At 47.8% G+C, this 1,150,289-nt stretch overlaps 14 protein-coding genes and 2 long non-coding RNA genes across 31 annotated transcripts; 10 read left to right on the top strand and 6 right to left on the bottom strand.

The window, feature by feature from the left end:
• Positions 1-28,467: 28,467 nt before the first annotated feature.
• Positions 28,468-84,481, top strand: COL17A1 (collagen type XVII alpha 1 chain). 2 transcript variants are annotated; one of them, XM_014594688.3, is made up of 57 exons: positions 28,468-28,634; positions 35,027-35,092; positions 35,732-35,776; positions 36,840-36,938; positions 40,434-40,571; positions 40,904-40,951; positions 41,752-41,787; positions 43,863-43,910; positions 44,665-44,808; positions 45,894-46,049; positions 46,315-46,386; positions 47,625-47,696; positions 48,329-48,397; positions 49,540-49,704; positions 50,347-50,433; positions 51,503-51,547; positions 52,221-52,370; positions 54,425-54,613; positions 55,847-55,876; positions 56,229-56,255; positions 57,086-57,112; positions 58,201-58,254; positions 58,442-58,546; positions 58,969-59,031; positions 59,779-59,814; positions 59,967-60,020; positions 60,480-60,515; positions 61,312-61,347; positions 61,793-61,855; positions 62,186-62,221; positions 62,815-62,886; positions 63,219-63,245; positions 65,244-65,279; positions 65,806-65,841; positions 66,081-66,161; positions 67,011-67,046; positions 67,707-67,778; positions 69,447-69,509; positions 69,621-69,662; positions 70,541-70,603; positions 70,754-70,813; positions 71,615-71,641; positions 71,729-71,767; positions 71,938-71,994; positions 72,364-72,414; positions 73,275-73,391; positions 73,930-74,067; positions 74,833-74,913; positions 76,708-76,821; positions 76,997-77,095; positions 77,777-77,890; positions 78,146-78,298; positions 79,177-79,623; positions 80,586-80,717; positions 81,869-81,931; positions 82,103-82,174; positions 83,106-84,481. In XM_014594688.3, exons 2-57 carry the CDS (start codon positions 35,038-35,040, stop codon positions 83,165-83,167), a joined length of 4,539 nt encoding a protein of 1,512 aa, XP_014450174.2. In that variant the 5' UTR covers positions 28,468-28,634; positions 35,027-35,037; the 3' UTR covers positions 83,168-84,481. The 2 variants fall into 2 exon arrangements, with proteins under 2 accessions (XP_014450174.2, XP_006273725.2); XM_006273663.4 differs by lacking the exon at positions 40,434-40,571.
• A 3,674-nt stretch (positions 84,482-88,155) lies between these two features.
• SLK (STE20 like kinase) lies at positions 88,156-154,295 on the bottom strand. 2 transcript variants are annotated; one of them, XM_006273661.4, is made up of 19 exons: positions 153,800-154,295; positions 124,948-125,112; positions 116,395-116,443; positions 115,371-115,520; positions 113,304-113,376; positions 112,885-113,079; positions 111,344-111,425; positions 110,229-110,357; positions 106,332-107,825; positions 105,454-105,584; positions 105,017-105,140; positions 103,269-103,448; positions 100,866-100,958; positions 96,054-96,183; positions 95,659-95,783; positions 94,620-94,808; positions 92,892-93,017; positions 90,936-91,049; positions 88,156-90,299 (listed from the first exon to the last, which is right to left on the bottom strand). In XM_006273661.4, exons 1-19 carry the CDS (start codon positions 153,947-153,949, stop codon positions 90,153-90,155), a joined length of 3,846 nt encoding a protein of 1,281 aa, XP_006273723.1. In that variant the 5' UTR covers positions 153,950-154,295; the 3' UTR covers positions 88,156-90,152. The 2 variants fall into 2 exon arrangements, with proteins under 2 accessions (XP_006273723.1, XP_006273724.1); XM_006273662.4 differs by lacking the exon at positions 100,866-100,958.
• A 30,025-nt stretch (positions 154,296-184,320) lies between these two features.
• Positions 184,321-208,231, top strand: STN1 (STN1 subunit of CST complex). The gene is made up of 7 exons (XM_059730349.1): positions 184,321-184,342; positions 187,750-187,920; positions 189,186-189,297; positions 192,268-192,421; positions 201,320-201,442; positions 202,716-202,788; positions 208,074-208,231. Exons 1-7 carry the CDS (start codon positions 184,321-184,323, stop codon positions 208,229-208,231), a joined length of 813 nt encoding a protein of 270 aa, XP_059586332.1.
• On the top strand, positions 202,716-536,344 carry SH3PXD2A (SH3 and PX domains 2A). 3 transcript variants are annotated; one of them, XM_019485993.2, is made up of 16 exons: positions 202,716-202,788; positions 227,914-228,031; positions 281,873-281,953; positions 317,969-318,044; positions 350,470-350,546; positions 361,572-361,663; positions 419,983-420,011; positions 437,717-437,761; positions 453,754-453,885; positions 495,594-495,707; positions 501,464-501,547; positions 514,842-514,959; positions 521,798-522,132; positions 523,739-523,788; positions 526,727-526,846; positions 527,010-536,344. In XM_019485993.2, exons 2-16 carry the CDS (start codon positions 227,960-227,962, stop codon positions 528,897-528,899), a joined length of 3,315 nt encoding a protein of 1,104 aa, XP_019341538.1. In that variant the 5' UTR covers positions 202,716-202,788; positions 227,914-227,959; the 3' UTR covers positions 528,900-536,344. The 3 variants fall into 3 exon arrangements, with proteins under 3 accessions (XP_019341538.1, XP_006273721.2, XP_059586180.1); XM_006273659.4 differs by lacking the exon at positions 437,717-437,761; XM_059730197.1 differs by lacking the exons at positions 202,716-202,788; positions 227,914-228,031; positions 281,873-281,953; ... (3 more) ...; positions 437,717-437,761; positions 501,464-501,547 and having other exon boundaries at positions 419,759-420,011.
• Positions 536,345-547,491: 11,147 nt separating this feature from the next.
• On the bottom strand, positions 547,492-746,342 carry NEURL1 (neuralized E3 ubiquitin protein ligase 1). Of its 2 annotated transcripts, none has more exons than XM_019486003.2 (6): positions 746,233-746,342; positions 618,972-619,213; positions 612,069-612,390; positions 568,743-569,423; positions 552,338-552,484; positions 547,492-551,491 (listed from the first exon to the last, which is right to left on the bottom strand). In XM_019486003.2, the coding sequence occupies exons 1-6, from the start codon at positions 746,291-746,293 to the stop codon at positions 551,250-551,252; spliced, it is 1,695 nt and encodes a 564-aa protein (XP_019341548.1). In that variant the 5' UTR covers positions 746,294-746,342; the 3' UTR covers positions 547,492-551,249. The 2 variants fall into 2 exon arrangements, with proteins under 2 accessions (XP_019341548.1, XP_019341550.1); XM_019486005.2 differs by lacking the exon at positions 746,233-746,342 and adding an exon at positions 649,234-649,461.
• On the top strand, positions 740,856-765,990 carry LOC132251226 (uncharacterized). Its single transcript, XR_009463149.1, has 2 exons — positions 740,856-741,022; positions 764,315-765,990. It is a non-coding gene; the product is annotated as an uncharacterized LOC132251226 (long non-coding RNA).
• A 3,171-nt stretch (positions 765,991-769,161) lies between these two features.
• Positions 769,162-774,760, top strand: CALHM3 (calcium homeostasis modulator 3). Its single transcript, XM_019486010.2, has 3 exons — positions 769,162-769,908; positions 771,624-771,879; positions 772,925-774,760. Exons 1-3 carry the CDS (start codon positions 769,622-769,624, stop codon positions 773,408-773,410), a joined length of 1,029 nt encoding a protein of 342 aa, XP_019341555.1. The 5' UTR covers positions 769,162-769,621; the 3' UTR covers positions 773,411-774,760.
• Positions 774,761-778,032: 3,272 nt separating this feature from the next.
• CALHM1 (calcium homeostasis modulator 1) lies at positions 778,033-782,861 on the top strand. The gene is made up of 2 exons (XM_006273669.4): positions 778,033-780,208; positions 782,231-782,861. Exons 1-2 carry the CDS (start codon positions 779,660-779,662, stop codon positions 782,696-782,698), a joined length of 1,017 nt encoding a protein of 338 aa, XP_006273731.1. The 5' UTR covers positions 778,033-779,659; the 3' UTR covers positions 782,699-782,861.
• A 2,268-nt stretch (positions 782,862-785,129) lies between these two features.
• CALHM2 (calcium homeostasis modulator family member 2) lies at positions 785,130-793,881 on the top strand. Its single transcript, XM_006273658.4, has 3 exons — positions 785,130-788,057; positions 790,747-791,350; positions 792,570-793,881. Exons 2-3 carry the CDS (start codon positions 790,808-790,810, stop codon positions 792,984-792,986), a joined length of 960 nt encoding a protein of 319 aa, XP_006273720.2. The 5' UTR covers positions 785,130-788,057; positions 790,747-790,807; the 3' UTR covers positions 792,987-793,881.
• Positions 793,882-796,763: 2,882 nt separating this feature from the next.
• On the bottom strand, positions 796,764-835,611 carry PDCD11 (programmed cell death 11). Its single transcript, XM_006273657.4, has 36 exons — positions 835,513-835,611; positions 834,157-834,268; positions 833,056-833,187; positions 830,652-830,819; positions 829,552-829,713; positions 828,763-828,886; positions 826,785-826,966; positions 825,597-825,704; positions 824,838-825,044; positions 823,724-823,848; positions 823,248-823,308; positions 822,548-822,694; positions 820,187-820,438; positions 819,253-819,396; positions 818,365-818,559; positions 817,549-817,719; positions 817,056-817,275; positions 814,586-814,738; positions 813,602-813,717; positions 812,900-813,408; positions 812,288-812,350; positions 811,901-812,009; positions 810,927-811,016; positions 810,140-810,242; positions 809,333-809,507; positions 807,987-808,043; positions 806,857-806,979; positions 806,288-806,410; positions 805,967-806,144; positions 805,051-805,170; positions 803,064-803,210; positions 801,601-801,851; positions 800,641-800,809; positions 799,062-799,215; positions 798,743-798,908; positions 796,764-797,301 (listed from the first exon to the last, which is right to left on the bottom strand). Exons 2-36 carry the CDS (start codon positions 834,256-834,258, stop codon positions 797,130-797,132), a joined length of 5,478 nt encoding a protein of 1,825 aa, XP_006273719.2. The 5' UTR covers positions 834,259-834,268; positions 835,513-835,611; the 3' UTR covers positions 796,764-797,129.
• A 42-nt stretch (positions 835,612-835,653) lies between these two features.
• On the top strand, positions 835,654-839,204 carry ATP5MK (ATP synthase membrane subunit k). The gene is made up of 4 exons (XM_006273656.4): positions 835,654-835,746; positions 837,477-837,574; positions 837,669-837,765; positions 839,112-839,204. Exons 2-3 carry the CDS (start codon positions 837,488-837,490, stop codon positions 837,759-837,761), a joined length of 180 nt encoding a protein of 59 aa, XP_006273718.1. The 5' UTR covers positions 835,654-835,746; positions 837,477-837,487; the 3' UTR covers positions 837,762-837,765; positions 839,112-839,204.
• A 2,412-nt stretch (positions 839,205-841,616) lies between these two features.
• Positions 841,617-856,537, bottom strand: TAF5 (TATA-box binding protein associated factor 5). The gene is made up of 11 exons (XM_059730198.1): positions 855,970-856,537; positions 855,638-855,875; positions 853,890-854,205; positions 852,587-852,750; positions 851,669-851,804; positions 850,164-850,284; positions 848,520-848,649; positions 847,192-847,356; positions 845,703-845,880; positions 844,966-845,143; positions 841,617-843,328 (listed from the first exon to the last, which is right to left on the bottom strand). The coding sequence occupies exons 1-11, from the start codon at positions 856,520-856,522 to the stop codon at positions 843,111-843,113; spliced, it is 2,397 nt and encodes a 798-aa protein (XP_059586181.1). The 5' UTR covers positions 856,523-856,537; the 3' UTR covers positions 841,617-843,110.
• Positions 856,538-857,709: 1,172 nt separating this feature from the next.
• PCGF6 (polycomb group ring finger 6) lies at positions 857,710-916,235 on the top strand. Of its 3 annotated transcripts, XR_002089853.2 has the most exons (12): positions 857,713-858,104; positions 860,408-860,507; positions 862,261-862,357; positions 863,048-863,103; positions 865,126-865,185; positions 866,305-866,413; positions 871,695-871,722; positions 876,213-876,311; positions 886,619-886,705; positions 896,055-896,287; positions 913,461-913,620; positions 915,809-916,235. XR_002089853.2 is itself a non-coding variant. In XM_006273667.4 (10 exons), exons 1-10 carry the CDS (start codon positions 857,814-857,816, stop codon positions 896,109-896,111), a joined length of 984 nt encoding a protein of 327 aa, XP_006273729.1. In that variant the 5' UTR covers positions 857,713-857,813; the 3' UTR covers positions 896,112-897,611. The 3 variants fall into 3 exon arrangements, 2 of the variants coding, with proteins under 2 accessions (XP_019341558.1, XP_006273729.1); XM_006273667.4 differs by lacking the exons at positions 913,461-913,620; positions 915,809-916,235 and having other exon boundaries at positions 896,055-897,611; XM_019486013.2 differs by lacking the exons at positions 886,619-886,705; positions 913,461-913,620; positions 915,809-916,235 and having other exon boundaries at positions 857,710-858,104; positions 896,055-897,611.
• On the top strand, positions 913,529-1,007,819 carry NT5C2 (5'-nucleotidase, cytosolic II). Of its 7 annotated transcripts, none has more exons than XM_059730201.1 (19): positions 913,529-913,620; positions 956,468-956,588; positions 960,308-960,348; positions 970,556-970,629; positions 991,719-991,836; positions 993,322-993,417; positions 994,731-994,822; positions 995,782-995,839; positions 997,324-997,417; positions 998,661-998,714; positions 999,806-999,889; positions 1,000,872-1,000,913; positions 1,002,044-1,002,151; positions 1,002,481-1,002,547; positions 1,003,558-1,003,728; positions 1,004,712-1,004,763; positions 1,005,059-1,005,119; positions 1,005,649-1,005,825; positions 1,006,555-1,007,819. In XM_059730201.1, the coding sequence occupies exons 2-19, from the start codon at positions 956,499-956,501 to the stop codon at positions 1,006,807-1,006,809; spliced, it is 1,734 nt and encodes a 577-aa protein (XP_059586184.1). In that variant the 5' UTR covers positions 913,529-913,620; positions 956,468-956,498; the 3' UTR covers positions 1,006,810-1,007,819. The 7 variants fall into 7 exon arrangements, with proteins under 7 accessions (XP_059586184.1, XP_059586185.1, XP_059586182.1 ...); XM_059730199.1 differs by lacking the exon at positions 913,529-913,620 and adding an exon at positions 933,201-933,276; XM_059730200.1 differs by lacking the exon at positions 913,529-913,620 and adding an exon at positions 940,354-940,487.
• LOC109282831 (uncharacterized) lies at positions 917,931-933,040 on the bottom strand. Its single transcript, XR_002089855.2, has 3 exons — positions 932,677-933,040; positions 925,204-925,408; positions 917,931-923,115 (listed from the first exon to the last, which is right to left on the bottom strand). It is a non-coding gene; the product is annotated as an uncharacterized LOC109282831 (long non-coding RNA).
• Positions 1,007,820-1,010,938: 3,119 nt separating the features above from the next.
• Positions 1,010,939-1,146,877, bottom strand: CNNM2 (cyclin and CBS domain divalent metal cation transport mediator 2). Of its 3 annotated transcripts, none has more exons than XM_019485876.2 (8): positions 1,145,207-1,146,874; positions 1,041,831-1,041,974; positions 1,031,859-1,031,996; positions 1,029,762-1,029,931; positions 1,026,178-1,026,271; positions 1,023,822-1,023,887; positions 1,020,404-1,020,588; positions 1,010,939-1,018,142 (listed from the first exon to the last, which is right to left on the bottom strand). In XM_019485876.2, exons 1-8 carry the CDS (start codon positions 1,146,756-1,146,758, stop codon positions 1,017,933-1,017,935), a joined length of 2,559 nt encoding a protein of 852 aa, XP_019341421.2. In that variant the 5' UTR covers positions 1,146,759-1,146,874; the 3' UTR covers positions 1,010,939-1,017,932. The 3 variants fall into 3 exon arrangements, with proteins under 3 accessions (XP_019341421.2, XP_059586187.1, XP_059586188.1); XM_059730205.1 differs by lacking the exon at positions 1,010,939-1,018,142 and adding an exon at positions 1,018,154-1,020,093 and having other exon boundaries at positions 1,145,207-1,146,877; XM_059730204.1 differs by lacking the exon at positions 1,023,822-1,023,887 and having other exon boundaries at positions 1,145,207-1,146,876.
• Between the last annotated feature and the right edge of the window lie 3,412 nt (positions 1,146,878-1,150,289).

Raw genomic sequence — 1,150,289 nt, forward strand, 5'->3', positions numbered from 1 at the left:
GTTAGGTAATTGCTGTGAAAAGTAATTGAGGTGCTGCTGAGAGTGAGATCTCGGTGCTGTGTTGTGAAAGTTGTGCGGCGTAGCCAGTTGTGCTGTGCTGTCCGGAGGGAGCAGTTCCCAGAAGTTCTGCAGTTTTTACAGGATAATGCATCAACGCCCCCTCCCCTGTGATTTCTAGGTCCTCTTTCTCAATCCTTTGTATTCTTCACCAGTATGGATATGTTATCATTGGCAAACAAGGTTCTTTGGGTAAATCTTTTATTAGACCAACTCAAATAGTTGGAAAAATTCTTCTTAGCAAGCTTTCGGGCACAAACACCCTTCGTCAGGCTGCAGAAGCGTCTGCAGGTGGTCTGTGCTCTTCCTGGATGGAGTGGCAAAGCAGCCAGAGGCCAGTATGTATGCAAGAAAGCCAGCCGGTTAAAATTTAAATTGAGGTCCTGATACATTATCATGTTATTTGTTTGCTCATTAACTGTTATTAATACATTGTGTTGTCTGGAACTTCAGTTAGTCTCAGCAGTTCATTATAGGGTCCATTCCATTTGCCAGCACTGGACAGATTTATTAGCTTGGGCTGCTAAGAGCTTATAGTCACCCACCCCTTTCCACGAGGGAGGTTTGGAAGATTAACATCACTAATTTGCATATGGTGATTTTCCCTCCTCAACAACTGCACACACTGCATATTTTTTGCAGCCCCAGGCAGTAGGGTGGAGTGCTGTTATGTGTCCCACCATTAACTTTTTCAGAACTTTCCGAAGTCCTTCCCATTACAGCATGGGCCTAGGGCTGTGTTTTTACTGGCTGCACAGGTCTGAAGATTTGCTCCTTGAAAAGTGTTCTGACTTGTTTATAGCTATATAAGTGAGTGTATTAAAGGACAAATTCACGGAGCAGAACCAACTTATCCTGGATGTAAATTTGACCCAGTGGGCTGGATTCTGTTCTCACAATAGTGCAAACGTGTAGTAAGTCTACAGACTTCAGTTTGATTCCTGGACACACATATTTCTTGCCTCAGACAGGGGGTTGCATTAGATGACCACTGGAGGTCGCTTCCAGCTCTGTGACATAACATCAGTGTAAAACTATTGCAAGTACTACTATCTTTTTCATCTGATGGTGATCTAGGCCACTTTTTGCAGTATAATTACATTTTATAAGGGTCCTGTCCTGGAAAAGACAAACAGTGCAATTAACTATAGCGGTGAGGCATTACAATTCCTGATTACAAAGGATCATGTGAGCGGCAGTGAAAATGGATTTTGTAATTCTTATGGCTGAGTTTCCTCCAGATCGTCAAATGGGTGAAGCCAGGTGTGAATAACAAAGAATAACAGAAGACTACATCTTTTCTCTTTTAGTATGTTTGTGGTATTTTCTCTGGTGTAGTCCTGCCAAAAATTGTAAAGACATTTGAAGTCTTTACAAGATTTTAGGAGAAAAAAGACCCGGAAGGGAAACAATAAAAAGATCTTCAGTGTTTCTTATTTGGCAGGAAACAAACTGAACATTGTTTTAAGAAAATTTGGTTTATACTTTTAATCTCAAGCTTCTGTCTGAACTAGAAAGCAAGCTAGAAATGCTGACACCTGTGCTGGTGTAAGCCCATTTTTGTGTTAGTGTGGGGCGGGTGCTCATTTTCTGGAGAAATTTTCAGCTTTTGTGTTTCAGCTCGCCATTAAATAATCTCTGCTTTTACACCCCTATTCAAAATGAGTGGCATTGCAGTAGCTTTTGGGGGAACCGTGTGAGAAACAGGGCTCTAGTTTTGGGACTTGAGTTTAGTCTCTCTATTTTCTTGACTAGGGTCTGAAAGAAAGGCACTGGCAATTTGCTAACCTGCTCACGAAGGGACTGCTTTTTACCACTGTTGGCTGATGCATCAGTCTATTCTGAAAGGTGTCTCGCCCAGCATTCCTCAGTGAGGTGGGATCATCCTAACGCATAATTGTTGCCAAGTGGTGGGTGTTGGCTCTGGATTTATGGCCCAGATGCCTCGTTCTGGGGAAGAAAGGCCCTCAGACCGACCATAACCTTTCCATTAGATAATGGGCATATTTATTGATATGCAGTGATGACAGAAAAGAAACAATACAATAAAGCAATTCTATATATCTACCAAATCCTACAGCTGTCATCAGAGTCAAAGTACTTCTGGCCAGGACACAGTCTTCACTCTGAGGCTCTCTCTTAAGTATCAGATGTCAACAGTCTGGAGGTGGGATGCTGAGGCCGACACCCCACCCTCCAGTGGGATGGATGAGAAAGGCCGGTGGTGTGCCCTCTGTCCACAGTGGCCTTGGGGACCTTTCCCCAGGACGGGAACAGAGGTCCCTCTTGAGGGACCCTCTTGGGGAGAAGGACAGGGAGAAGGAGGAGGGATGGACAGGAGGGACCCCTTGTAACTCTCAAATCCCTGCTTTTGTATTTTCCTTCCCTCCTGATGACTCCTCATCATGACTCTTGATCCATGGCTATCGCTGGTTGGTCTCTGTGTTTGTGTCACATCCATACAGCTCATCGCATGCGCACATACTAACTTGGTCTTTCCAGGCCTTCTCCTAATTTGGTCTGTTCCCCCAAAACCAGGACTCAGGCTCCCTTCCCGCTCTGGGGCCTTGTTAGCTGGTGCCAGTTATCTCGTGTTATGGACCAGTGTGGTACATGCCCCCTTCTTTCCCAGGATGTGTGTATATATATGCATTGGCCTTGTGTTAGGCAGCCTGTCTGCTTTGAAGGCTGTGTGAAATTCTGTGTGTATGAGACCCAGGCTCTTAAAAATTAATTAACCCCTGCTGCCCATCCTGAACCATTCTAATACATACACACGCACACATCTAGATAGATAGATAGATAGATAGATAGATAACCTATAATTCAATTAGCAAAAAGTAAACCTTTAAATACCATTTTCTAAGCCAACAGTGGGTGGAAAACCAAGTGAGTGGAGTTATCCATGAAGGGTAAATAAAGACTAGTTTAGGATTTTCTATGGCACCCATCAGTGTAGCATCTAATTACTGCTATAGATGGGCTACAAGGGCACAGAACGTAGCCCTTGGGCTATGGTACCGCAGTGTCAGCAAGCAGGATTTAAAAATCTACTCCCTATTATTAAAAATGTCTGTTACCCAAAACTACAGAAAGGTCCTGTAATCATAAAGCCTGAAAAGTAGGAAATGTGACCTTTGAGGCAAATTTGTGAATGCGATAGGAGAATTTTGTGCCTTTGCAGGTAGCTGACTGTAAAGGCTTATTTAAATTTGTAAGACTCCAAAAAGGGCAAAGTATCAGATATTATCTCTTTTGCAATCTTAGGCAAAGTTCATGATCACATATGTTCTCACAGAGACTAGCAAATATTGACAGCTATCTGTTCAGTATTGGTGTTTGTTTTTCTTGTCAGCAGTGGAGTGAATTAATTTTTTCATGTGCCTGTTATAATTGCAGAGAGAGTATGCTGATAAACAAAGCAGTGCGACTGAACCCCATAATTAACTATGTCCAGAAATACAAATTGTCATCACACTTTTAGATAAAAGTAGAAGCAAATGCCCTAAAAATCAGCAGACTCGGGCACCATCAGCTCAATATGGGAACTGAACATCTTTTAACTAAAATAGCCTGCTTAACAGCATCTCAATGGCATTCCCAATGTGCTCAAGTGTAGGATGTAGCAAGAATGACTAACGCTAGTGATCTCAACCAGGGCGCTGCAGCACCCTGGAGTGCTGTGAAATCCTTTTAAGGGTGATACACAGCATTAGCACTGGTAAGTGTGCAAATACCTACACATGGTTCACAAGATAGCCCCAGAGATTTCAAATAAGAATCCATAGTGTCAAAATCATTCTAATCTGCTGTGGTCTTTCTGAGTTCTTCCTTTCTGAGAGCTAGTGATATCTGAGGGGTGCACTCAGTCTAAAAAAAAAAAGTTGTTTGGTGTTTATCCAAATTTGTGGCTCATTTTCAGGCTTGCTATTTCAGTGTTTATGGGCTGATTTATTTCAGCTAAATTTACTTTCAGAGGGATTTAATCCAAAATTTCCTTTCATTTCCAGTTTCCAGCCATAGATGCTACCTCACTTACTACAGGTAAAGCTATAAAATCCTTCCTTAGACAGCTCCTTCCATGCCCGTATGTATTTTAACTCCTCAGCAACCAGTTCAGTCATAAAAAGTCCTGTTGAAAGGAAGAAAGGAAAGGAAGAAAAACAGCTCTTAGAAACAACTCTTAGAAAACCCTTTCTAACATATTTCTGGAGCCCATGTAGCATGGTGATAGGCATTATAATTGGGGCTGGTCCTGCTTTGAGCAGGGGGTTGGACTAGATGTGATGTCCTGAGGTCCCTTCCAATCCTCATTTTCTATGATTATAGCCAGGCAGAGGGAGATTTGTGTCTGCAACCCCAGATTTAGGCAATTGTTATTATTGTATTACCATAAGACAATCATGTCTCTGCTCCTCTAGGGCATATTTTAAAGAGACCTCAGCTTCACATTGTGTTTTTCTGAACTCTGGGCCTGATCTTTTTATACTAATGTCAATGACAAAACTATCCACTTCAGTGGGAGCAGGGTTGCCTCTTATAAAATAACTGAGAAGTAAGTGGTATCATGAAGAGCCATATGCTGCATTGATTGATATCCAAGGGAATGAAGCATATGGTGCATTACTAATGGTACTGTTCCATGTGGTGCTGAGCCACTGGAACTGCATCTTAACTGAGTTAGCACAAGTGTTTCACACTGTGGTTAATATGTATGAGTGTTTATTCCTTAAACTGTCACCCATCTAGCTGTCTCAGTGCATGAAAGAAACTGGAAATTGGATGATATCCAGGAAAGACTGAAGTGATGCTTACAAGAGGAGGGAAATTCTTCAGAAAATTAGACTCACAAAGTTACATCTTTAACTGAAGATGTTTTTCCCACCAGTGACCAAGATGGTTCACCACCTTGATGGTTTCTGGGTTGATTAGTGACCCTAGCCACTAATATAGTGACAGTCACCCAAAGACCCATTTTCTCATCCTCTCTAATGATGGCCTGGCTATGGCACTCCATGGGTTTATCACCTTTAGGCAGCACCATACCTGGGTCGACATAAAAAGCTCAAAGGCATCTGCAGCCAGAGCTGTAGTACTTCTATAGTAGCCTGCTCACTGAGTGAAAAGAGTTGGAGATAGCCACTGTGTGTGCCTGTGTTCACAGCCTGTATTGACTCCCTATTCAATATTCAGTACACTTTCAAGTTCTGGTTCTTTAATGGGATAGGACCATGCTACGTCTCTGGAGCTTGCTATAGCTCCAATTATCAGGCACACTAAATTTGACAGTGCTCAGTTATAAACTCCTATGTACCACAGTGACAGGTGCTTTAGAAATGCTTAAAGACATAAGAAATGCTTGAAGACATAAGATGAGCTCTGTCTTACTCTTTTTTCCTTGTCTCTGCCTTTCAATTTCTCCCTCCTGCTGCAAAGATTTATTTGATTCTGTAAAGCAGGCTGGGATACAATTGAGCAAAAGACTTAGTACAACTTTTTACTGAAACTCTTTGTTGTGAATCTGAGCCCTTCAAACATCTATAGCACTGTCATTTGTCAAACTTCACAAGTCTGAGGAGTATAAGCACTCAGCGATTCACGCTTAATGCTTAGGTGTGTGCCTAGGAGAACAACAACAGAAACATTTAGGGAAGACTAAGGAAAGAAGGACATTGCTCACAGTTACATCTTCACTCAGAAAATTATTTTTTTCATTTTTCTAAGCAGGGCTTTGTGCAAAAGCAGTGATGATATGCAATGATACACCACCCCATACCAAAAGAGTTGATTTTGGGAATTCATGTACAACCCTAATACGTTTTACTGTCAGTTGGTACAGCTTGTTATAGACCAGTTTCATCTTTAGTATAATTAACTTGGTCAGAGTCAATGAGGTTAGACGAAAGGTGCTTTTCGCCCAATTAACTTGCTTTAATACCTGGAGCCTGAGGAGAGGGTAGAAAAAAAAGGCATGAGGAGTGAAGTGAAGTGTTCTTTAAATACTTTTCTGCCATGGGAAAAAATAAAACAGGTTAGTTCACTGCAGAAGTATATCACAGAATCAAATAAATATGATACTAACAAGTTAATGTAACAATCTTTTTAACTATAAAAGTTATGTGTTATATATTTATGTACTAGAAAATATATACTTATATACTAGAAAATTCCCTATATTATTAACAAGTTTATTACAACAATCTTCTTAACTAGTAAATTTGTGATACAGCACTAAGGTTCTGTGTTAAAGGGACATTTTCAAAACATTTTCCTCTATTTTTAAAACATTGTAATTGGCCATTATCCATAATAATTCCTTGAGATCTTGATGGCTGAAATGTTTTCTTCATGTAGCTGTTTCACACACACACATACACACAACTTGTTATTGTTCTTATACATCTGTTTTTGATTATCAAATTGCTTATGTGGTCTGAGCTGCGCATGCCATTCTGTTATTGAAGGGCTGCTTATAAATGCTGGTCTTTGTCCACAGGCTTCGTATTCCAGGTCTGTTCCAGTGTTGAGACAGTTGTTTCAGGGAAAGCTAAGAAACTACATAGTCTCTGCAAATAACTGTAAATGAATGCAGAGGAAATACAGAGCCCTCTAGTCCTAATAGAGAGACCCTTAAAATGGATTTAATCATGGCTCACTGCTCTCCACATTTCTACCTGGTAATTGCTTGCCCTCTGTTTCCTTTCTGTCACTTCCCACCTGGTCTTTTGCTTCCTAACATTTCATTATGATATTTCAAATGCTTGTCTTGGCTTGTTGATTTCTTTGTGTTTTGTTGTAATTCCTTTTCTTAGCACGTGTTAGCTGCACCAGGTCCTGTTCTTTCATTTGTGTGGTACGTGTTCTGGGGAAAGGAATCCAATCTGTTATTGATACTAGGATGAAGTCATGCACACTTATTGATGGCTGAATCAAAATTTAGTGCTAGAAATGCCCCGTAGCGTGGCAAAAGGCACCACTGTGCTGCTGGAAGTACTAAGAACATGGATTCAACTGTCAGTGTGTGCAGTATCCATGTCTCTGCTGTTGAATTAAACACTGCCCGCTAGTAAGGTAAACCAGCTCTACATCTTGGCGCAGCCTGCCTTTCACTGGCAAAGCAGGGTATTTTGTACCTGCAGTTACAGGTTTAAAGACTTTTGTAAGCCAGCCAGATCGTTATTGTCAAAACAGTAATTAGCACAAAGCATCATGCAATTAAGCTGGCCCAACATGTATTTGACAGCCCTGGGCAAAGCTATGAATATAGTCCCCAATTCAACAGAGTACTTAAACACGTGCATAAGTTTAAACATGTGAGTAGTCTCCATTGGAATTGCTCCAGTGATTGAAATTATGCATATAGCAAAGTATTTTGCTGAATCCGGCCCTCACAAGTTCATGCAGGTACTACTCCTTAAATTATTTCAATTATTCATTTATTCAATTATTTCAGTATTCAATCCCCACTGTCAGATTTTTGTTCCTTGATTTTCTGTTCCCTATCAGACTAGGGGGTTGGCATTTTCTCCATGCAGATTTCTAATCTGTAAATTTGAGGACAAATATTTACTTCTGAACACTTTAATTTATGCAAACTTCTTTATCCACTGAGGTTATGAAGCCTTCAGCTGATGAGTTTAATTATGAATGTTATCAAAGAAGGAACCAGAGAGCACACTTCCTTCACAGGTGCTGGGAACCTAAGGCAACCCACACCAGTACATGGCTGGCAAACCTGAGATAACAAGAAATGCACCAAGGGAGATTCATCCTTACAAAAATATCTGAAATTTGTAACATGTGGAATGAGGCTGGGCCCTGGGGCTCCTTAATTTTGAGAAGTGAAGGCTGCATGTTATCACAGGTTTCAGAAGCTGAGCTTGAGAATTAAGTGAATTAATGAGAATCTGCATCCTTCTGAAATGAAATGTTTGAATAACAACAGTTTTTAGCTAGTCGGATTTCTAGGTGGAGAGAGACACTCAGGGCCATCTTTTGGGAAAGGCTAAGCTTTCTTCTGGTTTGGTAAGAAAATAAATGTTTCAAGGACAGGCATTTAAAAGTAGATAAAGATAGATGAAGCTACAAACTTCAGACCCAAGTAAAAAGTGCCTAGGATTTGGGGATGTTCAGTTCTGAGACTTCGTCCAGAAGGGAAAGAAGGGGCTAGTACTTATAAAGCTTAGAAGTGAGTTCCCTCAAAGTGTTGGGTGGGGTGCTCAGAGCTAAATTTTTGCTAAAAAACATTTCTGCAAATAATCTTTGATTGCCTATACATGTCCTTGGGAGTGGAGGGGAGCATTTTAATTAGAGCGGTTTCCAGAGAACCTTTCTAATTAAAACACCTCACCATCAAGTGTGTTAAGCCTCCGCAGGTTTAAAAATGTTTCACTTTCATATGCATCTTTTCTAAAAACTGGAAGAATGTCTCTTCTCCATCACACAAGGCAATGTGACCCCAGGCCAGGAGCGACTTTTGCCTGTAAGGGCTCAGTTTAGCACTTAAAAGTGGAATCAATTAATAGCGGAACCCTTATCTGCACAGCACCAGGACTGTATGACACCATATCAAGTGAGGCAGTTTTGCCCTCTGCTCCAGATTTTACCAGATTTCAGCTATTTTCTTCTCAGTGTCCTTGTTGCTCTCTCTTTTGTAAGCACATCTCCACTCTCTCCACTGTGTTCTGGACTTTGAAAATCTTCTTTGCCATTCATCCAACTATGATGTTTACATCTTGTTTGGCACTCAGGGTGTGTCTTCACAGCATGATGCAGTGCTGTGCCGCAGAAATCCCAGAAAGACCTCGGATACCGAAGTTGCATAGTTGTGCTAGCACATCACCCTGCCTAGGCCAGTATACCTTGCTTCTCATCTGCAGGAGGTGGGGGTTCAAGAGCTAAGGGTAGCCCAGTCAGGGTGGGATGGAGGTAGGAAAAGTGCTGCCTGTGCAGGCCAGGGGTGAGCCGGGCCCGTCTTTGCGCACGTGGGCTGTGGCCAGCAGCCCAGGCATGCAGGGCTGGAGAAAACCATGGGGCGGTTTGGTACGCGTGAGCTAGAATTAGTTACAGAGGTGTAGTGGTTGATTGAAAAGATTATTTACTTACACCCAAGATGGTCGCGGTGTAGGCTGGACAGGTTTCCAGGTGCAGCTCCGCTTGAGTCCTCGTTGGAGGACTCTGACAAACTCGGTTCTTTGGCCCCGGAGTGGTTTAGGCTCCACGGGTTCGGCAATTCTTTCCTCACGGAGTGGCTTAATCTCCGTGGGTTTTGTTCAGTTTCCAGGTCCCCCGGAGCTGTTAAGACTCCGTGGGTTCAAAAATTGGGTTCGAAGGATAGGGATACGTCTAGGATTGCGCTCGGCGACGGGGAGAGGCCAGAGGCTGTTTAGACCTCTGTTGCCTGCTTAAGAAAGGTGCGTTGGGTCCACAAGGGTCCACATCGCTTAGAGATCTTCACACAGCGCAAAGTCTCCTCCTCCTGGGGTTCATTAAGTTCTCCAGTTTTCCTCTCTCTCCAACTTGGGTGGAAACTACCCAAGCCTTTTGTACGGCTAGCAAGCCAATAGCTAGCCGCCACGTGTGCCTACATTTAAAACCGGCCAATAATGTGGCGCGAATCTGAATACGAATGGCGGGAATTCCTTTGCACCGTGCATCTCTGAGATGCAAAAGAAATGCACCATGCAAAGAAGCTGCAAATTGGCAGGAAATCCCCCGTTGCACCAGAGTTCTCTCCCGCAGCAGAGAACTCTACCATGCAAGGAAACTGTAATTTTAACGGGAACATAATTTAGCGTTGCTGAAGCACACACAAACAACAAATCACAACTTTGGGTTGTGACACAGCCCCAGGGCTGGAGCGCGCAGCTAAGCTGTTTTAGCCCCAGGCTGTGCTTCAAACACGTTCGTAAGTTTGGTAGGCCATGCACACATGTTCTGTGGACCTGATCTACAATTACATGGTGCCAGGAGCTGTGTCAGGAATGCAATTCAAGTTGGGATGGTGGGGGTGAAGGGGTTAGCAGGTCTGGCGGGGGTTGGCAAGTCTGCAGGGAAAGATTGGTGGGTCTGCAGAGGGTGATTGTTCATCTAGGGTTGGGAAGGTCAGAGGGGCTAAAACTAGCCCAGTTTTAGGGGTGAGAAAGGGAGGAGAAGGATGGAAAAATGCAGCTGCAGGTTAAAGACATTTGGTAGACTGAGCTAACCCATGGCTGATCTCAGTTAGTGCAACTCTCTCTTGTGTAAACTAAGTTAAATTAGGCCAGCTATTATTTTGCTCAATATAACCTCCCAAACATTTGCACAGAAGGGCATTTAGATCTACATAACCCTAGTTAGGTCCATCTAAGTGTAACTTCTGCTCATATTCTGAGATGACATTCATTGGCTGTTCCACAGACTGTACTGCAGTGTCCTTTTCTGAAACATAAGCAAATGATATTTTGAAAGCCACAGATGTTGATCTTTTCTGTTTTCCTCTGGGTTATGAGTTATCAGCCAAACAGTATTTTGTCTTCAGTTACCATTTAGTGGAAGTCCCCAACCCAAGCCTTGCAGGCTACATCTTGCCCTCTGAAGTTGCTCACTGTCACAAGAAATCAGAAAGTTAAAATTGGTGTTGCCAAAGAGAGCAAATTATGATATTACTTGAAGTGTGCTGCTGCTCAGTATCATTGCCCATGGGCCAACAGAAGTTGGGGGCCATTGTCATATAGTTTGCAGCTGTTTGTGGCAAAGGTGTGGCCGCCTATGCTTCAGTTTGCAGAAACATGATCTCTAATGAAGTAAGAGAGGGTGGGAGTAGCAGGAACATAAGACGAAAAACAAATTATTTGAATACGCCTGCTTTAGCCCAAATGACAGGAAAGCCCGAGCCTAATAAATATCTGAGATTAAAGAACAGCATCTAGAAGGGATTATAAAGTAGAGATGAAAAATAAGTTGTTGATGAGCTGCCAGTTGTGAACAGTCCGTGTTATAGCATTCTGCAAGTATTTACAGCCCTTGTAAATACTGATAAATGATATAATATTAAACACCATGTAACTCCACCTACATTTTCTTGGTTTTGCTCTGCTGATAATTTACTCGGTTTTAAAGAAAAAGAGAATATACTCAGGTTTGGCTAAGTCAACACCTAACATCTGTTTTTGAAGAAAACAGATGTGAACCTGCGTGTTGTGTGGCTCTTCATGTTGTGGGCCCAGTCAGGAGGTTTTTGCAGAGAAAACCTCAATGGGAATTTTGTCTGAGCTGCATCTATGCCTCAATGACACTGAACAAAGCTTCTGAACTGGTAGCTTTCTGAAGTTAAGAGAAAATCCACATTTGAATGTTACATGCACTATAATGAATTCACATGCAACGTGATGTAAAACCTGTCTGTCCGTTAAGCCGAGAAGATTACTGAATCCTTAGAGATGAAAGTCACTGTGAAAAAATAAGTTCCTGTTAGTAAGAATAACTTTTATAGAACAGCATCTTGGACTCCTGTACAAAGAAAAGAGGAAAAAGCCTGAATATTTTATATTAAATTTTAATGCACAAGAGCAGTGCAAAGTATTTGTAACTGGTGTTAGTAATTTTCACAAGTTTGTCATAGGCTTTCGAGACAGGATTTAACATTTACTGTAAGCCTAACTTGTTTTTCAAGGCTCGAATAAACTTTCTGGCTTATAACAAGAGATGAATTCAAGCCATAAAGTTCATTTTTTCAGGCTTGATTTTTTTTCCATAGTATTTCCAGTGTTTTGGTATGATAACTACAGAGAGATGGCTCAGCTGCTGAATTTAGGTCAGGAGCATTCTGTAGACTTCCAATCATACTTGCTTTTATTTTACATCATAGCAAAATATCCCTATGATAAGAAAAGCTATTGGCAGCATAAAGATAGTAGAGAAGGTAGCATGCTTTAGTAATTCAGAGAATTATTACCCAAGTAACGTGTTGCTAAGTGGAACATTCATCTGTCCTGCTTATTTTGGCAACATAACCTGTGGCCATATCATGTTGGCTTTGGTCATTTTTGTCATAATTATCAAACAAAGTTGAGCTCTATCTCTTTTAGATAGAGAAGACCTTTATGGAAGTTTCAGGTTTTTCAGGATGTGGTTCTGCAATTTTAGTTGGTAGTCCTTTTCTCCTGAACTGCCCTTCCAACCACAGAGTAAGGGGCATTTGTGGGACATGCTTGGACTTCTACAGCTGGGCAAAGGGTAGATAGACCACCTTGCTCACTCTCCAGGGCTTCCATTAAGGCATTTTTGCAAGCGCTACATTAATTTTAAATGTCAGGGGAAAACTATGTCCTAGACAAAGAAGTCTGAGCATTTCCCATGGAAAATACATCTTAGTGGGCACTGACTCGCAGATATGATGAACAGCGTGACTCCTTTATTGCCTGTTCTTGATGTGCTGTTGCAAAATCTAGCACTGGTTATCATGCCAATGCCATGACTCTTGAAAGTCTTATGACTGATGCCAAACACCATAAAGCAAATTTGCCTTCCAGTTCCATATTGTACTTCCTCCATAAACCTTATCAATATGGTGTTTCTTGTATTGTTCATAAATCTGGCATGGAGTTGTTCAGAAAATCCACCCAACTCACACCAGAGAGAAATGGGTGAAGGCATTTGAAATGTCTTGAGACCCAATGTTGTTGTCATGTGGTTTAAGGAAGCAAGGGTATAGAGAAGATGCCATATTGACACTCAAGAGAAGCTTGTTGGTGATTTGCTGTGTGACTGCATTAGGTTACAATCTCCACTCCCTTCATTGATGTCTGTCCACCTCTTAGCACTACAGATCAAAGATGCCCTGGAAGTGTTGCTGCTGTTATTAAACATGATGAGCATTTCTGAATTAATCTGCATGTTTTGCTGCCTTAAAGATATAGAAACCCAGTTTTTTTCATTAAAAGTAAAATTGTATTTGCAAAAGGACAAATAAATGTTAGTTGACATGTTTGCACACTCTATGTCCCTGCATCACTTTTGTTAGCTGCTATATAACATGCCGAGTACATTTCTCAGGCCTTTGTAACATTTTATACTTAGTGAAAACTGCATTTCAAAGAATATTTTAAAAACTTTTCTCTTTTTTATTCTGCAGTCATCTTTGTATGAATGCCATAATCCAGTAACTTTCCACAGATGCTTGATCCTACATTTTAATTGTGGTTAGTGAGCAATGCAAACCAAAAGATGTTTTTATAAGGGGTTTGCCTTCATGATCTCCTCTCACAGCTCATCAGCAGCATAGTCCAGTGCCATTTTTTAATGCCAAGGCTTTTCTCATAATTTACTTATGAGCTTATATTTTTTAAAGAAGAAAATATAGATATCGGGCTGTAAAGCAATACATTTTCTTACTTTCAAATTAACTATTATTGCAACCAAAGACCCCCTGGGGAAAGTCTAGGATTTTGGACAACTTTTTTCCTACCAAGAATCAGAAAAAATCACTAAGAATGACATTCAGCTGCATGCAGGAGACCAGTACAGGGTCTGTGCACCCTTAATACTTCAATATACATCTTAAGTGGGCTGCACCTAAATGGTATATTAGCTTTGTGCTAGCCCTCTGCATAGGAATGAATTTCACTCTGCCAGAGCTGGGGAAATACAAGGACATATAAATATGTTTGTAAATATGAATTTTTTGCAATAGCTTTTGCCACCTTCTGTGCTCAGTCTCCATGAATATTTATGCAATCGGCATGATGTTTTTCCTTGAAAGAAGATTCAAGGGAAGTGAAATGACTCATGGTTAGTCCTATCTGCCAGTGTTACCATGGGCATCCTGAAATCTCTTGAACTTTCCTTGTGTTTATTAACAGTTCAGTTGTCTAACCAGAGAGCAGAAGCAATGCAAGTTAGATGACTAATTGCAGGTCACAAATAACAAATAACTGAAGACAACCAAAAATAAATAGTACAGAAAAGAGGGCTACATTCAAGAAGTTATTCCAGAGACCCACCCAAATCCACTATTGAGAACTTGCCTTTATCTAAAAGCCTCCTTCCTAGGATCTGAAAGTATATTAATCAATTAAGCTTTGAAAACTTGTTGTTAGGTAGGGAAGTTGAGAGAAATAGGATCTGTGAAGTCAGCAGAAACAGGTCAGTGGATGCTTAGATGTAAAAGGATATGCAGTTCAAACAAGAGGGGGAGAGAAAAATGGTAAGGTTAGCATGATCTATTCTAATGAGAGAGTATTTAAAAAATGTTGCTAGCTCCTAGTACTGTGCATTCAGTCTTTCTGCAAACATTTGTACAACAGGAGATGCAAGCTCCCTCTCTCATAGAACATTAAAAGGAGAACTAATGAAGAGGAATGAAAGTTTGCGTTTCCACGTGAGATGCAGAGAGAGGATGAGTCTATTGACAATTTCTCATGTCCTGTCTTGTGTTATGTGTGGTGAAGATTTGCAGTCTCCTGCCCATATATAGTGGATGGTAATATTTTATGCCTCTGGAATGTCTATTTTAATAAAGGGAGTGCCATTAAAGGAGGGTTTTACAAGCCTGTACATGGCAGATGAGGCTGGATGCCCCAGGAAAGCAGGTGCAGTAATGGCAGGAGTCAGCAAAAAGGATTCGACCTTTTCCGAGAATCAATTCAGCTGAGAAATATGAGCAGAAATAGAGAGGAAATCTGTTGGATTATTGAGTTGTTTTATATGATCACCCGAAGTATCCAAAACAGTTATAGAGAGGGGAGAAGCTTAAGGATGAATTTGGGCCTGGGCCAACGTTTGATCTCATTTATACCAAAGTAAATACTAAATTGATCTATTGTAAACAGTGCAGTTGTGCAGATTTAAACTGTTGTAACTGAGATCAGGATCCAGTCTTACACTAGCATAACTGACACGAGAATCTGTCCCCCTCTCTGTTTTAAACCCTTTTTGAATATTTATACAACTCTTTGCCTAAAAACGTCTTGTCTTAGTATTATGAAGCATCAGACAGAACAAAAAGCAGTTCTGGGATGGGTGAAATCTCCCATGGAGAGACATTAGAACCCATAGTTGCTTTGTAAACCCCAAAATAAAGCAGAAGTGGAATCTCAGCAGAATGTGATTCAACATGACACAAAACTAATATCCCCAGCAACACAACATTTCTCATTTCCTTAGCTGTCCTGGCAGGAGCATGAACCCCGCCCTAAAAAGAGCAGAATGTTTGAAGGCATAATCACAGGAAATTCCTATTTAGGAGAGAAAGAGAGTGTGTTTAATTTCAGTATTCTTATTGCTGATTGGTTTAAGTGAGGACTATCTGTGGAACAGAAATCTCACCGAACTCTTGCGTCTTCTCTTAAGGAGTCCAGTGATGACAATTGCTGTGAACATCCTCAACTCCTATTAATTTGTTAGGTGTTGAGGCTGGTCAGCATTTCTCAGGAGATGTTAAGTAAAACTGGTCAGGAACATTTTTTCATTTTGTTGAAAACATTGATTCAGCTAAACCAATGGCCCCCAACCCAGGCCTTAGGAGCAGCATTTTGCCTTTGAGATCCTCTGACCTCACTTGCAGTCACAGAAAATTGTGCTTTTTCTATAGACATTGTTTTCTTGAGATTGATATTATGACATTACCTGCAACATATTAGGACTTTTTGCCATGAACTGGCAAAAGTTGGGGCCCCTAACTCAGACCAATGCATTTCATAGTTGTGGCAAAACCTTTGTCCTTAGCTTTTCATGTCCATAATGGAAACTACCTAACATTTGCGTTCAGGTTATCATTTAGTATATGGCAGCTTCTGACCCAAACAGAATAAGTAAAGGAAATCACACTGAGCCAATGCCTGAGCAAGCCCCTTTACATAACAGTTGGGAATCTTTGCCTCATCATCACTTTGTTCCAGCGCAAGAGGTCAACCATCCAGAGACAAAATCAGGCTGTGAACCCCTGATGAATCACAGTGGCATAAACCTTATGGCAGATAATAAAGAAAACCAGCCTAAAGACCATACATGGCACTTTTGCACACTTTTAATTCATTTATTTCACTATCAAAAGAATGGAAGTATAATATAAAATAGCTTTCTGCCTTCATCCTCCTATTGCTGTTATGAATGGTCCTGAGAAAAATGCTAAGTATGAACTAAATTTAGATTTGGAAACTAAAGGGTTTTGAACCCAATTTGCTGGATCTGAGTCTGACTTTTTCCTTTGGTCAAGCTAGCCATGCCTAGAACCATAATTCAGCCTGAAGAAGATAACTAGTAAAGGCAAAGAATAATTAAGGCATATTTTTATCAAACATTCTTGGAAGATACAAACATGTTTTGTTTTGTTTTGCTTTGCTTGCTGTTCCCTGTGTAAAGGTGAAATTAAAATATTTAATTAAAATGAAATCAAAGGAATATTTATTTTATTTGGGGGAAAAAACATCTCAGTAGGAAAAATCACTTTCTCACAGATTTAAATTTTTCTCCAGAGGAAAAATAAAAATACAATGTTTCTTATTTTCTCCCCCTTTTTAAACTTACTTGATTGGATAGTGGGGAGGGAATTTAAAAAGTGAAAGAAAGTATTGTTCGCCACTGAAACAAAATAAAAGCATTAAACAGTAGAATAGCTGGGGAAATTGTACAAATATGTCTATACCCACTTCTGTGGCCACACTTGCTCACAAAGCTTAGTCTTCCTTGTGTAAATGGAAATCTGAAAGTCTCAGAGGATGGGGATCATTTCTGCTGCTTATATTTTTATGGTGATTTTTGTTTGGCTTCTTTCTCACCAAGTGAAACAGGTTCTAAGGCAATGCAATTTACTGGAAGTTGGGATTTCTGATAATGCTAATGAGGCATATCACAGTCCCTGCCAAATCCATGGTAATTTGCTCAGATGCTGTTCCCAATGACTCTCTCTCTTGCTTCTTTCCTGGAAGTACTCAAACAGTTATAGTTAATAGATCAAGAGTGCCTGAGAAAAACATTACTTCCAAGCCATACAGATCTATCTGGAGTGACTAACATGCCACAGGAGGAGGAAGAGCTAGCTGGATGAACAAAACAGGCAGTTTCACTTACCACACTCTTTCTACCCTAAATTAAAAAATATCCCATAAAGATTAGAATAAATCCCTGTAGGATGAAACAGGCAGAAGAATAGGACAAATGTAATATACTTTAAAGAGCTGCCAGGCATTCTATGCTTTAGCCATACTTTCTATGATACTAGGCTCTGATCTTTTGTCTGTGACAGAGCCCATAACCATGAAGTTTAAACATTTTGCAAATCATAGCTCCTTCATTTTCTTACATGATTATTTATTTCTGTGCTATGCCAAAACACCTGTGTATTTTGGCACAGGTATTTTCCGGGCTTTCCACACAGCTATACATAGCAGACCTGCTCTGTCTACTCTCGTTCTAGTGCTGTGTCCCTCTTCCAGCACAACTGGTATGGATCTGCTGTACAGGGGCAGGAGCTGGGGAGGTTGTGCAAGGCAGTGTATGTTGTATGAAGGCTGGCTCTGCAAAGATTCCCTTTGCTCTGTTGCTAGTGGTGGGAACCAGGAGAGGCTCAAGGAAGAGCACAAGGATTTTGATGTCTTCAGCTCTAATGAAGGATTTGCTATGGAGCAGCTGTCGTTCATTTTGCATGCTCCATACACCTCATAGGGGAAAAATCCCTTCTTCCTTGCCCTTACAGAGTTCCCTTGAGCTAGTCAGCTCCTTAGATTAGGTGCCATGTATTAGCATTGCTCTTTAAATGGTATGTAGGGCCTTCTATTTGCCTATTCCACTACTGTGAATTTCAACCTTTGTGCCCAAAAAGTTTACAGAATTAATCTTGCATTAAAGATACTAGGTAGAAATTTCTGAGCCACTTAGGTGGCTCCACATCAGTGGGATTTGTGCTGCCAGAGTCATTTGGAAATACCATCCCTTCTACAAAATAATCCATGTTATTAATACATTACACCATGTCAAAAAATGGTCCTTTGAAACTTAGCAGGTAAATAGGGTTTGTAGGAGGGATTGCTGTGGAGCTGGAGAAGGAGAGAGAAAAAGAGAGGTCCTCCAATTAATTTCCTGGTTCCCTGTATAAAGACAAAACTTGTCCTCCATTGCATTTGCCATCCTGCTAATGAGGACCCATGTTACAACATAGGAGGTGCATTGCTGTTGAATGAGGTGTATTATTTGGGCTTGGCACAGATATTTCATCCAGGATTTCCTGCCGATGTGGGATTTTAATGCTTTGTAAGGTGGCATGACTTGAAACATTTCTTTATTTCTCCAAAACACAACATCAAACTTCTTTAGGAAGTTTTCTAAAATAGGCAACCTCCCAGCTTCCGTCTGGAGTAGCTTGTTGAGATGAACCTTTCCATTACATAGTTTCCTCAGTGATTAATTTTAACAGTAAAACGTGCAGAATGTGGCTGGGTGACTAGGAGTCTCTTGTATTGTTTGTTGCCAGGAGTAGCTGCTGTGAATTTTGCCCATTTGCAGGCAGTGAACCATTCACAAACTCAAATCTGATTTCCTTCAGATACGTGTTGTTCATATATGCTCACTAAAGGGTTTTTGCAAACAGTTCTTCAACCTGCTGGTTATTGGCAAATTGCTTGTCTTCACTATTTTCCATTCATTGTCCATTTTCTGTGGTCAGGTAGTTACTCAGCTAAGTCCCCCGTTATTGTTCCTGCCCCCTCATTGAAAAACTGAAACATTTTTCACAGGAGAATAATGAATAATGCACTTTGGGGCATATTTTTTAGACTATTAGTAACTTTTGTTTAAAGTCATGAAGCTTTAGAGATTCACAGCTAGCCATTATTTTTTCATAAGCTTATGACTAAGGAATTTGATGGCCCTCTTTAAATGGACTTTGTAATGTCATTACAAAGGAAAACAGTTTTAAATCTGTTTGCTCACAGTGTAACTGATTGCACAGGATAGTGCACCACTATAGCATCTCACAATAGATGGTTTAGCTCTAAATGACAGATACGTCATATGTATACATGTGTTGCAAATGACTTATTTATCAAAACAGCAGGGCAGTTATGAACACTTATCACTCTAGTCCTGCGGTAAAGATAGGATTGCTTTTCATTACAGAGCACCAATAATCAGATTCACCAGCCTCTGTGCTGTGTTCCCTGGCAGTCCTGAGCTTCACTGGACTGCAGTAGTTGTCCAATTGCCATGGTCTTAGTGGAAAACTGGAACTTCAGTAAGGATGTTCCAGGCCAGGAGTGATACACCATTTTGCCCCACATGCTTGATACACCAAAATTATCATCAGCCCAATCTATATGCCCTATTAAGCAAGGATGGCATTAATAACTTCTGGTTTTGACAACCAAATCCTAGCACACAACCCAATATATATCAGCACATAAATATGCCGGAGTAACTACACAGAGGACAAAAGCTATCACAGGTCACAGGTGGAATTTGTCTCCATCACTTTGACTCGTGTTATTAAAACCAGACCTAGAGACAAAGGGGAGTGAACAGCAGAGTTGTAACAGGCCCATTCTATACTCTGAGCAATGGTAGCATATGGTGCAGCTGGATGTTCACTGCTGCGAGTGAGGGAGGGAGGCAAGGGTGGTCATCTTTTTTGATGCTGATGCATGTGCTGAACAGTCATTTAAACACTGATTTTCCATGGTGAAAAAAATGGTTCATCTCCCCCTGGAACAGTGAACTTCTGGCTGCTGCTCCTGCAATGTGCACTGCCACAGCCCAGGGCACCATGTGCCTCTGCTGCTGCTCTGCCCTCCACACTGCTGCAGAAAAGGTGCAGGTCTGGGGGAGAAGGAGAGGGTGAAGTGCCCTGTCTCCCAGCTCCATTCCAATGTCATCCTCTTAGACTGTGCTCATGGCTCATGCCCTGCTCACCTACCCATCATTACACTACCAGCATATAGTGCTTCATCTCCTGAAACTTCTTCCCTTGCTAAGGAATACCTAGATCTGTGTTTCCTGTTGTTAGTCTCATTTCTTATAAATTTGTTTTGCAGTACACCAAAAATCCCCAGTCAGTGCTCTACTGTGCAGGCATATGTAACTTTATTATAATGATTTGTGTTGGGGTCACACAGGGAAGGTAGACTGGCCCTCCATGAAGCAAGGCACTGTACAAGCACACACAAAAAAGCAGCTCCCTGCCCCAAGGAGCTCATCAAAAGAAATGAAGATGTTTCATATGAAGTTACATCAAGGAATAGATTTCTTGTGGACAGCACTTCCTCTCTTGAAGATCCAAGTCAAGGTGTGCTTTGACAAATCACTGCTTTGTATCAACAGGTTTGGTTTTTTGTGCTGGCACTGCTTTACAGTGTTCACCTCCCAGTGGCCAAAGGCAACAGCTAGTCATGTAAAGATTACTTTTCATGCCTTAGGTTACTCATAATGAATTTCTCAAGTGGTGTGTAAGATGTGGACTTAAGACAGTGAGTCAGTGAATGATTCAGTGTACGAGGTCTGATTGGTTAAGCTGCTGCCATGGTCTCGGCTGTGCAAAGCAGAGGTATACTGTAGGAGCTGCAGTTGCTAACAGGAATAGGTGTGGTTTTCACTTCCATATGTTAACAGTCTTTGTGTGGGCATGCAATGTGATGTTCAATTTTGAGTCTGAATCACTGGCCACATAACTCATGTGTCTATAGAAATAGTTGCCCAGGCATTTTGCTGCAAGCAGTACATCTTCGTCCTGTGTCTTACAGTTCTCTTTGAAACTGAGGACAACAATAATGTGGCTTCCAGGTGTATTTCCAGTCTATCAATGTACTATATTTTCTTTCAGCTCTTAGAAGAAAGCCAAGAGCATACCATAACCAGACCAGTTGGTTTAGTTTAAGTGATTGATCTCTAGCCTCACATTGTGTTCAGACAAAAAGGGTACAGACAAGTCTTGGCAAATGTTTTAGATCATTTATGAATACAGTAATGCATTTACAGTATTTGATGATGATATCCTCATCTGTAGGGTAGATCTCTGGTGCATTCTCATCTCTAGTAAATTGATATAGTTTAATTGATATGTTATACCTCCTTATTCACATCAGTTTTCAGAAAAAGCAGTATAAAATCACTTTTTTTAGTCTCACTCAAGTGTCAGCTGCTTATTGCTTATGTTTTCACATTTTTTCCCCCATTTTATGGGGCATCTGACATAGCAGACAGCAGCAGCAAAAGCACAGCCTGAGATGTACTCCTATGCCAGTGACATAAGCACCCAGAAAGCCGGTGCGTCCAACCATTGCTGCATAGGGGAATCTCAGGCAAATAGTAGCTATAGCACAGTAGCTCTCAACCTTATTAGATTTGAGGCGCCCCTTCATAACTTCTGTGAATTGAGCAGCACCCCATTTCAAAAACTATTTTTTTACAGTGCTAATCTCTTTGCAGAGGGGCCAGGCAGTGGGAGCAGGAGGGAATGGTCAGGCAGGGATAAGCCTATGCCTGTGCTTATTTCCTCACACAAGGCACCCTTCAAAAGATTTTGCAGCACTCCAGGGTGCTCCAACATGCTGGTTGAGAATCACTGCCACAGTGGTTCTTCTGTCACATCCTGTCACCCCTTAATTCATAGAGTGTAGTTGGGTAAAAGGATGTGCTGTCAGAGGGTCCCTATACCCTGGCACCCTCCTGATGTCAGAATTGAGTTTGGGCTTCACCTGCTAGCTGGTCATCCAGAAGCAGCTGAGGAGCCAAGAGAACTTCTAAAATGAGCTGTGTTAAAAAAGGCAGGCACGCTTCCTTAATCACAGAAGTTTGTGTTACTCCAGTTTGCTTCCTTCATCCTATCAGCACCATCTGCATATTATATTGGGAATGACTTTCAGCCAGCTAACACTTATGCAAAGCCCTGCTTTTTGGCCAGAGGTCTAAGTGGAAAGGCCTCAATCGATATGCCTGATAGAAAAAAAGTTATTAAGCTGAGTGTCATCCATATGTTGGGGACACAGAAACCTAAACTGCTTTGTGACCTCTGTTTCATAGATTTCATAGACATTAGGGCTGGAAGGGACCTCGGAAGATCATCGAGTCCAGCCCCCCGCCCAAAGGGCAGGACGTCAGCTGGGGTCATAGGATCCCAGCAAGATAAGCATCCAGTTTCATCTTGAAGGTGTTCAATGAAGGCGCTTGAACAACCTCCGGTGGCAGGCTGTTCCAGACCTTGGGGGCTCGGACAGTAAAGAAATTCTTCCTTATGTCCAGCCTGAAACGATCTTGTAGTAGTTTGTGACCATTCGTCCTCGTCATCCCTTGGGGCGCTCTGGTGAACAAACGTTCCCCTAGATACTGATGGTCACCCCTGATAAACTTGTAGGTGGCCATCAGATCACCCCTGAGCCTGCGCTTTTCCAGGCTAAAGAGCCCCAGGGCTCTCAGCCTGTCATTGTAGGGTCTGCTTCCCTGACCTCTGATCATGCGCGTGGCTCTTCTCTGGACTCTCTCAAGCTTCTCCACATCCTTTTTGAATTGTGGAGCCCAAAACTGGACGCAGTACTCCAGCTGCGGCCTCACTAAGGCCGAGTACAGGGGGAGAACGACGTCCCGGGATTTGCTTGAGAAGCATCTATGGATGCAAGCCAGCGTTTTGGTTGCTATACTAGCCGCAGCATCGCATTGCAGGCTCATGTTCATCTTGTGGTCAATGATGACCCCCAAGTCTCTTTCTTCCATAGTGCTAACCAACATAGCACTGCCGAGCCTATAAGGATGCTGCGGGTTTTTTTTCCCAAGGTGGAGAACCTTGCATTTATCGGCGTTGAACACCATCAGATTCTCATCTGCCCACTTGCTGAGCCTGTCCAGGTCAGCCTGGATCATCCGCCTGTCTTCTGGCGTGGATGCTTTGCCCCAAAGTTTGGTGTCATTGGCGAACTTGGCCAGTCCGCTTCTGACTCCAGTGTCCACATCATTAATGAAGATGTTGAACAGTATGGGTCCAAGGACAGAGCCCTGGGGGACCCCACTGGTCACAGGACACCACGATGAGTGACTTCCATCAATTACTACCCTCTGGGTCCGACCCCGGAGCCAATTTTCCAGCCAGTGGATCGTGGGGGACCCAAGGCAACAATTGGCCAGTTTCTCCAAGAGACGATCATGGGACACCAGATCGAAGGCTTTTTTGAAGTCAAGATATATGACATCAATCTCATCTCCCTTGTCCAGGTGATAGGTCACCTGGTCGTAGAAGAAAATGAGATTGGTCAAGCAAGACCTACCCGCAACAAACCCGTGCTGGCTATCCCTTAAGATGTTGGCGTCGGCCAGTCCATTAAGGATGGCCTCCTTAATAAACTTTTCTAAGATCTTCCCCGGGATAGAAGTCAGGCTGATGGGCCTATAGTTAGCCGGATCCACTTTCCTCCCTTTCTTGAAGATAGGCACCACGTTGGCCTTCTTCCAGTCTTCGGGCACTACACCAGAGCGCCAAGAGTTTTCAAAGATCCGCGCTAGAGGCTGGGCTATGATGCTCGCCAGCTCTTTGAGTACCCTGGGGTGAAGATTGTCAGGGCCGGCTGACTTGAAGGTATCCAGCTTCTCAAGATGTTCCTTCACAAAGTCAGCATTAATGGAGGGCAGGGGATCACCCTCACCCGGACTTCTCGGCCCTGTAGCGGGCACAGGCGTCCCATGGGGCTGATGAAAGACTGACGCAAAGTACCTATTTAATAGGTTGGCTTTTTCCTGGGCGTCAGTTGTCAGTTGCCCCATCTGGTTCAGCAGGGGTCCAACGTTGCCCCTGCTTTTCCTCCGGCTCCCCACATATCTGAAAAAGGACTTTTTATTGTCCTTGATGCTCAAAGCTATCTGGAGTTCAGTTGCAGCCTTGGCTTTCCTGGTCTGCTCCCTACAGGACCGGACCAGTGCAGAATAATCCTCCTTGGAGGTGACTCCCATCCTCCATCCTTTGTAGGCCTTTCTTTTTAGCCTCAGGAGGTCTGCTAGGTCCCTGGAGAGCCAGGGGGGCTGCTGTGCCCTCTTGCTGCCTTTCCTCCGAGATGGAATAGACTTAGTTTGTGCATTGAGGATCGCTCCCTTGAGGAGCAACCACTCTTCTTGAACTCCCCTCTCCCTGCGGTCACAGTCCCTTAGGGCCTCACTGACAAGCCTCCTGAGCTTGTCAAAGTCGGCTTTCCTGAAGTCAAGGACTTGAGTGTTGCTGACCGACTTGCCAGCTTTTCGGCAGATGGTGAAGGTGATCAGCTTGTGGTCGCTGTCACCCAGCTTCCCATCGATCACTAGGTCGCCGACTAGGTCCTCCCCAGTAGCCAGTACCAGGTCGAGCAGCGCTTTGCCTCTTGTTGGCCCATAGACTTCTTGAGTCAGGTAGAGGTCATCCACGCACAAGAGGAAGCTCTGCGACCGCTCAGATTTTGCTGAGCAATCCTCCCACGAGATGTCTGGGTAATTGAAGTCACCCATGACAACCATGGTCCTGGAGCAAGCTGCCTCAGCCAGTTCCTGGGCAAACTCCTGGTCTAGCTCAGGACTTTGGGTGGGAGGTCTGTAATAGACTCCCACCATTGTGTCCCCTGTGCCGTGTTCCCCACGGATTTTAACCCAGAGGGTCTCCAGCTGTCCACCCTGGTCGCCAATATCGGCTTGCAGGGACGCGTAGCTTTCCTTAACATAGAGAGCTACACCCCCGCCCCTTTTCTCTACACGATCCCTCCTGTACAGGGTATAGCCATCTATCCCCATGGTCCAGTCATGGGTGGAGTCCCACCAGGTCTCCGTGATCCCTATGACATCGTAATTGTTTGCACTGAGCAGGAGGATGAGCTCCTCCTGCTTATTCCCCAAGCTCCTGTTGTGGCATATTGTCTAGGAGTAGCAGCAAAACAGAACCCTGGCATGTCTGTTTTTGTTATATCCAATACTACCTCCTAGCTGGTCTCAGAAATGACAGGAATGCAAGGATGGTGACTGTCTCTGGAAGTATCTGCATACTTATCAAAACTACATCACATAGAATCACTGAGCTGGAAGGATAGATGAATTCAGGATTTGCTGTTCCAAAACTGTCCCAGACTGATGTCTATCCAGATTCTTCATGAAAACCTGCAATGAAGGAGGTCAATGGCATCAATGCAGTTGAGAGATTTAAAAGAATCTGCATAAGTTCTTAACCTTCATCCATGCAGACAAAGACATCAGAGATCAATAAGTTTAGAGCAGTCTCTGTACCACAACCTGGCTTGGCACCAATGTGAAAGCAGAAAAGGAAATCTTGAGGATGCTGCAAGAGCTGCTTAACTTCCTAACACTGCCATTAATTCTTCTCACAATAAGACAGTTAGAGACGATAGTAAGTTACTGCTGAGATGTGGCTTCTTGAATATGGGCCTAAAAGTCTCTCATTTGAGAAGTTGCTTGGTAGGGCAAGCACCAAGAAGTTGGCAAGACACTTGGTAAGGCAAGCATCTTGCCCTACCAGAGGGATAGATTATCAGCCTCCATGAATGCTGGACCTAAAAGGCATTTTTACATGTGCTCTAGGGCTAGGGGGAGTGGGAAGGGAGGCATTTTAGAAGCCGCTCTAATTAAAAAGCCTGCAGCATCTTGTGTATTCAGTGTCCCGCATTTCAAAATGGTGGCCGGGGCACTTTAACGAAAGCTCATTTGATGAGTTTCAGTTAAAGTGCCCCCACTGCCATTTTGAAATGTGGGGATGCTGAATACACAAGACATTGCAGCATGCTGGAGCGTTCTGATTAGAATGCTCCAGCAGACTCGATTAATCATTCTAATCAGAATGGGTCAGAGCACGTGTATGGGTGCCCAAAATCTCTGCACTAGATTTGATCAGGTTTCTAAACTGGAGCTCCTACTGCACTGTTATCTCAAGCCCAGGTTAGTTAATCTGTTCAGAATTCCTTGACTGTCACAGTGAGCAGTCTTTGCCTTCATCAAGGACATGGTTTAAATCCCAGAAATTTCATGTATCAGGCCATGATCATTTACATTGAGTTTTCATAGAATCCCAGAAAAGTAGGGCTGAAAGGGACTTCAGGAGATCATCTAATTAAGCTTCCTGGTTTTTGTGACCTCCTCTGTTTCATTTAATCTCCCTGTACAGCAAGTAGATCTATGAAGATGGCCCAAAGAAAGTCATATTTAAGAACCACAGTATAACAAGTCAAAGACATGAGAAAGATAAACTTGAATTTCCCCAAAGTAGATTGGCAAGAACCTCAGGAATTTTTATTCCTATGGTGTAAAAAGCAGGTAATACCTATTAAAATCAGGGCTGCACAATTCCCTGCTTTTACAGGGGCTGGGTGTTGCTAATCCTGTCAGTTGTTTTGTTTTATGGCTGTATAGCTCCATCAGTTATAGCACCAAGAAAATCTAAGTTGGGGCAGACTCTAGGGAACAAACTTCAGAAGTGTGCACCAGGGGAAAAAAAAATCACAAAATGAGATATTAACATATCTCCCCAATATAAATGTATCCTGTCCCTACTCTTTAAACACCGTTTTAAGGGGGCAGTATTCATGGCCCTTTAATTTATAACCCTTCTGTTGAAACTGTCAAAGAGGGAGCCAATGAGGTTCTCATTTTCAGCACTGATGCCTACCTATAAGTCCACTGTCTTCATTTGATGGTGTGGATTATTTCTCAGCCCCTCCATAAATCAGAGCCTTGAGACTATGAAGAAAATATCACCTGTCCACTATGAATGGGACTGAGACACTCGGCTCATTTCACACAGCTCATCTAACAAGCATCAGGTGGCAATGGTTTTATCATTGGCCTAAACCACTCCTTTTTCCCTCAAATTTTCTCATTTGAATCCTGATTCAAGTAGCTTACAGTGAGTGATATTTCTTCCTGTTTCTTTTTCAGGTATCTATAGGTCACTTTTCCCCTTGTTTTTTCTTTTCAACAAGCAGTGGACAAAATGATTAATCAGGACAGCTCCATAAACAGTCTGTTGCCAAGGAACGCTAACCCAGCATCTTGGCCATTACTGCTTCTGGAAGAATAAAAGTTGCCCTTCTCTTTTCTTAGTTTAGATTTTTTATGCCTGCTCATTTACTTGGTGAGAGCTTTTTACTTCAGCCCTGGAGCAATTACAGGGCTTTTCTTTTTTTGTATTCTTTTTTTTAAGTAAGGCTCAGATTTTTCCCTCTAGTAAAGACCTTTTGTGCTTCTCCAGTGAGTCACAGGAGCTAGGGACTGTTGGTGTCTAAGAATCTAGAATAGCCCATCAGGTCCTCTGTGTTCTGTTGTCCTGGTTTTCTGTCTGTGGGCATCAGGGTCATGTTTGCAGCTCAGTACTGTAACTGGTATTACAGACCAGCACTAAAGAAGAAGATCAAAGTAGAGAATCAATACCAGCTTGACAATAAAAGTGAGCAATAACAAAGAATCAATATCTTGAAGATGCAGACAGTCACCTTTGTCTTCCCCCATCAGGTCTTGCACATGTGCAGTTCGGCAGGGCCTGAGGATCAGCTTCTATTCCCCCTGAACTCATTTAATGTCCAGTTTGTCAAGCCAAAGCACTGGCCCTGTGGTTAATGGTCCACAGCAGGATGTGAAGGACCTAAGCATTGAAGGGGCAGCTCACTTCTCCCTTGGGTGGTGAGTTCTTTGTAGTGATCCATTCGGTTGACCTGGAGCAGTGCTGATGAGTTCAAAAGATATTTCCCTCCAGCCCTTTGCAATCAGGAGCCAAGTGGCCTCACACTTAGAGTGGCAGGGAAGCCCTGGGTTCCAGCTGCACTCCCAAACACTGCAGAACATTTCTTGTAAGGACGTGAAAGTGATGGGTGAAGATACAGGCTGCATCTTTGCCACCCCTGCACCAGCACAATCCCTGTGAAAAGAGCAGAAAACTAAACAAATTCTTAGTTCACACTGGAGTGCCATGGGGGAGATTATTCCTTCATGTCATACAGTTTGGTGCATGAATCTTCCTAACAGTGCTGCCTTGTAAATGCTGCTTCAGTATTGGTAATGACTGGAAGGTGGTGACTTCCATGGGGCTATCCCAACTAACAGTAGTTGTGGATTTGGCTCTTGGCACTCAAGTTGCCTCACTAAGCCCTAGCAAGCCCTAAGCCCTTGCAGAAGTGCCTGTGAGAGATGTACAGACCTGTAATAAAAAGCCAAAACAGGTTAAATTTGCACCTACAATGCACAAATCATGTATGAGAAAGCAGTACCATAATAAGTCATTTCCTGTGACATAAGTCTTTGTCCCTGTCTCCAAATAGTTAATCTACCTGACCAGGTAGGCATAAGCACTCTCACCTTTCAATAAAGTTTGATTCCTGGAGGCAGATTATTTTTTCACTGTGTGTCAGTTAATTGAGAGGGTGGAGTGAGGCAGGAAAACAAAACACACCTTTGCTAGGACTTGTCTGGGAGCAAAGACTTGGGAAAGAAAAGTAAAGGGGGGGTGAAATAGATTAAATACAAGAAGAGAAGAACATTCTTGGAGGATCACTCAGACACCACACACCTTTGGAGGGATGCAGTATAAAGTGTAGGTAGCAAATTTTGAGAGACAGGAAACAGTTGAAGAAAGAGGGATTTCCAGGTTGTTAACTTAAAAGCTCCAGGTAAGTAAAATAAGAAGCCAAAAAAAAAAAAGTTGTCTGTACTATTTCTTTTCCAGATTCCCTGCAAGGCAAACATGTTTTTTAGAGGAAAAAAGGGAAAAATTCTGTGGGGCATCCAATGTAAAAATCCTATCAAGTATGTAAGTGTTGGGTTACTTTGGGCTACCTACATTTGGACTAGGGGGAGCTCTTTAAATGGATGGAAGTGAAAGACATTGACATGCTGAGGTATGAGGAATGTAATGAGAGTGTAGATATTTTTCTTCGAATGCTTATTGTAAAATCATCATACAGCTGGGGAAGTGCCTAGCTGTGTTAGGATCTGGAAGAACAGCTATTTGCACTGCAAGATGCAAGTTATCTGGTACTTGCTTTTAAAAAGAATGTATTTGGAATGAATGTGAGGATTGACTTTAGGTTGATGTGGGAGCTGGTGAAAGTGGAGGACAGTATTAGGATCCTGAGTGGACTGACTTGCAATCCAGTGGCACCGGCAGCCACTTTAGGATGAAGCTGTATGTTGGGAGGCACCAACTTTGCTTTTAAGGAAATCAGTTTCAGACAAAGGGAGCTATTTATCAGCAGTGAGTCATATATCATGGACTCTTGGACAAATTTGTTTTCATGTAAGATTAAGAGGCCAAGAATTGTATGGTACATTTAAAAATTGGTTCAAGGCAATTCAGGAAAGCTTTATTTGAAAATCCATTTGAATGCATTGTGCAGTGGGCTCTAGTGTCTAGTCACAGGGCTATTTCTCAGGACACCTGGGTTGTATTCCTGTCTTTGTAGCTTGCTGTCAGCATCACCTTGGGAAAGTTCCTTTGCCTCAGTATCTCCAGCTGTGAAATGGATAATCATAAAGCTTACCCATTTTTTAGAAACCCTGACTGGAGAGTCTCAGTTTGTAGGAATATTTAACTCCCTCCGTACAAGTGGAATGAGAAAGGTGCAGGACAGGTTGTTCTTGCTTTGAATTTGGATCTGTTTTTGCTTTGGGCAGAAAGAAAAACATACTCTTGAGGGTAGATGATTGTGACTGACTTGTACAATCCAGTCAGGGCTCCACCCTGCCTTCTGAAACAAAGAACTGCAGATTATAAATTAGAGCTGAGTGTGGCTAATATTACAAGCTGGTCCTAGGCTGTGAGTGAAGGTCAGAATAAGGCTGTGATTTATTTTCTTAGCTGAATGCTGGTGACATGTAAAAGATGTAGCTAACAAGGTATAAACCTTGAAGGATGTTAGATGTCATGGAAGTGGTGGTTTGGTTTTGAATTACTTTATTAGTATTGCTGTTCTGAACAATTTACCTGACCTCAGAATATGAGTTTGATCAAGGATTATGGGTTCCATGGAATCCTTTCCATAAAATAGGATCAAAGATTTTCATCAACATCATTAATCGCATCACTTCGTGGTGTCTCTTTTTCTACCAGAATACATCACAGCTGAAGAAATTTAAATGGGCTAAAAGGATCAGAATGGGTTTAATTTTCCTGATTAGGAATGCAGCAATTTCCTGACATGAAAACAGAAATGATAGGTGTAGAAACTAACAGAATGCAAAGCAACCACTTCCATTAAAATATCTCTCCACAGATATAAATTAATGTAAGAAGTTCCCCAGTGACAAAATGTATGGCACAAACACTACTGCCGCATGCAAGTAGTAGCTATTTTTTTTAAATAACCAGAGGGTTTGGCTTGTCCAACTAACTGCAGCAGCTGAGATTTCCTGAGCATCTTTAGGCCCTTCATTATATTAAGCGTCCATTATGTAGGACCTGCCATAATGCAACTCTTCTTGTGTTTGTGAGAACATATCTCATGGAAGTAGTAGTTAAATATATTATTCCATTGCATTTAAAATAACAGATGGACATGTAGACAGATGACATAGTATGCTTGTGTGGATGCTTAGTCAGGCCATCTGGCTGAATTATGTGCTTGCGCTTTTCCTTTGGTCCTGCAAGCGTATTGCACACCTGTTGCTCAGACTGAAATGAGTTGGGGTACAGCTCAGGAGAAACCCTGACCCCCTCAAGATTGGGCTCACATGGCACTTTTCATACAGTGATCTCAAAAGGATGGACAGTTCCTGTAACTTAACTCTGCCTGCCTCCTGTGGCTTGAGAGCTATCCCATTTCACAATCTCATAGCTCAGGAATGTTTGCTAAAGGTTTCTGTGATTCAACTGAGATTTTCTTGCTTGCCTCCTACATAGCCCATAGCTATATCTTTGTGAATCCAGACAGATGTCTGTGCAGTAAATCAGCACTGGGAGCTACTGGAACTCAGACCAAGTAGTTCGCTGGAGAGAAGGCTGATAACTGCACTAGTGTCACTCTGTGGGGAATAAAGCTGGAGTGCAGAGCCAGGTGTCTCTCTAGCCCAGGGGATTTAGGGATGTGTAGGTTACCTGGAAGTGTCTATTATCATTTGTTCTTCTTATGTTATATGAGCAGTGTTAAAATAGAGCACTCCTGATTGTCAAGAGCAAGTGGAACAACCTCATGTCTATACTGACATCTGCCAGTGTTAAACAAGGGGGCTACTCTCAGAGGTGGAAAACCCTCCAGGAAAGAAAGCTATGGTGCTGCAAAATGGGAGATAGCAGCCTCCAAAATGTAGATGTCAGTAGCCTGAATATTGGCATGGCCAGGAAATGAGCTTATCCAGGCACTGATTTCCACCAGCTATGTTTAGTGCAGGGACATTTAAGTCCATGCCCAGTCTGGATAAAAATTGGATGACAGCGGAAGCACCAACCTCACCCCATGGGGAATGACCAGGGACTCGTCTGTGCAGAGAAGTGTAATTTACACCCTGCAGATGGAATAATGCTTTCCAAATGTAGTCCCCCATCCTGAATACACTTCAGAAAGTGTATGATTTTACTCACTTGAGTAGATCGCTGAAGTCATAGCTATTAGTATTAGTGGCTTCATTGTGAATTGCAGGTGGCTGCATGCAGTAGCTATTACTGGGTAAGGATTTGGGTGCGGTCAGTGACTACTCACATGAGTAAAGTCTCATACTTCTGTGAGCATATGCAGGATCAGGCTTAAATCCGTTTGAAAACAATTGTGTTCTAGAACAGGATGCAAAATTTGTAAAGTTCCAACCTGTTTCTCTCTGGAAAAAAAACTTGAGTTGCCTTTGATGTGTCTTTCCCCAATAGACCTAAAGACAAAGAGTTGGAGCCTTTCAAAAGCTGTGAATGTGCTTTAGGCACCAGTTCCTTCAGGCAACTGACAATCTCAGCTGGAGTCTTCATTGCTTTTGTAGCACAAGCTTGCGTGAAATACCTATTGCCATTGGGGAAAATAGTTTAAATGAGATGATGAAGGAAAATATTTCACAGAACCTCAGACTAAAAACAACAGTCTACAGGCTTGCAGAAACCAAAACTCTTGAGTTTCCTTTTCTTTAGCCATGACACACAAACAGCCTGAACCTGAATGGAGCTGGTCCCCTGCAATTCCTATGGAAATGCTTTGAGTTGGGATGTGCTCTGCAGCTATCAGGATCTGGCTGATGTTTTGCTACAGTTTACTTATATGAAAAATAAGCAGTCAAAGTGAGTGATGATACAAAGAGGCACATTCTCGATAACTTTGTAGACACTTAAATTGTGCACTGTAAGGACATCCCTAGGACCTGTTTTGAACACTTAGATGAAAAGTTATAGGGAAGAAGAATAATTATCCTTTTTGTAATCAAGGTGATTGTTCAGGGTGTCCTCTCTCCACTCAGCTGTCTGGGTTCCCAGCTAGTTTTGAGAATGTAAGAGTTATTTAAAGACAGAGCAACTTGGGGTTACAAGCCACATTTACTGAAAATGTGATCTTTACTGGGGACAAGACAGCACATTCTTCCTCTGGATATTATGCCTGATTCCTGACTGCGTTTCCTATGGCATCTGTCTTTGTGTCTGTTCGAAGTGAGTGTCACATGGCAATGTGTCAAACTGGGGATGTTTTACACTTGATTTGCACAAATGTAACTGAAGACACCATGCTTAAAGCACTGAAAAATCAAACCCATCTTCTGTGTTGATGAGTTCAGTCCTGACCCTTTGTTGCTCAAACAAAACTCCTGAGAACTTGGGACAGAATTTTGCCTGAATCTCTTGCAGAATCAGCCTTTAAACACATTGCTTTCAAGTCAAAGTCCAAGTCTTCAAATAAGGTGGAATCCCTAAAAGATGTGGTGGAATTTCATTTGAGAACAACTCTGATACTTTTAGCATGTTAAAATCTCCCCTGTTCTGGTGACTAGATTTATTAGACATGGTGGGATATTATTCTAGTAAAACTAAGACTGTGAGACTGAACATTTCATTCTATCCAGGGGAATTTTCTTTGGGCTGCTGTTAGTTTTCCCTAACTGTGTCATTCTTTCTCGCATCAGTGCATTTGCAAAAACCAAGGCAGACAGTACTAATGCTTCCTGTGATTACACTTTTGGCTAGAAACAGGGATAAAAGTCAATAAGGATAGATCTGCAATGACTGTTGTGTAGCTTAGACATACCTAAAATAGCTTAACTTAAAGTAACTTGGTTGCTGGTAGCAATTTACTCATGGTAGCATGAGCTCGCCTGAGAAAGAAGGTGAATTAGTTCATGCTGATCTCTTTACTGCTGCAGATAAACTGCTTTTATTACCCAAAGGGGCTAGATTAAAGCCAGCGGGATATGTCTAAATTACATGGCAGTCACTGCTGTGATTTCAGTTTAGACATGCCCAAAGACTGTGTAACACTTAATGTTTTTGGCAGCGCTGTTGCATTTTCACCTCTGGTGACAATAGCAGGATAACTGCAGTAGACAGGATCCCACAGCTGCTCAGTCATCTTGTCCTGCTCCAAGGAGGTAAATGGGACTGTTTAAAAAAAAAAAAATCCTATCTTTTGGTTCCAGCTCAGAAAGGAGTGGAGTTACACCAAAATAGAGACAGTTAAGTAATAAAGTCATAAAGCTTGGAGCTGAATCCAGATCTAATCTCTCCCTGAGTTATGGGGTGGGTTTGGCTCCAGGGAGCTTGCTCACTCCCATCTTAGTTGTTGGCTTTGCCATCTCTCCTTCTTAGTCTACCTTCCATGCCTCCTGTTGTGTCAGGGCTTGTTTTGTGTGGACTGCTCACGATGACTCTTTGAGTTAGCATCTGGCTTGCTACTTCTCCTACTTCAGTGAGAGCATGGTGCCAAGTTCAGCAGTCATACTCACATGCCTGCAGAAAAGCAGTTTGAACAAGGAAAAGCTCCTGGGGTGCAACAGGAATGTCTGTAGGCAGGGATGGTCTCTCTGTAGTTAAACCTACCAGCTGCTGAATGTCACTTATGCTTCACACAGTGAAACACAATCTCTTGAGCAGAAAGAAAATAATCCATCTTTTTCCCTCTGAGGGCATGCTGTTGGTAAATGCACGTAAACTGCCCGTTCCTTAACACATGACATTAGTTTTCATTGCCTGTTGCGCAGTATGGCACCACATTGGGCACAGCTGGAGAATGACAGTGTAACGTGGGCACCAATTTGATGGCTATAAGTGCTGAGTTGACAAAACCTAGATAGATATTGCTTACCCATCCTGTGTATGGCTACGCAAGTTCTGCATTACAAGATCTGCATTGTCTATCCATGTATCTCTGTATGTGGAACGCTACTGGCCCCTTGTCTGCCTATATACATCTTTTGTCTCTAGCCTTAGATTTTAAGCAATTTGGAGCAAGCATCATCCTTATTTTTCCCTAGCACAGTGAGATCTTGATCCATAACCAGGGTTCTTAGGTGATAATCATCATATTTTTATAGGGCAATACAGTGGGTCTACATTATACATGATCAATAGGAGAGTTAACATCTGGTTTGTCCAGATGATCCTCTTTGGCAGCAGTTGCTGAGCAATAAGTAAGAAAGCAATCAGTAATATACATCATTCGATTAAAATTGTTTTTCAATATTAGGAGAAGTAGAATATTAATCATAAAAATGTAAGCTGGTAGAGAGGGCAAGTGAATGTGGCAGAAAAAAAAACAAAGAAAAAAGCACCCAGCAAGTCCTTTAGCTCTAGGTAGCGAAGTTAATGACAAAAGAAACACAGATTTGAAAAAAAAGAAAGAGCACAGGTCAGTCTGCAACTGTTTTCCACAAGTAGGCTGGATGCTCTGCTTTTTCAGAGGTCTGTTGTCTCCATTTCCAGGAAGAATTCTTTTGCTTTCCACTGGGTGCCTGACTGACCATTTATTCCTAAGCTCTGCTTGTACATCTCCAGTAGCTCCAAACCAGCTGGTGATAAGACATGGACTCATCCTGCTGTAGTGCTCATATCAAATGTCTATGACATTATGTTCCTTTCAATGCAATTTGTTTGCCTTTCCTGCAGGTGGTAATGGTATGGATTCCCTAACAAAGAAAACCAAACAAGACGGATCTGAAGTCACCGAAAGATGTAAGTGAAGATCCATATAAAAAATTGGTCCAAAATTTTAGAGGGGATCAAATACGAGCCTGGCCAGACGTGAAGACTGCATCTCCCTCAAGCTTCGCAGGAGTATGTCTTGTCATAGAGACCACAGTAAACTTTCAGGAGAATTTACACTGCTGTGTGCAACTAATCTTGCCTCATGATGAAAAGCTGGACTGGGGTTCTGGATTCCTGGTACTGCTATAGCCCTCTTGTGTGATCTTGGACAAGTTGCTTTATGTTTTAGTGCAACACTTGTAAAACAGGGAGGGTATCTGTATACTGTAGGTCTTGTAGACATCACCAAGCTAGCTTTGAACTAGCAACACTTTCTGAATCACACATTTAAGAGCTTTCAGGCTGCTGCATGCAACTAATTTAAACTGGTTTAAGCGAACTACCTTTTGGTACTGGCAGCAACATGGAGATCAATTTGATCAAAAAGATCAATGTGAGCACAAAAGAAGGCCAAACAGTGAATTTCTGTGAAAATCATAGGTATCATATATATTGGTTGGAAAACAGTTTGTCTGTATGGTCTCAAGAGCGTCCTAAAATGTGGCATAAAACCTGCCCTATACCCGGTTGGTTTAGAGCCCTAACATTAACTTTTTCTTTCTACAGTTATTACGGAGACTGTAACCACAAGACTGACATCCTTACCACCAAGTAAGTGAACATTTAGGTGTCAGATTTCTGCAGTATGTGCACTTCTGTGGATTTTGGTGCGTTTGCTTGGTGTGCCTTTGAAGTACTATGCAGTGTTCAGCAATCCCTCCTGTAATGTTAGTCACTATCAGAAAGGACAGTCTTTGGGGACCTACTGACATGACATTAGAAAGAAGCTAATGGTGATGACTTAGGATTCATGGGCTAGAGTTGAGCCCTTGAACTATTTGAGTGAGCATTGAGCAAGAGTTTATATTTTAATGCATTGCCTCCAAAAAAGAAAGTCCCCTGTGGATGAAGTTAAGAAAAGCTGGCCCATAGGTGAATAAGGTGGCACAATACAGTGATGGCACAGACAGATTGGCTGTAGGGATCCCTGATTTGCTGTTTCCCCTTGCATATTCCTTAAATACTCCTTCTCCTAGCACAACACTCAGAGGAAAGTCAAAAAGTACAATACCAGCCTTTCCCTAGGATATAGCCAAAGAAGATCCATAAGGGATCATTTGGGGCAGGAGCTGTGATTTATCCCTCCCTGCACTAGCATGAGGAAATCCTCTCTGCTTCTTGCATGTGATTCCTGAGTAAGAAAATTATTTTGGGGGGGATAAAAAATGGAAGTGATGTATAGCCCTCAATCACTTCAGCAGTCTTACCATTATGGTGCATCTCTGTGACAGTACAAGCCATGTATAGAGATCTCCAAGCTTGTTCTGAACAAGCTAGCTTGGTTACTGGAAGCATAGAGCTGGGACTAAGTAGTAGGCTAGGTACAGTGCTACTCAAGTATGGTCCTATAGGTTCAAGTGCTTGATCTAATTCAGGTATCTGTACCCATCACTGTATTGTTCTGTGCATGCACAATCTCAGAGCTTGAGGAAGGAAAAGGGATGCAGGATGACTGGCTTCTCCAGCACTGATAACTCCTTCCATACAGATGGTTCCAAAGATGCCTCCTGGTCTAGTAATCACCAGCCATGGATACCCCCTTGTGCTGCTGCTTTGCTCTTGTCCTGGTCTTGTAGGCCATTAGGAAATCTCATTTTGTGTTTGTCTCCTACAGAAGGAGGGAGCAGCAGTGGGATCAAAACATCAGCCCATGGCGGAGGGAGCGGAGTAGAAAAGAGGAGTTACACCCATGGCAGCAGCTATGTGACTTCAAGTAGGTAGTGAAAAAGCCCAGTGGGAATGAGCAGAGAGCAAAAGCAACTTAAACAGATCAGGGAAGGAGGCAGACTGGGAGAAAAGGGCACATCCTGAAGATGCCTCCAACAGACGCTTATTGTTCTCAGTGCAGTTGGAGAGCAAGAGTCCTCCTTCTGAAACTTGTATGTGAATGTCAAGAGTAAGCTCACTGTGACTGTCCTGGTCCTACAAAGTGATTGGTACTTCTAACTCCCACTGCTGTCAGTCAGTGTATAACTGGTATAACTGGTCAGTGTTTTTCACATAGTTCATAGTTTCATAGCTGGTGGGGATGGAAGGGACCTTGACAGATCATCAAGTCCGACCCCCTGCCATGGCAGGAAAGAGTATTGGGGTCAGACAACCCCAGCAAGGTGTTTATCTAGCCTCCTTTTGAAGACCCCCAGGGTGGGAGCGAGCACCACTTCCCTTGGAAGCTGGTTCCAGCTCCTAGCCACCCTGACAGTGAAGTAGCGCTGCCTGATATCTAGTCTAAATCTACCCTCTGCCAACTTGTGACCGTTATTTCTTGTCACTCCTGGGAGTGCTCAGGGGAACAGGGACTCCCCCAGTGCCTGATGGTCCCCTCTGACTAGTTTGTAAACGGCCACTAGATCCCCCCTCAGCCTTCTCTTGTGGAGGCTGAACAGGTTCAGGTCCCATCGCCTCTCCTTGTAGGGTCTGCCCTGCTGCCCCCTGATCATGCGGGTGGCCCTTCTCTGGACCCTCTCCATGTTGTCCACATCCCTCCTGAAGTGCGGCGCCCAGAACTGGACGCAGTACTCCAGCTGCGGCCTGACCAGTGCTGCGTAGAGGGGGAGGATCACGTCCTTGGACCTGCTTGAGATGCATCTGTGGGTGCATGACAAGGTGCGGCTGGCCTTCCTAACCATGTCCCCACACTGTCGGCCCATGTTCATTTTGGCATCAATAATGACTCCAAGATCCTTTTTTGCCTCTGCACTGATGAGAAGGGAGTTCCCCAGCCTGTAGGTATGCTGCTGGCTCTTTGTCCCCAAGTGCAGCACCTTGCACTGGTCAGCGTTGAAACCCATCCTGTTCTCATCAGCCCACCCCTGTAGCCTGTCCAGGTCCGATTGCAGCCTATTCCTCCCTTCTAGTGTGCCCACATCCCCCCACATCTTAGTGTCATCTGCAAATTTGAACAGGGTGTTTTTTTCCCCCTCATCCAAGTTGCTGATGAAGATGTTGAACAGTGCAGGCCTGAGGACTGAGCCCTGGGGGACCCCACTGCCCACATCCCTCCAGGTCGAAAATGACCCGTCCACCACCACTCTCTGAGTGTGGCCCTCCAGCCAATTTGTGACCCATCTGACTGTGCAGGTGTCAACACCACAGTCCCCTAGTTTGTTAATGAGAATGGGGTGAGAGACAGTGTCAAAGGCTTTCCTGAAGTCCAGAAAGACTACGTCTACTGCTACCCCTGCGTCTAAGGATTTTGTGACCTGGTCATAGAAGGCCACCAGGTTGGTCTGACAGGACCTGCCTCTAATGAACCCATGTTGGTTGCCCCTAAGCGTAACTTCCCCTGCTGGCCCCTCGTGGACATGCGCTGTGATAATTCTCTCAAAAAGCTTACCCAGGATCGAGGTAAGACTAACTGGCCTATAGTTCCCTGGTTCCTCCTTCCTCCCTTTTTTGAAAATGGGAACCAAACATGAACCATTCCCCTCAGAAAATACAACTTGGTCAAAACTGACACTTTCAAAAGGGAGATATGTTGATTTCAACTATATTGTTCATTAGGGAGAAACTGCGACAACAGTATAACTGTTGGCAGTATAACTGCCAATGTCCAATCGTTTTGTTTCAATCACAAGTTCCTGCACTTCTCTTGTGGACATTTCCTATTAAAAGCCTTTGGGAATTTTTTGTTTTCCCAAAATTTTCAGTGTTTTGACTTTCCATTCCTGCCCAGGATGGAACAGATTCTCAGCAGAAGGCAGAACCATTTTCCAGATAACGCTAGCTCTTTGAAATGCTGGGTATGAGTTATCTGGAGATTTGTTTTACACACCACAATCACATTTTCCATGGGTAACTTTACAATAAGGGGTGCAAATCAGAGGTGAAAAGGATGACCCATCTCCTGAGCCCTGCTCCTTTACTTGTGAATATACTATAATCACAGGCCTTTCTTTAAGGAGGTTTTTTCCTGTATTGTCAAAATGAAGGTGACAAGAGATGGGGAGAGCACCTGCCAGCCATTTCTCTATATATGTGATGCCTCTTGCTGCTGATGTGGGATAGTTTGGGAAAGTAAAACTACACAAAGCTAGTATATTACAGAAATCCTTCCCAGCTCTCTAAAAGAGTTGAATAAGCTGAGACAACTGAAGTGCAATCTGGAGTGGGCACAATATGGAAGTGATTAGCACATGCCTCAGGAGACCTGTATACTCGCAGGAAGCCCATAGCATATAAGGGCCAGATTCTGAAATCAGTTCCATCCATTTCTCTGCAGTCTAGGGGGACTCCACTGAATGAAGCAGACATAAGCAGATTAGCGCCAGCCTGACTGGCAGTCAAACCCAGACCCAAAGATGCTCACTTCAGTGGTGCTTCAGGATACACTGTCTTCCTGGCAGCCTGATTATTTATTTTTTTTAAATTCATTGCCTGTAGTGAGAGAACAATAACACAAGCTGCTATGAGTTAATCAGTTTTGGGGTGTGCTGTATAGTCCCATGCTTTGGCAGATGCCTCCAACAGAAGTCTTGCATTCTCAGTGCCATTCCCACCTATGTTTTAAATGGGAAAACACCACTGGCTCGATAACCACAAGAAGACTTGAGCAAAAAGCACTCCACTGAGATAGCAAAGGTGTGTCCTCTTTGTACTAGAGTGAACGATGTCCACTGAAAGGATAAGGATATGGATTCCCATGCTGTCAGGAATATCGATTCCCATGCTGCCGAGCATTATCCCATCAGTGCTACCTGCTGCAGTATTTACAGATGATTTTCCTATCTCCACATAACCCTGTGTCATGGATCTTGTTTTCCAACAGCATCGCTTACATTCTTAATCAGTTAAGCATCTCATTATATTTATGGTCCATAATAGAAGACTTTAATTTATAGATGGGCCTGAACTCAAACCAGATCCCATCCCCAGCCAAGCCCCAGTATTGCTCAGCTTTGGGGAAATAGCTGGTTCCTCTTTCTGGGCTAGAGCTTGCCCTAACTGATGTCTTCCTTTTGGCTTTAATGCTATCAGGATTTATATCTCTCCAAACAGCAGAGCTAGAACCACACATGCAAACCCCTTTGAGCTTCAGAGATGTTCAGCTCCAGATCCAAATTTCGTGGCTCTGTCTCACCCCTAATTCTAATCTACCCCTTCATTTTAATGTGAGATCCACTTATGCCAGCAAAGAATAACATGAGGCATCCCTTTACACCTATAAGATATATCTCTATTTTCTGAGGGGGTTTTGTTTTACCTATAGGTGGAAGTGGTAGAATGAATTCTTCCTCCTCATCCTCCGGCTACAGGCAGGCACAGTCTCCCAGCTCTACTCTCACCAAATCACCTGCCTCAACCTTTGAAAGAAAAACTTATGTCACTCGCCATGCAACATATGAAGGTATCATAGATTGGGTCATAGAAATGGGGAATTAAAAGTGCACTGCAAATGCAAGAGAACTCTGTAAACATAAATCCCACTGTGAGCCAGTTAGGAAATGGTCACAAAAGATGAACATTAATGGAAATTAGCACCAGTCTTAGTTATAATCATGTTTAGCCAAATAATTTCCATGACTTCATTGTAGCTGGAGGCTAAAAGCAGCTCAATATAGCAGCCAGTGGCTCTTTTTAGATAGAAATGCCTATTGCCCCATAGGATATGGCAGATTTTGACATGAATAAATGTGTTGTTGCAAGGCTTCAATGTGGAATCTTCCTTTTTTTCTGCAGGGAGCTCCAGTGCAAATTCATCTCCAGAATTCCCTAGAAAGGAGTTGGGTATGTTCTTATATTATCGTCTTTTGGAAATCAGGCCAAAATCGCATGTATTTGCCATTCTGTGGCTTCTGGCATGGTACATTCTTGCAAGACACAAATCAATAAATCACATGTGATGTGCATAGTGACTCTGGTGGAGCAGAAAGACTGTGGAGAGGAGTTGCACCTTGCTCTCCAATAGGTGACTTTGAAGCAGGCAGTATAATCCTCTGCCATCAATGGAGCTCATTGGAATTTATGTTAATGAAGTTAAGAGATGAATTCAGCTTAGTGTCTCTACCCAAGGTCTATTTTAACAGAGATTGTGAGGCATGTCTGCTACACATCACTCCCTGTAGGTGATTCCCCCTTTAAGATTAGATATGGAAGGAGCCAGACCAAGTGGAGACCTCGAGGAGTTTCCTGTCCCTAATCGGACATTTGCATCCAGCAGCGTGATACAGGCCATTACTGTTATGTAGTGAGATGGTGTTACATGCACGCATTCATAGGTCCTTCTCTAAGCTTGACTTCTAATTTACCTTCAGATTCCTTGGTAGGTCAAAGCAGGGGCATTGGCCAGATTTCTGATGTGTTGATGGAATAAATAGTGAATGGTCCAGACGTGCTAAAGACTGTACATTTTTATTTAGACACCAAACAACGTAATGGACTATAGGCAAAAGATTTGGGCATCAGGGTTCTCTGTTGTACCCTGGCTAAACAAAGTAGCAATATGACATGCAGAAACTCACCATTAACCTTTAGTTTTCAGAACTGTTACAGCAAATACAATTAATGCTGATCTTCTCTCATTGCAGCATCTTCCGCAACTAGAGGACGAAGTCAAAGCCGAGGTGAGTGGGGGTGGGCTTCTGGAAGAGCCCTTGTTTCCTTCTGGTGCCTTTGAGCTGTGCACCTTCTGAACCAGTTCCTCAGCTGGTATAACCTAGTTTGCTTGCACAGGAGTAATGTGGATTTTCATCATCTGCAGGTCTGGACCACTGGGTTTTAAGCAACTGGCCAAGCAAACACAATAAGCCAAAATAGCACAATCATCAACAGGCAAAGCATTAGTAGAGGCATATGGGGAAATGTTCCTTCTCCTAAGAGAACCTGCTTTGGGGATGGGGTAGCTGAGGCCATCAAATACAGGACATAGCGAGTTTCACCTCTAGGTCCCAAGTTCAAAATCAAGCCAAGAGCATGACACTCTAAAGTTCTGCTCAAGTTACAATATCACACCCAAATTCATCGGCACTGTCCTTTTCCTTCCCTCTGTCATTTATACATCACTTGCAATAAATCTATCCGTTTATCCATCCACCCTTATTTAGCCACCACCACAATAATACCTAAGCTTCTCCACAGTATTTAAAAAGAGAAATAGCAGGCAACCCCTCTTGTTCTCCTTCCATTGTTACCTGTTATAGGAAGCAGATGATATTTGTCCAGCTGCATTCCCTGAAATGAGTTCCTGCCTCAGTGGATGGGAATGCAAAGACTAGAAGTGGTGCAGTACATTGCACCACTTTTCGCACAAACTTGATTTGTTTAGACCATTAAAAAATGTTCTTCCTTCTCTTCTACCACTTTATCAGCTGCTTGGGAAGAAGTTGGATATAAGTGATACAGAAAGACTTACTTTATATTTTCCAGCTGCTGAGAAAGCAACTACAATGTCGATTTATCCAAGTTCATCTTAATGATAGATATAAATCAGGAGGCATTGTTATAGCCCTTTCAGGAGAGCAATGTAGTTGCCAATTATTCCACCTGTGCTCTTTGCATTTTCCCCAACACTCTAAGAATATGAGCTCCCAAAGGCACCCTCCAAGCATAAGGGAGCTGACACCAGAGGATCATGCTCCAGCTTTCCACATTGCTTCAAAGAATAGTCCCAGTTTCACATCTTCACTTGGCGGCCAGAATGAATGCTTTTTTCATAGTTCACATACTGTTAGGTTTTACCTGGTGGAGCATGTATCAGGCACTCCAGCTGACCAGTTTGTTCCTGGACAACCCAACTTAAAGTTTGCTTCTGTCACTTGGTTTAACTGCATAGTAGAGCTGTATAGTAAAACCCAGTAGTAAAACTGGCTGATTGCCACCAATGATGCTTAAATAAATTACCATTTGGGCCTTGACTGTTTCATTTCAAAGCAATTCTGGACTAAGGAGTGTCCAATAAAAAAAACCCTGCATATAAAAGTTAAACCAAATGTGCAAATAGTTAACAATGGAGGCTTTAACAATGGAGGCTTTTTTTCCTGGATAGTAAGTGGGAAGGACCACAGCTAATAACTCTTAAAAAAAAAAACCCAGATGCTACTTGTGGTTCTGTATATTCTTCTGCATTACAACCGTGTAAGAATAACTACAATAATTAATAGAGTGCAGGAACAATCTTGATGTGATTAATGTATGCAAAACTGGACTTTACATTCCTCTATCACCTCCTTAACAAGATACATAAGATGCTATGCAACATTAAACATAAAGCATAAGTGAATTATGATTAACCATTATCATTTAGTAATCTCTCTTCATGGAGTGCTAAAGAGAGTGGTAGAGTCATTAAGAAAGTACTGTGAAATCATGAAAGGCCAGATTCTGGTACTGATCTTTACACCCAGCAGTGCCTTACTCATTCAGGAGTCCGAGTGTTTTCCATGAGACTACAGAGGGACTAAAATACTTTTCACTGCAACTAAAAGTTTCAGAAGCTAGACTAGTGTAAAAAAACACTTGGAAAAGCTCAAAGGAAGCCCATCCACCATGCTGTAAATGCTGCCCAAGCCAAACAGTAAGATAACAGAAAGCAGCAGGGAATTCACTTTTGCAGCCTGAAGGTCCACTCACACCGCTCAGGGCATAAATTCATGATGATCCATATTCATGATCTTCTTGTCTTTCCTTTTCTCTTGTCTAGAGAGTGAAATCCGAGTACGGTTACAGAGTGCTTCTCCCTCGACCAGATGTAAGTGTCACAGCTCCTTTTTCAGAGTGAGCAGAGATGCTTGATTGTCCCTTCCTAAGAAGCAGACCTTAGGTGCCAATCCCATTTTAGCTCTGTGGGTACTTTTGCTTTAATCCTGCCAGCAGGATCCCTTGGACTCAGCACTTGGGATGGTAGATGGAACGTCAAAACATTTACCAGCAGTGATAAAAAAAAAATTGCACTGAACTCTCCCTTTCACTGCATGTAATTTTAACTGAAAGGAGTTTGCTTAGGGGTGGGCTTGCATTTTGTCAGGCTTCCTTTATTTAATCCCCTGAACAAGTCACTCCTAGAGAGAGTACTATTGCTAAATTTTCCCTTCTTCACTTTGGCTCTGATATCCTGCTCTGATCTGAGCGAGATGCAAAACTCCAACAGACTTCAGTGGTGCAGGAAAGTCAGGAGCTTTTTAGGAATCCTTTGATTCTGCTCATAAAGCAATGCAGTTCTAAGAATAAGCCTGCCCCATTAGATTGCACAGGATTTTTGACCACTAATATCAATAGAGAACTTCATTAACAGGATATCCCAGCTGGTGTGCCAGAGAGATTAGTATCCCTCCAGGGGATCTGGGACAGCTTCTGGTCCCAGAAACCAATCTAGAGATTCTGGAAATGCCCATCTTGTCTGTCGGATGCTTCATGTCTCACTCATGTTTAAGCATTAAGAGCATCTCTGTTTGCTAATTATACAAGGCACTGAGATTATTCTAGATGTTTGTTTTCTCTGCTAGGGACCGAACTGGATGATGTGAAGCGTCTAGTGAAAGGAAGTCGCTCGGCCAGCTGCAGTCCCACTCGTTCACCATCCAGCACTCTCCCGATCCCCAAGAAAGCTGTGATGGAGACGAAGATGGTAACAGAGAGCTCCCAGTCAGGTACTTGGCACCAGGATGTTAGTGACAGCGGAGCAGGACTCAGATAAACCCCAAGGCTTGAGACATAGCAATTTCTACCAACCCAAGAAGAGTGCTGGGAACAGCTCAAGCTAAAAATACTTGTTCTCTCCTTCAGAGCATGATGACAAAATAAAAAGGGTCAGAGTTTGACATGAGGGCCCCAGATAGGGGCCATTTTTTGACAGTTCACAAGTTCGTTTCCTAATTTTCACAAAATGGAGTAATTTCCAGTTGAGACCTGCTGCCAATGGAGAGTAGAACTCAGAGCAAGCAGTTCTCTGTCTTGGTATAAGCATCAGGACAGAGCCAGTGTTGTCAAACAGGCTAGTTTTGGCCCAGCAGCCAGCTCTTCACTGACCTCATGTGGCTTACTGGTCAGTGGAGCTGCAGTGGATGGAAAGGTGTTCTTATACATCCCCTTTCTAAACTGTTTAATTCATGTGTCATCTCTGCTATCATGCTTTAGGCACCCAGAGTCAAATACACTGCTGGCATAACTCCAGGGAACTCCACCAGTGTTCAACAGAGCAAACACTGCCTTCTAGCATGCTAATGGTGCATACTTCATATTGAGGTGAAATAGTTCAAAACTCCAGTGAGAAATGTATTCACCTGGTATCTTTCCTAGTATGTAAAGATATAATAGTAGTTTGTGTGTGAAAAGGATCACAGAAACACAACAATAATTTTGGAATCAACATCCTATGTTGATTCCTTAACTAGCATGTGGATTAAAATGTGTTATTTTACTAAGCATATATATAATTGTCTATGACTAACCCCCTGAAATGCTTTACAAATGACTACATTAATGTGACAAAGGCCCTCATTCTCTTTGATCAATGGGTTAAAAATTGAATGTGCTACTGTCGGCCAAGTTGTGAACTCATGTATTGCACTGGTGTGCATCTGGAGTAACTGCATGGAAACTAGTGGCATGATCCCAGATTTGAACCAGAGTAACTCAGATGTGAATCTGGCTCACTGTGTCATTTGCCAGGTAAATCTAGAAGGTCTGATTGCAGAGCCTGGTTTCACTTTACCCCATTACTGTTTTCTTCCAGTGTCAGGGACCTATGACACAACTATCCTGAATGCTGCCCTCCCCTCATACATGTGGTCCTCCACTCTGCCTGCAGGGACTTCCCTTGGTGGCTACCATAACAACATGGCCCAGAGCTCTTCCCTAATCAATGCCATGTCCCATTCTACAGGATCAGGTACAGTAATTTCATTCTAACCTTGTCCAGTCACACACGTGTGAGATCAAAATCTCCTCTCCTTTGTGATCTTGATAAAACAGAGCTTATGTGTAATAGTTTCAGAGGTTTCCTTTATGGTGTTAATTGTATGTTTTCAATAATGCTATTTCCTTGGGAACCATTCACGCTTAGGCATTGGTAGCTGTGCCATCTGCCTGGATATGCTGGCTGTCCTGCTGTGTCCCATAGTTAGGAGTCTTTCCCTTTCTTCTTCTCTTTGCAGTGTTTGGAGTCCCTAATAACCTGGCTCCCAGCAATCCCAGTCTGAACGCAGGGCTGAGCACATCCTCAACAGGTCAGATTTCTCTATTCTTCCCTCCTTCATTTCACAGAGACAAGAACATGAACATGAAATACATAATGAAATGATGTCTTGGTCAATCTCCCTCCATACCAGTTCTGATTGCAGTCAAACCAGCAAGCATGTAGACCCAGAGTAACTCTATTGATGGCAGGGGAGTTACTCTGGATATTACTTGTGGCACTGGCACAAGTATAGGAGTATATACTAGAAAGCAAGATTAATTATAAGATACATAAGCCTTTGTAAGCAGCAGTTTACTTCATCACATATTATAAAGGGACTGCAGGAAGCAGAGCTTCTAAATAGAAAGCAGTGATTAGAATACAAAGATGTAGGGAAGGGGGAGAGAAAAAAAGGAGATAGTGCTGGGAGAATTAAAGTAGGCAGTGGAGAAAAAAGCAAAGCAGTTAACCCATTGAGAAATATAGGGGTTATAAAAACTAATCCAGGTAATTAGTATCTGTAACATGGTAGTTGAAGGCAGGCAATATTGAGAATCTTGGAGATCTCTGAGGAAACATCATTTATTCAAATACTTCAGAAAGCATCTGTTAGGGCAATTTGTTTATTTCCCCATGACAAACCCTGGATCATACTCTGCAGAATAGTGTCGTGTGTTTCAGGTGACTCAATTGATGGAGCTTCCACCACAGACATGCCTTTTCTCAAGGAATCTCTTTTTGCTCAATCCCATCCCATAACTCCTGACCAGCTCCTTTTATGGAATACTAAACAATTATTTTACCTCTCATGATGTGTCATTTCCTACATACTGTACGTGGCTATCATTAACTCTTTCATAGCCACACTAGACCTATTCAGTGAATTTAATGCTTTTCCAAGAATAAACCCCTCTAGAGGTGTACAGGTAGCAGTAGGATTCCCTCATGTTCTGTGAGGTCCAAAGTGGTCTCCCATTATTTCTCCTGAGCTGAAAATGACGTCCAGGGCAACCAGAGCTGAGGAAGCAGGTGTGGAAAGGAAGGTAACAGGTCTGCAAAATTCTTATTGGAGAGGATGAACAGAGATGTGTGTGAAACATACAGCTGGACCGCTGAGTTCATTAGAATCTAAAGAGATCATCTCAGGCCAGGAAGATACAGCCATACCTTTGCTAGCAGAAGGCACTAGGATTGCTGTTATAGTCCTTGGTCCTATTTTTATTCAGGAAAAATACCACTTGCGATGTAGAGCTCCCATGATTCATTTCCAGATATTTTTCTTTTCAGTGTTTGGCGTTCAAAACAACCTGGTTCCACCCCCTGCAGCCATGACCCACAGTGCAACCACAGCCTCTACAGGTCAGCAACATTTTAATCTCAGGGCAGCAAGGTCGGGTAACTCATCTGTGTTTGTTTCCTTATGCAATGTGTGTTCCTACATCCTAGCTTCTCTTTTATGACCAAATAATTCACATCTGGGGGCTTTCCCATAAGGTACAGTTTAAAGAACAGAAGGACAATGCAATTATTGTCAGAATTACTGCTGTAAGTGAAATGCAGTTGGGATTAAATTGGGAAGGAAATATACTTGCATCTAATTTGTTTTATTAAAATGAGTATGGACCCAAGTTCTTTCCATTGTGTTGTCCAGGGTGCTGTGAAATAGCATTGTTTTGACTTTAGCCTTATGGTCATGGGATCTGACTTTTTGTACCCAATACAAAGAAGAACCCAAATCTTGCCTAGTCATAGTTACTGGAGAAGCCCTTACCCATATAAATTCTCCCATCCATGTTGCAAGAGAAAAGGGCTACTCACACAGATAAATATTGCAGGATCAAGTTTAAGGATGGTTTGGACGGGTATCCAAGGACCCCCTGCTGCCTTCATTCTGGGAATTAGACTTCAGCCCTCCTCTTTCAGCATCTGCAGCTGTGCAGCTCTTCCAATGCCTAGAAGGATTTTAGTCTCTAATGATTTCTCTATTACAGTATATGGTGTGAAGAACAGTTCTTCCCAGAGCAATGCTGCAGCTACTACTGGTGTGGCTACTGCAACTGGTGAGTTAGTAACTCGTGAATGTCCAGGCTTGACTGTGAGAAGCTGGTGATTTCAGAGCCTGTTGTCCTTCCTCAGGCAGACCATGTTTCAAACTGTACAACAACAGTAGCACATGGAATATTGTTGGGACAATTTGTTACTAACCAAACTGTCCACTAGATGCCACTCTTGCCATTCCAAAACTAAAACTAATGAGAAAGGAATTCAGCACTAGAAAGTCAGAGCCAGACCCCTGATGCTTCCTAGGACAGTTTGGCACTAGTGTCGCTCACTAGAATTACATCAGGAAAATTCAATAGAGCGGCCAGTTGCAAAACTGGGTCCAATATTTTTAACTTTAACGTTGTACCGGAAAATTTGCAGGCTTAGTTTTGTTCATCATTTTGCAACAATACCAGCCCCAAGCATGCAAAAAGTCATGAAGTTAGCTTAAAAATTAGTGACAGTAAATCATAGTCATGCTGAAAATGATGATGACAATGATATTGAAGGGTTTTTTATTCATCTTCTAGCTAGTGAGCTTTCAGATTTTGTATTTTGAGATTTTTTTCCTATAGCTCCAACAGCTAGACACTTGCCTTTGTTTAATAGAAGCTGAGTTCTCATGTTATCATGGGTTTGTAGAAGAAATTTAAGAAAAAAAACAAAATACTGTGCAACTTACAGTCAAGTTGGTAACACTGATTGCTTCAGATTTATACCAGAATAATAGAGCAACATCAGGCCCCGTGTCTTCAATGTTAATTTTGCAATACCATTTCAAAATTCATCTTGTGCATCATTTTGTTTGGAAAAAGGGATGGGGATGAGGACCAAGCAATTTGATAGATCTCCTTGCCTGTGAATAAATTATGTGCTTGTTTCAAGCAGCATGTAGTACTTTTAGTAGTTGTTAATATGCATAGAAAATCTGGGTTCTCAGTAGCACTCAGCACAAAAACTATTGCTCTTTAGCTAGCACAAAGACTGACTTCTCCAGAGTCTGCTGTTTATGGTAGCCTCAACCTCATCATCAAGGAAGACTTAGTTTTACCAAATAATTGTTTTATACCCATTGTGTATATGCATGAGCTCATTCAGTGTAAATATAGTAACCTCCTTCTCCCTTCTCTCCCTATCCTTCTCTTCGTGCCCATCCTAGCTGGCAGCAGGCTGAATTCCCAGAGTGATGACGTTCTGCGCAAAGACTGCAAGTTCCTGCTCTTGGAGAAGGAGAATATCCCTGCCAAGAAGGAGATGGAGCTCTTGATCATGACCAAGGACAGTGGGAAGGTCTTTACTGCTTCTAGCACTGGGCTCAATGGAGGTACGTTTCCTTCCCATCATTCCCCATGGCATGCACGTGTTCTGGGGGGTCATAAACGAATGGTAGTTAATTATACAGACATAGTTACAAGGGTGGAGCTCCAGCTGCCATGGCAAGTTCTGATAGACTGTGATATCACTAGACTCTGAGAGGAAAGGCTATGCCCAGGGAATTGGTGCAATCCTTTTCCCATAACCACATTGAACAAAATGCTAGTAAAGGTGCGCTAGAGAATAATCCTTAATCCTGTCTGTGCAGTGAAGGACTCACTACCCAAAGACCAGGTTGTATGCATGTGAAAAGACTGCATATAGTCAAAGGGACAAATGTGAAATGTTATAGCCAAAGACATTCCCACCACTTCATCCTTTAACCAAGAGAGGGCAGCTTCACATGTCAGGCACAAGGGGACAAAACTGGTTCTCCCTGCATGAAATCCCACCAAGAGCACTGCTGTGTATCACACAGCAAGCATCTTATAAGGCTCAGTGGCTTAAACTCCACAGGCTAGATCCATGGCTGATGTAGATTTGCATAAGCCTGTGGAATTTAGTGAAGTTATTCCAGTTTTCTCAGGCTGAGGAATAGATTCCCTTTGACTTCTAATAAGGTGTATTTGACTCCTGTCTGGTATCCACCTAGGCTTCTTAGAAGACACCTTGAAGAAAGAAAAGCATGGTGTTTCTTCTTCTTATGCTGCAGACTCCTACCTGAAATCTGAAGGAAATGGTAAGAGTCAGTCATTCTGACCAACCCCATGTTTGTGTCGTCACAAGTTCTTTGTATTGAGTGTGCCAGCCACCTCTTTGGCACCTCCTGCCACTGGGGACAGCTCACCTGTTCTCTTCACCATACCTGCTATCTCTTTCCAAATCCCAACTGAATACATCTCTCCCTATTTGCTTCTGCCTGTTGATTCCTTACTCCTTCACTGTAGATTCATTTTATGGCTGAATGCTTTAATCTGTGCACCAAAAAGAACCCATTCTGTGGTAATGTAAAATGGTAGAGCAAGTTACAAGCTGGGTGTGAGATGGACAGAAAATGGATCACCATGGTAAACCCGTAACTGAAAGTCATTTCTTTGCCTATTAAAAGAGGAGCAATGTCAAAATATTACTAACACAAAGACAGTCTCACACTTGACCACTCTGCTTGTATGTTGGGCATCCATGCTCTCTTTGTTTGTCTTTAGACCTTAAACTCTTTGGAGCAGGAAGTGGAGCTTTTTCTCTACTTGGAAGTCACTAAGATCTTGTGGCTGCCATGGGAAAGACACTTGAAATAAATAAATAATAAGGACAATGATAGTAATAAAAGGTACACCAGCTTGACATGTACGACTCAGTTATTACACCACCACAGTGGAGTAATACAGTGATGAATCAGCGCTTTGATGTAAAATGAGTCTGAATTCATTATGTAGGTGGTGTTGATTGACTGTGATACAAATTGCAGACATCAAGAAAAAGTACTGACAGAGAGGTGTAGAGGCATCCTCTTATCTCTTACAGCTTTGTTTTACTCCTTTTAACTGCTATCCCAGCAAAGTCTAAATGTCACTTGTTTTCCACACTCACTGAATGCTGGATGAAAACATCTTACATCCCTTTAACATTTACACCTGTTTTCAGATAAACCTATGTCCCTGCAATTAACAATGAGAATTAGGCTCCATTTTGTTTCACCACATCCTATCATTTGCCCTGCCTGCTGCCTTGCATTATTTTATTCTGCGATGGTGTTCTGCTGCATGGACTAATTATTGTTAAAATCTCTTGTGTTGTTTTACCAACAGGAGGTCTAAAATCAGTGTCAACAAAGGACAAAGCAACCTATGCTGGTAAGTGGTGCTCTTAAGGTGCTTCAGTAGGAGGTAATGATGTATTTTTAAAGGAAAAATAATTATCCTTTTGCAATATAAACAATGTGTAAGAAGGTGGCAATGCATGAGGGAAGGCATTCTCAGAAGGGTTATCTCACTGTTTTACACATAGTCTGCATGCTCCTGAAATATTTGCATATGCAATTCAGTCATGGGTCCAAGTCTGAATACTTGTGCTTCTTTAATGCTGGGCAAACTAGGTTGCTAGCCGTGCAGCTACTCAGTGCTACAATTGCAGTTTATTTTTATGGTCCAGAAGTATAGGGGAAATTAGGATTTGCAAATTGGGGATCATGGTCAGTTGGCAGGAGACCTGCCACTTAAAAAAAACTGGGTTAAATCCTACCTCTATTGAAATTGCTGGGAGTTTTGCATTGGTCTTCAACAGGACCAGAATTGTCTCCCCTATGTACAAACTGAAGTGTGTGTGTGTTTCTGTACATACTCATATATGCCTTTGTGTGTGTATGTGTGTGTATAAATATATATACACTCAGATACGTGCACATCCACATCTTTCACATAACGCTGCATCTAATGGACCTGACTGCTATCCTTATTCTCACATGAGTAACCACAACGAAGTCACCAGGTCATTGACTAATCTTGCTTTTGTCCCTTTCCTCTTCAGAAATACATGGTGATGGTGGAGGGGGAGGGATTGGAGCAGCTCCAGCCTGGTGTCCCTGTGGTTCCTCTTGTAGCTGGTGGAAGTGGCTCCTAGGTCTGCTCCTCACCTGGTTGCTTCTCCTTGGATTGCTCTTTGGACTCATTGCGTTGGGTAAGAGCAGGCCAGAAAATGAGCTGTCATTCAGTGAATGGATGGTTCAGTGCAGACAGGAGTAGTGATTGGGCCTGAACCAGAAGGCAAATCTAAACACTCCCAAGCTCCATAGAGGAAGTTTGCATCTGGATTGATAATGAGACTAAGGAGAATCTTGGGTCCAGCCCTGTAAGTGGTCAGAAGAGGGATCACGAAGGGATGTGATAAAGGGGTGCTGACAGATAAAGTGTGATGACAGCATGTAATAATATACTTCGCAAGGAACAGGAGGCATTTGATAATGCTACAAACTGATCAGATGAAATGCTTCTTTGCACAGAGTTCTGTTAGCCTGTGGAACCTACTGCCACAAGATTTTACCCAGGCCAGGAGATTAGCAGGATTAAATAAAAGATTGGGGAAAGATTTTGGCAATGGGAAGATCAACTGATATATTAGGCAGGATAAAAATAATGTCTAACGAGATAAGCCTTCATGCTTCAGGGCATAAGCTTGGCCTGTGAGAGATGAGGACAGGAAGTTTCTTCTAGGGACAGACTGTTCTATAGGTGTCCACAAGGTCACTTATAGTATTCTCTGAAGCAGGTGGTGCTACATCCTCTCTGAAATAGGGGTCTGGATCAGTCAAATCTTATTTCACTGTGCAACATTCCCTTCTCCATCTTTCCCATCATTTTGGTTCCTGACTCAATCCAAATCCAAACCTTGCTGCTGGGGCCCCTCACTGTCCATAAAATTAATTTTGTCACCTCCCATAAAGGACTGAACAGTATTTGATACAGGTTTAGCAGTGGGATACTCTGAGTCAGGCAGACTGTCCACATTGATGAGCTTTGCTTTTAGATTTTCTTGGGTGTAGTAGGTGTAATTGCTTGCAATTTAGGCTCAGTGTATATTAGGAAATGTTGCTGGTTTAGGTGTTGCAGCTTGAGATGTGAAAAAAAATCACCCCCCATGTCCAATTTAACTAAACTAGCGACCACCCCCTCCCCCCAGTTAGTCAAGTTGAAGACTGTAGGAGAACCTAGACTTTACATTGCCTGACTAACTTTTGGGAAAACTACAGACTGCCTTGCCTGCATTAGAACTGTACCTCATGTTAACTTGAGTTAAGAACACATCTTTAAGTGCAGACAGAAGTGCAGGCTCCCAGTCTAACTCATGGTTCTTCACAGAAAGTGCCATGAGTTAGACCGATCCTATCTTCCCGACCCAATAGACGTTAGCTGTTGGGTTGGGAGGGTTGAGGATTGAGCTCCAATTTGGAGTTGATCCAGGGAGAGAGACTGCGTCTCTACAACCTCTTTTTCTGGCTCCACCCCCTACTCCTAGCTCCCAGTGCTGTCTCAGGATGGGAGAGGGAGAAGGCAGAGGAGGAAGGTCCATTCTGGGGTTTCCCCAGCCTGCGCTGGAGTGTGGGGGGAGGGTGGATTAGAGTCCCCCACTTCAGTGTCAGGGCAAGGGGTCTCCAATCCACCTGTCCTGCCCTCTAGTGCTGGCTGGGCAACCCCCAGAATGAGCCTCCCCCACTCCCTTCCCCCCCCCCCATTCTGGAAACAGCTCTGGGAGCAGTGCTGGGCTGTGTCAGCTCAGCCCTGCTCCTGGCATGCGCAGACACAAGTTGCTCCACTTTGAAGCACCTTCATCTGAACCCTCACATTCAGATTGCTGTGGGACTGGGCCCTTTTAAAGCATTCTGCAGCTGTGCACTTGTGTTAGATCATGGCTATAGAGTGCTTTCAGGGACCAGACTGGGTGCAAATTGTCAGTTCTGTCTGCGCCTTGTGTTCTCAATGAAGACATAACTCTAAAGGGGAAGTGACTACTGAAGTCAAAGGAAATCAGTGGCAAGAAACATAGGTCTGATTCCTGTGATCTTAGTAGAAGGTCATTCTTCTTAGAGGATGGCAGGTTGTACAGATGTCCTTTCAGTACAGTGGGAATCCCTGTGGGAAAGTCAAATACACAGAATGCTCTCCTACAATTATAGATATTTTGAATATGAATCTGCTGCTATACCTCCTCTTTAATGTGTTACTTTTACCTTTCAGCGGAAGAAGTGAGGAAGCTGAAAGCTCGTGTGGCAGCCCTGGAAGAAAGCAAATTGAGTTACATGACAGAAAATGCTATTTTGCAGTACAAGCAGGGGCTAGGTACAAGCGCTGCTGAATCTCAACATGGTCTTAATGATTACATCTGGATGGCTGTGAAGGGTAGACTGGATGAAGAAAAGAAAAATGGTAAGAAGGGCAAGTGTTCATAACAAGAATCAGCTACTATGAGAAGGTTTGCCTAGAAATGAGGTGGTTCTCCTATATCCACTGTCCAGACTGCTGCAAGGCTTCAGATCACACTTAGGAAGCAAGGAATATAGGAGATTATAGTTTCCGATGTATCTGCATTTGACAGTAGACATGGAGCTCATTCTTCTGTGTATATTACTGGGGAAGAGCTGGGTTCTGATCTCATGTTCACCATTGCAAATTTGTAACTACATTGGCTTTGGTGGAAAGACTCCAGTTTACATCTGATCAGCCTGTATTATCTTTTCTTCATTCAGTCCCACCATTATCTCTCAAGTCAGGTTGCACTGACAAATGGAAACTCTTAAGCAGTATCATTCTTTTGTTTCAGAATTTCAAAACTGGCTACCTAAATAGTTCTGGAAATATTTTCATTCACACACTCTGTTTCTACATACAGCTTGCACTGCCCATGCAACAGTCAGAGCATGCGAGTGCTACTGGAGCAACTTAGGAGATCATTTTTGAAAATGTGCCCCAGTAACTGCCTCTAATCAAATGGAAATATGTAGTATAGTCTTTATAATCCAGACAAAGCCAGGAAGCATGTCATCTTAGCTTGAACTGACTGAAACCTTCAAAATGCAGCACAGTATACTCACGTTATGATACTCTATTGTGGCGGAGTGTACTGCAAGCAAGTACAGGTCCCAGAATGAGGCCTATAATAGAGGCATTCAATCTACTGTAGAAAAAGAGGATGATTTCAAGGTGGTGGCAAAAGAAATTGTCCCATGTAATTATGAATCAAGCTTACAGCACTGATAGAACTTTACATTTTGAAAGCACTGCATAAAAAATAACTGCCTATTCCCCTGTGTTGAGGTCAATATTATTTCCCCCCACTTTTAAGTTGAAAAAAGGAAGATTTAGCTATGTGGCCAAGGTCATGAAAAAAGCTAGCATCAAGAACTGGGTTTGAACTCAGGGGTCTGAATTCTCCTTCCTCTTCCAAATGTAAGTGACTCCTGCAGATTGTCAAAGGAAACCATAGAAGCAGGAATTTGCCTGAGAACATAATTCCAAAATCATGCTCTGTCCATTAGACGGTGCTGCCCCCAGCTTCAAAATCAAGTCTGAAACTGCATTGCTTCATGAGAGAGACAGAGTGTGACAAAGGGAATTTGTTTGTATTGTGAAACCTAACAACTGTTTTATTTTCTGTGATAGGCTTCTGGAGAGGGGAACCTGGCCCAAAAGGTATGGGAATGTTGCATCTTTCTTCCTGTGTCCTCCGCTTTTTTCTCCATAAGTATAATGAAGAATCCAGGACAGATGTTTTAAAATGCCAGGGGTGTCCACTGGTAGGAGGGGAGATTGCTTCCTGCATCCCCCTAGGAAAAGAAATTGAAAAGGGCTTTTCTGGAAATAGACTTACTGTTGGAAGGCCAGGTTCTGTATTGTGCAGATGTGAAGTACCATGCACACCCAGCTCTCCCACTGGTTTCACTGGGAGCTTAGAGTGTAACAAGGGAGCAAGAGTTCTTCCAGGATGAGCCATGGCTGGAAATACTTTACAAGTCTCTCATACTTCTGTTTCTGTTTTTCTTAGGTGACAGGGGAATGCCAGGTCCCAAAGGTGAGTCTGAATGACATGTTCTCCTCAGGCATGTTGACAATATGCAGCAGAGACAATAGCTTTGGAGATGCAAGGAGACTATGGATTAGGAGAGGTAAGATATCACCTTTATGGGTGATATCTTTTATTGGACCAACTGTGTGGTTGGGATAAAGTTAGATAAGATTTCAAACACAAGGCATTCTTCATCAGGCCTGAGGGAAGAAGCAGACACCATGATTAAAAACAGAATAAAAAAAAGCTTGATTAATGGGAGATTGAATAGTCAAAAAGGAAAAGGGTCATTATCACCTGTGGTGTGAAGGAAGAATTTCAGTAATCAAATATATTATAGTATGCCATGAAGTCAATATAGTGTTCAGTCCAGCCAGCTGGATGCCAAGAACCAAGGACTGAACACTGATATATAGATTTGGAAGCTGGAAATGGCCTTTTGTCTCCAAAGAAGAGATTGGCATAGAGATGCTGATGAAGTGGTGGGTAACACATTAAAATCTATGTGGGTCTATGTTTTAAGCATGAGGCTGTCTTTACTTTTCAGATATAACTCCATGACAAAAACCCTTTAGAGATTATTGTAGAAAATATTGTGGGAAAATATTTCTTTGCTTTCAGAAATATACTCACCTGTTTGAAAACCATCATAGAAATTGTACATTATCCAGTGGAATCAGTGTGCTACTAAGGAGTGTTGAGGGGAGGTTGCTTTATCAGCAGCCAATTGCTGCACCCCTATTCTTATGGGTAGAGTCTAATTAGTAAGGGGCGTAGAGGGGAACATGAGGATAGAGACATGTTCCCACTGATTGTCTATTTCTTTGTTGTAACAGGAGACCAAGGACTTCCTGGTATGCCAGGTAGGTAAATTTGAACATGTCACTGAACCTGGGCTGTGCAGGGCTTCAGCTAACCAGCACATGCTATGACATTACAGGCTAGTACTCCAAGGAGCCTGGGTTCAGTTCTTGTGTGATTGTAGACGGCTTATACTCCTCATAAGTACCTGATTAGTGACTGGGCACTGACAAACCAACAGAACCACTGCCCTGCAGTGTAGTGGAAGATTTTCAGTACAGCTTCAGACTAGCTGACGCTTTTCTGAACACACACTTGCAAGTGCGTTTTTGGATCACTGGCATTGGCGTACACATATGAAAGGTCAGGATGCCTGTATAAGCAGCCAAGGCAATTTTGCTTGTGAAAATTTTGCTTGTGAAAATTCTGTCTTGACTGTTCAGTGACAATGCACGTACACAAAATTGTGTGCACACAAGCAGAGGTTCCACAGAGTAAACGCTGCCACTGTGTCAATTAAGTGTGTCATTCTCACTTGTGTGGTGTGCAGATTTCAGACCTTTTGTACTGAATTTTTAGAAATAGATTCTGGACAATATCCACATCACTAACCATGACGTGACGCTACTGTGCAATAATGCCGGTTTCTGCGCAGTCATTTAGTAATTTGTTATGCAAGTACTAAATGACTGTGCAGTAACAACTGTGCAGTCTGCCGCTTGTAAGGATGCAGCTACTATGTCTTAGTGTACATTTCATAGTTTTTCATAGATTTCATAGACATTAGGGCTGGAAGGGACCTCGGAAGATCATTGAGTCCAGCCCCATGCCCGAAGGCAGGAAGTCAGCTGCGGTTATAGGATCCCAGCAAGATAAGCATCCAATTTTTTCTTGAAGGTGTTCAGTGTAGGTGCTTGAACCAGCTCCGATGGCAGGCTATTCCAGACCTTGAGGGCTCGGACAGTTGTCCAGATACTATTTATTTCCAGATACTTCAAAAGAGAGCCCCACTTACCAAGTAACATATTTTTTAGCTCAACAATCTAACTGTTTGGGCTTCAGTTTCTTAGCCCTTTACTTTCATAACACCAACAGTCCATCAATGGTCCATGCAGTTTAATGTGCTGTATTATGTTTATGTTAATTCCAGGTCTGATTGGACATCCAGGACCAGAAGGGCCGAAGGGACAGAAAGGCAGTGTGGGTAAGTAGCACTGACCTGTCTTTCCAGATAACTTTGAGTTTATCATCGCTGAACCACAGTGGGAGGCTCATACTGCATGAGTCCTCAAGCTGTATGTGGGAATGCTGGACCTCCTGGGAGACAATTGCTTCTTACATGGGGTGAAGGATATAGAAAAACTATAAGACAAGCCATTTGTTTTCTGTAGGTGAACCTGGCATGGAAGGACCCATGGGGCAAAGAGGGCGAGAAGGACTTCCAGGGCCTCGTGGGGAGCCTGGACCACCTGGATTTGGCGAGAAAGGAGACAGAGGTAGGAGATCAAGTTGTCTGGAGTCCTCCTTTCCCCTCCCAAGAAAAGAGTCTTTTCATTCTGTTTAGCAAAAAACAATTCAGTAATCAAGGGTTGGTTCTGGTAGTTCAGATCCAGGCTTCGTTTTCTCTGCTTAGATGGAACTGGGCTAAAAGGCCTTGGTTTGTCCTAGATCTTCAGTGGACCAAACAGTAAGCTTTTTTCATAGAATCAAAAGTATTTTGAATATTGGTTACCTTATTTCTTTTGATCTAATTCAAGATTTAAGATTTGAGGGATATCAAACTCTACTGCATTACAATGGAATTGTTTCAGGTTCTTTCTTACTGACTGGTTGCTAATTAATAATGGCATTGAGTAGAGGATGCAGTCAGAGCCATGATCCACAGTAGGTATTCATGATCTTGTTCTTTACTCTCCAGGTGCTGTTGGTGAGCCAGGACTTCCAGGGCCACCTGGTGCCCCAGGTTCTGTTGGTCCCAAAGGTAAATATAAGGATGGATGGAAAATGTCAACAGAGTGTGGACCAATGAAACAGTTATACTGATTGAAAAGGTGGAGGGAACTTACAACTGGAAACTATTCCACTGTAACTGGTTTACATGTCTATTCCATCCTTTAGCAAATAGAAGCCAAGCCATAGTAATTTAGCTGATGTTTCATTCCCATGTAAGTTGCCCCAGTATAGCTTCATTTACTGTGGGATAGGAGCAGACACATGAAATAGTCACAGTGGACCAGCTCAGGAGCAGTAAGCCTTCCCTAGCTGCCATGCTCAGGAGAATTGTCTTTCCCTTTTTAAACCAGTATAATGTTTCAGAGCTAGAGTTTCATAAGGAAGTAGTCCTGGAAGACTGAGCAGGATCTGTGGAAGGATGGATTGAAAAAAAGTGGCCCTGGTGTTTTTAGTTGTGTTTGATTGCAAGGAGTAAATGAGTGATCAGGCTTAGAACTGACAAGTTTATTTGAGAAAGTATGCAGTCTAAGTGTGTAGTCTAGTCACCTTCAAGGTTAGGAATCCAGAGGAATCTTGCCTTTGAACCTTTGGCAACAATGGGACGAGACTCTGGCTGCCATATCAGTGCAATTCTAGACTTTCGTGGGAGTAGTACCTTGTAAGTGACTCATGAACAGCAGTTGCCAGATGATCACCTGTTGGCAAATCCAAAGAGATTTGCTTTTTCCCATTATAAGGCGACTTTAATATCTCATCTCATTCTTTTTATTTACAGGTATGACAGGTTCTCCAGGCCCACATGGTCCTCCAGGTGAGCGCTTCATTCTTCTTTTATAGTATCTCATAAAATATGGGAAATGTACCGGTAGATTGAGACCACCCTGCATGTCAGACATTTCCTTTTCATTAATATATGCTCAGTAATGAAGCAGACTGAAACCCCCAATCCCGTTTCACTTGCAGGTCCTCCAGGCCTCCAGGGATTTAGAGGTGAAGCAGGTCTCCCAGGTCCTAAAGGTAAGACACAGATTCCACATTCAGCTACACTGAGAAGTCATGGAGCCAGTAACATATATTGTGTTTCCATCACTGCCCAGAACAGCACACCTGACTAAGCAGTGGAGCCATGTCTGTGAACTGTTCTGATGCTGGGGCTGAGCTGGGCCAAGGATAATAGAAAAAGAGAATAGGAGGAAGAATACACTTGGGGGTGGCAGTGGGGGTGGATGCCCTGCATGTGCTATAGAGTAGTGGATGACAGTTTAGATCAGATGAAACAGCAAAGGAGATCTCAATGGATGGCTGAATGCTGCAGCATTGAATGAGAGAAGATCACAGTGTCTCCCATATCAGAGCCACTGCACCATCCTATCCTGCTCTGAAGTGCACAAAATTGTCTCTAAAAAGGAATGAAGGACAGAGATGTTTTCCTTTGTTCAGCAGAAACATTTAAAGCTAGTCTTGTATATCTTTTAGGTGACAAAGGAGCTGCAGGACCACCTGGACCCAAAGGTATGTCAGTCAGTTAAATTACCTTTGTCAATACTTCCTTTTCTTTAAGATCCTTTCTGAGTATTTCTTTAAATCCCCCTAAAGGCTGAAGGGACTGGGCTTAGTTAGTCTAGAGAAGAGAAGACTGAGAGGGGATTTAATAGCAGCCTTCAACTCCCTGAAGGGGGATCCAAAAAGGATGGAGCCACGGTTCAAATTACATTCCAACTCTGGGGTGGGGGTCTGCAGTGGTGGCAGCCAGAAGCTGGAAGGAGCTGCCGCCGCCACCTGAAGTGTGAGGTGGGATGGGAGGGGGGCTCTTGTTTCTTATGGGGGAGTGCTTGTCTCTTGTGTGGGGGCTCAGGCCTCCCCCAAGCTTCCCCGTAATTCAAACCCTGAATGGAGCTGGACTGTTCTCAGTGACAGTAAATGACAGGACAAGGAGCAATGATCTCAAATTGCAGCAAGGGAAGTTGAGGTTAGATATTAGGGGAAAAATTATTTCACAAAGAGGGTAGTAAAGCACTCGAACAGGTCACCCAGAGAGGTAGTGGAAGCTCCATCCTTGGAGGTTTTTAAGACTTGGCTAGACAAAGTCTTGCCTGGGATGATGTAGTTGGGGCTGGTCCTGCTTCGAGCAGGGGGTTGGACTAGATGTGACCTCCTGAGGTCCCTTCCAATGTTCATTTTCTATTATTCTGTAATGCCAGAGTGGCCTCTTTTTTGATGCTTTGTCCACATGTTCTCTTTACTTTGACGGTAACATTTTACAATGAAACAATTATATAACATCCTTTGTCCCTTGTGTTTGTTTTAGGTGATCAAGGTGAAAAAGGTCCTCGTGGTCTGACAGGTGAGTCTAGAAACACTTCTTTTCCAAAATCTTGAAATTAGCATGTAAAATATGGAAACAAAATAAGCAATTGGTAAAAAGTGCATTTGAAAGTATGAGATGGCCACTGAACTCAATCCATCTTTAAAAGAGATGATAATGTCATTCCTGGCCTTATTTTTGCTCAGAAGTTTTGCCGAAGTGAATTGCATTAGAGATTCATACAATTCCAGTATATACTTGGTAGTGAGTCTTACTGATTGTTTCAGAGAGGTTCACGCAAAGCACTCAGCTCATTTGTGCATATTACAAAAAAAATCCTTCCTAATACCCATAAGCAGCCTCTTGATATCCTGAACATCCTGTTGTTGCTGCCTTTAGCTTGCAGATGAAAATGTCTTGCTGAGACTCATTAAGTGCCATCTCATTATTATTTTTTATTCATCTTAATTTAATTTGCTTACAGGTGAACAAGGAGCCAGAGGATTGCCTGGTCTTGCAGGAGAACCAGGAGCTAAAGGTTCAGTAGGTAAATAACAAAGAAGTGCTGCAATATTTCTGAAGATCACATATGGGAATTGATGTTGTTCCATTCCTATAGAGTCCATTTCAGCAAAGACTGGCTAGGAAATGACAGTGGAGTGGAATTGTACTGAATATGTTGCCAGATCTTTACTACATTCATGAAAGTGCTTCTTTATAATTTTCTGAACCCTTAGTGAGTCCAGCCAAGGACCTATTCACCTACAATACAGTAGAAAGTCACAGTCTGGTGGACAGTAGTAGTCTGTTTAGTAAAGAGTTGGGAATATTATGGCACTCTTTCAGGAATTCCTCATGTATTCTTATCTCTTTTTAGGTCCAGCTGGTCCTGATGGACTCCAAGGCCCAAGAGGTAGGCTACTGTTTTTTCATTTTCCTCCCCATTACACCTCCTCAGACACAAAAGGTCAGCTACATCTTGACTTGCAGGCAGTTTGAGAGGAAGATTGGGGTTTGTTTCATGACCTTGAACCCTAGCCTCTCAGAATAACAGGGCAACAATGTGCCATCAGACATTACTAAGTCTGTCTCCCAGTTCTCTATTGGTATGACTTCACCTGGGTGGGCCAGGTGTGACCAAGACACTCGAGAGTAGGCAACAGCGAACTGCCAAATGCACCTTGTGTGAACATGAGATCAGGCACATTCTTCTTAGAGACCCTCCCTACCTCCGTATTTCAGGCCAGAGCCTAAACAAACAGATAAACCTTAAGCCACCTCCTGGACATCATCAAACTTGGAGGCTTTTCTCCAAATCGGGATGCTCAAATTGGGTATGGAAGAATGAAAATTCTTGCCCAGTATGTCTGTAGACCTGCCCCTTTGTGTTTGGCACCTATGCTTGAAAATGTGGTTCAGTTCATACTCATGGTGTTTATAATGTAAATGGTTACTGCACTTCCCGAAGCTGAAATGTTTCTGTACTGTATCGGTAACTGTCTCTAGGTGAACAAGGTCTCATGGGATTGCCAGGAATACGAGGCCCACCTGGACCCCCTGGAGATTCAGGACAGCCAGGTAAGGGAAAAAATACCTTCTGTTAGGTACGGAGCACAGCTGTTCATTGTCAGCAAGTTGTCTGGAGACTGCCTGCTGGGCAGTTCTTCAGAGACCTGTGCCAGCTGTTCATGCTAAGGCATCATTACATCATGCAAAGACATTTGGACACAGGGCCCTGAACCCCATACACAGACCTGAACCTGATTTAAACCAGTGTTCAGCTGACCTCAGCCATGCTGTGTTGATTCACACCAGCTGAGGACCTCGCCCAAAATTTTAAGGAGAATGATTGTTTTCCACACACAGAAAATTTTCCAAATCCTTTAAGATGTTTGCCTTTATTTTTCCAGGTCTCACAGGACCTCCAGGACCTCCAGGTAAGTTATTTTGCCATTGGCAGACTTTCATTAACACACTGTAGTGCCTTGACCTTCCTCTTGGCCTCAGATTTGTAAGAGGATTTTCCTCATGTGTCTGAGATACTAAATGGAGTGGACCCATCAAGCTGGTAACACTTATCCATACATTACAGAGTTTCTCTGATGAAGTTAGTACCATTCAGTTGATCTCATTTTTCATTTTAATGTAGATACTTCATTAGTTGAACCAGAAAGCCACCTTTTAAATGTTTGTTACCTTCATGAAAGCCACAACTTTTTTAACCTCCTCAGCAGCCTGTTAGCACTCCCAGCCTCCAAACATGGAGCAAATGAAGGATATCTCACAGGGCTGGAGTATCTTCTGCCAAAGGTTATAATCCTAATCCATCTGAGGTGTTTACAGACTGAAACTGTTTGCCATGTCATGCAAAATATATTTATTATTTGAGCCTAATTCCTTGCAACTTTGTGTCTATATCAACAAACCACCCTTCAAATGTCTCTGCCTGGCCCCACTGTTGGTATTTCCAGCCAAGGGGTGCCAATGATATAGATGTCCTATGAATAAACAAAGAACATTAAACTCCAGGGCTTTCAGCAAAGACAATTTAACCTGCACTGAGCCCACTTACTCGGTTTTAGAAAATAACTGTTATAATGATATGGCTAGGTGGTATCAAGGAGGTAACGTGGCCCAGTAAGTAAAGCAAACTATGGTAAGCTAAGGACTCACTTGATTTGCTGAAGGGGAAAAAGATTTGGAAAACAATTGAGTTTATCTGTGCTAAGTAAATAAAGGCTATGCATTGAGAATGATAGACAATATATTTTTAATGGATACAGTTAAAAAAATCCCTGGAATCTTCCCCTTCGTTAAGTCAGAATAGGATTTGCAGTGTTGTAACACACAGGTATCTGAATCTCAAGTGGGTTTTGAGATAGTCATTGTACCTGACACCTGAGCACAACAACAAGTCCCAGTGGGCTTCCAGAAATCCTACCGCTTGTTACAGAGAATGTGTTCCAGCTCCTTGTGCGTAACTGACCTGTCCTTTTACTCATTAGTAGTAATGTAGGGTTTTCCAGCAGCAACATGATACTCAGTGACTTTCTCACAGTGGTATTAGGGATAGGGTTACCAACCCAGGGCTCTTTTTTCACTCACAATCTGCAAACTTTACTGACTGCCAAACTTTTTGCTGACACATTTTTACTGATATATGTCTTACACAATGCAGCTCTTCTGCCAGGCCCCAGTTAGAAGGGGTGGGTTCAGATTTAGGGGTTTAACACCAACCTTAATAAAAAATAAAAGAGCTTGATTGTAAGTAAAAAGTTTTTTTTCTTGGGTTGGCAACCCTGCTTGATTGCAGCGATAGTTTTACAGTGTTGCTCCCTGCCCCCCGCCAGAGGTCCTCTACTCATCCCTACACCTCGATGTCCCTGACTGCACTCTGAACCATGCTGTCTCCCCAATCAACCCCTGGTAGCCCCATTTCCCCCTGCCCCAGCATGCACTCCCAAAGAAACCTACCTGCTACCCAGCAGTTTTATAGGCAGCCTGGGATGCTGCTGAGCTACACATGGCTGAGACAGTGCTCCCTTCAGAGTGCTGTGCACCTGCTCAGATACCAGGTAGTGCTGCTGTTCTCTGTCAAAGTTTCAGTAAAGCAGCAGCTGCTTATATTTTTACTGATGGCTAAAGGGGGTTTTTGGACTTTACTGACAAGCTATTTTTAGCCTGATTTTTTTACTGCCATTCTGTAAATTTACTGATAGTTGGCAACCCTCTTCTGGAAAAGCAAAGGAACTGCAATCAACAGAAGGACTTTATTTAATTTTTTTAAATATCAGTTACAGGAAAATAAACATTTGGATCTAGTGACTCAAATGGGAAATTTTGCCCACTAACCCATAGTTAAAATTCACTGAAGCAGCTGGTTGAAAAAAATCCCCACACTAATAATTTTGAATTGTTTCTATGATTCCTACCAGGCCTTCCAGGCAACCCAGGTCAACCAGGAATTAAAGGTAGGTCAGGATTCAAATCAGATTCCCCTATTCTGCACTTCTCATTGGTGACTATTTTCTTCTCTGATGAACAGTACCTGGATCAACACTGGCACCTAGTGGTTTCCAAAAAGAAACAAAAGAACATTAACAAAAGTCTTCCTGGGCAAGTGAAAAACCAGGCTCTTCTCACTGCAAAGCCCCCTCTGAAATGTGCTTATTAGACCCAACTCTGCTCTGAGATACAAGAGCACAAGCCCTGGTGACTTCAGTGCTACTTATGCACATATCTATATGATCAGTATTGGGCTGACTGACTATTCTGTCTCATTCCAAAAGCTGATTAGAGAATATTACTGGGGTAGCTGAGTTCTCTCTTTCTGACTTTCTTCCCCAAATGGCCTCCTGTGCATATAATTATTCTAACAAGGGATCAAGGGAAATGAAGATAGAAACCAAAGTCTTTAAAAGCATATTAAAACTGTTTTATTGATCTATTAATTGTTCCCCTGAAGAAATAAGCTTTTCTTTTCTCTCTCTTTCCTAGGTGAACCTGGAGCTCCAGGCAGAATTATCAATGGAGGTACGTACTGTACTGTGACGTGATGGCAGGCAGTGCCAATTTTTGATGTTTTTCTTCAGCTTGTATTATTCCTCCTAAATTCATGTTTCCGGGTACTGTGCCAGGTCTCCATGTGCTTTTATCTTGGAAGTCTCTTGTGAGCATACCTACCGTGCAGCTAGTAAAAATATCCATTACAAATAGAATGCTGTGCACATTCACTCCTCTTCTGTTACAAACTGTCTGTGTTTGTATTTCAGGGGATTCCTCAACTATTGCCCTTCCTGGCTCCCCAGGGCCTCCAGGCCCAGCTGGACCCCAAGGCCCACCAGGTGCCCCAGGTAAGGAAACCCAGTTCCTTCATTACAGTTCCTACATGCAGCCTGCATCTTTGCTCATCATTATTTATCATGAACTGTGCTTTGAAATACTGGGAAAGACCTAGTCCTTGACACGCAAAAAACATAAGTAGTTCAATGTAAAATTCTGACCCATTCACATTTACCTCTGTGGAAAAAGGAGCACAAAACAGAATAGGAACTTGCTGCTTCCTTGAGCACTAGGTAAACCTCTTTCCATTTCAGGAGAGTGAGAGTACCTGATTCGATCCCCACAGCTTTGTTTAGAAGCCCAAAACAGGAGGGGAGAGTTATGCTCCTGTCCTGACTGGGGGTGGAGTTGATCTCAAGACAAGAGAAATGTCAACCTTGACAGCTTTCAAATCCAAACCCCAGCTTCACACCAACTCAGCCCCAGACCCAAATTCTTCCTAACCTTCATTCCCAATATAGATGCCTCCCAACAGCAGATTCTCATGTCACATCCTTGCCCCAAATCTTTACCTCTTTGGCTTCAGTGGCATTAATCCTGAACTACACCAGGGGAAGTGAGAGAAGAATCAAGCCTGTGGTCTTTTTATTGTCCTCAGTACTAGTGTGGCTGCTTCCCTTTTTAACAGGATATGCTCTTTATTTGCCAGGTGACGGGCTGGAAACTGTTTCTCTTGGACCTCTAGTAATGCATAAAATGTTGACTAATTTGCATCCCATCATGGTTTAATTTACTTGTGCAGAAAATATAGTATTTGATGTTCTCAGCTCTTTAAAAGAGCTATTGATTCTCGCCTGCCACTGTAAAATACAGCCAGAGAAATCTAATGCTACCGCTTTTTGTTTTCCCTTTGAAACCAGGTCCTGCTGGACCAGCTGGTCTCCCTGGACAGCAAGGTACGGTGTACAGCCTGCTTAGCCCTCTGTCTACCTCTCTATGAACTGAATTCACAAGCATCCTCCTTTTCAAAAAGATCTCTCTTCTTCTCTCCTTGTATCTTTGCCTCTTGCCTAGTTTCTTTCTATTTGTGTGCATATCTCTTCAGTTCATCTCATTTTGCTGTATGCTCAGCTCTAATTGATTTTTTTTTTTGTGAAGGAATTCCCATTTTTTCATTTTCCCTCTCTAGAATAAAGGGGCTGAGGAACAGCCATTCTGTGTGAAAGCTATAGCTGTAGATACTGCAGTTATTATTTTAGGTAGGGAATAGGTGTAGTCACACCTGACAGTCAAAGCTGGTTTTCTGTTACATGAAACTTGGTCTTGATTTAGAGGTCTTGTGGTACAATAAGGTGGGAAACAGAGACAGACCCTGAACTGAGATTGAAGACAGTAGGAAACTGTACAGTAATGTCCAGATTTGGACAAATATACATCAAGGACTGAGCTTGTGTGACCCAGTCTATTTATGATTCATAATAGAAGATAAAACCTGATTCCATCTCAGATGGGAATTTAAAGCTTGGCTCACTAGCCAACAGGCCTACAGGCCTCTAATGGACACTGCCCACCTTTTATCAGCTAAATAACCCACTCTCTCTCTGTTCCCAACACAGGTCCACGTGGTGAGGCAGGGATCACAAGTGAAGCCTTTGTGGAAACTGTCAAAGCAGAAGTTGCATCTCAAGGTAAGAAGAGCTGCTTTTTCAGTCCTGTGTTTGAAGCTTGAGGAGATAAGACGTGTTGCAAATCTCACTAACAACCAGTGGAGCGTCTCCTTCAGCTTAAGATGTCTTATCTCAGAATGATGTAGAGCAGAGGTGTCAGACTCACCGGGCACCCAGGCTGGATCTGGGCAGGGTGGCAGTGGAGGGAGCAGCAGCAGCAGCCACCACAGGGGTTAGTGCAGCTGTTGCTTGCCCCGCCGCCAACATCATTCCCCAAAGGGGCTCTGTAGCCCAAATTTTGGGGGCAGACCCTTCCCCAAATTCTCAGCCCCTATAGAAGCCCTGTGGGCTGGATCCAGCCATAGACCATACATCTGACACACCTGTTATAGGACAAGTGTGCATATGTGTTAGTTGAGGATCACAGCATCTGCATAATGATGATGTCACCTATCTGTTTTATACCTCACTTTTAATCAGATCTCAAAGCACTTTATAACGGAGGCCACTTCCATTATCACAGAAGGGGAAACTGACTTACTCAAGTCACCCAGTATCAAAGCTGGGAATAGAACGCAGGTCTCTTCTGTCCTCGTCCACTGAGCTGTCAATTAGGTGGCATCACTGCCTGTTTAGAGCATGGTCACTCTGTACTAATAACAACAGTGCTGCTAAATCACCTGAAAAAGAAGTAACCCCCTTAAAATGCCATGTAATTTTGGTGGAGGAGCCAGCACCTCCAAGTTATTAGAAGGCAACACAGGAGAAAAAGAAATGTCTTTCAAGGCAGAAATGGCAGAACAAGGAAGGACCAATTTGACAGTATGCCTTGGGGGGAAAAAAGTCACCTTGCTTTCTGTAATACAAAACATCCACTGCACCCATTTATAAGTTACTGGATTGTTCTTCTCTACTCTGACAAGATTTTGTAATTATATCTACAACCCTGACCAGAGACGGATTGAAACGACATGTGGTCCTGACCAAATTTCCCCTGTGTAAATACTACATCTGGAGGAATTTGTGTCTGAAACAGAGCAGGTGCCAAGTTCTAGCTCTTTAGCATGGGCTGAGGGACAGGCCTGGATATCTGAATACTCCTGGCTTTGGATTTGTGTGTCAGCTTTGAGGCTGAGGTCCTGCTCTAATCAAGACTCTGCAAGGCCTAATTTCATCAGAGAGTGGCTTCCTGATCATCTTATTAAAAAATTCACCCCCTTGAAAAAATCCTTTCTTTCCCGGAAATGTCTCCCATGACCCCAACAACATTGGCTCCTCCCAGATTCCCCCACTTTTGCCAAAGACTGTTTCCCACCTGACAATCTTGTCTACTCCAGCCCACCTGCACTGGCCTCTGTGCCATGTTCTCCCCACAGGACACCAGCCGGGCCTGTCCCAACCTTGTCCTCTCCGAATCTTGTTTGTGTCCTTTGATCCATGTGGATCCTACCTGAAGCCACCCCTAGGCCTCAAAACCTCCATTAGCACCATAACAACAGTATTTCCATAGCAATATATATATATCTATATATATATTTATCTATATATATAGATAGATATTTGTTTATATATCTCTCTATATATAATATAGTATAATATTATCCATCAATCTCTCTCTCTCTCTCTCTCTCTCTCTCTATATATATATATATATATCAATATATATTTGTTTCTGTCTCCTTTTTACAGTATTGACAAGTGCAGGAGAACGATTTGGGCTTCCCGGTCCTCCAGGCCCTCCTGGCCCCCCAGGTAGGTATTATCTTAGTGTGTCTCATACAGAGCAGACAGCCAGGATAAGCAATTTCCAGATTATGCATTTTCTGTGTAAATGTTTCATGCTCTGATTCTTTCATTTGCCAGGTGCTTCTATTCAGGGACCAGCTGGACCTCGCGGCCCTCCAGGTAAGAGCTCATTTCCCTGGAGAGTGGAAGGGTTTTTCAGTCCATTTATCATGTATCCCATTTGGTGGGTAACTCAACCCAAGGGTGACATCTTGACCCATATTAAATCAGCAGGAGTTTTGATGCTGGTTTCATTGGAGCAAGGGTTTCACCACATGTGCTCCCACTGATGTACTTCACTATAAGTGGAGTTTCATTGCAGCAGGAGAGGAGCTGTCTGGTGAACATACCCTACACCCTGTGCTGCTGTGTGGCGCTGACACCTGGGGCCTAACGGTAGCTGAGGTAGAGAGCCAGGCATGGCAAGGGTACACTAGCCAGAAAAGTCATGTTTTTACTTTAAAAGGGCTCTAGCTCCCCTTCAGTCCCAACTAGAAGCAACTGCAGCAAATTTTGTCCTGTCTTCCTTAATGGCCCCACATTGTCTGTCCCTGGCTTCTCTGTGCTCCCTGCTCGTTAGTGAGAATGTCTCCTTATTCTCTTTCAGTGGGATAGTGGTAAATCCTTTTAGCCAGAGCAGGGAAGAAGGGAGGTGTGATGTGCAGCACTACATTACTTGGTAGACAACCCTTTCTTCAGCCCTGGTCAATTAGCAGAGTGGGTCCAGTTAGTAGCAGACTGAAACTTCTCCACTTGAGGAGGGAAGCCCCACTCTGCAAGGACTAAAAAGTCCTCTGGAATGCACTGAGGCCACCTGGGCTTTTTATTCTACATCCCTATAATGGCAAATATCATGAGAGATGGTAACTAACAGGGGTAGATGTGTATTGAGGACATAGTGAACTCAGGCCCTATTTGGAAATGCAGTGACCCTGCACTTTGCTCTGCTGATTGGTCCTGACTCCCCTCTAAGGTCTGTTAATGTTTCTCTCCTGTAGGAGAAGGGCTTCCCGGCCCACGGGGCCCACCAGGAGAACCAGGGTCTTTCGTGCCCACATCAGGTAGGTTCCCAAGCCAGATCATATGCTGGATCATTCGAGAAATTGTTCCTCCACGGTTCACATGAGCCCACAGCAACCGTGGTGGTAGGAGGTTGTCAGTGGGAGTAATGTCTCAGCATCTATTAAACAACCTTTTTGTTTTAATTACAGAAACATTCTTCGCAGGCCCACCTGGCCCACCAGGCCCACCAGGACCAAAGGGAGAACAGGGTGAGTGTCTCCCCCCAATCAGGGATTGGGGCTCTCATTGAGGGTGATCTCTCTGAGCTGCCAGAGAAATGCTTCAGAAACAAGCCCATGGGCTGAAAAGCAGTGAGGGAGCAATGTGAGGTACAGACCATCTTTCTGACTGGTGTTTGTGCTGCACCCAGTGCAATGGGTCCTGGTCTTTGAGCATGGTTCCTAGGCACTCTTGCAGAACAAATCAATAATCATCATAAACTGGATTTCCTCCTGAATCCACAGTAGCTATTAGACTCCAGTTCTTGATCCAGGACACACACAACATTTAGACCCAGGTTTAAAGTATGATAGTGAGGGATGTTTAGAAAAGAGCATCAATTCAGAGTATCCAGAAGAAGGTCCACTTCCAAACTGTGGCTTTCGGAACGGGTGCCGGTTGCTATTTGGGAAGGCTTGCTGTTTTGGTCAGATCTATTTCTCTTCTGCTTTAACGTTAGTCGTTCCACACCTTGGGTTTCTGTTGCTGGCATTGTGAGGGGTAGTGACATCTTCCTGTCACTTTGCTATCCTGCATGGAGCTCTCAGACTCAGCGGAGGCCTGGCGGTTAGATGCAGATCTGTTATATATAAACAATCATTCAGCAAGACAGCCGCTGCTTAGATTTTCAGGAGGGGAGGGAATGTGCTCCTTGGCCTGGACTAAAATACCCATTTCAGCCCTGGGAACCAGATGCCTCAATGTTATATTGCATGTTTGACAACAGCCGGGGGGAGAAGCAGTTCCAGTGAGACAGTACTAATGATCTGTATGTGCTCTCCTGTTTGCAGGTGAACGAGGACCACGTGGATTCACAGGTAAATAAGATTCCACAGTAGCTTGTCTGCACTGTCTTGCAGCCACAGCCATGTGTAACTGGTCCTCTCTGTGTGTGTTTCCTCTAGGTGAACCAGGTCAGCCTGGCCTTCCAGGATACTCTTCAGGTCTGTCACACACACTTCCCTTCTCTGTTCCCATTGCTCTTGTCATTCAGCTGAAAACTGGAGGGGAAATTCTGGCTCCACTGGACTTAATGCCAGTGAGGTCAGGATCCCTCCAAGCTGTCCCTGCTTGCATGGTTCTGACTCTTTTTCCTGATGTTCTCGTTGGGCAGGTGTGGATATTGGTATGCAGGGACCTCCGGGCCCACCTGGACCCAAAGGAGACAAAGGTTGGTGAAAAGCAAACTGTCCTCTCTTCCCCCTCTGCAAGGCATGAACCTGCAGGTATGCACCATCAAGACTCCCACAGAGACTGGTGGGCTGGGCGGTTGGCTCCTCCCGGTGCTCGTGGGCTGGTGCAGGGGGGAGCCATAGCCCAGTCTCCTTCTGGCTTTCACTACACCAGTGGCCTAGTGAGTGCACTGTCCGCATCACAGGGATTGGAGAAAACTGGTAGGTTTTCTCCTTCCACTCCAACCTCCACCATCAGGCACCACAGTTGGGACTGAATCAACGTGAGGACTGGGAGGCTTTGTCTGGTGGCACTGGCATGATCCAAGGTCTTATCCATGCTACAATGATGTCTCCTTTGTTTCTAGGTGACGCTGGCATCCCAGGAGCTCCGGGCATCCCTGGACTGGGTTATGTAGGTAAGGGAGAGGCAATGTAGAGTTTGGACTGTAGCTGATCCATTGTATCTAGAAATGCTGACACGGACGGGGCACTTTCCAAAAGTTCCAGAGGATTTGGCTGTGCTGACCACACTGAAAGCCAGTAGTGCTTGTGCTCTGTACCCCTTAGGGAGATTTGAAAATCCCCCGCAAAATGCACCATTGCAGAATTACAAGTTGACATTTTCTGCACCAAAAGTCATTTAGGAATGTGTTACATGGGAAAACAATCTGAATTAATTTTTTAAAGTGGATTAAACCCTATTGTGAGCACTGTCATTCAGAACTAAAGTGACCTTAATTTACTTCTAAGGTGAATTATGTTAAACCAATAGAAGGCTGTTTTAATGCTGAATACGAGTATCTACACAGAAGTTTAACAGAGTTCAACTCATCTATTTTTTTTATTTTGATTAATTAGCCTGTTTTACTCCCCCGGATGGACAAATGCTTTATGTCTCTGTGCTGCAGTTCCACATCTGTGAACTAGGAATAAAAGCACTGTCCTACCCACTCCAGTAAGATAAATGCCTTAAGGATTGTCAAGTGCCCCAGTGCTATTCTAATGGGGACCACAAAAGCACCTAAAATAGATTTTCGGCATCGCATGTAGCAGCAGACACTCCCTCCAGCTGCATTAGGTGGAAAACTATGACCTGGAGGCCAGGTCCGTGTCAGCCTGGTTAGGCGGTTTATGAGGGTTCCTTCCCACCCATCCCAGCCATCTATGGTCGTAGTCTGACTGCCTAAACCCTGGAAGGAGGGATCCAGGACAGTCCTTAGTGGTCCCTTGTGTGTCACTGGGTGCTAATAGCCTCTGGCCTGTGTTATTTCTTTAGATGAATATTCAAGACAAGGTCAAGGTCTTCCTGGTCCTCCGGGCCCACCAGGTCCCCCAGGCCCTGTTGGAGGCTCAGCGCAAGAGGTTCAACAGTATGTCGCCGAGTACCTGCAGAGTGAGTACAAACCAGCTTTGTCAGGGGCCAGATACTCTGCCACTCCCAGGTGTCCCACCCCTGTGGTCCCTGTGCTGTCATAGGGCTGAAATTATTCACATCTCCAGTATGGGCAGGCAAGGCAGACTAAACAGGACCCAGGTCCGCTGGGGCTCCGACTCCCCTCTCCCATCCTGAGCCTCTGAAAACCCTTCCATGCAGGGTAACATCTTATAGGCAGCCCCCACGCTCCCCCAACCCCGCAGTTGTTATGTTACTGGCCTGAGCTTTATCCACGAGTGAAGCTCCTGTGGAGCTTGTTTCCCAAGGATCCTGCCAAAGGCCTCCCACGCTGGCTGGCAGCATTGTATCTCATGGGCAGGGTGAGTCCCAGGGGTGAGGGTAAACACACGTTGTGTGATAGTCCTCAGATAGCACAGGATGCCTGAGTCATGGAACATCCACCCCAGCAAGCTTCCCTGAGGCGTGTCCCATGGCATCTCTCCTCAGGTCACGTTCTCACTCCCATGACTTGGCTGTGTCCTTTCTTCCTCATTAGGTGACAGCATGAGGCACTATCTGATTGGACCTCAGGGCCCACCGGGACCCCCAGGACAACCGGGAATGATCATCACTGGTAGTGGAGACACCTTGGACTATGCAGAGCTGGCCCAGCGGGTCATGGCCTACATACAAAGTAAGGGCCACATTCCTGCATACCTGGGCTCCATGTCTAAATCTGTTCTTGGCTGAATCTGTGCAGTACCCTTTTGAAACCCAGTGTGCCCAGGAGCAAACTGTAACCCCTGATGAGCCCAGTGCTGGAAGAAGACTGGTCTTCAGCATGATTATAAATTGCCCTGCAGTGTCATCACTTTGTGAAGCTTTGCAAGAAGTAGGGGGTTATTCATTAGGAGCAAAGGCAGCGGAATCAAGTACTCTCTGTCATGTCTCTGGTTGGCATTAGCAGCCACTGTTGCTTCCTTACAGTAGCCTCACCTTGAACACCACCCACTCACTCCCCTGAGCTTCCAGGGAGCCAAATGGGAGTTATCAGCACTGTAAGCTATGGGCTGGCAACTTCCCTGCTCAGCACGTGAGCAACAGCACTGCCTTCTGCTCACTGGAGGCAGAACGTCTGTGCCTGTTTGCTCCAGTGAGCTAGAGGTTTGCAGAGAGACAGGAGCCCCTGTTCCTTAGCCCCTCATACAGAAGCTTGCCCATGTCATAGATGCTGAGGCCTAGGTTTTCCACACTGAAGGCTGTTCCTTTGCTGACCTTGTGGGGACAGTATTTACCCACGGAGCAGGCTGTGTACAAAGCCATTCCCACTACAGTCCTTTAAAGCAGTGCCCCTGGGTTTACTTTGCTGCAGCCAGGCGCATGAACCAGTGTCCTGTATGCTTGCTGGCCTTTGACCCCCAGTTGAGCCTGTGTGGCATTAAACCTTTCTATTCTCCAGGTTACAGCTACGAGTCCACTGCTTTGTCCACCTTATTCAAAGCTTCCTTTTCTTATGAAGATCTCCTGGCCATGCTGCAGAGTAAGTGCTCTACACGGTAACAGGACAGGGGCCCTTTTCATTCCCACTCGGTTCTGTCTCGAGAAAGCTGAGGCACCAAGCCACTGGCATCAGACTGATGTTATCCTGTTTGTAAGGGTCACTGACACCAGCTGCCTCAGAGGATGGCGGTGCTCCCAGGCAGTCTGTCCCTATGGATGATTTCCTTTTAAGCCCAAACACTTAGAGCTTGTCTCACGCCCTGAATCTGGTTTAAACCCCTTCCAGAAGCTCCTGTCTTGGGGCTTGTTTATCTATAAAGCCCCCAAGCAAAACTGCAGAGTTTTGCCTGCTGCATGTATAAGCTCTCCTTGCATCCTCCGTAAGGATCGAAGGGGACCCCGGGGCAGGGCTGCACAGTTGGTTCAAATCTCAGTGACAGCTGGCAATGGCAGCACGCTCTGCTTCTGGCTGAGCAGCCGAGTCCTGGGAAAGAATCACTTGGCCTCTCCGTCCTTGAGTCATCCCAGCTGGAACAGCCACATGAGGAGCAGGAGCAGGAGCAGGTGCTGGGCTGAGCTGAGCACTTCTGGCAAGAACTGAGTGGCAGAGGAAGTGAACTCAGGCTGCTAAAGAGCGAGGAGGGGTGCGTGCACCCTGCAGGCTGAGCTCACTGCACACTCCAGGGGCTCTGCACATCCTCCTACCCTGTATGCACCCTGCCATCACTCCTTTATTTTGGGGACTCCCTGTAATTCTCCGCTCCCTCCTTGCCAGGGGCTCAGAGCACCCCTTTTCTCATGTCCTCTCATACCAGGGTCCCCATTTTCCCTCTGTGTCAACACATTTCTGTGCAGCTCACATCCCTTCCATGTCTCCTTTCACCCCAGACCATGGGCTCTCTCTGCTTCCATCTCCCCATAGAAGGGTTCCCAATTCCCACTCCCCAGGAGTCCTATGTGCTCCACCCCATCCAGGAGCTGTCGGCTTGCCCACACACCCTGTTTTTATTATCTGAGAGGTAGCTCTACATGGAAGGATGAGCAGGAGGTGTCAATGGGTGCCAAAAACCAGGTGTTTGATCAGTAGACCATTGCAGGGATGCTCTAAATTTTGGCTTTGCTAATTGGCTACCAGGGGACTCCTGTTTCCTTCTCTCCTTTCCCCACCCATTTTGATGGGCCAACTTCCCCAAGTCTGCAGGGTCCTGGCGATAGATACCCAGAAGATTCCTGAGAATCTGGACTCACTCAAAGGAGGCATTCCTAACCTCTGGCATCAGACACAGCCATGCCACTGAGCCAAGAGAAAAGTCTATGCAGCCTCAGCTAGTTATTTACAAAGGAACCTATTAGGGCCCTGAAGAAATAGGTCAGCCTGCCTGCAGAGCAGAGCGCTATGCTAGCAAAAAGGGCCGTGTCTACACCATGGGGCCAGTGTGCTCCCATTGGGATGGCCTTCTACATGCCCCACGGATACGCTCCAAACCTGGGAACACATCAGTGAAAACGGTCCAGGGTGCCCAGCCATGGGAACACCAACCTTAGTCCCTGGACTACAAGAGAGTGGCTGCTTGTAACATCCCTGGAGCAGCTTCACCAGGGTTGGGAGAAGGTGGCTAGGGTGTGCCCCAGGGCATGCTGCAGGCCATACCTCCTCCTCCTCCTCAGGGTTCAGGCTCTGCGAAGTGTCCCTCCTCCTTTACTAACATCCTGACCTGTGTGTATGGAGGCCCTGCCAGCAGGCTGTGATGACCCAGTAGGCAGCAATTCTGCATCCTTTAGAAGGCACCAGCAGCAGAGGGACTTAGAAGATGCCTTTTCCTTTTCTTTGCAGAAAAAGAAGTTCGCCAGTATCTAATTGGACTTCAGGGTTCCTCAGGAGAAAACAGTTTGGCAGTGTCCCTGGACTATGATGATTTGGCCAGGCGGGTTATCAACTACTTGACGAGTAAGCCTGTGTTTCTCTCTGCTCCCACATGGCCTGACCAGAGAGCTGATAGCCAGTCGACTCCATGAATTAGCCAGTCGATTCCCTGTGTCACGTAGCTGTAGAGGCTTTCTGAATAGCCCCCATAGCTCTGAACACCGGTTCTCATCATTGCTAAATGGTTCTGCTTCCCTAGGCTCTGGGATCAGCATTGGGCTTCCTGGACCACCAGGCCCACCAGGGCCCCCAGGATTGTCTGGCACCTCTTATGATGAGATTGCGGCTTGGCTCCGAGGTAAGCCTCTCCCAAGGTCTCCATTGGGACCTGCAGGCTCAGTCACCCTAACAGTCCTATTCCCAGTATGTGAGGGTAATGCATCCTTGTCTAGGCTGTATGAAAGCTTCTCTTCCCTAACCATCATCTGCATAGCACTGTCCCAGCTGTCATCAGGATGAAGCCTTTGTAAGCCTCTGATCTGTTCTGCTCTGATCATTGGCTGCTGCTGCAATGAATGCATGGCATGAGCTTCCCATCCCTCAGACACCGGTCAAGGCTTTCACAGACCGCGGGTTCCCTCCTCTGGGCCGCTCTGCCACTGACTACTCTGTCTGCTGCTGTGCAGAACGGCAAGTCAGGGAGAGCTGAGAAACTTGAGATCATCTTCAGTTTCCTGTAAAATGATGGACTATGTGTGATATAAAGGAGCCTCAGATGCCCCAGGCCTCTGTCCTGTCTTGCATTGGTATCCACCGCATAGACTGCAGCTGTTCAGGGTCCCAGCAAGATCCTCATGCAGAAGACTGGCCCCTCCAAGTCCTTGTTCATAGATTCTTCATACCTGTGTTGAACCTGACACAGAGCAAGAAACTTCCTGAGCAGCTGCTGTTTGCAGAGACCTGAACATCAGGGGAGAGGAGCTTTAGTTGCGGGGCCAAGAACCGTCAGCTAACTCCTGCTCTTCTGTTGCGCTTTCAGACTCCAAGTTTAATGGCATCGTTGGACCTCCAGGCCCCCCAGGCCCTCCAGGACTTCAAGGGCCCGCAGGCCGCTCGGGCAGCTCACTCGAGGAAGTCGTCAGCTACCTACAAAGTAAGGAGCTCTCACTTCTGGCTGGTGGCTGGGAAAAGGGCCAGCAGGAGGAGTGACATTCACCCCAGAGGCAGCAGGGAGATTTCATGAATAGGATCAAGTTCTGGAGCAGCTCAAACATCTCTGTGTTTGTTTGGGGGTGCAAAGGGTGGGCGAGCTGGGCTGCGAATCTCTGAACACTTTCCCCAACCCGTGTCATTTCCGTGTCCTCTCTCACTGATAAATGTGCTGTCTCCCCTTTCCACCTCTTCCAAGGCATAGGATACACCTCCAATTCTGGACTCCCGGGACCACCAGGACCTCCAGGACCCCCGGGTCCCCCGACTTTCTCTGGGACTGACATCATTTCCTACGCTAGTGTTGCTCAGAATGATGAATTCAGGAGTGAGCTGATCAAATTTATAACCAGTAAGGAGCCTGTATCTGTCAATGTAATCCCCCCACCCATCCACTCTGCTTCCTGCTGCCCATGGTGGGCAAGACTCAACCAGGACTTCCTGTCCAGGATTCACTCTGGGTGGCATTTGCTGCAAAGACAAGGCTCCATTTACCCCCCTTCTATGGTTGAAGCAGGGTTTAAATGGGGAATCTTGCAGCAGCCTCCTTCCCTGGGGTGCGTTTCACCCTGCAGGCCTCGCATGCATGACGCTGCAGGGCAAGTGCAGCGCAGTGGGATCCTGGGGTGCAAACTCTGGAGAGATGACAGGGTTTCCTGCAGTTGTACTGAAAGGGGGACTCATAGTGAGGTTTCTCCAATCCCCTTCTTCGTGGAGGAGGCATGCTGTCTAATGAGCACCTTCCTGACAGCTGGGGTATACAGCTAAAGAATTGGGAAAGCAGCATCCCCAGCCCTGGCACATCACTTTTTGCCTCTAATTTGAGGAGCTGCCATCTTGGGAAGCCCGTATCCAGGGTTGGAAAGGCTGGATCATGCTGAGGTCCTGAGCACTTTCTGCCTCCCTGGGCTCCAAGAGCGGTCTGGGTGCTCAGCACCTCTTAAACTGACTGAGTGGGTTTCTGGAGCTGGTCACCCAGGGTCTTGGGCTCTGTGCTTTGGTTCCCCATCAGCAGATGGCAAAGCTAATGCTTCTTGCCTCTGTCCTGTGCCTGGGTGAGTGCTGGGGCAGTGCCCAGCGGACAGAGAGCTCAGGTAATGTTGCAGAACCTCATGCATTGCTGGCTTTCCCCCACATTTGCTTCCCTGTGGCCCCTGCCCCTCTACTGCCTGGCTTGACACTTGAATACCCAGCTGCTGCACCCTGCTCAATGCCTGTTGTGTTCTGCAGGTGACGGCATTCGAAGCTACATCTCCGGGCCTCCGGGGCCTCCGGGGCCGCGGGGACCACCTGGGCCAAAAGGAGATAGCGGCATCATAGCTGGGTCTGTATCTACATCATACAGGGGATCCCTGGGCACTGATGGATCATATGGAGGATCTTTGGGCACCGGTGGAGCATACGGAGGATCCCTGGGTACAGGTGGATCCTATGACGGGTCCCTGGCTGCCGGAGGATCACGTAGCAGCTCGATGGGCAGTGATGGGTCATATGGCAGCTCAATGGGTGGTGCTGGGTCATACGGTGTCTCGATGGGTGCTGAAGGATCACAAGAAGGGTCCCTGAGAGCAGGAGGATCGCAGGGAATGTCGAGCTCAAGAAGGTACTACAGCGAGTCCTTCACTGGGCCACTGGATTTCAACGAGCTGGCGCTGCGGGTGTCCGAGAGCATCCACAGTGAGTATGAGATGTTCCCTCTCCAGGCTGGGACTCAGCTCCCACCTCAAGCCCTCCACACCCCAGCCCTCTCACTTCACCAGGTCCACTCTGCCCCCCTCTTCCCGCTCAGACCACTGGGCCCATGTACCTTCCAGAGGAAGAGCTGCAGGCAGTTCTCCCCATGCGGCCAGCGACACCCAGAGCCAGGCACAGAGCGGCAGCTCCTGCCCCGATGCCCTGAGCCAGCCTGCACAGCCCTTCATCCCTCCCTGTGGATGGACTCAGGCGATAGGGAGCAGATCAGACCCAGGGTCTGTCAGGTCTGTGCACACAGCACGTGCACAGCATGGCTCATGGCACTGCCTTGACCTCCCCTCAGTGACACCAGCTGAGCTCCTTCCCTGGCCAGTGGGAGCCAATTACTGCAGAGCCAGGAACTTGCTACAGATTGATCTGGGCCCTCTTGGCTGATTAAACACCAGCTGAGATTAATGGAGGATCATGATTCCTAAGCAGAGGCCCCTGCTAGCTCTCGCCTGCTGCCGTGAGAGTGAGAGCACCATGGCACAAACACTGCTCAGACCAACCAGGGCTCAAGCTGGCAGCTCTGGGAGATTTGTCTTGTGCTGTCAGTGAAATGAGCCCAGGGCCAGGGCTAGGTGCAGGCACTGCAAAAACCCACACGACACTCACAGTGTGCCTTCACTCAAGTTGAGGAGTTTCCAGAGGAAACAAACCCCCACAGAACAGCCCCAGCCCCACAGCAAGAGAAATCCCATGTGGCGATGGCCCTTAAATTCTCCCGTTCAAGGATCTGGAACTGGGAACTGGTGGTATTTGATGGACTTCACCCTGCAGGGCAGGAAAGATATTTAAAGGGCCAGGAACTGTTTTTCTAATCCCTGGACACTGTGCTTGTCAGTGGTAAAGGGCTCTGCCTCTCCGGCATTGAAGTTTAACCTCTGTGTTTGAATCCCCAGGTCGAGGTCTCCTCCAGGACCTGATGACTTACTCTGTGCAGGGGCCACCAGGCCCCCCGGGGCCACCTGGAGTCAGCAAGGTGTTTGCATCCTATGGCAACGTCACTGCAGACCTAATGGACTTCTTCAGGAGTGAGTGGCACTTCAGTCTCTTCTTGCTCAGCCCAGGGGACTATTGTGGGCTTGTCAACCCTTTGGGGACAGCACTGAGCCCTCCCTCTGTGGCAGCTCTGGAGACCTCGGTCTCCAGCTTGCTTGACCCTACCTAGGCTCAGGGGAGGATCCTGATGATATCCGTGGTGGTGCGTCCTGGCCAGAAAGGCTGGGTCCCAGCCCTGTGAAGACTTTGCCAGTCTCTTGTACCAGTAGTGCGGGTTGAGCCTGTGGGCCTCCTCTTTTGCCATTCTGTAAAGCTCGTCCTCAAGAGTTAGATGTTTCCCCCGATTCTTTCCTTACACAGACCAACCTCGTATCTAGACAAGCCGCCAACCCGGCACTTGTCACGGAGACTCGTGGAGTCAGGTTCTTTTGTATTTAAACAGTCTGAGCAATTGCGGAAAGTTGTCGATTTTGCATTAAATCCAGAGCTCACTTTTATTTATCCTTATAAAGAGGCAGCATCATAGAAACAGCAAAAGGAAAAATGCTGATTTAAATAAAAATCCCATTTTTGAATTTCTTTTGCAAACATCATTGCTTTTTCTTGGCCTGGCTGTGTGCCTGGGAGCGGCTGTTCCTCTCTCAGCACTGGAGAGCCACAGCCTCTGCATCCTGCAGGAGCAGGAACAGAAATTCACCTCACCTATGCAGGAGCGAGGCTTTCCATGGTCTGCCTCCTCCGCCAGCCAGCACAGGGTTGGCACAACCTGACCTTGAGTGAGGACACCAGGGTTCATCTGTGACATTTCACCAAACTCTTTAGATAACCTATAGGGCTCTTCTGCCCCCAGCTAAGCGTGTCCAGCTCCCACGCACTCGCAGCTGGAATGACCTGTGTTGAACTGTTTTCAACCCCAGCTGCCAGAGCAGGTTGGCTTCTGCTCAGGGTGACGCGTGTAAACTGGCAACAGTCCTGCTGACAGGGGAACTATTCCAGAGAGCAGCATCAGGGCAGCGAGTCCATGTCTGACCTGGGGCTCTTACAGATAGCATCCAGCCTGTCCACTCGCATTTGAACTAGAAACCAGTGTGGAGTTGCTGAACTGTGTTACCCTTTTGTAGCAAGCCAAAGGGCCTGTTGGCTGATCCAACTGATCCGTACTTTTGTTCATTTTCTCCTGCAGCCTATGGTACCATCCCAGGCCCGCCTGGTGCAAAGGGAGACATGGGTCACCCAGGTCCCAAAGGTAAGGACTGCAATCCTATGGCTTCCCACCTCCACTTCCAGGGACCTGTGCAGTCCAGCAAGCAGGGGTGGCCTGGAGGGGCCACCATCACTGTGCCCCTACCACGCTCTCGCTGCAAGGAGCCATGCACTGGTCATGCTGAAATGAAACCCATCCCTCTTGTTCTTCCAGGTGAACGTGGACCGATGGGGCCTCCAGGACACCAGGGCCCAAGGGGACCAAAGGGCGAGAAAGGAGAGAAGGGTACGAATGTCATTGGGCACTCTCTGTGGTCTTGGGGACAGAGAGAGAGAAGGCATGTTCTTGTGGCCTGGGTCAGTGCTGAGAGCCTGAGCTCAACCCCAGCCCTAAGGAGACTCCCTCTGTGCTGTGGGTCAGTCCCCTGACTACTCTGTCAGGAGGAGAAGCTGGAACTTAGCCTTCACCTTCCTCCCCAAGAGAGTCAGGGAGAGTGAAACAGACTCCATTTGTGTCCTGCCTGCACGGCTGACTCGGGCTGAGAGAGACCCCAGGGAAAGCATCCACCCTGTAACCACAGCACTCAACCCGGGCACCCAAGAAGCTCTGTGCAGGGCTGCATGCCCTCCTCTCTACTACTACCCCAGCCCACCACACAGTTCAGGGGCACGGAGGGGCTTTCTGGGTCATGCAGGGATGGCTGAACCTTAGGGGGGGCCCTTTAGCGATCACACCTTAACTCTTACTGCTCCAAACTCACCCACCCAGGAAGGGATCCTTCAGACACTACGTGCCCTTACTGTGGCATATCCTAACCCACATAGACTGGGAGCTGTGTGGAGGTCATAAATATAATTCCCCAGTCATTAGAGGGCTGAGGGGGAGGGTGAGATCACAGGGCTTGATGGGAGGAATCTCAGCCCCCGTTGCCCAGGTACAATGGCAACAGGTCCTCCTCGAAACCAATACAATGAAACCCCCCAGTAAGGACCGAAACGCTGAGGGGTGAGCTGCCCCGGGGAGTGGGAGAATGTCGCCTGGGCATCTGCGTCCCGAGACGTGTCAGTATTCATCCCCCACGGTAGAGGGTTGGTCAGGCAGGCGAATGACATGTTTCCCCCAGAACAGCCAGTCTCCTGTGACTGCTGGAAAACTCGCTGTCCCTTCTGCATCTGACCGGTCAACCAACCCCCTCTTGTATCCTCCTCTCTCTCAGGAGAACAAGTCTACGTTGGCAGAAGGAAAAGGAGAAGCGTTGGGAGTCGGGGTCTGAAATAAGCCCATGGATCACCATTCCCTAGCGCAGCCACCTCTGCACCCCGAGTACTGAATTAGCCTGACCCTTTCATGGCTTACTGCTCGCACACCCTCCAAGCCTGGCCACTGACAACATAGACTTGTGCCGTTTGATGCAGCTGTTGTGATTTGAATGAACCTCATTTATACGTGCCCGGTGCTGGCCTGACCTGGGGGCGTCTGCTCCCATGCATTAATCTCTGTGCTAATCCCCCTGGAACGTCCGCACTGAGAATTGTACCCGAACTCGTGGATTTATGCCTCTTAAGTCTGACTTTGTGCATTGGTGCCAGCTACTGAAGCACAGTGAAATCTGGTCCAACCAACCAGTCACGCAGTCAGGGGAACAGAAAAGCCCACAGTCCTGGAGATTAAAATCTACCAGGCAAGTGAGTTTTCTGAGCCAAGGCTGTTAATCAGAGCTTGGGCTGGGGGGACTGGGAGGCGTTCAGGGATCCTGGAGCAGGATGTTCCAATCCCTGAGACGCCCCCAGCGATGGTTTCACTGTACTTCTGTCCCCACGAAGGACGGCAGGGCTGGGTCGGTCGGTCTCTTTTTTCTGTAGTATTCTCTTGGTGCATTTGGTCTATAAGCAACCACAGCTGAAGACAGTGGCAGGGTAAGGAGCTCGTCCAAGCATCTGAAGAAAGGCTGAAGCGCTCGATCCCTCATCTGGGAAGTCAGATGGGCCCTCTATCACCCAATGGGATGCATAATGCATCCGGAAGAGAAGCTTTAGCACAGTCAGCTCTCAGACTTGGGTGACGCGGTGAGAGACAGGCCTTATCTTGCCTGCACTATACCCCACCTCACCCCCCCGGACTTGCGGTGGAAGGACCGTAAGCATCTGATTTTTGCCCACGTATAAGCCCCGCACTGTCTTCTTTTATCTACATCCTTCCTTTTGGTGCACTTGATTCGGTCGGTGAGAGGTCCCTTCCTGCGATGCAGCGATCCGTGTAACTGCCAACGGTTGACGTTGCATCCTTCCCACGTATCGGCTTCTGAGAGCGCTCGTACAGCAGCGCAGCGTACTAACGCACGCGCAGGGGGCAGGTGCCCACACGCTACACGGGCAACTTTATCTGGCCACCCCCTTTTCATTCTCATCATTAACAGCATCGCCAAGACGTGAAGGGGAATGGGGAACAATTAGAGATTCAGCACTTTTGTTAGACCTAATTTGTAGACTTTTTTTTTTTTTGTAAAGGTATTTTTATATGGTTCTTGTTTTAATTTGGAAGAAACCCCCCCAAGTTTTATATTATGATCCTCATTAAAATGTTTTAACCATGTGTTCGCCTGCTGGAGTTTATATTGGGCAATCGGCACTAGAGTCTGTGTTGCAATGGGCTGATGCTTCTAATAACAACCCCTCCCGTCACAGGCACGGCCTGAGGAACCTGGTAGGTTTTCAGCCCTGCCGGTCTCTGTGCGACTGTTGAGAGTACCTTGCCCGTCTCCTGGTTGCTTGGACAGAGAACAGCCCGAACACCCAGCTTGCTTCTGACAGTGCACGTGACTTTTCTTAGTGCTAGAAGATTACACCGGCGGCCTTGGGTTGAGAAAAGCCCCTTTGTCTCTGGCATCGTCTTCGCTTCTTGAGCGAGGACGTCTGAGTCTATCGTGTGGTTGCAGGAACAGTGCGGTGGGAATGGGGCCAAGCAAACTGGCCGTGCGATGACTTAGGTGAGAGGGGTCTGGGAACATCAGGGATTGAGGTGCCGTGTTCCGCTGCTGGAGCGTGAGTTACTTCCCGCTGAGCCCACAGCCCTGGAGGCCTCCCGTTGTTTCTGTGGGACACAGCGCGAAGAGCAGGGGATGCTCGGATCTGCCTTGCCCCGTTACAGGTGTTCAACTGGTATCGGGAGGTTTTCTGCCTGCCAGGCCTGGGTTTGGCTCCCACTGACCAAACCAAATGACTAGGCTTTGCTTGTGACCCTTCAAAGCACAAACCTCAGTCAACCCATTTTGTTCATTAACTCTGCGGAAAGGAGGCGCTATAAAAGGCGTCAGCAGGGTCTGCGCAGTTCCCATCTCACTTTAAGGTGTTTGGTATAAGAGCGGGTCTGGCTGCAGCCTATGCCGGTGCTCACAGTGCCTCCAAGCGATATGTGCTCTCGGGTGGGCTGCACCTGCTGGGAGGGGATGGTCTCGGTGAATTAAATTCCCTAGGAACGGTGTGTTGGTGTCTTTGGTGTTCACCGGTGGCCATGGTGTTTCCTCCTGGATGTTGGCACTTGGGAAACCTGCAACGCTCGCTCCTGTGGCTAGATGAGGAGTGTGATCTCCCAAAGTGGGGAGATGCAACAACGTTTTGTGGCTTGTTCCCAATGTCTAGTCCCAGAGGAAGGCTGCGAGTGGCACCGTTTCGCTGCTTCTTCTTAAGGGCTAGATTCCCTCCTGTTTCTTTCGTTGCTCAGTCCCGAGCGGGTTCGGGTTGAGTTGCAGGAGAACTGACTCAGCTGAGGCATCCGGGGCATTCCTCGATGGGGTGCTTGGACTAGCCAGGCCCAGCTCTGCCAGGGTGACCTTGGCCGAGCTCTCTAATCTGCCCAGCCCTCGAGGCTGGAACGGGGTGAATCATTGCAATCCCAGCTCCAGGGCCTTGGCAGTTCCCTCGCTTCTCTCCTTCCAGACACGGGGGCAGCGGTTCTCAACCTTTTTAGACTTGAGGGCCCCTTTTTTGCCTTTGGGAATGGCGCAGCCCCCCCATCTCAAAGATGAATTTCTTTATTATAGGGCTGACCTTGAAGACGGGAGGGGGCACAGCCAGGCTGGGGGAGCCTGAGCCTGCCCTTTTCAGCTTCTCATGGCAGTCGCTGGCCGGCAGGTGCTGTGAAGGGAAAGCAGGCAGTTTTCAGTGGCAGGAGGAGGTGTTTTCTCTTTATAGAGATGCACAAGTGGAGGCGCCGAATGGTAAATGGCCTGGGCCGTTAATCACTGGCAGAGGGTAAGAGGCAAATGTTTCAAAAGCTACAATCTAGATCAGGGGCTCTCAACCCTTTCAGAGCCGAGGCACCTCTGGGTGGGCTCCAGGCAGTCCTTGGAAAAGGCCATCTCTTGCTCTTCACTTGTTTTTTGACCGCAGTAGAAAGAGACCTTCTTCTGTTGCACAGAACTTGGGAAGACCACGGCAGGGCCGAGCGGGTTTGACATTGCGGAGTCTGATGCGAAATCTCTGGGTTTGCACCCCTAGCAGTGCCAACATAGCATGGCACCCTGTGGCACCCTCAAAAGTCTATCAAGACGCCCCATAGCATGGCACTCTGGCTGGGAATCACTCAACTAGCTACTGTAATGGCTGAAGTGAATGTTTTCCCCTCTGTACTGCTACTGTCTCTTCTACCAAACAGCCACCTGTTCAGGCCAGGTAATGAGTGAGAGCTGGGTTTGAGTGAAAGTATCCATCGTCAATAGTTCATTTAAGTGCCTCAACCAAATAAAATATCATTATTATTAACAAAAACACGAGTTATTTGAAATGAACATCAGCTTCCAAAGAACGGGGGGGGGGGCAGTCACTTCACGTGGCCCCAGTGGTCTCTGCCACTCAGATAGACGTTTGCATTAAAGCTGTAACGTAGCGTTAATTCAATTTTAAATTCGGCCTGTTCTCGAAGACGACCGAATTAGCACTTCCTGGTCCTGTGCAATATCGGCCATGTTCCATCTTTCTGTACTAGCCTTGGTGGTCGTATCCTTCTCATGCAGTAGAATAAAGCTTCCCACTAAGAACCTGACGGAGTGTCTCTCCTCGGCAAGAACAGATTTCCAAGAGGAAGTTCGTTGCGTGGAAGTCCATAGTGTGCACACTCGTGCCTCCGGGTGCTTGGGAGGGGCAGCAGGAAGCTTAGACAAATGTTTGGACACAAGCAACTTCCTGATGTCGGTCGAGGCTCTGAGCTCATGCCCTGAAGAGCAGTCCAGAGATGCCAACCCAGCAAGTCGTGATTTGTACGTGAATTGTCAATTAAATCACACGCTTGACACTCATCTGGAAGCCCCATTTGTGCTGGGGGAGGAGACGGGGTTGCTGAGAACGCGAGGCGCTGTTGTGAGTGGAAGAGAACACCAGTGGTCCTTTGCCCTGATAAATTGCTGCCCCTTTGTGCTTTGTCCTAGTTGCAGCATTATGAAGCTCTTCTGAAAACCAAGGTGACCACACTTTTTTTTGAAAGTGCAAGGGGAGCGACACTATAGGACTCCAGCTCAGAGAGAAAGGCAGCTGCTTCTGCTGTGGAAACTCAGTGAGGTTAGGCCTTGTCCGATTGGAAATGCCTGGCAATTAGCTGTCTGAAGATATGCTGGGGCCCTTTTACGTTCCATAGAGACAATAGTGCCGTATGAATCTAATTTGTCAAGACGGCTCAAAGGACGGCACTTGTTTAAGGAATGCACTGCGACTGGGAAGAATGTCCTAGATCCAACCGTGATCAAACCTCCTCTGAGGCTGCAGCTCCTATTCCTGTGTCCTTTCGTGCAGCGGCTCGCAGACTTCCTGGACTAACAGACTGTGGTCAAAGCTTTAAAATTTCTTGTGGACCACGATGCACCCGTACCAGCCCCCTTTCAACTGAAGAGGTATGGGGGAAAGTTGTGATCTGCAGACAGGCTGCGGCCCACTTAATGGGTCTTCGCAGATCCCTCCTGTGGGCCTCCCTGCTTTCACGAAGTCAGTGGTCTACTGGTGACATTTCTGAGGAGGGACGGTTGCAGGTGTTGAACAAGAAAGGGGGGAAGTAACACAAAAGGTTTTCAGAGACTTAGCTGGAGGTAACTCTAGTGTCACGATGTAGAAGTGAATTGTCAGACGGAGTGGAGGAGAGGAGATGCCGCGTGGGGAGTTATTAAACATCTGAGAGAGGGAACAGACTGTTTGGAAGGGAAAGATTTGCTTGACTCTCCCTGCCCCCAAATAAATCACTGTACAGATTTGGTACAGCAGCTGAATCAGATTTTCTGTTCCTTTTAGAGATATAAACTGTTTTAATGTTATATTTAGTACTGGTCATTTTATAAATGTGTAGCTTAAAAAGTAAAGGCCTTCAAAGACATTTCTCACCCCAGCATTTCAGAACAAACAGTTTTAAGGAACTCTGCATACAGCAACATAGAACATTCTAGTGATATGGTATATGAATTTACAACCATTACACGATACACATGTATATAATAAAATACTAGAAATTAAGGCTACCTATAAAGTCATTTTAGAGTAAATTTTACTTATCAAAAAGTTACAAAACTGAAATCAAAACATGCATTTTCCAATCGCCTTTACTGTGCCACAAAATTAAACCATCTGCATTGCCTAGGTAAAGGCTCGGCCTTCAAGGATTTCAGCATCCAAGAGTTCAACCAAACCTGGTCAAAGATCTATATTAATTTATAACCTGCTCATTCACATGCATGGACACTGTTCCCATGATATGAACATTATATGATGTTCACCAGTCTCACATTTAATGCAAGCTAGCAAAATAAAACAAGAAATGTTTACAAGTGGATACCCAAAGAGACTAAAGGATCAGGCCTCCAATAACAGAAAGCAAACGTTATTTTACAAATTTAACTTTGGCATACCAAAGTACAGTTCATAATACTGCCTTGATATGACACGAGCTGTAACCCTCGACTCCCAGGAGTGCACTACAAGCGAACTTGTCTTTAATACGTTTCCCACCTGCTACATGATAAACTTTCATGATCTTTTTCAACTGTGTATCAGTCAAGTAAATAACTTAAAGTCCACCTATGAACTTGGAAACAAAACCCTATCAAGTTAGCTTACTACATGGCAAAACAAAAAAACCCAGCCTCTTAAAGTAGTTTTTCTACATATTTAACTTAAATCCTTCTTTAAAATAAACTGACTGAAACAAAAAATGTCAGGACTAACATTTCTAGTCAGATCAGATTTCATCAATTTTTAGTTTATAAATGTAACCGGCTCCTCTCCACTTCTCCGGCGGAGCTTTGGTAAGAACAGAAGTATCCATCTGCCCAGTCTAAGCACTGCTAGAGAAACCGGGTGCATTTTGCATGTTACCTTGTGAAATACATTCGACAGCTTTCCTGTTTTTCAGTAGCTAGAACTAAACACCTCTAGCTTGTGAGCAACGTAACAAGCTGTGCATTTCAAAGTTAGCAGTTTTTTCACCTTTACATATTTTAGTGCAAAATATTTTAGGGTGAGGACTTATGACAAAAAATGGCAGTAGCAGCAAGAATGATTTTGTACAGTAACATATGCTGAGGATGGTTTGTAATAACGACACAGACTATTCCTATTGCAAATAGTAATATATTGAAGTGTTTCAGGCACTGGATTCATGAAACTAGCACCCCATTTCATCATTAATTTGATGGATAAAACATGGAATGGAGGTTTGGTTGCTTTAGTTATATGCCAGAAGTTTAAAAAAAAATTAAAGGCATCTGCTGTTACTCATTATCTTTAAGCATAAGTCTTTCTTCCTGCTTGAACCATGTGTTTGAAGAACTAATTTCTCCCTCAATTCTGAGTGACTTGTTCAACAACACAAAACTCTTAACCTCTTAACGGCACAGTTTCAGTTGTGGAGAAATCAGAGTCAAAAACAGTAGCATGTCTTTATTTAAATGCTAATCTGAATAACCATTTTGGGGGATTATATCTAATATGTTAGTCTTATTTTCTTAGCTTCAATATAGAAGACCACATACTTTCTCAGATTCAAATACAAAAACTCCGTTTGTTCTTGAAATATCTGAAGGACATCGCTTTATCATGACAAACCAATGTCTGTTCTTCTATTTAGTTTTCTCCCAGTCAGAAAAAGAAAAATCTTGATAATGACACGGATTGTCTCCACTGAAAGCTACAAGCATCGAGGTCCTTTGATGTAGGCTGCAGATTCTGTCATGATAGAAGATGAAGATATGCAAATTCCCAACGTAAAAAACCTACACAGGCCCCCAAAGTTATGATCCAGTGGAGTGGAGGCTGGGGATCGGGTAGAATTTGGAAATGCGGCTCTGTGTCGACGGGTTAAGGCATTCAGATTCTCCAGTCATTTTGAAGAAAACTTCCTGTTCTTGGAGTTTCCTGGCAAATTCCTCTTCCAGTGTCTGAAAACAATCAGCAGAACAGATTGACACAGGAATATATGGTGAAAGACAAAGAAGCCTCCTCTCCTGATGACTTATCTTATCTGCCTCAGATTCCTGCAACGCCACGGAAAACGAGGCAGTAATATCGAGGTGGGAGGGATGCTAACCTAGATCCCCAGCCTAGGAAAGAAAATGTCCTGTGTGTAGACGGCTCCATATTTATTAATTTCTGCTTGACAAACGCACCCTACATCTTACAAGACTATTAACTCTTTGAGATAGTTCGACTACTGTTGTGTCAAACACCTCATACTTGCTAATGGTTCTCCGAAGCGTTCAGGTTTATTGACCTTGCTCTGTCTGTTTAGTAACAGCACTCTTGTCTACAGTGACCCCCTTTGCCCCTCTCTCACGCTCGGAGAGAAGGTACGACAGAAGTAGACCGCTGGCAAGCCTACTTTTTGTATGTGTTCAGTCTGTGTGTGTCTAAAGCAGGTCCTATTCGGGATGCTGGCCTCCTGCATTTTTGCACAGTATTCTAACACTGTTGGTCCAGGGCATTTTTTAATCTCGTCCAATTTGTGACTAGCCAGTTTCAAAATGTGCCGAATGATCTTCTGGTCTTGTAGTTTCCTTAGAACCTGTTCTGATTACCTTTTTCCTTGGTCGCAGTTTCTCTCTCCATTCCTTCAGTTCTAGGCTGTGCTCTTCATCTAACTCTTTTAGTTTCTGAGTCTCGTGCTCAACCAGTAGATGGCATTTTTCATTCTGAAAACAAGACAACATAATCCTTAAGTAAAACTAATTCAGATTAGACAATTAACCATTTGTACAGTAACATATGTTATCCTAATTCTTTTTAATTAGCTTACACTGCATAATGGTGGCATAAATTATGACACAGTAATACAGCCTGACTAATGCACTTGTATCAAAAGCTGATATTTCCAAAAGAACCAGTGGTTCTGAGTTATTAAGTGTGGCGCAGTCAGATACACTACGACGCACGCTTCATACACGCGGATAACACGGCACTCAAGCGGATACGTGTCATTCTGCATCGGGCAGTGCATCTCTTTTCTGAAGTCTGTTGCTAGGATTGAGTTGAAAGGTTCTTTAGTTTGGAAGCAGGTTTCCAAATGTTCTACCCCTTGATTCCAGGAACAGAGACCGATCGATTTTGAGGAAGGTGTGGCAGGGGCAAGGGACGTGTGTGGAAGCAGATGCAGAAGCACCACCATAAAAAGGAAATAGACAATTCAGACAGAGGAACTTCAGGTCTCACTTCGGCAAGATATTCACGGATGCACCTAAGTATAAACCGTGCAAAGGCCTAATGCTTCCAGAAATGCGGGCCTACTTGCTCAGGTGCCTTGTTATAGCAAACGTCCGATTTTTTTAAAAGCAGTTACACTGAGGCTGTCTATGCTGTCAGGACTCTTTGTCTTAGAGCTCAGTCCTAAGCCCTCAGGGTAGGCACTGATGAACTGTGAACAAAAATGGCTGGTGGGTTTCCTCTAAATCTTGAGGCCAGCTAGCAACCCTATTATGCCCAGAGCATATTTCATTTCTCTAATTTCTACAGGTAGATTTGCCCTTCCCCATCATCAACTGTTCCAGCACTTAGAGTTCCTGAGGCGCATCTGGGATAGTCATGCCCACCTTAATGAGGTGCTGGGAAAGTCAGTGGTGTAGAGCCCCTAGACCAGGCTCTGGGCTGCTGGAGGCCTTGCTGGTGCAACAAGATGCACAAGCTGGTCGCTTCATGTTGGCTTTTAGTTTGCCTTCTGTTACTGAGGCAGGGGAAAGCAAACTGAATGGAGAGCAGGTTCTAGTTTGCAGCTCGCAACAGCTGATTTTACATATCCAGGCCTAGAGGACTAAGACTGAGGTTCTTTAATACATAAAGTTTACAGGTACCTGGAAACACATCCCAGCAGCTCAGGTGCAATAAGCAGCCTGTGCTTTGTGAGACAGATTTGAGGGCCCGCTGGGTATCTGCTTTCATAATGTCCAGTGCAATTGTGAATTCAATGAACAGAGGATGGTGTTGCCTAGCTCTGTTTTGAACACTACTTTCTTTTTAAACTAAGTACATTAAAAAGCAATATTGCCAAAGGAAAGTAACCGTGAAGCCACAGCTTGGCAAACACTTTGAAAGTCAACATCCCTTTACAGCTCATATTCTTTTTGTCTTTGAATCTATTTGCCATTATGCATATGAAGCTGGAGTATGGTACAGTACACTCCTTGAAAGAAATCTTTTAAATGTCTATACTGATAGATTATTAGAAAAGGATAAAAAAACACTTTTAAAACCTTTTCCTAATCAACACACAGACTCTGGCCTCGTACAGACATTTTCTCTTGAGAGAGTCACTGCTCTTCCAGGAGAAATCATGAATGCACAGATGTTCAGGTTTTTTCTCCGATGGTAATAATGTCCACTCCATGGGAAAAATAACCTGGGAATAACCAGCCTTAAATCACTCCCTAGAGAGTTCCTCTTGGAAGACTGAATGTCTGTACATGCTGTCTGCTTGGGCAGGTTGTATATTTATTAACTCGACTCATTTCGTAGACTGCTTATTTTACACCCTGTGCTTTAACCTGCAATTGGTGCAGTTCTCTGATGTTTGCTTCGCACTGGAGCTGAAGGTCCCGCATTTGATTTTCATGCTTTTGGTGCTGAGCCAACCTCTCGTTCTTCTGTCTCTTTTCTTCTTGACCCGCAAACTGAAATTAAAAGGAAAGAGTGGCTCGTACTGCATCTGTGCAAATATATCTTACAAATGGTTACAAAAAGTTGTAAAGTACATTTTGGATTGACAATGTAATCAGACAGAACAGCCTTGTGAGATTAAAATCATCACTTTCTGAATTCTGCCCTCTAACTCTGCTCCGGGAATACCCTCTGAAGTCTCAGCTGTCAGACTACTCTGGCTTCATTCATGCACTCCTTAAAGCTTATCACTTTCATGAGACCTACTGCATGTGTGTCAGTATACCTATGATGTAAATCAGCAGTGTTCTGCCCTTCTGATTTGCACTAGCTAGGAATCTGGCTCTGTTTAAAATCTGACTTTATGGTTGTAATCCTTGTCTTTGCTTATCTCATCTCCTTTCTGGGCTTTCTTTTGAGCACTTGTTCTGTCACACCTAAGGCCCTGATCCTGCAAAGCTTTGTACATGCTTTACTCTGCATATTGGCTAGACTTCAGTGGGACCAACTCCCATAGATAAAGTCCATGCCGCATTTAAGGATTTGCAGAACAGAGCTTAACATGATATGGCGTTCTTTCCAGGGCAGAACCTGTATCGTACTGCTTGTACTGCTGAGGCCCCAGTCATTTTGGAGAGTGTCTAAAAAGAGCCATCATTCCTGTGCAAGATTTTGAAGGTATAGATCAGGGGTGCTCAACCCTGGCCCACTGGCCAGTTCCAGCCTGCAGAGCCCATGGGGCTCCCCAAGGTCCAGGAATTTCGCAGCTGGGGAGTGGTGGCAGTGTTACCTCCTACTCGATTGCTGCCAAATTTCTGGACCTGTGAGGAGCCTTGTGAACTGCATAATGTGCCCTGCATGCCGGACTATGCCAGCATGCGGCCGGATCCAGGCAAAGCACAGTGGGCTGGCATGCAGGGTCCCAATCCATGCAGGATCTGGCCCATAGACTGACTTTGTGCCACTCATCCAGCTCATAGGGCCGGAAGGCCAGGTGCCACTGATACAGATCACTGAATAAAAAACAGGCTGTAAAAAAATGAAAACGATTTTAGTGTCTCTGATTATACTCAGCTGGAAGAGGGAAAAATAGGTATTCGGAGTTATCTGATCCATAGCACGTGAGACAGCTAACTTCTTATATACATGCAAGGATTGGAACATTAGAAACCATGACGGCACGCTGAATTAATTTGTGCAAATGCTTTTTATATGCAAGTGAATTGGTTGCTCTAGGTCAATCCAACATATGGAGCAATCAACTCTCTATGGCTTCAAACATGCATACTTCAGCAGGGCCATCCAATTTTGAAGAGGACCGGCTGATGCTCACCTGAAAGGTCACTGAACAACAGCACTGCTAAATCTGTTGGGAAAGGTTAATACTAAGCAACATGACGCTCATGAATGCTGAGGCTGAATATTCAGTTTTCAGAGTTCCCATTCCTTGATCATGGTTACTTAAAATACCAACTTCAAACTCTCATGTAAACTGTACAGCTAATACGCCTCTGTCCATTTTAGAACACAACTTAATACTTATTGTGCTTCAAAGCTTCATTTGACTCTGGCACTTTCAGACATTTTAAACTGACAGTCTTATATTTATCAATCACCTGCTTAATCTTATCACGATCCTGGTCTGGAGTAGCTGAGGAGTTAATTCTTAAACTTTTCTTAAACATGGCCATTCGAGTCTTTGCTTCACTGCGCTGGATCTTAGGCAGTCTTGCTCTTTCCTGAGTTTGTTTATTTTTTAACTCTTCAATAAGTCGCTGGTTATATCTTTGCATTTGTTCTGTTTCCTAAAATTTTTAAACATGATAAGTGGCATATTATACAACAAACACATTATGTTTAAAATGTTAGGCCTCCATTTAGCACAACACTGAAGCAAGTAAGTCCACTGTTTAGGAGTCCACAGCCCAGTGAAGTCAGTGAGAGTTTGTCAGTTGATTCAAAAGGTCTTTAAAACAGATGCCAGTCTTGCGAAGTCAAGCATATTCAGCAAAGTCTTTGGAGTATAAAGATAAACGTAAGCAAATGCTTCAGTGTTAAGTTAAATTGTGACCTTAGAATTACGGTACATATATATATTTTTTTTTAATTTCTTTACCCATGTTAAAAATTATAACTTGCATTATGAAAACGGAACAACTTTAGCGTAATGACTTTGGACGTAAGCTGCTAGGCTGGAGGGGTGCAATCTCTGGGCAGTATCACTTTCAGGTTCTCTTGGACTAACAGGGCTGGAATGTTTGGGCTCCGAATATTGCAGGCAACTGTTTGTTTAAAGCAACTTCTGCTATTAGAGCAGAAAAAATAAAAAACTGAATTCTTTCACTTGGTCTTGGATTTTAGCTCGTTTTTACAGAACTTAACTTTGACTGGACTGAATATGATCGAATTAACAGTGCTTATTTGTGAAAAATCTAGCTCATTTTAGGATGCTTGTAATATGAAAAATAACATGAAGGTTAACTACCAAATACGTGAAGCAAATTAGACTAAATGCCTCAATGTACTGATTCGGAAGAAAGACTGATATAGCAGGAAGGTAGCGGCATGAACTTAGAGGAGTAAAGTGGTGGTGCAGGCCAGACCATTTAATAAACCACTGGAGGTTACAGTAACACAAAGCAAAGTGACACTAACTTTCTCATGTCTTTTAAGGAGCTGGTGCCTTTGCATGAAGTACTGATCTTTGAGTTGCTGTTTGAGAAGCTGGTGTTTTTCCTGCAAGTGTCGCTCTTCCAGCTCCCAGATTGCAGCTTCACGAGCTGGAGGAAGACGAAGGCTGTTTAGAAAGGACTAAACAATGCTGTCGTATTTACCCAAATATAAAGGTAAAAAAAATAGATTGCAAAGGCATTTTAATACAGTAACACCTCATATCAAAGATAAGGTTTTTAACTACAGTCTCACCTTTAACTCTGGATGACCTTCATTTCACAGATTTAAATAAAACTTTTAATATTTCCTTACATGTCTTGTTACATATAAAAACAAAATAATCCAGTTTTCAGAAAGAGAAATTTGAGGACTGATACCTCTCATGAGTTGCTGCTTGTTATTCAGGCATTCACGCTCAATATTGGCTAGCTCTGTTTTTTGCTGCTGAATGATTTTCTTTAGAGATGCATCCAATTCTTGTTGCTGCTTCTGCACAAATTCTTGTTCCTGTTAGAAACCAATGAAAACAAATGAAGTTGCTGTCCTTCTACGGCAAGTTACGTTTTAATCAGAGTCCCAGAACAACTTTTCTATGTGCCTTTGGCCACTAATCAAACCAAGCACATTTATGAAAATCTGGGTTAAAATACATCTCATAAAATTATTCACTCTTTGTGCTCTGCACAAGAAGAGAAAGGACAAAAGAATATGTAAAACATAACAAGACTCTTAGAAATGAGACCAAAAGCAACAAAGTAACTATCATCTGAAATTCATTCCAGGTCCCCCCACACAGCACAAGCTGCAAGACTAGGACTACCCGCTGTCATAACAGCCTCTTCCACACAAACACCACAGAAAAGCTCAGACGGTCAACAGTATAATAGAGTGTCTTAGTCTCATTTATTCTGTTGTTTAGGATTATTAAGCAAAACCTATTTATGTACGCACTCTGTATGACCACTTCAGAGTTCGTCGGGGAGGGGGAGAAAAACAAAACAAGAATTACAGTTCACGATCACCTGTTTGTTCTCTACATGTGTCTTGATAAACTTTAGATGTCTACACACATGCAAGCATGCACACACGTATTTTCTTTACAAAAAGGGACAGGAAGTTTTATGTACGATCTTCCAAAGATTGTTCCTATGTTCCCACTTTAAAAAATGACCTCTGTTGGCTGGGTATAATTTGGAGGGGCATAGTTGCAACACATTTGGTATTTTCTGCAGAACGCCAGACAGAACATAATGAAAATGGAAAACATTTCAATACTGTTTTTCCAAATTTGTTTATAAATGCAAATCTTAGAAAAATGTAATGAAGGCTCTTTAATCTTAACAGATATTTGTGTTGCTGAAAATTACCTTCATAAATCTATCGTAGTATTAGCTTATCCAGTATGAAAATCAATAATTAACCTTTTTCATACTCAGATTTGGAAGTGTCCTTGTTAGTGCTTATATCAAAAGAGGAAATTCAATGCCTTGGAATAATTCAAACAAACAAAAAAAAGGAGGCTTTTGTAGCAGCAATTCAATTTTACTGCAGTTGCAGTATCCTAGTACACCGAAGGCCTGATTCAGCAAGCATTTGAACCACTGAAGATTTCTTTTTGTTCTACTGTGGCAACAGTTTTCCCGGTGAGAAACGTGAGCTTCAAATGCTATCGTCTTACTAGATAGCTCTACACAAAGTAATTGGGGATGAATGGTCCACCCCCACCCTCACTACACTGCTGACCGGAGACAGATCTGCACTCAGCAAAGGAACGGAGGGTCAAGGCAGAGCGGTTATTACCAGAGCACCAAGACACAGTCAATGGAACGACTGATGACAGTGCAATGCGAAAGTCGAGTAGGGAGGCATGGGCATTTGTTTTCATATGGGAAGAAATGAAGTTGGTTTCCAGGGCAGAGAGGAGGGAGAGAGTGCTGGGCTATTGGTCAAAGTAGAATAAATCCTCTGAGCCTGAGGCACAGCCCGTAATATTTCATCTAGTGATCAAATATGCTACAGAGTTCAATGGTAGTGATGTGAAGAACAAAATGTGACACCCAGAGGCTGGTACTCTTGAGGATGTCTAAGGAGTAAAACCATGCATGTCTCTACAAAGATTCACCGAATGGTAATTCAGTCTCATGAATTACTTAGCAGTGTGCCGCTGGACTGTGAATTACCGTCTGCCATCTGGTTCTCTAGGTTTTGGGAAACTAATGAGATTTCTTGGATGTTACTCAGGAGTCAGAGCAGGCAGGACAGGGAGTAGTATATAAGACTCGAGGTGAAGCGAGTCTGTGACTAGAAAAATACAGAGTTGTGGGTATTAACACAGATGAAATTTTGGCTGGGGCCAAAAATACAAGTACATAACATAAGAAGGACTGATGACACCTATTTTTAGAAGTATCTCAATTTATTTTGGAGGGAAAGAGTGAAAAAATAAAAACTAACAAACTTTAGTGCTTAGAAACGATAGTTTCAACATATATATTATTAGAGCCATTTTATTATGCTCTTTACCAGTGAGGAAAATACATTTTACGTTTAGAAGGGTAATAATCTTGGTTTGAAAAGTATTTGTTGTGCTAGGCAGATTTTTCCTTCCTCGGAGTCTTGCAACACAAGCAGGGTTTTTATTTAATGACATTGCTAATACTACTAGATAAACTAGGTAATCTTAAAAAAAAAGATGTATCCTTTCCACAGTATCCATCAATCCCAAATGCCACATGCAGTAAACATTACGGAGAATAAATTCACTGCCACAACACAACTTGCTTCTTCACAGCTATATTAGTTCTTCCACTCTTACAATAAGAACAACTTGTTTTTGTCCAATAATTTGGAAGACGTGAAAAAAAACTATCTTTTTTCTTTTTTTTGTTTTTAAAGTACAAGATTTCACTGCACACAAAGCATAAAAAAGTCACAGCATTCGCTTTCTCACATGTGCTGAAAAACTGATAAAATCCTTATTGGTTTCTTCTCTCCAGGAGAAAATTCATAATGCTTTGTTCAGAGTTAATCATTGCATAAATGTGAACATTTTAATTTAAACTATATAATTTTGCAAATTTGCACTAATTCATTCTGAGACGGCAGGGCAACAAGATCAGCACATCTGAACCACAGACAAAACACACAGCTGAAAAATGAGGGAAATAAAACCCTTCGGGCATTTTGTGACTTACATCCTGCATGTGTGGGTCGAAAAGTGTACACGAAGACAACTGAAAAGACTGAATCATAACCTGAGCAACACCCTGTGGATCAGAATACAAGGCACTTCCCAGTCAGAGCATAAACAACATAACTCTTTTCTTTCAAAAATGATAAACTGCTTGATATCAGCAATGTGAATATTGAGTTTCCAAAGCTGTGGTCAGAGCAAAACACATCTAGTCACTGACAGCAGAAACGTGTACCAAATCTATGCATATTTTCTAGGGTTACAGTAGGTTTTGATTGTACAGAAGGAGCCTTTCATCTCTACACTAGGATACCCTACTTTGTCAATGTTGCTGTTAATAGAGGAAATAAAATTCATCCACTGAGAGATGTGAAAACTGTTTCTAAATATAAAGTTTTTGGAGACTAACTTTATTTCAAGTGATATAACAAGAGCATTTCAAACTATCATGCTCAAAGAAAACTTACATCAAGTCACAGGTAACACTGTCCAGTAATACAGCTTTTCTACTCTGCCACTTCCATAAACATTGTGGGAAAATTAAAAAAACCCTCAACCTGGGCATATTTGAAGCCTCGTGTTTAAAATTGTGATTAAACCCTTACCTTTCCAAAAGCCACCTAATCCTAGAGGCATCTAAGCTCACTAACTGTTTCTGTGCTTGACTTCAAAGTTCTCTAGCTGCATGAAAACCTGCAACTGCCTGTGCTAAAGCAGTTCTGGCCTGGCGGTACGAGACTGTCCACAACCTCTGAAGGGCCCGATCCAGGAGGCGCAGAGAGAGAATGCCTACTGCACATCAACAGACTCGGACCCTTTACAAAATACTGTTGTTGTTTCCTTCTTAGCTGTCGGACAAGGAGGACGTGGTGCCTACCTTACTATCTAATAATGCTCTAACAGTTGGGTTATTTCTGGTTTTATCCAGTGCTTGTTTTGAGTGAGGTACCTAAACAGTCCCAGAAGCAGGACCAAAACCCAGGAGTCCCTCACAAAGGTGAGTCCAGTTAAGTCGTGTTCCTTCTTGTATTTGCTCTCCTTCTGGCCCATAAATCTTGCATTCCTCTTTGCACAGTGTGGATGAAACAGTTCCTACCTAGTGAAGCTGGCAGCCTGGAGGGTAGAGTACTTTCTTGGAAAGCAGGAGATGTGGGTTTGAATCCCCCAGGATGAGGTAGAGAAACCAGGTCTCTCACTTTCTGGGAAGGGTCCCTAAGCTTTAGGTAGTGTAACACCCAAGTGGCAAGCTGATTAGGATCTAGCCTCAAATGGCAACAAGCTAGGTGCCTCTATGTCCAAATTCTTAACCCGAAACCTTCAGAGCATCCCACTTCCATTACTCAAGCCAAACCTGCCCCCTTGCGACACATCCTTAGCTAGAGGCAGTAAGGTACAGTAGGACCTGTTCATAACCTCACAGAGGAAGAACGCATTGAAAAAAATATTTTTCCTTCCAGCTCTGACTCACAAGGGCAGTAAGTTTAAATGCATACAAGTATACTGAAGTCTTCTGAAGTTTCCCACACCTACACTTCACTGTGACATTTAATTAACCGCAGTTAACTTTAAAAGCTCTGCTGCCATGAACAACGCTCCTTAATTTTACACTTTTTATATATTTATCATCCTTGCTGATGCTTAAGAATATAGTCTTTGTTCTTCCCTAACCTTTTTAATTAGACAAAGAGGATACTTACCAGCTAAGGAAGCATTGTAATGAGTGCTCTCTTGATTTATCAAGATATTTTTCTAATTTATGCACTGCTTCCTAAATCTGAAGCTTCTTTCTAGCACCACCAACATAAATTTGCATACCATTGTTTATACACGTTGTACTCTCTTAGCAAGGCTATGGCAGCAATTTGAAGAAGCACATCAATAACAAGGATTAGTTAAGAGTTAAATTTCATACTCACTCCAAAAAATAAAGTGGAATTATTAAGCTGTGAATAATGCTGCTGTTTGGATTTTAGTGGCTTGAAGCAGATGCTGTTACCTGTGCATGCTGGCTATGTGCAAGCTCCTCTTTCTTGCGTTTCATGAGCTCTTTTCTCAGCTCTTTGGGTGCTTTCTCCACTTCATTAAAAACCTAGTGTATAACCATGCAGAAGGGGGGGAAAATAACACTTTCTCCACAGCAAGCATTTACTGCGAATGCAAAAAGTGCATGTCAAGCATCAGAGGTAGCAGAAAGCATGCATTCCTTTGATGGTGGAGGGGTTAGTTTGATGAAAGGGGAAAAGACAGCATGTGCTTTACGCACGTGTAAGTGCAGGTCAGACAGGAGTTTAATTTTGCATGCAAATGTTAATGAGTGCTCTCAGAAAGAGCAATTCATTCCTGTTGATTATGGTATCACATGAATGTGTTTTCATGCAACAAGTGAAACAGCCATGAATTAAGAAAACCATCACCGGCAAAGGAGGTGGTGTTTTCTTGAAACCGTGCGTACCATGTGTGTGTGCTGTATATTGACTTTCACTGAAAGACAGCTAATCTTGACACTGTGGCATGTGTAACTTCAAACATTTCATGACTATTTTTGCATGAAGATATTCTCGACCACACATGATACTTACATAATACGTGTTTTAATACTTTACAGAAGAGGCCTGCAAGCACACTAAAGGTTAAATGGCTGTACACGTTCACTTACAAGTACTCCTCTTAACAAGTTCAGAAGAAGAGTAACAAATTATGTTCCTCTGACTAAAGCAATTAGCTATGAATCTGATAATTTCATGATAAATTGTGTTTAAAATAGATAAAAAGGTGACTACAACTTTTTAGCGCTGCATACTTTCCATAATCCTCAATATAACATGGATCATTTTAGAGTCCCAGCTGCATTTTCCTTCAGACTGCAAATCCCCTCATTGAACTATAAAGAAAAGTGTGCATCCAAGAACAAATGACTGTTTGTTTAATAGGAGAAGGACCATTAGAAAACAGAATCCAAATCACCACATGCTATTCCTGTTTCCATGAAAGAAATGCTTTTAGATCCGTACAGTGCATTAAATTTCACCAGCTTGCCCACGTAAGACCCAATCACCAGTAAAAAGTAGAGACTCAAAAATGAAAGAGGCTCAGCAAAAGAGAAAAAGTGATTAATATATACCAGTTTATATAAATATACACATACATAAATATCAGTTCAAAACAAATACAATTAATACTTTTCTAAATATTTCTGTGCTATAGGATCCTGCACATAAGTTTTGTTGGTACAGGTTTTTAGAGAAAGCAAATTAAGCTAATAATTATTCTTAATCTTGCCTTTTATTCATTTATATGCAGAACTATATGTAACTGGTTTACCAATTACATAAAATGGTAAAATTGGTTTACCAATTACATAAAATGGCCTTCATATGCAACCAAGCATTATGTAACTATACTGTACCACTTTTTCCATGTGCTAATATGTGCAAATTAACTACCTGTTGGTATCATCACTAGTTTGCTTTATTACGTAGCACAGATCTGAATTTATTAGAAAATGTGTTGCCTGTCAACTTTTTTCCCTAATCAAGCTAAAAACTAGAGGTCATGCAATTGCACCTTTTACAAATAATAAACCACAAAACAACTAAAAGCAAATCTGTAATTACAATAAATATAATGATTTTTTCTGGTAGAATTTTTAAAAAATAACAGTTTTGACTAATATTACAAGTATAGGCACTTTTGGATTTTGTTGTTACATTTTATGGAAAGCTCTCAAATTATAAATCAAGCGAAATAAAGATTTGCTCATTTAAAAGGTTATGTGGAAGATGTGCTGTCAATGAATTCTGCAGAAGTAAAAAGTTGAACATTCTTTTCACCACTTCTATTCCCCTGTGGGTACATCTGCATCTGTTAAGTAATTAGCTCCGCAATACGGCACCACCATCTACTTGTGCACTGGGATTAGGGCGCGGTAAATTAATTACCTTTGCCATACGATAGTACTGTCGGGGACAGCACTATCTTACGGTGGAGTACTTAACTGCCAAAATGCATGTGTAGATGGTGACAGGGGCTGGCTGGGGCATGAGGGTGCTAATGTGTGGGGGCCGCCTGCTGCCGAGCTCTGTACTTTACCACGCTCGTGCCCCAGCCAGCCTCATGCTGCCCAACCCCACCACCTGGACCCCGGGGCTGACCCTCCTGGCTCCTGCCAGCACTCCACACCAGCTCAGGATGCTGCAGTCCCAGGCACCATGTGTAGGCCCTGTGCTCAGAAGAAGCTGCCTGGTGCAAACTGCGCCACAGTTTATCAAGTTGCTTTAATGGCACATGTAGATGCATCCACTATACATTAAAAATAAATGACACTGGCTTCCAATGGCCTCATGAAGGCCCACTTCCTCTGGCCACACTTTCTACTTTCTATATTATCTAAAGCTCTTACCTCTTTTTTTCTGTTTTTCAACATGTTCTGGAATTTGGACAACTCCTTCTCTTGTTCTGCTTTAATGCGTTTCGCTTCATCTCGTAAGCGATTTGTGTGCTCCTGTTCCAAGCGTTCTATAGTCTGTTTCTGTTGCTTTTCCAGATTCTCTATTTCTTGATCATACTGCCGCTTTTTACTCTGTAAGACAATTGTTTGATCTGATGATTTTGTAGTAAGCAATATTCTGCAGACTGAGAGCTCTGCAGTGATATTTGCTCAATATGTGTGGAAAACTTTATCTAGTAGGGACCAGTTATCTCGATCTTGCTGTAGGTATTTACAAGGTGCCTACTTGGCATCTAAACCAACTTGCAGCGGGGAAAGCAGGAGAAGTAGGTGCTTATCATCATAAAGCAGTGTGTGCTCCAAGGGTGGCTGTGGGAAAGCAAAGCTTTCTGTGTTCTGTTTTGGCCCTTGCAAAGACATACAGAGCAGGGGTACAAAGATAAGTCAGTGTAAGTATACGGTAAGTGATCAAAGGCTTCACTCGAGTCTGCTTTGAGGGAGCTGGAAACTAGGGCTGCAAACAGACACCTTTGTGCCACCATAAAATTTCTATGGTAGCACAAAGCCAACAGTTGTCCGTGCCCATGTCCCTTTTCGTGTGACAAGCTCAAAATTGTGGCTGCCACAATAGGTGGTACAAATTTGCACCTTCTTCTTCTAGCGGATGTCCATTTGCTTTATGGTGGGAATGCTGCCCCTGCTCTCCAGCTGCCTCTAGGGTTTGAGGTGCCCAATCTTGCACACCCTGGGAATTCCCCTGAAGCCCTGGCAGCACCTACCTGGGTTCCCTGCTTGCAAAGATGTGCTCTGGGAATCTGCCAGCGGGGCATTCCCTGGGCATGCCTATTGCACTGCTGTGCCCTGACTGGGGGGGGGAGCCTCTGCAAATAAGAGATTCCTAGGGCATGCTTCTGCTAACAGGGGAACCCGGGAATCCCCCATTTGCAGAGGTATGCCCCGACTTGGAACATGGCAGCAGGACACCCGCACCCAAGGAATCTTCTGTGGGGGGACTCCCGGCGTACACCTCTGCAAACGGGAAACCCGAGATGCCCCTGATCGCGCTTGTCTCACAGGACTGAACCTCTGAAGCCCTGACAATGGCAGGGCCCAACCCTGCGGGACAATGGGTGATATCTGTATTGCTTAATGAAGTGGATCATCTGTGCTGGGACACATTCTGGCACACCTGAGCCCTCTCCAAGGACAAAGTTTATAGCCTAGAGGATCTCACGTTGGCAAATCTGTTTTGGAGTGGCCCTTTGAAGACAATATGAGGTCTGATTCCTGGATCCTATGGAGCACATGTCCTGCTATTCTTTTCTTCTAATAAGCCACTTAGGAACTCAGCTGAAGCAGTGCCCAGTACTGACAGAGCTCAGCCAGGCTGGAGTTGATTTGGAGATGGGTAGGGACAGGACTGTATTTTAATGCTCCTCCTAAAAACTTGCTTTGTGCCACTTTTCTGTCTGAACTGCATCCAAGCATTTTCCCTACTGTCAAAGACTGGAGTGGGAGACAACCAGTAATACAACAAACAAGAACTAAATAGGCACGGGAACTGAATTACATTAAGTACCCACAGCAATGAAACACTGTGTTTGTTGCTACCATTAACTTTATCAACTCTGTCGATACAGCATCTCCTCAGGGTACTACATTCACTCAAAACAAAGCTGGTACAAAAACCAGAAACCCACTGTCATTTCCTGTTCAAAGCGTCTGAACATCTGTTCTCGTTGTTGCAGGAGTTTGTTGGAGAGCTGCTGCTGAGCTCGTTGCTCTTCTTTCTGAAGAAGTCTTAGCTCCCGCAGCTCCTGACGCCTAATAAAGAGAGAAATGGAAGATTCAGTGGGGGAGAAAGAGGACTGTAATGCAGGTAAATTATAGAAATAAAATAAAATAAGCTCTTTGGATTCAATAAAAAAGCAATTTAAGATGAGGTTTAAATGTCTGTATCTTAAAAAAAAAAATGCTACATTTTTCTTCCACTAATAACTCAATACATAAATGCACTATACAAGCAAACTGCAAAGTTCTCCAGACAGAAATTATTGAATTACCAAAAAATAATATTTAAAAAATTACTAAAATACAAATTAAAAAATGATCACATATCATTCAGCTTTTTACTCACCGTAGAAATCGCATTTCTTCACTTTTTGAATCATTCTCAGTAACTATTTTAGAAGTAGTCACACTCACTTCTACCCCGTCAACAACAAATTTGCGAGTTTTCTTTAATGTTTTCTTTTGTCTTCTAGTGTCCTGAATGCAGAACATTGTTGGATTAGTCTAGTTTAGCTAAGTTACAATTTTTGTTGTTTATATCCGCTCTCTCTATTTTTATACATCTGATAAATGTAATGACTTAGATCCTGAGCAGAGAACTATGGTGCACGGTACAGCAAGTCAATTGTCATCAAGAGCCTAGAGCAAAGCTTGCGCTTGCCAAACTATTTTTAGCCAGCAAAGGTAGAACTAAACCATTATTTTTCCATACCTTCACTTATTAAAAAACAAACCACTCAATAATCTTCCAATATGATCTGAAGCAGGTTTATTTTTCTAAGTCTGAAGAAAGATGCATTGAATTTGCTGTTGCCTATAGTTTTCCCACTCAGCAGAATCTTCCCAAACAAGACTGGGAAGCAGCAATAGAGTAAATAGTGGCTCATTGATTTCACCCTTAAAACTTCTGCTTGGAAAAGCTATAAGCACAAAACAGGGTTAATGGGAAAGGAGGACCCAAACTGGAGGATAAGGAAAAGCACAACAGCACGGCCCCTCTTCACAGCAGGGGAGGGGGGAAGAGGAGACTCCAGGTGGATGAGAAAGACACAGCGAACTGGTCTCTCATCCTTCAGCCAGAAGAGGGAGGCTGGGGGCACCGGGGGAAAGGGGATTCACGTCTGGCTGGTTGGTATTTCTGGTTGTGAAGGTCAAACTCAGAATCAGACTTAGAGTCAAACTGTGTAAGATGTGATATAAGTATGTATCGTTGTCTGCACTTACTTGTAACGATATTGATCCCGTGTCTTTATTTTTACTGAGGAAGCTAGAGATGGACAAGTTCAAATCAATGCTGCTGTTATCCGCTGTGGAACCAGTACCTGAATCTGCATCATTTTCCTTCACAGTCTCAGGTTCCAGCTGGCGTAAAGTTTCAGCATTGGCTTCATTATCTATTTTAACTTTTTCCTCATTTTCTTCAGTGCTAATGTTAATTCTGGGTACTGGTATGAGTCCAGTTTGTTCAGTTGTAGTCTCCTGCGGCTTGTTCTTTATTAGTGGATCACCAGGAACTTCTGAACGCTCTGTATCGATCTGAATACCGTTCTTTTGAGTGTCCTCGGGTCTCTTTATTTCTGAATTTTGGTTAACCTTAGCTATTTTATCTGCATCTTTTTCTGGAATCTCCACAGTGTCACTTGCCTTCACGATCTCCTCAGTGTCATTTACCCCCAAAATATCTTCAGTCTTACTCTCTACTGACTTCTGGTCTGGGTCACCCATGCTGCCTGACTCTTTCACCTCTGTTTCCTCTGTGTTGCTTCTCTTACACACATCCTCATTTCCACTTTCTACTGACTTCCGATCTGTATCAGTCACTGTATTGTCATCCACTGATTTCTGATCTGTATCAGTCACTGTATCTTCACTTTTACTTTCTGTTTGTTCAGCACTGACAGTCTCATGAGCAGGCTCAAGTCCACTTTCCATTAGCTTCTGACCTGTACCTGCTATTTTATCTCCATCAGTGATCTGAGTTTCACTACTGCTGCCTGTCTCTGGAGCACTATCACCTCCAAATTTTAGTGGCTCCTCCTCTCTGTCAGCCATTTCATCTACAACCTGAATTGGAGTTTCTTTAGTGCTGTCCATTGTCTCTTCCATTTGTTCTGCAACTTTCTCTACAGTACCTTCTTCATTCTTATTTTCCTGAAAATCTGCTTTACTTTCTTTCTCCTCTTTCTCCCCAGTCTCTTCAGAGATCACGTCTGTAATTTGAGCACTTGGCTCTTCAGTTTCAGGTCCTATTTTCTGATTGTTTTCAGCTGTTTGTTCATTATCTGTGTCATTTGCTTTCTCTGTTTTCACACCGTGTTCATCATTTGTTTCTAATGGCAGCACTGTGTCAACTGCTTTTCCTTCTTTCTGTAAGCCAGCACCTTCATTTACTTCTTCTGCTTTTCCAGTTTTCTTTTCAACTCCTGGTATTTTCTTTAACTCATTTTCCTCAATTAACACTGACCCGTTTTGGACTTTTACAACTTCTTCATGAGTAGCATCTGATGTGTTATCAATGGCTTTTCCATCTTCAATATTCGCGGGTTCATCAGCAGCTGTTTTATCATCTGGAAGCATCCCACTGTTCTTCTCCTCCGCAGCGCTGTTTTCTGTTTTCTCAGACAGAGACTCCAGAACAGAGGCGTTCTGTGACAGTTTATCTTCCTCGGAGCTGGCGATACTAAGATCAGAGGAAGCGCGCTTGTCTGCTGGTAATTGCTAAAATTTTTATTTAAAACAAAGAAAGAAATATATATGTTTACTCTTTTGTAGTTTGCTGTGGTAAAATATTAGAATGCAGAAAGCAAAACGTATCCAAAGACACAACACACGTACATCCTAGTTTCCAGGAACAACTTTGTGAAGTCTATCATCCCAAATTATTTGGCTTCGTGTTATCACATTACTATTAGGTCTGCAGCTGGTCTCTCATCCTGCACAAGCAACAACTGCACAAAAGCCTTTAGTAGCTTCCAACCTCTTAAAAGTCCAGTGAGGCTAAAATAATGTGGTTTAGTGGGTGTTCTTTACCTCAGCAAATGTACAACATAAAGAGTTCTCCTAAGACCTTCCTCAGTCACTTTACATTGTCTAGCGTTCCTCCACCTTCACTGTTGGGAGTTCACGCTTACTTCGAAGAGGCACAACAAAGCACTTGTAATGCACAGGGAAACTGGGCAAAGGCTTTAAGCCACCTTGGCACACCCGAGTCTGGCCTGCTCCGGGCACTGAAGAGACCAACAATGTAAAGAAGACACACTTGGCCCAAGTTAGAACAGCCTTTGTGTTTGGAGAGCCGCAGCAATGCCCAGTCCCTGCATCCCTGCCTCAACATCGCTTTTCTGCTTCTGGCAGTGCCTGTCAGGAGTTTCTTATAAGGCAGCCTATCAACAGTGTTTGGGATGCAGAAATCCTTCCCTGGCCAGAGAGTGGTTGTGTTGGACATGAAGGGCTTGTAGTGGGCATGAGGCCTCTCAGCCCAGAAGTCTGAACTAATTAGAAGAGAGAGATCTAATGTGACAATTCTGTTCCGCTCACAAGTGAAAAGAATCATTGCAGACAGGTACGCTTTGAGAATTTAACAAAAAAACCCAACAAATCTGAGGCTCATAAATTAGCCAAGCAGATTCCCCCCATGATACAAGACACTACTAAAGTAGGTCATTTCCATCCACGTTCCAATATGTTCACATCTTAGCATTTCAGGCCGTTAAAAATATCTTTCCAAGAAGAAATCTGCAATAGAGTTTTGTCAGCTAATTTTTTAAATTTCTAAGTTTCTTTCTGCTAGATGAATTGAGTTTCTTAAAGAGCAGTGAAGCCATAGCTTAAGTGTGATGGTACTCTCTTCTGTTGCAGATAATATGATTTTTGCTGTACTTTTTAAATGTATTCCAATCTAAAAGCACTTTACAATGCCCACACCTTGAGATTCTAAAATCTGTTGGTGCACAGAATGCCTTTGCAACACAAGCTGTTAGCTACCTGCACACTCAGGAAAAATGCTTATGTTTGTTTGCCTCGGTTTGAAGCGCAAGATCAGACCACCTCTTGTCATACTAGTTTGTCATACCGATTTTTTATTGTACCTTTAATTATTTACAGTAATCTAATGGCAAATTATCTGATGCATATCTTATGGAGATGCAGTAGTAAATGTAGAAAAGGATATGTCATAATTGCTCTGAAAAGGGAAAGAATAATTAGGATTTGACATAATGGTTTATTAAACTATTTCTGTATATTTGTGTCTACTTATAGATCTGATATATTAATTCTAACAACGACTACTACTGGGGTGATGGGTACATAAAATTCCCATTCTTACTCTCTATTACAATTCATTTACATCTACTGGCAGCTTTCAATTCTTGTGATGAAATGTCACAAAATCCCTTCCAGTGATTTTTTTTAAGTTTGGTCATTTGAGAGAGAGAGAAATGAAAAGATACACATTTCCCATTACATATTTAAAAAATCTCAAAACCTTTTTCAGCATCTTGACAGCTGAAATGCTAAGATGTTTACATATTGGAACGTGGATGGAAATGACCTACTTTAGTATCACTTTGTGATAACTAATCGCTAATAATGGGAAACCATGTGGCAATTATAAGCTAAATTTCCTGTGAAACTAATTAGAAGAGAGAGATCTAATGTGACACTTTTGTTCCGCTCACAAGTGAAAAGAACCATTGCAAACAGGTACACTTTGAGCATATTATAAACTATATATTTATAATTATTAATTATAATTGTTTCCCATTATTAGCTATTAGTTATCATAAGTAACCCATAGTATTCTCAGTCATCATGCATTTTAGCAATTACGTGAATGTATGAGTTCTATATATGTCACCTACAAATTAAGTTTTTAAAAACAGTAAAGGCTGCTTATATTCTTTCTCACTCTTCTCTAACAAAGTTTCAGCCCATCTGTTTTTTGTAGATTTTGACTTCTGTATTATATAATGGAGATGTCCTGGACTTTAATGAAAACATGTTTTTTAGTTCTTAAAACATGTGTAAGAAAGCCACAGTGTACCAGAAAAAACCCCTACTTTTCCATAAATAATCACATAAGTATGCTTTTGTACTTGGAAAAACATATTTTAGGCTCACCAGGGAATTTTCTGTTTCCTCCTCTTCATCCTCATCTTTACCATCTTCAACTTCTTCTGTCACTTCAGCCTTAGCCTCTGCAATCAATTCTCTGATTGGTTTATTGGAAGTGACGGTAACAAATGGATGCTTGTAAAACCAACAATAATTGGTGTTTGAATTAAGAATGTTAAACATTAATATTCATTTTATGATAACAGGTTAAAGCAAGAATTTTAATGGGATTATGTCTGGTTTTCCAGTAAATCGGGTAGTTGGAATACAAATAAAAATACACTGACATTAAACAGAATCATATCTTCTCATTAGCTCTCTGCAGTGACAGCATTCCAGCAGGAGGATGAACACTAAAGTTTTTTAAACATCTGTCACCAATCACCCACTTATAAATACATCTGCTTTAGTCATTAGAGGAAGCACTGAGCTATACCTTCAATAGCTGCACATTATCATTATTTGTGATATACCAGCACTTGTAAACAAAAGGCTAGATCCTCACCTGGTATGAATTACTGCCATTTCTTCAGTTTGAGAATCTAGCACATAATGTTAACTACAGATTAATTGTACACATTATCATTTCAAATTATTCAGAGCCTGACTGTAGTAGTGCCTCTTCCCCACACAGATGTGTTATGGTTGGTAGCTATTACCGTTTCTGATGCCAGTCTGTAACAAGGGTTTCAAAAATAAAGCCTGCAGACTTTATTTAAGAGGGCTCCCACCCACGGAGCCCTCTTATCTGGCTCCCAGTACTGCCCCCAGGTCTCAGAGTTGACCTACACCGCGCACGCTGAAACACACACAGTCCCATTCCACCTGGCCCAGGACACAAACTGTGTGTGGTGCAGTCCTGGTCCAGCCATGGCACGTGCCGTATCTGGCAGGGGGAGGAAGGGGTGTCCATGGGCCCTATCTGGCCTGCAGAGTTGGACTTGCACCAATCATCTGGCCCATGGACCAGTCCCACACCACTCACCCAGCTCACAGGGCCAGATGAGTTTGACACCCCTGATACAAGGTGCCACCGTACTCTGCCATCAGGCTAACTTCAGACTGACATGGTTACTTACTTCTCCGGATTATAACCCTGCTAGCCATTTGGCCCTTCCTACCTGCAGAAGCTGAGTAGCAGTCCATCTGGCATCCACATTCTTTTCTAAACATTTCTTTAGAAAGTCTTTAAAATCTGAAGACCTGTGTAAGAAACAAAACAGGTGACAGCCTCTTTACCTCTATCAGTGCTATGCTAGACAAACTACAGAGTGAAACATTCTTTTCAACTTCTCATTCATGCCTGCACTCTAATGGCTCCCCTCCTCTGCCTTCAGAAGACAGCTGGATGGCAAGAGAAGGTAGAAAGCAGCAAACCCTATATGGATTAGCTTGGTGGTACAGCATATCATCTTCAATTGCTATAATTCCACTTTGTCAATGGAGACACAGTGGGATGAACTGGGTCCAGAAAGTTTAATAAGGCCATGAGGTGGAGGAACTGTCTTTCTGATAGTGAATACATAGAATAAATGTTTAAAACTTAAAATTGTCTTAAAATTATCAACTGCCTGCTACATTATTTTGTGTAAAATGACATGGCTGGCTACTTAACCATTGCTTTGCTTTTTCAAATGTAATCTTAATTTTTCTTGTTTTCTTGCCTTCTCTAGTGCCTGAGAGACCATTTTTAAGAAGTTTCATTTACAGAAAGTTCTCTTTTCCTCGCTCTTTATTTGTAATACATCTGAAATGCAAATTCACTAACGATACTATGCCATAACTTACATTTCTTGTAATGACTGAGTGAAGAGTGATGAGTAGCTTTCATTTTTTTACCCTTCATGTTTTCTCTCTATAACATCCTTAAAATAGCATTTTTCCTTTTCCTTTTATGAACTATTTTTATTTTACAGATCACCTTTCTCATGTTTTATTACTTTTGAAAAAGTTAGTTTAGCATGTATCTACCCTTTTTTTATAAAATCTTATTTTTATGCTTAAAAAGCATAAGCTACATTGTCCAATTTCATTGTATGACATTCCTAAAATACTGAACCTTTTTTTAAAAAGAAAGCCTTTACAATAACAATACAGTAACAATTACAATAACAGAAAGTCAGGAGCCCCAATATTACAAGGACATATACATGTGCTTAACCATGTACATATAGGTAGTCCCAGAGTTCAGTATGACTAGTTGCATGCATATTAAGCGCATGTATTGTTCTGATTACAAGTCTATCCTTTATTTCCTCCAAAAGTACCATAAAAATCACACTTGACCTATAATCAGCCCCCCTACAGTCTTAACTTTGGCACTTGAAGTGTTTTGAGGCATGCAATAAAAATAACAAGTCAGAATTTGTTTTTCAATGCAGTTTTTATTTTGGTATTCTTAGTGGATTTCACCCTTTGGGTCATTTAATTAGTCGCCTGATTTTCCTGTGGGACTTAGTAAAACTAACAGTAGTTCAAGGTCTCGAGTTACTGATTTATATTCAGGGAAAAGGCTGTTTTCCTTAAAGTGAACCTGAAAATGTGGGGCTGACTTACTTGCAGTGTCGACTTAATATTCAGAACAATACAATACACATTTTAGCAGAACTGGGGGCAAATTTTTAAAAAACTGGATGAAAATAATCATGGCTACTAGACTAACCATTTTGAAGGCTGTGCCAGTGCAGGTGGGTCAGATTTTGCAATTTTCAGCAGCACTCGCATTGGGTTTAACTCATGATGAGGTGGTTCTATTTGAGCCATTTCTATCAAAGTGATGCCCAGGGACCAAACATCAGCCTTATAGTCGTAAGGCCTGTCTTTAGATGTCTCGCACATTACCACTTCAGGAGCCATCCTGAAAAGAAGAGTGATATACAATTAAAAAATGAAGTATTATCATTTGCAGCAAAAAGCATACTGAAAAATTGACTTAATGAAACTTTTGCATCTTAAAAAAAGTACATGCCACACTCTTACTTCCTATATTTTTAATTATATCTTAGCAAAACCATATATTTAATCAAAAGTGCTATGACAATATTAGTTCATGCTAAAATGTTAGCAAAACAGTACACTTACCAATACGGTGTGCCAATAAAAGAATCTCTTCTTTGTATTGTCCTTGTGTTTTTAGCTGAGACTCCAAAATCCGCTTGAAGCAAAGAGTAAACATATTATTCATCAACTAGCCTATCAAGTCTTCCTTATGTATAAAATAGGATATCACATCTATTTTGAGGATACTTTTTGTTCTACAGTAGCAGATGTAACAGTTCTTAATTAAAGTCTAGTGCCTGGAACAAAGAAACAAAATAGCCATATGTTGTCTACTTTAATCTGTACAAAGTGACTTTATAGGCTCAACACTTGAGAAGCTTAATTTTGCTCTGCAGAGAAAAGCGCAGAATCAAGACATCTGTCTTTTCCGATACAAAAGCTGAGCTGCTATAGGACTGCAGATACTAGACAAAACTTGACTCCCTTACAGACTTACTAAGTCAGAAAGGTTATTTTATAGTGTTTGCCTGGTATACATATTTTTTTTTTTAAATAAACATTTTCAAGACTGAAATTACTACAAGCAACCAGATAGGGGTTAGATTTTTTTTCCCAAATGGATCTAAAAGTGAATTTAATCTCTTTAGTTACTCATAACTTTATATAGCCAGGATGTATACACTGTATATACACACAAAGGGGATCTTCCATGATGAGATTTCTCTGTGAAATGGTGTCTCAGTTATCTCTGCAGTACTGTAAACCAATTTCAGGATCTGGGGAAACTCAAAGGGCTCAGGTACAAGCTGGTAAACTGGATATGTGAAACAAGGAAAATAGGCAGAGATGTTTTCTCAGGCCTCCACACTGGTCCTAAGAAAATCACTGCTTGTTTGTTTGGATGAATATTGAAGCAGTACCTAGAGGCCCGAAATAAGATCAAGCTCCAATCTGCTTGGTCCTTAACCTAACACTGTAAGGCCCCACTTACACATTACACTTAAGATGTAATTTACCAGTTAATCATACCCTAAGTTGTTACCCAGCTACACATTCAGCCACTTAATGGCATGATAAAACAAACCATAAGCTACATTAGTTATTCCCCCAAAAATGGATAGCAAAGTTGTTGCTTCTTCTTATGATGCCATTAATTGAACGTGTGGCCAGGTGCTCCTCTGTGGCTAGGAACCCTGTTAACTGAGGGGCTCCCAGCCACCGTTTCCAGCCCTGCAGCAGACAAGGCCAGCAGAGGTAGCAGCATTCCCAGCATTGTCCCTGCTGTCAGCTGTGTCAGCTGTGGGGCTCACAGCCATGGAAGCCAGTGCGGGGGGAGCCTGGGACCGTAATTGCAGGCTCCTTTTGCACTGGCAATAAGGGCTGGTGGGATCTAATGCACAATCTCACAATCACACCTTCTGCCATACACGTGTGGCATGATAGGAGGCGTGATTGTGCGGATCATGCATTAGATCCCATTACTTTACCTGCATGTTGAGAGGGGCCCTAAGAAACAGTCCCTGCTCTAAATTTTCAAGCTTAATAGAAAACAGGAAGGGTTACTTGCGTTCTTTCCAGATCGGCAGCAGAGGCACGGGCAAAGCCATGACGTTATAGGGTCATTCTAACTTCTGAACTGGCTTCAAAGTTGAGGATGTGCTCACAATTAAAGATGTGTTTAAGTAATCTACTGGATAACTGCCTAATACCAAGGTCCACAAGGGTATCAAGGTAATTCCAACTGAAATCAATGGGAGTGAGTTAAACACCAAAATGCCTTTTTAAGGATTTGTGTATAAGTGTCTTACCCCAAGTTATATAACACAACTGGGAAATGAGTGTGGCAGAGCTGGGGAGTGAAAGCAGCTTCTGACTAAATTCAAGAAAATTCAGTAGAAATAACGATACAGTATTTGTTCTTGCTCCCTTTGAAATCTATGGGAAGTTTTGTTAAATATGATTAAGACAACTCTAGTTTTACTCATGAGTAATTTTGTTAACATCCAAAATATCTATTGAACTACTAAGCTTTCTAAAATTTATAACCAGGTAAAGAAATACTAAAGAGCACCAAACTACAATTTAGGCAAAAATGCTTGACGACAGCTAACAGAAAAATACTGTTTATTTCTAAATAAAGATACTCACCCAGTTTAATATCTCCATCCAGTGTAAAAAGAATATTGCCAGCTTTTAGATCTCTGTGAATTATCTTATTTTCATGCAAGTAGTTTAATGCCTCCAAAGTCTGCTTGCAAACTACTTTGATCTGTGGCTCTGTTAATGGTCTCTCAAGCTCTAAAAAGACAAAAGCATGCAGAAATAAACAAATATCATTTGCAATTTTATGCCTTGCTATTTACATAAAGTTCCAGATGGCTCATTATAAATCATAACAAAAATGACAGAAGTATAATGAAACTAAGTTTGCTTAATTTATTTAATTTCAGAAGTAAACAGCTGGAAAGAAAGTTTGTCCCCAGTAAAGATCTTGGTAGGGTTCCAACTGACTTCAATGAAGCCAGAATTTCATCCTGGGAATCTGGGAACATCAATGTGTATATGAACTATATATATGTGTGTGTGTGTGTGTGTGTGTGTATTAAATTTGATTTTTTGTTCTATATAGAGATCTCATTAAATACAAAGATCTCATACTTGCAATGGTTAAATATACCTGCATTTAAGCACTATATATATCAGACTTTTGGGTCAGTGAAATATAAATTATTAATTAAAATGTAATTTAGAGGAAGATAATAAAAAGACCAGACTCTGAAAATACTTTTACACACAAACAGCTGGCTCCTGGATAATCTGGCATGACTACCCTTAATTAAAGTTGCTGATATTCATGTAAGCATTTTCAAGATCAAGTCCCCAGTTATTAATATAAACAACTCAACGTTTTCAGAATCATGGGATACTTCAGAAGTTAGAAAGTAAATTACTATGTACTACAGTGTGGTAGTTGTGTACAAAATTGCAATATTAGCAAATATTTTAAAACTACAGTATTGACTATTCTTCAGGATAGCCCTTCATAAACTGTAAAGATACTTACATTTCAGAACAGCATATATAGAATTTTGAAAGCAAAAGCCTTCAAATATTTAATTATTCTTATTTCAACTTTTTAAGTTTTCTATTTGAAACAAAAACATATATTTACCCAACATTACAGCATCTACTGCTCCACCTGCACAAAATTCAATCAGGATCTGTGTGCAAATAAAAAGATGCATGTATTAAAAATAGTTACTCTACTGAATTGGAGAGTTTAGAAATCAGGACACAGCATCTAACAGCAAGGGCCCTGGGCCCTATGTTCCCTTATATCAGGGGTGTCAAACTTGTGGTTTGGGGGCCAGATCTGGCTGATCCATGCAGGCCACTACACCAGTCCCACACACCAATCCCAGTTCTGTGTGCTGCATGTGGCACATGGGCTGGACCGAGTGCCACAAGCCCTGCACAAAGAACAGGAGGTCAGTCCAGGGAGTTTGCTGCATGCAGTGCCCTGCCACACAGGCCCTGCATGCTGGCTTCGGGGCCAGTCCGGATTGGGCCCTGCTGGAACCAGTGCAAAGGGCTGGGCTGGCAGGGTGCTGCATGCAGTGCGTGCCCTAGCATCTACACCCCAGTGCTGCATGCAGTGCACGCAGCCAGTCCAGCCTTCACGCACCAAGTGTCAACCCCAGGGCTCGCTGTGCATGCGGTGCCAGCACTGAATACACACTGCTTGTGGTATACAGGTGGACCCAGGTCTGGGGCACTGCAAGCAGCACTGAGTCCAGCCCACACACCCCAGAAGCATGTGCCCCATGCCGACTCCACATGACACATGCAGAGCAATCCCTGGTGCCAGTGCATGTGGCACGAGGGCTGGACTTGGCACTGCAGGTGCTGCACAGGGTGTCAGTCCTGGCCTGGCCCACAGACCAGCCCGGCAACCTGCACTCAGCCCATGGGGCCTGAGGAGTCTGGCACCTCTGCTTTATGTTACCATAATACATTGCTTTACTAACCTCTGTAAAATGGCAGTTGCACTACTGCACACCTGTCACTTTAAGAGGGGAAGAGGCTGCTTGAGAAACAGTCTGCAGGTGTGGCAGGAGCCAATTAGAGTCACCTGACCAGAAAGGGGTGGGGCTTGTAGCATATAAACCCAGGGCCTGAGCTGGTCAGGGAGTCTAGGTGTGAGTGTCATGGGGAGAGGAGTTCTTGGGCAGCAGGGCTTCTGGGTTAACATCTGAGTGGGGGTAAGTAACTCTGCTGGTTTGTGCAAGGGATAAGGGGGAGGCAAGGAGGTCCCAGCTGGCCCACAAGGGAGAGAGGGGCCAGAGAGCTCAGAGATTTATAGCCCAGGATGGGGCATGTCAGCAAGGTCAGGGAGTCCAAAGGTCTCCCTGGCCCAGGGGCTAGGGCCCTGAGATGAGCCAAAGGCTGAGAAGGGCCACAGCTGGAGACTGGCAGGACTAAGGGAGCCCAGGAGTTTCTAGTGGCCCAGGAGCAGGGCCGGGGCCCAAAGAGAGAAGCAAAGACTGGGGGTCAAAGCCAGAGACTGATAGAGCTAGGGAGCCCCTAGCTCAGGAGGGGCAAGGACTGGGGCTAGGAGTCAAAACCTGTTACACACTACCTAATAAAAAAATTCGGTGAGGTTTTAAGTAAATTGTTCTCACACTTCTTAGAGACCCTTAGACAAAAAATGTTAATTCAAGTATAAAAATTCCACATTAGAAAGATTAGGGTCAACTGGAATCTGGTTCTGGGTGTTATTTGCATAATTACTGAACATTCAACTCTCAAAACTGTATTGTACTCCTGGACTGCAGTTTCCCTGCTGAATGAATTATTAGTACTAGAGCCAAATAATTTGCTATCAGCATAAACACCTGCCTTCTAGTTTTTTTCAGGTGAAGCAGAAAAACTATGGTACTTAAATGGGAGGAGAGGAGGAGGGAAGCAAGAAATCCTAAAATAAAGGGTCAATCACTTTTAAATATAACCCCCCCCCCCCCCAACCAAAAAAAACCCCTCCAACTTATTTTTCCATCATTCTTCCTTGCCAAAAAATCAGTAAGGTATTTTCCTTGGAATAACGAATTATAGTGGAGGAATCCAACACTGGTCTCAATTCCACTGTTGCACAAAAAAAATCCTAGTGAACTTGGGAGACAAACCAGGTGGACTTGTAACAACAGCAAAAAGGCAGATAAAGGTGATACAGAATACAATTAACACAGGAAAAAGGAAAGGCTTAATTTACGATGCATATAATGTGCTACTTCAGAGCATGAAGTGTTCCTTATGGCAGGCTTAAAGCAGTCAAATTACTCAAAACAGACCCTGCTAAACCTGCCACACCATCACCCAATTTTACGCGTGGCTGAATAGCCAGTACAGATTTGTACAAGTTCGACTTAAATGGAGAAAGGGAGAAGTTGTTATAGGGCTGGAAAATTTAATATAAGAAAATACTATGAAAATACATGTATTTTCTAAAGTTGTAGTTTAACACCTCATATTTTGATAAATGTCCTGGCAAAGAAAGAGTTTCTAAACCTGACAGAAGCCAGAAAGCAATTTTTATGCTTTCCTGGTTGTTGCCTGGCTTGTTCTAGAAATTTAAGTTAAACGGGTTGTTGTTAACCCATAATCAGTACAGACAAACATTACATTTTTTGTCTTTTTGTATTATAAAACAGCAAAGGCCAGTGTTCTAAAATAATATTTAAGGGCAAGAGAAAAAAATAAAACTCTTTTTTTTTTTTTTTTTTTAAACCAAGTTATGGCTTGGAGAAGGAATACATCACAGTGTGTGCCTACCAAATATAAGAGAGAAAATTTGGTTTTTGAGTACTGAAAGCTGACAACGCAAATTGGTCCTAGAAAGATTATTTTCCTTTTTAGAAATTATTCAATACAAATTCATTATGACAATGGTTGAGCCATACAAACAGCTTTTGCTATTTAATCATTTTGATATTTTTGGAATCTAAACTTCAAGTGGTGCAAATGCTCCAAGAGAACCTGATGTATAACCTCACTTTGTGATGCACAAAAAAAAAAATGTTCTAATTCTTGGTTCTTTTATTTGGTTTCCCTACTTAAATAAGTCTTCCACTTGTGTAGCAGTTTATCTCATTGTTAGACATTTCAGATTCATGTCCTTGGCTTTGTGTGTTTGTGTAGATCTCTATCAGTGGGGAGGGGGGTGTCTGTGAGTTGGGATCGAGGGGCTGGCAGCTGTTTTCGACTTAAACTATTTACTGGGTCAGGACTGGCCATCGATGTTTACAAATGGGTCCTGGTACAAAAAAGGTTGAGAACCACTGACCTCTGCTCTGTTCTACTACTGGACTGGGGATGGATTTGGTATTGATCAAAGCAGGAACATGTATATCACCACCAAATAATGCCACCTTCTGCACGCCAACATCCTGAAATGGCTAGAGATCTTAAAACTGGCTCCCGCAGTGCTACTTCAGGCTCCAGCTCCTGATGTTGCCTCTGCTCTGCTTAGGGGATCAGATGGGATAAATCCAGACTAGTTCCACAGTTGTGCTGTAGCTACAGGGAGTCGGGTCTCATTTTGGCTACACAAGCCCTTAAAACATTATTTTACTCTTCACCCGAGATACTCGCAACAGCCCCTGCTCTTTGCTTTACTGGCACAAGTGATCAGCTAAGGGAAACCACTACAATGGCATTATTCCAACTACACCTCCTCTATTTGAGAAAAAGGAAAGGAATGTCCTCTCCCCTTAACATAAGAAGCAATGCTGAGTACCTTCTCTAGTTTTCCCAACTACTTTTCTTTCTGCAGAAATTGTATTGCAAGTTCTTAAAAGCTGCAACTAAATAGAACTGCAAGATTTTCCTACCCATGAGCAGTTAACCGAGCAGTAAAACCTAGCACCTTTCCTTTCACCACCCAACTACAGAGCAACAGTCACAAGCAAGCAGCAGCAGGCACAAGCTACCTTACGGTACAAATTATATGGTACAAGACAGCACCACGGTAAGATGTCCCAAACCTGAAGCAGGATGGCAGTGCTAGTACGGCACTGCACACTCCTAGAGGAGCAGGGCTTATTGACCTGTATGCAGTGCCACGCTAATGGTACTACTTGTGGTTCAGGAGCTAGCGCACACGGAGGCAGTGCAGCATGCCTCAGTGTTGCACCTTCTTGAACCACATAAGCAACCCCATCTTCACCTAATGAAGAATATCTGGAGCAGGGTCACTGGGGGATGCAGAACTTCTCACTGGCCTGAAGAAAGTATGACTGCCTGTGGCTCCATCACCTACCATGGTACTTCACAAATGTTAGACTTTTTTTTTTTCTTCTAATCCAGATTGGAATTCTCCACAATTAGTAACACTCTTCTGTATACCAACATCTACAGCAGATCTGCAAAGCACTCCAACAAAATACAACCTATTCACTAAATATTTTATGCTGTATGCCAATAATGACTCATATTTAGACTGTGAAATCCTCAGTGCTGGGAACTTGCCTAGCTTATTTGCAAAGCCTTTAGCACACTTTCAGTATTACATGAATTCATAATCAAATAAGGCTTACATGGGGCCTTTAAACTTCGAATACTTTGACTAGTATGTATATTATTTTAAAATAATATTCATACATATAATCATAAAGAACCAACATATTCACTACCACCATCTCTGTAGTTTGGTACACAGAAAAAAACCAGCCATTGACAGAAAATAATTAAGATCAGAGCAGACAAATAAAACTTCAGGGGAACTTTAGAAGGCACATATTGACTGCATGGGTTACAATATGGCCACAATGGTAATACCAATGTTCATACTCTTTACTGCAAATCAGTGTCTTTAATAGTTTCATACTAGCTAGGGTCAGGAGGGACCTGAACAGATGATCTAGCCTGACCCCCTGCCACAGGCAGGAATGAATGCTGGGTTCACGAGACCCCAGACAGGTGATCATCCAACCTCTTCAATTTGCCCAAGGTAGGGGAGAGGACCACTTCCCTGACAAGTTGGTTCCAGATTTTGGCCACCCTAACTGTAAAATATTGCCTTCTGAACTCTAACCTAAACCCATTCTCCATCAGCTTATGACCATTGCTAATAACTATGACATACTTGCGAATTTTTCTGTTCCTAAGGCTATCTGGAGTACTTGCTCTTACATGGTAGGATGTAGATCTTAACATATGTAAGGTTCTTTATTCTACAATAGGTATTTCATTGGTTAGTAAGGTCTTGTTGCCCTTTGGTAATTTTTACCACTGGGATGATGCTCTAGCGATCAGGACACCAGCATAGGACTGGAGTTCAAGTCATTTCCACAGATACACTTTGTTGTCTTGACACATTTGTTAGTCTCCCTGATCCTCAATTGCCCCATCTGCTAAATAGAGATACCATCACTGTCCTAATCTGCCTTTGGCATTCTGGGAATCACTGTCTGTCATGTATGAAGACACGGTCTCATTGTTTCTTTGTCCTGTCCTGTCCGTCTGTATGCATGCATCTCTAATCTTACACTTAAATGATAAATTCCTTGGGGACAGGGTCTTCTTTGTCTTCCATCTTCGTCAAGTGCTAACACAAATGAGTCCTGATCCTTGAATAGATACTACAGAAATATAAGCAGTAATATCCCACAGAAATATTGTGGACAAACACTTCAAAGACTGAGGCATTAAGAGGTTGGGCACAGGATAGACTTATTATGTGTAAACTGACTTCGTGATATAGTACAAGTGAAGTGGACACGTGATGTACGTAAGGCAGCGCAAAACAGCAGCGTTCTGCTTTGACTTCCGTTTCGACAGAACCGTGTTTAGTTTCGAGTTTCGTTTTGTTTTGACAGCACTGTTCTATTCCACTGTCAAAATGGCTTTGCTGTTTAGACGTTTTGCCCATTAGTTATTATGGGGAAGCATGAAATAGTCTATAACTTTGTCATTTCTTGCCTGATTCTGATGAACCTTGCAGGGATGCTAGCCCCTTCTGAGGGCATGAAGCCTGCCAAATTTCAAGGAGATAAGTCCAGGGGTTTCTGGGAAACTGCACCTCAAGCTGCTGACATGTAGAAGCTGGGGAGCAGGAGCACCGTCCTGAGATCTGGCAGGCAGATTGGGGGCCCACACCCCTGGGAGGAGTCCAGCAGGGCCACTGCAGCCCTCCTGGTTCTGCCTGCTGGTTCACAGGATGTTGCTCCTGATGCCCGAGACCCAGTGCTGGGGAACAGAGCCCAGCTGGGGGAAGTGCCTCCTGCCACCAGGCTCAGTTCCCAGCCGTGTGCAGAGCTGGGAAACTTAGCCCAGCTGGGGGAGGCACCTCTTGCTGCCGGACTCAGTTCCCACCACTGGGCTCAGTGCTGAGAACTAAGCCTGGCAGTAGGAGGTGCCTCCCCCCACCAGGTTCAGTTCCCAGAGGCTTGCAGCCCTAGAGAACTCAGTCTGGTGGGGGGAGGTGCCTCCCGCCACCAAGCTGTTCCCAGCAGCTCGCAGCCCCATGCAACTAAGCCCGGTGGCAGGAGTTGGAGTGCAGCACCAGCTCTGTCCACCTTCCGCCACCAGGCTGAGCTGCAGGGGGCTGGTGAAGCTGATCGGAGCGCAGTCCAGTGGCAGGAGGCAGGGAGAGCCAGGGCTGTGCTCCAAGCGGCTCCACAGTCCCATGTGGCTCAGCCCGGCGGGGAGTGTAGCCCTGGCTCTCCCCTGCCCGGCTGCTTCGAAGTCTGAAACATTTCCAAACATTTTGACTGGCCTCATTTCATTTTGAGGCTGTTTCAAAGCCCTTTGTTTCATTTCAATTTCGCTGTTTAAAACTTGAAATGAGTAAAAAAAAAAAAAAAAAAAAGGCGTTGAAATGAAACAGCCAGCTAAGGTTCACACAGCCCTAATGTACAACCCTATTATGTAGTAATATACTCAAATCCAGGGTAAGTCACCCCTTCAAAATATGCAATAACTGTAATAAAGAGATTAGTAAGATTCCTATTTATAATTTGTCTGCTCCCGTAACGGGTTTTTGGCTGAGCTGGTTGTTTTAAAACAAACTGGTGCCCCTGCCACCTAGTGGCCAGTCCCATAATAACACAGTGCCAACAGCAAGCTTGAGCAGGCTGGCCATATGTCCGGTACTTAAGACAGAGTAACTTTACCATGGAATAAAATCTAGAGTAAATGACTCTTTAGTAATCCTACAGTGTGTCAGCACATATATTAGATGTTATTAACAATGTCCATCGCAAGGGATGTGAAGGGAAATGAGAAGGGTTTCTACGAGTACGTTAGTATCAAGAGGAGATCAGGAAAAGTGTGGGTCCCTTACTGAATGGGGGAGGCAACCTTGTGACAGAGGATGCAGAAAAGACTGAAGAACTCAATGCCTCGTTTGCCTCAATCTTCACAGGCAAGGTCAGCTCCCAGGCTACTGTACCGGGCAGCACAGTTTGGGGAGGAGGTGAGCAGTCAACAGTCGCACAAAAACAGGTTGGACTATTTAGAAAACCTGGACATATACAAGTCAATGAGGCCAGATGGAATACACCTGAGGGTGCTGAGGGAGTTGGCTGATGAGACCGCAGAGCCACAAGCCATCATCTTTGAAAACTCATGGCAGTCAGAGGTCCCAGATGATTGGAGAAGGGCAAATATAGTGCCCATATTTAAGAAGGGGGGGAAAAAGGAGGGTCCAGGAACTACAGACTGGTCAGCCTTACCTCAGTCCCTGGAAAAATTGTGGAGCAGATCCTCAAGGAAATCATTTCTAAGCACTTGGAGAAGTGATTAGGAACAGTCAGCATGGATTCACCAGGGGCAAGTCATGCCTGACCAACCCGATTGTCTTCTATGACAAGGTGACTGACTCTGTGGATGCAGGCATGTGCTGTACCTTGATTTTTAGCAAGGCTTTTGATACGGTCTGCCACAGCAGTCTTGCAGGCAAGTTAAGTAAGTATGGGCTGGATGAATGGACTGTAAGGTGGACAGAAAACTGGCTGGAGCTCCTGGTTCACTTATCATTCAGGCTTTGATTCATACTGTTGTTCCTGTTGTTTAAAGAGTTATGTTCAAAGGTAAAATATATCTTTAAATCTCCCAGGATATCTACTGGGCAGGCAGGGCACCAGCCTCTTCCCGGGTGGGGGGCTAGACTTTGAGCGGGCAAACTTAGCTGTGTGGGGCGGGCAGCAGCGATGATGCTGGGGCAGGGGACAGGAGGGGCAAGCTACCCCCCAATGTTGCCCCTGCTACTGGGTAATTTTTGTTTTGTGACTAGTTCTTTGTAATTAAATTGCAAACTTCTTAGGCTGAAAACTGTCTTCCTTGTACAGTCCCCACGTGCAGTTTTTTAAATGAATATCATCTCGGAGATCCTGAGATAAAGTAATTTTGTTATACAGTATTTATACAGCTTTACAAATAATTATTCAGTGCAAGATAATTGGAAGAATACTGAAGTACAGGCAAAAGACATGGATTTTTGGTGATATCTTTTACTGGACCAAATGTATAGTTGGGATAGATGTTAGACAGGCTTTCAAGTACAGTCTGCACTGACAACACTCCAACTCCACTAAATAATTATCTGATGTTTAGGAATAAACGAGAGATCTGATTTGAATAACGAGAATCTTTTACTAAATTAGAAAAAAATAATTTCAGTATTTTTTTTCAATATTTTCACATAAATTAAACATAAGAAAATACTTACCCAAAGATTATTTTCATAATAGAAAGCATCAAGAAGCTTGACAATATTTGGATGATCACAGGATGCTAGAATATCAATTTCAACCATGTAATCTTCAAGTTCTTCTTCTGATTTAGTATCAATCACCTTTGCAGCAGCCAAGACTTTGGTTTCTTTATTCTGAGCCTGCAAAACAAAATCGGACAGGAATGTCTTCATTTTTAAGATATTCAGGACAGGCAAACAGACAAATATTAATTATTTCACCTCCTTAGATTCTACATTTGCTTGGCCATTCTCCATGTTACAGGTATCATGCAATTAACTGGTTTCTTGCGCAATTACCTTGAGACCAACTACACCTGCAAAGTACCTATCACACAATAAAAAGCTCCAATCAGCTATACAGTTAGACCTGGAAAATGTGTACTAACTCTATAGCTGGTTGCTATTACGCTTTAATTTGCATGTATAACAGGGTTTCCCTAGTGGCTGGGAGCCCTCTCCCAGCGGCAGGTGTGCACCATGCCCAGCTGGGGCTGGGATTCCTTTGAATGAAGACACCCTTAGCCCCAGTATCTGCTGACTCTGGGTCCCTATGCTGCAGGGACCCAAGCCTGCAGCTGCAGACACTGGATGCCAGGATCCAGCTGGGTCCTGACAGCGAAGAGGGTGTGGCTGCCCCAGGGGTGCATGAAGCCCCACAGGGCTGGAATGCCTGGAGCTGGGAATCGTGTGCCCCACACATAGGTGTTTGGGGCACTCCTGCTGCTGGGAGCCCCTCAACTGAGGGGGCTCGTAACTGTGGGAGCTTGCTTCTTGCTGGTGCAGGGCAATAAGGCATGATGGGATCTAACGTGCAATCCCACAATCATACCTCCTGCCATGCACATGGGGCATAGCAGGAGGTGTGACTGTGTGGATCATGCATTGGATCCCATTATTCCTTTACCTCCATGTGTAGAGGGGCCCCTATAAGTACGTAAGAAAGTAACAGCCTACAGCCCCTGGAAAAAAAATTAGAATATCTAAATGGTAAAAGACCGCGCAGTACAGAGATGACCCAAGCTAACTTTGTATGTGCTAGGCATGGAACCAGAAATAGTCTAAGCAAAGCACTGCACTGGACTAATTTTTTTTTTCCCCCCTGCCGTGAGGAGTTGTGGGGGGGGGTACGAAAGTGAACAAGTCACCATTCTTTCTTCAAATAACTGTCCACACAGAGTCTACTCCAGGTGTCTAACAAGCAGTTCTCTCTGCAGGAGGCAGAAAAGGAGTCTTAAAAAGCGACTGTAGGACAGTTCTACAAAGGCTGGCAACTGAACTGGAAGTCCAAACACCTTAAATGTGAGGGCTGCTTTTAGTCTTTTACTTGAGCTGAACAAAGTCAATGAGAAGTGTTCTCACACTGCTTGTAGCTTTTTGTGGAGAGTGTTAAAGGTCAATCTATCTCCATTTAGAGGTTATCCATGTGGATTTCAGACAGGTTCAAGACTATCACAGCAAATAAGGACTTTCCAGGACATGGCATAACATATGCAACCACGGTACACAGGGGTTCCCCCTGCTGACGTTCCTATTTCTGAAGTGTATAGAGCTGCTAACTAGCATTGTTTTTAAGTGTTTACCTCACCTGAGTCCTCCCAAATCAAATGTCAGTCTTAGAGATTTTCTGCAGCCACTCTTCAAATAAGACTCCTCTCCTGTTTATTCTATATAGCTCAGAAATTAAAACGTCATGGACGATACCTTTATCCTATGCAGATAAAGTGTAGGAATTTTGTTTCATGTCATGAAGACACTTTTAACATTGTGAATGTGGCACCCACTATTTACACGTAGGACGTACATTTCAGACCCAACCGAATGGCGACAGTAATAATTATATTCTGTCTGCATAATTCATAGATGTAGGTTGTAAAGGACCTTGTAGATCTTATAGTCTGACCCCCTGCCCCGAGCAGGAGAGAACTGGGCTCAAATGACCACAGCTAGGTAAACGTCAAGCCTCCTCTTAAAGACCTCCAAAGTAGGAGCGAGCACCACTTCCCTTGGAAGCTGGTTCCAGATCCTAGCCACCCTGACTGTGAAGTAGTGCCTTCTAATGTCTGGTCTAAACCTACTCTCTAACAACTTATGGCTGTTATTCCTTGTTACTCCAGGAGGCGCTCAGGGGAACAAGGTCTCTCCCAATCTCCGCTGGTCCCTAGTAAGTTTATAGATGGCCACCAGGTCCCCCCTCAGCCTTCTCTTGTGGAGGCTGAACACGTTCAGGTCCCGTAGCCTCTCCTCGTAGGGCCTGCCCTGCTGCCCCCGATCATGCGGGTGGCTCTCCTTTCAACCCTCCTCATGTTGTCCACATCCCTCCTGAAGTGCGGTGCCCAGAACTGGACACAGTACTCCAGCTGCGGCCTGACCAGCATCACATAGAGGGGGAGGATCACCTCCTTGGCCCTGCATATGATGCATCAGTGGATGCATGACAAGGTGTGGTTGGCCCTACTGACCGTGTCCTCGCATTGTTGGCCCATGTTCATCTTGGAGTCAATAATGACTCCAAGATCTCTTTCTGCCACCGTGCTTTTGAGGAGGGAGTTTCCCAGCCTATAGGTACGCTGCTGGTTCCTACTGCCCAAGTGCAGCACCCTGCACTTGTTAGTATTGAATCCCATCCTATTTTCATTTGCCCACCCCTCCAATCTGTCCAGGTCCCACTGTAATCTGTCCTTCCCTTCTAGCATGCCCACCTCACCCCAATGGGCATGTTAAGGAGATGCCTGGAACTGGAAGAATCTAGCCCCTCCACCTCCCCTACAGAGAGGGGGATGAGTGAGAAATTCCCAGCAAGACAGAGGTGACAAGGCAATGGGAGGGACAATAAGGAAGACCCACAGAACCAAAAAGGAAGCTTTGGGCAAGAGATGGATGTGGTTTCATAGTAGGGTGGTCTGGCTAACTGTGGGACAAGCCAAGGGCAGAGAAAGCTAATTTACCTCTGAAGAGATACTGCTCATGGCTTCTCTTCAGTAGAAGAATTCTGAACACTCATAAGTTTTGCTTAGTCCCAAAGAACTTTTCCAGAGTCCTGAAGAAACTAAGGGACTGCAAATACATGTAGGTGCATTTATTTTGACTAGATCTTGTATATTCAGTGCAAGGTGTGTCTGCATGATGGTGTAACTATCAGAAAACTTGAAGAGTTGTACTGTAAATGTGGAGTGCTTAAGATGACTAAGTTATGGAAAAGGGCTGCTTAAGCTGCCAGGAAGACTGGGGTATGTCAGAAGCATGCAAGTGTAGATGGGGCCCACGACAACCAGAAAACTAGTTATATTTTTATATCACAAGCAGAGAATAAACATGGCCTGCTGAGCTCTGCCAGGAACAATGTGGAGGACAGGGTGAGGCTATGGGGATGGAGGAGGCCTCATTTGTCTGGGGTAAGACATGAAACTGCACCCTGCAGGGTAAGCGGGGGGTCTCGTGGGCCTCCCTGTGGTGGGGGGGGTGGTCCCTGAAGACATGCCAGGCCAATCACTTTCCTGGTGAAAGGCAAGTCTGGGGCACCTTAACCCCAGCCCCCACATCCCTGGTGGGTTCAACCAGTCCAGGGGGAGCCCAGGCTCATGGGAGTCCTGATGCTGCAGGGGCCCTGAGAGGTGGTCATAGCTGTGCCTGGCCCCCTGAGCCTCACAGGGTGCAATATCCCAGGGCAGTGAGGGGGTGGTGTATGGAGCCCAGTACTTGTTTGTTGTTTGTGTTATGAAAGACCCAGTATGAACCACTGGTGGATGCCATCTGCGAGGCTTGGGCCACAGTGTGGGGTGCAACAGAGCTGCGGATATCCCCCTAAACATAGGGGTTCAAAATAGGCAGCCTCCTGCCTGATTTAATAGCCTAATGTTATTATATCAAGGTGTAGCAGGTGGGTGAGGTGGGCGACTAGCCCATAGACGGGCGGCGGGCCAGTGCTTGCACTAGGCATGAAAGTTTGCCCGTCACAAGCATAAATGATAAAAACATCTTTCGCACAGCAGCTATAATGGGATGCAGTGGAATTGCAACCTAATCAATTTTAATAAGTACTATAAAAGTAATTCTGAAACAATAATACTTTTCTAATTTACGTTTTCCCTTTTCCCTGTACTGTCCAAAAGGCCCACAAGAGCAACTCTGAATGCTGATAAAGACTGAAACCCTGCCAATACCCCTGCAGGCAAACCCTGTACTTGCGCAAATGCACCTGCAGGATTAAAGCCTAATTCAATAATTATGTAGGGAAGATACTGACTGTGTATGTGTATAAATAAATGACACCAAGAGTGTAGACAACCCTGAAGTGTTATCTTTTTTCTTCTTATCCCATTGTTAGAATCATCTTGGATATTACCTTTAGCGACACTGAATCATTCAGGTATTATTTTCAAGCAGATGATATTTCTTTAAATTTTGGTAGTCTGGTTAAATCATACTGCAAAGTATCTATTAGAACTAAGATGCTTATTAGCAGTCAGTCTACTCCAATTCAGCTAGATTTTTACTCAATGAAAAACTGAAAAGCAAACACATGGCTTTAAAAAAAAAATGCACAAAATTGTCACTTATTAGCTTACTGTGATTTAAAATAAAATGGTCGAACATTTCTGTCTATCTAAGCTGAGAGAGAAATTTCATAACTAACAATTTTAATTATTACTCTTCTCAAGTTCTCTTTCATTTTCTTTCAACACAGTTACAAAATTTATTCAGATTTAAGTTGGACATTTAGTGAATACAAATATCTTTCATCAACAAAGCGGCAATCCTGGAGAATATGATTTGGACTCTGCTACATTATGTTCAAGGTATGAGTTCTGAGATACCTATGTAATATATTTAATATATATCAAGATGCTCCTCTGCAGGTTAAACTAAAATATGCCTTCAACTTTAAGGACACTGAAATCTGCCTTTTATTGTTTTTCGTTTTAGTAAAACAAACACTGATTACTGAGGTAGGTTTTCCAGTGATCTTTCTCAAAGTTTAATAACAAAACTTTTGCATTATTAGACATGCATTTATCTAAGCTTAAGTTGAACCAAGCTCTTTATCTTGTCTGTATTAGTTTTACAAATTGTATGAAGAGTGAAAGCCAAACTTTCCTACTATGTAATTATTGCACTCAATGAACAGTATCAATAATAAATGAAACACAGAAGATAATACAGGTATCTAACTCCACAGTAACACCAAACTATGGAGTTTTAGATGCCCAACAAAATATTGGCAAAAACGGAATATTTATTTAATCAATTAAAATGTGTGCCTACTTGCATCAAAATTTATTTTTGTAGTTCATGCAGGCCTACACACACTAAACCAGTAATTCTTGCACCACCACTACTTGTCCCCAGGGAACGCCCATACCACATGTGCTCTGACACATGGCACGTTACCCCAGCAGCAGTAAAAGGAGGGTGAGGCCAGCACTGGGCTGGCCCCCACTGCCTGTCCTGGGGGCCTCCCAGGGCTGCAGCAGTGGTGATTCTGCTCTGTGGAGCCTGGCTGGCAGCCACAGCATGGATCCAGGTGGCCTGGCTCCACCTCTTGAGCGGCACATGCTGCCCGTGCATGCACCGCTCCACTTATATTCTCCCAGGGGTCAAAAAAACCCTCCATGCTGCTCCTTTACAGCTTGGAGAACAACTGAACATGAGGTATCTGTCTGTCACAGTAGACATGTCTGTGCTGCCACGTATTGCACAGCTGCACTCATCTGGACACTGCCAGGGGTGCCTTCAAATCCTCTCAAGGGTGTCATGGAGTGCCATGAAATATTAGCACTGTTAGATGTGCAACCAAGATTCACAAGATAAACCCAGAGCTTTCACATAAGAATACATAGCGTTAAAGATTTTGACCTGTTGGGATCTTTCTGAATTCTTTGCAAGAAAATTGCTCTATTTTTTTCTGTAATTTAAAAAAAAAAAAAAAAAAAAAAGCTAATAGCTGGTATCTTCTATGGGGTACTTCAAGTCTATCAAGAGATGCCCCAAATCTAAAAAGGATGAGAACCACTGCCCTAAACAAAACTAACTCTTTGGAATATCTCCTTTGAATGCAAAGCAGAGGACCTTTTTTTGTCTAGGATCTATAGAAATGCCTGGGCCAAACAATCCTAAAATGCTCTCAGAAGTGAATCCATAACAAAAGAATTATTTAGAATGTGCACGCGATATAAAATGTAAATTATGAAGTATTTATAGAAGAAAGAAATAATTTAAAATACAGCTCTACTGAAAACTGCAACAGGAATTATGGAATTTTATAACAGCAATTATCATCACTTTCAGACTCAATTTCATCTTTGAGGAAAAAAACAGCAATTTAAAAAGGAGGGCACTACTGAGTGTTATATGCACTGAAATGCACAATATATTCTCTTCTGTTAGTATTGACAAGTCTATCTGCTCTTGTGAATTCAACTGCTCAAACTAACTTAATCAGATATGAATATATTTCCATTTGCTTCCTGTCTGTAGCAACTCTATTAAACATGTTTTTATACTCTGATATAGCAAACAAGTTGTATATCATTTTTACTAGTAACAATGTCAGGTTTTCAAATCTGGCACTAGTTTCTAATTGTTTAAAAAGGGAAAGACCTACCTTTTGTACACATTACCTTCAAATTTGTGCGTTCCTCTCAAGCAATTTAAATACAGAAAATTGGAAGTCAAATAATGACAAATGTTTTAAAATAAAGTAGGGCTTGATCGGTTTCAATCATGACATTTTTTTTAAAGTTAATTTTGAGCAGAATATAATCAGCTTTTCTATTGGAATGCAAAGAGTTAGCTGGTGCATTTACTGATATAACTATTGTTGGCATAAAAGTATCACTGAACTGTGTGGGAAAGGGCTGGATTGAAAAAATGGAACAATAATGGGCATGTTTGTTTGGTGTTTTTTTCCAGGCTTTGGTAGAAATCTCTCTTGTCACAACACATTGTCAAAAACGGCAGAGGAAGAGCAAAAGTGTTTGAGTAACTATGCCTGATTTGCATAGAGTTAGAACTGCACACGCGTCTATTTAAAGTCAAATAACTTTACACGTGTGAATATCTTTCATGCTACCCTGAGCTTTTGCACCTTAGAAAAACTGTTCTGAAGAAATATTCTCTTTTACTATATCAGTTTTTTTGTTCTTCTTTATATGTCATACTAGTTTGAAATGCAGCTCATTTATAATCTAGTTCCTGCACACATTCTGTCAATTCAGTCTCCTATCTAGGAAGGCACACTATGATGCTTTAAATGTCTATAGATCAGCCCTGTATTGTACTGAGTTGGTGGAAAGGCCAGGGAAGTTTTTCAAGGGGCTTTTTTCATCCATGATTCCTCCATAACCTTTAGACATGCTTGGAACTTGGTTTACTGGAGCAGTTAACTGTGTGCTTGATGTTTTCTGGGCCATGTTTGAGCACCTGCAAGCTAGTGGAATACCATGCTGCTACTACTATTAATTTGAAATAATGTGGTTGGAACTGTAGAGCATATGCCTAGGAGAATCTTTGACCAAAAGACTTTATCTATTAATGATAGAGCAGCAATCAATTGACAGATAGTGAATACATGCATTGTTCCTGCTTGGGAGAACAGTACAGTTAATGTTACAATATAGTTCTGGGGCTTTAGCCCTGGGTGGGAACATTACTGTATCTGAAGACAGACAGATTAACACAGCTCACCCTTCTCCGCTCATGGGGAGTTGAAGATTCACTGTATATAGTAATGTATCCAGGTTGTAGCCATATTGGTCTAGAAGAAAAGGCAATCAGGACTCATAGTAGAGAGCATACCTTTTATTAGACCAAGATTTTTGCAAAAATCTTGCTGGTCTAATAAAAGATATCATCTCTACTACAAGTCCTGATTGCCTGTATATAGTAAGTAGCTTTGCAGTCTTTAGGATGCTAGTAGCAGGAGCTAGCAGAGTGAGCACTGTTGCAGAGGGCAGCAACCCCTGACTTCCAAGTTTTACTCTGCTAATGATTTAGTATGCAGTGTTGGACACAAATTGTTTATTAAATAACTTAACCATGAGATGAAAAGTGGGCTTCATCAGCTACGAAGGACAGTAACACGGTTAATTTGTCCAACACTATCTCTGCTATACTAGAATTTCCACTGCAAAAATGGGGATAATATTTGATTACCTCGTACAACTGGTGTAATGGGTTTGAACTGTACTAGGGCCTGGAAATGAAAACAAGCAGTCCCTATGGAGTCTGGATTCTAGGGGCACAGCCTCGGGAGATCCCTTGCTTTTATAAAATCTCATATGCCAGAATACAAATTCAAGACTGTACCAACTCTTCAGTGAGATTAGGAGATAACTGGGTCCTGAGAAGAGTAACGAGACAAGAATTCAGGCAGGAAGCAAACTGCAGTCATTTATTCATGGCCCTAAACCATGGGGACAGCACGGCATTTGTTCTATAACTCAGCAAGAGATGTTCTGTTTTCTTTCACCTGAAATCTTTGGGGATTTACGCCTGCTCCCACAGAGAAGGAACAGCGACCATAGGGGCCTATGAGGCTGTTCAGCCACGGCAATGCAGACGATTGTGTGCATCTTAAAGATAACCATTATTAGGTAATTTTTCAAGAAAAGTGAAACATAAGGAAATACGATACAAGAGAGTTTTTAAGATGGAACTTAAGAGCCAACTGCTGAGGCTGTTACTCATTAGAAGTTAGCTTCTCACAAAAGGAACTATATCTACGTGCATGGATCACAGCTAGTGAAATGGTTTTATTCTAACTGGCTCCTTTGGACACCACTGGAATATAAATAACAATACAATTTCTAAGTTCTACAATTATGGCTTCAGGTCACCTGCTCTAAACTGGACCTTGATTAGGTAAGAGGGTCATGCATACGGATTCTCATATCTAATGAAAGGCAAGCACTCTCCCCAAGCCCTACTGTTCCTTCCTGTGATCTTTTGTAGTATTCTCTGCAATTGGAAGATCTAAATCAGATACCTAACTACTTGCTACTGAATTAGGGTGAACTGCATCCCTTCTTTCTTAGACTGGCAACTAGAAATACTCCTAAGATACTGAACCTTTTTCTCCTCTCTCTTCCCTCCTGATGCCTCTCTTTATTGAAATATGATGCAACTACATTGGGTTTCTGCAAGCAACAAAAACAAATTGATTATGAGCCTCGGTTTATTCCGAATTCGTATGAGTCAACAAAGCTACAAGCATAAATTTTCACCCTTGGAGTGATTGAAATGGAAAACTAACAGACTATAAATCGCCACTTTGTAAAATATTTCATGTCTATTGCAAGGCTACATTATTTGATGTCAACACTGAGGCAGCCAGAAGCATCTCAGTTAAATAAAAACCATCAAACAACACCGCACCAGTATAACATAAAGATGTCCTTGCAGAAGAGATGGTTAAGAATTGCTCTTATTGTATATGAGCAGTCTCATGACTTCTTGGGAGCCCAGGAATTAGTTATGGTCACTGTAAAGTAAAAGGTCTCTGAAATTCTTCACTCCTGCACGGTAGTCTGCAAAATATACCACTATTTAGCAAGCTGTTTTCTTAATATTCCTGTAGTCTGGGTGCAACAGAAGAATCACTCTTAAAGTGGCCCCATCAAATTAAGGACTCTGCTAAACTGCATAGCATAATGGCAAGAGTCAAAGAAGCAAAAGGTAAACAGCTTCCAAAATCGCAGGAATATATTGAAGTGGCTGTATTGGTATGCTTACACAAGCAAAGGCAAAGAGTACACGTTGGTCAGTGTAATTACTTTTCCCTTAGAGAGATCATTAAAAAAGAAAGGTATCGTCAAAAAATAGAAATCTAACCCAAATTATCCCCCCATAAGAGTAAAACATTACAACAGCCAATAAATAAAAAGGAAAATAATAATATTAAGATAATTCAAAGGCAAATAGCTCTAAAGATATATAAAATCAAATAACTGAAGTCTTTAAATTGATCAAAATCAAACTGTGAGGGAAAAGGTATGTTTTTTTGTCCTTTATGGGATCGGGAAGGAATAATTAAGGAATATAAGAATACTGTTGAGAGGCTAAACTATTTCTCTGCATTGATCTTCATGCTCTGCAGTAATGCTGAAATACTTACTTCATGCCTAACTTTTGGTTATAACAACAAGAGATCAGAGATTAAAGTCTACAAGATGATGCAAGGGAGATGGGATTTTTCCTGCCTCAGGCAGAGGGTTGGACTGGATGACCTCCCAAGGTCCTTTCCAGCCCTACTCTTCTATGATTTCATGGCTCTGCTGATTTTCCTCCCAGCACATAAAGTGGCTGGGCTGCTAACAAAAACAGGAAATCTCCCTCCCATCACTGGCAGGCAGCAATACTGTATCTACACTTTGAAAGGGCAGTAAGGTAAATTAAACAACAGTGAGTTTTTGTTTCATACCTGCATAAACATTTAAAATTAAATGATTATTAAAAGAGCAGTGAAACATCTAAAAGATCATAATACAGCAGCATCCAATACCCTTTCCCCAAGGACAAAATATTTCATTACTGCTTGCTGTGGAATAATGCATTTTTTCGCTGTCAGAGGATACAACATAATGGCAGACAAGTCTCCTCCCAGGAATTTTTAGGCTCTTGCTAACAAAATGGTGCTACCAAAGTTCAACTCTAAGGCCCAACATACAACCCTATGATGTTATTATGGTTTGCTGCTGCCTTTGTGGCTGTTATGTAATTTTACTGTTTTCAGAATGGTTTCCATGGCAATAAAACTATTGCCTTAACACCACTCAGTGCTAATTGTGGTTCTCCTGCTTTTTCCAAGATTTGGTTAGAGAGGATGCCACAGTTATATTTGGTGCAGGGTGTGTTATTGTATATTACTTTCATGTTTGTTCAAACCCATTGTTGCCCTATGAATCTTCAGTAGTTCTCTGGACTGTGTTCAATAATTGGGGCCAAATTAACAAAGGTTCCAATCCTGCTGCCTGTATATAAGCTGTTACTGAAACCAATGGGATTAATCGCATGCATCCATTAATGATCAGGGCTGGATCTGGCATGCATACATCATATTTCATCACAACCGTGAGGATTAACCAAAATTGTTCCTTTACTGAAAACTAATTATGAGAACTGAATATTTATATTCTTAAATCCTTGTTCTTATTAAGGGGAATATACTGGCATGTAATAAAATAAAAACCAAATAAAACAAAAATATAGTTTCAGGCAATTATCACATTTTCTAATATTTAAACCTTGTCCCTCTTCTTCTGCTGCCTGATAGAGCAAGATAAGCCACTGGTGAAACTGACTGACTGCCATGGGAATAAAAAAGTGACTATACACCAAATGTTGGCAAACCAGAAAAATACAAGGTTTTTTTCAAATCTCTCTCTCTCTCTCTCAATAGTGATCTTAGATGATGCTACAAGTAGCAGGTAGAATATGCAGTCCCTCATTAAAATGAAGATGCTTGGGTGAATCTGGGAAGCACAGACCACCAAATATTAGTTCAGTACCATGTTAACTAAAATTCTCAAAAATGCAGTTATAAAATGGTTTGAACATGTTATGATACAGAAAAAACATCCTGCCTTCTGATTAGGGAAACTGAACCTCTCTACTATACAACTGTTTAAACATGTCAGTGAAGAAATGGATAAAGGACAAACTGACAGAATTTATCTGGACTTTTGAAAAGCCTTTGCCAAAGTCCTCATATGAGGTTACTAAGGAAACTAAACGGTGTCAGACATGAAGCAAAGTATTGTTATAGTTTGAAAACTGGCTGGCAAACACAAAGGGAAGGATTAAATGGTCTATCTTCAATATGGCAAATGATGACAACAGTCAGGACTGTGGTATTTAATATATTAATGATCTGAAAAAGTACCAAACAATGAGGTGGTGATTTTTTATCTTTGTATAGAGGGAAATATGGGTATGGAAAAAGTCATTCAAGCGAGCAGCTGCTTAAGGCAAGTATCCTGTTAGTTCAAAATTGGGGGATTTGGGGGAAGGGCAGTTGTATAATTTATGTCGATACAGTAATGTGAGCTAGATTACAGGATTATGAGGTGATGTGAGAGAGCAGAGGTAGATGGCTAGAGCTGAACGATAAATGAAATAAAATGCATCATTGTGTTAGCACTGAGTCCTCTATGTAAGCAGTTAATGTATACTTTCCCTTTTAAAAAGACAGGCTTATTTTAATATAAGATTCAGTATTTTAAAAAAGAGTTAAGGAAAACAAACTAATTCATATTGTTATAAAACATGGTAAAATGAGATTCACTATTAATGATAAAGCATGAATGAATCAATACCATGCAAACACAGCTTTTGTAATATCTCTTACAAAGCTTGTGTACATATTCTGCCGCCTCATGCTTAGGTACTTTATCTCTCTTTGCTCAAAAGCTATATTGTTCAAATAAAACTTCCCATATTCCTGAGCTACTGAAAAGAAAGTAGGGTAGGTTTCCTAACAACTTGCAAAAGAAAAAAGGCATTATAATGAAGCCTTTGCTTTCTAAATACAACTGTAATAGCAGTTGATTCATAATTCCCTTTATGCTATTAATTGACTACTTTTACATGTCGAAGAGTTTAGATTATAGGAATTACCATTCAAACAAAATATTAATTGGTACTAAGGGTATTAACTCTTCTTTAGAAATGATTAATAACGTTGCTGTTTTTCAAAAATTGAAAACAGAAGGAATCAAAGAAAAATCACAGACACATTGAAGTCGGTCTGACTAGTCTTCTACAGCTTTTGAAGAATAGACATAAAGATACATATTGTCACACAACTCTACATTTTTGATTCTCATTTAATAAGGGACAATTTAAGTAGTGTGTGGTGTTTTTAATCTCAGTATGAAAAGCTTAGAAGATCCCAGTAAGTCTATCTTTTTGACTCCTTCCATAAAGTATTATGCAGGGAAATATGGCTAAATCTCCTTGTGACAGATAGTCCAAGGGCTCCTGTTACTTGGAGAAGGCAGCCCGCTAAGGTAACTGTGTGGGGCTGCTGCAGCAGCAGGGGCACAGGCTGGCCCTTAATTAAAAGGGGAAACTCCTTTCTGCATGTTGGAGAGAGGAGTGCCCTAGGGAGGCTGACTGCAGGAAGCAGGCTCATGGACACCCAAATTACCCACAAGACTGAGAGTAAAACTACCATTGGGAATTTCTAGCTTGGGATAGGGTACTGACCCAGAGCAAGAAGGCCTCTGTGGAAGCGGTGTGCTGATACTGCTGTTTATAAGGGGGGGTTGCTACCATTGGATGACTAGACTGTAGCTAGAGGGGAGGCAAGGAGGCCATGGATGGGTGCCTGGTAAGGCACTCAGAATCAGGGAGCCCAGCCCGGGGTCAGATGGCTGTGGGTGAGAACAGCGAGGGCAGCCGGGCCTGGAGCTGGGGACTCTGAGAGCAGGCCAGAGTGCAGGACACAGGAGCTGGAGAAGGGCAAGAGCAGGAGATGAGGGCTGGGGCCCAGAAGCTGAAGTCCAGGACAGTGGACCTTGGGCTAGGGGGCCCAGCTAGAGGAAGGGGCTGAAGCCAGGAAGACAAGCTGCAACAAACATTTGAGGCTTGAGGAGCCGAGCGCAGAGTTGGAATCTTCACTTGGGTTCAGAATTGAACCAGCGACCTAGCAAGGTATGAGGGGCAGGCATTCCTTAATATGCTGTCTTTCAAATTAGATGGATTTTTTGATTGTGACTATTCATAACTATGTGGGGACTAACTCTTATATGCTGACTAAGTGCTGAGTTAGGTTGTTATACTAGATACAATACCTAGATTCCAGTTCCAATTGGATATGGTATCACTTACTCACTTCTGCTAATGTTCTTTAATGCTGTTATAAACCATTGCACTACATGGCCTCTGTGTTTAATTTACAGTATAGCCACGTTCTAGCAGTAAGTGCAAAATGCCAGAGGAAATACTTCACTTCATAGAAAAGTTTTTTCGAATCCTTTTAAATGATTTAACCTTAACTATTTAGTTAACAGAGTTAACTCTGTGATGTCTTTCTTCCAGTGTAACTCCCAAGTATTGTTAAGAACAGTATATAGCTGGTTCTGGAGACTTTGTGGATTTAACATTTTGGCTTTGATCTCCATTAACTTTTATTATTGTAATAATTGCTAAATGCAACAGGAAATTATTAAATAAATTGTCTGCTATGACATTCTCTTCAAATTCACTTTTTGTCAGTGAACAAGTAAATTTGATTTGAGCAACAGGCTAGATTAAGAACTGTAGTAGGGCACCTTTGGCGCCTGCCACTTTAAGAGGCTTGAGCAGGCTGGGGAGCAGCCAGCAGGTGTAGTTAGGCCCAATTAGGTGGTCACATGACTGCAAGGGGAGCCTTGGATTGGAGGAGGGCTGGGTAGCCAGGGTATAAGCACAGTCCCTAGGAGCTGAGCTGGTAGTTGCATCTAGGGAGCTAGTAGAGCAATACTGCACAGCCTGAGGAGAGTGGCTCTGGGAACATCTGGAGACTACGGTAGGAGCTATGGGGATGGAAGAGGTTCCTGTGGTCCTGGGTAAAACCTGAACTGACATCCTGCTGGGGCTGGATGGGGCAGGACAGTCTCCAGGAAACGTGCCTCTCCAGTGAAAGGTAAGGATGAGATGCTGTAAAATCTCAGCCCCTGCTGCCTTGTGGGTACCCTGTGGAGGGGAAAGGCTAGGGTAGCATACCCTGAGAGAAGCACAGGGGCCAAGGCCCATGGAGTGGGGCCTGAGGCCTAGAAGCCCAGTGAGGGGGATGGAGTTGTGGCCAAGGTACATCTGAGGCTAAGTTTGGGTCGGGGGGCCAAGGGAGTTGGAAGTGACTTTGGATGCCATTTGCAAGGCATGGGACATGGTATAAGGGGAGGTTTGGAGCCATCTATTTCACTCTTGGCATCAGGGCAACCAAATGGGCAGCCTCTAGCATATAAACACCTATTTAGTGACAACATCAAAAGCATGGCAGGAAAGGTAGGGTGGACTACCCTAGACAGGTGGATGGGCGGATGTCATGACCAGCCTCGAGACCGGACCCTGTCACAAGAACCCTTAGTATTTGAGTACTGCTACCTAGTCCTGCCTGACAAAAGCAAAAAAAAATTGTTATTAACAGTTTACATGCTAGTAACTAATTTGTGAAAAATGTCCCATTTTTTTAGTGTAGTTTATAAATGGCTTTTTGTTGCCATTTGCAAAAAATTGACTATCTCCTACCATTACTGGCAATAGCCAGGAGACTCCAAAGTAGAGGATAATGGGAAAATACTACTTCATCAGGCAAAACGGTTGTTACTGTGTTCCTCCTCCTATGCATGACTCTTTAATAAATGGATCTTTATTAAACTGAAAGCTCTTTAAGTAGGCTTTATCTTCTGCTGGGTACTCACAGGGAAATTAACCTCATTCTTCCAAGTTGAGGTTCATGGGTAGACTTTCTCAACTTCTTTATCTGGTGAGAAGCAAACTTATTCCCATAAGTAGCAGGCATCTGACTTAAATGTTTCATTTTCTGAATTAAAGCTGAAGTAGCATGTGGCAGAAGAAAAAAGCCTAAAATATAGGACCCTGCAGGAAGGTCCTAGCTACTGTGCTGGCTCTTTAGCAGCATAGTTAAGCCAGCAAAAGATGTGGAAGCAGGACCTGAGACGAACACAGTTCACTCACTCTAGCAAAACTGCACATTTATCCAAGCCAAGTGTTTTGCTGGTGGGAGGTGATTTTGTTATACTAGTACATCACTCTATGGGTGCAGCTGCATTCACATTACAAACAGTTTGCTGATAACCCTATACTGCTAGAATACTGTTACTGTAGAACAGTAGCGCAAAAAATTTTCAAACTCAGCATGCCCTCAGAAAAAGGCAGCTCTCAGCTTTCACTCAATCTTGACTACAGGAAAAAAAAAAAGAACAATTCTTTTATTGCAAACAACTCAAACCACAATGGGTCAGAATGATTCCCCCCCCCCCCCCCCCCAAACTCTGCAGTCCTGTTTGAACTCAGTTTATGTTGTGAATCACATGCAAGTGTTTGCGTATTTTAATAATACTCATATTTGTACAACACCCTTAAAAGGCTCTCGCAGCACCTCAGGTATTTAGGTATTTGTGGCACTGTGGCTGAGACTTGCTGGTATACAAATAAAGTTTTTCTCTAGGCCATCTACTACACCCAAGAAGATGCTGAAAACCCATATTTCTGAGAAATTATTGATCCTTTAATAGCTACAAACTACTTTGTGTTAACTGCATCTTTTGTGTCTTTCAGTTATGAAACCAAGGTAAAGGGACTAATAATTTTGAATGCCCACTTAAGATCATTTGAAGGGGGGGTTGTTGTTTTTTTTTATTATGTTAAGCAAAATCACTAGTCCCATTGAAGACTTAAATATTTTGAGTCACTTGCATATCTATCTGGCATAAATGTAACTCAACCAGGGTGCCACGACACTGGGGTGCGCTGAGATCCTTTCAAGGGTGATGCAGGTTTGTCTCACAACTGTTAGGCTTGTAAACCATGCTTGTAAGATGAACTTAGAGATTTCAAATAAAAATCCACAACTGTGGTCTTAGTTTTTCTGCTGCAAAGAACTCGATTCTTATTTTTCTGCAGACAAAAAAGAGCCAAAACTAAGACCTCAAGTTGAGAGAGGTTGATAACCACCACCACTCTACAGCAGACATGTGGTAATGGCACTATATGGATCATTATTATTAATAAATAGATTGTTTTAGTTAACATTATTTAAGTAACAAGCAGTAAAGAAAAGGCAGTCTAGAAATGTTAACAGGAATTGGCAAATTGAAGTATACCCTTCTAATCCCTACAATCTCTACCTTAACATGCTAAAGTAAAGTCTAGTGTTTACTTCCCATTCTTCTAACAGGAGTTACAAACTGTCTTGTTTTCACTTGCACTTAATCTGTTTTCATTACTATTCACTAGCTAATCAAATGGAAGAACACCACTCTCTTCCTGTTTCTCTCTCATGGCATTTGATGAATTGGGTTATTGCCTACAAGAGATCATGCCTTTGAACCAGTTAAATCTCTTAAGGGGCCATCCTGCCCTACCTTATGCATGATGATTACTACATATTAACCTGGATTACCACCTTTGTTTGAAAGGTCTTCAAGCTGTCTTCCTAATAGACAATGTCATCACTCAAACCTCATTTAGCTTGTGTGTAGTTGTTTTTGTTTTTAATTCTCCTTGAAAGTATGAAATCCAGAAACTTCCTTGAGGAAAGCTTTGATTCTGAAGTGCACCTCTATGGCTAGAGCAGGCATGTTTAATATTTTAGCCCATTGGGCAGATGAGTGATATAACAGCCATCTATGGGCTGGATCAGGGTCTGGGGCCAGGCACCACCCTCTCCCTGTCCTATATGCTTGCATCAGACCCTAGTGGCCTGGCACAACCCCCTCCTGCCCCATATATGCAGGGATTGGGCAGCAGATCAGCATGCAGAGCCCCAGGCTCATGGATGTGGAAACCTGGCAGCACGTGAATAGTGCCACCATGTCACCAAATCTCTGGACCTGTCAGGAGCCCCACAGACTGGGTGACATGGCACTGGGGACTCCTGGTACATGAAGGGGTGGGCAAATGACTGCACTGAAATAAGCTAATACATAATCATCCAGACACAGCAGTTTTCCTTGTTGAACTCCTTGCTCAAGAGAAAATGGAAGTCCTAACCAAAGATTTCTGGTGGATCTAGTTCTTCACCTATGCATCAGGGTGTTTTTTAAGCCTTCCCAGAGGGACTGGCTGTTTGGCTACTGCTAAGATTGGGTACTCTGACCAGGGTGTGCCAATGCTCCCGCTAGAACCAAAGGTGGAGGCTCCTGGCTAGAGGGTCTTGCCCCTCCACTCCGAGTCAGACCACTGATCACCATATTAGGCATCAAGAATTTTACCGAGGGTCAGATTGGTATGGAGCATGAGGGGTTTTTGCTTCCCAGTAACAGGGGGATGGCTGTTTACCTAGGAACAATACTTTATAACAGCAGGACATTGGGTGTCATGGTCCCCCTGTTTTACCTTTGGCAAGTTAGGGTGTTCAGTCTAGTGTGTCAGGGTTGATGATAGTCTTACACAGAGTTTAGATTATGGCTTGTATGGGATGGTTGGGCTAGGGGTAGTCCTGCCTCAAGTAGGGGCTTTGACTAGATGACCTCTGGAAGTCATTTCCCACTCTACTTTGACTCTAAATAATACCTACTTCATTACTGTATAGAGCTGCCTCGTGCGGCTTTTGCTTTCCACTTTTTTCTTTAGAATTTTTTGTATTAGTTTAAAAGAAGGAAATTTTTTATTGAAATATGAAAAATACCATAGGCTGGTTTATTTCATATTAAAATTAAGCTTATTTTGTGCGCACAGCTAATTTTCAGTTTAAACATTGTTTGTTTGTTTTGTTTGTTTTAACAAACAAATCTAACTTGCTAACGGTGGCTGTTCCTTTAGGATTGTGATATTTTGGAGGCAAGAAAGGTCTCCATCAGCAGTGAGAAAAGGCTTGGTAACTTTTAACATGCTTCTGCAAAATAATTTGCATTATTGAAATACAATGCTTTAAAATGACCTTTTGCTAGCTATACTGCTGAAAAGGTACCATTTAAAAAAAAAAAGCCAAAAAAACAAACTAACCTGAAGTGATGTGTGCTCACTTACTGAAGTTGGTGAAGCACCATCCCTTAACTAGATTTTGGGTGGCCTTAAGGTTTGAGTAAAACTTGTTTCAGTTTGTGGTTACAAGGTTCATGTGAATGAATGAAGCCAGACAGGAAACAAAGGATGTAAATATAAGCACAGGAGGCCAAAGGAAACAAGCCTCAGTCTCTCCAGCTGCTTGTGAATAAAACCGTTCTCAATTGTGTGTTTATACATAACACCAGCTATGGATAAATGCATGCAAACACCAGAGAACCCAAAGAGAAAAACCAACACAACAGTAGAGGGCTAAGGCAGAGAGGAATGAAGCTGCATCCACCTTCAGCACTCCAACTTGGCTTTTATGCATTAAGTGTTTTAATTGAATTTCTCAAATTCCATATATGTAGCTTGTTACATAATGTACTTGAGTATCAGAGAATGGCAATTCTGATGCACATCTTGATGAATATACATAAGAGCAGAACTTACACATACAGATATTAAAATAATCCAGTACGTACATGGTATAGTTAACATGACAACATCTATTAACAACAACTGTTGTAGCATCTTAAACTGCATCGATACAGGCAGCACTACAAATTAAGTCTGATTTGCCAGCTGTGTATAAATTTAATCTCTTATTGGGCCTTATTGCTAACTCTTACTTTTATGATCTGTCAAACCAAATAATTGCAAAAAAATATTGGATATGCTTGTTAAACTTGCAAGAAGTGTTTCTATTTTATTGCTCAAAATTAAAGTTATCCCAAACCACAGGGCAGTTTCACAGGTATTAAACTATTTAATACTAGAGCATGCTACTACAATATAATGCATTAATGAAGCAGCACTGATAATTTTAGTCACCGAAAGATTTATAGTTTAGAATAAACTACATTCTATGGCAGCACATTCTCACACTTCTTTACCATATTATCCAGCTGTGACGTTTCACAATTTTTCACTTATGCAAAATCTGTGTTCTGGCCTACATGAAGTCATACTTTTCATGCAGGAAGTTGATATGCCTACCTAATGTTTTGAGAAACTATATTTGAACAATGTGATTACTACACTGAAAGAGATCTAGACATGGGGGGAGGGGGCAAGAGTACTCATGCACCCCCAACTTTGCAATGTTTTGCTTTAAATGAGTAACTATGCAGTGTAAATATTATCTTTAAATTACTTTTGTTTCCTGTTTAAAAAACAAAACAAAACCCCCAATGCTCAATATCAGCAATGTAGGATTTCAAAGCACAAGTGTAAATTCCTTATTTGGGAATTATTTGATGACCTGCCCCCATTAGCCTTTGAAGCTGCAGAAACACCATTATTGGAAGAGAGCATCCTTTTTATAAGATCTGTATTTTCCCCAAACGCATCAGCCTGTGAGTCATAGTCTACTTGAGCATTTAGGAGGCCTTAACTATTGCACTAGTTACTGTACTAAAGACAGATAAATGTTGAGAAAAAGCTAAAAAGTCTTGCTTAGAAGATGAAGGGTCAATAAGCCAAATAGGGTGTTAAACAGTGTCTAAAGACTTTAATTATATGCAGACTTGGACATAGTTATGCCTACTTTACTTTGGAACTCTTCAGAGCTCAAGCATAGTGGTTATTGCTCCAGCTGTAAAGTCTATGTAGAGGCAGGGGGGCAGCAGGGAGGCTGGAGAAGAAAAGCTACCAGCAGGCCATGAGCAGGTGTTAGAAGTGTTAAAAAGGTGTCATCCTGCCCTGCCTTCTGCATCTCTAGAATTAAATCCCACACAGACAAAATACACTGTCTGTGGACACTTCTAAAGTAGAGATGTTCTTAACATGTTTTACTTCCTGGAAGAAAACACTGGAAAAAGTAGGGAGTTTAGGAAAGGGAGGAAGGAATGAGACAGGTCATTTAATTCTTGTACTAGAAAACATAGCATTGTACTGTATTTGAAAAAAGAATAATAATAACTCTTTCACACACTGATATGGTTCCAAGATGGAACTACCATTGAAAAGGAACCATCCCTGGAATCTTGGAAGAATAGTTGCTCCCCCAGGAGATCCCTAAACAGAGAAAAGGACAACAAAAACATTGGTGAACCACTTAATTTAAAACAAGTCATTCTCTTCAGTGCGTTCTTCAAATACTTGCAACTTCTTCAAAATGTAAGACGCTAACAGTTTCCTTCAGAACAGGAATATAAACTGAGTTGTGATGATTATTTGCACACTTAAAAATGCTATTTATAAAGTTTAATTGGTTTGAACTGGCCTCACAGATAGAGGCTGAAGACGGCTCAAGGATTTTCTCTCACATGACTGAAAACTAGTGGAAATTCAGCTTAGAATAGATCATGGAAGACTTAATGTCTAAACAAAATTCTTTCAATAAGCTACTGACCGCCTGAAGCAGGGCTTTATTTTACAACCTTAAACTACTGTATTTGTCCTACAAAGTGTGAAATTGATATGAACTTAATCTGGAGAGAAGATGCATATTTAAGAGACAGAGTTCAACATGTTATACAGGGATAATTATTGTAAAAAATCCTTGCATGGCATACTGAATGTTAAAGACTAGAAGTTCTTATAAGCTTGAGTGAAAAAACTGGTAGAAAAAAAATCTTAAAACAATCTTATGGAAGCATTATACTTAACTAGTGTTTTAGAACAATTTGCATAACTGAGTTCACACCTTGGAAAAGATGACAGCCTGGTGAAGGAAAAGGGAGCAATCATTAATGTTCTATATTTATCCTTCATGTACTCATCTGCTCACTCCTATTCTCTACATTTTACTCTTGAATGCATTACTCATAAGTCACGCACTATGGGTACTGAGCTCAGACCAGATGCATTAAGGTAGCCCAGAAAATGAGACGCTAAACTTCTGTTACACCTCTTGCTTGCTTAAAGTATTTGCTGGTTGGAGGAAAGATGGAAGGAATTTGCTATAAAGAGAGAAGATTATAATCTTCAACAGAGATCCATTTAAACATGTAAACAAAAAAACCCTCTTCTGTAGTCAACCATCTGCAATTGTATATCTCCGCCTCTACCAATTACCTCCTAAAACGCTCAAAACAATAGAGGCAATGCACAGCTACGTGGAAAACCAAAAGAAAAAACAATACAACCCCATAACCCTCTTTCCCTACCCCCTTAAACAACAAAAAACCCAAAACCATTTCTAGCAGCTCAGTTAAATCATGACAAGCTGCCACCTTCATAATCTGTCATGCACTTATAGCATTTATAATACTGAGAAAATGAGAGTTAACACTTTTTCTATGCTGCCAGCTACTTCGTAATGCCATGTCTCTCAGGTTTAAATCAGCTCACCAAATGGACTGGTAGGAAACCATTGTGTTTTCTACAGGTGATGGCAGTCACTGGGGTTCCCAAGAACAATATTCAAAAGCCTTAAAATCTTAGGCTTAAGAACAGTTGTTCCCTAATACAGACTTTCTTTGGAAAAAGATGGATTAAATTAAGTATTTTCATTTAGAAAACTTTTCCAAGAACAGCACTTTAAAAAACAAAACAAAAAAAAAAAAAAAACACAAAACTTCCCATTAAAAGCAAGCCTCCTCTTTTCTCTACCTTCACATCTTCTCATGCTTCCCCTTCTATGAAAAGTAATGTGGAGTAAGGGTCACTTTCACAAGATTTTAGTTGATGATTCTATTTCACTGCTCCAGTTTAACGGAGGAAAGTGAATTTGATTCCACTTTATTTACTTGACAAGTGGATAAAAATGAAGGAGCTGGCAGAACACATGACAAGGGAACACCTACATTCTAATAAATCAATAGCTTGTTATAACTTGTATGTGAAAGTGGCCTCAAACAGTTTACTTCCCAGTAGTAGAAAATATTTATTCAATATATATTTTAAGTTAATAAGCATGCAAATGTGGTTTCCCTCTCTGATCTTATATTTAGATAAATGAAAAAAACCTACCATTTATCACAGTTTATACAGGAAGTTGAGTTGAGACAAATTAGAACAAGATATTTTGTGTCTGCACCAAAGAGTTTTGAATTGAGACTATTCAATCTTGCACTGATTATTGCTGTACACTTGATTTTTTTTTTTTTTGGATAAACTTGGCATGATCCTCTCAGGGATAACTCATCTAAATCCTACCTGTATACTGGGAAAGGAAGAAATTGTTATCTGCTTATTCCTTGTTCTGGTGTTAACAAGGAAGTTGATCAAGAGCTCTTAAAACTCCAGTCACCTGTTATTCAACACTGGGAGCTTCTAGACCTGATACTTAATCTCTAGGTAGTTCAAAATGTGGCAGCATACAAGGAAGACTTTAATTGAACTAAACTGTATAGTTTCCTGAGGACAGTACAAAGCATTTGGGGAAAGGTTTTATGCACTTCACTGACCCAGTAGGAGACTAACTCCTGGTAGGGTCACACAAACCAAAGAGTGACGACTAGACAAAAGCAGGTACAAACTAAGTGCCAAGCTTGGAAAACATTTTGTGGGACCTATCGATAAGACAAAGGCATCTGTGCATTCAGTATTCTGAAAAGAAGCTGTATAGTCCTGTGTTTACTACAAACTTGACACTAAATATAGGAAAATAACTGAACAAAAACACTCCAATCCAGTTGTCCTGCACACAGTTTTTCTGACATGATTTACTTCTTTGACTGGATTATTAAACTGGAGGAAGATCCCAGGTAGATTTGGCTGATTTCAGACATTTAACTTAGCTGCCAACAGGTCCTATTTATCTATACAGGCATCACAATACAGGATCTGTGAGTTATAGGTCAGCAAGAAAGACATATAGATGGTAAAGCAGTGGGCGCAAAGGGTTGTCACCATAAAACCCCAACACCAATTAAAATTGATTTAGAAAGGAATTCAGCTCAACCGATAAAGCCTCTCATAAGGAACACTTAAAACAGAAATAAGTGATCTTCAGGCATCCTGGTTTTCTCCATCTTAAAATCCAAAATTATCTGTGGTGGTGTTGTTTGTTTGTTTGTTTGTTTGTTTGTTTAAATAAATAAATCCATGTCTTTCCACAATTTAAAATGAAATGCCACCACATAAATAGGTATCAGTTTAACACAATGCTTTATTAATACATTTGTAATTTTAAAGCAATTTGGAATATAATATTATCATTGTAATAGAATATAACATCTCTTTGCCACCATACCTCACCTTGGTGGGAAGGAGCCCCACCATGGTTGCCAACTGGGTCCCACCTACTAGGCAGCAGAGGTGGTTCCTGCCCAGGGCTGGCTTGGGCAGACTGCAGCCCTGCACCTCATTGTGGGCACAGAAATATATGGGGGGCATGTACTGCCCCCTGAAATGTCACCTATGCTTCCCCATGCATTACCTGTGTCTCTTCCTGCTGCCCCTCCCCTCCAAATTTACCTGGAGGGAGCTGCAGGAACTACTCTCCACCACATTACCTGGCTGCCATATGCACCTGATGCCCCCTGCATCCCATTCCCTCCAGCCCCAACCAATACCTTGAAGGCTGGAACTCTGCCAACCTGCAAGAAGAAACCTGCAGTTTTCCCACATTTTTCTCCTTTTAAATGAGAAAATCCAAGTTTTTCCATGGCAAACACAAAACCGAGTTCCCTGGTGATCATATATAGATTTATCTTAAATCGGTTCTTTACTAATTCAAATGTGTGATCAATCCTAGACACATCTACAATGCATCCCTACTCCACCGGGAGAGGTATTTGCACAAGGAATGCAGCAATGATACTACTCCATGGATACCTGGGCTAGATGCTATAACCATTCTGATGCTTGAGACAAGTCTCCAGTATGCCTCGAGAGCAGGGGTCACTAAATTTTTGGGTTTGGCAATGTGACTAGGGTGTACTCGGTTGTGTCTCCACGAGCACCAGCAATGTGATATAGATGTACCAAGTGTAAGTCATTTCTCTGCCAAATTTCAAATAGTAAAGTGTTTCCCCTACCCCCCCAGGACAGGATGCACGAAGTCCCTAAGCCATCAGTTGGACAACCTTGTCCTAAGCTATTCAGCTACCAGCAAAAAACTCAGACTAAAATGGGTGAGCATTTATTCCAGCTGGCAGATCGTTTAACAAGTTTTGGTGAGCTGTCAAGGGCTGTGCATGCAGTCTTTTAGAAGATATCATTTTAACAAATTATAGATTTTAAAAAAGCAAATTATATTTAAAATATTATAGTAGATGTCAGACTTTATTTTATTCCAAAAATATTTTTTCCTGATTCGTGGTTTTTGTTTTTATAGTGTATACAGAGACTACATACTAGTGCATAACAGCTCAAAATAAAATCTTGTATATTGTGTAGGGAGGCAAGGGGGAGTGGGAGGTGGGTTGGTGTGTGTGTAGGGCTGCTTGAGCATCAGATCCTGGGAGCTGGCTGAGGGCACATGCAGAAAAGCTTGCCTGGACAGTGCAAGAGCTGGAGTCATTCAGTTGGCCAGCCGGTTCTGGCCCATGGGCCATATTTTACCCATCCTGGCTTCAAAGATAGTTGGAATGAAAAGGCCCGTGCAACTTGGCCATCCCCATAGTAGATAAAAGAGCATTCTGTCTCCATTTAATCTCTCATCTAGCCTGTGGGTCACTGCAGTAGCAGTGGACTATTCCATAATTTTAGATAATGAATATTTTAAAATACCTTTAATAGATGTCAGATGTTAATTCAGCAAACCTTAATGCACAATATCCCATTATTTTGGCCTGCAAGTGCCAAGAATGATTTAGCAGACCAGTACAAACACTTCCAGAAACAGTAAACTTCTAGTTGCTGAAGCTGAATAAATGACTAAGAGGAAAATAAAATAACATCCTTGCCACTACTGGAAAAATTTTTAGTGCACAAGCTGGAGATAAAACATGCAGGGAAGACTTTAGGGTAAACTTAAACAGACTGGCAACTACATACATATTAATCAGGTCATAGTTTAATATTTAAACTACTGGTAAAAATATGCTTGGAGAGTGCTATTTTAGGTTATTTATATAAACAATTTCTCTTTTGAACATGAATTCTGTCTAAGATTTCTCCCAAATGTAAACAGTAACACAACCAAACTTGGTACGGGTTCCATTTAAAAAAAAAAAAAAACAAAAAAAAAACAAACCCTAAGGAGCAGTTCCTTTCATTGTAAGTCTGCCAAAGAAGAGAACAGGGTAATTAGAAAAGGTTCCCAGATCTTAGTTATGTAAAAAAGACATTCTAGTCTGCTTAAGTCCAGTTCAACAAGAAAAAAAATGGACTGTAGAAATCATTACTTCCCTTAAGCTTCTGGGATTCAAATATCTATGAAGATTTTTTCACTTAAGGCCTAGTATTTCCAAGTGTTCTTCTAGTTTGTAATACAAAGAAAGAGAGATGGCACCACTGGAGATCACTGGGTAGGCAGCTTTGAGATTCAGTATCTACTTAACAAACATGTTTGGTTACTAGCTGCAGAATTATGTTGTGACAGAAAGTACACTTAACCCAGCCCTTTCTGGATGACAGATAAATCTGCTCTAATCACTTTCTGGTTGATTTATTTATTTTTTCCTTTTTAACCTAATCTCGTTTATTGGTATTCAGGATGTAGTTGGAACATGAAAACTACTAAGTAGTAATGCCATGTTCATTAAAATGCCATAAATTAAGAGACATTATATGGACACCAATTTTTTGCTTTCTAAGTTATGTTTAGAACTGTTTTAAATTGTGACAATTCAGTTCCAGCAGAACTAGTCCACATCCTTTAATTCATGTTAGAATCCAGTGTTATCCTCACAATTTTCCACAAAGGAAAAAAATGAACACCCAGGAGTGAAGTTTCTGTCCAATATGCTAAAAATGCACTAACTGAAATACCTAAATTGGTCTTCCTATCAGATTAAATTTGGATTTCTTTCCAGCTGTAATGTGAGAAAACAAGTTACATGCCACAGAACGAGCAATCATGTTTTCTTCCCTTCAGCAGTGTTAAAATATATGAAAATTAGCACACTATTTTATGACCAACTAAGTTTACTCGAAAGCACAATTAATGCAAGTGTAATTCAGAATATCAACTAAAAAAAAGTTCATATTTTTTAGTTTGAAATTGTGAACTTTAATGCTTGAAAATGTTTTGCTTTCTGAATGAAGTGGGGCACCGAATTAAAAAGACCATTTCCACCTGGAAAAAAAAAGTCAACCAATAGAAAAGTCTCTTCTGTCTGTGTTTACTTGTCCATATACAACATGCTGTCAAGGGCACGGTTTCACTATCCTGTTGCTCGGCTGCATTTCCTGTATAAAGCACTAGCATGACAACATCACTTCTCCACCTGAAAATGAAGAGAGGCAAACAGGCAGGCCAGGGTGCATCTAGTGGGGCTGTTTTTAGTGACCTCCACTCTTCCGTTATGGGCACTGGAAAGGCAGAAGGCAGGGTGGCTAACCCGAATGCTATGATGAAATAGGTTGTTGCTTACAAAAAATTGAGGTCTCTGAACAATTTAGTTTCTGAAGCTGCCACCCTGCCCTGCCTTCTGCCTGACTTCAGACTTTACAGCTACCTGCCTCTCTACGCACTGGAAAAGACTTCAATGCATAGCTATGGAGTTTAAAGAGAGAGGAATTTTAAGACTTGGTACATGCTCTTGAAGAGGGCACTTTGCTATACCAGAACACTTGGTTAAGACTTTCCAAACGGCCCAACATGCGTTTAAATCTGTCTTCCATTCATTGTACAGTATAGTGGGAGATGTACTGCTCCTTCACTTTGAAACTTGACTTGGATTTTTGGAAAAAAAGTAAATGAATACAAAATGTCAGCGTTCTTGTGCCAGTGCTTGTTTACACACATTCCTTACCATTACAAGGTGACAAAAAGATTGTTTTGCATTAAGAAGTCTGGAAAAAGAGATACTAAGATGATACAAAGTTGGGGGGCTGGACCTAATTATCTAGAAGGTCCCTTCCACCCCTAATAACTGTGAAAGTTGCTTTTTTCCTGACCAGCATTAATTTGATTAGAGGCTTAGTCTATCCAGTTTGCAGCTCTCTCACATTCCCACCAAAATACAGACTCTTTAACATGACAGCTTCTCGACGGAAACAGCTAGCCACCTTGCAGGACTGTCACACCTGTATTCCCCTTTCTAGTTTATTCCAGGCCCATTATCCTGCTCCAGAAATCATTTTCTGTTCCCAGAGGATCTCGTGTTTTGAGAACGCAGCCTCCCCGTTACATTTATACCATGCTCTCAGTAAAACTAGAAACTAGAGGCATTAAATGACTCACTCAAAGCGCAAAGACCCTGTTTCCAATAGACAGGAATGTCTGATGGCTTGGGCCCTCTTGCTGTATGGCAATTTTAAGCTTGTTTCACTATAGGCTATTTCTGAGAAGTTAAGTGCCCTCTAAAGGGCTATTTATATTGAGGTATTTCGGTACGCGAGCCAGACCACTGAAAACAAGCTAGGACAGCCACGACGCAAGTGGTCCAAGGGGGACGCAACACGCAGCTAAAGAAAACGACCCTTTCCAAGAGGTCACAAAACGGACATGAGGGCAAGAAACACCCGGTCAGCTTTACTGTGATATTACACAGACAGAAGAAATCGGGGGGGGGGGGAATTTAGGACTAGGGAAACCTTTCCCAGTGGCTTTCAACTTGATTTTAGGGGTCTGCAAATGAAGACAAAAGTTTTGAACGGAGGTGCGTGACTGGGGTCACTTAACCATGGGTTTTCGCCTACTTTTACAATTCAGAGGGGTCCCTCTGACGTTTTAAACGGAGGTGCGGACCCTCTGAACTGTAACCGTGGGTATTCACCTACTTTTAACTGGCCGCGGTCATCTTTCGAGAACCCCTTACATGCTGCGTGCGGACCCCCACGGGTCTGGATGGCAAATTGAAAACCACCGCCTTCCTGAGTCCGGCCGAACGGGACTAGGGAGGCAGAAGGCACAAGCGACCGGCCGGGGGCGGGACGGCGACTTGGTGGGTCTTCGTCCACCTTTCGGATGTCTTATTTCTGGTGGCAAGCAGGCACGTCCACCTGGGCCATGAATGAGTTACCTGCAGGCGTGCAAATCCAAACCTGGGGGGCGGCGGGGGGGGGAGGTGTCTCCCTCTCACCACACGGACACCGCTCGTGTGTCCCTTACCTTGAAGACCTTCCCGAACGCGCCATCGCCGAGCTCGCCGATGATCTCCCAGAACTCCTCCGGGTTCAGGTCCCGCTTGACGTGCTCGTACTGCTTCTTTTTCTTCTCGCCGCCCAGCTTGAAGATCTTGCGGAAGTTGAAGAACGACATCTTCTCCCCCCCTTGTGTGTACCCGGGGAGAGGGGAGGGGGGTTCAATACTACTCCTACTAGATAATAATAATGATGATAATGACTGTTATAATAAGGAGGAAGTTCCAGGTTTCAAAGCAGGGTCGGATTAAATAGTAATAATCATTCAAATGCTACTCGTGAGGATCCGAAAGAAGGGAAAATCCAGGTTTCCAAGCGGCCGCATCCTTCCCCTCAGCAACCAGCGCGCGGGTCCCACGGGGTAGGGGGAAGGCGCCGTGGCCTCAGGGCTGGCGGCGGAGAGCGGGCCCGGGCACGGCGGCGACGAGGCGACGGCGGCTCCCGGCTCCCCCCTCACTCAGCCGAGCGGGGCGGGGCGTCCCACAGCCGCGCGCCGCCGCCAATGCGCATGCGCGGGGGGCGGGGCGAAGCCCAACGTTCACTCCCAACCGCCGCCTCACGAATGCGGAGGGAACCGGCGGGGGGGGGGAACTCCTCGGTTTCTACTGCGCATGCGCGCGGGGTGGAACGGAGCCCAACGGTCACTCCCAACTGCCGCCAGAAGCTAGCAGAGGGAAGGGGCGGAGCTAAGGAGGCTCGTTAGAAAAACGACCGAGCCACGTGATGCGGGCTCAGCCAATAGGAGCGCGCAGAGCGGGCGGGCGGGTAAGTCGGTGGCTGGCTCTGCGGTGGGGGAAGGGGTGCGAGGCGGACTCCTTCAGCCACGCGACTCCCTGCTTTCTCCGTGAGGCGGGGGACGTGATAAGAGGCGCTCCCTGTGCTGGCCTTGGGGGGAAGGAAAGCCTGGCACCGGGCATAGAGCCAAGCCAATCCCCCCAGTGACAGCTGTGACCTGGGCTCCCCACTGGCTGTGGGCTGACAACGATTCGGGTAGATTCCCGGCCAATTCTGGAGGGTTGGCAACCCTATGTGTTTGGTGCCTGATGAGATTTAGACTAGCCTGGCTCCTAGGCTACAGGGCGCCCAGCTGCAACCGATTCTGTGGCCGGCCAAGCAGCTAGACTTGGTGTCTGAAATTGGGGTGGTAGGTATGTGCAATGGTGTCTGAAGTTGGGGTGGTAGGTATGTGCAATGGTGTCTGAAGTTGGGGTGGTAGGTACACTGGGCTGGATCTGCTTTAATTCTCAATCTTTAAAATGAGCCCCATTTCAAGTGCCCCAAGAGTCTCAGCAGCCTCGGGACTGACCTGATGTGACCTGACTTTGAAATGAGCGCGATTGCACTCTTCTGCTTCAGAGGGCGGGTGAGGAAGATCGTAGAAATCGTATCGAAGTTGAGCTGAAAGGGACCTTGAGAGGTCAAACAGTCCCAGCCCCCACCTGAGGCAGGAAAGGTCTCGTCCTCTACAAGGATCAAATCTATTGACCTTGGTGTTGTTCGACCACGCTCTAAGCAACTGAGCTAAGATGATGATGGGATGCTGAGACTCCAGGTGTGAGGATTGTGTAGCTAACTTTTGGCTGTATGTCTTGAAAGAAGTGAGACTTAAAGGGGCTTTGTGTTTCCTCTGTCTTCAATTACTCCTAACCTGGACAAATAATTAAAAAAATCCTTTTCTATGGACTTATGCAAGAGCCGTGCTTGCTCATGGGCAAGAGGCAATGATGAGATGTAAGCCAGTAACTAGATTCCTTCCATCCCTGGCTCGTCATCGGGCAGTCACACCTCTTGAGTTGAGCTCATATCATAGAGGTAGGGTCAGAAGGGACCTTGTAGATCTTCAGGTCCAACCCCCTGCCTGGGCAGGAAGAAAACTGGGCTCAAATGACCCCAGCCAGGTAGGCATCAAGCCACTTCTTAAAGACCCTCAGGGTAGAAGCCAGCACCACTTCCCTTGGAAGTCGGTTCCAGATCCCAGCTGCCCTGACTGCGAAGTAGTTCTTACGGATGTCTAATCTAAACCTACTCTCCAACAACTTGTGGCCGTTATTCCTTGTTATCCCCAGGGGACACTAGGGGAAACAAGGTCTCCCCCAAACCCTTCTGGTCCCCACTAGTGGGTTTATAGATGGTCACCAGGTCCCCCCTCAACCTTCTCTTGTGAAGGCTGAACAGGTTCAGGTCCTGTAGCCTCTCATTGTAGGGTCTGCCCTGCTGCCCTGGATCATGCAGGTGGCCCTCCTCTAGACCCTCTCAATGTTGTCCACATCCCTCTTGAAGTGGGGTGCCCAGAACTGGACACAGTATTCCAGCTGTGAGGAAAAAGAGGGAAAAGGGCCAGAAGGCTTCCTTGGCTGACCAGAGAAATCCAGGGCAGCCTGTGGACTAAAAGGGGAGCATATAAAAAGTGGAAATGGGGAGAGATTACCAAACAGGAGTATACCTCCTCTGCTCGCACGTGTAGGGAGGCAGTTAGACGGGCCAAAGCTACCATGGAGCTGAGGATGGCATCCCAAGTAAAGGATAACAAAAAATTGTTTTTTAGATATAGGGAGCAAAAGGACGGCCCAGGGTGGAATAGGACCCCTACTAAATGGGTAGAAGCAATTGGTGACAGACAGGGGGGACAAGGCTGAACTCCTCAACGAGTTCTTTGCCTCAGTGTTCCTAAGTGAGGGGCAAGACAAGGCTCTCACTGGGATTGTAGAGAGGCAGCAGCAAGACGCCAGACTACCAAGCATAGACCCTGAGATGGTGCAGGGTCACTTGGAGGAACTGGATGCCTTTAAGTCGGCAGGCCCGGATGAGCGCCATCCAAAGGTACTGAAGGCACTGGCAGATGTCATTGCGCAACCACTGGCGGTAATATTTGAGCAGTCGTGGCGCACGGGCTAGGTCCCGGAGGGCTGGAGAAGGGCCAATGTAGTCCCCATTTTCAAGAAGAGGAGGAAGGAGGACCCAGGCAACTATACACCAGTCAGTCTCATCTCCATCCTAGGCAAAGTCTTTGAAAAAGGCTCACATTTGCAAGAGCCGGGCAGGACAAATTATGCTGAGGGGAAACCAGCACGGGTTCGTAGCAGGTAGACCATGCCTGACTAATCTGGTCTCTTTTTATGACTGGGTTACAAAACGCCTGGACGCAGGAGTAGGGGTTGATGTCGTATACTTAGACTTCAGGATACTGGTAAACAAGTTAAGAGGCTGTGACTTGGATGACTACACAGTCCGATGGGTGGCAAATTGGCTAGAGGGTCGCACCCAGAGAGTCGTAGTGGATGGGTCGGTATCGACCTGGAAGGGTGTGGGCAGTGGGGTCCCGCAGGGCTCGGTCCTGGGACCGATACTCTTCAATATCTTCATCAGCGACTTGGACGAGGGGGTGAAGTGTACTCTGTCCAAGTTTGCGGATGACACAAAACTGGGGAGAAGTGGACACGCCGGAGGGCAGGGAACAACTACAAGCAGACCTGGACAGGTTGGACAAGTGGGCAGAAAACAACAGAATACAATTCAACAAGGAGAAATGCAAAGTGCTGCACCTAGGGGAGAAAAATGTCCAGCACACCTACTGCCTAGGAAATGACCTGCTTGGTGAAACAGAAGTGGAAAGGGATCTTGGAGTCCTAGCGGACTCCAAGGTGAACATGAGTCGGCAGTGTGACGAAGCCATCAGAAAAGCTAATGGCACTTTATCGTGCATCAGCAGATGCATGACGAACAGATCCAAGGAGGTGATACTTCCCCTCTATCTGGCACTGGTCAGACCGCAGTTGGAGTACTGCGTGCAGTTTTGGGTGCCGCACTTCAAGAGGGATGTGGATAACCTGGAGAGGGTGCAGAAAAGGGCCACTCATATGGTTAGGGGCTTGCAGGCCAAGCCCTATGAGGAGAGACTGGGGCACCTGGACCTCTTCAGCCTCCGCAAGAGAAGGTTGAGAGGCGATCTTGTGGCTGCCTATAAGTTCATCACGGGGGCACAGAAGGGAATTGGTGAGGTTCTGTTCACCAAGGCGCTCCCGGGGGTTACAAGAAATAATGGCCACAAGCTAGCAGAGAGCAGATTTATCCTGGACATTAGGAAGAACTTCTTCACAGTTCGAGTGGCCAAGGTCTGGAACGGGCTCCCAAGGGAGGTGGTGCTCTCCCCTACCCTGGAGGTCTTCAAGAGGAGGTTAGATAAGCATCTAGCTGGGGTCATATGAACTCAGCACTCTTTCCTGCCTATGTAGGGGGTTGGACTCGATTATCTATTGAGGTCCCTTCCGACCCTAACATCTATGAATCTATGAAAGCTGCGGCCTGACCAGTGTCGCATAGAGGGGGAGGATCACCTCCTTGGACCTACTTGAGATGCACCTGTGGATGCACGATAGGATCTGATTAGCCCTGTCGACCATGACCTCACATTGTCGGCCCATGTCAATCTTGGAATCAGTGATGACTCCAAGATCCCTTTCTGCCTCCGTACTCTCAAGAAGGGAGTTTCCCATCTTATAAGTGTGCTGCTGGTTACCCTGCACTTGTCAGTATTGAAATGCATCCTGTTTTTGTTAGCCCACCCCTGCAACCTATCCAGGTCTTTCTGCAGTCTTTCCCTCCCTGCTAACGTGCCCACCTCAACCCATTTCAGTTGATGTGGAGAGTTAAAATTCAAGGGAGTGGAGGAAAAATAACAGTTTCAATGGCATATTTTTTAAGTCTTCCCGGAAGCATTGGGTGTTGGCTACAGCCAAGGCTGGGGACTTTGAGTGAGGTGTGCCAGTGCTCTTGCTAGGACCAAAGCCAAGTGTTCTTGGCTCGAAGGTCTTGCCTCTGCACTCCAGGTCAGACCGATTAGTGTATTTAGGGTCAGGAAGGAATTTTACTTTTTGCCCCATGGTCAAATTGGTATGGACTGAGGTGGGAGTTGCCTCCCTGTGTAGTGGGGATGTGGCCCTCTACCTAGGAACTCAAGCATATATTGACAACAATTTATAGAAGCAGGACATTAGCTGCCATAGTTCCTCTGCTTTAGTTGTGCAGGTTAGGGTGTTAGGTCTTTGTTGCGTCAGGATTGATAGTAGTTTTATGTTGAGTTTAGATGATGGTTTGCAAGGGATAGTTTAGATAGGGATGATCCTGCCTCAGGATGAACTCTGGAGGTCCCTTCCAGCCCAACTTCTCTATGATTTTAAAACCTTTTTTTTTCTGAGTTATCAACACCAATTTACAGCACGAAACCTCAAGATTTTAAAATTACTTTTTTTTTTCTCTTTGTGGTGATTGTTGACTTCAGTGACTCAGGCTGGACAGTAATGTCATCCTGGTTTTAAAAGCAACAAAAATGATTAGCGGTCAAGGAGCTAGGTTAGATTAGGAATGATTAAAGCAACAACAGTTATTAGAGCACATGGAAATGTGACTTGCAAAGAGTGGATGAACTGAGATTCTTTAGTTTGGAGAAGAGTGAGAAAGGATTTGATAATAGTCTTTAAATGCATGAAGAGTGGTTTTAAAGAGCAGGGTGATGAACTGTTCTTCAAGGCCATGGGAGAGAAGACAAAGGAGTAATAATCTTAAGTGGAAGCAAGGGAAAATTAGGTGAGGGTGGGTGTTAGAAAGAACTTCCTAGCTGGTTTTAAGAAGCTGGGCAAACAGTCCGCTGTGATAATTTGGGTAGAGATGTTCCTGCCTTAGGCAGGGGGTTGAACTAAATGACCTCCCAAGGATCCTGCCTTTACTTAACATTTTGGTTTGGAGCCAAATTTGAGTCAAGTTATTTTAGCCTGTACACCAACACTACATCAATACAGGTGGAGAGTGTAAATGTGGGCCTTATACTGTAACCTGAGGATTTAGTCCAGTGGTTCTCAACTAGAGGACTAGTGAGGCCAGATCCTTTGAAGGATGTACCAAGGTGTGAGGACATAAGCAAAGTATGAGGAGATAAGTAAATAAGCTAAGCAGATAAGTGCAGGGTCAGGCTTGTTCATGCCTGGCTAATCTGCCCCCCACCCCACTGTCTGACCCCCCTGCAAACAGGTAAGTTGTCATATATAAATTAGCTTTTGAAATTGGATGGAGGTCCAATGAGGGGTGCCTTGAATCCAAAAAGGTTCACTTTTCTAGTCCAACTCTTTTTACCTTCAAGCAGGATTTGAATTAGACCTAAATGTTTCAGAAGTAAAAGGTCAGTCTCATAGCTAAAAACTTTTTTTCAAGCCATCTGAAGGTAAAAGTAGTTTTATAGTCTTTTGGCGAGAGCAAAGGCTAAGGCAATGAGTCTTGGGGGCACTCTTCCTTTCAACTGTTACTAAATCTCTGTTGAACTTACACAATTAACTTAAACCTCTTCCATATCAGTTTAGTTCTCTGTAATGTGGGAATGATAGAATTAGTGCACTTAGAGAACAGAAAGGAACAGAGATGCCTCTAGCGCTGTAACCATGACAATTATATAACATTATAAAGTGTCACAAATGCTTGGCGCTTTAGGCTTTTCTATAGGAAAGCTCTTTGCTCCGAAGAACTCTATACTTTGTCATTTTGCATCTGGAGCACAGAGTGCAAGGATAAAGCAAAGGATGAATGATGGCTTTTCATGTGTTTTAGTTCCATTATTTTTGGCTTGCATTTGTAAAGCAATTACAGATCCTTAAATTAAAAGTCTGTCTGGAAACACACATTTCTCTTCCTCCCTTATGTTATGCTATTCTAGAGTGATAGATTTCCCGTTAATTCTAAAATATCCACTGTCAGGTGACAGTTAAGTAGCAGTAGCAAATCCTTTCCAGTTTGTACTGACTGCATGGTATAGAAGAAGGTATGGGATCTACTGGTGAATTACAGCTCCCTCACTTTTCTGCAGTAAGTTTTGAAAATTCATTGTTTCACTGATCTGCCAGATGAGATTTGCTGTGGGCTTGTGAAAGGAGAACTACTGTAGTTCTGTACTGAACAAATTCACCCAAACAAATCTTTAATACCCCTATTTTACTTTTGCCTCTCTTGTTTCTGTTCCACCTCAGAATTCCCCCTCCTCTTTTTTGCTTCTGAATCTTCATGTCCCGCTGACTTTTCACCCGTTTTTACTTCCTGCTCTAACTCCCCCTTGATTTTTACCACTTGTTAAATTTATCTTTTCTGTTTCATTTCCTGCTCTCTGTAACTATCTTGTTTTAGAAGTTGAAATTAAAATATCCCCCTCAGTTTAACCTACCCCTCAGGCTGCCACCCTATCTTTGTTTCCGGTTTGTCAAAAAACTTAAGTGCATATTTTTATTCTTGGTGTATTGACTTCCTGTCTGCCCACTCTTCTTGATCTTCAGTCTTGCTTCCTCTGCTTTCAGTCTACTGAATTATCCTAACATCAGTGCCTTGCTTCTAGATAATACTAAGGCACAATTTTAGTCCTATCCTTTTTGTTCTGTTAGCCAGCATTGAGACGTCTCCCTCTTTTCATCTGCTTCCTTAATGTCTGTGACGCTTGCTTTCAGTCTGACCACACTGATTCTTCCTTTATGGGTTCATCATTCTATCTTCTTTGCCATTCTTGGCTTGAATTTAGTCCTCTGCCTTAGCTTACTGCATCAGCTATAATCTGTGTGACAATAACATTTAAATCCATCTCTCTGACCCCTTCCTTCCTCTCCTTTCTCTAGCTGGCTTTTCTTCATCTCTTCTTGGCATCTAGCTACTGTCTCAAATTATTTAGATTGACAGCTCCAGTATGTATTTTATCTCAGTCATCTGACTTTTCCTTCTCCCACTGAATCCAGTCTCGTAGTTCTGTCACTTCTTCATTTTATCACCAACGCCAGGTCTTTCTTCATTCTTCACCAGGCTAAAACCTGAGCTAGCCTTGCCTCGCCTTGAAATAGGATTTCCTGTTTGACCTCCTGTTTCCCACTTCTTCATCAGTCATGTTTCCCTCCTGCCCTGATCATGCCACTATCCGTGATTCCTCAATTGACATTATCTTGTAGCATGAGATGTCAGCCTCTTCCAGGTTACCTCGAGGCTTCTGCATAATACTTACTTCACCTATACCTCAGGTGATGTTTGCTTCTCTCCCTTTCTTTCCTGTGCTCATTTCAGTCTTGTCTCATTACGCTTTCTTTTGTGACTTGTCTGCCTTAATCTCAGTTCCTTGCATTGTATTATGCCATGCCATGCCATGCCACGCTCTGGATTTCTAGGTTGTTTTAATTGTTATTTTTTGTATAAGCAATCCTTAAACAACTGCTAAATAATAAATATTTGTTTTTGTTTGACCTAGCTTCCAAAAGGCTAATCTAAAATGTCACTGTGAAGCTGGAGTGGAGGGGTCTAGTCCCATCAGGGACAGATAGAGCTAAGAAAATTTGAAGAGGGGGGAAAAAATAAATGCATTTCTATGCTTTTTGTTCCATTATGATGTATTTAAAAAAGGCTTAAAAGGTTGTGTGTGCTCCTTCAAGTATTATCAAATTTCCTTTTTTCTTTCTGAAAGGTCTTGGATGACGTGCCACTGCACGTACAGAGCTCTTAGCCCTTATATTAAGAAGAGGGGTTACTGAACCCATAGCTTAGACGCCTAAATTCACAGGGTGGAAAAGAGGGAGGACCTTTCAAGCCGTCTTCATGAAGGAGCAATTTCCTGTACTTTCTGTCTAGAAGTCTGTGTTTGTGCAGTGAAAACAATTCAGGAATGTCTAGGGTGGATGGGAAGAAGTTAATGCTTTAAAAGCACTGACAAATTTCAGGGCTTTCCTTTCATTGTTGATCCTGAATATTGAGTCAGGCTATAATGGTGGCCTCAAACCAGTCCACTGCATGATTTCCTGCTAATGATGGATTTGAATAGGGTCAGTACATAGCACAAAATTAGGGATCCAGTTGCAGAACTTTTAGATTTGGGGGTTTTTTAATATTGTTTCTCTTGTATACACTAGAGGCCTTGTGCCCTTGACATTGATTTTGCTAAGGCTAATGCGAAACCTTTCCTCAACAAGGCCTCAACTTTGCATGGGGTTCTTTTCCCCTTTATCTCTCCTAGTACTTCTCCTCAGTTGAATGAGGTTTCAGCTTCTAGCCAAGTTTCCGCCCTTCCCCCTCCCTTCCTGGAAGGTGTTAAATACTAGGATAAGATAGTGCCAGGTACACTTAGACCAGGTGGGCAAAATGTGGCCCACAGGCTGGATACGGCCTGCCAGGCCATTCTATCCAGCCCACGGGACCCCTAAATAATTTAGAAAATTAATATTTATCTGCCCCAGCTGCCTGTCATGTGGCCCTCGATGGCTTGCCAAAACTCAGTAAGTGGCCTTCCACCCAAAATAATTGCCCACCCCTGACTTAGACTGTCAAAAATACAATAAACGGGGAATGTCAAGGTCCTTACAGATCACATTTGGAAGACAAGTAAAGTGACATGTCTAGGAAGATAGGAAGCTTTAACAATAATGGCATAAATATTTGAAACGCATGCCATAGAATCTTGGAAAATTAGGGCTGGAGGAACCTCACAAGGTCATCTAGTTCACCTTTCTACTCAAGGCAGGATTACCATGACTAAACCATCCCAGTTCTTGAAAATTTCCAAGAATGGAGATTCCACAACTTTCTAGGTAGTCTGTTCCAATGCTTGACCACCCACAGAATCAGAAAGTTCCTCTTGATCTCCAACCTCAGCTTTTCCTGGTGCAGCTTGAGGCCATTGCTTCTAATCCTGTGGCTGCAGAGAAAAGCTCATCTCTGTCTTCTCTATCATTGTCCTTCAGATATTTGAAGACCATTATCATATCCCTCCCTCAGTCTTCTCTTCTCCAGACTAAATAGCCCTGGTTCTTTCAGTCTTTCCTCATATGTCTTGCTTACCAGGCCTCTAATAATTTTTGTCACTCTGTGCTGGACTCCAGTCTGCCCACATCCTTGAAACGTGGGATCCAAAACTGCACCTGCCACCACCACAGAGCTGGTGCTGACCAGCTGTAGCAGGCAGCAGGGAGGCTGCAAATGGCTGCACTGGGCTCTGGAGTCCTAGCCGATTTTTGTGGCAGCATGTCTTGGGATTCGTGGCTGAAAAGAGGCCTGGGAAGGAGCCCAGTGCAGCTGTTTGTAGCTTCCTGGCTTGCCTCTCACAGCCAGCTCAGGCTCTGGGCAGCTGCTGCCTGCTGCAGAGCCTGGACTTCTCTCACCAGTGCTTGCAAGCTTCCCCCTGCTGTGAGCTGCCCAGGCTCTGCGGCCAGTGACAGCTACCTAGAGCCCAAACCAGCTGTGGCATACTGAACAAAATGGCCTTGTGTGCCATGCTCTGGCACGTGTGCAGGGGGGTTGCCGACTCCTGCCTTAGTCTCTATTTGTGCACTCAGTTAGTCCCTCTCAGGCACAGCACCCTGCTGTTTGTTCTTGTTGAATCTCATCTGATTGGTTGTAGATCATTTTTCCAGTTTAACCAGGTGACTCTGAAGCTTAGCCCTGTCCTCCAGAGTGTCTGCTGTCTCACCCAGCTTATGTGCATGTAATAGTGTACACCTCTTGGTTATTTGTGTGCTAAGTGTGATTGAGTTTTCTTATTAAATCTCTAGAATCTTGATGAGTTCTATACTTATCCAGTGTATGAAAAGGCATGAAGACTGTAACCATTCTATCGTACTTCCCTGCACACTTTCCTTTTGCCAACCAGTCTATCAGTTAGATCACAATAATTAAAGTCTCTCTAGTTTATATTCACTGTACTGATGCAGTGTTGCCTTTAGAGACCTGTAATCCTGTCAGTAGGTTGTTAGCTTTGAGGCTGAATGCCACATGTCAAAATTACTAAATTATCTGATCACGTACAACTACTTAAATAATATCAGTTTTTAAAAACTACAGTATCTCCTTCAGGATTGATTCTGTGAAATATTGTCAGTCCTGCATATAATTTGAGAGAAACGGTACTACAGTACTTATTAGAGTGAACACTGTCTTGTAGATCCACCATGAATCATCAATAGTTTGACATTTCCATAGTCTAACTTCCCTTCTGAAAATCAAAACATTATTATATCAGATAAAAGCGCTTACAAGTGCATAGCTGTAGATCAGAACTGATACACCATGGCTGCCAGGGTCATGACAATAGGCTGTATCGGGAAATAAGTTCCTCTGATGCTTGTATTGTAAAGTCATTACTATATCTGAATTACAGCAATTGACTGTGTTTGGTAAATCTCTAAATTGTTAAAAATTATTTTTGATAATTCTATTTGTTTACTGTTTTAAGTAGGTACCTCTCTTTCAGTAAAAATGTTAACCACTTTCTGGAATGTGAAATTATTATATTAGAGGTAGGTAAATATTTTTCAGTCTTTTAAAGAATAATGAGGTTCACCAGTGAGTCCATAGTCTGGATTTCCTTAAAATAATAATGTGTAATTAAATCGTCTAGAATATGAGAGGAATAACAATGCTCTAGTCTTTCTCAGCACTTTTAATCAATGGAGATCATCTTTTATTTAAAGCAGAGGCTGCTTGTGTTTCTCAAGGTATTTGAGCAAAACTATGTTATGCAGCATACGAATGCAAGGTAAGATGCTTAAATCTTGTAGAGAACTGTGCATCTGATGGCTATTAAAAGGCTTAGTTAAGTCACATGCAGGCATGCATTGCAAATACTACACCATGGTTGCCTTGCCTCCAAATGGTAATTAGATCTTTTCCTTTGCACAAGAGCACAAGGTGATTTGCCTTGTCTGTGGCTTTAACATTTTCCCTAGTTCACATAGCAGCAAGGATTAGGAATTTATTAAGGGATCAAGATTGCTTTGCATCTCAGTATTGCTTCCAGTCAACACTGGCATAAACATTTCTGAGCGAATAAATCTACAAACACTACTGCAGATCCTGATTTCCTTCCTCTACACAGGATCTTTTCCCCAAATTGACATCCTGTTCTATTGCGTCCTTATGGGCTCCAGAGTCCTGCAATAAAATAACTTGCAATGTAACGCACTAGTATAACTAGGTTATTTTATTATGGCTAGCAAGCCAACCTAGTTCTGGTTCTTCTGTAAGCAGGTGATAGAAGTATTTGGATTCTTCAGTAAAATGTATTATTAATGGTTGCTGTAAAAAAGCAAGAGAATAATTCCAGAATAAGAGCATTTTGGCAAAGAAACTAGTTTAGCAGTTGGATGTGATGGTAATCGTGTAATCTTCAGAGCAACAATCTTCAGGGTAACAGTGCAGTAGAATACAAATGGTTCAGTAGAAAAGAAAAGAAAAACACTTAAGTCACATGAATGTTTGTTAATGCCAAATTTAAGTTGAACCCCTAAACAAATTTGAACCAGAAAAGTTTAGCGTAGTTCAGTGATTCTCAACCAGAGTGCCACAAAATATTTGTAAGGGTGTCATGGGGTGTCTCCCAAGATTAGCACAGTATTGGGTGATTCACAAGATAAACCCAGAGATTTCAAATTGGAATCTGTAGTCTCAAAAACATTCTGATCTGTTGTGGTCTTCTTGAGTTCTTTGTAACAAAATAATTGCTCTCGTCTTTTTCTGTAGTAAAAAATGTATGAAAGCTAACAGTTGGTATTTTCACAGGCATGCCTTGAGCCTAAAAAATTAATTAGCACTGGTTTGATGGAAAAGTGACAACATTTTATATCATTTCTAACACGTTACAACATTTTTATGCTCTAATTTTGTATACAGTGCTGCTCGTGTTACTGGAATTCTCATAAGAATGAGGACTGCAGAAACTCTTGGGGCAAAAATAACAGTATGTTTATAGATTTTGGTTCTATGTCATATCTCTTCTTTACACAGCAAAATAATAGATACTAATAATATGTTGATTGTTTAGGTGAACACAGCAGTTGCTGTGCATTCAACAATAACTCATGCAAATCCTTGGACATTAGGACCCGTTTATTAGAAATCAGAATGTTAAATAGAACATTGATGTTCTCTCTTTCTCAAGCGCTCTGAGATCTTTAACTTACTGACAGGAGGGACCTTTAATCCAGTCTCTCAACCAAAGGACTGTATTTTTCAATGCAGAGTACCACAATATCCACATAAGTCCAGAAAGGATCTGTCAAGATTATCTAGTCTGACTTTTAGCTCTTTACCCAGTTATTTCTGTAGCTTTTGAGTTGCAATATATAGTGTGGCATAGCTTTTTGACAATATTTGGTTTTAAGAAGCTGCAACATAGGAATAATGGCCATTAGTTGATGGAGAGTAGATTCAGGCTGCATATCAGGAGGCACTACTTCACAGTCAGGGTGGCTGGGATCTGGATCCAACTTCCAAGGGAAGCGGTGCTTGCTCCTACCCTGGGGGTCTTCAAAAGGAGGGTAGATAGACACCTTGCCGGGGTCGTTTGACCCCTAGGATTCTTTCCTGCCTATGGCAGAGGGTCGGACTTGATGATCTGCTCAGGTCCCTTCTGACCCTACCAACTATGAAACATCTATATAAAGTGGCACCTACAGAAGCTGAAGTATAGTTAAAGTAAACCACACTTCTAATTGGCTTATCAAAAGGGTCCTTGGTTCCTATTTGGAAATCAAAGGAACAGTAATAAGTCAAAATGTGAACTCCTAGCATCAGTGCTCTAAGATAGTGACATATTAAGGGGCTGAACAAATTACTGCAGTTTTAGAGAAGGGCTAGGGAAGTAATTTGCTTCAGGAAATTTTGTAAATGTTATGAACCATTTGATATTATTCTAGTGGATTTAAAATGCCCTTTGTGAGGTAGGTGCTAAGTCATCTGTGGCTTGGAAGACTTCACAGATTCCAAACAGGGACTGATGACACTAGATTTGGGGGGATATGAATACTTCAAATCTGGTTTGGGTCATATCTCAGTAGATTTGGACAGAGTGGGAGGGGGTGTCACAAGACTTGTATGGCAGTTGCCTGACCCAAACATTAATATTTGGAAAGCATCTGGATTTTTAGTGCTTACAATGTAATTTAGAAGCTGAGCGTAGAATAGATTCAGCTCCATGTGATCAGATAGCTGTTCCCAGATTATCTGAAATTGCTTTGCAGAGCGCCAAAAATCCATGGACTACACTTTGAACGGTTACAAAATATTAAGAAACTTTAAAAAATCACCCAGCTGTTAAGAGTAGCAATTTATGTTTATAACCTCTAAAGTAAGAGAGCTTAGAAAAGGTCTTCCAAGTATAAACCAAGTTCAGTTTAACACTTACCAGTACTATGTGCAGTTAAAACACAAGCAAATGCATAGGTGAGCAGTTTAGCACATGTTAAATGCCATAGTAGTATTGCAAAGTTGGTCTCTTTAGGTGAGTATTATTGTAATGTACTCATTTTAATATATACTAACTTTAATACATCACAACATTACAATGATTTCTACCCGTTGCAAGTGAACGTGTGCCTACGCACCAAGATTAACAGGTTTAGAAATGGAAGTCAGAATCTCTAAGAAACAAGTAGCACATCTGCTCTGAATTCTATAAAGAGCTGAAGTAAGCGGACTCCTGAAGTGAGCTGTGGCATCCTGGAGTGTCTTGAGATCTTCTCAAAAGTGCCACAGGGTGCCATACAAATGTTTCAGCACTGTTAAGTCTGCAGATATGATTCACAAGATAAAGCCAGATTTCAAATAAGAATCCAGTGTCAGAAATACTCTGTCCTTCTGTGGTCTTTTCGACTTCCTTGTGACCAAAAATATTTCTCTATTTTTTTTCCTGCACTGGCGGGACGGGGGGAGTGAAAACCCAGAGCTGGAATTTTCTGAGGGGTGCATTGGGTCTGTCAAGGGGTGTCTCAAGTTTAAAGGCTGAGAGATACTGATATAAGACTTGGTACCAGGGGTGGATCCTGGGGGGTGCAGTTGTGCAATCACACCCCACTTTGATTCCTGCTCCACCCAAATTTAAGATCAACTGCCTACCATTGGCAGTAGCATTTCTACTTGGGTAGCAATGAAGGAGTCACTTGACATCATAGGTTATTGATTCCTTCTAAACACCTCATTCCACAGATGTTAATGACCCTCTCTCCTTTTTTAATAGTCTTGATGTTCCACTAATCAAGTTAAATTTTCTTCTGCAATTCTGCTGCCTATTAACTTCTCCTCTTAATGTAGCGCCTATTTCACAACCCTACAGACTATTTTAAACTCTAGGCAAAATATCAGCTCAGGTGTGGAAGCATTAACTTAGGGGAACATCAATTCGGGTGTAGAAATAACTTCCAGTGCAGCATTGAATGAACTGTCAAGAAGCTCAAGAAGGCTAGATTTTATTTTAGGAGTGTAGTTTGTAGATTTTATTTTATGAATCTGAAAGACATGTAGATTTAATTCTGTTGACATTAGGACTAAAGAATCAACATCTTTTCATTATTTTTGCCTATTTAGTCTATTTTATACATAATATATGCTATAGCCAATTAATGCATATTTCAATAAAGAGATATTTGCTTTTGCTTTTAACATTAAACTGAATAATATAGTTCTAGGCCCTAAAGTGTGTGTTGTGTTTATATGTGATCATATACCATGCTACCTGCCCCCTACCCTCCATATACACCTTTTAGGATCATAGATTGCCCATGTTTGTTGGGAATGCTGATAAAACTAGTGCCATTGTATCTACACTTCAAGACAAAATGATGTAAGAGTACCTTGCTACAATTGTTTCCCCAGCAAAATGTTTCTTAAAGGGTACACCAGACCTTAGTGTATTTTAATTTACTTGTACACAGACTACTACAGAAACCAAGGAGCTTTGATGCAGGTTTTAGATCAAACTTGTGATGGCAGTACCTAAGTTCGGTGCTTCCATGCAAAATATAAGTGGTCCACTAATTGTCAACAAGGTTTAGAAAGGCAGGCATCATTACAAGCATTTTAGATAGCTAAACCAGTGTGGTGGCTCTCAACCTTTTTAGGTTTGAGACACCCTTGGCTTGTCTCAAGGTACCCCTTAGAAAATCCTAACTCTTAGTTTTTACTCTTTTTTTGGACTATAGAAAAATAACAGAGCTGTCTTTCTGATTTTTTTTTTTTTGCAACAGAAAGACCACAGCTATGGATTTCTATTTGAATTCTCTAGGTTTATCTCGTGAATCACGTTGGAAAACCTAAGAGTGCTAACATTGTGTGGCACCCCATAGCACCCTTGAAAAGAACTCAAGGCACCCCAGTTTTCCGTCGCACCCTGGTTGAGAATTCCTGAACTAAAGGATGGAGAGGTTAAAGGACATGCCTAAGGTCATAGATATATAGTTAGTGGCAAAGCTGAGAATGCAAACCCCACATGCTCTAGTTCTTTACATTTCTAAGTATAAGACCACATTGAAGAAATTAATATCCTTTTCTGTTGGATGAACAAATTGTATCTAGTATATTTTCATGTCCAAAAACTCCCTTTTTCAAGAGCCTGTCTGGAACATTTTTTGCTAGCAGGTATTCAACATTGTTGATGCTTTACAATTAATAAATTTGTTGTTCCATAAAAAACCTAGCTTCAGCCTTAGCTGTCTTTTTTTTTTCCTTTAGACTAATAAAGCTACAAACCGTCCCATTCCCCTCTCCCTTCTCTGCTCCATAGCAGAATGTTAATTCTTTTTAGCAGCTCAGCAAACTCAGACAGCACTGCAGGTGATAAAGAGCTCTAAAAGAGAATTAATAATCTTCATAGTCTTTTTCCTGCCCTCGCTCCAAAAAGGTTACAGAATTAGTGGGAAAGGGTATTTTAACCATGATTATTATATGGCTTTAAAATACAGAGGGCAAATGGAGCTTTCTGACTGTCTCATTAGCAAGTAAATGACTGATAGTTATTGTGTCTAGTTCTTCTGCATAAGGAGTAATTGCATAGATGCCAGTAACAACCAGTATATTTATCAAGCTAATTTATTTCTCTTCTTAGTGTCTTACTGATTTTAGTGACGCACAAGAGAATTGTCCCATGTCTAAAGCATGGACAAGCATTTGAAAAATTAGGTTGTATTCCCTGCTCTACTACACCCTTCTTTGTGAGGTGGCCAGGGTCTTTCATCTGAAAAACAGGGAAAGCAGGAGTATTTTGAGACTTAATTATGTTTACAAAATGGCTCGGGATCCTTGGAGGGAAGGCATTACAGAACTGAATGCTGTCCCCCAAGTCCTCTCAGTTTAGGGAACCACCGGCTTTATTTGGGAATCCAGGCAGCCATGGAGAGTTACCCGCGCTCGGATTCGTTGTCAGCACTGAGCTGTCTATTGTAAAAGATGTACAATAAAACTTGGAAGATTGTCCAAATGTAAATGCTGCCTTAGCAGATGATTCCAGCAGTAGTGAACACAGTGAGCATGTAACCAAACTTCAGAAAACTAACTGGACACAAGGCTTTTATTTGATTCCATCCAAACTGTGCCTCTGCTATTATATCACTAAGGCATTCAAGCAGTGCCTGTATTATTCCTTGGCTGGCTGAAGTTACTTGGCCTTGGGCCTTGCCTCTTCTACTATATTCCCACCTCCAGAGAAGAAGTTTGAGATTCTAAGCTAGCGTCTGCAAGAAGAACTAGGGCTGTATCCAGACGAGCATGGCCATGCGGTATGTGTCCTGCAGACATGTCTGTGGCGCCACATACTGCACGTTCAGTTGTCCTCTGCACTGCAAGGCAGCATGCAGGGGGGTTGACTCATGAATATCCAGGGGTCAAAAAAACTGGTGGGGAGGAAAAAAAAAAAGCAGAGCAGCACATGCCACTCAACCAGTGCCTGGCCAGCTGGAACCACACTCCACTGCTGGCCAGGCTCTGTGTGGCAGGATTGCTGCTGCTGCAGCCCTGGGAGGGCCCCAGGACCCTAGGTAAGCACTGGGCTGGCCCCAGCCTTCTCTACTCCACCCAAGGTAACTTGCTGCATGCCAGAGTATGTGTGGCATGGACATTTCCTGGGGACAACTAGCGGCGGCACAAGGTGGTCCCCAGGGAACCAAACATCCATACGCACCTGGACATGGCATATAGATTTCTAGGGTTGGAAGAGACCTGGTAGATCACTGAGTCTGACCCCCTGCTCCAGGCAGGAAAGAGTGCTGGGGTTAAGTAAACCCAGCCAGATGCCTGTCTAATCTCTTCTTGAACACCTCCAAGGTAGGGGAAAGCACCACCTCTCTTGAAAGCCCATTCCATATTTTGGCAACCCTTACTGTAATTAATTTCTTCCTTGTGTCCAATCTAAATCTATTCTCCTTCAGTTTGTGGCCATTATTTCTGGTAACCCCAAGGGGCGCCCTAGTAAACAGAGTGTCCCCTATTCCCTGCTGACCGCCCCTGATGAGTTTGTAGGCAACCACAAGATCGCCTCTCAGCCTTCTCTTCTCTTGCCTAGGAGTCTTTCTATGCATATCTAGCATCTCAAAAGGTTCCACAGCTAGATATTAACTGTTATGCAAAGGGCCTTTAAAAATGATGCAACTCCTGCAAGCTTGGAAGATCTTTCAGTTGTTAACAAAGTTTCCAGGTTCATTAATTGAGTGTGGCACGATATTCCCTTAATGTCTTTCCCTGGGTTACTTGTCATCTTTAAGGACAGGAAATGATTTTACTAGAGTAGTTTTCCTGATTTTAGGAGCCCAATGATATTTGAACAGAATAAAAAATTAAAAACTTTTTTGGAATAGACTTGAGAATTCTTGCCTTCCCACATTTTAATGGAATCAGCATGGGAGATATTAATCCTAAATGATCCTACTCTTATTGTTTATTGATTTTGTAACATTTGATGTTGACACAATAGCCTTTTCTCTGTGTGAGGATTTTTGTTCTGTTTGTTGATACTCCTAGGTCCCAGTGGTGTGTGTTTTGTCTTGTTGTTTATATGCATTTGATAAAAAAATTTGAAAATCTTTTTAATGAGCTACAAAAACTTCTTGGAATAATATTTGGTTTTAGAAAGCATCTTCCATACTATTGAAACCAAAAAACCTTTCACATCACTTAACTGGATGCTGGCAATCCAGTGCCAACTTGTTCAATACAAGGCAGGATGGAATTGCACCTTGTAGACTAAATTGGAGGGACAGCTTTTCAATAGCAACTCTCAGCTTTAAATAATACAAGCTTTTAATTGTAACGTGTATCATCTGTGTCCAGACTAACTTGACTTTTTTCTGTGGCCCTTCAATGTCAGCAGTGCTAAGCCTTATCGGAGCATCTCAACAAAAGTTAACTTGGTACTTAAATAGAATCATGGAATAGGAGGACCAGAAGGGACCTGTAAGATCATCGAGTCTGGTCCCCTGCCATGGGCAGGAGGTAATTGGGTTCAAACAAGCTCCGCAAGGTGCTTGTCCAACCTCCCCTTGAACACCTCCAGGGATGGTGACTGCGCCACCTCTGAGATTCTAGGTACCCTTACAGAAAATAAGTTTTTTCCTTAAATAGTTGCACATGTATCATTTACTCAGGATTGTCTATTATTAACAGCATAATTAATAAAGGCACAAATATCTGTCTCTCCAGAGAGAACCTGCTGTTATTTGCTCCTAGATTATCAGTGTATGGTGTAGCTACAATCTTCCTTGCTGATAACATATCACCACCAGTACCATTTAGGAGCTGAAAGCCACTTCTAGCATAATGGAAATTTCTACTTTCTCTAGGGTGACTCACTAATTAGTTAACCCCTGGGACACTCTGTCCAGGGTGTAGAAACTTCCTGTTCCAATTTTAAAACATACAGGAAGAAATTATAGCAACAGAGAAAATGTGGGGTTTTAACTCCTTTTTATCCTTCTTGTAGGAAGCGTGTTGTCTAACAGTATAGATGTATGTTAAATGGTTGAAAAAATATCACCAAATAGATCCATTGAGAAGAACCAATTTCCTTCTTCCCTTGTAGTAGGAAAGCAGGTGGGGGGACTGTCTTATGCCCAGGTAGTGGTATTTAACACACGTGCTTTTAATGAGTGACAGGAGTATTTAAATACCAAATTACTTTGGAGTTTCACCATACCAGAAGAATGGGAAGTCATAGCAGGCATGGAGAAGCCAGTAGTGTAAAAGTACCTGAATATTTCTGATCATCAGCAAACCAAAGAATTGAGAAAGTAGGCATCTTTGGTGTGTATTGACAATCCTTAAAATTAAGTTATGAAGCCATGGTGCCTTGGGAAGGGAGAAGAAAACAGGCTTGGTTTAGGGCCATGGTCCTTCAGTCTGTATTCATGTACTGGAGACTGGTTGGGACTTGGGACAGGAATTATCCTCCTTATCTCTACTATGTCTTTGGGTGGTGCACATGACCGTTAGGCATCTTGGAAAAGCTGGCTGTGGCTGAGTCAATCGTCAGGTTATAAAAAATGTGAATCCACTACCTGAAATGGTGACAACTTATCAGCAGAAGAACAAGTTGTCCCATGTAGCCTTATGAAGCTGCTATAAACCTCTTTGGATTCTCTCTCGCAGTGCATGCCTACAGCTAGTTTGCAACTCCTGAGTTTAGATACTTTGTCCTTAGAGCTTTATAGAATCCTAGTAGTTTCACTGTCCAGAAGTTATTGCCACAAGGACTTTTCCCCCAAGCTTGTATGTAAGGTATCATTCTATGTAATTGTTGAAGGTCCATGTGCTGCTTTATCTCCAGGGTGACTTGTGGGAAGATCTTTCCTTAACTACTTCAGAGATTCATATCCATGTTGCTGTGACTTTTTTTTTCCCCACTCCACCCCTGTGCATATGTTTAGACAATAAAATGTAGTTAGACCTGCTTGTTGCTTAACAATTGTCCTGTTACTAATCAAGTCTAGAAGTCTATCTTCTGGGGTTTGGCTTGGAGACAGAAGGTGGTTATAACACTGTGACAGACATTGGAATTCCCCATGTGGAAAACTCAGTGAGGAGGGAGCAATGAATATTCATTTGTACAAAGGGAAAAGCTGCTTTAGGGAAGCTGTTTTACATATGGGTTATTTTCCAGGGAAAGTGGCTCCCTAGAAGTGAACAGCTTGCCTCCTGGGACTGTGAAGCAGGTGTAATATCTTTAACCTTTTTTCCTTGGTTGGGAGAGGAGTTGCAGAAAAATGCTCCCCTTCATTCCAACCTTGGCTGCTTTAGTTCTGACTGGCTACAAAACAGAGTTTTTTAACAGGTAAAGGACTGCTTGTGTGTTAATGACCTTTCTGAGTACCAAAAGAGCTCTTAAAAAGAGACAATATGCAGTTGATGTTTTTCAGCTTCAGTTTAAAATAAAGAGCTGTAGCAACCCAACACTTGACAAAGTACGATGCTGTGAACAAATGCTTACCACATCATAAGCAGGAGGAGGGAGTTCTATGGCAGTAACTATACCACATCTACAAACGTAATAGATACTCTAGAAAACATAAAATCAGAGCAAGCCCCTGCCTGGAAAAGCTTACAACCTACAGTGCATGCAGGGCAGGGAGGAGTGGGGAGGGGACAGACAAGGTTGCATTAGTGAGATCATGGAGTGAGTAATTCAGTTCAGGTATATTGCTTGGTAAAGATTACGATGCAAATATCTTCTAGTTAATACTTTATAGGTTTCATGAGAGGTAAACTTTGTAGAGGGAATTGAACAAAGAGAGTGCAGTAGGTAGATTGTCAAGGACTTTCCATAGGGAAGGGCAGCATGGGAAAAACTGCCTGTGGGGTAGGGAAGAAGAAAATCCTGGCAACCCAAACAATATGCAATGGTTGCCTGTAGGAGTCTCGAAAAATAAAATGTTGTCATCCTCTTGCAAATGCCTGACTTGCCCTTAAAGATGGGTAGGGCATTGAGGACCAATAACATTTTGGTGGGGATGTAGATGTAAGATCTACTTTGGAACATAGGACTGGAAGGGGCCTGCTTGGGCCATCCAAGACCATCTTTTACAACGGCAGAGTACAACTAATCCGAGGATTCCCCCAAACCTCCACTTCAAACTTGCACACACAACTACAAGGCACAAAGCCAGACCTACCAGAAATACCCTACCACACTAGCAAAAGCAGGAGAGATGAGGATGCTGCAGTTATTGCAGTGGCAGAGCATTGGAAGTATTTGGCTGGAATATACTCAGGATTCTAGGACGATGATCGTATCCCTCACAATAGAGTGGCAACAGATGTCTTTGCCAATCTGACATATGTGGGGACAAACTGAATTGTTTCCTTTCAAACTCTTGTGTAACCTGGTGTGCTTTTTCTGGCCAGCTGGATACCAGGAGAAAAGAAACTAATGAAAATTCAACTTTGGGCTCAACCTTTCTATTAGCTCTCCTAGGAAAGCCATTTTGGGCAAGGTGCCTGTTACCTGCCTAAGGAGACCTTTAAATTAGCTGTGGTGGCAGAGAGAAAAGAGCAGATACCCAGCTGAATTGGCAGTAACCAGTACAGTGTGTTTGGAGGCTGTGTGGCACAGAAGGGAAATATGACTTCCAATAAACTAAGCTAATGTTTCATTGAAATATAAGTTGATGATCAAGACAGAATCCCATTGGAAAAGGAAGAAAACAATAGGGAAAAAAGAATGGAAAAAGCATGGAAGTGAAGAGGCATCACACAAGTTAATGAAGGATATTTTATTTAGACTTCTCCAGGGAAAACCCCCTGAAGTTGTACCTAAAAGGTGGCACCTGCTTATTGGTTACTCTAAGTAAGTTAGTAGGGCAGATATTTAAAATGTTCTGTGCTGCAGTAACAGGAGACTTTTCTCCTCAACTTCTGAGGCCTTTGAGTAACTGTTTCCTTTTATCCAGTAGGTAAAGATTATCAGCAATCTTGGGCCTCCCTTCGGTCGTGGGAATTGGTCATTTGGTTTCTAAATGCAGCCTGAGTCTGCAAAATATGAAGAGGAGATGCCTTCCCTGTTCTGGGCCTTGGATCCTGTCTTTTCCACATTTGCAAGACTCTACATTAAGGATATAAAGGAAATGAGAGAATCTAAGCAGGTTCCAGGTATGTATACATGCCCAATTACCGCAATATCCAGAGAAGAAATTGGCTTAATTAGTGTTGCTGTAGAACGGTTTGGACATTAAAAGTAGCAGTCTGGTGTATATCCAAGGATCTCAAAGCATATGATAAAGGCTAATGGTATTTCCACGCCCCTGTGAAGCAGGTCATCCTTCCCAGTTTACAACCTGGAAAGTCTGAGAGACAAAAGTGAAATAACTTATCTTAGTTAATAAATAGTTTCAATTTCCAGCCCTGCTTTTAGGCTACCTTGATGTCCTCTTCATTGTTCCCTGTCACTTAAAGCAAGCTCTAAGTTGAAGAAGCTTATTTTGCAGTCTAGAAAACCTGCACTTCCCCATATGTGTGTTGGGATCTAATCAATTTTAATTGTACAAATGTTGTTTCCTCTGGTTTTATCCTTGCTCTGTATCATTTAACAGTATTTTTCCTTTTAAAAGATTTCTCACCTCTTCTGGCCAAATTAGGTAGTAAGAAATATTAAGCTTTTTTCTGTTTGATCTCTGAGTATCAATGAGGGATACCCCATGTATTTAGACAGCCTTGCAGTCTGTTCTAGTTCCTAGGCTGAATCTTGCACCACACCTTTTATTTCCTAGTCATTGTTGGTAATTGTATGCTTTGCTGTCCATTTCCTGCTGGATTCCTGCCAGCATCTCTCACATACATACATTTTCTAAAGAGGTATGAGGCTGACCTTGGGCTGCTGTTTTCACTAGGAAGAACTTAAATGGGCTGCTATTTCTTATATTGTGGTGGGGTTTATATACATCAAACTGAGACAGGCCAGGCAGGATGTAAAACTTTTGTGTGGGGATAGGAAGGAGATGAATAAAGGAAGGAAAAGACCCCTAAGGGAAGTGTGAGTTAATCAGGAAAACCAGCCAGTCCTCACTGGCGTTTTCTGAGGGGGGCCAGATGCATCTGCTTAGCCCCTCGAATAAAAGAAGGTCCTTTGTTTGCTTTGCCTTGAAGCAAGACTCCAGGTTGTGGTTTTTATATGTACTTTTTCTTAACATCAGGGATATTGCTACTGTCTATCTGGAAAGCAAGACTAGCTTTGTTATGCTCCCCTGACAAGTAGTGTTTTTGTCTTCAGGGACTTCACGGCATATGCTAAGTTGAGTGCATTTATTTCTCTGAAAATAGTGTGGGTGCAAATAGGCAGATACTGTTAACATTTTGTATAAGAATGATTATGGTAGCACCTGTAGGAATGGGACCCTACTAGTGCTGTGCATATGCTTAATGAAAAGCAGCCCAAATAGTTTAACTGGTTATTTTTTAATCCTTTCTGTCTTTAAAAAAAAAAGTGCAGAGACTGTTTATTTGTTCTATGTATTTTCTTCCCTTAGCACAACGGACCTCAAGTTCAAGTTTAAGACTCCAGGTGCTACCACAATGCAAACAGTAATTAACAGTTCATAGGCAAAGAGTAAGAATTGTGAGCATCAGCAGCCATCTTCTCTTTGTTCTTATAATGGCCTAGACAGCTACAGCACATAACCCTTTCATCCTAAATATCACTCTCATGTATTTCTCATTTGGATAACTATATGACCTTTTACTGATGAGCAATCCCTTCTCTGCTTTAGGAAGATCTTCACTTTTTTGTCATTAATCATCTTTTATAAGATGTTCTTAAGGAAGCAGTGTCTGTCCATGCCAATCTGTCAGGCTTTCAAATTTGGAGCATGCAGCTTTTACCTGTTTCCTGTGGAAATGTTATTTAAACACACAAAGCCTTTTGCTGTCCTGGTTATTTTATCAGACTCTTCAGTTGATGTACAGATGAAAATTCATGGAACAGACAAAATCCTGACTCCTGTACCTTTCTTTTGGTGCAGCACATGTGACCAAATGAAATGCCTTCTGGTATGTCTTCTTCAACTACAGCAAATCTGATTGTAATTGAAGCATGAACAAACAAGTGTCTTCTGATGACAGAGGATGGGGGAAGGAAGTATAGACTTGCCAAAAGTTTCCTTCTATTAATGGGTCTGCTAAAGACCAGATGATGCTAACTATGGAATGACTGAGATTATATGAAGAGTTATAACTAAGAGCAACCGGAGGAAATTAGGAAGCGTAAACGAGCTATCAGGAGAAGCACTATGACAGCAAAATTTGTTAGACTGTAGAGCAGCATCCCAGGGCCAAGGATGGAATTCCCATCTCTCAGAGTATTTATAACTGGACTATATAAATTGCTAGAGAATCTACTATATGAAATGATCCTGTGCTGGTCCCTGAGGAGACAAACTAAATGACCTAATAAGTCTTTTTCCATTTTTAACTGCTAAGATTCTGTAGAACAATGACTAATCCCTTAGAACAACGCCAGAGAAAATATGTAAGCCCAGCCAGTTCTTCTGCCTGCTCTAACTGATGACAAGAAAGCTGAAAAACCACCCAGATAAAAGTAGAAATTGGATTGCCCCAGAGGCCTTGAAATAAGAGTGGGTGTCAAACTCAACAGCAATACATAATTACAGCATGGAAATGAGCCTGTGTCTGAGAGTTGCTGTACGGCAAGTTAGATCACTGACATTGCATGGTGAAAGCAGCTTATCAACAAGGAAAGGAAGCTACAAAATAGCAAAGAAGTTGATTTTACTTGATTTTAGTAGTAGCAGCCATTAAAGATACCATACTTGGTACTGCTTAGTTTTTATAAAGATCAGAGCCTATCTGTGTCCAACCCATTAGAACTCTGCCAAGACTTCCTGCAAAATTAATTCTTGTCCAACTGAATATATAATGTAGATAGTTATTGACTGAGACAATCCACGCACTTTACACAGGCCTGTGAGTGACTGGCAGTCGCTAATAGATGTTGATTGCTACCAGTCTGAGCCGAACTTGAAGCAGTGAGCTAGAGCAGAAAGGCTCTAGCTAGGCTTCTAAGCCGGCTGTTAATAGTTTTTATTGAACAACATATAACAGTATTACACCTTGCAAAGAACTGCATGTAAATGCTGCTTACATTTCAGTGAATGGGAGTTTCCTGTGTGTCAATATAAGGGTGGAGTGTCTGGGTTATATTCCTGGCTTTATTCATTAACTTGTCTGTCTCACATTTATGTTCATTTCACAGACAGATACCAGTGCACTGAGCACTGCCTGTGTGCTCCGAATTGTATAAGTAGGCAGCAAGACGCAGCCCACATCCTGCAAATTTATAGCAAAACCAAAATGAAATACTTGCCTCTCTTTCATGGGTTTTGTAAGGGTTAGTTAATGTTTATAAAGCGCCATGAGCAACTTGTAAGAGTTTCCGTAGGGCCATTACTTCTTATTTGATTACAATCAGAGAGAGAAGACGAAAGTGGACAGACCAGTTAAATGCTCCCCACTTTGGCCCTGAATTAGCCATGTGACAAATGCACCAAGCTCTAAAATGACAGCACTGGATACATCCTTGAAATATATGGTGGCTGTTTAGCAGCAAAGCTCCCACATAAGAGCAGCATGGCTGAACACGTGTGTGAAACCTTGAAAACTTGTCTTGGTCTCTGTAATGTGAAGAAGTTAATTCCAGGCCCGTTTTGAGAATCCTGGCTATGTAGGGCAGATTCTTTTGGGACTTTCAGTTTTTATATTTTTAATACAGAATATTAACTGACTTCCTGACTACTCTCTGTATGCTGAAGTGCCCTTGCTTCCCCTGATAAGAGCAGGATTTGTCTGAGTGTCTTGATGCAAAGCTTTTGCTCTCCACTCCCTAGTTCTTTTCAAAGTGCTGCCTGTTAGTTGCCAGCTGTGTTGGAAGTGGCTGCATTTTGCTGGGGCTGCAGTTTTTCAGAATCAAAGAAAATGCATTCAATTAAAATTCCTCATCTATGGATTATCTTCTATCTCTTTGTAGTTTGTTGGTTTGCTAATCTTTGTGTGGTGTATTCTGTGGCTGTATGTATGGTTTATCACCACCATTTTTTTACTTAGCCATTTTTATTTTGATTTTTCTGATGGAGGTAATAGTGATATGATGGTGGTTTTACTCTTTAAGTGAGTGCTGATAGTTATGACGCTTCTTTCTGTTTTGGCCATATTTGGTGCTTAGGATTTGTATTCCAGTTCTATTTCACCGATGCACAGAAATAGTCTGGAATAATTCTGATATATCAATGCAATAGGGGAAGTGGTATCCTTTTCTTTTTTGTCAAGTGTTGTTTCTCAATTAAAATGCCTATCATTAAAAGAATTAGAAAGTTCCTAATTTAATTCCTTTTGTAGTTTTATACATTTCAGGGTGTGAGCTATAGTAGTTGGTAATTTGTCTTCATGGCTGCATCTCATGCTCCAGAGACTAAGATTTTGTTTGGTTGGTTCAGCCAGTCTCTGATCCTCTTGGTAGTGAATAGTTGTCCAAAGATGTTGGGTTTTTTTACATTATGAAGGCTGTCTCTGCTAGAATTTTCACAGTAGTACTGAAAGGGCGAACAACCCATATTTAGTTAAAAGAGTATTTGCTCTGAAGCTTAGTTAAGACTTGTGCTGCAGATGACAGCTTGCAAGGAAGGTGTCTGATTGAACTATGAGAGTATGCACAACGAACTATATCTGGCTTCAGAAGCAGGTGGGAAAAGTGAACGTTTCTTTTTTTTGATCCAGGGACTGTTTTTGATGCAAGTAAAACGTTGGCTAATTTTAAAACTCCAGTTAAATGTCAGAGGATCGTCTTTCTACAGACCAAGTGCATAACCGGGGAAGGACTCTTGCAGTATTTGCTTATAGTTAACAGGAATTTTCTGTCTCTTTGCAGGCATATTCTTTTACAATGGACATCCAGTACGACAGGTTGATGTTCTTGGGACCGTGGTTCTAACAAAAGAGCGAGATGCTTTTTATAACTACGGAGGTAAGAAAAAATGTGTTTGTCTTTCTCCACTTCCTGGCCTCCAACCTTGGTAACCAACTGAATTTAAATATAATCTCATTGGACGGGGTTGCTGTTTGTCCTCAAGATATATAGTACACCTCTGAAATCTTGACACACTTTGCAAGAACAGGAAAGTTACCCACCCGCATTTTACTGGTGGGAAAACTGAGGAGAAGTAGCCAAGTATCTCACTTGAGGTCTCACAGCAAGTCTGCGTTCTATTCCTTGCATTTACATTGGAGTCCAAATGCCCATTCTTACCTATATACGCAGCACTCTTGTTTCCTTTTTTTGTCAAGTGAAAATAGATCAGAAGATTTCTGTATACTAGAAGTGATGTTCCCTTTCTGTGTCCTGAAACAGTAGGGATCCTTCATAATTTTCCCCTTGACTCCTGTGTCTTTAAAATTCTGGCCCTAAAGTACTTGTGTCTAAACACCTTTAAAAGTTTAGGGAAAGACAGACAACCAATAACTCTAACTCTCTTCTCAGTTCACTCAAGCCATTTTTCATCTGGGCCAAAAAGCCATTCTTTAATGAGACAAGCCTTCCCTTTCTACCTCAGAGCCACAAAATGTTTATGCTTCCACAGGGCACATGGCACTGCCCATACCTATGTGAAGGTGGCCACACTCCCCTGTTTTCTTTCAGCTTCAAACATTGTTATTAGTGTGGACACTGTCTGACAAGATTACCTCTTTTCCATGCCCTCACACTTTCCTGCGTGGCTCTCATGCTAAGTGTACATCTATACCATCATGTGGAAACAGGCCAGAGTGGAATAGCTGGCACACCTGGAAATAGAAAGGGTGGGATGGGCACTAAGGAGAACTGGGACCAGTCACTGTTCTGCCACAGATTTCCCATATGACTTTTGGCAAGTCATTTATTGTCTCTGGGCTTCAGTTCCTCATCAGTAGAATGGAAATAATAGGTCCTGCCTTGCAGGTGTTCTGTGAAGATAAATTACTTTAAAGATTGAGACCCTCAGACATCATGGTAATTGGGGCCAAGAAAGATAAGAGACAGCAGGCAAGAGAGAAGAATGATTGAACATCACCTCAGACATTTCACAGTGTGATCTACCTGCTTTTTTGAAAAGGGTTGAGCAGGTTTGGATGGTGCTGCAACTGAAACACAGTACCAGTGCTTACAAAAATATCTGTAGGCAGGTTGGGGGTCCTCACCGTGTTGTCAGCATGCAAACTAAGGCTGTGGACAAATATACCTTTCACTGCTTTAAAAGGGAAGGGGGAGCTGCCAGTTAGGACCACACATGCGGTGCAATTGTTGTGCCTGCTTCTGTGGTGATACAATTAAGCTAAATCGTTGTAGTTTTTACCTTGTTCCCTTCACTTGTATCACTGCAGAATCTGCAGAAGTATCTTGTGTTGTAACTGTTTATATTGGTATGGATGGGTATCAATACAGTCAGTATGTCTGTCTATACCTTAACTCAAGATACCTGTCCAGAGAAGGAAAAAGGAATAAAAATGAAAGACCATCATGAAGTTAGGTGGGTTTACGGCCTTGTATGTTCGATCAGCATGGCTCTCTGTCAGCCTGTTGTCCTTGTACATCTAACTTGACTCTGTTCAAACAGTTCTTAGTTTAGCTCTCAGGCTACCTGCCAGGCTGCCCTTCCCTGTCCTGTCCTCAGTCTCCTCAGCTGACTTCACCCCTGCAAGTTGCAACTTCTTAGACCATTTCCTGATCCCAGCCCTTGCATCTCTCAGCTAAGCAGGCTTTCTGATTGAGGAAGGCAGGGAGCAAGTGTTGCATCAGCTGGAATGCGTCATTCTGTTTTGTAGTCATCCTCTTTCCTTCTTTTGAAAGTGGCTTACAAAGGATTCCCTCCCTGAAGTACTTCAGTTCTTTCTCTAGTCAAAAGACTTGAAAGTCTCAGCCCTGCATAGGTGAGAAGCAGGATTTGTTTGGTAATCTCTTTCACTGGATCAACTATGTATTTGGAAGAAATTTTGCACAAGCTTTTGGGCACAAAATGTCTTTCCTCCAATCACCAGCAATTGGTACCCTGAGACCAGTCTTGGTTGAAGCATCTTGATACTACCATAACAAAATGATACTCGGCCCAATTCTTGCTGCAGAGTTCATATGAATTCGTAAATGTCTTGATATAATATCTGAAGACCTTCTGTAGCAGTAGGTGAAGCAGTAGGTTTTGCTCGTTGCAGAGAGGAAACCCAACTAACCAAATCGTTGTTTTATTCTAATACAGCAGTTCCTGTATCTATTTAGAACTGCTGAAATATCTGCCTACACAGCGGTTCCTGAGAGGAGTAGCTATGGGACAAGCAGGCTTACCGTGAAAGCTCTGGAGCTAATTTATGAATGCCACATCTTGACTTGATTATGGGGCTTGTACTGTGAGAATATCTTGGACCAGATCAGCGGGGAAACCGGAAGGCGAGACAATGACTTGAAATAAGATCCCTTCAACTTGTCAGACTGTTACAAAACACCTAGGAGTTAGTGCAAGGGCTTTCTGCTTTGGTGCTCTGCTTGGCCCCCCGCAAGCCCCATCAGCCTAGTTCTGATCTGTAGATTCAAGGAAAACTGAAAACACAAAGAATTCAAACTTTGCTTGATTTAAAGACAGGCCTTCCTGGACAGGGACAGGGAGAGCTAAGGGATCCCTGAAGTTGGAGTGTCTGGAGAGTGGGATCGGGATGAAGTTTCTGCTGAGGAATGGTGGGTCTTTAGGATAAAGAGAGAGACATGCATTGTGTTGGTGGCTGTAAAATCCTATTCCTCTTCTGCCAGGCTTTGTTGCTCTGGTTGAACAAGCATACTTCTCTGTTAACCTCATTTTTTTTTTTTTTTTTTTATATTACACAAGCACTCGGTGGTCTCAAATCCACACTGAGGTTTGTGCTTTGCATGCAAAGACATGGTCCAGGCCCCAAGGTACTTGAAATCCAAAATGTTAAATGGAAGTAATTCTTTCCTATTGCAAATGAGGTTTCATAAGGCCTAATTAACAATGGAGATCCTTGGATAAAAAGGGACCTACAAGTGCCAAGTAGCATAATAGGCAGCATTTGTTTCAGTGTTTATAGTTGCTTTTGCTTGTGCTTTAAACAAAACATTTGCAGTGAGGCATATTGTAAGGGATGTGGTGTGGGGGATGCTGTGAAATGAAGAAAAACTAAAGGGAGGTATACTTTTTGGCAGGTGATTCAGAATAAGATCTGAATCACAATATTTAGGGGGAAAATAATCAAAGATCTTGTCCTGTTAGGGCAGAGCCAAAGCACTGCTGATCTAACATGGGCTCTGCTTGTTTGATTTTCATACCAGAATGCCAAGACCCCTTCCTCCTCCCTGCCATCTAATTATTGCAATTCTCTTACAGTGGATGACAGCACGGGTGTTATTCACTGCCTCTGCTGGAAAAGTCCCAGGGAAGTAGAAAAGCCTTTGTCAGGTAACATACAACTGCACAGTACTTTGTAGCTTTGATTTAATACTTCTGCCTGCATGTTACTTGGATCCGATCATAAATTATCAAACCAAGAGAAAACTATGTTCACAGATCTGAAAAATACTTAGTAGCACGTCTATAGCCTGTATCGGCCTGGGATGCTGATGCCCTAGCATAGCCTCCCCATAGTGGACTCTCTGTGTTGTTGCCAGTGGTGATGCCAACAAAAACACAGCGCTCATTCTTTCTCTGGGCAGGGTAGTGTTTCAGTTTTACTGTGCAAAGTTGTTCAAAAGATCTTCTTCCTATGTGTCCCTTTTGTGACATCATCTGGTGATGAAATATCCTGGACAGTTGCCAGTTGTTACAACTGCATTTTCCAAAACTAACCAGTTGACTTCCTTATACAGGCTCCATCCTATCCATTTATAGTACAAATAACTTGTCAGTTTATATGGATGTTTTTCTCAAGTTCCTGTATGCATGTGCCATTGACAACTAGCTTGCAAGTAACCTATAATAGATTGAAAATGCAAAATAAGTAGTTCCAAATGCATCAAGTGGTGACTCATTTCTTGCCAACAAGCACTAGTGAAATAAGTCATTAATGTCTAGCTTTCTCTCCTAAACAACCCTTTCCCCTTCCTACTCATCCAGCTATTTTACATTTACGAATTCTCAAAGATCAGAAATATGGGGAAAGTCCCTACTTTGCATCAGATCAGGTTCACTTCAGCAGGTTTAGGATCAGGCCTATATCTCTCTTGGTGTCAGTTATACACAAGGAGCAGAACTCTCTGATTATCTAAATGAATTAAGCTCTGTTGAGCTCATATACAACAACAGAGCATATTGTTTTATGTTGTTAAAACAATGATTGCATAAGATGTCCATTGATTATACCTTATCACCAGATTAAATTAAGCTCACAACGTGGAATATGGAAGGTGAATTAAAGTGAAGCTTCATCTGGAGTACTGTGTCCAGTTTTGGGCCTCATACTTTAAGAAGTATGTGAATAGATTTGGAAGAGTCCAGTGCAGAGCAGTAAAATGATTAGGGGCCTGGGAGGCAAGATTTTTAAGAAGAACTAGACTAGAACTGAAAGAACTAGGGTTAGTCTGGAGAAGAGAAGACTGAGGGGGGATTTGGTAATAGTCTTCAGATACTTGAAGGCAATTAGAGAGAGGACGGAGATGGGCTTTTCTCTGTGGCCACAGGGTACAAGGACTAGAAACAATGACCTCAAGCTGCAGCAGGGGAAATTGAGGCTGGAGATTAGGAGGAACTTTCTGATTCTGAGGGTGATCAAGCATTAGAACGGGCTATGTAGAGAAGCTGTGGAATCTCCATTCTTGGAAATGTTGAATAGCAGGATAGACAAACACTTGGCTGAGATGGTTTAGTCAGGGACAATCCTGCCTTGAGCACAGGGGCTGAATTAGATGACTTAGTGAAGTCTGTTCCAGCCCTTCTTTCCTACGATCCTGTGGTCTACTCTATCAAGAGAACAAATGCCAGGGGAGAGAAGAATAATTAAAGCCAAAGGTTCAGGGAAATTTTGACACAAGAACAAATGGACATAAACTGTCCAGGAATAAATTCAGGCTGAAAATCATATTTTTAACCATCAGAGGAATGTGGCTCTGGAACAGCCTTCCCATAGGACTAGCGGGGCAAGAAACCTAACTAGCTGTCGGAAGGAACTTGATCACTTTATGGAAGGAATAATATAACAAGGCAGCTCACAGGAGCAAGAACTTGCCTTTAAAGAAACCTGCTGGAAAATCAAATCCTATAATGTCAGGTTTTTTAAAAGGGAGCCCTTGTCTGTAGTTTTTGATCAGTAACCCCTTTCCGTTTGTAAGATGCACTGCGTTTGGTAAAATCATCAGTTGGAGGTAACAGAAAGACTTTTTCCAGCCTGTTCCAGTCATAGTTGGAGTGTAAAAGCTAATTAGGTTTTAAGTATTAAGGTGTGGGCTTGACTCTTACAGAGCGGTGTTACATAAATGTGGTGTCATCACAGGCACAAAAGCCTTTGACTCGTTTCAGATGACTTGGGCTTTTGTTTTATACAAGGGCTTGATTGACAGCCTGCAACATGCTACCCATTTTACAATCGGTATTTTTTTTTGATGTTTTGAAGCAGAGTTCAGTGTGTTCATGGTGAGAACTGTAGCTGCTATCTCTCCCTCAGGAACCAAGCTGAACAGTTTTAAATAAAAAACCCCCCTAAAATTAGTAAAATGGCACTTTGCGGCTTTGTTGGCTGGGAGCTTCAGTCCACCCTTTTTTGTAAGATGGAGGCTCAGCAAAGGTCTATCTTGAGAAAGGTACAAGGAGAGCAGCGCTCTTGAGGCCTACTCTATATGACACAACATTTGCTATAGAACTCCAGTTTTGCGGTAAAACTTTGAGTACATCCATGCCAAAAGACCTTCTTCACTAGCAGAGCCCTCCACCCTGCCAGCAGAGTTACTCCACTTTGACTGAACATAGTAAGACTTCTTCCAACAGAAGGTGTGTGTAGATATTCCTATGCCTTCTCTTGGGTGCTACAGGGCCCTTCATGCATGCTATCAGCCACCTGATGTCTGCCCTCAGAGCCTATGGCCGTGAGTGAGGGGTTTGGTCTAGATATGACCTATGCTTATCTCTCATCTCCCCACAGCTTTTGCAACTCAGGCAAGTACATCTAGCAATCTGGCTCTGCTTGGACATGTGAAGAAGCTCCAGGAAGTGGTGCATCAGAAAACCAAGCTGGAAATTGGGGATGTTGTCAGAATCAGAGGTCATATACGGATATACAGAGGGCAGCGAGAAATTCAGACCTCCACCTACTGTGAGTATTCTCCATTGCTGTTGAGAGAAAGTGTGTGTGTGTGTGTGTAGTTTGGTTTTTACACTGAATTTTTGAGAAGATCAGAGTTGGGCAGTAGCATAACTAAGTTGGGGGAGCAGCAGAAGGCACAAGCCCAGGGCACTGACTAGGAAGGGTGCACCAGAATTGCCTCCTGGCAGTCTTTGCCACAGAAAGGGCAGCTCTGCACTGTCCCAAATCTGTGGTTACTTTGGCAATATTGGTGGTGATTGTCACAGATTTGGTCTAGGCCTGAACTTTGGACAGACATTTGTGTGGCAGCCTCACTTTTATCTCATGTTCTACTAAGTTTCCTGATTCTGCATAGTAACTGGATATCTCGGGCACAATTCACAGGTGCAGACCCTGTGTCTTGCAACTCTCTTGGCATTGGGACCCTTCTGTCTGTTGCTGGACCCTTGGACCAGTGCCTTCAGTTACTTAGAGTAAACCTGATGTGAGCACTAGTTTTGCTGGTTATGGCAACAAAGTAAGGGGACAATGGTTTAGAAAAAGAATATCTTACATATGCATGTTCTACTCTTCACTGCAAGAGAACTATATATCTAGGGAAAACAATCTCCTGCACGCACTCTCCTTTGGTCTGACCTTACCCCTCTAAGAGTTTGGATAAGGCATAAATGTTACTGCAGGGTTGGTGGCACTTCTGTCTCCCCATTAGAATTTCTGTTTCTGATGGTGAAATGATTTGTTTGGTTTGGAGAAACATGTTTAAAAAATCTGTAACTCTTTGGGCCAGAGGAAGAAATGGTAGCTCCCCTCAGCTACATACTCAGGCCTTGAAGGAATAGGCTTTTCTCCCCAGACAAGCTTATCTGAAGAAATAATCTGTTCATGAGTGAAGGCCAAACCAGCTACTCAGCCCATGTTTCACTGGGGGAGGGCCATTTAATGCTGATGGACACTTGGTTGCTTTGTCACACTTTTTTCAAGCGGAGCTGTTCACTTGGTGTGAGATCCCATAGGCTCAGAATGGCTGTTACAAGCAGAATTTGTAACTGGATCCATTACAACAATTATCTGTCTTGTCTCTTAAATGCTTTTAGAATTTTGCAGTCTTATAGTGGGATTAGCAACATGACATTATTAAATCAATGGAGAACAAAACTTGTGTTGCTCCTAAAGGAGCTGGTAAGAGAGTTTCATGTGTTAGTGCATAGGTTACGTTGTAGCAGTTCCACTGTGCTAGCCAAAAAAGTTAATATGGGGTTTGTCTCTCCTTGCAGACAAGGTGGATGATCCCATGTACGATGTTCAGATTTCAAGAATGCTGGAACTCCCCTATCTCTACAGGGAAGTTTATGATAAGCCCTTCCAAATGCCACAGGAGGCACAGAGGTAAATAGGACACTTGCATCAGTGTTCAGGCTGGAGATGGAATTTTCCCTGTCAATAGCACATTATGATAGTGCTTCAAGGCCAAACAAGAATTGGCTTCATTGTGCAATGCGCTGTACAATGCCCAGTATAGGCAGTGCCTACCCCATTGGATGGGGAAAGAGACCTAACACAAAAGCAGAGTGAGTGTGGTGGCAGCAAATGTCACGTTAGTTAAGTGACTCTTTTTGGGGTGAGTGTTAGTCCTCATTAAATTTGGCTACTAGGACAAACATTACTACAGAGATTCACATTAAATTGTGAAGTGAAGCATATTGCACAGAATCCTGTTTCATTGGAGAATAGGCTTTAAAAGCAACGGTCCATCCCTTAGCTTAGGGACAGAACTTCAGCCATATCTTTCTGTTAGCCAAATAAAAATGTGACTAGTTGCCTCAGACTCATGGCCTTTTGGGGTAGGAGAGCAAAAAAGAAACTTCAGAGGAAAACTTGCCCTCCAGTCCCATCTTCTCCCCATATTCACATGCACACTTAGGAGAGCTAACTCCTTTCTTCAGAGGATTCATGTCTTTAAGAGGAGTTTGAAAGGGAAGGGGAACTTATCTATTGTACTGGGATATTCCTAAATGGACAGCCCATAAACCATGAGTTACTGAAAAGCCTTGAAGGAAGCAACCATAGAGGGGTCTAGGTATTGTACTTCAGCAAGTGAAGAAGAGCCATACCTTTGTAACACCAAAGGAGTGATTACAGCTCAACTGGAAGAATCTTAATTGCCATGAAACTCTGACTGCGCATGCTGGGTTACATGCATTGTCATCTTGCAATGTCTAAGGTTCTACCTGTATTAAAATGTTGCTTAGTACAGCCCAGTGGAAGTTATGCACATACCAAATGAGCACTTGGAAAGCAGTTATTTTGAAAATGAGTGTAGGGTCATAGCGGACAGGGAAATGAATCAAAGCTCCCACTGGTGAAACAGAGTACTGAGTAGGAGTGGGTAGGTGATTTTTTTACCTCCAAATATGAATCATAGAAAATTATGGTCATATGGCACCATTGAGAGCAATCTTGGAATACTGGTTCCAGTTTTGTCTATATCTTTTGTTTCTTGTTTATTTTTTTTAAACATTGACACAAATTAGTGAGAATATAGAAATGAGCCACTAAAATCATCAAAGGGCTGGAAACAATGCCTTAAAGCAGAAGTCAGACTCATTGGGTTCAGGGGGCTGGATGAGTAGCTTGGGGCTGGTCCATGGGTTGGATGAGCGGGATGGGGCTGGTCTGTGCCAGACTGGTCCTGTGGACTGCCCCTGTACTAAATCCAGTGCGCAGGACTAGTCTGGTACAAGTGCTACAAGCACCCCAGACAGCTCTGTGTTGTGCGTACGCTGGATCTAACCCCATGTGCTGCAGGGAGCATGTGCTGGGTCCGTTGTGCATGCCGCACGGAGTGCATGGGTCCAGTCCAAGACCCATGGGCGATACAGTGGACCAGATGATAGGGCTTCATGGGCCGTATCTTTGACACCCTTTCCTTAAAAAGAGGACCTAAAGTAGCTCTCCGTCTTCTGCTTATTAAAAGCGATCAAGAAAGGATTTGTTCTTGGTGTGCAAGTACTTCCATGGTGGGAAAATACAGGATCAAGAAGGTGCTTACATCTAGTAGAGGCAGGTATAAGAAAAACCAATGGCTAGAAGCTTACATCAGGGCAATTCAAATTCAGTACTTTTTTTTTCCTCCAACCTCCATGGGTAATTAACCACTGGAACAAATAAACTTGGGGAAGTGATGATTTATCCGTTGCTGGAGATCTTCAGGCCAGGACTGGATGCTGTGCTGTTCAGGAAATCTGCTCTGTATCTAAATGCAAATTAATGGAGCCAGATTGGAGTCATTTGGGTGAAACATAATGGATGGTGAAATACAGGAGGTCAAACTAAAAGATCTCTTTAGCCTTAAACCCTAACCTTCACTAGCTTGTGATCGACCTAGAACTGCCTAGAAACAAAAGCTTATGCCATTAGAAAGGAAGCAGCTTGCCTTTCTGCAAAGGTATCCTTTAGTTTCTAAATATTTTTGGCCCTAGAGCAGATTTTTAGAACTGTCACTGTACAGGACAGGTATGAGTTAAGTGTTCATGTTCTTATTTTAGGTGTGGGAATATTTGAAGGTGTAGTGGGGAGATTCTTTTGGGAGCGATAGGAGGGCAATCAACTACTTTATAAAGATTCTCACAAGTGTTAGTTGATGGTGCCTGGGAAAATGCAGAGTGCAGCGAGGGAGTCAAAGATGTAGAATGAAACCAATTCATTATGTGAGATTTATGACTCTTGAGCATAATACAGTTTCAGAAACAGGTCCTTACGTAACTAGCCTGATTGCAAAAGTGACGTATGTCTTATAGTTCCCACTGACTGCAGACAGAAGTTTTTTATCTATCAAAATGCCAAGAATTCACCTCTCCAGTAGGATGAGATGAGGTTCTTGATATGACTGGGTGTGAAACAGCAGCTATTAAATTATGACTTCAGTTCTAACTTCTTGAAAGTCTGACTTCAGTGCTGGCTGAAACACATGGATGCTTGGCACAGGTGAAAATTACCCCACCTATTTAGGAGTATAATTTTTTTTTTCAAAAGTACCCAAGGGTAATACCTAAGGTGATGCATACCAAGATGTTCTGTCTGTGCTAGCTCCTGAACCAGGACTGATATTGCTGTGCTGCACTAAGATGACATCACTTAGCTGCACAAACATGGCTTTATCACTGCTGGTTCATAGTTGTAGTGCAGTGGGCCTTGGCATCACACTGTTTGGTGCCCTATGGATGGGCCTATTCTGAGCCGGATACGCAAGTCCCATCAGTCTCTTGAAAAGCCTATGTCTGGGAGCCTGTTTTTGAAAAGCTTGACTGCATGCTTGTTTTGCCTTGTGATATCTTCCCATGTTTTTTATCCTTATAGTGGCCCAAACTTTTCAATGGATATGTTCATTGAGAAAGTGAAAGACTTCCTAGTGAAGAACAGAATCCAGACCTTTTATCCACAGGAGCTGGAAACGGTTAAGTCTTTGGTGTCACTAGCCAGTGAGCCAGCACCCAGTACCAGCCTGCAGCAGGTGAGTGCATGTACTGCTAGCTTCTGAGCATTCAGCTGGTTAAAATAATGCCTCTCACATGCTATCAGATGCATGTATGTTAAAATTGCCTGGCTTTTGGCTCTTCTTTAGGCACCTAAATGCTGATTTCTGATCTTTAGGTATAGACATGAATTATTTACAGGGTCTGAGAAGCCCTGTCTCATGTCACTTGAGCTGTTCAATACTTGAGAAAAGCACAGGTTAAGAATCTTTCATTGGGAATAACCAGTGCTGGCTGCAGGAGTGCACAGATAATGTCTACATTCAACCTCTGACCTGCCCAGATATGTGGCAGCAGCACCAGTGAGGGAGAGCTCTTGAAGACACAGCAGCAGTTTGTGGGCTAGGTCTGAGGAGTTCTGAACTTGGTCAGGGAAAGATGATTGAAACCCAGTGCATTATCACTGGCCTAAACTTAGAAAAGAAGTTGTAATGAGTGAGTGGACATCTGTTCCTCATTACAAACCCATCTTGTGGGACATCTCCAGTTGTGGGGATCAGAGGCTTAGCTCTAATTGGAATCAGAACTGGACATAAAGCCACTGTCTGTTTGAGAAATGGGATGCTTTTTAGCGTGCTAGTGTGGCCTCTGCTTCTCATTCCAGGGCTGATGAAATGAAGCAGTTTTTTTTTTTTTCTGGGGTTCTAATATGCTGAGACTGTTACATTTTTAATAAAAATAACTGTCCAGATTCTCAACTAGTGTAAACTGGCCTATCTCTGATAAAGTTAATAGAGTTATGCTAACTTATATCAACTGAGGGGTTTGGTTTATACACACCTATAATTTTAAGTGCTCAGATATGTTACTAATGACAGCTGAGATCATTAAAGTGGAGTGTTATAACTGATTCTTTTTTTTCCCCCTTATTTTTTTTGGTTTTTCACTGTCCCTTGAGGAGAAAATGCATGCCAGCTGGTTTCAAGGCTTGACTGTGATGTACCAGCAAAAAACATCATGGCTGCTTATAGATGTGAAAACCCCGCCTCAGCACTTCACTTTAAGCTCAGTGTGCCCCTGCCCTGAATACAGTGCGTGCCTAGAAAAGGTATTGCATTAGTGTGACCTGGCTCAGCAACATCTGTATAGATTGCTTGCTTCAAGGGGTCTTTTTGGCACTTTTATGTAATAGCTGATTGAAAAAAGCACCAAAAAACCCCACTAAAGTGCCCGATCTACACAGACACTGGGGAGCTGGGTTGAACTAACATGTGACCTCTTCCAGTAAAGCGCTGGTTTTTTAAAATTTTGTTTTGAACATCTGTCAGCAGTCTTTGTATCCAGATTATAAATCTTTAAAAAATTCTAGTTGAATGAATTAAAACAATATGAATAGGATTATTTTTCCTTTTGGCTTTGGTAAACTGCTTCCTAGTGGTTGCTTCCTGGTCACCATTTATTTTCCTTTCCTCTTCTTAGTAAAGACGTTTTGTTATATTTCAAAGCAAACAAGCACAGATTTTGACAGAAGCCCTGCAGTTGTGCAGTAGAGAAACACAGTACAAAACATGAAACACAGGCACTGGGATAAACTTTTTCCTCCCCCCAAACTAGCTAAAAATAAAGGATTCAAGCGAAGAGTCTGTAAACAGTCTGGGTTATAGAAAGGCATGATCACTTTAACTAAGTTTCAGCGCTAAATGGTAGTGTTCATAGGACTCCTAGCGTTCATGGGATACACTGTTTTCTTCCCTGGAGGGCTTTGTAAATCATCTTTTCTGTGTATACTGCACCCAGCACAATGGATCCCAGTTTATCATATAAAATTTGTTGCTGCTGCCCCTGATGCAAGTGGCTTTTACAGATCCCAGGAAATTGCACACCTCTGCAATCCTTCAGGAATTGCACTTGCTCCATGATGCCTGTTGCCTTTAATCCACCTGGAAGTATTGTATTTATATTAGTATCTGCAGCTTTTCCATGATATGCACCTCTTCAGACCACCTCTCAGTAATATCCTTGGAATGCATTTTATTGTCCATGTCAGTCATTTCCAACCACATTTTTTGCATAGCCTACAAAGGGCTCAGTCCACTGCTTGCTCCTAGACGCACAGGGCATCCATACATGTGCCTGATGCCTGCTCCGACACATTCTAATTAGAGCGTGTCAGAGCAGACTTGATTAACTGAGACTGCTGCAGTGTGCTAATTAGCACGCTCCAGCAGCCTTGGCATCATGTGTATTCAGGGTCTTTGTGGTTCAAAATGGTAGCAGGACTGTTTTAACTTAAGCTTGTTGAACAAACTTTTGTTAACGCGCCCCCGCCACCATTTTGAAACACAGGATGCTAAATATACTAGATGCTGTGGGCATTTTAATTAAAGTGGCTCCCAAGAGCGGCTCCAATCAAAGTGCCGTCCCGCCCCTCACCATTATGAGCATCTTTACATGTGCTCCAGAAAGTCCATTGGCTCTGGGATCTTGATTGTCCTGCCTCTTGTGTTGTCTTCTACACAGTGCCAACTCCATGTGAGGCTGTAAGTCAGGATGGTAACATGCTATGTTATCCATACTTGGCTCTGGTGTGAATGGCCATACCAGAGGCAGGACAAGAAAGATTTGGGCTTAGTATTTAAGTCTGCAGCTGAAGGATGATGCAGGAAGCCTGAAGAACAAGCCTCCCAAGTGCATCCTGATGAATGGTGTTTGCTTACTTTTTGCACTTAGCTCAGACACTAAAGACTTGGTTTCGTTATCATAGTATCGTAGTGCTTAGGGTCGGAAGGGACCTAAACAGATCATCAGGTTTGACCCCCTGCCCCGGGCAGGAACGGGTACCGGGGTCATATCACCCCGGCCAAATATCTGTTCAGCCTCCTCTTGAAGACCCCCAAGGTAGGAGAGAGCACCACCTTACTTGGAAGCCCATTCCAGAGCCAGGCAGTCCTAACTGTAAAGTAATGTCTCCCGATGTCCAGCCTGAACCTTCTCTCCATTTGTGGCCATCATTCCTAGTAACCTCGGGTGGTGCCCAGGGGAACAGAACCTCCCTCAATTCCCACAGGTCCCCCACCTGGTGAGTTTATAGACAGCCACCAGATCCCCTCTCAGCTTTCTCTTGTGGAGGCTGAATAGGTTCAGGCCCTTTAGCCTCTCTCTGTAGGGCCTGCCCTGCTGCCCGTTGACCATGCGAGTGGCCCTCCTCTGGACCCTCTCAGTGCTAGCCACATCCCTCTTGAAGTGCAGCGCCCAAAACTGGACACAGTACTCCAACTATGGCTATAAATTTTGGTTTATAATTTGTTTCCTTTTGTGGTCCTCATGTTCTAGCCTGAGGATAGCCAACCTGCAGTGCACATGTCACAAGTAGCACAGTGTGGCAGTGCATGTGGCACGTGGTAGACCAACCAGGGAGGGGACAGACAGCACAGCAGGAGATAGGCCAAGAAGCAGAAAGCAAACAACAGATGGGGCAGGGAACAGAAAGCAGAGCAGCAGATTGGGCAGGGGAAGGGGATTGGAGTGCCAATTAAGGAGGATGTGGGGTTACTTTGTGGGTATGCCTGCCAAAAAAGTTTACCCCTGGTGGTCTAGCACAAAGTTGTAACCCTTTGGGTTTCATACACTGCAGGAGTTAATAGCAAGCAAATCTTTTGGGTAAAGAACACTTTTTAACAAATGGATACTTCCTCCCCATAAAAGCGATGTCCTTTCTGATCCCAAGCTGTATCGCATCCCCCGTCTTTTGCTGAAACAAATGGCTTTCGGGCATAGAGAAGATAAATACTACAGTGCTGGTTAGAACAAATATTGTATTTGATGTGAGAACAAGCATTTGGTTCCTTTTTGAACAGAAACAATTTCTATACCTTGATCCATCTAGTTGCTGAACTGAAATAAATAGAACCTTGCTGTGGCTTCGAAGCGAACAACCACTGTCTTATCGTGCCCTGTGGCTTAGCTTGCTGAGTGAAACAACTTTTTTATCCACTTCCTCCGTCATGAAGCTAAACAGTGTACTATTTTAATAACATCCGTTCCACTTGGTAGTATATCACTAGTTTGGACATTATCATTTGGGGTTGTGCTTCCCAGACTGCTGAATATAATCCCAAAGTCAGCAATGACAAACAGAGTAGGGAATTTAAAATGCTGTTTATATTTACTATGGGCTTGGGGTTTTTAATATTCTTCTTCATTCATCGTTGTTATTTTGGCTTTTCAACATATAACTGCTGCCTGCTGTTTAGACAGTACTGCAAAATAGATTACTTGCCAGTCATAAAGTCTTGTAAGAGTGACTCCTCAACAGGTGTTACCTGTTCAAAGTGAAAGCTCAGTCACATGTAAACCTTTCTTTGCTTTTCACATGAATAATACTGTGTATGTGGTTATACCACTTTGCCACCCCCTGGGTATCTTGTGACTCATGATGAGCCAATAATTATGTGCCTTCAACACTCCAGGCAGAGAGAGTGATTCTTGCACCACTCCTCTCCTTAACCTATTGTTGATTGAAATTGGTTTTGTTTTTTGGTTCGTTTGTTTTTTAAGGTATAAAATGAGAGTACTTGGCTGTGCAAGTCTCAGCCTGTTGTGCAGTGTGAGGCCCTTTCAGCATAGAGGATGCAATTAAAATGCAGAATTGACAGTTTGGACATGTGGATTATATTGTAAACTCTGCCAGTTATTCCACAAGTGACCCTGGGGAAGTCATTATTCAACCTTTGCCTTTTTCTTTTTCTCCCTATTGTTACCCTTATGGGCAGAGTGGGGATACTAGCTTACTTTTACAAACATGACTAGTGAAGTTTTTCCCCCTTGAGTACTTCCAGTTTTGGAGCATACAGGTTGAATTGTCCTGAAGAGCCTCAGTTTTTTGTGGGTTTTTTTTTTTAAAGCTCTCATGTCCTTAGCATTTTTACTTTGTTGGAGTTGTCTCCTTAAAACAGGGGTGGGCAGTTATTTTGGCTGGAGGGCCACTTTGGGAGTTTTAGTGAGCTGCCGCAGGCCGGGTCAGCACCTTCCCTGCCACCACAGCTCACCAAAGCTCCCTAATTCGCCCCCTTGCAGTTGGGATGGGACCGTGGCCAGGCAGGAAGCAGCATCCGAGACCAGGACAGACGGGCAGAACCAGAGCCAAGGCTGGGATTGGGATTGAGGGGCAATAACAGTGCAGGGCCAGGACAGAGTTGCAATTCACTGCCCGCACACCCCTGTCTGCGCCACACCCATGACCTAGGGCAGGACCCATGTGAGCTGGGTGCACAGCCGGGCAGCTGGGATGAGGCCGTGGGCAGGCAGGGAGCCATATTGGGAGTGGGACTGCTGGGCAGGGCCATGGTCAGGGGTGGGATTGGGATTGTGGGGCAGTGAAGGTGCAGGGCCACAGCCAGGGCAGAGCCATGATCCATTACCTGCACACCCCTGCCTGCGGACCTGGTGCCAGTCCCAGCCCCACACTATCACCACCCCAAGATCCTGGACCTGGCTCCGGATGCATTTCCCTACCCACCCACCCACAGACCCATCCCATCTGCTCGCTGAGTGTACCCTGCCTACGTGCAGGTCCTGGTTGGTCTCAGTGGAGACTGTGCGATTGTGGGGCAGTGATAGTGCAGGGCCGGTGCCTGGGCAGAGCTGAGAACTGCTGCCCACGTGCCCCTGCAAGGGGTGCCAGTTCCATGAGCAGGGGCATGCAGGGAGCAGATCGCAGCTGTGCTCTGGCCCTGGCCCCACACTGTCACTGCCCTGTTCCTGATCTTCAGCCTCGCCTGCCCATCCCACTCTCAGACATGGCTCCCCAGCTGTCCATGGCCTCATCCGAGCCACTTGGCTGTGCGCTCTGCCCCTGCAGGTCCTGCCTTCAGTGGTAGGGGCGTGGTGGATGGGCCGGAGTTCCCTGGTAGTAGGGCTGGGGCTGGCAGCAGTAGCCAGAAGGAGCCACCACTGGGACTGCTGGGAAACAGAGTCCAGCTGCTGCACCACCCTAGCCCTGCTGCGCACTGAGGGGCAGCAGGATCAGTGTCATGCACCACAGTCCAGGCTGCCCCCTGTGCCTGAGCTGGCTGAGGCTCAGGGACCTGCTCCAGGCTAGACAAAATGCCTTGATGGGCCAGATCCAGCCCATGGGCTGTATTTTGCCCACCTTTGCCTTAAGCTGAAGAACCCAGAAGCTAATCACTTCAAAAACTAAGGCAGTACTCTTGCCTGTCTCCTGAAAAGTTCTGGCCCGCAACTAATAAAATTCTTCTCTGCTGTTTTGCATCAGGCTCTAGATCATTAATGCTCACAGAGTGCTTTTTCATTGCCGACAGGAAGCCCTATAAAAAGCAAAGGATGAGTAGACAAGCCTTCTCACAGGGCTTCACAGCCACCTTTTAACCTGTCCAGTGTCCAAGCCGTCCGCCTCCGGGGGGAATAGGAGCAGGGGAGTAACATCCCATAGAGTTACCAGCCCACAGACTGCTGGTCTTCATTATCCATTTGAATCGGAGCCTGGTACCAAAGAGAACTCCATTTTTACTTTGAAGATCTTCACCTGGTGGCTACATCAGCTACGCGGTCCAGTACCAGTTGGTGTATGGTCATTGTAACAGGGACAGGCATAGAGCGAATAGAGCGTTCTTTGGAGGGCTTCATCACGCACTCCTTTGGAGGCTTGTTGCAGCAGAGTGGTGTGAAAGGAGGTGCAGCCTGGCATAGGAGAGAGGGGCGAGGAGAGGCTTCTGAGTGGCATGTAGGAGGAACACCCAGGGGAGGTGGTTTTAGGGAACACGTTGAAAGTGAAATCCCTTGGTCCTATGGGAGACTGAAAGGGCTGGGGCAGGTGTTGCAGGAGAGATTCCTGGCAAAGATGTCATGGATGAGCTGAAAGGGCACAAAGAGAAGGAAATTGCTTTGGCAAAGAAAACTACCAAACCATGCCCTGCCTGCAGGGTTGGGGAGGCAGAGGTGTATTCTGGGCCGTGCTGTAGAGACACCTGGCTGGTTCTTGATGCCGATGCCCCTGCTGCCACCACAGTCTCCTGTGCCTATGGCAGGGGCAGGAATCCTCCCTGCCCCGTGGAGCGCTATTGTTGCGAGGCTGCCGCACCCGGGCTCGGGGTGGGTGCCAAGGAGGCACTGATAAGGGGGAGCTGCTGGCTTGTTTTCTGACTCCAAAGCTTGCTTCTATTTGTTTACTCGCACGCCGTCAGTCTCGCCGCGTACGTCCTTAGCAATTCCCTTTCAATATCCATCCAGGCTGAGCCATGTGTCAGCTCATGCGGAGCTGGTTCTTAATTATCTCCCTCCGCTGACAGGATCTCTGCATTAGACCAAACCGAATAATTATTGTGCTCCTTTGGAGATATTTTTGCCTCTCTTTTTGATTCCCTGCTTCTTTGCTTTCACATTAAAAATTGATCAGAGTCTTGAGCAGTAACGGCTCTGCCAGCAGTTTCTCCTCTCGCTGGAGGTTTATGCCAACATTTGTGCTAGGAGGAGGGCAAGGGCTCTTTGGCATCTCAGAGCAGGCTGTGTTTTCCTGTGAGAACCCTAATATTTGCCCAGGCCTTTCCCATTTACCTCACAAATCCCTCCATTGATTTCAGAACTCATGGCAGGGGATATCTTTTATTAAACCAATTAGATATTTGCAAAAACTATTTTCATTTGCAAACTTTTGGGCACATTCACCCTTCCTCAGGCATAGGAGAATGCAAAGATTGTAACATTTCTCCTTGGTGGAAATGAAAATTCACCTAGAGTGAGCGTGCCAGAAGTTTGCAAATAGTTGCAAAAAAATATATATATATATATATATATATTTTTTATCTAGTTGGTCTAATAATAGAGATCACCTCTGTTATGAGTTCTGAGTCCTTTTGCCTGTAGATCAGTATGGCTACAACCTGTATCCACTGATTTCACACACACAAGGTGCTCCAGGTGCTTCCTTGGTTGGCCAGAAGAGTCACTATTGAGAGGCACTTGCTTTGTCCTGCTCTCCAAAGAGGAAATTGCAGCACCAAAGCTGGTGCTCCCAGCAGCCAGGGAGTAAAAAAGAGGGGGCCAGAGTGGGAGGGTAGGGTGTGAGGTAGCATGGAATGAGTGGAGAAGATTAGGTCATGATCTTGCCCTCACCAACCCACGCAACCCTTACCTTAACTTCTTCCTCTGCTATTTGTTACCCTCCATTTCATGCCAGCTTAGCTTTGCCCTGCTTTTCCTGGCTTTCTTGCTTCATGCCTTTCCCTTCTTCCCCCTTTTTTCCTAAGTTGTACCTATACCTCCTTGCATGTGCAGCACACACCTCTCCATGCTCATGCCTTTCACTCCACAGGATCCTCCTCGCTTACCTCTTTTTGCTCTTGGGTCACTTTTCTCCAAGGCAGACCCCTTTTCCCAAACTTCCCTTTAAAAATTAAGTTTTTACTTCCTTCACACCTTCCAATTTTTCCTCCCAGAGCTCTGTTTTTTTAGGCATCTTTCTCCCTTCATTTTCCTCTCATGTAATCAGTGTTTCCCTCTCTTGTAATATCGCTTCCCTCAGCCCTGGCTGCAGCTCTTGGAACAGGCAAAGACATTCAATCTCAGCTGCCTCCCCTTTTTAAGTGTATATTTCTAATTAGCCAAATAATCAAATACTCTGTAAGCTTTAGAGCAGTCATGTGAGTTGCATCATTTGAAAAGAAGAAAGAGGCCTCTATATGGCAGCCATTTCAGAAAATGTAAGGGAGGCAGTAAGTGACTGGGGCGTTTCTTTTCATAACAGCAAAGACTTGAGCGTCTCCTACTTCCTACAAGCCTGAGATTTTAATGAGGTGATCTGTGGATTTTTGACCTGACGAAAATATCTGTCTTAATACTGGGTGAAATCCTGGCCTCTGTTAAGCTGACTTCAGTAAGGCCTGGATTTTACACTTTCCATGTTCCTTTCTCTCACCCAGGTGGATTCAGAAAACGAACCCCGCTCCAAGCTGATTCACAGTGCATTCAAGGAAGCAATAAAGGTGCTGCAGAACAAAGGTGTCATTTTCCTGAAATCAAAATGTTCCAGAGACTTGTATCACGTAAGGAAATGAGCTGCACATGGGTGGATCTAGAACTTTGAAATGGGGGGGTGCAGATGGCAAGGTGCATCATCACATACAAAATGACACCTTTTTCTCCAGTTAAAAAGAAACTAGAAGGTTTACGAATATTCTATGGGCCGAGGGCTATATTATTCAGTTTAAGATTGAAGCAAAAACAAATGTGACTTCATTGGGATGAGTTGAAAACAGTCCGCAGGGCTGTGAAATAGGAGGTTTATTACCAGGAGCAACTAAGAGACAGGAGAATGGAGAACAAACAATAGTTTGACTGGTGGAACATCAAAGACGAGAGGGTCGTTAACACCCGTGGGATGAAGCATTTAGAAGGGATCAGGTGTTAATGAGCTATGAAGTGAAGTGACACCCCCCCACCCCCCAGCACTGCCTGATTAGAAATGTTGCTGCCACTGCCAGGCAGTTGGTTTTAATCTTTTGGTGGACTGGGAATCAAAGTGGGATGTGTGTGCACCCTCTTGGATCTGCCTGTGAAGCTGTGCTTGGGAAGATGTGTAGCTGGATGCTATGATTGTACTGCCAGCAGGAAGCACTCTGGAGTGTGGCTGTGTAGTGTAGCCCCAGAAGCGGCAAGATAGTTTCAAAAGGGGAAGGTTGGTTTAATAGGGTCAATCTGTATGCTCAGGAAGCATCACAGGTGCTCATCACCAGTGAAGCTGCAGTAGGTGTACTGTTGTGTGTGTGCATGTGCGTGTACATTTGTGAGAGCATTAGCTGTACAGCTGCTGCCTCTGTCTGGTGGCCAGTGGCAATCAACTCCATACTCCTTCCCTACACTTAATGTGTGGGCCCATCTGCTCAGAGACCACCCTGCATGCTAGCAGAAAGGAGATGCAAGCTAACACACTAGTGGTCCTCGGGGGCTGCCTCGTTGCGTGAATGTAAAGGGTACCACTCTCAGTTGGGTTTAATATAGTTGGAGCTGGGAGTGGCAGCACAATGCCTGTTCTCCATGGGATTTCCAGCAGTGCCTTTGATCACTCTGCATTCCTGCACTGTATCCCTCCCTCTCCTTTGTGACTGATGCTCATATATCATTCCTCTAAATTATTCATGCTGTTTAGTTAGCCCTAAGATAATGTTTACTGTCATTTTTTTTCTTAGTGTAGCACAAGCACAAAGGTGTGCCTTGGTCACGTTAGCTTGGCATAGGATTTTTAATGATCTGCTTGTGACAATGTGCATGTTGTGCAGTAGGCAGCTGTGAATCCCTGCTTTCTCTTGTGTCTTCCAGGTGACTGACCATGACAAGGAACTACATCGAGTGACCACTGACATCATCAAAGCAGACTGCCAAAAACCCAGGCGTGAGTATTCAGATGGTCAGGTCTCTAACCAAGCACTGGCGCCTCACAGGCAACTCTATCTCCGCCTGTCTCTGGATTACAGCTTTCATTTCCTTTTTACTCCCAAGTTTATGCCTATCTCTTTTTCATGCTTTGTTCTGTAGCTAGACACCTGGGTGCAGAGCAGGCCCAGAGCTGGGACTGGTAGGCATGTTAGGTAGGCAGTATGAGTCTTCAATTTTAAGTGAACAGCCATTGAAAAAAACTGGAGTCTTGGGCCTGGCTCCAGTGGAGGATTTACATTTTGGAAGGAACAGAATCTAACAGGGTTAGGTCAGCTGCTAGCGGGTGGTCACTAAATAAATAGCAAACCTTGGCAGCTGGGTCTGAGGAAGGAAAACAGCACAATAGTGGCAGAATGGAGTGAGATGTCTTCTTGAAAGATTGATCATAGAAATGCTGTGAGCAAAAGTGACTCTTGTGCCTTAGTCATAGACACAAATTAAGTCCCACCTATGCTTATAAAGTGAAGACCTTGTCTCCACTGAAGTCAGTGGCTAAATTCCAAGGGATGTAGAGCTGAGCCATCCTCTATATCAGTGGTTCTCAATCTTTTTAGACGCAAGGCACTCCTCAATAGACTTGACCCCTCAGAAAATGCCAGCTCTTCATTTTCACTTGTTTTTTTTTACTATAAAACTATATTAGAGCAGTTTTTTTGTTGCAAAGAACTTGGGCCACAGCAGGGCACTATATGGATTCCTACTTGGAATCTGTGGGTTTATCATGTGAATCATGTTTGGACCCCTATCAGCACTAATATTGCATGGCACCCTGCAACACCCTTGCAGGGATCTCCCCGCAGCCCAGGCTGCTGTGGCACCCTGGTTGGGGGTCACTACTCTGTAAGGGCTTTATGTAGCCCTGAGGAAAAAACTGAAGTGTAAGCTAACTAAATCTACTTCTTAGCAATTGTCATGTGTGGTTCTAAAATAATGAGCTGCATCTGTCTTGGTCACAGCAGTGGCTTGGATTTGACTTTCAGCATCTCACCTTATAGTGAAAGTATATTGCTGTAGCCTTTGCCAGCATATGACAGTGGGATCACTTGTTCACTCATTAGTGAAATGCAGCTACTTCTGCGGCAGAGTACACAGGAGGGCTGAAATGCTTGCATTTTCCTTGGAAGTCAGTCATCTCTATATTCATAGATTCATAGATGTTAGGGTCGGAAGGGACCTCAATAGATCATCGAGTCCGACCCCCATATGATAATACATATTATCATATGCATTTGTTAGCTTCAGGCAAATGGTTTATATAGACCAGGCTTCAGCTTAGTGTCAGAGCTGATGAGTTTACAGCTGGAAAATGCTTGGTGGCTGGGTTTAAGAAAGACGGTGGATTTGTTTTCTTGAGTTATGTGGAATAAACTGTTGTATTATAGGCTAACTTCTTTGATACAAAAGCTTCACACACTGTTTTTATTGTAAAGGGCACCCCCAATTTTCAGATCCCGCTTCCATCACTGATGGTTTTTGCTGGGATTGTTTGGATAATGCAGTCACTGACAGTAAAAAAAAAACAAAACAAAACAAAAAAAAAAGTTATGTAATAAATCAGAAGGGCTGGCATTCTATTGGAAATTAGATCAGAAATAGCCACAGAAAGTAGCTATGTACTAAAATAACTTGGGGTTCAGTGTTTGACATGATGTACCTTTAGGGTACCTGATACTGGCTCTCGGATGCCCTCTAGGGGCAAAGTGATTAACCAGACAAACATCTTTGGGTTCTGCTGGGAGTAGATTTTGAGTGAGGTGACTTGAAGTCTCTAATTATTAGAGTTTAATGCCTCAGAAGAAAGATCATATTTTGTGAGTTAGAGGACTATAAACATTGGGAACTTTCCTCTATCCAATCAGTTAGGGTTACCTTTCTGCAAACTTGAAAGGCAAATTGTCTTGGTTGGTTAGTTTGTAAGTGATGAATGATAAATCATAAACCATTTGCCTGAAGCTAACAAATGCATATGTTAATATGCAAATTCTAGAACATGATTAACTGAAGTGCTGCGAGACTTGCTGGAATATGCTTGAGTAACAGTCTTGGTCCACATAATTAATTCTAATCCCATATGATTCAGTCTGCAACAAAGACTCTTTGAGAGGCCAGCTTGGCATGGACTTAAACACAGTGAGAGAGTTGTTGGAGCTTGTTTGGGAAAGGAGTTACAAAATGGAGGTCTGGCCAAGAGAAACTGGTTGATCCCCTAGTCTTCTCTACTGTACCTATATGCTCAATTGAAGACCAAGGTTGTGTTTTATCAGCCAGGTTGTCAGCATCTACATTAAGGGTGGGTAAAATATGGGCTGCATGCTGGATCTGGCTGCCCGCCAAGGGATTTTATCTGGTCTTCAGTGGGTCTCTTGGCCCCACCCATCCCAGCTGTGGGGAGCAGCCTAGGTCATGGCACGTGTGGCCAGTCCTGTCACCCCCAAGCATGCGACAGGGTGGGACAGTGGCTGGACTCTCTGCCTGGCTGCTGCTGCCAGTCCACCCCATACCCACTGCTGGGCTTCTGGATGGAGAGGATGGGCAGGCAGGGTCTCCATGGAGAACATTCGGGGACTCCAGTGGGCAGGATGTGCTTGGCCAGGCAGATGGGATGGCTCTGCGGGTGCATGAGGAGTGGGACAGGTGAGTCGGGTCAGGGAACATGGGGTGGTGACAGCACAGGGCCAGGGCCCAGGGCAAAGCCATGATCTACTCCCTGCACATTCTGCAAACAGATGCCGGTTCCATGCTGCTGCCTGCTCAGGTCCTGGGAGACTCTATCCACCTACCCTCCCCTTTCAGTGCTCCCAGTGATGGATGCAGGGTGGACTGGCAGTGGTAGCTGAGAATAGAGTCTGGTTACTGTGCCACCCTCACCCCACCATGCGACTGGAGGCAGCAATACTAACCTCATGTACCACAGCCTGGGCTTCCCCCTGCGCCTGGGCCATGCAGGGCACAGACCTGCCACAAACCAGATAAAATCCCTTGGTGGGCCAGATCTGGTCCATGGGCCATATTTTTCCCACCCCTGGTCTATCAAATGTCAACACTGGGCAAATGACTGATAGCTGTATACTTCTTAGTTCTGATCATGAGAGAGTACTACTGTAATAGCTGCTGGTCTCACCTGCCTGACAACAGCATGTAAAGAAAAACAACTCAAGCAGGAAGAGGAGACTTTTTCTTTTTTTTTTCTTTTTTGATGGGCATGCTGCCATTGTATCATCTGCTGCTACGGATGCAGTTTGTCCTCAAATGGTCAAGGGAAGGAGTAGCCTAGCCATGTTTCTGGGCTACGTGGTGATTCTGCACACATAGGTACCAACAGTTGCCAAAAATACCATCATCTGTCTGCATAGCATAAAGGCTGTGTTCCCTCCTGTTGGATGGTGACCTGGGTCACTGTGATACATGTCTGTCTGATTTATAGACTAGGTTGCTCCCACTGTCTACATGGGAACTTCAGCCTTTTTTTCAGAGCAAGCCCCTACATGATGTAGATTGCAATAACCCATCTAATTTATAGCACCAGCCACCAAGGGCAGGTTACTCCTTTGTTCTACTCACTGCACTGACTCCCCATAGAAAGTTGGGTCCAATTCAACATACCAGTAGTTAATGCTCTATATGGCACTGCATCACACTATCTAAAATAGCACCTTTGTGTAGGAACCATGAGCTGACTTCTCAGAGCAGCCACACAATAGTCACCTTCACAACTCTGTTTCTTGTGCTTAAAAGGATGACTTGTCCCAGCAGCAGACTCCAGATCTTCTGGAAGTGGGGAATATGGGCACAGCCCCTGCTGTTTTGGGGGCTGTAGTTCCTCTGCACTCCAGCTTTGGCCTTTTTTGTGGCCACTGAGCTCACAGGAGAACCTCGTGCTTTTGTTTGTGTTTATGCGTGAATGGTTGGAAAACTCTAAAACTCTTGGTTCAGAGATGACTCCTTTTATTAGACCAACTAAAAAATTACAAAAAAATTATCTATCTTTGCAAGATTTCAGACCCACATGCCCTTCCTCAGGCTTAGGGAAAATTAAAGATAAAAATTAAAGAAGGGTGTGTGGGCCTGAAAGCTTGCAAAGAAAGATTTTTTTTTTTTCAGTTTCTTAGTTGGTCTGATAAAAGGAATCATCTCTGAACCAAGAGTTTTAGAGTTTTGCATTTCTTTTTGTCTCCGACCAACACTGCCTCCAAATATATCCCTTATGCATGAATATGAACTCTTGCTCCCCTTTTCATGCTTTTTTCCATTAGCACATCAGGTGAAACCTACTCTGTTGTGGGACACTTTCTTCATTTCATTAGGCATCTGAGAGAGTGAGCTGGGAAGGTGTTCTGGGCATGGCTCCGATGATGCTGCTAAATCAGCCAAATCTTTCTTGCAGGAGAAGTATGTAGCAGCTTTCCATACTACTGCAGCCCTTGGCAGCTTGGGAAGGGGGATTTATTCCCATCATTGTTCCGTGGTCCATATGAGAGGAACCCCTGTTTATGATAATTTAATCAGGCATCATGCAGGTTTTGCCTTAGGAAGCAGGACAGTGAATGCCACTCCTTGGAATTTTTTATGTTTTGGATGTTGGCTGTTAAAATTCTGAGTTTCTCTTGCAGCTTTATTGGTGCAAAGTATTTCTGTGCCCCTTTCTTTGTAATGCGCAAGTAGCAGCCCCCAAGACTAGAGTTTTCTAACCTCCTGAAGCAGTTGCTACAGGGGCCCATGCTTTGAACATACAGAACTGATGAACTGCAAATGTTTGGCCAGAAGATGTCAGCATTGGGTAAAGAATCACTACTAGTTTAGTTGCATTGGTTTGTCTAAATAGCGCTCCTTAGGTGCTTCAAGCTCAGCCCAGTTTCCCTTGCTCTCTTCTCAGCAGAGTGAGTGAGAGCTGAAGGGACTGGAGAGGGACTGTGAGGACCCTATAACCATCAAGACCATTCAAATGTGTCCTCATATATCTAAGCTTGTTTTCTTCTCCAGTAGCCTTGTTGCTAAAACTTGCTCATGCTCTCATGATGATTTTTTTTTTAGCTTTGATGCTGAGATTTCCCAATGAAGTGGGAATCTTTGCCAGTGTCAGTATTGTAAACTCAGACCCTTGATCCTCTTCCTTCTATATTTCCCAGTCTCTGCTCTAGCCTTTTATCCAGTCAGCCTACCTGATCGCTGATCTGAAACAACTGGAAACCTCACTTGGTGCCTTCCACCCTTTGGCTTCTGCATTTTGCTCTGTTTCTGCAGATGCTGAAAAGGGTTGCCACTTCCTCCATGTCCTGGATTCTGTTCGGCAAAGCTACAGCCCTTATCTGACACAGGAGGTGATGCTTCGTGTCCTGGAACTGTTGGAGAGCAACAGTAATATTGTCAGCACTATGGAAAGGCACTACACAGCTTTCTAAGGGAAGAAAACAAGATATAGACTGTCTGTTTGGGCTCTGGACAGAATTTGACCCCATAATCACTTTGCCAAGAAGCAGGAGTTGAGACACAAGCATACAAGGAGAAGTGCATCTGGCCCCTGGGCCACATTTTGTCCACCCCTGCCCTATAAGGATAATCAAAGCAGACCAAAATAAATCACATATATAAAGAGAGAAGGCCAAGTAGGCAGTGTGCGTATTATGTCTGCAGCTTGATGTTACATTATAGACTTCATTCCAAGACATAGCTCAAGTAGGATATAAGTGAACCAACAAGCATGATGAAATATGTGGCATTTGCATTCAAACTTAGCCTTAAAGGCAAAAACGGTGCATCTGTCCTGAGTATAAAGCTATGTATGACTCACTCCTTCATCTGTTGCTTCCCTATCTACTGGGGGGTCTGACAACCAGTTTTCCAGCAGCTATTCCTAGTATTCTTTCCATTTGTCATTCAGCATTATATACCCCTTCCCCAGAGCTCAATCGGCATGTGTCAAGACAGGTGCAAAAAGATGTGCTTGCTTAGGAAGAGATGCAAGAGGAAGGCTAATGAAGTCTTCTGGATAGTTTTGATACTTTCTCGTATAAGAATGTCTGACTCTCAGAAGCACAGTGTGACAGGCTGTGAGTCAATAAAGTAGGAGAAAAAATCAGGTTTAATTATAGTGCTCTAAAAAAGTTCCTCTGTTTTAAAAGATGAGAGATGGTTAGGGATATTTAGTTCATAGCTTATAGTCTGTTTCAGCCCCATCTACTGTTAACAATTCAATTGCTGTTGTCCTAGGAGAAATGTGTTGGGCATGTGTGGGGGAGAGTTTTGGGGGAAAGTGGTTGGATTCCATCTACTCCTTCATGACAGGTGCATCACATGCTAATCACCAGCTATCTCTGACTGAGAGGAGAGAGAGCTTGTCTGGATTTGCTTCAAGTTGAACCTTGATTTTAAAATAAACTTGAACCCCGTGAAAGGAATTTATTATGCTAACTGTACCAATGCAGCTTGTGTTGGGCATAGGATGGGGAAGCGTTGTGTACTGCATTAGTTGTGCACTTGTGATCAACATCTGGGCCTTTGATTATCTCTTGCCTTGACTTCTGAAATGCCTGATTCTCAGGGAGAGGTTGCCTGGAAGCCCAAGTGCCTATTTTTTGAGCTGTATCTTGTGTGAGCACAGGCACTTCAAGTCTTTATGATCCCCCATTCATTTCTTGTGCAATTTGGGTATTAGTAACAAAGCCCTGAAGGTGGGCTGGAAGGGTCTCTTCAAAGAAAAGCAGGTAAGATTTGGAAGATCCAGTTACCAGAACCTGGTTTAGCAGCATGTATTGGTGCACTGTGTTTGTAAATCATTCCCTTGGTCAGTCTAACTGAAGCAAAAGGGTACGTCCTTAAAGCGAGTTACTTAACTCATGGAAAATCCTGCTGGGGTCAATCATAATTTTTATACGAGTTAGTGGGCTGACTTAGGGGTGTACTTGGTAGACGTGTTGGTCTGAGACAAGAAGACACAAAAAACTAGAACTCTTGGTTCCAAAATGATACCTTTTATTAGACCAAATGGGAAATCATAAGAAAATTGTCCTTTTCTGCAAGCTTTCAGGATCAAAGTCCCTTTGTCAGGCTCTGGGAAAAGTATAGATGGTACAAGATGGTAAAAAGTCCCCATAGGTAGGAAATAAATTTCATTTTTGCACAGAGGGTGCTGAAGATGGAAGGCTGTCCCACTGGCTCCACTTTCATGGCTTTAAATGAGCTGGCTTGGGATACTGATAACAGTGGGTGCATCGACACGTGTGCTTTAATGCACGTTAGCCTATTTTAATGTGCATTAAAGCATCACTAAAAAAGTGATATTTAATGAATGGTAATTAAAATAGCTAATGCTCATTAAACGTCGCATAAAAACCATGGATGCCTGTACACGGATGTGGAGGCTGCTCCAATGCACTGCAATTATAGTGCGTTGGAGCGGACTCGATTAATCGTGTCTGCTGGAGCATGGTAATTACCATGCTCCAGCACCCTCCCACGTGAGCATCCCCATGCTTCAAAATGGCAACAAAGGTGGTTGAACTAAAGCTTGTTCAAGCACCTCCACCACCATTTTGAAGCGCAGAGATGCTGATACAACAGGTGCAATGGTGCTTTAATTAGAGTGGCTCTCAGAGCCGCTCTAATTAAAGCGTCACACCCACCCACCGCCAGAGTACATGTATAAGTGCCCTGTGCTCTTTAGTTAATGTACATTAAGACAGGCTAGTATGCATTTTCTTTCTACCTCACCGTGGGGGTACCAGATTTGATGTGCATTATCTGAAGCATGTTAATGCACGTGTAGATGTGCCCAGTCTAGCCAGAACATCATGGAACATGCTCAACATTGGTTAATTTACCTCCTGGTCTGAGTATTTCTACACTGGGTTACAGTCGCATGTATTGTCTAGGTAAAAGTCATGTTATTACAGGTCTGACTTTGCCTACCTAAAGACTTTTATTGGTATAACTAGATTTAAAAAAAAATCTGCTCCTCTAACAAAAATAACCATACAGGGAAACCTTAAGTTTGGAGCAGGCCTAATAACTGGAAGGAGTTTAACGAAAATGCTTTTTACTTTTCTTTAATGAAAACCAGGTTAGGTTACATATAACTATTAATAACCCATTTAGGACCCTTGAATGAAGCAGTTTGAAGTAGAATTGACGAGTAGGAATTCCTGCTGGGGCAAAGCTAGATGGCGGGTTTGTTTCCATAGCAACAGTTATGTCAGGTAAGTGAAATGGATTTTTAAAACAGTCAGCATTTTTACCTTGTCTCAGAGTGGTCTGTTTCCATGGAAATGGGTGCCTGGGAACTAAATTAAAAAGTGGGGAAAAGTCCTCTGCTGTTGACTCTTTATGGAAATTGAAGTTGACCACCTTTCTGGAGGGAAACGATGCTGTGTGGCCCTAAACCTCTAGTCCCTGGTCAGGCAGAAGGGCATTCCCTGGAACTAGAGTTAGGCTGTTCTTGCAGAGTAAGCCAGCAGGGAGCAAAAGGACTGGCACTCTGCTAGCTTGGCCTTGAGTTTAGGGTCAGTGGCTATTTAATCTGCCTATGAAAATAGGGGATAAAGCTTTCTATGAAGGAGACAGGATTTGAACAAAAATACAGGAAATTCCATTTTACAAAAGAAGGATATCAACCCCAAAGTTTTATTGTCAGATTCTGTCCACTCTCAACTTGCCAAAAATGTCGAAAGGAAGGATGGTCTTGTAGCTAAACACAGGATGAGGGGCTAGGAAATCAGGGTTATCTTTTAGGCTTTGTTGCAGATAAAGCCTCAATTTTCCTCTCTATAAAATAAGGTAAAATAGGCCTTTTCCACATTGCGGAGTGGTTGTAAGATCTGATTTTTATTGATGTTTTAAACTAAAGCTTGAAATCCTTGGCTGGTAGTTGTGATAGAAAAAGGAAGTGTGATGTGTGTTAGGTGCTAGGGTACAAGAAACTCATAAAATCATAGAAAGTGAGGGTCGGAAGTGTCCTCAGGAGGCCACATCTAGTCCAACCCCCTGCTCAAAACAGGACCAGCCCCAATTACATCATTCCAGGCAAGGCTTTGTCTACCTGGGTTTTAAAAACCTCCAAGGATGGAGATGCCACACCCTTTCTGGATAACCTGTTCCAGTGCTTTAATACCCTCCTGGCGAGAGAGATTTTCCTAATATCCAACCTCAACTTCCCTTGCTGAAGCCTGAGCCCATTGCTCCTTGTCCTGTATCTGCCCCACTGAGAACAGCCCAGCTCCGTCCTCTTTGCAGTGCCCCTGCAGGGAGGTGAAGGCTGCTATCAAATCCCCCCTCGCTCTTCTCTTCTCCAGACTAAATCAGCCTAGTTTCCTCAGCCTCTCCTCAGAAGTTGTGCACCAAACCATTTTTGTTGTTCTCTGCTAGACACTCTCCAGTTTGTCTACAACCTTTCTGCAGTGGGGGGCCCAAAACTGGACACTGAATTCCAGATGTGGCCTCATCAGTGCCGAATAAATAATCAGCTCCCTTCATCTGCTAACCACACTCCTACCAAGGCAGCCCAATATGCTGGTATCCTTCTTGGCAACAAGAGCACACTGCTGGCTCCTTTTCAGCTTCTTGTCCACTGTCAGTCCCAGGTCCTTTTCTTCAGAGCTGCTGCCCAGGGAGTTTCATCTAGACTCCAAGACGTTGCACTTATCCTTATTGAATCTCATGAGATTTCTTTTGGTCCAGTCCTCCAATTTGTGGAGATCTCTTTGAATCCTAGCTTTACCCTCCAACCTATCTACTACTCTCCCCAGCTTGATGTCATCTGCAGACTTGCTGAGGGTTCCCTCCATCCCATCATTCAGGTCACTGATGAAGATATTGAAGAAAACCAGCCCCAGGGCTGGCCCCTGGGAAAATTATTCTTAACTGGGTAGGAGAGAGAAATATGGTGGAAATAATATTGGCAACCTACTTGTTAACAATCAAAGAGAAACTTATCCTGTGGCATCAGGAAATATCCTGTTTCCCCTTGTCAGGACCCCTGGGGTTTGAACCCAGACATTTGGCACCTACAGGCAGAAGCCCAAGCCACAGCACCACCAGGCCAAAGGCCAGTCCCAGCTCAGCCTGGGCCCTCCCATAGTGTCTCCAGTGGGGGACCAGATGGCTCGGGCAGACCAATGGGACAGAGCCCCTGATCAAAAGGCTGTAAAACCTTCCCACTTCCTGCAGGTGCTGCTGCTTGTGGCCTTTCTGTTCCAACTCTGGTTACATCTCCTTGCTGCCTTGGATTTCCCAAGCTGGGTTTACTGCTTGTTCTGATCATGACCCTGTCTTGACCCTTTGCTGAAAAGTCTGGAGCTTGGACTCATGCTTGGCTTTGACCCTGGCTTCTACTCTAGTAAACCCCTAACTTAGCATGAACCACAAAGACTGCCTTCCTGTGCCCTGGTCGGCCCTTACCTCCCACTCCAGTGCTGTCATCTTCTGATTTAAACTACACGCTGTTCACATCAGGGCGATGTTTGTTTCCTACCTGGAGAAGTGGCGCTCCCCAGTATCTCTCTGCCAGCTTCCAGTCTCAGCAAGGCTAACTCCATGCTCCTAATCCTGATCTACTCCAGCCACACTATTGTGGTGGCTCCTCAGCCTTTCTGCATTTAAATCTCAGAGCTTGCTCCTCGTGTGTGCCTGAGTGTCAGGGGTCACAGAGTAGTGGAGAGTCAGGCACCCTGCTCTAAAGTCTTGTACCTAGCACCGGCCTGGCCTGCAGCAGCACCGCAATGCCATGCTCAGAACCTGGTACGGCAGACCTGGAGCCTGCTCATTGGAGACACTTTAGTAACAGCACTCTAGCAAGTCTGGGCATATGCAACCACACCTTCTCCCTCACCATCAAATACTTATAACTTGGGCAGGCTTTTGTGAGGATAACAAAGGCCACCCTCTCCACCACAGCCCCAGCCCAATTTCAGTTCCATATCCCCAAGTCTGGAGACACGAGTGTCCTGAAGGGCATTAGTATTTAACATGGAAAAAAATATTTCCTTCCTCCACTGTCCCCCAGGTTTTATTTTAGAAATGGCTGACCTGTTTTGTTGGAAACCTTCTAAGAGAAGTCAGCCTCAGGAAGGTGTGCACCGTAGGAGATTCCTGTCAAAATGGTTAAAATCTGACAAAATTGTAAACCTCAGATGGAGCCTTAAAATGGGAGGCAGCTTAATGGGCAGTGGTACAGTCCTGCATGTAACTAGTGTGTAGCGTGGACTGTACTGGCCTAATAAGTGTAGCGTACAGGTTGAGATGAGCCCAAGCTAACATGCTCATATTGACTAGCAAAATAAAGATACAGCCAAGAGCAAAGGAATTTGCTAGCAGAAAAAATAACCCCAAGGAATAACTCTCTGCAAACATAGAAGCACTAAACAGCATGATGCCAATTAAGTTGGCACAACAAGCCCTGAATACACTTGTAGCCAACTCTTGTTCCAGCCTGCTTCTGTTATTTTTATTGGAAGAATGGGCACTCTCCACCAAGGAATTAGAGCTATAGCATGATGCCAGCTCACTCAGGGTAGGTCTGTGCTGCAGGGCTGCATAGGCACACCCGAACAGAAGCAGCAGCCAATCTAGTTACAGCCTGGAGCTCGGGGAGGCTTAATCACCTGAATATTTGGCTAGTTTTTCAAGGGACAGAGAGGGTGCATCCCAAGCTGAGTCTAGCTGTGGTATGTCTCCAGTACACTGCTGTGACCATAGTATCAATATACCCTCAGGCTGCTGTGAGGAACCTTTATAGCAGACCTGCAAGAACTACTTCATCTTTTCTAGTTCTTCCAAACCCTGGCATGGGTTGTGGGACTGAGCCCATCCACGTGCTTAGATGATTCGGGGGCTAGACTCGATGATCTTCTGAGGTCCCTTCCAGCCCTAATGTCTAACGTCTATGAAAAGTGGGGTAGCTATTTTTTTTGCCCTCCTGTTTTAAGGAACATGATGTGAAAAAGAAAGCAGGGAGGGAAGCCCTGATGCAGCCTTTGTGTGTGGTTACTTCATCTGTGACTTTGGCTGTATTAGAACTAAATCTGTAAAAGTTAGTATATGTGGAAGCACCTTACTGAGTTGGGAGGTTTGCAACCCTTTCTGATAGGGATTCTGCCAAAATGACAGGCAGGCAAGTCTGAAACGGACATTTCTTGATCACAGAAGGTCAGAGGGAGACAGAAGAGGTGTTCAGGATTGAGTTATTCCCTTTCCACCAAAATTAGGCACCTCAGGCTAACAGCATAATGTTGTCCCTGGCTTAGGTGTGAGTTTTGCTTGGTTGTGTTGCCTACAAAACACTTGATGGCTAGGCAGTGGCTGTGCCAAGATGACTGGCTAGCTTGCTGACTAGTACTCCCTCTGTTTCCCTTGTGCTTACCTTCCTGTCTGTGCCCATCTGTTATCCCTTGACCTTAAATCTTGCCTGAAAGATCTTGGAGTCTGCATGTGCACATGTGTGTGACAGAAAGAGTGTATGCTCAGTGCCTGGAGCAAAATCCTGGCCCAGGACAAACTTTAGGAGGGTGAATTGATGGGAAGGGGAGTTGCTACTAGATCCTTCTAAGGGAAGAAGTGATCAGAAATACAGGTCTTGACAAAAACACTTTCTGAGCTGTTGTCACGGACTCATTTCAAACCAGTGACTAACAGTGCTTCAGGCATCTGTTTCAAAACAGGTAGCAGGTGTTGTGTGCTTCACCTTCTGTCACAAGGTTGCCTCCCCCATTCAGTAAGGGACCCACACTTTCCCTGATCCTCTTGCCACTGACGTACTGTAGAAACCCTTCTTGTTCCCCATTCACATCCTTTGCTAGCTGGAACTCCAGTTGCACTTTGGCTCTCCTGACTTTATCCCTGCATGCCTCAGCAATGCTGTTATATTCTTCCCTAGTTATTTCTCCAAGTTTCCACTTCTTATAAGCTTCCTTTTTGTGATTTAGTTTACTAAAGAGTTCCCTGCTAAGCCAAGCTGGTCTTCTGCCACACTTGCTAGTCTTTCTGCGTATCGGGATGGTTTGTTCCTGCACTCTCAGTAAGACTTCCTTAAAGTACAGCCAGCTCTCCTGGACTCCTGCCCCCCTCAGCCTGGCTTCCCAGGGGATCCTGCCCATGAGTTCCCTGAGTGAGTCGAAATCTGCTTTTCTGAAATCCAGGGTCCTTCCTTTGCTGCTCTCCATCCTTCCTCTGCTCAGGATCCTGAATTCAATCATCTTGTGGTTGCTGCTGCCCAAGTTGCCATCCACTACTACATCCCCCACCAATTCTTCCCTGTGTGAGCAGCAGATCAAGAAGAGCACGGCCTTTAGTTGGCCACTCCAGCACTTGCACCAGGATGTTGTCCCCGGCACTCCCCAAAACTGTCCTGGATTGCCTGCGCACTGCCGTATTGCCCTCCCAGCAGATGTCGGGGTAATTGAAGTCCCCCATGAGGACCAGGGCTTGTAATTGGGAAACTTCCCTTAGCTGTTTGAAGAAAGCCTCATCCACCACTTCCTCCTGGGCTGGTGGTTTATAATAGCGGACACCCACCACCACAGCACCCTTGTTGCTTTCCCCTCTGACCCCAACCCAGAGACTCTCAACAGGCCTCTCTCCAGCTTCATAGAGGAGCTCTGAGCAATCGTACGGCTCTTTTATATCAAGTGCAACTCCTCCTCCTCTCCCCTGCCTGTCCTTCCCTAGCAGTTTGTGCCCATCCATGATGGTGCTTCAGTCCTGTGAGCTCCCACCACGTTTCTGTTATTCCAGTCATGCCACAGTTCCTGGACTGTGCGAGGACTTCCAGTTCTTCCTGCTTGTTTCCCGGGCTCCATGCATTTGTGTACAGGCACCTGAGGTAACTAGTTGATTGCCCTCCTGTCTCAGGAAGTACAAAAACACCTCTCCTGTTGCCCCCTCCTGCTTGCTCTTCCTCCAGGTCTCCCACTTCTCCACTTACCTCAGGGCTTTGGTCTCCATCCCCTGGCAAACCTGGTTTAAAGCCTTCTAGGTTAGCAAGCCTGTTTGCAAAGACACTCTTCCCTCTCTTCATCAGGTGGATCCCATCTTTTCCCAGAAATCCTTCTTCTTCGTGGCTGAAGAAGCTGAAGCCCTGCTGGTGACAGCACCTGCGCAGCCAGGTGTTGATCCGCAGGATGTACCTGCTCCTGCCCAGGCCCTTTCTCTTGGCCGGAAAGATTGACAAGAACACAACCTGAGCCCCAGACCCCCCCACCCTTGTACCCAGAGCCCTGTAGTCACTTTTGATATACTTGATACGTGATCCACAGCATATGTGTATCCTACTGCTTGCTACTAACATGCCAGCAGAGAAGTGTCCTGCTACAAGGAATTGAATGTAGAAACTGCCATATGGAGTCAGACCAAATGTCCATGTGCTCCGGCATCTTTTCTCTGATATTTTGGAAGTGGTGGATGCTTTAGAGAAAAAACCGTAAGGGAATGCATGGAGTCATCCACTCACTGACCATCATAGATTTAGGGATGTCACAAGTCTGAGGTTATACACTAGGCTGTTGGGTGTACAAGCCCCTGATGAACCTGTCCTCCATAAATGTGTCCAGTTCTTATGAGACATAGTGGATAATTCTCCCCTAGTTGCTTTGTCCACACCATTCATGAGTTCATTGTTTTCTATCATATCCCCTCTCAATCTTGTCTTTACCAAGATAAGAAATTCTTAGCCTTTTCACTCTCTCCTTGTCTGGAAGCTATTCCATATTTCTGATAGTCTTTGCCATTTTCTGTATCTTTTCTAGTTTGATTGTATTCTGCTGGAGAAATGGGGTGTGGGAACCAGGACTGCACATAGTTCTTAGGTCAGAGGCCTGCAGTTTGGAAAGTCTTTGGGTTGTATCCCAATAGTCACAGAGTTGTGGTTTAACATATGACTGGTGTCAGTATGCGTGAATTAAATAAACCAGGCACATTGTCTGTCAACAGCACTGTTTCAAGCTAGAAAGTACACCTATAACCGGCTCTGCTGGAGAGAGTCTAGTACTTTGATTTCCATAAGATTTCCATTGGTTTTGAATGGGCTTGTTTTGTTTCCCCCCTCTCAAGAAACAAGTCTCCTACAACTTGGTGCTCTCTACCCTGCAGGGAATTCCATTTTTCCAATGGTCTCTCTTAGTGCATGGCAAATTCTGGCCCAGGAGTAGCATTAACCCTAATTCTAGAGGGAAATGAAAAAAACAATTCATGTGGGAAGCAGAACGTATTTATTTGTGTGTAGCCACGCAGTGTAGTTGCTGACATACACTGAGACTTGAGTCGGCTCGAGATCCTCATCTGGGAAGTAAAGGTGAGTTCTTCTAGAGAAACCTATGACTGATGGCAATTTCACCTGGCCTTTGTCTAAAGATGATTGCCTCCAGAATATGGTTGGGGAAAGATGAGCTCCCTTGGTGTTGACCCCTAGATCTTTGGATTATTCTTTCTGGTGGTGTATGTGATATGATTTTAAAATATGCCATAATTTCCACAAGGAAATTATGTAATTCATAAGGTATTAAAAGATAAACGTTACTGTTCAAGCTCTCTTTCCCTCCCCAACCTCACCCCAAATTTTTTAATATATTAGGCATGGAAAACTAAGATATTCAACCTTCCTCAGGACAGGGGGAGAAACGATTACTGCTAGAGGTCACGTTAAAGTGTGAATTAAAAGGGAGAAATCAGACAGGCTTTTTAGTTGCCTTTTGAAAACAATACAATACTAAAATCAGAAATAAATATTTAATCTCAATCATATATCAATGATAAGCTCCATACATGTCTGTCGCAATAAGTAATAAAAGGGAAAAGAAAAGAAAAACGAGGAGGAGGGGAAGAGGACAGGACAGAAGAAGAAAAGAAGGTGTAAGTACTAATATTTTAAACCAAAATAATCTAAGAATTCTTTCCAGATGGCATTATATTTTTCAGAGCTATTAAGTCTGCTAAACGTAACTCTTCACAAATGCCAGCTGTGCTCTCTCACTGTACCAAATTCTGCCCTTTGGAGGTAACCTACTCTTCCAAAGCAGTAATATAATCCTGCATGTCACTAATAAGATCCACTGTAAGAGTGCAATCTGGGAAGGATTCAGTTTGAATCCTTAGGGAGATACCCAAGAATATATACATTTGTTAAAGATATCATCACTTTGTTCAAAATCATGTTAACTTTAGTTATAATTTCTTAAAAAAAGTAATTGGTAATAAGGCATGAACAAAACACATGACCAAACACTGTCTGCAATGCATCACATCTCCAGCATGTATCTACTGGCAGTATATATATTTTTTATGTTTAGTGGGAGCCCAGCGCAGACAAAAAATGTTCTTTTTTTTGCATAAAATGAAGTCTAAGATTAATTGTTCGAATACTGTGAATTACTGATTTCCACTGGGATTCTGTCATCTGGATTATGTGGCATTATATATTCATAGAGCGATGGCAGAGACGGGGGAAGAGGAACAGATGCCAGATTTCAAGGCAAAAAGGGTGTATCTGGAGTATTTGCTGTGCCTAAAACCTGAGATCCAGGCTGTTTTCTAATACTTGATGCAGTGCATATATTGTCACTCAGTTGTTTTCAGAAGGTCAGAGTCATTACCTAAGTCAGAACAGAGTATGATTTCCTACTAGCACTTGTTCAATACCCTTCTCCATCCACATTCTCCCATCAACTTGTAAGACTTCAAAAAGGGGTTGCCCCAAGTAGAAACTTTACAATGTAACAATGGATGAAACTTCAGTGAGTCTACCAAATGTTCCCAAGATGGAAAATGTTTTCAATCCGTGAAAGTGGTCTGAATTAGAGACTTAGAAAAACAGTGATAAATAGATCTTATGATGGTAGATAATGGAATGGGAAATAAGTGCTTGTTCAATTCCACCCATACAGGAGAATCACAAGTTATATCAGTGATCCAGTTCATAGCCTGATTGACTAAGTAGGCACTGTGATATTGTTGAAGGTGTGGAAGATGAAAACCACTCATTTTGACTTGTAGTTGCATGTTTTGATGAAAGCCAAGCCCTTTTATCCTCCCCCCACAGAAACCTGTTGAACATTCAGTTGATTTTAACAAAATAGATAGGGGGATTAACAATTTGTAGATTAGGGTAAATTAGGCAAGGTAAAACACTCTTTTTTAACATATTAAACTGCCCCTGTAAGGATATTGCCAAACTGCTCCATTTGTTTGTACCCTTTAATATAACATCAAGAAGCTTCCGAAAGTTTTGGCAGACAATAACATCAATATTCTTGGATATTTTGGGTGCATCTTCATTACTGCAGAGTAGAGTAATCAGCTCTGCAGTAAATCACCATTTACGCATGTGCCAGTATTGGAGCATGGTAAATTAATTAACTGCACTATAAAATAGTACTGTCAGAGACAGTGATCTTACAGTGGAGTAATTTACTGTGCTGAAATGCATGTGTAGATGTTGACCATGGGCATAAATTGTGCCTGGTCAGCCCAGCCAGACGGGGGCCCTGCCCCAGCTCAAATCACTGCCATCCTAGGCACGCATATTGACACTGCGCCTGGGATCAGTTTACACTGGCTCAAACCGCTCCAGAGTTTATTGCTTCACATTAATCACACGTGCAGATACATGCTTTAATATCCAGATAAACTGTGTTGTGATTGCCACTGAAACTGCCACTTGCTAAACATATCTTTTGTGAGATATGTACTTAGTCCAAGTGTCTCAAGTTAGTCCAGTTAATTTTATAACCAGATAGATTGCTAAAACTGATGAATGACAGGAGGGCAGGGACTGATGTCTCTGGCTGTGACAGAAGTATTAGTGCATCGTCTGCATACAGCAGGATCTTGTATTCCTTATCTGCAAATGCCTTTTATATTATGCTTATTCCTTATAGATATGGCCAGTGGTTCCAGTGCTAAATCAAATAGAAGGGTGGATAATGGCACACCTGCCTTCCCCACTTTTTTGCAATGGCTACAATAACATACTATTGGTCACAGCTCTTCAAGTAGAATTTGCTTATAGCACCTGTATCCACCTTATGAATTCGTTAAAAGAGCCCATCTTTTGTAAAATACAAAAGGTACCTCCAAGAAACACTGAAAGGCCCTCTCTGCATCAAATACTAACAGAACCAGAGGGACTTTTGAATTTTGTACTGCTACTACTATATCAGGAACCTGATGTACATTATCTGAACCATGCCTTGTTTTGATAAATCCTACTTACTTGATGTTTGTGAATGAATTTTGGGAGGACCTATTCTAATCCATGTGATAGTTGCCTTGCATGTTAGTGTCGATGCTATAGGTTTAAAGAAAAATGTACTGAGAATTTAAGACAATTAAGAAAGAAGAACTAAGGTGCATGTGTGTGTACAGAGCCAAAATAGGAAAATAATACAGGGCAGAGGATAATGTTGACTTAAGTGCATTTCTGTTGTAAAATGCCTATGCTTTATATATAACCGTGTTCATCAGTTGATTTCAAAATCCTTTACGGAAGGGATCAGCATAATCATCCTTGTTGTGCAGATTGTGGAGTATGAGGCCCAGAGAGGTGAAGTGATTTGCCTGATGTCAAACAGTGAGTTGGTGACAGAGCACTTAGTGGAATAAAATGAGTAAGCCCTGACCCGCAAACCCCTGATCATTGTATTTAGCTGCAGCCCCTTGAATCCTGATGGATCTTGCTAATATCTGAGGAGGAGAAGAATCTTTATACCATGCTGCTAGATATCCACAACATTTTGATAACCATGGAAGATGACAGGGTGTGCTTAGAAGAAAATTGATACGCAGTTTGCTACAGTTATCCCAAAGGGACACCTGCATTTATTAAAGTCTAAAATATCTAGGTTCCCAGTATAATAAAAACGACGTACATGAGGGTTGGAAAATCGCTGAAGTAGTGCTGAGGTTAAGCTCAGAGGCTGCTACTTTATAAAAATCTTCATCTATCATTTAAATAAGAAGGGTGAAGCAATTCTGTTTTACTGTAAGTAAAGGCTGCATGGCATTGAAAGACCACTTACACTGCAAGAAGGGAGAATGGTTACTGTATTAAGCAGATGTGCTGGTACCACTGTATGCTGCTAAAGCAGAAGTCTTTGGTGGAGAGACTGTTGGAGGCATGCTGGTATAGTATGGGGGTAGCAGTGGGAATTATGGCTCTTCATGGGCTTTCCACCCAGGACTCATGAAATGCTTGGTTTCTTTTTGGCACTTCAGCTGGGCTTTATTTTATCCCCACCATGATTCTTGGTTTGGTGTTAGGTAATTTCCCCAGAGACATGGGCTGAGATGCGAGTTTTGCTTTGTGTTTCAGAACTTGAGACTGGAATAACAGTCTCTGCTACTGCTACTTTGTCATGCACATGGAAGGACCTTTTGTAACAACGGGGAAGAACCACACAGAATGCAGTCCTTAAAAGGGCTCCTTAAAAGAAGTTGTGGTTTATAAATACAGTAGCTAAGATGGGAGAATAACAAAGGCTCTGTGTTGTGCTATTGCACATCAGAGCCAAAAACCCTAAGGAGTATATTTCTAGCATCATGCCTGGCAGATTATGCATGCAACTCCTGTTGCTAATCCTGTGTCGTGTGGCTAATCTGCTGTGCACAGCACTCAAACTTTTCCCGAAAGTGCTAACCCTATGAGGATTTTTGGTTGTAGCCATGCCTAAGGACATAGGCAGGAAAGGTTCATTGGGTAGATGTGATATCTTTTATGAGACCAACTGAGTAGCTGGAACCAAGTTCTTTGCAAGCTTTTGGGCACAAGCCTGAAAAAGGGTATCTGTGCCCAAAAACTTGCAAAGAACTTTGTTCCAACTACTCAGCTGGTCTCATAAAAGATATCACATCTACCCAAAAAACCTTGCCAACCCTATGAGGAGCTCTGTCCATCCCTCCCTCCATTCCTGTGCATCTTTAGGTTCAGAGTTAATGCCAGTGTTGGGTGACAGGTATCAGCTTTGACAAACAGGAAAAGTCAGGGAAAATCCTTAAGATGCACTGTTGTGTTATCATTGCTATTAGGATTAAGCTCACCATTATTGAAATGGATAAGGTATAAAGTGTGCAATAAGGGGAATTGAAAATTAAGTTCTAGTGTAACAGAAAAATATCTGTCCTCTATTTATTTTCTCACTGATGTCCTGGGCAACTGTTTTCAATTTAAAAGTCAAATGCCTAATTCTAAATCTGCCAGCACCACAACATTCTCTTCAAATATGAAGAAGTAAAACATGCTCCATTTCTTAGACCATCATGGAAAGCTAAAATCCGATCACAGAAGCTAGTTATAATTGGAGCCCAATCTGCATTGCTGACCCTCTTGCTCTGTGATGCTAATGTAATTTGTTTGGTCAATGAAGTAACCAATTCACTCAAACACCCAGCTTGCAGAGCTATTAAATGAGACGGGAATGTGGTGTATTTTGTAATACTCTCTTTATCCCCACCTCATATTAGGGACTTCAGTTTTACTCATTGATTTGAATTGGAGAGGGACCAGTTGTGTGTTAATCCCAGATCATGTGGCTGTAAGCCTAAGTCCAGAACCCCAGCAGAAATCTCATCCTGATGTGATCTCAAGTGTTGCGAACCTGTCGACTTCCAGTTTGGAATAGACAGTGAAGGCTGGGACAATGGGTGTCTCGGACAGTAATTACTTCAGCAGTCATGAGTGGCCAAAGTGGTCTATGTCCTGGTTTCTTTTGCTTTTAATACTTGGGAGCTCTAGGAGTCTGAAGCCCAAACTGTGCCGGAAGCATAGTTATTTCCGTAATCCACCTCTAGAAGCCAGGATAGTTAAGATTTGTGCCTCAGTTGCCCATTGCTAGTAAGGGTACCTGGGGGAGCTGCTTCCTGCTTTTGCTGGGATCCAGCTCCTTTGCCCAGTCTTGCCATCCCCAAAGGTTTAAAAAAACCTGAGTTCACTCCTGAAATACCATAAGACTGGCTTAATAATAATCATCTTCTAAAAATTGAGTTCTTTTATTATTTTGCTATAGTTTTTAAGCCTGGAAAGTACTCTGGTCACACTTCCTAGCTTTCAGTTCTTTTTTTAAAATAAGGATATGCAAGTTATTTGCAAACCAAGATTCTTACAAAAGCATCAGTGATCGGAGTTCTGTAATGAAAGAAAAACTCCCTACGTGGGTGACACAGTCTCTTCCCAAACATCGTGCTGCTTTGGCCTCGGGTGCATGTTTTTGGGTGGCCCTAGGCAAGCAATGCAGGTGCAGTTTATTCAGTTTGGGGTTGTTTGGCACTTACTCTATAACTTCTTTTCCCACTGTTCCAGTGCCACCTGGCAAGGGGTCTTCAGAACATAGGTTAGGTGGGCACCTTCCCAGCTGCTGTCTGATTATGGAAGCTGCTTGTCATATGTCTCTCAATGGTGAGACAGTATACCTGTTGGTTTAGGAGAGTGAATCCTGCATCTGTGAGCTAGTTTTTTATTATCTTTATACTACAGCAGCATTAGGATAACCAGTGATCAGGTTCTCATAGTGCTATGTGCTATAGTTACACGGTTTAAAACAGCCCCCCCCTCCATTCATATAGATAGATACAGCAAACAAGCAGGGAAAGACTGTGAAAACTGTGTACAAAAATGAGCTGGGAAAGGGGAAAATGAGCCAAGAGTCATGCCACTGCTGGTCTGACCTAGCAGTGGGGGAAGCATGTGCAGGGTGGTAAAAGACTGTTATCCATTGTGGCAATGAAGGATAGTGCAGGAGTAAGAGGGTTAAAGCAGAGAAGCAGATGACGTTGATGGTGTGGGAGTCCTGAGGATGGGTTAGCAAGAGGAAGAAGCAGCAGACGAGCCCCAGTGTTTTGAAAACTCAGCCCTAAACTTGCCAATGCTTGCTTAAACCAGAAACAAAATGCCATTTGGGAGCGCTAGAAAGAAAGCCGTAGAGAGAGGAAATCCAAAGTAGCAGTGGCAAAGAATACGCTGATTAGGGATAAAATTGATTGGGCAATGATATTTTGTTGGTTTGTTTCCCCCAACAAAATAATGTTGACAAACCACAGGATGACACCTAAGATTTTTTTGTTGAAAACACAAGACATTTTCAAAACAAAGTCTGTTTTGGAAAAAAAAAATTGATTCGCTTTAGTGAGGAATCAGTCTTGGCTTGTTGTGATAAATGTACCCTATAAAATAAATTGTCTAGCACTGAAAAGATGAGCCAGGTCAGGCATATTTTTATCAATGGAATATTTTAATATTTCCATTTTCATAGAAGAATGTTCTTTGCTTGCTATGCACACCAGGGGCTCCTTGGCAAGCCTAAACAGACATGGTCTCTAATATAAATAATTGCTTTGCATGCCCTGTGCAGAGCAGTGAAGACTAGAGATGGGGAGTCTTAAAAGGAGGTAAGGGTGAGTGCAGCAAAGAGGGAGAGAAAGACAAGCCCCTTTGGCAAAGTGCAAGCAAAATGATAGTCTGGAAGCCTGCCTTTCCCTTGCATTCCTGTGCTGTGTATTGATCTCTCTTGGGCACATATAGGCCCAGGATTTGCTTTAGGACTTGGATCTGGTGGCAGCCCCAGGTCGCACATGGCATTAGCAAGTATACACAATTAGGCTCTTAGGCCCATGCTGAAACCTAGTGCTCCAGAGGCAGGCAAAACCCAGATGAGCCCTTTAGCTCTGGTACCTAGCCAGTTGCAGAGTCATTGCAGTATTTGGATTCTTGCTGGAGTCCAGCAGCCCAGTGGCCTCTCTTTGCTTCTTGACACCCACCTGACACTGAAAGATATTCAGAGCATGGACTTCCTTAGGCACCAAGAACAATCACAACCCATTTTGGATAGTGGCCTCTGTCTACTAGAATCCCAAATAACCATCTTATAAAAAGCCCAAACCTTGTATCTCAAGGTCACTTGTCTTCTGTAGAGAGTAAAAGAGAAGGTGTTATATAGGCTACCCTCTGATCTGAGGGTCGAATGTCCCACCTGCTTTCTATTTGACCGCAGCCAAGGGCTGGTCTGCTGTGACTGTCGCTGTGTCCCGTGATAGATTATGTGACTAGGTATTTGTGGGAATCTATGAATCTCCTCGCTTCTGAACTATAGCTTTCAACTTTGACTTCCAAAGATTTTAAATGTATGGCTTCATAATTTTTATGTTCTAATACATTCATTATTTAAGATCTAATATTAAAAAGGCATTATTAAAAGCATGCCTTCTGCACAGAGTTTTCACCAGAGAGTTGATAAATAGCTGTCTCTTTTGTTAAGAGATTTTTGTCCCCTCCGTTTTTGTTGGGAAACTTCCTTGGCCCTGACAGCTGCAAGTTGTGTGGGTTAATTGCCAGTGTCACTGTAAATTTACCGGGTTTGGAAAGATCTGCTGGTGAATATTTCTGTGGTGTCAGTGAGTGTAGGTGTAAGGTTTAGAAACCTCTATTAACTTTAATACATTTTGGCATTGAGCTGCTGAACTTTATAAAGTTCATCTGGAAGCTTCTGGCATATTTCTTTTTCAGTGGTGAGTGACTCCAAAGTAATCATATGCAAAGGAGAAAAGTACTCTTGAATAAAAGAGATCTGAAATTTCTAGTGCTTTTGAAATGTGACTGGAGGGAAAAGTATGTTAGATTCTTCCATAACCAGCTTTCTTAAAGCCCATCCTGTAAAAACAGCGGGCATCCTCTCCCCCACATCTTATAGCCGAATCGGCTAAACCTGTGCAGAAGGTCAGCCTGTGGCTGATGTCTCTCATGTCTGGGGGAGGGAAGATGATCTTGTGCTTGTAGGTTTTGATGGGGAGTTGGGAGCTCAGCTCAGCCCTCTGCTCTCCCACAGGTTTCCTGTATAATCCTGGGGAAGCTGGTCAGGGTGGAATTTGTAAAAGCCTTAGGCAACTTTTGTGTTTCAGGGATGTATTTGGTAGCTGTGTTGGTCTGAGATGAAAAGAAATGCTTAACTCTAGAAATCTTGGTTCAGAGATGATACCTTTTATTAGACCAACTAAGAAAGAACAGAAAAAGATTTTTTTTTTTTTTTTTTTTGTTGGCGATTTCTTAGCTGGCCTAATAAAAGGTATCGTCTCTGAACCAAGCGCTCTAGAGGTTTGCATTTCCTTTAGGCAACTGCTGAGCACTTCCATAGAAACCCATGCTTCATCTCTGCTGCAGCCGGCCTGCTCCCTCTGACACAGGGAGGGGCGTGTTGTCTCCTTTAGTAGCTACAGAAAGTTTAGCGCCTTTCAAATGTTGGCTTACAGTGACTTGTCCCCTGCTATGGATGTGCAAAGGGTGTAAGGCAGTGGAGCCCGGGTCTCAGCTGAGGCATTCAGGCAGGTGTGGCCAACTGCTCCCTAGGGAGTGTGGTTCAGCAGCAGCGGGCAGGTGGGGTGGGGATGCTGGGGAGCTGCAAGTGGTATGGGGCGGCCTCCTGGCACATAGGGGAGCAGCAGGAAGCAGAACAATAAACCAGGCAGGGAACACAAGACATGGAGCAGAAATAAGAGCAACACACCCGGCAGGGAGTAGAAAGTGGAAGAGTAGATGGGGCAGGGAGCAGAAAGCAAAGCGGCAGGTGGGGCAGGGAGCAGAAAGCAGGGCAGCACACCGCACCGGAGGCACAGTGTGGGGAGCAGATAGTGGAGCAGCAGATCAGGCAGGGAGCAGAAAGCAGAGCGGACAGCGCAGGGTCCAGGAAGCGGAGCGGCAGTGCGGGACGGGGACGCGAGCGGGAGCAGCCCTCCCCGGGCGGGCGGGCGGGCGGGGGGCGGCGCGGCGGGGCTCGGAGCCCGCCCGGCAGCCGGACCCTCCCCCTGCCGCCGCCCCTCCTCCGCCGCCGCTGCACGCCGGCCCCTGGCTCTGCCGCTCCTGCTCCTGCTCCCGCTGCTGCTCCCGCGGCAGAGCCGAGCCGAGCCGAGCCGAGCAGAGCGCGGCGGGAGGCAGGAGGCGGCGCGCCTGCTGTGAGCCGCGGGCAGGGTCGGTGCCTGCCCCGGCCGCCGTGCCCGGGAAGCGCAGAGCGGGGCAGGCGGCTCCCGCAGACTCCCACCGCCTCCGCGAAGGGCGGGGAGCTGGGGGAGCCCGGCGCCCCCTTCCCTTCCCTTCCCTTCCCTTCCCTTCCCTTCCCTTCGCCAGGCAGGAGCCAGCTTCCCCCCTTGCCCTCCCGGGGGCCCGGCCGAAGATGCTGGCCTACAGCGTGCTGGACGTGCATGTGGTGGACGTGGAGAAGAGGAGGAACCCCTCCAAGCACTACGTGAGTACCCAGGACCTGCCACCCCGGTCACCCCTTTGCTCCCTGCCACATCCCTAAAGGTCTGTTTGCAGCCTGCCCATCTCAGCTGGCGCAGGTCTCTGTGTGCCCCCATCAGCCCCCTACAGCAGCACTCGCCTTTGCTGCTTTTCTGGCATGGGAATCTGGGGTGGTTTTGATCCCCCCTCCCTATTATCACAGAGAAGTAACGGTGGGGTTTGCAAAACTGATGGCTTAGACCCCCTTCCTCCCCCCTTCCCCATAAATGCATCTTGAACAGAGCTGGGGGGGGGATCGCCTCTTCCCCATCTGCTCTTCAGGGCAGAGGGCAGCGGACTGGGAGCTCTGGTCTCAGCCCGTGTGCAAGCAAGGTGCTTGTCAGAAGAGCCCGTTCCACCTCTGGCTCTGATTTGGGTTTTCTAAATTTGGCAGCGGTTCTCCAAATACAGGTCATGTTCTTTAGTAGGTAGCGGAAGCAAAGTGAAATTTGCCTTCAGCAACCGGCAGAGATAGAGAGAGAGAGCTGGTGACTGTGGCATCCTAGCCCGGGACGCGCTAGACCTCTGGATCCGATTTCCTGCATGACCTCCTGAAGCCCTGTAACCTCCCCATGGATGAAATGGGGCAAGCGCTTCTCTCCCCCCTCAAAGCTGTGAGAATAAAAACACTGAAGCTGCTCAGATCGTACAATAGCCGGGGCTGCGTGAGTGCTGAAGAGACCTGGAAAGAGCTGCTCAGTGGGGGTGACCCCCTCAAAAGGTGGAGTGGGACCGGACTTGATCTGTTCCCAAGCTGGAGGCGGGGGTGGTGGTCCCTGTATGAGAGCTCAGCTTGAAGGTTTTGCTGTAATTCTCTTTCCTGCCCCCCCCTTGCAATTCCCCTCCTCTACTCGAATGGATTGCTTTGTTGTTCTATTCTTTTCTTCTTCTTTTTTTTTTTCAAATGTGGATTTGTGTTAAGGTGGATTTGCCGTGTTTGCTCAGCAGAGATCCAAGTCGGTGTGCGAAGGGTCCCTTAACCGCCCTGTTTCCAGTGCAGCCGCCTGGCCAAAACCGTGCAATGCTTCCTCTGCTCCAGTGGGGAGCAGAGCAGGACGCAGCTGCTGTAGGTTAGCGGGATTAGTCAAGGAGGAGGTGCAGAGGCATCAAATGAGCCTTTTGCTCCTTGCTCTTTTAAATTTCCTTTGGTGCTTGGAGAGGCTGACTTGCCAGACCATCAAGATTAGGTTCTAGGATGGCTCCTTTCATCTCTGCTTCACCTTCCTCCTTCACACCTCACTGCCAAATGGAGAAACATGAGACAGGGGGATCTGCAAACCTCCCAACCACCCGTGCTAACAGATCTTGGCTGGGAGCTTTGCCTAAAGGTGCTGATGGCCGGCCACAGAGACCAGGCACCTTTCTGCCCCACGTCTGTCAAACACGCGTCCCTCAGACAGTTGGGGGTTTTTTTTGTGATTTCCTAGTTGGTCTAATAAAAGGTATCCCTTCTGAACCAAGAGTTCTTGCGTTTTGCATCCTCCAGACAAGGCTTTTTCAACACAGGATTAAAGCTGGAGAGTCGCGTTGTGCAAAATGTTTGCTCCCTTCTCAAAACCAGCACACATGTCAGTACAGTCACGCGAGTCAGATCACCTGCAGTCTTCGTGTCGTATAGAAGATGAATCATCCCACTTCTGCTTCTCGGAGAGCAGAGGAAAACCCCAGGGAGAATTATCCATGGCATCCTGAACAGCTTGCCTGAAGCTGTGGTTGGCCATGCTCCCACCAGCCGTGAGCGCAAGTGCTATTGGACCTAGTCAGGGTTGAAGTGCTTGATGACCCAAGCAATGAAGTCACTTATGGTGTTTGCTCCACAGCACCCGCTCGTCTGCCTGAGCAGAACCGGCTTTTAACCCCGTTCGAGGCTAGAGGGCAGTGTGCTGCTTGGAGAGGCCGGTTTCCCGAGAGAGGTGCTCTGTGTTTGTATTCAGAGTGGAAGCGATAACCTTTCATCTCCCTCTTGCTTCAGTTGAAAAAAGGTCTCCAGCTTCTGTGTAATGGTGCTGGGACCTGGGCCAGACCTGATAATGTCTCATACCAGCGTTGGCAGCCGTCTAGTGATAGGGACTGTGTTGCTTATGTAGAGGTCTCTAGTCATTCTGCCTAGTCCTGGGCACTTACAAAGGAGTGTGCAAGTCCAGTGATTGCTGCTTGCTCCCTGACACAAACTGCAGAGGAATTAGTTTTGCGCTGAACTAAAATGATACCTGTGTGAAAGATGTCAGAGAATATAATTTTTTCCAGTTTGAAACAAAGTCTGTTCCCTGTTCACCTACCTGCCAAGCCTTCTCTGTGTTTCTTCAGTGAGCCCAGACACATGAGTTGTTAAAATCTGTGTCTCTGTCTCAAATGCAAGTGGTTCTGGGGGGACCCCTCCTGTTTGTCAACCTCTACCCCACCCTGCATGCACTCTTTTAATACAGCTTTCCATGCAGCTGGCTTCCTTCCAGTTTCTGTATGCTTAACCCAGGGTATTTTTGTGGTCAGAAGGACTGGGGTTGTTCTTTGAGTGCCTTTGTACTCTATCCTGTTGCCACTTATTCTGCTTGTGTAGTGTCACCCCTGTCCATGACTAGGAAGCCTGGGTGCTACAGTAATGCACATATGAAATGATAATGCCAAGTCTCTTCTTCCGTTAGAGGAGTGGATTTAACCTGTAGTTTCTTGAGCTGTGGTCCCACCTTTGCTTTCCTGCCTTGAGTAGACTCTACAGCAAACATCCACTTTTCTGCTGTGCCCAGAGTGGTCCGATTTGAATAGGTCCAGTGCTTTGTTCAGTCTTAAGCCATGCAGATCTTTACTGGTTGCTGCCTTATGAACAGCAGAGCTCCTTTAGAGGAATGAGATTATAAAGTCCTCTCCCCTGTCTGTCAGCAGTTGACATGCCTATGGGAGTCCTGCTGGCCCTGGAAGTGGCAGTGTGAGAGAGGGAGATGGAAACAAATAAGTACTCGCATACATTTGCAGTGGGATTGGACCACTAATATAAGTTATTTGTATTCATGCAGCTCTGGCTCTTAGTTGCTTTATTTGTGCTCTTTCACTTCAAGATCTAGAGGTCGGGATATTCATTTTGAGCTTGTTTATGAAGGGCTTTTACTATTTAAATAAATATCTGCTTGCTTTGTTCCTATGCTTCCCCCACCCCCCCTCCTGCTCCCATATGTGAACAGCATCAGGAAAACCAAGTCTGGTTTTGCTGGAGGTCCCAAGGGGGTCATGGAGTGCATATGCTGTGTGCACAGATATGATGCGGCTGTTTGGCTGAGGGCATCTTGGTTAAAGATTCCAAGTGCTAGTTAATTATTTGAAGGGAAATAGCTGGTAGCCAAATTCAGACAACCTCCCTATCATGTTTTTTCAGTGCTTCAATAGCCCCTTTTCTCAATGATTTGAATGTCAGTCTTGACACCAATGTAATTACCATAGGTCTCCAATTAGCATAGTCTTCCCAGGCAGACAAGACTTGAATTCCTATGACTTATTAGTTAAAGGCAAGAAATAGACACTTATTGGTTTATAAAGAAATAAGACCATCCAGCCTTCTTTTAGGCTGGATGTGAAGAAGCAGAAAAGGACACTGCTACCTCTCCCCACAGTTGCAGGATCATTTTGCTCATATAAGAGACAAGGACATGAACACTTCATTCATTTATAGCTTTGGTACTTCCCTGTGCCCTCAAATTAATGGCTTCACAGACCATACTCTCAAATTAATGGTTTGGTTGATTAGCCAAACCAACTAGCCACTTTCTCATCTGCAAATGACAGGTGTGCACTGGTATTATACATTATCTTTATATATCATATAATATACGATGCCTATATATCATATCTATATAATATACATTATCTTTCTGAGCATTTATACTGGGGTGGTCATGGTGGTCTCTGAGCGCTCAAGGTGATATCCCAAGGGCAGGGATGTGTGTACCAAGCCAGGTTTCTTCTTACAGCATCTCTTAGTTTCCTGTTTAAAATTGGTCTTGGTTAGAGCATTATGTGAAACACCATGTTGGCAAAGGTAAACATGTGCATCCCGATAATGAGCTGATAAAACCATCCTTTTGAACCTAAAGCATTTGAGTTGGAGGGTTTGAGTCAGCAACATAGCTCAAACTTACATTACCCATCATTCCTTTCCAAACCAATTATTTCCTAATGTGATTTCTATATGACTCACTATAGCTATTGCACAAATTCCTGTAAATAGTAGCTGCTAACCACTTCCACCAGGCTGTCTGAACAGGATACCCAACCATTGCATGCGATAATTAGCGGCAAGGAACTAAGTGGCTCTACTTTTGATATTCGGCACATGAATTGCCCTTCTGGGGGAAAAGAGGGGTCAATGTCAGTGTCAAACAGTGAGTTTGTACCATGAAGCCATGTGCTGTAAAGAGTGAGCAAGGCCTGACAATGTGACTATGAATAACATTGCACCACCATTGGCCTTTGTGTGTGTTCAGTCCCTTCAGTTGCCCAAACTCATACCGTACTCATCAGTCTCAGGGGTTTTTTTGGCTGGGGGATGGCAGACATCCAAAAAAACCTAGCTGGCTGCTCCATGATTTCATCTCTTTTACGACACATCCCCAAGGTTCGCACCTAAGATGGATGCAAAGCTGTCCCCTGTGGGAGCGCGTGAAGAATACAGTCCGTGTAAATCGTAGGACTCGAGTGGTTGCTCCTGTTAGCCTTGCAGAGTCGCAGGGATGGGGGAAAGGTGACCAACATATCAGTTGATTGTTAACTCAGCTCCCAGTGCTGCCATATAAATGAGGGAAAGTTGTGCCCTTGTTGCTGGAGTTCGTGATTGAAAAAAAAGGGCTTCGTCTTACTCTAGCCTGCGAGGAGTTGGAACTGGCAAAGAGCTGCCTTTTCTTTATAGAAAATGGTAATGCTGCTCTAGAGCAAAGGGGATGTCCACCAACAAAGCCCCTTTTACCAAGCTGCTTCTTGAAAAGGAATCTCACGTTAAATGGAGAGGGATTCCCTACTTTACTTGATTTAATCATTGGTAGTGTATCCATTAGAACTGATGATTCTTGCCCCTGCATATGGCTTTGCCCTCCATTTTCCCAGCGTAGTGCCTCATTCATTTTATCCAAATGACTTTTTGGTTCGGTGCTCGGAGGGGAGCCAGTATGTTTGCTGCCTGCTTTATGATCTCCTCATCTTCTGCACAGCGTATTGCCACGTGGGCAAAACTCACAGCCAAGGTGGATGCAGAACCGCACTGGGGGAAGGGGACAGAGCCAGGTCTTTGTAACTCATAGGACTTTCCAGGGGCCAGGGTGGTGGAACTTATGGCCCATGACCTACATCCAGTTTGCAGAGTTGCTCCTTCCAGCTGGCTGGGGTGCCAGCAGGTTATGGAGGTGGGGGTGTATTTCAGGGAGAAGTGGTTGACATGTCAGTAGAGTGAGTGAGAGTTGTAAGGATAGAGCCCTGCCACCACTGCTGTGGCAGTGGCCACTTGTCCTACCACCACTGGTGCCACTGCAGAGGAGCTCTGCGGTTTGGATCTGGCTTGGGACGTGAGTTTGACACCTTTGGTTTAAGCCATCTCCCTTCTGAAGTGGACACTTTTGCAGTGCATTCTCCAGCTTCTTTTTCTACGTTCCACTGATGTTTATGCTGCAAGACCTGAGCTCAGCAGGTGAAAATGGATACTAGAAAAAGTCAGTAGCATTTCCCATATTTTAGTGGCTAAAAGGACAGAGGCTTCCGAGTTAGCTCTGAACCAGGTTCTGTGTCCTGGGCTTTCCCTTTCTCTGCGCTGTCTGCACATAGGAGAAAGCAGGGGAAGCAGAGAACCTGGTGCAGACCTAGATCTTTGCTTTGGCAGCATGGTCAGCAAGGTCTGTCTAGATCAAAGCAGCTCTGGATCACTTCCCCTTGCTTTTGATGGACTTCCCTTTTAGACAGTGAGGAAGAAGGGGGAAATGCTGTCTTGTGTGGCTTCAGGGAAGCTGGGTTTATTTCTCTAGAAGAGGATAATTTTATTTCTGTAGTGCTGGTCGCCTTTCCACTACCAAGACCACATCCAGCCAGCCTAACACACCACATGTGCAGTCATGCCAGCCTTGCTGCCATCAGTGTCTCCACCTCTGCTCTTGAATGATGAAAGGCAGTGCAGCCAGCTCCAGTCCTCCAGTGCCTGCACTGGTTCCCAATAGCCTTCTGGGAGCAATTCAGGGTGCTGATTTTGAGCTATAAAGCCCTAAATGGCCTGGGGTCTACATACCTAACTGCCCCATCATGATGCCTAAGGTTAGCTGAGAGCATCCTCCTGCAAATACCATTTTTGCTTGGCAAAAAATGCATGGGAAGTCGTATTCAGCCATTGCTCCTCAGCTGTGAAACTCCTTCCCTCTTCAGGTCACCAGAGCTTGTGCTTGGACATCTTTTGGAAGCACTGCGAGACTTTTCTGTTTGGGCAGGTGGTTAGCAACCAAAGCTAGGCTGAGATGTTGTTTAATGGGTCCCTGCTTGTTGTTGTTTTATTTATGCTAGTTGCCCTTTTAAGTTTCTGTTTCTCTTGCTGTAAGCTGCCTTGAGCCTTTTTGGGGAAGGCCAGCATACAATTGCATCAGTTAATCAATAAATCAGTGGATGCAAGGATCCACCTGCTGGACACACAGACAGTTCAAATTCATCTGGAAAGCTTTTGGCAATGATCGAAAGATTGTTGCACCTGTATTGGGTACTCTTGGGATGTGCCTACACCTGCATTTTTCCCATATTGCCCACCTAACAAAGATGTATGGTAGCTGCTAGCAATCTAACCTTTGTGTTAATTAAGACTGGCAGCACTGATTTAGTTAAATCTGGGTATCCCACTGTGAGACATTGTAATTTGGTTTAAAACTGGATATGCTAATTTAGCCCAAGGAAGCTTGGGCTTACTGGGTAAACCTGATGCAGACACGCTCTTCACTTTGCTCAGGGCTGGGCTGTGGGTGGGATATAGGCATTTTTGGAAATGTCACCCAGGACTTTAGAAGCAGCACACACACATGCTGATCTTGCAAGGGCTGGACGCTGCAGTTACGTGGAGTCTTGCTGCCTCGCATGGAGCAGCTTGCAGGGTTGATGCCATCACCTCCATCCCAGCACCATGGCCGTGAGTTAGGCATGGATGATATCTGTTTGCATATGAGGAAAGCTAGGAGAGAAGATGGAGTAACCCCAGGTCACTAAGTCAGTGGCAGAGTTAGGAACAGAGCCCAAATCTCCTGTCTATCTTCTTACTTTACATACTTGTATGTTCCCTACTGTAGTAGCGTTTTTCCTTTGCAGCACCCCTGGGTGACAGAAGAGCATGATTACTCGTGTTTTACAAGTCATAGGAAAGTAGGGCTGGAAGGGACCTCATGAGATGGAGAACTAAAGGCTAGAAAGGATAAGGGACTTGCCTGAGGCCACCCAGGAAGCCTGTGGCAGAGGACAACTTTTTTTTCCCTTTAACCGCTAGCTAGCCATCTGATGATAGGTTCAAATATACATCCAGGAAAAATGCTTGCACTTGGGTTATGTCATTTTCTTCCGAAAACCCATTTCTGGTTTTATAAGGATTAAACAGGAAGAAGGATTCATTGTGACTGTACCTGAGTCAGGAAGTGACATACACCAGCTCTCTTACTCAGTCAATTTGGGAGGAAACAGCTGGACTTTCTACTTTGAGTTTCTTTTTCATTTTTTTTCTTATATCTGCCTCTTATGTCACTTCCTTTTAGTCAATATCTGCGAGCACAATAGGAAATCGTTTCCAGCGGCAGTAAGAGAAGAGCAGGATTACTGGAAGGCACTTCACAGTGCTGTGTGATGTGTTGCCACCGTATAGCCAAGTGCTTTTTTGTGACTAGAACTGACACCTTTTTGCTTGAGGATCACAGTGTAAATATTGCATGAAGCATAGAGCGCTACAGTAACCCACTGTTCAAGATTGGCTGCTATCTGTTGCTTGATCACTTGGGGCCAGATCCAAAATCCAGTGAAGCCCTTGGAAAAATTCTCAGCAACTTCACAGGCCTGTGGATCAGGCTGCTGCAGAGCAGTTGTCTCAGGCGTTTGCAAGTAGCCTGCAACTTAACAAAGTGCGTTTCCCTTTCCCCCTGCTATAAAACCCAAGTAAACCAAACCCCAACCACTTGCCAAGTTAGCAAGCATCTCAGATGGCTTCATCTACATGTATCCCATCCCCTTGAACATCCGCAAATATAAAAAATTCTAGTTTTAACCCCTGCCCCCACCTACAGTCCAGCTCACCCTTTCCTCCTTTTCTGCTTGCCTGGTTGTCCTTTCAAGCTTTCAGCTTGAAAAATAAAATGATCTGGTGATTTTCTTGATGTGCATCTGTAATACCTTGGTGCTTTTATTGTGGCCCATGGCTCTATTGTGCTGGGAGCTGTACAGACACAGAAAGATTGTCCGCAGTACCCACTGCAAGTCCAAGAGGCAAGAGATGGATACCAACAGGCGGAGGGACCGCAGGGCAGCAATGAGGCACTATAGGTCAGTGTGGTACATCAGCAGACTTACAATTTGCAAGGTTTTCGGAAGCATTGTGGCAAAGGAGAGACGTAAAGAGGGATTGGAGGAGGATAATTGATAGGTTTGGGGATGCTTACAGGCAGGTAACATGAGGAGCAAAGCTGGAGAAAGTGTGTTTGAAAGTAATGAGAGTGTAAAAATGTCTGGCAACATTGGCTCATGAGAGTTGACGTTTTGCTAGTGAATGAGGGAGGAGGAGGAGGGGAAAGGTTCAGCGTGAAGTATGAGGGACCTGGTAAAAAGCTGCAAAGAGAGTGGAGACATGCATGATCAGAGGGACCAGTGCAGCCTTTGCTAGCTCATGGACAGTACCGAATAAGTAGCATGTGATGGGTGAAGTTGCACTCTGCCCTCCCTTGTCAACCTCAGCTTTAACTTTTTAACTTCCTGGGCCCGCCACCAACATTAAAGGGTCTTGGGGGCAACCTGTTGAGGCCTCTCATACGTTGAGGCCAAGAAAAAAAAAAAGGCTGTGGCAATTATCAAGCTGTGAAATGTTGAGAGCCTGCACAGTACAATATTTGGATTGCAAAGGCTGTAAAGGGATGGTCTGTATCTAAACAGACTGCTTGCATTGAGTAATTCCATGTCAACTTTTCTATTAATATTAGCTCGTATAAAGCTTTTTTGCTTAAGCAAAAAGCATATACGGGGATACCTGACAGCTATTGTTTAACACAGCCGCAGGCTGCATTCGGTTCCAGCCAGTACAGCTGCTCTTTAATATTTATGAGCAACTATTAAACTTGTTTCTTGTGCCGAAGAAATGACTTTTTTAGGCTGGATTTGAAAGAAACATGGCATAGAGAAGTGCACTCATTCCATACAGAGGGGCAGGGACTCAAAACAGCTGTTCTTGAAAATTGTAAACCGTGAGAGAGAGAGAAGATGCCTGTGTTGTGCCCTTTGTAATAAAAATTGAAGATGCTTAAATGCAGTGGTGAGAAGTGCCAGCTAGATAAGGTAGGGTTTAAGATGACTACCATGAAGGTCATCCAACCAGGGGGATTCTCCTCTGGTTTCTGCCTAGTGCTGCCAATCCATGAACATCAGCGTTGCTGTGGCTGAACCTTGCTGGTGGGCGAAGAGGGGTCGGGTCCATAGTGAGGTGCCCAGGGCTTGGCGTCCTCTATTTGCAGAGCAGACTGCCCTGAACCAGAGCTCTGGGTTGTAACTTTGGGGGCAGGTTTTCGAATCTACACCTCATTCTGGATCTGAATTTCATGTTTCTTCTCTGTAAAAATGGCTTGCACTGAAAAGTTTGTTTAACTCTATCCCAATTCCGTAGTTGTTCCAATAAAAGATATCACCCAAAGAAATCCTTGTCTCTCTCGTGAACCCTCATGACTGCAACATCACTTTAACACTACTTTAAAAGCAAGGCTGAGTCCCACCAGTGTAAATCACTGTAGCTCCCCATGATCTGTCCCCAGGACTGTAACAGTGCTTCTTTGTGTGGCTATAAAGCAATTTGGTCCCATTCACGTGTATGAGACCAGCCAGTGCTTCTCATGTGGCTTCTCTTCTCTGCTACCTTTCCTTCTCTGGAGGGACTGAAACATTTTACAGCATTTAAGTGTCTATAAATGTGTGTGTGGTCCTATGTGTGCTGTTCTCAAAACCAAACTAGCAGTAGCTATGCTTCAGCATGTGGCTGGTGCTACTTCTCTGAACAGTGTGGACAGGGTTTTATTGTCCCTTGAAACCATGCTAACTACACTGTTCGGTGCTCTAAGCTCCCTGCCCTCCCTGGGAGAATATGTAGCATGATTTTATAGCCTAGAGATGAAGCTAATTAACAAAAAAATAATCCTCATTGCCCTTTGCTGGGGAGAAATCCCATATTGTTGCTCGCTACAGGTCTGTTTAAACAGGGTTTCCATGCTGCAGTGGTCAGAGTTGTGGTGCCACCTGAATTACAGACAATTACTGAGTTGTCCTTGGAATAATAGAGGCATAGTTCCCCAACCACCCTGAAGCCTTGGGCATGGCCAGAAATGCAGGCATTTACATTTTCACTTATATAAGAGATGCCATCCTGGTCTCTCTAGTCTATGAAGCCCAGTGTCCTGTATCTCTCAGAGCCGGAGGGTTGATGCTAGGGGAAAGAGTATTTATGCAGGGCCTATCCAGAGTGATCCATCCCCTATCCCTTTCCCCCTACATCTTCCAGCATTCAGAGGCCTCAAAAGTCCTAATAGATTCATAGATGTTAGGGTCGGAAGGGACCTCAATAGATCATCGAGTCCGACCCCCTCCATAGGCAGGAAAGAGCGCTGGGTCTAGATGACCCCAGCTAGATACTCATCTAACCTCCTCTTGAAGACCCCCAGGGTAGGGGAGAGCACCACCTCCCTTGGGAGCCCGTTCCAGACCTTGGCCACTCGAACTGTGAAGAAGTTCTTCCTAATGTCCAGTCTAAATCTGCTCTCTGCTAGCTTGTGGCCATTGTTTCTTGTAACCCCCGGGGGCGCCTTGGTGAATAAATCCTCACCAATTCCCTTCTGTGCCCCCGTGATGAACTTATAGGCAGCCACAAGGTCGCCTCTCAACCTTCTCTTGCGGAGGCTGAAAAGGTCCAGTTTCACTAGTCTCTCCTCGTAGGGCTTGGTCTGCAGGCCCTTGACCATACGAGTTGCCCTTCGCTGTACCCTCTCCAGGTTATCCGCATCCTTCTTGAAGTGTGGCGCCCAGAATTGCACGCAGTACTCCAACTGCGGTCTGACCAGCGCCCGATAGAGGGGAAGTATAATGTGGAGGTTGACCCCTTTAGCATCATGTTTACTACCCACTGAAGGACTTATCTTGCATGAATTTGTCCAGTCCCCTTTTGAACCTAATTACATGATCACTCTTCACAACACCTTGTGGCAGTGAATTCCACAAGTTAATTACTTGCTCTCTGATTAATGATGAACCTGCTGGAAAGGCCTGATCTAGGGTCTGGCCTGCTCTAAGAGGGACATCGCGTAGTGATTAGAACCAGTCTGTCTTCCCCAGGCGCTGGCATTGGTGACTTTGGAAAAGTCATTTGGCTCCTGTGCTTGGGTAAGATTTACTTACCTTTTATACAGGGCCGGAGACCAACCCCATCTCAGCAATATAGGGTTTCAGACCCTGGACTTGGGTCATGTTCTTCTGTCAGCATCCCCCTCCCAACAGCACTGGGCTTTGCAGATCACAGAAGTGCAGTTAAGCAGTGCTGGCCCCGCAGTGTGTTGCTCTCTTATCCCAGTTCAGTATTCCCTGCACTGAGAAGGATGCTCTCCCTTCAGTGTAAACATTTATTTAGTGTGCTAAACAGCACTACTATAAGCCAGGAACAGATTTCCTTCACTGGCCGCATCCTTCCTTGCAGCACTGCTGGGGGGGCATTTGGAGAGAAGCAAAACAGAAGGACTCTTTAAGGTCCTAATTGTTCTTGAGATCTCCTACCTCCCTTTGGCGTGGCTGTCCCAGAGCAGCTTTTTTCCTGCTGACTCAAATTGGCCATGACACAACTTGGCACCCTTGGTCCTAGGTGAGATGAGCAAAAGGGGCTCATTTAATTACCTTTGGAATAGAGACAGCTAGAGATGTATTCAAGTGCTCTGGCCCTGGGTTGAGATGGAGAAGGTTGCATAGCTCCTGTTGGTTAAGTAGAAGCCTGCAGTCTGCCAGGACTATCAGTGCACAAACAATGTGTTAAGGATTTTCCTGCAGGGAAGCCAGAGAGAGAGTTGGCAGCAGATTAACTGCAGCATCTTCTATCCTCTTCCCCACCCTCCCCCCTGACTATCTTCTGGGCAGGTCACAGGAAGAAGCTGCCCGTTTTCCTGAAAGGATTAAAACAAGCTCTTAGCAAACTCCTGGGAGCAGGAAAGAGGAAGCTCAGAAGCTCTGGACGGAAACTCTTTTGTGATTGTGCATGTGAGCGTAGACATGTAACTACTGGCAGAGAAGACTGGGAAATGTCTTATCTGGATCCTTGAACCAACCTCCTTTCTCATATCTTACGCTATTTATGAATAATCAAGAATTGTCAGCTGAGGTAGGGCTGGCAAAAAATGACCAACAAATGTGGAAACAAGGATTCTGCTTTCCTGGATGCTGTAATAATGAATGGGGCGCCTGGCATTTTCAGTATACTGGGGCACAAACTCTCCCCTGGGAATGGAGAGGGGGAGTTGAGTGTTATGTGATGCATGAGAAAATGGAGGCTGCAAGGGTTTTTAAGCGATTTGCATTACACCTGTGCCAGAGATAGGATTAGGGGGTGCTGGTTGTAGCTGTGATGGTCTAAGGACATAGGCAGGCAAGGTTCTTTGGGTAAATGTAATATCTTTCATTAGACCAACTAAATAACTGGAAAACCTGTTCTTTGCCAGCTTTTGGGTACAAACACCCTTCTCCACGAGTTAGGATTAAGACTCTGAAGATTCCTGTTTTGGGATTGATTCATCAAACCACTTAGTTTTATCATATGCTCCAATGCAGCCCGATTCCGATTGGTGAGGAACCTTAAAAGTTATTTGACCTTAGCAAGTATAATCAGGTGCATTAGGCTTTGCTTAAAATATGGTCCGAGCTGAGGCATCTGTGAATGAAACCCTGTCCCTGGTTTGATATTCATTTTTAATGTGTAACTTGCTCGCAAATTATTTCTCCATAACATTAGAGGAAAAATATTTCAGCTGATGACAGCACAAGATGCTGTCTTCCTGTTAAGACATTGGATACGAGTCAAGGTCTTTGCACGGTGAAGGGGATTTTGTATTTAGAAAGCAGCTTGAGGAACTCGGCCTCCAGATTTCCTTTAGTTTTAGATGGAAACCGGTCAGGGAATCCTTCAGCAACCCACAGAGAAGAGATACTGCATTTACCATCTTTCATTACCTGTGCTTATACCACCATGTAAATGTAAGATCCTGTGACAAAGGGTTGGGTAGGTAATTTCCTGCTCTGATCTGTGTGGGCAGAGGTGGCCTCACATGGTCATCCTTGATGTGTGATCTAAATGGAGAATGAATTTTGTGCTGGGTAGGAACCACTGGAAACTACCATACTCTTTATACAGAACAAATAAGTCCCCTCCCTGCCATCCTGCACATTTGCCCCCTCCTGGCTGTAGAGACCAGGGAGACGATGCACGTGGCAAGTGAAAACTAGAGGGTCTCAAATCAGACAGCAAAGTCTGGTCTCCATTGGCGAGGAGCTAGGTTAGGACAGGTAATGCAAAGAGGAGTCGTCGCATATTCCACCAGCCGGGTCCCTGCCCTGCCGTCTCTCTTGACGATGTTATGTACAGGAACTTTAGTGGAAATAGGTCGAACTCCTCTTGCTGAAAAGCATGCTGTGCGAGCAAAGGGTTAAAGACAAGGTCCTGCTGGTTAATCGCTTAGTTTAAGCACTGACCTGGTGACCCAGCAGTCAGCACAGGGGTGAGGAAGATGATGTGGGAACATTTTCTTGCTGATGTCCTTGCGAGTCTCCCAGTGACATCAAGCTCCTGGACTGGGTCCAGCACAGGCTGGCCCTGCCCCAGTGACAATAGCGATTAATCTGTTGGCCTGTCAGAAATCTGTGTTAGTGGCTTTTTCACAGCCCCATTTCCAACCCTCTAGATTTCCCTGCTAGGAAACAGAGCAGTATGTCATACTTCTACCAGAAGCCAGGGTTTGAAGCCAATTCAGCAGTGCTGTCATCACCGAATACCCATTCAGTTCAGGGCCACCAGCTCCGTTCCCAGGGTTTTTCTTCTCAATATGGCCGGTGTCCTGCACACACTGCTGGTCTAGAGCCCAGGGATGCCTCAAGGGAAGACTTGGACTTGGTTCGTGCAACTGTGGCCAACATTTTCAAAGCAAATGGCTTTGAGTGAGGTGCCTGAATCCATGTTTAGGCACCCAGGCAAAAGTGCCGTGATGTTCATGAGCCGCGTCCACTGTTGGCAGGGCTCAGAGCCAAATGTGCCTCCTTGTGGGAGGGTGGGACTTGGAGCCCAACATAGCAGCCTGGGTCCTTGTCTAAGGAAAAACTCCAGGTGATTTATATTGTGTAAAAACCTGGGTTGGTTTCCTCACTTGAAACCAAGTCTCTGCAGGGGATGTGTTGAGCTGTGCAATTGTCTCTCGAAAGAAGGAATAGAAATCCAGTGGCTTGAGACTTTGCATAAGTGGCTCCGTGCTAGGCACAGTGCTGGGAAATTAATCATAAGGACCAATCTTTCAGTGTCCCCCGTGGATGGATAAACTCATTTAACAGGTATATTTTCCTGCGCTAACTTCTATTTCTATTAAACTACAGATAAACACATTTATTTCTGTTAAAAAGACCAGCAGTCGGAAAGTTAATGCGTGTCATTTAAATATTTATCACTGCATTTCAGAGTCTTTTCCTTCCTTTTTTATGTCCTTGTGGCAGGGTATGTAGCAGAATTCACAGATTTGTTGCACGCTGGCAGGGTCGTGCCATAAGCGCCTCTGCTATGGCCTCGAACTTGTGATCGCCGAACTGTCAAGTGCGCCTTGGCACCTGCCCCATCTCTGTTGAGTGTTAAATTTTAGCTCTTTGCACCTGTCCATAGCCGTTGTTTTCAGCCTACCTGTAAACTTAAGGCATTTTTAACTGTGACAGTTTTCATAGATTCATAGATGTTAGGGTCGGAAGGGACCTCAATAGATCATCAAGTCTGACCCCCTGCATAAGCAGGAAAGAGTGCTGGGTCTAGATGACCCCAGCTAGATACTCGTCTAACCTCCTCTTGAAGACCCCCAGGGTAGGGGAGAGCACCACCTCCCTTGGGAGCCCGTTCCAGACCTTGGCCACTCGAACTGTGAAGAAGTTCTTCCTAATGTCCAATCTAAATCTGCTCTCTGCTAGCTTGTGGCCATTGTTTCTTGTAACCCCCGGGGGCGCCTTGGTGAATAAATCCTCACCAATTCCCTTCTGTGCCCCCGTGATGAACTTATAGGCAGCCACAAGGTCGCCTCTCAACCTTCTCTTGTGGAGGCTGAAAAGGTCCAGTTTCTCTAGTCTCTCCTCGCAGGGCTTGGTCTGCAGGCCCTTGACTATAAGAGTGGCCCTTCTCTGGACCCTCTCCAGGTTATCCGCATCCTTCTTGAAGTGTGGCGCCCAGAACTGCACGCAGTACTCCAACCGCGGTCTGACCAGCGCCCGATAGAGGGGAAGTATCACCTCCTTGGCCCTATTCGTCATGCATCTGCTGATGCACGATAAAGTGCCATTGGCTTTTTTGATGGCTTCGTCACACTGCCGGCTCATGTTCATCTTGGAGTCCACTAGGACTCCAAGATCCCTTTCCACCTCTGTGCCACCCAGCAGGTCATTCCCTAGGCTGTAGGTGTGCTGGACATTTTTCCTCCCTAGGTGCAGCACTTTGCATTTCTCCTTGTTGAACTGCATCCTGTTGTTTTCTGCCCACTTGTCCAGCCTATCCAGGTCTGCCTGCAGCTGTTCCCTGCCCTCCGGCGTGTCCACTTCTCTCCATAGCTTTGTGTCATCTGCAAACTTGGACAGAGTACATTTGACTCCCTCGTCCAAGTCGCTGACGAAGACATTAAAGAGTATCGGTCCAAGGACCGAGCCCTGTGGGACCCCACTGCCCACACCCTTCCAGGTCGAGACTGACCCATCCACCACAACTCTTTGGGTGCGACCCTCTAGCCAATTCGCCACCCACCGGACTGTGTAGTCATCCAAGTTACAGCCTCTTAACTTGTTCACCAGTATGGGGTGGGATACCGTATCGAAGGCCTTCCTGAAGTCTAAGTATACGACATCCACCCCTCCTCCTGTGTCCAGGCGTTTCGTAACCTGGTCATAGAAAGAGACTAGATTGGTCAGGCACGATCTGCCCGCCACAAACCCGTGCTGGTTTCCCCTCAGCTGGTTTCCCCTCAGCATAATTTGCCCTGCCGGGCTCTCACAAATGTGAGCCTTGATAATTTTTTCAAAGACTTTACCAAGGATGGAGGTGAGACTGACCGGCCTATAGTTGCCCGGGTCCTCCTTCCTCCCCTTTTTGAAAATGGGGACCACGTTAGCCCTTTTCCAGTCTTCTGGGACTTGGCCCGTGCGCCACGAGCGTTCGAATATTCCCGCCAGTGGCTCTGCAGTGATGTCGGCCAGTGCCTTCAGCACCCTCGGATGGAGCCCATCCGGGCCTGCCGACTTAAAGGCATCCAGTTCCTCCAAGTGACTCTGCACCACCTCAGGGTCTACGTATGGAAGTCTGGCGCCTTGCTGCTGCCTCTCTACAACCCCAGTGAGAGACTTGTCGTGCCCCTCGCTTAGGAACACTGAGGCAAAGAACTTGTTGAGGAGTTCAGCCTTGTCCCCTCTATCTGTCACCAATTGTTTCTGCCCATTTAGCAGGGGTCCTATTCCTCCCTGGGCCTTCCTTTTACTCCCTATATATCTAAGAAACAATTCCTTGTTGTCTTTTACTTGGGTTGCCATCCTCAGCTCCATGGTAGCTTTGGCCCGCCTAACTGCCTCCCTACAAGCACGAGCAGAGGAGGTATACTCATCTTTAGTGATCTCACCCTGTTTCCACTTTTTATGTGCTCCCCTTTTGGCCCTTAGGCTGCCCTGGATTTCTCTGGTCAGCCATGGAAGCCTCCTGGCCCCTTTCCCTCTTTTGCCTCGCTCGGGGATCGTCTTGCTTTGTGCCCGAAGGATTGTTTCCTTTAGGCACAGCCACCCTTCTTGGGCTCCCATCCCATCAAAACTCCTACTCTGCAGTGCATCCTTGACTAATCGCCTGAGTGCATTGAGATCAGCTTTCCTAAAGTCTAGCACTTTCACCCTACTACTTACCTTACCCACTCACCGTCTTATGTTGAATTCTATTATTAGGTGGTCACTGTCTCCCAAATGGCTACCGATCTGGAGGTCCCCTATCATGTCATCTCCTGTTGCCAATAGCAGATCCAGTATGGCATTCCCCCTAGTGGGACCATGCACCTCCTGTGTCAGGTGGAGGTCCTGTACACAAGTTAGAAACCTGCGTGAGCGATGGGACCTTGCTGTCTGCGTCTCCCAGCAGATGTCCGGGTAGTTTAGGTCCCCCATGACTACCGCCTCTTTAGCTTTTATGGTCTCCGAGAGTTGCCTCAGGAGCCCCGCATCTATTTCTTCCCCTTGGTGTGGGGGTCTGTAGCAGACCCCTACCACCAAATCCCTTTCTCCTTGCCCCCCATGTAGCCTAACCCACAATCCTTCTACTTCCTCAACCTCGGATTCCGTCTTGATGAGGGTTGATGTATATTGCTCACTGACATAAAGTGCAACCCCCCCCCCCCTTTCTTCCCCGACCTGTCCTTTCTATACAATCTATAGCCCTCAATATGTACCGCCCAGTCATGGGATGAATCCCACCAGGTCTCTGTTAGACCCACTAAGTCATAGGTGTTTAGTGCAAGCAGGAGCGCTAGTTCATCCTGCTTGTTCCCCATGCTCCTAGCATTAGTATATAGGCACTTGAGCCCTGCGACTGGTGCCTTTGCTGCCCCCCCGCTCCCAGTCCCATGGGGCCCATTGTTTCTTACCTTCTTGTTTCTTACCTGTTCTGTAGTGCTGGTCTCCCCATGGCTTTCAGGTTCCCAATGTTCTCCTTCTTCAGGCTGGGCTGTCCTTGTGGGTGCCACATGGTTTGGTGGTCCACAGCTTCCCCTGCCCTCGTACTCCCCTCCCCCCGACGAGCCTAGTTTAAAGCCCGCCGGAGGAGATCCGCCAGCCTAGTAGAAAACACAGAGTTTTAATTGCAACCTTAATGGAGAGGAATAAATTGTATTTAGTTTGAAATGAAAATGCATATTATGTCATCTCCTGGAATACTATGGTCTGTTCGGTTTCACTGTAAATCCAGGCTAAAAGTGGATTTTCAATTAGGCAGGTCCCCTGGAGGCAGGGGAGTCAGGAAGAGAGTGGAGATCTAGCGTTCCTCTTACCGAGGCTTGAGAGGATCATGGAGAAGCAGCAGAGTCAGTCTCTCAGCAGTAGTGTGGGGATCATGGCATAACTGTGGGCCGTAGGGAACAAGGTGTCCCTCCAGCACATCCCTCAGCTGCATCACCCCAGCCTGGCGCTCTGAACTCACTACCTAGTGCTAATATTAGAGCTGTCGAGTCACGAGCAGCTGAGATTAGGAAAAAAAAAGCCAACCCAAAACTACGTGCCAGTGAGGAAATGAACTTCACATCACCACTTCCAGCTCTCTCCTTTGCTATGCTGTACCTCTCACTTTGGCCTTTACATGTGTGCTAGTGACCCAGTGTCACACATCTGGGCTTTGACAGCAGGAGAATTTTTGCTTCCCAGTCTCAGGTCAAGTGACAACTTATTTTTGTACAGGTCTAGCATCTGGGATTATTAGTACTATGCACTCAGGCTTTGAAGTTATCTGGTACCTTTCGTGCAGGGATCCTGAAGCACTTCAAGGCTCAGCTTCATTTTGCAGGGTGGGCAAACAAGATAGAGGGGGAGGGCGTGACTGGCAAAATATCTCCTGGTAGTAGTAGTGCTTTTTACAGCCTGCCTGAAACCAAAGGACTTTTAGGGCCTGGTGGAAGAAGCCTGCTAAATCTGAGTCTCCCCTGAAGAAACTTTGACCCAGGGCTGGAGGTCTGCATGAGAGGGATGGGGCAGTCTTTGCAGTCACTGCTTATCACCCAGATCATGGTAGGGCTGGCTGGGCCATTGAGCGTAGATCCTGCTGTTATAGGCAGCTTCATTGTATAATCTCCTCCAAGAGTTTTTCAGGCTTCATTTTAAGTTTTCTCCATGACTCCTCAGAAGGTGATGCAGAATTTTACTCCACCAATAGTTAGAAACCCTCTTCTGATTTCCAGCCTCCATTTGTTCATGGCTAGTTTGGATCCATTTCCTCTTGGACTGGTATTGTCCTGGGGTTAAATAGATCTTTCTCTCTTTATTGGGTTTGCCTCTGGGCCCCCTCCCAATACAAGTTCCCTCTCCATCTTTGTTTTGCTGGGCTAAACAAGTCAAACTCTTGTAATGGTTTTTCCCCATACTAGGCTTGCTGGTCCTCCTACTAGCACTGTATTATCTCACTGCTTTTTGATGTGGTCCTACTTGTTGTCTTGACTTTATGATTTGAAATTATGTCTTAGTTAGGAGATTTAATAGGGCTCTGGTCCTTAGGAAGCACTTGCTGTCTCAAGATGTGGGAAGACAGTTATTGGGAAGTGAATAATGCTCCCTTTGTGATGTAGCATTTCATATGTCTCTAGGGAGTCAGAGGAGCTAGGCATAAAGCCGTGCTTGACACTCCACTCTCTGAAGACGCTTGCAGAAAGGGAGAGGAGAAAATGCATCTGATTATGTTCCCACGTTACTTTTAACGAGTCCAATTTTGTTCAGTTACTTCAGCAGATGGTGTCCATTTAGTGTTCTAAAAATACAGAGCGTCCAGGCTTCGGTGCGGGGGGAGGATTGATTGGGAACAGGCACGGTACCTTGCAAGGAAGCCATCGTCCCAGTACAGACACTCGCAGAGTTCAGTGTGCACTTAACTGAAACACTTTCATTCCTCAAATCTGCACTACTGACGGAGTGAATCCCGGGGAGGAGAAAGGAGGTGGTAGAGCTGGGGCAGGGATGGGGAGGCGGCCTGCGGTTTGTGTTTGAGATGCAGTAACAATAAATATTTCCAGATTGCCTCTCTGAAAAAGGTTGGGGATTTTTTTTGAGGGGAAGGGAGCCAAACATAACACATGTCCCAGTGGCTCGAGGAGAGGGAATGATTTGGAGCTGTAAAGCCAGTGCGTAAGGAGGGGGTGAATCACCACATCGCTTGCCCAACAGGTGATGCAACTGGCCTACTTGTCACCAAGGCCTGGGACCCAATGCTTTGGGCTCTTCAGAAATGCTCCCTTCTTGCTTCCTTATTGTTTCTTTTGAATTATTTTTGGTTGCTGCCTCTTGACGGCGCCATGGAAAACCCGGGGACTGCATTCCCGGAGGAGGACTCTGACATTATGCCCATGTTGGATCTGACCCCAAACCTGCTGAAATCCATATCCATCGGGGGTCCTTGGCTTGAGGTCATTTGCGTCTCCTTTAATGAGGCCAGGCCATTGATTGCTGGGCAGGAATCGTGTCCAGCCTATATTCCAACAGCTGGTTTCATCAGGGATGCTCCAGCCAACCAACATCTGGTATCTCTTTTAGTTCTCGCTGCCTGGGTCATACATTTTTCATGAATAGCAAGGACTCCTAGGCAGAGAGAGGCTTTCTTGCATGTGTGCTGATTTCCTACACATTGCGGGACTATGTGCAGGGGAGCTGGATAGTACAGCCACTAGCTAGTTATTGGAGTAAGCTGAGGTAACGGTCTGCTCTTCAGGTATGCTTTCCTAAGCCTTAGGCCATTGAGTCTTGATGCTAGACTGGACAGGGGCCTGGATTTCTGACCCTCAGCCGTGTTAGAATAACAGCAACACTCAGTACTCACCGTGTGGCTTTTTATTTAAGGGTTTCAGATCTCTACTCTGCATCCTAATGGCGTGTCGGAGGCATCCAGAAACGCGTGCATTGTGTGGAAAACCCTGGGAAGATGAAGTGTGGGAACTGCTGTTTTCATCATGTGGTTTTACCATTTGTATTTGGAATGCAAAGTGTTAAAGCTAGTGACAGGAGACAGGGGAAAACTTTATGGGTGTTTATGACTCTTCACCTGCAGAAGAGCACACAGCTCCTTTTTCTTTAGTGAGGAATTCAGGTAGCATGATGCAGTCCTGGACAGCCTAGGTGCGTATGTCTAGTTTGCCGTTCCATTTGAAAGGAGGACATGCTGAAATGGTAAAAAAATGAGAGACTGGGTAACAATATGGGTTGCATCTTTATACCACTGTAAAGAATGCAAGTATACTTTGCACTTCTAGATAATCTCTCGTATCATCCTGCCAAAGAACCGTGTGAACAGCAGTAACCTCTTACCCCTACTTTACAGAGAAGGGTATTGAGGCAGAGACAGAAACACAGGCCTTTGTTCAAGGTCACACAGGCAAGTCAGTGGCAGAGATAGAAAATAGCGTCCAAGGCTTTAAAAAAAAAATGCTACTGAGATTTGAGTACCTGGTTTGAGACCCCTTGAAGGGGCTGGATTTTTCAGAAAGTAATGAATACCCTCCTGATGAAAATCAGGCCTCTTATAAGATGCTTTAAGGCTGGCACCCAAAAATCAGTCCTGAAAAACCTCTGAGACCTACCTTCTCAATCCCATGCTTTCCTAAACATATTGCAGCAGGTGATGCCTTAGCTTTCTCTTCCCTTACTGGCGAATGCAGCAAAGACGGCCCGTTTCAGCTGCTAGCCTGAGAAACGGCAGTGGATGGTTCCAGCTGACTAGTCTGGAGAAGACTCCCCTCTGGGGCTGCATGGCAGGGCCTCTCCGTACAGACAGTGCCAAGACCCATCAGATGCAATTACAAGCACCTCAGCTCAACAGCTGATGTCTGGCTCCCAGATTAAACTGTCCACCCCTGGGGATGCTATATTTGCGAAAATATGGAAACAAAGCCTAAAGTTGTGGGACGGGACAATATTCATGATTAACGTGCTCAAAACGCCGGATTCCGTTTCCTTCCTGAGGCCACGTTACCTCACTGGCAGATGGGGACTAGCGGGAGGGGGCTCTGGCAATTGCCAGCAGCTGTTGCTTATTTTACAAGAATGAAGGCCCCAGTTAAGCAGTGTAATGCTGGCTGTAAAGCTTATTAGGTCTGTTGTTATCATAATGCCGAAAAGAACTATATGAACACCCTGGGGGCATTAAAGCTAAGGCTGTTAGTCCCCAAAAAAGAAAAATCCCTTTGCATTTCTTGCTGATGACTTTTGCCTTTTTTGTGCATCTTAAAAGTTCGGGAAACAGGCAGGCAAACTCTCCTTTACATCCAGCAAGGTTTTTTGCGTGCAAAGTTCCCACTTGTTTCCACAGGTGCCCCTGGCAGAGAGAGACTGAGGTTCCTGGTGTCCAGGCACCAAGTAGGAAGAATAGTTCCTTCTCCACACAAGGTATTCTGCAACCGTCTCCTTGCTTCGGAGACCGTCGCTGCAGATATTTCTTTTGTGGGGCATGGAACTTAGTCTCTTCATTAGTCTGCTTTATTCTCTTCCTTATTTTAAGAAGTAAAACGTTTTGGGTGAATCTACACATTCATTAATTCTCTGTAGTTAGTATGCATTAAGTTTAGTACTTGGATAACCACGTACTAAATCAATGAACAATAACTTGCACTACTGTGCGGTAGCGTTGGCGCGTGGGTTTTTAGTGACACTTACTGTGCAGTAGCCTAATACTGCTGCGCAGTTGCGTATTAGCACGTGTTTTTGCCTGGCATGCTGTTGCTCAGTTAGCATCTTATGTAGACGTGCCCCTTGAAAGGCAGTGGGAGAGGTTTTACTTTGGTTTGGGTTTTTTCATCATCCCAAAGTGACTGAACGGGGGAGTCAAGGTGGTCTACTCCCAGAAGCTGCTGCCTTGCTATGTGACTTTGTCAAGTCATTTAGCATCGCCGTGCTTTATTTTATTTGGTATAAAAAAGGGAATGACGGTACTTGCCCTCCAGTTCAGAGCAGGAGACCGTGCTTTCTGCAAGACTATAACTTCAGCTGCCTCCTTTTGTTAAATTGCATCTCTTAATTTGATTTAATGTGTTTGTATTTCAAGCAGCTGGGGTTTTATGAGCCTACATTTGTTGCTATCTTTTTGTACAGCGCGTAAGAGCTTTGCTGTAGGGGGTAGCAAGGAAAAACGTAATATAAATACTATTATCATTAGTTTGTCTGAGAAACTGGCCATATTCCAACAGCCTTTTATTTCCTTTTTTCTCATTGCATAATTTGAAGAGAGGTTAAAGTCCCAAAGAGGGCCCTAAAAGTCACTCTTTGCTATCTGTGGATCTTATCCATTCGTCTCTAAAAACATAGCTTTCTAATAAACGAGGGACTTTTAATGTGTTCCAGAATGGAACCTCATGTTTAGATTGCTAGAGCCAGCACGGAGTGATGCTGATAAAAGTGACACAGCTATCTTGGCAAACGTTTCCTCTGGAAGGCAGTCCAGGGCCAGGGGGTGCCCCGAGTGAACCGCTGGAAGAGTAAGTAAAACAAACTTGTTTTCCCAGAGCTTTGCAGAGCGCACAAGTTGGGTTTCTCCTGTGCTTTCAGATGACATCACTGCTGTAGGGGCAGTTTCCAAGTGCCCGCAAGTCCCCGCGGTGGCTCAGTTGCCAAGAGGCAGCACCGAGGGAGGGAGAAAGCACAACCTCTCTCCGCAGCATGACACTAGGAATGGCTAATACCAAAGTGGGAAGCTTAGCCAGCCTGTTTGGGCAAAAGCATGCTAACCAGGAGCCAGGGCTATAACCCCTCTGCTCTGGGAGTGCTTGGGTCTGGGGCTTAGGGAAGACTTGTCCCCGTGTAGGAACTGAAGGGTAGGCAACACCTTGGGGAAGATGGGGGAGCAGAGCTTCATAAACCTAGGAGGAGCCATGGGAAGAAACTCTGGCTTGGTTTGAAACTTGACTTCTCGTGTCTCTTGTCCTGGGGGTAAGGGACAATTTACATTTTCCCATCATCATGTGAGGAATGCTTCCACCTACACCTTGTCAGGTCTGCCAGCGGGTGCAGTCAGGAAGGAGCTACCCTTCCCTTTTGCCATCTACTTCCAGCCCGTGAGGGAAGAGGGTGGCAGAGGAGCAGAGCCTGTCTTCCTCACTGTGCCTGGAGCGACAACTCAAGCAGGTGATGCAGGCAAGAGGGGCAGCATTAGCCTAGACTGCAGGCTTACCAGCACTGGAATACGTCTGTACAGCACCTTTCAGGCTAGAGAAATCTCTTTGCATTGTAGGTTATAGGGGAATCCTCCCTCTCCCCACATCAATGTAATGCAGCCACTTCTGGGGTGTGATGCAGCTAGGCTTCTCAGATTTCAGGCAGGGAGGCCTTGAGTCTGATCCACAATGGGAAAGAAGAAATGAAAGAGGGAGGGCGTGACAGAAGGTTTACAAAATAATTGCATCTAAAGGTACATTAGGAAAGAAGGAAAAAGCTGAGTGTCTCTCTCACTGTCTGGCACTTAAATTAATGGCACTTTGACATCTTGCTTCTAAGGTCTCGCATATAATATGGCAGCTTGACCTTTAACGGCCAGGTTTAGTCCTAAAAGCTGCATCAATGCTGCCCATCTGCCTGACAGTGCTGCTTCCCAGTATGACTTGGAACTAGAGCCAAACAAATCAGGTAGGATCCCCATACACCCCAGTTCAGACTTACCATGCCAGACCCTGGGGCAAAGAGGAGCCCCATGGCTGCACATCAAAGGCACTTGGTACTTTCTGGTGCCAGCAAGGCTAGAACCAGACCCTTGTGTACCAACAACATGTGCCTCTCTAATTTACACTGCAGGAGAACTGCACATAACTGAGCAGTAAAGGGCTTGTGAAACACAATAGCAGTTTTGCTCTCCACTAATGGAGAACAGCGGGGCTGATATGCCCAGCCAGTTCATGATGATATTCTACACAAACCATAATTAAGCTCATACATCTTCTAAACTTCCTTTGGCATGCTCATGGCTAAGGTATGCGTCTCCCTGGGTTCTCTCTCTGGTGCCTTCAATCTGTTCCTCCAGACAGATTCGTTTAGCAAAGGCAATTTATCCTATTAATGGCGTAAGTTGTTGCCATAGGATCCACTGTGATATCAAACACCCAGTGGTAGTTTCAGCACATAAACTGGAGGTGAAAGAACAGATGCACGTTACTGTTTATTCACTACAGCTGTGTCCAAAATTACTCTGTTCTCCTTAAAACCCAGCACGGGGACTGTGTATATAGTTTGTACTGTAGTACGGGTCTGATACACGGTAACTAGTCACTGGTTAGTGTTTTAGGGCACTTATTATTTATATCTATAGCTATATTTAGGTTTGAATTTGAAGGTCGCACTCTGCTACCCTGAGCTGCCCCTCTCTGTCTGCGTTACTTGTGGCAGTTGCACGCCCAGAGCGCAGGAGAGAAGTTGTAGGTGGAGTGGTTTCTGCTCAAAGCAGTTTTCTTGTCCTGTTCCTCAAGCATTGTCCTTCTAGAAATCATTCTGTCCACTGCTTGCCTCTTCCTATCTTTTGCAATAACGATGGGCAGCCCAGCCAGGAAATGGGGACCAGGGAGTTGAACGGTTGCTGTTTGCGGACATCTGTGCTGGGTCCTTGTAGTGCTTGGTTGAATACTGAATGGACTTGGAGGGTGGGTGCTAGGGAGCTGGGTTAGGGGAAAGCTCTGTAGTGGGCTGTGATGCACAGGAGAGCTTCCGAGGTGAGTTGCAGGGTTTTAGTATTGATGCAGGTCTGGGCTTTGGGGGGGACCCAGATGTCAGACTAGGTAGCAGCGTAGCCATAAAATCTATGCCAGCATAACTGTGAATTTTAGTGATCATATACCCAAGTCGTGGGTGCCCACATGATGTTTGCACTCTTCAAAGTCAAGGTTGTGCTCATTACTTCCTGGTTTAACTGAAAATAATGTATCCTTCATCAAAGCACTCTCCTGTCACTTGATTTGTGACCTACTAGATCTGTGGTTAGCAATTTATAGTCTGTGGATCAGACCCGGTCCACAGAGCTGGGATGGCGACGGCAGTTCGGTGGAACGAGAAGTGGGTCAGAAGTATGTTGGCGGCATTTGGTGGGGGGAGGAATCCATGGCACAAGATGGCAAGCAGCAGCCCACGGTGGAGGGGGCCCGGTTCCAGACAGCTGCCCGCTTTAGAGTCAGCCTGCCACAGCTCAAAAGTTCTTGACTCCTGTGCTAGATGAATGCAATTTCTTTTTGACTAGAGGAGAACATTACTTGTAACATCCCAACTCCGCCTGTAAATGGGGAAGTACTTTTAAGGCAGAGTTGCCTGCAGCTGTCCACCCGCCGGCAAGTCAGCAGGGATTCTTGTTGACTTCGCATTGGGCCTTATGCCTGTCCACACGGAGAGTCAGGGCCTTTCTTAACGGAGATCTGTTAAAGGAGAGGGCTATTAACGACCAACAAACTTCCTACAATTCTCCTTCCAGCTTTGTCTCTGCTGGTTCCCAGGGGCCACGCCTCCTCTAGAAATCGGTACAACGTGAAGAGGCATCTAGTGGCCGAACAGTGCATGACAGGCAAATATCTGATTACACCTGCGGATGAAACCCTCATAAACAGCATTATGTTAATAGTCTTAGAAAACATAAAACACCTCCAGATTTTCCACTGCCCCTTCCTGCTTGTAAAAACAGCCTCTTTGACTCTGTGTACAACATTGCACAAGAGATGGTGTTGTACTATATAGATATTTAATTTTGTTTTCAGTTTGCCTAGGAAATGTTTGTTTCAAAAGTAAAATGGAAAACAAATCGGCTTAATGTCTTTAGGAAAAGAAGGAATTGTTCATTTATTTATGTATCCTTCTCGCTACAAACTGATAGCGCTTTAAAGAGTGCCCCATTCACACACTCATTACCAGTATTTGTCTTCTAGATATGTATGAGCTTTGTGTTACCCTCCAACCCCCCTTTAAAATCAATATTCACTTGAAAACGCAACATAAAAAGCACTGTCAGTGCAGCCCATCAGGAGAACTAAATATTATCGATGGAGCAAAATATTTCCCTTTCATTATGAAAATAAGTTTCTCTGCAGTGTTAAGCTTCAAGCGTGTTGTTCAAAAGATGCGATCAAGGCATCAAAGAGAAGAAAGCTGTTAAGATAGTATGAACGGAACTGGCTGTGTTTCCAGCGGTAATTAAGAGAGAAAAATATTCTGCTTCTGCCTGTTGAAATCGCAGCATGCCTCCTCCCCTGGGAGTTATCTCGAAGTGGGGAATGCTTTACCATTGTTTAAATGAGCTGTTGAATTTCACAGTCGTAACAAGGCGACTTTGCAATAATTGCCCCTTTTTCATTTTCAGAGAACTATTGTAACACCAGGTAATTAATCTTCATGACCCATTATGCCCCTGCAAGCTGAATTGGTAATATAGGAACCCCGTTTTATGGAAGAGAGACTCGGGAACGCCGATGACAGATGGTCTCCGCGATCTGACCTCTGGAGGCATCTGGAACTCGGCCCCAAGGAACGTGGGGAGGTTTCTCTCAGTGCCGTTCTCCCTCTGAATCCTGAGGACACAACAGTGTCTTCAAGCTGGCTCCCACTCATCTTGGGCTATGTTTCCCGTTGCATCTCCAGGAGGTACAGCACAGACTTTCACCCGTAGGGATTGAGACTAAAACCCCCTGGCATTCAGCTGAGGGCACTCATGTGCGTGGCCCCAGCCTGACTTGGGCCACCGCAGGGCCTGATTCTGAGATGTTCTGAGCCATGTGCAGCATCCAGTGGGCTCAGCTAGAGTTGTGGATGCTCAACATTTCTTGAAAACCAGACCTGAGGTTCCCCCAGTGGCACATGAAGTCAGGAGCTGCTTCCAAAATGGTTAACCACTTTCCATTACTTTCAGTAGCCTCTGCGGTAGCCACGGCTCTCTGCCTGCAGTCCTGCACAGGCATGCCGGGGCTAGCTTTGCACTCCATAGCTTGAGTGCCAGGAGCCGTCCAGCTGCAGTAGCATGCAGCTCAGCATGGACTAAGCTCTTGGGCATTTACCCAGCTGCTTACTGAGCCCTGTGCTGCTCCAGCTGCAAGCCGGCTTGGGGATGTCTACACTAGACTGCATTGTGATGGTCCTTCTCTTGACAGCTGTGACACACTGGGCCTCTCTTATTCTACCTCTCTGAGGTTAGTGTGGTCTTGAAGTGGGGAAACTGATGCAAATTGAGCCATTTGTTCCTCTAGCACTTAAAACCTGATTCATAGAAAGCAGGGTCTCTGCCAGAAGCCTGCAGATACCTGGGTAACCCAAGGCAGGATGAGGCTTCCTCTGCTTGGCAGCATAACAGAATCTACCCGGCTCCAAATGCTTTAGCAATTACCATGCTTGGAGCTGCGTTGGCCCTTCATTAAGGTATAAAGCAGCAGGGAGAGCAAAGGCAACGCTGTCAGGAACGAGCTTGATGGATCAGAAGTTTCAATGAGCCCTTTGCTGCAGCTTTGAAAAGCAAGGGCTGTTTGTAATTGTGGCACTAGGGAAAACAGTGTCTGAGGAGGGGAGGACAGCAGGCATGTGGTGGGGTATGCACTAGGGAGTCAGGAGACACCAGTTCTATTTTTGCCTCTGCCACCGGCTTCCCATGTGACTTAGGCAAATGACTTCCAGCTGATTTTGAAGAGCTCAGCAACGCTGCTCACACTGCAGTCCATAGCAGCTGCTGGCGTTCGTCATCTCTGGAACCAGGCCACTGCCCCTTCCCTGCCTCAGTCTCCCCACTTGCCAGTTGTGGGTAGTCGCATTTGCCTACTTATACTTTTAGGCGGGAGGCTGAAGGGTGTATTGGTTTTAGTATCTGTGTAGATGTTTGTATGCAAGAGTGTTGCATGGGTGTAGGCATAGATATGAGCCCCATTTAGAGGTGAGCTAAGTGAAATAGCAGCAGTAGGACTGGGCTTCAGGGGCTGGGTGTGCGGGGTGGTGGTGGGGGGGATTCTTATAGTTGGAAAGAAACTGAACATGTCCTGGGTTTAAAATACTCCAGTCTCTTGCAGTGTCCTACAAGTCTGCATGGTCAGGTCATTACTTCTCCCATGGACTTCAGTAAGAGTTTCAGCTAAGTAAGATGTTGAGGATCAAGGCCTCAAAGACCTTTTTAAATAGTACTGGCACATAAGCCCTACCTGGAAGGAAAAGGAGGCTCCTAAAGCCCCTACTTTCTGCATGTCATGCGCCCAGTGGGGTCTCTCCCCGTCTGAGAGACAAGTTCCCTTTTTTTCTCCTCCCCTAAATTGTATAATTTTTTTCTCTTTTTTTTTTTTTCTTGTCAAAGTAAACTGGTATAACCTCACCGTGTCACACAGCAATAGATTGTATCCAGTGTGATGTAACATCATATGATGTACCAGCAATCTGCTCTTCCTCCGTCCAAAAGTGATGGAGAATAAGATGGTGGAGAAAGAAAAACAATTTTTACATATCCGTTGTCTGTTCTTTAAAAAACAAAAAAAAAGAGGCTGATGGTGACAGAGCAGAACAAAAGAACGTTTCACGGGAGCCATGTCTGCGTTGGAGGCGTTGGCATTTTACTGTGTTGCTGAGACTCAAATTCACAGCTTGCTAAATGTCAGGGTTTAGACCTGCTCCTTGGGACAGTTTGTTTGAGTCTGATCCTGAACTACGCTGAGCTTCCTTGAGCCTGTGAAAGGACAAGAAAAACTTGGTGCGTGCTGCATTTCTCAGGATCAGCGCTTTTTGTTTGCTGATAAGCCTCTGGCTTGGCTTGATGTGTGGTGGGCCAGCACGGGCTGGCGGAGGTGCTCGGTGTAGGAAAGCATTAGCAACGTAGCGGACCTCCATTTTCTCACTCCTCCCCTCCCTCCCTCCTTCCTCACCACACCAGCTTATGGATCCAATCTGACATGGTCTTGTAGCACGGATGGACTTGATTTTATTTTCAGCCCTCTGGCTTGGATGTACTCAAACGGTGGTGAAGTCACTCAGTCACCCCTGGTTTTTACTTCACTTGAGAAACTACATCACATGAATAATACACGACTGAATCGTGTCACTCTGCTGCGCTGGAGTTATTTCCCATCGCATGACAACTGACATAGTAACTGTTCTCTGCAGTTAAAACAAATCATATTTTGTCATATCATTTGGACCATGTTTTATTTTTTTTCCCCATTGGAACAAATCAAACCAAAATCATTGCCATTCAAATGGAATCAAAATTAACATCTTTTTGAGATTTATTTTGTTTTTATTTTCCTTTTCCCCTCAGTTGAAAGCAGGAGCAAGAAAACCCAAAACATTTTTGTTTTTGGTCTGATTCCATCTGAAGTGAAACTTTTCATATGGCAGAAAAACTGAAAAATTTGGAACAAAATGAAAAACTTGCAGAAATCCTTCCTGTTCTTTGATCATGCCTGCTGTACACAGGAAAAAAAGCACCCCTTTCTGTAGTAAGATAAGTAGGCCAAAAGAACCATATCGAGGAACGTTCCCTATAACAAAATAAGCCATCCGGTCCTAACGGTCTCTGATGTCTCCCACCCATTTTCACACATTGTGGCACTTCTATGGGAAACCTCTCCTTGGAAATATACACCAGGAATGAGAGTATGGCTGAGACCCCGTATCAGACTTCCCTGTTTTATCTAATTAAGCAGAAGAGCTAGGGACGGTGCAGTAACAGGGGTGCTGGCTCCGTCTTGTGCCCTGTAGAAACAAACAGATGTTGGTTTGATCCTACCTGGCACTGGGGAGAGCACCACAAACCACAGCTCTCAAATTCCTCTCCACTGACTTTTGGGTCTGTTAGTGCTATGTCGCTGTCGAATGTGAGTGAACGTAGGAGCAGGGTGCTTTTGCATGTGTTACGTGCTGCACAGAGATGCGACCGACTGAGCTGGTTTTTAACAGCAGAAAGCTGAAGCGCTAGGATGTCGAAACCATCTCCTCGACACTTTGCCACGCTCCCTGCAGCTGCTGACCTGTTGTAGCAGAGCATGACAACCCGGCTATGTGAGCTCCTTGGGAGGCTCAAGTAACCACGTTGTGTAAACCAAAGCCAGCCCCACTTTATCAAGAGGCTGCACCTGGACTGTGCAAAAGAGGGAGAGCCTCTGCTCTCTTTAAATGCGCAGAGCAGGTATTACCTACATTAAAACCCCATCTGCAAAAATGGGTTGATGCTTTATAATAACAGATATTCTCACAAAGCGCCCATATATTCTCGCTAAGCTGGACTAGAATAATGGGAAACACTTGTGTGAAGCACCAGTTTTGCCAGCGTGTAAATATTATCTATATGGTATTCTGTCTGTGCATAAGTGGGCTGAGTGGTTAAGGGATATTGTGATGGCTCTGGAGGTGTGAGTTTAAGCCCTGGTCCAGACTGGTGCCAAAAGCTATGCCCTGTCAACTCAGCTGTAAATAGGCATTGGTCATTGGGACTGGGGTGTTGGAGAAAATTGAATGTGATGCTAACAACATCATGTCCTATGTGTGGCTGGCTATAGGGAGTGGCATGACCCCTCTAGCCTAACAGACTGTTGGAGTTAGGAGCAACTGCTGACCTTGACCTTTGATAGAAGTACATTTTACCAACACAGTAAAGCTCATGATTGCCATGAAAATCAAGCCTGGGGAGGTGAGGGAGTGATTTCAACTGGGAGAGAGAGGAGACAAGCTTTTTGGACTTCAGGCATCCTTCATCATGTCCAGAAAAGAAGCAGTCACAGGCCAGCCTGAGTGCAAGAAAGAACAGTTGCTTTAGGTTAATCTAACGATGTGGTCTATCACATACAGAGCAAAGAGCAGTTCATCCAGGGCTCCTTCATGTTCAATAATGTCATGGATTTCTCTTCCCAGGCTTGTCTTTGAAGCATTGTGCAGCTCTCCCTTGAGGACAAGGTCTGTGAGCTCCAAGGTGGAGCAGTGGTGCTATGAAAAGTCTTCTCTCCCTGGCGACTGGGGGTTTCTGTGCTGTATCTTATTTCTGGGATTTATGTCTGGGGCTGGCAACAACCTACAGCCCGGAGGTTTTGGATCTGGCTCAGACAGCTTAGGCTTTGTTGGTAGGGCCTCTGCTCATGCCATGACACAGTTGGGTGCCCGGGGCTTTGGCAGACGGGGAGCGCTGTCTCCCTGCTGCCAGACAGGTGGCATGTGCTCTAAAGGGGGAGCGCTTGCAGCATTCACTGCAATCCCTCGGGGATCATGGTAGGTTCTTCATAAGACTGTTTTGTATGTGTCTTTGCCATCCCCCACACCTCAACTGCTGGCACACAGTCACAGCACAGTTACAGAAATGCCCTGTTCAGGTTCTTCCCTGCTGAGTGGGCGTTATCCAGCAAGGAGCTAGGTATGGGGTCCAGGATGTAGAAAGCTGATCCTTGAATTCTCAGTGAGGTGTGTCTTTTAACCCTCAGCCCTGGGAACCTTTGGAGCTGTCTTGTTGAAGCCTCTATTATTAGGATGCCCCTGCCCTGAGGAGTTGGTGGTTGCAGAGCTTGTGTGTCAGTGCTTGCACTTTGGGGATGGGAGGGAAGGAGAGAGGATGGTTTAGAAACAGGATCCTCATGCTTAATTGCCCTGGATTCTCAGCATGCCACGTAGGTCACCAGCCTTTTTATATCGCAGAGGATTTAAGGGGTCTACAGACAGGCTACTGCATGTCAGTCCAACCTTGGATGCCTGTTTAGCAGAACAGCTCTGAATGCAAGATGTTGCCAGTCTGCTGGCTTTCTGTGAGCGCTTCTTTCAAGCTCTCGAGATCATTCTGTGTTGTTTTTATTTTTAAATGATTTGAAAAGCTTCCTTAGATGCAACTTTTTAAGCAATTTTTTGTGAACCAGCTTGCCAGGTGTCCTCTGGCTCTTGAGGGTTTCAATCTTTAATCCATGGTGGAATTGGTCTCATCTGGGCTGACCTGGAGCAGGCTGACTCATGAGCCAGCCACTGTTAGGTCTGTGCTGACTGAAGAGCAGTGCAGTCTCTTGGAAACCACAGTACAGGTTGTGGGTCCCTCTGCCGGGATAGGCAGAGGCCAAGAGACTACAGCAGGGGCTTTGCTTTGCTCTCGGTCACCTTCACTGGAGGGGCTTGGCCTTCGGACCCTTAACACCGAAAGTACAGGTCCCCAGGGAAGGAGCAAGTCCTGTAGTTGCCAGCCTTTACCCTTGGATGCACCTGCTACTAGAGGGAGACATTGCACCCAGTAAGACTTGCACCTGCATGAAAGGGAAAGCCATGAACTTAATGCTGTTGCTTCTTGCTGGGAAGCACCTGAGGAGTCATAGCATCCATGGTGGGGTAGGGGCCATGGCTTTAGCTACTTGGTATGGGCTAGTAAGTCAGGATTGATGCAGTGGGGGGTGCCTCATGCCTCTCCAGAAAGGAAGTAGGACTAGGAGGCTGTTCTGTCTGCAACAGGACTCTGGGGCAGGTTCAGTGTCTTTCCTTGCCTTCCCTCTTCCTTTCTTTACAAAGCCACAAGTCTGGCTCTTGCTCTGCTGCTGTCAGATGTTGGCAGCCTGGAAGCCAAGATGTGAGCTCGAGTCCCAGGCCTCGGTTCGTTTCAGGGGACAGTAGCTCGTTAATCATGGAGCTGCTGTGCAGGCACTGAATCCAAGCTGGATTCTGCACACACTGCCTAATTGATTCCAGGCACCGCTAGTGCTTAGGTGAGTCAAAATGATTAGTTTTATAAGAAACTCAGTGAATCCGAGCACATTCCAAGCAGATTTCATGCTTCTAAAGTAGGACTTTGCCATCAAGTAGTTATTCTGCAGTAAGCAGTGGTCAGTTGGCAGTTAGAGAGCCATGGCTAGCTCTTAAGACAGGGCACAACCTTTGGATAGAAGTGTGCCTCTTTCAGAGTCCCTTCTCCTGCCCTGCCCCAAGCCCCGACACATTGGGCGAGAAGCATGCTTTATCCTTTATCTCCATTTCTTTGTCTCCCTGGTTGGTGCTTTCAGGTTTACCTACTACCGTTCTGATGGGGAATGGGGATGTTCCAGGCATGTGAGAGTTCACATGGCTTCAGCTTCTGCTTTCTGGCTTCCTAAAAGCCATCACAAACTTTTATAATGTTCCAGGTCTCCTTGAGGATCTCCACCCTGCCTCAGCCCCTCCATCCAGGTCAAGGGCCCCTCTATATGCTGCTGGCACCTGAAGTAAGAATTTCATAGTTTCCTAGTAGCTAGGGTCAGGAGGGACCTGAGCAGATCATCTAGCCTGACCCCTGTCTGCCTGGTGCTGTTTGTTGCACTCTTTTAGGGTTTGACCTAATAACCTAAGCCAGGTTGACCACTGTGAAGGCCTAGATACCTCTAAGAAGAAACAGAGCTATCCAGGAAATCAAATTTTAAAGAAAGCAGTAAGTCTGGGGTATCTATGTTGAATTCCACATGTGAAGCAGCACAGGCTAAATCCTACCTGCCATCCACACACCTAACCTTCAGCCACTCACTGCTTTGCACTTTGGCCTGGTGTGTGCTTGCGCAGTTGGCCTTGGGGGTTGAAGCCTGAGTTGTGCTCTTCGTTGAGCTGGAACCTGTCCACTTTGCAGTGAGGACTAGTGCAAGATTGCTCAGCTGCTGATGGCCTTCTGATGCCCTTGCAACAATTCCTCCAGGGATAGCCACAAGCACAGGAGCATAGGACATGGAAAGAAGCCTGGAGAGTCTCAGCGCAAGGAATGATGGGGTATGCTGAGAGAGGGAGAGGTGTGATATACGGGGTGTATCTGATGTGTAGATTTGGCGTCGCTAGATTCATACTGGCATTCAGCTAATCTAGGTGCTCACACCTGAGTCCGTGTCACCCAGGTTAAGTGACCCGCAGGGCTTAGAGGTGTGGAAGACAGGTTTTTAGAAGAATGAGTCGCCTCCCTCATATGATAAGCAATGCAGTTAAATTCAGTATTTTTGTTACTAAAGCAGTCTTGGCAAGTGAATGGGTAAGTGTGCCAGAGCAGAGCATGGATGCTCAGGAAGGCTTACGTGATTTGGCTTCACAGGCTGTAGCACCAGGCATCATTTTACCCACTGACATTTTAGACTGGCATGTTTTGGGGGGAGACGCTTTTGCCTTCTTAACAGAGGTTGTTGTCATGTTGCGTTCTGCCCTGGGGCGGCTGGTGCTTTTGCAGCAGCACTTTTTGGAAACTGCCGTCCTAGTTTCTCCTTCCCCTTCCTTCCTAGTTGTAGGGTGAGTATGATAATCCTGACAGCCCAGGGAAAGAGGAGAAAGGAGACGGGGTCGGATGCACCCTGGTTGGAAAGCCTTAAGCAGCTGCACTTGAACTGGGGATATATGTTCTGTTCCCTACCTGGGGAATGGAAACCCCCTGGAAAAATGCTGTTGCCAATTTTCCTGGAGCGAGGGAAAACCCAGGCCTTGTGTGCCAGGTGCCCTTTCAGCGGGGAAGGGAAAAAAAATGACACGGCACTCAGATTGTCGGGGGTGTTTTTTACAGTCACACCTCGGCGGAGTCTGAGATTATGAACTGGGGAATTGACTTGCAATATTGTGGCCAGATGCAGGTCTTGGCTGAGATCCCTAGTTGCAGACCTCACTTTTAAATCATGCTTGGCTAATTTTCCCTGTCAGGGAGATTTGCAATTCAATGACGTGCTGGAGTCAGTTTTCAAGTTAAAAGGGGTCTTAGGTGGGTCAGGGGGTAGGTGAGACTCTAATTGGCCTGCCAGGTGTTACCAAACCTGGATAAATGCACTTGCTGCCGGTGCCCAGGTCTGTAAGCTGTAATGTGTGTCTTGGCGTGAACCTTCCCCTGTGTCCGTGATAGGAAGCCTTGATTTGAACAAGCTCCAAGATGCTTCATCCTCCCACAACAGTCTGTCCCTTCTGCCCATCTCCACACATCCGCTGGGCAAGAACGGCCACCAGTCCCCTCAACCAGCTGGCACGTGCACTCTTCTGGAGGGCTGTTCATCAAAGTCCTCCATCCCAGCCGTTGTTCATTTGGAGGGCTGGACTGTGCTTGGCTCCTGCTTTGCAGATAGAGGCTGTGCTGAAGGAGGAGAATTCCCAACTTCGTTCAGTCCTCAGTGCAGCAACACATTCAAACCCTTGCTTAACTCCCTCAAGTGATGTGAAGTCCATGGGCTTCAATCACGGTCTTAAAGTTTAGCCTGGACTTAAGTTGCTGTTTCTGTGATCTGCACCGGTGATTTTGCCTGAAGCTGAAGGTAGGAGGCTTTGCTTGGATGTAGTAGTATTAAACTCATACACGTTATTGCTTGATTTGTCCCAGATCATGTCATCTGAGCAGATCATGTTTCTTGGTGGGACCAAAGCAAAGTATGCTGGGTGTTAGGGTTTAAGCAACTGGTGGTTGCTGTGAAGATCTTTTTTATAGCCACAAACAAAGGGAAACTTTTAGGCTTTACAAGATTCATATCTGCTTTTAGTAGCCATGAAAATGCCTTTAAAATATATATTTTACTGCTTTTGAAAGAGGCCTCACTGGTAACTGGAAAGAAAAGTGTCCTGCTCGTGAAACATTCGTGGGAAGGACGCTATCAGTTCCCATGGTACTCTGCTGAGGTTGCTTTCAACCTCGACCACCTCTAAGGGCAAACAGACAGCTCAGTCCCTGAGCACTTTCAGTACTTGGATTTTTTTGAGGATCTCTTTGAGGGCCTCGGTTTTCCACTTTTAAATGTGTAGAAACCTCTAGCCACCTTCCTTCTCTTACTCTCAGGTGCGGTTTGGGTGGCTGAGACTACGTGAGTATTATGGTGCCTCTTGGGTTCCAAAAAGAGCAGCTTTCCCATCTGGAATAGTTCCTTCCTTAGTGACATCTGCCTTGTAGGGTGCTCGAGGTCTTTTCCTTTCTTTCATGGAGAGGCTAGGCCAGTCTCCTCCTTGTGATACACTGCCTTGATTTCCTTTGTTTGCAGTGGGATTTGGTGGACTAGGGAGCAGGCTGGTGCCTCTAGCTTTCCTACTCTTTAACATATAAGCTGGAAAGGCACCATGTCTGCCTCACAAGTAGGGTCTAACTTAACCACAAAAGCTGAGAAGGAGCTTGGCATTTCTCTTCCCTTTGCACCTTTCCTTGATATTTTCCATATGGCTAATAACATTTTGCAGGTAACTGAACTTCCAGGCATTCTTTATGCAGCCTGGGACAAATCCTGACGGTAACAACAAATCTTTCCCATTGCTTTTGTTGAGACCAACATTTGGTGCTCCAGCATGTCAGCAGGTTTCCAGCATTCATCTGGACTTTAGTGGGACTCTCACCATCAGCTGGAGTTTGGCTTGAAGAACTTCTTCAGGATTGAATTTGAGCTGGAATGTTTGTAGGGTCCCCAACATGGATTTAAATGACAGTAAAGTGCAGGAGAGCCTTTCTTGACTCGGGTAAAAGCACAGAAGCCAGGTAGCAAGGAAGAAGAAACAAAAAAATACTGCAGCTGAAGCCTGCTGTGCTATGGAGTGATCTAATGCCCTTGGGATCCTGTGCCCCCTTGGCCTGTGAGGAAAGGTGGAAGGAATTGGGATTGTTTAGTGTAGAGAAGAGAAGGCTAAGGGAAGGCATGACATCTAAGATGTAAAAGGTTCTCCAGGACCACTGGGTAGGACAAGAAATAGCAGGCATATGCTTCATTAAGGGAGACTGAGGTTAGATATTAAGAAAAGCTTTGTAATGGTAAAGGTATTTAAGCCCTGGGATATGTCACTAAGGTTGTGGCGTCTCCGTCTCCGTCTTTGGAGGTTTGTCGGAGCAGGTGAGAAGTATCAGTCAAGAATGGCTTTGAATTGTTGGGCCAAGTTAGGGATGGACTAGGCACCTTCTTAAGGTCCCTTCCAGCCATGTTTTCTGTAATTATATGACCATTCCCAAAGGACTTTGGATCATTTGTCAAAGGCAGGAAATGGTTTGTATAAGCGGAGTGTTATTTTGCTTCTACCCAGATCTGAGGAAGCTGCCCTGGACCAAACCCTGCTAACTTCACTGAGATCCCAGGGTGTTGAAGTTAGTGAGAATTGTTCCCTCTGTGGACATATATGTATTATAAAGGGGGCGGGGAGCTGGGGCAGTTGCAGCATTGAAAAGAAATTGGGAACCGCTCTGCCTAAGACCAGTTTATAATTGTAATAAGACACTCCAGGGCGTGAGTTATGATGTTGTAATTCACACCTCTTGTACTTAATGGCCTCCGGCCTGCCGCCCCGTGCCACGCACACATGGTATGAATTACTGGAGGTCAGCTCCTGCCCCGTCGTGCTGTACTGTGCGAGTGAAGATGGCCATGGGGAGTGGCTGGTGAGCCTGGCTCTCCTCAGACTACCTAACTACTTACTCTCCATCTTTTCCTTGGTAGCCTTTGCACAATTGGTTCGAGACTGGTTTCTTCCCCATCCCAGCCAGCTGTGTAGTCATGTCCTAGCTCCTTATCTGTACAACTGTCTCGACAGAGCTGTTGCATGCAGAACTTCAGAACCACGCTGATTTCTTTTCTGGCAAGCTGCTTGCTGTTTCTAGCCAGTTCAAAGCTTATCATTAGGTATTGTGGACCTTCTCCTTAGCTCTGTCAAGACTGTATGGGTCCTGTTAATTTCTATAAGTGGTTGAGTCTCCCAGGGAGTGTCTACACATGCATTTACGCCGGCTTAAAATTACTGTGCAGTAAGTTACTGCAAAGTAAATCGGAATAGGCTGGCATCTACATGTACAGGTGTTAAAGCGCGTTAACACTGCGTGTGGACTGACTTGAGACTAAAGTTAGTCCACACACACCGTGTTACTGCACAGCAAGGTGTCCGAGCATTACTGCACAGTAACTAAATGGGCATAAATTTGATACTATCACAATGCAGGTATCAAATTTACTCTCAAGTCGGTGTACATCGCTGTGTAGATGTGCATTCATAATATGTAGTAATAATGGTTACTGTGCAGTAAATGCACACGTGTAGATGCGCCCTCAGGGTAGGAGGCAGCATGCCTGGTCTGAATGGGAAACCTGGAAGGAAAAAGCTTAGTGGATTTAAACTGTCCTATCGAGATAAGGCAGAAGGCAGTGCAAAGGGGTACCTTGGAGACTAACTGGTTGGCCCTCTGACCTGGCTTCAGAATAACATGCCGAATTGCCTCTTTATGTTGGGATAAAGGAACAAATCTGCTAAGAGAACAAATGCTTAGGAAAAGGTTTCCAAAGCAGCAAGTCATTACTAGCACTCTCCAGCCCCGCTCTGGCACTTTCTTCTCTGGGCTGGGCCCATCTTTCGCGTGGGTAATATGGCGCTGCCTTCAGGGGGGTTTAATTCTTAGGGTGATGGGGGTATGAATTACAGTAAAAAAACGCACTAGGAGCTAGGGTAGGATTTCCAGGATCTGAACACTTCTGAAGTCAGGTCTCAATTTCAAAAGTGACTTTAGCTTTTCCCAGCCCAAAACCCTGTGACACTGAGTGAGAGGCAGGCTCCAAAGTGTCTAAGCCCTTCTTAAAAATCACTTGGGAGTTTTGACAATTTTGTCCTGCACAGTCAAACCTCTGCCTTAATGAACTCATCTAAAATATCCCAGGGTTTCCAGCACCCCTTTGTTTAACTTTCAGCTGAAAACCTCTTTGTTACAGACAGCGGGTTTTTTTCTGGGCCTTGTGGGAGGTCATTTGAGCTGGATTTAATACTGCTTCTCTGGCAAAATGCTTGTGTTTTCATTGAAGTGTCTGAGCAAGAGAGCATTCAGGTTGGAGGATATGCAGGAAGAGGCTTGTTTAATGTTCTAAGGAACCATAGACATTAAAACCAGCAGGAATGTAAATGCTGACAGTCATTTTGCTGATTCATATTTTGTTACTGGTTTCAATAGGACACCTAATATAGGCCAAGCTATAAAAGGCTTGTTTCAAGGTGACCAGTGCTGACTTGCAGCAAGAAACTTTTCCTCCAAAAAATGAGTAACACTTAGGCTATGTGTGGCTCATGCCTTGGTTGGTTGGTATACCAGCGGGGGATTGTTGGGGTAGGTTATATCAGAGTGTTTCTCAAGTGTAGCTATAAAAGGGTTTTCACTCCTCCACTCCTTAAGAGTTTAATAGGAACTGCATGACCAGACATGAGTGCGATGCCTCAGGAATGGACTTGAGAGTTTATACAAGGGAAGGGAGGCTGCTTGTGCAATAAAGCCAGCACCCGCAAGACTCGGGAGACCTGGGTCTAGCCCGGGCTCTGCAGTGTGGCTCTGGCCAAGATGTTTTAATCTCTCAGCTGCTCAGTTTTTGCCTCTACAAAGTAGAGCTGATCACACAAGAGGATTGGGGGTGGGGGTGACATTCGTTATTCTTTTCAATGCGCTCCAAGAGTCTTTAGGTCAAAGGTATTGCAGAAGTGCAAGGTATCATTTTGAAATGTGAACTCTTGCAATGAATGCACAGGGGTATTGGATAACATTACCCCTCATTCTCATCGCTTACAGCTAGATCTGCGAGTGCCTAAACACCTTTAAAAATCTGGTTCCTAGTCTCGGAGATGGAGTCCGTCTGTTATTCAGTCACCCTGCAACTACTGGACCCTGCGCTACGGTAGAACTTCCAGGAGAAAGTAGAGGCTTTGTGCAATCCCTTCTTCTTGCGTATGGACTGAAGTGTTGCCCAGGGTTTCCTGACTGCCGATTCCTTTTAATCGGGAGTTGGGCATTGATGCTCGTGAGCTTAACTCTTCAGTCGAGCAGTGCTATCGGATGTGTTCTCTGAAGGTATATTGCCTTGAAATCAGTGGGAGTGTAGCCACCTAACATACCTTTTGTATCTGGGCCTCAGTGGGCACACCTACACGTGCAATTAGCACACGGAGCAATACACTCTGGCACAGTTTGCACTGGAGTCAGCTGCTTCTGGGTGCAGCGTCTGAATAGGCGCGTGCGACCACAGCAGTTTGAGCCAGGGTGGCGGATGCCTGAGCTGGCAGAGGGCCTATGGCACGGCTGGGCAAAATGCGGCCCACGGGCCGGATGTGGCCCAACAGGCCATTCTATCTGGCCTGCGGGACCCCTAAAAAATTTAGAAAATTAATATTTATCTGCCTCTGGCTGCCTGTCATGCAGCCCTTGATGGCTTGACAAAACTCAGTAAGTGGCCCTCTGCCCAAAATAATTGCCCGCCCCTGGCCTATGGGGTCAGCCCTGGGCTCTGGGTGGCAGCGTTGAGCAGCGGGAGGACTGGCTGGAGCACGAAGACGGCAAGCAGCCCCCTTGCTGTGGCACCTTCATGCCCAGCCAGCCCTGGTCACCATCTACACATGCATTTTGGTGGAGTAAATTACTCTGCCGGAGGATAGTACCGTGCCCAATAATACTATCTTATGACAGAGTTAGTTAATTTATTGCACCCTAATACTGGCGTACATGTAGATGGTGATGCTTTAGTGTGGAGCTAATTAGTCAACTCTGCAGTAAAGCGCACGTGTAGATGCACCTATTGTCTTTTAAATTTCCTGATACAGTGCCTGCTGAGGATGAAGGTAGGTTTAGACTATGCCCTAGGTCTTATCGTTTTAAATTTGAGAACCAAAATTCCCATCTTTCTCATTTGTGCTTGAAGTTGTATGAAAGACTTGCTCCCTTTTCCCCACACGTTTCTTATAAGCGCTTACTTTTCCACCAGAAACTGAACCATATAAAGAAGATGCAAATCTTCAGACCTGCTTCCAGTTTTTGCATGCTGCAGGGTTGTACCCACCCGTTCAGCCTCTGTGAATCTGGGGGTCTCTCAGTTTACATGAACTTTCCTTTCCCCTCTACTCAAAAAGGAAAGAAAAAAAGATCTGGCCATTCTGTGGGTCGCTCCCTGAAGAGTTTCCATTATTTGGAATAGGAATATCCCCAGAGACTTGCCATTGTTCTTCAAGGGCCTGGAGGAGTTTTGCAGCTATACTCATGCCTTTCCCAGGCCCTTGTTCCGCTGCTCCAACGTTACATTTTGGGGTCGTTTGCAAGGTTAAAAATCAAAGCTGGAAGATGTCCATATTACTATAAATTGCATCTGAGTGTTGCTGCAGAACAGGAACAATGACGAGGCTAGCGCCTGATGGAGCAGCAACATTCATGCACGTTGAATTGGTGGATTGGTCTGTGCTGGGATTTGTTGTAGTGGTGTAACTGCTGATTCACCCAGACGATGCAAAACCATCAGTGATGAAATGGTGTGAAACAGGAATTGCTGAATTGTGTTGTAACATGTTTTCTAACACTTGCAAGGCGTGCTCAGTACCCAGGGATCTGTGGTGGTGACAGTACCGTAGTGTAAGTGGCCTGGTACTCTACATATATATATGAGTACCAGGACACTTGCACTAAGGTACTGTGTAATAGAGTGTGTATATGTGTGTGTGTGTATTACCAGGAGAATTCCCAAGGCATGCATCTACAAGCGTGGAGCGTACAAGATGGGCTTCCCCAATCCCTGCTTGCAGAAGCACGCCATGGGTCAGGGCCAGGCACCCAGGGCTGTTTTCCCTCAGGACTGGACCCCAGAAGTGCTGGTATGAGGCACTTGGAGAGTGTAGACAGGCCCAGCCTGCCTGTGCTCTCGCACCATAAAAGAACAGGCATCCACTGTGAGAAGGCATTAGAAACTGTTACTAAGAATTGTTGCGCTCACAATTTTGGGTATTTGGGGTGTGACGAGGAGCAAGGACATCTGTTCACTTGGGTTTTGTGCCATCACAAAAATGTTTATGGCGGCACAAGGGTTATGTCTGTTCGCAGCCAAAGAAAGATAATGGAAGAAATGCCCTCTAGAACCGTTCGGGACACTTCATTGAGAAGTGATTAAGTGTCATTATATGGTCCATGTAAACCATGCCCTAATTGTTTCTGTATCCAATACGCTCCATATACAAGTAAGACTTGTGCATTTCTACCTTTCCCTGAAAGCTCTGGCATTCAGGGAAATGCTCTGGCATCCCATCCCAGAATGGGATATTTCTGGGTCATGCCTCATAACCAGAAATACAGACTTAACAGGCCAAATCTGACCTTGGTTTCACCTATGTAACATCATTTGGCCCAACTTTTCTCCCCAGTCTATAGGGGTATGCCAGATTTACAGCCCCTGTGCAACTGAGGGCAGATTTACATCCTACCCTTACATTTTATTTAACAACTCTGTGAATACTGCATGAGCAATGGTTTTTGCTGCTGTTATTGCAGCTCTTGAGTTTGAATGTGACGTGAGAGCAGATCTATTACACAGAGACCCGGTACATTGTCCATTTGCGTGTCCACATGGCCGGAGGGCTTTGCCTGTGCCCGTGCTGGGGCTGGGAGTGAGGAGCAGTGTGGGGGTAGCCAACTTCCAGCTGTGCCAGCGCTGCTGCCACTTCTCCCCTTTTTCCCGGCTGTAGTGTCCGGCTTCCCAGCCCCTGTGCCGCTCATTGCTGATGGAAGCTGCGCTCATGCCGCAGCCAGGGAGTAAGGGGCAGAGAGAGGTGGTGGCAATGTGGGCACAGCTCCCAACTGCTTAGCCCTGGTGTGGGCTGAGGAAAAGGCCCCAGTGGTGATACGCTGATGGAGCCAGGTAGTTCAGCCCATGGCTTGTCAAGGTTGCTGGCTGCTGACTTAAAGTATTGAGGAGGTAGCCATTCTCACTCTTCTGCTTAATTCTAACCCAGTGCTTCCAGCCTTACTCTCCTGGGCAGCCCTGAAATTCCTTTTACCTCGTTAGAATCAGAACTCTGGGAAGAGGTGATATCTTTTATTAGATCAGTTAGATATTTCCAAATACAAGTGTTTATTTGCAAGCTTTCAGGCACGCTCACCCCTCTTCAGGTATAGGAGAATGCAAAGATTGTAAAAGTGTGTTCTCCTATGCCTGAAGAAGGGCGAGTGTGCCCGAAAGCTTACAAATAAATAATTTTTTTTTTTTTTTTGCAAATATCTAGTTTGTCTAATAAAAGATATCACTTCTACCCAGAGTTTGGATTTGTTTTGCCTGTAGGCCAATATGGCTACAGCCTATATCCCTTTTACCTCTTTGATTTCCGCCCTTCATATGACTGCAAACATGCCACTGTTAGGAGTTGTTCAGTCACGTTATGCCTGTTGACATCCTGAATCCAGTGTAATCAACGGCGAAGCATCCATGGGTTTTCAGTGTGGGGAAATTTCGCATACAATTTTTTTCATTTTTCTGTAAGTCCATCCCTCGTGCTCCTTAATCAGTTGTGTTGCTATTATCTTAATTTCCTTTCATTTGTCCATATCTTCCTGATACTTTAGTGACCACATCAGTTCTTATGAGGCCTGACCTAGTGCTCCTGAAATCCATTAAAATCTTCCCAGTGGGCACCAGAGCAGCTCTGTTGTTCCACTACAAACAGAAGTCAATTGAAAACAGATTTAAATCACAGGAGCTGAACCCAGCTTTACCTGGACTCAACTTAATCCAGAGGTTGCCTTTACTGAATCGACTTCGGTGCTGTTTGAGTGACTGTGTAATTTTGTTAATAGTTCAGGTTTTAAAAGCAATTAATCATAATTTGAAGTGGGGTTTTTCAAAATTGTTCAACATTTGTCTTTTTAATAGGCCAGTTGGCAGCAGGGGGAGCAGACTTGGGTCAGTGTTGAGTGTTTTGAATCTCTCATCTCTCTATTCCCCACTGATACTTGCACCCTACAGTGTGTTACAGGAGTTTTTCTTGTGTATTGAGTAGCAGCAGAGGAAATGAGGCTCATGCAGTTTTACAAACAAAGAAGACATTTTTAACTAACTCTTCCTTGCTCCTCATCCCCTGCCTCTTCAAGATTAAAGTTTGGGAGGAATTAGGAACATAAAACATGTAGAGCTTTTGCCTGAAATAACTTAATCTGAGTAACAGCATCATAAGCACCTTTTTCCCTTTCGAGTTGGCCCGATGAACTTCTATACTCAGCAATAAGGTTGTTTGTGTAAATGTGATATATTTTATTAGATCAACTGAATAGCTGGGAAAATTGTTCTTTGCAAGCTTTCAAGCACAGGCGACCTTCTTTAGCATAGGGAGAGTCTGCTGGTGTATGTCTTCTCTCTGGGGTTGAATAGAAGCTTAAGCCAATATGCAAAATGTGGGTCTGTGAAAATGCAAATGCCTGGCAGGGAAGATTAAAGGGGATAGGAGTTAATAGGTGTGAGACTGGTAGGTGGGGGGGAATGTGACCAGGAGATAAAATGTAGCCGGTAAAGTGTTGTGAGGTTACCTGGGGTTTTTGGATGGCAGACGCATTATAATGTGCCATAAATCCATGTCTCCATTTTTTTTGTATCCAGTAGATTTATGAAGTGAAGTCCGTAGGCTCATCTACAAAAGGTATTTTGTAAATTCCCTTTGAGGATTAAAACCGAGAGATTGGAGAGAGAGTGGGTGTCCTGTGAGGAATGTGCACCCACAGATAATTGGGTATTTTTGACTTTGATAGATTTTCGGTGTGCATTCATTGCAGTACGCGCTTGTTGTTTGGTTTCTCCTGTAGGGCATTCAGTGCGCCGGATGAGATATATTACATTTCTCCGAGTATATCACTCTGAGTAACGGCACTACAGGCACCTTTTTCCATTCCTAGTTGGCCCATTGAACTTCTGTACTCAGCGATATCTCTCAGAGCTTGTCTTCACCCAGTTTGAGTGCTCATATTAACACTCTCACTTCAGAAACCCAACAAGGTGGTAAATAAATTGGCACAACTTTTGTGTCTGGGCAAGCTCTCCAGGCTGAAACTAATCTGAGCAACATACATCGAAATGCTGGATGTGAGTTTTTTCTCTCTCTTCTTGGGGAGAAATCTCTCTGCTGTTGCATTCATTAGCAATTCTGGCATCTCTCCGGCAGCAGGCTGTATTGGCCACCCACTGGGTTAAGAAACACAAGCAACTTGCCGAAAAGCTTTAGCATTCAAACAGCACCAGCAGGGAACCAGGTAGAAGGAGGCGCTAAAGCAACAACTTTGTTGAGCACTCTGTGCTGCGTATGCTTAATTAGATCATTCTCCTTTGTTTTGAAGATGCAGTCTCTTCCTGCCTCTGCTCTTAAGTCCTCTGCAGATTTGGAGGCATCCATTCATTAGTAAGACCCAGCAACCAAGTTCCATCAGAAGCCACATAAACCTGCGGTAACGGTATTTATGTTTGTCAGCTGGCTTCTTTATTGCTCCAAAGGGGCTAAAGACAGGGCTGAAATAATGAGCTCTCTCATAGTATGTCAGTGCCTGTATGGTGGAAGAGCAGGTCTCAAGGTATTTCAGCCACACAAACAGCTTCCTCACACACAGAAAAAGTAAATACAGGCGAGTAGACACGCCCTGGAGAGGGAAATACAAATCGGTACTGTATCGGGCCTTATACCTATGCTGTGACTTCCCAGCCCATGCACATGCAGCCGGTGCAGCCTGCATGTAGGCGCTCGGAGAACTCCTGTAGCTGCGTGCATGCCGGCTTGTTCTACTCGTGCTAGAGGAAGGGGGCATGCAGAGTCCCTTGAAACAAAATCATTTAACAACCTAAGCAAGAAGCTTAGTCCAGAAGAGGCAAAATTTGGCTGAGTTGCAGGGGTGGGAACGACAGCAGAATCGATCCAATTCCACGACCCAGCTCAGTTCCTGCCTCTGTAAATATGGCTTTCCTGTGTTCAGGAGGGAGGTACCCAGAGCTGAGGTGTGAGCAGCAGGCTGTGGGTTACCAACCTTCCTGTGCACAATCTGCAGATTGCGGAGTATGTGTGCCACTCCAGCCTGGCTCTTCTTGTTGAGTACCTTCTCGGTGGGTATTTCCCATTGCCCCACTGTGGGCAGCTGATCCTGTTTTGTGCCCCCATCAGAAATGGCGCTTGGTTGCTAGGGCTCCAATTGGTATGTGAATTAACAAATAAATATAGCAGCATTGTGGCTGGTCACTCCAATTACTACATAAGACCCATTTAAGTGCTGCTGGGAGCATCTACATGTGCAATTAATGCTACTGAATAGACTCCAGCACAATTTGAGCTGGAGTAAACTCATCTGAATGTCACCATCTACATGCATGGTTAAGCACAGTAATTTACTCTGCCGTCAGATAGTACTTGTGTCTGATGGGACTACCCAATGGCACAGTAAATTAGTCTATGCCATCCTAATTGCCGCGCACATGTAGATGGTGACACTTTACTGTGCAGCAAATTAGTCTACGGTAAATCGCACGTGTAAATGCACCTTCTCAGTAGAAATGGGCTGTGGTGAACAAGGCAATTGCTTAAAAAGAAAGGGTATTAAACCCTTTTAGCACGATGTGTTGTTGGTGTTTCAAGTCTGGATGCATATGGAGCTTCTTAACCTGTTTCTGTGGACATCCTAGTGAACCTGTTACTCAATATCTCTTGAGCAGTCAATTTTAGGTGCAGTGCCTCCATCCAGCATGGAGGATTTCTGAGCTCACTTGCAAAACAGGGCTCAGATGGCACATGGGGCTCAGGTGGGTTCTCTGCACAAAGGGAGAGGGGGATTTCACTTGTAGGGAGGCCTCTCTCTCTCTCTCTTAACAGCCTGCTCTGTTTTGGTGTATTACTTGGTCTGTCACCCTGGTGGCTTTGCACTTGCAGACAGTCGATGCTCGGATGTCCCTCCGTCTGGGTTGGGAATCCAAGATCTGGGAGGGACCTCGAGGGTCATCCAGACTGTCCCCCTGCACAGATGCAGGCTGCGCTGTTCCTTAAACCTTTCAATACAGGCAACTGCTCACCACTGGAGGACAGTGGTGCTAGTCCACTGTCTTTAGACATCTGGCATTCAACGGGTGTAATGGACTGGAGCATCTTCTCTAGTACCCCCCCTTACTCAGCCGGTCTCCTGTGTTCTCAGAGGCATGTTGGCCAGTTGATTTACTGTACAGACTTTCTGTTTGCTGCTTTTGTGACTCTCGCTAGCGCCTGGGAAATGGAGCTGGAGTGTGTTCCAGTGTGCCCTTCATCAGGACGACTGTTACTGCCTGTGCTTAAAGCATCAATATTCCTGGCGATTTGTGAATCGATAAGAACGCAGCTTGACTCTGGGATCCTCAGCAGCATGTCCAGGACTAGCCGCTGGAGAAAAGATGCTATTGTAAACGGTGCAGATTGGATCTGGAGTGAAAGACATGCACTACAGGCATGATTTTAAGGCTAGAGCATCACTTTTAAGAGGACAAGCTCTGCACAGGAAGGTAGTGGACAGGGTCCAGGGAAGGTACCATCTCTATTCCAGCCCCTTCGCCCTCCCTTTTGTGTGGTTAACTGGCTTGTAAAGCTCTTTGGCACTGGGTCTGCTGTTTGCTCTGCAAAGTACCACTTTGGAAACAGTGAAAAGCATGCTGATGGCCATGGAGCTGTACTCATCTGAAAATCTGGCCTGCTGTGCAGATGCCCCTACTAGCGCAGCTTGCCTCTGCCCGCATGCCGTAAATAAGGCAGCCTTTTGCTGCCATCAGATTCCTTCCTTCCAGTCTCATCGCATTTCTGCTCCGGTTTCAAGTGTTAGATGCGTGCAACTTTTATCCGTTAGACCCGGGGGTCGCCCTGGCTGCTTCTCAGTTACATTTCCCCTGTTGGTAATGGAAACTCAAGCTGTAGAGAGGGATGTCTGCGAAACAACATCTGTTTCATCAAAAAGCCAGACACTCGGCACCTGTGCAGTCTGCTTCAGCCTCCGCATCCAGGATTTGTTTAAACCAGCATAACAATAGCATGGCGAACCCAGGAGAGATTCTCTCCACTTCTCATCATTTAACTGGCTTTGGTTTCTTCTTTCTTCTATGCTGGATCTGTTCCTCTGTTCACCGCTCTTTGGAGCCTGCTGGCGAGAACAGCTCCTCACCTGAGGTGCCGCGGGCTGCGTTTGGAAATAGTCTTTCATCAGCAGTGGGGTTGCCAAGCTTTTGCAGCTCCTGGGTGACTCTCCTGCTGAAAAGTGACCTAATTTTGTGGCAGCAACCACCAGTCCTGAGACTGTTTCCAACGTCAGCAGGCTGATTTCACAACCCTGGGGAACTTCACACAACCATGTAGGGCCTTTTGAGATGTCAGAAAGCAGAACAAGGCCAGAGCCGTGGAGCTTGGGTCTGGAATTGGATCAGAATCAGATCTTCCTAGAAGTCTGGTCATGTTCAGAGCAGATTAAGTCATAGGCACATGTCCAGAGCTCCAGCTGCTGGAGTCATGCGATTAGATCATTATAGATTCATAGATGTTAGGGTCGGAAGGGACCTCAATAGATCATCAAGTCCGACCCCCTGCATAAGCAGGAAAGAGTGCTGGGTCTAGATGACCCCAGCTAGATACTCGTCTAACCTCCTCTTGAAGACCCCCAGGGTAGGGGAGAGCACCACCTCCCTTGGGAGCCCGTTCCAGACCTTGGCCACTCGAACCGTGAAGAAGTTCTTCCTAATGTCCAATCTAAATCTGCTCTCTGCTAGCTTGTGGCCATTGTTTCTTGTAACCCCCGGGGGCGCCTTGGTGAATAAATCCTCACCAATTCCCTTCTGTGCCCCCGTGATGAACTTATAGGCAGCCACAAGGCCACCTCTCAACCTTCTCTTGTGGAGGCTGAAAAGGTCCAGTTTCTCTAGTCTCTCCTCGTAGGGCTTGGTCTGCAGGCCCTTGACCATACGAGTTGCCCTTCTCTGGACCCTCTCCAGGTTATCCGCATCCTTCTTGAAGTGCGGCGCCCAGAATTGCACGCAGTACTCCAACTGCGGTTTGACCAGCACCCGATAGAGGGGAAGTATCACCTCCCTGGACCTATTTGTCATGCATCTGCTGATGCACGATAAAGTGCCATTGGCTTTTCTAAGTTTACAAAAAATGAGGTTTCTTTCCTCACTAACTGTGAAGGAGAGTGTGAAATTCTAGCCAGAGTGTAACTGTTCCTGGGGCATGGCATGGTGACCCATGCTGTAAGTAGTCTTAGGATCCAATATTTCCTTTATGTGGCCTGGGAGGCAGAGAGAGAAAGGCCTGCCCTCTTCCACTCTCAGTGTTCAGGACGGTCTGAATTCAGAGTCCCAGGTTCAGTCCAGTCTCTGAATTTCCCATAGGGCTTTGCGGTTTGCGTCCGGTTGGGTAGATCTTGTGCCGTGCTGAGTGGACTAACCTACATAGCTGTGAGTGTCCGAGATCCTGCTTTGAATACAGGTCTAAAAATCCCTACAAGAATGAGGCTGGGCAAAGGTTTTATTGCGTGTAGATTTTAAATAAGCTGTGAGATGGGATGGAAACGAGCCTCTGTCTTCATAACACTGAATTCCCACACCTTTTGTACCAGAGACTTTCATTTTTATGGCAACAAAGCAAGTAAGAAGGTAAATGCTAGTCTACTGCATGCAGATGCCGGCTGTTCTTAATGGCTGCATGACCTTTGACTTTTCAAGGGCTCTCATCTGCCTCTTCCTGCTATCCCAGCCCTTTAGAAACCACCCTCACCTCATCATAGACTATGAAGTATCATCTTGGCTGATGGAAAAAGCAGCAGCATGTGAACAAAGACTTCAGGTTACTGTCTGGATTTGTGCCAGCTAGAGCTGGACATTCTCCACCGAAAACACAGCATCTGATGATAAAGCTGAACCTGGTGACATTTCAGTGCGTCTCCAAGTACTGTAGGAAGTAATCTTTTCTCCTCCCTGCTCTGTGTAGGTAGTAAAGGGTATACTTATTTTGCTGTTTTTACTATGCAGTTGGGAAATCTTGAGGTTGGCATTAAGTAGCTGATAAAATCACACTGATTAGTGGGTATTAGCAACAGATAAAACCCCCAAGGACGTACTGCATCTTTTTTTAATGACTCACGAACAGCAAGATCCGCCTGTCAAGCTGAATTTGCAGCAGCTTGGAGAGGGGACCTTACTTCACTGAGCAAGCATCTGCATAAAATACTATAGGTTGAAAAGTGCCGACATTTCTAAAATAAAACAACTGAAATGTTCCTAACAGAAGATCTAATTAGCAGGCAGCAATTTGTCTAGATATAATAATTGATTAACACGTTTGGTATTAAGAGGTCAAATTTAGGAGGTAGGATTGAATGACTGTGATGATTGAATGACCTCAGACCATTCAAGTTCACACGGCAGGTGAATGAACAGGGTCTCTAAAACACGGCGGGTATTTAATAGCGGTGCAGTGATGCACCGGTCCCAAGATATAAGGAAAATTGACAATATCAGCAATCGGCTTTTTTTTGGCTGATGTGGCTGATATGCACGGGGCATTTATCCGCCACCTTGTGCGCAGCCGCAGCGCGCCACGCAGGCGGGCAGGAGTGCAGCCCTGCAGCATGGAGAGCAGCCGGAGGGAGGGCTACTCGCGTGGCTGAGGGCCTGCAGGTGAGATCCTGTGAAGACAGACCGAGGGACCTGAATCTCTTCAGCCTCCGCAAGAGAAGGCCGAGAGGTGATCTTGTGGCTGTGTACAAACTCATCCACACGGGGTGGTCAGCAGGGAACAGGGGACACTCTGTTTACCAGGGCGCCTCTCTGGGTTACGAGGAACAGCGGCCATAAACTGACGGATAGCAGATTGTGATATTTTTACCTTTGCATCAGATTTGGCCCATGGAGTGGATGTGCCTGCGAATAGAGTTTGGCCTGTTTCCCCTCCCATATTTGCGGAGGTGCAGGGGAGCCAAGGGGATGGCAGTGGGAGCATCTCCTTGTTGAAGCATTTCACCGTATAAAACCATTGCCTCTGGAGTAGTCATGGTGGGGCCAGGGCTTGAGGAGGAGGCCTCCGGTCTAGATTCATCCCAGCCTTACAATTTATGTTATGACTTTTGCCAGCTCCAATAGAGAGGAAGGCACTGCCCTCTCTAGCCTGGCTGTTGTACGTCCACATTGCACAGGTGCAAGCTATGCCCTAAGGCATAAGGCATTGGTAATCCACCATCTGTTGTATTTCCTAATATGCTGCAGGGTTGAACTGTAGCTTGTGAGTTTGGTGTAGGGCTGTGTTGTGTCCTCTCTGCATCCAACTTGCAAGTGCTGTATGGTTGTAACGCCATGAAGCGAGGCTGGCAGAGTTTCCTTGGAAACTCCTCCAGGCAGAGAGGCTTGGGCTGCCTGTGAAGGAGTCATGAAGAGCAGATTGGAAATGCTGCGTGTCCCTGGAAGTCGGGGGGACATGCAGCAGCCCTGGAATATGCCATTCCTTCTGCAATGACAGCTGCACTCCCACTCCCTTTGGGACTGGGGCTTCCTTTGAAACCATTTTTCCTTTACATCCTCTGCATAAACCCTGTTCTCTAATAATGAAGAGTGTAACGTGATGCACATAGGAGGGGAAAAATAGGCAGAAAGCAGAGTAGGTATAGAATAACCCAAAATGTTCATACACAGCGATGGGCTCTGTATTACCTGTTACCACTCAGGAAAAAAGATCTTGGAGCAATTTTGGACAGTTCATTTAAACCATCAGCTCAGTGTTTAACAGCAAAAGGCAAATCAAATGTTAAGAATTATTAAGAAGGGAATTGTAAATGAGCCAAAAAAGTATTATTATGCCTCTCGATACATCAATGGTGTGTTTGCACCTTGAAGACTATGTGCAGTTTTGGTCCCTGTGCCGTAAAAAGAATATTAAAGACCTAGAAAAGGTACAAAGAAGGGCAGCAGGGATGGAGGGGCTGCCATATGAAGAGAGACTAACTAGGCTAGGACATGTCTGCTTCAGTGCTTGAAGGGGCATGATAGAGGTTCACAAAGTATTAAATGGTGCAGAGGAAAAAGGGGATTTATTATTTATGATCTCTTGCAGTACTACAACTAGAGCATGTAAAATTAAACTATTAGGTAGTAGGTTTAAACCTAACACAAGGAAGTTCTTCTTCATGCACCAAGTAATCACTTCATGGAACTCATTGCTGCAAGATGTTGTGGAGGGCGGTAGCTGAACCCATTTCAAAAGGAGATTGGACCAGTTGGACCAAAATGTTGAACATAAGGCTGCAGCTTCTGCGTCGGAACTTCTTCCTAAATCTCTGAATGCTGGAAGCTGCAACAGGAGAGGAAGAAGGGGTGGAAAATTCAGAACATGCCCTGTTCACCTCCTTTTTCCCCCTCCACAGCCACTCTGCCACTATGTGAGACCAGGGTACTGGGACAGATAGACTGATAGTTAGAGCCAGTAAATGGCATTTTTTAGGTTCTGAAAGGTCTAGGTAAAGTCTTGCTGCCTCCCTCATGGGAGCTCGGGATGGAGTGGAGCAGCTCTTCTGCTCCCAGGTTCAGCAATGAGCCTGTTCTCCTGTAGACTTAGGGCAGCGGAGTAGAAGGGGCTTGCCAATCCCTTCACCAAACTTCAATCCCAGGCAAAGCATATCATGGGGTATTGCTCATGTGAACTGGTGGGAGACTGCTGTATGGGAAATAGCACTTGGCATTATCCTAGGAGCCCTCTGAAAGCTTTGGGTGAGTGCATGGCAGAGCAGCAGCTTGAATTTGGGCTAACTGATGGTGCAGCACACTGCTTCTTCCAGTCAGCCCGGGGTGAGGAGCCTGCCAAGTGTGCCTTGCATAGACACAGCTCTTCGTCTCCGGGACTCTGCCTTTTGAATTGTGGCCAATGCTTCTGAGTGCCTTAGATACCAAACTGACTTTTTATTTTCTCTCTGTCCAACCAGGTGTACATCATAAATGTCGTGTGGTCTGACTCGACTTCCCAGATCATCTACCGAAGATACAGCAAATTCTTTGACCTGCAGGTAATGGTTTGTTTTTCTTTCTGCAAAACTTTTCTCCTACATTTGTGCTGTATGTGTTTCCACCACATGGTAGTGACAGAATGAAATCAGGCTTCAGGCTCACACCTCGTGATCTCGAAGTGCTTTGCAGACTTTGATTACTCCTTGTGGGATGTCAGGTTGGCAGGACCAGTATTCTTCCTACTTTGCTGGTGGGCAGACTGAGCCCCAGAGAATTTAGAGTTGACATTTTCAGGAGTAGCTTGGGTGCCTTGCTTTAAACATGTCAGGCCTGTGTTGCAGGAGTGCTAAACATCTGCGGCTCCGTAAGTCTTCAGTAGTATCTGGGGGTGCCCCAGCCCCCTTGTAAACCAGGCCTGAGGTGTTTGAAATTTGGGCATCCAATGACTCTTGGATGCTTTTGAAAATGTGAAGCGAGCATCCTGCTCACTGTGCCGGGACCAGGCCCCTGTTCTAACCATTAAACCATCCTTCCATTTGACAGTTTGGGGCACCCTGCTCCCCTACCACCCTCTGAGTCCTGACCTCCACTCCGCTTTCAGCACCAGAACATGCCTCCTCACTGTGGGACGCGTGTGAGCGCTGGGGTGCTGATAAATGCCTGATTTCATTGTTACTTCTCTAATCGCATCCAGTGTAAGTGGGGAAAAACATGTTTCTAAAGTGACCTGTACATTTGCCCACATCCAGCCATCAGCATACAGTTTATTAGGGTGCTAACAGAAGGGCTCTCATTACTCTTGCAACAGCTTAGAAGGAACATAATAAGTTATGAAAGAGCTGGAGCTTGAGCCAGGCCATGGCATCTAAGAAAGATGTGGTCAAACCTATTTGTCAAGATAAGTATGTGAGAAACAGGTTCTTTACTTGGGAGCTTCATTTTTTGCATGCCTACTCTGAGTTGTTGCAAAGAGGCTAGATTTCCACATTCGGCCTCGCTGGAAGGGCATATAGATTGCCATCCAGAATTGCTCATCAGCCTTGAAAAATGCAGGTAATCATGCCTTGATTTCTCCATCTGAGAGCTTGACCTTAATATGGAGCCACCCAAATCCCTAGCTTGCTGTACGGATGAGAAGACATGGAAAGGAGGCAGAAAAAGGAACATTTATCATCTTTTCTGAGTCTCCTTTTATGCTTCCCTTCTCCTCCCCACCCACACTCTTTCCATGGGCAGCAATAAAGCTTGTAGCGTGGCCAGTACCAATGGCTCGATCACTGAGCCCCAGGTGTAGCTGTGTCTCTGGGACTTGCACAGTGCCTGTCCAGTGATGGACAGGTTTCTAGTCGGTGGGGTTTTGTGATTGGTGCAAGGGTTATGGCCAAAGTGGTTTCTTTCTCTCTCTTTCCCTTTTCTTTTTTTTTAACTCTCATTCTCTTTTCATGTCTCTGTTCTTCTGGGTCTCCTGGCCTTTCCTGGTAGGTCTGAAAAGTTCCCATCAGGCTGAAGTTATCAATGGGGTTAGTGTGTTGGACAGGAAATGATGTCTCAATCAGGGAGAGGGAGTCCTGAAAGGTCCCATTGATAAGTGTGAGGGGGCCCAGCGCCAGTGGAAAACTCCTGCCTGCCCAACGCGTCTCCCCCCCAGTCAAAAATACTACAAGAAAGTAATGAAATTCCCTGCCTTAACCCTTTTCCCTCCCAGGGATTTTGGGAGTCACTGGCTGTGCCAGGCTGAAGGGCACTGGGATAAGAAAGGAAATCGCAACGCTCCTCAAGGAGAGAAGGAGAGAGCTCCAAGTCAGCCCAGATGTGGCCTCATCCAGCTCTGCCGGTGGGTCGCTGAGTATCCCCAGCCAACTCGCTTGACTGCTGGGCATCTCATGTAGAAGGGAGGCAATGCATTTACCAGGTGCTTTGAAACCTAGCAGGAAGGTGCTACTCAAATGCCAAGGGAGGGTACATTTTGGTCATGTGAATCAGACATTAGTGCAGTGATTCTCAACCTTTTTAGACTTGAGGCATCCCATGAAAAAGGCCAGCTCTTAGTTTTCACTCCTTTTTTTTTTGCCTACAGAAAAATAATAGAGCAAGGGCCCACAACAGGGCAGAACAGCTCGGACACCGTGAATCCCTATTTGAAATCCCTGAGTTTACCTTGTGAATCATATTTCTGCACCTAATGATGGTAACGTTGCATGGCACCCTTGAAAGAACCTCATTGTCCCCTGGTTGAGGATCACTGCATTGGTGATAAAAAGCGTGCAGCGCGGCAGCTTGCTGCCTCTGAGCATCTCCGGGACTGAGGCATGGGAAGGGCCTTCCCTCTTTCATTATCATTCCACAAACTGCTCCCCATCAGGGATTTCAAATATAAGATCAGCTCTTTTGGAGCTTCAGCAGAAGCTATGATGAGGCAGACACAAACCCAGTAGCAGGGCATCGGGGAAGGCCCTCTCACTACTCCAGAGCGGGTGACTGAGGAGGGCAAGACCCATGTCCCCAACTCTGCATGCTAGCCAGCGGGTGCTGAAAGGGAGATGTCCACCTGGGGCGAGCTCCTGGCTCTAGGGCTGCTGCTGGGGCCTGTCCTAATTGCCCAGGGTCTAATGTTTTTCCTCTAGTTTTTAGCCATACTCTGATTGGAGTGACAGCCCTAGCCCCCCTTCCTGATGGGGGGCAATATCTCCTTATTTCTCATGGTGGGGGGCAAGAAGGAGAGGTCCGCATCCACATGCCACATCCTGGGATTGGACTGGCCTCCATGCTGGGAAGTACCAGTAAAGCATTGTGTCCTTGCATAATTTGGTCATTCTTGGCTCTTCTCTGGTGCCCTTTACAGCCCTTAAACCAGAGAGTGAGAGCTTGGGGAGCTAATTCACAGGCCCTGTGCGTGTCCAGAGCAGCTGGAGGTTTCAGCCCTCTGCCAGCCTCTCTTGTCCTATTGTGTCTGCGATATTTCGGCAGTCCTGGCCTTTGCTGTGTTTGTTTTTGCTCCTGAATGGAAGTAGAATAACAACGAATGCTTGTAATGACTTAATTAGAGCTGCAGCGCCTGATGTTGACAGTGATACCCGATCGCACTCGAGGGGGAGCCCGCCTAGCAGCCACGGGGAGGAGGAGAAAGGAATACAAATAATTAATTTTGATGCTACGACTCCATCCCTCCTTAAAAAGCTCATTCTTTCCTAATTGCAGTCTCAGTGGGAAATGGCTCATCAGGTTGAGACCCCCCTGTCTGCTAGATGCCATGTCTCCAAAATGATTTCTAGTAAATCTTACTCTTTTTAACCCTGCCGGTATTGGGAGCTGGCATCTGCTTCATGGCTGTGAGAGTAAATATCACCAGCTTTCCCCTCGAGGTGCACAGGTGTATGTGATTGGCAGCCGGGCTAATGTGTTTTTAAAGATATTAATAGAGCAGGATCTTTATACATGCTGTAAACCGTAGGTTGCTGAACAGGCAGATATCTGCCTTGTGATGCTTGATGAAGTAACTCTTCCTCCCTTGATCTCTCTGTGGAGGGCTAGAAATGTATAACATCAGGATTCAACTCAACAACGTGGTGATAACTTGATTTAATTGATGGCAGTCACACCCACTGATGAACGTGGATCAAACCAGGTGGCAAAGGAGTCAAAAGGCCAAAAGTCTGCCCACATAATTAGGTGCCTATTTAGAGCTGGGTCAGCTGGCTTGGCCTTTGCAGGAAGCCCAGAGCAATGACTGCAAAAAACCAACGCTTGCTTGCATGGCCTGGCCTCTGCTGAGTGATTTCAGCCAAACGTTTGTGACGTATTGGGCACAGATCAGGAGCGAGGACCATTTTGTGGAGGCTCTGTGCAACATCTGCTGATTTCAGTGGTAAGCTCCTCTCTTCTTCTCCACGTACATAATGAATGGGTGATTTATTTGGGGCGGCATGCGGAGCGTTGAGCAGGATGTATTTCTGCTTTTCTCTGGCATGGTTCTGCTGCTGATGCGCCCCCATTAGCTCCCTGTGTGTTTTTGCTCACCCACCAAATAACAGATCAGCGCAGAATACAGTATTCTTAACACAACAGTCATCTGTTTGACAATCGGCCTACGCACGGCACATAGCTTGGCACTGTGATTTCCATTGCTGCTAATCTCGGTCGTGTCACTTCCCTGGGAGTTCCTTCCACTTATCCCAAGCTACATTTGGCCTTTTGTGCCTGGGCTGGAGGAAATGAATGCCACCCAAAGAGATCAAGTAGCAGAGAAGGAGCAAAAGGTTAGGGATGAGCGCATCTCTCCTTAGGCTGCACCCGGGCTATTGCTTCAGCCCTTGGTATCAGTTTGCAAGGGCTTTCCCTTGTCTGTAGTGGTAGAATCTGAGGTCACCATACGGGAGGCTGCCTGTGGGCAGGGGGGAGCAGGTAAGAAGTGAACTGACCCATGCTGCTTTGTCTAGCATTGCCTCCTTTTGCTCTAGAAAATCTCCTCGTGCTCCCCTCAAAAGAGGCCTGCTCCAACATAGACTGGCCCATGGCGCGGTGGCTGGCCGCAGACATATAGCAAGAGTCTTTCATCAGATTTACTTCTCTCCTGGGCGAAGCTCCTGCCTAATAGCCTCAGTGCCTGATATGTGATAGGCTTCTCCAGAAAGAAGCAAACATCTGCTCTGAGCAAACCTTAACCCTCGCAGCAGGCTGGTTTATCACCTGGAGCACGGGTAATTAGAATCCATGCAAGGTCTCCCACCATTGCAAATTGATTTGCTAGTCACTGTAACACAATACAGCTGTGCATTTACCATTCGCCACTGCTCGAGTCAGCCAAGTGAAGTTACAAAGAAGGCGCCTCTCTTGTAGGAGTGGTAACGGTACCTGACATGGCACTTCTGGTGTGGTAAGAGCTTGACAGATAGTGAGCCTGATCCTTTTATGGCCTTGTACCTGCTACAAATATGTGCAAATGCTATGAAGGCAATTAGTAAGTGGAACTTGCTGATTTGGTTGCCTTTGATGCTATGCATGGGTAGAAATGATTGCACAAGGCAGCAGTTATTATCTGCCCTTCCAGCACCTACGTTAGGGTAGGGGAAGAATTATTAGCTACCCAGTTTTTTGCAACTGGAGGAACTGGTCATTGGAGGGGAATCAAAATGGTAATGTAAAGAGAATCTCTTTGTCTCTGGGGGTGCGTGGGGTTACATCACTGTCCAGCCAGGGGCAAAATCTGGACAGAGAGGGGTCCAGTTCTGCACTCGGACGTCTGGGCTTTCCATTACTTTTGGTAGGACCTTCCCACGTCTCTTGGGGCTGAAGAATGCCCCAGACTCCCTTTTCACTAGCAGGGAGTGCAGCCCCCTCTGAGATGCAACCAGGCAGCTGGTTATAACAGCCTGCAGCCACAATTCGGGACGACTGACCGGGGTGCCAAGCGAAACTGCAGAAGGAATGCGGTGTGGGCAGAACAAGCTCACCCGGCACAATTACCCCACGGTGACATTTTGGCCACGGAGAGAGGCCTGAAATGTCAGCATTTTGAAAAGGCAAATAAACAAACCCGTCCTTCTTCATGCTCTTGCTCTGCATATCAGTTCACAGAAAATGACCTGCCGGATTGAGTCCGCGGGGGGAAGTGGGTTTTCTTAAAGGGCAGAGAGAGAGCCACCCACTAGCAGCCACTTTAGAACATTAAAAAAAAAATAGAGACTTTTATTAGGGAGAGCGAAGTGCTTTCACGGTCGTCAGGCTGGATATGAAACGTCGAGAACTTCATTTGTTATTCTAGGATCATTCTGATTGTTTATAGAGCAATAACAGAGTAACGGAGCACGAAGGAGCATGCCGAACAGAAATGCTGCCATACAAACTATGACTACAATCTACATCTCTGTTCCCTCTTCCCCAAACTGTGATTCATCCACAGAACGCCTTGATCCCTGTTCGGCAGTGTGCTTTTCTGCACAAATATCCATCTTTCTGTTACCGGGAGCTACATTTAAACGTTATAACACATCCACAGCCATCTAGCACTTAATGCTTATTATAACTAACCCGCATGGCATTGTCCCTCCAGATTTGACGGAGGAAATAGGATTAGAAACCAATCTTCACTGCTTTAAAATATAGGTTCCTTCCAAAATGTGCTGAAGGAGAATGTGTTGGCTGTTAGCGGTATAGGTTGTATGAGACACGGTGAAACAATCCTGGTTCGGACCCAGAGAGGGCAGCGGGGTACACACACAGTCATACATGGAGGCCTTGTGTGTCTGGGAATGCTCAGGAAAGATGAGTTTAATTAATTAATGATGTGAATATAAAGTGCATTAAATGTCCTTGCCAGTGTATGGTAGTGTTAGAGTGATGTGACTGTGAGGGGCCAGAAATTCTGCAGGAGACGAGGATATCCTAAGGTGAGATCTTTTGTTGGACCAATTGCCTAATTGGGATGGAATTAGATAAGCTTTCAAATGCAAGATATTCTTCAGATCTGAGCAGTAAAAGCCAGCACAGCATAGTCGGTGCTCTCATTCAGGGTAAAGTGGCTTTACTTGCACTCAAACAGTTAAAGCCAGTTTCACTTCCCGTGTAGATGAACCTGGAGTCTCTGTGGGCACTTCTATGTGTGCATTAGTGCACCATAATTACTGTGCATTAAGTTTAGTACCTGTAATAACAGGTACTAACTCAATGTGCAGTAACTGGCACTACTGCTCAGTAGGCCGGCGCACGCCTTTTTAGTGACACTAATGCACAGCAGACTAATTCTGCTGCGCATTAGTGCATTAGCACAGCTTTTGCCATGAAGCACTAATGCTCAGTAGAATTAGTCTAGTGCACATTTAGTGTCTCATGTAGACGCACCCTGTACGTACCTTTTTTGTAGGACCTAGAAGAAAAACACTTTTTGTTGCAGTGTTTCCTTCTATTAGTTTTGTGGCAGTGATGAACTGACAGGCTCAGACCTGTGCAGAATTTATTGACGGTGCAGAGAATCAGATAAGGACCTGGAAAAAAACCAAAATGCATGTTATGCCTCACCACCTCCCATGAAGGAAAAATCACATTTGTTTGCATTGCGAAGGACAGGAGTAGGTGGAGGTGTCTTTCCAAGTTCATAAACAGCCTCTCTAACTGGTTAGGACTTTGGAGCTAATCCAGAACATTTCACTCCATCAGGTTCCTTCCCAGCCTGGTCTGGTTTTGAGCAGCCATCTGGACCAACGCTGGTGACTCCAAGGTGGCTGTTCTGGACTACGCCCCGAGTCCAACATCGATGTCAGTGGAAGCAGACGTAGAGTAGGAGGGCAGCAACACTGGTTATTGCATGACACAACTTGCCTCTGTTGTAATCAGACGTTGGAAGCAATGCATAAGAAGAGCTTCTAGCTCGTGAGCGAGGATGAGAAGTGTTCACACCACTCACCGTGTGTGTGGGTTTGGCAGATGGATATATGTGCTCATGCAGATGGAAGTGTGGGGAGGAGCTGCAGGAGAAAGGACAAATGGAGCAAGGCAAGCGGACTCGAGGGAAGAGGATGCCTTGAGAAATGCTAGGGACGGAGTCTGAGAGAGGAAAGCAGCAGGAATGAGGGTGAAGGAAGAGAAGGGAAAGAGCAAAGAAGCTAGCGTGTTAAGACAGCAGTGAGGTTTGCTGATGTCCCATTTCTGTCGGACTTCACTCAGCAGGCAACCTGGGCATCCCATTCAAAGCCACGCTCTGTATCCCCGCCTGCCCTAGGTTAGGGAGCGGTTTTGCATGGAGATGGGCCTGAGCTGCAAAGGCTGCACGAGAACATACTCCCAGCGGAGATGCCAAGTTCAGAGTCTGGCTTTGTCTTCTTGGAGAGCAGCTGTGACGTTCCAAACCAGGCACGTCCCTGTTCCATACGCTACCCAGGAAGATGTGATAACCTTTGGGAGAGCAAAAGTTTCTGTTACTGAAGGTGGCTGAAGGGATGGGATTCTTTCTAGAAAGTGAAAATTGCATTTGAAAGCTGCTTCCTTCGAAAGAGTCTGGAAATTCAGTGCAGCCTGGGAAAATTCAGAGGAAATCAGATCCTGGCCCCCTCAACTTGTCTTTCCTGAGAGGTCAGCACAGGATCCAAGGGCACATCCTTTTTTCTTAGTAAACACCGGCTGGCTGTTGCCTTCTGTCAGCCTGAAAGCTAAGGTTAGCATGGGTGGAAGTCAGAGATGCCCCGTTTTGCAGGAGTCCTAGAAGACCAAGCACCAAGTGTCTCCAGGTCCTTGAATGTGCCTCTGGCAATGTTTAGCAGCAGTGGAGAGCATCTTTCATTGCAGCTGTAGTTTGGGACACCTCGGCTGTCCCAAACTACAGCTGCAATGAATTCTTCTTAGAAGAATGGGTCAACTCAGGCCAGTGCCAGGCCTTTGAGGGGTGGGAACTAAAATGGAGATTTGAGAGTCCCTGGAAAAAAAAAAAAAAAGAAATGGCCCATTTAATTCTTGAGCCAGGAAGCAGTTTGTCTTAGCTGATGTAATTGTTATTTAAATACTGTTTTTCCTTCCACTGCTCCACCAATGTCTTAGAATACAAGTCAACCTACGGCGGTATCTTTATCTGCAGTGAATCAGTGGACTTGTTTATAATTCCTATTTTCAACAGTATTTCAATGTTTGCTGGGAAAGCGAGCTGCTCAGCTTCCAGTTTTTGTTCCTGAAGAGACTTTGCATGTCAAACAAAGAGGTGGGCCAGGATGGGGAAGTGGCAGAGTGCCTGCCGTACTACAGCACAGGCCAGGCCCCATGAAATCCCAGATAACATGGGGTTATGAAACGGGTTGCCCCGATGCAGATAATTGAAGGTCTCTCTCCACTTCTGGCATACAAAGTCCCCAGTTAGTGGCTACCTGCAGCAATCGCCATCTCTAGCCCCAGGAGGAACAAGCGGTGTTAGTTTGACCCGACAGGTTGCAGACCCCTGTTCTCGGGGGTTGTGTGTGAGGAGCAGCCAGCAGCGGCTCCAGCTCCATGAACTTCACTGTTGTCCGCGAGCTAAACACCATTTCCTTTCCTTGCCGGCCAGTAGGCATGTACCAGGGTCGCCGTGTTGTAGCCCTGTTAGTTTAGGAAATCTGCAAGAAGCTAGGGTTATCTGGTGATATCTTTTATTAGACTAACTGTTGTTGGGAGAGACGTTAGATAAGCTTTCAGAAACAATATGCCTTCCTTAGGTCTATAGTCTATCTAGCTGGAAATTAGGAGGAAATTGGCTCTTCTCCCTGTTCCCTGGCTCAGCCCACCCAAAGAGCATTCAGTTCCTCCTCCGTGCACGTGGAAAGATCATATTTACACTGTTGTTGCCATGTGTGATGCTCCCTCGGTGGTGGTGTAATGAAGGAAGGTGTGTATTGGGTACGTGCAGCACCGATCTCTGTGGAATAAAATCAGACTTTCTGATACGTGTCTGTCATTTGGCTCACCGTTATGGACAACCAGACTGGACATTTTCCCATAGAGGCTGGATGAGCGTCTGTTTAGTTTAGGAATAGTGCATCCTGCCATCTGTCCAGGGGACTGGATTAGATGACTCCTGAGGTCCCTTCCCAAGCTATGATCCTCTAGGTCTAAGTCCCAGGAGGGTAGTGTTTGAAAGCTGCTGCTGTTTCTACCATTCAGGTTTGGGTTTTCCTCCGTGTGAGTTTTACACGGGCTGGACCCTGCCAGGGCAGCAGTCTGGAAATCTCATCCTTCAGGCGAGAGGAAGAAGCCTCTCTCCAAGGTGTTTGATTCTGCTAGAAAGGCCGTGGCTGCCAAATCTGCTTATTGGAGCATGGCCTTAGAGGATTGGAGGGGAAGGTACATTAGGGTGTGGAATTACAAAGCGGTTCAGATTTCGTGCTGGAGAGCGAGAACTCATAAAAAGAAACCCCCGAGGGGTCTGAAATCCATGCACTATACACAGACAGTGGGGAATTTCCTGATCAGATGCTCACATCCCCCACTTGCAGATAAGGCCACTCAGGTCTCCAGGAGAAGGTTTTCCAGATACAATTGGGGGAAATCTCTGTAACGAAGTAATAATAACAAAGAGCCGTTGGCCTCCTTTTCCACAGGACATTGGGATGCCAGCTTTAAACACAGCGTAGTACAAACAGCCTGACACCTGGGACCATTTGTAATCTGCTAATGGAGATCTGGCCGCTTCAAACAAGCGCAGTCCTGCTTTCCATGCTATTTTATAAACCGTAGAAACATCTGCTGTTGTGAGCTACAATCCAATGGCAGAGCTTTGTAGCAGTTAACTTCCATTGCTTAAACAGAGCATGGGGAGGGATTTTATTTTTTTAGTTACACCAACTGTATTTTGGATCAAACATGAGCCTGAATGAAAAAGCTTCTGGAGCTGAACAGTTGTGAACTCCTGAGAAAGTTCAGATGTGATGCCACGGTCTGGCTTCCACTCCATCGTAGTTCCAGATCCGAGCACTGTGATGTGATGCCATATGAGCAAATGTTTATATGTTCGTTGGGGAGTGTTTTTAGAAGGAGGCGGCTGCAAACTTCTGAAAATATTACAACCTGCCAGTGAATTTGCTTTGCCTGCATTTGGATTAGAGAGAACGAGAGAGAGAGAGCATGCACGCGCATGCACCTGAATTTGCTTCTAAGAGTTCACCAGCTATCTTGGCCTAAGCAGACCAAATATTTAAGACTCTTAGTGAAAAGTTTTACAGCTTGTGAATATCCAGAGAGAACCTGCTCCTAAAGAGTTAAACTCATCTCAGTAGGGAACAGGAACAATATGTTTTAGGCTCTGCACCCAATGACAGTTTGAAAATGGACTATCAGATACTCGCAGTGAACTATCGATGGAAAAATATACACAGGCTAACCATTTGCAACACTGAAAGCTGTCAAATTAACCAACCAAGTTCTTTGTCATGAATTATTTCATTGCCTCTATTAGGTTTCTGTGTTGACTGGTGTGATTACTTTTTAAAGTACGTTCCTAGGCAGCTTGTCACATAGATGTCACGCGCAGTTGGAGCTCCATTTTACCAGATGTGTGCACAACATCGGTGATTCTCAACCTTTTTAGACTCAAGGCACCCCTGGAGATTACCCTACATACCCTACGTTATCCTTGTTCATTAGAGCTGTGCTGGCAGGTCTGTTCTCATCACCTTTAGTGTCCATGCACATTGAAAGCACAGGTTGGTCTTGCAGCATTGATGGGGCCCAGCTGTTTGCTACCCTTGTCCCAGTTCCTGCATGGTGAGAGTCCCACTCCATAGCCGGGGTGAAACGCAAGATGGCACAGCTGACCCAGGCGGGAGGGACTGGGTCCCGAGACGCAGCAGAAATTACAGCATAGATGTGGCTTTCACAGGCAGGCTATAAACTCTTAAAGCAAGGCTTGTTCGATGCCAGTTTTCCCTTTCCACAAGAAATCCAGGTCGGTCCTTTCCCCCCGTTAATCTCTGTGAAAATTCTTCTGCGGCCCCTTTGCGCAAACACCCCAATTACAAAGCGTTCGGGCGTTCGGCCCTGAGCTTTCCCGAATACACCCCTCCCTCCCTCCCTTCCTCCCCACTGTAGTAATCGTACTTGGCTTTCAATTATTTATACCGCCGGAAAACAGCCTGGAGTTCACACCCCTGGCCCTGAAACACAATCCCGCTTTTGTGCCGGGAACACAATCCTTCACTTTCATTAAGTGTATAGAGCCCGAGATGAGAGCTGCCTGTTGCACTCACATCCCTTGGCTCGGGATGAGAGGAGCTGGCTGTTTTCACAAACATCCTAAATAGCCCTGGCAAGGTTATGGGGAGTTTATTTACATTATTGCATTCGAGTGCAAATAGAAAATTGCCCCAGCTCGAGCGGAAAGGTTACTCACATCTCTGTCAGGGCTGTTTCTCTCCTCTCCCCACACCTCTCTTCTCTTCCAGCATCGGCTCTTCAAAAGAGCTTGGCACTCTGGTGTCCAGGTTTGTATATAGAGCAAATTATGCCATTTCTTTGAGCTCTAGGTTTCACCTGGTTTTGTCTGCTCTGGAGGTGGCTCCCTGCACATTGTGCAATGGCAGCGAGGGGCTGTTCATCTCATCCTTGCAAAGGTCAGGTCCGAAAACCTTATTGTTAGTAAATAGTATGGGGCCACAGGGAGGTGCATTCCTCCCCTTGACCAGGGGCCAGGGCTTCTTCCTCCCTTCCTTCAACCCAGGTAATACTATCTCTCATGTAACCTTAGACATGTAGGATTGGAAGGGACTTCAGGGGTCAACTAGTCCCGCACAGAGACAGGACTGGCTGTCCCTAACTCACGAGCACTTCCCCAGCAGATTTCTCCTGTGCAGTTTCCCCTTTCCACCTGCACCCTCCAAGGGATCAGTCATTCCCAAAGAGATCAGAGTAACCCAGCCCTCTTGGAGCTGGCTGCTGCAAGGAGGTTGAAAGCAGAGGTACATGAACACCCCGAGATCTGCCTCGGTCTTGCCCCTTTGAATCCTGGGTGGGCTATGCCTGCCCTTGTTAACTGATCTAATGGAAACCCATGGGGTTGGTTTTCTCCAGTGTGGGGTTTTCCCACACAGTGAGAGATTTGCCCCTTAGTTTCACAGAATTCAAGCATTTACCTGGCCCTGCATCATAAGACATAGTATCAGCTGCAGCTTCTCCGTGGAACAAGCCTAAAAGCAACATGACAGCCCCCGGGCTGGTGAACATCCGATATTTGTGTGGCTAGAGAAGATGGCCAGAAGTGCTGAGCCCAGGGAGAGACCTCTCCCATCTCTTTGTTTTCCTTCACTTTACACTCAGACACCCAGGCAAAGGGAAACCCATGGGGCCAGGAAAAGCTGTAAAAGATTGGCCTGGCCAGCGAGAGAGGCTCATGGGCAGGAAACACAAACCTGCTTATGCAGTTGTGGTTTCGGGTCTGGTTTCTGAAGCTCTTGCCAGCAGCGCTGCTCACAGGATATTGCTGACTTGGGTCCCGTCTGCTCTGTGGCCACTTTCATGGTAGGGACCCTGACCACAGCGTGGTTGGCTTCCAACGCGGTCAGAGCCTGGGTTGCTTGTAACGGGGTCCTGCCACAATTGAGCTGTGTTTCTACAGCATGTTCTGGCTCGGGTAACTTCCGAGGCCCAAACCCTAAGAGGCCGGCCGTGCCATTCGTCGCAAGGGCTCAAAGTTTGGCTCCCAGTTTGGCCTTTCACGTCATACAGGCCCACTTTGGGAGCAAGGCTGACACGAGGGATGGGTCTCTCCCTGGAGGGGTTTGTGGAGATGGGACCCCACATGCATGCAGATGTGGTGGAGAGAGCGGGGAGGCAGCACTGCAGGGAGTCTTGAGTCAGAGCAGTGGTCCTCAACCATGTTAGACTCAAGGCACCCCTCAGAAAATCCCAACCCTTTGCTTTCACTCATTTTTTGACTATGGAAAAATAACAGCTATTCTTGTTGCAAAGGACTCAAAGATCCCAGCTGGGTAGAACAGCTTTGACGCTCTAGATTCCTTTTTGAAATCTCTGGTTTGATCTCGTGAATCATTGGTAGGTGTTTGCATGCCTAACGGCATTCATGTCTCGTGGCATCCTGGTTGAGAACCACTGAGTTAGAGGGTGAAGTCTCGTCTATGATGGGCATCTGCCCCAAATGTAACGGCCCAGACCAGTGGTGAAAGTACGCAAGCACAGACTAGGAAACCTCCAACGGACTCCATGTTTTAAGCAATCACCTTTGCATACATAAAGCAGTCTGCAAATTCCACACCAATAATACAGCACAGGGCCAGGGTTATTCATAGTTGTTAGGGGCTGGAAGGGACCTTACAAGATCATCAGGTCCAGCCCCCCCTGCACTTGGGCAGGAAAGACTGCTGGGATCAGATGACTCCAGCGAGGTGGGCATCAGGATGCTTTTTGAAGATCACCGGGGTTGTTCTTGGATACCTTAGTGCCCATCATTGAAGGCAGTGAATTTTACCTGGGTAACACCAGGTGTAACCCCGTGCAGCGTTCCTCTGCCACTCGCGTTAACTCGCGCTCAGCACAAGATCAGTGAATTGTGCTGACGCTCAAGGCTGGGAAGGCAGCAGAGCCTGAGTCTTGTTTTTAGCTGCAGGTGGTTTATTCGGGTGTGCTGGGAAAACCAGTGCAACCTGCAGAGCCGCTGTGTTCGTTCTGCCTTAAGCCAGGCAGGTGCTAGACTTAAAGGGCAAACTGTGAGCAGAGCATGTGTGTGAGAGAGAGCGACCGAGGGGAAAGTAACTGAATGGGAAGGAAGCAAAGAGCAGACGGGAAAGGACTAAGGAAGGTGATGCAGGGGAAGAAGTTCTTTCGTAGGGCGAAGGTGAGTTTGCTGATCTGTGCTGTATCCCAGAGCAGTGATGTCTGATCCACCAGCTGGGTGGGAGCAGATCATTTTGCAGCAGCCTTTTTTCCAGGTGGTTCTGTCTCTGGTGGTGTCCTCACAGGGGACTCTCATGTCCTTCGCGGGGTGGCGGATGAGGGGCTTTGAAACCTAAGCCCACCCTTCAGTCTGACACTAGGTCAGTGCTACTGCATTAGGAAAACTGATGACTGGTCCTGTTGAAACATCTGTCCTGCCAGTGATTAGAACAGAACATTTTGCCCTTCTCCTAATTAGTCACCCCAGGAAGCAGAGCGAGCAGCAGTGGTGCAATATGTGCTTTTTCTGATGGTAATAAAGCCCTTTAGCATCTCTCTGCAAAAGCCCTTTATGATCAAAATGCTACCTAGAACACTACTTGGAGTTTTACCTGCTGACATAACACGTCACAGTGTTTAGGGAGTCTATCTTGCTTTTTGGCTTTATTAATCTTGTTGCTATTGTCTTATAACCTAAATATATAGATTGGAGTATTCTGCGGTAGTCGGTGCTGTACTGCTCTGCTGAGGTGGAGTGTCCTGTACAGACACGGTGACACACTGTACTATCTTACATTTTAAAACAGGATGGATCTTGATTGTCGGGAGTCCAGGGACTTGCACAGGTTGGATTGTTGGTGGGGTTGGGGGAGTGAAGGATGGGTCAGAGTGAGGGGATGGGGTATATTAAAAAAAAGAGCTTTCCTTGCTAGCCCAGTTTGGGGAGAAGTTTGCAAACTTCACATGGAAGCAAAAGCAGAGCGGAGGCACTGTGAAGTTTATGGCTCGACCATGCAGTTACTCAGTGCATAAAATTGCCTTTGGCAGCAAGACGGGGCCGCTGTAGACCATACGAGGCATAGTGACTTAATGCCTCAGCCTTTAACCTTTGCAGATCTGGTTTCTAGTCCATTTCTGCTCTTAACTCAAAGTCAGTTTTATGGACATCACCTGGGGGACATTTTTCTATGCAATTAGAAGGAGACAGAAGTCTGCTCAGCACAATGAGGAATTGGGGTCTGAGAAGTGCTGACTCTTAAAGCGAGTGTGGTCTCTGAGTTGCCTTTTTTCTAGAGTGTCTGTCTGTAAAATGGGGACAAGAGTAAGCTTCATAGGAGAAGGTTGATTCCTGAGTGTTTGTAAAACACTGAAGCCTGGGGGATGAAAGGTGTTCAAAGGAGCTGAATGTTAGCGTTATGGGAGTAGCAGAGCCAAGCCTTAATGGGCAGCCTGGCTTTATTTTTTTCCCCTTCCCTAGCCATTTCAAAAAGGTTTGGTGCATACGCTAAACTTCAGCAATTAAAGTGACCAAAGAAAAATGAACTGCTCAGCAGAAATATAAATAATGCTGGTCTTTCTTGGGACTATATCCTGTCTCCGCTGCTTTGGGTGGGAGCTTTGTTGCCAGGAGTGGTACCTGGCCCTTCATGTCCGAGGGGTGGAGGAGTCCTCCAGCTTTGGACAGTGATACACCGGTCGGTGCCCTGTCTGACATGTCCAGTAGCGAAGCACTCCAAACTAGTCTGTCTCACCCTGAAACAGCTGAGCTCTGGAACCGCTCTCGAGCAACCCATTCTGATTTTCCGGAGTCGTTGTGTGGCAGAAATAAATCCTGCTTCCTCCTTCGCACGCGTGCCAGGAATTCTTCCGTTAGAGCGCGAGGCAGGGCTCCATCTGCTTCGGGGATGTGCCCGATGCCCGTCTCGGGGCGGCAGTTCAGCAAAAGTTCAGAGACCAGCTCTGCCGAGGGGTGGAATTGGAACGATGTTTTTTCTGCTGTGACTGAGGCTTTTCCTGGGGAAGGAAGAGTTAACAGCCCCCACCCAGCCAGATGTAAAACTGCAAATGGCATTTTCACCCAAAGAAGGGGCTAAATGAGGTCACAATTGCATCATGATGATGCAGGTTGATGACACGTCATGTTGCATTAATGTCACAAGGGCAGTGTAGTCAGCACTGCTGTCATGTAGTGAGTGGTATAATGTGGTCCTTGGGAAATGCTCTGTGATGATGCTAGACATCACAGGATGGGTTGGTTCAGGGGTGAGAGAGCCAGTAAAAGCAGAGGGTCTGCCTGAGTCCTGTACAGCAATCAAGTATTATTCATTTGCGACCAAGCTATCACTTCTCTGCTGCATTCGTTTGCAGTGACTTATATGCTGTTGACTCTTCTGGGAAAGAGATGAAGCTCCTGGATGTGGGATAGAAGAGAGCCACAGAAAGCCATGTCTGTTCTGATGGAGAGTGGACCGGGAGAAAGAGGGTCTGTTTTTAGGGTATAAATTGACAGACGCTAGGACCTTGTGGCTTGCCACAAGTATGTGTTCCCCAGAAAGATTTCTGTTGCCTTGCTTGCTCTGTCTCCAATGGCTAATGCAACATCCATCTCTTCGTTCACCTGGTTTCTGGTCTCTGCTTTCTCAGGCCACATATAACTAGGAAGGGGGTCCTGCGCTCTGCTGAGACAGTATGCCATTTTTGCACCTCCTTGCTCAAGGAGCAGACGTGATCCACCCAGGAGTGTTTTCCCTGCGGCAGCCCAGAGTGCATGCAGAGACACAGCACGGTCCTTTTAAATTAAAGATCTGCTACAAGAACAAGGCAGGGAAGATGTTGGTACATCGGGCTATCCGTTCCACATGCTACTGCAGCAAAGCACAGCACGCAGGGTGTAAGCTGCTGTTACCAGCCTCGCAGGAGAGGCGTTGCTTTTGCTTTGTGCAACAACAGACCGCTTTAGTGAAACGTGGTCTGACAAGTTGTGTTTAGGCGCAGTGGAGAAGCATCCTGCTTCTCATGCCAGGCTGCTTCTGTATCCACGTCCTAGCCTCACCTAGGATTTGAGCTGTCCCACCTTTTGGGTTTCCCTGTTAATTATTAACTGGACATTTGAGTTGTCCGCACTCGCCTGGAAAAAAGAAGAAGCCTTTTGGATTAGACTCTGGGCAGAGCAGCCAGGTAGGGCTAGGCAGCACCTTCTGAGTAGGAAGGGTGTCAGCATCTGATTTTCTTCTCTGGAAATCAGAGCAGGTATTTCATCTCTGTGAGTTACAGAAGCATTTGCAATATGGCCAGCCTGGGCATAAAGGCCCTTGTCCAGTGTTGGCCCCCTCCTCCCCCACTTCCCCCCTGCCTTGCTTACAGTGAGAAGCTTAATTATGGTCTGCAGAGAGAGCTATCAAGAAGGGCTTTGCCAAGAGCTGTCCCACTAAGTCCCCAACCTTTTCTTTAATGCAGCAGCATCTACTGTGGTCTCACAGTTCCCATTCATCTTTATTCAGCAGGGAGCTCCACGGGTCTGCACGCATGTGTGTGCATGCACATGTGTGCATTTTTCATGTGCATCCTTTCTGCCTTGTTGTTTTTCCTGTTAGGGACTCCAGTTGTAACACACTCCTTTCCAGACACCATCAGGACTCACTTCTCTCTCTTGATTTCACATGTCTTGCAGCTGGTTGTGTCTTCCTTAGACCCCCAGCTCTCGGGGTCATGTGATTGCACACATGCTCCCGGGCTTTTCTTTGAAGTAAGTTTTTAGCCCTTATGTTTGCAGGGGAAAGCTTGAAAAGACACCTCCCACAGTCTCAAGCACCAGCTGGAAATTAGAAAAGGAGCCCAGTATTTATTATTATTTTTTAAAAATCTCATGACTTTTGAGTGCGTTTCATGGTTTTTCAGTGCTGGAGGTTGGCAGGACAGTGCTGTGGCCCTAAAAGACATTGGCAAATTGCTGCTGTACCTTAGGATGGCTTCAAGGCCATCTCAGTTCTGCTGAGGGCGGTAGCGGGCCTGTTGTAAAAACAGCGGGGCGAAGGTGCTCTACAGATGCCCTAATGCAGAACCAGGCAAGGGTGACTGTACCCAGGGGCAGAGCACTGACCGCACACAGCCACGTCATGGCCATCACTGCAGGTGGCCTGTTTGCACTTGGGCTCTTCCAGCAAGATAAACGCCTCTGTGTCAGCAAAGACAAAACCCTCATTGAATGGCTGAGGCTGTGTTCAACTGCTTGTGTGTTAGATCCAGATCCCCATGATACATGCTGCATTGCACCACACCGTAGCTTGGACCTCAGTAACGTCTCTGGTTGGAGTCGAGGACTCTTCCAGGGGCCAGTGCCTCGAAAGCATCCCAGCGCCTCTCCGCCCCTCTCGCCTCTAATCTGATTTTTCCTTGGAGGCAGATTCCTGGAAAGATGCAGCGCTCCAGAAAGACATTCCAGGGGGGTGTCATCATCCCAGTCGCTCACGCGGAGCAGAGCTTGTGGTCTGGGCACCTGCTGTTTTGTTTAATTGGCAGCAAATGGGAGGGGTGGGAACACCCGGGCGAAGTATGCGCTGCGATATGATGGATTTTATTTCGGGTTCAGAGGGAAGGTCGTGACGAACGGTTTCCAGAGGGCTGCATAAATGTGGTTGGCTCAGCAGGAATTTTTGTGGGGAGAGACGGGGTGGGGGAGAGATGGACGGAGATTGCAGAATTAGCTGTGGCAGCTGCCTCTCCTTTCGGGCCCACTCCACGCCTCGCCTCGAGGCAAGGAGCGGCCGTTCTTTTCCGTGTCACCTCTCACAAAGGAGAGGGTTTGTAAAATTGTTTTCCGCCTCCGCACATTGGGCACTTCAGCGAGCGAGCCACAGCAAAACAGTCCGCAAACGCCTGCTTCCTTTCCAGTTGTGCTGGTTGATTTGTATTCCAGTTGCCCGTACAAGTCTCCCTGCGGGCATTATCTTGGGCTCTGTAAAGATCCACTCCGATCCAGTCGCTGTTGTGAGGGTCTTGTAGGCGTTACTTGGCATTTTTTAAAAGCACCTCTCCTCTGAACAAAGGTTTGGTCACTTTGCCCAGCTGCACTGCTTGGAGCTGCCCGGGCGGATTTGGGGGGGGGGTTCATTCTTATCCCCTCCCATTTTACAGTTGGGGCATGTGAAGGCACCGAGAGGCAAAGTGGTTTGGTGGAGCTGGGAGAATGCAGCTGTGACTCCACTAGCTTGCTCAGGCAGCGAGTTAAGGCCCTGTCCCTTGTAATGAATAATGGGAAGCACTTCCTAAAGGAAGGGGTAAGCCTGGTCTTCGTGTCCTAAAGCCCATGGCATCTGGGGACTTCCCTTCTTCTGAGGGGAAAGGCCAAGGTGCTTCCTGGTGCCTCTAGGTGTGACTTCCACCTGGAGGCATGCGGGGATACAGTACCTCGCTCTTGTCTTAGGGTAATTCAGCTGGCGGTCTTCCTCCCTGCATCTCTTGTGATCAAGGCAGAAGATTGCAACGGCAGAGATCCCTGCTCTGCCGCTGGCTTCCTGTATGACCCTGGGCAAGCCGCTTCTCTCTCCGTTAACTCCTCAGGAAGGTCGTTAGCACTTCCTGGCCTCAAAGATCTGGGTGTTATTAACTGCTGCAGTGGCCAGGGCCACAGGGAACTGTGTTTTCCTGCAGGGACTTCCAGGTGAAACGCTGTTGCAGTCGGTGGCAAAACTCCAATGCCCGTCAATGGGTTTCACCCCTAAGACGAGAGGCCTTATGAGCGAGGCTGCCCTGATAAGGCAGCAGGCAGATTCGGAGTGGCTTCCTGCTGCTGGTTCAGATTTGGAGCTGGAGGCTGAATGAGGGCAGTGGCTCGGGCTCTGATGCGGACATCTCGGTCCAGCTTCTCCCGTGAGGTTCTTATTACGTCGAATGTCAGAAATGGCATGAGAGCAGCTTCCTTTGCTGCAGATTGCTGAGTGTGGGGCCCAGGATGGCCTCTCCCTCCTCCACTCTGAGCCAACTGATAGTTATTTATTATCTGTTGAACACTCAGTGTGCTCTCCCCTGTAAATGATGTAATACTGAACACTCCCTGCCCTGAGGCCCTTGCAGTACAGTGAGAAGAAGAGTCTGCTGTTCCACAATGCGAGTTAGGGAGCACCGGGGAAAGAGTAGCTGAGTCTGAAGGGGCTTGTGAATGTGGGGAGAGTGGAGCTCTAGTTGGGGGGGCTTTGAGAGGACTGATCCAGGGGAGCTCCTTGGGGAGGTGGACACTCCTTTAAACTCTCTTTGATTTTCAGAGGTTTGGGCCCCTGCAGTTGTCCTCAACCTCTCCTAGAATCGCAGACAACGAGGGTGGAAGGGACCTCAGGAGCTCACGTCTAGTTCAACCCCCTGCCCACAGTAGGACCAGCCCCAAGTAGATCATCCCAGCCAAGGCTTGGTCAGGCCAGGGCTTGAAAACCTCCAAGGATGGAGAGTCCACAGCATCTCTGGGTAGCCTGTCCCAGTGCTTCACCACCCTCCTAGTGAGAGTTTTTCCTAATGTCCAACCTCAACTTCCCTTGCTGCAGCTTGAGCCCATTGCTCCTTGTCCTGTCATCTGCCCCCACTGAGAACAGCCCAGCTCCATCCTCTTTGCAGCCCCCCTGCAGGGAGGTGAAGGCTGCTATCAAATCCCCCCTCGGTCTTCTCTTCTGCAGACTCAGTCAGCCCAGTTCCCTCGGCCTCTCCTCCCAAGTCCTGTCCCCCAGCCCCCAATCATTTTTGCAGCCCTCCGCTGTACTCTCTGCAGCTTGTCCACATCCTTGCTGTCGTGGGGGCCACACCTGGACACAGGACTCCAGATGTGGCCTCCCCAGTGCTGAATAGAGGGGAAGGATCACTGCCCTCCATTTGCTGGCACCGCTCCTACCAGTGCACCCCAGGATACTGTTAGCCTTCTCGGCAACACGGGCGCACTGCTGGCTCACCCTTTGAGAAGCAGCCCCATCACCTCAAGGGCCCAGGTGCACCTGTACCTTGTTCCTCCAGTTTGCATTCAGGTCTTAGACACAGGTCCCTTCTGTGTACATCAGAGTGAGGAGCAGTTGCTACAGGGACAGGTTCAGGTCGAGGGTATTAAACCCCCGTCCTCCTTCTGCATTGCAGTGTAGAAGAGGCTCTGTTCCAGTTTCAGCCCATTAGTAAGTGGAAGCCACTTTAGCTTTTGATTGACCCTGTTGGACCCATGACTGAACCCTGCTACAAGCAGATTGGTGGTTTGGTTATAGCAGAAAGCAGGGCAGATATGCACCTTATAGATTAACCAAATGGGATACGTATAGAGGATAAGTTTTCATAAACTCAAGCTCACTTCATCAGATGCTGTCAGATGTTATAGCAGAAAGTGCCAGACATTTACTTCCTATCTGCCTGTAGGAAAGGAAGGGAACATTGCTTTTTCACTTTAAAGCCCCTGTTCTGTTTTTCTTTAATCTTGGCAAATCCTCTGCACAGGTGAAGTCAGCTCCTGCCAGCATCCTTTCCCCCCGAGATGCCCTTGCTCTCCCCGTAACAGCGGTCCGCCCCCTTCTCCCCACCCTCCTGCTGCTGTGTGTGTCTCGGAAGTGCGAACCTCTCTTCGCCCAGCCCCCTACCCAGCTCCTTTTCCATGTTGATAATAATCCCCAAGGCTCACAACAAGGCTGAGATTTCAAAGGCTCTCTCTCTGTTTTAGATCTGCTGTGTGTCACTCAGACTCCACACAAAGCTCATGTCTGGAAGTCGATGCATCCACATTGCTGCACCTGTTAAATTGGGGACGCTTGACAGCGCTCAACCCGTTTTGCTTCCCATCTCCTGATCATATGAGGTCAGAGGGCCTGTGGTGCAGCAGAGACGCGCACACACACCAGGCCAGGCACAGAGCTAGGGTTTGGCTGAGAAACCAACTCATTCATCTGATTCCAGCTGAGCAGAGTGCGTGATGCATGTAGGCGTGTAATTCATTTAGTGGCTTGAGCCAGATTTGTCCCCAAAGAAACCCCTAATTAAGTAAGATGGCCTTGCAGCTGGACTGGTAGCAGAGTCCAGGGCAGACTGTCCCCTCAGGGATACAGTGCTGCGGTCTCCTGACAGCCTGTGTTGTTCTTGCAGAAAGCAGCTGTCTTCATCCTCATTACTCCCTCTTCGGTCCTGGCTTTTCCTGTGCTTTCCAAGACCAGGCCTTTACAGCAATCCTGCCCGGCTGCCTGGTGTAGTCAGGGGAGGCTTTGCAGGAATGTCCCGAGCCCTCAGATCAGTCCCATTATATCCAAATGGATAAGGGTCTTTCTCTGAAGAGCTCCTTGGCATCACAAAGGCAAGACCTGAAAAAACCCAGGTGTCACTACTGTCCTGTCGCCTACCACTGTTGGTGCGGCGCTTCTAGAGTTAAGTAGCATCCAGATATGCCCCTGATGCACGACGGGCAAAGCAGCTCAGCTTTTGCTCTAGAGATGCTTCCCCTTGATCGAGGGTCCAGTCTGGTCCGAGCCTACGGAGGTTTATTTCCATTCATTCTTCACCTCAGCCTGGCACTGGCGTCTACTAGACAATGCCAGGCCTGAGTCAGGTGGCAGAATTGCAGAGCCCATGTGTGCTCAGCACCTTTCTGCACTAAGCTACTGTGCAGATATGTCCTGTCCCTGCTCAGTTAGATTGCACACGAGGTCCAGCCCCTGGGTAGCAGCTCGGCTCTTCCCAGGAATACCAGGGCAGGAGTCTGGCTGGAACTCAGTCGGGGAGACAGAGAACCAGACCCTGATTTGATGTGAATGGACAAGGCCATGCTTACTTCACCGAACCGAGCTCACAGCTTTTATCTCTGGACCCACACATTTATGTCTCTGTGTGCAGTTGGTCCCACCTGGATCTACTGATGGCTTTGAAAGGGCTGACAGTATGTCTTAATGGTGTCTGGATGGCTTAAAAATCAGCTGGGTGAAAGGATGCAGCTGCTTTACCAAAGGCTTCCAGGGATGCTTTTAATATTCAGCCAAATGGCTTCAGTTGCTTACCACAAGCCCTCTGGTCCTCTTGCAAAGTGAGCAGGGTTAAATAATGGCTGTCTGAATGATAGACTCCAGAGTGATGAAGGAGCATGCATAGTTTGCTATAGAGACTCTTGGTATGTCTGCCCTTCCCCTCTCCCCCTTCCAAACCGTGTGTGCACAGGATGGCTACTCTCCAAACTCACCTGCTTCCCCAGGCGTGACTCCACTTCTGTTCAAGTGACAAAGCCCTCTGACAGTTTTGCACTTACTTCTAGCCTTCCACCTCTCCAGGAACAATTATACCCAGGCCGAGTCAGCAGAATAGCTCCACGTTTCCTTGCAGGGTTCTGCCTTCTGGTGCCCGGTTTGGGAGCTCCGATTTCAAACCAGAGCATCTTTTTTGTAAGGGGACATCCATGTTTGGATCTGCTCCAAATTTACACTTTATGTACTGGAGCAATAGCTTGAGCAGAAAAAGTTGGGATTCAGGCATCCTTCATGCCTGCGGTAGGGTATAATTTCATTTTTGCTTAATCTGGCTGTTTAGACAGAGGAGTTGCAGTGAATGCACTGATCAGCAACAGAAAACCAGACCAGTCTTTAATAAGCGTGTTCTCATTATGACACCTGGACCAGGCTGGGGCTACCGGCGGGATTGGGTGCTAAGGATACTTGTGTGACGAATGCTAGGTAAGGACCTAAAATGTGGCTTAATTGGTTAGTGAGTGTAGAGTTGTTGTTACTTTCCTGTTTGCAAATTCTCATCTCCCTGGTGTGAGACCTTGAACTGAAGAACACTGTCAGCTTGCTTCCCTGCCATTCACTCCCCTGATGACTCGGGCAGTCCAGCTGCCAGTGCTGTAAAAGTCAAGCCTCGAGAGTTTTCCCAAACCCGCCGCACAAGGCAGCGCCAGTTCTGAGCAGCACAGAACCCACACATGGTAGCAACCCGCCCAGATCTGGTGGGGGATAAACACTTGCAGCTGGGACTCGGCACTGTTTGCAAATGCTCATCTTGCTGGCTGGTTTCTGCAATTCCCATAAGGCTCAGAGCTGAATATCACTTACATGTACAGCTGCATCTCTGCACTGAAGCTGTGCGGGTCTTTGTCCGAACGCCCTTCTGGATTACCCCAAAGACAGGACATGCTCATGTTTGGAACAAAACACCAGGCAAAACTGCTCTGGGCTTTTATGGTGGGGGAAAAGGGGTCTCTTCCCAGTCTGTAGTTAAAATCGGTGGTGGTATTTTCTTTGGCTGGTCTGGCTTCCTTGGAATCGCACTTCTTTGGGAAGCCTGACCCCCATTGGGAGCTGACGAGATACCATTTCAGCATTGCCAAAATGAACTGTGCTGTTTTCTCAAAGCTGTTGTTTTCTGTTTTCAGTGTTAGCTGAAAGTAACCCAGGGTTTCCATGGGAGACTATATCAAGTGGAGCTAACAGGTGTTAGGGAAGGTGATGATCAGGGAAGCAGAGGCTTAATTTTCCTTTGTCCACATCTAGATCTGGTTGCTGCCTGCCGCAGTGTAAATCAGAAGTAAGGCCCTGTCCACGCATGAATTTGCACTGGTTTAACTCAAGGTGTGTTTCTAAATACTAGATTAAACCAGCATAACCCCACGTAGTAATTCCTGGCTGTGTTTAAGAGTAATTTCTCCACTCTGTTACACCACTTTGGCCGTGGAGCGTCTGGAGGAGTGGCAGCTTCCCGAAGCCGGGGTGGTTTGCTGAGGAGTCTAAGGGCCGTCTTGACTGCGCAACTTCTGTTTTGAGCAGCTCAGCAGTTTTGGTCTCTGGATCTTCTGACCCGAGGAAGAGAGACCTGGATGAAAACAAACCAACCTGAAAATCAGGCTCAGCTTAATGTTTGGAGTGTAAATTTATGCAGCCAGAAAGCATGTTATTAATAGCACAGCCCTTCTGACGCCCCACCCTCTTTGTAAGGCATCCTGTGGCACCTGATTGCCAGCTGGAAGCCGTTTTTCTTCAGTGTTTCGCTGCAGATTTCCTAAGTGTCCAGCCATACCTGTTGGACCTGATGAACTCGCTTTGACTTCTTTGCCGTTTGCATTGTACCCCATGAAGAGGCCTTGCGGTCAGCAATGGAAATCAAGCTGTTATCTGTACAATGGGATTCTTCTGGGGAGGGTTTTGGGACTTCCTAATCCAGTGATTCCCAAGCAGGGTGCTGCGGCACCCCACAGTGCCCTGTGGTCCTTTTAAGGGTGCAAGGCAATATTAGCTCTATTGGGTCTCCAAACACCTGCACGCGGTTCAGAAGGCAAAATCAGAGATTTCGAATAGGAATCTATAGTGTCAACACGTTGTGGTCTTTCTGAGTCCTTTGTAACAGGAATTGCTCTGTTATTTTTCCGTAGTCGAGGAATGAGTGAAAGCTAGGAGCTGGCATTTCCCAAGGGGTGCCCTTATGTCTCATAAGGGGAGGGGAAAAAAGTTAAAAAAAAGTTGAGAACCATTGGGCTAGTCTTTAAATTGCAAACCTGTGGAGGAAGGGCTTTTCTGGGGGCTTTGTGTTTGTAGTGCCCTGCATAAGGAGCCTCAATCCCAACAGCAGGCCCAGTGTACCACCATAATGTATATTCTGACTAATAAAAATCCAGAAGGCTCATCCAGACCTCTATAGCTTGGCTTAAAGGTTCTGATTTAGGAGCCCTAAATCAGAGGAGCATTGCTTCTTCTTCTGAGCCCAAATCTCATTCACTTTCAGTGAGACTGAGGCTCCTATTTGCTGAAATCACCTTTAAACAATGGGAGCTGGGCTCCTAAGTCACATAGGTGCTTTGGAGCATAATGCCTCTCTGCAGGCTGAAGTGAGTGGTTCATGAGAGCGTTGAGCCCTGCGGGTATTTGCATTGCTTCCATGTGACTTGGATTTCCATGGAGCTACGCCAGCCCGAGGCTGTTTATTTGTGGGGCCGGTGGTTACGGATCATAGTCTGTCATTGTCTTGGGAATGTAAATTCAGTGGGTCTGCATCCCAGCTGATGAGTGACATCAGAGCCTGAGGCCCATGGTGGACTTGGCCTTCTTGAATCAAGGGTGAATGCAAGGGTCATTCATCTCTCTTCATTGCAGAGAGACCACACGCCAGGGCAAGGAGGAGCTGGCGACTGGACCCATGGAGGAGGTTTGCACTAAGGCTTCTCTCCAGGTTGTGCTTTGCCCTTGTACCTTGCAACGTCAGCTGCAGCTTCCTAGCGAGGACAGTTAGCAGGAGAACCCCTCCAGCCTCACACCTGCCAGGTCGCACTGCACCTGTGTGATCCATTAAACAGGGTGTAGCATTTCCACCCCTGTCAAGCCAGACCCTTGAAGTATACCTTCATTCATTTCCATGCCAGATGTAACCAGTTGTTACTGGTTTTTGAGCAAAGGCACCAGCTAGAAGGCCCTCGGCCGCACTTTGCTGAAAGTTTCACCCGTGTCTTTGCAGCATGAGTGGATAGAAATCAGCGGAGCGAGCCTGGGTTGGCACGCGTGACCGGGAGGGGAGTTGGGGGGCCAGTGCTGCAGCGGTGGAAATGGAGATCAGTCACAGAATCGGTGTCAGTGACGGTACCTCTTAGCAGCCTGGCACGCACCGGGGAGAGGAGCAGAGCTGATTCGGGGCCAGGTGCAGCCCTTGGTGAACTCCCCCGGTGATTTCGGTGACGTGACCCCTCACTCGGCGCTAACGTAGCTGAGCAGAGAAAGTGATCACACCCTGTTGCGACTCGACGTCGGCACAAAGTGTGCCCTACCGTAACTAGCAGAAGCAGCCGCCCCTGCCAGCGGTGGAAGTTGTGCCTGTCTATGGGCTGGGGCTCCTGGAGCACCGAATGCCTTTGTGGTGAGTGACTTGGTCTGGCAGGCTCCGGTTAGCAGCTTTTCCTCCCGTGCCCCTTGGGCTCTGCCAACACTCATTCTTCTCCCATGCCAAACGCCAAATCAGTGGACGTGACATGATTCGTCTGTCACACCCACTTTGTCACTACCCTGGGAACAACCTGGTATTTACAGACTGGTTTGCATCACAGCTGAATTGGGTTGACAGACTTTCCAGGCTGAATGTGGTCCTGTGCTATGAAGCCCAGGCCGCCCTTCTTCTGCCCCATGCTTTACACTCTAGCTACAGGAATCCAGTTCACCCTTAAAAGAGGAGAGAGGAAGGATGGTCCCTTGGCTAGGTTCTAAGGAGACCTGGTTCAGGTCTCTGCTCTGCCACAGCTTCCCTCTGTGACCTTGGGCAAATCTTTTAGCTTCCTGTCTCCTAACCTGGGGATTATAACAGCCTGAATTTGCAGTGGTGTCGTGAGCATAAATGTACTGAAAACTCTGAGGCCCTTTGAGACTATATAGGAGCATGTCAGGAGGACAGAAAAGCATGAAATAACTTTGGCCCAGGTTGTCGCATGTCTGAGTTAGAAAGGGCTCTGTCCCTGTGATGCTTTTGCTAATTGCTTGGACAGCTCAGTGCGCTCTTCCTGAGAAGCTGCTTCTGGATGAGCGGCTACAGTGAAAGAATCTCTGCCATACACGAGGCCTAAGTCACTTTTCTGTATGACGGATAAAAGCCATCTTAGCTGGGACTGGGTGTTCTCCGATTGTGATGGGTTCGGGTGGAGACGGAGCCCCCCATCCCAGCCCTTTCAGTTGGATGCTGCACAGCTTGAAAGATTTCCAAGATTCCCGGTGGTCAGTTTGCAGCTGTGAGCGATGCGTTTTCCCTTGAGGATGACGCCATCCTTTACGTGTCTGCTCCCTGTGCTTTACATGCACGTTCCTCCCTATGTTTGACCTCCCTGTGCATTTTCCCCCCTGTTTAATTCAGAACGGAGCCCGGTCCTGGGATTGTCAGTCTCGTCAGCCGGAAACCAGGCAGAGTTTTTGTTTTTTTAATTTTTCTTCCTGTTAAGAAAAGAGTAAAGCCAGTCACTGCAGCATCTTGGAGGTTGAATTCACTCGCTGATCCAGTGTGGGGTAGGCTGACGTAACAGTGGCGTCACTGGCTACCTGATATGGTTACACCTGATGGCAGCATTGTGTTACTGGTTACTGCGGGGAGTTTTGCATCCCTCTGATATGTATGATGTGATATCTGATGTGATAATATTGGTGGTGCTGCTGCCCCTGTTTTGCCTGGTAGCCTAGTGGTTTCAGCAAAGGCCCAGCATGTAGGAAACCTGGGTGCTAGGCTCTTCCCTGTCTGAGCAGGTTCAACCCCCTACATCTCCACTTCACAGGGAAGTGCTAGAAACACTAGGCCACGAGCTGTTTAAGCCTAATTAATGTCATGGCTCGTCAACAGGCAATTTTTTTCATGCATCACTTTCAATTGAAAAGAACAGCGTTGTGCCGAGTGAGCGACTGTCGCTGTGCAAAAGGCTGGAATCTCACCTCCTTGTGTCGCACCAGCTGGCACGGTACAATTTGCCAATGGATCGATTTGAGTAAAAGAGCCGTTCTCTGGGGTTTTCGGCATTAAAGTTAACCTCTCGCACTCGCAAAACCACCCGAGTGGGCAGCCGTGATTTTATCTGCAGTGTAAGGAAGTCAGCATGTGGTTATAAAGAAATCAGCAAGAAGACAGGTGCTATCACACGAGATCGCAAGGATACCCTGATGGGGGGATCAGAAGGGATCTGGAAAAGGTAGTTCTTTGGAGGAGATTAATGACCAAGAGGGCAATGTAGATAGAATCTGCAACCTAAGAGGTGCTGAATGTGTCTTAGTTGTAGAGGGCTAGATTTGTCCCCAGAGTTTGAAAACCCAAGACCAAGAGACATTCTAAAAACAGATTAACAAGTCCAGCTCCATCCTCTTTGCAACCCCCCTGCAGGGAGCTGAAGGCTGCTATTCAGTCCCCCTCCGTCTTCTCTTCTCCTGACAAAATAAGCCCAGGTCCCTCAGCCTGTCTTCACCAGTCCTGTCTCCCAGCCCCCCAACCATTTTCATTGTCCTCTGTTGGACTCTCTCCAATCTGCCCACATCCTTTCTGTCATGGGGGCCCACATCTGGACACCGGACTCCAGATGTGGCCTCCCCAGTGCTGAATAGAGGGGAAGGATCACTGCCGTCCATCTGCTGGCACCGCTCCTACCAATGCAGCCCAGGATGCTATTAGCCTTGTTGGCACCAAGGGCGCACTGCTGGCTCCTGTTCAGGTTCTTGTCCCCTGTCCCCCCAGGTCCTTGTCTGCAGAGCTGCTGCCCAGCCCGTCGCACCCAGCCTGCACCGGTGCAGGGGATTGCTCCCTCCTCAGTGCAGGACTTTGCACTTGTCTTTGTTGAACCTCAGGAGATTTCTTTTGATCCAATCCTCCGATTCATCTAGGTCGCTGTGAATCCTAGCCCTCCCCTCCAGCGTATCCACTACTTCCCCCAGCTTGGTGTCATCCGCAGACTTGGTGAGGGTGCACTGCATCCTATCTTCCATTAATTTGTTTTTTGACTATGGAAAAATAATAGAGCAATTCCCCTGCTGCAAAGTGCGCTGGAAGACCCCAACAGGTCCAAATGTTTTTGATGCGATGGCTCTCTATGTGACATCTGTGGGTTTATTTTTTGAATCGCATGTAGGTGTTTGCACACTTAACAGTGTTAATTTTGTGTGGCACCCTATAGCACCTATAAAAGGATCTCTTGGCACCCCAGGGTGCTGTGGCATGCTGGTTGAGAATCCGTGGTGTACATATTCCTTTTGCCTCCTAGTGGATAGCTTAACCAGGATAAAAGCCGGCTACTTACTAGGTGCATCTAAATGTGCTATTATCATGCAGCAATAAACGCCGGCCCAGAGTTTATTGCTTCCAGGCACGCCATTTGAATGTGCACTCGGGACTGTAGTACGTTGAGCTGAACCAGAGTGATCCTGGCTGGCAGGGAGCCAGGGGGGTCAGCTCGGGGCTGCTCCGACCTGGCTCAACATGCTGTGGAGGGGCTGGCTGGGGCACAAGGGTCCTCCAGTGTGGGGCTAGCCAGCAGGCAGCCTGCACACTGAAACACCCTTGTGCCCCAGCCAGCCAGGGCAGCATCTACACATGCACTGCTGCGCATGAAAACACTCTGCAGCGGGGTAGTACTTGTATGTACAGGCACTATCCCGCTGCAAAGGTAATTAGTTTCCTGTGGCCTAATAGGGCCGCATGTGTAGATACAAGACATTTACTGCAGAGCTAATTAGTCTACTCCACAATAAATGTCTCGTATAGCTGCACCCACTGAAAGCTAACGCAGAAGCTCCCGAGTTGTGTCTGTCTTGGAAAGCCTATCCAAGCCAAGAGAAATGCAGCTAATAAATATTCAGCAAAATTAGTAATGCTTCTTAGTTTTGAATCAGGTGAGGTGTTACTAGTGCCAGAGTTAAAGATGTTTGTTTTTTAACCAGCTGGTGCCCGTCGCAGAGCAGACAGGGCTCTATTTATTGCATTTTCAGAGTCCATTGGCAAGGGGTTTCTGAGCTAAGCTGCTAGCTTAAAAAAATGGGGCAGATGAGAGAAACGTGAGCAGTTCAAGGCTCACAGGATTGCATTCATTCTCTCTCTCTGGGGATTCGTGTGAGGATGTGCATCCTTTCCCGCATGGAGGTGCTTGCATAGATGAAAGGAGATCTAAAGCGGAGGCAGGTATGAGGTTTGTGGGCAAGATCTAAAGCAGAGGGAAGGTACATTTTACTTGTTATTGAGGAAATCAGCAGAATCACTCTTACTGCCCATATACAGAATCGCTCTTATTGCACAGACAGCATAGGTATGCACCCATGTTGAATCAGCTCCAGCCAAAAGGAGTTCATGCAGCGGAGCTGTGTCGTACATGTAGCACAGCTGTATGGTCTCAGTATCACCTGAGAGCTCTGTTTACACTCGGTCACCGAGTCCTGAGGCCTTGAGCCCAGTTGCACTGGGATGACCTCCTAGCCTGAATTGCACTTTCATTAGCTACTGACACACAGAGCCAGCTCTGCTATTGCTCACTCCAACAATCAATAGCCAGCCCCCCCACACCCCATGAAATGCTGAGATGGTAAGAAATCATAAACACAGCTGGATTATTTTTCTTTGCCTTCTGGCTTCTGAAGCATTAAGATGCATTGACATCATGTCCTCAGGCTCTGCTTTGCAACTGGGATGCTTGCTGCTATTTTCCCTGGAAATGGATGGTAGATCTTCATGATTTTCCTCTTCTAGGACTGCTGAATTTTTTGAGAGGTTGCACTGCGCATGACTGAGTGCACTGGGGTAGGAAAAGGCAATGCCAGGGGACAGAGTAGGAGAAAAAGAAGGGATGGAGGGCTAAAAGAGACATGAAGGTTGGTATCAGGTTTGTAGGCAAAGTAGAAAAGGTGAGTTTGAGCTATATTTTTGAAAAACAATGGGGGATCCACAAAACATCTTTGGCTGGAATGGCTCATATATCTATATCTATCTATTACATATATCTATTATATATATCTATATCTATCTATTACTATAGATATATATATACTATTACTAAAGCTAACAAACTGAAGATTATCTATCTATCTATCTATCTATCTATCTATCTATCTATCTATCTATCTATCTATCTATCTATCTATCTATCTATCTATCCTCAGTTTGTTAGCTTTAGTAATTGTGTGTGTGTGTATTCTTCGTTTGTTAGCTTTAGTAATAAATTGGTACAAAGAGCGGTAGGAGACTTCGAATCCCATTGCTGCACCCCCAGCTATGATCAATCACATGAGTGGAGAGGAATCCATTAGCATGACACGGTGTCATCTGGGTGGGGGATCCGTTTGGAAACAGGGAGTGTATATGGAAACAGGGAAATCAGCTTCCCACCCACTCTCCTGGAGCAGATGGAGTCATGCTGAATAAACACACACTTCGCTCCAGTTCTTGACACAACATATGCGAGTCCGCAGTTAATTCACCAGCAAAGCCACTACTCCAGGCTCTACTTCTTGGAACCATTTCGAATGTCCTAATGGACTTCCTAAGCGCTGTGCACTGAGTGCCCTTACCCTGCAGCTGTGCTCTGAGCACTTAGAGGGGTAGGGACAAACATCCTGGTCCGGAAAATGACCCTCTGATTCAGCCTGGTGAACTGATACATGTACAAATAATCTTGTTAAAACGAATGGGATTGTGTGAATAATGTTCACCAGCATGAGTAACCTTGCAGAGGGGTAAATTTTGCTACTGAATGCAACCACGATGAAACCCAGTGGCGCAGCAGGGATGGGAAAAAGGAGTTCAGTGTTGCCAACTCTCACAATATTTGGCATTGTCCCTTCAAGGCCCAGCTCCTGGAAGAAAGCGACTGTGGAGGATCTTGGCCCTTCTAAACAGAGATGTGCCGAGCTGCAGGGTTTGAACTCCTCTGGAGTGCTTAGATCTGGTCCATCTCTGATGTTTGCTGTTGGGTTTGCTGCAGAGCTGTGGGTTTCTGAGTTTGCTGACTTTCATGCTGTACCCGCCGTCCCCTCTCGTGCCAGGCAAGTAGAGTGGATTTACACATGTGCGTGCACAGTTGTGGCTTGGTAGCTCCTGTATCCAGTTTGTTTGCACAGGTTTCAAATGATAGCACTGGGTGCAGGGAAGAGCAGATGAGACCCCAGGCTCCTGTCATCATTTGCTTTTAATGTCCCAAACATGCTCCCTGCATTGGAGGGCTAACAGTCCCTTTCTCCTCCAGCTTCCTCCATCGCATTGGCATTTTCCCCACCGTCTCATTAACATTCACCCACGTGGAGATGGACGTGTGCATCCTCGATCAAGAACGAGAGCAATCGGTTGGGAAGGGGGTGAGGGTATGGCACTCCTCGTTCTCTCCGCCTTACCTAACAACCACCTCTCGCCTCCCCTCTCATCTCTGGCATGAGCTTGGGATGCATTAGGAGTTACTGCGACTGTATAAACCCTGCACAAAGGTGGATCTCAAGGAGCCATTCACACTGTGTGTGTTTAACTCCATCCCACCATAATCAAGAGCTCTCCGCAGCAGAAGCAAGAGCTTGGGAGGAAAACATAGGCTAGGAAAGCTTAGCCAGCCTTGTCCAGCTGTAGTTTATCGTATCTGTTTTGCTGATACCCGCCCTTTAGATAAATAGTGCTAAGTTATACATGTTGTGACCCTCTTGATGTGGTTTGCAAAGGCCTGTATTAGCCAAGTGCATCTAACTCCAAGAATAACCCTGGGAATTGGCCTGTATCAGCTCCAGCTTGAGTCAGTCAATCTGGAGTAAAATGAGAAGCATCTTCCTGACGAAAAGTGTCGCAACAGCAAAACTTGAAATCCCGTAGTGGGTCTCCCCCACCCCGAACAAAGCTGCTCCCCATGTCTTCCCTCAGGTGCTCAGAGCTAGCTGTACCTACGAGAAAGCAACATTTCCTGTTTCAAAAAAAAGAAAAAGAAAAAGTCTTCATAGGTAGAAAAGCAGCTCCTCTCTCAACCTTTAACATGACAGTCTGTTTATTTACCAGCTGTCTCTCCGTCGGGGAAGCGTGGGATCTCATGAGCTTTTCCCCGGCGCAGATGTTCGTTCCACTCCTGCGTTTCCTCTTGCGCTTTGGTTTGCTGCGCTGCCACAGGTGCTCCGTGTAGCTAAAGGACAGAAGCATCTATGTAAAAGCTTGATTTTTTTTTTTTTAAATCATGTTGCCAAACTTCTTTATTTTTTTTTAAATGCAATTTGCTGAGGTAGTGCAAACCCCTTTATTGGCTGGACACGTATCACTTTAATACATAGACTCAGAAAATGAGGGTTGGGAGGGCCCCCAGGAGGTCACATCTATCCAACCCCCTGCTCAGAGCAGGACCAGCCTCAGCTGCATCGTCCCAGCCAGGGCTTTGTCTACCTGGGTCTTAAACACCTCCAAGGATGGAGACTGCACCACCTCCCCGGGTAACCTGTCCCAGTGCTTCACCACCCTCCTCGTGAGAGAGTTTTTCCTAATATCCAACCTAAGCCTCCCTTGCTGCAGCTTGAGCCCATTGCTCCTTGTCCTGTCATCTGTCAATATGGGATGTTAATGGAAAGTGCCCTTGAGTATAGCTGCCATTTAAGATATTTGTGTTGATCGGTGTGTGGGTTCAGTTCCCGGGACATAGTTGAGTCGTGTAAGATGCATCGGGTACCCCGTACCCTGAGGACTTCAAGGGTGTTTGTGTGGAATGACGGAGATGACAAGGAGCCCAACGACTGGTTTCATTGTGTGTCCCAAGCATGGGAGAAAGCTAAAAGGCCATGTACCACAGTGTACGTGTTTTGGGGCCGTTGTAAGCTGAGTTAAAGTTGAGAAGGCACAGGGTGGTTGCTGGGGAAAGGAGGCTTTTGGGAAGGTGAATGCAACTCCCTGCCTTGTTGGTTCTCCTGCCGTCGTGGCTGGGCCATGGTTAGCAAGGGAGACCTTGCCTTGGAGACTTTCCTAAGGCAGAGAGGTGCTGCTGGGCTAGGGTAGCCCTCGGGGTCGGTTGTGGTTGTATTCCCCATTCTCATTGTGGAAGAGGATGTGGCAGATCTTGCTCTGAGGAGGAGGCCTCTGAAATGAAGCTGTAAGGCTGAGGAGTGCAACTTGTGGTCCATGAAGGCAGATTTCCTTAAGAGCCCAGGGGATAACTGTTCTTCTGGCGTGGTTTCCTACCCGCCGAGATGTTGGGGCGTAAAGCCCGCTTTATGGACATGGGAGGATCCTCCCTAGCTTGCTCCTGTGGCCATATGGCTGGGGGCAGGCGAAACTTGGGGGCATCCAAACCCCAAGCCTCCAGGCGTGGGCCTGCGTGTAGGATGCCTGCCAAAAGACGGTGGAAATATCTGAAGCCCCTGGTAGGGGCGGAGGATGTTTGCCAGTTGTAGGGCCACTTACGGTTCTGGACTGACTCACGGATTTGGACTTGATTTGGCTTGGATCACAAAACATTTCTTAAAAAAAAAACCCCTAAAAAAACTTGTATCCTTTACAGAGGCTTTTTCTGCAAACTCCATGTAGTTTTAGGGCATCCTGTGAGCATTTTGGGCAGGGATCGACTGCTGCTCTGCGTCAGTGTATCATCTAGCATCCTGGCCTCGATTGGGCCAAAGGCAGTGCCATAATGAGCGTGATGGTGAGGAGGATGACGACATTATTAGTATCACTACTCTTCTATAATAGTAATAATAGGATAATTATATGCTGTGTGCTCACTGGTCAGTTTTTCCTTAGTCCTAATTTACAGTCGAATTTTCATGCGGGTGAAACTCAGGTGCGTGCCAAGAGGCAGCAGCTCAAGAGGGAAACCTCTGTGGTCCCTAAGCCACAGGTCGGTGTCCTCCAAGAACAGCTCTAGGCATGCTTGCATTGCGTCTTGTATGAATGTCTTCTACCCTCTCCCATCCCACCGAGTGTTATTCCTTTAGCCGGGGTCTGGGCATATTCCACGGGCACCTTCCCTGCTGGTGTGTCTCCACTGCTGTCCCCCCCGGGCTGTGGCTGTGACATGGAAAGCATTTCCAGAAAGCCGGTGCCAGGGAAGCAGCAGTGCTCTGCCTTTGAGCAGGGTAGAGGGAAGAGCTCTGCCAACAAGAAGACGGATTTGGTGTTTTGTTAAACACCCCAGTGCCTGTTTCTGAACAGCAGTACCAGCGAGGTGGGTGGTCTGTCTGGAAGGGAGCAAGGGGGAGGCAGAATTGTGCTTTCCCCCAACCTGGGGGCAGAACATGGATTAGAGACAAAGCATTTGTTTTGAGCACCCAATTTTAGAATCACAGAGACATGGGCCTGCCCTCGCTGTTGTCCATCATGCAGGAACCTGCCTTCCCTCCATCGGCCTGTTCTGTGCCGTACCTTTTGATGTGCACGTTCCCTTGGACTCCGTCACCATTGTTCCAGCCATGTATTTGCTTGCTTGATCCTCTTTAAAGCCACACACGCTCCAAGAAATAACCTATGCAGCTAAATAAGGAGCCAAGGAAGGAGCAGCCTTAAGTTAGTCTCAAACGTGTGTTCTGTTCCTATTGCAGATGCAGCTGCTGGACAAGTTCCCCATCGAAGGAGGGCAGAAGGACCCTAAACAGAGAATCATCCCCTTTCTACCAGGTAACGCTTGGCTGGTGGTGTTGAATAAGAAGGTGAAAGGCAACACAGAGTGCACTATATGACAAGTGATGCTAAGGTAGCCCAGCCTCTCTGGTGGTTAGAGAGTTAGGGGGAACTACAGGATCTGTCTGTGGTTAATAGTCTTATTAACTATTCTTCTTATCTGTGTTACAAATGAGGCCTGCCATTTTTCTGTCACAAGCCACTGCAGGGAAGGGGATGGGATGAGTATAAATACTAGGTGAAGGAATATTTTATGGTGGTAAAAGGGGGTGAGTACAACAGTGTTCTTTGGGGGCGTAAAGAAAAAAGCAAAGAAAACATTAGGAAGGCTATGGTTAGCAGGACACTGCAAGCTAATGTAAGGTTCACTGGGCACTAGAGTTTGGTCCTGATGTTTGGTGTAGAGTAGGTGGGTTTGAACTTGGGCAGTTTTCTGCCTGGTAGCGGGTTGAGGATTCTGCCTCTGGAAATCCGTAACCTCAACAAAGGTGTCGGAGCCAAAGGGCGAAGCTGCCGTACGGGATGAGGTCAGGGCAAATCCAAACCAGAGAACACGCATGGGCCAAACACCAGGTGCTTGCCTGCTCATGTTTCCATGTGAGGCCTGGTTCAGTCTTCCGGCATGCCCATGCAGCTCCCACGGAGGTCCAGGCTGTTCTTCATCTGTGACAGAAGGCAGAATTGGGCCTGCCATGGCCAAAGACGTGGAGATGACATTTCCTACTGCTCTCAGGGGAACTTGGAAAAGATGAGGGGACCTGAGATAGCAGGGCTTCTGCATCCACCTCTGCCCTCAGTTCATGTTATCTCCCCTTTGCTCCACCAACAAAACCCCACTCCACGTGCTTCCTTCTCCTGCTTCACCACCCAGTCTCCCCCATGCCTCCCTTTGTGCTTAGGGCTCACCCTTGCTTCCACTAAGCTCCCAAACACCAACCCATTGTACTTAGGCCTCCATGTGCAGTAATTAGCCCCAGCTTCATCATGGTGGTGTCTGTTTAGGACCAAGTTTGAATGTCCTGATTCAGGTCAGGCAGCATCCACGAGCATCCACATTTCAATTCAGTGGGGCTCTTGGCAGTGAGGAGCGGTTTGACAGGAGTCAGGACACCAGGCTCCATAGAGCAAGACACCTTGTCTTCTTTGTCAGCCTGCATGGTTTGGAGGACACTTCTCAAAGGGTGAGTAATTACTGTTCTCACATCTCCCGAAGAGAAAAGGGAGTTGACATGAGATCATAGAGAAGTAGGGCTGGAAGGGATCTTTCGAGGTCATCTAATCCAACCCCTTCCCTGAGGCAGGATTATCCCTATCCAAAACATCCTATACACATCAGTTGTCTATCCTGCTAGCAAAACTACACAGTCAGCCCTGACAGCCACAAGACATAACACCCTCCCTTGCCACAGGTGAAGCAAGGGGACAGTGGTGGCCAGTGTCCTGATGTGATGCCCAGGGTATAGTGATTTGTGTGATGCTGAGTAAAACAATCTAATAAACATCCTTTCAGCCCATATTTTACACAACTGCTTCCACCAGAGGTCACAGGGGAAGCGGGAGGGTGGCACTGGGAAGACCAGACCCAGATCATGGCTTGCCATTGCATAGCTCATTCAAAACCAGCTTTCTGCTGTTTCACATGCTGAGTTTGGCCATCGTTTGGAAGTTTGTCTCGCTGCACTGACTTGCAGAAGTGCTGTTGTTTTTTAAGCCCATTAAAAAGCTCTCTCTGCTTTGAGTCATAGAGACGGGCTCCTGCCTATTCCTACCAGGGACCATAAAGCAAAAATAAATCAGAACTGTTATGGGAGGGATGAGATCTATCTAGGAACACATGGTCATCACAGTCATATTTCTGAGGCCGGGCAGCTGCTGCAGATGTGCATTGAGAACAGCTGTGTGGTTGCCAGGGAAGCAGGGACCTGGAACAGCCCTGTGTAAATACATCACGTGAGCACTGAAGCCACTGTGTGACAACACAGACCATCCAGGAGACTCCACGGCCCTTTAGAAAAGCTGCTGTGCTTTCAGGCTGTGTCTAGTTTCTTCCCTCCATAAAAGGCCTATTTCCTACAGATGGAGGGCCTGCATTGCCTGCAAGGGACTCCCACGGCCTGCGGGCCACCAGTTGCACAGCCCTGGTCTAGAGCACAGGATGGAGGCGTTCAGGGGAAATCTTGGTTCTGCACCGCTGACTCGCTACGTGCCCTTGGGCTAGGAACTCGGAGTCCCTGTACCTCCATTTCCCCTGGGGTCAGATTGGGATAATAATGCTTCCTACCCCACCTTGTGTAGGGATCTGCCAGGAAGGAGAGTACAGATGGGCAAGTTGGTGCTGCTTACGACACAGGTTCATATCCACCCCTGCAGATTGCAGTCCATCATCCGGGAGCTGCAGGCATCGGCCGGTTTATTTTACTTTACCCTCAGACACTCCACAGGGGATGTCCATCAGTAATCCCCCAAATCTTCTTGCACTCAGGTGGTGTGTGCAATGCTTAGGAATGATTGCAGAGGATTATAGACCACCTTGCCTGCCAGTGCAACAGCATTACCTCTCCCATCCTCAGTAAACTCTCAGGTGGGGTGTGGCTGTAGTTCCACAAGGGAAAAATAAAACTGGGGAAAGCAAACTTGGTTCAGACTCTGCGTCCCAAATGGAGACGCTGCCAGAATCCGATGCGCCTCTGTAGTGTGGGGAAAGAATAGCTGCAAAGTTGGTTCTGCTTTTCCCATCGATTTGCTCTCCCTCCCCTGCTCTCTGCCCCTTTTAACTGCTGGAGATCCCTTCTTTGATGTACCAGGGCTGCAGCTTTGTAAGGGAACAAGCTGCTTGAAAGAGCAACATAGTGAAATGTCAAACAATGTCAAGCTCTTGTTAAATAAACTAGCTGCCATAATTAGAATACAGATGGTATTTCTGCAGACCAAGCTGAAGGTTATTGAAATAAATACCTGGCTGGGAACTGTCTTAATTAAAAAGTCACAAGAAAGTGGTTTGCATTTAAGACCATAATCTTCCTTGCTTATTATGGGCCTGATCCTGCCAAGTGCAGCATGCATCTGCTGACACGGTGCTGAGTGCCCTAAACTCTCACTGAAGTTTGAAGGCTGTTGACGTGTCCCCAAGTTGGGTTGTACAAGGAAGAAGGCAGCACGTATGCAAACCTCTTGGTATCATGGTTGGGCTTTTCATGATATAAGGTGTACGATTTCAGATGTAAAAAAAATACAGGGCACCTTTTTCCAATGAAAGAAAGTTGGTAAGAGACTGACTCACGAGGTCCCACCTAGAGATTGCATTGCTAATGAAAGCAGATCACATAGTATAGCTGATGACTAAGGCTGAAGTGGATGCCCATGTGGTGTTTGTGTGAATCATGTACTTTAGCAACTGGAAAGCATGTTCTGTAGTGGTTACAGCCAGGTTTGGGAGTCGGGACACCTGGGTACAGTAGTTCCCAGCACTAACTGGGAGCGTTGATAGTGGTCATAGCAGGCGCCTGGGAGGCTGTGGCCAGTGTTAGATGAGGGAAGCAGGGGTCCTGATTACAGAGCTCTGGGGTATTTTCTAGTGGGTAGAGCAGGGATTTGAGAGACAGGTTTCCTGCTCTGGGGAAGGAGTGGTTAGAGGCAGAGACTGCAGGGCAGGACCCCTGAACGCTGTGCGAAGCTGAGTGCTGCAGCTGTTCTCATTCCTCCTCCCTCGCTGCCACTTGTTACCTCTGTTTACTGCATCCAGCGCAGTGTCTGTTAGGGGAAGATGTGGGATTTTTCTGCCTGTACCACTATGCATCCACCCCATGTTTAGGTGCTGTCAGAATCCGCATACCAGCAAATACGTGACCCTGCTTTTCGCATCATCAGTGCCTCAGTTTACCCACAGTGAAGTGGGGGCGAGATTAATTTGTTTGGCTTTGTGCAGCGGTGGGGATGATGGGCCCCTCTGCACTAACTATTCTGGAAAGATTATAGCGCTACAGATCGCTAGCCCTTGCTTTGGAAACTCCAGCTACCTGTTGCTGTTTGGCTGAGCCCACAGAGTCCTAATGCCTTGGCTAACATTTAAAGTGGGGAATGTGTCAGAGTGAGGAGCCCTGTGCTGCGAGTGTCTGCGTTGTGTTCAATGGCAGGACAGCGTTCAATCTTTCTCCCCTGCCTCCACAATCCCCTTTCTCTTTCTATTTTCTCTTCTCTCTGCAGTCCCAAACTCTCCAGGCAGTGGCTTCATAGCACCAAGCGCACTGCTGAGGAATAGGAGGTAGTGTCGAAGCTGGGTTAGTTCAGAGAGGACTTATTTGTCTGCTAGGAAGATGTGCAGGTCCATGGAAGGAAATGGCAAAATTGCCTTAGTAGAGCTGGATGAGAAATTGTGCAGTTAATTTTCCCAAATACTTGAATACTTAAACGTTTTTTGTTCAAAATTCTGTGTGTTTGCATGTGAGGTTTCGTGTTTTTTACCCTATGAAAACAAGCATTTTGGACCCCTTCTTGCCGCATCTGCCTCCCAGCCCCTCTCCCCTTCAAACAGTCCCTTCTTTTTCATTTCCTTCCATGAGATGAAGGAATGGGGGGAGAAACTGGGAGGGAACAGAAACCTGAAAAATGATTCCAGGTTTTGATATATTTTTTAAACTGGGAAACTTAAAAAGAGAATTTTCCACCATTCATTTCTTCAGCAAGAAGGCCATTTTTCATTAAAACCCCTCCCCAAAACAAATTACCAGTGAAATGGTTTGTCCAGCTTCATTGATAGGAATGTGGTCAAGTCCTTTTGAATCAACCCACCACTTATTTCTCCGTCACTGCCCCCAGCCCACGTCTGGACAGGAGTTTGGTACTTGGATTGAGACATGGCTCCCAGCCTGTCCCGCTGTGGAGTTGGGGCTTCTTGGATTCCAGAGAGACACGCTGCGGCCCGATTAACAGACTTTAAACACTGAGCTCCAGAAAGACAACCAGCCCAAGAGCAGTGGGAAAGGGGGGTCTGTCATGTGTCTGTACAAGACAGTGGCGAATGCAAATGGTAATGGTAAGAGACTGCACTGTTGGGTCCTGAAAGGTCTGAACATTTAGAGCAGCTGACCCCGAGGTGAGGCGTGTTGTGTGGTTACGGTTTGTGCTCGCAGTACGTACAGAGGCAAAGGCTGAGAGCCAGAGCAGGCAAATGCTGCCTCCCTGGGCTCGTGCACGTTTCACAGGGTCCGCCTCGAGAAGGGATGCTGCCTGGTAGGGTCCCGGGAGGTCGTCTGAGCACGCCCCAAAGTGCCTTGCCCTTTGTGCACCAGGCTGTGATAAGAGGTGGGCTCCACCCCTTGCCTTTTGGGGTGTGCAGTGTCTGACCCCTGATTGCAGGTCAGGACGCTCCCTATCTAGCACTAATTCGTGCAAAAAGCCTCTCCAGCCTACCTTTCAGCAGGCTCTCCTGTGCAGCACCTGAGCTCTGCAAAGATACTAGAGGGGTGGTTTGTTCAAGCCCTGCCAGGAGGGAGGTGGCCTCTCCATCCTTCCCTTTCCACCCCTCACATCCTCCCCTCCACCCCTTCCCTCCTTGTCACCTCGTGGAAAGGAAAACAGTCCTGGGGGCTGGGGTTGTTCAGTTGCCAGGTTTTTTCCCCTGCTGTTGAGAAGCTGACTCCCTCCCACCTTCCCTGTCGCAGGGAGCCATGAGGGGTCAGAACAGGCTGGACCAGGTGAGCAAGCCAAGCTGCTCATTAACTCAGTGCCACATTTTTGGGGCATATTCTGCATCAAAAAGGCATTTTGCCTTCCTTTCCCTTTCCCTCCCATTCCCTTTTTTTTTTCTCTTTCATGCCCAGGCAATGTGTATGAAATCACCAGGGATGGCAGGTCTAGGTGGGGACAGAATTTGACTCTCTTTCCAGCCAAGAAAACAAGCAGTCTGGCTAGATGTGAATGTGTGTACTTGTTTCTTAGCTCCCAGCACCGTCACGGGGATCCACAGCTGCTGCTCCGCTGTGCTTGGTGACTGCTGCATTTGCTTCTCGGGTGCCCTACATTTTGAAGCACATCAGTTCCCTGGCGCGAGGCCTTGAGGGTTCTCCCCTCCGTCCCGTTTGCTAACTGGGCTCAGCTCCCAGTTGGGCCATTTCCATGTCCAGTCAGTCTGAGGATTTGAATCTTGGCTTGTGGAGCGAAGGTAACAACACTCACAGCCTAACTGGAAGGTGCCATCAAACCTTCCCACTTGCTGACAGCACTAAAATCCCAGGCAATACAAGACAGCTTGGGTTTGGGGTGACCTCATGTCAGGGTCCAGGTGGCAGGAAGTCCTGTGCTCATGCTAAGCAGCACGGGAGGTGGAGCAGGGGTAGGACTCCTGGCATGTGTGCCCACCATTAGGAGGAGTTTTGCAGAGAGGAGGAGATGCCCTGGGGTTGTAGAAGGGAGGGCACCCTGTATGGGGAAATTTAGAGCCCGGGGATGTTCACAGACCTTCCCATCACCAAGTGCCAGGCTGGTATCGTAGAAGAGAGGGACAGACCGTGTGAAGAATACGCCAGACCGGACCTTTGGGCACCCTGTCCGCTGGTCTGGGGCATTCTGCAGGGCAGGAAACCCAAGTATCCCTCATCGAATGGATTGAAAGTTGTCCTGCAGGTTTGGGGACGTTCCTAGTGCCTACATGGGAATACCCATGGAGAAGAAAATAAGCGAGGCGCCCAACTCCTATTGACTTTGAGTGTGAGCCAGGCTTCCAATTCCCCTAAGCTCCATATAGAAATCCCAGCCTTATTCTTTTCCTGTCCTCTCCCTTGCTAAGCTTTGCTGAGGGCAGCGCACCCACCCTGCTGTTTAGTAACCAGGCTGCCTCTTAGGACAGCTCAGCATGATTCAGACGGCTGCAGCCTGGGAGGGCAGAGAAGGGAGTGACTGCCGTAAGAAATGGGTTTGGAGTAGGGCACCACCCACATACCTGGGCCTGGCAATGCTGACACTGGGCGGAGCGCGCTCCCCATTTCGAGCAGTTCAATTATTCAGAGCCGTTCTCCAGCACCTCCCTTGCTTTGGCTTCACTCGCTCACTCGCATGCAGCAGCAGAAAGGTAGCTCTCCTGCCAATGAACTGCATCCCAGGTGGATATACGTGTTTTGTTTCTGTGCTGGTTTGGACTTGGGGCGGAGGAAGCTAAGGGGAAGGACTTGAAGGGGTTTGCAGGTGTAGCAGGATTTCACTGATGGGGAACATCAGCCTTTTGCTCCCTGTGCTACAAACCCTTAGCTTGGGTTTGGGGTGAGAGGCAAGGCAGCGCTGCGCTCAGAGAGCTCCAGAGGTTACGCTTGTGCCGGGAGAGGGGGGACAGGAAGGTACCCCGCAGAACGGAGCGGAGGGGAGCGCTGGTTCCTGCGGGCTGCACGTACTGGTGTTTGGGTGTGAATTCGCTGGGTTTAGAACCTGCTTGTTGGTAGGTTTGTACGCGTTGCTGAAGTCGAGTCTTTTGCAATGGCTCAGGGCTGTTTCCTTTGTTCCTTCTTCACACCTCACTGAGACAAGGTGCCCGCAGGTTCCTGCCAGACCTGTGGCTGCACCGGGCCCAGGGGAGCGAGCGCAGAGCACACGTGGAGCTGGCTTCTCCTCGAAGGGCAGGCACCGTGGGGATGACGCTTCAGCAGAAATGAATGTCCTGGTCTCTGCTAGGAGTAACAGCCCAGACTATTGGGGGAACTGAAAGATCTCTTTCTCTCTCGTTCTCTCTCTCTTTTTTCTTTCTTCCTCTTTCTTTCTCTCCTTTCTGTCTGCTAGCACCACTCCACTTACCTTGGTGATAGCTTGGCTTCGCTTCATTTTTGTCCTGATTCTCCTGGCTATAGTTCCATGTTGCAAATTTGGGCCTAAAACAACCCGACTAGTATCCCTTTAACACGCATATACAACTTCCCCGACACCAGCTAGAGAAACAGCTTTATAGAAAAGGAAGTCGTATTTGCCTGGTTAGCATCCTCGCTGAGCCTTAGTTTTAATACTAATTATGGCAATTATATATATATATATATATATTAGAAGGGCCTGAGAGGTATTTGGCATGTTCAGCCTCTAGTTTCCTTATAATCTAATGATGTGATGTGGTGTTCTGCTTCTGGCGAGCTGGAGTTAAGAAGTGCCTGTTGTTGGCGACAGTAGAGCTTTCTGCCTTCTTTAGAAAGCTATTGTGGAAAAGTCATCTCCTGTCTCCTATAATGAGAGTGAATGGATTTCCTGCCCATTCTGAGCTTGAAGGGAAAGCGAGGGATGCTGGGAGGAAATGGCCATTATATAGTGAAGCAGACTGTACAACTGCTGATCTGGGAGAAGGGGCAGAGGAAAGAAAAAAGGAATTCACTCATTCCAGACTGAGGGGTGGTATTTTTAGGTCTCAAGTCCTGCATAGTTGAAAGACAAAGTTATCGTGCATCGGAGGGTCATACGATGGCCATAGGCAACTTCTGGAGGGATTTGCAAAAATAGCTTTCAGACTGCTCGTTCCTTTGTGAGGCAGAAGCTGAGATCTCAGCGGCATGAGATCTAATTACCACCATGTAAAAATAATGGAGCAAGAGAGGAGAGCATTCTGCTTTTCCTACCAGTTTTGCTTCAAAAGCGTCATTCAGCTTTCCAGAGACTTGGACTGAGAAGCTGATTCACGAGAGGAGAAGCCATAGGACCCTCTCTCTTTTACACCAGTACAGCTCCATCAAATCAAGGGGGCTCTGCTGATTTCCACCAGCCGAGGATCCGTCCCTAGCTTCGCGTATCAGTCCTTGCTGCAGACACTGGATGCGATTCTCGTCCCTTCCTGACATTTCCCTCGGGCCTGACTTTCAGAACCTATCATTTTTTCTAATCCCCTTTTTCACGACACAGTTTAAATTCACTGATCATCAACTGTGAGAAGAGAATGGGTTTCTCATTAATAGCCAAGGGGGACAGCTTTATGGAGCCCTATCTATTTAGCTTCTGTTTTGAGGAGAAGGATATGGTTGTGTGTGCTGCACCACCACTTGCAGCCAGGATACTGTCCAGGGGCCACATGCCGTGGACCCGAGGCAAAATAGCTCTAAATCTTTCTCCTAATACAGACTTTCCTAAAAATTTGACGTTTTCTTTCAATGTGACGGAGAGTGGCATTTGAAGTCCAAGAGCAACCACAACAGCTTTACTGGCAGGACAGTGAGCTATAGCGTGCTTTCCATGGGTTTGCACCTGCTCCGAGGCTGAGATCCGGTGTTTGTTCAAACAAAACCACCGTTGGGGAGAAATCTGCACATGCTGAACAGGATATGTCTCTTATTGTAATGTTGGGCTCCAGGACCACAGAGCTCTGGGACTGTCGAGCCACGGTGTCGAGGGAAAACGCGCAATACGAACGCCTGTTTTTATTGTTTTTAACACGAGCGAATACAGACGTTCTTAATGCTTCCAAAGAAGTGAGACGCAGGGTAGACAAGGGAGAGAGTTTCAGTTTGCTCTTGCTGTCTGGATGGCTTGGCTTTTTACTTGGAAACGGAGTTGCACTTGGATTCCTGTGTTCAAAGGCAGCAGGCTAGCAAGATTATAGGCTTGAGAAGTACTTTGAGCAGTAGCAGCAGCAGGCTCAGCATTTCCTCTGGCAGCCGGGCCAGATGAGCGTGCCCATCTCTGACTATAATTACTTTTTAAAAATAACTCTGGGAGTCTGTAATCTGAAGTGGGTGGTGTGAGGCCAGCTCATCCGCGTGTGCAGGAAACCCTCCGACTGGGAAGGAGGTGGGCTTCCATACACGTGTTTGCTTTTCTTCTTCTCTGCGTTCAGCTCTCTCCCATAGACTCCCGTTTCCCCACCATCCCATGGATGAACATCTCATTTCAAGAAGCTTTTGGGTCCGCTGAGTGCCTGGCCGCCTTTGCAACACGGCAGGTTTATTCTGGGCACTGCTCCCTCGACTTGCACGCTGCATGGGGCGGTGGGTTATGGCCGAGTCCTCTCAAGAGAGGCTGAGCCTAGACTTCCATTTTGAACGGTGTTTTCCACCCACTCTCACTTGGGATCGAAGTAGCTGTTTTGTTTGCATATTCACATGCTTAAATTGGGGCATGATGGCAGATGAAGAGCAAGGAGCAATGGTCTCTAGTTGCAGCAAGGGAAGTTGAGGTTGGATATTAGGAAAAACTTTCTCACTAGGAGGGTGGCAAAGCACTAGAGCGGGTTACCCAGAGAGGTGGTGGAGTCTCCACCCTTGGAGATTTTTAAAGCCCAACTCGACAAAGCCTTGGCTGGGACGATGTTGTTGGGGCTGGTCCTGCTCTGAGCAGGGGGCTGGACTAGATGTGACCTCCGGAGGTCCCGTCCAACCCTCATTTTCTATGATTTTTTTTTCCCTGAGAACAGGGGAGGCGCCACAATATAGATGAGTAGTTGAGACATTTGAATTTCCTGAGCATAATCTCCACTCACAGGGAGGCGTGTTGTCCTGGTTTGAACACTGCGCTCTGTAGCTGCCTGGAGAGTATGTTAGACGTCTCTTCCCAGGACCTGCTCGGTGGAGGGTCGTCCAACGAGAGACTCCTCGGTCAGTCCCGCCGGGGGGGCTTGCAAGTGTCCCCTTGCACCGTATCGCTCGCTGACCCGCCCCAGATTCGGCCCTTTATGACTTCCCTTCCAGTCGATTCAAACCTCACAGGATGCAGGCTGCCGGGTGGGCGGGGTGGGGAAGGAGTTGGGTGGGCCGCGAGCTTTGGAGGGGAGAGAATGGTGCAGTCACAGCGAGACGTAGTGCAAGGGTGTTAAGCTGCCAGCTAGCAGGGAACTCATTTCCTGAACAATTATGAAAACAGCTGATCTATGACATTTTAAGTAAAGGTGGGGGGGGGTGGAAAAAAGCAGGACAGGGGCGGGGAGGGGAAGGAAGGCCCCGACTACATAAATATGTATGTTTGTCCAGTGTCACAACCTCCTCCACTTTTCCGGGGTTAGCTGAGAGCGGTCAAGTTTGGTGGAGCAGGGTGAGGCTCCCCGGTTTGATAGTGAAATGGAAAGGGAGTCCTTCCCCAGCAAGAGGTGTCTGGTTAAAGGGAAGAAGGTGTCATTCTTCCTTCCCGGCTCGGTGAGGGTTCTCCAAAATCAAATTGCACGCCATCCTTGTGCCGGGTCCATGCTAATCTTTAGGACCCTTCCGGTTTTAGCATAGAGAAGCAGCAAGAACGCTCTCAAGGCATCACTCCCGGGTGTCGTGCTGATGTGCTGACCAGCTGTGCTTTCCCCGAGGGCTGGGTTGCCCCCTGCCTGGGACTGACCCGGGGATTAGCGCACGACTGGAAGGCAGCGTTTATTCGGGGAGGGGGTGTTCGTCGGTGGGAACGGGGGTGGCCTCTGGGTGCTCAGTGTGTTCCTAACCCGGTTGCTCTTTCCTAGCTCCCTGCTATGTTAGCTTCAATAAAACCACACTGCTGAAGTTTCTTTTCTGGCTGATCCCACAGCTCTCTCGAGCAGCGGAGCACGGAGGCTGCTTGAGGCATCTGGGGCTACCAGTGGCCACAAACAGCAGCCATTGCCTTGCCCCCAGACTGCCGAGCCTGCAAAATGCCAACCACTTTGAACCGCGTTTAGTTTAAGTAGGGAGCTGGCTAGCTGCAGTCCACGGAGACCCTTAGGATTTCATCCAGCCATGGAACGATTCAGCCTCGTTTCTTCTCGTCTCCTTTTTCTTCTTCCCTCCCCTAGAAAAATGGTTAATTTTTCCAGCTCTGCCCAAGAGAGGGCGAATTGAAGCACTCGGTCTATGAAAGATGCTCTGTTGTCGTCTCCTTAGCCCCCCTCAGCTCTGACGGCTGGGGTGTAGTGCCCTGCAGACGCTGTGTACATTTGACGCAGCATCTAAACTTTTGGGCTGTGCTGCAGTCCCTCCTGTGTGTACTCAGTGGGTGGAGGGAGCACTGCGGTGCATTTAGCTCCACTCCAATTTGTCTGGGTTTGTACCCAGAGTGGCACTGTCTAAACTGTGGCTCTGTAGCACCACAGGCTGCAGCTGGCCTGGCAGCATGAAGGGTCAGAGATTTGTGGCCCTATATACTGTCAGGCTTAACCTATGCATTAAAAAAAGGAACCTCTTTCCACTGGTGTCTGGACAGATTCGGTTTTCCCACTGAAACATGTATAAAGCTGGAAGGGTGAAAGAGCTAGAGCGTAGAAGTCTTGCCAGTTCTTTGTGTGGCAACACGGGTACACGAGGGTTTTTTTCTTTTCTTTTCATCAAGGTCAAATTGGCTCTAGTCCGTTCCCTAAGAAATGCTAACTGAAGCATCCCTTGGTGAATAAATACAAGGGATTTTTTATGTAGTGGGTTAGTTCAGCTATTGGAAATGTAATTCCCATCGGTGGCCAGTGACACCTTTTCTCCTGGAGAGAAGCCAAGGCTCAGAAGACAAGGAAAGCAGATTAGTGAAAGTATGCCCAGGTCTCTTGGATGCAGGGAAAGTTTTTGCAGAGCCTATAAATGAAAGCCTCTTTAATTTGAAATAAAATATTTTAAAGTAATATGATCAGGCTCACTGCAGTGGGAAAATTGTTTGGTAAAATCCAGTTTTTATCAGACTAGTATCAATTGAAACATTTCTGTGATTTCTAATATAAATAGAATAGTTATAGTTACACAAAAACACATTTCCCTGAAAAGTTTGCAGTGCAAATAGTGCAGCATTGTGCTAGTGCATTCGCACCTACAAATGAAAACGACTTGACCTCGTGCAAGTGCACAAGACTTTTCCTGTCTGATTGCATTGTCTGAGCTGCAGGAAGTGCATCGAGCAAAAAATGAAATAATGAAAAAGTAAATGAGATTTTTTTTTCCTTTTTCACGTTTTAATAACCAGAGTTTATAACACAGGTTAATGAGTTTTTGACTGTTCCTTTTCAAATTGCAAACATGTTTGAGTTAGCAACAGCTTCAATTCCTTTGTCCGGATGAGAAAATAAATTGCCTCCTTTTTTTCCTCCTGAGATTAATATTTAAGTGAAATAATGCTGTATCCTTAATATGACTTGAAGTAGATTGCTAACAGCATGGAAGGGGATACACTTAGTATTCTTCGGTACAACTTAACCACCCTTAGTTGATTCGTATTATGCAGTTGAATCTGTCTAGATAATACAATTGGATTGCAGTTTCCTTTAGGTTTTGTCAACCAGTCACCTTATTTTAGGGCTGTTCTGTGATCTCAGCTATACTCAGTGATGCCCTCACTGAAAGCTCCCTTGGATGCATCTGTGTGAGAAGTTGGTATTTGTGGATGCTTTCGATTCTCTGACTGCAGCTGCCAGGCCTAAATTCCTGGTACCCGGAGCACTTCGGGCTTCGCTCTGCCTGGACCGCACCTGGTGTTTTACTGTTAGATGTTTCCAATCCCAGTCGGATCCCTGCAGGAAAGTGGCTGCTGTTATTCTCCTCGGGCCCTGCTCCCGAAAACACTTGGGAGCATGAATCATCCCACTGAAGCCACTGAGGCTGAGTATCTTCTCTTGGCAATGTCTCACTCCTCGCTTCTACCCGGGAGCATGAGAAAGGGATCAGGCTTGAAGGAATCACAAGGTGAAATCCAGCTTGTGTACGAGTGACCATGGGTTTTTGAATTGCACGTGTGCTTTTATTGGTTATCATCTTGATTGTGTGGCGCAGCTGTGAACCCAACTGAGCCGTCGTTCCCTTGGCCTTCATACTGTCCTGTTGGTTGGCTTGTCATTACTGGTCAGACGCACCAGGCTGGACTCGCAGCATCAGCAGGGAGGTTGCTTTCTCACGGGAGCCCTGCTTCTTTTGCCATGCTTGCGCAGCAGCTGCCTCGGCCTTGCCACATCACCCATCTGTGCACGTCCAGCCCTGCATGGCTGAGCCCTCCCACTGATGCTTTAATGCCCGTGCGCGCTGCAAAACCTCAGCAAGCATCGCTCGGTCCCTCCGCTAACCTGCAGGAAGATGGGCAAGAATCTGCCATCACTCCAGCTGCTGGATGTGCTTTCCGCCTGCTCTCCAAGCCTCGCATCTGTCCAGTAGAGTTGCCACCATCACTGCCCTGGTGTCATTGAATAAACTGGTAAAGGCCACACTACCAGATGGGAGAAACCACCTCCCCAGCACTTGAGGCACCAAAGTGCTCATTGGTACCTTGGTTTTAAAGTCCCCATTGCCATCAAAGCTCCAGGTGGGACTTAGCCTTTTGCCATAGCCTCTCTTCCCATTAGGGATTCAGCCTTGAATTGAGAGCAAGCAGCCACACCAAAGCCGAGCGGTTTTTAACTCACACCCTCAGGTGTTTTCGCGCAAAGCCCATCTCCTGAGCTGCCAAAAGATTGTCTAAAGCTACCCGCAAGGGGAATAATTTTACAATAAAATCTCCTTTTGATTTTATTTTGGATAAGCAATTAAAAAAAAAAGTTAAAAGAACCCATGTAGAACTTGCTTATGGTTTGTATCAGACAGATGCCTGTTTTGGTTGGCATGGATTTGTTTTTTCTCTCCTCTGGTCCGGAGGGTAAAACAGTCATTGCTAACTCGTCCTGCGGGTCTGTCAGTGGATGTAGGTTAGCACGTCTCCTTTACCTCTGTGCCACTGGCAGTTGACGTGGGCATCCTGTGTGAAGGCTTATCCTGGAAAGGGTGCAAACAGGCAACACCAGCCGCAGGCGCAGGATGCCCTGCTGTCGTTTCCTGCTCTGCCACAGGCATCCTTTGTGGCCCTGAGCAAGTCACTTCATCTCGTCCTGCCTTAGTTCCCCATGGGGGAACTCACCTGCTTCTCCCACCTCCCCAGGATGTGACGAGAATAAATAAAGATTGTGAGTCACTTAAATTGTACAGCCACAGGGTCCGTATGGAGTGAACCACGTTGGGCCAGGGATCGGTATCTGTCATTGGGTGCCAGGAATCGCTGGTTATCAGGTGTTTTGCAGGAGCAGGAATGAGAAATATTTCCATCTTACTCTTCCTTATCAAGTCATCCTTAATTTATTTCACTGGAGATTAATTGTATGCATCATCTGTTAGACTTTTTCTAGGGTTCCTTCTTTTGTAAAGAAACATGCTGTTTCTCTGTGTTGTCAGCTGCCAAACGTATCGCCCCCGGCATGTGAATCCCCTTGAAACCAGTCCACCCCTTTGCGTGGTTGTTTCTACTCACCTGTTCACACTGCGTGATCACAAAGACTCCCTCGACAGCGTGTGTTCTGTATGCAGCGGAGTAAGAGAGGCTTCCTTCTGCCATGCCAACCTGCTTTTGTTGCACTGGAAAAGAGCCGCTTCATTAAGGCATTTGCAGGATTCCTGCCTGTGTTTTTGCCCCTCCAAAGCACCTCCGGAGTAATCACCGAGTGATTTTTGTTTCTGGTCAAAGGTGTGAGACTAGAAACCTGTTGCTTAGCCGGTTTTAATTAACCCAGTTCAGGGAATGACCCCTTCAGAGGTGGGGAGGCACTGCCTGGTTTTTTTTCTCTTTCTGAGTTAGTGCATTGAAGCTTGAGCTTCTACCATTTAATGACCGCAGGCTTCAAGTACAATGTTCAGGTGATTCGATTGCTTTGTACAGGGGGATGCGGTTCCTAATGCAGTGGCTGCTGAAGCTGGGATTACTGTGGATGTGATGCCCAAAGCTATAAGGTAGGAGAGAGCCTGGTGAGTGGGGGGAGTGGATTTTGCAGCTGTTCTTTCACCAAAGAAATCTCAGTGATGTTGCCTTGGAGGGAGCAAGGACCAGTTAGTTTGCTTCAGCTGAAGATCTGGGACCACACCGTAGGCCTTGGAGCCATTTATGGAGGGTGTGGATGTTCATTTGGGGGCTCCTGAGGCTCTGGCAGATATGAGGGACCCCACGAGGGTCTGGTGCGGGGGAACAGAACGGTCCTTCGATTCAGAAGTGCCGAATCCAGCTGAGCAACCGGACTGATACTCAAATATGAACGAGGCAAGGTCAGTGCCGCCTCCGCCTCCTCGGGCCCCTCCTGACTGATCCAGCAGCAGCAATGACATTGCTCTCTTTATGCCGCTGTTTTGCCATCTATGCCCAATTACTCTGCATGTACCTAGGTGCCAGGGTCGCTCTAGAGCCGTCGCACCCTGTGGTCCATGTGGCACTGGGATGTACATAAGTCTCCAAGGAAGGGATTTCCAGCTTGTTGGGAGAGCTGGCCCCAGAGGGTTTTTAAAGATCCCATGCAGCTTGTACCGTCATGCGCTTTCCCTCCGGAGAATATCCTGACCCCAAAACCCCCTGAGCTGACACCGAGCTGACCCGACGAGCTCCTTCAAGGCATTTTAGCCGTCTCAAGAGTCGGTGATCGGGAGCATGGTGCCCTCCTGGTTTACAAGTAGATCACTCTGCAGGACCTCAGAAATATCTGGGATTAATTAGCCTCTCTTCCTTGTGGGTATTTTTTGGAAAGGCTGTTGCCGTCACCTCCTTTCTCCACTATGAATATTTAATTGCATTCAATTTTAATATCTGAAATGTGCCTGTTGCAGCCTCTTGGCACATGAACTTCAATTAATAAAGGCCATCATTTAAAGCTTTCAAAATTACCACAATGTCAGCAAAAGAGGAATCAAAGAAGCTGCCGAACCACAGAAGTAATACCTGTGAAAAGATTAATTTACATCCCCCCTCAGGGTAAAAAACATGCAGAATATACCGGCACAAAATGAGATTTTCGTCTTCGTGCATAATAACGAGGAAGCAAAACTAGAAGAAGAGGTGTTCTGGATTCAAATCCAGATTATAGTTAAATTCCAGGTCCAAGGTTCCAGGTTTGAGAAATTGGGCACCGTGAGGATGAAGTCTCACGAGCTGCCATTATGAATTGTTGGTGCCAAGGAGAAGAAACTTGAAGAAAACTCATGGTTCAGAGGGTCAGACACCCTCGTGACGTTTCAGCAACACCCGAATGGGAAGTGCAAGCTACCATTTTAAAATATTTTTTGTGCACATAACACACATCTTTTCCCCCCAGAATCAGCCATTGGAAATTGGAGTGCGTTACACGTGAGAAACACGGAAAGCGTCGGCTCTGCCGCTTAGTGCCTGAAACCACGAGTGAAGTCTGCAGCAATCGGAGCAGTGATCGGGCCCAGCTCCCTCGCTGCTGCTCCTCAGTTTCTTACTACAAAGGAAGATCTTTTTTCTTCCTCCTGCCTTTCAAAAACAAGGTGTACATTATATTATGGGACAGGTTGTATTAGAGCAAATATGGGAACTCCCTTCAGAATATGAATCCCACCAAGCTGGTTTCTGAGTCGTGCCAGTGTACTTCTTCCAACCCCACTGGTTCCCTAAGTGCTCGCCTGTACATTCAGAGACCAGTCTAAAGACTGTAGATGTCACAGGGCTGTAATGACATATGCAAAAAAACACCCCGTGTCCTTTGCTTTTTCTTCCCTTCTCTTCCCTTTTTTGTTTCCTTAAAACAAAAAAAGAAAAAGTTATGTATCAAGAGAGAGCCGCTAGGGATCTTGTTGCAAGAATCTGTATGATTATGATCTGATGAATGGCTGCGTAGCAGGTCGGCGAGATGGTCCAGAGTCCTAGCCTGCCCTATCAAGTTGGCTGAGGGATTATTTCTGCTGGGTAGCTGTACTCCTCCAGGTGCCCCGGTGATTCAACAAACCCGTCTCTTGCAACATGTCTTTATGACTGAGTGAGCAAAGGGGCAGTGATGGTGCCTTTTCCTTCCCGCCCGCACCCTGTGCCTGTCAGCTCATCATTTAGAGAAAGCCCTTTCCCTTCCCCTGTTATAATGAATGCTCTGACCCAGAGCAGGGACCCACTTTTGTTGCTGCCCTGGGAAAAAAATTGCTATTTTAACTTTTTTTTGCAGAGCGACATGGAAAAATAGCATGTGGGGCAAAATGAAATTCCACTGAACTATAAATAGAGAGACAGCCTATAAGTCCCATGCCCCAGAATATCCTTGTAGTCTAAATATTGCCCAGAAGCTGACAGTCTTAAATAATAATAAAGCCAGTGACTAATGAATGTTACTCCGTTCCTTTGGGTGCTTGGCTTGGGGTGGGGGTGGCAATCAGAGTTTCCAGTCAGGCGACGGCTGGAGAAATCCTTGTTACTGGTTCCAGAAACGATTCTGTTTTCCTTGAGTCTTTGCAGACCTTAAAGAAACACTGAGCGACCTCGTGTTGTACTTCTCGCTGCAAAGTTAAGGGGCACGCGGGACACTGGCCTCTTCAGCTTCAATGCAGCTACCTCCGGCCATTCGGAAACACCTTATTTATCTTTGATGCGGGGTGAAGTGAGATTTTCCAGCTTGTTTTCCTCCCTCCCCGGGCCTTTTCCCTGCCCTTTTTCCAGACTGCACTGGGAATGGACAACGGCTTTTTTTAACAGAATAGATTCGTCGTGTGCTTCAGCAGAACCAAAACCTCCGACCTGAGCGTTTCGTCATCTTGGAGGTGAAAAGGGGGAGTTACAATCTGAACCTGGATCAGACTTTTGCAAATAGCTTAACCTGGGGGTTGGCAGCGTTTTCTGGCGGGGGGCCGGAAGACCCAGCTCGGGTTCCAAGAAAGCAGATCCTAAGACCTGCTGGTAAAAGCCCTCTCCGCTGGAGCCTGTGCCACCCAACTGCGTTGCAGTGTGGGCAGAGCCTCCCTCCACCAAAAGCTACCAAAGCTGAGGCTCCACGGGCTAGATCCAAAGACACTAGGGGCCAGATCTGGCCTGTGGGCTGTAGGTTGCCCATCCCTAGGGTAAACCTAAACTCTTGAACTGGCCAGCTCCAACCTTGGGGGTGTTCATAATCTGATCCTTGTGCCTGCGGTCTCTTTGCACATGCAGCAGGAGTGTGGCCTAGTGGCTAGGGCAATATCTGGGCACTTGAGAGACTGCCACTCGATTCCCTGCGCTGTCTCGGACTGGGTCCTCGTGACTGCGGGCAAGTCGTTTAGCTTCCCTGTGCCTCAGTGCGCCATTCGCATAATGGGATAATAACCCTGTCGTGCTGTTGTGACGATAAGTACGGTGGAGATGGGCTCAGATCTGCTGGGAATTTGTAAAGTCCATGCTGTCATCAAGTTCTTTGTGGTGTTTGCCTGTACTTCCTTGTCTGACGCTCTTGGCTTTCCGTTTGTAAACTCTTTAGGGCAGGTTGTGTTGTCTATGGGTTGCTGCCACAAGGGAGCCTTACCTTGATTGACTTCTTGGCCTGCTACCACAATACAGAGAGCAATTACAGTCTATAAAACAATTATGCGTGCATGGACACTTCTTCAGGCTCACTGAATTCAGCGGCATTCATAGGCTTAACTGCGGGCATAGGTTGGCTCCCAGTGCTCTGCTGAACGTATAACTGATCATCTTGTGTATCCTTTTTGCTTTGAATATCAGGGGCCAGATTCTGCAGAACATATATATGCTACAGGCCATCTGCAGGAGTGCAACGTTGAGTCCTAATCCTACCCCTGGAATCGGTAGCCTTTCTCTCCTCGATTTCGCGGTGAGCAGGATTGGGCGCAGCGTGTGGGCAACATCAGCCAGGGAAATACATCTCGCTCTTCGAAGCAGCGTGGCAGGTTTTGCCCAGCCACTCCGCGTGCCAGCTCATGACAAGGAGTGAAGAAGTCTAGCATGTCTAATTGACCGTAGCAAATCCAATTCCAATGGCAAGGGGATCTTTTTTCACCCAACTGGGAGACTGTGATTAATTTCACAAGTGGAAAATTGTTGAAGACACAGGCTCATAAATTATGGAATAAGAGATCCTATTACTGAAAGCTATACTGGAGCCCAGCAAGGCCTCCCAAAGTAGCAGTAAGGAGATAATTATATTAACAGCACTTTTGGCTGTTTGTGCTATGATTGACATAAAGGATAAGCTTGGGTTGGGGCTTCCTTTGGATGACGGTTTCATCAAGGTTTTCGGACCTTTACAAATAATCCCGTCCGTCTTCGGTCTCACAGTAAATTGGACTGAGTAAAACTTGTGTTCCCCCCTTAGTGTAATAGTGTCATGCAAGCATTTTCTTGAGCCGTAACGACGGACTGCATGGAGGAGGCTGAGACCCCGTCTTCCAGAGGGATTTCTTCAGTTGAAATTGGAGGAGATGGCTGCCGTCCACTATTGGGCCTCTACCTGGGACCTCGTGTCTCCAGCCTCGGCCACCCCTGAGGGTTATGTGAGGTGTCTGGTGTTAGGACTTCTCTAAAGCTTGGCCAGCCCTGCATAGCAGAGCAGGCCAGGACACAAAGACGAACGGTATTTGGGGCGCTGCCATTCCTGTGTGGTGATGCTGGGAGAGAAGGACCGGCTTGTGTGGGTGTGCGTTTCGTTGGCAGCCTGTCCAGTTCGCCAGCCCGGTTCACAGCTCCACGTGCAATTCATCAGGGTCTTAAAGGGCTGTTTTGAGCTTGTATTGATAATTCTGGTTTTTCCTGCTGTTCATCTTGATGGGATTTTTTTATTGGAATATTTTAGCAATATCTAGTTTCTTTTACAACACTTGCAGCAGCACCACTCATTTAATAAAATTTAACAACGCTGCATCTGTTTCCAGCCCTTTTTTTCTCCCTGGGATGTGAAAAGGACACGTTAATCATGAAAGGAAGACGAAAGTGTCCGCGGGCTGGGTCCCCTTGTCACCTCTGCTCAAGGCACTTTTCCTTTCAAGGGGCGACTAATAGGCCTTAGCAGTTATCCCTGAATGAAGCTTTTTGTTTTTTGGCTTGGAAAGGCTGTCGAAGTGTGACAGTGATGTTTCACTGTAGGGTTTTTTGTTCTGACCCAGGCACTTTGTTAATTATGGCAAAAAGTGGCTGTCAGAGGAGGCAAACTTTCATAGTCCATGCAGCACCCAAGACATCCGGGGAGGGAGAGGATAGCAGCGGCTGCTACAAAGACCAGCATTTTGGAAGATGAGATGATTCCAATATTTGAAGAGTAGGATTTCTTATAGGGCTAGTACTTACCTTTCCAGAGCTTTCTTTCTGTGGGGCTCAAAGCACTCTTCACAGGCCACTCCACATTGTTATGCCCATTTTACAGATGAGGAAATCAAGACTGTTTATGGTGCTTTCCTTCTATGGGGCTCAAGTGCTTTCCACGGGCCAGCTCACATTATTATGCCCATTTTACAGAGAGATTGAAGCGCACGGTTTCCAGAGCAGCCAGTAAATCTGAGCACATCAGTCACAAATGTCCTAGTTTTCAGAGGTGCTATGTACCCACTGTCTCCATTGGCTTCAGTCAGAGCTGTGGGTGCTCAAACCCACTGATCATTTCAAGCTGGGCACCCTAAAACACAGGCCCTTGGGATTATTGGCCAGCTGAGAAACTATATCTCAGAACTGGGAACAGACGCGATGCTTTCCCTCCGGGTGAACCTGTTGTATGAGAGTGTAGGGAAGAAGTAGGTCATAAAGGATTTCCTTTGGCCCAGAGTCTGTATTATTTAATCATTGCTTGTTTCTTCATCGTGCACTTGTAGGGTTGACAACCATACATGTGGGTTGTGGCAGAAAGGCTTTATCAGAACGAGTTTGGGAGGGATCCTGTACTCATGGGGTGTAGGCAGGAACAGAACGTGCTTATCGGCCCAGACAAACGCCCATCACATCTTGAGGTTGCACCGTAGTATGGTGGATATGCCATGCATTTAATGCGATTCGGCCTGGTTTTTAGGTCCTGGTTGTCATCTCCCTTTTCATACCCTGGTACCCAAATAGTGTAAGTGTGTTTGCACTGTGACATAGTGGATCATCCAGTTAGCATTCTCACGGCCCCTTGGTATCTCAGCAGAACAGGACTAATAAAAGAGCAGGGGTAGGGGATGGTGGTGACTTTTCACAGACCTGCCCTGTAGATGGAGGTCGTGCCAAGCTCCATCCCAGCTCCAGTCCATGCACTTACTTCTGCCCCGATGTACCAGATTCCTGTCCCTAGTTTCCTGTGGCCCCGTCAGCAATGATTTAGGTAGCGCTGTTTGTAGTCTGGGAGCCCCCGCGGGAGGCAGGGCACTGTCCATGTTCACAGCAATGTCCTCCCGGAGCAGAGAGCAGCGCTTGCTTCTTGATCGTGCCCCACACACATCAAGAGCAACCTTATGGTGGATATTAATGAGCACAGGTTCAAAGCCTAACGGACATGCCTCTCGGGCACAAAAGGGACAGCTTTATGTCCCAAAATATTTACCCCTCCTCTTGCAAGAAATGATCCTGTTTGAGTGAGATCAGGGCTGATTTCAGCTTGATCTCTTGACATGACAAGACCTAATTTAAGGGCAAAATTGGCTGTCTCAGAAATCTCAGCCAGGTTTAGTGTTAGTAGTAGCAGGGGAGCCGTTTTGTCCGTCAGTCGCTTGCTTGCACTGCAACCAGGGGTGCTCTGGGAACAGCACTTTCCTTTAAAAGAAGAGGAGGCAGGGGCAGAAAAAAAGCCCCATAGAGCTCTGCTTTTATAAAATGCCTGGGATTGCAGTCCTGGAGCTCAAAACGTGTGCTGAACAACTCCCTGTCCATGGTTTCTGAGGTTGGATGAGTACAGGCGCCCAGTATGTTTGCCACCCAGTTGTTTGTTTGTTTAAATTATGCTGCGACCGGCGCCTTCCAGATACCGCGGCCGCGCTGCTCGGAGGAGCTGCTCTGCTGCCAGTCTCGCTGCTGACTTGCATTTATCGCAGCATCAGAGGCAGATGACCTAATTTTCCTCTTCCCCAGAGGACGACCCTGCCTCGTTACAGGCAAAACTTGGAGAGCTGGCCTTTGATCAGACTGAAAACCCTGACTAAAAGAGAAGGGGCTTTTTTCGTTGCGAACTGAATGGCAGTGTAATGTCGATCTGCCAAATTTCTCTTTCTGCTTTAGGCAGACAGCACGGGCCAGGGATGCGAGGACCGCTCGCTGGATTCCTGGGGCGCTGCCTCCCGCCCCCAGATCTGCTCTTCCCTGGTTTCGCACCCTTGTGAAGCCACTTCGAGTTATGGCAGGACTTGACTCACTAACGTTAGTGAACTGCTCTGAGAGCTCTTGTGGCATGAGTGCAAATATTGTCTTTCATATTTCCTCTGCTCAGCCTCCTTGGGGTGGAGTGTCTTCAGCAGTGCTACTGCCCATCCTGCCAAGGGATGTGGCCAGGATCGTGCTATGCTTTTCCAGTGTCGTTTGGCAATGGTACACGATACTACTAACCAAATCTGTCTCCTTTCAGTGACCTTGCCGGAGGGGTCATCACCATCAATGGACATGGCTCAAAGGCTCTTTGTCAGCTCTTTTTGGCACTAGCCCATTAACTATGAGGTAGTGTCTCTGACTTCTGGGTGCCAGGCTGACTTTAGTGGCCATGGTAAATCTCACAGGCAGTCTTGAGGACAATGGGGAGGCTTGCATAGGTTTGTCCCCTTCAGAAGACAAGGTGTGGGCTCCAACAGATACAGCGTGGACATGTTGAGAACCTCGATGGTCCTTCCCACCAAAGCTGGGGGAAGGACTCTCCGTTGGGAGGCTTTGGCTGAGTCCCCAGATGAGCAGGACACTCACTACCTGGTGTGTTTTTAGAGACAGCAAAAGGACGAAGAGCTCAGCATGAGTAGCAGAAGCGGTGAAGACCTCCAATGTGTTCAGAAAGAAAGTCAGCCTTTGCATTTAGCTAACAGCATTTAATAACTGCATCACCCAGTGGCATCGGAGACACCACGTTCATTTACTGTTCTTAGCAGACGGAAATCTGAAGACAGCAAATATGTATTGGGCACGGGGAACCGCTGAAGAGGCCGTATGGATGGAAACAGGAGGCTCATGTCCTCTGACGAAGGATACTGTCTTGTCCTTTCAGCAAGTACAAGGGGGCATCCGAAGACATTTTTCCCGTTGCTTTCAAAGATCACGCTAACTGGCCTGATCGTTAGACTCCTGTGATGTCCGTACATTAGACTACAAGGTGTTGGAAATGGAAAGCATCAGAGAATGTCAAAGGCAGGTTGGGGCAGTATGATGAATAAGTTTTCAGCCTCTGATGGAGAAAAGTCAGCAGAGGAAAGAGCTTTCCTTAAGAGCTGGCTTGCCCAGCTTGCTTCTCCTCACCCTTTCCCTCCCACTCCCCGGGGCATCACTTGTACGATGAGTTGCTTCTGTCTTCTTGAACGTATCTGGGGACTTGTGATGCTGCGAGAGCTGAGGTCAGCCGGCATGGAGCGGATGCTTTGTAGTACTCTGGCAAGAAGGCTGGTGTGCCCGGTCTAGAGGGGGTCACGTCGGTGTGCCGGTGGTCCGTTGATAACGTGGACCGTGCTACAGGTCAGCACACAGGGCCCAGCCTGCCAGAAAGGAGCTGCAAACGAGGGCATCGCACGTTCAACTTGGCTGACGGCCTGAGAGCCGGTGTAGCTGGGCTTACGTGCGCTGTTGAAGGGGGTCAGAGATCAGAGCAGCCCAGAAGTGCTGCACTCAGAGGACTCGGCCAAGCCTCTCCGTTTTAATTGCCCGCTGGAGGCCGTTCCTTTGGGTCCCTCCCAGCAGAAGGAGGTTTCTCGGTGTGGTGTGTTATTTCATGATCCACTCACACTCTGCTTCCCACACTTTATTGCTTTTCAATGGTTTTCTTTGACATTTTAGCTCCGGCACCTCTAGAAACAGGATCTGCGTGCCTGGGCAGAAAGGACTAGGCACATTGCCTCTTGATCTGGCCCTGCGATCGCGGGCGGTGCGTCAGTGCAATTTTTGGCTGCTCCAACCACTTCCAGGGCCCTCTGCCACCCTCGGCAGTATTCACACGGACTGGGGAGGGAGCTCAGCCAGCAGTTTGGACTCTTTTGCATGTTTACTTCCTTGCGACCCCTTTCGCTAGTGGAAACAGCGTCACCTGTGCTTCCTCTCTTTCTTTGTCAAATGCTCTCACTGTCAGGATCCTGGTAGGGACTCTTTGACTCTAGGAAGCCATCAATGAAATGGGCCACAGAGGCCAGGATTTCTCCTGGAAAAGTCAGATGGTGCTATGTGACACTGGACAGCAAAATGCATCTTGGTGCCAACTGCACGTGGGCTTTTGTGGGATGCACAAAGTCATTCTTCCACTGCCCCCTTATCACACTCTTTCCCTTGACTCAGCTCATGGATAGCACCGTGCGTTCAAATGCTCTCCCTGCCTACTGGTCATTTGTGAAGGTTATTGTATGTCAGATACTCATGTATTTTCCTGCGGGGATTTAGGGGAAACATGGTTTAAAAGGGCCGAGGGGGTGGAAGGGAAGTGTGTGTCTCAAGCCCAGCTGCACATCTGTGTTTCTTCCATGTGTAAAAATCATGAAAACAGATCTAGAGACACGCACACAGAGCAAAATCCTTCATACAAATGCTCTCTCCCCAAAGAGGGTGTCGGTTACTGTGCGGGAGGCTGCAGAGCCAGGAGAGAGATGCTATAACAAAGCGAGGGCCAAATACTTGTCTTGGTTACGCTCTCGCAATCCTATGGAAACCAGTGTAACTGAGACGAGAATCTGACCTACGGTATTGAATGGACAGGGACTTTAAATCCAACACGTCACTTGGCAGCCTACAGAGGCATTATAGCTCTCAGCTCGCCAGAGAAGGAAAAGAAAGACCGGAGCAATAGAGAAGTAATGGGCATGTGTGCGTAGAAACAAAAGGCAGAGGTATTTGGGGGGTTTGGAGGCAGCTGATAGACTTGACCGCAGCAGCTGTGTATTCTAGAGCGGGTCGTGGCACCCGTCTTTTTTAGACATAAATCACATGAAGTATCCCATTATTTTTAACATACCCATAAATATCCTAGCTGCATAGGATGCATATTTATTACATGTTAGGTTTCATACACAGTGCTTTGAAGTTTGATGGCTCTGCCCGGGTGAAAAGACGACACACGATACGGAGCAAGCACTAATCTCCCCCATGTTCTTGCTGTAGCAGAGTGGACCCGTCTCCTCCGTACTCTTTGGTGCTGCCATGAAGAAGATCCTGGCATGGAGCAATCAGTGTCCTTAGATCCTTTATCAAACGTTGTGGTCAAAACTATTTTAAAATAATAGGGTAGAAGAAAACAGTTGAGCTAAGAGCTAAATAACAATTTGGCTTCCCACGTGTTGTATGTGCTAGGTTATGTCAGGAGTTCTCAGTGCCAGAGTGCCTCAACCAAGGGCTACGCTGTACTCTAGGAATTTGGGACCCAGAAAGACATCCTCCGAGCCGACTATCTTACTGGGTTGGAGGAAGGTGAAGAGTTGCAGTGAGAGCTGTAGTTGGAGATCTCTTGTTTAGAGGATGCCTTAAAACTGACACAGATATCAGGAAAGGCAGCTACAGTAGTATGGCTTAGCAGCCCCAGACAGACTTCTATTCTCTCTCTCAGGCATGAAGAAGTGATTGGGAAAAGGGAAAAAAACCCAGCTTTTCATGGAGGCAAGTGAAGCACCGTTTGCACTATTTTCTGTTGCAGTGCTGGGGTGAGGCCTGGCACTAGGCTGGGATTCTTTGTGATGGCCTGGGCTGCGAAAGGAAAATCTCCTTTTTAAACAGGTCCTTACTCTGGACCAGTTGCTTGGCATACCTTGAGAGTGGTTTTGAGGGGGGAGAAGTGCTTCCTTTAGGAGTCTCTCCTGTCTCAGCCCTGCCCCTCTGAGTTTGCTGAACTGTGGGTTTCTCCCTTCCATGCCAGTCTCCATGTGCTTTCTGGTGCTGGAGCTGGCAGAAGCATTTCACTCCCCCACCATTGTGTTGGAAGGGGGCACATCCCTCATCCCGACTACCACGAGGTGTTCAGTGTGCAACTGGGACTGGTGAGACAATGCATTGCCTTTTCTTTAGTGTTGCGGTCGTGTTGCTTATCAGAGCACATGTGGGCATTTATAGGGTCCAGGGTCCTGGCATGCTCGCTCCTGGCTTATCTGCTCTTGATTTACAAAGCACATGTAAAAGTCCATGATGCCCAAAGCACAGCGTTACATAGGAAAACAGCGTATTAGAAGCATGTTATTAAGGTGGAAAAGCCAGGTGTTCAGGTTAGGCAATGCCTGCATAGCATCCTTTTCGTTCCTGTATACATCCATTCACATCCTGGGCCGCGAATGAGGCTGGGATTCCTGGGAAAACAAATGTGTGGTCATAGCATTAAAGCCGGTTTGGACGCACGATGTGTCTGTGCTGGTGTAACAACCCTTTACAAGGAGCAAAGAGGAGCCCTAAACCCCCGTGCTGGTGTGTGGGTTGTGTATCAGCCACTTTTTCAGGGTAGCCATTTCTCCTCTAGACCAGTACTCAACCTTTTGCCCCCATGGGCCAGATGAGTTGCACGGCGCCAGTCCTGGGGCCAGATTGGACCCCACATGTCAGGATTGGGCCTGGCATGGCTTTGACTAGTCTTTGTGTGCCAAGATTGGGCCCTGGGACCCTGTGCTGCCTTTGCCCAGCTGTACGTGCTGGGATCGGGGTCCCTTACCACCTCCGTGCAGCTGTACAAGCCAGGATTGGGCCCCAGGGTGCCCCACTGCCTCCATCTAGCCCCAAGGCCTGGGATCAAGCTTTGGGGTGCTACACCACCTCCACCCGGCCCTACACACCAGGATCGGGGCCTCAGCACCCCACACCAACTCTGTCAAGCCCCATGCTACCTCCATCCCCAACCCCCACGCCAGGATTGGGGTCCAGCACCCCATACCACCCCTGCCTGGCCTGGTGTGCTGGGATCGGGTCTGTGGGATGGATGACATGGCACCAGGGGATGGATTTGTCCCTCAGGCCAGGAGCTGAGCATCTCTGCTCTAGGCAAAGCAATTCCCTGCCCTCTACCACCTAATGGCGAGGCACTGCCTCTTGTGAGCAGCTCTCCCCAAATGGTTGCCTACTTGTGTGCCCCAGCTCATCAGTGTACAACCGGAGTATAAGTTCCACTGGTGTAAACGTGGTTCATGTTGGCCCAGGTGCAGGAAAGGAAAATGAGGATGGTCTGCAGCACAAACCCGGCATGATTCAGGGTGTCAGGCTTCTATTAGGAATGTAGAGGAGTACAAAACCCTTGGTTCAGAGGTGATGCCTTTTATCTGACCAACTAGAAAATAACAAAACAAAATATCTTTCTCTGCAAGCTTTCAGGCACACGCGCCCTTCTTCAGGCTCAGGGGAAATTAAAGGTGGTCAAAGTCCCCTTAGGTAGGAAATAAACTTCACTTTGCGCAGAGGAAGCTGAAGGTGGATGTCTGTTCCTCTGGGTCCGTGAGAGTCCCTTTGTGTGAGTCGCTCTTTGATGTGCAGATAAGGCAGTGTCTCTTCCCTGGTGGTGTCAGGTGCCAGGAAGGCATGGAGGTGTAGAAATCCTTCTTTCTTGTTCAGCAGTGAAGTTTATCATTCCAAAACCGGCTAAAATCCGGTATCTTCCATGCTTTAGGGATCTGTTTTATAGCCGTGTTGGTCTAAGACAAAGAGGAATACACAGCTCTAAAACTCTTGGTTCAGAGGTGATACCTTTTATTAGATCAACTAGAAAATAGCAAAAAAATGATTTTCCTTTGCAAGCTTTCAGGCTCAGGCGGCCTTCTATTAGCGTATCCCTTTCCCAGAGAGGTCCCATTTTTCAAACAAAACAGTAAAATCAAGTGTTGCACTGCACGGCTCTTGTACCCTGCACCATCACCAGAGGCTGGATGCTGGGCAACTTCACCCTCTTAGCTTAGAAGGGGCTGGCAAAAGCCACACGCGTTCTCTGCCTTCACCATTTCCCCATTGCCCCAGTTTTGTAGAGTCGTTTTTAACGCATTTCTTAGCTCTTTCATGGCCCCAGCCAAGGCTCGTGCCTCGAATCCTTGCAGGGTGCAGTGCGGCCAGCTTGTAACCTGCCGTCCGAGGTGGAGAGGGGCTTCTCATTCAGCACCGTGCCAGGCTGTGGAATGATTAACAAGCATGGGGCATGATTCCCGAAGAGAACTGGTAGAGCGGTGGTCAAGTTTTGTTTGTCACTCGACAAGGAAGAGTATACCATACATACCCACGTATATGCCAAGCCTTTCTTTAGGTTTCCTAGGGACTCGCTGGCCTCCCATGGCTTTCTCGCACGCTTTTTCTGGCTCCACTGCTTGCTTCTCTGTCTCCTGCGCACTTGCCGATGTGGTGTGGGGCTGTCTGCAGGAGCATTCTAGCTGAAACTTGCTGTTAGAAAATCCAAGCTCAGTGCTAGCGTCCCTGTTGGTTTGGTAACGCGCTCCTAGGGTCCACGGTGGGGGAGCGGAGAGGAAGGTGGCGTTTCAGCTCTGTTATATCATCTTCTTGTTCCCAGAGGAGGAGACCCAAGATGTTGGGGGTGAAGGAGGAATGCTGCATTACCTGTGTCCTTGCACAATTCCTAGGGATACCGTATATAAGCAGAATCACCGGGGCACCTGGAAAGCTGCCTTTTCCACACCGTTCTGTAGCCTCAGAAATGGGGCTTCTCTTCCCTGCAGGTCCTGAGGGCCTTTGGTATTAGGATGCCACGTTCCCAGTCTCCTTCATGCCTCTCACCCCCAAGTCTCAGTAGTCGGACAAGTTTGCTGGGTCTCCTGCCTCCTCCCCTGTGCAATGGGATTGTCCCACCCCTGGCATGACTGCTGTACCGAAGGGCACGTGGTAGGTGTCCATGGGACTGCTGCTACCCATTCAGAGTGCCTGTGACCCAGTCTTAAGGCCCTAAAACTCTGGGTATCTGCAGACCCATGCTTAAAACCCAGATCAAACCTTGCTAACTCCCGATGCTGGTGTTTGCCAGTTGGCGCACTCTGCATAGGGAACCTCAGCAAAAAAAATACACTAGCACCTACTGGGATTTGTTTCATGTGAGCACCACAATCAACTCAACATTTTCCATCACCGTTTAAGGAATGAATTAAGACTCATCATATCCTGGGGTCTTTCTTGCCCTCTGTGTTTAATATAGCCTTCCTTAATATATTTATTTGGTTTCTTGTGCTTTGAGTCTTTCATTTATTATGTTCCTTTGAAGACTGGGCCTCCCTGTAAACTGTCTTTTTTAGTGAAGCTGAATTACATTTACAAGAGATCTTTAATGTGTTTAAGTCTTTGGTTCCTTTATGTTTTTATATGGTCACTAGTTTGGCTTTCAGTTTGTGGCTTGGACTGAAAACAGGAAAGCCAGCGAGCGAGATCATTTCCAAAGCTCCGCGTACTCTTTCAAGCACATGTATAAAACTCTGAAAGAAATGAAAAGCTTGCCCACATCAGTGCTTTTCTAACACTGACAAAGGGGCTACTTTATTCTCTCTTACCCCCAAAATAAAAAGAGGGTGTAATCATGTGGCATTTTACCTTGCTGGGTCTTTAGAAAGACTGAGAGAAATCTGACAAATGCGTATTGTTCATCCCATTTTACAGAAGGGAAAACCAAAGCCAAGCGAGGCTTTGATTGGCCATTTTCGCACAACAGGGAAAGCAAGCCAGGAGACCTAGCCCAGTAAAGCAGGTTTTTTGCTGCCTTGTTTACCAGTGACAAATTTATCTTGCGGGTCCATGAAGACCCTCCAGCTCCGTTTGGAGCCTCAGTGCAATAGCGCACTGCATCACTGTTGTGACTTAGCACAATCCTGGTAATGTTGTAACTCAGGCGTGGCAGTACAAAACTTATGAAACATCAGTTTTTGCTCCCACGAAACAAAGATGAATGAAAACCACATGCATTTAGATTTGGGGGTGGGTGTGCAGGGGGTGAGATCCCTGTTTGCTTGGCAGCAACCAAAGTACCCAGGCTGTAAGGCCTTTGAGACAAGCAGTCTGGGAAGAAGTGGATCGAAAGTAGGAGGATCCTGAGAATATTTTGGTTCCTCTCCTCTCAGCTGTTCTGGCTGTTTGAGTTCTCAGATGCTGTACGCCGCCGGGCAAGATTGATGCTCCTAGTTCAGGCCTTGGATCAGATTCCCGTTCCTCGCCATTTCCCATGTCTCACGATCTGCGGACCGTCATTCTTCATTTTCCCATTGCGCAGTGGGAGTCAGTTTGCGGCAGAAGCTGGTCAAAAGGCTGGTCTGTGCCTTACGTCGAAGTTTCATGTATTAAATAAAGCTGGCAGACAGCGTCATCTTCCACCACATAGAGAACATGTAATTTATTCTTGTCTCAATATGTTAGAAAAAAATACAACATGAGAGAAGAAGGGGAAGAAAACCACCAAAAAAGGATATAAAGATATTATCTTTTCAAGCCAAAAAATACCAGCTCTATGACATCCTTTTCTGTGGGAAACTCAGTTTCTAGATTATCCTGATAAAGTTTGTTTTAATCAGTTTAACACAAAATCCAGCCATTTATTTAGACTGAACTTGCTCACACAAATTTCTTCCTCTGAAACCATCAAGGTTCAGTGGGGGTGTTTTTCACTTGAAGAGGTATTAAAAAACCTACACAATATAATGTATAGGCCATGGCTGAGCTTCGAGAAGAATGGTTCACAACCTTTTTAGACTCAAGGCACTCCTCAGAAGATGCCGGCTCTTGGTTTTCACTCCCTTTTTGACTACAGAAAAATAGCAGAGCAATTCTTCTGTTGCAACAAAACTCAGAAAGGCCCCAGCAGGGCAGTGTTTTAACACTATAGCTTCCTATCTGGTATCTCTGGGTTTATCTTGTGACCCAGGTTTGCTAACAGTGCTAATGTTGTGTGGCACCCTGTGATACCCTTGAAAGGATCTCAAGGCACCCCAGGGTGCTGTAGCACCCTGGTTGAGAATCACTGTTCTGGAAGACGTAGCTAAATCTTGCCAGTTCATTCACTGTTCACTGGTTGCCTCCCATGGGTCTCTAAGGACTCAGTTGTGTGCTGCCTTGGAGTCTTTTGCTTCGGCTACCTGCGTCGCCAGTGCACGTGGAGGGGTGAAGAGCTGCTGCGAGCAGGGAGTAGGCAGCACGTGGGTGCTGCACTTGCAGGGAGGGGAATGCCTGGGTCACAGTTTGCTTGTGGACTGCTCCAGGGAGAGCATGGACAGTCCATAATCTAGCCCAGGAGGGGAAATGATAGGAGTTGTAGGCTGCAGTACCAGTGCCCTCTTGAAAAGTGAAAATCCCAGCCCTACCTACAGACAGTGGAGTTTGTTTCCTGGAAATGGGACTGAGGAGACTGTAGCAGAAGCATCATTGGTAACACTGGGGCTGGAGTCTGTGAAAGTAATTAGGAAAAACAATTTGCACTTTCCTATGAGACGTTCCTCCGGAACATTTCTCAAATCCTTTGCAAACATTAAGACTCCCGTCGCTCCTGTGAGGTAGATATTGCTGCCCTCGTTTTCTTGGTGGGGAAAATCAGACATGCACAGTTAAAGAGCGGAGCCAAGGTCAGAGAGGCAAGTTGGTAGGACTGAAATGCTTTTTTTTTTCCCCTGACACCAGGCTTTGTGCCAGAGCATCACTGCTCTGTTCTGTTGTAATTAAGTGTATTGCAAGCTCCTAAACCCTTTCTGTTTATGTGTTTTCTCAGGTAAAATCCTGTTCCGGAGGAGTCATGTTCGAGACGTGGCTGTGAAAAGACTGAAGCCCATTGATGAGTATTGCAGGGTAAGTGCTGGCATTGAAAGTGGGGGCTGAGCTTTGACCTCCAGGCTGAAAGCAAAACTAACTCCGAACTACAGCGTCCCACCTGGAGCTGGAGATAGGCCGTTCCAGACAGAGCTTCTGCAACTCAGGGAGCCCAGAAGAGTTGAAGTGAGAGCCTTTAAGGACCCTTGAGCTAAAATGTGCAGCTTTGCTTGTGCAGACTGAAATAGGTACCCTTCACAGGCACAGAAGCATCTAGCAAATGGTACAAGCTGTGAGCAGGGTTTTACCTGCTAAAGCATTTCAAAGTAATGTAGATTTTATTGCTACTTACTGGGGTTCTCTCTGTTGCTCTCTTTGTCTGTACAAGGAGCAGTTTCGAACGTAGAGGAGAGGAACCAGTAAAGCAATGTCATCCTTACCCATCCTCCTGTTCCCTTAGAATAGGCTCATGAAGCTAGTTAGTACTTTTTGGACCAGTGTTCCTAATACTAAGTGAGGCCCTGGCATTTCACCGTAAGTAGGGATGGACTTAGCGACCTAATCTGCCTTTTCCATCTATGACCATATGATTTGTTGACAATTAATCCTCTGACATGAAATGAAAAGTTATTTCTAAACAAGCCTGGGCTCCAGCTTTTATAGAGCGATTTGCCATGTCAAGTGAAGTGCATAATCTAAACCCCAGACTTCCTCTTTTATTTCCTATGGGTTTTTCTTTAGAAAGCAAGATGGGGAGGCGGAGGGGAAAAATGTATTCACAAGAACTCTTCCTGTGAGACATTTGCTCATCCAAAGTGGGTGCAGACTGCTGGAAACCGCAGCAGTTGCTGGGTAGGAAGAGCAGCAATTCTGTTTCATTGAAATCCTTGACATCTAAAACATCTGCCCGAGGAAACTGGATAAAACATGTGATAAAAGTCTTATCTCATGAGATCAGGCTTTTGATGCAACAATTAACGCAGTGTCCGACTAATAACGGCCAAGTGGCTGTCTTTAAAACTGCGCGCTCGTACTGTATCCGCAGCATTCTTCATTCAGATAGGAACCGCAGGGGATGCGTGCAGTCAGAAATAATGTCACGGGTTCACCGAACAGACGCGCCATCTAGCAAGTGGTAATTTACTCCAGGGGGTGCCGACATGACCCCTGACCTCCGCGAACTGGAAGCTGGTTATCTGGGCTACCATTGTCTAAGGAGCAGACAACCCGGTACTGGGTTAGGGTTACATCACCGGTCATGTCCGAGGAGTATATCACAGCGACAGTTGTTGCAAGGATCATTAACACTGAAGTGCTGTGACCGCCGCTAGCCACCCCTCTCATTATGTATTTACTTTCTTGGAGGAGCCCGTTCAAACCTTTGCTGGCTTTTCGTGGAGCACAATGAGCTTCCTTCATTTCCAACAGACTTCTCATTTATGCAAAAACAGGTTCAAGTCAGTAAGGGGCAAGTTTAAAGCTGTGGCTCAGTTTAGAAAGGCCTGTAGAAGTTTGCTGGCATCTCCTAGGGAAGGCTCTTTATTTAATCTGCTTTGCTGGCGGGTGGTGCCCTCTGCATCAGTACTGCACATTCAGCTAAAGGTCTCAGGATCTCCACTGGCCACTGAATGGTCCCCTCAAACATGTGGAGCTCATGAAGTGCCTTCAAGAGCACATCCAGTTGCAGGCAGATCTCCTCCATTTCTCCCATAAGAGTCTTGTGCCCTAGTCATGGGCAGAAGTGACACAGTGGAGGGTCCGTCTTGGACCTGATGCAGCCATGATCCTGTGGTTCTTAAATTCCACAAAACAATAGAGATCTCTGGCAGTACTTTGTGCCAGACCATACAGGGCTTTATGGATGGTCGCCAGCACCTGAATAGAGAAGAGAAGAGAAGGCTGAGAGGGGATCTGGTGGCCCTCTATAAACTGGCTGAGGGGGACCAGCAGGAAAAGGGAGAGACCCTGTTCGCCTGAGCACTACCAGGAGTAACTAGGAATAACGGCCTTAAGTTGATGGAAAGCAGGTTCAGACTAGATATCAGGAGGTGCTGCTTCACAGTTGGGGAGGCTAGGATCTGGAACCAACTTCCAAGGGAAGTGGTGCTCGCTCCTGCCCTGGGGGTCTTCAAAAGGAGGGTAGATAATCACCTAGCCGGGGTCGTTTGACCCCAGCATTCATTCTTGCCCAGGGCAGGGGGTCGGACTTGATGATCTGCTCAGGCCCCTTCCGACCCTACCAACTATGAACGTCAGAAGTCTGCAAACCTCGTGAAAATGAGGCTTTTCATAGATTCATAGATGTTAGGGTTGGAAGGGACCTCAATAGATCATCGAGTCCGACCCCCTGCATAAGCAGGAAAGAGTGCTGGGTCTAGATGACCCCAGCTAGATACTCATCTAACCTCCTCTTGAAGACCCCCAGGGTAGGGGAGAGCACCACCTCCCTTGGGAGCCTGTTCCAGACCTTGGCCACTCGAACTGTGAAGAAGCTCTTCCTAATGTCTAGTCTTTTGTTTGAACATTTCTGGTACTTCACAAAGACTGTGAAAAGACTGAACATTTCTGGTACTTGCTGTTTCCATTCATTCGGGGTATGACCATCCTATGTAGGCAGAGCAGGGAGGTGCAGAGGGGTTTGGAAATGATAAGGGAAATTAAACACTTCAGACCTCAAGATCATTTTGAGGCGGTGTTTTGGGAAAGGAGAGCATATTAGGATCTAGTCAAAAAGAGTTTTTTCATAGACTTCAGTGGTCTCAGAAGTTCAGCTCTGCTTGGTTGTTTCATGTGTGGGATTTGTTTTCTTTGCGCAGTTGGTGGGTTGGTTTCTTTTTGTCGATATTGGTGTTTACTTACCTTCACTAGAGATCCCAGGGCATGAGGGTTTTGGATCCCTTGTCTGTGACCCATGCAAACCTGAATGGTAGCAGTACCACAATTTAGGAATTCCCCAGTGTGAAGATGACTAGCACTGCTCGGATGCTATGAATCAGGAGCCTAAGGACTGGGCAGGGTCCAGACGTTATAGGGAGGTGGAAAGACTTTGTGGATAAAACAGTATTAACTAGTATTAAATGAGTGCTATGTACGTGCTTTCCATAGACTTGGGAGAAACAAATTCAAGTCCAAAGAGTTTGGAAGTGTTAACTGATTTCTCGTTTCCCCCTTTCTCAGCACTCATATTAATTCAAATAGCTCAAGAAGCAGCTTCCCGCCTGTGCAAAGGGTCTGCACAACGGGTAAGCAGCACATCAGTCCCACTTTGGCCATCCAAATACTTTGAATGGGATTCAAGTGGTGGAAAGCCACACACGGGTGGAATTTGTTTTTGGGGAAGAGGCATGTAGACACAGAAACACTTTGAGTGATTTGGGAGATGTTGAGCGTGGGTGAATCTGACCTGGAGGGAATCTGAATAGAGATGTTAAAATAATCCCCAAGGCCATTGTCTGCTGTCCGCAGCAGCAGTGCCAGTGAAGTTGGTAGGTCTCATTGCATAGCTGGTTGAGGCGGAGAGTTCACTGTGGTCTTTGCCAGCTGAGCCCGTCCCCCAGCATTTCACCTGTCCCGGAAAGGAGCTGTTCCGAAAGGCCCTGACACGTGTGCGATAAGAGCACTGCAACTCCTTTTATCATTTGGGTTTGCAAGCAATATCGTCCACGGTGGGAGGCTTTGCACATTGGAAGTGCAGGTCTGAGATCTTTTCCCCCCACCCAAAGAAACAATGAAATCCAGGCAAAGCCCCTCCAAGCATCCGCATGGAGATGATACTGTGCAGGGAGGTCTGTGAAATGTACTGTACTGGCCTCGAAAACCTTCTGCACTCACCAACACCGGACTCCCACACTGCCCACGACCAAGCAGACCGCCCACGGATCCTGTGAGGTTTCCCTCTTTCATAACAGCTCGGGGAAACTGCTGTGATAATTAGGCCAGTTTTTGGCAAGACAATAAGAAGCATTTAAGAAGCAATGAAAGGAGAAGGGAATATTTTCAGTGCCTTTTCTCATCTCTGAGCACAAGCTGTAGCCCTCTGAAGGTTTTGCTGGTTACTTTGGAGAGAGTAACCAGACAGACCAGGCGAGCTCTGCCTGTAAACAGTTGTTACCCACTGGAATTGATATCTCTGGAAGATTTCCCTCTTGGAATCGCTTTCGTGTGAATTGAGTTCCTCTGGGCTCATCTGAACCAATTCCCTTCTTGATTTTGAGAGGCTTTTGCCAATCTGAAATAAAGAGCAACTTCATGGGGTTGCTATGCCAGGGGCGATTTATTGAATAAAGCTTCTAAACTTTGATGGCCAAAATACATCTCTCTTGTGAGCGTGTATCCAATACATACTGCCCCTTGTGAAGAAATGACCTCTGTGTCCTCGCTCATAAAACCACTGCACTCTCCTTATTTAACCCTCCCTGAAAAAATGCAGACCGCTGCTTCCAGTCTTGGGGGGCAAATGTTGTGTACTTGGGGCCCTATCTGGGAAAGCAGCCTCTATATCAGGGGAGCAATTAGGCATGTGCATTAAGTCCCATTGCTGTAAGTTAGTGCTGTCCGGATTGGGGAGAGGGGGTTTCCTACATTGAATTAAATGTAACCAAATCAAATCTCCTCTTTCATCACGCCGTAGACAAAGGTTAGGGCATGTTCAGAGCTTAGCACCTACCTTGGAAAATGCTGGTGTTGTTTTTTGGACACGATCTGCAAGTTGTGAGATCAGAATCGAAAAAGCAGAACAGGCTTTCCTGTCTTTTGCTCCTGCCCATCCTTCAGTCTCTATTCCAGTCTGTCAAGCCACGTCGCTACTAAGCCCTCCGTCCTGAGACTTTCTGGTCGTGTCTACGACAGAGTCAACCTGTCCTCAAATGCAAAATGAATCATGGTTAGGTCGGGAGAGAAACTGTGAAATGTGCTCAGGAAAGGCTTCTGAGATTTGTCTTCAATATTTGCCAGCATTTCAAAAACTAGGAAAATTTAAATCAAATTCTAATAATAATAATAATTAATAGTGTGCTGACAACATGTCATCTGAGTGCTTGAGTTTGCACTCAGTACTCCTTTATGTGTATTTTCCTGCACAATTTCTGAGGCTTTTAAGAAAGCAAACTGAAAAACAGAAATCCCTACATTAACATTTCCATGAGACATCAGCAGGGTTGGACCCTTCTCAAGCAGCGGTCCTCAGCCTGTTTGTACCAGACCCATTTGTGAACATCAATGGCCAGTCCCGACACACGGCCCCCCGGTCCTTCCAGTGCCCCTCACTCCTGACCCACAGCCCCTGGCCTTGCTGGTGCCCCTACTGCTGACCCATAGTCCCTTCCCCCCCCAGGCCATGCTGGTGCCCCTCACTCCCAACCCACACCCTCCTCCTCCCCAGCCATCCCACTGGGGCCACAGTGCAGTGGCTGCAGTGGCTCTGATTCACGTGGAGCGAGTCTGGCCCCAGCACGGGCTGGAGGGAGGAGGGGAGGCCTGTGGCACCCCCTGCCCTGGGCTGGGGCTTCTGCGCTGCACTAGGCAGCCTGGTCACAGCCCCTCTTGCCCCCGCGCAGCGTCTCCCGGCCGCCCTGGCACCGCGAATATGGGCACCAGAGGTGGTCTTCCCCTGTGTGGGCCGGCTGCTGGAGGGGGTGCACCGCAGGCTTTGCTAGTTGGTTTCCTTTGTTGTCGGCAGGGGAAAGGTTGGGACTCAGGAACCAGGGCTTCTCTTTCAGCCGAGGGCAGTCGGCTGTAGTGGTCACAGACCCTTCTGCGGCTTTTCCTCCCAAGCTTGTTCATATCTGCACCTGGCTACTCCAGCACGTCCCTGGCCCGGTACTTTCTTCTTCTGCCTGCCCTGGCTTCTCATCCCAGGACTAGTCTCCTGAGCGGTCCAGTCCGAGGCATCCCCTTTCCACAATGACTCCAAGTCCAGTCTCCCTTCCCAGGCTTGGCATCTCTACCCGAACCCCCACCCTCATCACCTCCAGGCAGTCTGTGTCCTGCTGCCTGGATGCTGCCCCTGATCTCCCACCCCACTTTGCAGTCCCAGTTTCCTTCCCTGAGCTCTTCAGCTAGACCCTGGGCTCACTTCCCAACTTATCAGCTGATCCCAATTTCCACTCCGCACGGGCCCCAGGTCTCCCCACGAACTCCTAGGGCTAGGCTCATCCCACTCGCACACTCCTTGCTCCGATAGACTCCCCCCTACTCCCAGTCCAGCTCCTGTCCTCTGTGCATTAGCATCAGCGTAGCATCCTCCTCCATGCTGCCTGGAAGCCAGCAGGGAGCATGTTCAGAGTCCAGGGGAGACAGCTCTGGTCCTAAGGACCCCATCAGCCTCCCATGGCCAAGGAGAGGTCTAATTAACCTCTGCAACACTGTATTAGCATGCAGGGATGGTGCATATAGCATTCAGATAGCATACAGGAGCTAGGTGGGGGTGAAGCATGTGCATAGGTGGGATCTACAGAGCATCCAGCTGCCGAACTCAGCCAAGACTTTATCAAGCACATGTGCAGTCAGATGAACGTAACTCAGATGAATTTGGACAGATTTTCATGGGGGTACAAGAGGCACATCCCTGGCAGCAGGGTGAACGCCTAGCCAAATGTCAAGCCTCTGCTTCAAAGCACACCGGTGCTGAAGGGTCTCAGAAAAACTGAGATAAGAGTTCCTTCAACCTGAGCAAACAGGCCATCCTTCTTCCACCTCACTGGGAGAAACAGCTGATCCAATATCATTTGAGTCTTTCTCGAAACTGCCTCGGAGAGACCCTGGGGCATTGCAGGTTGGAGCGCAAACGTGACCGTGTTGCTCCAGAGGCCCCTGGCTGTGTTTCAGTGGCACAAGCAGCACACTGGTGCCTTCAACGCAAAGAACAGATGACCGTGGTATTCCTGACCGCAGCCAGCAAGAACTGAATTTCACACACTAATGTTTGTATTTCTCATGTTTTCCCCATGAATACTGGTCCCCACTCTGCTTCTAATGACATAATTTACACGTTTTCCAACTTCTAAGAAGAGTGTCAATCAGCCGTGTGCTTTTCATCCTCATGCTAGCTGTTGTCCTCTCTTTCTTTCCCCCCGAAATCCCTCCCTTCCTTAATCCTGTCCTACAGCCTTTCCTTCGCTCTGTTGTATCTTTGTCCTGGAAGTGACTCCCTTCCTCCAGCTCCTGGAATCTGGCTTTTTCCTATTGCAGTGTGATAGTCATGGCTAAATGTGGCATTGCTGCTTCAATGCTCTTTTTGTTCGCTGCCTGAAGTCTCATTAGACTTGGGTTGCTAATGGGTGGAGTGTCGTATGTTTGCTTAAGAGAGCTATGTGTGGCAATGAACAATGCAGCTGATGTCTCTCAGTGCCCGGACCTGAACTCCCCGAGTATACACAGCTTTCACCCCCCCCATTTCCCGACGTGTGCTTTGAAAGTTGTGAAGTGGGATCACAAAGCTAACGAAAACAGACTTCCAGCAGGATCTGTGTTTCCCAGTCAGCAAAACGCTTATGAAATGTCCGTTCTCCCTGTAGCCAGGACCTACTGGCTTTCCTTGCAGATGCCCACAGATTGTCAGACACAGGGTGATAGATTGCAAGTTGAGGTTTGAAAAGGTCCCCCGCAGTGTAGAGGCTATACGCACATACCGTGTCATTCTCCTACATTTGAGGATCTACCTGATGCTGCTGTCTATCCTGAAGCACCTACTGTAAGTCAGTGGCCAGAAGGGCTGAATATCCTCAGCTCATATGGAAGTGGAGCCCACTTCTGTAGGTGTCTGGTGTTTGGAGCCTGCTAAACAGACCTCCAGGGCCAAGTGACATTTGGATATTTAGTAATAATTATATTTCCTGGTTACAGTGGCTATCTCTGTCGTAGTAACTTCAATGGAAATGCCCTATGGACCCCTGTGAGATTGAGGGTGCAGTGAGCAATAGCTTTCCAAAATGCAGAACTGATACTAGTTAAGGGCACGGCTGTGTGGTAGCGTCCTCAAGCGCTCCGTGCTGCCCCAGGCAGGCTGTTCCCCAAGACAGCACTGTAGCTGCATATGCTTCATATTTTGAGCAAGCTAATTAGCACAACTGAGTGACTGCCAGTTAGCCCGTCCCCATTCATTTGAGTTAGTCTCCCTGCTGTACTATATGGACACAGCTGTTTTGCTTCTGGTTTAGAAAACAGGCTTTCTGGAGCAGTACAACATGCCCTACAGCAGCCCAGCAAAATTGGCAAATGCCCTCTCTCGGTAGTTTAAACCTGGGGTTCTCAACGTTTTTAAACTCAAGGCACCCCTCAGTGAACTCAAGGTGCCCTATAGAAAACAGCAGCTCTGTATTTTCACTTGCTTTTTGACTACAGAAATATAATAGAGCAGTTAGAATCATAGGAAATTAGGGTTAGAAGAGCAGGTCACACCTAGTCCAACCGCTTGCTCCAAGCAGGACCAGCCCCAACCTGATCCTCCCAGCCAAGGCTTTGTCTAGCTGGGTCTTAAACACCTCTAAGGACGGAGAGTCCACCACCTCTCTGGGTCACCTGTCCCAGTGCTTCACCACCCTCCTAGGGAGAAAGTCCTTCCTAATATCTAACCCCAACTTCCCTTGCAAAGAACTCAAGAGAGCACAAGACAGAATGTTTTTGACATTATGAATTCCTGTTTGAAATCTCTGGGTTTATCTTGTGAATCATGTTTGCACACCCAACAGTGCAACATTGTGTTACACCCCGTGGCTCCCTTGAAAGGGTTTCAGAGTACCCCAGGGTGCTGCAGCACCATGCTGGAGAATCACTGATCTAAGCAATACACAGATTGCATGGAAAGAGATTAAATGACTTGCCAAAGATCAAAGAGGAGTCGGTGGCGGAGTGAGCACTGGGTCTCAGGAGCCGATGGCCCCCAAGCCCTTGCTTCGTTCAGTCGATTGCATTACCTCTCTGCAGGGCTCTATCTCTTGCCTGAACAAGGGAGGTTTGTGGGTCTTGATTATTCCCATTTTGTGGTGCAGTTGAACAACATCGCTCTGACTCAGATTTTTTTCCCCTTTGGATGCAATCCAGTTTCCTAGTGCTACAGTGACTGCTATTCTGAGGCAGGTATTCTGTCGTCTGTATAATAGTCCAGACATGTCTGTTTGCTTGTAGAGAGGGAGAATGAGGCTGGGGGGGAAAAAAAAAGCTTATTTTTCTTCTTAAAAAAAGCCATCACACATGAACAGTGCAGCAGCAGAGGCTGGGGTGTCTCTATCCCAGAACAGACATTTGGGGTTCTGTTTGTTGCCATTCAGTTTTGTTTGCAACACCTTGAAAGACCTGTGAATACATTGCCTATTTGTTCCCAGCGCTGCAGTAACAGGGCTGTTTCCAGTTTGTGCATCCTCACATTGCTTCCTTATTGTAAGGGATTACTTTTGGTCCTTTAGTGACCACACATTTTACCAAGGCCACTGTCATTGGATCCACAGATATGCTGGAGCCAAATGTAATCTCCCTTCTTCACATCCTGAATGTACCTCACATAGAAAATGCACAGCTGCGGGTTCCTAGGAAGCTGTATCATCTAAAATTTGGACCTTTCCAAGATAGGGATATAGATACTGAAGCTGGCAAGTTGGAACTGTGGGAATGCAGTATTAGATCAGCATTTGTAACTGTTTCACCATTTCCTTGCTTCTGTAAAGGAGAGATGCTCGCGGAAATAAATTCCAGGTCTCTGAGTTCAGTTCAATGCAAAACAGGACTGCTAACCACATTGCACTGCCCTGGCTTCTGGTTTCAAACATGCCCCACCATGTTTGTGTGACCGAGGTAAATCAGATCTGTCACCACTTAGTTTATGCTGGTTGTGCTCAACCTTTTGGCCCTGTGGACCAGCTAAGGGGTGCAGGGCTGGTCAGTGGGCCCCAGGATCAGGACAAGGGGCCCTGTGCCCCCCCCACCCCCCACCTGTTGGGGTTGTGGGGAGCCCCACAGGCTGAATGACACAGTGCTAGTGGCTGGATCTGGCCTGCAGGCCAGGGGTTGAGCACCCCTGGTCTATGCCCATTCATCCAGCCATGCCCATGATTTAGTGCTAATGTGCTTTTTCATGCGACTTTCAAGATTGTCCAAAAGGGAGGTGAGGTCTTTTACCCTATTTTCAATGGATGTAAGGGCCAAGTAGTCTGGCTCTCTCGAAGAGGGTTGCCTCCTTAAGGGCCTCATCATCAGTGCTATTTTTCTATGTAGTCTGTTTCCATAGGACCTTAGTTCCAACTCCTTGTTCCGCTGCCCGCTTCCCTAAGTCCCTAAATCATGTGCGAGCTGCTGCTCCTGCACTGGAGATTACCTGGGACGGATGTTTGATCTCCCCACCACCGAGCCATGGAGCCTGGAGAGCTCGCTGAAGACATCCTGGCCTGTACCTCCTCCGTTTGACTGCTTTCTTTCCAGGAGACTTCAATATAATTGCAGTTGCCCAACAGATTGTACTGATTGCTGAGCCCAGTGAGCACTGCATATGTGTACCATGCAGAGAGCGTCTGTATGCTGAGCCCTACGGTGAAGGCTCCTTTGTGCCGCAGAAATCACCTCTGTGCCTTTCTTTCCAGCCCGTTAATCAAACTTTCGTTCCTATTAACTTACGAGCAAATGCCTTGTGCTTCTACCCTCAGTAATGCACAAAGGAAAGGCTTATGGACAAATAATTCTGCTAGAGTAGCAAAAGCTGAATTTGCAGATAATCATTATTGTAATTTAGTTGTATACAACCCAAGGTGCTGGGCAAACACGTCCCTGCCCCTTTATAATGGATCAGGACATAAAGTGCTGGATCAGAATTTTGCCCATGGATCCAAAGCCAAGCCAGCCCTCCCTGAGCCCCTGTGCTTGTCCAGATACACAGTATAACTTTGCACTCGACGCCTTTAACACACTTTCTTTTCAGGTATGGATCCAAGCAAGGCACTTTTCTGTCTTCTCCCCTTTTCCTGGTTAACGTGGTTCTGCTGAGATGCTCCTGAAATTTGCACTTGCTTCTGTCGTGCTGAAGAACATGCTTGTAATTTTGATGTCTCTAAAACCTCCCCTGCTTCTTTTCCTTTCTAGGCACTGGTCAGGCTCCCTCCTCACATTTCACAGTGCGATGAAGTTTTTCGGTTCTTTGAGACTCGACCAGAGGACCTGAACCCTCCAAAAGAGTAAGTCTCCAGTCTCACAATCCCTTCATTTGCAGGGAAGCTCATTTCTCTTGATTACCTCCCTAGAGGGGAGAGCAGATTTTTTGGCTCCCTGGGGAGCGGCTTGGTAATTAGGTAAAACTGAAGGAGGATGCACATGGGGAAGTTTAGACCAAGCCCCCAAACCAGTCTTGTACCCATGTTTCTGGAAGCTCCCTGTCCACTCTTCCATTGTTCCTTGTTCAGAGTTGTAATGAAAAAACCTGTCCCCTTTGGCTGATTTTTACCTGATTTCTATCACCAAGGAGGCATTCAGTTCCTCAGAGCATTGGCTCAGCAGCAGTGGGAAATCCTGCCCGCTAGAGATCAGCTAATAATTACCAGCTGCCTCTTTCAATGTACTCCATCCCACAGATGCTTGGTGGCTTTATTGGAGTCCAAGTGTGAATCTGGTCCATGTCTCTGGAGAATTTATTTTCTGGAAGTGGGAAGCGAAAATGAAGTTGTGGGGCAAGTTCCCGTTTCTGATGGAATAGACAGGCTGATTCGCCGCAGCTAAAATTCGGAGAACTGGTTCCTTTGACTCGCGGTAGAAGGATGCTGACTGCTTCTGACAACCACTGGTATTTGGTAGCCCCAAAACTGTGTCTTATATTTCCTCTTCTCCTATTTGCTTATTATTCACCAACTCACCGCAGCGCACACCACTTTGTATCAATGGGACATTTACCTCCTAATGGGATTTTGACCTCTTTTACTACACTGAAACTAGCTTGTAAACCACATCAGCCTAATTTGCTGTCAGCGCTGTTTGTGTGGTCATTTTGGATAGGGCCAGAGAGTATTTGAAGCTGGTTTGGATTCTGAGTCAGTTCAGCCAACGTGAAACCTAACGCGGAGCTAACTGAAGTCAGCGGGAGACTTGGACGAGCTTCAGCGGGCTTCGGTTCAGGTTCCCAGTTCCCGGTTCAGTGAGGAGGAGTGCGATGTTTGTAGTTTAAGGGCCACGTTTTTAAAACCGTGACTTGCTTTCAACACTGGAAATGCTACAATTCTCACTCGACCAAGTACTGTATATACAATCAACCCCTTTTTTTTCCTCTCTAGCTTTATAATTGGAGACCTCAAAAAAGGAGCACCCCATTCTTTCTCCCCGGGTCTCTTTGAGAAGTGTGTCTATGCTGAGCAGATAAAACAAGATGGTACATTCACTGTTTAGCTGTTTGCCCTATGGTCAGAAAACAGCATAGGAGGGTCTCCCCATGATAAGGGGATTATTGCATGCTAAACTCAGTTCTTCTCAAAGAACCCAAGCAGGCTTCACAAGCATCAAGTGCATCCTAAAACTCATGTCTGAGCTTGAGAAATATTATTCCTATTTTCCAGATAAACTGCAGCACAAAGAAGTGAGCTTACATGGGGAACTAGTGGCAGGATTTGAAATAGAGCCAAGAGACCCTACCGTTAATCATGAGCTCGCACAGCTCTCTGGTCCCCATCGCTGCAGTATCTGAATGCTTTAGGATCTTTTCAGTCCTTCTATAGCAGGGGCTAAAGTATCTCAGCTGGTACCAGTATCTTATTCCAACATGGTAATAAATTGGAAAATAGAGAAGGGGGGACACCCTAAATGAATCTCATTTCGCTAGTGTCTGCAAGATATTAAATCTAGCTGAGTTTAAACAAACCCTACCTCGTCTTCTGTAAGCAAACAGATCCTGGGGAAGGTGTCTTAGGTTTCTGCAGAGACCTCCTCACAAAAGATATATTGTTGAGAGTGGAGATCGGTCCCTATTAAACGACAGTGCAAAAGCCAATGGAAACAGCACAGTATTTTTCTTCATTGAGTGAAAGGCAAGGGGAGATCTGTGACTCGCAGGCCCATTGTGTAGTGTCCAGACCACAGACAAATCCACAGAGAATCAGAACCTCAGCCGTCATCGCGCATGAAGAAGAGCAAACGTCCCCTTTCCTGCTCCCATGTCATGCCCTTCAGTTGTCTTCAGGAACATTTCAGCCAGCCCTTGGAGTTGGTCTTACTCAGGCCATAACATTGTAATTCTCTTCCTTGGGCTTTCAGGACAGATACTGTTTAGAGTTGTCATTGGTATATGAACAACCCACAGCAAACTACGCCAATAGACTGTAAGTGCTGCAAAGTCAAGCACTGTAAATTTAGGAAACCCGTACAACATGAACATGTTCCTTCTGTGCCTTTGCATTAAGACATTGTCTTTAATTGCACAGGACAGCAGCCTCACTCAGCGGAGGTCAGTGAGATTGGATGATATAGTGCTGAACTCACCCGCCTGCAATAGCTTAGGAACAGCAAGTCTTGCTTCTGTCCAGCTGGTTGAAGAGAGGACCTGGGAGGTCCTTTCCAACCCTGTGGGTTTGTAAGTTAAGCTCCTAAAGGCATTTCAGCGCTACATTGCTGGTGCTCTCAAAATTGAGGTGATGCTCTAGAAAACAGCCTCGCCACCTGCTCCTGCTCTGGACAGCAACCCCTGTGGCTACTCTGAAGTGTGCAAGAGGCCAAAATCTCAAGATCAGCTGTATTAGGCACTCCCAGGATTACTTCTGGGTTTGGTTAATGCAGGTGGGAGAAATGTTTTCAAGTGTGTTTTTCCCTGAGAGCCTTGGAGGTGCAGTGTAGACATACCTGAAGGCACTTAGGTGGCCAAAAAAATGTCCCATTGACTTAAGTGTGTCCAGAATTTCACTCTTAAGTGCCTAATAAGTAGAATAGGATCTGACACTAAGTGTGACGCTATTCCACCCTGCTCAACTCCTGTTTCTGCACCTGTGTTTGTACCATACGCCATCATCTTAACCTTAGGACTAAGTCACAAAAGTCAACACGGAGGAGGACAACCCATCCATCTTTGGCATTAGCGGTTTTTCAGGAGCTCAAGCAGCGTGAAATAGGGTCGTTCTTAGGTGCCTGGAAAAATGGATTTATGCATGGCTTTGCGACATTGGGGTCAGTCAATGCAGTCATTCCTCTGTGGGGTTGAGTTCGGGCTCCCTTTTACTCACACTATGTCTGAGTCAAGTCGGTAAAGAGGCTTGCTTTGAGTTGTGAAGACGGGGCTGTAACGGCGTAACAGAGCACAGGGCTCCACCTACGCTAGCTAGCAGAATTCGTCTCGTAACTACATCCCCTCACGTGGTGATCATGGAGGTAGTGAAAATGGGTCCTTAGCGCAGTCAGCTCGTGAACGTGTTAATGATAGCGCTCAGTGCAAAGCAGAGCAGGGACCGGCATTCCCAGCATTCCTGACCCAGCTGCGGGGTGGGGGTGGGCTGCTATCATGCTTTTACCGCGGGGGCAGAGGACAACCTTTGAACTAGAAGTTTTGGCTGATAAGGAAGGAAGGAGACTGGTTTTAACCATTTCGTCTCGCCTGTACGGATGTGTAACTTTCAAGCCAACGCGTACCTTGTGTCAGCACGTGAATTCGGAACTTCTGCTGCACCTGCAAAACCAGGTGTGAATCGCTGTTTAGTTGTGCGAATGGCTGTGTCCAAGAAGGAGTAGAAGGTTGCTTCGTTAATGTAGCATTTATCTTGTGTTGAAGGAGAAGAGACAATTTTGCTTCCTCCATCATTCTAGATTAATATAAATGCTTCCCTTTCGAAGGCTACTCAACCATAGCTGGTAAGTCATTATGATAAAAATGGCAGTCCTAATAATAAATTAACCTTAGGCTACAGTTTGTGAGTTGAAGTCAAGTGTGAGCTCAGGGGTTTGTATCAAACAGAAACAAACTCTTATGGGACTATTTTTACCCCAAAGAACAGAAGTCTGAAAAAAGTAAGATTTCTATCATCCTGCGTGTTGGAAATTGCATACGAACTGCTGTGTCCCTGAGTTGACGTGAGCCTGGGTCATAACAAGAACCAAAGCTTCACGTACGAGTTCTCTGCCTTCTGGTTTCGAGTCCAACGCGGAAAGCAGGTTCAGAGCTGGGAATTCAAGGCCAGAGATCCTAACAGGCTTGAATTAAAAGATTTCTGTTTTTGGCCCACAGACAAGAATTTGAATTTATAGTCAAGTTTCTTATCTGAAAGCATTTTCCTCCGAGACCTATAAAGCACTTCATGAACAATATACAAATTCAGGAAAGCTGGGCAGCATTTTAAGTAGGCGACATAATTTTTAAGGGGGCACAAATATATAATGTACTTCTTAACTAAAGCCCTTCTTAACTAAAAGGTGAGGCAAAGGAGGGATGGAACAGGAGTTTATTGATCATGTCTGCATTGCATCTATGTTAACATAGACTACGGCCCCATCAGAGTACTGGAGCTCAATGATTGGGGTCAGGGTGGCCCTGGTTTTGGCTTGTAGCTGGCTGTAGCCTGTGCTCACTTGGAAGCAGACCTTCAGGCAATCATCAGGGTCTTTGCCGAGGCATACAGAAAAACGGGACTGATGCTTAACATTCAGAAGACTAAGGTCCTCTATCGGCAAGCTCTTAAAGAGCAGTTCCTGGCTCCAGTAATTCAGATTCACGGTGAGACTACGGAGAACGGTGAGTATTTCCTGTACCTTGGAAGCCATCTCTCGCAGAAGGCTGACCTCGACAGAGAAATCCAGCATCGCCTCAAATGTGCAAGCACAGCCATGGATGCCTGAGGAAACAGGTGTTCGAAGATCATGACATCAGATCCAAAACCAAGTTCATGTTTTATCAAACAGTTGTTATCCTCACCTTACTGTACAGAGTGGAGACATGGACAGTGTACAGGAGATGACTCAAGTCATTGGAGAAGTACCATCAGTGCTGCCTGCAGAAGATCCTTTGAATCCGGTGGGAAGACAGATGCACCAATGTGAGCATCCTCTCACAAGCAAACACCACCAGCGCTGAGCTGATGGTCATCTGACACCACCTTCGCTGAGCTGGCCACGTCATCCGGATGTCTGACTCCGTACTCCCGAAACCAGTTTTATTCTCCCAGCTCAATCAAGGCATACGCTCAAGAAGAGGGCATAGACAATGCTCCAAGGATGTCCTCCAAGTCAGCTAGAAAAAAATGCAACATCAGCATTAACTCCTGGGCAACTATGGCCCGGGACTGCCCCAAATGGAGGAAGGGTCTGCGGCAAAGATCTCTGTACTTTGAAACCTTATGATGACAACGGGAGACGGAAAAGCGGGAGTGGCAGAAACAGTGTCGTGGATCGAATCAAGAATCCACTCACCCAGCTCGCGTGGAAACACATGGGCTTCAATTCCAGATCAGCCTCATCAGTCATCTTTGGACCCACAGGTAAGACAGTCATGGGGGACAATCATCCTCAACTGTGAGGGATTGCTGTAGAAGATTTTAATGTAGCATTTAAACTCCAAGTGTCTGGTGCTAGGATGCCATAGGCTCAATGTAAAACCCAGGATGGATTGCCCATGAGCAGTGTTTTCTTTGACTAACACAGATACTTGAAGGGTCTAATAACTAACATTACCAAGCTAAGGAGCCTAGGTATCTCCCAGTGTTAAGACTCAGTTCCTTAACCAGTATTTTTTTTTCTATCCACAAACACGATAGTATTTAAATCGGATTACTGTTGTCATATACCGGTAGCCCAATGTGTACTGTGACATGAATCAGTTGCTACTAAACGATGACGGGTCAGCGTTGGAAGAGGGTAATGTTGCTGCAATGCCCTCGTCTTGCTGAAAGTTTTCTCGGTCACGCAACATGCATCTCTGATCCGTTATTCAATATTGTGCTAAGGTTTTTATTCCCCTTCAGATTTCTGTTTCCCAAAATACTCAGGGCTCGTGTCCCTGTCCAGGCCGGCCGTGGAGAACCCGCCACGTGCAACGTGCTTCTGTTGCTTATTACAGTACTTGTGGCACTGGCCTCCTCTTTGTGTTGGGGTTTATACAGCACGATCCGTCCGCACGTCGGTCTCTTTTAAGCTCTGCACCCAATGAAGATGCATTGGGAGCTTGTGAGGCAGTGGTGCCCTAACCCAGAGCACAGGGCAGCCAGTTCTTCTCTGACATCGTTTGCAGCCAGAGGAAATTAAAACAGGTCGACAGAACAGGTTGTGACGTTGCTCTCGGCGTATGGCTGGGAGCAGGAGCTTTTCCAGAGCGTCTCATTTTCTAAGCTGTTTATAAAATACAGTCGAGAACACATTTGCAATTCCACCGTGGCCCATTTTCAGAAGCGACTGAGGAACCTAAGGTTAAAAATGTCAATAGTGCCTAAGTCACACTGAGGGCTCAATCCCTTTGATTTTCAGTGCCATTGGCACTTAGTGGGGTTTTCCAGTTTAACTGTATTAGGAACCTGAATTATTTTTAAATATCTGGCCCCAAGTCCCTGAGTGACTCCTAAAAATGATTTTTGTCTCCCAAGTCACATAAGTGCTTTTGCAGATTTTAGCCGTAATCAGGCAGGATGCCAGTTTCGTGACACTCGTCATCCCAGGACCGTACGTGGAGCCGATTAGCAGCTGACCCTCTCTGTAATCTGAGAACCGGTGGGAGAAGCATAAGACACTTGGGCTGGCTTTCACTGACTCGTATTTTTATGATCTCTGTTAAGGCGTGAGATGGAAGATTGTTATCTGAAGTTAGCTGCCACAAGGCAGGGGGATGAAACGCTCTCCAAGATGGGAAAAGTGGGAAATAGCAAATGTATTATTGGGACTCCTCAACACTCGTCTCACATGGGACTTTCCCCTCTTGTTCACAGTCTATAAATGGTTTGGATTAGAACATCAAAAAGGAGATATTGAAGTGGTAATATTAGCAAACAATGCAACTTTGCTGAGAGAAGGATTTGAATCTTTTTGTTACTGGGCCAGTAAATGAAAAATGGGATTAAATGCTGATGCTATCGGATAATAAAGTTGGGGGGAAACCAGAACATGTAGTAAACGGAATAGGTTCAGCAACAGCAAAAACCCAAACGGGGGGATGGGTAAGAAAGTTCAAATTTATAGCAGACCTTCTTACTGTCATTGTACAACCAAGAGGTTAACTCAGATTGTGAACATATTGCATTTGTATCTGCTAATTGTTTCCTGACAAGGACACGGTAGTGCTAGAAGGCACAGAGTATAGAGGAGCACAGTGAGTTTTATGCTGGACCTTCTGGGCCAGGAGTGATGAGAGACCGTCCGAATTTCTGTCCCTTGTTTTACCGTTGACAAAGCAGGAGGGGCTTGTTTGGGACGCATACACCGTGATGGACATCAGAGGGATCCCACTCTCTGTTGTGCTACAGCCGCTCTGGACCTACACCAGTGTCAGCGAGATCAGAAGCAGGCCCAGATGCATTTGTCTTCCCGGAGTGGAAGAGCGAGCTGGCTCATTGGGATGGTGGTGTGACCCAACCTGACTACGGAGGAGGTCAGCGAGCCTTGGGCCAAGAAACCTGCAGGACAGGCTTGTTGGCATAAGAGGCCTTTTCCTGTCCAACGTACTTTAGTCATATCCTTAAAGGAACAATCAGCGCTGATAACCTGGCGATGCCTATTTATAGATTACAAAGCACTGGCTTATGCTTAACTTCACCCGAACAGTTTTCCCTTCAGAGGAGTGCGATTCAGTGGTTAAAGCAGGGGGGTTGGATTCTGGGCCCGGCTCCCTTACTGACTCCTCCTGTGACCTCGGACAAAGCACTTTGCCCCTTTAGCCCCTTCTCACCCATCTGTAAGACGGTGGAAACGATCCTTTTCCTGGGAGGGGTTGGGAGACTTGGCTCCTATCTGTAAAGTGTTTTGAGACCCTCATATTAAAGGAGCTCGATTGCAGGATGAAACTAGAGATTAGCAATTATCATAACGATGTTTTAACACTCATCAGCTAATCCTGGCAGAACTATCACCTCTGAAAGCTGCCAGGAGAGCATGCTGTGTTATATCCGAGTGTGCAAAGGACCACGACTATGCAGCAGGCAGTAGCGAAAATGGGGCGTAACGAGGCAAGATAGGAAAGACACCAAAATAGCTGGCTTCAAAGCTCATCAAACACAAGGTGCAAAACCACAAGGACAGGTATTGTGAAGCACGTCAGGCACCCTCCAGTTAGCAGTTCCTGAAATATTTTATCCAGCCAAAGCAAGGGCATCCATATGTCTTCATTTAAAGTCAGCAAAACTGATTTACAGCACGAGAAAAGGGGTGGGCCTGTTTCAGGAGCCCTGTAATGAGAGCACAGCGGTAAAGACAACTGCTTCCTTCCACGGAGCAGGAAGATGAGCCTTAATTCATGAACACGTTGTTCTAGAGAAGGGATGTTATTTCTCTTCATGCTTTATATGATGGGCCTGGCATTGTGGGAAAGGGAGAGGGAGAGGGACTGCCTCACTTTTTGTTGCTTCGTGTGGGCCCAGGAGGGTGTGAATTGCACACATTGCACTTCCTGCCTGTGTCAGGGAGAGCACGGGACGCGGCACCTCGGGATCTGCCTGGCAGAATTTTGCTACCACAAATGCCTCTAATGTCAGACTCCCCTTCTCGGTCTCTTCTCCGCAGACCAGGATTAGATGGGTCAGGCTACTAATGCAGTGTTTAATAGAGAAGAACCCAATCTGCCACTTCCATGTCGAGCATCTAAAACATTGTCGGATGAAGCTGTCTTCCTTCATTGGGAGAAAAAGTGAAGACAGACGTTTCGGTGGGTGTTTGACTGTGAGTGTGATGGATGACTCCCCATGTGTTGAATGGAGTCAGAAGAAGGTTGGGTACTCGAAGGGGTTGTTGATTGATTGCTGTGGGGTCGTTCATTACTGCTTTAGTTGGGGATTTCCTATTTTTGTAATGGCTGGTGATACTTGAGTACCACAACATAGTGTTTCTGGGTTGGAGATATGTATACATGGAGAGAGAGAGAGCGCTATATCTATAATCTATATCTATATTTCACTATATCTATAATCTATCTATATCTACATCTATATATCTATATGTGCGCGTGTGTGTGCATGTATATATGTGTGTGTACACACACACACATGCATATTTATATAAAATATATAAATATACATCAGGCAGAGCTGGATCCCAAACCAGTTGAAATCGGTGTCAGAAATTTCATTGACTTCCATGAGCTTCCGGTCAGGCTCATGCCGTCTGTTGCTTTAAAATAAGGTTTTGACTTACATGCATGGAGCAGGTACATTGCAGCTTTTTTGGTTTTAGTATTTCTGAGCCTCAGCATGCAAAAGAATAGAGGACTTCTTGGGAATATGCTGGCCACTTCATAGCCTAGACTCTCCTTAACATTTAGCACTCTGCAGTGTCTTTTGGAGAAAGAATGTGATAGATTAAAGACAAGTGCAGAATGAAGTATATGGAAATCAAAGTTACCCTCAGCAGGTCCTTCTCAGGAAGGACATGGTCACAATGCTATTAGTCTGACTATATGCTTTGCACTTAGCGTTAGGTCTGCTGATGCCAGTGGAAGTTCGTAAGTAGAATGATTCCCACTGCCTGTTTCACACGTTGGATTGCCCCATTCATTTCTAAGCTATTTTGCTTGTTACACAACTCCTCCTGTCGGTGCAATGATGAGTCCTACTCCAAGCAGACACGGTCGGGAAAGACGTCTGTCATCCTCAGGAGCTGTTGGTACAGAGCAGACGCACACAGGCAGCGCCACATTCTCCAGCAGCATGCACATCCGAGATAAAGCCGGGCCTTTCTCTGCCTTTCTCTCTCTCAAGATAACGAGATGCCTTCTTGGGGATTTGCAGATACTGTATACAAAAGATAACAGACCCCAAAAAGTCAGCAGATAACCAGGGTCTGGGCAGGAGTCAACACGACGGTCTATTGGTGAAATCACTGCCGCGCCATCTGTCTTTTGACTTGTCCACGCCGACCGTCTTTCATGCGCGCTGTCCCCAGAAACACAAACAGAGGATCAAATAACAACGTGTTTTGTCTCCAAACTCTGGGGTGACTTATCGAATTATCAAAGCTTCTGATTTAATTGGAATTTCGCAGATAACCCAAGACCCGCTTTTAAGTGCAGGCTCAAATGCCAATGGGAATTCAATTAAAGAGCTTTTTAAAATTATATTATTGCATTTTTGCTTAGGAGGTTTATGGGATAGATTTGCTGTTGCTTATCTCTGGCTTATCGCTACGCGTCTGTGCTCAAAGCTGCCCTTTGTCTTCAAGGCAGGTTTCTCGGTTGTTACACCCGAGTATATCTGGAACAGCTACGCTGCTGGCAGGGGCCTACGCTGGATTTGCTTTGGTGTGCCGCTAACAGAATTTACCCCTTGCAAAGCAGAATTCTCTGCTTGTTTCCATTCATTACCCTTAAAACAATTAGCCTAAACTCAGAGAGGATGTTCGTTTGAACAGTCTGAGATGTATTCTGAGCCGAGAACTGGTGGTGGCTTTGCAGCGTTTTAGCCTAATTTAATAAATGCTGGTTACTGCCCAGATTCTTGCAAACTGTGCTTGCATCTCGACTCCAAGAAGTTTTAATAGCCTCTCCAGCAATGCTGACTGCAGTGCACTGTGGTGAACCTCAGAACATTGTATATGTCTGATTACATTTGCTTTCAATTAGCGTCTTGTGGATTTTGAAAAATCTGAGCAGTTCAGGCTCATTTGGGAACCACCACAAAATATCACTGGTAACTTGAGCTACCAAGTACTTTAGCTTGAAAAAAAGGAAAACTTGAGGGTTGGGACTGAAAAACAAGATTTTGCTTTATGAAAGGAGGCTCGCTGAAATGACTGGGAAGGGAGGAAGGAAAATAGTGGGTGGTTAGCATTAAAAACTACCCCCTTTTCCATCTAGGCATGCGTGAGAGAGGACTGAATGACACCAGGTCGGCCACTGTCCGACCAAATATTGTTACCGTCTTTATAGTCCCACATCAAAGGAGTTTCTGGTCCCAGTCCTGTTTCTGGTGTCGGGGATGTCGCCAACGTTATCTCTCTTGCTAGGAGCCTCAGCTGCAGATTTGAGAAATACCCTAGTTTATTTTGTCTTCCTCTTTTCTGAACATGGACCAGCTCTCAACTCAACCGGGTAAAATAAAAAAATAAGTTGGGGGGGCGGCACTGATTCATTAAAGTGTTTTGCAAAAGAAAAGTGCTGTGTTTTAGTTGAAATGTGCAACTTTGACAAAAATCTAGACAACTCTAATCAGCTCTTTAGAGCGGAGAGGTTGTAGGGTGCGCAGGGCCAAGGAGACGGCCTTGCTTTGCTGTCCCGCAGGTGGACGAAGGGGCTGAGGCACCCCAGTGGGCTTTAGGTGAGGGACATGAACTTCTGCTTCTTGGGCTGGACATAGTCAGCCTCCACTCCACAGCTGCCCTCCCTCTGCTAAATCCTCTGGCTTCTTCCTTTTTCTATAACTTTCTTCCAACTTTCAAGCAGCTGGGGGTGCGGGGGCACAGGCCACAGCAGGGCAACCATGGCCCCCTGGGCTGCCCCTCCCCAGTGCTGCACCGCGTGCCCGCAGTCCTGCCCACACGGGTGCCCCGCCACTACCCCACACTCCTGTGACCCCCAACCCTCCCCGTGCCCCCTCCCAGGCTCACCCTCAGCTCGCCACGCTGCATCTAGGGCAGGGGCAGGAAACAGCAGCCGGAAGAGGAAGGGGAGCCCCGAGACTCGGGTTGCAGTTGTACGTGGAGCGATGGGGAGAGCAGCGGCCAGGTGGGAACTCGGGGAGCACAATTTAACCCCTCGTGGGCTGCCAGTTGACCAACATCCACACCAGCCTGCCTGTCCCTGCCCTTGAAACCTGCAGCAGTGTCGTCTCCACACCCCACCTCAATTATTGCAGCCTTCTGCTCTCCTGCCTCAGCTTTCCAGACTACCCGAAGTACCTTTGCTAAAGGCCTCCTCTTCTTCCTCCACTCCTGATGTTCCCTTTTCTCCTTCTTGACTCCTTGTCCTCACCTCCAAGAGCCGCCCTGCCCTTTCTTCTGCCCACGTGCGCAGCAGATTTCTCTCTTCCTGTCTCAGAAGCTCCTAATGATCCTGTTATACTGCTCCCTCCATTTTTGTCTTGCTCTCAGCTTCATCCTTTCCCCCACATTGATCCATATTCCTCACATACCCTCCCTGTTCCCGTTTGCCAGACACCTCCTCTCTGTTCCTACAAATCCCAGGAATGTGCCCTTCCTAACCTTTCGGCAGCAGCCATCCCTTGCTCTGCATTTCCAGAATGCTAGCTCGACAGTATGCCGTGTCCGGCCTACATAAGGATGCCCATTCTTTCCCACGAGGATTTCTGTGCCAACACCATTCGCCCAGCTGAACCCTGATTCACACAAGTCCCCCAAAAGGCAGCAGGATTTGTGGGGTGAATAAGAGCTCATCAACACGAGTAGGAGCAGTGCAACCAAGCCCAATGTCTTTCACATGCAGTGCAAATATCTGGCACTATGCATATTTAATAGTTATAATTAAGAGTGTGGAGCGGTCACCATGTTAGGAGTCTACCTGAGAGATACTGGTCATGTCCTATCCCAAACACAGGGAAAAACCTACACAATGCAGTATATTGCACAAGGGTAGATTTTGACCCTTTGGTGGAGACCGACGTGCTGTACTGTGCTGGTATTTGTTGGGTGAGCTGGGGGAATGGGGCTTACTAAGCAATATGGCTTGAAAACAGGGGAGGAGGACCTCTTGCACAAAGGTGGCCTCAGTCCAGGGAAGTACTTGGGATCTTAGGAAAGGAGGGTTGGAAAGGACCTTGTGAAATCATCTAGTCAAGCCCCATCTCAAGGCAGGATCATCCCTGACTGACCCATCCCAGTCAAGCGGCTGTCTAGCCTGCTTTGGAGACTTTCCAAGGATGGAGAATCCATGATTTCTCTAAGTAGCCCGTTCCAGTGTTTGACTTCCCTCGGAGTCGGAAAGTTCCTCCTAATCTCCAACCTCAGTCTCTTCTGCTGCAGTTCAAGGCTATTGCTCCTAGTCCTCTTCCCTACAGCTATAGAGACAAGCCTATCGCTGCCCTCTTTGTAACTGCCCCTCAGGTTTCAATCCCACCTCGGCCTTCTCTTCTCGAACTAAATAATCCTAATTCTCTCTGCTGACACACGTAACTTTGAAAGTCCCTAGGGCAAGTTCCACAATACTCAAGCTGACACGCATCTACCTGGGATGATGTAGTTGGGGCTGGTCCTGCTTGGAGCAGGGGGTTGGACTAGATGTGACCTCCTGAGGTCCCTTCCAGCCCTCGTTGTCTGTGATTATGTGATCTTTGCAGTCAAATTAAAGGTGGGAGATGCGTTGGGGGCAGGGAAAAGCCACAAGCCTGATTCTCACCCCTGCCAACGGCTTCAAAGTGTTTCAGCAGCAGAGAAGTGTCTATTGTTTCCCAGGTCCTCTCAATGCACAAAGAAAGCCTCTGTTGGGCTCGCAGGAACAATGCCGTAAATGTTCACGATGCATTAGTGCCATCTCTGAGAGTGGGAGAGGCCAGGCACGGGCGGGGGACTTGGGCAATGCCAGCCAACATGATCCAGATGACTGTTAATCCTCATTGTCTCATCCCGCTCCATTGTTTCAGTGGAAATGGGCGGAACGGGGGTTTTCTTTGTGGGATGTTTAGTCGAGGGTCTCTAGTTAGCCCTGTGTTAACTCCGTGGCAGTGGGACTCTGAACGTATGCTGCCACTTGAAGCAGAGGCAGACAGTAAGTAGGCTAGGAGAAAACCTTGAGTCCATTCAATGAAGTAGTATGTTAGAGCGAGTGGTTGAAAGAAGAGAGAGCTCTGCAGAGGAGAGGAGATAAAAAGAGGCTTTCAGGCCCGAGAGAGAGGAGTCTTGCCTTTTCCAGATGTAGCATTTGCATTCAGAGGAGGAGGAGAGCTGCCAAAAGGCCACACTGATGAAGGATGCTTTGTGATGCTTCCAGAGTATGAAGAATGCGATACTTTGAAAGTGAGGTGCCTTTGGATTATTAAGCAAGGGATGAAGTACACATCTTAAGGATCTCGCCCCCTCCCCCTTCATTCCCTGGAAGGACTGGTCCCCGGTACATTGCACAGTGATTACGGTGTTGTTTTTTTTGTTTAAACTTCATTTTTTTTGGACTGCCTCGTGGCTGTTTCCACTGCACCATTGTCACAATTGTTCAACATTCCCCTTCAGAGAAACCTTCAGTTTTACAATAAACAGGCTGTTCTGGGGTGGGGTTTTTTTCTTTTTTTTTTTGGTGAGCATAAAATTCATGAGCCCCTTGTCTTCAGTCCAACCATTCTCTAAGCCTGGCAGAAGAAAATGGGCAGATGATAATGCATGTGAAAGAACATGGAGATAATACCAGCGAGCAGAGGATTTGGGGCTGTAGCAAACAAATGCTACACTTTGACTGGGTTTTGCCAAATAATGCACTCTCAGCAAAGCCTCATTTTTGTTTTAATTGAAAACATACTTGATTATTATGTTTTATGCATGGGAAGCACCATATGTTGAAGGTGCAATTATCACTCGGCTTGATAGAGGCAATGACTTGGAAAAGAGTTACAGCTGGCAGACTGGTTCTTGGGAGCCCTGAAGATTTCCAGAGGTGTTCTGCAGCCAGCGTCTTTCTTCCCTTTAAGCCGTTATTTGTTAAATATGGAAGGAAATCCAAGCTGTTAGATGAGCGAGCAAACAACCTTAACAGGACACCAGAGGCCCCAAAAAGTCTGTGGGCCAGAGGCTATGTCTTCATGCATCTTAATAATACCAACCCTGATGTCAGTATGAATCCACGCTACAGCCCTGACCCTCCATACATCCATGCATGCGGGTTATTTTATGCTCTATAAGTATGTTGAATTCAATAGCAACACTCGCATTCAATACTCGTAGGCCTCTGCCACATGTTACACACGTTAAAGCAGTTCATGGCGTCATAAAACAAGGACTAAGGCATCAAGTTATTCCACAAAAAATGTGCAATGTCTTAGTGGTTGGTTCCTATGACACCAGTAATTGAACGTGCATCCCTGAGGCTGGGAGCCCACAGCTGATCGGGCTCCCAGCCTCGGAGGCACATGGTGCACCCCTGCGGCTGGGAGCCTGGATCTGGTGATGGGGCTCCCAGCCATGGGAGCACATGGTGCAAGACCCTGCAGGAGCCCTGTCATCTGAGGAGGTCCCAGCTGCAGGATCTTGCTACCTGCCAGTGCAAGGGGAGCCCGGGATTGCAATCCCGGACTCCCCCTGCACCAGCAATAAGGCATGATGGGATCTGGTGCATGACTGTGTGCTCACGCATCAGATCCTATCACACCTTTACCTGTATGTCTGGCAGGGGCCATAGGCAGCTATTTGTGTGAGAGTGTTTTCGGGATCAGGGGTATGTGATGGAAATGGGACAATCTCTGCAGAGTGTCATGGTAATCCGTGAGAACAATCCTTGCTTTTCTGTCTGCTGTGGGTGGCAGCATCCAGGTGATGATGTTTCCATACATGTACACACCCACCCACACACACGCTTTTTGCAGCAGAGTCCAGCCAGTACTTTATGGATATTTCCAGTATTTTCACCTGAAATATTTATAGCCCATTTGCAAGGTGTGAGAGTTTGTAGTCCCTACTCCCAGAGAATCCCAGAAGGCACTCCAACAAAACCAGGGAAGAATAGACTTGACATTTTTAACGATTAGAAGGCTTTTTAAAAAATAGGTACATACACACACATACATGCATGTGTGCACACAAGCTGTCAGACTCCCTTAATACATGATAAAGAAGCCATTGAAGTGAACTTTGCATTTCACAGCTGTATATTGGACATGGCATAAATACATTCACTTGATCTTAGCAAAGAGAGAACAAGAGGCTCCCTGAAGCAAAATAATAATTACAAAGCCATCAGCAGTTATTTGTCTGCCCATATTTGCTGTAAGGTCTGGCTGGATAACATCACTTATCTTGAGTATGTTTGCATTAGTGATGGCTCGCAGGGATCCAATTCAGTGATCAAACAGGCACACAGATAGCTGCAGCTTCAAAGGGAACAATGCAGGGCTTGTGGTAAGTGAACCCAAAGCACATGAAAAAAAATGTTAGACAATTTTCAGAATAATCATAACGTTACAGGTTTTCTGCATCGTAGCAAAGCTCACTGGATTTAGCAAGTCACTGTATAGGAAGCCTGCGGAGCAATGCCTGGAAATGTTTGGCTGAGCTGCTAATCGGATGGAAAGTGGAGACTTCTTAGAAGGCCCAAGAAGAGTTGTAGTAGGGCTGGGGTGTTGCTGTCCAGGAAATATGTGAGAAGCAAGGGGTTTTTTTGGTGACCAACTAGAAGAGATGTCAGGCAGGCTTTCTGACTTTACAGTATATTCTCATTAGAGGGTGCATCAACAAGAGACATTTACTACGGAGTCTCAGCATCTGTGTGCGCAGCCATATTAGACCACAGTAAACTACTAAACACCACGGTAGCATAGTACTTGTATACACATGTACTATCCTGCGGCACAGTGTTTGTAGTGCGCAGCAATGCATGTGTAGATGCTGATGGGGCTGACTGGGGCACGAGGATGCTGCCTGCCAGCTAGTGCCACCCTGGAGCACCCTCATACCCCAGCCAGTCCTTCTGCAGCATGTTGAGCAGGATCAGAGCAGCCCTGGGCTGGCAAGCTGACCCCCCAGACCCTCTTGCTAGTGAAGGCTGCTCCGACGTGGTTCATCGTGCTGTGGTCCCAGGCACACGTGTAAATGCTACACCCAGGCACAAACTGCACTGGTTTTTATTGCAACTCACTTATATCTCACTAATGTAGACATGCCCATAGAAAAATGCATCAACCCTTCAATAGGAAGACGCCAGCAGAATGTCATACAGAAAGAAATGGATGAGCTTGAACGCTGGAGTAATAGAAATGGGCCAAAGATCACATTAATACAAAATGGAGGATAATGCACTTACAGACTCGCAACAGAATCTGCTTTGTGGTGGGAACTCATCAGCTGGAAATGGCTGAAGAGGAGAAAGACCGGGGTGTACTAGGTCGCCACAGGATGGCTATGAGCTGCCAATGTGGCCCAGCCATGAAAAAGGCAAATGCAATCCTATAGGATAGATTAATCAGTGTATTTCCATGCAGAGATAGGGAAGTATTAATGCATTATACAGGCATTCCTCCCCTGGCATACCAGCCCGGTCCTGGTTACCCACATTCAAGGAGGATTCATTCAAACTAGAAAGGTGCAGTGAGCTCCTCCAGCCTCCACATTGGAGACATGGGGGCCAAGAATGTGGCTGTTTCTAGGATTCCTAGTTTATGCAAGGGTTTATATGATAGCAGGGGACTCCACTGGATAACCCAGGTCCCTTTCAACCCTGTGTCCCTCAGTCCTTGTAACACCAAGTCTCAGGAGCTTCACAGCCTTATTAAACATCCTCTTTCCCTCGTCCATGTGTTTGTGTGGGTTCATAGTTGGTCTTGAAAAATTTCCAACATACAATTTAGCCCCAAGGATTTTGCAACGCTTTGCATTATAACCTATTGGCACGTAGCTTCCTGTGCAATACGCTTTTAAAATGTAACTTGCTCCATGACTCTTGCTTTTGTTTGACCATTTTTTTGTTATTTCTGACTGTGCCCCACTTGCTTGCATTTATAGGACATGGAGAATCTTTGCCCTTCATGGTTCCTGGATGCTCTCACTTCCTGTTCCCTCCACGCCATCCAGTACCAATTTTCTTCCATCACACCACATGCTCTACTTTGTTCCCCAAAATTTCTCCCTGCCTCTCTTTTCCTCCCAAGATTTCTCCCTTGGGACCCTACATCTTTATTCTAATGTACTCTGCCCATCTCTCCCTTTCTACCGTTCACCATCTGTGGGTGCCCACATGGATGAATTTGACAGTGGACCCATCACTAATAGCTAGAAGACCAAATGTAAAACCCAAAGACTGATTCAACGGACGAAGGGGACCACCCAGTCAGGGGAACAACCCAAACCCAGACCCTCCCTTGGGACTGGGAAAAAGGGATGTTGTAGGGATTTCTGCCAGCGTACAAATCCTGAAGTTGTTCCCGAGCTTCCTTCTTTGCCCTTCTCTGCCCTACAATACTGACCCATAGCTGACACCAAGCGACGGACACAGTTTGGTAGCTAGCCAAGCCCAGGGCAGTCCATCTCTATCACCGCATCAGAAACCAGGATTGAAACTTTATCTGATTATGTGATGCCAACAGCACATTTGGCAATCTACAGTGCAAGATTTTGACTTGGACATCTTGATACTGTCCTCAGAGCAGCTGGTCCACAGTCAGGATAAGGGACCCACTGTTATTTCTTGCTATTGAAAAACTTCATTTAGGTCACTAATAGAGGCCTAATTTTTTTCAATAGATGCTTCAAGGCTCATGGGATTTATGTAGCAGTTGTCATGTGTGTATACAAAACTTGGATTCTTTGCATCTGCCTGTGAGAGTTTGCAGTGGAGTTAATCTTTTTTTGTGATTTAAGGAGGAGTATGGCCTAGATCTACAGGCAGAGAAAGCTGGTGCGCTAACTCTGCTCTACTGAGTCTCCTCTCACTTGCTCTTTCTCAATCTTTCTCTCTCTCCCCTCCCCTCCTTCTTCGTTTTCCCATGACCCGAGGAAAAAAAATAATCTGCACTTCATAGATCTTATTTTTTTAATTGCACTTTATAGAACACAGTTTTAATACTGTATGGTACGTATTTAACGATGTCCATATGGGTTTGCGGGTATGGGAATTAAATGCATAACAGTCCACGATGACATAACACGGAAATGCAACTCCCGCAGTGCTGGTGTGTAGGCTGTAAAGGGTTATTAATAAAAATGAATGCTTTAAATAGAAAACAAGCTTAGCAGCACCGTTTTGGCCTCAAGCCCATCTCTGAGTGATGGAAAAAAAAAGGCTGGAATATGTGGTCTTTCCTCAATACATGGAAATAAATATATTTTACCACTATGTACTGTTAAACTTTTCATAGAGAAAGCTCTAGGCTTGATGCCTGACACTAATTTTCAATCAGAATTTAAGTTACGCGAAGTCTGAAGGGGGCATTTCAGCAGTGCACAGAATACATCAAATGAACGTGAAAGGGCAGATTGAAGCCTTAGATTATTAAAACAGGATAAGGCCACAAAGTTTTGGTTGGCAGAAGCTTTCAACGGCTGGACATTTGCTTTTCAGAAAGCAAACCACTTTATTTCTGGGCGAGCTGGGAAAATAACAGCTCATGTTATATGGTGATGACCTCAAGAAAAATTCATCCTCTGCGTCTGTGAACCAAAGAAATTACAAATCCCCATACTCACATTATAGACGAGCTAAGGTGCGTTCATTCTTCTGTATGCATCCTCTCCTGTTCAAACCTCCCCCCATTAATTATATCTTGTCAGTGAATGGGAGACAGTAGATGGTGCTTTTATCGTTGTCCATTGGAGCTGCTTAGTGCAGAACAGATCTGCTCAGGCAACGAGATCTCTAGCCCAGTCAAGCTCATTAAGTAAGGGAATTAATTGAACAGACAGCACCAATGGAAGCTGAAGCCAACCACCCTCAAGGCACTGGTTATCCAACATTTGCGTGCAGGTTTGAGATGTTCCCAGATTTCAACACACCCACTCTTTGGGGGAATTCAGGTCTAGGTCAAGTCTTTGCGGCTTAGATGAACCTCTGTGCCTGCCTGGCTCTTTAGGTGTATATCTATATTACCCCATCATCTATTTTAAAATAAAGTCAAGGTTTCCAAATCAGGAGTTGGGAAATGTTAGAATTAAGATTGTCCCGATTCCTGCCCGCCTCCCCCTCTTAAGTCTGCATCCCCCCGCCACCGTACCTCTCTCTTTTACCCAGGTACATGGCATGCAACTTTTTACCCCGCATGTTTAAAGTTTTAGGCAACTGAATCAAGAGTCTTATAATACAAAATGTCTGGCTACCTCAAGTGTAGGCAGTGGTACTAATGATAATTAAAAGAGGATGGGATTTTCAAAGAGACTTGTTCTTCAAAGTGCCTTAGATGCTTTTGAGATGCTCTCCTGTTGATATCCCACTGGTTTGTGGCCACTGATAACCCCATTGCTGCATGATGTAGGATACAGATGACCTTCAGGTATGGGTTGAGAGTTGGTAGTGTTTGTCATCTGTGCAGCGTAACTATATATATGAGAACTAGTGTAGGTGGGCAGAGATGGGTATAGCATGCTGCGGATAACGGGTTCCCTACTACACTCGCCTCCTCCTGCCCTTTCCTTGTGGTTGTGCATGTTGGTGCTCCTGCTGGAACTATAATCCAGAGGTCCCTGGTTAGAGGGTCGTGCCCCACACCTCAGGGTCAGCCTGATTGCCACATTTGGGGTCAGGAAGGAGTTTTTCCCCATGGTCAGATTCATATAGACTCTGGGGGGATTGTCTTCCTCTGTAGCCAGGCAGGGGAACATAACTCTCTGCCTGGGGCCTTTCAAGTGTGCTTAACAACGTTACAGTGGCAGGACACTGGCAGTGCCCTCCTTCCCATGTTTTACTTTTAGCAGCTTAGGGTGACCTTGGGCTACATGCATTAGTTGTGTGACGGGGTTGTTTGCAGGGTTTTAGCACATATACGAGATGGTTTGGATAGGGATGTACCTGCTTTGAACGCAGGGTTGGACTAGACAACCTCAGGAGCTGAATGGCCTTCCAGCCCTACTTTTCTGTGATTCTATAGAAGTGTCCTCCTGTTGGTTTTGTATCTCATGCTTTACTTTTTTTTTTGGATTAGTAAATCATGAGGCCGAAAATCATGAGGCTGAACATTACTCGGGGCTTTGCTGCCCCAGTTCATGTTACAGAGCTCTCTGTATATTAGTGTCAGAAACATTAGAGAGGGTCAAGTCGACCGTCAACATCATTTCATCCTGGAATTGGGGGAAATAAGCACATGGATATTAAAGATCTTCTCCAAGGTCCAAGTCGTTCTGGATCAGCCAAATCTCCTTTGTCCTTCTCTAACCATTAATTCACTTTACTTCCCAATAAACACACATTCCTTGGCCGTAAATGTTTACAGGAAGAGGTGTATATCAGGCGAAATATGTATCCCTATTGGTGACCCATCCCAGGCAACTCTAAAAGAGTCAGCTGTCTCACCTGAGGTCACAGTGAATTGAAGTTTCTGAGAGGTATAGAGCAGAAACTGGAATTGCCCCAAGCCCCATCTTGCCAGTCCACATTCCTTCATGGTAAACACATACCTGGGCTTCTGTGCACTTGGGGAGGGTACAGTTGCTAACAATGGAGCCTCAGTGATGCGTTTCAGTGCAGAACAGGTCACAGAGAGGAGCACATGTGGCTCTGAGCGTGGACTTGTGTCACGAAAGCAGGTAGGTGGGTTGTGAGCTCTGTAAAAGCGTAAGAAATAGGCTAGAGGATGATCCTAACGTGCTGGTTTACGTTCAGACCACTCCATCTCCAGGTCACCCTCCAGAGCCAATGCTAGGGGACCCTTGAGCTCATTTGCAGGCTGATTTGGCCTCTGCCTTAATTCCTCATGCCATGTGGTCACTACTGGTGAGCTTCTGCACTACCGTTTGCCCTTGAGATGCCCTTGAGCTGCAGGTGGGCTACTGGGGTCATTTGGCCCCATTAAAGGCAGAGGTGTTAGCTGGACCTGGATCCAAAGCCTGCCCAAAGTTAAAGTCCACCCATTGGCACTTCCTGAGTTTTAGGACTGGGTCTTCACAGAGGGATGGGAAAAGCACGGTGCTGCTCTTGGTGGCTTGTTCCACCCCTGCCCACCCCTGGATTTTGTGCTCCCCGGCCCAAAGTCTGCGGTGCCAGATGCTGCTGAAGCTAGCAGGAACACACCCGCCCCCTTCATATTTGGGAAGGCTTTTCACTTGATTATCCACACATTCCCAGCCCTGGCTTCAGCGCATCCATCTCTCCCATAGGGCCCTTCATAAATCTGTGTCTCATCACTGGCTCTCGCCTCCGCCGAATGTGTGGTCTCTCCAGCCATTTGTAACACGCAGCAACTTGAGCAAAACCCCCGCTCCATCTTCAGCTGCTAACCCGTGCCCTATGCAAATCCATCCCTCTCTCCTGAAAAGGACCAGTGAGTGGGAGAGCGAGAGGTTGCTTATAGGCTTTGTTCTCCGCTGCGATGGACGGCCCGCTGCCTGGAGCTGGGGATAAACACAAACAGCCTTTCTCTGCATTTCCATAAGCAAAGCAGTGCAGAGCTATCGGGCTGCCTGGGTAGCAGCGGCTGCAGCTTCGCGCACTGAGCTTCATGTAAGTAGACCTGTCATCCTGCTCAAGTCTCTCTTTTGTGTAAGTTCCCGGGGCGGCTTGTCTTAAACTTGCAGAAACATTTTCGGAGAGGTCGTGCATGGGAGACTGTGCTCCTTGCTCAAACTGCTGCTCTGCTTTCTGCTCCCTGGCTTATTTGCCACTGCGCTGCCTGGCCCCTCCTGGGTGAGGCAGATTTCTTTAAAGCACTCCCTCCTGCCATCTCTTTTTATTTCTCTCCTCTCCTTTCGAATCTGGAGAGAAGGTGGGGGCCTGGATGCCTTTAAGAGTAAGGGGTCGGGTACCCCTTTCAGTCCTGCTGGTGTGACCCTAAGTCACTCAGCCCATCTGTCTCCCCTTTTTGGCAAGGGCATAATAAATACTCCTCGCCCTGGGACTCCCCGGGCTGTCTTCATTCCTGCTTTTCATCCCATCCAGGAAGAGCACACACCAACTGCTGAAACTTCCTTAGCCTGACGAAGGGTTTTTGAACCCGAAAGCTTGCTTAATAACTTTTCTCCAACTATTTGGGTTGGTCTAATAAAAGATATCAAATTCACCCAAGGAACCTTGTCTTCCTGCTTGTGAAGCACTTTTCTTGGCTGATAGGTGTTGCCTCCATGTCGAATATTTTTATGAATCATGACTGGTATTAAATATAGCATAGAAGGAAAGTGGATCATAACATGCCTGAGTAACACGTTGAATGGGACTGGTTTGCAGTCTTCTACTTTGGGCCTGAGAGCAGCTTTTGCATTACATTGGTTAATAGTTGTTCTGCTGCTTCGATAGTTTTACTTTAAACGAACCTTCAGGTTTTTAAAACTTTCAGAGGTGGAATTAGGCATATTGCCAGCCTCTTCTGTCCCATCTCCACATCACAGTAACAGTGCCATTGCAAGCAACATCAGACACCCCTTGAATTCAGCAGCTCCCTTTCTCTACCAGGGCTGATCTCTCCTTTACTGAAGATGCAGGGGTTGTGCCTCTCCTTGCCTTTCTTTCTGCATCGGTTGTACTCTGTTCTGGGATGCAGGTTTGTACCCCTGGATGCTAAATAAACTCTTGCTTGCCAAGACCTGCCCTGTCTGTGTCATTTGTACCGGCAGGTTGAGGAATGAGGGAAAACTAACATATACCCTGTGCGTGGGTTGGGTTTGGGTTGGTTTTTGTTTTGTGCGTGTGTGTGGTTGTGTGGGTGTGTCTTGTTGGATACACAGAAAACTCCGGCCTCCAATCCTGGTGGGTCACGTTGGCCGGCATCCAAGCGCCATAAATCCAGTCACTGTGCTTTTTCAAATGTTTATTGTGCCGTTTAAGCTTTTATGGGCTCTCACTGTGCGCCTGCATATGGTCCACATAAATGTAACTCAGCGTTACTGCGCTTAGGCGAGACACAGAAGAGCCTCCAAGGGAACTGGGAGAAATCGGGCACCAGTTTGGGATGAGTTTCTTGGCTCTGTTTCACAGTCCTTGGAGGCTCTGTGTTGCTGCTGGTTGTCGATGTTTTCTAAGCACCCCTGGATCGAAGGTTGTATCTGGGTGCACTTGAGATCCGGTGACTGGGAATTTTCTCAGATGCGGTCGGACTTCATGGCAGCAAACCCCTATCTGAAATGTCTAGGTGAAGGGGTGCATGCTGCCCCATCAATGCCCCTTTTCCATCCCTCCTGAAGCTTGTAAGCCTGTCCTCTTCCAAAACTGCAGACTTCCTGTGATATCTGCTGCCTTCACATGGTTCATCCTGCATGGGTGTTATACCCCTCTCCTCACTGCATCTGTCCTGTGTACTATTTGAATAGTAAGCTTTTTGGGGCAGGGACCATCTATGACTGTTTGCACAACGGGACCCTATTCTTGGTTGACCCCACGACTTGAAGAAGCATGGCTAATCCCCCCGCTGTACCCATTGGGAGACACGGCAAAGTAACCGAGGCACCATGACAGGATAGAAGAGAACCTGGGAGGGAAGCGAGGAGGCGGAGGGTGGGAGTTCATCGTCAAAGCAGAGCCAGTGATGGCCATGAGATCCAAATCAGGGCAGCAGGCAGTACGAGGTGTGTGTTTCAACTGGGAGTCAGCTGGTTATCTATGCAGGCCTAGCTTCAGATAGGTTTGCTCTATTGGATGAAAGGTTGGGGTGGTTTGGAGGTAACTACCAAGGACAGAGATGGGCTGCAGTGGTGAAGGCATCGGTGTCTGGCACACAAGGGGACGACGGGCTGGTCAGCATCATGTTCAGCTGCCGTCAGCTCTCAAGGGCAAAGGGCCAAGTACCCGTGTGCAGCGGGGTTGACTGAAAGGCGGTGAAGGAGCAGGGACTTTGCTGTGAGTTTGGGGCTCAAACTCGTGGTGCTTGATGAATAGCAAGGGGCCCGAACCACTCTGACCCCAGGTTTCTGGGGGTGTGACCTTCTTGAGGCATCCTTGTCCTTCTGCCTCAGGTGACGGGGGAGCCCTGCCAGCAAAGTTGCTCAGAAAATAGAAGTCCTTGTTGTCATTTTTCACAGTACCTGAAAAGGAGCAAACAGCTTCTTATTGATTTGCACAGAAAAAAGGAACTTGGTTTTAGAGCATATACTTTTCCTTTTCACCCCTTCCCCCCAAAGTTTGTGAGTGGGCTGAGGGGCCTGGTCTCACTTGCAGAGCCAGCCAGGAGCCTCCAGTCCCAATTTTCCCACTCTACTCCTTGTGTTTTCCTGGAGGAGGCTGGTAGATCTGTTACACTGGAGCTAACTTCTGTCCCTAGCCTTGCAGGGTACCGCACAAGACTAGCACCAGGGTGGTGGATAAACCCAGAGTGGTACATGCTTAACAGGGTCTGTTGCTCTGAAAGTGCCAAGGTTTCAGACCTTGGGATTGGGGACATCTAATAGACCTGAGAGAATCTTTCCAGACAGTGGCCACTGGATTCATGGTTTTTCAAAGGCTTCAGCATGCCTCTGCAACAGAAATGTATTTTGCTCAAGCAAAGAATCCTCTCATTTTAGACCCCTCTGCGTGACCCAGGCCTGCTCACGGGGAGCGTGCTCATCTGAGCAATTAGAAGCAAAGGTATAAACTATCGGGAGAATTGTTCATGTTCTCATGGTATAGAGCGTGCATGCCGTAGAGAGATGCGGTTCTCTGCAGGCTGCAGTTAAGGTACATAGGGCATGTCTCTCATTCACGGTGAGTGAGATCCACCCTGTGCAGAGAGCCGCACACCCTGCAATCCTGCTCATACGCCGTGGGAGAGCGTCATCGGTACTGAAGTGGTGCCTAGCCCTCCTGCTGCTTCTCTGCACAGGGCTGGATTTCTCCCATGGTTTGCATCAGCAAAGCTTGAATCTCAGGGAAGTTGTTTTGCCTCTTCCTTCTTGCTGCAAGGGACTGGATATCATGTGCTACAAGACTAGCCACCTCTGAGGAGTGTTACAGGCTGTCCTGTTACATAAGGCTGTGGTAATCCCAACTCTTCTCTATGGCTGTGAAGCTTGGGTGACCTACAGGGACCACCTGAAAAGCCTGGAACGCCTTCACCTGCGCTACCTCTGGAAGATCCTGGGCATAAAGTGGGAGGATTGTCGCAGAAATGCCAGTGTCCTCACCGACACTAACCCCACCAGTGTGGAAGTGTTGATTATTCAGCATCAGCTGCGGTGGACCGGGCATTGTGTGTGCATGCCTGATGCACGGTCACCGACGCTAACCCCACCAGTGTGGAAGTGTTGATTATTCAGCATCGGCTGTGGTGGACCGGGCATTGTGTGTGCATGCCTGATGCACGGTCACCGACACTAACACCACCAGCGTGGAAGTGTTGATTATTCAGCATCGGCTGTGGTGGACCAGGCATTGTGTGTGCATGCCTGATGCACGGTCACCGACGCTAACACCACCAGTGTGGAAGTGTCGATTATTCAGCATCAATGCGGTGGACCAGGCATTGTGTGTGCATGCCTGATGCACGGTCACCGACGCTAACACCACCAGCGTGGAAGTGTTGATTATTCAGCATTGGCTGCGGTGGACCGGGCATTGTGTGTGCATGCCTGATGCACAGTCACCGACACTAACACCACCAGCGTGGAAGTGTTGATTATTCAGCATTGGCTGCGGTGGACCGGGCATTGTGTGTGCATGCCTGATGCACAGTCACCGAAACAACTGCTCTGCTCCCAACGCAGCCAAGAACAAAGGACATGCAGATGCCAGAGAAAACGCATCAAGGACACCTTCAAGGTGAACATTAAGAAGTGTGGCTTTGACATCACACATTAGGAACAACTAGCCCAGGACAGGGCTACATGGCGATGCCTTATGAGAGTAGGTACCTCTTACTTGGAGGAAAGCCATCTTGCCCTAGAGGCAGAAATACAACAGAAATGGAAGGGAAGGAAACAAGACCGAGAAACCCACGGTTAGACCGTATCTTTAACCACCTGTTGTGTCTGCCGGAGAGTCTCCAGCTCTAGGATCGACCTTCTTAGCCATCAATGGACTGATCTACAACCCTTTACTTGACGCGTGGGAGTGATCACCCTCGACCGTGAGGATCGCCAACAGTCTCTGAGACAATCCCATGTCTCCACTGGTGTCAGCAGAGTGGCTGGGGCGATGTGGATGTTAAGGTGCGCTGTTGACAGCTTGGAGATCGCCAGTTCAAGGCCATGGGAGAAGTGTGGCCCTGTCAGATTGCAATGAATTCTGCTTAATACCTTGTCACACAAAGACATGAAAAGGGAAAGGAAAGCAGAGTTACTCTAGAGGTGCATTGGTCCTTCCATCTCTGGGATGGTTGGTGGAGCTGCCCAATTCAGCTCAGCTATGCGTTGCTCAGTGCGCCCGGTTTTCCATCAGCAGCCTCTTGTTGCTCTTGCTTTGACCTGCAGGAAGAGTCAAAACCTGCCTGCACAAAGCAGGAACATGGCAAAGTGCTGACTTTGCAGCCAAGAGGGCTCCTCCCTCCCCTTGCTCAGCCGAGATGCTGCCTCCCTTGGCCCTCTCTGCCTGTCTGATTTCCATCTGTCCATAAGAGACGGGCGAGACGCTCTTCTGCGTCCTCATATGGAGGATTCGTGACCTTGCGTTGGGGCAACATGGAAAGAGGGGCTGGCTGGCACCGTAGGACCACACCTGCTCGTGACCTCAGGATGCTGTAGGTATCTGAGTGTGTGGAGGAGGTGGCTGTGGACAGGAGGGAGAGACAGATGTGGGGCTGGCAGAGGAGGTGCATTCATATAATCATAAAAATGAGGGTTGGAAGGGACCTCAGGAGGTCACATCTAGTCCAAACCCCTGCTCCAAGCAGGACCAGCCCCAACTACATCATCCCAGCCAAGGCTTTGTCTAGCTGGGTCTTAAAAACGTCCAAGGATATAGAGTCCATCACCTCTTTGGGTAACCTGTTTTAGTGCTTTACTACCCTCCTAAAGAAAACATTTTTCCTAATATCCCTTGCTGCAACTTGAGCCCATTGCTGCTTGCGGATTCCCTATGTATACATGGGTGGCACATCTGACATATGAAATATTCAGTAGCCCCATCAGCAGGCAGGAAACCCCCAGTCACCGCCCGCCATTCTGGCCTTACAGGGCGCGCAAGCACAAGACCCAGAGAGATTTGTACCATCATTTTAAGTGGGTTATGAGGTGACCCCGTTAGTCAGGTAGACTTTCCCCAGGTCTGGAAAGTCAGTCATTTGGAAACTTGATCATCTGTTGGTAATTCCGGCTAGGTGAAAGCTGGCTGGACAGGGGGGCTAGGCTGGAAGAGTGTGTAGCTGGGAAGCCAGGGTTGTAATCCCCACTGTACTGGTGGGCAAGCACAGGCCCAAGGGGCTTTGCTCCCACAATCTGAAGCTCCCCTGGGTTTCAGTTGCAGCAGTGAGTGCTCAGCATCGTGGAAAACCAGAGGTGGTTTTCAAAAGGGGGTGCATGCCTGGGGACAGAGGCACTCGGCATTAGAGGATGCTTCTGAAAACCACTGCTTTCCATAACTGGCTCAGCTGTAAAACTTAAGGTATTGGGCCAAATTCATCCCCAGTCCTTGGGCTTTACCAGGGGTCTTTGATCTTTAGCCACCTCGGTAAAGAGGTTTGAGTTTTGTGGAGAACGGATGCCCTTGCCTGCCTCGCGAGAAGCTGCCTTCAGCGCACATCTGTCCTTGTGTGGCGTGAATGGTGCTAGGCATGCAGACTCCTCCTCATCCCAAACACCGCCTGGGCTAAGGGGCACAGGTGCTGTCTGCTCTTAGAAAGCACCCAGTTTCCTTTCCCTGCACCCCTGAATGAAAGACCGGGATGAAATATGAAGCAGCTGCTGACACACGGCTCCCTCTCACCCAGCGATTGCTTGGTGTGGAAAGGCGGTGGGTTGTTGTAGTGCTCCGGTCAGTAATGAAGAGGAAAGCAAGGCCTAAATGCCTGACACTGAGCGTTTCCCTGGTGCCGTAGCCAATTGCTCCTGCCCCTCTCTCTTGCCAAGGCCCTTCCTTTTGTGTTTTGGATAAGGGTCCCTCCCCGTCCCCCGGATGTCCATCAGCCGTTGGGAAGATGATGATGGAGAGCCTGCTGCCTATTTTCTTCTTTGTGGTGTAAGACCCCACGGCAACAAGCTTTCATTTCCCCCCTTGTACCGGTAATGAGGGAGGAAGCAGAAAGGCGGAGAAATGAGAAGACAAGAGCCAATTTCCTCTGAAGCCAAATGCAAAGCTGATTCCGATCAAAAGAAAACAGATGCAGCACTTAACGGAGCCAGGTCAGAGGGCTCCATCCCGTGGCTTTCAAGAGGCCTCTGCCTTGCTTGCATTCAGCAGTGGAGCCCCACCGACCCCCTGGCACGCCGTGTGCAGCCTGACTTCACCTCTTGCCAGCTTTGCCTGTCGATACCCCGGCATCCCAGAAAGCCGAGGCCTCGTGGGTTGGCAGCGCTAAGGAAAATGCCTTCAAAGCCACATGAAAGAGAGAGAGGCAAGTTAGCACTAGACCGCGTGGGAGTATCGGTGCTTGCTAAGAGGCTCCAACTGTTTTGAGCCTTGTGTTGGCAGAGGCAGGAGTGCGGGGGACCTTGCCCCACTTTGTTCTTCTTGTCGAGAGCAGCCCGGCCCCGGGGTCCGGGCTCCCTCCACCGCACCGGGGAGAGGGGTCCAGCAGGGCCAGCGCAGCCGCACGTTCACGTGCTACTCATGAGACTGGAAGGGGCAAGGCGCAGGGTGCACTGGGAGAAAGCAGAACCGAAAATACCTGACTTCATAACTGATAACTATTTGTTCTCTTTAGTGGACCAGCCAGAAGATGCAGCCTATTTTCCTGGTGATACCCAGGCTTTTTCGACGTGTCTTTTTCCACTGTCTTTCCAGTGGCCCATTTAGATCGCTGAGAAGCACATACGTTGGCCGTAGTCTTTTATCGCTGTCTGTCTCCTGCCGTGTTTTTTCTGTAGGTTACAGCCCATCCGAGTCGCAGTGCCCACTTCTTCCTTTGCTGAAGGTGGGAAGGGTGGCTGAAGGACGGGATTTCCAAGGTGTCAGTCAGGTTTCAGGTGCACAACTCCCACCCTGAGCAGAAGGCCAGGAGAGCCTCAGCTCGCCTCTGTTTGGCAGATGGACTCGAGCCACGGCAGGACTTTTTGATGGTGGTTTGCACAGGACTGAAAGCCTTCTACTGACTTCAGTGGAAGTTCCCTGGTACAGCCCACCCAGGGGGCATTCGAAATGTAGGAAGCAGATTTGAAACCAGGGACTCGTGGAAGACTTTCCAGAAACCCTATCACCAATTCATCAGCCATCTTTCCCTTCTGCATATGTACACCACCGAGTGGCCCAGTGTCTCGGTTCCTGACCAGGGCTGCTACCACGCAAGCGATTGATCGGTGTCATTGCACACATCTGACATTCTGGGTTGTTGCTTTTTCCTAACGAAAAAGATACCAAAAAGAATTGCCAAGTAATCAGCCACGTGGTCCGTTTAAAGAAATGCCACCTTTTGTGTCATCTTGAAATGTCCTCTTTTGCTTTCGTTGCAAGGCGTCTTCTATGCAGATATATTCCCATTTAGTCAGACGAGCGTTGGCCTGTCTGACTGCACCTTGGGCTGCAGGGTGCGTAGGCTCTTTTTGCTCCATTGAAAGCTGCTCCCGTCACCTTCTGATTCGGCATCTCTTGTCAGCGAGCACCACCCTGTGGAAAGCACCGCACGTTACATTCATTTCCAGTCGGCCTAAGAAGGGCAAAAAGCACGAGGTGAACTGAAAGAACAAGATCACGTCAAGTATTTTCAACTCTTCTTTTTCCCTTAGCTCCCAGGTCGTAGAGGGAGTGAAGGCTCCTAAACAGCGGTAACTACGCTGCGATGTTTTGCTCCGAACAGAAGTTAAATAGCTTTGCCACCTGGCCTCTTATTAAGTGCTGCAATCTTGTCTTTTTCCACTTGTCCTAGAAGAGCTAGTTTTCTTTACTGAATATCGCAGCGCCCAACACTTGATCACAGGACGGGAGAAGAACAGACATGCTTCCTGTTTCATTCTTGAATGCACACAGTTTGTGTACCTGGGGACTGGATCAGAAAGCAGCAAGTGGGATGGATGGACTACTATCTAATCGACTATCCTACTCAGCGCCAGACTAAAAAAGGGCCCCCCCATTTTTCACAGGTGTCCTGATCACACATTTGTCCTCATTCTGTGTCCACCAATTCAGAGCTTTGAAAGTGGAGGTGGGTTATCTTAACTTGATTGTTCATTTCTCTGTTCCCCAATCCCCATACCCTTCCCCACGTAGCATTCAGCAGACGTTCAAGATGCAAGGAGGCATCAGCTTTCTTGCACGCTGGCTGTGAGAGGATGCATCTGACAGCAGATTTTAGGTTGGAGCCCATTAAGGGAGCCACGGGATGTAGTAGCTCATCTGGTTATCACCGTGATCCTGAAAATACTGTCTCCCACACTGCCAACTAATCCTGACCTGCCTTCCCAGCCCAGACAGGGTGACACACCACCCCCAGAGCCTGTTCAGGCCTTTTCTCCAGGACATCATGTATTACTTGCACGGAGTCTGCTCAGCAGCGTTCAGGAAGCGCAGCGAAGCAGGCTAGCCTCAAGCCAGCATGAATTAGAGCAGCCTGGGGGCCGCTCTTACTTGTGTCGGCTGAGATCACAGGTGGCCTGAGGAAGGGCACAAATCTTCAGTCCAGTTGGTTAAATGCAGCCGGGATGGCAGAGGTGACGGGAACCGACAACACCCTGGTGGCAGAGGAAATGCATTATTCAACTCTCCATGGGATGCGCCTGGTCTGAATTCAGCCAAGGGGAGTTTTCTGTCCCACCTGCAAAACCAACTGATTTTCCTGCCTGCTTTTTGAAGAGCGCTGAAATCCCGTTGCCATTTCACTTCTAAGGCTCTGCTTACGGTGCTGCTCTCTCAGGGCTTGCCTTTCCCTTCAGCGTGTTTGATGCATCCTCGCACACTCGAAAATTCAGAAAGTCAGCAACGGCAGCTGCCTGCGGGCAGCGAACGCATCGCTAGGGGCAACTGCTTTGATCTCGCCAGGGATTTTTGTGGTGAAACTTGTGCGTGCATTTTTAATCCTTTAGTGTGGGTGCTGGACAGCAGATCTGAGACCAGAGGTAAGGCCAGTGCTTAGTACCTTGGCACCAACGGACCAAAAACCCTGTCCTTGGTTACACAGCAGAACCGCCCGTGTCTTTTAATGAGTCTCACAGTGCCCAGTCCGTGCATCCTGAGCACTTCTCTGCCTCCTTCCCCTGGAGCTCTCTGCAGCCGTCTGACCTAGTTCATGTGAAGCCAGCCAGGAGAACTGGAAATGAATGCAATTCTTTTTCTTTTTTTAATAGTTTGTGACAGAGCAGGTTGATTTTAGCATTAGCAGTTCTGTTTGCATGTCGCAGTGGCCGGGTCCTTTTCAGACCCAGGGCAAGGCTGCAAAAGGCTTGTGCTACTTAGAGCTCAGTGCGGGGCTGAGGGAGTAAACTGGCTTTCCTGGGCTGCTGGCGACAGAGCTGGTTATACGAGTTTCTGGGGGATTGAAAGTGGCCAGACCGGAGAAGCAGAAAGGTCTGGTGGAATAAGCTGGAAGCAAGGTGGTAGGGAGCTCCCAGCAATACTTTTGCCTTTGCCATAGATTTGCCTGGGGTGAATTATTTCATCTCTCTCTGTCGCAGTTTCTTCCTCTATAAACATGACAGTGCTCCAGATCTTGCTCCAACCCTCAGCATTCAAAATCATGAGATTGGTTTAAAGTCCCGAGATTCTTAAAATATAATACATTTCCCTAACCTTTGAACCTTTAGGAATTGGTGTTTTGGGGTTTTTTCCCAGAAAGACTAGAAATGTCCTTTTTTCTAAATGAAAACCCAGACTCTCCCATAATCGCATGGCTTCAGGAGCTGGGGCATGAAGGCAAACACCAAATGCCATGAGACACCAATAAAATCCCAGGCATTGGGAGCACTGGGCTGACTTAAGGAGCCTTTGCAATGTGCTCTGAAAATACAGAGGGCCAAATAGCATAACTTGCAGACCAAGATGAAGCGGAGGTGGCTGCTACGTTCCCCCCTCACCGAGCGGGTTGCGGCCACGTGGGAATTGTCTTGTCATTGCATGGAGGCTTGATCTGTAGGGAAACCTGGCTCCAACACATAGCGCTCAGGTACTGTCGCCCTTGCAGTCACGTATTTCACAAGAGAAAAAGCATTTGTGTCCATTGTACAGATGGGGAAAGAGACTCGCAGAGGTCAGTGACATCCTTCGGCATCCATGTTCTACCCCCTTCTCTCTCTGTTCGGCACCTAGCGGAGCAGCCCGCTTGGTCGGGGAGTAATGCAATACCTCTGCAAGCTTCACATCCATCCGTGCAGATTTTCTGCAGCAGGCTGCTGAGACTTGCGCTCCTGGTGCCAGTGGCGCAGCACCTGGGGGCAGAAGGAATCTGTCTTCGGTGTCAGATACTCAGTGAGGCATTCCCCTCCAATCCTTCTGCTGGACCAAGGGGTAAATGTGTTTTTTGGACATGTGTGTTAACATCCAACTGGCTTTCAGAAGCAGACCTTTGTGGAGGTAGGCAGCTACAGGCTGCACGGTTTCCTGAGCCCTATAGGATAAATCTGAGAGGGCGGTGGCGGCAAATGCAGGTTGTGGCACTTAGGAAAACGCAGCTTATCGTATAATAAATACAGTATACTTGTGTGTGAATCAGTTGCACAGCTGAGAACAGGACAAAGAATTGACTCCCACTGCTCCAGCCAGCAGCACCCCAGGGGCCCGCACGAACCACAGCTGCCACGTACCTGGCTGGGATAGCCCTGGTCGTGCCCTTCCCATCCACTCCAGTCCCAGATCTATACTGGGCTTCCCTTTTGCAGTGGCCCCCAAGCCCTTGGCCTCCAGTGCAGCTGGGATGAGCCCAGTCTCACCAGGCCATTTCCAGGTCTGGGGCATGTGAGTGGCAGCAGGTGGCCAGGGCATGCCCAGGGGCCCGCCAGCCAGGCACGCTGTGACTGCAGGGCAGACATGTGCCCTACCAGTAACAGAATAGGGATGGGGATTAATGAGGTCTTCAGGGATCATACTTTCGTTCCACGTTTGTACTGTGCTCAGCACCTCCATGTCCTCCCCGACCGCAGTGCACACGGTAACGAACAGTAAGAGCTATAGATCGTGGTAGTAAAGAGGGATGCACAGCTGCCGGGCCTGTTTGGAGCAGCTGTTGCAAGGCTTTGACATGCTGCCGGCAGAGGGCAAGCACGTCCAGGCGCTCCACTTGAGAGCCGTGCGTGAAGCTCAGGGCCCCGAAGCTCAGACCGCCTTTCTTTCCACCTTCCTCTCAGCAGACGGTGACGTGGGAACGGAGCGAGGCGATAGCAGATTGTTTACCGTGGAAACCTGCCACTTCTAGTAGATTTACACACCGCTCGCTCGAGCTCCTGATTGCTCTGGGTTTTTGCTTTGAGCCAGTTACTCATCCTGATACACGGTCGGTGCATGTCTGACCGGGCCTGGAAGAGATTTTAGCAGGGACGCGGCGTGGGCCAAAGCACGAGAGAGAGAAACCAGCTGTCGGGAGGCATTTCTTCCTGTGTCTTGAGGAGTACCAGCAGGCTGTCAGCCTGGCAGTGGCTGGCTTTGCATGCTGACTAGTCTGGAGGATGGAAGTTAACTGCTGCATGGTTAACTAGTTGTATTGAAAATGCAGGCACATTCATCTGGTTTTTAGGGTTAGTGAAAGGACCGTGGCACCACTTCCTCTGTGGACAGCACGAGACCACATCCCCAGGTCCAAAGTTGCAATGAATTTGAATGCAAAACCAGCTCAGCATCTGACCTTCTTATGTGATAGTGAGAGGTAGGTAACTGCTAGTCTGAAATCAGGCCTTGCCTTCTGCCGTATCGTATCACAGCATGTGCCCAAACCCCAGGGATGAATGCTTCAGCTCTTAGGGTATGTGGAAGCTAAGCATCGTAGGTGTAAATCTGCACTACCCAAACGGCTCTCTGTAGTGTATCCGATCCCCTACAATCGTATCTGTGGAATGGATCACGGCCTCCCCTCAGCTCCAAACACGCCTGAAGTCTACGTCGGTTAGAAATCCAGATCTGGATTTGTATTTTATAGCTTGTTCCTATCTCTACTTCTTGGCTGTCTTAAAATAATCTGATTAGGGGTTCTGTGTCTTTTAAATAGTCTATTTTAATATCCACTGTCTGGGGCCATGGGTTTTTTTAAGGTTACTCCTTGCAAAACATAGGAGCCATTTATAGCACCGTTGCAGCTGAGCACGGAGACCTGGGGGCAGGACATGGGTCTCATTTGTCATATAGACAGGGTGTAACTGTGGTCCAGAAGGGAGCTGAAACCCGTGGGCTTATCGTATATATTCATAAAGGTCCCCCTGCCCCTTTCCCACCTCCTGTGCATGGCCAGAGCCAAGCCAACGGCTTCTCATCACAGGCAAGTGTGTCACGCGTATCAGTCCTGAATTGCTTCCCACAGGTGTGAAATGGGAAAAGATCTCCTCTGTGCTGCAGAGGCAGATGCCCCAGTGCACGTTGCACACATTTTAGGTCTGATCCTGTTCCACTTATTAGACATGGAAGTGGACTTCTTGCAATTCTGTTCCACCTTGCTCAAGTCCCTGGAAATCAATGTGGGCACTGACTTTTGTAATGTGCTGGCTCCTTAGCCAAAAGACTGAGTCACAAAAATGTACCAGAGGGTAAAGGAGGATCCATTTGCCTCCTGTATCAGCAGTTTCTCAGGGATTTGAGTGAGGTGGGTAGGATTGTGCTTAGCCATATAACTGCACTTGGGTGTCTAGTGGGTAGAATAGGATTTGGCTCTGTGTGTTCACATGGGCTCTCTCTCTCTTTGTCTCTCTGTCTTTCTCTCTCAAATGGCAACCGCATTTTCATTCATTCATTCTCACTTATATTGATTTATTATTCTTGTAATATAAAATAGATTATTCAGGCTGGATGTATAGTGTTGCTCTTTGTGCAGGGGAAAACGAGGTGGTGAATGTTCTTGGAAGTGCTGGAAGAATAAAGGAGAGCATTTTCTAATGCTAGTTAAAAAAAAAAACCAGGCTAAAGAGTAGTTAGTTTAGGCAGACAGACAAGCCAACCTGAGCAGAAACTGGGGAGATGGGTCTGGAAAGTAGATTATTTTTTGGAAAGGCATGAAGAATAGAGGTAGTGGTGCCAGATTCAACCTGGTGAAAGAAGGTCTGTGGAAGTCAGTGGCTTGCATCAGGGATGATATACCCCATTAATTTTAACAGCCCTTGCCTCTGTAATGCAGTGTCCCATGGGTTGCTTTCACTGTGCTCCTTTTTTAAATTAGAGAGAGAGTAGAGCTGCAGGATTCGGGCATGGCGCCAAAGCCACGTGTCCCCAGGGCTCTGGCTCAAGCCCCTCTCTGTTCCTGACGTTCCACCTAACGGCCTAAGATCCAGTACGAGAAGGGGAAAGGCAATGATGTGTCGCCGCTGTGCTTGGTGGCTGCGGTCAGAACGACATAGTGAACTGCAACCGGAGTACAGGCGGTCTGGAAGGCTGTTCCTAGGCTGAGAAACCTGCTCGTTTGCCCTCCTGGCGACCGTACCTGCCTCCCCTGCCCTCCACATCAGTGTGGGCAACCCCCGTGCCCTAGTGTAGACAGTCTGCCAGCAGCCATGGCAGTCCACGCAGTGAGAGTCCAAGTGACGTGCAGCGATATTAAATGGAACAGGAGCCAATGCTGGATAGTCCTGAATGAGACGGATTATGCAGGACCCAAAGGGCCAGGAGCCAGAGACATGTTCAGTCAGATTCAGCAAGGGGTTGAATAATTTTTTGGAGGCAAGGTGCATCAGTACCTACTGAGCATGGGAGTTAGGGGAAGCCTCTGAATCCGAACTTCCTTGACCCTAACCACTGGAGGCTGCAAGTGGGAAAGGAAGGGTGGTCAAACCCTGTTCACTTTCCCTTTCAGAAGGTGTGACACGGGGTAGTGGGCACGATGGTCTGACCTAGCAAATGGCAATTGCTATGATAGTGGTCAAGATTCAGTGGCTACTGTTAGAGACAGGGAGAAGCATGTTAACACTTCCCAATCAAAAAAGATAGCTGTGCTTTACTGAACAGGGTGTTTAGCGCTGCAGAAGAACATCCTCGTCCCACATCGGGAGGGAGGAGGTGTGTTCGTCCCTGTTATCCAACACAGCTGAGAAGATAGGTGCAAACAGAGCTGAAATGCTGGAAAGAAAATAGATGGAGAAACCCACCGTGTCTGTTGATGGAGCATCAGACATTGCAGGCAGCTGCTGCTTGCTCAGGGATGTCTTTGCAGTATTGCCATTTAGAAACTGTCCTGCATCCCTGTGTTTTATGATCTGTATATCCTCTGTATGTCCCTCCCCACATGCTTTCACCATTAGAGACATTTGCAGGGAAACAGGATGATTTTTTGATGATCAGATTTTTGAAGGCGTCTTAGGAACATAGAGGGAAATTGTGCTCTGGGGTCAGAGGTTTTCGCTAGTCTCCCCCTGAGTCTGAGTTTGCAGCCCGGTCCATAGCAAGCCGCCACGGCGTCTTGAATAGAGGACTGGAGAAAAGCTTCCAGGCACAGATGAGCCCTAAAGAAATAGAGCGCCTGACTTCATGCAAATGCCATTAATAATGCAGGCCCAGAGGGAAGAGCTGCATGAAGACGGTAGGATATATAGAAGCAACCCTCTTCCTATCGAGGCTGTTTTCCTTGAGGCGTCAGCTGTTTTTTAACTTCTTGCAGAAGAAAAGGGAAGACAAGCATCCCTATGAAGACAGACTCCACATGGCCCCACGATGGCTCCAGTAAGGAGTTACAGATGCAGGGCGTCCTTGCGAGGGAGTATGTGCCCTCCTCCGGCACAGCAGATGCTAAATAAACTTGATGGCTTAGCTTCCTTGGATGCCTCCGTTTAATCTCACTGCTTTATAGCCTTGTCCTGATCACAAGTTTTACGGCAGGCAAACCATGTTATCTCTAATCACCCCGCTGTCAAGACGGAATAAAAAATGTCCTAGGCTCTGACCTTCTTGCTTCCTCATCCATATCAGAGGTTTCTAAATTACCCAGATTTCTTCGCAGCCGCTAGCCTGTGGTTTTGCTCCTGCCCGTGGAAGCACCCTTCACTCCTTCAGCCAGTGAATAGTGCATGTCCACTAGGCAGCTCTGACAGCGCGTGGGGAGGGTACAGGGATGGTACCCTTTGCAGAAGACGCGCCTCTCCTGCACTTCCTCAACATCTCTAGCCCTGAACTGTTAGAGCAGTGTCTGTTGGGAGCTTCCTGCTTGAGAAGCTTTCCCTTTGGAGTGATGAACCCAGATAAAATGTCTTAAGAAATGATGGACTTGTGAGAGAGGTGGTTTTTTTTTATTAGACTGATTAGATTTTTGCAAAAAAACCCAATTCTTTAATTGCAGACTTTTGGGCACAAGCGCCCTTCTTCAGGCATAGGAGAAAAGATTGTAAAACAACCTGGATACCTTATAAAAAATGTGCACTCTCTTTGATGTTGCTTTACAGTCCATTGGCCATTTCCCTGATTGCACCAGCTAGGGAAGAAACCCTCTGCAAAAGCAGATGTTAGGCAAATGTCTTTCTGAAGCCTGCAGAAGCCTGCTCTTGGGGGCTTTGTATGCCACCGTGTGAGTATGCGTAGGATCCACTTCAGTCAAACTGGCTAACTTTTATGAGACTCTTGGTGTGACATTCATACACCGGTCTACCCCAGACCGGGCCAGATTCAGGTTCTCTTGAGGGAGAGAAATCACTTCCCAAGCCCGCGGGAAAACACAGGGATGCAGTACAGCTGGATGGCAGTCACCACTTTGCCGATCCGTCGCTAGGAATGTGGCTGCTGATCTACACACAGCCACCAGCTGGAGGACATTATCCAAATCAAAGAGTTATTTACAGTAATTATTCAGGAAAGATTTTAAAAACAAAACCCAGAGATGTTCCAGAAAGTCACAAAGAAGGTTGTCGAAGACAAGAAAGAGGACGCTTGTCAACAAAATCGTTCGCGGCTACTCGTCGGTGAAGCCGGAGTCCCAAGTGTTGATGGAGCAGAGCAGAGCAGGGGAGAGCGGACACGGCGCAGCCCTGGGGACACTAGAGGAGTGTGGACACGGATGCTGAGCTCACGTGCTCCTGGGACTGCTTCAATGCAGGGTCCGGTAGGATCCAGCTCCCTAAAAGGGTAAAAGATGAGCTCCTCTTTAAATGACAGGCTCTGCTATCATTGCTGGAGCATCCATTTCTTTAGCCTTTCTTCTTCTTCCCCAGCTGGGTGACAAACCCCGACGTGGACCGAGCATGACATCTCTCCTGTTCTTTTTTCCTGATAAAGCACTCATTTACGCCGGTGTTTCTGATGGGCACCGACAGGAGCCGGATCAGATCATCCATATTTCAGGGGCAGCCTTAGTACCAAAGGGGCTTGCAGCGTCTCCGCAGAAAACCCGCAGCATGAGGCAGGTCTTGGTAAGGACGAGGCTGACGGCTGGCGGGTGATGATCAAAGCCCAGCCGAAACTCAAGCAGAGCTGAGCTTAAATTCCCAGGCTCTACAGCTGTAACGTCACTGCTCTGCCTGACCTGCTAAGGTGTCGAACGAGCCATCAGGTCATCCGTCTTGCGCCGGCTGTTGTAACAGTCGCTAAAAATGAAACCCTGGCACTTGAAGCCACAGATAGCAAAGCCCATCGTAAACTGCCTGTGGTTTCTTTTGCAATGGTTAAATATGACCCGCTGCTTACTCGTTTAATGGCTGTAGCCACAGCGTTGCCCTGAGGGGAAGCAGAGACAGGCTGTGGTTGAGCATCAGTATTGAAGAATTACCTTTTTTTAAATAAAAAAAGTAATTTTGTATAAAAATGCAGCATAACAAAAAACAAACAACAAATAAATGACAGTGGAAGAGGACCCATGCTTTGTGAAACAGGCTGTGTCCTGCTCCGCTCCTCTGACGCTGGATGGGTTTGGTTTTCGCAGTGTTATAAAAAGCCCGAGCTTTCCAACCCTCTACTTTGCTCCAAGTTGCTGAGGATTTGGTACGATCGCTCACACCCACCCCTGTACTCCTGCGCGTGAGAACTGAGATGCTCTTTCCAAATGCAGTTAATGTATTTTCAGACGCATACGGTGGTCTCTGTGAGCGGCAGGATGTGGCCTAGTGCTGTCCCAAGTCTCTTAAAACCCAGGCTCAGCTCTGGTCTGCTCCAGGCTTCCTTTGTGACCTTCAGTAACTCACTTTGTCTTTCTATGCCTCAGTTTCTTATCTGTGAAATGGGGGGGAGCAGCACTTCCCTGCCTCACTGGGTTATGATGAAGATAAATACATATGAGAGCAGAAGCTCAGTTATTAGTGCAGTAAAGATTATTGAGCTGGCAGCCTTTGAAATGGGCACACCCCACAGGTCTGCAGCGTTGCATCTAATTCTTAAGGTGCCCTTGACATAAAGCACTGAGAAGGTGTATGCTGAGAAACACATTTATAATATTTATTGAAGTGTCTCCCTGGGGACAGTCGGGAAGCTCGCCCCCCAGATCCTGTGTGCAGCAGAAATTATTTGTGCAGGGATCTTGCCCATGTCCACACAGAAGAGGGCTCAGCGCCATCTCCCTCCCTCGGCCGAGCATCAAGATTCTGCATGGGAGACGGGCAATCGGGAAAGGGGGCCAGGCCAGTGTGCGATGAGGGTTTTGTGAAGTCTGAGCAGCCCCGAGTTCGCTCTGGGTTGCTCATTTGGCACCTTCAAGTCTTACGGGCGGGCGGGAAGATGGCAGAAATCACCTGTAGCCCATCTCCTTTACAACCCCAGCTGTAGTCCAGCTCTGCTGCACCCGGGCTTTGATTGCAGAACCCCTTCCCCTCCCCACATCCTCCCGGAGAGGAGGACCTCGGTGAATCACGGACTACGGTAAATAAATGAGGCAGCACATTCCCTATTGCAAAACCTCACGTTCTTCCAAATGAGCCAGAGGCATAAATTACTGGCAGCAGAAGCAGGGGCCTGGCCTTTAATGCATATTCTGTTTGTCGTTCCAGCCCTCGGGTTTCTCCTGGACAGTGATTTAGAAGGGAAAAGCTTTTATCTAATTGTGAGACAGGATGCTCTGGAACTCCCCAGACACCTCTAATGGATGAGCTGCTCTGTGGGGCTTCAGGAGTTGGGTTTTTTTTTGCTGGATGATATGGAGGAGTGAGATCCCGGCGTTGCTCTCCGAACTGCTGCTCAGGCAGGGCTCGCTTTTACGCAGGGTCAGCGGCACTCAGGCAGCGATCTGGGTAGAGGGTGTATGTCTGGACCATGCATCGACAGGGCAAAATCCCATTAGGCGATGAAGTCCTTCATCTTCCATTGAACTCAGTGGGATTTTGGGGTGCACTGCACCTCGTGAAGGTCAGGCCCTCTGTCTCTTCAGCTTCTTGTGTGCCAAGGGGTTTTGTGTATTCTCCCCCTTCTGTTAGAGAGATTGTGGACGTGGCTCCCAGTGGTGCCAGGTGTAAAAAGCAAAGGCAGGCCAAAAAGGAATTCGAGGAGCGTCTAACAAAAGATGCTAAAGTTAACGATAAAAACTTTTAAAAATACATCAGAAGCAGGAAGCCAGCGAGAGAATTGGTGGGACCATTAGATGCCCTGGACCAGACAAATGCATGGATGATAGATCCATTGATGGCTATTGAACAGAACGGCTGGAGAGGTTTACTCTGGCGTCTCTAAGCCCGTGATGGTAGATGCCAGGGAGGGTAATAAATAGGGGACAGATCGCTCTAAATAGACCCTGTTCACATGTTCTCCCTTTAAAGCATCTTGCTGCTGCTGTTGGAGACGGGTAACTGAGCTAGGTGGACCATTGGTCTGACCCAGCATGGCTCTTCTTATGCTCCTATGGGCTTACTGTCCTGTGCTGAAGTGCGAGCCACAGCACCTTTATCTTCCCTGCTACTACTGTTACTCAAGCTAGTTAGATTAAAGCTAGTATGAGCGGGTCTCCTGCAGCCGTCCTCCCGATTGCAGGATATACGTTCCATTTTTGGGAATGGGCAGCATGGTAAAAGGGCAGATTTCTATCCAAAGGATGTGTCACCGATGTCCATTATCCAACTTGTAGTGTTTGGGGCAACAATGGGAGGAAATAACGCAGAGAAATAAACCACAGTTTATGGGATCAAAGGCGCCTCCTCAGCGTTCATGCCTGAGAGAGCAAAAGTGACGGCTTGCCAGAAAATGGGGGACTCTGATTCTTGACAATTGATGACATTTTCCCTTCGCCCACGTCCGATAAGAGATAATGTGAACAATTGCACCAGTTATTAACTGCAAAGGGCCATTTACCCAGAAAAGAAAGAAAGAGCTGCTTTGTGTTCGCAGCCGTCAATACCTGCTGAATCAGTGCTCCTTTCCAAGGAGTGAGGAGACTCCAAACTTTCCTTTTAGCCTAATTGACATGTCTTCTCCTTCAGGCAGCTGCCTGGCTGGGAGTAATTAGATCCTGCCATTATCCCTCTGCGTTTTTATGGAACTAGGACACAGACCAAGAAATTGGAATTGGAAAAAAATCTGTTCCAAGGTCTGATGGGAATTAAAAGTAATATCTGGGCTGAGAATTGAGCAGGATGTATATAGAGGAAATTGGATATCTTCATGGTTTGCACTATAGATGGGCCTAGGCAACATTCAGATGTGTTTCCAAATTTGGATCGCTGTACGTTTTGGGGTTGCTCACGCTAGGGCTTCGGTTTGTCCCATGTGGGAGCTGTAGCTGCTGTAGGAAAACGGGATGGCTTTTGTCTTCTGTGCACCACACCCTTAAATGCCCATAGCATAATTACTGTTTTCTCTGACAGTCCGTAGGACTTTTCCAGAGATGCTATAACGAACCCTGTGCGTCTAGTTCAGCCCTCAATGAGTTTCCCACTCGCTTGACAGCAAGGTTGAATTTGGCCAGAAATCTTTACATTCTTCATGCCGAAGGAATTCGACAAGAGGTTTTTTTCTTTTGCGTCTCTATTTAATAAGGTTTCACAAGTGCCTGATTTTAAGGGCTGCATTCTCGGATAGGTGGCCTGCTTTTTATTAGCACATGCTGCGTCCACGACATTTTTCCTGCACGTTCTGCATCCTCAGTAGCATTCTGGATACAAAGTACAAGTAGATGCACAAACGCTCAAATTTGCACCTGCAATTTACCACTCAGATGAACAAAAAATCCCCAAACCAGTTAAATTGCTCACAACCGCAGGGAGGCCAGTTCTCATCTCAGCTGAAAATATATCCTTAGTGCTGATCCTATCTAAGAGCAATGGTAGCTGCCAAAAATTGTTGGAGGGAAACTTTCAGGGGCCATTAGAGTGAGCCAACACTTGTGGTGCATAACAGATGATGGAACTACCTTTTTTTTCATTGCAAATTTTATCATATTTCACGTGCTCCCTGGTCTGCATAGAAGTGGGCCACTTTATCTCTGTGAAATTTAAAATAAAAACTCTGCGCTTGGAAACCTTGTGTGCATCAAATCATACCTTTCTTTACAATACAGATCGTGTATAATGCTGGGGAATTCGGTGACATCTCTCAGCATCATTTCTTGCGTCTCCAGGTTAGGATGAACACATTTTGGCGATCGGTGTGATTTTTTTTGTCATACTCGGTTGCCATGCCTCTTAATTGTTTCCCTTTGAGACTTTCCATTGGAGTAAGGAGGGCACATTCTGTTCGTGTTAGTATGAATCAGAATAATGTTTCTACATCGTTAGCTCTAAGGTGAGCAGAATGATCTCTGCCAATCTGTGTTGACATCCTGTTCCTAAATAACTGTAAGGTCTCGTTCTCAGGAACTGTGTAAGAGTCCAGACTTCTCAGTGTAACACCAAAGTTTCTTGCTGCCTCTGACTCCATCGCAGAATGAGTCAGCCATAGAAATGAAATGAAATTCCTTATATTTCTGATTTTGTACCAGTTCCACACACGGTAGGTTTGCCTTTCATGGGGCGTTCTCTCAATGATGTGGGTCAGAAACCTCACTGGTAAGTATTTCTTGGTGGTCCCTTATGACATGGCAATGCCTGAAGTTATCAGTATCTCATTCTACTTATCCGGTAGGATTTCTATAGGCAGCTGGTGGTGCTTTTAAGCAATGCAGCACAAGCATGCACCACAGCAATCCCTCTCTACCTCCCAAGTCCTTGATTGCCAGGTATTTCTTTGTCATATATTCAACTGTAATCACATTTTTCACAACACCAAAAATTTTCTGGGAGGAAAAACAGGAAGACAGAACCCCACTGGAAAGCAATCTGGAAAAATAAGAAGCAAGACTCATCCTCAGGAGGCAAGGTTTGATCCAAATCAACACAGAGTCCTTCACACAGGGTGCGTCTACACACGCGCTTTACTACCGAGTTGACTAATTAGCTCCGCAGTAAAGCATCACCATCTATGCGTGTGCCCATATTAGGGTGTGGTTAATTAATTAACTCCGCTGTAGGATAGTGGTGTTCTGGACAAGTACTATCCTACAGTAGAGTCATTTAGTGCACCAAAATGCACGTGTAGACGGTGACCAGAACTGGTTGGGGCAAGAGGGTGCAACAGTGTGGGAGCTGCCCGCCAGCTAGATCCAGACTGTAGCACCCTCGTGCCCCAGCCAGCCCTGATACCACCACCCAGAGCCCAGGGCTGACCCCCAGACTCCCTGCCAGCCTGGAGCTGCTGTGCCCTGGCTCTAATGACTCCGGTCCTGGGTGCACACGTGTCTGCTGTACCCAAGAGCCATTCACCCTGGCATGAGCTGCATTGGAGTTTGTTGCTGCATGCTAACTGCATGCATTGTTGCACCCGCTGGGAGTTAAACAAATGGACACCCAACGGGTGGACCTAACAGTCCCACACCTCCAGCTGCTGAGTTGCTTGCATCACACACAACCCAGCTCTGTAGCTGTTGCAGGGAAGATTGAGATTGGGTTGAGGAACTTCTTTCCACAGTACTATATAATAAGTGCTTGTGACTGAAAAATGTGAACCATTTCCTGGAGCCCAGCATTTCATTTGTGAAGGCCTATCTGATGTTAGAACCAGAGGATGTTGTTAAGTCTTTACGCTGCCGGAAGCAATCAGTCAATCCCCTTCAGAAGTTGCTAGTCCAGCCCAAATTACTGGATGCTTTGATATTTTTTGAAGTCTTGGTGTTCCTGAGAAAGCTTGCTTCCAAGAAGAGCATTTAAACAACCATCCCAGAGTTCATGAACTCGTGGTGCATTTCATGCGCTATTATTTATTGCTCTCAGTAATAGTTTGAAGGATAATATTCCTTCTGTGCATCAGTTTGTAGAGAGAAGCAGATAATGTGGTTTTGGAAGCGGATGTCTAGTAGAAGAACTGTGTTGCTTTTACAGAGGAGAGGCAGATGAGACAGCAAGCTCGTTATCTGAGGACGGGCTGCTGAGACAGACATAGGAAATGACTGTGTTTGCTGCGCGTCGTGTTTTATTATTCTGACGCAGGAAGGTGTAAGGGGGGAAAGACAGGCTGCAGTCACTGGATGAAGAACTCAGGATCTGTACTATGGGCTTGGTCTTGCCTTCCATTGCACGTAATGACTTTTGGCATCTCCTGGAAAATCATTTGCATTTCCCAGGGCTACAGGTACAGCCCGTGGTTTTCACAAAACCTTCCAGATGTACAAATTTTGTTTGCGAGAGGCGGGATCTGCCCCTCAAAGACAATGTAAAACCGCAAAGGCAGTAGGTTGTTGAGCAATGCGAACAAGTACAGATAGTCACCATCTTCCTCCTGTGCATGCTCTATCCCTAATCTTTTGCCATATAGCTTCCATGCTGGGATTGCCAGCAGACCATGGGTGGTTGGAGAGAGAGGGGGATGAGCTAAGAAAAGACCTGAGGGGTAACCAGAAATGATCTCACAGACTCCACGAGGAGTCTCCAGGAGGAAGGTTTGAGTTGTGTGATGTTGGGTATCTCTTCCGTTCTGGTCTTTCTTAGACTCTGGGCCCCACTGAGGCCTTGACCAGGTCTGGAAACCCCTCTAGAAGTCTTCTCTTATTTGGCTAATTGATAGTCTTTAAACAAGCAATTGGAAGATGCCAGTGTCGGTCTTGGGTTCCCTATGAGACTCTCCAAATGCTTGTGTCAGCTCCAGCTGCTCCCGCGCATGCAGTGCAGCTCCCGGGACTCTGCCCAGGCACCAGGGCTGGCACCAGAGGTCAGGGTGACAGTGTTGGTCCTGCCCAGGGAGCTGCGGTGCCTCAAGGCCTTGCTAGCTGGGAGGAGAAAAGGAGGCTGTATAGGAGGAGTGGGTCTGGAGAGTAGCGGGGAGTCAGGGGCAGGATGGGTGAGGATGCTGCAGGTCACACCCAAAGGACCCCCCGAGTCCAGCTTCCTATTGCTCCTCATCTGGATCCCATGTCTACCTCCCCAGATGTCTGCTAGCTCTTCCTGTTGCAGCTCTCTGCTTTACCTACCTCAGCCCAGGCCACCCTGTCTGTAAGCCCCCAGCTCTTCCACCCCAGTCCAGGCGGCACCTGCTTCCCTCAAGTACCCTCCAGCCCTCTCAGTTTCCCTAGTCACCCCTGTGTCCCCCCAGTATTCACCATCTCCCTTGGGTGCCAGCACCCCTGCTTCCTGTCCCCTTCAGGGCATGAGGAGCAGGCCCATGGCTCCCTTTACACCTGCTCCTCCACGTGTTTGTCACTGACAACAGAGCTGCTTAGGGTAGATCTGGGGCTAGGTGTGCAAGGGGGCATCACACAATCATAGAGAAGTCGGGCTGGAAGGGACCTCCAGAGCTCATCTAGTCCAGCCCGCTGCCTGAGGCAGGACCACCCCTAGCCAAACCATCCCGTGCAAACCACGATCCAAACTCTACGTAAGACTAGCCTCAACCCTGACACAGCACAGACCCAACACCCGAACCTGCCACAGGTCGAGCAGGCGAACCACGGCAGCCAACGCCCCGTTTCTCGGGAATGGTGTCAATAGATGCGCAAGAAATCCTGGGTCAAGGGCCGTGCCCTCCATTACAGAGGAAGGCAAAACCCCCCACAGTCCAAAACAATCTGAGCATGGGATAAAACTCCTTCCTGACCGCAAATATGGTGATCATATGGTGATCGGTCTGACTCTGAGCAGGGGGGCAAGACCCTCTACCAAGACCCTCCACCTGTGGTTCCAGCAGGAGCCTTGGCACAGCCCAGCCAAAGACCCAGCCTTGCCTGTAGCCAACATTCAGGGCCCCTGGGGAAGGCTTAAAAACACCTTGGTATGTGTAGCAGCAAGTGGACGGCGACCAGCATAGATAGCCCAGAAGCATGGAAATACCTGTAGCAGAACATAGGCATAGGGTAGGAAGTGAACGCCCGCTCTCAGCCTTGCAAACTGTATGGATGAGAGACCGTTAGAGCTGGTCACATAATTTCTATTGCAGTCTCTTTGTGGAGTGTGATGAAAATGGGTTTCCAACAGAAAATCAAGATAACGCTGTTGTTTTAGGGTTCCTTTTTTTTTGGGTGGGGGTGCCTTTTCCCCCACTAAAGGTTTGAAGGAGGGAAAAAACAGAAAGTGAGTGTATATGTGGGGAACCACCCTGATTGTTTTCAGACTTAAAAGAGCAAAAAAGTTACAAAAAGTTTTTAAAACAGACCTTTTTTTCATTTCTTTTGATGTTTTTCACCTTTTATTCACCCCGCCTTAGTGTTGATGTAGCCGAGTATCCGGATATTTCATTCGCAGTTGATCTGTATGAATATTGTCTCTGGCACGTAGGAGCGGAGGGTCTGATTTGTGTTTTGAGACCACTGTTGTGTGCCTGCGGGTGAGCGAATGCAGGTTAAAGTGCAGAACTAGCACTCATGGAAAACTGACTCCTGGCTAGGCCTTCGACATGCCCCGGGGCCTGGAGCCAGACAGTTAAGATGGTTTCGTCTCCCCGTCTATGAACTGGTGATAAAGTGGCTCACTCTTATTAACGGTGGCTGATTTTTGTTGAATATTCATGCTGCTGCTTAACAAACTGGGTGTTTCCCCCTTTAAACATCATTCAACATACACATAAATATTGCAGCTGAAACAGATAGCGGGAGCTCAGTACCCATTAGGCAGACACATCCTACAGCGTGTAACCTGTCAAGTACAGGATGTGGCATGTGGGAAAATCAGGCCCGGCGAAGTATTTACTTAATTTGATTATTTCCGCGGCAGAGAGGAAGTCAGAGGCACCGAGGACATTATGGCATTTGTAGGTGATTTCCCTTAGAGCAGTAGCATTTTCAGATGAGGGCCCTTCTCTCACAGCTCATGTGTGGCAAGCGTCACTTAGCTAACATAAATCAGGATTAAATTGCTTCTAGGGACTCAGACATCTTTCTAACGGAAGAAGGACAAGGAAAGCTTTTTCCCACCAAGCTTTTGAGGCTCACCAAGAAAAGAGCATGGACCTGGTGAGTCCTATTAAAGTTTGGTCAAAGAGTTTAACTGTCTGTTTTTTATTAGAGCCCGCGGGGGCACGTCACTGAGCTTCAGCAGGGACTTTTGCAGAGCACATGCAGTAAGAGGTGCCACGGGAAGCCGAAGCAAGGATCCACTCGACTAACAGTACAACAGCCACCTGCACACGCGTTTTAAGGATTAGTTCAAACGTGCTAAATAACGCGTCGGGCTTTGAATGCAAATTTCTGCAGCCCAGCAGTGCCTGCTCGTTTCCGCTTGAGGGCTGAACGTATTAGTCAAAGAGGTCAAGAAAGCAGTCAGTGTTTTGAGGACAAAAAGCAGGAACCTGCTGGCACTTTGGTAGTGTTGGGGGCAAGGAGGTCCCCAGCTGGTATAGAGCCAGCATAGCCAGTTCCTATGTCCTTTCCCTGCAGGCGGTGATTCAGGGGGCCTGTTGCAGGTCGGGGTGGTTTGTTGAGCGCAGCACACTTGCACTCCAGCTGTCCCCAGCTGTCATGTGCTTTGGGGACAATGGCCTGTTTGTGCAAGTTCGAGCAGGTCCCAGGCATCTCTGCACTGCGCTGGGGTAGGGCAGGGGTTGGGGCAGAGAGACTGGGAGCCAGACATGGTTGCTCTTTGCACGGTTTCTGTGCACGGCTGTGCTTTGGGAGAGAACCACCCTTTGCTAGTCCACCTCCAGGCTCCAGCAAAGCTGGCCGAGCTGTCCGGCTGTCCCTGGAGCAAACAGCTTGACGGAGAAGCAAGCCAGAGAGCATCCAACACTGCTCTCGTCCCATCCCTGTGATCGCTCACATTGCTGTGTGACTGCTGGGGAGGTACAGAGGCAGCAACGCTACCGGCTCCGTTCAGCTACTGCCGTGACTCAACACATTTGCTTTGCCCACGTGCATATTTTTTCTTAATACAGATGCTATGGAGGGTTGTATTTTAAGCCTTTAAATGCCCCACTGATCCTTTTAAATGCCTGAGCCATGGGTTGGACGCTGCTTTTAGACGGTTGCAAACCTGAAAGACCAACAATGACAACAAAAAGTCAGGCAAAGAATTGTAAACAGTTTCTCCCTATTTAAAGTGGGTTTTTTAAATCACATTATGAAGATTTCTGTGAGAGATCGTTGGCCAAAGTCATTTCAAAATTGCAATTTTAATACCCAGTCATCAGTCTGGGTATAGGCTGTATAGGCATGCGCGCCTGTGTGCGTGCTCAAAATATTGCAGACCCCGAGTGAAGGCAGCAGCCCAGGGAGCATTAACATGATTAGTGGTTCTGACCTTGTCTTCCACATTCAGCTTTACCGATATTAATAATTTACAGTCATAAAGTGACCCATCCCCGGTCGCTGTAGGACAGAGGAGCCTTTGGCTGCCTCACAAGGGAGCTGGCGCAGAGGCTCTTGCAGAAGTGGGCCCTGGGTAAGGTAAATACATTTTTCTCTCCCGTGGAGAAACTCACCACGTGAGGGGATAAACAGGGTAAAGCAGAAACAGATGGGGATGTGATTCTTAGGAAAGATCTTGTTTTTGTACTGCATCTTTCCTGGAAAGGGCCTGCTGTAAACACCCATGCTGTATTTCCCAATGCCGGGCGACCCCTGAAAAGGAGCATCTCCCGGCTTGAATTGAACATCACCACAGTGTCCCAAGCCCTCCTGGCCCTGCAGAGCAGCCTGGGGTGGCTCGTGGGGCAGGGGTTCGCGGCTGGAGTCCTAGCGCTGCGCATCCTCCAGCCTCGTGAAACGTGGAGCACTTCACAGCAAAGCTCGCTCCTCTGCCAGGAGAGTAACTTGATCTCAATAAAATAAGAAAGCTGAGCAAGTGTCTGATTCCAGATGCCTTCGTGCTGAGTCAAGGTCCTTCCCCAGAGCCCCGTCTCTGCCCCGCTGCAGACGGATCCATGGGAGCTTTTGGAGGGACGCACACCTGAACGCGTGCGTGTTGAAGGGGCTGCGGTGGTGTGGGCAATCTGCATGGGGTTAGTTTGCTTCTGATGTCCCTCTTTCCTCAATGCTTGCTCACAGACAGAATTTGATTACAGCCGTAAAGGCCAAGTTCCCACGACAGCCAGCCCATGCCATCCGCGTGTGGACTGCTCCCCTGTGCACGCACATAGTGGGGGCACAAACCGTCTCTGACTTTGCTGGGCACAACTTGAGTCAAGGACAGAGGTAGCACTAAAGCACGGACCTCAAGATTTGTCCCTCTGAGCATAATCTGAGCAGAGATGAGAGTCAAAAATCACTAGTCGCCATGCAAGGTGTGTGCAGTACGTCCATGCTACTTGGTCCCACGCCGACACTTGAGTGGTGCTGCATAAAGTACAGGGAGGCGATGGAGAGACAAACTCACCTCTTCAGGGGTTCCCCCTTTCTCTTGCGGAAATAATCACGCAGCGTTGTCTTACCCCACTTAGCAGCAGAGAGATTTCAGGCCAACAAGAAATCCCTGTATCTGAAGTCAAGTCGTCGGGTTTTTTCTTTCCCCTCAAGTCCTTTTTTTTCCCGCGGCAAGGAATTCTGGAGCCTGGGACTTCTCCGCACCATCACAATGGGGGCCTTTCTGAGACTATTGAAAAGCTTGACCTCTGTTCAGAAAGGGCGGATTCATGTTCAAGAGGGTCCACAATGCAACAATTTATATCAGGAAATGAATAAAATGCTTTTTTTTAAAAAAAAAAAGCCCTCGTGTTTATTTGTCTTGGGGAGAGTGGGAAGGGATCAACTGTGCTTTTTATCGTTTGCTAGGCCTGTGTGCTTGAGACACAAAATAATGGAAGGAGAGGGAAAGCGTGCGTGCGTTTCTTTGCATGCCCGCTTGCTATGGGACAGGGTTAAAACCACTTTAACGCACGTGATAAGCTATGTGTTGCTCAGAGCCGAGGACGAGCCTTCTTCAAGGCTGTATGAGAGTCTGATCCAGATGCTATTGAGAAAGCAGTTGTAAGAAAGACAGCAATCTTTGTGAATCCAGCCTGCAAACCGTATCAGCCTTTAGGAGGGGGAAGTTACTTTATTCATTAATAGGCTACGCTGTTTCTGTCCGCCTGCCAAATTATGGGAAGTGGATGATAGTCAGAGGAGTTTGTTTGCAGTGACATCCATCCTAGCACCATTGATTCCCCACAGCACCAAATGCTCACAGGAACTGAGGAGCCTGGGAACATAGACGCCTACGGTGTATTCAGACGAGAGTTGGCAAAAGCCAGCCGATGTGAGCTGATTTTAATTTATGTATTTATGTATCAAAATGCTCTGGAGGACGCAGATTAACTTCCTCCGCTCGGCGCCTGCTGGCGTTTCACCTCCTTTGGAAATCAGGATGACAAACACTGATAGATGGACAGAAAGATTATTTACTCTCCCCGTGGCTTCTGTCTCTTCCAATGAAACGCTTGGTCTGAAGCTTCCCCGGCGCTGCGGTTCAGCGCGCCGTGACAGCTATTCTCTACACCCTGCGCTTTACGGGTGCTGCTTTCTTTGGCAGTGGAAGGACATCGCTGTCTAAAATCTGTGCTAAATGAACAGAGGCCATTTCTTTCGGAAAGACGTTGCGCAGGAAGACTGGCATTTGTCCGCTAAAGAAGGAACCCCATAAAATTCGTCCTGTTGTGGGTCTGTTTTGGGGCCCCTTCATGGCAGGGGCGAGAGGTGTACGGGACAGAGATGAAGTTTTCGTTGACTCCGAGTATACCCCTGCAAAGTGGTGAGGCCACATGAATGCCTGGGCTACCGGGAGATCTGCTTGCCATGTACCGCAGACCTCCGCAAGGGTAGCACAACTACGGTGACTGCCGCTCCAGGCTCACACTCGGCATATAGCTGTGAAGGACCACGCTGAACTACCCTAAACGCCCTTTGCTTGGAGGGGATGCCGGTTTGCCTGGTCTCCCGACTCCTCCACAAGACAGCTGCAAAAACTTTAATTGCACAGCTTCTGTTTAGCAGTCGGGAGAAAGCTGCCAAGGCCAGCTACCAACCAAATCTAATGAAACGCATGGCTGCAAAAGTATGCAAGTTCCATTATGCAACGTATTTACCCTTTCAGCTTCTCCACAGCGCGGGGGTTGTTCCAGCTTTTATGGAAGACGTTCGAGAAAAATCCTCTCTTCGTTACGTGCCTTCCCGGTGGTGACACGACTTGTCTGTATTTCCTTTTATTGCATCTAATTGAATGTGACGTGAATGACAGTTTCCAAAGAGAGGTGCTCAGTACGGCGTCCCCACGAGATGGTTCATGTGTCCTGTACATTGCAAGTGACAGAGAAGTCGAACGGGGCAATGTAGGACACTTCGTACACGGCATAGAGCTCCCGGATTGAATAGGAGTAGAGCCAAGTGGGCCAAAATTCATCTTTCTCTTTGAAGGCCTGAAATTGCCCAAAGCCAAACACCGGTTTGCTTACCAGCGGGATGTTCCTATCACTTCAACTGATGTGAATTAGGAGTGACCACATGGCATCAGTAGAGATGTACCAGTGTAACATGAGCGGGTGTAGAGAATCAGCCCCCATTTCCTATTGCCTTTAAGGGAAGCAGAGCATGTTCTGCACATGGCAAGAGGTTCTCGGGCTTCCTGCGCGCTGCGGTGTCATTGCAGTGATAGGAGCGCTCGCCATCAGGATCAGCTCGGGGCATTGCTGAACAAGCAGGCCTTAGGTAGAAGCGGTGCAGAACATGATGGGAACAAGACCAGAGACATGCTGTTTCCCTTCCTGGGCACAGTGGATCTGGGTTAAGGAAGTCAGGGCTCTGCTAAATCCTGCTCCCAGTTTTACCTGTTGGCCTTGCGGGGGGATAGCTGGTAACAGAATATGGACCGTGGTGTTTGCACTCGTACAGAAACAAGCAATTTTAAAAATCACAATGGGAAAGGATGCGAGGCAAAGCAGAAAACTGTCTTCCCTGGGCAACTACAGAAATGGCATCGAGCTTTCCCTTGGCAGTTGTGTTTAGATGTAGAGCCCAGTCTTTATTTTATTCAAGAGCTGATAATGTGCTAGGTGCCCCACGTGATGCAGGAGAAGATGGAGTTGGTTCCCTGAAAAATTTTCAAGTGAAGTCCTTGTCGAATAAAGCATTTCCTTTACAGCCCTTGGCATACTCCGGCACTTCAGACTCAGACCAGCTGCCTCTGAAGTGATGGAGGTGTGTGTTACCAGGACCGTTGCACTTTTGCATTGTCATTTAGTCTAGCAGGAAAGAAGGTACCGATGATGAACGTTTTAAAAATAGAGCTAGAGCGTAGCAGGGTCACCACCCCCGGCTGCTGATCAACAGCAAGGACAGGCGCATCTCCGTGGAGGTAGAGAAAAGAAAGGAACACGTGCAACTTAATTAAACCAATTGCTTTCCATGCCCCCTCTGCCATTGCAAAGCTTTGTATTTCAGCAGTGGCAGTCTCCCTCGTAGTGAAGAGTAGTGCTAAAGAGTGCTTTCGTTTTCAAGGTGTCATTAAGGAGATTCGGATTTTGTTTCGGGTTCTCGTGTGTTTGAACTGCTCGTGCTCAGGGGATTCGATTAAACGGGATTTGTTTTGTCCTGTTCTTGTGGGTGGAGTCCATCCCTGTGCAAAGGACCAGCACAAAACACATGCGCTGCATGACACTGGAGGACCTAAGAGGAACGTCAGAGTCACTCAGATCTTCCCCCAAGATGCTTTGACTCCAGGACCCATTTTATCTGAACCACCAAAACTTGGGTTGTTCAGATAAGACATCTGGTAGCTGTCATGGGAAATATTTTCCAGCATGCAATTATTACGTTGTTCCTTCCGAGGCTGACGTTGTGATCAAGGCACTGGGGCAGGGCCCAGAAGATCTAGGCTCTGTCCCTGTGAGACCTTAGATGCACCACTTGTATCGTCCCCGCTGTCCCCTTCCTGCAGGACGGGGATACAAAAGCTTCCTTCCCCCTCCACTGTCTCTCTCGCCTATTTACAATCGAAGTTCCTTAGATCGGGGACGGTCTCTTACTAAGGGTTTGTAGCCAACTAGCTACAGCTTGACTTCCTAGAATTACTGTAATACAGATTACGATTCTTAATAACAACAGTAATAGTAGCACAGAAGACATGGAGGATGCTTTACAGATACATGAAAAATAGCAGGTCCCTACAGCTGGCAGCTTGCACTTTAAAAGACACTGACTCTGGAAATACATATTAACACTGGAATCTGTGCACACATTAACTCGATTAGACTATTTTGTATGAATCAAGTGAATCAAATGTGCAAGGATTCACGAGGTTGAGACTTAAATTAGACCTGACACTGTAAGGTATGACAACATACAGAGTGTGGAGGGATGGGGTAGGTGGGGATCAGGATAGAGAGGATGTCTACTGGGAGAAAAGTAAGTTTGAGGAGGTGGCAAAGGTTTTGGAGTGAGTAGAAGCAGGTGGAGCACAAGACAGAGCAGACCCCAACACCAGGGGGGAGAGAAAAGTCAGAAGCCCCGTCCTTGTGAAGTCTCCATCCTTGAAGGTGTTTAAGACCTGTCTGGACCAAAGCCGTGGCTGGGATGATGCAGCTGGGGCTGGTCCTGCTTGGAGCAGGGGGTTGGACTAGATGTGACCTCCTGAGCTCCCTTCCAGCCCTCATTTTCTGTGATTCTGTGAAGCAGAGATGTGGGCCTCTGTATATTGGGCCTCAGCATGATCCCACACTAGTCAGATCATGACTAGTTTAGGTGGAGTCAATGGTGCATGTGAGAGGAGCATGAGAACCGCAGTGGAGGGGTAGTACTGGATGGGGAAGAGCCAGGAAGAGTCTCATACAACACTTTTTGTCTTCTCCAGCCTGATTCCCCAGTAAATCCACAGGAGCTTGTGCATTGCTTCAGCCTGGTGTACAGTCCAGTGGCACTGTTAGACAATTCAGTGTTATAAGCTCAGTTGTGTATTGAGGTCAAGGAGAGTGGAAGGTGCCGTACATCTCATGGGACCAGTCATGGGTCTAGTTTGCCCTGCGTGCTTACCATGAAGTGAGCATGGACACATTTGGTCAGTCCGGGATGCCCTAAGCCCGTGTCCTGTGCAGTCAGAGTCCCTGTGTCTGAAGTCAAGCCGCATCAAAAGAAAACAATAATCACTGCAGTTCTAAAACAATAATGTTCGGTCCTTTAATGAGCTATGTAATTAATAGTGTCAGAGTAATGTCATAGCTGTGATGGTCCAGCAGTTACACCAGAGGCAAAGACCTGAAAAAGGTCTTGCAGGAAAAAGCTTGTCTAACTTTATCCCAACTATGCAATTAGTCTTCTAAAAGGTGTCACCTAAAGAAATCCTTGCCTCCTGTGTAATTAGGGAGCGTGGAGGGGGGAAATCTTACTTTTTTCTATCTTTAGGTAACTTTAAACACTTGAATAAATCAGCCTGGAGAAGAAGAGAACAAGGTGTTAATAGTCAGTGTCTTGGAATTATCTGCAACTTGGACTGAAAGACGGGGAAAGTTTGGAGCGGAGATTTTGAAATCTAAGAATTTCCCTCTTTGTGGGCATTGTGCTGCTCTAGGGGTAGGTCCAGCTGGAAAAGCAACAAGAAGGAAGCTGAGCAGACAGTTTGCTCTTGGTGAGGGATCAGAGCTCAGCCAGAAGATGAGACTACACAGGAACGAGTGCCTGGGATGGGACGCAAGGACCATCACCTTCTGATTATTGTGGCTGCCTACAGCAGCCTATTTTCACTGCACTTAGCCCAGAGTAGCCTCCCTCAAGTTTGTTCTGGCTCCCATGGAGTGGTTTCTGTCTCCCTATGTAGCACTGCTAGAGGCATAGCAGTGAGGAGCATCTAACAGGGAAAACCTTACTCCAAGGACAGTTTAAGTGCTTTATGTTAAATAGACATTGGAGTGAAGACTGGGACTCCGCATCTCCTCCATCACAAATTAGGCCTCTGTTGCTTGGTGGCTAGCACATCCACCTGGGAGATGTAGGTTCTCATTGTATCAAGCACATGGGGGACTTGAACCCACATCGTGGGAGGGTGCTGGAGCCACTTGACTATAGGGTTACATGAGGAGCATCGTCCAGTAGCTCCTCTGAGCCTGGCAGGAGCAAATACGCTGTGGATCCCTGTGGGATTTAGGTGATGAATTATTCCATCTTGTCTGGACATAAGCATTTAATGGGCGGACATTTAGGCACCTGAGGAAGTATACTGACAGGTACTTAGGCGCCGTAGGCTCTTTGGCAGGCGTTGTGAGGATATACATTTTTGGATCAGGCATTTTGGTGGGATTTAGAGGCCGGCGTCCTTCTGTGGATCCAGCCTTCCGCACTTAGCTCTGCAGGGCCTCCAGTTCAATCCCTGGACGGCAGCCTTCATGTTTGCATGTGACATTGCTTCTGGGCAAAATGCAGCCATTTTAGGAACAACTCAGGCTTTCTATCAAATACAACTGCAGAACTGAGGAACCAGTCATTTTTGTATAATGTGGAAGACTGAAAAACATGAAGGAAGAAACTGAGGTGGCCGTTGCTCACGAGAAGTAAATCTTGAGCGTTCAGATGGCAGAGGTGACTTCCAAAACATGTGGGAAAGAGGATTCATTTCCAGAAACATTTCTAGTTTTAGGTGCATGTGAACATTTTTGATCATCCCCCAAATGTTCTGAGATTTGCTTAGAAACATAAAAAATGAGGGCTGGAAGGGACCTCAGGAGGTCACATCTAGTCCAACCCCTGCTCCAAGCAGGACCAGCCCCGACTACATCATCCCAGACAAGGCTTTGTGTAGCCGGGTCTTAAACACCTCCAAGCACGGCACGCTGATGGCTCATACACACCTTGTTGTCCACCGTCTCCCCCAGTCTTTTTTTGCAGGGCTGTTGTGTAGCCACTTGGCCCCCAGCCTGCACCGGTGCGCAGGCTTGTTCCCTCCGAAGTGCGGGACTTTGCACGTGTCCTTATCGATGTCGCCGTTTTCCTGACTTGCATGATAAGGGTTCGGATAACTGGGTTTCCAGTGGAGTTTTTTTGGTTCCAGTCAACAGCACAGGGCAGGAACAAGCAAGCCGCCCCGTCCCCAGAGAGCTCACAAATGAACGTGCCTCCGTCTTGCTGTGGGATCTGTGCAGGGAGATCGGCTTCTGACAGCATAAGCCACTTTCAGGATTGAAGTCTGTAACTGGGATTTGAGGAGAAGCCTGGAGAGATGAGAGGAAGGAGCTACCAGGGGGAAATACTTTTTTTACGCTTATTCTAATTATTCTCATCCTGTGGTTCTCAGCCTTTTCACACTCAAGGCACCCTTTGTTAGACTCAAGGCACAGCCTGGAAAATGCCAGCTCTTTGCTTTCACTCTGCAGTAAAGAACGCCGAAATATCCGGAGATCAGAATCCTTTTGCTGCCGCAGATCCCTGCGTGAAATCTCTGGGTGTATCTCGTGAATCGTGCGCTGGCATTTGCACCCCAAATGGTGCTGGTACCTAAAAGGATCTGACGGCACCACAGCACCTGTTGAGAATCACCGCTCTAAACCATTTTCCACACCTGCTTTCAGCTGTGATCTCCCTTTCACATCTTCTGCCAGGAGCAGAAGGCAGCAAGATCCTTTTCAACTTGTGAAGCCACAATAAAAGCAGGAAAGTTGCTGTCTCCCTCCTGCAAACAAGAACTAAGTTTTCCCCTGTAGAAAAGACAAGTGTTCAACAGAGATAAGCAGAAGGGGCTGTGGGTTATGCAGATGTTAATTAGCATTTGAAAGGAAGGGTGGTGGGAGCACTGTAAAAAAGATGACTGTAGCTGCTGCAGGGTGCAGTCGAGATGCTTTTGCCTCTGTAGAGGAAAGGAAGCGGTTAAGTCAGTTTAAGTGCCTTAAATAGTTTGATTTCAGGAGCCAAAAATGACACCCTTCTCCCCTGCTCGGCGGGTTGTGGATGGTTTGCTCTGTCTATCCGATCACATGGTCCACTGGCCCCTAGTGCTGCAGAAGCACCAGCTGCGACTGCTACTGCTGCTGATCAGGGTCCATCCCAGCCTGTGTGTCAATGCCTTGCAGCCTCAGCCTCCACTTGAAAGGAGGGAGCACCCAGCATGAGCCCTTGAGTTTATGGGTGGGGATCTGGGACACACCCTGCTGCTCCCCCAGGCTACAAACCTTAACCATGTCTATCTGTTGTTGTCTGTTTTTCAGGGAATATGGATCCTCCAAAAGGAAATCAGGTAAGAGAGCAGCCTTTCTGTATACTGCATAGCTACTGGGTGGAGGGGGGCAAAGAGAGGAAGGGGGGGACACCTTTCTCTTTATCTCTTGTTGCATGAAATGATGTGGGATTTAACTTTTTTTGCTGTTCAAGTCTGTTGGCGATAGAGACATCAAATGGTTTTTATAGCTGCAGAGAGGGGAGGAAAAAAAGTCTGTCGAGCTGCAGTTTCAACCAAAAATGTCTAACTCCTTCTGCCTGCGTGAAGGCAGTGTCTGCTCCAGTCTAAGAGGAGAGCTGCCTTAAATTAACTCCTCTACCTGAGCACGTCGTTAAAGAACTACCCCAGTTTCTCCGTGGGGGTGTAAGGATACCGCTTGTGTGTGGCTGCAGCCTTATTTTTGTAGCCCAACAGCTCCTGTTCTCCGAAGAGGGAGAAAAAAAAAAAAGATCTTGTAAATACCTTTTATTGTGGAGTGGTTTTTAATTATTTGGGGTGGTGGGGCGGTGGCAGGATGTGGGGCGCAGCACGGCAGGGGCTGGGTGTGGTGTTTCCACTACCTTTGGATTCTGTTGCTTTCTGTAACCCCGGTTTGAAAACGTAAATCCAGACTTCTTTTTTCCTCCCTTTTTCTCTCCTTTCGCCCTTTCTATACAGCTCCAGTGACTTATGGACAAAATTAAAATGGCTTACAGTTTTATATGCAGCTGAAAGACTGAGACACCCTAAATCAGATCAGTTAGGCCTGACTTTTTTTTTTTTCCCCCCCTGCCCCAAAGGTGCTGACCACTTCCAAATTTGATTTGGATTTTTGGGTGCTCTGAACCCTTAAAAATCAAATCCAAGGCATCTCCCACACTGTACCCCAAATTATTAGTGACTTGTGAATACTCTTGGTCTCTGTATTTGTAAAATGTGTGGTGGGTGGGGAGCCAGGATGCTCCCTCTGGGAGGAGGAAAGGTTAATGTGACAGTTGTGGGAGAGAGGGAAGGGGAGAGAAATTGCTCGGATTGATTGGTCTGTTAATTATGACTGCATTTATGTTGCAATCCTGCAATAAGCCAAGTGGTGTACTAATGGGTTGCTGTTATCTGACCCCACTCTCCTGTGGATATGCTAGAAGGGCCCTGCAAAACCATCTGATTTCTATCTGCAGGTCAAGGGTGGTGCCATGCTTTAGACTGAGTAACTGCTGAGCCTCTCTAGGTGATTATGGTAGGGCAGATGTAAGATGATACAGCTCTGACATCCTACATCTTTTCTCCTGTAACAGCTTGCATCATCCTCACTCTGTACAAAAATTGTGTGTGGTTTATGGAAATCCTGCTGCTCTCTAGAAAGGCGGCTTGTACTCAGCATCTAGATGTGCTTCTTAGCAGGCATGCTGTCCCTAGTATTTAAACACATGACTTAACTTCACAACACTGGAAACTAAATTGGTAAATGGTATCCTCTTCATACAGGAGGATACTCAAGACATGGAGCAGTCTGGGCGAAAGCTGGTACGTGAACTAGGGAGTGCTGTCTTGTAGTTCGAGGTCTGGACCACTGGGTGATCTCTTTCAAGATAGCACACAGCTATAAAGTTTCTTTCCTCTTTCAGACTGCAATAAAATAATATGCAGACATGTAGAGTGAAGATATAAAGCCCTCCCGGGCATATTTTCCCTCCCACTAAAGGTTAAACCTTCAAACAGTTTGTTGACAAGGCATTTGTATATGGAAATGGCTATCCAGCCTGCCCTTCTGATGCTCATAATGCATTTTTTTTTTTTTTTTTTTTTGCTAGTCTGTTTAAACAAAAACATTTTCCTCCTGCTAATATTTGTGCTAATGCTCGAAACAAAATACTTCAATGCTTGAGTTGCAAAGCCTTCAAGAGGATGATTTGGCTTATGTAATGTGTTTCCACTTGGTTTTGTTTTTATAGTCAGGGGAGATGCTGCTTTTGGGCTTTGTGCAAAAGCCGTGTTTTTCTGCATTGTGATGAGATGATTTTTTTTTTTTTTGCCCTCTTCCTCTGTAGTTGTGAAGCAGATACAGGCCCTTTCTTGGCTGAGTCTCTCTCCTGTATTATTGCTGCAGCCCCCCACGGAGCCTGCCCTCCAAGGGACAGGTGCTGTGCTGCCTCTAATTTCACAGGTGTCTGTAATATTGGCCATGTCTGCAAAACACGCAGTAAGCCAAAGTAAATGCACACATTTGTGGGCTAAAGAGAAATTGAAATGTGGATGACTGGACACTGGAAAATGGCCAGGTCCGAACTGCTCAATTAAATGCATTTCTATGAGCAATGAATTGTATTAGCGAGTTGGTGCAGTTCTCGGCTCTGAGATCTGTGCTGGGAGTCCAGTCAAGAGTCCCTGTTTCAAGTTGCTGGGCTAAATTGACCCCTGGCATCTTTTTTTTAAAGCCAGTACTTGGGCTAGGGAGGAGTTTGGTCACCGTGCCTCAGTTTACCAGCCGCCTGCAAATGAGACTAGTGTAGTCCTGTAAGGGATAATGACAGACTGTGGCCTGGGCTTCTGCCTCTGGTGCCAAATATCCAGGGTCAAACCCCCAGGGGTCCTGACAAGGAGAAATGGGGTATTTCCTAATGTCACAGGATATGCTAATAGTAGCGGCGGCTTTGGACTTTTAGATTACAGCAGGCATTCAAAGGTTGTGGGTTCAAATCCCATTAGAGTTGAGCTCTTAGCAGTTACTTTCTCTATGATTCGGTAGACAAAGCCTTGGCTGGGCTGATGTAATTGGGGCCAGTCCTGCTGTGAGCTGGGGGTTGGACTAGATGTGAGCTCCTGAGGACACTTACGGCCCTCCATATCTGTGATTCTGAAACATCTGAATAGATAGCTTAAAAAAAAATCTTCCTCTGTGCTTTTTAGAAAGCTACACCCCTCCATAAAACAAGGGAACAAATATCTGTGGCCCAGCAACTAAAGCTAGTTTGTAAGCAAGTCTTGAGTCTCGAGTCCGAGATGTGCCGGAAGGAAGCTTGGCCCCATAAGTGCCGTGAAGGGCCCGAGGCGCTGCTGCAATTCGGCACCTGTTGTACGTGTCGCACAAACGCAACAAATGGCGGACACAACAGGAATCTGATGAATGTCTGCGGAGACCGCTGCCTGCTTTTATTTGTCAAACACTTGCTATTCAGAGCCCAAAATAATCTAGAGTGGGTTTCCCCTCTCCCTCCCTTAGAAAAGCAGTGGGGGATTGAACAGTCACAGAGCTTAATGAATGTTTTTTTCCCCCCAACACCTGAAAGACTTCACACATCAGATGCAAAAGTCTCCTTGTGATGTTGTGAATTGGGTACAGCTGTTTGCGTTAGTGGCCTGATTGGGTTTTTTAATGCTACCTTCTGCAACGTATTTGGCTGTCTGATCACAGCTGCATTGCAGGAAGGCCCAGGCATGGGTTGGGGTCTCATGGTGCTGCACTCCTGCCCCAGGCTGAATCGAAGCATAACTATTCCAGTCTCCCGGTCACTGGAGTTGGCGGAGCCCTGCTGAAGTGGGTAGGAATTGGCCTGGGCAGAGATTTGCTTGCATAATTCGGGCCAGTGTTACTAGCATTTATTATTTGGGATTTCTTGACTCTAAGGCTTCACCTGATATGCTACAAGATTTGCTTCTCATCTGTCTGGCTTATTGGTTGAGAGGAGGTGAACTGTCGGGGCTGGATGGAAGTCACTATATTCTGGGCCCATCAGTCAGTTGTAAGGAAGCCCGGCACATCCCGTATGTTAATAATGCATGATCTCCGTTGGCTTTCTTTGCTGGGCCTCCAGGGATGAGAAGGAAGGAAGGAAGGAAGGAGTTATTCTCCATACCCAGATTAGGTTGAGCCAATTAACCAAATACACATGGAAAGCCGCTAACCATATTTATCGCTACTTCTTTCTGAGCATCCATTCTCCAGACCTCTCTCAAAGACGGAGAGGGCAAAGTCTGCCAGTGGTTATTTGCCAGCAACATTACAGACTGCAAATTAGGTTAATCCACTCTCCGAATCTTGCAAATTCCCATCTGTACATGGGGGGGGGGAAACTAATTAACCCTGAAGACATTTGCTAATCCTGCAGGAGTTTAAAGCAGGTTTAGCGCTGACCTATTCCCTCTGCCGAGTCCTCCAGGAGGTGCTGTTCTGCTGGGGGTTCGGCTAAGAGAAGCATGAGACCGAGATGCAGGGATCCTTCCCATCTCCAGCCCCAAGTTTCTCCGCTTCCCTGCCTGCCTCATGCCAGAAACTGTTGTCCGATCCTGCCCATGCCACACGACAGAAGCATCTGACCCATGGCATCCTTTAAGGTTAGGGGTAAAAAAGAAACTGGCACAGGCACCAGAGCTGCTTCCCCCCCATGGTGATAACTTTTTTTTTGGTGGCATTTAAATGTTAGGGAGAGAGAGTGGAGGAAAAGCTGGCCTTGCAAAGAATGACCTTGGTGCTGGAGGCTCCAGGAAGTCAAGCCATTGCTCTAAGGGGCACAACAGGCTGAGACGTGCAGCCCATGGTTTTGCTTTTCCATTGTTTTTTCCTATTGGGACCTTTTCTGTCCTGTTATTTATGCAGCCCGGTGCCACGTGGGGCTAGGGGAAATAAAGCAAAGGAACACTTCCAGCTTCTTCTTGATGAATTGCTGTCTTAGTTGACCTGGGATTTGTTTTTAAAGGCATATTTGGCAGCTGGTTTATTTTAATAATTTTTGTCTTGCATGTGATGTGACGGATATTTGAATGTGGCAGGGCTTATCGGTTTTGTCTTTGAGTTCACGTTAGTATAATGATAGCGTTGAGTCTCTAGACTGTTTCATGGGGTGCGTGTATGCATTAAGCATATATCAAACTTGGGTTGAAAATCTGGCTAACTAAACTAAAAGAGCCAGTACATAAAATGGGGAGGGAGGAAGGAATGCTCAATAAAGATTCTCATTTAAATCATGAATCCCTTTCAAATGGATTTGAAATTCCAACTTAACGGTGATCTCTTGTCACCCTGCGGCAGACAGATGGAGGGCAATCACTTTGAGAGCTTTGCTGCAGTTGCTGAGGCTGGATGTATCTAACTGAGAAGCTAATGAAATTGGTGTAATAACACCATCTACTTAAACTGCTGATCTCTTTGCAGAATGACAGACCTGGATCTGTGCATGGAGCCGAAATCCATTAATCGTGCCCCTCTCTTCTGTGATGACAGCTCTGAGATATGATGACATTTATCATCAGGGGAGTTCTCTCTTGGCATGTACTCTGAAGGGCATAAGTGATCCACAGGCTTAATGTAATGAAATGGCTAAACAGCCACTTGCTTGGGGATCTGAATGAATGATGCACTGATTGCACTGTAATTAAGACTTTTCTAGTACATTCATTTACGAGAAGAAACCATTTGGGGATATCTTCTTGCTGGTTGGAGCAAGAGGTATAAGATACCACGGATGATTAGAAAAGTAACTTCTTGCAGCGTATGCCTGTACTCCCTCTTGCATTGTAGAAAGCAAAGGCAGTTTATTGTCTTAAATTCTGCTTGACCCCCTCCCTTTGGAATAGGGGCGCATGCTCCCCTCCCAAGTAGAAGTTGCCGACTATACAGGTCAAGATCTTGAAATGCTGTTGCCTTTGCAAAATCTCCCAGAAGTATCAGATAACCAAGGGGAGGATCCGACGAGTTAAACGCACAAAAACGCTGAAATGAAACTTTATGGTTTTATTTTTATTGTGTGCTCAAGAGGTACCACAAGCCCAGAGGGGCCGGGGGCCCAATCGCAGGTTGACTTCATGTACAAACGTGATGGGTCTTTGGAGGAAATGAAAAGCAGACTTGTAATCGGAACAATATCCCATTTGTCTCTTTCTAAAGAAACGTGTCTGAAGACATGTTACAAAAGCTGAAGAAACCCCGTTAGTGAAGTATAACAAATCTAGGTCCACTTCTCGCTCATCATCTGGATGTGATGCACTTACGTACCTGTGAGTGCATCTACAGCAGAAATCCTTGGCATGCACTCCAACATCTGCCTTTTGGATCGAATGCATTTTTTTTTTTTTTCATTTGTAAATCAACTACAGGATCGGGGGACCCGAGGAACAAAAGCACTTCTTAGCTTTAAAGATGGAAGTTGTAGCTCAAGGCATGCTCTGCTGTTGGCTGCTTGTCGCTAAAGCTCGTCTCCCATGGGCGAGGAGTGGCTCAGGCTAAGGAGGCAGATCCAAGAGTTGAAATTTCTAAGTAGTCCAGAACATGAATGAATGTATTGCAAAAGACTGAACTGTGCCCAGAGATGTGGCAGCATCCCTGGGACCTCCTCAAACCGCATGGCTTTGGCTCAACATCCTCCTCTTTCGGAGACTTCTGCCGTGCCATGTGTGTTGTTGCGAGTGGAAGCACGTGCCGCTCTTCGCCTTGATGAATCATTGGCGCACGCTGAGTAATTGTTTTCAAGAGAATACAGTGTGGAAACGGAGATGGCGCCTTGAACATCATCATGTGCCATTTGGCCCCTGTCGGAGCGGATGGACGGGCTGCGTAAGACTTCCAAGAAAGATTTCCTAACTTTCCCAATGTGCATCTGACTGGTAACAAGATCATTTATCTTGATCCATGTCGGGAAGAAAACACCCGTATCAGAAGATAACTCCATGCAGCAATTCACTGGCTAAAGAACACAATGCATCGGGCTCTGCCAAAATATTTCTGGTTCTTGAGTGTTTGCTTTTTATCTCTTAAAAGCAAGAAAGATGGGGAACAGAAGGAATCGATGAGAGGAGGAGTTGGAAGTATGCACATCCAGCAGAGCCATAGCAACCAAGGCTTAAATAAACAGCACGGCAGAAACTACAAGGGCTGTACAACATGCTTCTCGTTCTGCGAGATGTTGCTTGCTAATGTGAACGAGCGGGCTTAGCCTGCCGTCCCCCTCAAACACTGAATCCTTCCTAAATTAGCGAGTTGGCTTCGACCTGTTGAAGTTCATTCTTCTGTTTTGGGGCCAATACAGATGATTTCTATACCATTTGGATCCCCAACGAAGCTGCCAGTGCCACTCCAATTCTGGAGTGTAAATGAACGAACCTACTATCTTCCCCAATTTTTTGAAGATTTAAAGCCTGAGTTACACTTGGTGCTTTTTGACTTTTGGAGGAAAAACTTTAGGCAGTCTTGGCACACTTAAAGTGCATGCGTCTGAGACCAGCATGTTGCGTTATTACCATTCGGTGGAGATGTGGATCTGCTCTAGCTAGCTCACGTGATAGCAGGGCAGCCTGCAGTATTTTGATGTGGGGCAATTAATTTCTGCCCTGTTCTCTCCACATCCTAGATTTTAAACTGCTTGTTTAACTGAAATGCTTTGCATGTTTGCCTGAGGCTACTGCAAACACCAGAGCTTCTTGGCGACTTTATTTTGTACCATTTCAGATGTCTCATGACGAGGCCTGTGGCCTGTTGGAAGCACAGAACCGCTGTTGTCTTCTGGGTGGCTGTTGCTTTGTGTTTTTATTTCGTGTATGTGTCGAGAGAAGGAATAGGAAAAGGTATTTGTCTGCCCTGTTGACTTTGACCTGTGCACAATGAAAATAATTCTGTGCAATCAAGGGTTTGTACAGTGCGGCTGGGTGCAGTAACCTTAATCATGATGTTGACACGAACCTAAAACGCCAAGACGACCAGCACTCTTACAGATACCTAGGATAGGTGCCGACTCCAGGAATATATGGGGAGCAGGCTTCTACCTCCTGCCTGCTCCTCCGCAGTGCCAGCCGAGGAGGCACAGTGCATTAAGTGGTATAACTGTTAGCTGCCGTGTGGGTCTGTCCATATTGTCATCCTCTGCCGAAGGAGACAATTGTGTGTTGGGTCTAACGCACGTTCTGCTCCGTGCCTTTGGGGAAGGCAGGAGAAGCATGCTAACGGCACAAGGTGGAAGATAGAGAGGTGTGATGGCCCTTCACCCCTACGGGGAGGCTGTTTTGCAGTTTGAGACTGGCCCCAAGAAATCTGTCTGCATCTCGGGTGAGCTTTATCCTTCTGGTGGTTTTTTGCCTCGTGCTAGAGGATCCGAGTTGTTTAACGCTTTCTGCAGTGGGCCCAAGCCATGGAGACTCTGCTCTGGGCAGATCCCAAGTGCTTGCAGTAGCCTATGCTGCAACCTCTTGTGCTAGCTGGAGGACTCGGAGGGCTGATGGCTTCGTGCCCAGGTGTATTACTTTGTAGTCCAGCCAGGAAGTGTCAAAGGCGTGGATAATGAAGACTGGGTCATCATCCCGCAGGCAAGGATGGAGTTTCTTCGCTAAGTGAAGATGACCAAAAGCAGGACCCGTGCGGCAGCCAAAGAGCATTCCTGGACTGGACAGAACTGGCACGTGGGAGATAAATACCTACTGCTGCAGCCACCGACCCGGCAGCATGCTCTCCTTTGCCCCCAAGCGTAACCGCTAGCCCTGGTGTCCATTCACGCACCAATCTCTTCCAATCCCCAGGCCATCTTGGAGATGCTGTTACGGTCATACCTGGTGGAGCTGTGCATTACTTGAGCCCACATGCAAGCATCCTACGTGTCCTCTTGCAGCATGGCTTACAGCATCGGAGGCATCCAGGAAGGTACGCGTGGATATTTGCTGTACGACCATGACCAAAATCTCCTTTTCTACCTCTCTCAATCTATTTTTTTCACATCCCACATACTAGCCTGAATCTACTAGATGCTGGGCTTGTTCTGATGGAGCAGGGAGACTGAATAGCAGACACTTGTGTTCATGCTGAAGACAGGACAAAAAAAGATCGTGCCTGTGCCCTTCCAGGTCGTAACGTTGGTGCTGTATGTGGTCCATGGTCTCCCTGAAGTGAGCAACACTCACTCTTTCGGCGGAGCAGGGGGGAGCTCCGGCTCTGTAACTACACTTGCTCTGTTGAATAAAGTGTAGAGTAATAGTTTTCTTTCTCCTCTTTTTGGCAGTTTTTTTCCAGATCAATATTTCCTTTTAGCTTGCACGGCTATAAATGTTAGTGATAGCCATAATTATGGCTTTTAAAATCCAGCCTCTTCATCAGGCCCTGAAATAGCCATGTTAAACTCCACTCATTTATATACTGCTATTCAGACATTGGCTGCAGATCCCATGGCTTTTGACCATGTCTGATGAACGCAATGTAATCATATAGACTTTTCCAGTTTCTCAAGTGGGATTTGGGATATGCCTTCTCTAGGATTAAACAAAGCGCTGAATTGGACCTAAAAGCAAAGGCTTAGGTCTTAATTTCCTTTAATGGGTGGCTCTAATCTCTTTATAAAGACAAAGTGCTTGTGAGTGGTTGTTGAAATGCAGAACTTAAACTGAGGCTGTGCTTGCTTCCCTGCAGTATGCAGAGCCCGGGATCTGCCGCTCTCTCTACACTGCTCTGTTTAGACACTGGAAAGGATTTTTATTTTTTTTCCTGGTTGCTGGTTTCTCCCCTGTAAGGGTTTGTTATACAGATGATGAATTTCTGAGGCATGCTTGGGTCACATGAAAGCCAGATGTGAATATTTTCCAAGCAGTGTGTGTGGGTCTAATATACGCCAGGCAGTTCTGTTTACGTGGCAAGTGGAAGTGATTTGAGATTGGTCTACACTCAGACACAGCCTGAAAAAAAAATTGCTGTTTTCCAGGATAGCAGGCTACTGTTTGGGGAAGAAAGATGCTCTCTTGTATTGTCCAGCCCAATAACCAGACTGTTGGGCGTTCTGATCTCATTTCCTGCAGCAGAAACAATAGTGGATTTTTTTTCAAGAACAAAAGAGATGCTTGCTGCAGAGGGTAGCAGATGAGCCCTGTGTAAACCTGTTTTAAGCCTGGATTTGGTAAATAAGACTAAAATGAAATGTCTTCAGATGAATGCTGTAGCTACTGCTGCCTGTCTGGGCCAAGGCTCGTGTACCAAAAAGGCAGCTGGATTATCTTGATAAGGAGTTCTGTAATTTAATTTAACACACTTGAGATGACTAATCTCAATGCAAACACAGTACTGAGCACTGCCATAAATGGGTTGTGGTGGCCTTTGTATTTTTTTTCAGTTGATTCCAGTTAAATGGCTAACACAGCCATCTTTAGTCTTTTCCCTATTTTACTTTGTCCTTTTTTTTTTTTAAATTGGGGGGTGGAGGGGATGAGTTTGTGTTTGCAACAACTATATTCTTCTAGAGCAGCAGTTCCCAAACCCTGGAGGTACCAGAGACATCTCTGGGGGGGTATGTGGGAGAAATTGTGTGATGACAAATTTAATTTGCACTATAATTGGCATTGAAGGGGTTAAACTATAAACCGTACGCTGGTAGGGGAATGCGGGCAGCTGGTAAATCTGGAAGGGGGTATGCAATGAGAAAGTTTGGAAAACTGTTCTAGAGCAAACTTAGTTTGCAGGTGACTTGTCCCTCTTGCTTTACAACAACCCCCTCCTTTTTCAGAATTTGTGTTTTGTTTGGAGGGGGTCTTTTTTTTTTTTTAAGTGGGACAATTAGAAGTGGAAAACAGTTTGCTTAAATCTGTTCGTGTGTGTACCACTCAAGTATTTCAAAAGCTGCTGATTTTTGCCATTGTAGAGGCAGCAAAAATGACTGAGTATTGTGCATTGGCTCCATTACAAATACTTTGGCAAGGAAAATTAATTTTAAGCTGTGTGTGTGTGTGTGTGTGTGTGTGTGTGTGTGTGTGTGTGTGTGTGTGTGTGTGTGTGTGCGCTGCTTGCTTGGTTTGGTATTGGGAGTGTTGCCCTGTGGAAGCATCTTGGCCTCCTTGGGGATCCGGCCCCGTCGTGTTAGTGCTGTGCAGGCACTGAACGGAGAAGTGCTCGTAGCTGGTTGGCTTTGCTTTTTTGCTCAGAAGTGAAATTTGTGTTGGCTGGCACATTTAAACAGTATAACTAAATTGGTAAATGTGGCTTTTATTCCTTTTTTTTTTTTTCTCAATTGTCTTCAGTCTCTGGCAGGGCACAACCCGAGTGAGACAACTAAGAATTTACAAGTCGGAACTTATTGGTTATTTGAACCCATTTTAACATTAAGCTTTTTTCCCCTCTTTTCTTGCGGGCTTGAGGTTGTGTTACGGGCCCTGCATGGGAGCCAACATTCAAATATGACCTTAACATGGGTTACTGTTGCTTTGGGACCAAGGCAGAGATTATCTACAAGTGGTTCATGGAGCAGAAATGTTCCAGGTAAAGGCAAAGGTGTTCTCCCAGGTTAGCGCTAGTCAGGACTTGCTGCAACTGCAAATCTGTCCAATCTAGCATAAAAATGGGCCCGAGCTACCAAGTTTGGATTTGAGTAAGCCATTATCTCTTGCCTTTAAACTCTTCTTCCATGCTGGGACATGATTACCAAGACCAGGATAATGGATCAAGTTGAGGTAGCAACAACCACAAAATAGAAAAACCTGTCTAAGGTGGCTCCAGGTCCTTATTCCAATACTGGGAGTTGAGAACACCCTCATCCCTCTGCTTTGTCTCAATTTTTTTCTTACGAGGAACGGCTGGTTTCCATCCAAGAGATGGATGAGCTGCAGGCGTTAGAAGGATCACTTCCAGCCTCTAGACCTCCAGTGAAGCCTTCCCTAGCTGAATTGGTCCATCCTCATTTCAGAGGAACTTGGTTTGCTTTTGTGCATTGAATTTTTGAGAGTGAATGACAAAAGAGGGCAGGGGAAGGGTGGGTATTTGGGAGCTTGGTGTTTGGATGCAGTTGTATGTTGGATTTCTGATGTCAGTAGTCTTTCTTCACTAATTTCAGTCGGAGTAGGACCAGGATCCTTTTAAAACTAGACCCATGCCAGTCTCTGTTGGCCTCCCCCTTCTCTGTTTCTTCACATGCTAGTACCTATCACTTTTTAAAATGAGCTTTGAACGTTTGGCCAACAGGGCTACTGTGCGTTTGCAGTCTCTGCCTCTTGGTATTACTTCTTTTCAATATACAGCTGAAAATTGCTCCAGTACTTGAATTCCTAATTGGGACTAGTTTTCACGATGAGTGCTTCTAGTTGACTAATAATCTTACTCTCTCGCATATACAACAACTTCTAATGTCTGCTGCCTTACGGGGGCCTTCTCTTGTCGCCCCAGAATTAAGAGAATACTTCTCTTTTACATTACAGGGAGCCTTTTTACATTAAAGGGTTGACCTTAAGGTTTTATTTTTTTTTTAAATACTGCTTGGAAAGCTACCCGATCAGCACCCACAAGGAGGAAACCTTGGAACAGCTCATTTTCCTTGGGAAGAGGAGTGTAGTGGCGTTCTCCATCTCACACCTGTTGCCTTGTGTGTGGTCCTCCAGCGGACTGACTTCCAGAACACACCCTGAGATCACCCCCTCTTTTAACCCCACCCACGGTCTCCTGACAGCCATTCTCCATCTTTCAGGAAACAATCACTTGACGCCCCTCTTCGAGGCTCTTGGGTGCTGCTGGACATGGGCCTGCTGCCCTCTCGACCCTAGCCTTGTCCCCTGGAAGGTAGGCGGCGGCAGCAGTTGTATCTCTGAGCTGGCATCCTGTGCAGGCCACCTGGAAGATTGTGTGAGATGGGTGACTGTTGTCTTTGGGAAGCTCTGGTTGATTTTTTTTTTTTTCTTCTGTAGTGGACTTGATCATTCGTAAAGGCTGTGTCTTTAGGAGAGTCCCCGTGATGGCTTGTTCCATAAAGGGCAGTGCAATGTGCTTGTCTACATGTTCGCTAGTCACTGGGTGCATCTACATGAGATGCTAACTGCACAGTAGCCTAATAACACTGCGTAGCAGCATGCGGGGCAAGTCCCCTGCTAATACGCCACTGTGCGGTAGTACCAGACTACTGTGCAGTTGGTGTCTGTAAACCACAAACAAAATAAAACCCCAACAAGATGCCATGTGTCGGTGCTACTGCAGAGTAGCACCAGTTACTGCTCGTTAATTGACTTGGTTATGCAAGTACTAAATGTAATGTGCATTAATGAATGTGTAGACGCACCCCCTTGCGTAGGAAGCACCCCTAACACAGACCTGCCACCAATGACCCTTGAACAGAGTTCAGGCCTGTCTCGGGACACTTGTGGTCTTTAAAGCCTGTTCCCTCCTCTCTTTTCTTCCCCCCCACCCGCTGCTCTGACACTGCACCTGAGAAAGCAGAGCTGGTGCATCCGTAGGCTGTGGCGGCAACTTGAATCGGGCAGGAGGTCAGCAGCCGTTTCCAGCAGAGACAGGCCTCTCCCGTTACACGGCTACTTCTGTATAATGCAGCCCTGAAGGGGAAAGCCCCTCTCCTGCTCATACAATCATAGAAGTTGGGTCGGAAGGGACCTTGCAGATCTTCAGGTCCGACCCCCTGCCTGGGCAGGAGGCAAACTGGGCTCAAATGACCCCAGCCAGGTAGGCATCGAGCCGCTTCTGAAAGACCCCCAGGGTAGGAGCCAGCACCACTTCCCTTGGAAGTCGGTTCCAGATCCTAGCCACCCTGACTGTGAAGTAGTTCCTACGGATGTCTAATCTAAACCTACTCTCCAACAACTTGTGGCCGTTATTCCTTGTTATCCCGGGGGGTGCTGGGGGAAACAAGGTCTCCCCCAAACCCTTCTGGTCCCCCCTAGTGAGTTTATAGACGGTCACCAGGTCCCCCCTCAGCCTTCTCTTGTGGAGGCTGAAGAGGTTCAGGTCCCGTCGCCTCTCATTGTAGGGTCTGCCTTGCTGCCCCGGATCATGCGGGTGGCCTCCTCTGGACCCTCTCCATGTTGTCCACATCCCTCCTGAAGTGCGGTGCCCAGAACTGGACACAGTACTCCAGCTGTGGCCTGACCAGTGTCGCGTAGAGGGGGAGGATCACCTCCTTGGACCTACTTGAGATGCACCTGTGGATGCACGATAGGGTCTGGTTAGCCCTGCTGACCGTGACCTCGCATTGTCGGACCATGTTCATCTTGGAGTCAGTGATGACTCCAAGATCCCTTTCTGCCTCTGTGCTCTCAAGAAGGGTGTTTCCCATCTTATAAGTGTGCTGCTGGTTAGTACTGCCCAAGTGCAGCACCCTGCTCTTGTCAGTATTGAAATGCATCCTGTTTTTGTTAGCCCACCCCTGCAACCTATCCAGGTCTCTGTAGTCTTTCCTTCCCTGCTAACGTGCCCACCTCACCCCAAATTTTGGTATCATCAGCAATCATCATGCTCCTCGAGAGCTGCTGCTGTGCATCGCGGTGTTTTTTGTTTCCGATTCATGCGGTGGTTTTACATAAGACTTATCAAAGGGGCCTGATCTGATCCCAACTGGAATCCCTTCCTGCTGATTTTTGTAAGGATTTGAACGGGGCGGGAAGTAGGATTGGGTCCAGGCTATATTAGGAGTGGCTTCAGCACGCAACTTTAATTTCCCTCCCAAACAGTGGTTCTTTCCAGAGGATGTTGGAGCCCAACTGGCTTTCGGCTCTGTGAGAGGTGGAGAGGCAGGAAGCGGGTGCGAGTTCATGGGGGTCTTTAACCATTAGCAGCCCCCACTGGAAACCGACTCCGAGCCCCATGCAGAGCTCCAGTAAAACAGGGAAACCCTGCGCTATTTGTTTTAAAGCTTTTGCGCGTCGCTAGCACAGTTGGAGCGTGCTTCAGGGGCCTCCTGACCTCCTTCCCTCCCGCCCTCTCCAACACCCTTAGTGAACCCTTTGTGAGGCAGCGGACATCACCACGAGCTCTGATGTTTTTATTGTTATTTGTTGGGGGAGGCTTCAGAAGCTGGGAGCAATTAGAGCTTAAACGTCCTGGACTAAAAATAATAATAAAAAAAATCTCCCCCAAGAAGGGAGTCTAATGCTAAGCAGATGTGCTGTGCCGGAGCAGCTGAGCTAGGCTAGCTGTCGTCTTCAGCTGCACGCTCATCTGTGTCCAACTGCTGCCGAGCCCTGTCGGATGAGACTCACTGGTCCTCCTTCATGCTTTCCTCTCTTGGTTGGGAATGCAAGATACCCGCTGGTGTTACTTGCCAGCTGCTTCTCGAATTTCCTTTTGCACATAGGCTTGGATCAGCTGCTGGTGACAGGAGGAAAATTTGCTTTGTTAAGAAATGTATGGGTTTTTTTTACATAAGCACATGGTGCTAGCAAACTGGACTCATATATATTTGTGCGAGATCCTTGGTTACGTCCCAACTCTTACTGCTGAAATCAGCACTACCAAGTGACTTCCATTAAATGCTTTCTCCCTGCTTGAGCAGATGGATCCAATAGAGCCATAAGGAAGTGTCTAACGAGAGCTTATTCCAAATATTTTTCATCCTTGGCTGTTTCAGTCCTTCAGTGCCAGCTTGGCATGGAGCAGGCTCTGACTGCAATCCTGCTCCCTCCCCAAGTCTCTGGATTTAATAGAATTTCTGCTTTAGATATTTAGACGACAGAATAATAACCCTCTCCTTGGGAGCAACCTGAATGTTGTCATGGGAAGAGCCTTGTCTACTGGCTTCTTAATGGTGTTGCTGGGAGCATATGCGAAAACGAGTAATCTAAAACCACCAACTAAATGCAATCAAATTGGTGTCAGTATACCCTGATCGTAAAAAGTAACCCACAGTTGATGCCATAGGGGTGTCAAACTTGCCTCGCAGGCTAGATGAATGGTGCGTGGCTGGCTCCAAGCCACCCTGGATCCACAAACCTCCCCTTCTGCCACCTTCGTTTGCCAGATCCAGCATATGCAGTGCTTGCTCCAGCTGGTCCAGGACTCGTGGCGCTCACCCTGGGGCGGCTGCAGGAGGCAGCGCAGGTCCTAGGCTGCTGTGTGCCATCACATCCTGGGTGTTTTGTGCACCACATGCAGCGTCTGGGTCAAGTTTGGACCCGAGGATGGCACTGGTTTTGCTTTGCTGTCCCGCTAATGAGCTTTATATTCTGCCACAAAGGGCTCATACTGGAGAAGTGAGTTTGGCCGTTGATTTGGGGGCAGGGAAGGGTGTCGCTGAGCACTCGCCGACCTTCAGCAAGCAGCCGAAGCTCTCTGGGCTCCTGTACGCATACGTGGAGCCTGCTCTGACGTGTTGGAAATCTAGCGTGTCAGAGTAGACTCGATTAATCGAGTTTGCTGGAACGTGAAAATTGACACGCTCCGGCAGCCTCTTCTGCATCACGGGCCTCAGTGTCTCCACGCCGAAAAAATAGCAGTGGGATGCTTTGAAATAAAACCCGTTCGATAAGCTTTCGCTCAAAGCGTCCCACCACCATTTGTATTTTTATTTTTTTCCCCCAGCATAGGGATGCACAGCAACACGAATACACATGATGCACAGGTGCTTTTTAATTAGCGTGGCTCGCTAATTAAAGTGCCCGGTGCCGTGTCCCGTAATCCGTGTAAAAATGCCCCGTGTGCCTTTGGCTCTATCCTGGCCAAATGGAAAAATAGACCCTTTGCAAAAGTGTTGCGGAGGAAATTTTGGAGATCCTTACTGAGGAAATGCAGTGTATTTGGCTGGATTTTTTTAACCTCATTCTTTCAGCTGGAAAATACTTGAAAGCAGCTGCTTATGCACCATGGTCTATAACTAAGGAATTGCTGGCACAGACAAGGAGCCATTTGTGTCTCATGAAAGAAAAGGCAAATATATTTATCCTGTGGATCTAAACAATAACCACCAGTTGAACAGATCAGTCCCCCTAATGCACTTAGCTTATGTCTCCTTCAAGTGGTTGGACAATGTCTTGCTGGCTGTCAAACAGAAGTAACAAATAATATATCATATAGAAATGTATATGCTTTTAGCAGTCCAGTGTGTAAAAATAGCGCCTGGTGTTCCACTTTGGTGTGTGGCATCCTGGACATACTGGAAGCTGTGTTAAGTTGGTGGGAGCAAGGGGTTTGGTTTTTGGTGTGGGTCCTTCTTCCCAGGGAGCAGCGTGTCTGAGACCCTAGTTCTTGTTTAACCCCATTTCATGGACAGCAAATGCCTAGTCGGGGAATAAACTTACCGATGTTAAAAATAAACTTTCCATGTTTTCTAACCAGATATGCACCTTTTTAAAAATGCTGTTACTGCCCCCACCGTCCTAGAAGAAACTTTTCTTCCCTCTGTAATGGGGCATAAATCTCGTAACTTCCTGTAAGGCGGTTATACCTTTTTTTTGCCCATCTACTGGCTTTCTGTTACTTATTCACTTCCTAAGGAATGTAACTTCTGTTCACAGCCTGAGATTTAAATCTGTTTAGGTGCTTTCTCCCTTAATTCTCTCCCAAGGTAACAAAAGTCCAAGGATGTGATCCTGAAAGCACTTATTCATGTCCTGAGCTCCCGCTGCAAGTGGTTCTGTTGGCCTCAGTACCTTACTTACAACAGTGAAGTTACAATTGTGTATAATTGTTTGCAGGACTGCGACCTAATGGGTCAAAACTTTCCCATGCAACTCGACTGGGATTTTCCCCAGTTATAAGTGTGCCTTGAATCTCGTTATTTGGAATGACTGAGATTTGTGTGCGAGGTTTTGGGCTTTGTGAAGAGCTATTCATCTGACCAGCATTGGCTCACAAGAAGTTTTATAAACTGCGATTTAACTAATAGATAAATCCTTGTTGAGCCGGTACCACTTCTGGGGCCTTGACTATGTCTGTCATTGGAGAAAGTGATTTGGTGGGGGTGGATTTTTAAAAAGGGGTAGCGATTGTAAACGGTAACTGTTATCGTGAACACGTTGAAACTGCTTGCTTGTTTCTCTAACGCTTCTTTATTTTCCTGCTGCCTTCTTCCTGGACTTCGAAGTTTGGATGTCCAGTTTGTCTGAGACTCCAAAAAAGGATGTTGCAGGTAAATTGCTTGCTGTGTGTGCTCTTGCTGTGTTAGAGGTCAGCATGCCGGGGGACCTGGTAGGGGAGGGGACCCAGAAAGGTCTGCTTCAAAGCTTGCATGTTGTGGTGGCGTGTTTTTTGGCTTGTTTGATGGAGAAGCAGCTCATCTTGGGTTGCAAACCTCTAAGCCACTGGTAAGTTCCTGGACTCGGCTCTCCAAAAATGGGCAGCCCTTGAAGAGGGGCTGCTCCGTGTTGGCTGTAACCTACGTCCTCGATATGGCCACAAGCACTGGCTCGTGTCTTGCTGTGCTGCATGCCTGTGATGACGTCTTTCCACGGGAAAGGGAGATTATAAGAACCAAGCTGACAATAGCAGTTTTTGGCCATTCAAAAGGACCAGGTCTCTTAGTCCAAATGGCACCATTCCTGCCCGGTCTCTTGCTGCGGTGGAGGGGACGTTGTACTCCGGGCTGTCGGTAAAATGAGAGACTTCGCTGATTAGAGTCTCCAGGGAAACTCTAGCGGAGCGGGCCTGAACCTGAGCCACAGGGATGTTTATCTGGATCTAACCGCCCAAACGCAATAATTTAGGGGAGGGGTAAGTGCCATTCTTACGGTTTCAGATGATGGTGCTCATGAGGGATGCATGCTTGGCTGTGTGAACAGTTTATGTTGGCTTGGAAACTGGATGGAGGAAGGGGGGCAACTGTCACTCTTGGTCTCCTGCTCTGACCACAAGATCGCAGCAAGGAACGCGAGGAAAAGGGGGAGCGCTGCGGACTGCAAAGAACACGAGGCTGCGCAACTAGCCGTGCGGGGTTGGGCTTTGTAGCATTGTAGAGAAGTGGGGCTGGAAGGGGTTTCCGTAAGTCATCAAGTCCAAACCCCTGCCCGAGGTAGGATCATCCCTATCCAAACCATCCCACAGCCATCCTTTGTCCACCCTGTTAGTAAAATGACACCGTCAGCCCTGCAACACAAGACGTCACGCCTGAACCTGCCACGAGTAAAGCAGGGGGACCACGGGAGCTAACGTCCTGCTGCTACAACGGCTGTCGGTGTACGCTCAAGAGCTCCCAGGAGGAAGGCCATGCTTCCCACCCCGCTACAGAGGAAGGCAAATACGCCCCCCCATGCCAATCTGAGCATGAGCAGACCCCAGGTATGACAATTGCTCTGACCCTGAGCAGAGGGTCAAGATCCTCCAGCTTTTGGTCCTAGCAGGAGCATTGGCACGGCCCAGTCAAAATCCCCGGCATTGGCTGCAGCCAACACCCAAGGCCTCTGAGGAAGGCTTAAAAACCCCTGTTGACGTAGCTCAGGGCAAGAGGGCAGCTTTTCCTTCCCAGCCCCGTGCAGTAAACAGCAAAGCCCAGAAGCCTGGTAAATACCAATACGCGTGGTACACGGGCATAGCTCTGCCTAGACCATCCCCAACCAGTAGCCGTCCAAACTCTTCGTGATCATGTGCAGCAATGGGAAGTCCTGTTCCTGGTGCCACCTCCTCGCTCGAACGGTGAAGAAGCTTTTCCTGAAATCCAGTCTACACTTACTTTGCTGCAACTTCATGTCCCCTCTTGAGCACCTCTGCCTCCAGCTGGACGTGCTTAGCTCCTTCATCCTCTTCCTCCACGCCTTACTTTCCAAGCCCTTTATCTTTCCCTTCGCCTACCTCTGGACTCTCTCTAGCTTTTCCATGTGCATTTAAAAATGCGGAGCCCCTCTCCTCTCCAAGATGAGAACAAAGCAAATGAAGGGCTAGACTTGAGTGTGGTGGCAGGACTGAGGTGTGACAAGCAGCACTAAAAGCTCTAACTGGAAGCATGAGTTGCACCCGATTTTGGGAGAAGGGGACAGTATAGGTGGGCACACCTACAAACCACTTAAGCTGCCTTGCACAGCATGGTGCTCTGAGGAAATGCTATCTTACTCTTACTCTTACTCTATGCCAGGAAGACCTGACATGGGTAATGCCTAAAGCTCCTGGCTCTTCCGCCTTTCATAGAGGCTTCTCTTTGCAGGTTCTCGTGGGAGCAGGGTGCTTCCCTTTAGTGGTGTTGCAGGTAGGGAAGAGAGCGAGTAATATGTGACTTCAGGATGAGGTCGCAGGCCTGAAAGGAGTAGACTCGCTCGCGTTTCTAGAAGTAGAAGCAGAGCTGTATTTCATAGGAGCTCTGGAAGGTCTAAGCGGCCGGGGGAGTCCTGGGCCCCGTAGACCTGGCAGGTGGCTGCTGTTGCGAGGCATGGAGGGGTGTTCACAGCCGGCCTCTGGCTTGCTGTCACTCTCGATGCGCTGGGTGACCGCGTGTAACGAGTTGCTACCGTTGCTTTGGGCAGACTGGCTGAGTTGGGCTGATTGCTAAGCAGACCAGCTCGTGTCCTGTCCCAGAGGCAACAAGCCTCTCTCAGCTCCACCACCCAGCGCAGATTCGAGTCGTTATCTCTGCATCCCCTCTGGAATCGGGAAGGCCGCTTGCTAGCACCTGCCTTCAAGAGACACCCAGGAGAGACGCGTGTCTGCCCCTTTGGATGAAAGGAAAGGTCACGAATCTGTAAAGAAGTGTCAGGGGCAAGAGGGCATGAGTACAGCTCGAGCGGGCAAATGTGCCTGTGTAGGGGAATTCAAACACTGTTCCCATGCTAAGCCCTGATTGTGTCAAAGTGTTACTAGGGGCACGTGTTTTCATTTCCCGGTAGTATTCGGTATGAATTCTCTCCAGAAACCTGTGCTGTTCTCCTGTTAATAATGAGCCATGCAACTCTTAGCAAATCAGTTGGTCATAATCAGTCAGCTATCTAAGGAAGAGCTCCGCGTCTTGGCCAAAAACCGTACATTTTATGCCTGAAACATAGGGGCGCTTGTAAGATTAACTTGTTCCACAGATGAGTTTGCTTGATATATAGAGATCTTTTTTTGGGGGGGGAGCAGCCAGATTGAGAGAGCTTCTTCCTCTTTTGCTTGACAAAATAGTTGGAGGGTGTGGGAATGTGGAAGATTCAGTTTTAGATCCTGCCCATTCTCAAAAAGATTTTTCTTTTCATTATGTCCTGTTTTGGGGGAGTTATTCAGGAAGAGCAGGATACGGGTCTGTGTTGCCGTGTCTGTCCCCCATTCTTCTTTCACATTTTTCAGACCAGGTTGACTGACATGATAGAAGAAATGTTACTAAAAGGACCCTTACGCTTCTAAAACTCTGCCTGGTTGATGGGCGCTGCCAGCAGGGTGCTGTTCCTCTGATTTCTGCGAACATGCTCAGCTGGAACCTGTATTTCTTTTCTTTAAATCCAAGGTGAGGCCTGATGATGGCACCTATGGAAATATGCCTTTCTGGGAGTTGAAACAGCCCCAGCAGGCATCTTTCATTGCAAGGAAGAGAAACTTCTTGTCTTCTGAACCAGATTTAGGGTTTTTGTGTTGCCAACTCATTCAAATACAGAGAGCTTTTTTCTTTAGAAACTTTGTGAAAAGTTGAAGCCAAAATCTTCTCCTTCACTGACCAGCTTCGTGTGAGGGTGCCCGTGGTGTTGCATTTCCACCCCCGCCCCCAGTGACTTAAAGGAAAATAGAGGGACTCTTCAAATAGCCATACATCTGTATAGGTTGGCTCAAGAAGTTGCAACGTGCCTCTCTTCCTTTCCCCGCACACTCACCATCTCGAGACTTCTTCCGTGAGAGTCGGCGACTCTGGAATTTGAATGATTTTAGGTGCTGAAACTGCATCTCCCGCCGCCCCGCAAAAGAAAAGCTTCCCAAAGCCATGCCCTTTCTTAAGCACATCTGTCTTGATGAGCTCGGCGTGCGCCACCCCTTTGTGACGAGTGACTGCGTGGTGGGACAACTCTAGTCTGAAAACTTCAATGCCAAGACCAGTTGTGAATTCTTGTATTTGGAAACAGTGTCATCTCTGAATTGTCTTTCTTTTGGTTTTTTTAACTATTCCAATTTTAAGTGTCTTCACATTTAAAAACCCCATGTTGATCAAGATCTCTAACCCATTATAACTGCGGTGTATTTCTGGAGGCGGTGGATTTAGGAAAGATCAAAACTCATTTTTCTGTGCCGCTGGTGTTCTTAAAAGGCTTCTGAATACCAGTTTTCAAAATCCTACCCCAAAGTGGACTTCAAAGCTGAGTAGCCCATTGACTGCAGCATGCTCTTTTAACCAAAACTCCTCTCTGCAAACCAAAATCCTCTAATATTTAAATACTGCGTAATGTGTGGCTTTTCTGTATTGAAGTACAGTGAAATCCCTTTGCGTAGACAAGCCGTGCCTTCGAGTTGCTCCTGAATGTGGAACATGCATTCATCTTCATCTTTTGATATTTTTTTTTTTGATAACTTCATGCAGGCTGACTTAGAGCGCTTTTTTCCTCTGTTAGTAATTGGTACTCGCCTCTCTTGATTATTACCAGCCTAATTAATAGGAGTTACTATATTCCAGGGCTACAGGCATTTTTTTTTGCCCATATAAAACTTGTTCTCTGCTGGCATAACTCACTGACTTCATTTTTGTTTTGTTATACGAGTATCTGGCCCATTGACCCTTATGAAAAGGCAGTATGGTTTTTAAGCTATTTTTAAAACGAAGGAGAACTTGGTTATGATGAGTGGTGGCAAGTCCTGGAGTCTGAATTCCTCTTTTTTTTTTTTTTTTTTTTTTCTCTCCCTACAGTGTTATTTGCTGTCAGTTCTGTCAAATTGCATAGCTCAAGACTTCTGGCTTTCTAAGGAGGACCATGCCTTAATGGAAGAGTGTTATGAACCCCCTTCCCCTTCGTAGTTGAAAAACTCTCCCCCTTGTGACTGTAGACTGGCCGTGTAATGGATACAGCAATTGCTTATGTGGAAAATTAGGGTTAGGAAATTGTATACCCTTTTGGTAGCTATTAATGTAATTTAGCATGAGGAAAATGGGGGAGGACTGGTAACCAGCCAGATGTTTCTGAAGCACAGGCTGAGGATGACCCTGCGAGAGGCTCCGAGTTCGGTGAGCTGGAGCTCTCCATTTCACGTGCTACAGGGCCTGGACTAGTTCTGACTCGTGTGCAGATTCACTGCCAACTAGACTAGCTTCTGGTCTGTGTCCTATTCCAAGTCACTTGCCCATCTATTAACTAATCTGGGAAAGGTCCAGATGCCCCTGGTCAGCCTGGTGCCCCTGTTAACCGCAAAACTCGGTGGGGACTTCTCTTCATCCAGGCATCCCAAAGTGAGGGTTATTCGGTTCCTGGGAAAAGACACTGGCTTGCCAGCCCCGGAGGCTGAAGCTGTCGACTTGTGCACGGAGCAGGCGGCAGCACCAGAAGCTCCTGCTGCTGGGCCTTGAAAGGCGTTTTGGAGGGCAGGGAGGGTGCACACTTAGGTGCATGAGAAAGCAAAGCTGGAAGGGACCTCTCGAGTCACCTAGTCCAGCCCTCGGCTCAAGCCAGGATTATCCCTGACTAAACCACCCCAGCAAAGCTCCTGCCTAACCTGCTCTTAAACTTCCAAGGCTGGAGATCGCAGGGTTTTTCCAGGCAACCTACTCCAATGCTTGACCACCCTCCTAGTGGAGGTGCCTCTTAATCACCAACCTCAATTTCCCCTGGTGTAGTTTGGGCCCGCTGCTCCTCGTCCTGTCCCCTACGGCCACAAAGAAAAGCCCATCTCCATCTTCTCTACAATCAACCTGGTGGGTATTTGCAGACTGTTATCAAATCTTCCCCACGGTCTTCTCTTTTCCAGACTAGATTACCCTAGTTCTTGCAGCCTTTCGTCATAGGTCTAGTCTCCCAGACCCCGATCTAATGTCCCGTGTGGTGCCTTCAAATACCTGAAGGGCAGTTTGAGGGGATGGAGATAGCCTCGTTCCCTACAGCCGTAGAGAAAAGGCTAGGAGCAATGGCCTTGGACTGCAGCGGAGGAAGCCTAGGTCGGAGGCTTCTGACTCTGACTTTGGTGTAGCATTGAGGCAGGCCACCTAGAGAAGCTGTCGACTCTCTATCCCTGGAAACGTTCAGGTTGGACAGACGCTGGACTTGGGATGGCTTAGTGGTTTAGTCAGGGATGATCCTGGGTTGAGCAGGGGCTGGACTAGATGACCTTGTGAGGCCCCTTCCAGCCCAACTTTCCTGTGGTCTCTATAGAGGAGTTCAGTGTGTATAGCTGGAGTCAGGGCCAACTGGCTTAGACGGCCGCACAAATACAAGAGTTTAGGCACAGAGGTGCAGTCTATAGGCTGACGCGGCACATAAGAAGCATAATGAGGAATAAGGACAATTTGAATTGAATAGAAAGCAATGGCAGGACGCTTACGCAGTTACAGGAGGGACGGGAAGAGGCTGTGAAAACGTCACCAAGGAGGAACGATGGAAACACCTCTGGCTTGGACTGTCCAACGCAGCTGTGGGAACACCCTGACACTTGGCAGATGTCTAGGAGTCTCTGGAGCCTGCATCTACCGTAACCATTTAGAGAGTAATGATAAAAGATCAAGGTTTTGAGTTGACAAAAGGAAAGGTGGGGAAATCCAAACGTTTGGATAGGGTTGATCCTGTCTCAGGCAGGGGGTCGGACTAGGTGACCTCTGTCCTGCCCTATTTCTCTGATTTCTCACCCACGTGCCCTCCTTGCTGTCTACATGGGGGCGAGGGGGGTGCTTTTGCTACACAGTTATGCAGTTAAAAACACATGAGAGACCAATGGCATTGTCTGATAGTAGGTAACGTATGACCAATACTAATGTATGTACTTCTTCACACAAGTTTTAGCACACCTTGTTCTGAATTTTTGCTTCTCATCTGGCTTAACCCCTGATAACCCTCAGACTTGGAAAATGGGTGTTTTCAGGCTATTAGACTTGCTATGCTGTACAGTAGCTGCCTCTCTGGGTTCTCGTATGGTCCTCCTACTCAAATATCTATTTTGGTACCGGGCAAATGAGAACGAGGGGCAGAATAATTCCAGATGTGCTCGTATCTGAGCTCCTGAGTCGGAAGTGAGCTGTCCCCCGGAGACGGGAGGCTGTTACTCTGTACTCTTCAACCCACTTGACTCTCTTTGTCTTCTGCTCCCTGGCTTTGATATTTTAGAGTTTACACTTATTGTGAACACTCGATAACCCCAAAGTAAGAGGCTTAGCGCTTTCACTGAAAACAAAGCATCTCTTCAGTAGGAGGCCTGACCTGGAGAGATGCTGAGTGCCCTTTCCTCTCGTTTGAAGTCATTAGGAGCGGTGGGTGTCTAGCTCGATGCCAAATCAGATCTTGCGTGCTACAGCAATATTTCCTAAGCTCGTGAAAGGTAACCCTCTCCCTGCCACGTGTTGCTAAGATGGCTGAATATGTGTATATATGAATATACTATTTTATCTCTTACGTGTGTGTGTGTGTGTGTGTGTGTGTGTATGTATGTATGTATGTGGGTAATATATATATATATATATATATATATATATAAAATATAATATTATATCTATTCTTTTTTTAACCAGTTCTTACTCATGACTGTCTCTAACTAGCCTGCCCTATACTTTGTAAAATGCTTCTTACTGCTGCAACGTGTTCATAATGCAGAGCCAAGTGCTGAAGGACTCGGCGATTCCAGATTGGTGCAGGGCCCTGTCTGGCAGCTGCTTGAATGATCTCCAAGTGGTTTAGCACATCTGTGTGCAAAATACTTAAGGAAGGCTTGCTTCACTGCTTCTACCTGTAACCTACTCAGCTGGACTCTGTAAAGTGCAAGCCAGCTTTCCTAAGAAGTGGGGCTGGGGAGGGGAATCTCACCCTATCCACCCACCCACCTCCCCACTTCTCATGTTTCTTGGCTCTTTCTTTAAACAAGAGATTTAAAAAAATAATAATAATCCGGAGACTAGCAAGCTACTCTTGGCAATATTTAACATGTTAACTTTTGATTTGTGTCAAGATTTGTATTGGAAACTCCCCCAAGAAGCATATATGAAAAGAACAACTTTGCTGTGGGTTTTCTTTTCCTTTTTCTTTCTTTTTCTTCTCTCTCTTCTTGAACAGTGTGCAAATGGCAGTGACCGCGATTCCAAGGCCTCTAATGCAGCTATGCAAGGGATCCACTGTGCTAGGTGTGTACAGTTATATACAGTTGTCTTTAGCCACAGGCAACCTTGCACCCCCATCTGTCTTAAATTGCCACCTAGCCAAGTGTCTGAAGGAGTGTTTTGGTCTTGCAATGTTCTCAGAGGATCAAGCAGCTCTGCATCGCTCGGTGCCGGCGATGCGACCCAGCTAGAGCCGCCTAACCCTTGCTATAATGGGCTTGGTCTCCATTCAGCTGCTCCTAGAGACCCCGAAAAAGACCAAAGAAGAAGCTATTAGAGCTCAGGGCCTTAATATCGGTGTCTGAGTTTTTGCGTCTGCACCCATTCAGGGGGTTGGTAGGGGAGAGGAGGGACCAGCCGATCACCATGGAAGTGTCTGTCCCTTCACTTGCAGTGCACGGTGAAGCCTCAAGACATGGGTTTGGATTAGGGTGGGAGGAACGATATCACATGGGTGGCATTGCGCCTTGTGCATATAGGTATATTTTAATATAATCTTACTTTAATATGCAGTCCACTGTACATGAACTGGTGCCTCTAATATTATGGACAGTCCGTCTGTGCACTTGCTTATTTTTATCTTTGAATGACTGGCAGCTGCAATAATTCAGGAAATACCAGTTTGAATTTTTTCAGTGGAGACTTGAAATCTTGGACCGAGCTGCATTGGCTGCGTCCCTTCTTGCAAGAGTTGTATCTAAACAGTCAGGTCCAAACCACGTGCTCTCTGCAACTCGTGACCTTCCCTTGTACTCTCTGCCTGTTTGTACTTCCCAAGAAGGGATAACGTTGCCTGTCTGCCGAATCTTTCCTCCATGAATCAAAGAAATGTTTGGCCCCGGTCGCAGAAGAAGCCAGACAATAATGTAACACTCCACAAATAAATCTCCTGGCAGAGGCAGCCAATTAAACCGCTGGAGAAGGTTGTAGTGAAGTCGAACGCTTTTGCCAATGCTGTTCCGTTGCTAAGAAATGGAGATGGCGCCTGAGTCGCAACCCGTGGTCTGAATTATTTCAAACTCCATAGCTGACCCTAAAGTTCAGGACCGAGACCTGCTTTTGCATCAAGAATGGCAATGTTGGCCATTATTAAAATAAATGTAAATTTAGAATTCAAAGTGTTCACAAAGTCTTTCAAGGATGTAGCCATCTTGGCCCGATTTACCTGGGCAGACAAGGTTCCTCTGGTAGATCTAGTATCTTTTTATTAGACCAACTCACATAGTTGGAAAAAACTTTTCTTAGCAAGCTTTCGGGCACAAACGCCCTTCATCAGGCTGCGGAAGTGTCTGTAGTTGGTCTGTGCGTGAAGTCTTTCCACGCTACCCCACGATCTAGAATATCCCGTCTTTCTTACACTACCAACATCTGTGTACCGCCTAGCACACCACCCCATCCAGGACAACGTTACTTGTACTACAACCTGGTTTCCCTGTTTTTCCAATTACTCGGCTCAACCAAACTGGGAGATGAAGTTACCATTAATGCTGCTGCTAATACGTCAGCCCTGTCTTATTCAGTTACAGCCACGGTAAAGCATTAGATTTTTCTTTGAAACCTCTCCTTCAGCTGCTTTTCCTCTTCCATTGCTCTCTGCTTCGTGTCTAAATTTTTCTTTTATTTTCTTCATCTACCCACTAGAAATTATCTAGGCAGGGAAGTTGACTGGCATAGTCCTAGGGAATCGGTCTACTTTTTTTTCCCCTATGGTGATCGATTTCCTTGGGTAGACAAGCCCAAGTGTTCGAGTTGGGCCCGTTTCCTACAACACCTGTGAAGGAAATGCATGTCTTGTGTGCGGTACGTTGAGTGATGCCAAAACCCCCACAAACTCTTGCTGCCAGAAAACTTAGCTAAATAGAAATGTTTCTGGGATGGGGCCATAAAACCCTCTAGAGGGACTGGGATGGCCTGCTGCCCCGACTAGGAATCGCTGGCATGAGAAGATGGGCTGAACTGGGGTAACGGGAGACAATACGCTCATAAATTGCACAGTGAGTGAGGTAGACGGGGAAGACTGGGCAAGAAGGATTAGCAGCTGTACAACACGAAGCAGTTTCATATTAGCGAGGGCTAAATCAGTTTGCCTGACATTGTGGGTTTTCTCCACTGCCAAATCCTAGGATAGTGCAGGTGCTTTAAATAGGAGATGTCAAAGATGCAGACTTGCAGATCCATCCCATCCGGCCTGCTGCACTGTTAAGTTTTGGGGGCAGGGTCTGCTGCAGACTTGAGGGCCCCTGGACCCTGCGAGACTTGGCTGTTTGTGGCATGAGGCCTGTGCAGCTACAGCCCTTGCTTGCCCTGTGCCTGGTGAATCCCCAGCGCTGTCCCAGGACCCGTCACAGCTGCCACTGGCCCTATGGATCCAGTCCGGGAGGGGCCCCACAGCCTGGATCCAGCCTGGGGAGAGGCTGACACCCATGCCTTAAATAAGCAGACACTTGGTGGTAGATTGGCACTGCTGCTAAAGTGGTATGTATACAACTCTCAGGCAGGCTGGCATTATGTGCATAAAATGCCCGGTCCTGGAAGGAGATCTGAAGTGGGCCAAGCACTCCATAAGCGGGGCCTCTGGAAGCAAGCTTGAGACTAACCTAATCTAGTCTCCTGTCTCCATCTGGCATTGTGCATAAGAATCAAGACTTGAGAAGGGAGTAAGTTGAACTCTGCAGGGGATGGACTGTGTGTTAAGGGGTGTCGGGGACGGGTCCATGTGTGCATCAACCCTTCGAATGCTCCGTTCAAGGGACTAACGTTGGGTTCTGGAAGTCTTGCATGCTTTGCTGAGTCTCAATTCCTCTGGGCTTTTCACTGCTTGGTACTCTGCCTGCCCACGTGTTTCACCCTTGCAAAATAGGGCTGAATGAAATGGAAATGGCTTACCAATTGCTGCACAGTAGCTGGCTAATCTTCCAGTCACCCTTGAGTCTAAGCGCTGTACAGTGCATGGTAGGAGGAGAAAAAAGATGGTATGCAGCAGTGCTAAGGCTCGTTCCCCAAGTTTCTTCTAACGTGTTGGAGCACCCTATACCCTCGTAACATTTTAATGTCTTCGCATGTGTAGAGATGGTCTCTGTCTTGGCTGATAGTGGAATTTTTTTAAAGGTCAAGAGTAAGTAAGCCAGTAGCTTTAGTCCGTGCCTCAGACCATGGGAAAGGCATCTCAGGCTGTCTTTAGGGTGAGGGAAACTTAAGGATTGCAGCATTCGAACTCGGTTAGAAGAGCCCTAGCACCCCATCTTTAGAGGTTAGGATGTGGTGGTGGAGAAATGCTGATTTCGGTGGGAGTGCCACTGTTGTTAACCAGCCTTATAAAGATGAGCGTCCCAAAGATACACCCTTTAGAAAGTCCCAGAATTACCAGTTATCCACGCAGCTGGCTCTGAAATACCACAGCTGTTTCTTGCTAAATATAACACAGCGCTTAACTCCAAGTTTGCTATATGGAAACGAGGGACAATTTGATGGTACCTGGTATGTTCACCCAGACACCCATGTGCATGCCCTGCCTGTATCGATGATGCTTATGCTCGCTAAGGACTAGAGGGACCCGAACCAGGAAAAATCCTCATCAATCAGTTCTTCCACTATGAATCACAGTTAGAAGGTATTCACTGACCGTTTCCTGTGGTTTTGGCTGCTTGAAAAGATTTTTTTTTTATTGCTCAGCTTTATACCAACTTAGTTTGAATCTGTAAACGGTTGGTAGATGATCAGAAAAGGGCATTATAAAAACCCAGGCACAGCATGGATTAAAAGAACAGACATATCTATGTGCCTGATAACAGCAGAAGACTTTTGGCAGAAATCAGGGTTCTCAGATTTCCATATCCAGACAGCTTTTATTTTGTGTGTGTGTCCTGTTGGTGGCTTAAGTTATTGGCTATTGCAAAACTGCTGTTTCTTAGCTGTTGCATCACAGAGGAGGAAGCAGAAATTACTCAGTACCGATGCTCCTCATTGCTGTGTAGGAGGCTGTAGTGGCTAGCAGTGCTCGGGGACTGAAGCAGCTATGCTCGCCCCCGGGATGTGGGGGACAAGCTGGGATTGTGTCACTTAACAGCAAGCCGCCTGCTCCCAGGAGTGGCATGGACAGGCTGTAATGTGCATACGGCCCGGTGCCGGAGGGCGACTGCATCGTGGGACGCCGAGGTGAGGAACGGCTGGATTGTGACGTGCAGCCCTATGGAGAGGAGGGGTCTCCTCAAGATTTTATCCAGGAAGCGGCCGCAAAGCAAATACAGACTGAGAGGCAAGCAAACTCCTTCTTTCGGATCTGCAACATGCGTCCTGCTCTGGGGAGGGTCTGTTGGTTGGGGTCGGCAAATGTTAGAAGTGGAAACGATGTCCTGATTTTCTGTGTGGACTGTCCTTTTGAAGGATGTAGGACTTGCTTCTGCTTGCTTTTGAGAAGCTATGTCCATAGCATGTGAGCGAGAGAGAGAGAGAGAGAGTCTCTCCTTGGGGAATCAGTGCTGCTTTGTTTCTGTGTCTCCTTTTCTCAGGGTTTTGAATGGCTTACAAGGCTTGGTTTTAAAGCCTCATGCAAGGTGCTCTTTCCTCCGGGGTCAAACTTGCACTTCTGCTCAGGGACCTGATCTAGTCTGCATCTCTGAAGTGCCTTTCTTTGGGGGGACTTTCCTCTGCACAGCATCAGCACCGCGTGTGTAGCAGGGGAAGGACTGGAGGCTGTGGCATGTGGGAAGGGAACTGTTGGGCCTCGCTGTGCAGAGAGGCACTGCAAGCTTTTACCACCTGGGAAACGCTTGAGACCTCTGGGTCTTGAGAAGTGGACTTTCCTCTTCCCTCCCCCCCTCAGATGCTACTGATGAGCTATTTCACTTGTTCAGCATCTTATCCTGCAGGCGTGCTGGACCAAGGTGAGACGCACTCTTGGCTCCCAGTGAAATCTGTTTTGCCAGATGAGGCTTAATAGAAATACCACCTCTGGAAATATGTGCGTTGGCCTCCTTGCTTATTGAATGCCCCAAAACCCCCAGGTTTCCAGAGTATATGCAGACACTTCTGGGGAGGAGGACAGCCTCAGGTGGTGCACAGGGTGGCTTTTTTTCTTTTCTTTAATCCTACTTCTCTTCTTGGAGATCCTATAGCAAGCACATTCACCAAGCACCTGCGTAAAGGTTGCTCTCAACTCCGTATTTAAATGCTAATTGCTATACTAACAAAGAGCTACACACAAATAGACTTGGTTTTGGTTTAGAGTATCCACTGTGCAAGGACAAAGGAAGTCCTGCCACGTTTTAGACTTATGGTTGTCTAGATCCAGCATATTGGAGGCCTCTTTATGTAGCCAGGTGATCTTAGTATCTCGTACCCCATGACCTGCTGGCGTTCTGTCCTTGTCGGATCAGAAGACTTCTTGCGTGCGGGCTGCTCCGGCACATAAACGTTCATCTTTTGACTCTGCAGGTGCGCAGGCAGATCCGTCTCCGCGATGACTTCTGGTTCTGATCGGAGAGCCTGCAGGTGAAAGAGTTCCTCCCCACCCACCTGCCTGCGGAGAGGAAATTGGGGTGCCGGGAAGTAGGCGCTGATAAACTGCTGCTTTTAGTTTCCAGAGCACTTATGGGAATTTTCAAAAATAAAAATAAAAATGCAGGTGTGTATTTTGAAGTGGATGTGATACCAGGCGAGTAAAGGTTGCATCTTTCTCTTTTTGACTGAAATCATCTCACTCTTTTAATGCTATTGTGAGCCAACTGGAAAGTAAGGAGGATTTCTTTCTTTTTTTAACTCCATGTTTTTAAAGATTGGCCTCTGACTTTGCACGCTGTGTGCTGTTTGTGTAGGTGACGCATGCGAGAGGTTTTCTGATTAGTTTTCTAAATTGTCTGAAGTCTGGGCTGGAGGGAGGCAATCTGATAGCATTCAGCGTCAGGAAAAGATTGGACTAATTGCCTCTGTTTCCCCACACTCTGTCAAACGACAGGCCTAATGAATGAGGCACTGGTTACCTGCCAAAGGAAAATCTCGGGGCAAATTCTTTCAGTCTGTAGAATCCATTTACATTTTTCAGCCCGAACAAAGGTAGACGAGCAAGCCCAACGTGTACGGTGCGGGGTGGGATGACAATAAGAGCCTTTGCTGGTAGGGGTCTAGGTTGTAGTCATGTTGGTCTAAGGACATGGGCATATCAGACTTCCCCGAAGAACCTTGTCTCTCTTATTAGATCAAGTCAGAGAGTCGGAAGAACTCTTCTTTGCAAGCTTTTGGGTACAAATGCCCGTCTCCAGGCTGAGGCAGCATCTGCAGTTGGTCTGGGCTCCTCGTCTGTGGAACAGAAAAGTAGCGTGGTTTAGTGTCTTGGCTGCTGGCCTACAATTTGCAGAAAGCCCAGGCGCTATTTCTGCTGCTTCCACTGACTTTGGGCATATCACTTTGCCATTGCCCTTCGTGTCTCTCTAGACTGTGACGGAAACTCTCTTTTCTCAGCATCAGCAAGAAACACTGGTGCCCAAGTCGGTGGCTGGTCGACAAGGCTGTAAATCACTTAAGTGTCTGCAAATGCATTGTGTGTTTGGTGGTTCTGAACAGCCATCCTGGATGCCTTTTCTGTCGGAACAGGAATCTGTATTTAAAAATCCCTGTTAGAACGTAAACTTGTGAGAGAGCCTACCAGCTTCCCAAATGCTTTCGTAGCACTTCTGTCTGCAGTGTCCCAGCAGAAGTGTGTTCAGAGATGGGTACACGCTGTTTATACTACGACTGAGTGATGAGTGAAGGGCATCCCCGCGTCTGCCACTGCTCGCTGTACAGCAGATCGTTCTGCCTCCATCTCTGGCTCTGCAAAATGCCTGTCTTGCCGCTCCACTTCGAAGGAGACTTGCAAAGCCCTAAAAAAAGCCGTGGGGGTGCATGTCTGAGTGGCAGGGGTGCTTGGGGGGCAAGGAGTTGTCAGGAAGAAGTGTGTGTAATGTTACAGGCGTATCTTTTTTTTTTCATCCCCCTGGTTCCTGTCCTAAAACACAGATTCCCTCCTATACATTTCCTGACAGCTGAAAACTGCAGGGTGGGGGGGAACGAGATGAAGTAACGTGAGCGTTTTCACGCTGGCTCACGAGCCTCCCCAAAAACACTGAGGGGGAAGGAGACGGTACAAATCTCCTGGTTTTTGCTGTGCGTTTTTTCTCCAAGGCTGCATTGCTCTCAAGTGGAGGCTTTTTTTTTTCCCTTCCCCTAGCCGGGAATGCAGCACTCTTGGAAACGGCGGTGGGAAGGGGGGGCCGTGTTTAGTAGGAATCTGGCGCTGTAACTTCTCTTCTGGTTCAAGTAAACAGTCTCGCCGCCCTCCCCTCCTTCCCTTCCTCCACCCCCACCTCCTTTTTCTTTTCTCTCTCTTTTTTTTTCCCCCCCCCTTCAATCCTGCTCATGTGTTTCTATTTAAGGGCTGCAGTGCAGACGAATAGGATTGGTGTCCACAACCCCCTCTTGACTTTCAGCTCCAGCTTTTAAGACCGGAGAAGGAGCTGATCCTCCGAAGGGAGAACCGATTGTTTTTTCTGTCGGTTTGCTGGGACGTAGCTCTGCCTCCGGACTTGGTGCTGCCTCTACCCGGGATTTCTTTTCTCTCTGTCTGAATGGGGACAAAGCTTGTGGAAACCATGTTGGGAAGAGGTTTATTTTCAGACTCCGTCCCGACACGCTGTGATTTGTTCGCTATGTTTTAAGCTCTTTTTTTAAAAAAAAAAAAAAATTTTTTTTAAATGTTTTTTCTTCCTCTCTCAAATGTCCCTCTGTGCTACTGGGTTGCGGGCCAGAGGAGGCTACTTCTATATGGCCAGCCGTTTGGGGATATGCCGCAAGCCAAGGTTGCGTTCTGATTGGCTTGGCTCCGGTGACAAATTGGCCTATCATGAATCGGACGGACGGAGGTCGCTCTCGAGGAGCCATGGCTGGAAGCTGGCTTACAGCTTGCTTTTTCCCTTCCCCAGGTGCTGACGCTAGCTCCGAGCCCATGATCTTGGAGCAGTATGTGGTGGTGTCCACCTACGAGAAACAAGAGAACTCCGAGATCAGCCTGCAAGCCGGGGAGGTCGTGGATGTCATCGAGAAAAACGAGAGCGGTGAGACACTCGTGCCTATTTTTCTTTTTAATGGTCTGCATTATTTTTTTTGTTCTCCCTTTCTCTTCAATTCCCCCACCATCGCTCCATACAGCGATATATTAGCTCCATCTGGGACCGTGTCTGGTGGAGGAGGTTGAAGTTTCCCTCTGTTGGTTTGGGCCAGTGGCCAAAATGTTGCCTTCCACTGTAAGAATGTCTTGTAGGTTTGCATGTTAATTAGCCAGCGATCATTAATGGGAACCTACGGGGGAGGAGAAAACGAGGCGCAGGTCATGTGCTCATTCATTAGATCGATGCAGTTGCCCCGCTGTCGCTTTTAAGGGGCTTGTTGGCATTTCCATTACGAATGGCTATTCGGGGGGATTTATAACAAGCTGTTAGACTTGCTCTGGGGTGAAACTTGTCTTGCTGACTCAGCTGCTGGCCCAGAACTGAGAAACGGGGGGTAGAAATAATATGTAAAATAAAACTGCTCTTTTCCTCCAAATGGCCCAACCAGTGCTTCTCTTTTCTTTCTCCCAAAGCAGCTGAGGCTCTGTCTTGGAAAAGTGAGGTAAAAGTGAGTCCATGTCACTGCTGGAGTAACCAGCTTCCACTTAGGCAAGGAGATGTTGGCAAGGGACTAGGCTGGCTCAGACTGCTGTATTGCGATAGGAAGCCTGGTGTCTCCTAGCCAGCCCAAGCGACTGTCAGAGCCCTCCTGCATAGGTTGGTGGTTGTGAAAGGGTAAATATTGGCTTAAACACCTGCCCGCTTTTCCCTTGCTCTGCCTTCTGCATCCAAATCGAACCGTTGTCCCGGGCAGCGGGTCACCCGCTTCTTGCCCAGAGGAGCTATTCCAGTGTTGGGCCCATTCAGATGAAGATCTGAATCTCAGTCTGAGCACCGGCGACTCTAGTTTGATGGCAGCGGTGTTCTGGGTACTCGGCGTTTCTGAGAAGCGGGCTTTGACCCGCGTATCTTGATCTGGATCCAGAAGCCATTCAGCAGAACCCCCTAGCCCAGATTTTCCCCAAGGTGATGGTGTTTCTGTCCCAAATACCTGTATTTTCACTGAGCATCGCTTCCATGGTTTTCTGGAAAGCTAATAACACTTCAAGTCTATGCACAAGCGATGCATTCGAGGAACGGTTAGCCTGCCAGCTGACTGGCATGGTGGTAAAGGTGTACTATGTGAAAATAAATAGACATTGGTTAGTGGAGCCTTTATGGGTTTTGGGGTATTTAATATTGCGTACATTAGCAAAATGAGCAAGGAGGCCAAAGCACATATTTACCCAATTTAAAGAGATCATTAAGGTTAAAGGAGGGGAAAGACGCCATAAAATATCTTCACACACCTAGTGTAGTGGCTAACAGGTTTGTTTGCTAAGAAGTAGACGTTACCCGTGTTGGTCCCAAGGGCCGTATTCTGGCAACTCTTTCAACTCTGGGATATCTTCTCTCTGCTGGTTTTTTTTGGTGATCTTAGTTTGTTTCCAGTTCCAAGGGAGTTTGAGTTGTTCAGACAATGCAAGAGTGTCCGATTTCCCACTAGAAAAACAAGGGTTTTCCAATCCAGCCCAGCCTTCTCTGTTGTGCCTAGCACCATTCATGTAGTTCAGAGCGTGCAGAGGCTTGCCGGGGGAGGAGGGAATGTCTCCAAGGGAAAGTGTTGGCATTGAGTGGGATGAGAGAGCTGGAAAAGTAACGTGGCTACAGCAACAAAAGAAAGATGACTTTGCTCACCTGAACAGAGTGATTACAGTTTTGTCAAAGTCTCCTTTTAAAATAAATCCAGGGTTTTAGTAGCTGCAGTCGTCTTTCAGAGAGGTTTGGGGGGCGAACCTGTGAAGCACTAATGTGTTGTGATCTAGGCAGAAGAAAATCTTGCCTCTGCTTCCTGCACAACCTTATTCTTCAGAGTCTAGTGTTCACTTCAGCCTCTGGAAACACATGCTGATTAGTTTAGCATACCCTCCAGCACTGATCACGAAGAGCGGGCTTTCTTGTACTCCTTGATTTTTTCCTGGGAATTTAAAAGGTAAGAGTTGGGAAAACCTTTTGGCTGTAAGGGGCCACCAGCCCGAAATATTGAAAAGCACAAGGAAGGTGCGTTGCTCCTGTCCTGCAGAGTATTGGTAGCTGACTGCTAGCAGTGGGAGAGCAGCAGTTGGTCTGAACACATCTCTAAACCAGGGGTTCTCAAACAGGGGGGTCGTGAGCAACTTTAAAAGGGGGTCACAAACTTTTCTTCCCTCCCCAGCGGGGCTGCTGCCACCATCCAGCACTTCGCGCTGCTTCCACCAGCACTTCCACTTTTGTTGCCGGTGATCCTGGTTTCACTGGCACGCGGGGGACCCCCCGCTCCCCTCCGCTCATTGACCCCGGCCACCGGGGCACTCCCCACTTCTCAACCAGCCGTCGGGGGTATACCAACCAAAAAAGGTTGAAACCTCCTGGCTTTAATCAATAGCTTTAATCATGGGAAGGTTGTGTAAATTTTATGTATTATTTTACAGGGTCGCGGTATCACAGAGTTGGAGAACCCCCTGGTCTAAATGTTTTTCTGGTGTAGAAAGCGGGTTGTAAGCTTGCTAAAGTTTAGGAATCTTGCTTTTCAGCAATTCCTGGCTTGGACCAGGTTAGAGACACCGCAGGAAGGGCCTTTTTATTTTTTCTAGTCATGTTCATGCTTTTCGGCTTAAGGAGAAGCCAAGATGTGCGCAAGTGATGCAGAAATGAAACAGTAGCAAAAAGAGAAGTGCTGGTGTGAGCTGAGGTATAAATGCAATGTTTGGATGGCCAGTGGATGTTGGGTTGCTCTTCATTGCACATGGATGGCCTTTTTTTTCCTAGAAAGAGGGATTATTTAGATTTATTTTACCCACGTGAGTCTCCACGTACAATCAATAGGTGGATTCCCTCGAGGAATGATTGCAAATAGAATCCATCTCGGCTCTTTCTGGTCCCAGTTGTCCTGCAGGTTTGCTTCTCTCCCTCTGGCTCAGGCAGGTAAAAATCCAGTGAGCCTTTCTGAATGTAATTTCTAGTGATGATGGCTCAGTGGTAGGAACAGATGTTTCCTTGCAGCGCTGCCCATGTGCGCAAACATACAGAACAATTGGACAATTGTTCACTGCTTAGTTCAGACCATTACCATCAGACTGAACATCATGCTGAATGCATGACATCCACTCTGCTGCGCTAATGCCTCTGATGAAAACCTTTCCTAGAGACCGTGTATATATAATTACATGCCGTACGGGGTTTGATTCTGTTTAAACTATGCTGTAGGAAAGCTGGAAATGCAGACGCAATGCTTGTCTTGTTGTTCCAGTCGGGTCGCATCGTGATACCACACAAAAATAGCTAGGAGGTGAAGCCGCCAATGGATGTTGGTGACAACAGATCTGTAAAAGAAACCATATATTCTGTTGAAAGACCCGAGTTAGTTTAATAGCAATATGGGGGCCTGTCCTCTGCATGCTAAAACTTGGAAGCAGTTTTGCAGACAGGGTGAAAAACGGAGGCAAATCTGGTTTTTTGGTTTTGTCCTTTGTCAGCAGTTGCATCAAAGCTGCCATGACGCAGGGTGGAGAAGCAACCGCACGGTTTGCCTTGCTTGGGGGACGATCTGCAAGAGGTGAACTGAAAATGATGCGGCAGCCTTGATGGGCCGAAATCAGGCTTTGGCCCAGTGATCAATTTGTCTGGCTTTAAAAGAGGAACGGGGAGGCTTGCCATGGAGCAGCCGATCGTCTGTTTGCTCTGATCCCACAGCAAGTGGAAGGGAGGCAACATAGCTCTTCCTTTTCCCATTCATATTGCCTTTTAATGTAACCTCTGTCCTTCTCCCTGGAAGGCCTCCATTCCCAACCTGGGAAGAATACCGTTCTGTCGTCCTGTGGTGTCGGTCCTGGAGGAGATCACCGCGCCCCTTGCAGCACAGAGAAAGCTCCCGGGGTTAGAAGCAGTGTTCAAATCCCATTAGTTTTAACAGTAATTGGAAGCACATTCAAATGATCCAATCCTGTAGGGCATGTTAAACTACTTGAGCACAGAGGAGCGGAGTCAGGGATGCTTGGAAAGCTGCCTTGGTTGTGAGTAACGGTGTTGCACTTACATAGGCAAAGCAATATGTAATCAAAGGATCATTTTATTTTTTATTTTTTTTCTATCTACAAGAGGAGGAACGAACTGCAGAATCTGGATTCTAGCTACCCTGAAGTTCAGGCATGTTCAGATCCAGTTATCTCTGCTATTTAGTTTTTTTTTCTTTAAGTGATCCAAACATCTTCCGCGTGCCAGCAAACACAGGACACGTCCAAGTCCTCGAACTGAAAACTCCTCTGTTAATGCTCCAACGTGCCAGTTGCAATGTCAATGAGACGCACGCGATGAGTAAATTCGGAGACCTTTCCAGCCGCGTTGTATCAAGCATGAGTCCATTCAACCTGCCAGTTATTGCAGCTGTCACCGAAACTCATCTTGTTCAGGCAGAATCCCACTGAAATGAATGGGACTTTCTGCAGCTAAAAGCAATCTTCGTTCAATATAGGCCAGCTGTCAGGTATTTTTAAAGGAAATAATTATCATGCATGCCAGCACAAATCTGTCTTGAGACCTCCCCCTGACCTCTGGCTTCAGTAGAGTGGTAGTTACCCTGCCAGGCATATATTTGGGGTCTGTTATCCCCATGCCACGTGCAATTATGTCCTTCTAGCGTTCACTGCGGTTACATGTGCATCAAGAGGGAAATTGTAGAGCATTGCATTCAGTTCAGAAGTGCTCTGTAGCACTAGTCCTTTCCCCAAAGCTGGGTTTGTTTGTTTTTTTCAAATCAATTATTGCACTTGTTTAAATTTATCTTTAGCCAGCAGGTACGCTCTAAACAGGCTTTTGTAAAATCGCTGCAGAATCCAGTTCAAATTTGAAGTGTGATAGGCTAGGTTTTAACTGCAGCAAAAAAACTCAAGCAACAGATTTGAACTGCTTTTATTGCCAGTCTTCACAGTACTAACGCCTGACTCAGTCTATGCAGAATTTTTGTTTTAAAAAAAGAGAGGGGAAGAAAAATTGGACCTGAGTTGACTCCTTTTCTTGCCAAGTTTCGCTTGGACGCAGCTTGAAACGGTCAAGTTATAAATTTGTGGCGATGCCGTTTGTAATGGAAACCCTGACAGACCGTTAAGTATAACTGTACGAACAAGCGCCTTTTTTATACTGTTCTTCTTCCGTAGCTCTGATCAGAGGGGCGGCTTCAAGGCTCCTTACATGTAACCCATGGGGATTTGCTTTTGTGGTGGTAAAACGTGGGATGGCATTTTCAGCTGGGCTGAACAAGCCCATAGCCATTTCCTTTGCAATTACATAGCTGCAGACCTATTTCCAATATTGTATTACACGCAATGTATAAAACAAACCTATTATGGCTCATGTAATTTTATCGGGACCCAGGGGGATTTTTTTGGTAAGGGGAATTGCTCCTTTTCTTGTTGCTTGCTGAGATTATCTTGTGGCGATGTGAGATTACTTCTTGGAGTGTTTTGTGCTTGACAGTAAGAGGGGCCTTTGTTCTCTAAGGCATGTTAGCCAGTGAGCCTCAGAAACCCTGGTCTGTCCCCCAGTATCAGTGGCCCTACGAATACCTGGCAGCATACTCTGTATCCTCACCGTGGAGGATCACATGTACCTTGGGCTTTAGACCATTTTCTTTTGATTATTGCGACTAAACGGAGACAGGCTCCACCACAACTTTGCTTCCCCGGGGAAAGATTGCCAGCCTTTCCTCTGTCCCGTCATCCTGACTGCTACCCAGGACAGCGTATTCAAATCCTAGCCCACAAGATAAATGGGAGCATCTATTCACATGGCACGAGGCATCCCAGAGCGCTCCGTTCGTTGCTCAGTGTCCTGTGCCTAGGGCCTGCTAAAGGAGGCCCGGCCCCTTGCTTCGTCACAATCACTGCTCTGATTAGACTTCCCAAATAGCTAAACAAAATCTTAGCCATGAATCAAATCTGTCCGGGGTTGGAAGGAGCCTAGAAGTCATTAGGCTTATTTAATACTTGCTGTTCCTCTTATTTTAAGTTTCCAGTATTGCCTAACTGACCCAGTCGTGATCCACAGACTCTGGGATTTAAGAGGTCCTGCCTTGTACCTGTGAAAGCGCCTGTTTTTATTCTTGGTTGCTGGAGCAGCCTTTCTCTTCACTATGCTGCTCTCTGCTCCCAGATCTCCTCCCATCGCTTACCACTGCTGGCCCTGCATCCCTAAGTATCACGCCTGGATCACCAGCACCTGCAGTTGCAACTAACCTTCCCCCTTCGAAATGGAGGAGGAGGACAAGCGTGAGACCGAACATGTTTTGCAGTGAACATGTGTGAATGTGCATGCAAATAACTGGGATTTAATTGATAACCTCCTGGATTCCCTTCCCTGATTCTCATCTCTCCTTCCTAGCTATCTGCTGCATTTCTGGCTCTTTCTCTGCGTAGATTTGTTTCAGTGGTGAGAAACCAGTCATTTTTTTTTTTCCTTTTTCGAGGTGCCACGCACACAGTGGTGCTCTGTGAATACTATATGTTCTCACATATGACATGCACCTCCTTTAAAAAAAACCTAAACAAACCAAAAAACCCAGCTGCTGATCATTGGAGTGCACATTATATGCAAGAAAATATGGTAAGAGCAGCTTGTCAAAAGAGTCAAACCTGTACGTGATCCACAGGGAGCTGGCTCAGCTGCCTAGCTGCTGCTACTCAAGGTGCAAGACTTGGGAGGTGACTTACTACAAGCACACCTGGTTTCTTTCTGAAAGGCAGAATGAAGATCTTTGCATCTTATTCTAGGGTCTGATGTACATGAGAAAATACGGTACTCACAATTTTATCTCATCTCTAGCTTTAAGCTTGCAGCATAACATAATGTTGCTGAGCTTAGACAACTCTTTTCTTCAAGAGTCTTTACTAACTGAAGTAACTTGGAGGCAGCGCCGTTCTTTGGGTGGTACGAATACCTACATAACTACACACCATGCACGTGCATGTAATAGGGTTGCTTAGGACCTGACGATTAGTTGCACACCCGACTGGTGGCTGTGCAGTAGACACTTGTGTGCAAATTACTTAACATGTGACTGTACACATTATTTCAAGTACGGTTAAGCATCTTTTTCCAGTAACTTAACTCTCTCTTGCCATACATTTCAGTGTTCTCAGGACCACCAGCCTGGTCCATAGGACCCAGGTCTGGGCTGCGGCTTAGTCCTGACCATAGCAGGTCACCGATAGGGCTAGGACATCTACAGCAAGTTGCCTCACCCTCTGGATTACTGTTTTTCCTTGTCCTCTCATATATTGCCTGTTCCGTCCCTTTTGGATTGTGGCCACTTCTAAGGGAGGACAGTCTCTTATAGCACGATGGGGCCAGGATCATGATCGGGTCATTTAAGCGCTACTAGAATCTTAAACTAAGAGAGATAGCAAGTATGACGAAGGCTGAAGTTCAGTGCTGACAAGTGCAAGGGGTTCCCCCTCAGGAACAATAATCAAAAATACAAATGCAACATGGGTGACGCTTGGCTGGGTGGAAGCATTATGGAGACGGGTCTGGGAGTCTCGGTAGATCACAAACTCAACAGGAGTCTGCCGTGTGATGTAGCTGCACAAAAGGCAAATGCAGTTTTGGGATGCATCCATTAGATGCAAGACATGGGGGGTGTCAAGTAGAGGCACTATCAAGATATGGAGAAGTTGGGGTCCAGAGGCGGGCAACAAAAATGATAAAGGGTTTGGAAGGCAAGTCATACGAGGAGAGGCTCAAGGAGCTAGGTATGTTCAGCTTGCAGAAGAGGCACTTCAGAGGGGACTTGATATCGGTCTTGAAATACTCGGGCTGCCAGAAAGAAGTGGGGAAAGCACCTTTTTCTTTCTTGCTGCAGGAAGTAGGGCACTGACCAATGGCTTGAAGTTGCGGTAGGTATAGATTGGATATCCAGAAAATAATTCTTCGCCGTTAGAGCAATGAGGCAGTGGGAATATATGCCTAGAGAAATTGTGGGGTCTCCATCACTGGAAGTGTTCAAGAAGCTGGACAGCGATCGGCCAGGGATGACCTGGGTATCGCTATGCCTGCATTCTTCTGCACGTTTTCCCGTGCATCTGGGCTTTACTGGTTGCTTTCCTGCTCCTGCTGGGGCTGAAACCAGACGGTTCCTGGCTAGAGGGGCTTGCCCCTGCGCTCGGGATCAGACCGATCTCCGTATTTGGGGCCAGGGGGGGATTTTACCCTGTGGTCAGATTGGTACAGACTGTGGGGGGTTTTGCCTTCCTCTACAGTGTGGGGAGGGGGATACATGACCCTCTTCTTGGGATCTCTTGACCATATATTAAAAGCCTTTAAAACAGCAGGATGCTGGCCACTGTGTTCCCCTGCTTTACCTGTGGTAGGTTGGGGTGTTATATCTCAAGTTGTGTCAGGGTTGTGGAGTTTGATGAAGAAGTTAGACAGTGGATTTGTATGGATGGTTTGGATATGCATGATCCTGCTTCAGGCAGGGTGTTGGACCAGATGACCTGTGCAGGTCCCTTCCAGTCCTACTTGTCTGATGCTATGGCCGGGGCTCTTGACCTAAAGACTTCCCGGCTCTTCCAGCCCAGGACAGGCTTGATCCATAGCTGAGGCTTTGTTTAGCTGTTTGAGATGGATTGTGTAACAACCCTTTCTGTTTTTGCTCTCTTGTACACTCCCGTGCCTGGGTTGGATAACTTGGACCAGGTACAAATATTTCTTTCTCTGAATCTCAGGATTGCTTAATTCTTGGCAGAACAAAGAGTCCCAGAAGGTGTGGGCTCCTGGGTGATTCAGTGAGGGTGTTTTTGGAGAGTGTGACTGTGTCTTGGTGGCTCTGCTGGGTTAAACCAAGGAAGTAAAGGTGTCCATTCTCATTAGATAAGCCCTTCTTTCGTGACCTCCCACATCAGAAAAGTGAGGGTGGTAGAATTTTCCCTCAAAACGGGAGGGATGCGGACCCGGTCCAGGTCGCAACCTTTAGTAATGAAGTCTTTTATTTTAATTGAGACATCCAAAAGTTGGAGGACTGGGGGGGGGGAGTATAGATGTGTGCTCTGTTAGGCTCAGAGCAGATGGCTACAATGCTAAGTACACTCAGTGCTGACTTTTTTAAATGTGTCTGTCTTCTCTTCTTAGTGCTGTAATCCTTAGTTGTGTATGGGGACGGGGAGGGTGGGGGGTTGTGTTTTGTTTTGCCAGTTCAGACCAGCTAGACTTTCTGGGGTGAGTGGTGCAGGCCATGCTTGTCTTGTAGTCCTGTTTTTTGTCTGTCAGGCAGAATCCTATTCGGGGGATCCCTTGTCATACAGGTTTGTGTTTGGGATTGGGATCGACCGTGCAAGTCACGGGGTGACTAAGTTCTGGATAGCTGGGGGGTCGCGGAGATCAGATGAATAGGCTGCAAGCACTCCAGTACGGCAGGCAGGCTGCACTGTGGAGCTGTTTAGAAAGGACTGAATAGGAAGACAAATTTTATTCTGAGCTCCCCAAGAGCGACCGGGTTGGAAGGAGCTCCCGTTGCTGCTGACTCTTCCTTTCCCCTCTGCCGTGGAGTGCAGAGTTGTGGGCGGTTGTGTCTAGTGACTCGAACGGCTTTGCTCTGGGCTGGAAGCAGCATTTGGAGGTCTGTAGAAGAGAACCAAAGAGCTCAGCTTAAACCTTTCTCAATCCTCTTTTCCAGCTGTTTGAATAAGCCTGTAAAAAGTTTAGGATTCTTCTGTTCCTCACTTAACATGTCAGCCTTGTCGGATGCTATAGTGTGAGGTTGGGCTTAATTTCCAGTGGTCACAGACTACCCAAGGTAATCTCTCTCAAGGCATTTAATCCCTCTGGGCCTCGGCTCCAGTTGTACAGCTCAGGAACAGTCCTGCTTTCTTTGTCTCGCCTGTTTTTTGTCTTCCTTTGTCTTGCCGGTGTCTCTGCAGTTCCTAGCATGGCGACTCCCTAACTTCCATTGGGCCTACTGCGCTCATACAAACGTGTGGTGCAAAATGGGCATTCATTTGGAGTGTGTCATAGTGGTTTTCCAGTGTTGTGCAACAGTCTTGTGATATTTTTCATTTTTTAATGTAACGCACATGAGCATCAGGGGTTTCTTAAGGAAAATCTCTAAGAGGAAAACAAAACAGGAATCCTAAAGGAGAAGGATGCTTTCTGCCTGCTACCTCTGGGAGAGCCGTTCATGCCAACTCTCCTCCACTAAGATATTGGCATTAATGTCACCTGTCCTACGGTACCATAGGGAATCCCAGGTCTTGGGGACTGCCAGGAGGAGTCCGTCCATGCCGATGATGGCTTGTCCCTACGCGTTGACCAGACAAGGTCTTGTACCAACTTGTGTGGGGGGTTTTTCTCCCATCTCTCCCCTTCGGGATGCCCTTCTCACTATATAAACCTCTTTTTTGAGATTTTTTTTTTTTTTCCCTTTGCTCAGCTGCTGCCAAACGCTAAGGCTGCTTCACCACCCTTGACACTCGGTTCGACAATCTGAGGGTGTGGACATACATACAAACGCTTGGAGCCCTTTCAAAAGTGGGACCATTTCCAGAGGACAGCAACTAATAGGTTATAAATCGGCGTGTCTGTGCCACATTTGAATCGGACTCCGTTAATTTGCACAGCGATTCAAATGTAGTGAATCACTCCAATTTGGACTGTACCAGCCGCTGCCCTCTTGCGGTGCGCTCCGCCCTCCCTTTGTTCCAAGTATTTGTGTGTCCGTGGCCATAGGCAGACAACCTACACCTAGGGCCACAGAAGTTTTTTAAAGATACCTGAAGGGTCATGTAATCTACCTTCTGCACAGATTGGCTGTCACTAAGCTAGCCCAGGGAGGCAGCGACCCAGCCAAAACTTCCAGCGAAGGGGCTCCCACAACTTCCCTAGGCAGCTCGTTCCCATATCCCTCTGTTTGCTACAGTTTTTCCTGAGCTTTGAGTTAGCTAGGCTTTGCATGTGTTAAACTCATTGCTTCGTGTCCTGCCCTTTTTGGCAAGGGAGAACAAGGTTTATTCTTTTTCCTCCATCTTGATGGCAGCTCTTCAAATATTTGAAAAGCTCTCTCCTGTCCTCCCCCTGAATCTCCTTTCCTCCAAACTAAACATACCTAGTTCTTTCATCCTTTTCTCCTAAAAAGGTCCCCCCTCTCTTTGATGTTTAACTGCCTTCCAAGTCACAAAAGGTTATCCCTTCGAACTGCTGTTAGGCATAGCAGCTGTGTTAGCAGAAAGGTGTCCCAAAGATTCCTTGGACGCATGCTCCAAACCATCAGGCGCAGTCTGATGGACAACCTGCCAAAGTATGACCTCTCATTGAAGTTGTTTTGGGTCCTGCTTGGGGCTTGACCCTGGTCATGGAGAAAGCGGCATAAAAGATTCTGCTGAGTTGAGATTCCCCCGTGTGTATCTCTGCTTAACTTCTAGGAAAGCCTTTCTGCTGCTCGGTTCTTCTTAATGCACCGGGTTTGGTTTTCGTATGTAAGCTGGGCACCCATGGGGGGGACAGTGTTGCCCTGAGAAATCTCTCACTCGGTTACCCTAACAGGTAAGAAAGTAGTAAAAAAAGAAGGGGGTTGGGGGTCCTCCTAAAGTGTTCTTTCTTTTTTAACTTGGGCAATCTTGCCTATCGAAGCCATCCCTCTCGTGTGTGCATCTTTGCTTCCCTCGCAAATACTTCTTGCAGAAAGGCAGGCAAGGTTCTCTGGGTAAATCTTATTATCTCCTTATTAGGCCAGCTAAAATAGTTGGAAAAACTCTTCTTTGCAAGCTTTCAGGTACAAACGCCCTTCTTCAGTGTTTGTACCCAAAAGCTTGCAAAGAAGATGACACGCATGCAAACTGTTCATCTTGTGTTTTATATTTATTATTATTATTATTATTATTATTATTATTATAATAAAATAGAAAACACAAGATAAACAGTGTGTATGCAAATATGTATATATGTGTGTATATACGCACATGGACACACTATTCATCTTGTGTTTTCTATTTTAGAATATATGTAGATGTGTGTGTACATATAAGATGACATATAACAAACAATATGTAATATTTTATAACTCCGTATGTATGTGTATATGTATACACATACTGTTCATCTTGAATCTTATATTTTAAAATACAAGATGAACAGGATGTGTGTGCATATATATACTGTTATAAAATACAAGGTGAACAGTATAATAAACGCATGTGGCGGTACAAACTATGATCCTTTACATCAGCATTTCAAGGACTTCCCTCCAAATCACTGCCCATTAGGTTTGTCTCCAAAAGGACATGCTACCATTTTCGTTCTTAAATGTACTGAAAAGTGGAGGTAGGAGTCTAACTGGTGTTTTTCTTGTGTTAGGTAGTGGTAGCGTGGCAACTGGGCCGTATAGAAATCCTCAGCAAAGCGGATAGCTTTTACGTGGTAGATGTATACTATTTTCTCTGTTTGTTCTCCCTTGTGTGGTTGGGTTGCCTGTTTTTCCATGCCCTGGCTATCATGCTGGTAACTCCTGAGATGAGATGAGGGTGGAGACGTAGTGATCTCTAAATATTCTTAGACATGTTTTGGATGAAAGGTAAGAGCCTTGAGCCATTGTGCAGTTCTCTGCTCACAGATGTGCAGAAACCCTGCATGGCGGGCAGTTCTGCCGCCTGCGAGTGAAGGTAGTTCTTTTGCGCAGAGTACGACGACTGAGATATTTTTGAGTCAAAATGGAGTGAGACTGGTCAAATTACCACACCACACCTAAAGAGAAGGATGGATATGGATGCTTGTCCATTTATGTTGATCTCTGCTTTTAAGTTCAGCGGCTAAATCTCTGTCCAGCTTTGTTCGTGGATGTAGCTTTGGAGATTTTCTTGCCGCGGGGTTGAACTGAGGCAGAAAGTTGGGCTAAAATACCCTTGGTTGAGGGAGACATCCAGGTGTCCTTTTGATCACGGCTGGAGGAGGAGTTAAGTAGCTTTTCCTGTTTAGTTGTACTGGAAAACCATGGTGAAGTTATTAGATGTTCATTTTTTACTTCCGAGTCGGCTGGCGTGCTTCAGCAGTTTCCGTGGGGGACACCCTCCCCGGCGCGAGGTGGTTGTGAATGGCGAGCTCCCAGATGCATTAAACACGAGGCTGCTAGTGTTTTTCTGTGCTCGGTAGGTGTCTTTTTGTAAGGCCAGTCCTGTTGTTAGGACGCTTGCTCTTTGTTACAGGATTTGGAGAGGAGCTGAGGAGCGTGGAATTAAATGCCCAAACCAACCTCGTCCTGCAGGGAAAAGGGCCGGTGCTTAGGAGAGTAGGACTTGTCCCGCCCTGTCCCTGTTGTTGTCATGGGGCCTTGGGAGAGTTGATGCCAGAACCGGGATGTAGGCAAGGCTTGGGAGTTCCCCCTGGATTTCTTAAATCCATGGGCCAGAGGGATATCCTTTCCTTTGCTTTTCTCAGCCACGTACAGAAAGGATGTGGACACATTGGAGAGAGTCCAGTGGAGGGCAACGAAAACGGTTGTGGGTTGGGGGACAGGACTGGTGAGGAGAGGCTGAGGGACCTGGGCTGATTTAGTCTGGAGAAGAGAAGACCAAGGGGGATTTGATAGCAGCCTTCACCTCCCTGCAGGGGGGTTGCAAAGAGGATGGAGCTGGGCTGGTCTCAGTGGGGGCAGATACAGGACAAGGAGCAATGTGCTCAGGCTGCAGCAAGGGAAGTTTAGGTTGGATATTCGGAAGAAAGCTCTCACTAGGAGGGCAGTATAACACTGGAACAGGCTACCCAGAGAGGTGGTGGCCTCTCCATCCGTGGAGGTTTTGAAGACCCGGCTAGGCAAAGCATTGCCTGGGATGATGTAGTTGGGGCTGGTCCTGCTTGGAGCAGGGGGCTGGACTAGATGTGACCTCCTGACTCACTTTCTATGATCTAGAAGGAAAGCTTTAGGAGAAATGGCCCTGTAGGACTTTCTTGGACCTCTTCTGCATTTGAGCCCTGTATATGGGGAATGGTGCAATGTAATCTACAGTAATTTGCTTTGAGCATTTGGATCTAAAAGGATTTTTTCCCCCTGCTTCCAGAAAGAGCCAAAAAACATACAAGTTTCATTTGGGACCAGAATGAGAACAGACTCTTGGCATTTTTTTAAGCCCTGGCATAAAGACTTGCCACATCGTGGAACATTTCTAGTTGGGAGGGATGAGGAACAGCTACTGATTTCCCCCCCCCCCCCACACACACACACTTTAATACCTCTAGGCAATAGCAACAGACATCTTGGTGTAGTTGAAGCAAAGGGTGTGCAGATACTTGCAGAGCAAGTGTGGCAAAAAAGTAGACCTTCCTCCATGCAGTAGAGTGTCTCTCGGTGTTTCTAGGCTCCTTTCCAAGAGTCTTGCAGGGAAATGACTTCTCAAGCTGGAAATTGCACGGTTCAATCTTAAATTCCCTCTCTGCTTCTCCCACCCCAGCAGAGACCTCCATCTCGGACCACATTGTCTGAACAGTCAAGCAAGGTAGTTGTGACCAGACACCTACCTTCTGTCGCACGCTCTCCTCTGGTGCCCAGGACGCCAAGCTAAGAGGGGACGCGAGGGGAAACTGCCAAGCATCAGTTGGGCTTTTGCTTGTTGCCCCTACGGCCACTGCCAGCTTTGGGACTCTGCAAGCTTGCAAAGCAAATGCTTCCAAGGAAAATCTGCTTTTCATATTGGAATATGTTAACATTTGTAATGATTGGGTTTCCTGTATCAGCCAAATAGGTCAGAAGCACAGGACTGCTGCAGGAGTTGGCCGGTGCCAAGACAATAGGCTATTGCTAAGCACTTCCAATCAGCTCTGTAATTATCCCGTGGCTTAGATTTCTGGGGATATGGCAGCTGAAAAACCAGCCTTTCCATGGTCTTTTGTTACACCAACGTTGTTTTGTGGTGGTGTTCTGTTTTTTTTCCTCTTTAAATCTGGGATTCTCGTTACTGACAACACATGCGGACTGACTTTTTTTTTGCCCTTTGTTCAATTAAACCCTCTTGTTCACGTTCCTGATTAATAGTCACAGGGATTATTTTTGTAATCGTTCTAGGCCCGTTTTTTTTTTTTTTAAACGAACTGAAGCAAAAGATGGATGGTGCTATTTTGTTGTGTCAGCTGAGGACAAGATGAATAAAGCATGGGGTGAAATGTGTGTTTCCTTATGCTGTGTAGCAAATGGGCAGTCTAATAATACTTTGGCAGCGAGTCAGGTAAGCTGTAATCATTAGCAGAAAAGTTTCAGTTACAACCAGAAATATTACTTTTGGCATTCGCGTCGAGACTATTCAGTTTCCTCGCAACTCAATTACTTGGCCCCTCTCGAATTAAGCAAAGCCTGTAAAAGCAATTCCCATTCTTATTAAATACATAGCGTAACCAGGGTTGAGGTGAAGTCCTAAAAGAGAGGTGTTTTTAAGATGCCTGTTCATTCAGTTTTGAACCTCAAGCTTTCATGTACACTTGGTGGCGAAACCGGTAATTATTGTTGTGGTGGAAACCTGTTTGGATTGTGATTTAAGTGAACCAAAGTGTTCCTGGATCGTTTGCCTGATGGGAAGAAGTGCCCTGGATCTCCGTTGCATTGGTTGGTTTCTCTATAACCGCTTTTCATTGACTTGTCAGCTTTTTTCTGCATCTTGATACTGTGACATCATCTGAAAACTTTGCATTTGACAGGACATCACTTACTTGAGTGCCAACTGAAACGGTTTGGACTGTATCTGGGGATTTTGGTTGGGTTTTTTGGGGTTTTTTTTTTTTAAATCTGTTCATCTCTGGTAGTAGCAAGTATTTCCCAGCCCTCGTTTCTGTTATGCAAGAAAGACCAACACATTCATGTTAATTCTCAGGGTGAGCCCAGGCTTCCTTTGCTGCGGATGAATTGTCTTCTGTTGTGCTCCATCGGTATGCTTTAACGGATCTGTCTTGTGTTATGGTGACTTACCAGCTGGCAACTAAAAGTGCATTGATTTAGTCATTACTGTTAATGTTGGAGGTGTGATTGCAACCCAGTAGACTGACTTGAGCCAAGTTTCAGTAGCAGTGAAGATGATGATGCCCAGGGGTCTGGATGGCAACAAACCCAGGTTAAAATTGGTGTTGGTCATATCATCGCTGCCTTTTTGGTACCCAGGCTAACTAGGTTGAAGCTGCACCCATGCTATTCTCCCCTCTGATTTTGCAGTGTAGACATCTAGTTGGTGAGATGATACCTTGCATTGCTCTGCTGACAATATAGATGTATAGGTGGCTTCACCCACCAGTGAAATACAGCCAGCTCGGCCATTTTAAGAGCCACTGCTCTTTTGTCACAGTTCCTTTAACACTATACAGGGAGCAGAAAGGTAACTATATGAAAAGGATAAAGCATTACACTGCAGGACCGCCTAGGGAAGCTCAGATTATGGTGTCCAAATGGGAAATTGCCTAGGCTATTCCCCATTTGTGCGCCCCAGAGTGCCAGGTGCCCTGGGGTGAAAACTTCTGTGGGATCTTCAAAAGCCATGTGTCGTGTTGGGAGACGTGTCTGCCACCCCACTCAAATGGTGGCATTATTTGATATCCTACAGGGTCAATGGGTTAGGATTTTGAGACGGGCTATCTACCTAGTGAATCACCAACACCACAACCCACTAATCGACACCCACTTGTTTCATAGAGACTCCTCATCTGAGCTGGACTGAGGTCTCATTGTTGGGGTTTTTTTGTTGCTGATGACTATACCTAAGGTGACCAGGATTACTTCTGGAGGGTAGTCGGAGTGAATTTGAAACCCTAGGATTAAACTGGTGACTAAGCTCTCCACTGTCCTGAAAACAGCCTTGCAGTCTGCATTTGAGTTAGTTGGGGAAGCCACATCACAGGGGCTCTCGAGAGCAGAGGGGATCCTATGTGCGTGCCTGGAAAAAGGGGGGGAAGAGGGGCAGGGAAGATGATCTCCCTTGCAGCTGCTTCCTCAAGACTGAAGTAGGACTAGCAAGTGTGAGCCATGCATTATATAATATGTAATGGGAAAGCATTGGGTGAAGGAGACCTTGTTCTCAATGCAAGCAAAAAAGAGTTGAAGCTCTAAGGAGAAGAGCTAGCGAAATAATATCTAGAAATGAACTGGTGCTTCATCTCATCCCCTCCCAGCCCCCCATTTACCAGGCATTTCATAAGACGGCAGAAAGCTGCTGAGAATATTTGCTGGGCTAAGAAGGAGCGAAGTTTGCAGACAACCAGTTTCTGTAACTACCAGTTAAATTACACGCCCAGCCCTTCCAGACACCACTGCGGTGTGTTTTTTGGAGTCAGCTGTATATTGCCTGGGTTTTAGGTTTTTTTGAATCTTTAAACAAAGCAGGCAGCCAGGGCTTAGTGTGCGAGCCGTTCTGGCTATTTAGAAACTGGCAAGGATAGTTTAGGGTATTTTTGTTTCTCCCCAGCAAAAACTTCCAGGTTGGAGAGAGGCCACATAAAAGAAGTCCCCTTCTCCCAAGGGTCTTCCTTTCAGCATATCCCAATTTGAATCCTTCCTCTCCTAGTGCGAACGTTGCAGGAAAAAGTGTATGTGGAGGCCACTTATAGGCTGGATGTCTCTAGGGAAAGTTCACAGCATAGCCAGACACTGGTCGGCATTTGGCTCTGATTTACGGAGACTCTGTTGTTCGGTGACCTTTGTGGGAACTAAATTGGTCTCAAGCCATTTTCTAGTGGTCTGTTGTCTGCAACAGGGAAACCACCACCACAGCCGACACCCCACTTTGTCCCTTTGTGAGCATATGCAGGGAGCAGATGGGCTACAGGGCATCCCCTTGGTGTTCCTCCACCAGGGCACAGAGTGATGGGCTACAGGGCATCCCCTTGGTGTTCCTCCACCGGGGCACAGAGCACCACAACTGCACTAGATTAGTGGCAGCACTTGGTTATCCATAAAGGTCAGCATGGCAGCTTGAAGGGATGGTCAAAGTGCTGCTCACCCGCCCTGCCAGCATGTGGAAATTGCACTGCACCCCATTAAACTAGCTTGACTCTTGCTCCAGCATGTGCTTTTCAGCAGGCGCGTCGGATGCCACGTGCTACCAGTCCCATTGATGCTTGGAGCCCCTGTGTGGTCTCCTGTCTATTTTGGTGGACGTGTAATATTAAACATTTCTTTTTGGGGGGGAAAAGGTCAACTTGGCCTTTCCCAGTATCTGCTGTTGCCTCTGCAGAGCAGGGCACTTCTAGCAGCAATGGCAGCTCCCCCCACCCCGCTCCCCGCTTCCTTCAGATTAGTTAAGATCCCCCATTAAAGACTCCTTAGCATGCAGGAAGGAGTACAATGCTCTGAAAAAAATTTAATTAGCCTTTTTTTCAAGTTCGTGAGAGAACCAGCCTTGCAAATTCTGTAGGCCTGGAAGTCTGCTGTAGTCACCCTTAATGAAATAAAACTGCAAACTTTTTTTCCTCTTAGCTGTTCTCAAGCTGTGACTTCACTAGGGTTTATTGTAGGGACTATGCTTGCACTTATAAGGCAGAATCCTGGAGCCACTCTTATCCATTGTAGCTTTGTTAATGTTTGTCTTGCCAGTGACTTGGCAGGAAGGAGCCTGAATTGCTATAGCCAAGCTTTGGTTACAGTTGTCTTCACTTACTACAGTAGTGATATTTGCTTTCTTATTTCACATTCAATTTTAAAGAGCAACCTAAAGGTCCGAGTGGCATACCTCTGCCTCCTGAAGTCGATAGCAAGTGCGTAACGGCCTGGGGAGAAGGCAGAATTGAAAAGAGGAGGGGGAAGGAAGGATCTCTGAAGAGCAGGGTGGCTTTGCTTGCTTGCTGTAAGGTGACCTGGGCAAGAGCTTCGATAAGAGTTTTATAGCAGTTGATAATGGGGAAAAATATATAATTGCCATTCACACTGTAAGCTATTCACTTCTGTTGCTGCAGTGCTTCCTCCCGCTCCCTCCCGTCGGAGCACGTAAGACTGGCGCTGGCTGGGTTCTTGAACAAACTGCCCAAGCACAGGAGGGGAAAAAGGGGCTACTCAGGAGGGAGAGTTGACCTCCCGTTCTTCCCCTGATTTTTTAGATTAAATTAAATTCAAACAACCAGTAAGTGTGAACCCCTAGAAATCCCACCGATTGAATGAAGATGATGGAAGCTATAGATGCTCGGCACGCTTCAAAATGATCTGGGGATCTTTGAGCCTGAGCCAAGTGTCCTCTAAATGTAGTAAGAACAAAATGCTCTTAATTAACCTTTTTTGTGACAAGTGCCCTTCTGAGTTAATGCGGCAGCTAACCCTCACTCTCTTCCTACTTGCTTTATATTACTTAATGCCTCTCCTGTGCTGCCTGCTTCTCTCTTGCTTTGTGCTCCCGTTCTCAGAGTTCAATAATTCATTCTGGACTTCTATTTTAAATCTGCATCTCTCCTTTCCCTTGTCTGTGATCCTTTTTTAATGCCCTGTTTTTCTTAAGAAGGCAGTCGGCGTGCACAAATCGGTAAGAACTCCATTCAAGTCCAGTGAGCCATCCAAGAATTACTGTATTTATAGCTGGGACCCAGATTTAGTTTGATGTCTCCTCCCTTTTACTCTCTCAGCTGAACCAGGCCAACTTATGAGGCTATGTGCAACCCAGCCAAAGGAGAGAGCCTGACTGTCCCCAGAAGTGTAGAAATTGTCTTATGCCTCGCATTTGGCCTCGGATGTTTTCTGCCATCCCGCCTGGTACCCATCTAAATACTATTTAGGGAATATCCCAGAAAAAGGTAGTGACGCGAGGACGGATCCTTTTTGGTGACAGCTGTCGTCGGAGGTGGAAAATGCATTTGCCAACAAGCTAACACTGAATGGCGACCTCTGCTTTTATGCTTCTCTTCACTGCTGGTTTGGAGGACTTGGAAATCATCGCTCCTGGATGTCGGCAGAAACGAAAGCTGCTCTTCCCTCGGTGCCAAGCAAGTCTTGCATGAACTGAAGTCATGTGTTATGAAATCGTAAATTTGGTCTCGAATATAAAAAGCATGGATTTTTTTTTTAGGGGTCCCAAGAGACAGCATAGCAGTGTGGTCAACGTTTTTAATTCTGTTGGCCACTAAGAACTGCCAGGTGACACCGTGGGCATCTGTACAGGCTTCAGGTTGGTGCCATCCTATCTAAGTTTGGTTCATTTACACCTGACCTTTCCATGTGGACTTTACTTATTTCACAGCCAGTGCCCCTCAGTGCCATTTTTGTTGTAGACTTCATGTCTTCGTTCCTATTCAGCCGTGGTTGGACAACAAACCATTTTGATCATCGGAGTTTTGTAGGCGATGACAAGCTACGTCAGGGCAAAGTTTTATACAGAAGAGAATTCCTATTAAAATGAGGGCTCTTCACATATCATTTAATGACCTGGGCTGAAACGTCCAAGGCAGTAGCACACATTCCCTTCTGAAATGGGAGGCAGACCAAGGAGGAAATTGGTTTTGCAACCGTGAGGTATGCTTGCTTCCGCTGTTTCTTTCTTCTCTTGTGTAGCTCATCTTGCAGAAGATGCTCCTTGGTTTTACTCCCTTTGTATGGCATTCATAAGAATAAGTAGCAAATATCCCTATGACTCCTGCACTCTCCCCCACATACGGGTCCAAGCTGAGAAGTTAGGAATCACTTCCAAATATTAAAGTTTTGTAGGCATTGGTTGATGTCTGTCTTGGAGGAGGGCAAGCTATCAAACTCCATTGCCTCCTACGAAGCTTGATTTCACAGGGGCTGCAACTGATGGGGACTAACACTTGTGTGCTTCGGGCGAATTCGCTGGAGCGGTTTTGAGCACGTGGCTCTGAGGCCCTCGGCAGATGATAGAGCACGAGTAAACATTAGCAAGTCCTAATACTCCCATGCCGCGCTCTCGTGAGAGAATAAACACTCCAGAAGGCTTGCCCATATTTCAGACAAGCTGAGCTTGCTGGTAATTCCCTTGGTCATCGCCTTGTCCACTCTTCCACCTCCCTCCTGAAAACATACTTGTTCCATGAATCTGTATACAAGTGACTTCTTGCTCTTGCTTTACCTCCCTCCCCTGTGAGCGGTGGCATGCTTTATTTAAGACCAGGTATGGCTTGTGCAGAACTAGCCTTTCCCTTGCACACCTTGCAGCAGGGTACCCAGTGGCCTGCACTGCCGCCCGAGCTGAGATCTAGTTCCTCTGAGGCTGTCGTCACAACCAGCATTACAGAATCGTAGACAGTGAGGGGTGGGAGGGACCTCCGGGCGTCCCATCTAGTGCAACCCCCTGCTCCAAGCAGGACCAGCCCCAACTGCATCATCCCAGCCCAGGCTTTGTCTGCTCGGGTCTTAAACACCTCCAAGGATGGAGCTTCCCCCACCTCTCTGGGTAACCTGTTCCACTGCTTTACTCTTCTTGTGAGAATTTTTTTCCTAATATCCAACCTCAACTTCCCTTGCTGCAGCCTGAGCCCATTGCTCCTTGTCCTGTATCTGCCCCCACTGAGAACAGCCCAGCTCCATCCTCTTTGCAACCCCTTTGCAGGGAGCTGAAGGCTGCTGTTTAATCCCCCTCCATCTTCTCTTTGCCAGACTTTATAAGCCTGGCTTCCTCGGGCTTTCCTTTCAAGGGCCGTTTTTCTGTACATGGGGAGGAAAGGCAGCCACTACTTCCCCCTGGAATCTGGATGCTGAAGCTGGCCTTCATCTCCGGTGCAAGGCAGTGATGAGAGGAGTGGTTCTTGGCCATGATGAGGTCTTGCTCCGCTGGTCTGGCAGCCACTTCAGTGCTTGCCTTCCCCCCTGCATCATTCATCTATCTCCAGGACCTTCTGCACACGTTAATCAAAATGTTCTGCATGCGCAGTCTACTCTTGAGATTGGAAGACGGCAAGAATCTCCCCCCCGGCCATAAAAAAAGAGAATTAATTCTCTGGAGGTTGAAAACCTACCTCAGCCTCTAAGTAAGATGCTCCATCGGCTGCAGATGCACAGGCAGGGAGTTCTTCTGATTTGGGGTATTGGACCCATCTTATTCGAGGTGCAAGTATGACTAACAGATGCTTTCCAGAGCTATGTCAAGGCCGAGTGGGGGCTGGTCATTGGTTTATCTGCCACATCTAGGAAGATGCACAGTATGCTCCAAACAGAAAATAAAACCCAGAGCAACCTTCTCTGTTATGTGGTTCCCGCTTGAGTCTAAATGTCTGACATAATAGATTCTGGTTTGAATTTCCCCTCATTTAATATGAAACAGGCTTCACCTTTTTGTTTTGAGCTGCGCTCCGCAGACCTCTGTCCAGGAGGGTTCGTCTGCCCTGCCATCGGATTGCAGGCCCACACTTTCCTTCCCCGGCTCTGCCCTGAACCTGCAGAGGGAATAGGAGACGCTTCGCTTTATTTAACGGAGTAGCCAGGGCTTTCGGCTCGTCTCTCTTGAGCTGCTACGGAGCCTGCGGCTCCAGCCCCACAACGGCAATGCTTGCACTCCCGAGCCAAACCGTCACATGAGAGTAACCCACATTCCTGTGGAAAAGTTTGTGGAAGGTTGAAACGGCTCCCACACATCTGTCCTTAACTTTTCCAAAGGGGGAAAAAATCTGCTGAAGCTATGAAATATTGTCCTTAAAGCCTGTCTTGCAGCTCCCTCTCTTCTCTCCTCTCTTTTGAGAGATTCAAGAGCATTTCACTATTTGTGCGTTGGTCGCCAGCACCCAGGCATTGCCGTGCTCCCTGGGGATGGGAAAGAAGTGAAGCTTTACACACTGACCTATTCTCTTTAGTGCAGAGCCTCTAGTTTCATGGCTCTCAACCTCATTAGACTCGAGGCATCCCTTGGAAGATGCTGGCTCTTAGTTTTCACTCTACTTTTTGTCTACAACAAAAAATAGAGTAAAACTTGTGTTGCGGTCTTCACGTTCTTTGGAACAGGTCAGGATCTTTTTAACACCAAGGATTGTATTTGAAATCTCTGAGTTAGTCTCGTGAGTCACGTTTGCACACCGAACAGTGCTAATGTGTGGCACCCCGGGGCTGTGTTGAAAGGATCTCAAGGCACCCCAGGGTGCTGCAGCATCCAGGTTGGGATTCATTGTTCCAGCAGGAACTTGTTTCGCGTAAGCAGCTAAACAATTTTACCGTTACATCCCGGGCCAGCTTTGAGCCAGGGGGCAAAATGCTCTATATCTTGTTACAGGCCTGTGGTCTCATCAGAATTACATAGCGACACCGTTCCCCGTGGTGCGGGCTTTTATTGCATTTTCAATTAATTTGATACTGCGTGTTATAGACCCGGGTGGAATCCAACTCTGTTTGTACTTAACATCTGATGCGTCGCGTTAGGCTTTTGAGAGCTCCTGCCACAGTGAAGGTTTTGGTATCGAGTATTCTAGCTTTGATGTATTTGCCAAACATCTGTGCACTTTCTATATATTTTTCTGCCCCCCCCTTCCCCCCTTGCTTTCAGGGGGGGAAAAAATAGCTACATTTATTTGAGGATGAAATATTTTGCTGGGAAGAACTATAAATTGGAAAGGCTGAACATTGTCGAGGAAAATTCTGGCCAGCGGTAACGGAAGGAGGGATGAATTCGGGTACGTGCTCTGGAGCAAATGATCCTCGGCATCCTTTCTGCTATCCTTTGGAGATCTGCAAATTGGAAAGCCAGGAGTGGGTTTGCCATAGTCTCAAGTGCCCGAAGCCGGGAGGGAGTCTTTGCGGGCAGGCTAAAATAAGGTGGGGAGGAAAGGCATTGACATCCTTGCTAATGTAACCCACGTCGCACTGGGAAGTCTGGGCACCCGCTAACGTGTCCTGTCAATTAGGGCTTCTCCGTTCTGCTCCGAAATGTGAAGTGAGCTTGGCAAACCACTTTGACACGTCCACACCTCCATATTTTCATTTGTGCTTGTACCTGTATGGGTAAAACTACTCTCTTCTGTTCAGGAGGGAGCTGTCGATCTGTTGTTGGCAATTTGTGCGCCTGCTAAATAGCCCTTTGGCCTTTGCCTAAGGAGCGTTGCAGGTCAGTTATGATCTCTTGTGTCATCGTGTAGTGGCTGTTCACAGCCCACATAAAAGGTACCATGATATTTTAGGCTGTTCCCTGTGCTACAGTGGCGGTATTTCGATAGGATCTTTTCTTCTGAGCGTTTGGGAGGCTGCGTAATCTGCAGAAAGCCTCCATTGTCGTACGGTCTTGGCATTCAGATACTGGAGTTTTGTTAGCTCCCCAAAAAAAGGCTGCAACCTGGTCTCAGATGTACGGGATGGCTGAGCCGTTGCGGTAGGATCTGTTCTAGTGTGGGAATTGCCCCCCTCCCTTCCCCTTTCTTAATCAGATCCCAGCAAAGGCCTCTAAAAACTGAAATGAATTGCATCTGACACAGCGAGCGGCGGTTGCGATGGGCTTCTGTAAGCCAGCCCTCTGCTGTAGGTCTCCCTCCGATCCGGAGCAACGATGCAGTCGGCGCGTTAATCCTGCTGGAGCTCAGATGCTCGGAGTGAGAATATCCACGCTCCTGGGGGGAGCATCTTCCTTCCTCCTCGCCCAGCTCCCTTCCCAAGGGACGCTCCGCCAGCTTGGGGAGGGCTCGGCGCGATCGTGCCCGTCCTTCTAGGAAGAGGAGCGTATCGCTGAGTTTGCCCCGAGCAGCGTGGGAGATGCTCAGGCAGAGCCAAGGAATGTGCCCGTAATGTAAGCGGGGGTGCCCCAGATGCATTTCATATCTCTGAATATAGAAGAGCAATCTAATCTGTCGAGAGAGAGAGAGTCTCAAGCTGTGCGTGTGTTTGGTTTGGACGGCGTTCGCCCTCCACTTGGAACTGGAGTATGTCTTGGCAGCAGGAAATCATTGTGACAGAATAATCCTGAATGCATAGGAGTCGAACCAAAGTTCACGCGGTGCCTCTCCTTCTTAAAGGTGTAGTGTTTTGTTTCCCTTGTGCCTGGCTTTTTCCCTCCACCCTCCAAAAAAGCCAGGCACAACTTTCTTGGGCAAAGCTTATTTAGAACGAGCCCCCTTTTTTAAACCGCTGTCTTCTCTCTTTGCCATAGGAAGCCCGTTGCTTCATCTGGGTGACTTTTTTTAGGCTCGCATTGATTAAACCCAGTGTCTTGCTCTGTAAACTTTCTTGCACGGGGCCTCAGCTCCAGGTCCCTTCCAGCAGAAACCAGGACGACCGGAGATTTTACTTCTGTTGGAGCAAAACCCAAGTGCTATCTCTTGGCAAACCCTTCTCCCATCAGCCTGGCTTGAAGAGTGCTTCAGCAACACTCCTGAGAAGACGCATGCCAGAAATGTATTCAGTCCATGTGATTTGTATGCGTTTAAACCCTTAGAAAGCGGTAATGCAGGATTTTTAACTCATTTATCATCTTCCTGGTTAAGATGTTAAGGGAGAAACAACTAAGAACACTTGAAAGCTGAGTTAGATAATGGATGGGCATGGACTGCTCTGATAGACTGAGATACAGGTGGAAAGAGGAGCCCGGCTACCTTGGGGGGGGAGGTCAGAAAGCTGCCGTAGCATCCATCATTGGCCCGTTGGGGTTGTGGTCCGGAGCCGGCGCCTCGGGAGTCTTTACAGAACTCACAATTTCTTGCATTTGCAAATTTTTTAATATGGATTTGGTCACTTTTGGGGTGCTCTCGCCTGTCACGAAGCCCCTAATAAGGAATCTCCCTTCCCTTAGTACAGCTTCACTCCTGCCTTCTCCCCCTCCGCTTGGAATCAGCCCCCCGATTAACCGAGACGCGCACGCACCCAGCGAGATAAGGAGCGAGGACGCTTGAATTGGCTACAGCCACGTTAAACGGTGCACTTCCAATCCAGTTTATTTGGCTCCGTTAGAAATGCATTGTTGCATACATTTTGCGGTCTCTTAGCAACAGGGGACCTCTACTGTAAAGCTGTATTTTCCAAATATGCAAGTAATTACTGAGTTTTGTGTTTTTTGGAGTGGAGTGCCAGGCGTTTTCCCCATTTACGATGGACCTTTGTGTGCTGGACCTTGGAGTTCCCGTGTTTCGCTTACAGCAGCGGCACAAGGACCCATCCCGCGACTGACTTACAAGTCCAGCTGTTTTACCTGCCCCAGCAAAGCTTCTGTGGTCTGGGTGGTATTTGCTTTATGGAAGTGCTTAAAGGCCCTTGCTGTGATCAGGGTCTTGCTCCCTGCCCTCAAAGAGACTTTCAAATCTAGAGATGAGGCAGACACCGGGAATAATGTCCCCATTGTATAGTTGGTGAGGAGGGGAAGCAAGGCACATACTGAGGGCCTTGCTGAGACTGCAGGGGAGGTTGTCCAAGCACCACGAGTCGAACCCTCATCTCCGAAGTCCTGGTCAAGGACCCGAACCCCCAACACCACCCTCTTCCTCCTGGCATGTCCGCTTTTCAGCTGATCTCATAGTGAGAAGCCCAATAAATCGGGTGCTGTTGTTCTTCAAGCTGCTTTTAAGGATACATCTCTCTTTAATTTCCTCCACTCGTTTACTTCTAGGTAGGGGACAGATGTACAAAAAGCCCAAGGCAGAATCGATCCAAGTTATGCAGTTTTCTGTAAGTGGTGTAGTTTAGATCAGTAGTGAACAGAATACACATCCCCCCTTTTGGGGGGGGGGGGGGGGGGCGGGTGTGCAAAGCTTGGACCGGGTTCTGCCGTTTGTAAAACAGTCCATGTGTGCCAAACTTCTGTTACAGGTATAGACTAGTTTCCTATCACTTATATCAGTAAAAGTGTAATGTCTGTACCTCGCCCTAGAAGCCAAGGTGAGCTTGCCTCTTCTCTGACATGGACTAGTTGCATTGCACGTAGAATGGGCCATACCGAATTGCCCTGAGCAGCGTGGCATATACTCGGGCAGTAATAATATACATTTGGGCAGTAGGTTTTAGGCTGCTAACGGGTTTCACACTTGGACCTCTCCTTTTCTGGTGAGACGGATGCGATAGCTACGGTATGATCCAGAGCACATTTCACAGGTGTTGGCTGGTGCAGGCCTAGAGCCTGGATAGCCGAGAGGATGCCACGTGTCAGAGTGGGACGTGGGGGGCAGCCGACCTCGGACTGCAAGCGCAGGAAGCACGGTAGCTTGAGACAGACTCGGCACTGGGTTGGAAACTTGTACAGCAGTTGTGCGTTTTGGGGCTGAATGCTGCAGTGCTTTAGACCCAGTTACATTGATTTTTTGGCAGCATTGCATCAGTAAGGAGAGGGTTTAAGGCTCTTCCTCCCTTTCACATGCAATAAGCATCCCACCAGAATTAAATCAGAAGCGAGTCCCCACTAAAGACTCAGCGGCGTGCCTCCAGACCATTTTTGCTAACGCATGACAGCTCTCCTTGCTCTGCTGTTTGTAAAGACCACAGGCTGCAGACTTGTAGGTTGCTATGTGGAATAGAAGGTCTGTAAATCTCTTTCGCTGGAGGAATGCATTACTCCTGCCCCTGTGTCATGGATGATTTAGTCCTAATGGAAAGGAATAAAACCCCATGATAATATATTTGTCTTGTCTCAACTCCGTGAAAGGCATGGAGATTGACAGCGTTCCTATGCCTCATTTCATTAATTTGTCTCACTAACCTCTGTTTAGCACCAGAGGATCAGGCGAACAGATCCCTGCCAGCAAGCCTGCTCTAATTGCTCACTACTGCTGCTGCCTTCCTGTTTGATCACACTTGGAGATGTGAGACTGGAAGCGGCAAGAAAATTGAAATGCTTAAATATTGGCCTATTGCTCATTTAGCTCTGACTGCTTTCAGGCTGATCGCTACAATCGGTGCATCTCAAAGGCCCCCACTATTTCTAAATGGGGAGGACTAGGTGCAAAGAGAGAAATGACTGCATCGCTTCTCCATTTCCTACGCTTATTGGATTCTGGGTGGGGCCCTGCTTCATAAAGGGAAGACGCACGAGGGTGCCTACGAGATGGCGCTAGCATATTTCTGGATGAAACGTGGCTATCGGCACTTCCGTTTCCTCAGTCTAGGATTTTACTTTAAACAAGTCTTGGTGTACACTTGCAAGCAAATGTAACTCAGTGCAGGGCTGCCTTCCTTGAGTCCTGGGATGCTTTATAATCCCCACGGGTCAGTGGACTAGTTGCGCTCACTCTTGGCAGATGCTGTTAGTGATTTGCAGGGGGTGCTTGAGTACCATTTCTTCCCCCAGCACCTCCCTGCTTGGCTAAAAGAGAGAGAGAGCCACACTGTAATGCTCTTGCCCCAGCCCTTTCTCTCTTTTGGTTCCTTTTTCCGCAAGACCACTTTGAGTGGCGTGTTTCCTACGTCTGTGGCAAATAGAGGGAGATCCTCTCCGCAGTGAGCCTGGGCTTAGGGCTGCTCCTTGGAAAACTTTTTCAAATCCTTTGCCTCCAAGCAACACGCGTACACACATGGGAAAACTGCACTTTGCTCCGTAATGCCTTCCCTGCAGGATTCGTACGCCCCATGAAAAGGGCAGTGGCTTTTTTGGAGGTGAAGTGATTTCATGCATCTTGCTAGGCCTGCTTCAGGATCTTCCATCCATGTCTTTGCTGGAGTTGGCACGTTCACCTTTGCAGCTTGGGGGAGAGGGGTATTGTATCATAATGCCCTAGAAACTTATACCCAACATGCATATATTGAATGTTCCTCTGCAGTGATGCTTTCGCTGTTTTCTCTGTATCCAGTGACAGTATCTCTCAGGCTTATGAAAGTTTAGGCTATATATCTCCAATTTTAGGTAGTCTGTAAGGTGCACATTTCTTTCTTCATCCTGCCATGAAGACTCTTGGACTTGGAGGGAATAAAAGGGCTCAAGTGAGACGATTTCCCACCTCCCCCTTTTTTTTTTAAACATCCCTTTCTTGCCATTTTTCCATGTTGTCCTTGTCTTCATAGCTTTTCAAGGTAACACTTGTATACCTGCAGATGGGATTTTGCGATGCCAGACAATCCACAAATTGATGTCATTGGATGAAATGCCTGGCACAGCCAAGCACCAGGCGCACACTTTGTGCCCATTTCCAACAGCAAGGTTGGGGCTGCTTTAGAGAGAGGCTGGGAAAAAGCTTCAGAAAATAGGGACTCGAGTCTGAGCTGTTCTGGGAGGGGCTTTCTTATTGCTCCCCGAGCGTCTCTTTTGTTCGGCACGGTGCAGCGCATTAGCTGGCAGGCTGCTAAGGTGCTGGCTGCTTTCTAGCCTGCTAGTCATCACTCTGGTACTCATTTCCGAAGCTGTCATTTCCTGCTCTTGTGCAGTCAGCTCTTTGAGGCATGGCTCGCCAGGACCTCTGGCTAAATGGGATTTGAATGGAGCTGAAAAGAAAAGCAGTGTCGGAGAAAGAAACGGGAGCCCTCACTTAAGCTTGCTGCAGGGTCTGAGGTGACAGACCCAGCCGGTAGGTTATCTTTAGCCAGGCTTGGGTAGGACCTGTGTCTGGATGGGAGACCTCCAAGGGTCAGCTGGGCCCTTCAGGATGTGGAAACAGGGAGTTGGTGGGTGGCTTTTTGCCCAAAACTCCACAGAAGCAGTGCTTCAGAGTTTGGTATGGGGCACTGGAAAGCTGCTGGTGCCAGCTTTATAAATGGAAAGGAAAAACCAAGGTTTGGGCTGGTTGTAGCTATTAAGGATGAAAGAACTTCTTTGCAAGAGGAGTAGCGTTGGCCCACTGACTCAGTCATGCTCCTAGTTGGGTTAATTTTCTCCCTACCTAATTAAAGTCCCTGGTTTCCACTAAATGCATCTGATTTCTGGCTTCAGTTTCTTGGCCAGCATTGCTATAGTCTGTTCTACAACTACCCCAGCAATTCACCCAAAGAACCTTGTCTGCCCAGAAATGGCTGCATTTTGGGGGATCCATGCATGTCCCTAACCACCTTCCTGGTGACTGGCGCTTCAGCAGCAGGTCTCATTCGAAGTGCTTTCCGTAGTCCGCTGCTTCTTCCATGAGGTCACGTTGGAGGATTTTACTTGCCCTAAACCAGTCCAGAGTTCAGCATCTGCAAACTTCACAATAAGACGTGCTAAAATGGAAGTGATGTGTCAAGCTACAGAGGAAGCAAATATCAGCTTTTTTTTATACTGTGAATGAGGACTGTTCTCTTATCAGCTGACTCTGGGGTCCTTATTTTCTTTCTTTTTTTTCCCCCTAAACTATTAGGAAGTAATTTGTAATTCTTGGATGCAACTACTGCAGGCCTTGTTTGAAACTTTATTAATGCTTTTCTAAGGAAAGCTAGAAGGTGGAAGGCACGTTTGCTTTAAGATTAGTCCTATGAATGTAAATGGCAGTGACTTGTGCATTGGATTGGTGCCCTTTCCTGGTTGACTGCAGCCTTGTGAAGGCCTAAAGGCCCATCTGCAATGGATGACTCGATGGCGGGTGATTCTCCGCTGGCTCCTGTGAAAGAGGCTTCCTTACATGTTCCCATCCTGGTGCTAGGAAATGGTGTCGTCTTTGCAGAATGTCTATCCACAGCAGTAACTGTCACCATTTTTGGCAGCATGAGCTCAAGTCATTCTCCACACTTCATTCCTTGAACTCTTTTTATGTACCTAGGTGAGGTCCCTCCAGGACAAACTTGATACCAAAAGCATGCAATGGAAGCGGAGAGCATTGTCCGTCTCTGCCATGTGCAGGTGTTGGCAATCGCCAAACGTGGCCATCTCAGTCTTATCGCTGCCCATTCAGCGTGGATACAACTAACCTCCTTTCTTGGGATCTAGATGGAGGCAGGGCTGGCAACGGATTGTGGGGTGAAGAGGCAAGCAAGTAGGCTGAGCAAATTTGACCCAGAAATCATAAAGGCAATTAATCTCTGAATGCACTGTGTCATTTTTAGTCTCTAGGGCACATTCTAGTCTCAAGGCTTATGAAGTTGTTCTTTTCAGTATGTGACTTGAAGATAAATTGAGTTGTTTGAGAGGGAAGGACTAGATTGGAGCCAAAGAATTAAGCAATATGTGCAGTAGCCTAATAACATCGGACATTTTTACACGTGCAAGTGCCGCAGCCTTGGGCACTTTGAAAAGCACCCGGCACGGCAATGGTTACAGTTGTATAAGCGGTGAAATGTGTGTCAGCGCTGAGAAAACGGTGGCAGCACGCTTTTGAACTAAAACACCTTGGAGGTGCTTTAGTTCAAAAGCACGCCACTGCTGTTTTCTGCATGCATATGCGCGTTTCACCACTTACACAACTGCACGCGTACAACTCGCCTTGGCTCGCTTGCAGAGAAGACTCGAATCTGCTCCGAGGAGGCGGATCTCCGGCACGTTGCGGGGGGAAAAAGTAAGTGTATAAATGCCCATAGTGCAGGGCAAAAGCCATGCTAATATGCTATTGCTCAGTAGTAATAGGGTACTGTACAGTTGGTGTCACCTAAGAAGCTGTGCACCAGTGCTACTACGCAGTAGCGCTAGTTAGTGCACATTGATTCAGTCCTTGGTTATACAAGTACTAAACTTAATGTGCAAGAATTACAGCTCATTAATGAACATTTAGATGCACCCAGTGTGATCCAGAATCAGTATCATCTTTTTCCACTAATGAGGCCTTGCACCCTGGAGGTGGTACAGTCATCCACCCTGGTGATCTTCAAAATCGCCTCAATGCCCATCTTGCTGGGGTCATCTGACCCTAGTGGTCTTTCCTGCCCGAGTGCAGAGGCCTGGACCCGATGGTCTGTAAAGTCCCTTCTAGCCCCAAACATCTATGAAACTATTCACGGGCCTACAGGATGCAGACGGGCTACTCGCACAGTGTAGCATGCCCACTTCAACATGGCTAGCTTTGTGCCTTATCTTGATGGATGGGATATTTCCTTTAAGCCTAAAACCTGCTCCCTTTCCTCATTTCTTCATTGCTGTAGCGAGCAAAAAGCTGTGGGTTGCTCACCGTTGACCACTCGGGCTTGAGAGCGCATGCTACACAGACAGGTTTGGCTTGTCTTAATTTCAGGAATATCAAATGCACCAAGAACAAAAACTTTTTTTTCAGAAGGTGTCAGGATACCTGGATCACTAGAAATCTGGGAGCAGCTCCTTGTTGGACTCCCCCAATGCCCATTGGCTTTTTGTCTTCTCAGCACTGTGGGTCTCCTTTTATTTCCAGCCTTTTCTGTGTTGGCTAACGAGCCAGCCACCCATTTTTGGCAGCCAGCATGGGGCAAACGTGCCGGTGGTGCTTTCCTGTGCTATATTCCGGGGAGCCCAGAGTACAGGATGGTTTTTCAGGAGAAATGGATGATCTTTGTTTGACCGGAGCTTCAGTTTTTAACCACAGATCTGAGCGTGCTCAACTCATGAGCAAGTGTCTGCAATAACCAGTGGAATAGTGGACAGTGGTGGGTGCACTCTTCTGGTGCAAAATTGCTGTGCCCACCATGCAAGCTTGCACCTCAGAGTTGTCACGCGTAGAAATTTTGGCTTCCAGTTTGGTCGATCCATGAAATCCCTTTGGTCTTCAGATTGCAGCTGATTTAAATCTTTCCAGTTGACGAGTAAATAAAAGCCTTTAGAAGACTTTTCTTTCTTTAACTTTCATATTTCTTAGTCCGGGAATAAATCTGCTCTTTGTCCGAATCCATAAATTGTATGCAGGGCAAGCAATGCCTCTCTGGGTTCACATAATGGCAATGGACCCATCATTGCATTCATGACTCTTTGATGTGACCCAAATATGACAGCGTGGTATTTCTAAGGTCAGTCTTATCCTTTCACAAACGTTCATTGTCTCTTAGTGATGTAACTCCCAAACTATTGAAGTCCAGACTTTTGTCTATCCAGTTTCTGCAGTTCCCACACGCTTCTGCTTCTCTCCCAGATTGCCAAAAAATGTACTTTCAGCCCCTCCAGAGCACTGGGAGGAGAAAATATACTTGGGTGCGGGCGGTGAATCCTCCGAAGCACCAGCACCAAACAAGCTGGATGTTCAGCCAGTGCTGGTGGGGGTGTTTCAGGGTCCTGCAGACCTGATGTCCAAGAGAGCCACCTGGCCAGGGGTAGTATTTCTGCAATGCTGGGATTGCTGCAGAGGACACTCGCATTGCAGTGGTGACTAGGACATCCTTTTACAGGGGGAACATGCACGCGCTTCGTACCACCCGTGCCGGCTCGGCTCTGCCAACGTCGGAAGAATTACGATAGTGAAGGTAGAAGGCATTGAAGGAACCTCTGAGCACATCAGCAGAGGATACGATGCTTGCAATGGAGATGGGGCAAAAGGATGGATCAAATCCACAGCCAAGCAGAGGGGTAGTTTTCAAATGTATTTAGCAAACTGGTGCTTTTGGAGATTTCAGGCTTTCCTCCATTATCTGGCATGCCCCAGGTTCAGGGGTTTCTGTTTTCCCTTGCTGCTCCTCATGAACTCAGTCGCACCTACAGCAGCGCGAGGAGTGCAGCTCCCTGTGCTGCCGGGAGGCGTCCGTGATGTTATTAGCTGTTGTTGAAGAAGCACAAACCTGCTCTCAGCCTTTCCTTCCTTCTTTTTCACTCTTAACATCTCTATAAAGCAACGCGAAGCTTTGGGCAACCAGAACAAGCGAGCCTGGTGAAAACCCCTCTGCCCCAGGACCCATGTGGGGGAAGCCCTTTGCGAAAGGCAGGCTCCAGGACCGCAGTAAATCAAATTGCTTTAGGCTTCACTCTTAACAGTGGCTCTGCTTTAGGATGCTCCCTAAAGAGGGAAAGAAAACACCGTTTCAGAGAGCACTCCACGTGCGTCTCCTGCCAAGGCTTGCCCATAAGCACGGAGGACTTTCAAGCTAGCAGTCCCACTGCATTTTCGTAGCTATTCCTGTGGGCGCCCCTTGCCGAACGGGGTAGCAGAAAGCAGGATTATGCTCCTACTCATGTCTTTGTATGTGTGTGCATGCTATTTCTTCACTCTTACCTTGTACACATAACTGTCCCTTGCTAATATCCTTCGAGCTACTGTTTCCACCCTTGTAATAAGCAATGGATGAGTCAGACGCTCAGTCAAGAAGGCAGCAGCATTGCCAGTCGGCAGGTGCAGAGCACTATCCTGTACCTGGAATATGTATATAACGGGACCACCCACTAAGCACCGGTCTGCAGTGCTATGCTCTGGAGACTTGCAGTCCTCTCTTCAAATGGAAATATTAACCGTGTCCTAAAACAATATCCTGGATGCTACAGCAAGCTACTCTGTAGAACAGTTTATGGCACTCATCCCTATTTTGCTGCCTTTAATTTCAACATGTTTTTCAGTGACGCAGCAAATGGGGGTTTGATTCCCAAAGTGGCTCGGTTTTCCTGTGGCATAATGGTGTAAGAAGGAAGCTACAAGCTTCCTCGAGCAGCGCCCCATGAACCGCTGTGCTAGGGGAATCGGTGCGCCATGTGAAATACTATAAGAACCGGTACAGCCTTCGAGCCATCGTGCAATTCGGTGGCCTTACAGGCCAGTGCACAGGGGCAAAAATTTCAATCCCAGATCTGATCAGGATTTACTATGTGCCACCGAGCAAATCTTTCCTCTTATTTCCTCAGCTTCCCCTTCTGTGAAATGGGGACAATGGAGATGAGGGCATTGCACACCTGCAGCTAGTGCTTCTGAAGCACTGTGAGCATCAAGAATGGATGCAATTAGGAAGTACTAACTTCTTGGCAGTAGCTCCTGGTGGGGTGGGGCAGGGGCAGCAGAGTTGAGCGTGACAGTACACAGCTGAATCCTGAGTTTCGGGTTAGATGATCATATGCAAATAGTAGTGGACACTTGTTTGTACATAAGTGCTCTACCAAGGCCGTTGCTGAATTTTTTTGTCTCCTCTAGTGTGTCTTGGTAGACCTTTTTCCTCTGTGAAAATGCTTGGAGCCTGAACCTTGACTGTAATCAGGTTTGCAGTGCATACAGACTGGGAAACTTGTGTTTTGGAAATGAAAGCCACCTCTTAGTATTTCACTGACTTGAATAATTCAGTTCCTGGGCTAGACAGCAGCCTGCACCGCCTGCACATCGTGACAGCCCCAGCCGCTCCCCCCAACCTATGGTAGCTGGCTCCTCCTTTTTAAAAGTCCTCTTGTACCCATCTTTATCTTGAAAAGAGAAGCATGACTGCATATGAATTGGAGAGAGCATTTTCTAGCAAGAAAGTGTCACTTTATGGACTTGTTTTGTGCAGGGTTTTAATGCTGGAAAAGTCTTGGGACTAAAGTTGTCATCTGAGCAGAACAGGAGGTGTATCAGCTTGATGGCAAACAGGTGAGCAGTTGGCTTTTAATGTAGGTGACCTTCTTGACATTATCTGATGCTCGTGAACTCCAGCACCTTCAGTTGTTCCTCCATATTTGTCCTGAGGGTCTGTACTAGATCCACAGATCCACGCCTGCCAAATCGTTCCCTTCCTCCGCTAAGCAGACGTTTGCAGGTATATCATACGTGCATACTTATATTCATATCAAACCTCACATGAAGGGAGACAGCTGTAGAAAAAATGCTAAATATCTGAGATCAATCAGTGCATCCTTACCCTGGAAACACTCTGAAGATAATGAGACTGACTTGGCCATGAGAGAGCATATGGCATCTTTGAAGGGAAATGATTGCCTGTTGGCAAGAAAAGGCCTGCACGCCAGGTTTTGAAGAGACCCGATTGCATCTCGTGATACTGTATGGAAAGAACTCAGCGGTTGAGTTCCCATTCATGCCGCAAGCATCTAAGTCAGCAGGAGCTGCAGGAGAGCGAGGACGGTTCCCAAGAGCAAGTAATTCAAGTTCACCGACGACACCAAACTCTGGGGTAAAGTGTCCACACCTGAGGACAGGAGGGCGATCCAGGCTGACCTGGACAGGGTCAGGAAACGGGCGGACGAGAACCTGATGGTGTTTAACAATGAAAAATGCAAGGCTCTCCACCTTGGGAGGAAAAACCTGCAGCATGCTTATAAGCTCGGCAGTGCTACGCTGGCTAGCACTACGGGCGAGAGGGACTTGGGGGTCAGGATTGACCACAAGATGAACGTGAGCCTTCAGTGTGATGCTGCAGCCAGTAAAGTGAGCAAAACACTGGCTTGCATCCATAGATGCTTCTCAGGCAAATCCCAGGACATCATTCTCCCGCTGTACTCGGCCTTGGTGAGGCTGCAGCTGGAGTACTGCGTCCAGTTTTGGGCTCTGCAATTCAAAAAGGATGTGGAGAAGCTTGAGAGAGTCCAGAGAAGAGCCACGCGCATGATCAGAGGTCAGGAAAACAGACCTTCCTTACAACGACAGGCTGAGAGCCCTGGGGCTCTTCAGCCTGGAAAAGTGCAGGCTCAGGGGTGATCTGATGGCCACCTACAAGTTTATTAGGGGTGTTCACCAGGATCTGGGGGAACGTCTGTTCACCAGAGCACCCCAAAGGATGATGAGGTCGAACAGTCACAAACTCCTCTGTGACCGTTTCAGGCTGGACATAAGGAAGAACTTCTTTGCTGTCCGAGCCCCAAAGGTCTGGAATAGCCTGCCATCGGAGGTGATTCAAGCACCTGCTTTGAACGCCTTCAAGGGAAAATTGGATGCTTATCTCGCTGGGATCCTATGACCCCAGCTGACTTCCTGCCCCTGGGGCAAGGGGCTGGACTTGATGATCTTCTGAGGTCCCTTCCAGCCCGAATGTCTATGAAATCCACTTTAGATATACCATACTGCTGAAATTGTGCAGTTTCAAGACGTGTGTGGAGGTTTTTATTAGAGTAGTTTGGTTAAAATAATACATTAATATGAAGCGTCCCTGGTTTCTCTCCTCCCTCCCCCGCAGTCTTCCCATTCAGAAGTGAAGGGGGTTATTGGAGGGTGTGCGTCCACAATATAAACTATAATTTGATGTATATATTTTCAGTTGGCCACGAAAATGTTTGGGTTTTCGAGGGGGTGGGAATTTCCCCTTTAAAGAGAGAAGTTGCACAGATTATTTTTATCCTTTCTTTGGCTCTTTCCTTTCTTAATGCAGTGTGTGTGGGTGGTTGTACGGGCGTGTGGAACTCCCCAACCAACAAGAGTCAATGTGGTCATGGGAGAGAAGTGAGAGCATGCATCTTTCCATCTTCTTCATATGGGAGAGAGAGATTCTGGGGATGAAGGAGGAACTCAGTGAACAGACATATGTTGCCATCCTAATTCCTATTAATTGGTAGCCCTGAATTAGAGGTGAATGAGCAAACAGGGGCCTCTTACCTCTAGGCAACACGGGTGAAAATCCAGCCCACATGCCTTGGTGTTATTCACCTGGCAGTAGGTGGTGTAAATGCAACAAGTGCCATCTGGGTCCTAATAGATGTGTCCATATCACAAAACCCATTGCACTTATTGAGCATGGCCCCTTTGTAGGCGCTCTGACCAGAGACGCCAAACCAGGGACTGGTTATGGTGACCAAATTGACCAGTCTGCCCTAGGTGTGAGCCGGTCCAGATCAGTGTTGGAGCAACGACGGACCCAGAGCCATTTGCCTTACGGGCATATAGAGGCTTCCGGCCGCTACCCTTCTGGAGTATCAAGCTTGCTTGAATATTTTTGCTCATCAAAAATCTTTTGCTCCTTCAGCTACACCAACTCTGCAGTTCAGTTGTGATCGCTCCTGAGAGCAGGTCGAGTCCGTAAGGGTTAACCTGAGTCGCAATGCACTGTGGTGTAATTTTTGCAGATGGTGTGAGCGCAAGAGCTAACCTCATACTGTCTTGGCAGCCTGCGGAGATAACTTTACTTAATTCCCTGCAGATGTTGCTATAGAATGGCTTTAATAACGAACTGTGAAGTTGGGCTAAAACAGAGTAAATGCATCGTTTTTAGGCTGCTCTCAAAAAACGAGTCTCCTAACAATGTTTGCGGCGATTTTTACTTTTGGGGGCAGATGTCATGTTGCACCGCCATTGCCCCAGCTTTGCTCAGCTGAGGGCTGCTTTGGCCCTTTGCCCAGTGCTCGCAAAACCCATATAATCTGCATAAAGTGGGTTGAATAGCAGCTGTCCTAATCTCTCTTTCTCATACGGCAATGCGGCCCATGAGAGCACCGCACCGGCCCCACGTGGCCCATTACGATTGAGGCAAAACATTACCTTTTGGAACCTGTGGTTTGCCGCTCATAGGCTGCACGGGGAAACGTGTCTGCACTTCGTCTACCTTCTGGCTCAGGGGCTGCAGCTTCCTCCCAGGACGGGTCGTAGCCGAGATGTACCATTGCGGTTTCATGGACCGTGGGGCTGGAAGGGACCTCGCGAGATCGTCGTGTCCAGCCCCCCGCCCAAAGGGCAGGCAGTTGGCTGGGATCAGAGCATCCAAGCCTGCAGGTTCTTGACTGCAAAGCAAGCAATAGAAGTGCAAGTTCTTCAAGAGATCACACACCATGCACCTAGGCTGCCATTTTGCTTCTTTCCAGCCAGGAGGAGGCAGCCGCCCGGATTTTTATAGTTGTGTAGAGCTGCGCTGCGTAGTTGAAAGCTGAGGTTTGTAGTTGGCAATCTTGTCCTTCCTGAGGAGCTACCTCCAGAAGGACAGCATGGCTCCCATTAGCCACCGCTAGCCCCTGCACATATTCTGCAGGTCTTGCTGTAGGGGCGACAGCTCTCCTCACACCCCTGTGCACACCTGGAAAGTCAACCGGCTATGTTTTATGAGCAAACCATGTTTTCATGGGAGTCACAGGGCTAGGATGCCACCTGCGCATCTGTTACTGTTGTCCACCATGTGCTGAAACGCTACTTTGAAAAGCAGGAATGAAATGAGTTTTTACCACCTGTGTATAGATTTGACAGTCTTCATAGCAGAGAAGTATTTGCAGCGAGGGTGATGCAGGGGCTATATATGAAATATTAGGCTCTGAAACTACTAAACCCTTGTTCTTTGAATGGGGTTGGGTTGCTTTGGTTTCCTTTCTTTTAAGTCTCCGATGGATGTTGACCTATAAGACGAGCTCAGTTTTCTTCCGGCTTTTTCCCAGGGACCTTGCAGTGGCTTGTGCATGATGTTTAACAGCACAGATGCCTATTTGGAAGCTTTTTAGTAAAAAGCTTCTCTCGGGGGCACTAACTGCAGCACTGGTCCAGTTCGGAGGGGTTTACAAGCTCGGCGCCGAGGCAGTGGAAGCCGCGAACTTGCTCCACCGAATGGAGGGGCGGGAGAGCAGCCTGAGCCTGGAGAAGTGTAATGCAAGACGCACCAGCTCGAAATCTGTGCTGCGGCAGAGAGATCCAGCACTCGAAAGCAAAGACTTCTGCCATAATTAAGTCTGCCAAATTGCATACGTGAAGTGGAGCCCAGCCCTCTGCACAACTGGCTTAATCTGCAGCTGAGAAGGGTTATGTAAACTCTTCCCGTGGAGTATCAGCTGAATACTTCACTCCGATTTTCGTGCTTTTTAACTCTAAATGTCTGATAAGCTCCATTTGCTGCCCATGTCGACACGCTCCTGCTAAAACTTAAGGGCCGCCATGGAGATGTGTTTGAGGAACTATTTGGCAGCTCCTGTTCTTTCCTTGCCACGGGCGTCATGTCAGGAGAATCTACCTCCTGCCGAGGAGGAATAACTAAATTTAAACTCTCCACCCAGAAACATTGTAAAGCAGTTTCCAAGTCGCTTTGGGGCCAGAAAATGGAAATCCAGGCCTGTGAGGTTTGAGAGCAAATAGTGCTACACAGCAGCTGTGGGATGCCTGGCTAGTGGGTGCCATTACTTGTGGCATAATGGAGATCCAGATCTTTGGACTAGAAAGATGTCGGTTTTTCATGCATCTATTTCCATCTCTTGGGTGAAATCTCTCGTGATAAACTGGAGCTGGATTTTAGCAAGGGTAACATTTTAGCCCGCACGTTCTCCTCTGCATCTCTTGGTGCCTCCTCCTTCCCACCCAGCCCCAGTTGCAGTTATCAGCCATTGCCAGCACTGGAAAGGCAAGGCGTCCTAGTTGGACTGTAAGCTCAGCGGGGTGGGAGCAGTCATGATTTATGTCCAGGGTGCAGCACGATGGAGCCCAGATATCTGTAGGGGCTTCTTATGGCCCCTGTAAGGCAAACGCTTAGCAAAAACCGAAATTTTAAGAATTGTTTTGAGATGTTCAAGCAGAAGATGGGCTAGGGGGTAATACTCTACCTCTAAGGAAGTTCTAACTAGGGTGTGTAGTTTTAGTAGTTAGGATGGTTTGGATAGGGATGATCCTGCCTTTTGGCAGGCGATTGGACTGAATGATCTCCAAAGGTAGGAGGGGACCTTGCTTTTCAATGATGCTAGAGCAGTGGCTCTCTCAACCAGGGTACCGTGGCACCCTGGGGTGCCTTGCAGTCCATTTTAAGGGTGCCACACAATGTTAGCACTGTTTGGAGTCCAAGCATGACTCGCAAGATGAAAGCAGGTTTCACGTAGGGGTCGGTAGTGTTAAAAATCATTCTTGCCTGTTGTGGTCTTTTAGAGGTCTTCGGAACAGAATTTCCCTAGCATTTTTCTGGAGTCAAAAAAAGTCAAAACTGAAAGCTAGCAGTTTCCAAGGGGTTCCTCGAGTATGAAAAGGTTGAGAGTGGCTGGTCTAGAGTACCATGCAGATCATAATTCATTTTCATAGCGTCAGAACCTGCTGTAGGATGTGCATCTATTTAGACATAGCAAATTTTTGTTAAGGAGACGGCAGCATCTCATGATTGCAGGCAGGCTTTAATAGTATGGTATCTGTTCCTAACCATTATGTAGCATTTAATTACTTTTGCATTTACTGTCGGTCTCGGCTCCTGTTGGGACTTGGATGCAGACTGGTCAAAAGAGCTTATAGCCTAGTCGAGCATGCAATAAAGAAGCATAACAAAACAAGGAGGAGCTGGGCATGGAAGATGGCAATAGTAGTGCTCGGGATATGCCCAGTGCCAATGTGGGATGTGAAGGGCATGTACATTTAATGATGAGATAAATACAGAGGTGTCCCCCAATGATTCTCTACACACTTGCTAGTCACCGGCGCTTCTGCGTAGGTGCCGTGGTAAAATTGGGCGTTAAGGAGAAGCTGAAGATGACTTGGAGTCAAAGTGTGTGGACTGAACCCACCCCTGAATATATGGGTGACCTGTGTTAATTCATTTGACCTGCCAGTGCGCCTCCATTGTCCCCGTCTCCATAACGTACAGCACTGTACGATCCCTCCCAGGATGCAGTGTTCACTTGGTGCTGGCTGAGCGCTCTTGGATCCCAGGCAGCGATAGAGGCTCCTGAAATGTTCAATTTAGTTTCTGAAGTAAGGGTTTTTTTCTTCAGCTGAGCTCTGAGGTTTGGGTCATTGCAACCTCCTGATTTTTTTTTTGATTTTTTTTTTTTTCCACCTCCCTCTTTGGGCAATGATTTCTTGTTTCTCTTTTTGAAAATGCCTCATGCTGGCATTCAGTGCAACTCAGATGTGTTGTAATAGAGAATCTGTTCGTGGTAGGTTTCTGTGGCTAAAGTGGAGGGGGCAAGGCGTTGGAGCTACATCCCCATGTGAGCCCTGCTGTTCGGTTCCCCACGCGGTCTCTGCGCTGGGGAATTCTGCCTGCCTTCATACCCCGCAGAGATCCTCTGACGGCAGGCGCTGCCGAAGCAATTCATATTGTTCTTGGTGCCCGATTGCTGCTTGCAGAAACGTAACGGTTAGCCAGCTTCCCAGTAGGATCCCGATGCTAGTTGGAGGTTGATGGGTTTATTCTTTCCACTGACTCTTTTATTTTTTGTCTTGCTTCCTCGTTTCAGGTTGGTGGTTTGTGAGCACAGCGGAAGAGCAGGGCTGGGTCCCTGCCACGTACCTGGAATCCCAAAATGGAACGAGAGACGACTCTGACATAAACACATCCAAAGCTGGGGAAGGTATGACTTTTTTGGTACCGTGGGGAGATCTTAAATTGGGAGGCTTGTTTTAGAAAACAGACCTCTTGCTCAACGCAGCGCCCCTGAAGAGCGATTGCCATGACTGTGTACGTGGTGCAGTTATTCAGCTCGTGCACCAGGTATTTCTGCTTTCTGGGAACAGTCAGATATGCTGCCATTGAACTCGGAGTTGGGTCCCAAGCCCGTCTTCCTTCTGCTTGGGCTGAATAAGGCTGTGAGCGTAACCGGTTGAAAAGCAAAAATGAACTTTCTTTGTTAATGGTAGCCAAGGATGTCAACTGAAGTACGCTGAAGGCCTTCATGGTCTGAGCAGCATGTGGTGCTGCACATTTGGGATGGCCACATTATTCCCTGATGAAAGAGAGGTCGTCCTGTGGAGCAGCTCCCATAACGAATAGATGAACCCTTGCCTTTTGTTTCGAAGGTACCCTGCCAATAATTCAAAGGTACGAGGCGCTTAAGAAAGGAGGAGGGCACGATTAAATTCTGCTCCTTGCCTTTCTAACAGCTCTCCCCTCGACAAGACATTTAACACTTCCACATTTTATTTAAAAACACAAACAAAACTATCACTCGAAACTGGTTACACAGTCGTTCACTTCAGGTTGTGATTCTGGGCAGACGGTACATCCGTATTTAGAACCGTCTCGCCCTGCTGAAGCCGGGGTGTTGCTTCTCATGGTAAGAAATGAGCTTTTTAGCGTGTTTAAGCTGCAGTACTTTTAGCAAGGGTGGTGTGAATCAGGTCCCAAACGGGATAGTACAATTTCATGTCTGTTCTCCTCTTCCATTATGAAACCTAACCACATTTTAATGGATTGTTCACGCGGTAACTGTGTACAAAGGACGCTGCTTTTTATTAGAAGTGACTCTGTAAGGAATGCATTGCTGTAGTCGCTGGGTGCTCCTTCCATGGAGGTTCGGAGACGGGCATACGTGGAAGCATGGCTGTCCTCCATCCTCTGCCTTCATCCCCTTATTTGAACGTAGTTTGGAGCGAATGCAGCCTGTCCATTGAGAAACGCACGCACGTGCAGTCTTGTCTGGTGTCTCTACCACATCTCTGGTTTATCCCAGTCTCTCCTGATTCTGTACTGAATTTTTTTTCCTGGTTTAAGCTAGGACTATCAAAGGTCACTTAGTACCTGTAGACTAAGGCTGTGATCCTGAAATGGAAAGGTATTGGATAAGAAGCTAACGAACCTCACTGATGTGATATTTTATTTGTCATCATCATCAGCTGAAACGTCTCAGTAAATAGAGCTACGTTATTCTCCGCACAAAAACTCTCATGCTCTGCAGAAATTAAGTTCAGACATCCTGTATCTTTTTGTTCTGTAATCTGCTCCCCACGTTCTTTCCTCCAAATCCATGCTGGATGTTAAGGCCTCAGTGGCTCAAACCTTTCATGCCCTTGACTAATTTCTAGGTATCATCCTTCATCCTTATTACCTCTTGTAACTTAGATCGCACCAAGTTGCTGCCATACGGCATATCCAACCCTGGGGCACAGCTTCCTCTCTGAACACTTATTATATTTCTCCTTGCTGTCAGTTCATTGTATTGCTCTCATTAATTATGCCTAGCCCTACTGTCTGCCTTATTCCAGAATTGGATCTGTTGAAATTTAAGACTGTTCCCTTTCATTTTGGTCTCCGTTCAGTGCCCGTGACAAATATAATTACATTATCTGTGTGGCCGCTTTTGAAGTGCTGCAGATCACACGCTCGCTTTCCATTTTCAGTAGCTTCCTTTTATGCCATTAACTGCATAATCAGAGACTTTTGTTGTTGTTGTTTTTCCCCCTTCTATTTCGTATGTATTGGGGCTATTCTTCCCGTTGCGTCATAGCCAAATGGCTCTATTAATTATTAGCATAAAAGAACATAGTAGAGGTATACAAATAGTGAAGTACAGGGAAGGGAAACGGGAGCTTCAGCATGCGCTTGTCTCATGATGGATAAATATGAAGACATCCAGTGAACCGGAGAGATAACCAAGTTAACATTGATAAAATACCTCAACAATTCATCATTGACCTGCAGATATTGTGCCTGTTGCAAGATACCCTTGAGGTCAAGAGCCTGGGATGTTTTAAAAATCTGTGCAAAGAAAACTAAGCGCTCGGTTCCCAAAAATATTGGGAGGACCTAAGCCAATCACCAACTAGCAAGTTAGTGTGTAGAGAGTTAATTCCATAATTAACCACTATGGGACTTCTGGTATCTTCCCTTTGACCCCTTTTAATATTGGCTACAGATGGAGACAAGAAAATTAACTTAACAGGTAATTTTAGGAACAAGGAGACACTGAATGAAAGTTTGCCAATAATGATGCTTTGCAACGACATCTAATCTGTTCAGACTGCCTTAATTCACTTTCTGAAATCCTTGGACCAGCCTTGAGAGTTAAGTGCTGTCCTTCTCATATTAAAGATGAGGAAACCGAAGAGATTTTGGGACATGCTGGAGCCTACAGCGGCTTGCTCTCAGAGTCGGGATCAATGCAGCCTGTTGGGATTTTTTTTCAAAATTTTTGGTTCATTGCTCAGAGCACGAGACAGCGCCTCTCTCTTGGCATTAATGATAAATATTCCAAAATAAATCAAAGAACCTACGTTTTCAGCCACAGGGTATCATGGAAGCAAATAACATGGGAAGATTTTTATTTATTTATTTATTTATTTATTTATTTATTTTTTAAAGGTTTAGCCAGTTTAGAGAGGAGTAACATTTCACTATGAAAGAGTGAGGAAATGCAGATCTTGGACCAGATGTCAGAGTTCAGTGCCGGTCAGAAGCCGTCTTGTGGTCTGGACCCACTCTGAACTCTCATACTCCACAACATGCATGTATTATCAATGGGCATCGGAAACAAATGTCCCCTGATGTAGAGGATTTTCATACCTTTTTTCCACATCGCAGCTGTTGTGGAGCGCTGCTGGAGACGCAAATGCTGCAGTAGATGGAGTATAGAGTATTGTCTGTCCTGTCTGCCTGTCGCATACATGTGTGTATTTAATCCTTAAAGCATGCATGAGTACCTCAACCAGTATCTGGATCACTCTTAAATCTAATCTTCCCGCCCACCCCTCCAAATGTCATCCTAGTGTGCTTTTCTCAAGTTTTTCTCTGTTTAGGAGCTCTAACACATCCCTATCCTTAGCATAGTTTGCATTAGTATTTAATTCTGACAATAGTCCACAAGTCTGCAGAATCAGTCTCTGTTCCCTTGGTTGTGTTTCTCCCTTATAATTATAGCAAGATGAAAGTTTTCAGGCAAGGTAGTGTAGACCGGAGAACTTCCCCCTAATTAAAACAGTGGGGAAAATGACAGAGCCGGGTGGCAAGACGTCTGCTGTCTAGGATCTGGTTGTAAATCCCTCATTTGAATTCCCAAGGTGGTTGATTACGTTACAGAAAGAAAAGAAAAAAAAAAAGCTGACTGACTTAGTTTTTAGCCAAAAAACTATTGGCCTGCAGCTCCGACTCTTTCAGATCAAGTTCATTCTCTCCAGAAAGTGGAGATCCTCCCTTCCTCCTCTGGTTCCTACCACTCCTTGCTTCTAAATGAAAGTTTCTTGGCTTCTACCAACGTGCCCTTACATGGAGGACATCGACCCCTCTTCCAAGGTTAAGCACAAGCAGAACATTGATTCGGCATCTGGACCTTGCGGTGCCCCAGGATCCCTGCCCCTTTTCCTGTAGATCTGCCCCTGAAAAGTGCGGAGCGCCGACACACTCCTGGCGAAGCTAACGGGAGCTGTGCAAGCTGAACACCTCTCCGGATAGCTGTGTGCAAGGATGGTGGTGCCTTATTTCATACTGTAGCACGCAGAGACCTCCTGAGCTTCCAAGGCCTGTTTCTTTTGTCGTCCGCCCACGGCTGGAGTGCCGCGCAGGAGAGAGACGCAACGGTGCTGTAGCAACGATCCTAGGAGGGCTCCATTGGAGTTTCCTGTCCCGGTTCTTCCAAGTATTAGCCTGCCTGCTGCTTGCTCCTCCTCCTGTTTGTGAGAGCACAGCGTGCGAGAAGGTGCAATGTTGCTTGTCAGCTTTTCAAACCAGTCACGAACAATTGAGACCTTAGTACTTTCCCTTGCTTCTCGTGAGCAAGTCCATTCCCGTTTTCTCTACCATTTTCTGGATCCCCTTGAAAAACTGTGCTGTCCGCATGAGAGTTTTGTTACAGGATGTCCCTGATCTGATTTATACACGAACATTGCAGGGCAGGTCTACACGAGACACTAACTGCACAGTAGCCGAATAACACTGCAGTAGCGTGCCGGACAAAAACCATGCTAATACACTACTGCGCATAGTATTAGGCTACTGCACAGTTAGTGTCACTAAAAACCACGTGCTGGTGCTACTGCGCAGTAGCATGAGTTACTGTGCAATGATTTCGTACTTGGTTATCCAAGTACTAGGTGCAGTAACAAGCATGTAGATGCACCCACTGAGTACCATGTCTGAGTAAAAGCTTCAGACATGCTAAAGTACTTTTTGAAATGTAAATATGACCCAGTAACTTTTCTTTTTTTGAGAATTTTCCCCAGTTTTGGTAAGCTTCACTGCTGCTGTGTTTGCACTTCTGCCCTAAGTGTCAGCAACATAGCCATTCACAGGAAGGAGTACAGAATACACCTTGCATACCTTATTTGTGACACCTTTGGGTGTCTTTTTTAATAGCTGCCAAATCAGCTTGTGAAAGGCCAAGATTTGTGTGCCTTGCCATTTCAGCCCAACAGCTAATTTCTGCATTGGAATTTGCTGTACAAAAGAGCGAATTGAAGGATGTTTCCATGCGTGCGACTTGGTAAGCAAAAGCTTCCAGCTACTCAGACAATCGGTGTCCTCTGTGCACAGCTATTCTAACTATGTCATAGTCACAGATGTCTTTTTTTTTTCTTTGTTTATAGTTTTTAAAGCATAAGCTATTGTTACCGAGTGTGAAACTAATTCTCGGCTCTAGCCTGTTAACTTCTTGAACCCTTTACCTTTTTAAAGAAATATGTTTCTTTACTGATGATTTGGGGCTAGTGTGTGTGTGGCAGGGGCGGTTTCCACAATGGCAATTAAAGATGGTCTCGGGCTGTGGGGTATTAATCCAAAGCCAATGTTCCACAAAGTTTCAAACTCAATTGAAATGGGATGATAGAGCAGGAACCCGTTTTAAAATTGGTGGCGAGAGAAGCTGATTTTTTCTTAACAGCAATCTCTTCCCTAATGCTGTCTTTTGCTGTATTAGGCAGTATAAGCAGCAAGCGAGAGTATTTGCTTCCTGTGCGAATTTTTGCAGACTGAATAGAAGAAAGCCTTTATAGCTAGTGTCCTTTCGTAGCTCTTCGTTTCATAGCCTTGTTTGGATCCACGTTGGCTAACCTTGTAGCATAAAAACCCCAGTCAGTGCTTAGCTGGCAAAGCATTGATTTGCAGCCAATTTGAAAATGAGACCTACTAAATGCTCAGCTGCTTCTAGGTTGGGGGTTTTTTTCAGTACGTTTCTGGGGCTCAAGAAGTTACCGCATTTCTTGTACTATATGAACTAAACCCCCAAGTTTTGGGTTTTTTTATTTTTAATTTTTTTTTCCATTTCACCTAATTTGTCCTTTCTAACCAGACCAGTGCTTGTAATTGTCATGTTTTATTTTCAATCCCCTGCCCCTCCATCATTTTTCTTCTTTTCTTTTTTTTTTTTTCTCTCGTTATGTTTCCATCCATGTTCCAAACTAGTTTCTAAACGACGCAAGGCTCACCTGCGGCGCCTGGACCGGCGATGGACGCTGGGCGGGATAGTCAACAGGCAGCAGAGTCGAGGTGAATAGCTTTCCAATGGCACGAGCCCCTTAAGGGCACCAAAGCTGCGCTGCTGCTGCTGCTGCTTCTCCTGTTCTGCTTTGTGTCAGGAGGGAATGGCTGGCATTTGATTTTGATTAGATCTCGGTTCTCTTTGTGGTGATAAAGAGGGGTCCCAGCTTTGAAATTCAGGTGTGGGTTTCATGTCTCGAAGCATGAGGGTATTTCAGTGCCATGGGTCTGGCTCAGCCTGCTCTAAAAGCCAACACCAGGCCCCAGGTTTGGAGCCTGGGGCAGCTTTGAGGGCGTTCTCATCCGGTGCTTGCTTGAGACCAACCTCTGCTTGCTTGTTCCTAAACTCGAGCCTGCGAACAAGGCACGGTGAGCAACGCAATGGCCACAAAAGGTCTGGCTGGCATAAACAGCTGGCAGCTTCCTCAGATACCATCCGAGAGCTTGGGTTTGGAAGGTCTGGTCCTCCCAGTCGCCACTCGGGCCCATGGTTTCAGAGTTTCCCTAAAGGATGGAGAAGAGAGGTCCGTTGCAAAGATTCAACCCGGGTTCAAGGCAAAAGCGGGTCGCTGGGGCCTGGGGTGACTCTTCTTTAGTCCTACCCGTGTTTGGCTCTGGGAATTGGCAGACTCGGAATAAGAGAAGCTGATGAAATCACCAGGTTTGTTCCCTAAAGATGAACGCCTCTTTGGGGTAGTCCTGACCCAAGGTATCAGCTGAAGGCACTTACTGGGGTAGGGAACGTGGATTTTTCTGCTGTCGGCTTGGAATGGGGATCTAAGCTTGAGATGACCTTGGCCCGGGAGTACGATTACACCTATCTTACTTATAAGTAAATCAATCGATTCATCCTCCTAAGGGTGCCAGTGTGGGAGGAAAAACAAAATTGGTGAGTTTGGAGATCTCGGTGTCCAGGGAAACACGGCTATTGCAGTGTCTGTGCACGGCTTTTCCTACCCTCCCTTTATTTTTTGCTTCAGGGAGCTATTGATGGGACCAAAATAACATTAAATCTGTTCTTTTTCACTAGAAAAAGCAGCTAAAAATACAGTGAGAACACCAGACTTGTTGTTTGCTGGGCAGAAAACATGAAAAAACCACTAAAAATACTGAGTTAAATGTAGGGGAAGGGGCGGGGGGGATAGTCTGTGATCCTGTAATTAAAAGCTATATTGTACCACATACAGACACGCGCGTGTGGAGAGGGAGGGGGAGAGATTAATTTTGCCCAGACAATGCCAGGCATAGCTCTGTGAGAGGCAAGGATGTCTCTGGGCACTACCTAGCATCAGGCCAACTGCACAGTCGAGGAGAGTTGGGCAAGCTTTCCAGTGCAGGATGATCTCCATCAGGTCTGAGACCAGACCCAGACCTGATGGAGAATGCCTTGCATTTGAGACCTTGTCTAACTCTATCCTGACTATGCAGCCAGTCCAGTAAAAGATGCCACCTAGAGAAATCCTTGCCTTTCATGTAATTCCTGCATTATCGCAGGTATATAATTCAAGCATTTTTTTCTAATTTCTGAATTTTTTGGAAAAAAGGAAAAAAAAGCAAGTTAGAAGAACAAAGTTGGTTGCAGGCTAGTCACAGCCCCATGGCCTAGCTGCAGCTCTGAAACCCTGTGATCAGCCTCCTAGACCCCTTCCTCGGGCACCGAGCATGGTAGCAGGTCATCTTCTGTGTGCACCAGCACTAGACGGGGTGGGTTACTTTGCCATCGCATTTCGTAGGTGTTTGCCCTCGGAGAAATGGTGAGATTTGGGGAACCAGGGCTTGCGTTCCAGGTTGTGGAAGAGGGCGTGGATTTTTTTAGTAGTCCCTGACTCCTCTTCCCGTTCCTGCCCCCCCACCCCTGCAAAATGATCTCGACCCTGTCTGGCTCTCCACACCCCCAACCAAACTTTTCCTGTTGTTGCCTCTGTCCTGTCTCCTCTTCTCTCTGGTCTTGTTGTCCTCAGTCAGCCCCTTCGTGCACGTGAGCTTCTACCAGTCCCAGTTCTTGGCCTGGCCACTTCCAAGCTACCCCGGCTCCTCACCCCATCTGCACTGCTCCATCCTCCCCGCTCCCGTCCACGGCTTTCCTGCCACCAGGTTCCCAGTGCTAATGTGCTTTCCTGGGTTCCTTGTCCAGCCTCAGTGTCTTAGCCCGCATCCGCATGATCTTTAAGCTCCTTTTCCCAGGCTCCTTGTCCAGCCCATCCCAATCTCTTCTTGGGCTCATTGCAGTAATTCTTTTCTCCAGACCTATCGGCTCGAGTCCCTCCGACTTTTCTCTCCCTCTCTGTCAGCCTCCGGTCCCACTTTCTTCCCTGCCCTTGACTCCTTGTCAGAGTCTACTCTCCTGGCACCCCTCCGCAGGTCCAGCTTTTGTCCCCATAGCCGTTGAATTCAATGTTTCTTCCTTCCCTGCAAGGCCTGGGCAGTAATGGGATCATTTGGGGCACAAGAGAAACGGTCTCCCTGTTCTTAGGTCAAGCGTCCAGATGTGGACCCCTCGTCTGCAGCTGTTCTGAGCTGTAGTTGCAACGAGTCTGCTGCGCCTGGGATGGAAAGTCTTAAGACACCTCTTTTGACTAAGTCCAGACTGATTTTTTTTTTTTTTTTTTTTTTCCCCTCCCCTTCCTCTGCACCCCCAGGGCTTTAAATCAGGCCCAATCTGAGTGGATTTTCATAGGAACAGGAAATGAGCATATCCTTTACACAAAGTCCCTCCTCTGAAGCGTGAGAAGATTGCCAGGGTATTGTAACAATGCATTTTTCCCTGGCCTCTTTCTTGGAAACAATGAAATATTTAGGCTGAAACGACCCCCCCCAAAAAATCTAGTCTCAGGCTGGCATTTATGGGAAAACTCTAGCTCAAGCCTTCCTGTTCAGTAAAATGGTAGTACTGTTTTCAATAGCTGTGTTAAGGTTGTCCAACTCTTGCCCTTATGCTAGGGGGCTCTACCAGCGGTGCCTGTACTGTTCCATTTAGAAACTAGCACCAAATTAACTTATGGTTCAGTGGTCGGAAACGGCAAGGCTTTCCGAAGTGACACGGGACTTCTGAATGTCTTCGCCTCGTGTCTCGCTCGGGGATGCTGTCCAGGCATCCAGTGAGGGGCTGGGCTCAGCACTCCCTGAAAAACAGACCCTGTTGCAGGCAAGTCATAAATCGTCCGCCCAGAAATCATTAGTCTCTTTTGAAAATCTTAGCCATAATTCTGTAGATTTTTGTAGACAAAAAGATTGTTGAAAACTGTTCAATGGTGTGCATTTTGCCAGCTGCTGCTTTGCAAGAAGGTAAGGGGAACCAAAGACTTTAAAAGAGTTAATGCTATTTTTAAAAGCCCTGAATACAGTAAATCTCCTTTGCACTAGACTTTTAAAGCAGTTTTCTACAAGTATAGGAACTAGTGATGGAGTTGGCAACCAAGTTTTGTTTCTTCTCTTTGTTGACTTCAGGTTGTTCCCTATAATATTTCATTGTCCTCCCCTTGACGGGAACAGAACTACTTAGCCAAGTGTCATGGGTCCTGTATTACAAATGGTGAACTGATTTTTCCTTTAGCCCAAGAAATGAGATCCTGTACCATGCAGGACAAATGGCCTTGCTGCATACGCAAGCAGTGCTCATCACATTGTTGGCATCGCCGTAGTTCAGAAATAACTGTGTCTGGTTCTCTGATGCTATTGTTCGAGTGTTTCTATAGATTAAAATCTGTAGGTAGGATCTTAGGAGCTTTCCCCGGCCGCAGTTAACGTAAAAGCCAAGGATATTATGGCCAATCTCCTTTACCTTCTCTAAAGCAAGCAAGAAGGCTAAACATCAGAGACTTGCAAACAGCTTGTAGCAGTGTCACTGAATCCGCGAAGTAACAAGGATCCAAGACAACGAGCAAACTTTAATAAAAACTTGGTAACGGCAGTTTTTTAGTAATCCAAAGCATGCGGACAGATAAAAACCTAAAACTGCAATTTTAAAAGTAAGGGGAGCGGGGGATGCCTTGCAACAGTGGAGTCAAACCAGGTGTGGCTAAAATGAAGGAGAATTTAGGGAAGAAAAACAAAAAAGTTTTTAGCACAAAAGTCCATTTGAATGGATGTGTTGCCTTCTGGAACCGAGAGACTTTTTCCAGCACCAGGTTTGACAAAGGGAAGGGGAGCGCAAGAGATTGCTGACTGAGGGGAAAGTATTTTGAAAGAAAATTCCTCTGTGGTTTGGAAGATCGACTCTGAGCCATTGCATTTTGCTTAGAAATCTTAATTGGATAATTCCCAGACCAACCCCCTCTTTCCATTCCAGCTTTTTAAGCGAGGATCAGGTCACGGAGCGGTGGTGATATATGCAGAGACCTCAATTAAGTGAAGGCTATTATTTTCTTTCTGCAGCGAGTTCCTGAAGCACTGCAGATAAAGTAGGAGTGGAGAGCTTGGAGCCAGGATCGCAGAAGTTCGGGTTGACGGGGGGCCACACTCCCTCCCGAGGCAAAGCAGCCCCTGGCTTTTGTGTCTATGAACACGAAGGCCTCGTAGAGGTGAGGGGCACTGTTCCTACCGTGCCATTAGCGTGCTTGGCACGGTAGGCACGGACATGAAAGGCATCTGCCCCAAAGAGTTTGCAGCCTAAACAAAAGGAGGAATTTGGCCTGGGAGAAGCTTGGCGTGACAGGTTACATCTGATACGTTTTGCTCATAAAGACTTTTTTCCCCCCCACCCCAAGTTGAAGCGTTTTACTTGCCGCTTTAAATCAGGGTGTTGAATTAAGGTGATTTGGCTCATCCAGACAGCAGGATAGATGGTAAGCAGACACAAATATTTGTTTTACTTTTAGGAAGGATTTGGAAGAGTACAAGGTCAGTACAAGTGTTGGTGCCCTGAAGGGGACAGTCTGGTCCAGGTGAAGGGGACATCTTGAAAATGTCTTACAACCGAGTGGATGGGGGCAGGAGGAGACGAAGGATCGGAAGAAGCAAGTGGTTAAGCAGCGTATAATGCACAAGAGAGGATAGTGTATGAAACTGTATCTGATTTAAATCAGGAGGCAGCATGTTACAGAGCCTTGAAAGTGAGGATGGGATGTTGGAACTTGATTTCGCATGAGAGGAGCAGCCAGTTGGGAGGCACAGGTCAGGGATGGGGTCACTGGAGTTGTAGGGCATTTGTACACGACACGGGGGTTTAATTCTCCCTAACTTGAAGTGGTGGTTTTTAAAAAACACCGCTTCAATTTAGGGTGAAATAAACCCCAGTGTAATGTATACCTGTGTCAGAGCCCGATCCTCACCTGCCTCCAGCAGCGGGGAGGGGAGAGCGAGCTGCTGACGGGCAGAGAGGTCCCTGAGCTGTGGGGAGAGGGGGGAGCTGGTGCTTCCCGCCGTGGCACCCCCCAGGTGCCACCCGCCCGCAGACACCTGGCTCGGGCAGTCCCAGGAGGCACCACAGCTATGGAGGGAAGCACTGGGCCCCCGCACAGCTCAGGCAGACAGGCTCTGGGGGAAGAAATAAAAAAGATCAGGCTTGCCTCTTTCCTTCTCTTTCTTTCTTTTTCCTTCTGTGGAGCCTGCCTGCCTTCCCAGGCTGCTGCCAGGCTGCCTGCACGGTCTGCCCGCACAGCCCCTGAGCCGCACACAACCCACTGCCTCCCTCCGCAGCTGTAGGGTAGGAAACTAAAACTCCTTGGAGGTGTTTTACTTTACTACGTCCCAGAGTCATTTAAGACGCAGTATACTGCTGAATGTGCAAACAGCAATGCCATTAAAGCAGTGCAAAAGGCATTTAACCCGCTTTAAACCCTCTTTTAAGTGTCATCCACAAATGGCCACAGGCAGGGAAGGTTACTTGATCTGTGGTGCTCAAAGGACGAGGGAAGAGAGGTTGGATAGCAAAAAAGGGAGGCTGCAGCAATAATTCAGATAAGGTGATGATGAGGGTGCAGGTCGGAGCCCTAGCATTGGGGCCCAAGTAAGAGGTGGATCCTGGAGATGCTGGGCTCCCTCTTAAAACTAGATAGTGATTTTTCTTGTTAATATTTATCTTTCTAGTAAAAAGCAACCTGGATACCTGGCATCTTTCTAGCAGGCATCTTAGGAACAAGTCATCTGGTACCAAGCATTCAACGCTAGCAGCATTAGAAACTACTCTACTTTCCTCTATAGATGGAGTTTGCATAGATACCAACCTCTCCTGCGAGCATGTGAGAATCTTAGTTGAAACGTTTTCTCTAATGCTGGACAGGAGGAAAAGGCTTGATGGTGAAAGTGTTGCCACGGCCTCTCATTGTCCAAAAATAAATCCTGTCGACTTTAGATCCTCCCAAATTATAGCCAGTTAAATGTAGTGCGGTTAAATCAGGCACCCATAAGAGGGGTTTTGTGGGTGAGAGTGAAGAAACACTTGTGCCCTTTAAACTGTGAAAGCATTAACTCAGGCCTTGGACACATTCATTAGTGCTGCTGCAGCTCTGCTCCCTGCACCAGCTGTTGGAGGCAACAGTAGTGCTACAACAAAGTTCCTGTTGGGAATGATGATGATAATAATTAGCAAGATAAACATCCAAATATGTCTTGAAGGCATTCAGAGCACCCACTTTGAATGCCTTCAAGACATATATTTGGATGTTTATCTTGCTGGGATCCTATGATCCCTGCTGACTTCCTGCCCCTGGGCAGGGGGCTGAACTCAATGATCCTCTGGGGTCCCTTCCAGCCCAAATGTCTATGAAATAATAATAGAACTTTTTCTTGCTCCAGCATAATTGAGCAGTGATCTGAAAGCTGCTTATTACAAAGCAGAGTTATACCTGCTTCAGCTAGACGTAGCTATGTGATGGATTTAGTTAAACTGGTTTGGAAGGCCATTCTCTTAAATTGGTGTGTTAGGCTTTTAGGCTAAGTACAGACAGTCAAAAAGTCCGTGGCTGAATCCATTCAGTCTTCACAGGTTAGTCTAAACTGTGTAGATTGAACTGAGAAGCAAGTGAACAGACATTCACTTCTGGTTCTGGAAATGCAGCCACAAGCCTGCAGTGGCTCAGGCCAGAAGCTGGGGGGTGCGAGAGCACAGCTCCCTTTTCAGCTGGAACAGACAGCTTGGGCAAAGGCTAGCCCGCCAACCTTGCTAAAAGCATCCTGGGATGCTGGGAGACTGCGAGTTAACTTGTATCTGGAGGGGATCTGGGACAGAAGTTCAGTAAACTGATTTAACTTAAATTGGTTAAGTCTGAGACGATCCAGGTTTATTGTGAACTGGTTTTGGCCACTTTGGAAGCAGTTCAGGTGTACTGAACTTCTGTTGTGTTACAGATTTGAACTGGTTTCTGTTCACTTATACCAGTGTATATGTAATTGCTGTCCCTAGCCCTATAGGTTTAGGGTTTAATCTGTTGGGACGAAACTAGGTTAACCTTAAAATAAATTAAGGTCCCGTGTATTTAATTTTTTGCGATGACTTATTTAAAAATAAATAAATGGCTCAAAAACCAGCATTGCTTAAACCAGTGCAGCCCTGTAGTGTAGAAAAGGCCTCAGCATCACTGCAGTTAAGGTGGCTGCCAAACATTGCTGCTTTTCTGGAGAAGTTGCAGGTGCTTGGTTCTTTTAAAGTCGGTCTCATTTCCTTGGACTACTGGAAATAACATTTCAATACCATGATTGCTTCTAATGTGTGTAAACGGGCGAACTGTAAATAATAATGCAAAGCAGTGCAGTGTGTAGAGTTGCTTCAGATCTGTGCATCTCAAAATGCTTGTTTCTTGACTGTATGTTGTCATGCTCAGGGTGGCTGCAAGGGACAAAATCCTCAGTCTTTGGTTCTGAAGTTGCCCTAATCTCCCGTAGGCACATTGCCACCAGGCATGGCAAGGTTAAAGCTTGTCCAGGATGCAAGGCTTCCTCCGGAGCCAGTCTAAGAGTTTATAACCTGCCTCAAGTGTTGTCCCTTCCTGCACTTCACACCTGCCTCCCTAGGAAGTTTACCAAGCAGAGCAGGTAGAAATCCCCAAATGATTCATGTTAAAACGTATACCTTTATGGAAATTTTCAGTTGAAGAAAAAGTGATGCTTGCTGAAAGCTAGGTATTCCCCTACTGCACTTGTAGGAGGCTCTTGGATAATATCAAAAGGAGAACAGAAGATTTGGACGTGACCTTTCCACAGTCTCGAGGGAGGGGAAATCCTAACCCTGACTTCAGGTAAAGAAGGGCCTAAGGCCTCGCAGCCAGTCTCTGATAAATTGGAACGAACATAATCTTTGTCACTTAGCTTAGTTCACACTCCAGGATGTCCTGCTGCCCGAGTGCTCCAGCACTTGTCCCAGCAAATACAGCAATTAGCTGTATTATGTAGCAATAATCAAATATTTGTGAAAATCAGGATGCCATGTCCTGGCCTCTTTATTTTGAGTGGAGCTGGAACTTAAGATCTCCTCCAAAAGATGGTCTCTAGCTGTTACTGAACCAGGGGCTGTGGCACGTACAAGTGTATGTGGTATCAGATCATAGCAGTGACACAGATGCACTCATTACGTCTTGTAGAATATATTCATGTTCTTGTTTAGGCTGCAGTTCTCACTTGCAGGGATCAAAGCTTGGTATGCTGGGCAGCTTGAAGACATCTGTTATTTTGCAGTGAAAATCTGGGCACAGGTGGTTTGAGGGTGGATTTGTGTAGTTCACTAAACCAGACCTCAGTTTCTATCGGGAGAATCGCTGTTCTCCAGGTAGAAAACAGAAGTATGCAGACATTCAGGCTTTTTCTCCTGGAGCAAAATTAACCTGGGAACAAGAAGAATTAAATTGCTCCCAGGAGAGTTTCTCCCAGGAGACTGAATGTCTGCATGCTTTGTCTTGACTTAACTCCTGGGGACCAGGAATGGAGCTGGGGGAAAGACTCCCATGCCTTCCTGAGACCAGGGTCACCCTACTTTGGAGAAGGCACAGGGACAGCTCCCCCTGCTCTGTTCCCAGGCACTGGGAGCTGAGTGCAAGGAGAGCTGCCCCTTCCTGCTTGGAAGCCTGGCTCTCAGCTGTGTCAGCTTCCCTGGCATCCCCCTACTCCACTGAGCAGGAGGGGGATGGTGATTTAAAAGCCGGAGGTGCCTGGCGTGTAGAGGCTTCCCCAAGCCCAGTTCCCAGAGCAGCACAGGACAAGGTGGGCTGCTGTGCCTTTGCAGCAAGGATCCTGAAGCCTTGCTGTAGCAGCTGATTTGCTCTCCCCCTCCATGCAGTCCTCTGGATCATCATGCCACTTGACTGATTCTCCAAGGGCTGCAGCCATCCCCAGCTGTCCGTGGCAGCTGCTGCTTTTCAGCAGCTGCAAACTTCCACCGGACAGCCTGCCAGGCAGGCGAGAAGACAGGCTGTTGAGTAATAGGCTCCTATAAGGGCCCGAGTGGCCCAGGGACCTGCCCTCTAGTCTAATGCCCTTTCCTGTAGCGCTTGCCTGTGAGGCTGTCCAGCCATGCGGCTAGAGCAACATTTGTATAGGCTGCCTCTCAGGCTGTTTTTCTACTGCAAGAAATTTCTTCTGGTAGAAGTGACCGTCTGTACCAGCCTTGGTGTTTTGTAGCGGCGCCCACCGTTGCGGTACTTGAAGGAGCGACATGACAGCAATGTCACTTCATACAGTACAAAGCGTGCTTCCAGCTCTTCGCATTGCACTGTTTCTGCTACGAAGCTCGATTGTTTACATTGTCCTTCCAGTAACTTAGTGCATCAGTCTTCAGCTATCCAGTTCTATTTTTACAAAATTTAAAAAGCATTTTGCATACGATTTTGTTACCTACGCAGATCAGTGTCTTAAATGACAAGATGACCATGTAAAATTCCCCCGTACCTTCCACTCATCTGTGCTTTATGCATAATTTCCTGCTTCCAGGGGTAGGCTTGGTAGGCGCAAACCAGAATTGCTTTTGGGTTGCAAGCAGGCCCGGCTCTCAAGAGTGCTGTTTGTTACAAACCTCATTTGTGTATATTTGTGGTCTCTCTTCCACCACTGAAAGAAACCAAATGTGTGTAATCTTTGGAGATGGTTGTAATTTTTTGCTGCGAAAGCACTTTGCAAGGGAAACTTTAATGGAGGCTTCCTGTTTTTGATCTCTAGGCTTAAAATAGAATTGCTAAACAAACGCATCGTAGAGACCCTAATTTCTAAATGGATTTTTAACCCCTTTTGAACATGTCACTGCACGAGTTGGGTTTTTCTTCGCCTTTCAGTACCTTTTCTTCCTCCTTTCTTGTAGTTTTCTCCTCCACCGATACGTAGTGAATGTGGAGGACGGTGATGGCCTTGCGCTGGAAGTAACAAGGCAGAAAAGTAGGGAACTGATCCACCAATGGGCCAGATAATTTAAACAGCCTTGGAGAAAATTACCTGGAAATTCCCTTTTGGTGACACCTCGGTGCTCTAGTTTCTGGTGTTTGGCCATCAGCCTGAACTCAGTCCACAAACAGTGGAAAACAAACAGGGGTAGAGAGAAAGGGCTCCCCAAAGGGCTTTTTGCAGCTGGAAAGCCTTTAGTCCTGTTTTGGGGGAAGGGATGGTTTTCACTGACCTTGGGAAGGGGGGAGAAGGGCTTGTGGCTGAAATGGAGCAGGAGTTGGAAGACTGAGTCGTCTTCTCAGTAGCCTTGAGCGGGTCAGTCGGGCCTTGTCTGCAGTACAACGCAACAACCCCTGAACCGTAGTGATGGCCATATTGCATACTAATGGACCTTTAATTTTGCCTGTCTGAATAGGGAGAGACAATCTGGTAGATTTGGCTCACCAATACACTCATCATTACGGTGGCCCTTATTCTGTGCGCTAGGGCCTTGCCTCCACTGACTTTTTTTTTTCCTCTAAAATGCCCCAGCCTTCACCGCCAGCATGTGCAGACAACACCTTTGTCAGTGGTTTTGCCACCATGCAGCAAGTGGGTTTAGACGAAGCGGTGGCTTAATTTCTGGGAAAGCCTGAAGGACCTGCGCAGGAAGCACTTCACCGACCCGTTCTGCGACCTCTTCCCGCCCGCCGCGGTGCTTTTCAACGGGTCGCGGGCTCTGCCCAGAAAGGAGGGTGGAGGTGGGGGCGCCCAAGATGGCAAGCTGGCAAAATGAAAATGCCTGCCTCCAGCTATAACGGGGATGGCCGCTTGCATGGAGGAGGCATAAGATGAACAGAGCGGCTTTTGTTGTAGCTGTTGTGGCAGGAGTCTGTGCTGATGGCCTCTATTGCAAGGGGCCTTAGGGATGTGGAAGAGAGACAGTGGAGCATTGATGGGACGGCAGCGATGTCAGCTCGCCCCATGACCGGAGCATCCAGTAAACACATGGGTTAGCGCGCTCTTTTTATATTGTCATCCTATAAAAGTCACAGCAGGATATCCCAGGCAATATATTCCTGGGACGATGTTGAGCAGTGTGGGTATCTGAAGCAACTTGGCTGCCTGCCTTTTTCCACCTACCCAAGGCAAGTTTTAATCACCTGGAAATCCTCCACGTCTCAGCTTAACACTTTAGTCTTCCAAGCATCAGAAGTAGGGAAGCTTAACGTGCTCCTTTGACACCAGGATGAGCTTTGTAAAGCCCAGCCTTTCTGCGTCACCCCAGCCACTCCGCGAAAACTTCAACCCATGACACTACGCTCTTCTGGGATCTATTAGCCGCAGCCGCGGATGTGCAGCCTGGTATTATGGTCCCGTTTTCCTGCAGGGAAAGTACAGTGTCCTGGTGGCACTGATTGGAAACGAGCCATTTGGAGTTGCTTAGAGTTGCAGGAATAAATGACAAAAACATCCTTCCCCAGGGAGCAGGAGACGTTTTCCTTAAGGCGCCTGAGGTTTTGGTAGCCGAGGACTTGAGCATCAGGAGGACCCAAATGAACCCAGTGGAGGGAGGCTGACTTTAAAGATACAGTGGCTCTGACTTCATTGCTGTTGGGTACTCTGCCAATGCTTTCTTTGTGTTTTTTCCCCTCCTCACGAGGAATTATTCCTTTGTCTCAGTAAAGGTTTTGTTTTTTTTTCCCTTTTTAAATTTTTCCATACTTCACCCAGCAACCAAATGCAATCGAGCCACAAAACTAAACAGATGGTGAGTCTGACTCCCTCTCATAAGAGCATTTGCCTCAAGCGGCTGCACCCTTCTTCTCCACCCCTTCCACATTTGAGATGACAGGAGAGTCGGCGTTCGCTTAAATTCGTGCCCTTTGCTTCACCCGGGTACCCGCAGCTCTGCGTTTCTTTTTTTCCAGGTCTTCTGCTGCGGCTGAATAGGTCGGGCAGACTGGACAGCGTGCTCGTTAGAGTCTGTGCACTATGTCCTTTAAGCAGCTACAGCAATTTACTGAGTATGATATTACCCTCCCGCTTATCCCAGGTTCAGCCCGCTGCTTTGGCCAACAGCCCCTGGTGCAAGTGAAGAGGTTAAACCTGTAGTTTCCAGTTTAACTTATTGGGGCAGGAAATACTGCGCATTTAGTGTCAAGAGTGATGGCCTCATGTGGTGGGGAATGCAGGGCAAAGACTCCAGGGTTGCAATCCTAGTTCCTCCCGTGCAGCTCTCGAGTGCCTCGTATGGCAGGGGGATATGGGCAGCAAATGCCAAGTGGGGGTGACGTACTCATCTTCCCAGAGGCAGCGGCATGCTGCCAACGTGGCTCTGTCGTTGGCTCTTCTCAAACAGCAATGCCCGTGTACTTTGCAGCAGGTGGGGTTTACTGAATATTTGCAAAGCCCTTGGACATCCCTGGAGGCAGGGCACTGCCTCTATAAAAGAGGCAGACCACTTTACCCTGCAGGCACACTCTTTTTTTTGAGGTGCCTTGTTGTGTAGCGGTCCCTGCACAGCCAGCCTGTTCCAAGAGGTGCAAAGCCAATAGACTTAAGAAGCCGGTCCCCATGAATCGGGGAGGACAGGTCACGCCCAGGACCCAGCGCTCGAGTTTCAGTAACACAATGCTCCGCGCATCTACGAACGAGAGCCAACTGGCTCGGCCTTCTGCAGTGATGCTCGGCTGCTTTGGCAGCCAGGCTGATGCTGTCAAGTTACAGTATGCGAGCCGAGTCCAACTTCAAATCTCAGTCTCTCCTGTAGGAATTTGGGGGGAGAATTCTCCGGAGATACTGTGTCATTATTGGCATGGAAATCAGTGGGATAGTGTTGAGGGGCTGATTTATCTATCATGTTGCGAGCATAGCTAATCAGCAGGCCCCAGATCAGGGTTCCGCCTTTGCAATTGCTCCGTGTAATCGCTGCACGGCAGTTTTGCAAAACAGAGCAGAGCAGGACGACAGCTGGGCGAATTCTGTCCCTAACCGATGTTGCCTTTTCTCCCTTTGCTAGAAGAGAAATATGTCACAGTCCAGCCATACACCAGCCAAGGCAAGGATGAGATTGGGTTCGAAAAAGGGGTCACCGTGGAGGTCATCCAAAAGAACCTGGAAGGATGGTGGTACATAAGGTAAAAAAAAAAAAAAACAAAACCCAAAACTTCTTGCGGGGAGGTCCATTACCGTGCATGGGATTGTCGGGCTTGTGATAAGTAGTTTTGCGTTGGCCTCCTGTGTCATCTTCTATCTAGAGAAGGCAGGACGAATTTTTATTCATCGTGCATCCTAGCCAGAAACATGGGAAAGTGCCTTTTTTTTCTTCTCTGTTTTAAGATGAACTGTTCAATACTACATATTGATTGCAGGAATGTTCTAGAAGCTTGGGCCGGTAGACTTAAAGAAATGTACTGATGGAAAATGCATGCCTTGTTGATTTTTATGCCTTAAAACTAACCACCATCTCCTCCCCCCCCCGATTCCAGTTGACAAGCGGCACTGATCTTGTGCATCGCTTTGCTGTGCTGCAGCCAACTCCAAGACTCGTATTTTTGTAAAGTTTCTGGCAAATCTGATTCTACTAATGCTGGAAGATGGGTTGTGGTCTATATAGGACAAAGGGCAATTTTAAGGGTATGAGATCTACTTGTTGGCTGCAGAATAAGCTGAATGAGCAAATTTATTCACGCACTCATCATAGACTTTTCACAGTTGCTTGTGAGTGCGAGTTGTGTACAAAGACCATATGGCTTAGGCAGCTGCTGCTATAATGCACACAAATGAGATGTTCCCGTGTGACAGTCATTTTCAGAGCGGTACCTTTCAGTCGTTCAACTCCCTTTTGGGTGCGTGTTGGACTGGGGTCGGTGCCTGTCAAGGACTGCCTTTTCATCGACGTTTGTGCAGCTGCCAGCGTTACAGTGCTAGGCGAATGCTACCACGAAGTTGTGCCAGACCTGGGAGTCTTTTTTTTTTAAGCCCATTTCTTTTGATTCAATAACATGCAAGACAGTGGTAAAGGTACTGTACTTCACAAATAGTATAAGACACCTTCCTGCTCATCCTCTTGCATCTGGATTCGGGAGTCAAATGTGAACTGGCCAGGTTTGTGGACGATACCAAACGATGGGGGAGGGCAGTCGCACCGCAGGACAGGCTGGGGATATGGGCCGACTTGGACACTCTCTCAAGGTGGGCCGACCAAAACCTGATGGCCTTCAATGCAGATAAGTGCAAGGTGCTGCACCTCAGTAGGAAGAGCCCTCAGCACACTTGCAGGCTCAGCTAGCACCGCAACCAAAAGGCGCTTGGGGGTCTTGATTGACCACAAGATGAATATGAGCCACCAGCGTGATGCGGTGGCAGGCAAACTAACCAAACTCTGGCGTGCATCCACCGATGCATCTCAAGCAAAGCCAGGGAAGTTGTCCTCCCACTTTACTCAGCCCTGATGAGACCACAGCTCTGGAGTACTGTCCCCAGTATTGGGGCCCCCACCTCAGGAGGGATGTGGCGAGGCTTGAGAGTCCAGAGGAGAGCCACGCATATGATCCAAGGCCTGGAGGGAAGGCCATATGAGGAGCAGCTGAGGGATTTGGGACTCTTCAGTCTGGAGAAGAGAAGGCTCGGGGGGGGCGTGGTGGCAGCTTACAGCTCCGTAAGAGGGGTGCATCAGGACTTGGGAGAGCAGCTGTTCACCAGAGCTCCCCAAGGGATAACCAGGTCTAACGGCCATAAACTCCAGGAAGGCCATGATGATGATGATGATGACTGGATATTAGGAAAAAGTTCTTTACGGTGTGTGTCCAGGGTCTGGAACAACCCCCCAGAGGTGGTGCGAGCACCTACTCTGGCCTCCTTCACAAAACAGCTGGGTTTATTTCTTGCTGGGGTCACTTGATCCCAGCTGACTTCCCACCTGCGGTGGGGGGCTGGACTTGTCGATCTCATGAGGTCCCTTCCAGCCCCTAATGTCTATGAAATCTAGAATAGATTTTTCTCTCACGTTTTTTCCCTCCTCTTAATTATTCATGGCACTTTGAAGACCAAAGCAGTATGCCACTCCTGGGAGAAACCTCCATAAAACATCTTGGATTTAGTTCATCCTCTCATTTGAAATAATAGTTTAGTTTAGTACTGCTACTTTAGGCTTGCAATAAGTCTTGCAAGGGCAGCCTTTCTCTGGGTGATTAGCTGTTCTTGCATTCTCATTTACATGTCATTAAGGGGATGAACTTCAGCTTGCCCTCTTGTCCTACATGCTGTAAAACTTCACGGGGAGTATTCAGGTCTCTGCTAACTGCTGGGGCATTTGATTGCTCTTTCATACGAGGAGACCTGATCATGGAAGATGCATCCTCTTGGCTCCTATTGATCTTCGTGAGGGACAAGGATGTGCACTCTGCCTTTGGAGACCATAATACATTTTCTTTCAGTTGCCTGGATCCTTTCTGCAGGGCACTCTTTTGATAAGTTTGCTTGAGATTGACACCACGTGATGGGTCTGTCACTTTTCAAATGGGCGCATGACAGAAAAACCCCACTGCGGTGAGACTCGAACTCTGGGAGTTTGTGTATTGGACAAGGACTCATCTTCCCTAGTTGTCCTACAAGCAATGTCTCCATGATGAGCGAAAGGAGAAGGGTAAATCTGCACCACTCAGCGGTGCTGTTCATACTTCTGTAGCTTCAGAGGATTTCTTGTGATCTGGGATCACCGACCTGAAACTTGCATCAGCATTGTGTACAATGACGACGTTTTACGGGCTTTTACAAATAGGGTTGTATTTCATTTTCTTGGAAAACCTTTGCACTGAGCCTATCTGTTGTTCAGCATCCCATATCCCACTTCAGACCTTTTGGTGTTTAAAAGGACCCGCTCTTTTCCATAGGACATGTGGGGAAAGGAGTCTCTAGATGAGTCTTGCTGCTGTTTCATCTGTAGTCTAGCACCATAAAGAAACTAAAAAAAGTCCCCTCGAGTCCCCCAGGTAGAGCAAATCCAGCATCTTGCTAATGGGATCCACCTTAAAGTTATTAACTTGTTCTACCTTAAAGATGTAATTTCCCAAAATTCCTCGCCATGTGCTGATCCTCATTTCCTGTCTCTCTCTCTCTCTCTCTCTTTTTTTTTGCTCCCCCCAGTTTGCTTCCCTCTGGAGTAATTCCAGTGCTCTGGAGCTGGAAAGCAGATGTTACAAGAACTGATGCTCAGACACTCAGAGGCATTTTTTTTTAACATTCCTATGACTTGGCTCTAACTCTTTTTCATGTCATATTAACAAGAAGGAGTTTTTGCATCACGCAAGAGGCCAAGTCTTTGCCCCTAATCCCATAACCCTCCAATTACCTTGTAGTCCCCGGTGCATTGAAATGTTTCCATTGCTCCTCCTTCCTTTGCCCCTTTTACGTGAGGACTCGGAAGCATTCGGACTCTCGCAGAGTGTCTTAAACTCCGAGCTGGATCCCTCATTATCATTCGGTTGAGTTCAGCCTTGGATCTGCCGGTGTCCTGCATGACTACTTTGTGCTGAATAGCCGACGTTTCCAGGTCGTTACGTAGACACGTCTTTCTGTCGTCATCGGGCGAGCAGCGAAGGTGGTCTCCTGCTGACGGGTCAGGATTATCACTTGCTTCTGACCTACGTGGTGCTGATCTGCGCTCTTGTTGGCCTGCTCTTTTGTGTCCTGCTTGGTCATGATTCTCAGGCCCTTTGTAAGAGATGTGCAGCTGATGAGAGCACGCTAAATTGTAGTGCTACTTAAAGGAAACTAGGATATCCTGATCGGTCTGGGATGGGTTGCGAATTAGGTGAAGGAAGATTTTTGCGATTTAAAGCATAGGACTGAGAATAAGATTGGCTGGTGTCTCCGTCTCTGCCCCAATGTTACAGATCTTCCTACGTGAGTTTTGTCGTTCGGTTTGTGCCATTTTTTTTCTTCCTGTGAAATGAGTGAAATGTTGTCTCTTTAAAACAAAAAGCCAAGACCCATCTTCACGGAGAAGAGAAAAATACTTATTGTTACCTTACGAGAAGAGGGCCAAGTGCTTCTGATAGGCATTGGTAGCGATTTACTTCAAGTCCTACTTACTGACCCAACCTAAGAAACGGATCCAATAGCGAGACTCTTGCAGTTATGGCTAGGGGGTCAGCAGCTTTGCCTTGTTTCCCCACAGCAAGAAGCAGTTTGAGGCCACGTGAAGCCATCTGAACCCAACAGGTTGTTCTGACAATGCAAGACCATGCCTAGGCTAAAAGATGACCAAGCCCTCCTAGAGTTTCTACCCATCGCCGCGACTTTTCTGCACATTGCAGAAATGTTACGTCTCTCTTGGATGCAGATGACCATTGACGGTTGCTGTCACCTGTGTCTGTCGTTTTACTGTAGATGACCTGGACCATTGGATCACGCACAGCATGCTTGGGGTCCTTCCTAAACTTACCTGCTCAGCAAAGAGCGGTTTCTTCCAGCAGCTTGTCATCTTTTAAAGCAGCAGAGGAAGTGTGCGTGTGCACGCCCATGCACGCCCATCATGGCCATTGCACCAGTGGAGGGGTCGTTCTGAGCAACTAATCCAGCAGGGCTGTTGGTCATGAAATGGGGATCTGAATCAAAATGGGTTAGTCCTTAAAGAGATGGGCCTGAAACAGAAATTTTGGATCTGAATTTCCCCTATGTCTGTTAGTATTAACCCTGGGGCTCCAGTTCAGACATTTCTAATTAGGTCTGTGGCGATGGCTCCGAACCACACTTCTCTACATAACCATCGTGTGACCTCCCGTACGTGTGGCTTGGCATGACTTTATAGCAAGTCTGAAACCAAAGATGTTGGACGGGGCCTGTCCTTAGCTCAAGGTGGGATAGCTATCATGCAGGGCCCGAGGCCAGTGGTACATGGGAGAACCCTGACCAAAATCCAGTACGTGGCAAATCTTGAATTTCCCTTCTTTTGTAATAAGAAGCCTTTCCCAGGGCCTGGTATCCCCAAATCCTGCCATATTGCGTTTCGGCATAAAACGGTTGGCCTTCCCTCTCTGGGCGGACTTCTAAGGATCGTTAATGCAGGTTGCCAGAGGGAGCACATCCCGCCTGATAGGAATGTGATGGTTCCCAAATTGCACACTGTACTTGGTTGCATCTCTCACAAGTCTTAGAGTTGCATTGCATAGCTCTGAATTTCTTACCCCGAGTAGCGGTGCAAGGTGGATGGACCCATTGTTACCTTACCTAGAAATCCCAGAGTGAAAAACGAGAATAGCCATCTGCAGTCAGTGCAACCAATGTGCCTTTTTTGCTTTGCTGCCATAAGCGTGCTCTCTCTTACAGTCCCAGACCCTACAAAAACTTTTAGTCTAAACCTCTGAAGATGTGAATTCTCTTCCTGCCTTCCTCTGCTGCCCTCGGGGATGGGCTAACAAGACGGCGAGGACCTGTTCTTTCCTTGTCCCTTGCTCAGAGCCCCCACGACCAGTGTTGATGCTGTGAGTGAGAGCACAATGTGACTGGCGTCCTAGAAGAAACCTCTGTGCTAATACAAAGGTCCCCATCAAGAAAGTTGCCTTGTCTGGAAGAGTCACTGGCCTGTCTCCTAACTTCACAGCGCCTTCTGGGTGGCTTTGGTGGCCAGCTCCACTTTCCTCAGAGAAGGCTCAGGAGCCACCTTTTTAACCTTTTCACTTCCTCCAGGTTTCCTAAGTACCAAGCACGTAATGGCATTCTCGCTTCATTCAAGCACATGCTATAGGTGTCTTGAGAGATTAAAGAGAAGAGCTTGTTTCACTGACTTTTGTAGCAAGGTAGGGCTCCATTAAGGAAAACGAACTCCCGCAGGCTCGTCCCCGGAGCCTAGTCGGAAATCCTTGCTGAAGGGTTAGCGACAGCAGGAATTGAGAGCCGCCTTGCCCAAAGGGCCAGTCGGAGGGGGCGGTGACAGACTTCAGCCCGAGGCAGGGTGCAGTCAGTTCAGCTTTGCGCTTCTGGGGTCGGGAGTCCGTTCAGATTTTTTCACAACTCAGTTTCCAAATAATCCCTGTCTTGGGTAATTTTCAAGTCAAGTGTTGATATGAGTTAGTTTTTAATCGAATAGTTTCTCCACTTGAGGAAGCCACAACTCATGTTGTTTATGGGTGTGAAGAGTTCTTCGCAATACTGTTCCTCCTCGAGGAAAGTGGGTTTACCCCACAAGGTCCTCGGACTTGGTTATTCCTGGGCTGTCATGGCCCATGGGCTAGATGTGGCTCACGGCGCTGCCTGAAGGTCTCCATCCAGACCTGCGCACTGTGCACCACACACGTATGAAACCAGCCCGGGGTATAGACCAGCACATGTGCTGCACGCAGCCCACAGGCCCAATCCAGCTCACAGGACCAGATGAGTCTGGCACCCCAGAGTTGGTCTGTAAGGTGGATCTCGACCCTGCCGCCTGCCTGACTTCGGACTAATATGGCTAACAACTTTTTTTGGCACAAGGTCCTGTCCTCCCCAAAAGACCCCAATTAAGGGTGACCTTCCTCTCGGTGCATTAGTCCTTAATTGTGGTCACTTTTGGCCTTTGCACGGAGGGAATGAGAGAGGCCATTTGGCACAATGACAAAGGAGGAGAATGGATGCCTTGGTATTTTTGGGCTCAAAGCATCGATCTCGTCTCAGGCCACTGGCTGCATGCAGGCTTGGCACAAGCTCTCCCCTATGAGTAATGTTATCCCTGACATTGCTGTGCCTGTCTCGTTGTTATCCCTGGGTTGCTTTTTTTTTTTTTTCCTCGAAGCAATAGGTAGCTCCTTTATTGTTACAGCCATTCACAGCTCACTGCTAGGAGAGTAGACCGAGACGTTGGTGACTAGAGACCACAGAACCGTATCTGGGAGCCGCAAGTGGGAGTTTGTTGTTTTCCTCATTGTTTTTTGCCCTAGCAGCTGTATCTGGAAGGACTGGAAAGGCAGTTTAATGTGGGTTTTTTCATACATGCAGGCATTTAGGCAAAGAGGGCTGGGCCCCAGCCTCCTACCTGAAGAAAGCCAAAGATGATCTTCCATCCAGGAAAAAGAACTTAACTGGGCCAGTGGAAATCATAGGCAACATCATGGAGATCAGTAACCTGCTGAACAAAAAGCCCTCCAGCGATAAGGAAACCCAAGCGGAAAATGAAACGGCAGAGTCCCACATTACCAAGAAAGAAATCAGCTTGCCCATCCTCTGCAACGATTCGAACGGCAACGCCATGATGACCGCGGACAAGCAGGCATCGAAACTGGCTCAGGGATCCCCCGCTGTAGCAAGGATTGCACCGCAAAGAGCGCAAATAAGTAAGGCAATGCGGGAGCTGGGCTCCCATCATTCATTCACACGTGAGGTTTTATTTATCTGGGTGTCGCGGGCATCTTAGGAGCTGAAGGGGAGACTTGGAATAATCCAGCCCTTCTGTAGAGTGACCTCGACCCAGATCACATTGCCTCAAGTCGGGGCTGTTTTCTAGAGGGCAGGATCGCAGCCTGGAAACTTTGGCTCTATACGGGCCCTGTTTGACTTGTTGCTTTCGTGACTGGTATAAAACGAGAAGGGCACGATTCTGTCTGATCCTGAGCTGCAGCCAGACTCGGTCTACTCTGACAGGAGTTGCTAGAAATCCTTAATGTAGTGGAAAGGTTCTCCCACAAAATCATTTAATGGAGACAGCTTATCTATTCTGATGCCAATGCCCACGTACTCTCCACCCAGAAAGCCTCTGCAGAAACTTTGTGCTTGACCTGTGTACCATACAGTACACTTAACTGTATTCAAACATTTAACAGGCTACTCTTTTGTGCTACCCCTTCCTGAAGCCCAAGGAAATGTGGATAGCCTTGGAGGCAGCCGTGTTCCTCCAGAAGACGGGAACGAGCGCAGCGGGTTGCTCCAGGTTCCCCTGGTGGGTTGTCGTACTTGCTGGTGGCTCAAGAAGAGGTAGCTGGTCCTGCCCCGTTAGCTGTCCTCTTTGATTTTTCCACTGATTAAATTGCCTTACGAGTCGGTGAGAGCTACAACGAGCGCTGCTCTTCTGCGTGAGCAAGTCACTGCTGGGGTGCTGGGTGATCCTGTTTGGGAATGGAGGTAGAGCAAAGGGAGATGGCAGGCCAGGTGGGGCTCTGAGAATTCGTATGCCGACTTATGGCGCACGTCATACCAAGTCTGGAAAACCCTAGCTTAGTGGCAACGCTGCAAGGCAAGCCAGAGAGAAGTGGGCGAGTGAGAGGGACCTGCCCATACAGATTCAGGTGGACGATTTGGACATGGGTTTGTGGTGAGCACAGGCCTTGTTCACTTCGCCAGCCTTGGCACGGCTTCCTTTCGCCAGCTCCAAGACGACCCTGGTTTAACTTGTCGCAGGGAGCAGATTTCTAAGGTTATCACCAGTTCTTCACAGTCCTTCAGAGCACAATGTAGCAGGAGTGCCTTAAATAATAATCCTATTAAAACTGGCCTGTCTCAGCATTGGCGCGGGGCATTAGGTTTTGTTTGCTTGCTGTTACTTTAAGTCACTTTAACCTCTGGGCTTCGGTTGCGTAGTCTGTAAAATGGAAATGTTCCCACTTGGCCTTTGCAAGAAGCTGTCAGAGGTCCTATGGCAGAACACACCATGAATGTTACTGCTCTGACAGCCATGGGGAAACTAAACACGGGGCCAGTTTCCTTGCTGGCCCCACTCCAAGCGAAGCCAATGGAGTCAGTCCAGGAGAGAAGATAATCCGCTACTTTCTACAGACTGTGTAGCAGCGGCCTTTGGAAACTTGCTTTGTGGAATAAATGGTTGCAGTCACCTGAGTATCTCTGTTCTCTTAGTTGGCAATTTTTGAAGGATTTTAGTTTAGTGCAGTTTATTAATCCCAAGTCAAGTTAACTCTTGCACTCTTTTTTTTTTCCCCCACCCCGTAGGCTCTCCAAATCTAAGAACGAGGCCTCCCCCGCGCAGAGAATCCAGTCTGGTTTGTGTTGCCTTTTTTATATTTAAACCTTGCAATAATTGTGTAGATACAGCAGGCCCTGGGCATTCCCTCTCCCCCGTGCAGGGCTTATGGAGACGCTTTAAAACAGGCTGCGTGCAATGCAGAATCAAGCCCGTGTTCTGTAAGACTTTGCTTTGCATCTTCATGTTGCACTTGGCTCTGTGAATCCTCTACTCCCTTCTCCAGTGCAGCTCTCGCTTAAAATAATCCAGACTGGGAGCATGAAAATGGGAGAGAGAGGAATGCTGTTTTGTCTTGTCTGTAACTTTTTTTTTATATAAACTCCTATGATTTTCTTGGGGGGGGGGGTTGTAGCTTTTCCCCCAAAATATTTCTGTGGTATTGGCCTGTGCATGCAAACCTTTTCTCCCATCGCCCCCTATACTAACTTTTCCCAGGCAAAAGTTGTTCTTCTGTTGGAATAAACCTCCCTTTTGAATGTTGCACGTCCAGTTCGGGAGCCAACTTTTTTTTTTGTGCTGTGGTTTGTTCCAATAGGAACAATGAGACCCAATTTTAGATCCTTAATTACCCAAGAGAGTAGGTTCAGACCTTGGAAGGAATAACATATGTAATGGCAAATGTGCAGCAGTGTTTGGTCTTGCCGTTCAAGCTGGAAACAAAGTCCTTGAATAGAAAAGCCTGGAGTCTTTGCTGAAGAATTGTTGTGAGCTCACGGCATCTCGCTGGGGTAACAGCTCTTGTCAAAACCTTTCCCAGTATGAAATCTGAATTATAAACAGCATCAAGGACTGAGGAGGAACAGCCCCAAACGCAAGAGTATAGAAACAGTAACTGCATTGTTACGAGATACCCTTGCCCTTCGTTTGTCCGTGGTCTGAGATGCGGTCAGACTCCTCAACAAAGTGCCAACCAGTTTCTGGTACAAAGTGCCCTAATCTCAAGAACCATTTGTTTGAAAAAGTTGCCCCGAGATAAGGCATATTTGAGAACTTTACCAACTAATGAGATTCCTGCCCCCCGAATCTGCAGATAGGCTTCTCCCTCATTTTTAATTGTTCTGGGAGCAAAAATTATAAGGAGGAAATTCAAATTGGGTCATGAAAACCAGACAGCCTCCTAAATGGAAAAAGGGTTCGGATGGGAAGTGTCGGGACACCTTTACCTGCTAGGTCACATCAGTCTGGTTTCGTATCGTACGCGATGAGGCCCAGCATTAAAATTTGGATGCTGAGCTGATCACTGCAGAAGAGAAGATGGCCAAAAAATTGGTGAAACCGGTTAAGTTTCTTTAGACTACGCAATCTGGATTAAGTCCTTTATATTTCCAAGGAATGTAGACTGGGTTTTTTTTTTTTTAGAAGGCCAAGGCCTTGCCATTCTCTGTTGGGTATGGCCATTAAAGATCCTGTGGCTTTTTTCATAAAAATAAGGGCTTTCTCAAGTATTCTTTGCTGAAGTTGGGTGTTGGGTGATCAGGTGGAAGTGGAAAATGGGAGGAAAGCGCCCCGGTCATTCCTCCTTATGTGTATTTGAATTAACTCTGCCCACAGGCATGTGCCATACAGGAATCTCCCAGTTGTCTTGTGTTACGTGTTTCATCTCTGATTTCTCATCCTAATGTTTTAATCCAGCGAAGAGCTCAACCTGGCTAATGTGTAGTGTTTTTCTCCCGACATTTTTCACTGATTATTTTCAGTTGGACTTTGTGTTGGAAGGTATGCTAGAAACAACACATGTGAAACGTCAAGCGTGTCCCCTGTTTCCTGTTAGCTCAGTTTTAATCCCGGCCATCTTAAAGTCCAAAGACACTTTGTGGTATTTCATCTCGTGCTATATTTTCACATTTACAGTGCTGAGATAGATAGTCAAAACACAGCAAAGCAGGATTGGTAAGAGGTGTCAAGCACCACCTCTAAATGCCTCGTGTACCCTGCTTTGAAATGATGCGTGGCTCTTATGACGGGGATACTTTAGAGATGAAATGAGCCGTGCATTTAATAATATACGGTATTTAGCTTCCTTTCTTCAACATCCGGGCTGCATCTCCCAGTTCTGCGTGTGGCTAATCTGCACGCATCGGACCTCTGTGTCCCGGCTGCGTTTTGTTGCTGTGATACATTGGTCTTTTAAAGACGAAAACACCCCTTCAGTTCCTTCTCCAGGGCCCTGACCTGTTCTGTCTCAATACTGTCATATCAGTCAATGGAGCTTTAAGGCAATGGCAGCTCTAGAAGTGCTGAGCCTGGAGTTTGACCCTGTTTGTCATTAAAAGCAGCTCCCATGAAACTTTTTTTCATTAAGCAGCCCTAAAGCTGTAAAGAGCATGTAGGAGAAATTGCTGGTTCTTGGCTACATAGAGAAATTAGGCACTTTGGCCCTATGTCCTGATGTCCTCCTGACTCCCTTTTGTCGTTTTAGCTAAGCGAGTGCCGAGGGTTAGTGGGAACGGCACTTAGACTTCATGGTGATGATTAGATCCCTGCTTGTTTGGGATGGTTTTCATTTTGACAGATGGACAGCAGTTCTTGACTGCTTTTAGCATCTCGCATACCGATCCCATGCAGTTCCAATGAGTTCTGAATATTTAAAGCTGGTGAAATATGGAGACAGAGGCCTTCATAGGCCTGTTTCCACAGAAGTTTTTATCTTTAGTATCTTAAGCCATTTGGTAACGACCAATGAAGCTAAACAAAGCAGTGGTGTGACCAGAATGGCCAACTCGGATGGAAAGCAGTATTTTATACTTGGTGAAGGAGTTACTAGCAGTGCACAGAGCTCTGAAAGCTATCCCAGGTATTAACTTCCGTTGTAGTAAGTCTGGTGATTATCGCTGGGAGGTAAATTAGGGGTAGGAAGTACGGCTCGCCGAGTAGTGCCTAGAAGGTGGCAATGACCACTTCAGCCCACTGTTGCTATTTAATTCACTACCAATTTGCTTTTTTTGAAACAACAGGGTTTCCAGCTGCCTAAGCCACCAGAACCGCCCTCGGTAGAAGTGGAGTACTACACTATTGCGGAGTTCCAGTCTTGTATTTCGGATGGGATAAGCTTTCGAGGAGGGCAGAAAGCAGAGGTGAGCTCAAAGACTGCAGCAGGAGGTCAGGTGTGGGGGTGCTTTGCTGTGGCAATGGCTGATAATGCTCAGCCATTGCAAAGCATTGTACAAGTGTTAGATTAATTAAAAAAAGTGACTAATTACTTCTCTAGACTAATGATGGCATTAACCTTTCTCCTAGGTTATTGAAAAGAACTCTGGTGGCTGGTGGTACGTACAGATCGGAGAGAAAGAAGGATGGGCACCTGCATCTTATATCGATAAAAGGAAGAAGCCCAATTTAAACAGAAGAACTAGCACGCTGACCCGGCCCAAAGTTCCTCCCCCAGCACCGCCCAGTAAACCAAAAGACTTGGAAGAAGGAGCAGTTCCCGGGACCGTGTCTTCTGGAGAAGCCCAGGACTCCCTACAGAAGCCCAGATATGAGGAGCCCGAGTACGATGTGCCTGCCTTCGGTTTCGACTCGGAGTCTGAAGTGAACGAGTGCCAGCGAGAAGACAGCGCCTTGGAAAAACGTGTGTTGCAGCCATTCAGGCCTTCCCCTGTATTGTCCCTCCAGAGGGCAAAGTTCAAAGTCGGTGAGTCTTCAGAGGACGTTGCCCACGAAGAAGAAACCATCTATGAAAACGAGGGGTTCAGACCTTACCTGGAGGACGCCTTATCAAGTAAAGAGTCTAGCGGAGACTCGGATTCCCTCAAAAGCTCCTCACTCTCCCTGATCCGCAGGAACTCTCCGTGTTCTGGTTCTCCCAAATCATCACTCGTGAAGCTCAAGTCTGACAAAAACATCCAGCCCGATCTTGGAAAATGTCACTATTCCAGGAACGAGGAGACAAAACTCAGGTCAGCCTCCGATGCTGGCTTGCGTAGCATGCCCAAAGCAAGTGTCAAGAAGGAGCCTGGCCAGAGCCCCTCCATCCGAGCAAAGCCGATAGTTAGACCAAAGCCCTTCCTGAATAAGGCAGATTCTTCAAGCCAAGAAAAAATGGACATCAGCACTTTACGGCGTCAGCTGAGGCCAACTGGACAGCTTCGAGGTGGACTTAAAGGATCTAGAAGCGAGGAGTCTGAAAGTCCTCCCCATACAGCTTCCGAGAACCAAGAAGAGTCCTTCAGGAGAAGCTCAGCAGATCTCATCACAGCTCCTTCCCATGGCATTTTCTGTTCGAGCCACTCCATCAAGACTGAGCAAGAGAACAACTCGAAGTGCTTTTACGTGACCACTGATGCCTACCAAAAGGTGCAGGAGTCTGAAATCTGCTTTCCAGCAGGAGTGGAAGTAGAAGTGCTGGAGAAGCAAGCCAGTGGGTGGTGGTACCTTAAATATGGAGACATGGAAGGGTGGGCCCCTTCCCACTATCTGGCTCTTGCTGATAACCAGCAGCGAGAAACCTCAGCCACAGAGGCCGATGCCAGGAACAGAAGGAACGAAAGCAAGTCGAACAGCTTGGAGAAGATAGAGAAGAGAGTCCAGGCTTTGAATACCATCAACCAGAGCAAAAGAGCAACGCCTCCTATTCCAAGTAAGCCTCCTGGCGGCTTCTCCAAAACATCAGGGCCCGTCAAAATGAGGAACGGAGTGAGACAACTGGCAGTGAGGCCACAGTCGGTGTTCGTCTCCCCACCACCGAAGGACAGTAACATCTCATGCTCCCTGCGCCGCAACGAATCCCTAACGACTACAGACCACCTGAGGGTCGTCCGCCGGAACGCGTCTTTTAGCAGTACCCATTTACAGCCCGGCGACTCCAAGGCCAAGCCAGCCGATCGGTCCGTCACGGAGGAATCGGAAACCACCTCCAACCTGTCGGGCCAGCGAAATGGGATCCCGGTGTCCACTGTCAGGCCAAAGCCCATTGAAAAATCTCAGTTCATCCACAACAATCTCAAGGATATCTATGTTTCCATTGCAGACTACGAGGGGGATGAGGAGACTGCAGGGTTTCAGGAAGGCGTGTGCATGGAGGTCCTAGAAAGGAACCCAAATGGCTGGTGGTACTGTCAGATCATGGATGGCGCGAAACCGTTTAAAGGCTGGGTGCCCTCAAACTATTTGGAGAAAAAGAACTAATGTTGTAATATCTTTAAATTCCCTAATTTATACTGTTTCTGCTGTGTACACATGGAGAAAAAAAAACATTATTGCTACACAAAAAGACATTTCCCTGTGCTCTAGGTTTGTACAAAAGGACCGACCGGCCGAGCGATGCCAAGGACAAGTCACTGTGTTCTGGAGAAGTTTGGGAGTTGACCTGCCGGAAGCAATTCGGACACATTTATAGAGGAGGGGCAGCATAGATGAATGCTTTTTTTGTGGAGTTGTTAAATAATCTTGTGTGTAACAGGGTATGACATCCCACCTTTTCCACTTTAATAATGGTAGGAAACCAAACGTGTGCCTTGTGTGGGGGAAAGGAACTGATGTGTCTACTTGAGGAGTTCAGTGCCAAACAAGACATTAGTGGCTCCCTCTCTCCTTATTTTCTGTACATGGACCATCCAGGAGTCTTGAATGCATCTCCCCGACTTTGACTGGGGTAAGCAGATGGGAATTACATTCGGAAATTGAGGAGCCCCAACCCCGTCTAGAAACTCACTTTTCACTCAAGAGCTGATTGTTCCAGAGTTGGAGCCTTTTCGTCGTGGAGGGATTTGGTTTCTAACTTTGCAGATGCGTTTTGTTGTTGCCGTATTCCAGAAACAGCTTTCATGAGATCTTGGGTTTCGGGGGGTTTTTTGCTTCCTCTTTTGTTCTGGATCTAGGCCCTGGAGATGGGATTCCAGATGTTTTTAAGGCCATTTGTGCCAACTGGATGCTCACGAGCCCGCCTACTCGCCCTTTGTGCATCGTGGTTATTTTGGAGGTCCTTCTTTTCGTTCAGTGTGGTGATCCCTGCCCGGAGGTCCACATTGGCTCTCTTTCCAGAGTTGGGTTTCTACAAACTGGCATCATCGTGAACTACAACAAAATGTCTCTGAGACCTTGAACGTGAAAACTCAATCTGATGCATTACTTCGCTCTTAGACCCAAAGCGGAGCATGGTGACTGTTGGCAGGGCCCACAAAGGTAGACGTTAGAAACAGCCGTAACCTTTTGCAACATCAGTGTTTACAAAGAGAAGAAAAAGCCATTGATTTCAGTCTGCACAATCTTTAATTTGTATATTTTGGGGGAATTGTTGGTGTGTGTGTGTTGTCTTTTCTGTGCAGTCTGTGTGGTGTGGGGTTGGGGTTTTTTTGGTTTTGTTTTTTTGAGGTGTGGGGTATTTTTTGATGTTCATTTTAGAGGTCGGGTTGGGTTTTTTTCTGTTTTTTGTTTAATTGGTTTACCAGAAAAAGACTTTTTCTGCTTAACTGAAAATTAAAGCAGGAGTCAGTTCTGCCTTTCGGTTCCCACTTGAATCCAAAAAGTACATTTGGACTGGAGAAAGCGACGGGGATTTTCAGGCTCAAAAATAGATTTAATAAGAAAGCAGTTAGGCCTCAAATGTGGCTAACCAAAAAGCTGCCTCTTTTTCTTCCATTCTCTTTCATGTTATAAATAACTTTAATGCTTGAAAACATGACACAGTGTGGTGGAGGAATGAAGAGATGCATCCTTCGGAAGAGGCTTGGATGGTAGAGTTGTCCTTGAGGTAGCCAACTCTAGTGCCACACACTTCAGCCCCTAACTCTATCCTGTACTTGAGAAACTCCTGCTTCTGACTTTTTTTTTTTTTTTTAATGGGCTTATTAACCATTTAATAGAAGACCAGTGTCTGGCTTCATTAAATAATGGGCCACGTTTTGTGTCCTGTTTATGGGGGTGGGAAGGCAATGATTTCACTACTGGTGTTACACAAAATGATGTGCGGCCTTTTTATTTTCCAGCGAAACTTTATTCCAATTCTCACTTGGGATTTGAAGATAAAGGCTATCAAGAGCGTAATTAGCTGGAAACCAGGGCTGTCATAAAATAGCACGATGGTATTGTGTTATGGGGGAGGGGGGTCGTTACTCTGCCAAAAAAAAAAGAATATACAATTTATACGTGGTTCTCGTCTTTTATTCTTTTTGTGGTGTGGGATTGGGAATAGCTACTGCCGCAGACATGGCGGATACCCCTTTGTTCACTGAAAAAGGTGCCGTCAAGGGTTGTGAACAGAGCTCTGTCGTCATCCTGTATCATTTTGGTGGGGGAGGGCGCTGGGTTGGGATGCGATAGAAGTTGCGGTGATGGGCAGGAAAAGCATTGCTGCACGACAGCCCATATTGAAAGGTACAGAGTCCTGGACCTTTGTCTTATATATAATGTATGTATGTATATATCCAGTTAACCACATCTTACTGGATGTCTGTCGGAGGCTTCGCAGCCCTCTCTCTCATGCTTCTTCCCATTTTTTTTTAGTTGTACTAATATAGTAGCAGCCATTAAAGACTGCGGGAGCTCTTGTGAGATTATAATAGAAGTATTATATTCTTCTGCTGGACAGTATTAAATAGAGCAATACATAGAGTTATCTGCTAGATTGCAGTACTAATAGTAGCGACTTAGTGACTTGTATTAATATTATGATTTATTTTAACAATAATGATGCGGAAGTGGTTCATTATTTTGAATTAATGCACTTTACCAATAAAAGAAACAGAAATGGAAGCCAACGCAGAGAACTAAGTGCATTATTTAAAGGTGCAGTATATAATTGTCACTTAAAAAAAACAACCGTACACATGTATTTATTTAAATTAATTTATAATTATTTAAAATATGCAAAAAAAAATTGTTTAAAAACACTTCCACGCTGTCATGTCCTAGAGAAGCACAAAGCACAGCTCCCAAAGCTTCTGCACTGAGCCACTCGCCCCTCAAAGTACGGCACAGCATGCCTTCAGTCTCCCGCAAGGGAAGGTGACGATGTTTCTGGTTGCAAGGCATGGCCCATTGAGCGTTCGCATGGCACCCATCAAGCCAACGGCCACAGACCGAAAGGGTCTCAGGGGTTGGGTGGCGCCCTCCCTTCTAGTTGGGCATCACGTTTTTAAGCATTTCATCATCTTCACGAGACTGGGCCCAAAGGTTTGGGTGCCATGCTGATTTCACAAAACCCTGGGAATTAAACCTGTAGTTCATGTTGCAATTAATTGTCCTGTCCTGTTCCTCCCCATTGACCAGTACCCTAAATATTCCCTGCTGCACCTGCTATCAGTGGCTTTATCTTAATTAGTTACCAGTGGTGCAGCTCATTAAGCTAAGCTGTTAGGATGCCCTGGTCCCAATATATCCATCTGTTCAAACTCATTACAAGATTTTTCTGCAGTATCAGCACCACTTGTGAGCAACTCGATTGCTCCTGTAGCCCTTCCTTCGCATTTTAATGGAGGCTTGGCAGAGGAAGCAGTGTTGTTGGGTACCAAACTTTGTCTAGGGCTATCATAAATCATAGGGTTGGGAGGGAGCCGAGGAGGTCACATCCAGTCCATCCCCCTGCTCCAAGCAGGACCAGCCCCAACTGCATCATCCCAGCCAAGGCTTTGTCTAGCCAGGTCTTCAAAACCTCCAAGGATGGAGATGCCACCACCTCTCGAGGTGGCCTGTACCAGTGTTTTACTATCCTCCTAGTAAGAAAGTGTTTCCTAATATCTAACCTAAATGATCCTTTCACACATGTGCTCAACAAGGTAGCGATGCGCATCAGCGTCTAGAAATCAGCCTGAGCCAGTGTCCATCCAGGTGCCTCAGTAACGTTTGAGATGCAGCGTGCGCTTGAATGTGCCGGTGCCTTGCGATTATGCTGAGGGGTCGATTCAAAAAGGGAAAATAATAATAATTGCTGCTTCTGTTCTCGACCCTCTCTCTCGGATGTTGATCACTAGAACGGAAACGTTTCTAGGTTGCTAGTGGACAGAGCTTTGAGCGCAGCCGGTTTCACTGTTGCCTCCAAATAGCCAGCCACCTTCCTCTATTGAGCGTGAAGACCTTTCACAAAGCAATAGAGGAGAGACCATTTTCAACGAAAAGAAAAGAAAGATTGTAAAGGCTAGAATTGGCAGGTGATTTGGGGGAAGATAGCATTTTAGCTCATTTTATACAAAATTTAAAGAGAGTTAATGTCCCTCTTAAGGTTTTTGGGTTGCTTTTTTTTTTTCCTCCCAAAACTGACACTGTGACCAAGAACAATATTTAAATGTAACATGCACCTCACTTTTTTTCTAACATGCTACCAAAATCAATAGTACTGTTATGAATAAAAGAAAAACTTTTATTTTTAAAGTAAATTAAAAGAAACAATGGCGAGCTACTGAAGAAACGTTCTGTGAAATCAAAGGGTGTCCTCTAGTGGAAGAAGAAGCTGGTGCTGCTGCTCTTTTCGGCTAATAGATGGCTTTGATCAGCCAGCTGTGCTTTCCAAGGGTAAAACCTTGGAGCTGAAACCGCCAAAATCCCAAGTACAGTTCAATCCTATCAAATTTGGAAATGTGAAATGATTTGGGCTTTGCTGTATACTGCAACTTTAATAATAATGAGCACTTCTGAGTTCGTTATTGAGGTTTATATAATGCCTGAAAACTTCAATTCCCATTTTTCCCTTTTGTCCTCCAAAAAAACCTCCTTTTTTTCCCCTTAGAATAAATGATGATGAAAAAAGTAACTCTTAAGCTTTTCTTACACGAAGGCAATTTGTATTAATTGGCTAGATCTTCATGGCTGTGTCTCATTGCAATGCACCTGGCAGCACCAAGCTCCATGCAAATGGTTTGCAGCCTACACTGCCGATGCCTGACTCGTACGCACTGACTGTAAGTCCATTTGTTTTAAAAGTGTGCCATAATTATTCTGTATTTCCTGTCATTCAAATTAAGGGCCTAAATTGCTACAACTTAAACCAGTCTAAGTGGAATTGCTCCAATTCCTTGCTGGTATGACTAAAACCAGAAATTGATTGTCAGCCTAACCCAAGAGATTCTTTCCATAGCAGTACTGTAAATCTTGACGAAGGCATTATATAATTGTTTTTTTAATCACTTTCAGATCTTAGTGCAGCATATTTTATTGTAATATATATCCATTGCTTTCCTCATTTAAAAAAAAAAAGTTACTGCTTTTTTATCACTTATGAGAAACAAGGGAAATTGATAAAGCATTCATTATTTTCATATTACTAGTATTAACAGAGTAGAACTAGTACTATTTAATTTTAGATCTCTGTAGGTAGCTTGTTAAGAATTCATAATTTCCTGTGTTGTACCTTACTAAGTTTTTGTTAGTCTTTTTTTCCAAATACTCTGCATTCTCAAGAAAAAAAAAAAATCCAATGAGTGGATAAGTGCAATATTCATAGAATAAACAGGCCCCTCATTCAGGACGTGGAATGGAGCACACAGTGTGAAGTAGCTGTAATTTCTATAGTCATGCACTCTTAGAAAAGGGAAGGGGTTTAGTTGTGAGGAAACGGGATTTGTGAGTATAGGTGGTCTGTCTGTCTGTCTGTCTGTCTGTCTGTGCCAGACATTCCCTGTATTAGCAAACGGGCAAGGTTTATACGTGCACTTTGCAAGAATCACAATGGAATATGCAGGAGCATTTTTAAGCACATGCGATTCTTGAATGACCCCTTTTAAACACATTACCAGTCTCTCTCCTGTGCCTAATTCTTCCTCTTTCTCTGGGATATGACTTTTTTTCAGCAAATTTCCCCTTGTTAAAAACTGGAAGCGTGATGGAAATTTAGAAGGGGGGGAATCCCTGATGCCAACCCTAATTTCAGTACCGTCCAGTCCTCTCTGTTTATAAAAACCAAATTACAAAAAAAAAAAAAAAAAAAGAGCAAAAAGCCCATGTTTCATTTTTGGCTTCCAAAGAGATCTCTTCTCACGCACAAGATTGCATGTTGGGATTGTTGCATTTGAAACATGGAAGGTTGCCATTGGATTCCATGTTTCTGGCATGCAGAAGACGATCTTTGTCCAGATTTGATGTTTTGGTTTTGAAATATGGATGCTCTTGGATTTGACCTTTCCGAGAGAGACAGAGAAATGTTAAGCCCCAGAGGCCGATTTCCAGGTGGCGCACAAACTTGCTGTCCCCCAAAACAGCGCTGTCATCTTCAATGAAGCTGCAAAATTGTAGAATGTGAAAAATTGGATTTTGTGGCCCTCAAATGTCATTGAACAGAGTTTGTGCTGCCCCGGTTAAATATCTTTTGTACAAGTTTTCTCTGTTTTATTTTTCCCCTCTACTAGTTGTTACTTAGTGTTTCAAACCTTATGAAGATGTGGGTGCTTTTGTATTTTAATAGCACAACTGAACTCAGCAGATATCTTTTACTTGTTCCAAATTCCAGCACATATCCTCTTATTTCAGGACAGGAACTAATATCCTTAACAAGCCAACCTCATTTCAGTTCTTGGGAAGTGGACCTTTCACATTGTGAAAGACCATTAACTCCCTGGAGTTAAATCTAGTTTTAATTTGTATAGAGAGTCAGCCCTGTAGAGCACATAGCAGTGACCGAACTCTGCTGTTGGTTTGTGGGGGGAGAGCTTGAGTCTAGGCGTCTTCCCATAAGTCTGCAAAGTGCAAATGAAACCAACTCTAAAAGAGCACCTAGCAGGAGACGCCATGATTTCATTTACTGCTGGGCTCGTTTCTAATTAACATTGAAATACCAACTGGAGCACTGCTGCTATTAGCCGACGTCTCACCCTGGAAATTTGGGAAGCGGAGAACGGATGGAAAGGTGCTGCCCATAAGCCTAGCACTTCACAGGTACAGATGGCACCATCGGAAGGCCAGTTGTGGGTGGGCAAGTAATGCTTTGCTTCAGGCATATTCGGTAGCGGCGCAGCGGCCCACCCGGCAATGCCTGGAGAGTTTGTCTTCCCTTCATGCTCCAGGGTATGTGTTTGTGTGTCTCCATTCATCTGGAAATCTCAGCGGTCATTGTTCTTTGTATTATTTTAATTGTAATGTCCAAATCAAGTACTGTATGCTGGGCACAGTCCAGAGCCCTGTGCAGCTGATGGGAGTCGCTCCGTTGACTTCCGTGGGCTTTGGACCAAGTCCGTAGGTCGCCGTGGCTCGGCCTCCTCAGCCTCGACTCGTAACCAAATACAGAGGCTTCTGTAGAGCAGTTGTCCATCAGGCTACAAGTTGGATCCCTCTTTCTTTTTGGGGGGGCTTATGTAAATTTTGTGTGTGTGTGTGTGTGTGTGTGTGTGTGTGTGTGTGTGCATGCGTGTGTTGGGAGGGGGAGAGGAGTCGTTTTCATGGATCTGCTTGTTCTAGGGGCCAAGTTCTGCCGTTCCTATGGGAGGAAAAACTCCCAGTGAAACCAACCAACTGGTTTCCTGTAAGGAACGCAAGGCCAGGCCCCGCAAGGGCACAAGTAGGACAAATTAGTCTCTTCTCTGGTAGGTTAGCAGGGTTGGGCTGGTCCCACACAGTGTGTCCTGAGGTCATTCTTGCGTTCAGATAGTTTAATTGTAGCTGGAGAGTGCAATTAGCAGCGAAATAAAATAAATTTGGTTAAACCTTCACACTGGCGTTCGACAGGTCTGTCCTTGTGCAGCGCAAGCCACTACTGTCCTGAGTCGAGACTCCTGTTTGTTACTGAATCAAAATGAAAGGGTGGGTGGGTGGGAGGGGGAGAAAATCCAGTTAAGAGATGGAAGAGGTAACTGGATAACAGTATAGATGCGGGAGGGGATGGATAAAGATAAAATATTAATCAAGGATGTTTCTTCTAAAGGCCATAAGTTATTGGGTTTGACACTGCTGGTGCTTTTTATATAGATTTTTTTTTTTTTTTTTTTTTTTAATACGTCGCTGTTCTCCGTTAGACAGTGTGCTCCATCATTGCCAAATGTTCGGTTTCGCACGTGATACGGCATTACAATCTGTGTTGCGAAGGTCGTAATCCATTGAGGTAAGGCAAACGTGTTACACATTTGTTTTAAGCAAGGTGTCGCGTGCATCTGGGAGTATAGGCACTATCAAGGTTCATCAGAGTCAAAACTGGCACGAAAATCTGTTCTGGATGTATGTCCTTTTAAGCAGGGAGTGAGTGCTCTTAGCAGCGTCAGAGCAAACGGTTAGCTTGCTAGAGAAAACACAAGGATGGTATTTGGTTACGGGGGTAGTTTCTCTAGATCCCCCCTCTCCACTGTGGGGTGTTGAAAAACAATTGTTGGTCGGGGGATATTATTCTGTTGTATTTTGGGTTTTTGTTGGGGTTTGGGGTTTTTTGTTTTTTTTTTGTTTTTAAAAACCCTCTTAGACTTTTTAAAAGTAAATGTTACAAGCATTTGGTTCCAGGGTCTGCAAAATGTCACTGGTTGTAAGCCACCGATTTGGAAAGATCAGCATGATGCCTACCTGTACATTATATGGCAGCCTTTACTATGCAAGCAGTTACATTCTGGTTTGAAAACTTTTCTTGAGCAATCCAAAATACCTGTGCCTCAGCCCCGAACGTGGGCATATCATATTCTGAATCTAGGCCCCGTCATATTTAAGTCGGGCTGTGAAACTGCCCGAACAAGCAGGACTCAAGTTGTGTGAATAACTGCAGTCAAGTAGGGTAGGTAGAAAAGGTAAACACACACAAAAACAATTAAAATTGTTTTAAAAGCACAAGATGCTGTCACAAATCAATGATTTCCAATGGTGTCCATTGTTAAATAACAAACGGAGACTGGACAAAGGTATCCAGAATTTCTCAGTCTTACTGGACGTGCATCTTGGAGAGGGCGAAAATTGAATTGCTCAGGTTGAATTTGAACGTGGGGACTGGTTGCAGAAGCACCATCTGTGTCTCATCACACTTGCTCCTTTTGTTCAGGGAACCCTTATTTGAAAACTGATTGCAAATAGCTTTCCTGTTTACTACCCTGGGAGCCAGGGTTTGGAGAGGATGAAACATAATCCTCCTATTATATCAGGACTACGATATCAAATTTGGTATCTATCTAAAGAAGTCTCTCCTGCAGCTTGATGGCTTGCTTTTACTGACCTTGAAAATGGGGCCTGAATGCTCAAATGCGGGTGCCTAGCAGTTTCTAAATCCCCTTACTTTCAGGGTTATTTAGGATGCAGTGTCTTGATTTTGAAAATTGGTTAGAGGATGATCTTGAGGTTTTGAAAAAAATTAGTGTGCCGATTCAGGTGCTCCAGTATCTGGATGGAATAAGGCTTGACTTCAGACATGGAAGTGGGCCTGTGCACTTCAGCAGGGGACAGGCATGCAATAAATGTTAACAGGTTTCATTAGGTTGAGGCCAAAGTCTGTCCAGGTTTGAAAATTTGATCCTCACTATAAACCCCAAAGTGCCCGAGTATTGGCTGGGCGATGTCCTGCTATTGGTTTTGTCAGTTGCTGACACTCTTAACGTGACCACCAACATTGGCTACTGTTCTCGTGACTGCGGGTTGGTCTAGTTTTTCGTTTCCGAGGGTTGGGGGGTGGGAACGTAACGGTCCTAGAGAGCGAGCGAGCGAGCGGCTTGGGGGAGAACGTTGGTGTCCAGAGATAGAGAAGTGTGTGGCTGGTCCTGGTGTGCGTGTGGTAGAGCCGATTTTGAGACGATTTATTTATTTATTGTTGCTTGGAGAGGCGTTTTCTGGAAGTTGATATGGTTTCTGTTGCAGCCTAACGGGGGAAGGAAGAACAGAGAGTCTTTTGAGTTGAGAGGATATAGGCGGGAGTCGATTCAGTTTGTTCTGGGAGAGGTGAAACAACAATGATGGTCTTCACTGCTCATTGCTGAGGTAGGAAGGAAATGAATGGGGCGGTGGGGGGGGAGGAAATTGGGAAACCTTTCTTCTGATACCAGCTTTGGGCCACATTCACTGCTAGCGTGCGGTGCAGTGATGTCGATGGCATTACCCTTGCTAGCAGATTGTTCGTTGTGCAAATACTTGATCTTTTAGTCCCAAAATTTGATCCTATTGGAACGGGCGGGTGTTTTTGCTGCTGTTGGTGGAATCGGCACTTACCTAATAGCAAGTGTGGAGCAAGACACAGAAAGAGCTGCAGGCAATAGACTTCTTTATCTCTTGCTGGAGATGGTGACCAGATATGGAACTGTTTGCTGAGTAGACCTGCCTCTGCACAGGTGGCTTGCCAGTATGCCCATGAAAATACTTCCCCCGACTGGAAAATTGGCATTTGTCTTGGAGAGAGTTTGCCCCCATACCAAAGAAGTCCTGCAATTGAACAGGTTGGGTTTGTTGTTTTTTTTGCAAGTGGCATCATTGTTTGCATGGGTTATTGTGGAAGGCCCTAATAATCTTGATCGTGATGGACTGAACGTGAAAGCCCGCACGACTTCCCTCTCAGTTGCATCCCAGGAGGCAGATCAGTGGGTTCAGGTCGGCAACGTAGAATTTGTTTCCCATGAAAAGAACAGGAACCTAATTTTCATTGGGAAACTCTTCTGCTTGGCCCGTTCCCTCGGGGGGTGTAGTCGGTGAGCGTGCCTTCTGCACTGGGATATCATCGCTGCCTCACCCGTGTGTTCACTTCAGCGTGCAAGCAGATGGCTCAGCCTGGCAGTGCGTGTATCTGCTGCCACGGGCCTGATTTCTACACACAAAGCCGCATGTTTACGTGGCTTGCTGCCCTGCAGGGGATTGGTTTAATATCCCAGGAAACTTGCTGTTCTGGCTGTAGCCAAGAGCAAGCCCAGCCGAGGGCAAAATGAATTCTGGTGAAGTCAGTGCCCATCAGAAGGCCTTGATTTTTATTTTTTTTCCCTTTATTTAAAGCTTTCACTTGGCCTGACTTCCCAATCCAGAATGGCTTAAGAGGCTTTTCTTTACTGGATGCAAAAGACCAAGGCAATTGTGGGTTCGAGATGATTTTACAGCTAACTGCAAGGTTGAGCCACTCTTGGCATAAGCAGTTCTGGTGTGAGACCTAGGGGTGTGGCGCCCATAACCCTGGCCTCCTTCCTTGCATCAGGTTTATGTCCATTAAATTCACAAAAACGCACCTTGCCCAGCAACCCCAGACCAACTCTCCATGCTGGTTTTTTTTTGTTTTTTTTTTTAATCGTCAGCTTTTGTCGTCTTTTTTTGTTTTTCTCGGCAGAGCCGTGTTTTGCAACGGACAAGTTGCATTGATGTTTGGGGAGGAGACTCATTTATACCAGTAAAGCATTTTTAAATTCTGCAAGGATCCCTTATAACCTGGAGAGCGCTAGCCTTGCGGTATCTGCCACGCACGTGGTTGAGGGTGAGGACGCCCACCAAAAACTCCACTGCTGTGTCTAAGCTTTGACTCCAGTTTGGCCTGTAATAGTCGAGGCTTGGTCTGTTGGAGATGCTTTCCCACTGAACTGAATCATGCTCAGTGCCTTGATTTTTGAGGGAAGCTTGTAGATTGAGAGCCATCGGTCTGACAACTTCTGTCCCTAGGAAGCCTACAATAGGGCTCGATGGCTTGCAGATGCAAATACTCCAAGGGTCACGTCCTGTACCGCGACGGTATAAAGTCTAGCAGTGCACGTTTCCATTGGACGCCAGAGCCATTTGGGTCCACACTGCTTGCCTGTAGCAGTCTGGAATAAATGGTGCCTGATACCGTGAGCTGGTGATCTGCATGTTTTGGGCACATTTAAGTATCTGGGCTAAGTCTCCACATTTTGGAGCAAACGTTGCTCCTTTCCGGCAGCTGCCATTGCAACCTCTGATAGCCGGCAGATCTAGAAATCTGTGCTGTTACCGAAGGTGGTGGGATGCTGTGGGAATGGGAAGCTCGCAGCAAAAAAATGGTTGTCTAGCCCTTCCTAAAACCGAAATTACTCCAGACCTTAGGGATACGCAGTACTAAAGCAGAAGCCAGCCATCCCCTTGGCACCAAAGGGATTTTGTGTCCTACCAAACCTGACCGTTGCCCGTTGCGTTGTGGCCCATGGGTCGCACGCTCCACCTTGCGAGGGGTCTGGTGACCCGTGCGTGCACACGTGACCCGCAAAGGCGTGCGAGGGCTGCCTTCTCCTTCGAGCGACAAATTCTTGCAATGTGAAACCGCAACATTCAGCGTCTCAGGCAGAGAGGACTTGATAGTCATCTCCCAGTTCATTGATTGCTTGGACCAAACGTGGTGCTAAATATGATCTTAAATATTTGTAATATTTATGTTTTTTTTAGTGTTTGATCACAAAGATGCAGTGTCCTTTTTTTTGTAAAAGAGAAATCTAGCCCTGGGTTTCGAGCTCGGCAAAGCCCCCGGAGGACCTTTTCAAGGTTCGGAGTTGTTCATTAACACTTGGAGCAGGCTTCCCATGAGTGGGGTGGGGGGGTGGGGGGAGAAAGGATACTCTATCTTCAAATGCTTGCAGACTGTAAGATTTGATTTGTGACTATTTTGTTTGTATTTTGTTTACATCGCCTCTTTATATGCCCTGAGAACAAAAATAAATTTTTTTTTTGACCTTTTTAATTGTGACCCAGGTTTTTGGTTTTATTTCTCATCCTTTTTCTCCTTTTCTTGTGTTTTTTCCCGTTTCCCCCCCCCCCCCCCCTTTTGTTCTCCCGATCTCATTGTCGATGTGACCCCGAGGGCAGATAGAGCTTCATTGAACCCTGTGCGGGGGTAAAACTGGGTCTGTTCCAGTTGCGAGCAGAGAGCAGGTTCACGCGTCTGTTCCAGCACAGCTTTCATGGGGATGGGGGTGGGATTTTTCTTAATTTTTGGATGCTCTTTTTTTTCCTCCTTCCATCCTACTAGGTATAGTGAAACCTGACCTCATCTTTGCCCTCCATCCTAGTTTCGAGCGCCAAAAGAGGCTCCACGTGTTCAGCAAGACTCCAGAATGGAAATGGGCAGTTGTTTTCTGGACAGGTGAGCTGGAGGGGTGGCCAGCAGGATAATGTCTCTAAGCAAACGGAGCTGGGTCTGGTGGAAAGACGGCCTCTTAGCCCGCTATGGAGCCCTCACAGTGAACTTCTATGATGTGAAAGGATTGAGGCCACCCAGTATCTCAACACTGAGTCGATGGGCCGTATGCAAAGGCATCCATGCCGGGGAGCAATGAGAACTGACAGTGCAAGGAGAAGGGCCTTGCATGCTATTGACTCTTGGTTGACTCTAGTGGGCTTTGGAGCTGTTGGAGCCCAAGTCTGTAAGGTCCCAAATGCACAGGGCACTTCTGCGAGCATTAACAGCTCCCTGCTTCTCCCATGAGCATAACAAAGGCAGAGTTCAGGAATGGGCCTGGACTCGGGGCTTGTCTGACCCTGCTCCCTGGAGCCAGTGCAAGGTTGGGCAGCACCCTCCGATTCTTCTGTCCTTCGTGACCATGCATCAAGCCTTTTAGCAGACACCAATTTTGTTCATCCCCAAGTACGTCACAGACCACCCCTCTTCCTCACTCCCTTGGCCCTAGAGCCTTGCCCATCACCATCATTCCCTGTCATCGGGATGCAGGCAGCTCTCGGTCAAGCAGGGCCGAGGGGGAGCTTATGGCCCAAATCTTGCACCTTCCGGCATGCTAGCAGGCAACTGGACCCCTACGCACCCTTGCTAGAGCCAGCAGGCTCCCATGTGGGCGCAGGAGTCTTTTCCTGCAAGAAGATGCCGGAGGGTGGGCTACCAGAAGTTGTGAAGAATTGACTTGATTTTCAAGGGGACTGTAGACAACTCCCATCTTATTCCTAGACTCCCGAATGGCGGTAGAGAACGTGCTTGTTGCAAAGCGCTGTGCGAGCACGGCTCAGATAAAGGGCCTTGTCCGCTGCTGCCCGGAAAACAGGCCGGGGTGTTAACTTGCTCTGCTTATGCCCTGCACCAATCTCTACCGGGTGCGAAGCTCTGAAGGGGCAAGAGGGATTTCAGCGGAGGAGCGGTGCCTTCCCGAAGCTAAGTTCAAAGACTCATCTGTTACAAAGGCAAGTCAGACTAAGTTGCTCGGGTCTCTGCTGAAGTCTTGTCAGGCCCAGCATGGTGAATGGTGTCCTCAAAGCATATTTCAACAAACCTTTGCCACCCTTTGTACTGGCAGGACATTGACTGTGCCCTTGCCCCCTCTGCTTTACCAGTGGCAAGTTCATGCGGGTGTTTGGTGTTTCAGGTGTTATGTCTGGAAGTTGTGTGTGAGGTTTTGTCTTTAAGAACAGATTAGACAAACACTTGTCTAGACGCTTTAGACAAATACTCCTGCCTTGAATAGGGCATTGGACTAGATGACCCTGGAGATGCTTTTCAGGCCTATTTTTTGTAGGATTCTGCGATGGTTGTTAGTCTCTTTTATCCAGGGAAATAATCTTACCGTAATCGCACACCGTGCTTGGAGACCCTCGGGTTCACCAGTCTGCAAATCAGCATTAAGTAAGCTTTACTTACTGCTCAGCTTGTGTCTAGGTGTGAGTGCTGTTGGGTGTGCACCCTGAAAGGGATGTGCTTCCTTGTCTAGCTTTTCTACCCAGTTTTCTGGATAATTAGATACCTTCCCCGAGACCCAGCCCTGGTGCTTTCATCCCCCAGTCCCAGGTGCGGGAGACCCTCGCCCAGAGAGATTTGAACCTGCACGTCCTGCTTCCTAACAAATGGCTCTGACCACCTGGCCACAGGCTAGGCAAAGCCATAGCTTTCTCCATCCCACCCACTCATGGTGGCCCACTAGCAGCCAGGTGTGGAAGGTGTCGGTCAAGGAGGAAGGCGCGAGGCAGAGGGAAGGTGGCTCAGTGGGATAGATGCTGCCTGGGAAGAATGCAGGGCCTGGGATCTGTCTCCTGGCTGGTAGCCTTTTGTAAATGCAAGAAGCACCGAGCCATTGTCGAGGGACGGGGTGTCGGGGGGATTTGATAAAGCCTAGGCTGTGGCCTACTGAGTAGAGGCCTGTGCTGGGGAAGTGGGAGGTACAGGTTCAAATGTCTTTGAGGAGTGAGGCAAGAACCACGACAGTCATGAGGCCTTTCAAGGGAGGCTCCTCTTCTCTGCAAGTACATGGAGAGGGTGATGTGATTCTTGCTGCAGGTGGAAACAATCCCACCCCGTGCAAACTGTAGCTGCCTTCACGGTATCTGTGCATATGAAGGGCAGAAAGGATTCAGCCCAGCGGCTCCACCCTCAACCCCTTTCCACAATACCCCATTCTCTGCCAGGTGCCTTGCAGTTTGGCTGCAGTTTGCAAGTGACTCTTGGTTTTACAGCAGCTAGTCCCAGGGCCAGCTGTGGGTTAGGGTTAGGGCTCTGACCCCAGGGGTCATGCTTTTATGTGGGGGAGGCTATAGGCTATGCGCTTCATGCATCTCCTTTGAAGAGGCTGCCTCGACTCTGCTGCACGGCCCTTGCCACAAAGACTTGCCGGTGACGTTTGCAAGGGAGGCTCTTGGGTGCAAGGGAATAAAGATCCTGAGATGCGGAAAGCATGAAGTCGTTGGGCCCAACATGCTGGATTTCAAGCAACTCAGAAGATAATGGACGTGGTGCCATGGAAGGAAAGACTGGAGGAATAAAGGCACCCTGGGGGGCTGGAAGCAGCTAAAGGGCACGGTGCTGGAAGCCCAGCCAGCTCTTCTGACACGGTGGAAGCACAAGAGGAAGGGCAGAGATGTGCACCAGGGCAACGTGGCTGCACATGGGGTGTCTAAGCTGCCTCAAGTTCAAAGCATGCAGACAGTGCAAAAGGGGGGCAGGGAGAAAATCAGCAAGGCAAAGGTAAAAAAAATAATAATTAAAAAAAAATCTTTTAAAAGAGCTCCACCTGGAAAGAGAAAGCCAAGAAGAGGTTCAGTAAAATGTTTTGAGTGGCATCCCACGGGGGTCTGTGCTGGGCCCAGTGCTGATCAAGGTGTTCATTCATTATTTGGATGCTGCTGCTTTGCAGCTGGCACAAGGGGGAAGGACTGCAAACACAACGGAGGACAGGAGCACATTTCACAAGGGTCTTGACAGGCTGGAAGGCTGGGCCGGGGCTAACGGGATAAAGCTCAATGCTGAAAAATGCAAGGTGTTGCACCTCGGGAAGAATAATTAAAAATACTAATAAAAATAGGTGCTAGCTGGCTGGATGGTGCACCACAGAAGGACCTAGGAGTCCTGGTGGATCCCAGCCTCGGTATGAGCCGGCAGTGTGACACAGCTCTGCAAAATACAACTACAATTTTGGGTTGCATCAATAGAAACATTAGGTGCAAGACACGGAGTGATAATGCACCCAACCCTCTAGTTGAGGCCTACCCAATGCCGAGGGAAGGGGCAGTTTTGGGCTCCACATTTTAGAAAAGACATGGAGAAGTTAGAGAAGGTCCAGAGACAGGTGACAAAAGTGATAACGGTCTCAGAAAGCAAGCCACGCGAGCAGAGTTTGAAGGGAACGGGCATCTTCAGCTTGCAGGAAAGGCAATTTAAGAGACGTGATGGCAGTCTTCAAATATCTGAAGGGCTGCTGTAAAGAAGAGGGCGAGCACCTTGTTTCGCTTGCTGCAGAGGAAAAGGACAGGAAGTCTAGATTGGATATCAGGGAAAAACTTCACAGGTAAAAGAGTGAAGCAGTGGAATAGCCTGTGTAGAGAAGCTGTGGCCTCTCCATCAGTGGAGGTGCTCAAGAAGAGGTTGGATAAGCACTGGCCAGGGATGATGCCTGTGCCATGTTATGGGTATTTCCCATGCTTCTGGGCTTCACTGGTTGCCACAGGGAGTTCTGGTTGGTTGTGTGTGTTTTTGGTTTCTTCCCTCCCTTGTCTTGTAGATGTGTGACACAGCTGATCGTGTAGTTTTAGGTGAGACGGGATTTGCTGGGAATGGTTTGCATAGGGACGACCCTGCCTCGGGCAGGGGTTGGACTAGGTCTCCTCCAGAGGCCTCTTCCAGCCCCGCTTCTCTATGACGAACGTTTCTGGCGGAGTGAGTTGTGTACCGAAGTCGGTGCCTGTGTCCTGCTCTGCGGGGCTGTCCCCACCACTGTTACACTCATTTCGCACGTTGTCACTTCTGTAGTGCAATAAGGACCTGTCAGCCTTTCAACCCCAGCCCAGGGTAGTGCGTCCCTCCCCAACAGACGCACCAAGCCTGAGTCTGGTTCTTCCCCTGGTTTTGCTCCAGGCTGATGCAGAAATGGAGGCCAGGGGCACAAGCAGGAGCGCGGGTCTGGTCTCTCCCACGCTGCACTGACTAAGGGGAGACTGTGCTTTCCTCCTGCAGAGTCGCAATGCCATGCCCAAACTCCAGATCACGGACTGGGGAACTGAGCCCCGGGAAGGTAGCTAACTGCCCCCAACAGACACGGAGGGGAGCAAGTCTCATGCTCTCCAAGCAAGAAAATGGGCCCACCCCAGCTATATCTGGGCTTAATTTAATCCACACAGCCTTGGCTTGAAGCTTAACCCAGGCCTGCTTCGCTAACTAAGCACGTTCCTTGGAGGGGCAGCTGCAGGACAGATCTCGGCCTTGTCCTACGACAGGTTTGTCTGATTGCATGGGAATGGCTGGAAAGGGAGCGAAGCCTGCCCGTGCATTTCATTCTGCACCCGCTAGAGGCCCTTCCAACACTTCAATACGAGGCGGGGACAGGATTCAAGCTGTGCGCACCAGGCCTGGCTTCGTCGGATGGACCCCCAGCGAGCAACTCCACCGCACAACTCCCGCATCGTGCTCCAGCAACGGTGCAAAAGATGCTGCGAGGTGATGGGAGGAGGGTCTCGGCTCCATCCACGGGGCAGAGGAGTTTTATTTTTGGTTTTTAGTTTGGATTTGTTTCTGCTGCAAAAAAAAAAATTGCATTTTCCAGAGAAATCCCTCCCACGGGCTTTTTGCACTGGGCGCTCCATGCGAGCATACCCCTTCCTCAGGGGGACACCCCGGCCTGAGAGAGATGTGCTCTGCAAGGTGCTGTCCTCAGAGGTAGAGCAAAGGGAGGGGGCAGGAGGATGCTCTTCCTAAAATAAGCCTGATTTGAGGAATGATCTTATTAATCCCGGTCCCCAGGAGCGCCCCTGCAGAATTTTGCCCAAACCTCTGTGCCGCCGGCAGTTTTAAGCGAGCCTCTTAGCATCGGAGACGCTTCCCCACCTTGCAGAGCAGACAGGAAAGGTGTTAGCGGCTCCTTGCTCCCAACCTGGCAAGGCGAGGGCAAGTAGCTGCTTGAATCGAGCAGCAGGGACGGGAGAGAACTGGAGAGAAGGGGGCTTTGCCCTCTCTCTCGTCACGCTGCCTTGGTGCCGAGCAGTGGTACGACGGGACAGTACCCCCCATGCTGGTACCACTGCCCGGCGTGCTGCGTGAGTGGTGCCAGCATCAGAAGTGGGTTCACTCCCAAATCCGTGCTCCCTGCTGCCAGCAAGGCCTGGTCCATTTACAACCGGCTGCTGTCTTCTGCAGGGGGCTGGCCTCGTCTGGATGCTGGCCGCTGGAGGGAGGGTTGCCCGAACCGGAGCGCTGGCTTGCAACGAGATGGCAGGGCGCTAGCCGCAGTCCGACAGCTGCCCTGTCCCAGCCCTCCTGCGCTCGCTGCACGCCACAAAAGAGCGGCGTGGTGTGTACGTGTGTCATGCCACCGAGACTCGAAGCATTGCAGTGGAGGTGGCAGAGATGTCCCGCAGCTTCCTCTTGGTTTCTAAGCCGTCCGCTGCAGGACACCCGACAGCGCGAGAGCAGTCCCCGGGCTGCGCGGGGGGAGGCTAGAGACGGCCCCCGTCCCTCTGTGGCTGCCGCTCCTCAATAACCACTCGCACGCCTGCCCGCGGAGACCGAAATCAGCTTTATTCACAATCACAGTTACCCAGTTGTCACAACGAATGGATTGGTTTTCTTGTTGTTTGCTTCTCGCTAACAGAACACAAACCGGTTTAAAAGAAAGCGCTGAAATGCAGATGACATCAAAACACTTTGTCGTGACTTTTAGGAGCCGACACAAACCCAACAGCAAAATCCCACCCCCCACCCCCCCAAAAACCCCCTTCCATGTTGTTGTTGTTGTTTTTGCATCTGCCGTTTTTCTGCTCGCTCAAAAGACCAGCGCCGGCCCCTGCCCGCGTGCCCTTGCCCACCGCTGCACTGCCCGCCGGGCCTGGCCCTGAGCTCGCTGCCGACGGGTGTTTCACGTCTACCTCCCAGTTTGGTCCGCAGCAAAATGCACGCGCCTTCGTGCGAAAGCACTCTGCAGGGCAAGCATGCCAGGGGACGGTTACCTGCATGCGTGCACCTGTGTGTGCGTGTGTATGCACACACCTTCCTGCACAGTAACTAGTTAACCTGCTCTGGCCTCAGCCCATGGAAACTGGGACGTCCTTGGCCGCGCTGGCTTTCTGGATAGTCGCAAGCTGTTTCTTATTGCACATGCCCCACAGTCTCGCACGCGTATGCATGTGTGCATGCACACCCGCACCCATCTTTCATTACATTCAACTCCCCACCCCCCGTCCAGTGTGTGCAATGGTGGGAGCAGCTGCAGAGTCCAGCTTGTGGGTGATGGCCCGTTACCCATGTCCAGGCTTTCGGCTATTCCTGGTTAGACACCCACTGGTCAGGGATGACCTGGGCATAGCTGTGCCTGTTTTCTACCATGGGTATGTCCAACGCTTCTGGGCTTTACTGGTTGCTCCCCCCGCTTGTCTTTTTTTTTTTAATTTTCTGATATGTATTGGGGTGTTTTTAAAGCTGCCCCAGTGGCACCTGGTGTTGGCTACAGCTACGGCGGGGGCCTTCCCCTGGGCTGTGCCAATTCTCCTGCTAGAAGCAAAGCCAGTAGTTCCCGGCTAGAGGGTCTTGCCCCTGCGCTCGGGGTTGGACCGCAAGCCCTATTTGGGGTCAGGAAGGCATTTTACCCCGTGGTCAGATTGGCATGGACGGTGGGGGTTATTGCCTTCCTCTGCAGCGGAGGGCACGGTCCTCTCCCTGGGACACCTTGAGCATACATCGCCAACACTTCACAGAAGCAGGACGTTGGCGGCCGCGGTTCCCCTGCTTTAATTATGGCAGGTTTGGGTGTTTATGTTGGGTCAGGGTTGAGATTATGGTTGTATGGGATGGTTTGGATGGGGACGCGCCTGCCTCAGGCTGGGGGCTGGAGTAGATGGGACCTCTGGAGGTCCCGTCCAGCCCCGCTTCGCTGTGATTCTGCTTTTCCATGGATGCCGTAAATAAAAAAAAAAAAGCTGCAGGGCTGGTTCATGTTCAGCTGAGGAAGCCCAGGTTAAGGTTGGCGTCTACAACCTGGTGCGGGTGTGCGTTTAGTATTACAATCTCCTCGATAGAAACGCGTAGAGTCGATTGCCCCCTCCTGTGCAGGCTGGGCCGGCACTGGGTGCTGCAGCCCCTCTCCCCGAGCCAAGCACCTGTTCGCAGGTGGAGGGATGCGTTTGCTAGCCGCTGCTTGGGGAGACTGGGTGCACACAGTATGTGATTATGGACATAATTAGGGATTATCGGTACTGGAGCAGGGGTTGGGCAAGATGCCAGCCCTGTAACCCGCTCACACTACATGCTCTACATGCCCCTTGCTTGCTTGTTGACCAGCCATTAGGACATCACAAGCACAGGCAGAAAGGGCTGGGGCCTGTTCCTCAAGAAAATGAGCTCTGTTTAAGTCGACGGGACTCTACCCCGGCTCTGGCCAGCTTTCAGGGCAGACAGACGTGGGCCGTCCTTCCTGCAGTCCTTTCAGTGTCTGCTCCCCTGGCAGCAGAGCTGACGTGCAGGGGCAGCAAAAGAAAGCATGGTGACTGGTTTGAGCCTTGCCCGGCGGGGGGAAAGGATACCCCTACAACGTGGGGCTGACGGGCAGATCGTTGCTCCATCATGGAGCAAGCGGTGTTGCCACAGCTAAGACCTGGCTTCAGGAGGGAGGCAGGGGGTCTGCTCCCAGCACTTCCCCGCTAACCTGGGGCCTTGTCCGAGTGCCCGTGGAAGGCGGCAGTAGGAGCTCAATGCAAGCCATGCATAGGTGCTCGGCCTGCCTCGAGCACTGGGTGCCTTTGGTGGTGGAGGGGTGGAGTATTTTTGGGGAGATGATTAAAGAGAGGGAGGTCACTAGCCCTAGAGCTCGCTCCAGGCTCAGCCCTTTGCATGTCCGAGCATTAGCAGGACCAGCACGACGTTGGGGAGGTGGGGACGACTCATGCCTTGGTATTATTGCAGCTTCCGCCTGGCCAGGATTCACAGAACCGAACTGAGATGATGCACGGAGACCCCTGCCCTCCCTCCCCAGCACCCCACACAGGAGCAGCTGCTGGCTGAAGGCTTCCCGGGTACGACACAGGGAACCAGCCCGCTGGAGACCTGAGACGGGGCGGCGGCAGCGGGGCAGGGAGCAGCAACGGCGGTGTCCTTCCCTCTCGGCAAGAGCAGGGGAGGCCTTGCAATACCCTCAGCTTGAACAAACGGGACACGGGGACGCCCGTCTCCTCCTGGCAATGGCCGACCCTGCGTCACCTTGTCTGCTCGAGGCCACAGGAGCTCAGTCACAAGTTCCTTCCTTTTGCGGGGGTGGTTTTCTTTTTTGGTTTTTTTGGTGTTTTTTTTTTTAACAGCAAAGAGCGAGATGGAGCATAACGTCGTAAAAACAGATCCGCGGGCTGTTTACGTTCTGCCTCGGGGTTTGTCACAAGCGTCGACGGGCAGAGGCTGGGGAAAGGGACCCTTTGGCCTGGGCACGCCGGGGGCGGGGGAGGTCAGCAGGAAGGCTTGGGGGGTCATGCAGTGGGGGGGGTGCTGCGGTCGCGACTGGGACTGCGAGGACAGGAGATGGTCAGCGGGGAAAGGACGGTGGCTGGGTGGCAAGGCGCAGAGCAGGCGCCCAACACAGGTGTCTTCAGAGGGCGGCGTTTCGGGCAGACTCCAGCTGCCGCTAGCGTCTTTCTCCAGCAAGTTGAGGCACACTGAGGCAGCCAAGGCATCGGTTTCTTCCTCTCCAGGACGACTGCTGAGCTTGCCAGCGGCCTGGCAGGGGGGAAAGGGCTTGTCTTACCCTTAGGAAAAGGGGTTGGGTTTTTAATTTTCTCTTCTGCCTACCGCACAAGTCCCTTCTGCAATGGTTGGCAGCCCCTCCACCTCTTCCGAACACCCCACGTGGTCCTGCTCTTCGAGGAGGCTCATGCACCCAAGATGGCTCCCTCCTTTCCTCCGAGATGGTTCCCATCTGCCAGCCATCGCCACCCCTTTGGGGCAGGGGGCACATCTCCACAGCCACCTTCCCAAGCATCGGAGATGCCCCTGCGTAGTGCAGGAGAGGTTGGAGAGCTCCAGCTGTTGCATTGAGATAAAACATTAAATCCATTGGTAAGAGCAGATTTGCCTCGGCTTCCCTGATGCCCTGGAGTCCAGAGCCAGCGGCTTGCTGGTGGGGTTGGAAGAGCAGTTGCAGCCGGGCCACCCCCTCGCTCACCGCCCCCAGCGCCCCCGGGGTGCTTCAGATATCGGCTCTCACAGATGATGAATGAAAACCGGGGCTCTTCTCCCCGCGCGTCCTCCTCCACCCCACCCCTGCCAGCCCCGCGGCTCTAGGTGCTGCGGTAGGTTTTGATGATATCCTTGATGGCCCGCCTGCAGATGGGGCAGCAGGCGTTGGCCATCTTCTTGAGCTTCAGCCCGCAGGAGTAGCAGAGACACATGTGCCCGCAGGAGTAAATGACCGTGTCCACCATGTTCTCGTAGCAGATGGTGCATTCGTCTCCCCAGGCCCCCGAGACGGAGGGGGAGATGGGGGACTCCGGCATGCTAACCGGGGAGTTCGGAGCCGTGCCTGCAAGGGAAGGGACACCATCAGTCTTTGGGCAGTGGGATCATGGGGACGAGGGGAGCTGCTGCACTGGGGTCTGGAAGAGGAGTGCTTTAAGTGCCTTTGCTTCTGACGAGGGAGGTGAGAAAAGCCTGAAATGTGCAGCTGGGTCGCTTCACCTGCATCGCTGAGGAAGGGAAAGCAATTCCTGGCTCTAGCCCTTGGGGACTTGCTTCCACAGCTGCCTGTCTCTGCTACCCAGGCTGCTGGCACTCGGCAGCAGACACCAGGCCCCAGCTTGCGTGCAGAGTCGTGTGCTTACAACGCAAAGCAAAGTGCCCCTGGGAAAGCGGCACCTGCAGCAACCAGCGATGGCACCTGCCCTTGGCTCGCCCGCACCAGAAGCCTTCTTCTGGGTGGCAGACGTGCCCGTCCAAGGGGACGTGGCAGCTGCAACGCAGCTCCTCATCTCAGCTGGGTGCCCAGCACAGCTCGGCGGTGGAGAGAGGGCTTTTCTAGCAGGGAACCACCCCCTGTGCTGGGACGGAGGATGGTGAAGACGCCACCTGGACTGCGCTCCCACAGACTCGCTGCGTGGCCTTTTGGGGCCTCGCTTACAAATGGACGCGCCGCCCCCCGGAGCCTCTGCTCCACCAGAGCCACGTCGGCCAAGAGACACCCTGCTGGTCATCGCCCCTGCCTCGAAGCATCTTCCAGGTCAAACAGGCTGGCAACAGGAAGGTCCCCAAGGGCCGGCGGGCTTCCCGGCTCTCCCCACCTTAATGGCAGGGGTGTATGCGCCGCACCGTGCTGGAAAAGGCCCTGGGAGTCTCCAGGAGGGACACGCGGAGGAACGGGGGCAACACTTACCGCTGAGTGAGCTGCAGAGCAGGCCTGAGCCGCAGGTGGTCAAGATTGGGTCGGAAACCCCGCTGCAGAGGGTGGTGGGGGAATTGGGAGCCGAGGTGGGGGAGCTTGGGATGGACGGGCCCCGTCGCTCGGCCAGGATGGTGGAACCTGGAGAAGAGAAAGCCAACAAGCCTTGGTCTATCGCCGCCGGGGGAGCCGGACCCGGGGACAGGGTGAACTCCCTCTTCTCTGCGTTAAGGTGGCTTGAGATCTGGGAAAGGCGCTCAGCCCTGCAGAAGTCAGCTAAACTGCATGAAGGCTAGGACGGTTTCCCTTCCCGGTAAGCCCCAGGGGCAATAAGGCACGCGCCCGACCTGCTGCAGCTGCCATCAGCTGGCCTGCAAGGGGTGCCAGCCTCAGTGACCCCTCAAAGCGAGCTGGATTTCTTTTAATCAACACAGAGAGGGTTACAGCTGCCTTTTGAAGCGTGTCTTTTCCTTGAACCGAAGCCCTGCACCCACCACTTCCCCCCAGCAGCCTGACACCGCCGAGGGGACCCCAGCCAGGACCAGGCCAGCCCACCACCTCGTTAACAGAGCCTCTTTGCAGGCGAGTGCTATCCAGCACCCTGCTGTCCAGATGCTGCCGGCTTGGGACCAAGGCAAGGGAAGGGGGGTGCGCTCGGTTTGGGTCCGAGAGACCCACAGGACCCTCGCCGGTGCCCTGATAAGCTCCAAGAAATCATCTCTGTGCAAATGCCCTCGTTCGCCATGAATGCAAAGCCCCCCAGCACAAGGCAGGTGGCACCTCTACCCATTTCACAGGCACTTCCTTAGCTCGCAGTGGGCCTGAATGCAACCCCCCTGCACGGGGAGCTCGGTGCCCGTAGTGTTGGGGTGGTGGAAGCCCAGCTTGGGACACTTGCCCGCGGGGGCAAAGTGCTCAGCCAAAGCGACCACATCTCAGAGACGGCCTGGCCACCTCCTTCACCCTTCGCCTGCTCCTTGTCTTGCTGCTACAATAATATAATTAGCTTAAATAACACGCCTCCCTTCTTTGCGGCTTTCGGGCCCTGGCTGAAGAGATGGCAGGGCTCAAGCAAGATCGATGCTTGTTTGATTCTAGCACTTAAGACTTCTTCATCTTGCCAAGGAGGCAGATCAATGAACCGGAGGATGCTTTCGAGTGAAAGAGCCAAGGCCGGCTGGATGGCCTGAGCGGGACACCTCGGGGACTGAGGAGAGGACGTTCCCCTCCCACCGGCTTTGGGAGCGAAAGCATCCCTGCAGTACAACCGGGATTGAAGGAAAATACTGAACACCGCTGTCCACCCCATGTTGAAATAAAGCCAGGTGCTTTGCATGCACAGGGCATGGGAAGGGAGGCTCCTCTGCCTCAGTTTCCCTCCGCGCACCACCGTGCAGCAGGCAGAACAAGCGACTGCCTTCCCCGCCTGCCCCGCGGCTCTCTGAGCTCTCTAGCAACACGACCAGGGCCGGAGGTCTGGGTCCTCCCGCCGCTTTGCCAGTGTTGCTGCTTGACTTCAGCCTCGGTAACTCAGCCGCCCCATCTGCATTATGGGGCTATGGCTTCTTGCAAAGAGGAATTTGTGGCTAGCACATCAGCATGCCAGTGGCCTCGGGGTTGGGGGGGGGAAGGAGGGTGAAAAGAAAGCTGTTCTGGGAAGAAGCGGGCCTCTTCCAAGCAGCTGTGAGCAGAGCCAAGTCCTGTGAATCGAGCCCGCAGCGACTTGCCCGAGAGTGTCCCCGCAAGGCAGTGGTGGAGCCGGTCGAGGACCCGAGGGGACTCAGAGGGGCGAGACGGACAAACAGGAGCATGCACAAATCAAGCGGGCTGCACCGCGGGCTGGCACTTCCCCAGACAGCCTATCTTGTCTCGTCTGTGGCGAGAGCGAGGAACCGGTGAGCCTCTGAGCTCATAGCCCACAGCACCCGAGCCTGGTCCTTCCCAGAAATAGCCCTTTCGGTTCCCTCCTTTATCGCCACAGCCCCTGCTCCAGCCAAGCCAAGCTGCGCACGCCACGGCTTCTGAGTGTTTTTTATTTTCCAAATTTCCCAAAAGGTAACGAAGCCTTTGACGTGCGAAGCCTCCGGAAAATACTTGAAATGGCAGGTGTGTGTTTGGAAAGAAGGCAGCTGTTCCCGAAGGGAGCGTGGCATCGCATTCAGGCCGACACGAGGAGGCCACTCGGCCCTCGCAGTGCCCGCGCTCGGCCACGTGCACGGCCCGGTGCGCTCCGACCCCACCAGGTTAACGCGGCGGGGGAAAAGGAACAAAGTCTTGTTCCGGCATGAGCGATGCTGAGGCGTGAGCAAATGCAAAGCTGTTTTTGTTGCACTGTGTGAGGGGAGCAGGGCTTTCTGCAGTCAGGGCAAAGCTTTTTAGAGCTGGAGAAAAAACGTTCCTAGCTGGCTGGTCTGGAAGATGATGGTTCTTCACTGGAATAGTGGCATGGAGACACTGCTGCAAGATGGCAGGAGACACGATAACCTTTAGGCAGCCTCTCTCAAAATGGTTGCTCATCAAAAAACTGCTGCCAATGTGAGAGGGGCTGAGAAGGGTTCACACTGGAGAAGCTGGCGGTCATCTTGCACTACGGTCTCCCCATGAAAAAAGTGCTTCGGAGCAAATCTTGGGGGGTTTTGTTTTGTGTTGTGTTTTGTTTTTTTTTTTTTGCAAAAACAAAGCGCGTGTCTTTTAGGGGCATGTTGTCGGTGAGAGTGCAGTATTCTCCTTGCACACCCCCTGCACAACTAACAGTACTTCTTATCCCACCTGACCCCAAACCTACTGGAAAGACATCCTCCAGCGCCAGTGGCCCTTGAGGCAGGCCCATGTTCCAGGAGGTTTGGTGGTATGATTGCCAAGCTCCTAGTGCTAGATAAAGGCCAATGTTTATGGAGCAACAATTAGTCACCGCTCTGTGTTTCTGTGCCGAGGACCACCAAATGCACTAAAAATATGAAATGCCAGAAGCTGTTTAATGTCACTGAGAGAAGAAAGTCCATATGATCACCATTGCTGACTATCGCTTCTAGAGGAGCCTTCAGCTGCGGTCAACACGGGTGTTGAGGTCCAAGGACAGGGGCAAGGACCGAGATCCTCTCCTAGCAGGGTTCGCTCCCTATGATCGGCCACTTTTAAGCAGTGGCGGTACATTTTGAAGCGGTGAGATCTGGTCTTTGGGTCGGCTGGCCTTTGGATCTGGTTTCCTTTAAGAAAGTTGTATTATTTGAGGAGAGTCATTGGTACCTAACTGGGGAAAGGGCTTAGCAAAAGGGGACCTGCAAGGTAAATATAAGCCGTATGTTAGGGTGAAGGGCTTCCTAAAACTGCCAGAAATGAGTATGGTCCTATAGGAAATCAACAGCGAGGAGGCAGCAAGATTGCCCTTTCCTGTAACCACCATAAAAATCATCTTTTCCTCTCCGCACCAGGCCTAATCAACAAACCTGATTTCCAATTTAACTCCTTTGACCCTAAAAATCCCACACAGGTGGACACGAAACCGGATTACAAACAAGTACATCAACTGCACGGGGTGTCTGATCGATGTATTGGTCTGAAAGCAATCCGCTGCTAGAGTTGGATCTTCTTGGAAAGCTTGAGGAGCATCCCTTGTGCGGAGAGGGAGGGGGATATGCTGTCCCTATTGTAAAAGCTTATTTCTGTGACTCATTTCCATGGAGCACTCACAAAATGGTGAGTTCGGGGGTCCTGCTCATTGCTGAGTGGCCCGCTGAGCAGGAGTGATTAAAAACAGGTGGATAATGGTTATATGCAAATCACACATTGTGTTTTAAGCCTGACACTCGCTCAGCATTTGCTAGCCACCAGCGGCGATGTGCTTGGGCAGCGGCAGAGGTCGGTAGGACCTTTCCAGGGAGGCCAGCAGGCAAAGTGCAGCAATTGTCATGGATCTCAGGTCTTGGTAATGCGCTTCGCACCACGGCACGCGTCCCGGCCGAGGGTGATGCAGAAGCCCACAGCCATTTCCCAGCTCAGAAGCTGGACGAAGGCCAACGCGACGAGCCTGAGTAGAGCAGGATCAAAAGCCTTGGAAGTCAGCTAAAAGCACTGAGTAACCCCATGGATGGGACCTGGCTGGTGCTGGAGGCTGGGCAATGAAGGGAGGTTACTTGGGAGAAAAGGAAGAGAATCCTTCTTGACTTTGCAGATCTCCACCTCCTTGCCCTGACCTCTTCTCTCTGACACAGAGCCCAGTACTTCTACAAGCGTTCAAGGCTGAATCTTGCCAGGCCCGGGACACTCACCCGGGGCCAGGAGGACTTTGTCTCTGAGAGCCTAACGCAACTGGACTTCCCACGCTTCGAATGAGCGCTGTTTGGAAATGAAAAGACGCCCGAGACATTTTCCATACAGCCTGGAGCTTCCCCTTTTAAACGGGGAGGAAAAAAAATCCCAACATAAATAGACGTAGGGACTTCCACCTTGAAAAAACTTTGCCCCGGGCAGTCAATGCTGTCCCAAACACCAGCTGAAGTGATTCATTTGGTGTCAGCTGTTTGCAACTCCTGTCAAGGCTTTTTATGGCTGGCCCTGGAAGGCTGTGTATATATTTATATGCATTACCTGTCAAGGCTTTTTATGGCTGGTCCTGGGATGCTGTATATACAATAGACACCCCCTGTGTACACACCGCAGGGACGGTATTTTCTTTATCGTGCGAGCATCTAATCTGCCAGCTCAGACTTTGCTCTGCTGGGCTGTGGTTGTTGCCAAGAAAACCATCGCTGCCGTTCAGTAATTGCCCTTAACTTGTTTGAACGGCCTCTCCTTCCTGGGAGCTGGCTGGGCTGCGGGGTCTGGCCCTTCCCCAAACATTGTAAAAATTAAAAAATATGGGGAACTTGCTCTGTCCTCCCCGGTGCAGTTCTGCTTTCTCATGGGTTGCCGCCCCGATGCAGTCCTCGGGGGCTGATTTATTGCTGCAAGTCGGAGGTCAAACAGGCTGATCTCCCTCCCTTGGAAGAGATGCTAACAAGCTCGGTGGCCCGGCCCACAAGCTGAGCGAGGAAGGCGAGGAGAGGGCCTGACACGATGGCCCCACGTGAGGACCAGATTCTGCCGACCTCCGGTAGAGTTACCGATACCGAGCCCAAAGACTGGTTCAATGTGATCTCCGTGCTGGAAGATTCACACCATGCAATCTGTCTGCAACGTAGACTGAATTCAAGCAGCGCTCCTGCAGGCTTCCCACCAACGGGTCCACGACAAGTCGCTAGGAGCCAACCTGGCTTCACCTTTTGAATGCACCGCCGTAAAACAAAGCACTACAAAGGTATCGTAGCTAGCTGGCACACCATCCGTCACTGGGTTATACAGAAACACGAAGGCTCGGGAGGGAGGTGGCCGTGTCCGTGGCTCTTAGAAGTTAGATAATATATGTATTCGCAGGTGGCAGGTTGTGAGGTTCCCACGGTGAGCCGAACAATGCTATCTTGATCACGGGCCAGCAGCTCCTCTCCCTCGGGCGGGCTTGTTCTTCAAACCGAGCCGGTGCACGCCAGGTCGCCGCTGCCTTCGAGACCGCTGCAACAATTAAGAAGCTGCTCTTCCCGCTTCATTAAAAGTACTTCCAGCTTTCTACCTTTTGAAAAACAAGGAAGCTACAGAGCACCAGAGCTATTCTCTTACGCTTTCTAGCAGTTTCTAACGCCATAATCTGGAAAAATAAATTAAGGCCAGCATTGGCCTTTGCACACATCGGTACGACGCTAAATGCTACACGACGCGCTCGGAAGATCAAGACCTCTTGGGGACCAGAAGACAACGTAACGTGTTCAAGCCATCAGGGTTAGCCCTGCCATTTGTGGCGCTACGGAAAGGCAGGAGGGAACCAGCAGCTGCATTGCAAAAATTCATCTCCATTTCTTTTGCTTTTATGCAGGGAGAGCGGGAGAGCTCTGGGGATGGTCAGGATGCTCCTGTAGGCTTTGCACTGCAATGCGCTGGGAGAGACTTCAGCCCATCCTCCTTGCAAAAGTTTAAAAACTACATGGTCCAGGTGCTGCTCTTTGACCTCTTGATTTGTGCTAAGCCATAGAGGAGCCTTTTATAGAGTCAAGGTAGAAAACAAGGGGTGGACGGGACCTCAGGAGGTTGCATCTAGTCCAACCAGCCCCACCTCCAGGCTAGACAGCGCCTTGGCTGGGATGATGGTCTTAAAAAACCATTTCTGTTAGGTAGGCAGGAAGGAAAAGAGACTAACCTCATCCAGCGGGAGAAGGCTTTGGGCCCCAGGAGAAAGCAAGGACACGCAACTGCAACCTTTTAGCACCCATAAGAACAATACATATTCCCACGCCTTCCTGCATCTCCCAGACAGCTAGTCCTTGGCCTTGGAAAGGCAGGGGGAGAACTTGGTATCTTGTTGTCCCTTCTCTGATGGCAAATACACCTGGAAAGAACAAGGGCTGTGTCCAAAGGACACCCACAGAGTGGGGCGAGAGCATACCAGTGAAGGGCCAGGATGCTATTTATCTCCACGATAAGAAGAAGAAAACCCATCGGCGGTGAGCTGCAGCGCGGGGTCCGGAGCAAAGACGCACCGAGAGAAGGTGAGAAGAAGGAAGGACAACCACCCCACCCCCCGAAAGAGAAACAGGAACATGTCACCTCTGATGGGCAGCCCAGCTCAGCTCTCTCCTTGCCAAACCCTATCGAGCTGCTTGCAGTCGAGGGCGCACATGGATGTGATTAATCAACTCCAAGACAGCCCAGGTCATAATCTAGGATTGTCACTACCCAACGTGGACAAATTAGAAAGAATCCAGCAGAGAGCAACCAAAATGATCGGATGTCTAGGAAACACGTCTCATGAGGAAAAGTTGGAGGAACTGGGATTCATTTCGTCTGGAGAAGAGAAGACTCGGGGAAGGGATTTGATAACAGCCTCCAAATACATGAAGCGTGACAAGATAGTGGTAGGCTGCTCTCTTTGGCTGCAGGAGACGAGACAAAAAATAACAGCGTTAAATTGCAGGAAGGGAAATGTGGATATTAGGAAGAACTTTCTCATTACGCGGGTGGTTAAGCACTGAAACAAGCTACCTAGAGAAGCTGTGAAGTCTCAACCCCTGGAAGTTTTTAAGAGCAGGTCGACTACGGTCTTTGTCCCTGTCTAAACCATTCCAGTAGTCAATCCTGCCTTGCGCGGGGGGTTGGACTAGGTGACCTTTGAGGTCCTTTCCAGCCATATTTCTCAACAATTCAGATAAAAGGTTTACTCCCTCTGGATGAATTCAGAGCCCAAAATGTTGATTGCATATAAATCAAGAGGTAGGGCTTTGAGGTCTTCCAATTAACGACCCTCCCACCCAAATTGTCAAAGTACAATGAACAAGATATTCATTTTAAAGCCATCAAAACCAATCCTAGAAGAACCACCAACTTGCTGTGGCACGAGGCAGAGCGTAGCGTTCACCTCGACCCTCAAAGCCACATGAAGGTCACAAAAGCCCATTTTGGTTGGGCTACTACTTGCAAACCCTGGCTTGGCGAGCAAGAAGGAAGCAGTCGCCTGATCTAATGCTTCAAAGCCCAGCACAAGGCTGATATTGGGGTGGCAGCTGGAGCTGGGAAGCAAGCAACTGCACTAGCAACCCTCCTTGCTGCTCCTCTGAATTTCAATTGTATGTTTTATCAGGAAAAATTCAAACACGGGTGTTATCGGTGAGTTTAGTCTATCCTGTCACTCTCGCGAGTAGCCAGGAGAACTCACGCCAGCAATCGGTCAAGAAATATGCAGGCTTTATCTTCCCTGACAGCCAAGCCATAATTCAAAGAGGCTGGTGAATTAGCCCACATCCCGTTTACTCAATGCCGACAAGCAGAGGCGTGATGAGATAAGGGAGATCCATATATCAGCTGTTATGAACATCGCATTGAATCCAGGGATCTTTTATTACCGTGGTGGCAATAAAGGCTGTTCGCTTCCACTCTCACGGAGGAATGAACAGAGAGGGCAGGCAGCTGCAGAGGTATACACGAGGCTACAAGCACCACGGCTGTAACTGCGTTTAGGTAGTTGCACTCAACCCTTCCTCTCTGGAAAACAGCTATGCTCAAAACAGTGCTGCCTGACGCAGAATCACGGAAAATGAGGGTTGCAAGGGGCCTCGGGAGATCGCATCCAGTCCAACCCCCTGGCCCAGCTACATCATCCCAGCCAGGGCTTTGTCATGCTGACCCTCAAAGGTACCAAAGGCCTGAGAATTGCAGTCCAGACTCGCGGCAGCAGGATTTTGCAGGGTTGCTCATCAGGGATGCTTCTTCACCTACCCTGGCGATCTTCAAAAAAATGTCTTGATGCCCACCTGCTCCCAGCAGTCTTCCCTGCCCACGTGCAGGGGGGGGCTGGACCCGATGATCCGTTAGGTCCCTTCCAGCCCCTAACAACTATGAAGCTATGAAATCCCATGTAAAAATGAGATCCCGCCCTTAACAAAGGCAAGGGAGGTGGAGGCCAAGCCAAGCTCTCACCGGCAGCCCCCACTTCCAGCTTTGCACCCTCCCTCCATCTAACTCTGGGGCAGTTACCGCCGCGCCGTCGCGATCTGCTGGGAGAGCGGGGCACGTGCTGTGCAGCAAACAGACTGAGCAGGGGCTTGGGATGCATCTCCCGAGTGCCCGCGTCGTCCCCAGGCCTTGCCGCTGACGTGCCAACTCAACAGCAGTTTGCACGACAGCTGACAGACGTGTATGGGCGAGGGGTGAAACCGCACTTGTGTACCTCCCGAGACAACGCGTGGTTTAATTAGCCTAGGCGAAGAGAGACGCTAAGATGAAATGTGCTTTTCGATGAGCAGGTGTAAACTTTCCTACTGCCGGCACTGGCTGAAAAAGGCAACAGCAAGGCAAAAGGGTCACTGTAACCTGAAAATCTCCAGTGCAGGGCTTTGACGGTGACGCCTACCCCCTTCTGTAGGATCCCTAATCAGATGGATTCTCATTATGTTAATTTTTCTTTTTAAATAATAGATGTGACAAGGCAAGGGACACGGCAGGCTGGGTGTAGAAGGCAGAGCAGGGTCCCAAAGCAATCGAGGATGCAGGCCTCTTGGGTATCTCTTGCAAATTAACATTACTAATGCAAGCCTAACTCACGCAGAAAAATGCGACCCGGCCTGATGGAAGGGTTCACAAAGCGTGGGGGCACGTAACACAAGTTCATGTCTTTCCAAGGCGTGTCGAACAATTTAACATGTTCTCGACATACACCAGAAACCCAGCGCCGTGCTTCCAAATGGATTCTGCTGGAGCAATAAAGGGCCGCCTGCCCCGCAGTTCACTGGGCCTTTAGGCATTTAAGTGCCATAGACCCAGGCCTGTTAAATCTGTATCTCTTTAATGAGCCCATTTTCCATACACAAAATCAAAAACACGGTCCATAAAACTCTGGAGCGCCTCTAAGTGAATGCTTGTTAAAGGAAGAGACCCATTATGTGCATTTTTGTGCAATAATGTTATGCATTTCCCTGACTTCAATTGTCGTGCGCTTATTTTAACTCCTTGAATGCTGGCATTTTCCAAATTGCCAGAACCATTCAAAATGCAGATGGGTTAGGTTTCCAAAATGGCAGAGGTAATGTAGTGACCGTGTCTCTGCTCATATACCCGTGCCGTGGGTAGGGGATCCACTGCTGCAGAAAACGCCCTTAGCTCGAATGGCAAAAGCTCTTATATCCAAAGCTGAAGAACCAGCGTCCTCACCCTCACGCCCTATATGTCTGTGGGCCTGATCTAGCAATTGCACCCGCCGTCTGCGCCTCTGGCCCATTCATACTTAAATTTTTGCACGCCGCCGCTGTAATTGCACACGCGAATGAGGCATACAGTTGCACTCGTATTGAACTCCAAAGCCAGCTGTAGCCTGCTGATCATTTTGCACTGCAGCAAAGAACAGGGGTTAGCGCCGTCCCGTGGCCCGGCAGCATCACCAGGGGTGCGTGACTGGGCGCCGATTTAAATCGGGCACAAAAGGGCAGGTGCCCGTCGCTCCCTCTGATGCACAAGCTCCTGGTGATGTCCCTGTCCTTCTCTTCACCCAAACCAGGCCCAAACAGAAGGACGATGGCAACCACCCCGACCCTATGCCGCGTGGCTAACTGGAGAAAGAAACAAAGCTCTCCCTCACCTCTCCATTTGCAGGCGCTTTATTAAGATATGCTCCGTGCCCTCAAGAGCGTGGCAAGCCCAGCTGTGCTTCGAAGCACACGTCCTCTTGTCACGGGCTAAGTCCAACGTCTCCCTTCCTGCTGATGACTGAATATCCATCAGATGATACCCCTGGTAAGACTACTGATCTAGGCTAGATTGAATAGGATCCAGGGGGGCTATGCACCAGCATCACTGTGCTGCAGACCTGAATGCTTCCTCCTTTATCCTTATTTTAATGATGCGCCCATTTATTTTTTAATTACTTAAAAGATAACTTTTGTCTCAAAGGAAAGGATGAACTTCACTAGGGAGCTCCCACCCCCACCCCCCCCCAAAAACTCCCCAATACTTTTGCTGCATGTATGCGATTCATTCGGAGAGGCAGGAAAATTATAACCTACGCCACTAGTTGGCTCCTCCACAAGCAAATATATCGACTTATTATTGCTAAAGCTTTTCCAGACATGAGTCATAACTTTAAAACCCTACAAGGCCGGTCAAATTTAACTTCTTAAACGAATTACAGCATAAAAAGCAGGCCGATACATTCAGCCCCGCTCACTTCAATCTTTCAGGGCTCTCCATAATCCAAGATGCTTACGAACAAAAGCTGTGAATGGTAAATCGCCGGTTTAATATGCTGGTCGTGTCCGCTTGCCAAAGGAGGATGCTGAGTATTAAGCCTGAAACAATGAAATTCCTCAGTGGGGGATTTTTAATTCCAGGTGGTTTATGATAAACCAGGGCTTGCCCCTTTCCCTTTCGCCTTCCCTCGGAGTTACAGTGCAGCATCCTCGCTCGGCTAAGTCTCCTCTGTCAGCGGGGGCAGAAAGGGAACCTCTGCTATTAGGTTCAGACGTGGTCGGTGATGATTGCCACTACTGTACATGTCCACAGTCCCCTAAAGACCAGTCACTTTGCCAGGCCTCTGTTTTCTGCTTAGTGTGCAATACAATGGGCACAGCGTTCAGGGCCACGGAAACTACTGAAACCTTCTAACCCAGTCTCCTGCCCATAGCAGATATAAGTCCCCCCCCATTCATTCCCAAATTGAATCTAATAACTCCTATCAGGACATCCCAGATGGATTAAATTATCTGCCATATTCCCTGGCAATCTGCTTCGACGGCTAGTTATTCCCAACTGTTAAAATACGCCCTTTATTTCTCGACTGAATGTATCTAGCACCAACTTCCAGGCACCGGATGGTGTTATGCTTAGTTCTGCTTCATCAAGGCCCCCGCTCTTCATCTTCCACCCATGCCGGTCATTATAGGTCGTGATAAAGGCTCCTCTTGACCCTCTTGTCAACAAGTTCAACAGATTGATCTTACATCTCCCTTTGGAAATGACTGAAATTTCTCATCGTAATGCCGTGGTGTTTGGATTTTCTTTAGTTTTTTTCCTCGGCCTGAAGGAATATTTGGGTGACGGGAAGAAAAAATGAGCTGTTCTCCACTTCCTCTTTATTTTCTCTTTTTACTTCCTCTACAGTAAATTTACTACCAGGCAATGGTGCTGGATGGAGAGGACTGAAAAGTCAGAACTGGCTGGTGACTCGATGTGATTTTGTACAAGGGTAGTCTCGTGCTGCGGCAGCATTTCCTTTTACTGCGAGTAGGAAATAAAAGCTGGCAGGTGCAGACAAGACTGACTTTCGGTCGTGGTGATCCCAAGTCAGAGCCAAACGGCCGATCCAGGGGTGTAAAAACTCAGCGTCTAATAACCAATACCTTGACCCATCCATCCTCCCAATGCGCTGCTCTTACTACTCCAGCCTGCGCGGTGTAGACAGCAGTAATCTCATCTGCGTTGAAGGACGCGGCAGCAAGGCTGAAGATGGGAATGAAACACGCTGACTTTAATTTCCTGGCTTTTGTACTGCAGGCCCCTTGCTCCGCTGTTTCTTTCATGCAGTGTAGTGGGACTTGAATCACTTTAATAATGGCTAACATGCTACTCCAGGAAGAGATTTCCACCAGCTTTGCTGTAAAAACCACCAGCACAGGTGCCTGGTGCACTAACCTATGCCGTCATTGCTTGTCAGGCTAATAGACAACTTTTTTTAGTCTCGAGGCACCCTTTATTTGACTCAAAGCCCATCCCTCTTCCCCTCAAAAATGCCAGATCTTAGTCTTTACTTGTTTCTTGATTAAGGAAAAAAAGTAGAGCAATTCTTCTGTTGCGAGGAACTCAAAATGAGCACGGTACATCAGAATGTGTTTTGAAACTCTAAATTTCTATTTGAAATCTCTGGGTTTATTTTGTGAATCACAGGTAAGGTGTTTGCACACCTAACAGTGCTAATATTGTGCAGCACCCTGCTGCACCCTTACAAGGGTCACACGGGACTGGTTGAGGATTGCTTTTGCAAATTTGCATTAAATACTATGGCTGAACCATGTTTTTCCTCTTGCGATCTCACCTTGATATTGCAAAAACAAAATACGGCAGGTCATTCCTAATATGCATCCAATTTGCCATCCAAAAATGCAACTCTGCCAGAGGACAAGATTATCTTGGCCCGCTGCTTGGACCTGTGCTGGTTATTGCAACCACAGCCATGAAGGGAAATGAAACAATCTGGTTTTGCAAGCGGTTTCACTTCTGTTGTAGCATGGCACCAGAGCAGCCCGAGATAGGAGCACTTATGCTGGACCTCTTGGTTCTTCCTCGTGCCAGGCTGCAACAGAGCCATTTAAGTTAGCATTTATCTATGGGCACGAAGCTGTCCCGTATGAGTGAGAGCAGCACGGCTTCTCTGTAAATAGCCAAACTGCATTTAAAAATACTGGCATTTTATGGTAGGCCTGCATAATGACATTCCCACTTCTGGTGTGCGTCACACTCATGTGTTAAACCATGCTGGCCGTTCAAACAAAATGTTTGGTGGGAATCTAACAGTTCAGGCCAAGTGTGTAAGTGAGTAAAACATGCACAGATGCACACCGATGACCTTACGATCAGACCGCCAGGAATATCCGGACTCACTTCCAGTCTCTGCCAGAGGCAGACCAAGTATCTGAACCTAACTCTCCCCTACCACAGATGCCCTAGCCACCACGTCCATTGTTCCCGGTCTCTACCGTATCTGGCGGAGAACTGAAACATCTTGCTTTCATCGTCCCAAAAGAGAACGGGAACATTTTTCGAGCGACGGAAAGCTTTGCAGACCAGGAAAACCCTCTCTTCTTCTGCTCTGCCCATGACACGGGCAGCAGAATTGGTGAGCCTGCAAATCCCCGTGATGGCGCTGTTCTTCCCCGTGCCTACCGTGACATTTCGGGGCCTGAAGATGCCTCTTTTGTCACTTCTGTGGTCCTGTAATTGTCCCCAGGCCCCTCGCAGGCCAGTTGGACTTCGCCCAGCACTATCCAAGCAGTGTGCTAGCTGAGAGCAAAGCTCCCTAAGTGCCACGGTGAGGCCCGATGCACTGTGAGGTCTCTCCCAATGCTATGATTCAAGACCCATAATCAAACTGGCCCCAAGGGGCTTTTGACAACTGGGCTATAACCGGATGAGCAGCGGTTAGAGCATTAAATGACAGTGTCACATTTGTTACCTCTGCACATTTTTAATTGCAGCAGGATGTTCGTAATAAACACTGATATCCATCGTGCATCAATCTTAGAAAGGTCAGTCGAGTTATTAAAGCCTGTGTGGTTGCAAGAGGCTGGACCTGGTGGCCCAAAAGCTCCCCTCCAGCCCTACGCCTCCATCTCCTCTAGTGTCATCGTAAGTAGCTTGCTATTTATCACGTGGCATTGCAAGAGAAAGCCCTGCAAGACAGAGGAGCGAGATCACCTCGTTCCCAAAAAAGGAGACTCCAGCCATCGGCTGTGTTGCAAAAACGATTATTTTCCCCATTGGGTAGAACGATTATTTTGGTAGTGGGGCTTGAAAACAGACAGGATCAAATTTCCAAATCTAGTTACGGTGCCCGCCGACAGGTCCCGTTAATCTGCCAGATGCATGCACAATTATGATCGCTGCGTGCCGAAATCGGGCATCTAACTGCGCAGCTGAGAACGCAGCGAGGAAAGGTTGAATCCTTTCTTTCTCTAAAAACTGCTTGCGTCTGCTCGGCAGTGAGGAGTGTGGTATGCAGCTTCACCGAGATGAGGCGTGTGGTCACCAGAATCTAATGAAATATGTACAGGAATAATCAAATTTTGCATTGACGCAGAGGAACGGGGAAAGAAGGGACGTCCTACAGAAGCTGCAGATGAGTGAGTGCTAGGCCAGGGTCCCTGAAGTCAAAGAGAGGCAAGAAATCCTCAGGAACGGTAGTAACAAAACCCCCAGAGATAATGAAAGGGAGTAGAGATCGTGAAGACGTCTGCCCGAGACGGGGAGGAGCAAGGAGCGGGTCTGAGATGAATACGTCACGGAGATGGGCAGGTGCCCGCGAAGGGAGCAGCGTCTTTCAACGTTACGTCTCGCCCCGGGCTCTACAGCATCCCGAATTCAAGCATTTGGCTTCAGCCAAATAATTTTCCAAGCCCAAATGTCTTTATTTAAGCTGCTTCTTCTCCCTCCACAGCAGAAGTGACACTAATTAGAGGGTGTTAATTAATAGTTATTTGCAAATCCTTTATTAAGAATTTAAATAATCAGTGTGTCTCCATCGGGGTTTCTGTAATACAGGGTAGCTTCCAGTGCCTGGGTCCTTTGCCACCAGACACCCTCCCTTCAGCAAGAGCTGACATTCAGACCGGTTCTTAGCTAAATACCCTGAACAGCCTCTGAACAAATGCCCTGGCTGTTATTCAGGGAGGTTGGTTGTAGCCGTGTTGGGCTAAGGACACAGGCAGACAAGATTGTTTGGGTAAATCCGACATCTTTTCTTAGACCAACTCAATAGTTGGAAAAATCGATCTTTGCAACCTTGGAGGTACAAACACCCTTCTTCAGGCAGAGGGAGAGTTTACTCTGCCTGAAGAAGGGTGTTCGTACCCAAAAGCGAAAGACAATTTTCCCAACTATTTAATCGGGCTAATAAAAGATATCACTCACCGACCCAAAGACCTTGCCTGGCTGTTATTTGCCTCCTGGATATGCGCTTGCAAGAAACTGCTCTCCGAGAGTTGGACCCGATCCCCACCACGGCTGTCACGTCGGCATCAGCAGGATACCAGGTTCAAGATATTTCCTGCCTGGTGCAGGGGGCTGGACCCGATGATCGTCCGAGGTCCCTTCCAGCCCCTAACATCTATGAATCTATGAAAGATGAAGAGCATCGCTCACGCAGGGAAGGGACCATACCTGCCCACAGCTTGCTGCCTCTATGAGATCTGCCCCCACATCTGCATGCCAACATTAGTGCCCATGCTTGTAACACGGGGACCTCCATCCCCGCGCTTTCAAACCATAACTTTCAAGGCAGGTCAGGCCTGCCTCTTTGCCATGCCCGGGAACATATACCGCATAGGCCCGCTGCGTGTGCAGCCCGTGGCCTAACTGAGCAACGTACCTACTTTCCAGCGGCACTGAGCCCACACCCAAGGGCTGTTCCTCAACTCCAGCACGCGTATTGAGGGTGGTATAGAAAGAAATTGTTGTGAGCGCTACCATAGTCGTGTTGTTCGTACAGGACAGGGATCTCGGAGTTTAGCCTTCCTTTCCTGCATCGATTGTGACTTCCTAACCAAACCTGGAGGAACCAAACAGCTCCTCGGCCTTTCACAATTTGAATGAACTTGTCTGGGATCCCGAGACGGAGGGGTCTGTCGCTCTTTAGTTTTCTAACCTGCTTATCAGGCTCTGATTTCATGAGAAGGGATCATCAGGGGAACAATCTCTGGAGGCTAAAGACGAGCAACCCACCGGCCCAGGAGCAAGGAGGTAGGTTTTATCGCCAGCCCTGCCACCGATTCCCTGTGTGACCTGGTGACAAGTCACATCACTTCACCCCACCTCCGTTTTCCCATGGGACAGGGTGACGCTTCCTTCATTTCACCAGGGGATCAGGACGCGTCATGCATTACTATCTGCAAAGAGCTCAGAGATCCTCAGGGAAAAGACGCGGAGTTGATCCGAAGCACGGCGTCGCGACGCAAGTGTCGTCTGCGAGCTCATCACGTCACGGGGCCCCTGGGTTTTGTTTTCGGGGAGGGGTTTGCACAAAACGGACAAAAGATGACCACCTATTTTCATCCCGCTCCCCGCCCTTGCAAAGGAGACCCCTCCCCGGGTGTTTTGCACGCCACGTGGGAAAACGTACCCAGAACGCGGATTTGCATCACGGCTCCGTGCAGACCAAAGAACATCCACAGGGGCTGGGAGCAGTCCACGCAGACCTGCATGCCGACGCCGGCCCCGTTGTGACTCAAATGCAGCTCGCCCTCCGCGTTCACCACAAATCCCAGGATGTCTCCGCTCTGCAAGGGCACCAGCACCCGGCAGACCGCCCAGAACTCCTTCCTGTCCACCAGAGACTCCGGGTTATAGGGGAGGTCGCTGGGTCTCAAGGTCCCGGGGTCGCAAGAAGTCACCCCGTACGACAGCGTCCCGGTGCGCGAGGCGTTCGATTTGTTAATTTTGACGAAAATGGTCTCGTTGATTCGGAGGGGCCTGCTGGTGAAAACCAAAGTCCTCTCCTCGCGGGCGTGCTCCAGCCGGGCCACGGTTTGGTCGTCCAGGATTTTGATGTGGGCTCCCCGGAGCTGGTGGAAGCGGAGGTCGCTTTCGAGCTGGGACGGGAGGAGGTGGGAGTGCTGGGAGTTGAGGGAGTTTTGCGGGATGGGGCACGTGGTGGCCATGACGTGGAAGTTTTCCTCCTGGAGGTTGAGGTCACAGAGGCTCACCGAGAGCCGCGTGTCCTCCGTGTCTCTGCGCAGCGAGGGCCGGCGGATGGCCGTGAAGGATCTGGGGCGCAGGCAGTCGGGAGGAATGATTTCGCTGTCTGCAAAGCAAAAAGAGAGAGAGAGAAAGAAGGAAACGGATCAGTCAGGAGATAATGATACTATCCAAGAGTTAATGAATTGCTCTCGGTTTGAAGGGAAAAGAAAAATAGCAGAGAGAGGCTCCTTCCAGTAAATTTCCCTTTCTTTATTTTTTTTGGAGCAGAGCAAACCGAAGGGCATCGAATACGCGTGCAAGTCTGTGCTGCCCCTGCGCTGTCCCCACCGGACCCACCCTCATCGCCGCTCACGCGCCGGTGGAGGCAGACTCAAAATCAATGCAAGGAATCGACTGCGGGAGGGACGCAGAGGGCACAAAGGAGCCCACCGAGCGGGGGGCACCCCCCTAAATGCACCAGGGAATGGATGCAGCTCCGAGCTATTAAACCGCGTCCACATCCACACTCCCAGGGCTCTGCGAGGAATACCCAAGCTGCTACTTGGATCTTAAAACAAACGCTTGCCTTGCAACCATCGACCCTCTTCGTCATTTATTACCGCTCGATCATTAATATTTCCAGAGAGAACGAATCGCCAGCCTTCCTGTGTTTGCAGAAAGCCCGCCTGGAGGCGGGTAACGTCGCGGCGCGGAGTTTGGGAACAAGCCGTTTTCTCTAAAGAAAGCCAAATCGGTCGCTAGCTCCAGAACAAATCATTAAAAATCAAACCACCGGATACATAACGGGGACGGATGACGCAGGCCCATCCACATCCATCAGAGGACAAAAATAAATTGCACGTTCGCCTCTTTGTCAGGCTCACCTGCTGCTCCCATTTATCTGATCATCAATGTATTTAATTCCTCTGCTAAAGAATCTGCCTCGAGCACCTCAATTCCTCCCGTTCAGCCCAGCCCAGGCTACCAGGTCAGTTTTAAAGAGCAATAAATGAAGGAGAAGCATGGGTTCAGCTTGGACGACAAACCCGCTCCTGGAGCTGCACCTGTGCTTGGCCTGAAGTACCGTGAGGAACCTCCTTGATTTCCACGGGATTAATCGGAGTGCAAAGATGCTTCACAGCAGGTGAAGTTCAGCTTTTGCAGGACTGCGGGGACGTGCATGGCATGGCGCACGTCCTTCCTCGGTTTCGGCATGTCCTTCCTGTGCTTCCATTCATCGCACGAGGCCAGGGACCTCACAAGAGACCCCTGGGCAGAAGGCTCCCATCCCCAGGCTTGGAGCATCCCCCGGGCTCTTCAGCCCCGTTGTGGGTGCCCACCAGGCAGGGGAAGGTGCCACGTAGCCTTGCCCCACAGTGCCAGCGCCGAAGACGGCCCTTGGGATTTAGCGCAAGCCACAGCCTAGAGCCGAACGGCAAGTCATCTCATTGCATTGGTGCAGCGGCACCAAACGCCCAGGTTCGGACAAGAAGCGAGTCCAGTATCAGACGTGGCACGAGAAGAAATCAGGTGAGCAGATGAATCGGAAGCAATCTGGACAGGACCGCCGAGCGAACACCTCTTCTTGCTTTTACGGCCAGCATCGAGCGGGGTCGGAGGGGAAAGAGGGCGCTGTGCCCACCACAGCCAAGGAAAAAGACCAAGAGCACACCTGGCGTGCCTTGCAAGGTCTCACCGGTGGGTAGAGATAGCTGCGGGCACCACTTTTGCTTGCTTGAAATGCACTGGCACAGCCTTCGAAGATGCTAGAAAGCCTACGGGCCCCCCCAAGCCCCGGTCCCTGCCTCGCACAGCGGATGCGAAGCAAAGCATGTTACTTAAAACCCCGATTCTGGACCAGGCTGCCAGGACATCCTTTCGGCCGAGGGGGGCCACGCAACGGGTGTGCGAACGCGATTCGTGTCATAAACCCAGAGTTTTCAAACCGGGATCCACAGCGTGAAGGCCGTTCTGCCCGGTTGTGGCCTTTCCGAGCTCTTTACAACAGAAGAGCTGCCCTATTTTTATTCCGTATGCAAAAAAAAGAGAGTGAAAACCAAGAGCCGGCATTTCCTTAGGGGTGCCTCCAGTCTAGAAAAGGTTGAGAACCGCTGGCTTAAAATATTGTAAAAATTCTCACAATTCAAAATGCACGACGTGCGGGTCTCCTTGCATTGCCTCCCCCGCACGTTCCTCTTCCTCCCTTCTCAACCGGCTAGGAGCAGAACAGACCCTGAAATTACCCTGGCTCATTTAGAGGGCGTGATTGTATGAATTAATTCTTCCTAATGCATTAGCAGCCAGCACGTCGGCCGCCACTGCCCTTTGCTGGGTAGAACTGGATGCGTTTTGTTCTCTGATAGCCAGAAAGCCTGAGCAGGGAAAAAACGAACGCCGGCAGCCGATGAGTTTCTCTGGCGTAGGTGAACTGGTGGAGACCTTTTTGCATAGGAACAGAAGGCCCGTTAAATTGTATTCCCCTTAACGAGAGATGTGCAGCCGAGCTGACAACCGTGATGCGCGGGTAGCTCGCAGCAGGGGTTTTGAAGCGGCTCGTTTTCCGCAAGGTTGCTTCGCGCTTCCCTTCGGCAGCTGGACAGATCATCTTCCGACTGAAAGGAGAAGACTTCTTTTGCGTGCGAGACGCACGACAGCAGTAGCGAACTGATCCTAGCGGTGGCTAATCACGCTTGTCCTTAAGCAAGTTAGTCGATCTATCGGGGGCCCTGCCACGTATACAAGGGTCTTCGTATTTTTGTGGCTCCCCCAGCGGAGATGGGGAGGCTCAGGTCGTTCATCGCCGTCGGGGTCTTTGGATGAAAGGGGCCGTAGGGTTGCGAGGACGTAAAAGGGATTTATGAACGTGCAGAGGGGGAGCGGACCGTGTCTCATGCAATATGCAGCTCGCGGTGGCCTAGGAGTTTGCCAGCCCCGACACAAAGGCGTGAACCACCAGTGTCACGCGTGACTTCCTTTCGCATCCCAGTGCCCATCCTGGAAGCACCCCAGCAGCTGCAGGATCGAGCCCACCGCCGCCGGGTCTTCAGGGCGTGCACCATCCGCCGGGCTTGCGCGTGCGTACAGCGCTGCTGAAATGCCACTGCTCGCTCGCAGTACGTGGCACTGCCACGGGGTGCGTGTGCATGGAAGAACGAGCTACCGGGGAGCAGCTCTTCCGAATAAGCGAGCGTGAAGCACGATGACTGCAAAGCATGCTTTAAGACGCTGGGGTTCAGGCTCGCGACCTATCGTTCAAGACTGGTTTACATCACGAAACAAAACTGCTCCAGAGAAAAAGAGGAACGTAGGAATTACAAGATAACAGGAAAACACATTGCATCGGGGTGGGGGGGCACGCCTGCCCGCCTGTTAGCAATTACAAGGGACTGGCTCTGAATTCACTTGAATCCGTGTAAACTCTGCTGAAGGCAGGGTAGAGATGCACCTTGTAGACTAAATAAGATACACAGAGCATAAGCTTTCGCGCATTCGAGCTCACGTCACCTATACCGTGCTTGTCTACCTTACTTTCTGCCTGACTTCGGATTAGCGTGGCGAGCTACCTTTCTCAACTCTGCTGAAGCTGCCGGAGCTAAAAGGGAGCGTGACCAGGAGCTCACTTGTGTACGCCTCCGCTTCGTCACGCCCGGGTCTATTTTCTCACCTTCTGTCTCATCTTTCTGGGGGGTTTCGGCCCTTCTTCTCTTCTCGAACCCCTCCTCCTCGCTGAGTAATTTCATCTTGCTAATATTGCACTGAACGTGGGTGCTCCTTCTTGAGCTTTTGCAACTAAACCCCTGGAAGGTTTCCAGGCCCCGAAATGCCCGCTGAACTCGACAGCGGGAGCAAATGCTCTAAGCTTTGTGACTATGTATTGAAAGGCCTGGTACCCCTCGAACATCGACCTCCCGAGGATTTGTACCGTTCTGCTGATGCTACAACACGGGGAGCCCATGCCGAGCCCAGCACCCAGGCTCCTTTTCAAGCTCTCGGGGCTCCTCGAAGAAAAGCCGCTTGCTGGGGACATCTTTCCCACGCTTAAGCAACTCCACCTTCCCCCCAGTTGATACTAGAAGCGGCGTGGCCGAAACATGGCTGGCAAGGCTTTGGAAAATAGGGAGAAGTGTTTGAAATGGAAAGCAGATGAGCCAAGCTGCGAAATGCCGCACTTGCAGTGGGTTGGCAGAGCGAGCCGTCTTTCGGACGAGGAGCGCAACTGGCCGCGTGCGGGGATTCGAGACATCGCAGTCCTCGCTAGCAAAACAGAGAGCAATGCTGGCAACTTAAGCAAATTCCAGCTCAGACCTCAGTCTCAGTAACTGGCCGCTGCGGTTCTTCTGTGGCTTTCTTTGCTTCCCATGCTAAATTGGTTGTGCAACGCTGATGTGCACTGTTGGGCAATTCCCTCATTTGAGGCCCGCAGTGGCCAAACTGATTTCTTTTGCTTCATTTATAACTCAATTTGCAAAGTGCTCGGGGATGCCCTGAATATTGAACGCTGCAAACATGAACGATCATTTCACCGTCGTCGTCGTCATCATCATCATCATCATCATCATCATCATCATCATCATTATTCACCGCTCCAAGTGGAAGGATGGAAATGACGGAGAGGGAACAGCAGTCGACGACGGGTTCGGCACGTTGGCTCCCAGAAGTCCTCGGGATCCCAGCCTCCACACAATGCACACGTGCTGGCATTGCACCCCATGCAAAGCCATCTTTGCAAAATAAGAGGGAATTAGTGACGTTGATGGGTCAGAGTTTGCACCCGGTCAAGGAGCAATGGGCTCAAGTTGCAGCAAGGCACATTGAGGTTAGATATTCGGAAGAATTATCTCACTAGGAGGGTAGTAAAATGCTGGAACGGGTTACCCGGAGAGGTGGTGGCATCTCCATCCTTGGGGGTTTTCAAAACCCGGCTAGACAAACCCCTGGCTGGGATGATGCAGCTGGGGCTGGTCCTGCTTGGAGCAGGGGTTGGACTGGATGTGAGCTCCTGGGGTCTTTTCCAACCCTCATTTTCTGTGATTCTAAGTGAAAACCTCCCAAATTAAGAGTTTTGGCAAGGTTTTCACTTGGCCGTTATATCCACAAATGTTTGAAGTTCCCCCAGAGTTTCACCAGCGTTTGGGCCCATCTCCAGTTCCCTGGCAAGTGAGAGAAATGGAAGAAGAGAGGCAGAGGCTTTATTTGTGGTAATTAAGAGAGAAAGCCAGGCTCTCCAAGAGCGTTAGAAGCACCCTGGCTTTTCGGCGATAGGCCAAAGCAGACATCTCCTCTTTTAAACAAACATATTTGCTTTTTGAACACGGTAACGCTCCTTGTGTGGTCTCAGGAGAGGACAACGGGGTTTTTGCAAGACCTCCGTAGAAAGCGCCGCTCGCCCGGTGCAGATGTTCAGACTGTGGTTCTGCGCCTGGATGATTTTTTTTGTCTTTCCTTGTTGTCTTTAAATCTTGCAGTTATAGGGCCCGGGGCCACAGCGCATTGTGTTTGCTTCTCATAAACAATCGGCTGCTGGAACGCGTCTTCCCAGTCGTACAACCAAGCCACTTTGGGAGTGCCGCTGCAGCATGTGGGAGGCAAATGGATAAAATCCCGCACGGGATGACTCACGCGTTAAACTTCCTCCATCATATACAAAGAAACTCAGCACTCCTCAATGCATTTCCACCCCCACCCCCATTACAAACAGCCGGAGAAAGCAAACTGCCTTTATTGCTATCTCTAACCAACCGACCCATGGGTAATGCACACATGCATTCATGCAGAGGGTTTCAGGTATGTCGCTACCTCCGAACACAATATCCTGTTTAATACTTTGCAAATAAAGAAAGACTTTGCATCTGGGGGGTAGACACTAGACAGATGCTGGTGCGTGCTATCTATCCCACGGCGTTTTCCCTCTTTCCATGCACTCATTGGGAAGACACAAAATACTACCATCATTCCTGGATTTGCACTGCCGCGTGGTTTGTGCAAAAGTTACTATCAACATTAGGATTATTTCCCACCTCTTTCTGTCTGGAAGCCAGAGTAACCCGTCGGAGACTATTTCATACCATTAGGCACCATTACAGACAACCATTGGCGGGGCCGGGGCTGCCAGATGAGATCCAGGCTCCAGACACTTCAAAGACAGCCGTGAATGCTGTAAGCTGTGTCTCGAGCAGATATCTACTGTCACTAATTACGTGTGCTTCAAGACAGACGGGCATTTTCACCATGTGAATAACACACGTCCGGGCTAAAAAAGACCTGGCATCCAGGGACGAAGCCGCGAGCACCCTCCGCTCCTTTTGAAATCCATTGGGATCGTTCTGCACTTTGCAAGGTTGGACTCTACTTTGTGTCCCACCTACCATGCAACTACGGGGGTGGCACATTTAATACCAGACTGTGCATGGTTTGTGCACTGGTAAAGATGCTCTGCAGGACTCTGCCTAGGCAGGAAGCACTTGCTGTCCTGCAAGGTGAGTTAAAACAGGCACCCGCCGACCCCCCTTTGGGTTTTATTCAGAACACTTCCCTGCACATGTTGATATATCTAACTTCCTTTGCTTAATGGGAGCTCGACGCTGGAGGTAGTTTCCCGACATAGATTGCGAGCGTATGTCAATAATACAGATACAAGCGTACAGCAAAGCAAAACAATCCGAAAACAAGAACCAGATCCTGAAAGACAGGACAGAAACCAGACTCCCACGCCCCCAGAATCCAAACTGAAACATCCACGAAGAAGAAATACAGAGCCCCGAGGATAACGCAATTAAGTCAGACCCGGCACAATTAGAAATTCCTCGCTAGCCTGGTAATCGGATTGATCGGCTGCATTTGTCCCCCCCAATAGTCTAAGGAAGGAAAGCAGATGCAGACACACATAAATCAGAAATACCTACTAATGAGCTGCAGTTTTCTGGGACAAACCTTGTGTAATGAAGCGTCCTGAGCCAATCTGGTTGGTAACGCGCGCACTTCTGTGCATCGCTCGTAAGCGTGGCAAATTGATTTGAAAATGCAAAGGGCACGAAGTCGGCAATTAGCCCTGCACAGTGATATGGAGTCACTGTTTTCCTTTGCAAGTCTGACTCTTATGGAGGAGCAGGAGAGTATATGCTGAACACGCTCATTTTCTAATTCAGGATGCACTTCTTCTGTAAGCAAAGCCAATGCTCAGAGCAAGTCTCAAGCTTGCAGTCTTCCTCCATGCCATGCATGCAGTGGTCCATGCCAGAAACACTGCTTGCGCATGCCCGTCAGCGCCCGGGAAAATCACTCGCATTCGCCTGGGACCGAAACATGTTCTTGGAGTTAGACATCTGTGTAATGACTTCCCTTTACAGACTTTAGCCCCGACTTAATTGCTGCTCTTCTAAATCATAGCCATGACGAGCTCATTCGATACTTCCCAAGTCCTCAGGGAGCAGAGCGAATAGGACTTGATGCTTAATACTGAGAGGCAAGAATGATATGAAACCATTCGGTCCACCCCACCGCACGCACACACTTGACTTGAACACGCACAGCCCCGCGTCTTCCCCCCAGCTCTGATGTGATGATTTCCCTTTCCACATTTCCGTTAGCCATCCTGCCTTTGCTCCCACGCTCAAGAGCTCTCTGCATTGAAAGCTGAAGAATATCTTGAATCGCAGCCCTATCCTCCTTGCAAAGCGGCCTGACGTTTTGCCTTGCTTCATCTATGGTCTGAAGGCCGTCTGGGAGTGTGCGCTAATTGGCTTGCAAGGTCTAATTCAGCTCGACGTTTGGCGCGTCTCGCTCTGATTGACACTTCCCGACATCCACAATCTCGCTGCTTTGGCCGATCGGTTCCTTTTCCCCCCACTCCTTGCAGGTCCTCTGCTTATTCCCGACACCAGTTATTCCCCCAGTTCGGCCTGGAGCCGAAGTGCTTTCTCCCCTCCTCTGCTTGGGGTAGAAAATCCAGATCATTTTTGCACCTGGCATTGAAGAGACTCGAGCCTCCTCTACACGCAGGCCCTCGAGCTTTGTGGTCCAGCTGATCATTCGTCACCTAACTCCCTCGCTTTGTCAAAGTCCACCCTTCCGAAACAGGTCCTTAGTTATACGCCTACTTTCATTTATGCTCCGAGTTCAGTGAAACCAAACCAACTCATGATCACACAAGCCAAGGTTAGTATTTTCTATCACCCGCTCGTCCATCGTGCCCTCACTACTTGCCAAACCCCAGCCTCCAACAGCATCACCTCTTACTGGGTCAGCGATGACTGAGTAAAGGCATACGCCAGGAATATCTGGACCCTATCATTATTAGTAGCCTTTGTTCTCTAGTCTATAGTTGGGAAATTAATTCTCCCGTAATGATTATTTGTTAATAATATTACAGAAATCACTGCTTATCCCCGAATCTGACCCTGGGGACGGATCCATCCCTGACTCCCACAGCCACGGTTTTTGCCAGCCCTCCTCAAAATGATTTTGACCCTAACCTACTCTGTTTCTTCTTTCTTTAGCGTCTACTCTATCGTGAACGTACATCACTTCTCCAACGCCCTTATCTTTATGCCTGTCTTTCCTGAACAGCGCTTACCCTTCCATACCCGTGTCCTGGTTATGGTTGTTACTCCACCGTTTTTCTGCTTGGCTTCCGGCATTAAGCACACCTACTTTTCAGAGGTTTCCTAACTTCCTAGCTCGATTGGAAACAGTCCTTTCATTGTATTGTTTACCTGACCATCTCGTTAGTATTAGTACCGTCTTTCTCCTTCCTTATCCTGTTCTTTGGTATTCCTTTACTTGTAGTTTATCCTCGTTTACCTGATTTTTCCTCTCCCTGCATCTTAAAACCAGGCGTGGGATTTCCACGAGTCTCTCCTAACTTTCTCCTTAGTTAAATGCAAAGAAGCACTATTTGTCCTGGGTTTGCACGTGCTTTTATGCTTCCGACCCCTTTTCCTCCAAACCAGAATCGAGTGAAACCAGCAACATTTCTAAACGTTTTTAGTGGGGGGGTTTTGTTCATCTCTCCAAAAGGACAGCCCAACTGTTAATATGCAATTCATTTAGTCTACTCCTAGTCTGGAGCAACCCAGGTCTGCACCAACGAGAGAACAATAAATCACAGCCACTTTTGCTGCACCTTCACGGCTTGATTTAACCTAGCACGATGGATGCGTTGTGCCGTGATTCAGAAAAGCAGCTATGGATGTGCTCAAGCCTACTCCTATTCAGAACGGCGCCCAAGCACACACCCCTCCGACCCATTCAAGTTAACGGGACAGTCCACAATCGGGGTCTTCCTGAATCGGGGCCGCTGCAATGGTCCACAACTGGATTCCACGTCCAAAACACAGCACGCGCTTTCAGCCCTTGCATTTATATCTGCCCGGTGCAACGAACAGCTACACCAGAGATTGCCTAACACTGTAAATCTAAATCAGTCATTCCAGCTCCCAGGGCCGGATGAAATTAGAAACGAAGCAAAGAGGGAGCCTTGCATGCATTTATGCCAAAGCATGCAATTCAATTAAAAACGTCATCTATTCAGGGATACGCTCTGGAATGACCGATCTCCATCAGGCTCCGCTGGGGTCCAGGTACGAATGATCTTCTGTGGCACTGGGAAGTAAGAACAAAGCAGAATACAAATTGCACAGCTGGAGCTGGTGCAGACATCTTCAAAAGCAGAGACAGATTGAGTCGTGCAGCAGGAGAAATGTGAAGTCACTCCTTCAGTGGCGTGCCTTTCGAGTCACAGCAGCCAGGGCCTGGCCTACGGAGAGCGAGGCAGAAAGCCGGCAGGGATTCCCGAAGCTGCGCGGCAGACGACTCTTCGTGCTACATATCAAAGACTGTCGAAAAAGGGGATTTATAAAAGATACCAGTCTGCTTCTCTGCTCTCAGTCATTGCAATTATTATTATAACCTCACTGGAGTCCACGGGGTTTGTCCGGCATCAAAAGAGCCAGGTGTGGTCCAGCCTGCTGGCTGCTGCTTGCCGAAAACGCTCCAGCGGCAAACGGACCTGCTCCACGGCCCTCAGTTGTATCTTGACAATAGATGGGGAGGACAAAACAGGCCTGGATAAAATCAAGCCAGACCCAGCCTCACACGAAGATGCTTATTAGCAATGCTTCAAGCTCCCTTGGAAAATACCTTCCTCCCTTTCTCATCGGGGTGCCTGCCCTGTCTGTCCCACGCGGCCCTGCTGTCCAGGGGCAGCTGCCTGATGCCAAAGGGCAGAGCCCACTGCTCAGCTATGGAGCATCTACCCTGCTATTCCTTCGGCAGGTGCCAGGTGTGTCCATCCACTATGCAACCCCTGGTCCAGCTCCCCTGCTCTTTCCCACATGCACTGGCCAATCTTTCATGGTCCAGAGTCTGCCACTCAGCTCTCCACGGAGGAGAGATCGCTTCCCGAGTCCAGCACACTCTGCCTCGCTCCCTTGCAGCTAGTCCTCCCCGTTCCCACTGATGCATTCAGCACAGTCTTTGCAGCTCGGCCCATAAAGTTTTCCCCTAAATAACTTTGTTGTAGCGGCCTAGGGATTTGCCCCTGACATGCAGCTCTCCCCGGAGCAGCTGGAGGAGCCAGAAGGCAGCGTAGAGATGCACCTTGCAGACTAACTGAGATGCATACAGAGCATATATGGATCCGATGTGGCTATCCGATGAAGGAGCAGCTGCTCCTGGGCCAGGCAGGATCGTTGCATACCGCTGGATATCGTGGCATGCAGGGTGTGTCATTTTTGGGACTCTGGGCCATTGCCACAGCTGCTGCACACGATCACCTTAGCATCGTACCCAGCCTCGTGACAGTGGGTTACAGGGGCCGGCAGGAGACCCCCCAACCGAGACACTACCACACTGCTACCAGCTCCGGGGCGGAGAGGACGGGACGCAGGTGTTCCCTGCTCTCGTTCTTCCCTTTGCGCATCGCCTGCCCCTTCTCCCTCAGACCGATCGACTCCTTCGGGCCGCCCCGAGCTCTGAAATGAAACGAAGCGCCTAAGGCAGACGAGGCGAGCCGTGAGCTTGGCAGCGCTACGACTGCCCAGTCTGCCCTGCGACGTCGTCGTGCTGCTGCGGGGCCCGTGAAGATTTCTGCACCCTGCTAGGTGGTTGAAGACGGGCAGCCAGGTGAGAAAACCCAGAAGGAAAGGGAATTAAAACCTGAGCCCAGATGCTGACTGTCCGGGGTGCAGATCTCCCACCTGCAGCTCGCTGCCCCCAAATGCAGCCCAATGCACCTCTTGGCAGGGAAGGAGACCTGTCTGCCCAGAACCGGTGGCAGGATCAAAGCCTTCCTCTTGCCTTGCTCCCCCTGTCCCATTCAGGCCTCTGCTTTTATCCTTGCCACCCTTTGCTGCTTTTCCTTTCTTTCCAGCTGGGCTTTTTCCCCCCCACTTTGTTCCTTTCTTTCTCCCCACCAGATCCTTATATTTCAACGGCTCAATCTCCTTCAGATCCTCCTTTCTCTGCTACCAGGCTCTGCCTGCAATAGCTTTTCTCTGTGTTTTCACCTTTCAGTTCATGTCCTCGCTTTCCCTCTTCGTGACTCACGCGCTCACCGCCTCCCTTTCCCCCCTGAATCCAATAATAACTCAGCCACCTGTTTTTCTTGAGACTATTCAACCATGAGCCACTTTCTTCTTCAGCAGGTTGTTTCCTGGCTCCTCTACATGATATCCTAGTCTATTATACTCCTATAATGCACGCTCAGGCCTTTCCCCGCTCTGTGTCTGGGTCGCTGGTCTGATCTTGCTTCTTCAGCGGACCGATCCCCTACATTTTGGGCTTAAAAAGGGCATTCAAAGTACAGATTGCATTCAGGATTTTATGATCTCCCTACAGCCACAACATTTGAGGCCAAGCTGGGAGGTTCTCGGTAAACCTGATAAATGATCGAGCTTTACTAATGTCAATGCAAACCAGGTTCGGATGGGAAACAAAACGTGGGTCGTGCCCTGGGCCCGGGCAGCTGTGGTTGCACTGGAGTGCAAAGGAAGTCGTAATTTGTAGCGTGGAAACGGGACGATCTTCCTGCATAACAGGATAACGACGGGCTACTTTTATGTGGAGTTTGTTCTTGTTTCATGGCATGCGGTGTTGCTGTCCAAGGGCCCCCCGACCTTGCAGCCTCCCTTCGCCTGCCCTACCTGTGGATAGCTGGCACGTGTTTTCACCTGAGGCTGGGCGAGGTGGGGAGGCCGATTAGACGTGCTGCGACCACGTGCGAGGAACAGAGCCGGCGGTCGGCGCAACTCAGTTACAAGCCCCGAGGACGAGAGGGTGGCAGGGGGATGCCCAGTTGTTTCACAGCTCTGGGGAGAGCCCAGAGCAGCTGTTCCCATTCACCGCCCTTCCTCGTGCAAAAGCTGCAAACTCGGATGACTTGTCACCGGCGGAAGCGACTGCAGAACAGGCTGCCCGAGCCAGGCACGTCCTGTCCCGATGCTGGCCGGCGCTGCCTTGCTAGCTGTCGATAAGAGACAAAGGACCACATGGACAGCTGTTGCCACAGCAACGCAATTACATCCCAGTGTCAAATTTCCCTGCACGCAGAATTATCGTTATTTATCCCGTGACGGAGGTGGACCTTGCTCTCGACAGCTCCGAACAAGAAGCCCCGGGCGTCTGTGTGCAACGCTCATTAGTGAGGGGTCACGGCGCGCTCAGCCCCAGGGGCGAGGGGTCAGGGAGCGACCCTGGGACGTGCATGCAGGCCTCGTGAAAGCTCCCGTCCTTTCTGTTGTAACGCCAGACGCCGTCTGGGGCCCGGCAAGTTTTCATGCTTGTCCTCCTGCCATGTACCCTCCGGCTGCTTTGTATGCCATGGCCTGGACGAGGCCAGGACCCACGGGCTTCTGCACCAAAACACGAGCAAGTTCAATTCTTAGTGTACAACGTCATCCGCCATCTCTGGGAGGAGCTTAAACGGTGAATCCTGGGTTCTGAGTGCGAGAGAGACCCGGACACCTGACTCAAGTTGCAGCAAGGGGAGTTGAGGTTGGATATTAGGAAAAATGTTCTCTCTAAGAGGGTAGTAAAGCACTGGACCAGGCTGCCCAGAGTGGTGGTGCAGTCTCCATCCTTGGAGGTGTTGAAGACCCAGCTAGACAAAGCCTTGTCTGCAATGATGTAGTTGGGACTGGTCCTGCTTGGAGGAAGGGGTCGGATTCGATGTGACCGCCTGAGCTCCCTTCCAGTCCTCATTTTCTATGATTATATGACTCGTTTAGCTCCTTGTTAAAAAAGGAGCACACACACAGTGCACTGCCCTATGTCAGTGTAACTGGCTCAAGTCTGGGAACTACTCAGATCAGAAAAGAAAGCTGCGGTAAAATTAGGCCAACGTGAGTTGTACCAGCATAGCTGGTGTGAGTCCGTGGCTGTGCTGGGGGTATGTTTGCTCAAGGAAAACAGGGTCATTGGGGCTCCCACCCCATTGCCTTGGGGTAAGACCAGCTACTCCAGCATAACTGCTTCTTTGTCTGCTCCGGACCACAAAGAAAGCTCCTCCAGTGTAAACATGCCATGTGTCGTGGCTCGGAGGAGACGCGTCCATTCACAATGCCTGCTGCCATAGTGAACTGCAGCAATATTTACTGTAATGAGAGCTCCAAGCTGCAAGGAGCAATATTTACTGTAATGAGAGTTAATTTATAGTCAAGCTACTTTTCCTGCCCCTTGATCTAGCACGTTAACAGGTTTGCCAGGCTCTCAGCAACTCCGTCTTCCAGAGGTCATTCGCTCCACAACCACTTGTAAAGCACATAGGATGCATCTACACGTGCGCTTTAATGCACATCAGCCTATTTTAATGCGCATTAAAGCATCACAAAAAACCATATGCTTTTGCTAATGCACATTAATAAGCTAATGTGCCTTTTTCTAGGACCTCACAATCTCTGGGCATTTTTACATGCATTTCTGAGACAGCGCCGGGTGCTTTTAATTAGCACATTATGCTAATTAAAAATGCCCGCATGTCACGTGTATCAGTGGCACTGCATGCCTCTGTGCTGAGAAATGGCAGCAGCGTGCTTTGAACCAAAGCACATCGAACACGTTTTAGTTCAAAGCACACTGCCACCATTTTTTCAGTGTGGTGGCGTGCTGCACCGCCGATACACATGACGTGTGAGACTGCCAGAGCGCATCAATTTACGTGCTCCTCCAGACTCGATTAATCGAGTCTGCTCCGATGCACTGGATTTCCAGCGTGTTGGAGCAGACTCCCCGCATATGTGTAAGTGCCCGGAGGTACTAAATTTAATGCTCATTACCTAAAGCACATTAATAAACGTGTAGACGCGCCCATAGGTACTGGCACCGGTACCTGCACCTGACCAGCACTTGACCCTATTCAGAGGCCCGTGGTTCTGCGTTTGAAATCAGCCATCATGAGTAAGTTGAGATTGTATTTCCTCTGACCTACAAGGCCTCAGGGAAACCTTCTTCTCTTTCCAGAAATACAACATTTCTTAATCTGTGCTCATTTTCCAGGTCAGCAGTCCCCTTTCTCAGTGCCTTCCAGTCTTCCAGCATCAGCTTGCTGACGGCTACCATCTCCACGTCTCAGCCATCCCTCATGTACTGCAAGCAGTCGTAGCCAGAATTGTACACCGCCTTTCCCGGGGAGCAAATCCTGAGGACACTGTATTCACCAAAACTGTCAAAGCAATCACCAAGGGATCCAGTGCTGGAAACGGGAGACAAACAATTCAAAGGACAGACTCAAAATACCCAGTTGGTGGCCACGGTAAGGTCAAGTCACCATTAGGATCATAGAAGAGTAGAGCTGGAAGGACCCTCAGGAGGTCACAGCTAGTACAACCTCTTTCTCAAAGCAGGATCATCCCTACGCCATCCTAGGCAAGTGCGTGACTAACCCAGGGGTGCTCAACCCTTGGCCTATGGGTTAGATTCAGCACCACTGGTCTAACCTGCTCTTAAAAACGTCCAGCAATGGAGGTTTCACCGCCTCTCTGGGTAGCCTGCTCCAACGCTTCACCACCGTCACAGTGAGGAAGCTGTCTCTCATAGCCAACCTGTTTTTCCCTTGAGACTGTTACTCCTTTTCCTGTCCCCTCCGGTCACCGTGACTTACTGCATCTGGGCCCCTATGCCCCAACCCTCTGCACTGGAGCTGGAGTGCCCGCTGCTGCCCGTCTGCTGTTCCTCTGAACAGGATCTAAACTACACTAAAACTTGCACCCGATGCTATGAACAGTCCAGCTCCACTGTGGTGTGCAGCCTACGCAGCTAAACGAGAGGCATAAGATGCTGGGAAAGGGGTGCAATTGCCCACAAAAGCCTAAGTGACAGAAAAGAAAAGATACAGACATAAGCACCATGACGCTGTAGTACTAACGTCCCAACGAGAAGAACTGGGAGCAGAGCCGTGCCATAATTCATCTGTCACTTCAGCCATGGCACCAAGTATTTATTTTGCCCTCCCAGACACTGGACCTAGCACTGGGAGGGTTGGAAAAATTGGATTTCATCAAGCAGCCTGATCGATCGAGACAGTCGGATCCTGCCAACTCGTCTCCCCCTGGTCTGCTATAGAAACAAGACTGTTTCCTACCAGAGGAAGAGAAAAACACAGCTCTCCTGACACCTCTTTTCAGCACAAGAGCCCAAGTACTTTTGGACCCCACATAGAGAAAAAAGCCTTAATCTACCTGCACCCCCTAGTCTCTAAATAACCAGGGACTCAACCCCCAAATTCTCCCTTGACTCAAGACTCAAACTTTAGCTTAGTTTAAGCCAAAGAACATTTCTGCCTCTCAGCAGTTTCGGGGCAGCATCAGATTTCTGAAGCACACACACACAGGCAAAACACTCGTGATCACTCAACCAGCCCTGTGGTTTTCCACTGGAAACATGTTGCTATGGAGAGCCCAGCATGGGGATGGGGAATGACTCGAATGCAACCGTGCACAAGCAGGGGCAGCCCGCTGCCTCTGCTGACCTCTGAACATAGATCAAAGGCCCAAAGGGAGCATTTATAGGCTAGGTACAGGCAGCCCAAAAGCCCGTGGCGGGATTGATTCAGTCTTCGCAGGTAGTCTAAGCTGCACAGATTAAATGGAAACAGAAGTGAACAGACCTTTGCCTTTGATTCAGGAAATGCAGCCACAGGCCTGCAGTGGGTCAGGCCAGAAGCTGGGGGGCGCTAGAGCATGGCTCCCCAGCACACAGCCAGCATGGGCTCTGTGTTCATTTCCTCTTCCTGCTGCCCCTGAGGTCTCTGGGATTTGCAGTCCAGAAGCACAGCAGCAGGACTCTGCAGAGTTCCCCATCACTTCTTCTTCCTGCTTCCAAGCGCCTCTGGGGTTTGTAGTCCACAGTTGCAACCAGCAGTACGTTTGAGCAGGGGAAGGGGTGTTTAACCCCTATCCCTGGCCCCAGACCCCAGCCAGGGTTTTCCTCAGGGGGTGGGGGCAGTCCCCCCACATAGACTGGGCTGCACCCCCACCTGGGCTTGTCCCCCCTCCAACCCCTTGTCAGCAGCCCTCACTGCTCCGGCTAGGGAGCAGAGGGGCAGGGTCAGCCCTGCTCTCTGGAGTAGATGGCATAGCCCAGCCCAGGGCTGCAAAGCATGCTGGGATGCTGGGGGACTGTGATTTAACTTGAACCAGGAAGGGGTTTGGGACAGAAGTTTCATGAACTGGTTTGACCCAAATCAGTTATATCTGATACTACATTCAACCAGGTTTATCTTAAACCAGTTTCAGCCATTTGGAAACTGGTTGATGTGCACTGAACTTCTGTCCTGTTACAGGTTTAAACCAGTTTCTGATCACTTAAACCGGTTTATGTGTAACTTCTGTCCCTAGCCATACTGTTCTTTTCCCCCAACCCTGCCCCTCCAGAGACCTTTTGCAAAATCATCGGGAGGACATGAATTTGAATTTGGTAGCTGTGTTGGTCCGAGACAAAAAGAAATGCAAAAACCTAGAACTCTTGGTTCAGAAATGATCCCTTTTATTAGACCAACTAGGAAATTGCAACAAAAAAAATCTTTTTTCTGCAGAAAAATTTTTTTTTTGGTGTGATTTCCTAGCACCTAATAACAGGTATCATTTCTGAACCAAGAGTTCTAGGTTTCTGCATTGAAAGGACATCGCATTTCCGGAACTGGCACATCACAGCGAGCTGCTTTTCCACTGGGACAAAGGCAGGAAAAGAGATGCTATTGTCCAATTAGCTTCTATAATCAGGGCATCCTTCCTATTCACCCAACTGCTCGCAACACTCAGTACACCTACTCCTAACCATAGGCAGAGCGCAAATCATTGCGGCAGCCGTCTCAGAGAGGATTGATCCTGACGGTGCTGAGTTCCCGCATCTCTCATTAAAACCCAACACTGCCTGAGGTCACTGAGCAGCAAGAGGTGCCTGGCAAGCTGCAGAATCGCACCCGGAGCCACCTGAAGTGCCACAAAAGCAAGAATTCGTGCTCTCGGTGGTGCACAAGTGTGACCTTGACTTCTCCCCGTCCTCACGAACCGGAACGGGCCTCGAGCACAGTTGGCACCTCGGGAAATGGATCCCGACATGAATCTGCAGAATCGCGAAGGACGCTATCTTTGGGAAAGGCGCTTTTTTTTTTAAGAGAGGTCTCTAAAACATCTGAAAGGCTGTTTGTTTTCTTTCTCATGTTCTGAAGGAATCAATAAATCCTCAACCGCAGCATAAACACGCAGCCGTCAGCCCTTGATTTCGAAAAATGTTGTATTTGTATTACGCTAAGTAATTATTTACAGCCGCCATAAACATCCTCCCAGCACCGTCCATCTGGCAGCTGGGAGAGGGACGTGGAATTTGCTCATTTACTTGCATTGTAAACCACTTTGTAATAAATAAATAAGCTCTTAATATCTCACCCACAAAACGAGGCGCTGTGTTGAGGGCTCCTTTGGGGGTTTAGTTGTTGAAAAGGTGGACGGTTTTCCTTTTTCTTATTTATTTTGGAATCGATTTTTTAAAATCTCGGGACCCTTCTGTCTGCAGTGGCAGGCTGGGCCTTTTGCACGGCCTGAACGCGAGTCACATTTTGCTGTCGCAGGGTGTCAGGTCAGACCCACGAAGCGAACTGAGCGCCGGCAGGACGCACATCAAAGGGATGATAAATGTGAGTCTCCCGTGTGCTAACGGGAGTGTTCAACGATGGGTGTCACACCTAGTTAGGCCGTTTGAGTCTGATGGGAGAGCAGTGTAGGGAGAACCTGGATGCTTAAACCTTCTTACCCAGCTCCTGAGAAGTACAACAAACAGCAAAATCCCTACGGTGCTCCCCAACAAGATGCTGCTCCCAGACCCACTGTGCAGAAATTACTCTGGCCCCAAGCACACTTCATCCGTGATACCCCTACGCGTGCACACGCGTGTCTTCACCCACGGAGAGTGACAATCACAGCTCACGAGTGCTATCCGGGGGGCAGCTGAACTGAGCAGGATGTTATAACTAGAAATCAGTCTTGAATAAAACCGGCCTTTTGCAAGTCAAGATCAGCATTTTCTGGAAAGAGGAGGATTGGCCGAGTGACTTAAATGGCTTCCACGGAGCAAGAGGAGTGTGGAGGTTTTAATTGCAGCAGGTTGTGTTTTTTGGACCCACTGATTTGGTTGGATAAGCCTGCACTACGCCGGGTCCACCCTGCGTTGAAGCCCATATCCACATCTGCAACTTCGGTGAGGTCAGTAAGGCTGGCACTGGCTCGTACCCGAGTGGGGCTGACTGCGCGTCTCCCACGTCAGGCATTCAGAAAACATCTCCAAGGTGAAATAGGTAGGGCTCTGCACGTGGAGGAGAGGAGGGACAGCTGCCTTTTGCAAAAGACCTGGGGCTTTCCATGCCTGAGAGAGCCAGATGCAGGATTGCTTTGCAATGGTGGCCAGTCAGTGGAAAAGTGATTTTAAACTTCCACGAAATCAAGGACTGCTCTTCTAAGGGAAAGCTCAACGAATGGTTGATGTGAGGCAAACTTCAGTGGAACGCGACACTGTCAGGTCAAATTTGATCCAAAACATGTGCTTTGTATATACTACTAATAATAATAAAGCCCTTTCACAGAACCTGAGGATGAGGAGAAACACTTGCCATGAAAGACAGGTATTATTTCCCCCCCGCCCATGGTGTTTGCAACCCAAATATTGCAGCACTGTGCTGGTGCGCGAGAACGTGAAAGCAAGGTCGATTAGTAACCGAGAGAGAGCGTGCGTAGGCTGTATTCACTGCCCGAGACTGGGGGAAGAGAGGGTGGGGGGGAAAATGGACCGAGAAAATAATGAAAAGGAAGCTATTTTCATTCACTTGTGCTACGGGCCTTCTGAGCATTTCAAAGTTACGCCACTTCGGGTGAGGGTGAACTCTGGGTCATGCTACCTAACTTGGGTTAGGGTAGCTTCAGTCTGCCCCACGGACATAAAACAAGCACCTTACAGTCCTCTAGCATCCCAGGATGCACTACTGTCAGCCCACCCACAAAAGGGATGCAGTGCGCCCCAGATCCTAGCACGCTCCAGCTCACCAGCCCTCTAGTAGCAAGTCAGAGCTGTACCATCTTTCACAGCAGGCATGTCTACATGTGACCGTTAATGAGCCTATTTTAATGTGCATTAAAGCATCACTAAAAAATCACATGATATTTAGAGAATGCTGATTAAAATAGGCTAATGTGCATTAAGCATCACTTAACATCTGTGCTCTTTAGTTAATGCACATTAAGACAGGTTAATGTACATTTTCTTAGTATCTCACAATGGAAGTACTAGATTTAATGCGCATTAACTAAAGCACATTAACACACATGTGGACGTGCCCAGCAGGTTCTGACTCTGACATGGATTAACAATCGATAGACTTGGTATGATGTCAATGTAACTTGACCTTCATCGTTTTTTCCACACTAAAAAGCAAAATCGCTAAGACTTAACCCCAAACCACAATAAAGGCAGAACGCCTCCACCTCTCCCCAGCTCCCTAACATGTCCTCACTGCCCCATCCCGTTGGAGCGGGTCAACTGTTATCACACCTGTCCTGAACCTAAAGGACAATGTTGGTGCCTGAACAAATGCTTATCATGTATATATGGATAAATTGAAGTTGGAAATGAGATTCCAAACCACGAGGGCAGTGCGGTTCAGAAACAAGCTTCCTCTCAGGGTACCGGAGGCCAAGACTGCTCCATCAGCATATGAATGGGATTATTGGACACGGTGCTTCTGACGGCAAGGGACTAGACTCGATGACCCGAGAGGTCCTTTCAAGTCCTCTATTCGTACTTGATGACCTTCAAAGCAAGAGCTGCACCTTGTTCTGCGGAGCACCAGGCACAGTTCTGACGCCCATGAAAATAATTAATAACAATTTTTTTTCAGCCAAACGGTCTTACTGAACTCATTCAGATGAGAAATATTCTTGCACATCTAACAAGATTACAAAGCTCAGTGACAACATAATCTGATAGTCGCTCAAGGCATTTCATGTCTACTTTTTCACTGAGGAAGCTCGATAGGGCAGGGACTACATTTCTCTTATGTTTTGTATGATCCCAAGCACCCTGTTCAGGCTTAACAAACAATAAGAATGGGCAATTTTTCACAGCCGCTCTTCTTGCTCTGAATCTACTTTTGATGATAACCTAGTGGGGAAGTTATGTTGAGCTTTGATCATTAGTTTCCCCTATGCATCTGTCTCACAGTTTAATAAAAAAACACAGCTGTGGAAAGCCAAGCCGATTGCTCTGCTGATGCCCCATTAATAGGGATGAATACAAAGGAGGAAGCACTTCCATACCCTACACAATCTACTCTTCAACGCATGGGGTGTTGGGACTCTATGGCATCACACCAATTAAGCCAGGCCCTACTGCACTGACTAATCAGTCCATCTTTTTACATTCCTGGAGACCTTACCCAGAAAAGCAGCCTTCATAATATTTTTTTGAAGGAACTAGGCAATACTGACTGTCCCGACAGATTAGCCCCATATTCTGTCATTCTGGGAGTTCAGGTCCGATGCGTCTATACTTTACATGCACAAATGCTCTTTTTTTTCCTCGAACACAAAAAGTATTGCGCTTTCTACCACAAAAATAACTTCACCAAAGATTTCTACCTTGTTTGTATTCATGGCTCACAGAACGTTGTCAATAATGTGCCAAAGCAGTCAAGAGAAGAATGTTTCCATTCAAGCTTCAGTCCACTTCAGACATACCGAACCCTTGACTGCTCCTAGGACGGTTCACTCGGTCAATACTCTCATCCATTATTAATATCTGTTGCATGTGAAATGCTGTCAGAACGTCAAAGCCTAGGCTGAACTTTTCTTTGTTTGCTGACTGGAAGTGACTGTGAAAACCGGTCCGAGCTGGAGATCGATTTCCGTGCTGGGACCCCTTTCTGAATTCCAAAATTCAGGGAGACAGATTGCTTTTCATGTATGTTGGCACACACCTCCTAAACCTTGAAACCATTTCCTCTTTCCAATCTATCTCCATCTCCTGAATTCCACTCTCATCTAGACGTGCCTGTGTTATTCCAGTTCAGAGCTGTCTGGAAAATTGAAAAACGCTGGAACCATTTTTCATGAACTTTTTTCACCTCCCATTTTTAGGGAGAAATTTCAGAATTGTGGATGGCTTCCAACCAGATGCCAGCGTTTGTGGGTAATGAATGTAGGGCGCCTTTATCCGGAGAACTTCCGGTGGACTGGTGTCCTTTGGAAGGACACCCGCAAGGTTTCCCAAGACGATCGGCGAGGATCACGTTGTTCTGCTAGTAAAATGGATGTCCCCCCTCTCCCTGAGCCAGACCCTGTGTGTCTGTAAACCACTTCTCAGAAGCAGATAGCAGCAATTTTTGGGGATGAGGGAACCTCTCCTTCCATTCTGCTGAGCTTTCCTCTAAGCCTCAACATTTTCTAAAGACTACACGCAAAACTTTCCCTGTGAATTTTCCTGTTCTGCGAGCCTCTCCAACTTGGCTCCAAGAACCACGATACAGAACCTGTTGTCTTCTGAGACATCTAGGCCATGTAGACAGGCCCAGGAGCTTAGACACAGGGTATGGGACCTGAACGACGTCCCAGGCAAGCGTGCACGTGATTTACCTAATGCTAACCTGGCCTTTTGGGGAGTAGCAATCCACAGCTTCGGTCCTACCGGGGAATCCTTACATTGCTTCACAAAAAGATTTTCCAGTGAAGCAGGTCTGGATCATGAGGCCTTGTCTACACTGCAAAGTCCTGCTGGCAGAGCTGTGCGGCTTAGGGGAGCGAGCAGATCATTCCCCGGAGCCAGCGCAGGTCTGCTGACACAACCTGAGCGTGGACACAGCTCTCTCTGTTGTTTGGGAAGAGTGGAGTAACTCTCTGGACAAAGAAAACTCTCCTACCTGCCCCCGTACCATAGAGACGGTCTGAAATGTCAGCCAACAGATTCTCTGTAACAGAGATTTGAACCTAATTAATCACTTTTTAAAGGACTGCATTAAATACCTAATACTATACAACAGGAAATCAGAGGCTTAAGTAGTCAAAGCTGCTGCTGAGACTGGCATATGAAGACAGACGCTGGGGGAGCGTCTACATGAGATGCTTTACTGCACGACAGACTAATCTGCCGCACGGTAAAGCATCACCGTCTACACGTGTGGCGATTAGGGTGCACTACACTAATTTACTGCACTGCCAGGTAGTCCCGCCAGATACAAGTGGTATCCAGCAGCGCGGTAAATTACTGCACTTAAACGCACATGTAAATGGCGATGTCAGGATTAGTTTACTCCGGCTCAAATTGAGCCGGTGCATATTCAGGCACATTCATTCCACATGTAGATGCACCCTGGATGACCCAAACAAGTGCAAGTGTGTTGGGCAGCCCCGAGGCCACCAGTTAATTGGATCTTGTGCCTCACCACGACGCTCGGCTTCTAGTCCTTCTGGAATTCGTGGTTCAGAGCAAGGCACGTGACAAAACTTGTTGAAGGTTCAACTCAAGTACTGTATTTACTCGACTACAAGACAAGGCTTTTTCCCTAAGGCAAGGCTACTTGGGGGGCTGGGGGGCTCCGTCTTGGATTCGAGGACCAGCCAAAGCAAACAGCAGCTCAGTTTTTTTTTTTGGTTTTTTTTTGGCACCTGATTCATGGTTTTACTTTACGTCCACCATATATTCCATACTGTGCATGCGTGGGTTTGAACCCTGTTGCCTCTCGTTTTATCCAACCCTGTTCATCCCTCCCTGAAGCCAAGGAACAGCTAGTCAGCAGCTCAAACTGCGCTTTCTGAGCAGCTAACGTGGAGGTAGAAGGACTCGAAGCTGGAGCTATTGTGTAAGATGTGACTGTGCAACTCTACACGGCTCCTAGCCAAACGAATGGATCTGAAAGCACTCAAAGTTTCGGGGAAGTTTCAACACAGTGGTGGATTTCAGCTTTGTGACTTTGACTTCTCACAATAAATAATCACTTAACTTCCAATGACTTGTAAAATGAAATGAACTGCTGCCCTTTATGGGTACTCATTGTACTGGCTCAGCTTCTGATTAGATTGTTTGCTCTCCGGATTAAATGATGTCTTCCTGGATAGCCGTGTTTTTTGTACATCCTCATATTGCTCTCCTGTCATTCTGTCATGTCATGTATCACTCTGTGTCATAATACAGGAGGAAATCATGTCATTGGGTATTGCTTGTCGAGAATATCTAAGTTGTACATCACTCTAGATCACAAACTTTCTCTCCATCCATGCAGCAAATACCCAATACAGATTGAAAATGATAAATGTCATGAAGGCAACTCAGGTAACTGCAAATTATTTCCGCTCCAACCCACCGAGAGTTGCCAAGCGTTGTCAGAAATGATGACATTTTGCAGATGTCGTGTAGACATCTGTATGCTCTCCCACACCCCCGCGTACCAGCAAGCAGAGGTGGGTAACAGCTTAGCCGAAGAACATCAGGGGCTTGTTGGGCATTTCTAATACGCTCACTAATGCTCGCTGTGAGGCTTGCAAACGGCTGGTGAGCTCTCGAGGTGCTGGGATGACCCTGGAGAAGCGGACAGCTCAGTCCTGGCAGGCGCCTGGACTGAGATGATGGGGGGATGCATTTCTCCTGCAGGAGCTGAAAGAGAGACTGAGCCTCATGCAATGAGGTGAGACCCCGGTGCCATCACCCCTTTGCACAGGGCAAGACTAGTCAGGAGTGGGGACGAGTCCAGAAAGGCACGGACTGATGACCACCAAGACGAGGGAGGCTAGAGCCCTGATAGTCCCAAGGAAATGGTTGCAGAGGGGGGAAGCTGAAAGCCCTGCCCGAGCCTCTGCTGAAACGCAGTCGCGTTGGACGTCCGCGCCGAAGGGAATGCCTGGTGGGAGAGCCAGCTCAAACAAGCACAACAGGCCTTCGTGCCACGCGCTGGCGAGCGCAGTAATTCGGAAACGCTGAAGCCAAGGAAAACAATCGTGTTACCTCGGAGCACATGAATTATTCATCGAGAGGAGAAATCAAAAATTCAAATTCGAGTCCGTCGGCCACAAGTGTGGAGGGACCAGAGAGAAGAGACCCTGGTCTGCGCACGAGGGCGAGTTAATCTGCGTGGCAGGGGTAACGCTGGGTGAATCAAGTCACCCCGACCCCTCCGCCGCGGGCCTGACCGATCCATTTTTGTGCGCAGGCAGGGCATCAAGCCGTAACGAGCCGCGTCCCTGAGCTGCTGCAGTATACAGTGCCTTTCATTAAAGAATCAAAGGGAAGGGGAAATCATATTCTGAGCACAGCTCATGTTATTCACACTTCAGTGGCCAGCCCTGAATCGGAAATCAGCTCTGGGAGCCAACTCTATACATGCAGGAAACAAACTGCACCTTAAGCTAAATGTGGCAGCAGAAGCAAAAGCCAAGCCGGTGTCACGGTCGTGGGCAGGACTGCCTGCGGAGAGGCCAGGTGAGGAGCGCTGCAGGTCAGCCACGAGTCGTGGAGATCTTGGCTATTTGCAGATGCACCAGTTTGAAGGCTGGCAGGGACGGATCTAATTGTCCGGTCTGAGCTCCTGGAAAACACAGGTCGGTCAGAGAGCTCTGCCTGGTGACTTCCAGCAGGAACAGAGGGCTGGAAGAGGTCTCCTGGGCCACTACCTCCAGTCTCCTGAATGCACGGGCAATTGTCAACGAAAGGAACCCCCTAAATCACCGTTGAGACCCCTAAACTCACAAGGACAAGGCACAGTACCCGAAACACCACCACCTGTTCACCTGCCATAGGTAAAAGCAGGGCTCTGCCAATGGGTTTGAATGCACTGGTTAAATGAGATCAGAGATTTTCAACCAGGGTACTGCTGCACCCCGGGGTGCTGCTAGATCCTTTAAAGTGTGCCGCAGGGGGGTGGGCAACATTAGCACGATTCACAAGATAAACCCAGAGATTTCCAATTGCGATCCACAGTGGCAAGACCTGCTGTGACCTTTCTGAGTTCTTTGCAACTGCAGAATTGTTCTGGTATTTTTCTGAAGTTAAGACGCAAGCGAAAGCTGAGACCTGGCATTCTCTAAGGGGTGCTTGGAGTCGAACGAGGGGTGTCTTGAGTCTAACGAGAAGTGCCCGAAGCCTAAGAAGCTCGGGAACCTCTGGGCCAGACGGTCAGGTTAACAAAACCGCTATGACTCCCCTGTGACTCCATGAACCTGCATGTGGCCAAAAAGAGGAGAAAATGGGCCTCATAATAGGACCGTGGTTACATGCTTCCACTTGTTCAATGAGGGCTGACCGGCTGCACAGCTGATTCTGAGCCCAAAATCATAGAAAACAAGGGTGGGAAGGGACTTCAGGAGGTCGCATCTAGTCCAACCCCTGCTCCAAGCAGGACCAGCCCCAGCTACATCATCCCAGCCAAGGCTTTGTCTACCTGGGTCTTAAACACCTCCAAGGACAGAGATGCCACCACCTCTGGGTAACCTGCTCCAGTGCTTCACTACCTTCCTAGTGAGAGACGTTTTCCTAATATCCAACCTCAACTTCCCTTGCTGCAGCTTGAGCCCATTGCTCCTTGTCCTGTCATGCCCTTGCAGAATCTGAAGACGCATCCATCGCTATCGTAGCAACGTACCCCTGGGTTGGGGTGGGAAAGGATTACTTCCCCGTGGCACAAACACGACTGTTCCCAGATACACTTTTAGGCAAAGCTCTTGGCATGAGGACTTCTCCCAAGACACTCCTTGTCACAAATGGCAAGCACACGACTCAGAGCGCCTTGCCCTCCAAGCCTTTATACAAACAGCAGTTAAACCCAACAACTATTGCTCTGTGCCCTAATGGACCCCTCTTCCTGGCATCTGTCTGTGCCTCGCCTGCTCCACCTCTCGCACTCTCCGAACGAATTTAACCGTAAAACAATTGGCTTGTGCCTTCAATGGGATTCAGGGAAATACGTCAGGGCTCCTGGGGAGAATGGCACTAGTAAATTCAACCATGGGACCCCACAGCAGCGAGAGCTGTCGGGGGTGAGATCTGCATGGCCTAAAGGCTCAAAATCACTAGCCTAACCTCTCGCCGGTCCCAAGCCAGCGAAGGCATGGGGAAATCGGTGTCTGGGTCCTCTCACAGCCACCTGGAGAGCATCCAGCAGTAGGAGCTCACACCGATGTCCACCAGCACGTTACTGGCTTGCAACGGGCTTTCCCCTGCAATTTGCAGCTGGACCTTTTGGGCATATGTGGATGTTTCTCATACTGCACTTAGTCTTTAATTCCTCATCAATAATCCAACAGTGAGGAGGAGCTCCAAAGCAGTAACATTAAATATGTCGGGAGCCGGGGATATGCGGCCTCTGAACGCTGCATTGTCCACCCCAACTCCGCTCCGCGGTTCCCCAGACAGGCCCTTTGAAACGATCTGGGCTCAGTAGGCAAACAGCGTTGGACTTGCTCCGCAAGGAGACATTTGTGTTTAGATGCCACAGATTAGTGGTGCATAGTTTAAACATCTGAAAGCTATTATTCTGGTCAGTCTCTAAACAAAGCAGTGCAGTCGTGTAGCCCTTTAACTCCTGGCTGACAAGGGGGATAATGATTTAAATTATTTGTAAAACATAGGCTTTGTTTTAAGTGGACGGAGTTCAACAATCATGGTGGAAGTCGGAGCGTATTGCAAAAAGCTGCGTTTCCAGATCACGAGGGCTCATCGGAGGGTCGCCGCTGAACCATCTGATAACGCTCACGCTTCTCTGCCAACATCCAGGATCACGTTTCAGACGGCAAAGCATGGCAGCTGTAGAGATCACCCAAAGATGACCCATAAAAAATACCTTCTGGATCATCGCCGCCTCCAGCTAATTGCCATCATTTCAATTAAGAGAAGCAGTCTTTACGGGAAACAAAACACGGACCGGTTTTCCCTAAACTCCAATTTAATGAGGAACCTTAATCAGTTCTTGTATAGAGCTTTTGAGCAACGAGTGATTTACGTCTCCCTCAGTCAAATGAGGTTATGGCTGCTACGTTATCTTTTGCTCTTTAATGAAGAGTCTGCTGATTTGTTCTGAATTGTAAATACTTTTATATGTGATTACACGGTGACATATTAAATTGGAGCAGGGCATTGGTTTTTATCTTGGAAGGGTTTTTTTCCATTCTTCGAATGCATTATAGATATCTGAATCCTGGCCCGCGTTGAGGCCGTGCCCACACTTTCCACTGCAGGGAGAGACGCCAGAACCAACAATGTCTTCCTGCTCAAACCCTGTGGCTAGTTCACCAAAAGTGACAAACACTGGGTTCAAATCCTGCCATCCCCACTCAGGCAAAACTCCAACGACGGGGAAAGGAAAAGGAAGACCGACTTACTGCTTCGGGGTCTGGTATTTCCCCTGCACCCCTAAAACAAGCTGACAGCCTACGTCCTCACTTCTCATGGATAATTCACGATAAAACAAGTTGGAGACTCCAATTTGTGCACGGCCCAGAGATGTAACTTGGTCCAAAATGAGTAATCACCCTTCGTAAGTGAGAGGTAGCCAAAATGCAGCGATCACAGATGGACCTCGCAAACTCTGGAGGGTCATTTCAGGAATAGCCCTGTGTGTCTCCACATTTAGCCAGGATTATTCGAATAGCCTAATCTCGAATGCAGGGGCGGGCAATTATTTCAGGTGGCTTGAGTTTTGGCAAGCCATCGAGGGCCGCATGACAGGCAGCCAGGGGCAGATAAATATTAATTTTCTAACTTTTTTAGGGGCCTCGTGGGCTGGACAGAACAGCCTGGCGGGCCACATCTGGCCCGCGGGCCACATTTTGCCCACCCTGCAGTCTAATGTCTATATAACTGCATTGGAAAGTTCATGAGAAATCAGGTTCTTGCACTAGGCTTTTGTCACTTCTTGCTTCCAGGAGACCCCCCGGGGAGAGCTTCGCCATAACTTACCCACCGACAAACCCTGTCCATTGAAACAATATTTCACATCACAAAGTCACTTGCGTTCCTTGACTGAAATAGCTTGCTATCCCTGGCAAAGATAGGAGCCTTGAACTAGCGTTTCTCACAAATGACTAGGGTACCCACGTGTCTTGTGGTCATCCGTCGATTTTATCCTTATCGCTGCCACTGTGAGGTAGAAAAGTATCCCCATTTTACAGATGGCAGCAGGCTTGTCCTACGTACCCAGCAACTTTGTGGCTGAACTAAAAATCGAGTTCAAGTCCACAATTAGACCCATACCAACTAGACACTTAAAATAAGGGAGGAGTTTTTCCCCGTCTATGAATCATCCAATATTAGCCTGACCGATTCACGTTTCCCCCATAAGCATTCGCCTGGTTTTCCTTTGCAACAGTGTCTCATGTAAATAAATGAATGCTCTTTCTCCCAAACCCAAGAATAAGATTACTACCAGCATTTCCCTGTGCATTTCTTTCCTCTTTGAAGAAAGAAAAATCCCTGCAGAAAGTTATCAGCCATAAAATAATGATCAAAATAATCTTTTAAGTACCTTAATTCCAGATCCCAGCAAAACTGCAAAATGGAATCACTCTGGTCATTAAAAAAAACCCATCAAGGATTAAACTGGCTTTTTCTAATCTCGCCTGGTGCTTTTGAAACATTACCATTTCCTCCGAAGCGGAGCTGAATGCTTTGCGGAGGGTGGAGATTGGCAGAAAAGCTTCAAAAGAAACCTCCTGGTTGTACCACGGAGGTGCAGATCACAAGGCATCGCTGCAGGGATCACCGGGTGACACTGCCCGAGACGTGAGATAGGTGATGAGAGCCGACGAATGTAAGCTGTCCTTTCTGACCCTGAAATCTATTCACCTGATGGGGTCACAAATTAGTTTTCAGGAGCATTAAAACGCTCAGTCTGCAAACCTTCCCCTTCCCTCCCCGACGTGTTGTTTTTCAAGCGTGACAACTCAACTTTTTACAAAATGAATCCTCTGGCTATGAGAGGGGCCCTCCCTCTCTGCTGGGGGCTTCAAACCTCTTGCAATGTTTGGGAACAAAGAAATTCACCCAGGAACTGCCCCAGCGTGCAGGTCCATCCCTGTGCCTTTGCTATGTGGCACGGCAAATAAGTCCCTACAAGTGTAGCAGAGGTCCCAGGTGGTCCCGCCAGATACAAGTGGTATCCGGCAGCCCCTCGCTCCTTCCCTTTCTTACAGGTGACACTTCACTGCGACCAGACACCCCGCCTGGTCTCTGGTCCCAGATCTAACCCGGGCCTACCGCGTCCACACAGCAGCAACACATGCCCTCTCCTACACCCGGCCCGGTCCTGTCTCCATTGGCAATCTTGTTCTCCAAACAGAGGGGAAAAAAGCAACAGGAAATAGGAACAGGATTTCCTTGCCAAATTGCCAACTGACTGGGGCTGGCTCTTCGACCTGCTGCACAAGTGGGCAACTTCAAAGAGGGAAGGGGCACAGAAGAAGCCCCTTGCCAAAAACTTTGGGTGGCAAGTAAGAGACCTCTGGAGACGGCACGTGGTGTCCTGACCCGTTAGAAGAGCTCTCTTCCCTCTCCCGCTCTGCTTTTCCCTTTCCGGCTCAATTCTCTCTTTGCGTAGGCATGTGCACGCATGCAGAGTTTAGCGTGACAGGGACCAAGGGCTGCCTGCCAGAAAGTGCCAAGGTAGGTATGCAAAATTCATGCCAAATCAAGTTGTACAACATGGGGCAGAGCGTGCTTTGCACATCCCAAAGTCCCAAAGTCAACAGGACAATCAGATGCATTAGGGACATCCCAGATTTCCTCCCAGCTCGTCCACCAAACAACCTATGCAACCTCTGGCCTGAAGGTGACCGCTCCAAGTGTGAAGGCACCAGAAGCAGAGCAGCCTCCCATGTTTTTCAGTTTATTTTCCGCTTGCTTGATTTGGGCGACTCTGAAGGTCGGTCCCAGGACAAAAGAGGTGGAACCCATGGGAACCCCAGATTGACACGAAAGTTTCATGCCGGCGCGCCGACAGCGCGCGTTGTCCGACGTGATCGACGCGGTTCTGAAACCCATTATCGCGAAGTTCTCAAATCCCAACGTAAGCCGATAAAGCCACCGCGCTCCCTTCCCATCTGCAGCCCACGACTTCTTGGTATTCACAGAATTAATCCCGGCCAAGCTTTCACTTTAGCAATCACCTTTGTGATACTGGGCTGGGCTTCATGGGAGAGCGTGGCACTGAAAAGGGATTACGATACTCCTGTGCAAAATCCCTTTTTCCACCCGGGACACCAAGGAACAAAATGGCAGGCGTAGCTCAGACAAAAATCACTGCAGCCCCATGAGAGACTGAGGGGCAGGGAGGAGGAAGGACAGCGATTTGCCTTCCTGAGGAAATAAGGAGCTGGGAAATTCTGACTCAGGCTTATTTGTGATGAAGGACCATGATTGAAGACACACAAAAAAAAAGAATCAAATCAGACTTTCATGGCTGTGGCGAGAGGAATTAATTCCCTTTGTAGAGCTGGGAAAGATTTAATGTCACGAGAGCGTTTTTAGACCGGCAGCGGGATACGGAGGCTGTGGCACGGAAGCAAACATGATTATTGGGCTGGAAAGATTTGCAGAGGAGGAAGATTAAAAAGAACTAAATATATCATAAAATAATAGCTTTGGTGGAAGAGCCGTCAGTGGAAACGAGCTGGGGAGGCATCGGTGACTGGAAGCGGCTGCAACTTGGGGAATTAGGGGAGATACCTGGGGACTATCTAATAAGCCCTCAATGGATGTTTATGCTGAAATAACCAACAACAAAATAGTCAGCGGTAATGACATTTAAATTACCCTCTTTAGGATTCAGGCTTAGCAACCCATCGAGATGAATGAGGTTGTGCACGTGACCGAGCTATTGCTGTCTGCACGCTCCAGGCTTATTTACGTGGGACGCTCGGGGCAGCTAATCCAAGTGCACGAACGCTGTGAATCTAAAGCAGATCCAGCTGTATTATCTTGCTGCGTGCGCACTTGCACTCAGAACTGAAGTGGCCTTCATTTGGTTTAGGTCATGTCTACATTATAAAGCCTCTGCAGGGGGTAGCTGTGCCAACAGAGACCCATCATTCATTAAGACACCGTATAAGCTAGGTGGAGGAGAGCTGGGGGGGTTTGCTGGCATAGTAACACCATCTCCATGAATAACTTTTAGCGACACAAGACAAAAATCACTCCTCTCTCAATATGGATGCCTCTGTTCCTGTATCTATAGACGGAGGCCTATATCTTTCTCTCTCTCCCCGACCACATGCACGGACACATGCATGCACACGGAGCCCTCCCTGCCTCTCTGCACTGGATTCAAGTCTCCCTCTGTCCTCCTCTCTCTTGCTCCATCCTAGTGCAGCTTTGGTCCTGACTAATGTGGTCTCTTGCCCGCTCCTGTGCAACCCTCATCCTCTAAACACACTTCTTAGAGATGTATAATTAGCCAGGCCAAGAAGGGACTCGCCATGTCCGCCCCTCTGCATAGCATGTCCCACTGAACTTCAAGCCAGGGATTCAAAACAGCAGCTGGGGCTGGTCCTGCTCTGAGCAGGGGTTGGACTAGATGTGATCTCCTGAGGTCCCTTCCAGCCCACAATTTCTACGAGTCCTGCACTGATCCCAGTAACGTGCAGCTGAGTTGGATCCCGATTCAACCAGGTACTGAAGCACAGATCTATTCTGATCCATGCCAGGCAAATGAACTACTACCTAAGTGTTTAGGTAGCCCCGTGGTTTCACATGCACAATGACATTTAAATACGTTCCTGCCTCAGGCCCTAGGACCTAACTTACACCCAGTCTTGATTCAGATCTATATCCCTTGGCAATCCGTTCCAGCTGCCATTAACCCTCACTTGAAAACTTGCTCCAACTTGAATTTTTCCTAATCCAGCTCCCAGCTGCTGCATCGTGCTCTGCGCTTGCCTGCAATGTAAAAGGGGATACTAGCAATGTTGAATAAACACGACTGTGACTTATGGACAGCGATCAAAGAATTTCATAACCCCCTTTTTGGTCTCAAGTTCAATCTACTGGGTGGAAGTCTCCAGACCTTGCATCATCCTTCTTGGCTTTTCTGGGAACGCTCCAATTTTTCAGTGTTCTGCCCATTTATTTTCCAGCTCTGGACTCCATTCCCAGTTTATGATAATTTCCTCCTGTCTGCACTAGGACTAAGTCAAGATTTAGTGATTGTACAGCATTAGTGATAAAGCTACAAGCGTTTGCGTGATGCAGGCCACGTTAAGGCTAATCGCGCACCCAAGCGCCGGCAGGTGCGGAGCCAGCGGCAGTCGGTACAGACCGGCAGGGGCAGAAAAGAACAGGATTTGTTTTTCCTACACCGAAAACGGGCTGGGCCAACAAAGCAATTCACCTGACGCGTCTGGAAGGTGATAGGTGCTGCCGGTGCTAATTAATAAGTGATACAAATACTGCGAAACGGGCAGGAACACGTACCTTCACCACGGAGGGGCAGAAATGGACTTGTCTGTGGGAATGCATTTATCATGCTGTTATTCTCCACCGCCATCTCACCCTGGCTCCGGCAAGGCCAGCAACATCCCTTGGCTGCAAAGGACGCCGTCAGCACTGCTGAAGGGTTCATTAAGAGTAATGCGGTGTTTGCTGGCGTGGTACAGACCTGGGAATGGGATGATGGCGATTACACATATTTTGCTGAAAATATTTAACTATCCATAAAGGGATGCACTGTCAGGTGAGTGCACTATAGGAGGTGTTCATAGAAATGCCTCGTGTTGTCCATAGTCAGGAGTCGGGTGCTGGATTTCATGGACCGGGAATTTGGTCTGGGCTGGCAAATCTCTGCTCCTACTTATAGGCTCAATATGTCCCGACTTAAAAATATATATATATTTCCAAAACCTAATAGAAAAGGAAACGGTTTTAAATGTATTTGGTTTTGGAAAACCCAAAGGAGACCTGAGTTAGGGCTGTTATGAGAGAATCAGAGATCAAAACGGCTAGAAACGAACCAAAAAAAAACCTCCTCTCCCCGACCAGTCTAGTTTCATGGCTCAAAATGAGCGCAAAATAACTCAATACATACCCGAATATTAGGATCAAATGTAAATCTGATACTCTCTTTGTTTCAACAACCTGGAGATATAATCAGGAACAAGGCCATGCTTAAGGAAATGCTTTCTAATTGATGAGTTATGTTAACAGTGTCCTTTTAATGATTTCCAGAACAACGAGCAGAAGCACTTGCCCAGTGCACGTTGATACACAGGATATTGTTTTTATCAGATGACACAAAATAAATGGGGAAAAATATAAGCTTGGCAAAAGAGCATACGAGGAACGGGGAAAAGAAAGAGCCTGCAGATCATCCGTGGGGAGCTACACACGACGGGATCAGGCTCACAATAAACGGAGCAGGGAGGCACTCACCGCTCATTCAGCGCTTGATCTGACACAAGTGAAAAGACCTTGGAGAACATGAGTCGCTGCTCCGGGTCGGTGGTAGATAAAGCGTGAAATGAGCAGAGAAAAGGGACTATCCTAATTGTGATTTTAAAGCCTTTTGGTTCGTCTTGTCTTTGAAGTGCCCTGCACAGCTACCCTACCTCGTACGTGGCAGGAATGCAAGTAGGAAAGACGGACAGGACACGGTCATGATTAAGAGCGAGAGGAGCATCCAAGATGTCATGGGAAGGGGAAAAATATCCTTCCTGGGATGGCATGTGCAAGCTTCATAAATATCCGAGGTGGGAATCAGCATCCCAGGGGCATGAAAAAGCTGGGTTGTGTTCGTTGAAGTTCATGACAAAACCCCTTTGGCCTCAGTGGGGGCACGGCTGGGCCCAGAGCTGGACGTCAGCATCCTACGGCCCGGGATAAAAAACTAAGTTGCAGCGGTTTAGCTGGACTGTGGTTTTTAGCTGAGTTCACACAAACTCAGTGTTGCCAGCAGATCGACGGAAGTAATTATTCTACTCTGTTCTGCTCTGCACTGGGGAGGCCACATCTGGAGTACCGTGTCCAGCTGTGGGCCCCCCCTGCAGAAAGGATGTGGACACGTTGGAGAGAGGCCAGTGGAGGGCAACGAAAATGGTTCATGACTTCTGAGAAGAGGCTGAGGAAACTAGGCTGATTGAGCCTGGAGAAGAGAAGACCGAGGGGGATTGACTAGCAGCCTTCACCTCCCTGCAGGGGGGCTGCGAAGAGGACGGAGCTGGGCTGGTCTCAGTGGGGGCAGATACAGGACAAGGAGCAATGGGCTCAAGCTGCAGAAAGGGACGTTGAGGTTGGATATTAGGAAAAACTTTCTCCCGAGGAGGGCAGTGAAGCACTGGACCAGGCTCCCCAGAACGGTGGTGCATTCTCCATCCTCGGAGGTGTTTAAGAACTGAGTAGACAAAGCCGTGTCTGGGATGCTGTAGTTGGGGCTGGTCCTGCTTGGAGCAGGGGTAGGACTAGATGTGACCTCCTGAGCTCCCTTCCACCCTCGTTTTCTAGGAGTCTAACATTTTTCACCAGTCCCGCTGCATACGTGGACACCCGCGCAGCAGCTTGGCTTGCATCTGTAAACCACTCAGGCACAAACCAGACTGACAAAAGCCAGTTTTAGCCTTACACAGGAGCACCCGCCTGACAGACCAGGTTTTTAAACTACTGTATGCTCAAGTAATGCAACTTCTATTTAAACAAGCACTAAGTCTCACACAGTTGCTTACACAAAAACTCAATAGCAAGAACTACATTCCTTGCACATCAGAGAAAAGCTACTTACAATGGAGGGACGGAGCGAATATTTTTGGCTGTAAAATCCAAACCAATTCTCTCTCTTAGTGTAAGCAATAAAAGGGTAATTCTAGCCTTGCCTTTGGCTTACAGCTCTGTCAGAGCACAGTTTGAAAGGTGATTTTTGCTAGCAGAGTTCAAATACCGTTTCCCCCCCAGTCAGCATGGACGGGATTTTTTTTCCCCTTGAACAGTGTCTCCTAATCCAAGAACAATTGTCTCAGTCGCACGCTTCTGATACAGCTACGCAGGACTTTTGCGTCGCACGCAGCAGCATGGCACACTCTGTGCTGGACCCGGGCTGGGTATAAGCACGCTCCTCTCGCCCTGGCAAGACAGGAGGGGTTTGCTTGCGACTCAACTCCATCTCCAGTGACGTCAAGGGGAGTTTTGCCATTGGCATCCATGGGTGCCAGACTGGGAATAAAGAGAGATATTTTGGTCGGGAGCAAAGGGCACAGCTTGTGCTGCTCTCTCCTGGCCGACTGCGGGCTTGCATTCACTTCTACAGGGGCAGCTTCTCCCCTTGCTCAATTTGCAAACCCTCCATCTACGGGACAGACACGAGCCTTTCCTGGATTGATCCACATCCCCTGAACAACCGTTTTGGGACAGTCTGCGGGGTGGATCCAGTACTCGGGGTTTAGCCGAACGGCCGAGATGACCGTGTCAAGATCCCAGGGGAAGACTCCGGTCTCGGTCAAGCCGGCAGACCTGCAGAGCGGTGCCGGGAGAGTCAGGACGCTCGCTCTGCATTTATCCTGGCATAACAGAAAGCAGAACCGGCCCCGACTGAGGATATCCACGCTCGGCCCAGTGCTAACTCCGACACCAGTGGAGCTGGAAGAAAGCAATGGGAGCAAGCTGGAGTGGAGAGCACCTCGCTTTCCAAAGCTGTGTCTGGCACGGCAGAAAAGTCTCAATGACTGGATGTTAAACCTCTTTTTTTTTAACAATCCAAATGCCCCAAGGTGTTAAAAAAGTCACACTTTTTGTCATCCAGACCGTACATTTAACAGCCGTGATGCCCATTAGGCGGTGAAAGGAGAACATGGCTATCTAAGGCCAATACACATATTGCGTGGAGTGTCTGTTTAGTTTTGTGGGACCAGCACTGTTTAGCTGTCGTCTGCCATAAAAGCTTAGGGAACAAGACCTTCCACCACTGGAGCAGCAGGAATCGCAGGATTAGAGCGATAAATATTTATGCTTTCTCCTGAATTATCTCACTCACTGTGCATCCAGAATTCATCTCCGCTTTTACTGCTATGTCTTGGGGTAAATTGTCTGCAGGGATCATTTGGTTTAGGTTTTTTTTTCAAGCTCCATTTATAAACCGAACAGGAGCGTGCTCTTTGGCTTTGGACACATGGTGGTTGCAGTGTTCGCTATTTTACTTAGCAGTAGGTGAGGGATGCAGGCAGATGGCAAAGACCGATCCCTACAGGGTCACCTTCTCTTCCAACTTTTAGAGTAGGTCCAAAGTGTCGCTGTGGTCATGCTGGTCCGGGAACATGGGAGTGCCCGAAAGCTTGTCTAACATCTCGTCCAACTATACAGTTGGTCCAATGAAACAGAGCACCAAAAATCCCGGGCGACTTTCTTATAGACTTCTGCGCTGCGTATGGTATTTTAAAGGGAATCACATTATCCAAAATAAAGGGGAAAGCCCAATCGTATGTTAAATAGGACCAATTAGAGAAACCTGTGTCTAAACAGCAGCACCAATATCCTACTCCGGCATTCAGCACGACTTTTATGGCTCATTTCAAGACACTAATTTCTTAACAGGAATAGAATATGGCCCCAAATAAATATAACTCATGGGATCTCTACAGCAGCTGGTGGTTTGGGACTTTATCTGTCAGCCGGTCCTCGATACAAGGATTATTGCTTTTTCATAAATGGGGAAGTTGTTGGTGAGTCTGGAGAGGATCCACGCATTCGACTGCAGACATGGGAAATAGTCCCAGGAGGAAGAAGGGGATCCTAGTGACGTTGGGCCATAGCTCTTTCCCTTTCTCTATCTGCCTTCGCAGCGAGGCAAGTTTGCTCAAAGTGATCGACTCCTTGTGGTACCTCGCAGCACCATTGGGGATGAGTCGGTACTTGAGGCTCCCAGGTATTGATGTTAGTATTGCATTTCTTCAGCTTGGTGCCCTTAAATCCCCTTTTTTTTGCCCACCTCTAGGGCAGTAAGTTGCAAAAAGCAGCAACCATTCGTGAGTTGAGCCGTCTGCGAGTGTATCCGCACCCCGCTGAATCCGAGTGGGGAATGCAATGCCGTCTGCACCCGGTGCGTCTAACCTGTCCCGGTTTTCTACGATATGGGAAGCTCTCCTTTCCGAAACGGAAAACCAGTGCATCCACCGAGCCGCTAAAAAAGGAGCAGCAGGAGCCTGATCTGCATGCTCACGACAGAGAGACGCGGCGGGGAGACATGTGCTGGGCTCTGGGGCCGCCGGACCCGGATTCAGAGAAGCCACATGCGGACAAACAAAAGTCTCTCCACGGGCCCTTGGGCAAAATGGGTTGGATTAAAAAAGGGAGAGATGAGTTAGTCATTAAACTGGTGTTACACTTTGAACCGCATCAGGGCGCTTCCTGCAGCTGCCATAGAGACAACAGCACAGAGACAATAACACTTTACGAGCGTTTAAATTCTCTCTCTCCTTAGGAGATGCGGAAAAACGTTGACAACTGACTGCTTGCAGGTGGCGTCCGTCTTCCCTTCATTAACTAGGACTCCACTTAACCACGTATTATCCCTTTGTATTAGACTGGCACAAACCTCGACAGGGATGATAAACAGCTTATGGCTCCCATTTTAACATAACGCACTATAAAAATATACTGCGCTCACGGTTGATTATCCAATTATCCTGTTTAGTTTGAATCCTCATAGGAGGAGCACGTTAGGATAGCAACACAAAGGGATTCCCAAGGGCTCGGAAGAAAGAAAACGGACTTGACAAACACAGTCACGCGCCACGTGTATCCAACAGAGACGCACAAACATGCACACGTTAAAAATGACATTTATCGTACACCTTTAATCCTCTCGCCCATCCTTCACCCACTAATCCATCTTACACAAGACTTCGTGTAATGCTCCAAACACGGTAATGGTTTCCTGGAGCTGTCATTTTAATTGTATCTCAATAGTCCCCAGCTGTCAAATGTTTCCTTCTTGCCCTATAAAAGATGCTGTTTCCCCAACAAATTTGCACTGCCTTGAGTCACAAAATGATGATGTTTCCAGCCACAGTAAGTTGAGGTCTTATCGTCTGATACCACAGCACAAGTACAAAAATGGGATCCTTATAGCTTTGAAAAGGGAGCATTTCCAAATGGCTACGTAGCACGCAGCACGTGTGCAATCACACCTGAGTGTGCAAAGGGAACAGAACAATTTGAGACAAGCCTAGTTCATATAAGCTTCAATTTTTCTTGTTCTGCCCACTCTTAATCACTGGAGTAGGCAAGTGGTATATCACCGTACCAAGATCAAACCCTCGCGGTCCTGGCGTGATTCTTATTTGACCGAGTCAACCCAGTGATCTGCGCTGCTGGTAACAGGAACCGAAAATATGAAGACATGAGGGGAGAATGATGGATGGATGTGGGGGCTGAAAAGGGATGCATGGGGTGCTTCCTCCAGTCCCTTCACAGGATCTGGTGAAGTGAGCCCTCTGCTTATGAAAGGTTATGCTATACTTCTCCAATCTAGCTCGTCTATAAAGTGCAAATCCACCCTGTCTTCTGCCTGACTCCAGGCTACCATGGCTAACTGCACCTCTCTTAAACTATGCCAGCCAGTCAAGCGCTCAGAGGAAGCCGGTTGGCATGATATACCCGCCACGGGCAACTTCACCTGGTCTTCCTGAGATACCTGCCATGGGCAGCATCACCTGGTCTTCCTGAAGTACATAAAATCCTAGAGAAGCGGGGCTGGAAGGGATCTCCAGAGATCATATCTAGGATCTCCAGAGGTCACAGCCTCCTGCCTGGGGCAGGACCAGCCCTGTCCAAACCATCCTAGACAAACCATAATCTAAACTCTCTGTAAGACTGCTTCCTAACGCCGACGTGCTGCAGATCGAACGCTAACAAGCTCATTTTCTCTGTGTGTGCACGTGCATCATGAGCGTTAAAACAGGGAGGCTGCTTACCACTGGCGATCAACTTTTCTGCAGCACTTTTGAGCGTGCATTTGCTTAAGTGATAACGCACGGACGGTCGCACGCCTAGCCACTACTGCCCTAGGTCGCCGCGTGTTGTCAAAACGCGTTCATGTAATGCTCATCGGCTGCAAAGGAGGGACAGATGCAAACCACTCCACGTGAAAGCTGCATGTTTCGGGAGACAGATGTAACGCTATATTGTCCCGGTAGCAACGCTGAAGGGCTCGGATGCTGCCCCTGAAAGCTGGGAAGCAGTTTTCTTACGAATCAATCATGAGCAACTTAATGTTGTATGAATCGCGCTTGTTTTTATCTGATAACCTAAAGCGTTGTTGCCTTCATGCCAAATTATTGTTAAATCCTCAATTGATTGGATTCTAATGATCAGCAGACCCATTGCTTGACATTGCACATCCCTTTTTCAGTCCTCCCCTTTCTTCCCCTTTATCTGCCTTTCCTAGTCGCACTGTTAATCCCTGGGGGCAGGGACTGTCTCCCTGTGTGTATGTGCGCATTATGTGTCACAAAAGGGCCCTCACGTTCGATGGGGATGTGTCTGCAAGGCACATCCTAGCGGCAGCATTATAACGAATGTCTGATATGCCGTGGCTCCCCGGGGCGGGCAGCAAATTCTGCGTGTTGCAGCGCAAAAGCTGGGCACTCGTGCTGATGTGAGACCTATTACCACTTACCCTGAGCCTGGGGCAGCGGTAAATTTGGAAATAAAGTCCCCCCTGGGGGGGAAAAAAAAATTCTCTGACAAGTCGAAGATAAAGAAAAAGGCTGAAACACAGGCACTGGTGAGGGGCAGCCTCAGGGCAAAGCTTCGGAGCTATTTGCAGCCTTCGCAGAGCTCAAGAATAAAAGGCAATTGGGGAGGAGGGGGAAGAAATCATTTATCTGGTACCTCCCCGGCCAATTCCCTCCCTCCAATGTGGAAATACAGCTTTCCCCAACTCAACTAGCTGCTGTGGACCGTGGAATTGAGCCTTATAGACGTGGTGTGACGCTATTAGAGATAAGCCTGTAAATTAAAACTGTCTCTCTCACACCCCTGGAGCTTTGGAGAAGCTGGAACCGTCCCCGAGACTTGAAAGGAGCACGTGGGATTTGTTGGGGGCGTGGGTACAGGTCCCAGGGACAAAGATGGTTGCAAAACTTGCGTTACGTGAGCTTGCGTGCTGCATTGTAATGAGTCAAGACAAGAAAGAATCAAAAGCCTGAGATGCTTCGGCAAAGTGGCTGGGATTAAAGCCGGCAGAAGGCTACTGGAATGTGCTATAAATACATATCTGCGTGTTGCGCCAACTGCATACAGCTCAGGAGCTGCTGGTTTCATCTGAGGGCTTATGCCAGTAAGAGCCTGAATTAGAAACCTGGCGGCATGTGCCGAGCTGAACCTGTTACACATCGGAGGATGCCAAGGGCTGTGCCTTCCTCCCGAGGAATGCTCCTTTGCTCCGCTCTCCGATCGAAGGCCAATAAAAGGCAAAGAGGGGCAGTGGAAAGGCCGGCACGGCCCTGCAAAGGAAAATGTGGAATGTGAGCTCATCGCCGCGGGTATTTAGGAAACAAGTGTGCAATTCGGGTGTGGCTGGACTGTATCGGTCGCGGGATGCAATCGGAGGAACAGCGTCTCATGAGAACAGCTTGCAAATTGTGCGGCCATTTGCAAACTATTCTAACCTGGACCCGTCAAACTCACTCCGACCACGCTGGATCCAGATGGAAGCACTGCCTTCTCAAGCCTCGCTTTGGTCCGCTCGCAAGGTGCATTTCAATCGCTCGATAAATCCTTGTGCAAAAGGAAATTGCTGCTGAGAAATGCCCTGGTGCTGTGGTTTTCCACCATGGACCCTGGGGGTCCGCAGACTACATCTAAGGAATCCGCGAAAGATGATTACAATCAATCAGAAGTACGTGAATAGCCACGCTTACCATTCAAAAGGGGTCCGTGCTTCCCTTCAAAAATGTTAAGGGGTCCACAAATGAAAAAAGGTTGAAAACCACTGCCCTAGTGCATCATCTTTGCACCGTCTTGGGTTTTTACTTTTCTGCAGGGGATGGAGCTGCAAGGGTTTCTGCTTTGCAAATTCATTCTCCTCTTCCTGGCTCTGCAGACCATTACATCCCTTCCTGCTCCCATGTCCTACAAGCAACACACCGTGCAGCACGCCAGCGGCTCTGTCAGAAACGGGGCTCGCCCAAACCTGAGGGCATGCCTTGGCATGGAGAAACGACACATTTGTACTTCCCGTTAACTAACATGTAGTAGCTAAGCACGTGATACGATCCTAGCAAAGGCAGGAATGCTAGCAGGCTGAGTCCTAGACTATGCGGGGAGACTAAGATTTCCCTCCCCCTAAATCATGTTAAAATGAAAGATGGTCTTCTTTCATCAGGATTTTAAGTCAAGTTAGGTGCTATGTCGTAGCTGAAAAGAGGAAGGAACATCTCCATCCTTACTGGGGAGAAGGGCCTGGAGACCAACGTTACATGCTAGAGCCAGCCCAAAGCTTTTATTGCTCTCTCATTAATTTAGTTCTCCTTGAAACAGGACCCTGGGTGGTTCTTCCATTCAGTTTAGTTAAGACCCCCAAAAAGCTAAAATAGCTGCAACTGCTTGGAGCTCAATCACGTGCCCAGAGGCGCCAGCCTTCCTCCGTGCAGTGGGAGAGGAGGGCACTCAACACTTCTCAGGAGGCATCTTCCTGCACCCTACCACACCTCCAGCCGGGTTTCCAACCTTCCTAGTTCAGAGAACAGATCCAATTCCCTTTGGCTAATGCTGTGACGACATCTTCAACTACACACCAGCTTCTCCCAGATTATTTGGAAAGAGCAGATGCTTTTTAAAGCTTTCGCTTGCCCACCAGGAGCATCAGGACACTGCCATCAGAGCAAAGGTACCGTAACTAGAAAATGCATCGCCCAACACCGGACCTGGGAAAGCCACGCATCAGATAACGAGGCTGTTTTCCCGGGTACACGCCACTCTCCGGACAGCACGCAGATGTTGCTTAGCTGGCACAAATGCTTTTGCAGGAATTCACATATTTACTGATAGTTTCTAGCGATTGTTTCTCACCCTCCCACTCCTGTCACAACTGGCATTTCAGCTTCGGATGCTAATTACCACGGGTTCAGACTGTAACACTCATTAGGATGGAACTGAACAACCTTCTCCTTTCTCTCCTCAACCACACACGCGGGAGGACAAGCGGGATCTCTGATGTACGGAGCAGACCGTATCCGACTAATCTATCACGGGGTTTCGTCCCGCATCGTTAGTTTGCTGTAAATCCTGGCTCTCACACATACAAAGGGCTTGCGTCCACGGGCAGAAATGCACTTACCTAATAGCTGCACCCCCCGGGTGAGGCCGTACACATCGATCAGAGCCCACAGGGGCTCGGTGGTCCTCACTCCGCTGAAGAACAACATTGCAGCAGAGTCATTGACTCGGTAAAACACCCGTCCTTTCTTGTCCACCCAGAACGCGATGATGTTGCCTTCGTTTGCAAACTCCTCTGGCAGAGCCTTGGCCCAGAACCCGCTCTGGGAAACCAAGTCCGGGCAAGCGTACTTTGGCAAAGTATCCGGGTTAATCCTGGAGGGATCCTTCGAAGTAAATCCGAGCCGAAGGGCCCCGCTCCAGCAGCACTGCTTCTTGGTGATCTGCAGAGAGAAGAGCGGCAAGACAACCGTTAGCATTCGCAGGGTCCTTTACAAGCCTGTAAGGCAGGTGTGGTTCCACCTGGGCGTGACCCCCACAGGATCAGGTCCCTAGTGTGTGCTCACAGGTCGTTTTGTTCACTGCCAAAAGGCAGCTGCATCTGGGGTGGGAGCTAGCAGCTGCTCTGCCAACCCACAGCAACGCCGCACTAAAAGCTAGGACACGATAGAAATGATTTTGCATCCAATGAAACCTAGCAGGGGAGTGTAAGGAGCCCTAGAGCTCTGTCTATGTTGTATTACCCGGATAATTATATTCAGCCTACTCTTGCAAAAAAAAAAAAAAATGCCCAAATTTCATATAAAACCCCACAAGCTACACAGCAGCCACCAGCACTGGGCTTGGATATTGGATCTATCACGACTTGATGGAGAGCATCTACTACTGAATCACTGTCTCCATTTCCAGCAGCTCCTTCACCTTTTCTAGCATCCCCAGCCATGTATAAAACAAGATTTCCCCCGGGTATCTTACTGGGTTAGATGAGGATAGAAAGGTGGGCAGGGGTAGGGGAGAGGTAGCAATCACCCCCTCTCGGTAGTGATCAAGGACCAGGCACTGAGGCAAGGAGCTAAACAGAGGAAAATGGCATGGGAGGACTGCAGCTGCCTGGCAGTCTGCTCTCAATTAACCAGTCCAATCTGCTTCTTTGCAGTAGGAGGTACCTGATGCGAGGAGGCAGCTTGTTTCTGTCTCCAGGATTTATGACACTTCTTGAAGGCATCAATTTGTCTGGACGGATCAGAGCAGAGGCCTATCTCTGCTATTGCTGAAGTCACTTTTGTCTGAGGGTGGCTGGCATATAGACTCTGAGAGACTGGAGCCAGGCCCCGGGAACTGCAATGCTTCGCTGGTTTTGCCTGCAAATAGGTTCTGCCTTTCAAAAGGCAAATCCTCTATTGTTGTTTGTAGCCCCTGGAAACACCTGAGCCACGATGCTCACCTCCCAGTCACGGATCAGAGCACCGTGCCCATCGCACCAAGCAACAGCCGCAGGTTCCTGCAGTGAAGCAGCCTTTGACGACATCCCTCAAGTTGAAGGAGATTTCAAGCAAACTTGGCATAGAAACTCAATTAGTGCAACCGTGTTTTGATAAACTAAGCCTGGAGCTTCACAAAATGCATCTGAAGGCTGGGGCCGGGAGGAAACACCGGTACTTTTTTCTGAGTTGATTTTTATTGGTTCTGTCTTGAGGGATTTTTTCATTTGCTACCGCACTAAGCAGTCCAGCATTTGGAAAAACCAATCGTTCAGCTCCCTGCACGAGAATTTGATTTGTCCTATCTGCTGTCTTATCTGTAGGAGCTAAAACGCACCTACCGATGTGCCCAAGCAAGTCCGGGGGCTGGAAGAGAGCTTCATGAAGACAAAGCTGCTCTGCTCGGTATGAGTTGGTGCAACATGTTGATGACTTTATGCAGGTTCTCTCGAACCACTTCTAGCACCAAAGTCTCACCGCTCATAAGGTCTAGGGTGACCCAGGAGCAGGAGAGGATGTTTCTGGGAGCACAGTCAAGGATGACGATGCTCTGTACATAGGCAACTGCTTCTCTGACTCTTGTAGGTGGATGGGCCAAGTCTGGAGACTCGCCCTGCCCACGGGGTGGGCACCGCACGCTTCCACAGGAGGTACCAGGGTTGGGGACCTTGGTCGAAGAAAAAATGCATGGGAGCACTAATCCAAAGAGCCCCATAAAACCAAAGTAGGTGCCATGTGGTATTTGAGACCATCACGCCCTTCTCCATGGGTGGAAATCTAGGTCTACGGCCTTGTCAGATCTGTTTCCCTAGAGGGACACACTAGACTAATGGGTGCGAAGAGTCTTGACACGCCTGCTACAGCAGGACAGCTCTCTCTGCTCGGGCCGGGCTCTGACAACGAGTACAAGCCCTCTTGCAGCAAAGCAGGTGCAGCATCAGGCAGGGTAGAGGACAGTCTACGATGCTTGGTTCACATCAGTAGAGTGGATGGCCGCCACGCTGGTACCACAGATTGTTTTGTGAGCGATGGCGAGAGTGAGTGATGACGTGCTACTGAAGATTTTGTCAGGGCTCATATTCCTGTTAACACTGACGTCGTAGTGTTTCAGATGTCGTCCAGTCCACAGCACAGAAAATCCACGGCCGCTACACAGCCTTCAGGCATGATCAGCACCAACAGCCAATGCCAACAGCAAAGCTACAGTCGTGGGCACTGAGTTATCGGTCCGGCTAGTCCTGTTTTCAATGCTGCAATGCAGATCGGACAACAGCGAGCAGCGGTGGACTAAAGTCTTCACTTTTATTTTGCTCATAAGGAAAGCTTTTTGGGCAAACGAGGCCCCCCTGGAGACTTTGTCACTGCTAGGTGGTGACTTCTTGTGCTTGGAAGCCTCTTGAGGTGCCAAAGCAAGAAGGTTGAGGACCTTACAGGAAATTTCAGGTTTAGAAGAATGAGACTTATTCTCAATCGGCGAGACAGAGGAGGTGGAGGAAGACATCCAGGCAAAGAAAAGCCCGGTTTCTCGGCTCCTGGGAGGTGGCAGGACACACAGATTTTTCTGCAAGGGGATTCTCCGAGCGATGCGCCCGGCACTTTTGAGCACTTGATAGAAAAATGCAGGTTTGCCATTCACCTGCCCTTCTCCAAGGCAAATCGGGCACTTGGTTGTTTAACAACCTAGCCGTCTCCCTGACTGTAAAAAGTTTTGTTTGCCTTGAGGATTTTTCTCTGCTGCCTTCGGCCTCACGTAGCAATCTTGGGGCTTCAGACACTGCCTTTCTGGTGACGCTGCTGTGCCCGCGAGCGATGGGCATGCTCCTCTCGCCAGGCAAAATCTCTGCGAGCGCCCAACCTTTTTACATGAAAAGGCATGAAACTCTTGAGAAGAGACCATGAGCTCATGGGAACAGTGTGGGCACGGAGAAAGATGGGGGAGGCTCTGCTGCCTTATAGCCATAGATGGAGGGACATGCGGAGAAGAGCAAAAAAGCATCCTCCCTGCAAAGTCCTGCTGTCCACGGCCTCTGTGCATGCACGCGCCCACATGTGGAAAATATATGTGCGTGAGGACTCGAAGACGAAAGTGGGATTATTTATTGTAGCAATTTCCCTGCAAATCCAAAAAGGCCTCTTGGGACCCGGATAAACACGGCCTTGCTGTTATGAGTACAACTTGCTCTTTCCCGGTCTCTCGCCAGCGTCTTACGCTCATCGCACGCTCCATGGAATAAACATGCGTGTGGCTGCACATGTCGCCTGTATTAATCAGCACCTATAAACAAACAGCTGTCAACATAGGCGGGCTACAGGCGAGCGAGTATCAGCGTTGCGATCTAACGTACACCCTGCCAGGACTTGGACACAGCTGGACACACATGCTCCTTTTTGCTAAAAAAGGCAATGGCTTGTGATGGGCCAAATCCTCTGCTCGGCAAACACCCGCAACGAGAAGGGCTGGGAACAGGCACCGTCCACACCCGGGAACGTGCGGCTGCAAAGCAGCAACGAAGCTGTTCGGTAATTGCTACTGTTTCTGGGAAATTGGGAAATGTGGCTGATGCTACCCGCTGCTCTGGTCCCTCCTGATATCCCAGTACCCCAAATTCCAGCTTTAGGGGGCACGGGGGAATCGGCATGGCCCTGGAAGTCTCCGCTCCTTTTTATCTGGACAGCTGATCGGCTCTGGCTTCACCGGGCTCCCTAGAGCGGCGGAGACGCCTCTGGGTTTTATTCTGCTATTTAGCAGATGGTTTGAGAGCCCACCGCCCATCGCCCCGTCTTCCAGGCAAGGTTAGACGGAGTGAGGACTGCAGGATTGGGCATCGTAGAAAAAAAGGGCATTTTGCAAATAATCAGGCAGCTACAAACGGACTCAGTGGAAATGCAAAGACCGTCTCCACATTTACACCCATCCCTTGAGCATGCATTTTGCTCACGTGCCAAATTCCCATCAGTTTCCAAGGAAGCACCATTGTGCACCCATGGGAGACCTGCGAGCTAATCTTTCATGCACGCGGCGAAAGCTAATCTCCCGATATCCGTGGACACCTACAGATATGCACTTCCTAAGCTGCGAGGGGAGGGCTGGCTCAGAAAATGCAGGGAACAGCCAACGATCTTTGCCTAAGATACAGAACGAGACCCAATCCTTGATGAGCTTTTCCAAAAGCAAAAAAAAAAAAAAAAGGACCAGCAAAATCTCACCTCCCTCCCAACCACCTTTCTCCGGTTTGCAAGCCACATGTGTTTTCTATTTCCAAGTTGTGGCCAGGATAGGAAGGCGAGTCCAGGATTTCCAGCCGTGGGTGGAAGAAGGAGGGAAGAACTGGGAACCAGACTGTCAGCGAAGTACCTGCGAGGACAACGACGCCTGCGCGAGGGATATCCCACCCGGGGTCTCATCTCGAGAGGTGCTGAGTACATTCCTCTTCTGCTGAATCCAAAGGAAATTGAGGGCGTTTGGCAACTCTCAGGTCTGATCACCCCCAAGGTCAGAGTCCAGGTTTGCAAACCCAAGAGCTTTGGATATCTGAGAGAAGCATCCAGACTTTTAATGCTTTATTTAAACTGAATGGAAGGGGTAATGAAATCTCCTGAGGCTCCGCTCACCTCCCTTCAAGAGCCACAATCAATACTCCACGGGGGAGCTTAATCTATCCTGGTTTAGAAGCGCCCCGGGGACCACTGATCAAGGCCAACAGCACGACCTTGAAAAAGGATGTAATCTTAAGATTAGCAGCCCTGGCTTGACGGGAAAAAGGCAGCGTGACGTAGGTGTATCCAATATCTCCTCACCCCTTCAGAAAAGGAACCAGAAACCGGGGAAGCAGGAAATAGCCACCAAGGAGGACCGCAGAAGGGGAAGCCACAGTATTGCAGCAAGTCCTGTTGGCAGGTGCTTGTGCATCGCAGCGGGAGTGGAGAAGCAGGGAAAGGCCTTCCCTTTCCCCTGTGACAGCGGCTCCAAGGGGGCAAAGGGGTCTGGCCCGTGTTTCAGCTGCACGGCTGGGAAATGCTGCTTCGGAAGAGCCGAGCGCCACGTAGCTGACATCCGCGAGCGCAGCTTGCTACTGAGATGCTGCTGGCGGGCCTGGAAACATACCCTCCGGGTAAGCCATCCGCTTGTCCTTGCATCCAGCATCCTCACTGGTCGTAGGCTGGAACCGGGGAAAGCCATCGAGTTTATCCACTTCCAGCAGGAACGGCCGGGGTGATACCGAGGTCTGGCCCAGGAAGGACGCGTCGGCAATCCCTCCTCCGGAGGCGGCTGCTCGCAGGAGCAAGGTGCAGAAGTTGGTAGCAAAGCAACTGGGAAAATCCATCTTCCAGCACAGAGGTCGCAGGTAGAAAGCACTGAACAGCAGCAAAGTCAGCTCCGGCCATCGGCGCTAGGACTGGGCAAGTGAGGGGAAGACGGTCACACCACAGAGTTGATCTCCAGATCCCTTAATTGAGCAGGATCCTAAAAGGTCCCTCAGCTCCTAAATCCCCGTAGCTGGGAGCAGTAATAAGTACAAGGGGAAACGCCCGATCAGCAGGAGGTAGTGCACCATGCCTGAAGGCAGTGGAGAGAGGCACCTTATTGACTAACTAAACCAGAGGTGCATAAGCTATTGTGAGCCCAACCTCACTTCTTCAGGTGCTGTGAAGGGACGTGCACGGAGCACAGTGGCTGAGCAGCACCCGATCGACGTCCGTGGACTTAGACCAGATATTCAGTGCAAAGCAAGTGGTGGGCAAATACCGCTCCACCGAAGTACCTGAGAGAACAAGCAGCTGATGCGGGAGTTAGCCTGGCCCATAGGGGAACGCGATGGCTGCGCTATCTTTCTCCGGGCCTTGACTAACTCCGGGTTGTCCTCCAGGCTCTTCTGCAGAAATCATTCTCTTTCCATGCTGCCGTGATCATTGCACCAGCCCGTCTCTTTTCATCTCTCCCCTCCTCCCTGGCATCCAACACCAGCTGCTTGCCTCTGCTCCCAAGACTTCTTGCGTCCTGTCGCTTCACGGATCATCTGTTATTGAGAAGCCAGCTCTGCCCTCCAACCGTCCCACTTGTTACCTTCACCATCGTGCGCTCCGGGATGTCTGATGCGCTGCATCTCCTGCTCGGAAGGAGCTCCCTATGAACATGCATACACCTACCTCGTTATCCCCCTCCGCCCTCCCTTGCCATGATGCCTATAACCCCGGGCTCCACTGCTTGCATCCTGTAACTGTCTCACTCTCTCCCAGTACTTCCCCATCTGCTGCATTCACCCATTTTCTCTTGTCTAATACTTAGATCTCAACCTCTTTGGGTGCAAAGCGCCTTGCACACCCGAGTCCTGCTCCACGATTAAGACAAGGTGCTGCTGAACTGGTGCTAGACTCAAGTTGCTGCCGCAGAAAGGGTTTCCTTCCCTAAGGCACTTCTCTGGTGGTTCGGCTATATATAGCTCGCTAACATTTTACGCTCCTTGTCTTTCTTGCCAGTCTCTCGGAGGCTGCAGCACGCAGCGCCCGTGTGATGGTAACGGTGAAGGAAGTCATTCACTCACCTTAAGCCTGACCTGCTCGTAGATAACGATAGGCCTGTTGCTGAAGGTAATGGCGTTGCAGAAGCTGGCCTGACGCTTCACTGCCTTCTGAGTTATGTCCATGATGATCTGGGACCCCTTGGTGTGGGGGTGGAAAAGCAGCGGGCTGATCGACAGAGCTCCACACTGCGGGATGGGGAGATAGTGCTTCTGCTTGTGGTGGCATCGGTGAGAAGAAGCTGGAAAGGGCCCACCTATAGAGTCTGGCAAAACACAAGAAAAAGAAGGGCGATTCGTTAAACCTGATGTAAGCTCTCAACACCAGTCCCTAAGACAACGTTACAGCAGAACCGCAGGCGGCCAAACCCCGATGCCATAAATCACCGATAAATTTGGACCGTGCCTTTAGCTGGTACAAGCCTATAACCACGCACAGGTCTGATGATGCAGAGCGCGGTAGGCAAAAAACACCCCAGCCTCCAAATCGGCAGAGAGTTTCCGGACCCCGGTTTCAGAAGAGAAGTCAGCTTCCCTTTCCTGACCACTTCTTCACCCGGCCGCCACCAAGCTGCATGTGTCCCGTAGCCTCCTCTCACGCCCGCTGCTCCATCAGTCTCACACCACCTCACTGCCTCTAATAGGGGTGAAGTGACACGTTACACTTAAACTATGCTAAATCTGTGGGATGACAAGTGTTGAAGCATTGCTAGCGTTGAAGTTAGGACGTGCTGTGAGCAGTAGGCAAGGGGCACTACTGTTTCTTGCTTGCACAGCTCTGACTTGCCAACAAACGGCTGGTGAGCTGGGGCGAGCCTAGGAGCCCGGACACCCGGGCTCTGTCCCTGCCTAGGCGGGGAGGGCTGGGAGTGGCACGTCCTAGGATGCTGGAAGACTTGGAAGATGGTTTTATCTCCGTGGAGCAGACTTGAACAGGTAGCAGGGCTCAGAGTTAACCCTCACCTGAAGCAGCGTAACTTTGACATTGCATTAGTTAATGAGTCTTAACGGATGGACGCTCACCCTTAGTATGCACTAAGTGTAACACATAACTTCACCCTAAAATACTGCTCTATATCCTCCCAACTGCTGTACTACACACGGGCGCGCGCGCCCATACTAAACATACAGCATTGTGGAGTATATATATATCTACACTAAATATACAGCATTGTGGAGTATATATATATATCTACACTAAATATACAGCACTGAGGAGTATATATATATATCTACACTAAATATACAGCATTGTGAAGTAGCTTTCTTAACTCATGAACAAATTAATTGATCGGCCGCCTTTCTTCGTAACAGGAAGCACACACATTTGAACACAACATACCCACAGCATCAAGAGCAAGTCATCTGCTCCCTTTCCCACGCTTGAACCGTGCATGTGTGTATATGGGAGGGATGATCACAGGAATAAGATATGGATTATCAATTTTTTAAAATCTCATTAATTGACAGTGCCCAATGGGACACAACCAAAGCAAAGCGAACTCAGGCATTAACTAAGGCACGGTGTGTCAAGTTGTCTCATAAGTTATGCACATCTATGTGCCACATATTTAACTGCAGCATTCAGATGCACAGGCTGTATCAAATGAGCAAATGAAAACAAAACCCTCTGTGCGGCTTAGACGGCAATTATGGGTTCAGGATTTATACCATGGAGTCGTAAAATGACTTCTGCTGTAGCTACCAACATTGTCTAAATTAGAGACAACAGAGAAACAGAACTGGACCCCGCTCTTCCCAGACTTTGGGGGAGTTAGTATCGGTGTCCAGACTTGGTTGCTTCCTATAATGGCTGAACCAGGCCCTCTGAAACTTTGGAGAAAGACTGGTTTCTGATCAGAAGTCTTCAGGCGAGCTCCACCGCTAGTCGCTGGTTTTATCCTGCTTTTGATTTATTCTTACGCCGTAGATCTCTGAAAGCTCGACCAGACATCGGTAGGACCGTTCTGTGCACGAGGGTTTCTATACCGCTTTAGCAGGGATGAAGTGGGTGACGAAACATGCACCCAATTCAACGCGATACAAAAAAATTATATGGAAAGCACGTCTCCTTTTTCAAGCCCAGTCCGGCATGTGAGTGTGTGGCGGGAGACTGTTCATATTTTTAAAAAATATATATAAAACTACCAACAGAAAATGAGTGATTATGGGGGTGAGTGTGAAGTGGGTGTGGTATTGCAGGTGGGAAGGCATGGAAGGAGAAATCAATGAGCGCCATTCATCTTTTCCATAGGAACATGCGTCTGATTTATGGCAGCTGAACGAGAAGTAATAGGAAATAAGGTGCCGGTGCATGCTGCCTTGCGGGGCTGGCTGAAGTGATCCCGCTGAATCTCCATCCGAGACACTAATGTATATAATTACACCCTTTTGCAGTCACTCATCCCACTCCGAGGGTCTCGCTGCCATCAGGGACCCCGGCGAAGGGCAGAGCGTAAGCACGCGCACAGAATAGCAATTTCTGTCCCCGAAAGAAGATGACGGAGGAGCGATACTAACTGTTCTGTAGAAAAGGAGCGGGGCTGACAGGGTCAGAGACTATAAATATCTTCGAGAGCGAAATAAAACGACAAGAGGGCGTCCTGCCCCTCTCTGCAAGACGCAGGACAAGACGCGGCGGGAGAAAGCTGGTGGAGATTAGCTGTTAAGAATAGCTCGTGACGGAAGCAGCAATTTCGCGGTGGAGCAGACTCCCGAGGGGCAGCGATCGCTCTGTCGCTGCAGCCGTCCGACCGCGGGAGCGAGGTTGTGCGTGATCCCCTAAATGCTGGGGGCTGGGGCGAGACGGGGTGAAGCAAGAAGTCCTCTCTGGCCCTGCTGTCTAACCGGGGTCACGAGGATCCTGCCATAATTGCTGTGAGCCTTTCCAGGCAAACCCCAGGGCACAAAAGGGACGTGGAAAGACTTTACTACACTTGCACGGAGATGTCTGAGGTTTATAAAAAGCCACTTTGGCACTGGATTAGCTGGATTCCCAGCACACGAGGGTGACGTCCAAGCATCGGATACAAACAGATGCGTATAGCTATAATGTGCTGGAGGCCTTATGCAGAAAGCAGAAGCCAAGTAGTGAATACAAAGGGAGCTGTTTCAGGTTCAAACTTCCCTCTAGATTTTGGGCCTGGGGTTTGGGTTTCACTTCAATAAACAGGGGCTGCTTTGCCAAACACCCTCTTCTGCAAATGCCGCTTGTGGATCTGGGCCTGAATCCTGTCTCCGGTAACAGAGGTCTTAATCCACCCACCGTGTCTCTGCGCATTGTAGAAACGCAAGTTTTAACCTGCTCTTGCACACGAGGGCTTTCATCAGATTGAAAACCTCGGCTGCAGTTATTAGAGCTGCTGTAACTCTCCGCAGGACATCGTGCCCTTTCAAATTGTGGTAATGGAGTGACCACAAGCGCTCGCAGCTTTCTAATCAGGCCCCGATAACAATGCCGCATATGCCCGAAGCATCTGCTGCAGCAGCATTATGCAGCCATAGGGACGCATGCAATTCTGCGGGAGCGATATTAGGCGAACGCTGATTTACTGAGGGCATTGGCACTGTTGAATGCAAAGAGGCACTGAGCTATCGTAGGACCCTGCCTGACAGGCTCCTCTTGTGCCCTGCACATTTAAAACAGCAGCTCAGCACCTCTCACGAGACAGCAAGCCTCAGAGCAGGAGAAACAGGCCGGGGAGCAGAGCCCGCGCGCAGCAGGTTAATGCAAATGAGGAACGAGAGTCCTTTCTCGCTCTCTTAATTAAGAGCCAAGTTCCTGTCTCCTTATCAGCGAAAACTGCTCGCTGAAAATCTGCCTGGGTAAGCGCTGAATAACGACCTCCGGGGGGGGAAAAAAAATCCATCATAAAAAGGGCACCCAAGTAATAATGGGACGGCTGCTTTAGAAACGCTTCGAATGCAATCAGGACTCGTGGTAGAGGTGATATCTTTTATTAGACCAACTCGATTTTTGCCAAAAAAAAAATAAATGTCTTTAATTGCAAGCTTTCAGGCGCAAGCACCTTTCATCAGGCATCGGAGAAAGACTGTACCAGTTCTCCTGGGCAGAGATGAAAGTTCGCGTTTCACGGGAGATTTGAAGGTGGTAAAATCTGTTTGGAGAAGTGCGTTTCGTATGCGGATTCGGCTCAGAGAAAAGTTGGAATAGTCTCTTTACCTCGAAGCTGTTTGTTAGTAAGCAGGATGTGTTCAGATTTCCTCCTGGTTACGGTGTTTTGTATTTCACGGAGGGGTCCGTGCCTGGGACTGTCCTCTGGGCAGGAATTTCCATGCAAACAGCCCTGCGATGCCCCAATGCCAAGGTCTTTGCTTGGCTCCTCCTGGGACGTTTCCATCCCAGAGGGGAGTTAGTGTGATGGCCACCATCCTGACGGCTGCCAAGGTGCCAGGGGCGTGCTGTTTTCTTCAGCCCATAAACCAGACCTGCAGGGACATGAACTAATCCTAGGTGAAGAGGAGGATGCCCTGCTCACCTGCAGGACCTACCCTCCAGGGCTTCCACGTTCCCAGGTATCGTGTCTCCAGCAGAGCCGGTAGCTCCTGTGTGATAGACACCCTTTCCACCAAAACCAAACGTACGTGCCAAGCCATGCCACGTATCCACAGGACCTAAGAAGGGCTCTCACCCAGTCCTTGTAACTCATAAAAGAGGGTCATTGCCACCGAGGGGACGGATTGCCCTTCCACTCAAGGGCATGACCGGGCCCACAGTCCTTCCCGAGCCACGGGTGACCAAGCTCCTGCAGTTCTCAGCTTAACAACGTGCCTCGAAAGCTCGTTCCCGACCTCCCCTGTAGCATCTGTGCTCTGCAAAAGTGAACCTGTGACCATTGAGAAACACACTGATGGGAAAGGCTGTTAAATGGATTGGGGGCTCTGTCCTTTTCTCATTGAAACGGGGCTCGGGCTTGCAGCTGCGAGCGTACAGACAGCATCCTACCTGCAGGGCATCACAAGCAAAGCTCTCCTGGACACATCTGAACGGAAAGGCAATCAAACACGATCATGACGACAGGTGTGGTACAAAGAACCGGACTCGAACAGAAGACAGGAAGCTTTGCAGCGTATGGCAGAGACTGTCACGAAAGCAGAAATGGAGAAAAGCAAGTCTCTCGGCTGTGGGCACGGATAAGCGTGGGTCAGCCGACCGGCAGACGAGCTACAGGGAGGGGAATGGGTCGAGGCTGCAAGTGGGGAGCGAGGAAAGACAAGTTCACTGTAAAAGGATCCAAATAGGATTGCCGTGTCCTTGTCTGAATGAAGACAGCTGAAGTGGGATATGCAGTCCAGGGGGCTTCCCCATAAGCATGCATACGGGAACAAGAAAGGGAAAAAAGAGAAAACATTTGCAAGCGCAGCAAGGGGCTGCAAAATGACAGAGTCTACCTTAGACGCACGGATTGTAAGGGGCTGGAAGGGACTTCCCAAAATCACTGGGTCCAGCCCCTCTGCACTGCCTGCCTTGCAGGGTGCGTCTATCCTAGTCCTGGAAGAGCAGGCTTGCTGGGAGAGATGGCTGGGCAGTGAGGCGACAGCATGAAAGCAGTTCAGCCCTGGATAAATAATACCGGGAGGAGACAGCCTCCCCCTGCCAGCCTGCTCTCGGGGATGGGCGATGGTACTCATCCAGAGGAAGATACTGCAGGACGCGTGGGGCTGTTGCACGGGTAGCCACCACGGTCAGCTCTGGTTCCCGCAGACTTCGCTTCCAGCAAACTCCGAGGCAAGCACAGATCCTCCAGACAAACAGGAGCGGCGGGGGCGCACGACCAATTTTCCCCTTTCTGAACTGCCCCGGGACCGAGCAAAAGTGCTGGGAGGGAACGGGTAACAAGGAGGAGGCTTCTCCTATCTTGCCAATGCAAGTGTATTTGCTTTTCTTGGAGGAACAAGGAGCTGCCTGTTCCACACTTAAGCACAAGTCTCCTTGTGCCCAGTACAACAAGGGAAACATTGAGAACAAGCTCCCATCTCACCCCCCTTAAAAATTTATTACCCTTATGATACTGCCAGGCTATTGTCACCGGGGACTACTTCTGACCATATAATTAGCAGCTGGCCAGCAAAAACTGTGCATTTCCACAAAGAGAGCACACACTTGGTACATGTCAAAGAAAACCCTCGGTACATGTGAAATGGGTTTGATACTGAAAAGGCAAAGGCTCGTGTAGATGGGCTTAGACTAAAACAGAGCGAGGTAGCTAGCCTGGTTAGTCTAAGTCAAGCAGAAGTCTAGGTAGAGTTGCACCTTCTTTACTAACTAAATCAGAGCTATATAGAGTATAAACCTTTGTAAGCCCAAGCTCACTTTGTCAGATGCTGCAAAAGGACATGCACAGAGCCGCGTACAAAATGGAGAGAGCAATCTGAATATAAAACGCATGGAGGGAGAAGGGAGGGATGGAGAAGAGAACAGAGGCAGGCAGTGCTAGGAGAGGCAAGCAAAGAGCAACGGGGTCAGAAAAGCTAATCCAGGTAACGGGATAAGAATCCATCATCTCTGTTTAAACCATACTTAACACCATCCAGTCTGGGGATGAATAATTATTCCGGTCTAAAAACAGCTGCCTGAGCTCAGCGATGAAGCGTGCAGGGAGGTTAAAGGGTTTGGCCAGAGGCCTTTGTGTCTTTCTGGCCCCGATGCCACATCAGTGTTCATTCTTTCTCGCATGTAGGGATTGCCCTGTCTATCCAACAGACAGAAGAGGGGCACCGTAAGTAGGTGATGGAAGAGATGACACTGGTAGGGTTGCAGGCGAATGCACCTTGGATGTTGCATGTTATCTGTTCCAATGACGTGGTCTGTACTGGTTAGTCTAAGTCAAGCAAAAGGCTAGGTAGACTTGCACCTTCTTTACTAACTAAATCAGAGCTATATAGAGTATAAACTTTCGTGAGCCCAAGCTTTGAAAGGCTCATGTTTCCCAGTAGCTGGCAATTGCATGCTACCCCATTAGCTGGGGCAAGGCCATGCGTGCTGCCCCATTAGCTGGGGCAAGGCCATGAGTGCTGCCCCATTAGCTGGCAAAGGCTCATGTTTCCCATTAGCTGGCGAAGAGCTGCACCAGACACCTGTCCCTGTTTCGGGGCAGACAGCTGCACCAGGGTTCGACATGGGAAGCCAAGCTAGCTGTTTGAAAGGGAGAAAGAAAAAACTCTTCCCTTTATTAATGTGCAATTAACTTTTACACTTGCCTTCTTTGATAATCGCCCTGCTTCGCCATCGAACATCTGCCATTGATTCGGAGCGTGAGAATCTCCCGCCGTCCCTTGGAGAAGCTCGGTCCTTTGGGTAGCAGGGTCCTGCTCTACGTCGTGGGCAGCTCGATATGCACGTACGGCAGGGGGGAACGTGAAGGGACCTGACAAGCCTCCCGCTGATGAGCTTGTTCTCTTGACAATCCCTGTGGGACTCGCTGCTTGTCTTTTCTACCTCACTCGGAGCCCCTAGCATTGATTTTCAAATGATGCAAAACATTCCTGCTCTGATTAAACAGACGCGGCATGCTGCTACAGCTGATTTTTGCTCACTTTGTTCTTTCCGCCATTGGTTAGAAGTTGTAACCGGCTGCTGCGACGACCAATACATTATACCACAATCTGAAACTGCCGCTCGAGACGTGGGGCGAGTTCAGTCTCCAGTTGTGTTCGAGCCGGCTCTGGGAACTGCAGAGGATCACTGCCGCCGCCAAGCTGAAACCACTGATTTATTCCAGTCACTGAAGAGTTATGAAGTGATGCTTGAAATGGATTGCACAAAATCGTGACTGATATGCGTTGGGACAAGGATGCTATTATATTAACTACCCTCTATCGTTGTAACAGTCGGAGAACAAGAAGCGATCAAACCGAAATGGAGAGTGTGTTAAGTGGTTGCACGTCACGATCTCTGTGATTTCTTAGGATAGGGTCAGTTGGATACATGAGGGCAAATGCTTGACCAAATGGGGTCTTTTGCTGTTGGGCTGGTAAGGATTTCACCCTTCGGTGTCTACAGTCTGATGCAGCTGTATCTACATGTTCTTCCCAGCCTGGAAACTTGCAACGCACAGAAGCTCAGAGCTGTCCTGTGGTCATTGAACAGCAAGATGACTTGGTTATTGGGATATTTTCTATAGAAATTGTTGGTTTCGTTGAGTCTCAGCTTTAAGGACGCTCAAGACTTGATAATAGCTCAAGACAAATCACTTCTCAGCACGCACTTGGGGGTTGTTCTAGCACAGTGGTGGCCAACCCGTGGCACCAAGTGACACCGGCAGCCAATGTGTTTGGCACACAAGCCCCAGGCACTGAGAGAAAGGGGCAGTAGTAATAAGAGGTGGGACACGGTCAAGGAGGGGGCAGGAATCGGAGTCAGCGCTAGCTTGAGGGTTTGGCCCTGCAAGAGCTGCTGGGGTTGGTGACGCCCCCAGGATTTGCTAGCGCTGGGCATGACAGCGGCCGATTCTCAGAGCAACGTTACATCGTACTTTGGATGCAACTCACTGCGTGCTTGCCAGAAAGATGGGCCACCGCTGTTGTACGACGACAACAGAATTGTCTTCGGAGCCGTCTGGCCAGGTCTCCTGTGCAGGCACTTGGACAGATCTTGTCCAGGAACAGGCAAGAACAAAAGGAGACAGTGGTTGGGGAACGGTCAGAGAAACCAGGCGGGCACAAGTATCTCCTGGCGTGTGGGAAGGCAGGCCTGGCCTAAGATGCTATCTCGGGATGGGGCAGCTTTAGACAAGATAGAGATGCATGCAATTTTTTTTTAACTCCTTCGACGTTAGCCCTGTAGCTGCGACGGCTTCACTTCCAATTAAATACCTGCAGGATTTGGTTCTACTTCACTTTCCGTGGCATAAAAGAGGAGTTGCCTTCAGCACATTCACCATGATGCACGAGTGCAGAGATGGCCTCAGACCTGGCCCTACAGCATGAGACAAGGGCGACAACGCTCTCCCAGAATCGGGCAGAAGATTATGGGCACGTCTACACGTCACCATGATGATGTGCTGGGGCACACGGGTCTACACGTGACCAGCAGCTACTTCGCTGTATCGGCGCGCTCCTCCGTTTTAGCACGCCGCTGTGAAATAGCAGTGAAAACTAACTGCGCACCATGCGCACGGTGCAGTACAGGCAGCTAGTTACTTCCAAAAGGAAGTCCTAAAGCACGGCGCAGCAATAACGCCGCCGTAGGGTGACACGTAGACGCGCCCTATGAGTACCAAGGAACTATCTACATTGAAAATGCAACATGTGGATGCTTCATGTTATTACAAAAGCATTTTGCATGCCAGAAATTATGAAGGGAGTCATGGAAACCAAGCGCTAAGGAGAAAAAGATCTCATGCCACGTGACAGCAATGGCCTACAAGTTTGGTATAAATACCAGGAGATACTAATGTATATCTAATATTATCAACCTATGCAACTCATTCCCATAGCAGGTTGAGAGGCAATAGCTATAGCTTAGGTTATTTTACAGAATCTAAATTACCTTGCAGAAGATAACATCTCTTCTTACACACGAAAAGATAAAGGATCATCAGATCTCAGGCTTCAGGGTATAAACAGATCGATAGAGGGATGGGAAAGATTTTTTTCTCCCCCTTTCCCGCTGACAGGACTGAGATATTAGTCGAGTACATTATGTGAGTTATTCTGCCTTATTCTGAAGCATGAGGTTAAACCCCTCAGCTGACAGACCACTAGTCCCATTCAGTGCCAGAGCATCGTGCATCCCCAAGAGAAGTATATCATAGCATTGCAAAGACCTGGCATACAGCTGCCACCCTCCACCCCGGAGGGAGCTGCGCTCGGTACACACCCCGTCTAACAGAGCTCATCACGCACCAGGCTTCAGAAACCAGTTGCATAAAAGCAGACCCCCATTGCAAATAGTTTATGGCCACGCCGTGCTTCCGCAGTCCACAAATCAATGGAGAAGATGTTTTCTTCAAGGGGCCTCAGAAAGGCTGTGCTTTAAAAAAGGCATTCCCCCTGCTAAATATAAATCAGCAGAAGAGGGGTTTGGGGGGGTTTTCTTCCAAAAGATTAACCACTGTCAGTGTTTTGGGATCTAGTTCTGGAATACTTGTCAAAGTGCCAGCAACCTCTTCCAGTTCAAATGCAATTGAATAGAAAGTCTATGCTGGACACATTTTCCATGTCTCGTGCAGTACCTTGGAAGCCACGATAGTAAAATCTCCTGAAAACAGAAGAAAAGATGGATCTGTCAGGAACAAACCCTGCCTGCTGCTTAGAAAGATAAACACAGGGACATGGTAAAGTCATGAGAAGTAATCCGCAGAACAAAACTCGGACAGGTCGCACGTGAAGAAGCATTTGTGGGAGCCTCCACTGGCACAAACTTCCAAGCCAAGGGGTGGGGAGAAGATACAAGTCGCAGTATACAATAATACTGCCACAATTTTACAGGGGTCGAATCAGCAGCTGATTGACTCCCTACCACGTGAGCGTGCTCCAGACACACAACTTCCATGTTTTTAAAAGGTGACGTTTGCAACTCAAATGCGGAGACCATGACCGCATAGCAACGGACGGAGAAACGCCTGCCCAGCTTCGGAGAGAGCCTGAAGCCAACTGAAAGACATAAGCTGTCCCATTCACATCAGGGCCCTCTACATTTTTTTCCCTAGCAGAAACTGGCATTTTCCCAAAATCGTTAGTGTTTAACAATGACCCCAAGGCATCTCTTAAAGACTATAACTCGGCTGGGCCCTGCTATGCTACTGGATATAGGAAATAATAGTAAAACACCCGTCCTTGCCTCAAAGAGCTTCAGGAAATTCAGTATTTTGACTATACTGTTGGCCAGCTGGCAGCGCTATAAACTCTTTTTTCCCCATCCACCCACCCTGCCCAGCGCAGATCCACCCGCAGTTACCTTCTGCTTTTCAGTGTTTTTGAACAACAGCTCAATTTACAAAAAAAGCACAGTCATAAGATTCCCCCCCCCCCCAAATTTAACTCAAATAGATTTCACGCCAACTTTGGAGCAGGTGTCAGAAACCTCATGGGGTTTCAGTGACGCTCACATTCATTTCCCGGACTTGTTGCAAATTTGGACGCTCTCTTGGCTGACATCCTTCAAGCTTACACAGAGCAAGACATCTTCAGCTCTGTTTTCACACTTTTACGCAGCTGGACACGATGGGGTTTTTTGCTGAGCATTCAGGGCCTCCAGGTGCACACCATTATCCAACAATATCCTTTTCGAAAGAATCTCACCCACCACTTTTATCTTTTTTTAGTCCCAAGGAGTTTTTACGTCTGAAGTTTGCCTGCTCTTCCCCTTGACAAGTCAGCCATCTAGAATTGGGCTGGAGATGCTGTAAAAGTGGGGACAATTTGGGCTTGTTCGTTTTATTTCCAAGTGTGGCACTTGAGTCGTATTTACTTCAAGCTCCTCTTCCTGAAGCTCCTCACTTCTGCTATTTACAGAGTCTCTTGAGAACATGCCTGCTACCAGCAGCTCCTGACCACACCACTATTTACAACTTAACAAGTGCTTTAATCAGGGCATGATTATTTTCCCAAATCCAGGCAACGCTTAGTGCTAAGGTTTCTACAGCATGACTTTCACGGCTTTATCGCCTGTTCTTTCCTTGGCTGGTTCCTGCCTGGACACATTCGTGAAACGCGTCGGACCCAGAAACAAGGGCCAGGCTCCCTTTCCAGTTGTGCTCTAGCCGATGCATTGGACGTGGGTATCACAGCCGCTCATTTAGCACACAGGCAGTCCTGAGTCCGCAGGAGCATCCAGCGGCGGAGAGCGTAGATGCCTGGGCAGTATCAAACGTTTCAGAGCTGGCATGTCTAAAACAACTTTTTAAAAATTAATTGCACTTGTCCTAAAACGCCATTTTAGGAACATCCCCTACCGCTCCCCCAAGCAGCATTGGAGGGGATCACTTCGCTGTGACAATTTAATGGTGATTTTGTTAAGATAGACAAACATTTCCATGGACCTCTGCAAAGATTTTCTTGCATTGATGCCCTGCAAAGATTTTCTTGCGTCGATGCCCTGCTCTTCATCCGATCGCTGCTTCCCTTCTAATGTTTGGTGGAAGGTACTTCTTACCCATATATAACCTGCGTGACATCCAGGACCTCACTTGGCCTCATTCGTGTCTGTTCACTATAAAGTCTATCGTTTGGGGCGATGCAGACTTGCACGCTGTCGACTGTGTTGTCTCTACCAGATCACCAACATTTCCAACCTCAAGGGTGCAAGAGAAGCAGCTTTAGCATGAGGGGTGCTAAAGCAATCCCAAATACAAATCGGTTCAATGCAGGTGGATTTTCCCCTGGCATTTTGTTGAACTAACTCCTCAGCTATTCTCCCAGGAGGGAAGGAGTTTCAACCGGCTTTTTTTTTTTTTAAATATCCTAGACCATAATTTGTTTGGCTTTACACTGGAAACCGAGTCAGGTGGTGTGTGGACACAGCTTTTACTCTCTAGCCAAGTTTTACTTGCATTTCTCAGGACCGACGAGATGTGCAAGATCCTAAACTGAATCCCAGTCCCTCCCTTTGATGCATCCAATCCCCCCCACCTTTGCCCCTCTCCCCTTTCAACACAGGGTTTCCCCAAGTGCATCCCAGAGGGACCTGACCAACCATGCCATGACCTTTTCCAATGTAGGACAAGCATGTTTTAGTCTCCCCCATCCTAAAAAAATACCATGGCAGTGGTGCATCTCTTCCCCTGCACTGGCCAGCTTTCCACTCCAGCTACTCTTCCACTTACCCTTCACCTTCCCGCACTCAGCTCATTGACAACTCTTCAGGCAACTGCTATCCGGAGGTCCTCTCCCGTCGTCCCATGTCCACTGGTTCTCGAGCTTCCCTTAGGATCACTTCCTGACCGACTCCTGAGGACTCCCATCCTCCCTTCAACCACAGGCAGGAGATCTGCAGGGTTCAGCCTTGAGTCTCCTGCTAAAACGTTCGTCTGGGCTCTCACAACTCAAGTTGCACCACTGCCTTGTCTCTGGCCTTGGAGGACCTTGCCCTGCTCCGATGCATCCCTAAGGATGCGGCAAAGACCATCTTCCTGGCCCACCCAGCAGCCCTTCCTCTTCCACCCCCTCCTTTGCTCCAGCATAAGCGTCAGCTGCTTGTCTTTGCTGTTAATGCCTTTCACAGATGATCACCACCACTGTAAAATGACTGCGTTGTTCTTCCCATCCATCCTTAAAACACGCCCGTGGCATCATGCCTATGCAAGACTGCTGGCTGGGGTCCCAGACTGACCAGTGCTGTCTCTTTGGCTCCGTGTGCTTCCGCCGCTCTCCGCTGCTTTCTTATCGGACACAAAGATTACTAGTTCTTTGAAGCACAGACCATCCTTTTTATTGTGTTTGGACAGTGCCTAGCACAGCGAGTACTGTACACACCTGGGAAACCTTTGCATGATGGTAATATAAATATTATTGGTGGCAGCTGTTAATGAATCCCTTTCACAACATAGCACAGGTATAGTACAGGACCTGGCCACGAGGTTGCCCAAGATCCTGAAAGCACTTTTAATACTGTTTATGCCGCTTGCAAAACCTGGCTATGAGAAGACGGGAACAACTCGGCCCAGCCCTGTGATCTAACTCCTGAATATTCATGTGATCTGTGTCAGTGAGAGAAAAAATCCAGGGATAAATCTGCCAATTAAACACCACAATACACGCTTTCCAGGCCAGCAACCGCCTGTCCACGCATTCAACCTTTTCCGGAAACCCCTGCCTAATAGGAACCATCTCCAGGAGTAATGAAGAGTGCTAACATGTGCAGCCGATCTTATTTTAATCTTCTTTTTCAAGCTACTGATTAGGTCCCCCCCAGCCTAAACCAGGATAATGGGCAAATATGCTGCCTTCAGCCACGAACCGAGCTTAGCAGTGGCATTTAATTCCATTCCCATCACTAATGCATTAATCAGCTAATATGCAAAACCTTCTTTTGTCTGTCTGCAGTATTTGGGCGAAATTCAGGGGGTGGCTCCAAACTGCTGTCATTTCCACTTCCTTTGATGTAAGTTATGCCAATTTAGACAAGCCGTTGCTACTAATTAACCTCCCCCTCCAGATCACTTTTAACCAGGGCCCGCTAAGTTACAGCATGAACCCGCATTGCATAAAGAGGAGATATTGCTTTATATATAGACCACACACCGAATGACCGTTGCACTCGGGGAATAAACAGCTCTCGCAGCCAGTGGATTTGGGGAACATAATAGCGGTGGCGGGTTTTTCTTCATTACTGCCGAGCACAAAACCGAAAGGGCACGAGCAAGATGGGCCACCACGCTCGTGCCTCCCCACGTGCTCATTGCAAAGACTGAAGTGTGAATCGGACTGCAACCCGCTTCATTACCAACTCCCACACCAGCCCGGTACAGATATTATTCAATGTTTTCCTAGAAATAGTCGACACAGGAACTTGTTTTCTCTTTCTGTATGAGCGAAAAAAGAAAAGTTTACAAGTGAAAGGAATTTTGTCTTCATTTTGGTGGCTCTTTTTTAACAGAAAGCAGCACAGCGCCACACACCCCCCCCCCATTTCTGACCCCATCCAGTGGAAGGGGACTGGGACATACCCCACACATATATGCACCTTACACTATTATGATGGCTTATGAAACTGCCAGTAGGCTCGCTACAAGTTCAACAGGAGAAAAAAAACCCCAATTAAAACAAGAGCCAACTGGCAACTCTTGCAATAAGCATCCCACGCGGTCCCCTAGTAAGCCTCAGTTGGATGATTTCTCATCATCACCTGTAGTACAAAGCCTATTTCTCAAGCCCTGCGTTCAAAAACAAAGCACTTTCATTCAAGGAGGAAGCCGCCCCCAGAACAAACTATTTTTGGGAAGATGCCTCTTATCTAGCTCAGATACTATGAGTTTTAGTCATCGTTCCCGTACTCAAGTCCAGCACCTGGAGACAGAGTTCTGCGCGCGCCCACACGGGTCGCCCGGGTTTATCTGTAGGATGGATGCTTTCATGACTCATTTATTAACCTCGTTACCAAAGATGCAATTCTGCAAACTTGGACTCACAACTGTTCCTTACTGGGGTGCACACAGGACCTCTGCTTCAGCTGGATTACTCCAAATCTGAGAGAAGCAAGGCCGTAAGGCGCTTCAGCAGGTCATGCAATCCAGCCTCCTGGCCGAGGCAGGATCATCCCTGCCTGGCAGATGATGACTGATGAAGAAAAGGACAGCGAGATGGGAAAGGCTGGATTTCTGATCAGCTAAAGAGGGATAGGTGGAAGGAACAAGGCAGCCTGGCTGCTGGAAACACCCTGGAATGGGAATAAAAACTGCTATTTGCAACTCATGCAAACTAACTTAACATAGTGGGGCATCAACGGGGGCAGAAAGAAGAAGAAATGCAGCATTGCAATGTTCGGAGCGCTGTTCCACACACAGCCACAACTGCGGCACGAAGGTTTTGAAGGATGCATGGCTTGTCTTAAACCATCTGCATGAGCAATACTGGAGGAAACACCCCAGGAGAGGAAACAAGCCCTCCAGTGCCATCCTTCATAAATTCCCCTATTTGTAACCTGACAGACTGCGCAAGGCCCTGCCGTTCCTACTCCGGCAAAGATCTCACCGTAACGCGGGGGAGCTTTGCCTGACTACGATGGGAATAAAGATTACGAGACTGGGTCTGACATGCTTGTCTCTACAAGAGAGCCACTCGCTCAGCGCCCTGCACCCACGGGACTCCAAGCGAGGTCAAACATTTACTGCACCCACCACGACACGGTGGGACACACCTGCTGGATCAGAAAATCCACGCGCTGGGACCCCCGTGCCCGTGTGTTATTGCACCCAGCAGCGGAGCTCCAGACAGCAGCAGAGCCGTGATCTCTGAGTAAGCTGGGCTCAGTAAAAATGTTCGACATAAGACATGGACTGCATGGACCGCTCCGACGCTCTGCTCGTCCAGGTGACGGACTAAGCAATCATTTGCTTTCAGTCATGTTGAGATGTCTTGTTCACATGCACAACCAGCAGCTGGTGGTCTGGAGGACCATGTCATGAGCATCCACCCTGGGACTCCTTGTGTTTCACGCTGAGGACAAATGGGGCAAAACACATGAATCAGCCCTGTTTCCTCCCAACCGCAGAATTCGGACGTGTAGGACTCTGAGGCAGGAGGAGAGCAGTGGGTGTTGTAATGCACATATAAATAACATATAAAAGGACTCCAATAATGTAAAGAACATAGAAAATGAGGGTGGGAAGGGAGCTCAGGAGGTCACATCTAGTCCAACCCCTGCTCCAAGCAAGACCAGCCCCAACTATATCATCCCAACCAAGGCTTTGTGTAGCCGGGTCTTCAAAACCTCTCTGGGACGCCTGCTCCAGTGCTTTACTATCCTCCTCGTGATAAAGTATTACCTGCAACTTCCCTTGCTACAACTTGAGACCATTGCTCCTTGCTCCCCTTTGAGTGATTCCTCGTAAACACCCTCCTTTAGCACCAGAGCTGCAACCATTTCGCTCTGCAATGGGAAATCAGAAACCAGCGCCTGGAGCTCTCCTCTGTCGCATGCTGCAGCGGATCTGGGGGCCCAAGAGGCTTCACAATGCCGTGCAAACAGAGCTCCATTTGGCTGCTGTACAAATGCCTGGGGTAGGTACTTATTAAGCCAAGCTGCATGCATTGCTTGGGTCAGTGGATTGCATTCTCCCAGCTGTAAGCGGGTCCACATGGACTATCACATACCATATCCTTCCACCAGCTGAAACACATTTGGGGAATGTCTGAGGAGGGGGAAACTGCTTTACCTTTCATCTTTCTCATCTGTGGCTGCAAAGAGCCAGGGAGGTAACCGAAACAGTTTTGGCCTTTCTGAGTTAACAGCCGAGGCACATCGCGCAGTGGGCCAACAGCCTTGGACATGCATAGTTGGGGGAAGAGCCTGAGAATATATATCTCTCGATTCAGATGGAGCAGGATGGGCTCGTGATGGCATCGTGATTCTCTACGGCACCAGGAAAACTTTCTTAGTCCACTCCATCAGGTATATCTGCCTGGTAGATTTTCCTTTCATCAAAATGGCCCAGACCATGAAGAGCAAGATGATTCTGCACTCACCAGCCACCCAGCATCAAGGCCATGGGTATGTGCTCCACATCGGTACGGCTACCCCCCTGGCTCGAGCACACAAGAGACGTGCAACAATAGTGGAATATGCACATGAAGAGATGGTGAAGAGACTTTATGTAGGCGTGTTAGATCATCTGTCCGTGCTGAGCAGATGAGCTAGGGCCCAGGGCCGGATAGGCAATAAATACAGAATATTTGGAGAGCTGTCCCAGTTGCAGATGGGCTCTCACAGTCAGTCTGACTGGGTCTCGTCTGATTTTGCAAAGCACTTGGGGGAACCAAGGGATTGGAGGGTCAATGTGCAACTGTCCTCCTTCCACTCCATCCTCCTCCCCTCTCCTTCCCTACTCCCACCCCTGCCCAAGCTATGGGCTCAGGAAGGTATTGAACAGGATCCTTCCCTGGAACAGAAAACATGACATCTCTCTGCACTCTGAAAAGGTCTGCTTGATAATCGCACTGAAAAGCTGCCTTAAAGAACAGAATCTGACGTCTGGCTTGTAATTTGAAGAGAAATGCCCAATTAAACATTGCATTGGGCTGTTCTGCAGGCCAGGAGAGCATGCACGGCAGGAAGGGAGATCTCAGGCCAGAGAAGCCGGTCCCAAAATGTGACTGTTTCCTGGAGCAGAAGGAAGGCTTCACCCTACCCCGTTTGATGTAAACACTGATGGACGTGCTCTCCATTGTCATCTGTACCGATCACCCTCAGACGTGCTATGGGAAGGACTTGCAAGGAGCATGGTGAAGGCACGGTGTGAAACGGGGGGAATACACTGTCATCATGATGTCCACAAACCGTCGGGTTTATCGTGTTACAGGACCTTTCCATCCTGAAGTCAGCTGGGCGCTTCTAGAAGGGCAATGTTATCCATTCTGGTATTTCACGGGTGGGTTTGGTCTCAATACACCCATCCCAGCGACTGTCTATCCCTGAGGTGATGACCAGGACATTGGAGGGCGGTATCTTTGCTTGTGGAGGTCTCTTTATTGGTACTGTGATGGACTCCTGGGCGAAGAGGCCCAGGGAGCAAGCCTTTGCAGGCAGGCTGTACAAGCGGAGGGAGCAGAGGACTGCTTGCTGTCCTGTGGTCTGTGAAACGTGGGCAATGTGTCGTGGTGGTCTCCCTCTACATATGTGTCGGTCCGTCTGTAGGTGCTGCAGATAATGCTTATGGCAAATGCCGGGTCAATCCTCTATGTCAAATGCTGGAGGGCTAAGAGGGCATCTGCACCTCTTCTTGTGACAGGCAGAAGCTGCCAGGGGCAACTTAGCACTGAAGCCCGTGGCCTGGAGCTTCAGTGCTAAGCCACTGGTGAAGCACGGTGCATGGGTGCTGAAGCATCAGTGGGAAGCAGTGCAGTGACCATATCTCCTCCTACAGCTCTCCATGGACACACCGCTTCTGGGATTCCTCCGGCGCCTTCCCTCGTCCCGTGGTAGCTCCTTCGGCTTCTCCTTGGTGGAGCTGACACACAATACAGCCCACCCTTGTGCTCTTCGCACGCTGAGGGAGGACTTGGCCTCCAGCCGTGAAGCTCACAGAACTAACGAGCGCTGCCTACCTAAGAAACTGTCTGCAAACAGTGTGAGCGGCTTAGGGCAAGGGTTTTCTAGCTGGACACAACACCACAAGCCATGCGGGGCTCAAGAGGAAACTTTGGTCAGCTTGCTCTGATCATCGCACCCTCAGTGGGAAACAAGGGGAAGCTCAGGGTACGTGCTCCACATCGGTACGGCTACCCCCCTTGTTCGAGCACACAAGAGACACGTGCAACAATAGTGGATAGCGCGTGTGGACTATCCAGCAAAGGAGAACCAAGCTGTGCTGCACAAACCCACGGGCCAAACTTAGAGCAGGACCTGGCTCATCCTGGGTTGCACGGGTAGGAGCAGTGCCAGCAGATGGAGGGATGTGATTCTTCCCTCTATTCAGCACTGGAGAGGCCACATCTGGAGTCCTGTGTCCAGCTGTGGACCCCCATGACAGAAAGGATGTGGACACATTGGAGAGAGTCCAACGGAGAATTGGCATCTCTGATGCTGGATCAACCTTATTTTCAAAGTCGCCACCACCTTTCCAAGAGGAGTTGGGAGCAAATTCCATAGAAACGTGGCAGACTCCTTGGAGGAAATACTAGCCACACCATGGGTTTCTCCCTCTTAGTCAACTGGAGAACAGAAATAAGCTGCTAAATCAACAAAAGACTTCCTTCCCTTTTTGCTGGGTTTCACCTGGTATTGTAGCCGACGGAGCCAGCCGCGTCACGGGGAAGCGAGCACCGCCCCGACGACCGTGTCTGCACTGCTCCTCGCTGGGGCTGGGAAAGCAGGCAGGAGCCGGGAGGTGCTTTACAGGAACCGGAAAATGAAAGTGAACAAGTCAACTTTCTGTTTCCAAGCTAAGTGAAATGAAAGGGAACAACTTCGGTGAATCAACCAGAAGGGAAGGAGCGTTTCAAAAGGTCGCCCATTTTAATCAGTGGAAGCCTCATTGCTAAGTGTGGCGAAGAGTGGTTTGGGGGGGTGAGGTTCAACATGAAAAGGATGCAAAATGCCAACTTCCGCCGAGTATCTTCCAAGGGATGGAGCAGTAGTCTCATGCATGCTTCTGAAGGAGGAATTTGGCTGGTTTTTTTATGGTGACTTTAAAAACCGAGTGTCATAAGATCTGTTAAGCATGGAAGACCCCTATATTGCTCTTATTTCCTTCCACAATAGAGACCTCACACAACACTCACCAGAACAACCTCTCACACTCGTATACGTAAGCCAACGAGGTGAAAACAGGCTAGCGTACAGTTAGCCATCTAACTCCGTATTTAGGCACCTAAATCACGGTTTGATCTTGAGGGATGCTGTTCCCTGCAGCCCTCACTGGTTTTTTCTGTGTGCAGACACAAAAGTCCTTTTTTTCCTCGGTTGCTTCAGCATCTTATGGATGAGACACGTGCCCCGATCGCCCTTCCAGAGACTTTTGTCTCTTCTTCTTGCTTTCTCCACCTTAATCTAAGGCATTCTGTAAGCTGGAGTTTTTCAAAGGAGGCTTTGAAAATGCCATTTGCAAACAATCTGTGTGTCTTCAGTCAGTCTACAGATCTTCAAATGAAAAAGAAAAGAAAAAAGAGAGAAAAACTTCTGTCTCCCTACCTCTACCATGCATTTATGTAAAGCCCTGCCGTAAGCAACAGGCATTGCAGGGCGGCGTTTATTCGCCTCCATAGGCTGCCTCCCTGCAAAACTGGCATTGAAACACCGTTCTAGCCTTTCCAAACAGAAAAATGAAACAACCCCCGGAGAGGTTTTCATTAAGCAAAAGAGCTTTGCAGCCAGTCTCGTTAATTTTTCAAAGCTTTAATTGAGCCTCAGTACATTGTGCTTCTACTCCCACGTCGTGTTTTAGGCCTGCTGAGTTGCAGCACGTTAACTGCCTGCATCTTCAAAAGAGATTAGCAAACGCTTTTAATTGTTCCGTTTTTACGCTCCTCAAAGCCTAAACATTTCTCTTTTGCGCTAGTCTTGCCGGTTTTTATCCCAGCGCCTTGGAGAGCCAGAAAGGGCTAGTGTGTGTGTCGCTGTGGCTTACGGACCAGCACCTGCCCTCTATGCTTGCAGGCAGCACCTAGCCCCAAGCTATGGATGGCGGAGATGGTGGCTTCACACTTCTCCTCCTGTCCGTGGGTGAAATCACCCTTTATGGGAGCTGCTCCACCCCATGGTGCCTCTCCTGTGAAACGCCGAAGTGTTGAACAAAGCAAGCAAGCAGCCACCTCTCCCACGGCTGATACCGAGAACCGAAACCCCGAGGAATGAAGTGGCTTGCCCAAGATAACGCAGCGTCCGTGCCAGGCAGCCTGGCTCAGGTCTGCGCCTAACCCTGCCAGCCTCCGGAGCCTACGGCTGCTTCTTGAGAGCTAGCGGGGAAAGGAAAGTAGAGACATCCTCTTTTATTTCCCAGAAAGTTCAGCCTGGCACTGAACGAGCAAAATTAGAAACTCAAAAATAGCAGCGTCAAACGAGCGTGGTCAGCAGAAAGCGGCAGTGATGGATGGAGCGAGGACTGTATCCACGGTGGAGCAAGGAGCGGCACGCTCAGGAAGCCTCTTTGGCAAACTGCTTGTGTTTTCCTCCTACTGCTCCTCGTGCAGTGCCCTTTGATTCATGTGAATTTGAGGGTGGGCTTGGAAAGGAGACACCCCACTCCCTCCTGTGCCATGTCCAGCTCCCGCTGCTCTGGTCCCTGCGGGCAAACCGTGCGAGGAGGGAGAGAGGCACAGACCAGCAGACTGGTCCACCACACCCTACCTACTGGGACCAACTTCTCGGGCACTGGTGGGCTCAGCTGGCCACGGCAGGAAAGAGGTCCTCTAGTCAAAGCACATGCAAATGATAACCTATCCTAAAAACAGAGCTGCTGGGTGGGGACAGCATCCTGCTGCCGTACTGCTCCAAATGCTGCCTCCACACACAACCCCGCCATGCAGCACGGCTGTGTTTTGCACAACGTCTTCCGCCACATAGGCTGGATTCGGATCTCGGTTACAATAATGTAATTTGGCCTAAAACTGGTTTTCCCACGCGTGTCCCACGCTGTTTACTCCGGAGAAAGAGTGGCAAACAACACCGTAGAAAGGAGCTGGCCTTTAGCAGAGGGGGAGCTACAGAATACCTCCTCCCTCCACCCCCCGTGGCGGTCAATTATAGCAATCCCGGGTGTTTCTCCTCACAACCAAAAATGATGGTGCCCCATCGGCGGAGTCAGAAAGGCGTGTAGGGCAGTCTGTGAAGGCAGGAACCGCAAAAGAGGAGGCTCGGGATCAGTTTGATGCAAATAAGGATAATTTGCAAGGGAAAATGATGCTTTTAGAGAAGAGGGGAGAGGTGACTGATGATGATGAGTAAGGCAAGGCCCACCCTGGAAGAGACTCACATTCCCAGTCAGGACTCTGGGCTATACTGGTTTCTGCTTTCATCACAGGCACGCTGTTCGTGAGTCTGGGGTCTGGCAGCACACTGCACATTTACACTGTCTACGTCAGGACTTTGTGTAGGATACGGAGGATCGCTCTCTCCCTTGAGCACAATATGTTGCTACAAAACTGGGAATCCAGCCTGGCTCTTTGACCCCAAAAGTTGAGAGCCGTTCCCTACTTTGCAAATGCACCTTCCCTTTTTCCCTAATCGATTTAATTATTTCCTGCTAAACCACCAGATTGTTCCCAACTGTACTTCGGGACATCATGTAATAACAGTCTCTTAAAAGGCAGACAGATGCCCTGAATCCACAAAGGCAGACGAGGTTCTTTGGGTAGATGTGATGTCTTTTATTAGACCAACTAAATAACTAGAAAATTTGTTCTTTGCAAGCTTGCAGGCACAAACACCCTTCGGCAGGCGTATGGGGAGTCTGTTGGTGTTTGTGTGCTCTCCTGGGTAGAATAGGAGCCGATATGCAAAATGCAGGTCCGGGGTTATCAGCTGGCAGGCAGGTGGTAACGTGCCATAAATCCACTGTCTATATGTAGTTCGCACAAACACCAGCAGACGAAGGGTGTTCGTGCCCAAAAGCTTGCAAAGAACAATTTTTCCAACTATTTAGTTAGTCTCATACTAACTGCCTGGCCTGCCTATGTCCGTACACCAACACGGCTACAACCTACACCCCCTGAATCCACAAACACACCTGCACAGCTCTTCCCCTCTATATTCCTGCTGCAGATCAGCAAGGCTAATGATATTTGTTAAGCAAATTTGACTTTGTGCGAGGTAAGTTTTAACAAGGTGATTCTTTTGTCCCTGGGAATAACAGCTTCTGATTAAGCATGCAAAGGACTCCCTAGGTCATGTTAGACAACCTAGAAAACCCTTCCTGATGGTCTAGAAACTACTTCAGGGTTAAGTGAATGATGGGTGAACGTGCCATCCGTCACACTTAACACAGATGAACTCAAGGACGAGATGAGGAATCATTAGAGGCATCGAAAGAAATTCAGATGGAGCCAAGATAGAAAAGACTGAAGAGACAAGTCAGTGCAAAAAGTTCTGATATAGGTGCATAAAGCAATGGGTGCTTTACAGATGCAAAACAGTGAATGGTGCAGACACTACTGTAGTTGCATATACCTTGTCCTCTCTCATTGATCTCTCCAAGAACTCCTACCCTCGTCCACCTTCCCGCCACACGTCTCTACTCTTGAGTTTGCGGTCTCCAGTCACATACACGAGAGACACAAGGCTACTTGAGAGGCTAGTTATGAATTAAAGTGTTATGATGGTCACTTTACCCCACTACACGAGCAAAGCTTCTGCAGTCGGAGCGGGACCATCAGTGCCACTCGTCGCTAAGGAGGTGGGGGTCAAAACTGCTATGCGAATACAGGCTAAACCCTGTCACTGAGTCTTTAGGTTTCATCGTAGATGCCTTGTAGGCTGCAAGCCTTTTGAAGGGGCTGGAAGACCCCCAAAAGAAGGAAGGCCCTTAAAATAAAGTGCTGAGAGACCTGCCTTGCGTTAGGAAAGCTCATTTACTTTGATCCCAGTGACACAATGGGTCCGACAAAAGACATCGCCCTAAGAAACGCTTGCCTCTCTGGAAGGAAAGGGCAGACTCAGAAGAGAATACGTTGCCATTTAGGTATGACTAGATCTCTGCAGTATCTAAGAAAGCCACAGCTAATGACAGAAGAAAGCTGCCATCCAAAACAGGTTTAAAACTGCCAAAGCCACTGTGGATACCCATGGCCAGGTAGGGACACTGCACACTTTGTACCAAAAGACCTGCCAGCAGTCACAGCAGCTCTGTCACCAGTGATCCGGGACACCTGAACGGGACAAGGTCAGAGGCTTGCACTGAAAATCTCCAACAGCCCCATTTTCAGTCAATGCTAGCGTTGCTCTGGCACCCTGCCCAGGGTCTTCTGCACCAGTTAATCTAGCTCTGAGCTGGATTAAATTAAAAAAAGACACACACACACACACACACACACACACACACACACACACACACACATGCACATACACTTTTAGGGCTGTGTAATAGTCCTCTGAACACAGGGAGAGTTTGGCAATGGCCTTCGCTCCTCTATTAAGCGACTGTTCTTGGGGAACACGTGCCAATAGAAAACAGAATATAAACTATCCATTTTAGCATGGCTGAGCTTATTGTCAATCACTCTATACAATCTGAGAGTCAGATCAATTATCCAAACGGCTCAGTGGTGATTTGGAGGCCATAAGGAATATAATCTAACTCTGACATAGCAAAGTCTCTCTGCAGATTAAAGCTAAGAGTTAAGTTGTCAAATCATCATGTTTCACACTAACGATTTAGCATTTTAAACCACGTCTGGTCCCTTTTCTGTTTAGAGCATTTGCAAGTAAGAAGTAGAAAAACACTATGCCAGAGGATGGGTGTTATAATATGCACTTGGGATAAAGCATTAATGGCTGGCAATAATTGCAAAGGTGAAAATTCACTGTTTGGAAAGGTTATCAAGCCATCACTTTATCTGCAACAAGTTACATGTCACATGCAATGAAAGCCAGGCCAAAGAGCCCGATTTGCTGCCCTTACATTAGTGCAACCCCACCGGCCTCAATCCTAATTCATACCCGTGTCTAAATCAGAGCCGAATCAGTTACTACATATAGACACAAAGCTCATCGGGGCAAGTAGTCATGAGAGTGGTAAAAATAGAGCGTCATTGTGCAAAGTTGGAATAAATGAAAATGCCTGTGGAGCTATTTTAGAGCTAAGGAAATGGCATCGAGTTTCTGAGAACCACAGAGCAAGAGCACAGCTGCCTTAGCCATGCCTGCTGCCGTGCGCTCTCCAGCCCCTACGTGCACACCCAAGGATGCAGATCCTATACCATGAACCTCATATAACCACTTACAACTGTTCTCGGCGGATAAAATCTGCAACCGCATCAGAACGTAGGGCTTACGGCCATTCTGCGCGGGGATGAATGGTCACGCAGGGTGCAGGGGAGAGGAAAACCAACCCAGTAGGGCTCTGGACTGCAGATGAGTGGATATCATCATGCACAGGGCAAAATCCTGCGTGGAGACAGTGGAGAACTAGTACACCGGCATTCTCCGGGCAGCTTGTTCCCCCTTCCTCCATGCAGCCTTACGTGTCTATGAGAGGGCCGAAAACTTGGCCATTACACACGTGCGCGCGCACACACGCACACACACACACACACTACTATTTGCTATTTATTTACTACTTATGGAAAGAGCACTTTCCATTGAAACAAGCCTGCACTCTAAACAATCCATGATGTCGGGAAATATATCTGCCAATCTGGGCTGTTTTCCCAGCCAAAAACCCAACTCTCCGTTCTCACCGGGGGTTTGTTTCTGTAATTACAAAGGCGCTGGTGACAACGTGGGAAACGGTGTCTTGCACACCTTTCCCCCCCCTGCTGTTGGTGAAAATGATTCTGTAACATAATTAAATGCTTGTCACACGTGACGAAGTAGACACAAATAACATTACCCCCCTGGGAAAAAAGGCATTATTGGTGATGATCACTAATGACACCGGCTGAAGTTACGTGAGCAGAACGTGAGCACGTACGTACCCCACGTGTGAATTAACATCCTGGGTGTGTCCCAGCAAGCAGAACGGCCTCCGAAGAGCCCCGCACGTGTAAATCACTAATCTCTACACACATACACACCCTGGCTTTCTCTCTCACCAGAGCAATGGTTGCCTTTTTAGCTAGCCTTTATTCTGAGAAAGAAAGACAAAGGCATCAAAGGCTTGCAGCTCTTTATGCCAATAAAACCCTGAGGACTGAGTCCCACTGAATTAAGAAAATGTCTTCAACAGATAAGAGTTATAGAAGTTTCCCTTAAAGATCAAAAAAAAAAAAAAGTGAGACAACCATTTGTACTTCCTGCCAGAAAACAAGGAATTAAAAAAGGAAGACAGCAGATGATTCAGAGTCGAGCCCAAAGCACTGCGACAGCATACTGACTACTAAATATGTATATATTACAGATATGCTTCCTTTATGATTAATTAGCAAGTACTGTTGGATATAAATATTTAGGATAACTTTGAACAGTTTGTGTATGTGTGAATATATATATTATAGTTATACACGCTATATGAATACACACAGATACATGTATGCGCACACTTTTCTACTGCTAGGAGCAACGCAGCCTCAGATAAAACCCAAGCGAAATCTCCAACGCGGCGAACGTTTCCTATTTAAAAAGGTTCTTTAAAACACTCATTTACGGACATCATTTTTAAAATCATTTGTGGACCCACCTATCAACGCTGCTTGACCCTAGGACTTACCGTTTGTATGTTTTACCGCCTTTGCATTATAGACAGTCTCCAAAACTGCAGAAAGGAAGTTCATAGGTGTGGGAGAGGGAGAGAGGGGGATGAAACCACGAAGCACGTGGTACGCGGGAGAAAGTGGACACACACAGACGCTCCGGTAACGCAGGACATGTACATTCACGGGGCGAGATAGTGATGCTACACACCCCAAGCTAGCAGACATTTCCTTTTAAAATAAAGGGGTTTGGCAGTCGCACAAGACAGGCATCCCCTAATCTGGTTAAAGAGGATTTAATGCACGGATCTGGCATGGGAGGCTCAACTCAGCTCAGCTCCATCCTCTCTGGTTGAAAGCTCCTTCCCTCGGAGCCCAAAGTGGTGGCACCATCTGACACCGGGCTTCATTCAAGACCTCCCAGCTCCGCTCCCGGGGTTCGCCTGCGCTGCTGCCCTGCCCTCTCCAGGGAACCAGGGGGAGGTCTGGTAGACAGCCTCCTCTTCAGTACAAATCACCCATCCCCAGAGGAAGACTGGACATGAGTACTGCGTCCAGTTTTGGGCTCCACAATTCAAAAAGGATGTGGAGAAGCTTGAGAGAGTCCAGAGAAGAGCCACGCGCATGATCAGAGGTCAGGGAAGCAGACCCTACGATGACAGGCTGAGAGCCCTGGGGCTCTTTAGCCTGGAAAAGCGCAGGCTCAGGGGTGATCTGATGGCCACCAATAAGTTTATCAGGGGTGACCATCAGTATCTAGGGGAACGTTTGTTCACCAGAGCGCCCCAAGGGATGACGAGGACGAATGGTCACAAACTACTACAAGATCGTTTCAGGCTGGACATAAGGAAGAATTTCTTTACTGTCCGAGCCCCCAAGGTCTGGAACAGCCTGCCACCGGAGGTGGTTCAAGCGCCTTCATTGAACACCTTCAAGATGAAACTGGATGCTTATCTTGCTGGGATCCTATGACCCCAGCTGACGTCCTGCCCTTTGGGCAGGGGGCTGGACTCGATGATCTTCCAAGGTCCCTTCTAGCCCTAATGTCTATGAAATCTATGAAATACCTTTCCAAATGACTGAAAGCTATTGTCAGCAGGGATCCTGGAAGGACGGTCGTGTGGCTAAAGTGCAACCCCGAGCTGCAGGACCCCCGAACGCGGCTCTTAGCACTACCTCGGCTCACTTCGGCTTGCCCGCCCTCCATTCCTTTGCAAACTGGGATGATGACCCTGCTGCTTTCCTTCCTGGGAATAAATGCTGCTAGGCTTAATTCATTGTTTGTAAAGGACTCGGAGATTGTTGGATAGAAGCGGTTGTAAGAATGCCAGCTATTCGGAGTTACAGTGACATATGGTATAAATGTTTTCTAGGCTTTCTTTACTGTTGTTAGGCTCTTCCCCAGGCTAACGAGTCTCCGAGAGACCCACAGCCAACTTGTTTTTCTGGTTTGCAAGGCCAGTTCGTTTGGGAGCCTTGCATCTCCGCAAGGTCAGTAATAACATGTCATATTCCTAATTACCTCTATGAAATGGGTCCCTGTCCCCAGCCCAGTTTCTCATGGATGTGGGCACGCCACCTAAGTAAAAGCAGGGGCCCACTTCAGCAGAGGTACAAAGGACAACGGAGGCTGAGCTACTGGTGGCTTCTCTCCAAAGATTAACTTTCACTGAGGGCGGGCGAGTCTCCCGAGTCACATAGGCATCACAGTAAATGCCACCCGCTTCCTTCCACGCAAGGTGCAAGGGCACTGGTCCACGACTATTCGGGGGGCTCTTGCTCTGTTTGTGCTGCCTCTGGGGATTCCCGTCGATACGGCTCCTTTCACTAGCACTGCATCTATTTTCGGTTCTTCTTTACTAAACTAATACATTCCCAGTTTTTTTTTTCTGTTTAACTGTTAATTTGACACTAAAAAAACTGCCTTCAACGGCAATGTGGAATAAAGGAATGGCAGCCTCAGATAAATGTGCTCACGGTTTCTATCTCGATTTGCATTGCTCAGTTTGCTTTCTTTCTTTCTGTTTTTTTTGGTTAAGTCACGAATGTCCCTTGTTTTTAAATCATATCTGTCCTCATCGACCAGTGGTACCCCACCTTGGATTGTCACCTTGTTTGTAGCTCTTCCTCTTCAAAGGAAGGCACAATGCTGACAAGAATGAATGACCCACATCCCTTCACTTTGCATCCATGTCCCAGCAAAGTGAGAATCCAAGATCGGCCGTCACCGATGAGGAATAATGCAAAGCAGAAGTTGTGGGATCGCTGTACAGTGCCGTAGAGCACTGGTGGCGACAGAGGGAAGAAATCCTTAGTCGGAGAAGGCAACACCTCATTAAACACACGAAAATATTTTTCCTATCTGGGTTTTTCCAATTCATTAATATTTTAATAGATGAAAGAGAAAAAAAAGCCCCAGGGGAAAAATCCAGCAGTGATGACAAAGCAACTAGCCACAGACTTCTCCCTTTTTTTTTTTTTTCTTGATGACACAACAGGATTGCTGTTTTGGAAATATCATGTGAATTGTGGATTAGTAAAGAAACAAAAATTGGTCAGCTTACAGATGAAACCGATGCAGTTAATTCAATGAATAAATCATCAGCCCAATAGAGACGTCCCTGCTAGCAGACAGACAGTCCTCAATATACCTAAGGGATCATATATATATTCCTTTGCTTCATATTCATGCAATGTATTCCTATATTGTTCAAACATGAGAGGATGTAAAACCAAATCAGGCTTGAAACTATTTATAACTTACATATAAATGTATACTTCAAACAACGTCTCAACCTGACAGAGGAGCTACAAGATAGGCTCCGAAACACAACACGTGTGCATAATGTATAGGCTACGTGCATATAGATAGAGCCCTATATAACATTTGACACACTCAATCCAAATTCACGGATGCTACTGCGATACACAGACACACTCAATCCAAGTTCACTGCTGCCACTGCGATACACATTTGGGTGGTGAATACTCTGCCTCTTCAGCACATCCAAAAGTTAAAGGGAACATTTCAGAGCAATGAACAAGCTCCGTATAAATTGGGTGCAGCCCCGCAAGCAACCTGTCTGGCGTGTCGGATGCACAGCCCCAGGTGTATCATTTTCTGTGGACGTGAAGTTCCCCTTATCACTGGTCTGTGCGATATTCTCCGAGCCCCCACTCCCCCTTTCCTCCCCTGCTTGAGCTCACGTCTCCTGCAACCGCAGACACACCGAGCACGCTGTGCGTAATGGATTTAGCTTGGTCTAAAATCGGTCCATTCAAACCAGCACTCCTGTTTCAAACCACCTGAAGTGAGAACCACACCAAACGAAACGCGACCGCACAATTCGTGATTAAAAGACCCCGCGGCTCCCACGTGAATTAAAAACAAAAAACAAACCCTGGCCCCTTCTCTGAAGCTTAAATCTATCTGGATGCTTTTGACTCTGTTTCCTGCTTGAGGTTGTCAGGCTAAATGCACACACTTTCTCTTTGTCCGTGTTATCTGTCAGCGCAGCAGCCGGTGTTACATGGATAAATATTTGCCTCTTATTCAAAGCAATGAAACAAGACGACATATGGAATTAGATAAGATAAACACGTCCGTATCCAAGGCTTCTGTTTTAAATAAGGTCACCTCTCGCACAAGAGCCAGGAGGAGGAGGAGGAGGTGGAGGTGGAGGGGGAAGAGCAGCAACTGCAGTCCCTAACACTGTACCTCGCTTACCTTTCAGAGCCATGTTCGCTCTGCAGCAGAGGAGTCAGGCAGACAATTTACACACACAATTGACTGTACAAACATCGGCGCTGGCTAGCTCCTTACCGTATAGAGTGTTTCTCGTTATCTGTCCCCCCATAGTACCGTGCCAGGTGGCCGGATACCTCGCAGTCCCACTCTCACTCAGCAGTGATGTAGAGCCGCGCGCCCGCGAGCATTATCAGCACCCGTGCATGCATGCACACACACACACACGCGCGCCGGCTTAGTGCCTCCCAAGTCAGTGCGTGCACACACACGCACACTCCGCACACCACCGAAGCCTGCTAACCCTTTCAAGCAGCCTCCACCCACTCGCAGATCCTCCCTGCCTCAGCAAAAGCAGTGGGCTCTGTCACATCTATTTACATAAGAAGGAGGAGACTCGGAGGCTTCCTGAAATAGCCGGGGGAGAGCTCACAACATGTTACAGATGCCACATCCCGACCGCCGGACGGCGAGCAAAGGAACCCGGGGCCGGTCCAAACGGGCACCCGAACCCTTTTGTTCTTGCTGCTGCTGCTGCTGGTGGTTTAAATGCCCCAGCAGCAATCTCGGTTCAGATAAATCTCTGGGAAGAACGCAGCGTGCTACAGTATGATGGAGATGGCTGCTTGCCTTGGTGTAAACCCAGCGGTACCCTGCTTCCAAGCAACCCGCAGAACAAAGCACTGGCCCCTGCCAACTTCGTTGCAAATAAAAACACTGGCTTATTTATAAATCAAGGGGGAGGAAGCAGGGGAGGGGGAGGTTTGGCCCTCAGCAACTTTCTCCCTCTCCCCTTGTGCATGTTTTACCCTCTTCCAGCGCATAATCCTACAAGAGAGATGGCTTGCAAATGGAAAAAGAAAAAAAGGTTATTAGCAGACATCGCTCTGCCAGAGTCTTTAAAAGGCCTCTGCCAGCTAATGCTTCGTTATTTAAAAAGCAAGGTAGAAGTGCTTCAAATGCAGAAGGGTTGGCAGAGGTCTGGAGCGGTAAAAACAGGACTCCCCTGTTAACCCCTCTGCGACAGCGCCGCACGCTCAGCTCGGACACGACGCGTCCCGCTCTCCAGGCCGTTGCCTCTGCTGCCCGACTAAGGCAGGAGTGACGGAAAGCCGGGGGACATCGAGGCAGGTCGACAGGGGTGCACGGGAGACTCTCGGGAGGCGTCCGGCTACGACCGCCTTCCTCCCTGCCCTTCGCACTGGAGGCAAGACTCGCTTTCTTTGCTACGCTTGCCAGCTGGAATAGTCTCCCCTCGCTCCCCGCACCTCTCCAAACCAGCAGCGCATGGGTCCAGCCGCAGCTCCCCGGTTACCTGTCCCCGGCTGGCTAGTCTAACGCGTGCTCGGGCGTCTCTGCGCTACGCTGCGATCGCAGAAGTCGCGCCTGCCCCTCTCCCGCAACGCCGCGGGTCTCGCCCCCCGGTCCTGCCTCCACCTCCTGCGACCGTGCCTCGCGCTCACGGCCTCCAATCCTCTCACCTGAAAAATAGGAAGGAATATTTTATCTTACCACAGGGCTGTAAGGTTTGCTCCTTGGATTTGGGGAGCTGAGAGGGGCTCAGCACCCGGGGGGGGGGAACAAATCAGGCCATGTGTTTGTACTAGAGCTGTGCAATGCAGAAGTGCTCTTGTGCTGTCCTAGCTGGCTCCTCAGCACAGCCGGCACTTCCCTGGTCCACTACTCAGTCGCCAGCTGATCTCTAGGATAGCAGAGTCCCCCAGCTGATGCCTGGACTTACTTCTGTCCATCAGAGCTGAGGCTCCAACTTGGACCCTTTCAGTCTGGAGGCAGGAGCTTGACCCCCGAGCTGAAAGGGAGCTTTGCCCTGGACGAGCCCGCAGCGCCTGCACCGAGCTCCTCCCTGCTGGCAATTGCACTCTGCAGACCTTACGGCAGCTTCTTGGCAGGAGCCGTTTCCTGTCCCCCCTCCTCCCAGATGATGCTGCGTTTATGGCCGCGACAAAAGGAGAGCCCCACGGCCGTGCTACCATGCAAGGTGAAGCCAGGGGTGAAGGGGCAGCCCAGAAACGCAGGGGTTAGGGAAGGACGGGACCACCCCGGTTCACCCACCTCCTTGCCTGTCCCCAGTTATTTGCTCCCTTCTGAGCCTGGTCACAAGCAAAGGGGGTTTCACCACCTTCCCACGCACGTGGGGATGCTGAAGTTTGCAGTAGCTCGGGGTGACTTCAGCAGGGCATGATCTGTCAGGAAGGAAGCCTTGTCCTGAATCTCAGCCTAAAATTGTCCCTCTCGGCATCATCGCATGCTCCCAGCTGCGCCCTGCCTGCCCGTCCCATCACTGCAAGCAACGTGCAAATGAGCAGCTGGAACCAAAAGCTGCAAAAATACCCACTTCGGGTTGCCCTGCTATGAAAGGTTCATTTTCATTTTTAGCTAAACATTTCCTTTTGAACTAAAATGAAACTTAGTGTTGAGGGTTACTTCTCCTTTTTCTTTTTAACAAAAAAATGCAATACAGGCAAATCTAATTTTAAAATGAGGCTCCAAGGGAACAAAAAAAAATCGAAGCGTTTTCTTTCAAAAAACATGTGACACTTGACTCTCTTTATTTTTTAACCAATTCACCGGCCTGGTTTTCTGAACAGTTTCAGCTAACTCAGACCGGCACTGGTCAATGAATAAAACATCCATGCAAAAATTTCCTCTTGGCTCTGTTTAGTACCCAGCACCACTTGGAAGCACACGTGCTAAATAACTCACCGCAGCCGTTATGCACCTAAACAATCCAGATTTAACTCTTAATCTGGATTCATAAATCCATTTCTTTTGCCTTGATCATATTTAGTGCTCTTCCCCAACTTAATTTGTCAGCGCCTTCTTGTAACGCCTGCCCACGAGCAAGGGCACTGCTCCAGGCAGGATCACATCAGGCCCGGATCGAGATGCAGAATGACCGCACCTCGCCTGCCCGGTGCCGTGAGAGTTATGCAGGCAACTCAAACAGTATTGACCTTTCTTTTGCAGCCACATCACATCGAAGCCTCTTTCTGAATTGCACCTTATTATCACCCATAAATCTCTTTTAGCCGTTCCTATCGCCCAGGGTGTCCCCTTCCATTTATTTATGCTGTGGATTTTTCCCCCCGACACGTTAGCTACATGCCTTCAAGCCGTCTTCCTATTATTCCTGTGTTTTAACCTCCGGCCTCCTCGTGCGACTTCATTGCCCTCGCTGACGTTTGCAAGGCTTCTTATTTTAGCATCGCTTACAAGCATCAATAATATTCCCTCTTCTGAATTACTGATGAGGGTATTAGCACAATGCCCAAGAGCGACTGCACTCACTAAATCAATGCTATGCCATAGGGGAATAGCATCCAATAGCGTTTCTAAGCTAAGAGACAGCGCTGCGATCCGAGCAGATCTGTTCTCTTCATTTGTTCGTTCGCAATTATCTCAAAAATGGAAAAAAGTGATCAGGTGAATCCGGGAAAATCTTACTACTAACGTCCCTGATGTCAATGTTCCCATCCCCCTTGAGACCCGCTCTTCTTTGATTTGGAGGGCGGTATCACGGCAGTGCCTGGGAGCTATGATCCAGGAGAATTTTGTATAATTATGTACATAAATTACCTACAGTGGGACTATAAAATCATCCCTGACCCTGGATCCTCCTTCTGCACCTGTTAATCTGTCCATTGCTACGTCTGCAGCTCACTTACCTGCGGCTCAACCTACACCACAGTTCTTCATCTACTCCAGTGTCATCACTGGCCTCTCCTTTTCTAAAAGCCAGAGCAGCTCGGCGTTTCTCAGCCGGTCGCACGTGCAATGTATGCAGCCTATTTTCCCACACACACCAAAGAAGATGATTGCTGTCCTCAATCTCCGCTCCTGTCTCCGCCTATCACTGCGATGCATTGCTTTGCAAGACGAGGGCGTTACGTCGACAGATAAGCTCCTCTGCTCGGAGGTCAGGTGTCACGTCAAAGGAGGAAGCGGCAGGTACGTGGCCTCCATCGTCTCCCAACAAGCAAATCAGGCTGTGGGTGATAGTCAGTCATGGGAAGCTTTGACAGAAGCGCGTGGATGGAAAAAAGATCTAGGATAACCCTGTTTGGCGAAGATGAGGCAGCGCGTGAACTGGGACCACTGCTTCTCATATGGACCGGTCTCATCGCCTTGTTTCTTGGTGCTCCCCCATTTATTCACTTCTTGTCTCACCCTTGATACAGGCTGCTAGCTCTTCAGGGAAAGGGTCTGTCCCTTAGGTCTCCGTCGAGATACCTAATACAACAACACACAAATACCAGGATCCGGGACCGCTCCCCCTCGAGTACGACGGCCATATAAATGATATAATACTCATCCCACACTCCACATTACCATCTGAGTCTCTGCACTATGTTTCCTTGAACATGACTGCATGTCTTACATGTATTAATGCTATCTCCTGGCTGCAAGCGCAGGATCAGACACGAAGCAGACTCATTTCCTATACTGCAAGAACTCTGGTTTCTCCCTGCGACCGGCACGGTCACGCTGCAATAGCTGGCAGACCACAACGAAGCCTGGATTTTTTCTGAAGGGTCTGTTTTGCCATGGCATACAAGCAAACTGAATTACCCGCAGCGAGCAGAGAAGTGAAAAGGCAAATTTTGAGAGAATGAGCTCAGAACTGACATTTACCTTTAATGACACGAGCCGTTAACACAAGCCAACAAAGAGCCACTGGAAGTCTCCCTCCCTGCTGGGGGGAGTCCAAGGGCTCTGGGGTTGAACTGCCCCCAGCACCCAGTGTATCGCCCCTCTTTTGAGAGCCGGGGCAAAAGGAGGGGTTAGTCAGATGAAGTTCACCCCCTGCTCACCACAGACGGGGTCACTGCATGCTGTCACATTTTTTCAAGGAGGTGCCGTCCACTTCTTTCTTGCAATCTGCACTGACTTTACAGTCGGAAAAGTCCCCTTGCGCTCAATGCATCCCTGGAGACGTTTAAAGATAGGCCATTATTTGTGAAGCTAAGTGATTGCAAGGAAATTTTTTCTCCTGGCTTATCTGCTTCGACAGACTCCAAGCCTGGTGCCCCGCTCTCCTTTCCAACAGCGATCTCCCACTAATATCTGTGTACAAATCTCACGTGCCAGGAAAACAAAACTTCCTCCAGGAAACTACCATATGGCTCCAGGAGGAACATGCTGCTCTTTCCATGACAGTGTCCAAGACAGACTGTCTTTTTAAAGCACGATGTAGTGTGGTCACAGGGACTGAATCGAGGATTAGAGCCAGGAAACCCCCTGATCTTGGGGGAAATCACCTAACAGGTCCCTGCTCCAGTTTCCTTGTTTATCGGATGGGAATTAACAGTGCTGACCTGGCAGGGCGTTATGAAAATGAGTTGATGTCTAAATAGCAGTTTGACAATATAAAGATTCATGTCAATGCTAAGCAGTATAGTAAAACCCTGCTTCTAAGTATAAGCCTAATTTAAGAGTCTCCAACGAAGACAATTCAGGACTCAGGCTCAAATTCTTTAACAAATGCAACCATTCATCCTGAGGAAGTGAATTGCTGTAATCGCTATGCTAACTGCTGAGCTGTCTATCCCCACAACAGGATAAGCTAAGGACATTTTTACTCTGAATATCCTCCTGCCATTTGTACTGGATGCAAATCAGACATCAGATTCATTTATTTAAGTGACAGAAATGGCATGTGTCACAACGGCAAAGATTTCTGAGTAGAACAATAAAGACATCCATCAGGTTTGGGACGGGGGGTAGCATTTTCCTGGCGCTCAGATGCATGGGAGTGACACTGCACTGTAAAGAAGATGAGGCTTTTATACAGGATGAGCTCAGCAATGTCAGAGGATGATTTGGGAGTCTGGCAGTGCTATAGCATGTACTACCGTACCAAGACGCTTCCCATATGTGTTCTCTAAAGCAGCCAAACGGATTTTGGATGCAGCGCCTTCAGCAAGGGGCTCGAATCAGCATGAGCATGACACCGGTCTTGCAAAATGGCTCCCATCTCACTGGTGGGCATGGCTCAAGACGCTGCTATATTAGTGCTACACGCTGAGGAAGGGCCGCGTGCAAGTTGTCGCTGCAGGGAGAGGACAGCTGTGCTTCTCCTGCATGTCCTCGGGGTCAAACTCTGATGCAGTATAATCCATCTGGTGTTTGAACCAGCCTGACATTTAGCACTGGTGGGTGGCGGAGGCTTTTAAACAGAGAGGGGTTCAAAGTTCAGTCCAGTATGGTGTGAAATGACCGGATACGGTTGAACTTAGCATGAGTTGAGGGCTCCAGTGTTTGCATCAAGCTCAACACCACAGTAGGACAGCAAGGAAGGCTTCTGCCCTGACATCAGCATCTAAGGAAGCACAGCAGGGAGTTACTGCTTGTACACGCCTTTGTACACGCCACGTTTTTTGCCCTTTCTTGTGCTGCAGTGGCGTGACTGTTTGCATGAGCACGTTTTCCAGATGCTTTAAAAGTCTTTCCGGTGCATTAAAATAAAACCTCTTGGATGTAGTTTAGTTTGGCTTGCTGCAAATTAAAGCATTGCATCCATGGATTCATTGCGCGCAAACACAAAAGCACTCAAAGACGTGTAATGAGCCTCTTTGTCCACCAGATGGCTGCGACTTTTTTGTAGATCACCCATTTGAATTGCTTCCACTTTCAGATTACTTCTGCTTTTTTTTTTCTTGTGGCATGTGCTAGCTCCATGCTCCCACAGCTGTGTGGCAGAGCATGGGTTGGGGGGCCCTGGGCTAGGAGGGCAGCGCTGGACCATCCCACTCTCCTGCGGTGACAGCTGGAGACCGGGCTTAATTTGTTCGAAAACCAAGTGGTGTGACACTCCAAAGCTTAATTCATTTGAAAACCTAGTGCGTGCAAACACTGATGCAACGCTCAAAAATAAACACGTTTAAATGTTATAAACCTATTTAATTGAATTAGGATTAAACCCTGTGGTGTATACAGGTGCCTAACGTGGCCAGGTTGTCTGGTCTTCTTGGAATACAAGTGAGAGACTAAAGTCGGAAGCCAATTTAACTTTAACAGCACCTTGGTCATATTCGGTTCCACCCCTATCCTTACAGGTACCGCAGCAGCAAGTAAATGGAGACCTTACACCACATGCACAGCAATACCCAGATGCAATGGGATATCCAAAGACAGACCAGTTACAGCCAGGTAATCCTGGCTTACACACAACTGTAGTGAGCAAATGTCACTAGAGTAGAAGATGGGCTAGAGTTTTAGGGGCTTAACTCTGCAATTGCCAGCACTCTCGGGGCTTTATCATGCCGTTTTGTGTGCGGCTGTCTACAGGGCTGGTAAAAGGGCAAAATGCAGCACTGGCCAAAAAAAAAAAAAGAAGACATGGAGATAAGAAACTGAAAGGATTTCCAAGGTGAGGAACTGAATTAACCCCAATCTAACAGAGAGCAGCTTGGTCCCATCTGAATGCAGAAACAGTTAAGTCCCCCATGGATGCATTTTTTATTTGTAAAGGTTGATATTCAAGGTCACCCTGCACGTGCCGTTATCGGGAAAAGGAATTAATGTTACAAAAGTCTAGTGAGGCCCCTGGCTCCTGGAATGCCATTGCATTATCTAAGTCCAGTGCAGTCCATAAAATCCCGTGGGTATAATTCAAGATCGCAAATGCCAGGAATGGGAACACCTGATATTAAATATATATTCAGAACGCAGCATTATGTTGCTGGAATGCAATTTTTAGCCAATAAATGCAAGCTGAGCAGAATATGAGCGAATGTTACTGTTTTTGCAGAAAATCCCCAGCCTAAAGTCCATTCACCAATGTCCAAAATTTGTCCCAAGAATACACGTGATACTTGTGCTAACGCTAAATGCTCCCAGCTCTGATACCTATGCACCAAAGTTGCATCTACCAAGACAAAGGTGCCAATTCTCACTGCCATTTCAGAAAATGCTTTTTCAAAGTCCTCATTTCTAAATAATTCAAGTTTCATCAAAAGTATCTGAGGGGGAAGACATCTACCTAGCAAGGCATTAACCCTAAGCGTCAAAAACTAAACTCATATCTAACAAACCCTCTAACGACATTCACTTTTGGGCTGAGAAGGGCCTTTAGTTCAAATAAGACTCAGTGGAATTTCTTACGTGCCATAAAATAAGATTGCTAATTTTGCTTATGATTGCAGGCACACCCAAGGCCATGAAGTCATCACAGGTTTGAGTCTGCTTGGTATCAGTGGAACTGAGACAGTCCCAAGCCCCGTACTGAGCAGGATATCATTCATTACTCTCTGGGGATTTCTATGCTGTTCTCACCATAATATCTTAGTGTTCTGCAAACACTAATGACTCAATCTTCATCACCCCCCTGGAAAATGAGTTGGCATTAGATCAGTTGTAGAGCTCAGAACATATTCCAACTTTTGGAACAAGTGAAGCAGGCATCGCACAAATTTGCTATATAATGCTGATTCCTTTCCAGCGCGTCACCAGTACCGCTCGCAGAATGAGGCAGGGGTCCTGTGGGGGAAAACAGTGTGCAAAGCAATTAAAGACCATCCCAGTTCACATACACAAGGAGCCAAACTGAGGTTGCACAGACATCCTTTAGTTCTGGCATTTACCCCATCTGCAAAAAGGGAAATTTCGGTTGGAGATTAGGGGGAACTTCCTGACTATGAGGGTGGTCATGCACTGGAACAAGCTGTCTAGAGAAACTGTGAACTCTCCATCCTTAAAAGTTTTCACAAGCAGGCTGGACAGACACTTGGCTGGGGTGGTTTAGCCAGGGATGATCCTGTCTTGAGCAGAGGGCCGGACTACGTGACCTTATGAGGTCCCATCCAGCCCAACTTTCCTACGATCCTATGAACTTCTGAGTGCTTGACACTGAAATCTTAATTTTTTTTTTTGCTTTGGGTGCAAGTGTGCAATTTCCAAACATTATTATTAATTTTTTTTAAAGACAGAAAAGGAAAAGCCCTGCATAGTTTCCTTCTCCCCTCCCTGCTATCGGTGCACATGTTTGCAACCAAACAAAAGCTGCTCTGGTTTGTGATGTAAACAGCAGAAGCAGAGAAGCACCTTTTTACTCCTCTGGGCAAGTTTCCATCCCGCTGAAAGTCCTTGAGTGAGAAAGGAAGGACAGCTAGTTGCAAAAAAAATAAAATAAGATCAAATAAAAATTGGTGTTTGAGCTGGTGACAGGCTGAGAAGCAAGAAGACGCTGCCTTTTATCACATGTCCCTCTACAAAGCAGTAACTTTGGCCTCTGCATTGGGCAGGCAATGACAAACCAGAAAGCTTTATTAGGGGCAGGAAGAGCCCTGGGCAGGATGCATCACGGCCTTCGTGCAGCCTGGTGCTGAGCTCTGCCCCGTAGGAGAGCCCTGCCCTGCCTCGACAAGCCTGCCTGGCACATCAGCGTCCAGCTCAGCTCTTTCGTTTCTCCCCAAAACCCCCACCCAGCTCCCCAAGAGCTGCTCCCCAAGCAGGGGCTGCTCCTCGTGTCACAAAGCGGATCCCTGGCTTTTCCAGTCGGCGGCTCTCCCACAGGATGCTGATCGGATGATCAGACAGTATCTGATGAAGCCAGCCACTGCATATGAACGTTTCTGCATCTCTGACTTAGTCTATAAGGTGTAAATCGACCCTGGCTTCTGCCTGCCATGAGTCTAACACGCCTAGCTACTTCTCTCTGCCATAAGGCTGGCATTATGGTGCTGCTTATTCAAGTTGTCTTAGGTGCAGCTCCTCCAAGGCGATAAGGACTGGGTGGAGGACGTAGCTACAGGGCACTGTTTGTTTCCCACAGCATGCCAGATACGAACCCGTCGTGTCTAATCCAGCAAAAGTCACACATTGCTTTCACAGCTCTTCTTTCCCACCCCCTCTCCCCATCTATCACCTGCCTCCTGTCTGCCCTCCTCTTCTCTTATCTGAAATTGCTTCCTACCTGGGCCCCTCTGCACTTTCTCCACTCACTCCTGAAATGTTATCTTTGCTCCTTTGCCTTCGTATTCCTCCTGCCTCACACTGAATCGTGCCTTTGATACAGCCAGACCTCGAAAGTTTCCATGAACGTTGAAGGCCCTGCTAAGCCCAGCCTCCACTGGGAGGATGAGAGAAGGAAGGATATTCGACTCCCCATCAAAACCAGAAAGTTTAACGCTCCCAGGCACATCGTTTTGAATGAGTGAGCACTAATACGTTGGTCTATACACCATGCCACTGATATAAGCCTCCAACAGCAAGACACTTTCAGCAAATGAGTAGCCCCCTGCTTAAAGGGAGTGGTGGATTCAGGGCCACCATCACCTTATTCTCCAGTCGCTTAGGCCATAATACACTACATGAAGTAGCCCTCCTATTTAAAACTGAGCTCTGGGGTTCAGGACCTCACTGGGTGCGTACACAAGTGCGTGCACAATGAGGGAACGCACCCTTGTTTAACACAGGCAGTGCTACGGGGCCTGAACACCATGCACAGAGCCCAGGCACTTTCCCCTGCATTTTCTGCTGCCGCCTGCCACATCAAACCTAAACATCCATTTCCCCCTTTTTAAGCACCCTGTGAAGCAGTGAGATCTCTTATGGTTTCAGTACAGGACAGAGAAAAGGGACAGGGGAACAACAGAACGGGTATCCCTCCCTCCCTCCCCATCCCCCTGCAATGCCAACTCCACCAAATGGCTTTATTTCTTACCAGGCTGATGTTCCAGCATGAGGCACGAATGCCAAAATGCATCTGTTTTACAAGAAAGGGCTTATTTTAAGATAAAAAAAGACAGACTTGGGATAAATAATTTGCCTAGAGGGTGCAATTATATACCAGGCAGCTAGTGGTGCCTACAGAACTCAGCTATTTTAGTTGCATACATGCATGAAGGGCAAGCGTGCGTCACGTGAAACAACGCTGCAGAAACTCAAAAGGGATGTGAGAAGTATATGGGCATCCAAGTGCAACATGAATCTCTACAGAGCAAAGGGGGCTTCGACAGTCCCTGTAAAGCAACTGCATAGGAAGGACCTGATCCTGTGATCTAAGCACTAGGGCTGGACCTTGCTCCTTGCATAAAGTTTCCATGGGGATCAGTGCAGGCACCTGTGTGGAAATAATTGCAAGACTAGGTGCGATCTTTATGCTTTATTTGGCATTTCCCTTGTTCTTAGTGTCACCTTGTTCATTGCTTATTGATGGAACGGAAAAATAACTCAATTAACCCTGTGCATCTCTTTAACTTATATCACAGTTAGGGCAAAATTGGATCATCAGCGTTACCAACAGCGTGGTGGATGATTTAAAACTCAAAGAATATTTAAAAATCTAAACATCTCAACTCATGTACTCTTTTCTACTCGGAGATGAGGAACTGATTTAGGCTGTCCAGTTTGGTGCCTTTTTTATCTCGGTGTTCACAGGCAAGGGCAGCTCCCATTTTACTGCACCGGGCAGCACAGTTTGGGGAGGAGGGGAGCAGCCCTCAGTGGTTAAAGATCAGGTTAGGGACTATTCAGACAAACTGGACGTGTACAAGTCCATGGGGCTGGATGGGATGCACCCGAGGGTGCTACAGGTGTTGGCTGATGGGACTGCAGAGCCATGGGACATCATCTTTGAAAACTCATAGCGATCAGGGGAGGTTCCTGATGATTGGGAATGGGCAAACATAGTGTCCATATTTAAGAAAGGGAAAAGGAGGATCCAGGGGACTACAGACCAGTCAGCCTCACCTCAGTCCCTAGAAAAATCACAGAGCAGATCCTCAAGGAAACCATTTCTAAGCACCTGGAGAAGTGATTAGGAGCGGTCAGCGTGGATTCACCAGGGGCAAGTCATGCCTGACCAACCCGATTGTCTTCTACGAGGAGGTGGTGGCTCTGTGGATGTGGGGAAAGCAGTGGATGTGGTGTACCTTGACATAAGCAAGGCTCTTGATACCGTCTCCCATAGCATTCTTGTAAGCAAGTTAAGGAACTATGGGCTGGATGAATAGACTATAAGGTGGACAGAAAGCTGGCTGGATTGTCAAGCTCAGTAAGTAGTAATCAATGGCTCAATGCCTAGCTGGCAGCCAGTATCAAGTCGAGTGCCCCAGGGGTTGGTCCTGGGGCTGGTTTTGTTCAGTATCTTCATTAACAATTGGGAAGATGGCAAAGAGTGCACCCTCAGCAAGGTCATGGATGACACCAAGCTGCAGCACGTAGTAGATAGTTACGCTAGGGCTAGGATTCAGAGTGACCTAGACAAATCAGAGGATTGAGCCAAAAGAAATCTCATGAGGTTCAACAAGGACAAGTGCAAAGTCCTGCACTGAGGAGGGAGCGATCTCCTGCACCGGTGCAGGCTGGGGTGACGGGCTGGGCAGCAGCTCTGCAGAAAAGGACCAGGGGGGACAGGGGACAAGAACCTGAACAGGAGCCAGCAGTGCGCCCTTGGTGCCAAGAAGGCAAATGGCATCCTGGGCTGGTAGGAGCGCTGCCAGCAGATTGAGGGAAGTAATTCTTCCTCTCTGTTCTGCACTGGGGAGGCCACATCTGGAGTCCTGTGTCCAGTTTTGGGACTCCCACTATAGAAAGGATGTGGACACGTTGGGAGCAGGGAGCAATGAAAATGGTTGTGGGCTGGAGGACAGGACTGGTGAGGAGAGGCCAAGGGACCTGGGCTGATTTAGTCTGCAGAAGAGAAGACCGAGGGGGATTGAATAGCAGCCTTCACCTCCCTGCAGGGGGGCTGCGAAGAGGATGGAGCTGGGCTGGTCTCAGTGGGGGCAGATACAGGACAAGGAGCAGCGGGCTCAGGCTGCAGCAAGGGAGGTTTAGGTTGGACATTAGGAAGCAAGTTTCTCACGAGGGAGGTAGTTAAACACTGGAACAAGTTACCTAAAGAGGTGGTGGAATCTTTTTAAGACCTTTAAGATCTTTTTAAGGTTTTTAAGACCCAGGTTGCCAAAGCTGTGTCTGGGATGATGTAGTTGGGGCTGGTCCTGCTTGGAGCACGGGGTTGGACTAGATGTGACCTCTTGAGGTCCCTTCAACCCTCGTTTTCTATAATTCTACGATTCTGCGCGTGTAGAAAAGTCCTGCAGAAAGCAACAGGGTTGAAACCGATAGGTGCCTATAGAAATAAAAGATGCTGCTGGAAATACCTCAAAATACACCCCACTCCGGTAACATGGACACTGGGGCGAATGGCTGGAAGCCCAGAGGTCGAGGGTTTGAGCGCACAGTAGACGTGCTCGTGGCAGTTTCCAACGGATCTGCAAATCCTGCTAAATACCTTATCGCACAAGGACAGGAGAAAGGAAAGGAAGGCCCTCAAAATATGGACTTCATTAGAAAGTTACACCATTATTTTCATAGTCTTCACATTGCAGAAATGTAGCCGTTAATTTTGTTTTGGGATGCTAGGTCTTGGGGTGTTTCCCGAAGGGAATCCGTCACATTTACTTGTTCCTAATAATGACCACAATGCCTCCACTTCAAAAAAAAGGAAAATTACCTTTAAGCTCTATTCAGCTTGGGACTAAAAAACACCCCTCAGGTTCATTATTCCTGCATAAAATCAGGATGGAAAAAGCAGAGGTAGCTTGAAGCTATAAGCACATATCAGCAAAGAGAGGAGATGAGCTCCAGAAATGCTCCAAAAAACAAGTTACACCAATGGCACAGTGCTCTCCAGGCTAGCTCCTCGGTGTCTAGTCAGGTTAATGGTCTGCCCCTTGTGTGACAAAGAGCTCACGTGCAGCACCTGGCCAAATACCTGGCTGGGCCTGCACAGGGAAGGAGAATGGCTGGAAGCATCCCTAAGGATGGGGACGCGACGTGCAAATCTGGGGTCATTTACCCTGGTTTCTACTCCATAGTCAATTCACTCCATGGGAAAGAGCAGACACGTGGCCTGCTTTCCCCAAGGCGGCTGCCCAAAGCAGGCACCAGTAGGGAACTGGTCACAGCAGGGGACTTCATACTGGTGGAGGAGCCAGCGTTAAATGACTACCTTAGACTGAGACTGACACTGGCAGTGGACACACGGCAGGTACAAGACAGTCACTTTCTCCAGAGTCAACTTGCTTCCGTCGTCCAAAGCAGTAACTGCACTGGAGAAGAGCATCCTCTGAAGTAGTGCTGAGAGTTATGCATCTCTGGAGGAAACGGAGACCATTTCAGAGTCCATGCGCGTGGTGTCCACACCCCCCGAGCGGATAGCAGTCCATCGTGGTTACCCGTTCTGTGAGGCAGTCAGAGGAAAAAGCAAAAGCAAGCTCACTTCTCCTTTTGCGTTTTCATTTCAGGAACCTGAACGGTAGCTTTGCTGGTGGCGCTGTGCATTTCCCTTCACGCAAAACCCTCATTTTTGTCTCGTGTCATCCCACATAAATCTCCTCCAACCTTCACTTCTGGGGAAAAGCTATAAGATAGACTGTCTGTGCTATTAACAGCCGACGTCCAATCCCCCGTGTCTTGATGAACTCAGATTCAAACTATACCGTGACTCATATGTTCCACCGATATTCCCCAAACTTCCATTTAGGCTGGACTCTCATCTCCCTTGTATGGGTCGGAGTAAGGGAGTGCTCCTCCTGGTCTATGGTTAGGACGGCGTCAATTAGTTGAGAATGAGGTTCATTGTTCTTTAATACATGACAGCTTGGTGGTATAAATCTTCACCCTTCTAAATTAAACTGGGAACACTAGACACTGGGCACGGAAAGATTAATATCACTGCATGCTTAATGCTAATAAAGTATGTCTGTGTTACGTGGCTGTGGCATTATTTCCGATGATGAACCTCTGAGCTATTAGGGCTTTATTGAAGAGTGCAGTTTCATCTAGATTTGCAGACGTCTGAACTGACATGAGAGACTCTTGTGAAAGCTGAAAATCTGAATGTCCAGTTGGCACAAGGTGCAGCGGGAAGCCCCCGAAAGGTTGGGAGGATGGGCAGAACAACGAAGGAGAGTTTGGGCCAGCTCCCGGACACAGCAACACGTAGGGAATGACCTTGATGCCAATGAAATCCATGACGGTTTTGCCCAGTGAAGTCAAAATGGAAAAAAGAGGAATTGTGTTCACCACATTAGGTCTATGCAAAATGTCACAATACCGTACGCTGGGTAAATAAGGTACCTAGGCTGCTGGGTTATTTTACATCCCCCACACATACCATTATCCAGTGCCAAGGTATTTCAAGGGATTTTTCTTGCAGCTTGTAAAGGCTGCCATTTGCTGAGTCACATTTGGAAAAAAATATGTATTTGCAATTGCACTGGGTTTCCATTTGGATGCTTACACTCAGTCAATAAAGCCATCATCTGCAAAAAATAATGCAGAGGAAAAATAGAGACAAAACAGCAACTAAGCTGTTCTCTCAGGAGTTATTCACTTTTGCTGTGTATTATTTATTATGCAAATAACCATCCGTAAAGCAAAGGCTTTGCATTTAGGGCACAAAAGGAAAATATCCCTGTGAAAAATTAGCTAATATGTCTGTGAGTTATGTGTGATATAAAGAAGAATTATGGTAATGATAGGAAGGAGTTATGGAAACCCATGGGACCAGACCCTTCACTAGTGCAAATCATCGTGGCTTTCTTGAAGTCAATGCAATTGAGCAACTTAAGCCAAGCTGAGGATTTGTCTTTTCAAAACCAGGGCAGTTAATGTGGAAAACAAGGCTTTTAGGAACGAGAGCCCTCCAGGCAACGAATGTGTCGTTGGGCTAAGAGGAGAGAGCAGGAAAACGAAGTGCAGCAGGCCATCCAAACCAGCCAACAGTCCTCAACTGCGCGCCCATACAGGCAAGGGGGTGACCTGGGGCACGGCAGGTGCAGAAGGGGATACCAAAGAGATGCAAAGGAGCCCATGCAACAGGCCCTGGAGTCAAGTATGAAGGGAAATGATGAGACAGCCTGAGCCAGGTTTTCGAAACTGCTTGGCTCCCACCTCGGTATCAGACTTGGGGGTCAGATTTGCACGACAGCCGAACACACCGGGTGCAGAGCTCCTTCAAAAAACAAAACACCTGGTCCAAATCATAGTCTGGGCCCATGCTTCCCTTTCAGGCCGAGCCTGCTCTGTAGAAAGGCAAGACTTGCATCTTCGGTGCAGCTCCTCCACGGTATGCATACCTGCCTTCACTTCGATTGCCTTTTTTTGCTCGCCTCCAGCCCTCTGTTGAGTCTTAATAAATCTGGTTTGTAATTAGACCAAACTAGCCTCTTCCGCCCGCTTGGGAATCACAGACAGACCTTTCCAAAACGGCAACGATAAAGAGATAATATCTGGAACCTACCCTGGCCAAAGAGGCATGGTACAAAGAGCTCTGGTCCTTCAGATGCATTGCTTTATAAGGCTGCAGTTCCCCAGACGCATGGGAGACACCCAATAATCCCAGAAGAGACCAGTGCATTAAAGCATCATGTAGGGAAAAAGCCACCATCTCTTAAACCTCTGAGCAGAGGCCTCCAGAGGTGGGACTGAGAAGATATTCGATAGTTCAGTATGTATCTACCTCTTCAGCAATTTAAAGCTTCTTTGAAGAGAGTTTCAGAACTTGCCGTTATGAAACGTGCATTATTGGACATTCATTAAAATAGTATGTCACAGCTTCCCTACATCTGCACTGATCAGGAGGATGTCATGGAGCCTTCAGAATGTTTTTTGAATTTGTATAGAGGGTTAAAAGACTTTTTCAATATATTCGAAGGCTTTATCGTGGCAGAGTAACGCACCACCTTGCAGATCCATGAAGGAACCGTCCGTGAGATCAGCACAGACTCAGGACAAAATGGATGAATGAAATAAAGCTTCAGAAACCTGAGCAGGGATCAGGAGACCCATCTCAGGATCCCTATTCACTACACAGAGGGAAACAGGACACACAATGTAGTGTCCTAGTCCAGGACAGGGTCTGTCCTAGCGGACACGGTCACGCTACTGGCAAAAATGGGCTCCCTTGCTGAGCATTCAACAGAGAAACCTGGGAGAGAACAGGCCTGGAGGCAGAGCACCCTCGCTGCCATAATGCTTAATCCTCCAGGATGGTCCTGGGCAAAAAAATTGAGATAGTCTGGGAAAGCCTGATTGACCACTTCTGCTAAACTCTGGATAGGCTATAGACTGGAGTCTCCAGGAAGCTCAGCCAGAGCATCCTTCACCAGCCGCAGGTGAAAACCAGTTAAGTCAAGCGTGAAGAGATGGGCCCCAGTGGGAGCAGCTCAATCCAGCTCCAAAGCTTCAGGGCATTAAGATCTGGGGGTGAGGTTCAAGCTGCGTTTTTGGAAGTGGGTGATAGCATAGACGCTCCTGTGATTTTCACTCCGAAGGCTGCCAGAGGTGCAAATATTATTCCTTTCTGAAAATCACTTGGACAATAGACCACTGGGTGTGCATTACCCCTCCCACCACTGCCCTCCGCTCCACGCCGAACAAGGCAAAAACTCCCAAGACCTCATATTTGCTCTTTCTCCTGGTTAGTCTCCATCCTCCAGCGACTCTGCTCGGAGCCCAGGGTAAGGCGTTCCGCTAAAGAGACAAAAAGTCGATTCACGCGGTAATTGGAAAGCTTGCCCCTTAACCACGTGTGAAAAATTACACGGTAATGCTGCAGGAGCAGTGGAAACAAGCTGCATGTCCAATGGCATTTTTGTTTTTTTTTTTACATTCATCTTGTTTCAATCATTGAAACAAGTGAAAAAAAGCAATCAAAAGGCATGAGCGAGCGTCAGCTAGCCCCAACTCCCTTAGGGACGAACCCTGGGAAGGATGGATGGCACTGGGCAGAGACGGATCCCACCTGGGACAAACCTGGGAGTTGTCCAGTGCTGCATCTAAGCAAGGACCTGATCCTGAACCCTTCTCCTGAAAGGTTCCCTGGTGGGGATGGGGCATCAAAGCAGAGACTATGAATCAAGAGTGCCCACCTGCCTCCCCTGAATGCACCGGCACTCTGCTGACGGGAAATACAAAGGCAGTCATGGCCTCAGGAAGGATTGCTGGTGACAGACTGGTTATGACAGCTGCCAAGTTACTGTTCCTTACTGTGAACCCCAACAACAGAAGGAAACCGAACACGGGTTGGTTCGGTGTTCTTCTTTAATACTGCCGGTTTGGAGCGTGTTTCTCCGCTGCAGAGAACTTTCTCTGACAATTTCTTTTCATTGAAGCAGAATGGATAGCTCCCCCCTCACCCATCTTTTGCATTTCTTGGCCATAAGAAACATTTCAAAAGCAATTAAAGAATCCTAGCAGCAAAAGTCCCCTGCTTTATCTACAATCCTGTACAACGTGGCCCCAACGCTGCAGTCATCACTCAGCTGGGCCTATGCAAATAACTTCACAGCGGGCGCGTCTACATGAGATGCTTTACTGTGCATTAAACTAATCGAACGAACAGTAAAGCATCACTGTCTACATGTGCACGGTATTTGCTATGCAGCAAGTTAGTCTACTCAGCGGTTTGCTAGTACCTGTAGGTACAGGTAGTAGATTAACCGCACAGTAGCTATTGAGCAGTAGCACACGTGCAGATGCTGCACCTGCAGCTGCACAGCTCTCCCAGCCCTGTGCACATCTGCAGGGGGGCTGGACCCGATGGTCTGTAAGGTCCCTTCCAGCCCCTAACAACTATTCACAGATTCACAGATGTTAGGGTTGGAAGGGACCTCAATAGATCATCTCGTCCAACCCCCTGCATAGTGGGGGGTCGGACTATGAAACTATGAAGCTATGAAACATCAGGACCAGCCCTTGTGGCCCCTGCCAGCCTCCGGGCTGGCACCTGGGGAAGCCTGGAGCTCCCCTTAGCTGGTGCAGGGGGGGCAGAGCAGGGCAGAAGAAGCCCTGGACCAGGCTGCTCCCGTTGGGTGCAAATCTGTGCCCAACAGGGCGCACGTGTAGACATGTTCCTGGTGCAATTTACTGTCCCTTATTTTACTGCACGGTAATCTTACTGTGCATTAATTGCACATGTAGACACACCAGTATCCCCAAATATCCCCCAAAATGCTGCCAGTGAATTCATTTCAACAACTTCCGGGACCCTATTTTACTTGCCCGAAATGTTTGATGGGCCAAGCTGTGTCTGCAGGTGTATTTGTAAATGTAAATGTCCACATGAGAAACCGAAACGGTTACAGTCATCCAAGCAGGGAGCAGAAACGATATCACGAGACTGACTGACCTGTCGCTGAATACAGCAGTGAGAGAGAGAGAAAGCTCGCTGGAGCAGACCCACAAGATGACCTGTCCTCCGGAGAGGGTCTGAATTGCAATGCTTGGGCTACCTGTACTATCCTCTCTCAGTGTTTGTACCAAGATGATTGTCAATGCCCAGCGAGTTACACTTCGACAAGCATCCCTCTTCATGTCACAGAGCTATGACACTACCTCTGAGGAAGACTGTAACATAAACACCTTATAAATGCCAGCAGCAGTCCTGCAAAAACCAGTCTTATCCTTAAGTGCCTGGGAAGGAGCACTTAGACGAAGCTCTGCAAGGTCTTACTCAGCATGAGAGTTGTAGTGCAAGATTTTAAGAACGCCACTTCCCAACAATTCCAAAATTTCAGGGCATTCCCTATACCTTGAGCAGAGCCCTACAGATTTGGGTGGAAACCAGAAAGGGGTACACAAGGGAGCATGTTTGCCTCTGGTTAGCAGACAAAGCAGCTCTGAGCCGGTGCCCACAGCTAAAAGATCCAGTCAAAGTAGCTGTTTGCGGTTTTGAACTCGAAAGCTTGCTTAATAATTATTTTCCAGCTATTTGGGTTGGTCTAATAAAAGATATCAGATTCACCCAAGGAACCTTGTCTGCCTGTGTCTCAGCTGACACTCCTTATTATGACTTATCTCCCAAGCAGGAGGGATGGTGGGAGGATGAGGAAGGAAAGGATGACACACACTGTTCCTGGTAGGGGAGAGAGAGAAAAGGGAACCAAAACCCCCTACAATGGGGGAGGGGGGAGAATGAAATGGGGGGCACGAGGGAGAAACAGGAAGGATAAGGAGCACATAGAGCCCGTAACAGGAGGAAGGCAGGGACACGTAGGGAAAGGGGACGCGGGGAGTGTCTGAAATGCAGGACAACGAGAGGGTGATGCACGGAGGGAAGAGCAGGGTGCAAGGCGCTCCGTGTACACACCAGCAAAGCATGCAGCCCCCCGTGCCTGCATGCCCCCCTAAGCGTTAAGCATTACTGCACTAATGAGCCTCGTTCCCTTTGCTGCGGATGCGAGGGTGATCTGCACTAATTACTCTCCCCTGACATCTGAGAACATAATCGGGGGACGGCGACATTCCACCGCCTCCTCACCCAGGCAGAGGTCAAAGGCTTGCCAGCAGGGACTGCAAACGGATTCAGCTGGCTAAGTAATTAATTAGAGGAGAAGGCCAATCATATCAGATTGTCACCTCCAGCGTGCCCACGACGGCCGGCCGTCAGCTCTGTACCCAGGCTCACACCCACTGCGACTTCTGAACGGCTCTCGCGGGGGGCGCCTAGCAGAGATACAGAACCGGGGAGGATGCTCCTGATCTACTCCAGGAAAACGGGTGTAACTCAGCTTTTGCAGCTGATCGGTCAGCCTGGGATCCTTCTGCTATCGCTTGGGATGGCACCACAGCGAGACCATTTTCAGGCCACGTTTCTGAGGTTTTAGTTTTAGCTACCTCGAACCGTGCTGATACTACTCGTAGCTGGATCTGCCCAGGACAGATCAGACCGCGTATTCTCAGCACAGGCTGTGGACGTCTCAGCGACGGCACCCTTTGCTGTGTGGTACCATCATCAGCCCTAACGTGTGAAGGAACCTCTCTGACAGCAGAAAAGGGAGGTCCAGGAGCTTATGGGCAAGGGTTAGCTGCATCTGCAAAGCAAGAGGCAGCTCCCCCCTGCACACTGCACCCCGGTGCTGCCGACTACTGCGAGGACGCTGCTAATTTGTGATGCAGCCGTTAGAAAGATGCTACAGCAGTTGCCAGAAGTAGGGTGACCATACGTCCGGGTCTTCCTGGACACGTCCTCTGATCTTTTTTGGCCTTTTTTTTGCAATCTGAATGAACGTCTGAGACTTTGCGCTGCCGGCGGGAGCAGGGGGAGGGCAATTGGAGGCAGCGGGCACCATGTGCCTCCCCACGTGCACTGGGGGCAGCTGTCCAGGCAGGGCCAAAGTGAGGGGGAGCAGCAGAGATGGGGGCTGTGGGTCAGGAGAGAGGGGCACCAGCACAGTCCAGGGGGGCAAGGCACTGTGAGTCGGGAGTGCGGGGCAGCAGCAGGGACGAGGGGTTGCAGGTTGGGAGTGAGGTGTCCCCCCAACAGGCGTCCTCTTTTTTGGGGACTGGAAACATGGGAACCCTGCAGAAGTCCTGCAGTTTGCAGGAAGGAAAGCTGCCGTACGCTTTGCTTGTCTTTAAAGTGCTTGCTTCTGTGCTGGTTCAGCATGCGCCGACAGCCGCTGCACCTCCATCCAACCCTCTTCGTTAGGGGAAGGAGCAATGAGAGCAAGACGGATGGTGGGTGACAACACCATGCCTCCCAAGCCTTTAACCCATCTCTGGAATTAAAATGGGACTGAACCTGTCTTTCCGTCCCCAATTGTGCAGACGGGCAGGGCGCCAGCCACAGCTTCATACATTTTCCTGCAGCCGAAGCCAGAAGATGTACCAAAATACATCAGAGCAGCTGCGCAGCTTGTTAGACGTGACAGGTGCACGCCATTGACGCCATATGACTTTGAGGCCCAGGTAACCTGCCGCCTAGAAATATGCATGCAGCTGGAGGTAACGGAGGCAGAGAGAGTGAGTTATAACCCTGTGCTCTTCTCCGTTTTATCCCACGCTTGTTCAGCACTCCTTGCAGCACAAGCCTGGGGACAAGTGCTGCTGCAGAATCAGCAAAGTGAGAATAAGAGGCAATTCAATATACTGCCAAGAGAATAAGGCAAAGGATCAAATTGGGATTTGTCTTGGCTTTGATCAGCACCCAGAGCGCTGACAGGCCTAACTTCAGCTGATAACCTTGTGTCATGAACTACAGTCTCCCCTTGAAAAGCCTTGGTCCTTTCTCAGCCCCGAGTCGTCCCCTAGGCACCAAGCACTAAGTTTATCCCTCAGTGAAATTAGGCGTCTACCTAAAGCCCCTGCCACGTTACACACACTACACAATTAACTGGTGAATCACGAAATACATTTAGAATCAGAGAAAATGAGGGTGGGAAAGGACCTCAGGGGGTCCCATCTAGTGCAACCCCCTGCTCCAAGCAGGACCAGCCCCAACTGCATCATCCCAGCCAAGGCTTTGTTGAGCCAGGTCTTAAACACCTCCAAGGATGGAGATCCCCCCACCTCTCTGGTAGCCTGTTCCTTTACCACCCTCCTTGTGGGAAAGTTTTTCCTAATATCCAATCTAAACCCCTTTGCTGCAGCTTGAGCCCATTGCTCCTTCTTCTGTCATCTCTCACCACTGAGAACAGCCCAGCTCCACACGTGCAAACCAGTTATCACGCCATAAAAATGTCCATCCAGCTATCAAAAGAGCCAACCAGCTACAAAGTGAGCGCTCGAAAATGCGTAGCCATTTTATAACTGGTCTCTATCCAGTTTTAATGTGAACGTGTGGCAGGGCCCTACCGGTGAGTTTGATCCCAGGAAAGGAGGGATGAGCAATGAACTTGTCTGAGGAGGATCTTTATAGAAGTTGGGCAGCTCTGCCTTTTCAGCTCTTTGCGATGGACAAAGAAGAGCCTCGTCTCCCTGCAATGGACCTTATATCTATAGTTCTCTCTATATCTAGATATATAGATATCTCTCTGTATATAGCAGGGACCTTGTCTCCCTGCAATGGACCTTATCTCTCTTTCTCTCTCTCTCTCTGTATATATATCTTTATATAGAGCAAGAGATATAGATCTCTATATAGATATATATACATCACTCTCTATCTATATACATATATATAGATAGAGAGAGAGAGAGAGATAAGGTCCATTGCAGGGAGACAAGGTCCCTGATATATATAGAGAGATATTGATATATCTATATATAGAACCTCATCTCCCTGCAATGGACCTTCTTTCTCTCTCCCTATATATATATATATATATATATATATATATATATATATATATATATATATACACACACACACACACCTCGTATATATATATAGATATATATAGATATTTATAGATATATATATCTGAGAGAAAGATAAGGTCCATTGCAGAGAGACGAGGTTCTTCTTGTCTATAGCTAGTTAGATAGATGGATAGATAGATATAGACAAGAAGAACCTCATCTCCCTCCAATGGACCTTATATCTATATCTCTCTATAGATCTCTATCTATCTAGCTATCTATCTAGCTATCTATCTATCTATCTATCTATCTAGATAGATAGATAGATAGCTAGATAGATAGATAGATAGATAGATAGTGTGTTATATGTATATAAAGTGTTTTCATTTCTTTCCTGCTAATTTTCAACCTCAAAAATATCCGGAGCATTATGACTCGTGGTTTTGGTTGCATTGCAAGGCATCCGAAGTGTCTGCCAGGATCTGTATTCTGAGTTTTCCTGCCATAATTGAAGGTTTTTGTTGCATGGCTGCCTTCCTGAGGGGGAAAGGAACCTGGCCAAGCTGAGCTGTCCGAGCAGGTCGAGTACAGCACCTTATAATGAGGGCACATAGTATGACGGGGTGCCGGTCAGGGTTATAGGACCTATAACATGCAAGGTCAGCAAGAGCCTTACCGCCCGCTGGGAGGTGCAGAGAGGACACGCCGGTCAAGTCTGTCCTGTTCAGACACCTGAGCGTCACCGCACCCTGGTCCTGTTAGGTGACCGGTCCTACATACGCACAACTTCTGTCACCCATACTGTTCATCTCAGCCACATTTTAACAATACAGAAAAATACAGCAGATCCACAGCTTATCTGAACCCTATGGGAACATCCCTGCTCATATATGGGAAATATTCAGAGATATCGGACATATACTATACAAAAAAGCAGCGAAAAAGAGCATAAAAATGAAAAACACATGCAATGGTCCAGGCACGTTACAAAACTTAGTACCTGTGCAAGCATTAGCTTTTTTGCTTTTGATTTATCCAAGTGTTTATATCCGTCGAGTTCAGATAAATGAGGGTCTACTTTATTTGCAAGTACTGTCAAACGGTAACTCAACAGGTCTCCCAGCGTGCTGGTAGTTTCCCAGTACCTACCCTCCTTGGGGCACCGCTCCTTGGTCTACAAGAGCATCTGTCTGAAGTCCTTTTGCCCTGAGACTGTCTCCATATTTTAACAGTGACATTGCTTCTCCAAAACAAGCAATATTCGTTGAACACAAAGAGGTATTAAGTAAAACAAACAACAACAATAAAAAGGCTTTGACCAATCAGCTTAAAAACCTCCCCTCGCCCCAAATCTCTCAGCTTTCACTCCCATGAGGTTCCCAATTTCATTACTTCTTCAGATACTGTTTAACCTTCCACAATAAGTAAGACTGCAATATCAAACAGAAAATCCAATTAGATTTAAACGCCTGAAAATGCTCAGGCCTCCTTTATCCATCACAAAGCAGCAAAAAAGGGGGTGGGAGGATGGAGGCAGAAGGAAGGTGATTTGTTTTCTTCCCCCTTTTGAAAGTCACCTGCAAGACAAAGGGCAAACAGCCATGTCTTGCTACCATGCGCAGGGACACACAGGTCTGCGGTCCCAAACATGACCCATGGGCCAGATACAGCCCACAAAGCTGCTCCATGCAGCCCGCTGGCCTACTGATGGGCCAGGGACTTTTAGGATGCGGATGGCGGTCAGCTGGCATCAGAGAAGGAGGGTGGAAGGGAGCTCAGGAGGTCACATCCAGTCCAACCCCCTGCTCCAAGCAGGACCAGCCCCAACTATATCACCCCAGCCAAGACTGTCTAGCCGGGTCTGCAAAACCTCCAAGGATGAGGACTCCACAACCTCTCTGGGTAACCTCTCCTAGTGCTTCACCCCTCTCCCAGTGAGGTTTTTCCTAATATCCACCGTCAATGCCCCTTGACCATTGCTCCTTGCCCAAATCCCCAGACCCAAGGCAGGTGCCTGTGCAAGGCACAGGGAGAAGCAAATGCCTAAGAAGGGTATTTCCAGAGCCAACACCCTGAGAAGGGGCTGCCTGCACCAGCTGCCAGCCTACGCCGGTGCTATTTGCAAGGCAAGCTGCTGAAACCCTCCACCAAGCAGAGATGTTTGAAAATGCTCCACGCTAAGGACAGATCCAATGTCGGGGCCCAGCAGAAGAACCTGGAGAAAATGGAAGTATTATTTATTACACCCAGGTTATTTATTACACCCAGTTTATTACACCCAGGCCCGGTCACCTCTGCCAGGGGCCGGCTGTTGCCACCCAGCTGGGACATTTCTGCACATAGCAAGAATCAGCCCAGGCTTGTCGCTCTGCCGGTGTCGGGGTTTTCAAGAACGGGCTCTTAGGGGCTCTTCCCACAACTGCGCTGACACTGCCTCAGTCCACGGCCAGTGCTTGGTGTCCAGGAGGAGGCAATAATGCGTTCAATACACCAAGCCAACGATGGGCAATACAACCCATAGGAAGGCAGAGAAATCCGGCGTCAAAAGTTGACACCCTGAAGAACGATCTCACTTGGCAGTTCAGTTCCCAACGACGTTTGCTAACATTTTCCTTGTTCCTAAAATTGCATGCGAAGAACCCGTGCCAACGGCTTCCCGAGACACCAGGCTGCTGCCCTTAAAAGGACTTTCCCATTGGCCCTTTTGACAAGACTGCCTGTCCACTGCAAAATATAATACCGCAGCAATACCCAAGGGCTCCACCAAGCGTCAGCACCCCCTGCACAAACACGCGGGACACCGCGCTCTCTCTGTACGGTCCCGTCCAGCAAATGAGCTCACATTGCTGGCTGATATGAACACCAGCACATGGGCCACTTTTTTGTTTTCATTTATATAAGCCTTTTCAAGCCCCGCAGGCTCCAGGTTGGGGCCGGCCGTATCGGTACCCGGTACTTACCACCGTACGTCAACATATAAAGACCATCGTAGGCTAGTAACCTGACTTCAACAGGGGATGGGGGGGAAGGCATTTAATGAAAGTCTGGCGCGAAGGTGACGAAAGCCCCGGGGATCTCATTGTTAAGACACAAAACCAAGAGTCAAAAGACTCGAGCTCAGTTTCCAGCGAGGGGATTAAATGTGCAGAGCTGGAACGAGCCTCGTTTGCGGGACAGAGATGATAAATTCGGGGGAAAAAAACGAGTGGACAGCCTCTGATGAAAGGGGCTCCATAAGTGCATATATGGCTCTTCCAGAGAGCTTAACAGATGACCTATCCAAGTGCAGAGCAGCAACAGCTGCAGTCAGAGACGCTTGACCATATATCATAGACCCTATACTGCCGGCAGCCAAGGAGAATTTTCCTTACTTCAAGTCCAGGAGGCCTGTGCTTTTGGCAAAGGAGAGTCATACTTTTACTCCAACGGTTGCCATGATTTTTTGTGTCCCCGGGGCGTGCATAACGCAACGGTGCAATACTTCGGTGGGCATCCATTAGCTACTACATTATTACTGAACTCACCAGCGACGATGCCCTCCTATTCCCCTCGCCCCCACCCCAGCATCGTGAAATTAAGACAGCAGCCCGCTCGCCGAGGAATTTTCCTGGTAACCAAATCCTTGCAGCTTTCTGGGCAAGGATGCTTCGACCGCCGTGTCGAAAGCAAAAGGAAATCCTTGTTACTGCTCTCAGCAAAAGCGTTCTGCACGTTGAAATCGGACCTGGGCCTTAAAACTGCAGGCAAGACATCTCAAGGGTTACAAAAGGATCCCGCAAATATGAAACAGCGAGCGAGGACTGGAATCGGCTTCTAGAAAGAAAGGCAGAAATCCATGCCAAATGGAAACACGTTGAGCATAATTTATAATGAACGCGTAAAAAGTCATCCGACGCATGGGCTCTCAAATGAGAATAAACAGTCACCCTCCAATAAGGACATGCACAGATAAGCTAAGTATCTGCAAATAGGCTGAACTTCCAGTGACCTTCGCTGAAAGAGCTGGTCGTCCCGAAATGTCACCGCCGCCTTAGCAGGAAGGGACGGGCTGGAAACGTTGCAAAGCTAAACGGGAATTCAGCGCACGTTAGCCTCTTGCATGCAATGCTGCAGCCCTCTTTGAGAAATTAGCATCAGTGATTACAAAAAAATGACATAAAAAAACCCCAAAAGGTAAAAGTTAACCCCTTCAGCAGGCTCTGATGGCCATGGAGGAGCCCAGGAGGCAACCGACTGGACGGTCAGCATGGAAAAGCACTGGCGAGCATCGAAAAGTCGACTTTTAGGTTGTACATGGGCTGGCTTTTAAATAGTATTTGGGGCCAAATTCTGACCTTGGTGCCACGCGTGCAATCCCTCCCTCCCTGATGAACTGTGCAGCGTCTGGTAGACCACCGTCGCCCACTGAAAATGCAGCGGTGTAACACTCTCGCAGAAGTGTCAAGCATTCGAGCAAGCAGGAGGCTTTGAAAACGTCCAGATACGTCCAAAGAGCCTTTTCTGTGCAACCTGGCCGCCACCCCCAGGTGCTCGGACACAGGCGCTGTGCAAAAATTGAGAGTTCGGGACCTCAGGGACCAACGCGGGGCCTCTGACAAAGTCAGCTGTCGCTTATGAAAGCTCCTCTCCGAATTAGCAGTCTCACCTGCAGGTCAGATGAGTGGAGCCAGGTGTGTCCGTGGTCCGAATCCAGCACACGGTGCTGGCCCGGCTAACACGGCCGCTCAGAAATGGCCTGGCCAGGGCCCAATCCTGCATGGCTGGGTCTGGCTGCAGCTGGGCCATTCCTGAGCAACAGCGCTGGGCCCTGGCTCGACCCCGCCGCATGGGGATGAAGCCCGATCCCGCTGTACGGGGATGATCCGGACACAAGGAGCTTGGAAATTTGGCAGCAGGGGAGCAGCGGGGGGCACTAATTGCCACCGCTCCCCCCAACTTTCCAGACCCGCGGGCTGGATTATGTGGCTCTGCAGGCTGGGGGTTGAGCATCCCTGGTCCACGCTGCCTTCTTCACCAACCTCTGCCTCAGAAGTTATTTAGCTCAGGAGAGAGTTGATCTAGACAGCCCCTTTACACTGTATAAACAGAAAGGGATGTTATATCGTTTCGATCTGGAATCCCATTTTTCAACACCCAAACCTGTCAGGGCTAGGAATGATAAAGCCGCACTTTACACCACCGCCAGCTGAGCACACGCATTAGCTAATTAGCTCTGACAACCGCCCGTATGCGGTAACCGAGTACCCGCATTGCACAAATGAGGGACCGGAGATACGCAGCCAGAGCCTGATCCTGTACAGTGCTGAGCCCGCGGACGACGGCGCTCAGAGCACGGTGTGGCGCTGACCGCACTGAACTGACCGAGGCAATAAAACAAATTAGTAGCAAAGCCAAGAGCCGATCCAGCGAACGCCTGGCTCCTAGCCGTTTGCTCGGTCCAGGAGGCCGCGCGGCTTCTCCGGGGGCTTGTAGCCAAAAGCATAAAAGGCAAATCCTCGACAGGCAAAAAAAAAAAGCACTCACCCAACTGCCCATCATCATCACCACCATCGTGCAAAGCAGTGAAACGTGGCTGTCCCGGGGAGGATCTCGAGCGTCTCTTGCCAGGTCCTTGAGCTTCCAAGAGTCCCTGCATTTTCCTCTGGAAGCATTGCCACCTTAAACAAATTGGCCCGCTTGTTCTGGAGATGCGAGCACAACTCCAAGCTGCTAAGTAAACGTCAAAAAGATTTTGACTAAACTAGGAAGAAAAATGGTTAGAAACCGCAGTTATGCAATTAGCAGAAAACCTCAAAGGCTGCATGTTTGGATAAGAAGGGAGATTTGGACGGGATTGCCAACATGCAGAGGCGAACGGCCCAGATCCTGGATGTGTTTACACCAGCGGATGTTTGGAACAAGCCCGCCGAGGCCGACGGGATTACGCTCCGTTGTCGCTTTTCTCCGTCCCTTCCCTCTCTCCAACAGGGAAGAGCGGGAATTGTCTCCGACACACATGCGCATGCGTGCTGCCGAAAACACGAAGGGCACGTCCAGACGAGCATGGTTGTGCGGTAGGTATGTGGCACGGCCAACGCCATGTGCCGCACAGTCCGGGGTTCTCCGCGCTGCCCGAGAGTGCGCTGCGCTGGATTTTCTTCCTGCAGGGTTTTCGACCGGGGTTAAAAAAACCCACGGAAAACCTGGTGCAATGCACGCTTGGCCAGCACGCGCTGCTGAAAAGCGGAGCTGTGCCGCGGCTGCCAACCTGGAGCTGCAGCCCTGGGAGGCCCCAGGACCCTAGGTAAGGCTGCTGGGGCCACCCCCAGCCTCCCCTACCCCACCCGGGGCAACTTGCCACATGCCTAAGTGTGCGTGGCACAAGCATTTTGCAGGGACAAGTAGCGGTGGTGCAAGGTGCCCTGACACTACTTGTCCCTGGGGATCCAAACGTCCACGCACGTCTGGATGCACCCAAAGAGGCTTTAAAAACGTTATCCTAGTCATTCAGGCCCGGTTTCTGGATCCGCTCACACCACTGTAACATAACTGGGTCAGCTCTTTTAGCCTTATTGCAAGTAACTGGAAAGCTGGGGTGACCGAGCAGCTGGACAAACCCAGATGTGGAGATCCCTCCCTCCCAAACATCAGCTGAGATGGGTGCGGGAAGCAGGTACCACGCCGGGGGCTCTAGGATAGCCACAGACAGCAAAACGCGGTGTACCAGCAAGTCGCAAATGGCTCCTGTGAAATCCTCCTGCCTACATTTACTAGATGCATTTGAGGATTCAATCGACTGGCTTCCAGCTAACGACAGCGGGTGATTAGCAACAAAACCTCAAAGCCCGAACTCCCCTGAAAACGATGGAGAGCGACGCTCGTCGCACAGCCATACAAATCAGAAGTTATTCTACCAGTGGCATAAACAAGATCGCGGGCGGGTGTCGTGGGTTTTTAGGTCTGACCCCAACTCTGGACCAACTCCATAGCAGCGTCCGTGATTCTGCATGAGAATATCAGAGCATGCTAACACGCCATGGGCGAAGCGGAGAGATACGGGCATCTTAATGTCCGGTCCCAGCAACCATCCCTTGTGCCTTGGGGGCAGTTGTGTCTAGGAAGGGAAGACTTGCATTTATTTGATCCTCAAAGCAAGAGCCTGAAACAAAACGAGGCTCAGGTTAAAAATATTCACAGCCAAACCGAGAACAAGGTGAACGTTCGTTCCCGTGATGTCAGGCTCCCCAGGGAGCCAGGTGAGATTTGTGCAAACGTTTCCTTGGATATTTTTGCTGCCTCGGGTTCGATTTTACACCTGCGCAAAATGCATCTGAGGAGGTTGAAGTGCCTCAAATGCAGGGGCAAAGCCAGGAATAAAACACAGAGCTGCACAAAACCCTGGAGTCAAGGTATGCATGCATTTGGGTAACCGGAGTACGGAGAAGACTGTAATCCAGCCCTGGATGAGGGGAGAGGAACATGAGCAAGAGGTCCAGTTCACCCGGGCTCCGGTTACCTGCGATTATACTTGTTCAACACCTGCATTAGAGGACTGTTGAGAGGCTCGTTGGTATGTATGCAAAGTGCACCGAGATCCTTGCATGGACACGCTCTAGAGAAAACACATGCCCGTTTTACGACTTGGAGTCAATATGCGCCTTTCCAGAGACGGGCACAACCCAGCTGTCCCACCCCAGACCCGCAAACCCTGGGAATGTTCAGGATCAGACCCAAATGTTTGCAACTTGGGGCCAACCACTCATTTCCAATACAGCTCCAGGGCCAAACACCGTCACTCGGGCATTTCCCTCTTCGAATGGCAGCTTCACTGGTGAAAAAAAAATCCTCAACAGAGAAAAATGCTTCCCGGGGACGACTGTCCTGTTGGGGTTGTTAAACATGAAGTAAACCGGCCTAAGCTCTCCTGGCACAGGCTGGGGTTTTGCACGCTGCTATGACTCAATTAAGGAGGCAGCTCTTTTTTGGAGAAAGGCTTGGGTTTCTTGTCATTCAGAGGACTATCAGCAAATCTCTGGCCGAGACTAGAAATTGTGGGGGGTTTCACGTTTTGCATTTTGCACTTGCTAATCAGTAGCAGAAGCTCAGTAGTTGACTAATAAAATATTGCATCCTTAACCCAAAAAATGCTGCCGGCGTTCCAGGTTTTTGGTCCTAACACGGGCTCTGGTTTGAGGAGGGGGCAAGCGTCCCCTCCTGAAGCCTTCCCTCCCTCCTTCCCACTCGATTAGTTGAGTCTGCTCCGACGCGGCAGATCTCCGGCACGTCGCAGGACAAAAAGGCACGTGTATAAATGCGGCCCCCCCGGCTCCAGAAACATTTCTATTGCCTAGACAGGCCCAAACCTTCATGCCTCGGAGCCTGGTATGGCTGGGACTCTAGACCCACCTCGACGCCAGCCCCCATCACCCCTGCCAACAGTAGGCTCCTCTTTCTGGGCAAAATAGGGCTTTCCCCAAAAGGTGACCAAGTTTGAGGAGGGACGAGAAAAATGGGAAGGGATGACAACAAACACCTCTGAATTTAAAAATGTCCATGGGAACACCTCGCCCTCCTGTCCCCCCCAGGCCCACTCTCCTATTGCCTTTGAACGGCCTAGTGAAAGCTGCAGGACCGAGCTGTTCAGAGCCGCGTGTTACACGTCATTCACATGCAATCAGCAGCAGCAGGGAGGGAAGGCTTTGATACATCTCCAAATATCAAGTGTTCTCGATGCTAAAGATGCTGGCAGCGACCCACAGAACTGAGCAGCTCCGCCTCTTGAATGCAGTTTATCTTCAGTCATGCCCAAAAGAAGAGCTAGCTGTTCTCCCCCATTACACAAGCCTAGGACCCGCGTCCCCAGAGACAATCAGGCACAAAAATGCCTGAGAGCATTTGGGGCTAAGTGGCTTGCCCAAGGTCACACAACGAGTCGGTGGCAGAGCAGAGCACTGAGCTCAGCTGTCTCCGGTGCCAGGTCAGCACTCGAGCCACTGCAGCAGCCTCCTTCACCGCAGCGGTTCCTATTCTACTTCGAGCCAAAGAGCTTCTTCTTTTCTTTTTTTTTAAACAACGGTAAAAGCTAAAAATGTAAATACATCACAAACCAAAGATGCTGAGCTGTGCTGGATTTGCAGCAAATTCTCCATTTGGGGAATGGCAAGGAACAAAGGGCTTTGCCCATCAATGATATTTTCCTGACAGTAAAGCCGGTGTATTTCTACAAGAAACTTCTGCAGGGTCTAAAGAGCTAACAGAAAATAAGATTAATTAGTTTGTAAAGCACTTTAAATGGTAAGGCAAAGCACTCAGAGCTCAGATTAAGCAGCCGCACACGACAGTAGTTGAGCGCAGATATCTGCTCTTTGTAGGGGGTGTACTCAATAAAAGGTTGTAAGACTGATCATAGATCCTGGGCTCTTCCCTGTGCACCTGGATCCTCCGTTGTTTCTACAGTGGCCTTTCACACCTGTGTTTGGCCTTTCTCCCAATACAAATAGCCTGCGAAGCAGGTGACAGCAGGTGAGGTGCATACCACCTGCCTGGGAGCTGATCGTAATGCTACAAAGAGGATTTGACTTCACATGAGTGAAGAAAACCCCAGTTACGCCTGCTGCTCCGCCACACGGTCTTCATTTTTGCTTTTCTTGCAATATTAATCTCTATTCAATTCCCCAGCGCTGTCAGCCCTCGGGAACCTGCTCTTCAGAAGTGAAGCAGCCAGCCCAACAAAGAGCTGTGGTCAGATGCTTTCCAGAACCGAACAACAAATGTGGGAAGTGTTTTGTGATGTGAACTGAACTAGCTTCACGACTGCGAGCAAGACGTGATGCCAACCCCACCAGAGGTAACTAAACACGCAGGCTGGCCTGTCAGCTTGATTGCAATCCTACGGGCACCTGGAAAGCTCCCTGGCTCTCCGAGAGGGTTTCTGGAAGCTGCTGGGTGTTCATCACTCTTGCAAATTTGTTCAATTATTTAGGAGCTTAAATATGCCTAAGGAACAGCACTTGAGGCTCCCATTTTATTGAGCCACCAAGTCTGCAAACACCCCCATCCAAAGCCTGGACAGAGCTTTGGGAAAAGAAAAGAGATCGTGCCCCTGGGATGCCCATCCCAGGTTTTACGTGGAGGCAAGTCCTTTCTTTGGCACTGCATTGTTCAGGCTCTGCGCCCAAACCCGCTGGGGGTCAGTGCACCCACTTCAATGGGCTCCGATCAGGCCTGCAGTGCAGAATGATTGGTGGCACGCTCAGAAGGAGGCCTCGATAACAAGCCCCGGCACCTTGAATCTAGACGTGTCGCCACTAATTGAGACGCGGCAATCCCCTGCATTAGGAAGAGACCTAATCCTGATGGGCGACGGGCACCGGATCATATTCTACCAATCAGATGCCTCGGTGGAGTTCGGCACTCGAGTGCAATCCTATCCCGTCCTGTTTAAGTCTGTGAAAATCCGTTAGTGGGTCTTCTTCTGCTACTGTCTTCTCAGCTTTAAGATTAAGTCAGGGAGAAGGAGGACACGTCCACCTCCTGCATTAACAGGGGTTTAGCAGATGAGAAGGCAAGAATGCAAAACAATAAGAACGTGCTCCCCGATTTACTAACGTGTCCAATAGCGCGACCAGAAATTCAGATCACGACAATTTTCTTCTTTCTGCTCTTAAAGCAGGACCCCCAACTATCCTTCCTACTCCAATCACAGAAACTGGCCATTATGCTAGTAAGTCAGGCATGCAGAAAAATATCTTTCAGTGCAAAATTGGTGTCATAAGACATCGTCCAAAAGAAAGAGAGAGAGAAAGCTAAGGAATACATTAGCACCCACTTGGCTACCTTAGCACTAAAATGCACCCACAGAAATATCCCAGCCACCTGGACTTTCCATCTACTGATCAGCAGGAAACAAAAGAGCCAGTTCTCTTTAGGACACACTTCTACAAACCAGAAGATCATTACCCCATCCTCTCTGTGGTCTCCTCTTTTCTAAAGCAAACCCAGTTCTTTCAGCCGAAGTTTCCTTGGACAACATGCTTTCCAAACTTGCTATTCTTCTTGTTCTCTCTTTGGACTCTTGCCTACATTTTTCTTAAGGTGCAATGCCCAGAACTAGACACGGGACTCCTGATGCATCACCAGCACCAAATACAACAGAGTATATCTTGTGTCTGACTCCTCTGTTAATACGTCCCAAAAAGAGATTGTTTTTTTTCATAACTCCCAGATCCTTCCTGCAGTGCAGCCCCTATCCATAAATCTCCCCTTACTATTTCTGCTTTTGATTTCTTCTTCCTATGTGCCATATTTTGCCACTGCCTTTTACCAAATTCATCTCGTTGCTTTTGCATTTTTCCAACATATTGAGAGTATTTGGACTTCAAAATGGTCAAGGGCTTCGGTTTTGTCCCTTGAGAGGAGCAGATGAGTAGCTGTTCTCCGGATGCAGCTGAGAAAATTATTCCTTTTGAACAGTGATAACAACTCAAACCTGCCCAAAAGGTTATGGCAACAAATACCAACAAAGGAGAACTGTCAGACAACAGTGTTTTGAAGAGTCTTTTCTTCAAAGGAGATCAGGTGCTTTTCCTTCACAAAAGGAGCTTTGAAGGTTTGTTTTCCTAGAAAACCTCTCATTCAAAACTCCAGCAATCACGCCTGGCGTCTTTGTTTCAGCGCCTTGCAGCTTGGAGTGATATCACCGTATGGGCTGCCTCGGCATTGATGTCTGAATAGAAAACGGGCTTTTTCCTCCCCAACAATTCATTGTTTTTAAAGGGATTCAGTGTGCTGCAAATAAATGTTTCCTTTTGGTGCCGCTACCTGTTTTCTTAGGTACTGCCGACAAAAGAGAAGCAGGTTCTTGGACTGGACGGAGCCCTACACCGGACCAACAAGACTTCCTTAAGTTAGGGACTGCTTTGACAGCTCGAGCCACTGGTCCATCAAAGGCGGTAGCCCAGCTCCCTAAAGGATTCAAGTGCCCTTCCTCCAAGTTTCTCTTTTCTCTCTGTTTGAGAAGGCAACTTTGGGCCTCGTTGCCCCTTGCACCCTGGACTACGATCAGTGGTAATGCTAGCTCGAGTCTGGAGCAGTCACGCCTTCAGGCTAAAAACCTTCTCTGACTGTCCCCCACCTGCACGGCTGTGATCGCCACGAATGGGCTAGCGAGCCAGGACAAGCCTATATTCCTGGGGCGGCGGGTGTGAGAGATGGGTGATGGGGAGGGGAGGAACATGAAGCTGGGAGGTGGAGAGTTAATGGGATGGGGGTGGGCAATGAAATGGGAGGTGGAAAGGAAACAGGGGGGGAGGAAGGATGGTGAAGTGAAGGAAACCAGCCACTGAAGGATAAAATAGAAGGAAAAAAATAGAAAGAAATAAAGTGAAAGCAAATTAAAGAAGGTCTCATGTTTTAATTAACTGGGATTGGGATTGGAGTGGAGGGGTGCTGGTCATGCTTCCCCGGGTGGCTAGGAGATGGGAGCAGGGAGGGGAGGTGCTGATCTGGCCCCTACCTTATTTCCCCCCACCTTCCCTTGCCCCCCTCTTGGACCGGGCTAGCTGGCCTGTGCTCTGCAGGCCGTTTGCATGGGGTTGTACCCTGGGGGGTGGGAAGGTCACGCCCCTGGGGACGGAAAGGGGAGTCGGCTTGATGCCCGAACACTCCCTGGGCAGTAGGTCAAGGGCTAGAAAGCTTGTCCACACAGAACAGGAGGGTGAAAAAGGGAACACGGCATCCTGGGACGCTGAAGGACTGCAGCTTGGGTGGCTCGCCTGTGGGCAGTGGCCGCACAATAATGTAACAAGAGCTAGGTCACACGGATTAGAGATAAACCTGCCGCAGAATGGCATAACTTTAAGCCGCCTAAAGTGTGCTTAAAACTAGTTTCCGGTGTTAATGTATGGACAGTCCATGGGTTAAAATTGCTCCAGGAGCCACTAAAATTCATGTGTAACAAGGGCCTGTGGTTTCAGCTGATAGCTGCACTGGGAACCCACTAGCAGAAGCGGTGCTGCAGACGCAGAAAGGTACCCACAACCTCCCTTGGCCAACAATATCCATTTTGGGGCTCTCCTGGCCTCTCTCATCCAAGAGCAATTCCAGCAGTTGTGTTTCCCTTCAAACTCTCTCCCCAACAAAAGCCAACTGAACCCAGCTTAGGGTACAAAAGTTTTGTCCACTTTGGACTATTTTATCCTCAGCAGTCAAAAGAGTGAAAGCTCAGAGAATGCAGAAAGGCAGGGAGTTAGGAGGGACGAATGGTCATGCAGACTGCTCACATAAAAAGGTATTAATGTTATCGATCCCTACAACCAACAACCCGTTATCGATCCCTGCACTTAGTAGAAGATGCTCTAACTTGCGAGGGAAAATCAACCGTGAAGATGAAGCAATAGCCACATCCTGAACTGGTGCATTTTTTCATAGCTTCACCTCCCGAGAAACTCACTCCCAATTTTAAATTATGCATTGGAATAAACAAGAGCAGGAGCTGGCCGGATACCTGGCAGCCCTCGGATAGTCCAGTCTTTCAGCCAGATATTTGCAACCGCTGCTAGACAGATCCCCTTGCCCCCACCCATCCATCCCCTCAAAGTTTCAAAACAGTCTGATATGCCGTTAAATCACCTTCAGAGTTGTTCTGAGCGTACTTTGAAATCCATTTCTAAAGAGACCCGTTCCTTGTATTTATTCCAGGCGTATCATAGTTCCAAGATCCTACGCCAAATGGCCCTCTCTATACAACTTAGACTGGATGAGTAAAACAGATCATTATATTGGCAAGCAGGCTGCTCTTTCTAATAATGAGTATTTCTGAGGTTTCACCCAAATGAAAAGTGGAATATAAATGAAGGTTACAGAATAATTTCTTGGTACTACAATAGCTGCTTCAAACTTACTCCCTTGCTGTCAAAAGCAGCGCCGTCCTCTGGGGTTCCCCGGCTAGCCGGATTCGGTTAATAGTTTTTCCGCCTACAACAGATGATCCACTGGCATTTTTTTTTAATCTAATAAAAATAAGCTAGACTCAGTGCCTGTCACCTCATATATGCAGTCAAGCCTCATAAATAATGCCTTTGATGAAATTAGCTGTGAAGATCACTTGGGACAAGTAGGAGATGCCCTGTATGTAGCTGAGATCCCTTTCAGAAAAAGAAAGCTCTTCTTGGGAACACCTGCCTTGCTCACAACCATTTCTTTAAACAGGAATATTTCATCTGCCTTCCGAAGTTGTACAGCCGGCCCCCCGGCCCGGCATACGATCATTGAAAAGCTCCAGCATTCATCTCACATACCTGAAACTGTCAACCACGTCTTAATCTGAGCATCTGCATTTTGCTGCCCAAAATATCACGAATCCATGCCTGAAATGTGAAGGTGAAACAAGGTGGTCTCAGTCATCCCTTTCAGTAGTTTAGGAGGAAACTAAAGAAGAATCTTTCCGAAGGAAACTATAGGGGGAAATCCAGCTTAGAAGGAATAGCTGGGGTGGGAAATAACCAGGGCACTGGAACGGACGGTCTGATTCTTGTGATAAACGTCCAGGGTCGGGGCAGGAGTTACACACAAACCAGTTTAAGTCATCTGAAACTGGTTTAAACCTGTAACAAAACCAAAGTTGAGTGCATATAAACCACTTTCAAAATGGCCGAACCCAGTTTAAGATAACCTGGTTGGATGTAGTCTCAGACTTAACTGATTTAAGTTAAACCAGTTTATGGAACTTCTGTCCCAAATCCAGCGGTATTTAGGTACGTGCGATCAGGACTGGATTACCCTTAGTTTGTGCAAACTGAATAAAGTCCAACTTCACGGAGCTTAGAACGAGCCTGAGCCAAATCAAATGGACGAAAGTTTTAGAAGGAAAACACGAATGAGGATTGGGAACATGCTACCAGAGGCTCAAAAAGCCAAAATCATGAAAAAAAGGTTACAATGGGGGGGGGGGGGGTGTATAGAAATCCCAGGTGATTTATTCATACCCCATGTTGATGATCAAGTTTTGGTTCAGACTCTAATCAATTGGGATGATAAACAGTAGCTACTAAACATTTTTTAGATCAAAAGGCTCACATCTTTCATCTGGGAGTTTGAAATGGCCACGGCCCTCTGGACCGCTGTATTCATCTTCAGTGAACACTTGGGAAGTATCAGGGAGGGAGAAAGCTAACATTGTGCCACTATTTCAAAAGAGGTAAAAAGGATGACCCGGGGAATAGAGGCCTGTCAACCTGACAGTCGTCCCAGGCAAAATAATGGCACAGCTGACACAATTCTTGATTAATAACGAATTAAAGAGGGGCTCCATAATTCATGTCGATCAAAATAGGCATGAAAAATAAGTCTTGTCAAAGTAACTTGATTTCTTTTTTTTTGCTCTTACAAGTTTGATTGATACAGGTATTCTTGCTGGGTAATGTACTTCGACTTCTACAAAACATTCGACATGATACCGCTCAACATTTTGATTAAGAAACTACAGGAAATTCAATATGGTGCATATTAAAAGCATTAAAGGCCAGCTTACTGATACGTCTCAACATGCAACTGTAAACCAAGAAATCATCATCATAAAGCAAAATTGGTTTGTATTGGGATTCTTGGCCCCATGCTGTTTCATATTTGTATCCGGGACTTCATTTCTGAGAAAGCTTGCAATGACGATTATTGTGGAAGAAGTAACCACGCCGCCTACAAAGTCTGATCTGGATGGCTGCGGCACAAGCAAAGCACCAAGAAGTGTCGCACAGCCAAATGTCAAGTCACACACAGAGGGAGGGTGGGGGGGACACACATGGGTATGGACGTGTGCACGGTGGGTGTGCGGACACAGACCTTTGGAGCCATTTCAAAAGGGGAACACTCTAGGAAACATTTAGGAAGCTACAGAGAGCCCTGCATTTGGTTTAACTTGATCAAATATCTCCACCGTTTGCCAGACTACATACATGAAATAGAAGATATTGGCTGGGATGATGTAGTTGGGGCTGGTCCTGCTTGGAGCAGGGGTTGGAGTAGATGTGACCTCCTGAGCTCCCTTCCACCCTCGTTGTCTAGGATTCAACGATGCTAATTAAGAACAAGCATTATCAGTAAAAGCAAAGGAGCAACAAAGAGAGACTCGGATGCAAAGCTGCCTGGGGGAATAATTCCAAATATCTCATTAATATTTGGGAGAAATTATCCTGCTGATTTAAATTCTGTGGGAGGAAGAAATAGAGACGTTTGGAAGAAATCAGCAGGGTAAAGAAGAGTACATTAGATACAACTGGGAAAAAGGCGTTTCTGAGGTTCATAACCAGACCCGTGTAGCTGGATAGGGAGGGCAAAGCGCTCAATACGGTGAGGACATGAAAGCAGAGGGTGTTCAGACGAGTATAAGATGATGTAGTAAGAAGAAAGATTAAAAGAGTTAAATCCGTACATCTTAGCTAGCTAACGATTAAGTGTGGGTGGGGGATCACAATCCACCAGCCTCGCACAACAGAAAAAGCAGTCCTGTACCATCCTGGGCAGCAAAAAAGACCATAAGTCCTAGATGCTATACTCGCTCTCAGGTTTCATTTAATTCGGCGATTAAATACTGACTTGCTGAAGATGTCTCCAGCATGTTGAACATCTCTAGTCTTTGCTCTCCACAGCTAGCAGAAACAAACCGCGGCGGACGGGATCATTGCTATTTATGTTTTACAGGCCATGAAGATGGAGAATCATTCTGGAGCTGGTTTCTGATTTTTAAGCATTCAATACTCAGATTAAAATGTTCAACTGTTAAATGGATTTATATTATAAAATATTTACGCGTGAGCAACAACTCTCCAATGAGTTCTACAACATTAGAAACACGATTTCAGCGCGCGGTAGCTCCTGTCTTCCCGACAGAAGGAAACCCACTCTCAGCTATCAGTAACGAGCTTAATTTATCTCCCTTTTTTTTCCGTGCAATGAATGTAGTGCTGATAAAATGTGACAGGTTAACACGTAAGAGCTGCTCTTAACAAAGCAATCCAGATTACCTATGCTCTAAATACAGATCATCTTAGATACCTAACGAGATGCCTATTTTCACGCTGGATAATTATAATACAAGTTTCCTCCAAGGCACCTATTTTATATAAGCCCCAGTACAGACCACTTGGAGAATGAAAAGTAATAGGTTTTGGGTAAATGTGATATCTTTTATTAGACTAACTAAATAGTTGGAAAAATGGTTCTTTGCAAGCTTTGGGGTACAAACGCCCTTCTTCTGGTGTAAGGAAAGGTTATCTTCCATGCCTTTTCAGACAACACCTGCTCTGCCCAGTTTAAATAGCAAGCGAATGCTATTTGGGCGAGGGATTTGGGGAGGAAGGGACACAGGTCCACTAGAAATTAGGCAGAGAATAGAGGGGTTTCACAGACTCTTAGATTTCCAAGCCTCACAGCAATGAAATTTGGTTTTAAAACTTTGGCTGAGCGTTTTGCTCCTTCGGTTTCTTCCGGAGAAAGGTCAGCGATGAGAACGAGTGACTCTTGCTTCTTGAGTGTCAGGTTTGCCATGGAAATGACAGCAATTTCTGTGTGTGAACGGAAAAGAATGAAAAAAAAGCCCACCGACAGAAAGCCGGCAGCGTCTCGTCACATCATTGCCTGCTGAAGCAGGAAGACAATCCCAGAAGAGGGAAAGAGGAGAGAAGAGCAGAATGTAAAAGCTGCGTCAGATCAATACCTGGCAACGAAAAGAGAAAAATAAAGTGTTTGGATGAGGAGTAAGGTTGTGCAGTATTACCCCCCGTCTCCTGCCTGCCACCCAATGCTGCAAACAAGCACGTGTTGCGGGGTTCAATCAAGTTTCCCAGAGCTGGGAGAAGTCGTCTTCCTTTGCTTATTTTAGGGCCAAACAGGATTTTGGGCAAGATCCCACATACGATACCTATTCGGATGATAATGCAGACAGCATGTACCCGTACCATCCAAAAATCTTTCCGGCTCGTTTCTACCTATTTTACTTGCAAATAGCGGAACAGAAATATAAACCGCTGTGGTTTGCTAGAAAATGGTAGGTCATTCGAAAGCAGGCACCGGGTATGTTTATACAAAGCTAGACAGACCCAGCAGAGCACGTCTTTTATTCCTAGGCTTTCAATAGCAAAAGGGACACCATCAGCGTGGAGGCCAGCATGCCTGCACCGCTCAGCTCCGGTCCCAGGCCGTGCTGCGCTGATACCCTCCCTTTGGCTCCGTGCACAGTACGCTCTCCACCTGAAAGCAGCACACGTTGCAAGCAGGCCAATTAGCTCTTGAGGGTCAGAGCCAATTAACCAGCACCGCTACGCCGCTCCCATCTGGGTGACTGCAGGGAGCAGCACAGCGAGTCTCAGTCCAGCAGTTCCTCGTGCTATAATTGAGAGGTACATACATATCCTACGAATCCTCCAAACCCAGCCCCAGCTCTCGAACCAATGCTGGTAGCTGTACAAGCTCTGTCTCCCATTGCACGCAAACAACAGGGCCCCGTAGCCCACAGGATGCTTCGTTTGTGCATGTGGTCCCAGTAACGGTGCATAGCTAGATGCATAGCTACGCAAAATGGGTTTTATCCTGTAGTTTGGACAGGAAAAAAGAGCTCAGATTCAGCTTCGATATAAATGGGGTATAATAAGGCAACCTGGGAGAAGCTGGTCAGTCAGCAGAGCAGAGAAGTGTCTTTTACAGCGAGCTGGTAGTTCACACGGATCCAAGCCAAACCTGGCACAAACACATCCTCTGAACTCGCTGGGCTGGCTTGCTCCAGGGCTAAACCTACATCTAAATCTGGCTTGCTCCAGGGCTAAATCTAACCTAAGGGCACTAGGGAGGGCGCAGGTAAGCTAACAACACTAGGGTGGGCGGGGGAGTAATTCTACCATCTTTTCTTGCATGCAGCACAGACATAAGATACACACTTGGTTTTTTCAAGGGCAAAATGAAGAGGAAAAAAGCCTTCTCCCTGTAGTAACTGGTTAGCAGCAACGAGGGAGGGAAGCCTGCTCCTTGCTCTACTCCCTGTGCAACACGTCCAGACTTTACACTCACTTGCATGTGGGAAGAGGCAGAAACTGCTATTGCAGTATTTCATTGCATATCATACGTGCTCCACTTCCAGCAGCTAGTTTTCCGGGGGTGGGAAATGTATGCAATGTGTGTAATAAAATATGGTATCTTGCTCCCCCACATTCCCTTGGAAACGTTTTTTCCTATTACACTAGCTCCTGCCACAGCATCTGTATATAAATCCTACTCCTGCTTTACACCGCTGAATCCCAGACTGGCGCAAGTTAGGACGTCTATCGCTTATGCACGTACATCTTGAACGCCACGAGTCTCCAGGCATTGCAGGCAGGCAGCTTCCACTCAAGTCAACGGAGACGAGCTGTACGTCCAAGCCAAAGCCCTGAGTCCTCGGTATGAAATTCGTACGACTTCATGTCCCGGTTGGTTTTGGCCTCGAGATTTTATCAGCAGTTGCGACGGTTTCCTTTGGGCTGCGCTTGCCGACAAGCAACGATGCGCTGTGTTAGATCAGGGATCTCTAAGGGGCGCTCGGTGGCCTGATTGAACGCAACCACCAAACTCACTTCACGGACTTCACTGAGTCCGGCATTTGGCTTTTACTCCGCGGCTGGTTTAAAGAGCCTGGCAGGAGCCTGAACACAACAGTGGCCCCTCGGTTATTTTAAAGGTAATAAGGGGTTTAGCAAAGCTCCTTAGTATAACTGTGCTGTCAAAGCAAATGGTGTTTTTGGGGGGGACCCTGGGCCTGGTATGGTCAGCAATGCACTGGATTTGGCACAGGTGAGCAGGTATGGTGAACTGGGGCAACAAGGCAAGAGGTGCCCGTGGGAGCCAGCAGAGCCCAGGAAAGGAGAGAAGCCAGCAAGGGCAGCCAGCAGGGACGGGGGCAAGAGGACAGCCGACGGGGATACGAGTGTGCCAGCAGCGCTGGCCAGGAGGAAGGTGGGGAGGCAGCAAGAAGAGCCAGCAGGGACTTGGAAAAGAGCAGAGCCAGCTGGGAACGGAGAGCCAGCACCAGCGGCCAGCCGAGACTGGGTTGCAAGGGCAGCCAGAAAGGACAGCCAGCGGGCACTGGGGAAGGAGGGCAGCCAACCTGTCTACCCCACTGCTCCTCTTATATAAAAATAAAGGGTTTTATTTCTTTATATCTCAAGACAGCTGCCACGAGCTTATCATTCAGAAACCTGCGTGCAGCAGGCACCGAGTTCTCCCGCTGCCCGGCAGGTTGAGCGTGCAGAGAGTCTGCGATCATCACCTCTGTGTCGGCAGTGATTTCCTCCCCGGGGAAGCCCCCCGGCACCAGACCCCACCCTCCACGTTGCTGGGGCTGATCAGACGCAGCGCGATGGTGCAGGAGACCGCGGGCCTGGTCAGACCACGTGCAGCAGATGGAGCGGCCGCCTTCGGCTTAACTGCAAAGTACAAAGAACAAATTCCTAATCTTCTCCATCACCGGCCACGTGTTCTGCTTGTACAGATTAACTCCCCATCACCGGAGCGAGGGAAGCTAGACAACAACCGCTTCACTTCACTTGTGACTCCTAGTTACATGCTGGATCTTCCGTCCCCATGACACACTCTTGTTTTCACATGACGGCAATGATTATCCGGCTGCCAAAAGGGGAAAGTCCAGCCCAAAACGCAAAACACATCTTCTTCCTGATCCTCTGGGGTTACACAAGAGCTTTAGAAAACCGCAGGGGCCTTATTTTAATAGCTTGAATGCAAGGTTGCAGCACACCACCACACTGCTAACTACAAAACCATCGCATCGCCAAAGGATTCACGCCGGTTTTCCCTTTTGGCTTATGGTTTCCCAACTGCGATAAGTGACTTATCTCATTTGCATTGCATCTGTCATCACTCCACCCCTGCACAGCTACTAAATAATTAGCATCAGTAATTAGCACATATGAAACATCCCCTGCTAAAGAATAAATCCCCACTGGCTTATGGGTCACCGGTACCGTATCAGGGCACATCAAATGTACAGTGGCTGATTTTCAAATGTACTGAGCACTTGCAGGTCTGATTGCCTTCGTGGAAGTTTTGGGCACACCCAATCTTTGAAAATCAGGTCCTTTTAAGGTAGATGCCCAAACCCAGCAGTGGTGGCCTGGCTTTAGGTTCTTCTTCTTGCGTCCTGCCACCACAACTACAGGGGTTTTCAATAATCGGCTTATAAAATGGCTTGTTCTGCAGCCTTGGTGAGGTTTTCCATGGTGCATAGTGCAAACCACCATGGTCCCTGGTCCGTGTTATGCTGCAGTCGTATGTCTGTGTCATTAGAGGAACGTCCTCGTGCTGTCTGACCTTAGGTGCCTACATTTGATATTTCTGGCCAGAGTGAACAGACATAGCTCATGTGACATCTGGACTCTGGCCCAACTGCAATCTCATTTACTCAGATATTATATCAGGAGAAACTCTGGCAAAAGTCACTGACATCTTCAGTGGATCATACCAGAGGAAGAACATCCCACCGCCTGCATACACGTGCTCCACCTCTGAACCGCCCGCCCAAAGAAAGTGATGATGTGAACGCATGGCAAGAGAGGAGGATCCAAGTGGGTACGTCCTGGAAAGGCTCAAATGTGCCCTTCTCCGTGATGCCAGGTTCAACGAGAGGTCTCGGGTCTGCCCTACAGCACACGGGTGCACTGGGGACCAGCGGAGAGCTCACGTGGGGAGCACTCACGTCAGCTTGCTCTAGGATTCGGGTCACACTTTCCCCCTTCTTCCATCTCAAGCCCTCGAACTTCAAGTGACGAGGTTTCCGTCCTAACTGACTGTTATGCTCTGACCATTTCCCTCGGCGGTATTTAACATACGGAAAAGTGCCAGGCTGACAGCTCCCTTCTGGAGGGGGGATTTCCACGCTGATGTCTGCCGTGCCCACGTACCCCGGTAAGATTCACACGCGCTTCTGTCTGCACAAAACCGGCAGTCCTACAAACAAGTTTGGTGCCTTGCCCCGCGCCGTGCTTCGATGCACACAACTGCACTTTTGCAGACTGGGAACGCCCTTTAGTAAAGCTCTTTTTTTTTTCTCTCGCTTACTTTTTCTTTTTTTCTACCCAACCCAAGGGGAATTAACAGTTATCCTATGTGGGTACAAAAAGCCGCACTGTTTCTTCCTGCCAATGGCAGGAAAGCCTGGCAGAAGGGGACCTGGGGAAAGCTGCAGCCCAAAGCCCTCCAGAGAAGCGGGGAAAAGAGTAGCTTCACGGTTAATACTGAGAAGTCCTTGTTCAGGGCTGGAAGTGATGACAGGGTCAGTCTTTACCAGCTTCACATGACATTGTGTCATGTTGCTGGACTGCTGGAAAAAAAAATTCCCTCTAGCAAAAACGATGAAATCCAAGATATTTCAGCACCACGTAGTCCAAGGCACTTCCTATAGGATCTCTCAGGATAACCCTAGAAGCCAGCCCTATTTTAAACAGAGTCATCCCTTCTGCTCACCTTACACTCAAACAGGCACATATTCTTCCGGCTGTTATGCTTTTGCTATGTTCCCCCCCAGAGGTGGCTGCTGCATTTCTCTGATGGACCAAGTGACCCTAGTCTGCAAATATATAAAGACCGCGTGGCAGTCTGAGACTTCAGGATGAAAGAGGCCATGGATAGATAAATCACTGAATCATAAACCACGGTCCCTAGATGAAAGCTATTCTTATGTCCAGAGAGAATCGAAGCGATTCCTGTCTCCACTAGAACCAATGCCTGATGTTATCACGATATTGCATTCAGGTTTCTACGGATGGTATGTCAGCTGACATCGCTGCCCTTACGAAAGTGTCCCCCATTGAAGGCCGGGCAGAGAAAATACATCGTGAAGGTTCATAGTACTGGGACTTCCTCCTAAAAATCAGCCCAAATCATAAAAATCAGCCCACTCACAATCTCACATGATAACCTAGAAATAAAAGCATTATTCATGCAACTCAGGGGCAGGGGGTTACTACACGGTTGCTGCTATCATGGGGCTTTCCACCAGCGCTACCCTATTTTAGAGGAGAGAGTGTCTCACTTGAGCTTTACGCTGCATGTGACGGCGGAGCGGGCCCTCCTCCCCTCTCCGTTCGAGCTGCGTTTTGCAATCCCGGGTCTCACGGGGAAGCGGTTGCATGAACGGCTCCAACAGGTTGATCTGGGCGGGTCCAGGGGTGGGGATGCACCCCCTTGCACCCCTGCTCCGCTCAGTTTAAAACCAGCTGCCTGGCCGTGGCAGCAGCATTACCAATCAGGCGGCGCTGAGCGAGTCAATTGACTTCACGGCTCATTCCTGTCTACCTGGCTCTTTCTGAACTCTTCCTTCCTTACGTGTCAACGACCCTCTCTCCTTTTTGAATGGTCTAAATGTCCCGCTAATCAAGCTATTCTTCCTTCTGCCATTCTGCGGTCTGTGAGCTGCTCCTGGTCACGTAGCTCCTATTTCACAGCACTGCAGACTGGTTTTAACTCTAGTGAAAAACATTAACACAGGTGAATATTAACACCAGCGTGGAAATAACGTTCAGTGAAGCACTTGCGTGCGGTGTCAAGATGCTCCAGAAGGCTTGATATTGTTTTATCAATCTGAAAGAGATGTACCTTTAATCCCGATGACTGCAGGACTAAAGAAACAACGTCTTTCGATTATTCTGGCCGAGTGTGTTGTGTGTTTTTTAACACACGGTGTATGAGATAGCAAAGGAGTGCACAGTCCAATAAAGTTATATTGGTTTTAGTTTCCATCAGAAAGTGAATCATGAAGCCCTCGGGCCCTAGCGTGCTAAAAAAGCTTGTAGTTTCTTTTCACCTGGAGAAAATGTTGTGTTATAGAGGTAATGTAGCACGCCACTTGCACTCCCATTTTCAAAATCCTACGTCCACCATGGGCTTGCTGCACACGACCAGGACCATGCAGCAGCACTTGCCAGATCACGCCTTGCTACCCCGTTACCCCACAGGGAGATGCACAAGCATGAAGCTCCCTGCATACTCCTGGAAGTGAACCGCACGTTGTTCCCAAGCATACACCGCAGTGTTTTGGAGCCTGTGGGGGGGACTCGAGTGATGGCAGAAGAGGAGGGCATTGAGGGCTCATCTTGCTGTTTGTTCCTTCCCTTTTGGATGGTTTCGGCAAGACCCCCAACTCCTGGCTCGGCCTTACTTGTGTGTCCATAAGCAAGACCCTTCAACTCTCTGTGCCTCTACTCCCAATCTGCTGAATGGAGCTTGCAAGAGTATTAGAAGGATATCGTCATTCATTACTGAGGGGCCAATTACATATGTGGGTCTACAGGCGAGCAAAATGCCTTCCCAGCCCCAAATAACTGACCACCATTTTGCCTTTCACATCCGTTTTCCCCATCACCTGGCCCCTGGCTGCCTCCGACTCGCACTTTAAATCGTGCCATTTCCCACGTGCCATTTCCCTGCTGCGGACTCTTTCTTGCTGTCCAGCAACACTGAAAGCTCAGCAAAAACTACCTTCCGATGCCTAAAAATAAAATATAACGTGTCACCTGATCCAGGATGACCCACAACGCAAGTTCTGGGATTTCATATCCGACTGGGCAAAAAGAAGAGGCTTTTAAGACAGGGAAAGGCACTGAGCCCACAGCAAATCTCTCTCATCTCACACAAATTTAATCTCAGCAACTAATAGTAGCTCATCTTAACAGCAATGTGCCTCTCTGATCTTCACTGCTTCTGTCTGTCGTGTTACGTTCTGACGTGACATTTCCACCGACGCCGACTGGAGTGTCATCTGCTGCGTGACGAACCAGCGCGCAGGAGATGCTAGACCCACGGCACAAAACAAGGAGAATCTGGAATTCTTCCTTTACCGTATATTGATGGTTATAGGAAAATGGGGAGTTCTGCTTTTCTTATATATTGATCACTATAGTGAGAGAGAGAGAGAGTGAGTGTGCACATACATGCATACGTACGCCTATATGCATACATTATGCACACACGCACACACTCATAGAGGGGGTGTAAGTACACCTTCTCTCTGTGTGATCCATGCAATAGTCACTCTTTCCCAGAACTATGAACACTTCTCACTGTAAACTGCCGCTACCAAAATCGGATGGTGTGACCGTACACAGGAGCTGGCCTTTTAGGCTAGAGAGCGTAAGTAGTATGTACTGCTATTGCGGGGTGACACAAACACAAGCCACAATCCAGCGCCCAGCTGAGTGACTTTAAAGTGTGTCAGAAGTCAGCCTCAGCGTTCGCCGCCTGCATCAGAATCGAGAGCAAAGGAATCTGGAGGAATTTGGGTTTTCCTGCTGCTGGTTTGAGGAGGGAAATGAACTTTCCCGGTGCCGGCCGCCATTCAATGGACACGCGTTCGTGTGTAAGGGTACAAAAAGTGGCCGGCTCAGAGAGACACCGCGCTGGAAGCCTGAATCACTGTGCAGAAGAAAAGAGCTTGGGCACTTCCAAATGCTGCTGTCACGTGCAGATAAAACACAGGTGGCGAGGCTTTGAAAATCCCCACCCTTGCGACGTTTTGAATACTCCAGCATCAGGCCAGCCTCCTTAGTGCACCACGTTTTATCATCTGAAACAGGAGGGGCCAACCTTTGTGCCGTTTGGATCCCCTTCCCCTGTATGATCTACTGCTCTGCTTTCCGCTCCCTGCCCTATCTGTCACTGTGCTGCCTGTCCCCCCTTCTGATCTGCTGCGTGCCACACCGGGCTACCTGCACCATTTGGGGCATGCATGCTACAGGCTGGCCATCCCTAGCCTAAAAGACAGCTGGGGCTGCTGAAGGACTCAGGTTTGACGGGCCGTAAAGAGGGCACCTTGCACGAGTTCAGGTTTCCGTCAATCCCATTTCAAATCCTTGAAGAAGAAATCCTGGAGCAGACATAGATGCTGAGTCTAGTAAGGGCAGGTGCAGAGAGGATGGGAAGGAAGCAGTTAAATCAAGGGGCTGGGATCTGGTTCTCCTGGGCTCTCTTGCTGATTCAGTCACTGGCTCACCCTGTGAATTAGGACTGAGCGCCTTGAAGCTGATAGGACTTCAGTATGTATTGCAAAGCTAAACATGTGCTTAAGAGCTCTGCTGAGCAGGGATGGGCTGCTGAATTGGGGCCAATGTTTGTAAAAGCGCCTTGAGGAGAAGTGCAAGGTATCATAAATACCCGGTTCCAAAAAACACCGTATGAAAAGGAAATAGTTGTGCAGTGGCAAGTCGCATTGCTGCTGTCTGGTGATGAGCGTGCCTCCTTGAAAGCAACCCGTGAAATATTCTATAGGGCATGAACGTGAAGTCATTTAGACGGTGCTTATGGAAATACAATACGACGACCCTGTGCAATGATAAACGCCTGCCTACAAGAGCAAATATAAGTGTCAGGATTATAAACAAAGCTGATAAAACAGCTGCATTAAAACCAAGCCTAGTGATATTGCACGAGCTCTTGGGAGGAGTGAATAAAGCTGGTCCGGACCCTGAAGTCATCAGTAGTTTCCATAGAAATAAATGCACAGATTCCTTCGGTCCTTCAGCCGGATGACTGAGGACAATCGCACCGTACAATTTTAATTGTGCTTAACGCTTTCCGTGCAAAATGTGAGCGTGAAATACCATTTGAAATAAATAAAAACGGGAGAGAGACAAATTGCAGGCACGGAGGGCGCGGAAGAGATGTTTTTAAGAGGGGAATCCCAGAGGCAGAGGGACATGAGAAGGGCTCTTCCAGACACCAGGTACTGCAGAGAAGAAGGATCCTGTGCTCACAGGCTTGGCGGGGAAGGTGGTGAGAAAGGAGAGGAGACCAGCACTAGCAGGGGTGCATCCAAGGGGTCACACACCCCTCTGCCGCTGCTGTCCCCGGCCGAACGGGGCCTGGGGGGAGACCCAGAGCCGCTCCTGCCCTGCTCCCGCTGCAGGCGGAGGGGAGCAGCTGCACAGGGCGCCAGGCTTGGGGCACAGGTTTCTCCTTCCAGCTCCTGCTCCTGCCCAGTGGGCGACACTGGGGACATGGGGGGGGGACAGGCTGGGAGGAGGAAGCTACACGCTGCCGTCGCTGTCCCCAGCTCAGTCTGGCACCCCTCACAGCCGCCAGGAGCAGCTCTGGAGCCCACCCAGCCCCCGGATCAGCTGGGGACGACGGCAGGGGCAGCAGGTAGGTCCCCCCTACTTTTGTGCCTGCTCCCTCGTGTCCCCTGCCAGCCCAGGGGCTCCGGCCGCACCTTGCTCCCACCCCCCGCTAAACCCCTCACTAAACCCTAGATCCATCCGCGAATACCAGGTAGACCAAGAGGAGCAAAGAGAAGATTCAGCCTGATAGACGCCATTTAACATCTAAAATGTTATTCTGCAGCCGGCGGCAGGAATATAAGTAAGACGCGCACCACGACGCCACTCACGTTCAGCTCGCCCGAACCTGCCGCCCAGCCCGTGTGATTGCAATGGCTCTTGGGAGTCTTAACCCCTCCCGGAGACATAGCCACCAATTCTGGTACCCTGGGCAGAGATGCTGCCGAGGACCGGCGGGGGTGCCAAATGCTGGAGACTGGCAGCGAGTGATAACACCCTGTTTAACTAGCAGCCAAATGACAGCCCCTTTGCTTCATAGCATGGCCATTTCGTGCTGGAGGAGCTGCCAACACTAAAGCCTTGCTGGTTCACACCACTTACAACTGGCCAACTATGTCCTGTGTTGGTAGAGGAGGAGCGGGGCATATTAGGGACAGTCCGAAGCACAAAACCCAGCAGGAAACAAGCAGAGAACAGGGAATTCGATGCTTTGAAACACTGCTGCCGAAGCTAAAGAAAAAATTCCCCATCTTCCAGCTAAGGAAACCCCTGAAACGCAGCTCTTCAAACAAATTACACCCCGACAAAATCTGCCTTTAGTGAAGTCGGTGGGCCAAATCCTGGTGTCGCACTTGGCTGCTACCTCTCTGGCCCCCTCTGTAACTGGTGTCTCTCGTCGACGGAGCAGGCTCAGCAGGGGTGCTCATAAACGTGGCTGGCATAACTTCCTTCTCCCCTTTTTGCTTCTAAGTTTAAATAAAACGAGCAGTTTGGAATAAATGTGGACGCAGTCAAATTAAAATAAGTGGGATAAAACTGTCCAGCCCGCACCTCCCATCTCTACAGCCCAACAGCACTATCGTGTCCTTCCTTCTGCGGTCTGTGCAGTGCCGCGGCAAGGGGTTTAGGCACCCTCGCTGCCTGGTCCTACTGTGCCCTAAGCTGGGTCACGAAGAATAGGGCAGGGCTTACTAGGAGAAAGGGGAGAAAATGAAAACCCTGTATTTCTTCTTTCTAGGCCCTGTTTTCACCACCTCGGTTCCACTTGTGCAATTGCAATGAAATCAGAGGCCAGGATTTCATCCAATACGTTTCCAGAAATGTAACCGTCCCCACTCCAATTACCCCAACGCCACTTGCTTGGTTCAGAGACCAACCCTCCGGCGCGCCCCGAGGACAACGGGATCCGCCGAGGCTAACGAGAGTCCCCCGGCATCTGCATTAAAACAATGACTGTGATTCCAAATAAGGGAACTTGTTGCAAACTTCCCTGAAGCTGCCTTGTTCTGGCTGGTTTATGTTAGGGAGACAAGACTAAACAGACCTTCATATTTTCAGAATTAACCACTAAAAATGAAAAATCGGTTGTTTGTTTCCAGAGCGCAGAAGAAGGAAAGCTCTGCCCGGGCGGTGGCCCCTTTTTTGGAACCCGCACCGCAACGCACCCAGCACCGGGCTTATCTCGTGTTTCTGGAGAGTCTCTGGGCCAGATTCAACCAGGAGGAAAGAAATGCAGCTCCCATGGAAAGGCCTGTTTTGCTCTTGCGTTGGCTTCATGCCGCCGGCCCCGACTGAACTCCTGATTCGCATCCGCTCTTTCTCACACCCTACGTTAGCTTCTTTCTCTGGGATAAGGCCCCCTGCAACGCTTCCCCCGCTGCTTATGATGCCTTCGTGAAGCCCCCCCCCCCACCAAATATCAGATATGGGAATGCTATGCTATTTCCCCCACTCAATTTATACCCCATGATCGCATGTGCAACCATTGTAGCCGGACTGGAGAGAGCGCAGAATCAGGAAACACCCAACATACATCAGTGCTAAGTTGCTTCTGACTAGTCCATTAGTTACCTCTCTCCTCAATCCCACCCCACGCAGTTTCTGGGGGGGTCCCTTGGTTAACCCTTACATGGTTACTATGACCCCTCCGCTCCCAGGGCTCCCAGGGGCCCGGTGAACAGGGAAATGCTGTCCGGGTCAGGATGCAATATGAAAAGCAGATGCAAACACTGTCCGCGCTGTACTGCTGCTACAGTGCAGTCCTACTTCCCTCTGGCCTATTTGGCAGTAGCATTTCCATACCGTAGCTACGGTTAAGGGGGAAAAAAATCCAGAAAAATCACAGGAAAGTTGTAACAATGGTTCAGCGCACAAACCCATCCACTCATGGACCTGGAGAGTCCAACACTGCTCTCGGACACGCTGGGATCAATCAGGAGGATCTCCAGTGAAACCCATCCATCAGTGCTGCTCCAATAGAAGCAGACCTCGAGGTTGGATCATGTTTAGGGGATTTTTTTTTCTTTTTAAGTCTTACCCTGCCCAATGCCAAACTTTTTCATAACGCAGCACAGTCGCCAGTGCGCTCAGAAAAGGCCTAAGATGCAACAAGAGTATAGAGATGCAGCAGTCCAGGGCTGGCACTGGCAAACCTTTGAGGGCCATAATATCTAGAAAAGCAAGAGATATTATAGAGCAGGACTCAGGTCTACGGGCAGACGTGAGTAGGCATTGCTGGAACCAGTGATCAGCGGCTCCGGCATACCCATTTTACAGTTCACCAGCTTGGCCAACAACAATGAAACTGCCTATAGACCTGGTCCCACTGGTCTTCTCTATACAGAGCTCCCCCTGATGCCAACTGGATAGCCACGGACACAGCATCAACCTAGATCAGTCTTTTACTGTGGCAATTCTGTGTGTTCAAGTCCAAAAGTTATATACTCAATTTTCAAATAGATACGAGATTGTTTGCCTAATTTCTGTATGCATTCAGGACGACTGCACATGGAAATGGGGTATTTGCAAGGGAAAAAATGGTCATCTAGATGCAAAACTTGCCCTTTTGCATCCACGTACCTCCTCTGTCCGTGCAGTTACGGTAACTGAGCAGGCAAATAGGAGGTTTAATAATACATTTTTGCAGCTGCATGCCTAACAGAAAACCAGGCACTTAAAATTTCAGAGTAAGACACGACGCGCCTTTTCCTGGCAGCCAGGCAATCCCCTCGCGAGAGAACGATGTCCCAAATGGTCCAGTCACAAGGTGAAAAGAGGACGCTGAGTTGATCCATCAGCTGACGTTCTCCTCCAAAGATTTTCCACGCAGTTTCTAACTCGGTGCGTTCACGCGTTCCTAAAGATTTTTCCCATATTGAGTCACCGCTCCTCATATGCATACAAACCAGACAGATGATTTTTTTTTTTAATCTATTTGCTGTTGCTAGCATTTTGCGAGATGGAAGACTTGACTGCCAAGAAAACAGAGGCCACCATTTAGAGAGAGAGAACACAAGTGCATAAATGTAAAGAAGGTAGGAGGGGATGGGATTATCCATCTGCCTCGTTGCCAATGCTTCGCTTTCCAGTGTGAATGACATTGTTTCTCAGGCGGGAGCTCATCTAAAATGCAGAAGGGTGCAGCTAGGGTTTTGCTTTTACCAGAATTACAATATTACGGGTCAGATTCTGCTCTCCCAGCAACGCCATCGCGAGTCTAGAGTTGCTCCGTCGCATTTACTGATACGACGGCAAACTCGCACGCATGTTGCCGAAAGCAGACTCTCGCTCAGTGAAGTGACATCGCTGAAAATGATGTCCAGAATCACGTCACACTTAAAATGTTCTTATGATGCAGCTTAATCTCCGTAAACTGAATTAAGTTTTAATCCAAATACTGTCAGGCTCATTCATTTTAGTCACGTACCAAAGAGTGGGATAATCTGGGTTCAAAGGAAACATGCTGGTGCTCCCTAAAATATAAAATGAATATGTCAAGTTCGTTTCCTGCTCCCCTCGCCTTCGGTCGATCGCTGCAAATTAAAATTTGTGCTCGTCGGCCCGGGCAGTCGTGAGTGCCGAACCTAGAATACGTTTCCAACTGCTGTCGTTCGTTAGCAGCTTCGCAGCAGGCTCGGGTCCCTGCAAACAGGCGCTTAACCCCAACACATGTCCCATCAGACAGCCGAGCCCACCACTTTGGCACGGCAAGCCTAGGTGGTTCTTGCAGAGAGCGTGCACAGTACGAACGAAGCACGCTGGAGGGGAAGGGAGTGTTGTTGTAGGAAGGTCTGAGATGTCTCTCTCTGTCAGGTTATAACTCCAACTTGAATCTGCAATTGAGGTCTGCCCCACAGTGTTATCGGTGCGTTCTTGCTCCCCACACCCCACCCCATCTGTGTGGTTCAGCCCTAGTCTTTCCCTTAACCACAGGGAACTCGGCTCGACTATATGCAATAAGAAAAGCAGATGCACACACTTGTGGGTTGTACCTCTGTAGCCCTCTGGTTTATTCAGACCCAGCATTTTCCTGCTGTACCTGTAGCTCAAGACAAAGAAAATCACCTCCTGAAAGCCAAAGGAAGGTCGTGCAAGTGGTTCAGTGTGCACATCCGCTCATTGGTGAACCTGCATTAGTCCTAGGGTTTGTCCTACAGATGCGCTAATATTGTGGGTACGTGGGAACCCAGGCCATTGAGGGCCAAGCATCCAAGTCTGAGAGCTGTGGAAATGGCACGGGGCACATGGAAAACAGAGCTAGGCAGAGGGAAAGACAAGGACAGGGCTGGGAGAAAGTCAGCATAACTCAGCACTTACGCCGTTCTCACGCCTCCTCCAAGCACTTATCTACAGCACAGTGTAGAGATGAGACTTGGGGTATGCCCACCCTGCATAAAGTGTCACGGTGTGATACCCAAGCTAGGTCTAAATCAGTTCTTCTCAGCGTCATACGTTCTCCCAGGAGGAGCACCTGTCCAAGGCGATCATACTGCGTCTGGCACTGAACTACATTCCCTTGGAGCAGTGGTTCTCAGCCTTTTCAGGTTCAAAGCACCCCTCAATAGACTCAAGACACCCCTTGATCAATTCAAGGCACCCCCCAGAAAATGCCAGCTCTTGAGTTTCACTTCCTTTTTTTGACTGCACAAAAATAATAGAGCGGTTCTTCCAGCGCAAAGAACTCAGAAAGACCCAAAGAGGTCAGGATGTTTTTAATGTTTCTAGGGTCCTATTTGAAATCCCTGGGTTGATCGTGTGAGCCGTGTTTGCACACCTAACAGTGCTAGCATAGCATGGCATCCCCTGGCACCCTTGAAAGGATCTCAAGGCAACCCAGGGCATCACTGCCTTAGCGCAAACTCGGGCACCACTGCATGACCCTGCTCTGTGCTGTATAGCCAAATGCTTAAATGCATGCAAAGACTTGCTGATTTCCTCTATCTTCCCCCTCCTGGGTCGCTGCACGACCAGAGCTGGACTGCTTCTAGTGTCCAGACCAGCTAATCAGGTATCTCGTCACCACACAGGGTCTCCAGCATAGAGACACCCTGAGAAAGGGAGACACCCGGCACTGGACTCCATCATCCTGATACATAAGAGCCGTGAATTTCTGAGGGACTGCTTAAACCAGACGCTCACAGGGTTTTCTGTGGACCCCCCATGGCTGTCAGGATCGGAGCCCACGCCGTAACGCTCTGACATTGCAGCGCGGCCTTGTGCCAGGCACGGATGCTCTGCCGTTTACACAGCAAAAGCACACCGAGATAAAAGACCTCTCTGCCATTCGACAGCAGCTGTAGATGCATCATGCTTTACTGCAGCAAGACCATCTTTCCTGGTTTTCGGTTGTGAATGTATGAAGGTTTGTTCTGTACTTTGCTTGCTCTTGGCCAGGCAGAGAAGCAAAGCTGAGTAACTTCCAGGCATATTTTTGTCATTACTAAAGTACCCTGGATCTGAAAGTGTAACAGCATGTGCTAATGGTGTCACTCCAGGGCATCTCACCCCTCTATACATACAAACCTGGATAGATACCACAGTACTAAAGAGATTCTTCCTTTCCTCAGTTAGAAGGGGTAGTTTGCCATGCATTAAGTGCAGAACTGGCTAGGTCAGGACCTGTCTTCTCACGTGTTTTAACACCGCATCTCACTGTGAGCTCTGATCTTTCCTGAGGCATCTGAGTACCGCTGCAAAAGCATCTTTATTAAATGTTTAAAGGATGATCATCCTTTCTAACTGACGGCCAGATAACATGCATCAGCAGCTGGATGTGTGTGTTCGTAACAGTGACAGCTTTTGGGCGTGCAGGCAGCACACCCCATGGGATCTACACCTGTCATTTCTTCTATGTATTAGTAGCTTATATTAAAACCAAAAGCCAAAGGACAGATGAGCCTCTGGTGCCCAATATCACTGGGGGATGTGGGGAGTCACAACCCTGCCCCCCACAAATTTCCACTTCATTTGCATCCAAAGGGCTTTCAGGACAGAACAGTTCGAAGCTCTTTAATACTATGCAATTATTTCACCTGCATCTGATGCCATTTAGATGGTTACATTACCCATATGCAGGTGAGGATGAGAAGAAGAGTGTGTGTGTGTGTGTGTGTGCATGTGCATGTACATGTACATGTATGTGTGCAAATCTGCACAAGCATGCATACAAACATACAAGCTAACACACATCCAAAGCATGACTTACTGCATCCTGGGCTGTTTGTCTTAACAGAGGATGGCATGTAAATCTCCAGAGAGAAGGGGGTGACTTAAAGTATAAATCACAGCTCCAGGTGCTCTTTTGAAATGAGATATTCTCATTGCCTTAATGGGAAATGGAGGCACTGAGGGGCACGTGGCTCGACCAGGCTCACATTGTAATTCCCCAGCAGAAACTGGCTGGGAACACAGGTCTGCACGCCCCATGCTGCCTTAACAAGAAAGTGTTCCCTGCAGGATCTCCCCAGATTTTGTGCTCTCAGCACAGCTGGAGACTCAGTCCTGGTGAGCATCCAAAGGACAAGGGTCCAAATGCAGTTGAAGATGCTCAAGGGAAACCACGAGCAATGAATATGGCCCATGTGGTTGAGCACCTCGGGTCTACAGGAGTGACCCAAGTATCCCGAACCAGCAGGCACTTCCTACCGCAGACTTCAATGGCAGCAGGACTGTGGGCACGGCACCTGCACACCACCACCTCTACTCCAGCAAAAGTCGGAGGGATCTGAAAGCAGATATCACAGAGAGTCGCGCAGGAGTACGATAAGGCCAGAGCACTGCAGAAGGGGAGGGTGCCTCGGTGTATGGAGGTTAGCGTGGGCCACAGCTATTCATTATTACACTCTGCAGCATGCTCAGTAGCCTGTTTTTCCAGGAGTAATTTGCTGTTTGAAGCCGTCCATTATTTCCTCTCTTGGAGCAGAGAGAACAGGCTGTACTTTTTACTTCTGATTCACAACACAAACCCCCCCTCGGCCCACTACTAGTGACTCACACAAGTGACTCAGGCACTCACCTCCCCATAACTTTATCCCACCCCCCGTATCCAAAAGCCGCCCATGTCCCTTAAAAAACGCCCTCTTCTTCCATTCAGGGAAAGCAGCAGCACTTGCGACATGCTGAAGAGGGAATGAACTACTCAGAGACCTTGGCCCAGATTCACGCCGATGGGCAACTCTCCTAAAACAAGCCAGCCAAGTTGCCGGGAGGCAGCGATTCTCAACCAGGATGTCATGGCACCCTGGGGTGCCGGGAGATCTTTTAAAAGTACCATGCAATACTAGCACTGCCTGGGGTGCAAACAAAATAAACTCAGAGATTTCCAATAGAGATCCATAGGGTCTGCCCTGCTGTGGTGTTTCCGAGTCCTTTGCAGCACAAAAACTGCTCTATTACTTTTCTGTAGTCAAGAAACAAGTGGAAGCTCATAGCTGGCATTTTCTATAGGTTGCCTGGACTCTAAAATTAACCTCGAGCACCACTGCTATAAGGGAAGGCTGGAGCCCCGTCCAATTTTGCCACGTTCCCCACTAGAGGCTGCTAAAACAAAAGCAAAGCAAGAACTCTGCTCCTTTCTGGTCGAACTTTATGCACGCCTGCAAGCTAAGCCTAAACTGTGGAAAGGAAGCCAGGAAAGCGAGAAAACGCAGGGAGAACAATTCAGAGAGATCAGGCAGTGGGTTTGAAAGCCGCGGAGGGGGAATAACCAAAGAGGCTCTGCAATGATTCACAGATTTAATTGGGCATGGGAGGAGAAGAGCCAGTTCCTGCCCCTTGAATGCTGTAAGGTAGAGGGAGGAGGAGTGATGCCCAGAACAGGGGGGAGGAGAGGAGGAAAAGTGCAGCCGGTGTCCATGCCCAAGGCAACGAGAGGGTAGCAGGAGCAGTCTGACTCTGCAAAGGTGGGAGGAGAGGGAGAAAGTTTCCCAGGCCCCACGTCCACAATGATTTCCGATCGATGCAGGTTCAGCCACCTCCGAAGGCCGAGGTTTTCTGGTTTCGTTTTTAAAATGAACCTAGGAAAAGATGAACAACTGACAGCAGACACCGCTCCAGGCTTCACGGGTGCTAGAGCTCCGCATCTTCCCTTCCAGGTGCTGCCAGGGGATTTGAACACCAGCCTTTCGGGGCAATACCCTGACTTCCTCCACCCGAGCCCACACTGAGCTCAGCGACAAGCTGAGGCTATTAGTGGGAGGTTATCCTGCAGAGGACGGACCGGTAGAGGGTGGATGTGCCATGTCCTGCCAGTGTGCGACTCTCAGCTGTGGTCTCCCCAGTGCCGAATAGAGGGGAAGAATCACCTCCTTCCATCTGCTGGCCCCGCTCCTACCCCTGCAGCCCAGGATGCCGGTCGCCTTGTTGGCACCAAGGGCACACTGCTGGCTCCTGTTCGGCTTCTTGTCCTGTCATCCCCAGGTCCTTTTCTGCAGAGCTGCTGCCCAGCCCGTCACCCCCAGCCTGCACCGGTGCAGGGGATCGCTCCCTCCTCAGTGCAGGACTTTGCACTTGTCCTTGCTGAACCTCACGGGATTTCTTTTGGCCCAGTCCTCCAGTGTGTCCAGGTCACTCCGAATCCTAGCCCAGCCCTCTGCCATATCTATTACTCTCCCCAGCTTGGTGTCACCTGCAGACTTGCTGAGGTTGTACTCCATCCCATTTTCCAGGTCGTTGATGAAGACATTGAACAAAACCGGCCCCAGGACCGACCCCTGGGACGCTCCACTTGATACCGGCTGCCAGCTAGACATTGAGCCATTGATCACTACTCTCTGAGCCCGATGCTCCAGCCAGTTTTCTGTCCACCGTACAGTCCATTCATCCAGCCCGTACTTGCTTAGCTTGCCTGCAAGGATGCTGTGGCAGACCGTATCAAAAGCCTTGCTAAAATCAAGGCACAGCACATCCCCCGGTTTGCCCACATCCACGGAGACACCACCTCCTCGTAGAAGGCGTCAGGTTGGACTTGCCCCTGGTGAATCCATGCTGACCGCTCCTAATCACTTCTCCAGGTGCTTAGAAATGGTTTCCTTGGGGATCTGCTCTGTGATTTTTCCAGGGCCTGAGGTGAGGCTGACTGGTCTGTAGTCCCCCCTGGATCTTTCTTTTCCCTTTCTTAAATATGGGCACTATATTTGCCCTTTTCCAGTCATCCAGGACCTCTCCTGATCACCATGCGTTTTCAAAGATGATGGCCTGTGGCTTTGCAGTCTCATCAGCCAGCTCCTGTAGCACCCTCGGGTGCGTCCCATCCAGCCCCATGGACTTGTGCACGTCCAGTTTGTCTAAATAGTCTCTAACCTGTTCTTTCACCACCGAGGGCTGCTCCCCTCCTTCCCAAACTGTGCTGCCCGGTGCAGTCGTCTGAGAGCTGCCCTTGCCTGCGAAGATGGAGGCGAAGAAGGCATTGAGCTGTGTTCCTTCAGTGACTTCCCTGTGACAAGTGCCGGACTCGTACCCAAAAGGGTATATACTCTGCAGTCCTGGATCAAGTGCGGGACTGAGGTATCTCATCCCAGAAGGCCGATCTCAGGCTGGTAGGGCCAATAGCCCAATAGTGTCCTCGGCACCGTTCACAGCAGGAAAGCTCATCTCCCTTCTCCCGCTACGGGGGATTCAGAGCAGCAAAGGGGCACGGGGGCAAGACGGAGACGTTTGCAGGGCAGGGCCTGCCTCCTCCTGGGCTGGCGACAGGGGAGGACTCCAGTCCTAGTGGCGACACTCTCAAGTTTAACCTTCGTTAAGGAGCTGAAAGTTTGACTTACAAAATTCACTTTGCCCGTCTATATTGGAGGTCACGCTACAAGGTCGCAGCAGTCCCTCCTGGCCTCCCAATCAGCAAGTCTGCCAGCAAAGGACTGTGCCCTGAAGTACATTATCTAAGGTTTTCATTACTTTAGTTTTTAAGAGTCATGAGCACTTTGGCTTTTGCCGCTTCCCTACGGCAGCCTAATGCACATGTTCTGCAGCTGAACGCACTTTGTCAGAACATTTTCCCAATAATCAACCTTAATTTGCCCCCTTAATCTCATCCTATTACTCCTAGCAATGGCCCAGCCAGCCACTCTCATTCCTCCTCTTCCTTTATATTTATGCCCATCAAGTCTGTGGTGCCCGTTAGTCATCCCTTGACCAAGTTATCCAGATTTAGCACTTATAACTTGTTCTTCAGCCAAACCCTTCAGTTCCTCTGATAATTATATGCTGCTCTTTTCTGAACTCCCTCCATCTTTGTCAGCCTTTCCAGTGATCGGATGCCCAGAATGAAATACAACAGTCCAGGTTGCAAACGAGCTTTGCAGCTAAACTCAATGGGGAGGTCAAGCTAATGAGAGGACTTAATTCAACTCCCATGGTGTGTCATATCGCCGTCTGCCCATCGTGTGGAGCCTGCGAACGCAGCGCAACGAAGGCGGGTGCCAACGCGCCAGGCGGCATCGGCAAGCTTGTCAAATTGGCGCGTGCCCCCGGCGTTAGATCCTCCTCTGTCAGCTCGCACACAGCTCCCATTAGTAATACACCCTCGTGCATAGGGAGGAAAGCGATCTGCCTCCCGACGTACAGCAAGCCCTCCGGGGACGTCTCTGTTTAGTATTTATCATTGCTGGTTAAGGCAACGAGAGGGAAAAACTCAAGCATCAATTCGGCTGCCTTCAGCAGAGAGATGCCGAACAGGAGAGGCGAGGCAGGGGATGCTCCGAGCCGCCGGTCCCAGGAAGCAGCGTCGGGGCAGGTGTCACCGCCAAGAGCCAGGTGAACCCTGCTCTGCTCTACGTGGCCACGGGCTCGAGCCCCGTGGCTCTTCTGGTGCCCCAGGGTGCAAACTATCACGCGTGCCTTGGAGGTGCAGGGGTCAGAGAGGTTATATCACCTGCTGGAGTTCACAACAGTTTGTGACACCGTAAGCAATACAACCCAGGTGTCCATGGCACCAGGCCAGGGCCTAAGCCATAAATCACACCGACAGCAAATCTCCTTTTATACGGTGGGTCCGTTCCCAAGCCATACGCTAATCAGCGTGGTAAGCAGCCACTCAGTACTGCAGGACTGCCAGTGAATTCAAGCATAACTTAAGTAGTTACCAAATAATAATAAATGCATTATCAAATAATAACTACGGGGAGAACAGATGCAAAAAATATCAGGTCTTAAAGATGTCATGTCCAACGCCACACACCGCTTCGGTGTGGACTTGGGAAGAAATACCGTTCTTACTGAATCTGCACCACCATGGAGCTTTCCCCGGGGGCTGTTCTCAACGACAAGACCCAATCTTGCAGAGCTGAGAAAGAAAGAGGCTGGAACCAAACCTCAAATCCGGACGTTGCGGGAACCCTGAAAAAATTCAGGCCTAGACCCACAACTCTGAAGCTCAGACTCGTCTCAAGCTTGGACGAGACCCGGTCCAAAGAACAGCACAGCAGCAAGCGTCCAGGGACAGGCCCGAAGTAATCCCGTAAGAGAGGATCTTTGCAAGGTGTGCCCTATGGTATCACAAGAAAGCAGCGGCCCAGCGACAAAGCTGGCTAAAACGTGGAGAGAATGCAATACCGAAGTGTTATTAAATGTGAACAGCTGCTTTCTTCTTCGGTAGCTCTGAATAGTAAGGCTGAGATTTTAATGATTTAAGATTTAATGAAGAAGAAAGGCACAAAAGTCTCTGATACTAGTTTGGTTATTAGCATTTCACTTTTAGATTTCCAAAGGGGCTGCCAGGGTGCATTATGTTTAATTTGTTTAAAACACAGCAATAGAATTGCACGGGGAGCTGCCAAAGACGGTAAAGTTTTGCTCTCCCCTGCTTCCAGGACTTCTAAGAAAGCTGGAAGCAATATTATTCTGTTCCTGACCTAATTGGTTACTTCACTGTATTTATTTCTGCATTTAAAAAAAACCACCCCAGGGCTCTTGAGGTTCAACGCAGAAGTGCCCAGTGGCGAGATAGAAAACACAGATGCATGTAAACCGGACAGGCTAGCACTCCAGCGGGCTCGGAGAGGACCCACAGACCTCTCTTCACCAAGACTGCAAGTTCATCAGGGCAAAGACTTCACCCTCCTGTGTTTGTACAGCACCATGCACAAGGATATCAGGACCCCAAAGGTGGCCTCTTAGCCGGCCATAGTGCAAACTCCAACAATGCTGATCGTTTCTTCTTATGAGACCCATTCTGCCTCCCCTTCTTGGACATGAGGATATTGCCTTTGGTTTTAATGGGAGCAAGTTGAGATTGCCTCTTTAACAAATATAAGTAATAATATAATAACACTATGGATTCCTATTTGAAATCTCTGGGTTTGTCTTATGAATTGGGTTTGCACGCCTACGACTGCTAACTTTGCTTGGCGCCCTGGGGCACCCTCGAGAGGATCTCAAGGCATCCCAAAGTGCTTCCCGGTTGGAAAGAAAGACGCCAAGTGCAGTAATGCAGCCTTGTGCCGACCAGAACCGGTGCCTCGTGCCAATGAATCTTGCACCGATGCAAAATAATTCCACGTTTTTAATGGTGGGGTCTGCTAGAAAGAGAACAGGAAGACAACATGGTGAAGCCAGCACCGCCCACCTGAATCGGCACAAGCCCTTCCACTCAGTCCTCAATGCTTAGTCAAGTTTATGTGCATCTCTGGATGTAGACAGACACAACCGTTACACTAGTATTACGGTATATTAAAGCAGTCTATCATTTAACTGTTATACCTGTCTGCTGCTATAGCAATATAAGTAGAGCTAAGCCTTTGCACAGGCTTTGCATTGCAGCAATGTAGTCCACTTAGAGCAAGACGGGAGTAGAAACAGACTTCACAAATTGGAAAACGGTATCATCTGTTCTTCGTATCAGATCCCTATTTCCTTTTAAACCTGTTTAATTCGGACAACAGAAGGACTACGACCTGAGCCTACTCATTCATCAACAAAAGCCACACACAATCCAGAGATGTCATTTAACTTCAGTTAAACTCCCGACACAAGACTGAGGGGGAAGCCAAGTGCTCCAAGTTCCCACTTCATTATTTCCTGAGAGCTTGATGCTTGGTGCTTTCCAGCTGAGCGTGAGAAGGCACCGACAACGGGCAACATTCACTGGGAGGGCAAGACGCGACTTAACAGAGCTTACGCAAAGGTTTCGTGGTGCCCCGGCTCCGTGCCGGTCCTCAGCGCGGCGATGGACATCGCTGAGCAAGAACGTGGGCAATAGGACGAGAGGAACTTCCCGCGCTGTCCCATTTTCAGTGTCAAGACCGATACAGTCACCACGTTACGCGAGCTAGAGCCGAACTGTCAGGGCTGGGGTATTTGATTATTATTTACAGAACGGTTTCTCCCCCAGATTTCCATTAGGAAACTCCTGTTGGTATCAACCTTTCTTGAACACCCAGGACGTACGGTATTAAAGATACGTTATTCTCCAGGCTGCCTTTGGTTTTCGCAGAACACTAACATACGATCTAAGGAAATTAGCTTCCTTGACTAAAGCAACACAATCGGGCCAGTGTCGGGGCACTCGCACCACGATGCAGCCCCTGTGGTGTATCATGCAAGCGTCCTGTCTTCCAAATCATGCCCCATAGCTCCAGACATCGTTTCCTGATGACGTGGCGGAAGCAGGGCAACAAAGCAGCGTTGTTGCCTTTATCAGCTAAATAAATAAAGGCAATATAATCGGTCTTCTGGATCCTAGGAGCATGACTACTGCCACCCGGGGAAATCACGCAAGTCTGAAAACGCGCAGAGCCGGTTGCGGGCCTCCGTGACACGTTTGCAAACATGCATTAACAAAGTGGAATTGGTCCACATTTAAACCAAAGTGATTTAAACCAAACCGCCTCGGAGCCCACTGAATTAATCCAACAGGCTGTTGAATCGCCATCTGAATTCTCTAAATCCTTGAAAAAAAATAGCAACTCCAAAAATTAAAAAAAGATCAGTATTGGCTAAATTCTTCTTTCATACTGGTGTCAATCCGGAGTCGTTCCAGTTGCCCCAGTGGACCTGGCCAGAGTGTAGCCCTATGTCTGTTGGAGCATCGTATGAAGCACCAAGGGCAAAGCTAGTCTGAGGCTGGGACGGCTCGGGGTTTGCTAATGGGACAGAGCAGCCTGGGCCTGCAGGGCTGGTCCGCTGGCCTGATCCCGTACAGGGGCAGTCCACCGCTGTCATCCCACCATGTCCCATGGGCTGTGGGGCTTCCCATGGGTCCACACATTTGGCAGCAGGACAGAAATTACCCAGAAACCAGTATAAGTGGTCAGAAACTGGTTCAAATCTGCAACACAATAGAAATGTAAAATGGCCGAAACTGGTTTAAGATAAACTTGGATAGATGTAGTATCAGACTAAACCGATTTAGGTTCAATTGGCTTATTGAACTTCTGTCCCAGATACGCTCCAGATCCAAGTTAACTCAGTCCCCCAGCATCCCAGGATGCTTTGCACCTCCTCCGTTAACCCCCTCTTGCAGGGTGGGTGGGCTCGTCTTGGCCCAAGCCTGCTTCAGCTAAGCAGGGAGGCGTGCTCTAGCGCCCCCCCGCTTCTGGCCTGGGCCACAGCAGGCATGTGGAATCAAAAGTGAATGTGTGTTCATTTGCTTATCGGTTCAATCTACGCAGCTTAGACTAACCTGCAAAGATTAAATCAGTTCAGCGTCCGGCTTTTTGATTGTCTGTACTTAGCCTCTGAGGCTGGTTCGTGATTAATCCAGCAATGTCCAGCCCCTTCCCCCTCAGAGACTCGGCTCTCTAAGCACCGTGTATCAGCATAAACACTGCACACATTTGATATTTTCTACGTTCTTCTCCAGACATTAACCCCCTGCCAATGCCCTGCCATGAAAAACAAGTCCCCAAAAAAGCTGCCTCAGTCACTTGGCTATGCAAGGAAAGAGCCATCGCAGGGACAATCCAAGTGCTTGCTCTATAATCAAGCAAACTTTTAATCCAAAAGTATTATTGTTCGGTTGATTTATATATAAGCCCCTCAAGAAAGGTCCCTTCCATCCACTGCAGCCACGGCTACATGAAGTGCATTGAGATGAACTCGGATGCTCATATCTCCAGCTCATTAGCTGGAATGATTACATCCAACCACATGACATAAAAGCTACTGGAGGCAATTTCATTAGGGCTCCATTAGGAGTAAGCCGCTTGGCCTTTTCACAATCAAGAGAACACGAGAAAGCAGCTCTGGGCAGTAATTTGAGTATGATGCTAAAAAGATTATCGAAGCTATGAATTCATATTTACAGGGTTCCCATCTGTCTCACGACTGCTAAAATCATATTTCCAGTGGTACAGCAGCCAAATGTATATACACATAACAATGTTGGGTCTACAAAGAGCTCAGTATACAGAAACGTTCAGTGTTTCTCAACGCGGGATGACTCCAGAGACCCCCAAGAGGGGTGAGGAGAAGAGCAATAGAAATGAAGAGAACTGTATAACTTAGGATGTGCAACCTTTCAGCTGGAAATGCAATAGTGCAAGCCTGAGCAGGGAGCTCCTAAAGCCAGCTGCAGGGCACTCAGGAGACCAATTTCAGTAGTGTGCAGTCTTCAGGAGAGGAAGGGAGGACCGCACATTGCAAGGTGTGGAGATGCAAACAGACAGCAGGGAGCAGAGAAAAGGACACGAGAGGGGCAATAAACAGCAACTGTGCCAGTGCGTGACGTGAGAGAGTGGGGCACATCCCCGCCTGGTGATCTTGCTCAAGAGAGAAGTCAGGAAGAGCTTCCCCAGTTAGACTAAAACTCTGCAGGAATCCCCCAGTGAAGCAAAGGAAAAAGTCCTTGCCAGGGGTTCGGTTTTCTCCAAAGCAGAAAGACAAGGAAGCAAAGGAATGAAGTTTCTGATTACATCCCTTTCAAAATGGAAGATTGGGCCAGAACAAATCTCAGAGGTTCAACAAGGACAAGTGCAAAGTCCTGCACGGAGGAGGGAGCGATCCCCTGCACCGGGGCAGGCTGGGGGTGACGGACTGGGCAGCAGCTCTGCAGAAAAGGACCTGGGGGGCAGGGGACAATAAGATAGATAGGAGCCAGCAGTGCGCCCTTGTGCCAGGAAGGCTACCAGCATCCCGGGCTGCATGGGTAGAAGTGTTGCCGGCAGATGGAAGGAGGTGATTCTTCCCCTCTATTCAGCACCGGGGAGGCCACATCTGGAGTCCTGTGTCCAGCTGTGGGCCCCACTACAGCAAGGATGCGGACACATTGGAGAGAGTCCAGTGGAGGGCAACGAAAATGGTTCAGGGGCTGGAGGACAGGACTGGTGAGGAGAGGCTGAGGGACCTGGGCTTGTTTAGTTTAGAGAAAAGGAGACGGAGGGGGATTGAATAGCAGCCTTCACCTCCCCGCTGGGGCGCTGCAAAGAGGGTGGAGCTGAGCTGTTCTCAGTGGGGGCAGATACAGGACAAGGAGCAATGGGCTCAAGCTGCAGCAAGGGAAGTTGAGGTTGGATATTAGGAAAATCATTCTCATGAGGAGGGTAGTAAATCACTGGCAAAGATTACCTAGAGAGGTGGTGCAACCTCCATCCTCAGAGGTTTTCAAGACCCATCTAGACAAAGCCTTGGCTGGGATGCTGTAGTTGGGGCTGGTCCTGCTTTGAGCAGCGAGTTGGACTAGATGTGACCTCCTGAGGTCCCTTCCAATCCTCATTTTCTTTGATTTTATGATCCAGCCTGACAAACATAAGTAACTAGCAGTTTGGAGCCTAGTTAGCCCTTCTGCCTCCACAGCCTATGAAAACAGAACCAACTTGCAGTGGGTTTTCCTCTCCGCAGGAAGGGAAGCCTTGCCCAATAAGACTCCACTGTCCACCAAAGTGCTGGGTTGTTCAAACAAGGCAAGCCCACCATCTGCTCTTACAGAAAGTGCCGAGGTTTGCTCAGGTACCAGGTGTGGGCGTTCATCTGCTGCACTTCTCCGAGCCTCTGCTCCAACCCCAGTGAAACCAAGTGCTCAGCGGAGACCAGGAGGGGGGACCTTGGTAACGAGCCCATGGGGAAGAGCACCTTCTGAATCATCCTCCGAGCTCTCTGCTGCACCTTAGGGCTGGGGCTCACCTGCAAATATTAACCCATCCTTACCCAACAAGCGCCACTGCACCAAGAGGCTTGGTTCTGACCATGCCAACGTAAACTAGCGCCATATAAAATGTCCACAAGTCTCGTGATGCTATGCTTGAACATATGCAGAGATTTTGAATTTTTTCCAAGGGAAAATGTCTGGTATCTGCTCAAGCTAAAAGGAAACTTCCGTGTCACCAAAAAGCTGTCATAACACTCTGAAAACATGGTCTCGCTGGAGGAACATGTTGTAATTTTATATCCAGCTCTTTAGAAAGATTGGGCCAAGCCTCAAGGGACAAGCATGTTGCTGGAACAACACATTAATTCAACATAATTAAAGCAGCAATACAGCAAAGCCGCACTAATTACCAAGGGCTATGTGCTATACAGATAACAATGCCATTTTGCCCTGGCCCAGAGCATTTCTATCCATAAAGTGCTTTATGGATATCAATTATGCAACGCTCCCCTGGTCCCAGGTGGGTGGACAAGTATCGCCACCTCCTATATCACAGACAGGTAATCACATTTAGGAGTCCTGACCCCAAGCCCACTGTTCTGGCCACTAAAGTGTTAGATCTTTTAGCTTTCAAGCCTGGCTTTATATCAAATCCCCTTCTTCCTATTGGAGTTAATATCCAGACATACATCCTAGAAGCCTGCTGCACATTTGTGCTCTATAAACAGCTGTCACTGTTATGCAGCCGGTGAAACAGAGGAACTGGCATCTCCGCACATCCCTTATCCAGATGTGGAAAGATGGACTGAAATCGGGACGTGACCACCTGCAAATCTGCCCAAGCAAACTGAGAGACGTGCAGGCTCCCCCTTCCAACCAGCCTCTTCCTTACCCAGCGCGTGAAGGGGGCTGGCCTCAGCCTGGCCCTGAGGATCACGCCCAACACCACTGTGCAAAGAACATCCCCCATGCGAGAAATGCATTGAACTTCATGAGATTTCTTTTGGTCCAATTTGTCCAGGTCTCTCTGAATCCTCGCCCGTGTTGCCTTCTGCGAGCCACTAATGCAAACCAGAATTTGCCGAGAGCAAACTACGAAACATCTCCAAACAACTCAGATTGTCCACCTTGTTCTCTCCCTTTTCCTTTCCCCATTCCTTACCCCATCTACATTGTCTCCCCCTGCCCCGTTCTCCATCCGGTAGGAGAGCTGGCAATCTCTTCACTGTATAAGGCTTTCCCTACTCAAAAAAAGGTGACTCTACATATTCCAGATCAACTGGTAACAACGCGTAGGGTTACAAGCCTAGTCCTTGCAATATCCAAATGAGGCATTTATGGCTCTCTCCAGGTCACAGTTGGGGAAACGGAGCATGCACTGGCTTCTGGAAATATTTTGTTCCCATTGCTCAAAAGCTTGACAGAGCCAGTAGCCCCAACCCAGTACCACAGCCAGTCCCATACTGGCAATATGGGGCCTGACTCTCCACCTGCTTACAGCAATCACTCCAATTAAGTGAACGGATTTAGTCCCGATTATACCAGGGAAAGAGCCTCATTCTTACTCTGCAAGATAGGATTTAAAATATATCCTCTTTGTGAAATCAAGATTTAACCTTCCTATGGCTCTTGCTGATTTAAACCTCTCTCCAATATGCAGGGTAAATAAGATGCATGTTTAATTTAAAGACAAGCATACTCCAGGGCTAAATAAATGATTTTCTTTTATTCTGTGTCCTGAAGGAGCAGACCGAGTACAATCTAGACTTCTGTTCCAGGAGGCTCTCTAGATCTTTTTTGTGTGTCAGCATCAAACAACTGTTCCTTATACTTTATCTGATGAGGTTGGTAACAAACCCAACCGTGGCAGATGGGAGTATTAAATATTTATTGGAACGGAGCGCATCCATTTCAGAAACGATGGCTTTGCAAATTAGCACTGTGTAAACAGTAATTAAACAGAGCCAGATTCAGCTGGGTCCCGACTCCCAGTAAACGCTCATCTTCCAAACTGGTGACAAACAACCACCAGTGGGTTGTAAAACATCCATGCAACTATTAAAGCAGAAATGAACTCATGCGTCTAGCGAGTGGCGGCTGCTTTCCCCTCCTTTCGGTGTAGTGCAGTAGTAAGTCTTCACACCTCTAGTCTTCTTTCCACCTGCGAAGACCGGGCTGCTTGTCAATGATTCGTTAATTAACATTTAGGAGAATTTTCCACATTGGTTGGCTAATGTTAGAAGTCCTAATGTAGACAGGCGGTGCCACGTCCACAAGACCTGCTTTCAACACAATTAGATGACAAGCTGCTTGACGATGCCAGCGTCTCAGAGGAAGGAGCCTTCGCACTACTACGAGCGTCAGCTGAGTGCAACTGGGGCTTGAAAGGGTAGGAACCCATTGCAAAGTTTAATTGATGCAGACAAGGCCCCTAGGGGCTCCGCAGGTTTTCAGGGAAGAAGCCAGGCTGAACAATAGAAAGTCAGTGTATTAGTTATTGTTTCACTTGCCAAAGCAGTTGGAGACCGCACTTGCTCAAAAGATGCTTTGCAAAGTAAAAAGGCACTGTCTTTTCTTCCCTTCAACCCAAATACACACCTGCCAGCCATGCTATTACACTAACTGAAATGAGACACGGGGCGCTTTTAAAAAAGCAGCCTGCATTTGCCCTGACTTTCCCACAAGTACATTTCTGCTGGAGACTTCTTCCGGTCGTCTCCTGCAATATTGTCTCCTTCCTGTGGCTCTGGGCCTCAGGTCATCAGCCCTGCCTCTCGGCAGCGCTACACTAAGATAGCCACCCCACAGTACTTCTGGTCCCAGGTGGGCTGCTTCTGGATCTGGAGGTTTGCAGTGTGTGAGCGTCCCGGTTCTTCTGGGTGGCAATTCCAAAGGGCGCCTATACACGTGCTCGACACCTGCTTCGACGGGCTCTAATATGAATGCATTGGAACAGACTCGATTAATCGATGAATCAAGTCCGCTGGAGCGTTTTAATGAGAACGCTCCAGCAGCCTCGGCGTCATGTGTATTCAGCGTCCCCGCATCTCAAAATGGTGGTGGGGGCACTTTAACTAACACTCGTTGAATGAGCTGCTCTAACGTCCCCCTCACCCCCACCCCAGAGCAGGTGTAAAGATACCTATAGAGACTAAGACTTCCGGCACAAGACAAGCCAGATGATAAACAGGGACCTACTTAAATTGCAGTGAGATGACACGATTTTTGCAGCCCTTCATGCGACCCCACCCGCCGGGACCCCACCTTCTCCACCCCAGATGGACTGCAAGGCAGCAAGGACCGCTGGCTCGCACTGGAGAGCTGACCTTTTATTTTTAGTAAGCTTTTTTGGCAAGTTGATTTCATGAACGAAGTCCATGAAACCGCAAATCGAGTAGACCCCCAACAGCAGATGCCTGGGACTGTGGTACTGCCCATGTGCTGGGGGCCGAGCCATTTCATGGTTTGCAAACAGGCGCATGCTTCTTGCATTCCTTTCATTCGTCTTCTCCCTTTCCCCCAGGTGCGAGTGACCTTGTGGCAGCTCCCAGGGCAGATCCCAAGGCAGTTCCAAGGACCGGTCCCTGTTCCCCAAGGCCCCCTGAGTGCTTGTGAGCAAGAAAAAGCCACCTACAAGGTGACCAAGGAGCTTACATTTCCCTTTTTCGGGTCTAAACATAGAAGCCTGGCTCAGGGGGGCAGGGCAGGACTTCAACTACAAGTTCACTTTCCAATTAGACCCTTAGACCGCTCACACCTGGTCCTGGCGAGAGGGTTACAGTCCAAAAGGAGTCCAAGGGAGCAAGATTATTTGTTTGAAGATGGGCAGATCAAGCCCTTAAGCAGCACCTGCCCCAGCCTGGCTTTAAATGGGTTAAGGGAAGAAGGAGGAAAGAAGAGGCCAACTCGGGACTCTCTGATGAGAGCTATTACTGATGCTCATGATACAGCTACTAGGTGGGAAAGTGGATGCTTTTTTTTTGTTTAATAGCTTTGTTTAGAATTGACTTTAACCGCCCACATTACATTTTGCTTGCATCAAACGGTTACTGCTGAAATCCTATGAAGCATAGACAATACAGCATGGTTAAGAGCCGGTATAATCTAATTTACTGTATATTTCTAAATGTTAATCCACTTCCAAAAGAGATGGAGAATTTACAGCTGCAATGTTGAGAGCTGATGAACTGATAGCTACATTACACGTAGCTTCTCAGCTCTGTAACAGAAAGCTATCCTGGTCCTACAGGCAGGCCTGGGATTATACTTTTTCTCTAAAATGGTCTATACATCCAAGACGGATAAAGCTCCTGTGAGGTGTTTCAGGGGCCACGCTCTCGAAGAGGGTACGACACAGGTCCCCTGGCCCCTTCTCTGCAGTTAGATATGCCTGAAGTGCAAGAGGAGGGGAAGAGCAGCCACTTTACACCCAACCCATGGGAAGCTGGATCCTGATGGCTCTTCGCCGGGTGACTGTATTGTGGAGCGGACAGGCTGATTAGATTAATCTGAGTCATTTGTTCTTCAGCCCCAAATAGTAACAGGAATACCCCAAAACAGCCTGTAGCTTAGAAAGGAATCAGTGATCGCTGGCTAAAGCACAGGACGACGTTACAGGAAACAGGGGCTTTCTTCTTGTGCAAGCTTAGACAAAGCGCTCGAGACAACACACTTCTAAATTTGGGAGCATATAGTTAGGCCCCTAAACCCAGCGCTTAAACACAAAAGAAACCTTGTTTTCAAGGGAGTTGCTCCACAACGCAATTAATCCCTGGATGAAAAGCAGGAGTTAAAAGCCAAGGATTCATTATTATGAACATGTAGCGATCAATGTATTAGTAATAAAGACGCCAGCGCAGAAGGGACAGTTGTCATTGCAGGGGGGGGAAGACTCATGAAATCCCGTGAAGAATATGACAAATCCGGTGTGGGTGTCGACCGAGCCTGTGTAATACGCTGCAGAGGCTTGCAAAGAGATGCGGGCTGATTTCAGCAGTAAGTGATAATAAGCGGGTCTAGCGAGAAGAGCATCTGCTCTCGGTGCTGAATACTGAACAAGCGGGCACCAGATCGAGTCACTTGAGGGTGACCGATTGCTTGGGAAGGATTTCTTTGCCGTCTGCACTGGAAACGAGAGAGTCTGGGTCACAAAAATCAGAGCCGGTGTTGATGGGATTATGGAGAGGAAGCAACGGCGTCCCTCTCTCTTGAGCGTGAGCGTGGTTACACTCCTCCACGGGGGAGAAGCAGCCACTGCATTTATTCCCCATGCAGGGACGACCCATATCGCTGCCACCAAGCTACAACTCCCATTCCCCCACAGGTAGACGCGGAGAGTGGGTGCGACTCCCACGTGCCAGCTGGTGAAGGGGGAAGTATGCTGTGCTGGGGGGAGGAATGGTGCTTACCGTGCTTTTTTACCCCACGGGGATTAAAAAGGGAAGGCGGGGACTGAGTTGCTATTCTCAGAGTCATAATTCAGAGCCTGCTCTGCAGTGATAGAAGTTATAGTTTAGAGCTGTTCCCTAACAGGAGACGGAGGAAGTTGGGGATTGGGAGATGGTCCCTAAGTTAGGGAGCTGCAATGTAGTTACCTAGAAAGACAAAGGGCATGCAGATGTTGCCTACTGCTCCACTATTAGTGTCTGTTTTTAAGTTCTTCTCATTCGTGCATGCCTGTGTACTGAACCTGGTGATCACTATGGGGTGCCACGTCAGCCCTTGTTAATAGGAGATCACCAGAACCAGTACGAATCCTGGATTCCCTTTGCAAAACATTTAGGAATTCGACTCGCCGCTCCAGTAATTTTCACTATGGAGAAAACAAACCACGGCCTGGATCCGGGTCTAGAGAAAACCCAAGAATGGTCCGACATGCTTGTCTCAAAACGCTGGTCTGTGTCAAGCTGGAAGCTGCAGGCTGCCAGGTCCTGCCAAAACACACTAGCTGGCAGTCCAAGCTGCTGGTTTCGGCCAGCAGACGTATCCCGACGGTGCATCATCCCAACAAACCTCAGAAGCTAACACAGGGTCCGCATGGAGGAGAGAGCGTGCCCAGGAAAGCCCGGGTGCTGCAGTACTTCGAACTGGTAGCAGGGAAGGGATGGCGCTGCCAAGCTGGCATTGAACCCACGTCAGAGAGTGGCGCTGGCCGTACACAGCCTCTGCTGCGACTCGGGTGGTTGGACCACGCTCGGGAAATTATTGTTGGCTGCAAGGAGGTTCAATCCTGTAAAATACTGTTGTGCTTCACCACGTTCATGACTAAAGACAGGCCCAAAGTGCCAGCCACCTGAGCTCTGCTAGTTCACAGCAAGACCTGACCCACCCTAGGTGGGCCCGTTTTGGTTTTGCAAAGTCCCAGCCCCTGAATGAGGTATGCAAAGACCAAGACTGCCTTTGCCCATCTCTATTTACTGCACAGAGAGGTAGAGAATGAGCTTCCAAATGCTGGGATTTCGACCACATTATCCACGCTGCTAATGCCAGGCCTTGAACACACGCCCTGGCTGCTTTACCCCCGCATCCAGGAACAGCACAGACCATCTGCAGGTGCTTCCGTAGCCCGACGAAGGATGTATGTGCCCAAAAGCTTGCAAAGAAGAATTTTTCCAACTATTTGAGTTGGTCTAATAAAAGGTATTGGATTTACCCAAAAAACCTTGTCTACCCTAGGATGTAGAAATTTGCATCTGATTTACCTGTTGTTCCTCACCTATGTGTCTTGAGCAGACCACGCTTCCTGCTCCCCTGGTTCTTTGTCACCGGGGAACGGCATGTCATCACGGGGGAGTCAGTTCTGCTATCCGCACGTTTCTACACAGACGACCCAAAGTGATGGAAAAGTGTTCCCTGATGCTATTACATATTCAGTGCCTTGAATTTTTTAAATCCTGTTTGCTCCTTTGCAAAACCGGTGACATGAAGTGGGTCACCCCAGATCCTGCATAAGAAAAATCGTGTTTACTATTAAAGCTGAGCTTCCAAACAGGGGGAACGAGAGACATAAGGGTACCCAAGAGTGGTACAATGTCAAAGTCTAAAGTTTTGTAGCAGGGGGATGATGGGACCCAGGATGGCAGGCCCATGAGGCACGGAAGAAAACGGTGAGGTGGGGGAGGCAGAAGTCACTTCACCCCAAGCTGCTGGCTGAAGCAGGGAGGTGTTTTTCCTCCAGGTCCCTCGCAAGATCCTGTGCATAAAGCCTATTTCACTTTTGGCTTTGTAGGACCCAGGGCAGCAACATTTGGCTCCAGCATCTTGGGATCCAGCCTCCGCTTTGTGACACAGAAAGTCCCCAGGACCGCTCGGGGAAATCCTTCCAGGTCGGTGCACCATCAGGACTAGCAGTGGTAGATAGGGGATGCCCGTCTCTACGTATTTCAGTCTAATACAGCCTTAGAAAGTGCTTCTGTAAATCCACATCAGGAGTTTTGCTTTTACAAATACAGCAAGATGCTCTCCTAGGGGGAGAGGAGAAGCAGGATTTCCCTCCTGGCCTACTGCAAGCCTCTCTGTTGTGCGTGCAAGCCACAACACAACGCCCTTCCCCTGGAAAGCTGAAGGCCCAGGGGCCCTGATCTCGCAGACAGACGTTGCATTGTGACTCTCCCGCACAGCCTTTAACGTACGAACGGCCAACGACCCAAATTAATTAGTGCTGACATGAAAAATGTAGGCCCCGAGATAACGGGGTCATAAAGACGGATGAATTCCAGGAGGATTTTTTTTTTTTTTGCTGAGATCTCCTTGAAAAGAGACACCAGCGGCATTTGCCTGAACTCTGCACAAAGCGAGCGGGAAGGAGTGTGCAGGGGCTGGGGCTACCCGGGACGTTGCACGTGGACGAAGTCAGAGCCGAGCTGGCCTAGAGGAATGAAATGAGGGATGCACCTAAGCCACTAAAGATGCATCAGGGCCTCGGTTGCCCTCACTGCAAGAGGTGTTTTGACCCAGCTCTTGCTGCAAAAAGAGGAGGTTAAAAAGATGCCAGTTTAGGTTTGGATTTGGAGGTACACCAGCGTGGCCTCTGGTCTCGATGCAAAACGTGGCCTCAGGTCTCCATACCGCACGCACTCCCTATTTCTGCTTTTCTGCCTCAAACTGGCTGTGACTCTGTTCTGATGTCGCTCCTTGGCACTGGTTTCTTTGCACGGTCACCTGTCCCTATCAGGCGATCAAAAATCATAGCTCGAGGGCCCCAGAATCACGAGACGGGCTTAAAATCCTGAGATACGTATTCTGGTAAAAAATATTTTTAGTGGCTGTTACCGGTCTCCCGGTTTCTGAGCTGTTCGTTTATTCTTGCTTTGCATTTTCATGATTTTCTCTGCAACCAAGTACAGAAATGTTTTCCAAAGAAACCCGAGATTCTCGGGAAATCCCTGAGGATACAGCTCCTCCCCCAGCTCCATGCTTTTCTTTAATGCAAGCCAAAAGGCTGGAATAGCTTCCCTGCCTCTGCGCACCAAGCAGCCCTATCATCATATAAAAATCATAGAAAATGAGGGTGGAAGGCAGCTCAGGAGGTCCCATCTAGTCCAGCCCCCTGCTCCAAGCAGGACCAGCCCCAACTACAGCATCCCAGCCAAGGCTTTAAGTCAAGCCTTAAAATCCTCCAAGGATGGAGACTTCACCACCTCTCTGGGGAGCCTGTTCCAGTGCTTCACTAGTGTCCTAGTGCAAATGTTTTTCCTACTATCCAACCTCAACTTCCCTTGCTGCAACTTGAGCCCGTATGCCACCTCAAAACTCACGTCTTTCACCTATACCTCCCGTGATGCACGCTGGCCATGGCGACCCCCCACCGACGCACGGCAATGGCTCAGCAACCAAGGAGATGATGGTACACCGCAGGAAACAGCATCCAACCAGAGAGGAGGACGGGAATTTGAGGAATCCAAACAACTCCGGTTAGGTGCTACAGCAGCACTTTGGATGCAAGGCTTTTTCAATATTCAACCAATGTTTCGGGAGCTTTGGCCAAGTCTTTGGGTTTGCATTTTTTTCCACTGTAAAATTGAAATTTTTCAGGGGGTAAAAAATCCTTGCCAACTAACTGCCCTGTTGCCAGCGAGTCACCGCCCCATGTAAAGCACTGGGCTTTCCTGGAATAAAACGATTTGTGTGTCATGCAAAGAAAAAGGTTCAGAGCTGTGAAATTCATCCGAGCCTCCAAACTGAACCCCACGATCTCCTGAGCTTCCTCCATCGCTGGATGAATCTTGTGCTTTTGCTTCTCCTCTTACCCACTTCATGCATCTGGTTTCATTGCAGCACCCTGATATTATTGCTAATGACCATAAAGAAAATCTTCAGTAATCAAGAGCAGATACAACTCCTTCCAGAGTTGAGGACATCGCACCCAGTAGTGATGTTTTTAGGATTGACATTGGGATGACTTCTCTGTGCACAAGCCCAAGCCTCGTATTTGAGAGGTGCTTCGCTAGCAGTGTACAGGGAAAAAAGATCCCAGGAGGGAGGAAGATAAACCCCTGGGGACGCCCCGTCGGTGACCACCCCGAGACCCCGCTCTCAGGTCCATCCTCAACCTCCACCTCTTGCAAAGGCCTGTAACAAACACAACTGGCAAAATCCCACCCTCTCTCACCTGCTGCTTCTCTCTGCCCTCGTTTTTAACCTATAGGTCAAACTCTCCGGGGCAGGGAACCTGTCTTTATCCATGCCCACGACACGCCTAACACGGCATCCTCCCTGGAAAGGTGCGGCTGAGTCACGTCCATCTCTGCTGTGTACCATCGCAGAGAAGAAACGGTCCCCCTCTGTGTTGAAACCGTCCAAGTGAGAGCAATTCAGAAGCAACAGATTCCAGTTTTTAGACACACAAAATATACAATCATGAAAGATTTCAGATTTTTCCTCTCTTCTTTTGCCACCCTGTTAATCATGATCTCCGGAGCTATAAAAAGACACCGTACAGGAGCCTGGCTCTCATTATGATCCGCTTCCATGTTTATTACCGCCGCTTATCTAATGGCACTTAGGAAGTGTTACCAAGGAGACTATTTGCAACCTGCATGGTGTTGCTAAAGCAACACAGCTAAATTAGATGCAGAGCTCTTGGCCTCTACATACTGTATTTGCATTGCTATGAAAATGAAGTTGTCACAGGCTTAAACTATACTGGGGCTATTCATGAAAATAGACTATAGACATTAGTCACAGCTTTTTCCCATTAAGATCTATATATTACATATATTTCTAATGCACCTAGCAGCATGGCCGTATTGCACTGGAAAGCCATCTTTGCTGTGTGGGACATGCTTGGTATATGGGACACCTTTTTCCTTTTTATTTTCTTCTTAAACCATATCTTTGATGGTGCTTTCCGTGTTGCTTATAATAGCCTTTTGTGTAGCCCACGAGAAGGACATTTATAAATAATCATTACTGGTTGTAATAGTTGAGAGGGTAGGTGGCTCAGAAGCAATGGTAGAAGTATACAAAGCCTCTTGCCTTTAGGTCAACGATTCAAACCCATCCCAGGTCTTGTCATGGTTGTGCTCTCTCTGCATATATCTGATTTACTTAGTCTATAAAGGTGCATATATATCCTACTTTCTAAAAGGGGGAGCCATTCAGAAGAAGATGGGAGAAACGGGAGAAGATGACAGTAGATCCAACTGGGATAAATAGCGAGTCAAGAAGTAGCTAACTTATAATCAGCAAATATTTAAAAAATATAAACCAGGAGTGGCAGGGAGGGTTTAAGGAGATAACTGGGGCAATAGTCAAGCAGGAGACCGCTTACACGGGAAAACAAAACTTCCTGACCGTGAGCTATACGAGGCATGCTCGTCCTCGCAGGGCAACAGCAGCCCTGTGCTTCGGACACTTACCACCAGACTAGGACAGTGGTGCTCCAAGCATGGCCTGCGGGCCAGAACTGGCCCATAGAGCAAACCCACCTGATGTAGTTGGGGCTGGTCCTGCTTGGAGCAGGGGTTGGACCAGATATGACCTCCTGACGTCCCTTCCACCCTCATCGTCTACGATTATACCTGGACCTGGCAGGCAGGGTTGCACCCAGCACGTGGCCCCAGACCCAGCGCACCGATGGACGCAGCACGTACGATCAGACCCAGCGGGCAAGACCGGACCCAGCACCCAGCCGGGTGCATGGGGTTGCTCCGCTTGCCAGATTCAGCTTGCGGACCGGCTGAGCTCCACTCATCTGGCCCCTGTACCAGAAAGGTTGAGCACCGCTAGCACGTACCTGAGCAAACTAACCCCGCAGACTCTACGCTTGTATACCAACATGAAAGAACGACTTGACAGTCCACGTGAAAGCTGAATTTCACAGCAGCAGCTGCAATAAGCACATCTGGGGGCTGTGAGAGGGCCAGGGAGAAAAGCAAGACTATGCTGTAGTGGACTTGCACAGTAAAGCCACGTGTGTTTGGTCACAGTTCCTCCCCCAGGGAAACCCGTGGACCTGCACTAGTTAACACCATCTCTAGCCTACAGCAATGGACCCAAATCTTTACATTGAACACCACCCCCTCTCTGCTGGGAACCTAGTTACACCAATGAATAGACCAAGCAATTACCTCTGAGCTCACCGCAAGTACTTCAAAAGTGCCTGAGAGTACATTTCTATTGCACGCATCCTCCGGGCCATACTGAATTGGAAAGCCACCTTTGCTGCATACGGTATGCTTAGTACACACCCTTTCCCCTTTTACTATATACTGTATACACCATCCCTGTACTGTATAATACATGATATTTTATTTACATGTTGTGTATGAAGCTTCCCAAAGCAAAGACCAGAGCCTCTTTTCTTAGATCCCTAAATGTGATCCTATTCTATCCTGCCAGAGTCCCTGAAAAACTGCTTATGTGTCTGAAGGCCAAGACAATGGAGCATTACCAAGGCAGACAAGTTAATGGCTTTTCAGGGGTCTAAGAAGGACGGCAGTCCAAAGAAACCAAGCAGCAGTGCTTTAAAATATCCAAATAATAGAGAGTGACACAACCTACCAGCACTAACAGCTATTTGGAGCCTTGCGTTGCTCCTTAATGCATTTATCCCAAGGACGACCCCTGCTTTTAAGTTACGCTGGTGTAAGATTGATGTTGCAGCCATGATGGCCCAGATATTGTGCGAGAGGCAAGGATTTCTTAGGGCAATATCTTTTATTGCACCAACAACATTACCGGGTTAAATTTAGATGAGCTTTCGAATACAAGGCATTGGTTGTCAGGACGAAGTTGCATTTGTCTAACTTTATCCCAACTACATAGTTGGTCCAACAAAAGATATGCCCCCCCCCCCAAGAAATCCTTGCCCCCTGCTTTTAACACATCCTAATCTACGAGACAAACCCACACAAGGGCACAAATACCTGGCATCCTTTACTGAGCTCAATCAAACATCGGAGCTGCCCATGAAAGCCTCCTATGCCAGACCTGTTTCAATAAGCAGCATGTAACAGTGCTTTTTATTATTAAACTCCTATTTTGGCTCAGCAGTGTTCTGGCAAAGCATTTCAGGGAGTGCTTCAAAGGCTGGACACAGCCAGCCTGACCTTCACTCAGCTCCAGCAGCAAAACCCCATGTCCAGGGCTGAGCACTGACACGAGAGGGAAGTGGTACCTGTGTGCATGGCCGGGGGGCCAAAAGAGCGTGTCTTTCCTAACCCTTTCTGACTTCTTTTATTTGGAGAGGGAAATGGGAAACGTCAGAATCCCAGAAGCCAAGTAGCTCGCTCAGACCTCAATGCAGCCGAAGCTTTTAAGTGTGTGCTGTGCTCTAGGGGAAGTGACCGTGTCATGGATTTCAGGAGGAGGGAAGGATGTGCACAGGGGACACGATCCTGAAAGAAGCCAAGCATCCTCTGCTCCCATTAAAGAGCTGGAAGCTGCACACACTCAGCCTCCCCCAAGATAACACTCTAGGTGATTCACTGAATAGGGAGGGGATGACATGTGTGTGTAAAGCTGCAATGCTTGCTTAACTACTTTGCTGAACTGGGACCTCAGAGAGGAGGGAACGTGGACTAGTGGCTGCAGGAGGCCACCGGCATGCAGCACTGGACTCGGGGCCTGGTTCTTCGCTCTGAATCAGCCAGGTGTAAACGGATGGGACGGCCGGGAGAAAGAGGCTGTACCTGCTCAGCTCTGACACCGACTCACTGCGCGACCTTGGGAAAGTCGCTTAACCTCACAGCATCTCAGTCTCTCCCCCAGATTTAAAACGAGGAGATAATGGAACTCCCTTCCTTTCCATCCTCAGCTGCTAGTGAGCCGCTAGGTAGACACGTAACAAATGGAGTTGTGTCCAATCGTGCATTTTTAGAGAGAGAGAGAGTGTGTGTGTGCGTGTGTGTGTGTGCGTGTGCGTGATTGCCCTCTGCTGGGCATAGTCAGATCTCCTCGCTTGCGTTTCATCCTGGGCTTTGAACGCAAAATAAAGATGCTGCTTCTGGAGCAGGAGGATCCCAGTCCGCTCCCAGCCCCTGCGACGAAGCAACAATTTAGCGTGGCATGCTGCGCACTGAAAAATCACAAGGGTCCTAGGGGACCACAGCTCTGCAATGTTCCTGCTCAGCACGTCTCCCCCTCCAGGGCACAGCAAGACTTAATTAACTACCAGAGATTTATGAAGTGCTTTGTGATCCTGAGGTGCTGAGTGCTAACAGTATCAGGAAGGAGGGGAGTCGCTTTCTAGTTGGCTCCGCAGGAGGCGAACTTCCCCAGGAGCTGGATCCCCGGGCTAATTCCCCCGTGCATCTGCAGGGAAGGGAGCAGGCGCTGAGGAAGAGGTGTCAGACGAGTTACCATGGTGCGTCTATCTCATCAGCCAAGCAGGCAGAAGAGAGTAGGTGTAAGCTTTAGTCACCAGCCACCCCCTTCTTTTCCCAAGGGAAACGAGATCAAAGAAAAGAAAGAAATGGGCCTTGAGGAGATGTGGCTGCTGATGTCACCCTGCCTCCCCAGCAAGGCTGCAGAGAGCTCGGCCCTTCCATCCACCTGCACCGCCGCTTGAGTCATTCCCACGCCTTCGCTCCCATTCCCCCCCGCCGGTTTTCAGTCCCCCTGCAAGACCAAGCCCTGGACACCAACGCACAGCCCTGCAGTACCCTCCGCCGGGGGGTTCGTGATGCCCAGATGTGGGCAAGCCCGGGGTCCTGTGCCCGCTGCGCTGCTTGGTGCCGAACTCTGAAAGGAGGAACCCGCGGGTTCAGAAACAGCCTGTGCCTCCCTGAGAGCCAACGCAAGCCAGAGAAAATCCTGCTTGAACAAGGCCCAGCTGTCAGCGCCCGCTCTGCGGGGCTCCAGCCTCTACATCTCTCCGGGGTGTGATAAGCAGCTTTCCTCCCTTCCAAGAAGGCTGCTTAACCCCCACGCGCCTTGTGGAGGCAGCTCGAATAACCCCGTTACACTCAGGCATGGCAAAGCAGCTGAGTGAAACACGCCTTGCATCAAAGGACAGGAAAATAAAGCAAATAAAAGCGGAGGAGAAAATGCTTTCACTGGCAGAGATCTGGGTGACTCGATGCTTACTAATGAAAATGAAAGCTTTTCTACATATAGGTGGGGTTGCTTCCCTGAAGCCAGCTGATGCTGGTGGGAAGTGAAAAATCAATCATTAAAAGCAAACGTCTCTTTAGTGCTTTGTATGAGAGTGACCTATTCCCAGATGTCTAAATCAACATAAAGAAACCACCAGAGAGAATAAGTTTCCGGAGCCATGCTTCTCACCCTTTGACACCCAAGGGACCCCTGGGTAGACCTGGGGCACGACTTGGAAACAACCACCTCTTAGCTTGCCCTCTTTTTTTGACTGCAGAAAAATAATAAAGCAGTTTTTTCCATTGCTGAAAGACCTCAGCTATGGATTTCTATTTGAAATCTCTGGGGTTCTCTCATGAATCACGTTTGCGAACCTGACAACGCGCGACGTCCCACGGCACCCTTGAAAGGATCTCGAACACCCGGTTAAGAAGCACTGCTCTAGAGCCAGAGCGCAGCTCTCCTAGTCAGACATCACAGAGCTCTGGCTGTATGGAAAGCAGACAAATCCATCTCCAGATTTTCCAGAAACTGGTCCTTTCATTTGATTAGAAGTCTGTTGTCTGGCTGGGAGAAGGAATAAGCATGTGCACGCAGCAAAATAAAAATGTGTGCACTTGCAGTGAAATAAAAATGCCTCGATTAATACAATGATATAAGATTGAAGGACCCCACATATTAACATCCCCTCGCCGCTGCATATGTCTAACTTGCACTGAAGCCAAAGGGAGCCTGTGCCCTTGATCAGCTTCTAACCAAGGGCAGCAATGCAAGGATAAGTTCTCTCTGACAATACCTAGTGAAGGCAATGAGGATGGACAGACGAACATCTGTCACAGCAGGTGACGTGTGCTAGTCACGTTGCTAACTACACTCGTGGAAGGGGCTCAGATATTATCGTGAAGATCCTGTCTAGACTAGGATGGCTTAGAGGCCTAAAATTAAATGTAATGGAAAAATGAAAAGAGCAGGTCTGCTGCTAAGGTTGTTTGCGAACGTGCAGACTTTGAGAAATTAAGGAAACTATTTATTCAAATTGATAACTCAACTTCGCCCTGATGCACTGGAATCTGCACCCCAAGCCAAAGACCAAGCAAGCAGGGAAGGGCTCCAGACGTAACTGGGCGAATGGCTGGAAGCAGTGGGGATTAGCACAAGCACTGTTATAGGTGAATAAGAAACCAGTGAAAAGAAGATGAAAGGGGAATGATCAGGCTGGAAGAAACGGGGGAGCTCGAGGACTCGTAATAGAAATGAGATGAAATAAGGATTAACAGCAATAGGTAGCGCGCAGGGCTTGTGCCCCGCTTATCCTGCCCATCATGATGCTACGGCCTCAAAGAGATGGGCTTCTTTAGCTTAATCAACCGAAGACCGAGAGGGAACACAATTGCTCTCTATAAATATATGGGAGAAACAGCAGGGGCAAGCAGCCTGACAGCTGAGGACTGGATGTGATAACCCAGGAGTCCCTCAAGTCCTATTTCCTATGTTGTCCTGGGAAATGCTTCTGATCTGAACTGGGTTTTGGATCAGGTCCCAAACCTGTGCACACGTGGCCCAGACTACATCACACATCCCACTAATTTCTTGGAAAAATCAGCTCTATCTGCAGCAAAGGATTTGAAGTATTTAATTAAGAGAAAGCCTTGCTCTCCATCTGGCACGGGGGAGCAAAGTTCTCGCCGCGCCCTGGAAAACGCGGTTAGACTGAAAATGAGCATTAAGTTTCTCATCTCGGGTCCTTCGTGGCCTTATCTAAACCATGTCATAAATCTTCAGCGGTTTGTCTGAACCTTTCCTCCTCCCAGTGACAGGCTGTACTTTTGAATAACGCCGTCCCCGTCTGAATGGCACCGGGCACCACCACGAAGCCGAATCACAGGCTAGGGAAGCAGCGGGAAAACAGCTAAAAGCAACACCGACCGAACTGTTTTCCCGCTCGCAATCTTCTGTCAGATTCGGAGTTGGAAGATTAGATAACGAGGGTATTTTTAGCAGCCTTGCTGGCGATGTATCCTGAAACCTTTACTGTAAAGCCACCGTATGAAATTTTAATTTTGCATGCCACTTCCCTGCGTCACGGCACCATTTGCAGAGCACAATTTTTTTAAATTTTTTTTTTTTACATGTTTATTAATAATGGACCTGGCCTTAACATGGCCAAATTTGGAGCTGACTTGCAAACCTTCGTGCCACCCGCTGCTTTTCAATTCTTTCCTGATGGTTTCCGAGCTGGGGGAAGGTATTGGGCTGACGCAGCTGCAGGCCTCTGCTCAGCCGCAAGCTAGGTGCTGCTAGGGAAAGAGCGAGGAGAGCTGCAAAAACCACCAGTGTTGCCCTGAGCTGGTGAATCTCAGTGCCCGCTGGATCCTTAACCTCTCTCTTGAGACTGCCACTAAGTGCTGTAAGTGCCCAGCAGAAGATGAACTCGAAGCCCCAGCTCGCTGTATGTCCGGCACTGCATGTCCAGCCGGTAAAAACATCCTGCCACACCTAATGCAGGACACAGCAGAACGAAAGGAACTGGGGATGGCGGGAGAGGAGGCTCCGCGTCCCTCCTTCCCTGCCAAAAAACACAGCTCTGCCAAAAATAGGGCTTTTGGGGTCAGAAAAGCTGAGCAGAAGCTAGTCAGAGCTTTAGACATGGGAAGTCTTCTGTGTTTTTATAATTAAACGTCACCCCTGCAAGCTGTTGGGGAGCAAATACATTCAATGCGGCATGGACGATGGGGAGCTGCCACCCCGTATCTGACCTAGGGCCTGTCTAGCCCCGCATCCAGTGTCCGGCGGTCGCCCGTAGCAGGCATTTCAGAGGAATGTGCTCTTATGGAGTCCCCTGGCCATACAAGATGCTCCTGCCCATTAGAAGTTGCTCTGTGTCCTGCAGCACGAGGGCTTACATCCTTTTCAAACTTTGGGGCTTTCTTTTGTTAAATCCTGTGTCACATGCTTGTTTTTAAACCCAAAAGCTTACTAAAAAATTTTTTTCCAACTGTTTGTTGGTCTAATAAAAGATATCAGATATACCCAAATTGCCTATAACCATCCAAGTCATGTTTTAAACTTACTGTGCTCTTGGCCCTGATTTCCTCTGGCCGGGAGTTTCCCAGGAAAACTTCCCATTCTGCAGTCAAAGCATGTCTTCTCTGTTTTCAGTGATCTGCCTTCCAATTTTATCAACTAGCTCTATGATGCTAAGACTCAGCTTCCTCCCCTTGTCTTGCAATACGAGGGTAGGTAAGTAGGAGAGCCCAATTAATCTTCTCCACCTCATTCATTAGTTTGTGCACTTGTGTTACCTCCAGTCTCATTCATCGCTGCTCTTAAATAGACAGTTCTGCTATTCCGGTCTCATTTGAGAGATGGAGTTTTACATTTTAACACAACATTGTTTATCATCTGTCTCTGAATCCCACCTAGATCCACTCTCGACCACGTGAGCTGCACAGTATCCCAGGTGAGGGCAATCCACTGATGGATGTAATGGTGACGTAATGTGTTTCACAATCATTCCTAACGACCCCTTCGCTAGCAGCTCAGGATTACCCAGTGTCTATAATAACCACTCACGATGCTTTCTGTCACATATTTTTTAAAAATCAGGTAGTTTCTCTCAACTGCTTCCCCTTCCTTCACTATTTCACTGACCTACTCCAACAACTCCGATAGATTAGCGAGCTATGATTTTTCTTTGCGTTGTCCCAAGGTAGCACAACTCAGCCAGTGGCAAAGGTGAACCCCACTCCAAAGACACTGCTGTAATCACTGCCATCCCTCACCAAACCTTTTCTCCTTCTCATCTAAAATATTCTTTAGGTTTTTAAAAAAACAAGCATCTTGCCTGGAAAAAATATCAGAGACACCCTATATAATAGCACCAGGTGCTTAAATAACCAACCTGGATTAATTCATTAAATTGAATGATAAATTAAACACATATGGCTTAAGCTGGAAATCTGAATTGATTTTCTGAGGAATAAAAGTTAGACTCTGGATAATGAATAAGCTCTGGGTCTATGTAAACTGGGTTTCACAAGCAAAGCCCTGTCTACCAGCACGTTGAGACTCATGGTAATCTTTACACGAGATGGTGTCGACGACCAGTGGAGCAGAAAGCAGAGGCACGTCTCCATTCAAGTAGCAATTAAAGGGAAATCAAGCAGAGCTGATGCCTAACAGAGAATAAAAGATGACCAATGGGATTTTTAAATCATATGTTGACAATGTCAATTAGAAAGGATTGAGCATAATATGATTACGTTTCGTCGGACTCTGTCTGAATGTGAACTCTAGCTTTAACGAAGGCTAAAGGCAGGATATCCAAAGGACAATATGTATTATTTTCAGGCCGTTTCTAGCGAGAAGAGTCATGCGGTATATCAAGAGATCGGGACTGCGGAAATTTGGGTCCCGTTCTCTAGCGCAGATCTGCTGCGTGATCTCGGGTGAGTCTCTTCACTTCTCTGTCCTTCAGGTTTGCCATCTACAAGAAGGAGATCGCTACCGCTATCTTTGCAGAGTGCTCGAAGATCCTTGGGCGAAAGGTGCCGTGGGGCAGGTTTTCCAAAATGCACAGCCTGCCCCGGGGACACATTTTCAAACAAGGAGAAACTCCCATTTAGGCTCTTAAATAAAAGCCAGGTTTTGATCCGTGAGCAGCTACCGCTGTCACCTGGGTCTGGATTTTCAGAGTGGCTCAGTGCCCTGAAATGGTTGGCTCCTATTGAAAAACCTGATTGGCTAATTTGGTGCATAAATACCCAGCCAGCGCCTCTGCAAATCTGGCCCTGTGTGTGCTAATAAATACTTGGGAAAATGCAGGTGTTTCCATACAAAGCATTCACTTGGCCAACAGCAAATACAGTAGCCTGCAGTCAGACGAAGCCAGCAGTGGTTTTACAAAAACTCAGTGATAACAGCAATATACACTGATGACAACTCACTGATGTCGGAGACGGACTCCAAACTAGAGAAGAATGGGAGCTACTTGTTTCTTTTCTCAGGTACTTTAAAAACCTGCCTTCAGACTAACATGGCAAATTACCTGTCTCTGCGTATACTTCAGTGAATTTCGCCTTCCAGCCCCTTTGGGACACAGAGAAACCATTACACCCATTTTACAGACAGCAAAATGGTGGCACAGAGAGGTGAGGTACTAATATTCACACAGCCAGCCTTCAGCAAAGCCAGAAATCAAGGCTAGGTCCATGCTGTGCCTTAAACCACTAGATCAGGATGTCAAATGTACAGCCCAGGCGTCAGATCTGACCCACAGAGCCACAACATCTGGCCTGCAGGGCTGCAAGAGGGGCTAGAAATTCAAGAGCAGGGCGCGTGCAGGGGCCACCTCGGGAAATAGATCCAGATGCAGCCCAAGGAGCACCCCCAGCCCAGATCAGCAAGCCAGGTAACACGCCTGCCCTACACCATCCTCTTCCAACAGTACTTCCCCGCCGGACACTGCACAGGCCTGCAGCCCGCTTTGGCAACACGGAGCAGTATGCAAATCTCAAGTTATACCCAGGGTCTGCTCAAGGCAAAACTAGTTTTTCAAATGTGCCAAAAAAGGTGGGAAAGTACCATTTTGGGTCCGTTTAAAAAAAAAATCCATTTTGATGGTTTTCAGTTTAGCCACAGAACTCAAAATCAGCTAATCGCACAGCTCTAGTCAGCAACATCCAAAGGGAAAAGTAAATGTGTGACCGAGGACTATCCACTGCTGTTGCCGAGGTTGTTCAGGACGTTTTCACGGTAGGGAACCCGCCGGACTGGTAGTATCCTGTCACCCTCCGACAGCCGAAGCCAATCAAGAGTGCAACTGGGGGAAAGGTTATTAACCCGCTACTGGAAAAGAGGATGCTACTACTCAAAGTAGTAGTGGCCGATGCATACAGGACTGCGAGGGCTGTTATGAGACCTGGGTTTCTGCAGCATTATGGTGACAGGCTGCAGGTTTCTGATTCACGGGCAGCTGAGGATGAATAAGGTGTTCACGGGAGGGCACAGTGCTGCTAGCTGTGCAAGCCCCCAGGCTGCCTCGTTTGCTGCCGGGCTTCTCAAAGTACCTGAAGAAGAAACGGAGCTCCCATTCTTCTCCGTTTTGGAAGAACCCACATCTTTCTCCCCCACACGCACCAGCACCATACCACGGACCTTGATAAAGAATACAAAATCACCTCTGCAAGAAGATCATTGAGGCATGAGCTTTGTGCGTGTGCTAAACCTGCGACGTGGGCATGCTCCATTGAAAACTTCTATTTCAGCGAGCAACGGCAACGCAGGGGATAGTCACTACAAGGCACACCAGTAGCCTTATTGCTTAAAAGTTACTCATAATTTTCCAAATCCTATTTGTTTTCTGTACTAATCATTCATTTGATTGAGAAACCTTCTGGTATCTTCCCACCAAAAGTAACCTGGCACCATTAACACCTGCTGCGGTGACTCTCCACTGGGGTGACACAGCTCTGCGGGGTGTCAAGAGATCCTTTTAAGGGTGACGCACACCATTAGCAGTGTTAGGTGTGCAAACACCTGCATGTGATTCACAAGATAAAACTCTGAGCTTTCAAACAGAGCCCCAAACTCCCTGCCCTTCCTGAGTTGTTTGTGATAGAAGAATTGCTCTATTCTTTGCCTACAGCCAAAAAAAAGTGAAAGCTAAACATTTTCTGAAAGGTGCCTTGTGTCCAGCGACGGGTGCCGTGAGTCTGACAAGGTTAAGAACTACTGAGCTCCTTTTTACATGCAACACTGCCAAAGTCTGGCTTTGTAATGCTGTCCTAAAAAGACAGCACTGTTCCCCGCACTTCAGCAAAGAGCTAAAGCTTAAGTGCAGGAAATAGAGGTGCGTGTAATTAATTATCCAGCATCCTTCTCCCCGCTACATTGGGCACGCTGTTCTGTTTTAATTCAGTAACTGCAAGGCAAACTAACTGACAGCATGTACCTATGGGCTAATCTGCGTAGCTTTGTTGGCTAGGGACACCTAGGAATAGCCAAAAGATGAGACTTCTTAATAACGACTCTGCCTCAAGGCTGTGGAAGTTAATTCAGTGTAGCAGGACTGTATGGAGAGAACAAGGCAGGCTGATTGCTGCTCCTACCCCGGCTGCACGGCTATATTTGATCTCTAAAGGTTTTTGGGACATCCAAGGCTGTGTCCACCCTGCTGAGACTGCAGTGACTGTCCCTCAGACTCACCTGAGCTCACTTCAGGCTAGCTGGCTGGGAACTGCTAGCAGACGAACTATAATGACATGGTTTAAAGGCAACTCAGGTGCGTCTCGCTGAGCTGCAATCGCAGCAGAGCCAGCAGCACAGGTATGTCCTAACTTTCAATACACGTTAACAAGATCCCAGTGGATGTTACAGGAGGCTGCAGTTCACAGCACTGAGCTGAGCACCTCGACGGTGCTGGGGAGAGCTGATCCTAGAGCAACCGTGTCTGAAAAGGAAGGCAGTATGAAGGGACGCGTGTTGCTCTGCAGGCTGGTTCAGAAATAAAAGGGCATGGGCTCCAGCATAGCCTGTCCTTACATTTTAGAAGAAGTGAAACAGGTGCCATACACCTACTCTGGGCAACAAATTGGCAGGGCTTGCAGTGACTGCTCCAGCTAATTATGGGAACAGCAGCAGGTAAGAGCGGCAGCTGCCAGATTTGAAATCTGCCAGGCCGCTACGTATCAGATCTTCCCCAGATGCAAAGATAGCATAAGCTTTCAAAGGCAGGAAGCAAAATGTGGCAACAGTCCTACGAGCAGCTATGTACAGTACTGCCTGACTGTACAGCATGGATAGGCAGTGACAGGAACAGAGCCCACATCCTCCAGCTCCAAGGTGATATTCCCTTAGCTGTCAGGACCGTGGGGCCCCCGATACATGGTTCAGGGAAGGTTCCCTCGATCTGCCCATCACCAGGACGTCTGCACGCCTTAGTTTCTGTTCCCCGGGGCTTGGAGAGGTTTGGAGGGGCGATCTCAGAGCTTGCCTGACCATGCAAGCTCTGCAACAAAGGCTGAGCTTGGCCCAGGCAGCCTGCAGGACTCAAGGAGCATTGCCTCCAACTGTAGTCCCTGAGCAAATAAATCTGGACTCAGAACAAGGACCCGGACTTAGGTCCTAAGGAATGGGCCATTCTCTCCCCTCCACTTGTATGGAGAAGAGAGATCCTGTTCTGATGGATCCATAGTGAGGGGCAGAAAAAGGCAACAGAAGTGCAACCTTGAGCTATTTCCCTCCCCCTCCCCTCCCAGTTCCCCATGTTTCTAAGGAAGGATCATTAAAAAATGCCAGGAACCTAGTGATCTGTGCAAGGGGGTCACTGAGGAGAGGATCATTTCATGTACAAGGTGAGATGACTGCACGCTGTGCCACACATATAACAGGGCTCAGCTGTGTGATCTCAGGAAGTGCCACTGTCCAGGAGCCAGATTACCCGCAGTATCGCTGACCCCGACCAGGTGATAAGAGGCAGATAACGAAGGTGAATCACTCCTGTACGTACGGCTTTTTACTGCACCCTTTCTCATGCATCTGGGCATGGGGCAGAGCCAGCAGTAGGAGGCACAGATTGGAGGAAGGGTCTTTCCACGCAGCATCTGCACATGCATCCCCCCACCCTACAGCGTCCATGTAAAATTAGCTCCCATAGGCTTTGCCTTTGAAGCAATTCCTGCTAGATCCTACGCGTCGCTTCTAGGAGCCCCCACTAGGAGAGGGGCAAAGCCATCTTGCACATACCTTTGCCACTGCAGGACTGAGGCCACCCTTCCTTACCTATCTGCAAGAGATCCAGTGCTGGGAGACCGCAACTCCACCCCCTTCATCTCTCTCTCAAGCCCTTCCTACTGGAAAGTACAATCCTTTGAAAACTGCCTTGGACCTGCATGCAATAATGTGCAGAGCGAGAGGGTTTCTGGACCTGACGACCCCACTGACACAATAAAGGTCTTGCTACAGATACCACCTAAAAAAGTCCCCAAGCAACAGCGGCCGGTGTTTTGCAAGCCGAGGGGTCAGAGCACCTACAAATAGTGCAATATGCTCACGAGCTTCACCGAGAACATGAATGCCTCCTGGAGTTTCCTGCCCTGGTCCCATGTGGGTGTAGGAGTAGGACAACCAGACCCCCTTTGCTGTTTGCAATCAAAGTGACTTTTGCATATAGCCTTCACAGCCTCCTCTTGGCAGGCCAGCATGTCACTTTGAAAAGCCATTGTCAAGTTCAACTGTACCTGCTTCCCGAACAGGCTCCCGGACTTGCAAAAAGGGAACAAAACAGCAAGGTCAATAAAGCAGTGTAATTAGAAATCTGGATCAGGAAAAGTAGTTTCAGGACCGTAAATCAAAATTCAGTCGCTTGGGAGAAACCCGGTGCCTGGGGGAAGGTCATATCAACCTAATGAAGCGTGAAGAATACCTGCTACCCCAGCAGGACGATGGGAGGGAGAAAATCCAGGTGTAGAGACAGAAATCAAGCACAAGGAAGCAGAAGGGACCCAGCGGAGCGACCTCGACAGATAGGCTACGTGACAGTCACCTTCATCCTTGTGATGGGTCCACTGTAGATAGACTGGACGTGGTGGGAAGACAACGCGACGTCACTCAGGAGAGAGACCCACCCTGGCGCCACGTGATCCCTGCTGATTTTCAGTGCTCCCCTATGCCATCCCAGGTGTGGCAAGAGGTAGGTGAGAAGACCCTTCTTCCCCACAATCACATCCTTCTGGCCAAGGCCATAAGGGATGTACCAGCCTGGCCTTCTTCTGAGTTGCTAGATGACATTGCTCATATCACGACTTCGCAGCAAGCAACGCATATCTGATCCCTTCCCACCCCCTCTCCCCTCCAACCCTAATCCTAATTTTCACCAGCCACCAATGTCCTTTTCTTCCCATTCAGTTTTATCCAGTGAACAAAGGAAGTGGAGCTGACAGCAGGGATCTCATTTCTGTCAATAGCACACAATTATTGCAACGCCCACATCAGCCAGATTGCTATCTTTATCCTTTTCTTTCAGAGACCCATAAAAATATCTGTGTGGAAGAGTTTATGACACTCGCACACGACAATGGGATATATATATGGAGACGGTTTAGGCCAGCATCTGCAGTTACAAAGGGTAGGATAAAATAATCACCAGCTGGGGGACCTTCATGCATTTCTCCATTTTGGTTTCCCCAGATATACAACTGGTGGGGGGGAACAACCTGCCTTAAAGAGGGGCTGTGCGGGTCAATTAATGCTTCATACAGTGCTTTGAAGATGAAATGCAATATAATCTTGTGACTCTTAAATAGCTCTATTGAATCCCACTGGGGTTACCCACACCAAGAAAGGACTGCTGGTCTAAAGAACCAGTCTCTAAGCTGTTTGGCAAAGGAGTCCGGGCTTCTCGTGACCTGTCCAAACCATCGCAGCTTCCTTCGTCGCACCGCCCCCAACAGCGGGTCACAGATTCCAATTTCTTGACTGATTTGCTGCTTGATAGACCCATTGGTCCGGTGCTCATCGTACGAAACGCAGTAGTCTCCTAAAGCAGGTATCCAGGTTGTAACAACATTTTTTTTTGCAAAAATCTAGTTGGTTTAATGAAAGATATCACCTCTACCATGAGTCCTGATTGCTTCTCCTAAAGCACGCATTTCAAAGCTTTAATTCTGTTCTCCAAAACGTCTTATTAAGCATCCCCGCTTCACAGCCATAAAGCACCGTAGAGATGACCGCCGCGTGCAGCCGATGTCACTTTACCTTCGGTGTAATATTGCTGCTTGTCCAGATTTTCTTTAGCTGTGTTAGCTGGCTGGTGGCAGAGGTTATTCTGGCCTTGACTTCCATTTCAGATGTTAAGTCTTCTGTGATGGTGGCTCCCAGGTACTTAAAATGTGTTACTCGTTCTACTTTTTCACTGCCGATCTTCACATCAACGCTGCTGGCAGCTATCTTGGAGGCTGTCATCACTTTGCTTTTCTCAGTGCTTATTTCCAGTCCATAGCTCTTTGCAGTTTTGTCTAGCAATAGGTTGCAATTCAAAGGGTAAGTAACAGGAATAACAACCCCTTGTGATTAGCTACCACTGCAAAAAGGATCCTGGGCTGGCTGGACAGTTGAGTCTACCCATTAAGATAATTCATGCACTCTTACTGGAGGTTCATCTATCTACAGCACAATCTTATTAAAGCAACAAGTGGTAGCCCTCTTTCATGAGGGTCCTCTCACCTCCTCAGAAGAGGTGTTCAAAGGGGCCGAGGGAATGGATGGAGGGAAGCATTATTATTCCCATTTTATAGATGAGGACACTGAGGCACGGAGTGGTAAAAAGTAACTGGTCACGGTCACACCTGGAGACAAGGGCAGAGCTGGGAAAAATACCTAGGCCTCTTGACCCCTGGTCCCATGGGGCACTCACAAAAATGGCTTGAAAGACACAGTGAGCCAGCCATCCTTGGGACTAATTAGTAGGGCTGTGCGAAACAGCACCGTTTCGTTCCGATGTCCGTTTTGCCGTTTCCAAGGGACCGTGTTTTGTTTCATCGTTTCGAAGCGCTGTTGCGTTGTGTTTCATTGAAACTGTTGTGCTGTTTCGACGTTTCGCCCATAGGCTGTAATGGGGAATCATGAAAATGCCTAAAACTGGCATTTGCCTGATTCGGATGAAAATGGCAGGGATGCTAGCCCCGTCTGTGGGCATGAATCCTGCCGTATTTCAAGGAGACAAGTGTCGAGGTTTCTGGGAAATGGCACCTCAAACTGTTCAAAGCAAAACTCATGACGCTTGCCGGCACCGGCAGCCTCCTCTCATCCGGCGCGCAGATCCGGGGCCCGCACCCCAGGAGGTCAAAATTTTCGGTTAAAAAAAAGCAACCCTAATCCACATTTTTTCTGTGATTTAAATGAAACACTAGTCATATAGATATATATATAGATATATGTATATATAGCAGTGTTTCACTTTAATCATGGAAAAATGTGGATTTGGGCCTTTTTCTTAACTGAAAATTGGGGATTTTTTTAAATCAGAGAAAACCAGCATCCCTATGTTTAGGCGGGTGGAGAAGAACCAGACCTTCAATTAAAAACACTTCCTTGGGGCTAATTAGTAGGGCTGTGCGAAACATCCATCTCCTTCTCTCCCATGTCTCTCCCTACTATCTCTCTCCATCTCATCTTCACCTGCTCCCTGGGAGGCCTTAATCTGCTATACATATTGATAATAACAATAATGATGAATATATCCGTGGCGTGATGTATACTCTTGGAGCCCATCATTGCAAAGTAGAAACACCTGCAGAGAAATTTTCATTGAACAGTGAAGTCCCCATTTAAACAGAAGAGGACCAACGGGGATGTTCAAGTGTGGCTCTCTGAAAAGCAACTGTAAATATGTCGGTGAGGAACCAGAATGACGATGCAGCGCGAGGACCCAGTTGGAGCGAGGATCCAGTTGTATCCAGAATGAGGATCCAGAGTGAGGATCCAGTTGTATCACTGCACAGAGATCCTGCATCAAATGCACTTGGTTTGCAGGACGTGATTATCCACACCAGCTGGCCTGTGAACTGCACTGGAGATCTACGAAGCAAGGTGAGTTCTTCCCTTCTTGTGCATCCTTGACCGAAGCAAAGTTCAGCGATACCGGGTCAATCTTCACTGTCTTCACCCCGTGCCCTCGTTGGCACTCGAAGAGTCTTGTAGTCTTCAGCAGGCTTGCTTAGAGCAAAGCAAATGGAAACTTAGCAAAGGATGACCTGTGGGAAGGGAGCAAATCCAGCTGACCGCCTGGGCTGGTTTTGCAGGGCTAGTAGTTGGCAGACCTGACTGAACAGACGCATGGAGTACGGAGATGTGACTTTTATAGAGCACATCAGCACTTCTACAGCCCCAGCTATGAGTTCAGCACCTCCAAACCACCGCTAGAAAAGCTTCACACAGTCCGATAGCAGCCTCTGCTTTTGCAAAAGTGAGGAAAAATGATCCCTGCCACCAAGTTGGAAGGAGGTCGTCTACAGCATGAGGGCATCAGTGTGTGGTTGGTGGCTCCTCCTGGTTTCCAAAGCTGCTAGAACCCCTCGTTCCTCGCAGACGCCGACGTTCAGGCGGGTGGAGAAGAACCAGACCTTCAATTAAAAACACTTCCCAAACTGTTAAATGGCAGATATGTAACACAGCAGTGTGACATTCATACTTTCGCTGCTGTGCCTCCAAACCATTTTACAGGAACCTGTCATATCTGATCAGACTTGTTTATTCTGCATATAAATGTAGGACCTGAGGCAGTCCTGTTTAAAAAAAAAAATAAAAAAAGACAGAAAAAGCACATATTGTCCCTGGCAGCTCCTTGGTTTTTCTAACAAAGGCAATAGCTGGTTATTAACTCTTTATCCAAATGGACACGATTTCACTGCTCTGTTCTATTACAACGTGCAAACGACTCCTCCTGTTGCCTTGCCTTGGAAGGTAATTCAATTAAAAGAAAGAAAATATACACTATGGAGAGAGAAAGAAGCATGCCACAAGAGAAACAAAGCAGGTGATTTATATACAGCATCTTGGAATTCATCCTTAAACTAATGATACTGGATTAGAAAGCAGCCTCCCTCTGGCTCTGGTTTACAAATTCTTATCTGCTTAAGGTTGCTGGAGAAAGATTTCCAGCTGACAGCATTATTGGGAAAGATAAATCCTTCCCGGCAGTTTACAACTGCATCCCCACTACGGCAGCATCACCCGTGCCTTCGTGTTTGCCTTGACAGAGGATGACGGGTCATTGTTTAGGGTTCAGCAGCCCCTCCTTGCAAGTCCAGTTTTAAACATGGCATTTGTCTGCACGGAGCCACTGATGGACTCAGTCCGTGACACGACTCGTACAAGCCAATCTTGGACATCTCCTCTCAGAAAAGCCTTGCTATCACAGCCCTCCATTCATGCAAAAACTGCTCCGAACCATCCCGCGCAGCTGGGGGGGAATCTGAAAATATTGGTAAAATCCTTGTTTTACAACCGTGAATGCCGACCTCATCGTTAACCCTTGGCACGCCCGCCGTGCCTTCCAAACGAGGAGCTCAACGCTCAGCACCCAGGGAGCAGTCTCCATTTTTCAGAGGCTCCGTTGCGTGTCCCCCGAGGGGAAAAGCCAGTAAGTCTTAATGATGTGAAGCATTAAGATAACGGCTGTGGAAACAGGGCCCTTCTTCACTCACTCTTTAGGAGCAAGTCTGACATCCTTCGGGGGTGAGACTGTACGGTGCTCGCCGGCACGCAGGTGCCTATTCGGCAACCTGCACCTGTGCAAGAGCAGCGCCTTTCCGACGGGACGGACTACACCCTGCTCCCCTCTTCCAGGGAACGGGGGGACGACGCAGAAGAACCAGCCCCGCTGTCCTTACAGTCCCCTCGCTAGACTTGGCGCGGGGGCTGCCCTGCCGCCCCGAAATGGGACTTGAACAGGACGACGGCAGAGAGAGGAAGGAAAATCCCAGTCCTTAAACGGGGAGCCCCAAAGATCCCCTCCCGTTCTCCGGAACGGGGCACGGGAACGTACGAGCTGGGTCAGACCCCGGGTGCGTCTCGCCCGGTCCCCCATCACGCAGCGGCACAGAGGGAGAGCAAACGGGCTCTGAACACAGGTTTTATCCCCAGCTCCTCTCCCCCTGAGGGTCCAGGAGGCTCGGGTTCGGAGGCCGTGCCCCTCGCTGCCCTGCTCAAGACCAGCCCCGAACCCCCGCGCTCTCTAGTGACCGCTGCCCCTCATCCTCGCTCGGTGGCTATCGGTAGCCGATGCCTCCCTCCCCTGCTCACGAATGCACGACGCCCCTCTCTCCGGGGAAGGCTGCCGCTCTCTGCAGCGCTCAGCGGGCGCGATGCCCCGGTGCCCACCCCCTGCAGCCCCCTGCCTACCTTTGGGGCGCGCGTGGTGGGCGCGGGGCAGCGCGGGCAGGCCGGACAGGCTGTTCCCCATGGCCGCGGCGCTGTGCCGGAGCCCGGCTCACCCCAGGGGCCGGCCGCAGCCCCGGCCCCGGCCCCGGCCCCGGCCCCCGCCCGCGGCAGCCGCGCCTCCCGCCGGCCGCAGCATCCCCGCGCCGCGCCGCGCTGCGCTGGGGCGGCCGGGCGGTCCACCCCCAGCGGATGCCGCGTTGCTATGGAGACCGCTGTCTGGCAACACAGGGGCGAGGGACCAATGGCGTCACGTGGGCGGGGGGGGGGGGGCCAGGTGAGCCGGGGGCACGCGTGTGTGCATGCATGCACATGCTTGCGCACGTGTGTGCTTCTGCGTGCCTGTGTGCATGCACATGTGTGTGTCCATGTGCATGCTCGCTTACGCACGGGTGTTTGCATGTGTGTGCGCACACAGGGGAACTGAAGGCTGTGCAGGCCTGCGCCCTGGGCGTGGGTGGAGAGGATGAGTGTGCATGCGAGTGTGCACACATGCATGTAGCCGGGGGGAGCGGGGATGGAGGGGAATTCACGCCCCCCTGGCCGGGCCTGCGTGGTTTCTGCGTGTCGAGGGAGGAGGCACGGGGGGGGTGTATGCATTACACACCACTCGTGGATGTGTATCTTACACACACGCATCCATCCCTTTATTAGCCGTGATTATGATGGATGCTTACCGTCGCATTTAATCACTTAGGGATAAATCATTTGCTATTTATAAATAGCAAATCTACCCCAAGAAAGCGGCTGAAGTTTCAAGCGAGCTCGCTCAACGCTGTTTTTAGTAATAGGGCCCAGCTTCTTCTATGGCAATTGATATCTTTTAAGCACTCCTTTCAGGACGGGAGTGCCATCGTGTCGAGGTGCTAGGACACCGACTCAAGCCACCTGGGTTTTAATCCCAGCGTTGGCACAGAATTTTTACATGGTCCGAGGCATTTCTTTAAGCTTCACCTTCACCATCTGCAAAAACAGAAGTAAAAGATGTCCCTGCTTTGCAAAAGCAAAAGAGTTATGTGTCTGCACTGTTCCCACAGACAGCTCGAGGCCGGTGCACCGCGCGGGCACGGATCCGTCCTCAGAAAGGGAAGAGAGACCGCCAGCAAGTCGATGACGGAGATGGAGGCAGGATCTCCGAGCTGCTGGCTCCTAACCTCCTCGCTCTTTGTGAATAAAGCTAAATTGCCTCTGAAAAGGCAGGACTCCCTCTTGACATGCCAGCTGGTGTGCTTATATTTTCCACTGGAGCAGCAAGACTTCCAGGCCAAGGAAGACCAAAAAAAGGAGAAATATGTGAAACCCTGTAATTTAAGTCCAACTCAGTCAGGTCCGTGCAGACAGACCCGAGCTGGCGGAAGTCCGGCTGGCTGAAATGAAAGCAGACAAGCTGGCCGGAGATCCCGGGCTCTTATGTCGCTGGCTAACCTGCGCTGAAGTCCGTGCCACTGTGTCTTCACTGCCCGCATTAGCTGGATTAAAGCCACAAGTGTAGCTCCCAGCTTCAGTGTTGGGGTAACGGTATAGTTAGCTATATATGATCTATCATCTCGCACACAACCAGCCTCAGATAGATCACCTATAATCTATTATGACAGATTTGCTACATGCCACCCCAAAAATACCCAGGGGTCTGATACTATAGATAATGGATGTAGCCAAGCGCATTAAGAACTCAGCCCCCAGGTCATTTTGGAGCAGGTAACCCAGTCCCAGTTCTCTGCCTCTCATTAAATCAAATGGGAAACTTCTCACCCAACACAGACACAAGGGACAGAAGCAGAGACAAGACATTTCTCCACCAAGTCCAAGACCTGTTCCAGCATCCAAGTGTCAATTATGGGTGCCCGGCTCTCTGGGTTATTATACCATCCCCGGCCCTGGGAGGAGTTCCAGCAGAGCTCCAGTCCGGCCAAGGAAGGAGGGGATGCATCTCAATACCAAAATGCCAAGGCTGGACCAGCTGCATTGGGTTAGGCCAACTAAAAGCTTCCCCCAGAACTTATGCAGCACAGAGGAGGTGGGTCACCCGTGAGAGTCTGTCACAATGCACGCATTATCGATAAGCTGAAACTAGCTCTGCCATGTTTTTTCATTATCCATCCATCAATCTATGTATCTAACACACACACACACGCACAATCATCAGACAGGCTCAGCGTCACTCACTACATGGGGACCTGAAAGCGGATGCAATGGAAAGCAGCAGTTGAAGCAGAGCGTAGCTTTCCGACTAGCAGGTGGGAGCCTGGCACCCGCGTGCTCCGATCCTCGTTTTCCTGGCCAATTCCAGGCCTTTGTCCTGATGGACAAACTCAGTAGGTCAGGGGATGTCAGTCGTGATAACACCAAGATAACTGCCTCCCTTTACACATACAGGTACTCCAGAACAACTGCTTGGGGGAAAAAAAGACATGCTGGAAAGGAGAAAATCTGGTTCTTTACTTCCTTTTCTTTCTGCCCAGTTTTTTTCCTCTTTCCTAGACATATCACAGCATGGGTGGCTTAAGACATCAAAGGGGGGATGCGGTGAGTTGGGGCAGAGTAGACTATGGGTCTTAATTGCACAATGGCAGGGGATGAACACACACACACACACACACACACACACGAGTCACTTGTGAGGCAAATTAGGAAGTGAACGCACAGCACATCAGCTGCCCACGTGCATGCACTTGGCCTGCATTACATGAGAGACCGTTTACCCTGTTTCCAGTGAGGGGAAAGCTACGTCTGCTGCAAGGCAAGAAACAAATGCACATCCCGTCTCACGGGGAACTTGTTTGTGTGTTCACACCATAAGACTGGAGAGGACCTTCTAGATAATCCCCTTCAATCCCCTGCTACTGCAGGCAGCCATGCCACATAATCCCTTTCAGAAATGTATCGAGCTACATCTTGAGTCATACACTGCACAAGAGCTTCATTTATAGCTCCAATTTATGTGTTTCTAAACATCCAAATCCTTCATATTTTTGGATGAAGTCATTGATGCACAGCCTCCGTTTTAAAAGTCAACTTTCTTTTTCCTCGTCCTGCAAAGTTTGTGCAAGAGCCTTTCGTGCCCTTTTTGATGTCTGGTGCATAGAATAGATAGGAGAAATTTCCCATTGTGAAAAAAAGTGTTGCTGCCCATTGCCCCAGGTCATTAAAATGCCTGCTGTTCTCCGACACCTGGCAGGTGTAGAGAAGGCTGGCAGGTACGTAGGACAGCATACATGGTCCTCACTGAGGAAATGATCTATTGTCTAGGTTAAAAAAATGGAAATATAACAAGACCTCTTTTAAAAGGAGTTGTTCCAAGTTTGATACAAAAATAAGTAGGTGATGAGTGTCAGGCAGGTTAGCCTGAAGATACAGTGGTCCCCTTAGATTTCGCTAGAGCTAAGTTGTGCACAATTTTCAAACTTCCCTTTTGTTTTCTCTCTGATAAACAAAGAGGTGTGCCCATAAGGCTGAGAGTCTCCCCAGGATTGTATTCACTATGCAGAAGTCTGGTAATAGGCCTTTATCCCATTTTTATTTATTACCGTCTGAAACATCCACTTCTGGAAAGGTCATTCCAGCAAATCTAATTAGGTTGCATGGAAATTCCCTATTTGTTCTTTTTTTTTTTTTTTCCCTTCAAGCTTTTGGTATCTGCATCCCTCTTAAAGATCCACTTCTGGTACATGACTAACAGCGAATCTCCACGAGCGGTACAAAACTCCTTCCTTGGGTCCCTGTGCCCTAACCTCGGTCCGTCTGCCCTTGGACTACGAGCTCTTCAGGATAAGGACTGAAAACAGCTAGCACATTGTGGGCACCATCAGAAACACAGGCAGAATATTAAATGCCACGTAAATCTGAATTGGAAAAAAAAAATCCTTTTACTTAGATAAAGGAGATCCTGGAAAATGAAAGCTACTGATTGCTTGGGCTGAAGGCATGTGGGTAATCCCTATAATAGCACAAGCAGCCTCGGAAAGCAGCCAGCCATTAAATTAACAGTACTCATGCATTAACTAGATCGCGTACACTGTTTGCAGTGCACCTTGACTTCTGCTTCCGAGGCAGGTTTACTGCACGGGGAGGCCTATTCACAGAGGCTGCCGAATGCAGCCCACTCCTCTCATTTAAACAGGAGGCTCGGTGCTTTACTGACCGGACTCTGAGCAGTATGATCTGTGGAAGTGCAGACATGTGCAATGACAGAGCATGCTACAAATGCATGCTCTCCTCTTCTCGATCATCCTGCATTTTCATGTGCATTCAACATCCACCGGATCCCACCATTCACTATGATCCCCTGCTGGTCCATGCAGGTTTTTGGAGAAGCATGTTGATAGACTGAGCTTATCTTCCTTTTGTTCCAAATAATCATTTTTGTAAGGTCATCCTCTTGTCTTAAGTGTCTTAAGTGGTGTCCAGTGGAAGGTTAATTATGGGGTAGTTACTCAAAGTGGAAGTCGTCGCGGTATTATCTGAAAGCACAACCTAAATGCATTCACCGCCATCATCTTGCCGTGCTTGAGGCTGCTTTGGTTTGGTCTATTTAAAATGTTTGATGCTGTAATAAACTCTTTCCACCCAACTCCGAGGAGGTGTTTACTGTGGGATACATTGATCCTCTCACGTACTATTGTGGATTTCCATGAGTCTCCTCCATAGGAGGGAAGACAGGATGGCACTGTTCAAAATTCACATTGCCATGTCAGTGCATCTTGTCGTGCTTCTTTTCCAAATCATTTGCCATTTGAGAGAGCGGTTTGCAGCTTTTGCTCTCGGTTTGCTATTTGTCATCTAGCGTGGTGTCACTGTTACACCTCCAGCTCGTTGGATAGGGAAACTGGATTTGCTGTCTTTTAATCCTTCTCCATCTACTCTGCTAGTTGCTTTTGGAACATTAAAAGCCATATATAGAGATTTTTTTTTGCCTTCCCCTTACTCATGTACAAGCCAGCTCATTTTGCTGTGCCTTTTCAGAGCTGGTTGTTCTCTTCTATTGTATGGTGGGCTGAAGCAAGCAGGACAGGATCTTCAACAACACCGAGGTCAGCCATGTGGTCTCCCATTCATCGATGAAACGCCTTGCTTACCTTCCTCACGACTCGACTCATGACCCACGCAAACAATAGCGAGGATATCACCTGCCCCTGCTTTATTTGTCACTGCAAACACTTGGCTGGCGTCGTCACTGCTTCTGCCTGCCCACCCATTAGACGTCATCCTGATTTCTCAGCACCGACCCTGCTAAATAGCTGGAGTTTTTTGGCAAGAACGTGACAGAGCAGGATGCATCTGTAATGAATTACAGCTCCACTTTGCTACTCAGTGGGCACGTCTACACGTGCACCCGACTGCGCAGCCGTTACGGAGCAGGCATTTAGTACTTGCTTTAGGCAAGACTGCAGATGAGCTGAAGGGGCGAGAGCAGATGGCGCGAGGTGGTGGTATCACAGGTCCTCTGTTATTTTGCAAAGATCTCCAACTCTCAAGTGCCTTGTAAGAGCATCGTGGCTGTGGTTCAAGTCCTTTAATACACCCGTGCTCCTCGTCTTCCAGCCGTCTCATCCCAGAAGCGCTGAAATCAAGGCCCAGATTGATCACAGCTGAGGTGGGGAGGCATCCACTGCATCTCTTCCTGTATTTGAGATGGCTCCCTTCCGTCTGCAAGAGATGGTGGATATCGCAGCCTACGACGTAGGTGGTTTGCAGCGTCTCATGTGACCAGATAGTCCCATCTGAGATTTGCATGACTGGTGGCAGTGGTTGCAAGTGTACATGTCGTGGTTGGGTAGTTTGCAAGCCGCTTGCATCCTATGGACTCTTTTCTCTTCAAGCTGTTGGAGCTGATTTCTGTCATGGACGTTGATGCCCCGGTGCAGACGATGATGCCACTCATTCCTATCACTTGCCGAGGTTTCCCATGGTTTCGGATCAATTCCAGATGCCTTCATATCTCACTTGCATGCGTCTTTGTAATGAAGCTTGGGACATCCTGTTGTTCTTGCTCCCTCCGATAGCGTGTCCTTGGGTATACGCCCATCTTCCAATCTGCTCCAAATGGCCTGGCCAGTGCAGTCATCTCTGCATAGGGCTGTCACACTCCTGTATGTGTGGCACGGACGTGCATACTGTGACACCAAATTAAAAGGAAGGGAAGGGGGCTTCCCACCGTGCAGCTGAATCCAATGTAGCTCTTTCCTTCAAGGATAAATTACAGAGATTTAGAGTTGCTTACTGTAGGGCAGGAGCAGACAGATGAAACACTTGAACCAGATTAGTTAACACTCACTCCTGGACCCGTATGTCCTGTGAACCGGTGGAATTGTGCATCTCCCCTTTAAGTGAGAGCCCATCGGGCAGAGCAAAGCAATGGTGCCCTATACAAGGGCAAAGGAAAGAAGACAAGAGTGCACGCATAAAGCTCTGGGTTTTGTGCCGAGAGGTCAGAGCGCCCCTTAACTTCCTCCCTTAATTGAGACATCTCTTCTCCAAGCACTTCAGAGCTGCCAGGGACAGATCTTCAATATCATGGACCACGATTCATGGTGCAGCTTGCTTTATTTTGGCTGTCCTCGTAACGTGCTTGCTTCTCTACTACCTTACGAAGTTAGGGATCTCATTGCAGCTCATTGGAAAGGAGGCAGTTAAAAAAAACAAAACAAAACCAAAAAAAACAAACCCCAACCCCCCCAAAAACACTGCAACAATCCCGAGTTCTCAGACACCCGGAAACGAGGTCCTCCCCCAGGCATGGCGGGGAGAGAAAATGCTGATGCTACCTGGGATACTCTAGTCCGCTTTCTGGAAGCCACCACTTGCATCCTCTGCTGCTTCTAGAGAAGCCATTCAAGACACTTCTGAGCTAATCGCTTCTTTTGGGGAAGTGAATTTCCATTTTAATTAATTCAATAATTCAGAATTACAGGGATAAAATTAACCAGCAGCCTCTGGTTGCTGTGCCACAGATCCAGCCTCTTACCTTGGACCATTGTTTCAAAAAACGTTATTTATATATTTGTTCTGAACGTGCTCAGCGCTGATGCTAAATCAGGATGAAGACGACGATGTCACAAGGACGGACAAATAACTTCATTATGGAGGATGGAGGTCCCTACCTTAAAAGACCGAAGCCGGACCCCGCCAGCAAGTGTCAGCCTAAATTGCAGCTTGACAGCCGCGGACGGACCGTGTGCTTTTCAAAACAAGCCGCTTGTAACACCGAGATGAAAACCTAACCCAGCGAGGAGCGGAGGAGAGCGCGCGTGGCCGCAGGGGCTCGTTTGAATAATCTGTCTGACCGATCTGCTCTGTCCTCAAGAGCTCCTCGTCCGCATGATGGATCTTGCCACAAACTGAAGTCAAATGCAGGCGCTGATAAATGCACACGTTTCAAAAGGAGAGCGATCTGCCAGTGCTCGCACATACCTGGCTCTGCCTGCCCCGCTATCGTGATGTATGCTGTCACCAGAAACCTCGTGGTGGTATTCGAGCCACCGCAGACCTATCCACTATTCATTCAGGAGCAGATACAGATTTCTGGTGCCTTCGTTTCATGTACAGCTCAACACAGTGACTATTTCTAACCTGAACGTGCCCACCTAAACGCCTGCCGAGCTCAGTGGGAACGGTGGACTTGGTTATAAGATTTAAGGCCGGGATTGGCAAGAAATGTGGGCTTTGAATTCTCAAGAAAAACCTTCATTTTAATCACATTCCAAGCGAGTGAGGCTGCCCCACCACGTTTGATGAGCAGGCTCAATGCTTAATTACTTTTGCATCCTATTTCTGCTTTAACCTTGTTGAGCGTCCGAGTTGCAGCCGCTGGATCTCATCATGCCTCGGTCTGTTCAAGTAAACCAATGCAGATATGTCGAAGACTATGAACAAGCTTTTTTAGTAATACTGGTCTCATTGCTCTTCGACCCCTCTTCAGCCTTTCAGACTTCACAACAGATCCCGATGTACGCACGGAGCAAAATCTGAAGGCGTCTCCGATGGTTCCCTATGCAGGGCTCAGGGAGACAGCACTTTCATTTAGCAAATGACCCAAGCAACGGATGTGTTTTTGCCACCATACTGGGACATACAACCTGGGAGCCTGAAAATCTGAAAAAAATCCAACCCCCAGCCCCACGTGGGATGCATATGGCTAAATAGTCCGCTCAGGTCAGTAAGTGAAGACTGAAGCCAGCAAGGATCACAACACAGTCAGCTCAGAAACCAGCAGTGGCGGAGCCAAGGTGTGGTTGTTTTGTGGCCACTGTTTCTGGCTTAGCACCTCAAAAACTAACCAAAAAAAAAAAAAAATTACAAAGCCATGATTTATTTCCAATGTGTGAGAATTATTTCCTGACAATTCTTGCTAGAAGTGCATCACAGGAGAGAGGACGAGCTCCGAATGCAGAGCGGAGCCAGCTGTGCTTAGAAGAACTGAGTCAGCTCAGCCAGAACAGGAAGATTTGACTTCACCAGCTGTAACCCGTCTGTCCAAGCAGCACCGAGGAGTCATTATTAAGTAGGATGCCCCAAAGGAGAGGTTGGACCACACTAGAGATACAGACCTCTCCTCCTTGCCCGCCGCAGAGTTATTCACCTGAGCAAAGCCCTGCAGCCCCAATCCCTCCCTGTGCCGAGGGAACCAACCCTGGCAAAATCCCAGCCCTATTGAACTCAGCAAGACTAATGCCATTGACTTCAGCAAGTCCCAAGCTTGATGCCCTACAGAGCTTAATCAGAGTGCAAGCACGGCCGGGCTCCTGCTCATCATCTGCTTTGAGTCTGGCTGGAAGGCAATTAGCTTAAAAAAACAAAACAAAACAAAACAAAAAAACCCCAAAAGATACAAGGGACTTGTGCACAACACTTTGCTCTTGCATAAGATAGCCCAAAGATCTCCATGCACTCCATTATTTATCCTGTGGTGCCAGGATACAGGTTGTGGCGGCTTGGGAAGGCTGTGCCAGATTTCCCCAGCTTCACGCTCCTAGAAGAAGTGACAGGCGGGCACTGCAGGGATATGACCCGCTATCCCCCAAGCATGCAAGTGCAAGAGGGACAGTGCAGGGATATGGCTCCAGCTGCACCTTGTAGGTAGGCAAGGAGAGCAAGAAAACAAGGCAGGCAACAGTGAAGTGAAACAAAGCCTGAAACTGTATTCAGTAGATGGGAGGCTAAAGACCGAGCCCAGGCAGCACAGTCGGGTGTGAGACACACTCGTCCGTCAAGCTGTACAATAAAACCACCAAATGCCTATGTGTTGGGCGACAGACAAAAAGTGATGGACCTCATCCCTCACATCCCACCCCAAACTCAAGTGCAGGCAACCTGCACAGGGTTTCAGCCATGGGAGCCCAAAAGTCTCCCCCAGGGTCTATCAACAAGTGCAGGGGGCAAGAGATTTATCCGGTAGCAACTGTGCACCTACAAGTGCTCGAGATGAGCAGGGACAAACCCCACTGTAGACACCCAACTTAATTAACTCTTTTGACCTCAGTAGCTCCCAAGTGTTATATGTTAGAAGGAGCTAAGAAAGCGATTGCTAGCAGTCACAGAGCCATCAAATGACCTGTACTGAGCAAGTCAGGAGCAGAGCTGCAGCCAGGACCGGGTACTACCCCCACTTGCAGAATCCCTGCTGTGCTCATTACACGACACCACTATTTCCATATTAACCACTGTTTCTAAAGCCTATTGCGCGATTCAGCAATGGAAGGCAGGTGGCCGTGGCTGCCAAAAGCACACTCGTGCGCACACGCAAGTGCTTTTGTGATGGAGGGGCTCCCAACAGCAAGGCGCAGCCCAGGTATTGCAGGACAGCAGCCAGCCCCCTGCAAAATGGTTCAGCTCGCTGATCCCCGGCTCAACCCAGAGTAAAATTCTCATCTCGGCAAACCCAGCCATGCATGAACAGGGAGGAATGTGTTCACGATCTCCACTGATGTGCACCTCTTTATCTAAAATGAGAATCGAGCCCTCAGGCTCCTAAATAATTGTTTTCTGATTTTGGAGCCCACAACATATTTTCTATGGTGTCCCTAATACTCAGCATCATGTGACCCTTGGCAGAGAGACTCTGTCAGCTAAGGAGAAAATCACTTTTAAGGAAGAGACTGAAAACAGGAAGGAGCTCAAAGAGAGAAGCGGCTCCAAATGTGAAAGGTGTTGAAGAAGGGACAGATGTTTATGGTTTAGAGAGCAGCAGCAACGCCTGGCTCTGCATTCGGCAGGAGACTGAGCTCATTTAGTGAACGTGGTGTCTAAAAGGGGTTCTCCTCCTGGGTGCTTCAGTAGATGAAGATGGAAAAAGCAGAGGGAGCTGATGGTTATGAAGTCAGAGGAAAGGAAGCCACGGAGACATTCGGCTGCCAAATAGGGAGCTCTGAATGGGCTGAAGAGATGGCGCGGCAGCCAGAGAAGGTGGTGGCGAGCTGCAGCAGAGAGGAGAGGGGCTTGTTATATAGGGAGCGGGTCTATAAAAATGAAAGTATGGCCCCAAACACCTAGTACAGGACTTTACCCCCTGCAAGGATGGCGATGCAGCCTGGCGGGCGTGACGGGGTCATACAACTAGTCAACAGCACACACCAGAGCCTGCCATCACCCGTCCACTTTGATCGTAGACTTCCCAGTCCCGTATCATACCGATCCACACTGAAGCTCCTGGGCGAGACCCACGTACAATTGCCTTTGGGTGTCTTCATGCCTGCAGCATCCAGCTCCGTACTGCGTCCCACCACGGGGATGTCCACCACTCTCAGGAAGCTGTGGATGTTTTGCATTGGGGAGGACGCTCGCGCAGTGTTTAGCCGTGCATAGATGATTTTGGCTGCATCTCGAGAATAAGGCCAGCAGACAGGAAAGTCAGGCTCTAAATCCTGCTGCCTGCATTACTCAGCTGACCCCAAAGTCAGAACAATTCTCTCCTCGTCATCAAGTTCCTCATTGGTAACCATGAGAACAAGCATTGGGAGATGCTCTCCACTGGCTCCAGCCACGGTGACAAACGAGCAAGCTCGCTGCCTGCTTCCTGACCTCGCCGGGCCCTCGAAGCCGCGTGCAATAGGATCCCACCTCTTTGGGCCAAAACAGTGACACCGAGACTGCCACGCATCTGACCCAAGGGAAGCTTTGATGCTACCAAAGGCTTGCTGGCTGCAGACAACAGTGGTTCCAGCTCCAGCTGCACCAGGGAGAGTCCAGGATTACAGCCCCATGGTGACAGACACAAGCACGTAGGCACTTCAAGCTGTTTACAGCAGCAAAGCTGATTTCTGCAAAGAAATGGAAGTCCTTACACTTGTCCCGAGGTAAATGCTTCCACACTAAGGGTTTGGCCAAGTCAGGTATTCTAGTAGAAAAATCACATCCCTCCCTAAAACAGATATAGGCATAAGACCCTGCGTGTCGACCAGTGCTTAGCAAGGGGCTGGAGGAATTCACCAGGCTTTGCAAGCATCCAGAAAGTCATCTCCTAATCACTTTACAGCTGGGTACAATGCAGTACTTGGAGAAGTGGCCTAAGGCAGGCTATTTAGCATCAAACCCACAGCTGCTTCCCAGTCACAAGTCTTAATCATAAGACAATGCTCGCCTCCCGTCTTCATGCCTGGGGTGATCTGCTCTGAAGTTTGCAGTTTAGAGAAACTCACAGATTAGGCATCGGATTATGGAGGTGGGGAGACGGACCGAGAGGGCTGTGCGTCCGAGTGAAACAGCTTGGCCTCTCCAGAGGGTGCCTGCTCCTTGTTCATCTGGCCATGGGTAGAGAACAGATGTCAATGGTGCCCCAAACAACCCATCTGTCCCATGTGCGAGTTATCAGGACAAATGGTGCTGCCCATGAAAAACAGAAGTCTTCTCATTGAGAGGTTTGAGGAAGGATGTTATTTATCTGGGAGAAGGGCAAAGTGATAAGGGGATCATCATATTCAATGCGTGCACAGCACTTCGAAGATGGGCAGCGCCGTAGAAACATTACAAATGTACACACAGGGGTAGTGATGGGAGCACCTGTGTTATACACACTGGTACAAATCAGGGCACTAAATTCCACTAGATCGTAGAATCACAGACCGTGAGGGTGGAAGGGACCTCTGGGAGATCACACCTAGTCCAACCCCTGCTCCAAGCAGGACCAGCCCCAACTACATCATCCCAGCCAAGGCTTTGTCTACCTGGGGCTTAAACACCTCCCAGGATGGAGACTGCACCACCGCTCTGGGTGACCTGTCCCAGTGCTTCACTATCCTCCTCATGAGAAAGTTTTTCCTAATATCCAACCTAAACTTCCCTTGCTGCAGCTTGAGCCCATTGCTCCTTGTCCTGTATCTGCCCCCACTGAGACCAGCCCAGCTCCATCCTCTTTGCAGCCCCCCTGCAGGGAGGTGAAGGCTGCTATTCAATCCCCCTCGGTCTTCTCTTCTGCAGACTCCATCAGCCCAGTTCCCTCAGCCTCTCCTCACCAGTCCTGTCCCCCAGCCCCACAACCATTTCTGTTGCCCTCCGCTGGACTCTCTCCAATGTGTCCTCATCCTTTCTGTCATAGGGGTCCACAGCTGGACACAGGACTCCAGATGTGGCCTCCCCAGTGCTGAATACAAGGGAAGGATCACTGCCCTCCATCTGCTGGCAACAAACCTACCCATGCAACCCAATATGCTGTCAGCCTTCTTGGCAACCAGGGCACACTGCTGGCTCCTGTTCAGCTTCTTGTCCCCCCAGGTCCTTTCCTGCAGAGCTGCTGCCCAGCCCGTCAGCCCCAGCCTGCACCGGTGCAGGGGATTGCTCCCTCCTAAGATGAACTGCTCCTGCAAATAATCAGTTTTGAGCATTTCAAAGACATGCTTTCAGGTCAGAAGGTCTGTTAGTGTAGAAGGTGCCGATGCACAACAGCACAGATTTGCATCGTGATCTAGAACAGCCATCAACTGGGAGAAGCAGGATCTGCATGGAAGTGGGCACCGTCTTGGGAGAAACTTTGCCAAGGATGGCAAGGAATGGAAATTTTTTCTTAGACAGGATTCGTAGTCGAGTGAATAAGGCACAGGACAAGGAGTCAAACGATCCGGGGTCTGTTCCACACCGGGACGTTCACTCTGTCCCTGAGCCCCTGTAAAGACTGAGCCATATGGAAAGATTTCCATTGACCTCAGTGGGATCTGGACCAGGGTACGTGACCTGCTGACCATATATTCAGTGCTGCACTTTGTTGATCTGTGCAGTGGGGATAGATACTTCCTTACCCCTCTTCTAGTAGCGCACGGTGCGTGCAAAATAGTTGCCTGACTAAGCAAGAATACACCCTGTGATGGAGCCGAAACCTCATCGTAGTCAGAGGTTTGACAAACACACCCATGAGAAAGCTATGATGTGCAAGGCAGGTCCAGCCACGAGCAGACCTAGATAAGGTACAGGCAAACGTCCCGATCCTCCTCTCTCCTTACATCAGTACAGCTCAGTTGACATCAGTATAAAGTTCCTCCCACTTTACAAAAGTAGAAGCTGGAGATTACCCAGGCTCCAAATCTTCGTCTTGAAATTGTGGTCACATATAATGAAACCAAGCACCCTCTTATCCTGGCATAAGTCCACTGACTCTGGAAGAATTACTCCGGGGATTGAATTGACTTAATAAAGCATCGCAGGATTGCTCACTGACCCCGGGGCAGTACAGCCTGGAGGATATCATGGAAATAGATTTCTTCTAATCTTCCCAGTGTGACCAAATACAATTCTTTTCTCTTCACGACCCTTTATGTAAGAGAACAAGCTTTTATATAAAAACAAGCGCTTGGGAAGGTTCTTCAGCTGCAGCAAGTTTGGGAAGGGAACCAGGAGAAAGCCCCATTTCCCTGCTCAATCATCGCAAAGGTTCCCCTGGAATATCTAAGCAATAACGATCTCCTACCTCCGACCGGAGAGCACTTCCCACCAGACCCATTAGCAAGCTGAGGTCCTGCACAAGAGCCGACATCAACCAAGGGCATCCCCGAGACGCGGCAGATTTCCCCCGCCGGTAGGAAGACGTTTCTGAAACGAAACGCAGCGGTGGAGAGAGGAGGAAAAGATGTCACAACCATTTAGCCCTTTTCTTCCTCTCACTGGTGACGGCTCCTGCTGGAGCTGTAACCTCCTCCCAGCCAGAGCCGTCTGCCTGCTTGGATGCAATGAGATTACTTCTGTGCACCTGTTCTGCTGGCGGCCGGAGAGCCCGGCTCGAGGGACTGGCAGATGATGGGACTAAAGACTCGGAGAAAGAAGTGCAACTCTTAGCCCCTCTGTAAAGAAATGCTGCAGAAGAGCCCAGTCCCCGACTCCCACTTGTTAGGAGAAAAGGCAAGGAGACGGCAGCTAGGCTCCCCACAGCCTTGTGTGATCCTTTACACCTTTTTCAACTCGAACCCTACAAAATCCTGCCTTCCCGAGTGAACTTAGAGACATGGTTAGACACCCTCAGTCCATGCAAGAGCACTCAGCACTCGCACAGGAGTGGAAGAGCCAGGTCTGTGCTCTGCCAAGCTCAAGAGGAACCCCATGCAGAAAGCAAATCAGGACCCACCACGGCAGCAAACTATTTCCCGTGCCTCGGCCAGGATGGTTGCATGCAGGCCTGGCTATCCCTGGGGAGCGCTTTCCTGGTCCACGTGCACAGGAGCGGGGAGTACACGGCCACTCTGCTCACGTGCTGCTCCTTTGCTCTCAGTAACCAATACAGTTTGTGTTTAACTTCCGCACCGTTGGGCCAGAGGGCTCCAAAAAAGTACTTACAACCTGAGAGGAGTTTCTTTTTCTTATCCTCTTTGTAAGATTCGTAAATGCCCACACAACATTCGGGTGAGCCCTAACTACACAGTTCATCCCTGGAACCAAAAACTTCCCTCAAAGCTCAGCTACATTTAAACCGAGTCTAACGTTTCGTTTCAGGTTGTATTTTAGTGCAGGAGAATTGTAGGCCAAAGGAACCAGCTGTCTAAACCAGAAACCACCAGGGCTGAACGTCTAAAATGGAATTACGATGGGCCTGATTTTCGGCTGGGGTCGTGGGTGGTGAGCAACCCGGGACCGCTCTGTCCATTTTGCTTCTTAGGCCTGGCAAAATAGACACTGTGCCCTTCTTAATTAAGACAGGCAAGAAACCCTGCACTCATGCCTTTAATATTACAGGAACAGCAGCACCATTCAGTGGCGAAGTGTTTAGTTACATGCCAAGTGAGAAAGACCTTTTTTTTTAAAAAAAAAACAACCTCACAACTGAAAATGTGATTGATAGTGAATGGTGACTAAGATTGACTCATCTGAAAGTGCATCAACTTTGACACCTGTCAGAGCCCTAACATTTCTGCATATATCAAAAAGATGAAGAAAAGCGTTGGCTAGGAGCTGGGAAGGGATGAGATGTTTCTCAAGCTTTCTGCTCATCTCAGCAGCCTCCGACTTCAGGCAGGACACCGATTTAGTATTGACAAGAGAGGGTGAACAAACAAATAAAGACAAGGCCTTTTCTTTCATATTCAGCAGGATTTTTAAAAGGGCTGAACACTGGCTCAAGGTGCGGTAAAGACCTAAGCACAACACGTGAGTGTGCATGTGTACAGTTGAGTAATTGCTCCAGAAATTAGAAGGAAAAACTTCAAACTGTGAGTCACAACTGACACGTGGGTGCAAGAAATCCAGGTGCAAGTTGCACCTGTGCAAGGAAGGCCACTTTTCAAAAGGTTTCCTCTATTTCGAAGGTTGCTGTATAAAGCCAGATTCAGTCTCCACAGCTAACAAGTGCAGATGTCAGGGGGGTGGCACTGTGAAAACACGTTTGTGCACACTCTGTGCAGCCTGCTTTGTTCTTCCCCCATCCGTCCAGCCTCCAGACTTCTGCACGCTCAAACCAGCTCATCTGCCTCTTTCATCAAGCAGCACGTCATACCTTTGCAGCACTGTACTAGCGCAAACAGGGGGAAGACAGCTTCTAACATCTCTTTCAAGGGTGGAGGAAAAGAGAAATGCTTTTGCTGGTTATTGGGAGGTTTTACTGAACAATTTCTCCATCCGTGATGATCCCCCATCTCTTCCAGGTGAGGCATGGGACTCTGGGATCACCTGCTAGATTGCCTCTATAGGGCTAATGCAAGATGGATCCCTGCAGCCCACACATTATAAGGTCCGCCCTTACCACAGTCAATAAATGCAGGTAGATAACCATGTTTCCACTGTCAAAGCAATAAATACATCTGCAGCCGTGAGAACTTTGTAAAACAATTCATATCATGTTTCAGATGGTGAGAAGCACAATCATCCTTCAAGAGTAATATTGCTGGGGAGTTCAGCGCTAAACACAGTGGCTTATAGACGATGCCCTGTGATCGCAGCCGTCAGCCGATGGACCTCCTTGTAATGGAGCAAGGAAATACTTTGAGTATTGAAGAGGTCATTTTGCAAGAGCGTGAATGCATATTCTACAGGCTGCCCCAAGCACCCCTTTGACCATTTGTGCAAGAAGAGTGGGAAATATCCCCTTTTACCATAGACGCAAAGGCAAGAACACCAGCAGATCAGCATGCACGCAATATTAGAGCATTAAATGGCCAGATCCTACATGGAGGGAGATCTTGAATCACTGAAATGAGAATTTCTTCCAGAGGTAAAATGAAATGCAGTAATAGGATTACGAATCCATCACCAAGAACAGCTTTCCTTTGTGACATACCTGGAGATCCTGGATAAAAGCAACTCCATGATGCTGGCTGAGTGCCCAGGTAAAGGGTTTGGTCATGCGATATCCAAAGGCAACCTAAGGGAAAGCAAATCAGATTTGGGTTAATCAAAACTACTGCTATATAAGCTCTTATTCTGCTTCATTAAGCGGAGATACTGGACTAGGGCTGCTCTGTTGATCTGTAGTGGGTCAGCAGGCCCAGAGGTCATGAAAACATGAGGGACTAGGTCTGTAGCATGACCCAGGTTGCAGCTACCAGTGATCTACATCTTCATAGAACAGCTTCATACAGGTAGTCTTCATGACAAACCAGAGAAAGCCTGAAAAACCCAGGGGCAAGGATTATCATCCGGTAGGACATTAGGAGATCAACGCTGACACCTTTGCTAAATACCGCTCACTTGTGAAATGGGAACAGACATGATCTAGAGTAATCTTGCTGCAGCATCATCTCCAATCAGCCAGGTAAACAGCATCACAAAGAGGTCTCTCAGGCAGGACTCGTGCCAATTAGCTCGAGGTCAAGATAAACGTAGAGATGAGGCAACAGGGGTTTCATACAAGGCAAAAGGCTAAGATCCGACTGCCAGGGTAGCAGTACACTAACAAGCTCTTAAAAAAGCTATTATCTGAGTAATGTATTTCCGAGCTTGCATCCAGATAGTCTGCCATCGTAACCTCATTAAAGCAAGAAAACCTACAAGTGTACCTAATTTCCAGGGAGCCTTGTTAGGAGACACAAACTCCATTTACAACACAGACCTCATACGTTTTGCTAGAATTGTGTTAGTCATTTAATGGACATGACTTGCTTAGCCCACGCCTTGTGTTCAAGGCTGTATAGGCACTAACCTTCAAGAGAAAACTGGATGCTTATCTTGCTGGGATCCTATGACCCCAGCTGACTTCCTGCCCTTTGGCAGGGGCTGGACTCGATGATCTTCCGAGGTCCCTTCCAGCCCCAATGTCTATGAAATCTATGAAATCTAACAATTCCTGCAGCCTGAGTCTTCTGCTTTTGCTTCATCGCTGTGTCGGCCCCACTGAAATCGCCCCACGTCCCACAGAGCCGAGTCCTAGCTGCTTCTGGGTGGCCTGGATCAAAAAGCCTTCTCCCTCCAGCAAGGGTTGAAATGGAGAGGACTGCCTGTTGCTTTGCACCTTCATTTGGGACGGTGGTCTGTGTCCTGTCACTACAGACACCGGCTCTGGGGAAGCTGAGGCGCACGCGAGCTTTCATATTCACAGGGACATATGGAAGCTATTCTCACACTGGCGTTAAACTGCAAGCACAGACATGTGAATGCTATAAGGAGCCTTGCTAACCCCTCTCTCCTCCGTCTCTCGTTTCAGAATCCAAGCGCGCCTTCCCAGGCCATTCACATTTCGTTGGATGTTTCCTGCTACGGAGCAAGCAATAATCCAATGCCCCCATGGTGGGATGCCGCTCCTTGGCTACACATCAGCGTCATACAACCCTCACTTAAATTGACTGCGGCACTGAAGCTGCATTCCTGTCGGCAGAGTTAATGACCCGGGGCAGGAGGGAGGAAGATGCTTTTAGAGCCAGATTTGCTGAATTGTGATCTTCTGCAAACTGAGAACAAGCTCTGCCTGGGTTTGCTCTTGCTCTTGGTCTATCCACTGATGTCAGCACGGTCACAAGAGAGGAAGTCAAGCCCAGTGAGCATAAGTACCCTCAAGGCCGTGCAACTCCAGGGCAGTGCTGTAAGTTTGGGATCTAAAAGCAGGCAGAGAAGCCCACTTATGCTCTTTTGTCATTCCCTCCACCCCCTCCCACAAAACACCCTGCCAACTGTTGTAGCCAGAGAGCAGAGATCCCCGATAGCTCACATAGTGTCTGCCTCAGGGATAGAACAACTTCAGGAAGTCAGCATTTGGGCAGTTCACCACTGATGTGACAGAGAGAGAGAATAATGCATGCTCTTCCCGTGCATCTTTGCATCAGTGTGCAACACGTGCCAGTACGTGTGCAGCGCCAGCACATGTGTATGCCACTCAGCGTGTGTTTATTTGCATCTTGGCACACGTGTTGACCTTAATACGTGTTTGTGACAACATGTGTGGGCATATGTATGAGCTGGCATGTGTATGTGTGTGCCAACACACACGGGGAAGGTCAATGCATGTGCATCCATTAACAAATAAGATTCATAGATGTTAGGGTCGGAAGGGACCTCAATAGATCATCAAGTCCGACCCCCTGCATAGGCAGGAAAGAGTGCTGGGTCTAAATGACCCCAGCTAGATACTTGTCTAACCTCCTCTTGAAGACTCCCAGGGTAGGGGAGAGCACCACCTCCCTTGGGAGCCCGTTCCAGACCTTGGCCACTCGAACTGGGAAGAAGTTCTTCCTAAAGATGATATAAGTAATGCCAAATACTTGTGTGTCTGTGTGTCCACCCACTTGTGTGCATGCCCAAGTTCCTGTGCGCCTTATCACCTGTGTGTCAGTGTTCATGTGCGTGTGTTTATGCGTGCACACCTTGACCCTTGTGTGCGACAACACATAGGTGATGACAACGAGCCATCAACTGCAGAGCCATTTTGACTACAACTTTTTGGAAACGCTCCAGCCCAGGCCGACACCCCAAGAGGAACGTTTCAGCCCAGGTGACAAAGTTTAAACCAACTGAACAAAAACACTATGAGCACAGAGCACCCCTGACACCCTTAGTAAGAGGTGTGGCTACCCTCCCTACAGCACGTGTACGTGCATGCACACAAAGAGACACAGGCATACCCACTAATTCGGTTTGCTGGACAGCCTCAGGTGGCCCCACTGTTGATAGATCACAAGCTAAAGTCTGCAACGTTCATTTTGTGCAACGCTGATTGTTTTGCATCGTCGGGATCAAGCTGCTGCTGGATGACACCATCCTGCCAAGGACACACGGCACTTGGCAGCCTCTGCATCTTATCCTCTCTCCTACAACCCCCCTCGCTTTTCTCCCCCAGATAAAAGGCTGTTTTAATCCTGTGAGCAATTAAAGAATGGCTTCCCCTCCTCCCCGTCTGCTGTTTTGATGCTCTTTGGTACTAAATCCAGAGCCTGCCGTTACCCCGGGGGAGATGCGCAAGGGTGCCAGCAGGTGTTGGGGGAAACAATGTTTTTGAACAAAACCGTGGGTGCTCACTGCTGGCAAGGAGGGACCTCCCAGGAGATCGTGATGCCCCACATCAAACCGCTCCCTGAACATGAGTCACAGACGTTCCCATAAAGCCCGAATGGGAGAGACAAAGGAAAGGGACAGGGTGCCGATTCCCACGGAGGAGTGCCAGGTGCTCTGGGAGCAGCCCAGCTCCCTCGAGCTTCGGATACACGACTTCACAAGCTGGTCTCCTCTCCTCACATTGCCTCTAAATAAAAAAGCAAGACGGGTGAGAGATTTGCGCCTCGTTTTGAATATTATTCTAGACCCCTGCCCGTGTTTGACAACTGCCTTGTTCACCTGCAGAAAGGTGTGCGCTCGCACTCTTCCTCTCCCATCTGTTTTGTGACAAACGGTGAAACGTTCCACTTTTGCCACAAATCACCAACACGTCTCCGTTCCAAGTAGCAGATGCGGCACCTTTTGCCAGACCGCTAATGTCCAGGCCAAATGTTGAGGCTGAGAAACTACGTTCTGCTTAGGGACGATCCCCTTTCGAGGTTGCATTGGACAGGGGATGCTCCAACTTCCCCGGTGCCAATTTATTTCATAAGGTTGTTGGGCACCATTGTTGCGCTCGCCCCCAAAAGTGGCAGCATTTCAGAGCGTGAAATGATCTGCTTAAAGAGGCGATTTTTCAACACGGTGCTCACAAAGTCTTTTGGATCCAAGTGGTTATAGAACTGCGGGTTATTAACTAATAATCCCAGCCAACGTCAAGAGCATTTGGAAAGCAAGGAAATACAAGTTCTGACCAAGGCCAAACGCAGCTCGCAACGTCCCGTAATGCTAGTGCTACAGCTGATCCGTCACCAGCTTTTATTGCTGATGAGTGCCAGCCAACAGCAAATTGCAATGCATTGAGTCAAGTCAGTCCCGAGGCTGCTGCGACCATCGGGGCACCTTAGTTGCAGTAACAACCCTAGTTGTGTTGCTTTGCACCACTCTTCGGGCAGAGTGGCCTGGTGGTGCCCCTCTCCTCGCCAGGTATGGATGCCCATTAGCTTGCATGCCGCTCATTTGCCCTTTGAAAGGCTTATTTTTAGTCCTGCTGGGTGTCCATATACTCTCCTCACCCAGACAAGCCTAAGTGGGAGTACTGGTTTAGTCACCGATAACCAGACCATGGAACAGGCTGCACTGGTTTACATAGTACCAGGTACCAGACCAAGAGAAGCCTGGCCTGACACTGGTGAGAAAGACGTCACAGCTCTGAGTCTGTAGATGAGCAATCGCGCATGCTGGTACGCCGACACAAAACAGACACGAGGAGCTGACCTTAGCAGCCGCCCAGCTGCACGCCCAGGTCAGGAGGACTCTCAAGGTCTGTAGTTGCAAAGCTCGAGCACATCTGTATGGAGCACGGCCAAACTGGGACGCAGTACAGCACGTGTGCACACGTGTGGGAATGACTTCATACCTTCCACCCTTTCCAGATATTAAACACGTTAGGCCAACAAAAGCCTGGCTTAGTGGCTTCTTATGACGAAGCAACATACACAAGCTAACCTAGCATTTGAAACAGAACCGTCCTATTCAAGGAGAAGGAAGTTGACTGCCTTCATCTGCTGCCATTACCCTGCCAGCCAAGCAGATCTGCACCTTCCCCATTTGCAAATCAGCCATGTGCTCTGGTCTGGGGTTTCTGAACACCTGCCGGATCCCAAGTTGTAAGTGAGGCTGAATGCTCACCTCATCTGAAACAAAAGCCAGGAGGAAGAAACCGAGACTAAATATCAGAAAGAGGAAAAAAAGCTTCTTTGGCGGCGGGGCGGAAAATACCTTCTGCGAGAAGGGGAGGATCAGCACCACTTGGTTGCCCACCCACCCTGCATGGAGACACATACCCGAGCTGTAACAGAGCCTGGCGATGCCGAATTGTCCCCATCAGCCATCTTCGGGCTGACAGATCAGGCATTCGTGGAAGACAAGCACCCGTGACTGCGAAGGATTGTTGACGGGCGTTACCGGAGCACAGCGGGGTCCTGGTCTCCGACTGGGGCTCTTCGGTGCTAGGCGCTGTACAAAGCTCTTCTCTCCATAGAGCCAATGCTCCAAGTGGAAGACAAGAGGCAACAGCTGGACACAGACATGAGGGAGCACGAGGAAACAATTAGATAACACTGGTCTCCTGCCTAAAGAGCACCATTTAATAACAGTCACAGGACTGGCGAGAGGCCAGAGAAACCCTCTGTGCTCAAGCACTGTTAAGAGGAGGCCTATTTAGCCAGGGAAACTGAGACCGACCAAGGTGCAGATTGCACCTCTTAGAGGTGAAAATGGAATTTGTCCCTGCTCACGTCCTTGAAAAACTTGATACAAATAGGAGTGGGTCCTCCTCCTTCTCCTCACAGCTCGATCTCGAGAGCCAAATGCTGGCGTGTTGCACAAGTAGGTGTGCTAACAGATTCCCAGAGACCGGAGCAGAGTGGAATAGGATCGCACACAGGCACCTCAGTCCACTTTGGCGCACAGCGGGGACGTTTACACGAGACGCTTAACGCCCATTAGACTAATTCTACTGCACATTAGCGCAGCTGGCAAAAACCGTGCTAATGCACTAACGTGCAGTACATTAGTCCAATGAGCTTTAAGTATCAAAACCAGCGTTCGTTTGCACTAATGCACAATAGCACCGATTACAGCGCATTAAGCTTCGTACCTGCACTAACGGTTACTAACTTAACGCGCCGTAATCAGTGCTACTGAGCAGGTACTCAACTTAATGCTCCGTAATTACACTGCACTAATGAACATGTAGAAGTGCTCAGCAGGTAGAATAGGATCAGGCCTCTTGCAATTTGCCCAGAGTCACACAGCAAGTAGGATGCAGAGCTGCACACAGAGCCCATTTCTCCTGGCTCTCTCTAGTTGCTAAATCACAGCTTCAGAGAGACCGAGCGTCCTAATGCAAAGGACAGGGAGGAGGCATGTAAACAGACCCGCTTATTTGACTAGCTCCATCTCTCTCAACCGCCGGCGATGAATCACTGAACAGCACACAATCGAGGCGGCAGGAGAAGGCAGCTGCGGTGACGGCACAGCGCTGACGTCCCCGACACCAACACACCTGCAGGCATTGAAGTTCTGGGGATGGGAAAAGCGGAGGAAGAAAAAGAAACACCGTGAGGCCGTATCGGCCTGCTTACAAGGTGGAGGAACCGACTGCTGGATCTCATCCTGAAAGAGGATGCACGGCTACAGGTGAAATTGGAAAGACCGTGTTCAGAAGGCTGCGGGGAGGCAGCTGAGCTCACCTGGTCCCGCTTAGCTGGATGCAGGTATCTTCACGCATAACCGTGAGCAGCGCTGCTTCCCCATTTCCATCTTTCTGCCCACCCCGAGGCCCCGAGCTGCCTGTCTAATCCCAAGCAGGAGACGTCTCCAACCCCACGTTGCCAGAGATCCTACAAGAGGGTCGCAGAGACAGGAGCCAAGCTTAAGTCAGCAGGTCTCCGGGGGAAGCTGCCCCAGCCCACGGGGCGCCATGGATCGGTTCCGGATGATCTTCCAGTACTTCCAGTCTAACTCCGAGTCGGTGATGAATGGGATCTGCGGGCTTCTCGCCCTGGCCAGCGTGAAGATTTACACCTCCTTTGACTTCAACTGCCCCTGCCTGCCCAAGTACAACACGGCGTACGGGATGGGGATCATGTTTGTGCCTCCCATTGCCCTCTTTCTCTGCGGCCTCATTGTCAACAGGCAGTCTGTGGTGATGCTGGAGGAGTGGAAGAGACCGACGGGGGGAAGAAAGAAGGATCTGGCCATCATCAGGTGGGGAAAGCATTGCTGGGAAGGGCTCTGTCCCCTTCGCCTCTCTCCTAGCCCTCGGGTTAGCTGCATCTTTGGTCTCCCTGCTGTTTCTTCACTTTCTTCTCAGCTCAGCTCCCAAGAGCTCCCCTCTTATGCACCATGAGCACATTAACAATCCCAGCCTTATAGCAGAGCCAGGGAATCAGGGAGGGCAAGAGCACAGCAAGTCTTAACACCTTCAGGGAAACAGCAGCATAAAAGAAAGAGAGTCCCGGCAGAGGAAGCAGGAACAGCCTGACGAGAGAAGGAGCAAGCATAGGTAGTTGAGAAAACTCATTGCTGACTGCCCCAGGCACACAAGGATGCACAAGGCACCCTGCATTTAAACTGATGTGCCATCCCTGGCTTCAGGAGTCACTCCTGACTTGCACTGGAATAAGAGAGACAGGAGAATCAAGTCGACAAAGTTAAAATGAGGCAAGAGAGCAAAGAAGATAAGCAGTTACAGGAGAGATCATTGGCATTCAAAGGCAAATGATAACACACTACTGATGTCAGGTTAATGCTGACAAATGCCGTGGGCCAGATGGTTGCTGCTTTACGAGACAGACAAGCAGAGATGCATTTTGGGGACAAATCAAGGCATGTGCCCCAATTCCCCGGTTCTTATAGAAATAACGAGTGGCATCCTGAAAGCTTGGGAATCGATATGGAGAGTTTCCTAGCAATGACTCTCACCAGGCATCGTCTCCTACCACAGGCATCTCTTCCATGGCAGCGTACTGCGAATGCATGCTGGGATGCCACCCAGAAATGACGATTAAGTATTTAGGAGCAGACTGTGGCACCGTGCCTTACACCCAGTGCCACTTCTCTCCACTGAAATTAGTAGGGCAATGCCTAGAGTATGGTGCTCTGCAACAGGAGCAAAGCTGGCAAAGCCTGGCTCTAACCCAGGCCCTTCCAGTACACATGGTATTTTGTGGAGATGTGAAGCACTGGAAAGCTTATTCCAGGGGAGCTAGAGAGTGCAAACACTCAGTTGTGGCTGCAGGACCTCCCATTGTGAGCACTGCTCCTATTGACTTCAATGGGACTAGCCAGATTTTTTTCAGAGCTCTGAGTACAGACCAGCCAGGATGAGAGAAGACCACTGAATATGAGCGTGCATGTGAAGCCGGCTTGGGAAAAAGTTAGCTACACCAGCAGGACTCTGCAGTCACCCTGCTCAGTTGTGCGCTTTCCTTGCTTGCTCTAGTTGTGAAAGCCCACGGGGGGAAGGTTTATCAATGAAAGCATACATCATTTCCAAGCTTTCAGTTGAGGGGACGCTGGGCAAGGAAAGGGCTGGGGGCGGAAGCTGGATTTGGAGGGAGGGAAAGGAAGAGAAGGCGCTGACAGGGGAACGTGCACAAAGTAAGCACGAGTGTCCTTAACCAGGCATGATGCTTGGTTGGATCTTGACCAACCATAATCTTTACATTCTGGGCAAAAAGCCACTGGGCTGCAAATCAGACCCCTGGAGAACAGGTCAAGGCAAAAGTCAGGGAAGAGATTCAAGAGCAGAGGAGGCATCAGTTGGATCAATGCAAATGGCACAGCTGGCTGGGTGAAGGAGTATCGTTAGCTAATGTTACTGATGCCTGTGCCAGCCTAGTGCCATGGACAAGTATAAGCCTCTGGTTCTCCAGGAGATCAAGGAAGCACTTACTCAGTCCTCTCTCTCCCGCACCCAGGTACATGTGCTCCTCCATCATTCAGCGAGCCATGGTCGCCCCCATTGTCTGGATCATAGTCAGCCTCCTCGACGGCAAATGCTTCATCTGCGCTTTCAGTGGCTCCATTGACCCCGAGAAGTTTGCAGGCTTTGCCAACCTTACCCAGATGCAGACACAGCTCCTGCTCTCCAAAGTGCCCTGCAAAGAGGACGAACTCATGAGAAACAACACCTCCCGGAAAGCCGTCTCCAGGTACCTGAGATGCTGGTCGCAGGTAAGTCACAGCCTTTCTTAAGGGCATGCAGAGCAGTCTAGAGACCTGCAAGCTGCTCCTTCTGGAGCGGATGCGAGCTTTGCCATGAACTAAACGTGGAGCAAGATTGGGCTCCACTTCCCTGACAGTGAAGGGGTCCATCTTCACAGTCACCCACCCAGGATAGCAGAAAAGTAGAGCGCTGTCTTGCTGGTTGGCACCTAGATGCAGCGGAGGATGGTGACTTAATGTACAAAATAAAGAATATTGCACACGACAGATAGCCAGACAAAGGCAAAGTGTTAGGGATTACTGAGAAGGGAATTGTAAACCAAATGGAAACCATCATAATGCCCCTTTATAAATCTACGGTGCATCCACACCTTGAATACTGGGCCCAGTTATGGTCCCCACGCCTCAAAAAAGATCTAAAAAAAACTAGAGAAAGTCCAGAAAAGGACAGCAAAGAGGAGTCATGGTATGGACTATGGAAGGGCTGCCATACGAGGCGAGACTAAAGAGACTAAGCCATCTCAGTTCAGAGGGGGGACATGATAAAGGTTTACAAAATACTAAATGATGAAGAGAAAGTCAATAGGGATTTATTATTTCTCACCAGACAAGAGCTAGGGGTCACAAAATGCAACTAGTAGGGAATAAGTTTAAAACTAAGTAAAGGAAGTTTTTTCACACAGTGTCCAATTAAAATGTGGAGCTCGTTACTGCTAAAAGTGGTGGAAGCGGCGAGTTCAGCCAGATTCACAAAGGGGTTGGACACGTTCTTGGAGGAAAGGGGCATCAGTAGATATTGAGCGTGGGAGTGAGGAGCACGGCCTCTGAATCAAACCTGCCTGGACCTTCAACGCTGGAGGCTGCAAGTGCGGGAGGAACAGGAGGAAAACCCCGGTCGGACCTTGTTCACTCTCCCTTCCAGCCTCCGCCGGACACGGGAGACTGAGCAAGGTGGACCCACGATCTGACCCAGTCAAGGGCAATTCTTGTGTTCAGACACCAATGCCCTTCCCTCTGCCTCTGATCTTGTCTCTGCTTTCTCCTCGTCACCCAGGCCCTGGGCTGGAGTATCCTGCTGCTCCTTATCGTGGTGGCTTTCCTGGCCCGCTGGCTCCGACCCTGCTTCAACCAGGCTGCCTTTGTGCAGACGCGCTACTGGAGCAACTACATCGACATGGAGCAAAAGATCTTTGAGGAGACCTGCTGCGAGCACGCCCGGGACTTCGCCAACAAGTGCATCCTCCACTTCTTCGAGAGCATGCGGACGGAGATCAAGCTGCGGCGCTTCAACATGCCTAGGGGGGAAGAAGAGGGCGAAGGGGAGGCAGATCACCTGCGAGGGATCACAGACCAGGAGCAAGTGAACAAGCTCCTAAAAACGTGGTACTCTGGCAAGCCGCCCTTAGACGTGAGCCAGACCATCCCGCGGCAGCCCTCGGGCAAGGAGGGAGCGTGCACGTCCGTGCCCTGGGGGGACACTGTAAATAACAGGTGGGCAGCTGCCCAGAAGGCCAACGTCTCCAGGCAAACAGATGTTTAAAGGGGCACGGTCCTGCCGAAACGTCTTCTTTACAAGGGAAGCAGGTCCCAAGGAGCAGTCCGGGTGGATAGATAGGACGGAGCTGCTCCAGCTTTCCCTAAGCTGGCGACATTTCAGCTCCCCAAGTCAATATTTCAGCACAGTGCCAACACAATGAGCAGTAGACACTTGCATTAATATACAGAGGTCCCAAGGATAATCATGACTGCTGATGAGTCCCACGTGGCTGTGTTGGTCATTCATCTTAACCAAAAAGAGAAAACCCGAAAAAAACTGTAGACCCCTCCAAGTTGTGAAATAACCCATCAGATGGAAATAGTATTTAACTAATGCAGTAGCATGTGCCCGAGTCTTATCAGCTTGCAATTACAGCCAGGAGAGATGCGAGCTTCTCCCGCCCCTCTCCAGGGACTGTGCTAATTGAAATCTAGGCAGTGAATGCTGCTGTCCCAAAATGATCTTGCTGCTGAAATGGTTTCAACACGGTTACCCTAAAAACCAAAGCTCCTGCATTGTCCCATATGCCAAAAACCCTACCTGCCCCCCTCTCACCTACCACTCTCTTCGATTGCCTTGTATTTCCAGAACAAAACAGAGCTGCCTGTTGAAAATTAGAAGTTACCGAACTGAACTTCCTTCCAAACCATCAGAGAAATCATCATACCGCACGGCAATGGTTTTCAACCTGTGGTTTGCAGAACCGTGGGGGACAATGTCTATGGGGTCCATGATAGAGGACTATGATCAATCAAAAGCATGTGAATACCCACACTTACAATTCAAAGGGGTCTGCAACTCCATTAAAAACATTTAGGAGTCTGCAAATAAAAAAAATAAAAGGTTAAAAACCACTGCTGTGTGGGATTTTCAAATGAACTCAAGAAAGCCTCCATTGCTGTGCTTTAAATATAAGCTGATGGCACTTAAAAAAAACCAATAGTTTTATGCCACAGAATTTAGGTCCAGCTTCCTGATGCCAGCTCGGGGGATTTATCTATTGCAGCGTGAACCCAGTTCAAGTGGGCACCAACTGGTTGCCCCAAAATTTGAATTCAGATTTCAAAACACCCCATGTTCAGTCTTCAAGGTGTGGGAGGAGGGGTGAATGCCACCGCGTGGGCAGAGTTAAAGTCAGGCACCTCCCTTATGCATTTCTATACTCGCGTCCACACAATCACAGTTCTTTTCCACTTTATCTTGAGTCTGTTTTTCCTAGATTTATAACATGACAACGCTAGTATTTTGTTGGGGGAGAGGAGGAATTAAACCATTAAAATCAGACTTTCAACTTTAATGCCAGTGTAGCAACGTTTCCGTCCAGCGCCACCGATTAAAGCAGTTGTTCCCCCATTTGTACTTGTCAGGCCCCGCTTGTATGCAAGCAGGTGAGTGTAGGTCCTGCCTCACTAGCAGCACGGATCTGTGCTCGGGAAGGTCAGCTTTTGAGGATGTGCTAGAAAAAAAACCCAACTGGAGCATGCACATGGTAGTCTTTGCAAGGATGCACTCCTGAGGTCCCTTCCAGCCCTCGCTGTCTGCAATTCATCCCATAGTTACATATTCCAGGTCAGGATTTGGGGGGGCAAGAGAAGGGGTGGGGAGGCTGGCTGGCAACCAAGGGCAGCACCAGCTGCTTCAGTCAAATGGCAAGTCAGAGATTTATCAGGGCCCGACAACCCCATTAGAAACACCCTTTCTGCTTAAAACGAGCCACGTTCGCTCCCGTCTCTGCTACGTGTGCTGCCCATCCTCATCTGGGAAGGCAGGACGCTGGCTCACAAACGGGGATTCAGGAACATGGAGCAACAAGATACTTTGGCAAAGGGGCTGTGAAATGGCAGAGCAGCTTTTTGGCATTACAAACACAGATTTCCCCCTTTCCGGGCCGTGCTCACGAAATGCAGCACTTCAGCTCATTTGTTCCCTCACATCAGCATCTTATCAGCCCACAGTCTCTGAATACATTAAAAAAAGGAGCAGTTTATTTATCAACCTGCCAGTTCACTCCTGGCTCCCAGCGGGGCTCAGCATCGGGGCTGAACCACGCGCCAGTCCTCCCGCGACTATAGATTTTCCAGCTTAACGAGACGTCTCTCCGGGCCCCTTTGGCAAATAACTCGTGTGATTTTTCATTTCCAACCCGAGCTGCATTCGTGGGCTCTGCTGAACCGATGGCATCTCCCTCCCGCTGGGGCAGGGGTGGGCGATTTTAATGTACTTCTCCCCGATGCAGCGCTGGAAGTCAGAGCTGGGGAAATCCGATCCATCCTGTTTGGCACGCACTAGTCAAATGAGTTGTTTTCCTATGGGGGCTCAGCCTGATGGTCTAGCTTTCTCTGCAGGGCCCCTTTGCATACTGATTTTCATGTTCTCCAGGCTTCAATTGCTTGAGAAGGGCTGCGAGAAACGGGTGCAAAAGGGAGGAAAAAAAAGGACAGCCGTGCGGTTTGTGCAGCAGGAGATTTGGGGCGTCTTCTCACTTGCCACAGACTCCATGCAACTTAGGCAAGTCACTTCCCCTCTCTGTGCCTCACCTTCTTCACCTGCAAGAGGAGGGGTACCAAAGTTGCCTACCTCCCTGGAGGGGACTGATGCTTAATTAATGCTCGAGCATAAAGCGTCCTGGGATCCTCAGACAGAATGAGTCAGAAAGCAAAGACAAAGCCGCATGCACTGCATTACTGTGTCAATGAGAGTTAAACTCATGAAAAAGCAATACCTGGGGTGCAGATAATTCCCAGAAAAAAGGCATGCCATGTGTTTGCCCAGCCCCGGGAGACAATAGCTCCCAAGGGCATATGTACACACCACGTTTTTTGCCCGTTCACATGCTGCAACTGCATATCTGTTTGCATGAACATGATTTCCCCATGTTTTAAAAGACTTTCTTGTGTATTAAAGTAAAACTCCTCGGACGTAGCTTAGTTTGGCTCGCTGGGAATTAAAGCAGCGCGTCCATGGATTTGCTGCGTGCAAACACCAAACAAAGCATTAGCATGCCAGGTCCTGAAAGGAACGTCCTAATCTCGCATTATGTCCCAAGGTGCACGAAGTTAGCCCGCAGCAAGTAGACTCACCGAACAAAAACCAACGGCTAAGAAAGCCCCGAGACAGAAGGCAGGGCAAGCTGGCACTAATTCAGAGAGGCATAAGGTTTCATAAGCAACAGCTTGAATGCTATGAAAGCAATGAGAGGAGAGAGATCGAGACCGTGGTTCCTATAGCTTTCTATGCCAAGTTGCCGTTGACTTCGGTGAGAGTTGCAGGATCAGGCCTGTACACTGTGGTTAATGCAAGACAATACTTTTCTGGAGATCAAAAACCCCACTGCAAACAACGGGAGGCTTTTTAGTGGGTTGACTCACTGGGGCTTTGATATGACCTGCCCTTGACGTCCCCAAATTCAAACACCAGGTGAACGAAGGAACCAATGAGCTCTTCGCTAACCCTGCAACACAGAGTTTCTCCATCACAAGCCTCCTCTTTATCCATGCAGCCAAATCTGTCCTGGTTTGCTGAGAGCATGCAGGCAAGTGCTGAGCTGCAAACAGATACGGCTGCCTGGCTGACATGAGAGTGCTTTTCAGTGTTCATCAGACATGGGACGCTGTGCGTCGTGGCGTGACCATCGGGATGTCTGGGAGGCAGAGCAGTAAGAGCCATCCCTCCGGCTAAGGAGCCAGACTCCTGAATGCTGTTCCTCCTTCCTCCAGCGACCTACTCCAAGACCGTGGACAATAATCACTTACCTTGTGTGTGCCAACTGCTGCCTTTATATTACCCAAACCCCTTCCCATAGCATCCAAGGACCTCCCAAGCTTTACTACAGGGCACAGGGCCTCAACAGCATTGCTGTTATTCAACAAGTTGTTTAGGAAGAGACTCAGGGCCAGAGGGATACACTTAGGGTCTCTCTCTATACCCAGGGAGAGCTGGAAATTGAAGTGAGGCGTCCCAAATCCTGAGCTAGTGCCCTAACCATTGGACTATACCTCCCTCCCTTAAATGCCTTCATTTTGGAGAATCAGAAAGTCATGGAGAAAAGGTCGGGCTTGAAGGGACCTTCGGAGGTCACATCTAATCCAACCCCCTGCCTGAGGCAGGATCAGCCCTGTCCAAACCATCTCATACACATCCAGAATCTAAACTCATCGTAAAGCTAGTGTCAACCCCAACACAACACGAGACACCACACCTGATCCTGGCACAGGGAAAGCAGGGGAACCGCAGCAGCCAGCATCCTACTTCTATAAAGAGCTGTTTCATCGTTTTATAGTGCTCAGGGGTCGGAAGGGACCTAAACAGATCGTCAGCTCCGACCCCCAGCCCTGGGCAGTGCCGAGGAACGAGTGCCGGGGTCATAACACCCCGGCCAAATATCTGTCCAGCTTCCTCTTGAAGACCCCCAAGGTAGGAGAGCGCACCATCTCCCTTGGGAGTCCATGTTGTACTCTTGAGAGATCCCAGGTAGAGGACTACCCCCCCCAACCCTCCCCAATCTGTATCAATCTGACAACAGGGTAAAATCCCTTCCTGACCCCAAATAGGGCCATCGGTCTGACCCCGAGCGGAGGCGCAAGACCCTCTCGCTTCGAGTCCCTGCAGGAGCACTGGCACATCCCAGTCCAAGTCCCCAGCCTTGGCTGCAGCCAACACTCGAGGCCTCTGAGGAAGGCTTAAAAATACCTTGATGCATGTAGCAGAAAGATGAGAGAAGGGGGCAACCAGCAAAGCCCAGAAGCCTGGTATATCCCCATAGTACAACACAGGCATCGCTAACCCAGGTCATCCCCGACCAGTGGCTGAACCTCTTCTCGGACACCTCCGGTGATGGCGAATCCATGCCTTTCCCTAGGCATGGATCTATCCCACTGCCTCACTGGTTTAACTACAAAGACCTTTTTCCTGATATCCAATGCAAACCTACTTTGCTGCAGCTTCAAGCCATTTCCCCATCTGTCAAACAAGGTCTATCCCATCCAGGTGTATCCCCGTCTCCCTGCTAAGCCAAGAGGTTTCTCTCACACCGGAGAAGAAAGTGAGAATATCCAACTTCATTTTGATTCACGTGGTAAGAAAGACAGGCCGTGGCCAGCCACGGCCATCCTACCATTACCCAGCCAGGGGACCTTAATGTTTCCTCGGGGAGGTCCCAATATCTACAACACTCAGCAAGCCCGGTTAGAAGGGCTGGCTTTTTAACATTTCTCTTCCTCAAGGCTTTCTGGAGCCAGAGAGTTCATCCTGCGTGCTACTCTACTGAGCGACGAACAGATTTGGCCCTGCGCGTCTAGAGGCTGACGCCAGGCCACCTGGCTCCAAACTTCATTTCCTTACGGCCAGAGAGAATGATATTTGCCCATGGACGGTGTGAGACTACAAGGGTTAGCCTTTGCAAAGGGCTTGGTGATCCCCGAGCGCACAGCCCGGCGAGAGTCCTAAATGCTACCAGTGCCGTCTGGTTGTAGATGCGTGTGTCTGCGAGACCGAGGCAGGGGTAACAGAGGAGATCACTGCTGTCCGGTGATATCACATGGGAGCACGGGGGAATTTACTCCTCCTCGCTCTAGGCTCCCCTTAACCTCCCTTCCCCACCTAGAATACGACAGCAAGGAGTCAACACCACTCCCCCAAAAAGCAAACGCACCGTAGGGAAAGGAGGCTGGTGAGCTCATGAATCACTGCAGTTGTGCCCCAGGGCCTCAAAACCCTGCGAGAGCAAGGAGCGTCTGCACACCTGCCCTCCTCTCTCCCGGGAGGTGGGGCGCGTGCTCTCGGCCCTCTTCGTGCGGAGGTGTGGGAGGAGCACTCAGCAGCCCCAGCACATTTGCAAGCTGGTTGACGGAGCCGAGGCAACTCCCTTTACTGGCAAGAACAGACACGGAGCACAAAGCTACAACGCCGGCGCCCCCAGGCAAGCCAAAGCATCGGTGCCCGAAGAGCTGGAGGGATGCGGATACAACGAAGAACAGAGAAGGACGGTTTCCGAGCCCTGGAGCTTCTGAGAACGCATTCGTAGGTCTCGGCAAAGGGGGGGAAGGCAACTGGGACTTTTGCCAGCCTTCAGCTAAAGAAAATGGCAAGTTCTTGGCTTTAAATATCAGGGCAGGGACTGAATTTCCCAGGGACTGAATAATGCAATGAGCAGTAGTCAGAGACCATTGCAGAGATGCGCTCGGTCTTTGGAGGAGGAAAGTGAAGCGAGACGAGACGCCGGGTTGAGGAGCGGGGCGAAAGCCGGCGGGGAAGATGGACAAGTTCCGGATGATCTTCCAGTTCCTCCAGTCCAACCAGGAGTCGTTCATGAACGGCATCTGCGGGATCATGGCCCTTGCCAGCGCCCAGATGTACGCGGCCTTTGACTTCAACTGCCCCTGCCTGCCGCACTACAACCTGGCCTACGGCCTGGGCATCCTCTTCGTGCCCCCGCTCGTCCTCTTCCTGCTGGGGTTCGTGATGAACAACAACGTGTCCATGCTGGCGGAGGAGTGGAAGAGGCCGACGGGCATGAGGCAGAAGGACCCGGCCGTGTTGCGCTACATGTTCTGCTCCATGGCTCAGCGGGCCATGATCGCGCCCGCCGTCTGGATCTCCGTCACGCTGCTGGACGGGAAGTGCATCCTGTGTGCATTCAGCACCTCGGTGCCGGTGGAGAAGCTGGGGAACCTGAGCTACACGGGCCTGTCCGAGAAGGAGATGAAGAGGATACTGGCCCGGATCCCCTGCAAAGAGATCTACGATGGGCAGCAGCTCATCCCCAGCGAGGTGGCCGTCAGATACTTGCGCTGCATCTCACAGGTGAGCGAGAGGGGCCAGCGCTAGCTGCCGAGTGATGCCAGCGTGTCTCTCAAGCTAAGCAGGGTTGGGTGGGAGATCAAAACAGGTACTCTTCCCTTAGTCTACGCTCAACCTAACTCCAAGCTGGTGTTGTCTTTGCAAAGCTGGGGGCGTTGCTTGATAATGAACGTGAGAGCCTCAGTGTCTTGGCCATGTCCCAGTATGATAATGCTTCCCTAAGTTCCCCAGGTTCAGCTGCTTCCTCCCCTAAACTCACATATTAAACAACCTGCATGTTCTGGTCCAGAAGCAGCTGCATTTTGGCAGTGGGTAAATGACCCCTACAAGCCCTGGGCTACGTTCAGCCCTGGCACACGGGGGAAATTCCCGCTGACATCACCGAGAGCTACAGCTGCCTGCCCAGCCCTGAAATGCGGCCCTGCACCTGTCATGTATCTGGGCAGCTTTTTTCTCTCACAGAGTCCAGGCAATGTTCAATAGATTATATTGGAGTAGTCTGAGCAGATCTGGGGGGGTCCCTGTGGACAGTCACCCCCCGACACTTGGACTCTCCGTCCACCCAAAGTTTAAACCAACTGGCTGGCAGCGATCTCCCCAATCCCTCCTAAACTCTTCAATCCACAGGTGTTAACAACCACGTCTTCTTTTTAATGGTCTTGATGTTGCACTAGTCAAATCGTTCTTGCTTCTGCAATTTTGCCGTCTGTTAGCTGCCCCCGGCCACATAGCTCTTATTTCACAGCCCTACAGGACTGCTTTTAACTCTAGCAAACAAAATTAGCTCAGGTGAACATGAACTCGGGTGTAGAAATAACCTCCAGTGATGCATGATAATTGCAATAAGCCGGGGAGGTCCAGAGAGCTTGTGCCGGTGGGAGATCAACTAAGGCCAACCCACGTCAAAAGCACAAGCACGTGTAGTTGTGTTTGCACGATTCGTCTCGTTTGTGCGCCCTTCTCATTTGCAATGTAAATGCAGCCAAACGATAAGTGACGCCAAGCAAAGGTGCCCGCGTCAGTAGGCCTGCCCTCCACTTGTTTGTTCCTGGCAGTTTATGAAGGATGCAAATTCCCTGCAGCTCGGAGGCAAGAGCCACCCGACAGTCCAAACAGGACAGCTTGTCTGCAGCGCTGGCGTTTCAGTTCTGGCTGCTCTGCTGTTTTACGAGCTGCGACTTATCCCTTCCAGTCCCTCTGCGCTCGCTCGGTTAGCAGTGCTGCGAGCCAGGCGGGGGACTGCCTTGTGCACCGGCGTACCAACACCGACCTGCAATATAGCAGTCACTGCTGCCGTGCAAGCGCAGCCACCTGAAAGGCCATTGCAATGGCTGGAGACAGAGCTCGTACTCCCAGAAGCCCAGGTCCTTGCCATTGGAGCTGAAGGGGAATCTCCATTAGTGACTAGCCGTGCAGAGCCCATGACACACACACACACACGGAGTATTTCTGATTCCAGTCAGCAGTACACATATGCAATAGCACAAGGGATGGGTTTAGGTTGTAGCCGTGTTGGTCTAAGGATATAGGCAGACAAGGTTCCTTGGGTGAATCTGATATCTTTTATTAGACCAACCCAAATGGTTGGAGAATAGTTATTAAGCAAGCTTTCGGGTTCAAAAACCCTTCGTCGGGCTAAGGACGCTGCAGGAGTTGCTGCGTGCTCTTCCTGTTTACTTTTCATCCCATCCAGGATTCATGCCCGGTGAAACCTGCCAACAGCCTTCTCCCCCACTATAATCAAAGCCATGCCCTACCCTCCTCTCCCCCCATCACCTCTTAAAAGGCAATACCGTCCCAGCCTGTATCATTAGTCTGACACTTAAATGCTCTCCAGTTTGTTTCCGGACAGGCAAAGGAGAATTGTGGTTATGGTAGACCCCTGTCCTATATTTAAAGGTGCCCATCTTATTAGACAGGGAGTTGTCTGGCAGGGATTTGTGCTTCAGTCCTGGGTTTTTGCAAGGCCCTGCCCACGGTCTCCCGCCCTGTGACCAGCTTGGTTTCCCTCTCCTCACCCTGCAGGCTCTGGGCTGGTGCTTCGTGCTGCTGATGACCATGCTGGCGTTCCTCGTGCGGTCCCTGCGGCCCTGCTTCACGCAGGCCGCCTTCCTGAAGAGCAAGTACTGGTCCCACTACATCGACATCGAGCGCAAGCTGTTCGACGAGACCTGCACGGAGCACGCCAAGAGCTTCGCCAAGGTCTGCATCCAGCAGTTCTTCGAGGCCATGAACAAGGACATGGGCATGGGGCACCCCCACCTGCCGGAGAAAACCCCCTCCGAGGCAGGGGAGGAGAAGGAGAAGCTGCTGGGCATCACGGACCAGGGGACCATGAACAAGCTCCTGAAGAGCTGGCACAAATGCAAGCCCCCTCTGTGCCTCCACCAGGAGCTCTTCCAGAACAGGAACGGCTGGGCCGGCGAGAGCCAGCCGCTCGGTCCCGTCAGCCTGCCCAAGAGGGAGATCATCGCCTACTACAGTAGAGTATGAGGGTGGGCTAGGAGTAGCCTCAGGTTTCTCTTCCAAGGGAGCCAAAGACCCGCAATCAGTCCAGAGCCCTCTACCCAGCCCTGCCTCGCTGTGCTTCGCTAGCCGAGCAGAGACAGAGACCCCGACCCCGATTGGGAGCGAGGGGCGATGGAGATGGGAGAAAGGAGAATGCAGGGAAGACGAGCACCAGGCGTCCCCCTTCCACAGCAGCCAGGTTTGTGGGTGCAAAGCCACGTGGCCGTGCCATTATCCCCATGGCACACCTTTATGCCGCAGTCCCAAATCCAGATGGCTTTGCCTCCTAGCTACACAGGTTACAGCTGCTCCCTGCATCTCCATGTGCAGCTGGTAACCTCCCCTGGATTCAACAGCCCTTCCCTGTCCCCCCAAACCAACTTTGGTGTGCAGATGGCACCTCTGACGTAGGTCTCGGGGAAGCCCGTGCACTACTGGCCAGGGTGTGGCAGTAGCAAGAAGGGGGCTGTTTTGTGTCCATTGCTAAGGGCAATACTACGAGACTCCCGCAGCGCTTCCTTCCCTTTCACCGCGTGCTCTTCTCCATCTAAAAAGCAGCAGGAACATAAAGCACCAAGTGTGACCAAACTCTTGGCACTTAGGCAGTATTATCAATAACCCACTGAGGGCACGTGCCTCTCTGGTTTTACAGCATGAGCTATGAGAAAGCATCCGGTCTAGTGACCTAACCTCACCACTTACTAGCCGAGCTACAATCCCAGGATCAAAGCTCAAATCCCTGCAAGACGAGTCCCAGGGCCCAGAGGCCACAGGAAGCTTTCAAATAAGTCTGAGCAAAGCATCTGTGGGTGTTGCAGTGAATTAATTAACACATACCAGATGCAACAGAAATGGCTCATCTGTGTGTCGCTGGTCCTATACGGCTACGGGCTTGGGGAGATCCTCTTTTAAGTCAGGCAAGCTGCAGCAGAAGAACCAAGTCCTAGCCGGGCCGGGCCCAAGTGCCCAGCAGCTCTGGGACGCGGCAGAGACACAACCCAGAAGTCCCAATGGGCCACGAGTTTGTTACTTGGAGATTTGACTCCGCTTCCTTCCCATCACGAAGAGCCTCACAAACTGATCTTGTAGCAGCATAAGGGCATTTGTTGAAAGCCACTTAAATAAAAAAAGAAGAAGAATAAAAGGTATATAGGCTCACAGATTACATCCTGGGCTTTTTTTCTCCCCCCACCGAGCTGGAGATGCAAAGAAAACGGTTTGCATCTGATGAAGCGAGCTGTGACTCGCGCATCTCGGATTCAGCTAGTCTAAACGGTGCGTCTCTGCCCTGCCTGCAGCAGTTCGCTAGCACAGAAGAGCCGGAGCGTGACAGCATTGCGGGGTTACTTTTCCATCCAGGCTGAAAGGAGTTCAAGGAGCAGTTTTACACCACTGCTAACGCCCTCAAAAGGTGCTAGGTTGAGTGTTCATACCACATGCAAGATATGAGAAAACCATAGGGTCAGAGATGGCTCCATATTCACCCACTCCATACAGAAAACCCAGATTTCTGCAGCAAAGGCACATTAAAGGATATACCAGGGGCACCACCCAACCCCAGGCACTATAATTCCTACATAAAAGTAATCAGAACATCACTCACCAACGTTCACACCCTCATCACTTTTTCCAAATTAATTTTTTTTCAGTCGCATTTCTTTGTGATTAAGCGTCCCCTGGAAATCTTTTCTACCCACATTTTTATAGCAACAAAATACGAGAACCGAAGTGACTGTAGAAGACACAGAGGTATTTGTGTCTGGTTTTAGGGAGGGACACGCAGTGGCAGTGATAGGTGCCGGAGACTATCCATGAACAGATAGGTAAGTGCAGGATTAGTGGGTCTGACTCCAGGGAGAAGAGTGCCAGGTGTCACAGTTTTAACACTGATTTTGCGCTCAGAATTAATCAAGGCACCTGGCCAGAAACAAATTGCTGCAAAGCTCCACCAGCAAAGCCAAGGCAATTACAAGAGAAAGGCTGTTTCCATTCTTATTATTTTCAGCCAAGGGCAGCTGTGATCCACCAGACTGGATCGTGCTGACTTTCATCACAGTGGTTATTAGCCTCCAGGATTAGCAATGCTCCCCCCTCCCAGCAGATCCTTTAACATACTGAAGACTCAGCCAGTGCTGGCAAAGGGAGACTCCTTCCTTTTAAATCTGGCCCCCAGCCTGACCTGGCATCACATTTGTGGCCATCACTGCAACTTCTCCCACAGGCAAGGAGCCCAGGTTCAACAGGCAGGACCCTACCCTTCCAGCCCAGGGTGTCGCACGGGGGAAATGGAGTATATGGGTTACTAGGGGCAATGATTTCAATTCAAGGGTCTGACCCAGTTGCTCCCTGATAGCAAGGGGCTGGACCAGAAGGTCCCTACCAGTCCTGGGCTCCCCGATCCCGGTGCCCTCTCTCCCTAAGCATCCCTTTAGCAAAGGAGCATGCTGTCCCGGAGAAAGGTGAGCAGACACCCCGTTTACCTGGGTCCTTGCTCCATAACTGCTCTCCTGGGTGCAAGCGCGCACAGCCCAGCCAGCTCCAACCTCACCCTCAAGGATGTCTCCTCTCTCCCAGAGCCTCTGAACTGGAGGGGAGCCTTCAGCTTCACAGAGGAGCAAGCTGACAAAAGTCCTCGCCACCTAACCCATTGCACACCTGCTGAAGCAACCCAAGGATCCCCCTTAAAGGGCCATGACACTGCGCACTGATGGATAAGAGCAGTTACAAGCTTGAAGAGACACCACCGTGGGAGTCCACCTGGCCCAGTATCTGGGGTGGAAATAATGTGACACAAGACAGAAAGAGGGGTGTAAACCCCTGAGGGCTCCTGGGGGAGGGGGTAGCAAACAAGCCAGGGCAGGATGACAGCATAGGCACAGCAGGGCTGTGGCAGGGGTGGGCAAAGGGCAACCAGGACCCCAGCCTCCCCCTGGCAGAACTCTGTTTCTCTCGAGGATAAAAAAGGAAACTTGCAGAAATGCTCTGAGCAGACCTGAGTCTGCAGAGAGCCTGAAATAGCAGAGCACAGGCTGCCCCTTTTCTCTAACTCTGAATCCAGGCCCCAGCCAGGGAAGGTGGGGGCTGAGGCAGGGGGTCCCCAGCGCAGGATGCCTCTAGACTGAGCCGTGGCTCTCAACCATTTGAGGCAGCCCTGTATTTTTTTGACTACGGAAAAATAACAGAGGAAGTCTTCTGTTGCAAAGCGCTCAGAAAGAGCGCACCAGGGGAGAACGGTTGTGACGCTACAGATTTCCACTGGGTTTGTCTTGTGAATCGTATCTGCACACTGAACTGTGCTAACCCAGCGTGGCACCCTTGTCGGGACCTCAGCATCTGCATGGCTTGGCTCCGCGAGGGAAGAGCTGGGGGAGGAAACACCCGGGAGGGAGACTGGCAGGTACTGGCAGCTCTGGCATGGGATTCAGAAAGGAGGGATCAGGCTAAAAACCTTCCCCGGGAGATCCACCAGCCTGTGGGATCATCTTCCACGTGGCCTGGTCCGACCGCTATCACAGGACACAGGGCGCACCCGAGAACCCGTGCTGCAGGGACTGCCCTGGGTGGGGGGACCAGATGGTTTTGCAGGCCTGGCCCATCTCCAATTGCTGTGATGAATCACCCGGCGCTGCTGATGAGAGGAGCGGCTTCCCGCGGGCAAGAGGCTCAGCGAGCTGCTGAGGCTGTCAGCAGTGGTAACCCCGTATTCTTACGTGGACTACCCCTGCCGCCGGACTCCTAACTGCGATCCCACTCCCTTGGTGCAGGGCGTGGACTGGACCTAGTTAGAAGCAGTTCCTGTGCATCAAGAGCTCAAACTCTCAATTAGCAGAGCAGGGGAGGCGGAAGGAAGGGAAATGATTCACCGAGCACCCAGCAAATGTGGTTGAGCCAGGCTTAAAGCAGCAGTACCCAGAGAGGGGCTGAAACCACATTACCAGTCTACTAGAGCCCTGGCAAGAGGCAGCATCAAATCCAAGTCCAGAGCCAAGCGTGTATCTGGAGGTAGCAGGGCCCCCCTGAAGCACAGGAGCCACAGGCGGGCTCTCCCCTGCGATAACACAGGGCATGGGGAGAGCTCAGCTGCCCCAGAGAAGAGCCAAAGCCATGCAGACACCAGCAAGCGTGTGCACCTCTGCCAGCAGACTCTTTGGGGTCCTGGGTTTCATGCCAGGCCCATGAAGGACGGCAAGCTAAGCAGCACGGCGGGTAGCAGCGAAAGAGGGAGGAATAGGAGGCGGCGGCGGAGGAAGGGAAATAGTGAGGCCTCGTCCTCGGCCTCCTGGGCAGAGGAAATGGGAAATCCAGGAATGCACCGCCCCTGCCAATTCTTGGGAGTACACTCCCTCTCTGCCCTTCCCCACGCCCAGCTGGGCTGGAGAGCAGAGGAAGTCCCCAGCTGCCAGCTGAAAAGCCAACCCTGATCCACTGCGCTTCCAGGAGCAGCCCTTGCACTGCTTGTTTGCACCCCCCAGGCCTGAGTAGTGGAGGTCTGACCCAATAGCCCCATTATTTTGGATCGGTGTCCAGGTGGAAAGGCAGGTCCGATGCCTTGGGCTCCTATTCAAGCTGGAGCTGGCCCCCATCCCTATCAGATGCAGAGGCTGCATCTCCGGCACCCTGAAGAGCTCTGCTTCATGTGCCCGGTTCTGCAAACTCCCACAGGCGTGAGCCCACCGGTGGGATTTGCTCTGGTGAGCAAGCCCTTGCAGCATCTCCTAGTCTTCCAGTCCCGGGACAGCGCTGCCGAGGCCAAAGCCCGACAGGCAGCCCACCTCCCTGCTTCCAGCTGAACTGAAGGGTGCGATGGCCTTAACCCTCCTCTCCACAGAAGCATGGCTCGGCCATGCCAAGAAAGCCCAGCTAGCCCGTGCTCTGCGAGCTCTAGCACCAGGCTTGGGGCAAGCAGCAAGATTGCTCCAGACTGGGACCACACAGCAGCCGCCTGCGAGATGCCTTCTGCTGCCGCTGAGCAGCCTCGCTCCATTTTGGGGATGGATGATGCATTTTTTCCACTAACTCATGTTCAAGCCTCTTTATTTAAAGGCACAACATCAGTTCTGACAAAGAGAAAGTTCACGGTTGGTCTCTGCCACACAAACCCCACCCCGAGCCTGGGCTTCGAGAGCACCCCCCTCCCGCCAGGGAGAAGCCAACGCAGAGCGGGACGGAGAGGAAGCTGCTGCAGTTGGATGCTATTTTTAACGGGTTTGGCATCGTCTGCAGGCAGTTTGTGAGCCAGATCTTCACTCCCCCTGCTCCCCCTCTGTGGCAGAGCCAGCTGCACCTGGACCGTGTTTGAACGGCACGTGGGCAGGTCTGAAAGCAGCTCCCCGCGTCCCCTCAAGTAAGTGACTGGTTTTTCATGCTCGTCTCAGGGCCAGGGTTGCAATAGAGGCTGCTTAGAGAGAAATGTATGTAGATGCCCCACCCTGGCTGGGCACCGAACCAACTTCTGGCGGGAGGATCGTCCCGAGCATGGAGGGTTCCTGTTTGCTACGGATCTGATTTGTGCATGGTTTGCTGCCAGGCCTGGGCTCCTGGAAGGGGCTGGTTTATGTGCATCAGTTCTCTGCCCCCACAAGTATTGCCCTGCTGAAAACTAAACAAGGCAAACTTAATGGCAAGGGGGAGGATGGTCTGACTCATCCCCACGTTGCTGCAGCAGTGTTAGCGTGGCTCTTCTGAGGAGTGAGTTATGCTTGTGAAACAGCACGGCAGAGAATCCAGCCCCGGGCTTCCAGCATTCGGGTTGTAGTGCTTTGACAGCGTCTGTGGAATAGCGTTGCTTCGGGCTGGGAATAATTGAGAATAGCAGACAGAGCTCTGTGCTCCCTCCGTCCCAGTTGTGCCATGGGCCTGGGTGGAGCTGCGCAGTGATCAGGATCAGTTCAGCCTTGCCAATCGTCACATCCCCCCTGAAAGGCCCATGCACATCTGGAAGGCTGAGCTGATCCAGATCGCTTTTAACCCCCCACCTCCAGCTCCTGCGCTACGCCCGTGCTACAAGCCCGATAGCCGGAGCAGCCCTGCCAGAGGCTGGGCTTTCTCACAAGTGGATGCTACGGGCAGGGGTCCCTTGTTAACAAAGTGGCAGCTGCATACAGACGCTGCGCACACATAGCAATGGGTGTAAGAAGATTTCAGCCCCATTTCTCAGTGCTGGCACTGTCACACGTAGCCACAACTTGCGGGACAATGAGCTGGACTGCGCTTGGGTGGACGCTGCAGGCTCCAGCTAACAGAGACCGGTCAGGCAGGGGCATAACCTAGACCCCCGTGTAGACGCTGCTGTGCTGGCAGAAATGTGATTTGGCAGAATCGATTGTTTCAGAGGACTGGCAAAATTGCAGTTTGGCCTGTACGAAGTACCCTGCTGCTGTGGCTACCAATATAGCAAGACTTAAACTGCCCAAGAAAGCACCACGCTGCCTGCATCTATTCCAACGCAAGGGAGCTTTTAACCTACAGAGCACCAATCCTTTCATCATCATGGGATCCTGTTGCCTGGGGATCCTTCACCCAGCCGAAAACCGCCCTGCGAAGCCAGCCGGCCTGCTGTTACTATCAGAGAAGCAAGATTGATTTGGCGATATCTTTTACTGGGCCAACTACAGAGTTGAGAGAGATGCCAAAAAAGCTTCCAGGCAAAACACACCTTTCCCCAGCTCCAGGGAAAAAGCAGACACGACCTACGCTAGACACTGGGGGAAACAAAAATAATTGCTTTAAATATCCTTTTCTATTTAAACACTCGTCTAACACCTTTCCCAACTATGTAGTTGGTCTGATGAAAAGATATCATTACAAAAATATTCTTATATATGCCCTGGACTAGCACAGCTACAAGAGCACTACAACAGCTCTTGTCTGCTGTTACTATCATCAGATAGCATACCACTTGGCCCTGCGGGTCTCCAAACATTCGTTAGGCCCCAGGTAGGCACGCAGAAGTAATGCGATTTGCCCCAAGTTGTATAGCAAGGTTATAGCAGAGCTGAATAATAAAGCTGGGAGAGCTGGGATCAAGGCTTTACTCTGCCACAGACTGTCTGAGGGACCTTGGGTGGATCACTTAGCTTCTCTGGGCTTGACGCCCTATTCCTACAGTGGTGATAATAGCATTGCCCTACCTCCCAGGGCTGTTGTAAGGACATATATGTGAAAGAATACAGGGTGTTCAGTTAACAAGGCCACAGATGCACACAAATTCCTAACAGCCTTGCCAAAATCATCTGAATGTCAGTGTGGTCCCACCAGCTCCTTACCTTGGGCCGACCAGAAGGCACCAGACTCCTGCTAATGAACTGGTGTTCCTGGGGTAGCACCAGTTTAGCAAGTGCTGCGCAGGGCAGGGGTGACTGGTGCCTCTTGAACCTGGGGGGGCATGGTGCAGACTGGAAGCGGCCAGCCCAGCAAACTGCAGACCACCGGCCAGACCACAGGTAAAGTTGCCCCCGGACGGAGGGTAGGTGGACCTAAACCTCAACCGCAGCTGCCGTGGGCCCTGCAGGAGGAGCTGCGGCCTCTCCGCCAGGCTCTGCGGGGTCATGGTTTGCCGTCCTGAGTGGTGCTGAGTCGCGGGCCAATCTCAGGGGGGACACATGCCCCCCCATAGCCTCCCCTACCAGTTGCCTGTGGCTCAGGGCTCTGGTCACACACACCCTCAGCATCATCCAGCCTCACAGAAGGGAGCAGCTCCTCTCTCTACACGCACCCCTTCTCTGTCCAGAGAGCTAGGGAGAGGAGTGGGAGTGAATGGGAGAGGTTAGGTTCAGCTCCCAGAGCCCAGGGCTGCTCCATTCCTAGTAACCGTGCGATCCCTGGCTACGTCTGATGTCAGGATGGCTCGAGCCTGGCCCCAGCCCACTACTCAGGCCTCCATCCACCTCTTTGCGCGCCCAAATCAAGCTGGTTAAGGGGTCAGGGCAGCTACCAAAGACACGGGGACGCGTGCCAGGTCTCTCTTGCTGCCCCTTGGAAGCTGGCAGATGTAAGGCTATGTCATTTTGTCTGTGGTGCGTTGTCCTCTGCAGATAGCGCGAGGCGAGACGACCCACCTCCCCTTGAAAGCTCTGCCGGAGGGGAGACGACGAGATGGCCGCCCTCATCGCTGAGAACTTCCGCTTCTTCTCGCTCTTCTTCAAGAGCAAAGATGTGATGATCTTCAATGGCCTGGTGGCTCTGGGGACGGTGGGCAGTCAGGAGATCTTCTCGGTGGTTGCCTTCCACTGCCCCTGCTCCCCAGCCAGGAACTACATCTATGGGCTGGCTGCCATCGGCGTCCCGGCCTTGGCCCTCTTCCTCATCGGCATCATCTTGAACAACCACACGTGGAACCTGGTGGCCGAGTGCCACAAGCGGGGCACCAAGAACTTCTCCAGCCCGGCCACCTTCCTGCTCTTCGGCTCCATCCTGGGGCGGGCAGCCGTGGCCCCCATCACCTGGTCCGTCATCTCATTGCTCCGTGGAGAAGCCTACATCTGTGCCCTGAGTGAATTTGTGGCTCCAACGTCTTTGGACAAGTTTCCAGCTGAGTACAAAGCAGAAACCCTGGCCGTGTTCCCTTGTAAAGAGGTGCCGACGAACCTGACTCACTTTAAAGAAGAAGTGATCAGAACATTAAGATACGAGTCTCAGGTACTGATTTGTTTGCCTGTATAAAGTGGGGAGGGAGCATGGCCTTGAGGATGAAGGAAGCAGGGCTCCTGGGGTCTTTTTCTGGCTCGGGATGAAAATGTTGTCTCTCAGTTAGTAAGCAACAGTAAGATTTCTTGGTCCATTAGTAGCTCAGAAGCTTGTGCATGACCCTAAGCAAGTCATTACCCTTCCCTGTGCCTCATCGTCCTCCCCTTCACAAAGGGAAGGCTGGTTCAGCCACCGTCTCTTAATAACGTCACTGAAGCACCGGGCTGGGAAGCCAAGTAAGGCAGAAGTCCCCAAGAAGCCGGTTCTGTTCAGAGCCCAGTTCCCACGCCTGCACGGCTCTCCAGTTCAGCTGCCTGGAGCAGTCTTTCTTCCCAAGGTGCAAGTTGTCTAGTCAGTGTGAGGCCCGTCTCTGCTGCCAAAACCCTGCCTAGGTTTTGCATTTGCCATCAGGTTGTCCCTGCTACGGGGAAGCCATGCTTTGTGAGGCACTACAGAAAGGTGGCAGGTCTTAGGTGAGCGAGAAGCATACGTTATCAAGACAGAGGAATGCATTTTCCTAACCGACCCCACATGAGCTGATTGAGCAGCTTTGTTATTCTGCAGCACCACGTTGGATCCAGGCTAGACAGACCCTCACTTCACTCACCAGTACTTCCCGTCCAGTAAGGTACAGGTGGGATTTCATAGATGCTAGGGGTCGCAAGGGACCCACGAGATCATCGAGTCCGACCTGCCCTGGGCCGGAAAGAGTGCTGGAGTCAGGTGACCCCAGCCAGGTGTTTGTCCAGGTGTTTAGGAGTATGCATGATTTGGAGTAGGAGGGGGCTTCAGATGGGGGATGTGGGGAGAAAATCACTGGCCAAGCTGCAAGGGGGTTCCAGGTCGGCGGGAGCAGGGGAGGCCTCCAGTCAGGACAAAGGCGCACCAGAAGTGGAGAAGGAAGCGTTTCCAGTCAGGATTGAAGTGCATGGGTAAAACATAGGTGAGGATCTCTGCTTTCAAAGCAGTACAAGCCAGGGCTATTAATGCTTCACATCCACCAGTCCTATATTCAGGACATAAGAAAGCCCAAGTCTTAGGGTCCTCTAAAAAAAAATCCCAGTATATACTGGTGCAAACCCTGGGGCAGTCTCCGAGATCAGAGTCCGGAGTTGGAGGCATTTGATCAGAGACCGGTTTTAATGCAGCCACTCTCTGTCTCTTCCCCCAGCTCTTAGGATGGCTGCTCATTGGTGTTGTTGCGGTCCTGATTTTCCTCTCCAAGTGCTTGAAACACTGCTGCTCACCGCTGAGCTACCGGCAGGAAGACTACTGGGCCCAGTACCGCTCCAACGAGGCCAAGCTCTTCCGCCGCACCGCCGAAGTCCACTCCAAGATCCTGGCTGCCGGTAACGTCAAGCAGTTCTTCGGCTTCGTGGCTCTGAGCAAGGAGGAGAAGGAGCTGGTGGAGGAGTTCCCAGTGGAGGGGGTCCAGCCGAGCCCGCAGTGGAACGCTATCACGGGGGTCTACATCTACCGGGAAAACAAGGGCTTCCCGCTCTACAGCCGGCTCCATAAATGGGCCAAAGGGGTTGAGGGAAATGGACCAGGGCCTGATGGTCAGGAAATGGCCTTCCTAGCTGTCTAAGCGAGCCAGCTGCCCATGGGAGGAGGGACCAGTTCCCCATGCTCTGTCACTTTATACTCTATAATCAACTCAGGTGCACGGTGACCAGATACGCTGTGAATGATCCTCCAGATAGGATTATTCTTCTTAGACCACAGCAAGCCACAGGGCATCAACAGCTTCTGGATAAAGACCAGCTGCACCGTGCTGTGCTGGGGAACCAGACCCTATCTCTCTGGGATACAACTGTCACTGCTCCTCCCACAAAGTGGAGCATAACGCAGACGCATGCACCTTACCTACCGCCTAGCAAGGCAGCACAGGCAGAACCCTTGGGTCCTGCACATGCAGGGATAAATTGAGGACCAAAGTTGAGGACCAAATATCTCAGCATGGCTGAGGTCCCTGTTTCCCACCTGTAAATGCTGCAGCCTCTTGGCATTCCTTCATTTCAGAGGGGGTGGAGAAAAAAAAATCATGCCTTCATCTTGCAGGTCTACCGTGCCTTTCCTGCAGAAGCACCCACAGCACTTCAGAGACTGTAGCAGAGTGGGAGGGATTCACTTCCGATTTGCTGTACATAGAAATGAAGCGTATGCACTGGCTAATATCAGTGGCGAGCAGCAACTTCACCCTTCTTTAATTGTGCTTCTCAGACTCTTTCTATTGCCTTAAATGACTCCTGGACTAGCCCCACTATAGCCTTATGAACCACGCATCACCAAGAAAGAGATGCAGGTGGAGTTTACGTTTCCTCCTCTCGACATGCCATTGTGTCAACCACTTGCTTTTCCAGCGTGGCAGTTAAACAGGTTTTAGTTGCATGTTGAATGACATGTACACAATTGTTTCTATGTTAAGGATCGGTGGCATACTGGAGATTGCTTTTCTTATTTATAGTGCTCCTTTTTCTATACTTATTTGTGGTCTTATTTTCGTAAGCTTTGACCATGCCTCTCCCAATACTGCCAACTTGAAGTGCTCAAAAATCGCAAGCTGGGTACTTGGAACTGATAGGAAAAAAATAATTAAATTGGGTTTCTCTTGTGGTTTCTAGGCCTTTTGAGGGCACTTAGGTTCAGTTTTCAAACTGCTCTGTGAACAAGAGAGCTGGAAGCTTAAATGTTGCCTTTGTAGGAAAGTCTCAGTGCCTGCCATGCTCACGGGACGCCAGGACTGGAAATTTAAAAACACCCGATCCTGGGAGAACTGACAACGCTGCTTGCAGAGCCCACGTGTAACCCTGGCACCAGAGGCAGCTCTGAAAACCCCGAGGTGGCCGAGGGGAGAAAGCATCCGATGGCTGTCGGGAAGGGAGCAGCAGCATGAGCAGGGGAAGGACCCAAAGCGGGCTGGTCCCATTGTGTAACGTATGCAGAAGCAATGAATAAATCATAGCAGAGTAAAAGCCCAAGGAAACAAGAGCATAGGCGAGTGCTTTGGGCTTCTTGTCAAAGGGAGGGAACCAAACAGCGTGGAGCAGATTCCTCTCAGGGGGCACAAACCTCCCCCAACCTGCTGCCACGTAAGGCCAAAGCAGAGCTCCGGCCCCGTTGACAGGTGGTTTCCCCCCAGGTGCTGGGGGGGTGCTGGCTGTGGGCGCACACGTATTTCCTGAACAGAAAGGGGAGCCTCTTGCCAGAAAAAGCAGCAGCCCTGGCTCTTCCTTATTAGCTACAGCCCAGAGACAAAAACCCAGGGGTAGAAGTAGAAAGGCAGGATGTTAAAATCCCCTGCCACCACCACACGCCCAGCCTGGTCGCCCCAAGGTAATGTAGGGGACCTGCGAGCGGAGCCGCTTGTCCTTCATTGACTGTCCAGTTCCTCCCACAGGGACCTGCTCCAGCCCTCGGCCAAGCTGAAAACCCAACGACTCGATGAAAAAGCAGGAAAATGCAGTCCTGCACGTCCGGCCCATGTGCCTCACCTCAGAAGCCAGCGTTGGAGTATGTTTGGCAAAACCACATCTACGAAGTAAAACGGGTCTGGGGGTTAAATCGGAGACCTGGGAGGCCAATTGGGGGCCTGCCCTGAGCCCTCTCTGACTTAAGTGAATTGCCCAAAGTTGCAAAGCAAGTTCTGCATGGCTCCTCCACAAAACAGGGTCAGTCCTTCCTGCCACAAAGCTCGAGACCTTCATTCCGGAAAGCTCAAGACTCAGTCTGCACTTATTTATTGTTCCTCCCACATTTATGATGGTACCTCCACTGTATTTAAAATCTGTCGTCTCCATTTCAGAGATGAAGCACAGAAACGGCAAGTGGTTTAATAGTTTCCCAGGGCCCGGCAGAGTAAGCCTTCACTAGGGCATTTAATTTATTTTCTAGCTCCTCCACTTGAGGGTACAGAGAGTGTATGCAGCTCTTCTACAGGGTCCACATCTCAAAAATTTAAAACCCTGAAAATGAGATTAGATTGAGGGTAACGATGGGCTGCAATTCACACCCACCAGATGAGTCAGGCATTCAAACAATAGGGAGTAAGAGTGGGAGCACTGCAAAAAGATTCAAGTGCAAGATGCAGGGAACAACAAGGAATTCATTGTGGGTTTTGCAATGGAGAAGAGAGCCAAGAATTGATGCAGATTGAGGTTGTTATTCAGACACTCTCCTTAAACCTGGTAAGGAAAAGTAAATAAAAAGACATGACAGGCATTTCCTCTGCTTCTAGGTCTGAAAGGAACAAACAAAAAATTTGCTCAAGAGCCCACAAATTAATCCTACTTGGTTTAAAACTAATTGGAAACTGCAAACCTCATTTATTTATTTACTTGTTTTTAACAAAAAGTTAGTCACAAAACTTTTGTGGTCTTCCTTTATAAAATTCTGGAGGGCCCCAAACTCATCATATTGATCCCTGCTGGCTGAAAGGCCACTGAACTCATCCATAAAAAAGTTCCCAACCTGGGATTAGGATTTAGCACAAACATCCTCTGATTCTTGGTGTGCAAGTTTGCATGTATGAAGTCATATATGCAAGGACTGACCATCAGACTCTACCTACAATCAGAGAACCTGATACAAGCTATTCTCCAACAGAATAGGAGGGAGGGTCTTCAGTCTGATGTAGGAGGACAAGGTAGAAACCTTTAAACACTAGAGGGGTAATGAAATTCTTATATAACTGAAACGGATGAAGAGACAGGATGAAAGATTAATGGACATGGAGATTTTGCTTCTAGGTGATTTGGGAAAACACTTAGAAGGGCATGACTGAGTTCTGGTCCCTGCTCCAAAAAACATTCATGTAGTGCACTTCCCTCCTCCAGCCACATTTTGCAAGGAAGGGGCAACACCACTGGAATCTGTGAGCAGCCCAATTTGTCAGCTAAGAATACCTGCTGGAGTAAACCTCCCAGAGGAAAGAGATGGAGAACAATTTATTTTTGGATCCCAACTGGGCTTAGGCCGTGAGATGGCTGCCGACGTGCTCGGCTAAGACAGGACAGTTTGGGGCACATAGACCTGTTGGTACTTAGGGAAACAGTCTGAAATGGAAAATATTAAAGCAGAACCAATTATTTTCCAGCATCTAAGACTTAGCTTCTTCTCTCAGTTGAGAGACCTCTACCCCGTTTCCTGAAATGTTCTGTCCTTCAGCAGGATCATTTGCAATTTTACACTTTCAGCAAGTTCAATTAAATACTTGTAGGCTTTAAAAAAAAGCCTCAAATCAAGAAGACTGGCAGCAACAAAAAGGCACCAGAGACCAATCTCTGACAACACTAACGTAGATGAGACGCGAGAACCTTCTTGGCGGCATTGAAAAAAGGATGGAGGGAAAAGAAAAATTCTAAAGGAAGGCTGACTTATCAATTGTATTGAAAAATGTAGAGTCAATAAATGTACGTTTTCCATAGGAAAGCAGAACAGGCAGGGGTAGCTGTTTCTATTGCTTATAAAACAATCTGCATTTAAATAACTACATCCAAAAGTCAGCAGCACATGGGAAGTCAGCTGTACTCCTGGGTAAGCGATGAACACAAACAAGGTCCTCTCTTCAGCCAGCAGGTTCTTTCTGCCTTCGGGGGGTCCCGGACAGTCCAGCTGGCTGCTGGTGCTCTCACAAGAGGCCCTGTTTGTGGACACCTGCAGTCCATTTCTGTGCATCCCTTCTGCTCACACAGCCACTGGAAGCAGTAATCAAGTCCCTCTGCTTTGGGACTTAACTCTCAGCAAGGGAGCTCTTGGACTCCACGTATCCCAGCGCTGCGGCTTTCACAGCCTGGATAGTGTCCGCTGTGCCATATTTCTTCTCGTAATCCAGGTAGCGTTTAAAGAAAAACTTCATCTTCTTTGGTGCCAGGCTTAGGTGAATGACCCGCTCAAAAACATCCCTGCAAGGAAGCAAAAGCCCGTTCAGAACATGAAATCACAGCCCTGGGCTCCCAAATCTGAAGTCTTGCCTCCAAACAGTGGAGAGTACAGAGAAAGGTCAAGAAAACCAGGACGTGCACCCAACCTGCTGCAGAACGCTGGTACCTGGCAAAGGAAATCCCTTCAAGTCAGCAATGCTTTGGAATAGAAAGCTAGGGAACCCTTTCCTCTGCTTAGAGAGACAATTGTAGCTGTTCCTCTAGAATCCAGTCACAGTACTTCACCCTGAGCTCAGTGAACGGCACAGATCAACTACACGTTGCGGGAAGGAGGATTTCCTTTTGCTGCCTTTACTCTGAATGCTAGTGAATGGAACCTTTCCATACAATGGGAGAGCAAAAAATGATCCATCCCTTTGTTTTACGTCGTTATATTGAACACAAAGAAGCACTGAACCACTCAGCGCATGTTACTCCCAGGAGAGTAGGTTTGCCCAGCAGTAAGAACAGCAGAGTGCAGTGAAGAGTATTCATTTAATAACAAGCTGCTACACTAGTGTCTGAAGCATCAGTGCACAATACTGGAGTTGTAGTCTCTTGCTCCCCAAGTCAGCTTAGTAAAACCTCCTCAGTAAGTTACTAGCTATGGTGATCTACACAGGACAAAGAGAGCTTGAAATGTTTCCACTCCCGGATTTCCAAAAGGCCCTCTGTTTTTATTTAGAACATGCTGTTGTGATATTTATGGGCTTACGCTGCAATGAGGAAAACTTAGGATGGATATTAGGATGAATTTCCTAACTCTGATGAGTTAAGCACTAGGACAGATTGCCTAGACCAGTGGTGTCCAACCTTTTCACCCTGCGGGCTGGATGGACAGCTTGATCTGGCATGCAGGGTGTATGTGGTGGGGACTCAATATCACTGTTGGGCCCTAATTTGGCCACGTGTGTGGGGTGGTCAGGAAGCAGCCTGGCCCTTATCTGGACATGCAGGAGGGCAGGCCTGGCCCTGATCCTGTTGTGGGGCCATGGCCTGGGCAGGGCTGGAACTGGTCATGTGGTGCTTCCCCCGCTTGCGCTGCCAAATCTCCCAATCTATGAGGATCCCCAGGGGCTGAATACCATGGCTCCATGGGCCTGTGGAGGTGCTCTCATCTCCATCAGTGAGAGTTTTCAAGAGCAGATTAGATGCACATTTATCTGGGATGGTTTAGGCAGGAACCATCCTGGACTAAATGACCAAGACTGGGAAAGATCACAGAATCGTAGGGTTGGAAAACAATCAGGTAGACCCCTCTGCCCTGCAGATATACCTCGAGGTCCCCCTTTCCAATGAGAATCAACCCAACCCCATTTCTCACATAACATGGATTCTCCACTATTTTGGAATATCCCTCCCTTACTGCCTACAGCTGCAGAGTACCCACACTCTTGTATATCTGTGTCTTGCCAGCACTCACCGTACTTCCTTCTGGCTGCCGTGTTTGATCAACATGTCTATGTAGATGGACCAGATGTCAGTGCGTTTGGGATAACTGTTGAGTGTGCTCTCAAAAAGAGCCTTGGCATGGTCTGGGTCCCCAAACTGGAACTCAAGTTGAGCAAACTTGGAAATCACATCCACATCTGTAAAGAGAAGAGACACCTGCTAGCATCAGAAGACAATGAGAATCAGCCAAGCCTCCCAAGAAACACAAGCAGTGTGCATGAGGGAAGAGAAGAAAGACGATACAGAGGAAGGAGAGCGCAGGTGTTTGAAGGGAGAGGGAGAGTCCTCACGTTCTTTGACTGCCAGCCCCTTGAGGGCACGTTCCAGGAGCCTGTGTGTGGCCTCCGCCTGGCCTCGTTTCAGGAGGAAGGTGGCGTACTTCAGCCACACCGATTTCTCCTGACGGAAGCGCTTCAGCATCGTGTGGTACAGGTCTTCGGCTTGCTGGGGAGATACAAAGGAGGGGAGGGGAGGTCAGTCACACAGCTAAACCACCCAGCCATGCTCTCTCATGCAGCTTCTGGCCCTTGCACTTCTAAGGAGCTTAGAGAGAAGAATATTATTTGCTCCAGCCTTTTTGAAATAAAAAGTGGAGCTCAGAGGAGTCAAGCAACCCCCCAGAGTTCACACAGCAATGTATGACCAAAGTGAGGGCCAGAACCCAGATCTGATTCCATCCAAAGCTCCTGACTGGCAGCAGGGGCAGTGTGGGTTGGTTAGCTTTTGAAGACCCCGCACAAAGGACATTTCAAGCCCTTATTCTTTAATAGACAATGTGCCGAGCACATGACCATAATGCCCTTGGGACCATAATGCCCCTGGGGCCGCTGGTAATGCTGAGGTCCTGTGCAACTGTACAGTATGCAGTACCCTAACACCACTTCTGCTTCCAACTGCAGACGAAACAGTAAGCACAGCACAGTTAGCTAACTTTCTGGACTTTTCACCAGCATAGCAGCTGAACTGAGGTGTCATTTCCTTTGGTGTCTCAGGCCTATGAGACCCTATTGGGAGACCTGTTAAGCACTGCTAGGGACAGGCTCACAGAAAGACTCACAAAGTCAAGACTATAATGCATTGGCGCAACTGTCTGGGAAGAATGCCTGGTACCTGCCTGCGCTAGGTCTGATTCTCATCAGTGCTACCAGCCCTTCTACCCATTCAGTGAGGGCACAGCATTCAGACTGCGTGGGGGAAATCAAAGCTTAGCAACAGGCAGGAGATCCAATTATGCAACAGAGGGTAGAGAGTAGCAGGATGCTCTCAGCAGCTCTGTGGCACCCTGGTTAGGATGACTAGAAAGAGTTAACTACCAAAAACTGCCCAAAAATCTTAGAAGACCTGGAAGGATTAGAAGTTACCCCACAGAAATGTGAAAGCAGAACAAAAGCCTCATGCTTGGTTCAGAACAAGCAACATGTTTAATTGGACATGCAGGTACATGTGTAATTCATGTACCCTTACACACGTACGTGATTATACAGGTGCAATTTTACCATAACTGAAACATGTTGCAAACAAGGCAAAATGTACAAATACCTGATTTGTGAGAGAAAGCTTTGGCATCAACGCCTCTAACACTGCCCATGGTCTAACAGCAATTACCAGCTCACAACCCAGGATACATTTTAGACAAATGGACAGGAGGTCATGCTGGCCATGAGATCCACATAAGAAATGAGCATCCCCTCTCCTCTTCCAACAGGTCTCCCAAGCCTAGCCCAAAGCATTTGCTCTGGTTTGCAATCACTCACGCTGGGCAAGGAGCCTGGTCTGACTGCGATGAAGAGCGGTTTCCTGACTTGGTCAGTGAGGAGCTATGACCCTAACTCCTACCACGCTGGACCAACAGTGGCCCCACACACCTACCTTGTGCTTCTCAGAGTTGGTGTAGATGTCTGCCAAATGCTGGAAGACCTTCAGGGGCTCGTTGTACTGAACAGCTCTCTCAAAGACCTTCATCAGCGTCTCCTCAGTACCATACATGTTCTCCAGGTTCAGCAGAGCTCCCCACACATTCAGTTTCTCCTGCTCCTCCCTTAAAGTGAAGCAGAGCCAACCCGTTTCAGTCTCCTGACAGAGGAATTCAAGCCATTTCAACATGAGCCAAGCCTCACCACACCTGAAAAGCTGAGTAAGGGACTACAGAGCACCACTGAAAACCAGGTGGCACCAGGGCTACAGCACAACAATGGCTTTAGGGTGCAGAGTAATACAACAGTGGCGGAAAGGGAAAACTATGTAGCCAAACTGAATTGCAGGGGCAATATTATGGAGACAAAAAGTAAATGTTCAGGTTGCCGTGCATCACAATACCAAAGGAAATGCTTCTTACAGAAAGAGCCAGGAGAGCTGTAGGTCTCCTTACAGCAGCATGGCACTGTCTAGTACCAGGCTGGGGAATATGCTCAGTGCTGCCAAGTACAGAGCCAGCGCCTCCAGAATTACCAGTGCGGCTCTCTGCAGCATCTGCTTGATCCTTCTGGTGTCTCACCCTGGCAGTACTTCATCCCAGATCAGGCACTGCTTACTTTTCAGATCTAATGGGATCGCAGCAGGCAATGGCTGCTGGGCTACAGCCAGCCAAAGCCAACAGAGAGATTCAACTTCAGTCTTTAATCCTAATGCAAAGCAGAGTGAGCTGAGAGTGGCAACCCTCCAATTGTATGGGGTCAGCAAAGCTGATCTGCTATGAAGATTACTGGCAACCCCACTCCATTCCATTTCTGAAGGCAGGCAATGCCCATGGGGAATATTCAGGAATCGCTGACCCACAGAGATCAGGATGCTGTCATCTAGGAGGCACGTGGAGGAGGAGAAGCTTTCTACCTGAAGGAGATGGTTTTGAGCGCCCTTTCCGCCACAGCGCGGGCCTTCTCGATCTCAGTGGCCTGGAGATGGAAAGCCATGTACTGCAGCCACAGGATGGAGCTGTTGGGGTTGCTCAGCACCAGGCGGTCAAAGTCATCTGCACTCTGGGGCTGCCGGGTGGGGTCCATCAAGGCAGTTTCTATTTTGCAGAGCTCCTTTTCCACTCTCTGTTTTTCCAGCTCTTTCTCCTTCTTGGTTTGCTTCTTCAGCTGAAAAGGCAAGGAGAGGGGTTTGAAAACAGGCAGTAGCAGCATTACTCCAGGGTTATCTAGAGTTAGAATGGCGTGACATGCAAGACAGCCAGACAACGGTGGGCCCAAGGCTGAGCATCTTGAGGAGCCGAGTGGCTTATCTACAAGAGAGTGGACTCCTACTTTGAGAGGAAAAGGAAGGAAGAACAGGTTGCTTACCACCCAGGCACAATGTCTGAGCAGAAAAGCATCACAAGGAAGAATATTGGTTTTTCTGAATGAAACCTATTAGGGGTGAACACTAACTCACTAGCTTTGCACCTCAGATCCCAGAGATCACCCTTTCACAGCATTCACTAGCAATTCCAGCCTCTCTCTCTCTCTCTCTCTCATATCACACAACCTACGGTTTCCGGCAACACTCACACTCACTGCCTCAGCAATAAGCGTAGACTTCTCTTCAAGAAAAGCCAGGAATGGAGGGATTGGTAGCACCACAGGTCAAGACTGAAAGGTGTTGGTAGAAAGGCATGGGCTGTGGCTGGCTTGCAGCTTTAGTGGCAGAGCCTGCAGGAAGCCAGGGCTGCAAGAATGAAGCTCAGCTCATCCAGCATCTGTCTGCACTATCTGCTCTGCACAGCAGATTTGGGCATCATTTTTTCCCCAAAGCAAAAGGCTTTGGTAACACTGAAGTAGGTCATAAAATTTGGTTTCAATGCTCCCAAACTGCTCATCTAGGACACCCCCCCCCAAAAAAAAAACCCCAAAAAACCCAGATGATTAATTTTGACTTTTTTTTTTAAATAAGAAGTGTTATGGTCCAAAAATGGTGTTTTGCTTCAAAATTTCCTTTAACTATTCAAAGCATTTAAAAACATTTATGGGTCAGCTGAACGTTTCAATTTTTTTCAAATGTTTTGGTTGGCCTTAAATTAATGTGCGTGTCCCTCCCTCCCCCCACCTCCCACCTCAGATTTTCAATGTTGCCGGCAAACCAGGAAGTCTGCCACTCACCCAGCCCCATGAATAGGTACCCCTCACTCTGGACTTTATCTACACAACGAACAGAAACTAAATACAGTCTAGGCAGCCTTTAGCTGGGGAAGGCAGCCCATATATTAAGACAGTTTTTGATGCAAGGATCAGCACAGTAGATAGTGACAAGATGGCAAGTCATAGCAGCTGTGCCCAGGGGCTTCCATGCAAGCGGCACCGCCTAAGTTACCGCACCGTGGCCTGTGGATCGTCGTCCTCCTCGCTGTCCGAGCTCTCCTCTGGCTGACTCAATGCTGGCACCTTGAGTGCATTTAGTCCCTCGTCCCAGGTGAAGTCAGTAGAAACCTGCAGTCTCGGAGCCTCTGTGTGCTTTACCTCTTGCTTGAAGGAAGACAAGACAGGTGCCACTGGTTTAATATTAAACTCTCACTGCTGCCTCCATCATGCTTGAGACAGCAAGTATTCCCACCTATAGCAACAGCAGCATTTACTGTTGCATAACCAAAATATCCCCTCAGCCCTTGCTGGACAGTGACTTATAATAAAAGCCTAAACCATGAAGGGATGAGCAACAGGCAAAGCCAGGGTCACTGCAGACTTAGCAGACATCAGGGGTGGGGAAGAACAGTTCGTATTTATATAGGAGCTTTCACCGTGAAACCAAAAGCCACCAATGCATCCTGCATATACAGAGCAATCATTTACCCTACAATGAGAAATACAGGTCGCCCCAGAGGTAGACAGTGACAGCTGTTTGATAATGCAGAGTCATACTGCCTAGGAGACCAGGACAAGAAACAAACCGTGCCATATCTAGCTGCAACTGCAGCAAGGACTTGGGGCCCGGAAGAGCAGAACTGGCATTAGATTTGGCCAAGACATGAGAGCCAGCCCTCCCTAACCAGCAAGAAATGCCACAGCATCTGCCTGCCATGCTGACCACCTGAGTTTCTTTGTGCTCCCTCATCTCATAACAGGTACTAGCAGATCTACTCCTGTTCCCTTGTTGTCTGTTCTCTCTCATATCCCTCCTCCTGACCTTGGATGTAAACAGGCTACTTTGAGAGTCTACAAAAAAACTGCTTACATTCAATTCGCTACCAATTTTTGAGGAACTTAATGATCCCCCTAAGCCAATTAAGTCGAGAAGGCCATTTTGGAGTGTGGGAAAAGAGCTGAACGATGAAACTTTGACATCAAGGAAAAATGGATCCAGCAATGGAACACGACTGACATCATTAATACATTTCTCATTACAGACCCCACATCTAAACCCCCTGGCTTTGCTTCACCAAGGCAGAGCTGAACAGGGTTCGTACTGGACAAGGTAGACGTAACTGCTTACTACATAAACAGAATTTTATTAAAGACCCCTAGTGTGAGTGTGGTAAAAACCAAACTATATAGCACACATCACGGAGGAGTGCCCCATTTATTATTTTAATGGTTGCATTGAAAACCTGCACCAGGTTACTGGCAATGCTTTGCCATAGATATCAAATCTAAAACAGTCACCCCAGCCTTATTCCTCAGTGCTGTTGTTTATAGGATGTTTATAGCTTGTTCTGTCATTTGCTTGCTGTATTCCATACAAATAAATTAAAATAAATAAATCTCTCTTTAGCCATTTACTTTCTCTTGCTAATATATATATATTGTATGCGCTTTGGGGCAGGGACCTGGGGTTTGTTCTGGTGTTGGTAGAGCATCTAGGATTAGTGACCTCATGGGCAGTGACTGGTACACCTACAGGCTACAATTAATATCCGAGCAGAATGCAACATGGCAAATCATCACCATATCTTTGGTGTCTCTTGCTGCCCCTCATCCCAGAACTGGTCTTGCCCAACTTGTAAGGCCAAAGCCTGGAGACTTGATCTGATTACAGGATATGTAGCTGCCTCACTACTGACCATTAGTAACCGAGCCCTCGGAAGAACCACGTGCCTGCCAAGTGGTGATGTGAATCCCTTTAGAGATCTAATAACTACATGCAAAGTGTGAGCTATGATAGTGGGCTCCGACCAAGGCTGCTGCTACCAGGCTTATGAGCTAGACAGAACTGGACATACGTGTCACCACAGGCCTCAAAGTAATTTACTCTGTACCAGTCTGTCCAAACCCACCATCCCAGGCACCATTTAGGCAGTCCCTCTGTCAGCCACACAGGACCCCACTGCTTATTCATATTCCCCTCCGCTGGGCTCTGGCAGCCCCTCACCTTGGATTTGCTTTTATTCTCCTCTTCCTCCTCTTCTTCCTCTTCCTCCCAGCAATAGACTTCAACCCCACTGTCATCTTTGTCAGCAGGATGCATTCTCTTTTTCTTTGGTTTTGCCTCCTGTAGTGAAGGGTCGGACAGGGAAACCATCAGGAAGACTAAGTAATAATTCCACTTGACTAGAGAAAACTAATGAGAAGCCCAAAACAACGGCCCTCACTCTTTGCTCATGTACTAGTCGCAACACGAGCCATGGGAGAAAAGTCACAAGCACCCCAGGTTTTGTGTCAAGCCAACTACTAGGGGCCCAATGCTGGCAGATGCCCTGCAAAGGTACTGTCTAGAAAGCTTAGAGATAAAAATCACTTGTGGTGGGTTTTTTTCTTCCCCAAAATACCCTATTCCTGTCTAGTGGTGGGCAGAGAACACAACGGGCCTGCTAATGCCTTGGGTGACAGAGAAGGGTCACTGAGCCCAATCTGAAAGCAGGAGCTCTTGCTGTAAGATCTGGTTACCAGGTTAAAATCCACCCTCATGATTACCAGCTACAGACCCCATCCATATGGATCGTCTGGCCACACAGGATTGATTTACAGCAGAAGAACAGAGGCAGCAAGAGCTGAAACAAGCAGACATTACATGCCCATAAATGCATGCCTTGCTGGAGTGCCGTCTGTGATGGAGGACAGTTACTTTGATGGAAGACATAGCTCCTTTCCAAGAATATTGATCTTTTCCTATTCTTTAAAGATTTCATGTTACAGGTCCTGCTAACCCGAGTGGAAAGTATAAACCCTGAAAACCTCCTCCTTCAAGAGGCTTGAAGCACTGAGAAGACAGGGAAGATCATCAAGGCCATTCACAGCCCACCCCCAGGCTCTCATTTGGGCCCGAACCATCAGGCAGATGTAGCTACCTGCTCGCTTTCAGAGTCTCGTCTTCTCCGTTTCGCCTTCAGCTTCTTAAGCTCCTCTCCCTTCTTCTCCTGCTTTGTTTCATGGAGGGGCAGGCCCAGGGACTTGGGCAAGACACTCAACTTCCCAGTGTCCTCAGGCAGGAAGGAGAGCTCTATGTGGTTCTCCTGGCTACTCACACTGTGGCAAAAAACAGGAGAGAAAGAAAAAGGAAGTTGCAGGTGTTGAAAGGGCCCAAGCTTCGGTTCCACCCAAGAACCCTTCATCTTTCCTCCTGCCCCTCATCTGCCACTTTCCAGCCCCACGGTGGAAGCCTGACTAACCTGAGGACCCTGGCTGTGAGCAGCTTCCCTTCTGGCAGGTGCTCCTCATACACAGTTTGCTTCGATACAAAGTAGGGGGCAACCTTCTGGAACCGGATTCGGCCCACAACAGAGCTGGACAAACTGAAAGGAAGAGAAAAAGGTGTGGGTGACATTACATGCATCTGCTTCAAAAACAAAGCTATAGATGTAACAGGGATTTCAAACCACAGTGGCAACCCAGCACCATGGAAAGATCTGATTTTCTCTGTCAAAGCACTACACACTTTGCACCCTCCACGCTACAGATACAGGGCAGGAACGGCAAAGGGCGCTGCAGGTCAGTCAGGATTGAGGGATACAGGAAACAGAAGCCTGCCAGTGCACTCACCGGCAGCTTAGTCTGTACAACAACGTTTTTAAAGCAAGTTTGCATGCTTAAGAAAAACAAGACGACAATTCTAACTTCCAGAAAGAAATGCACTGGGGAATGTTTGCTACACAACAGGGAGATCAAATTCTGGACCTGTATCCACAAGACAAACATGTTCACCTGGACCCTCGCCGCCCTCTAGTCACACACTACTCACGCAAAAAACACGCCTGAAGGCTTGATGAATTTGACGTAGCCTCGGATCAACTGGCCTTCCTTCACATCATCGATGCAAGTAATTTCAGCATCTTCCACTTCGCTATTGCTCTTAGGATTTGTTCTAGGAGAGACAAGTGAGACAAGAGTTAAAAACACCTCACACTGGCTGAATGGTCTACATGCTAGTGTTGCTACAGGGAAAAGAGTCAGTCCCAACTGCCAGGGGCTGCAAAGCAGTGAGTCCTTTCCACAGGAGCAGAAGCATCTTTGTTCATTCAAGTGCACTGTCTGCCTCTTTATCCAGAACGTACACAGCATAACAGAGCTCCATGCTGTTGCACTGGGGATTTGAAGATAATATGCCTTGTCACAGTTTTCCTGAAATCTAATGTAATATGTAGGAGGGCAAAAGCACTGACTGAGGCTTTGTGAAAACATGGGGATTTCCGCTCCCCCGTGTGGGAGGCTGAATTAAGGCCTCTTCACAGGACAAGTCCACAATTGTGCAGCACAAACAACATACAAATACATTTAAGAGCTCAATCTATGTACACAATCGGACCCTTGAGGGGCCACGCCTCGTGTCCCCAATTCTGTCTGGATGCAAAAAGTTAAGAGTTTTAAAAAAAAAATCCAAGCCCTTAATCTGCAGTTTTGTCTGAGAAGCAACATGAAGTAACCCATTTCTGCTGCCAATACACAGTGAGAAACAAACATTTTTGTTTCAAAGCAAAGCCAAAGAAAGTTCAGCAAGAGGCAAGGTACAAAGTGAAAACCGAGGATGCACACAAAACCAGAGCTGAGTGGGCAGAGCTAATGGCACGGATACATCTCAGTCAAGCCTGTAACAACTGTAAATAAAAAACGATGAAATGTTAACCCAGACAGGGGCTCCACATCCAGAGCCATGAACCTGCACGTTCTCTGGTACATGGAAAATCCTTTACATGGAACGAACAAACATCCAAAGCCAATTTAATTTCTTACGAAGTCTGGACTATTAGGCTGATGCTATAACCTGAGCACACGTATTGGCCAATAGGGTTACAGATCACATGAACTATTAAATACCAGATGTTACCACACTTTTTAACTCTCAGATCTATAGCTAGAGGTTAGGACCCTTACCTGGACTGCCGGAGGGAGACTTGGATTTTGCCATCTTCATTGGAAAGGATGCAACACCTGGGTATGGGGGACAGGAAAGACAGCAGGAAGCTCAATTTAAAAAGTCCCACAAGGAAGCAGAAGCTCTTCTTACAGCCACATGGAGCATGAAACATGCCTTATGGGATACGAAGAGCCCAGTCCTCCGAGGCACCTGCAGTCTATTGCAGACTGTATGGGAGAATGGCTCACATGTCAACTGAAAACAGGAACACCACCCATGTTACATGGTCCCCTGCATCACAGTATCTGAGCAACAGAATCAACAGGTTACAATAGTCCCTTGTAGTATGGAAGTGCAATTACTCCCCTGCTACAGATGGGAGGCTGGCACGGACAGATTGACAGGCCCATGACTAGATACAGATGTCGCCAAATAATGCAGATCAATGTGCCATAATATGCTACTTTACTGTGCAAAGCACGTCACCCCTTGTCCTTACTGGTGTGAGAGAAGGGGCAACATGATCTCCCCACTAAGCCAGACCTGTTCCCCATGATCATAAGAAAAAGGCCTGGCTGAGCAGGGAACTCCAACTTCTCTGCTTACAAAGTGGCAACCAAGGTTCCCTGGGGTGCCTCTCTAAGTGCAGCAAGCAAGCAGGTGCTTCACAGGCCCTTGAGCCCCCAGAGCACCAGCTCAGGATGGCTGGAGAGTAGGAGGAACTCAGGCTGCTTGTACTCCTCTGCCAGAGAACTAATAGGTGTCTGCTGCAAAAGCAGCAATGTCTATTACTAACTTTTGTTGTGCCACTGATTTTCCTTTGATGTGGTGTGACAAAGGGTAGTGACATCTATTTGCTCACAACTTGTATCACCATAAAAAAAAAATGTTATGTTGGCACAAATGAGATGTCAAGCAACATCTGTTTCCACCCAGAGAGACACAAGTTCATAACAGAGGTAGGAATTCAACATAGGTCTCTTTAAATCCCAGTCTAATGCCCTACTAATTGGGATATCCTTCTCCTCCTCAAAGCAGGGGCCAAGGAGGGAACTAAAGGAGGATGCACACTTAGTGTATGGGATGAGGGACATGGCTCCAGACATTTACAAGTAAGTTTAAGCACTTAAAAGCCAAATGCATTGGGGGGCTGAGGTTGGAAGCCCCTTGACACTTCCCAAAACACTCTGAAAAGGTTTGTTTAAAGCTTCTTCAGCTGGAACACAACAAAAATGATTCAGGAAGAAGCTGAAATGTGCTGGACCAGTGTCAAACCCTATTAAAGAGGACCGGTTATGGAGGAAGGATCTTTCCAAGTCCCCCGCTTGACTTGAGAAGATGAAAGGACAAGAGAAGCTCTGACCTGACGATCTCACCCACGCGGAAATGCTCCCAGGGCTGCTCCATGTACGAATCGCTCAGGTGGAAGAGGCTAGCATTGCCAATCTTGCCAAAGGGAAGCGCCACAATTAAGCCGTGCGGGGTCACCTTTTTTATGGAGCCCAAAGTGATGGTTCCCTTCTCTAGGGAGTGGATTCCTGCAGAAGGGAGGAGTTCAGAGGGGCTGAGTCAGATACCACATAGGTCTAATACATCCCACAGATCACATCCTCAGGGCAATGAAGAGTGAATTAAAGAGGATTCTGCCCCAGTCACCAACCATGCCCATAGCCTTTTGTTCATGTGTAGTTTGTGCGCTCTCATTTCACTGCCCCTTTCGTAATACAATGCCGGGGTCACCCCCCACAAACCTACCCCACTCTGCTGTACCAGGACCCAGACATGCCCCCACATCTGCTATACTAAGACCTGTGGTCATTAGTAAATGGCTTGCAGGCCACTAGATACTACTCAGAAAGCAAAGCTGCTTCAAAAGACAGAGACAAAGAGTCAGCCTGGGACATTTGGGAGGAGAGCTATTACTTTACTCCAAAGGGTTGATGCTGTACAAAACAGAGGGAGTCTGAAAACCAGTCTCAAAAGCTCTGATCTCTGGGAAGTCAGAAGACAGAGCTTTGGTCCTGCACATGACACAGACCCAAAGCTAAACTCTGAATCACAACCCGCTCAATTCAGGTTCCAATCTAGACCCACTTCTAATTGTTGACCACAACCTGGGTGGTGAGATGCCCGGGGAGGAGCACTGCTGATAAACAAGACTTTAACATACCCGTAAGGGACAAACAGAGGTTGGTGTTGGTGGGATTCATGCCAGTCACTGTAGCAGACAAAGCCTGTCCGCTCCTGAAGCTCTTCTCTGGATGCTTGAAGACCTGGCAGGAGAGAGACCGCTGCTCATCACCCGGGAAGATGTCTCAGTGATTCATTTGGACTTTGACTAGGATAATCTCAGGACATGCGAGGCTCCAAATAGGAACTACGGACATCTAACGTGCATCTACTTGAACCTAGATAAACAGGTTTGTCCTACAAGTAGGATATGTCCAACATCAGTGGTTTTGCAACATAGAGTGCAGCTAGGAAAAGCTGTGCTAATTTCCAGGTTGTCCACATGCTTTGAGAAGCAGACAGCTGAATTGGGCAGAGCAGCGCAAGGCTGGTTCCACTAAAGCCCTCCATAACTCCAGGTCCCTACTCCTCATTGACACCCTTGCTTAGCCACTCATGGACTGTGCTGGCCACATAGTGACAGCACTACACAGATGGCCAGCTTTAAAAAAGAGAAAACAAAACAACAAAAAGCCCACCAAAAAAAATGCACAAAAAATCCCAAGAAAACAGCAGGTTTTGAGAGCTCACACTAAGGCCAAAGAAGAATTAACCAGAAGCTTTGCAGACCAGTGCAGCTGGAAATGCTGAAGGTAGGGCCAAACTCTGATGCTAGAGCAAAAGCAAGGAGGAACAGGAAGGCAATTTGAAAGGCTCCTGCACTGGAGTGGAGTGTTTAACCTGCTGCAGGAAAGTGTTTTGGACACTATTCTTTGGCTGCTCCTTACCTTGGGTTTGAGGGAAAGCAGCAGATGTGGAACCCTTCCTCGAACATCCGGGGTGACCTCTACCTCCAGCCAGCCCTTGATGACGTTGTACTGTGGGGAAATCAAGCAGCCGCAGAAGAAGACATGAGACTTAAGAGACACTTCATAGGTTTTAAGGCCGCAGAGGACCATAACAATGCATGACAGGCCAGCAGGACCTCATGTAGAGCCTGCATCTAGTCCAATAATTTAAAGTCTTAGAGTTCTTTATATGTAACCTGATGGCGGGAGTGGAAAGGGTGAGGGGAAGAGGGGAAAAGACTCCTTCCTTCCCTGTTCCTCAAGACAGGGCTTGCTGTTGGTAATTCTCTGCCAGAATCTACCTCACTAGGAAATTTAGGGGCCAGGAGAAACTGACCCAGATTGCCCTTGAGGTGCCTTCCAACACTACCATTCTATGATATGGCCCCTAGTGATATCTTGGGTATAAAGGGGGTCTGCCCAGTATTGCGGTGACTCAAGCAAATACACAGATTGGGGTCAATACTGAGCTTACTTATGTCAGGCATAGGGGGGATTCCCAAGGGACTCTGCCTCTGGTATAACAGGAGAGTGGATGCACACTGAGCTGGGGTTATTTGACCCCAGAAGTCTTTCCTGCCCAGAGCAGGGGGGCTGGACCTGATGATCTTGAGAGGTCCCTTCCAGCCCTAAACTTCTGTGAATCTGTGACCTTTTGGAACAGTGAAGGGGAACCATCCCCTGGGGACTACCTGGCACCTCGCACAGGATCAATGAGCCCCACCACTCCTAGGACTGGAGCTGTGCTGTTCTGTTCTTCCTCACTCCCTGCCACGTCCCCACAGCAGAGGGGTGAGGTTTGGATGCCCTGGCACAGCATTTACTGAGGAGCCAGATACTAAGACCATAAGCACAGTGTTAGCAGTCTTCTCAACTTTCCCTGCCATTACGCAGGAAGGCTCTCTGACTCCTACCTTCGTGACGAAGCAGGTCACCGTCTGCCCGACTTCGTAAGGCTTGAGCCTCTCGCTCAGTTCATCCCCTTCCGTGTTCAGGGTTGTGCAGCCTTTCCCCTTCAGCTCACTGTTCACAAAAGTAAGAGACAGGAGAACCATCACAGCACTGGAAGGTGAGGGAGCCCTCCCTGAGCAAAGCTCTGCAGCATGTAAGAGCCAGGCCCCCCAGATGCAAAGGTCCCCACGTTCTTGTCTCCGCCAATGGGCTTTACCAAGCCCAGGCCAAGGCTCTTCCACAGAAGCAGGCAGGGAGCTGGCGTTTGCTCTCAGGGTTTTCCATTTGCAAAGCACTTACAAACATTAACCCAGGCTGGCATAAAGCTAAACGGAAACCAAGGCTCTTACCTTGGCCGAAGGCTGAGTTCTGGAATGGTCTTTGTGAAGTGTGGATGGGTGATGGGCAAGTACCTGGAAAACAGGAAAATGCTGAGTACTTTCCCCCTAATGCCCTGTGTACAGAGGCATTTACTGCCACCTCAAAGCAGTCTTTCTCGTTCTTTGCCTCAGCTTACCTTTGAGGAGCTTCCTCCCTTGCAAAGGAAGGCTGAAATGCAACCATCAAGGAGCCAAGCAGCAGCCCCAGGTGTTTAGATTGGGAGTTTGTGCCCAAACCCCCACCGAATTCCAGTGGGACTTATAGATGGTCATTATCGCTGAAAATCAAGCCCTTAAGCCTTTATTCAGAACGCACCTTGCTTCACTGGACAGCAACAGAAGCTCTGACTAAGAGGGACATCACGCATCTTTGTGCCTATGACCCATACCAGGGACAGACCTCCCACCTCCAGCAGTACAAGTGCAGTGCATGAATGGTACAGAAGCCCCCAGCCTGGGCAGAGTACAGTGGAAAATTTCCCTGGGGCCTCAGCCTCTACAGCTGGAATGAGGAGCATCTGAATTAAAACTGCTCCATCACCAGATTCCCCAGGAAGGGACCAAGCAGCTCTCTCCCTCTACCTGTGCGTCTTCACATCTCTGCCTCCAATGACCCGCGCAGTCACCTTCTGCCCAGCTCTCAGCTTGGATGTTGGAAAGGTGCCGACGGGAACTTTGTCCAAGATCTGCGATGTGTGGATACAGCCTGTCAGGTCGTCATTGATGGCAACTGTGATGCGGGTGGGCTTGACAGACTTCACCTTCCCAGTGACTGTATCCCCTATGCACAGCGAGTGCTGCACTAAAGCCAAGGTCTCCTCAAATGTCTCGGACTCTTTCCGGGGTCTTATAACTGCCTTTGCTGGGCCTTGTACTGCTAGCAGGACTCCGTGCTCACCCGTCTTCACTGTTTTTAAGGTCACCAAGATGGTTTGCCCCACCTTCAGCCTCTCCGAGTCAAAACGGAACGTGTCATTGAAGTGACAGGCCACAGGGACGGCAGTCAGCTGACCCGTTTCCACCAAGGAGGCAATGGCAAACTCTTCTGCAACATGCTGCACGACAGCTGAGTGCTGGGAATTTTCCTTCAACTGCGAAACAAACAGAGATGATGTCTTTGCTGTAGGAACATCAGATTTCAATGCCAGGACATCCACAGCCCTCCCCAGCACCCAACACCTCTCCCTCCCTGCCACAAAAGACACAGTGATGATGAATTTTAGATTAGAAACATTAACAGAGGAAGATGTACACCAGGGTGAATAAAAGACAAGTCAGACATACCTGCTTGACTTTTTGGTTTAACAGCTCTTCTCGAAGGGAGACATGAACTTCGGATTTAAGGGCATTTACATGCAGAATCAAGGCTCTTGCTTTCTGACCAGGGACAAGGTTCCTGTCTATAAACAAGAGTGAGAACGTTAACTGCTGATGGCAATGAAGGATTTCAAGCAACTGAGACCCACTGGCATGTAAGAGGCGAGCAGCACCAGGAGCACCTGGATTAGCTGAATTCCTAGTGGTAACATGCTCACTTAGGGAAAGATCCATTAGTTACAGCTACTACTAGCAGCGAGATGTACAAGACCTCATTTTTGGAAATGAAGACCAATGACCCCAACATTAGTGGCACTGAAGAAAAGTGACAGAAAGTGAAATCAAGCTGATTTTATAATGGTATAATTTCTATTATCTGGAATCAGGATGCAGATTAGAGGGTGTGCCCAAACATAAATGGATCTTTAAACAGTGATAAAGAGGCATTATAAACAAGATGGTCCTGTTGTACCAAAACACTACCTCTAGCAAACAATGACAGAACAAAATACTGAAAAACCATTCTGAATTCAGTGTGGCATCCCTGTGGCATACCAAAATGAACTGCTGAAAATAGCTAGTGTACACATTCCAGCTTCTACAGGAGGAAGGAAAAGGTATTTATAATGTTGCTCACAAATACATTGCTTTGCTCTGCTCTACCAGACAGGATCTCAAAACACTAAGCCCTACAAAAACCTGGGAAGAAAAGAGCTATACCCATGTTACAGATGCGGAGAACAGAGGCACAGATGTAGCTTAATCAATTTGCCTCAATGAGTTTGTGATACAATTAGAAATAGACCCCCCAGGAGCCCATCCTTGAACCTGAAATAAGCAATATTTTACATAATTTCCCCAGCAATTTATTTCATCCCAGACTAAGGGGTTTTAGAGCATGATGACAACGTTGGGCAGAGCAACAAGAGAAGGTCATGTGAAATTCCTGACCTCCCAGGTGATGGCAAGTGGCTGTTACAGTCAATCCAGCAGTGCTGCTGCCACTAAAGAGTGCTGAGCCGTCCTCCTTCACTTCCTGAACAACCAAGTCCAGTTTCTGCCCGAACATTAAGCTGCAAAGGTTTTGGGCTGCCTTGGAATGCCCTAGACAGACAGAGGGAGAAAAGGCAGAGAGTTAGCTTCATCTAAATCACGTCTTTGCAAGAAATGAGACTGTTTTCACTCTTGCTTAGAAGAGATTGTAAAAGCCTGTGTTCCCACCTTTACAAAAGATCCTTTACATCCTAGACTGAGAGCTTGTAAAAAAAGCTTTAAAACTTAATGGAAACAAGTTGAAATTACCTCTGCTGAATTGCCATGATTAGATGCAAATGCTCCTTTGCCCTAGAGACACCTTGGCACACATTGCTATGTGCAGGAGAATCTGAAAACACCTGACCAATCTCGCTTTGCTACATTAAGGCAAGTGAAAGGCTAAGATTATTTTAGAAAGCCAGCATCAAAAGTTGGAAATGTAATTCAGAGTTTGGTAAAAAACAGGATTTGGAAGCCATGTGGTTTCAAACACAAATAAATGTGTTATTTAAAAGACAAGGGCCAAAATTTGCTAATGTTATCTGGCAAATCATAGAGAAGTAGGGCTGGAAGGGACTTCAAAAGGTTATCTAATCCAGCCCCCTGCTTGAGGCAAAGAAGGTCTTACCTCCCATGCAGGGATCAATCTGCAACCTTGGTGTTATTAGCACCATGCTCTAAGCAACTGAGCTAAAAACTTATCCAAGCATGCAAATACCGCATTTGTGTCGCAGGTACGGGATTTTAAAAGTCACTCATGTTGTCCTAACAACTCACACTGACGTTAGTGGGCGTTTTGTTGCAGACGTCAAAGAAAGCCAATGCTCAGACAGGGAGAACAGAAGCAGAGGCATGGTATTGGCAAATCCCAACCAAAAAATGGACCATTTCTATATAGTTGTATGATGACTGGTACATGTATAAATGTGGATTTCTGTGCCTACAGATACTGCAAGTCCAATTAAGGATGTCTGATAAAAATCACAGTCATCATCATTAACCCTTTTAACTGATTACTTGGTTTTGGAACTCAGGGCACAAGTTCATTATTAATGTCCAGCTGACGTCAGTAATGCACAGGTACTCTCTCATTAACCCAGTCCACAGTTGTTTCTTATTTTGATAGATGTGTTATACTCGTTTGCATAATTGCTACAAAAAGACACCAACAGAAGCAGATTTTGAAGTCAATTAATGAAGTTCTTTGTGGGCTGAAGGGAGTGTGGTGAAAGCTCATGTCTATGATTTATTTAGTCTGTGGGATGCAAATCTGCCCTGTCTTCTGCCTAGTTTCAAAAAGAAAGTGCTAGTGAAAGAGTCTTTTCCCCAAGGCTGCTAATCTATAAATGAGCAGAGCTGTTCTGGCAGCCAGACACACAGCGCTAACACAGCCTGGCTCACTGCTTTTCCAATTATCCTATTCTTCGTTTGCATTTTTCCAGCTTTTTCATTGTAGTCTCACCATTGCATCTTCTGCATTTCTAAGGTGCCTCTTCTTGGTGTCCAGGTGTCACTCTATTTAATAACTCTTTCCCAAATTGAAGCACGCGCTGATATTCCTCTCTTTGGTGCATATATCTGGATATAGTGAGGGGTCTTTACACAGGTGATCAAGGCTCTCACCCGAGAGAAAGCACCCAGAGAATTCAGGCCTGAGTGACAGCAATTGCTATTCACACTGGCTCTGCACAGCAGCTGTGCACACAAACCAAAGAGCACTCCATGGCCATTCAGACAGCGTCAGGGGAAGGCAGGCAGGTGCTTTTTTCTATTGAGGATGAGCAAGCTGCAATTTCTCTATTCCTTTTGCACGCAAGGCAGGTCCCACCTCTGCCTTACCTCTCCAAGGCTTATCCCTAGAGATGTTCTGGTCAAGGGCACTAAGACCTGATCAGGTAAATCCAAACAGAAGAGCAAGGTTCCCAGGACACCCCACAATTCTGCTCTTCACCTTACAGGGGCTGGGGAGCACCTGTTTTGATCCTCTGCACCTCTCCTACCCTTTCTGGTCTACATCAGGATGAAGATAACACCACAGCTTGTGTCTCTCCCCCTCTGTCCTCAGTCACTCTAGAGCTTGGTTTGCTCCCGTTGAGAGAGATTGCAAAACTCCCATGGATTTTAATGGGAGCATGAGGCCTTTCCTTTGACAGATATGTTTGTGCCCAAAAAAGTTCTCTTTGTTCATAGCCTTTAAAGGCCAGGCCTCTCATTCTATACGTATGGATCTCCTAATAAGCTCTGCTCACAAATTAAGCCATTGCTTTTCTGGCTCAATTTATCTGAAAGAGCACGATGCATTTTCTCCTGGTTTTATTTCCCAAGAGCTCAGTTTTGTGCTCTGACCACGTGGGCACAGGGCTGTGAAAGCCGGCTAAAACCTCACCTCTTTGTCTCATGATGCTCCTAACCTCCTTCATCTCCTCAAAGCACTGGCTCAGCAAAGAGATGCTCTTGGCAGCGGGATCTTCTATGCTACATTCAGATAGTTTCAGGCACAGGAGAACCCGCTGCTTCGCCTCGTCGATGCTTGTCACTTTGGCAACCACTGTCTGCCCCACCACAAAATGGTCCTTGGTGTCTGTCACAAACTTGTCACTCATGGCCTGTGTGGGAAAAGGATGAGGGTATTAGGGAATTACTTAAACCATGTTAAACCCCTGTGTGGACAGTCATACTCAGTATAAAAGTGGCTTCCTTCCATTTACTTTAATTCACTTTGGAAGCAAATTTAAAACAATCATAGCATCAGTCTTCACCCCAATCAGCTGGGCAGTGAGTCTGCAGATGTGCTGTTCTTTGAGCCCTTAGGCCTGCCTCTCAAACAACTGCGAGGTGCCAACAAGCTGTTTTGCAAAGGGAAGTCAAGCCTGGCTTACCGCTTTGGGTGCCAGTCCGGCCAGGCCAAAAGGAAACTCCACAAACACTCCGTAGGGCATAATGTTCTTCACAAAACCAGTCAGCTGCATCCCCGGCTGGATTTCAGAAAAGCTCCTCACCACCTGCCCCTCCTCAACAGCAGAAATCAATGCAGGCTTTCTGCACAGCATCTGAACAACCACAGTCAAGGACCAGAGCCTTATAAGCAGAAGAGGAGACAGAAACAGCCCTGATGCTTAATAAATCCCCTGCTACCACCATCTATCATCAACTGTGGTTTCCTAAAGTCCTTGCAAGTTCTGCAGTACTGCAGTTTAAGAATCACGCCGCTTGGGTTACTATCTTGCTTTCCCAGCACTGATTATTTAGCAGCCAGTATCTTGGACGCTGTTAGAATCACACCATGCTGCATTACACCATGTGAAAGATGAAATTCTAAAATGATGGGATGTGCAAAAAAAAAAAATGTTGTAAGTTGCTTGCTTAAAATCTTGTTATACTTGATATTCATGTGAAAAATGTGTGGCAAGGCCTGGTCCCCCAAGGAAGTACGAGGGCTACAAACAATACCTGTGTATGATGGGATCTGCAATATTATACAGGGCTCAGTTCCAGCTTGGGAGGTATACAAGAAATCAGCTGTTCTGACCACCACTCGTTCCCAAGATTGGCCCAGGTTTCACGGTACCTTCAGCACTGGATACAGCCAGCCCACACCAAAACGAGTGCAATTCCTACTCCTTCTGTACAACCTAGATATCTAACACACTGCTCCGTCAAGTGATGTACTTCATGGCCAGATCCCCAAAGGATACAACATGCCCTCCCTTGTTGCTTAGGCACATAACCCGGGGGAGAACGTCCTCCTCTTGAAGCCAGTGCCACAGGAGTTTGCAGTTAACAATGTGGTCGGACAGGTGCATCATGGGAAGGTGAGCAGGAACATTGTCTGACAAGATTGAGACCTCCAAACCATTCTCTCTCTTCTTCAAGACTTTCACATCCACCATCTGAAGAGAGAATGGGAGACATGTGAAAACACAGGCCTGGAATGGAAACTGCTAAGCACTTTCAAGGTCCCCTCCACTGCAATCTGAGGGTGGCAACCACTGGGTTGTAGGGATTCTAGCTTAGCATCCCAGCTATGGACAAGGACCAGTCTTATTCCAGCAGTGGTGAACCTCTGAAACCCTTACATATTTGTTAAAAAAGATGACCATCCCCACCACCAGAGAGGGCAAAGCCCTGAAAAATCCATTTGATTTCAGATTTGTGGGAGGGTAGGCTCGCTTCAACTCAAGAGAACAATTCCAGTCTTGTAGCAGTGATATTTGTGCTCAAGTGCTGGTAGCATCTTCAACCCCAAAGGGATTCCAGAGCACATCCAAACCCCGCTATTTTCTTTGGATGGCACATATTTAGCCAACACTGTCATGCAGCCACCTCTGGAGCAAGACAAGGCGGCTGTTAGCACATCACAGCATTAGTTCGAGGGCCCAGAAGTGAAGCTCACTCCACCCACCGGAACTACTGGTGTCTGCATCACAACTCCAAGCACAACCTCCTCTGCCTCTCCCACTTCAAAAGAAGATCAGATCCTCCACATGCATGCCTCTCAGAAAAGCTTTTCTAGATGCAAACTGCTGCCCTGAACTGTCTCTGAACTGCTGTGCAAGGGGAGTGGAGACTTGTAGAGTTGATACCTGTCCAGTTTCATAGGTCACTTCCTGCTTTTTCTTTGGAGCCTGCTCTGCTTCGTCCTCCAAAGCTGATTTGCTAGTCAGGTTGAATGACAGCAGCAGTTTCTCCTGCTCAGGCTCACATTTGAGGACTGTTACTTTGACAACCTGTGGAAGAGAGAGGAAAAAGGGTTCAGTGCCATATCCCCCATAGAGCCACCCCTGACCCTTCTATCCAGCAGCAGGGCAAAGGCAGTGAAACAACCACACAGCAATTCTTCTCTTCACAACCACAGGTCTCAGCTCCTTAGAGACATCAGCAAATTCAGCTTCACAAAGCACACCAGAAACACAGATGGGAAACTGAGGAGTTCAGGGACTTGCCCTGGGTCACAGTGCTAGCTGGGAGCAGGTCTCAAAACAAAGACCATATTTCTCGACTCCCAGCCACACATCCAAAGGACAGAGACCTTGCTCTATAGCCAGCAGGATGAAGGACAGACAAAAGATCCAGAAAAAATTCTGACCAGAACCCAGACCTCACAGATGATGAATTAATCCCTTGATTCAAACAGCAGAGCCTGGGTTCTTCAACAACGGTTAAAGGTACCAGGTCTGGAACAGGTCACTTAAAAAGACTGATGAAGCACCATTCTCCAGACCCTGAAAACAGGGTGAGCAAGGGCTGCAGCATAAATTCCCCAAACCCCTACTGAGCACCTTGACCAGCAAGCACTCTGGGACCAGACTTCTTTGTCCCCCCCACTTTGAGAGTCACGACTATTCATGATGCTCTCTAATCCCAACAGAAGGTAGCCCAGAAACCATGGCAGCAGCTCATTTACAATGTGCATTGGCCAGCTTGCTTTAACTTGCTAGGTGCAGTGCCATCACTAGCCAGCCTTTCTCCTGCTCCCATCCTTCCATAGGGAGGAGGTGGTAGGAGGATGTTACTTACCTGGCCTTCATAGAAGACTTTCTCCGGGAAACGAATGGGCTCTGAGCCCAGCTCATTCCTGGGGACCAGGCCTTTAACATCGTTGTAGAACTTCACGATGCAGCCGAACTCCCTGGCGCATACCACAACGCCGTGCGTGACCAAGCCAGGTTTTGCAGCTGCATAACTGGCAAGGACTGGAAGTTTGGAACCGACGAGAGTCTTCTTCAGAGTGAGGATGAGCTTCTTCTCTTCAGGATGGGACAGTAACACCTAGAGGAGCATGGGGAAAGGGTAAGGCAAGGTGAAGTGAACCAACCCTTGAGTTATACTCGCTGCATACAAGCCACTTCCTGCCCCCCATATTTGCTTCAGATGTGCAGATGCTGTAGCACTTTTCCCCATCTTTTGTGCCTTCTTTCCAAGGATCTCAAAGCCTTTCACAGATATTAACGCAGAGGTAGAAGGCAGGCCAGCGTGGATGCTTAGAGACTACCTGGTTCAGAGGCATGACCTTTTGTAGGTGGCAAACCCACTTTGTCAGATGCCTGAGGTTCATCCTTTAACCCAGAGGTGAAGCCTGCAAGATAGCCTGGACCTGTTCTCTGCCTTGAAAGCTCTCATGGGAAAGAAACATGTTGCAGTAGAGCAACAGACCGTCCAAGAAAGAAACAAGCCACTCCTTGCCTCACCCCCTCAGATGTTTGTATTTTCAGCCCAAACCTTGAGCTAATTCCAGACAGCTGGGAGATGATATCAGCTTGGTATCATGGGAAATGACCAAAAGGAAACCAACCGTGCACCAACAAAAAGCACCACATGACCTGGTAAGCCAAGTTCAATGGAAAAACCACCACTTTGGAAAATGCTCTCCAAAGACTCATGTCTGTTATCAGCTAGGTCAGTGCCAAGATATGTCCCAAAGGACAAACGTAGCACTTAGCAACAGCAAACATACCACAAAACCAGGATGGCAAACTATATGTACACATGTGGAAAGAGAAGCAAGTGTGAAGCCAGCAACTACATGTTCTACCTCCTTCCAAGGAAGACTTAGCTGTGGAAAGATGCTACATGAATCTATTTTAAAAGGGGAGGGGAGGGGAGTGGAGACAGGTTGCTCAGAAACATGCATCGGCTGAACTGAGGTAACAGGTTCATCCGTTCATTACCAAACTGGTATAGTGGAGCTAAACCACTGTAGCTTGAAGCCAGAAGGAAACCGGTTTAAAGTCACAGCTGTTCAGCTTCCACTCAGAGCAGAACAGACTGGAGACACAAAACAGTTCTAAGAGAGCAGGGGTAGGGATGATGTTTCAAAAGGGCAGCAGTGGCATCGTTTTAATAGTTACAGGTGGGCAAATCAGGAACAATACAAATGTAGCAAAACCACTCCAACTTTAGACACTGCTTCATCCAAAGATCTGGATCTATTTGAATCTTTTCCAATTTGTCCACTCTTAACAATTCGGATGTTACAGCTGCTGCCCTTCTGAAACTGCTCCAAACATGCATGCATCCAGGTCCAGTGTTAAAGTACTATCATTTCAAAGCACTTTCACTGTTTGTCTATTCCAAGGGGCCTGCATCAAAACACAGCCCAATGGAGAAGCTAGCAATACTGACAGGCACTGGCAGGGAGAACTGCTGGGATTTAAAAATCCTTTACGAGGTTTCTTTTAGAAGCCAGTGCATGTCCATTCATCTCCATGTGCCTTTTCAAGTCGTGGCTGCAGTTTCTGAAGCTGTTAAATGTAGTAAGTGAGTGTATTTGGCACTTCAAGACCTTTTCGTGAGAGGATCTCTGAGTATTGTAGTGAAAGGCAGCAAGGCTCACTGTCAGTGCTTTACCAACAGGAAACAGTTCACAAAGAGTCAACTGATAACCCTATTACCTTTGTTGGCACAAGTCAAACACCCATGGCCTGATTCTCAGTGACTTGTGACATCAAGGATGCTGAGCCACAAACCCCCCCCCCCCCCCCCCCCCCCCAAAAAAAAAAATCAGTCCCTAGCTGTTTCTGGGGCCCAGCTAGGAACAAGGAGATTCCCAGCCTGAATTCATGCAGCAGCAGGTGTAACCTGCCACACAGCAGGTGTAACCTGCTAGGCCACACAGCAGCAGAGCTGTCACCAGGGCCCACGTCTCCTAACATTCAGTCTGATGCCCAGCAAGGAGGGGAGCAGGGAAAAGGGAGTGATTTCATTTTCACATAGGCACTGCACACTCACAAACAGCCAGCACGTATGTGCACACAGCCCTGTGGGAGGAGAGAGGATGGAGTCAGGCTTTAAGCCTTCAGGCACTGCTCTGGTGGAAGAGTGCGATTTAGAACAAAGTCAGCCCCCAACCCCCTGTTGGGCCCGTGGCTGGGGTCTCACCCGGCACTTGACTTTGTCTCCCACGCTGTACTTCTTCTCAGGCTGCTTCAGAAGCATGTCTGCCAGGTGCAGGCGAGGCACCAGTCCCTTGATGTGATCAGTCACCTCCACCTGCATCCCAAGGGGTTTCAAAGCCAACACCTTGCCCTAGAGCCCCCAAAGAAGAGAACAGGATCAGCCATTGTCCGCGTATGAGGAAATGGCCAACATATAGGCCAGACTGCCAACCTACTACCACCACCAAACAGTAAACCCAGATCACCTGGAGATCAATCTACCACACTAGCCACATGCCAGGCCCCAGCTGTACATGAGAAGCAGCACAGCTCCCCTTGTAAGACTGTGCTGCATTCATGGAGCATATCCTGGCTCTGCTGAAGTCAGGGACAAAATTCCCATTGACTTCAAGAACTGAGGACCTTACATATCTGACTGTATGTCTATCCAACATGCAATCAGGTATGCTGGGTTTTGGCAAGGCTGCAATACCCTCACTAAGACAAGTCAAGCAATAAATCTGGGTCGAAACCTCACTCAGCACAGTTACTTGCAACTGACTTTTGCCAGTACTGTTCTTGAATTCTCAAGTGCCAAGTCCCAGAGGGCATGAACAAAGCAGAGGGAAAATGCATTAGCTTGAGTGTTCCAGCAAGCAAAGGACCCAACAGCATCACATATGTAACATTCTCCCTGATCTTACCTCCACCACGTGCCCAGGAGGGATGTCCTCGTATCTCAGAAACAGAGCATCAATAATTTGACTAGGAAGAAACATAGCAAGGGGTGGCCTGTAAGTCAGCTTGAACTTGGAGGGAAACCCAGCAGCGATAAAGACCATCCTGCCCTCACCTCAACTTGCAGACCTCCAGAATTCCTCCCTTCCCCATGATCACTTCGGTTGCTGGTCCTTCCACTGTCCCAGTAACTCCTTCCTTCCTCTCCCCCTGAGATTTTACCAGCACAGCTAAGTCAGCAGAGGTAGGGGTGCTCTTTCCACACCCTCCTAGCTGTCACAACGCTGGCTAAACTCCATGGTGGGGACTATGCAAACAGCAAGCTGGGAACTCCAGGTTCTGAGCCCCAGCTAACCAAAACAGTATGATTTTTGCTGCCTGTCATCAATACTTTCACCCCCTTACATTCACAAACAACTCAGTAACTGCACGCAGAACTTACGGCTTCAGGGACAAAATGGCCACCTCATCCATAGGGCTGTAGTCAATGATTCGACATTTGTGTTTGCTTCCTGTCTTAAAAGTCCCAGGTTTCAAGGAGTTTTTGGTGTTTGAGAGATGTCTCAGCTATGAAAACAAAGAGATGACTAACTATTTGGAAACAGGAGGTGGAATTCATTCACACAAGTGAGACTGGGGGGTTCTCTGGAAGAGGTTCAGCAATTCTCACATGGGTGCTACTAAGCCAGAGATCCACAGATCCCAATCCCATGGGAGGTCCATGCAAGCTAACATCCACAGCAGAGCTCTGCGGTGCTGCAGCTGTCACGTTAGGGGTAGCCTACCAAGCCCAGGGAAAGATAGCCCCACAGCAGCCTGGACTGAAGGCATCATCCACTTCAATGTCAAGCCATTAAGATGTTATTGAATATTTCACCTGTTTTCTGTGGCATCAATTAACTTCCCCAATAAAACCCCAGAAGGAGCCTGTCCTACCCAGCCAGGGTTAAGTGTCATTTCCCCGCCCTATACTTCTTGTTTCCCCTGTTTGCAAAAACAACCCCCCTGCCCCCAAAACCCCCCATACACCTCAACAAAGAGCAGGTTTGGGTGGAGTTTGCCTCTACTTAAATCAAATCCCTCCCTACCCAGTAGATTTCATCTGGACAGACAGTTGTGTGTTTCTGGAAGCAGAAGTTTAACATGGCAAAACCCACTTCCTATTGCAGTATGTACCACCCATGGAACCCCACTACGTTCCAGATGCAATATCATGTTAAAAAGAACTTAAAAAATATGCATTTCCTTCTTTGGTTGTTAGCACTGTGGATTATTAGCCTAAGATTAATGACTTTTCCTGACAGCTCTCTTCTCCTGGATAACGCACAGACTGACAACAGATTTTCACTTCCCAGTTCTTGCGCATTAACAGCACATGGTGATGTTCACATGCCAAACACTATGGAAGAACTCTACTACAAACGGTTTCCACATAATGTTATCACATTGCTCCCTCCGAAACACTCTTTTGGTCAGCGATTTCACACAAACGTCTGGCAGCTCCATCACCACAGTCACCTGGCCCTAGCTCCCATGGCATTTATTACTGTACTTACCCGTGCAAAGGCCTGAGTGCCATCCTCCAGTTCAAAGATTGCACCAGCCTTCTTGTAGAAACTCTTCACTGTACACTCTGCCACCACGGCCCCAAAGCGATCACTGGAGAGCTGGCTTAGCAAGCCACCGGGCTGGAAGAAGGCATGCCGCAAAGTGAACCGTACTGCCTTGGATGTAGGGTGGACAGACAGGATGCAGGCTTTTACCTGGGGAGAAGACAACAGCATGGTGTAGGCCAGCAACGGGAAGACGTGAAAGTGTTTTCAAACACACATCCTACCATTAATCATTGCAACAGATCCCTATGCTGTATCTTTGGGACTTCAGAGATGATAGAAAGCACTATGTCAAACCCAGTATCTTTACAGGCTGGGAAACTCTTCTTTAGTTATTTACACTGGACAGGCTAGTTTGGTGCCAGCAAGGTGGGAAGAATGTGACTGCAAGCAGTAAGTCCTCCCAAGAAGCCATTCCCCATTCTGCAAAACATGTTCAGCTTCCCAAACCGTAAGCATAAACCCTCTGCCAGCTATACCCTCCAGCTCCCAGAGTCCCTAGTGGCACATTCAGAATTCAAAGAAAGCAGTGGGGCGGGGGAGGAACTGGGGAGAAAGCTTGGGAAAATAAAATACTCAAAGCTACTTCTGCCAACCATCTTACCAACTGTCGTTGACCCCCTCCCTCCTTTACTAAGGAGCTGTTAGGGAAGGAATTTACGGAGCTTTCTGGTTCCCACAACCACACCTCCATCTACTTACAGTTTGGTTTTGTGAATAGCTCCCCGCTTTTTTGGGGTCCAGATGCATGAAGTCCACGATCCCAGTGAAGGAAGAGAGGAAACTCAGCGTGAGACCATATGGAGTCACCTAAAGGGAAGAAAGACATTCTTCAGCAGGGCACGTCACAAACAGACATCCCACTGGTACTCAGCAGCAGGTACACTTATCAGAATAGGCCCATGGCTCAGGTGTCTAGAAAAGAATCCTTCAGCATTTGTCCTGAAAGCCCCAAGCCCCCAGAGCTACCCATTTCCTTTGCATTCTGGGATTCCAATTTTCCTTGGAAACCAGACTGTGCATGTTGTCATGGTTCCAAAGAGCTCGTCACGAGCCAAAAACCCCAGTCAGACAAGGCACAAGAACATGGAACTTCTGAGCTTGCAAAAAATAAGTAAACAAAGCTTCAGAGCCTGAACTGAAGCTTTGATTCTGCCAAGAGCACGGAACAAAAGCAGGGGAGGAGGTACTCCCATTCATGGGAAGGGGGAAGGACGTGGCATTTAATGCTGCTACTTCTAATGCTTGAAGTCTTATTAGGTTCACCTTGATGAAGGCAGAGCACAAATGGGAGGGACTAGATCGCTGCCGCCTTCCAAAGAGCTGTCTCCAGAGGGTGGAGGTTTAAGGGAGAGTCACCATTCTATGGGGCTCCTTCCCGTGTCCCTAGGTGCAGCAGGAAGGGCAACTAGGAGGACGAGTCCAGGGAACGGAAAGCCTGACACTTCATCCAGTACTGCAGCAAGCTGCCACCTTTCACTTCCAGCCTCATGTGGGAATGGAAGGGTTCACATCTCTAGTAGGAAGGCTACGGTAGGAAGGGTGATGCTGTGATGTGACACTAGGTCACTTGCTCTCGTGCTTTCCGAGTCAGACCTACTCATTTCTAGAGAAAAGGAGACCTTACTCCTATGGAGTACCTGCTCCTCCTTTACGCTACAAAATCACGAAGTGGCTCATCAGCACTGCAAGCCAAGGGACTTTGTAGTTGGCAGCGCATGCAGCACAGAGCTCAGATCCCACAAACAAGCCAACAGGGCCAGCAGGCAGAACGTCCTTACTTGGATTTGCATATTCATCCAGTTCCAGCTCACGCTCTTCAAGGCAGAACATATCCCTGGCCAGCCGTCCCTGCCCACCCAAACCCTAGGTTAACAAATGCAAGTTTACCTTCTGAACCTGGGCTTTCACCACCAGCCCCGGCAGCAAGTTACTGAGCGTCCAGTTCTGTTCTTCAGTCGCAATGGCAGCAGCAACCTCAGACCGACCCACAGACAGACGGACAATCCTCCCATTGTTCTTCACCTCCTCAACAAGACAGTTCAGGTACTGCCCTATTTTCAGTTCAGCCCCTACAAACGCAGGACACATGCCAGATAATCCACTGCCTTGCTAGTCACCTTCTGAGCCAGAACTTGGAGCCTCCCTTCTGGGGATGGGAGAGATGCTGAAAGGGAGTTTAGTCCTTATCCCCACTCAGACTTCAGCCTCTATGCAACCACACATTGGTTGGGGATGATCTAGGCACAGCTATGCCTATGTTCTACTATGAACATTTCCTAGGCTTTTGCTGGCTGCTGCATGGGGTGGGAGGAAATTCCAGCTCCCTCTTTCTCCTTCGCCGCTGTTCCTGTGTTAGGAGTTTTTTTATGCCTTCCTCCAAGGTACTGGGTGTTGGATGCAGCCAACGCTGGATTTTCACTGAGCTGTGCCAATGCCCCTGCTGAGACTTAAACCTGCAGGGTCCTGGCTAGATGGTCTTGCCCCTCTGCTCAGGGTCAGACCACATCACCATTTTTGGGGTCAGGAAGGAATCTGATCCTGCTTGGAGCAGGGGGTTGGACTAGATGACCTCCAGAAGTCTCTTCCAACCCTAATTTTTTTTTTTAATTACCTCACGGTTAAATTGATATTGACTCGAGGGAGAAGGGGGGGAACCTTCCTCTGTAGCTGGGGGCATGACCCTTTTCCCAGGATCTCTTCAGCGTATAGAGGTTTCCCTCGATTTATGCGGTACATGCATTCCTGGAGAACGCCACATAAATTGAATTTGCATAAAGCGAACCTATTTTATGTAGAATGTAAGAAATACGGATAGATTCCTGTGTCGGCTTCTCCCGGGGCCACTCCAGCGTGGGCTAAGGTGAGTACAGACAAACAGAGCCCCAGGCAGCACAGGGTGCAGCACTCACCCTAACCCCAGCTGCAGTGGCCCCGGGAGCTGCCGGCACCAGCTGCCTGCACCACGGCACGGTGCAGCCCAGTGGCTACAAGGAGCTGGCATTGGCCACTCCCAGGACAGCTGCAGCAGCAGCTGGGGTGAGTGGGGACAGGCAGAGCCCCAGGGGGTTTGGGGCATGGTGCAACCCAGTGGCTGCAGGCAGCAGGTGCCGGCAGCTCCCGGGGACACTGCAGCCAGGGCTGAGGTGAGTGCTGCGCCATGCATCACCCAGGGCTCCACTTGTCCACGCTCACCCCAGCCCATGCTGGAGCAGCCACAGGAGCAGCTGACACAGGAACCTATCCCTATTTATTACATTATAAAGTAAGTTCGCTTTATGCAGCATTCTCCAGGCCTATGCCAATCGCATATATGTGAATTTACCTTGCATATAACGAATTCCGGGTACAAAAGGGTCATTCACATAAGAGCAAATTTGCATAAATCGAACCCGCATAAATCGAGGGAAACCTGTATTAACGACTTTATACAGCAGCAGGAAGTTGGCTACTGTGGTCCCCCAGCTTTCTTTGAGGCAGGGTTGGGTATGATGTCTTGTGCTGTGTCAGGGTTGACTGTGTAGTTTTATTAAGAGGTCAAATTATGGATTTGTACAGAATGGTTTTGATAGGGATGATGTTGCCTCAGGCAGGTGGTTGGAGTAGATGTGACCTATGGAGATCCCTTCCAGCCCTACTTCTTTATTATTCTATGAGCAATAGCCAGTCAGAACAGAAGGATCTGTAATGGAGACACTGCTCCATCAGGAAATGTCCACTGCCTAAATGCCACTGAACCACCAACTGCTGGCAGGAACCGTGGGTCTTGCTGACCTGAGCTGTGTTTGCATCAACAACCCAGAGGTGAAAGGCTCCAGGCCATCCCTATTCCCTACCTTTAGCTTTACCACGCACAACTCCACCTTACCTTTGTTGGGTGATTTGAGGTAATCCTGGGCTTTCTGACGAGGCAGGAATGCTTTAGTGCCACTGAGTCCAACATCGATGAGGTAGCCATGATCTTCCACACTGGATACCAAGCCAGAAAGCAGCTGTGAGGAGGGAAGCATTACCACTCGACATCACGAACAATGTGGCTCTGTCAGCAGGCTGCCTGCACACAAGTTTCCTCCCACCATGGGGCCAGGATCTTGGAATCACCTACACTGCTTTGGATACATTCAACTCTCCCTACCGAGGAATCTATGGTATCTCTGGAAAATGTGTTCCTGCTCTGCTTGTCCAGCCAAGGCAGGTATCCCAGGGATTCCTGGCCAATTGCAGCTTTAATAACAAAAGGACTTTGAAAATTAATAGCTGTGCAAATTAGACACGGGCCCATCATCTGAATGAAGCTGACACCATGAAAACAACTAACTAAGCGCAAAACATCTCTCTTAATTAGGTGGCTAAATATTATGCCTGGTTTGCTGATAGAGAAACTGAGGCATAGACAAGGAGTTAAGTGACTTGCCCAAAACCAAACAAGTCAGTAGCACAGAAACATCTCATGACTCACAACTCTCAGACCAGAGCTTATTGCTTTATGCTATGCTACCTACCAAAATAATTACACAGAGAAAGAAAAGCACCAATTCTTGCTTTGATTCCATGCAAGGACAAAATGAATCTACTCAAGGTGTGTATACAGGGAAGGGGCAGGAAGGAGAGACCACTCTAACATCCAGGGAGGCCTCCGTGAATCCATAACACATACCATGCCTGATCTAAGAGCCAAGGTGTTCAGAGCCTTGTTGACATCTTTGGGGTTAATAGACAGCTTAACACTCTGATGTCCATCTATGGTCTTCTGAAGACTGGTCACAGCACATCTCACCAGCATCCCTGGTGGGTACAGGTCTGACAGCGAATTCAAATCCTGGACAGCAATAAAGTTAAAATATGGGCAAGAAAAGGCTCAAGATTAGCAATGTTAACTGATGCTGGATCTTAGAACGTTTCAGGGAAGAAGATTTTGAAATACAGACCCAAGGGGAAAGCTTTGTTCTCAGAAGTATAACCAGGCAGAATGTACCATGAAGTCTGGGAACTCAGGGTACAGCTAATTCAGGACACCAGCAAGGAAGGAGGCATGTAATAACAGCATAGCTGAAACCATCTGGTCATTCACCGTCAATGGTGAGGTTTGCTCAGGACTCATATGGCCAGGGGTGACCGATAAGAATGAGGGCACACCACCTGAGCCTATTATGGTCCCACTCTCAGGTCCCTTTTTAGCACAAGGCATGAAGAGAGCTGGGACTGTTTCTCATCTCTCACTACAAAGATCCCTCCTCCAAGCACAATTTTAAACAAGCACTTGTCTAAGCTGAGACCTGGGAATGGACTTGCTCCACCTCCTCCTCTGGTACATTCATGCTCTCAAGGAATTAGACAGGCTACTTTGAACAGACCCCTGCACTGAATATCAATCTGCAATATCCTGGCATGGTGGAGAACATCACAGACCAACCTCTGGGGGATGGCTTGGGGAAGAGGGTAGTTTTCTCATCCCTGCTGGGAAGTGAGACATCTGAATGACACCCTGATTCCCCCCCCCCAACCACACACACACAGTAGGCTTTAAGACTGGGGAACCACTGCTCAGTTATGGCTGCTGTTGAACACCCTGAGCTTGCTGGGTTCACAGGCTCTGCTGGTGAAGGAAACACAAGGCCAGGAAAAAGTGATCCAGACTGGGTCTCCCATCTGTCAGCAGAGACCTGATTCTTCTGCAGTGCCTCAGGGTTGGTGCCTGCGAGGCCTCTTTGCTCTCACCCGCCCCAGGATACACACCACCGCTCAGAGCCCCCTCACCTCCAAGAGCTCCTGCTTGGCCACCTGCTCACTCAGCATTTGGGTGTAGGAGTCACAGATACTTGTCACTTGCACGAAGCCGGTGAGTCCATTGGGCAAGCTGACCACTAGCTCGAAGCTGTTGGCCTCCTTCACGCAGCCAAGCAACAGCATCCCTTCACTCAGGGTCTAGAAGAGAAGAGAAAGCAGCGCTCTGGATCCCTTCGTGAGTCAAATACGAGAAGGCACCATATACAGGTCTCTGTCCTGAGCAGGAACTTTACAGATTTAAGCAGAAAAGAGCTTACAGCTTCTAGAGAGATCACAGCATTTTCCATCAGCGCAACTCCACGCCCTTCATAGCAGAGACCAGTATTAGCACTGAGAGCTCAGGACAAAAAGATGCAGGGAGGTAAAGGGACCTGCCCAAGGCAATTTAGCAGGCCAGTGGTGGAGCTGGCAGGAGAACCCAATTACCCTGGATTCCAGTCCCATGCTCCCTCCCCTGGGCCATGCTGAAAGCCAAAGCAAACTCCCCACGGGAACCTGCATCACAAAGCACCTCCAGCACTTCTGCCAATGCTCAGCCATTTCCAAACCCACTGCTGGCACAATACAGACCTGGGCTACACCATAAAACGCTGCCAGCAAAGCTACAATAGTGAGAGATGCAAAATGACGCAGCTCTTTTGGCAAAAAGCCCTGACAAACTGAACTCTGCAGACAGGAGGATGCTTTTGTCAGGTCTGCTCGTGCCATTTCAGGGACTCGATATAGCCAAGCCAGCAGGAGAAGCCCTTCTGTCAGCGTACGCTGCAGCCTCACACAAGAGAGGTCTGCTGGCCAGCTGATCCACAGTCAGAAGCGGCCCTCTGAGAAGGTCTCTACAAACAGCATAAAGCAGGACACTCGGGGATACCTGATGACAGCAGTGAAATGTGTGCTCCTGTCAAGGCTAGGGGCTGGGCAGGAAGAGATGCCTCCCTGTCATATGAGGCAGGAATGACTGATGGGGACATCAGCTTCCCAAGCCAGGTGAAGCCAGTTGCTATCTGGAGGCGGTGCCTCGTGCTGGCAGTGGAGTATCTTACAGCACATTCCACCCAAGGATTCACAGAGCAACCAGACGGGAAGTAGCTTCATCCTTCTTCCAAACACAGCCCAGAACCAAACCAAAGCTCTCTCTAGACTGGCGTCCTGTCCACCACTGGCCAAGACTAGTTATTTCAGGGAACAGTGTAAGAACCACAGGCAAGAAACTGGAAAATCCATGCCCTAGACCTTACCCTGATCTCAATCTGCTGACTTAAGCCCTGATGCACAAAGTGCAATATCCCTCTGCCACCATTAACTGTGAAAACTCTGGCCACCCACACTGACATCTAATCATGTTACAACCCTGGCCCAATGCCTTCTTGTGGCCAACTTCCAAAATTTAATCATGTCATATGACAAAATTTGCTTCCAGCTTTTCCACCCCCAGCTTTTTAATTAAACTGAACGGTTTGTGACCAGACTCTGGAACAGACTCCCCATGGGGCTGGTGCAGGCACCTATCCTGGAGATCTTCAAAAGGAGACTGGACGCACACCTTGCTGGGGTTGTTTGACCCCAGCAGCTTTTCCTGCCCAGAGCAGGGGGGCTGGAGCTGATGATCTCATGAGGTCCCTTCCAGCCCTAAACTTCTGTGAATCTGTGCCCTTGCTCTTGTGTTAAAAGACATGGAAAACAGGAGCCCCTGATCATCTCAAGACCTTTCAGTACTTGATATGGTTTTTCCCATGTGCCTCCTTTCTGAGGTAAGACTTAACATTGAGGAAGTGGAGTGACAGAGCACAGGCAATTAAAAGTTAAATATATGCATGTGGGGAGAAGACACAAGCCTGGTATTCCCTGTTCAGACTCATGAGGACGCCTGCAGATGGGGAAAATATGACAGAAACACCAACGTGATAGTGGGGAAAGAATGAGAAATCTCACAGGGTGAGGGCAAGCTTGAACATTCAAGCTGGTGGCCCAGTTGTGTGATGGCCAATTTAGTGGTATAGTGGGTTTGGTTTGGGACCAGACCTTTAATGAAGCCAGGTCCCTTTCAGGAGCTGTTTACTGTACATCTCAAGACAAAGAAACACATCAATGCTCTGCCTGCATTGCTAGAGGAAACCTCAAGTAAGACATGTGTTTTCTCAGTACATGTCACTAAGATATGATACTACTGCTTGGAAGAGGGAAATAACCGACTAACCAGCAGAGCCCTGCCTGTTGTATTCACCCCTCAGGTCAGTTAAGGAGAGGCTGTGAAAAGACAACCGGCTCTCACTGGCCTGAAGGCTGGTGGCTGCAAAAGGACCGAGGAAAAAGAAACCTCACAGCTGCATCATAAGCAAAGCAGCCAACACTTGCCTCTGAACAATACTACACAAACCTCAACTGTGAGCAGGTCAAAATCGCTGACATGATCTTTAACAGCTTGTTTTTTCTCCGTCTTGAGCTTTTTCCGCTTTTCTGGCTGCTCCTGGTTCCTCTTCCTTTTCTGAGATCCTTCCTCATGGTGGGTCTAAGGCAGATTTTAAGGGGTAGAAAAAAAGAATTTGAAGAGATGGTTGCTGTGCTCCACAACAACTACACCAAGGAAGAACAAAGTTACTAACCACTCCAGTTCAGAGGAAAACACTAGAGAGTTCAGGCTGACAAGAGAATTCCTCTGCAGTCTCCTATACTCAAGTCTTTGTATCTGTTCAAGTTTCTTCCTCTCTCTCTCTCACACACACGCTTGGTACAAAACAGTTTGAGCAAAGTCATTACGGAGTTAAAGCCAAACAGCAAGAAACCTATAGTCACGCCTCCTGTCAAAAAACTTAAATGAGGCCCTTATTTACATAGGCATTCCCAGAGTGGCTGAACCAGATTTACCAGGGGCCTAGATTCTGAACCAACTGTGCACTCAAACACGTTCTGAGCTCACAAGACAGCTGTAGCGCCTGATGTGACAGTGACTAGGCCGGAAGCTGACAACAAATGTTTGGTTCGCCCAGGGGCCACACTCCTCTGCAAGCAACTTTGCTAAATTTTGAAACACTTTCAAAATAGCAAAGTAAGGGACCCTGAAGGCTCCACGGAACATGAGAAACCCAAAGGTTTGTTCAAATTTCTCCCTCATGCAAATCCACTAAGAGCAGTGTCATTACATCAGGGCTGAATCTGGCCCAGCACTGCTCTCTCAAGGCAGACTGCACAGCCTCAAACACCCATGAGATATTAAAAAAGGCGAAGATTTGTTCATTACATTGAATTAACTGTTTGCCAAAACAGTCAGCAAGTGTCAGATACTAGCGATACTTTTAAGAGTCATTTAAAACCTAGGCTCCATGATGAAGACCAGTATTAATGAGCTGAATACTGCACACTGTACTCAGACAAGAATGTCAAAGTACATGGAAGCAAGGACCACAGAGCCAGCTCCTCATGTTATTCAGCACTGGAATAATTCTTGAGCAGATTTGCTCTGCAAGTGAAAACAACTCACATCAAATAAGTTATCCTGCTCTACTGACTGCCTGGCTGCTCTCCCCTTTTTGGGTTTCTTCTGGGTACCACCTCGAGGGAAGCTTTCTTCAGCAGATGCCATCCTTGCATTTCTAAAGGAAAAAGAAACAAACAGTAATGAGATCTGCAACTGTCACCACTGTTCTACATCAGAGCTGGAGTGACATGACAATAAAATGTCTTGAAGCCAAAGAGAAAGCAGTTTGATTTCTTTGCAGTTAGGAAATGATAAACACTTTATCTGACCGCAACTCAAAGTTTAGAAAAAAAAATACTGGCCCCTAAGAACATGTCAACGCGCGCTCCAAGATGTCAGCAACACAACACATCAGCCATCTTAACATGTTTTCAACTCTCTAACATTTTTACATTATCAGGCTTGTAACCGAGTACTTTACACACATTAATGATCCTTTAACCTCGAACATGATCCGAACCAATTCCCAGTAAACAAACTGATTTAAAGCAAAACCATTTCAAATCAGCACGTAGGAAACCTTATTCTAAATCCTTTCAATTTCAACGCAGATGCCGCATGTGGATGCCTCCAGCCACAGGCTCTCTCAGCCCCACTGGTGGTGCCACTCCACCCCACCCTCGTGAGCGGGTACCTGTCGCAGAAGCTGCAGGAAGGCAGCACAGCACAGCCCAGGGACTCGAGAAGCAGCAACAAGAAGAAAAGAAGGGAGCAGTGCCCAGACCACGAGCCCAGGGACCACAGATTAATCCCTTGGGGACAGTCGGAGAGCCCTGCATCAGACAAATCACTACAGGGCCAGACCCCATAACCTCACGCAGGTTGTTCCAGCAGTGCCCTAACACCTGCGGGAATCGGTGTTGTATTCTGCAGCTATCACCTGGCGCTAATTCTGGATCAACACATACACGTTTACACGGAGCAGTGCTTCTCAACCTTTTTTTTTTTTTTTTTAATCCGGATCCATTCGGACGTGCTAAACATCCACGGCCGGCCCTGACCTAGCGTCCCTCACCCCCACCCCCAGTGTGCGGGGCAAAGGGGGTGCACGTGGGGTGGGGTAGGGGGAGCCTCAAGCAGCTCCTCGGAGGCTGGACTCCGACAGCCTGCAAGACAAACGCCACTATTTTCCATATTTTTAGGAAACGTGGAAAATGTTTCTCCATTTTTAAAGGAGAATCCATTTTCAAAGCTTTTTCATGACCCTGTCACACATTCTTGCGACCCACTTTTGGGTCACAAGCCATAATGCTGAATTCGGAGGATGCTGGCAGCTGAATGACAGAGCAGGATGTGCCAACAAAGGCAAACTGGGCCTGGAGAGCTCCTGGCCCGGCGGCACCGCGGCCCCGCGCTCACCTCGCTCAGCAGCACGCGCGAGGCGGCCTCAGCGTCACCCGGAAGTACTACCCCTGAGGAAGGGAGGGCAAAGGTCAAGCGGCTTAGCCAATCCGCGGTTCCTTGTGACGTCATGTCCGCTGCGCGAGGAGAGAGCGGCGCAAGCGGGTGGGGGGCGGAAATAGATGCGAGTGGGACTTCCGGGCGCCGCCATTTTGCCGGCGAAGGGCACGGAGCGACAGGGCGCCGGGTGAGGTCAGTGTGGCGGAGAGGACAGGAGAGGAGCCTGGGACGGGTTGCTCCCCCGTCTTGTCTGGTAGATGGCCAGAGCCGGGGAGCAGGTCGGGTGTGCGGGAAAGGCTGAGGCCCGTCAGGGCGGCTACAGGCCACCTTAGTACGGGTGCCCGCTCGGGACAGTTCTTGGGACACGGACGGCAGGGCGCGTTCGTCCCAGCCCAGGCGCGACGGATGGGCGGAGCGATGCTGCCCAACGCGGGTGCGAGATCCTTGATCGAAAGCAAAGGCTGGGAAGAATAATGACGGGGTCTCAAGCTGTTGTTCCTGGCGTTGTTGTTGTTGTTCGTGGGGATTTTTTGGTTTATTTCCTTCTCCATATATTTTCGTAAATGCACGCTGGAGTTTGTCGCGCCGGTTAATTTCGCATCGTGGGAGAGTCGGAGCGCGGCGGAGCGGCCCTTCACAAAACTCGTGTGTCAGTACAGCCATTTGTCAGTTGACCACGACCGTAAATGACAACGTGCCCCGGAGCACGCTAATGGCGCGCGTCCCTGTGTCATAGGCACCCAAATTTGAGTTTGTCTTGGTGTGCGAGTTGTGTCACCGTCTCCTCCAAACCTTGTGTGAGGCAGAGCTGGGGACCGAGGCGCAGCAAAATATAACGGTGACCTTTTCGTGGTGTCGGGGGGTGGCTAGCGACACGGGCCCCGGACGGAAAGAGCGGACTCGCGTGCTGTGGGGGTTGTGACGAGGCGATTCGCAAAGGGACGTTAGTTCTTCCCTCCCAGCCCTAGTCGCAGCTGCGGTACGCACGATGCACGTCTACCTCTGGAAACTCGACTCCAAAGAACTCTTTAAAATCCAGATCTCGTTGTGTTGGAACTAGAGGTGCACCGACGCGTCGGTCCAGCCAATAAAACGCGCCGATCTGGGGGCCGCGTGCCTCTCGTGGTGGCGGGAGCCTCCCAGACGAGCCACTTGGCGCGCGGTGCCACGCCCCAGCTGGACTGCACCTGCCCCCCGCTGCGCTCCCTCCCCCGCTGCAGGGGCCTCCATCTGGAAGACTGTTTCAAGGCTCAACATCAGGAAAAACTTCTTCACAGTCAGGGTGTCCAGGCTGGGGAATAAGCTCACTTGAGAGGTGGTGCAGTCGCCTACCCTGGAAATCAAGAGGAGACTGGATGGTCACCTTGCTGGGGCCACCCGACCCCATCTGTCGTTCCTGCTTGGTGCAGGGGGCTCCACCCGACAATCTTCCAAGATCCTTTCCAGCCCCTCGCAATCCATGAATCTGCCCCTTCCCTCCCTACACTGACCAGCTGGAAGCTGCCAGGCTGCGTATCAGCAATTGGATCGGTATCGGCTGACGTGGCTCATTTTAATAATTGGTCATCGGTATCAGCCCCAAAAATATTGGTGCTCCCCTAGATAGAACATGGGTTTTTCTCGTTTTTCTACTAGCCCATCTCCAGCATGTATCCTTTACTTAGAGGGTGGAAGGAGAAAAAGCCAGGTGGTTTCTCTTTTTTTTTTAATCTGCTTTTGTATACAGATTGGAAGCTCCCTCATAGCCAGTTTCTACTTTCAGTTTCTAAATATTCCATGTCTAAATGCACCTTGGTCTACTACTTGCATAATTATTGAAAGCACTAATAGCAGCTTTAATGCCTTGATTAAGTAGCCATTTAACCATCAAGCAGATACATCTTTCTAATCCATTGTATTAATTTCTCCATTGCTGCATCCAGGACAAGAAACCATGGCAGGACACGATGCGGGAAGTCAACACCAGTTCACTGGCTTTCAGAAATACTTCAATTCCTACACCCTGACAGGCAGGAGGAATGTACGTACTTGCTGATCTACCCTTACCCATTGAGTTTCCAGTGTACTTCAGAAAGAATTTAAGCTTCATTTTTTTTTTTTTTTTCTCCCCACAGTATGTAATAGCCACGTATAGCACCATTGCAGCAATTATCCTGTTCTTCAAGCTAAGGTCTAAAAAAAAGGCTCCAGCTGTAACAGAGAAATAGAGCGGTAAGTGGCCTGGAACTCTTCTAGCACCAACATCAATTCCTGTCTCCGCTTCAGTGGGGTGATGAAGAGGGAGAGGCTGAAAAAAGGCTACCCATGTCACCAGGTTAGGATTACATGGTTGCTAAGCTTAGGCATGCATACATTACAGTTCGGTTAAGGTTTGAAATGAAGATAACACGCGTTCAGCTAGGTTATTGCGAGCACTTTGAAAGAGGTAAGCTTTTCAAGGGGATTTTAAAGTGGCCGATCAGTTAGCAAATATGGAATAGAAAGAGTTGCTATATACAGTAAATTGATTTAAAGAGGGAGGTTTGGTGGGTTTTTTTAGTCATTTAAACCACTGACATCAAAAGTGATTCAAACCAGGAGTTTTCAAACAACTTTTTTGCTGCCTTGACAGTGTGTCCAGCACTTTTAGGAACTCCAAGCTGAATTCACTAGCTTTTACTCTGGCTTAATCAGTCCACCATTTGGCTGTCCTGTCCTGCATCAGTAAAAATGCAATGCAAATATGCCAGGTTTCTCTGTAGAGGTCTTAACATTGACTTGGGTGAAAAACATAATGTTGTTCCAGTGCCCTGGGATTGCATGCGGGGCTGGTAGCTCTGTTAATACTGACTGACTAATGCATTCAATTGGAAAATCTGTCATGTGCATAAGATAATTGATCTGAAGCTCTTCTCACAAAGACCCTTGTTTCTGACAGAATAGCTCTTGGAAAATGCCAGCTATTTCTTAGCACAAGAATAGGAAAACCATATTGTCAATACTGAAGGGAATTCTGGAACATGTTTTCTTTCAAGCTTAAGTGCCCCTGTACTTTGAAGTGGAAGATTTAAAATTGTCAGGCAATAAATAACCTTTTGTCTTAGAGCAGTGCCCTTTGCCATACTGTGGAAACTTGATTTTTGCCTTAAAGAAATTGCAGCTCGCAGATGGTTGTACTCAAGCAGTTAAATTGTAGAGTTTTAGTAAGCACTGGGAAGCCCTACCTGCCAGGTAGGCTCATGAAGTGAGAGCAGGAAGCTGTGCTCTTGATGATACCCTCCTCCCAGGCAAGTGTGAAGGAGAAAGCTGCCTGTTTCAAATGCAAAACTGATCTAAGCCAGATGGTGGGGGCAGGGGGAAGAGGTGCACAGATGGTGGCTGGGAACCATTAAGGGTGGTGGACAACTGGCAGTGGGGAGAACGTTGCATGGGGAGATGGAAGGGGTAAGAGTAGGGATGGAACTGGCCAGGTGAAAAAGAAGGGGTGAGGAGGAGATTATTTTTGCTAGTAGCACTGCCAAACTTGCTACTGCTTCAACCACTTTTCACTCTTAAACCAATTTCCCTTCTCTTGGCAGGTTGGCATACCTAAAGCTCCCATCTCATGGTGTTTCAATGGAAGCGAGAGTGGATGCCCTCTTATGTACAGTTTAATAAACCATGAATAGTGACTTGTTTGTCTGATGTCAGCAGTACAAAATGGTACGAGAAAGCAGAAATGTGAACTGTCAGTTGTCAAAACTACAGGCATGTCACATCTTACGCGGGGGTTACATTCTAAAGGCAGCGCGTAAAGGCGAAAATCGCATAGTGAAATTGCATGTTACGATGCCAGCGGTGACTGCCTCTGCTTCCAAAACCTCCCGCTGCAGAGCCGCGCAGGGTGGTGGTGGGGATGGCTGCATGCTGCCCAGCCACCACCACACCTGGCAGCCGGCCATACAGCTCCGGGCATGGCTCAGTGGTGGCAGCGGGAGGTTTTGGAGGCAGAGGCAGTCACTGCTGGCAGCATGGTGGTGGCCAGGCCTCCAGGTAAGTGGCAGCGCCGCATGCAGACTCGAGCCCTGCCCCCTCTCCCCACCCGCATATAGTTGAATTTGTGCAAGTTCAATGCGCGTATGATGCGATATGCCTGTGTATACATCCTTCCCAGTGGAGGTCAAGTTGTTTGTTCTGCTCTTGGATGTTTGTATTAAACAGACTGACTGCATACGGCTGACAGAAGGTTGTTCGATTTAATAGCATCTTAAAATCAGTACTGAACACGAGTAGCACCTCAACCATGAAAGAACTTGCATGTAAATGTAACTTCAAAAGTTGTCCTGGTTGCAAGTGGCTAATGTCTGCACTTCATTCTGTACCACTTTTATCAATTTAAAGATAAGTCCTGAATCTTCTGCTGTCTTCATTTGTGTTAACTGGTAGCTCCAGGCCCTGGTGTCTAGTGAAAGAGCTCGTGTATATGGAGCAAATCTTTTGTCCTTTGTTTCAAATCCTTAAGCTTCTCTGGGTCTTTTGCAGCATCCAGATTGCTATCAGATCAGCAAGGACACCTGATTGAATAGCCTCAAACCACTTTTAGGGAAAAATCCATTTCTCTATGGGAACTTGGTGGATACAGGGCCATTACCTTTTATGAAAATGCTTAGTACAACCATGCATACATTTTTTTCCTTCTAGGTTCATGCTTACTGAGAGTTTAGATGAACCTACTGTTATCCTGTATGCTGTAAGTGTAATAAGACTTGCCCCTGACCCCTTCCTTTTTAACATTGCTGTTCATCTTCCCATTGTAACATCTGTTTCCTATGAGGTGGTCAGTCAAGAATGTGGATGTGTTCTGATCTTTGTTATTCCCCTTTTCCAAATGTGTCTTTCCGGGTGAGGCACAACAGCAATGGAGTAAGTTTGGTAGAGGCACCCTCTACTTCTGGCTGGGCCTGTTTTAGGGCCAAGCCTCCCTCTGCCTGAAGAGGGGTGTTTGTGCCGGAACAATTTTTCCAACTATTTATTTGGTCTAGTAAAAGATATATTTAGCCAAAGAACCTCGTCTGCCAGTGTCAGACCAACACAGCTACAACCAACACCCCTGAAGCATCATTAAGACGTTTTATCTGAAGTGCTCAGCTAATTGTGCAAACACCCACTTAAAGCCAGATCTGGTACAGACTGTCCTGTTAGCCTCTCACTCGGGCGGCTCTGGTTCTCCCCACCTGAGTTCCTGGCTATACAAGTTCCCATCCCAGAGCACAGATTGCTCACAAGCTTGTGGTCACCTGTCCACAGTAGGGATTGCATGCAGACATGGTGCCACCCTATAATGTCCAGTAAAACCTCCATGCATTCTCCTTTGAGAGTATCTGGACCAGTCAACTGCTTCGGAGTCTGTTGGGCTGTAACCAGTCCATCTGCTCATTTGTTACCAGTTGAGCTCTGGATTAGTAAGCAAATTTATCAGGTTAGTCTGGAGTCTTGCTTTAGGGCAAAGCACTGTCCTACTGAGACAATGCAGTGAAGTAAGACATCAGCAGGGAGAACTCTATAAGCAATCATAGCAACCATTTGTCCAAACAACTCCCAAGGATGGAAATTCCATATCTTCTAATATCCTGTGAGTAACCACCCTCACCAGATCTTAATATCCCACCTAAATTTCCCTCACTTGCAATTTTAGACCGTCCTTTCCCCTACAGGAACAGAAATACAGTACTATTAAACCCATCTGCTATTAATTGCATGCTTTAGAAAGAACAATATAGTCTAGGGGTTCTCAAAGTGCAGCCTGTCAACCAGAATAACCTACCCTGGGTCAGAGGCAGGCACTTCTCCCTGCAGTGGCACAAGGAGCGCTACTGCAGCTTAAGTCCCATATCTGTGAGCCATATGTTGCCGACTCCTGGTCTGAACTATAAACTGGCAGAGGTTGTGTGTAGAATTTGGTCCTAAATGTAGCAGTATAAATTGTATCACTTTGTTTCATTTGGTAGTTTGCTGGTATAGCTGTGTGGGCACTGCATAACTTGCAACAATTTAAGAGGGGATTAATTCTCTTCTTGTAATATAATCCAGAAACATGCACAGAATGATATTTTTAGTTTTTATTATCATATCAAAAGTATAAAACTGTACAAAATACAAAGGCAGATAGCGGCAGTGATTTTTTTAGCTGTCAAAACTGTACATGCTTACTCTTGCAGGGAAAGTATTTTAATGTACTGTTCAATTTTGCCATACTTTCACTTAAAAGCCACCTGCTTGTATCTGGTGTTGGGAAGTTTACATGAAACAGACAGGATCATTATCATTTACTTTCAAAGCGTTCTTCCCTGTTCTTAAAGGCGAGATCCACTGGTGAGAAGTGTCTGCACTTTTGATATGCAATGCATGGAAAGCTTCTGGGTGTTTTGGTGGGGATGGGATGAGTTGGAAGGGAGTTTCCTACTCAAGTTTCCTTAAATTCATGCTAGTGTCCTTTTGCTTCCTCATCTTGTATAGAGACAGAAAGGGGTTAAAAGCCTACTGTCCTGCCAGGTCTTTTTGTTTAGAAACATTAAGAATGTCAGGTCTGACCTCTGCTGCTGAACACAGCATCACAACAGTGTGCGTGAGGGGAGAGCCTTTTCACAAATATTAGCATTAGGAATAAAAAGGTTCATTTTTTGCCTTTTCACTGGCTCTCCCCATTCCTAAATTTGCTAGCTGTGACAAAAATTTAATTTTATGTAAAAGAAAAAAAACGGGGGGGGGGGAAGATTATTATTTTTTTTTTTTTTAATTATTTTCCAGGCCTCCTCTAAGTATCCTAAGAGGGTACAAGGCCCCTGTTTTCCCTTCGGAGAGCATGTTTTAATAGGCAGTAAGAGTATTTCAGTTGTCTCAGTCCCTTGTCTCTTTGCTTTTACAGATGTTCAGATTTTACTTCTAGCTATTTGCTAGTCATGACACCTTAACCTACCCTGAAGTTGCAGTGACCAAATCTGTATTTCTAATACAGGAAACAAGAAAGATTTGAAACACAGTCAGACCTTTATACAAAGGCGTGCTTATATATTCAATTTTTAGTTCACCACAAGCTTCTGTGTATGGTGCCTTCTGCAGCAAGTAGGATAAAGTTCCAGCCAGACAAACCTGCTGCCCAGCCCAGGTTAAGGCGAGTTCCACAAAATTCCAGGTATAAATTAAGTGCTTTTTAAAATGTTCAAGACGCTCACTGAGGTGCTGTTAACTTTCCAAAAGTGATGTTCCAGCAGAGCCCGTTGCCATTTCTCTTAATAGGAGACAGCCATTCTCTCTCTTTTTTCTTGTTTTTGTTTTTTATCAAAAAATCCAAAGCACCATAAAACAATTCTTTCCTGTAAAGCCACAATGTCTAATCATTTTCCAGCATTTTCAGGCTGTGGCTAAAAATGAAATAGCAGAACTGAGAAGACATTACCTGCGTATTAATTTACATAGTCCTGCCGCCCCAACTGACCAGGCACAGTCCGTCTGTACAAGAGATTTCTTTCATCTCAAATCCGGTAGTCATTTTGAGGTCTTTACTACTGACTTGCACAGCCTCTTTCACAGCTTCATGTTTACTGTGGGCTGTATGCTCCGGCAGCCAGCAGCAAGTTTCTCCGTGTAAAATGAAGGTGTATGACTGGGGTTGATTTGCTCATGTAAGTACCCAGTAGCAAGTCCTGTGAGTTTTCAGGCAGATTTATGTGTCCTGTGGCTGTTGTAAAATCATCAGTTTCCAAGTCTTCAAATGCTTTCACAGCGTCCCACAGTTTGACTGTGTTATCCATAGAACCTAAGAACAAAGTGGGGAATTACAATGTAGAGCCTTGGTCCTGCGCAGGGCACAGTTAAAAAGCAACACACAGGAAAAGGAACATTCAGCAATGTTTTCCTCCATGCCCTTACTGAAGCCATAGCAGCAGCGAATGATAATTGTATTGAAATGATGCTGAGACAAGGCTGCAACCAAGTTGGCAGCAATGAAGGCTGGAAAACACTTTTTCTTCAGCCACTGCAGGACGGGCCAAAGCATTAACGCTTTACACCCAAATGCTGCAAGCAAATGGACTTCAAGTGCATTATTCGTAAGTGCATGTTTGCACGATTAGAGCCTTAACATGGTCCAGGGGTATCCAACTGGTGGCCTCTGGGAGGGGGGTTAACACATGACTCGTGGGCTACTTCCAGCCACCACTCCTCCCATTGCTTCTAATGCTGCAGGGGTGACTGGGATCTGTGGCAGGGCAGTTCTATAGGACAGGGGCCAGTAAGCTCTCTGCTAGAGTGGTTGAGGGGAAGGGGAGAGGAGAACAGGGGCTTGCACGGCTCCCAGGGCAGCAATAGGAACAGGGTGAGGGGCTGTACACGGCAGGGGTTCTGGGAATCTGTAGAGTATATGGCCTCTGCGGCATACAGCCCCTGGCTGCCAGGAAGTTGAGCAGTCCAATGCTACACCTTTCTATAGTTAAACCAGAGGAGCTGCTATTCAGTCTTGACTGAATTCTGTTAGAGGCTCATTCTAGTCTTACTAGAGTTACATTTAGCAATGAATTTCTAATTAAGCTCTTGGGAATGACAGGAGATACATTCTTGACACAAGGTTGTCCTATCTTCCTCCCCCACCAAGTTTCAAATCCTTGTGACAACAGAAACTAGTGATTCTCTGGGAAATCTGTAAAAACTGTAACAGGGCCAGAAAGTGTGCTTTATTCCTACTCTTGTTCTAGAAAATGACAACTATTTAAGTAACCTTCAGTAGCTGGGAGCATCTCACGAGTAAAGCTTTTCAGAAGTCAGGTGCCCCCTACCACTTGAACATCCCTGGTCTTTATACATCCACACATCTACAAAAAAGATGGATTTATAAGATTTACCTTGAGACCTTTTTAAAACATTTTTTTCCATAAAGGTCAGATGTCTTTTATGCCAGTCAGTGTCTAGAGGCCCACACACCCACTGACATGGCAAAGGAAGCGTTATCTAAACCCCACTGAAATAACTACTGAATTCTTAGACACTGAAAGAAGAAAATTTAGCTGCAAACTAAGCACACCATGGATGTGCAGTGTGGTACAACCCCCCCAATTACTATCTACTTTCAAAGGTCTGACAGGGCTGGTTTCAGTTATAAAACACCAGATTATTTCCCATTCTAACTGTTTCTTGAATAAATTGCTTACCATGCCTCAATTCTAGCTGAATTAAGGAATCATATACCCACTTACATTAAAATTACCAGATTTTTGAAATTTAGATTATTTGCTTTACAACTACAAAGTATTAACATTGCTAAGTATTAGTTTGATCCTTCGCATTGAGAAGGGAGACAGATTTGGATCAGGATCCCAGTTATAAAAAAAAGCATGTCATTCCATTTTAGACTGTGTTTTTACTGGAGAATGAAAAACTGAACATTTCAGTAAGTTTTACCTGATGCTAAAATCTCCCCATCTCTACTGAATCTGAGTGCATAGATGGTGTCGGTGTGCCCTTTCAACTCTCCCACCATCAAACCATGGCCAATATCCCAGAGGAGCACTCTTCCATCTGTTGCTCCAGTGGCCAGGAATCTTCCATTAGGGGAAAATGCCAGCGAATGAATTGGTCCCTGGAACAAAGTCAGTTGGAGAAGCCAAATTAGACAAGTCTACCTGCATCTATAAAGCTCCAAGCTGTATTCATTGCAAATACTACCCTCTAAAAATGTGTCAGGTATCCAGGTTGTAGCCGTATTGCTCTAGAGGCAAAGGCAATCAGGACTGGTCGTAGAGATGATACTTTTATTAGACCAACAAGATTTTTGCGAAATTAACGATTTTTTGTTGCAAAAATCTTGTTGGTCTAGTAAAAGATATCATCTCTACTACGAGTCCTGATTACCCTCTAAAAATTAAGTGCACACAGACACACAAACATATAAATAAACTAGTCATTCATCAGGAACAGAAGTTTATAAGGGAGGGAAGCCTTTGTTTCATGGGACAACTTACAATGGGTCTCTAAAGTAACAGGCACACACTTTCTGAACATTAAAAATTGTGAGAGTGAGAGTGTGTGTGTGTGTAGATCTACAGACATATATCAATTAAGTACTGACTATTGTCTTGTAGGAAATGTTAGTGAAATACAGTGCAGCTACCTTGATTCTACATCTGACACTCCTCTACCTTATGTCCAGTGAAGATCCTCACACAGTTCCCATTCAGAACATCCCAGAGTCGCACAGTTCTGTCTGCTGAGCCCGTAGCAATATAGTTGGAGTTGGGATGAAACCGACTACATGTGACATCAGCAAGATGGCCAGCAAACATACGCAAAGGCTGATAGTGATCCGTTGCCCAGAGCCTTAAGGAAAGCATTTTTTATAAAACTATAAAGAAATTAGACCCTTATTGAAAACATGATGTCCTTATGTGGTGCTTGTTACCCAGGTACCTCAAAATGAACAATTTATGCAATTAGCAATGACTTTTAAAGCTGGGGTGGGCAAAAGGCAACCTGTGAGCTGGATACAGCTTGTCAAGGGACTTTATTTGGCTCTGCCTGGCGCAGGGAGCAGACTGGGCCATGGTCCGTGTGGCACGTCCCACTGCCTCCAGGCACACAGTGGTGGTGCGGCAGCCGGACTCCGCTTTCCAACAGCCTCGGCAGCAGTGACAACTCCTGGCTGCTGCTGCTGGTGTCGCCACCACGACGGAGCAGGCAGCTGGGGTCTCTGGAGACCAGCCTCGGACCCACGTAAGCAGGGTGCACTCAGGCAGGTGGATGCAATAGGGCCGTGGGTGGACAGGGAGCAGCGTCTAGGAGTGGAATGGGCAGAGCCAGGGCAGAGCCATGATCCGCTCCCCACACATCCCTGCAACAGGCTTTAGTTCCATGGGCAGGAGTGTGCCAGAAGCAGACCACAGCTCTGCCCAGAGCCCCTACCCCGCACCATCACTGCCCCAAGATCCCAGTTCTGACCCTACATTGTCACCGCCCCAAGATCCAGGCCTCAGCCCCACTCATCCCACTCCCGGACACTGCTCCCTGCCTGCCCGGGGCCCCACCCCATCCACTCCCCCAAGTGCGCCCTGCCCATGCGAGTCCCGGGCTAGTCTCCATGGAGATTCCAAGGCCGGGGCTTGGATCTCAAGGTGGTGACAGCATGGGGCCAGCAGGCCCAGAGGCAGAGCCACTTAGGGAGTTTTGGTGAGCTTTTGAGAGTGTGGGGAGAGGTGCTGACTCAACCCACAATAGCTCACCAACTCTCTCTAAGTGGTTCTCCAGCCCAAATAATTACCCACCCCTGTTTTAAAGGTTGTTCTTCAAGGGGAAAAAAAAGTGTCTCGATGCAGCCATTACAAAAGCAATGGAAGAGGTACGATGGTTTCTCCAACATTAAGGATCAAGGATATGCATTTTCCCATATTAACCAGATGGTTTGAAAGCAAAGGAACACCATCTCTGTAAGAATAATAATGTCATGATACCCTCAGCTAGCACTGCATTAGTTTTTGGTTTAATTTTTTTAACCCAAGTGTAATAAAATTCATATCCCATAGCGAGATGAGAGCTGGAAAATACCAGCCACCAGTATTAAGGGGTTAGTTTCTCTCAACATTCCAGGCCTCGGATTATTAAAAATTCCAATAAAAAGGCCTTTCAGGTGCTTACCGAGCCACTCTGTCATGTCCACCAGATACAAAGTAATACCCATAGGGAGAGAACTGCGTATCCCATACTGGATAGTTGTGTCCTTTATATCCCACCAGGCAAGTAAATGTTTGCAGACTCCACAATCGCACAGTGCCATCTTCTGAGGAGGATAACAGGTAGTTCCTATCAGAAGGCAAAAGAATACGACTTAGGCAGAATACTGGGAGTCTAGTGCAAGATTACTGGTGTGTCTTTGGGGTAAGAACACCGTCCATTTACTGGGATTGTGCTGCAGGGTACTACATGATCTGAACTCTCAATGGGCTGAGATATACCCGATTCAGAGGGAATCCTACTGGGACACTTACTGTGAAGAGGGACAAACCATTGCTTATATTCTATTCAAATTTGCAGTACTTGTCTACGTGAAAGAAAGCATGTTATGATTAGGGGTCCAGTTCTCTGTTCAAAACAAAAAGCTATTGATAAACCACTGCATGCAACTGTTCAAGAACTGGTTTCAGAAATGCCACCCTTGGCTATATGAAAAGATTCCCATAGAACAGGGGGTACTGGAGAAGGCCCTAAGGGACACGCACGGGCAGGCAGGGATGGAGCACCACCACGCACCATCCCATGCAGGCGGCACCTGCCAAGCTGTGGGGGGCAGGAGAAGGTCTTACGTGGCAGCTGCCATCGCTCCATATCTAGCCACCACCACCCCTTCCCCCCACCCTGCGTCATCTGCCTCAGATAACTAGAATTTTTACGTAACTGGCACCTGATATTCCCCATTCATGCTGGATAACAGGGATTTTACTGTATTTAAGAGACTACGAGATTACCACGATCACATATCTGGAAAATAAAGGCTTACTGGAGGCTCTAGTGGGAAGCAGACTAGAAATGCATCAATAGGTGTAAATGCTAACAAAATTGTTCATCTCTACATTACCATAATGGATATAAATGTTGCAATGATCTGTCTCCCTTTTACAGTTTGCTTATGCAGTTAAAATCAAACTTAAGATACGGCTTTCAAGTAAGAGTTTCCAGTTTCCTATCTTAAGTCCTGAACTTGCCAGGTGCTGAGTGTTCTTAGCTCCTACTGATGTCAAGCTACACTGAAGATACTCAATAACCACACAACACACGCATGAGCCTCAAGACATCTATTAATCTATGAATCAGGCCCTTATACCCACCTGTCATGGCTTCTTATGAAACACATGAACAAATTTCATCTCAATTTACGGAAGCAGCTGCTTTAAGAATCAGTTTTGAGCAAGAAGCATCTTATTAGAACTCAAGACCTCCTCTCCAAGGCAAATTTTAAATTATATTACCTATCAGGACTGAAGCTAGTACCATAGACGGGTCCACTGTGACCATATAAAATCTTCAGCTCACTTGCCGTCTTCTCATCCATGATCCTTTCCAAGACATCATCTGATTCTTTGTCTATGAGACTGAGATCTGTAAAATTCCAGAGGTTCATAGTTGCAGCAAATATGCAGATTTCACGTATAATGATTGCCAGAAGCTGAGCACATTTACTTACATTTATGCAAAAATAGGTACATCTTTTAAGCAGAACATACGTTTTTTATTGTTCTCTGCAAGTATGAAGTGAAACAAAAATCCTTCCTGAATACTGGTTGTCAGTTTGAACACTAATACCAAAATATAGAACAGCAGGGAAGCTTAAAAATTAGTTGTCAGGTTTTAAACTTGAAGTTACATATAGCACAATTGAAGCTATTTCCTTAGGACTACTGTAAAGGAAACTGCTATAAAAGGTAATATGAGCTTGGCTATGAAGGTAATTCAAGAATGGAGTGACAGGTTCTTCGTATCAATCAGCAATATACTACCCTACACATCAATTGGGAAAAGATGCTGTAGATCAGGGGTGTCAAACATATGGCCCATGGGCTGGATCCGGGCCACAGAGCAGTTCTATCCAGCCTGATAAACTACCAGCAGGCCACCAAAAGTTGGGGGACATGACCAGGGATGAATGGCCTGCTGCAGAATTGGGCCCTGATGGACATGACAATCAGCAACAGGACACCAAACAAGGGTCAGTGCAGCCATGGTCACCCGCTGGCCGCTTTGTGTGTCATCACTGCCATGGTCCTACCTTGCTGGCCCCTGCTGTGTGTCCCGTGCTGGAAATGGAGCTGGAGCCAGAACTGCCACCATGGCATAGAGCACGTGGCAGGAGCTGGAGCTGCCATCACCATATGCTCCAGGTCAGAGCTGGAGCTGCCAATGCTGTTTCCTCATGCCCCAGGCTGGATTCAACCCACAAGGAGCCCTGCAGCCTGGATCCGACCCAAGGCACAAGGAGAGTTTGACACCCCTGCTGTAGATGAGCATTCATGTACATACACCCATGTTTTCAGATTTCAAGAACTTATGACTGCTCTACACCCAAGAGCTGACACTGGCCTTCAATCTATAGGATTCTTTTTAAGACCTCATTCTGGTATCATCACAAACTGCGTGCTTGAGAAATCGTCCTTTGTAGTACAGCTTCTCTGCAAAGCTCTCCAAAATACTACTTATTTATCTCCACAACCCAGAGGTCCTAGGATTTACAAACTCTGATTAGTCATTCCAAATACAGATTGTTATTCAGCGAGATACACAAGCACCTGTTTAAGTATCTTGCTGAAATAGGGCTACAATGAAACTACATTTCCTCATCAGCTGTCTAGTATACCTTCTCTGTTCTGTAACTGTGTCAGACTACAAATTTCTGGAGATGTTTTTGATTCTGCTCATTATATACTACTACCAAAACAAAGTCCATCCAAATATAAAAATGGTACGTTATTTGCTTTATAAGTAGAAGCCAAACTAACAATATCCAATGAGTTAAGAAAGCTGCCCTGCAAAGTTACCTCCCTCTGCACAGGTTGCAAAAACATAGAACTCTATCAGAATTAACACTTAGGATGAGCGTATCTTCTTGCCTTCATTACCTGCTGCTGTTTTTACACTGCGTAGCTTTTTTGGTGTCACAGACCACACTCTGACAGTGGAGTCAGCAAAGCCTCCTACAATCATGCTAGAGTCATCTGTGATATCCACTGCAGTAAGACCCTGTACACAAAAAAGTTACTTATTTTAAAAGTTAATGAATTTTTTTAATTACAAAGTTCAAATACTAGAAAATCCTGTAACCGCCCTACCTCCATTTTGTATAAAAAAGGGAATTACCTTAAGACAGAATGCATAAGTATTTGAAAACCTAGCAAGTAACTGCTACAAAAAGTTATACCATTTAAAATAAAGATATATATAACTACACTTACTTTAAAAGACAAAACAGCAAAACTGTTCACAAACATTCCAGTACATTATATCTACAGCAGGGGTGTCAAACTTATGGCTGGCTGATCAGATTTGACCCACAGAGCTGTTCTACCTGGCCCACTGGCCTACTAGAGGGCCTCCTAAAGTTTGGGATGTGGGGGAGGGCGGGAGGGAAGAGGGACAGATGAAGGAACGGCCTACTGCAGAATTCAGGGCTCTTGGGCCCCAGTTGACATAGAAAATTGGTGGCAGAAGGGCAAGCGAGGGTTGATCCAGCCCTGATCACCCTTCAGTTGCTTTGCCCATGACCAATTGCTGCAGCCCCACCTCCTCAGCCGCTGGGCCTGCTGCTTTATGTTGGACCTGCTGTGTGCCCCACGCAGGAGCTAAAGCTGCTGCAGCAGTACAGGGCATATGGTTACAGCAGCTCCAGCATGGGGCAGGGTGCAGAGCTGCACTGTGTGCCCCATGCCAGAACTGCTGCTATTGTTGTCTTGTGCCCCAGGTCGTAGCCAGAGCTGCTCCCACCACCACTGTGTATCCAGCCTGGAACTACCCCAGGCCAGATCTGGCCTTCAAGGAGCCCTGTGGTCTGGATCCAGCCTGGGGTGCAAGGTGAGTTTGACACCCCTGATCTGCAGTATTCAGGATTCACATTAGGAAGAACTGCCCCCTACTCACATGCTTAGAACAAATCAGGGGAACAAAAGATACAGCAATAACTAAGCAAAACAGGCAGTGGAGCTAAGGTGGTTTAAGAAAGCCTTCAGTTTCATTCATTTGGACTTTGAATCTAAATTTTTCATTGCATTATACCTAATTGGAAATAACTACAGAAATGGCTTATTCCAAATAATAATTTTCTGGTACTATGAGCATATTTCCCTTTAAGTAATCCCTGTTATGTATGTTCATAAGACTTTTCAGTTGGGTCAAATTAAGATATACAGGTGTGACCCAGTGACTGTAAGTGTATGGTCTTAAGTGCCAAGAAAATAATTTCCGAGAAGGCAAAAACTACTATGTAATAATGTTTAATCCCACCCCAGCATCAAGCCCTAGAATTCAGGGTAACACCTTGATAGCTTGATTTCTTTAAGCCAAATGTTTTATGGCGTCCACAGTCATTTCTGACTCCTTCTCTTATGGCACCAAAGCCACCTTTACTAACCTGGTAAGCATTAAGGAATGTGTAGAAACAGATAGAAGGCAAGCAGTCTGGGCCAAGACGCACGCGCTTTGTGGCTTCCTTTATGTTCATTGCTTTATCCAGCTTGTCAGAGTCTTTCAGTTCAGGAAGAGGAATTCTACAAGAAATGGAGCAGGACTGCCTTAAATCACATTAATTTGTGATGGCAGCATTGTAGGATTGGTACACTGGAGCATGCTTGGCAGTGGTCCATGGAGCCAAGGACTGGGATGGGGGGGCCTCCCATGAGATGGAACCATCGAATGAAGGAACAGCAGCAATGCCTGGGTATATCACTGCCAGAATGGAAGGTAGGGGTAGAACTTCAAACAGTAAAAAACGGGGGGTTGGAAGGACTGACCAATAGGAAACAGTTCATTTAATTTGATACATATAGTTTAGATTACAGGGGAGGGCAATTATTTCAGGTGGAGGGCTGCTTACTGCGTTTTGGCAAACCATTGAGGGCTGCCTGACAGACAGCCAGGGGCAGATAAATATTAATTTTCTAAAATTTTTAGGGGCCCCACAGGCCAGATAGAATGGCCTGGCAGGCTGCATCCAGCCCATGGGTCACATTTTGCCCACCCCTGGTTTAGAAAATGAGGGGAGAAGATCTCATAATTCTAGGAACATCTGAGGGATAACCATGAAGGAGAGACAAGTATTGCTGAGCATGAAACGAACAAGCTACTGGATAATGCAAATAAAATTTTGATATGAAAACAAAGGGCACACATCAAAAATCTTCCCAAGGAACAGGTGTTTTGGGCCACTGGAAATATCTCCTAAAGAAAGTAACAGAAGCCTCATTTAAAACCAGACTAAAAAACGTAGCAGAGATATTGAAAAGCAAACAATCCAAAATCAGCAAGAAGCAGACCAGATTTAACAAGTTACCTGTTCTGCGGAGGAGCATTCGGGTCTTGTTTTTTACTTTTTGATCCCACGCTATCTTTTTTCGGCTTTTTCTTTTTTGGTTTTCCTTCCTCGTTCTCCCCTTCTTCGTCTTCATCATCCAAAGGGACTTCAATTTCTGGCTCTTTCAATAAGCCAAAGAAAACCTGCAATCCAATTTAGAAAGTCACATAATAAAGTCTGCATTATTTTACTTTTTAAAAAATCATTTTTTTAAATGGAACAAGTTTAACATAAGCAGCAATTTATGAATATCAAGCTTGTTACAAAAAAGCAGAGTCCCAATTTAAAACCACTGTATTTGATATTACATAACTCACTATTATTTAACATTTAAAGGGTTTGTGATTTCATAGACATTAGGGCTGGAAGGGACCTCTGAAGATCATCAAGTCTAGCCCTCTGCCCCAGGGGCAGGAAGTCAGCAGGGGTCATAAGATCCCAGCAAGATAAGCACCCAAATTTCTCTTGAAGGCGTTCAAGGTAGGTGCTTGAAACACCTCTGGCGGCAGTCTATTCCAGACCCTGGGGGCTCAGACAGTAAAAGATGTTCTTCCTTGTGTCCAGCCTGAAACGGTCATAGAGGAGTTTGTGACCATTTGACCTTGTCACCCCCTGGGGCACTCTGATGAACAGACGTTCCCCCAGATCCTGGTGAGCACCCCTGATGAACTTATAGGTGGCCACCAGATCACCTCTGAGCCTGTGCTTTCCAGGCTGAAGAGTCCCATAACTCTCATCATGATGAAGCCTCTCATCATACGGCCTGTTTTCCTGACCTCTGATCATGCACGTGGCTCTCCTCTGGACTCGTATGCAGTCTTCAACTCTCACAAATAACAATCCTGAGACATGCTGATCACCCCAATTTCCCCTCACAACATCCCTTCGAATCCCTATGGTTGAGATATAGTATCTATATATTACTCTTGATATTTTGAGAAGCTACAACAGTATACAAATAGTACATTTTCATAACAACTACTGGAGATGGGCAAACTATCTTTTTTGAACAAGTGAGGGGGTCCGACTTGCATTCAGTCTACTAAATAAACCTGTCTCTTTCAGTGGCCCGAGAGGTTCTTCAGAGACCAGTTACAAATGGTTACTTATCTTCATTTCCATGCAGCGGATAAATGTGCCAACCTTTACTGTTATTGTCCCAGGTATGTTGTCAGTTAGGCTATTCATATTCAGAGTCCAAGACTGCTTGCTCTATAAGGCAGCTGACAAATTTCTCTACATGCTGCAATTGCTTAATAGTGTGAGAGGATTTGCCTCATACCTTTGCTTTATTTGCCTCTCGTTTGGCCTCTCCAGCCAAGCTTCCCACCATAGCATCTATCTGCTGTTTGCTGCGGGGCATCCCATCAAAGATGTCGATGTAGAGATGCTCCTGAACAATGTTCCAGATCTGATTGTTCTGCTTTTCCTGCAGGTGTCTCTTCAAGAGCTGGTAAGAGTCACGGGAAATGCGCAGCACAAATTTGCTTGTTCGGAAATCCAGCATGGTCTCGTTCCCTTTCATGTGTTCCTTTTTGGTTAAGCTGGATAATACACGCAGGTCATCCTGGTAATAACACTCCTGATCTCCATGAAACCTATTGAAATACAGTTTTAGTTTAAAACATGAAGTACCATTTGTTATAGTCAAAATATCGTACACATACTCATGGATTTGATACTCCCCCCAAAGCAATTACATATCCCTATATTTCGGGGATACAGGTTGTAGCCATGTTGGTCTGTAAGGCAAAAGTAATCAGAACTCTTGGGAGATGATATATTTTATTAGACCAACTAAACTAATTTTTTTGCAACTATCTAGTTGGTCTAATAAAAGATATCACATCTCCAAGAATTCTGATATCTTTTTTGGTACCTCATTGTTAGGTACTCCGGGGTACTTAACAACTACATATGAGATCATGTCACAGCTGAAGTGCAACTGTATGCAGCACACACAACACTACCCAACAGTTATAATACAACGTGTGAAAGGTATATGACCAAAGGAGAACTGTAAGGAGATTTTTAGGTAGGCACAGTGTTATTACCAATATTGTTGGCCTGATCACTAAGAATAACATCCTTTCCAACCATGCTATAACATATTTAATTCCTGCCAAGCATCAGCCCAATGCATTGTATGTTACACTGGACTAAATGGTCATCATTACTAAAATGATTGAACATTTCAGCATAGTTTTCATACTGGAGTAAGCATTTTCACAAAATATGCCTTTTAACATTTTCCAATTGTAAATGTATTAATATCATTAACATTCAGCGCCAACAAAATTAACCTAAGCCTGGGGATACAACGCATTTTATATTGACTGATAACATTAAAAACACTCATGGATGGGAATATTTCACCAATGTGTGCAAAACTATTTTTTAATTATCATAGTTTTCTGAGAAAAGTGATGCCTTGGGGCTGCATTATTTCATGCTTGGTCTAAACCAAGGGATAGGGATGATCCTGCCTCAGGCAGGGGGTTGGACTAGATGACTTCTGGACGTCCCTTCCAGCCCAACTTCTCCATGTTTCTAAACCAAAAGATGAATTACGACTTCAAGCGGTTTGGCAAAAAAAAGACAAATTAAGTTAGTTTTTCATTCCTGGTAGAGAAATTTGAAACCTGGGAAGGAAACTTACAAAAACGTATCTTTTTCCCTTGTGTTTGATTCTCAGCGAAGAGCTGCCGTGTCATTTTAATACATCTTAACATATGAAGATAGCACATTAAGAAATTCAGGACACAAAGCAAGACTCCCGACTACGTTAAGTTCCCGGCTTCAATAGTTATATCAATGCAACGATTCATTACTCTTATCTAGACATATTTTAGTTAATAAGACACATAAGGTAGTTCCCAAAACTCCCCAACGACCACAATTATAGGAGGTTTTTTTTCCCCGTTCCCTGCCTTCCTTTTGCTAATAAAGTTCCCTCTTGTTTAGTTAAATCTGTAGAGAAAAAGGCATCTGTATAAACAGAAGGCAAACTCAGGAGTGTAAATGCCTTACTTCTCAAAGAAAGACTTTGCTTCGCTCTCGTGTTGATTGTAGACCAACTCCAAATACATGTGCACAAAGAGCGGATAAAACAGCTGGGATAATTCGGCCCGGTGACAGTCCAGGGAGCACTCGATGAAGTGTTTCAGTCCGCTGTAGTACTCCTCGTACAGCGCCGGGTCGCCTTGCTGGTTGTAGGCGGACAACACCGCGCTCACGTCCGGCTGGTCTTCGACGGCGATGCCTCCGACTGCAAGTGACGGGCACGCGAGAAAACGCACGTGAGAAATGCGGAAAGACCGAGCGAGCGGCGGAAAAGACGGAGCAACGCGTGGTGTACTTGCCTTTGGCGGGCGGCGCGGCGGCGGTGACGGGGCTGGCGGACGGGAGAGCGGGGCCGGTGGGGCCGGCGGTGGCGGTTCCCCCCGGGCCCGAGGAGGCGGCGGCGGCGGCGGCCGCGACCCGGCTGAGCAGCGCGTCGGCGTCGGCCTCCCCGCCCGGGGCGCCGGGGCCGGCGGGGCTGAGCGCGGCGGCGAGGTCGTCCGGCTGCAGCCGGGCCTCGCGCCGCAGGATCTCCTCGGACTCGCGCAGGTTGCTGCGGCGCAGGAGCTGCAGCACGGCCAGCAGCGCCGGGCGGTCCAGGCCGGCCGCGGGCGGCGACGCGGAGGCGGACGATGAGGACGACGAGGCCGGGGCTGAGGCCGACGCGGGGGCCGGCGGCACCGGCTTGGCGGAAGCGGCCTCCGCGCCGCCGCCGCCGCCCCCCGGGGTCGCCGCCGCCTCCCCCTCGGCGGGGGAAGCGGCGGGCGAGGCCGCCGGGGCGGGCGGCGGCGGGGCAGGGTCCTCCGCCTCCTGCTTCACCGCCACCTCCGCCGGCTCCTCAGGCACTGCCGCCATCTTGCGCCGCCCGCCATCGGCCGCCAAGCGCCGGCGCCTTCGCGACAGTCCGGGCACGCGTCAGCGCCGCCTTTTGCGACACGGCGGGCGCGCCTTTACGGCACAGGCAGGGCAGCGCGGCCGGGGCTGGAGCGTGGGGAGTGCCTTAGGGCAATAGGGCTGGTCATTAGGAAAGACGGAAAACCAGCGCGCTCGGTTCCAAAATGACGCTTTTTATTAGGACAACTGGGAGATCGCAAGGAAAGTGTCTTTTTCTGCGAGCTTTCGGGATCAATGTTTTCTGCGAGCTTTCAATGTTTTCTGCAAGCTTTCAGGATCAATGTTTTTTGCGAGCTTTCAATGTTTTCTGCAAGCTTTCAGGATCAATGTTTTTTGGAGACTTTCAATGTTTTCTGCGAGCTTTTGGGATCAATGTTTTCCCCGAGCTTTCAATGTTTTCTGCAAGCTTTTGGGATCAATGTTTTCTGGAGACTTTCAATGTTTTCTGTGAGCTTTTGGGATCAATGTATTCTGCGAGCTTTCAATGCTTCCTGCAAGCCTTTGGGATCAGTGTTTCCTGCGCACTTTCGGGATGAATTAGGAAATAAAATATGCTGTATGTTTTATAACAGTGATTCCCCCCCCAACATGACGTAAGGTTAGCTACATCGCTAATGACATGTAAATCTCCCAGGTTGCTTTCAACAGTCACTGGGAGATGGATGCCGATTTCAGTAGCCTCCTGGCCGATCTGGGAGGGCTGGCAACCCTAAATACTGGTAAACAGAAGGGGAAAAAAATACCACACTTCTCATTGCATTACCCATTCACTCTTCCTTTTCACTGTCAAGCCATATGTGCAGTTACATTAATTGAGACGACTCCATCAGTATTTGACTCCCAAGAAACTCTCATTTTCCTCTGTCTCAAATCTTAATTCTTAAAACTGATCTCTACTAACAGATGTGGGGGCATCTCCAGGACTGAACTAAGGGAGAAACTTCTTGAACTGAAAGGTTCTCTGGAAAGGAAGGTTTTGTGGCTCTGTCGGTTTTTACCGGACTTGAAACACTTTTCCTGCCTTTAATTTTTCATTCTTAACCAGGAGAAAAACTACACCTCCCAAGAGCCCTTCAGCAGGCTCGCGCATGCGCATACGAAGCTGCCTTAAAAAAAAAACCTGCCGTTCCCATCATGCTGAGGGCTCGGTGCGCAGGCGCAGTGTTGAGCGCTCGGACTACACTTCCCGCCGTGCCTCGCGCCGCGCCGGGCGACGGGTCCCGCGTGCGGCCTATCTTCCTCCGCCCCCGCCATGGAGATGGAGACGGACGCGGGCTCCGTGGTGTCGGGGCTGTCCGGGGGGGACGGCGGCGCCGCCGCGCCCGGAGACGAGGACGTGGAGGTGGAGGGCGCCCCGGGCTGCTCCGGGGCCCGCGCCCTGCCCTTCGCCTTCGAGCGGAGCCGCTCCGAGTCCAGCGCGGACGGGGACGAGGAGGACGAGGACGAGGAGGAGCTGGAGGACGAGGAGCTGCCGGCCGGGCCCGGCGCCCGCTTCAGGGCCTGCGGCGGCGGCGACGAGCTCGACTCCGACGAGGAGCGCGAGGTGACGGGCCCCACAATGCCTTGCGACACCACGGGGAGGGGGCACGTGGCCCCTCATTCCCACAATGCAATACCACACTGGGGGGCACGTGACCCCTCACTCCCACAATGCCTTGCAACATCATATTGAGGGGGTGACAGGTGCTGCCTCTGCTCCCAGAATCCCTTGCAACATTTGGGGGTGACAGGTGCTGCCTCCACTCCCAGGATGCCTTGCACCATATGGTGGGGGGGGGGGGTGACAGGTGCTGCTTCCACTCCCAGAATGGCTTGCAACATATGGTGGGGGTGACAGGTGGTGCCTTCACTCCCAGAATGCCTTGCAACAAATGGTGGGGGTGACAGGTGCTGCCTCCACTCCCAGAATGCCTTGCAACAAATGGTGGGGGTGACAGGTGCTGCCTCCACTCCCAGAATGCCTTGCAACATATGGTGGGGGTGACAGGTGCTGCCTTCACTCCCAGAATGCCTTGCAACATATGGTGGGGGTGACAGGTGCTGCCTCCACTCCCAGAATGCCTTGCAGCACCACGTGCTGAGCGGGGCAGGTCCCTGCTCCCATGATGCCGTGCGGGGTCAAGTCGAGCAGGTGTCCGTCAGGACGCTTGGGGCGGGTGAGGCTGCGGAGACGCCGTGGCGGGGAGTTAGGTCACTAATGCGGGAGGGGAGGGAAAGGCACGGCTTGTTTCAGAGTAAGGAGAGGAGACCTCGAAGTCAAAGATGACGCCCCAGTTTTTGGAGCAATCGGGGACAGCGATATGTCACCGGTAATTGAGGTTGGAACTGGCATTGGGGTTGGTGGGAGCGGACAGCGAGTGCTGTTTGACTGAGAAAACGGCCCAAGCGAAGGGGAAGAAGATGACTGCGTGATGAGTGAAGCAAGGGACGTTGAGGTTGGATATTGGGAGGAATTTTCTCCCAAGGAGGGTGGTGAAGCACTGGGACAGGTTACCCGGAGAGGTGGCACAGTCTCCATCTATGGAGGTGTTTAAGACCCGGGTCAACAAAGCCTTGTCTGGGATGATGTAGTTGGGGCTGGTCCTGCTCTGAGCAGGGGTTGGACTAGATGTGACCCCTGAGCTCCCTTCAGCCCAAATTGTCTGTGATTCTGTGCATTGTGAAAGGAGTCCCAGCGCTCGTGCGAGTTTTCACAGAAATGCTGAGAGCATCAGAATAGGCCCCGAGAGAACAGATACTGGTGGTAAGCCAGGGTCGGTGAGGTGGGAAGGCCTGGAATAGATGAAAACGGAGAAGAATGATGACCAGCTTCATAGAAGAGAGGTTAGACAAAGCTGGAGACTGACTGCAGAGTCCTAGATTGCAACAAGCTACAGATAACGACGACTAGATGTGGGCAAAGGGACAAGAGAGCAAACATGCTGGACACTTGACCTATGTCAGAGGAGTTAGCTTTTATAAACCGCCACACCATAAAATGAGAAATAGGCTTTTGAAAAATCAGCATTTCAGGACGGACACTATCCTGAACCAGCTGATCTCGAAGGTGCTGCCCTGTCCTACCTCCTGTTCTAATCCTGTAAGGAAAGGCATACTTATCCGTGCTAACAAACTACTGCAAAAAATGGCTGGTTGATAAACACACTTTATAATCAAAATCCAGTGCAGTGTAATTTCAGCTCTTCCTTTAATATGACACACAGTTAAGTGCGTCTAGAAACTAGCACTAGTTTAATGTGACATATTTAAGCGCATCTAGAAACCAGGGGTTTAGGTTGTAGCCGTGTTGGTCTAAGGACATAGGCAGACAAGGTTCCTTGGGTGAATTTGATATCTTTTATTAGACCAACCTAAATGGTTGGAGAATAGTTATTAAGCCTTAATAATTTAGGCTTAATAACTATTCTAGAAACCAGTGCATCTAGGAGACGAGCACTGTTTCAGTTTCTGGACCAAGGGATGACTGTCCAGTTTGTTGAGCGCTCCTGAAGTAACGATTTCTGTTGCTGCCAACCTCTACTTCATTGCAACCAGTGAAGTACTCCCTATAGTATTACTATCCAGTACCCTGCAGGATTTGCTTATACTGCACTTGTTTTTCAGAAATTATTCTGAAATTAATTCAATTGCCGTGTTTGCAGAGAAACAAATGGAGATATATTGGGAAGATCTCATTTGAAAAACTATTGTCACTTGGGCAAACTTAGTATAAGTAGTAAGTGTTGTTTGTGGGCACAAAACTTTACATCCATAACGTAAATCAAGGGTATTAGACTTCAGAAATGCGAGTGAGTAAATCGTTTGGTTTAACCTGTATTCTGAAACTGTTTCAATTGTATTTTCTAGCGTATGATAAACCTTTCTGAGTTGAATCCGTACATCTTGTGTTCCATCTGCAAAGGTTACTTTATAGATGCTACAACCATTACAGAGTGCCTTCATACGTGTAAGTACTGCTGATTTCACAAATGTAGTTCCAAGGCGAGAGAGATCAGCTATCAGAATGGGTGGGGTAATATTTCCATGCCTCACAAATGAAATTGCCTGTTTACAGTTAGCTTGTTCGCCGCGTGCTTTTCCCTGTGGCAGGACATGAAAGTATTTCCGAGTGCATGGAAAAATCCCTGGCGTGCATCCTATGTTCTGCCTGGTTTTCACTCTCTTGTTCTCTTTTTAAATTTTTTCACAATCCTTTTCTTATAACAACCTCTCCTCCAGCAGATGAACATGGGATTCAGTTCTCTCTGAAAGCTAGTAAAACCCTCTTACATCCGTCAGGAAGGCTGGCTAAGAGAGCTTTTATCTCTATCCCTATCCCATCTGAGAGCCCTGGATAGGGAGAGATTGTACCGTCACCAATTTGATAGATGCTGTATTATCTTCATGTACTTTGTAGTTTGGGAAAGTACTTAATACATTTGTCAGGACACTGTGACAGTCTCACGAGGTGTGCCTGCCGGCATTTGAGCAACAGATTTTAACTTTACTTACAAAGAATCAGGAAAAAATGGTTTTAAAAAACCCCTAGGCTTATGTATCTGGTCTAATTATGAAGTTGATTTTATAGTTTATAAATGAATAAAACCTTAATTTGGTATTCGCTAAATACATGCCTCTTAGTCTTAAAACAGGATTGAAGTGAAATGGACAGAGCAATATTGTAATCTCTTATCTTGGTTTCTCAGATGCTACTATTAACAGATTTGCTGAAAAGCATCTTTTATAACTGTAACAGACTGAGAGAGGCTAAATATTTCATTGACTTTACCTGGCTTCTTCCTAGCAAAATTGCAATCTCATTCTTACTTTGTATCAATAGGAAATTGTAACCAACAAATGTTCAAGATTACTGTAGCCTTGCTACTTAGAAAGCACTGGATTATTCAGGCAGATGTGCTAGAAATAGTTGAATATTTAGCTTTTTTTATATTGTTTCAAACAACTTTTCCTTAACCCAGTGGTTGTCAACCTTTTTAGACTCAAGGCTCCACTCCACAGGTTTTCAGAAAGTAGTAGCACCCTATTTCACAAACGTATAAATATTATAATAAACATTCTTAATTAATTGCATTCCCGTATTATAATATAACATGTAATATAAGTATAATAATCACTCCTTGGGTTGCTCCTCTTGCCTCTGCCCAGCCTCACGCATGGTACCTGGACTCCCTGCGCATGGGTCCAGGTCATTGCCGTTACACAGATAATGCAGCACCGTTACACCGATAACGCAGCACTCTTGTTGAAAATCACTGCCTTAAACAAAGTGCTGGTAGAGCAAGTGGAAATATCTTATGTGATAATAGAAAACTCCTGTCACTGGTTACAGACCCCTGGCAGCAGGAGAAGACGGATCCATTTGTAACATAAGAGACCAAAATAGTAGCCCATCACTAGCGTGTACCAGCCAATGAGGACATTTGCTATTTGGAAACACAAGGACCAGTTGCCCAATACCTTGAGAAAGGGAGAAAGAGTTAGGGTTAAAAACCCTCACCAAATTGACTTATGAGTTTAAATTCACTTTAACGCTAATGTGAAATTATACATTAAAATTAAGTTGACTTAATTCATTTTGCTTAATTTGTTTCCAGACAGTTGCCGTTGTCTGTAGCTAATCGTCCTCCTGCATTATCTTCAGTAAACCCGTTGCGGCGTGTAACAAAACACTTACGACTTCTGAATCTTTTTCTTTACAGTCTGTAAAAGCTGCATAGTAAGACATTTTTACTACAGTAACCGATGTCCAAAATGTAACATTGTTGTCCATCAGACACAGCCTCTTTATAATATCAGGTAACATAGTCATCTCATTTCGTGGGTTTTCCTTTATTTTAATGCGTCTGCTGTTAAAGGGATAGGATGTTAGATTTTTTTAAATATTCAATAATAATTTTTTTTAGACTTCTGTTTGAGACGCATAATCCTTGACCGCTGCAGTTGAAAGAATAGTTTAACAATCCATATGTTGTATATGCTTTACCTGTATTGTAATTAATGTTCAACAATGACAATTAGACTGAGTTTCGCTATAGAATCATTTTCTGCTTCTTATGCAAAAGCATGCTGTTGCAGGTGATATATCCAAATGAGCTATGTTGATCAACAGGTTAAGGGGAAAAACCCATAAATATGTCAAAGGTTCTGCTTTGAGTTAAGATATTTGGCATTAGCTTTTGAAGTATACTTCATACTTTCCTGAAGGTGCTTTTTCAGCTCATGTGGTTTGTTTTCCCCAGGTGCTATTGGTAAGAGCTACGTGCAGAGGTGGAGTTGAGCCCTCTGTCTTGTTGGTATGCACCAAGTTTAGCAATCTGTTTGGCAGCCCTGCAAAAAATGTCATGATTAATGTAAGGAGCTTTGTGCTTAACATAAGGCAGTTCGTGTTCATTACAATAGGCTTTGCAATTTATTAAATACTCAGTTATGCAGGGGACATTCGTACAAAAAGTTACTAAGGATCGTTCTTTTCCTTTCTTTCATTAGGCTGGACCGACAGTTGCAAGACATAGTGTATAAACTTGTTGTCAATCTGGAGGAAAGTAAGTCTCCTGTTTTCAATTCATTTTTATCCTGGTATTCTGATTACATAATTACGTTGAAAGCACTGGACTAAAAAAGTTGATAGCTGCTTAATCCAGAGCACTATATTTCTACACTTGGCTACTACAGACTGTCAACATAATTTATTTTTTTTAGCGAATGCTGGAGTTGGTTTGGCCATATCTCTTACTGAACTAGCCATGCAAATTGGTGTCCTTTAGCATGCTAAAATGCTCTTACAAACACTCTGCAGCAGGAGTTTTGTCTCTGAAATGACATAGATGACCCGCTTTCTGAAATTGTTATGGTTGAGTCGATACTGGTTCTATAGGTACACTTGCATGGAGATTTGTAAACCTCCTGTATTCCAGATTTAAGTAATTGCATTCAGTTTTCAGATTCTTATCATGTAGTATTTTGTATAATGATTCAGGGCTGGGGTCTGAATTTCATATAGGAATTTTTTATTCATGGGTTTACTAATACTGCTAGAAGAATTTTTTTTATTTTTTTTAATTCTTCCCCTTGAAATTTGAACCTGACAGTCACTTGTGTAGGCATGGATTTGTTTGGTTTTTGGGTTTTTTGTGTTGTCTGCATAGTTATTATACTGATAGGGAATATAGTTGAGCAACCTTAGCAATAAGTTAAATGTTTAAAGTGCAATAGAAAACCATTTTCAGCTGCTGCCTACACTATTCCCAACCTCAGAAGATGAAAAATCATGGACCAGACCTCAACTGTTGTGATATTGGCCTAAAGATTGTATGAATAGTAGAATGATTTAATTAGTGCACTTTGGTCCATCACCTGGAATGTTCCTTCTTGGTTCAGTTCCCTGTGCCCATCCCTAGCACGTGTATTAGATAATTTAATATTTTCCCCAAATCTTTTGAAAGGTGATTTTTAGCTCATCCTGTGGGGGCCCTCCTCCCTGCTTGTATTTGGAAGGAGACATCCTTCCAAGCCATCCATTCCAGCCTTCAAACTGCAAATCAGTCATAATCCTGAGAACGTGCGTGTGACACATCCCAACCCCTTAGTTCTTCCTTTCCTCCAGCTTTTACATCTGTTAAGTACTGCTCTCCATGTCAGTTCTGCCTTTCCTGGAATTGTTCACCTTCGTGTCATGGACTAGGGCTCAGCTGCAGCAGAGTCCCCTTTCAGATTTGGGGATGCAAGGACAAGAAGCTGCAACAGGGTCCTTCGTCTTCTACCTCTCCTTTCCAGGTTGGGTATTGCAAAGGGAGGGGAAGATCGGTCCCCATTGATCTGGGGAGCAGAAGAGGCAGCCAAATATCCTGACCTTAGGGGCTCCTTCTGCTATGCAAATAGTGTTGGATTTCCGAGGAGAGAGGTGGCAAAGCTGAGCCAGTCAGATCTGCTGGTAGCTCCTTACCCCAGGAATGGGTAGTGGGGACAGGCACCAATCAATGGAGGTTTCTACAAGGAAGAACTAAAACTTGCCAGAAGGCTGGAACATCTAACAGTACTGTGAGAGTGACTGTTCCCCCAACCAAAACCCTGTTGTGTTTGAAAAAATCGTAAGTTGGCAGTGTTGCATTTGGGGTCTCTCTCTCGAATTAGATGGGACACTAGAGCATGTCCTGGATAACCATATATATCAGGCTGATATTCCGGTAACGTGCTAGCTCCTTTTGCATGTGTATATTAACTAAATATAGAAACTTCAAAACCACTGAGGCCATATTAACTTCCCCAGGTAGGATTAAGCTAACGAGTAGTATGCAGCACTGCTTAAGAAGACAAAATATTTTGTGACAAGTCTCCAAATCCTAATTGGCTTCACTAGCATACAGTCTGCTGCTAACTTGTTGTATGTTGTTGAATATTGTTTCTCTCATATGAAATGCTAATGAAGGTGCTGTCCTAGAAACACGTAATAAGCTTCTGTTCATGCAATGTAATTCTTCCATCTGTTGGAAATTAATTGTCAGAAACAGCCACATATTATATTAGCTGTATGTGATAAAGTCCAACCTGTCTTACATTATTTTCAGGAGAGAAAAAGCAAATGCATGACTTTTACAAAGAAAGAGGTCTAGAAGTACCTAAACCAGGTGAGTTCGTAATCACTTTAGAGAACCAAATACAACGTCCAAGCTGAAATGTAATTAAATCCTAACACTAGTCTGAGTGATGGCTTGCTGTTACAAGGCATGAACCAGTGATGTGTAGTTCCACTTTCATTTAATCAGTTTGCTGCGAGCCGTGTCTTGTTTGTTGTCACGCCTGTAAGCGTAGTGTGTGCATCTCTCTGAAGTAAGGGACAGTCTGGCAGGGTCTTAGAGCATAAAAATTCAACACATATCTTTCTGCCTTGCTTAATTCAGGAGTGTGCAGCATTGTGTATACCAGTAGCGATGATATGTCACTGTGGTGAAAGTGCCATCTCTGTATGGCACAGCACTGCAAGAGGTCCGCTTCAGTTTCCTCCAGTGGGATGTTCAGCCCAATGGGTTCTGGCTTAGCTTCTGGCCACATCACAGGGAGAGTTCAACCCTTTTTGGAGCAGCAGAATTCCTAAGTCAAAATCCAGTGTAATCGCAGACCGCACGAACTCTCAGCTGCACCAGGGTTAGCTTTTAGCCCCCTTCCTTTCAGACTGACCCTCTAATACATCTAGGAAATATCCACTTGTTAGGATACTTCTGCAAGGGAAAAATCTTGTCTCACTAATCTTGCATGTTGACTGGTCATGGAAAGATTTCAATCCTTTCTAGTCCAATTACAATCCAAATTGTTGTTGTTTTCTCCTCGTGTCCAATCACAAAATACATGCTTTGTTTATAACCAGGAAATAAATATGTGTACTATGCATGATTTTTGTTTTATTAAATTAATTGGGATAAAAAGTAATTCCAGATCTGTAAGATGCAAATGTTTGCTGTTATCTGTACCTTTTAAGAGCTTAAAAATCGTTAGAGGCCCCCTTTAGAAGGTAAAGGATTGGTGTAAACTGCCTTCCAGTCCCACTGTTGTCTCTAAACAGTTATTCAGAGAGACGGCTTGTTGACTCCCAGCAAATAATAATTGCTTGAGATACAGAGGCTATGGGACAGAAATAATGACATAATTATAGGTGAGCTGTGTGATCATTTATGCCTGACTGACACTGATATGGATTTTTTACTTTTTAATTCAAGTTGTTTGTATTTTTGGTGCTTTGCTACCTTTAGCTATCCCACAGCCAGTCCCTGTGAGCAGAGGAAGGCCACGAAAAGTCCTGGGATCAGTTTTCCGAATCCCACCAGAACTTGATGTCTCGTTACTTTTAGAGTTCATCGGGTAAGTGAAAGATGTGAAAAGTATTCTGCATAAATGTAAGAAACATGAGTATGCATTTCAAAAATAACTATACTATCCCTTTATAGTTATGGCAGAGCACAGCATAACTGTAATAACCCATTATAGTTATTCTGAAATGCTTGCTTGTGTTTCAGACACTATTTTTAAATCTAAGATGGGTTCTCCTGCCCTTTGTTTCAAAGAATGTACACTTCCATCCTGAATGGCCGAGTCTACCGTAAATTTGTTTCATGCCCCTTTAGTGCTGATTCACAGAGAGGATAGTAACCTCCTGTTGCTGGCAAGTACCCCTTTACTGCAAGTAGCAGAGATCTGTGTAGTTGGTGTGAAGGTCCCAACCTTGCTGAGGAGATGTGGGTGTCAATATGGTGCCATATAAAATGTCTGCTTCTTTCAGATTTTTTTTTTTTTTTTTTTTAAACCTAGGAAAATCTCCATGCATTCAATGAAAAGAATATTGTTCGTATGGCAAGCTAAACCATTAAAAATGAAGAGTTGCCAGATTAAGGCTACGTATGCAACCTTAAATTGCCCCATTGTGCGTGTGCATAATGATATCTTTAATTACGTGATTGCACAATATTTTTTCTGCAAGACCTCTCCCTTATTAACTGCACTGTTGAAACTTGCTCCAAAGGGGAATTGTGGTTATGTAGCAAAAACAGCTGTTGTCTGTAAGATGGCTTAATAAACAAGGCAGAGGATTGCAGAAAGGTGCAGGGAAGGACTCTCGAGTCAGACAGCTGAATGCTGCCCTGGGGACTGGGATGCTATCCCTGCCTCTGCCTCCAAGTTCCTGTATGAGGCTGGGCAGATCGTTTAAACCAAACTCTTCATATGCAGTCATTGTGTATCCCTCCTCGCTGGGCAACTAATTTGAGAAGTATTGGGCACTCAGAACTGCAACTGCAGGCAGTGGGAGCTGTTCTTGAATCAGTAACACCAAGTATTCTGAAAAATCAGATTCTGGTTGTCTCAGATAAGGCACTCAGAATTAGTAGATACTTCAGACCTTAATTTCTCTCTCTGCCTCAAATTCCTATCTGCAATCCCAATATAATGGTGTCCCCCTCACTTCACAGGAGTGTGTGAAAACAAATCAGTTGTGAAAAAGCCCTTAAGAAAACTAACAACTCTGTGTTTAGAGCAGAATAAGTTAGACTAGGGACCACACGTTGAACAGTGGGAGGAAAAACAAATGATGTATTCTTATCTGCTCAGTGATAGTTCTCCCTTCTGTGCAGCGAATAAACTAGCGGTCCTGGGGTAGTACTTTAGGGAGAGAATATGCAATCATGTCATTAAGGACTATAACAATGCATATGCCTCAGGAGGGCAAACTGCGTGGCATAGGCAACCTTGTTTCTGGCATTCCCTACAATTTGAAAGATTGGCTGTGACTGATTACTGAATTTTTTCAGTGCTTTTCTACAGTAATGAAGTAAAAAATGTGATCTTCACCCACACAGTTAATGCAGGGTTCTGTTGAGTGAGGCCAGTGATTCTCAACAGGACGTCATCCCACTTTGGGAAGCTTTGAGATCCTTCCAGAGGCGCTGTGGGGTGCCACACAGGGGGCACGTCTACACGTTCATTAATGCCCTTATGCTAATGTGCATTAAATTTAGTACCTCTGGATACTTTTACACATGCTTCGGGAGTAAGGGGGGCAGCACTTTACTTAGAGCAGGTCTGAGAGCCTCTCTAAAGTGCATCCCTGAGCTTCAAAATCGCGGCAGGGGTGCTTGAACTAAAGCTCATTCGACAAGCTTCAGCTCGGGCGACTCTGCTGCCATTTTGAAGCACAGGGACTCTGATACATGAGACGCGGGAGGCTGCTGGAGCGCAGTAGTTACCACGCTCCAGCAGACAGGTCTGCTCCGACGTGCTGCAATTACAGCCTCTACACTCATGTACAGGCACCTTCCATAGTAATAAAAGGTGCATTCGCCTATTTTAATGCGCATTAGCGAAAGCACTTTTTTTTGTGACACTTTAATGCTCATTAAAATAAGCTAATCTGCATTAAAATGCACATGTAGACATGCCCACTAATAGCATGCTTAAGTGTACAAACACGAGTCACAGGATAAACCCAGAGATTTCAAACAGGTTTTCACTGAGTTAAAAAAACATGCAGACCTGTTTTGGTTTTTCTGAGTTGTTTGCAACAGAACAATTGCTCTACTATTTTTCCCTGGTAAAACCACATGAAAACTAAGAGCAGGCATTTTCTGAGGGGTGCCTCTGGTTAAAAGGGTTGAGAACCACTGCCTTGGGCACATCTCCCTGGGACCTGGCATCGGTAGATAATGTTACGTGCTGTACCAGTAGGTGGCAGGGGCAGCTAGCACAGAGTGGAGTGATAATTCGGGTACATTCATCATTTTAGGTCCTGCACTGAGAGAGGTGCTGCATTTTTCATGGTATATTAAAATGGAATTACAACACCTAAAAAAACATGTAATAATGTAGGAACCCAGAGCGTATCCTATAGGGGCTACACATCTGTGCCACCTTTTCTCTCTTATTTTTTTAAGGAACATTACTGTTGGTTAGTAACTATATAGAAATCTCCTTGACATTTATTTAGACTAAACGGTAACAGAGTTATAATTTGGATTTAGTGGAGAAGAGTAAATGTATTATATTATCCCCTGTTTAAGGTTATGGCATGAAATTTTTCTCTTTGATCTCAGGAGGTGCGTTTTTCTTTTCTCAGATCAAAAGGGACACTGAGGCAGTTTAGACCTAGAATGTAGGTTTTGTATGCAACTCACCATATTTATTCAAATCCAGGACAAGGATTTTTTTCCCCATTTAACATAGAGGGGGTAGAGCCCCTCATCTTGGATTCCAGTACGGGGGGGCAGGCAGCTAGTTTAGCCCCAACTTTGGCTCCAGCCTGGGTTCAGAGTCGGAGCTGCAACCATGGCTCACCACTTCTGCTCCCTCTGTGTCCCTCCTCCCACCCCCAAACCAGAAGATAAGTGGGTGGGGGAAGAGCAGGGAGGGCAGAGGTGGCAGGGGGAAGGTTTGGGGGTAGGTGGATGGGAGGCAGGTGTAGGGGGCAGAGGCTTTGGAGGGCAGGTGCTATCATACGGGGAGGCAAGTGTGGGGGGCAGGTGCTGGGTCACTGGCTCCACAGTGGCTGGGGCCAGGTGTTGAGACGGGCAGGCAACAGGAGGAGCAGGTGGTAAAGGGGACAGAAGACAGGTCGTGCACAGGGGGTGGAATTAATTTAAGGCAACCCTTCAATAAGTAGATTCAACATGTGGAAAATCATAAATTTATAACTTTTTCTACATGTAGAATCTAATCATTGGGGAGGCATCTTAAATTCAGTCGTCTCAGATTTGCAGAAATATGCTATGCTTACATCAGTGAAATGTAATTTGTTTTTCCACTGCTCTGGGTCTTTCAAGCTTCCCCTCCAGTGTTTGCTACCCAAACAATTCAGCGCTGCGCAGGTGCTGAGTAGATGCTGTGCATCTGTCCAGCCTGGCTTTAGTGTCTGTACGAGTGAAGTGCAGGAAGTCAACGAATAGGAGAAGACTTAGTCATATCAACTGGAAGATGATTTTTATATTAAGTGCTGCTTCTGGGTGCAAGAAAGACTCTGTTTTTTTAACCTTTGTTCTCAGGCAGATATTTAAGAATTGCTTTGCTTTCCTCTTTAGAAGTTAAAATCAGAAGTAACTTGTCTTTGGAGATGAGGAGAATGAGGGAAAAGACTATGAAATCTCAGTAAACTGGAGAACAGGTAGATTGGACTAACCAGTGATAGTTATTGGATTAAAAATCTCTTCCCATATGTCCTCACAGTCCTCAGAAACGGTTACTTTTTTCATGTGCTGGTAGAAGTTGATCAGAGGGCCCCACTTCTGGAATGGAAATGTGTATCGCTACCCTTTTTTTTGCATTCTGATACTATATTTTTTTCAAACGTTGGACATGGGTAGTGTGAGACTGAGACCCGCCTGGAGAGCATCCATAGACGGAGGCGTTCGGGCAGATTAGCCTTCCAGCCTGCGAGTATGTTGCCATCCCTATATCTAGGAAGAGGCTATTCATCTTTTAAAATACATTTCAGCTGCTGATTGCAGTGTTTTTATTCAGCTCCATGTCACGGTGGCTACGTACTTTAGAGGCCGTGTTACCTCCATGTGTCAATCCAGGACTTTGAGCTGGGACTTGGTGTGCAGGCATTGTAAAGGGGGTTTTTTCCCAGCTGTCTGAATGGTCAGTAGCAATTATAATCCACAGTCATTCGAAGGGCAGTACTCAAGTCTACCCTTTCCAAGATAAAGGAGATGCCGTATTATTTCTTTCACACACTTCCTGTTGTGCCGCACACGTAGCGAGGGCTAGGTTTGTTTTAAGGCCATCCTTTTTTCTGAAGTTTCTCAAAAGGCAAAATTCGGCATGTCCCCACCCTTACGTTGATCCTTGAGCTGGAGATCTTCTTTACCCGCTCTTCCTCTCCTCGATGTGTCCCATCAGCCAGCAAGATCTCTGTACCAAATCTGTGCAACTCGGCTGAAGCCCGTGTCACTCTGATTTACTACAGCCGGGAGCTTGGCACTGTCTTTTCTGTGCATCTTCTTCTGAGGCATCTACCGTTGTTCATCTTTCCTAGCCTGGATCAATATAAGCACTGTGTGTGATCAGCATTTAGGCTCAGAGATCTGTGATGATCGAGAGGGCTCTCTGAGGCATCTCTCTCATGGTCTTGGATACCAGTGATAGTGCAATATAAATATGTGGACTGCTTTTTTTTTTTAAACTTTTGAAAACCTTTTTTTTCCCCTAATTATGAGGTTCCAAGCCAGTTGTTAAAAACTAATACTGTATCTGGATGCTTCCGTGAAGAGGTTGGCCCTCACTGGGCAGGTGTGCCACAAATTAACCCCACGCCCCTCAAGTTCCAGTCTGATCCCCTCCCCCTACCTGCTCTGCTGCTCTGCTTTCTGCTTCTTGCCTACCTGCCACTGAGTTGCTTTGCCCCCTCCCTGATCCGTCCTGTGCCACACAATGCTGCCAATGCAGCGTATGGCCTATGTGCTGCAGGTTGGCCACCCTTGCTTTAGCGTCTGTGGAACATGTCTTTTGTGTGTGTTGCCACTGCAAAGTGGCTGGCTTAAATATAAAAATGCATAAAGGGCTTGTTGTTGTAGCTCATCAGTGTAGGAGCCTTAGCATGCTAATAAATGTGCGTTTTAGTGATACTGATTACGTTTACTGGTTTCTTGTCTTTCAGAGCTAATGAAGGCACAGGGAATTTTAAGGTACGGATTTGGATTTGAATTTAAATTTCATTTGATTTGATTTTTTTTTTCCCCCTTATGGTTTACCTGGAAAATGTGGATAACTTAACCCGAATTTACCTTATTTTTCTCATCTGTATCTTGCACCTTTTCCCCCAAACCAGATGGGGGAAATTGGCATGCACGTTGTATGCGAGGAAAGGGGCCCTGCATGGGTCTGGATGTTGGTGTTGGGGGCAGAGTTCTAGCATCATTAATTGCCCCCACCCCTCCTCCCCACCCACATATTCAGACCCATGGGGAGCCACCCTCCCTAGTAATGCGCTAGATTCGGCTGGTGTGTGGGCTTGTCCTTTGGGCGGACCCCAGACCCTGATTCCAGAGCCACGTACCAGGTTGGACCTATTGTGCTGAGTCTGGGTCCGCACACTGGCTCCAGGGCTGTGTGCTGGGTCTGACGCAGCACAGAGTCTCTGGAGCCGATGCTCAGGTTTGGACCCACCAAGGTACCCTCCATCCCCGGCCCTGCAGTGGCCGGATTGAGCCCCATTATGGACAGATCAGGCCCTGCCATGTGGCTCCAGCCTTACCATGTGGCCTCCAGCTCCAGTGCATGGCCCCAATCCCTGGAAGCCCTAGGTATGTGGTACTTACCCATACTCCAGGGTAAAATCGTTTTGCATTTGAAGCCTTCCAGAAATAGGGGATGTTTGATGCAGGAAAGTACAAGGATTCCTTTGCACTAAGGGTTCACCTTGATAGAAAATGTAGTTTCAGCAGTGCAGTATAAAGCAGTACTGGGTTATGACGTGCTTTCTCATTCATCCTTGGCCACTGGCACAGGGTGGAATTGCAAAGACAAGTGAATAACATTTTAGTATGGGAGAAACAGAAACCAGATTAAAACTTCCCTTCCCTAGTCTGGAGTTGATTGGAGCTTCAGCTTTTCTCTGAGAGACATGGCGTTATTGTCTATGTCTTCATTTGGCATTCTCTACAAGATGGTAACTATCTTCAGAAACGCTGTTTCAAAAAATCCCTGCGGTGTAGTGACAATTTGATATGTGTGTTTGTCAACCAACACGCAGTAGATTTGAGTTGTAACTAATAACTCCAGGGAAAAAATGAAATGCATAAAGGCATATTTATGTACATTTGTTAGGCAGCTAAATGGACTTCCCCAGCCGACAGCTAATTCACTTCTCCCTTAAGTCCTCTCTAGAGGACATTCATCTCCTATTGAATTGAAAAAGAAATCCAGCTCCATATTTTAGCTTAAGTCGCATCACAATATATAGGGTCATATATTATTGCATCTTCCGTGCTGAATCGGTACGCACTCAGTATGAAACAGGACATTGCTTGCTGCTGTTGTTATTGGAAAAGCTGGAATTAGAGAGGTACTGAGAGTGTTGTTTCAGTGTTTGGTTAAGAACCCTAAAAAAAATAAAGATTATAATCAGAGCCAAGAAGCAGTTATAACTTAAAAATATGTAGTCTTGTGTTCATGTGAACTTTTATTGGAGCAGAATATTGGGAATAAAAAGATACGGTCAGCACAGGATAACTAGTTATGAAAAAGAAACTTATTACAATTTGCAATGAAATCTGTGGCCTTAATATTTAAAGATGGGAACTATATTTTACTAGACTACTTACATTTAAGGCATCTAAATTGTTACAGTTTCTATATCCTTTTCCTCTTTGGGTCTCTTTTTATCTGGGACGATTCCTGTCCTGTGTGTTTGCAAGTACAAATCTGAATAGTTGTAAATCAGGTGCAGCTACTAAATATCAGTAGTAGTAATAGCAATAATAATACCGTTATTAGCTGCCAAGTGAGAATGGGGCTGTTTTGCTTGGCAGAGCACAGGCATAGAAACAAGCCAGTCCCTTTCCCAAAGCACTTAAATGATTTCACAATTGAACTAAGAGCACAATTTCTTTTGAGTGAGAGATTAATCTGTAGAAGGGAGGCCACCTTCCTGAAAATATCTCCAACCAGTTCTTTCTTTTTTCAGTGTCCTTCTTTTAACTTCCTCGGTTTTGTCTCTGGCATTGTTTCTTTTTTCAACTTCTTGACCTTTTCTTATTGATTCTTTTTACCCCCAGTTGATCTCTCTCTCCCCCCCACACAATTCTTTGTTCATCCTCTTCATTATTGGGCTTAAAGGAAGGTGCCTGGTTTCACTGCACAAGTATAGTGATTGTCTTTTTAAACCAAATTTAACTGAAAGCAATTCAGTCGTTTTATTAAATTCTTGAGCGTTGAAAGATGTGGCCATGTCAGATGTTCATTTACATCTTGCAAGAGAAACATTTTAAAGAGTAATAAAAAAAAAAATGCCATTAAAAGGGAATTGGAAAGCATTTATTGAGGCCAAGATGCATGCAGAGTAACTGCCATCCATACAGCATCTTCTCTTGCTCTGGTATTAAGTTTCTAAACCATGCAAATGCTGCCTTGCGGTGCACATAATGGCTTCAAAGGAAGCCACCTACTTATAGACTTAGGGTACAAAGAAATACCCATCAGAGCTAAACGTGCTATTTGTTATGGCTGTCTGCAAATATCTGTTGTCATTATTTGCATAATTTTGGAATATATGTTCTTAGCTACATCTAGCCTGGCCTTAGCTTTAGAGTTGACCGACAACTTGAGAACTGTCTGACTTGTGTCATGGCGTTTCCTTTTGGGAATAGTGAGGTTTGTGTTTCTTAATATATTAAACATCGAAGACAATTAGTCAATTTTGACATGATTCAGTTGCATAAAAGATTAGCTTCTTATAACAGTCCATAAGGTGTTTTTCTTTAATTCCAGTAGTATATTTTTAAACAAATAACCTTCTGCCGTGTTTGTACAAATGCATGAGAACCTGTAAGTGAGATTGAGTGGAAGCAAAAAGAAACCAGTTCATCTGTTTTTCTTATTCAAATAAAGACAGCAAATCACAGACGGGGAGAAATAATCTTTGATTTTTTTAAATGACTTGTTTTGGGGGGGAGTTTTTTGTTTGGTTGGAAGACAAGGTTCTTCGGGTAAACTTGATATCTTTTATTAGCCCAGCTCATATAGCAGGAAAAATTCTTCCTTCCAAGCTATCAGATATAAATACTTTTGGGTATAATGCTTTGGTTGGTTGGGTTTGGGTTGAGGAGGTAAGGGGGGGAATTCTTTTTTGGTTCATTTACCCTAAAAGTGATAGTTGTGATGCAGGTTTTTGTTTGGTTTTTTTTAATGGCATGGCCTCCAAGTTAAACGGTAAAAGATTTTTCTCCAGTAACATTCACCAGAGACTCAATTTTAAGGTTAGGCTTCTGCAGTCGGGGCCTGTGAGCCTGTGTTCACAGGAGCAGCCCTATACTCCACTAATGGTCCCGTTGATTTCAGTAGGAATATTCTTGGACCGAGCATGTGTAGAGGTGGTAAAATTGATCATCAAGAACCTCTGCGACCACCTTGAATCCCTTCTCTGGCAGCTTTTCTACATCACTTTCAGCTTCTTTACTGCATCGTTACTACCGCCCCATTCACATACCTGCTGTCATTTCCTCCTCTTCCCTCCTTAATTTTAAACGCTCCCCCTTTGACCTTTAGTGCCTGTCTTACTCTTCCTGTTTGAAATTTGGCTAGTAAATCATAACTATTCATAAGTTAATGTAAAATGTAATTCATAGGGACAAAAGGAAATCTGTGTTGAATGCAGCAGCCTGCTCAGCTGTTTTGCCTTCTCTTTGTATCCGCATTAATCATCAAGCAGTGGTATAGCACTTGATCTATAAAAGAAAAATCAAATTTAAAAAATCTGCAGAACTAGCACAGTAAATATCCTATTGCTGTAATCCTCACTGTGGAAGGACTTGCAAATGGTCACAGAATCCTCCAAACCAGTCTTACACTTATATTCCCTGCAGCAACATGTTTATTAATTCAGCTGATGCTCTTCTTATTGCAGCAAAACCAAAACGTATCTTACAAGACATGCAAAAAAAAAAAAAAAGCTGGAAATTCCAGAGGATTTTATATTCTTAATATCCCACTGCAGCAAAGTCTTAGCTCCTGAAAACACCATAGTTTTATAAAACTTCCTTTTGTACCGCTGATGTTTGCTGAAAAAGGGTACTTTAAAATATTGTATGATAGCAATTTAATTTCTGTGCTGTGGGAAATTACGTCGCGCCTCTTTGCTGCCTAGTCACTACACACAAACTGCAGACAAAATATGGGACTGTTCTGTTCCTTGTGCAATTACTGGGGTTGTGACACTGATTTTTAAAAGGAGATGAATTGGATCCTTGAAGTCTTTTTATATATAGTGCTTTTTATTCCAAGTGATGCGAAAATGATTTGGGACGAGAACACAAGAGAATCTAATCTAGCTCTCTCCAGCCATTGCATGGGACCTTTGAACAGAAATTCAAATGTAGCCAAAGAAATTCTCTATAAAGGACCTTGGCTGAAAATGTTCAATATTCTGAAATTGTTTTGCTGCTTGTTCGTTCTGCAGCCATTAGAAAAGAAGTTTGTGCGAGTTTCAGGAGAGGCAACAGTTGGACACGTGGAGAAATTCCTTCGAAGAAAAATGGACCTTGACCCTGCTTGTCAGGTACGTTAAAGGGCTGGCAGGCTGCACTCAAGAGTGTGAATGATGCATTCAGCTCTTGCTGATTTGTCCTGACCATGTCCCAGAAACAGTTTGCATCTGTTTTCCTACAGAGGTCAGAAGCTGAGACATAGTATTCCTCTAACCCGAGCACCCTAAAAGCTCCTAAAAGTTGTGGTTCAGGGTGTGTGGTAGGAGCCATGCAAGAGATGACTCTTCCCACTTATTGGCAGCATGGACTCATGCCATCATTCTGGATACTATATTATATTAGTGTGTGTATACAAATACATATACACACATGTGCATTATATATATATTATAAAAAATATAATATGCACATGCACACAATACTAAACTATATACATATTATATTATAGTGTATTGATTCTCATATAGTGCTTTAGTTGGACATGATGTTTTACAGTGCTGAAAGTCGTTTCAACAAAGAAACGCATTCCAAAGGCGTTGCAAGCTAAAGGCATGGACAGGAAGATAGGCACGTAGGAGGAGGATACAGGGGCAGAATGTCAGGCATGCGCTAAATCGAGTAAACAGGGGAAACTGGCCCTTAAATGCTGAAGGCGATTTGAGAAGATGAGAAAACATGTTAAGAAAAAGATGGTGATCTTGGAGGGAGGATGTTGGAAAATAGAGTGTGTGCACGTGTGTGCTGTGCCTTCCTGTGCATATGTGCAAGTCAAAATTCAGATTGAGGAGCACCGGAGTTTGGTATGCAAGGTTTAGTCCACCCAGTTCTCCTTGAACTCCTAAATCCCCATGCAAATCTTAGAAAATTAATTCCAAAAGCTGTTTAGTTGAGAAGGCTGCAGGTATTCCATAATGCATAAATGATCCTGGGCACTGATAATAGGTAACCAGAAAAATCCAGCTGGTATAAATTTTAATGATTTGCTTAATTTCATTGAGGAGGAGGCTTGGGTTTGTGCTTGCTTTTTTTTGTGTACAGGAGTGGGTTTGGTTGTTTGGTTGTTTTTTTGGGTGGTGGGGGCTGTTCTTTTTTTTTGCTTTTTAAGGCAGTAAAGCATGACAATTGTCCAGCAATAAGGCTTTACTTACGCCGCTTGCTCTCCCGTGGTGGCTGTGCAAATTGGACCTAAATGATTCATTATCTTGCAAAAACAACATAAGTGCATTTACTAGTTCCCTTGGTAAAAATTGCTGTAACTTCCTAATACAGATGGTCGTGACTTGGAAATCTAAATAAATAATATTGTTTTAGAGCTGAACCCAGAGACAGGCTGCAACTCATTTGAGAAATGAATGGCTTGCTATTATTGTTTTTTAAAAGAATCTATATTATAGTTTCAGAAATGCTGATTGGCCACCATTCCAGTTAAAGATGCAGGTGCTTAACTTTGAAAACCAGGCCATCCCTGTTTTACAGGCCTGCTGCAGATTCTGCCGATCTAAAATTCACACATAGAGTTGAACATCATTGGAAGCATGGTACTGTAAGGAACGTTTTTTCTTTGACACCTATTGTCACACTAAGAAGAGGGAGAGAAGGCATATAAAAGAGTCTCCTTAAGCTAAATTTTGTTTGAGTTCATCTCTCTACTTGGTGATATGTCCAGATATAAGACCTCATCCTGTGTTAGGAATGAAAGGGTCATTTTGTCCGTGTATGGAAGCCAGGGAGTTGCCATTTTATTCAAGTTGTCTGTTAACTAATATTGATTAGCATACAGGCAGTCCTCGACTTACGACATTTCAAGTTGCAAAGAACGTTACTTACGACGTTTATCAATTGACACCCTGTTTCGACTTTCTGACGTGGGTTTCAACTTTATGACAGGCGATGCAGCTGCGTCCAGCTGGTAAGTCTGTTCTGGTGGAAGGAGAGGGAGAAGGGAAGGGGCATGGGGGGGCAGATCAATGCCCCACCTGGTGAGGGAGGGACTTGAGCTGGGACTGGGGCTGGGGGAAGTGCTGCCCAGCAGAGGCCAGACAGGCATGGGACTGAGCTGTGGGGAGGGGCCGGGGGCAGCTTCTGTCACTGTGCACTGCTCATCTGGTGGCTTGTCTGGCGGTTCCCACTGCTTGTCTGGGGGGGCATGTGCCCCCGGATCTGCATGGAGTGGGGCAGGCAGGGCCAGGGCTGCACTGGGCTGTGCTTCAGGCAGGTGGAGGGGGCTACGGCAAATTTTCGGGTGGCTGCAGCCTCCCTATGGCCCCCGCTCTGCCACCTGCCCTGCCCTGATCCAGGGGTACACCTACCCTTCTCCACCCCCGTGCCCTGCTGCCGCTCACCCAGCCAGGACAAAGCCACAGCTCATTTGGGGGGTGCAGGGAGGGCGGGGTGACTCCTGCCGTTGCGCACTGCTTGTCCATCCCATGCCCGTCCCACCCCAGGTGGGCGAGTGGCAGGAGAGTATAGCCCCCACTCCCAGCACTGCCGCCACCTACCCAGAGCATTGCCTGGTGCAGCCCCAGCCTTGCCTTGCACAGATCCGGGGGCACATGCCCCTCCCCATTCCCTCCCGAACAAGCAGCGGGTTGAGCAGCGGGAGCCACCAGACAAGCAGCACGTAGCAGCTGGAGCCTCCACCCCCTCCTTCCCCGTGGGCCCCCCCCACCAGCCACAGACACAGCTCAGTCCCGCGCCTGCCTGGCCCTGGCTAGGCAGCGCTTGTCCCAGCCCCAGTCCCTCCTTCACCGCAGGGGTCATTGATCTGCCCCCCTACGCCTCTTCCTTCCCCTTCTCCTTCCACCACAACGGTGCTCCTAGTGAGGTGCCTGATGACTAGAAAAGGGCCAATGTGGTCCCCATTTTCAAAAAAGGGAGGAAAGAGGACCCAGGAAACTACAGGCCCATTAGTCTTACCTCAGTCCTGGGGAAGCTCTTTGAGAAAATTATCCAGGAGCACATCTGCAAGGGACCAGCAGGAGAGATTATACTTGTGGGCAACCAACATGGGTTCATTCGAGGCAGGTCCTGTCAGAGCAACCTGGTGGCCTTCTATGACCAGGTCACAAAAGTCTTGGACACAGGTGTCGTGGTGGATGTAGTCTTCCTGGACTTTAGGAAGGTCTTCGACACTGTCTCTCAGCCCATCCTCATTAAAAACTAGGCGTCTGTGGTGTCGACACCTACACGGTCAGATGGGTCACCAATTGGCTGGAGGGCCGCACCCAGAGAGTGGTGGTGGACGGGTCATTTTCAACCTGGAGGGACATGGGCAGTGGGGTCCCCCAGGGCTCGGTCCTTGAGCCCGCACTGTTAAATATCTTCATCGGTGATTTGGACGAGGGGGTGAAAAGCACCTTGTTCAAGTTTGCAGATGACACTAAGATGTGGGAGAAGTGGGCACGCTGGAGGAGAGAGACAGGCTACAACTAGATCTGGACAGTCTACAGGGGTGGGCGGATGAGAACAGGATGGGTTTCAACACTGACCAGTGCAGGGTGCTGCACCAGGGGAGGAAGAGCCAGCAGCAGACCTACAGGGTGGGGAACTCCCTTCTTGTCAGTGCAGAGGCAGAAAAGGGTCTGGGAGTCATTATTGATGCCAAAATGAACATGGTCTGACAGTGTGGGGACGCGGTCAGGAAGGCCAGCCGCACCTTGTCGTGCATCCACAGGTGCATCTCGAGCAGGTCCCAGGACGTGATCCTCCCCCTCTACGCGACACTGGTCAGGCCACAGCTGGAGTACTGCGTCCAGTTCTGGGCGCCGCACTTCAGGAGGGATGTGGACAGCATGGAGAGGGTCGAGAGGAGGGTTACCCACATGATCCGGGGGCAGCAGGGCAGGGAGAGGCCCAATGATCTCACACAGTCCCTTCCAGCCCCTACTGTCTATGAAATCTGTGACATTTATAACACTGTTCCTATGGGAAAATTGGTTCCGATTTATGACGTTTCAATTTAAGACACGGTTTTCAGGAACCACTTGCGTCGTAAGTCTGAGGACTGGCTGTATTGTAACAACTTTGAGAATCGCCTTTTGCTCTTCATCTGTAAAAATGTGTCTGACTGCATGCTTTGCTTAGTGGAACAGTGATTTGTGGTTTTGGAACGACTTCTGCCAGTTTTGCTAAGAGCAGCCAAATAGCTCTGTGAAGAGAATGTAAAAAACAAAAAATCCCTAGGGTTATAACGAGGCCAAATGGCACCATGGTCAGCTCTTCCCAGAAAGGGGGAAGCAGATGTGTTTTTTTGGTTGTAACCCAGCACTATTTGCAATGTGGAAGCTTGTGCTGACTCGAAGGCCTTGTTTGTGTCTGTGCTGTCTGGCCTGTTTCTACTATTCTTGCTCTGACCTGTCTCTTGAAGTGCACATGGGAAGTGCAATGCTCACGGGCAAGCTTTTTTTTTTTATATGCAAACATTGGCCTGCGTCCCCTTGCAGTGCTGTACGCTCAGCTTGAGAGCTGCGGTATGGCGAGCAGTGCAGTATGCGTGCGCATTTACACAACGATGGCTTTGACTTTGTTCCTCCATGCTGCTGTGGGATCTTTCAGGAGAGGGCAGCTGGTCTTATATCTTCACCACTGGAACTATATGGACCAGCGACACAATTTTGCACCCTTGTAACTTTGTGCTGAGGCATCAATAGGCTTCTTAGCTTGCTTTCTTCTCATAAAATTTGCTAAGGAATATCAGGAACCTGACATAATGATGTGTGACTTAAGTTCATATTCAGAGGATTTTATAAAGGTTTTTTTTTTTTTTCTTTTAGTGTGCAAGCACACTTTAAAATGGAATTTAAAAAAGTTCCAGGTAGTTAAGCTTTGTCATAGGAGCTGGTGGCCAAGACTCCTGGCTGCTATTTCCAGCTCTTCCGCTTACTGTTTAGGATGGCATTAAACAAATGATTTCACCTCGGTATTTCAGTTTCTTAATCTTCACTTCTTATAAACCATGCAAATATCTTAAGTTTCGCCCTTAATATAGAGTTAAGGTGTTGCATGTGTATGTGTTGCTCTCATCAACATTTCTCAAAGCTCTTTAACAAAGGCTTATGATGGCCTCCTTTAGGGACAGGGACGTTGAAGTGGCTTGCTCAGTCCTACGCAGCAGTGCCGGCGCCAGCTCTGGGAAGTGAACTTAGGACTTCTGGCTCCTGGCCCCTTCCTTTAACAGTTCAGCCGTGCTCTCTCCCATCTTACGCAGGATCACAAAATACCTTTGAAGAACAACTTTCAGCTAAAGGGTCATTTAAAGAAAAAAGCTTGACTTCTATTTAGGAGCTGAAGTGACTTGAAGAGTTAAAGGTGAAGGGAAGAGCCGCGGATAAATAGGATTACAGAGGTAGAATTTAAAGTCTGAGACGCTGCCTGGAGAGTGGAAAATCCTAGAAATAAGACAAAGACAGACCCAGGGTTCGTATGCCTAAACCTGCTGCTGTAAACTGAATCCACTGGGAGTTTTGAATACCAGGTGTGCAATTCTGAAATGGATTCAGAAGATAATAGTAAGCCATTGCAAGTAAAGTGACCTGGATTAACTAGGGCTGATGTGATCTTGCTTCATGAAATAAGTGTGACCTAGCTGCCGCAGCACGAGCGAAGTGTCCGAGGAAGGCTTTCAGTTTGTTTGCTGAGCTTTTGTATTTGAGTTTGTGGATGGGTTATAATTCAAATTCCCTAGCCTCCTGAACGGTGAAGACATCATTTCTTTTTATCTACCACGTGGGCTGACAGCTGATCACTCTTATTGAGACTGTTTTGATCTTAATTCCTCGAGGAATGATGATCTTGTGTCCCTGCATGCATACATTCCTAACTGTCAGGTGGCCTTGGCATCTTCTAATAGGTACCCACGTTTTCCACTGAAGCTTGTACTCTTCTTCAGAGGCTTGACCTTTTTGAAATAGCTAATTGTAATTTTTTGAGTGTTTGTACATAAAGATACCTCCAGTATGGAGGTCAGTTAGTTATTTGGCCTTCGTCCCTCCTGTACAACTGTGTAGCTGTTGCATTTCCTAAGAACGTGAGCCTTTCATGATTTTAAAGTTAGCTACTGTTATGTGTTGTTTCCTCTGGGATCATCCAAAACTGGGATTATCCTTCTTGCCAAAGGTGGTGGAGCAAATCCCCCGATACCAGTGGGGAAACCTGCAGCTCAGCTGTTACGAGTGTCTTCACTGTGGTTTGTGGGATAGAAATGTTCCATAATCAGGTGCGTGTTTCTGCAAGCATGCGTGGAAACGACTGCCTTTGGGGAATCGTTGAAAGGGAAGTGTGTGCGTATTGTACTTTGTCGACGTAGTCTCTCTAGGCCAGCAGTGGTCTCAAAGATAGCTGCCACATAGTAAGAGCATAACGACAGCCACTAAAAGGAATGGGAGGTTTCAATTAAGAAATCGAATAATGACCCCATTTGTCATTTTTGCACTCGCGCGGCAATGAAAGCAGCACAGGCTGCCATTACTGATCAGAAGCCGACTCTCTGATGCTCTTTGGTTTGCCTTCTCCTCACTAGTTATTTGTATAGAAGCAGTTGGTTGAGGTCTACTGCTTACTAGGCCAAATTCATCCCTGGTGTGCACTTTATCCATTGTCAGGCACACCTTTCATTGATTTTTTTTTTTTCCCCCTAAATCAAAGGTATTAGGTTGTAGTTGTGTTGTACTGTGGCTTTCAGAGAAACAGCAATGGCATGTAACAGACCTAATGGAAATAACCGGTATCATGGAAAGGCTTTTAATAGTTGTTCTGTAGTGTGTGAAATTAGCATTATTCAGCAGGAATACTTTGATCTTTCCTTTTCAGCTAAAGGTCAAACTAATTATACTAGCTGCTGTCTCACTAGCTATTAGTACCAATTGGTTCCACTTTTACCAGTTAGTCGAGTCCATGTTGTGAAGGAGATTTATAGCACTTGTGCTGCTGGCAACTCCCTTGTGTAGAAGTTAGTCATTGCCACATGGTATAAGGATGTCTTTGTGACGCCCAGCCTACATGAGATCTGCGTGCTGTATTGCACGTGCGTCTAGCACAAAGTATCGTGGATACGTGGGATTGGGCTTTTTCCATTCTGCGCGTCTGTCCCTCTTACTCTTCACTGCACGGCAGTTAGCAGAGAGAGGTATGGGTCCTGGTATTGAAAAGATGGAAGTAGACGTTTGGCATTCAGGCGTATTCTCATCTGCCCTGAGGGGTGGATGCGAAAATAATTTATTAAAAGCCTCTTACCTGAGTCTGTAGCAGTTGGCTCTGCATAAGGGAATTTCCAAACAAATAGTCACTTCCAATCGCTGTTGAGTCTATTTACGTCCTTTCAAGGAGCAAACACTTATATTTTTTCTTATTGCGTATATAGCTGAACATTCCCATTGGTTTTAATGGGGGGGAAGTTGGGGGCTTTATTGTCTTATCCTTTAAATAAGAGTTAAACGCAGGCTTGGAACACACAAATAATTAGGGGTGCACCAATAGAGATTTTTTGGGCCGATACCGATGGCTGATTTTTAACGAGCTATATCAGCCAATGCTGATCTGATGAGCCATGGCTTATCTGGGGGCGTGGGGAAGGGGGGGATCCCACTGCTACATGCACCCCGGGAGGGCATGGGGGGGTGTGCCTCCAGATCTGTGCGTGGGACAAGGGCTGGGCCAGGCTGCACTTGGGGAAGGCGGCAGCACTGGGAGGGGGGGCTACAGCAAATTTTGGGATGGCTGTACCCCCCCCAGCATAGCTCCTCCTCCCAGTACTTCTGCTGCCCGCCCTGAGTGCAGCCCTCCCCCCCCCGGAAATGCTTGGCGCAGCCCTGACCTCAGCCCACAGCAGCAGTCCGCCCTCACCCCGTTCACAGATATGGGGGGCACATGCCCCCCCATGCCCTCCAGGGGTATGCATAGTGGCAGGAGCTTACCCCCCCCCCTTCCCATGCCTCCTGGACAAACTGCTCATGGCTGTATCCTGTGGCCCACCCTACCTGGGTAGCACCTGCCCCTGCCCCACTCCATCGCTCGCTGCGGGGACCTCAGTCTGCCCCACCCCCGCCCCTTCGCCCACAACAAACTTACCAGCTGGGCGCTGCTCTCCATGCTGCCAGGCTGCGCTCCCGGCCGCCTGCATGCTGTGCTGCAGCTGCGCGCACGCACGTGGCATTTATCAGTGGCGTTGTCGGCCACATCAGCCAAAAAAAGCCAATTGCCCATAATGTCAATTTTTGTTATATTGGTGCCGATACGATATAGGACCAGTGCATCCATGCACCTCTACAAACAATGACCAGAATAGGTCTGCCTCCCCTTCTGGATTAATACTCCATGACAGAGGTTCCCACATCTTTTCTCATTGCGTGCCTCCTTCCAGACTTACCAGCTGCCTGCATACCCCTGCCAGCATATGTTTTATTGTCAGCCCTTACATACCAATTATTATAATGAAAATTAAATCTGCCATGACACAGTTTTTCCCACGTACCCCCCCAGATGTCTTGCATACCCCTCAGGGTACACATACCGCAGTCTGGGAACCACTGCTCTATGATGGTTAGAGGTTATAAGAAATGAATGTGGGGGTGGAAGGGGACAGTCGCAGGGAAACAACTTTTAAATTAGAAAGTACGTGGAGGCTCTGTGCGTGTGTACATGCTTACTATTTAAATGCCTGAATGTTGGTAATTTAAATAATAACCTGAAATCCGTTACCAGTCAGTAACCCCTCAAGATCATTTAAACATCTAGATCACTTCTTCTGCTCACTGGCTTCCTTCAGAAGTGTTGGAGCCTCGTGGTTTACAAAGTACTTCACAGCAGTTGTTTAAAATGACAGCACCATGTGAAGGGGCTGTGGATTTTGGTATTTTTGATAATCCCCATGTTATGCATGAGGCAGTCAAGGTACAAAATGCTGTTTGATTGTAGACAAGTCACGAAACATCAAGTCAGTGGCCAAGCAGGATCGTAGGACGCGTGTTCTTGGCTCCCAAAGCCACGGTTCATCCTCTAGAGCGAGCCACGATTCCTGATCTTTGCTCGCCGAAACGGACTTCAGAAAGCAAACCAGGCAGGAAGCATGAACCTTCAGACAAGGCACAGAATTAAATGGCAAAAATAAATGCCATCCTTTTTTCTGTGGCAGTGGCTATCGAGCTGTGAGAGGAGCCCCGATATTACACCGTGCTCCCAGAATACGAGGCAGCAGACCTCCAACCTTCCCTTGTTTAAAAAGTTGCAAGGCAAATCTTTGCCCAGGTTCCTCCAACTGGCCAAATCCTGGTCTCCAGAGTGATTAATTGATAGCACAGATCCCTCTTCTTGCTCTGCTTAGCTGTTGGCGAACAGGGACTGTAACCCTGGTGTCTTTGTTCCTCTTACGCGGAACGTTAATGGCTCGGTGTGAGTTATGTAAAGCGTGTCCTGGTGTCATAACTCTGAAAAAGGACTTCAGTAAGCGGTAAAAATATAATAATAAGTCAAGCCGTTCAAATGCATTGGTTTAAACAGTCCCATTCTCCCCTCCTCTCCCCTCCCTCTCTTCAGCTTCTTTAGTTTTCTACTGGAAGTATGTGAGCAGTTTGGGGCAGCTCCTTTAGCAATAAACTGATGTAAATACTCGGGTAACGCGGTCCTGCAGCACTGCAGACATCGCTGGCCTAGTTTGATTTACTGCAGCAGAGGACGCTGCCTGGAACTGCTGACGGTGCTTTCCGTTCATGTGTCTCCCTGCAATATTGATCGTTTCGGAGTAGGGGCTGTGCCAGGTGCTGGCTGACTGCGTCGTGACGTGAGCCACTTCTTGCCTGAGTGTCTTCAGGCATTTCTTCCAAAATGAAACGCTTTCTTATTCAGCAGAAATGTGAACGTGTTTTCCTTCCTCCAGTGCAGGGGATACCGTATCTCTGCCTGTAGCATGCAGTCTTGATGGTTTTGCTAGAGCTGTTGCCTGCCGTTGGGGTGGAATATGACTCTGCCATTGTTCTCGGTGATGCATATGTGACAGATGTTTGTGGGTCTCTGTGAGGTTGCCACTGAAAATCTTTTTTCTTGCCTTTATTGGCAAGTGGTGAATGGAAGGCAAACAATTCACTTCTCTCTGACTTGCAGGAGGGGCCCCACAAGGTCAGTGCTAACACCTGTTTGTAGGGCGATGCGAAAAGCATTGCTGCTGCTTCTCACGCTGGACCTGTTTGGTTAAAAAGGGATAAGAAGGATTTTCATCCCCAGGACTGTCAATCTAGCAACTGTCACCGATGCCAGATTCATTTTAATGCAAGTAACCAAGTTGCAGATGCTCAGTTAGCGTATTGATTGAGTTGGAAAATCCCAGGCAGTCTTCTCTAAGCCAGAGAGGGACTGCACTTTTGATTCTTGAATGTTTTTTTCCCCACAGGTAGATATAATATGTGGTGATCACTTGCTGGAGCACTATCAGACACTGAGGGAGATCCGTCGAGCGATAGGAGACAGTGCAATGCAGGTAAATTTGAAGGCAACGCTTTATGCTGAAATCGGTGGCGTAAAAAAGGTATTTCATTTTAAAGCAGCAAAATAGCATCAATATCTGCCAGAAACACTTTCTTAAGCAAGAGGAAGCTCGTGGGGTGTAGCTTACGTGACATGCGTTGGCCAGTGTGGTTTTTGCGTTTCATGTCATGAGTTGTGAGCAGTCGACGGTTCGTTAGTTCTGGATAGGAGCTTTGTTTTCTTTCTTTTCTGAGACTAATTAGTACGATAACCGCAATGAGAAGTATGCCAACTCTTTTTTTTTTTCCCATTAACATTTTATCCCATCCCTGGCAATTGCTAGCACTCTCCAGGAGAGAGCATTACGTGCTTTCATAGGTGACAGCTCACTTAATGGTAGCGGGCACTGCTCAGTGTTGAGGAGCATGGGCTCTTTTATGGGTTTGATAATCCATTTGAAGATCAGGTGTACAGAGCTGGCATTAGCATGAGTGACAGGGCACTCGAAGTGGAGATCGGGAGCCCGCTTCTTACCCTCGTGTTCCTGTATAGTTTTTGTGTTCGTCAGGAACAATTGGATATCTTGTTCTTTCAAGTATTTGCCAGCTCTTAGCTAGCAAATTGCCGAATCTCCACAAGCGATATATGTGTATTTTCCGAGAAGGCCTGACATTTGATGCGTTGTTGCCATCACAAAGGGGATTAAACATTTTCACCACTGCTTTCACATCAGATTTTGGGGGCTCACTAAACAGATGTTTGGGATGGGTTTTATGCTATGTTGTTGTTAGACAGCTTGTGCCGATCCTACCAAATCAAGCGTGGAGCCAACCAAATGCTTAGCTTCCTCCATCCTCGTGCAGCAACACTTGTCAAAACTAATTTCTGAACTCTCATCCACGGCCACTCCTGCTCCGTGCAGAGTAGCTTCTCGTGTAAAGCGCAGTCCCCGAGCGACTGACAGTAATGACCTCGCTGAGTATCATAACTGCTGTCATCTCGGGCTACCGAAAAAAAAACTGCACTTCTGCTCCTGTCTTTCACCTGCACGCTCAGTCATACCTGCCATTTTAGCTTTTTACTGTCTAAAACTGTTACAAACTTCAAAATTCCAGCACAAGGCTCTTGGCAATGACAGAGATCAGGTATTTAATGTGTGTGCGCCTTCATTTGCAGTGTCATCGTTTCAGTTTCGGTACTTGCAGCACAGCACGATGAGGCCTTATGACTTGACTTTTCTGGGTCGTAGTGTGCTCAAGTCTCAGTTTTTCTCCACGTAACGTTTGTTGTAGTAGCTCAAATAACACTCTTTACAACCCGATGACTCCTACAAAGGCAAGGCCTTAAGGTTCTCATAGTTTGTAGCAACTGTTTAATCGCCAATATGGGACTGTATTGTTTTGAAATATTAAGTGGGGAAGAATATTTAACCAATCAGAGTGCCTTTAGTTTGTTTTTAGCACATAAATAGGGACTTGCAAAACTCAAAGGTGAACAGCGAGGTTTCAGTGGGGGACTGGAGAGGATTAACATGTTGTTTCTTTGACAGATGACTAGAATAGGAATATAATTCAGTATTGAGACTTGTTTCCCACCAGGTGTTCTCCTTACACGTTGCTCGGGCTGAAGTATATATGTTCTGCTGCACGTTGTGGCTTTGTCCGAAGGTGCTCAGCTTCTCAAGTGTAACTCTTTCCTTGTCCATGCTTCAACCTTTCAACAGGTGATTTCGTTCCACAGATTCGTTTCTTTTTAAGCTTTGAGTTTTGTTTGGGGGAAAAACGAAATGTAAAGCTGCACAGACTTTGAAAGACAAGTTTTCTGGATGCAAGCATAGCCGCCTGCGTGCGCAACTTGGTGGAATTGGCTGTCTGAGGAGATCAAAGACGAAGACTGGCACTGAAACTTTCCAACGGCTGCATAACTTTGTTACCCAACAGGACTGCAAAGCGAAGATAACATTTGCCCTTCTTTTGAAAAGCACTTTGATTCTTAAATGGAAAGCGCTGGGAGCACAAAGAAGGATTGTGCCTGCCAGAGAACTGTTTTCCAGCCATCAGCTGTTGGCGTCAGCAAAAATGCTTTCTTCCACGAACCCTCTGCACAGCATTTATACCACCGATCAGAATGTATTATAGAAGTATCTGGTATTATCCATGACTAGAGCTTGACCAATAGTTTGGTTAGATATGGCAGAGCCTGTGGTCTTGAGCTCATAAATATATGTAATATTGTACGTTAGAGACCAATCCTAATTCACCGGTGTTCTTGTAGTTGTTTTCCATTTCTCATAGTTTGAATTACATGAGAATAATGCCATCCGCCCCTTTTATACTTGTTTCAGGAGCTTTAGTTTGTCTCTGGAGTGCGTGGAGATCTGCCTGTGACCATTATTTGAGTCAAATGGGTGAGGGAGACTGAATGTGTTTCTGAATGCCTGAGAACATCACTACCACTTCCCTCCAGTGCTCTTCTAACCCTCTGCTTCAAAAGTGCAGTTTGAATAAAGTCTGCTATACTTAAGCATCAGCAGTTTGAAACACTTGCCCTGGAAGAAGTTATTTGCATCAGTGACAGTTAAAATGAGCACTCACTTGTGAAAGGCTGTTTCTCTTCTATCCCTTGCCCTCGGCACAGAGGTAACTGAGCTCTTGCTCTGCGACAGAGAAATATTTTCCTTTGCATTCTCTTTTCTAACGTGTCTGTCTTAATGTTTCTTGAGTCACAAAGCAAGAGATGTGAGCTGCTGTAGTTATTGGGACGCTCTGTAGAGAACATCCCAAAAGACTCTGCTTCTGGAGGAGCTGTCTGGGTTAGGACTGTTGGTTTCGGAAAGCGGGGCACTTTGCTGCTGTTCCTTTTCTGACATTCAAGAGCTCAATGTACCGCAGTATTTCCGTCTGCCTATTCCACTCTAAAATGTACAGCTGGGCATCGGTGATCGGGATCTTTCCCGTTTCTGTTCAAGGATCCAAATGTTCAGTAGCGATCACTTCAAATTTTTGCTGTGAAAAGGGGTCATGTTTCCTTTTCCTCTTTGTGCGCATCTCACTTGTAATTGAAATCTGTAGCGAGTTTCTTAGTTTCTCCTTTTTAAGAGCATTTGGACAGGAGCTCACTGTGCTCTGAAAGAGTAGCATCCCGTTCTCTCTGAATAGACTGTCTGAACATGGAGGTAGAACATTCTAAAAGTGAATAATTACAGAAGAAAAAGGGCAAATATATCTTGCACTGCCTCTACTCCCAGCTTCCTTTGGCAGATAAGCAGCTGCAGTGGCTTAGCTTTTGCACTAAAGACATATCCTGGGTAGACAGGTCAATCTTCAGCTTAGTCCTGCCAAAATTTCCATTTTTAAACTCTTTGAGGGAACCCATTGCTGTGTTTTCTCCGCAAAGGATAATACCCCAATGTAACTCCATGGTGAGAGAAAAAAAATTGGCTAATGACCAGATACCTCTAATCACCAAATTAGTGCCCATGCAAGGACAGAGAAAACAAACCCGTGACTGGAACAAGCCTAGATGGAGCGTGACAACATACTGCTTTATTTTTCCAAGATGCTGAGATGTTTAACATCCTAAAATCATCTAATCTAGTCGAAAAGATAGGGCAAGTAGGATCCCATCTTCTTCGCATCTGCCCTCTTACCTTATGGGTGGTACACTGGAAATATGTAAAGACAAAATCTTGTCTCCTCTTTTACGACTGTCTTGTCAACCAGGGTGCCATGAGATCTGTTCGAGGGTGCCGGGCAGTGTTAAGCACTCTTTGCGTACGCAAACATGATTCAGAAGATAAATGTGGAGATTCCAGATAGGAATCCGTGGTACTAACAACACGCTGACTTGTCGTCTTCCTCAGATTTTTACAACAGAAGAATTTCTCTCATTTTCTGCACTCAAAAAACGAGTGAAAAGGAAGAGCTGGCATTTTCCAAGGGGTGCCTTGAGTCTACTGAGGGGTGCATGAAGTCCAAAAAGGTATGACCACTATTATAAACTTGAGCAGTGTCTTGCTAGACATTATCAGGATGAAGAGTTGAACGGACACGAGTGAACCAGCAGTGTTTTCTCCATTCTTGTCCATCAGAATTGCAGGTGCTTGAACAGCGGCCCTGCGGCAGACCCACGTTTGTAAAACCCGTGGTTGCAGAGATCCTTGGTGTGGTTCCTCCTTGTTCTCCTTTGGTCGGTGTAGTCTTGTGTATAAGCACATGGCCGGGGCATCTTCTACATGTAGTCTGTTTCCTTGGAGACCTCAATGTCGCACACAGAATTGACCACAAGACTCAGTTTGGCAAAAGTTTGGCCAGGTTTATTTACTGGCACAGGGCCTACTCGCTGCCGCCTCTCCAGAGGGTTTCAAGATGTTAACCCTGGATGCTGGTGGTCAGGCACGGGCACAACTCGCAGTGGCTTGTGTCCTCTAGGTATAGTGCAAATTCTGAAGACTTCCAGCCCTCCTTACGCATTGATCAGTCAGGTGTATGTACATCACAGACATCAATACCTCCTCCAATAAGCAGAGAGAGGCAGTTAGTTTTGTTAGCCTCGGGTCAGGCAGAAGGCAGGGTAGAAATGCACCTTATGGACTAACTAAGTGAAGAAATGCATAGGCTTTCACGAGCCTGAGATCACTTCATTCAGTGCTGTGAAAGGACACTCCCAGAGCAGTCAGAGAGAGGGCGATTTGAATACAAACGGCAGGGAAGGGAGGGGAGAGGGGGTGCAGTGCTGGGAGAGGCTAATGAGTAATAAATCTGTAGGACAAAGGGGTCACAGAAGTTAATCCAGGTATTGAGGATAAAAATCCTTGTGTAGACCATATTTAGCACAATCCAGTCTGTAGGCGATTTCTTCCTCCACAATTGTTCCTTGAAGTTGGCTTTTAAAGTTTCCTCGTTTAAAAACAGCCACTCTGAGGGCAGCGATGAAATGTCCAAAGTCCAGGAGTTCTGCCACAGGCTTTTGTGTGTTTTTTGGACTGGACCAGTACAGGTGGCATCGCTGGACCAGATCATACGGATTGTATGTAGCATCCACGGTTCATTCGCCTGCACCTCTACCAATATCATGCACACCATCACCTGCTTACAGTGCTTTCTGCTGTTTACATGGGACAGATTGGGGCATTCCCTCCGCAAAAGAATCGGGGGCCCTAATCTGACATCAGGTCCAAAAACGCACATCCTTTCCCAGCATCTGATGAAATGAGCTCCAGTTTACGCAAGCTGACGCATCTCTGATTTATTTAAAAGGTGGATTTCTACCCTGCCTTTCACCTCTACCAAGCTACTCTCATCCACAGACCTTCAGCCGTTATCAAGTGTGCTCCAGACTCTTCGGCACCACCTTTGTTAAGGTTATTTGATAAGGAGTGTTAACCCTCTGCTATCTGTCGACTTCCAGAGGCACCGTGGTGGTCTGGGGTCATCCTCTGGGGCGGCCTGCTTTGGTCAGTGCTGTCAGCAAAAACGTTACGCCAGTAGTATATCCATTTGTCAGCGCTTATACTAATTAGTAAATCCAGCGAGGCCTACGCTTGGTAGAAGGAGAAATTAGCTGAATGAGAATCTGGCGGCAGACTCGACAGCAGGCAGCGACTGCGCCACGTCGCTGGAGCACAAAGCGACCGTAGAGTTTTTCTGAATCTGGCCCGTGTTTGGTCTCTCTGCATTGTCGAACCTGATCCCTCTGATTAGTTAAAGGCTTTAAAGAAAAATCGTATCCGTCCATCCGCGGATTCATTCCCCTCTGCCTTTCTCATAACACAAGCAAACTCTGAATTAAATCGGTGCTTAACCCTTTTAGCTTTGTGTCTGTTGGGATGTGTATGGCAGTACCATGAAGAGAGCTGCTGTGGTCATGGTCACTAATAAACCATATTGCACTGGCTGTAGGTGGTTTCAAGTCCGCTGTACTCAGTGGGTTGTACCTACTCAGGTTGGGGCTGGATCTGCCCCATATACGTGCTAAACCTTTCATCCTTGGATCTTTGGGAGGAGCTGGCTTGATTGTATCCTTGCCATTTTACAAAGTTGGAATTTGTTAACTTTGGAGAGCTACGGTGCCTGCTACAGATAACGTGGGAGATTTATGGCAGAGCTTCCCACCTCTTTGCCCCTCGCTCTGCCTGTCGGACTGTCAAAAACCACGCTGAATCAGCAAAGTCCTGAGAGCCGTCTTTTATGATCTTGGCTCGTTTTTGGATGCCCTCTTCTTTTTCATTCGGACTGTTGGCCTCTTATTAATGAAATGTCAATTCCTACAGCCAAGAATTGAATTTGACTCTAATTAATTACGCAGCTTAGCTTTCTTGATCAGTAAGTACTGCTGCTTCAGCTCTGTTTAGCTTTCTCTCCATCTCCCATCACTATGATAGCCTTCCCCACACCCTTGTTCTGTTCAAGGGCAAGAGGTATCGCAGCGTGATCTTGTTTTCGAAACGGGGAGGTTGTTTCCTGCAGCAGCGTTAAACTGCCGGACAGTTGTAAGAAGACTAGATGCTGAAAGAGAATGAAATAGCTTATCCCCAAGAGTTTCCCTTGCCCTGAAAGAGCTGTACAGCATACAGACAAAACGGGAGCTACTTTTAGAACAAAAGAGGCCATGCTGCAGATAGCACGTGTCCGTGTTGATAGGCACGGTCTGAAAGAGTTCCCAAGGGAAGGGAAAAGGCCATACCATGTCTGTAGAAAAGCCAGGTCAGTTCTGCTGAGACTTCAGCTGCCTCCTTCAGACAAATTCCTTAATTTTTTTATACTGGGGAAAACCTAAGTGGTGAAGAGGGTTTTTTATAAGCATGTGGTGTAACAAAATAGGCAAGTGAATAGAAGCTGTTTCCTGGTTAGCATCAGTTATATGCAGCAAGTATTATTCTTTCACGTGGAGTACTGTTCTCCCTGCACGCTGCTGTGCGACCGACGTCGCGTTTTATACCATTGGTGAAAAATGCTGTAGTGCTGTTCCTGGAAAATGGGATCACGACACTTTGCAAAGTGCTTTGCAGTCTACTGATGAACTGCTCGGAGAGCTAGGTGGCAATATTAAAATGATAATTTTGCCATTTAAACAAAGACTGTGTTGTGCTGTGTGTTAGTCGCACACAAGTGGTGTGTAACTTGTTACCTGGGACCTAAACTATATGCACACCTGGCACCCTCTGGCCAATAAAAAAGTAATCGGAGCAGAGTACAGTGAAACCCCTAGCATGTGTCCTTGCGTGGAAGTTCCCCCCGCTGCAGCTGCAATTGCAAATGCTTGCCCCAGGAGTCCCCTGGAAGGGAGTCCTGTGGTGCACACATCGCATTGCCGTGCCCCAACAGGGATTCCCCTGCTTGAAATGCACCCCCGGGGGTTGGCTGAGGGGAGGAGGAGGGCAACATCCAGGGCCATTGTCTCGCAGGAACAGACCTGTGAAGCCCCGGCAGCAGCTGCGGCCTGGCCCCCTGGGACGACGGCCCCTATGATGTCTGCAGACACCAGGGAGGTGGATCAGCTGTGCTGGGACACTTCCCCGCACGGCCGATCCCATTCCAAAGATATTTGTGTATCACATTAGAGTCAAATTTCCAACAGACCAGCAAGGAAGCAGGTCTTAAAAGTGGGAGCTCTGGACTAAGATTAGCCTTCCACCACCTTTGGCAAGCTTTTGATTTTGGGATGGTATATAATATTCAACTTTGTCCCAATCGGGAGTCCAGTCCAACGTCATAGGAGTTTTGCTATTGAGTGAATAGGGGTAGGCTCAGGAGTATAACCGAACTATGATTTCGTTAAAGAATGGATCTTGTCACTTATTTCGGTCAAGTTTTCACCTGTTGGTCACTTAGCCAAGGCCCTTCCTGTAATGCCTTATACACGTGCCTGGACTGGATCATGTCTGTGTGGCACAGCCTAGAGCAAGGGGGGAAGCGGGGGAAGACGTTCTGCGTAAGGGCGAGGGGCCCTTGCAGAATTTGCAACCCCAGCTGGGAAGCACACAGATAAAGCGGAGGGGTTAGGGAATTTCACACCGAGATCAATTAAATCCCCAAACGGCTTTTATGTCAGTCCAACAAAATCCATTTGCAGGGGTGAGGGGAGTTAAATGGTTCCAGCAAAAGACATTTTACTGTCTTTCACATCCCTTGTAGCTCATTGGAAATGTGAGACTTATGTCAGGGGCTATGCAATATTTCTTATTGGTGTGAAATGATATAAGTGTGTAGTCTGGGGATATGAAGAATGGATGTATGAGGACAGTCAGGTGGCTAATTTCACTAAGAGCATAACATGCCTTCTTTGTCATTGCACATGAAAGGAGCACTGCAGGAAGAGGCTAGGGGACTGCTGCACTGAATGCCACGTCTTGTTCCGTGTTAATGAAGCGTTTCGGAAAAGCTTCCCACACTTGTGTGAGAGGTGATAACTGCATGCAGCCCTAGAGTCTGCGTGAAATATAATACGTACGTGAATGTGTTAATGAGGTGTCTACCTCCAAAATAGCAAGGAAATCATTTTGGTTTGGCTGGGGCACTGCTGAAATCTGTCTCTTTCAGCGTTGCTGACACTTGCACACTTCCAGGCTATAGAGCATCTTACAAAGGAAAGGAAATATTGAGCAGCACCACGGTAGAGCTGTGGGATTTATTTAGTGCCTTTTCCAGAACTCAGGGTGGATGGCTTCTAGAAATCTGATTAAATAATGCTTTGCACTGAAAGCACTTTTTACAATTAAGGTGTTTTGTGAACATTAACACACATCCCAGAGGAGGAGACATTTGTCATCACCTCTGACTTGAGGAACTAAAGCAGAAAAGCAAAGTGTGTGTCGGAGGGGATTAAAGCTTGCCACCTCCGTGCTCGATCAATACTAGACTTACTTCCCTCTTCTCTGTAATACCCCAGTCCCTTCCTCACTCTTGCTGACTTGGGTTAAATAGCAGGGTGTCTCCAGCTACTCCAGATGCCTACTTTGCATTTGTTTAATTTTTTTTTTTTTGTTCTGAATGTTGCACAAAGAGTAGCATGGCTTGTAAATGGGGCCTTTGCGTATGTAAAGAATAGTTTTAGGATGAAAAGAAAAGTGAAACCGTTACTTGAAGACGCAGCTTTTTAAATCTCCGGGTTAATTTCCCTTCTTGACAGGGAGAGGAGGGAAGTGTACCCCATCACCTTGGCTTTTCCAAATGCAAATCTTTGGTCTGGAAAAGAGGGGGATATAAAATAAAATAGTTCTCCAGTCTTCAGAAGACGCGTGGAATTGGATCTATGACCGATGAAGCAGTGGCTTTGTCAGACGGATTCAGTCTTCCTCCTTCTTCAGTACCTGATTTTGTTTAAGAGCTATAACAGTATGATTTTCCCTTTTTTTCGACCAGGATGGCTTACTTGTGCTGCACTATGGTCTTGTGGTGTCTCCACAAGCCATAACGTAAAGCTGGCTAAAACATCGGAGGAAAGGATCAAAGGCGTGAAGCTTCCTCAGTGCTCTGTCTCACCAAAGAAGGTCATCTTGCTTGCTTCCTGTCACAGGAAATAAATGAACCACCACTAACTGCTGTACACTTGTAACTTGGTGTTTGACTTTACCACTGTCAAAATTGCAGCCGCTGTAAGTACAGCTCTAAATATTGCAATGCTCGATATTACATATAACTGTCTTTAAACTGTAGCCAGCTCAGGGAATGGAAAACATTCAGAGTTGCTGAATTGATTTGTAAATGTTATTTAAACCAACGTGAGCACACAGGGTTAACTTCCTTTCTCTGCTCTGAACTTAATCTTGGGTAGGTCCATGGCTATTTTATATCTCCACTGGACCTTGCATACCTCTGACATATATATGGCTGGAATGGTGCTCTCAGGGATGATTTTCACTTGACAGTGTCGTTTTTCTCTGGAATAGAGAGATTATTTCTTTAAATTGAATGTGCAGGAGCCGTCTTGGTCTAGAAATAACAGGGGAGAAGATTTTGTCAAATGTGTAGATCAAAATGGGTAGTTAAACTCCACAGTCTTAAGCATTGATTTTTTTTTTCGTATTTATTATATCAGTAGCATTAGAACATAGAGTTTCATTTTCTGGGCAAGAAATGTGATCTGCCCTAGGGCCAGAACTGGTAGTCGGTTGACTCCTATTAACTACCATGTAGCCACATGCTGAATGGTAGCACTCTTTTTTTGCTTCGAGAAACATGGGTTGCCAGTAGGTTATTCTGTGCACATCAGGGACCAGCTGAGGGCCCTCTTTCCATCTGCATGCTCTCTGTAAAACAATTAGATGTGCAGCCTGCTTCTACTCGCGTTGAAGTCTAATAGCGGACTGGACTGGCAGCAGAGCTGGACCTTTCTCCTGATCGCACCACCTTACACCTGCAGCCAAAATGACAGCTCTCCCATCCTCTTCCAAGGGCTGCCTTGTAACAGCTGCTCCTGCATTATAACGGAGACTGTTTTGGAAGCTGCTGGGTGCTGTAATCAACCCCTTTCTCCACTACTTGTAAAGCTGTACAAAGGGTAGTAGGTAGCTTTAATTTTAATAGGCTGTAGCTCATGATTATCTAATATTTCCAGGTTCTGTTTTTGTCAAAGTCTCTCATCATTTCTTCTATAGGTATAAAGACCAGAGCTGTGCATGGGGTGGTTGCACTGCATGCTAGGCCTGTAAGTCTTTAAGCAAATGTTTGTTTTGCCTGTGAAAGTATCCTCTTAAGGAAAGATCTTGTTTACCTAAAGTCATATTTTTTGATGCTTCTGAAAATGTAACAAAAAATATTTTATAGCCAAGATTTCCAGTTTATTTTCAAGGTTTGTATAAAAGCAGTGCCGAAAATGGAGCAGAAAAGGGATGGTTTTGTAAACATTTTGTGCATTGTGTTGATAAGAGAGTATATATTGTAACAGTTAAATAAAGTTTTATTTTGGCCTATCTGAAACTTTAGTTCTCGTGTCCTAAGAAATGCATATGTCAACACCATCCATCCTCACCTTACCCGGGAATTGCAGTGGGTGAGATTGAAAAGGTTACAGGATGCTTTTTGCTTCATCAGAATACACCAAATCCAACGGGGAAAATAGTTGGTGGTATTTAAAAATACCTGATTTGGGGTCCCCTGGAGGCTGCCATTTTTATGTGAATTCTAGTGAGATGTAGAGATAAGTATCTTATCTGTAGCTGCAGCCTCTGAGGACAAGACTGTTCCTAGCCACTCTTTCATCAATGTGTGCATCCGCTCATCGGCCCTGGTGCTTGTTCCATTTCCGCCGTGTAATATGTTTCTTATCAAGCCCAGGATGGATCATATTTTTGCTTACAGTTCTGTCTCGCACCTATTGTCTCCCATCCCTTTGTTCCTCACACGTTGACGTTTTCACAGACCTGGATTTTGGCTTCTGTTCTACCCAGGAGAGCACACAGTTCACCAGCAAACTCTCACTATGCCTGAAGAAGGGAGTTTGTGCCCGAAAGCTTGCAAAGAACAATTTTTCCAACTTTTTAGTTGGTCTAATAAAAGATACCACATCTACCCAAAGAGCCTTGTCTGCCTGTGTCCTTAGACCAACACGGCTACAACCAACAACCCCCCTGCTTACAGTTCTGACTAGGCACCGGTGCACCAGTAAAGATTCTTTGGCTGATACTGATGGCCAGTAATTAACCAGCCATATTGGCTGATACCAATCCAATAGCCAATATGCAGCCTGGCAGCTTGGAGAGCAGCGTCCAGCCAGCAAGTCTGTGGGGAAAGGGGCATGGGGGAGAGAAGGGGTGTGGGAGTGGGGCAGATCGGGGCCCCCATGGTGAGGGAAGGAGTGGGGCTGGGGCTGGGGCAGGCACTGCCCAGCTGGGACAGGATGCAGGACGGAGCTGCAGAAGGCTCATCTGGGAGGCATGGCTCCCACCACTGTGTGCACCCTGGAGAGGCATGGAGGGCACGTGTCCCCTGGATTTGTGCACAGGGCGAGGGCAGGCTGCCTGCTGCAAGCAGGGGCTGCACTCAGGGCAGGCAGTAGCGGTGCTGGGAGGGGTGGCTACGGGGTGGGCTATGGCCACCCCAAAATTTCCCGTAGCCACCCCTCCCAGCACCACCACCGCCCACCCGTCCCAAGCACAGCCCCTGGCCCTAAGCGGGCAGCCTGCCCTAACCCCACACACACATCCAAAGGACACATGCCCCCTGTGCCTCCCCCAGGGTGTGTGCAGTGGCAGGAGCCGTGCTCCCCATACGAGCCACCCGCAGCTTTGTCCCCCACCCCACCCTGGCTGGGCAGTGCCTACCGCAGCCCCACTCCCTCCCTCACCGTGGGGGCCTCGATCTGCTCCCCCCACCATACCCCTTCTCCCCACCATACCCCTTCTCCGCACAGACTTACCAGCCAGATGCTGCTCTCTGAGCTGCCTGGCTGCATTCCCAGCCATGTGCATGAGTGCGGCTGCACACGTGCACGCAGCATTTATCAGTGATATTATCAGCTATGCCAGCCAAAAAAAGCTGATTGCCAATAATGTCAATTTTCCTTTTATCGGTGCCGATCTGATATGGACCGATGTATCGGTGCTCCTCTGGTTCTGACATTCCTGACTAGATCATTCTGGCTTCGTTATTCTGATGATACTGCTGCTTCCTTTTTCCTCACTGCTTAATTGATTTTTTTCCATACGTAATACTGTGAAGAAATGACTACTTGAAAATATTTGTGTTACATTGGTAATTTGCATTTGATCCTTGCATTCCTGTGCCTCTAGAAGGACTGATTTTTAAAGATTAATGGCCATATGAAAACCTAGGCTAATTCAAATTACTTTTGTTCCAGAACGTCAATCTTTATAATAGACCATTTGCATCTGTGGGAAGTCATTTGGATGCCATAAAATTAGAGCGCTTAGCACTGATCGCTGCCTTCTCAGTGAAGAAGCCTCTCCCTATTTGTGACAGAAGTCTGTTCCTCTTTAAAAAGGAATTCACTTTGATCACAGTTTGGATAATCCATTTTGCCTGCTTAACTCACTAGACAGAAGGAGCAGTAAGCGCAATCACAGCTTTCTGCCCTATCTTGGAAGAAAGCTTGTCCATGCGGTGAACCATGTGGCAGCTACTACGCTCAGGGGTAGGCGGTCAAGGCCTTGTTCGAAGAAAGGAGGAAGCTTGAGCGTGTACTTGTTGCTGCTGTTCTTGACATGTGTTGCATGGCCAATGACTTTCCACACCTGCCATTACCCCTCTTTTGGTTTTCTACTGCTTTGCCCCTGTTCCCCTTCCTTGGGTCAGCCCATTTTTTTTCTGGAGAAGGGCTGAGTGTAATCCTGGTCCTGACATGTGGTATGCTTTCCATGCATTGCTGTCCATCCTCTGTCAAACCACTTACCAAGTTCTGTGGGCACCCTGGCATGTACGGTAGGACGACACTCGCTGAGTGCCAGCCTGATCTGTGGGCTGTTCAGTTTTCTGCATGAGGGTAATTGGTGCTGCTTGTTTTGGGGGTGAAGGGATGTTGACCAGTCCTCTACATTTCCTGTTTATTTTGCTTCATTTCCTATTTTATTGGTCCTGTTTTTGCCTTGGATTCTTTCCAGTCACTTTTGCTCCTGCTGACGGAAGAGCCATGGTGCCAAAATCCCTCTGGAGATGCATCACCCTCCCACTCTTGAAGGCAAAGAGCAAAGCTTGTTCCGTGGCACAGGTGGATGCTTTCTCCTTTAACAAAATCGCTATCTCCTTTTTTCCCTCTTTCCCCAGCTCCTTCCATGTCTATGTGGCTAATAAATCCTATGTCTTAATCTCCTTGTAGTATGGGATGAATCTCTTTCAAGTGGTTCTTGTGACATGGGCTTGCAGAGTCTCTCAGTGGGTTCAAAAGGTAGGATTTATATTAAAATAAAATGAAAAGGAAACGTGGCAACAAACAGTCGCTTCTAACCCGATGAGCTTTGTCAGTCACGTTGACGATTTCTCTGCAGTCATCCTCATTGCTCTGCTCTTCATCCATATTCTGTGCTATTAGGAGAAAAGCACAGGAGTGTGTGAACATGGGCAGTTAAATCCTTTCATCCAAAAAGGCTGGCAAATAGCTAACCTAACCAAATGTTCTCTAGGCGTCCGATACTACATAAAGCTTACCTTTTTTGCAGCAGTGCCAGACTGCAACACACCTAAGCCAACAGGACCTTTGGCGCTTTGTTCTGCAGGCAGCAAATAAATCATTAAATTTCGTTGATGCTAAACTTGAACTTTCTAGCACTGCTCTGCGCCAGGGGTTTCAGTCCAGTGCCTCTTGCCTCTGGCCTTTGACTTACGTTAATGCATCCTAAGAATCATCTTAGCAAACTGAGGTTACACCCCCATGGACTCTCCTCCTGCATTTCTTCAGCGTTGAGTAAGTGAAGTCTGCATCCCATCCATTTTCCTTGAGCATAGATTAATCCTGCCAGCTGGAAGAGATCTGCAAACACTGCACCCAGGAAGCTGTAATGTATTGATTGCATTGTTAAAAAAAAAAAAAAAAGGCTTTTTTACTTTTTTTTTTTTTTTTTTTTTTTTAAGGTCTTGAGCATGTACAACTTCCACTGATTTCAAAAAGAGTGGCAGGTTCTCTGCACCTGCTCTCAAACGGCACATGGCACTTAACAGGATCAGGCCATTTCTAAGCAAGTTGGCAGATGGCACCAAGACAGGGGGAGTAGTAGATTCACTGGAGGACAGGGCTAGGATTCAGAGTGACCTTGACACGTTGGAGGGTTGGACCAAAAGAAATCTCACTTAGCCAGCTGGTCTCAGGCTGGGGACCAGCTGGCTACGCAGCAGCTCTGCAGAAAAGGACCCAGTGGTAACAGTGAACAATACACTGGATATGAACCAGCAGTGTGCCCTTGCTGCAAAGAAGGCTACCGGCATCCTGGGCTGCATGGGTAGGAGCATTGCCAGCAGATGGAGGGAACTGATTATTCCCCTCTGTTTGGCACTGGGGAGGATGGAGTCAGACTATTCTCAGTAGTGGCAGGTGACCGAACAAGGAGCAATGGTCTTGGGCTACAGCCAGGGAAGTTGAGGTTAGATAGTAGGGAAAACATTCTCATGAGGAGGGCAGTAAAGCACTGGAATGGCTATCCAGAGAGGAACCTCCATTGGCTTTCTAGACAAAGCCTTGGCTGGGATGATGTAGTTGGGGCTGGTCCTGCTTGGAGCAGGGGTTGGACTAGATGTGACCTCCTGAGCTCCCTTCCCACCCTCGTTTTCTATGATTCTGTGATCTCATTTCCAAATGAAATGCAGTAATGACCAGTTGCCTTAACAGCTGCAGAACGCGCGTTGGCTTTTTCATACAGCGCAACACAATGTTCTTTTTGATGCTTTGTGATTTAGTTATAACAATGCTGCTCTGATCTTGTTTTTCATACTGTTGGTTTGATGCTAATAAACTTTTTTAAAAGGAAAGGGTGGATTTTTTTTTTTTTTAAGGCTTAGATTAAAACATTCTTTGGGAGGGAAAACTCCCAATATTCATTTTTTTTTTTCCAAGGGAAACATTTAACAATAGAAAACTGGGTGGGTGTTTTGGCAAAGTTGGTTTTCTTTTGTTCTGGGTTTCTTTCCAGGAGAGGGACCTCTTTGAAACTCTTCTTTGCTTCATGCAGGGAAGTAGACGTCTGTTCCAAGACATCACAATACGTGAGAGCATGCTGCTTCTGGCTTGTTTTGCTGCTTGCGATGAGATAAAACGTTGTTCTAATTATGGGATCCAACTAGTCTGTTCAGAAGCAATACTGTGTTCTTCCTCGTGAGAGAATTTCCCAATATCTAACCTCCACTTCCCTTGCTGCAACTTGCAACTCAGAAAGATTTTTTAGAATCATGGTTTTCATCTAAAAAAAAGGGAATTTGCCCAAAGCCTTACACTTGCAGAGAAAAGCTTGAAGACGAGAACTGCCGAGGCTCAAACCTCAGAAAGCAAATTGGAAAAACCAAGACTTTATTTTAATGCTATGATATTAATACTGGTTTATAGGTTATTTGGGAGCATAATATGCACTGGGTTGGCAGTACTAACTTCCTACATCTCCAGTTGATTTCAGCGTGACCTGCAAGGCATCAGTCCCTCTGAGTGCCCGGCTGCTTAGCGAGGGTTCAACACGCTTGTTTTCCAAAGACCTGGGATAAACCTTTGCTCCTACAAACACTGAAAGATTCCCAATCCCTGCACAAAACCTCTCCGTGGTTTCCATCTCAGAAGAAGAAAAGAGCTGAGCCTGATCCCACTGAGGTGAGAACGAACCTACAGTTTTGGGTGTTTCAGATCTGAGCATCAGCCATCTCTTGCTTTTACCCTGAAAGGCTTTTGTCATCAGCAGATCTTTTATTTGTAATGATGTCTCACGTCTCGCTTTGAAAGCCTTAGGCGCAGTTTTATTCCATCTCGGAAAATTATTCAGCATTAAACACGTAGGCTCTTGCTAAAGCCATCCATTTACACAAAAGCCGGGATTCCTTCCCTGGCACTGACAGCTGGGTCTGAACGCAGCTCTGCGTCCCTGGTAGCGCTTGCTTCGAGCTTTTCTCTCTGTGCTACCAGGGACACAGAGCTGCGTTCAGACCCAGCTGTCAGTGCCAGGGAAGGAATCCCGGCTTTTGTGTAAATGGATGCCTTTAGCACGAGTGCGATGCATTGTCATGATGTTGCATTTTTCCTTCCCTTTTTGCTCAGCCAGTCTTGATGCTTTGGATAGCAGCCCCTCTGCAAAACGCAGCTCGTCTTCCAAAGAAAGAGGACTTGGGGGACCACATACGTTCCCTGTGTAATGCCAAGGTTAGATCCACAGCAGCTCCTTCTGACTTTTCCAGAGGCTGGTAGGGGCCAAGACGCTGAGAACGCTCTGCTGTGTGGGTCTGCCCAGGATTGGTGTTGGGCCCACGGTGGCTGCTGCCTCCCTCAGCAGCATGGTCCAGCGGGGACAGGGCACTGGCCTGGGAGACGGGAGAAGTGGGCTTCAGCCACTGTAAGTGTGGGAAGATCCTTTCTGCTTTTTCCTCTTCCTTTCCCTGTTTAGACTCTTGGCTCTGCAGGGCCACGTGCGCAGTGCCTAGCACAGGGAGCCCTTATTTCCAGCCGGTGCTTTTAGAAACAATTCCCATACAAATAATAGTGCGGCAGGGGTGCGCGTGCAGGCAGGGGAAGGATTCCTTTTCCCCGTGCAATCCCCAGGTGTCCCTACTAGGAGCATACGAGTGGTTTAAGCGTCCTCGCTTGCCATGCTGGCAAATAACTCTCATTCAAAACCCCAAGCCCAGGGGTGTTTGCTTTTTGTGGCATGAGCTCTGTGTTTTGGCATATCTTTTAAATCCCCTAATATGCAGGGAAGTGTGCCTGGGATTCCCATTTGTTAAGGAGCCCCCATCCACAGCAGCCTGCTAGCCCTAACCCTGACCCCAGCCAGCATTTCGCAGCCTGCCCGTTGAGATTTGGGCTGGATCTGGCCGGCTTCCAGGTGGCTGCGTTCTGCATTCCTCGGTGCTCTGCCATTTCATCTGGGTCCAGCGTTGTGCCTCACTGAGCTAACCTGCCGTGTCGTGTTCCCTTGCACCATTGAAAGCATTGCCGCGTTCTGCTTCTGAGGCAGCTGTGTTTCCTCGGAGGGTCTTGGCACCTCCTGTTTGTCGAGTAGTCCAGGCTTGTATGGACAAACAGCAACGTAACTATAAGCTGCTGTTTTAAACGGCTAATAAGGTTATCATTGTAAAGTGTGATAGTCTAGCACTGACACTTGAGGCTCATTCTTCCATCCCTTGCAAATAATCCCTACTCAGGGTGCGATTTCACTGACTCCAGTCGGTCTATATGCAAGAATAAGATTTGCAAAACTGACCCTGTTTCAGCATAATATTTTTCCCTCTAAAATTAGCACCCCAGCCTCCTTCTGATCTGGCACCCCCGATGTTTACCAGGGTGAATGCAGTTGTTCAGTTGCTGCCTTTGACTCAGTCTGTCCAGCAAAATGAGTATCTTATCTTCAGAGATGTCTCTGCCAAAGCAAAATGAGTATCTTATCTTCAGAGATGTCTCTGCCAAAGGAAAAGTGTTTGTGGGTTTAATTTTCAGTGAATGGAAGTTTCTGCACTGAATTGGGCTATTGATTCTTTGTGTGGGTTGGCAGGTCCCTTCCGCACTCTGGAACTAGAGACCTTTGTACTGCTGCCAGAGTAATTTTTTGGTCTGAATGCTTTCACCCCATGACTGCCGGCTCTTTCAGACAAATGGAGCAAGCGGCTGTTCGAAGGGATTCCAGCAAACGAATAGGCATTGGGGGCAAAGCTCAGTCTCTGCATTTTCTTGGAAGAAGTTGTCCAGAAGGACCGCATAAGCCCAGGGCTCCCAGGAGTTTTGCACTTCACAACAGGGCTGATGACTGTTGATGACTTTCCAGAGGTTCTTGGGTCCAGTGTCGATACCACTATCACAATGCAGGCAGAGCTCCTTCCAGTCGGAGGTTGCTGTGAAATCACCGTAACGAGTGTCCCGTGCTAAGGCTGCTTCAGTCTCCCCTGGCTGATTGCTACGTAAATAGGACAACTGGAATGGCAGGGCCGTGAAATGGTGCGGCACAGACCTCCCGCACACCAGCCAGCGCCTCCTGCCCGGGGAAAGCAACCGCGGCCATGCAGGAGAAGCTCGTGGTGAGGCCGCGTTCTTAATGCCACCGAGACAGAAGAAGGAGCTTGGGGAAGCATCTTGGCTCTTTGCTGCTTCTCTTGGCTCCTAACCATGCAGCTTGAGCTTTGATTTTTATACCAGAGGGGCAAGATGCTGCAGAGGTATAAATCTTTAAACATCTGCAGAGTGACTCACTCTTTTCCTATTGCTGCCCTGCTGATTTAACCTAATCACAAATAAATAGGACCTCAAAGGAGGATGTCTTGCCTCGCTCCAGCCTGGGACCCTGCCAGAGAGACCTGAGAAATTATTATGAGGGCAGATAAACAGAAGAGAATATGTCACACATGATGAATGGCAGGAAAGGAGACTTGGGTGGCAGATGTGGTACGAATGACATGAGAGTTGCTTTGTGGATCTGCAAATATTGCCTTCGGCTGTGGGCATCTCCAAACGGAGAGAGTGAAGCAGTGAACGTTTCCTGCGTGCAGGATGGCGAGGAGAAGTCCTCAGAGGCTGCTTTAGGTCAGCTGGAAATCTAAGGGGCATGGAGCCTGGCACCGCTCGGGAAGACTTCTGCTGCATCAGTCTCTTCTGTGGGAAGTGGGGTTTGCTACCCAGGGTGGCTCCTTCGTACACCATGAAATGTGCTCTGCTCTGGTCTCCTCGTCCAGCCAGATCAACGTGGCAGAGCAACGGGTTCTGCAGGACAGAGTAACGAGGCCCCAAGACCAATCCTGCTTTGTTTTGTTTCAGGCCTGATGATATAAATGTGCAGCGACACGGTTAGGACTTGGAAGTGCCAACTGACTTGAGCACTGTCCCCTGATAGAGATCTGCCACTTTGCAGGAAATCGCCTTTCAAAGCAAATCGGTCTGGCGTGACTTCAGAGGGAACAGCAGGTAGCTTTGGGAGGGAAAGGCCTCCCTCTCTGGTCCTGCCCTTTCCAGGTGTTTCCCCCTTGCTAGAGCTGCCAAGCCGAGTGGCAGACCCAGGAAACAGAAGTCAGTGATGCTGTGATGAACCTGCCCGCCTGCTTCGCAGGAGTGACCGCTCCTGGACATGTCGCGACTGCTTCATACAAGCCACATGGGAGAAGCCAGCAGCACACACGCCAGCTGTACTCCTTTTCCTGAAATGGATGTAGCAATGCTTCGGAGAAGCGAAGGCTGGATCCCGATTTCAGCCGCCCCGGTGGAAATCCGGAGTAACTCCATTGCAGCGACTCCGCATTTACCCTGCTGCGGCTGAGATTGGAAACTGGCTCTGAGCCTGGGTGCTGGCCAGTAAGGGAGTGTGGGGAAGGAAGTGTCTGGGTGGGCGGTCTGCTACAGCCTCGATGATCTGAAGCTCTCTCTGCTGCCCAGATTCATGTGTCAGAGCCAAGGTGTTTGTCACACGGCCATCTAAAAGCATAAATCAAGAGCAAGGCTGTCAAGAGCATCAGCTAAAAGCATAAATCAATACCAGGGCTGTTTGCACGTTGATCTTTAGCTTGGTTTATAGAAACAGGTGTAGACAACCCCAGCAGGATAGGCACCAAGGGGAAAAAAAATAGGGCTGGTTACTAAAGTATTAGAAACAGTTAATTTGCCTATCCTGGTTTCCTTGTCACCAAGAACTATTTAGTTACTGGCTAAAGCCCTTCACGGGGGATCTCAAAGCAGCGTACAAACAGGGAAACGAGGTGCCGGGAGACAGTATTCCTTGTTATCACTATGGGAGGACAGAATATGGCTGAGATCACACAGGGAGTGCATCTACACGTAGTTACTTTGCATTAAATTTAATACTTGGATAACCAAGTACTAATCGATGTGCAGTAAGTGGTGCTACTGTGTGTGCAGTAGCACTGGGGCATGGGTTTTACGGACGCTAACTGTGCAGTAGCCTAATACTATTGCGCAGTAGCAAATTAGCATGGGTTTTCCCTGGCACGCTCCTGTGCAGTGTTGTTAGGTTGCTGCACAGTTAGCATCTTGTGTAGATGCACCCAGAGAGTCTCTGGTAGAGCTGGGATGAATACCCCCGCCCTGCACATTAAGAGCCATCCTTTTCCTGTTACTGCGGCACTTTTGAAATGATTGCTCTGAAATGGGCTGAGCAGACCATGTTTTATTGAGTGCATGCGCGTTGGAAAGCAGCCATGTTCTCGGGGTGTCTGCTAGGATTGAGTTAACTGGTTGGTTAAAATCAGGCCACCCGTCTTCCTACACACCTGCCTCACCTTGCAAACCCCTGTGCCCTTCCCTCCCAGCTCAAGCTGTGCGTGCTGCCAGCTTCTCCCACTTTGCCCAGCTCTTTTTACATCTCTGCACATGCCCCTGTGCCTGGAGTGTTTCCACAACCCACCGTGGGTCCCTTCCTCTCACCTCACACCTGGGAATTCACCCTCCCCTGCTAACCATTTGCCCAGAAATATCAATGCTCAAATATTCCAGTCCTGTTACAATAATATTTCATGGCGATTATAGATAACATAATACAAAGAAGGACATAAACCCAACGCTTAAAGGACCTGTCCTGGAAGACCCTACTGATTCGGATAATTCCTAATCAGGTGAGGTTGAGGTTGATGAGTAAAGATTTGCAGTGCCAAGGACAAAATTGCCTGGTTTTCATCCACCTCTCTTCTCTCCCGTGGGACTGGATTCTCCTGAGTTTTCTCAACTCTGGCAGACTGCATGAGAAATGAAGTCACCGGTCCTAAGGGCAGTGACATCGTCAGAGTGATGTTGATCAATCACTCTACATTACTCCCACAAGAGCCAGGCCAAGCAGTAATCAGCTTCAATGGCAGGATTTGGACTAGAGTCTGTCTGGAAGGACAGCAAAGCACTGAACAAGCTCGTTAGGGCTGTCGGGGAGAACAGGTTGGACCAGGTCATTGAGAAAGGGTTGGACGAGCCTTTGAAGGAGCGCTCATCCTGCCTTGGAGAAGGTGACGTCCCGGAGTCCTTTCCAGCAGGACCTTGCTACGATTTCTCTACACTGAACTTGTTCGTTCTGAGTGGTCTTAACTTGCTATTTATCACCAGATGTGCCCACCCCTGTCCTGAGCTCTGTTCCTGCATGAAGTCATTCTGCAGGCTGTACTCACATGGGTCGTCCTAAAAAACTTGCCAAGCTGAGTCAGACCAGCGATCCACCTAGCTCAGTCTTCTGCAGTGGCAATCAATGGGGGCTACAGAAGACGAGTATAGGAAACAGGACATATGTTGAATAATTCATCCCTGTTGGGCCCTCCAGGCCTCCCGCAGGAGGTAGCAGCTCTGACTGTGGTGTTTGATATCCCCTGATGGACCTGTCCTTCATTAATTCAACCCATCCCACTTTGAACTTAGTGATGCTCCTGGCTGGCAGCGACGAGTGTCGCAGGTTAATTATAAGCATGAGAAAGGGGCTGTTCAAGTTGGCAGGATCAACCCAATCCAAAGCCAAACCCAGTTCTTGATGTTTCTTAAATGTTTGGTTCTTTTCTCCTCCAATATTTTTCATGTCGCTGCCTGCCTCCACCCCTCTCTGAGCTCCCAAGCAAGACACTAGGTAATGGGGCCAAAATGCTGCGGTGTTTCCATCTCAAGCAGAAACCGGAAAATACCGGTGCCCTCTGGAGAGATCCTATGCTAAGAGCTAATTCTGACTTGAGACTGGCTTCCAAAACCACCCTCCCTTTTGCTCTCTGGTCTCCTTTCTTCTCCGAACGTGCGGACGGGCGGTCACTCTCGATTTTGATCCAGTAGGTGAACTTCCAAGCGGCTTAACTGGAATTCAGAGAGCAGACTAAACAGGAGACCCAACAGAAGCTACTCTTCAGGATTAAAGTACAGGGTCAAGCCCTTGAAATTCAAGCGAGGGCTACAAAACACGGCTGGGCAGGGTATCTCAGATGTGCTCTGTAGTGCTTCCTGCCTTCTACTCCCTAAGTGCCTGGCTCTGAAGAATTGGTACACGTTATCATTTCATAAGTGGTAGCTATTTGGAAAGATAGTTTGAGCCTAATGATTTTTGACCCTCAAGAGACTGACAGGCCTGCAAGGGGAAGAGAGAAGAGAATAAGGGAGATGGAAACGATGGGAACAAGAGGTGGAAAATGAGACTGAGGTGGTTAGCTGTGTTAGGCTGAAGGCAGGGCAGGATGGTGGAGATTAACTGGGAAAATGGGAGAGAGACAGGAGGGAGGAATCTGGCAGCAAAAAAGAAAGGAAGAGAAGCAGGGTCAGGAAGACAGGAATGGGGAAAGGGAGGGAGAGGCTGGGGAAAGGGAAGCCAAGTGATGCTGGGGAATGAAGGCAGCAGCTGAAAGAGAGGTCTGGCAAATGCGAGACATGCAGAAGCCAGCAAAGTCATTGCTAGGACAAGAGCCTGTATGAAGCCATGCGATATTTATCCCTTCGGGCAGGCTGTCTTGCTCTGGTTGTCAGGCTGTCAGCGTGGCTTTGTCAGGCATCGGCTGACTGGAGCCAACGGTCAAGTCGCGTGTACGCAAAGCGCAGCGCAGCAGCTGCACATGCCGGCTGATCCTCCCCTCCAGGAGAACTGCCTTCCCTCGCGGCCGTCCAACAGCGGGACAGCCGGGCAGGGTCATACTGCAGCCAGCGGGTGCTGTGAGCGCCCCAGCAGCCTCCTTAGGTGATTACACTGAGATATAAGCATTGTGGGCAAGCTGCTGGACAGGTCACAGCTCTGGGAGCTATGGCAATTCACACTGCTACTGCTCCCCCACAACCAGATTTCCAGACCCACGGAGAGACCCGCGGGCCCAATGACTTGGTCCCACGCACTGGAGCGGGCTGGGCTGTAGGCACAATTCTGCGCACAGGCCAGGCACACAGCATCCAACCCCCGCGCTGACCCCATGCACAAGGTCCAGCTTGCAGACCAACCCTGCACCACTCATCCAGCCTGTGAGGCCCCTCTGAGCACCACTGGGGTAGAATAAGCCTTAGATGTGAAGCGATCTCTTTAAACAAGGCCTGTAGATTGGCTCTGATTTTCCTTTCTCCATTTATCCACTGACTGTTTTTGCAATGCTCACCCTTGCATGTCGCATGGCCCCAGCCATCTCCTGCAGCCCCTCTGTCTCGCACAAAGGGACTCTCTGTCCCTCCCTAGCTGAAACTCCCCTCTGGTCCAAAGACAAATAGTAATACACGCTGATCTTGGACAAACAGCATGCATCTCCCTTGGGGACTTCCAATGGCGATATATTCTGGTAGCTAGTGATCTCATCCCAGCATTGCCAGGCTGGCCAAGTGGCATGTAAGCTTCTGCTGAGCCAAAGGGCGCTGCTGAAATAGCAAGGCCAAGACACTTGGCTGGCACCACTTCGCTGCAGTGGTTTCCCTAAAGCATCACAGCCTGTCTCCAGCATTATCGGGGCAGGTAATCCCAACATGACGCAACGAGGGAGGAACGATTCAGTAACCAACCGTAGAAGAGGTGGGCAGGGAGGGAGAAATCACACCGTGTATTCCTGTCACACTGCTGTCTCCCGCGAGCGGGCAGTTCTGAATGCACGAGCCAGCAGATGTGATTGCCTCCGGGATTGTCGCTGTCATCGGTATCGAAGGGGGAGATCTCTTTCGCTAGCTATGCCCTCAGAAAGGTCATTACCCCTCGATTTGCAATAAGGTTCCTAATTCAGCCTTGAACGCAAGGGGTGTGAATGACCCCTGAGAGCTAATGCAACTGCACGTACATGGAAGTGCCCGGTTCCCGGTAGCCTGGTTAGCACCGTGTTAACTTGCTGGACCCACCTTGCTACTGGAGTTTGCAGCACGTTGCCTGTTTGCTGCCAGAGCTGCTCTGCTGAGTCATTCTCAGGCCCTTGCAGTTGGGTTAATGCTTTTGCTGCAATTTGAAGGTGCCTTTTTCATCCTGCTTATGATGTGTAGCGTTCCCTGGATCCACTCTGGTTTTCCTCTCATTTTCAATAAGCTGCTTCTGGAATTAGCTTCCTTTACAGTGCACAGTCTGACAAGGTGGGATTGGCATTAGGTAATGTGCCAGAAGCCACAAAGCTGCAATTTAGAGAAAACTCTGAGCTGGTTTTTGGCTAGATACACCAGACCTTCTGCCTTCCTTAGAAAATCCGACTCTGCACAGCAAGAGTATGTCTCTGTTCTCTCGTATTCTGGTCTTGCCGAGCCCAGGCAGTTTCTTATACTGCCTTCATTCGGAGTTTCTGAGCGTCTTCAACTGCTGCGTTAAGCAACAGAGCTAAAATCTGTCACAGTTGATTCAGTTTCTCATCTTACCATGTCTGATCATGACAGGAGAGAGTTGTGCATGCAGCACAGTGCTCTGGTTTTAATTCCTCGAGTGGGGGTTGTTTGGTTGTTTAAATATTTTGGTACGTGTGTTAGAGAAAGCAACACAGAGGCCCTGGTACTTGGAGCAAAAGGCTGTGGATTCTGAGGCCGCCCGATGGGATCTGATCCCCAGTGCCAAGAGTCGTGCCTCCTGCCATGCTACATATTTTGGGACTGAGGATCAGATCCAAATGGTGCCCTATTTGCCACTGCAGGGGAAGCCAAAAATCGTGATACCAGGCGTTCCCTGCACTGGCAGTTTGAAAGCTGGGAACCAACAATCAGATGATGGGGACTATGATGGGGATGGGGACTATCCTGGGGCTCCAACCAGCTCCCATCCGGTCCCCGAGACCAGCCAGCAATCGGGTGACTGGTGGCTGGCAGGCCCCAGTGCGGTCCCAGAGCCAGCCGACAATCGGCTAATCGTCAGCCACTGGGGCCACGCTGGGCCTGGTTGGAGACCCCAGTGCAGTCCTAACCTTGCCAAATGTTCAATTTAAAGCATGATGGAAACCAGTCACAAAATTATTATACGTTTCTTGTGTAATATTTTTGTGGCTGGTTTCCCTTTTTGTGGCAGTTCCTGAACATGTGGCTGGGTTATGCAATTAACAGACTAATTACCCCTCAAGTGTAATGTCTGCTGGGAGCCTCATGGTTTTTTTCTTAGAATCATAGAATCAAAGACAATGAGGGTGGAAGGGACCTCAGGGGGTCACATCTAGTCCAGCCCCTGCTCCGAGCAGGACCAGCCCCAACTACAGCATCCCAGCCCAGGCTTTGTCTACCTGGGTCTTAAACACCTCCAAGGATGGAGATCCCCCACCTCTGGGTAGCCTGTTCCAGTGCTTCACCACCCTCCTGGTGAGAAGGTTTTTCCTAATGTCCAACCTCAACTTCCCTTGCTGCAGCCTGAGCCCAATGCTCCTTGTTCTGGCGTCTGTCCCCACTGAGAACAGCCCAGCTCCGTCTTCTTTGGACCCACCCAAAGTAGTTGGGTGGTTCCCAGGGTAGTTCATCCTACATCCTACAATCAGTCCCTGGGACTTGAGGTGTTCCTGTTTTCAGCACAGACACATTTCTCGTAAATACCCTGGTCCCAAGGCACTGAGCAGCTTGAACATAAGGACCAAGACTTAGAATCAGAACCAAATATTCCCTGATCAGCCAGCATTAATATTTATCAAAAGCTTCTCCTTTTCCCAGGAAATAAATATAGTTCTCATTTATTGATCCAAATTCATACTAAATATAAGGCCATTAATTCAACTGGAGTTACACAACTGGACCCAAGGTCTGACTTAATTTTGTGGGTGAGATGCTTAAGATTTTTTTTATGTGCCTCTGAAGTAAAATATTTAGTCTTGAAAGATGTTTGCTGCTTTGTAGGTCATGCTCAAGATACCACTGAAAGAAAGGAAATATCTTTCATCATCTCAAGGTGGCTGCCATCATTTTCTGCTCATCAGCATTGTGAATGTTATTCAACCAGAAACACCTGGTATTACTTTTGTGGCCATGCCCCTTGTTTTGTTGGATCTAGAAAGCACTGCAATCTCAAACTCATCCATGTACCAGAAACCAGATTCTGGGAATTCCAGAATAACACTTCTGCACCTGGATTTCCAAAGAGATGAAGCTGTGCATAAATGGATGTCTCTGGCCAAGTGGGGCCCCACTGGCTTCAGTGGAAGGAGAGGCCAACCTTTCTACTGGCCACCGTCTTGACCGGCCCTGGAGATTGAGCCGTGGAGGGGCAGAGCTAAAAGCATGTGTTCGCTGCGTGTGTCCACTGTATCTATGAAGCCTATTTGTCATTACAGGTGCAAGTCTCCTGAGCTTCCAGCCATAGCCTCTGCCTTGAGGCAGAACCTCACCATTCCTCCACTGTCCTGGCTCTGGCTACTAACTGCGATCAGCTCAGCAAGTCTGACGTACAACCAGTGCCTGCAGCCCTATTGCCTCCTTCAGCAGCTACTAGTGGTAAGCAGTGGCAAAACTGTCTCTGTAAAGCAGAGCATTATTTATTTAGGATCAAATCATTGCAGAGAAAAAGAGGGAAAAATGATCACTCAGATTGTACGCACGTCTAGCTTTCCTCTATTGCTTACAGCTTCTTGGATCTGCAAAGATGCAACCTTTCCTAGCCTCTATCTGCAGTATTTCTCCATGTCAGCCTGTCTTTTTAGAGTGACCCGTCTTTTCTCCCTCAGAAACTCATGTTGTAACTCTGAGATTCGTATGCTAAAGGCACCATCTAAAGATACAGCATTAGCTTTGCTAATTGTTATTTAGTAATTGTCATGTAAAGCTCCAGCACTGCTTTTTCTTCCCCTGGAAATTTCAATGGGAGGTAAAGGAACATGTCAAGCCCATACTTATTGGTTACTAGGCTATCCCAGTTGCTGATGCTGCTATCTTTAATAAAGAACACGAGCAAGCAAGCTCCTTATGTTTCCAGTTAAATAATTTTGCACATGCCGTAGACAGAGAAGAGAGAGGACAGCTACCTTGGGTCAGTTATCCTGGCTGTAATTTTGTTGGCATTGCTAGACTGACAGCCAGAATGGATGTATTCCCTTACAAAAACAAGGGATAACTTTGTTTGAATAGCTTTGTTTCTCAGACTGAAAAATCATGTCTCATTATAATCTGTAAATTGAATCTGGGGACTTTTTGCCATCTGTAATGTTCCTTGAGCCTAAGGAAAGGCATGTGAGCCCAAAAGCTTGCAGAAAAAAAATATTTTTTTTTGTGATTTTTTTTTTTAGTTGATCTACTAAAAGGCATCATCTCTGAATCAAGAGTTCTAGAGTTTTGCATTTCTTTTTGTCTCAGACTAACACAGCTACCAAATACATGCCTAAATTGAAACTAGCATTTTGGTGCAGGCAGAAGGTGAGTAATATAAAGACCAGGTTAAGTCCATGGGTTTCAGTGGAAATGATTCTACAGTTATACTCGTCAGAGCATAATTTGCTGTCTCACATGTAAATCAAAGAGGATTTGGCTCAAGTTGTTAATAATTAAAAAGTCATTGTGCTCTGCCAGCTGCTGACTGTGAAACCAATTGGTTTGTCATTCATAACAATCACAACAGGCAACCTCTGCAGAAGGCTAAGTCCTGAATGCTCCATGTGGACCCATTTCTTCCCTTGGTCTGGAGCAGGTTCCTGTTAACCAGCTAGAGAGAGGCACAGTGGTATGGAGACAGTGCACAGGTGTCATTTTATACTAATGCTGCAGCCTGGAAAACACAAGGTACCTTTCCCCAGGAGCTTCCATCATATCTAAAAACAATAAGATAAAAAAAGAAAAAGTGATGAGATTGCGAGCAAGATCCTTGGCTGGTGGAAACCACCTTCAACTGAACTATGACAACTCACCACAGCTGAAGGCTTCTTTGTCTTCTGTTTTCAGTTCCAGTGTTTTTCTAAGAACAGATTTATGCAACGATTTGAGTTGCACGCTCTTGCACCCTGAGGACAAACTCAAGACATCTCAAGAGAGGTAGGTAGGGAAACATGGATGCAGTTGTACCAGGCAGTGGTGAGACCCCATCTGGAATCTGCGTGCTTCTGGTCACCCAGGTCTGAGAAAGATGAAGTCAAGCTGAAACAGGTGCAGAGAAGGGCAACTAGGACGATTGAGGGAATGGAGAACCTGTCATATGAGAGGAGGCTAGAAGAGCTTGGCTTGTTTAGCTTGAAAGGGAATATAGTTGCTCTTCATAACTACATTGAAGGGCGGGGGTTGTCACCGTAGATCTAGAAGAGCTATTTCAGCTAAAAGGCAATGCTGGCACAAGAGCTGGTGGATACAAACATTAGAAGGGCAGTGAAGTGCTGGACTAATTTTCCTATGGGAGGAGAGAAGGCCAAAAATCTGACTACTTCTGTGATGGAGCTTGATACACTTATGGTAGGGATTACATCAAGCAGTGCCTGCAACTGCAGTGGATTGGACTCAGTGACCCAGGAGGTCCTTTCCACTAACACAAGGCTGCACTGGACTGACACTGGAGAAGCTGATTGAGAAGATGGGGTGCGTTCTCCAAAAGAAACTGCTCAAAGGAGAATACAACAGATTGGTGCTTCACGTTGCTATTTTTTTGTAATTAACTTGTGTCTTACAGGAGAACAGGACAGTGTGTGATCAAACCATTTTCTAGTTCCAGGAGCAATTCTGGCAATGCTGGTGGCGGGAAAGTCTTGGGTGATCATCACCTCGTCACGGCACAGCGCTTCAGTGCAAACGCACAACAAGCACGCAGTCTTCAGCTCTTGCAAAAGCAATCGCTGGCAATTTTTAAGGCACTGAAGATGCTTCCGGTAGTCAGTCCTATATCAAACCTGGCACACACTGGAAACTGGAGACCTCTGCTCTCGCAGTGCACACTGGAGACTGGACTGGAGACGTGTGCACTCAAAGTTTGGCAGGTCAAGATGGGAAGTGCAATACCTCCTCACCGGAGCTGCTTCTTGTGGAGAAAGAGTGTGAGCTCTTCCTCTCGGAGACCTGGTCTTTTCTCAGTTGCAGCTCGTTGTGAGTCCATTTTACAAGCTGGTTATTCTAACAAAGTGTGGGGGGAACCTGGAGTGATTTGTGTCCTGTTACTTCACAGCACCAGTTGGCATCTATTTACCACGCAGAAGTGGCGTTTTTGTGTGGCTATATTGCTTCTGAGCTTGAATAGAGAAGCAAACACGTATACACCTTCCAACATATCCCCAGAGTCACGCCAGAAGAGCTACTGGGACCTATTTATGACTTTACCATGTGGTTTTGTGAGCATTTAAAATATGCTAAGGAAAACCTCCTAGCTTACATATGCTATTGTCTAACCTCATTTCATGAAAGTAAGGATAGACTAATCCTTCCCCCCTCCCCCCCCCCCAAAAAAAAAAAAAAAAGAAAGAAAAAATCAGTTGCTGGAATTCTGTGTTCCATATAGCTTATCACTAAACCAAAAATCACACATATTCATAGTTCAGAATGGCTATTTCTGTGCTTCCAGAGTTAAGTGGTAGGCTATAGCTCAAAAATACAGGGGTATTTTTTGTACGCTGATCATACTGATAATAGACCAAGGCTCATTGTCTAGAAAGTAGTTACAGCAATTATTTTAAGCTCCAGCTGAATACCTGGCAACACCAGTTCCAATCAACGCCTGTTTCTTGACCAGTTGGCTGTCATGGAATAAAGTGAAATGGGTTTGAAGAGTCATCGTGCAATCCCAAAAATGACTGACATGCATCTAGCAAAGTGCAGAGCAGGGTGCTATGGAGACCAGCTAGCTGCACCTGAATGTGTTTTAAAGGGGAAGAATACGGTCTTGTGGTTTACCTTTCACTTCATTGCAGGGTAAGAGCAGGCACACAGCCAGTTATTATGGAGCAGCGGACATGCACTAAGCCTCTTCCCCTTTTAATTGCCTATGCTTAAAAAAAGATAAATGGGGAAGGGGGAGGTTATCCCTGCATCGTTCTCAGGATCTGAGCCAAAGAGGGTAGGCCAGTGGCTGAGGTCCTCCTCCAGTGTGGGCCAAGACTAAGGAGAGCAGAGCTGATGAGGGGATAGATATGGAGTAGATGCTGTTGTGCGATGCCCTCTTTATCAAGCAGGCTCTGATTTGCAGGGCAGACTGCAGCAGGCTGCAGTGAGCAGCAGGCTGGGGGTTCTGTTGTTCAAACCTATGTGCCCACGTTGAACCTATGTGCCCACATTGCTTTAAAGTGAGCAACGGAGCAGGGTGTGGGTGGCCCTGAACTGGCAGAGGCCCCATCAGCTCAGGGTTCAGGGGCATTGAGGAGTAAAAACACTCTGCAGCCAGACAGCACCTGTATTTACAAGTACTACCCTCCTGCAGAGTTAACTAGCTTATTCCAGCCTAATAGCCCTGCACTTATGGACACGAGACATTCACTGCACAGCTAATTAGTCAGCTCCGCAGCAAATGTCTTGTATAGATGCAGCCACTGACTTGCCCTCTTCATGCTATTTGCAAATGTGGCTAAAATATTTGTTTTTTTAAGTGCATAAATTACCTCTTCTGTCCTGGTGCCCAGTGAAGAAAGACACAATCCTTGTTCAATTTCCTGCCAAAGGAAGGCTCCTCCAAATCACAGCGGAAATTCACCAACCCCCCTAATATCACCTTAGGTTCCCAACTGTGCTGCCATCTGAACAATAGCAACCCCACCGACAACTTGAGCAGAAGTCAATCAACCCTCACATTTTTATGGCACATGGTTTTTCCTAATGAATGAAGTTGATAGCTGTGCACTCAGTCATAACATTAAGAACAATTTACTCCCATGGCCTGCCTTTTTCACAAATAATGTCAAGGAATTTTTGTGGAGAGGGCAAAGATCATGTTGTCAGTCAGTGACAAAGCTAGGAGGAACAAACTGAATCTGTAGCACAGAAAATACAGACTGATCATTAAAGGGAAAATGACATTGCAATGTTTGGAACCACCTGCCTAGAGAGGCTCTGGCATGGCTGCAGCTGGCACAGGGGAGGTTGGACTATCCGCAGAGACTGCTGAAGGATGATGCCACGAAGATGATGCCACTGGTGATCCACAAGAGGTTCCACCCAGCCTGAGGGCTTGTCTGTCAGCATCTGCATTATCTCTGTGATGAAACTTAACAGTATCCTGGGCTGCATGGGTAGGAGTGTTGCCAGCAGATGGAGGGCAGTGATTCTTCCCCTCTATTCAGCATTGGGGGGAGCCACATCTGGAGTCCTGTGTCCAGCTGTGGCCCCCACTACAGAAAGGATGTGGACGCGTTGGAGGGAGTCCAGCGGAGGGCAACAAAAATGGTCGTGGGGCTGGGGGACAGGACTGGTGAGGAGAGGCCGAGGGAACTGGGCTGATTTAGCCTGCAGAAGAGAAGACCAAGTTGGGATTGAATAGCAGCCTTCACCTCCCTGCAGGCGGGTTGCAAAGAGGATGGAGCTGGGCTGCTCTCAGTGAGGGCAGATACAGGACAAGGAGCAATGGGCTCACGTTGCAGCAGGAAGTTGAGGTTGGATATTAGGAAAAACTTTCTCACTAGAGGGGTGGTGAAGCACTGGAACACATTACCTTGTCTTTCATGATGAGATGTTGCAATATGTCTGCCATGGAAAAACCTCACTGGTACTTCATTCTGCCTCTTCCTCCTCCCTGCCCTACCTTCTTGTTTCACATGACCTATTAAATATATAACGTGAGGACAGCCACTGGCAGCAAAGTGAATGACACTGGTGACATGTGGAAAGGCTGCAAGCTGGGGTAAGCCCATAAATTTCAATAGACTTGCATTGACTGCTCACCCTGCCATTCATCAGTGTGGCATGCAATAACTGTGAGTACTCAAGATACTGAAATTCATCCCATGATGTTGCACGAATTGGAAAGGAATGCCATGCTTTGCTCCAGCATGGTCCCCTTTAGCCACGTAAGGCACATCATAGATGACTCCTGACCCAGTCAGATGGATGCTCATTATGGGGCTGGAGAATGGGCATCTTAAAGAAAGATGGGCAAGTGGAGATCACCAGGTGAGAGGCAGAGGCAAACAAGTATAACTTCCCTGCCCTCTCACAGCATTTAGCTATGTATTCGTACAGGATCAGGTGCAAGGGGGTCTGATTTATGACCCTGAGATGCTTCTACAGGTCAAATAATACTTAGTAAAAATACCTTCCTTGTTGGTACAGCAGCACAGCTGTCTGGTCATGATTACTGGCTGATTCAATTAGCTGTGGTTTATTAGATAATAGCTCCACTTGTATATAAAATACTGCTCTCCTCTTTCCTCTAATTCTCTGAGACTTCATTTCAGCACCCGGGGCTATAGCCTCCCTCCTGGGTAGGATCTGATGGCATTCTTCTCCCTCTCTGCTCTGGGATGGGGATGATTAAGATGAGTACTAAATACCATATTTTTTCACAAACAATACTCACCTTTCCCCAAAAGATCAGTCCCCCAAAATTGGTATGTGTGTATTAAGTGGGGAAGCTGATTTTCTGCCCAGGATAGAAGCGCCTTGCTTTGATTCCTGCTCCACAGCACAGGAGCTGTAGCATTACTATTGAGGCAGCTAAGGGAATCAGTTGACTTAATGGGTCATTGTTCTCCCCTCCACAGGTATTTACAGCTTTCTCCTTTTTAATGGCCTGCTAATTGCACTAAACTTTCTTAAGGCAATTTTCCTGTCTGCTAGCTGCTCCTGGTCTCTCTCCACCTATTTAATAGCCTAAATTGGCAAAGGAAGGTGAGTCAGCTGAAGATTAGGCCCCTGTCCCTTTCCTATGTGGCCATAATTCTGGAAAAAAAAAATTCTTCATTCTGCCCTTAAAAACAATGTATTATATTCTGGGGAATGTTGTATGCAGGAAAATACAGTATGAGACACACTGCCTGCATCCACCAGTTTCTTGCAAAAAGCTCTGCCCCCATGTCCTACACACCATCCCATTTAGTACTCTTCACTTTTTCCTTCTCTTTTTTTTTCTATAAGGCATTTTTCTGAACTAAACTATGAACATCGGCCTCTCTGACCAGCCCTGCTCTGTGATCCTGTAAAGTACAGTAGTCTCCATTTCAGAGGTTACAGGTCCTGAGAGGTGATGAAGTTCAAAGTATTTTCTGCTTCCTTGCTCTGAAATGGGATTTAGTGCCACATGGATGAAATGAGGCTGCTTTTCCAGCAACTTGGTTTGAGTGACAGTGGTGTGGTGATTGTTCAGCATGGGTTGCAGCCAAACTCTAATTAAAGAAGGTGTCTTCTGCTCACGTAGACTGGTTACATTTGCTTAAACAGGACCCCTAATCAGGTCACTTTTTATTTGTGACCACTCTCCCACTTTAGAAAAGGCAACCTTTAAAGCTACTTTTCATACAAGCCAATCTGATTAAAATGAAGCAATGCATGCTGGGACCGGTAAACATAAAGGGCCACATCTCTGGTTCGATGAGGGGGGCACCAATCGATGTCACTGCAGCACTCAGCAGGCTGGGTTTGACCTAGGCCCACACCTCCTACTATGACGATGCAGCTCTTTCAAAGCAAAAAAAAGTACGGTCTGGAGACTGCCTTGTAAATCTCTGACAGGAGATCCTATTAGAGAACCAGCAAAGCAGACAATGTGATGGAAACGCCTTATAGCATTGAATGGAAAATAAGCATCTTTCTAGGTATTTTTTGACCACCTTGATAGAATTAATAGGAAAAATAATCTTGCTATAGAAATCTGCAACATGCTTAAGGCCCCCCAGACTTTCAGAAGAACCTCATTGTATATTAAAATATAGATGCACATTTTACGAGTGATTTGTACAGGACCCTATTGACTTCACCCTATCCTGTTTTGGGACCATTTCCATTAGGGTTGCAGAAGATACCTCTAAATATCACCGTAGGTAAAGCCAGGTATCATATAATCAAAACCTGCTATTTCATAATTAAATCAACTTCAGCTAGCCCAGAATCTAATCCAGCTGTATTCATTCTTCCAATGTACAGGCTGTTTGTCCAATCACTTTCTACATGGCATTAAGACTACAGTATTGAAGATTATTAAAATAGAATCCATTTGCATCTGCTGTATGGAATATCATATAACACCAAACATTTCCCACAGTATTTGCTGAAGGAGAATATCAAGTAGATAGCAAGCAGTTTGGAGCTCGTCTCATAGGTCTGTACAGATCCTAGCAAAATCTGGTCCTGGAAATGACTAGCTATTACTTTGCTATAAATATGAAACAGTTTAATTGAGATATTGCATTTAAAAAAGCAATCATTTCAGTGCAAGCAGCAATTCCCCTGAACTATGATTGATCACTGAAATGACCTGGTGATGCTACCATCTCAGGATGCTTTGTAGTTGCATAAAAAATAGTGGGGGCAGGTGGGAGGGGAATATTGCCTTGATGGTCAGGAGTTTTATATGGATATCTTTCTGGAGCTACGTAAAAGACAGTGAGGGCCTGGAAAACTCTCTTAAGTCCCTAGAAGTGTTACCAGTGGATCAGGCCCAAAATGGATAATGTTGTTAGAGCTCTGAAGAGTTGTGACCTCTGCAGCAAATGTGCACACACCGCAAGCCTCCCTTACTGTGCAGCACGAGGCTATCAAACGGCCCCTAGGAACTATCCATCCACAGAAATCAGTGCAATTCAGCAGGTAACCTGGGATGCCGAATGACGACAACAATGCTGAGCCTGGAACAACCCTCCATCTCCGTGTAACGTTCACGCATGAAAAGCTTTGTTATCAGGAGGCCCAGAAGAGCGACGGGGGCAGGAAGTCGGATTCAGGACCTCGGAGAGAGGCAAGGCCTTCACGGCATCACTGAAACCTGCTGCCCATGGACTGCAGACACGCGGTTCAACGCACAATAGACCAGCCACACATGCAAAATAATTATCACGCGATAATTGGGTGAGGATGTGGCGCCATGGGAGTCTGTTGGCAGCCAGCTCCTCCCAGCTCTTGATGTCAGCATCTCTTTTCTTGACGGAGGCCTTCAATGTGTCCTTGTAGTTTTTCTTCCAGCCACCACGAGATCTCAGGCCTCAGTTAAGCTGGGAGCAGAGCACTTGTTTTGGGAGTCAAGTCAGGCATCTGCACACAATGTCCAGTCCAGCAAAATTGGTGCTTGAGGATCATCAACTCAATGCCGGTAAAACTGGCTTCAGCAAGGAAGCTGGTGTTTGTGCGGTGATCTTCCTATTTGATATGGAAGATTTTCCAGAGGCATCATTGGTGACACCACTCCAGGCTCTTGAGATGACAACAGTAGGTCACCCATGTTTCACATCCATAGAGGAGTGTGGGGATGATAACTTCATTGCAGACCTGGATCTTGGTGTCTTTCTGGGGATTGCAATCAATAAAGACATGCTGAAACAATTTCCTGAAGGAGACACTTGTGCACTGGATTCTGTGCTGGATCTCCTCATTGAGAGAGGTGGCTGCCAAAGTAGGGGAAGTGCTTGACCACCTCCAGGGTGCTTCGCTCAATGGTAATTTGGGGAGTGGGGGGGTCACATTCATGGCCTGGAGAAGGCTGACAGAGCACTTTAGTCTTCTTGATGTTAAGAGAGAGGCCCAAGTTTGGTAGCCTTCTGCAGAGAGATCCAGCACAGTCTGGAGGTTTTCCTCAGTGTGTGCAAAGAGGGCACATATTGAAAAGGATGGTTGGTTTGAATACTTTGGTCTTTGAGCAAAAGGGTCCCAGACTGAAGAGCCCTCCATCCATTCAGTATTCAGTGTCAGTTCCAGAAGGGAGCCAGTCCTTAATGAGAACAGGGTGATTGTCAAAAAAATGGAGAACAGAGTTGGGGCGATGACACTTCCTTGTTTGACCTCTGTTTGGATGACAAATGGATCTGTCTCTGATCCGCTACAAGGGACAGTCACAGTCATCTGGTTGTGGAGAAGGCTCTGGACCTTGATGTACTTTTTGGGACATCTGAACTGTAAGGGAACAGAATAGGAACTGAAGGAGACACAAAGCTATGGGGAGAAGTGGACACGCCGGAGGGCAGGGAACAGCTGCAGGCAGACCTGGATAGGTTGCACAAGTGGGCAGAAAACAACAGAATGCAATTCAACAAGGAGAAATGCAAAGTGCTGCACCTAGGGAGGAAAAATGTCCAGCACACCTACAGCCTAGGGAATGACCTGCTGGGTGGCACAGAGGTGGAAAGGGATCTTGGAGTCCTAGTGGACTCCAAGATGAACATGAGCCGGCAGTGTGACGAAGCCATCAGAAAAGCCAATGGCACTTTATCATGCATCAGCAGATGCATGACGAATAGGTCCAAGGAGGTGATACTTCCCCTCTATCGGGCGCTGGTCAGACCACAGTTGGAGTACTGCGTGCAATTCTGGGCGCCGCACTTCAAGAGAGATGTGGATAACCTGGAGAGGGTCCAGAGAAGGGCCACTCATTTGGTTAAGGGCCTGCAGACCAAGCCCTACGACGAGAGACTAGAGAAACTGGACCTTTTCAGCCTCCACAAGAGAAGGTTGAGAGGCGACCTTGTGGCTGCCTATAAGTTCATCACGGGGGCACAGAAGGGAATTGGTGAGGTTCTGTTCACCAAAGTGCTCCCGGGGGTTACAAGAAATAATGGCCACAAGCTAGCAGAGAGCAGATTTAGATTGGACATTAGGAGGAACTTCTTCACAGTTCGAGTGGCCAAGGTCTGGAACGGGCTCCCAAGGGAGGTGGTGCTCTCCCCTACCCTGGGGGTCTTCAAGAGGAGGTTAGATGAGCATCTAGCTGGGGTCATCTAGACCCAGCACTCTTTCCTGCCTATGCAGGGGGTCGGACTCGATGATCTATTGAGGTCCCTTCCGACCCTAACATCTATGAATCTATGAGACCAGCCCACACATGTAACAGGAGGTGGAAGACGAGTAGGAGCTCCCTGTGCTGTGTTTTCTTCTGACAACCTACTAAATTAAAACTTATTAGGAACTAAATAGATTTAGAAGGTTGTGTGCATGTGACCCCTCCTGGATCCTGCCTGGAAGGACTGCTGTATCCATTTGCCCCTCTTGCAAAGCCAGCTACTTTGCTGTCAATAAGTGAGCATCAATACAATTTTGGGCATGTTTGCATTCTTACCTCCAGGGAGAGGAGAGGCTTCTTTTGCACACATTGTAAATCATGACATGTGCAAAGGAAGCCTCTCTTCTCTGCCTGGCAATGGCAGTAGTGAACATGCCCATTGTCATTAATGCTCACTCAACTTGCGATCAAATCTCCACCCACCCAGGGAAGGGATTATCTATTAAACCAAGGGAAACCATACCACTATCCCAGCCAATTATAGAGTGACCAGGGACCCCAAGGTGTGGCCTGAGGAGGCAATATAGCCATTCAACCCAGAAAGGCAGGTTGGAGGTCCCACCTTCTACCCTGTGTGAACAAAGGAAAAGAAGGATTTTTATTTTTTATTTTGACACTGATTGACTCTGGAGAGAGACCCAAGACCTCTGGACCTGCTTATCACCCAGCCTGTGTTAGTGAAATTTGCTTAATTAGGTGTATAATTCTAGATTTCCCCCCAAATCCAGCAGATTTTGGAAGCTTGGTTAGCATGTTTCCCCACCCCCTGTGTTGGCAACACTGGTCCAGGAGGCGTCATTTGTGCAGCCCCATTCTGGTCAAGAGGAGAGGAAGTGCCAGGCTTGCTGGGAAACTACCCAGTCTCTCTGTTACAGGGGTATTGCCATGCCCAATCCCTGTGTTACTAGGGATGGGGAGGGAATCAGCATGTTTTTAGTACTCTTGTTGAGAATAATAGGTAATAATGGCAAGAGGGGTGGGGCATGCTGCCTCTTCCAGGTGGCAAAATCTGGTTGCTGCAATGCATTTCCCAGAGCACAGGACAGCCCCACCGTCAGCACCTCACTCCTACATTTCCCACTGGGGGAGCTAAGCTTCCCCAAGCCCTTATGAAACTCTGCCCATGCTCAGAATAGTTCTGTCTGTTTAGCCACCCCATTTCATCGTGGTTGATGGGGAGACAGCCTGCAGCAGTGCTAACTTACAGTTTGTGGATGCATGTCAAAAAGAAGAAGAGATGGACCAAGATCATAGTCATTTGGTTGTGATGGTTGAAGAGGCTGGACTTAATATAACTGCGGAGGCTACTGGTGTAACACTGAGGGAAATTCCCTGTTCTGCCCATGCACCACAGCCTGCAGTTGAAGATTCGCTGAAGAAGTGGTTAATCGCTGCTTCATAAAGCTTGATCTGTATGTAAAAAAAAAATTGAGAAGCCCATAGTTAGGAAATTAAAATCAAAACATCCAATCATAGATTGTCCAACCAGATGGCATTCAACTTGTGATGTGCTTGAGCAACTCTTGGAGCTCAGGGATTTCTGTCGGGACATGGCACCTCCAGCCATGAGCCTCATCTGGCAGAAGCAGAATGAAATGCCATCGAAGGCATAACAATTGCACTGCTAGAGTAACAGAGATCCTTCAGTATGCACAGCTAACAATGGGAGACCTTTAGGTTGCTTGGTGAAAATGCCAATGGGAAACAGCAAATGCCTCATCCCCTTTAGCTCAGTCCTTACCGGCTTCCACGAAGAAAGCGAGAAAAAATCTGCTTGAAAAAGATATCTTTCTCTCATGTATAAATCTTGATCCCAGATATTGAGCCCTCTGTCATTTAACCAGCACATGGACAAAAATGGAAATGCTTCATTCTAAAGAAGTCAAAGTCCATGATATTACAGAATGAAAGGCAATTGTCTGACAGTGAAAGATCAGATGATAAACTGGACTCTCTTCTTAAAGTTTGTGAAATCTCCACAAAGAAAAAGAGATCTGAACAATAGATAGCCCCCCAAAAGACAGGGCCATATACTGAGTCATTTGCTGATGAGTCATGCCTCGTTAAGAAGGAAGATGTATTCAAATACTGGGAACACCAAAAGTACTATGTCTGAACTGTGTTCCCTGCTAACACTGTAATGGCAGTTTCAGCAACACAAGTGAGTGTAGAAAGAACATTTTCAGGCCTCAGACTGCTTTCATCACTGCAGAGGTCTGACAGGACAGAGCAGATATTAGAAGATATTATTTTAGTTTGCTCAAACAAGTTGTTCTTGAAAAAGTAATTGTTTTGACCACACAAAAACCCACAGAAATCATGCAAAGCTGAAGTTGAGTGCAGTCAAGTTGAAAAAGAACATTACTTATATAAACTTTGAATTAGTATTACAAATTTAAAAAGTTTCTGTTTCAGAAGCTTATTTCTAATTCCAAAATGAGTAATTGCTTCCATGAAAGAATCTGGATTTAAACCAGGAACCAAACCACTTTTTTTTTTGTGGCTTAAAGTAGAACCAACTCCTAAACCAACTGAGTGCATCTGAACTGGAATCTGAACTGAAGCCAAATGAATTCTGGTTCGATTCCCTGCGTGAGATGGCACAGACTGGAAGCCAGGCCACTGGGTCTGTGATCTGGAAAGTGAGGGGAGACATCAGTGGCTGCTACGCTTGCCCATCACCCCTAGCTGCTGAGGGCTGGGAAGTGCAATCCTCAGCCTCAAATGTACGTGGTAGGGGGTAAGGGAGGAAACCGAGATGCAATAGCAGTGGATCACACTGCTGATCACTGAAATGGGGGTACTGGCTGCAAGCGGACAGCAGAACCATCACAGTGAACAGCATGGTCCCCTCCCAGCCTGCACCCCACTCAAAGAGGCTGGCAGTGGGCACTGCCAGGTTTAGGACTCTACCAGAGTGCATTTGCCCGATGGAGGTAAAGCTACTGCTTGGGAAAGGGCAGACGAAAGGAAGGGGAACAACATCTTCTCAATCCATAGCACCTGGGAGGCTGGTCAAGATGAAATTGAGAGGGAGAAGAAGAAGAAATGGAGGCAGGAAGCAGAAGGGGGCTTAGCCAAGCAGAGGAGAACATCCCAGATCACCCCTGGACAGGGAGCTCTCATCCCCGAGCTGGGGTGCTAAGGCCCATTCCATGGTGCAGGGCGGGCAGCTTCTTCTCATGGCTATCCCAGGTAATCAGAAGTGCTGGGGATCCCGATGGAGGAGCCTGTGCAGTGTGGACGTGCAATGGAGCTGACTTGTAATGTGTATGAAACTGGAGTCAGAGGTGGGGACAGACATGGGCAGGTCTAGGGTTTTGGAAAGGGGAATGCAGGTGGTGTGGGGCATCGTCACCTATAACAAGACATATACGTTTCTCCAGCCAAAGAGAAACTAGAAGCTTTACTAATATGCTAGGGGCCAAGCACTATTTTATTCAGTTTAAGATCCAAGCAAAAACAAATACAACTTTATTGCAATATGCACTAGTTTGCTAGATTCTATATCAAGTTTAAAAAAAGCAAGAAACTAGGCAAAAAATGGTCAAAATAGTCCAAAGATATCATTTAATTAATCCTGTAATCATTACACATAAATGTACATTGCTTGCTCAAATTTGTCAAAAAACATCTAGTCTACTTGAGCATCTTGACAATGCCTCCAATCCCTCGCTATCAGTCATTTCTCCACTGGAGTTAATATTACTATACCTGAGTTCAAAGCAGCCTGCAGGGCTGTGAAATAGAAGAGAGACATTGCCAGGAATGGCTAACAGACAGCAACACTGCGGAAGAAAGGATAGTTTGAATAGTGGAGTATCAAGACCATGACAAAGGAGAGAGGATCATTAACACCAATAAAATGAAGAGACACTGTCAGGAATCTGGTAGATTAAAATGAGCTGTGACAGCTGGCTGGAAGTGTATGAAGACACCTCTGCACCTTCTGCTGATTTTTAGGATCTATTTGGCAAACGGTGTCTTCCCAGAGCATGCTTCATGCAGCACAACTGCTGTAACAAAGGCATGCAGGTGTGCAAGAACCATGTTGCCTTGGCCTGGGGAGGAGAGCTGGGGCTCTCTTCTGCCCAAGTTTCCAGCAGCAGCTGGTATCCTAATGTAGTCAGGGTTTGGGACTGAAATTCTGAGGGGTAGAGCCTAGAGACAACACGCATTAAACCTCGATGATCCTCTATCCACATGGAAGTCTCCTTAGACAAGGAGTTGGATTTTGCCCAAGAGAATCAGTTTGACCGAGTGCTGAGTAACAAAGCAATCAGGTGACTTTGTGGGGGATTTTACTCTCATCACAGCCAGATGGTGGGTGGTCAAGCCTAGTGGTTAGGTCCAGGATCAGGAACTGCAGTGCAAAGTCAGGAGTCAGGACAAAGTCACAGCCAGGGTCTGGAGCCAGTGGGCACCCCAAAATCCATGGTCAGAGAGGCAGAGTGGTGGGCAGGAACAAGCCAAGATGGAGATGTCCCACCAGGGTTGGTGTGCCAGGGTCAAGTGCAAGGCAGTAGGATCAGGGCAATTTGGAAGCTCACCAGGAGACGTCTTGTGCACACAGCTCATTTCTGTCCATCTCTCTCATTTTAAGCCTGGGTTTAGGGCAGGGTCACTCCCCACCAGCCCAGTAGTCAGAATAATGATCTGTACCCTGCTGGAACAGTGATTTGTTGCAACCTCAACATAACCTATTAGAGTGCCACTGATAAAGAGGACCGGAGAGTATAAAGGAAAGGATCTCTCACGTGGTGTGTATGCCTGCACATGCATGTGTGCATGCACTGGGAAGGAAGGAGTGCAGGCACATAGTCAAGAGACTTGTGTTTCAGAAGAGAATCCATGGGCAAGAGGACAGGAAGAGGACCTTGGAGTCCTTAAAAGACACTGCCCCAAATCCCCCAAAACACTGGCTCAGTGAGGAAACAGGCAGGGAAAGGTGTGCAGGCCTTTTTCTCTGGAGGTGCATGTCATGTGTACTACTTAAAGCAGAAAGCGCTTACTTTAGAATCCTTTTGGCAAAGTACCCGTGTGTAAATGTGCTTCAAGAAGCAAGTATTCCCTGAGAGGTGTAAGCAGTAAAGCAGAGTGCCCACAAGGTTGGAGGTCTGGGAAGTTACTGTGGTGTCTAGGGGTGAGCATGACCCTAGAAGCCTAGCACAGCTGGACCCCAGGGTCTCATCTCTCAAGCAGGGGTGCTTGAGGGAGAACCTGCCTCCTCCCAAAGCCCATGTAGTGACCTAAAGCCAAGCAAAGTGATGGGACTCTGGACACTTGAACGCACGCAGGCCCAAGCACAGCAGCCTGGCAAGTGTCCAGTGTGGGGGGCATCACCAGGGCTTTGACTGCAGGACACAGGCATCACAAGCCCATTGCTAAGAACCCCTCCCATCCCATGGGTGAAACTGGCCCCGTCTCCTTCAAACCTCCCAGTGCTTCCAAAATCCAGGCAGCTGCAATCCTGAGCAAGAAACAACAGGAAGAGCCTTGCATCTTTGCTAGCTTCTCTATGCAAAGGCCACCTGGACATGGGTCTTGTTAAACCGCATGAATCCTAGCCACTCCCTGTCTCTGCTCGCTGCCTGGCTTTTGTCACGCAAAGGAAAGCTGCCTCCTAGCTGGACACGCTGCACATGGGATGTACACATCTCAGATAATGTTTAGCACGCCCCATTAAGCAAATGCTCTGGGAGTACGTTTCGCCACCTGGCTTTGCTGCAGAAGTCACGTGGGAGAGGGATGCCTCCCTAGGCTGCAGAGCTGGTGCGTGATGAAGGCAGATCTGACGTGGTTTCCTGCCCAGCTGCTGCCGGTTGGCTTTCAGGGGCACAGCTAGAAGGAGCAAACCCATTTGGAAAGGAAAGAATGAGATTTGTGTTGACGTCAGCGCAAATCTTTTGTGCTCCAGCACTACTGAAGGCAGAGAGAGACATCGTGACACAAATGAAAATGTGCCCAGAGTGATACACCCACGTATGTAACAGCTCGTGTTGACACACTCAGAGTCACCTGCACAGAGATAGTGACACGCACAGAGACAGGCAGGCACAAAGATGCAGAAGGACATGGGCATCCACAAACACAAACAGAGGCAGGTGCAAAACCTGCTGACTTCAGCGGAGCTCCTTGTGTGTGTGAAGTTAGATGTCCTCTAAGTGTTTACAGGTCAAAAATTTTTATCAGGCTTGGATCTCTGTGTCGAACTGCTATTGTCTGCCTGCCTAATCAGCCTGTCTAATGCTGCATGGCCATGCTTCCAGCAGCAGGATGAGGCTCCACAGTGACTGTCCTTGTTGACTATAAAATGCCTGGCTATTGCTGAAGGCCAAGGGTGCAGAGTGTTATGCTGCCGCTTTTGGGCATATAGGTCTCATCTTAACAGAAACCATTTGTGTCCCTGCCTGGGCCTTGCACACTTCTGGAGACGTCCCGGCACCTCCTGGGCTGCCCCAGGCCTGTGTGGCGGAGCTGGGATCAGAACGTGCCTTTCCAGATGCTCTGTTTTGTGACTAATGGCTGAAAGCCCCCACTCCCTCCTCTGTGGGGGGAGGCTGCTGTCATGGGGTGACAACAGAGGCCCAGTTCTGCTCCCACTGGAGACCATAGCCGAACAACCTGGAAGGAGCAGGTTTTATGCGCATGTAGACATGCATGTTTATCGATCCTGCTCCGTGCAGGGGGTGGACTTAGCAGGCCCCTTCGAGGCCCGATTCTCTAGGATACTATGAGTAATGGCTGCCCGTACATAATGCATGAGGACTGATCTCTGTGATGGCTCTGATCTTTTCTCAGAAAGGAGAGTGGGAATCCCCTCATGAGCATTACACTCAGGAGTGCTTCCCCTTGCTCTAATTACCCTTTCACATAAATGTCACAACAGAAATCGGGAATTGCATTGATGTATCCGCCTGCCTCCGTAACCTTTTGTCTTCCTTTCCAATCCCACTTCTTTAAGAAGATGGAACAGCCTGTATAATATGGCAGCACTTGTCTGTGCTGTTACTGGGTGCAGACTGTGGAAATGATCAGTACTTGGTTACATTATTTCAGTGTTATTATAGTAGGTTGTTAAGTGGAGTTCATATACATATATTACAATATGCATAACATGTACCATCATTTATGCGGCTAAGAGAAATGCTACAAATATCAGATGTGTCACAATAGGCAGCAATTACCTTTGCACAACCTTCTGTAACAATTGCCCCTATAAGCTAATAAGTACAATGCAGTGACAACACTTTTCAGTGTTGCTAGTGTGGCCCTTGCTGCCAATTCATGACTAGAGAGAGACACAGGCTTTCCTCTAGAAAGGGGCTGCCCTGTCCTCCTCAGCATCTGAAAGTGAGCATCTGCTCACGACAGCTTGTGCTATATATGTCTACGTGCAGCTGTGTGTGTAGCCATCTCTGTGCACATGAGGCTGAGTGTTGGCATGTGTGTGTCAACACGAGTTATTACATGCATGTATGCATCACTCTGGGCACATCTTCATTTGTGTTATGATGTCTCTGTCTTCACTATCACTGAAGCACTAAAGATTTGGGCTGATGTCAACTCAAATCTTATATGGATGTTATTCATATTTAGGAGATGAATAACATCATAATATAGAAATTATTCATATTCATGAGATGTATATATAACAGGGCCCTTAGGGTGATATTTTGTAGGGACCTATCTCTCTCTCTCTCTCTCTCTCTATCTAGTAGGGACCAAAATATATATTTTGTAGGGACCTATCTATAGATATCTATATCTATCTTTCTATAGATATAGATATCTATAGATATATATATACGTACATATGTACATACATACATACAGACAGATAGATAGATAGATCTTATTAATATATATATATATATATATATATATATAGCAGGGACCTTAGGGTGATATCTTGCAGGGACCAAAATATATATATATATATACACACACAGACACACACATATACACATCTATATATATATATATATATATATATATATATATATATACACACACACATATATTTATCTATCTGTCTATAGACAAAAGATAGATATATCTATATATTCATGATATATATATATATAGATATATATAGATATATATCTCTCTATATATATATAGCAGGACCCTTAGGGAAATATTTTGTAGGGACTATGTAGCCGAGATAAAATTAGACATGCTTTCAAATGCAAGACATTCACATACACACACACCCACCCACACCCACACCCACACACATATGAATGTCTTGCATTTGAAAGCATCTAACTTTATCCCAGCTATGTAATTGGTCCCTACAAAATACCACCCTAAGGGCCCTGCTACACATTCAAATTAATGCTGGCTGGATACCAGCTATAGAGTTGTGACACATTTTCAAGCGCTCATTTTATAGCTGGTTGGCTCTTTTAATAGTCGGAGAATCATTTTTATCCAGCGAGAAGTACTTTGCCCGTGTGGCCGGTCTAAACTGATTGCATGACTGACCGGTTCACCGCGTGACGGTTTCTTCGGGCTCGTGCTAGAATCCCCGCGGAGGTCGCATCTCGTCCACACCCCGTGCAAACCGTCCCGTGTAATGCGTCATCTCAACTGTGCGCAGAACGGGGGTCACCCCCGACACGACACACGCCTCACACCCGAACCCGCCGCGGCAGGCGAGCATGCGACCTTACCGAGCGCCTCACGTGCGGCCTGTCTCGGACCAGCGACCGGCCCTCAGAAATCCTCGCCTGGCCGGCTTATCGCGTGGCGACGATGTGGCCCCCTAAACGAGCCGTGTGACGGACCAGCGAACAGCGCGATGTATGTGACGTGGCGCAGGGCCCTCAGAAATCCTCACCTGTCCGGTTCGATGACTTGACACGCGCAGCTGCTCTAAATGTATTGCACGACTGACCAATGAATTATGCGATGTATGTAATGTCTACCAGGGGCCTTCAAAATCCTCGCGGCGCTGGTTCATTGTGTGGCAATGACTTGGCACGTGTGGCCTAAATGTACCGTGTGACGGAGTGAGCGATGTATGTAACGTGTACCAGTCCCTCAGAATCCCAACCCCCCCCCCCGCGCTTAGGCACCGCGCGCAATTCCCCGCTCGCTGCGAGGCGGAGGCCCCGCCCCCTCCCCTCCCTGCGTGCGGCGCAGCGCGGGGCCGGCACTTTCCCCCCGCTCCCTGGGGCGGGGCGGGGCGGGGCGTGCCCGCGCATGCGCAGTGCGGCGGCGGGGCGCTGCGGCAGTTGGTGCGGGGCCGTTTCCTGGGCGCGCGGCGGGAGGTGAGTGCGGCGCGCGGAGGGGCCGTTGCCGGGGGGACGCGCCAGCCTCGGGGGACGCTCCCATTGGCCGGCCCGGAGGGGTGGGGCGGTTAGGGAGTTGCCCCCCTCCCGCCGGCGGGGGCTGGGGGCGCTGCGCGCGCCCCTGAGGGGCAGTGACGTGGCCCCCCAGCCCCTCGCACCCCCTGGCTCCACATGTCGCCACGCGCTGAGGGGGCTCGCGATGCCCCTCGCCGTGACCCCTCGCGTTCCTAACGGTCGCCCCCGGCTGGCAAAACGTCCCAGCTTCGAGCACCTCGGCGGCGGTGGTCACCCCGGGGTGCCGCGAGCGCCCTCAGGCTTCGCCGCATCGACCCAGACGGGAATCGGCGGTGCTTCGCAGCCCCCCACACGGGAAGGCGGGTCCGACGCGCTCCGGCGATGCGCCCCCGTCGAGTCCGGCATCTGTCTTTCCCGCGTTGTGCAGTCTCCGTTTCGGACGGCAAAACCGGAGATCTTCCACATCGTGGGGGCGCCCGCCGAACGCGGCGCGGGCGCTTCCCGAGGGGTGCCGTGCGTCTTCTCAGTGGCGCGGGCACTTCCCGAGGGGTGCTACACGTCTCCTTGGTGACGCGGGTGCTTCCCGAGGGGTGCTACACGTCTCCTCAGCGGCACGGACCCTTCCCGAGGCGTGCCACACGTCTCCTCGGCGGCACGGGCACTTCCCGAGGGGTGCCACGCGTCTCCTCAGCGGCGCAGGCACTTCCCGAGGGGTGCCACGCGTCTCCTCAGCGGCACGGGCGCGTCCTGAGGGGTGCCACGCGTCTCCTCGGCGGCACGGGCGCTTCCTGAGGGGTGCCACGCGTCTCCTCAGCGGCACGGGCACTTCCTGAGGGGTGCCACGTGTCTCCTCAGCAGCGCGGGCGCTTCCCGAGGGGTGCCACATGTCTCCTCAGGATTCCAGCAAGGTGCTCGAGGGGTGGCTGCTCTGGCATCGTCCTCGGTCCGTTCAGGGATTTTACTTGTGGGATGGGATTGTATTTTTTTTGGAAGGCTAGACGTATATGATATATAATAAACGTATATAACACGCGCTCTGGGAAGCTTGCTTGAACGCGACGGGCTCCGAGCGGCTGCGTAATAACAGCCCCTTCTTGCCCAACACAACTGCGCCCTGCGTGAACTGCGAATTAGATCCGGTCGCTGATTAAAATACACTTTATTGCCCTGCGCACCTGTTAGCCCAGGGAGAAGGAGCGTGGTGTCGCCGTGACAGAGGCCCGATCCATCGGATGGTTATGCCTACGAGTCATTTCCGTGACGGCGGGTTTGCACAGTTCAGACTCTATGTTTTGATTTTCACGTCATCTGTTCTCTCTTCTCTCCCCCTTCCCTCCCTGGTTTGTATAATGTCACTGACAGCCAAATTTTTTCAATGCCATATTACATCTGCACTGGCAACTGTCAGGAAAACTGTCCTCATCTTCTGCTTGAGCAGTTTCGCTCTGGAAATCCGAGATACAATACCATCCAAGTGGAGCCTGTATCAATTTAACAGTCATATTTTGGAGTAGAATTACACTTTAAAACACTCTGTTGTAACTGGTCCTTAGGTCAAAAGAGCTGTCAGAAGTTTGCCAGTTTCATTGCAACCGTTGGAATTTATTCCAGCATAAATGTGGTGTCGTGACACACTGCAGCTTTTATTCTGTCCAGTTCCTTACAGGCTAATGGTATTGCCAAAAGCTTGGTGGAATAAAATACAATTTCTGAGACAGATAAAAGACAGATGTTATGAGATCAAGATATGCATTGTCTTCTGAAGTTTGAAAGTAGCAAGTGTACCCATATATTTGCTTCTGTCGCGTTACTATTCTAAACGCTTCCTGGGGTGTGGATGTGCAAAGACTCAATTTGAGCAGGAATTTGTCAGACAGATTTTCAGCTTTTAAGCAGCCTTTAAAAACATTTTAAAAAATGCTTAAAGGATCAGTGTTTTGTCAGTTGTAGCTCCAAATTTAGGTTCAACTCAAACTTAAGTTTTGCAGAAATAAGTGTTTGATAACCTAAAACCCCTAGAAATAACCATTAGACTTTTTAATGACAAACAAAAAGCCCTCAATTTTTTATTTTTTTTTTAAAGAAACCAGCCCCTTGTGTTTGCAACTTGAGCACCACATCGTTATCTGAAAGCAATGACAGCAAACTTCTTAGAAAATATATACAACCAGTTAATTTTCTTTGCCCAAGATGAGAGGGTTTTTTCTGCATCTCCATCTGGATCGGTATTCATTCATGGAGAAGGAAATAAAAACTGATTCAAATAGGACATTTAGCTTGACTCCAAGCCTCTTAAAGAAGCAAATAACTTTTGTTCCTTTCATACTCTTCACTTGCAGTCCAGCAACAGTTCACTTGCCTCATCTCAAGAAGGGAACATGCAGGTTATCTAGTTGTAAATCTGGGCAAGGAAAGATTCAAAGGATTGGTTATAAATCAGGCTTGCTGTGCTCTGGAGTGAACTGAGTTGGAATCTGCAACCTTTGAGTTCAACAAGAGTGACACGGCCCTGCACAGGAAGAGGTGCAGGGGAGAAAGGTTGCCTGCTGGCAGCTCCTCCCTGAAGACAGGTGCTAGAGACAAAGGTAGAATCAAATAGATGACCTGCACAAGGAGCTAAATTACCCGCTGGTTCTGCAGCCTGGGAGTTGGGGAGCATGGCAGGACCTGGCTAATTTGATAGCATGGCACCTACATGGACTTGGCCATTTAAAATCCATTCTGTTCCGACCCAAACTAACATTGCCCTTTGGTAGATGTTTGGCCTCGTAGGAAGGAAATTAGTTCTTGCAGTCTAGGTTTGGGTGCAAAGTTTCACATGCAACTCATTCCCCAGTCTTAAGGTTTTTCTTCACTGCCAAAAAGGTGGAGAAAACAGCAAAAACAGTCTCCCCGCGCCTGAAGAAGGGCGTTTGTATCCAAAGGCTTGCAAAGATCAATTTTTCCAACTATTTAGTTGGTCTAGTAAAAGATATCACATCTACCCAAATAGCCTTGTCAGTAAAAACCAGGCACTATCGTGTTGCCGCAAGGTCAACTTGCTGAAGTAAACCCCATGCCCCCGCTTGGGGTTTACCCGAGTTCACCTCATGGTAAATGAGGTGCCTTGTCTTCTCTTCATTTTTACCCCAGGAGAGTTTATGTGCACTCGTTACCCTGAAGTAAAAACACAGGTTTCTAGCAGTGAAAATAATAATAGGGAGGGCAGGACTGGATGGCCTTGGAACTGAACTCCTGTCTCACTCTTGGAGGTGGTGACTCTATGTCAGGCCTGGTGCACATTAGTAAGTAAGTGGGGAGGGTGTCCCTTTGTGCTGTTTCTGTTCTTTCTCCAATTTACAGTTGTATCAAGAAAGCACAGAATGGATTAAAAAATGCTTGAATACCTGGCTACATTTAAAGTGGCCAAGGTATCCATCTTCGAAAGTTGACCTCCGCTGTCCAGGCATAGCTTATCCTTTGCACACCTCTAGAATAGGCATTTTCTTGAGATTATTCATCAGGATAAAAGGCCTCATCTATGTGACTGGGGAAACTCATACAGTGCATTGTGGCTGTGATCCAGGTATTAATGGTTTGTATATTTTTAATATTATGGGTCGTCATTCGTAAGGGTGATTCGTAAAATGTTAAGCTCTACTGTGCCCAAGCAAAGCACTCAGTGCAAATTTACTTTTCCTTTATTACTACAAGCAATAGAAAAATACAGAATGTACAACAACTTATGCGACATCTGGAAGCAAAATCCAATGTTGGTATTTCAGGGCGGCTGCCACAAGCTGTTGATAATCTCAACATGCCTAAATAAGAGTAACTGGTCTGTCCCAAACTTCCTACATGTGCAAAAAGGCCAGACAGGTGCTATGAAAAAGCATATGGCAGATTTGAGGGCTTCAGTGTTGAAGCTTAATTAAGGACAGTACATTTTGGGGCAACGATAACCTAACTCAGGTGCCAAGAAATTGAGATGGGCACCCAGTGAATTCTGCCTGCCTCTGAATCACACTAATCGCTGAATAGTTTTATTACTGGTGTGATATATAAAAGAAGGTATACATTAGATAAAGACAGCAATAGATTTGCTGTTATTTCCGTGATACTTAGCCCCCTGCTCAAACTTGTTTTTATACTGAATGGCTGTGTGCAAAGTAGAGTTTTTCACTTCTCTTGTACCTTTTTCAAATCTGGTACAGATAAATAGTAGCTAAAATTTTTACTGCTACCTTAATTTCTTTTGTTCAAAATTTCTTCTGCAGATTTCACCATTGCAATTGCTGATAAGTTACTCCCTTTATGGCAGTCTTGGTAGAGATACAAGTTGGGACAGGATATGGAAGATAAAAGCTTTTTTTCTCTTTGATTACACATATGACACCCTGTATACATACAAGTCAGTGTAATTTTAGGCTCCTGGTTTGCAGATTTTACCAGCCAAAAACAAACAAACCTTAAAGCAGTGAAGGTGAAACTGAAGGAGAATGGAGAAGGGCGGTATTGAGGAGTGACAGTTGCAGCAGTGATAGATCTGTAGGTGTGATATCGGTCATGTACATCTCGTTAGGTCCTCTTTCCATTTTTAAAGTGAACGTATGAACAGTGAAAATGGTATTTGTATCTTGGGGAGACGGCAGAGAGGGAAAGGCAAAGCTGTTGAGAATAAGCTTTGGGGAGTTCTGAACGGTTTCTTTCCAGAGCCAAAATGAAGTATGTTAGTAGGTCCTGGTGCGTAGGAGGCTTGTGCTGCCCCCAATTCTGTAGGTGAGCAGAGAATGTCAGCACCCAAAACTGCTACTCTGGCTCATTTCACCAGCCCACTGTTTAAATAGGAGATGGGGCCGGGGGCAGCACTTGCTCCATTTGTACCCTGCAGTGTCCTGAAGTCATTTCACAATCCATGGCTAATTTAGTTATTTAACCATAAGAGCAACATTTACAGCTGCCAGTTGTGTTTGGAACGTTTCCAACCAAAGGGGTTTTATGCTGAATTTATGCTTAGTAAGCAGATTACAGTTTAACCTCTTCTGGCACAGATGGCCTGGAGAAGACAGAGGCTCAGAATACTCTGAAATACTCTGATTTTTCATTGTTTGCTTACAAAAGCAGTAAGAGCATGCCCTTGGATTAACTGACTTTTGCCCAGGTCTTTGTACTCTAACATCTTGTGTAATGCGTGAGTATTTACCACATAGTGTTTCCCAAGGGCTTAGTGAGGTGGATCTTAGTTTAACACTAAAGTGAAGAGACTATAAAAAATTATTATATGTGGTAGTCATATCAAGGTAAGTGATGTAGCCAGTTCCATGAATTACTAACAGAAACAACTCCGTTTTTTATATATTAAGAGGTGTAGGTAAGTCTCTCCTGATGTCAGGATGTAATGAAATGCTGAATTGAATCTAGCTCAGGGGTGGGGAAGTATTTTGGTCAGAGGGCCACTTAGGGACTTTTGGTGAGCTGTCATGGACTGGGTCAGCACCCCCTGCCCCCGGCCTGCAACAGTTCATCAAAACTCCCTAAGTGGCTCTGCCTCAGGGCCTGGCCTCGCACTGTCACCACCCAGGGTCTCCATGGACCCATGTGAGTAGGGTGCACTGAGCCAGGTGGATGGGATGGGGTCAGGGGTGAGCAAGGACCGGCATGCAAGAGCGGGATGGGCGGGGCTGGGATCGGATCGTGGGGCAGTGACAGCATAGGCCTGGGACAGAGCTGTGATCCACTCCCTGCATGCCCCTGCACGCGGAACCGGCTCCCATTGCAGGGACGTGGGCAGCGGATCGTGGCTCTGCCCCAGGCTACAGCCCCACACTGTCACCACCTCAAGATCCCGATCCCAGCCCTGCCTATTCATCCTGCTCCTGGATGCTGCTCACGGCCCCATCCCATCTGGCTGGCCAAGTGCGCCCTGCCTGTGCAGCTCCCAGGCCAGTCTCCATAGAGACCCCACCTGCCCTCTCCATCTGGCACCGATGGCAGTGGGTGTGGGGCAGATGGGCTGAGGTGCCCAGGTAGTGGGGCCAGTCTGGTGGTGACAGCAGAGACTGGCAGTGGTAGCTGGAAGGAGCTGCTGCTGTGGGGGCTGCTGGGAAGTGAGTCCAGCCGCTGCATGCTTGGGGATGGCGATACTGGGTGCATACCCCACAGCCTGGCCTGCCCCCTGTGCCTGGGCTGAGCCAGGCCAAGGGACCCACCATGGGCCAGATGAAATCTCTTGGTGGGCTGAATCTGGTGTGCAGGCCATATTTTGTCTACCCCAATCTAGCTGATGGACTTGGATTGATTTTCATGGTCCAGAAAAGTGCAGTAAGGAGGAACATGGGATCAAAGCACACTGTGTGAATGTCCATCCTCAGAAGTTTTAGGGTTTGATGAGTGTCAGTTATGCCACTGCTTAAGTTTTTACCAGACAGCAGCTGGGAATGCTACAAGCAAAGGGGAAGTGATGGTAAACTACTGGAATCATAGGTAATGTAGGAGTCAGCATGTACTCTTGCTAGTTTATTAACATTACTAACTGCCTTGTTCTTTTCATTGCAAGTTAGCATGTTGTAGAGGTTGGCCCTGTCTTTCACTCAGTCTCTATCCCACTGATATACATTTTGCATACTTGTGAAATGTAGGAGATGGATCTTTCAGTGCCTTCAACTTATTAAGACACTGATCCATTGAGCCCTTATTAACATGTGTGTTTCCGCTGAAGTCATAGTGACCATTTACATAGAAGACAGCTTTAGGACGAGGCCCTGTTCTTACTCATATTTTAAGGGATATAAAGTACATTTCTCTGTCATATGCAACCCAGTACTCATTAATACAGCATTTACTTTACTAAATAATTTTGAGAGCAGACTCATGATAATTGTTCCTTCTTTTTGCTTTCCTCCTCTTTTTCAGATCTCAGTGTTTTTATTTGGGAATAAAGTGTAGTATCCTCAGTGTTTACTTTTACATAGAAGCAATTTATTTTAAAAGTGAATGGAATGTTGCTCCCCTATGGAAAACTGAACTAATCTGAATTTAAAAGTTACAGGTGCATTGAGTGACCCAGAAGCCTGACCTAAAGCAAACACTGTGAAAACTGACCTCCTACCGCAGTCCCTTAGCTGTGTGCTGTCAGCCTGTGATACAGACAGCAGGGCGGAGCTGGACTGGAGGAGTTTAGCAAAGTAGTGAGCCAGGTTGGTAAATCACCTAGTACTTTTGCTGTCAGCAAACTAAAGCAGAAGGCCACTTTTCATTTTTCACTTTGAGTTGCAAGCATCAGTCAGTCAGTGCCCTGATGATGTTTAAGTGCAGGTCAGTAAGTCATTGCGTTTTGCCCATCTGAACAAAGTGTTTGGTTGCTTGGGTTTGCTGAAAAGTAGACTTCCATTGCATCTCTCTTCTTCTGTTAAAATAAAAGTAAAATAAATTGCCAAATTGGGAGCATAAAGAATGCAACCGAGACTGTATTTGAAATGGAGAGTAGCTGATGACCCTTCCCCACTGCTGGTTCCCTTCCCCTGACTCCGATTTAGTTTTTTAACATGTTCTTTTGTATGTATTTTAACCACCTTGCAAAATCATTTTGACATTTTAGCAACCAGTATAAAGGTCAGCTTACTTACACCATAGCATTCAGGATGACAGGGATGATGAAAAACTGATGACGCTTTTACTCATCTGTTGAGAAATATGTATGTTCCATGCACATAGAAATAAATAGGTGGGAAGAGATAACAAGACCGATCATAAAAAAAAAAAATGTCTGCAGTGGAAGCCTGCGCTGAAAAGGTCAAAACATGTTGAGAGATGTTTTCTAAAACCACTGTACTGTGGTGTTCAGAAACAGCTGGAATTGTGTTACTTCCTTTTTTTTATCAAGCTGGTTAGAAGGAATTCATTTGCACAGCTCCATGGAGCTCTGCACTGTTGAGAGCACAGGCTCTCTTTTATCAGTTTTGACATGTCCAATCACAGAATATCAGACAGTTTGTTCCAGGGCTCATGTAAAGTTAACAAAATAGCCTCAATGAATCAGTCAATCAGCACTCTCATGCCACTTTGCTTGTGGGGAAGCAACATGAAGGGCCTCTTAGCAACTGGCAGATTCTTTTCTTCATCCATCCCCAAGGTATGTAACAGCTTTCAAAAGTTGGGTCTTCAAGACTGCATACCATATTTATGCAAATCCAAGATGATCCTGAATTTAAGATGAGCCCCCAATAATTAGATTCTGTACATGGAAATTTATAAATTTGTTCATACTTTGTTATAAATTTGTTATAATTTTCTATTTATAAACTCTAATTATTGGGGGTCATTTTAAATTTGTGCCCTCCCCCTGACTACTGCAACAGGGAGGCAATAGGAGAGGAGATGGTAGGGGGGCAGGCAGTGGGGAGCTAGTGGGGGGGAAGACAGTGGAGGGCCAGGTGGTAGGGGGGCAGGGCTGCCGCCTCCCCCCCCCCCCCCCCCCCATCTCCTCATACTCAGTTCCAAAGCAAGGGATCTTTTCCCCCTGTGTTAAATGGGGAAAGAAACCTCATCTTGGGATCAAGTAAGTGCAGTAATTGGGGCACCTTAGATCTCCCACAAAAAGTGAAATCCAAGCCAAAGGGAAGGCTTCTGTCCCACAGACTCTTTCAGATGTGGTTTCTGAATAGTCGTGCATGCTGAGTTTCTCCTGATTTCAAGTCCTGCTATCACTAAAATCAGTGAGAAAGCTCTTCCTGGATTTAATGCACAGAAGATTGGTCCCATAATGGTAGTCACAAGTGACTTATTTTTTAAACACAAAGAAAGCATAATATAGGATAATGGAAAATTTTAAATATATTTTATTTTTTAAGTGATCTCTTGGCCTTTATTCCTTGACACTTTTTTATTTGAGTACAGAATATAAGAGGGAACCTTTCATCGTGTTCATATTATCCTTCAGTTTAGCTGGTTACAGAAGGGAGTAATGTGAAGGAAAAGGTAGAGAGAAGAAACATCATACGTGGATGCATCAGCCCATCCCATTGTATATGTAATATTTTATTTGGTAGAAGCAGCTTTTATGTGAACCTGGGAAGATGATTTGAGTCGCACAAAATGAACTTGGGTTGTCTGTTGCTAGGACAAGGTGGTTGATAGTGAGGTGCATCTAAAGAGAGGAGATTTAATCTCTGATACTACCAAAAACATCATATTGCTCTTAGGTCCATCTGTTCATGAAGCCATGCCAGCTGTATTTGTCCAAGAGAGATGAGACGCTGCAAAAACTTGCTGTCACAGCTGTTTGAAAGTACGCTGGTGAATGGTTTTTAATTACATTGCTTATTGGAAAGCATATCAAACAATGCTGCATAGCCAGAGTGGAGAACGCTGTGAATATTGCAGAGAAAGTGTCCACAAAATAGATTTATTTCCAGCAATTTACACAGTGATCTTCAACTGTCCCTCAACATTATGCATCTGTCAAGATCAACTGACATTTTTGGGTGATACGATCTTTGCTGGGAGACTGTTATGCCCTAAGGGCTGACTTGTAACTTCACGTGTAATAATTTGGGTTTCATAATGGCAACATTTGCCTCCGCTGACTTAAAAACTAGGTCAGAATATGAATTTACTGTGCTCTCTTCATCCAGGAAAGGTCTGTGCTGTAATGGCACTTGAACACAGATGTGAATTTCACATAACTTAATTCCTCACCTTCCTGCTTGTTCAGCTGATAAGCCAATGTAGCTTTCCTAGAACAGGCCGGGTCTGACCGTTAGAGATAGAGCACAGGGCAGGAAACATTTAATCAAACCAGCCTTGTTGTTGACATATAATGAACAAGAAATAAGATGCTGAATTTGGGACAAGGATATCTGAGAGAGGTGGATTTTCTATGTGCGTCATTTCTTGAGATTCCCCTGACTGATAGGTAGGGAGTGTTGCAGAAAAAACATGCTCAACTTTTGGGCTAAGGGAGCATTTCATGTAGTTTTGAGTGCTAATGCAGCAGTGCTTTTGGTGAACTTAGACTGGATGATGGCGATTTCTTTCCTGCTTGAGTTAGTTGAGTCATCCTGAGAGAGGTTTTGTTGGCAGATTAAGGGGGGAGAAGACTCACTGTAGGCTAGGCACTTGGCATGCTGTTAGTATCATATAAATTATGATGCCCCCCTAAAAAAAGGTCCAACAGGTACCCATTTCATATCTTGTTACTAAACTTCTCATGGTTGTATCACCACAATTCTTGTATCTGAAATTGTATTATCCCTGCTTTACCATTGGCAAACCGGGGTGTGAAGGATTAAGTGACTTCCCCAAGGTTGGTAGGAAATCAGTGACAGAGCAAGAATGGGGCCTGGGTCTCTAGCATTTCAGTCCAGCACCTCGTTCACCAACTCATCCTTCCTTCTGTAAACTAATGATGTTTTTGTTAAAGACTTTGTTACTACCCCCCGTACTTCTTAGTAAGGCGTGGGAGGTCACAGGAAGCAGAATCCTTAGATTCTCCACAGATCCTGTAGGAAAGTCTGGAAAGACAAGTATTGGACTCTTGATCTCTCTCAATAGAAAATGTTCAGGAAGGAGCATGTTTTAAAAATAAAACTCCCTTGACAGGGCATGTCCCTGGGTTATTAGATTAGCCTTAGACTTTGACCACTGTGTCTACCTGCAGATTACACCATGGGTATAAAACATACGGCTTGCAGGCCAGATCCGGTCCATGGAGCCGCACCATCTAGTCCTGGTGCTGCTCCTGGGTCTGATCAGACCCACACAGGGCATGGCATGGGGCTGGTTCGTGGGCCGGATCTGGTCCACAGATCCCTTCCCTCTCCCTCTTCCCCAGTACACTCAATCCAGCAGCTGCTTCAGCCTCTCAGGGTCCCATACTCTGTGCAGTGCTGATCCCAGCTGGATGAGTTTTACACCTCTGCTCTACACTGCTCTGTATTGTATGTTGAAGCTGTTGCAGCCATGTATGCTACTTATACTTCAGTGTATAGGGAGGGACCCCATAGCCAGAAAGCGGATCCAAGAATACTTTATCCTCTTTATTTTTTATCAGGTTTTTTTTTTAATAGATCCAGTGATCTCACAGTGTTTTTGCTTGTTTTGTAAATACAACATGTAGATGAAGCAGAAGCAGAGATTCAAATATAAGATTTTTTTCTGGAGACATTCAGCTAATGGGGAAAGGCACCAAAATTACATTGCGTCCTCATTTACCTCCAGTGTTCTGGAGATGAATAGGGCTTGGCTCACTTGCGAGAGCCACAGTGACGGAGCTGTGTGCCCTCAGAATGAATGTGGTGCTGATCAGAGCTGTGCATCCCGAGTGCTTTGTCAGCTACCACAACTGTTGTGAAAAGCCCCATTAAAGCTTCATTTGCTTCCTGGAGTACAGCCTAATCCCATGAAAGGTGCCATTGTTCTGAAAGACTACAGATCTCCTTCCAAGGGAGCTACTGTTGCATAATAGAAGTGTGGGATGGCCATCATTCCCTGGATCAAAATTTTTATTTGCTCAGGATGGTGTGTCTGGTCTTGGTATCTGTGCCTTAGAACCGTAGCTCCACAGAGATATCGGAGATTAATGAACAGGTACCAGATACTTGCACATATCTGAATCCCAAGATTGTTTTTGTAGGTGATGAGCTTTTGGGACATTCAGCTCCAATAAGAAGCCAGCTACTGAGAAGAGGGGAGCAATAACTCATTGCTGAATAGCTGGGGGTTATTGTTCTTTGTGGCAAGTTTCACTGTAAAAAGTAAAATTAATTACATAAGCACACAGACTCAAAGCTGGTGTTTTTAAGCTAGTGTGCAACAAAATCTATAATACGGGGCACATCTACATGTTCATTAATACACTTTAGGTAACGCACATCAAATCTAGTACCCCTGGACACCTATACAAGTGCAGAGGCTGCTCCAACATGCTGGAATTCCAGTGCATCAGACCAGACTCGATTAATCAGGTCTGCTGGAGTGTGGCAAGTACTGCACTCCAACAGCCCCCTGTGTCTCGTGTATCAGCATCCCCGTCCGTAAAAATGGTGTCAGGAGCACTTAAACTAAAGCTCATCAAACAAACTTTAGTTCAAGTGCCCCCACCACCATTTTTAAGTGCGGGGACACTGATACACAAGATGCGGTGACACTTCAATTAGAGCTGCTTGCAGAACTGCTCTAAATAAAGTGCTGGCCCTCCCCCGCCCCCCCCACACACACACCTGAGCACATGTAAAAGTGCCCTCCATTGTGAGGTCTAGAAAAATGCACATCAGCTAAAGAGCAGTGTTTTTTTTATGATGCTTTAATACACATTAAAGTAGGCTGATGCATATTAAAGCACATGTATAGACATGCCCATAGGGAAGTAATTTCAGCTCTATTTCTTGGATGACTAGTGATGTGAAGGGGCTTCCATATGAGGAGAGATTAAAGGGGCCAGGCCTATTCTGTTTTAACCAGAGATGCTTGAAGGGGGACATAACGGTTTACAAAATAGTAAATGGCAGAGAGAAAGTAGATGGGGATTTATTATTTACCCTCTCTCCCTAGGTACAAGAACTAGGGGTCACAAAATAAAACTAGTGAATAGTAAGTTTAAAACTCACAAAAGGAAGTTGTTTTTTACACAGCCTGCAATTAAAGTGCGGAACGCATTGCCACCAAATGTTGTGGATGCCAACAGTTTAGCCAAGTTGAAAACAATTGGACAGATTCTTGGAGGAAAGGAGGAACAGTAGCTATTGAGCACGGGAGTTAGGAAAACTTAATGTTTTAATAGTGAGCTATTAATGTCAAAAGCGTGAGTATATAAATTAGAAATGATTAAACCAGCACTGATGTTTCAAAGCATCCTTTCTACACAGGATATTGAGAAGCACGAATACTAGAAAATATGTTGATTAGCTTATCAGAAAACATGTTGTTCCCTTGTCAAGGCGGGGAAAACAATGATAGATATTTGAGGGGAGGGCCTTGGAGTTCAGGCCTGGGGCCAGGAATTGGGACTTTCTAATCCTGGCTCTTCCACCAAGTTACACTCTCCTCACATGAGTCTCCTCCCATCTTTCAGCTTTATTTCCCTCACTTATAAGGTCAGGATAATGCCTGCTTCATGCACAGGGGTCTGGGAAGCCTTACTTCATTAGTTTCTTGGCTAGATATAAAAAAATTACTAGATGTTATTGTTGGTGAGTCAAGAACGTTAGTTTGTAGCTGTGCATCACATACAGATTCTGAAGTTGGAATTTCTTAGATTTAATAGGAAAGCCTTGGATTTGATCAGTAACTTTGGTGCCATCAAAAATTAATTTTCTCCACAGAAATAACAAAAGAAAATTGTGTCTTTATTTTAAAAATCTGCTCTGAAGAGAAATGTTAATAATTCTCAGCACAGAACCATCCACCGGAGGATTTTAAAGCATTCTGTGGACAGGTAGTGCATTGCCACCTTGCTCTTGCTTAGCACATGCCAGACCCTGGAAATGAGGTAGCTCAGCTGGTTTAGCATGGTCTTGTGTGTGCACCAAGAAACACACCGGTGTGTCATTGGGCATGTGCTCAGGGTTACATCGAACCAGCTGCTCCTCTTGCTTTCTGGGCCATGCCTGTGCTGGGTAGAAGTGAGTGGGCAGCTTGTTCTTTGCAGCAGGGCACCCCAGCTCTCCGCACAGACAGTGTAGACAAGCCCTAATTAACCAAGTCTCCCAGCACTGCTGTTTTGTAGGGTACCTGTTAACCCTGGGATGGAAGCTCCATTAATTAAAAGAAAAAAATGGTGCAGATGTATTGATTTTTGTCACATTTTGCAATAGGTGACTGCTCTCATTTTCTACTTTTTCCAGGTAGAAGTTCACTGGTTAATACGTTGTGTCTGCACTTAATCTGGTATTGATTCAGGTTAAAAGTTATGTACATATAGGTCAAGGCTGGTTCTAGATTTGTGCAGCCTTATGCCTAATAAACCAAGTAGTGGCCCCATTAACTATTTTCCTCTTCTGCTACCAGGTCCTCTGTTTTTTTAACAGTTTGGTTAGTGGTAGCACGAGAGGCACTGTAACAGGATGGTCAGATGTATGGAGCCCGGGTCTCCACACTGGACTTCTGCCATCCCAGAGAGGCTGCGTAGCTGAGTAATAACGAATATGAAAGCTGAGGTTGACAGGAAGAGCCAACACAGTCTTTGAGGCAGCAGGGTCTAGGGCTCTGAACCTGACATGAAGAGAAAATGACCCTCCTGAGTGCAAATCCTAAAATGCCTTTCCTGCTCTGACAAGGACAAATGGCTGAATGTCTGGGGGACAGGATCATTTATAATGTGGTTTAGCATAATTAATGATGGATCTCCTCAGGTCCGCTCCTGGCCATCCTCTCTTCTTACTCTGCACCTTATCCCTGAGTCATCTATCTCATCCACAAATTCAGCTGCTATTCCTATGCTGAGGACTCGGGTCCATTTGTAATCCCAATTTGCCTCCTTCTGTTCAAGCTTGAAACTCAGCCTGTCTCTCTGAGCTTGCCCTGTACAGGTCTGACTGCCATCTCCAGCTCAGCATGGCTAAAAGAGCTTTCCCCCAACTTTGTCCTCTTGCATAGTATGTACAACACCACTGTGCTGCCTGGTATTCAGGCCTGTAGCTTGGTCATCATCTCCAGCTCCCACCTCTCCCTAGGTTCTTTTCTCCAGACTGTGTGCATAATTTGCCAGTTCTTTCTGCATAATATCTCTAGGATGTGGCCTATTGTATCCATTTACACAACTAACATTCATTCAGGCACTTTGCACCCCACTCCACTCCCATGGTTACCAGTCCTCAGTAACATTACTCCCCCTCTTCTCTGTCGCATAAATGCTGAAGCAGATTTACTAACCAGACTCTATGATCATCCTACATTGCCAGTGCGCTGTGACATATTCTGCCCACCCATAGGCTGGCTTCCCTCAAGACACCCAATATTGTCCACCCTTTCAAAATCCTTTGACTTTTCCTTACTTCATGGCACGAAGAATGGTCAGCACAAGCACCAATCTATCACCACATCATCTTTGACCCAACAGTCAGTCAACCAGGATTTAGCTGTTCACGCTGTTATGGGGCACCTCTCAACCATTTTCGAGCTGGACAGGGTCACTGTGCCTCAAACCTATACCAATGGGGCCTTTGCAGTGACAACAAATGCCCTTGAGGACAGGTTCAAACCATGTCCCACATTGCTGACTGCTACCTGGTGACCTTCAGGCTCCTCACACTGCTGATAATATGGCCTTAAGATGGCAGAAACAAGATGCCGAAACCGCATACACTAAATAAACTAAAAGTCATCATCGCACAGCTTGATTACTGCCTCATCCTTTTTTCCACCCTTAATAAATACCTTTTTATCTTGCTCAGATCTATGTGGAATGCTTCTGCAAAGATCTTTTTCCTAGCCTGGCACTTTGTGTCACCCTGTTTGCATTTCTCTACCGGCTCATTCTTCTATCAGATCTTCTTATCTTTACTCTCCAGGCCTATCACCGCTCCGTCTCGGCCTTTCTCATTCATTAAAGATTTTGATTGGGGCCTGCAGTTGCGTTTCAACCCCCACCATCCACTGGTTACAGTTTTAAATAAGTATCTTCGTGCTTTTTCTCATGTAGCCCCTCAAGCTTGGGGAGGGCTCCCAATAAACATCTGCAGAGCTACCTCATTATCCTCCTGCAGGTCCCTCCTTCATCTCTTCTGCACTGTGATGCCTAAAAAAAAAAAAGTTGACAAGAGTCAAGCCATTGAAGTGTTCAGATTACTGCCCGACCAAGACTGTATCATTTTTGTGTAGTCTCCCATCAGTTGAATTTTGTCTTATAAGCAGTCTGGGGTAGGGAGTGCCATACACTTCATTTGTATTACTGCACTGCCTCCAGACCCAGTCCTGGCCTATTCATGCTCCCTTTCAGCATCCACTCTGTCATCGTGTGACACAGGATGCTGGGCAAGATGCACCTAGATCTGACCCAATCGATGGCAGTTCTTATGTTTTTTATAAACTGGGACCCCAATTTGAACAAACCGAACAAGCGGAAAACAGAGTTGGTTTCTGCCCTCAGAAACTCACAGCCTAAATTTTCTGTTCCGTGTTTATGCGGTCACGGTCCATCGACCGTGCTCCCAGATGCTACCGCAGTACAGATACGGGTCGTGTATGTAAGCGTCAGTAAAAGTTGTGTGTGAGAAAGGAGTCCCTAAGTCCACAAAAAGCTGTTTGTTAGATTTATGTAGCCATTACTGTATCATCTGGGTGCAAGACTTCGAGAAAATTACCCAGAAATTAAATTGAGCTGTCCTTAATAGTCTCCATAATCAGCTTTCTGCCCTCTGGTGCCTCACACAGCCAGAAATAACTTTCGTGAAACCATAGTCTGTTAAATAGACCATAATCAAATAAACGCGTGACTGGATATATTTGACCAACACCACTGGAAATTGCTGCTTCTGACCCCCAAGTACCCTTAGCAAAGACATCTCAGCTGTTCTCAGCCGTTGCAGTGATGCCCAGGGTGAGTGGTTTGGCCGTTTGCAGACAGGGCTCAAACCATACAGCTGATTATAGGTCGGAGTCAATACCTTCAATGACACATGAGTAGAAGGGAGTCCAAAGCAATTCATGGACACAGGAATAGTGTTATGAATCTAATCTTGTTTCTTAGTTTGGCTTGAAAACTGTAGCATGCATTCTCACTTCAGTACTCACACAGCTCCAGTTCAGCCGCCAAATTCTGCCCATGTAATGCTATTTAGCAGTTATGTAGCACTTTTTCACACTCACAGCCAAAAATTAACTAATTACTATGAGTTGAGACAATGCTTCTGGCTATATCCTTGAAAAGAATTTAGCGTTCCAATAACAGAAGCTAATTTGCTGCTTGCTGTCATCAATAGCCTAAAGAGAAGCACTCAAAGAGGCAGCCCTCCAGGAGTGAACTGATTTAAAATGAGGAATTTACACTAGGCACAAGGGGAAACTATCAATTTTCTGTTTTAGGCCATTTATGGTCGCTGCTACTCAAATTCGGAAACTGGGGGGGGGGTTCACAAAACTGCCAGAGGTTTAAAGTAACAGATGTTCTAATATTTCAGAACCAGTGGTAATTAAGAGCACACTCCAGAAATTATTTTGCCATTGGCTACTAAACAGAAGGAATGACATGCACTGAAAATCATTTGAATTGTTAATCCTGAAGTTGGGGAAGGGGGAAATAGTGCACATTAAAAGTAAGGGCCCACTGTAATCTTCCAAAACCTAGGGAAATTGGGAGTAAGAGTAAGGGTTGAACTGCCGCTCTCTCCATTCATGTCTTTTTAGTGCCTGCAGCAGTTCAAAAGTCTGCTGTTTGGGGATCCCTGCACCACCAAGGCAATACTCAGTCGCATTATTACTTATGATAGGGCCTGTGCTGGGCACATCCAAACATTCAAGAATTCATACATTCTTTGAGTTTAAGACCAGCAAGAACCCCTAGATCACCTTTAAATGTTATCCAGTCAATGCTGTTTTGACTCCCGTAGTTTCCATTTGACTAAAGCGAGGGTGCTCAACTTTCAGCACAGAGGCTGGGCTGGGGCTAGGCCATGACCCATCTTCCAGTAGGGCCCAGGTTGGGGCCAGGCCACACTCCCTTCCCCTGTCCCTGCTAGGCCAAGCTACATCCCCTTCCCGTCTGGGGCTGGGTTGCAGCTGTTATCATCAGTGGGAATTTCCCCTGCCTCTTGCTTGTTACCCAGGTTTCTAGCTGTGTTATACAAGCGGTGGGCAATTTCCACTCTTCACATTCTTTGTCCCATTGGTTCTGCTTGAGTTTTTACAGCATTCATCTTCTCAGCACTCTCCCCTTATGCTAGTACTTGAGAACACTCCTGGCTGCTCAAACTAGAATCACAGAATCACAGGAAATGAGGGTGTAAAGGGGCCTCAGGAGGTCACATCTAGTCCAACCCCATGCTCAGAGCAGTGCCACCTCCAACTACATCATCCCAGCCAGGGGATTGTCGAGTGGCATTTTCAAAACCTCCAAGGATAGACATTGCGCTACCTCTTTGAGTAACCTGTTCCAGTGTTTTACTAGTCCACAACTGAGATGATTAGTAGGCCTGATCTACCAGATGCAAGATTGATGGTCTCTGTTCCAAGCTGCTAACAATCTGAAGACAGGCAGGTAGGACAAGGGGAATACTAATGGGCAATTCATCTACCAGCCACGTTGATTCAATGTCAGCAGTGCAGCAGAGATCCTTAAAGGGGACTTAAGTGTGGATAAGTGGTGCTCAAAACAGTTGTGCTGCACTTGGGTATCTGCATGGAAGAAGGGACTGAGATGATCGAGTGCGAAGCTGACAAAAAAAAGAAAGAGCTGGGAATGGTGGTAGGACAAAAGGACTATCAGAGGGTCATAGCGACATTCGGAAAGGAAACGAAAGGAAGAAATATCAGTTGCGCAGATTGTTGAAATGGTCTAGTTCTTGAACCTGCTCAGATGGAGTCAGTCTTGGTTGTTATTCCTTTGGTGCTACTGCATACAGCCCTAGATAGCAGCAGAAGTCGTATGGTTTGTCTGTCACATTCTTAATAGGCAACTAATTGCTTGATAATACAACCTGTGCTAATTGTTAAAATCTGGTTACACTTGCATGTTGAAGACATGTTAGATTACATAGTTAGAATGGGAGAAATTTAGCCCCAGTCTGTGTGTTGTTCACACCTCCAACAGCAGGAACGCGGTGTAGTGATGATTAGTACAGGAGCGTGGGGGTCAGGACTCCTAGCTTTCGTTCCTGCTTGTTCTGTTGACTTGCTTGATATCACATGCTAAGTTCCTTCATCGTTTTGTGCTTCAGATTCCCCAACTCTTTAAATGGCAGTAACCCCACTTCCAGCCCAGCAGTATGTTACAGGACTTAAAATGTCAACAGTGCTTTGGGATCTGAGATGCCAGGCACTGTAGGAAATCAAGGTGAATTATGAAGAGTTTGTCCTCTCTGTGAACATGTGACTAGCATTGTCTATGATATTAAGGATGTCTAAAACTGAACATGTGAGCAGAAGACAGGCAAATAGTGCATAGTAAATTCACTATAGATATATTAAAACATGGAGGTTGTTCAGTGCCTCTTGTTTTCTGCTCTAGAATTTCCCTGAGACTATGTGGAAAATGTGAGCTTGTCGCTGCTGTTGTATTTATTTGTCCTTGTGTGTTGGTTTGTGACTTTGTCAAAGTGCTAAAAATAAAATCAGCCTGACCCAACCCAAACCTATAACTTATTATGGGGCTCAGAAATTTCCAACCACCAGTGACGAAAATAGTAAAACACCTTCTAACAGGGAAGGCCTCTTTGGCAGGTTGCTTTATATTTGCCAACATTTTAAAAATTATTCATAGGAACACAGGGCTGGAAGGGATCAGCGGGGTCAACAAGTCCAGCTCCGTGAACCAACAGGCAACCAGGTAATAAATGTTAAGTCCACAGGAATGGAGAAGGACAGCTCCAGTCCCTCCATGTACCAAAAGTGATAAGCGTACCCTAACACTGCACAACTAACTTATGGTCGTTAGTGCAGATACAGCAGTGCCTCAGAAACTACAGTGTGAGACAGGAAGGGAGCTGGAGAGATCAAGGATGCCACCAGGGCCTTGGACTCCTGTAATGGCAGGGAATGTGTTAGGTAAGATATACCCAGATAATTGTAGGAGGTGAACAGAGGAAGGCAAAACTCCCAAGTGGTCCTTGCAAACTGACCTAGGGGAAGGATCCTTCCTGTCTTCAGACCTCATGATTGGTTTTACCCAGAGCACGTGAGCAAGACCACCAGTTGGGTACCTGAGGAGTTTGTCCGTACCATTGGGAATCCCAGTACATCCCATCCAATCCTCCATCTCCACCTACGGCCAATTTCCAGTGCTTCAGTGGAAGGTGACCCTCCCACCGCCAACGTACACATTCCCCAAACAAGTTAGAGTTTAGCAAAAGTCACACTGATTTACGTCATATTTTGCTTAAAAATCCCATGTACTTATCCAGAGCAGCATGTTTGCCTCATGTTATCCCCGGATCAAAGTTTCATAGCTTAGTTTTTAAATACTTCTCAGAACTGAAATCTATACCAGGATAACAGCGAGGCACTTAATTGCAGTTGCATTAGTAGGGCCACAATTGCAGTGTACCTTAGGGAGATGTGTCTGAAATGTTTTATCTGTGTAAAGGTTTCTATATTTACGTGAAGCTATTTACAGATGACTGAATTCAAAAATAGGTTTGTAACTAAAGAAAGATGCATCGTATTTCAGCTGCTTGGAGCTCAGGCTCTTGGCTGGCTGGTTGCCTGCTATGTTTGGTGTTTATTCCAGTGACTTACAAATGCATGGGGTGGTTTGGTTCATCTTGTTTTCAGTCACTATCTTTGGCATCAATTTGACGAGGAACTTCTGCGTTCAGAAAAAATACGAAAACATACAGGCCAGGTTCTCTCATGCTCAGGCAGGTAGGCTGGATCTTGCAACTCTTGTACCAAAGCTAGTGAGGCTGTTTATGTGAGCAAGGATTTCCAGGCTGGGCCAAAACTGGACTCCTTCGTTTTTTGTGCAGTCCTGGTACTTAATCTCAAAGTGACATAATGTATGATACTCACTTACCTGGCAGGTGGCCTGCTTCAGTGTGCATATTATCAAACATTGCTGCAGTTAGGATTTTTATCATGCATCTTATTACAGACAATAATTGTAAATGAATGTGTTTCTATTCCTTCCAGCCTTTCACCTTGATTACTGAGATGTGGATTTCTGTATCTCACTCAGATCTCAGCTTTCCAGTATCTACAGTATACACAGAATGATACTAGCTGCTTTCTTATACGTACAGAAAAGTATAGCCACATCGCTCGTGTCCTCACTGAGCTCCATGGATTCCCTATTTACATTAGGCCATGATTAGAGGTGACCCTTTGAAATATTTTCAGCATCTGGGGGATTATTGAACACAACTGTGTTCTGGGATTTTTTGAGCACTGATGTTGCCCAGCTATTGGATCCTGGTATTGAGGCTCATAGCCAGCTCCACCTTTCCAGCGAGTCGTCATCAATCTCTGTTTATCATGGTACAAAGATGACACAGAACAGATGAAATGGTGATAGGAGGCTAGAGTAATGGAGAAAGTCTTCTAATTTTGACTGTGGCACACAGATTTTTTTATGTTCTTATACTGCAGTGGATTCTGAAGGGTTTTGCTATTCACTGATGCAGCCTCTGAAAAGGTTGTCAGACCAGTGTCACTTCTGAATTGGTTGGTATCTGCTCCAGGACATTGCTTCCTTGTCTTGAACGTAGACCAGTGGTGTTCAGCCTGCGGTCCGCAGACCCCTGAGGGTCTGCAGATGGTCTGCGAAAGATGACTGATCAATCAGAAGTATGGGAATACCCACACTTACAATTCAAAGGTGTCCACACCTCCATTTGAAATTTCCAAAGGCATCCTCACCTCTTTTCAAAATTTTTTAGGTGTCCACAAGTGAAAAAAGATTGAAAACCACTGACATAGACAGAGCTGGTGCTGGCAGGTGTTGGGAGCAGCTTGAGGAACTGATGGAGCTGTGGCTGCTCCCTTCGCTGGGGGACCAAAGTCATCTCTTTGTCTTTGTCCCTTGCAAATCTTGAGGTCTTGTTAGATCCCGGTATCCTGAAGTGCCCTGTCATTAACAGCTAACCTGGAACCGCTGACTCTCCCCTTTTCATGTAGAAATTGCCACGGTCATTTTTCCTTTTGTCTTTTCCATCCTGAACGATTGCAGTTTTCTGGGTGCAGAGTGCTTGCCTTGTAGGCAAGGAAAGTTGATGTTTAGCACATGGTTAAGTGCTTTGTGCTCTGCACGGCCTTTCATTTGCTTCATTGGCGGTAATTATTTGTAAGCCCTAAATAGCCTGGGAGCAGGCTATTCCAGACACTGCTTCTCCCTGTAGACCCTGTTTGTGGAAGTTGCGGTTGGCTGCAATGTTGCTACTCCCTGTTTCCACAGCTGACCTGGGTGTGTGGCAGGGAATTCTTGGTAGAGAGCTCTCAGCTCTGGAATGCGTTCCCTCGGGCCGGCTGCCAAACCCTCGTTTTGGTGACCTTTAGGATGCTGCACAAGATGGATTTGTAAATGCTGCTTTTAGTTACTGCAAGGTGGCAGAGAGAGCTGAGCAGGGGACTTCTGTTTTATAGACAAATTGATTTTTATATAATTTCACAACCATCTGATAATGTCTAGACACCCACACACACACACACACACACACACACACACACACACAACAACTGCAGCTATCAAAATTGCTCCCCATGTTTTAAAACCATCTGTAGACTTGCTTTAGGAATCTGAGTACAGGAGTGGTACGTTTAGCAGTAAACCAATTTTTGGCCTTGGTCAAATCATTTAGCTTCTCTATGCCTGAGTTTCCCTGTTGTGAAATGAAAACCGTAATTCTTACCTACGTGATAGGAGATGAATAATTAACATTTGCATTTTCAGTGTTACGCGTGTGTGTAATGTTCCCCATAGGGTCAGGTGAGTTACCCCAAAGTAAAAAATCCACCATTTTTAGCTGTGAAGACAAGTCCTGTATCTTCAAATCCAGTCTCCCGGCTGCTAGTATAAACCCCTCTGTGCCAGTCCACCCACCAGACACCCCCCTCCCTCCCCCAGGTGAATCTCTCTGCTTGTGTCTCCAGCTCATTTATACTCTCAGTTGGAAAAAAAAGTTCTTCCTTGCACGTACCTCTTCTCATTTTGTGGATATTTATTATACTGGAGCTACATTATTTAACTTAGAAAAAATATTGGAATGAATGAAAGATGAAATGAAATGTGATAAAGTTAAATTGGGATTGCAAATGGAAAATATTCTGATATTTTAGTGCCTTTGTATTGAAGCAGCACAAAAATACGTTTTCTAGGCCTCATGTCAGCAGGTACAAACCCTTATGTTTTTCGATATTTCTATTAATTTCTTTTAGTTCCTGCTTGACCTCTACGCAGGATTTGCCATTTCATTGGGCACCTTGCATTATTTCCTGAACAGTCTCATTCTTTAGCAGCCAGGAAACAGCTTTACAATGCTTTTGTGAAACGTGCATTTCAAGTTAAGGAAGTTCTTTCTTCTGTCTCTTCCAGAATTAAGCGCTCGTTTAAAAATGACAACCTCATGGAGCGACCGACTCCAGAACGCAGCAGATCTCCCTGCAAATATGGATGGGCTCGCTATGAAAAAGTACCGCCGAGAAGCATATCATCGGTAAGACAGTCGTGTAATACGAGTCGTGGTTCGGTGTTGTCTAGGACAGCGGGGTTCAGCCTCTGGCTTGTGGGCCAGATCTGGCCTGCAGAGTCATGTCATCCAGCTCGTGGGGCTTCTCACAAGTCCAGAAATGTGGCAGCAGGGGAGCAGTGGCAATTAATGCTGCCACCACTCCATCACCAGCAATTTCCAAGCCCTGTGTGCCAGATGATACAGCTCTGTATGAGGGGTGGGAGCTGCAGCCATGATCTAGGGCAAAGGTTCTCAAACTATGGTCTGCGGACTGCCACTGGTCCGCGAGCTCCATTCAGGTGGTCTGTAGAAAGGTTGCGGAACAATTGAGAATATCTGTACTTCGCCTTGCACTTGATTTATTTTTTCTGACGACAGAGATTAAGCAGTCCTCCAAAACCTTCATCAATTTCCAAGTGGTCCACGAAAAGACAAAGTTTAAGAACCACTGATTTAGGGCATAGCCTGATCTGACACCCAGGTCTGGGCAGATCTGGTGCCCAAGGCCAGGGCCATGGGGCATCTGGCGCATGGGGACAGGACTCAATTGGTGCATGGGGCTGGGGACACATGCCGGATCAGGCCAGTGGACTGAATCTGGCCAGTGCACCAGCCCCACACCAGTCATCTGGCCCCTAGGGCCAAAAGGTCTAGGGTTAGGAAAGCAAACTTTAAAAGAAATTTCTTACTGGTTCTTGCCAGAGACTGGAAATCCCCCCGCTATTTTCAGAACCTCAGTATAAGCCAGAATACAAGACAACATTGTGCTTCCCTGCTGGAGTTTACAGATCAGGCAGTTCAGATCCATGCAATATACTAGGTGGAAAGGTTAATCAGAGGTTAGATTTTGCAATAGAAACTACCATGCATTTTTTCAAGTTGATTAATACCCAGCAGCAAAACTATCCTGGTAATTGTTCCAGCCCATTCTCATTGTTGCAATGCAAAGTGGTAGAGTATAGATACTGCTTAGACTTTGAAGTGGAAGACACGTTAGTATGGCACAGATAAATATAAGAACAGAAATAAAAGTATTTTAGAGTCATACCTAATAGACTATTGTCTATGTTACAGTTGCATGTAGAAGCCCCAGATAAGATCAGGGCTCCATTGTGCAAGGCACTGTACTGCTATAATAAGAGACAGCCCCTCCCTGGAAGTACCTACAGTTTAAATAGACAAGATGGTCAAAGTGTGGAGTAAAAGAAATATTATCTCTACTTTGCAGAGAAGGAACTTCAGTACAGAGAGAATAGATCATACAAGAAATTGGGTAGAGCCAAGAATAGAGCCCTCATCTCATGAATCCCAGTTCAGTGCTATAAACACAGGATCACCTGGAGAGGGAGATGCATTCTGTACATTAATAGAAGACTTCACTGGAGAGGTGACAATCAGAGAATGCTTTAGAAAAATCACTGTTACTTTTTGTGGGGGGGGGACATCCATTTTAAAAATATATAACTGCCATTTTATAAATGCATGCAACTGTGCCATGATATTCAAAGTATATCTTTGTCTTTCCTTTTGCACAACTCAGAGCAGTTGTTTTAAGTCTTTTGAAAGAATCCCAATGTGAAAATGCAAATAAATGTGGGACTATCTTTGAGGTAGGTGGAAATCTGATATAGGAAATGCAAAAACCAGGTTTCTCACTAGATATTTTACATCTAAAGGTCACATTGCCTTTGTGATTCACCTCTGGGAAGGTGTTTTACAGGTTATGCATCTTGGATGCTAAGAATAAAGGAAAACACCTTACTATGCTCGGTTAGTCAAAGGTGTGCAAGCTGCCACATGTAAATAATTAATCCCAAGGTGGATGGCCAAAACTTTGACATTTTCTATTACATGTATGTTAGTGTCTGGATGTTTTGATGGCATTTGCATCCCTTATGCCAACTGGCTAGGCAGGATGTGAGAGAGACTCTCCTGGGATAGGAAGGACCTGTAGGAAAGTCCATGCCATAATTAAACTGATGGGTGCAGCTCTGTGATAATGCAAACAGAAAAGGCTTTATAGTTTTATACCTCTGTATCTTCCTTGAGTAAAGGCCTCTTTGAAACTTTGCCATTTGTCTCAGTTGGACCAGGATTCAACCAGTAACTGTTCCTCCTGATTTGGATTAGTGTACATAAAATCAGAATCAGGCCTGTATTTGTTTCTGGTGACTTAGTTCTGCATGTATTTTATATTATTTAGAAAGGTGACAGGTGTGCTAAGCACTGTCCAATATAGAAAAAGACAGGACTTTTTGGGATGAGTGTACACTCTAAGGGTTTGATCCTGTTAACCATTACTCATGCAAGAAGTCTTTCTTCTCACAAATAATTCCCTAGAGCCAATGGGACCACTCAGATAGTAAAAGATATACAGGACTGTGACCTGAGTATCTGAAAACAGTCTGTCATAGTCTGACTATCCTACTGTAGACTTGGGAGTTATCTTAATATATGGTAGCTGGAACTACTGTTAGGTCTTTGCATTTCCATTGAAAACGTAAGTTTGAAATGCATTGAAAGAGACAGATTTTCAATTTAAGGTTGGAATTCAATATTGTGTTAAAAAACAACCTAATGTTAAGGCCTGTAGCATAAATCTGCGCTAGATTTTGAAAACGAATTCCTAGAAATGCGCACAGAGGCATTAGTAATGGATTTAGTGTATCAGTTTCATGGGCCTTATTTTGGTAATCGGGTATTGTAACATTGTAAAATGAGTTTATCCCTAGTGCACTGTTTCTGGCAGCTCCTGCGATTTTTTGTATTCAGACCCAGGGCCAGCTTTTCCTAACACACGATTTCAATTCTTAGTTATGTAAAACTGCATTGGCTTATTGTAGTTTGCCTTACCCATAATAATTTATTGGTGTGCTTATAATTATACAATGCTGGATAGCCTGGGTTATTAAAGTAATCAGTTCCACCTTTTCAAAACTATTGAGTTATTGGCTTATTTTTCTTAAAATAAAACAGCCGTGTTGATGGCTTGCTAAAAGAGAACCGCACTTTCAAAATAAAGCATGGATCCTAAAGAAGCTTGTTCCTATGTTGCCATCTCTTCTGATTTCATTGTTGTCACCCAGTTTCTGGAATCACATGCTTGTTCGAATTTTCATTTTCATTTTTTATAGTTGCAGAGAAAACATGACTCCAATAATCAAACACTAGAAGAAAAATAAAAAGAACCATAGATTTGTTATTTTTAAGAATGTCTTGCACTAATGTGTTTTGGATACTGATTCATTATTTTTTAACATATGAGATTGGCCAGATTATATCTGGACTAAAGCTGCCACTTGAGAATACAACTATTATTAGTGATAAGTTTTGATTAGCTTAAAGAGAGCCTGTTGGGTTAAAAGCATTCACTCAACTAAAATCAAACAAAACCCTCCAGTTCCTTTAACTGTTACTATATCTAATTTCATTATTCCAAAATAATTTTAAAGATCATTTCACATTTTCTATAATTTATTTAAGTCAGCTTGGTTAGCTGAATTTGTGTAGTTAATGGAACTTTCTGGTTTTCATGTACTGGCACAAAGTTGAAACGCGTGAGGGATGAACTTTCCAATCCAACTAAATCACTGCTGTTTAGAAAAAATAGTGAAATTTTTAAAATTCATATTAAGACTTTGACAACCTAAAATAAGAAATCGAAATTTTGTTTGTCACCTAAACTTGTCCCTTTTAAATTATAGATTGCCCCAAATGTTGGACATTTTGGGTTACATCAATCTGGGTGAGTTGGTTTTAAATATTTAACATTGTTGGCAGAAATCCCAATTTGAGACTGGTTTAACTGGTGCATTGTATACTGATTCAGAGCCTAATGAATGAGTAGATAATCATGGGTGTAAATTCCTCAGGCAAGAATTCTCCAAATCAAACCTTGGTGGTTTGGGGTTTTGATGCCCCCCCCCCCCCCCGCCTCCTTCCCCCCTCCCTCCCTCCCCCCCAGAGGTTTGCTTACTGTTTGAATGGACTGGTACAGCTCAGAAATTACAGTCCTGTGGATGTTATTACAACATAATTGTTGCTGAGTACATCAAGGACAGCTTGCAAATGTGAACCCCAGTGGATATTGTAAAGGAAAATCAGTGGATAATGAGTTTTAGCCAAACTAAAACAAATCTGAATGAAATGTTGGCTTTGGGGCATATCTAGGGCTTAGAGCACTTGTTTTCTGCACTCCCAGAAGTCACCGGGAAGGCTGTAAAACAGCAGCAGAATGTCAAGTGATCAGTAGACAGTGACTTTACCGGGTTTACTTCCCGTGTGCAGGCTTTCAGGGGGACATCTCAGCTACTGTTGATGTTAACGACAAGCCCAGTTGTGAGACATTGTTGGAGGCTGTTCATAGGAGACAGCTGAAGCTGAATTAACATAGAGACTGAATTACATCTAGGTTCTGATGGAGATGGTCAGTAAAAAAGATACTGAATTTCTGGCTTTGGTACCATACATTTTAACATGGGAATAATATTGATGTGCTGTTATTAAGAGGTTATTCAGTGTGTGCACGTGTGAGGCCTCCTCCCTTGCCAGTGCTTGTCAATATTTCCTGGTTGAAGACAATCCCTAGGCCAATCCCTCTGTAGGAATACTATCATTTAACATGATTGGAATTAGACAGAAACTAAGGTGACTGTGAGCCACCAAATTGCCCTGTTGTCTATTTGTTAACTTGGAGCAAACACTTCTAGTCAGCTTCTGGATTACCATAGATAGCTCTGGTGAGTTTTCAACAACAGCTGCAACTAGTTAAGAGGAATGATGGAAAAAGTTGAGATTTCATCCACTGTCATCACGGACAATTCCCTAGAACCAGAAATCAGGTATTTGCTTTTACTTTATATTATGTCATTTTGGGGGTGATCTACCTGGGCAGTAAGACGGAGTTGGCCCTTTCATCAGAATTACAAATTGGACAGGTTCAATATCTGCCGTTTCAGATCACATTGCTCAGGTTTGATTTGGAAATTACCAGCCAGGGTGGTATTGTTTTTGAAGGGCAGTGTTCTCTACTGGCTCGAACAGGAACTTGGCCTTGAGTCTTCTCAATCCTATTCCTAACTGTACCACTGATGTGCAGTAAGACCTCGGCCAAGTCGCTTCATAGTTCTGTGCCTCAGTTTACCAGTAGAATATCTCCTAGAGATGATATGAGTTAATTAAAGTTGATAACATGCTTTGAGATCCTTTGATGGAGAGTGCCATATAATGAGCAACAATAAAACAAAACTGTTAATCCATTAGTCCTTTGGATTTCTGGAGCATCCAAAGACATAGGGGGCTAACAAGATTCGAATTAAATTTCTTCAAGATTCGAAATTCTAACACCATCCGAAATAATACATTTGGCTTTTATTCCTATTTTTATCTTATTCAAGCAGGCTCAGCAGTTTGTAACCATGAGAATGAACATATGGAAATGTTATGCTGAGTATAATGTGAAGCTTGAAGTAGTTAGTCTGTTTGGTTAGCAAAAGACAATGTGATGGTAAATTGTCAGTAGATAAGTGTGGCAGACGAGGGGAACTCCGTGTGAATAAACACCTGGAAGCATTGTTTTACCTCTTCAATGCCAGAGGCCTTCAGATGGGTTATAGCTGGGTTTTGCAGGGTTGCTTGAGCTGATCAGCGCTGAGGAGCCATAGGAGACCATGGCAGACCATATTCAAGACACATTTATACTTTTACTGTGCTTTAGTGCTTGGGGTCAGGAAAAGGAGGAATGGAGCAATTTTTGAGGGAGCAGCACAGTCGCCAAATTAATCATAAAGACATTACATCTGAAAACGCTCCATAACTTACTGCGTGAATTGTTCTATGGAACAGATGGGATGTTGTTTGAGGGTGGGATGCATACGGGCTCGACTTGGCACGTTGCTGTGTTTGGGAAGTAAACCCATCAAATAGAAACAGAAATGGACCTTAGACTGTTCGGTCTAAATCCCTCCGAATTTCACAGGGAGGGGATCGCAGTCACATTTCTGGATCTGACCTTCCCTGTGCTGTCATCAGCAAGACCAGACTGCTGGTTTCAGGTCACTTCCAGATTTTCCAGTTGGGGTGTTACCATCACATCGCAAGAGCATTGTGCTCAGTGATGTTTCAGACCAGGACGTCAGAAGTTACTGTCCAAACTATTCATGAGGTTTAAGTGCTGTCAAATCTGAGTCTTTATTCAGCCCCGTAACTGAACCTTTTCCCAACACGCAGTTCCAGCCACTGTCTCCAAAAGAAACTATTAAAAACAGGATGACTGGTTAGAAAGGTTAGGTTGAAGAGAGACTAAAAGGGAGCTCTGTTGGCTTGTGTGCGTGGAAGAAGTAAAACATAAGGAAATAAGTTATTTGAATAATGCGCAGAATGGGCCAGGCCTGCCAAAGGGGACAAGAGTTAGCAAGAATCAGCACCGTTCTGCTGATTTCAGGAATTTGAAAGTTTATGTATTTATTAATCCACATCGGGGAGGTGCTGAGGCACCCAGCGTTTCAAAGAGCAGCACTGGCGCAACATAAATGTTCTTTTCAGGGTGCCCACATGTTTCTGTTCAAAATGTCTTGGGTCAGTTGCAGATCAACTTTGTTTCACTGTAATTTTTGGAAGTCACTTGTTAGCCTCAGCCAGAATACTTTGTGGTAACTTTTTCCGGCAGGGCTCTGCATCCTTGTGGCCGCATCTACACGAGACGCTTTTAGTCCTTGTGTACAAGTACTAAATGACTGCGCAGTAGCATCCCTGAACCGCTTTTTGGTAATGCTGACTGCGCAGTAGCGTTGCATCACGCTTCGTGCCATGCGACATTACTGCACGGTAGTAATGAGCTACTGCGCAGTCAGCATCTTGTGTAGATGCGGTCAGTGTCTCCTCCAACGTCTGCGTAGCAGAGGGAACTCGTTTTCTGGTGGTGAAAGAGTACTTACATCATGAGCAGCAGGTCTAGAGCACTGGTTTTCAACCTTTTTTCATTTGCGGACCCCTAAAAAATTTCGAAGGGAGGTGCAGACCCTTTTTGAATTATAAATATGGCTATTCACCTGCTTTTGATTGATCATGATCATCTTTTGCAGACCCTTTAGACATAGCATGTAGACCTCCAGGGGTCTGTGGACCACAGATTGAAATCTACTCTTCTAGAGCGTAGCGCCTACTTTTTCAGAGCCATCCCTTTGACGTGGAGGAGGAGAAACGATGCATTTGACAGAACGAAACAGACGGATCCATTCTGCTCCCTTAACTTGTCTTGTCATTTTTGCTGCTAATTGAAGATGTTTCGTTTTAAAGTAAAGAAGAAAGCAAATGGTCTCAATGTTGAGGAAGCGAGCATATAGACCTGGGATGGTTTGAGCAAAGACTTATCGCTATAGGCTTTTTATAAAACAGAATTGTAAAACAGGCACTCACGGGCCCTACCATGCCTATCACATCATTAAGGTTCTGCCTTAAATTTATTGTAATTATTTTTATTTTTGGTTTAAACACGCCCTCTGTGAAAAAAGATCCATACTCTTTGCTCTAGGAGCCTTCCTGACATGTTTTGAAAATGTAATTATGCAAAGAGACTGCTCCAGGGCCTCTTCCCCCACTGTGTTAATTCTGTTTCTGTTGCTTATTAGGCACTAGAAGACATGCCAAGTCTCCTCCTCAGTTGTGTAATCCTGGAGCGTTTCACTGGTCATGGTACAGGAATGCTACATATGTTTGTTTCATTGCAGGCACAGATTGCTTGTCAGCTTTTGCATAAACCCAATAAAAAAGGATTCTTCCTTATTGTCCAGGCATTCCTCCTTTCTTACTGTGCCGGAGCTGGCATTCAGGTGTTTGCCTCAGCAGTGGTTAAGTTAGTTTTGCAAAACCAGGATCGTTTCCGTTGTACTGGGATAAAGGTGAACTGCAGCTGTGATGAACGTCAGACGGTTGTACTGCCATCTGCATGTCCAGCGCTTCCTTCTTCCCTATTATATAATGTGTTTTTCTGTTTCCCAGGATAGTTCTTAGATCTGAAAAAGGAAACAAGCAATAAGACAGTTGCTGTGCTCTTGGGCTTTCTCCTGAGACATAAACCTTGATGTTTAATTGCTGATTAGGGCAGGGGCAGCAACCTTTAAGGAGCGGCAGGTAGAAATATGGCAGCTGGCTTTGAAGGTGAGTGGCTTCTTGTGACTTGGCCACTTGCTGCTCCAAGCCCACGAGCCCTCCCCACTCTGTGCTGAGGGCTGCTCTCTCACTTTCACAGCCCCCGACTGCCACTGCCGCCACTGCCACCCTTTGCCCCCCACTGCCAAGTCCTATTGCCAGAGTGATGAATTCAGCGGTGATCTGGCCCATGGACTGTAGGTTGCCAACCCCTGAGTTAAGGGATAAATATCCCCTTTCTCGCCTGGATTTTTGGTTGTAGCTGTGTTGGTCTAAAGACATAGGCAGGCAAGGTTCTTTGGGTAGATGTGATATCTTTTATTAGACCACCTGAATAGTTCTTAGTAACTTTGTTCCAACTACTCAGTTGGTCTAATAAAAGATATCACATCTACCCAAAGAACCTTGCCTGCCCTTTCTTGGCTAACGTTTCCCCCTGCTTACAATGCCTGCAGTTCATTTTGAACCCCTTTTTTTCTAGGTTAGCCAAGTTCTTTTCAGTGTTTTGCTTTAAAAAGCTGTAGGTCTGAATTACATCTCTGTTGTGGACCAACTTTCAGGCAACCAAAGCTCAGAAACCAGGTAGCTCAAATCCTGGTTTCTGGTTAGTTGTGCCAGTATTTGTTGGGACTTGCAGACCCTTAAATCTCTGTACTCCAGCAAATTACCTTCCGTTCATAGAGCAATTAGATAATCCTGTGCTAGCACCCACTGAACGGGAACCTTAAGAGTATGGGTAAATAGTGGAGCAAGTGAAGCTAATTTCCTCTTGTGTCATATCATGATATGCAGAAAAGATGGCTCGTGCACAGGGGCTGACAAGCTCTCAGGTGTACCATCTTATGAGGAGGCTGCACATTGCAGAAGGGAGTGGAAGCAATGGATAAAAGGAGACCAGTTTTAGCCTCTACCTTCTTTGTTGCTACCATGTTCTTACAGGGCGCGTCTACACGTGCATTAATGCACCATTGTTACTGCACATTAAGTTTAGTACCTGTAATAACAGGTGCTAACTCACTGTGCAGTAACCGGCGCTACTCTGCAGTAGCGCCAGCACATGGTTTTTTAGTGACGCTAATGTGCAGTAGACTAGTTCTACTGTGAATTAGTGCATTAGCACAGCTTTTGCCGTGATGCACTAATGCGCAGTAGAATTGGCTTACTATGCATTTAGTGTCTCATGTAGATGTGCCCACAAGAAGGTAAACTTCAGTTCCTCACATTCATGTCCTGTACAAGGAGAGCGCTGAAAGTTGGAGACTGAAAAGGAGTTTAGAGTAATAGGGACACCTCTGCCCTTTGAAAAAAGCGGTCATACTTGCATGCCTTTCAGGGCACGCAGAGAACATTCATGGGGAAAGGGAAGAAGGTGATATAGAAGGCAAGAATATTGTATTAGGAAGATGTATTACAAGAGTGGAGAGGGGGGACCAGGGAGTCTGCAATAATAATCTCTGATGGTCAGTGCAGGGAAGAACTTTAAGGAAGAATTCGTGCTGTGCTGCTATGTGGTTGATCTTGTTCCTTGGGGCTGTTACATGTCTATAACTTGTTGATTTTAACTCCAGTGCTTTTTCTAATGGAAAAGACCAAAATCCATAGAAGTTAAATCAATATCTTCTCTCCGATTCTGGCAAGAAGAAATTGTTCTTAGTGTTTCACACATCGTTGCATGAAAAAGTTTTCAGTGAGCTTTATTTTCCAACTTACTTTGACTTTTTAAACAGTCCTGCTAACAGTACAGATGGTTTCTCTACTTGCACTCCCAGAGCGTACCTCATTTAACTACCATGAAAGGAGTACTTAGAAAATCTGTCACCTCTCCTTTTTCTTTAGAGACGAAAGGATCATTCTTCTAAGATATTTTGGGAATAAAAGAACTGCTGTGTCTCTGCTGCTGCTTTACAGCTTTTAGATCAAGTGTGCTTTTGTCATTTCTCTCCATACAGTTTCGCTTGAGAAGACTTTGAAACATTTTTTTAACCAGTAAATATATATTTGATTAAGTATTCTTGATTTCAAAGTTGCTTTCTTCATCAAGCCCGCTACCTCTGGCTTTGATTTCAACACAGCAATCAAACAAAACAGGCTTGAGACTAGTGAGAAATGTCCACAGAGCATCTAGATGTTCTCGGGAATAGCGGTGGTGATGCAGTACATGGGATTTTCTAAATTCTGGATGCTTGCAGATACAGGCAGTCCTCAGACTTACGACACAATTGGTTCCTGAAAACCGCGTCTTAAGTCGAAACGTAACTTGGAACCAATTTTCTCGTAAGAAACAATGTTATAAATGGGGGATTGGTTCCTGAACCAAGGCCCAATACCCTATTTTCACCCAAAATACTCCAGAATTCTGTACTCGATCAATTATAGATGAGTAATATAGCTACATTAATGTATTTATGTTGTAAATAGCAACCATATTGATTTGGAAGGACTTCTTTGAGGTGACTTTGCTGGACTTTTTGAAGAGTTCTTGGCTGGAGTCTTCTCAGGAGTCTTGGCTGCAGGGTTTTCTGGAGTCTGGTCTGCTTTTTTAAAGAAAGTGTCCAAGAAGTTTGGACAGGTGTTCTCCAGGGAGATGTGTGACACAGCGAACTTGTTTGCTGGTGTGGCGTCACATTGGATCAAGCGTTGTAAAGTCAAAACTGACGTCAGAAAGTTGAAACAGGGTGTCAATTTATAAATGTTGTAAGTGCAAAACGTTGTAACTTGAAATGTTGTAAGTCGAGGACTGCCTGTATTGCCTAGTTTAACTAGCCTCGCCAATTTGAGCGGGACTCTAAGTTGGAAGGCTTTCTGATGGTAAATATTAGTCGGATCGGGGTGTGAGTTGGTACTTAACCAGCTACTTACCAAGATGTATAGGACATACCATTTTTTGATTGGTATCTAACGCTGAGGTCCTAAGCATTTGCAGTCATTAAAGATCTGGTTGTAGCTTTCACTGGAATCGCCATATTAATTCTTCTGTCCTGGCCAGCATTAGTAATTACTTTTTGTCTACCGAAAACTCTCCCTATCGAAAAGCTTAAAATACTCTTGATTTCCTGTTTTGATGACATCGCGTGATAGAATTGCATTTAAATGCTTGCTATGTTTCACCCCCAGAGGTAGCAGGGGAAGTGACTACTTTTTGGTTGGAAAATCAGTTTGTAAGGTGCTTAGAAGACCTTCGGGATGAAACGTTAGGGCGTCATTAAACCTATCTGGGTACCATTTCCAGGTCATTAGCTATATTCTAGATGTGGTGTAGAATAGCAGATCTTAGGTAAGACCAGGATGGGTGGATGTCATAGAAACATTTTCACGTACCTCTAGAGGCATCCCATGGGGTGGATAGCTGCAGCAAGTAAGCGAGGTAAGCCATTTCCTGGCAGCTGCAAAACCCACAGCGTCTCCAGCACGGTTCAGTTTGCCTGTATTTTGTCGAGCATTTTGAAGCAGGTCAGTGAAAGGAATGTCAGAGGTGAAGAGGGCTTTCCAAATTTGTTGGCCCGTTTGAGAAGAGACTGAAGTGGTATATAAAATCAAGCCCTGCGACTAGGGCAAAACCTGTTTCTAACTTTCCCAGAACTGTATCGTCCCCTTCTCAAATCCCCCCTCCTCTTTTAGAAGCACACAAACAGCTTTTAGAGCAGGAATCTGCGGCATGCCAGTGTGCTTGCATTAGCGTTTCCTGGCATGGGAAGCAACCGAACGCAACCGTCTCCTTCATAACAAAGGTCTCATTTTTCAGATAGCATCTAGAATTGGCACGTCCTAACTCGGAGTTATCGAAAGGCTTTTTAAACCCTGAAGGTTCACACGGCAGATTCAGCCCGTTTTTGCCTCCTAGCCCAGAAAGCTGTTTATTTTATTTCAAGAGAGCAGCTTACGTGGTTTATGACCTCATCTGGTATTTGCAAGAGGCATTTGTATCCCGGTAGTTATTTACAGTTTTTCCCCCTTAATTTATGATCTTGCTTAGATGTTATATAAATCTGTTGAGAAAAATAGTTGTCTTTAACCCCTGAGTCCCCTCAGTGACAAACCCCATTGTCAAAGGCAGGCAGTTTGCCAGGAAACTGTGACTCCCACAGTGAGTGTGGAAGGTTAGGGGTAAAGTATACTATTGCCAAAGAAACTCTATTCCAAATGGATTTGTGTGGAACAACAACGATATCCAGTGACTAGTTAAATTAGCCACAGATGTGTTCTCTGTAGCACCATCCAGGAAGAAATACAGTATCCGAGGGCTTGGTTCAGACATAATGGTCTTTCTAAAGTTAAATCAGATCCAAACAAAATTGCACTGGTACTAGAAAAGCCTGTCAGGAATTGTGTAATGCGATTCAGGCAAGTCGATGAATCAGACGGCTGCAAACTTTACAAGAAGCCCGTCGGTGAGAGATGAGGTAAGACTGCTTACATAGAAGTACGAGAGCTTGATCTTGACATTCGCTGTTTGCCGTTAACGTTAGCTTCAGGAGCCTGACACATGTAGTCACAGACTGCGTTACATAGGGTACCTAGCACGCACTGAGGTTCGGAGGAGAGTTTCAGGACCACCTGCAGCTAGAAACTCTACTGAATTAGAGACTGTTTGTTGCTCCATATACTGTCTCAGTTGCTTAATGGTATTTTTCTTCTCTGTCACACTCCTTCCAGAAGGAAGTGTTACTGAAGTCAGGTTCAAAGAAGACTAGTTTTTCTGCCTGTTATTTCCAGCCAAAGTGAGAGTGAAGCAAATGCCCAGATATTAGTATCCTTTTGCAAAAAAAGTTCTAGGCAATTTTGTTCCCCCCCTGCTTTAGAAAAATTTGAATTTGTAGCCAAGGACAGCCTCATTGAAAACCTGAGATTCTCTACGACAGCTGCTGCGTTTGGGGCTTTGTTTGTAACAATGATTCTTCGTTTTCAGCTGAGACAAGCCCCAACTAGACCTCCTGAGGAATGACAGATCTGTTGCCTGATAGAAACTAGTGGGAAACCCTAAGCAGTTTTGTTCACATAGTAGCCAACCAAAAGCAGTTGTTGTTGCATTCCCTGTCCTGTTTTTTAATTAGTTTGTGGAATCAGTTGAATGCAGTGGATTAAAATCATTAGTATCAAAACAGAGCCTGGGAATATTCAGACTAAATTCACATTGCAACAACATTTTGATAGGAAAAAATAGAATTAGGAGACTAACACTGCTACCAATTAAATAAATATTTCTCCTAAGCTCCTGGGGTAGGAGGTGCATCTCATTCAGTATGCTGTTGTATTATAATCAATGATTAGTAACAATATTGGTCTGAATTTGATGACCAATCTTTTTAAATGTGTTTGGAGCTTTCAGATTAGTTTCCAACAGTAAATGGTAAGTATTGATTCAGAGCATTGCTAACTGTTTTCTTGTGTCCTCACCTGTCTAGAATATTTTCTTTTAATCAGAAAAATTGCCTTATGTTCCATCCTCTGAAACCACTTTCCTCTCATTTGAACTGTGGTTCAAGATATTGTATACTCTGAATTCAGGATTTTTACAGACTATATCAGGTGTGTGCAATGCGTCCATGTCCATACGCACACCAGCAAGTGGGACTAACCATGAAAAAAATAGTGGCTTTGTTGCAAGAGTACTGACAGATCCAGCTGAACTGTGCATTACTTTCTAGGCACGTTCCAATTTGTACGTACTGAGAATGGTCTGGGTATGTGAGATCAGATACATATCTTTATAGCAAGCCAAATACATGTATTTCTAAACAATAATATTCTAGAAATGCTTATTCCTATGGGTTTATTTTCTCTCTCTCTCTTTTGTTTTTTTACAGGGTCTTTGTGAACAGAAGTTTGGCCATGGAAAAGATAAAGTGCTTTGGTTTTGATATGGATTATACGCTTGCTGGTGAGTTACCCTCTTGATTTTTGTCACTGATCCCGATCAGTGTCTTGTCTTTTGCCTAAGAAAAAAGAACAGCCACTGGTTGCTAGCCGCTGCTTCCTCAGCAGGCTCAAGGTCCTCCTCCTCAGAGTACTTCCACTTGAGGTGTTTCACTCAGAAGCTGTGTTTGGTCTCTCAGCATACAGCTATAGTAGAGTTTCAAGTGCTTATGGCTCTTAGTAAAACCAGAGCTCACAGTGGGTGTAACTGCCATCCTCCATGGCGTTTCTCTTTGAAATGACCCATGAGCTGAGCTTGGTTACAAGCAGTAAAGTGATTTTGAGTCTTACTCTGAGGAGGTAAAGGCTGTAATTCACCCTGCATGGAGGGCGGTGATCTGTGCGAGTGATCCACCACCCACCCAGAGTGAGGAAGCTTCCTATTTCTCACTTCTCTGTTGTCAAAGGGTGTGGGCACCCAAACAAGTTACCATGAGGTAAGTGAGGGTGCCAACTTGTCACGTCATCTACTCCAGAGTGAATGCCCATGTGCATGCTTTTGCCACACAATAAACATGAGGTAACTTACCCTACTGTCAGTGAGGGGAGCTGCCTCACATTTTCCCTGTGCTCACAGGCAGTGACTGCATTGTAGCCAGACATGGGATAAGTCTGCACCCTCGTTTACGCTGGGTGTGTCTACACATGCATTTCCTGTGCATTAAATTTACTGCGCAGTCACTTACTGAACAGTAAGCAGATATATGCTGGCATCTACAAGTGCAGGTGTTAAAATGCAGTAATGCTGTATGTGGACCAGCTGGGGACTAAAGTTAGTCCCAAGTCAGTCCACACGCAGCGTTACTGCGCAGCAAGGCGTCTTTACTGAACAAGAAGGAGCAATTAGTGACAGACAGGGGCAGCAAGGCTGAGCTATTCAATGAGTTTTTTGCCTCAGTGTTCCTGAACAGGGCTCAAGATAAGTCCCCTAATGGGTTCTTAGACAGGCATCAGAGGGACACCAGCCCACCAGCTGTCGACACTGACTTGGTGCAGAGTCACTTGGATGGACTGGATGTGTTCAAGTCGGCAGGCCTGGATGAGCAGCATCCAAGAGTACTGAAGGAACTGGCCAGTGTCACAGCAGAGCCACTGGCACAGCTGTTTGGGTGCTCAGGGCAGGTCCCGGAGGACTGGAAAAGGGCCAGCATGGTCTGTATTTTCAAGAAGGAGAGGAAGGAGGATCTGAGTAATTACAGGCCAGTCAGTCTCACCTCCATCCTTGGAAAGGTCTTTGAAAAGATTATGAAGGATCATATTTGTGGGAGTCCAGCGGGAAAAATAATGCAGCAGGGCAACCAGCATGGATTTATAGCAGGTAGATCACGCCTGACCAATCTAGTTTCGTTTTATAATAGGGTCACAAAATGCTTAGATGCAGGAGTAGAGGTGGATGTCATTTTCTTGGATTTTAGCAAGGCCTTCGATACGGTATCTCATCCTATTCTCATGAATAAATTAAGAGGCTGTGACATAGATGTTTACATGGTCTGGTGGGTGGCAAATTGGCTTAGCAGTCGCACCCAGAGAGTGGTAGTAGACAGGTCGGTATCGATGTGGAAGGATGTGGGCAGTGGGGTCCCGCAGTGTTCGGTCCTTGGACCTGTACTCTTCAATGTCTTCATCAGCGACTTGGATGTAGGTGAGACGTGTACTTTGTCCAAGTTTGTGAATGATACTAAATTGTGGGGTGAAGGGCACGCTCCGGAGAGTAGGGAATGATTGCAGGCAGACTTGGACAGGTTAGAGAAGTGGGCAGTACACAATAGGATGCAGTACAACAAGGACAAGTGCAGAGTGCTGCACCTAGGGCACAAAAATATCTATCACACCGACTGGCTGGAAGTGACCCTCTCAGCAGCACAGAAGTGGAAAGGGATCTCGGAGTCATACTGGACTCCATGTTGAACATGAGTCAGCAGTGTGACAAAATCATCAGCAGAGCTAACCGCACTTTATCGTGCATCAGCAGATGCATATCAAATAGAGCCAGGGAGGTGATACTTCCCCTCTATGTGGCATTGGTCAGACCGCAGTAGGAGCACTGCATCCAGTTTTAGGCACCGCACTTCAAGAAGGGTGTGGATAGACTCGAGAGGATCCAGAGGCGGCCACTCCTATGGTAAGGGGCTTACTGGACAAGCCCTATGAGGAGAGACTGAGGGACCTGCACCTCTTCAGCCTCTGCAAGAGAAGGCTGAGAGGTGATCTTGTGGCCACCTACAAATTCATCGGGGGATGCAGCAAGGGATCAAAGATGCTCTGTTCACCAGGGCGCCTCTTGGGGTAACAAGGAGCAGTGGTCACAGACTGACAGAGTAGATTCAGGCTAGGTGTCAGGACAAACATCTTCGCAGTGAGAGTGGCCAAAATTTGGACTGGGCTGCCAAGGGAGGTGGTGCTCTCCCCTACCTTGGGGGTCTTTAAGAGAAGGCTGGATAGGCACCTGGCTGGGGTCATGTGACCCCAGCGCTCTTTCCTGCCTAGGCAGGGGGTCGGACTCGATGATCTGTTGAGATCCCTTCTGACCCGAGCATCTATGAATCTATACATGCATTACTGCACAGTAACTAATTGGTCATAAATTTGATACCTGCATGATGCAGGTACAAATTTACTCCCAAGTCAGCATAAGTTTCCATATTTACTGCGCAGTACAGGCATGTGTGTGTAGATGCTGCCCATACTGCACAATTATTTTTGGTTACTGCACAGTAATTTTGGTTACTGTGCAGTAAATATGCACGTGTAGACATGCCCACTGAGGCTGATTGTGAGCTCTTATACCCTGGCTCTTTGGCTTGTAAGAAGGCACGAAGGATATGAAGTATCTTGTGTTTCACTTGAGCAAGGCAGTTAGAAAACTTGACATTCTGAGTGGAAATATATCGGGAGAGCTGCAAATGACCTTTGAGCTTTTGATATTTTTCTTGTATAACTTTGCTCTCCATCATGTACTGGGGATGACACTGATGGGAAACTTAAGATAGAGGAGGGTTAAGGGACCAGATTTCTGTGGAATAAAACTGTTGGTCGAACGAAATGCATCAGATTCTCAGCATCTGAAACAAGAAAAAGATAAAAAGCCCACACTTAGTTTCACAGGGGTGCCCTGCCATCTCCTCATTGTAATACTCGACATTGCATGAATTTCTATCCTCCTTCCCTGCCCCCATTGCTCCCCAAAGTGTCACTGAGACGAGGGATAGGATAGCGCATCTGCTACCCTGGGTATTTGAATTTAGAATTGCTATGTGCACACCTGTTCAAACTGAGAAGTGTAAGTTAAAATATCAAGGTCAGCTAGCATGTGGGGCAGTGCAAGGGGTCAAGTATGGTAATTTAGTGACTGTATCGACTGATAAGCTAGAAACAGATGAGGAGTGTAGCCGGAGGGGGTCTCAGGAACAAACCAAGGGTCAGAGAAACCAAGTGTCAGCAGCAAAGGTGAGGTCAGGAGAGGCTCCAGCATGGTTTAATGCAGCACCCTGGGGGGGCTTTCAGGCAGCACTTTTGGGAGGGCGGAGAATTGCAGCTGACATGTGGGTGGCCTGTTTTCCTTAGTATGAGCAGTTGTCATGCAGGGAGCTGATGTGTATAAGGGCTGGATTATTCCCCAACCCTTTCAGTATTTACTGCTTAAAAATTCCTGGAGCTGCTTTGAAATTGTAAACGTCGTCATTGCTAAGCTCTGCCAGGTGTGATCATGATCCACATTGTGTATAAGGGGGTCGTGTTTTCCAGATCAAAACACAGGACACTTTGTGACAGCATTTTTAGGATTACAGCATCCTCGCATGTAAAGCCTGAGCTTTTTATTTGGAAAGCTTGTGGGTGTCGCTTCTGTAACAGAAAAACAGCAGGTCCATGCTTCTCATAGTGGATGCCTCTTCCAGGAGCTGAGGTGTGCGAATGAAGTGAATGTGAAACACCAGGGCAGTGTTGTGGACATGGCCTCTGAACAAAAGATCAGCTTTGATAGTATCCACCCCCATTCAGCTGTTCGTTCCACTGGATATATGTCCCACTGGAGGGTTCCCTGCCCACGTGAACACCAAATGACTTGAACAAATGCATTAGAGGTATTCGAAAAATACAGTTTGGTGGAGAAAATGAAAAATAAGAATGTGTCCTGTGTCACAAAAGATTTTCCTAGCATGCAAGATGAAACACAGGGGCTACCCTAGCCGACCTGGATATAAGGTCACTTGAATCCAGGCACGCGGTAGCTGTGCACATGCACTGGCTGACATGCTACATGAGATACAAAACGGAGAAAGACATGACATGAGCAGAGGCCTGGGACCTCTTTGTTTCAAGTCTGAGACCCACCTGTGGCCCTTGACAAGTTGTACTTTGTCCTGTGAGATCGGTGGTACTTACAAGGGTGTTGTGGGAATGCAAGTAGGTTGTAATGTATTTGGAAGGTGGAAAGCATCACCCATTTTTCTTGACTCATTTAGCCAAACTAATACAAGATCACCTGCTCAGCTTTCAAAGTTTCAACATCCTTTTTGTGCCCCTTCATGCGCACCTGAAAGAGCAATCTAAGCCAGTCCAACTGCTGCTTTTTCTTGTCGGAAAAGGAAAGAACAAAAAGAACTCTGATTTTTGCTCTAATGCAGCATCTGTAAATGATATCTGTATGCCTGTCTGGTGGATGTTAGCGGAGTCTGTGTGCCTGTCTGGTGGAAAACGCTTCGGGGCTTGTAGAGGGAAAGAAATCACCCAAGGGGAATAAGAAGACCTTTCAGTCCCTCAGTTACTCATCTAATCTTCTGCCTCTGCAGAAGAGATTATAAATCTGCTATATCAACTTTTATCATTAAAAATGGCTTAAAAATCCCAAGCGCTCTCATTAGCACATTAAATGATATACAGGCAAAACTAAAGGCAATAATCATGCCGAGACCTTGGGTTTGGAAGGAACTCGGGGTCCTTTTTTCATTTGGTCTCCTTAAAGCCCTTACAAAAAGTAAATTGATGACATTTACTCCTGGCTGGTGGTCGTTGCCTTCAGCAGCTCAGGATGCAGCCAAGGGACAGAATAATTTTTGGGGTGCAGCTGCATATTGCCCATCTTGTGAGGAGAGGAGACAGGATAAGCATCAGGAAATAAAAGTTTCAGGTTTTAAGGGACTGCTGAGGGGGTGGGGGACAGAGGGTGATCAGGCAGGGGGTGCCACGTGCATGTGGGCACACATACATGCACGTGGCAGCCAGGTAGAGTTGTGGAGAGCAGCTCCCCACAGGGTAAGTCTATAGGGGTGAGGGGCATGGGTGATGTGGGGTGGGGCATAAGTCATGTGTCAGGGGGGCATGGAGGGGCACATGCCCCATACACTCACCTCCTTCCCCACACACTGGGGGACTGGGGCCTCGGGGTGGGGAGCAGCTGGTCAGGAGTGAGGGGCACAGCATGATAGGGGGTTGGGAAGCTGAGGGTTGGGAGTGAGGGGTGCCGGTGGGCATAGGGGGCTGTAGGTCGGGAGTGAGAGGCACCAGTAGGGCCAGGGGGCTGCAGGTTGGGAATGAGGGGTGCTGGCAGGGCTGGGGGGCTGTGGTTTGGGAGTGAGGGGTACCAGCATATCAAGGCTGCTCAGAGAACATGGGATTGTTTATCATAGAATTATTAACTCTTCCATGGGTTAGTACTGCTCAACACAAGTACTGTTGTACGGCAGAGTTGTCTACTGCACAGCAATGCATGCGTGGACACTGATGGGGTTGGCTGGGGCAGGAGGGTGCTCCAGTGCGGGGGCTGCCTGCCAGCTAGCCCCGCACTAGAGCACCCTCATGCCCCAGCCAGCCCCTCCGCAGCACATTGAGCCGGGGGAAGCAGCTGCGGACTGGCAGGCTGACCCCTGGGCCTCTTGCAAGCTGAGGCTGCTCCGACCTGGTTTAACATGCTGCAGTCCCAGGCGCACGTTCAAATGGCGCACCTAGGAGCAATAAAATCTGGCACAATATGCACCAGAGTTTATTGCTTCACATTAATTGCACATGTAGACATGCTTACTGTGTATTTGCCTTCCCTCCTTTTCTCCAAACTTTGTGGTCACCATTTGCAGATGGTTTTACCTGCTAGGACATAACCTGAAATAAAAAGCTTAGATTTCCTTTGTTGCCCACAGAGGGTTGCTGCCGTACCTTTGCTGGTAAGGCGGATGGACCCACCATTTCTAGAAGCTCAGCGGTTCCTAAGGGTTTGTGCTGGAGAAGGAGTATGTGTAGGATACAAACCTTGCAAATTATTCACGAACACTTTCCTTCACTGTACTCTGTTTTGTCTTGGCATTTTAGTACACAGTTCCCTTTAGGTGAGAGAGAAAGCATTTGAAGTAATGTCCTGAGCTTCAAGAAAAATAGCATGACTTCGGTTGTGGCTTGTAGGCCTCATATAGGGTTTGAGCAGCAGTTCCTGGAAGCCCTCCTGGGCCCAGAGCAAAGAAGAATGACGGGCCATTGCAGCAATCACTGTTAGAGGTTTGCTGCAGTGCAGGGGTGCTGTGCAGTCATCCTCACAGCAGCCTTTAGTTCTTCCTGACCTTTCTCAGTCTCATAAGGGCAGGGTTTCTGATACTGCAGCAGGAACTGTTAGCTTTACTTTCTTCTTAGAAAGGAGATAACATTGTACAAGCGTCAGGACCTAGCATCCTCAAATAGACCTGCCAGGCAGCCCTTTGGTGAACACGCAGCTGCAAGAAGTAGTAATTTTGGATGAGCTTTATGTTTAAATCCTTAAATTAGCAAGTTTAAAGGATTTTTTATAGTTCCTTTTTGTTTTGTAAATGATGGCTTCCTCACTTCATCCGAGTGATTCATCTTTGCTCCCCTCCTTCCCCAACTCTTACTGGGAGAACTCAAATAAGGAATAATGTTACTCTATTCCTGTTTCCTTCCTATTTGTCTCCTAGTGTCAAGCCCTTAGCATTTGAGGGCCATCCCTGCCTCTGGATAGTGCAGCTATTGAGCATCCAGAAAAAGATGTACAAGTATTTCTGTACTGTGTCTTCTAAAACCAAACCTGGCCTATGAAAAAGAACAGGTGCAAATAGCACAGTAGACTGTCATTAGCCCAGCATTTCATTGTGCCCACACAGCAGGGTGACGGGCACTTTAGAAATGCCATTGAGAGGCAAGTCACATTTAAATCAAGCAGAACATTATGTGATTTCTTTCTCAGGGGCTGCATCTACACAAGACGCTAACTGCAGTAGCCTAATTCTGTTGCGGATTAGTGTGCAGAGCAAAAACCATGCTAATACGCTAATGAATAGTAGGATTAGGTTATTGCGCAGGTAATGTCAATAAAAAGCTGCACGCTAGTGCTACTGTGCAGTTGCACCAGTTACTGCACATTGATTTAGTACTTGGATATACAGGTACAAAACTTAATGTGCAATAATGATGGCACATTAGTAAACATGTAGATGCACCCAGGGTGTGCTAAACGTTTGATGAGTAATATTATTAGATCCGGATCCAAGTAAGCCAGGAGGCCTTGACATTGCTGGGACTTAAACAGGACAAGTTGCACAAGGAGGTTGCAGATGTATGTCCCTTGACAGAACTTGAGGTAAACAGGTGAAGGGTTTTAAGCAGGTTGTAATTTCACACCGAGTCCCTGGCGAATGGAGAGGAATTAATAAGAGAGATTTACATAGTAGTGCCTAAGAGGGCTTCTCAATCACTAACGGTCCTCTGCATTAGCTGTGGCCTGGCTGAAAGTTTTATCATCTCCAGGAGATAAATTATGTGTAGTATAAATAGTCAGGATGGTTTCATTTGGAAAGCTATCCCTGCACTTAAATCACTTCTGCCTCTGTTCTGGATGGGAATTAGTAATAAAGGCATCATTAACTGAGAAGAAGGATGGTCAGTGAGACATTTAACTGCCATGTCTGCGTATGCTGGAAAGGATTCATTTTGTACAGCCCTGATGGAATTAAGTTTCGAACTTAAAAGCTTGGCAAACTTAAAAGCAAATGCTACGATTTGTTGTACCGCAGAGTTGTTATGGAGAGACTACTCCCACTCTAGGTTATGAGCAAATCAGCGCATGCATCCTCATAGCATCACAGATATTAGAGATGGAAAAGACCTCCTGGGTCACTGCGAACAGCTGCCTTTCCTAATCTGCTCCAAACATAACACAGAGTCCATATTCATTCCTTTCTTGGAATTAGATTTTATGAACAAAGCCCTCTGGAAAGATTGGTCTGCGCACTTCTCTAGGGAGCCTGGCCTGTTTTGCTTGCGTCCAACTGAGGTAGTGAGCAATTCAGCACAGCTAATCCATTTAACCCCGTGCCCATGGAATCACTCCTTCTAACCGGGTACCATGTTTCAGACAAGCAATGCCTGGCTGTTATTTAATTTATCTACCTCCCGCCAGTGCAGGGCTGCTCCCCACGCCAGTGATTTGGCTTGGTTTTATCATGGGCTGGCAAATTTGCCGTGCAGATTTCCTCCAGGTGGAAAGTTTGGCCTTCGAGTTTGCACTCTCCGATGACCCACCAGCACTCTGGAACGGTGGATCACAGCAAGTACCCGTTTTACGAGATGAGAGTTCCTACAGAGCCCATCTGTACTCACCATTTTCTGATCCAAGGCAGGGAGGCCCTTTGATTGCAGCTCCTTGTGTTACCTGGAGGGGTGAACAGGCTGCATCTTCAGCTTCCTGAATCCTGAGGTCTTGTCTATGCAACCTGTACAGAGGTACCTCTTCAGGGAGCGGCAGCTTAGACTGGCATGAGTTCTTTCGCTGGTATTGCTTAGTTTTAGGCTGCTTCCCTGGAGAGAGAATCTGTGCCAGCCAGGATAGCTTTGTCTACTCCAGGTCTTTTGCCGGCAAAACTGTGACGTGGAGGCGCTCGACTTTTCATGGCATGTGTATGCTAGGAACACTTTTAAATGTAAACCAGGCCCCAATTTAAGGGGGGGGTAGGGGCAAGGAGGATTGAAAGCTCTTTGTCATTTTACTGTACTTATGTGTTAATGCAGGAGTGTTGGATCCCGCAGGCTGGATCTAGACTCACCAACCACGGCAGGGAGAGTGGCAGCAGGGAGCCATGGGGGTTAATGCAGTCATTGCTCAACCACCCTCCTCCCCACTGTTGAAACACATCCCCGGTGGGGTTTACCCCAGATTTTGGCAGCAGGACCCATCCCCAAATTCCTGGTTCCTCCGGAAGCCCCGCAAGCCAGAGAACACTTGCATCCATCCAGCCCGTGAGCCATATGTTTGACATCTCTGCTTTAAAGTATCAAAAGCAATGGAGGCTGGTAACCTCCAAAATTGGGAGGGGATGCTCAGAGCAGCAGGTGAAAATCTGAAAGCATTCTTCTCCTAGGCCAACCTATGCTTCTGTACCTGCCTAGAGGGAAAACCTCCCATGTCAGCAAGGTCCTGTTATACCCAGGCCAACATTTTGGAGAGGTTTTATTTAAATCAAACCCACTTTTTGTTTCACGCTTCTTCCTCCTCCCCCCCTTTTCTTAGAACTGATCTTTGTTATTAATTGCAGTAGTTTGGTATGAAACCTGGGGGCTGCTGGAATGAAGAAGTCTCAGCTCACCTCCAAATACTATTTAAATTAATGAGATTCTGCAGCATCCACCAGGCATGCAGCTTTTTTCTTTTCCCCTGGGCTTCAGTGAGTTTTTTTATAAATTGCTTGCATTCCAACTATAGCTCTGCACAGTAGGTTGCCAAGGGACGAAAAGGAGACTGTTTTTTTATATTTAAGCTGTGTAAATAACCTGAAAGACTTAGAAAATGTTGTAGAACCAGCTTTGAGAGGGAAGCTCCACTTGACTCCTGCATTAAAGGGACCCTGGAGAAGATGGCACCTAAATATAGTTCAGGGGTCTGAGAACTACTGATTTTTAATGGGGTGTGGCCTTACTCCTACAGGCATTTTTCTCTCCATCAGCTTGAAATTATTCCACTTGAAATGAGTCCTGCACCTGCTCTGAACCTCCAGGCATTGTATTTTGGGGTCTTACAATCACAGCTTTTATTTTCTAAATATTTATTTAAATGTCAGCTGTGTTAAAAATCCACTCCAATAAATGACAAATCTGGCCCATTTACACAACCTGACCTAATAGACTGAGGGGGCTGGTGTAGAAGTCAGGACATGTGCTATAGTCTTCTCTCTGACTAGCCCGATGCCTCACCGCGGCCATGTCACATCCACATGGCACGTCATGTGCCCATCCGTGTCTGCGCATCAGTTTCTCCATCTGTAAATGGGCCTAATGACACGTACCTCCTTTGCAAAGTGCTTTGAGATGGCTGGCTGAAAAAAAGCAGAGAGCTTGGTGTTGTTGTCATGTAGGATGAAAAGAATGGGATAGTTGAATACACTGAATACGGCTGAATGGTTGAACTGCTGAATCCATAAAATTAATAAACCCATTAGCAGAAATATTTTTTTCCTGTAATTTCTTTCAGATACTGTGATTTCAGGTATTGTTTGTAGCAACTGACCTTAAAAATAATCAGACAAAGGGGTTTTGCCTGATGCCTTCTTTTTCGGTTCATCGTGCTGTAACCAGTGCAAATTAGCCAAGCTGTTTTGAGGTCGTGTTCAGCCCTAAAAAGTGGCCGTTGTCTTTGGCCATCGCCCATGCAGATGCAACTAGCTTTATTATTTCAGATTCTGCTAACTAGATTTCCTATATATAACGACTCGTGTTGCAAGCAGGTGGTGTGGCCACCCTGGAGACAGAGTGATAGAGTTTGGTAAAAGCGGCTTCCAAATATCACGTGCAAAAAATCAGATGAACACCTGCTGTGCGCATATGCCGAGATTCTTGCACATCTGCTGCGTGTTTGTGTATTCGCACTCCTGCAGTTTAGCACAGGCTCAGAGGCTGTTTTTACCTCCATATGTTTGAAAACTAGCATCTGATCAAGAAGCGGAGACGTTTCTGGTCCACCGTGGGAGGATTCTTGTTCTCGCTGGAATACCAGCAGCGTGACGATAGAGATGGTGTGAGCATTGTTTCCACTGCTGCTCTCGGGAGCTTGGCCGCTTCGGGTTGTGCAGTGCTGCGTCCTGAGATCTGCAGCTGTGGTTCCTAATGTATTGATGCTGAGAAGGAGGCATGAGAAGCACATGTTGCTCATCTTCTTCCAATAACTGACAAACTGCTAATCTGCACTACATGGTTTCTTAAAGAATCAGAGTATTAGGCTGAAGTTGTTGAAAGAGCAGGTTTTCACTGAGTGCAGGCAGCGAGTAAAAAGCTGCAGTGACCTGTCTCCATGTAATACAACCAACTGTCCAAATGATTATGGAAGAAATCATGCAAATGCTTCCCATGTCCAATAGTGCCTTTTAACAAGTGAGCTCAAAAGCACTTTACAAGCATTAATTACCACCCTGGGATGTAGGGAGTATGTTTTTCTCATTTGTAAAACAAAGAAATAGAGGTTCAGCTGTCCATCAGGGTTGACTTGAAAACTGCATGTGTGGTTATTTAGAGTCATTCTGTTTAGGAAATCATTTATTTTAGCACACAGTTGACCTGTTATCTGTGGGACTGCTTATCAACGTGCGCCAATTCCTTATTGGCATGCGTAAGCCAGTGGGTCAGCACGGTTGGCCAGTTATATATGCTACTTATCCAATCACGCGCATAGCGTGATTTGCCCATGGAATTATGCTAATTGCGTGTGCACAGTAGGCTTTTGTTTGCATACATGTGTGTTTCAGGATTGGAGTCTTAAGTGAATTGTTCAAGAGCAGGGGTTCCCAAACTGTGGTACACATACCCCCGGGGGTACAAGATATCTCTGTGGGGTATGCGGAAGAAATTGTGTAACGGCGGATTTAATTTTCATAATAATAATAATAATTGGCATTTAAGGGGTTAAAATATCAAGTATGCTGGTAGAGGTACACGGGCAGCTGGTAAATGTGGAAGGGGATACACAGTAAGAAAAAGTTTGGGAACCTCTGTTCTAGAGCAAATCAGGAGGAGCCAGAAATAGGTGTCCAAGCTTCTCTTTTGCTCCCCTGTGCATTTTGTTCCAGTCTCAGATTTGTGCCTCCAGGAGGGAATGAGCAATGTTTCAAGGGAGGGAATGCAAACCTCCCCGGGCAGCAGTGAGAAAGTGGAACTGCTCAGATGCTAATACACATGAACGTTGCCCTGGGGGTATTGGATTTGGATGGCAATTTAAACCTGAAGTTGTTTTCCGTACTGTTTTTGGAAACTATTGAATTGCAGTTTGAACATGAGCCTTCTGTGCAGCTATTTCTTCCCCCTGCTTAACTCTTTATTGAAGAGCTAAGCCCATATTTTGGCAGGGGAGTTAAGTTTCCATAGAAATGCAGCAACTTTTCCAGTTTTGGATTATTATCCTCATTGGGCTGTCTCTGGGCAAGGTGGTCCACAGGCGAGCACAGAAAATTTCCATTATGTCAGAGAAAAACCACAAAAGCCTTCATCAAAGCAAAGGTGAATATTTGTTCAGCTGACTTAAAGACACAAATTTTCCAATGCAAAGAAATGCTCTGCTAGCTAACCAGCTCCGAGACAGCCAATTAAAATGAGGATTTTTGTGAAATGCAGAGAACTAAGAAGTGTCTTTAGCTAGTATGTAAAATCTGTCCGTGCTCAGACTTCAGTGTTGTTGCTGTTGCTTCAAGCCACACATTTTATTCAATAGGATTCTTTCCAACGCTAAGTGAGGAGTCTTTTACCAAACTGTAGCCCGGCAGCCCAAACAGACACTGTATCCAAAGCACACAGTAATGTAAGGCTACAAAACCTAGCTAGAACCATTACTAAGCTGTCTTGGGCGGGGGTGGAAGACCAGTTGCATTTTGAAACTTTCTTTTTAAAGCAATAAGTAGAAGAACACAAGATTCACAGAAGAGACATGTGCCAGCGTAGAGCAGCGCTGATTATCCGCCTTCTCTTGAAGGCACGACAAATCCTGTTCCTGTGGATCCTGCATGTGCTGAATGTGAGAATTATCGCTTACGTGGTTCTAGGCAAATGTCCAGCAGATAGATGTCTCAGGCCTGAAAAACTAGGCAGTGCACTGAAGATACTTGCAAGACCACGAGCAGTAATGGATTTTCTACCCACTCTTAGGCTGTCCAGTGGATTCACAGCTGCTCCATGATTGTTAGAGAAGACTCAGGCCTGGAGAAGTCCCATCCCATCGTTCGTGTGTATGTGTGTGTGTGAGAGGAGCTGCTGGATCCACATGGTCACAGGTTCAGCACCCCTGCACCTGGCCGTGGGAGGTGGCAGGTCTCAGTGGAGTCTAGGCTTGCCAGACTCCGGGGAGGTAGATACAAGATCCTCGAGTCCTATTCCACTTCTCTGTACATAGAAACACTGTACCAGTTCTGACGCTTTCAGGGCCCTTGGTAGCCAGGGAAAGATTTGGTGCCAGATTTGTCTTTGCAAAAGATGCACGCACGTGGGCATTGAAAAACATCCTGTGAGTCAGCAGATGGTTTTATCGAGGTCCTGGTCCCTTGTGGATAGAAATGAATAATCTCCAGAAAAAAAGAAAAGGTACTTTAAGCAATTAAGTAAAAAACATGCCTAACAGTCACTTATTGACTAACTCGGCAGTTTTTGGAAAGGCTCCTCTTCCATTCAAGAAAGAAAACGATAGGTAGTTCAGCAATTTTTTTCTCATTTGGGAATTAAAAAAAGCTGAGAGTTAAAGAAGATGGAATATAATTTCATGACCAATCTGAAGTTATTTAGGACCCTGGAGAATTAAATGCTTTGAAGGCTGCAATAGCCAAGGCCCAGCAATATGCAGCTTCAAGGAGTAAGAAAGTAAGCATTTGTCCAGGCCTAGTGGTTAGGCCTAGACAGTCAAGTGAAAGTCAAGAAAACCCCGTTCTACTCCTGGCTTTGCCTCAATCTCCCTCCGACCTTGGGTAAACCACGTAGGTGCCTACTCAGCCATTTCCTTAAACATGGGCTCAATTTGAAGAGTATGAGAGCAGTCTTGTAGAGTACAGTTGGGTTATTAATTTGCTTAATTGTTGAGCACACGGTCTGGTATTTTGAACCAGAGCCTTAAACCAGAATTTTCCAACTTGGTTCTTAAAGTCATCATCCTAGATACATATTTGCACATTGAACTCCAATTCCAGTCGAACACTTAAACAACTCACGGGCACGTCTACACGTCGACGTATGGTGACGTTGTTACTACCACGATCAGTTTAGCGATGCCGGGGGAAACATCTCCAACCATTCTGTTCAGCAGCTATTAATAAGTCTGTCGTCCCTGTGTTTGTCTAGTCCCTTTTCGAACCTGGCTGTGCTCTCTGCCTCTAAAAGTGCAATTGGCTTCTGTCAAAAACTAACACCAAAAATGAAACCAAGCCAAGTGGTATACTGTCAAAGCAGAGGGAAAGGCGTAATATCAGTGGGGAAGATTAACGTGACTTTTCAGCTTATTTCCTCCCAAATAGAGGAAACATAGGGAAGGAGCTCTGTTTATTAAAAATCTGATTTCCAGCTTTCCGGTGCCTTTTCCGGTATGTTTCCATGACAATGCCTGACAATGCGTATCTCGTAATATTCATGTTTAAGTTCTTTTAACATTTCCACAGTCGCCGCTAGCATCCTAGAGCTTAAATCATAGCAGTAGAGTAATTGTGTAAGAAAGCTGACATTTCTTAGCAGGTTTGGAAGAGAATAGACTTGAGTGGCTACATACAACTATCAGCTGAAACGTGGCTTGCTTTCTTTTTTACAAGGTTACCTCAGAGGAGAGTTAATGTTATCTCAGGAGTCTCTAGCCCGTGGGTGCTATCTTACTGAGTAATCACATAGGGATTTAGAAAGGATTCTGCAGGCCTTCACGTGCTGAAGCTGTCTGTATGCTGTAACATGATTTTTAAACTATACAAAACTGTACTTTTAAACTGCAAACTTAGGGCGCCTATACACATGCATCAAAGCTGCTCCAACGTGCTGTAATTACAGTGCATCGGTGCAGACTGGATTAATTACGGCACTCCAGCAGACTCCAGTGTCATGTGTATCAGCATCCCCATGCTGAAAAATGGCGGCAGGGGCTTGTTCGATGAGCTTTAGTTAAAGTGCACCCGCTGCCATTTTTTCAGTGTGGGGTTGCTGATGCACATGACACTCCAGGTGCTTTAATTAGAGCAGCTCCAAGAGCCGCTCTAATTTGAGCATCTCCCCCCTGCAGCTCGTGGAGCATGTGTATAATTGCTCTTATGCATGAGCCCTGGATGACTAGCGAGTAGTTTTAAGAAATCTAATTAGGGAAACCATTAGCAACACGTAGGGGGTGCATGCACGTGCACTCCCTGCAAAAAGCACTGCCAACACTGCTGGCGATGCCTGTGGGCAGTCGCTGCTTGCCATCCCCACCCCACCACTGACACCGCTGGTGGCGTCTGTGGGCGGTCTGTGATCACCAGTGGATGCTGCTAATGCTTCCGGCAGCGTCTGTGGGTTGTCGGCGCTCACCACCCCCTGCCACAGTCAGTGCTGTGGCTGCCTGCCAGAGCTCACCGCTCGCTGCTGCCACGCTTCTGCCAGCGCCTGTGCCACCACCGCCTGCAGCAGCTCGCCATGCCCCCCCAGCCGTCGGGGGCATGTGGCGTTCATGAGGGAAGCAATGATCTTCAGGGGGCTGGAAGGATGGGACGGGGTGACCCAGCCCACCTCAAAAAGCTCAGGCTCCCGCGGCTGCATCTGGGCTCTCAGAGAAACCTCTGGCTCCTTCCGCAAGAAACAAGGTTCTGCCTCCATGCAGCTGTCTGTGCTGCGTAGGAAATCAGTGTCTGGTCATCACCATCATCAGCCCAACCCTTCTTCCAGGCCAAACTCTGTATGGTGATTTTGGGAGCAGAAGTTTGTGATGACACAAACTATTTGCAAATATGAATAATTTTTGTGACACTTCAGGCATGGAGCAGCCCGGATTTGGTAGCACGGGAGAGAGCATTTTCTTCCATTCCCACGCAGTCAATCATCTCCTTCCAACTTGTGGTGATGGATGATGGCAGGCTCTGGTGGGAGCCGCGCGGCACCTCTGTTGAAGCCTGAATTAGCTGAAGGTGGCCCCATGGAGTGCTGTTGAGGTACAGATCTGGAAGGGCTTTCTCAAAAACCAGCCAAGCCAAACACACTCCAAACTTTCTTACCTGTGCGGTTTGCAAAACAGTCGTTGACATTATACCAGGAAAGGTGCAGACTGCAGTGCTATAAAGGACCTTCTTAGAAACACTATCCAAATCCTTCAGTGTAGCGGTATGTAAACTTCTTTAAATGTCATTTCTTAGCCCTCGCAGATACACGTAACATGCGGAACTGGTCTCATTCCCTGTACCAGTTCTAGTCGCAAACCGGTCCCGCACCATGCCTTGTATGGTTCTGTGGCACTTTCCATAGCAGCACATCACAAAATGCCCTGACCATAAAAGCTCAATTTTGCTCAGCAGACGCGGGTGTGAAATGCAAGAATTAAGTTTTGATATGCATGAGTCGTGCCGAATCAACATCCCAAGTCCTTGCTGGGAGCAGTTTCCAGATCCAGGGCAAAATTCTCTTCTCTGATCTCCACAGCGGTTCTTGACTGAGCTATTCTGCTGCGGTGACGCGCGCAGCAGCTTGGCGGGTGCCAAAGGGATGGCGTGCTTGAAAGGAGAGACAGGGCACCAGGCCACGTTGTAACCTGCCACCACGTCAGGAAGGGGCAGTAACGACGAAATCGCAGATCAAGGTGAAGCTCCGTCCTGAACGGACTGTACGTATTTCTGAGAGAAACCTGAAGGGTCCGTCTCTCAAGCAACAGTTGTGCAGCTTATCATGCCAATAAAATATTCCTGGATTGGCTTGAGCATGTTTTGTGGACTTGAGGGTAGGATTTTGCCTGGATGAGTCACAGTTACTAAATGCATCTCCTCTGTAAATCAGTTTGAAGCAGTGTTTTGGAATAGCCAGCAGGCCTGCTTTCCACCTCACCCGAGGGCAGCAGCTCCAGCAAACACTCGAGTCCTAAATGGTGCAGAGCTGTGGCGGTTTTAAAATCAGTGTGATTTTTTTTTTTAACAGGGGAGCCCAGTGTAACTCCTTCCAGGCTGGAGTGACACTCTGCATCTGCACCTGCCTCATGTGAGTTAAAATCCTGGCAGCAGCATTTTGCACATGCTGGAGCCTCTGTAGAGATTTTTTTTTCTTTTCAGGAAGGCTATAAAATTGCTACCGAATGTGTCTTGGCAGCAAAGGTAACGGACGGAGAGGGCACGAGAGTGCCGTTCCTTGCTGTACGAGTTCCACTTGTTCCAAATTGGCTGCCCTTCTAACGGGTGCTGTATAAGGAAGCCCCGCTCGTCACCATTCACGTCTGTGATCTCGCTTTGAAATGGTCGATTGTGGGATTCTGTGACGAGACAATGTGACGGGGAAGCTGAAAGTGCTGTCCGCTGGCTTCTGTTTTCAAAGCTTTGGTTGGTCTCTTCAGATCCATCGTTACAAAATCCACGAGCACTGCGTACAGACACTTTTCTCTGTTTTGGAACAGGGATTATTAAAAATAACTTGTCTCTATAGGGTTGGGGTCTTGGCATGTTTGCAGAGGCCTGGGGGTCAATTAAAGGAGGAAATTAAAATAAGTTATAATAGGTACATAGATTTTACTGACAGGATGTTCACGGTGGGCCAAGAGACTGTGCAAAAGCATCCTGAGGATGAAGCACTTGTGCTTTGATGGCTGTGCATCCTTCAGCGGTCAGGGGGTTTGGGGGTGCTTCGGGCTGTCATGGCACAGCTGGCCCCGCATGGCAGGTCTCCAAAATCCAGGTCACCCGTAGCACTGTACAGCACGCCTCAACCTGTGCTCCCAGTGTAGGATTGTAGAGGAGTTCCCAAGAAAGTATTGAACTACATTTTTAAATTATCAAATCACCTTCTCTCCTCACTTCTAAATTCTTCCACAGATGACTGAGAGGAGGGAGCTATAGAGACGCATCAGCCTTGAGTACAGCACTGAGTCCTATGTGTGTATGTAGGTAGCACTGTGCCTTCTCCCGCAAGGACGCTGCGGCTGCAGCCCCATAAGTCTGTTCACACTGGTTATCTCAAGTAGACGGATCATTTGCTGGGAAGCTCACGTTACCCAAATGAGCGTTTGCGCAGCTTGCAAGAAAATGTCAGTAGGTCGTAGCTCATCCTGATTGATATGTTGCGTACCGTGGTGTGGCGTGTTGTCGAAACGGGACATGGGCTCGGGTGAGCTCTGACTCTGTTCTCAGTTGTGTCTAATTAAAGGAAAGTTTATCTTGGACCATGTCACAGTAACCAGAGAGCAACGTTTATAGTTCATTTCCATCCTCCCGGCGTCCGGTTTCCAGCGTCTGTTGATGTCGTGTATTAGCAGGGAGACTCCTATTTTAGTGGTGACATCCAGGCAGAACAGACTGACCTGAATGAGCTAACAGGTTACATTTCTGCAAAGCTGGGGCCAGGAGACTGGTGAGGTGCAGGGGTTTATAGGTGAGGATGTATACTTTTCAAATCTTCAGAGCCCGCCGTTGGGCTGGGCTGGGCTGCCACCTCGGAGATCTGGATTTGTTCCCCACGTTGTCCTAGTATGAGAGTCCCATACAGTCCTCTGCAACAGCTTTTCTCTTGGTGGCTTTTGAGCTGCTTTCTTAGGTTTAGAAGACTAAAAAGAAGTCCTTACTGGTGAGTAGGTAGAAGAGAGGCACCCAGTTGTGGGGAGGGATTGAGTTTGCAGGTATGTTGCAAGCCACGTGATGCAAGTGTGAGCACAGGCTCCATTCCTCTGAAAACAGCATTAGACAAACCCGGGTGTTACTTGGAAGAGAAAACTGTGCTAGCAGCAGCTAAGCTTTCCTAGCGATTGACTCCTGGGGTTGATGAGAAATGCCTTCTGTCCATCTCGAATGGCTTGTGCCCGCTCACGGGGCTCAGTACAGTGGTCTTTGGCCTCCAAGACCGCCAGCTCCACGGCAGCAACGGCACAGTGCAACGGGGCTTTCCGGGTGCAGTCCCTCTGGAGATTTGTCCGGGCTCCCGGGGTGGGATAAGGCAGCAGCAATCCGAAATCAGTGTGGTTAGCAGGAGTGTCTTCGGCCTGTCTTTGTGCCAGGCTGCTTAAATAAACTCTGAGGATTTGTCTAACGGCAGGTATATTTTTTGCCCAGTCCCAGCAGTGGTTTGACATTAGCCGTCCTTGCTTAAGGGGCTTCATCATCCCAGCCTCTGATCCTGCATGACCCTCTCTACATTTTATAGCCAGCCTCCTCTTGCTCCTTAAATGCCAGTCCACTTCCCTGGATTTCCTTCTCAATCCTGCTTCTCTCATTTACCTTCAGTATTTCTGCCTCTCCTTCCCCCCCAATTCCATCTGCCGCTTTTTTTTCCAAAAGCCCCAGGCACCCAAAGCTTTGTAACTTTGCCTGTTTTACTCTTATTATAATGAAAAGCTTTTATAACCGCTGTATTACTTTTAAGCGCTCTTCACTAGGAGTGTTGGTATTAAAAACGTGTTCCAGCTTGCAGTGAATTGTCACGTGTCTAAGTGAGGGTAGGCCTCGGCAAAAAACCAAACCAAACCCATTCCTCCCCCCCCATAACAGTCCCACACCTTAAAACTCAGTCACTTCAATGCTTTGGAGAACATGCATGATCCCTCCTGTCACTGCAGCCCCCCCTCTTCATGTCCTACATTTCCTTCATGGTCCTTTCCTTTTTCATCTTTCTGCTCTATTTTGTCTTAAGTGTGTCCCTCCCTCTGACTTAGCTTCTCTTGTTCCACAATCATGTGTCTGTTCTTGCCTGTACTAGTTCTCTGGGGATCGTAGATGACATTCATTATTATTAATTGTATTATTTTCTAACTCCCAAAGATGTGCTAGGCACGCCATAAGAAACACAGATCTGTGCTCTGCAGAGTTTACTGTTGAAGTTGGGCCTATATGTGTGCGACTTGCAGATGTCTGCAGTCTCCAAATGCTTAATACAGTGGAGCCCACTGCTATCTCCCTCCTGACTACAGTGGAAATGACCTGATCTTGATCGTAGGGCCAGAGCCTGAGACAGAATTTCCATTGAACAAGCTTAAACATCTAGTCCAGAGAAATACAGTGAAGCTGTTGTAAATGACTGTTTAATGATTCTGTTCAACTGAGACTTGTTCGGTTCACTGGAAGTGCAATGGGAAAATGGGCCTGATGAGACTAGAGCTGCTCAAGAAATATGTTTTCTCTGCAATGAATAAGGTGTATTTCGTGAATGAGCAGAGTCCTCTGAAATACCAGAATAATAGGCTTGTATAAAGGACAATGTTTTGGTATAAGAAGGTAACATCTCATGTTTCTCGTGTACCATCCCGGTTTATTAACATATTATTTGCTAACCTGACAGCTGTCCCTTCAAAGACAGCCAGGACAGCCCACAGCACATATAAACTCCTCCTAGCTGGATTCCTGACACTAATATTAGCCTGCAGAATTGAACCCAGGCTCGTAGCAGTAGCACTGCAGAAAATTAAATTCAGACTCTCTGCCACCTGCACATCAGCTCCCAAACTGTATTGGCTCATGTGTCAGCGTGGTGAAGAACAGGAATGGTGTGAAGTGAGCAGATAGAGCATCCACCGCCGGTGCGATCAGTGGTGCGCATACCACCACTTGTATGTGTTGTGTTCATATCGCGGAGTCAAGGGAGGGGGAGAGATGCTGTCTGGAATAATTTTTGTCTGAAGCAACGAGCTCTGATGGCCTGACTGATATTTCATCCGGTGCATTCTGCTGCTGAAATCTGAACTACATTTCCACGCTACAAAAGGCCGCTAGCATATCATGATCTAATTCCAGGAGTGCTGTAAGCACCGAAGCAAGAGAACTTGAGCTAGAGAAGGAAGATGATGGAACCGAGTGTGGTGGTGTGGAAGAGGGAGGAGGGAGAATGGAAAAGTTATTTTTAACTGTCTTCTTGTTTAACCCCCTGGCTATTTTTATATTTTCTAACTGAAATCTCATCTTGGTACAGTGTATAAATCCCCTGAATACGAATCTCTTGGATTTGACCTGACCGTAGAAAGATTAGTTTCCATTGGATACCCTCATGAGCTGCTCAATTTTGTCTATGATCCTGCATTCCCTACCAGGTAAATGACTAAAAGATACTGACCCAGTCTGCTTGAGGCTTTGAATATTTGTTCTGAAAGATCATAAAAATTGAAAGGTTGAGTGTTCAGAGGGCACCTTTTAGGCCTGCAGTTGGGCACAGAACTCAGGTGAGTAAATGAATGATTTTCACTGACTGACCTGCCTCGTACAGGGTTTTGCACACACATACAGACATGCCGACAGAGAGTGAAAGTGCAGGGAAGGAGGCTGGCTGAGAATGTGGTCCAAAATAACCATGGAGAGCAGGAAGAGTGAAGGGACACAGCTGGGTGAACACTTGCTCAAAGCCTAGGTTTGGGGGACAATGAATTCTTCCAGAATGTGAACCTGCTCGAATTTTTCATACAATATTACTTATTTTTTAAACAATGTGTTTCTCCATTTGGGCTTTATACCAGCTCACCTGGAGAAACCCAGAAAGTGGGAACTGGCTGGAAATCTAAGTGAAGGTAGGATCAGTCTAGTTGCATTGTCCAACTGGATGCAGCACAGAAGGTGCCTGCAGAATAATTCAGTGCTTTAATTCTTACGCTTCCCCCCGTTCCGTAGTAGCAGAGGGACGGGAGTTCATTTGACACAGCAGGTCCTTGAAGGTTGTTCCTGCTTGGGCCTTTGCTGGATTTCACTTTTCTGATTCCCATGGAGACTTCTCCGCAAAAATCTCAGCAGTAGGACCATCGCTATGGACCGCCTGGTTTTGCACCAGCCGCATCCCTCTTTCCCTCCTCCCCTCCTGGTTGGCACTGAGCTGCATCCTCCTGTATCCTAACAACAGTGACCCTTAACGAACCTACTAGGACAATTCCAGTGAGCATATTCAGTGAATTCACTGGCTTCATCCTGGGGAGGGGAAAGCAGGGATGCCTGTGCAAGGCAGCATTTTTCTCCCAAGCCCAGTGACCAGATAAACAAGAGCAAATGTTGTGCATCTTTGCCAGCGTACATGTTTTTCCCCTCAAATTGACAGCGGTGAACTGCCCGCCGTTCTGCTGCTGTCGCGTGCCACACCTGACTCTCCTAGGTGTGCCAGAGATGAGCAGGGTGAAGAGATCCCTCCAATGTGGTGTGCGCTCCACTGCAGCCCAGCTGAGTTCCCTGTGAACTGCTGATGGAGGTGTGAGTGCCAAACGCATCGAAAGCTGCACGACTTCCTGGGGGAAGGCATAGCTAAGCTTTCTGCTGAGTAAAATGACCCTGTTCTGAAATCTAGAGAGGGCAGATCAGTTATCTCTTTACACTGGCCATGCGTTTTTGTTCCCAGAAGCCAGACAAAAGGTGCGTTAGAAACCTGTCCGCACAATTGCATCCTGTGTTGGTTTTGGCTTTGGACAGGACCTGCTAAACTTGGTTCCACCCAAGCAAATGGTTTCAGAGCTGATGTTCAGAGGTCTACTGTTAGCGTGGGGTGTTTGGCCAGTGCTGACTGTGTTTTGGGTTTCACTCTTTAAATTGCTTTTTGACAGAGGCCTGGTGTTTGACACCCTGTACGGAAACCTGTTGAAAGTCGATGCCTACGGGAACCTCCTGGTGTGCGCACATGGGTTTAACTTCATGCGAGGGTAAGTGCTGACACCCAATGGCTTATTTCTGGTTTAATATGTGCATTTTGGTGGATTCAGTTGACATCTAAGAAATGTCAGGTGTCCTTAACATAGAGATATTTCATAGTCTGTAGGGAAAAAAGTCAGTACAGTCGCCAGAGATCTGTGTTTTGTAGACTGTTGAAATTGGATAAGGAGGTGCGGTGGGGAAGGTTTCCAGAATAATGCATGAGGCCTTTTACCTGGGCTGGCATAGGTTTAGTTTCCTGCCATCAGTTAAAATAGGACAATTGTGTCAGCACTCTCTGGAGCAGGCAGAAGTCTGCATCACATGATGCACTTCATCTTAGCTTGAGAAAGGTCAAGGACTTAAACTAGCATAGGAACTACATTTTCAGAGCTTGCCTTTTCAAAGGGTGATAAAGCAGTGTGGAAAAGGCCAGTGTGATTTCCTGCAGCCCCCTTTGTCTGTTAGCATTTTTCTTACCTGCATGAGTGGAAAGTCTAAGAAGAAAAGAGGGAGCAACAGCGTTAGGAGCAAAATGCATCTGAGTAAATCCTTGGAGGTGTTTAAGATCCAGGTAGACAAAGCCTTGGCTGGGATGATGTAGTCAAGGCTGGTCCTGCTTGGAGCAGGGGGTTGGACGAGATGTGACCTCCTGAGGTCCTTCAACCCTCATTTGCTGTGATTCTGTGCAATAGGAAGCAGAAACTCTAGAAGATTAACAGCACTGAAAACTCCCAGACAGTAAATAGGTGATGTTTCCATGGACTCCGGGGAATGGGACAGGAGTAAACGTGCCCACAATCTGGCCCTGCTGCGTAATGAACAAAGTGTATTTAATGACCTTTTTAAACATTGCCACTCTGCCTTTTAATGATGAGAGTCTCATTATAACCTCCAACAGAATAGTTCTTGCCTCTAGAGATAAAAACTACATGTGGAAGCTCAAAAAAGCATGAGAATGGGAGGGGGTGTTGATTCAGTTTGAGATGAAACGATCAGTGCAAGTGCAATGGATTTGAACACAGCTGTCAGCTCTGGGATTAAGCTGTTCTCATTTCCTCTGCCAACCTTGTTCATTTCATGTACTAAGTATTGATGCTGGAACCTGTAGCTCTGCCAGAGCCAGCGCGGTTATGGGAGTGTGAAGTGAATCCTATTCTTACTAGTTCATCACCAACACAGTGGTAACTTCCCCGCAGCATGGTAAAAGTAGACATTGCCAAAGGCTTGATGGACTCTTGAGTAAGCTGACCTTTTCTGAAGAACTGGAGAGCATCACGTGGCCTCACTCATTTTCTTCCTTTGCTGCTTTATTTGCTTTCAGGCCAGAAACTCGGGAGCACTACCCAAACAAGTTCATTCAGAGAGACGACACAGAGCGCTTCCACATTTTGAACACACTGTTCAATCTACCAGGTGAGTCCTGGTCAGGGAGAGAAGGCCAGATCCTGCAGTAGTGGGAGTTTTGCCAGTGACTTGCTTGGCAGCATGATCACAGAATTACAGACAATGAGGGTGGGAAGGGACCTCAGGAGGTCACATGTGGTCCAACCCCCTGCTCCAAGCAGGACCAGCCCCAACTGCATCAACCCAAGCAGGGCCATGTCCACCTGGGTCTTCAACACCTCCCAGGATGGAGACTCCACCACTTCTCTGGGGAGCCTGGTCCAGTGCCTCACCACCCTCCTCGTGAGAAAGTTCTTCCTAGTATCCAACCTAAACTTCCCTTGCCACAATGTGAGCCCATCCAGCTCCATCCTCTTTGCAGCCCCCCTGCAGGGAGGTGAAGGCAGCTATTCAATCCCCCTCGGTCTTCTCTTCTGCAGACTAAATCAGCCCAGTTCCCTCAGCCTCTCCTCACCAGTCCTGTTCCCCAGCCCACAACCATTTTCACTGCCCTCCACTGGACTCTCTCCAATGTGTCCACATCCTTTCTGTCGTGGGGGCCACAGCTGGACACAGGACTCCAGATGTGGCCTCCCCAGTGCTGAATAGAGGGGAAGGATCACTGCCCTCCATCTGCTGGCAATGCTCCTACCAGCGCAGCCCAGGATGCCGGTAGCCTTCTTGGCACCAAGGGCACACTGCTGGCTCCTGTTCAGCTTCTTGTCCCCTGTCCCCCCAGGTCCTTTCCTGCAGAGCTGCTGCCCAGCCCGTCACCCCCAGCCTGCACCGGTGCAGGGGATTGTTCTGTCCTAAGTGCAGGACTTTGCACTTGTCTTTGTTGAACCTCTGAGATTATGCAACTCATGATGACACCTGTTATTGCTGTTTGGACTTAGTTACATGAATGTCTCTTTTTCCAGCAGTGCACCCCAAAATTATTTTAAGTGTTGGTTTCATCCTTGGATTAATTCTGTTTTGTTTCTTTGCAGAGACCTACCTGTTGGCTTGCCTAATAGATTTCTTTACTAATTGTGACAGGTATACAAGGTATGTATGCCCTCGGAGTTCATACAACTAACAATGTGGTAATTTTTTTAAATAACATCTGCATTTGTAAAAAATCAAATACAATGGAACAGCTCTGTCAAGTTTTGAACCAATCCCCATTAGGGCCAAAAGCAGTCAATCCACTGCCTTCAGCAGACATAAGATCAGGCCTTTTTTACTTTTTAATGTTTGGTGAAGTCAGTACTGAAGAGAAAGCCAAATTAAAATCTCAAGACACTGGCAGTATGGCTTTTCCTTCGTGCTGTGCACCTGCGTACTGTATGGGTTAATCCAGCTCTGCTAGAGAGGGACAGCTGCTAAGTACAGAGGGAGGGACTGGTTAGTTTGTACTTCCCCACCATCCTTGGTGTCTCTGTTAAGACTCCAACAATAATGCCAAATACATTGTCTTGATAACATGGACGCTTGTGATCTGAGACCGCGTCACTGTAAGCACCGAGGCCGCCCACCAGCTCTGCCATGTCCATTTTCAAAGCCTGTCAGCTGAGGCTGTATTTGAATCGGACAAGAGTTCTGTGCCCAGAGCCATTTTGATTCCAGGTTTCATGACTTAAAAACCTCACTTAGTCAAAAGTGAAATACCTGCCGTGGGTTTGACACAGCAAGAGGCTTCCTTGAAGCATTGAAGTCTGGCTTGATTAATTTTCAAGAACCCATTTTCCAAACTTGTACAAGGATTCTGGATTTGCTGTTTACATATGGCGTTTTGAAGTGTTTCCCCACGTCGTGTGTGCACACAGGCACTTCCTTCCCTGGGCTTTCTCCTGAGTGTTGTCGCATTTGAAGGCTGCTAATGTCAATTCTTGGCCTCAGTGCTACCTGGCGGTGGTGACATGAGCTGCTTAGTGACGGGTGTGTTTGAAAAACTGGCATATTTCCTTTTTCAGGGTTAAATGTGTTGATTTCCATTTCCACGGAATATCCCCCTCTCCTGGTGTTGTGAAAGCACATAAATAGCAGCTACCAATTTCCTTTCTCTACGTCTTTGTCTATTTTGTAAATCTCGATAGCCTCCATTTTCATTCATTGCTTGAATGACCTGTGTAACCCCAGCGTTTCAGCCTCAAAGAAATCATTCCGCGTTTCTAGTTATTTTCCAGTATTCTGGTAAGATTGAGAGGGAGAGAGTAAAATCCCAGTCGCAAGGACCTGAAGCACCAGTACTGCTCTGTGGCCCAGTGGCAGCTTGCCTCCTAACGGGCTGAATGAGAACCGTGCTCAGGTAGCAAACACATCTCGTGCTGCTGAATATGCCAGGCGGGCTGCATGTGCTGCTGCTGGCAGCATTTCTCCTGTATGGAGAAAATAGGAAGCAGTTACCGCAAGCCAGAAGCACGAGCCTTTGAGCTGTCTGGTCTGTCGGGGTTCCCTCCTTAGTCACAGAGGTCCTGTGACCCATGCACATGTCTTCTGGCTGCTGGTCTCCCTATGACACGGCTGATCTCTGTTCTCTCTCCCCATAGCTGCGAAACAGGGTTTAAAGATGGAGACCTTTTTATGTCCTTCCGGAGCATGTTCCAGGACGTCCGAGATGCTGTGGACTGGGTTCATTACAAGGTGATTGGCACTCCTTAGCTGTGCACTGAACCAGACCCTTGATGTGGAAGTGATCGGTGTGAGCCTGTCCCTGGAAAGGAAAGCTGCCTTGCCATCTAGCGAGCAAACACTAAACTGCAGATACTTATGCAGAAGGCTCCCTCCCTTTTGATTCCTGATCCCCGTCTGCTGTGCACAGACATCACTGTCCTCACCTACGTTTAACCAGTGTCATCCCATATGCACCTCAGCCACGTGTGCATATAATATGTTACATAGATGGTACAGACCAAGGGTACTCAGCCTTTTGGTCCCACAGGCCAGATGAGGGGCACTGGGCTAATCCATGGGCTGGATCCAAGCCCACGCAGCAGGATCGGGTCCTGGGGCCCCACACCACCTCTGCCTGCTGGGATTGGGGCCCACACCACCGCTGCCTGGTCCCGTGTGTGAGGACCCGGCTCTGAGGGACCTGTACCGCCCCTGACTGGCCTCCCGTGCAGGGCTACAGGTCAGATGACATGATGCCAGAAGCTGGATATCTAGCCCATGGGCTGGGGCTTGAGCACCCCGGCTCAGACTTTTAATTTTTGCAACATTGAGTTGATTGTAAACGGACTCCAGAATATTAACAGCTTTGTGTGGTCCGCAAGCTGTTTGTACCAGCTGAAGAAGCTCATAAGCTGGCTCCTCTGCTTGCTGCAGAGCACACGCAGGCGTACAGACGTAACACTAGCCGGGTTTTGTGATAATCAACATCCATGAATATGCCAGCCAAAGGCCCCTTTAGCTTCCCTTCTTGAGAGAAATCCCCTTGGGAGCATGGGTCACTTTGTGGGATTTGATCGCATTTTATGCTTTAGGGAAGCATCTAATTTCTGCAAGACGCTTTGCTTTTCATGGCACTTTTGCACAATTGACCAGGTGGATTATGTGCTGGCCTTTTGCCTTTTACTGATGTGTTGGGGATGGCTGGTCTGGGCTCTTGTTAGTACTGTGCATCCACTTTCTCTTCTGCTTTGATTACATTCCTTCCTGAAAGGACCACAGTGCTGTTACAGTGAAATATTCCCCTGTACGTAAGCTCATCCCACCACAGCGATGGGCTGGATGGCTTGGAGAACTTCCCTAGCCTCATGCCCTTTGACTCCCTGGTTCAGATTCAGCGCCAGGTTGGCCTTTGCAGGATTTTGGCAGGATGGGCCTTGAGGTCTGTTAGGACACAGTTTCCTTCCTCACCCGGGTTGTGTTGTTTCCGTTTCAGGGCTCCCTCAAGGAAAAGACACTCGAGAATCTGGAGAAGTATGTGGTGAAAGACGTAAGTGTGGGGTTCACTTACGGTCCACATGATGTGCTCTCATAAGAATACAGGCAGGAAATGGAGGGGGAAAAATAAACCTGTTGATTGGTATTGCTGAGGAAGAAGACGGATAGCACTGTGGTTTCTCCTGGAGTAAGCAGAGGTCAGACCCAGTCTTCGTCTCAGTTCAGCAGTCCACGTGCTGTTGCTGCAAACAGCTCTTGAGCAGACTGTAAAAGCCAGAGGATCGTGGGAAAGCAGGGTTGGAAGGGACCTCATGTGGGCATCTAGTCCAGCCTCCTGCTCAAAATGCCTGGATCATCCCTGACTAAACCCTCCCAGATGTATCTCATGATAGAGGTGACAGCGCGGCGAGGCCCTGGTGGGGACGGGGACTCTTGTTACCCAACCAGTCACTCCACGACGGAGCTCTGCAAGCCACAGCTCCAGAGGAGAGGCAGGACAGCTGTGTTGTGCCAAGGCCTTGTCCCCCTAGTAGCATGCTCAGTGCAGTGGCTGGCCCAGGGAAGCTGAGACTGTAGCCTCCCTCCTGCAGTGCAATTGCCATTGTCTATAGCACGGGCCAACAGCAAGCAGCATCCTGAAGCTAGGCCCGTGCCCTATGAACCTCTAGGACATCATTCGGTTTCAACAGCTGATAGCAGCTAGTTGGTGCGTGGCCCAGGCCTGCTGTGGGGAGCCAGGCCTCTACCCCTACCTGCAGACTGCTTTAGGTCATGATCAGTCCTTCTTACAGTGGCTGAGTTGGGATTTGCAATGGCTCCAGGCTGCAGCTGTCTCTAATTCTGAGGTCTGGTTTATCCCCTTCCCTAACCTGGGGTCGAAGCACTCAGACTTGGCCTACCCAGGGGCCCATTTTGGTATGTGCTCTGCCCAGACTCCAGGGACCTGGTCCACATCCTCACAGGGGAGCACGGGTTCCTGCTGGCTCCTGTGGGCTGGTGTGACTGGTTCTCAGCAGATTCTCTCCCGCTGGCTGTGCTCCCGAGGGGGGGCTGCGGGCAAGGAGGGTTTATTGTAACGTGTGTGTGCTGATCACCATGCTCTGGTTCTCCTGACGCCCCTCTCTTCCCCACGTGACATTGCAGGCGAAGCTGCCTTTGCTGCTGAGCCGCATGAACGAAGTCGGGAAGGTGTTTCTTGCCACCAACAGCGACTACAAATACACAGACGTAAGTGCAGCTGGAGCTCAGTGCGGCAGGGCTGGGGGATGCTGGGGAGCTCAGCGTGACTGCTCTGAGTGTGCCCTGGGCACTCCTAGCGTGGTGGAGAGCCCTTTAATGGTTAAAGCAGAGGACCAGGCCTGTAACTCTCGGGCTTTGTGCCTGGCACTGCCACTGGGTCACTTAGGGCCAGTCAGCCACTGGGAGTTTTGGCATTGACCAGCATGTCCCACAAAATCAACCAAAGGAAAAAAAAGGCAGTAGTGCCGTAGGCCGAGGGAAGGTGCCCTCTGCCAATCAGCAGCAAGGGGTGGGGCAAAAAAAAGCAGTAGTGATGTAGACTGAGTGAGGGTGCCCTCTGCCGATCACCAGGGCCCCACCACTAATCAGCTGCTGCGAAATGCCCCTGAAATCAGCTCTGCACACCGCGAGCATCCCGTGAAAAACCCTTTGTGTTGCTGCAACGTTGGTAGGTCCCTACATACATTTCCATGACACGATTGTTCTGAGGTGCTTGGAGCAATAGGCCGTCCTGAACCGTGGACTGAGTAAGCGTCACTGTCCTTTGAATCATCCATGCCAGAGGGCAGCAATGAGTGCTCGCTCCTGTCAGAGAGAACCTGGGGATTATGACTTCCCAGGGGAACGAGGCAGTTTGTATAGCCCTAGTACACGTGTGATGCCACAGTGTTAGTGTGCACAGGAAAGTGATGAAAGATCTTTTAAAGGTCTGTAAAATATATCAGAAGTATCTGCAGATTCCCATGGCAAGTCTGTTCTTTGACTGTAAAAAATGGCCGTGTTAACGCCAAAGGATGCAAAAACTATTCACTCATTCATTGCGTCTCCAAATCTAATGCCAAAACCTACTATTACTAATTAGCAGAAATAAGAAAAGTCTGCAGCCTGGAAAGGTGAAGGCTAGGACATTTGCTCTTATGAACTACACGACTAGGGGGCTTTTTAGTAAACATTTTTTAATTTCTTTCAGAAAATTATGACTTACCTGTTTGATTTTCCACATGGACCAAAGGTATGTGAGTGCGGGGGGCAGATTTGGTAGCGGGTCATGTGCTTGCTTTGTTCAGTGTAGCAGGACAGGACTCTCATCCTTGTTCGGGCACTGTCGGGATTGGCAGGTTCAAACAAACTTGCTGTTTAGCTCCTTGCATGGGGCCAAGAGCCTTCAGCGCGGCGAGCTGTATTAACAGCACCGCAGTCTAATACCACTGGGTTTTTGCAGCCAGTTTCGTATGGATCTTGACACGAATTTAGGTTACTGAGGCATCTTGCAGAAGAGGGAAGGAAAGAGGGGGCTTGGGGTCAGACTCTGATTGCACTGGGGAGACCCCACTGACTTCAGGCATGTCAGTCCTGATTAGGCTGGAGTAAGCGGGGTCAGATTTTGGCCCCGAAACTTTTAAGTTAAATAAATTACCAGAGTTTGCTCCCTGTTTTGCCTGCTCAATGCGTTCATACTGATTATTTCATCCGCCGTGCAGCGTGTTGCTCGGGTGCCATTTCACACGTTCACTTACTGTTATGGGCCTGTCAGCAACGCGCCCGACCATACGTCAGCGGTGAAAATCAGTCCGTTAACTTAAACTCTCCAGAAGACACGGAGCAAGCAGTCCCCATCTCTGCTCCAGTAGCCCCTCCCCAGTCGTGCTCCAGTTAGAAGAGCATTGGACCCAAGAGACCCTCTGCACCGTACTGTGAAGTCGATGAACCCCACAGGGGCTGATTTGTGTAATCGGGACCCTTTACCCAAAACCATCTCATCAGCTTTGTTGTGCTGCCTTGGTGCTGCCTGTCTAGGCACTGTCAACAAAACACTGCATCGAAGAGTGGTCACAAGTGCTTGTGCCTCTGAGCCATGGTTGGATAAGGGGCAGTTGTTACGTGGCAGCTTCCCACGGCCTTTGAGAGAGCTTATGAGGTCAAGCGCTGAAATCAGGAGAATCTAATGAGCGGGGATCTATTCCGCTTGTCCTCCCTCCCCAAGGGGTGGCTGCATTTCTGCAGCGAGGGTCGTGATTCCCCAGCGCTTCATTGCCCTGAGACCCCGGGAGTGAAAGGGGCAGTCGGTGCCACCGCTTGTGTTGTCAGTGAGAAACAGAGGCTGAATCCAGCTCATGGTTTCTGTGTGTCTCCCTTTCGCAGCCCGGGAATGCTCACCGACCGTGGCAGTCCTACTTTGACCTCATCCTGGTGGATGCACGGAAGCCCATCTTTTTTGGGGAGGGCACGGTATTGCGGCAAGTGGACACGGTAAGTCCAGGAGTGGCTAAGGCCCGTACATCACGAGAATGGAAGCTTCTCACCTGGTTTCTTCAGGCACCACGTTTTCCAGCCTGGGTTCAGCACTAAAATTCACCAGAGGCCGGGCTGGGCTTTGTGCTACGTGGTGCCTGTCACCACTGACAGCGCGACGTGGCAGTAACAGGCAGAACTGAGCCTGTGTGTTGAGGAAAGAGAAACACGTGCTGAGGACAGGCTGGTGAAAGCTGCCCCTGGCCCCCTAGAAGGGCAGATGTAGGACAGAATAGGACAGAGAAGCCCTTTGAGGCCAACAAGTGATTCCCCCCTGTTCTGCGCAGGTTACCGGCAAGCTGAAGATCGGGACGTACACCGGCCCCTTGCAGCACGGCATCGTCTACTCAGGAGGTAAAGCGGGATCGGCCCGTTTTATAGAATTGTAGACAATGAGGGTTGAAGGGAGCTCAGGGGGTCACATCTAGTCCAACCCCTGCTCCAAGCAGGACCAGCCCCAACTGCATCATCCCAGCCACGTGTGCGGAGCCTGAGCAGAGATCCAGCTCCCCCCTGTGGTCATAACCTGGCAGCCTCAGTTCAGACTCCGAGAGACACGGGAGTTGATAAGGGCAGAGCCCTTCTCCTCTAGTGCAGGGCTGTCCTTTCAAGTGGCCAGGGATCGCACACCGTGTGGGCCGCGCCAGTGTAACCCAGCACCGTGCAGGTGCCCCCCTCCCTTCACTGCTGCACCACGTGCCTGCACAGGTGCCTTTCTCGCACCGCGTGGCCTCCCGCAGTCAGGGCAGTGGCTTATGTGATGTGACCGCCGGCAGATGCCCCTAATGGAGACATGTGATGCTGGGCAGAGCTGTGCCAATCTGGCGCTGGTTGTGCCACATCACAGCTGTGCTAGGGAGGCTGTGCCCATCCGAGCAACACTCTGCTGCTGCAGCACACTGATCTCTGCCTAGTGGAGACGCTGCCTTCAATGGCACCTGCTCATTCAGTTCAGGGGAAGGGGGGAGCCAGCTCTGCCCACCCAGACAGTGACCGCGGCTCGGTCCCCGTAGTGCTGGCAGGCCCTTGAGCTGGGACCTGTGTTGTGGGACAGCAGCTCTGGGACTTCAGAGGCTCTGCAGTGCTGTTCGCTGCAGCTTGGATGTGCCGCCCTGGAGCAGGGTTGCAGGGGGAGACACTCTCCCCGACCTGGCCCTGCTTTCTGGCCTGACAAGATTAAGTGCCCTGGGCAAAGATGGCTCCTGGTGGCCAGTGCCTGTCTGCCAGCAGTTGCAGTGGGTGTTTGCAAGCAAGGCTTGTGCTCTGGTGCTGTAGCGAGAGGCACGTGTCTGAGCCAGGAGCACCAGGGCCAAGGGGAATCTCATTCGCAATTGCCCGCCCATCCTGTTTTCCTTCCCCCTCAGGTTCCTCCGACACGATCTGTGACCTGCTGGGCGCCAAGGGCAAAGACATTCTGTACATCGGAGACCACATCTTTGGAGACATACTCAAGTCCAAGAAGCGGCAGGGCTGGAGGACCTTCCTAGTGATCCCGGAGCTGGCCCAGGAGCTGCACGTCTGGACTGACAAGAGCGGTAAGATGCTCTTGCCCTGGCACACGTGCAGTGCTCAGACAGGCTCTGACCTACCCTAGAGAGATGCCAGGGCTCGAGGGCCTGCATTGCTCCAGAGCCATGTGCTTCTCCCCCGAGGCGCCCCAGCCTTGTTGCTGACAGGCTCAGGGCATCCCTGCAGCGGTGCCCAGGGCTCGCTGGGCCTCTTGAGCGGCTGCTGCTGGCTGGGAAAGCAGCTCCTGACGCAGCAGCATCCCCTCTGCAGATCAGGCCTGTTCAGCACGAGCAAGGGCTGCCCTCTCCCTCTGATCACTGCTCTCTTCCCCACCCCACCATCTCAGCTGCCCCAGCCCTCCTCTGGGGCCCCGCTGCTGTGTCTGAGGCGAGGGGCATGCGGCAGTAGCCGGGAGGGTCAGATTTACTGCGCACAGCTGTCCTGAAGGGCTGCGAGGCACCCGTGGTGCTCAGCAGCGGCAGGGAGGGAGAGGGTGGGAGAGCAGCGGGCTTGCAAGCACTCAGAGGCAGGTGGGGGAAAATCAAGCAGGAAGCAGGTAACGCTGGGCTCCGCCAACCCCTTCTCCTAGGGACTGGCTTCTGGGGACAAGGGTCATGGGATGTGAGGGGCGTTCACTGCAGCTGTGTCCCCGTGGGCTGCTCCCCCAGTCCTCACAGCAGCAGATTCCAGCCTCTTCCCTTTGCTTCCTGCTCCTTCGGGGCTGCTTAGAGGACAGGAGCCTTCCCCCGGCTCAGCCCTATGGGCCTGGCCCTGCTGCTGTTGCACCGTCCATGACGTTACCTGGGCAGAGGCTGCTGGTGTGTGCCCCCAGCCAAAGGGAGCGAGCCCAGAGGGCAAACCCAGGGCCCGGCTAGGTCCGGGCAGAGCAGCCGTCAGTCCCATCCTGGGGGCAGTGGGGTGAGTAGGAGCTAATGCTTTGGCTCCCGGAGGTTCTTGGCTTCACCGGCCAACCTGGTTTTTGGCTGTTTTCTCCTCTGGAATCCTCCAGCCCTTTTTGAAGAGCTGCAGAGCCTGGACATCTTCCTGGCAGAGCTGTACAAGTGAGTGTGCGAGCCCTCATCCCCCTGCCCCTCCCCCTGTACGGGCCCCGAAGGACGGGCCGGGCAAGCCCTCCAGGACACAAGGGGAAGCCAGGCAGAGCGCGGCTGTGGCTTGCTCAGCCGTGCAGGGAGCCTGGGCTTGGCCCCCGGCATCTCTTCTCCCAGTTCTGTGCGGGGACCACAGCACCATCCTGCCCTGATCTCTGAACAAGATCCCTGCAGAGCTCCCGCCCCAGCTCCCCCCCACGCGGCAGGCCTTTCAGACCCTTCTGTTTGCTCTTTCTCCGGTAACCAGGCACTTGGACAGCAGCAGCAACGAGCGCCCGGACATCAGCTCCATCCAGAGACGCATCAAGGTATCAGTTGCAAAACACCTTCCCCCCACCACAGGATCCCTAGGGCTTTCCTGCGGGGACCCAGCTCTGGAGCAGGGCACCAAAAGGCAGGAAGTGCTTCGCAACCCCATGCAGCCTGCCGGCCAGGAGCCCAACACAGGCTCTGTGTCACAAGGTTTGCCCCTGGGTATTGGGCCGGTGCATCTCTTATGAATCTGGCCTGCTCCAGGCCCTGGCCCTGGCTCCAGCCCTGCCAGGGATTCGGTGCCGACTCAGGGGTGCCGGCCAGTGGCTCAGCCTTGCTGCTCCCTGGAGCCTCTGTGGGGAGGAGTCGTCTCTCCCAGTCCAGATCATCAGAGCCCCAGTTAGATGACAGCTCAGCCCAGTGCAGGGTCACGGGCTCCAGTACAGTACCTGCCCCATGCTCCAGTGCCCAGATGTTAGAGCCCCAGGGGGCTGTGAGACCCCCCTTGGCACCCTGGAATCCCAGTCCCTGCCCACTCTGCCCCCACGGCTGAGCTTGCGCCTTCCATCTGCCCGTTGCTTGCAGAAAGTGACCCACGACATGGACATGTGCTACGGGATGATGGGAAGCCTCTTCCGCAGCGGCTCGCGCCAGACGCTCTTTGCTAGCCAGGTGATGCGTTACGCAGACCTCTACGCGGCGTCTTTCATCAACCTCCTCTACTACCCATTCAGCTACCTCTTCAGAGCCGCCCACGTGCTGGTGAGTTGTAGCCCACGGAGAAAAAAGCAGTGAGCCCGGCCGGCAAGTGCTTGGTGGGCGGCGCTGACAGCGACAGGCGCTGGGAAGGCCTCGAGGACATCGGCGCTTGTGTGCAGTGCAGAGCCTGCGCTCTGGTCTCCTGGGGCAGCTCAGGGCTGGAGTTCCCTGTGGAGGTGATGTCTCTTTGGGAGCAGTTGATACCCCACTGGCCACCCAGGACAGTGTTCACAGCCCCTGCCAGACCGCAGTCGGGGCTGTTGGGGGGGCAGCGTGGCAGGAAGATAGCGGTGCAGAGCAAAAGGGATTGTGGGGCCTTGAGACTTGTGTTTAGAGCAGTGCAGAGCTGGGGCTGTGCTACCCTGCAGGGAGGAGACCTAGCCAGGGGCGCCACCTCCATTTTGGGCTGGCACCTGCCCTGTCTTCATGTTCTTGGCACAGGCCTGACTTGTTCTGGGTGCGGGGAGCGTCCCTGCTGTCCCCAGAAGAGGCGGTGCCTGAGAGCAGAGTGAGGCCTGCTGCAGCGCACCCTTGCTCCGGGGATTCGCTCCTGCAGCCCAAAGGCCCTTCATGTTTCTCCCGTTAGCTCTATACTGCCCCACGCCCAGCCTGCCGGCCCGTGTGGGATCAAATGCGAGCCTGCCGTATTTGTCGACGGTTTCCTGTGAGCGCCCACGTTCCTGAGCAGCTGTGCTTGCTGGACAGCCCCTCCTCTTCCTTGTGTTTGTGCAGATGCCGCACGAGTCGACGGTGGAGCACACGCACGTGGACATCAATGAGAAGGAGTCGCCCATGGCCACCCGCAACCGCACCTCGGTGGACTTCAAGGATTCCGACTACAAGCGGCACCAGCTGACCCGCTCCATCAGCGAGATCAAGCCGCCCAACCTCTTCCCCCAGACCCCACAGGAAATCACACATTGCCACGATGAGGATGACGACGAGGAGGAGGAGGAGGAAGAAGAGGAGGAGGAGGAGGAGGAGTAGGCAGGACACACGGAAGCATCTCTGAAGACAAAGCGTGACTGTAGCAGGGAGGGGGAGCGAATTCCCAGGGTGGGTTCTGGGGTGACGAGGGGATGCGATTCTTTCGCAGGCGCCTTCAGAAATTGTCCAAACACTCGAGCCAAATTCCTGCCGCCTGCCAGGGCCCCGCAGCCCGAGAGTGCAGATGGTCCGGGATGCCGCCGGCCTGTGTCGCCAGCTGCTGCACCCATCACACCCCAGGGCTTCCTGGGGACGCGCCCGTCCGGTTTTCACCCGCGCAGCATCCTGCAAACACTTGGGAGGTGGTCGTGGGGGGACCGGGGGCCGGCTGCAATGGGGCCAGCAGCAGACAGAACAGTTTGCAAAGGATCCTGCCCGGCCCCCTCTGCCCCAGATCCACGCCAGCCAGTCCTAGACGCCGTCGTGTGCAGGGAAGCGCCTGGGTGTCCCCTGTACATGGCCCTACGTTCTGCCTCAGCGGCGCTGCGGCCCTCCTGCGCGGACGACGTCGCACGTTCTGGGTTTGCTGCATCTTTGTCACCTGGTGGCAAAGGCTTGTTCCGTCCATCCCCGGCGCCTCGCAAGTCTCAGCCTGCCGGGCTGCCGTTTCATCCAGAGGGCCGGGCACCGTCGGTGGCTGCGGCCCCCTCCCGCCAGCACAGAAGCAGGAGCAGCGGAAGGCAGCCAGCAGGCTCAGTCCTTGTCTGGGGGCCTCACCTGGTGTCCCCTGAAACGGGCAGTGCAGGCCGGCCTGCGAGGGCCCAGCCGACCCATTAAGCACGTGCGCAGCACGGGAACAGCACGGCGCAGCAGCCTGCCCGTCCCGGCACCGTGTCGCCCTCCGGGCGGTGCCAGCAGAGCAGAGCACCCGGCTCTACCCCGTCAGCCCCTTGTTCCTATCTCGCGAGTGTCTTCAACCCCGTCCCCTGTAAGGTTCCTCGACAGACGAAGCAGCAGGGCTCGTCCTGCTGCTGGGGCAGGCGCCGAGTCAATAAATGATGTTTCTAATACGAGCGGGTCCTCGCCTTGTCTGGTTGCCTGGCACCGCGGGAAGGGTCGGGTCCACAGCCTGCCCTGGCCGCGTGGGCGCAGGAAGTGGGTGCCGGGCTACGTCCCTAAGGACAGGGTATCAGCAGGGCAGGCGAGGTGGCGGGGGCCGCCCCATCGCTGCCAAGCACTTGTGCTGGGGCCCGTAGGTGGTAGGAGCTCCCCAGCACCCTTCAGCTCTGGGTGAGACAGGCGGTGGGAGGTGAATGCAGCGTGTCCAGGGCACGGGAGGTGAAGTGTGCTCCCTTCACGGAGCCCCTCGGCAGCCTCGCAAGGTGGGTCCGGTCGGTAGTCTGGGCCAAGGATGCGCTGCTGCAGCCTCTGGGGAGCAGGGGGAGAAGCCAGAGCGCAGCAGGGCTGCTGGGCCGGGCGCGGGACCTGCCCTTGAGGAAGGCCAGCAGGAAGGAGGGGCAGCCTTGATGGCCCTTGCCCAAGAGGGGGTCCATGCCCACGTGGCACCCTGCATCCTCCTGTAACAGTCCTCAGCCCGTCCCCCAGCTCGGGACACATGGGAAAAGCCCCTCACACCACTACATCAATACATCCCCCCCTTCCATCCAGGAAGAGCACACACCAACTCCTGCAGCGTCCTTAGCCTGACGAAGGGGTTTTGAACCCGAAAGCTTGCTTAATAACTATTCTCCAACCATTTGGGTTGGTCTAATAAAAGAGATCAAATTCACCCAAGGAACCTTGTCTGCCTGTGTCCTTAGACCAACACGGCTACAACCTAACCCCCCCCCTTTTATGTATTTACTAGCAAATCGCCCGTCAAGACTGAGGGGGTGGGCGGGTGGGGATGGAGCCCTACCTCCCGCCATCTGCGGCCCCCCCACCACTCCACCCCCCGAGGCAGATTAACATGTATGACACCCTGCGCAAGCACAACATGGGAGGCCGCCTGCCCCGCGAGAGCTGGGCTACCCGGGGGGGGGCAGAGGGGCCCCTTCTCCTTCTGCTGCTGGGGGCAGGCGATACACGCAGCCTCTGCTCCCTGCTACCTATGGCCAGTTGCGCACACACAGGTGTGCACACAGCCACGCACACAGAGGGGCATGCACACTACTCACTCACTCTGCACATGGACACACAGACGCATACATCCTCTCCCTGCCACAAACACAGACGCATGCACAAACAGACATGCATGCAGACGTGTGCGCTCTACTCACTCTGCACATGGACACAAACACAGTCTCCTGTCATGAACACACACTCACAGATATGCATGCATACAGAAGGGTGTGTGCTCAACTCACTCTACACATGGACACACAGGGACAAACACACTTTCCCTGCCATGAACACGCATGCATGCACAGACACACATGTACGCACATGTACACATGCAGACACGTGTGCACGCACACAGATGCAGACAAGCATGCACTCTACAGTCTCTGCACAAGGACACAAAGCCAACTACACTACCTGCCATGAACAGATGCATGCATGCATGTGCGCACGCGCACACACATATATGCACACTCATACATACAGACAGGCGTGCACTCTACTCACTCTGCACATGGACACACAGGGACAAACACACTTTCCCTGCCATGAACACGCATGCATGCACAGACACACATGTACGCACACATGTACACATGCAGACACGTGTGCACGCACACAGATGCAGACAAGCATGCACTCTACAGTCTCTGCACAAGGACACAAAGCCAAATACACTACCTGCCATGAACAGATGCATGCATGCATGTGCACACACACACACATGCACGCGCACACACATATATGCACACTCACACATACAGATAAGCGTGCACTCTACTCACTCTGCATATGGACACACAAACACTTTCCCTGCCATGAACACAGATGCACGCATGCACGGACACACTTGCACACAAACACACAGACGCATGCAGACACGCATGTACACATGCATACACACAGACGCACACATGCAAACAAGCACGCGCTCTACATTCGCTGCACATGGACACAGAGCCAAATACACTCTAGCTGCCATAAACACAGACACACGCATGCACACAGAAATGCATGCACACAGATGCAGACATGCACAGATGTGTGCACAGATGCAGGCACATGCAGACACACAAGCACTCGCATGCACAGACATGTGCACGCATACAAAGATACATAACGCATGCACGCGCACACACACACGCATACACCCCCCCTTCCCCTCCCCTCCTCTTCCAGAACCGCCCCCTTCCCCACCCTCCATCACTGAGGCAGCCCCCCCCCTGCCCCCCACCCCCAACAGCTGCTCCTTGCTCCCTCCCGGGCCCTGCTGCACTGACCAGCAGCCCAGCGGCACCCCTGGATCCCCCCACTTTGCCCTCATTCAGGGAGGTGGGGGGAAAGCCCCGCTGCTCGGCTGGCTGGAGCGTGTTCCCCACTGCCAAACTTATAGACGTATATCTATACACCCCTGCCCCTTTTATATATTTATAGAGCAAGAGAGAAAGAGCAAGTGTGCGCGCGTGTGTGCACGTATGCACATGCATGCTGGAGGTACATGTACGTGTGTGTGTGTGTGCGTGCGTGCAGAAGGGTGGTATCCGGTACTTGAACAATCCTTTCTGCTGTTATTAATACATCCTCGCACCACTCACCAGGCACGAACGCCAGGCAACACGCGCCTCTGTGTACCCAAGATCTTCTACGGGTCGCTTCCCATACGACCGCGGGGACAGTAAGTACTACAGGAACCCCTGGGAGTTGTGGCTCAGGGATGGGCTGATGGGCAATGCGCTGGAAATGGATTTGGGGTGGGGAGACCAAAGGGGCCAGAGCCCGAATGAGGACGTGAACCTCCACCCCGAGGGTGGCTCATTTGGAGCTGGCGGGTCGGAGGCCGAGACCGATGCATCGGCAAAGGGAGGCAAGAGCTGGGTGTGTTCGCTGGCGGCTCTATGGCCTCCTGCCCTCGGGAGAGAGGGAGGACGCTCAGGTGTGAAGCAGGAGTGCACTCGCGTGTGAACAGCCCCTCGCCGATACTCCAGCGTAGCGCACGCCCTTCAGCCGCGGCTGCGCCACGCTGCGGCAGGGGTGTTCGAGGACAAACAAACGTGAGAGCCAAGAGGAGCAGGTTGTAAAGAAGGGATTTTTATTAGTGGGGGCGGGGGGAACAAAAAAAACAAAAAACCACAGCCCTGCTGGAAACGTCCCCAGATGAAGCACCCCAGGCAGTGTCCACCACGTCCACCCCGCCAGCGCTCGCGGACACGACGGTGCCAGCGCGTCCGTTCGGTCTCTGGCTTTTATAGCTCCGTGCCTCATCCTGTCCCACGAGAGCCAACGGCAACATGCTACGGTCCGTGAGAAGGAGACGGGCCCAACCCTCTTGGGAAGTGAAGAGGCCGCCAAGGTATTGGGGATGCATGAGCCATGATTGACCAGCACGTGCCCACGGCACCCGATGCACATGATGAGAGAAAGAATGACCAGTTGGCCCCTTTAAATAAAGTGAAGGTGAAACACAGAGGAGGGAACGATGCAGAAACCGGACCGTTCGACAGAAAGGGGAAAAAAAATTAATCGTTTATCTAGAAAGAACAGAAACGAACAAAAAAAACGCTTTTAAACAAACAAAAAAAATAATCACAAAATATACAAATAAATCAGGTACAAAATAAATAGGAGAGATTGGAAATCTACAACAACATCGGAATAATTATAAAACTCGTTTGCATGACAATCAGTTTACGAAACGTATACACTTCATCCACGGCTTTCTTTTGTGCTTATGCGGGTTTATGTACACCGTCCGAAATACTGTAGGCAGGACGCTACAACTCTGAAAAACAAGGTCATGTACAATATGATACAGACAGCAAAGACCACACGGGGCGGGGGAGGCGACGCGAGGACTGGCAGCATAACCTAAAGACCGGCGGGGCGCTTGGACAGGCAGGGACGTGCTTTTAAAAGGTGAACTGCAAAGCCTTTGGGCAGGAAGTCAAGAGAGTCTGTGCAGACTTCAGCAAACAGAGGGGCAGGGCTCGAAGGGAAGGTCTACACCCAGGGAAGAGCGTGGTTTTGGGGGTAAGCAGGTGTTTCAGCAGCTGCAGAGAAGTGGGGCGAAGTGACAGAGAAGCACAAACTCAAGTATTTGGGTTTTCACTATTTGGCATCGTGACATCTGCACCGCGACTCGGATGCAAGTCTGGGAATCCGCAGGCGCAGCTGTGGGAGAGCAAGTCCAAGCTTTGAGGTTCACCCCAGGGGTCCTGTCCTGAAGTCCCTTCTTACCTCCCAGCCTGGAGGGCACCAGGAACGCGAGGCTGGCGCTGGCGGACCCGCGCTGCGAGCGTTGCCGTGGGGCGGTCTCTCCTGGCACAACGCGGCTGCGATTTTTGTGACCGCCGAATGCTCACCCGCCGCCTCTCCTGGGCCGGTCCCCACCAGCGTGAAGGCACGAGACCGTATCAGCAGGCTGAGCAAAGAGTGCAGAAGTCCAGGCGCTAACGTTTCCCAGCTCCGACTCGTCAGCGCTACAGCTCGCAAACCCCAACCTCTGCCGACAGGCGGCTCCCGCTGCGTCCCTCGGAGGAAAGGAGGGCTGCTCTGACAGCCAGCACTTGGGGAAGCAGCAGTTAGACTTCTTGACACCGGTTTCATTGGACTCGGCAGGGTTCGAGTTGCCGGCCCCATTCGAAGGCAAAGACTCCAGAGGTCACGGGAGGGCGCGTTGGGATAGGAAGGAGGAAAATCTAAAGATCGAAGATCCTTGCTTTCGAAGTGGTGACGCTTCACTCGGAGTCAGCCCCGCGGGTAGCGAAAACAGCTGCTAACCCTGGCTATCGGACGACGGTGGGGCAAGAGCGATAAGGGAGGGGCAGACGAGGCCCCACCGTCTCCCAAGGCAAGGGCGTTGGAGCCAATGAGACGCATCTGTACTCCGGGATGTGCAGGGTTTGATCCCATCCAGGGAAGAGCCGAAGCATTTGAAGGGGTGCACGAGAGTGTCACGGAAGCACGGTGTTCAGACCGCTGCCAGAGCACGGGGCTACCGACCACGGGAACAGCCGAGCCCATCGGCGAGCGGCCGTCTGCAGCGTCCTGCCTAGCTCCGCGCCGCCCGTCCTCAGCCCAGGAAGGAAGGAGCTGGGATGGCCTGGGCTGTAAAGCTTCCTCTCATCTCTAAGCAATGCTCTGTGCCCAGATCCCGGGCCTGGAAGAAGAGGAGCGGGAGATGCATGAAAGTGAAGTGCAAGATCGAAGCTGCGCTACTCTGGAGATGGACCGGGGCCAAGCGCTCCTCCGGCACCACTTGCGCTCGCCAAGCGGCCCGTTTGCGCTGCGGGGAACCGAAAAGCAGAACGGCTCAGCTGAGCGCCACGGCCGTGGAGGAGAGGGGCGGGCGTTGCAGGTGACGTGGGCCAGCGTCCCCTGGGAAAGGCCGTGCGTGCAAGGCAGAGGGACTGGAGCGGGGGGTGCCTGGTGACCCGCACAACGGGCTCAGGAGACGGCGAGCAAGCGCCCAGCTAGCGAAGCTCCCCGGCGCGCGTACTCCCTCTGCCCCCCTGCTAAACCAGGAGGAGGGCTGCTTCCACCGCAGTTGTGCTGGGATAAAGCTGCTGGGCCTTCCCACAGACCAGATCGACTCTTATCCTTCCAGTCGCAGAACCACGCACTTCTTTGGATCCGGCGAGAGCTTGACAACCCCCCGCTCTCGAGCAGTGAGGACCAGCAAGTCCAAGCTCGTTCAGCCCGCCCTCGCTATGGCACCGGAGCTTGGGACAACCACAAAGACACATCGGCACCGGCCAGACATCATCGATGGGCCTGAAGCCTCATGTCCTGATGCTCACAGGCACTGCGACAGCATCCCCCGACCCGGCCAGCTGCTAGCCATGGTCCCGACTCCGGGTAACTTCACGCCTGGTTCCCAGGGCTAGTCCTCAGCCCCGGGTGTGTGTACTGGACACCGAGTAAGATACAGCACGCGACATCCAACACGCACAGACCCTACGTAGGGCCCGTGTAGATATTCTCCATCAGCGTGAGGAAGAGGCCTGGTCCCAGGGAGCCTGGCTGCATTCGCCGTCACATGAAATACTTACGCAGGATGCTGTTCGTTGCTCCCAGACTCAAGTCTCTCTTAGCTGAGCTCTTCGGAGATCACATGAAGCACCGCGGCAAGCGCCGCTGCGGTCCAGTCAACCGCTCCGTTGTACTTGGAGCTGGTTTCAGGGAAGCCCCTGTGAAACCACCTCCGAGTCCTGCCGGGGAGATGCCTCTGGGTCCCGGAGAGCTCCCTCTCCTCCGCTTCCCGCCACGTTTTCTCCTTCCCTCCTTCTCCAGTGGAGAGCAACTGCAGAGTCCGATCCTGCTCCTTCTCTGAAGAAGTATCCGGGCACAAAGACAGGCAGTGAGGAAGAGGAGATGTGAGGGGAGGCCGCGGGAGCCGGGAGGAGGTGGGAAGGGATGCAGGCAATTCTGCACATCAAGTTGAACGTGCTTATTAGCCCTTCGCATCCTCGAAGGAGCCCAACTCTGGGTCCCCCCTCCAGCTCCGACGGCGCGGGTCAACCTTCGGCTGCATCGCCACCTCCGCTAGTCGTGGCAGCGATGCCTTCCCACTGCTCTGCCGGCGTGCCTCGAACCCAACTCTCTGGTACGACCCAGTTCTCGGGTCTTCAGCGGGACGTCTTTCGAGCACGGAGGGTGTTTCGGGTGCCGACACGCGGGGAACGGGACGAAGGGCCCTCCGGAAGACCTGAATTTGGGTCTGCACAGAGAAGGGTAGGACTGCTAAATCCCCTCCCGCAACACAGAGCTAGCGTGCTTCGCGCGATCTCCCGGAGCCAGCGGGGGTGGGAGAAAGACTCGCTGCGAAGCAAGAACAGTCCTTTTGCTCTTTACAAAGATTTGGCAATACACAGAATTAAAAATCATGGTTACAACAGATTCAGGTTCATTTCATGGGGAGGGATTCACCCGACAGGAGTGTAAAAACGAATTCACAGTTGTGCATTTAAGATATTAGTGTCAAAAACCTCACTTCAAAGAACTCTTGTGCAAAAACGGTATCAACATTAGAAAACATGGCTGCCCTGCCCCCGCCCACGACCGGACTGGCGTCCGTGCCACCACCCAGACCAACGGACACGGCACAGGCGTGGAAAATGCAGTATCCTTTCTATGGAGCAAACCCTTGCCGTGAGCCGAAGGCTGAAGTCAAGTCCAGCGACCCCGAAACATCCAGCTGGTTGGGTTGTCTGTGTCGCGACAATGCTCGACGGCAGTGGGAGCCCCCCCTCTTCAAGCCAACTAGCAGCGGCTTGTCCCCGTCTAGGAGAGGAGCCCATAATCCTTACGAAACACATCTGTGACCGACGGGTTTCGTGCGGATTATTGCGTGCTCTGCTCCAAACGCCGGACGCGAGGAGAGGGAAGTCTCCCAGGCAGCCCTCGCGTAATGTGAAACACAGACAGAGGAGCTCAGCAAGGAGGGATTCGCCCACGAGATCGTGTCACTTTGGTCACCTTTTCGACAAGCCACGACGTGGCACGAAGCTCGCAAAAGAGACCCCCTGCCTCCGAGGACAGCTTCGGCGAGCAGGCTCGATAGGAAGGACACTGCACCCCACGGTTACCCCTGCCCGCGCGCCGTGCTTTCAATATCGTACATTCAGCAACACAAAGCCACGGAGGGGGCTTGAATATGAAGGGCCGACGCAGGGAAGCGCGTCCCTGCCGGGGCCAGGAGTTGATATTGCGATGTCGTCTCACTCTGCTCTGGAGAAAAAGGTGCGACACGAGCAGCTCTCCTCGAGCTGGGTAACGAGGGGCTGGTTTAGCAGGCGACCCACCAGCCCGACCACATGCCTCGTGCTTTCGGGACGCTGTCGGCCTGCCGGTGGCTGCAGCCTTCCAGAGCCAACGGGGCGTGGAGAGCGTGGACTGGGCATGAAGAGGAGCACGTTTAAAAAGGAAGAAAAACCAGGGATTTAGTGTTCTTAAGAAGTGCGAGGGTCAAGTCTGGGACTCGGGTCTCCAGGCTCGGCCTGCCCCCGTGTTCGATACCATGCGTGGGACTGCTGTGCTCCCCTCTGCGGGTGTTATTCGTGCCTCCTGGGAAAAGGGACCGGAAGTACCTTTCCTCCCCACCATCTCGCTGGACCCGGGCGGCCCGTTCTCACCGGACAGGGTAAAAGGAGAGCGTGGGGTAGGACAAAACCCACCAACGAGCCGCTCCGGTGAAACGCTGCGCCTTTCACGCGCTGTTTGCGCAGACATCGCTACGAGGCTCGAGGTCACGTTTGCCCCAGGGCCGGAGTCGGGATGGAAGCGGGGCCAGCGCTGCCCCCGGGGTCACTGGGAATCAGGAGAGTCTCCAAGTCGGAGCTGGATAAAGCTTACTGGATGGGTAAGGGAGGAAAATGCTACATTACACTCAGGTCCTGGGGTGGTCTTCGAGCAGCAAGGACTGAGCTTCAGACAGACTGCGCTGCAGGACGTGGTCTTCTCTCCAGGGAATAATACTGAGGTCGACTCTCACACTGTCTTGAAGAGGGTACTGACAAGGGGAGAGGTACGGGGGCTCCTTGGTCCCCGCGTGAGCTCCACGATGGACACTGCTTGGTGGGGGCTAGGAGATACGTGGTGCGGACCTCCCATCTTGCCCATTCTGGGCTCGGGCTGCTGGAGTGGGGAAGCTGGTCGTGCCCTGGGCTAAGCAACAGGAGCAGTGCTGAGGAGACGCCACCCTGCTTCCAGAATCAGAGAGATGGCCCCATGGAAGCAGCAAAAGGGGAGAGGGGAGGACATGAAGGGGCTGCAGGGGGGGAAACTGCCCAGGGACTAACCTCTCCAATCCCTGGAGCGCAGCATTTGCTCCCGCACAGCTCCGTCTGGCATGGAAGTTCTTTGTCAGTTTTTGGGGAGAAGAGGATGGTCCTGCAGCGGCCGGGGTGCACAAACCACTGGGAGGATTCACTTTGGGCATTGTAGCAGCATCTTCCGTGTCAACATCCAAGGGGTCGGGGACAAACGATCACTCCTAAATCCTATCCCAGTGATTTATCACGGGCTGCAAACGTGCTCTGGCTGGAGGACAGGGTGCACGGGCTGTAAAGGAGCTCCGAGTCTGAGATCTGACGCGCTGGGGTGCGCGCTTCCAACACAGCGGGGAGGCAGAGAGCGTCACCACGCGAGTCCCGGTCACACCAACGCAAAGTATCCAGCAGATAAAAAACACCCAGCACCCCTGACGGGGGAGTCATCCCTGCCTGCAATTTGAGGAGACTACGCTGTTGTTGATTAAAAAGAACCCCCAGCTTCATATTCAAAATGCGTGACATTTTTGGAGACTACAAAACTGTAAATGTAACAATATTTGCATTTTTACAAAGAAACCTTCTGCGATCGGAGAGATTATTAACACCAGAATAACCACCCCTTCCCTGAAACTGAGCTGGGGAGAATGTAATGCCCTTCCCCAAACTTTCAGATGGTTACGACAGAGGTTCCTCGCAGTTCCACTCATTCCTCGTTTGTAGGAGACAAATACATACAAGTACCAGTTACCATCTTACCAACAGAAAAGGACCAAAGAGAAGGATGGAAAGAGGCCGAGGACACTTGGAGCCAACTCACAAAGTCACGACACAGCCTACTCGGGGCCGGGGAGGGACAGCAACAATTTAAAACTCTGCAAAATACTCTTTTTAAAAACATGATCTCTCTTGAAAAAATAAATCGGAGAAGCTTCTCAAGCTCCCCTGCGAGCATTTAGAAAGGAGGAAAAACCCAATGAGGAACAAAGGTACGGCTAAAAAATAAACGCCATTCTACTCCGCAAGAAGGAATCGCACCGCTCGCCGAGGGTCGCTCGCTGCTCCCACGGTTCGTTTGGTTTTTCGGTCGTCTCTTTCTTGCTCCGCTCTCCTCGTTTCTTCCTCTCCCGCGCCCGAGACGGGCGCAACGTCTTTGGTCTCAGAGCACTGGGCGCAGCGCAGCATTTCAAGCACGTACTAAATGGTGTTCGCGGCCGGGTCGAAAGGCAGGAAGGAGCGAGGGCTGGTCCTGCTGGAGAGATGGGGCGGGAAGGGGACGTGTGGCGGGGGTCGGTCCTAGATGGCGCCTTCGCTGTGCATACTGTGATTGGACTTGTTGTGAGTCACACAGTTCTGTTCGTTCAGGAGGTTTGCCGTCTCGTCTGGCAAACCGTCGTGCAGCTCCGTAAGAGTCAGTTCGATTTTAGTGTTTTCACTGTCCGAGGACTGAGGGGTTTTGTCCATCCGAGATGCCATCAGGGCATTTTGGTACTGCTGTCTTGAGATCTGTTCCGAGCAGACAAGAGAGGACACAAAAAAGCCACAATCACACTTCTGTCTCTGCTGCTGCGCTGGGAACATAAACCTCCTCCATTCCCCTGAATACCGCAAGCATATGTTTGTCCTGGATTCATCCCAATTTCTATCAAACAAACCAGAGTCGCAAGCCTGCAGCCGCCCCAACTTACTACCGTGACGCGGCGATGATCTGCTATCACAACTCTGCCAACCCAGAGGATGGAGCCACGCGACAAGGGAAGGGTTTAACCTGCTGCACCAACTGGAGGAGGCACCAAGGGATTTCCAGTTACTTACAGCCATGGAAAGGCTTGGGACTGATGCACAGCTCGCTGACACCGAGCTCGGGGCGAGGCTCCTACAGCCCTTCGGAGGAAGGGACGTTACATGTACGAGCGATCAGCGCTCTCCATGTGCAGTGCGGGCCAGGCCTGGAGTCCTTACCCCGATGACAACGGGCGTCTGGTTCAGTCTAATCTGAGCCGTGCCCAGGGCCAACATCAGATGAAAAAGCAAAGTCAGGCAAGACTCTCAAAAAACTTGCTACCATCGATTGGCTGCTCTCAACTTGGGCCAGAATATCAAAAGCCTGCTCTGATCCCCGATTCCCCATGGAGAAAGCAAACCAGCTCACCCCACGCTGTGACTCCCAGGACTGAGATGCTACGTACAGGAAACGCTGAATGCCTTCTGGGAAGTGGCAAGCGATCCCCTGACGCTGGATTGCCCATTTTGATTCCTGGCACTGTCTGAAGCGATGTACGTATAGGAGTGAGCTCAGGTTGAGCAGCAACAGCTGACTGATCGAGGGAAGTACAAGGGGTTCCTTCTAGAAACCCACAACTTCCCAATGTCTAGATAGTAGACGGGGTGGAAATGGGGAAAGCCGGGCGACTGGCTCGCAATGCCCCCAAAAATGCATTTGTGAGCGTGAGACTGAGATAACCTTGGGTTATCAGCATGAGTGAATGCATGATAAAGGTGGGACAACACACGTGACATGTTAAGCATTAAGGAGATAAATGCAAAGGTGAGTAAGTCACAGGAGGCTTTGATAGGCGTCACACACATTTCAGCCACTCAAGAGGGTCTGGGAGTGGCAAAGTGGTGGCAGGGCCGTCCTCGTGATACACTGAGATGAAAAGCCAACCTGTACAACTCGGTACACACTGATGACTGGCCACTGCAATCAGTGCACAGCACGCTGCAGTCAGTGTGACAGCGGCTGTTTTTACAAATACCACACATCAAGTGGCACGTGTGTGTCTGTGTTTTAAGAGGCAAGAATCCCCTCGGGTGGTATCTTTTACTGGACCAACTGTATAGTTGGGATAGTTGGGCAAGCTTTCAAAAGCAAGACATCGCTCACCGGGTCTGAGCGGCGAGAGCCAACGCAGCCTAGTGTTTTAAGACATTATGCTTTCTTTTCTTTTTTTTAACAATAAATCTTCTGCTCAGTGCATCTGGGACCGCACTTTTATTCTTATTCAAGGGGAACTTTTAATGCTGGATCAACTGAGGCAAACGCCTTCGAATGAGTTAAATTCCCAGATCATGCGTGTTGTGCACAAGCAGTGTCTGAACAGCAACATCCCAGTTAGAAATGCTCAGCTGAAGCTAAGCACGGCAGTCGCGCTGCCCCTGGACATCGACCTCCCGAGCTGGGACGGGGCTGCCTGGTTACACCCGTGTTCCTCCGTCCCAAAGGAGCCGATACGTTTCAACGCCTGCTTCTCCTAACGGGACACGAGGAACGGGGAAAAGTGCCCGGCGGTTGGTAAAAGGATGGGTTCTGCCTTTCCCAGAGGCACGTGAGAGGGTGCGGCGAGTCTTTTGGATAGTGTCCCTTGTACCCGTGGGCGAAGGGCCGACTCCTTCGGTTTATGAACGCAGGCCTGCTCACCACGGGGAATTCTCCAGCTCAAGTCAATCTGAAGACCTTTGCAACAATGGAGGGGCTTTCGTGACGGGGTAGTACTTATGTCTGTGCCGGGAGAGGCACTCTCCCTGCACTGTCCTACCTGAGGAAAGCTGGAGGAGACAGGGAACCAGCAAACAGCAGAAGGGAGACGGGCAAGGAGGCAGCAGGGGGTTTCACGTTGCGGCTTTCATATCTCCTCGAGTCACCCAGGCACCGAACCGCTTGCAAGCCGTGAGTCTGCCGACTGCCCCTGCCCACCCCAGCCCCCACGCCAGGCAGAGCGGCTGCTCAGAGCAGGGGACCCCCCCCCAGGCCTCTTTCTTCCTACCTTGACAAACTGAATGTCCGTGAGCGCTTTCACCGAGTAGTCTGGGACGTACACTTGAAGGAAAGACGCGTTCAGCTGGTTGTTGCTGCTCCCTAACGTTGGCGTCACCGCGTCAATGCGATCGCTTCTGTTTAAAGAGTCTGAATGATTCAAGCCACAAGGACGAGGCGGTGACTTGTTCTCAGCTGGAGACGGGGGAAAGAAGGCAGAGAGACTTTTGAAACAGAGGTGAGTAAGGCTGCACCGGTACTTACACCATACAACACACACTTCCCCAGCAAGACCCCCAGGAGACCCGGGCATTTTCCACCCAGAGCTGACGCGTGATATTCAAAACGGCCAGGATCCATGCTTAGTTATCCTTGCACAGCGCCTTTCCCCCAGGGAGCCGGGTGCCCTTTGCATACATGTACTGTGTTACACCCTTTACTTCATCCAATGCCTCCACTGTACCTGCCTAACTCGCACGCCTGGCTGAGCGCGTCCCTACAGGTGGTGCTGGCCGGGCCAAAGTTTCTCCCTTGTACAATTCCCATTTCATCTCTTCCCAACATGATCTTCTCACCCATTTCCACGTCGGGTTTTCAAGGGATCATTTGTGCCTGAAACAGCACAGGAGATCGGGCTCTGTGTAGCACCACCCCTGCCTGCCGGGCGGCACAGACACAAGGAGACAAGCTGCTGCAGGGATGAATCCTAGATTCAGGACACAGCGTGGCTTCCCCTCTCCCTGGGGGTCGTAAAGACAAGGCATTGGCCTCTTGTACTCGCCTGCACGCTACAGAGCTTCACTTATTCACAGGAAGGCTGTAACTAGCACAGAGCAGTGCCCCAGCCACGCTTTACTGAAGCTAAAGTTATTTTCAGTAAAGCACCTTAAAATATAGCCTTCACTACTCTAAGTTGCCACCAACTTGGTGACCTACAAGGGTCGGGGCTGCTGCAGGAACATTTCCAAAATGCAACGTCCCCAGACTTCCTCCCTAGTCGAGTGACAGTGCTGCGTGGGTGACCGCGAGGTAGGCTTCTGGTCCCAATCGCACTCGAGATTCACCAGTCCCAGACTGGACCGAACTTGGCTTGGTTGGTGCGGCCAGACAGGCAGCGAGCGCCTCCTCCGGAGAGGTCTTCCTTGGTTAGGACACCCGCACGTGGCCACTTGGCATGGAGCTGGCAGCCAGCACAGCTCACCCCTTCCAGCTGCTTTCGCGGTGGCATCCTCCTACCAAGGAAGGGCCGCCTGAAAAGGTATTGCAGAACTCAGCACCGTCTCCTCCGCTGAGCCGCAGAGCATTTACTCTCCTCCTTGCCGTGAGGACCCAGATCTGACGCATGTTCTCCTTGAGCCGCAGCACCGTGGGCAGAGGCAGCTTTCAGCCGTTCTCGGAGGAGATGCATTTTGTCCGCCCTCGGGCCGTTCTGCATTTCGTCGCTGCAAGCGCTCAGCCTTTGTTCGTTCAGATTCAGGACAGAACTGAAACGTCCCATTAGGTTTTCATTTGCTAGTTGCTTTTACAACCCAGTGCCCGCTTTTCTCTTCCGTTTGCAAACTGCTGGGGAGGAAAACACGGGCTCTGGGAACGAGGCAAGCCTCCAGGGCCGGCTCCACCATCAGAACGACCGCGACGGGTCTCGAGAGGCAATGCCAAGCTCAACTCGCAGGCACGCAGACTTGCGGCAGCCCCCAACGTGGCCCTTACTTTGGAGTCTCAGACACCCCTGGTGCCTAGAAAGCTCTTCCCACCACAAACCTCGAGCCAAAGGACAACCCGGCCTTGGGGTTCGCTCGGTGGCCCCCTCTTTGGTTTCAGACCAACCCCCATCGCCGCAGGGGGTCCTGATCTCATCGCCTCTGTACCACCGGCTGACGTCGGACCGCACAGCGAGTTGCCATAGTGACCGGTTACCATATCAATTCCTTTCAAGGGGAATATTCTGTCCACCGCTATTATTTTCCATACTATTATTCTTTTTTTCAACCAGTGGGGGTGGGGGGAAAAAAAAGCTTGGAAAAAATGCCTGGCATTTATATTGGAAATAGTTTGCAGACGTGACGGGTACACTTCATTCGTAACGTGGCAAGAGGGCAAAAAAAAAAATTATTTTTTTTTTAAACGATGGGCATAGCAAAAGAACGGAGCTAGAAAATGATCATCAAAGCTGCAGTTTAAAGGGGAAAAAAAAACCTCCACCATCAAGCGATTTAATTAAAGAAAGATTAATTTTTTCCCCTTCAATTTTAGCTGCTGGAAAGTAACAGGGTACAAAAAAAAATAAAAACAACTCTCCAGCAGGGCAATAACCTGGAGTTTATCTGGAATGTGCATGAGACTCATTTTCAGGAAAGAGGAGAGAACAGAGGAAAATTACAACACAGGGGAGGAGGAGGGGGAAATCCAGAGGAGCAGATGGAAAGTTTGGATGCTGACAGACGTTCTCTGTTTAAGCGCTCGTCGCTGTCCTTCCCTCCCGAGTTTGGAGGGGCATGAAGATGGAAACGGCGGCTGCGGCGCCGGGCGGGCGATGCCCGTGCCAGCATTCGGCCGCTCCTGCGTGCTTGGCTCGCTCGCTGCATGACGTTTCCATTCCTCTCCTCGCTGGCCCAGGTACACGTTTAACAGGGGAGAGCGAGCTCCGGCTCCTCTTTCTTCCCTACTTCCGGCGGTTCGAAACAGCCTCATTAAGTTCTGCCTGGCCTGATGTTAGCCCTTGAGCAAAACATTTGCGGGAAGTCTGAGCAAGATCGACTTAGTCATTTGTAATGCGTGGTCTTAAAACCAAGCCCAAAAAACATTTCCACATTCTTCCCACGGATTTCATTCACAAAGTATTGGCACCGACCACCCAAAATCCATCTAGGGCTGAACGACCAAATTGGCGTGTTTGTAAGATCTCAGCGGACGTCAACGGACTGCATCAGCTGTGAAGAAAGCTTGCAGCTCCAAGGGCATTTGAAAGGAATATTTTGTGCACGACCAATAGATTTCACAGGAGGAACCGTTTTTAAGTTGTATTTAACTCTTTCTTCTGGCGGCCCTCCAGCACCCCCTCCTCCGTTTCAATTCTACCTTCTGCAGAACGGAGACGCGTCGCACGCTGGCAAGCCCAGGCTCAGTGCCAGACCGTTTTGTTAAGGAAAGGGCCCTCCTGACACTGTCACAGCCCACGTACCAGCAGCAAGCACCTTCTCATCACCGAAGCCATCCTTTTACACAAGTATTCTTTCCTCTCCTTTCATTTTCATGCACTTGTTACGTCGCGACGACTCGGTCATCCCTGATACCTACCTGGCAGGTACATGTTTTTGCTGGACTTCTCCTTAACAAGCAAAGAGGTCAAGAGAAATACAGACTGCAGCTGGCTTTTTATGGGGTCGCTGCAGTCACAAGAAGGGTGTAATAGAAGCATGCGGATTTACCTGGAGAACCTGCTGCTAACAACTCTGTTCTGCTGACAACAAAGGTACGAGACAGGGACAAGGGAACTAGAAGAGGGAGAGAAAAAGGATGAGATTGTGACCAGGAAGGAGGTGGCTATCCACGCTCGACGGGGGGAAAGCCCAACTCGCTCTGTGCGCGGACCAGAACCACAAGGACAAAACCGCAGAGAACTAAAGGGGTTAAAAAACCGGTTAGACACTTTGCAGGAATTATTAAAAAAAACAAAATCAGCAAAACGCTACACATGCTCCACTTGCCGGCCCTGACAGCCGCTCAGCACCGAGGTCAGGATGCGTTCAGGAGGCCAAGGGCACAAACGGGAACCCCACACAGGCACGATGGGGCATCACGAGACCAGCGACTCGCCACCGTCACCCCCTCCAGAGCGCCGACCGGGAATAGCATGCACATCTGTAACACCCGTCATGCAAATAGTGCTCTACAGTGCTTGTGCTTAAAGCAAGAGAAAGCCCCAGGTGCCTCCCAGGCTGCATGCACGCGAGGAGAGGGGAGAAAGAATGTGAGTGCCAAAGCTGGAAAGAAAAGCCAGAGGCACCCAAAGGTGCCAGCAAGGTTAAAAACCAGAGCAGCAGGGCATCCAAGCTGACCCATGCTGGCAAAAGGCACCACCGTGAAGGATTTTCGTATGTGGCCCGGGCACAAGTGAGGGGAGAGTCGATTCTTCGCCAACCTGTGACCTGTCTGTATTGCAAACTAGAGAGCACACACAAATATGCAATGGAAATCGCTGCTAAGGCACCCATCAATGCCTTGCCGTGATCTGCGGCCAAGCTGTCGTCAAAAACCTACCGGGCAGCAGCGAGATTGAGGGAAGGTGAGGGTACGGACAGACCTAACAATCGCAGCGTTTCGGAGGGGTGGCTGGACCAGCGTTCCCAAAAAGACTGCCTGCCTCCCAAATAGCAGCTCTTGGGGATGAAGTACTGCGCTGGAGGGTTTCACTTGTTATGTCTGCATGGGGGAGAAGGGGGAGCCAGCTGGTGCATTTGACTGGGACCCCTGCACCCCCTTCTCGGACCTCCACTGCCACCGGAGCTGGCCTTGCCCCCCACCCCAGACGCCTGCCCACCACTGGAGCTAGGCGCTCGGCCCCAGCCCCATCAACCTCTGGGGGACAGAGGGAACGAGAGGAGGCTGCAGCATTTTGCAACGCTCCAGTCGTACTGATCACTACAGGTGCCTAAAGCCATTTAACAGCGTACGTGGGGTTCAATAGCTCCCTTCTTGCAACGGAGCCACCACTGGGGTGGATCACAGGAGCTAATCTGCTCCTTTGAGACTAGAAACACATTTCAACAGGAGCGAAGGAACGCATGCGTCTCCACCCGACGCCAGGCTTGCAGGACGTACTCCCTGGGGCGCTCACGCAATGCTTGTGAAAAGCTTTGTGGGATTTTTAATCACTACAGCTGACCAACATCTTGGTTCGTGGCTTCCAGCTGACATACAGTGCGACTGGGTGCCACGCGTAACCCTGGCATGACGGTATGTGCAGAAGCTCAGGGGTTTCACCCACGGATGAGTTTTGCCCGCTATCGACTAACACCAGCAGCACTGGCGAGCTCTTATTAAACTGCAATGCAGCCCGGCCTTGCTTAGCTGCTGAGAATTAGCCACGCTCGCTGCTCGGGACGATGCGGCCGCATGCCAGCAGCACGAACACTCGCTTGTGGAGGGGGTTAGACAGCAGCACATGCCTCATTTATGTGGCTTGATGCTATGTCCATGTCACGGGACTCTGGTTTCTCCTGGGGGATCTGCCTGGCCCGGGCTCAGTAGCAAGCCTCTCTCATTGCTGTTCTCCCTCCTTGCCTACAGTGTGCGAGGCTGCGTGAGCTGCTTGTCCCAGCTCATCCTCACCAGCTTTCCAGGACAGGAAAACCTCCCCTTGGTGTCCCCGTCCCAGCTGGTTTCTAAGGGCCTGCAGAGATGGGGCTACCCATACGGCAGGCAGTCGGACGTTGCACCACTCTGTCTCCCACCGGCTTCGTGCTGCCCGTTCCTCCAGTCTCTGCTATGCGGTGGGGGCGTCTCGTCATCACAGGCCAGAGAGATCCCCAAGGCCAACCTCTCATCTGCTCTGGGCTTGCAGGCTGGCAAGCACGCAGGTCTCGTGTCAGGAGCCATACCAGCCCCACCCAGACATACACCGGGCACCTTGTTTCACTGGCAGGGAGGCATTTCCTGGTGACACCAGCCAGGACAAGCACAGCAGGGGCATCTCCCGGGGCCCCTCTCCCCGCACAGAAACCCCCAGAGGCAGGCATGCTCGTGCACAGAGGGAGCTCAGCAGCGGACTGGAAGAGGACATACCTGGCGACGCTGTGAGGGCCATCACCCCATAGTAGGAAAAAGCACCAGCTTCAAACTTCATTCCCTCTTTCCCAGCCTCCACTTCCACTTTCCCCTGTTGAGGAAAAGGAGAGAGCAGTTGTGAAAGGGCAGTGGCAGCTCACAGAGCAGAGATGTTATCCCACACCTGCGCCTTGAAGGCTGCGGTCATGCCCAAAGGGGCAATTCAGTGTTAAATCTTGCCTTCGGCTCAAGTCCTTCAGGGTGCACAAATACAGGCAGGAGCTATTTCTCTCCTCCCCCACAGACCCACCAGGCCCCCGGGTAGCCACAGCTAATTGAACACAGCGGAGCCATGCATTCATCACTGCAACTGCATTCAGGACCTCCGCAGCGGCACTGCTTTCTTCCCCTCCCGCAGCATGCTTCATGCACTGTCAAGCCACTTCCCTTGGCTCGGGGTGGGGGCAGGAATACTCTCAGCCCGAGAAAACCAGTGTCACACTCGCCCGGTATCTCTGGGCAGCTTCCCTTATTTCAAATAACTCCCCACGTGCACAGACCCCCTCGCTGACACACCCGCAGGAGAACATGACTGGGAGCGGGGGGCAGCTCGACCCGTTTTGGGAGGCAAAGATGTCCATTTTGCACCAAGCAGGTTCCCCCAGAAAAGAAAGCCCTCGCTCCTGAAGGAGCCACCTCTCTCAGGGTTAATTTGGGCGAGTTGTTTCCACCAGGTTTGCAAATCACACAGCCATTACTATTGTGTGCGGGGCTGCACGCAGAAGGATCCAACCCCTTTAACAAATGCTATACGACGATGGCACCAGCAAAATGCAGCCACTTCTGGGGTGGAACGTGGCAGATATTCAGCAGCACACGTTACCACCACAACCAATTAGGAAGATGGGAAATACCCCTTCTAAAGATGAATGTTTATCGCCTCCGTGACCATGGTGCACGCACAGCAAAGAGTCAGAGGCGTGGGTCGTTAATAGGGCCTGATTTTCAACAGCACCCTCAGCGGGGTTGACTTCTGCTGGGAACTTGAGACAAAGGGTGGAAGAAGTCTGGTGTAAAACTGAAGTGAAGCCACCTGGGCCTGGAGGATTTCGGTCACCCAAAACGCTCTCAGTCTTTGAGCAGCTGGAGAACAGGCCAGACTGGGATACCCCACTGGTAATGGATAAAAAGACACCGGGGCGGCTGCGTGGCTACAGGCAGGTCCAAATGAGTCTAATATTTTGGTTCAGTGAAAACACATTTACACTGCACCAAAGTAGATGAGTTTCCCTGCATCTCCTACCCGCATCCAAAATAATTACAATAATTCTCTTTGCCTGCTGACACTCGATTCAGTCTCTGGCACTGGCACCAGCACAGGACGCCACAGGAAAAAACAGATGAATACAATGCAGCAGCAACACCAACAACTTTAAACAGGAGCACGGAGCTGGAAAGGATGTCTTGGGTCATCCCGCTCAGCCCCCCACTGTCATGGTCATGGGTAACCATAATATATAATCCGCTTTCATGACCTGATCAAGTGCTATAACCCCAGCAAATGGTACATTTAGTATCTGTAGCTGTTTCTAAAGATGTTACGAAGTAAGGTCGGCAAAGACTCATTGGGTACAAATACGCTGTTCACCATAGCGGTTACTGGCAATTCTTCACCGCAGGCTGCAACCCTGGGATGACCAGACACGCAGCTAGACCTCTGCCCTCTCTAGGAGTCAACCTGGAGTGGATGGTGGAAAAGCTCCGAGCTGTCGGAAAGGCGCCTCTATTCTGGGACCTCATTATTCCATCCGCTGCACAAAAACATTTTGCCCTTTCCAAATTTGGGCTGCAGAGAAACGCACGGCAGCGAGCTGAGCAGCTGGGTAGCTGAGAGCCGGGCAGCAAAATTCCTTCGGCATGATACCGAGAGCGCCCGGCCAGACCCTGCCATCTGGGCTCGCGCTTTCCCCGCCACTGGATAAATGAACTGCGAGGAGTTTTGAAAGACAAACGTTATCAGTGGCTGCATATAAAACTGCTGCTGTCCAAGAGAAAAGCACATGCAGTGCAAGCATGTGGCACCCTAGAAGTGAGCAAGTTCTACCGATTTGGATTAAATTGGTAGATTACTATAGGCACCAACCGTGTACTTGTTTCCCTGCATGCTTTCTATGTGAAAATCAGTACCTCAGGACATCCAGGTCAACTCCAAGCATACAGCAAACAGCAGAAGTATCTGTCTGGTGCTGTGCCAAGGTGTAGGACCTTGCAGAGATAAACCTGAGCACCCCGGTGCTAGCACGGGCCTTTTCATGCGCTCACTTTTGCAGGTGTAACATAGGCACGTGGGAAAACGTACTGGTTTTACTCGTCACGCCCTCCCTTGTGACACAGGGCTCTTCTGTTCCAAGGCAGGGTCTCCCGTCATGTCTATCCAGCCCTGTTATCTTCCCCTCAGCACCGTTTCAGGCTGCAACAGGTCACAGCATAAAAGGAGCCGAAAGGGCCGTCAGTGCTTTGTGGAAGACTGAAGAGCAATCCAAACGGAGCGCGCTAGCCTGGAGATGTGGCATTATATTTTGGGGGCGTTATTACCACGGTTGTTTAAAAATAAAAAGATCTTTTACATTTGATACCACGTCATAAAATCATCCAAGCACTGAATTGGCAGCGACCGGTGTTTTGAGGCATTTTGTAAGCATGTCTGAATCCGGTTTACACGGACTGGAAACGTCAGCACCTTGCCGGCAAGAGGCAGCTTTAAGCACCGGTCTTGCAGAAAGGTGGTAACGGAGTTTCAAAGTCTTGGGGCAGACAGGACCGACATGTTCTGAGGTTGCTACTGAGCTGTAAACCTCAAGAGATGGACACCGCCAAGGGGAGTGACCTCTGCGTGGAGGAAATACCCTTTCTAATCAAGAAAACGGACAAGGAGATGAGGACTTCCGCAGCACTTCGGGCTGCCATCTCATCGGACCACACAAGCTACAGGCCGGAGACGCTGCACGGATGGGAGAACTGCAAAGGAAACCAAAGGAAGTGAAGGTGGCCGTGCGGCAGGTGGCGCTCTGCCCTCACTTAATGCGCAGCCACCATCCGTGACACTACAAGCGCTGACTTCCTAAGCCCACGGAAAATAGGAGAGATCGCGATCACATCAAGGCCCTTCTCGTAGGGGGAGGTGGGAAAAAAAAACCCAGAAAACCTAGGTTAGCCAGCATCCTGTCCAAACTCCAATTCGAGCCGTTACATTGTGCTCGACCTACGGGTTTTCACCAGCTTCAGCTGCACACAAATTCCTTTCCCCTGCCTGCTCTGCTCCCGTCTGCACGGTCACAGCAACTTTCAACGGAGGATCCTCTCTGAGAAGCAGGGGTGCGCTATCCGCACTGTACAAAGGTTAAATGGAGCCTGGGAGCACCTGAATGAGCTGTCCAAGGTTAGCAAGTTAACGAGGGAATCGGGAATACAGCCCTCATTTCCTAGCTGCCATCCCCATGCTCTAAGAAGGCTACACGGAAACAGATATATGCAGGGAGAGGAAGGAGGAGACATGCTTCCCCGTACGTAGGGCTGCATACAACTCCCATCACTTGTCTGACCTGTAAAATGAGAACAAAGTAGTCGACGGGCTTGTTTCGCTGGTAGAGGTAGTATTCCGGGGCTTTCTTGTTCTTCTCATCATATTTCAGCTCCTGAATGACGTTGGGGTGCTTTAGCAGCCTTAGAAGGATCTTCTCCGACATCTGGGATGGACCAAAGGCTTCTACTTCTATAAACACAAGACACAACTTGATGTTACACCTCGAGGGCATGGGAATGAATTAGCACTCATTAATAAGCATCAACTTCAAAAGAGGAAAAGAGATGCAGAGAGATACGATACGGAATCGCAGTTTTCCTGTCTTTTGAGAGACTTAGGCAGATTGTCAAGAGGAAATCAGAGTGCCCCAATTCTTGGAAACTCCTCTTTTCTTCTCCCCTACCTGAGGTGCTGAAGCAGTCTGCAAATTACCAAGAATGGTTTCCCCAGTGCAATGGGAAAAGGAAGAAGAATTTGCCCATTTGAGAGCTCGGGAACCCCAGCCTCGTTCGAGACTTGTGAAGGGAAGGGGTAGAGGTGGGGTCCCAGAGGGGCTCTCGGTTTTGTCTGAAATGACGTGAGCACGGACTATTTCTGGCAATTGTTCCTAGGGCTCTCCGATCGCTGACGGACCTAGAGCATCGCTAGTCATCGGTCCGCTGCAGAAACCGAAAGATGAAATGAAGGTGCCACTCAGCCCGTCATGGTCCACGTGGAGACAGTGACAGTGGGACACAGAACCCAGGTAAGTTCAAACCACACGAGATTAATACACAACACAGACCACGTTTGATCACCTCTTCCTCCCACTCTCCGCTGCTCACAGTGGGAGCTATTTAAAGCGGGAGGGGGAAAAAAAGCCCATCTTGGGGCTGGGTCGAGTTAGGCCAGGGATGCTCAGGACACAGGCATGCAAACGGCCGATTTGCTAACGGCTGGGTTGAGGACAGGACTCGGGAGCTGCCGGCCCCTCCACCTGTGCACAGGTCCTGCTCTGCATTTCAAGCTATCCAACCAAACTGAACTGTTTTTCTAGTGATGGCTTCACAAGGTGACAAACTATAAAATCCTTTCACGTTTCCTAGGCAAGCAGAGCCACAATGCCACCAAATGAAGGGGGGGGAAAAAAAAAAGTCCATCAAATGACATCAAGAAAGTGTTGGGGAACTCCGCAGAGCTCCGTGCAAACCGATGCTCGTTCTTAAATCTGCATCTTCCAGCTGAACGGTTCCTTTCTCCTGAAGGCAGCAGTGCTGCAAGGTGCTCGACCAAAAAGCCCACGCGCAGGTCTTTATTTAGACACCAAACAGGGTCAGTGTGAGCAGCGGGACAAGCTTCCCACACACCCTCCACCCAACGGGTCTCTCGCAACCTTAGAATCGGAGAAAACAGGTTTGGGAGGGGACCCCTCTAGTCCACCCCCTGCCCCAAGGCAGGATCAGCTCCAGGATGAAACGGGAACGCAGCTGCAGCGGCCCATCTAATCGACGGGCTCCCCGCAAAGCCTGCCACGCGATCCGGGGGTGCGGGTATCTGCCTATCCACACGTGGATGGAGGCCACCAGCTCAGGACACGCACCCCACTAACAAATCCATTCGGACAAGTCGCACTCCAGCCATCTGCTCAATGCTCGTCTAAACGTGCAGAGATGCTTGCGTTTCAGGTCAGTAAAGCCCCGTGGAACGGGTTTCCTGCAAAAGTCCAGCATCTCTTCCCAAAGGAGCCACCAAGGGGGAGTCGCAAACAGCTGCCCAAACACCTGGCCAGCTGGCACCGAGTCTTCATTAGTGCAGTCCCTAAATGCTTCCTAGCGGGGCGCACTCGCTAGTCGTTAATCTGATGGACTCTACACATGCAGTGCGGCACTTGCATTCGTCCTTACCTTTCAGACCAATTTAAAGTTACTGGTCCACCCCTGGCAAATGTCTCAGAGGGTTCATGCCGACACTGAACACAGGAGAGGAGAGAATTTAAAAAGAAAAACACGACAGTGGCGTTACCCGTCGCCCCGGCGGCCAGCCTCCCCCCCTGCCTGCGCTGCCCGCCCGCCTCTGCCGACAAACTCGCTTTCGGGCCCTGGCGCGATTGCAAACGGTGGTGATAATCCGCACTTGCCTGTTGCCAGGAAACGGTGCATTGCCAGGAGGAGCTGCGGTGATATTTTAACCTTCATCTCGCTGTCTGTCTGCTTGAAGGCAGAGAAGTCCTGCTTCCTGTCCCGATGGGCGACTTTCTTTTTCGTCTTGTTATCAGCTGGGGAAGGGAGCGGGGCAGAGAAGACAGGAGGGAAGCGAGTTGTGTTAGAACAGGGTCCAACGCGAACCGTGCCGGATGCATTTATCGAGGACAAACCGAACGGCCGCGGAGAACAGCAACGTGCGGAGAGAGGCCTACTGATAACATGCTTCGAACATGTGACACTGCGTGGCGTGAGCGTCGGGGATGGACCCACACGCCTGCACAAGGGGCCGAGGTGCCCGCCGGCACAGCCTGTGGGCTGCACCTCGCTCCGTCTTGACAAAGCCCCTTTCGTATCTGCCGCTGCCCCTTACATTTCTCCTGGGCTTCGGGTGTTTTTCCTAGGCACATTTCCTAGGAAAGTGCCTGGGAAGCTTGGAGGATATTTAACTGGAGTTAGGTGATTGAACCGGTACGGCTGCCCATGACAGATCACCCGACAGGTTGCAACACTAATTTTATATAAATGATAGATCCCTGCAACCCCATAAGGATGCATTCGCAGGATGATACCGAGGTCTCCGGGACAGGCACTCAGGAGTTTGGAAAAGCCAGAGCAAAGCCTGTCCCTGTGCCTGGAGCTGAGCCCAGTCCCTTGGACCACCCAGTGCAAGCTGCCACTGCTTCCCAGCTCCTTTTCAGACCCGTCTCCTTTTCCTTCCAGTCCCGTACTTCTCACACAAATTCCTAGTCCCAGGGTGCATCTACATGTGCTAGTAACATGCAGCAATTAACTTTGGTGGTTATTGTGCCAGAGATTATTGCTCCCAAGCGCCACGTTTGAACACGCACCCAGGACCACAGCACGTTGAGCTGGGTTGGAGCAGCCCTGGCTGGCAGGGAGCCCCGGGGGCTGCTCCCCCCAGGCTCCACGTGCTGCAGAGGGGCTGGCCTGCTAGCCGGCGGGCAGCACTCGTGTGCCCTGGCCACCCCCAGCAGCGTCTGCGTGTGCATTGCTGCATGCTAAGGAACGCCGCCATAGGATAGTACTTGTATTTATGAGTGCCAGCCTGCAGCAGAGTTCATTAGTTTCCTGATGCCTATTAGGGTTGCATGTGTAGATGTTGAGACCTTAAAGCTGAGCTCATTAGGCAGTCCCACAGTAGTAAAAAAAAAGTCTGCTGTAGATGCACCCCCAGCCTCTTTATTTCATCAGTCACACTCTTTTCCCTTTCCCAGCTTCTCATCTCAGATCATCTCACCCCTACCCTGCCTCAATGGCTTCCAGCCCCAGTTCCTTGCCTAGCCACACATCTCATCAAGCTCTTCGGACCAACTCCTCCTCCATCTCCCATTGACCGTGTTTTTGTCCCATGCATCCAAATCGATTTCTTCCTCCGTGCTACTGGATGCCAAGAAGAAGGAAAGCACGGGCACACGACGCACCTGCCTACTGCTCTCAGTTCCAGCGTTGCCCTCACCTTGGCCTGAAGCAACTTCCTATTTCCCATAGCCCTGGATCTGGAGCCAGCTCAGTGACTTGGTGTGGGAACAGGATGCATTTACAGTCTGTTAGCCTTGGAGTTTAGCGGGGATGAAGTCTTCAGAGCTTTCAGCTGTTAAGCTATAGGACAGCGGTAGCCAAACTTTCTGGCAAGGGCACCACAAGTTAAGTCCCAAGTATGAGATAAGCACCACCACTGCCCAGTGGAGGAGTATCCCACCACCACTGCCCAGTGGAGGAGTATCCCACCACCACTGCACTGTGGCAACACTGAATTTGGCAACACCTCTGGGTCAAATTCCTAAGCAGGCAGTGACGCCCGATTTCTACCCCTCCTTGACTGTCACTCTGACGTCTGTCCCCTCCCCTGAGCAGCACTGCTCCTTTTCCCCTCCTCTAGTGAGGTCCTGCCTGTGCCCACTTTAATTTGGTGCCTGGGGCTCACATACCAGCTGCCTGTGCCATTTGTGGCATGCGTGTCACTGGCTGGACACTGCGGCTACAGGGGACCCTTCTGAGCACGTGCAACTTGTGATTTTTCCAAGGTTTATAACCTGGCCAACGCTGGAGGGATTTTCATAGGGATGGTAAGAGGCACATCCCCAGCACAAGGGCCATGCCCATGTCCAGCTCCAAGAATGCACTTCTGGGGATGGCGGGGTGAACAGTAGGTTGATGGAAAAGCTTATCAGCTCTCATCACCCAAACTGCCCGGTCCAACTGGGGATACGCAGATGATGTGGCAGGAGTCCTTTGGATCTTCCTGTTAAGGGTGGAGAAACGGGGAAATTGGATCAAAAGAATAAAATAGCCCCGTGGCCTGCCAGACAGCTACACGACAGCCTGGGGGTTTGGTTGCAATACTTCTGGGCTAGATGTATTCATGTTATAATGATGTTGCATGCCTGTTTCCCTGACTAGCCTCTACAGGAGTGGGTGGGGAGATGGGGAAGAAGGGCTCAACTGAATCTGAAGCCAGAGCTAGCAGATGTGTCTACGTGGTCCATGAGGGGCAGCGAGCCATCGAGCAACACAGATCTGATGAGCCTACGGGACCACATCAAATAGCGCGTTGTAATAGTCTATGATCCCGCTACCTTTCGGGGTCAGAAGCAGATGCTGCAGGTCAATGGAAAAAGCCTGGCATCCCAGCTCAGGAACGAACAAGCACAGAACCACGTTTCTAGTGATGGCAGGTTGCATCTGTCATTACAGATCTGCCATTGCTACACACCGAAGCTGAAGCCTTAGTTCAAAAGAAAGGAAGTTTTGCTCTTGCTGTCCGAGGATTGCTGTGCTGCTTGTGCCCCACTGGCCCCTGCAGAGACAGAGACACGGGTCTCTAGGTGGCTTGACCTAGACCACCACAGACTGGGGATTTAATACAGCATCTTCCTCCTCTTGTCTCAAGCGTCCCTTGCCTTGTCACCGCCATAGTGCAGAGAATGCATAAAGCACCTGGAGGATCAGAGATGTAATAAGAGTCTTCGTCAGATACATCCCATCCAAGGTCTTCTCCAAAGAAGTACAGTCACCTGCCCCACAGCCGTCCCAGCCTCCAACAGGAAGCTGAGGTATACGGTAGTGGTGAAAACTAACCTTCCCCAGGTCTGGAGCACCCTGTTCCCTAGAGGATGTGCTCCTCACCCCCTGACAGCGCAGTCAACTCTCCCACCTCTGCTTCCCAAGAGGAGTTGAAAACTCCTCCGGGCTCCTCCAGCAAACTTGCACCTACCCAAGGTCATGGAGCGGAGTCATCTCTTAGCCTGTCTGTTGATTGGCGATCACTTGATGTGCTGCTATAGGCTAATCAGATCTTTTGGCTTAATAGGGGTGGGGATGAAAAGCTCGCTGGCCAACTTTGCGGATGACATCAAGTTATGGGGGAGCATGGTCATGCCTGAACATAGGCTGCAGATTCAGGTGGACCTTGGGAAGATGAGAACCAGATGTCGTTCAACATCGAGAAGTGCAAGGTGCTCCATCCGGGGGCAAACAATCCCCAACACTCCTACAGGCTCGGTGGTGCCAATTTTACTAGCACCAAGGCCAAAAGGGACCTGGGGGTAATAACCGAACACTGCACGAACATGAGCGGTCAGTGCGATGCTGTAGCCAACAGGACAAGCACCACTCTGGCGTGCATCAACCGATGCATCTCATGTAAAACCAAGGAGGCGGTTCTTCCACTGCACTCAGCGCTGGTGAGACACAGCTGGAGGACTGCATCCAGTTCTGGGTGCCATTCTTCAATAAGGACATGGAAAAACTTGAGAGAGTCCAGAGAAGAGCCACCCGTATGATCAGAGACTGGCGTGGCAAGCCATACGAGAAAAGGCTGAGGGACCTGGGTCTCTCCAGCCTAAAAAAAGAGAAGGCTGAGAGAAGACTTAGTAGTAGCTTATTGCTACATACGGGGAATACATCAAGGGCTCGGTGAGCAACTGTTCACCAGGGCACCTGAGCGGAAAACCAGGAGTAATGGTCACAAACTCCTGGAAGACCGATTCAGGCTCAACTCTATGAAAAACTACTTCACGGTCAGGGTGTCCAGACTGGAATAAGCTCCCTCCAGAGATGGTGCAGTCACCTACCCTGGAAGTCTTCAAGAGGAGACTGGATGGTCACCTTGCTGGGGTCTCCTGACCATGGTTCTTTCCCGCCTGGTGCAGGGGGCTGGACCCGAAATCTTCTGAGGTCCCTTCCGGCCGCTTGCAGCCCATGAATCTAGTAGCCTCACTTCTTGCTGGGGCCATCCGACTCGTGGTCTTTCCTGCCTAGTGCAGGAGGCTGGACCTGATGATCTGTAAGGTGCCTTCCAGCCCCTAACAACTATGAAACTTCATCCAGATCTGAGAAATGGAGGAAGGACCATACATTTTGGCAGCAGGTTTTTTTTCCTTTACAGTTGCTGTCCAGACAAGTTATTCAGAGATTGGGAACATGCAGCAACCCAAGTCCTCTGCCCTTCCATGAAGGCAAACCAGTAACACATGCTCAGCAAAGGCTTATAGTAGTGGTAGTTGAAGTAGAGCCAGACTATTGGGGAGAATGGAGCTGAGGAGGTCAAAGGTACGTGTTTAATACATTATCGGGTGCTTATAACCAGCTGCCTTTTGCAAAATTTATTTAGGTGTATGCATGCATTATATTCAAACGTCATGTGAATGTATACAAATCTGCATGCTGTTATGTTGGGAAAAGCCTCACTGATGCTGCTGGGCGTAAGAGATGCCTTCCACTCGGGTTAAACAGGGAGACAATTAAACGCCCTTTGCTTAGGGACAGGCCAAGCGACAGTGCAACAGGGAGCTGTAAATGAGGCTGCCTTATTTCTTGCAAGGTGAGAGAGCAACCTGCGCTGGGCCAATGAGCTTGTCTAACCTCTCTCCCAACTATACCGCTGATCTAATAGGATCAAAGAAATGTAGGGCTAGCAGGGATCTCCAGGGATCTCATCCAGTCCAAACCCCTGCTTGAGGCAGGATCAATCTAACACAGTGGCGCTCAGCCTTTTGTCCCTGCAGGCTGGAGGAGGGACATGGGCCCAGACCGCAGGCTGGATTGGGCCCCAGCCCGCCCTGCTCACCTGATCTAGTGCACGGGGCTGCATTATCCGGCTTGCAGGGCTCCCTCCACGTGTACAAATCTGGCAGCACAGGAGCAGCAATTTACACTGCCATCACTCCTCTGCCACCGAACGCTCAGACCCGGGGGGAGCGCCACGGGCCAGGTTACGTGGTTCTGTGGCTGGATCTGGCACCTGAGCCAGGTGCTGAGCACCCCTGGTCTAACCTATTAGCACAACTATGAAGCCAACCCCGACAACCCCAAGACGCAGCAGCCGAACTGGTCACAGGTAAAGCAGGGGCAATGTCCTGCCGTGGCAAGGGCTGTTGGAGTATGCTCGAGATCCAAGGAAAAAGCTCAGGTCCCCAGCTACAGAGGAAGGCACGAACCCTCACTGTCTGTACCAATCTGCCCACGGGCTTAAATTCCTTCCTGACCTCAAATATGGTTGATCTGTCTGACCCTGAGTGGAAGGACGAGACCATCTGGTCAGAAATCTCCACAGGAGCACTGGCACCGGTCAAAGTCCTGCAGCGAACACCTGATGCCTCCAAGGAAGGCAATGCCCCCCCATCCCAAACATGTAGCAGCAAGGGGGGGTGGGGGGTGGGAAAACCCTTCTCAACCCCATGTGGCAACCAGCAAAGCCCAGAAGCCTGGGATATACCCACAGTATAAGGCAAGCATAGCTACACCCAGATCATCCTTGACCAGTGCTTATCCAACCTCTTCTTGGGCATCTGCAGTGATGGAGATGTTACTTCATCCCGCAAAACCTGTTTCTCGCACACACCCTAGAAAATCACAGCTACAACCTTATTTGTCACAGACAGAAACAGGGCACCCCCACACCCCTTCGGGGCTTCGAAGAAGCTGAGGCACAGCAGCGTGTTGACAGGCCTCCACACCGTAATTGCATCTGAATAGAGATGCTCGGGAAAGCGGTGAATGGGAACTGGGAATATGGGACCTGAAACGCCTTGGCCTTTTCTGGTTTGCCCTGGTAGCGATGCATCGTGAAGAACCTCGGCCTAACATGCAGTGCAACTGCCCTGCTCGGACCCGGGCTGGCCATGCCCGGTGCGGTCACGCTTTAGGGAACGTAGCTGTGAATTGTGACCTTTTGCCACCTGCAATTTTTCAAAGGATGACGACTTGAGCCAAATGCGTGCCAGTTTTCCCAGGAATGCCACCAAAGCCAAATTGCAAGTCCCTCGCCCAAGCTGAACAGTGTCTGAGCGCTGCAAAGGAGGAGCTCTGAGAAGTTGAGTAAAATGATGCGATTTTTCCTCCAGCCTCACGCTCAAACAGCTGGAATTTTGTCTGAACATTTTCCCCAAAAAAGAAATTCAGACTATGGCAGACATGCTGGCCTGGGAAATTTCAGACAAAATGGAAGTTTTAAGTGACTAAAAATAGGTTCTCATATTGGGACATAATGAGCGGCCTCAATAGTACAACAGAGCTAGATGTTGGTCATATGCAATATAACTAGAGCTCAAGTTGCACCGGGTGAGTTCACTAAACCTCAAGAAAACCGCCCAGATTCAAGGAACCATAACATCCCACCCAGCAACATGTATGCACCTCGACTCCTCTCCTCAGCACACAAGCCATGCACAACCCACATGCCCCTGCCCATTGCTACACCAACTTGCAGTGCTTGTTTGATGTCTAAATCTTGAAAAAAAATAAACCCTGCTACACTTCACAAATCCCATGCGGTTTCTGTGTGCACCCCTCTACTTTTGCACCCTTGGCTGTAACTGGTGGAACGAGTCTAGCATGTCACGATGGGACAACAGGGTCCGCGATGCCCTTATGAGACATCAGTGAACTAGGGCGATTCAAACTGGAGAAGAGAAGAGAAGGCTGAAGGAGGGTGGGATTTGATAACAGTCTTCAAATACCTGAAAGGTGACTGTCGATAGGATGGAGATGGGGTTTTTATCAGTGGTTATGGGAAAAAGGACTAGGAACAATGGACTCCAGCTGCAGCAGGGGAAATTTAGTTTGGGAATGAAGAGGACCTTTCTGACTAGGGGTGGCCAAGCGCTGAACGGGCTACCTACAGAAGCTGCAGAATCCCCTTCCCCAAAAATGTTAAAGAGCAGGTTGGAGAGACTCTTGGCTGGTTTGGTTTCGTCGGAGATGAGCCTGCCTTGAGCAGGGGGCTGGACTAGACGGCCCTGTGAGGTCCCTCCCAGCCCTACCTTCCTATGATCCCACGTCCTTGTCTATAGCAGATGGTCTGGAGGACCCCCTTGGGCTGGCTCCATCTTCCAGGAGGCTGGGGGAGTTGTGTTACTTTTGTATTATACTGCTTGGCCTCTCAACAGTGACATTTTCCCAGGGAGGAAAGGGCCAAATGAACTAGTTTGCCAGATCTATTGTGTCACCCAAAAACACATCACACCACAAACCATGGGTCTTCATTACCTTGCACTGTGGCACTGCATCAGTACTGAAAATTCAAGGGTTGGGCTGTATGAAATACAGTGCGATCCAAATGACCTCTCCCAATAAAAAAAAGCTATAACGAGAGGTCTGTATAAATACATCCCCCACTTGTGGGAGAAGCACAATCTGCTCTGAGCGGCAGATGCAAAGCACTCATGAGAGAATATTTCTGCAGAATAAACGAAAGCATACAATTCCCTCGTAGAGGCGTGATGTCTATTGGCACTCTAGAGAAGGAGCGGGCAGTCAGAAGAGCTGATGACAACTGGCATTCGATTAGACGAGCTCTCAGAGTAGCATGTAACACGGTAAGAAGAGGAGTGCATCGCTGAAGGCCGTCTTATATGAACCTTTGGGCACAATTGCTGATCAGATACTAACAGGGTCATCAAGGATTAACAAAAATCTAAGAAAATGAAAAGAATCTTAAAAGATTCATTTGGTATCTGCCACGGGGGGAAAAGAATCTCTCAACAGCAAAGAGCTATTTAAAATGATCATCTATGATCCTGTAGCACCTGGGCTAGGGACAGAAGTGACATGTAAACCGGTTTAAACCTGTAGCGGAACAGAAATTCAGGGCGCATAAACCGCTTTCAAAATGGCCGAAACTGGTTTAAGATAAACCTGGTTGAACGTAGTATCAGAATGACTGATTTAGGTCAAACTGGTTTATGGAACTTCTGTCCCAGATCCCCTCCTGGTTCAAGTTAACTCACAGTCCCCCAGCATCCCAGGATGCCTTGCAGCCATGGGCTATGCTGCCTGCTCCAGTGGAGCGGGACTGCCTTGCCCCTCTTCCGTAGCTTGTTTCCTGCCTGTGTCCATCAGCCCATTGGCACCCCAAATCTTGCCTCGGCCCCTGGGAGTCCCAGGCACTTGAGGGAGCGGATGGAAATTCTGCTCCTCCCCAGCCGGTTTTGCCTTACTTGCTGTGAGTCGGAGGCAAAACTAATGCAGGGAAGCGGAGGAATTTCCCCCCAGGCCCTCTGGGCTATCCCTGAGACGCCAGCAGGCAATTAAGACAAATGGGTGGGGTTGGGAAGAATTCCCCTTGGCTGCTGGTGCTACCCGGGGCTGCGGTGGGGGCAAGCCCCCCCAGGGTGAGGGCTCCCCAGTGCCCCCATGCTGGGCTGCAGGGGCAGGCACCTGGCTGGGAAGACTGCTTCTCCATCCCCTCCTGTGGCAGCGACTAAAGCAATCAGCAGCTGGAAAGGGAGGGGGTGTGTGTGAGTGGGGGCAGAAATCCCCTCAGCTCCCCAGGGCTGCCTGGGCTGGGGGACCCAGGCTGGGGGAACTCCCCCAAGGTGGGCCAGCACCCAGACAGGGCGCTCCTGAACCCCCTGTGGGAGGACAGAGCAGGGATTTGGGGACACCTGGCTGGGCTGGCAATGGCCAGCAGGCTAGGAGACGTGCTCTGGCAGTGCAGGCCTCCATCTGCCTTTCCCAACTGAAAGCTGAACGTCAGTTCGGTTGGCTATCGGTTCAACCTACGCGGCTTAGAGGAAGCTGCTTAGTTTGAACTGATTCAGCCTCAGGCTTTTTGACTGTCTGTACGTAGCCTTAGAGGGCTCAATGCGCTAAGCACTGTACATGCACAGCGAATAACACTGCCTGCCAGGAGTTTTAAGAACAGGTAAGACGGATCAAGGGGTGAGAAAAAGGAATCGGGGGGCCGTACCCGAGATCCAGAGATAGGAATGGCAGCCGAGAGGTCACTTAACTGGTCCAAGGCACACATAGTTAGATGCAGCTGGGAAGGGAACCCAGACCTACTGGGGCTCAGGCAGAGTTCGAAGCATGCCATGGTCCTTCTTAAGCACACGACCATTAAGGTGTCAAAGGAACCGTATGCAGTAGAGCAGGGAGGAATAATTTAAAACACTGCATTTATTCAGTCTCTAAGGGAAGGAAGTACTGTGCAACTCCTGCCTTTCCTCCAGCTGAGGGTCAGAGACTGGCTCTAAAGAGAACGCATCCTCAGCCAAAGCATGGCAATGCCACTGTGGGCCTTCAGTGGTAACAGGTTCATAATTTAGGGGGAAAAGAAGGCCATCTTGAGAGCTACAGCAAGGCTGTTTGCGGCAGGGAAAATCAGAAGAGAACCTGAGCTGGAAATGTGCTCGTGTAAAACCCTTTAAGACTGAACAAATCCATAAAAATAACATCCTAAGTCGTAAGGTCACGTACAGAGGTGGCCATGTTACAGAAATCAAAATGGATAAAATGGATATGGACTACTGGGTAATTTGACCTTCTCTAGCAGCATATTACATCTACCAAACCACAGCAGCTCAGAGAAGAGCAGTCGGAAAAATCTGCTCCGATATCCGAAGCCAAAGCACGAATACGTCTACTCGAATACGTCTACTCACTGTACAGGTCAGTCTCATCGAGAATCTCCGACTTGATGATTTCTTCGATCACATCTTCTAACGTGACGATTCCCAGAACTTCATAAAACGGGTCTCCTTCCCCTTCGTTGTTTACTCGCTGGACTATGGCCAGGTGGGATTTGCCTGCCGGGAGAGACGGACACGGTCGCTTTAGACAGGGAGGTAAGGAGTTAGGGCAGAAATACATGCAAGCAAGCACCAGAGACTGTCACGAGAAGACGGGACCAAGGGTCAGAAAATGGCATACAACCGCTTGCTTAGATTACCGGAGAGGACCACGGACGGGGGCACGTCGCATGTCCTGCCCTTGGTCTGTCGACTAGTCAACGTGTTACCAAGTCCACCGCACTGTTTTCACTTCCCATCTCGCACACTAGCCACCATGGAAGGAGCCACCACGTGAGCTCTTCCTCGGGCTCCATCATGGCAACGCCCCAGCGGAGGAGGCAGCGGGCAGGTGTTGCGCTCCCCTGCTCCAACCACCTCCATACCCCCTCTGGCTCGGACGCCCAAAAGGACTCCTACCAGAAGACCGAGGATTTCGGATTCGGCGAACTAAACGCTTTCAAGGTGAAAACACCCCTTTGACTGCTGTCATGACGGGGAGGAGGGATGCTAGCAGCTCTGAAGATGCGTCAGATGTGATCAATGGCTATAAGGATCTTCTCTGCTGCCTACCGTATTGTTCCAGCTCACAGAGTAATTAGAAGGCCAATTAGTCGCCAATTATAAAGTACCCTTGGTAGCCAGCTCCCACAGTCTTCGTTAAAACCCTGCTACCTGCGCAACGCCGAAGAAAAGCGTTTTGGACGGCAGGTCCAACAGGCCCCGCACTCCCCCACTGAGCAAGCGGATGAAAAGTATGGTGAGGAGCAGGTACAACTGGCCTCAACTTCCAGGCACAGCCAGGTGCGATTGCGCCTATGAGGATCCTACTCCACCTGCCCCAGGCCCAGGGAGACCGTGGAAAAAAAGTCATTGCAGAACTTGAGCAGGGGGGGAATAACTCGCATATAAACACCTCCAAAGCCCTTAGGAGGCGAAGAGGTGGACCAGGATCCAGCCCTCAGTCAACCACTTACTGAGCCGTCCTCTTCTGGTCCCAAAACCCAGCACCGACCCCGTGGACTGAAAACCCACAAAACGGAACCAAAATCGTTCAGCTTTGTTTCCACCGCTCAGACCCCTTTATAGGCAATAACGTCTGGATGCACGAAGACTCGGATTATTAGACTAAGAGACATTCAAACTATTCCAACCCGGGCTCGCTCATGCTCAAAGAATGAAAAGATCTTGAACAAATTAGACCAGGGAGGAAAACGTATCAACGACTGACATAAACATTGCATCAGGTCAAGTCAATTCACTTCGGTAAGGTTTCCACATCTGCTTTCCCAGGGACCCAACATAAGCAGTTAAAAACAAATTCTTGGTGAATGCTGTCTGTCGAAAGTTAAATTCTTTTGCTATTCCCAGCTTGTGATCATTTAAAAGGAATTTTCCAAAGCAGGGTCTAATATTAGACTCAAAATGAAGTTTCCATTCCACTTAGGCGATATTCTCACCAAAGTAACTACTGCATAATCTGATTGTCTTGGAGCTACTCGTTTAGATGCAGATGGACATACTTTAAATACCAGCTCCACAGCACCAATGAGTCTTATCTTGAAGGGACCTTATTCTACAGCGAGTCGCTCCAAGGATGATTTGTGCTTTTAAAGGATCCACATTCTCAGTCAACTGAAGGCTTCTCACCAACTTCTTACTTTTTCCAGCATTTCTCTCTTTCTTGTGCATGTCCCTGGTGCGACTTCACGCTCTCTCTAGCCTCTCTTTGCTCTACTCGCTGATCGCTAATGAAGACGTGACTCGCGAGGAGAAACTGTGCAAGTGCTAGGCTGTATATTTTCGGAGAAAATGGCAGACGGCGTAGCCAAACCATGCCAAATCAAGGTGACTTTGAGTTTGCCCTGACACAAATATGCTTAATTTGCAAACCAGAAGACATCAGTCTTCTCTAAGAAGTTATTCCTATCACCTCCCAGGACGGCTCTATCGAGCGTGCGACGTTTGTGCCGAAAAATCAGTTCTAGTCTTCATTAATAAGCAAGGTTTCTTCCCCAAACTCCTGCACCTAATGATTCAGTTTGACTCTAAATTAATTATATAGCCTCCTCCATGTTGACTCTGTTTCAGAAGACAGTTGAACCGGGTGAGATGATTTTACCTTTCAAAGTAAAAATAAGATTTGAATGATCATTATTAGCAATACCAGCAAAACCTACCAGCGATTACCAGTGACTCTGTACTGACAATCATTTATTAGGCAACCCATCTTAAACAGTGAACGCAAAAGGATGTTTTTAAACGGGTTTCCGCCCTGCTTTACATTTCTACAACACAAAAACAAGGCTGGAAGTATTTGTGCGTTCTCTCATGTTTTATTGTTTGGCCTGAGAAAAATGTCAGGACTGGCCCTCCGTGATTTTAAAGGCTGGTGGACTTTTTGCCGGTCACGTGTATCGCAAGTTGTAACCCTTCCGGTTATTCTTTACACCGATTCCTTCCATCTGGAGCAGACAGTCTTTACCCCAGATATGAGAATCGCTGAAATACAACAGGCGCTAATCAAGCTATACCCAAACCATTATAAAAAAGTCAACACGTAAAACCTAAACCAGTTGGGCTAAATATCCCTTTCCTTCTCAGCTTGCATTTTCTTGACTTCTGTGGTGTTATCGTTTCAATTCGTTGTCCAGGTAGTCTCTTTTGGGCTACAGTTCACGTTAAAAAAATTAAGAAGTAGGGCAAAAAGGCTACAGGAGAATCCCCACGCCTCCTTTGTGCAACAAAAGGAAGGTAAGGCACGTGGCCAGATTTTTTCCCCCAATTCACAGGCCATTTTTTTATAGATTCTCCAAAAGTAAAAATGATCTCCAGGTTTATTAGCGTCTGCATCAGGCAAATGACTTTTGTCAGTCCCCTTAGCCGTCATTCCACGGGACAACTACCAGGGCAGCTCATGATGCTAAGAAGTCAAATCTGCAAATCCCAGAAGCAGGTAGCGAATGCCAGGGATTCTTGTGCAACACCTGACAACCCCGGTGACTGGGGTCGCATTTTAAGAACAAGAACAAAGTTGTGCAATTCATGCAGCAAATGTCTTGAAAAACACTCAGATGGCTTCCTTTCACCTTCCTTAAAGGCCCCCAAGATCCCTTTCCCACGACAGTGAGTCGCCACGCGTCTGCCTCATTCATTTTTTGTAACTGCCCATTTTAAGTGTCAGTCTAGCGAGACCGATTCGCATCAGGCCTCGAGCGAGGTGCGTCCGAAACACCCTCCTGGAAAAATAAGACGTTTCAGCTCTCGCGTTTACGGGCTCTCTTTGTAGCCTTAAGACACATACCTCTCTGCCTCAGTTTCCCCACCTATAAAGGCAGTAATAAATGCAACAGCCCCTCTTAATTCTTCCAAGAACAAAGGTTCATCCAGAACCTTAAAAAATTAATGTGTTGAATGCTAAATTATTCAGTTATACCCAAGGGTTGCAACGGACCCAGAACAGAGCTCCGGGGTAAATCCAATCTAATCCTATTGTTGGAGACTGTACGGTGCCGAAACACGACAGCACTACCACGGTTTGGCAGCAGCTCATTTTCTGCCTTCAATTTAATAAAGATAGTTAGCAATCAAGAAGGCGCAGGGCTGAAAGGCCAAGGTATATCCGTGAGCCTACAGAGAGCCTTCAAGGAACTGGATATGGGCAGCACGCTTTAGCACGCGACCCAGTGCCACAGACCCTCGTGGCTGGCCCGCGCAGCAGCCATTTATAGCACTGCGACCACAAACGCAAACAGCTTTAACACAAACGATGGCTTTCAGGAAATAATTGGGCCACGAGGGAGGCCTCCCCCATTTCGTTCTGGGTTCCCACCGCGCAGAGCTGTCAGCACAAGACGCTAACATGACGGGAAGATCATCTGAAATGCCCTTCCTTCTGCAGGGGCTGCGGGTTTGCCCGCTTTGTATCTCCGTGTGCATTTCCCACACCCAGATAGCCAACGACCTCCTTCCACTTTAGTTTCCTTTGAGTGTTTTCATTTGCTTTGGGCCGCAGCATAGGCACTACTATGGTGGGTCAGAGCAATAGCTGGATTTCAGAGACGTCAGGGCTGGAAGGGACCTTGCAAGACCACCGGGTCCAGCCCCCCGCCCCAGGGGCAGGAAGTCGGCAGGGGTCAGATCACCCCACCAAGATGAGCATCCAAGTGTTTCTCGAAGGTGTCCAGAGTCGGTGCTTGCACCACTTCTGGGGGAAGTCTGTTCCAGACTCTGGATTTAATCCAGTCTGATCAAGGTAGTAGCCAATTACCACAGGGACCAACCCGTTACACCACGGTACCGCTGCACACCTGTGCTGGAAACTTCCCCAACCCCAGACCACTCGCCATCAGGGCTGCTCTGAATCTCAAACATTTAAATTCTTCCAGGGCAATTTATCCCCGTGAGAAGGAGATTTTCCACGAGTGCATATGACGGGGATCCAGCTGCCCCCCATCCCAATCCGAGCGAGCCAAGGTGGACAACCCTACCTACCTGCACCTCTGAAAGCCTTCCCTAACTTCCTGACTGCACGACCGTGTCACACATCCTAATGTCTTCGCCTGTATCTCGGGACAGAGAGTTTTACATTATGTTAACAATGAGAAAAAGAAAAAAAAAAAAAATCAGTTTTAGATTGGCTGCATAGTTTAACACACTTCAAAACACCTTCACCTGAGCAAGTACCTCCAGAAAGAGCTTTAAAATACTGGAATGATCTGCCAAGGGAGTGGGTGAAACCAAAAAAGGAAAAACTTAAGTGGTGTGCCAGTCGTGCCCACCCTCCACCCAGGACGGACTACCCTGCGCCCCGCGGCTGTTCAAAACCCGTTCAGCACCGGCGTGGGTTGCCAGCAGCAGCAGCGGGCTCTTACACCCCACGTCTCCCAGCCTCCTACAGCTGGCGCCCAGCTTGTATCCTGCCGGGTCCTGAGCCCGAGACCAAAACACAGAACAAGGCTCGAGGGAGAGGGGGAAAGTTCCCCCAAGAGCAAAGCGCTCTCCGGCCAGGCGTCGAGGAGCCACCCCGGCGAGACCGCTGGGTGGGAGCGGGGCGCGTCTGCAGCCGCAGGAGATGCTCTCGCCGCGCCGACGGCCGGAATTGAGAAACAGGCGAGGAATTTGAAATATCGTCGGAAGAACGAAGCTAACAAAAGCACAGACAAGGGCCGGCGAGTTTGGTAAGGGAAAATATTGAGTCTGGAGAGAGACCTATCAGTGTTTTGGCTAACAGAGGAGGAAAAAAATCCAGATAAAATTTCAGGGCAAACAACCACGGAGCAGTGAAGTCATTTTTGGTCATAGTTCAAGTCGGCCTGGCCAATCTGAGAGACACGCTCGAGCGTTACTTAGCTCCCTGATGAGGATGAGCCTGGCCCTTCTGGATGGCTCCTAAGACCGACTTCGTAATTCCCTGCAGATTCACCCCTTCCGTGCCCAGTGCGTGCAAATGCTTCCCTTGGTATCCGAGCTCCCTAAAAAGGACGCGTGCGAGTGCTGCGGCTTCCCGGTGTGTGCGAGACCGGCTCTCCCTGCCGTGCGCAGCCCTTCTGGGACCGGCTGCAGCCATTTGCTAGAGGAAATGCAGCCGGCAGGGGGGGCACGAGACGCTAGGTTGTTGCTAAACCTGCAGCAAAGATGCTGTGGAGTATGCGCTCGAACGCAGGATTTCACTCCCCAAGGGAGACGCTGCAAGGAAACCCGGGGCAGAACGGAGCGGGTGACAGGGGCCTGTCTAAGGAAGGCAATTTTCTAGCCCCTGCTCGACTCCTGCATTTGGGACACAGAAGACAGGGCAGATTGCACCTTACAGACTAACTAAATTGGAGGGATTTAGGAGATAGCCACCTTGAGGCCCCCAGAGCAGCAGGTGTTATTTGGGGCTCTCTGCTCTGTGCCCCCTTCTCTTCCCCTTTTTGCCCCTGTGCTTTGGGTTTTGCAGGCCCCACCTTTGGAAGGGGAACACGGGTCGCTTTTCGTAGGCTCCTCCTGTCGATCCAAACAGGCCGACCCCTTTCGCCAGCGCCAGACCTACAGGAGAATAAAAGCAAGCGGGTCCGGAGACGCTCGTGAGCCTGGCCCGGCACGAAGCAGCCCGGATGCTGGGGTAGCAGAGATGGGACTGCATCCCCGCATCCGTGATGCCGCTGCATTTTAAAACCCTAGCATGGTAAAGGACTAGAGGCACGGAAGACTTTAGGACAAGGTTAGCCGAGGCCACCATGCTTACATAGGGACATAACTAGTGCTGAGAGCAACGTGAGTAAGCTGAAAGGGAAGACCAGCGTCTTCGGTGTGCGGGTGATGATGGGAAGGGGGGGGTCCGTGTTCCCAGAAATATCTTCTCTCATCAGCACTCAGGTTTAACGATGCAATTTGCTTTGCTAGTCTCACACGGAGCAGATGGGCCCGCTGCACCTTCAGAGTTGCACGCACTGCTTCAGGTAGCATCATCCGGGCTACGGGCTGTACGTGGGGATGTTTAAAACGAAGCAGCACTTACTAAAAGGCAGAAAGCAACTTTGATTGAAACACGCTCATTCAGAGAAGGATCAGGTTTTGGTTTTTTTTAAAAAGAGCTCAAAATCTAAAACTGGGACCAGACACCCTGTTAAGACCGTTTCAATCTTTCATTGCAAAAATGTAAGTCCCCGCAGAGCATCAGAGAAGGCTACAAGAGGGCAACAGGCTGGTTACAGCTTGGCTATTCCTCCACTAACTTTAACAGCCTTGCTCCCAATTTAGCTCAGTGGCCCCAACCAGGGGCAGGACGATATGGGGGTCTTCCTTGCGACAACGCTGCATGTCTACATTTATGCAACATATAATAAAATGCCAAGTGCTGTGATCATTTACCGGTAAAAATGCATTTCAAGCCGTCTTCATAAATGGAGAGAGGATCCCTCAGGATCTATCTAGGTAGTTGGAAGTCACCGCAGCAATCGCAAAACAAAAAGCAGTAAAAAAAAAAAAAAAAAAAAAAATCAATTTTCCTGATAGCTTCCCTCCCACTAGAAATGCAGCCAGGTCAGTCCTGGTCTTCGATGTAATGAACCGCAAGGATCAAGCAGCAGCTGTTGCAGATGCCTGGACCACTGTGGCCCGATGACAGGGAAAGGTGGGGACGCTGTCGTCTGGCCATAGGCGGAAGGGGATGCTTGTAGGAGTTGCAGGCCTTTGGGTGCCTGCAGGAGCAAGGAGTCCAGACGGACCCAAGACTGCAGACTAGATAACACTCGTTAGGGGAAACATAACACAAGCAAGTTCTTCCCAGCCACTTCCCTACCCCACCAGCCACCACCTCTCTTTCTTAGGTGCAGTTTCTGCCAACTTAATTTTTGGGTTCAGCCCATGAACAAATGCCTGCAAGGTAATCCAGAGTGGGAATCTACAGTCAATCAGCTGCTTCTTGGGAAATACCGATCCCATCTCCCAGGAAACACGAGGAACTTGCTCCTTAATGAAAGTGAGCTAAAGCTCCTTGCATTTAACGTGGGGTAAGACTTCCCGTGCACACGAGCAGCTAGCAGGGAGTGGCTGACGAGCTGTGAATTCAGACTCCAGCTTACCATGCTTAAGGCGGATGTGTGCCCATGCTCTTCACCTAGGGACCAGTGACTTCTTGGTGCCGGGACAGCTCTGGTGCTCACCAAAAACCCCTGTGGACTGAAATGATTGTCTATGCAAAAGAGAAAAACTCATTTAAAACAGCTAAACATCACTTAAAACATCTAAGCACTGGTCCTTTGAGAAGGGCGAGGAAAACGAAGGCCTGTAGATTTGGAAGAGCTGGAGATCTGGGAAACCAAACACCCTGCTGCTTCACAAGCTAAGAGACGCAAGGACAACAGCACCTATGAGAACACGGCCGCAGGCAACAAATCTCTTTTGTGGATTTCATCTTGCCAGAAAAACAGGACTTTCAAACCTATTTCAGAGCAGATTCCAGATTTCGCTGCTTGGTTTACAGCCCAAACTTAGAAATCACAGCTCCAGAAGTAGAAAGATTGCTGCAAGAGGTCCTGTTTGAAAGCAGCATGACAGCACTGATCATTAGCGTCTATATTTGACCACTGCTGATGGATGAATGTTGAGTGACTGGTTTGGTTTCAAGTAGGTTTATTTATAGACCATGCAAGTAACCTGGTGGCACGATGGCATCTCCAGATCTTTTCACTCAGATAGGCCCACGCTAGTCTCTTGAAAACTTGTCTCACGCATCCAAATGCTTCTAGGAAGGAGGCAGTCACTATGTCCGTCTCCCCAGTGTGCAAAGCTACAGGTTTTTTCCAGCTGCTCCTTTGAAACGGGATGTTTCAGAGTCGATGCTCGTTAACGAGGACCTAACCTAACTGTGGCTGGACTAAACTGCACGGCCCCGAGATGGGCTGAGCATCTGACCTGTCCAGAGACCCTGGAGGAAGAAGTAAGTGCAGCTTGCAAGCCACTTGCTGGTCTCAACAGCAAGGCCATTAAGCTTTGGCCACCCGAGAGGAGACCCAACCATGCAGTTGGTCCAATAAGAGATATCACCCACCAAAATTAGTGCCTCTTAGAGAAAACCAACAATAGAGTCACCAAAACTGATCACCCTGGGTGAAGATACCACCTACTTCGGGTAGTTTCTAAGGTGCATATCTACCCTGCCTTCTACTTGACTTCAGACTAACAGGGCTCTCTCAACGAGTCACATCACCATCTTCCACCAAGCCACTCGAGCCTTTGACCAGTCTGTGCCTGCACCCGCAGACGGTCTCTTAACACGGTGCCTGCCTCTAACTGCAGCCCCGCGTCTAACTACACCATCCCAAAAGACCGTGAGCTGGAGAGTTTACAAACCCCTCGTTTTTCCAGTAGCTGGGGATATCCCAGACTATTTTACTTGTTCATTTGTATGGTGTAGAAGTGAGTACAGCTGTATATACACATGTGTATGCAAGTGCCTGAAAAGTCCACCCAATGACGGTGTCAAGAAGAACTTTTCCCAGGTCCAAACCACGCTGTGCTCTCTTGAACAGGGATCCTTATACCCGTGTCCTGCATTTAAAATTCAGAAAGGGACAACTCTCAAATTTCTGTTTGCTGGGGGCACCGTCATGCCTATATCAGAAGTGCTCTGTTTGAGGAACAAAGGGAGAAAGGAAAAGTTTAGCTACTGCACACTGAAGACATTTTAAAGAGGAAGACTTAAAAGCAGCCTGAGGTTGTGGCTGGACATTAAATAATAAATTTAGTTTCAGCATTCAGCAACTTAGATGCATAGCTCAAAGCTGGCTAAGTAGCTACCAACCCCAGTGGAAGTACTGGACCAAAGGCAAACAGCATGCTGTGTCCTTAGAGTTGTCTTTTGAATTTATAAGGATCATTTTTAGTCTTAATGCTTTAGTCGATACCAGAGGACAAATGTCCGGATCGACTGGCTCCTGCCAGTTAGTTTGTGGGTCTTTACAAGTGTCCCATCTTACTTCTACTGAAGGGAACAGCAATGCCTATAGGGCCAGGGCTTGAAACCAAGTCTGAACTCACAGGAGCTGACACCAGGCCATTTTTATCAGGGATATGAAGCTGCACTCCTGCCTACAGACAGCCCTCAGGTCTTCTGTCCCGTGGCGAGGAGTGCAATATTGCATTCAGCTGGAGCTAGAAACCGACGGGGTCGGTAATTTCTCCTGCACAAACTGGCCTAAATGCAGCAAAGAATAAGCAAATCTAAGGCAGAAGTTGTGTTAAGAGGACCCGTCCCCCTGAGGCTGCTTTGGCCCTCAAGGGTGTTCAGTTAGGTACAGGGAGACTGGTATACTATCCTGACGCAGCGCCGTTAGGAGTGGATGCATCTCCTCCGAAGTTGCAGGAGGCAGCAGCGTGGCAAGCCCTGCTCTCAGGGCAAGGCAAGATACAGCCACCAAACTGCAGCGTAGCCAGGAGAACAGTGCCCACGCTGCAGGCTGCAGCTGGCACGGCTCCGACGATCGGGGATCGCACCTCTGGCCGGCGCAGGTCTGGAGCGCAGAACTGAGCACCGTGTGGTATAAAAGGGGGCCGGATACTGTAGACTGGGGGTCGGCAACCTTTCGCTGGATCAAGCCACCCTTTGAAACCCGGTCCCTGCTGTGGAGCGGCCAGCTGCCCGTTCTGCCCCATCCCTGCGGCAGCAAACCCACAGAACGACCCTCTGCACGATAAGCCGTGATTAAAAACGGTTATTCAGACACTATTAAAAACTGAAGCCCCGTTGTGCAAGCTGAATAACGTCCAGCTGCCATCCATTTGGACCGGGGGACAAGAGCGGAGGAGGATCTCGTGCCTTTCCCCTACAGGCAGAGAGGTCGGAGAGGCCGAGAGAACAATAGCTGGGTTAAGGTCGGCGCATGCCGAAAAGGTCCCGTTCCCGGCCCGGTGAAAGTTCGCGGGTCGGTATTGCTGTCCTTACAAGGGTTACACAAACACCAGCGAATCCTGGCAAAAAGGAAACGCATTCGGAGTTCACATTGGGGCTATCTCCTAGCTATTTCTGTAGCGCCTGCGTCTAAAAAAAGATCCCGTTCACACAAGTAGCTATTTTACCTTACTGTCCCACAAGAACTAAATGCATTTTTTCCGATTACAGTTTCCCACCATAAAACACGCTGCAAAATGTGACAAATATTTTTAAATATTCCTATAAAAGCTATTTTACGGGTATATATAGAAACATGAGTATATATGGAAAGGCACAAAATTGTGTGTTTATATATAGACGCGTCCTCAGATTTATAACTAATTGTGTTCCGTGGGATTGAAGTTGCGTATCGTTACATTACTAGGAGTTGTTGGGGTTGGGGTTTTTTGTAATTAACTGCTAAATTTTATAGGAGTTTTGACAAAGGGAAGACAGAGGAGCAATAGAAGCAGCGGGCCCTGTTTGTGATGTGCAGGGATCCTGGTTTTCTCAGATTTAAAAAAAATCCCCAATTTTCAGTGTATAAAAAAGTAACCCCATCTCCACATTTTTCGGTGGTTAAAATGAAACACCACTAATACACGAGTATCTATATAGTGGCGTTTCATTTTAATCACGGATTTGGGGTTACCAATTTTCAGTTTTAAAAACTTTTTTTTTTTTTTTTTTTAATCGGAGAAAACCAGGATCCCTGGTGATATTTAATGTATAAAATCAGCATTTTTCTGCGTGTTCCCGGGTAAACGAACCCTCTGCTTTTTGAGCATTTCAGACCTGGGCAAGGAACAATCAGGACAGGTTGGGTGAGCGAGGATGGGAAGAGAGCTCACACTCACGTGCACGGCCCCTCGATTCACTGCTACAAGCTGCTAATCAGGGGCAACGGACCCAATGAACCCGCTAGCTCGTGCCCTTCAGCCAGTCCAATTATTACATGTTTCAAACGACAGGGTTTCTCCTATTGCCCCGGGCGAGCGTATTCCAGAGTGTGATGCAACCCGGTAGCAGGATCCCTATCCTAATACTCACCTGAAGTTTCTTGTACTTAAAGGGGCACGATCACGTGCAAGGCCTTCCTAGAACTTGTTTAAAGAGCAAAGAGGTGCTGCGTGCGTGTGCGCATACGTGCAGGCTTTCATGCGATTTCTGAAGCTCTCTCCAGGGTTAGCATCCCCAACACTGCAAACCCTAAATGAGAGCAGCAGAAGCTAGAAGAAACGCTGTTCACCATTCAAAACTGGGAGAAATTTTTTTTCAGAGGAAGAAAAACAACCAAAAAAGCAGAAATGAAAACTTAATTTTCTTTAAAAATGATTCTAACCAAAATGTTTACGGCAGCATTTGTGACACAGGTACGGTCATTTTTTAACTAAAGCATCCTTTCAGCGCTTTTCTTATCACCTGTAGCATAGGAGGGATGTTGTAGCTGTGATGGTCCAGAAATTATGCAAGAGGGAAGGATCTCTTAAGGCAATATATCTTTTATTGTCCCAACTGTACTGTCGGGACAGAGTTGGACGGGCTTTCGAATGCAAGTCACACTTCATCATGTCCGGCCAGAGCAAGCCAAGCACAGCACTGCCAGACCCGATGGAGAACGTCTAACCCAACTATACGGCTGGCCCAATACAAGATGTCACCCTGAGAAATCCTCGTTTCTTTTTATTACTCTCTAATCACACAATTACTATTGTAATGAGATCATTCCCCTGCTAGTCTTCAAATATCCACAAGCAATTACCACGCACGTCTTCGTGAGCATTAGGCTTGCAGCTCAGTCTAGCAAAGTGATACGCAGGATGTGAAATTTTGACGAACGTGATTTTGGAGAAGACTGACTAACATTTGCAACGGTAAGGTTGTTGTATAGTCGTCTGGGGCCATCAGCAGAAGTGACCTTCGCAGGACAAGAGAAGAGACCCTGAAGGATAAATAGTGCCAGCTCAGTTCCAAAATAAAATAGAAAATATCTACCTGCCGACCACACCTGGATTTCTAAGCCTGCGTCCTGCCCCGTTACAAACCCACATTGTAATGTGACCGGCAGGGCAGCCTGCGAGTTCACAAACCAGTTTAAACTGGGAGAATCTACACTGAAACAGCCAACAAAAAGGAGTGGTTTGAAACAGGGCTGAGCCGAGAGCCTTGCGTGTCAGCTGAAGCCACACGAGGACACCGGGCATTACTCGACATCAGGATCAAGGGTCTTTAAGGAGAGACAGTGGCGTCCTCCCTTCAGTCCGTAAGAACAGCAGCACTTTGCACATTCAGGTCTCTAGCACAGCACTGTCCTCCTGGGCCACCTGTTACCTGAAAAGGTGAGGATCTTAAAGTGAGGTGAGGATCTTAAGGTCATCCCCGGTCCCCTTCCCTTCCCACTGGCTTTTTCAAGGTGCTGTGGTAGCTCCTGGAAATCAAAATGGGGAGATATACACAGGCCAGAGGATGACCACTCCAGTCAGCATCTTGTACTTGAGCAAATCCCAATATATCCTCAAAGTGCCTTGCACGCTATACTTGTGAAATAAGTTACTAGGTCCCCGCGCTGCAATATAACCTTCCCGTAGCTAAAAGACAGCGGTTACCTAGCAGGTTCGGCAGCTTGGGCGCAGGGGAAGCGGCGCGCAGGCTCTGAGTTAGCAGCCGCAGCCTGGAGATGCCACGAGGTCTCAGGACTGCCGGTGGTCAGGAGCTTCGAGCAAGGGAAGGGCACACAAAGAAACTGCGAGTTGAAAGGGAGCCGGGGCACGCTGTTCCACGGTGTCTGTGCATCCAACCCCACGGCAAGGGAGAAGAAAATGATAGGCAGCTAAAGGCCTGTTTCACCGAGAGCTATGCAGCCCCGGTTACTGCGGGGTAAGGGCATCTAGACGGCCACTTACCACGGAGCAGCACACACCTGGCAAGTCCCTGCTCCCTTTCAACTCGCTGCAGTTTGTCTGCGTGTCCATACCCGTACGTCTCCTTCAACAGGCGACAGCCCTGGCAGCACAGCATCTCCGAGGACTTTCCCTTTCTAAAAGCTGAGAGGAGACAATTTACTTGACTCCACCACCTTGTCTTCCTGCATCGTCTCCTACCCAAGAACCGACTAAGTACAGCCCTGCTCGGCATGCACACTATCAGCGGGTCAAGCTTTCAGGCAGGGCTGTTGCCACCAAAGGACTGCTCGTCCCACCAGTGGCATTAAAAACAGACAGACTGACACACTGACCCTGGAGATGCCGAGACGACAGGTCACGCGGCGGTGCTGCGTGAGGCTGGGCACTCTTAGCCAACACGTCTGTGCCATTCTTGACATGCGCGTGCTACTTCCACTGACCTCGGAGGCCCACATGCACACACAAAGCATCAGGAAGAGATTCAGAGTCTCTAGCCTGCTGTTCAGAAACCTTTCTGTACAATAAAAAAGGCTCGAGCAGGAAGGGTGCACTTTATGCAGAAGATTTATGGGCCTGTTAACGTTACAAGACAGCCGGTCAATACCGAGCGAGGAGTATTCCCAAGCAGAGGTTTGAGAGCACGGAAACCCAAGTTTCCGTGCAGTCAGCGCTGCTGCATCGAGACAAGGGGGTGCTTTTCAGCGTCACTTATTCCCCTTGCGCGTTATACCACGAGGCAGCAGTAGCCACGTGACTGGGACGTTCAGCGATGGGCTCTGGGTGCAGAGGGCCGTGGGCGTGGATTTCCTGGCCAGGGCTCCAGCAGGTTGTACAAGGCAGGGGCCGGTAACAAGGATGTTTCCAGAAACGTAACTGCATCCTTGCAATTAAAAGGCATGGATTAGACGACTGAGAAATGCAAATGGGATCTTTGCTATTTACACAGCACAGCAGCTAATCAGCACCTGCTCAGCATCCATGCCTCACTGCGTTGGGTGCAGTACGAACCAAGATATAAGCAGGGGTCTACTGAACTCGCGGGGAGAGAAAGCAAGTCTCACAGCTTGGTTGTGGCACGCATAGCCGATTTCACGGGCATTTCCCGACGGCCCCACCCCTCACCCTCGTCAGCGGAGAGGCATGTACCGTATCATTTAATAGCTAATTCTGCAGAGAGAAAATGATATCATATAATGTAACATATTATTAGAAATATTAAATTTAATTATAAATTAAGCTACGATATGAATTGCAACACATACTTTATTATATGTAGCGTCCTACAACAGTTGAGAAATACTAATTAATGCTAACCCTAAGAGAAACATATTCACTTTGCTGTCTGGTGCCTTCACGCAGTGGACGTCATCAGCCATCGCAGGATCTACAGCTGCAGCAGTTGTTGCGTTGTCTTTGTACGGTGGTAAGTACCAGGTCATTTTAAAACAGTCTATTATATGAATATTATATGAATAAAATGTTGTGGGGGGTTTAGGTTGATTTCGCAGGGAAATCGCGGCCAATGAGATATTTCCTGGTGATCGCAGACAATGCTGGTTTTTGCGGTTTCCCTGAAAACCCCACATGAAGAAGATCCCTACGCATACGGAGACCAGAGAAGCACTTGTCCCCTAAGGCAAGGTGCACCAAGGAAATGTGTCATGGGAGTGGGGGGAGAGGGCGAAAATGGACAGTTCTGATACTGGATGTCGTCTGGAAACTGGGCCTCACCTGATGGGCAGCACCGTTCAGAAGCTTTTTAGATACAAGCAATGGCCAATTCCTCGGGCCTTAAAGCTGGTCACGGGTCCCGTAGCCACTGCAGCAAAACTGGATCTTGCAGGGGGGCTGAGGAAGAGAGTCTACCAGCTTTCCTGACTCGGTGAGGGACAGCGTTCAGTGCTTGAAGCAGGAGCAGGGGGGACAACCCTGACTTGAACGGCATTGGGGCACCTCAATAGGGTACAAGAGAGGGAAGTCACGTTTAGGTGCCTTAAATCACTCTGTTACACCTGGTCTCAATCCACCCGACCCCAAAATTATTGCCAGCTGCCGTTTCCAGCTGTTTTCCTAAAAGGCAGAACATGCGCATTACTGACCCATCACACCCGGCCCGATTTGCGCCCTGCTGATCGGCAGCTGCAGGATCCAAATATCAAGGGAGACTTCAGGACTCGATCCTTGTCCTCCTGCAGACCGGGCCCCTCCAGAACAGGCTCGACACAAACGGATCCGGAGGCTGAAGCTTGCTGAGTTCCTGCCCGTCCCGTGGCTGCCAGCGTGGGGCTTACGCTCAGCACAGAACTCGCGTCAAAGAAGCGATCCCTTCCCTCCCTGCTGCTCGCTTCCTGCTCTTTTAACAACACGTTGCACTAGAAGCAAGTGTGCTCGCAAAAACAACACGCGCGCAGCTCCTCGCCTCGGGGCGAGGGCCCAATCCCACCGCTGGGGTGGGAACAACAACAGCAGCTGCATGCAAAGGCGGGTCAAACCTTGAATAACGGCCCCCCCCCACTGCTTGGCCTTTAAGTCAAATTTTGCCCCAGTTCCTTTGCCACGAAGGAGCGGAAAGGGGAGTTTTTCTGCTTCTCACCGGGTACATCTACACATTCATTAGTGCACCGTAGTTACAGAGCATTAAGTTTGCTACTTGGATCACCAGGCAGTAGCACCGGCGCACGGGTTTTTAGTGACACTTACTGAGCAGTAGTCTAATAACACTGCGCGGCAGCGTGTTAGCACGGGTTTTGCCCAGCACACTACTGCGCAGCGTTATTAAGCTATTGTGCAGTAAGCATCTCACCCGGTAATTAGGATTGAGAATAAAACAGCAGTGGGATAGACGCCGCAGATGGGGCTGTTACTAAAACTGTACTAAAGGTGGTAAAGGAAGGTGCAGACACCAAAAAGACAACGTGAGGCAGGAATCGCACAGAAGAGAAGAAACGAGGATGTGTCAGGCCTGCGTAGTGTCCCCGAGGGGCGAAGAACACACCTGAATGTTTAAAAGAAATGCAAAACTCCTGGTTCAGAAACAACACCTTTCATTAGACCGACTCAGAAATCGCACAAGATCTGCAATTTCATAGTTGGTCTAATAAAAGGTAGCATCCCCGAACCAAGACCTCTAGAGTTGTGCATTTCTTTTTGTCTCGGACCAACACGGTCACCGGATATATCCTTGAATGTTTAAGCATTTAAAGACTGACCGGAAAGGAAACATTCAGAGCTAAAGGGTAGAAAAGTGAGAAAAACAGATAAGATTATCCAAAGCCCTGGGTTACTGATGCCAGCCTAGCAGGAAGCATGCTGCATGGCGAGCGGGCACAGAGGAAAGGCAAGGATAACTCGCTGAAGGAAGCCGTGAGGTTTGTGAGAAATTGAGGGCCGGACAGCCAGGGCTCACGAGCGTGAGCGCCACGGTACTTCGCACGCTGCCGCCAGCCTGCCTTTCCAGAACGAGATTCATTAGCCCAGAAGCGGGAGAGGGCTCGTCTCACACGGGACTCCCTCCGGCCACGCTGGTGAGATGCCCTTGGGCTCCGCCAAGCTGCCCGTGAGAAAGTCCCCTGGACCCTGTGGACAATGAACGCAGCCCTTTTTTTCCATCCCTCCCAGTGTATTTAAAGCTTTGAACGTTCCCATCTCTTTTTCGGTGCCTCTCTCCTCCTATAAATAGAGAAGCAGCAGTGCATCCATCTCCTCTTCATCTTTTTTGGTGGTCTAACATCGTACACAGGCTGGAATGTTTTTCTAGTAAGTGATAAGCGATGGGAAACAAGTCCAGCACAAAGGACGAGAGACCTTGAGCCGGGACAGATAGGGGAGACGGGAGCCTTCTCATCTTTCCCAAGAGGCAGGTATCTTTTCTCTGGACCAAAGGGTTTTGTTTTGGAAACAAATGCCTCTATTTCTGTCACTTCCTTCAGACACGCAGTCTTCAGGGGGCTGATAGGGAGTGACTCCAGTGTCTGAGAATGACACTTTGGCCCCCAAAAGAAAGTATTTCCAATCTAAATATGTGGCTTTCAAAAGAAAACTCGCTCCCGCTGCCGGCCACATGTCTCCATGGGCTGATGCCACGCTCTGCTCCCAGACTCTGCTTTAATCCCGACACTGATAATCACGTTAGCACTCGGCGAGGATGGCCACAGCTTCCGGATTCGGACCGAGCGGGCTGCCAAGGGACTGGGGTGGAACCGCACAGGCCTTCACATAGCCACGAGGAAGACCGGGGTGGGTTGGCAAGCTGGGTTATCAGCCCGATGGCCCCGATAGCTGGGGCCAGCATCACTGCCGTGAAAGCTCCCAAGGCGCAATACTCACGAATGTGCGGCGGAGGAAGGCCAGGGTGGAGAGGAGCCGATGCTGCCCCTCCTCGTGTGGTCACAGGCCGCGATACCCACCCATGCCCACAGACCACGCAGCGCTGCAGGCAGGACAGTAAAAGACGTGCTGCCAGGTGTCACGCTACCTGTGCCACTGCGCTGGGGGCCAGGACCGACCGGACTCCGATGTCACGAGGCCTGCAGTGCTGTCGTGGCCCCCTCGCCCTTCCTCGTGGCAAGGAGTCAGTGGTGCAGGGCGGGCAGAATGAATCCCAGAGGGCAGCCATGCTCAAAATAGGATCTGTGGTCTGGCGAGGGTCTGACTCAAACCTCAAACACTTGGATCCAGATCTTGCAAACCCCAAAGGTCAGAGTCAATTGAACGCTGCTCCTTCAAAGGTCCTGGGATAACTTGAAAAATCAAGAGTGGGCTTTCGGACCTGGTCCGAGCTACACACCCACCCCTCGCCCCCCGTCCCAGGGGTGCGCCATCCCTCTGGAAGCAGCGGCTTCGATCTGAGCTCACCTGTGTGCTGTGTGACTCGGGGGAAGTACTGGGCATCTGGATGCTTCATACAGGCTGGCTGGCCAAGAAGGAGCTCCTTTCTGGACCCGTGAGAAGCCGTGTGGGCCAGACAAGGTGGCTCTGTATGCCAGCGTGCAGCTGGATCCAGGCACCTGTAGGGTTGGTTTGGGACACAGCTGGATCCAGGTGTGTCCCGGAGCCAGATGCACAGTGCCAGAGTCCTAACACGTAAATGCCTTCCAGAAAACCTCCCTTACTGCCTGAGGAAAAGCCTCTTGACAACCAAAGTCCCATAGTTTTGAGCAAGTGCCCAAGAGGAACATCCCCCGCTGCTCCCAACGGGAAGGTTGGACGGAGGAACTGGAGAGCGGAGATTACTGGTGACCCTCTCCCTTGGTATACGAATCTCTTCAGCGGAGCGTAAGACAGCCCTAGTACAAGGTCTAACAGGTCTCCAAAGGAACCATCAACCTACTGGTTTTAAATGTCCATTTGGGAGCACAAGGCATCTCTAGAGGCGCTCTGTCTAACCCAACATTCAACGTCCTCTTGAAACAGTGAGGACCTAGAGAGCTCGTGCTTGGATAGTACACATCCATTTTAAAAAGCCCCCCACGCTGATGCTCCTCAGTTCATTAAAAAAACCACCACTTTTTCCCTCCCGCTGCTGTTACAAGTAATGCCCCAGTTTACTTGTGGCCAACACATGAAAAGAAAAAATCTATTGCTTTGGGTATTGGACAGCACCGCGCATTATAGCCAGCTTCACTATTTCCCATGTATAGTCAGTTTATCCTGGTTATAGCGGTCTTCCACCCAACAAGACCGAAGCCAACCCTCCCACGCGGGTAACTCTTCCCTTTTTCCTCCCCACCCCAAAAGTCATGAAGCACTAGGACAGGTAAGCACCTGTAAGTTGCTGGATTCCCTTTCAGCAGGCCAGAACCAGATGCTATTTCCAATTTAACCCTCCCCTCCCTTCCTCCAAAGGCAGGCAGGCTGCAAGGTGCCCAGTTCATTATGATTTGTATTACTGCAGCGCCCGAGAGCCCCAGGAATCGCACAGACACAACGCAATGATGGTCCCTGCCCCGAGGTGCTGCCAATCTAAGCATAAGACTGGAGACAGCAGCCGGATGCAGGCAGGCAGCAGTGCAAGGGTCGGGAGACAAAACCAGTCAGTATAAAAGGGGTTGACCCCAACACCCAACAATTTGACTGTTGCAGTGTGCCTAGCCAGTATGTTTTAATTTTCAAGGAGGAATGTGTCGGAGGACACAAGTGTCTTCATGTTCAGGGTCATTCGTGGTGGCCTAACTGTGCATCACTCGCTATCAAGAGCAAGGCCCAAAAGGCGCTTAGGGACGGCTGAAGCTTTGCTTTAACCATGCTGACAGCTAGATGTCCGCAAGGAGATGGCAGGAACCAGGCCAGGAGGAGAGAGGTGGGTCTGCGAGCTGTCCACATCCAGGCTGCAGCCGATTTTGTGTTCGCACATGAGGTCAAGCGTCGAGAGAGGGAAGGGAAGAGGCCCGAAGGCAGAGCAGAGCCCTGCTGAACTCCCCGTGGGAAGTCAGAGGGGGAACGAGGACAATCCCCAGATGTGCTGAAGGAGCAAATCGACATCGCAAATCGTCGTCGCCGGTTGAGGACTGGGTTCCAGCAGCCGCTGGTCGTCTCTCTAAGCTCGACCCACCTGGAGATGGGATTCACTAAAAGGGTGCCCACTGCCCGGGAGGAGAGAGGAAGGAAGTCAGAAGGGCTTGCACATCTTGACACTGTGGTCATGCCTGCATCGCCCGGCATGGAGACCCCCGGCTTGTTACTTCGGTCGCACCCTTAGCAAAACCGCTGCTCGCCACGGGCAGAGCCACAACCTGGGAACTCGCGCCCGTTTTATAAGAGGCCTTGTCTAGACCGTCTCGGGGAGTGGAAGAGAAGAGGAAGAGGCCAAGACAGGGCAAGCAAGGGACCAGAAACTCCTGGTGTAACAGCTCCACGGCCCCGCACCTCGAGGGGTAAGGGAGACGGTCGGAAATCTCGGCCTCGCTGGCCCGGTGCAGGCTCAGCGCGCTGGAGCAGCCAGCACGAACACGAACACTTGCACGTTCCCATCCCCAGAATCAGCCCAGAGAGTAAGAGGGGCTTTCACGTGCATGCAGATTTTCCTCCATAAACCAGCTTCCCTTCTGGTCCCCTCAAAGCTTCCCATCAGCAGCGCTCCCGCTCCAGAGCCTGGCTCCGGCGACTCCGCCGAGGGGCTCCTGACCAATTACGCTCAGTTACCGAAAGCCTCTTCGTCCTAATCCTCTTCTCTGCATCGGAAAGGAAGAGCGGCCGGCACCTGCGAGCCTGGCCCCTGCCTGCCCTATTCCCCCGAGGCCCCTGCGCTCTGCTGAGGGATGTAGCATCAGCTCGGACGGACGGACGGACGGCTGCAGCGGACACGAGGGCCGTCTCTGCCGTCCTGCCCTCGCCTGCAAAACAGCTTGCCTGACACCAGCAATAGCCAGGGCTGGAGCCTGCAGACCGAGCCCAGGAAACATTTTTATTGTCGAGCTGCAATTTCACCTTCAAAATTTCTACTCGGAGAACCCTTTTTATTTTAAGATCTCTCCTTGGCGTGAAAACACACGCTCGCTCTGACGTTTTTAGCTCTTCTGCGAGTCCAAGGGAAACAGTCTGCTGTGAACAGCACACCCCCGGGGAAGGGAGGGGGGGGGAGCTGTACTGCGTGTTGCTCTTGGCACACGTGTTGAAATCAGGCTACATCATGCGTGATTATGGGGTAGCTTGAACTCTCCCCCGACAAGCTCTCCTAAACTATAAGTCTCAAAGGCAAACTCCAGTGGAACAAAAAGATTGTAAGCGAAGGTAGCAGCTGGGAAGACGAGAAAGTTTTTGCTTCTAAGCAGCAACGGCGAGAGGCATTAGCCATAATGAATCGCTGCAGTTTCCCCTTTAAAAACCTGCTGCTCCGTCTGAATTAAAGTCCAGTCCAGCTGTTAACCCCTGCAATGCACGCTGACCTTTTTATTTTCCATTGCTCTTGCAATTTTCCAGCAGTTTGAGCTCGCTTGGGCTAATGACCGCAACATGGAGCCGCAGATGGAAAATGTTGCTGCTAAGTTGTTCCATTCACAGCCATTTAGGCCTGTGCTGCTTGCGTCAGGTCCTGCCTGTTTTCTCAGTCTCCTTAGGTAGCAGGAGCTCCGAGCTCCCAGGCAGCCCGCTCTCCGCGGTCACACGCCAGGCGACGCGAGCAAGCGCCAGGTGGAAGCGAACGACCTTTCATCCCCCCGCACACGCAGCTGGCCTGAGCACCTTCCCCTCCAGCACATCGCGTGCTGTCTCGGAGCGAGGCTGCGCACCGCCGGGAATTCGGTCCCCGGGCCGAAGCGAGAGCGTGAACTTCCTGACCCCTCTGCGAGCCGACACTGCTGGAGACCTAATTACGGAGCGCAAGCCATTACTCCAGAGTTCAAGCCTACCACGAGTTTCCATTCGACACTTCACTTGACCGCTCCCAGCCTGATTGCAAAAGCCAGGTCTGCAACTAGGAGAGACGCCGGATTATTCTGCAAAATCTGAAGCGAACAATGCTTTCACCAAGACGCTACAACGACACACATCTCCGCGGGTCCGCTGTGCTGAGCGCGGCGCAAGATGTAGCTTCAAGTTGCATGGGTTTTGCTCCCCTCACTTTGGAACAAAAAAAAAAAAGAAAGAGAAAGCAAACGTTGACTTTGCTGGACTCCCCTAGCTCAGATCTGGGGCCCAAGACCAAAATGTGACTGATGCGCGGCTTGCTGGAGTTAACAGCATTTTTCTTGGTGACTTTGCTAGGGGACAGTCCCGTTGGCAGTCCTAACACCGGCTATCAGAGAGCCGATGGAGAACTCAGCCTCCAAGAAGAGTCGGAGGCACGGTCCTCATCCTGCACACGGAGGCCAAAGCGTAACCACAGTCTTGTCGTTCGAAAGATTTCCATCCCCATATAAAGGCTCACGTCGGGGTTTTCTCCCCATGGCCAAAGGGAGTGGGAAGAACCACTTTCACCCCCATGCTCATTGATTTCTCCATGCCACGAAGACCCCTCGACACCCAGACAGACCCGCACCCTTCCTTCCAGGCTAGACCCCAATGGATCTCCCAGCGTCTGCCCCGGGCGATGCAAGAGCCCTGCCTTTGTCACGGCAGACTTTGGCAGAGCTGCGTGGGGGAAGAGGCAGCCATCCAAAGGCCATCCAAAGGCAACACCATGTCCCGAAGAAGTCCCGGGTACCGCGTGGACCCGGTACGCCTGGCTCCCAACAGCAGGCCCGGCCTTCGGAGCGGCTCGGCGGAGGCCACCTCTGCCCTTCCATACATCTCGGCCAGGAGAGCGTGTTTTTCTTTCCGAGCAGCAGACTGCGGTTTGCTTGTTTAACGTCAAGAATTAGACAAGCAGGAAATACAGAATTAAGGCTGCGTTTCTCAAGGTACTGCCCTGGCAGCTGTGACCCCAGCCTGAGAAAGTCATGCTACCCGAACAACCCCAGAGACAGCTGCATTCGAATCGCTCGGCCACGAAAGCCAGCACGTGGCGACCCTAAATCGGACGGTGGCTGGGCGACTCTGCAGCCTTCTTCGAGGTCGTGCCCCGCGCACCACTTTCCGGTTGGGCAACCAGGGACAATCGCTTCCGCACCGCGGCAGACGCCCGCCCTGGCAAGCGTCGGCACGTCGCTCGGCGCATGGCTAACCCGCCTCTGCTCACAGGCTTCACGTGCCTCCGTCGCGAAGCCGGAGCACTACGAGGAAAAGGAAACAACTGCCGAGGAGAAAGAGCCCCAGCGCTTCCTCGCAGAGATGCACATAAATGAAAAGCGAGAAAGCTCGTGCCGAGTGCAAAGGTGACAACCTCAGCCTTTCTCCCCGGTTTTCCTGTTGCACCAGCTTAAACCACCCTCTCCCCTCCGTGCTCGGGGCCTTGAATACTTCCAGTCTGCTTTCAGATCCACGCGTTGGGTCAGTCTGCACGAGGCAGGAAGATAAAAAGCGGGTAGATAACACGCTTGACGCCGCGTGTCCGCGCGATCGCTCCGGCATCCGGTTGTCAGTGCTTCTTTAACTAGCTCCCTACAGATGGCACTGCACCATCATCTACAGGGCCCTGGACGGGGAAGATCACGCTGGAAGTCCCTAACGCACTGAGTCAGCAACAAGCGGCCAACTGGTTAGACGCAGCCACGTTTCCTGTTTTCGGCTCCCGAGAGCAGGGTGCGATGAGAGGGGCACGGGTCAGTGCCGGGGCTGGGCAGACGCACGCTCCGAGCCGGTCACACCTACTGTGGGGCCTCATCTTCCCGCATCTGCTATTCTGCATTTCTTGCAGAAGCATCCAGTGCTGGTTGCGGCTAGAGACGACGCCGGACGTGCCGGACCGCGGGTCCGATCCTGCCCGACGCGCCCAAGAGAGGACAGAGCAGCTCACACGAAACCAGAGCGCGTCAGCACAGCTCCATGCTGGGCTGAGACGTCAGGAATCGTACAAGTCCAATGAAACCTGCAGATTTTCCCCCCCTATAAATCACATGCAGCGTTTCTATCACTTCTTTACAGCCACTAAAAACACTCTGGATGAAAAATATAGTAGCAGAAGTCACTCTTTGCTCTTGGCAAGAGGAATAATTCATTGATCTGGCACTTCCTTAGATCCGTGCATGAAAGGGAGAGAAATGCTTGGCTCAAACAGGTTCATAATTAAATCAGCAGCAAATTCAATCCGTGGCATGTTCTGCCAGCTGCTGCTGAATTTTGCTGCCTCTCAGCTGCATAGATTGATGCGATAAGCGTTTCATCTCAACAACCCAGGCCTGCCGAAACCTTTTGGCTCTTTTATTCACCATTTTTCTTAGTCAAGGGCAAAATATTGTCCTTAGGTACACATATGCCATTCTGGCTGACTGCTAAAGCAAATTAATTATGGCCAAGATCTTCGTTTCAAGCAACTAAGAGATTTGGGCTGCTGAGCTCGATATATCTTAAAGCAGCTCGACTGGGAGGAATTGAGGAGCAACCTGCTCCTGAAAGCTGAGCCCCTTTAAGAGGTGCAAACAAAACGTGAGGCCCCCAAAAATCACTTGGCACCTCTGAAAGTCTTGGCCTCTATCCAACAGGATGGCACGGTCCCCTCTGGATGAAGCGCAGCACGCTGCTGAAGACGGCCTGGGGGCAGCACGCTGCAGCAGCTTGAGCCAAAGGAGTGGAAAAAGGAATGACCTATTGAAACCGCAGCAGAAAATAAGGATCACAACAACATTAGGATTTGACCAGGGTTAACAGGACGGGCCTGCAGACTCCCAATGATTAACTGTAACCTTGCCAAACGACGAGGAAAGGCGTCTCTATCAGCACAGGGTCTCGTAAAACCTTGCAGAAGCCAAGGATTAGACCAGAGCTGAAAAGGGGGCTGGACGGTTTGATGGATGAGCGGCCTCTCCTACGCTAGGACGCCTAACTCCGACTACAATCCGGTGCAGAACTGAAGCCAACTTCCAAGTATTAGAGAGCAGGATGAGGCCCCACGTAGGAAGCAGATCCTCGCACCTGGTGCTGGGCTCCAAGGGAAAGGAGACTGGGTTCGATGGGCTGATCTGCTCGGGGTCGCTCATCTGACATGCCTGGTGCCGAGCAGAAGAAAGCACCCTCTCCTTGCCCTGGTGCAGGTATCGGGGCTCCCTCTCAGCTGCCCCCATTTGGGAATGAGACCTTCCCACGTCGCCGAGCCTTTCAGCCCCACTTCTGAGCCCTGCGCATCTTCCCTTCCCAGTCCAGCTCCTCGCAACGGCAGCCAGGAGCTGCTCCCGACTCGGATCTAGCAACACCATCCCCTCTAGACACCGTGCTAAATGACTCTCGTCTTCCCAACCATGTAGATCACAACGGTCATTGCCGGGCCTCTCCTAAGGAGACTCGATCCTATTTTAGGAGCCTGGGCTGGGCATGCAGCTGGCCTCTTGAGATATGCAAACACCTCCCTGCCTCGCACTTCAAGATGAACACATTGCTGCAAAGCATCTATCCAACTCCCCCCAAGCCTTCTGCAATCTGGTGCAGGCAGGCGGAGGCAGGAACGGAGCCGGCAGGCCCGCACCCTTGCATACACGGATCAGCGCTGCCCTCAAAGTGGTTTAATTTCTTGCTTCAACTACTGGGAGACTGGTCCTGGTCCTCACCGCTCCGATGGCTAAAAAACCCTCCCCCTTCCAGCCTAGCCCTACGCATGGCCAGCTTACACCCATTTATCCTCGTGCCTGCACTGGCCTGCAGCTTGGACGGCATTAACATCTGGGGTGCAGAGGTCTAGGAAGTGTCTTTCTTCTCGAGTGAGACCGTAGGAAAACGTAACGGGGGAGAGCAGCTTCTGCAAGGGGAACAGATACCGTTTCCACTGCGCTCTGAACGCAGCGCAGGCCTGCGTGTAACCCCAGCTCGCTCCTTGTCTGGGGCTAGGATTCACTGATGAAACAAAAACCAACAAGGCATCAGCATCCCCCAAGCCTAACTCTTCTCCTGAACCTGGCTGCTTCAACGGCCTCCCTACGGAGTCCTTTTCTGATGTGCACCCTTGCTCCCCTCAACCAGGAGTCGTGGCAAGGTATCGGTCTTGACCTTGCTTAGGACGGGCTCCAATCCAGCTGACGGAGTGGGTCCACAGGGGAGCCTGAGCCTCCTTTTACAAACCCAAAGTCAGCCCACCAAACGCTGTACCCCACAAGACGCTGAATAATGAGATGGGGGTAGCTGAATACCCGTGATCTTCCCCTGTGGTCACCATCCCACGATACAGCACCTAATAAGCACAAATCAGTAAAATTCAGGAAAATAATTAAAAAATAAAAATCACATGGGAGAAAACACAGCGCGACACGGAGACATACGGGGCTGGAGGTCAGGAAGTTTCGAGTAGCAATCCAAATTCTTCCTACGCACCTTATCTGGACACATCAAAATCGGTCTTCACTTCCACGCAGCACCAGTGAAACCAGAAGGCCATTTGGTGGCACAGGCTACATCACGATCCACCACCCAAATCCAGGAAGCAGCAAATTAGGGAGAAGCTCCCACTATTTCTTGCACCACCCCATCCTCTACTACGCTGTTGGCAGTACGGCCAATAATCCAGGAGGCTTTTGATCAGATTGAAGCCAGAAGGGACCGCTGCTTTCCGCCAGGCTGCCCTCCTGGGTAATGCCGACGAACCTCAACCCAGCGAGCACAGCAGCAAGGATTTGTGCTCATCTTTTTTAGCAAGACCATAGGATTCGAGTCAAAGATTTCAAGCCACAAGGAACCCATCGCATCCTCAGTAGCTGTTCCTGTAGTTAATGACCCTGGCTACGAAAAATTCACACCTTTTTTTTTTTATTTATTTTGAATTTGTCTCGCTTCATCTTCCAGCCATTAGATCACTTTATGTCTTTTTCTGCTAGATTAAAACCTCTCTGCCATCAGAAATCTCTTCCCTGGGTAGGTATTTAATAAACCGTGACCGAGTCCCCTCAATGCTCTCTTAGATAAACTCAACAGAATGAGCTGCTTAAATCTCTCGCTGGGAAGTTGTGGTTTTACAAGGCTCAAATCACTCCTGGAGCTCTCTCCGGCACTCCCCAATTTGTCCACGTCCTGTTTGGAGACCCTAGAATTGGGTGCAGAGCTTACTACTGCCATATGGACAGGCAATACCACTCCTTACTCCAACTGGCAAACCCCTGCACCCGATTAAACATTGCAGCCATCCTCTAACTACAGAGCTGCCCTAGAAACTCATGCTCAGCTGGTTATTTATGAAGACCCCCAAGTTCTGGTCCATGCCTCTGCACTGCAGCAGTCAGCCCTTGCTCTGCAAGTGTGATCGCTGGGCTTTCTGCCCAGATCTATGATGATCATGCTTTGTTGCGTTAAAAGCTTGCTATTGCAAACAAGCCCTCTTTAAAAGATCCAGGTCAACCTGCATACGTGGCCTGTCTCCAGCATGCCCATCTGTAGGGGCATCGTTTGGGTAGGGGGGTATAAAAACCCACCAATGTGTAGAATAAATTTAAATGCCCTAATGCAGCCTAGAGAAATGCAAATACATTTAATGAAACCTAAGCATCTTAGGCCAACACATTTGCCTCTCTCAAGCAAACTTGTTCTGATGATATCACAAGTCAGTTTGATAAGACCCGGGCCACTCCATCTGTAAAACACATTACGATCGATCGATCGACCGACCGACCGACAGATATCCCAGCTAGGTCCAACTCAGTCATGCAACACTTCAATGGTGAGGGGATTATTACGCTTATAACAGACCAATACCCAAAAGTACACAGTATATTTGTCTCCAAAGTTATCCAGCTTTCACATTGACAAAGTCACCATTAAGGAAGGAAAAGGATTATAAATTGGTTTTGGGGACAGCTGACTGGCGAGGCAGAAGGATACATGGAAGATGGCATCTCGACAGCCAGCAGTGAGTGACCCCATTTGCTAATACGTTATCAAAACCATCAGCATTTAATACAAGAAACACCATTCGTGCCCCATCACTAGAGAGAGCGGGTTGTTCCAACGAGACCGGCTTTCTTTCTACGGTGCAAACACTATGCAACCTACACAGACAGTGCACCTGTTGTCTTCTGGAGTCATACAAGTTAATGGCCCTGGACAAAGAGTTGAGACATGTTTTTAAATCCAAAATGTTGGCACAACTCAATAAGAGCTATCACTACACGTCAAACACTAGAGAGGTACAAAAAGCACCGATCTTGTCTTAGCGGAGGCTGCAAATTCTCCTTGCCAGGGAAACAAGTGCTGGGCTTCAGAGGCTCCCAGATGCTTCAACGGCTATGATCTGTGGGGACTGAACCCCGGTGGTCTGGGTCTAATGTCTGCAAGCTCACGAGGGCCCTTGAGCTAAAGCACTGGGCTCAACCTCCAGCCCAGGGATCTCTGTCGTGGCAGGACTCCCCAGAGGTCCAGAAACGTGGTGGTGGGGAGCAGTGTCTGTGCTAATTGCTGCCTCCCTGCTGCCAAATCACTGGACCCATGGAGAGCCCCACAGACTGGACGATGAGGCCCCGTGTGCTACTTCATGCTGGCGGGTGACCGGACCTGGCACACGGGGTCGGGCTGGTGTGCTGGAGCCACCTACAGACTAAACCCACGTGCTGACCCCGCGTGGGATCAGGCCCATACGGCCAGAAGGACGAGTACCACTGAGCAATGGATCAAGGCAGGCTAAATGCTGAAGCAGGCTTGAAAAAACTTTCATGTATGATCTAGCCACCAGTGTGGCAAAGCCATACTCCTTTGGCACAGGTTACACACACGTGTGCACACATACACTCTCTGTCTATCGTGCCAGCTGGCAAGTCCAGCGGTTCAAAAGGTACCACGTATATCGGCCGATGGAATGAGATTCGTGTGGCTCTAAAGGATGACCTCTGGGACTTAACCTACAGTTTAAAACCATTAGTCCCAAGGGGGTCGGACTCGATGATCTATTGAGGTCCCTTCCGACCCTAACATCTATGAATCTAAGGCAGCAGGGGCCGATTCAAAACAGCATCTATGGTCTGACCCTGACTATAAACCAAGGGTCCACGCTGTCAGGGTGCTTCAAAATCGCGTTCTCTTAAGTCCCAGCGTTGTGGTTACCAGAACGTCACTCAGCCCCAAACCCTCTCCCACCAGGTCCATATACGCTGCGATGCCCGCACGGGAAATACGGCCTCCGTGACACCATCAACACAACTCCAGCGTAGTTGTTCAAAGGGAAACACCTTCATTATTCATACAAAACACATCACAACTTTTAACAAACCTTCCCAACTACCCACAGCAAACACTCACATCCGTTTAGCTTCGTACCTCAGCTGGCTCTAGCATGCTTTAAAAAGGGAATCTGAAAAAGAAAAAGCACGCCAGTAAAAGTTTGGTTCATACGGTGCATTTTAAAATACTTGTAACCAACCCCATTCTGGATGGTTTTCCCATCCCCAGGGCTCTAGAAAAAATGGTTTTCAACCTTTTTTCATTTGCAGGCCCCTAAACCAATTCTGAATGGAGAGGTACACCCCGCTAAATTGTAAGTGTGGGTACCCGTACACTTCTGATTTATCAGGGTCATTCATCTTGCATGGATCCTGTAGACATAGTCCGTGGACCCTAAGGGGTCTGCAGGCCACAGCTCGAAAACCACTGCTCTAGAAAATTCAAAGTGCTCATAAATGATGATAAAGTGTTTGACACTGATCCCCTTGCTCCAAACACAGATTTTATAGACTGTTTTCAAGCTGGTAAAGATAAAAAATTGAGGGCAACCTCAACTACAGCCATGCTGCCACATCATCCTAGTAAACAGCCCTCCAAGATAATTAATACATCCCTGGTTTCAAAGCCAAACGAACGGCTTTATGATGTCAATACCTAGGCTCTTCTCTCTTTCTTCAAGTCAGGCTGCTTTAAAAAGAAAAAAAAAAGCCAAACCTATTACAGGGGGGAAATTAATTATGCTGCGTCTGTTAAAAGGATTTACGGTTGAGCTCACTCTAATTCCAATTACAGCATGTTTATGGAAATAGAAAAATGATTTATTTGTTGAAGGACATTCTCCGGGTTTTGCTGATCTTCCTCTTCCCCTCGCTGCCCTTTCAAATCTCTCTAGAGAAAAAAATTAGATTAAGTAACAATTTTAACAGCCCTCTGCCAGATGATGGCCAACTTCTCCACCGAACGGCACATCTCCTGGGATCTAAAAGCGGTACTTCAAAATTGCCAAAAGTCTTTCCCTTTACTCGTCATCCGATTTGCAAATGGCCCAACGCGAGAAGTTTCAGACGGGACTCCTCCAGTCAAGGGTCCACCGGGACCGTGCTGAGCAGAAAACCTCCGGGCAGCGACGGGCCTGGGCATTTACCTCCAAATCCTGCCATTAACAGATTTAGTATTTTAAATTTGGAAGAAAGCACTTTGAGCGGGGATTACAAACACGAAGCTCTGTCCCAGCGGGGCCGGCAGAGACGCCGTGTGCGGCCCGAAGATGTTACGACGACAAGTTCATGCAACTTTGCAGGAATTTCCTAATTACAGGGCCCTGTTTTAAATTAACTCTAATCCAATTTTGCCGCTCGGTGTTTTCATTACAGCGACGGGACTCGCCGTTCCCGTACATCTGTGGAATGTCACAGAGTTTTCTAGGGAAACGTTTGAAGCAGTCTCCGTCCCCCCCATGTTATTAGAGAGGATATGAATACAGTTTAGGCACAGCTGTTTTAAGGGGGCAACTCCAAAGGGTTTGGGGTCGACTGCAGGCAGCAGGACCAGAACCATTCATTTCCCTGCATTTGCAGCACAGCTGGTGGTGTCTTTTTTGCTGAGGTGAATGAGCAGAAAGAAGACATTTTCCGTCATATAAAAAGAGGCCAACTGCTATGCTCCAGGCTTCGAGCCTGCAAACATTTTGGAGCAGGCTTGGCTTAAAGCACTCGGGCAGCCTCTTGCTGCCACGGCCCGCCATGTCCCTGCTCGAGAGAAAATGTTCCAGACTTTTGCAATTCTTCATCTGAGCAGCGAAAGTAGTGGGCTGATCACAAACAGCGCCTCGCCTACACAAAAAAGCTGTCATGTTTTAACTGGAGAAGCACAGGGTGCATCTACATGTGTATAACGTGCTTTAGTTAATGCACGTGCTACTAGGAAAACAAGCATTAGCCTGTCTTCGTGTGCATTAACCAAAGAGCACGGTTTTTTTGTGATGCTTAATGCACTTTAGCCGATTTTAATGCGCATTAACTAAAGAGCGCAGTTTTTTCTAGTGGCGCTTCAATGGGCAGTAAAATAAGCTCACGTGCATTACAGTGCACGTGTAGACACACCCTCGGTTTAAGGAATACAACCTCTCAAACGTGTATGCGGTTACAAAACACCTGCTGAAACGACTTTGGGGATGGGATGGTCCTGCTTTGAGCAGGGGGCTGGACTGAGGTCCCTGCCAACCCGCCTCTTGGATGGTTTTATACAGGCCACCTGCATACTCGGGTATAACTATGCAGGGTACTGCACTACAGCTCTACCCAACAAAAGGAAAGTCACAGGCCTGACAGACAGCGACACCGAGGCAACACGGGTATGCCCAGCCCGAGTGAACAGCACACCTGAAGTCTGGTCCCAAAGCCACCCTGTCATTTTGCACGGACGATTCCTCCGTGCTAAGGGAACGCTCTTTGCAAACAGCAAGCAAGCAGGCGTCTTTCCTTGCGCAGGTTTGAAGTCACCCGCTTGCTTTCGTTAAAACGGGTAACGCTGTGACCATCAGAGTCCCACACCTCCCTGCTCTTGCTGCGGTGCCTTCGGTCCGCCCGGGAAAAGCTCTCTGTGCTTCTGCCGAGGGAGAAACCACTTTTAAGTAGAGTTGCTTTCTGCGGATGCTGCGGCGATTTTGAAATCGGAAGGTGGTAGGTAACAGGAATGAAAGAAATTGCCTTTAAAGGAACCGGACGGAAATAGTTAGCTATTTGCCAGACGTTTACCCCCAACTGCATTGCCAATCTCCGTTTCGCAGTCAAGCTGCAGTGCTGGAAGGCCTCATCCTCAGCAGTGCCGAGCACCCTACATCCAGCAAGGCAAGTGAGGTTTCCAGCACGTGCCGCAGGCTGATACCCGGTATAAAATGGCTTTGTAGCCCCCCGGATCCAGAACTTACGAGGCAGGACACCAGCAGCGGTAAGACTGGCTCCGAGATCTCAAGATTTGAGATGGCCTTGTGGTTTCCAAGCCGGAAGAGGTCACATCAGCAAGATATCCCTTCACAACCACAAAGGCAAAAAAGGTCTTATTATTACCCTCCAGTGAAAGCGAAGATTCTCACATGGTCACAAGGCTCAGAAACACATAAACCCCTCTATAAAACCGAGCGTCCAACTTGCACAAGTGTGTGCACACCAAAATAAGGGACCACAGTTTAGCACAGGGCATTCCTGAAACCATCCAGAGCAGGAAGTCGGCAGGAAATGCTCTCGAGAAAGTATCCTTTCCCCACCGCTCGGATCACCGATTGAGGACCAGTACTCGGACCAGTTTAACCATCCTTCAAGCAGCATCACCAAAGCATTTCTGGTCCCAACGAGAAAAGAGTGCGCTCTAAAATTATACCATTATGCAAAGCATCTTTAAGACCCACACTTCAGCTGATCCCCGATGAACTGCCACGCTCAGTGATTAATACTTTATACCAGTTGAAAGCTGGGATCCAAAGCTGCTTTCAGATGGTATAAGCACCGGTTTCTTGCTTTAACTCTTCTCAAGGCATCAGTCACTACAACTAGGTCAGAAGTCAAGTAAGGAAATGAGAAGAGAAGGTAATGTCGGTAGCAAGAGGAGGATCAGGGAAAGTGTCGGTCCTGTACTGAATGGGGGAGGCAACCTGGTGACAGAGGATGCAGAAAAGGCTGAAGCGCTCAATGCCTTTTTCATCTCCGTCTTCAGAGCCAAGGGCAGCTCCCAGACGACTGCACCGGGCAGCCGCTTGGGGAGCGGCCCTCGGTGGTGAAAGAACAGGGTAGGGACTACTTAGACAAGCTGGATGTGCACAAGTCCATGGGGCTGGATGGGATGCACCCGAGGGTGCTACAGGAGCTGGCTGATGAGACTGCAAAGCCACAGGCCATCATCTTTGAAAACGCATGGTGATCAGGAGAGGTCCCGGATGATTGGAAAAGGGCAAATATAGTGCCCATATTTAAGAAAGGGAAAAGAAAGATCCAGGGGGGACTACAGACCAGTCAGCCTCACCTCAGGCCCTGGAAAAAATCACAGAGCAGATCCCCAAGGAAACCATTTCTAAGCACTTGGAGAAGTGATTAGGACCGGTCAGCATGGATTCACCAGGGGCAAGTCCAACCTGACGCCTTCTACGAGGAGGTGGTGGCTCTGTGGATGAGGACAGATGAGGGGGATGTGGTATACCTGGATTTTAGCAAGGCTTTTGATACGGTCTGCCACAGCATCCTTGCAGGCAAGCTAAGCAAGTACAGGCTGGATGAATGGACTGTACGGTGGATAGAAAACTGGCTGGAGCATCGGGTTCAGAGAGTAGTGATCAATGGCCCAATGTCTAGTTGGCAGCTGGTATCAAGTGGAGCGTCCCAGGGGTTGGTCCTGGGGCCAGTTTTGTTCAATGTCTTCATCTACAACCTGGAAAATGGGATGGAGTACAACCTCAGCAAGTCTGCAGGTGACACCAAGCTGGGGAGAGTAAGAGATATGGTGGAGGGCTGGGCTAGGATTCGGAGTGACCTGGACACACTGGAGGACTGGGCCAAAAGAAATCCTGTGAGGTTCAGCAAGGACACGTGCAAAGTCCTGCACTGAGGAGGGAGCGATCCCCTGCACCGGTGCAGGCTGGGGGTCACGGGCTGGGCAGCAGCTCTGCAGAAAAGGACCTGGGTGGGCAGGGGACCAGGAGCTGAACAGGAGGCAGCAGTGCGCCCTTGGTGCCAACAAGGCGACCGGCATCCTGGGGTGCACTGGTAGGAGCGGGGCCAGCAGATGGAGGGCAGTGATCCTTCCCTCTATTCAGCACTGGGGAGGCCACATCTGGAGTCCTGTGTCCAGCTGTGGCCCCCACTACAGAAAGGGTGTGGACACATAGGAGAGAGTCCAGCGGAAGGCAATGGAAATGGTTGTGGGTTGGGGGACAGGACTGGTGAGGAGAGGCTGGGGACCTGGGCTGATTGAGTCTGCAGAAGAGAAGACCGAGGGGGATTGAATAGCAGCCTTCACCTCCCTGCAGGGGGGCTGTGAAGAGGATGAAGCTGGGCTGGTCTCAGTGGGGGCAGACGACAGGACAAGGAGCAATGTGCTCAGGCTGCAGCAAGGAAAGTTGAGGTTGGATATTAGGAAGGACTCTCTTGCTAGGAGGGTGGTGAAGCACTGATCCAGGCTCCCCAGAGGTGGTGGACTCTCCATCCTTGGAGGTGTTTAAGACCCAGCTAGACAAAGCCGTGGCTGGGACGACGTAGTTGATCCTGCTTTGAGCAGAGGGTTGGTCTACATGACCTCCTTTCCAACCCTAACTTTCTGTGACACTTTGATTATAATAAGAACGATGGGAACTAAAGTTACAACGTCTTCCCAACGAGCAGGAATAAAGCATGGAAATCTGGGTTTCCAGTCTCCCACTGATGCACTGCATTTACCCACCCACTTCGGCTGCAAGCGCGCACGAGACGCTAGACCTTCAAAATGGTCCCTGGCCTCACAGCTGACCTGAGGTTTCCCTGCAACCCGCCCACACCCCACAGCACTTCATCCCTACAAGATATTTTTCAGTTTTTCGGTCCCAGGGTCTGGTCGTCCCCCTTGGAGCGCCATCTGCACTCCTCTTCCTTGAACGTATGGCATGTACAGCCTGCCTGCGAATCAGGAAGGGCTGATTTAAATCTCCAATTTCAGTCATGATTTAAATCAGCCAGCAGGAAATCCCGATTTAAACCAATTTTAATCTTCTTTTCATTTGTAATTGAATGCTTCTCAGAAAAAGGTTTTAATGGCGATCAACCCAAAAGTGACAACATGTTGACTGAAACGGGGCGTGGGGAGATGAAGCCTGCTAGTTCCAAGACCTTGCAGGGCACGGTAACCAGAAACAGCCCATCTCCTTCGCTACAGAGAATACCTTCATTTTAACACAGCAGTAACTGCTACAGATCACAGTCAGATAAGTCTTGTGCTATGCACCCGTCCACCTCAGGTAGTTTAATCTAGGCAGAAAACAGAACAACGTTAAAAAACGTTCTTTTGTATGCTTTCAGCTGCTGCTCGTTTTCACCTAGATCACGACACACAATTCACAAGTAAAACCGCAACCGAACAAGGGCAGTGAGAGAGAAACGCGTCGCTCATCATTTCCTAGCATAACAACAGAAGTCAAAATTGAAGACGTGCCAACCCCACGCCGGATTAGGCCTGTGGATGGAAAGGTAAGCGCCACTTAATTCAAAGAAGAAAATATTCCCTCTGTACCTGAAGAAGAAACTACTGCCAGCAAACTTGTTTAGCACTTTAAGTGCATAGCCAGTGATTTAAATGCAAACTGCTGGAACAGATGGAAAACTTTGGCAACAAAACTGAATCAACAGGAGCCAGCAGTGTGCCCTTGGTGCCAAGAAGGCTACCGGCATCCTGGGCTGCATTGGTAGAAGCGTTGCCAGCGGATGGAGGGCAGTGATTCTTCCCCTCTATTCAGCACTGGGGAGGCCACATCTGGAGTCCTGTGTCCAGCTGTGGGCCCCCACAAAAGAAAGGATGTGGACACATTGGAGAGAGTCCAGCGGAGGGCAACAGAAATGGTTGTGGGCTGGGGGACAGGACTGGTGAGGAGAGGCTGAGGGAACAGGGCTGATTTAGTCTGCAGAAGAGAAGACCGAGGGGGATTGAATAGCAGCCTTCACCTCCCTGCAGGGGGGCTGCAAAGAGGATGGAGCTGGACTGGTCTCAGTGGGGGCAGATACAGGACAAGGAGCAGTGGGCTCAGGCTGCAGCAAGGGAAGTTGAGGTTGAATACTAGGAAAAACTCTCCCCCTAGGAGGGTGGTGAAGCACTGGAACAGACTACTTAGAGAGGCGGTGCAGTCTCCATCCTTGGAGGTGCTTAAGACCCAGGAGGACAAAGCGTTGTCTGGGATGATGTAGTTGGGGCTGGTCTTGCTTGGAGCAGGGGTTGGACTAGATGCGACCTCCCGAGGTCCCTTCCGCTCTCATTGTCCGAGTCTATGAACAGACATGGACTACTCCATGGGCTTTTTGATTTATGTTATTTACATTTGTGACAAGTAGTTCAGGGACTTCCATAGGTTTGTCATCATTTACATTTACAGATATTTCTCTAAAAAAATATATATTTGAAACAAAAACCCTATTTAAAATAAAAAATCTTTTTGAAATGATAATTGTGCTGCCAGCTCTAAATCCAGCACTGCTATTCTTTAATGAAATAGTGCTTTACATAGAAGAAAATCCACAGGAACCATATAGCAGGCAAGAAGCCAGGCTCAGACTTGGCATCTGCCTTTGCAGGGTCAGCGACCCTGACACTGCTGCCTGTCGTTAAAGCTCCTTAGCTGGATCCGTCCACTTTGGAAAACCTGCCACATTTTTTTTTGCATCATTCCCTCTCCTCCCGGCTTTGCCCCCCTGACTGTCGGCCCCGGGGCAGTTTTACAGCAGCCTCCCGGAGAACGACAGCGAGACTCCAGCGGGCCAAAGATCGCTGCCGCCTCTTCCAGGGGACCTCTGCATCTGGCAAAGCGTTTGCTTTCAACTCCAAATCCTACAGCCGATGCCAGCTCCCGTGCCCCCGCCCCTTAGGAAGGAGAGACCAGCAGGTCAGAACAAACTTGTGTGCAGGAGGCGAGATTCGCTTTGGGATTGTGAGACTGGAGCTCAAATCGGGCGAATTCTCCACCACGCTGCAAGAGTCGCTGCCGCACCTGCCTGTTTTGTGATTTCAGCCAACTTGTTGCACAGAGGGGGACCCCCCCCCCAAAAAAAAACCCAGCAGGAAACACCAATTAAGTTGCATCTAGTCCATCCCCTCCTGCATCCCATGCAATGCTTTCTTCAGGGCTTTGCCACGTCTTCATGTTAAATGAACGCGAGCAATAGAGTGTGGATAAGGGAGGCGGGTAGATAATTTTACGCCTCAATCTTAGTGAAATGCCAAGGGAACCGTTAACCTTTCAGACACTGGCAGGTAGCACACTCGCAGGGTCACGACGGTTGAGCATGGTCCCTGGATGTGCTCTACAACTACAGGTGTCGGAGGGCTCCAGCATGCCACGTGTGCGTCGTAGCTACCTACCGAGCACCCAGGGGGACTCCCACGAGTCACGGTGAAGTTAGTAGCCACAGGCTGGCAATTTATAGAAGGGAAAAAAAAAAATAGAGGAACAAAAGACCATGAGGCAGTGTGTACAGCCAGGCTCTGCTGCAGGAAATACCCTTGGAGAAGCTGCCCACGCCTTGCCTTAGCAACACTCGCAGCTCATTTTCCAGAGAAGCTGGATTTTGAGGAGGGGGATGATGGGCAGAGATGGGGTCCCCAAAGCAGAGGCGCTTTACGGGACCACACTGCTTCACCGGTGCCTTTCGCATTCAAAAGAACGACCCATAAAAACACGAAGGAAATGGCCTTGGGGTCAGCTCACAGGAGACCCAAGCTCAATGCCTGCTGGACAAGTCTCTTCCTCTTGGGGCCTGAGTTTCCCCATTTGTTGACCACCGCAATGCTGGCCGTCTTGTAAGGCACTTTAGGGCTCGATTCAGTAGCACCGGAAATAAATCAGACCCATTCAAATGAAAAAAAACTTGACAAGAAAATAAAGACCAGTAGTCGGGATCTTAGCACTGCTTTTCCAGGACCGCAGCACCTCCACCACCTTTGGGCACGGCCGACTTAGGGGAACGAATGAGCCATCCTGCCGCGCTACGCGTCTTTCTGTAGCACCTGGCTTTATTTTGAAATTTCCCACCGGAGTGCTGATCCTCCCTTTTCCTGCTTCAAATTGTGGAGTCCTAAAAACAAGGTTGCTGCCTGAACAGTGCGGCCGTGGAAGGCAGAGGGCACTGCCTCCTGGCGAAAGGACGGAAACCCGCTCGACTCCGGGGAGCCACGATACCCCGGCCGCGCTGCTGGACGTTCAACAAAGGCTGCGTTGTGCTGGGCGGCGACGCAGAGCCAATAAAACGTCTGAAATGTAAGCTCTGGAAAGTGAGACTATTTCAGAGGAGAAACACTTGGCTAATGACCCCGAGCTGCAGGAGCAGGAGGGCTCCAACGAGCCGGGGCTGCCTCAAGCAGCCAGACCCTGCCGCTGCCTGGGCTGAGAAGACTTCAAAGCCATCTCCTCTTTCAGCGGACTCGAGGCCAGTGAAGTTGGCTGCTCAAGTTCCCCCCACACAGAGCAGGTTTTTGCAAGACCTACCTCCAGCAGAGGTTTCACTTCAACAGACTGCCTGGAGATTGGCACCTGTTCGGATGCCGGGCTGACCCTTCACCCTTGCAACACGGGCATTTTCTTGACCGTCAAGTTGGACGGAAAGTTGTTTCCATCTGATTCTTTTGCCTAGGCCACCAATGAAGAAGTGTCCTGATCTTTAGACTGTAATAAAGGGCTCCGCCGCGCCGCCAGCCCACGAAATCCATTCCAGTAACCTCTCGAGGACGTCAAGGTCTGAACCGCCACGCGCACCGATCCTGCAGGTTAGGGCTGAGGGTCACTGGGGCAGGGAGGGAAGCGTTTGACCTGTGCTGCTAATGCTCCCGCTGCTGCATTTATTCTCTGGACAAAGAGAAACTCGAGGAGTTGTAAAGCCAGCGGTTTTCACAGCTCGCTGGCAACTAAATGAACGCTTCAAAATATCCACCATACACATGCTGCAGGGCTACACGTCCAGGTAACAAGGGTTTTCTTCTAGAAAAACAGGAGAATCTAACATAACCGCTAGTCTAGGAGCCTCTCCAGTGCTCCCACAAGATGCTCTCAAGGGGGGTGTCAATCTCTTAAGGCAGGGCTGTTCATCTGGTGGCCCCCGAGGGGTTAAGCTCTGGCCCCCAGTCCAGGCATCGCTCCCCTCCACTTGCTCCTGCTGCTGCCACCAGTCTCCAGGGTCCCGGTCCTCCTCCAGCTCCTACTGCCTACCCCTGCCGGCAGGGCAGCACAGTGCATGGGGCTGGGGGAGCCCATAGCTAGAGGTACAAGGAAGACCTGGGGATGCTGAGGCATGGGGCCACGGGTGCAGAGTCTGCAGCCCATGGCCTCCAGTCACCGGGAAGTTGGACAGCCCTGATGCAAGACGTTGAGCATCATCCACCACTGCTGCTTGCACTGGCAGCCAGCCCCTTGCACCGAGTACCTCGCAGGAGTGATTTTGCAAGATGCAGTGCAAGGCCAAGAGCACCTATAAAAGGCCAGTGAAAACTGAATCCCCACCAGAATCCCCATTCATTTTCAATCAGCTGAGCACTGTAATACGATTTGAGGCGACTGGGTTGAGAAGTGGGATTAAAACCCATAGACTAATCCTCCAAAATTGACTATTTACGGCTCAAATGCATTGGCCCTTTTGAGGAGGGTGGGCTCTGACTCCATCTCATGGCACGTCACGCTTGGATAGGAAAAGGAGAGGAACGTTTCATAAAGGGAAACCTGGGAAGTATACTTCACGCTGCCTGACTTTGGGTCACCTGTGGCTAACACTGTACAGCTCATGTCATTTATTAGCAGTTGAACTCAACAAAGCATGAGCATAAAGCTCAATCCAGTCTTTTTGATGAAGGACAAATCCATCGAGATGGCAGTCTACAAAGCCACCAGAACAACCCTGAGCTAACGCATAGCTTTGCAAGAGCACTTCTGATACCCCACTTAACCCGGGCATTTATTCTGCACTCACCAGCCCACTATACAAGCACTGCAAGTCATTTTGCAGTGCAAAGCAGGATGGTCCTTTGCTACTGCAGGGGCTGGCCACCATTTCAGGGAACCTGTAGGAGAATTGTTTGGAGAGCCGAACTTTGCCTTGTGATATTTTCCATCACAGAATCATAGAGAAAAACCCAGGAAAGCCAGGAAAAGAGCAGCAGCATTACTTGTTGGTCCAGGACCTCCTCCAGCACATTAAAAATGAGCAGGGGCAGCAAGGAAACTCAGGTTATCTAACCCAGCCCCCTGCTTAAGGTAGGATTATCCCTGCCTAAACCATCCCCGCCAAGCGTTTGCCTGCCCTGCTCTTAACATCTGAGTGTTTTAATAATACTAGCAGTCCCCCCATGAAACGAGAAGGGCAGTTACGCCATCCCATCGCGTTGCAAAGTCAGCCAAGAGCAGAGCGAGGTGAAGAGTCCAGCTCCTTGCCGTTCTAACTGTGTTACCAAAGCCAAAACCCCTCCCAATTTTTTGGCCGTGCTACTTAAGCTCAGGTGGATCACCCTCTCTTGCTGAAGGATCACCAGATGACTGAACCTGCTTTTGGAGCTCTGCTCAACTACATTCGTAGAGTCAATACCCTTCTCTGCTCCCACTCCCTTTTCCCATGAGCATCCAATGACTAGACTGGGGACAAACCACCCGAACAACTCAAACAAATTCTGCAATTATGGAAACTGGCCGATTCTTCAAATGCCAAACTTCTTCAGGTTTTACCAGCTGGTCCAACAGCCAGAAAAAAAGACACAACACAGCACTGGTATTCAACATAAAAAGTGATACATCTCCCAGTTCAAAGCTCCTCCTTGGGGCATCGATAGTCCTGGCTGTGGTTACATAGCTAAGATTATACACCTCTGTTCTTCTAGGACACGGTCTGAATTTTTACGGTGGAAGATCTCCCAACTGCCTCAAAATTATTCCTGGAAACACTCTTCTACCATTTCGGTTCTAAGAGAAAGACGAGAAGAGATTTATCTAGCTACAGAAGAGCCTTGACAGCCAGTGTCAGAGCAAACAGAATAGGTACAATACACTTCTTCATGGACACCCACTTGGGGCTGTTGTTGACATCTGAATTAAGAAAAGATTCTATTATTAAGTCAACTCGTACCGCAGAGCCCATATGCTGAGTGGGTGTCCACTGCCCCATCAATCCCAGGGACATCAACAGAGTCTGTGATTTCAAGAACTGGCAAAGCATTGGACTTCGGATGAGTCACAATCCATTTGAAGCTCTGCAGAGGCTTCATCCAGCTCTGCAGAAAAGGACCTGGGGGGCAGGGGACAAGAAGCTGAACAGGAGCCAGCAGTGTGCCCTTGGTGCCAAGAAGGCGACCGGCATCCCGGGCTGCATGGGTAGGAGCAGTGCCAGCAGATGGAGGGATGTCATCCTTCCCCTCTATTCAGCACTGGGGAGGTCACATCTGGAGTCCTGTGTCCAGTTGTGCGGCCCCCACGACAGAAAGGATGTGGGCACATTGGAGAGTCCAGTGGAGGGCAATGAAAATGGTTGTGGGCTGGGGGACAGGACTGGTGGAGGGAACTGGGCTGATCTAGTCTGGAGAAGAGAAGACCGAGGGGGATTGAACAGCAGCCTTCACCTCCCTGCAGGGGGGCTGCGAAGAGGACGGAGCTGGGCTGGTCTCAGTGGGGGCAGATACAGGACAAGGAGCAATGGGCTCAGGCTTCAGCAAGGGAAGTTGAGGTTAGATATTTGGACAAACTTTCTCGTGAGGGTGGTGGTGAAGCCCTGGAACAGGTTACTCAGAGAGGTGCTGGAGTCTCACCGTTGGAGGTGTTTAAGACCCATCTGGACAAAGCACTACCTGGGATGATGTAGTTGGGGCTGGTCCTGCTTGGAGCAGGGGGTTGGACTAGATGTGATCACCTGAGATCCCTTCTCACCCTCCTTTTCCATGATTCCATAAAAGACCGAAGCAAGACAATTTGGGACCGTGTTGTTTTGTCCCGAAGGCTATAAGCCAACAGGGCTTCTCGTGTAATTATTGTTCCGAGAGCCACATTAGGAAATTCTATTAGCATTTTTAGGGTCTTTTCACGACATCAAGCCTTTACCTTAAACTGTGAAAGATCCCTCTAGGATCCTGATTTCTGAAAAGTTGGAAAGAAATAAGAGCCCAGCAAAAGGAGCTGCTTTGAAACCTGTCGGAGCAGGGCTCTTCCAAGCCAAATGCGCTGCTGCGAAGCCACCAAGCAGACAGCGAGCAAAGCAGGACGCCGGTTGCAATGGGATGAACACTCGTGATCGCACAAGAACGTTAACAGACACCGAGATAACATCTTTGCCCAAATATCTCCTGTGTGGGATTTTTAGTTTGTTTTTTAACAAAGCACTTCTGTCCCACGGGCTGTCACCGAAGGAATTCACCTCTCTCCCTTTGCTTTACCAAATCTACGAAAGTGGGGGTTCGCCCGTCCTCCCAAGACACTGAACAGATCAAAGGCACCAGGATTAGTACTAGAGAGCAATGATTGCCCCTTGCCCCGACCTTAGTGCAATGCTCCTTTCCCTCCGCACAGTTTAATGGAACTTTTCCATAAAGCCTGCCTTGAAGCACGCACGGCGTGGACGGGATGACTTGTCTACTTCATGCCACAAAGGGCAAAAGCACAAACTGCCTGGGAAGAGCTGCACAGCAAAGCACGCTTGAGTGCAGCCCGTTTGCCCGTCTGTAATGGGAGAGGAACTCCAGGCTTCGAACGGTGAATACAATGCCCCTTCGCAGTCAGAGAGCAGCCACTTGATACCAAAGAGAAAGTGGAAACTGTTGACCTTAAAGTATTAGGTGCTCTTCACATCAATTATGTACTCCCAAGAGGTGAGTTGGGGCAGTTGCCTTCGGCTTGATGTAGTGCAGAACCAAAGGCATTATGTCCTCCACCCGATACGCACACAGCTGCCTTTTACATCTGCGGGAGCTTTAGGAGAGCCCCAGGAGAAGCCTCTACCTTACATCCGCAATTACGCGTCAGTCAAAAAAACAAAACCAACCCATAAATCTGACCCCTGTATTTCGAGGCAGTGCTTCCCCTGCACGCGGGGTTTCAACACACACAGGAGGCGGGTGCTATAAAACAGTGCACGTCTTGCCAACTCTGAAAGCACCCAAGAATTTGACACTTATTTCTGATGCACTCGAAGAAGTCCTGTACCAACAGGTCCAGGCTTATACTTGCTACTAACAACTGCGTTATGAGAAGGGAAAGAAATGTTCATGTGTAATGCCCGTCACCACAGCAGCTGGTATTTGCTTTCTGCATTTCCCTCGGGTCAGCCTGATTGACTAGGGCTTAACTAGGCCCAGACCCTAAATATAAGGGGGGGAAACTACAGCACAGGGGCAGAGCGACTGTGTGAGACCAGGAGCCTTGGACAGACCCCAGAGCAGAGCCAGGGGACAGGATCCCAATCTTCACCCAGTACTAGTTAGTGCACACGCCGATGTCCAGTTGAGCTGCGCTGGCATCTGGGTGCTGGCGCTGCCAGGGACAGCTAAATAAAACAAACGCTTCTTATTGAAGGATTCAAGAATGAGCTTTTTTCTTTAAAAATATCACCCTAAGAAATCCTTGCCTCTTGCATAGTTTCTGGACCATCATGCCTACAACACATGCTTACATTATTTTTTCTTTCAATCCAGGGGTCCAAGCGGCATGCTGAAGTCCTTTCCAAATTTGCTCGGAGCCGTGGCAGCGGTTCACCCAGCAGCAACGGGAAAGCAAAAGAGCAGGGCAAAATTTGCTCCGATGCCCACCTGTGCAGGTCCCCACAGTCCAGGGACTATTCCAAAATCTGGGTAACCATAAATCGTGGGATGGTTGTGGCTTTCCTTCCCTGCCTTTCCAGGAGGAATCAACTACACAGTATGTACACAGGGTGGATTTACAGGGTTAAGCAAGATGGTAATAAACCTGAGGCGACTGCAAGCACAGAATTCCCCTCTCTCTTCTGCCTGCCTTTTCTTCCCTCCTAAAAGCTGCGGGCTGCCCCAAGGGAGAGGGCAGCATCAGGCCGTGGTCCTGATGAACCGACTGGTGTATGATACAGAAGCAAAAGAGGAGAACGCTGGTTGCCAGACCATTGCCCCAGCATCCCGCGGCCAGTGCAGTAAGGTCTGGGTGGGAGCAGGGAAGAAAGGCAGGCACCAACCCACGAGGTCTCTAGCAGGGTCTTCGCCCCCGAAGGAGCGTTTGCAGCGGGGATGTAGGGCAGACGGCACTGTGTTTGGGACATGCTGAGCCGACAAGAACAGCAACTGGAACAGTCATTAACTACGAGATTTCCCGTGCAGCAGATTCGATCCTGCTGAACTGCAGCTTGAGAGACGAGGCAGCCAGAGGCTTTGCCTGCCCCGAGGAGCTGGACTGCCAGGGGCCGCACAGCATTGCGCTCGGGCGCCTCTGGGAAGCAGCCCCTCGAGGGGAGGGAAGTGGGGGATTGTTAACCTCGTGCTATTGAGCCATACAAATGCGAGAGGAAACAATCTACTTATCCGGGCCAGTTTATGACTGTGCAAATCAATGTGGAGGTTCTGCCAAGCCTGGCAGGAATCCCCGTGCCGAGGCCCAGATGTTTCCGACTTGTGCTGGGTTGTGGAGCAGCAGGAATGCTCTCCCGGCTCACTTGCTCCTTTTCAGCAAGGCGCCAAGGCACCCAAGTCACACAAGAGTGGCTCACACCGAGGGGTCGGGAGAGCCGTGGCAGGCGAGTCGCTCCGCAGGGAAGTGGCTGCAGTAGGTGAGTAGACAAGTGGGTGGAGAACAAAGTACCACGGACACCGCAAGGGTTAATGCAATAAGCAGCAGTCAAAGGTCCCCAGGTGCCTGGCTGCTGCCAAGTGCTTCAGAGAAGATTTTAAATTCTCTTTCATGTTATGCACATTCTCGCTTTGTATTTAATGAGCTGAGCTAATTTCAGCCACCACAGCTGTCCTTTAAGGACGTGCGGATTTCCAGAACAAGCCAGATGATTTATTGGCGTGACAGTAAGGCCCGGAGCCCCCGGCCTAGAGCGCGTGGGGGTCGGAGAGGAGGAGGCCGGAGAAGGAAGGGGAAGCAGGGAAGAACGGAGAGGAGCAGGAAGGGCAGAAGGGGTCGGAGCAATTGGCCGGTTGCTAGTGAGGACAACGGCAGGGCAAGGCAATCCGAGGACGCTGGCCCCATATGACAGCAGGAAGCTCCAGCAGCTTCTCGGCCCGCTCCTGTGGGCAGGGCCTCTGCTCTGGACCCCGTTCCACTCTTGCAGCTCACAGCATTTCAGGGCAGGGTGGTGCATCATCCAGGCAATTTGGGACAGTCAGATGCCTTGTCCTCTCTTTTTAAAGGGGCTTCTAACATAGCCAGGATTATCCCGACTATGACAGACCGGTTCAGAGACCGCCCTCCCCAGCCTCTCCAGTCCCCTAGCGAGGAAGCAGGGCAGCGGGTTGGGTGGTCTTCCCACTCATTTTCTGAAGGATGGGATAGAAGTGAAGTGGCCATTAGAAAGCCTTAGACACAGCCTCATAAACCCAGCGTCTCTTCATTGCAAAGGAGCCCATCACTGCCACGTCTGCATCCAGTCAGATCAGCTTTAGAGATGGAAAAAACTCGGCTCTGAGCAGCCAAAAACGAGCCAAGCTCATCGAGGGCTTAGCCATGCAGCGAAGCTGACCAGCTGAAGGGGATTCCTCTGCCCGGTGAGGCCAGAGCATCCATCTCACGTGGAAAATCAAGGCCAAGCCCGCACATCGAGCTACCAATGGGGACGTGCTTTTGCTGCGAGCGAGGCCAGCGCTACCCAGAGCGGCACAGGCACCGGCAGGCCCCGATGAGCCTCTCCGGTGTTGACTGCTCGCTTTTGCAAGGCAGGGAATGACTGCTCCGCTGCAGCTGCCCTGTGCCTTGTACCACGAGGCCCCAGCTCAGGGCTGCTCCCTCGGCACCGCTGCAATAAACGGGTTGAATGATCGCGCTGTCGTGGGCAGCCCATCTTCTCCCTGCCTCTGGTAACCCCGTGCCATTGCTCTCAAGGTGGCAGGTACTGAACCCGCGCACCCTTACTCTATGGCTGCTATCTAATCAGATAAGCTCTCAATTATCTTGACGAGAGTACATGCCTGGAAGCACTCTTGCCTCTGATAGTGCTGAAGTCAGGAGGAGACTGACGGGCATTTACTGGGCCTGTGTCAGCACTGGCTCCGCAAAAAAATCACCTCCAGGGCAACAAACGATCCAGCTCATGCAACTTCCCCATTAAAATGCAACCTGGTTTGTGCAACTGAAGCCAAAGGCTCATCTTCCAGCACTAACATCTGAGACCTTCTAGTTCTGCTTTCGGTACACACACGTGCCATGCCGTGCCGTCCCGGTGCCGGTGCTCAGAGGAGCTCTGCATGCCTAATTCTGGTAGCGGCTGCTGCGATGTTATTTCATCCTCCGTGCAGGAGCTACTATGAAGAACACCTTCAAAATCCATATTAAGGCAACATGTGCTTAAGAGGTCCACACGGCCTGGGAGCGTCTAGACCCTTCCCCAACCACCGGAGACCACATCAGCAAGAAGTGAGCAAAAACACAACAGGGCAGGGGGTAAATACAAGCTGCCGGGGTGATTCACAGCCCCAGGACTTAGTGCAGCCAAGAGAAATACACAGGGTTATTTTTTAATCCACAAAAAGCACCAGCCCTCCCCAGTTTGACAGGCAGACTAGTGAGAAGATGCCACGGTGCCAGAAAAGACAGAGGGGCACAGACGCCCGTCAGATAACAAGGAAAGGTAAATGATACAGGTTTAGGGCACAAAGTGCAGAACAGAACAGTCGAGGCAAAAACTTTATTAGATAAAACTCTCTCACTGGGAGGGTGGTGAAGCAGTGAAATGGGTTACCCAGAGAGGTGGTGCACTATCCATCCTTGGAGGTGTTTAATACCCGGCTAGACAAAGCCTTGGCTGGGATGATGGAGTTGGGTCCTGCTTTCAGCAGGGGGTTGGACTAGATGGGACCCGAGGTCCCTTCCAACCCTGCTTGTCTGCAATTCTTTGGCAATTAAAGAAACCATCTGAAGGAAATGCCTCGCTCAATCTGCCAGGAATAATCAGCCCTGCTCTTAGAGAAAGAAGCAGCGCTCGGCAGTAACCACGACCCCTCGTCCTTCATGGCTGGAGGGCAATGCCCACAACGCGGCATCGCCCGGTGCCCGATTCTCCCCACAGTCCGTGACGCCCAACGCTCCCACTCGACAACCAACACAGGTTGGGGCGAGATGCAACAAGAGCACGACTCTGCCAAGGAGATGTGTCCACAGGACTTGTCAGCTTTGTGTTGCATCCGCGGTGTCTAAGGACACAACGTTTTCTTCCAGGGAGGCAGACACTACGGGCAGAAATCATCGCAGAGCAAAGCTTTTCACTTCATTTTGACAGTTCCCCGATAAGAAAGCCTACGTTCAACCACTTGTCTCATTATGGCTCTGTCAACACCGCACAGAGCAGGGACTCAAATTTAAAATAAAAAAAAAAGGAGGCATGGGGGAAGGGAGAAGAAATACATCTCTCATCTTTCTTGGGTTTTTTTTGTAATTTAATAGGAGCTGAAGAAGTGAGGGTAGGAGGAGAAGCTGTTTTCCTAGATGCGCGTGAGTCTTCGCACAACAGCTGTACTGTGTACTTACAACAATGTGCAGTGTTTATCCCAGAGACCCAAGCCTCTCAGTTTGGAGGCTATTGTGTAAATACAGAATAATTTGGGGGGAAAAAATCTACGTTTTTCTCACCCAGGGGGAACAACTCAGGTTTATGACTGAGGCAAGCTTTCCAAGTTGGACATGCGTATACACACACACACACACACACACACACACTGCACACTATGCACGCTGCAACCCCTCTGGGTCGAGATGGATCAAGCACGATCCCTAGACCCGAGCCACGCTTCCCTCAATGCTGTCAGAGCGTGTTATGGACTTGGCTGCCACCCAACTGGTTCGTTACCGAATGATTTTATCATTATGATTACAAACGCGGCGTCTCTAACGCATACAAACTTAAGCTTGCCTGACCTTAACATCCCCAGGTTAATTATCTTTTCGCTCAGGAAAGCATGCATCCGTCATGCAGCCTTCAGGCTGCAGCAAGACCATAAACTAGTCCGGTCCGTGTCCGAACGGGACAACGGCTACATGCAGAATCGCATAGGAGGCTGGGACCCGCCATGCAAGCTGCAGAAAGCAGCTCGTCTGTGCTTCCTTTAAGGTCTACCTCTACCTGGAGCTGACACATCCTGCCCATCTGCTCCTATCAGGCAAACAGCAAGCCGCGGCTTCTGCTTCTGCGCTCGATTCTGTTCACTTGGCGAGCCTCATCCTCTCAATCTCCCTCCCCGCTGCTTCATCCACCTGGGGCATCCCATCTGGCATGCAAGTGGCAAGGGACTTCGCGTAGTGCCTGGCACAAGGACGCCCTGCTCGCGGACTACCTTCAGGAGCACAAAGACCACCAAGCAATAAAACAAGCCGTCAGAGTCCAGCACTGGTGCCATTCCTTGCCCAATATCCTGGAAGCTCTGAACACGTCCTTGCAGGACGGATGTCAACCCAGAGGACTGTGCACTTCTGCCCAATGAAGATCCCACATCGCTGTCTGGAGCAGCAGCTGTATGAACCCCAGTAAGACTTCCTTAAAGTACAGCCAGCTCTCCTGGACTCCTCTCCCCCGCAGCCTGGCTTCCCAGGGGATCCTGCCCATCAGTTCTCCAAGAGAGTCAAAGTCTGCTTTTCTGAAATCCAGGGTCCTTCCTCTGCTGCTCTCCATCCTTCCTCTGCTCGGGATCCTGAACTCAGTCATCTCGTGGTCGTTGCTGCCCAAGTTGCCATCCATGTCTACACCCCGCACCAATTCTTCCCTGTTTGTGAGCAGCGGGTCAAGAAGAGCACGGCCTTTAGTTAGCCGCTCCAGCACTTGCACCAGGATGTTGTCCCCGGCACTCCCCAAAACTGTCCTGGATTGCCTGCGCACTGCCGTATTGCCCTCCCAGCAGACGTCGGGGTGATTGAAGTCCCCCATGAAGACCAGGGCCTGTGATCAGGAAACTTCCCTTAGCTGTTTGAAGAAAGCCTCATCCACCACTTCCTCCTGGGCTGGTGGTTTATAAAAGCGGACACCCACCACCACAGCACCCTTGTTGCTTTCTCCTCTGACCCCAACCCAGAGACTCTCAACAGGCCTCTCTCCAGCTTCATAGAGGAGCTCTGAGCAATTGTGCGGCTCTTTTATATCAAGTGCAACTCCTCCTCCTCTCCCCTGCCTGTCCTTCCCGAGCAGTCGATTGCCCCGATTTCTCAGGAAGTACAAGAACGCCTCTCCTCTTGCCCTCGTGCTTGCTATTCCTCCAGGTCTCCTGCTTTCCCCACTAACCTCGGGGCTTTGGTCTCCATCCCTCGGTTGGTCGCTGGCGGATGGAGACCAAAGCCCTGAGCAGGCCAGCCTTTACAAAACTATTCAGGACTGAAGGCACTACACAGCGCAGAATTACAAGGCAATAAATCCGACTCAAGGATTGCACCTCAAACCGTAAGCTGAAGGGTGCCTGGTTTCTGTGTCTTATGGAAATGCTGATATTCCCCCCGTTTTCCTGTTCTGTGCAACGATGAAACCAAGACCAAAGATCTGTGACACGTAAAACGAGAACCAACAAATGGGGACGGACACAAGCATGCACACAGGAAACCTGCTTGGAGAGCCTTGGATGCGAAGCGTGAGAAGTTTTGCCTTCCACCCATGAAGACTGGTGGTTGCAAACATGCCCCATTTCCAACTGGGACAAGTAAAGGCATGCTCTGCACTTGACTGACATGCTATTAGAGTGGGGTCAGGACAGGCCTAAAGGAAAATAACCTTCTGGGAGCTTGGTACTCTACGGACTGTTTTTGCTATGTGTTTCCATGGCTTCCACCTCACCCGCATCTTGCACGTGGTCTTTATGGTGCTAAAGCATCTGTCTGAAATGCCATAGCAGAAAGCTACTGGAACAACAGGGAATCTCCTTAGTGATGGATGACTTTGGTGGGTTGACTGGCCAAGCAGAGCTCAGGAACAATGAGGACATTGTAGGCGAGTGCTGTCGCGTTAGAAAGGCCTTGGCCAAAACTTCCAGGGAACTTGAGAGCAACCCAGATTTGATGCGAGGCAGCTGGTGCCACCAACTCACCTGCTGAGAGCTGCGTTTTTCTTTGATGCCCACACAACGAAGCTCCAAGAAGCTGATTAAAGGGACTGGTGTGCGTGCACTCATTCCTGGACACGCTAGCGGGGAAGTTGACCAAAGGACCGAGACTGTGGCAGAGCCAACACTATGAAGCTTTGCGGGGAGGACTTCCTGCCAAGAGCTTGGCAGAAGCAGAGCTTCCCCTTTCTGCCTGCAGAGTCAACCCACCTTGGCCAAGTAGAGTAACGTTTCTGCGGCCATCTGACAGCCAAGACAAGGCTCACGTCGATACTCCCTTGCTCTCCGCGGTGGTGCCTTCCCTAGCACGCTTCTCTGAACTCCGTTGGCACAGCTGCCAAATGAAACAAGGTAGGTACAAAAAGAAGCTTATCATGCATTTCCCCACTAGCAAGCACAACTTGGACCAGACTTTCAACTTATCAGAGACCTACGAGCCACTGACTTCCTTGACCCAAACATGTAGGTGGCAAAGCATCTCCACCCTGACCTGAAGCACTCCTGCCAATCTCTCAGTGCCTTACCTATGTGGAGGTTAGGACAAAAAACTTTTTTTTTCTTTAAATGAGGACCAGACCTTGGTCAGTCTAGATGGGAACACCCTAAAATTCACAACCACCTCATAAAAAGAGAGCAGAGGCCTTCATATATTTGTTTGCTACTGGTACTACTGACCACACAGCCTCACCTGCTGCAGATAAACTTGCAGTTTTTAAATGCAATCCCAACCCGGTTAGTTTTAGAAGTTATTCTCCAAGTGGAAAACTACAAACACGATGTAGATTGGCACAGAGACTTCACAGCAACCCAGCTGAGCAAGGAGAGATCTTCAGTATTCAAATTCTATATAGAACGCGGAGCAAGGGGATCGGGCACTTTGTTGAGCAGGTGCGGTGAGCACCAGCTGCTACCCAGCTTGAAGGGCAAATGGCTTTAAAAGTTTTTTAAGGACCACTTGAATCTTAGCGTGGCTAAGGAACGAAGAATGCAGCAGTGGAAAACACAGCTGGAAGTGTAGTGACATCAGTCTAGGACTAGCCCTAACCCTAATCCTGCTAACAGCCCTAACCCTAACCCAGTCTAGCCCTAACCCTAACCCTGCTAACAGCCTCCACAGAAACAGATGCTCGTTAGGAACCCACTGAAAGCAGGATCACAGAATCACAGAAAATTAGGGCTGGAAAGGACCTCAGGAGGTCACAAGTGGTCCAACCCCCTGCTCAAAGCAGGACCATTCCCAACTACATCACCCCAGCCAAGGCTTTGTCTAGCCAGGTCTTAAACACCTCCAAAGGATGAAGCTTGTACCACCTCTCTGTGTAACTTGCTCCAGTTGGGTTAAAAAAAGTCTGGCAGGGGGAAAGCCCCAAGGAGATATGGATGACATGAAAGTGTCTTGACAGAAGCAGGCTAAATCAACAGCTAAGATTGTGTTGTTAGGCTGTAAATAGATACATGCTTCTCGGGCTTTTGGGCTAAGGTCAGGTGTTGTATTAACCCAGCCTTGTGACTCCTTTCTGTAGAAATCCTCCAACGACTCCAGTTTTTACACTGTCTGGAAGACTAGCCTACCCAAATTTACGTTAAGCATCGATATTAATATTGCCCAATGGTATAGAAAACCCTTAGGTCAAGATCACCTGAAGTCTTGGTGCAGCATTTTTGACTGTTTGGACTCTCCTTTCCCTTCTCTCCCCAGCCCACGCACAGCTGCTTCATTCTTCAGGACTCTGGCAAAAAATCAGGTTGCTCGGGACCTTGGGCCTTGCTGTTTGGGCAGATTTTTCATGTTTGTGAATGCTAGAGAAGCACTTTTGTCTGGGTAAGGGAGCCAATAACACCTAAAATACCTACCTGGAGCAGACTGTGCATCTAGAGTAAACGGATGTGGAGCCATAGTATTTCTATGCACTCGGTGTATGCTATGGAGAGCTCCTGCATTAGTTCCACGCACCACTCCGGTCTCATTCAGTCCAGCTGCATTGCTGGCGGTGCTGGAACAAGCCTGCAAGCATCGAGTTGCTTTTTGTTATTCTGCTCTTCAATTAAAGACTCTGAACCAGTTTCAAGGGGGTTTTAGTCGTTTGCCTTTTCTTCTCCCCATCCTACAGCAGATCTCACTCTGCACAAAAAGGTCAGCTCCTTGGCAGAGAGAAGCTAGGAGCTCCTTCAACTACACTGCTCAGGAAGTATTAACCTCAAGTCAGAAGGTGCCACGAGTAGACCAGCTACAAGAACCCCGCAGCCCACAAAGTCTGACACCATTTTTTTAGAGCCAAGAAGAAATAACAAGTTCTTAACAATGCAACAATCAATCAACATATACATCTCTAAAGGAGATGCAAGGCCCTCATGACACGGTTGTAAAACCATGCACGCAAGGTCCAGCATGCCCGTTCTACACTAATGCTTTATCCCGTCCTCCTCCTTGCTCTTTCACTGACCATCGCATTAAAAGCATTCGCAGTGTTAATGGACGTGGTTCTCATTATTTTTGCCATTACTTTCCACCCTTTCCTGTGAAGGGAAGAACTGTGAAAACTAGCCCAGACTGCCAGTACCATAACAGCTGTATTTCACATCAAAAGCTAAAATAGATCAATCTGCTGTGCTGAACGAGTTCTTTGAATCATGGTGCAATCATGAACTTTACCCTGGCAGCCACGTCTGGACCGGTGAGAAACCATGCACGAACAAGCTTTCTGCTATACCTGCTCTCTTGCTTTCAGCCCTCAGCGACTTGTTGGTCTGCTGAATATGCAGCCTTCAAAAGAAAAGGAAAAAAAATGCAACCTCGAACACACAGCACAGGTATGGCGCAGCCGCTAAGGAAGAACACGCTTGAGACCAGGGGTTGGCGACTTGCAGCCCTGGCACCATTTAATCTGGTCCACAGAGATGGAGCTTCATCCACAGGGCTTCCCTGTGCCACCACCACGGGACACAGGTCCACCCCAACCCGAGCTGGGTCAACTCAGCCCACTTCCTAAAACGGCTGCCGGCTGCTTGAAATGCTTAGCGAGAAACTATGGAAGAGCCAAAGGAGATCCACGGTCCGAAACAAGTAGGGCGCACACTACAACTAAGTGTGGTACCACAGCACGCAGTCTGGATTTTAAAAGTCGATGTTTTAAAGGAGCAGGGAGAGTTATTAGTTATAGAAAAGCAGCGTGCAGCAACCAGGCATGTTTTTAAAACTACAGTCCTCCCTAAAAGTTGCAAGGGCTAAGATGCTCAAAGTCAATTTCTTGGCATTTTAGTTAAGAATCAAATATTAGCAAACCTTCTTTTCCAGGTCTGCATGTCCTGTTTACTATCTGTTATATGGAACAGCTCACTTTTCTATAGTCTTCCTTTCATTGTTGTGCCCCGAAACATTAAAATCTTCTGTAAAACAAAAGTAAATTGGGCAAAATATTACAAAGAGAACCAGGAAGGTTTGGGGAGGGTTGGGGGGCTAGCTTTTTGTCTAATGAGCAGCTGCACTTTCACTTATGGGAGTTATAGGTTCTTGCAAGAAGCAACCATAAAACCTGCATCAATTTTAGGTAGCCAGAACCTGAGCTTGGGAACGGGGAAAATATGAAGTATTTCTGAACTTGAAGCTTGGCACTTAGAAGACAAATTGGCCACTACGTATATGTGCATTTGCAATTTAAGTCTATCCATATGTGCGACATGGGATAGGACGGATACCAAATACACCCAAAAGCATGCCGGATTTAGACACAGTAAGATGTTAAATGGTTTCGTTCTGAAGTCAAGAGTATTGTGACAGAGAAAAACCAAATGTTCATTAGTTTAATGATATTTCAGAGCCAAATCTGCTGTCAGCCATTATACAATCATCCCTTTTGATTTCTGAAGGCAAGGGTGACATGCGTGGCCTGCCAGAAACAAACCTTCATGTTGCTTTACAGCTGGAATAATGCAAATGACAAGGATTAAAGGGGGAAAAAATAAATTAGCTTTTAAATGAAAAATAATACATGAATTAAAGCTAACAATGCCTTCCGCCCAGCAGGGAAGCGTTGAGTTTCCTCTGCTGAGTCACCAAAGGAAAAGTCAGGAGAGTTTTCTTCTCTCAAACACTGAAGTATCAAGGCACTTCTTAATTACAAGCAAACTGAATAGACACAAACCAGGGCTCAGGTCTGCTCTTCTTAAGAGAGAAACGGGACAGGCAAGGGCTGTATATAAAGCCGGCCTGTGACCATGCAACCCTAACATGAATGCATCGGGAATGCTGTTCCTCAGGCCCAGACAACAATATTAAGGCTGGTTACGGCCTCATATTTAACCCTCATTTAAGCATTACCAGCATAATTCTGTTGGCGATCCGCATCCTGCAGCGATACGCACACCTATGAGAACCTGGTGCTGGAACACATCGCGCCGGGGGCGGCCGATCTGCAGCGCAAGTGCCACGAGTAACACAGCGCAGCGCAGGTAGGGCAGGACGCAGAATGCGAAGCAACAAGTTGGGCAGGGAGCACACAGAAGGAAGAAGAAAGCAGAGCAGCAGATCAGGGAGCGAGTGCAGGACCAGGAGCAGAAAGCAGAGCAGCAGATCAGGCAGGAGAAGGGGATCTGAGCAGAACTCGGGGAGGGTGCGGGGCTAATATCTGTGTCCAAAAGGTTGGCCCTGGTGCACTACAACAAACCGAAAAGTTTTCCTCGCCCAAACTAAATATATGCAGAAAGTAGAATCGAGCAACTAACACTAGCTTTCCAACCCTTTCCACTGCAATAATTTAACAGCCCGTCTTTCACAACAGAAACGTTTAACGATGGTTTTCTAACACGACAGCAGCCTTGAGGATCGATGAGGGCTCCCATCCAGAGACAGAAACAGGAAAGAGCCGAGAGCAACAGGCAAACCCTTGGACTGGCTTTCATTTCAAACGGCATGCGATGAAGTAGGTTTGTTGCCTAGGAAAGGTCATGCCGCCGAACTAGTCAGTCTCCAAGTGAGCCCCCTGCCTACCTTCTGCCTTTTACAACCGTTCCCGTTAGGACTGGCAGTGCAAACGCTGCGGAGATGTGGAAACATTTTGCAGGCTGGTCTCTTCGGTTCTGGCTGACTTAAGATTAAAGTAAATAAATCCGCTTAATTCTGGCTGTAATTTTTTTAGAACACTAGAGACTCATTAACTAGTAATGCAGTAATGAATATTTGTGCAGTAACTTGTTGCCTAGGCAACAAGGGACCGTATTTATCAAGCGTGAAATTAGCATTAGAAAGTAGCCTTCTGTGGAAATTAAGTGGAAGCTATTGTAGCGGTGCGGTTCCCTACTCCACATGTGAAGTTACTGTCACCCACACCAGAGAATGGAGAGTAGTTAAGTGCAAACTCATCTCCCTTGCAAGGGTGAAAATTAGCAGTTCCAACTGCGTTGCAACAGGGCAAATCCAGCACAAGAGGAGCATCACATAACACCAATATAGCGAGGGGATGAGCTTCATTTCTGGAAGGAAGTTATTCGGTTTTTGGACAAACTACAGCTGTAGTTTACAAACATCCTGGACGTGAACAATTGTTCAGAGTTGCACATCTGACCAATACCTGGTTTGGAGGTGTGTAGGCAGTTAGCTGAGCAAGAGAATTAAATATCCTGGGAGAAAACAAAATGTAAAAAAAAAAAAAAGAGAAGGCCAGTGCACTAGTCTGATTAGTAAATTATTGCAACATGGGTAATTGAAGTGCAAGCTCGTGAGGGGTCAGTGGGCAGAGGATAGAGAAGAGGTGTTGAGTCCCTAGGACCTATTCAATCTTTGACCTGTCTCTGATGAGAATCAAAAGAAGTCTGCTAAAAAGGACCTGGGGGCACAGGGGACAAGAAGCTGGACAGGAGCCAGCAGTGTGCCCTTGGTGCCAAGAAGGCTACCGGCATCCTGGGCTGCGTGGGTAGGAGCGGTGCCAGCAGATGGAGGGCAGTGATCCTTCCCCTCTATTCAGCACTGGGGAGAGGCCACATCTGGAGTCCTGTGTCCAGCTGTGGCCCCCACGACAGAAAGGATGTGGACACATTGGAGAGAGTCCAGTGGAGGGCAATGAAAATGGTTGTGGGCTGGGGAACAGGACTGGTGAGGAGAGGCTGAGGGAACTGGGCTGATTTAGTCTGCAGAAGAGAAGACCGAGGGGGATTGAATAGCAGCCTTCACCTCCCTGCAGGGGGGCTGCGAAGAGGACGGAGCTGGGCTGTTCTAGGTGGGGGCAGATGGCAGAAGGAGCAATAGGCTCAAGCGGAAGCAAAGGAAGTAGAGGTTGGATATTAGGAAAAACTCTCACTAGGAGGGTGGTGAAGCACTGGAATGGGTTACCTAGAGAGGAGGTGAACTCACCATCCTTGGAGGTGTTTAAAACCTGGCTTAACAAAAGCCCTGGCTGGGATGATGTAGTTGGGGCTGGTCCTGCTTTGAGCAGGGTGTTGGACTAGATGCAACCCTCTGAGGTCCTTCCAGCCCTCGCTGTCTATGATCCTATGCAGCTAGCTGTTAAGCAACCATTTGTTCACAAGGAACTGATTTATGAAGACCTTTAATTAGCTTCACAGGACAACGGACAATAAGCAAACTGGTAACATCTACTGACCCACCAATAATTAGAACGCAATTTAAGCCAACGACCCAGCAGCAAAAAAAAACTCTACCTTCTTACAAGTCATTCATTGGCCTATGGCTAAACCTCAAATTATTTCCAAAAGAGCATACGCCAAGTGTTTTATTTATTCAGTATGCCAGCTGTTTGCCTCTTCAGTGTGGCACTGCAGACAGCCTGAATGCACAGAATTAGCTACAGGAAAAGGGTTGTTAAAGAGCTGAGCAGGAAGGTAATGCAATGGCACTGATAAGATAACCTCAAGTACATCTCTCCAGTGCAGTCAGGGTAACAACGGCTGGCCTACCCACTGGAAGAGGAGCTAGGTAGGAGCTAGACGCAGGGTAGAGCAAGGTATTCCTTCTACAACTCAACCTGGGACCAGAAAACCTCAACAGGTAGTAGAAAGCTGAGTCTCTCAGCCCACACATCTTTTGTTGCATCTACATTTGACTTACTAAATGCTTCATAAGCTAAGGAATGACTAAATAACGCTTTATTTTGAAGACGCTGGCTTTGGGTCACTGAAGCATCTTTTGTCACAGACTCCTGAAGGGAAACGTCCGCAACGCTCAAGCCTCGGCTGGACTTGCTGAAGAAGTCATGGTTGGTACCCACCGCCTGTAGCCACGTCCAAGGCTAGGACTACGCAAGCTGCAGCGTTTCCTCTGCATCTCCCAAGGTCTAACAGCCCCGAGGCTGCACCGAGAGAGACCACAAAGAAGGACGCTATTCACTTCAACCTTTCTTGTACAGGCTCACACTTGCTGACAGGCTAGATCTGGGTGTGATGGGGCAGCTGGATGCGTTAAACACAGGTGGATAAAAGCTGACACAGCAGGAGCCGATTAAAGCACTAAAACCGTGAGCAGTACAAATCTTCAGTTTCCTGCGTGTACAAGGAAGGGGAGGACTCAAAGAAAGTAAAGGGTAGGGGAGATCTGAATAGAAAGACACGCTGGTTCAGCTGACGAGAAGCCCTGGAAGCAAACATGCTCATGGCTTTTTATCTCCGGGCTTTGCTTTGGTGATCAAGAGGAGATACTGATACCACCAAAGGCATCGCCTCTTCCCATTCGGGACACGAATCTAAGGTCTGCTTTTTTCACAAAGTTCCTTCGTTTAAAAAAAAGGAAAGCAACCCAAACATGATGAGCTAGTTTTATTATAATAATAATAATAAAAAAAGTCAATCAGTAAGATGCAAAGAAAAAAAAAACACACTGCCACTTCAGGCAATACTTCACTACCTTGCAGACCTGACCGGAAGGCTTTGCTTGGGGATTTTTTCCCAAGTAATTTGGCCGTGTGCTGCTTTACTGGGGGAAAAAAAATAAATAAAATCAAATGAATGAAACCTTAGGATGAAGGGCTTCAACCTCTTATTCTAGTGACCCTCAAAAGACTGCATAGGCATTTGGAAGAAGAAAGGCAAATCAGTCCTCTTGATTTTGGACCGGTTCAAGAATTACCACCCTAGAGGGGCTCAATCACTCAAACTATGGGAAAAAGAAAGATCACATCCCCTGTAAAAATCCAAGAGTCTCCAAATGCTGATCTCAGTCAACAGTTCCCAAATCTGAATGGCAACTAACATATGGAGCGTTACCAAATCAGATTTGCTAGGCACATCCAGAAAAAAAAGTACTAGGCCCTGGCCTCAAATCTATTCCCAGCCCTTTAAATCTGTTGTAGCTGGTTACACCTAACTCGCCTATCTACACAAAAAATCCCCAACCTAAATACTCAAGCACCTGGGACAAGGAGGCTTTTAAATGCTATTTCAATTAATTGTTATAATTTGTTGTCGATTTAACTGTTAACCTGAATTAAAAACAGACAGACGAGAGTAAAACTTTTTTGGTGCAACGTGTCCAACTGGAGGGACCCCATCAGGGCAGCGCCCTCCTTTTAGCTAAAGGAATAAATAAGTTGCCGTTGTGGTCATTTCTCTGCAGCCGCAAGCGCCCGAACAATAACTGGAAGGAGTGAAAGCCGGGTTTGTTCAACACATTTAAAGGAAGTAGCAGATGATCATCCGTACAAACTGCCCGTAGGAAGCCAATATTCCTGTTCCTATAGGACTTACGTTATTATTGCCCAAAAGCACAGAGCTGTGGGGGTGGGAATCAACGTTCAGGGAAAGAGGGATCGATTGCTTTGCCAGAAATGATTAAAATAGAGACCCTTGATATCAAATTAAATCAATAAAACCTTATGTAATCAGGTCAGATGTGAAGCAGTTTGCACAGGAAGGAAGAATCAGATTTACAGATACGAAAGGAGATCCCAGCTGAGCGGTGGCACTAGCGAACCATCTGGGAGGTTCAGCACACGACAAGTCGAGTTCAAACAGATGCATTTAAGGGAAAAAAAAGAAAGCAAGAGAGAAACACTCTTGCTAGGCCTGCAGCCCAGCGTCGCGAGCTCGGTAACACAAGCCAGATCGTTATTCCGCTGCTCAACGACCGCTTGGCCTCAGCGGGAGATCTGTGTTCAGGGCTACTTTTAAAGCAAGATCGCAACGAAATAAAGACAGGCCTACCAGATGTAGGCTACGAGGAAATGGCAGCGGGACGGAGAGATCTAGCAGGGAAGGATGAACGAATGCAGTCTTAGAGCGGGAGCAAGGGGATGGAGAGGTTTGGGAGGTAACTGAAGTGACACGGCCCGAGGCTGAAAAGTTTTGTCCACTGTTTGTTTCTAAAGGTTCAGGTTTTGGTTAGAATCACAGTTCTGTTCTTGGAGCAATTGCAGCTGTGACTACAACCGATCCCGTCCACCACGTGTCCCTGGCAAGGCAACTGCATCCTTTGCAGATGCTGCTGCCATGCAGCCTATGCAACCGCACCTTCAAACCCTTCCAATTTGGGCTCCAGGCCCGACACCGACGTGCCCAAGCACTGCGTGTTCGTCACAGGCTTCCGGGTGGACTTCATCGTGCCGCTGTGGACCCATAAAGCCACGATGACCGCAGACCATCCCATCCCATCCCATCCGAGATCAGTTCTCTGCACATGCACCACTGCAGTGAAAAGCCACGCAAGTGAAGGCCCTCGATGCATTCACAGCTCAGCTCAACGTGTGCAGAGCTTCACAGCATCCAGTCTTTGTAAAAAAAAAAGAGCAGGCAAGGAAGGGTTTTAATGTTTATTTGTGTTGTATTTTGTTACCGTGTGGTCGTAGATTAAAAAAAGGGTAAAAAAGAGGCTATTTTGGCTCTCAATGAGGATATAATCATGTTCGTAGAGAGATGGCAAGGGCTCCTACAACCCACAGACATGGCACCGTGAGCAAAAGACATTTTAAAGACTCAGCAAGCAGGAAGTCTGACTCCTGGTTTAACGGGTGTAGGCTGTAGCCGGGTTGGTCTAAGGATACAGGCCGACAAGGCTCTTTGGGGAAATCCCATCTCTTTTACTAGATAGCCATCCCATCCAGGAAGAGCACAAAGCAACTGCAGGCCCAAAGAAGGGTGTGCGCCCCCAAAAGCTTGCAAAGAAGAATTTTTTCCAACTATTTGGTTGGTCTAAGAAAAGACACCAGATTTATCCAAAGAACTGTGTCTGCCTTGGTATACCAACTCACTCCGATTTCCCTGGGAGTTCAAGGTATCGTACACCTCACCTCGAGATTGCCGTCACTAACCGAAGGCAGAACACGCAGCCTGCAGCAAGGAGACATTTTTTAAGCTTGTACTCCAAGGAAAAAGAAAAAATACACCTTGGAGTTTATAAAATGAAACTTGTAGTCTCGAGACACAGACAGGAGCGTTGATTATTTCCAGCGAAAGCCAGGTCTAAGTGCCAAGGACAATTTGAGGATAATTAAGCAATCACATCACAATAAAGATATGGGATTCGTGATACATGGGAGATCTTTCCCTCCCAAGCAATCTTGTTATTTCTGAACTCCAGCTTCTGATTTTTACTTCACTGACAGGATGCTTGCGAGCAGTAATCCATCACTGTCCACAGCTCAGAACAAGGATGTTAAAAAAAAAAAAATCTATACAGTAAAATAAGAGCAACAGGATTAAGTAAAGCAAAAGAAAATTTACTACGTGCATCAGTGGAAACCTTTCTGACAAGTTCAGGGAGAGCCATTTTTTTTTTAGCAGGGGCATGGTTAATAGCATTGCACAGATTCAACATGTGCAACTAGACTAGACAAAGCACCAAAACCACAGCAGGAATGGGGAGGAGGGTGGAAGAAGGCAGTGCTGGAAATCGAAACGCCAACAGCCCCGGGACACGGGCACCATTACTGATCAGGATAAATATCGGCATAACTCAGCGCCCTGCAACAGAAACGACCAACCGAGTCACAAGAGTCCCTTGCACAGTCCACACAAGCTTGTGCCAAACAGCCACGCGCCGGTTTTCACAAGAATCGGAGACGCTCTTTAGGAAAATGAGAGGCAAACAGTGCTATATATAACTCCAGCCTGTAATGCTCAGGTCATCTATGACAGCCATTTAGTTCCACTTAATTGAACAGATTCTCTCTATCCGAGAGGAAGCAGATCAGTCAAGATACGCTGCCTCATTGCTGGGAGGCACACTGTACGCACAAGACAAAGCTACGTTGACTTGCTGCCTCTTGCACGCCACTGTGAATAGCTTTTAAGGCCTTGCATTACTGGGGTGCGTCTAAAAATGACCTGCATCTATGTCTAGCACTTTTAGAACGTGGTTTATTTAACCAAAAGCAGGCTTTTTTGTGCATCAACTGGTTAAATCACTTCTGAAAGGGTATAACAGTGTTATCCAGAAAGGACTGCTGAAAAGCAGAGCGCTGCCCAAAGAGCGGCTCGATTTATGCTCAAAGGGAGCGCGGCTGCGCCGCAGCAAAAATTAGACAATCCAAAACCAGCATCAAGAATCAATCCATCTTAAAAAACTACAATGCCTAGAAACATAATTGTAAGCATAAATAAAAGACCGTTCACGTCGACTTTACAACCTAGTCCCGTTAGCAGCAAATTTCTCAGCAGCTTTCCACAAAGATTTTCTGCGGTCTCCATTAAGCGCACAACTAGCAATTAAATGAATTCTTTTTGCAAAAATCTAGTTGGGCTAATAAAAGATAATCACCTCTACGAGTGCCGATTCCTTTTGCCTCTAGACCAGTGGTCACCAACCAGTGGATCTCGATCCACCGGGAGATCTCGGAGCCTCTTGGAGTCGATCCACGGCTTGGGTGGAGGGCTGATCTTGGTAGATCTTGGGCTGCTTTGAAATGCCAAAGGTGACCGACCTCCTACTTAAAAAGGTTGGAGACCAACGCAGCTACAACCTGCGTACCTGACAACTAGCCCTTGTTAGTTAGTGACTCACGGTAGCCATGCACAATCTTCGTCCAGCAAGCCGCTTAAACCTACCCTGCTAAACAGAGAGGCTTAAGGCACCGCTGAGATCAAATGGAAAGAGCTTTCAAATGATAGAAAGGATTCCAACCATGTAAGACGTAGCACATAATGGCGACCGCTGCTAAAAACCGGTCACCGTGGCAGCACCAAGGTTTAAATGGATTTCTAGGTTGGAACATTTCGTCGTAGTCAAGTCCCACTTTTTAAAAATCAATATACACTTATTACAGTACCATGCAGAGATACAATCTGTGCTCTGCTTAGCCCAAATCCTAACCCGATTGCTCTGCAGAGTTTTTCACCTGATTGACTGCAACCAAGAGAGGCAATATTTTATACTTTATGTCAGAAACTTCACCCTTAGCAAGACGTTAAATCTAGAATCCATTTACTATCATCATTAGCAGTCTGTGATTTGTACCAAGACAACAGACTCATAGCAAACGAGGGTGGAAGGGAGCTCAGGAGGTCACATCTAGTCCAACCGCCTGCTCCACGCAGGACCAGCCCCAACTACATCAGCCCAGCCAAGGTTTTGTCTACCCAGGTCTCAAACAGCTCCAAGGATGGATGCGACCACCTGTGAGTAACCCGTTTCAGTGCTTCACCACCCTCCTAGTAAGAAAGTTTTCCCTAATATCCAACCTCAACTTCCCTTGCTGCAGCCTGAGCCCATTGCTCCTTGTCCTGTATCTGCCCCCACTGAGGACAGCCCAGCTCCATCCAACTAAGATCTCCACAACTCCCCAGTTCACGTACAGTATCAGTGTCCAAATGTCAAAGCATCCCTGTGCCAGAACCTCCTTTGTGGACCTGCAGCTCTTCCGGCATGCCCAGAAACGTCTTTTATAGAAAAATCATTTCCTTCTTCAAGGACGACAAAAATCTCTCAGCAGGAAAAAACACAGGATGCAATGATTATCCCGCCGCTGAAATGCCTCTAGGGTGCAGCGGACGGTACGTACGAGTTCAGGACGGAAAGGAACGGTGCCGCGGACAAGCAGCGCGGGATTTAGAGAAATAACGTGCACTGGCGAAACATGGGGCTTCACATTTTATTCACGATCCAGATCCGTGGTAGAAGCAAGCATACAAATTAACTGAGGCATTTATCACCATTTCCTCCAACCCTGTTCTGGTCAGACCCGCCCTTCGTTTCTACCACACTTTCCACGTCTGCTACCGCCGGGCCCGTCACACCGGCAGCAAATTAGAAACCTCAGCGGGGGCAAAGCTTTGGTGACCCTCCGTCCAGAGCATCAGGAGAAAGGGCAAAAGTCCTGCAGCCCCTCGTGCCGCGCTGGGCCTGGAGCATTTGCTGGAAGGAAGAAAACTGGCACCTCTGCATTATTCATGCTGAATAGCGGTCTATATGCCAAACGGAGAGGCATTACAAGTGAAAGGCCATGTCAATTTGGAGCAGGGTCAGCCCAAGCTGCAATTCTACAAGCCGGAAAGCCACAGTTTCTGGGAAGACGAGCTTCTGTCTTGTGCAGACAGATCCCGCTCCTTCTCCTCCCGTCCCAGAGGAGCGCAGAAAAATAACTTCCGTGCCTCAAGCCTCACATTGCAGGCTATGTTTTTTCTATTTTAGGTACCAATCGAAATCATCATCAGCAAGGCATCTCCTGAGGCCTAAACCTTGCTGAAGCAGCAATAAGAGCAAGTTCCACAGCCTGCAATTTCTCCAGGCCCCTTCCTCCTGCATCCCCCTGCAACTAAGGGGGTCAAGCACCACAACCCGCCCCGTTCACGACAGAACCTGAAGATCTGCAGACGAGGAAACCGGCACAAACTCGTTATTTTAAGCACCGAGGCAGAGCTGCGGGTCACTGTCTAGGTGTTTCAGAGGCTGGAGCGTGGGAGAGAGAGATGGTGGGGGAGGCGGCGGCTTCCTGACAAAGCCAAAGACAACTAGGGTGAAAACGAGCCCTGAATTTTGGGAAGGAAGGAAGGAATAATACTGAATTGGAGCTGTTTTGAAACGCACACAAGACAATCCAGAGCAAGTTGCTTTTCTCATGCTCTGCAAACAATGCAGAGGTTTTGTCCATAGTCTCTCGGAGAGGAAAAAACAGCTTCCCTCCCTGTCGGAAAACACAGCTAGCAAAGGGTAGCGCTGCTCTGCCCAAAACAGCAGCTCCGTTTGTCACGGTGATCACGCAATCCAACACGGCCATTAATAGAGCGCTTGTTTTAGCGGACGTCCTGACCCCAGAAGAGTTAAAGAGCCATTATCCGCATAGCCCACAGTTCAATCACACCAGCTGGGCTCCCTTTTTTATTATTACTATTTGTTTGTGCCAGCTGGGAGCCACTTAACCGACAGGTTCAGAGACCTGCGGGTTTAGGAGCAGCGATCGAGGTACCCCGCCTACTGCGATAAGCTTTGGTCTCCGGCCAGATCTGCTGCCCGGCCTTGCTCTCTGCTCCGCTTTGCTCGCTCTCGTGCGCGACAGCCCGGCGAGGCTGGCAGGGCACCCCGCGCTCACCGCGTACCTCGACCTGCGATTCGGAGCAGGAGACACCGCAGCTCTCTCGTTCGCGTTTAAGACGTGACGTGCTGGCTACACTCAACAGAACAGGGATTACACCCCTCATCCTAGCTGGGGACAGTCCCCCTTGTAAAACCGGGGACAGCCACGTTCAGCGGAGAGGCTACGTCCTGAAAACAAATCAATTAAATGCAAGCACAACTGCAGACAGCAGCATTCAAAACCAGAAGCATAATTGCAGATCGCGGCATTCAAAACCAGCGATGTTTTGGAAGACGCTTTCCCGAGCCCTTTCGCATCCTTTTATTTTTGGTAGTAGGTGTTTTGGGGGGGGGGAAACCAAAACAAAAGAAACCCACGCGCTCCTCACCCTTATCAGTTTGCTCCCCGCACGATGAGTTAAGTCACCGCGCTTAGAAAGCGGACGGGAGGGCTGCTGATCCCATACCGTTTCGCACCGAGCCACGCAGGATCTCGAAAGCATCCGAGAGGTTAAAAACATGTTTTCCATACACTTCTCTGCAATAACAATGAGGGCAGTGTCGAGCTAACCCAGCGCCGAACAACAAAACAGTCATATCTGCCGACGTGCACATTCTTGGCTATAGCTGTTTACAGGTTTGTGATTCATAATTAATACCCCCAATGAAAACAATTACTTGTGCCTGAAAGCCCTAAAGCCACAACGAGCTAATTACCAATAAAAGCTCCACAGTCTCCGTTAAGCTGTGGGAATGTCACTAGGCGCAGCAAATAGCCCGATGGTGAGCAAAGTTTAAACCCTCTGGGAACTTTTTTGGTAAATGTTCTACAGTTTCACTCTTCCGTTCCCCCCTCTCAACCCGAGCCCGCCGCAGAGCAAGGGAGCTAAAAGGAAAAATATACATATAAAGCAAGGCCCCCCCAGCATAATGTCAACAAGTGGCAGAAGACTCGAAGCCCGTCAGTGCAATCTTCATTTGTATTTGGGATGACGTCAGTTGTTTGCATAAATAATATTGCTGCTGCCCAGCAAGCCCGGCCAGCCTGCCTTCTCGCGTGTAAGGACAGCTCAGCTGGGATGCACCACAATTTGTCGTTTCATCATCTCTTCCCATCCAAAGTTGGCAGCTGAATTAAGCACCGACCGCGTTATCCAGGAACAACTGGCGACAGATCAACCCCTTCCTTCCCCGACCCGCGCGCTGTAACCGAAGCACGGGACGCGGGGTTAGGAAGGACACCGACACCGGATGGCCCCGAGCCCTGCTCTTCTTCGCTTAGCGCCTAGAAAGGAGGACGAGACAACGGGAGCGGACGAACACGTGGACTTGCTCCGAGTGTCCTCCGAGCCCAGAGAAGTACCGGGGTGGGGCTCCGATGAATAACTGAGAACCACGCGGTTTTGGTTAACTGAGACTTATTCTCAAGATGTCCAAGGCATACGAAGCAAAGGCGGGCTGTTGTCTGTTCGCTACAGGAAAATAATCTTCTCAGTCTCTATTTGAGAGAGAATTATTTTTTTTAAAAACCCATTCATGTGCTCTGCAGGGTCTCTCTGCTGAAAGCTCAGCATTTTACCATTTCAGGCCATGAACGTCCCCGAGTCGGACTCCAGGTGGGAACGACAGCTACAAACTGCATTTTGCAAGTTCCTTTTTGGGAAAACCACCATTTTTGCTCATTTATGTTGCTTTTGTTTTTAATACATGAATCTTTGATTAGACGCGCAGAGCACAAAGAACTTTGGTCCTTCGTATATTAAAAAGGAAAATAAATAATACATCTCTGCTTGGGGAAGAGAACTTGCTTTAAGAGTTTCAGATCACGTAGTTTTAAAATGATCTCCGTCCTAAATTCAGCTTCCAAAAAAAAAAAAAATCATGTAAGCTCAGAGACCGGCAATGCAATAAGTGACATTGCTGGGAATACCAAAAGCTTTTCAGGACTGCGGGAAGCAGGGGGACCAGGTCCGAGCGCTACGTTAAATGAGGACTCCTGAGAACTACAGAACGTGAAGACATCGAGTAAAGCTATTTTTCAGGTGAGACCATAATTTCCCTTTGGACTATGACCCTGCCTTCAAAAATAACTACCTAATAATCCTTCAGTCTTCATAGGGACTACAAAGGAGATGTTTAGATGTGGCTCCAAGCAAGGTATCAAGCTTAGTTATAAGTTAGCCAGAGAAGAGAAGAGGGGAAGAAAAACCTTTTTTTTTTTGCTTCTTCTGGACCAAATTCACTTTAGGCAGCTAAACTACACGTGAAACATTAAAGTGGGGGGGAATAAAATTGGCCATCTACACTGACAGATTTTGCATCTGCCTTCTGGAAGAGGATCTAGGTTGAGTTTTTCCCTGGAGAAAGTGGAAAAATTCTTCTGAGCTCCAGGCAAAAAAAGATGGTTGGAATAACTGCCTAACTCCTCCTGTTAGCAAAGGGGCTTGTAGCCCCGTCACAAGGGGTTTTCTTTCTGTTGGACAAGGAGGCTGAGGAAGCACGTGTTCGTTTAGACTAATCTCCAAGAAGGCTTGAAAGATCTTCTCACTAGATAGGCACTTATTTCCGCCCCCAACCCCATTACCAAAGAAATCCAGACCGTGACCCTGCCCTCCACAGAGAAACCTTTGTCCCAAGCAGAGCTTAAAACAGCATAAAATTAGGAATACGAGACAAGACGATGTGTTCAGGGACCTTCTCCTGCTCTAAAATGCTGTGGGAACATGTACGCCTTGCACCCGGTTAGCTCGCGCTCCCTTCTCAGGCACTCTTCTGCCCGATGACTGGCCGTAGGACGAGAGGAGACATCAGCTTAAGGACCTGCTGCTACGTGACTCTGCAGCATCTTTGCAGGAGGAGATGCCTGACGAGGTGTGTCGGCGTCCTGCCCAAGTCAAGCTCCGGGCTCTGTTTCACCCCGGGACAAGGACAGGGCGCGGGTGCGAGGCAACTTTATAGGGGAAGGATCCAAGGGAATCAATCATTCAAGAGGGTCAGGTTCCCCTGCCCACCCCTATCAATGGCCCAGCTGTAAGATGAGGCGGCACAGCTGACTACAGCAAAGGTCTCCAGACCTTTTCCATCCTAAACTACTGTACGTCCCAGCGCTGGGCGAAGGCTTTACGGCGTCACAGGTACCGAAATGAGCACCGCTTGCCTTTTAGCAGCCAAGGCTACCTTCTTGTTCCACCTCGAGGAAATCACTGCAGGCTGGATGACTAGCTGCGGGATGAGAGTTTAACGAGATGTTTTGCTTCTTCACATCGAAACCCGGGACAGAAGCAACCGAGCTCCACTAGTCGGTACAAAGGAACGACTAGTGGAGCGACCTGACCCCCCGTGCATCAGAAGATCCCTTTCCAGGCAGGGACCTACTCCGACTTCAGCGTGCTTCTCAGGAGCGAGAACCCGTGGCCTTACTGCCATGGAGCAGAGGAACGAGACGCACCGGCTTCTTTGCTCTGTGCTGTTTGAGTGGCCACGTCAGTGCTGAGGACTGCAGGACTCCAGCACTGAGGTCCTTTGGGTGCTAGTGTATTTAAAAAAAACCTCACAGCCTTTGGCAGATGGACAAGAAGAAGCCTGAGAAGAGGAATGAAAGGAGGATCTCCGAGAAAGAAATCGGTTTGGTCTCATTCGACTGCGGAGACAAAGCTCACTGCTGGGCACGTCGATGATGGCCCACGGACTCGCCAGCCGGGTTCTGCCCCCAAACCAGCAGAGAGATGAAGTCCTACCGTCGGGCCTGCCAAGCAGATCCTGAAAAGCTATTTTTTTTAAACCAATGCAATGTTAATTTTTCCTTAACTGCTTCTAGCCTCCCCCACAGAGCTCTCTTTCCAACGATAACATGACTTCCATAAAGTTGGTGATCATTTTCTAATTTTACACTGGGGAAAAAGAAAAGAGAAGAAAGAGTCTGTGACTCAGTGTTTTCTACCCCACGCTGTATTTAAGATTAAAGGTGATTTCAAACCTGCGATTTCCTCTTAATTTTTTTAAATTAGGTTTCCCGGTACTCTGGAAAAATTCCAGGATTTCTGATGAAACGCAGCAGAGGAATTAAGAGGCTGAATCTAAACTGGGATGTACCGTTGTTCAGTTCGAGTCCTTGGATCAAACTTATGCAGCAACACTACGAAATGAATACTTACATTAAAATTATAACAGTGGGCTTGTTTTTTTTAATTGGCCAGGAACCTTTTTATCAGCTTAACCTTTGCTAGCCAAGCAGTGCCCTCCTGGGTCAGTACCTGGAAGGGGGCTTGACTTGGTGCTCCAGAAAGGGGTACCAGCCAGGCAATACGTTACACTCTTCCCTGCCTCGAGCCAATGCCCTGCCTGACAGTGGAAGAGGCGTTTTGATGTTTTAAAAATCTTAACCCTAACAAGCAAATCAGAGAATATCTAGCAATTCACACACAGGCAGCAAAGCCTGTCCTAATGTTGGGACACCAAATATTTGCAAGTAGAAAAGTGACCAGTTGCTGTCCCCTACCGATATAAAAATCTTCGGTCCAACAAGCTCAAAGTGCTTTTCAAACATTGATTGCGTATGTCAGCATTCAAAATCCTCACTCTGAAAAAATAATAAAAATTAAAAAAATCAATCACTTAAACTGGTCAGAAGCCGCTCCCACTGAGATTAGCACATGGCACCCAGGAGGCACTTTCCTTCTCACCTAGACCAGACAGGGGTCAGTTTTTAAGGAGCCACCACAAGCCAACATGGTTAACATATCATTATGAAAATATTTTGCAGTGGAAAAGTTTAAGACTACAAAAATGACCCACCTGACTTCAAAACAGACAATCTAGGGGTTATGAAAAAGCTGAAGACATTCCCTTGCAGCGACGGACAGCGCCACGCGTCTCAACCACCCCTACTCAACCGGCTGCCCACTCTATGGAAAACTAGTTTGCCTTGCTGCCTTGACCTTCTACCCATTTTGACAAGGTTTCCAACCTAAACCACAAGTCATCTCTGGTGAAGCTCAAGTATGTTTGCTTCAGGGAAGAGAAGGTGGGGGGAAGAGAAGAGGGAAGGAGAAAACAGTAGTTGCACTAAACTGCAGCAGGTCACAACTTCCAACTCGATTTCAAGGTGGAGTTGGGGCCCGGCAGATGGCGACTGTAAGGAATGGAGACATTTCATTTACTGAAATTTTAGGCTGTATATTTCCACTTCATCTGACGTTTAAGTTCGCCAAGCGGGCTGTTCTGCAGAGCAGGACATTCTTACCCTTAGCAGAAAAGACTCATGGCCAAGCCAACAGTCACCAGCTGGAGCGGCAGTAAGTCAGTGCTCGCACGCTCCCCATCGGCAACAAGCAGGCCGATACTCTGCGAAGCCCGTTCACAGTCATGAACAAAGAGCACCACTGAAGCACTCGAGATTTGACCGCTATTAACTGCAAACAGACTGCATGGAGATGAAGGACCGCACGTCTTGCATTCACTCGTGCATCCAATCTTCCCAGGTGCACGGCACACCCATGCTTTCCGCGCTCAGCCCAGGTGACAACGGAGAGCACATGTTTAATAACCTCGTGCTGGCTGAATAAATATCAAGCCCTTCTGCTGGGGTCTCCAGCTGGCCAGAGAGACCACAGCACATACTGGATTTGCCACGCGTCCAAGGAAGTCGAACAGATCTCAGCGGGAGGAGTGAAATTCGGAGCTGAGGTCCTTTCTGGGCACGCTTGTCAGGCAAGACCCAAAGGAAGGCACTAAGTTGGGTCCGCCGCGAGCTCTCACAAAGGAGACGGGCAGTCTCAGGTAAGATGGTCCCAAGGCTATTTGGGACCTCGGGGCAGAAAAACAAATACCCACCGCTCCCCAAAGGAAAGGATGAAGCCACAGGAGACCAGCCCCACCGCGTCCTCTCCAGGGCGAAGACAGGTGTGTCGTCACCAGAGGACGAAGCAAGGACAAATACCAGCACGGATGCCTGATCCTTCTCCTCCTCCAGGAGATAGGCTCAAAGAAGCATGCGCCGGGACACACCCAGGCGGCATTTAACGACATGCCCCCTCGTCCTTAAGACAGGCGCTCTCGTTACCGCCTGCAAAGGGAATCCAATTAATGACTGCTGCAGCTGTTGAGCAGGGGCCCAGCACGTGCTTCCTGTAAGGCAATGGACACCCTCCCCGCGCTCACGGTATCAAATACGCCCCTCCCGGACACTACGGGCTCTGCTTAGTCCTGGAGACTTCTCCGCTCCAACGCAGGATGAGAGGACCTCTCCCCACTCCACCTCACGGAGGCTGAACTATCCCATCCCATCACCACCCCCAGAAACTAATGAACAGGGTATGTCCAACCCCAAAATGTCACTGCTCCCTCCCCGGTCCCCTGGGCCTAGGGGAACTGGTCCTTCCTCAGTAAAAAGCCACGCTGGTGATGCTCCTCTAGCGTGATCCACTCGCAACCCCAGCCACCGTGACTGGACTAGTTAATCCAAGGGAGAGAAGAGCAAGCTCCCCACACACCCATTTCACCTTCGCACTACTGCTCGCCCGTGCGAGGTGCTGCAGGAAATAGTGTAAGATGCCCTCGGAAGAGCTTGCCACCTTCTACACAAGACAGAGGGTCAAAGCGCCCGTGCCAAGCAAATGCTACAGTGCTCAGACAAAACTGCATTAATCCCCTCTTCTCCCCCACCCAAAACCTGTTCAATTTAAATAATTTTGGGGGGGAAGCCGGAAGGACGGCTCGAGTCAGACTGACACGGGGATTGGAAGAGGCTGGAAACAGCAGGCAGGGGTGAAACAGCCTATGCACGAATCAGCAGCAAACAGGCTGACACTTGTGTACGACGGCTTCTACCACGGCAGAGGTTGGCTTGAGTTTCTCTGGTCCCCCAGCTCTTCCCAGCACTGACGGGGACAAGGGGGGCACGGCTCAAGTTTAAATAATCCCAGAGAGCGGGCAGGGTCTTCCCTGCATCATCCTGGTGCCAAGAGATGCAGCAGGAGGTAGCACTTCAAGTAACCACTGCTACCTTCCACCCCCTTACCTGGATCTCCTGCATGGAAGCGCTCATGGGCCCGATGGTACCCCAAATCCAAGAGAATGAAATAAACAGTCAAAGTCAGGGCCGGATCAGACCCCCTTCCAGCCCTGCACCAGTTCTTCCAGTTTTCCTCCCCTCCCGTGGATGGGGCTTGTTAGCTAGCGACCGCAGCTGAAACCCCAATAATTTTGCCAGTTCGAGGAATGTTGCTTGCAACAAAGGTTAGTAAGTTTTGATTAAAAGAAAACAGAAATACCCCGAGGCTCTGCGCAGGAATGCTTAGACCCCTGCCACGTAGAGGACGGCAAAGCCTAACTTCACGAATTTCAGCTCGTGCCTCCCTGCAAGATTTCCCCGTCGCAAAGGGAAGCTGAAAGCAAAGAGTTAAAAGTTACCTTGCGTGAATCCTCGTGCGACCGAACTCGACCCGGACCCCCGCTCTCTCAACACCCCCGCCCGAGTTTTGGTCGGCGACCTGAGAGGCGCGTCTGAATTACGGGCAGCCATCGGACGGGACCCATAGTTAGTTTCTTTCATCGGCTCCTAATTAACGACTGCAGTTAAAGCAGATGGAGAACAGCTTTTGTCTGCGTGCTGCGCTGGTTATCCTCCAGCGAAGGAATTATTTGGACAAGCCAACTGAACAAACACGACGCTGGAGGCTGCTCTCTCTCGGGGCGGTTTCTTTCCGCGAGGGGGCTATCTGACCCCGACTGGAAGGCCCAAAGCCGAGCGGCCTGCTTGAGTCCGCGCGCTCTGTTTACGGACGGGACCTCAAGACAAAAAAATTAATCCATGGACAGGAAACGGGGAGTTCACGGCCTGCTTCAAGGCCAACTTGAGACATCTAAAAATAGACGCCCAGGCAGGCCCTGGGGAAACACGGGAGTGCTCCCTGAGCAGATTATAAGCTGGTAAATGCTGCTGGATCAACACGCGGGGCTGTCAGTCCCACGGCGGGCGTGAAGCTGTCCCCGCGCTTTGGCAGCAGGAAGGGACCACTGAAGAACGGTGTCGGGACCTCCAAGTGCTTCCCCGACACCACCTACCTTAGCACTTAACCACTCCAGCAATGGAAAGCTCGCATCCAAAAAGCAAATATGCACCCAGGAAATTCAGCGGAGGGGTCCTTGGCGTGGAAGCCACCAGCTGTAAAGGAGGGAGCATCACAAAGCTCAGGCTGCAAGCCCCTCTCCAAGCCCGAGTGCCCGCCCCGCAATACACCACATTGCTCAAAGAGGCAAAAAGCTCCTCCTGCCCTTCTCAACCCAGAGTCACTCCTAAGCCGGCAGCTCGAAGAGCCACACTCGGTAAATCACTGCCGTCCCCCCAACCCTTTGCACCTTCCTATGGTCTCGTGTCTCCTGACTGATGGGGCACTTCAACGGGCCCCCGGCAAACCGACTCCAGAGGTCTTCCTGCGAGCCCCCTGTAATGACGTGGTCCAGCAGGAGCAGGAGGCAGAACTGCTTTGATTTCAAAGCAAAAAGGCTGGCAGGGACTACACTGTCTGCTGTAGAGATGCCGGCACAGCTAGCTGTATGGCGACAACCCTAGAGGGCACCTGGGAAGAGATCCAGTCGAGGGGTGCATTATCCACAACCCAGATCTGCTCCCTGCACTAGTTATCCCTTCCCTGACACAGCCCCTCGAGCGTTTTCAGCTCCTGAAGGGAACCGGCCACGAACGGGACACATTTGGAAGTACTCTTCATCCTAGAAACGCATGGCTCCGATGTCAATGCAAGGAGGACACTGGTTATTGCTCTTTGGCATATTTGCTAGCCACTTTCTAGACAAAAGGTCCAACTCCTGGGTTTTCGGTTTAGCCTTTGCATTTGAAGGCAACGTGCGACAACTCTGGGCTCGCCCGCCGCCATCCTAGACCACGTATTTGTGAGACGAGAAACTTGAAGTGCAGCAACGGGCGCTTGAGGCCCGATTACTCGGAGTCCACCCAAGTGAGGCTGCACATCTCGAGCACAGCGATCGATTGTTACTCACCGGCAGCCTACGCTTTTTTTCTTTTCAAAAGCAAAGACACATCGCTGACGAGCTCGTTTCGAAAACATTATTAGTAGGATTATTATTCATTATAATATTAAAAACAAGCTACCAATTCTGCAGACCTCCTTTGGCAGATTATAGTGGCGTTGCCTTCCCAGGCCCTGACAAAACTCCATTTAAACAGAGCACTTGAGATTTTTCAGGCACTAGTGATTTTTAGCACACGGGTAGATAGCTTTAAAAAAAAGTCTGGTTTCCCAAAGAAAGTATTCGGATAACCAAGTCCCTACAATGGCATCCCCAGCCGAGCACTTAAAAACGGAGACATGAAAACAAGACTTAGCATCCCTATTCGACAACCCTGCTCAGTGCATCTGACAAGAGCTACGGTGCTGGGACCCTTCTGGCTTCCCCGCAACGCCCCACCCAAGCGCGCACATAAACGGCGGGATCAGAGAGGGAATTTCAGGTTAAAAATTCATGCTGCGTTTTGTAAAGGTTCCTTGCCCATCTTCTAAACACCACCCCGTCTCACGTTGCCGCTTAGCTCATTTACCGCATGCGTCGTTCCCGCTGAGCGATGCCAGTCTCGTCACTTCCACCTCGTAGTCGCAAGTCTTTATGGCACGGCACAAGGCCGCGTGGCTGGGGCTGCAAAACCTGCAGAGGAGCCTGCGCCGAAGTCGTATTTCTAGGACAGGTTTTTCCTAGTAGAAGTATTTCTATTAGTCTCTGGGTCTGGATAACACGGGACAAAGCTCTCCCGAGATCTTTTGCAGGCTCATATTAAAATAGATAAGAAGATAAGAATGCCTTCTTCCCGTTCAGCACTTGCAGGGAAAACAAGATAGATACTCTTTTTTTTTACTTTTTTTAATACACACAATATAAAACAAGATAAACAAGATAAATACTTTAGAGTGTGTGTGTGAGGGGGGGGGGTGTTTATATAATATAGAAATATAAAAAATAAAGTATCTATAATTACACACCCACACACACAAAATGAACCATCTATCTTTTTATCCAAGTAGCTACCTTGTTTTACTGTGTGCACATGCACACACACGTGTGTATTTAAAAAGAAATGAAGAATCTCTCGTGTGATGTATATATGTATATAATTATCTTTTTCTATAGATAGATAAAATAGACACTTTATTTATGTATTTATTTAGATAAATACATAAATTAAGTACCTACCTGATTTTCCTGCAAGTGCTAAATAGGAAGGAAACACTTGTGTAGACAGATGAATTCAAGATGGTAGCAATTACGATTTCATAAGAAACCATTTCACACAACGCAGATCCCAGCGGTGACCAAATGCACTGCACGTCGTACTGGAATTGCACCAAACTGGTTCAACAGGAGATCCTGGTCGTAAAGAAAGACTAGGCAGCTCCACTGTCTCCCTTGATTCTGAGCTGTGATATTTTAACTAAGGATCCAAGTAAAATCCAATATCTTTTTTCCCATGGACTAAAAACATCATTATCCTAAAAACCCAGACAGACATTCATTCCTGGCTTTGTAGGTTCAATGGAGCCAAAAAATGGCAAGGCAGCCAAGAGGACCAGCACTGAATGATGCAGGACAGAGTTGGCTTCCCTGCCTGAATTTGTACTTCTCAATGCCGAGGGTACCTCTAGTTTGCAAGCATCTCATCCTGCCACGCTGGGGGCCAGCTCAGCCACGCATCCTCCTTCCCCTCCTCGGGGCTCAGAGTCCCCGTTTTACCCCCCGCAGAACTGCGCTGGGATGTCCAAAGCTGAACAGACGAGGAAACGGTAACACCGTCGTAAGGCATGGGGTTAAACATGGCCAGTCAAGGTGGCCACCAGTTACATGAGCATCCGCTGGTATGTCTATCCCTCTTCCGGACCAGGTCCTGCTTCCTGGTCCCTTGCTGGGAGGGAGCAAGCACAAAAATCCTGCAGGGGAAATGCAAGCGGAAAACACTTTTTCTTTGGGACAGAAAAGAGCACCAGGTTTCATGTTCTTCTGCATAATCCAAGCTATGCAGTTTCACCCAATGATTCCTGCACCAACCCTAGCTGCGCGCCATCGAATCTCTGTGGTGCGATGGATTGGCGCGGGCGGTTGTTCACTGGGAGGTCGGTGGTTCATGTCCATCCTGGCCTAGCATGCCCTTGGCCCCTACTGCCCTTTGGGGGTTGGACTAGATGACCTCCTAAGGTCCCTTCCAGCCCCGTCTATGAATCCTTTTGTGGAGGTGCCCAAGCTCATCCCAAAACAGGCTCGAGGGCTCTTGTTCCACTGGACTCTCCTGCAATGCAGCTGGATGAACAGAGTCCACCCAACGCCAGAGGTCTTGAGGACTGCTTCCACCTCCTGCCAAACTTCCTCAAGGTCAGGGGCTAGCTACATTTTTTGGGCACAGCATCAAAAACACCCACGACTCCAACTTGAAAGATGCTGGTGTGCCAGGAGCGGATGGTGGGGGAGCTATGAGGGGCCCAATCCTTGTGGTTGCCATCCCAGCCCCTTCCTGTCATCCACCCAGGGGCATGCATGCCAAGCAAAATGCCTTTGAGTGCCACACACTGGCACCCGTGCCAGGGGTTGCCTACCCCTGCTCCAGGCAACTAAAAATCATGGAGGTCATACATGAAACCTGGAGGATGCATATGACAAATGCGAGGAGTGAAGATGCATGGAGATCAATCAGACTTTGCTCCATAAGATGTAATTTTCCCATCTAAGATACTGTCATGGGCTCATGAGGATGGTAACAACAGCTGCACTGACCTAATTAAACCTGCTAATCTTTTGGATTGTTTCTAGACTATTGTAACCAGCTAAAAGGAAGCTGGAAACAGCTCCCAGGAGGTTCCTATTAAATATGAAAATGGCAGAAGACAGGCGAGAAAGTGTCTCGAAGTTCCCTTGTGCGACACTTGCAACTCATCTGTCGGAGGCAGAACTGGCCCGGAAGAAAGAAAGAGTTTCATTTTCCTCTTGGGGTCAAGGATGTCTAAGACAGCATAGTTACAGGAGCTTTTGTTGTTTGAGCTGTTGAAGGAAAAGAAAAAAAAAAAAAAAAAAATCTGTGCTGACCTTTGTCCTGCAAAATTGGAAAAAAAATACTTCCCGGCTTCACAACAAAATAATGGCCTGAAGGATTGCCTGTGAAGTTAAGAACTTGTCTCTTCTTTCAAGACAAGATTTTTCAACCCACATAAAAAACAGCTGGACCAAAGAGACATTGCTCAACTTGGCTGAATTGAATCCTCTCAACTCGATGCCCCTCGCTGATTCTCCAAACAGCAAGTCCCTCCGCGGAGAGCACGAGCTGTCGGGACCGGGGTGGGTCTCTGATCTGAAACGGTTTACGGTGGGGGTCGGGAGGGAAGAGGTCCAGCTCCTTAAAGGGAGGTGAGAGAACCGACTGGGATCGTGGAGGGATCCACGACGGTTCATGCTCAGCTGCTTTGTCGGGGCTCAACGATACCAGGAAAACAAACCGTCAAATCTAAGAGCATGGGCAGGCGAGCGAGGATGCACCGAACGGCAGTGTTTCGGCACAACCCTTTTAGTTACAACCTTAGAAATTAGAAACCCCTCTGATACATCAGCTGGGGGTCAGGCTTCCAGGCCCGACTCCTCGACACAGGGAAGTTTGGACTCCTGTTGTACGAGGTGCGAGAAACTAAGGGCTGCCCGCCTTGCCTGAAAAAAAAAAAAGCAGCAAATCAAAGCCCAATGTGCCAGGGAAGTAGTGCCACCTCGCACGATGGCAAATACCAACTGCTTCACAGCTCTTTATTGCCGACTGCCCAAAAAGGGCAGGGAAACACCCATCAGAGGTCTGGAGGTTGAAGTCTTCAGGACTCTCTTGCTCTAAAAATGCATTGAGAGGATGACTGCAAGCCGCGCCAGCCCTGCATCACAGGCGGGGCATTTTACTGCACAATTACAGTGACGTGTACTGCCACTGGTATGCACCACCTCACCCTCCCCTGTGCCACCCTGTAAGGCAGTGCCAAAAAGCCCAATAAATATGGCACCTTAGGAGGCTGATCTTTCAAGTGAAGGAGAGAAATACAAGCGTCTCCCTTCCTGGTGTGTGACCGGTCTGCTCGGCTGGGCTAAGCCAGCAGAAGAGGTGGTAGGACAACAGACCAGGCTGGGCCATACTTGTATACGTGCTCTGGGTGTTGGTCCACAAGCGAGCAGGCAATAAATGAGAAGGTCGTGCCATGTGCTGGAGGAAAGCTAGGAGCAGGAGTGATAACGGGGTGGGTTGAAGCAGGCCTTTGACACACCTGGGAACTGGAGAGAAAGCCCGGTTCTGCCCACGGTATCCTCACGGGACCAGGTCAGCAGGCTCAGGTAAGTGAAACCCCAGCGATCCGCAAGAGGAAATCGTCCCGCCAAAGCTGCCGAGGTGCAGAGCGAGCGGAGAGCTGTTCTCACACGGAGAGGCAGAGGGGACGGGGGTCACATCGCAGCGCGGCAGCCGTCCGGCAGAGCGAGTCTCAATTCAAAGGACCAGGAGGGAAAGCAGAGCCCGACCCACCTACCCACGGCTGGAAGGAGCCACAACAACCCCTGCAATGAACCGTGCAGACCGGCCGATGCCGCCAAGGAAAAGCAACCTCTTACAGCAGTGGGTTTCCGCCGTGCTGGCCCCAGGGGTTTTCAGCGGCAATCCACATCAGTGCCAAGGAGATACCTCCCTGTAGCGGTCAGGAGAAAGCAGCGCCCGGTCTCTCCAAGAGAGCGTGAACCAGGTCTCTGAAAACACTTAAGAGAACGAAGCCCCAGCTCTGGCAGAAAGGTCCCAGGAGCCCAGATTATAAACAGCAACCAATTAAGAGTTAACACGCTCCCAAAGACCTCATCAGCGAAACAAGCTTCGGTTCAGATCTTCTCATTCCAGGACACCTTCACGACATTATTTCATTTTGAAGAGTTATTTCAGCTTCTAACCAGGAAAATAAACATGGGCTGATCTCATTAAATCTTCCACAAGCCTTTGATGCAATTTTAATAGATTAGCGCACTTCTGTTCCTCCAGCTCTCTTGGGCTGGAGTGACACGGTTTCCAATTTTTCTGCCACAGGAACTACATAAAATAAGACGAGCGAGTCGGGCCCTGCCTGGGGCGGTTTTACTTGGGGAGTGGAGGTGGGGCAGGGCCTTCTTCTTTAATGCTCCAGTTCAACTTTCCTTGCTCCATGTTCACTATCGTTTCACCTGCCTGGGAACGGGAAGCCGTTGTGCAAGCTTTCAGCTAAAACTGCACCAACCGCAGCAAGTCCCCAGTTACCTCCTGAAACACCCAGGTCTCCTCCTTGGCTGGAGGTGGCACGAGGCTGCTCGCTGTGCTGTCAACAGGTCCCGTGGTTTAGGAGCCTTCTAAAACCTCCCAGTTTCGGTGGAGTTGGGTCAGGTCCTCCATGAGCACCACTGCAGATAAGCACCACCAGCTGCGGGTCAAACGGAGTTACGGCGCTCCCAAAGCTGCAAGCAAAGGCTGAGTGTTCGCTGTAAGACCCTCTCTACTTAATTAAGAGCTTGCATGGCAGACCAGTCCATGCATTTTCTAAAGGTGCCATTTTCTTACCCGTCTCGCTTGTCAGCATTAGCTTTGTTCCACCCTAAGTTTGCTTCTATATTTTAAAAAAAGATGCATGCCCTAAATCACACCAAGGTACCCCCACATCTCATTTTCCCTATGGGAGAATAGTTAACCAAGGGGAAAACTGCCCTTGCTTGGAACTAAAAAATTACCAAAAGGCTGAGTTTGGACATACCGGAAGTCAGCAATGACACTGGACAGCCACAGACGGTTTGGCAAAGCACAACAGCAATTTCACTGGCCACCTGCCAAACAGCACTGCTTTTTGGGAAGCGAAATCCCCTTGGGTTGCAGAGGCTAACGGCGCAAACCGCAGAGTGCAGCACGCAGACAGAACGAGGAGCCACCGCTGACCCGTTTCAGAGCTGCAAGAAGCTGCAACACTACTGTTCAGCACTGAGCCCTCCAGCTGCCCGAAATAAAAGGAAGAGATGACAGCTGGGGAGCAACAAGCCATCTCGAGAGCGAAGGCTATACCAGGTGGGTCACCGAGGAAAGCCTCGCGTAGTGGTCCAGCAGAGCAATTCCCTGGGGACTGCTCTCCCCCCCAATACCACCCCTCGCAGGGATTCACACCATTGCAGCTGGGGCGGCTCGTCTATGCTAGGGGTGTGAGGATGTGGTCGCAGGTCGAAGATGCCGAACGGCCACGTGCATCCTTATGCAACAAGTTTTGGCTGGTGGATTTTGTACAAAAATACCATCGAGCCTTTGGCTTGGTGTGGGCGGGGTGGGATAGAAACGTTAGATGGATTCGGTGGCAAGAAGGGTATTTGACCCCAGTACTTTTTCCTGCCGTGGCAGGGGGTCAGACTTGATGATCTGCTCAGGTCCCTTCCAACCCTACCTATTAGGAAACTATGAAGGGGGTAGGGACCTTGGATCAAAACTCACCGTCCTTTGCAGTGTTCCTCTAACAAGGGACGGCAACCTCCCAGCTTACAACGACGACGTCTCAGTTCAGGGACCCTTGAACTCCCCATTCCCACGGTCGGGGACTGCCCGCTCGAGTGGCAGAGCTGGCAGCAGTGCCATCTTTGCTCAAGCTTGCTCCCCACAAGAAATGGCATCTCCTGGCATTCAGCCACCCGGATGATGTTTCCCACCTTTGCTCCAACCCAAGTAGCTGCTTAGAGGAGGAGATGCATGGCGAAGTACCAGTTCTTCCTCGTGGAGGAGGTATTTATGCAGACTAGACATGCATGGTAGTCGAGAGCTCCTGGCTCCCAGGCCCATGCTCAGTGCCTTCAGCCAAGAGGCCTTTCCAGCAATTCAGTCATGTCACCATCTACAGCACCCTCAAATACAGCTAAGGATAGATTTATTTGCCCGAGATAGCCCTCAACACATTCCCAGGGCCCGTGTGTAAGAACTACAGCCACTTGCACTGTTATCACAGCTGCGATTAGCACCAAACAAAGGCCCAGCTGGAAGGAGATTTCTAGGGGCAGGATGCCTGCCTGCCTTCCCTTATCTCCAGCAATCTTTTGCAGGTTCAAGCCCTGCACTCGGGAACTTAAAGGAAATCCCTGCTGCACTTAGCTCCTGGGAAGAGTCCAGCTAAATATCTACCAGAGCTTCTGTGCTGCCTAAAAGCAATTAGGGCCCCAGCTCCTGGACGGGATGCAACCTCTAAACAGGGAGAGGCCAGGCGGTCTGCCACATTTGAGGATTTCACACCCTATCTGATAACACCCTTTAACTGCCCTGGCTGCAAAGTAATTAAGGGTCAGAGCTGGGTCTACACCAACAAGCCTGCGCAGCCTGGTTTGCCAGACCAAAGCAAGGGTTTCTTTTGGTTTTTTAAATTTTTAATCAATGTATCATTCATCCTGCTTGGTCCTGTGCCCGTCACTAGTTTCAGCCCCTCTCCACTCATAGTTACAGAAGGAAGCCATGAATTCATCCTGCACTGTTTGCACGTACACGTCACTTAGGCTCTCTCTGCAGGCCTGGGCCGAGCACGTTTGCCCCCTACCTCGCCTGCAATCTGGCCACCCCCCTACCATGTTTCTCATTCACAACCTGCTGCTAACCCACGAAATGGGCCCAATTGTCTTCCCACTCCCAATGTCAGAGGGTGCTTTCTTCATGCACATCGTTGTACAGCTGGGAGGTCTTAGGGAGGTGGGGGGGGAAAAAACACTTGGCAGAAAAGTAATTTCAGATTTGGGAGGAGGGGCGTAGAAGGGCTCTCAGCTTCCAACGATCGGTTCCCCCGCCAACCTGAGCCGGTGGCCAAAAATTTAGGGTCGGGTGGGTCATTCCCATTCGGAAGAGAAATTGCTGCAGTTGGATATTTCTCTGAAGCAAACCTGCTTTTTAAAGAGATGCGCCAAGTCCCCTCCCTGGACACAGCACGGACCTTTTGCTCAGCCCCGAAAAATAAGCTCTTTAGCCCTTTGCAGAGCCGTGTTCCCAGTCCTTGCTCAGGCTTCATCACTGGCTTTTCTCTTCTCTGCCTCTTTCACAGGTGCACAAACCTTTGCAAAGCTGTGCCTGTGATCTGGGCTGGGACACGTGCCCGCACGTGAGCTGCGGTTGTTTCGGCAACCCGAAGCAGGTTTTGCTCGTGCAGGTGCCAACAGTAGCAAGGAGCTGTCATCTCAAGCGCGGGGCTGCGGTTACTGCCCCCCTTGCACACATCGCACTCTGCGCATTTCCCAAAAACGCCCGTTGTCTCGGAGGTCCCACCGTGCCCGCCCGTGCTCCCCATCCCGGAGGACTGCTTGCAAGGTGACACGCAGGCAGCGATGCTCCTAGCTCGTGGCAGGAGAATGAAAGGCGTTCCCCGACCTGGTGTCCCAGCCACGACTGCCGGAAGAGAGCGATGCGTGTTGTCTCGAGCTCAGCTGAACTGGGCCTCGGATGGCCGAACGAGAAGACACAGCTCTGCGGGCACAGCCTGGACGGTACGCGCTGCAGGGAGCCCTTCGCCTCCTTGCCTCGGCCTGCCGAACCTCTCTCAGGAACACGGTGTCTTTCCAAGCAGGAGCTAAGCGGCACTGCATGGCAGCAACTAGGCCAGGGGGAGCGCGGGAGGGAAGGAATGGGAGGCAGCTGCAGCCAAGCGGCCCGTATGGGGCCAGGATGAAGGAAAAGTTTTAATTCTGCTTCCATGGATTTGAGCAACAGCAGGAGCCAGGGCTTAGTCAGTTGGGAGTCCTAAAAATAGCCCTCACCTAAGTAACCACGCAGGACCGCATGCGGGGCTATTTTCTGTAACTGGCTTTTGATCTGGTGGAATTCTTCGGTTAAGTAATAAAAGGGACGGGGCCCTGGGGATCGAGCGTGGCGAGGATGCCAAAGCAGCGGGCTCTGCCCCTGGCCGCCAGGCCTTCTGGGTCGGCTTCGCCAAGGCATGTTAGCTTGTGTGCGCGCCTGCGACTGCCAGGTGTGACTGTTGTTCGAGGTGCGACTGCAGGTGCGCAGCCCGACGGTGCGACTGCAGTTCACACCAGCACACCCGGGGCAGGTTTAGACCTAGTCAGCCCGGGTAGGGATAACTGCATGGCTAGAGCAGCGTGGGTTGCAAAGCCCGCCCGGGACGCCAGTGCTGTCGCACCCGGCCACAAGTCTGTCCCCCCGCTACCTTTACACCAGGCTGTTCAACTTGGCCCCGGCCACACACTCTGCGCTCGCCCCTCCAGATGGGCCTGCGGGGCCGACCTGCCCTTGGCACCCCAGTCTCCTCGTCTGCAAAGTGGAGATGGTGACAGGAGACTTCCCTCCCAGAGACAAAACCAATGTCTGCAGCATGCTTGGAGACCGCCCAAGGATACTCAAGTTTTACAGCTGACGGCATTCAGGGAGATCGCAGTATCCGTGCAGCAGGCTGCTGGGTTTCTCTAGGTCGGGGCAGACAGATGTGCCTGCAAGAGGGAAGCTGCCCGTGCTGGTGTTTCACTGCCTCTCGGGCAAGAGGCCAGAGACGTCCTAGTCTTGCCAAAATGCTGGTTTTCCAGGACGCTGCTACAGCTCTGGTGAGGAAGGAAACCTGGGAGAAGGCTCCCAACTCTGCTTCCCCTTCCTTGGCCGAGGGCTAGCCACAAACCTGGGGTGGGGAAAGGTGGAATCATGTTTATGTAGAGAAGGAAAGTGGTTTTCAGGAGAAGTCTTGACAATGAAGTACTGAATACATCTCCTCTGGCTTTCCCCGCCCGGACCTTTCACAGCCGGTCCAGCTGCTGCTCCCTTGCCCCAGCTCCACGTAAAAGCAGAGCAATCCCCAAGTACTTACGGCCCCGCAATTCGGCAGCGCCCAGAACACACCAGAACCGAGCTCTGAGCCCACGTGCCAGCTCCCGAGTTTATAGCCACCGCTTGAAGTCATAATTACACTGGAAACACAAGAGAACTATTCAATACGCTTCACATTAATCCACCCCTTAAAAAAAAAAACCCACAACCATACCAACACACAGAGGTCTTAGTGCATGTTTGAGAAGGAATTTGGTTTCCTGTCGGTGGAGGAGTTCAGAGCTGTGCAACAAGGAATAAAGCTGGTCAGATCCAGACTTTTACAAGCTCTATGCTCATACGGACGTTATCAGCTAGTCAATCATACACATTGTAAGCAAAGGAATTTTTATATACTTTCCTTATTACTATATCCAGAACGCCCAGACCTGAAGGGTGCCAAAGAAAAGAAACCAGATGGAATACAATTCAAAATTTGTACTGGAAAAGTAGCAAGGAAGGAACACTACAATTCAACCGCTAACGAGCTCCAACAAGGACTGACGGAGCAAAAAACAAAATTGAGAGAAGCGAATGCATGCCAAGTATCATTCGACGTCTGCAATAGCCAGGGGATGAGCTTCAGACCACTGCAAAAAGAAAGGCCCACCGAGATGGCAACTCCATTAAGACAGCCTGTCCCAAGACCATCACAACCTTCCTTGGTGGTCAGAGCAATTAAAGTTGTATTTGCAAGGAAGACAACTTCAATTCCCCAACACCAGGCTAACATACCATGTCCACTCGGAGCGTAATTCAGGCTCAGAAAAGCAGCACTTGTGCTCTGCATGTGAGACGATCCTGATGAACAGCACTGAGCTAGCTATCCTCCAGCGCTTAGAGTACCCATCTTAACCAAATTCTGGTCTCAAAAGAAGAGCCAAGCACAGCTCTTCAAACCAACGGCAATGCAGGTATAGCCCAGCACCCAGACATTTTAAAGCTACGTCGTGTGTAAGGAGAGAGACATCAAACAAGAGCGTGAATGAGTGGAGTTGCAAATATCAAATCCCTTTGTCCCAACCGTGTCCTCAATGAATGTCAGGTGAGGCTCATCATTCGTTAGCACATGGTACTCTGATCTTTCGGCAATGAAGACCGCTCGCTCCTGGGTGACTCAAAGGCAACAAAGTACAGTGGCCTTGTGTAACCAAGCCAAGATGAAGACCAAAAGGGAAACTTGCCAATTCGAAAAAGGACTGGCGCCTTGGACAACATTACCCAACCCATAGGCAGCCATAAAGTCCCGAATACTTACCACGTAATGCTAGATAAATCATTAAACCAACCCCGACTGGCTGGGTGCACAAACATGGAGATTGCTACTAATTTGTTTGGAAAAAAAGATCCTGCTAGTAGGTTAGCAAAACGTGCCGCTTCAAACGGTTAGCCTGTATAGTTTCAGCAGGGATCCTTTATCTTCAGCGCGATTCGGGAGTCCAGCCTGGTTGTGGATGATGAGGAACACCACTGGTTCAAACCTACCGAGACTGGTTGTCACCTAACACCTCCTCGTGGCTTTGCACGAATTCGCACCACGGTCTCAAAACGATCTGCAACCAGCAGCTGCTCGCATCGGTGTTCTTCAAGCTCATTACACAAGCTAATTGAGAGAAAGGAAGCGTGGCTGGGACAGCCTCCGTTCGTCTAGTCTGTAGGCCCTGGGCTTAAAGAAGTCAGCTACCCCTCTCAACCACGCTTCGGCAGAAAGGCACCAAAGAAACATGCCCACGTTGCACCCTTTCTCGGTCTGAATGTCCGGAGTGTCCTAGATGGACAGGAAAGACCTGCACGTTCAGGAAAAGAGAAATGCCTCCATGGCTATTCTGAAGCTAATCAAGGAACGCACGTTTTGCACAAGAGCACTAAAGTGATTAAGCCATATAGATTGGAGGTATCAGTCATCACTTTTAAACCCAAGTATTTGCATATTGCTCATCACCCCTCCCCAGCCTTCTTTCACATCCCTTGCAAAAGAAAATGTGCTTTACTTCACTGCTGGCGCCACATACCAGGGGCATTTGGGGTCCTTTTCGTCTCCATCCTGCACCCAGGCCCGTGACCCATGCAGAAGTCAGTGCTTCCGTTACAAACCTTGTAAGCATCGAGAAAGGCTTCCGAACTCCCCTACTAAAAACCATCTAGCAGTAACATGTGTATTCAGAGGACTGCAAGGAATCAGTCAGTGAATCAACTGGCTGGGGTCTAATTTTAAAGATTAGCTACAAATTCGGTTCTATGGACACCCCTCTCCCATACCTAACACCACAGCATCCAAGCAAGCTCTGGATTGTATATGAAGCCACTGGCTTATTAAGTTGCTGGTGTAAAGCCTACGATGCAGTGCCTTCGACTGGGGAAAGCGGCTCCTCAGGTGTCCTGTGCCTGGCACTACTCTCTGCACTCCCCGAAGCCCCTCGCCCAGCACTGGCCTATTTCAGCTCAACCAGCAACAAGCGCAGGCAAGCAGGGCGAGGTTAAGCTGCGGGCCTCCCGACCTTTGCACGTGGAGCGGGAGAACATCTGCAGAATGCCCGACTCGAAGTCAAACCCGTTTGGCAACTGCTCACCAGCCCTGATGCAGGAGCACGCGAGGGATGCATGAGTGTGACGGGACAAGGAGGCAAACGGTGGAGCCACGAGACTCCAGCGGTTCTCCCCTCCGAGGCTGCGCGCTCCCCTCTGCCTCACCGTCCCAGCTTGTTCGCTTTGCTGTATTCCCCGAGAGATCACAGATCTAACAGGGCTTTTGCACCAGCTGCTGCCAGAGCTCACCCGGGCAGGTGCATCAGCCACTCCCTCGCTGGGGCTGCACAAGGGCAGCTAAACTGCTGTAGGCACTTAATGACCATTGAGTGGAGTCATTAAGGAGCTCCCTAGTCATGCCTGCTTCTCCGAGTAAGGCTGGAGGTGAAGGCCACAAGGTATTCTCCTCTGCTCTACTCCCCCATCTCCCCACCGAGACACTATCTGCCTGGTTCTGCCACAGCGTGACAGGCCAAAGGGAAAGGAATATTTTCCTTGCTGCGAGGCATCAGCAAGACGCTTTTCTGCTCCTTCAGTGCAAGCAGAAGGATGCAAACCCAGCCTCTCGGCAAGCAGGGAGCAAGGTTCAGCATGGCATCTCTTGGGCAGGACGCACCTTGGGCTGCCTGGGCTGGAGTGACTGGAGGAAGGCGGCTAGAGCCAGGCCCACCATCTTGGTCAAAACATGTCACGCCAACATGTCACACGTGCCAACATGTCACGTCACGTCAAGGGCTGGACTCCTACAGCAACAGTCACTCCCATCGTGTCTGGTGAGAGCCACAGCTGGAAACACGTGGAGACGGTGCAATATCAACCACAGGGCACTGGGAGCTTGAGGAACCATCGCTATCCTTCCCTTCCCCAGTCACTGGTTTAACTGGTTTGGCAGCCTAGGCTGGCCTGGATGCAGGAAGAGGTTGGCAAGTCTCTTGCCCATTGAAGATGGGCACGCGGCCCCAATTCTTAGGCCACCACCTGACAAGTGGTGATAACCATCTCTTTGCTGGCAGCCGGTCCGGGAGTCTGGAAGAGGTGGCTGCTCTCCCCATGCCTACCTCGCAGGTAACAAGCTATGGCTCCCAAAAAAGCCATACGAAGAGCCTGGGCCGCAAAGCAAGAAACATCCATGTACCTATTGGCTCCTGGAGCTTCTTAACAACTCCCAAATAAAACCCCAGAGGCCAAGGATAATAGGATTATGGCACCTCGGACACAGCAAGAAAATGATTAAAAGCTCATGTGTCAGGCAGGATTGGAGAGCACGTTATACTGGCCTCCGTGGCAGTAGTATAGGCAACCACAGCCCTGGGCAGAATAAACCACCGCCTACTGGGAAACTCGCCTCCACTGTGCTTCCTCCATCCTTGCAGAGTGGACGGGCTCATGTCCCACCGGTGCCCACTAAGCATGCCAGGCTGCCGTACAGACTCAGTGCAAGCAAAGCAATGAGCTAAGGAGCATGATCTACCACGGGTCTGAGGGCAGGGGCCACAAAAATCCAAAGTCAGAGGGTCGATCAGCCCCCAGCAGGTTAAAACACAAAAGCCAAGGAGTCTCGTACCAGGGAAGTGAGGTTACACAGTATGAGTATCAGAGATGAGACTGAGGAAGGAGGCTAAGGAACCAGCACTTCTGATGGGGAAACTGCAGCTCGGAGAGATGCTGCCCAAAGGCACACAAAGATGAGCAACAGAGCTGGGAGAGGGACCTCAGTCACTTAGCCCCAAGTCCCCTCTTGGGAGCAGCTGGGGTCCGGGAGGGGAAGCATGATCCAGCCAGCGCCCAACATGATCTGTAAACCTTTTTTGGGGATTCTCCTTAGTTTGATTTATCATTTGCTCTTCAAATTCCCACAGCACAATGACCTTCCCTCTCCTAACCGAAGTCCAGAAGCTGACCCCTTAAGCAGCCATGAAGATCCCAATTTGCTCTGGGCTGGTTAGTGACTCTGTAACAACAGAGGCTCTGTTAGCACAAGCAGCACCTTGCACCCCCCTGAAGAGCTGCGTCCAGCTGGTCAGTCACTCCCTCCCGCAGGTCCGAGCACCAGTGCTCAGGTTTTGTAGCTCTCCTCTTTGTACTGGCTGCTCCAGTGTTTCCTGTTGGTCCATGGGGCCAGCGAGCTCCAACGCAGAGGTGCATACATCATCTAAAACCCATACCAGTCACATGCTGCTCTTAGTCGCTGGAGACGGGAGACAGAAGGACCCGAGAAGCCCAGGAGGTTGAGACACAAAGCGGCCAGCTTCAAGAGCACGGCTGGTCTGTCTCCACCTGTCAGTTCATCTGTCTGCCCACCAGGCAACAATAATTCAAGCCCTGTTAGTGCAGCATGCTTCCTAGAAGCAGGGGTCTTCCCTCCAGCCTTAGCACCCATCCCAAAGTCAAGCTCTCCTGATCTGATGAGCTCATTTGGCCATTATTCACTCAAGTGGCTCTTCATGTCCTTGGTGGCCTGTAAGCCAGCCTCCTAATACTCTCTTAGCTTGCCTCGGGACCTAGGGAAATTCTGCCCCTGGCTTCACGTCACCTTTTGCCTTTTTGGAGGAATGAACAACGGTCCTGCTCGTCCTGCCCACGCATTTGCTCTTGAAATGGGCCCATTGGAAGAAATGCCATTTATTGATCGAGTCCTCTGATCCCTGTTGAATCTGCTCAAGAGCATGCTCAGCCACCCCAGGCCCCGTGCGTGCAAGTATTTTGTTAACTAAACCTGAGCAAGTATTTTGTTAACTTTTCCATTTTGATCTAGGCTAAAAACTGTCAGACACCAATTTGTCCGTCAAAACGTGCCACATCCCTTCCCCACACGTACCAGATGCCAGTGGCTTTTCTGGGGGCCTAGCATCCTTCCCATTTCTCCAGGAGCCTGCAACACTTCTAGACAGAGCTCCCTCCTTCTTGTAACCGCTTCCCTGCACAATTGTGGCACAAATCCCATCTGTTTCGGGGCCGGCAGGGCTGTTACTCTTGGAAGCCGAACGTCCAGATTCTTTCCTTTACTGCAAGACTCCAGGTTGATGATTTACAAAAAGAGAAATGCGGTAAAGCCTCCTGCCGCTGGACCACATTCAAACAGGAGGCCAGCAACAAGTTCGAACCCAGGTTTCAGGCTGGGAGTCCATCATGCAAGTGTCCTGAGCACTGATCATGCAGGCTGTTCTCACCCTCCTAAAGGGAAAGGCTGGTTTCGGAGGGTGCAGCAGAAACTGCCCAGTTCAAACCATCTGTTCTGGAAAGCAAGAACCATCCGGGACAGAAGAGGGTTAGCGAAGTTACATTTTTCCTGGTAGTCTTTCAGGCAGAGGAGGAAGGAAAGGCTTTGAATCCTATTTGGGAAGTATTACCTTCTCTTTGCTCCCTCCCATACGCTCAGAGGTAGATGGAAAGACTCTGACCTCAGGGTGGGGGCTCCCCTCTCAGGCTGGGAAGGGAATTCAAGCCTTCTTCAACCCTCTGCTGAGGCTGCCAGAGGTGCCAGCTTGCTCCCAGCCCATCTCGTGGGCGCGTCCAGCCAAAACCAACACAACTGGATCCAAACGGATGACCTATCCGAACGACTCCACACGTCAGTCGCGGTACCCTGGGGCTCCTACCACCACCACCCACCAGGGAAGAACTGCCAGAGCCGGCTGCGAGGACGGTGCAGCTTCGTCCCGTGAAACAAGCCCCGTGCAAACAAAGTGCTGCGCATACGTGTGACGTGGTGGCCCTGCAGGAACTTAAGAGCTTCTTTCTTGTGCTGCGGGGCTGAAGCGGGGGGAACACGCTGAACATCTTGCTCTTCTTGGAAGTGGACCCACCCACAAGATCATCACAGCAGCTAGGAAAACAAGAGGCTGATTTTTTTTAACAACGTAAGCAGAGAGTTGTTACTGCACACTCTAGGATGTGCACATAAAATACCAGGGTCACGGAAGTCAAGGGACACATGCTTACCTCTGCCTCTCAATAGTTTTGCTGTTCGCTGCTCCGTTTCCACCTCCCTGCCAGCTCTGCAAGTACACAGTCCAAGGCAGCAGCTTCCCTGGGAAGGTCGCATCGCCCCCTAAGCCCCCGTCAGCCCTGCAGAGCATCCCAGCCAGCTACAAGAACGGGCTTGAAATGGAGAAGTTTGCAAAAATCCCATGGATCGGTTACTCTGATGGGTGACACGATCTGATAACAGCGCTTGGGACCAAAGAGAGAGACTATCTGTGGAGTCTGGCTCTAAAAAGGCTCCCAGCAGGACTCTGCACAACTGAGCTATTTATTACTCAACAGCCACTTCAGTAGATCCAGTTGCTCTTGGGGAAAAAAAAAAATCCCCTTTATCCAGTGCTACTAGGGAAATGCTTAGAGCAGGTAGAAAAGTCAAGTTATAATCCACATTGTGGGAAGTCCATGGATCCAGGCAGTAACCTACTGATGGCTTCAATCAGAGACGTGTTTGCATAGACACAGACCCTTCCAGACCAACTACCCAAGTGCTTTGGGATCCTGGGATCCCAGCTCACCTGCACGATCATTTTGTCACAAGAAATCAAACCACGTCTATTGGCCACAGTATCAGAGAGAAAGGTAAATCATGTACAGCACGGGGCAATCGCAGGGTAATTCAGCCAAGCACCTTCCCCAGTCCTTACCGGTGGACTCCCCACCACCTCACGTTTGCCAGAAAAGGTGTTCGGCACCAATTCCCGTGCCGTATAGTTGAACGGTTTGTTCTGCAAGAGCAGCAGCTCGATCCCACAGCTGACCTATTACGCCTGACGGAGGCTGGGATTTAAAGGGAAGGCCTGAGCGAAGTCAAGCACTCGAGTAGGGTCTCACTCTGCTCCTCGGGTCAGCCGTGCACAGGAGCCTATTCTGACACGTTCGTTAGTAAGAGCATCGTGATGTACCGAACCACAGGGACCAAGACTACACGCCTCCCGGGAAGCACCACGGTTCTGGAGAGCTTCCAAGCCACGAACGAGGCCCGCTGTTGAGGCAGAGCTGACCGAAACCCCCCGAATGTACGTTTTGCCCAGCCCACACCCCCAGGAGACCTAACAGATCCGAACTACATGCTCTGCCTCAAAGCAAAGGTGCCCCGAGCTGACTAACGAGGCTGGCGCTGGCAGCCTGCCCAAAGCCCGCGGCCACACCTACTTTCCATGATGTGCTTGTTTTATCAAAACCAGGTTCACACCGACAAAATAGTTCTCCTTTGAAGATGGTTTGAAATTGCTGACTGGGACTTCAGCAACCATAAAAACCTGGCGGCTGATGAGCCGTGTCCTCAAACCCCCATGCCGGGGCAAGGGCGGGGGGTCACAGGTTTACCCACGGCCACGATGGGTTGCACTTTGGACCGCAGGGGTAGGCAGGAGCATGACTGCAACAGGCGCCGGAGTGGGAGGCAGGACACCGGACGGCAACCTGACCGCTGCCCGGGCAGGATTTGGAGAGAGCCACGGGGTGAAGCAGCAGAGTCAGCACTTCGCTGCCCTGATTGCTGATGGATAAAAGGTAAGCCGCATCCACCTCCCTAAAGATCAAATGACACCTGCAGCTGGCTGCTCCAGGTCACTGTGCAGTACTATGCCACCATAAAAAGCTAGAAAGCATTTTATTCACTCCCGTACCAGGAGGCTCCACGACGAGATAGCAACCCAACTTGACTGCCAGCTCCGTGTACCAGAGGTGTGACAAGGTGGTTACCCCATGAGCTGATCCCTTGAGTCTCAACTGCTGGCAGCAGAGCGGTACACGGTGCAATCCTGACAGCCCTACCAAAAAAAAAATGGATCTTTTGTTCTCTTGCATGGGCGGATCCTCAGGCCGAGGTCAGGCTCTTGACTGATTAATTAGTAAATAGGGCTGAATCTGGCTAACTTGTAACCCCTGGGGCCCAGCTCAGCACCAGATGTCAGCTCCAAAACTGACAGGCATGGTGCCGATCCTCCACCTTTTAATCCTCTAGTTCAGGGAAGTCACACTTGCCTGCAGCCCCAGGCTGGATCCAGACCACGGGCCAGATCGAAGACCAATGCTACCGTGCCGCAGTGAGGCTGGGGGAAAGGATCCAGGGCAGCAGCAGGGAGCCAAGTTCACCACCGATGGTCATGGCCAGTGGGGCCAGAGAGTCCCAAATTCCCCAGCAGGTCAAGCTGCAGGGAAAGGAGACTTCTGGTGGCCTGCCAGGCTGGATCCAGCCCGAGGGCTGTATGCTTGACACCGCTGCTTTAGTTTAAGTTGCAAATGCCACATGCAGTCTCCACACCCCCACAGTCCCCAACACAAACCAACACTTCGTATTTAGACGCTGGAAGCTGGCATGCAACTAACCTGCCGGCACAAGAGCCTCCAGACAAGGTAACAGCCCGCCAGTACGCCAGCAAGACTTAGCGTGTAGGGAAGTGTTACGGGCAAATTCAACAATAAAGCTGGTTTCTATTTAAAGCACGCTCTGAGGCCAGAGTGATCTTGCCCAACAATTAAGCATCACCCCTGCTGAGACAGACTGGGCATGTGTTTTAGCATTGCATTAGCGTGGGGCAGAAAATAATCACCGCATCCCACTGAAACTGCTGGAGGGATTGATGTAACCAGAAAGCAATTAGTCAAACTGGCATTCATTCAGCTGGGGACAGAGCTGGGGGGAAGAGGGAGAAAAATAAGCACCACCTGCTAGGCAGCACTGCTGGCTCCTGTGGCTTCACCACTTCTTTCCGGTTTGGTGTGTGCAGAAGCAGGATAGCCATACCCGTGCAAGCCAGGGCAACACCACCAAAGCAGAAGATAGCAAAGTTAGAAGGAGTTAAATCATGTTTACCTTCCGATCTGCCAGCAAAACTAATGGAGCAAGTGGAAACGCACTTAAACCGTACCACGTTGGAGACAGCCGCCCACCATGATGTTTCCTGGCCAGCGTGACAATGAGCAAGGGCATCCTACCAGATCACTCTTGTACCAAAACCACTCCTCAAACATCTCCCAAGCTAGACAAGAAGCCCTCACATTACCCTTTAGAGCAGGGGCAGGGAAAATGCGGCCCGCCAGGCCATTCTATCCAGCCCGTGGGGCCACTAAAAAAATTTAGGAAGTTAATATTTATCTGCCCCGGGCTGCCTGTCATGCGGCCCTCGATCCCTTGGCAAAACTCAGTAAGCGGCCCTCCGTCTGAAATAATTTCCTGCCCCTGCTTTAGAGGGGAAACCCAAGGAAGTGTCACAAGGATGGGAGGAAAGCTATGTGAGAACTTCTACAATGGAGTCACAGGCAAGAGGAGGGGAGTCAACCTGGAAGGGCAAAGACCTGAAGCCTCTGGATGAGCTGACCCCGACCCCAGGCCTAGTGGCCCATGAAGTACAAACGTGGTTTGTCAGTGTGCTTCCAGTGCAAACAGCAAAGATCCTGAGTTCCCAGTGTGCCAACATGACTACTGTGCAAGTGTGCACCAAGTGAGACTGCTGCGATGCACGCCTTCTCGTGCCCAAACCAGGCACTTTACCTGGGATGCCATCCTGAGACCTGCTTCGTGGCGCACAGTTCAGTGGAGGACGAGGCTGGGCTGCCCTGCAATTCCACTCGTACCAGTAAGACGAGATCATTTCTCTACCTAGACCCACTTGTCAGACCCTTCGGATAGTGTGGAAGAGGGTAACCTTCATCAATACACTCATCCTAGTCTCCTCGGGTCTCCTGATCTCTCTCTTCCCATCCAGACTGTTCCCCATAAACGATGTGTCCCTGACTCTTCCACCTCCCCATGTCCTTGCTACAGAGTCCTTCTTTTGTCCTTTTTCAGCCAAATGCTCTAGACTGCAGCACGAGAACCTCCCGTTTATCTTCTCTGTGCCTTCGTCAGACAGACAGACACAAGCTACTTCCCAGCTGCTTCCCGAGCCGATAGAGAAATGAGATGCCAACACTAGAGGGAAATGACTAAACAGTTAATATCTGTCCAAGCTCCCCCCGGTTAAACACAAAGCCCCCTACCAGAGGTGCCCGAGACGACTGAGTGACCTTGGCAGGAGCTAGGTTGGGCCGACCAGCTGATTTGGGGCCATTAGCCATGAGCCGGTTGCTGCAGCTCATTAGCGCTTTGTATTTACGCTCCCGTTTGTAGCTGGCAGGCTGCACTCTGGGACCTCATCAAATCACGGAGAGTGCCAGGTCATGCTCGCTGGGCACGGCACGGGTCACAGCACTGCAGTGCTCCCATGTCAAGGGCTAGTTTTATGAGCTCGATTAGTGGAATTGGGAGGGACGCAAAATTACAAGTGCAATAGGTCAAGCTGGGCTGGGAATTGCAACACAGCTCCGGAGCTTCTGGTTCTCATTAGCTCATATATTAATGGAAAAAAAAAAAAAAAAAGAGCAGTGCTGGGACCAGATACAGACTCGTTCGGTATGCCGCGCTACAGCTCTGTTAACCTAGGCCCCCCATTCGCTACTCAAGCAAATACAAGCACCGACTTACAGGAGATGGGATATTCAAAGCTTTGAGCTCTTGGCTCCTTTAAGGCCAGCCCTGGAAGGAGAAACTTCGTGGAAGATGTGCTTTCCCAGCAGGCAAAGGCAGGGACGGATGCCTGCTGTCCAACAGCATACAGGTTAAAAGGACAGCGATTCAAGAGGCCTCGAGGGTCAGCCGGTCCAACCCCCTGCACCAACGTAGGGATGCTACTCCCAAGTCACCCCGCCTGCCGCCTACCCGGCCTCCTCTTAAAAACTTCCCATGAAGGAAATCCCACCGCTGTCCAGACGGGCCAAAGAGGTTTGGAAATGGCAGCGCCCGCGACGTACCCAGCTAACCAGCGAGCTAATATTCCCTGGGTGCCCTTCCTCCCGGTTCTCTACTTTGAACAGGACCAGTGAAGCCAGATGTGCCGAGCACTGTGTTCGAGGGGTAAATCCGGCCTTTCCTCGGCTCCGATCTCAGGGGGGCCCTTATGAACGGAAGATTATCTTTAGGAGGCTTTGCTACCTGAGAACACTAATGGCCAGAGACTTTCCTGCGGATGACTCTGCTCTGTTAGGTTAACAACAGAAGGGCAATCATTTTTGGCCCGCACACCTGCTCTGGTACACAGCACTAAAAATGCTGATAAGATAAGAGTTTCTCAAGCTCATTCCTTCCATCACATGGCTCTCCTGAGAAGATAGTGTGTCATCGTGTAATTAAAGATGATATCTCCGCACTTACATGTGATGAAACCAAACTAAGGCTGTAAGGGTAACTCTAATTCTGGCGTTTGCTAGCTGAGCGCCTGACTTCACTCTTCAGCGGGGTTTGAAGCCTGGCATTTTCTAGGCTTTTAAAAAGAGACGGGAAGAAAAATGAGTTGTATACACGACATCCGGGCTGGAAGCGCAATGCTCTGCCAGCAGATCACGGATGAACGGATGGAGGACAAATGCCTGCTACAGCGACACAGGACCAAAATGCACGGGGGACAGGGCCCCTAGCAGCGAGCAATGCAGATACTGGCTGCCATCGCAGGACTGGCGAGATTTGGGAATTGTGGGGTCTGTTCTAGACCCTGGAGAGGAGAGGAGTGAGCACCCTCACAGGCTCCTTATCCCAGTACATCCCCTGTCCAGGTCCAGCTCTCGGGCTGTGTCACGTTCAACTTGGACTGCTTCCTCCTCCGTGCTGCCTAGGCCCAGAGATTGCAGAGCACGGGAAACTCAGGCACCCCGTCTCAAGTCGGACGCCCGGCCACAGCAGCCCAGAGCTGCTCGTGTGCCACGAGATCCTGCGCAGAGCAGTCCAAGTTTTCACACAAGTTACCTGAAAGTTTCCAACAAACTGGTGTTCAAACGTGAAAGCTTTCAAATACTTATAGCTTGGCCAAATTCGGGTGGGTTTTCATGGAGCAGCAAAACGCCCATTCTTAATACAAAAGTTTTCAATCCCACTAAATTTCAAGCCCGTGCTGCAAAGCAACCGGTCATTCACACCCACGGTGCCACTGCACCCAGAGGTGCCTTGAAGCCTTTTCAAGGATGCCATGCAACGTTAGCACTGTCAGGTGTACAAACATGATTCATGAGATGATTCCTATTTGAAATCCCTGGGTTTCACAGCATTAAAAGCTATAGATATCATTCTGAGCTCTATTTTTCCTGTAGTCAAGAAGAGAGAGAGAGAGAGAGAGAGAGAGAAGACTGAGCCATAATTTTATGAGGGATGTCTGGTGTTTAAAAAGGTTGCGAGCCACTGTCTTAGGGTTTCCTCATACAGACTGCCAGAATTTCAATGGACATAAAAATTGATTCTCTCTCAGCCTCATTCTTGAGATTTCTGCCAAACCACTTCAGCCAACGTTTAACGTCAAAAAACCTGCTTTGAGGCACATACGCAGCACAGAAAAGGTCAACTGCAATTGCTGAAGATGTGCGAAGCTATAAGCAAATGAAAACAGGGGCTTGGAATGGAAAGTATTGTGCCACCTCACTGTTAGGCAGGCCTACCAGCTCCACCTAAAGCACGGGACTAGTTTGCATCCACTTGGTACATGCACCAAGAGGACGGTGCAATGACTACGTAGAGTACAAAACAACATGCCGAGATGTATATCTAGGCTAAGTTAATAATAGTTGCCACTACAGTCCATGGACGCTACTCGTGACCCTATGACAGGGTTTATAAGAGATTACACCCATGTCTGTCCATTGAGGCTGGGAAACTAAAGTCAGCCTTTCAATAAGGCACATGGGTGTCACATCTTTATCCCATTGAATTGAAGCCTGAGAACGTTACATAGGAAACATGCACTTGCTTCGGTGTTGGCAGAAGCTGGAGACATTATACAAGATGCTGAGATTTGTCTTTAAGAAGGAACTGGAGATTTCTGCATTGCCCTCAAGTCTCATCACACACACACAAGCAAGTCAGCGTGGTCCAAAGGACAGAACCTGACTTGGGAGCCAAGGGACTGGTGTCCTGGTCCTGGCTCTATATGGCATGTAGACATTTCCCTGCTTTGGATCTCCCTTCCCCTTTTGCTTGGGAGAGGGTTGGACAAGCCAGTCTTTGAGGTCACTTCCAACCCCAACAGCAACTCCATCAACCGTTCCAGCAGGGACATGCATGCAGGGAACCTCTACTAGCATCAGAAGAAGCTCTAATGCAGAAGCACCACTTGGCAAATGTCTCATGGACTCACCTTTCAGCTCAGCATGATAGTCTTTGCTACAAGGCACTCCAAGATGGCCTTGCCTCCATTTGTGGCTTTTCATTTCAAAGCAAATCTCGCTGGAAACAGGACCACTCCAGCCACTTCACTACAGTCACCACAGCACAGCCACAGTCAGGGTGCAAGAGCTACCACCACCGGTAGAGGATCAGGAAGGACCCCAAAAAGGCCACAAGTAAATCCCCAAACTATTACATCTATAAGCAGCATCAGACCATGGACAAGTTTGGAACATCCTGCTCCGAATTTCCATGAGACATCAGTCCTGTTTCCCTTACTTACTGCACAAGTGGGTTCTTCTGCTCGGGAACACTCACAGCTAACAAATAAAAACTCCCCGAGGGAGCAAATGGTTTAATTCAATCACATCAGACACTAGACACTCAAGACTGAAGACAGACGCACGCAGAGCTTGAACACAAGGCGCCGACAACTAGCTACTTGGTGCCCTGGGCGAGGAGGGTGCGCCTGCCACTTGATATCTAAAGCAATTACTTCCCTGGATGGGAACAATTACAGTTCTCTAGGGCGGATTTTTTTTAAACACCGATGGCTAGCGGGGGAGGATCCAGGGCGCAGCCTGGTCCGGTCCCCCCTGTTTCACTAGACCCCCTCTCGCCTGCTACAGCCAAGGAAGGCGATGCCTTGCCAGCCTCACAAACAAGTGCAAGGGCAAACAGGCGCAGAACGCAGAAGCCGGGGGCAGTCAGCAAACTTGGAGACTGCTGCCCTGATGTATGAGGATGCCAGAGATTCAAACCTCTGCTGTCTGAAGAACAGTTTTAGGGTGCCAATAGTTTACTTGCAGCTTTCCCTGTTGATGCTTCAAGGGCAGACCAGAGCCTGCAGCTGGGGGATGGAGAAGGGAAGAGACAGCTCCACACGCCACGATGCTTCTTTTGCGAGGGCCTGCTTGACGGAGCCGAGCAGAAACCCAGATTGAGTTAGGAAACAGCAGGGCTGCGGGATGTTCTCCACTGCGCTTCCCTGCCCCCTCCCCTTCGGCCCACGACACCCGAGGAGCACTGCCAGACCAGTCCTGGCTGTCCGCGTGCCATGTGACCTCAGGCTGCCTCTTGGCATCCGCCCTCATGCCAGTCTCAATCAGGAGCTTTGGTCCTGGGTATGACCATCAACTGGTAGCAACGCAGTGGGGCTACCAGTGGTGGGGTAGGTCCTATAAAATACCACAATGTTGCAACCCCCAGAGTATGGGGAGCATAGGATGACTCAAAACCCTACCCACCCCCCTGCCTTGTGGGCACCCCTTGGTTGGAGAAAGGCTAAGGGACATCATCCTGGCAGAAACATGCCCTTGCTGAGGCATCAGGCAGTCAGCAGCAGGTCTTACCTGCTGCCCTCTGGGAGAAGTTACAGCCATGGAGGCACTGAACATCTGGACTCGGCCTGGCCTTTGGACTGTCTCAATGGTCTAATGGGAGGTCTTGGGCCACCTCCGCTCCTCCATACTCTTGCAAAGGCACGTGGCGCGACAGCCATAGGACTCTGTACAAGCAGATTCATCTGGCACCTAACTAGAGCTCTCATCCATCCACCATGACCCAGAGGATCGACGGTTGCCTACTACACTCCCCAGAGGGGATCTGCTCCGATTTAAGCCCATCACCACAGCGTTCACAGAGAAACAAACCGCAAAGGAGAGACTAATCCTAGCAGGACTTCCGCTAGAGAGCGGGCATACCTGATTTTGGGGCAGAGGTTGCTCTTGGGAGAAATTACCAGTTACAATATGGCAGCGGTAGCCAACCCAAAGCACGCATGCAACAAGTGCCTCAGGCAGCTGCTGTGAGACACAAGGCCCAAACACTCAAAAATGGGTGCTGGGATGAAGTCAGGAGGTCAGAGAGTAGGGATCAGGGTGGCGCTCAGGGGAGGGACAGCCCAACCTTTTTGGGTAGGTGCGCCACTACAGCAATACAGTACGATGGGTACTCCAGTGGAGAAGGGCCTCAATACGCTTCCTGGGTCACGTTTCTCTGCCACATTCAAATTAAAAACAGCTGCTTGGCTTAGCTCAGTTTTCTGGAAATGCATAATCACGGAGGCATCTCGTCTGGCAACGAGCGGAGAAGTCCTAGCTAGCACTACAGGTGTAGGAAAAGGAAGGCATACATTTTGCATCTCTTCGGTTCCACTTCCCCACTGCTCTCCCCTCCCGAACGAGGAGAAAGCCAAGCCAGGCCCGGATGTGCTCTCAGTAGGACTAAGAACACATGCGATGCTTTTCAGCCGAGCTATTTTCCAAAGCATATCAGCTGCATTACATGTACGCTGCACTGATGGGCAAGCCTAGCTGTCAAGGAAAGGAGACCAAGCACATCCTTATTAAATCTGACAAGAGTTGCAGAGAAAGGGGAATCTTCAGAGCCCAGATAAACTGGCACCAATTTTAATAAGGCATCTAAGTGCCCTCCACGACCATCTTTCACATTGGAAAAGTCATGGCAAATGCTGCATTGCTTCATCACAGCACCCTGTATTTCACATCTGTGGAACAGGTGTTAACCTCGCTCTGATCTTGAGTATAACGTCCTGGCAGAGGGGCAGATAAAACGAGATCAAAACACACGATTCAAAGTCCCCAGTTCAGCAAGCGCAGCAGAAGAGGAGAGACTCCGATTCAGAAACTGCTCCGGAGCAAAGCTGCCGAGGGCACGGGGGGAGCTGCTGGATAACGGTTCCCGTTAAGCGTGCCAGTTCTACGCCACGAGCATTACAACAGAGCACGCCTCAAGCTGAATTCTTGCAGCTTTGGCATGCGGGGAGCTAGAAATAGAAGGCTTTGGATTTAAGATCACACATGCAGAGATCAGCCAGCAAAAAGAAACAGTGCGGGCGCATGCCAGACAGCGCTGGGCTGCGACCTAGGGAAACAGCATCTTAAAAACACATTTGTCAACTGGGCCCGAGATGCAAGCGCAGACCGCCCATCAGCTTCTTTCCATAAATACGAGATTCTTGTGCTCATTCACTCCCTGCTGTAGATCAAGAGCCAAGCCACTTATTCAGCTCCTTGTAACCCTCCCAGCCTCCCTCCTCTACAGCAACGAAGTGTTTTTAGAGGAGAGTTATTGCCATCTGTGAGACCTACCTTCCTGTTGGAGAGCATGGTGGGGGAGGGAGGGGGGGGGGACTTCCTGCAGCACATCTCCGTATAACACCTTTCTCCTTGTGCACCGAAAGCTATAAATTGGATCCCTCTGACCTAAAACCTAGCGTGTGCAGGCTGCATGCAAGGGGATCCGACAGCGCCGGTGGTTATTCAAGGTCTTGTTGACAGGGCTAAAAACTGCTCCACTTTCACAAGCTTTTAAAAACAGTCCTTGAAGGGAGGAGCTTGCCTTCCACATACCGCTTGGTAAGGAAGCTCTGTTTGTACTGTAGGCGATTAAAGGACAGTCTAGGGGCACTGCAGTCCCCTTGGTTTGATTTCTGTGCCATTAGGCAGCTTTCTTTGTTGCCGTTTTTAATGACAGTCCAACTCCCACAGATTGATGAAAAACCCGCCATCACCTCCTGCCCCACTGCACGGACCAGAGGGCAGACGGAGCACGAAGTCATCCGCTCTTCTTCCGACACAACCCAGGCTCGCATCGCCTACTGGGGCTGATCAGTTTAACCTTTTCGTCGACATTTCCATTCCACGTTCAGCTTAGGCACAAGCACTTCCCATATCAGAAGTGAGCTTTAAAACCCGGCCTGCTGGGCTAACATTTTCCATAGAAGACACGCCATTCTTTAATGGTTTTAACACTCGGTGTGTGGAAGCACTGCGACACGGTGAGGAATTGTGTTCCTCACCCTGGGGGAATGGAGACCTAGGCTTATTCCTGGTCATCGTTATGCTAGCCACCAGGATACAGTTAAATCGTACCGGCCTGGGGAAACCGTCTCGTGGGAATTTCACAAGGTCACCCTGGGAGAGGATTCCTCAAGGAGTCTAAGGGACTCTTGCAAAACCCGCTGTGCTATGCCAGGCCGGGCCAGTTATCAGTGATTTATGCTAGTTTCAAAGGACGCAAAGGAAGCAGTTTATCTCCAACCTATCTGCACTTCTTAAAGGACACCGGTGCAGGACAGAGCTGGTGCTTCAGGGCAGCTCTTCTCCAATGGCCATTTCAAGCAAGAGATCTCTGCTAACCTATCGGCTTGTCTACGCAGAGCCATCTGCCAAGACAGCTCTCCGGGAAGCCATCCGGTGCCGTTCAGCCAGTTTACCTTCCCCCACGTGGATGCTACTCCAGATTGGAGCGCTTGCACAGGGCAATCGTTCTGGAATAGCTATGCTGGCCAGCTTCCCTGGACAGACAACTCCTCGTATCATACAACAGCAAAACAACCTCTGGTCTGCTCTCCAGGTTACAGAGCAGATTCACAAGCTTCCCGAATCACAGCGAGCAACGTCGGGCTCAAACGTGCCAGTGCAATTCCAATTCCCAATAACCAACCTGGCTTGCAGCAGCCTGGAGTGGGACTACACCTCCTCAGCAAGAGAGGCTGAGCATTCATCACCATTTTCACTCCTCTATGACTGCTCACACCAACAGCCCTACCCGTACAGCGAGAGGACCAGATGCCCCGAGTGAAGGTAGCTAAAGAAGACTGAGAAGCCTTCTAGGAAATAATGCCACTGCCAAGGACAAAGGGAAATCAATATTATAAAACCTATCTAGTCAAAGCTAAACAGTAGGTCATCCACTTTCCTGGAGCTCACAAAAACTTGTGGCCACACTGGCAATAAAACCATCAGAAGACAACCTTGGGTTTCAGCCTCTCTTCCCATTTCCACAGCTCCGAAATGGGGTAGGAAGTAGGCTGTAAGGTTTCCAATCGCTGTATCAGGTAGACAAGGTTAACATGCTTACTTTCCCAACCAAAACAGCACAATCCTTTTTATCAATCAAGATGAGGTTCAGAACTTGAAGCCTTCAAGTGCCTTGAACCACAGAAACACCGTTAAATTAGTAGTGGGTCAACCAGAGAGAGCCCTTCAAAGCCTAGCGTGCAGATCAAACACAGCCTACAAATTTTATTGCACAGAAGAACTCTTGAGTGCAGTTTACAAAGTTCACCCGAGTGTCAGAGTTACCTTGAGAAAAGGTTAACTCAAATACTCCCCATTTACCTGGCTGTGGTGTTAATACAATGGTAAAGATCTCCTCCTTCAGGAAGGCTCTCACGGGGACTGAACTTTTCTACAGTACTTTGAACGAGGACATGATAAACTTCCCCCACCGCAGACTACTCCGAGTCTCCCAGCACGGGACCCCACAAAATGGGCAAGGTTGGAGCATCTTCCCACCCCTTGCATACAACCCCTTGAAAAGGTTTCCCTGCGTGCTGCAGCTGAAAGAGAGGAACAGGTTTTAGAGTTATTGAACGATTGCTTGCAACAATAAAAAACGCACAATGAGAAGTTAAGAGGCGTCTACCAGGAGACCCTCCCACCCTTCCCCTTACGCCCCAACCAAGGAAAAACTGAAAAGCCCCAGGCTAACCATCACAAAAACCACAGTCCAGTTTTGGTTAGGCAACAAAGCGCATGCTACTCCACACAGCAGGGAGTGCACAGATACAGAAAAAACCATATCGACATGTGGCTCAGCTTGTGGTTGCCAGGGCAAAAACGAGAGGAGAGGGGAAGGTCTGTAACGCCGGCACGTGTAATTAGCAAATCAGTTAGAAGTGAACTGTAAGGCCCATGGTTAAGGAGGAGGGAGAAAAAAAAAGCCCCAAAGCTATTCACGAGCTACAGATCTGAAGCATCAATGAGGACAGCCGCGAACTGCACACAAGCATGCACCAGGCAGAGCGAGCCCGGCTGCACTGGTGACGGGAATTCAAAAGCCTTGTTGATCTCAGCACGTGCATGTGCGCGAGCAAACGGCCTGCAAGACGCTCGTGACCTATATCACCCACCCGCCCCTCTTCCGACATACGACCAGCCTACAGGGCTGGAGATGCCACCACGGAGGGTGCAGACCCATGGCAGTACCTGCCGGCGGATGAATACAGATACACAAAAAAACATTCAGCCAAAAAAGACTGCATTCACACACATGCACCCCCGGCTTGACAGGAAACAGACACATGCCATCACCAGGTGCACACATCAGGCGACAGACAGGTGCTTATCTCCAAATTGCTCCACTTCTACTTCCAGTGGAGACGGCAGAGTGAAAGAGCTCCCCAAAAAAGGTAGCAGCCCTCTTTTCTTAGGCCAGCTCGGCCACACATTGTAACCGGGCCGCCCCTCATGCCCCCCGCCCCTCCGATGCACGGCGGCGGTCCCCACCTTTCTTGAACTCCTCCAGCATGGCATCGAGCTTAGTGTCGTTGAAGACAAAGTGCAGCGGGTGGTTGTAGAAGCGGGTGATGGTTTTGAGCGGGGTGCAGTCGTCAGGGTCCACGAAGGCCAGGTCCTTGACAAAGAGCAGGTCCACGATGTTGGAGCGGTCACCCTCGAAGACGGGGATGCGGGTGTAGCCGCTCTCCATGATCTCCGACATGGTGTTGAAGTCCAGCACGGCCTCGGCGGCGATCATGAAGCAGTCCCGCAGGGGCGTCATCACGTCCTCCACCGTCTTGGTGCGCAGCTCCAGCGCCCCTTGGATGATGTTGAGCTCCTCCTTCACCAGGTCGTTGTAGGGGTCGGTGACCCGCAGCATCTCCAGCAGCTTCTCCCGGTTGTAGACCGTGCCGATCTCCTGGCCCAGCACGCAGTCCAGCAGCTTGCTGACCGGGTAGGAGGCCGGGAAGGTCATCATCATGAAGAACTTGGTGAGGAAAATGGTGTTGGCGCCCACGGCTAAGCCGTGCCGCGAGCAGATGGCCTGCGGCACGATCTCGCCGAAGATGACGATGCCGATGGTGGACACCACCACGGCCACCAGCCCCGAGCCGGCGATGTCGTCCAGCAGGATGGTGAGGGTGGTGTTGACCAGCACATTGCCCAGCAGCAGCGAGCACAGCAGGTAGTTGCCCTGGCGCCGCACGGGCTCGATGCGCTTGGCGTAGTTCTTCTCCTTGTCCGTGCCGCAGTTCTGCACGATGCGCAGCTCCATGGGGTCCAGCGCCATGAGCCCCAGGTTGAGCCCGCTGAACATGCCCGAGAGGCACAGCAGCAGCGAGATGAAGATCACCTGCAGCCAGAAGGGCAGCAGGAACTTCTTCTCCTCGCCCACGATCATCTTAGTGTCCTCGCCGTCGTGGTAGATCCACGTCGTCTCCGTCCAGCCCGGCCCCTCGGCGGCGCCCAGCGCGCCGGGCGGCGCCGCCACCGAGGTGCACAGGTAGTACGACTTGCTCTTCTCCGTCTTGCGCAGGGGCTTGATCTCGATCTCGATGATGCCCGACGTGCGGCGGGTCTGCAGGATGCGCGGCAGGATGATGATGTCCGACGTGCGGATGCCGCAGCGCTGCGGGGCCGGGGGGCCGCCGGCGGCACCGCCACCGCCGTCGCTCCCGCTGCCGCCACCCGGCCCCGGGCCGGCCCCCGGCGCCGCCGCGCCGCGGTGCCGCCGCTCGTGCTCGGTGAAGGCGATGCGCGACCACGTCTCGTTGTTGATGTTCTGCCCGTAGACCCGCAGCTTCACCCGCGTGCGCTCGCTCACGCGCAGCGCGCCGCCCTCCATGAACGACACGTCGTCCGTGTCCTCCAGCCGCAGCCCGATGATCACCGTCTCCTCAGGGCCGGCGGCGCTGGCGGCGGGGGAGGCCAGGGCGCCGGGCGCGAGCTGCTCGCCCAGGCAGTGCCCGCCCAGCAGCAGCAGCGGCAGCAGCGGGAGCGGCAGCGGCAGCGGCAGCAGCGCCCCCCGGCCGCCCCCCGCCCTGCGGCCCGGCGCCATCTTGACTCCGGGCTCAGCCCCGCCGCGGCCGGGCGTCGCGGGGCGGCTGCTGCGGCTGCGGCGGCCGCTGCGGCATCCTCGCTCGGGCCCCCTCCCCCCGCGCGGCGCGGCGCTGCAGCTCCTGCCCGCCCGCCCGCCCGCCTGCGGCCGCTGACGGGCGCCGACTGCCGGGCCCCGCGCGCCGCCCAGCCCACCCCGACGCCGGGGGGCGGAGCCGCCGCCGCAAGCCGCCAATGGCCGCAAGCCGGCCCCGCCCCCGCCGCGCGTGACTCCGCGTGTGGGGCCGCAGGCGGCGCAGCCAATGGCCGCGCCGCGCTGGCGGCGGGAGGGCGGGGCCGGCCAATGGCTGACGGGGGACAAGGCCGGGGGCGGGGGGGGGGGGGAAGGGGGCGGTGCTGCGCTCCGGGAAGGAGCCGCGGCTCCACCTGGCGGCCGCGCTCGGGGCGCGCTCGGGGGGCGGGCCCGCGGGAAGCCCCGCCCCCACCCCTCCCAGCCGAAAGGCGACTTTTTTCTTTTCATGTTTTTTTGCAAAAATAGTTTTTTATCTACAGAGAAACACGGCTGTGCGGGCGAGTCCCACAGCTTTCAGCACACCGGCGTCAGCAGCTGGAGAACAATTTTTAAGCAACCTTTATATATATATACACACACACACACACACACACACACACACGTACGTGTGTGTGTGTGTGTATATATATGTGTGTGTGTATGTGTGTATATATATGTGTGTGTGTGTGTGTGTATATATATATATATATATATATATATATATATATAAAGGTTGCTTAAAAATTGTTTTCCAACTATTGAAGTTGGTCTAATATATGGATATATATGGATATATATATACACATATATGTGTATATATGTATATATACGCATGTATATACACACATGTGTGTGTATAGATGTATGCATGTATTGAAATATATGTTTAAATGTATTGAAATACATGCTTAAATATTTACACTTAAATATATTTAAAGATACACTTTAAGCATGCATTTGCATGCTCAACTATGGACTTTAACATATTCAAATGTGCACTTGGGTATTTAAAGCTATGTGCCTATTGGAATAGTTCGCATATGTTGAGGTGTACGTATATATATATATATATATATATATATATTTACGTCCGCACGTAAGTATGTTTCTGGTGAAGTGCGAGTTATTTCCTCCAAGCGCTGCTGGCGAGAGGGAAGTTAAGCAGGAAATCCTGAATTTGCGCTGGCGCTCGGTCCCTGGATGCAGCGTCGGCTTGAATCGAGTAGATCATAGGAAACGTTATTTTCCGAGGACACTGGCTACACGTGACTGCCTGGGTAACATCCAGCCGTGCGTTGTTTCCAGGGGCTGAGGTTTAACATTTGTTCTGGCAGCAGATGAGACTTCAGATGCCGCCTGCGTTGCCGACGTGCCCTGGCAGAGGGCCAGGCGCGGGAGCTTGCACCGAAGCCGTTCACTTTGGGGGCAGATCAGCTCCAGTCCAAACCCCAATGCGGTGGGCTCATCTCCTGTCCCAGCCTCCCCCTCGGTGTCTTAGACTCAGAGAAAACGAGGCTGGAAGGGAGTTCAGGAGGTCACATCTCGTCCAACCCCTGCTCAGAGCAGGACCAGCTCCGACTACAGCATCCCAGACAAGTCTACCCAGGTCTTCAACACCTCCAAGGTTGGAGACGCCACCACCTCTCTGGGTAACCTGTTCCAGTGCTTCACCACCCTCCTAGTAAGAAAGTTTTTCCTAATATCCAACCTCAACTTCCCTTGCTGCAGCCTGAGCCCATTGCTCCTTGTCCTGTATCTGCCCCCACTGAGACCAGCCCAGCTCCATCCTCTTTGCAGCCCCCCTGCAGGGAGGTGAAGGCTGCTATTCGATCCCCCTCGGTCTTCTCTATCCCCCATGTCATTGCTCATCACTGCTCTCCCGTCAGGACAGCTGCCCTACAACTCATTCAAACTGTCAGATAACTTCTCATCCTTTGCTCCACTGAAGGGGTTTTGCTGTTCAAGACCCCTCTGTGGTTTGAACAGCAGGGAAAACACAGATGACGGGACGTCCAAAGCCGTATAGAGGGGGATGGAGGCTTAAGGGAGGCCGTGGCAATGAGCCGCACGGGAGCAGTTTGCTTTGCAGTCCTGGAGCCACCTATTGCATTGCCCGGCCTTGCCGTTGCGCCTGGCTCCAGAGGAGCGAGGCTCTCATGGTACCAGCGCTCCTCTCCTCTTGCTAAGCAGCGCCAGCTCCGTGAGCAAACGATGCAGCGACAAGGGGGTCGGAAGGCTTACTTTGCGAGGGGCGTACAGAGCCGCAGGGAAAGACTCTGCTGGAGTACGGAGCACCAATGTCCAGCGGCAGAAACAGGAAAGGTTGCGTTTGGGAGCCAGCCATCTCTCAGGGATGAGTTTCTTCCGAGAAGCAGCCCTCCCTGGCCGTCATGATTGACTTTGCAGCTCTATTACAAACCTAGCAGGGCCCGCGTGTGCGTGTCATGACAATGAGGCGATTAAAAATTAACCTCCGGGCTCCCGACTGCTGCGGCCCCCTCCCCTCCCTGCTGCGCGCGCGGCCCCCCGCACCCAACATGACATTTCTTTGCCTATTGCGCTCCTGCGGGCCGAGCGTTTAATATTGATGAGAGCCGCTCCTCTGATGGAGGCTAGTTAGCGCAGGGCCCAGGCTTCAGCTGCCCAGGGTCCCTCCCTCGTCAAATTAGGCCGGGAGTTATATGCCAAGAATTACCATCAATGGGACGAGCTCTTTGTATCTCCCACTAGGGAACACTCGGAGCCTCCTCGTGCTCTCTGCTGGGGTCACTCTGCATGCAGTCATAGCTAGTCTGCAGAAGAGACTGGGGGGGATTTGAGAGCAGCCTTTAATGACCGGAAGGGTGATTACAAAGAGGATGGAGCTGGGCTGCTCTCGGGGCGGGAGGCAGATGGCAGGACAAGGAGCAATGGGCTCAAGCTGCAGCAAGGGAAGATGAGGTTGGATATTAGGAAAATCTCACGAGGAGGGTGGTGAAGCACTGGGACAAGCTACCCAGAGAGGTGGTGCACTCTCCATCCTTGGAGGTTTTGAAGACCCAGCTAGACAAAGCCCTGGCTGGGATGATGCAGTTGGGGCCGGTCCTGCTTGGAGCAGGGGTTGGACTAGATGTGACCTCCTGAGCTCCCTTCCACCCTCATTGTCTGGAAATGGTAGAAGCATTGCCCGCAGATGGAGGGCAGTGATGCTTCCCTCTATTCAGCACCGGGGAGGCCACATCTGGAGTCCTGTATCCAGCTGTGGCCCCCACGACAGAAAGGATGTGGACACGTTGGAAAGAGTCCAGTGGAGGACAGTGAAAATGGTTGTGGGCTGAGGGACAGGACTGGTGAGGAGAGGCTGAGGGAACTGGGCTGATTGAGTCTGCAGAAGAGAAGACCGAGGGGGATTGACTAGCAGCCTTCACCTCCCTGCAGGGGGGCTGCAAAGAGGACGGAGCTGGGCTGGTCTCAGTGCAGGTGCCAGAACAAGGAGCAACG

This window comes from Alligator mississippiensis, chromosome 6 (assembly GCF_030867095.1).
Source record: "Alligator mississippiensis isolate rAllMis1 chromosome 6, rAllMis1, whole genome shotgun sequence".
NCBI lineage: Eukaryota > Metazoa > Chordata > Crocodylia > Alligatoridae > Alligator > Alligator mississippiensis.

Coding starts and splice junctions, on each gene's coding strand:
- COL17A1 (XM_014594688.3), top strand. CDS start 35,038: ATGGATTCCCTAACAAAGAAAACCAAACAAGACGGATCTGAAGTCACC. Junction 46,387..47,624: donor GCTGAGCACATCCTCAACAG/GTCAGATTTCTC, acceptor TTTTCTTTTCAG/TGTTTGGCGTTCAAAACAAC. Junction 67,779..69,446: donor AGCAGAAGTTGCATCTCAAG/GTAAGAAGAGCT, acceptor TCCTTTTTACAG/TATTGACAAGTGCAGGAGAA.
- SLK (XM_006273661.4), bottom strand. CDS start 153,949: ATGTCGTTCTTCAACTTCCGCAAGATCTTCAAGCTGGGCGGCGAGAAG. Junction 125,113..153,799: donor CGTTCGGGAAGGTCTTCAAG/GTAAGGGACACA, acceptor TTTGTTTTGCAG/GCTCAGAATAAAGAAACCAA. Junction 94,809..95,658: donor TCCTTAAAAGACATGAGAAA/GTTAGTGTCACT, acceptor TAAAAATTTTAG/GAAACAGAACAAATGCAAAG.
- STN1 (XM_059730349.1), top strand. CDS start 184,321: ATGAAGTTTCTGCTGAGGAATG. Junction 187,921..189,185: donor AATTCAGACCTCCACCTACT/GTGAGTATTCTC, acceptor CTCTCCTTGCAG/ACAAGGTGGATGATCCCATG. Junction 189,298..192,267: donor ATGCCACAGGAGGCACAGAG/GTAAATAGGACA, acceptor TTATCCTTATAG/TGGCCCAAACTTTTCAATGG.
- SH3PXD2A (XM_019485993.2), top strand. CDS start 227,960: ATGCTGGCCTACAGCGTGCTGGACGTGCATGTGGTGGACGTGGAGAAG. Junction 523,789..526,726: donor CGCGCAGAGAATCCAGTCTG/GTTTGTGTTGCC, acceptor TTGAAACAACAG/GGTTTCCAGCTGCCTAAGCC. Junction 526,847..527,009: donor GAGGAGGGCAGAAAGCAGAG/GTGAGCTCAAAG, acceptor CCTTTCTCCTAG/GTTATTGAAAAGAACTCTGG.
- NEURL1 (XM_019486003.2), bottom strand. CDS start 746,293: ATGGGGAACAGCCTGTCCGGCCTGCCCGCGCTGCCCCGCGCCCACCAC. Junction 612,391..618,971: donor ACGAGCAGGTCAGGCTTAAG/GTGAGTGAATGA, acceptor TTCTCTCTGCAG/ATCACCAAGAAGCAGTGCTG. Junction 552,485..568,742: donor GATGCAAATCCGCGTTCTGG/GTACGTTTTCCC, acceptor TCTCTTCTCCAG/GTTCCACCATCCTGGCCGAG.
- CALHM3 (XM_019486010.2), top strand. CDS start 769,622: ATGGATCGGTTCCGGATGATCTTCCAGTACTTCCAGTCTAACTCCGAG. Junction 769,909..771,623: donor AAGGATCTGGCCATCATCAG/GTGGGGAAAGCA, acceptor TCCCGCACCCAG/GTACATGTGCTCCTCCATCA. Junction 771,880..772,924: donor ACCTGAGATGCTGGTCGCAG/GTAAGTCACAGC, acceptor CTCGTCACCCAG/GCCCTGGGCTGGAGTATCCT.
- CALHM1 (XM_006273669.4), top strand. CDS start 779,660: ATGGACAAGTTCCGGATGATCTTCCAGTTCCTCCAGTCCAACCAGGAG. Junction 780,209..782,230: donor ACTTGCGCTGCATCTCACAG/GTGAGCGAGAGG, acceptor CTCACCCTGCAG/GCTCTGGGCTGGTGCTTCGT.
- CALHM2 (XM_006273658.4), top strand. CDS start 790,808: ATGGCCGCCCTCATCGCTGAGAACTTCCGCTTCTTCTCGCTCTTCTTC. Junction 791,351..792,569: donor CATTAAGATACGAGTCTCAG/GTACTGATTTGT, acceptor CTCTTCCCCCAG/CTCTTAGGATGGCTGCTCAT.
- PDCD11 (XM_006273657.4), bottom strand. CDS start 834,258: ATGGCATCTGCTGAAGAAAGCTTCCCTCGAGGTGGTACCCAGAAGAAA. Junction 823,309..823,723: donor GCCATTTTGTCCCTGAAGCC/GTAAGTTCTGCG, acceptor GTTTCTTCCTAG/TCAAATTATTGATGCTCTGT. Junction 818,560..819,252: donor TGACCTATGAAACTGGACAG/GTATCAACTCTA, acceptor TTCTCTCTTCAG/ATGGTGGATGTGAAAGTCTT.
- ATP5MK (XM_006273656.4), top strand. CDS start 837,488: ATGGCAGGACACGATGCGGGAAGTCAACACCAGTTCACTGGCTTTCAG. Junction 837,575..837,668: donor CCCTGACAGGCAGGAGGAAT/GTACGTACTTGC, acceptor TTCTCCCCACAG/TATGTAATAGCCACGTATAG.
- TAF5 (XM_059730198.1), bottom strand. CDS start 856,522: ATGGCGGCAGTGCCTGAGGAGCCGGCGGAGGTGGCGGTGAAGCAGGAG. Junction 845,144..845,702: donor GGATCTTCACTGGACATAAG/GTAGAGGAGTGT, acceptor ACTTTGTTCCAG/GGACCAATTCATTCGCTGGC. Junction 843,329..844,965: donor TGGGGAGATTTTAGCATCAG/GTAAAACTTACT, acceptor CTTTGTTCTTAG/GTTCTATGGATAACACAGTC.
- PCGF6 (XM_006273667.4), top strand. CDS start 857,814: ATGGAGATGGAGACGGACGCGGGCTCCGTGGTGTCGGGGCTGTCCGGG. Junction 858,105..860,407: donor ACTCCGACGAGGAGCGCGAG/GTGACGGGCCCC, acceptor TGTATTTTCTAG/CGTATGATAAACCTTTCTGA. Junction 886,706..896,054: donor TAGGAGACAGTGCAATGCAG/GTAAATTTGAAG, acceptor TTTTTCGACCAG/GATGGCTTACTTGTGCTGCA.
- NT5C2 (XM_059730199.1), top strand. CDS start 933,209: ATGCGCAGTGCGGCGGCGGGGCGCTGCGGCAGTTGGTGCGGGGCCGTT. Junction 933,277..956,467: donor TCCTGGGCGCGCGGCGGGAG/GTGAGTGCGGCG, acceptor TGTCTCTTCCAG/AATTAAGCGCTCGTTTAAAA. Junction 999,890..1,000,871: donor GCGACTACAAATACACAGAC/GTAAGTGCAGCT, acceptor AATTTCTTTCAG/AAAATTATGACTTACCTGTT.
- CNNM2 (XM_019485876.2), bottom strand. CDS start 1,146,758: ATGGCGCCGGGCCGCAGGGCGGGGGGCGGCCGGGGGGCGCTGCTGCCG. Junction 1,026,272..1,029,761: donor ACTTTGTTCTCATTTTACAG/GTCAGACAAGTG, acceptor TTTCCTCAACAG/GGGAAAGTGGAAGTGGAGGC. Junction 1,020,589..1,023,821: donor GTTAGCAGCAGGTTCTCCAG/GTAAATCCGCAT, acceptor CCCCGTCTCCAG/CTGAGAACAAGTCACCGCCT.